This window comes from Sus scrofa, chromosome 14 (assembly GCF_000003025.6).
Source record: "Sus scrofa isolate TJ Tabasco breed Duroc chromosome 14, Sscrofa11.1, whole genome shotgun sequence".
Taxonomy (NCBI): Eukaryota; Metazoa; Chordata; class Mammalia; order Artiodactyla; family Suidae; genus Sus; species Sus scrofa.
The window spans coordinates 115,279,897-116,433,329 of NC_010456.5; the positions used below are offsets into that span (position 1 = coordinate 115,279,897).

The window sequence follows — 1,153,433 nt, forward strand, 5'->3', positions numbered from 1 at the left end:
TAGGGTTCCTTTTTTCTCCACACCCTGTCCAGCACTTATTGTTTGTAGACTTGTGGATGATGGCCATTCTGGCTGGTGTAAGGTGGTACCTCCTAGGGGTTTTGATTTGCATTTCTCTAATGATGAGTGATGTTGAACATCTTTTCATGTAGAAAGTGTTTTTAAAAGACAAGAAAGTACAGAGATTCAACTTCTGGGAACATGAGGGGCCAAGAAATCAGGGAACCTCTGCTTCAAACACAGAAATACTGGGAAAAAAATCAACGACTGAAAGAAAGGGGGATCTGAGTCAAGAAGAAGGAACTCAAAGGCAAATAGGGCTATTCCACATGACTATTAGCATGAAGGCTAAGATCTCCACTGAGAGCCCTGCCTAAGGCTGATACCTTGGAAAGGCTCTTAGTAATTAGATGATAGAGGAAAAAATCTCCTACACATCCAGGCCACAGTAGTTTGTCGGGGGGCTCTGGATGAATTAAAAAAAATGTCTGCTATAGAAATTGAAAGCACTAACCTGCCTCCCTCTGCCATGCTTAGGTATGATGTCCCAATTTAGGCGAGGAAATCCTAAAGTCAAGAAAGAATATAGAAGCTTGATGGAACGTGATGGAGGATAATGTGAGAAGGAGAATGTTTGTGTATGTACAAACATACACATGTATATAATATATATGTGTGTATATGTATAACTGGGCCACTTTTCTGTACAGCAGAAATTGACAGAACATTGTAAATCAACTATAATAATTTTTTTTAAAAAAAGGCAAAATATAACAGTAAAAAAATATAAGCTGGTTCTAAGGGAGAGGGAGGAGGGAGTAGGACATACAGGGAGTTTGGGGTTAATAAATGCAAACTATTACATTTAGAATGGATATACAATAAGTTCCAACTGTATAACACAGAGAACTATATCCAATCTCCTGACCATGATGGAAAATTAATTATATATATATGTGTATACACACACACACACACACATATATGAAGAATGTTTATATATGTATGACCAAATCACTTTGCAGTGCAGCATAAATTGGCACAACATTGTAAATCAACTATACATTAATTAAAAAAATGCAAAAATAAATAAATAAAACCTGGTTGCAAAGTGATGACTGCCCTTGGTCCTGTCAGAGCAAATGCCAAACATAGTTGTTTATTCTGATCTCTGACAGAAAACAATTCCCAGTAGGAATTATAAACCCAACTAGGAAATGAACCACATCAGGAGAATTAGCCCCTTAAGAACTTGAGATAATATAATAATATAATTGCAGAGACAGAATGATAGAACATAGAACTATGAAAGACAGGAACATTTGAAAAAGTACAAATACAATATGTGGAAATAAAAAGTTGTCATTTACATTAAAAAACCTCACCGGTTGGAATTCTTTTTTTTTTTTTTTTAGTCAGTAACAATATATTAGTAAAAAAATCCAATAAAAATAACTCATTAGAAAGGGGAAAATAAAGAAAAGTAACATACTAATCTCATTTATGAATACTGCTTTAGAGATGCTGAATAAAACATTCAGGATCCCAGCAGCACATCAAGAAGGATCTTGCACCACAAATAGACCAAAAAGAAAAAAAAAATATGAAAGATCATCACAAATAGATGCTGAAGGGCCATTAGAAAAAAATCCAGGAGTTTCTGTTGTGGCTCAGTGGTTAACAAATCCGACTAGGGACCATGAGGTTGTGGGTTTGATCCCTGGCCCTGCTCAGTGGGTTAAGGATCTGGTGTTGCCATGAGCTGTGATGTAGGTCGCAGACTCGGCTCAGATCCCAAGCTGCTGTGGCTCTGGCGTAGGCCAGCAGCTACAGCTCCAATTAGACCCCTAGCCTGGGAACCTCCATATGCCACAGGCATGGCCCTAAAGAGACCAAAAAAAAAAAAAAAAAAAAAAATCCAGCATCCTAATATAGATAAACATTGTGTACTATGATAGAAGCAGAGTAAAGTTCAGTCCCAAAGCTAATATAATGCTAGATTGGAAGTACTAAAAACCTTTATGTTAAGGTTAGTGTGAGATAAGAATGTCCTCCTTCACCCCCCCCTTTTTAGATTTGTCAATTAGGAATGTATTAGGGTGCAAGGAATTATAATTTTATGTGCATCTAAGACTACAAGAGATTTTAAAAAATAGGGTTTTATTTTTCTCTAAGGAGAAGTCTGTATATAGGCTGCTTTGGTTCAGTGTCTTCATAGTTTGGGAACTGGGCAAAAGTTATGCACATTTATTATTTTGCTAATTACTGCAAAATTGTCTTCCAAAGAAGTTTCACCAATTTGGACTATCATAGAGTATGAGAATACTTGTTTTCCCAAGCACTATCCTTTGCAGCATTGGCTATTTCTTTTTTTTTCTTTTCTTTTTGCACATTATCATGCTCCATAATAAGTGACTAGATATAGTTCCCAGTGCTACACAGCAGGATCTTATTGCTCATCCATTCCAAAAACAATAGTTTGTATCTATTAACTCCAAGCTCCCCAACCACCCCACTCTCTCTCCCTCTGCCTTGGCATCCACAAGTCTATTCTCCAAGTCCATGATTTTCTTTTCTGTGGAAAGGTTCATTTGTTCCATAAATTAGATTCCAGATATGTGATATCACATGGGATTTGTCTTTCTCTTTCTGACTTAATTCACTCAGTATGAGAGTCTCTAGTTCCATCCATGTTGCTGCAAATGGCATTATGTCATTCTTTTTTATGGCCGAGTAGTAGTCCATTGTGTATGTATACCACATCTTCCTAATCCAATCGTCTGTTGATGGACATCTAGGTTGTTTCCATGTCTTGGCTATTGTGAATAGAGCTGCAATGAACATGCAGATACAAGTGTCTTTTTAAGGAAAGTTTTGTCTAGATGTATGCCCAAGAGTGCGATTGCTGGGTCATATGGTGGTTCTATGTATAGATTTCTATGGTATCTCCATACTGATCTCCATAGTGGTTGTACCAGCTTACATTCCCACCAACAGTGCAGGAGGGTTCCCTTTTCTCCACACCCTCTCCAGCATTTGTTATTTGTGGACTTATTAATGATGGCCATTCTGACTGGTGTGAGGTGGTATCTCGTGGTAGTTTTGATTTGCATTTCTCTAATAATCAGTGATGTTGAGAGCATTGGCTATTTCTTAACTTTAATTTGCTTCTTTTATAGATAAAAAAAGATACCTCAATGTCTTATTGTACATTTCTTTATGAATGAGGTTGAACAGAACATGATTACTGACAATTTTAATTTCTTTTTTTGTGAATAATCAGTAATAACTCCACCCATTTTTCTGCTGGCTTGGTGTGTGTGTGTGTGTGTGTGTGTGTGTGTGTGTGTGTATGTGTAAGTATATGGAATTTTTTTCATGATCTTTGGTGCTAGACATGACTTCAAATTCCATAGTGGAAGGTGACTTGTGACCCATATTGGACCAACTGCAGGGCACCTCACACTGTACTTCACAGTCAGGAATGTTGGAAATTAAACAAACAAACAAACAAACATGGGGACAAATTTCCTGTTCACCTCCAGCTGTGGTTATTCTAGTATATGGAATAAAATACATGACAATGGTAAGATACAGGAAGCCAGTGCTAGTCATGATGGGTCTGATGGAATAAAAGCATTTTCCTTGATGTAGTCAATCTCTCACCATCCTGAAATCATGAAATTTTGAAAGATAATAAATAGGCTTACTTGGTACTTCTTTGGAACAGGCTGCTTTGCTGAAAACTCAAAGGTGTCTGTTGTACAGGATGGATGATTTGCAGTTGGCTATTTCTTTCCTCAAGATCTGTGCTAGGAAACTACCTCTCATCCTTTCTTGGAATGCTAGTGCCAGCAGGGATTTTAGAGTTTATTTATCAACAAAAATGAAGCACAGAGATGTTAGGACACATACTCAAGGTCACTTTGTTGACTACTGACAACATAATAGATAAAACTTATGTGATAGATATTGCTCTATGCACTTTATATGACACCTCATTTAATTCTCATAATAACCCCATATAGTGGGCATCATTGACATTCCCATTTGACAGATGAAGAAACTGAGGTCCAAAGAGGCTAAATAAGTAACCGGCCGGGATCACACAGCCAGTAAACTGGGATTTGAATCAGGAACATTTTTTTCTTTTGGCCACACCCCCAGCATGTGGAAGATCCCTGGCCAGAGATCAAACCTGTGCCACAGCAGTGACAACACCAGATCCTTAACCTGATAAGCCACCAGGGAGCTCCTGAACCTGGAATTTTGCTTCCAGAATCTTGCCTGTAAATACTATACTATATCTTTTTGTTCAAAGTAGATCCACTTCACATGTACGAGTACACTGAATTTCCCTAAGAATAAGATTTTAATAGAATATTTTTCAAACTTAAAAAAAATACATTTTAGGGAGTTCCCTGGTGGTGCTGTGGGTTAAGGATCTGACATCGTCACTACTGTGGCTTGGGTCACTGCTGTGGCGAGGGTTTGATCCCTGGCCCAGGAACTTCTGCCTGCTGTTGGTGCAACCAAAAAGAAATACAGAGAGAAAATACATTGTATCTCAGAACCTACTCCACTTTCACATGAAATTATGTTACAATTGAAAGACAACTGGGAGTTCCCGTTGTGGCGCAGTGGTTAACGAATCCGACTATGAACCATGAGGTTGCGGGTTCAATCCCTGCCCTTGCTCAGTGGGTTAAGGATCCAGCGTTGCCGTGAGCTGTGGTGTAGGTTGCAGACGCGGCTCGGATCCCGCATTGCTGTGGCTCTGGCATAGGCCAGTGGCTACAGCTCCGATTTGACCCCTGGCCTGGGAATCTCCATATGCCGCGGGAGCGGCCCAAGACCAAGAAATAGCAAAAAGACCAAAAAAAAAAAAAAAAAAAAAAAAAAAAAGAAAGACAACTGGAGTTCCTGTCATGGTGCAGCACCCGGTGCAGCACCCGTCATGGCGCAGAAGAAACGAATCTGACTAGGAACCATGAGGGTGAGGGTTTGATCCCTGGCCTTGATCATTGGGTTAAGGATCTGAAGTTGCTGTGAGCTGTGGTGTAGGTAGCAGACACAGCATGGATCCCGAGTTGCTGTGGCTATGGTGTAGGCCAGCAGCTGCAGCTCTGATTCGACCCCTCGCCTGGGAACCTCCATATGCCTCCAGTGAGGCCCTACAAAAAACAAAAAAAAATAAAATAAAATAAAAGTGTAAAAAAAGAAAAAAAAAAAGACAATTGCCTTAGAAATAATTTTTATTCTTACTACTTGTGATAGACTCTGGGTGTGTCCCCTCTTCTTTTTCTCCTTGTATCTCTTATTCTTTTTTTTTTTTAAATATGGGCCACCACTTCCTCATGAGTCATGATCCACAGTTTGAAAAAAATACTTCTGGAGACTCTTCTAATTCACATCTCTGTTATGAAAGCTGTTAGGGGTTTGTACAAGTTAAATTTTCATCCTCACACACCATTTGGAGTAGGAAAGGCTGTCAGATCATTTCTATCAAGTTTATTTCTGGTCAGGAGGTATTCATCGCTCTCCCTATAGTTAATGTCTATTGGGTACACTGGGGCTTTAAGACAAATCACTATGCTGTAACCTTAGCAAAATCTTCATTCCCTCATTCATTCATTCATTCAGTAAATATTTGAGCACTTACTGTATACCAGGCATAGTGCTAAATCAGAAGGTGGCAAATCATGGCTGGCAGCCTACTGCAGAGCACCACCTGTTTCTGCAAATAAGGTTTTCCTGGATCACAACCATGCCTGTTCATTTACGTACTGTCTGTGGCTGCTTTTGTGCTTATGGCGGAGTCAAGTAGCTGCACAGAGACCACGTACATAGGCTGTGAAGCCCAAAATATTTTTTAATCTGGTCCTTTACGGAAAAAATTTTCAGATAATAGTGCTAGATTCTAAAATACAACGGTATTTAAGACTGATCTCTAGCATCCTTGAGATTTGAATTGTCTGGTTTAGCTTAAACTGGGTTTCAAGAGCCTTTGGGGAGGCTGGAGGGGGAGGTGGCAAAGCTTTTTGCTTCCTTTGCATTGCTTCAGGGAACACCTGTTCACAGTAGATGCTCAGAGGGCATTTTTTGTTACTGAAACTACTCAGTAGATCTGGCAGCAGATATTGGAAAGAAAGCAACTTATCTACAAGGCAGAAAAGAGTTTATTCCTTTAAGATGGCAAAGCATTTCACTTTATAGATGCTTATCTTTGCTGCAATGAGAAGCAATTTGCAGCTTTTTATTGAGTCTCTACTGTGCATCCGGCCCTTGGAGTTAAAAAAAAGACTTAGTTCTCTGGCATGTACATCAAAGATGGGAAGAGAAATGAGGTACATGGATTTTATAGTAATATTTAATACTTCTGCTTGGGGACCTGGTGTATACTTGGAGATGACTTCTTAAAACTACCTTAGAATCTTAAATATTTGTGCTCCAGTAGCTTTTAACAAGTCAGTGCATAAACTAACTGTATTTCCCTTCTCTTCCTTCCTCCCCCCAATCCTTCCTTCCTTCCTTTCTCCCTCCCTTCCATCCTTTCTTCCTTTGCTAAAATTTCTGTTTTGAATGTCTCTTATGGGTCAGTACCATAGCTATATTAAAGAAAAGACTGGTCCTTCATCTGGTGGGGGAAACATAGAAATAAACACATGATTACAATACAGTGTATTGACAGAAGGCCACTCAAGTTTTCTATTAAGACAAAGGAGATGTGCCTAATAGTGGAAGACTTCCTGGAGGAGGTGACACTGAATGGAGTCTTGAAAGAGCTCACTGGACAAAGAAGGATACATAGAATATTCCAGATAAGACACTGGCATATGTAAAGGCTAGAGGTATTTGAAAGTAATGGTGTTCTCAGGGGATAGTAGAAATAAGAGCACTGGCCCATCTTCAAAGGGATTTGTGCTATGATTTATTTTTTCTTTCTTTCTTTCTTTTTTTTTTTTTTTGGCCTACAATTCCCTCTTAAGGTGCTTTAATTTTTACAAATTCTGTTCATTCACTTATTTACTTATTCATTCATTTATTTAGTCAATTTATTTATTTGTAGTGGGAACTGGTTGTGTGGAGCTTTAAGTCCACAAATCTTTTAAACCAAACTGGTTAACTTGTTGGTTTGTATAATTCTTTACTAGTTCAAGGTTGGAAATCAAACTACAACCTTGGCCGGCTTCTTGGGCAAGAAGCACCTATGGAATAAACGAGCCTAGCCTGTCATACCGAAAAGGAATCTGACCTAGAGAAGTATAGTTGCTGTTAAGCCAATAACATTCAAAGCAGGTAAGATGACTGGGTTGTGACACTGTCTCCTAATAAAAATGATTGCCTGCAGTGGCAGATCACCCACTGCTTCCACCTCGTGCCTGACCTTTCAATCTTCCTAATAAATCTGCCTCCTGTGGTATCAAGAGGAGAGTTTGTATGGAGACCCTTTGGGAATCGATGTCAAATGTTCTGTTAAGTTAGGTCTGTAGCAGGCTGGAAAAGGAGCAGATTAAAAGAATAAAATATGGTCCAAACAATTTTGGAGAGCACTAGCCAGCTGAGACTCTGCTCTGTCATCTAAGGGGAGCATGGGCTTGGCTGATAAATGATAACAATTTTCTGCTACACATGGGCTTTTAATCTTCCCAATAGCCTGGAGGAGAAGAGTTAGGTATGATGACTGGAGCAGTTTTTACCATGTTGTTTGGGGCCCCAAATGCAGTGTTTATATTTCATGGATACTAAATCCAGCAATATCACAAGGCCTGCACAAACAGGACCTGTGTTGGTCTTATTTTGTCTTTTTTTTTTTTTTTGGTGGGGGTGGGTGTAATAAATAGTAGAAACTTGCTGCTTAAACAAATAAGGTGAATTTGTTAGGAGGATGCAGAACTGAAGAGAGCAGGTGTTGCTGGGCCCCCTCAGGGACTATAACCAGGATCTGAAGAGGCAAAAACAACCAAGGGAGCCCCTCCCCCAAGCCTCCTCAGCTTGAGCCTGTGGATTCTCCTTCTACTTCATTTGCTTTATTCTTGCCTCTACACAGCCTACCATTCTCTGCCTCTTCCTGGGCGTTCAATACTCATTTCCAAGCCCCACAATGAGTGGCTTGCAATTCTTGGTCCCAATTATAAATATCCAGAAAAAAAAAATAATGCATCATATGGGCCAAGTCTCCATTCCTGACTCTTTCAGCTGTGGCCTGAAGGAGGCAGGTAGAGACATCTAGAACTTTTGACCTCAGAGAGGAACCATTATTTCTGGGTGGGAGTTACCAGTCTCAGGGAAGAGAATTGTGGGCTGTGTAGACTCCCCCCACATTGCTTCTAGGACCTCTCTGATTAGAGGAGTGGGTTTTGAAACTGAGCAGGACCCTGTAGGGCTCCTGGGCACAAGCCTTTCTCCCCCATTTCTTGTCTGTAGGAAATAGACCTCATTCAGCCTTCACGACCCTACTCTCCTGGAGTCCAAAGGCCAGGTTCAAACAGTTGCTAATCAAGGGAGGGAGAGGATGTGGAGACCTAGGAGGAGCAGTCAAGTAACAATAGTAGAGTCTTGGGGCAGGATCCCGGTCTTTGTCAAGCAAGATACACAACAAGCAGTGGGGAGGAACGGGACACTTAGAAGGAATTGAAAGAAACTTTTGTGGCCAGGGTGAGTGGTGGGGGAAGGCACCAGAAGGTCAGTGAGGCCAGGTTACACAGAACCTTATGTCCTCACATCCTTATTTCAGTGCTCTCTGTATCCTGCCTTGGCCTTTTAAAACTTTTTGTGTGTGTGGAGCTGGACGTTTTGCTCCTTTAGGGAAGAGAGCCTTTCACTCCTTTATAGTCTCCACAGTGCGCAGGATAGGGCTGGACATCTAGTAGGTGCTTGGCAAATACATTAAATGGGTGGACTGGGACTGAGAAATGAGATTGATAGAAGTACTCTATCTCTGAATTAGGGGCTGACCCAATCTGGAGAGTGTTTTTCTCCCAGAGGCTTTGAAAGATGAGGACTTTTGATAGTATGATGCCACCTAGTGCTCCTTTTTTATTACAACAACACAGGGGAGCAGGGTGGTGAGTAAAGTCTTCTTCCAGAATCTGGAAAATTGGAAATGGAGCATTTTCGTTCATCAGCATAAATGAATTGGTCCAGCCACCCATCCTCTCTTCACTCATCCAGCCTCGTTGATGTCTACCTGCATCTCTTCCCTGTGAAGTGAACACGTTCTTTTCCACCTCCAGTGGTTCCTTGATTTCCCATGTTCCATCTTTCTGTCCACACATCATAAGTAATGCTTTCAGGTATCAGTGTCTAGATTCCCTGAGCACCTACATCACTTGCTGTCAACATGGCCTGTTGTAAATGATACCATTGCATCGTGTTTGAATTATTTGTGGACTTTCCTTTCTCTCTTTCCCCCAAAGCCAGATTGTGAATGCAAAGGGCAGTGACTGCCTTAGTCACTTCTAAGATTCTGTATAATGATATCTCATCCATGAATAGAGACTCTATATCTGGTGGACAAACAGAACAAAATATGACTGAGGCATAATATTTAAGGAACTGGTGAGAAAGGGGGCAGATGAGTCAGATTGAACAAAACTGTAAGCCAAGCTACTAGAAATGAGATGGAAATGGAGCCGGCAACACGACTCAGGCTGACTTGAGGTTTCTGTGGCCAGCCTTGTGCCTGCTATGTGGCAGGTGCTTAAACAAAGTGTTTTCCAGACTGAATTGCTGTCACTTTGGCAGCCCATCTGCTTTGAAGTGGTCCCTTAGGAGATTCCTAGGAAATGGAAAGACACATAGCCCCACAATTGATGCCAGTACAAGATAAGGGTGGCCAGGGCCAGCTAAGTCTAGGTCTTTCTTTATGGTTATGTACCTTGAGGAGTGTTATGAAGTCTCTCTGGATTATGATGTTCCCACAAGCTGGTCCCAGTGTGTAATCCGATTTTTTATAAACACATAAAGCAGCCTGAGTCATGTTGCCGGCTCCATTTCCATCTCATTTCTAGTAGCTTGGCTTACAGTTTTGTTCAACCTGCCTCATTTGCCCCCTTTCTTACCAGTTCCTTGCACATTATGCCCCAGTCATGTTTTGTTCTGTTTGTTCACCAGATTATAGAGTCTCTTTTCGTGAATGAGATATCATTGTACAAATGCTAATTTTCCCCAAGTTAATTCATAAATTCAGTGATGTTCCAATTAATATTTCTCATGAGGAACTTGAAAAACATCACCAAAATTATATAGGGGTGATAAGGGTTCATGAATAGCTAATGCAGTTTTGACAGAGCAGGGATGGGGGTTCTGCCCTTTAACCATGCTGACTGGCTACAAAACCGTAGTAATAAAACTTTGTGGTACTGGCACAGGAATAAACCAGAGAGCTCAGAACAGACCCATCTCTCTTTGGGAACCAAGATACTGAAAAATGGGCTCACTCCATTGAGAAAAATAAAACTGGGTCCTTATCTCATGCCATATATGAAGGTTAACTCCAGATGGGCTAAAGAACTAATTGTGAAAAAGTAAAATTATTAAGCTAATAGAAGAAAATGAATACCTTTATGACCTTGAGGTTGAGAAGGACTTCTTAAATTATACTAAAACAGCATAAAAAGATGAAGGGCTACACAATTAAAGATTATTGTTCTACTAAAGATATCACAAGCAGTGTGCCCAGTCTTTGCAAGCAGATTACTGTCAAGATTTTACAAAGATCTCTTGCAAATCAAAAAGAAAAAGAGCAATAGAAAATAGACACAGGCTGTAAACAGATAATTCACAGAAGGGGACCCCAAGTGGCTTATGAATGCTCATTCACTCTTAGAGAAATGCAAATTAAAACAAAAATGTGTTGACATGACTCCTATGGTAGCGACAGAAATTAGAAAGTTGTCTAATTAGATGAGTCAGTATTTATAAGGCACTGAGAATAGTATCTGGCACGTAGTAAGGACTATATGAGTATTTATGAGTAAATAAACTACTGCATCCTGGTTAGGATAGGAGTGGGGAACAGAAATCCTTATACTACACACTGGAATATGGTGAAGGGCAGCAGTTTGGGTGTGCTATCTAGCAGTACTTGGTGAAATCAAGTAGCTAGGGCTTTCACCAGGCTACAAGGCACCTTTGTGCCACTGGAAAATATTGTCCACTGCTGGGCAGATAAATTTGGGTACCCTCTGGATAGTCTCACAGCCTGTAGGTTCATGGCTTGACTAAGGAACAGAGTTTTGTGGGAAGGAAAGGATGTATCTTCTGCTAGCAGGGCACATGACATAGGCAAGAGGGTAGGGAAGCTGTTTTTCAGCTTCCACTGGCCCCCTGGCTGAATGTCTTTGTGTAGAACAAGTTGCACAGCTGAATTTGATGTCCCTGTGCCTCCCTTATGGTTTCAATAGTCTCATGCTTAGGCTATATATTTCAGAAGAGTCCACAAAGTACCATGGACAAGGAAGACCACTGCTGAACTGTTTGTGGTATTGGACAGGTGGAGGCAGCGCTGGTATTCAGCGCTTGAGAGATGGAAGTAAAATGTGTGGATGTCCAATATGGAATGCTATGTAGCTACCAGAAGCAATGAACTGGGGATTGCACCACCAAGTGCAACAGGGATAAAGCCTTAAAAAGAATGGTGAGTGAAAACAGTAGAAAATAAGATGATCCCTAAAGTCCAATACCATTATTACAATTAAAAAAATGCACTAATGAAAATACTATACATTTTTCGAAAATATATATCCAAGCACTGTAGCATGACTTCCTATGGAGGCTGAGGATGAGGTGGGAGTAGGGATGGGGATGGATAAAGGGGGAAAAAAAAAAGAGAGGAATCTTGCACGTTTCAGAGAACTCCAACCTTGCACTTGGAATCTAAAAGGGGTGGAAGAGGAGGGAGATAGTGAAAGAGAGGAGAGGGAGAAGAAAGGAGTCTCAGATACCAGGCAGATATTCACGACATGGCTTCACACACGTTTTTCCAGACTGCCTCTTCCTCTGCTCCCTATCTTCCTCACCACTAGTGACTAAACCCTTTGGGGGCAAGGTCTGTGTTTTCTCTGCCTTAGTGCCCCCCCCCCCCCGCGTCCTGCGTATAGTAGCTATAGTCATAAGGGTTAGAATTGACTCTAGATTATTTCTTGTTCCCCTGACCAGGTCACCAATATGACAGAGGGCAGAGTGTGACTGACGGTCTTTCCTAATTCAGAGCCCTCTGATTACAGACCGTCTTCTACGTATTAGTCCCCGGTTCTCCACTGACAGCTCCCAGGTCTTGCCCAGCGCCTCTTCTTTCTAAGATGTTTCTATCTTCAGCGCACAGCTTGGGACTCTTCCCAGTCCCCAAGAGGCACCGCCCTTCATCTTCGTGCTTCCGCCCCATTCAGAATATTTGCATACGACTCTGGGAAACACCGCCCTGGAGCAGGCCTCGGAGGCTCCACCTCTTTCGAACGTCCTCCGGCGCCGGCACAGGGCGTGGCGGTTGCCAGGAGACCGGAGGACGCGCCGCGCGCAGGGTTTCGCCCCCTTTTGGGGGGAAACAAGTAACTTGGCGCTGTTTTAGATGCTGGGGGCGGTGCATAGCCCATTCCTCAGACTCCCGCCCAGTTTCCGAGACCTCCACCGCAGCCTCTGAGGCCACCCGCAGAGCCCGTCAGGATGGCCGAGGTCAGAAGTCGGTGCCCCTCTCTCTGTCCTCCCTTGCTCACTCAACCCCTCCCAGTCCCGTCGTATCTCTTCTACTGTAGACTTACCTTCTGTCACATTCACTGATTTCCAGTATTCCCCCAGTCAACACCCTATCTCAACCTGCAGCTTCACCCCCCGCACCCCCGGCCCCCGGCCCCCGTGCCCTTAGGCTCCGGCCCCATTATCTTTTGCCTCTCCTTCCATTGGGTGGACACCCCCACCCCACCCTATTTAACTGGTGCTCTGCTAAGCACAGTAGGAAATCAGTAAGTTCCCAGACTCACACAAGAAAGGCCCCACCCCTAGGTTTTGAGCCGTTATCTACAGGAGAGATAAACACAGAAACACTGATGTCTTGCTGACTGGGAGGACCTGGAAGAAGGCTTCATAAATATGCAATGTCACCCCTGTTTACCGACCCTTGTCCACCTGTCACACCACAATTCCCTATCATCTGACCACCTGCTGTGACACATCTTCATTAAGCTCTTCAACCGGTCACCACTGCCCTGTGTTGTCACTGACCATTATTTTGATATCTTTAAACCCTCCATTTACTCCCTCATTTTGTAGCACAGCCCATCTTCAGCCTCACTGATGAGGGGTTAATTTCTGCAACCCTTTAATGACCCATGGGCTGTCCTGAGCCCTTGCAAGGTCCCTGTTGTCATCTTCCAGCCACAGTCCTGATCCACTATGACCCTAACCCAAATCCTTCATTGCTCCCTCAGAGCCCTTCCCCCACTCACCCATCACATAGTCAGTCCTAACCAGGATCAGCTTCGTAGTTTGTGCGGCTCAGTGAAAGATGAAAATGCAGAGCTTCTTGTTAGATTTATTAAGAATTTCAGCAGAGCATTAAACTAAGGATGGGGCACCTCGGGACAAGGGGCCCTGTGCAACTGCATAGTTCACACGCCCATGAAGCCAGTCCTGGTCCCAGCTTCTCTCACCACCATCATGCACCCACCTCTATTGCAGTTCCTTTTTTTTTTTTAGGGCTGCAGGTGCAGCATATGGAAGTTCCCAGGCTAGGGGTCAAATGGAGCTATAGCTGCCAGCCTATCCCACAGCCATGCTGGATGGGAGATGCATCTGTGGCCCTACACCTCAGCTCATGGCAACTCGGGATCCCTAACCCACTGAGTGCATCCTCATGGATACTAGTCGGGTTTGGAACCCACTGATCCACAATGGGAACTCCTATAGTGATATATTTTTAAATGACAATATGAACAAATTTCTTTTGTTCATAAAAGTTTCTTTAAAAGTTTTCTTTTTTTTTTTTAATATTTGTCCATTCTTGTGCCAAGTGCCAGGTGTACAGGGAAAACCTTTCCTGCAAATAAATCATTAAGCTAGTGATCAAATGTTGACGTTAATACCATTTACAGGGATGGAACCGAGAACATTGCCATGATAAATGTTTGTGTGTGTTCATGTTTAGCGTCAACAAGGGGAAAGCACAGAGCAGCAGCACCAGTCCTTAATAGGATTTTTCCTCCTTTGTGGAATTGCTATATTGTGCCCTTTGCAATAGTCTGCTTTTTTGTCAGGAAGAAAACCTCTGTTGAGTTTAATATTAGTGTTGATGTTGTTACACAAAATGTTATATAGATATGCTTGTGACTGTACATCTGTTTTTAAGATGTGGACTCCGTTTTGCTTGCATGTCATCTTCAGAAGTGTAATCAATAGTACAAGTGTTTTTTTTTAATTGACATATAGTTCATTTACAATGTTGTGTTAGTTTCAAGTGTACTGCTAAGTGATTCAGTTATACATACATATGTATTTTTTCTGATTCTTTTCCCTTATAGATTTTTATAAAAATTGAGTATAGTTCCCTGTGTTATACATTATGTCCTTATTGGTTACCTATTTTATATATAGTAGTGTGTATATGTTAATCCCAAGGTCCTGATTTATCCCTCAGTACAAGTGGTTTTGAAAGCCAGAAATGTGTAGACTTTCTCCATGTTGGACAAGGCAGGTTTGTCAAAGCAGAAAGTAAACTAGACTACTTACCCTGAATCTTCAGGGTGAACTTGAATTTTACTTTGCTATTGGAATTAGAGATTGTTTCAGTTTCTTTCTTTTTTTTTGAGGGGGTGGGTGGGGTAGGAAAGGATAACTTTACTACTTTGCCAGGCAAAGGGGGCCACAGTGGGCTAATGCCCTCAAAACCGTGTGTCCCAACCTGGGGGGTGGGAGGTAAGTCTTATAGTCGAGGAGCAGGGCTGCTCATAAGGGTCAGGATGTGTGCAGGGCCTGCCTTCCTTCAATCTTGAGATCATCTGGTGTCAGGGGGTCTGATAGGCTAACTCCATCATTCCAACTCAATGCAACAGATGTTCAATCAATATTTGCTGAATAAATATATTAATCACAGATAGGCTAACTGCGAAAACCCTCTCTCTGGAATGAAGAATGCTTCAAAAGTAGTTAACACCTTCCATTTGTTCCAGGTTTTAGTTCTGGTCTCAGGACTTAGTTCTTCAGAACTGAAGTTCAGGTTCTTTTTTTTCCATGGCATATGGAGGTTCCCAGGCTAGGGGTCCAACTGGAGCTACAGCTGCCGGCCACAGCCACAGCCACAGCAACGCCAGATCCGAGCTGCGTCAGCTTATGGCAACACCAGATCCCCGACCCACTGAGCAAGGCCAGGGATCAAACCTGCATCCTCATGGATACTAGTCGGGTTCATTAACCACTGAGCCACAATGGGAACTCCCCTGTAAGTTCAGATTCTTTATGTCTCATCCCAGAAGGAATTCAGTGAAAGGCAAAGTGATAGGTAAGAAGTAGACTTATTGAGGGAGTTCCTGTTGTGGCTCAGTGGAAATGAGTCTGACTAGCATCCACAAGGATGCAGGTTCAACCCCTGGCCTCCCTCAGTAGGTTAAGGATCTGGTGTTGCCATGAGCTGTGGTGTAGGTCTCAGACATGGCTCAGATCTCATGTTGCTGTGGCTGTTGGAGCAGCCGTAGCTCTGATTCAACCCCTAGCCTGTGAACCTCTGCGTTAAATCTTTTTTGTTTGTTTGTTTTTTGTTTTAGCTAACCTGTGGAATATGGAAGTTCCTGGTCCAGGGATTCAACAAGCCCCAGCAGCAACCCAAGCTGCTGCAGTGACAATGCCAGATCCCTAACCTGCTGTACAACAAGGGAACTCCCCTTCCCCCCCTTTTTTTTGTTAAAGCCCTTTTTGTATAGAATATCAAAGCGTAATATTGCAAACATTAAATGAAACCTTCCAAACCTTATCAGTTCTTTGCTCAAAAATCTAAGCAGTTCCCTATGGCTTACAGAATAATCCACTCCATATTTCTTTTTTCTTTTCTTTTTTTTTTTTGTCTTTTTGCCTTTTCTAGGGCCATACCCACGGCATATGGAAGTTCCCAGGCTAGGGGTCTAATCGGAGCTGTAGCCACTGGCCTTTGCCAGAGCCACAGCAACTTGGGATCTGAGCCATGTCTGGGACCTACACTACAGCTCATGGCAACGCCGGATCGTTAACCCACCGAGCAAGGGCAGGGATCGAACCCACAACCTCATGGTTCCTTAGTTGGATTCGTTAGCCACTGAGCCACGACGGGAACTCCCACTCCATATTTCTTAGAATACCATTCAAGGCCTCCAGTCTGTCCCTAACTCCCTATCTAGCTTCCTTTCTTCTCCCTGTCATACTTCTTATACTTTAGCTAACTTGAGCTTCTTAACCATTCTCAAATTCTGGATACTTGCTTGGCCCTGAGCCTTTGGTCAAGCTTTGCCGTGGGTCAGAAATATCCTCCTCTTCACATCTACCTGTCATAACTCCAGTTTCCCTTTTATGCTTGCTCAAATGCCACTTCCTTTATGAAATTTGCTTTAATTTTTGCTGCTGGGAGTAATTTTGTCTTCCTGTAGGTTCTTGTAGAACTTTGAATGTGTTCTGTGGCAGGTGTCAAATTCTATACTTCCATTATTTGCATATGTACTCCATCAGCTCTTAATACATATTTTCTTATGGGAAGGCTGTTTATTCCTTACCTTGTTATCTCCTACAGGCGCCATCTTTCCAACTCAATGCAACAGATGTTCAACCAATATTTGCTGAATAAATATATTAATCACATGCATTCTTTTGTAATATTGTGCTGAAGGTAGTGAAGAGTAGGTGTATTAATTGGCTGGGGCATCTGTAACAGTACCACAAACTGGGTGACTTAAAACAGCAGAAATTTATTGTTTCACGATTCTGGAGGCTAGAAGTCTGAAATCAAGATTTTGGCAGAGCCATGCTCCCTTGGAGACTGAGTAAAATCCTTCCTTGTCACTTCCTAGCTTTTGGTGGTAGCCAGAAATCCTTAGCGTTCCTTGGCTTGCAGCTGTATCAGTCTAATCTCTACTTCCATCTATCACATAGTGTTCTCATGTGTGTATGTGTGTGTGTGTGTGTGTGAATCTTTGTCTAAATTCCACCTCCTTTTAAATTGAGATATAATTGACATACAACATTGTATTAGTTTTAGGTGTGCAGCATAATGATTTAATATATATATACATTTCAAAATGGTTACTGCAATAAGTTTCTTTATTATCCATTGCCACACAGTTACAAAATTTCCCCCCTTTTTATAAGGACACCAATCATAAGGTGTTAGGACCCACTCTACTCCAGTACGACCTCAGCTTAACTAATTGTATGTTCAATGACTCTGTTTCCAAATAAGGTCACATGCACAGTTCCTGGGCATTAGGACTTCAACATAACTTTCAGGGGAACACAATTCAACCCATAACATTTGACAAATAAGAATTCTTATATAACTAAGTCCTGGGTTCTCATCTTAGTCATGTCAGACTTGCTTGAGTTACATCTCTACATCTGGGCTGATATTTTTAAATAATTTGCTTCCCAGCGAATCATGGAAAGCAAATGTGGAGAAGGCCCATGACCATTGCCCAGGGGGCATTTCAGTATTCTTATGAAGATGAACTAGGTTAGTTTCTCTCTCTCTCTCTTTTTTTTTTTTTTAGAGCTGCACCCATGGCATATGGAGGTTCCCAGGATAGGGGTTGAATTGGAGCTGTAGCCGCTGGCCTATACCACAGCCACAGCAATGCAGGATCCAAGCTGCACCTGGGACCTATACCATAGCTCATGGCAAGACTGGATCCTTAACCCACTGAGTGAGGCCAGGGTTCAAACCTTCATCCTCACGGATGCTAGTCAGATTCGTTTCTGCTGAGCCACTATGGGAACTCCTTTTTTTTTTTTTTTGACTGCCCCACAGCATATGGATTTCCCAGGCCAGGGATTAGATCTGAGCCACAGTTGTGGCCTATGCTGCAGCTGTGGCAATGCCAGATCCTTAACTCACTGTGCTGGGCTGGGGATTGAAGCTGTGTTCTAGGGCTCCAGAGATGCCGCTGATCCTGTTGCACCACAGTGGAAATTCCATAGGTTAATTTTTTAAGGGAAGCCATGGCATATTTTTAAGGAGAATATTCTATATTCTGGATGGCTTTAACAGTGAGTAAGTGTGATTTCATGGTGTCTATAGCAAGATCTCCTTATGTCTGACCTCAGCAAGCCATGGCTTCCCTCTGCCGTCCTGGGGGCAGTAAGAAGCAGGCTAGGAATAATCTTAACATAATTGAAAATTTATTGAATATCTACTATTTGCCAGGCACTTGGCTAAGTGTTTGCCATAAAATATCCCATTTAATCTAACCCTTAACACTATGTGGTAGGAAATATTATACTAATGCCAATATATACATATATATCGGCATCAGGAGAGGAGCAAGGAGGCTTCCCATCATATAATCTTAAATTGTCCTCTTGTCAGTGGCTTTTATTTTGCTTGTATGAAAGTCTTTTATTCACACATAATAACAGTCATTCCCGAGTAGTGATGGGGTAAATATTGCAATCTTCATGCCCATCTTTGCCCTTCTGAACAGGAAAAGAGTGAAAAACTAGTGCTGGAGGAAACTGCGTATGAAGAAATCGAAAGAGATTTTCAGGAGGTTCTCAATGAACTTTCAGGAGACAAAAGTTTGGAGAGATTTAGGATTGAATATGAGAAGCTTCACGCGGTCATGAAAAAGTCTTATGACAATGAAAAGCGTCTGATGGCCAAGTGCAGAGAGCTGAATGCGGAGATTGTGGTTAATTCGGCGAAGGTCGCCACTGCCCTGAAGCTCTCTCAGGACGACCAGACCACCATCGCATCCCTGAAGAAGGTCAGTGATTTGCTAGAAATGGAACTGATGGTGAGCTGCCATTAGTGCAGCCTGTACCGAAAACATCATCCTTTCATGATACTTACTGGCAGCTCCTGGCTGGTAGTAAAAGAGTTATTAAGTAAAAATTTACATGATTCATATATTCATTAAGCCCAGGGAATGATGTTCATTTTCAAAGCAAATAATTGGCTTGAGTGAGTTTCACTATGCAGAAAATAGTGTAAAATCTAACTGGCTTGGTTTCTAAGAAATACTAGGTTAGCAAAAAGAATCAGCCATATGTAAGTGTGGTATTAGGAATCTCAGTATGTCTTGTTTGATGCAAGAGAAATGGTTAAATATCTCAGGATGATAGCTTGCTAGAGATATTTTCATAGTTCTACCTTTTCTGTTTTAGAAGAGATTACCTTGAGAATTTCCATGTGGTAATTTTCAGGATCTTTCCTTTTATAGCCCCTTTGCTCTTGCCTATCATCCAGTTCCTTGCAATGGGAGAACAGGGATTCCGTCTGGGGGTGGGGGGTGGATACTGAGAGAGTGAGACTTTGTTTTATACTTTATCTTTTCATCCTCAAGTGTGTTGCATTATTTTGAAGGTAAAACACAAACATGCCTTGTAGATTGCAGGGTGCTAAGAGGCTAAGATATTTTAATTTATAATTGAAACCGTAGTGTTCAGAAATAATTTACGAAATTTTTAGATAATTCCCTTGATATCATGCAGTTAAACATACCCCAATTTAAATGAATTTCCAAGACTAGTGCAAAATGTGACTTGCCTGTTTTTTTAGGAACCACTTAAAAAGTATTGGAGTACCAGTTAACTTACTATGTTATGTTAGTTTCAGGCGTGTAGCAAAGTGAATCAGTTACACATATACATCTCTATTCCTTTTCAGAGTCTTTTCCCATATAGGTTATTACACAGTATTGAGTAGATTTCTCTATGCTATACAGTAGATCCTTGTTACTTATCTGCTTTATATATAATAGTGTGTATATGTTCATCCCAACCTCCTAATTTATCCCTCCCCTCGATGTTTCCCCAGGAACCACTTTTTTTTAGGGTAATTTTCTCTCTATTGTCATTTTTTCTCTATTGTTTCTCTCTATTGCCTCTTCTTCTCCTTGCAGAAGTACCAATATAAGAAGGCTTTCATTTATTTTATGATGAGAAAACTCCCCCACTTTTTATTGTAAATTGAAAACTGGAAATGGAAGTCATGAATTAATTACAATCTAATTGATAAAGTTGCTTTGGACAAAACTTCATATAATCTTATTTTTGTTTTAATAGCCTTCATTTGCTTTGCCAGAAATAGTACATGTGGTTGCTATGGAAAAACATATACCATAAACTGATATTTTCTTTTGAGTCACTATGTTCTGTATTTACCCAAGGATCAACGCCTCCCGTTGCCCTCCCCCCCCCCTCTTTCTCTCTCTCTCTTAATGGCATGAATGTATTAAATTAAATACTCTCTTCCACTCATTTTATTCCTCGTCAACATATAAGTAGAATGTTTTTATCCTAAGCATATCGATTCATACCTGTATAAAAGGACTCATATTCCCCTTGATGAAATTTTGCGAGAAAATTAAGTAGCAGGGCAAAACTCAAGGCTGTCGCAATGTTTACTGTCCTTCATCCTTTTACTTGAATGGCTATAATTCACTTTTAAGTGTTTATGTTAATATTTCACATTGCATTCAGAATAGTTTTGCTTTTCCTCTTTAAGCATTTAGTGAGACGTCTTGGGCTTGGGTTTTTGGAAATGGGAATTACCAAGGCTGTTGTGTACAATTGGGTGACAGTGAAGACCTCATTGCTACGGATGGCTCTAAAGTTCACACTGCCATTCAGGAGCTCACTTAGGGCCTGAGGGCAAAATATGTATTACATATGGAATCTATCAAGAGCTTCAGATTAGGACTTGAATCCAAGGCTGTTCCTTCTGTAATAAAGCTTTTTTTTTTTTCCCTCCTATAAATCATCTGCACATAGCTTTAATTTTAGATTTTGTAAACCTAGCTCAACATCTTTATTAGAAATAATCCTACTAGTTATAGTGGCCCTTGCAGTATGTGGCTATAAGCCACATTTATCTAGGCAAATCCTTTTCCAGTACCCCTCCTTAAAACTGCTCTTCAGTACTTACTAGCTCGTTTAATGCAATAAGTCTGTATATATTTAATAGTGTGTAATATGTGATCATCTTTCCTCATAAATAACTTGTATATTGTAGCTGTTTTATTATTCTCTTTGTTCAGTCTGTCTTGCATTAGAAACCTAGTTTTGTTTTCTCATTGATATCCCATGGCCCATCTAGGAAATTGAAAAAGCCTGGAAGATGGTGGATTCAGCCTATGACAAAGAGCAGAAGGCGAAGGAGACAATTCTTGCCCTGAAAGAGGAAATAGTGAACCTAACCAAACTGGTCGAGCAAGGGTCTGGACTGTCCATGGACCAGGATAGCAAGTAGGTCATAACCTTCGTGAAGTGTATTGAACATACTTTTGCAGAAGCCTCTTTCTTTAACAGACAGCCTGGGGCTTGCAGTACCATCTTAAACATTCTTTGTGAATACCAGACTCTCCTTTGTTGGGTTCTCAAGAGAGTTTTCTATTTACTGCTGTTTTTTCTTTTTCTTAATTTAATTTTATTTTGGCTGTGCCCTTGGCATGTGGAAGTTCCCTGGCCAAGGACTGAACCCATGCTGCAGCAGCAGCAGCAGCAGCAGCACGTGCCGTGGCAGTGTCAATGCCAGATCCTTAACCCACTGCGCCACCAGGGGATTCCTGTGTTTTTTTTTTCTTTTTAATATTCCCTTTCTCTATACCCAAGAATTTCTAATTTGTGGTTATTGCACACTTTTGGTTCTACAGAAGCAGTGTTATGGTTTCAAAATGAGTAAAGATCTTAAGTTTATCTCTTAGACTTTTGTGTGGAATGGAACTGGCTGATTTTCTACCCAGGTTCTCATCCTCTCCCCCCACCGCCACCCCCACCCAGTCCAGCTGCCATGATTAGTCTCGTCACCATCCTTCCTATCTCCCTAGGTTCTAGGCCCGAAAACAGAGCTGCTCTTCACTCCTGCTACCCCTTCATCCCTTAAGATTACCTTGTTGACTCAGTCTTTGAAGCATCACTCCCCTCCTCCCTGTCGCCAGCACTTCTGTTTGGTTTGAGCCCCCCTTCTCTGCTAGATTTAGCGGTAGGCTCCTAACAGTTCTCCCAGCTTTCCAGGAGACATCTCGCCTCTTTACCATCTTCCATACCAGATATGTACTTCTAAAACATGTACCTATATGCTTCTATCTCAAGCATAAACACCTTGGACAGCTACCCATTTCTAAAGGATAAAGTTCAAAGGCTTGAACAGAGCTTTCCACAGATTGGCCCCAGTCAGCCTTGCTAGAGTCACATCCAGCAACACCATGCTTACTCACACCCCCATGCCTTTGGATATGCTGTTTTCATGTGCATTTGAAAAGAATGCATATTCTGATTTTTTTGAATGTCATGTCCTGAAAGTATCAAGTCTAAATTTTCCATTGTGTCATTTAGGATCTCTGTTGCCTTATTGATTTTCTGTCCAGAGGATCTGTCCATCGATATGCTGTTTTCTATGTCAGGCATCCTTTTTTTTTTCTCTTCTCCACTCAGTAAACAACTATGCATCTTTCAACATCCATATCAAACACCATATTAAGCGTATCACTAGCAACATCTTTGTTCCAATCTCCTCCCCAGTCTGGACTCAATGGCCAAGTTGAAGAACCATAGTGGTCCCTCTTTCTATGGAACCAACACCTACCTCAAGTACAGCACCGATCACATTGTACTGAAATTAATTGTGCTTCTCTGCCCATAAGGCTGTGAACTCCTTGAAGGAAACAATCTATTTTTACTTCCCTCTAGGGATCTATCACTGGGCAGGGCATGCAAAACCTTGCATTAATTAGTGAGTCAGGGATGAGTATACACTTCCTTAGGCATTTTTAACTGTATCCAACTGCTATCTAGGTTGCTTATGCTTTCTAGATGCATTTATCCAATGTTGATAGATAGTTCTAAATGCAGGTATTGGGGGAGGGAATAGTTAAAACACACCCAAGATGCAGTGTTCATTATAATAGACTCTATTTTCTTATTAAAGAGGTCATGCACAATCAGAGCAGCTGAGAGGGAACTGATTTGGTTAGAGGGGACTTTTATGGAAATAGGAACATGATGAGGAGGAGAACTGAAGAAACCATACAGCCCAGAACTGTATCTTCGATAGTGCGTTTAGCTGTCTTTCTTCACAGGAACCTTAGAATTCAAGGTCTCCTTTCTTTCTTTCTTCTTTTTTTTTTTGCCTTTTTCTAGGGCCGCTCCTGCAGCATATAGAGGTTCCCAGACTAGGGGTCCAATCAGAGCTGTAGCTGCCAGCCTACACCAGAGCCACAGCAACGCAGGATCTGAGCCGCATCTGTGACCTACACCACAGCTCACGGCAATGCAGGATCCTTAACCCACTGAGCAAGGCCAGGGATTGAACCCTCAACATCATGGTTCCTAGTCAGATTCGTTAACCACTGAGCCACGACGGGAACTCCAAGGTCTCCTTTCTGAAGAAGAGTTTGAATGCGGTTTTGAAGATTTTTTATTAAACAGTTATATCAAAGCTGTTGATCAGTAAATATTGTCCACTTACTGTGTTTCTAACAGTCATTGGATGACTGTCAGCTGAAGTGTCCCAAATGCAAGTTCTCTGCTTTCTCATCTCTCAAGTAGCTGCCTTGCTCTAGACAAATTCTGCTGCACAGCTCATATCAGACATAGTTTTTCTACTTTCAAAATGCTAATTCTGCAGAAAGTCATGCCAAATCATATATATTGGCTTTTGAAATGCTGAGGTAACTAGTTTACAATTCAAATCAACGAATGTTATCACATACCCTCCAAAAACTTCAAATCCACCAAGTTACATCCTACCTTTCAAAAACTGCATCGCGATGAATAATTTTCCAAATTTTGTTCCTGGGGACATTTTATCTGGTTGCGTCCCTTTGGGAGAAGCAAATCTCCATGGGTGAATGGGTAAAAAACAAACAAACAAACAAAAACTGACAATGTGTAGTGTTTGTCTACATTTATATTTCATTTTAGACTTTAGAGATGTGATATCTAATGGATATATTAAACAAATAATTTTCTAAATTGACATCTCCTTAGGGTTAATTACAAGAGTTGATAATAGCACTATCATTTTGTTGTAACAAATTCAAATACTACAGAGATGTGGAAAATGAGTAAAAATAAACATCCTCACCAACTCTCCCACCGTAAGTTCCACTTCTTAGAGATAACCAGTTGTCAATTTGGTGTCTGACTTTCTGGACTTCTATAAAAATGCCTATAGCGTGCATGCGCATGTGTATGCACACACACACAGACACACAAACACACACTAACACACAAACATGGACTGTATTGCTTAAAAATAAGAAACAGGGAGTTCCCATCGTGCCTTGGTGATTATGAATCCAACTAGTATCCATGAGGACGCAAGTTCGATCCTTGGCCTCCCTCAGTGGGTTAAGGATCCAGTGTTGCCATGAGCTGTGGTGTAGGTTGCAGATGTGGCTCAGATCTAGCATTGCTGTGGATGTGGTGTAGGCCGGCGGCTACAGCTCTGATTTGACCCCTAGCCTGGGAACTTCCATATGCCGTGAGTGTGGCCCTACAAAGACATACACACACACAAAAAAAAAAAAGAAAAGAAAAAAAAGAAAAAAAGAAACAGTGTCATACAATGTACATTATTATTGGAACTTCCTCTTTTTGAGTTAACAACTCACAATTAGCTCCCCCCATCAGGACATAAAGATTTTTCTCTTTCACACCTGAACAGTGTTACTCATTGACCTGGTCTTTCCCTTGAAAACAAGCTCAGGGGATGACAAGAAGAATCCCTGAGCGGATGGCTGTATAGTCTGACTCCCATGTTCTTCTTTTTCAGTATCCGAGATTTGCTGAAGTTCAAGGAAGAAGTGACCAAGGAGCGAGACCAGCTCTTGTCAGAAGTGGTGAAATTACGAGAGTCCTTAGCTCAGATCACTGAACAGCAGCAAGATACAGAGCGGTCCAGGGAAGAGGCAGAACAGGCCATCAGCCAGGTCTGCTCTGCCATGGAGAGCAAGAAGAAGGGACATTACTTCCAGAAGGAGCTTTAGTCCTTCCCCAGACTCCCTTCCTGCCTTGGTCCTCTCTCAGATTTACTCCCTGGTGCCCAAACAAAGCATCCATTGATTGTTCTGCTTCTTTCTTTCTTTCTTTCTTTCTTTCTTTTTTTTTTGTCTTTTTTTTAGGACCGCACTCATGGCATCTGGAGGTTCCCAGGTTAGGGGTCGAATTGGAGCTGTAGCCACTGGCCTACACCACAGACACAGTAAGGCTGTGACCTACACCACAACTCATGGCAATGCTGGGTCCTTAACCCACTGAGTGAGGCTAGGGATCGAACCTGCATCCTCATGGATGCTAGTCAGATTTATTTCCACTGAGCCACGACGGGAACTCCCTGCTTGTTTCTTTGGTTTGTTTTTGTGAGAGTAGTTTTACTGAGTTAGTCTTCTTAATAGTCTCTGAGAAAGTCACCAAAGCAGGGAACTGCTTACATTTTTGGCCCAAGAGAGTGTCCCCTGAGAAGATCAGTGTGCCCTGCATGTGGGGATGGTGAAAGCAGTTTATTTTGTATGGAAGCCATCTAGCTGAATCCTTCTGAACATTCTTCTATAAAACCAGAAGTCAAATAGATAGTATACAAGCGCAGGCTCCAGGAGAAAAATGGGCCTCCTTTGAGCATGCGATAAGAAAGGTACTTTCATAGAATTTGGCCATCCATGATAAAACCATAGTACTCTGTTTAGCAATATCAAGGACTCATGGAAACCACAATTTCGTATTTAGGGTAGCCGGCTACATTTTATTTATTTTCTGTTGATGGAGAGTTTGGTGAGTTCTTTCCATGTTTGACTTCTCTAGACTTCTTGGCTTCCATTTTTAACTGGATTTTATACCTTTCTTTGTGGATTTGTTCCCACCATCAGGGTGAAACATTTGGTGCCAAGGCTTTGAAAAACAATAGAGAATACTTTTGAAAAGTTTGAATGCTGGGCTTCAAAGATGACTCTGCCACGGGAGACATGCTACTATGAAGGGACTGCCCTGGAAATGAAATATCTGAGAGAGGGAGAAACTTGGCCGGTTGAGACCTATCCTGGCAAGGGGCTCATCTCTTTCCCTCTGTCCTTTCTGTTCCTGTAGTTCCAGCAAGAAATCCAGCAACGTCAGAATGAAGCTTCGAGGGAGACTCGGAAGAAGGAAAAACTAGAGAAAGAGCTTAAGCAGATTCAGACAGACATGGACACCAGGCAGACAGAAATCAAGGCGTTGCAGCAGTACATGCAAAAGAGCAAGGAAGAGCTTCAGAAGCTGGAGCAGCAGCTAAAGGAACAGAAGGTATGCTGGATGGGACGGCACCATGGGTCCTGGCTGAACAATGACCATGACTTTGGATTTTCTTTGGAAAGCAGCAAGCTCTCTTTACTACAGACGTTGATAACACAACATGTAGCCCTGCATTTGGTCTTTGAATGGCTCTTCTAGAGAGAATGCCCTCCATCTCCACCCTCCTATCCTGGCTCCAGCAAGTTAATTTCTTTTTACCCTTTTATTGATGTATAATACACACACAGAAAAGTGTTTAAGTCACAGATATATAGCTTGATGAAGTTTCTCCCCTTGAACACATCTTTGTCACTTATACCCAGCCTGAGAAAATGCACCCCAGAACCCCTTGTGCCCTTCCCAGTCACTCTCTTCCTCAAAGGTCAGCTCTCTTCTGAATTCTAAGCAGAGGTGAGTTTTGCCTACTTTTGTACTGTACAGAAATGAAATCATACAGGATGTACTTTTTTTTTTTTTGTCTAATGTCTTTCTCCTAATATCCTGTTTGTGAGATTCATTTATGTTGTTGCCACATAGTTATAGAACCACACTCTCCAATATGGTAGTTACTAGCCACATATGTCCATTTATATTTAAATTATTTAAAATTAAAGAAAACTAAAATTTCAGTTCCTCAGTTGCACCAACACCGTTTCAAGTACTCAGCAGCCATACAGGGCTGTATGGGACAGTGCAGATAGAGAACATTAAGTTCATTACAGATAGTTCTGTTGGACAGATCTCAGAAGACCGTTCTCTCTCATCGCTCTAAGCTTTCCAGCCTTGGATATAACATGAAATATTTAAAAAATTTTTTTTTAAATTTGTTTTTTATTGAAGTGTTTGTTGAGTTACAATGTTATATTAATTTCTGCTATACAGCAAAGTGACTCAGTTATGCACACACACACATATAAATTCTTTTTAATTTTCTTTTCTGTTATGGTCTATCACAGGATATTGAATACAGGTCTCTGTGCTGTACAATAGGGCCTCGTTGTTTACCCATTCTATATGTAATAGCTTGCAGCTGCTAACTCCAGAGTCCAAATCCATCCCTCACCCACCTCCCTCCCCTTTGGCAAGCATAAGTCTGTTCTCTATATCTGTGATTCTGTTTTTGTTTAGTAAAGTTCATTTGTGTCGTATTTTAGATACCACGTATAAGTGATATCATGTGATATTTGTCTTTTTCTTTATGACTTACTTCACTTAGTGTGATAATCTCTAGGTCCATCCATGTTGCTGCAAATGGCATTATTCATTCTTTTTTATGGCTGTGTAGTATTCCACTGTATATGTGTATCTCCATCATATATATGTATTTTCTTTGTCCATTCATCTGTTGATGGACATTTAGGTGGTTTCCATAGCTTGTGCTATGAACACAGGGGTGAATGTATCTTTTTGAATTTAATTTTGTCCAGATATAAGCCGAAGAGTGGGATTGCTGGATCATATGGTAAATCTATCTTTAGTTTTTTGGAGAACCTTCATACTGTTCTCCATAGTGGCTGCACCAATTTACATTCCCACTAACAGTGTAGGAAAGTTCCCTTACTTCTGCATCCTCGCCAGCATTTTTTTTTTTGTATTTCCATGAAAATCTGATATTCATGATACCAATACCTTATAGCATTCATAAGTTGTTAAAAATAATAAGGAATTCTTTAAAAGTATTTAAGCATATAAAAGGATGTCAACAGAAAGTGAGTGGACTTTTTTTTAATCCATCATTTATTATTTGTAGACTTTCTGATGATAGCCATTCTGACTGGTGTGAACTGGTACCTCATTGTGGTTTTGATTTGCATTTCTCTAATAATTAATGATGTTGAGCATCTTTTCATGTGCTTGTTGGCCATCTTAACAGATTTATTTTTAAGTTTCAAGGTTAGGAAACCACACTCAGTCTTTATGTTTCTTAAATATGGTACTTTTTAAAAAACATTTCCTTTGTAATAACGGTTTAAGGAAACACAAATGCTAGTCTGTCTTTTTTAATTTCTTAAAGAACAAATTCATGCCATTGAAAAAAATCACTTATTGAAAATATATTCTCTTAGGAAGTTTCCAAAGTACTTTTCAAGCCATACATCATTTTTCCACTTAAAAAATTAGATATTAGGAGTTCTCATCGTGGTGCAGCGGAAACAAATCCGACTAGGAACCATGAGGTTGTGGGTTCGATCCCTGCCCTTGCTCAGTGGGTTAAGGATCTGGCATTGCCGTGACCTGTTGTGTAGGTCGCAGATGCAGCTAGGATCTGGCGTTGCTGTGGCTCCGATGTAGGCTGGCAGCTGTAGCTCCGATTTGACCCCTAGCCTGGGAACCTCTATATGCTGCGGGTGCGGCCCTAAAAAAGGACAAAAGACAAAAAAAATTTAGATATTAGAATGCACTTATTTTTCAGTTTCTTTATTAATGTTACATAAAGCCAGAAATCAAATAGATAACGTATAATGTGCAAAATCCACTAGAAAAAACTTAGGCTTCTTTGAGCATGAAATTTGAGGGTTTTTGCTCATCATAATAAAACTATAGCACTGTCTATCAATACCCAGGACTCATGGAAAACAGTTTCATTTTAAGCAAAGCCAACTATATTTTATTTAGTTTCTACTGATAGGAAGTGGGACGGATTCTTTCTGTGTTTAACTTTTCTTGACTGGAAGTTATCTATTGGAGTAAGTGACTTTGAAACCATCTTCCCTTTTTTCCTTTATTTTATTCCTTATTTTTGATATCACTCCATCTCCCAATATTTTCTTAATGGAAATGACCTCCCAAAATATAACCCTTTGTTTTATATATTTATGTCCTTCTCAGGATAGAAAAATCTGACTGATGCCGAAGTCAGGCAGATAGAAATCATTCCATTGCTGCTCCATGGTTTTGACTTAAGATGGTTTAAGAGGAATTGTCTCCATGTTGGTGTTAGTCAATGGTTCTGTTCACGAAAAAGTTGTAGGCATATTAATGCTGGATTTGCTTCTGAAGATGTATCTTGTGAGCCCCACAGCCAAAAAAGCCTGTTTGAATCTCTAGCTCATTTGCAATGATTATAGCAATTGTTTCGTGTGCGAAGCCTGCCAAATGGCAAACAGGCATTAAAATATTTATCCACCACCTGTGAACAAGACTTCCCAAGGCTCCCAGAAAAAAAAATTATGCTCTCTGTGTTATTCATAAGAAGGCATCATTTCCCTCAGCCATTTAACATTCATCATATTTGAGTGCATTTGTGCTTTCACTGGAGAGAAAGAGCAGTTTCCGCAAAGACAAAAAAAGTGTGGTTGCCGTGCTTGTCCCAGGAGGTCTGCAGGGATGGCGGCGGGTGGGGGGGGGGGAGGTCCTGCATGGATGTGCAGCTACTGTAATCAGATTCAAATGCCTTAACCAGCTCGTTCTGCATCTTTCAGATCCTGAATGAGAGAGCTGCAAAGGAGCTGGAGCAGTTTCAGATGAGAAATGCTAAACTTCAGCAAGAGAATGAACAGCACAGTTTGGTTTGTGAGCAGCTCTCCCAGGAAAATCAGCAGAAGGTGTTGGAGCTCAAAGTAAATACCGAGTGACATATCTGTTCCCTGCTGGGCTCTCCTTCATTCCCCATTGATAAAGGTTGGCCGATGCTGTTGGAGCCTTTGATTGGATAAACTGTATTAGACTTGGTCCATCAGAGGCAGATGTAAACAGTGATTGCTTTATGCCTGGAAGCAGACAATTTGATAACTACCATTCTTAGAACATTGCAAACCTGATTGTCGATCATGTGATTATGCAAATGCTTTCCAAAGCAAGCTTAGATGTTCATGTTCATCTCTGTAATTCAGCCTTGCAAGTGACAAGGTGCTCAGAACTAGAAACCATTTACACGTGTGAGTGTCGAAGAAGTCCAATTATATATATTTTGCTACGTGTGTGGAGAAGGTGGAATGAGGGGGTGGGGGATGGATTAGTACTATGTGATATCTGCTCTTAGGACTGTAGAATCATGATTTTCACTTCTGTCCAAAGTAAATTTCAAGTCAGCTTTTCTGTTCTTTCTGCCCTCATTAAAGAGTGCTTGCAAATTAAGTTGGGATAACAGTTTTATTCTTGGGTACATACTGTATGCCTACATGCTTAGCAGAGCAGCTTTATGTTTATCACCAATTCTGAACAATTCATAAGCCATCCTCTGGTTTTATTAGAATACGGGGCATAAAATTACTGGCCAATCAGAAAAATACATTGATTCGAGTAGTAAATCTTAACAATTTTTACATCACAGCCACTTTTGAGAATCTGATGAAAGCATGTGCATGCATTTACATGCACACAACCCCCCCCCCCACACACACTTATTCGCACACCTTGTATTTGGTTTGTGTGCAGTCTTAGAGATTTACAAGGCTTTTCTGGAGTCTAACCATGGGACCTGGATTAAGAACTACTGAATTAGAACATCTTATTGTTTCAATTGAAAAGGACCATAGAGCGACTAGTTTGAATCTGGTAGGATCTGAGACCGAGGAACATTTAAGCAGTCCAGAATGATTTGACTCAAAACCATTCTTTATGAGAATGCTCCAAAGCTGAAGCAGAAATGAAGCAACTACCAAAGGCAAAATAATGTATTAGTCCCTAAGGTGAAATTAAAGTGAGAAGACTTATGCCATTACTTCTCTCCTTTGATAACACGAATGGGGCACCTTGAAAGATGGAATATTTTTGTTATCAGATCCTGAACCTATGGGATTCTGCTTCTGGCAGTGATCTGAGGATAACATATCTGGCTAAGCGCAGTCTCCTCATTGTCAAGAACTGCAGATAATTGCTACCCTTTATTTGCAGAAGAATCACGAGTTGCTTTCTCAGCCATTTCTAAGAATGGCAAATTAAAAAAAATGAATTTAATTTGAATTTAAAAATTGATAGAACTTGAAATACATAGACAAAAATCTGTGTTTTCCTTTGCTAGAATTACTGTCTTCATACCTTTTGCCATCATGTAGACTTGCCTATTAGTGTTACCTTGTCCACCTCCAACATGTACAGTCATAGACTCATATACTCTGAAGAAAGAGGACCTTCTTTCTAATGTACGTAATTGTATCACAGTGGTCATGTGGGTCCAAAAGACTCAATTAAAAAAAATTTTTTTTTGCGCTTTTTTTTAGAACTGCACCTGTGGCACATGGAAGTTCCTAGGCCAGGGGTCCAATCGGAGCTATAGCTGCCCGCCTATACCACAGCCACAGCAACGAGGGATCTGAGCCCCATCTGCTACCCACACCACAGCTCATAGCAACACCGGGTCCTTAACCCACTGAGCTAGGTCAAGGATGAGCCCATGTCCTCATGGATACTAGTCGGGTTCATTACTGCTGAGCCGCAATGGGAACTCCCAAAACTCAAAATTTTATAACATGTTAATAGCCTTGAAGAGAGATCACTTAGTGAGTCTATGAATGTTGCCAATCAATGCAGCATTTGTATACAAATTTCACACATTTATGATACATACGATACAGCATTCTTGTTTGATTCAACAGTTCAGTGAATTGAAGCCTTAAGACCTCAGTTTTAATCAGTTTTTTCATTATTTTTAGCTTATATTTTATTTCAGAGAATAGGCTTTTTCAATTTCCCTCAAAACCAAACAATGTGTGTTTTGATTTAATTTCAGAGAATGACTTTACACTGACATGGAAAGAATTTCCTTTTATTGGTCCTGTGTTTACCATCAACCAGTCACTGACCCTTAATTTACTGAGTGTCCCTGGTTAATCCTTTCTCACTAATTACAGGCCAAAGAGGAAGAAGTCCATCAGATGCGCCTTGACATTGGGAAGCTCAACAAAATCCGAGAACAAATCCATAAGAAATTGCATCAGATTGAAGATCAAAAGGGAGAAGTGGAACAGCACAAGGAAACTCTAAAAAATCAGATCTTGGGATTAGAGAGAGGTAAACCAAGAAGCATTCTGTGCTTTGTTTTATTTGTTTTTAGACTTTTCCTGGGTGACTAATGTCATTTAGCAACTGCATGCCTCCAAACAGAAACCATGCCAAATGAATGCAGTAAAACAGCATTCAAACTGGTGATTAGATCATATAGAGGGGACATCATTTTGAATACCGTGAACTTTCTTATCTTAAAAAACTCTTCAATAGGTTGTACTGAGCTGAAAGTATTGCTCAGTATTTGTCCATGGAGGAGTTAACCTCTGTATTCTTAGGTTTGGGTTCTATATGACCTTTTCTTCAGTTTTCTTTTCTTTCCTTTCTTTCTTTCTTTTTAAACTTTTTCTTTCTTTTAGAAACTGCTGCCAAGTCAACAAAGTCTCATTTATTTATTTACTTTTGCTTTCTAGGGCTGCACCTGTGGCATATGGAAATTCCCAGGCTAGGGTTTGAATCAGAGATATAGCCGCTGGCCTATGCCACAGCCACAGCAATGCCAGATCCTTAACCCACTGAACGGGGCCAGGGATGGAAGAAGTCCATCCTCATTGATCCTTAGTTGGGTTCGTTAACAGTGAGCCACAACAGGAATTCCTTCAGTCTTCTTTTCTCATAAAAGATATGGGGGAAATTAAAATGACTGTTCCCCATGAGCAGTATTTGAGATAACAGTGTACCCAGAATCAGTGAGACAAAAAATAAATGGCTTCTGACTCCTTTCCTCTATTAGTACTTGACCCTATGACAAACCCTTGTTTTACCCAACTCTCACACTGACCTGTGGATGGAAAATATAAGTGCCATGGGAGGCCATATAGCACAGAAAAATCATTAAGGATACAAACTCTGGAGTCGAATCTGCCTGGGTTCAGATTCCACCTCTGTCCCATTTAGTTGGGGGATGAAATGAGCTAATGTACAGAAAGCTCTCGGGACAGTACCTAGAACATAGTAAGTGCTTACTAAATGTCATCTATCATTTTCCAGATATATTATTATTTATAAAAGTAATAAGATTAATATTATCTAATTCTGAAAAAGAAAATAATTAAAAACAGGATATACTAGTTAAATATGGTGTGGCAGAAATAGCTCAGAGATTTGGAGACAAAAAGGTCAGGGTTTGAATTCTGGACAGAGGATCAGGGTTTGAAATCTGACTATACCATAAAATGTCAAGAACACCTCATCGACCTCAGCTGTAAATCATTGACTGAGATAACATACATAGAAGCATAAACATGTACACCGACTCCCTGAAAGTTAAGCAAAATCAAGATCTCTAGGTAAGATTAGTAGAAATATTCGTTGCATTAAGTCTTTGAGAAGTGCAGGTATTTTTCCTTCTAAGACACCAAGAGATAATCTTTTGCCAGGGTACAGTTGTAGCTGATATTGATACTTTCTCCGTTTATTTATTCATTCAGTAAATTGAGTACATACTATGTGCAGGCTGCTTATAGTCTAGCATGGAGTTTATAGTCTAATGTCTTTAATGACAGATGTGGGAAAAAAAAAATAGGGCGAGTAGAGCATGTTTTGTAACTGGCTTACGGAATTTCAAAAAACACTCTCATATTAAAATGTCTGTATTTGTGCTGGCGAGAGTTCTAAGTTTTGAAAAAAAAAATGTATCCTTTCAGCAATGAACCCAATTCTTCTTCCTTAAATCACGTTTAAAGAAGTCATCATATTCTCTTTTCTGGTTATTTTATAGATATCGTTAACATTATTATTTCCTCTTAGGGAGCACTTCCTTTTGATGTGCCCTATCAAAGAGTGGCATTGGACATAATGGTTAGGAGCACGAGTCTCCCTGTGTTATGATTTCCTACCGCAAAATCCAGGAGACAGACTGAAAAATTGCCAGAACTAGCAAGAGTTCAACAAGGTGGCAGGTTATAAAATAAATATATAGATATCAATAGCTTTCTTTCATACAAAGAATCAGTTACAATATATGATGGAAAAAACCCCTTTCACAATAGCAACCAAAGTAATAAAATACCTATGAATAAAGTTACCAAGATATTTGTAAGACCTATATATAAAAATCACTATAGAATTCTATTGAGAGGTATAAAGGAAGACTTGAAAAATGGAGAGATACACCAAGTTCTTGGATGAGAAAACTCAATATGATAAAGGTATAAATCTGTCCATATTAATCTACATATTTAATATCGCCAATAAGAATTTCAGTGAGTTATGTTGCTTAGGTCTTGAAAACTGATTCTAGAGTTCCTTCAGAAGAATGAACATGTGACAATAGCTATAAAATTCTAGAAAGGAAGAGTAAGGGAGCATTTGCCTTACCAGGTGTTTAAACGTATGATAAAGCTTCAGTAATCAAATAGTTTAGTGAGAATGCCTGAATAAACAGATCAATGGAAAAGATTGGAGGAGTTCCCGTCGTGGCGCAGTGGTTAACGAATCCGACTAGGAACCATGAGGTTGCGGGTTCCATCCCTGCCCTTGCTCAGTGGGTTTAGGATCCGGCGTTGCCGTGAGCTGTGGTGTAGGTCACAGACGCGGCTCGGATCCTGCGTTGCTGTGGCTCTGGCGTAGGCTGGCAGCTACAGCTCCGATTAGATCCCTAGCCTGGGAACCTCCGTATGCCGTGGGAGCGGCCCAAAGAAATAGCAAAAAGACAAAAAAAAAAAAAAAAAAAAAAAAAAAAAGATTGGAAAGGCCACAAAAAGACCCACAGTTATCATCTAAGATAAAGTTGTCGTTTCATACCAGTGTGCAGTATGGATTATTAAGAAAATGGTGGTATGACAGTCAACTATTTCTGGGAAAAAAAATTCAAGACCAAATATAGGAATAGTAAAGCCAGGATGGAGAGATTTAATGAAATTAAAGCAATTTTTTTTTAAAGCAGCAAAAGTCTATATATGCAGGCAAATTGACTAAAATATTGCCAGAGAGTTAGTATTCTTATTATCTTTAAGGAACTCTTACAAATCCGCAAAAAAATATAATTCATGAGAAAAATGGGCAAAGAGCCAATGTGGAGCAATTTGAAAAACAGAAATACAAATAAATGATCATTAAACATGAAAAAGTAGTCAACTTCACTACTAATCAAGTAAATGTAAATTAAATATGGACCTATTGGCTTAGAAAAATCTATCAGATTGTTAAAGATGAAAGAGACTGATAATACCAGTGGTGGTTTGGCTGTGGATTTAAATTGCCACTAATTTTTTGAGAGAAATTCAGCAGTAGGAGAGAAATATCTTTAAAAAGAAAATCACCTTTGATCCAAGACTTCATCTCCTAGAGGAACAGATGAATAGGAACTTTCACAGAATTATTGCTCATAATTGCAAACTTAAATGCATAAAATAAATAAATAAAAGAAAGCAACTTAAATGTTAAGATGGGAATTGACTAAATAAATTATGCATTTTTATACAGTGAAGTATGAAGTCATTAAAAATTCTGATGTAGATGTGCATTTATAATATAGAGAGATATTTATTTTATGTGTGTTAACTGTATGTAGTATGATTCCCTGTTGGTGTATGTGGTATATAAATATTCATATTTATAAACACATATATTTGCATAGGAAAAAGTCAGGAAAGAGACACACCAAAATCCTATGTAGATTCTGATTGATTGGATTTTTTTTCCCTTTTGTTTATTTATTTATTACTTTTTAATTTTTTTTTTTTCTTTTTAGGGCAGCACCTGTGGCATATGGAAGTTCCTGGGCTCAGGATCAAATTGGAGCTGCAGCTGCTGGCCTAGGCCATAGCCATAGCAACTTGGGATCCATGCTGCATCTGTGACTTAAGTAAGCCATAGCTTGTGGCAACGCTGGATCCTTAACCCATTGAACTATAGTGGGGACTCCCCTTTTGTTTACTTTTGTTGCCAATTTCTTCCTGTTCCCAATTTCTTCCTGTATTTCTAATTACTTTATAATAAACAATATTTAAAAAGAGCAAGGACTTTTTGGAGTCAGAGAAACCGAACTCCCAATCTCAGTCCTCTCACATCTTGGCTGTGGACCCTGGGCACATGGCTCTCTGACCCTCAGCTTCCATCTGTTTAGTGGGACTGGAAGACCTACCTTGCCAAGTTATAATGAAGATCACGTACCACTCGACGAAAAGTAGTTTCATAGCTACGGATAAATATACAAAGGCGTTTTTATGTCGTTTTGGCTTTGGCAGTTTCCTCCTTAACGTTTTCTTCGTAATAATTATTATTTTTCTCCCTGGTAATTTAGAGGTGGAGGCTTCAAAGAAACAAGCAGAACTTGATAAGAAAGCAATGGATGAGCTTCTGAGAGAAAGGGACGTATTGAATAAGGTGAGTTTGTTACAGTAGCGCTGGTAAATAAATGTCTTTGTTTAGTGCTATAATATCTGCCTATAACTGGCTGCAGGGGAAGAAAACTCTGAGGCAAACAGAAGTAGATTAGAATTAATAACAGTGCTCAATTTTCCTCTAAGCAGCTATCCACATTCCGCCATTCACTGGCTGTGACTTGAGACCACATTATCACCTGGGAGCACAAAGGGACTTTGGAGAATCATCATACAAACTAACAGGGGATTTCAGAGTGTCTTGTGGTTTCTGTTTTTATTGCTGGTGTGTTATTTGGCATCCGAAGCAGTTACTCAAAATCTCTGATTATAATATCTATAATCTGCAGTTTTGGCTAATCCAGAAAGTACAAGTGAGTGCCCATAAGATGTTAGCTTTCAGGTAGGTAGAGGATGGCTGGTTGGCTATATGAAGCACCTCTAACCCATCCTCCGTCTTTTCAGGAGGGTTGTAGGTTTTGGTTTCTGCTTTCAGCCATTATTTCTCCTAGTCTTTGAGTTCCATAAGGTCCAAAGCTGGGCAGGGACTGGGGGAGCTTGAGGCCTGGAAATCCCTGCTCAAGGCAGACCCTCATCCCCTGCTCCTCTCCTTGACCCTTCCAGAGGATTCCTTCCACTTTAAGTCACTCGTAGGAGATTAACCGCTTGCAAGGAATTAGGGTAAACGTTCCTGCTCAAGAATTTCCTTTAGGGAGGAAAAAACGATGGGCCAGGTGTGGAGTGGGGAGGTTGTTTCCACAGCAGACAGCCTCGTGGCTTTTGGCCAAGACAGCTTCATCTCCAGCTTCATACAGCCTATATTTGCTCATTCTGAATTGTTATTATTTCTTTAGGTTTCCCAGGATGGAATAAATGTTAACAACGTAGATTACCCTGTAGTTTAAAGTGGACTATTTAGGGAATTTCAGGAAATAGTAGAAGATTAGATATCTTTACATGCTGAGCACTCCTTAAGAAAGTATTTTTAGGAGTTCCCGTCGTGGCGCAGCGGTTAACGAATCCGACTAGGAACCATGAGGTTGCGGGTTCGATCCCTGCCCCTGCTCAGTGGGTTAACGATCCGGCGTTGCCGTGAGCTGTGGTGTAGGTTGCAGACTCGGCTCGGATCCCAAGTTGCTGTGGCTCTGGCGTAGGCCAGCGGCTACAGCTCCGATTCGACCCCTAGCCTGGGAACCTCCATATGCCACGAAAGTGGCCCAAAAAAATAGCAAAAAGACAAAAAAAAAAAAAAAAAAAGAAAGTTTTTTTAAAAAATTTTTCATAATCCTGGAAAATTTTCCTTTATTCTATAGATTTTTATCTGTAAATAATTTTATTGGATTTAGTTTTGTTTTTTTTTTTTTTTTTTTTTTTTTTTAGCTATTTCTTGGGCTGCTCCTGCGGCATATGGAGGTTCCCAGGCTAGGGGTCGAATCGGAGCTGTAGCCACCGGCCTACGCCAGAGCCACAGCAACGCTGGATCTGAGCCGAGTCTGCAACCTACACCACAGCTCACGGCAACGCCGGATCCTAAACCCACTGAGCCAGGGCAGGGATCGAACCCGCAACCTCATGGTTCCTAGTCGGATTCGTTAACCATTGCGCCACGACAGGAACTCCGGATTTAGATTTTTAAATTTATTTTTTTAAACTCATATAACATTTATTCCATTTATATTTATATATTCTAGTAAACAACCTATAGATATCCTGCCATAATAAGACAACTAGCATATTAAGTTTATACTTATTTGTTTGATTTGACTATTTAAACTTCTTCTTTAGGGCAGGGTATACTTTTACTTTTTTCCTGGCCATTGCATCCTCAGTGCCTGGCCTAGTGCCTGCTCCTCTGAAGGTGTGCAATCAACCTTTACTGATAATACGTTCTTTCCCCACTGACTTGAAATGCCACCTTCATTCATGAATAAGTGATGTGTTTTTGATAGGCAGCAATATTAATGTATTTTGGTTCTTTCAGTGTCATGTTGAAGTGGCTTTATCTTTCACAGAGCAAACGTTTAATTCAATACTTGAAAGTAAAGTTGACCTTTTCCATTTCCTACATCGTCACCTGATCAAGATTTAAATGTCCCATTGTTTTTCTTTTTTTTTCTTTTTTTGCTTTTTAGGGCCGCACTGGCGGCACATGGAGTTTCCCAGGCTGGGGTCTGATCGGAGCTATAGCTGCCGGCCTACACTGCAGCCACTGCAGCCCAGGATCCAAGCTGTGTCTATGACCCACATCACAGCTCACAGCAACACTGGATCCTTAACCCACTGAGCGAGGCCAGGGATTGCAACCTCATGGTTCCTAGTCAGATTCATTTCTGCTGTGCCACAACGGGAGCTCCATAAATGTCCCATTTTTTTTTTTTAACCTATTTATATTCCAGTGGTTTTCAGACCTGACTGCATGTCCGTATTGGTTAGAGATTTGAGAAGGGATTATCAGGTGCCTTACAGAACCCAAGGATACGGCTGGGCCCTAGAAACAATAGGAACCTGGCCTAACATTCTTGGGATACACAGAAAGCCCTCTCTCCCTCCACCACACTGCTTCCAGCGGAGGTGTTGCTTCATTTCTTTCTTGCAGTGAGGATTGCCTCTGTTTCCCAGACCATATGGCAGAAAAAAAGCTACCACCAACAGCTCCCGAGTTGACATCTTCTACAGAGTTACAAAAGTCCCTGGGTCCATCCAGCTGTGGCTGGAGAAGCAGGCTCTCCAGCGTGAGCATGACTGCCCTGGCTTCTTGGGCAGCCAACCCAAGGCATTTCCATTGCAGCATCAGAGATCACCAGGGCAGCTTTAAAAAAAAAATGTTGGAACCTGGGTTCTATCTCAGGGCCACTGAATCAGAATCGCTGGAATTGGGACATGGGCATCTGTGTTTTTGAAAAAACTGGATTAATTCTTTTTGAATGTGGTAAAATACACATAAAAGAAAACTTAGCATTAGTGACATTAATACATTCACAATGCTGTGCAAACATCATGACTATTTAGTTTCAGAATATTTTCATGGCCTGCAAAGGAACCTGTGTACCTGTTAGGCAGTCACTTCCCACTTCCCCTCCTCCACCCTTGGCAAATACTGATCTGCTTATGTTTCTGTGGATTTGACCATTCTGGATATTTCATCCCTTTTTATGGCAGATTAACATTCCACTATGTAGATATAGAACATTTTATTTATTCATTCATCAGCTGATGGACATTTGGGTTATTGTTACCTTTTGGCTTGTGTGAATAGTGCTACTACTATGAACGTTTATGTACAAGCTTTTCATTTGAACACTTATTTTCAATTCTTTTGAGTAGATACCAGGAGTGGTTTTGTTGGATCATATGTTAATTTTAGGTATTTTTTTTTAGGGCCATACATATGGCACATGGAAGTTTCCAGGCTAGGGGTTGAATTGGAGCTACAGCTGCTGACCTATGCCACAGCCACAGCAATGCCAGATCTGATCTGTATCTGTGACCTACAGCACAGCTCATGGCAATGCTGGATCCTTGACCCACTGAGTGAGGCCAGGGATCGAACCGGTGTCCTCATGGTTATTAGTTGGGTTCATTACCACTGCACCACAACAGGAACTCTGGTATCTGTATTTTTAATAAGCTGGTTTTACTTTATTTTGTAGTCAAATCCTGTGTTATATGATTAGGTTCAGATGTTCTACTTTTATAAGAAGAAGGCTAGAGCTGGGATGGAAGGTGACTTTGGCATCAGCCAGCCCTGAATTCAAATCACAGCCCTGTCACTGCCTTATTGAATGAACTTGTAGGCAAGTAGCTTAACTTCTCATTCTCTGTTTCCTACTCCTAATATGGGAACAATATAGTGCCCACTCCTTTTTTTTTGGATGCACCTGCAACATGCGAAGTTCTGGGGCCAAGGATCGAACCTGCGCCACAACAGTGACGATGTCGGATCCTTAGCCCACTGAACCACCAGGGATGTTGTCTCTTAGTGCATTTGTATGTCCGTTTATAGTGCGCTGTGCCAACTGACATAAAAAGCTCTTAATAAGCTGTGGAAAATATGATTATTTTTATTCATCTTCCAAATAATGCACCTAATTATTTTAGGATTAAGGCAGGGAGTAAATTTAATAAAAATTCCCAAACATTTTGAGTAATAGGGCTGCTCTGTTGCTTTTGTTTTTAGAATATGCTTAAGGCGGTCAACGCGACCCAGAAACAGATAGACCTGGTAAAACTCCATGAACAAGCCAAGAGGAACTTGGAAGAAGAAATCCAGAACTATAGAGAGGAGGCTCAGAAGCAAAGAAAGATCATCTTTCAACTGGAAAAGGAGCGAGATCGGTACATCAATGAAGCCAGTGACCTTACTCAAAAGGTAAGCCACTCCTCTATGGTGTGGGTCGAGCATCAGCACCTTTTTTTCTGATTGTTACATTTCTGATCATTACACATTGTTGCAAAGATGAGTTATTCCAATTTCAGCTTGTGATTCACATGCAGATTTACGATAGTGGGAAACAAGCTTTGCCCGGAAATCAGCTTCTTCCCGTTTAGAGTAAATAAATGCTGAGCAAGTATTTGCAGAATATGAATTTGGAGGAGCAAAAATGCATATGCTCAGTCGAGCCCTGGCCTGACATGTCTTCCTTGTAAAAGACCCCCGATGATCCTCATACCAAGGATTGGGAGCCATTGTAATACAGCATATTTCTCTTCTGACTTAGTCATTTAAGAAGCTCTGTTGATTACTGAGTCTGAGAAGACTAGCTGTCAGTTCAGGCATTCATACGCTCTGGCTTGGCTAGTCTGTTAGTCTCTGTATCAGTCAGATTAAGTCCTAACAAATAACCTTCAAGTCTTAGAGGTTTATACAACAGAGATCTATTTTTTGTTCACATTGGTGGCCTTTGAGGGCAGCCACAGCCTGCTTCATATCCTCTTCACTCCAGACTGACTCTGTTGGGAAGTGCTGGCCTCTTACAGTGGGGAAACAATGTAATATCCCCTTTGCGATGCTCTCAGAGCTTAGCTGGCAAGGGAAGGGCACGGGGTCTGTCCATTTATATTCCACTAGCCAAAGCAAGTCACATGACCAAGCCGCACATTTCTGGGCAGAAGTGTGATCCTGTTAAGGGAGGGACCCTACCTGGTGAGACAGCAAATATATCTGAGCATAAAATCTGTTGCATCCTCCTACTTCTCCTTCCTGAGAATCAATCTCTCTCCACTCCTTTCTGCCATCACACTACCAGCATTGTTAAAAATTCCAGGGTGGTCTTATTATTACTCCCAGCCTTACAAACATCTGTTGTCTGTCAGCAACCTGGGCCAGTGCTTCCTAACATTTTTAGTATCATAGCACCTGTGGAGATGAACATATCTACAGCATATGAGAGTGAGGGAGAATGAGACTGTGAAGGGCTGGAGGGGACTAACTCATGGATGCTAGTCCCCAGTTCCTGCCTGTCCATCCTGTGGATAGAGTGCATCAGTATTTTGGTATTTACCTGTAGCCATGCAAGACAGAGCAGCTGGTACATTCTGACTCAAGGGACAGAGTCTGAGCTCTTTGTTCTCCCTGGAAAGTCCTTCTTTACCTTCTCTGTATGGAAAACTCCTATTCATACTTCAATACCCACCTCAAATGCTTATCTCTGGGGTCACACCTGTTTTGACTTCCTAGGCAGAGCTAGTCCCTTCCTACTTCATGGGTTTGTTGATATTTCTGGAATGGCACTTATCATCTTCTACTGTAATTATTCATTTGTACCTTTGTTTTCCCTACTTTATAGTGAGCTCTTGGAAGCATTTCCAGAGAAATTTTTTTCATAATTTCCAGCATGCTGGTATATAGTAGGCCCTGAAAAACTGTTTGTTGAACAAATAGATGGTGAATGATAAAAAGAGTGCTGCCACTGATTTGATGAAGGATTGCATATTTCTCTTTCCTTGTAAAGGAAAGATACTGGTACCAAGTTTTGCTGGTAATTGTTTTTCTGATATTTAACTGCACAAGGTTGCATTATGTCTAACCTAAATAATTTAACTGCGAGTTCTTTTTTGTTTTAAGTTGATTAATTAATTATTTTCCACTGTACAGCATGGGGACCAAGTTACACATACATGTATACATAATTTTTCCTTCCATTGTTGTGTTGTGAGGTAAGTATCTAGATATAGTTCTCAGTGCTACACAGCAGCATCTCCTTGTAACTCCATTCCAAAAGCAATAGTTTGCATCCATTAACTCCAAGCTCCCGATCTCTGCTGCTCCCTCCCCTTCCCACCAGGCAGCCATAAATCTGTTGCCCAAGTCCATGATTTTCTTTTCTGTGGAAAGGTTCATTTGTGCTATATATTAGATTCCAGTTATAAGTGATATCATTTGGTATTTGTCTTTCTCTTTCTGACTCATTTCACTCAGTATGAGAGTCTCTAGTTCCATCCATGTTGCTGCAAATGGCATCATGTCATTCTTTTTTTTATGGCTGAGTAGTATTCCATTGTGTATATATACCACATCTTCCTAATGCAATCATCTGTCGATAGACATTTAGGTTTTTTCCATGTCTTGGCTATTGTGAACAGAGCTGCAATGAACATGTGGGTGCATGTATCTTTTTTAAGGAAAGTTTTGTCTGGAAATATGCCCAAGAGTGGGATTGTGGGGTCATATGGAAGTTCTATGTATAGATTTCTCAGGTAGCTCCAAACTGTTCTCCACAGTGGCTGTACCAGCTTACATTCCCACCAACAGTGCAGGAGGGTACCCTTTTCTCCACACCTTCTCCAGCATTTGTTATTTGTGGACTTATTAATGTGAGGTGGTATCTCATGGTAGTTTTGATTTGCATTTCTCTAATAATCAGGGATGTTGAGCATTTTTTCATGTGTTTGTTGGCCATCTGTATATCTTCCTTAGAGAAATGTCTATGCAGGTCTTTTGCCCATTTTTCCATTGGGTTGTTGGCTTTTTTGCTGTTGAGTTCTATAAGTTGCTTGTATATTCTAGAGATTAAGCCCTTGTCTGTTGCATCATTTGAAATGATTTTCTCCCATTCTATAAGTTGTCTTTTTGGTTTCCTTTGCTGTGCAAAATCTTGTCCGTTTGATTAGGTCCCATTGGTTTATTTTTGTTTTTATTTCTGTTGCTTTGGGAGACTGACCTGAGAAAATATTCATAAGGTTGATGTCAGGGAATGTTTCACCTATGTTCTCTTCCAGGAGTTTGATGGTGTCCTGTCTTATATTTAAGTCTTTCATCCATTTTGAGTTTATTTTTGTGCATGGTGTGAGGATGTGTTCTAGTTTCATTGCTTTGCATGCAGCTGTCCAGGTTTCCCAGCAATGCTTGCTGAATAGACTTTCTTTTTTCCATTTATGTTCTTGCCTCTTTTGTCAAAGATTAATTGACCATAGATGTCATGTTTTTTTTCTGGGTTCTCTATTCTGTTCCATTGGTCTGTCTATCTGTTTTGATACCAGTACCACACTGTTTTGATGACTGTGGCTTTGTAATATTGCTTGAAGTCTAGAAGAGTTATCCCTCCTGCTTAGTTTTTGTTTCTCATTTTCAAGAATTGATCACATATTGTGGCACAAAGCTAGCCTCAACAAATTTAGGAGTATAGAAATTATTTCAAGTACCTTCTCTGACCATAATGATATGAAACTAGAAATCAACCACAGGGAAAGAAATGAGAAAAAACCTACTACATGGAGAATAAACAACATGCTACTAAAAAACCAATGGTCAATGAGGAAATCAAGAAGAAAATTAAAAAATACCTTGAGACAAATGAGAATGCAGGCACAACCTTTCAAAATCCATGGGATGCCACAAAAGCAGTGCTCAGAGGGAAATTCATAGCAATACAGGTCTTCCTCAAAAAAGAAGAAAAATCTCAAATTGACAACCTAACCCACCACCTAGATGAATTAGAAAAAGAACAAATAAAATCTAAAGTCAGCAGAAGGAAGGAAATCATAAAGATCAAAGAGGAAATCAATAAAATAGAGATTCAAAAAACAATAGAGAAAATTAATAAAACCAAGAGCTGGTTCTTTGAAAAGGTAAACAAATTGACAAACCTCTGGCTAGAGTCACCAAGAAGAGGAGAGAAAAAAACCCAAATAAACAAAATTAGAAATGAAAAAGGAGAAATCACGACAGATACTGCAGAAATACAAAAAACCATAAGAGAATACTATAAACAATTATATGCCAACAAATTGGACAATCTGGAAGAAATGGACAACTTTCTGGAATCTTACATCCTGCCAAAACTGAATCAAGAAGAAATAGACCAACTGAACAGATTGATCATTAAAAATGAAATTGAAGATGTCATAAAAACACTCCTACAAATAAAAGCCCAGGACCAGATGGCTTCACAGGCGAATTCTACCAAACATACAAAGAGGATCTGGTGCCCATCCTCCTTAAACCTTTTCAAAAGGTTGAGGAAGAAGGAACACTCCCAAAGACATTCTATGATGCCATCATCACCCTAATTCCAAAACCAGACAAACATACTACCAAAAAAGAAAACCATTGGCCAATATTTTTGATGAAAAAATTGCAATTTTTGAGATGCAAAAATTCTCAACAAAATTCTAGCCAACTGAATCCAACAACATATCAAAAAGATCGTACACCATGAGCAGGTGGCATTCATCCCAGGTTCACAAGGATGGTTCAACATATGCTAATCAATCAACATCATACACCACATTAACAAAAGAAAAGTAAAAAACCATATGATCATCTCAATAGACGCAGAAAAAGCATTTGACAAAGTCCAACATCCATTTATGATAAAAATTCTCACCAAAGTGGGTGTAGAGGGAACATAATCAAAGCCGTTTATAACAAACCCACAGCAAATGTAATACTCAATGGAGAAAATTAAAAGCCTTCGCACTAAAATCTGGAACAAGACAGGGATGCCCACTTTCACCACTGCTATTCAACATAGTTTTAGAAGTCCTAGCCAAAGCAATCAGACAAACAAAAGAAATAAAAGGCATCCAAATAGGAAGAGAAGAGATAAAAGTATCACTGTATGCAGATGACATGATACTATATATAGAAAACCCTACAGACTCAACCCAAAAACTGCTTGAACTGATTAACAAATTCAGCAAAGTAGCAGGATATAAGATTAACATTCAGAAATCAGTCACATTTCTGTATACTAACAATGAAATATTAGAAAAGGAATACAAAAATACAATACCTTTTAAAACTGCACCCCCAAAAATCAAATACCTGAGAATACAACTGACCAAGGATGTAAAGGATTTATATGCCAAGAACTAAAGAACATTAATCAAGTAAATTAAAGAAGACGTAAAGAAATGGAAAGATATTCCATGTTCCTGGATTGGAAAAATTAGTATTGTAAAAATGGCCATACTACCCAAAGCAATCTACAGATTCAATGCAATCCCTATCAAATCACCCATGATATTTTTTATAGAACTAGAACAAACAATCCACAAATTTATATGGAACCGCAAAAGACCCAGAATTGCCAAAGCAATCCTGAGAAACAAGTTCTTAAAATATTATTTATCAACTACAATTTTTCTCTTATTTAATTCCTGACAGCATATATCAGTTGTTACAGCAACTCGTGTCACCTCTGGACTTCTTACTAAAAATATGTATGTCTTTTTGACACCTTCCTGTACTTCTTTCTTTACTCTCTCTCTCTCTCTCTCTCTCTCTCTCTCACACACACACACACACACACACACACACACACACACACACACACACACACCCTCGTGCCCACAAATTGAAAGTTCCCGTTCATGCATTCTGTTTCTAGGGAGTTGAGGAATAATACCAGGGGCTGGGAAGGTGTCATGAAACTGATATTTTCATTTACTTCTAGAGTGAGTCATTCCAAATTTATCCTTTTGACCTAACAATTTCTTTTGTAAAAACTGAGTATGTGAAAAAATAAGAATGCAAAGATTTTATATAAGAAAATTCTTCAAAATAAATTGTGCAAATTTGCTAGGTACCGTTAAAATCATGTGCTTGAAAAACATTTTTGAAATGGGGAATATTGTCATGGTATGAATCTGATAAAAACAGAATGCAAAGTTATTTACATGGCTTGACCTAAGTTTCATCTGTGTGCAGAGGGAAAGGATTGGGGGCATACCTCACAGGGTGGTTGTGAGAATTAAAAGAGGTGATATCTGCAAAGTATTTCAAACCATCTCTGGCACATGGTAAGTGCTATGGAATGTTTCATATATAAGCAAGTAAATACATAAATTTGTTGATACACAGCCCAGAATTTTTGTTCAAAGTGGCATTTGAATGTAGCTATTTTCAACTTTTTTTTTTTTTACATGTCATAAAGTACAGACATAGATGAAAACTTTTTTTTTTTTTCTCTTTAGGGCTGCATCTGTAGCATATGGAAGTTCCCAGGCTGTAGGGGTCTAATTGGAGCTACAGCTGCCAGCCTACACCACAGCGCAGCAATGCCAGATCCGAACTGTGTCTGTGACCTATACCACAGCTTGTGGCAACACTGGATCCTAACCCATTGAGCAAAGCCAAGGGATGGAGCCCTCATCCTCTGGATGCTTGTCGGATTTGTTACTGGTGAGCCATGAGAGGAACTCCCTAGATGAAAACTTTTAACAGCATCAAATGCTCAGTCGGACATAAAGCGTCATGCTAAAATAGAAAAAAAGAGATTGGATGATAATTTTAAAGCCAACAGAGATGAATTGAGGAAAATCTACCTGGACTTCAACTCACAATCCCTTGAATTTGCTTCGTAAAAGAGAAGACCCAGAGTTCCCGTTGTGGCTCAGTGGTTAAGGCATCTGACTAGAATCCATGAGGATGCAGTTTCAATCCCTGGCCTTGCTCAGTGGGTTAAGGATCCAGCATTGCTGTGAGCTGTGGTGTAGGTTGCAGATGTGGCTTGGATCCTGCATTGCTGTGGCTGTGGCCAGCAGCTACAGCTCTGATTCAACTCCTAGCCTGGGAATCTCCATGTGCCTTGAATGCGGTGCTTAAAAGCAAAAAAAAAAAAACCAAAAACCAAAAACCAAAAACCAAAAAAACAAAACAAAAACAAAAACAAAACAAAACAAAAAAAAAAAGAGATGACCCGAGGAGAGCTAGAAAAATATGTCAGGATTCTCTTCCCTGGACTCTCTTCCCTGACTCCAGGTCTGCACGCTATGGGCTGACCAGGTGTCAGCCCACCTTCCTGCCAGTCAGCTATTTGCTCTGCCTAGCTAGATGGGCAAATATGGCAAACCCAGCCAAGTTGGGTGGGCCATGGGGGAACTGGTCTTGGCTCAGTGCATTCTGAGGATGGTGGTTTAGGGATGTGACAGGGCAGAGAGAATCTCTGTGAGAATGGAGCAGACTAGGAATTGCAGTTTTCCATAGGCTACAATGGCTCTGAGTGACAGGGGCTAGGCCTTTGGGCCTGGGAATCTTGCACTATCTTTAAATTAAGAAAGAGAGATTGGAAAGTGAACAGGGCTCTGCACATCACTGTTTCCAGCTATAGATCTGAAAGGGGATTCCAACACCACCCTGGGGACTAAGAGTTGGACTCAGCTTAGTAGTGCTGTGCCTAAGTTGCTGTAAATCCTGCCTTGTTCACGGATGAGTCGGGGAGAAGCAGCTGAATGGGGCCTAGGGAAAAAAATACATCTTAGAACCGAAGAAAGAGAATGGACCCTTAAAAGCCCCAGGGTAAGAGCCTGATTGAAAATCCCTCTAGAGCAAGATATTTAGGTTGGATGCTCTGAAGCTGCCATTTTTGTAAGTAAAGAACAGTTGACTCTTAGTGATTTCTTAAGGTTCAACTTAATAGAAGAAAATGCAGAGAAAAGGTTTGGTTTCCTTCAGAGGTTATAAAGGTACAAAAATCAGTGCCAGGTTTCCTCTAGTGATATGAATTGTCTTTATAGCATAATGCTTTAATATTTGCATAGATTTGAAAAGTGAGTCCCAATGAACCAGAGTGAAGGTAAGAAAAGTGATGGCAGCTGGGATCGAGAGGGGTGGTGGTGAGCAGGAAATGGGGGGGAGATAGGAGGGGATGAGAGAGGAGAGCGGAGAACATCAACCCCAAGGTCATGGGCTGGGTTCTTCCAGAAGAGATGACCAGTTCCCAGGGCAGCAATGATGGAGGAATTGCATAGAATAGGAACATCTATTAGATTATTTTAAGTTCTTCACTGTGCTCTATACCTGAAACCTTTGGTGACAGTCTGCTACATCAACCCTGTGGTGGGATTGCAACTTTGTAGGGGTGGGCATGGGGTGGTGAGGTGTGTGAGGTAACACATTCTAGAAAAAGTGGTAGTATGTTCAAGAGACAGGTCCTAATCCAGAGTCCATAATTCTATGGAAACAGGAAACTGAAGCCACAATAGATAGGAGAAATATAATTCCTCTAAGAATTCTTGGAGATGATAGGTGGGATGTTGGCCTTCCTAGCACAGAATGAAGATGCTAGGCTTTCTGTTGTTGTGTTCAGAAATAGAGTGACCCCAGTAGGAGAGAGTTAGACAGTATCATCTGGGATATAATGTCCAAGATGATATTACTTCTAAGATAAACCATGAAGGAAGTGATGGATAAAATAAGGAACAATTAAAGTTCTTTGGCGGCCTAGCAAGTTAAGGATCTGGTGTTGTCACTGCAGCGGCCTGGGTCACTGCTGTGGCATGGGTTTGATCCTGGCCCTGGGAAATTCTGCATGCCATGGGTATGACCAAAAAAAAAAAAAGCAAGCAATGGCAGATTTAAAATCACATTGAAGTAAATAAAGAACAGAATTGATGTGGAAAATGGAATTAGCGGAGTGCAAACTTGAGTAGTTCTCTTAGGTTGCAGGTGGGAAAAAAAGATAAAAATTATCAAAGAGAAGGGAAGACATAAGGACAGGGTATAGAAACCAACCTACAGATTGTTGGTCTCCTGATGGAGGAACTGAGCCCCAAATCAAAGATGTAATGGAAAATATTTTCTGGCGTTGAAGAATAAACTGCATATGCAGATTGACTGTGTTTCAGGCAAAATCAATGATAGGAGAACCTCATAGCAACTTGCTCTGGGAGAAAGCTGTGTGTGTGTGTGTGTGTGTGTGTGTGTGTGTGTGTGTGTGTATTGTTTCACCTACAGTGATGAAGAAAAATTACTACCTGAGAATCAGGCAAGAAGAAAAAGCAGAAGCCTGGTTGCCTTTTTTTTTTTTTTTTTTTTTTTGGCTTTTTAGGGCCACATCAGTGGCATACGGAGGTTCCCAGGCTAGGGGTTGAATCAGATGCTACAGCTGCTGGCCTACACCATAGCCACAGCAACAAGGGACCCGAGCCGTGTCTTCGACCTACATCACAGCTCAGGGCAACGCTGGATCCTTAACCCACTGAGGGAGGCCAGGGATTAAACCTGTAACCTCATGGTTCATAGTTGGATTTGTTTCTGCTGCACCGTGATGGGAGCTCTTTTTTTTTTTAAACAGAGAGAAGAGTGGAAGGAGATATACCACTCTATGAATGCTGGTTATCTGTGGGTGGTAGGGATACAGATAGTTTTAATTTCCCCTTTTGTGCTTTTTGTAGTTGTCAAATTTTCTGAAATGAATATGTGTTACTTTAGTGTCTTGATGAAAAAAATATTAAAAAAAAACTTGCCCTTCCTTCAGGGACCAATAAAAGCCTACATTTTTCCAAGGAGCTTTATAAAAGTGTTTTCTAATTACCCTCTGTATTTTGCTCCCCTCTCTGGCAGTTGAAGAAATCTGATGCTATTACTGTCATTGCATTTCTGTGTCCTGTCTCATACTATTTACAAGCTCCTTGAAGGCAAGTCTTCTTCAGTTTTGAGCTTCATGTTACTTAGGAAATAGGTACTCAAATATTTTTTGAAAGAATGAATGGAAAGCATAGTTAGACATTGAATCAACTAGTCAAAGACTAACTTTGAGGTATCTACATTAAATTCTTATTCAACAATTTCTTTATCACTGTGGATCTGCCCTCGTTTAAATCCATTTGAAATATGTTGCCATGAAGGACAATGTTATCTGAATTATCCTTGGCAATTTTAGCTGTGAGTGACTTCTGGCCTGGTTTCTTTTTCCTTGTGGGCTGCAAAAACAGTGTCAACATTTGCTTTCTGGTTTTTTCAATTTAGAGGGAAAAAAAAAAAGGTGAAATCTAAGATGCTGAAAGCCCTACATGACATTTTGTTCATTTAACTTGGCATTTGCAAATGAGAAAGAAGGTCCCTTTTTAGTGCCAGAATTGCGTGGCTGAGAATCCCAGACCTTTTCTTATGTGTTTTGTCTCAGTCAACAGGTACTATAATATTGCTGCATAATAAACAACCACTGAAACTCACCAGTAGGCAAAATTAGCACTTATTCCTCACACAACTGCAGTTGACTGAGGTCGGTCGACCTAGGCTGAGCCTGCCCGGGCGTGGCTTGGGACTGTGAACTGGGCCCAGTTTTGTTCTCCATGTGTCTCATTCTCCAGAATGAACAGTGTTCTCATGGGGAAAGGAAGGAATATTAAGGACAGACCCAACCACACGAGCACATTTCATGGCTCTCTACTACCTAATGTTCTCTGACATCATATTGGCTATGGCAAGTCACACATCTGGGCCCGCCTTCACCAGCACGGGCACCAGCATGGGCACCTCCCAAGGAGGTGGTGGGAACAGGGAGAGGAAGCAAACATTCATGGAACCATAAGACAATCTACTATAGTGTTTCATTATTTTTAATCTTCGTGGTTTTTCCCCTGCTGCAGGGAAACTTTATTATTCAGGTAAATCGAGAAGCACTGGGAATGTCATTACGAGTTTGGTTCGCTGCATTTACTCTTTTCTAGACTTTTGCAAATTCTAGGTAAAGTCACTTCTCATTAATTATTAAATCTTGGGAACATTTGGCACATTGTGCACTTGGCTTATTTTAGGACCCCTTCTTTTTCATTCTAAATATTAAACATCTGGCTATTACCTCCCAGACGTCTTATCTGCCAAAAAGCATTTTTCACTATGAAGCCTTACCTAGAAGTTTCTTAGCACTCTACTTATTTACCTGTAACAGTGTCAAGCAAAGCTCTTCTAGACAGAGCTTCCAAGAAATGAATATGAATGTGTTTTCAAGGGCTTAAAATAAGTCAGGATAGAAAAAGTTGATCAAAGAAATATTGTTCACTGAATAGGTACGTCATAATAAAATGAAGCTTCTGTATTTTTAATATTCATTTGAAGTTTCTTATACAGATCATCTTTAACAGAGTGGAACCCTGGAGAGAGGCTTCAAGGGGACATACACAAATTATAAACCTTTTGTGTTATAATAAAAGAAGTGTACCATGGATCACTGTTTTCCTATAGGATATAGTTTGATCCACAAAAAATCAAATTGATTTGTTAAGTGCCAATGTTATGTAATATCACATAATGGTAACCTCTCATGACAATCTATTAACATTTTTTGAATGATTAAATTATGATGTACTAGGTACTTATATGATGGCACCAATATATATATTTTCACTTTTATCCTCATAATAGCTCTCCGAGGCAGGTACTATATCCCTTATTTTATACCATAACGTAATATGCTATTAAAAACAGATCTCCTCTGGAGTTCCCATCGTGGCTCAGTGGTTAACGAATCCGACTAGGAACCATGAGGTTTCAGGTTTGATCCCTGGCCTTGCTCGGTGGGTTAATGATCCGGCGTTACCGTGAGCTGTGGTGTAGGTTGAAGATGTGGCTCAGATCCCAAGTTGCTGTGGCTCTGGTGTAGGCTGGTGGCTACAGCTCCGATTAGACCTCTAGCCTGGGAACTCCATATGCTGGGAGAGTGGCCCTAGAAAAGGCAAAAAGACAAAAAAACAAAACAAAACAAAAAACAGATCTCCTCACTAAATTCGAGATAGAGGATAAAATAAGAAAGCAGGAAAAATAGAGAAAACTTAAAATTCCACATGCCTGGACACGTGGAATTTTTTATTTTCATTTTTTTTTTCAGAGAGTGTTCCAGTTTTGTTAAAGAGGTAAAGGCATTGTCAGCATTCAGACCCTTGAGATAGAGTAAAAAAAACTTTTTGAAAAGTTTATCGTAAGGATATTTCATCAAATGCGAGTTAAAGGATTCCAAATTCAATGACCTACTTTCTCATCCTGCCTTAGTCTATATGATGTTTTGACTATGGCTGCAGATTTCCAGCATGTGTTATTGATTTTTATCTCACTCTTATTTCTATTGGCAGGTTGTTTTAACAGAAAAAGAAAAGGTAGTAGGTTATAAACTGAGTCTGCAGCCTCATAGTGCACTTGTAAGCATTTTCTTGGCTCCTCTGAAGCAGGCCTCCACATGCTAGGATCTCCAACCCTCTGGCTGTAATAATACTTTCGATATTTGGATGTGATTTATCTCATGAGTTGGTTTGAGGTATCTAAAGTGTAATCAATTAATTAAGCTTCAGACCTGTAGTTGGCATTTTATGTTCTCTAATATATGCTTTTCAACTGGGGACGTTTTATTTACGAAGGGTTTTGCTTCTACTTAACACTCTACACGTTTTATGAACTTTCAGGATTTTGAACCTCTATACGACATTGGTTTGAATGATTTCTATCAAAAGAAATTGAGTTCCAACATTTAGAACTAAATTGCTTTGTGAGTTGTCTTCTCCCTTTGTTTCAATACCTTTAAAGTTGTCATTGTCATTTAAGTGAAATACTCTTGGTCTTCTTGGTATCATGATGGGTTCCTATCACTCCCAGCTTCAAGAATCCGGAAGCACATTTAATTTTGTGCACTCTGCAGAAAGATGGACCTTGCTAGCTGGCTGCCCCCCCCCCCCCACCAAATACCCTTGGCTGCATCCTTTCTCTGGAGCATTATTCTGCCTGTGCAAAGGATTATTCTTGCAATAGTATTTCTTGAATTGATTGAACAAGCAATTTTTTTCTTTTCTCTGATGTGCTGCTTGGTATTCTGAACGCTGATGATACCGTTCAAAGTATTTTCAGTCTATTCATTTCACTGGCCCCAAAGAAGGTGATCATGTCCATAGAAAGGCTAAATTTTAGGCTAAGATTGTGCCTTTCTTTAAAAAATCAAATAAGTAACAGATCCAGTAATGGGTACCTTATTTAGGTTTCACATTTATTCCTAACTTATTCATTTCGGTTGCTAGTGGGGGTACCTTAAAAGGCTATTTGCTAGCCATTTTTAAGGATTCTAAAGATACAGGTCAAAGAAATGATGGAAGTGTTGCAGGAAGGGGGAACCCATTCCAGGGCCTGAGAATGGGCTTTTGACTAACACTTGGAAATGAATTGTTGGAGGAGACACACGTGCTGACAATGCAAAAGAGTCTATTGGGAAGGGGTGTCTGGGAGGAGAGCAGTAGGGTAAGGGAAGCCAGGAGAACTGCTCTGCCATGAGGCTGGCAGCCTCAGATTTTGTGGGAATGAGGTTAGTTTCCAGGTTGTCGCTGGCCAATCATCTTGTTTGGCCCATGTGTGGCCTGACTTAGGGTCTTTCCTGGTGGCACAGGTACCTCTTTGCCAAGATGGATTCCAGTGCTGAGGATTCTGGGAGGTTGGTCATCTCCTCCCTCTTTTTGGCCCCTCACGAATACTCCCTGTTGGCTTTCTGAGCGGCACCATGTTCCTTCTCAGGGTCTTCTGTTGTGAAACAGCTGATGCAAGCAGTTATTATTGTGCCTGGTCAAGATGGGTGGTTTCAGTCAGTGGTTCCCTAACAGAAGAAGGAACACAATACACAATTTCTTTTCATTTCAGATATATCCACATGCCTCTTCTCCAGATTTCCTTGTCACAGATTTTCTAATTCTGTTCCTTCTAGACTCCCAACCAATGATGTAAGCCATTCATTACTGAGTCTGTACGTATCCTTACATTGGGCCGTTTTCTTTCCACACAAAGTGGGTGATAGCAATTAAAAATAATAAAACAACAAAATTATGTGAAAATACTTTGAACCACTCTAGTTGCATACATTTAAAAAATTGGTTGAAATAGATAATTTTCTCCAAAATATGTACACACATCAAGGCTCGATGCAAGGAGAAGCAGAAACTATAGAAAGATGGATAATCATAGAAGCCATCAAAAAAGTTGAGAGAATTAGCTCCAAAGCAGTCATTTGGGGCCTAAGAATTTTAGAATTGAGTTCCTTCAAACTTTTAAGAATCAGATCATTCTCAGGCTATGTAATTTTATTTTATTTTATTTTTTTGCAAATTTAGAAAAGTGCTTCTTGTGCACAGTGTATTTTTTGGGGTATTATTGATTGGCATTACTATACTGACATACCCCATGCCTTCTGCTGTGATAATGAATAAACAGTCCAGACCTGGGAGGCAGCTTGGTGTAAGTGAGTTCTTGGTTGGGATGACTGGAGAACAAGAAGGAAGAGGTAGCTCTCACAAATTATGTAAATCCCAAATATTACCTGCTTAGATAAGATGTGTACCACCATCCTATTAACCTCCCAGTGTTTCTCTCATAACACCCTGTGCATGTCTCAGATTATTGGTTGTGTCTGTTCCTTGATTAGCCGTTTTATGTGGAGTCACCTTCTAGAGGTGAACTTGAGGCTAGGGAATGCATCTTATTCTTCTTTACAACTTATTCTTCTTTTACAGTACCTGTCATAGATGGGTCCTCAATGCATGTTCACCAAGTGAATGAATAAGTGGGTGAGTGGATGAATGAGTGAACAGAAGGATACTCTGCTCATTTTAAAAAACTAGCAGAAATCTTGATATTAAAATAGAACCAAAAAGAAAGCTGTACACTTAGGTCACTTATGAATGTGTATGCAGCATCCCAAGCAAACCAAATTCAACAGTGCATTAAAAGAATCATCCAGTATGACCAAAGAGGGGGTTTATCCTGAATCCGCAAGGATAGTTTTCTATTAAAGAAAACTATTGCAGGCGGTATGGAAATGTAAAGTGTTACAGCCATTTTGGAAAGCAATCTAACAATATCTATAAAAGTTAAAAATATATACATCTTTTGAGCCAGATATTCAACTCCTGGGAATCCATCCCAACAGAAATAAAAGCACAAGTGCAGAAGGACACATGTATGAAGTGTTTATTGCAGCATGTTTCAGAGTGGCAAAAATGTTGAAACCAAGTGCCTGCCCATCAGAGAGGAGGAGTTGCGTATATGGTGATTCACCCACGTTGTAGGCTATCACGCCTCCTTCAAGGAGAATGAATTAGAGCTATTCCACCTGATTTCCAGCACGTATTTTTGAGTGATTAAAAAGCAAGATGCATGAACATCTGTAAGAGGATCCTATTTTGCTAAGAAATAAAAACCAAACCGTCAAAGCAAAACAAAGGAAAATAAACAAATCCCTCTATCTGTATATTTACTAGTTGAATAGCTGTGAATGCTGTTACTTCTTTTGACTTCAGTTTCATTCTTTGTAAAATTAGGGTGATAAAAATGCACATGTCACAGGATTTTTGTGAAGATTAAATGAGTTAGTACATGTATAATGCTTGCTATTTAGAAAGAAGCTGAGACATATTAGTTATTATGATGATGATGACACTAGTAAACCTATATAGAATATATGGAATTCAAAGGAAAAGGTGGGAGAACACCTACCAGATTTTTAACCTGGTTATTTCATGTGTCAGTGTGGGGGTGATATGGGTTGAAGGGAGAAGGAAGGTCCAAGCAAATAAGGAAAAGAAAATACATGTGTATTTCACATTTATGCATTTATTTAGAATTTAGGCACATGGGATTATGTATAAATAAATAAAACTAAAATATTTGTAAAAGGAAACATTTAGTACGAAGTATATTGAATCAGTAGACCCAAAAGTGTAGCGCAGAATAATATATGCTAAAAAGACATTTACTGAAATTTAATCCTATCCTCCTCTGAATATAGGTCTAAAAAAACTTTGAAAGGTGTTCATTTAAAGATCTAAAGGAAAATATATTAAACACCAGCCGTCATTATCTCTGATGGGAAAACATTAAAAGAAGGTTTCTTGGAGTGTATCTCCTGGGAAACAAGTTCCACTAGTGGAATTCAAGGATTTGTTAGTGTAATGATTTAGGAACATGATGCTCACAAGTAGCCCACACTTGAGTCACAATGAGTATCAACATGGCAAAGGGCAAAGTCCTTTTTGACCTTTAGGTTCGAGGTAAAATACTTCTTCTTTAGAGGAAACTGCCTTGGCCATCTTACTTCAAGTACATCCTGTTCTTTCCTTCTCTGTCCTATTGCTCTGTTTATTTCCTTCGGCTGTAACCATTAATTAAGAGAACACCACTGAAATGCAGTGAGATATCCTTAAGAATTTTCTGCTTATGTTTTAGCTCTTGTTTAGACCATAAACTCCATTGATTTAATCAGCCTTCCTTGCTAAATTTTTTTTTTAAGGAATTTTTGAAGAAGTTTGTCCTTAGAAAATTGATTTCTGTGGATGTTGCAGGTGAGAGTCATAATTGTGTAATTTCTACTGTATGGATAGCTCATTGAGAGGTATTGGCTCTCAGTGGAATTTTGGGGCCTTGGTTTTTCAGGCTCGCAAAAAGGAGGAAGTTATTCTTGCATCTCATCTTGCTTAGAAGTGTTTTGTGCACAACAGAACACGTTTTTTATGAAGTCCTTTGGGTTATCCCAGATGGAGTGAGTTTGACATTGGCAGGACAGCGTTATGATTGCTATCAATGTTCAAAGGCCACTCTTCTTTCTCGTGGTTAACTTTATAAAGCCGTGAGCGCAGCCAAACATCTAAGTTCTCTCTTATCCTTCTTAGTGCTTTGTGCCAAGATCTGTTTAAGCCTGTGCCTTTTTTTTTTTTCCTTTCCTTTTTCAGTGGGTGGGGTGGTCAAGAGAGGTTTTCAGAATTGAAAGAATGTATTTCTTCTCCCTCTTGTGCTAAGCCCTCTTGCTTGAGCAGAACTCTGGCACAGATAAAGTATATGTTTGCCCATAATCAGCTTGGCTGAATTTCTGTGTTGTACTGCAGGGATTATAGCCCCAGTCAGATTTTCTGATTGCTGGCATTTCTAGCTACCCCTAGATAAAAAAAAAAATCTCTGCTTGTCCTGAACTGATAACCACAGACGGGCTATTTAACTATCTTTACTTCTTTCTCCTCTAGGTCCTCATGAACATGGAAGACATAAAAGTCCGTGAAATGCAGATTTTTGACTACAGGAAAAAAATTGCTGAATCAGAGACTAAATTAAAACAGCAACAGAACCTGTACGAAGCTGTGAGGTCCGACAGGAATCTTTACAGCAAAAATCTGGTTGAGGCTCAGGTAAATGTAAAGACATTTTGATTCCTCCCCATCCTAGGTTTAAAGTGGTTTCTATTATCCTAATGGCAGAATTTAGAGTAGGTTGAGAAGGAAATATGGAATTCACCTGAAAGAGAAGATCAGTTTATATGGAACTGTCAGATTGTTTGAAATGGAAATGACACAACTTGATTGGATATGAAGATCATGGTCCTGCTTTTAATTATTATGTGGAATTGCTATTCTCCCGTTTCTAATTTCTAAAACTGCTAATAGCTAACGTGACTCAGAGGGGAGCAGCAAGCTCTCATCGAATTGCAGAGCTTTGCTTTGTAATCTTTTAGTTAAAAATGTTTGTTGTGGTTCCAGTTTCTCTCTTCTACATTGAGGAATAAAGTGTGTGTGTGTGTGTGTGTGTGTGTGTGATATCCATTATGCATACTTTATATCTATCTCATCAGAATATTTGGAGAGTTAATGCTAGAAAGTACTTTGAGGTTGATGGGTACGAGAACAGCCCAGTCATAATTGGTCAGGAGACCATTGTTTTGAGTGAGTCTCCCTTAAAAGCACTTGAATATGTGTTGAACTTCCCATAGGGATGGTGATGTCTCTTTAACTCACTTTCAGATATTTCTCCTTTCATTTTGTTAGGATGAAATAACGGAAATGAAGAGAAAATTAAAGATTATGACCCATCAGGTAGATCAGCTGAAAGAAGAAATCTCAGCCAAGGAGTCAGCACTTGTGAAGCTGCATCTGGAACAGCAGCGAATAGAAAAGGAGAAGGAAACGCTGAAGGTACAGACCATGTAATAAAAGCAGTGGACCAGTAATCAATCTATTTGACCCACTTGGGGGCAGTCTCTGCGCTCACTGGAGGCAACAAGGGCCAGAGAGAACAACCAAGGCACCTGGAGGAATGACTCTACCACCTCCAGGTCAGGCTTCCCTAAGGGGAGTGCTTCCAGGTAGACAGGGAAGGGGCCAGTGGAGATGCAGAGCATCTAGTTTACCTGTGGTGCCTGTCATGGTATCAGTGCAAGAGAACCTACAGTTTAGCAGTGCACAAGAAGCCCTGGAGCTTTCAGGCTCACTATAATCTCTTTGCATTTACCTTGCAAGTCCAACCCTTTGCCTATACCCATCCCTCCAAACTCCTCCCTGGGCTTCTATAAGGCTATTCTGGTAGGACCTTTGTCCCTCTGTCCTAATCCTTGTTTGCTTCATGTGCACATGCTATTTCTGCCTGCAGCATCACTAACTACCAGGTGACAAGCTTTGCCCTCACTTGATTAGCTCTTAACCTGGTTCACGGTTCACCTAACTCTGTGAGTCTAAGAATCTTGCAGTTGGAGTTCCCGTTGTGGTTCAGCAGAAACAAATCTGACTAGTATCCATGAGGGTGTATGTTCTATCCCTGGCCTTGCTCAGTGGATTAAGGATCTGGTGTTGCTGTGGCTGTGATGTAGTTTGGCAGCTGTACTCTGACTTGACCCCTAACCTGGGAACCTCCATATGCCTTGGGTGCAAGCCCTAAAAAGACAAAAAACAAAACAAAACAAAAAATTTGCAGTCACTCCCCCAGGGAATCACCCTTGTCTTCACACATTTTACTAAAATATATCCTTTTAGTTATGCTACTCTGATAATATACTTTTCCCCAAAACACATACCAGACAACTACATGGTATCAAATCCTTACACATTCGCTAAACCTAAAGTATTTTCCTTTTCCTATCCAGTCCAGTAGATTTCCCTTCTAATCTACTTTTGACCAAAGAATTAGAAAAGGAATTTCTAAGAGAATGATGCCACTTTTATTTTTTCATTTTTTTGGGTCTTTTTTAGGGCTGCACCCACAGCATATGGAGGTTCCTAGGCTAGGGGTCTAATTGGAGGTATAGCTGCCAATTAGACCCTATCTTGAAAATGTGTATCTGGAATTGGACATGCCAAATTTCCTCGATTCCAAGATGCCATAGATTGAAATATGCACTCTCAGTTTAATAATAGGTTTTGTCAACTTAATGATAGGTCTTCATGGGAGTAGAATTACTGCATTAAATTAAGTTAAGGCACATTAGGTTTAAGAAAGATTAAAATGTAACAACAGTGCCTTTATAAAAAGAATATGGTAATTGATCTATTTACCTGTGTAAGACTTTCATCTCCCTGCTCTAGATTATGATAGAAATAATAGAAAATTCTACACTAAAGTTTATTTACGTATAAAAATGTATTTTCTAAAATTTGAAAATATCCTGCATCTTTGCCCTTATTTCCCTTATTCCTTGTTTGAAAGCATAGTTTTATAGAAGTTAGTTTATTCCACCCTGGAGTCTATATTCTGTTGGGGTTTATTTATCATTGGCTCAGTCAGAAGAACCTTATTGCAAACATGGCTTCACCCCTGGGCCTCACGGACCCATGTTAGCAAGGCTTCAGTATAACCTGATGCTGTACATCATTTCTGACTTTCAGAGGATGACATTGATCCTCATCTCTTACTTTCTCAAGAGATTAATTATTACTGCAAAATGGGATCCAAGGTAGACAGAAGCCTCCTTTGGAATAAGCTATGTCCTATGCAAAAAAGCAATTATTCCTAATTCCTTAGTTTGACTTTGGTTAATATTTGTTTCAGTTACGCCCTCCATTGTTAGACATCTATACACATAGCTCCAAAGAAGCATTGTAATAATGTCAAGGACCATAGGGTCCTGTTTTTTGGTCCTGGGCCAGGAGAGTTGGCAGCTGGTGAACAAGAAAGATGGTTAGAGGGCTTCTGCTCTAGAGTCTGCTCTAATGGGGAATTCTAGATCTGAATAGCTTTGAGTCATTGATTATAGGAAGATGATTGCTTTAGACTGACTGTGAAACTCAGATGCTTTCCCCCAGCTTTTCCCATTAAGGCAAGAATTAGGAACAGAGAAGGGCTGCCTTCTTGATTTATTATTTGAGGTTATCCAAGGGTGACTTGCAATGGTGCTTCGACTGGATAATTTTGGCCTATCATTAAGCCCGTTTGACATTCTTTAGAAAGATATGACAGCTCAAATGTTGAGTTTCAGCCTCTTGCCTCTGTAAGCCTAAAATATGAATCACGTTTATAGAGGTCCCTGGATTTCGTGCATCTGAAGTTAGCAAACCAAAACCCTGGAGGGAAGGGCAGATTTTCTAGTAACTTTGATGCACTAGAGGCTTATTATTGCGAGTTCTACAAAGTATAATTCCTCCTGGAAGGGCAAGCCCTAGCCTGTTTGATAGACCATGAGATGCCTTTTGACAAGACAACCCAATTTACTACTTCTCCAAGCTGACTGATAGACAATTGCCCATTATAGGTCATCCCCACCCTCTCTTATCCCCCTCAAAAGAAAATCCTTGCTCCTCCCATGTTTCTTTTCCTTTTCCAGTTTCTACTAGGCTCTACTGATGCCTCAGAATTCTGGACGTTGTCAGCACATTATGGTTATGACAGAATGTCAATAGTTCTCTGTAGATGCTGCTGCATCAGCCTTCATCTGCCCATTCTGTTGTAGTCTTGTTTCATCAACACGAAAGGGACCGTCTCATTTGGAGTGTCAGCTTGCAGTCCTAACAAGCCCTCGATTCAGTCTTGTCACCTCCCAGTCATCCCACATCAATCTGACAGCACTTTGAAGCCCGGTGAATAATTTAGCAGCAAGTTCTCCATGGCCAGAGCTCAGCATCACATTAGCAACTGGCTTCAGGGCACCATATCCTTGTTCTTAGCGGACTCTCTAGAATGACATGGATGGGAATTGTCGGACAGAGAAAGAAAGAGAGAGGGAGCGAGAAAGAGAGAAGGAGAGGGAAAGAGAGAGAGAAAGCCTAATTATTCTCATGGCTAGAAGACTTCAGATGATTTTATTAGTTTTGCTAGATATAAACATATGGTTTACATGAAACCTAGTTTATGTTGGGGTCATGTATGAACAGGTGACACTCCCTCAAGCATGGCTCTTGAGATGTAATTTATGCCCACAGCCAGATTGGATGATATGTATTTTGTAAGCACCTATCACGAAACTGTGTAATTGGAGAGGCAGTGACTAAAGAGTGTGTCCTGCCTTTGCATTTCCACTTCATACCACCAGCAACGCTTGGATAGATACAAAACCTTGGGTCCCACCTAGAACATTGCTGGATGAGCTTTTGGGAGCATGGCCATTGTTACCATCCTTCCTGGATGAGACATCTCAGATTTATAGCTGCTAAATGCATCAGACCCAAGGTATTTTGTTGATGTTAACATTTGCTTCCAATATCTAATGCCACATCTTGTTTACAGCCCATAAATTTATGACATATGGAGACCACTCAGAATTTTGATATATGATAAAAAAAACCCCACCAAGCAATGCCAAACACGCGACTGGTTTTACATTTCAGACAGATACTTTTACACACCATTGATTGCATTTTAACATAACAGCAGTTTCATTTTGTTCTGCTGATGGATTCTGATCAGCTCCTGGCACTTAGGAACAGGGAAGTGAATGTCGCACATCTGGGAAAATGAAAGTTTTATTAAAGAAAGCAGGAGCCAAATAGGTATTTTATTGCTGTCTTTGCTGTCACCTTAAGTGATTGTAGAAATAGAAAGGTTGGTTCTTCACTCTCTTTCCTAATAGGTAATCCCCCAAAACTGTAAATACTAGACCAGATCTTTTATCACTAAGTATTTCCTTTTGCTTTTTCTTGGACCAAAACGTATTTCTTCAATGAACAAACAAAATGTTATCAAGGAAACCCTGAGTTTTGCAGTAACTAGCCGCCTTTAGTTTGTGACATTACACGTCCACTGCTAGATGCTCGATTATCTTGTACTGTTCGGATAAGTTTTGAGCTATGGAATTAATGACTCTTGGTCTTCAGCGCTTAGAGGCAGTCTGTAACTAGAGTTGGGTTTAAAACATTCTGTTTTCCCAGTGACATTTATAGGTGGATGGAGGTGAGGGAACCAATACGTCTGTGAAGGAAAAAAATTATTTTTTCATTTCATTTGTTGATCTGCAAGCCATTGAAAAGTTGGAGCCTTAATATTGTCTCATCCTTTTCCTTGTGATTTTGGGCATGGGTGAAAGCAGAGTTCTTCCTCCTGGTGTTTGATACCACTGGTCCTTCCTCTTTGGGCATGGAATCTCTCGAAGAGGTATTCTTCTTTCCTGTAATCTGATGAACTCAGTGGCTCCCCCCACATGCTCTATCCAGTGCATGGTGTACAAGTCTGTTCTCAGGTTGGCCCAACTGCTTGACCCACCTTGCCTCCTGCTTTTCCCCACCTAAGACCCCCAACCCAGTCGCACTGGGTGCTTAGCTGTCAGGCGAACACACTAAGTCCTTTATAGTTTGTATGCCTTTGTTCATGCAAGCTACTGCCAACGCATACCTCTCCATTGTGGAAATAGCTGCCATCTGCCAAAGCCCAGAAAGAAATAAGGACTTTCTTCTCCAAACCATGGAAAGAAATAGGAACTCTTTCCTGTGTCCTTCCATGTCCTTCTTCGTAGAGAGCATTCCCACACTGTAGTGTGGTAGAGAGCATTCCCACACTGTAGTGTGGTTGGTTATATTTGTCATCTTCAATGGGTGGTGAATCCCTCACATCTTACTCATCTTCTTTGTTTGACTTGGAGCTATGGTATGGAGAGAGCAGAGTGAGCAAAAGCTTTGGAATCAAAAGAGCTAGGTTGGAATCTCAACTCTGCCACTTGTTGGCTGTGTGACTGTGGGCAAGTTGATTTGCTTTACTTGGTCTCTGTAATTGCATTTGTGTAATGGGGATAAGAGTAGCTATGCAAAATACCTAATATCATGCCAGCGATGTTGCAAGCCACAAATATACTTGTGGAATTGAAGCAGATGTGTCCCTTGATAAGAGGAATTTTCCTTCTGAAACTTACCAGTTCCTAGTACCCTGTCCCCATCACTCATAGGATTTCCATGTAACTTCAGAGCCTCCAGATCTGAGCCTTCCTAACAGCCGCAATCTTCTGACCTCCTGTGTCATCAAGTCACTGTCTGTGTAGTAATAAAGATCCTGAAACATTATTGCCTGTACTTGTTAATATTTGCATAATATTTGTGTATCTTATCTTCTCATGTAAATTGGAGTTGTCTTAGGAGTAGGATGTATATATGCTTTTACACCATAACAGCTCTTCTGTTCCATCAAGTTGTTTTATAAAATAGATGATTAGTTGTTATCTGTATTAAGTTTTGCTTGTAATAGGCTTTATCTCTGCACTTGATATGCAGGTGATGTTAGGGCCATTACAGGAGCTGGTACATACAGAAGTGCCCCCACCTTACCCCCGGCCATGCTTACCTCCATGTCCTTCTCTGCACTATTTGTGAATTCTCCCTGAGTTTAGCTGGGAGGAGAACTGCTGCTGAATACCAATGAAATCCCTGCTACACATATACAGAAAAATGATGGAAATCCCTCAAGGGCACAACTCATAGAATAAACATGATCACCATAATGTGCACTGCTGTTTCTTCTCAGGTCGTGTGTGTGTGTGTGTGTGTGTGTGTGTGCATGCACATGACTGTGCATGTGTGTATGCATGTGTGTTAAGCTTGCTTTGCTTGTGAGGGTAATCAAACCATGCTAAATGAAACATCACAGGGCAGTATAAGAAGCACACTGTCCATCTAAATCTGGGCCCCACTGTCCAGGTTTGCGCTGTTACAGAGTGAAACTGACCTGTGTCTTTCACTTTTGTCAGGCCGAGCTGCAGAAGCTGAGACAACAAGCCCTGGAGACCAAACATTTCATTGAAAAGCAGGAAGCAGAAGAGAGAAAACTCCTGCGAATCATTGCCGAGGCTGATGGGGAGAGGCTAAGACAGAAGAAGGAGTTAGACCAGGTAGGGGCATCTCCTCACTGGACCTGCAAACCCCAAGCTGCTGTTTGCTTCAACCCTTCGTGGAGCCTCAATCTTCTCTAAGGTCTTCAGAAGAACAGCCCCTGAGGCCCACCTTCTGTTGATTAATTATGAAATATCCGTTCATTTATTCAGCTCCTAGTTATGAGCACTTAGTGTGTGCCAGCCACTCCTCTAGGCTCTGCGGGTACACTGACCAACAAGAACATAAGGTCACTGTTCTCAGGGAGCTTACAATCTAGTGCAATATAATTGCTTGCATATGATTACAATTGATAATTACATAGAAACTTAAATGCTTTTGGACGTCTGGGAGATTAAAAAAAAAAGAGAAGTCGACTAGTGCAAGGCAGTAAGGATGGTAGAACTTGGAAAGAGCTAGCCTACCATAAAGGCATTCAGATTTAAATACTTATAAAGGGAGTTCCCATTGTGGCTCAGTGGAAACGAATTTGACTAGTATCCATGAGGATGCAGGTTTGATCCTTGGCCTCCCTCAGTGGGATAAGGATCTGGCGTTGCCCTGAGCTGTGGTGTAGGTTGCAGACATGGCTCAGATCCCGAGTTTCTTTGGCTGTGGCTTAGTCCAGCAGCTCTGATTTGACCCATAGCCTGGGAACCTCCATATGCCATGGGTGTGGCCCTAAAAAGACAAAAACAAAACCTTATAAAATAATGTGCTTGAGAAAACCAACCAAGCAAATACCTATGGCCTAAGGATGATTGGATTCTTATGGATTATTTGTTGTACTCTTTCCAACAAGACTGCAAACTCTTGTGTGCGGGGGTGCGGAATCCAGTGTTGGGCGTTTCGCAGGCTCTTTGCAGTGCTTCACTCCCTGGGTGCCTGGCATTGGATGGGTATTCATGGAATGTTGCTGCCATAATGAAAAGTGGAACTTTTGGTCCCCTGGTGGCTATGCCCTTCCCTACCTTTGTAGGTCATCAGTGAGAGAGATATCCTCGGATCCCAGCTAGTTCGGCGCAATGATGAGTTGGCTTTGCTCTACGAGAAGATCAAGATCCAACAGTCTGTGCTCAATAAAGGCGAGAGCCAGTACAACCAGAGGCTGGAGGACATGAGAATCCTCAAGCTTGAGATCAAGAAGCTTCGCAGGGAAAAGGGGATTCTTGCCAGGAGTGTGGCTAATGTCGATGAACTCAGGTAATAGAAGACCCCTTCAAAGCTGAAAGGACTTTGTGTTCCTTCTGTTGGTCATTGAAGGTCTTTATCAAGTTGTATAAAATAATTTTTTTTATGTTGAAATTGTTAGCCACTAAGGAGAGCAACATTTCCATAATCCAGAATCTACATCATGCCCATTCAATGTCACACACACACACAAAATGAATTGGTTTTCTTTCAGGGGAACATACACCATTGCAAAAGGATTTTTTAAAAACTTTATTCTGGATCTCGAAAAAGAAATTTCAAGTCAGATCACAAGCACAAACTAGTTACAATTCAGAAAAAAAAAATTCCCCCAATGAGCTCTTTAGAATTTCTTTAATAAGGCAGTATGCAGGAGACAGAGCATCAATATTTAAATTGAATCCCGGTAACATTTGCACATCTTTTTCTTGGAATTATATACCAAATAAAAAGAGGGGGAAATTTAATTTTATCACTATTTGAAAATGCTGTTTCCTTAGAAGGCGGCCAAATTTTATATCTCACTCTTGATTTATCTTCTGCAGCTTTCACTTGAGCTTAGTGCGCCTTCTTCTTGCTTTAAATCTTACATTATACAAGATCTACTTTCCCTTTGGGAAAACATCACCATGTTTTATATAGGCAATTGCAGGAAACCAAATAAGAGGTCTGGTGCTTTCTCAGTAGCTATTTTATTCTCCACAGACTTGTAGATGAACAGTATCCTTGACCACCGTGGGACAAGGACACAGTTTGGATCTACTTCTTAATTGAATTAGAAGATAGTTTTGATTTTTAGATGCAGTGAATACGTTCAGGAATGGCAAGGGAAGTTGCCACTGTCAAGGATAGAGCAATACTCTTTTTTTTTTTTTTTTTAAAAGAGTCGCTCATATTTCAAATGCTGAAAGTAACACAATTCATTGTAGAAAACTTGGGGGATGCAGAAAAAAATATGGAGAGATTAGAAAAATCACTCAGTTTACTATCCAGAGAGACCACCATTGACATTCTGCAGACAAATGGATTTGTTCTAAGTAGCTATTGAATGATCTTCAGGACCATCACTAAACTTGCCAGCCATGTTTTTGTGTTTTTTTGTTTGTTTGTTTGTTTGTTTGTTTTTTGGCTTTTTTAGGGCCACAGCTGTGGGATATGGAAGTTCCCTGGCTAGGGGTCAAATCGGAGCTGCAGCTGCTGGCCTATGCCACAGCCACAGCAACTCGGGATCTGAGTTGCATCTGCAACCTATACCACAGCTCATGGCAACTCTGGATCCCTGTCCCACTGAGCAAGGCCAGGGCCTCGTGGGTACTAGTTGGATTCGTTTCTGCTATGCCACAATGGGAATTCTTTTCCCATGTGTTATTTTTGTTACATGTACAAAAGACCAAATTCTACCCATTCTTGATCAACACTGCTGGTTTGTTGATCCTAGATTTTAGCTTTATAACAGGAAGACACCTTAATGAAGATATTGGCGGCAAGCAGGCATGCCTTCCAGTCTCACACTTACCACCTACAAGCTGTGTGACCTGAGGCAAATCACTTATCTGAGCTTTAGACATGTAGTTAAAATCAGACACGAAAACAAACGGAATGTGCCCAGCGCAGAGTCTGGTACAAAAGAACCCACTGATAACAGGCGTTCATACTCTTGCCCCTTTCTGTTGATGACACTCTAGAAAATCGTAGTGTTAAAAATATGCTTTTAATTCTAAACAGCTTGTTCTGAGCTCCCTGTTGAGTGAACATCATGCAGTTAATTCTAATGGTTTGTCTTGCTAATGAGGGGAAGTTGTATTATTGGTTTAAATGAAGCAATTAAGTAAAAGAGATGGCTTAGTATTAGGAATCTGCGCACTCGCAGCAGATGAGGATGGATAATAATATCCTTCTTGCCCATGTCAGTGCAAGTGCTTGCCTTTTCTCCACCTCCCAGCAAAGCTTCCCCTTCACTAGTGCGGCAGCCGGTTCACTGGTTACCGTGGGCGGCTCTAGCACATTGCCTATTAGCTGGAGATTCCTGCAGATTTTTGAAGAATCTTTGAGCTAGAGCTAGTTCTTCGGGACTTCTCTAGCCATCTGTGTAATTGTGGGACATGAGAGAATAGATCTTTCCTAAATCGGCATTTTCCAATCCTGGCCGCACATTAGAATTACCAACAGGGGAGTTCCTGTCCTGGCGCAGTGGTTAACGAATCCGACTAGGAACCACGAGGTTGTGGGTTCTGTCCCTGCGCTTGCTCAGTGGGTTAACGATCCGGTGTTGCCGTGAGCTGTGGTGTAGGTTGTAGACGCGGCTCGGATCCAGCGTTGCTGTGGCTCTGGCGTAGGCCGGTGGCTACAGCTCCGATTTGACGCCTAGCTCGGGAACCTCCATATGCCACGGGACCGGCCAAAGAAATAGCAAAAAGACAAAAAAAAAAAAAAAAAAAAAAGAATTACCAACAGGACTTTAAAACCTATGCAACCCAAGCCCTATGCTAGAGCAATGGAAGTAGAATCCCTCTGGGGGTTGGGTCGAGGCAAAGGTAGGTTGTCAAACTCCCCAGGTGATTCCAGTATGCAGTCTGGGTGGTGATGCCCCACCTTAAGTGATGTCAGGTCCACCTGAGCCTCAGTTGCTTGCGTTCTGGCCTCAGACCTCGTGGAGGAACAGAGATTTTTCTCTCGCTGCTATGACAGGAGACATTTGGAAGCATTAACCAACATATTGACATCCTCATAATTTACCTCCTCCCTGTTCTTTCCATATACCTCTAAATTCCTTGGGTATCCAGAATCATAATTCTGAAGCTCTGGTACTTTTTTTTTTTTTTTAAAGCTAAAGCTGGGGTTTGAGCTTTGCAAGAATTGATATCATCTGTGTCTATAGTAGGGGGCTGGTCTCCATGTTCCCAAAGGCTCCCTCAGCCCAACCTTTTAGAGGAGATGCAGCGTGTCCAGAGTCAGGTAAAGATAGGTTAGTCGAGGAGCTCCCTGGAGACTCAGAGGGTTATGGATCTGGCATTGTTGCTACTATGGCTCTGGTTCTATCCCTGGCCCCAGGATTTCCGCATGGTATGGACAGGGCTTCACAAAAAGAGGATGGTCAAATGGGTGAAGAATTTCTTGGCCAAAGAAAATTTGTCTTATTCAGGCAGGAACTTTTTCACACACAAAGAGAATTCCTGAAGGAGAGGACAAGATGCCGAGCGCTGGAGGAGGAGCTGGAGAACCCCATGAACATACACAGATGGAGGAAGCTTGAGGTAACACCTGGGAGAGCCCTTCTCCTGCCCCCAAATCTCGCTACTCTTCTTGTCTTCTTACCTAGAGTACAAAAAGAGGCATGGTTTTATGTAAAGCTATGCACTGCCACCTAAATGCAAGGCTGGATCAAATGGTTTTGTTTTAAAAGTCTGGGACAGGGAGTTCCCATTGTGGCTTGGTGGAAATGAATCTGTCTAGTATCCATGAAGATGTGGGTTCGAGCTCTGGCCTTGCTCATTGGGTTTAGGATCCGGCATTGCCATGAGCTGTGGCGTAGGTCGCAGACATGGCTCGGATCCAACGTTGCTGTGGCTGTGGTATAGGCTGGTGGCTTCACCGCTCCGATTCTACCCCTAGCCTTGGAACTTCCATATGCCTAAGGTGTGGCCCTAAAAATAAAAAAAAAAAAAAAAAAAAAAAAAAAGGCTGGGACAAAATCCTTTCTGCCTAAAGATGGCCCAGTGATGAAAGCTGTGAACTGTCCTTACCAATCGCCATTTATTATTATTATTTTTTGTTTAAGCAATTTTTGGTTAACCAGCTATTTTGTGGCTGCTTGTTTATCTTGGCTAGCTAATTGCCTTCAGGTGCATTGGGCACCAGCCTCTTCACCATCTTCCAATTGGCCTTTGTATCCTTTTATTTCCCAAAGGAAATATGGCTTTTGTGAACCAGCCCTCTTTTCAAAGAACTAGCATTAGGTTAGTCAAACTCCCTTCAGGATCTGGGGACACAGCCAAAGTCCCATTGGTAGGTGATGGATAATAAACCTAACTTTATTTTATGACTTCCTGATGACATTACCACCAGGAGATAGCAGTTTACAGATGAGCTCTGCTTACTCAAGAAAGAAAAAGATGCATGTGTCCTATAGTTAGTTGTTCCTGGCAAAGTGGGTGCCCAAAGTGGCTTCGACCAAGTGGTTAGGGTGTTGGGAGAATAGAGGTATGTGATATAAGAAAGAGCAAAGTAGGTTTTTGTTTTTCATTTTTATTTTTTCCTTTAAATGAAGAAAGCATTAAGGATAATGCATTCTAAACTGTTATGTAAACATGAGGCCTGGATTTTAACAACGTCCAGTCTTGCCAAGTGAACGTGTGCCAAATCTATTTCCAAAATATGGAGATCCGTTGGCGCTGTTTAATATTTCTTAAGCAAAGTCAGAGTCAATGGAATGTCTCCCTTCACCTCTTTTGGACCCTGATTTATTCCTCTTCAGATGCCAAGAGTGGGTAGTTTACTAAACTAACAATGATGTGGATGTGTCCGGGGAAGTGGAACTGAAGATTTTAAATCCATTTACTGTCACATTAGTTTATTCCATGTGTTTTCAAGCAGATCTTTAAAGTTTCCATTTCCATGTCAATTTCTATTTAAAAAATTAGAGAATGGAGTTGAAAATATTTAGCTGCTAGATTAACTCAGAATGTCAGTATAGTTGAAAGTGAAGCTTTGGCTCAAAGTCTAGAGGATAAATTATCAATGTATAACTGTAGATCTTGTTTGAATTGTACACAGCTATTGAAGGCGCGTCAAAGCTTTATGGATTGATAGCACCACTGGAGAGCTAAATGCCATGTTTGAGTTCTTCTGTCAACTATTAGCAGATGTCCACATCCCAGAAACTTTCCCCATCATAAACTGTAATGAATCTTCTTGTTGACAATTATGAAAGGAGAATCCTAAGACTGAATGATTTAGGGAACCCAGTCTCATTTCTATGGAAACAGGAATGATGGTAGGGAAAACCTCAGAGCCTAGTAATTAATTTAAGAAGCCCAGGCTTTGAAGACAGGCTTATTTGGGCTTGGATCCAGTTCTGACCTTTCTCAGTGTGGGTAATGACTTCCTTCTCTGAGCCTCAGTTGCTTTGTCTGTAGAGGGGAAGGCAGTACTGTCTAATAGGGCTGTCATGTGATAATATATGAAAAGCCTTACTATAGTGTCCAAATCATGGCACAAAATCAGCTATGAGGTTCAGGAGCTACCATTACTGTTGTTGTTACTGTTTCCCTTAGTGGAATAAACATATTCACTTTCCACTTATTGGCTAACTAGAGATAATGGATAAAACATTAGCCAAACCTCAGTCTGCTTTGATGATTGTCTCATCTGTTGTACTTTTTTTTTTGGGGGGGTGTTCTAATTCTTTCTGTATTGGGTCTATAGCTTTGCACTAGATTTTAATAAAACAATAATTATTTTAATAGGGACCTCAGTGTTTGAAACTGATGTCTCAGCTGTTTTATTCTGTTCCCCTAAACAGGCCAGTGACCCCAGTACCTTTGAGCTGATCCAGAAAATTCATACCCTGCAGAAGCGTCTCATCAGCAAGACAGAAGAGGTGGTGGAAAAAGAGCTGCTTCTCCAGGTAGCATTTCCATTTTCTATACTTGCGGAACAAGCAGATTTTCTCAGCACCATTATCTCTAGGACTATGTTTTTAGTTAGCTATTTGGCAGAGTTGCATGCCCCCTTTTTAACTGTAGATGGCAACAGGGACCTACACACAGAGAACAACCAACCTGATTAATTGGTCTTTTATGCTCCATCGCTGACATTTCAAGAATTCTAGAAAATTAAGTTCAAGGCTAGACTTACTACTTTGGGTCATGTGAGTTCTCCCCACCCCGCACTTTTCTGCAGTTTGATTTGTTAAATTGTTTTATTTATTTTTGTTTTAAAAAGATTATCTTATCTACCACGTGGCCTATGAAGTTCCCAGGAGAGGGATCACATTTGACCTCTGCCAGAACCTTTAACCCACTGTGCAGGGCTGGGGATTGAACCCATGTCCTGGCGCTGCAGAGACACTGCCGATCCTATTGCATCACAGTGGGAACTCCTGTTAACTTCTTTTAAATACTCTTCTTCATATCTTCATCTAATGTGAAATGCCATGATTCTGATTTTGAAAACCAGCTTTCACATAGAGCACAGATGTCCTCTTGAAGATTTGTGAGAGTGAAACGGAGGGAAAGGTATCCTTTGAGGATTTTATGCAGTAAGTTATTCTGGAGCTCTTAGGAGTGGTAACGTCCTCATGGGCTTGTATCTTTGCAAGTATCGGTTGTTCCCACTCTCATTTCTTTTATCACCATCATCACCATCCTGCCAGATACCGTGCTGGTGGCTTTATCTCCTTGTCTCAATTCCTCTTCACATTTTGCTGGGGGTGGGAGGGGTAATGTCATCTCCAGTCCGTGGATGAGGAAGTTGCGCCCCAGGAGTTTGATGTGGATAGGAATGTAAACTCTGGAGTTCCTGTTGTGGCTCAGTGGGTTAAGAACCCAACAGTGTCCATGAGGGTGCAAGTACGATCCCTGGTCTTGCTCAGTGGGTTAAGGATCTGGTGTGGCTGTGGTGTAGGCTGGCAACTGCGGCTCTGATTTGACCCCTAACCTGAGAACTTCCATATGCTGCAGGTGCAGCCAAAAAAAGAATGTAAACTTTGGTGTTAGATAGCATGGGTTGGAATCCTGCCTCTGCCAATCTGTAGCTGTGTGAGGTTTAACTTCTCTGCACCTGAGGTTCTTGATCTGTATCATGGGACAATAATAGAACCTGTGAAAAGGGACGTGGTCAGGACATTAAGAGGCCACCAGACTGATGGCTCAGGGTCCCCATCTTTGACATATGTCTTGTCGTTCCTATCACAAGCACTGACAGATGCTCTTGGGCTGCCTGGATCCTAGCTCCCCAGGTATGGGGAGAGCACCAGTAAACTTTGCTCCTGGCCCATATCCCTGATTTCTGAGGGCAGCCCAGTGTGGGAAAGCCTGTGATCCTCCCTTGTAACAACACTAAGCAGCACTAGGTGGTGAATTCTAAGATAGAAGGCTACTTGTCCCCAGGAATTGAACCATTTAACTTAAGTAGCTCCTTAGAAAACTAATTTGGTGCAAGGAAAGGAATGGCTTCACTCTAGGGGCTGCATAGAACCTTGCGTGTAATTGTGCCAACAGAATTCATTGACTGCCCTTTGTCTTACCTGCCCAAAGTCATTGTCTCAGGTTCAGTCACTCTTGTTCAGCCTCTACGTGAGGAAAGCATGACATCTCAATGTCTTCGGTCACCATTTATCATGAATTAACTGCAGGAGTTCCCTCCTTTGCCTGGGCCCTCTGTGTGGCTGGCCTCATGCAAGGAGTGTGTCTCTGTTCTTTAGTTTTCTCTATGGTCCATGAACTTGGACATGGAATGTGTACTGGATGGCATTAAGAAATTAGAGTTGACGTAAGGTGTAATAGGAGTATTATGGTTATGTTTTGTTAAAAAGAAAGCCCGTTTCTTAATAGAGACACAGAAGTGTTTACAAATGCCATGATGCATAGTCTGGGGTTTACTTTAGAATTTCCAGCAAAGAAATAAAGGGGGAAGGTGGGAAGACACATGGGTATGATGATGGAGGACCAATGAGGTTAAAATTGGCAAAATGTTTAAAAAAAAAGGGCTGTGTGAGGATTGAGAGTTTAGTATTATGCTTGGCACATAGTATCTAATAAGTATGTGTAATTATTCTTATCATTTTTAATTCCAAAGCCCATAATCTTAGCCACTGGGTTACCATTGGTAAAAGCAGGAACTTCTGTTCCTGAGCAAGGGGTCATTGGCCCCTGCTCTTCTACATTCTGCATTAGAAAAGATGCTCTCCCTGAAGTTGAGTGTGCAGGGAGTGGCCAACGGGGGTGTGCCTCTCCTCTCCCAGGTGGGCATGGTGGTTGAAGAGGGCAGACTTTGGAGTCAGAAAGATCTGGTCTTGAATCAGCTCGAGCACTTTTCATTTCATGACTTGGGGAGAATTACATATATTCTCCAAACTCCAGTTTCTCCATCTGTCAAGTGGGGCTAATAATACCCAGTTTCATTATAGAAGGAAGATACCCCATCAGAGCACAGGACTTGGAGATCCTGCTTTAGGGGTGACCAGTTAGTACACAGGCACTGGTGCCCACAGTCCAGGTTTTGAGATGTGACTTCATCAATGCCAGCCAAAGGTCACTGACGTGCAGCTGCTAAGTGGCAGACTGGGACATGAATGGGGCAGTTGGTTCCAGAGCCCACACTTCCTACTACTTCATTACCCTGCCTCTTCTGTTCTTACCACTTTGTCAGTTTTAATAGGAACCACGTTTTGTGTTATGTCAAACATCTCTGTTGTAAGTTTGTTTCATCGACGGCTCTAACTTTATTGTTTCCCTCCTTCTACATACATTTGGGTTCATTCTGTTCTTTTTCTACCATGTTAAGATGGACGGTCAGCTCATTAATGCTTAGTCTACTTTAAAAACTTTAGTTTCTTCATGTGGGTTTTGAAATGTGGCATTTTCATTGCCATTTAGCTCTAAATATTTTCTATTTTTAGGATTATTTCTCCTTCGAAAGTGAGTCTTAAAAAATATCCACTCTTTCTCCATTAGTAATTAAAAGCACAGTTTTTTGTTATTGTCTTTTTTAGGGCAGCATCAATAGCATATGGAAGTTCCCAGGCTAGGGGTCGAATTGGACTCAGAGCTGCAGCTGCTGGCCTAGATCACAGCCACAGCAATGTCAGGTCCAAGCGGCACCTGCAACCTACACTGCAGCTCATGGCAACACCAGATCTTTAAGCCACTGAGTGAGGCCAGGGATCAAACCCGCTTCTTCATGGATACTAGTTGGGTTTGTTACCACTGAGCCATAATGGGAACTCCAAAAGCACAAATTTAAATTCCCAAAATGTATCTTTATCTTTTGGTTATTGATTTCTCACTTTTTTTTTCATTGTGGTCTGTATTATACTGAGTCTTTGGGATTTGTGGAAACTTGCTTTGTGACCAGCTACCAGCTAAGTTGTCATTTTTTTAAAAAATTAAAAAAAATTTTTTTTTTTAAATAAGTGATGCCTGTGTGCTTGAAAAGGATATGTATTCTCTAAGTGCTCAAGATTCAGGAGTTTCTGTGGTGTTTGTCATACGGACCTTGTTCATTGCCTTCTCCAAATTGTATGTTTCCTAATTTTTTCATCTACCTACTCACTAAAAATTGGTTTGGAGATTTGTCTATTTCTCCTTGTAATTCTGTCATTTTTGGCTGTAAGTGCATTTTAGATTATGTTCACAGAGTGAGTAAAAGGTCATGGCTTATAATTCTTCCTGGTGAATTATTCCTCTAATGTTATGCAAGAACCCTCCTTAATCCTTAACTCTTTTACTTAAAAAATTATCTGATATTAATATAGCTCTACCAGGTTTTTTTAACATAATTTTTCTTTACTTTAAAATTTTTGGCGTCCTTATATTTCAGTGAGTCTCTTGTAATTAAAAAAACAAAACAAAACCCTAATCTGATATCTTTGTCTTTTGATTTGTGTGTTTAGTCTATTTATGTTTATTGATAATTTTAGGTTTATTTATACTTCTTATTGTCTATTATTTGCCCTAATTTTTTTTTAATGCTCGAAAATAGTCTGATCTGTTTTCTATTGGATTGAGGTTTTTTTTTTTTTTGTCTTTTCTGTCTTTTTAGGGCCGTACCCGTGGCATATAGAGGTTTGCAGGCTAGGGGTCTAATCAGAGCTGTAGCCACAAGCCTACACCAGGGCCACAGCAACACCAGATCTGAGTCACGTCTGCAACCTACACCACAGCTCACGGCAACACCGGATTCTTAATCCACTGAGCGAGGCCAGGGATCGAACCCGAAACCTCATGGTTCCTAGTTGGATTTGTTTCCTCTGTGCCACAATGGAAACTCCTGGATTGAGTTTTCTTTATTCCCTCTTTCTCCCTCCACCAGTCACTTCTCTCTTCTCATTATTCCCTATTCTCCTTTTCTTGGTTTATTTGTTTATTTTTTCTGAAGAGGTAACACCACTCTGTAATTCTCCTTTTCTGATTTCCTTGAAAATTTAACATGCATAGTTGACATTAAGTCTATACAAATTAAAGTCGATCATTAGTTATCCTTATTCTTCTTATAAACAATGCAGGGACTTGGAAGGTTTAACTCCAGTTACCTCTTACAGTCCTCCCAGGATTAGTTGTCATCAGTATTTTACAGTCAATGAATTATTTATCCAGATCTACCAAAATATTTACCAGTTCTTTTGTTTTCTATTTCTTCATAACTTTAATTTCTTAGTTCCAGTTTCCATCTCCTTTTTGAAGTGCAACCTTTCATAATTCTTTCAATGATAAGTTTTTCAATGACTAACACTATCTTTTGTTTGAATTTTTTTTTTTTTTTTTTGTCTCTTTGGAGCTGTACCTGCGGCATATGGAGGTTCCCAAACTAGGGGTCAAATCAGAGCTGTAGCCACTGGCCTGCACCACAGCCACAGCAACACCAGATCCGAGCCACGTCTGCGACCTACACCACAGCTCACAGCAACTCCTAATCCTTAATCCAGTGAGCAAGGCCAGGGATTGAACCCTTGACCTCGTGGATGCTTATCGTGTTTGTTAACTGCTGAGCCATGACGGGAACTCCTGAAAATGTTTTTTATTTGGGCCTTACTTGTAAATAATTAAGTTGAAATCCTATTTTCTATTTATTCTTTGAAGATAGTTCTCTGTGTTAGTTTCTAATGATGCTATTGAGAAGCCTGCTGCCAGTCTAATGACTATTGCTCCTTTTAAAGTATCCTGCCCTTCCTCCTGTTTGATTGTTAGAGTTTCTCTTTGTCTTCAGTGTTCTGGAGTTTTGGCACAATGTTCTTGGTATGAATTTAGTTTTCATTACTCTGCTTAGGAGTCACTGTATTTCCTGAATCCACGGATTCCTGTTGTTAAAAAACAAAGTTCAACTGAATAAATTTTAAAGATCTTCTTGGCTTTACCCAACAATTCATGAATTGGGTGGCATTCCATCTAGCAGTTAGAAAGGAACTTCGAAGAGCTGTACAGACTGGAAGACTTTTCTAGGCAGAAGTGGGTGGGACGAGGAAGTTACCAGCAAAGAGCGCATTGTCTCAGGCGAGGTCACCTTCCTTTGGGGTTGGCAGGGGTTTTATCAGGCAGCTTTCTTTACTAGAGCTGACCAGCTAATTTCCGACTAACCAGTTAAGATTATATTTCTGGGAAAGGCTGAAACTGCAGTTGGGTAGGTATTAAGTCTCAATTTGATGACATGGGCTTAGCACAAGGACCTGCATTTTGGACCTTCAGTCTCTCTTTTTTTAAGTCTCTGCTTTATTCTGCTTTCTCTCCTTCTAGAACTCATTAGATCTATGCTGGATGTTTCCCATTCTTTTTTGCTTATCTATTGACTTCTTTGGTATTTTCTTCCATTTCTTGTGTCACATTTTCACAGCTTTATCTTTTTTTCTCTCTCATTACCAAGTTTCTCTCGAGGTGTGCTTATCTGCCAGGAGCCATCTATCAGGATTTTATTTTCAATAATTTTTATTTTCTAGAGGTTCTTTTTCACATCTGACTGGTCTTTGTTGATAGTGTCTTGATCTTTTACGTTTTTATTCCTTCCTTTAGGTCTTCCATTAATAGAAACATTTATTTTATAGCCTTTATCTGATTGTTCTATTATTTGAAGATCTTAGAGTTCCTTCCTATTGTTTATTGTGACTGCTGGCATTTACTCATGGTGGATACTTTCCTTTTGTGTTGTGATTTTGGACTGTGAACTAATTTTCAGACAGACTTTATTTCTGTGACTTAGGAGTGGTCCAGATTAAGGGTATGCCCCTTCATTTATTTCTGTAGGATGCCCTAGGAGATAGCATTTTGCTTAGGATAATTTTTTAATGTTAAATTCTCACTTTGGGGCATCCTAGACTTCCTGGCTAATGTGCATTAGAACTCTAACCCCCCCCCTTTTTTTTGCTTTTTAGAGCCACACCCGCAGCATATGGAAATTCCCAGGCTAGGGATCGAATAGGAGCTACAGCTGCCAGCGTATGCCATAGCAATGCAGGATCCAAGCTGTGTCTGTGACCTATAGCACAGCTCAAGGTGATGCCAGATCCCGGACCCACTGATTGAGGCCAGGGATCAAACCCGCATCCTCATAGATGCTACTTGGTTTCGTTTCTGCTGCACCGCAATGGGAACTCCTGAACTCTAAACTCTTTTGATAGAAGACCCATGAATACAAATTCTCCAGTGTGGCCAATTTTTTCTCCCACTCAGAGCCCAGGAGAGATAGTTAAGTGATTTTCCTAATTGCAAAATGTTCTGTTATGAGTTCGGAGAACTTCTCTAATAATTTAATAAAACAGGCGAAACTGAGAAACTGTCGAACTCCTTGTGGTCTTCCTGTCCTAGTGGGTGAATTTCTACCTATTATCTCTTTTCACTGAGGGTGTGACTCTTTTAAGTCCCTAACTTTATGTGGAGGAGTCTCAGTACCAACTGCCCCCCTTCATGAGGACTCAGTACCTCGTCTTTCATCCTCTTATGGCCATTAATATTCAAGCCCCTATTCCGTGAGTCCGGTCCCTTGTCCCAGCCAGCCCCCAAGGGAGAGCTGCAGTATCTGTTTGTGGCTCTAATACACAGTTCACCCTTTGATTTTGACACTTGAGGATCAAAGTACTTGCAAACTCCATCTTGTGATTAAAAGGATGTGTTGTTTTGTTCAGCAAGCCCAGTGCTTTGTGGACCTTAGTTTTCAGGTTGTTTAATGTGCCTTAATGCCATACACAGAAATTTCTTGTTTATGCTATCCCATAGGTTTCTCATCCATAAACTGAGACAGTAAGTATCCACCCATGGAATTGAGTGTAAGTTCACATAAATGTTGATTAGAGTATTTAGTTATTATTAACATTATGGTAATATTATTACCCAACAAGCATCTCCCCTCTCCCAGATCTCCCACATTTAACAGCCTGCCTCACTCCCCTCTGTCCAGTTCCTTGTTTAACTTTCTTTTGGATGGTTGGGCTGCCCTGGGCATGCTGTGTGTTTTCTTCCAGAGCTTGTGCATCTGCAGACGCCAAGCCTTGTTATCTTGGTGAAACCCCAGGTGCTCCACAGGGCTTGACAGTTTCTCAATTTCGCCTGTTTTATTAAATTATTAGAGAAGTTCTCCAAACTCACAACAGAACATTTTGCAATTAGGAAGATTTTTGGTTGAATTCTTCTGAGTATCAGAACATTTTTTTTTTTTTTTTTTTTTTTTTTTTTTTTTTTTTTTTGTCTTTTGAAGGCTGCACTTGCAGCATATGGAGATTCTGCTGGGGTCAAATCAGAGCTGTAGCCACCGGCCTACACCACAGCTTTAAAACGACTGTTTAGTCTGTTCCATGGTGATGAAGAGCTCCTGTCATTTCCCAGGAGAAGATGTAAGGGAAGCCTATTTCCCCCCAGTGGAGTGTGAGTTCTTTGAGCAAAGGCACTTGTTAATTCAGTGCCTGATAGAGTACCAGGCACATAGGAGGTGCTCAATAATGTTGGACAGGCTCTTGGCCTAGGTAACGCTATTCACCCCTTAGGTCTGAGCTTAAATGTTCATTCCTCAGGCGTCTGTCTTAGATCTCTTGGTTAGGCCTCTTGGTACACAATCCCATACCTTGACATCACTTTCATACCATTGTCACACTGGTAATTAATGAAATAATTGCAGTTGTGTACTTAATGACTTTGGTCAGCCATAAGCTTCAGAAAGGCAGTTCCTGTGTCTGCCCTAATGATTATTTTACTCCTTGTTCCTTGCCCACAGGTAAATATTTGTTTAGTGACTGACAAAATATTGCAAGAACAGTATACCTGGACTTTCAGTTGTGGCTCAGTGGGTTAAGAACCTGACACCATGTCTGTGAGGATGCAGGTTCGATCCTTGGCCTCACTCAGTGGATTAAGGATCCAGAGTTGCTACAAGCTATGGTGTAGGTCACAGATGTAGCTCGGATCTGGCGTGGCTGTGGCATAGGTAGGCAGCTGCAGTTCCCATTCCACCCCTAGCCTGGGAACTTCCATATGCTGCAGGTGTGGCCCTCAAAAGAAAAAAGAAAAAACAGTGTTCCTTCAGTAAGTGGTATGTTGTAGAGTCATTTGAGTTCTGTTTTTGAGCTCTGAGAAGTTATGGGAATTATTCTTCCTGTTGCCTTTGCATTTTCGTTGTTAACTTCTAACTTTGCAGGAGTCTGGAATTTATTGTGGTTCATGGATCTATAAGCTTGATGCACACAGTCAGGGTCCTTTTTGCGTGCCGCGGCAGGCTGATTCATGTGCTGGGCTCCAAGTTCTCCCCTTGCTCAGGGTGAACGTGGACATTGTTCTTAAATGTGGCTTTACAGCTTCAGTGGTAAGAAAAAGTCTGTATTCTTGCCAGAACTGGAATCTAAAGTGTGGATGGGAAGAATTTCTTTTCCTTTCCCATCAGGAGACTCTCTTCTTCAAGGAAGCAAGGGCAATGCAGGCCTAGTTGAGATGGGCCTCCTGTGGTCCTCTCCTTTCTATTTTTGCTCCATTTATTTCTCATCTCCTCCAAATGCCTCAGTAGTAATGATTTCTTTAAAAAAAAAAAAAGCGTCTGTAGGACTGGGCAGGCGTATGTTCCATGAGTAGCTGCTGTCTGTTCCTGGGGTGTCATTACATCACCATCATCGCATCAGTTGGGATTCCAAGTAATGGCATAAGGACTGATAGCATTAGAGTAGGAAGGGCTAATCCCTGGCTAGAGGCACTTAGAAACACAAGGCACATTTATAGCAGCTGGGACTTGTTTTGTCCAAGTGCTTAAATATAGAGTAGCAAGCTCAGATACCCTCAGTTTCAAGGCCAGACAGTGACACAAAAGAGCAAAGTGAAGTTGGTGCATCACGATCATAAATGGCAACCAACAAGGGCCTAAGAAGGAGTGTCAGAAGGGAGTGGAGGGGACTGCAGCACATAGCAGGCTCTGAGTCCCATCTCTAGGAAGCAGCTAACCTCACCCCAGCTAATTTGAGGCTCATGCCATCAAATCTTCATTTTTTCAAGAATAGCTAGAAACATGGTTTTTAGGCTCCCTATACTGAGTTTCAAATATTGGCGACTTTAAGAGCATTGCAAGGGCCTCCCAGAAACTTATCTGCCACCACCTCCCTTGGCCCACAGGAAGCTAGTTTGCTCCCTCTAGCTTCAGGCCTAGGGAAGAAAGAGACTTAAAGGAGAGATGACAGTGCAATCAGCTCTACTTGTTTCAATTTCTTTGATCTAGTCCTTTGTTATGATAACTTGATGGAAGTACACAGTGAAAATCAAAAGGGAAAGGAGATGAGGAGGGAGAAGATGGAGGGGGCTGCGGGTGGGGTGACAGGTGGTGATGGACAGTCAGGCCAGTGAGGCTCGGCTTCTTGGAGGAGGCGAGCCAGAGGGCAGAGAAGCCGAGAAGCCAGGGTGTGTGTTGTGGGGGCAGTGGTGGGCGGGCTTGATGGAAGATACCTTCTCTCCTGCTGCTAATGACTGCCTTCATTTCATTTCGCAAGCTTTTCGAAAACAGAAAAGCCTTCCCTGAATTGAAGAGACTAGGGGTTGCTTCCCGACCCTCTTGATGCTTGGGCAGCAGATGGATGGCTGGCATCTGCTCAACTTACAGTTACTGTGCAGGGCGCTGCCTGTGTGCCAGGGCTCTTGGGGTTCCAGTGTAAGTGACACAGACTTGATCCTAGCCTCGACGGACCTCCTGGTTCTGCAGCCACAGGGCAGTGTGACCGGGGCTGTGATTCTGTGTAGGACTCAATGGGACTCTGGGTTCCCCCAGTCAGAGAATGAGACAGGAGCTTGAGTTCCGGTGGTTTGGGAGGTGGTATCAGGAAGCTGGAGCCAGGGAGGAGGAGTGAGAGGGTTGGTAGCTGTGGATGTCTGAATTTGACACCACTGGTATTCCTCTGAGGAACCACAGTGAAGCCGCTGCGAATTGTCTTGTCAAAGGAAGGGAGGCTGGGACAATTCACCCACTCCCATTCCCCATTGGCTGAAGGTGCTCTGGCACTATCATGCTGCTTTGAAAACAGGGTCCATCATTTGTTTCCATTCTGACCTCTGAGGAAGCCCTGGACCAAGGCGGAAAACCTAACTGCATGCACTTGAGGTGGATGCTGCCAAAGTGTTCCAGGAACCAATGGCCCTCCCAGAGCACCCAGCATCTCAGCCGCAGCTGATCTTGAAACAGGCTCAGGGCACTAAAATTGTCCACCACAGAAGGGGAAGTTTTCCAATGGATCCTGAAGATCGCCAACCAGTAAACCCCTTTCCTCTGGGCCCCTTATCACTGAGCTTCTCACCCAAGTGAAAATCCAGCCGTAGAGGAGGAAATGGCTGTTTTGTGCACAAATTCCCATTTGGCCTTCCCCTGATTCTGCCTACTACAGCCATTCCAGGTGATGGGCAGCAGCCAGATGACATGGTCAGGCCATATAATGGTTCTTTTAAACAGTGGTGCCCTGGTTTTGTTTAGGTCCCAGTCATCCTTTACTGAGCACTGACTGTATGCCAGGCACTGGGCTTTACCCATGCACAGACTGCAGGGGTGATGGTGAGCATGCAGTGAGCTCGGTACATGTTGGGCTGAAGTGACTTGGGATTCAGGGCAAGAGGTGAGACAATATCAGAGAGAGGAAACATACTTGACCTCCTAGAATGTTAGCACGGGACTGTCTTGCCCAGAACACTGAGGCATGTCCCTTAACATGCAGGGTAGTGACAGGTTAGTCACTACAGGGTGTTAGATGTGTGGGAGCAGCCTGCCTAATGGACAGGAACACCCCAAAAGGACCCCAGTAAGAAAACGACTTTGGTGTGGTTGAGATGTGTGTCGCTTTGCGAAATTGTCACGTGCATCCTCGTTTGTTTCTTGGGCCTAGAGGTGTGGGGAATGGGCCTGTCCCTTGGATAAATAATTAATGAACTGGGCTGGAAACCACTGTTTCTTTCTTGGCATCTGGGTCCTGCCCTTTCAAGGTGAACTTTCTCTCTAATTTAATTTTATGACTGACTGGATGCAAGTCTGGTTTACTTAACTGTAAAACGGCTTGAACGATAGGAGGGTTTGGATGGATCTGTGCACGTTATTAGCTGTGCAGGGGGAGCAAACCTCACATAGCACATTTTTAGATAATTCTCTGGTAGGACCTTCATTTTTCTTGATCTTCTGATAGTCTTACATTTATTGAACATTTACCCTGAGTTAGACCTTGCTCTAAATGCTTCGTGTGTGTATTATCTCATTTAATCATTGTCATACCCTAAGAGATAAGAGCTATTACTTTTCCCTTTACAGGCAGGAAACACAAGACAAAGAAAAGTGAGAGACGTGTCCCCAAGGTCATATATCTGGCACACTTTGGCAGTCTGGCTCCATGGAAAACCTTGGTCATTGATTCACCTTGTATAGACCACCTTGGTCATTAAAGGGAAAGATTCGCATTTCTCACTGCATCTAGAACCTTGCCACTCTAAGCATGATCCTGGGATCAACCAATGACGTTGGCATCACCTGACAGCTTTTTAGAAATGCAGAATCTCAGGACCTCCCTGGTCTTAATAATATAGAACCAACATTTTAACAAAACCCCTAGGCATTCAGGATACTGGTTAAGTCAGAGAAGCACTGGGGCCCTTTTTTAGCTCCAAAGCAAGAGCTGTGGTTCAGGAAGGAACCCCACAATTCCTGGTTACTAGGTGCATGGCCCGGCCTAGTTACCTAACCTTCATACACTTCGGTTTCCTTCTCTGAAACCTGGAGCTCCTCATCTTATCAGAATCCTTTGATGGTTGTGAAGATGAAGGGAAAGAATGGCATACAGCATGTAGCAGATACTCGTGGTCATGATAATTGGCCAGTGCTCAAAAAATATCATTACAGCCAGTGCTCTGTATTCATAGATTCCACATCCATGGATTCAACCAACAGCAAATCAAAAAACTTAAAAAAATCCAGGAAATTCTAAATAGACTAATTTGAACTTGCCATATTCTGGCAGCTATTTATGTAGTATTCGCATTGTATAAGTAATCATTTAAAGTATACAGGAGGGTGTGTGTGGGTTAGGTGCAAATACTATGACATTGTATGTAAGGGACTTGACCATCTGTGGATTTTGGTCTGAAACCAATTCCCCATGGAGACTGAAGGATGACTATATTTCTGGTTTGGATCATGATTACCTCAAACTTTGGCCCGCCAAGCCCTGAGATCTAGGAGGAAATTGACAAATGAGTGCACCCAGGGTTTGAGGCATGTTTTAGAACTCCATAAACTCATGAAGGCTGCTGATGTTAGTATGAAAAGTCTAGAGTGTTTCTTTCTTTATAATAGAGACATGAGAATCCTTGATCTTGTAAGATAGTAGCCCTAGAGCATTTGGCAGAAGCTGCAGAGAGTTTTGAAGAGTGGAGGAAAAGGACAATAACAGCTCCCATGTATTGCCTGCTGTATGCTCTCCCAGCCACCCTGTGCTAAAGCATTTTGCTTTCGCTGTGTCTGTAGGAAACCAATATTCGGTTGAGGCTGTTACTGTTTTCATTTTACAGTGGAGGAAACTGAGGCTTCTAAACACAACCTGCCCAATATTTTGCAGCTAAGAAATGGAGTTCCTGTTGAGGTGCAGCAGGTTAAAGATCTGGCATTGTCTCAGTGATGGCAATGGTGCAGGTTGGATCCCCGGCTTGGCATAGCGGGTTAAGGATTGGGTGTGCCACAGTTGCAGCTCAGATTTGATCCTGGGCCTAGGAATTTACATTATATGGTCCATACTGAGAATAGTATTTATATATTTAAGTGGCTAGAAAAAAATCAAAAGAATACTATCTTGTGATATGCAAAAATGATATGAGATTCCAATTTCAGTGTCCACAAATTGAGTGTTCTTGGCACACAGCCACTCTCATCTACCCACCCTTTGTCCATGATTGCTTTTATGCTGCAACAGCAGAGTTGAGTAGTTGTAACAGAGACATTACGGCCCACAGAGTCTGCAGCAGTTATGGTCTGGGCCTTTGCATTAAAGACTTATTGACTCATCTCAGGAAACTTCATCACTGGAATTCAGAACAGAGCCTCTCGCCACTATTCTATGGTGCCTCCTCATAAAGCCACGCAACATCCCATTTCCATGACTACTTCCCTCTGATGCCCCCAAATTCCAAAGGAATCATTCAGTTATTAAAGAAGGGCCTTAAGCCAGGGAAGGCAGAATTATAACATCATGTTCCAGCCACTGGTGTGTGATGTACACCAAACCTAATTCTTCTTTTTAATTTTTAAATTTTTAAAAAAGTGTTATTGATTTACAGTGTTTTGTTAATTTCTGCTGTACAGCACAGTCATGTATATATATATTTTTCTTTTTCTCATACTGTCTTCCATCATGTTCTATCCTAAGAGATTGGATATAGTTCCCCATGCTATACAGTAGGACCTCATTGCTTATCCATTCTAAGTATAATAGTTTGCATCTACTAACCCCAAACTCCCTGTCCACCCCACTCCTTCTCCCTCCCCAATGGCAAGAACAAGTCTGTTTTCTATGCCTGTGAGTCTGTTGCTGGTCTGTAGATAGATTCATTTGTGCCATATTTTAGATTCCATATGTAAGTGATATCTTAGAGTATTTGTCTTTATTTTTCTGCCTACTTCACTTAGTACAAGAATCTCTAGTTCCATTCCATGTCTTGGCTATTGTGAATAGTGCTGCAATGAATGTAGGGATACATGTGTCTTTTTGAATGAAAGTTTTGTCCAGATATATGCCCAGGAGTGAGATTTCTGGGTCATATGGTAATTCTATATTTAGTTTTCTGAGAAACCTCCATACAATTTTCTTTTTTAAAAATTTTAAATGATTTTTATTTTTTCCATTATAGGTGGTTGACAGTGTTCTGTAAATTTTCTACTGTACAGCAAAGTGACCCAGTCACGCATACATATATACATTCTTTCTCACATTATCCTCCATCATAAATGACTAGATATAGTTCCCTGTGCTATACAGCAGGATCTCATTGCTTATCCATTCCAAAGGCAATAGTTTGCATCTATCAACCCCAAATCCATACTGTTTTCCATAGTGGTTGTACCAATTTACATTCCCACCAACAGTGCAGGAGGCGTCCCTTTGCTCCATACCCTCTCCCGCATTTGTTATTGGTAGACGTGTTAATGATGGCCATTCTGACCAGCGTGAGATGGTATCTCATTGTACTTTTAATTTCCAAACCCAATTCTTGGTCGCTTTGTTGGCGAGTAACTAAGTGACCATCCTCCCCAAGCAGAGCGGAAGCTGTTGAGGATGCTTGCTTCCTGGAGAGATTGAGGGACTGGCAGCCATAGTGTAAGCTGAAGCTGTGGCCTAGAGGCCCATCTGCAGGCTTTTGTCCTGGTCTGAAATCAAAGGGAAGAGGCACGAGGTGAGAGGGGGTTACCTCCTTCTAGGCCTTGCTGTCCTCACCAAAGAACATGTGACGTGTTGGGGAGGCAGAGGAGGCTTCTCCCCAGGGTGCTCTTGGCAGGCTGGTCTTCCCCTGTCACCTCTTCCTGGGACTTCCTGGGGGCTTCCTGCTGTCCTGCACATGTGCTTCCATGCCAGGGAGGACGGAAGGGGCAATTGGAGAAGGGTTGTTCCAAAAACAGGATGCTCATGCTGGCCCTGCAGAGAGATGTGTGTTTGTCCCTGCAATCTGCCTGTGGGGCACCTGGTTTGTCTAAGACGGCCTCAGTGTCAGTGCCTGGAGAGGGTGGCACCTCACTTTTGATCTTGTAGCACATGGCAACTGTCAGTGTCTGGTGCATGTCGGAGTGCTCACCATATGTCATATCTCAGCAGTTCCCACACGCTCACTGGGGGGTTGGGAAAAATCTGTATGTTCCCAATGTAAATATGCATTAGTTTATAAGGAGATGAGCATAATGCATCCCATAAAGCCAATTTTACTTTTCAGTTGAGGGGCTGCCCTCTTTCCTGTGTCCTTCTTTCGTGCCTTTGGAGATGCAAGATGTTGCTTTTGGAAGCAGCATTCTTATTTTGTTGTGCATTCCTTTCCTTTATGAAATGATTGGCAAAAGCCCCTGACAGTTTCCTGTTTGTCGTGCGCATGGATCCTGGAGCTGAGTGACTGGAGTTTGAGTCTTGGCTCTGCCACCAGCTCTGAAGCAGTAACTCAGTTCCCTCATTTAAGTGGGGGATAATCATGCCTGTCTCGGGGCTGCTGTCAGGGAGATTATATTAGTATGTATAAAACACTTACAGTAGCCCCTGGCACAGAGCAGACACTACATTAGAATTAGCTATTAGTCTTTCTCTTATTTATGTTAGAAATTAGCAAAAGAAGAAGCAAAATTATACCTCCACAATTTGAGGGGGAATTATTTGGGTCCAAGAAATCTAAAATCAGGAACTACTTATTTATCTTTTAAACTTTGCAACAACCCCACTTAAAAGGGCAGGGAACTAAAGGTTGGCGAGACAGATGGGCCGTCAGAAAATGGCTCTGCTATTGCTGGCGCCTAAGAAAAAGGGCAATAGGAGTTCCCACCGTGGCTCAGTGGTTAATGAATCCGACTAGGAATCATGAGGTTGTAGATTCGATCCCTGGCCTTGCTCAGTGGGTTAAGGATGTGGCGTTGCCGTGAGCTGTGGTGTAGGTCGCAGACGCAGCTTGGATCCCGCGTTGCTGTGGCTCTGGCGTAGGCCGGTGGCTACAGCTCCGATTCGACCCCTAGCCTGGGAACCTCCATATGCCACGAGAGCGGCTGAAGAAATGGCAAAAAAGACAAAAAAAAAAAAAAAAAAAAAAGGGCGATAGTACAGGGTTGTCCTAAACCCACTAGTCTCTATGGGAGCAGGATTTTAATATGCAGATGTTTTGAGCTTTTCTTAAAAATTGTGTTCAGCTTCATTTACAGTGAATAAGTTTCTCCACCTGTGCCCCTTCACACTTGCCTAAGTATATACTTAATGTTTTCAATTATCGTAGGCCTCATATTCCCTCTCACTAGTTCTCTATAAATGTGCCAGGAATAACTTCCCATTGCATTAGAGACCTGCAAGCTTTAGGAGTTTCTTAAGAAAAGATCGGCTCCAGCAGGCTCCATTAGGCAGAGGTTAAAAACCAGTTTATACCTTCATCTGTAAGTACCTTAAACACGTGTGATTTCAGCCAACCCGAGGGGATAACACAAGGCTAGACCTTCGATTTGGTTGGGAAGGGTGATGTTCATGCTATGTGTTTTGAAACAGGTGGTTTTCTTTTCTTTTTTTCTTTTTTTGTCTTTTTGTCTTTTCTATGGCCGCACCCGTGGCATATGGAGATTCCCAGGCTAAGGGTCTAATCAGAGCTGTAGCCACCGGCCTACACCAGAGCCACAGCAACGCAGGATCTGAGCCGCGTCTGTGACCTACACCACAGCTCATGGCAATGCAGGATCCTTAACCCACTGAACAAGGCCAGGGATTGAACCCGCAACCTCGTAGTTACTAGTTGGATTTATTAACCACTGAGCCATGACGGGAACTCCATGAAACAGGTGGTTTTCTAAGAGGCTGTCTTGATCGACTTCCTTCTCCTCACCTCTGGTTTCACCTCAATATTAAGAGCTGGGGTTGAGGCATTTTAAAGGCCAGACCCACCATGTCCACCATCTGCCCCAACTCTGTCTTGACCACTTAAGATTCAAGAGAGAGAGAGTCTCTTGGTCCTCCCTGACAAGTCTCCAGCCCAGTGGATAGAAGAAGCTTTTCATGGTGGACAGTATAGGTGGTACCAAATAGAAAAGCATAGTGATTAAGAGCTCAGATTCTTGAGCAAATCATATTTGTGAGTCTAAGCTCACTCTCAATACTGTGTAACCCTGAACAAGCTACTTAGCCTCCATTCTTTATTTCATTTAAATGTAGTTGGGAGTTCCCATCGCGGCACAGTGGTTAACAAATCCGACTAGGAACCATGAGGTTGCGGGTCCGATCCCTGCCCTTGCTCGGTGGGTTAAGGATCCGGTGTTGCCGTGAGCTGTGGTGTAGGTCGCAGATGCAGCTCGGATCCCGCGTTGCTGTGGCTCTGGCATAGGCTGGCAGCTACAGCTCTGATTAGACCCCTAGCCTGGGAACCTCCCATATGCCGCGGGAGCGGCCCAAGAAATGGCAAAAAGAAAAAAAAAAAAAAATATATATATATATAGTCAATTTACAATGTTACATTAATTTCTGCCATATAGCAAAGTGACAATTAATATTCTTTTCTCTTATGCTTTATTACAGGATATTGAATATCATAGTTCCCTCTGCAGTAGGATCTTGTTGTTTATCTATACTGTATATGATAGTTTGCATTTGCTAATCCCAAACTCCCAATCCATCCCTCCCCTTGACCCTCCCCTTTGGCAACCACAAGTCTATTAATCTTGATTTATAAGATGCATATGATAATAATATTTTTTTCCTCTTTTTTTTTCTTTTTCTTTTTAATCCTTTTTAGGGCCACACCTGCATCATATGTAAGTTTCTGGGCTAGGGGTTGAATTGGAACTGCCACTGCCAGCCTATGCCACAGACACAGCAATGTCAGATCAGAGCTGCATCTGTGACCTATGCTGCAGCTTGTGGCAATGCTGAATCCTTAACCCTATGAGTGAGGCCAAGGATTGAACCTGCATCCTCATAGACACTATATCGGGTTTTTAACCCACTAAGGCACAGTGGGAGCTCCGATAGTAATACTTTTTATGTGAGGTTTTTGTGTAGGTTAAGATCATTTTTATCAAGCACATAGCCTAATGCTCGCACTTGATAAAATGTTAGCTATTATCATCATAGATTGTACTTTGGATATAGATTTTAGAAGGATCCCCAAACTAGTAGCTTACAAATGGCTTAGTATAACAACTCAGCATTTCATAGGCAAACTCACTTTGGGGAATAATTGCCTAGACCCACCCATCCTTGGGCCAGCCTCTCACTTTCCCTCTGTGGTGACTGGCCCGTTAACTGGTGTGCTCGTGAAATAGGTTCTACGATGATCTCAGTATCAGATAACTATTGCTGTATAATGGACCAGTTCAAAACTTAGTGCCTTAAAACAAAGTCATTTTTAGATCTTGATTCTATCAGTTGGCAACTTGGGCTGGGGTCAGCCAGCCAGTTCTTCTGTTGGGCTTGCGTGGACTCATTCATGTTTCTGCAGGCAGCATGCAGGTCAGTAGGAGCTGGTTGACCTAGATGGCATAACTCACATGGACTGTGCTTGGTGCTGGTGGTTGGCTGGAGTGATGGAAGTGACAGGCCCCATGTATCCACTAGGCTAGTCCAGGTTTATTCTTATAATGTCAGTCTCAGGGTTTCCAAGAGTAGCAAGAAAGGTCAAGCCCCAGTGTGCAAGTGCTTTTTGGGCTTCCCTTTGTGTTATGCTTGCTAAAGACCCATTGACCAAAGCAAGTCCCAGGGCCAAGGCCAGAGTAAATGAGGTGGAGGACTGTATAAGATTATGAGACATGCGGCCATTATTGCAGCCATATACCAACAATGTCCTTTCTTCGGTGGGTCTGAGGGGAAACACTATGCATTTAAGCATTCAAATGGTGTAAGATTTTTTTTTAATCCTTTGTCAGATTTGGTATTTTAATATGCCTGGCATCTGGTCACTATCCTTGGATTTTATTGCTGTCATGTTTTTCTTTAATCTTTTATTCCCTTTATTTGGGAAATTATAGTTTGCTGCAGGACATAGTTCTTTTTATAGGAGAGACAGCTGTGATGTCATAACTGAGCACACTTCCTTAGGGGTATGCATTTATCCGCATGCATTTGAAAACACAACCCATAATCCCATTGGTTCATTTCTATTTTGGTCTCTGACTTCATATCAAGTAAGAGAAAATATGTGAACCAAAAATATATACGTTGATAAATTAGTGTTTAAAAATGTTATTTACCATTTTCTTTTGATTTCTAGTTATTGAGCTCTAATAGATGAGGGAATGCTAAAAGAGAAATTTATTTTTTTTGCTTTTAACTCAGTTTTATGTTTATAGTTGTACAATGATCATCACAACCCAATTTTACAGCATTTCCATCCCAAACCTCTAGCCCATCCCTCCCTCTCAACCCGTCTCCATTGGAAACCGTAAGTTTTTCAAAGTCTGTGAGTCAGTATCTGTTCAGCAAAGAAGTTCATTGTATCCTTTTTTTAGATTCTACATATAAGTGGTAGCATAAGATGTTTGTGTCTGACTGACTAACTTCACCGCATGATAATTTCTAGGTCCATCCATGTTGCTGCAAATGCCATTATTCCATTCCTTTTTTATGGCTGAGTAGTATTCCATTGCATATATGTATTTCATCTTCTTTATCCATTCCTCTGTCAACAGACATTTAGGTTGCTTTCATGTCTTGGCTATTGTAGGAAATTTCTTTCTTTTATAAGGGTCAGTTCGAATTAAATTCAGTTTCACAAAACCAAATAAGAAAGTTTTTGGTATCAGAAACCACTCAAGTTTTTTCTTTTTTTTAAAGAGCAGTTTAAGCAGGATTTTTTTTTAGTAAAAACAAATAGCAGTAATATGACTAGTAACTTAAAATGGAAATAAATAGAGTCCAAACAAAACATTCTCAATAAAGAATTTCTCAGTGGAACATTTATATTCTATTGAATCTGTACACAATTATATCTTACTCCCTAAACAAAACAGATTTCCAGTGATAAATGTTTCTGGACAGCAGCAAGATGCAGTTCAGTTCATTTCAAGATGCAGATTTATTTGCGAAATTACCAGAAAATAGTTGCCAACGAGAACCTGGGGGAGTCCTATCTATCTTGAGCTGCTCTGCTGGTGTTTCACCCAGAATTCTCTCCGAGATAGAGGTGCTGTGCTTCTTACAGGGATGAGGAAAAACTGCAGCTGGAGCAGAAATTAATTTGTATTTATAGTCCAAATACCTACATGAATCCTTAATCTGCTTTTTTTATGATTTTAGGGGGATTTATAGAAGCATTTAGATTGGAAGAAATCTCTAGTGGGTCATCAAGTTCCCTCTCCTTATAATGGCAGCACTGATTTTATTACCCTTAAAGCAGCTCTGATAGATGGGTGTCAAGTCTGGCTCATGTTTCATGCATTTAAAAATGTATATTCCCTACACTGAGTGTATTTAATGTGTAGGAGACAGACTGGGAGCTGCCTATATGCCCAGGAGGCCTTTTCTGAGTTCCTGATGCATAGTCTCTTCTGGAACACATGCCAAATATGTAGCATATTAAGCATTATATTGGTGCCATCAAACCCAGCTTGCTTCAGGCTTTTGACAGTTGGAAACGTTCTCCCCTGTGTGTATAGAGACCTGGTTGTGCTCTCTGTTCTGAGATGATAACAGAAGATTATTCCCTCCTATATCCTGTTGTCCTGCATATATCTCCATGGATCTGCCATCTCCCCAGTTAAGAAAGCCTGCTTAGAAGACCAATTATGAGCCAAAAGGTATTTTGAGGTATATAATATCTGCAGAAGTTTGTGAGACACAAAGCAATATAAGATGTGGTTCTTATCAGCAAGAAATTTATATTCTGTTTGAGAAGATTCCTGAATGTATCCGGGAAGAAGTGAAACTGGTCTTTATGAACAGTGTGTGAGAATCCAGTCCAGGGATCAAACCCACATCCTCATGGATACTAGTTGGGCTCATTGCCACTGAGCTGCAATGGGAACTTCCTTATGTATTATTTTGAATCTTCGCAATCATTTTTATTACTTATGCATTAGGCCAGTTTTGCAAATAGGAATTGAGGCTCAGAGTGATCAAGTAATATGGTCAAGCTCACAGAGCTAACCAGTGGTAGACTTGGGACTTAAACCCATGCAGTCTGAGGTAAGAAGTGAATCCTGTATTCTAGCCCAGGTTGGTTGGCCTGCTGGAATATTGTATAATGTCTGCAGGGTATTAATCAGTCAGGGCTGTGACATAGTAAAAGCGATGAGAAGGAAAGGCAGAAAGGGACACGTTAGGGACTGGGGCTGAAGGGGCAGCTAAGGGATGGTTATAATTAGGGCCCAAGTCATTGAGGATATTGGAAAGGGACAGGTATTAGAGCTGAGAAAAAAGTAAACCCATGAGATCTTTAAAAGGACCAGTTTATAGGACTTGGCAATTTAACGTCTGTGAAAGTCAAAGAAGAAGAGTCAAAGGTGGCTTTCAGTTTTTCCTGCTGGACAGTGGTAACTCCCAGGCTGGGGCAGCTGCTCACTGGCTGGGGGCCCATTAACCACATCACACACCTCCTGCTCCTATTCTTCTGCCATCTCCCCTCCTCCCCACCCACACACTCAGAGCTGACCAGGCTAAAACTTGGACCATAAGGCTCTTTACAGAAGGTGAAACAGAACAGAAGGGGAAACCTTAAACAGAAGGTGAAAACAAAACAAAACAGGAAAGAAACTCCATGTAACATAAAGGCTGGCAACAGTTACCATCACAGAAAAATGATGGATGCCAGTAATTCTTTTCTCCCACTTTTACTCTTCTGGATTATGTCTCTGGTGAGGACTGGCAACTAGGGTGAAAGCAAGCTTTTCCCCATTGTGTATTCGAATGGGTTACTACTGGCACGTTGGAAAGCTGTTGATTTTTTGCATGTTTATTTGTATTCAACCCATCATACCAAACAGCGTCTCAGTTAGTTTTCTGGAGTTTTTATTTACTGACTCATCGCTTTGTTTGTAATATATGTTATTTTAAAAATTAGTTGGCATAACAAAAACAATGTTGGTTTTTTAAGTATCTGTAGGAAGGATGGAGTGCAAATCAGAGAGGCTAAAAGGAGCATGAATGGCCAGGAAGCTATTGCAGTAGAATCGTGATGTACTGATGCTCAAGGAAATTGAAATAGTTATAAGGGAAAATGGGCTGGCCTAGTTATTGTGGCCCTGGGCACAAAAGGTGATTTCCAGGCCTCAAATCCGAAGTCTGGTAATCTAGGATCACCAGGAACTTGACTCTGTTGTTAATAGAGTTTGAAGTTTACTGTCATCAACTTATCTGAAAAGAGGTGAGAAGATGGAAATTAATTAGAATTCTAAACTTATAAACAGCTCCAGGAATGTGGATTTAAAAGAAATTAGCAGGTATTTTAATTTTGTTCAATATCACCATGGTCTGACTCTTAATAGTCTACCTAGAGGCAAAACATCACATAATAATTACAATTTATAATTTTTTTCCCGGTTAACAAAGCAATTTTCCATGTATTGTCTCATTTGGTCTTCAACAAATCTGTGAGATAGATGATAAGAGAAGTATCTAACATTTGCCCTGCGAGTTACAGTTTGCAAAATCCTCCCTGCTATATGCCCTCATTGAATGCTCACACTCATTGATTTCTAACATGCACCCGAAAGGTTTGTCTGATTGTGGCTTTCTACACACTGACTTCCTTTTCTTACTTTGAAAATGAAATTCCCCACAGAGAATGTCCATCCTTGCCTTGTCCGTGCACTGACCCCCTCTTCATTTTTTTAAAGTTCTGTTCAGGGAGAACGTTTTCTTTGCTCCTTCCTCACAAGAGAGAGGTAATGAACAGAGGTGGAGCAGAGAGAAGCTGAGCAAGCAGATTAAGAAGGGAAGACCCGGCCCTGCAGAGGATGGTTGACCAGAAGTCCCCTTGGCAACACTGAGGGTTATGGAAACCTTGGTGTGGCCTGTCTTTGTCTTTCCCACAGAGTGAAGCCAGTGGAGAAGGTGGCGTGAGGGTGTGTAGTGTGCTGTTTAGAGGATGACATTTCATAAGCAAACATGCATACACACGTGTAGAGGCTCCCATTCTGCAGCTCCTCTCACTTCCTTTGATTCCAGGAGACGGAAGGGGAAAGCTCATTTGACTGTTTGTAGGATCTTTCAGTACAGTGTGTCCGGTTTTGCAATGGGACTCGGAGGGCATCTCGTAGAGGCCAAAGGAGGAGAGTGTTTCATGGAAGGAGTGGGTCATCACTGTTGGCATCTGCCAAGAGTAGGGCAGAGGGAAGGAAGTTGCCCACTGGTGCCTTCGAGAGTCCAGTTCTAGGAGGTTGTTGAGCATAGAAGCCTGGCCACCTAGGGCTCAGAGGGGAAGAGATGGTGAGAAAAAGGAGGCAGTAGACTTGGGTTACTTGTAGAAGACATTTGGCTATGAAGCGTTGGGGAAAAAATTAAAAACATACATATAAACTGTTATAAAAGATTATTCAAAGAATTTAGAAACAAACAGACTAAACTATGCAAGACCTCTGTCCCTTTTTTTGCATCCCTGAGTGGCATGGAGTGACAGGTTGTTTTTCAATCCTTGATAACCTTTTCTTTTTGTCTTTTTGTCTTTTTAGAGCCGAACCCATGGCATATGGAGGTTCCCAGGCTAAGGGTCTAATCAGAGTCATAGCTGCTGGCCTACCCCACAGCCACAGCAATGCCAGATCTGAGTCGCGTCTGTGACCTATCCGACAGCTGATGGATGGCAAGGCCAGATCCTTAACCCACCCACTGAGCGAAGCCAGCTGAAACCCGATGGTAGTAGTCAGATTTGTATCAGCTGCACCACGACGGGAACTCCACTCCTTGATAAACATTTTAGAAGTGGTGAGGCTCATGTGGATGTCAGGCATGAGTGCAGAGAACTCAGAGGAGAGGAGGGCTTGAAGGTGGGCATGGTGTGTATGTGGGTGTGGCTGTAGTATGTGCTGTTTTATGTGTGCAGGTCTGTGTCTATGTGTGTTTATTCCTACATACATCCTGGGAAAGAAGAGGAGGGCATCCAGCTTTTCACCTGATATGGATGGGGAGGAAGAGAGAATATATTAGCACTGATGTCTTTTGATGAAGATTAGGGTCTCTTAGGACACCTGTCTGTTCAGGTCAAGTCATCTGCAAAGAGTGTGACCAAGATGAATTTGGGAGTCCCAAGGAAGGAGGTCTGAAGGGGCTGCTGAGGGGGTGATGGCTGAGGATGTTCATAAGACATAAAAGTGAGAATTGCGGAGGGGCAGGAGGGAACACATCAACGTGCATGGCTTGATTTAGTAATGGCCCCGCTCGGCATGTCCTGGGTGCCCTCCTGCTGTGCCAGGTGGCCTGGGAGCTGAGCAATTGGACAGTAGGAGAGGGGGTCTCCTGGATGTGCTTGTCAGGCTACCACAGGGTCTCAGAGGAGGGAGCTGAAAGTGTAGAAGGTGTGGAGAAGTCTTTCCTTCCCCCACCTCTACCCTGGGATCAGAACTATAAAGCCAGGGGGAGGCTAATGGGCTGAGTGGAGCCCACCGTTTGAGTGAACAGGGGTGGAGAGTGAAGGAGTGAGAGAAATGATAGGTTAGGAGCCTGTGTTCACAGAGGGGGAACGTGGAGTTGGAGCATTTTAAAAGTCTGCTCTTGGACTAATGATATTCATATTAAACTGGCTGTGGAATTTCAGGTATGAATTTTAACCAATATAAAGAAAACAAAGCAAAACAAAAACCAGTGCCTATAGTGGTATATCAGACTCTGTTTCCAGAATTTGTTTATAAAATTTTCTGTGTTATTGATGGGTCCCTTAATGTCATTTCTGAATGTCATTGTGTCCCAAAGGCACTGATTTGGAGAAGTCTGGATTCCTCTTTATAGAGACTATTATGGATGCTCTCTGACTTGTGAAAGCTTTCTATTCTACTAGGCCTGATATATCCTGAATTTCTCCTAAGTGAAAAAATGACTCAAGGCACCTTTTAGTACCACCCCTCACTTTTGATTTATAATATCTGACCTCTTAGTATGTTTAGCTATGCTTGTTGACCCTTAGAATAGCATTGGCTGGTTTGAACAGGAGACCAAATATAGACCTAATTTTTTCATAGCCTCTCCTCTCCTCTGCCTGCTGCTGGCTTTGCCCTCTCACTGTCAGCCCCTCCTCTATGCTTGGAGGGAGGGGCCTGTCCTTGTTGGAGTAGTTCTCTTGGCTTTTGAGATACTTTGTCATGGGAAAGGAGAAGGGTGGATAACAGGCAGCACATGAACGATGTTTATTTAGGAATTTGAAGTCAAGGCTCTGAGAGTAGCTGCAGTTTATGAGGGAAAGTGGATTTTAAGAACTAATGTAGATAATACATCCCCTTCACGGTGGTTGATACCAAGGAAGTACTGAAGTTACTTTGGTAGTTCTGAAATTACTTTTTGGTAGTTTTCTTTGACCATGGTATTTCTCCTTGACTGGAACACGAGAGTCTTAGGGTCAACAGGACTACGCTAGACTCATCACTTTCTTGTCAAGAAGAGACTGCATTAGAAAGAGGGCAACCCCAGGACCACTGAAATAACATGAACTGATACGTTGATGATCCTCTGGGGCAAGAGAAACATTAGAAGCCTGACAACAAAATGTCGTTTCTTTATGGCTGTTGTTTTTCACATTACCCATCTCACCTCATGGTCTTCTTTTGGAAATGAATCTATTTTGCATTACAGAATTTAATACAAAATTTTCCACTTCCTTAAAATTTTATTAAGTGCCTTGTGGAACAATTTGCGTAAGGTCTAATTTTCCAAGTTGTCGGCTGTGCAGCATAACGACCTCGTATTTTTTCATCTAGTTTCATGCCATTATTTATGTAAAGAGGCGGTTGGTTTGCATGCAGATTAGGCAAATGTGAAAAGTGAACATGTTTTTTTCTTCTACCATTTTAGATCTAAAACAGCATTGTTTTTCTATTTTATTGCTGTCTCATAAAAATGTACTGGGGGCCATATTTGTAAATTTTTTAGTAGCCACAATATCAAGTAAAAAGAAATTAATTGTAATAATGTACATCGTTTAATCCAATTTATCTAAAATGATATCATTTTAACATGCAATGCATTTTTGGGGTACTAAATCTACAATATCTAATATATATTCCACACTTATAAACCTATCGGTTCAGACTACCCACATTTCAAGTGCTTGATAGCCACATATGGTAAGTGCCTACCATATTGACTGGCACTTATATTTGCTTTATGGCTATGATTACTTGAGTATCAGTTTGACTGCTAAATTCTTCATTATGATTTTTATTTTTTCCATTATAGTTGATTTACAGTGTTCTGTCAGTTTCTACTATACAGCAAAGTGACCCAGTCATATATATATATATATATATATTCTTTTTCTCACATTATCCTCTACCATGTTCCATCACAAGTGACTAGATATAGTTCCCTGTGCTATTCAGCAGGATCTCATTACTTGTCCACTCCAAATGCCATAGTTTGCATCTACTAACCACAAACTCTCAGTCCATCCCACTCCCTCCCCCTCTCCCCTTTGGCAACCACAAGTCTGTTCTCCAAGTCCATGATTTTCTTTTCTGTGGAAAGGTTCATTTGTGCCATATGTTAGATTCCAGATATAAGTGATATCATGGCATTTGTCTTTCTCTTTCTGACTTAGTTCACTTAGTATGAAAGTCTCTAGTTCTATCCATGTTGCTGCAACTGGCGTTATTTTGCCCTTTTTTATGGCTAAGTAGTATTGCATTGTGTATATATACCACATCGTCTGAATCCATTCACCTATCGATGGACATTTAGGTTGTTTCCATGTCTTGGCTATTGTGAATAATGCTACAGTGAACATATGGGTGCATGTATTTTTTTTCAGTGAAAGTTTTATCCAGATATATGCCCAAGAGTGGGATTGCTGGGTCATATGGTAGTTCTATATTTAGTTTTCTGAGGTACCTCCATACTGTTTTCCATGGTGGTTGTACCAGTTTACATTCCCCCCAGCAGTGGAGGAGGGTACCCTTTTCTTCACACCCTCTCTAGCATTTGTTATTTGTGGACTTGTTAATGATGGCCGTTCTGACCCTGTGAGGTGGTACCTGAGAGAAGTTTTGATTTGCATTTCTCTAATAGCTAAAGTCTTTCTCATTTACTGAGTATGTTTGTATAATCTGTGTGACAACACTTATTTGAATGGCAGAGGTTATTTAGTCCTTTAGATGAATTAATCATTCATTCTTTTCATTCACTCATTTTTTTTGTTGATTCACTCATTCATTAGGTTCTATTTCATAGCCCAAACTTTAAGAAATGTTGTAGAGTAAGGTAAAAGTGAATTTCTATATATTCTTAGAAGGTAGAATACAGCTTTTTTATTTTTACTTTTTTCAATGAATTTTATTACATTTATATTGTACAACGATCATCACAACCCAATTTTATAGCATTTCCATCTCGAACCCCCAGTCCATCCCCCCCACACCCCAACCTGTCTCATTTGGAAACCATAAGTTTTCCAAAGTCTGTGAGTCAGTATCTGTTCTGCAAAGAAGTTCATTGTGTCCTTTTTTAATATTCCACATGTAAGTGACAGCATATGATGTTGGTGTCTCACTGTCTGACTTCACTTAGCATGATAATTTTTAGGTCCATCTATGTTGCTGCAAATGCCATTATTTCTTTCCTTTTAATGGCTGAGTAATATCCCATTGTGTATATGTACCACATCTTCTTGATCCACTCCTCTGTCGCTGGGCATTTAAGTTGTTTCCATGCCTCAGCTATTGTATATAGTGCTGCAATGAACATTGCAGTACATATATCTTTTTTGAGTCATGGTTTTCTCTGGATAGATGCCCAGGAGTGGGATTGCTGGGTCAAATGGTAATTCTATTTTTGGTTGTCTGAGGAATCTCCATACTGTTTTCCACAGTGGTTGCACCAATTGACATTCCCACCACCAGTGTAATAGGGTTCCCTTTTCTCCACACCCTCTCCAGCATTTATTGTTTGTAGACTTTTTGAAGATGGCCATTCTGGCTGGTGTAAGGTGGTACCTCCGAGTGGTTTTGATTTGCATTTCTCTAATAATGAGTGATATTGGACATCTTTTCATGTGTTTTTTGGCCATCCATATGTCTTCTTTGGAGAATTGTCAGTTTATATCTTCTGCCCATTTTTTGATTTTTTTTTTTTTTTGGTATTGAGGTGCAGAAGGTGTTTATAAATTTTGGAGATTCATCCCTTGTCAGTCGATTCACTTGCAAATATTTTCTCCCATTCTGTGGGTTGTCTTTTTGTTTTGTTTAGGGTTTCCTTTGCTGTGCAGAAACTTTTAAGTTTAATGAAGTCCCGTTTTTTTTATTTTTGTTTTTATCGTCATTATTATAGGAGGTGGATCTGAGAAGATGTTGCTGTGATTGATGATGGAGCGTGTTTGAGCTATGTTTTCCTCTAAGAGTTTTATAACAAAGGTATCTGGTCTTATATTTAGGTCTTTAATCCATTTTGAGTTTATTTTTGTGTGTGGCATTAGGAAGTGTTCTAATTTCATAGAATATACCTTTTTAAAAATACCACCTGTTTTTTTCATTTGGGGAAAAATGCTAATGCAGAAAAGTAGAGAATAATAGAAAAAACACACCAATACTTATTCAGAATGGTAAATATTAATATTTTGTCACATTTGTTTCTTTTTTTTTACTAAATGAATATTATTATTATATTTATAGTGGTACAACAATCATCACAACCCAATTTTACAGCATTTCCATCTAAATGCCCTGCCTATCCCTCCAGCCCCACAACCTGTCTCCTTTGTTAACCATAAGTTTTCCAAAGTCTGTGAGTCAGTATCTGGCCTGCAAAGAAGTTCATTGTATCCTTTTTTAAGATTCTTCATATAAGTGATAGCATATGACATGTGTGTCTCACTGTCTAACTTCATTTAGCATGATAATTTCCAGGCCCATCCATGTTGCTAAAAATGCTGGTATTTCTTTCCTTTTAATGGCTAATATCCATTGTGTATATGTACCACATCTTCTTGATCCACTCCTCTGTTGATGGGCACTTAGGTTGCTTCCATGTCTTGGATATTGTATACAAAGCTGCAGTGAACACTGGAGTACATGTATCTTCTCTTTTTTTTAAATTAAAATTTATTTTTATTTTTATTTTTATTTTCCCACTGTACAGCAAGGGGATCAAGTTATCCTTACATGTATACATTGCAATTACATTTTTTTTCCCCACCCTTTGTTCTGTTCCTGGATTGGAAAAATCAATATTGTAAAAATGGCCATACTACCCAAAGCAATCTACAGATTCAATGCAATCCCTATCAAATTACCCATGACATGTTTCACAGAACTAGAACAAACAATCCAAACATTTATATGGAACAACAAAAGACCCAGAATCGCCAAAGCAATCCTGAGAAACAAAAACCAAGCAGGAGACATAACTCTCCCAGACTTCAAGAAATACTACAAAGCCACAGTCATCAAAACAGTGTGGTACTGGTATCAAAACAGACAGACAGACCAATGGAACAGAATAGAGAACTCGGAAATAAACCCTGACACCTATGGTCAATTAATCTTTGACAAGGGAGGCAAGAACATAAAATGGGAAAGTCTATTCAGCAAGCATTGCTGGGAAACCTGGACAGCAGCATGCAAAGCAATGAAACTAGAACACACCCTCACACCATGCACAAAAATAAACTCAAAATGGCTGAAAGACTTAAATATATGACAGGACACCATCAAACTCCTAGAAGCAAGACACTCTCTGACATCAACATCATGAATATTTTCTCAGGTCAGTCTCCCAAAGAAATAGAAATTAGAGCAAAAATAAACCAATAGGACCTAATCAAAATGACAATCTTTTGCACAGCAAAGGAGACCAAAAAGAAACCAAAAAGACAACTTTCAGAATGGGAGAAAATAGTTTCAAATGATGCACCCGACAAGGGCTTAATCTCTAGAATATATAAACAACTTATACAACCCAACAGCAAAAAAGCCAATCAATCAATGGAAAAATGGGCAAAAGACCTGAATAGACATTTCTCCAAAGCAGATATACAGATGGCCAACAAACACATGAAAAAATGCTCAACATCGCAGATTATAAGAGAAATGCAAATCAAAACTACCATGAGATACCACCTCACACCAGTCAGAATGGCCATCATTAATAAATCCACATTTGTTTCTGATTAAAAAATAGAGTAGATCTTTCAGATTGGGTGAAGTCTTTGTATATCTTCAAAGTCCCATTTTTTTCTTGCCTTTCCTAGAGATAATGACTATCATACATTTGATATTTATTCCTTCAGTTTATTTCTTTGCTTTTACTGCAAATTGATGCATCTGTAAACAACACAGAGAATTACTTACACTTATACACATGGTAATATAGTATATGTATTATTATTCATTTTGTTATTTTCCCCCCTACTCAACATTATATTTTTGAAAAATATCTGTAATGACACACCTAGATGCAACAGGTAATTCTATTGTATCCTTCACCATATTTATCTACTATATTTATATTTTTTACAATATATATATTTTTTACAATGGACATTTAGGCCCCCCCCCAAACTTCTACTATTATAAAAGTACTCCAATGAGCTTTTCTGCACAAGTCTCCTTGGACCACAGATGAGCATCCCTCTAAGGTATATACTTAGAGTTTGGAGAAAAACTTTCTAAGTATAATATCAAAGGCAGAAATCACAAAAGAAAAGAGTGATAGCAAATAGCTTTGTCTACATGAAAAGTTTGAAACATTATTAGTATAGTGTATATTTGTGTATATTGAAAACACTTTAAAAATGGAAAGACAAAAAAAGAAAAAAACATTTACAACAAATATGGTAGATAAAAGGTCAATATCTTCAATATGTAAAGATCTTTTGCAAGTCAATTTAGAAAAGATGATCACCTCAATGAATAATTTGGTAGAAAACTTAATCAAAAAACTCACAAAGGAAGACATACGAATAGCTAATAAATATATGACAATGCGATTAGCATTATTAATCAAAGGAATGCAAATTAAGTGAATAATTATCCTTTTTCTTATCAGATTAGCAAAGACGAAAAAAATATTGATAATGCCTTGTGCTAGTGAGAATGTGGGGGTAATGAATACTTTTATACACTGTGGGTAGAGTTTGAATTAATGTAAAATTTCTAGAAGAGAAGCTGGTGTTAAGTTTTAAAGATCCTATAATGTGCAAACTCTGAGACAGAATTTCTAGTTTTTTAGAAATTTAATTCAGAGAAAATAAATCAGTCGTGTATAAATGCTGTGCTGAAGATGCTTATTGTAGCAGTTATACCATGCGTAAAGTTCGAGATGGACCTGTGGGGAATAATGTGTCTTGAACTGAAGAATATGACTAAATCAACCCAAGGTTAAAATACCCAGCAACCAGGTGTTGCTGTTGTTGCTCAGTGGAAATGAATCTGACTCAGATCTGTGAATATGGAGGTTTGATTCTTGGCCTCAATCAGTAGGTTAAGGATCTGGCATTTGCCATGAGCTGTGGTGTAGGTTGCAGACACAAGGCTTGAATCTGGCGTTGCTGTGGCTGTGGTGTAGGCTGGCAGCTATAGCTCCAATTCGACCCCTAGCCTGTGAACTTCCATATGCTGCAGGTGTGGTCCTGAAAAGCAAAGAAACAAACAAATAAACAAACAAAAAGAACCCCCTCCCCCCCATAACTCTGTGATAACACCAAGGATGCTATTCATCTGAGGAAACTGGAAAGTCCTCCTGAGGAAGTTACATTGAGCAGGGTCTCAAAGGATGGGTAAAAGGTGTTTAACCAGGGGTGGAGGTGGGAATAAGAGAAGAGCTTTCTGCCAAAATAAGTGGCCCATACAAAGGCAAGGAGGCTTAAAAGAATCTGGTGAGTTAGGGAGTGACTGAGACTTGGTGTGATGGGCTCACAGGGAACGTGAAGAGGAGCAGAGTCCAGACAAGCCCTCTCTACTCTGAGCCCATCCTGTGATGTCATGGTTCTATTTTTGCTTGGAAGCTTTTTAGGATTTAATCACAAAGTCTAAATTACTTGGAGTTATTTCAGCTTGAGTATGTAATTCCATCAGAGAATTTCTTGTTTTAAAATTTAATTTGGCTTACTCAAAACTCTGCACTTTCTGAAGAATTTTCCAAGTTAGCAAGATTTCCCAGAGGTCCCTTTCACTGGCCACATTACATGTTTTAATAACTTGATTGTGTAAGATCCTTTATGCAGCAGCTGTCGTTGTCAGTGTACAGCTACACAGCAGCTCCATTCTCCCCTGACCCCTCATTCACTCTGGTTTGGCTGGTGAATGAGACTGGTGGAGGGAGGCAACAGATTGGGAGAAACCAAGGGTGTTGTGGTTCAGGCTTGGAGTCACACTGACCTGGGTTAAAGTCCTGACTCTGTGATTCATAGGTATGTGATCTTGTGCAAATTCCTTAGCTTGGCTGAGTCTCAGTTTCCTCATCTGTGAAATGGAGTTGATGTATGAGATTTGCACAGATAATGTCTGTAAAGTATTTTCTAGTGCCTATGGTATATGCTCCATAAATATTAACTTTTATGATGATCACCATTTTAGTTGATCTTTTCCTGTCTTTTCCTATTAATTCTTGAGATCCTGTGTACAGTAGGTCTAATTAATTTTTTTATGCTCCTACTATTTCCCTTGAGTTTCCTATCTCAGTGGCACCTTAGTGAGAGGAAGCTGGAAGTTCACTGTCTAATCTGACTTTTCACCCCAGGGTTAAAGGAGAAACGAGGCCTCAAAATCTCCTTCCAAGTTAAACAATTTAGACAGGGCCTGAGGAGGGAGCCACTTTTAGAACCAAGATATACATGCTTGATTAGAGAATGCCCCTAGGCTATCTATCTCTAGAACCTCAACATTCATGCACCTCGTTTGCCTTCCCCTGAACAAACCACCAAGACACAGGGGGAAAAAAATGTGTCGACCCAGATAGGTGGCCTTTGTAGATGAAACCCTTGAGCCCTTGGGAAATGATGGACCAGTGTTAGTTAAGGGATGTCGGGGGTCTTCCTTTTTAGGGTTGTCCCTTCTCTGATTCCCATGGCATTGTTTGGTCCCTGTCCAGAATTCTTCTTATCACAACATTGCTGAGTCACTTGATGTCTCTCTCATTAGATGCTTAATTTCTTGATAACCACATAATCTCCAAGAAAGAATATGGTTCTTTTGGAATTAGGTTTGATTCATAGCTCTAGTACTGATGACCTTGGTCAACTTCTTAACCTATTTCCTCATCTATAAAGTGAAGATATCCACTCATTTAAAGAACTGTTATAAGTATTAGGTATAATTCATGGAAAATGACTGGCATTTAGTAGTCACTTAAAACGGTAGCTGGTGACAATGAGAGTAGTCATGTCAGCAGTGATGATGTTGCCAGAGCATAGCATGGTGCCAGGTGTATTCAAGACCATATGTTGAATGGATAGATGGATGGATGTTTGGATGGATGGACGGTTGAATGAATTTATGTTTAACTAAATGCGTAGACAATTCCAGTGGACTGGTTTCAACCCTTGTCCTTGATGGCCTCAATTATACTTGATCTTATCAAACACCCACTATACTTTCCTCTTCCTTTAACTTTCAAGGCTCAGAAGTTTGCTGATATTCCTCCCTTGCCAACTGTTTCTACTTCTTTCTGGGCTCTTTTTCTTCTCTTCTTCTTCCCTAAATGTTAACCATTCTCTAAGGCACATTTTTGAATGTTGCTTTTACTGCTTTCTCCCTCAAGGATCTTGTTCTTTATTAAGGCTTCAGTTTTCACTTTTATGTAGATACAGTCCCTGGTGGCTAATCTAGACTCCCCTGCATTCTGGGTTCATAGTTCTTAATTGTTGTGTCTCAAAAGGATGTCCTATTGACTCACTCCTTAAAGCTGAACTCAATGTCTTCTTCCTGCAGCCAGTTCTTTCCATGGCTTGTGTACCCATGTTCATGGGGTGGTGGCTTTTCCAGGACTCTTGAGGCTTGAAATACCAGAGGCATTTCTGACTCCTCCGTCTTCCTTCCACCATGTTAGTTGCTGAGTCATGTAAATTCCATCTCCACATGCTCCTGCATCTGTTTCTAACTTTACATTCCCCCACCAGCCCCTGTCTTGATTTAGGTCCTCATTTCTATTATCTTAGACCTTATTCTTCAAAGTGGAGCATGTAAGACATCCACTGAGTGTTGGGAGAAACTATTAGAATTTATATATATATATATACACACACACACACTTTTGTATATATAACATAAACATTTACATATATATGTATATACACACATTTAAATCATAGTCTTTAAAATGTTCTATTTTATATATATATCTTATAATGTAAATAATTACTAAAGTAGTACATATATACAATACATAATAATATATTATTTCTGTAGTAATAATGTATTATCCACCAAGATATCCTCAATGATTTCTATTTCCTATTATGCTGCAAACAAATTCATCTGCCTGTCATTCAAGGCACTTCTATAGTCCTCCTTCTAGTCTAGTAAAACCATCCCTGACAACCTCCCTTGCATACTGGATGTTTTTATGTTTTCACTCCTTCACTTTATACCTTTGCTTGTATTTTTCTCTTCTTTTACTTTCCACTTGCTATGAGAAGCAGCACAGGTGTTACCTAAGATCAAAATGGATATAGCTCAATCTTTGAAATGTTCAGTTCAAGTTTCTGCTACTTTCTAGTTTCATTTGGGTAAGGTACTGACACTTCTGAGCCTCAACTTCCTCATTTGGAAAATAGGAATAACAATTTCTTCTCAGGTTTGTTGTGATGAGTTTTTGAAATAACACATGTTATTAACATGATGCCTTGCATATCCATAATACCTATTCTATAAATGAGAGCCGCTATTACTGTTTCTGTTACTCCTTTTCTTTTTCTTTTTTTCTTTTGTCTTTTTAGGGCCACACTCATGGCATATGGAGGTTCCCAAGCTAGGGGTCAAATCAGAGCTATAGCCACACACAGCAACCACAGATCCGAGCTGTGTCTGTGACCTACACCAGAGCTCATGGCAGTGCCAGATCCTTAATCCACTGAGTGAGGCCAGGGATCGAGCCTGCATCCTCATGGATCCTCGTTGGTTTCGTTAACCACTGAGACAAGACGGGAATTCTTGTTACTCCTTTTCCAGTGTTCTTTGTCCAGTTCTCTCAAATTGTGAGATTGTGCAGGAAAACTGTCATGATAATATATTCACTAATGAGCTTGCCATTTATATGTCTATTACTACTCAGACCTCCTAACCAGCATCATGTGACTAATTCCTGCATCATGACATCACTGGTCTCTCATATTCAGTAGCATTGTCTGATGTTATTAAGGAAATGCAAATATAGTGCCAAGCCGTTGAAAAGTAAAGTTGTAAGCTTTGCAAAAGATGTCAGATCTCATAAAGTCAATGCAAGTGATATTAGGAAAACGATGGAATCATATGCAAAGGCAATGACAAATCAGCATCTGGTAGAAAAAGAGAAAATTGATCAAGTAATGTGCAAGTCTCTCAAAAGAGAATGTTTTAAATATCAAAGGATTAAGAGGGGATTTGGGAGAAATTAATGAAGGCTTTGAATATTTCTGCCAAAGGAAGTCTTTTAAAAATAATTGGTCTGAGTACTTAACTAAGACACAAAAAACATTAACCATAAAAGAAATTATGGATAAATCTTTCCACATTAAAATTAAGAATGTCTGTTCCTTAAAAGAAGTCATTAAAGAAAGCAAGGCACAAACTTTATATATCTTTATCCAGAATATATAAAGAATTATAAGTCAATAAGGAAAAGACAACTCAGTAGAAAAACAGGAAAACAATGTATGCGAACAGACATTTCTTAGAGGAGGTTCAACCTTATTTATGCTAAGCAGAGACATGAAATATGCAACCATACTAAGATACAATTTTGCTGTTACTAGAGGGATAAAAGTTAAGATGTTTGTAGTTTTCTATTGCTCTGTTATAAATTATCACCAATTTCACAGCTTAAAGCTCTGAAATTTTATGTTACACATTATTTTATAATTTTGGTGATCAGGAGTCTGGGTATGGCTTAGCTGGGTCCTCTGCTGAGGAATTCCTGAAACACCAAATGGTGGTACGGATGCAGATAAGTGGGGATCTTTTTATATAATGCTTTGGAAAATAATTTTACATTATCTTACAAAGTTGAACCTTCATACATCTTTAAGATGCAGCAATTCCACTTCTAGGTTGACATGTGGGAACAACTTGTCTTTGTGAACTAGTAATTATGCACAAGAATGTTCAGAGAGGAGCTCCTGTTGCGGCTCAGCGGTTAACGAGCCTAAGATCCATGAGGACCCAGGTTCGATCCCTAGCCTTGCTCAGTGTGTTGAGGATTCAGCGTTGCTGTGAGCTGTGGTGTAGGTTGCAGATGTGGCTCAGATCCCTCACTGCTGTGGCATAGGCCAGCGGCTTCAGCTCTGATTCAACCCCTAAACTGGGAACCTCCATATGACGCAGGTGGGCCCTAAAAAGACAAAAGACCAAAAAAAAAAGAGAATGTTCAGAGAAACACTGTTAGTAAAAACAAAACCCTTCAAACAATCCAAATGCCCACTAACAGGGAGATGGGTAAATTGCAGAGGTGTCATCCAATAGCATATCAGGTGAACTACATGAACAGAAACATACAATGACACCGAGAAAACTAGGTACACTTGGATATATATTTATAAAGCTCAAAGCAAAGCAAAATTAAGTAATAAGTATATGATAGAACTATATGAAAAAATCCAGGGAATGATGAGATTCAGAATGGTGCTTACCTTGACTGATGGTGGCAGTTGTGTAGGCCCAGGGATTTAGGCATTGATAATGTTCTGTTTCATAGGTTGGAGGATGGATTCATAATGAGCATTCATTTTGTTATTATGCTTTGTAGTTATATATGGTATAGATATCCTTTTGTATGGTTGTTATAAAAATTTAAGAAAATATTATATTTCATAAGTCATACATGAAGTCAAATTTACAGTAAAATAATGTTATGTTAAAAATCCAATAGTTTAAATTATTCTAGTGAGTTAATACATTATTACAATCAAAATGTAAAATTTTGTAATTAAAGTGTAAAATGTAAAATTTAAATAAGACAAAATAGGCTTCTCTGTATGAATTTTCCAAGGAAAACATCTCATACAAACTTTTTTCCTTACTATTTATTATGAAAAAAGGTCACATTTCAAGTGGCTTGACTTCAAGTGGCTTTAGCTCTTAAATTAGTCCTTCCATAGTGAGGCTCTTCTCTAATTCATGAATACAAATATTATTACTGCTACTAATACTCCCACCAACATCCATCTGAACTATTTCCCTCTGTATGGTCCACCAAGTGGGAATCACCTCTTTTTTTGAACCTTCCCACACACTGCACACCACCCCTACCCACTCTCTGTGGACCTGACATTGTTCTGTCTTGCTTTATGACGTAGTTATTTGTCTTTCTTCAGCTGATGGTAAGCTCCTTGGAGTTTTTGACCTTACTTATCTTCATATGTATGAAACTGGCACAAGTAATATGCACGGTATTGGTACTAAATAAAAACTTAATTGACTTGGATTTTTTTACACCTTTTTCACTACAGGCTTTAAGAAAAGTCAACACTATCATTATTTAACACATACAGATCCTTCACATACATTAAGCTGCTAAGGTACAAGGGTAAAACAAGCCAGCATTTGTGGTAACGGAGTTTAGGCTGCTCTAGCCGATTACGTCTTTGTATAGGACTTCATAAACATATATTTACTTTTGGAAATAATTTCCCTTGTGAAAAGATCTATTAAGAAAGTCTGTGTTAAAAACAGAAGAAAAAAAGAAAGTTTGTGTTGCTTATATCAGGAAGCACCAGAACATTTATTGTTACAGAAATGGTGAAGGTTAGTGCATGCAAATTTCTCATATGCCTCATAAAACACTTAATCATCTATATCCGAAGCCGAGAACCACTGTGTAACCAAGTAGTTCCCTGCTCACAAGGAACTCAGCTGTGTAATTCTGTTTCATCCCAAATCCAGCATCCCCCATCCTCTCCAGGGGGCTTTACCACTTCATGACATCATAAACAAGATAGGTCCAGAGTTCAGCTTGGCTGACATGTTTGTTATAAAGCTAATAAACAAGAAAGCCCCAAGGTATCAGCCATTATTTTTTCCTTTTCTAAAGCTAGATAGAAATGTTATATGTTTACAAAGTTTCTCATTTACTTTCCTGCTAATGAAAACAGGCATTCCTAGATAAATTAGGCAGTGTTCCGGATTCGCCTTTATAGAGAAAGGGAAATAATTTGGTGTAAATTTGTAAGTCCGGATTTAGTCTTTTGTTAAAAATTGTGGTTGGAGGTGGGAGGATGGAAAAGGCCTGAAACCAAGCAAAGAGGCAAAAATGTACTGCATTTTTAATTATGGAAGAGGGTTATGTGTACAATTAGAATTTCTGTGTTTAAGGAGGCTGTTGAGAAAGTCAACACATTATTTAGTTGAGGACTGTAGTTTGAGTTATGTTTGCATTTTCACACATATGTATCGGTATGTATGTGCACATATTAATGGAGTTTTCAGAGCCAATTAACTGAATACATTTGCAGGTCTTATGAATTAAAAAATATTTGAAATAACTCATACTATCAGAAAACCACTATAAACATTTAACTAAAAGATCAAGTTTGTACAAGTGGTTTCTTAATTATATACAATATATGCAATGAACAGGTTTAGCTCGAATCTATGAAATTTATTGTACTGGCTCCCTGGGGTGAATTACATACAAACTCTGTAAACAGGAAGATGATACCCAATGGTCTAATTCAAGTAAAAGTTCTTAACATAAATATACTTTACCTCTATGATGTGTCCTATTAAGATATGATTGGCATAGTTTTCTGATAATATAATTGCACGCAACAAAAGTACGGAGCCCCAAGAATGACTAGAACACAATAGCAGTTGTGAGGGATCTGTAGAAATATCCACTGTGGTTCTGACCTTAAAGGCTTGTAATTCAGTTGGAGAAAAAGAATGGATTCGTGGAGATGAAATACTGAAGTAACACAAATGGCATCTCTTGACATTTTGGAAACAAGATTTTCTGTTCTGTGAAGTAGGCTTCCTCAGGAGTAGCGGTCATGGGATTAAAAAAAAAAAAAGTCAACTTCATCTTGAACCCATTGGGTGATCAAAGACAAGATGGGGTCTCTTTCCTTAGAGTGCATGATAGCCAAGCATCTGAGAGGGTGGCTTTTACCCTGGTGGGTTCCTTTAGTGTGGGGCTTTGGATCAGGAGGAACGCTGCCTGTTTCACATGAGTGAGCTAGTTCACGGGGTGAGGCGATTTTTCCCAATGCTCGCCCAAGCAAATTGATGAATCTGCGGTGCGCAGAATCAATGCACTGGCATTTGCCAAACTCAGATTCAGATTAAAACAGAATAAATTAGTTCCTCTCAGTCAGTTATCACCTCAAATAGGTGAGTTGAGGAAGAAGAGTGTTAGGTGTGCATTGAATGTGAACTACCTTCTGTTTTCAGCTGAAGATGCAAAGCAGAAGAGGGGATATGGAAACAGACAGTGAATACAGAATTGTAACTTGGTGGGGAAAGGAGTTCTGTGAGCAGCTCAATTTCTTCCTCTGAATTGTATCCAGAATAGCACTGACTCTTATTTGCATAGACGGGTTCAGAATGTAGACTTTTAATTTATTGTCAGATAAAATAGATACCTGAAATCTGAGTGATTCCATATCTGGAGTTCCCAGTATGAGGTTACAGACTGTCACCATATAGTGACAGTATTATTTGAAGCTAATACTGTAATTAATTTCTTACCACTCTACTCAGTCAGTGTTGACAATGAGCTGTGCTGTTGTCCAGCATAACTTGGCAGAGACTCTTGCAGCAAAAGAATCCATAACCAAAGAGTCCATAACCACGTCTGACAGTCTGTCCAACCAAGAGCCTGGGATGTCTAGGAAGGGAACATCATTTCAAGGATGGACGTAGTGTGGTTAATGCTGTGCTCCGCCAAAGAGTGGGCTAGTCTCTTGGCATTAATAGCCTAGCCTTTTTTCCACTACAACTATTCATAAAGTAATTTAAAGACTGAGGCATGCTACAAAGTAATTTTGATGTGCATTATGCACAAACTCTGAATAAATAAAGAAGTGCCAACCTGAAGATGCAATCTTTTGTTGGTAGGGAAATAATAAACTATTTATGATTTTCTTATGATGTTCCATTGACATATGGTGCTTCTAACCTAGTGACAAATTAATTGACTTGGTTTAAAAAGAAATGGATGTGGCTTAATGAAGAAGGACAGGATATGTATTACAAGGCAGCTGGTTCTGCCACCGCTGGCTTATGGAGACAATATACATCGGACAGCTAATGAGTCTCTGTTGCATAAGATAGATTCTCTTTATAATAGAATTGCATGCTTTGTCTCTAAATGGGGTTATTATACACACCACTGCACAATGTTTGAAGAGCTTGGTTGGCCCTTGTAGAGGGTTAGGAGAGAAATAAATTGGAAAACAATCGTACTTAAGACCTTCAATCCATCAAACACTCCATATTTATCTAAATTACTGGCACGTTCTCCCCACACACAAATATGTGTGATATACACAGTTAGAATGTTAATACTGACCAGCCTTCACTTCGGTTTTATCAAAATTGGGGTTTTCCATTGTAAGCGGAGACCCAAATTCACACTGGTGAAGCCTGGGAGTGCATTTCAACCACTGCCTCCATCCCCTCTCCCCGTGTTCTTCACACATTTCACTGTCTTCGTCCCTGAAGTCTCATTTGGTATTCTTTCCACCTACCATGAACCCACATGCATCACTTGTCCAGGGTTATTTAACTCTCAGAACTCTTGGACTTTGAATACTCAGGCAGTTTTCATGGTAATTCACTCTGTTTCTTTACTTTGCTCTGTGCTTGTGGGCCCTTACTGTTCACTCACTCAGTTATGCTTTAGAATAAATCCATTTCAATGCAGTCCACAGCCTTGAAAAAAAACCCAGGGAATTAAAGAAGAAGACAGGGTAAGCGGCAACATGGTTCGCTATGTGAAGATTCCAGGTCTCGTTAGGCATCACGGCAGATAGTCTAAGTCAGCAGAAGGGAGAGCCGAGTTGTGTCCTTACCTCTGATACCCTCTCACCTGGCTTTGGACCTGGTTCCATTCTTCTATTGATGTTACCATGTAGCTTTTAGGAATTATGTAGCTCGGTTTGATCCAGATCTTTCAGGGTTATAACCCGTCTTCAAGCCCCAGAGGAGGTGTTGCATGGAGAAAGTGATCCTTGGGTATCCTCATGGGGAGGTTTTTGACTTATCGAGGGAGTTGGACACACCACGCATTCCCGTTGACCTTGAGATTCTCACCTGTGAGGTGAGGTAAAGACGCTTGCTTCTTCCAGCCTTTCTCCTGTATTTCCTTCCTCCATTTCTACCAGGAGCAATCGAAAAGACTTAGTGCCTGTGAAACTTTGGAGGGTTCTTGGAGCAAGGTGGTCTTTTCACTTCGACGTTGTTGTACCCCTGACCAGATTGCTTCCTCCTCATCACTGGGAGGTTCTTTGCTTTTTGACTCAACTCATACTCTGGGTGCAGAGAAAGATGAGGTGAAAGAAATGGACAAAACGGTTTCATGGGCTTCTCCACATCCTTATTACCCTCTCCAAATTGAATCTTGAAGCCCTGTCAGAAGTGTTATTTTTCCAACAGAGCAGGTGTTAAGTGACCATAGAAAATAAACTCACCTCCTGATACCGTTCTCATCACTTGCTATATACATTTACCGGGAAGCTTACATTGCAAGGTGTGATAGGACATGTTGTACAGCAAAGGAAAATCACCACTTCATAATTCTGTTTGTTCACCTTTTTTCTTTGGTGCATGATTTTGGATTTCTGTCATTTCTGGAATTATATCTTAAATGATGAGTATTAGTTGGAATATTTGTTTCTCCAGAAGCTTATCCCATCCAACTAATTTTTAAGTTGCATACATTCTTTTGAAAGTAGAGCCATGTTATTTGTAATAAATGTTTTATAATTTGGCCAGGGAAAAGGAAAAACAAAAACAAATGCTTAACTGTGACTGGTTAATGACATTTCTTTTATCTCTTTTTTTTTAAGATGACTTTTATGTTATCTGGCAAAACCAGATTCTTCGATGACAATGTTAAGACTACTTAGCTCTAGGTTAAAATGAGTTTCCATCTGACTGGGTGTTTTATTTGATGAGAGGGCTTTTACTTATATTTTTTCCCTTAACATAATTAATTACCTTAAGAAAGTAAATGTAAAAGTACAGAGACAAGCAGACACACTAGTTTTTTTTAGTGTTCATTTATATTATTGCAGTTTAGAGAAATTGGAATCTAGAATTGAGATGCCTTAGAAATAAATCTTTGTTTGTATGTAATATCTTTAGTTTAAGGATCTGAAAACATGTTACAAGCAATTCAACTTCAGGGTTTATTGGATTGATTAAGTTATAGAATTATAATTTCCTTTGGGATCCTAGGAAGTCCTTTCTTTTAGTTCTACAAATTTGCATATCTTAGTTTTCCTGGATTTTTACCTGCTCCTCAAACCATTTTGAGGTCTCCTTTCTTCCCATCTTAGGTTTTTTAAAAGACTCGCTTTATTTACTTCCTGCTTCTGATTTGTTTTCCAACCTCTGTGTCCTTTGCTCCCCACGTGTTACTCCAGCCTTGTTGACCAAGACTGCTTGGTCCTCACAGTCCACCACAGCCCATCACAGAGGCTATTTTCCATCCTTTTCTGGTTTCTTCTCTTTACTCTATTTGATGTCACTGACTATTCAAATCATTCTTCCCATTCTATTTTATTTTTTTTCTCTTTTTTGGCCACCCAGTGGCGTATGGAGTTCCCTGGTGAGTAATCAGATCTAAGTCACAGCTGTGACCTATACCACAGCTGCAGCAACACTGGATCCTTTAATCCACTGTGCCAGGCTGGGGATCCAACCTGTGTCCTGGTGCTGCAGAGATGCCACCCATCCTTTCGTGAGACCCTGGAAACTCCCATTTCTTTTTTTTAAAACCTTTTCTTTATTTGGGAACACTCAATTACTCTCCCCCATTCTCTTTCTCTGGGTCTTTTTTACTTACCCATCCCTTATATGCAGTTGTTCTCAGATATCTGATTGTTCTGGCCTTCCCTATAAGCCATCCCAGTTGATGGATCCACTGTCTTGGCCATGTCCCACCTCTAGTTCCAACTTGCTTGTCAATTCTCAAGTCTGAGACCTTATTTTTACCTCCTCTTCTAGATATTCCCATAGGGCCTCAAACTAAGTCTCAGGAACCCACTGATTGTCAGAAAAGAATGTAGTGATAGTTTCTTTTCCCTGCCTCTACATCCTCCCCCGCTCAGCCTCCCTGCCTCTATTGCCTTGACCCTCCAGCCTCCGTGGTGTCCACATTAGAGACTTTGAAGTCCTCTGGGCTCCTGCTCCTCCCTTCCTCACTTGTCTGGTCATTCACCAAATCCTCCTGATTCTATCTCAGAAATGTCTTCACCTCTACCTGCTTTCCATTCTACTGGTCTTAGGTCCAGCTTTCTTCATCTTCTGCTTATACTGGTGCCCTGAGCAGTCCCTTCATTGTTCTCTGCCTTCCTGCTCCAGCTCAAGACAAACCCAGGCTTAGTTCATCTTTGACTCCCAGGTGCCTAAAGGATGTGGTCTCAAATCATATCTCCTGTGCCAACCTATGAGCCCAGCCCTTTCTGCTTCTCCCTCTTTCTGCCCAGTGCACCTGCCGAACTAGACTCATCCCTTCCATGTTCAATCACTGAATCTTGGCCTAAAAAGCTCTTATTTTCTCTCTCTTCATAGGAAAAACTCCTATTTATTCTTCAAGGGAAATTTGAAGAATATCTCCCCCAACTCCTCCAACTAGTATTAGTCACTCCTGCTTTTACTGGCCAAACACTTTGTCGAAATCTGTCACTATCCTCGTCTCTCAGTCCTGTGATCATAAATTTAGGTAGAGTGAGACTTTTCTTCCTTATTTGTCTTATTGTTTGTATCTAAATGCTGGGCACATCTTGGGTCCTTGATGAGTGTTGGAATGTGCATGACTCTTTAAAATTGAAATATGGCTGATGTACAATGTTATGTTAGTTTCAGGTGTACCGCGTAGTGATTTGACATTTGCATACATTATGAAGTCATCATGACAATAAGTATAGTAACCATCTGTCCCCACACAAAGTTGCTACAATATTGTTGACCATTTTCCTTATGCTGCATATTATATCCCTGTGGCTTATTTATTTTATAACTGGTGGTTTGTACCTCTTAATCCTCTTCAGCTATTTCTCCTCCCCCAACCCCCTTGCCTCTGGCAACCACCTGTTCATTCTTCATATCTGTGAGTCTATTTTTGTTTTGTTTTGCTAACTTGTTTTGTTTTTCAGATTCTACATTTAAGTGAGATCATATGGTATTTATCTTTTGCTGACTTATTTCACAGAGCATAATACCCCCAGATCCATCTGTATTGTTACAAATTGCAAGATTTTATTTTTTTGTGTTAATATTCCTTATATACCCGTAATTACATCTTCTTTATTCATTCTTCTATCAATGAACATTTAGGTTTTCTCTGTATCTTGGCTATTATAAACAATGCATCAATGAACATTGGTATGCATATATTTTTTTGAGTTAGTGTTTTTGTTTTCTTCAGGTAAATACCCAAAAGTGAAAGTTATATGTTGTATGGCAGTTCTATTTTTAATTTTTTCAGGAACTGTTTTCCAATTTACAAATTGGCTGCACAAATTTACAATCCCACCAACAGTACACAAGGATTCCATTTTCTCCACATCCTCAACAATCTTTGTTATTTGTGTTCTTTTTGATGATAGCCATTCTGACAGGTGTGAGGTGGTATCTCATTGTGGTTTTGATTTGCATTTCCCCAATAATTTTGTGATGTTGAATGTTGAGCATCTTTTCATGTGTCTGTTGGCCATCTGCATGTTGTCTTTGGAAAAATATCTATTCAAGTCCTTTGTTTTTTTAATAGAGTTTGAGGGTTTTTATTCTGATATTGAGTTGTATGAGTTGTCTGTATTTTGGATATTAATTCCTTTTTGGATATATCATTTGCAAATATCTTCTCTCATTGAGTAGGTTGCCTTTTCATTTTGTTGGTAGTTTCCTTCTCTTTGCAAAAGCTTTTTACTTTGATGTAGTTCATTTGTTTATTTTTGCTTCTGTAGCCCTTGCCTATGGATCCAAAAAGATATTGCAAAGACCATTGTCAAAGAGTTTACTGCCTATGTTTTCTTCTAGGAGTTTTTATGGCTTAAGGTCTTACATTTAAGTCTTTAATACATTTTGAGGTTATTTTTTGTACATGGTGTGAGAAAATAGTTTACTTTGATTCTTTTGCAAGTGCCCTTTCCAGTTTTCCTAACACCATTTATTGAGGAAGCTGCATTTCCCTCATTATTTATTCTAGCTTCCTTTGTCATAGATTAATTGACCATATAAACATAGGTTTATTTCTGGGCTCTATATTCTGTTCCATTGATTTATGTGTCTGTTTTTGTGTCACTGCCGTATTGTTTTGATTACTGTAGCGTTGTAGCATAGTTTGAAACCAGGACGATGTGTTCTTCTTTCTCAAGAATACTCTGGCTCTTGAAGAGTCCATACAAATATTAAAATTACTTGTTCTAGTTCTGTGAGGAGTGCCTTTGGTATTTTGATCGATATTGCATTGAATCTGTTGATTGCCTGGGGTAGTATGGTCATTTTTAACAATATTAATTCTTTTAATCTATGAGTATGATATATCCTTCTATTTGTGTCATCTTCAATTTCTTTCATCTGTGTCTTATTGATGTGAGTATAACTCTTTAACCTCTTTTTTTAGGTTTATTATTTTATTCTTCTCGATGTCATTGTAAATAGGACTGTTTTCTTAACTTATCTTTCTGATATTTCCTATTAGTGTAGAGACATAGAATAGACTTCTGTATGTTAGTTTTGTATCCTACAAATTTACTCAACTTCTTTATTAGTTCTGGTAGTTTTTTTTTTTTTTTGGTAGCATTTTTAGGGCTTCCTATATATAGTGTTATGTCATTTGCAAACAATGAAATTTTATTTCTTCCTTTCAAATTTAGATATATATTGCTTATTTTTCTTGCCTGATTGCTGTGGCTAGGATTTACAATACTATGTTGAATAAAAGTGGTAAGAGTGGACATCCTTGTCTTGTTTCTGATCTTAAAGGAAATGCTTTCAGCTTTTCATCCCATTGGCTGTGGGTTTGTTGTTTATGGGCTTTGGGATGTTGAGGTATTTTCCTTCTATATTCTTTTGTTGAGGTTTTTATAGTAAACAGATGTTGAATTTTGTTAAAAGCCTTTTCCGAATCTATTGAAATGTTAATATGATTTTTATTCTTTAATTTGTTAATTGTGTTGTATCACATTAATTGATTTGTGCATATTGAACCATCTTTGCATCTCTGGAATAAGTTCCACTTAATTATGGCATATGATCATTTTAATGTATTGTTGAATTTGGTTTGCTAATATTTTGTTGAGGATTTTTCCATATATGTTCATCAGTGATATTGGTCTATAATTTTCTTTTGTTTGTGGTGGTTTTGCCTGGTTTTAGTTTCAGGTTGATGATGGCTTAGTAGAATGAATTCCAGAAGTATTCCTTCCTCCTCAAATTTTTGGAATAGTTTGAGAAGAATAAATGTTAACTCTTCTTTAAATGCTTGGTAGAATTCATATGTGAAGCCATCTGATCCTGGATCTTTCTTTGTTGGGAATTTTTTTTTGTTACTGATTAAATTTTTTTATTTATCTGTTCATATTTTCTATTTCTTCCTTCCTGAAGCAGTCTTGGGATATTGAACATTTCTAGGAATTTAGCCACTTCTGGATTGTCCATTTTATTGGCATATAATTGTTCATAGTTTTCTCTTATGATCCTTTATATTTCTGTGTGGCTGTTGTAACTTTTCTTTCATTTCTGATATTTTATTTACTTGGATCTATCCCCTCTCTTTCAGGCTATATGTGTCTTTAGATCTGAAATGAGAAATGAGTCTCTTGTAGGCAGCATAATTTGGGTCTTGTTTTTGTACTCTTTCAGCTACTCTCTGTCTTTTGATTGGAACATTTAATCCATTTACATTTAATGTAATTATTAATAGATATGTACTTATTGCCATTTTGTTAATTATTTTTCTTTTTAAAAAGTTTTTTGTTCTTCTTTTGCTTTTCTCCCTTGTGATTTGATGACTATCTGTAGTGTTAGAGTCAAGTGCTTTTCTCTCTCTCTCTCTCTCTTTTTTTTTTTTTTTTGGTCTTTTTGCCTTTTTTAGGGCTGCTCCCACGGCATATATAGGTTTCCAGGCTAGGGGTCTAATCGGAGCTGTAGCTGCCGGCCTGTGCCAGAGCAACAGCAACATGGGGTCTGAGCTGCATCTGTGACCTACACTGCAGCTCACGGCAATGCCGGATCCTTAACTCATTGAGCAAGGCAGGGATTGAACTTGCAACCTCATGATTCCCAGTTGGATTTGTTAACCATTGAGCCATGACAGGAACTCCCTTTCTCTTTTTTTAACATCTGTATCTTTATAGGTTTTTGGTTTGTGATTACCATGTTTGTATATTGTGTATCATATATATATATGATTATTTTAAATTGATGATCTCTTAGGTTTGAATGCATTCTAGATTTTTCCTCCATACCATGTTTAATGTTTTTGATGCCATATTTTACATTTTTTATGTATCTCTTAACTACTTATTAGATAATAGATGATTTTTACTACTTTTGTATTTCAACCTTCCTGCTAGCTTTGTATGTTGATTTATTACATTTACTGTGATGTTTGCCTTTACCAGTGAGATCTTCTCTTTCATAATTTCCATATTTCTAGTTGTATCTATTTCTTTTTCACTTATAAAAGTTCCTTTAACATTTCTCGTAAAGCTGATTTAGTGGTACTGAACCCTTTTAGCTTTTGCTTGTCTATAAACTCTCTACTTCAAATCTAAGCTATAATCTTTCTAGGTAGAGAATTCTTGGTTTTAAATTTTTTCCTTTTATCACTTTGAATATATTGTGTCACTCCCTTCTGCCCTGAAAAGTTTCTACTGAAAATCCAGCTGATAATCTTATGGGAGTTCCTGTGTATATAACTAGTTTCTTTTCTCTTGATACTTTTAATATTCTCTCTTTATCTTTAATTTTTGCCGTTTTAATTACAATGTGCCTTGGTGCAGTTCCCTTTGAGTTGATGCTGTTTGAAACTCTGTATTTTCTTTTGCAGGTTAGGGAAGTTTTCAGCTATTATTTCTTCAGATATTTTCTCTGGCCCTTTCTCTTTCTCTTCTCCTTTTGGGACCCTCATAACACAAATATTATTATACTTGATGTTATACCAGAGGTCCCTTAAACTGTCCGCACTAAAATTTTTTTTCTTTCCATTTCTGCTAGTCTTGTCTTTCAGTTTACAATTCCTCTATATTATCGAATCTGATGTTGTTTCCTTCTTGTGCGTTTTTATTGCAGTTATTTTATTCTTTAGCCGTGTTTGATCTGTCTTTATATTCCCTTTGTTGAAATTTTCAGTGTTCATTCATTCTTCTCCCAAGTTCAGTAAGCATCTTTTATAGTTATTACCTTGAGCCCTTTGTTTATAAGATTTCTTATCTATGCTCCCTTTAGTTCTTTTTCTGAGGTTATGTTTTGTTCCTTCATTTTCAATATGTTCCTCTGTCTCCTCATTTTTCCCAAATTCTCTGTGTTTATTTCTATGTGTTAGGTACATCAGTTAAAACATTTTCTGACTTTGGGGAAGTTGCCCTATGTAGGAGATATCTTTGGGGCCCACTTCCCTCTGGCAACAAGAGCTATATGCTCTAGTGGTTCCCTCTTTGTGGACTGTATGTGTCCTTCTATTGTGGCAGGGCTGATTACTGTGGGCAAATTGGTAGGTGAGGCTGGCCTCTGGTCAGGTTGGCTGTGAGGCCTTTCTTCCTACAGTGGTTGTGAGTCCACTGGAGGGCAGGGTAGGCTTCCTGTGTGGTTGGCCACACAGTCTGGGGATCATGAGGCTGCCCCCGGCCCACTGGTGGGTAGAGCCAGGACTCTATGTGGCTTGATATATGATTTTTTTAAATTTATTTTTTATTTAAAAATTTAATTAAAGTATAATTGATTTACAATGTTACAGTGTTACTATATATATACACACACACATATATATATATGTGTGTGTGCTATACAGCAGGACCTTGTTGCTTATCCACTCTAAATGTAATAGTTTACATCTATCAACCCTGAACTCCCTGTCCATCCCACTCCCTCCCCCTTGGCAACCACAAGTCTGTTCTCTATATCTGTGAGCCTGTCTCTGTTTTGTAGATAGGTTCATTTGTGATATATTTTAGACTCCACATATAAGTTATATCATGTAGTATTTGTCCTCATTCTGACTTACTTCACTTAGTGTGATAATCTCTAGTTGCATCCATGTTGCTGTGAATGACATTATTGTGTCCTTTTTTATGGCTGAGAAGTATTCCATTGTATATATGTACCACATGTTCTTAATCCATTCATCTGTCCATGGATGTTAAGATTGTTCCCAAGTGTAGCTATTATGAATAGTGCTGCTCTGAACATAGGGGCGCATGTATTTTTTTGAATTGTTTTGTCCTGGTATAAGCCCAGGAGGAGCATTCCTGGATCATATAGTAATTATATTTTTAGTTTTCTGAGGAACCTCCATACTATTTGCCATAGTGGCTGCATCAATTTACATTCCCACCAACAGTGTGTGTGGGGGGGTTCCCTTTTGTCCACACCCTCTCTAGTATTTGTTATTTATTTATTTATTTATTTATTGTCTTTTTGTCTTTTCAGGGCCACACCTGTGGCATATGGAGGTTCCTGCTAGAGGTCTAATCAGAGCTGTAGCTGCCAGCCTATGCCACAGCCACAGCAATGCCAGATCCAAGCCGCATCTGTGACCTACACCACAGCTCACGGCAATGCAGATCTTTAACCCACTGAGTGAGGCCAGGGATTGAACCTGCAACCTCACGGTTCCTAGTCGGATTCATTTCCGCTACGCCATGACGGGAATTCTGCATTTGTTATCTGTAAACTTATTAATGATGGCCATTCTAACCGATGTGTGAGGTGATACTTCTTTGTAATTTCGATTTGCTTTTTTCTCAGGATTAGTGATGTTGAACATCTTTTCATGTGCTTGCTGGCCATTTGTATGTCTTCTTTGAAGAAATGCCTGCTTACATCTTCTGTTCATTTTCGATTGGGTTGTTTGTTTTGTTGTTGTTGAGTTATTGTTGAAGTTGTATGAGCTGTTTGTATATTTTGGAGATTAAGTCACATGGCTTGATGCATGATTGAATGAATCTATGGGTAAATGTGATCAGGGTGGATCTGGGATGGATCTTAGGATGATCCCAAATCATCCTGACATGCTGCTAAAGGCACGTTCCTTGTCTTGATGGGGTTGTTTATCTCCATTTGTGGTTATGCTCTCCACCAGGAAAAGGAGAAACTGTATGTGGAACTAAAGCACATCCTGGCACGTCAGCCTGGGCCCGAGGCTGCAGAGCAGCTACAGATCTACCGCCACACACTGCGGGAGAAGACCAAGCAGCTAAAAGTAAGTGGCTGGCTCTCTCCTGGCTGGGGGATGGCTGAAGGACTGCCACACTCTGGGAAACACCCCTGGACAAGTCCACTGACTCGACACAAAGAGCCGGTTTCCCAAACACCATACTCCATTGAGGTCAACATTTTTAGTCCCCCAGTCCTCGGAGGAGCAGGGAAAGTCCCAGAACTACTCCTCTGCTCCTAGACTAAGAGACCCCATACTTCCTTCCACCAAAGAGGGAGATGAGCCAGTGGAGAAAGAACTGGGGAGAGAATGATGACAATGGAATGGAAATTTGGGGGTTAGGGTTTGTGTGCTTTATCTCAAGATGACTTAGAGGATTTGGATGGTGGGGAAGAACAGAGGACATATTTTAACACCATTGCCCACCGAAGCAGACCACTGTGTCAAAGTAGACTTTTGCTCTCCTATTCCACCTGAAATAAATGTACACAAAGCTCAGACACTCCTCTGTCCTCCAGGGCCTTGCTTCATGACCATCTATCAAATAAGTAGCCATGAAAGGGCAGTAAAATCATTTTAGGGTTCTGTTAGAATAAACTCCCTTTTCGATGACGTAAGAATGTCATCTGGAGAGATGGAATATTTCACCCTTACATGTATCTTTTTAAAGTTTTCTCAAAAAGTTTGTGTTCCCACTATATATTTAGCTTTACCTCTTAAGCAAGTACTTAGATATTCCCAACATATTAGGGCAAGTTTATACACACACATGAATGAAATGTAGTACATGCCAGCTGAATCTTGGCGCTTACCTGCGAAATGATGGTAATAATCACTGCCTTTCTACCTGGGGTAAAGTAGATGCCATGCTACTAATAGAGTACTAATCCTTTCACAAATAGAATGTTGTAAAATCGCATCCTTTTGCTTAAAAAAGGCAGATGAAAACAGAAGTGTAATGACAGCATTAATTTTCAACTTATCACTCTAAGCATTCATTTCACATGAGTATCCTGAGACATAATTTGAGTTTTGCAGGAGGCATAATCTTTTGATTATTGTCATCCCTTTAAACAATTGAATATATCAAACAAAATAAAAACTTCTTTTCTCAGGGGGTGGGTGTAGATTTTAAAAGCAAATCTCTGTCTTCATAAGACTGTCAGAAGGGCACACTTAGCGCTGGCTTGCATTCAGTGGTTCATGGGAGACTTTTGTTGCTTTTAACCCTTTATCTCAGGACATCCAGATCTTTTGCTCTGAATGACATGTAACCCCTGCTGGAAGAGATTCAGAAGTGGGTAACCCTAAGCCTGCCCGCCAATATGTCGTCATTATCGGCACTCTTCTAGGATATTCCACATTCATTTTTTGGAAACAAGATTTTTATTACTAAGAGTTTAACTGTGAAGACAGATTCTCCTCCAACATGAAAAGTATATTCTTTAGCACATGATAACATACTCAGAATCCTTTTCATGGCAGTTAAGAGGAAGGAATTCAGAAGCAGATGAATACCTAAAAGATAAAGACCCCCTTTTTATACAGATTTTTAAAAGTAGGGAGCTAGAAGAAAAGCAAATCGAATCGTCTCCATGCCCCTTAGAACAATAGCCTCCCTTCTTTTCCCTTGACTTTTGTTGGGGGTACTCCTTGCTTTGGTGGGCTTTACACATCCATTCAGATGAGTAAATGCCCTCTTTTCTTGTCCGGCTTGAAAGAAATAGCATCTATGAACACAAGAGTGGAAGAGGCAGGTAATTAGGCTTCCCATTGTGGTCCCTCTTGGCATATTCTCCCATGCAGATGCCATAGTCCCCTGCTTCTTAGTGCTAAGTGTCCCAGGGCTGAGATAAACAGAGAACCTGTGAATAGTCCCAAAAGGCACAGTAAAGAGGTGATTGACATTCAGCAGAACAACACCTTGGAAAACACATAAATTGAATGGCTGCTTAGTGGTGGTGGTGGCATTATGAGTCTGAATAATTTTTACCATAATCCTCGGATGAATCATACTCCCTAGTGATGACTTTTCTGAAAGCTTCAAAAAAAAAAAAAGGCTTTAAAAGCAAGTTTATACTGTATGTCTGGGCGTTTTTCTGCTTCTACGCATAATGTTCTTGAAACCCATTACACCATTTATAGGTGCGCCTGTTTACATGTGCCTGATAGTTCTCCTTTTAAGCAGGGGAATGAGGTTTCATTAAGTTTGTCACTGGATTATGAGCCTTCAGATCTCCATCAGATTTTTACCCAGATACAGGCCCTGAACTGGTGTGCGGATTAACCATTAAACCTGGACATGGTTTTCTATCTCTAGCCTCACTGAGGTACGTGGCAGCAGATTACAAAAACTTTTTTCAGAAAAGACTATTGTCTCACTGTGTCTCTTCTGTTAATGCTGCTTTATTTGTCACACTAGGTTTTGTCCTCAGAACTGAATATGTATGAATCACAGAGCCAAGAATATAAGTACGAGATTGAGAAACTTACCAATGAACTGCTGAATTTAAAGAAGAAATACCTTGCCCAGAAACGTAAAGAATACATTCAGAAGTAAGAATTAGTCTGGTGTTCTCCTAATCTTGTTGTGCCAATTAACTGCTGATAGCAAAACAATTAGGGGCAGTCACGGAGTCGCAGACTTCACTGGGGTAAATTAAGTCACAGTAAATGACATTCTATGGGTCACTCAGTGGGTTGGTGTCAGAACAAGATGGGTGTCTCGTCTGATACTGAGACCCCCCTTGGGACCCTAACAGGGATCCATTAGTACCAGCTCACTGGTGGATCTCATGTGAAGCAGAGGAAAACTAGAGGATTGAAAGTCAGGTTTGGTTTTTCACTCCCATGGGCATTTCAAGGACGCAGTGAAAGAGGGTTTGAATGCATCCTCCTATGATTCACTGATGGCAGCTATTTAAAGTAGCTGGATGCGAATTCATTTGCCAGTAAAAATCTACCCTTCTTGTAAGTCAGAATATTCCCCCGTTCCACATTTAGAAGCCAGTTCCTTGGTAGACTAAAATACTGCTAAAACTTGTAGCTAATTTAGATGGGTCTGACTTAATGTTCGGGTCTAGCAACTTAATCTGATTCCAAATCGATGGTGAGATTCATTAAACATGCATGTTCCCAGGTTCCATTTCCAGATATTTGGCTTCAGCAGGTTCTGGATGGGCCTCAAAAATCTGTAGTTTAATTTCTCCTCAGGTGTATTCCATGCACACCAATGTTGGAAAACCACCAATATTAACGATGTGAATTAAATGAATGTTGGAGTGGAGACTGTAGTTTCCGTGTGAGGCCAGTGTCTGGCTCCATGGACTTTAAGCTCTTTGAATGCTCGCTGTTGTCAGTAAAACATTTTGAATTTACAACCTCCCCTAATATATATGCATGTAGTTTTTAAAAGAAAATTTATATTTTGGAATAGGTTTGTTTTTTGTTTTTTTTTTTTTTTTTTGTCTTTTCTAGGGCTGCACCTGCAGCATGGAGGTTCCCAGGCTAGGGGTCCAATCAGAGCTGTAGCCACCAGCCTATGCCAGAGCCACAGCATTGCCAGAGCTGCATCTGCAACCTACACCACAGCTCATGGCAACACCAGATCCTTAACCCAATGAGCAAGGCCAGGGATCGAACCCGCAACCTCATGGTTCCTAGTTGGATTCGTTAACCACTGAGCCACAACAGGAACTCCAGGAATAGGTTTTGTTTTGTTCCTTTTTTTTTTTTTGCTTTTTCAGGGCCACATTTGCAGCATGTGGAAGTTCCCAGGCTAGGGGACGAATTGGAGCTATAGCTTCTGGCCTACACCACAGCCACAGCAACATGGGATCTGAGCTGCATCTGGGACCTACACCACAGCTCACAGCAACACTGGATCCCCGACCCACTGAGCGAGGCCAGGGATCAAACTCACATCTTCATGGATACTAGTTGGATGCATTTCTGCTGTGCTACAATGGGAACTCCTGGAATAATTTTTGTTTGTTTTTACCTTCAGTGTTTTTTAATTTATAAAGTACATATAAGCACTGTTGTCACTTTGTAATTATTAGTAAAGCAAGGTTTTTAATTTTTAAAGATAACTTTTTTTGTTTTTTTTTTCTTTAGGGTGTACCCGTGGCATATGGAAGTTCCTGGGCTAGGGGTTGAATTGGAGCTTCAGCTGCTGGCCTACGCCACAGCTATAGCAATGCCAGATCCAAGCCACATCTGCGACCGACACCACAGCTTGCAGCAACCCTGGATCCTTGACCCACTGAGTGAGGCCAGGGATTTAACTTGCATCTTCATGGATACTTTGTTGGGTTCTTAACCCGCTAAACCACAATGGGAACTCCCCAGAGATAAAGTATTGAATCTCCAGTATCTTCTTTCCATTTTCCAGTGGGTCATTCCACTCATCTGTAGAGCTCATGCACTTCGTTCTAGAGACCAGTGATGTAGTTCAAACAGTTATAAGCTGCTGGCCTGGCTAAACAGTGAATTATCTTTCTAGAGCTAATTAACCTCCCTGCCTTGTCCCTGGGATTTGGCCATGTTTCCTTTGACCTTATTGATTCCTTGCACCACACACACAGTTTTCTGTACACAGTGCGGTAACTGACAGAGGGCCTCTGTCCTTCCCGGTGGCCCATCTACTAGAATTGTGCTGTCCCTCATCCCCTCTCCCCCAGCAGCATGCCAGCGGCTCTTTTAATGAAAGTGAATTACAGTTACATAAAATTAGGAGTTTAGTCCCTCCATTCCACTGGTCACCTTTCACCTGCTTAGTCACCGCACATGGCTAGTGGACGCCTCACGGGGCAGCCCAGACACAGAGCTTGTCCACCATCACAGAGCATGCCATCGGATAGCGCTGCTCTCGAATCTTTTTCTTTTCTATGAATCCTCATTCTTTTTAGCCCCTCGGACCCGACTAGGGTATTGTTAGTGGTTCCGTTTCATTGGGATCTATATAGTGAAAGGGGACAGAGAAATATGAGTTCATAGGAGAAGAACAAAAGTAAAAGATTGAGGAGCTGAAGGAAAATACACCAAGGCCAGAACAAAACTGCTGAGATGGTTGAGACTGGAAGGAAGAAAGCTGATGGGAGCCGTTAGGATGGTCTATAAATACATTAAAAAGATCATATAAAGGAGACATTATTCCCGTCAGTCAGTCTGAATCAGGCCAGAAGCATTAAGCTTAAATTCCTTCGGAGAGGAAAATGTAGGTTATTTAAGGCAAGAGAGGACAAGGTGGGGAGTGCTGCCTGCATCTAACAACAGGCAGGAGGTGGACAAGTTGTCAGAGTACTTGAAGGAATCTTCTTTGCTGGATCCACTCAAGGCGAAAGCTTTTGTCCCATTTCTGGCGGATACTTTCTATAATAATGAAATGAATTCTGCTAAGAGACAGCTGGATTGATTAGCCAATCCTCTACAGGTTCTTTCCAAATGGTATAATTGAAAATAATCTCTGTGGATAGTCTGCTCACATATACTCTGTATAAAAGAGCAACTCAGATCATTGTTACCTTTTTGCCTTTTTTCATTTTTCTGCAAACACCATTTTTATCATGCTCCTGACCTGAAGCCCCACCCACATGCCTTAGGCTCCCCTACTCCGGGCCCCCAGCCTGGTCTGGAGTCCGAAGTACAAGTCATATTCTTCTGCAAAAGGTAGCATTCTCTTTCCTGAGGTGAATCATTTCTAGTTGTCATATCTAATTGTTTTTGGTCTTAGTAGTTTGCTCAATTTTTATTTTTAAAACAGGACTCCAAAGATGTTTTCCCTAAGATCTCTAATTATACAATAGGTAATTTGCATAAGTTTAATATACCTCTGCAGAACACCCGTGTGTGTGTGTGTGTGTGTGTGTGTAAGTGTGGGTATTTAAAGAAAATCTATGCAGAAGATACACTCCAGAATTTAGGGTAGAACTTCCTTTACTGCCAAATGTACTATCTCCTGTATCTTCTCCAGATTTTCCTGTATCTTAAATGATATCTAGTAATAACTGCTTCTTGTCTAAAGTTATATGTGGAGTTCCCATTGTGGCTCAGCAGAAATGAATCTGACTAGCATCCATGAGGTTGCAGGTTTGATCCCTCCCCTTGTTCAGTGGGTTAAGGTTCTGGTGTTGCCATGAACTCTGGTGTAGTCTGCAGATGCCTGGATCTGGCATTGCTGTAGCTGTGGCTTAGGCCAGTGGCTACAGCTCCCATTTGACCCCTAGCCTGGGAACATCCATATGCTGCAGGTGTGGCCCTAAAAATACAAAAAAAAAAAAAAAAAAAAAAAAAGAAGTTACAAGAAATTTTGTGTTTCATAAATGTCTAAGTTTAATGAAGATACCTTGTGTGTGTGACAAATATTTATACTTCCACTGAAACTTTGGAGTATAAACATTGATAAATGATTAATTAGTCATTATAATTGAGCCACGAGAAAGATTCTTCTGACTGATCTTTGGAAGTAAACAAATGCTTTTAAAAACAGGAAGGTGGAGTTCCCATCGTGGTTAACGAATCCAACTAGGAACCATGAGGTTGCGGGTTCGCTCCCTGCCCTTGCTCAGTGGGTTAACGATCCGGCGTTGCCGTGAACTGTGGTGTAGGTCGAGACGCGGCTCGGATCCGCGTTGCTGTGGCTCTGGCATAGGCCTGTGGCTACAGCTCCGATTTGACCCCTAGCCTGGGAACCTCCATATGCCTCGGGAGCGGCCCAAGAAATAGCAAAAAAAAAAAAAAAAAAAAAAAAAAAAGACAAAAAGAAAAAAAGGAAGGTGATTACAAGTCAGGAGCCTCTAGTCCAGCGCTTGAGCTATAATGAGGGCTTCTGTCTGTATTTAGATTAACATTAGGAAGGCATATTTAATTGTGCCTTTGCCTAATTCTATGTGTTATCAACAACCCCTAATTAGATTTAAACAACCACCTTGTCTAAAACTAAAAGCTTTGATCAAAGCAGTTTTCGTGGCTAACTCACCTGAAGAACTTAACATCAAACTTAGAAGAGGAAAAAAGATAGTATGGAAGTTAACTTTCACCTCCTCTCTTACAGGAACAAGGACAGAATAAGCATGGATGATGCCTTCTCCATGGCCAAACCCACTGGCCCTCGTTTCACTGGGGGCGGATTTCCCCTCAGCAAATCATCCAAGATGAAGTCCTAACTGGAGGCTGCTGTCTGGGTCCAGCCGAAGAGCTCATGTAATTCACTCTGGAACATTTTGGAGGAGTCACTTTGAAATCCCTTGGATCTGACACTTAGGGAAATCAGTGCTCAGATGCCAGGATGGAAAGAAATGCAGAACTACTGTAGCCACGTACGTAAAAGAGTGATGATCTTCTCTTAGTCCACGTGGATAATAACAGAATGTAATTATATCCATTCAATGAAGCTGACCCATTGCACGAAGCAGATATTTCATCACTACCACGCTGACTGATTTGAAATGCACCACACTTAGACAGTCTGTATGAATGACACTTTGGGTCCTCATTTCTCCATTATTGACATTGGTGCATAGATTTTTATATTTTTTTAAAAGAGATTTTTGAAATGCAGTGCATTCTTATTAAGAAGAATCTAATTACTCCTCATTAACAAGCCATCGATGCCATGGAAAAAAAGGACAAACGCTCAAGTATTTAAAAAGTGTTTTGAGGGAGTGATTTCTACATGGAATTTCTTTTCAGGCCTGGGGTATGAAAATCTATTCCAAAGAGACACACTAATAAATACTTGATCATAAAAAATAAAAAGAACCTTTGTAGAGATTTTGATCTTTGCTTTGGTAGAGTATGCAATTAAAATTTAAAACCACTGTGAGAAATATTTAACACAAGGATTTGATTCAGAGGAACCAAGGCTGTAAAATGAAGAGTTTGGGCTGGTATCCTCTGAAAGTCTGTCCTTCCTAGACCTCCCACTTGGAGAACACAGTTACATAGGACAGGGATCTGTTTGGCTTCCAGGCTGCAGGCCAACACTTTGAGTCACTGAATCTCTGGAATTTTCTTTGTTGTTGAAGCCACAATTACGTGGGCATCAGTTCAAAGTTCCCTCTTTTAGAGTGTTTGTTCAGTAATGTTATGTGGGACACTCTGGCCATCTGTCTCACAATAACTTGACCTGTGTAATTTTTTTTTTTTTTCTTTTTATGGCTACACCTGGGCTAAGGGTCACATTGGAGCTACAGCTGCTGGCCTACATCAGTCACAGCAACGCCAGATCCAAGCAGCATCTGCAACCTGTGCCACAGCTTGTGGCACGGTTGGATTCTTAACCCACTGAACAAGGCCAGGGTGGAACCTGCATCCTCATGGACACTATGTTGGGTTCCTAACCTGCTGAGCCACAACAGGAACTCCCTGACCGCTGTAATTGTTTCACATAATTGAGGAGTAAGTAGTTCAGGGATAAGCAAAGATAGTGTAAGTGGATCATTCCATTCTTGCCACAGGACTAAGATTCCCTTCCACTGGGAGGAGCAGGAGACTTAAAGACCCCAAGGTGTTCAGATTATCCAGAGAAGTGGGATTTTAAAGGGATCTCCTCTGTGTTCTGCTGTGCCCCTCAGTTCACCACTAGAAGCAGACCCAAGATGATGATGACCTTGAAAGCAACTTATTATGAAGTGATCCAGGAAACATGCCATGAGTGGGGAAGTGGGGCTGGGAAGGGAAAGAGACCAAGCTAAAGTGCAGTGTCAAGCTCTATAGTGAGAGACTGGCTGGACCTTGCGGGGAGCTTTGGAGACAATGTAATCACATCTCAGAGCTGTCCATATCAGGGTGGGGAGCTGGGATATTTATATCCCTCATTCTTCTAGTCATTGATTAAGGACGTCTCTGGAGGGGTCATTCTGGTCTTCCCTGCTTGTAGGTGAAGCAGCTGTCAGAACGAGAATGGCAGTGGCTGACTGTTGGAAGTAGAATTGGTTCAAGGCTGGGGGAACTGAGTCAGGCAGTGTCATCCTCTCTTGCTTCTTCCACATGATCCCAGTTGAGAACTGCAGGTGGAAATCCACCTGCAGTGGAGCTGGTGACCCTTTGATGATGTGTGATCATCAGCAGTTTGTGTTCCACACAGGAGTGTAAGGATGGTTATGTACCAGGAGAATTTTCTAAGAACACGTTAAACCTCAAGAATCACAGTGGGGTCATTTCCATTTTTGAAAACCACTGATGATGTCTTCTCCCAGAGCCAACCAAATTTTGTTTAGACAAAAGTCTTTTACAGATTTGGTAAGACAAAGCAGTTAGGAAACATGTACTGCACTGGAGGGTTTCTCATCCATCCAGGGACATTTTGAAGGATAGCCATAGCCAACATCCTTCTGCATCCTTAGTGGCTTTATCAGAGGTTCACTTCTCCAGGGAAATGGGATCTCTGATTCTTGATCTAACCAATTGTGGCAAAGACTAGAGACAGATAAATGCCAGGTTCAAATCCCAGCTCATCCTAACAATTGAGTTGTTTTGAGAATTAAATGAGTAAATGTATGTAAACTTAGAACAATGTTGGGCACGTAGTAATTGTTCAATAAGTATCTTAATTACAGAAGAGATACCTTATGTTTTGAAATTTGAGAATTTTGAAGAGATACCTTATGTTTTGAAATTTGAGATTCTTAGCCTCATTTAGAAGGTGGATGATGCTAAAATGTCTGGATAAAGCTAGATTTACTAATGTAATTTATAGTTAAGTATCTTGCAGAAATGCTGTGTCAGGGACCTCAGGGAAACTTCTGTATAATTTTCTTATATTGTGATCTGGGGACAGGTCCTTCACTTTCAGGAGTCAGAACTTCCAGAAGGAAAGACCTGGGTGACCTCTAGCTACTGTCTTCTTCCTGCTTCTCTCTGCATAATGGAAAAGGGTGGTCAGCCTCTGCTGATGACCTCTGATCTTGGTCCCATGAGCCCAGGTCTTGTGGGCTCTGGGAGCTGACACAACAATTCTGTAAGCTCCATAAGCTTATGTTCACATAGAGGAAGAGTGAATTAAGGCTAGAAAAGGTGGAAGCTACTGCTGCTGCCTCTCATTTACTGTACATCCTGACAGCCCAGGGTATTATAAGCAATAACTATTTAGGTGCAGGTGTTGCTACTGTAGCCACAGTACAAAAATGAGCTATTAAAAACACTGAGATTTGCAGATCATTAAAGATAACTGTGAACTCACAGTGGGCTAAGGTGCTTTTAGAATCACAAATTCGAGGTGCATTGTAAAGCAACATTAGGAGATTGTACAGTAGCATCATTTTACCCCAGGGTTTTGAGCATTTTAGAAAGAAGTCATGTTGCTAAACCAGTCATTGACTCTTGACTGGGCTGATGGGGGAGCTGGTATGTTTTCTCTGTTGCTAGAAACATGATAAAGGGAACCCACTGGTTGTTATTTGCTGATCATATCTTCTCAGCAATTGGTCTTATAGCCATGTTTTTATTGTGCTTACCTCTAAAGAAATTGCTCAGAGCAAAGGTTTGTTGCTGTGGTAAGACATAGAGATGGAGGTACTCAGGGAAAGGCAACAACTCTCCCTGTCATGGGCTGCAATTTTGCTGTAAACATGTATCCATGGTTGATAATTATTGTTTGATTTCCTAGCTCACTCAACCAGATTCTGAAGTTTGACCTGGGCTAAGATACCCATCAGATTATGTCATGACCATACTATATCATGACTTCAGAGCAGAACAGCGTTTCAGAGCCTGTGCAATCTGAGGAAAGATTCTCTCTTAAACATAATCAATTGCGTGGCGGTCTCATTCTACTAGGAGCAAGGAGAGAGCATTTTAAAATATTAAAATGTTAAAATAGTTTAAAAATATATCTCACTATTTTCTTCGTAGTAGATGAGAGTTATTGTTATGGCATTATCCATTTTTAACTTCTAATTCAATGCTGTTTTAGTATATCGTTTCTCATATCTATTATTTAAAAGTTCCATTAGGGTTTTGTGACCCATTAGAATTTTATAACAGTATGAAAATGTGGTATCAACAGGGCATCATTTTTCTTGAAAATAGACTTTTATTAAACATAGACTTTCCCACTTATTTTAAAGTACTTGATTAAAATACAGATAGACAATGTGAAAATACGAATAAGCAAAAAGAAAAAGGGCATCAATAATCCCACCATATATTGATAACTATTGTTTTCCTGGGCTAACCCACATCTCATTCACCTGGGTTGGCGGAACCAGTTGTGGATACACACCATCTTTTCTGACTGGTTGGTGCTTATAATTCCCAACTGTTAAATATTTTGAATATCGCCCTTGAAATACTACTGTTTTTATAATTTTGAGTGTATCTTTCTAGACATTTAAAATAAGTATTTATAGATATGTTTCATTTTAAAAAATCAAAGATATAATTGAGATATAATTTACATTTAATAAAAGCACATATTTTAAGTATACAGTTCGGTAAGTTTTGACCAGTGCATATGCCCATGTAACCACGACCACAGTCACCAGACCCCCATCCCGCTTGAGAATGCCTTTATACCCCTTGGCATTCAATATTTGTAGTCTCCCTCCAGCCTAAGCAATGATGGGGTCTGCTCTTCATGGTTATATACTAGTTGTCTTTCTTAGATTTCATATAAATGGAATCATGCAGTAGGCACTCTTTTGCACCTGGCTTTTTTTAATGCCGTAATTTTTATTTTTAGAGGTTCTCTCATGTTGTTATGTATATCAGCAAATAATTCATTTTTATTGCTGAGTAATACTCCATTATATTGCCAACACAATTTGTCTATTGATTGACCTGTTGATGGGAGTTCAGATCTTTTCCAGTGTTTAGCTATTGTGAATAGAATTGCTGTGAATGTTCATGTACGTGTTTTATGTGAACAAATATTATCATTTCTCTTGGATAAATACTGAGGGATAAAGTTGCTGGATTAATTCAAGGGTGAGTATATATTTAACTTGATAAGAAACTGCTAAACTGGTTTCCTAACTGATTGGGTCATTTTACATTACTACCAACAATGTGTGTGGATTCCAGTTACTCTAATTTTTGTCAGTGTTTAGTATTGCCAGTATTTTTTTTTTTTTTTTTTTTTTTTTTGCTATTTCTTTGGGCCACTCCTGTGGCATATGAAGGTTCCCAGGCTAGGGGTCGAATCGGAGCTGTAGCCACCGGCCTATGCCACAGCCACAGCAACGCGGGATCCGAGCCTAGTCTGCAACCTACACCACAGCTCACAGCAACGCAACACTGGATCGTTAACCCACTGAGCAAGGGCAGGGAGCGAACCCGCAACCTCATGGTTCCTAGTAGGATTCGTTAACCACTGCGCCACGACAGGAACTCCTAGTATTGCCAGTATTTTTTTAAGCCATTCTATTGGATCTTTTGTGATAGCTCATTGTGGTTTGAGTTTATATTTCCTGATTACTAATAATAATCATTCTTTTTCGTGGGCTTTTCGTCATTCACATGTGAAATGTCTTGAAATCTTTTGACCATTTTTTAATCTTCTTATTAGATTGTAAAAGTTGTGTATTCTGAATGCAAAACTTTGCCAGGTATATGTATTGCAAATATTTATACTTAGTCTATGGCTTACCTTTTCATCTTCTTAACAGTGAATTTGGAAGAGCAGGCCTTTTAAATTTTACTCAGGTCCAATTTAGCCTTATTTTTCCTTATGTAGTTTGTACTTTTCTTATAGTAAGTGATTTTTGCCTGTTCCAAGATGGTAATGATTTTATATCTGTTTTTATCTGTAAGCTTTATTATACTTTTAGTTTTTATGTTTATATTTATGATCCATTTAGTGTTCATTTTATGTATGGTGTGAGGTTAGAGGTTCATTTTTGTTCTATATGCACATCCAGTTGTTCAGGACCATTTACTGAAAAGGCTGTCATTTTCCATTGAATTACTTTGGCATATTTGTAGCAAATCAGTTGACTTTATTTGAATAGTTCTATTTATGAACTCTATTCTGTTCTGTAGTTCTATACCTATCTATTTTGATAATACTAACCTTATACTAAGTCTTGAAATTTAATGGTATAAGATCTTTAACTTTTTTCTTTTTCTTTAGAAATGTCTTTATTGTTCTAGGTTTTATCCATAATTATATACAGCTTAGAATCAGCTTATCAATTTCTACAAAAAAACCTGCTGGGAGTTTGGGATTGCATTGAATCCAGGGATCAATTTGGATAGAACTGTCTTTTTTTTTTTTTTTTTTTTTTTTTTTTTTTTTTTTTTTTTTGGTCTTTTGTCTTTTTAGGGCTACACCTGCCGCATATGGAGGTTTCCAGGCCTGGGGTCTAATTGGAGCTACAGCTGCCGGCCCATAAGCCACAGCCACAGCCACGCCAGATCTGAGCCTCGTCTGAGACCTATACCACAGCTCATGGCAACGCTGGATCCCCAACCCACTGAGCGAGGTCAGGGATCAAACCCACAACCTCATGGTCCCCAGTCGGATTCGTTTCCGCTGTGCCATGATGGGAACTACATTTTTTTTTTTCATTTTAACAATATTGAGATTTTTCAGTCTGTGAACATGGCGTATGGCCCCATTGATTTAGATTTTTAAAACATGAGTGACATTTTGTGGGTTTCAATGTGCAGATATTTCACATATTTTGTTAAATTTATGGCTTATTATTCTGCAATTTCTGATATTATAAACAATATTTTAAATCTTATTTTCTGTTTGTTATTAGTATGTGGAACTATATCTGATTTTTGTATATTCCTTTTGTTTCCAAGGATGTTGTTAAATTCATTTGTTTTACAGCTTTTTGGTTTTCCTTGGGATTTTTTTTTTTTTTTTTTTTTTTTTTTTTGGTCTCTCTGCTATTTCTTGGGCTGCTCTCGCGGCACATGGAGGTTCCCAGGCTAGGGGTCAAATCAGAGCTGCAGCCACCGGCCTACGCCAGAGCCACAGCAACGCAGGATCCAAGCCTCGTCTGCGACCTACACCACAGCTCAGGGCAACGCAACACCGGATCGTTAACCCACTGAGCAAGGGCAGGGAGCTCAGTGGTTCCTAGTCAGATTCGTTCACCACTGCGCCACGACGGGAACTCCTCCTTGGGATTTTCTATAAACATAATCATGCTTTCTACAAATAAAGTGACAGTTTTTCCTTGTTTCCAATCAATATGCTTTTTATTATTTGTTTTTTTCTTTGTTCTTAATCACCATACTTGCACTGGCCAGGACTTCAAGAAAATGTTAAGTCAAAGTGGTGAGTGCACCATCTCTGCCTTGTTAGGATGGAGGTTTGAGTCTTTCATCGTGAAGTATGATGTCAGCTATAGTATATTCATAGATGCCTTTTATTAGGTTGAGGAAGCTCCCCCTGTTGCTTGTTTGCTAAGAGTTTTAATCATGCATGGACATTAAATTTCATCAATGCTTTTTCTGCAGTTGCTGAGATATTCATATGTTTTTTTTCTCGTTTATGTTGTTACTGTAGTGAATTAGGTTACCTTTCAAATATTAAACCAACTTTTCATTCTTTGGGTAAACCTTACCTGGTCATTTTTATACATATCATTTTTATATAGTGTCGAATTAGATTTGCTAACATTTTGTTAATGCTGTTTACAGCTATGTTCATCAGGGGTATCGGTCTGTAGTTCTCTTTTCTTATACTATATTTGTCTGGTTTCTGTTTCAAGGGTTTGCTGGCCTCATAAACTGAATTGGGAAATGATCCTTCTCCACACTTTCTTGAAATGTTTAGTGAAAATTTGGTATTTCTTCCTTAAATATTTTATGTAGTTTACTATTAAGGTTAACAATTTGGTATTATTTCTTCCTTAAATATTTGATTTAATTTACTATCTGAAATCACATTTTTTTCTTGTGGGAAGATATTAAATAGATATGGGGTTATTTGGATTTTTTGTTTCATCTTGTGTTGCTTTTGATAACTCATGTCTTTCAAGAGTTTGTGTTTTCATATAAGTTGTTAAATTTATTAACTGAAAGTTCACAATATTTTTTTACTACCCTTAACTTTGCTAGTGTCTGAACAGATACTTATTTTATTCTAGATATTGGTAATTTAAAGTGTCGCTACTTTTTTTTTTCTTTTGAGAGTCTAGGTAGGAGTTTAACAATAAAATTTTGTTGATATTTTCAAATAATCAGCTTTTTTATTATTAATTTTTCTCTATTGTTAGTTTTTATTTCATTGATTTCTGCTCTAATGCTTAGTATCTTCTCTGTTCTACTTTGGGTTTGATTTTTTCTTTCTGTTATTTCTTAAGGTAGTTGATTTTAGCCCTTTCTTTTTTAAAGCTATACATTTCTATCTAAGCTCAGCTTAAAATGCACCCCCATATCTTAATATGCTGTGTTTTCATTATTATTCAGTCTAATTTCATTACTATTCTGCTCTCCTGTATAACTGTTTTTTTGACTCATGAGCTTTTTAGAATTATGTTTTTAAATTTCACAAACATCTGAGTGCTTTTCTAGACATCTTTTTGTTACTAATTTTTAATTTAATTATGTAGTCATCAGAGAACATGTCCTGTATACTTTGAATCATTCCAAAATGATTGATATTTTTTCCATGGGCCAGAGCATGAACTGTCTGGATGACTTTCTATGTGTATTTGAAAATAATGTGTATTTTGCTTTTGTGGGTTGGAGTGTTATATAACTGTCAATTAGGTCAATTTAGTTTGCTGTTGTCTTTCAGGTCTTCTAAATTTTTACTGGTTTTCTTTCTACTTGTTTTATTGATTACTGAGGGTCAAGTGTCGAAACTCCAAATATGGTTGTGACTTTTTCTATTTATGCTTTCATTGTTGTCAATTTTCATTGCCTGTATTTTGAAGCTTTGAAATTAGTGCATAGACATTTAGGATCTTATTTTTTTGATAAATTGACCCTCTTATTATTACAAAAGACCTCTATTTATTCCTAGTAATATTATTTGTCTCAAAGTCTGTTTTGTCTAATGTTAATATAGTCATTCCAGTTTTATTATTATTAGTGTTTTTTTATATTACAGTTTCTCACATCCCTTTACTTCTAAGCTGTTGGTATCCTTATATTAAAGTATATCCATTGTAATTAGAATATAGTCGGATATTGCATTTTTCCTTTTAAGTTCAGTATGGCCCACTTGCCTTTTAATTGGAGGTATTAGACCAGTTTAGTAGGTGTACAATCTTTCTTTTGGTTTTGGTTTTTTCTTTTCTTTTCTTTCTTTTTTTTTTTTTAGGACTGCACCTATGGTATATGAAAGTTTCCAGGCTAGGGGTCAAATTGGAGCTGCAGCTTCTGGCCTACACTACAGCCACAGCAATGTGGGATCTGAGGCGCATCTGTGACCTACACCACAGCTCATGGCAGTGCTGGATTCTTAACCCACCAAGCAAAGCCAGGGATTGAACCAGCATCCTCATGGATACTAGCTGGTTTTGTTACTACTGAACCACAATAGGAACTCTCTGTTTTCTATTTGTCTCATCTGTAAATTGTTCCTCTTTTCCTGTCTGCTTTTTTATTGAGTTTTCTTTTTAGCTTTATTGAGGTGTAATTGACAAATTGCAAGATATTTAAAGCTCACAACATGATGATTTGGTTTACGTGTACATTGTAAAAGAATTCTCCGCATTGAATTAATTAACACATTCATTGCCTCACATATTTACCTTAATTTTGGGGTTGTGGTGGTGAGAACATTTTAGTTCTATGTTCAGCAGATTTCAATTATATAATACAGTTTTATCAACTATGGTCACCGTGTTAGACTTTAAATCCTCAGACCTTATTCTTCTTATAATAAAAAGTTTGTACCCTTTTTACCAACCTCTTCCTTTGTTTATTGTTATATTGTTTTCTGGTATACATTTTTTCTGATTGTGAATCTGCAAATATTCTTATCTTTTGTTCACGTGAATTTACAAACTTTATCTTAGGAGTTCCCGTTGTGGCTCAGTGGTTAACGAATCCGACTAGGAACCATGGGGTTGTGGGTTTGATCCCTGGCCTTGCTCAGTGGGTTAAGGATCCAGCGTTGCCGTGAGCTGTGGTGTAGGTTGCAGATGTGGCTCCGATCCTGCGTTGCTGTGGCTCTGGCATAGGCCGGTGGCTACAGCTCTGATTCGACCCCTAGCCTGAGAACCTCCATATACCGTGAGAGTGGCCCAAGAAATGGCAAAAAGATAACAACAACAACAACAACAACAAAACCCAAAAACAAAAACCAAAAAAACCAAAATTTATCTTACAAAATCTTATACTGATTTTTAGTATTTTAGTATTTTTTAGTATTTTGTTGTGATGTTCTTGGTGTGGTTTTCTTTATGTGATTTTCTCCTGCTTGGAGGTCACTGAAATTATGGGATTTGTAGGCTTATAGTTTTCATAAAGTTTGGAAAAAATTTGGCCATTATTTCCTTAAGTTTTTTTCTTTCTGGGGTTTCTATTACATAGTTTACTAATATCTTATGGCATAGATTTCCCTATTTTCAGCCTTTTTAAATTTTGTTTTGTGATTTTTTGGGGTAGAAACTCTGGATAGTTTCTATTGCTATATCTTAAAGTTTCAGTAATATTTCTTTGTGTAGTATTTATTCTGTGGTTAAACTATTCAGTAAATTTTATTTATTAGATATTGTATTTTTCAGCTTTAGAAGTTTCATTTGGTTACTTTTGTATCTCCCACCTCTTTTCTCTTTATGTTCATGCATTCTTTATGTCCATGAGCTGTTTTTATTTTTACCATAGCTGTTTTGAAATCCCTTTCTACTAAATACATCATCTCTGGCTCTTTCTACTGACTGAGAATTTTCTGCTGGTTTGGTTAACATTTTCCTGCATCTTTGCAAATCTGGTAATTTTCTTTCTTTCTCTCTTTCTGTCTGTCTCTCTGTCTGTCTTTTTAGGGCTGCACCTGTGGCACATGGAGGTTCCCAGGCTAGGGGTCAAATTGGAGCTATAGCTGCTGGCCTATGCCACAGCCACAGCAACACCAAGCCATTTCTGTGACCTACACCTACACCACAGCAATGCCAGATCCTTAACCCACTGAGCAAGGCCAGGGGTCTACCCTGTGTCATCATGGATCCTAGTCAGGTTTGTTTCTGCTGAGCCACGACGGAAACTCCCACAAATCTGGTAATTTTCTATTGGATGCTAGATACTGTGAGTATTACACTGTTGAGTGTCTGGATTCTGTTGTCTCCCTTTAAAGAGTGTACAAGTTTGTTTTGATAGATAGTTAAATTGCTTGTGGATTACCTTAGAGCTTATTCATATTTGACCAATTATTTTTAGACTTACAGAAAAAGCACAAGACTAGTACCAAGAGTTCCTTGATATGCTTCACCCAAATTAAGCAACAGCTGTTATTTTATTACATTTGCTTTATTCATTTGTCTGGGGTTTTTTGAACTCATTTAAGAGTAAATTGTAGAGATGATGCCTCTTTATTCCTAAATGATTCAGAATGTATTTCTTTAAAACAAAAAACTCTTGGTACATAATTCTGATAAAATCAATCTCAGAAAATTAACACTATATAATAGTATTTTCTAAAATAGAGACTTTATTGAAGTTTAACATGTTACCTCATTTTTATTCTTTATGGCAAATGAAAATCCAATATTGTGTCTTACATTCAGTTGTCACATATCTGTAGACCCTTTTAATCTGGAGTGGACTGTGAATCTGTATTTCATGGCATTGAAGTTTATTTTTTAATCTCATTTTAATTTTGTTCAGTATTCTTATGGTTACATTTAGATCATGCAATTTTGGCAGAAATATCAGAGAAGTGATGCCGAGTTCTCATTACGTTATATCAGGAGGCAGATGGTCAATCCTCTTACTTATCAGGTTAAGTTTAATGGCTTGCTTAAGGTGGTATTGCCATGTTTCTCCACTGTATATTTACTTTTCAATTTATTGCAACTAATGAATATGTAATAGGCAAATAAAATAAGACTATCAATATTCTTTCCTCCTTAGACTTTACCCACTAGTTTTAGTACTATTGATGATTCTTTCCTGAATCAACAGCAGTTAAAATATTTTGCCAAATGGTGACTTTTTTATTCTATCATTCCTTCTCCATTTGTTAACTGGCTTTTTGCTTCCTTGCTTCTTCCCTCCCTCCTTCTCTCCTTCTTTCTTTCTTCCTTTCTGATATTTATATTTTCTAAGAAATTTGTACAGGGAGTTCCCATCGTGGCTCAGTGGTTAACAAACCCAACTAGTATCCATGAGGATGTGTCCTATTCTGTGTGTCTATTGTATTAAAAAAATTTGTACAAATAATATGATTATAATAAACATAGCAATTTAAAAAAATGAACAAAAATCTTCCAGAATCTGAGCTCTTTGACAAAGCAACTATTTCCATTAAGATTTCTTGTTTAATGATACAACGGCAATTGAAAAATACTCAGTCAACAGTATGTTTTGAATTTCTACTATATATAATTTATCATGCTAAGAATTTTAGGAAATGTCCTTGTAAATTTTAGAATTTTTCAGTTTTCTCCTCTTCACTTTTGAGGTCCTTTAAATTTTTTCCCCCAGCTCTCCTTTCTTTCATTCTATCAGGTAAGAGAGCATGTCTCTACTATTTCTCTAAGATTAATCCCTCCATCTTTGCCCACAATTCTGTTCCCTTTCATGTCTTATAGACTAGGACAGTATTCTGTGTCTTATAAATAGACAGTATAGTGGTTAAGAGCACACAGGTTTAGGGACCAGATGGACTTTTTAATTTGAATCATATCCTTCCAGTTGTAGATGTTTGATCTCAGGCTAGTTAAGTAGCCTCTCCAGCCTTTAGACTGTCATTTGTAAAGTGGGAATAATAACAGTACTCATCTCATAGAATTATTATAAGGACTACAGGAGACCAAATGTGATATTTACACAGTGCCTGGCACATAGTAAGTGCTCAATCAGTGTCAGCTTTAATTACTATTATCTAAAAATCACCTCCTTGCTCCTAAAAGTAGCCTGGAAAATTTAAAAATATTCTTCCAAGTGGTCAGTTGAACAGATAATAAACATCATAAAATATGCTTAGTTGTTTGAATGAACTAAGAATTCTCCTTGGATTGCAAAGCCTTCTATTTTGCTCTTTAAATAGATGTTAGAAGATTGAATGACTATTAAAGTACATTGTACCGAAGTTCCCATTGTGGTTCAATGCTAACAAACCCAACTAGTATCCATGAGGATGTGGGTTCAATCCCTGGCTCTGCTCAGTGGGTTAAGGATCTGGCATTTCCATGAGTTGTGGTGTAGGTCACAAATGTGGCTCGGATCCCATTCTGCTGTGGCTGTGGTGTAGGCCGGTGGCCGCTGCAGCTCCGATTTGACCTCTAGCCTGGGAACTTCTGTATGCTGCAGGTGTGGCCCTAAAAAGCAATATAAATAAATAAATAAATAAATAAATGAGACAGAATGCTAGGGATTCTTTGCTCTAGTTCCAGAATAACTTTGTTCTCTTCTATTTGAATGAAGATAATTCCTTTTCTTCCTTCTCATTGTAACAATGCAAGGGAACCTAATAAGTGTAATGATAACAGGAATAGCCATCATCACAAAGCCTTTTAATAACCTTAGTGCCCAGGCGACACCCCAAGATCTTTGAGAGAAGGATTCACATTCTCAAACCTGGTTGTGCCTGGCAATTGCTTGGGTAGCTTTCAAAAATACTCATTTCTGGTCCCTCCCCCAAAGATTGATTTTATTGGCCTGGGTATGATGTTGGCATCAGGATGTTTCAAAGCTCCCATGTGGTTTTGATGCACAGCCAGGCTTGAGAATGGCTGTTTTACACACAGTGTCTCCTTCTTGAGAGAAGGAGACCCATACAGGCTTGTTAGTAGAGAGGAAGCAGCCTCCTGGGTCATGGAGCTTGATTTCCAGAGGCAAGACATGAACTGATATGACTCTTCGCCTAATCCTATCATGGCCCTCCTCATGACATTGAGGTTTTTGTCGATCTCTGATGCCCATCCCATTCTCCTGTTATTCATACTGACCCAACCCCCATCCCTCTTTGACAATTCTTCCAATTATTTAGTCTTGAAATCTTGATTTTTCAATATTCATCTTATTCTTTCAGATAATATGCTCTAGAATAACAATTGCAACTGTTTCCCAAGATCACCAAGCCTTTCAAAACTTAGACTCTGCTACTTTGTCACTATTCATCCCTTTTCTTCTTTTCCTTCCTCATGTAGCTTAGATTTTATGGCCTATGGTTACTCTTGCTTCCTTGCAAACACTTTAATCTCCCTTGATCGTTCCCTTTCTGCAGTAATAGAGTGGCATGTCTCCAAGTGTGAGAATGCTCCCTTTTTATCAGCCTTCCCCACCCCTTACCTTCTGAGTTTTAACTCATGGCTTGCTTCATGCTTAATCAAGAATGTTGAAGCCATAATCTCTCCACAAACAAACCTATACATACTTGGAGCTTTGCCTATCATCATATCCCTCTCACTAAATATCCCCACTGCTATAGAAGGTAAACCTCTTCCTGTGTTCTGGATCTCATCTCCTCACTTGCTCAACAGCTTGCTGTTTCAACAAGTTTTAATACCTTTCTTTTACATCACTGGTCTGCCTACTCTACAGGGTCATTCTCATTAACTCATACATATTTACCAGTATGGCCCATTAAAAACAAAAATCTTCCTTGATTTCATATCCTCCTTCCACTCATATTCCAGTATCTTTTCTTTCTTTTCCAGAAAATCTTCTTGAACCCATTATCTATTCTTGGTTCACTCTTCAATCCTCTCCAATCTAGCTTTAGTTTCCAGCCACTCCTCTGGAAACTTTCGAGTCAGCAGAAACTTTCCTGTCCTAATCTTATACAGTGTCTCAACAGCATTTAACCCAAATAACAACTACTTCTGCTTTGAATAACTCTTTGGTAGTTATGCCTCCGTATGAACTTGTATAATGCCTTCCTCATGATTAGACTGATGTTATGGTTTGGGGGGAGGACTGGCACAGAGGGGAAATGCCCTTCTAATCCCTGCACATCAAGAGATACATGACAGTCATGTCACATCATAGATGATGTTCACCTTTATCATTTGGTTAAGGTAGCATTTGCCAGTTTTCTCCCCTGGAAAGTCATTATTTTCCCCCTTCCATACTCTGTTCTTTGGAAGTGGTCGCTAATTCTAGCGCAACCTCAACCCATCAAGGGAAGGTAGTAATTAAGTTCCACCAAGGAAGATATTTTTTTAAAATCCCAGCTTCTAGATTAGGAAATTGAGGCTCAGAGCATCTGAGTGAATTTCATAAGACCATATATGGATGTATGAATAATGATATTTGCTGTTTATCTAGGTACCTTACAATCATACAACTTGTATTCTTTCAGGCAGTCTTGCAGAAGGGATTAGTTTGGTCAAAATGACTTAAAGAAAACCTCCAGGTGAATGCAAATATATGCTCTCAGCAAGACACTTAACCATTTTTGTAGGCCAGCATATAGGTCAATAAGAATAAAAAGAAATCTCGAAACTGTGTTTTCCATTGTCATCTCAACTACCACACCTCTGGTCCAGAGAAAAGGTTTTAGAGAAGTGAATTCCAGCTTGTTATTCTGTGGTTTGGATCTGGGCTGGCAGATGTATTTCTCTTAGCCTACATGATGTTTAAAATTACTTTCTGACTTGGTTGTCAGCTTTAAAAAACTGGGAAATTTTACATACAGATCCCAATTTCATGCTTCACTTGAGAATTTGGGAGCTCCAGCAGCACTGGATCTTCATTTATCTGTGACAAAGTTCACATGGTTCCAATTCACTGCCAGTCCCCTTGGATGAGCTGCACTTTGGTTCCCCAGAATCCCACATAGGACTTTTGACTGGTGCAGCTGTTTGAGCCCAATGCTCCTGCTAAGAGGGATGAAATCACTGTCTCTAGTTAGTTGAGGTGCTACAAGTTAGAATGGGCATTGAGGTTGTCTGTGGGGTCCCTGAGCGTGGAACCAGCATCAATGACTCAAGTTGTAGGAGACGATCTCCAGCAAACATAAGACAGAATGGTCTATAGATATTTGCTGTCTGTCAGTGCAACAGGTTGCCTTAACTCTGGTGACCTTGTTTTACCTGAAGTGTGGAAGCAGGCAGGGGGAAGATTGTGTATGGGGCTATTGGAGAATTTGTGCACTGGAGAAAGTGCAGAGCAGGCACATGAGGAGAAGCACTCCCAACTCAAATGTTATGAAATGCTGTTTTTCTAAAGAATTAATAAACTTGATGGAATGGTAATGCTAGTCAAAAAAGTAGTTATACCTTATAACTGATTATATGGGAAAGACACACAAAAGCTCTAAATTAAACAAAAATGTGGGAAGCAAAGACTACAGTGACCTGACTCCTCGAGTATATAATCTACAAGGGCTGGTGAGAAGTGGACAGAGATGTAGGGAGAAAACTGGGCCATGGGACAAGGTAACTGGACCACCAGCAGCCTGGATATTAGATGGAGAGAGAGCGGAGGGCAGGGATGGAATGATCCAGGTAAAGGAGCAGTCTACTTATGATTAGGCAAACTGCCTGCCGGGGATTTATTTTCTGATTGAACAACTTTGACTTTCTTGAAATAAAAGGAAAGCCAGGTGTAATATAAATTATTTATATAACCCCTCCTAAACACAGCCTGCTAAAGATGTTGTGGCGTCATAGATGAACTGACAGCAGTGGATTTTTAGTTTAGGTGGTTAAATCCTCGAGTGCGAGCTGTCTTTCTTGTTTGTTACCATCAGAGAATGTTCCAGCTTTGGCTTGAGTTGCAGGGTCAACTTTGGCCACCTTCCTGGTGTTACCCAGACTTATGTTGTTACAGAAAGTTAAGTCGTTTAGTGTAAGGCTCTTTGTGTTCACAGATGTGAAGATTTGCCTGAGGATGCCTTTGGCCTCTGTGACTCTTTTCATCTCTGAAAAGGCCTGGGGAAATCATTCAGAAATTAATTTGGGATATTGTGTTACCAAATCAAGACAGGGAGAGCATACCTATCCATCAGGTGGGCTATTACCCTAACAGTGATGGAGACATTAATCTCCTTGGCATCACTGATGTTTGTGATGGGAAAGGAATGCTTATAATACCTAATTATATCTTCCTGTATTAATTAACATGTTAAATGACAGTTGTGTTCGCACCTTGTCATTTTTGCCAAGGAAGAAGAAAAAGAACAATTTTGTGCAGTTCTCTGAAGATTTAGAACAGGAATCTTGGCTCTTGTTCTTACTAGATTTCAGGACAAAATAAAGAAAGGAGCGAACTATTCCACTTGTGCTTGGTGGCTTAATAGAAAAAAAAATTAATGACTTTTATCTTATTTTGGCTCAGACGCCTACCTGAGATATGATTTGAAATAACTTTCCCATTCTCGACTCGCCTTGTTGAAGACCTGGAGATTTATCAATATCTCACAACAGCAAAGAACACTGCTCAGTACGATTTGATACAGGCACTGTTTTCTTCTCCAAAGAGCCATCACAGATCTTTTTAACTTCGATAGATTCAAACAAGATTTATACTTCATAAACATGTGGGTATCCAAATCCTCTTGTTATTGTAAAGAACAACAACCACAAAATCCACACTCTCCATAAGCCAGTTTTGTTTTCTATAACCTCTAAAGAAAGATTTGTACTTTCCCCAGTCTGAGACTTAGAAGAAATAAACCCGGTTTGGACCAGCACCCCTACCAGAAAGCCGTGTCTGAGAACAGGCCCTGGGGCCCTGTAGCTTTCCAAGCATGAATAGGAAGGACTCAGCAAAGTATCGAGAGTCAATTTGTCACCACTTCTTTTTTTAAGTAGGTAGCAACTTATGCTGGTGTTTGTCTTTCTGGAACATCGGTGTGTCATGCTGTTATCTAGTCAGAGACATTTTTACTATTTCCTTATGGGATTTATAACCACAGGGTTTATTTCCCTACTGACATTTAGTGTTACATTTTAAAATTATGCCTACCTGACACTTCAGGAAATTTCCTCTGAAGAGGTTGTATTTAAGCCAGAAATGGCCAGGCTCATCCAGAACCTACTGCTCAGCTGCTACTTTCTATGCAGTGGAAGGACTCTTTAAGTTAAATTGACTTTACGCTTTTGGAGTTAACTCTACCTTCTATTTTACTCTTTTCATTTGGCTTGTTCTCACTTGGCATCCCTTTCCATTGCCTGAATGTTATTTTGTAGTTGATGCAGAAAATGTGGTACCCAAGCATTGCACAAGCTTATCACACGTGTGATGACTACAAATGTGCATGCTGCATGCAGCCACAGGGCATGGCTAAGAAGGACACATAGGGGTCATGGGAGTAAGTATGGGATAGAGTCAAGAGACTTGGGTGAAAGTTCTTCCAGGGACCTGATTTATTCATTGATTTCCCATCTTCAGAAATGTGTAGGGTTGTTGTAAAGAGACTACTTGAAACAAAGCATATAAATCAAAGGAGATGAATGGGAAATGTTAGCCTATTTCTGATTGATAGCTGTTTTCCTTGGGAAATATATCAGATTCAGGGTCCACATGAATATTATGAAGCTTGGTGTTCAATCATTTAACAGTTTTATATCTGAGAAGCACCAACATCCTTTAAAAATTGTACTTCTTATTTGATCCGCAGTCCTACCTCTTTTAACATGAGTCTGGGTATGAAAGTTTAAAATAGTTTTGACTGACATGTATGTGTATTTCCATATCTGTGTGACAAAGGACTCCATGAAAAGTACTCTCCTTTACTAAGGCACTTTGATCCTATTCGAAATATTAAGATCTAACTTTAAGCTATTTCAAAGGTCTGATAATTTCTACTTTTATTCCCAACATAGAAATGACTCCTTAGGCAGTCCCCAGCCCCAGCTGGAACATTTCTGCTGCTGTTCCCAGGAAGGACACATCCCTTTCATGCTCAGTGTGGATAGTCACTGATTGCATCAATAGACAACCCCCCTCATGTCGATGATAGAAAATGCTCTGGCTTTTACTTAGCTGCTAATGAGTAATGGCCCTGTGGCTGGCTGCAAAGGTGGCCAGCCACCACAGGGCTATCGTGAGAAGGCAAAAACATTGTTATCCTCCAGAGCCTTGGCTGTTGCCTTCAAGTTTTGCTAAGAAGAAACTGGCTGTTGCACCAACACCTCCTGAGGCTCTGAAACTCAGAAAAGACTTGGTTGACTAGCATGATTGAGCGACATTGTCATTATCGAAAGATACAGCTATTGTCTTTCAATAGGATGCTTAGCCTCTTCTCTCTTTAGCAGCAATATTGACTTGGAAAGCCAATTTAAGTCCCCCCAAAAGTTGCTTGGTGCATAGAGAATCAGAGTAATGAGATTAAGAGGTTTTTAGCATTATTTTTTCCTTTTTAAACTTTACAAGCAATACATTTTTATTACAAAGAATAGAAAATATGATATAAAGAAAAAAAAAGGAGGAGTTCCCATCGTGGCGCAGTGGTTAACGAATCTGACTAGGAACCATGAGGTTGCAGGTTTGATCCCTGCCCTTGCTCAGTGGGTTAACGATCCGGCGTTGCCGTGAGCTGTGGTGTAGGTCACAGATGTGGCTCAGATCTGGCATTGCTGTGGCTCTGGCATAGGCCAGCAGCTATAGCTCTGATTCAACCCCTAGCCTGGGAACCTCCATATGCCGCGGGAGTGGCCCAAGAAATGGCAAAAAGACAAAAAAAAGAAGAAAAAAAAGGAGCCACACTGTTTAGAGATAACCACTGCTGATATTTGGGTGTATAACCTTCCAGACTTTTTTATGCCTCCTTATTTAGACTTATAGACCCTAGGGCTTGAGGATAATTCATTCTTTTAGAAACTTAAGGTCCTGCAAGAATAATTGTTTTCAGATTTTATTTTGAGCAGAGGCAGGAAAGGAAAGATCTTGTTCCTATAAAACCAAATCTTTTGCCAGATACGTGGATAGATAGGTGGATGGCTGGATGGATGAATGGATAGATGGAGGAGTTGTTTGGTGGCTGGCTGGCTGGCTGGGTGGGTGGAAGAAAAGAGAGATGGATAGACTAATGGGTTGTTTGGAATGAAGACAACTTAATCTAACCAGAAGAGTTCATGTTGAAGTTGGGAAACTTCCTCTGGGTGGGCAACATTTTATTTGCCATCATCCTGTCCTTGGGGGAACTCACCGTTCCCCTGCTCAGTGTGAATGGTTAATTTTTTTTTCTCTTTAGGGCCACTTGCCGTAAAGAACTTCTCAGGCTAGGGGTCGAATCAGAGCTACAGCCACAGCAACACCAGATCCAAGGTGTGTCGTTGACCTATACCACAGCTCACGGAAAAGCAGGATCCTTAACCTGTTGATCGAGGTCAGGGATTGAACCTGTGTCCTCATGGATACCAATCAGGTTCATTACCACTGAACCATAACAGGAACTCCTAGTTAATTGTTAAATGTGCTCTATGTATTCCCTCTCCAGACCTTCTAGCCACATGTGGGCCACGTATGACCCAGTCTGAGTGAATCATATTCTTGCAACCCCTTGGATATGATGATTAGTTCAGGGGTGGGCATGTGATCCCAACAGGGCTTATCAGAGTTTTCCCTAGAATTGATATATGAACTCTAGGGTAAAAGCATCTTTTTATACTGAGGTGGCTCAGTAGGGAAAATTGACAATAAGGGTAGCCTGATGCCTTCTTGATGGCCACATGGCAGAGACCCTATTCAAGAGCAGGGACCAGCAGTACAGAGATAGATACAGGGAGAGAGAAAAGGGGAGGACACACACACACACACAGGGGAGAGGGAAGCTGAGAACTGTCTCTCATCAGTGAGTTGACATTGTTTGAGGCCTTGGATCCTGCCACCCTCAAAATTTCCAGTTGTGTTTGCCACTTAAACATTTCACTTTGGGTTAAGGTAGTTTAAGCTTGTTTTGGTCAAATGTAACCAAGAGTCAAAAGCTCTTCTCCATCTCCTTGGAGACAGGGGTGCTGTCCTGCCTAGTCTCTCAACACAGGACCTGACTCACTCTTCTTTTTTTGTGCTCAGGGTATAGCTTTTCTTCTTTTCATATTGGCTTGGACATTTCAGCTCCCAGCCCTGCACTCACTGTGATGATGGGCCCATATCCTCCTGGGAAAAGAGGAGCCCAGAGTGCTCCTTAGGAGCCCAAGGTGGAGCCTGTGACTTCTCTGACAGCTGACCAGGTCAGAGGGGTATGGCAGGCCTGGTTCTGATTAATATGCCTATAAAGTGGAATTCTGGGACTGACCTCCATTCAACTCAAGCAACACAAAGATAATTGACCTTTGGAAACTGCCTTTGGCAGTCTTTTATTATTTTTATAGGAAAGTCCTGCAAACCAATTACATCTCACAATGGGCCTTTTATGGTGCTATTAGTTTAATGCAGCTTTCAGAGAAATTAGTCCTCGGGGAGCCTGAAATTCTAGGGAAAAAAAAAAAAAAGAAAGCCCTCCATGGACTTACGTGACTTTTGGATTAGCAGGAAAGATGGATTGATAGCATGATATTCCCTATGGTAACTTTTGGCATTTTGAGCCATCTGACCAAGGTACCACGTTCCCGCTTTGGGCCCCTGGTGTCTGCCCCAAGCAAAAGAAAAAAAATAAATTTAAAACAGGACAAGGTGGCTCTTTAAAGAAGTCAGTCTACAAATCAAAGAGAGTTTATTCCTCCCTCAGTCTAAGGTTAAAGAAGAATGTGAGTGAGAAAATTGAAATAGCACTTCTTTTTAAAGTTCTGTTTTTTCCTGAATGAGAAATTACAGATGTCTATCTCAGATCCTGCCGGTGGCTTCTGCACCTCTCCCCTTGACTGCAATTATTTGCAGAGTGACAGTCCTGGGGCCACTGTCATGGGGCCAGGCTGTAGGTTTGGGCTGCAATAGAGGAGGCAGCATCTTAGCAGAGTCACCAGGCCCCCATCCCAGGGATCAAGGGCAGGGGAGCCCTGCAGAGCATAGTGGAAGGAGGGAGAGAAGCTAGAGGTGATAAGAGGACCAAGGTCTGGCAGGATGCCCTTCCATTTCCTGGGGTCTCATCCCAGGCTGATTAGCCAGCTGCTCCCTAGGACACAGAAGCGGCTGCAGAACAGGTCTGTGCAGGATGGAGGGCTGAGTCGCTTGCCCACCAAAGCTGCTTCCCCATCAGCCCAATCCTGACCCTCGAAACCCCCAGCCCTACCTGTCCATGTGTCACATCGTCATCAGCCGGTCTGCACTGGGAGCTCACAGTCCCTTGTGCCCTGTGTTCTTACACTCTTTCTCTCTCAGATACTGTTTTCTCTGGCTCTGACCTTGTTAGTACCTGCCCACATGCCCTGGGCACACCCAACCAGGGCTTTTTTCTGCAAGCACCTGTGACTGTCTGCCTGGGGGCATCCTATAGCTGTAGAAGGAATTTCCTGAGCCTGAGCAGGTGCGGCTGAGATGCTGCATCTCCCATGGGAGCAGCCCTCAATTACTTATGTGAAGGCGCTGATAGGCAAATACCCAGGGTCCCTAACCTGAAGGGTGGGACAGCTCTAAGGTTTGTTCCTCATCCTCTGCAGGAGTTCCCTGTGCAGTTGTGACCCCCATTGCCCCCAGTGGTAAACTCCCTGTTAACATGGCTCATATACACCTCCTTCCTCTTCTTTTTTTTGGGGGGGTTTTCATTTTTTCTATTATTGTTGATTTACATTGTTCTGTCCATTTCTGCTGTACAGCAAAGTGACTCAGTCTTATGTATATATATCCCCACATTATCTCCATCATGTTCCATCACAAGTGACCAGATATATATACAGGAGGATCTGATTGCCTATCCACTCCAAATGCAATAGTTTGCATATATTAATCCCAAACTTCCAGTCCATCCCACTCCCTCCCCCTCCCCTTCAGGAACCACAAGTCTCTCCTCTAAGTCCATGAGTTTGTTTCTTTTCATAGAAGGGTTCGCTTGTGCTGTATATTAGATTTCAGATATCAGTGATATCATATGGTGTTTGCCTTTCTCTTTCTGACTTACTTCACTTAGTATGAGAGTCTCTAGTCCCATCCATATTGCTGCAAATGGCATTATTTTGTTCTTTTTTATGGCTGAGTAGTATTCCATTGTGTTCATTTATCACATCTTCTTAATCTATTCATCTGTTGATGAACATTTAGGTTGTTTCCATGTCTTGGGTGTTGTGAATTGTGCTGCAATGAACATAGGAGTGCATGTATATTTTTCAATGAAAGTTTTGTTCAGATATATACCCAGGAGTGGGATTGCTGAGTCACATGGTAGTTCTATTTTTCAGTTTTCTTAGGTACCTACATATTGTTTTCCATAGTGGTTTTACCAACTACATACCCACCAACAGTTGTAGGAGGGTTCCCTTTTCTCCACACCCTCTCTAGCATTTATTATTTGTTGACTTGTTAATGACAGCCATTCTGACTTGTGTGAGGTGGTACCTCATAGTAGTTTGATTTGCATTTCTCTAATAATTAGTGATGTTGAACATTTTTTCATGTGCCTATTGGCCTTCTGTATATCTTCTTTGGAGAAATGCCTATTCAGGTATCCTGCCCCTTTTTCTATTGGGTTGTTGATTTTTTGGTTGTTGAGTTGTATCTGTTGTTGTATATCTTAGAGATTAAGCCTTTGTCAGTTGCATCATTTGAAACTATTTTCTCCCATTCCGTGGGTTGGCTTTTCCTTCCTCTTCTTTTTTTTTTTTTTTTTTTTTGTCTTTTTGCCATTTCTTGGGCCGTGCCCATGGCATATGGAGGTTCCCAGGCTAGGGGTCTAATTGGAGCTGTAGCCACCGGCCTACGCCAGAGCCACAGCAACGCAGGATCCGAACCGCATCTGCAACCTGCACTACAGCTCATGGCAACGCCGGATCATTAACCCACTGAGCAAGGGCAGGGATGGAGCCCAAAACCTCATGGTTCCTAGTCGGATTCGTTAACCACTGCACTGCTCCACGATGGGAACTCCTCCTTCCTCTTCTATTGCCTCCCAGAGTCTTGTCTCAGAGCCTGCTTTGGGGCTGGGACCCTAAGGCAGATCCATTTTCTATTTCAGCACCACCTCCCTCACCGTGCATCTAAGACCTGGGGTGGCTTGTCCATCTTGGGCTCTTCTTGCTCCTTTTGTTACCTCGAACTCATATGTTTTCTCAGGGCCTATTTTGGGCTCTTCTTGCTCCTTTTGCTACCTTGAACTCATATGACTTCTCAGGGCCTATTTCAAGGTCCTCTGAGCAATGCCCTGGCTTGATTCCTAGACCCTCTCTGGGCCCATGAGGCTGGTATTCTTGGGTTTGGGATCAGTCCTTGTGAAAGACATGGAGGCTCATTTTGAAGGGAGAGAGAAATAGAAAGAAAGAGAACACCTCCCTCTTGAGGGAGGTCAGGAAAGGGTAGTGAAAAGGCTACCTCTGGGCACAGTACGTAGGGCTGTGTCTCTAGAGAAGTAGCAGAGCCTTGGGACTTATGGCCACCACCCCGGGGGGCTGCCCTTTTGATGAGTTTCTTGTCCTAACACTTGAACCCACCAATGAACTGGCTTTAGTAGAAAGTGGGGCTGGGCCTCCCCTCTCCCGCCCATTAATTGCTCCCTTTGGAAGCAGCAGCGTCTTGCTTACAAAGCAGAAAGCCTGGCTGCAAGTGCTGCCTGTGTGGCATCAGGCAAGCTGTTTAATCTCACTGTAGCTCAGTGTCCTTATCTGACAAATGAGGCCCATCACGTTCACCTCATAGGATAGTTGCAAAGAGTAAATAAGAAAATGTGATGAAGTGCTTAGCAGAATGCCTGGCATGTAGTAAGAGCTCAATATCGCTAGCTGTTATTATTAACCTGGCATGTACTGCCTGGTTTTGTTCATTATCTTTTGATATTTTATATCCCTGAAGACAGGAGGCACATGGTAGCATCTTTCTTCTTCACGGAGTGCACGGTCTGGGTGTAGGAAGTGCCTAAAAGGATACATGGGTTGGAGCCAGGTAGGGTAACATCTTGCCTGACTCTTGCTCTATTCCTCTTGACCTTTCAGGCATGGGGCCACCTGGGGGTCTGGAAGTACATGAAGGGGTGATTCTGGTTGTGGCTGGGGTCCAGGCTCATCCCTGCATTTCTAAGGATGCAGCCTGAGATGACGAAACCATTTCATTGGCAGCCTTCATCATGCTTCAAATCTAGAGGCAGTGTGGGGGCCGCTGCCCCAGGAAAGGCCAGGGTAGCCGTGGGGTATTTTGCACTCGGAGGGGCAAAAGCATTTCAGCTGAACAGATCACTTAAATGTCGGTGTTATCTGCTGCTTCCCCTTCTGTGTTCTAGACAGATAAAAGATAAAAGAGCCAAGGTAATTGTGGAGATGGAGTGTCGCTGGCAAATGATCTGAGCACAAAGACCATTTCCGGAGACAGATGGAGTGGAGGCTACGGTAATTTTTCTTGAATCATGTTTAAAGTGGCACCGTCTGAAAACCAATTCAGCAGGAGTGCTGCTTGGAGGGTCCAGGGCCACCTGAATTTTGAAAACATTAAAGCCCAGGGAAGCTCATCGGTGACAAAGAGAGGAAGTTATTCCCCAAATAGCCTGGTATTAAGGGTGGCCTGGTGAGGGAGTTGATGGTCACCCTGTGGGGAATTCCACCCTTGCAGCCTGGGTGCCAAGCGCCGATGTGAAATCACCAGTGAACCTGGCAAAGCTGCCCTCTGGATTGGCTTGATTCCAGGGCCTGGCGACTGCCCAGCTATGGGTGGGGTTAGCTGAGTTCCCTGGGAGGCTTCCTCCTTCCTCATTTGGTCAGTTCGAGGGCATCATGGCAATGGATTTGAGGAACCAGGCACTGTGGAGTTTGCATGTGCTGGCAATGTCCTCGGGCCCAGTGCCAGCTCTGCGGTGGAGGAAGCAGTTGGGGGACTTCTCTCCACTCACTCTCAACCTGCTAATGAAGGAAGTAATGGGCTCTGAAGGTAAGATGACAACATCTTAGGGGATACTTTGCAGCCATTAAAAACCATGTTGTAGAAAACTACCTAATGATTGGAGGGAAGAGTCATGACACATCACTAAGGGAAAGAAGCGGACCACAAAAACGGCCTGGACATATGCTCCTGATGTTTGTTTAAAAGATTACATGTGTGCACATATATGCTAAAAAAATGAGTGAAAAGACAGCTAAAGCATTGTTATTTACACATTTTTTTCCCTCCTTTAAGTCTTTCTATAGTTTCCAAATATTCTACGATGGGTATATATTTCTTTTATAATGAGCAAAAGATATATTCAAATCACAACATACATTCGTATAGTCTTTAAAATATGTGCTTTCATTTGACCCCCATAACAGTTCTGCAAATGAAGGGGAACAGAGATTCCCACTTTACAGATGAGGAAACTGAGGTCATGAGTACATCAGGGACCTGAGTAACATGTTGCCTGTCTTGTAAGTCCCTGAGCCCAGGGACCCAAGACTTGTATACTCTAGTTTGAGTGTTCTTTCCACTGCATATTAGGAGGTTGGAGATAAGCCAGTTGACAGTATCTGCCACCTCATCCTGGAGATCCTAAAATCATGTCACTTCCTTAGGAACTCATACCTAGATCCCTGGTGAACCAGGTGCCTCTGCTGTGTGCTCTCAGAACCAAGTTCATTCTTTTCTATGCGGTCCAATGCAGCACCTACTGCGGCTATTTAAATTTGCTTTGAAGATAGTAAAAATTGAATAAAATTCAAGCATTTAGTTCTTCAGTCACATTAGTCACATTCTAAGTGCATACCCGCTGTATGTGTCTGGCCGCGTCCACCTATATCCATCATCCCAGAAAGATCTGGGCAGGCTGTTCCCGATTGCTTAACTCCCTTAATGATGATATAGCTATTGGATTCATGTCTGTTCCCTGCACGAACTTGCAAAGTCCATGAGGGCAAGCATCACATCTCACTGGCTTCCTTCCCCCAGTGTCTCATCTGGTCTTGACACACAAAAATTGTTTAGTTGATACCTGGGGAATACTTTTCACTGTTTTAGGATGAAGTCTGCAAGCTTTAGCATGGCTTGTCAGGCTGCATAAAGCGGCCTGGTCCCCTCACCAAGCCCCTTCCAAACATTCTCTTCCTTGTCTTAAACCATCTGGTTGCCCCAAATCCCTTTCAGTTCCTTGGATATCTCATTCCCTCTTGCCACTGAGCCTTCTCAATGCTGTTCCCTCTGCCTGTAGCGTCCTTCCCCTACCTCAGTTTTTCCTGGGTGACTTTTTCATCCTTCAAGTCCAAGGGTTAAAAATGAAATGTCTCCTCCTTCTGGCTGCCTTCCCTGGTCCCCTGAATCTGGTTAAGTGGCTCCTCCTCCATGCTCTTAAAGGACCCTCGATCCCCCTCCCTTTAGCATACTCTAATGTAATGGAGTCTTAATATTTTATCTCTCCAGCTGGTTTGGAAGCCTCATGGGGCAGAGGCTGTGTTTCTTTTATTCACCTTCGTGTCCCCCTGTGCCTGGATCACTGCCTGGCAAAAAGTAGTCAATAAATCAAGAAATGCTTATTGGGAACCCCCTATGTGTCAGAACTGTGTCAATCACTGGGAGTACATTAGTGGACAAAAGAGATAAGATTCTGATATTTAGGGGCCTTTCCAGTCTTTAGAACCTCACAGCTTCATTGAATGGATAAAGAACTACAACTGCATCTGATGATATGGGCTATTCTTGGGAGGTGGTGATTTCTCTGGCCCTGGAGCTAAGGGAACAGAGTCAGGGCAGATAGAGAGGGAGGGACCTCTGCACTGACAACTCCAGGCACTAGGGCAGTGGTTTCCATAACAGGGTGTGGGGGAAACTGGGAGAGGTATCTCCCAGGGAATGTGTGCCTAAATAACTCATTCTTTTTGAGATTTTACCCCCACCCCCAGAATCTGTGCTAGAGTGTTCCCGGTAATAATAGCATGATTTACTGCACATGTAGTACATGTCATTTAGAACACCACCTGTTCTAAGGGCTTTGCACACATAATTCATCTCATTGTCTTAAACCCTCTGCAAGGGGGTTATCATCCCCATTTTACAGATGAGGACACAGAAAGGTAAAACAACTTGGCCAAGGCCACCCAGCTAATGAGTGGTAGAGCCAGGGCTGGAACCCAGGCCGTCTGTTTTCTAGGTCCTCTCAATCACCGTGCTAAAGCCTGATGAGAGGGTTCTGCATGTCTCAGGTGGGTTGGGGCAGAAAAGATTGAGACCCACTCAGGTGGAGGGCTGCCTTAGAACTCCGAGATTCCCTCCAGTTCTGAGGCTCGCGGTCTTAGCTTACATTGGTCGGGAGATGTGACTGCCACCCGTGACACCATTCAAGAATGTTCCAAAGCAGGGCACAGCCCAGATCTTATTTGGTGGCCCAGACTGTGTGAGACCAGGTGGGATGGAGGAGCAAGGAGGAGGGGGGGTTTCCCTGGAATGAGCAGGGCGAGGGCACAGGGACTCAACATATAGTTGGCTCCAAACTTAGAGGCTTGGCACAAAGCGAGTTTCTCTGCATGTTGCAGCAAGGGCTTGAGCCCACCGTTGTTTATTTGTCATGGAGTTATGGAGCATCTTCTGTGTTCCAGGCACTGTGGTGACTGCTAAGTGCATAATGGGAGCAGAACACATCCAATCCCTGCCCTCATGGAGTCCCATGAGGGATATTGACAGCAACCAGTTTATTAAACAAATGAGTACATCACCACAAAGGGAGAGACATGACCGAAAGGGAAGAACATGAACATGTTTCTTTGGGAACACTTAACAGAAGCCCAGGCTGGCTGTGACTAGGGATGGGGGGGAAGCTCAGGAAAAGTCTCATTTCCAAGTGTTGTTTAAGCTAAAAGATGGGTGAAGAGTTGAGGTTAGTTGGTTAAACGGGGTGACCACAGGGATTCTAGGTAGAGGGTTCTGCAAAAGTCCTGTGGTCAGAAGGAGCATGAGGGATTCAGGGAGTGAAAGAAGGCCAGGATGGCTGGGGTGCAGAGCAAAGGAGGAAGGTAGCTCAGGCGTAACTGGAGAGAGACTGGGGGCCAGAACATTCAGGGCCTGTATGGATGGTGACCTTACCTCTTAGTTTTTGGGGACAGTCCTGGCTTGATTCTGTTTCCCTAGTAAATTAGAAATAGGGTCCCCTCTCCCCTTACTCCCAGCACAGCCTTTCTTTGTTTGGATGGCAGAATATACAGTCACCTCCTCCGGCCACATTAAGGATTGCATTCTTATTCTGAAATAGGGGATGTCATTAAAGTGTTTTCAGCAGATAAGAGCCTCCCCTGACATTATCAGATTCACGTTTCCCAGTTATGTGTTGGCTGGGGATGGGCGCCAGGTGGGCAGGCAGAAAGCTAATTAGGAGACAATTGCTACAGTGATGGAGGAAGAGTTGCCTTTCATTACCAGTGGAGAAGACTACACCCTTCGGCTCCATTCCTCGCACCCCCCCGCCCTGGGAAAGTTCCAGAACTCAGCTTTAAAGGAGAACCACTTGCCACTCATGAATTGTCTGGGTTTAGAATTCCCTGGTCATCAGGTGACCTTGCACCATGCAGCATCTTAATGAGTAGGGGGTCCCTTGTGGGATTTCCTGAAAGGCCAAGGACTTCATGCCCGTTCTAGAAAAAGCACACATAGGTTTCCCCAAATATCACCCAAAGGCCACTAGCACATGGCTGAGGGCTTGTCACCAGGGTCATCTCTCTAGGGTCCAGCTGTAGGGACAGTGTTCTGTGCCAGGGCTACTTGATGGATATTATTGACAGGGGAGATTCTGGTTATAGGCACTCATTTCCCTAGAACCTGTCTTGGATTTCAAGTGAGGTACCAGAATTTGAGAGGGATGTTCCCAAACCACTCCTCTGTGGTTACTCTCTCCATCTCTCCATCTCTCTCTCTCTGTCATTTTCTCTGTCTCTCCAGAGCTTCTACTTTGTTTAAAATCTGTGTTAAAGTACTCTTATTATTCCTCCTGCCAGCCTATTAAAGCTGCCTGAGCTTGCCTTCTTTTTCAAAGCATCTCAAGTCTTTTCTCTTGGTTGGTGAAATGAAAATGCAATTATTCTAGTGGAACATTTTATGTTAGATGCAATCTAAGAAAATGGCTTACAGAACTGAGGGCTCATTTGGAAGTAGCTAGGGCTCGGAGGGGAGAGGAGGGGGAAGGGAGCCAGCAGAGAGAGTACCTCCTCCAAGGGGGAAGGGGAAGCCAAGCCTATAAATGCCTCAAGTTGCTGGGTGGCTTCTGAATAAGTCAACACAAATTGAGAACCCTTTTTAGTGCTCTTATCCCCCAGGATTTTATTTTATTTTTGTAGTCCAGAATTATGCAGCTCTTTAACAAGATGCCTCTCTCTCTTCTCTTCCTTTTATTTTCCCCTATCTCTCTTGCTCTTGATTTTTTTTCTCTACTTCAAGTTTTTACTGCTTTCAAGCTCCAACCAGGACCTCCCCTTTCTCTAACACCCACACACTGTGCATCTTTGGGTTGTGAGTGAATGCTCACAGCATGATACAAAGTCTTCAGCTTACCTACCTCTTAATACTGGGGCTCCAGCAGGGGGTGGGGGGCATTCAGCTCAGCTTGTCTCTAAGGGGACATGGAGGGGAGGACCAGCTCTGAACATCTGAACAAGGACGAGATCCCTGGGGTCATCGTGCAGCTCTTTTCCCAACTGAACTAGATACCTGCTGACTCTGGGAGAGATGAGTTAGTGCCCAAGGGAGCCTCTGCGACCCTCTCCTCCAGTCTTCTCAACATCACAGAAGTAGGAATGGGAGTCCAGGGAGGTGACCTGGGGGAGGAGGAATTCACACACCCCCACTGCCAGACTCCCAGTCCAGTGCTCTTTTCCTACTGGGGGAGAAAGAGAGTCTGGAGGGCAAAACTGTCCTGGACATTTCTTGAGACACCATTTTAAGGACTTCATGGAACCCCATGGGAGCCATACTCTTTGTCTTCTTACAGAACAAAGGGCCAACCAAGGGTCAGGATTTGACTCAGAATACTTTCTGTTCCCAGTAGCTAAGTATATGGATGACACTGGACCAGATGTTGCAGATGCCCATGAGGCCCGGCAAGTGAAGTCAATGAAAATAAAAAAGCAACAGGGAATGGTGGGGACTATGGCAAACTGAAGAGTACTTGCCCTGACTGAAAGGGGCAGTGGCTGCCCAGTGCCAGGCTTGAGTTCTGACTTTTCAAGAGGCACCAGAAACCTGGACTTTTAAAAATAGAAAATCGAATGTTGAAATATTGGCTGTATTAAAATATGAAACCCTGAATTAGACAAAAATGCTCTTGTGACCTGAGTTCAGGCCATTCTTGTGTGGATTGAGTGTAGCTTCTGCTCTAGGCACATTGGCTAATCTGGGCTGTGGTAGGAAACAGGACAGTAGAAGCCAAGGACACTCCGTGTTGACATGAACATCGGCTGTTTCCCAGGGCATCCTTTTCTGCCATTGTCCTCAAACAACTGTCCTAGAAAGGAGCAGAAGTTATACCAGAGTGCTCTGGCATTTCTGTTTTCAGAGTGGAGGGCTAAATTTAATGCTAATGGAACTTTCTATCCTATCCAGACAGCAAGGGATTAATAGGGATCTTGTTGAAAGACCTGATAGGACTCTCAAACACAACACTTAAAAAAATATTGCTAATTGGGGGCTTACTATATGCCAGGTATCGCACATTAGCTCATTTAGTCCTTATAATGACCATGTGGGATGAATTATCTTTTAAAAACTTTATGGATTGGGGTTCCCGTTGTGGATTGGCGGAAAAAATCTGCCCAGTATTCACGAGGACATGGGTTTGACCCCTGGCCTCTCTCAGTGGGTTAAAGATCTGGCGTTGCTGTGGCTGTGGCTGTGGCGTAGGGTGGTGGCTGCAGCTCCCATTTGACCCCTAGGCTTGTTCAAGGACACACAGTAAGTGGCTTTCTCTTTTCTTTCATTACCTCCCACCCCAAAGCACATGCACACATGCACACACTCACTCTATGTACAGATACTAAGACTTTAACAAGTTATTCTATTTTGATTCCTAAGGCTCCTATAAAAAAGCTACTTTCATATCTTACACAGTTTTTCATTAGTGATAACTATCCTTGCATGAGCTCACCTTTCCCATGAACTGTCGTTTATTGGCTTGGCAAGGGTGTCAGTGTTTGGTTGTACTTTATTCTCCTTCCCAGCTCTCAGAGGAGAAATGCTCAGCCTGGGAGATGACCCAGCCTGTCTTGTGGCAGCCAGAGAGCTGGCAGCAAGCAAGGAGCGAGCATAGAACAAAAGTCGCTCCATTTCCTTTCTTCCTCTTCCCCTTGGGTATAAGCCAGGCTCTCAGCTCTCACTCCTGTCCTTTCCCTCTGTGATGAATAGGATAAGCCTGCCACCCCCTCCCCCACCCCACCCCCAGTAGTCTGTCTAAGCCGCAAGCCCTGGCATGGGGTCAAGTGCATGGTGGGAGCTCCACACCCTGCTGCATGAGTGTTTGATTATGGTCAGAGTGTGTGCTGAAGCTCGGGAGAGAATAGCTGTCGTATTTTTGCAAAGAGGTACATTGTATTTTTTTTAGGCAAAATCAATTTATCTTAAAGATCATATATGTGTTAGGAATGTAAGTCCCCTGGAGTTAAGTAAAGGGAAGAATATTGTAAGGCTATCAGCCTGCTGGAATCCAAGTAAAATCAGGACAATTAGGCCACAGGAAAGGTGGGAACCAGGCTATTCCCAGGGCAACAGCAGCAAGCAGAATTCCCTGACCTTGCGTTATTGCGTCTCCATTAGTGTGATTGAGCTGAACTTCACTTCTGATCTGCTCCCATTTGTGGCTGAATTTCAAAGTTTCATTTCAAATTCCCAGAAGGGACAAATCAAAGGCCATTCCTTGGGCAAGATAATCACTATTGACTGAGTCAGTTGTGGACAGGGTGGCCCTAAATGGTTATGCCCCCTATGGTTTTACTACAATATTATCATTACAGCTAAGATTAGATTGGAATGCCCAGAAGGGGTGAGGTCATCATTTTCAATGCATCTCTCCAAAAGCCTTTGCTCTAAATTTTTAAAATTAAAAAAATAATTTAATTAAAACTATCACAATGCACTCGCTGATGTGGGAGCCAAACAGTTTCTCCTCCATGGGTCAAAAAATGAACTTGGGAGAAAATCAGAGTGAAGATAGCCAGGTTTCTAACCTGTCAAGAATAGGACACATCAGGGTTTAGATTCTGACTCAGACCTTGGGCTGTTCCTTATTTCTTTTGGAAAAAATTGACGGTAACAATGTAGAATGAGGGATGTTTTTGTGGCAAATCTCTGAAACTGGAATAGTAATGCCTCTGTCTTGAACTATTTAAGAATACCTTGGGCAGTGATGGGCATACATGTGTAATAGATTCTAAGTAAATGGTAATTGTGATCATCAACTCCAGGAGGCAGGGATCACCATGTACCTAGAACTAAGCGCAGAATAAAGTTGTTAACTACATAACAGATAACCCAGCATGGCCCAATGAGAGCAGAGAGTGGGTTGCATGGAACAGACTCAATGAAAGAACAGAGAGACAACCAGAAATTGGTAGGGAAAAATGCTGGCAGAAAATGACCATGGCAAGTTTTCAAAAACACTAGTGAGTATAACCAATTTGTTAATAAAAAAGAAAATGGAACCACCTAAGATACTCAGTCAAAACCACAAAATAACCAAAAAAGTGGAAGACAAAAGGAGGATCAAGTAACAAGACAATAAATAGAAAAGAGTAATAAATGTGGTAGGTGTTAATCCAGCTATGTCAGTAATTACTTTGAAAAACAGTAGTCTAAATACACTGATTAAAAAAAAGAGAGATTGTTAGAGTAGATCAAAAAAACAAGACCAACTGTATGTTGTATATAAGAAACTTTTAATATGAAGACCAATTTTGATTAAATGAGTAGATTGGAGTTCCTTCTGTGGCTTAGCGGGTTATGAACCTGACCAGTATCCATGAGGATGCGGGTTTGATCCTGGCCTTGCTCAGTGGGTTAGGGATCTGACGTTGCTGTGATCCCTGGTGTAGGTTGAAGACAAGGCTCGGATCTGGTGTTGCTATTGCTGTGGTGTAGGCCAGCAGCTGCAGCTGTGATTCAACCCCTAGCCTGGGAACTTCTGTATGCCACAGGTGTGGCCCTAAAAAGCAAAAATTAAAAAAAAAAAGAAAAAAGTGGATGAAGGAAAATATACCAGCTAACACTAACCTAAAGAAAGCTGGAGTAATTATTTTAATCTCAGAGGAGATTTCAAACTCAGGAAACTTATCAAGGATAAAGAGTCAGTTTTCAGAGTTCCCATTGTGGCTCAGAAGATTAAGAACCTGGCATAGTGTCCATGAGGATGTGGGCTCAATTGTGGCCAGTGGGTTAATGATCCAGCATTGCAACAAGCTGCAATACAGGTTGCAGAGGCAGCTCAGATCCAGTGTTGCTATGGTTGTGGTGTAGGCCGGCAGCTTCATCTCTGATTTGACCTCTAGCTTGGGAACTTTCATATGCTGCAGGCGCAGTCCTAAAAAGAAAAAAAAAAAGTCAATTCTCCAAGAAGATATGGCGATCTGTAACAATTGCTTCAAAGCTTACAATAGAGCATCAAACTGCATGAGGCAAAAACCAATACAATTGAAAAGAGAAATAGATGAATCCACTATCATAGCTGGAGAGTTCAACACTCTGTAAAAAACTAGCAGATCTAGCAGGCAAAAAAAACAGTAAGGATATAGTTGATCTCAATAGTACCTTCAACCAACTGGATATTATTTATCACTCAGCAGAATACAGATTCTTCTCAACTTCACATGGAACATTTACCGAGACAGACCACAATCTGGGCCATAAATGAACCTCGATACATCTGAAAGAATAGCTATCTGCTCTCAGACTGCATTGACATTAAACTATGAATCACTAACAGAAAGATATATAAATGGAAAAAAAATCTCAAAGTACATGGACGTTAAACAACACACTTTTAAGTAACATATGGGTCATAGAAGAAATCTTAAGAGAATCCTAAAAATTTTTGAACTAAAAGAAAATAACACAAATTATCAAAATTTGTGAAATTCAATGAAAGAACTACTTAGAGGGAAACTTTATGAAAGTCAATGTCAAGAGAGTGAGAAGACAAGCCACAGACTGGGAGAAAATATTTGCATAGGACACATCTGACAAAGGATCTTCATCCAAAATACAAAAAGAACTCTTAAAACTCAACAATTAAAAAAAAAAAGATTTAAAAATGATGCAAAAACCTTAATAGAAACTCACCAAAAAATAAGTACAGATGGCAAGTATGCATATAAAAAGATGTCCCACATTGTGTCTCATCAGGGAAATGCAAAATAAAAACAATAAGGAAATACCACTGCACACCTATTAGAATGGCCAAAATCCACACTGACAAGACCAAATACTAGCATGAATGCTGAGCAATAAGAACTCTTTTTCATTGATAGCAGAAATGCAAAATGGTATACAACTTTGGATGATGATTTGATGGTATTGTAGAAAACTAAACATATTCTTTTTTTTCTTTTTTTTTAAATTTATTTTTTCCCACTGTACAGCAAGGGGGTCAAGTTATCCTTACATGTATACATTTTCTCCCCCCACCCTTTGTTATGTTGCAATATGAGTATCTAGACATAGTTCTCAATGCTACTCCCCAGGATCTCCTTGTAAATCTATTCTAAGTTGTGTCTGATAAGCCCAAGCTCCCGATCCTTCCCACTCCCTCCCTCTCCCATCAGGCAGCCACAAGTCTATTTTCCAAGTCCATGATTTTCTTTTCTGTGGAGATGTTCATTTGTGCTGGATATTAGATTCCAGTTATAAGTGGTATCATATGGTATTTGTCTTTGTCTTTCTGGCTCATTTCACTCAGGATGAGATTCTCTAGTTCCATCCATGTTGCTGCAAAAGGCATTATGTCATTCTTTTTTATGGCTAAGTAGTATTCCATTGTGTATATATACACCACATTTTCCTAATCCAATCATCTGTGGATGGACATTTGGGTTGTTTCCATGTCCTGGCTATTGTGAATAGTGCTGCAATGAACATGTGGGTGCATGTGTGTCTTTTAAGTAGAGTTTTGTCCGGATAGATGCCCAAGAGTGGGATTGCGGGGTCATATGGAAGTTCTATGTATAGATTTCCAAACTGTTCTCCATAGTGGCTGTACCAGTTTACATTCCCACCAACAGTGCAGGAGGGTTCCCTTTTCTCCACAACCCCTCTAGCACTTGTTATTTGTGGACTTACTAGTGATGGCCATTCTGTCTGGTGTGAGGTGATATCTCATGGTAGTTTTGATTTGCATTTCTCTTATAATTAGCGATGTTGAGCATTTTTTCATGTGTTTGCTGGCCATCTGTATATCTTCCTTGGAGAACAGTCTATTCAGGTCTTTTGCCCATTTTTCCATTGATTGATTGGCTTTTTTGCTGTTGGGTTGTATAAGTTGCTTATATATTCTAGAGATTAAGCCCTTGTCAGTTGCATCATTTGAAACTATTTTCTCCCATTCTGTAAGTTGTCTTTTTGTTTTCTTTTGGGTTTCCTTTGCTGTGCAAAAGAAAACTAAACATATTCTTAACATAAGATCCAGCAATTGTACTCTTTTGTATTTACCCAAAGGAGTTGAAAAGTTATATCCACACAAAATCTTACACATGGATGTTTATAGCAGCTTTATTCATAATTGCCAAAACTTGGAAGCAGCCAAGGTGACCTTCAGTAGGTGAATGGATAAATAAACTGTGATGCATCCAGCAGTGAGCTATCAAGCAATGGAAGGACTTGGAGGAAAGTTGAATGCATAGAAACCAATCTGAAAATGTTGCAGACTATATGATTCTAAATGCATGACATTCTAGAAAAGGCAAAATTGTGGAGAATGTAAAAAAGATCAGTGGCTGCCAGGATGGATGGGGGAGGGGGGCATAGTGGAGCACAGAGCATTTTTAAGGCAATGTAAAGACTCTGGGGGGTTCCCATTCTGGATCAATGGTGACGAACCCTAGTAACATCTGTGAGGATGCCGGTTTGATTCCTGGCCTTGCTCAGTGGGCTGAGGATCTGATGTTGCCATGAGCTGTGGTGTAGGTTGCATACTCTGTTCAGATCCCGCTTTGCTATGGCTATGGTGTAGGCCAGCAGCTGTAGCTCTGATTTAACCCCTAGCCTGGGAACTTCCATATACCATGTGTATAGCCCTAAAAAGCAAAAAAAATAAAAGACTCTGTATGATATCATGATGATGGATACTTGTCATCAAACATTTGTCCAAATCCATAGACTGTACACCACCAGGAATGAACCGTTGTGTAACTATGGACTTGGGTGATGGTGATGTGTCATAGGTTCATCCTTTGTAATAAGGGTACCTTTCTAGTAGGAGATATTGATAAGGAGAGGGGCCATGCATGTGTGGGTTAAGAGGGTTCATGAGAAATCCCTGTAACTTGCCCTCAATTTTGCTGAGAACCTTAAACTACTCTTAAAAAAGTCTTAATGCAAGAAGTATTAGTGACACTATCATTGACTGATTAATAAGAATCTCTGGAGTTCCCGTCGTGGCACAGTGGTTAACGAATCCGACTAGGAACCATGAGGTCGCGGGTTCGGTCCCTGCCCTTGCTCAGTGGGTTAACGATCCGGCCTTGCCGTGAGCTGTGGTGTAGGTTGCAGACGCGGCTCGGATCCCGCATTGCTGTGGCTCTGGTGTAGGCCGGTGGCTACAGCTCTGATTGGACCCCTAGCCTGGGAACCTCCATATGCCGCGGAAGCGGCCCAAGAGATAGCAACAACAACAACAACAACAACAAAAGACAAAAAGACAAAAAAAAAAAAAAAAAAAGAATCTCTGGGATATGGGTTGGGAGCTTCTTTTTTTTAAAGGTTTGTTGAGTGATTTTGAAATACAGTTGGGGATGAGAAGCACACTGATCTTAAAAAACAATGCTGAATTTGTTCTAATTTTCCTTGATTATATTGATTTCCTTGTATAAATCAATGAAATGTTAGGGGTCTCAGGTTTTCCTAAACCTCGAGGTGTTGTAAGGAGCCTACCTAAATATGAATAGGCAAGATGACACCTTCTAATTGGTTTGTCTTACTGGTCAGAAAGATGCTGGGGTTCCTCATTTCTGAGTGAGATAGACAGTGAGAGGAATGGCAGTGCATCTAGAGAGAACTCACCAGGGGGTACGCCCTGCTAAGGACCAATGTCTGTGACCTCAACTGATAATCATGACGACTCTTTGAAGTGGGTCTTGTATCATGTGGATGGAGATTGGTTAAGATAGGAAAACAAATGGTTAAGTGTGTCTTGAGACATCAGCATCAGCACCCTAGGAGACATCTGGTGGGGAAGCAAGCTCCTACGGCTCAGCCAGAGCCTGGAGGGTGGAGAGGGTACGGGCCACCCTTGAGGTGTTTGCTCAGCCCTCCAGATTCCCATCCAGAATCCCATCCAGGTGTGAGGGGAGCGCAGTTGGCTAATTAAGCTGAAAGCAGCATTAGGGAGCCCAGGGAGGAAATCAAGACATCTGTTCCCCTGCTTCGCATCAAGTGGCTCCTTTGTGTTGCTTCTTTGTAAGAATGCCACCCCCCAACCCCCGCAACCTGAAGGGCAACACGGTGGTGGGGGGGGAGCAGAGTGAGGGCCCTTAGCGGAGCTGTGACCAGCACCTCTCTCCTTTTCCCTTCTCCTTCTCCATGCGCTCTGCAGGGCTGAGCTTCTTATGAAGCGACTACCTTTGGTAGAGCCAGTCCCATTTCTATTTGGGAACAGCAGGCAGATCTGATTTTCTTTTAACCCAGTGGATACAATTTGCAGCACCCCTCCCGGGCTCCTGCTTCATTTATTTATTTTTGTCATGTAAAGAGAGCGACTTTCTACATTTCCTCTCCAAGGAGGAAATCAAGGCCGTGATCTGAATCACAGAGGGTGATAAACAAAATGAAATGCTAACAAAATCCCTTCATTCGGCCTCCTGAGCCTTAGGAACTCAGATGCAAGCACCGCCGAGCTCTTCTTAGGGACATCTGCTGCAAAACCCCACAGAAGTTCAAAAGTATTTGTTTCTTCAGTTTGGAGTGAAGTCAGAGATTGGACACACATGTTTACTAACATTCGATGTGTTCCCAGCCCCCTTCTGTCACCCAGCTGGGGACTGCGAGAGCAGGCCAGAGGAAAGGAACTGACTTTCATATGCTGAACACGTATTAAATACCATTCAGTGAGCCATCAGTGCTATATATTCTTATTTGGGTTATTGTTCATAGTAAAACATTAAAATTTACAGAGTGCTTATATATGCCAGGCACTATTCTAAATACCTTTTAATTCTCACCTATTTTTAAAAATTGAAGTCTAACTGATGTAAGGTATTATATGTTATATATATATATAATGTAGCAGTTCACGATTTTTAAAGATTGTGCTCCATTTATAATTATTATAAAATATTGGCTTCATTCCCTGTGTCATACAACATATTCTTGCAGCTTATTTTATACGTAATAGTTTTTACTTCTTAATCCCCCAACCCTGTATTATCCCTCCTTCTTTCCCTCTCCCCACTGGTAACCACTATTTTGTTCTCCATGTCTGTGAGTTTGTTCCTTTTTTGTTATAATTAGTTTGTTGTGTTTTTCCACATGTAAGTGATATCACAGTATTTGCCTTTCTCTGACTTACTTCACAATACTCTCTAAGTCTTGCAAATGGCAAAATATTGTTCCTTTTAATGGTTGAGTAGGATTCCACTGCATATATATACCACATCTTTATCCATTCATCTGCTAATAGACGCTTAATTACTTCCATATTTTGGCAATTATAAATAATGCTGCTATGAATACTGGGATGCATGTATCTTTTTGAATTAATGTTTTTTTTTTAGATATGTACGCAGGGTGGAATTGCTGGATCATATAGTAGCTCTATTTTTAGTTTCTTGAGGAACCTCCATACTGTTTTCCACAGTGGCTGCACCAATTTACACTCCCACCAATAGTGTAGGAGGATTCCCTTTTCTCTACATCCTTGCCAATGTTTGTTATTAGTGTTCTTTTTCTTGATAGCTGTTCCGACAGGTATGATGTGGTATTTCATTATGGTTTTGACGTGCATTTCCCTGATAATCAGTGATGTGGAGCATCTTTTCTTGTGGCTGGTTGACCTGTCCTCTTTAGGAGGATGTCTATTCAGGTCTTTCGCCCATTTCTAATTGGGTTATTTGTTTTTTGTATCCTCTGTAAAGGATAGCTGACTTCAAAGTGATATCCTCAGACTCAGGTCTCTGATCCTAAGCCCATGTCATTGTCACAATGCTATATGATGTTTCCTACTGGGTAATTTTAAACAGGTGAGTTGTCATAACTGTCATAATGGCTATTACTACCATTTCACATACAGGTTAGGCAACTAAGTAAGGCCCAGGAAGATGAGGAAAATTAGGTAGCAGGTCAAGAATACTCCTATTTTGGGGTCTCGCTGCTGCTGTTGGATCAATTATCTATTACTCACTGAAGAGTCTGAATTTGCATTGGTTCTGTTAGTCCTTAAGAGACAACATTTGTCCCACAACATTTCTGCTCACTGTTGTGTCCTCAGCACCTAGAACAGTTGCTTGGCATGATAACAATCTGTAGGTTGGATGAATTCCAAAGCCACGTACTTTCTGTTTCTTTGCTTCACTATAACCTTTAGGCAGGATTGTCTGGCAGGAAGGCCCCTTGTCCTGCATGGAGCTGTCCAACACCTGGGCCTGTCCTGACACCTTTGTGAGACCTGCCCCCTCTGGGCAGCTTCCGTTCCTGACTTTCACTGCCTGCCGTATATCTTTTAATTTGGAAGCTATGGAAGGAAATAAGTGAAATAAATAAAGATACACCAGTGAAATACAAGCTCACCCAAGCTTTAATGAATTTTAATCTTCAGAAATACTTGGAAACCACTATAATTTAATATTTCCACCAACGTCCAGAAAGTGCACGAATATATTTATTAAACCTAAATCAGTTTTTCACAACCAGTAGACGTCTGTGATGTCCTAAGCCAGGACACATCAAAGGAAAGATGTACTATACAAGGTGAAAAAGAAACATTTTATTCTCTGTATAACCTGGTGTCTAGCCTACTGATCACTAAGGGAAGAGACAATTTTTATTTATTTTGGGATTTCCTGATGCGTCCATAGCTGGTTAGACATTCCCTAACCTGTGCGGACCTGTTCCTCTCTGGGCCTGTCCAGTGTCTTTTTCAGGACATCATCTCTCTCTTTCTTCCAGGAGACTCTCAGTGCTCTCTGAGAGACCCCGGGGAATAACAGGAGCCTAAATGCTTTCCTTCTCATCTGAACAAGGATTGACTTCTCCTAGCTGTCTTCTCCAAGTGGGTGGTGGAACCAGATACATTTGGTTTATACTTCTAGCTCAGTCACAAGCTGAGTGAGCTTGGGCAAGGCATTAAGCCATGATTAGTATTCCTTTTTAACTTGAGAAAGAGAGATTGAAATCTAACTCTCAGAGTCGCCTTATGAGGACAAAGGGTCCACTGACATAACTTACCTGCAGACTACACTGACTGTGTGCCCTGGGAGGGGTCTGAGAGTACAGCCCTCACTCCAAAGCCTTCTGCTCTATTTTAAACATTTCTGCAGAATTGCATTGTATTCCATAATATATCCGTGCTTGTTTTGCTATCCAGTGAGGCCCTCTGCTCCCCACATCTTTAGATAGAGAGCTGATATCCCAAGATGATGGTATGTCGTGCATATCCTGCAAAGCCCTGTGACATTTGGCATCTTCTGCCTGTCACCAGCACCCACTCCTCTTCCAAAGGCATGGGTATCTGAGGAAGCAGGGAGGACACCATGCCCAATACTTGCTAAGGCCTCTGTAAGGTTACTTGAAAACAGTCTCTGGAATTAAGGCTGAGGAGATCAGCAGGTAAAGGGCTCTTTGGGGAGCATCTGTCTGCCCTTGCCCTGCCCCTGGACCTGCTGCCCTCTGCTTCTACGTGGTGCCAGCCTCCCCTCTCTCCCTGAGGCCTAGCACTTGCTGCTTATTGTGTTTGTCAGCATTTCTCCCATGGAGCTCAGATTGACTAATTAGCCTTCCCTGCCTGATTGCTGAAGCCACAGGGCACAACTAGGCCAGTATTCTGCACAAGGCATCTGCTGAGGAAAAGCAAGGCCGCACTCTTAACCCTATCTTGTCAACTCTGCATCTGCAGGTGGGTCTATTGTCATATGGGGCATCTATGGACTTGTGTGTAGGTGGATGTGGGTACATACTTCCATTGCCTTGAAGGATGTGGGTTGTGGGGTCTGCTCACGGAGCCAGTAGATATTTACCTGGATGGTCAGGGCTGGTTGGAATACTTGGGTAAGCTTTAGCCAAAAATGCTCGTCAATATGGAGATAATTTAGGGCGGTGGCTTTGGGTAACTGAAGCTATTATCATCATTTTGACGCAAATTCTATTATTATTATTTTGCCGTCTAAGTTGGCCTTTTGGTTTGAAAGAAATCAGTCAAAAAAGAAAAAAAAAAAGAAAGAAAAAAGGTCAGGATGGACATCAGATGGTTTTCTTTCTCTCAAATGCATTGCTGGCCATTGCAGCCTGAGGTTGAAAGTGGATCGTGTCATCAGTAATCCACTATGTTTTCCTAGGTTGCACTGCCTCCTGATGATGCAGGACCCCGACCCTTGCCAAAACCCCTCAGGTATTCCTGGTGTGCCCAGGGAGGGTCTCATGAGAGCTCACATGTGAGCTTGGTCAGCAGCTGCAGGCTTCTTCTGGGCACTGCTGCTGCTGGGCCAACTCTGTATGCCTACCTCTGCTTGACTTTGATGTGTCCAGAGGGCAGAGCCCCGATCCCTGCCTCTATCACGTCTCCCAGGAAGCACCACTGTCTCCTTCCACAAGCACTGGTCCTCCCCTGGAGGCATCCCTGATGCCCTGGGGAACTTTGGAGTTGCTCGTGTAGGGCAGTCCAGGGCTGAGTTAGAGGAATGGTTATCTTCAATCTGTGCCTCCCCAAAGCCATCCTGCCTGCAGCTGCTGCCTTGAGGAGAAGTCAGGCATTGGGCTTTTCAATGTTTACTCAGGGTCCTATCTCCCCAGGGGATCAGGATAGTGTGAGATTAGAATCTGGGCAATGGTTTCAAACCAACTGGAGTTTAAAACCTGACTCTCCCCTTCAGTAGCTGTCTATGCTGGAGAAAGTTCTTTACTTCCAGGAGCTTCAACACCCTCCTTTGTGAAATAGTACTAAAACGGTAACTGACTCAGGATTGTTTAAAGGCTACATGAGTTAATGCACATAGAACTCTGAGTCTGTAATAATGCTCTGTAATGTGAGCTGATTAATTAATTAGCTAATCGGCCCAGTACAGAGGCTGGGCAAGAACAGGGCCAAGTGACAGATTCTACATGATCAGCAGAATTAAGCCTCATTTCTCACCTGAGGAGTCAATACTTGGTCAAGTTTTTCCCTATTTCCCTCTTTCTGTAGGACATTCATTTCCAGGAAGCTTTCTCAGTCCTTTTAATGATCTCCTAGACTGAGTCAGCAATTCAAACATTCCACAACATGTTGCATCTAAGAGTTGATACAGTTTAGCTTAAGGATGGGACCATGCTCTCTCATTCACCTGCTTGTATCTATCTATGCACCTCAGCAAATGCATATTTATAAGCAAACACATATTTCTAAGTATATAACACAACAAATAGTTTATACACCTATTATACAAAACAGATATAGCACATATATACATATATATGCACACACATTTGTGTGTATTCAAACACACATGCACCCATGTATGTGTGCATCCACACAGAGAATTACAGCTACTGAGTGCTTTGACTTTGTGACTTCAAAATCTCCACTGTGAGAAGTTATGTAGTGTAGTCTATGAGAAGAGGCTGATAAAGGACTCTGTTCCCCATGCTCAAGAAGACTTATCTGAGTGGAACTTGGACTTGGATGGTCTAGTCTCTCTATTCCTGAAAGCAGGAATCTCCAGTAGACCCATTTGGGCTCCAACTTTCCTTTCAATGAGCCTGTTTTCATTTCCTTCATCCCCCCAGCTTCTCTACGGTAGGACAGAACTTTCTACCAGTTAAAGGACCTGTGATGCTATTGAAGGAATTAATGGGCTCGGGTTAATAATGAACCCAGGCAGAAAGAGACTTGGTCTTGGGTGTGGTGTTTGGGTATCTCCTGGGATTGCTGGTAGTTTTGAAGTCTTCAGCAGTACTTGGGTATGAGAAGCCAACACATCCTTGAACCTCCTCTGACCTCTTATTCTCAATCCTGGCCTGACACTCTAGTGCTGTTTGTTCTACTGGCAGAGGCTGAGAGTTCTGAGTGAGAGCTTCTCTAAGTCAAGAATGGTCCAGAGAAGCGATTGTGTCTGCTAAACATGTTCCCAGCCACTTCACCACCTCTGATTGACACTCTCCTGTAAGTGTTCTAGATTAGACAGGCCAAGGTATATATGCAAATCCTTTAGTACTTCATGAAATTCTATTCCTTCTCTCCTACCCAAGGGAGCATATGCATGGGTGTTCTGAGGAATCCTTGAGAAAGTTCTACACAAAGGACTTCAAAATCCCTGGCAATGACCATGTGACAGAGTTTTTCTTTCTAAAAGGTACACAGGATACGAATAAAGTATGACCATTGTTCTCAATCAGGGTAGCCCTGATTAATAAATTATTAATAAATTATGACCATTATTCTTAACAATTAAGACCATTGTTCTTAATATAGGCTACCGCATCCTATAAATTATCTACACATCTGCTTTGAGGGAGAATGGAAAACTCCATGTTTGGAGTCTCATGTTTAGGCAAAATTTTATACATGCTAAACATACATGGGTGCGTGCACACACGTACATGCAGTTTCTAATAGATTAAGAAAAAGTGGTCCCATATATATATATATATATATATATATATATATATATATATATATTTTTTTTTTTTTTTTTCTTTTTAAGGCTGCACATGCAGCATATGCAGTTCCCAGGTTAGGGATGGAATTGGAGCTACAGCTGCCGGCCACAGCCTATGCCACAGCCACGGCAACACCCATCTGAGCAGCATTTGTGACCTACATCACATCTGCGACCTATGCTGTAACTTGAGGCACTCTGGATCCTCAACCCACTGAGCGAGGCCAGGGGTCAAACCTCACAGATTCTATGTTGGGTTCTTAACCTGCTGAGACCCAGTGGAAACTCCACAGTAACTTATGCTTTTAAAATAAAGAATGTTGTAATATAACCTCAGCATGAGGTTTGATCCCCTTTAGGGGCCCCTAATCTTTTCCTGGGATCCCCAAACTGAATGTTTGCAGGAGTTGGGCAGAGGGCTGTTGTGTGAATCAGACTGTGGTGAGGCATTAGAGAATGTTGTACACAATCCACGTCTAAAGACAATCAAAATCAAATCTTAAAAAACTCCTGTCCAAACATGAATGGATTCTTCTCAGCAAGAAACCACCAGGCTCTTGGACCCCCACGTTCTCCTACCACCCCTGGCCTCTCCTGCCCCTGATCTCTCCCTGCTCTGTGTCCCCCATGCTGGGTGTCTGCAGTGTTCTGGTTCTTCCTCTGTTTTACCTTCTCCAGTTACCTTGTTCAATTTCAACTTCACTAATACCTGGCTATGTGGCCTGGTGTTAGAAGTCTCTGAACTGCACTTGCCTGATGTATAAAACTGGAATCATGATATCTCTGCCATTGGTTGTTTAAGGATACAGTGGTAATATTCGGTATTGAGCATAGTGCCTGGCATTTTACATGTGTTTAATAAGTGCCAGTGGTTATTTTTACTGTTATTCATATTAACCATTCATGTATTCATCACACATTGTCCCCTGTGTCTATACATCCCTGTTCACTGACACAGCTGGAGCACAGCACCCACTAGCTGAAGGCATCAAGTCAAAGGGAATAGATTCTTCCTGAAGTCACGTGACATGGCATGATTCCACACTCACCCTACTTGGGTCAAAGGCAAGCTCCAGGTTTGGAAAGTCCAAGAGCAAGCTGGGATTTGGGGAGCAGGCATCAGGTACGGCTGGCTAGCTGGACACTGGCCTCCTTTGGGTCCTTGGCTTCCTTCTGAGTCCAGCCTGGACTACTCTCCAGATCACAGGGGACCTCTCACATCCGTATGTGGAGTGGAGAGGGTCAGGGTCACTCTGCATACCTCTGTGTCTGTAGGGGGTGCTGCCACACAGCCCTGAGCCTGGGAATTAGAAGTCAGAGGCTCTGGCTATTTAAAAGTCCTGAGCAGGTTCAACCTCTTTTCTATTCTTATGGAGATCCTGGGTGGATTGGTGGGGGGGCAGGGGCAGCCAGCTCTTCATTCTCCCTGCCTCTCACACTCCTGTGCTGGCCCCTAGAACCTGCTCCAGCTGCAGTGCCCACCACCCTCAGTGCAGCCTTCTTTGGGCTGCTCAAAACCTCTACTTTCAGCCCTCCCTTTCCTTTCTTTTCTGCTAATGATTTTTGTAGTTAATGAGGTTTTCCCCCCTGTTCTCTAATTACATGACTCTGGGGTCAAATTCAGTAACCATCCAGCTCTCTATTTATACACCACTGGGCTTCCCAAAGTTCTCCCATGACCCCTTTATTTTTCATTGCTGCTGCACACAAAGTGTAACTTGGAGAATATGGTTATTTTGTTAATAAGGAGTCTCGTATGTGAAGAGACACTGCTGTGGAATGTGAATAATTAGCAAAACCATTGTTGGGATCCTTGGCCTTGAGACCACGTGTTTGGCAGCTCAGTTAACACTCAGCTGGAGTTGTCTAATATTCTGCGGAGTTTTCTCACAGGTGTAATGGAACCTAAGAGTGATGAGGGCTGTAAGGAAGAGTCCCTTCTTGTCAATCATATTGATCACAGACCTCTGCCTCTCAGTCAATGTCTTCTTGAACATGGGTTGAACTCAATATTGTGTTGTTTGCACTAGGGAAGTGTCGGGGGAGCTTTAAAGGAATAGACGTCCAGGATCTCTGGGCATCTGAAGGTACCCACCAGACTCTAGCATGCAGCCAGGGTTGAGAACCGCAGCTCTGGGGAAAGGGAGGAGAGTGTGTTCCTCGCCTTCTGGAAGCTTAGTGTGCAGAGAGTACCTGTTGTGTGCTACACAGTGCTGGACCCTCTGGCTGCCTTTAGCTCGCATTCTTAGTTCTTTGCCCAGACTGAGTTTCTTCAATTTTAAGCATAGATGTAGATTCTCAGGCTCAGAGTCAAAGTTAGACAGCCAGGGAGTGGCTGGGCTAGCCTCGAACCTAAAAATCTCTGGCTACAAAAACCACACCTCTTGTACCCTGTCAAGCTATTTATGCCAGAAAAAGACACAAGGCCATGCATAATTAAATGCCGCATCCTTAATTTGGATTCAGTAGGCATCCATCCATCTTTCTTTCTTTCTTTCTTTCTTTCTTTCTTTCTTTCTTTCTTTCTTTCTTTCTTCCTTTCTTTCTTTCTTTCTTTCTTCCTTTCTTTCCTTCCTTCTTTCCTTCCTTCCTTCCTTCCTTCTTTCCTTTCCTTTCCTTTCCTTTCTTTCCTTTCTCTCTCTCTCTCTTTCTTTCTTTCTTTCTCTCTCTTTCTTTCTTTCTTTCTTTCTCTTTCTTTCTTTCTCTCTCTTTCTCTTTCTTTCTTTCTCTTTCTTACTTTCTCTCTCTTTCTCTTTCTTTCTTTCTTTCTTTTCTCTCTCTCTGTCTTTCTTTTTTCTTTCCTTCTTTCCTCCCTTCCTCCCTTCCTTCCTTCTTTCTTTCTTTTCTTCTTTCTGGCTGCACTGGATGCACATGGAAGTTCCCACACTGCTGGCCTATGCCACAACCACTGCAACACCAAATCCAAGCCATATCTGTGAACTACACTACAGCTCATGACAACGCTGGATCCTTAACCTACTGATGGAGGCTGGGTATTGAACCCAATCTTTATGGATACTAGTTGGGTTAGTTACTACTGAGCCATAATGGGTTTAGTAGGCATTTAGGAAGGAGAGGAGGAGATGAGTAGAGTTTGGAGAACTCAGCCCTAATTTGCTGAGAGGATGAGATTAAAGTGGGACTTGACAGGTCCCTGTGATGAGCTTGGAAAGCAGAAGCAGATAATATTTCTTCCGTTCCTGGCCAAAATGAGAGTATTTCCCAGGTTTGACTTATATTTCCATTATAAACAGGTGCGTGTTTGGGGGGAGAAGGTGGATGGAGTTGACAACTTGCTTTCCAGGCTGGGCCTCCTGGAATTTGTGGTCCTCTAGGGGGTCATTTGCATCCTCTGCTTTGCAGATTTAGAACTTCAGCTTCTGGTATGGGTCAGGCAGGGAGGTTCTGGGAAATGGATTTGCTGTGGCCAAACAGGATTCTGTTCCCAGGGGAATGCAACCTATAGTGGAGGGTCCATGAGGAAATGTACACCAAAGGCCTCTCCAGTCACGTGCATCTGCAGAGAACGTTTCTCCTGGGATGGGTGGGGAGCAGTGTGAGAAAGCCCCTATCAGAGATGAGAATATTGCCTGGGAACCCCAGAAGAAGAGGAAAGGGGGTTGGAGTTTCACCAGGAATAGTGTCACCTGTTTATCCTAAAGGTACTATTGCCTCATTCAGAACTGTCTGTTATTAGAAGAGACTAGCCATTCCACTGAGCAGGGATACCTGAAAACATGCTTTCTTTTGTCTTTCTGCTCTCTTTCCAAAACATGATGAAAACTTTGTCAAGGTAGTTTGTAATTCATTGGATACAACTTATCATGTTTTTTTTTTTTCCCATCTCGATAGATCTTTATTTTCTATTGTGGTAAAATATACATAAAACAAAATTTGCCATTTTAACCATTTTTAAGAGTAGAGGTCAGAGGAATTAAGTACATTCACATTGTTCTGCAACCATCACCATTCTTCATATCTAGGACATTTTCATCTTCCCCAAGAAGAAACGTTAACTGCTCATTTCCCCCTCACCCAGTCTCTTACATTTTTGATGGGACTCGAGAGACCCTAGGAAATATCTCAAAGGAATATAAATCTGACCAGGACTGATATTTAAATAGAGTCTTAGATTTCCCCTTCATAGATGTTGATCCCTTAGGTCTGGAGAGAGGTCTTGGGGTCTGAGTTTCTGTGATTCTGATGCAGGAGGCCCATGGATCTCAGAGCTTGATGAGGAGGATGTTCCTTTGAATCTGGTCCACCAACACTCCCGCAGCCCTAAAAGCCCACTTTCACCTAATACTCCTCCTTGACTGAGGAGGAACAGAGTAATGCTCCCTGGGCAAAGGATTCAGATGTGGGATTCTTCTCTCTTCTCTCTTGAAACTTCCTGGCTTCTTTCCTGATGTATGAGGAATGTCAGCTTCTGAGACTGTGAAATATTTACCTTCTCCTCTTGGCCTCCTTTACAACCACTTTGCTGCAAGGCTGTCTTCTTGACAGTCCCTTGAGGGCTGTATATGGGGTAATTTAAAAGGACTTGTATATTTCCATGGACCAAAAATTGGGACAGTTCTAGAAAAATCTGAGCTCTTGGTGTGTATGCTTGTGAACACAGATGCTCACATTTGTATATCTACTCTGTCAAGTCAGTGCTTCTCAGCGTGGGGTCTCTGAGCCAGCATCATCAATGTTACCCTAGAAATTGTTACAAGTGTAAGTTCTTGGGTCTAATGCCTGACCCACTAAAATTGGGATTAGACCCAGAAATCTGTGTTTTAGTAAGTCCTCTAAATGGTTCTGAGGTGCAACAATGTGTGAGAATCCCTGCTTTAAATGCATTACCTAACTTAACCCTCAAAAGAGTGCAGAAAGAATCCCCATTAAAGAGAAGACAAGGAAACTTAGCAAGGTTAAAGATAAGGGGGTTTACTAGGTCCCTCCCTCAAATCCCAATGACAACTGATTTGGGGATTCTGGGGATCCTGGTCAATAGCACTCCTGCACACTTCCTTGCATTTCTAGCAACCACCTGTTGCCTAGAGAGAAGAGTTCCCAGGACTTTGCAAATACAGAGGGAGAGAGAAGGATAAAGAGGGTAGAAGAGCATGCAAGTCGGAGTAAAGGGTTTGGTGTCTGGGGGCAATTTGTACAAAAAGCTGCTGGGAAACATCTTTGCACATTGCCTCCCTTTGTCCTGTATTTAGCTAGCTTGCCCTCCCCAGAGGGGACCCTTGGCTTCCTTTGGCATCAGCAGATGGCTGTGCTCTGCAGGAGGTGGCAGCCAATGCTTGGGAAGCATCATCGCTCAGGGTGGGCTTGCTCTGCGTGCGTGGCAGGGTCAAGGGCATCACAGAAGGCCAGCTGTTGGCTCCAGGACCTGCAAAGACTGGCGCCATTTGGTCTCGGCTGCTGCTTTCCTGGACCCCAGGGAACTGCCACGCTTACCGCTTATAAGCCAGCTGTTTAGGGCGCCTCTGAAAAAGCACAAAATCCTCACTAGCTGTTTTTCTTTATCCTTTAATGTTTGCTTTGATTAGTGTGAAGTTTGCTAATGGAAAACCAACGTGTCTTTCTGACTCTGGCTCTGGCAGAGAGGTTGCCTGGCCTAGGATTATTGTCTTACATTTTCTCCTCCTCCAGTCTGAGGTTCAGATAAGCAGGTGTGAATTCATCCAGCAATATTAGGGGGCACCAACTCTGTGCCAGGCAAGGCTCTAGGTGGTGGGGATGCAATGAGCGGACAGACCCTGCCTTCATGAAGCTCGCCTTCTCGAGGCAGACAGAGACTTTCTTGTTTGTGATAAATAGTATGCAAATGATGCAATGGAGAGATACGGTGTCAGATGCCTATTGCTGCATGATGCAGCATCTTATTTTTTAAATTAAAGCACAGTTGATTTACAATGTTGTGCCAATTTCTATTATACAGCAAAATGATTGTCATACATATATACATATACACATTCTTTTTCTCTTACTATCTTTCAGGAGAGATGGGATATTCCTGTGTTATGCAGTAGAACCTCATTACTTTTCCATCCTAAATGTCATAGTTTTCATGATACACCATCTTAAACCTCAGTTTGCTAACAATTCTACCATCAGGGCTGACCCAGGCAGGGTGGCTCTTTTGCTAATCTTTCTGATGATCCTCTGTATGTCTGCATGCAGCTGGCAAGTTGGCATTGAGCTGGCATCAGCCAGATCAGCATTCCGCACCCACCCCCCTGGCTTATCACCTCCATGTGGACTCAAGGCATCTCCCTTTCCATGGCTTCTTCACTTGGGCTTCCCAGGAGTGGGGCTGGAGTTCTTACACAAAGGTTTCAACCTTCTACAAGCACAAAAGTGGAAGCTGCCAGGTCTTCTTAAGGCACAGCATCATGTATGCCACATTCTTTGGTTAAAACAAATCACAGGATCAGCCTAGATTCAAGGGAATAGGACTGTTTAAGGCATGGTTACCTGGAGGCCTGAGAGGTCAGGGATTGCCTTTTAAAGGGTTATCCCAAACATACCAGGCTAGATGGTGGTTAGATGATGAGAAAGGCATGGGGATATTAGGTGGGATGGCTGGGGAAGCCCTCTCTGAGGTAGTATTTGGGCTGAGGCCTGCCTGATAGCGCGGAGCTCTTTAGATGAAGATCTGGGGGCTCAACTCCAATGCTACCTCCTCCAAGAAGCCTTCCTGATTTCCTTGAGATGAACCTGTATATGTGTGTATTGGGGTGCTTAGTGCATTGTTGAGATGATCTTGGCAAGCTGAGAGCTCCTGATGATGGGAACAAGTTTTACAAGTTACAGTATAACTTTCTTTACCCTAAATGTGCTCTCCTCACCCTCTGCTTCCCAGGCTAGAGCTGGATGAAGACCCTCTTTTTCATAAGGGCTGGGGCAGGGGGAGAAACAGAGGAAAGAAGCTGGAGGGAGGAAAATCAGGTGCCTCCAGGTCACGGAGTCCGTCATCAATCTGCAAGGAGGGACCAGAAGAATGGCACTGAAAGAACAGCCTGGGGACATCTTTCTTCTCAGATTGCTTCTTGGGCACTTCAAGAGCAGACACTGACCACTGGTCCTTTGCAAGGGTGAATGGAATATGGGGCTTCTGCTCCAAAGAAATCCTTTGTGGCCTCTTGGGGGCCAGTGTTGTAGCAGCAGCTGTCGGTTTGCTTCTTGGGAGGGGGCAAAAATGTGGAAGTTTCGGGAATGGTTTTCAAATGTTGAGTGTCTTGTTGAATGCCTGAAAACAGCCCCTTAGGATTTTTTGTTACTTTTGGTTATAATAGTACAGATAACATCAAGAGGGATTGAACCAGAACTTTCTCAGAATGGGATCCACAGACCAACTGCCCTGGAACCCCCTGGGAGCTTGTTAAAAGGCAGAGATCTCAGTCCCAGTTCCAGACAGATTGATCAGAATCTGTGGGAGATGGACCTCAAGATTACACATTTTATAGCTACTCCCCAATGATTCCCGTGTTCATAAAAGCTCAAGAGGAACTGCCTCAAACCTTCTGTGACCACTGATGGAGTTGTGAGTGAATCGCTTGGAAATGAAGAATAGAATCATTCTTTGAGATCCAGCTCCAATGTTACCTCCTCCAAGAAGCCTCCTTGATTTCCTTGAGATGAACCTGCTCACGTGTGTACTGGGGTGTTTAGTGCACATTGCTAAGATGACCTGGTGACCCATCCTTTGCTCTTGGCAACCTGAGAGCTCCTGATAGTGGGAACATGTTTTGTTTGGGTTCCTGTCCGTAGTTCTTGGCACAGCACTGGCACAGAGGAGGCGGAGTGAGTGCTTGTGGTGAGTGAATAAATGAATGCAGGGACTCTCAAGAACACCTTGTATAATCCACTCTTTTTACAAATCAAGGTTTGAGTGCCTACAAGGGGGGGGCGACAACTCAAGGGCTTAATTCTTATAGCGCAGAGCTGGTACCCAGGCTTCCGGAATCCTCATCCAGTGCTTGTTCCTCTCACCCAGGCCAACTTCGTCCTTCCAGTGACAGACATTTCAGTTTCATTTAGAAATTAAATCCTGACCATTTTCCTGCCCTCCTCCTACCCTCACTGAGTGGTGTGGAAGGAAAGTCATGTCCAAAGCAGATCCTTCTTTGCTGTCCCCACTCAGGCAGGGCTGAGAACAGAGGCAGGACTTTTGCAGGAAATCCTCTGAGAAGCACCTGGCCCCTGGCTCCAGCAGGAACAGGCTTCCTCTGCTTCCCTCTGCCTTCCCTCAGTTCTCTGCCTGCAAACCCCATTTGGACTCTTTGGAATGAATGTCAATGGCTGCTGAGGATGCCTCCCACTTCATTGTGGGCAGCAAAGGGCTTTGAGTAGGATTTGCATGTTGCTTATTACAGTTGATTCCATCTTTGGAGAAAATCATTGATCCATTTATAACTTACAGTAATTTGCAAAGCAATTACCTTCTGGCATCTCCTTTCTTTCTAAAGATGAGTCGTTATTTTTTTTCTATTTTTTTTTTTTTCTGAAAGAAAAGTGGTTTGGGCATTATCCATGAAGGACTAGCCTCTCTGTGTGCCTGAAGAGGTACATGGATAAAATCCTGCAGGGAGGGAACTGGGACCTAAGCATCTTTACATCTTACTTGGCTCCCATACATAGTAGGTGTGCCATCAGTCTTTGGCTGAAAGAAGAGATTAGAAACACTCTGGGCATCTCCTGGTTCTAAGACCTTCCTTTCTTCTCTGATGTGTGGAGCTGGGTGGTTGTACAGCTTTTGGAAGCAGACTGTCCACATTGGAATCCTGGATCTTCCTTTCCTGCCTCTGTAACTTTGGACAGACACACCTTTCTGTAACTGGCATTTCTCATTTGTGAAATGGAAAGGCTAGCAGCATTTCCTTCCCCGGATTTGACGTAAAGATCGAATGAAATGATATGGGTGTAGTGACCGGCTCACAATAAAAGTTAAATTAATGTTATAGACGACCTTTCCTTAAGTTGTTTGTTATGATTCAATAGGTGAATTGCCATTTTCCAACTGGACACCCGAGAGACAAAAGAAAAACTCTGGTGTGGACTGAGGGTGTTGGCAGGTAGAGGATAACCTAATTTCCTACAAGCATGGCCCAGGGAGGGGGTTTCATTGGGGGAGGGAGTGCCAGGCTCTGCTGACCTACCTGAAGGAGTCACATGAGCAGAGGGAAAACAGGGATACCAGAGGGTGTTAATTTAGGGAACTGGGGCATAGTGGAAAGAGTCTTGGATTTGAGAGTCAAAAGTCTTGGGTTTGAGTCATGGTTTTGCACTTACTGTGTGATCTTGGGAAAATCACTCCCCATCTCTGACCCTCATGGAGGAAAAGGGGATCCTGGCACCATCCTTTTAGCCAGGGCCAAGACTGAGTAAGGACAGTCAGGCACTCACCTCAGGTACAAAATTTAAGTTGGGAGGCACAGAAACCTCAGTTACCCAGATAAATAACATTTTAATATATATGTAAAAAAACCAAACCAATGCATCCCATTCTGCTCACACAGACACAGCCCTGAGAGGACACTAGGGAGCATGTCCTTTCCTTGGGCTGCCTGTTGTGGAACTCCTGTTTAGAGGAATGGTTCTCTTGGTGTGGTTCCCATTGGCAGCAGCAGCACCACCTAAGACCTTATTAAAAAAAAATTTTTTTTTTAAATTATAGTTGATTTACAATGTTTTGTCAATTTCTGCTATACAGCAAAGTGACCCAGTTTTACACACACACACACACACACACACACACACACACACACACACATTCTTTTTCTCACATTATCCTCCATCATGTTCCATCACACGTGATTGGAGACAGTCCGAGAACTTATTAAAATGAAAATTCTTCGGCCTCATCCTAAGACCTACTGGATCAGATGGAGCCCAGAATTGCTAGTGAGCCCTCTTCTTGGGGAAGGAGGCCTCCTCTCTTCCATTTGGAACAATGTCCCTGTAGTCTTCTGACACTTTTGGTATGCAATGAAAGGGTCAACTTTCTAAGGGTTAGCAAATGGCTCCCTTTATCCTTCTGCCCCTGGGGACACCTCCCTCCACTCCCACCCCTAGTCAGTATGTAGATTTTGAATGAGCTGGAAATAGAGCTATTTCCTTCTAGATGGGGCTGTAGTGAGAGAAGGTATCATGCAAAAGAACCACTTCTGTTTCTCTAGGCTTAATGCCATGCTCAGTTGTCTTTAATTTTCTTGTCAGAGCAGACAGGTTAAATATCCTATCTCCTTCACCCACTGCCAGCATCACCCTCAGAGTCCTGGCCTGCTAAGCTTGTGCTGTAGTTAAATACGTTTTATTTCATTTCTTTTAAAAGAACCAAGAAAGAGTAAACATGTTGTTTCTTTTCTTTCCCGTTTAAGTAAATATCTTTCTTTCATTTCTAAAAACCTCCTTGCTCTGCTAGGTTCGCACAAATCCCATCAACTCTTAATTCATGCATCCTCAGAAAAGGCATTAGAAAATAATCGCTCTGCCTCTCCCACTCCTCCAGCTAGTCTAGCTAAAAGCCATTTCTTTTTCTTTCTTTCTTTTCTTTTTTTTTTAGGGCTGCAACTGTGGCATACGGAAGTTCCCAGGCTAGGGTCGAATTGGAGCTGCAGCTGCTGGCCTATACCACAGCCACAGCAATGTCAGATCCAAGTTGTGTCTGCGACCTACACCACAGCTCACGGCAACACCAGCTCTTAATCCACTGAGCAAGGCCAGGGATTCAACCTGAGTCCTCATGGATACTAGTCCGGTTCGTTAGTGCTGCAACAAAACGGGAACTCCCAAAAGCCATTTCTGTGTGAAAATGCTGTCATCCTTTGGTCAAACACATAGCTGGGGAGTGTTGGGTTGTTAATCCGTAATTGGTTAATTTGTATTCTGCAGGTTCCATTCCTTCTCTGTTGACAAAGGCAACTTTTTCTACTAACAGCTTGGCCCCCGAGGCAGAAATGTGCTGTATCTGCGTGCTGTCCACGAGGTGAGCACTTGACATATATGACATGGGCAACTGAAGAAGTACATTTTAATTTTTTAATTTAATTTTTATTAATTTAAATGAGAAAAAGCCTTATGAGGCTTTGGGCCACCGTCGTGGACAGCACAGGTCTATGAGCAAGTTGACTCCTGATTAGAAAGAAATGACCCTCAAATGCTGCTCTGCAGAAACCTTGGACACCTGGCAAAAATTTATAAGTCTCCATTGGGGGGAGTGAAGAGAGATGGTCGGTTTCCCTGAATTACTCCAGAACCCCTCTCCACCAAGGGGACCACTGCTTTCAGGTCCTAGCCCTTAGTGTTCCCTGAGCACCTCGGCCACTGGGTGCCAAAACACATCTGGGGGGAAGGGTAGGTCCCGCAGTGGTGGGAGAGCCTGAGCCACAGGTGGGGAGCTCTTGGATTGGCAGTTCAAGTCCCTGGAACCTCAAGACTTTTGAGCTTCTTCCTTAGCTTCTCTGGGTCTGCTGACTCCTCTGGAGCACAGGCCCATGGATAAGCTGCATGAAGAGCAATGAACCTGAGATGCCTTGCCTTCCAGGCTGGGATGCTATCATAACCAGGGAAGCTGGTGTTGGGAGACAGAGTCCAATCAGGAAAACAGACGCCCTGAGTTTTTATAATGCTGTACATTTAATGCAACCTCATGGAAAAGCCTCAAGCCCAAAGGGAGGGTGAGGCACCACAGAGATTAGCAGCCATGGGATGTTCCTCCCTAGGCTGGAGGGTCAAAGGGAAGAGGTGGTCTTACCAGAGCCCAGGAGTAGGGGCAGGGATGCCACCTGATAGAAACCGGAGCTGTGGGGCCCGGGTTTCTGATGGTAGCAGGAGCCAGTTAGGAAAGAATCTGTTGCCATAGCCACTTCCTCAGGTAGAGAAGGAAGCGGAGATACTCTGCCTTCTCCCTTCCTCTGGGCTCTGGTTTCCCATTGGCCAAGCCAGCCAGAGGACAGCTGACTCAGGAGCCAGGGAAGTTTCCTTCAAGGTCTTCTGTTACCAAGGACAGATCAGAGGAAGGGCAAGGACTAGTCCAGAGTGTGTGTGTGTGTGTGTGTGTGAGTTTAAGATGTGAGCCTCTACTGTTTCCCAAGCACATAGTTACAGAGGCAAGAACCATATCCTGTTTCCCCCTGCTCCCTGCCTGGTCCTCCCTTCCCCCCATCACCCCTCCCAATGCACCCAGTTCGCAGCATACCTAGAGGGGGTGTCCGTGGTATTGAAGAAATAGGCTCTTAGAAAGGATGCTCTAGGGAGTTCCCATCGTGGCTCAGTGGCTAACGAATCCGACTAGGAACCATGAGGTTGCGGGTTCAATCCCTGGCCTTGTTCAGTGGGTTAAGGATGTGGCACTGTCGTGAGCTGTGGTGTGGGTTGCAGACGCGCCTCGGATCTCACATTGCTGTGGCTCTGGCATAGGCTGGTGGATATGGCTCCGATTCGACCCCTAGCCTGGGAACCTCTATGTGCCATGGAAGAGGCCCAAGAAATGGCAAAAAGACAAAAAAAAAGACAAAAAAAAAAAAAAAAGGATGCTCTAGAGTGCAGGGCAACATGGGTGGGAGTGAGGGTTTGAACTGAATTATTTTTTTAATTTTTAATTTAATTTAATTTTTTTTTTTTTGTCTTTTTGTCTTCTCATGGCATATGGAGATTCCCAGGCTAGGGGTCTAATCAGTGCTGTAGCCGCCGGCCTACGCCAGAGCCACAGCAACACGGGATCCCAGCCGAGTCTGCAACCTACACCACAGTTCATGGCAATGCCAGATCCCTAACCCATTGGGCCAGGGATCGAACCCTCAACCTCATGGTTCCTAGTAGGATTTGTTAACCACTGCGCCACGACGGGAACTCTTGAATTGTTTTTTTAAATTGTGAATTATTTCTTAAAATTTTAATTAAGTTAAACAATTTTACCACAGTTAAAAAAAATCCATACAGGGAGTTCCTGTTGTGGCTCAGCAGGTTATGAACCCAACTAGTATCTGATGCGGGTTTTCACCCTGGCCTCGCTCAGTGGGTTAAGGATCTGGCATTTCTGTGAGCTGTGGAACTTCCATGTGCTGCAGGTGCAGCTCTAAAAAAGCAAACAATAACAACAACAAACAGCAACAACAACAAAACCTCCACATAAGATAAAATTTACCATTTTAGTCTTTTTAGGTTCAGAGGCATTAAGTTAATCCACACTGTTGTGCAACCTATTATCTCCAGAAGGTTTTCATTTTGCAAAACCCATTCCCCTTCCCCCAGCTCCTGGCAACCACCAGTCTACTCTGTCTCCTCTATTTGATGGCTCCAGACACCGCTGAATTGAATTATTTTTGAAGTGACTGCCAGCCTGGAGATTCTGCGATTCAATCTTTAAAAGTGTGTAGTAGAATGTCCCTGCGATTTAAAACAAAACAAAAAAGAGCATCTGGGTAGGATTGCCGTGGGTGGATTTGTTCCCTCAGAAATAGAAGGAAAGATGTTCAGAAAGGCCTGCTGTTGACAGGGTGGACTCTTTCCGGGTGGCATTCTCCTGATGGGTGTCCAAGAATTCATTCCTGTGCGATCCGAGTCTGTTAGGTTGCTGCCTTTTCCATTAACCAGGATTAGTGGACAAAGGAACACCAACAGGATCCCCTGGATTCCCTGGCGTTCCAGACACAATTTCTCTAGTCCCATTGTGGGACAGCCACAGGATTTCCCTTTGGATCTGTCACCATCCCCAGGTCTGTCTCCCCACAGCACAGGCTCTAACCCTCTTTCCTCCCTGTTGGTTCAGCAGCATGGGGAATGGTTCAGCCCCATTCACTGCATCCCTGACTGAGGTTCAGGACATGCAAGGGAGTCTGTTTGGATGTGTGTAAAATGCTTAGTCTGGTTGTTGTCATCTGTTTGTACAATTTGCATAGCAGCTTTCTTTGTAATAGCCAAAAACTCTGCGGTAGGGAGAATTCTAAGATAGTCTCAAGATTCCTGGCTTCTAGGTTAGATGTACCTTTTCCCAACTATTCAAACACTAATCTAGGTGTGACACTGAATTAACTTTGCCAGTATTACTATGGTCTCAAATAAGTTGCATTTAAGATAAGGAGATGATCTGGGTGGGCTTGACCTAATCCCACAAGCCTTTTAAATCTGTATCTGAAAGTCAGAGACTGGGAAGGGCAGAGATTTGAAAGGGCAGAGGGTTCAAACAGAAGTTTTCCATTATTGGCTTAAACATGAAGGGAGCCACGTGGCAAAGAATGAAGGCAGCCCCAGGGACTGAGAACAGCTCCTGACTGACAGCCACCAAGAAAAAGCAGGTTGAGTCTTCCAATTAGAAGGAAGTAACTGGCAGTGGATTTTTCCCCAGAGACACCAAAAGGAAACATATTCTGGCTAAAACCTTGACTTCAACCTATGATTCCTAGAGCAGAGAAACCTGGCCACAGTGGGCCTAGGCTTCTGACCTCTATAGCTAAAAACAGGAGTTCCCACATGGCACAGTGGAAACAAATCTGACTAGCATCCATGAGGACCCAAGTCTGATCCTTGGCTTTGTTCAGTGGGTTAAGGATCTGGCGTTTCCGTGACGGTGGTGTAGGTTGCTGGCATGGCTGAGGCTGTGGTGTAGGCCAGTGGCTACAGGTCCTCCATGTGCCAAGGGTGTAGCCCTAAAAAGCCAAAAAAAAGCCAAAACCAAAACCAAAACCCTAAAACCAAACAGACGGATATTGTTTTCAGCAGCTAAGGTGGTTTGTTATGCTTCCAATGCTTAGTTTTTGATGAATGTAAAATGCTTTAGTAAGTCAGCCTACTTACTTACTAACTTACTTCTAAAGTAACTTACTTTTAAAGTAAGTTCTCCTTAAGTAGAAAGGGCTGGTGTTTATTATCTAACTGAATTCTTCTATCATCATTTCAGGGTAAATGGTTCAGGTATTAAGACAATTAATTATATGATTAATTGTGGGATTAAAAATAAATAAATCTATGAGGACATTGAGTCTCAGAGTGGATGGTTGACAAGACCAAAGCCCCCAGCTTGTTAGTGCCAAAGTTGGGACTAGGGTCCAGTTCTCCCAAACTTGAGCCTGATGTTCTAATTCCATGTCTGCACTCCTTTAAAGATATTTTAAAATTTCAGGAGTCCTTGGGGAGGGCAGGGTATGGATGAATATCCCTTCCTGGGCTTTTCTAGAGCCATGAGATCTTATCTGTCTAGATGGGGGGCCTGTTCCTTGGTGGGAAAGCCACCACCAGCCACAGCTACAGGAGAATCTGGACAGGTGTCTGCAGGAGTTGCCAAAAAAAGATTGGTGCTGCTCCTGCTGGCACTTGCTACCTGTATTTCAAATTAGAGCCTGACGATTGATACGCTCGCTGGCAGGAATGGGTGGAGCCCCAAAAAAGGGTTCTCAAGGGAAGTCTGTTTTCATCTGCCTTATTCAAGGAAACGCCTACACCAGAGACCAGGATTGTGCCTGTTCCAGGTGATTGTGTGGGACCTGAAATAGGCCCCAGGTTATGGGTGAGATCTAGGCCCTGGAGTGGAGACGCAGGTAGGGGAGGGGAGTACGGCTTGGAGAGTTCGGGCTGGGTTCTCTGAAGTGCAAAGACAAAGGCGGGCGTCTCTTCCTGGACACTGATCCATGTGTACCTCCACCGCAGGTTCTGACACAGGCAGGGCTGCCCCGTGGGGGCTCCCCTTGTGTCAGAAGAGCTCTGGAATGTTCCAGCTGGAAAGGGCCTCAGAGGTCTGTTAGTTCAACCTTTTCACTGTCTGAGGAAGTGGGGGTTGGGAACTGGAGTTGCTGTATGGGGTGGAGGTGGGGCCCAGCCACAAGATGGCAGAGCCAGGACCAGAACCAAGAGTGTCATGGCAGATGGAAGACAGGCCATGTGTGGTGGAGAAGCTGCTCTTCTAGAAGCTCTGGGCAACCCTTCCCTGTTAGTTTGGAGAGAGACTTTTAGACGTCCCTTTTTATTTTGACTGCTTATTGGGAATTTGCAATCTTTTGAACATGGAACCTACAGGTCTGATTGTGAGATAGGTTGAAATAAGTAGCATAGATGGGTGGGTAGTTAACACAAGTAGAATGCATGGGCTTAAGAGTAGATTTGGAGTAAGACTACTCTGCCTAGATTAAAATCTAACTCTACCAGTTGCTGGCACTTGACCTTGAGTAAATCTCATAATCTCACTGAGCTCCAGTTTCCTCATCTATATGTACTGGGGATTGCAACAGCAAGATAACTATCTACTACTAAGACTTGGTGTGAGGATTAAATGAAATCATGCATAACACCTGGCATATTAGACACACTTAATGCACTAAGGATTACGAGTGACTTCTTATTTGTGCAGGTCAGCTAATTGGGATGTTGCAATGATCTGCCTCATTTAACTCATCAGAGTCATTTGACTTCTTTGTGGAAAATACATATTATAATTAAATGCAAAATTGGGCAGCATTTGCCATCCCCTTTCACTCTCCAAACCTTCTGAGATAGTGAGATATTTGAAATAATCATCGGGTATTTATTAAGCGCCTATGGCATGCTTGGTTCTGGGTTACAGTCTATCCATGAAGTAAGAGAAAGAGAAGACTTAGTCCTTGCCTTTAATGAACTTGAACTTTCAGGGGGCACTGCCTGGCAGGGTGAGACAATATATGAACATGTTCTTCCCTGAGGGGGTGGGTATGTGTACTGTTTCGGGGTGGGTGGGGTTTGAGATTCAAATTTTTGCATTAATTTAAAAAGATTTTTTTATTTAAGTATAGTTGATTTCAATGTTATGTCAATTTTCTCCTCTATAGCAAGTGACCCAGTCATCAATATATACATATTCCTTTTCTTAAATTATCTTCCATCAAGGTCTATCCTAAGAGATAGTATATAGTTCCCTGTGCTATAGAATAGGACCTCATTGCTTATCCATTCTAAATGTAATAGTTTGTATCTACTAATTCCAAACTCCATTAATTTAAAAAAAAACAAATTTTAAATTTTAGAACACTTAGCTTTATAGAAAAATTGCAAAGATAGTAAGAGAGTGTTGGCTGTATACTCCAGTTTCCCCTATTTTTATAATCTTACATTAGTATGATACTTTTTTATGCAATAAACCAATATTTATACCTTATTATAAAGTCTACACTTTAATCAGATTTCCTGTGTTTTGGCCTAATGGCCTTTTTCTGATCCAGGATCCTATGCAGGATACTGCCTTGCATTTACGCATATGTCTTCTTTGGCACCTCTTGGTTGTGACAGCTTCTCAGATTTTTTTTTTTGTGGTGATAACCTTGATGGTTTTAAGAAGTGCTGGTCAGGTGTTTTAAAAAATATCCTTGGGGAGAAACTAGTGAAAGATGCCCTTCTTGGATAGACTGAGGTTGAAATACAAGGTTGAGGGGAAGAGGCAGTTCGACCTACCCCACTGGGTAGACAGAAGGTTGTGAATGTCAGAGGGGGCAGCTGAGCAATGAGGGCTGAGGAATCAGGGATGGCTTATGTAGAATGGGACTTGCACTGGACTGACTTATGTTTTGGGAAGGAAGCTCTGGAGGGGCCAACCTGACATTTCCTCAAAGACACAACCTCTTTTCTGACATAACTTTGGTAACCAAGTTTTTGGGAATGGGATGACATTGGGCTGCCTCACACTGAAGTTGTCAGAAGGGTTTGTGTCTCCAGGGTGGACAGGAGAGGAGGTCACTGGCTGGGGCTTGGTGCAGGCTGCTCCAGGCCTGGCATGATCTGTTGGGGGCTCAGAGGAAGCTCAGGGGGACAGGCGGCTGAGGGCCTGCCAGGCAACGGCATTAATTAGGAGGCTGACAGCATTGGCAGAAATGTTTGGGACATGACACTGAGTTGTTTTTATATTATTTACTTACATAACATAAGCAAGTTAGAAAACCAATCAGCCTGCTCTTTCAGTCTTTGGGTACAGCTTGGCTGGAATAACTGTGGAGCCTGTGGAGGAGGCAAGGTCAAGATTCAGGGTTAATTTGAAGGGACCAAGAGGTCAGAGACATCTCCTCAGGACTAAGTCTTTCTATCCATGTATCTACCCATCCGTCCGTCCATCCATCCATCCATCCATCCATCCATCCATCCATCCATCCATCCATCCCCTGTGTGTATGGGCAATGTTTAGGCCACAGCCTCAGTACAAACTGAGCCAGTCTTTACCCAGCCAGTCCAGCAGACTGATTTTTCTCACCCGCAGGCCCCTTCTGCCTCTATGATCAGCTGGTTAAACACCTATTCAGTTCTCACCCTGGGCCAGTCCTGTGTTAAATCTCAGAGGGAATCAACTGTAAGTAAAAAGACAGCCCCATACTTAAGAACCTGTCCCTGTAATTGAGAAGAGAACATGTTCACTCTGAAAACAATATGTACAATTGGAATATGAAACAATTTGGTGACCTGTCTCTAGCACCCATCCTTTTCCAGCAAAGGAGGAAATGGGAATGAAGTGGGGCTATTGGGGATATTATTATTTCTTTTTTTCCTTTTTCTTTTTAAGTTACTCAATGAATTTTATTACATTTATATTGTACAATGATCATCACAACCAAATTTTATAGCATTTCCATTCCAAACCCTCAGTACACCCCCCCCCAAATACCCCAAACTGTCTCATTTGGAAACCATAAGTTTTTCAAAGTCTGTGAGTCAGTATCTGTTCTGCAAAGAAGTTCATTGTGTCCTTTTTTAAGATTCCACATGTAAGTGACAGCATATGATGTTGGTGTCTCACTGTCTGACTGACTTCACTTAGCATGATAATTTTTAGGTCCATCCGTGTTGCTGCAAATGCTTTTATTTATTTCCTTTTAATGGCTGAGTAATATTCCATTGTGTATATGTACTACATCTTCTTGATCCACTCCTCTGTCAATGGGCATTTAGGTTGCTTCCATGTCTTGGCTATTGTATATAGTGCTGCAAGGAACACTGGAGTACATGTATCTTTTTGAGTCATGGTTTTCTCTGGATATATGCTCAGGAGTGGGATTGCTGGATCAAATGGTAATTTTATTTTTGATTGTCTGAGGAATCTCCATACTGTTTTCCACAGTGGTTGCACCAATTGACATTCCCACCAACAGTGTAATAGGGTTCCCTTTTCTCCACACCCTCTCCAGTATTTATTGTTTGTAGACTTTTTGATGATGGCCATTCTGGCTGGTGTAAGGTGGTACCTCATAGTGGTTTTGATTTGCATTTCTCTAATAATGAGTGATATTGAACATCTTTTCATGTGTTTTTTGGCCGTCCGTATGTCTTCTTTAGAGAATCGTCTGTATAGATCTTCCGCCCATTTTTTGATCAGGTTGTTTTTTTTGTTTTTTGTTTTTGTTTGTTTTTTTTTTGTATTGAGGTGCAGAAGGTGTTTATAAATTTTGGAGATTAATCCCTTGTCAGTCGATTCACTTGCAAAGATTTTCTCCCATTCTGTGGGTTGTCTTTTGTTTTGTTTAGGGTTTCCTTTGCTGTGCAGAAACTTTTAAATTTAATGAAGTCCTATGTGTTTATTTTTGTTTTTATTGTCATTTGGAGGTGGATCTGAAAAGATGTTGCTGTGATTGATGATGGAGCGTGTTTGAGCTATGTTTTCCTCTAAGAGTTTTATAGTATCTGGTCTTATATTTAGGTCTTTCATCCATTTTGAGTTTATTTTTGTGTATGGTGTTAGGGAGAGTTCTAATTTCATTCTTTTCCATGTGGCTGTCTAGTTTTCCCGGCATCACTTATTGAAGGGGCTGTCTCATCTGCATTATATATTCTTGCCTCCTTTGTCATAGATTAGTTGACTGTGGGTGCGTGGGATTAATTCTGGGCTTTTTATCCTGTTCCACTGATCTATATTTCTGTCCTTGTGCCAGTACCATATGGTTTTGATGATTGTAACTTTGTAGCATAGTCTGAAGTCAGGGAGCCTGATTCCTCCAGCTCCATTTGTCTTTTTCAGAATGTCTTTGGCTATTCTGGGTCTTTTGTGCTTCCGAACAAACTTTAAAATATTTTGTTTGGGTTCTGTGAAAAATGTCCTTGGTAATTTGATAGGGATTGCATTGAATCTGTGGATTGCTTTGGGTGGTATAGTCATTGATAGTATTGACTCTTCCAATCCAAGAGCATGGTATGTCTTTGCATCTATTTGTGTCATCAGTGATTTCTTTCATCAGCATCTTATAGTTTTCAGAGGGGGAAATTATTATTTCTATTGCTATCTGAGAATAAGAAGGACATTTTAAAGTTCAAGGATGTTCCTGATTACAGCTGAGTCCACTGTGGATCCTATGAAAATTCTTCTAGGATATCTGCCATGACACAAGTTCCCTGGTTTCATAGGTAAACCAAGGCTTCCCAGGGTTTTTCTGCTGTTTGTTGCATAAGCCCAGACTTTTTCTTGGCCTGGCACCTCCTGGCCCAATCCACTGTGAACTAGGGTCTCTGAGGAGTTCCTTGTGGTCCCAGACTGCAGTAGCAGTCCTGCTCAGTGATGTCTGCCTGGGCTTTCTCTACCCATGGCAAGCCCAGTCTGACCCCTGAAGGGAGGATGTACTTCTCCTGTGTTTGTGACTTAAAATAATGAGGCAGTTGTCTCAGCAAGAGGAGACAAATAAATCACTAGGAAGAGTTTTTCACAGGTCAGCAGGTTTGGGGCTCAGATACATGAAGATGGAAAATTGCTTTTTGTTCTGAGTGGGGACTGGGGAGGGTGGGGCACCAGGCCTCAGACCTCCCTATATCTAAGTCACATTGTTCCCTTTTCCAGAGCCCCACCTTGGGACAAGTGGAGAGTCTAGGGCTCAGCCCCCACAGCCGCTCTTGACCCCGAAACTTCTCACACATCTCTGAGACCTTGAGCCACTTGTTACTGCCCATTGGAGGGGCTTCTTCTAACTCATCCCACAGGGCGCCCTATGACCTTTCTGCTTTCCCCTCTGCTCTATTCCTGATGTCTCCCCATCTTCCTGATTTTGTGTGGGTTGGTACCCCTCTGCTCTGATGATTTCCCCTTCTCAGCTTATCTCCTCCCAGCAGCCCTCAGGCATCTCTCTGCAGTAAGCATGACACTCCTGCCTCCACCCCTCCCAGTGGGCCATCTCTCAGTGCTCCTTAGGTAGCTGTCCTGTCCCTCCACCGGGGTTGGACTTCCTTGGGGAGAGGAAATTTATCTTAGTAGCCAAGGGCCATTATGTCTGGGGTTCGATAGACCTGCCCTGTGCTTGAATGACAGGTTTCACCTTCTCCCTTGAGGAGGGATCCACTGGCACAGAGAATGGGATTTGGAGTCTGGATTTGGGCAGCTCTGTTTAAATCCTGGTTCTCTCACTTTCCCCTCTGGGAACTTGGAGAAGGCACTTCCCTTCTCTGAGGTTCCTTTTCCATCCTTGTAATGGGAACAAACAAGTTCAGTATTTATCTCATCAGGTAGTTATGAGGACAAAGGGTTAGAACGCTTGTAAAGTATAGGACAGGTCCTGGCACAGAGATTGAGGTAACCAGTCTCAGATCAGGCAGCTTCCTCCTGTATGCCCATGGGGCTTGCACAGTTCCTTTAAAGTGCCTAGTTAAACTGACTAATGAGCCCACAGGCCTGTGTGAAGGAGCCCTTCCTTTGGGAAGAACAAAAGTCTGGGCATCTCTGGCTGAAGCCATTTGCTGTGGGGTAGGACTGCTGGCCTCACATGTCTGCAGCTGCATTGTCTTCCAAATTCAACTTCTAGGAGTCTGCAGAGTTGAGGCAATGCTGAATTTTCAAGTAATACACTCCTAAATTCTCAGGGATATCAATCAGGGAAGAGAACAGAATAGAGCTAAGGCGGGCATGCTGCTTGCTTAGGGTGGAGAACACATGCTGTAATGAATGACCCCATTGTCATGAACAAACTCAGTCATGGCTTCCTCCACTGAGACCTTTCAATTCCTGCTTTACCTCTTCAAGGAACCCTCCCCAAGACATCTCTGCTTGCAGGAGCTGGGAGTGAAGAAATCCAGGCTTCCTACCCTCAGGCTGACACAGGGGAATCTCCCCCTGCACCGGGGTTGGGGGGACACTCATGCCTCCCACCCCAGTGTTGCCTCCCCCAGGTGCCCTCAGGATAAACCCTTCAGAATGCCACACAATAGCCCCATATCCATGTGTTCATTCAGAAGGAGGGGCTGGGATGGGGAAGAAGGGAGAAGAAACAGGGGTGCAAAATTGTGTTATAATGTCATCAGCCTCTTCTGCCATCTGGCAGCCCGAACAGCAGCCCTTCCTGTAGAAATGAATCAATCTCTGGGCTTTCTGAAAGGATGGGTACACTCAGAACAATGTGCTGTGTGCTGTAGCCATAAGGCGACAGGACCCATTGATGGAGCATCTTCATGGCCCTGTCCACTTCTGAGAGATGCAGTGTTTATCCTCACAACTCAATAAGGTAAATGCTATTATTATTTCTGTTTTTCTGGTGAGGACCTGACCTTTAATAGCAGCCTTGCACTCCTTTGCTTTCGGGATAGTTACCTATGCCCTCATTTTAAAGGAAGGGAAATCATAGTTCAGAGAGTGAAAGATACCTGCTCAAGGACACAGAGCTAATAAGAAACTTAACTGGATTAGGACGCATGTTGCCTGGTTCTAGCCTACCCTGGTTCTGTTTCAGAATCAGAATTGTCTACTCCATTATCTGAGCCCCCAGAGAGATGGAATCAGGAGGGTTTGTGGGGCTCTGGGCTGGTCATTCAGCAGGGTTTGTAGGGAGATGCTAATACTGGCTGCTGAGGCCGCTGTGGCCAAGATGAAGAGGTCGAGATGTGAGGCCAGCACTGAGCCTGGGCGTCTTGCCAGAGCTGCCAACACTAACTTGTATTTGTCATCTGCATCTGCTCCCTTTGCCTGATTTAATACAACCTTAAATAATAATGGGGCAGGGGGGAGAGGGAGTGAGGGAGAAACAACCCCAGCCAAGATTTTGTGTAACAGTCTCATCAAACCTGGTGTTTTCCCTTTGCTATTTGAGGAACAATTTCTCCTCTGATGTAAACTTTTTTTTTTTTTTTTTTTGTAATGATGATTCTAGCATGAGCGGCACCAGGAGCTGCTGCTCCATGCTTTCCTCCAGCTCCCTCTGGTCCTCAAATGGAGGCAGAATGGGGCCTGTAACCATGGCAATTCTCTAATGTTCTTCTTCTATAAGCCATAAACATAGGGGGAGTCTTCATTATGGCTTCTTCAAGGAGGAAACAAAGCCTCCCTGACTGGGGCAGGGCAGGGTGGCAGGGAGAGGGAGGAGAGGAGGAGAGATTTTAGATTTTTTTTTCTGTAGAGATGAATTGCTTCAAATTGATTCAGTCCAATGCATGGTTCCAGCAATGAAAGAAACAGCTCCAGGGCCAGGCACAAAGGAACTGCTTCTTAAATTCTGTTAAAACGTGGAAGAGAAAGAGGCAGGGCCAGAGTGGTATGGAGGGGAAAGAATTTGGGGAATTGTGAAGGATAAAGCTGGGTGGCCAGATGGGCCCACATTTTGCAAGGGTTTCGAGTTCTGCTGACCTGTCTCATAGGCTTCTTGGGATCAAGGTGATGTATGGATTGTCCTACCTGAAGGCTGGCATGGCATCTTATCTTCCTTGTATTCCCAGTGCTGGACACCTTGTCTCTGAATTGTCAGCATCAGTATTCATTGAATAAATGAAGGAAGGAGTGAATCAAATTTTTTAACTTCTTGGTAGTGGTCATAATTGTACTGAGAATATAAACTGATAAGGGCTATGGATTCTTACTCCAAAATCGTAGTCATGAAAGCACACATTTTCTGTGTCATTTCAGACTGTTTACAGACTTACTTATGACCATCCCCAGACTCCACAGTGAGAATTCCTGGCTGCTTTATCTTCTTGATGCTGTTGAGCACTTGTTAGTTTGAATCATCAGCAAGAAAATGGTCTACTATGCTACCTTGGTCTCCCCAACATAACCAGGAACAGATGGATCTGAAGAGGCAATCTAGTTCCTAATTTCCAAGTTCTGGGAAGAGAGTTAGAGTTCACCCAAACTCTTTGGAGCCTGAGGGGTTCATGAAAAATTCCCCTCTAGACACCTGCACACACAAAGAGAATTCAGATCTTCTTCCAGGGAAAGGTGCACAGTGTAGACCTTGACCTGTAGCCTCTCAGCATTTCTGTTGCCCTTGGGATGGCCACGTTAGTGCTGTTTGTTTCATATGGTTTTGGTGTTGCAAACTGCTTCTACTGATTTCCCACAGTCATAAACCACGCACCTTCACAGTGGGTGAACATCGCTCATCTATTCTGAAAGTTTTAAGGACCGCTTGATCTGAAGGCAGAGAACTGTGTCTTGTTTGTCCTTGGGTCCCCAGGGCTTGTCAAGTTTAAGGGTCCTGATACAAGACTGGATTATGTGACCTCTTGATTTCTCTTCAGCACTGTCATGCTAGGAATCCAGCACCCCATGCACTCTTGGTATCCAGTATATGAAAGCAGCTTATAATATAAAAGAACACAACATTAGACATCATCATTGATCTTGGACTTCTTGCTCTAGGCTGGAGAGCTAAGGCACCTTTCATTTTTCAACCATCAAAATCATTCTTGTACCCAAGATGCTCCCTCCCCTGCAAAGTATTCCTTGACTTGCACAGATAGAATGTGTCACTTCCTCCTCTCTTCCCAAGTTCTTGGCTTCATATTCCAATGTTACGTCTTTACAGACTTTTGTTGTTGTTGTTGAATTGTTAATTCCTGGATGGTGGAGACTGGACTGACTTCAACATGGTGTCCCATAGTGTCTTGGGTGTTGTGGAAACTCAGCAAATGTGGGGCTTGGTGAATAGCAGATAGTTCACTTACTATGGGGTTGGGGTTACCCCTCTTGATATCCATAACCCAGACTGTGTCACTTTGCAGTCCCTCTCACAAGGGCAGATAACACATACCTGCTCTTCAGCATTGAATTTGGTCATGGGACTAGCTTTGGCCAATGGGATGCTAGCAGATGTCATGCAAGCAGAGGCTTGAGATGACCTGGTGCCATTGATACCCTCTTGTGTTTTTTTTTTTTTTTTTTTTTTGTCTTTTTGCCATTTCTTGGGCCGCTTCCTGTGGCATATGGGGATTCCCAGGCTAGGGGTCGCATCGGAGCTGTAGCCACCAGACTACGCCATAGCCACAGCATCGCAGGATCTGAGCCATGTCTGCAACCTACACCACAGCTCATGGCAATGCCGGATCCTTAACTGCCTGAGCAAGGCCAGGGATTGAACTGGCAACCTCATGGTTCCAAGTTGGATTCATTAACCACTGAGCCATGACGGGAACTCCCTCTTGTGCTTTTCCTATCAGCCAGCTCACTCCTGACCCCAGGATGAGGATGAGAAACCGAGTTGCTCCAGCCAACCTGCTGAGTGAAACATAAATGCCTACTGTTGGGTGCCAGTGGGATTTGGGGGGGGTGTGTCATTCCCAGCAACAGTTATTGAAAACAACGACTGCCTTGAGATGTTAATAGTTTTTAAGGGATGACATGGACATTTTAGAAAGAATGGAACATTGAGATGTGACTTGAAAAAGGGGCTGATTGTTCTCTGGATGGAAGACTGAATGGAGGTGGAGGAGGTGTAAAAATTTTCCCAAACATCTTTCTCTCTTTACCAAGTCTGTGGCCATTAAAACCTGAATGATGATAGCTTTTGTGGGAAGGAAAAAGAAACTGGGCTTCTTTAAAGAGCTGCACACTTCCCCCATAGTTACAAAAGCTGTTGTTTCTGTGCGTAACTGCAGCATAAACTAATGTGTGTGTGTGTGCACACGGGAGCGTGTGGATTTCAGGCAAAATCTGACTTAGATGCTTTTTAGAAAATTGGACTTTTCCATCATTCTGTCATGGGGTTCCTGGGCCAGCTCATTGCATTACCTGTGGCAGAAGGGATGGGACACGAAAAGGGAGGGAGCCTAATTTGGTTTCTGTGTTTGCCTGTGACTAGAGAGTTTTCACATAATGCACTCTCTTCAAGACCTGGAGGTGATGATAGCCAGACTTCTCACCCACTCCTAGTGCACAGACATTCTCCAAAGAACTGGAGCCTGGTGCTGGGGAAAGGAACTGGGGCACAAAAGTCATCCTGCAGGGTCCTGTGTCCTGCAGGGACAGTAGTTTTTCACGCATGAAATCTCTGTTATCTACCATGTGCCAAGTACCTCTGGGTATAAAAACAACCCCTAGTTCCCTGCTCTCATGGAGTTTTTGATCTAGGGGGAAGATAGACATTGATGATTGTTCACACAAATACACGTGACTTTATAATCATGAAGGGGTGGCATATAGAGCTACATGGGCTATGAGAGCTATCTGACCTTGGGACATCAGAGATGGGAGATGATTTCTGAAGCCCCATCCTGCCAATTAAAAAGCCTATGCCAGGGCTACAGCTACTCCACATAGAGCCCATGGGCAAATTAGAAAATGCACCTTGCCTAGCAAGAGCCCTGGTGCGGTGGGTGGCTCTGCAGAAGTGTACACAGTGGCCCTGTTCCCCAGCATCTTTCCATCCTTCCTCGGTTCTCAGCCAAGTTCCCACAGCTTTGAGACGTGGGTCTGGTCCTGCCTCCCTGACTTGTGTGCCCTCAGCATACTGAGCCACGTGTGCTAGGCACCTAAAGTGGAATTCTGTTCCAAGTGCAGAGGGTAAAAGACAATGTTGTAAGAACAGCTCCTTCTCTGGTATAGAACTCGTAGCATTTCCATTTAACTATAACAGATCTGGCATTGTGATGAATGGAAAAAAAACCACACTTTATGTTGTCTGATCTGGGCCATTGCTCAGTTTCTCTTCTTTCTGCTCTCCCTTGAATTGATACTTGGGAGTATGGGGTGGGGACTTGCTCTAGGCATCATTGTACAGGAGTTTTCAGATCTGCATTGTTTTCACTGTGATGTTGCTTGCCCTGGTCATTGCTCATCTCACTGGCACTCGAGGTAGAGAAGGGCAGAGATGCGTAGAATTCTCAGGCTCTGGAATCCAGTAGGGATCCTGACATGATCTCCACCACCAAGGTGCCCTGTGTGTCTGCCATGCCTTCCATCTAGGCGCTGCCCACCTGGCCATCCCTAGCCTTTGCAATGGGGTCATTTCACTACTGGCTTAGTGGGTCTTACAGAAGGCTAAGTGATTCTTGACTGGGAGTCTACACCACATGTAAACTGAGAAAGGCTGGGGAAGGCAGCACACAGTGAGTTTCCTCTGGGGGAGGATGAGCTCACATCCTACAGGGCACCCTGCACAGTGCTCTCCTACCAGAATCCCCAACACAGAATTCCCTGTCCTCAGCATCTCTTTCATTGTTAATGATCTGGTACATGTCAAACTTGCAGTGGCCTTTCGACTTGGCTTCCTGCCTCTGATCTCCTCCCTCCCGATTCATCCTCACACTGCTGTTGCTTTCCTTATTAGAACAAATTTCTGATCATGACATTGCCAGCTCAAAAACATTCAGTGGCTCCCCATTGCCTCCCAAATAAAGACAAAATTCTTCAACACCGTACCTAATAAGATCTTCATTCCTGGCCCCAACTCACCCTGTCAACTTTGCTTCTCAGTTCATTGCTCTATGCACTGGCCTCCCCAAGTCCCTGCTGGTCCCTAAACACACCGGAAGATTTATACTGCCATGCCTTTGCTATCGCTGTTTCTCTCACCCTGAGTTCCCTTTCTCAGTGCTGGTTGTAGACACTCTTCTCACCTTTCATGGCCCAACTCAAATGCCAACTTTACTAGGAAAACCTCCATAAACAACCCTGTGAGAATTAGCATGTTAGTTTCTTTGTCACAGGCCATATCACTGCATTTATTTCCTGGGCCATTTTTCTTTCTAGGTTGAAAATCTTTATTTCTTGAGGTCTAGGAAAGAATCTTGGCCATCTTTGTTAATGTGCTTGGTGTCTTGCCCTGTCTTTCTCTCCTGGGTTCCCCATAAATAGTTTTTGCTGTCAAAACCATAGGCAAGAGAAGGCGTGGTCCTTACACTGGACATACTGATTTTCTTGATGAGGAAACAATAAGCATGCATGTAAGATGCCATGAAAAGAAGGATAAAGAACAATTAGCAGTGATGCAGACGTAAAACGGTGCAGCTGCTGTAGAAAGACAATGTGGTGATTCCTCAAAAAGTTATACACGGAATTATTGTATGGCTCATAATTCCACTGCTGGGTATATATTCAAGATAATTGAAAACAGGGAATCAAAAAGATATCATACACCCATGCTCATAGCATCATTATTCACAATAGCCAAAAGGTGGAAGCAACCCAGGTGTCCATTGATGGATGAATACTTAAACTAAATGGGGTTATACATACAATGAAGTATTAGTCTTAAAAAAGAAGGAAATTCTGATACACACTACATGATGTATGAAGCTCAAAGACATTATGCTAAATGAAATAAGCCAGTCACAAAAGGACAAATATTCTATGATTCCATATATATGAGGTACCTAGAGTCATCAAACGCATAGTGACAGAAAGCAGAACAGTGATTGCCAGCAGCTAGAGGGAGGAGCCCTTGTGTGAGAGTTTGTTTAGGGTGATGACAAAGTCTGGAGATGGGCAGTGGTGATGGTGGCGCAGCCATGCCAATGTACTTCATGCCCCTGAACTATGCACTTAAACCTAGTTAAAATGGTAAATTTTATGGAATCTATATTTTATCACAATGAAAAATGGAAAGCAACAACAACAAAAACCAAAAGAATCAGCAAGTACAAATCGCAATCTGTATACAAATTGGCCACAGGCTCCAATGCCTGTGGCTGGGAGAGCAGAGGCAAGTTTAAAGGGCAAGGAGTGAGGGTCCCAGTGGGAATGGATGAGCGATTTGGATTCTGCCTAATGGAGAAACGGGTGAGGGTCTTCTGGAGTCTTGCCTGTCTTGGTTGGAGGTTCCCTAGCTGAGCCCCAGAAACCGACCACTAAGGACCACTCAGCTCAAGTCCTCTGTCTCCCAGGTGGAGGTGGCCAGTGAGAAGGGCCAGCAGCTGGGAGAAGGGCAAGAGAGGAATGAGGTCGGGGACTCTTTTCCTTCCAGTTTGGCAGTAGCTCTGGTCTTTAATACCATCACATCGGAGTGTGGGCAGCAAATGGAAAAAGGGAAAGAAAGGCAGACTTCCTGGCAGTTTCTCCCACACTTCTGCTCCATTTCATGTAGTCACAACCCAGCTGCCTAGGGAGGTAGGACATGTAGCCTTTATTCCTGGAGACAGTGTGTGTGAATAAGTCTCAGGATTCGGTGTCTAAGGAAGAGTTGGGAATGGATTCCGGGAGTCCACTGGCCGGCTTTGCCATGGAACTGATCAAAGCCCACTCATGATTGGGGTGGACAGGCTTTGGTCTGCTGGTGGGGTCTGGGCCAACGTGGACCCCTTCTCTGTGCTGAGTATAAAGCAGGAGACCATGTGCCCTGTCTCACAGGGAGAAGGTAAAGAACCAGAGAAGATCCGAGTGCAAACGTCTTAGATCAAGAAGCTAAACATCCTATTCGCATGTGTGCTCCTCCCATCTCTCCTCTTAGTTAGGAAGGGGAGGGGATTGTGGGTGCTACGGCTGCTTTCATTTATACATAAAACTTTGTAAAATTTTCTCTGAGGAGCTGGAGTTGAGATAAGGCAAAGCCTGGCCCCAGATGCCAGAAGGCTCAAAAACGTTTCCCAAGTTTCTGTCCACCAAACAGATCCTGCAGGAAGTCGGTGCTATAAACTGGGGAGTCTAGAAACATCATCAGAGGGGAGGGATTCAGTGCAAATTATAAAGCATTGGAAAGAGCTGAAAGAGCTCTCCTGCTTTGGAATTGAGAGTGGGCACAAGGAGCAGGGTGGTCAGGACGGCAGCCTAGGAAGGCCCCGCCCCCTCTGTGAGATGGACTCAGCACTGTGCACGGGAGTGCTGGCAGAGTGCCTGGGCTCTGCCAGGTCCTAGGGCTGAATCCTTCCTCTATCACATTTTAGTTATATGTCCTGGGATAACTTCTTTCACTTTCTGAGCCTCTGCTTCTTCATCTGTAAACTGCAGATAATACCAGATAGGGAGGGAATTACATGAAGGAACACATGCAATATGCTTAGCCCAGGCACATGGCGTGGGTTCTACATATACTGCTGGGTTTTTTAACTGGCCTTTCCAGGTGACCCATTTTCTGGGTACTTCAGTGTGCAGAGAGGTGCAGTCTTTTGGGGGGAATTAAGAAGCACCCCAGGAGTGAGGGAGAGGTGGGGTGCAGGAGTGGTGCTGCGGCAAACAGGTAAGAAGCCCTTGCCTCTTTGCTCCTAAATTATTCATGGAAATAGGCTTTGGATAATTAGAGGACATGTTTCATTATCCTTATTTTCCAGAGAAATGACTCCATTGCTGAAATCTGAAGCGGAGAAGCACACCCAATTCAGCTTAGATTGCTTTCTTAAAAACTGCTTAGGGATGGCCCAGAACCAGCACATCACTGGGGGAGGTGTGAATGCAAGGGCAGATAATCCTGCCTTGTGAATTACTTCCCAAAGTGAAAGAGGAGAGGAGGGAAGGGAGGGCAGGTGGAGGGTTGGGGGAGGGGAAAGAGGTAAGGAGGGAGTGGGGTTGAGAGGGAGGCTCTAGAAGGACCTGGGGCCTGATGGATGTGGGGTCAGCCTGGATGAGGGAGTGGTTCTGGGTGTCTGCCTGGAGGGGCTCTGAGGAGCTCGTCTCTCCATCTGTCCCCATCCACACTGTGATCTTTTTGCCATCCAGGTATAGCGTATTGAAAAAGGGCAGACTCTGTTCCACCAGGTGACCCTGGGCAAGCCCTATTCTTCTTCCTTTTCTGAGAGATGAAACCAGGAATATGTCCTTTGCAGAACTGTTATAAGTGGGTCGAACAAGACAGTAGACATGATTTGCCCAGCACTGTGTGTGACTTAGCGGAGGTTTATAAAAGCTGTTAGAAAACCAGCCCCCCATCATGAAGTATCTCATTTAGAGATCCAGTCTCAGGGCTTCAGCATTGTTCCTTTTCCATTGTAGAGTCAGATGCCCCTGGTAAGGGCTCATGCCTTTAATCACAGTACATTGGTTATCTCTGGGGCTGGAGGGAGCACTGGTTCTTGTGTGAGTTGTGGGTGGGCAGTCGAGGAGGCGAGGGATGGAGGCAGAGGGTGCTGAGGAAAGAGGGAGAAGGGCACTTTAAACAGAGGCAGGGACAAACCTGCGCCTTGACACTTCTGGCAAAGGCCAGTCTGACAATGCACACACCTGCACGTACACACACTCATGCCTGGTGTGTTTGCCCTGTCTGGAGTTTGACGAAGACTTCTTGGACCCCCCACCTCCACCCCCATTCCAGCCCAGCTGACCCAGCTCAAGGCAGCTGCAGATGTAAGCAGAGGTGTCACATGTTGGTTTCTGGGAATCATCTTTAAGACAGCTGGCACATGCCCTTGGTTGTAATTTAATTGCCATCTGGGAGGTTTGTGCGGATTACTTCCGCCTGTCTAATGAGTTAGTAGCTCTCAGGGAAGGGAATCCTTCTGTTTCATGCCCCCTCCTTCCCACCTAGGGTCAAGCACAGGTCTCTGGATGTCACCAGCTGCGCTGCTCCACAGGCCGTTGATTGATGGATGGATGTAAGCAGATATCACCCAATGACATGGCTAAGAATTCATCCTGGGAACCATCTGCTTGAAGAGAGCCCAGTTCTGAGAAGAACAAGTTTAACAAAGTTGACAAAGATAAGTGGGGGGCCTACCCTTGCCCCATGGCCAGAAGGAGCCCCACGCCTGGGGACTAGATTCCCTGCCAGCATCAGATCTCCCCATTACAGAGTTGCCGTCGTGGTGCAGTGGTTAACGAACCCGATTAATATTGATGAGGATGCGGGTTCGATTCCTGGCCTGCTCAGTGGGTTAAGGATCTGGCATTGCCATGAGCTCTGGTCTAGGTTTTAGACACAGCTTGGATCTGATGTTGTTGTGGCTGTTGCGTAACCTGGGAAATTCCATATGCCATGGGTGTGGCCCCAAAAAGAGAAAAAAAAAAACAATCTCCCCATTCCCCTCCGAGTGATAACTTCATGTCTGAGATCTCCAGCCCCACCCCCCAACCCATCCCCACCAAGGAATAAGATGAAGAAAGTGCCACATACTTAGAAACACTGGTCTTGGCCACTTGATGTGGTTCCCAGAGGGCAAAGCCTTAGCCCAGCAGGATAGCTGTGGGGGAGGCACTAACCCCCTTAGGTCCTTTCTGGAGCCTCCACTCTAGAACGCACATAAGGGCTGTGTGTTCACACCAAAGCAAGGCTTTGGGTTGTGTCTGTCTGGGTACTTTTTGCTCCAGACAAAGGTTCTTATACCTTCCCTTCCCTCTGTCAAGCAACCAAGGTCTCAGAACGTAATGCCCAGACAGCTCTGGGTTGGGATCCCAAATCTGTCCCTTCTCAGCTGCCGCAGCCTCTATGGGGATGCATTTGGCTTATCTGTGAAAACAGGGTCCCAGAAAAGACTTTTTGTTGGATGATCTTCTGAGTGATTCTTTTCCTCTGCTGCTCTCTAGGGATAATCTACCTTCTTTGTGGTCACTCATAGCCAGATAGGATGCTTGGGAGTATACATGTTCTATCTAATTAAACTGCTCGTTTAAGTAAGGCTGCTAATTGCCACCCTCCATATGTATTCTTTCTATTTTCAATAGAACATCTGACTTTTATCTGGACACATGGCCAACTAGAATAAAGATTTTAGTTCTAGAGTTCCCATTGTGGCTCAGTGGGTTAAGGACCTGACATAGTCTCCGCAAGGATGCAGTTTCAATCCCTGGCCTTGCTCAGTGAATTAAGGATCTGGTGTTGCTGCAAGCTGTGGCATAGTTCACAGATGTGGTTCTGATCTGGTGTTGCCATGGCTGTGGTGGTAGGCCTCAGCTGCAGCGCTGATTCATTCCCTAACCTGGGAACTTCCATATGCTGCAGATGTAGCCATAAAAAGAAAGAAAAAAAATCACAACTCTTTGTGGATAGGTGCGACCCTGTGACAAAGTTTTAGTCAATGAGATGTAAGGAGAAGTTCCATTTATTAGCTTAGGAGCAACTTCATTAAGCCATTGGGCACGTGCCCATTGCCCATTCTTTCTTCTTTTTCTCTCTTGCTGCCTAGAAGACAGAGATGTGAAGACTGGAGCTTTAGCTGCCATACTGGACCATGAAAATCAGGACCACACCCTAGGGTGCTCTAGGGAGCAATCAGATGAAAAAGCTTTAGTTCCTGAGGATTTTATGAAGCAGAATCACCATACCAGCCTTAGATTACTTACCACTGAACTTTTATATACAAAAGAAATAAACTCTGTTTAAGCCGTCTCATCTCATTTTACACTGCAGCTGAACTTAGTCATAATTAATCCCATTAAGAAATTTGGCACGTTCTTATCCCCTAGCTATTTTTTTTATTTTAAGCAGTAAAAAAAAAGAAAACAATGTCCCTCTCCAGATCGAAAGACCTGGAACTTCTTGTGGGTGGAGTCTGGGCAACAGTACATTTCCAAAACTCCCCAGGAAATTCTAATCCACAGCCAAGGATGAAAATCACAGCTCTCCACCAACCAATGCATTTGTTCCAAATTTCTACTCCCAAATCCCACTTTTGAGGAGTTGCCTAATTCTATGTTGGTGGTGGAAGTGGTTTAAGATTGTAGTTCTTTTTTAAAAAACATTTTGAGGAGTACCCATTATGGTGCAGTGGAAACAAATACAACTAGAAACCATGAGGTTGCGGGTTTGATCCCTGGTCTCACTCAGTGGATTAAGGATCTGGTGTTGTCATGAGCTGTGGTGTAGGTCACGGAGGACACTCAGATCTGGTATTGTTGTGGCTGTGGCGTAGGCTGGTGGCTACAGCTCCAATTTGACCCCTAGCCTGGGAACCTCCATATGCTGCAGGTGCAGTCCTAAAAAGACAAAAAAAAATTTTTTTTAAATTGAAGTTGGATTATAATATTGTGTTAGTCTTAAGTATAACACAAAGTGAGAATGGCAGTTTTTAAAAGTTGTTTCCTTGCATCACTGACCCCATAAGAAGTTCTGTGAAAAAGGGCTATGCAGTCAAATAGGCCTGAGAAGTACAGTAGCATATTGAAGGCTCTGGGAAGTCCTAAGGCAAAGAAACAGAGTTAACTTTGTTAGATCCAGTGTTTCCCAAATTTATTTCACAAAGTTCCCCACTGCTTTTCTATTCTCTCTAGCACGATCCATATTAAAATCCTACAAAAGGATTTTCATGGGATGGTTTGGGCAAGGACAAGAGATATAGCCAAGATTTGTTTGTGGGGGAACTGCTTCAGGGATTTTCACAGCAAGGCAGTTGGGGAGGTTTCAAAGAAAAGTTTCCTCCATTGGAAATCTCAGGATGTAGACTTAAAAAGGTAGGTCTGGGTCTAGGAAGAGAGAAAAACAAAAACAAAGACTCTGCCCCAGGTATAAGGTGAGGGAAGCTGTCTTGGAGGATTCCCAGTCTCTGGCATCACTAGCAAAGGCTTAGGGAAGGCTGTCTGAACCTGGGATGGAGTTTGCTTCCATAGATGGTTCGGGATGCCCATAAATCCCCTGAAATGGTCTGAGACATTTGTTTGTGGGTTTACCTTCTAAGGAAGAGTGGAATGCTCCCGAGGGTCTAACAATCGTAGCAATTTAAGAACCACTGGCTCAGAAGAAACCAAACTTGAGAGAAATCCAGAGTGCTAAGTTGACAAAGTTCAACAGGAACCACCAACAAGCTGCTCTGAGGCTGCACTACAGAAGGTAAAATTCTGAACCCTAGGAAAGGATGGTCCTGTACTTGCTTTTAGCTGAGCCAGGTCAGGAATCTCACTTTTTGTTCTGGGAGCCTTCCAGGAAGGGAGGAGCAACTGAGGGCTTCCTACAGGGTCGGGGAGGCAGGATGGTGGAGGATTGAAGAGCAGCTCGGGAATCTGGGCATGATTATCCAGCAGAAGACAAGCTCAGTCCTTTTGGGGTTTATTTGATATTGTGCACTCTGTCGCTCTAGATTTTCTTTAATTCCTGAGGAAGAAGTCCTCCCGCAAGGCACATCTTGTGTTTGCCGAATGCAGAATTCAAAGGGGTTTCCAGAAGTGGAGTTGGAGCAGGTGGGGACCCATGTGCCCCTAGTGGCCAGATGGGGTATAACCAAGGATTTTTGAGGCTTGGTTCTGGCTTAAGGGGCCATGTGGGTCCTGGGAGAGATTGAAAATGAAAAGTCAGGCAGGTAGGGGTGTGGACCTCACCCGCCTAGGCCATTGCTTCCGAATGGGTGCCTCTGTGGTGAAGGTGACATACTAGGGAAACTGGGCTTTGAGGTGTTTCTGAGGGAACTCACCCATACACTTCCACTTGCAAGCAAAGACAGGGATCCTCAAAGCCCCAGGTAGTCTGGCACCTTCCTCCCCTTAACCCTCATTGGGCTCCTCCTGCCCCCAGTGTTCTGTGACTTAGATGCAGTCATCTTCTTTCAGGTCCCGTAAACCACCGTACTACTCCCTGCCATGGGGTCTCTGCCTGTGATACTCATTACTGCCTCTTCTTCTGGTTGAATCCTACTCATCCTATCTGTCTCAGCCTAGGATACTTCCTAAGAAACACTTCCTCGGGCAAGTGCATTGCACATTTCTGGTGGGGGCATCGTTTGACTTCTCTTTTATGGGAGTTTCTCCTAGGGGTACAACCCCATAGAAAGTGTTGTGATTAAGGGCCCCTGGTGCTGGGTACTGCTGCTTGCCTGCCCTCCCCAGCTATACATTCCCTCCTATTAAATTCCACCCTAATAATTATCACAGTTATGATTTATAGCTATTTGACCCAATATTCATTAAGGCCTATCGCCTCTGCCAGATTCAAGCTCCATGAGGGCAGAACTCTTGCCTTGGTGCCTAACACAGAGTAAGTAAGTGCTAAGGAAAGCCTTGTTGACTGATTAAACGAGAGCAATGGCTGAATGATGGAAAGAATGAGGTGAAGTGCTCTGTGTAGTGTGTCTGCACAACACCCAAGTTAAAAAAAAAATTAATCCAATCAGAAGCCAGGGCTACACAGCTTGTTCTTTTGCTTGCTTTTTCATTTATGTATCAATTAATAAATGCATGCTGTGTGCCAGGAAATCTTCCAGGCAATGAGAGGGATTCCTGTATGAACAAGGCATTGTCCTATTGAAGGAATTCAGAACATATTGGGAGACATAAATGGGTAACAACCACTCTAATGGTGAGAATACAACTGGTGATTTTTAAACAGTCACTATATGCTAGATCTTGCCACACATCTTGTTTTAAGATATTGGTCTATTTATCTTTCTCAACAACTCTGAAGTAGAAATACTGTTTCTAATTTACGGGTTAGGAAATCCAGGCATAGAGAGGTTAGGTTGTTTGCCTAGCGCCACACAGCAAAATTTTACTTTCCTAAACTCCATGCTGTGCAGTTGTAATACAAAGTGGAGCAGGAGGAACATACTCACATGCACAAACAGGGCTACAGAAGTTCAGAGGAAAGATCCCACATGAGCTCAAAGGATGGGGAGGCTTTATGGAAAAGGGATGTTAGAGCTTGGAGGTTCGGTGGAAGTTTGAGAGCTGGGTATTTATCAGGGAAGAATGGTGGCAGCATGGGGGGGTGCTGGTCATGGAGTCGGGGGGAGCAAAGGATAGGAATAAGATGGGGTATGGATTTCTGGGGGAACAGGGGCAGTTCACTGTGGCTAGAACCAAGGGTATGTGAAGAGGTAGGGGCCAGAGAAGGCTGGAGAGGAAGTGAGACTGGTCCAGGAAAGATCTCAGATGCTGGGGGAGGTCTCATCATGGGCTCTGAGCAGGAGACAGGAAGGTAGAGAGGAAAGTGATGTGGGCTGAGTCTGCCCCTGTGATTGTGGCTCATCTGGAGTGGGAACAGGGGGGCTTGGCCAGGTGAGTGCCTGCCCTGGCCTCTGTGAGCCCCAGTCCAGCAGTAAAGCTGCTTCCTTGGGGAGGGACACAACTACCCATTGCAGTGATGCTCCTCGGTTACTCCCAGGAAGCCCTTGACAAGGCTCACCACTGCTGAGGGACCCAACCCAGAGCTCACTGCACTACTTCCCTGCAGGGTGGGCCAACCCTGGTAAAGATCCTTGAGAATCCAGACTTTTCCCCTGTCGAGTGATTCCCTTGCTTGCCCTGACCAGTAATTTCCAGATATGCCCCATTGAGGGACAGAGATAGGAGATGGAAATGGGTGAGGCAGAGGGAGATTTTGTGAATGTGTTTGCTGTGTGGAATGACTGCAGAATTTCTCCAGAAGGCCTGGCGGGGGTTGCTGAAAGCCACTGAGGGCACACATGATTTTCTTTCATTGTAAGTGAAGATTAAACAGTGGAGAGAATGGGGCTTCGCGGTAGCCACTGGATTAACAGCTTGTAGATTTCAATAATCAGTTTAAACTTGAGTTGATCGTGCATGCCGAGAAACATGGCTCTTTAAGATGAGCTATGCCGTGGTTGCTGGAAATGGTTGAAAGTCAGGGAGGCGATTTATAGCCTGAAGATGCTGCCCCTCAGAGAAGAATCATCCACCCCTGTAGCAGCCGCCCGTTGCAAGGAGAGAGCATGTCAATTCCTTAGAACCATGAATCTGAATTGAGACGCCCCAAGAGAAGAGAGGTGCAGTTTCTAGCGAGGTGACTGAGATGAACTGGTTCAAGAAGAGAAGGCAGTGCCCCAGAGCCAACAGAGTGAACTTCTAAACCTGGCCGGAAGCTTCAGCTTTCCCTGAGGGTCTCCTGAACCTATTTTGATAGCCCCACTTTCCAGGACCCCCTCTCACAGGCCTGTCCTCCACCGCACCTCCCACCCCTGCTCCCATCTCCCAGCAGCCGTTCTGCCTGAAGCACTCATTCTTTTCTACCTGTCTATTCCCACTCACCAACTCCAAACACCCCCACCCCCGGAAGGTCCCTGAAGCCCTCCTGCCTCCCCAGGTGGTAAGGTGGAGGCTCCCTGCTCCTGTTAAGCCCTTCACATTTTCCCTGTTAAGATGCACAGGTAACGACTCTTGGCAGGTTGTAAGCTCCAGAAGGAAGACAACTCATTTGGGCTTCTCCATGGGTCCTGCAGCTTGTAGTCCAGTTGTCAGAGCACCTTGCCCATGGTGCCCACATCGGATACTATCTGTTCATTCTTGGCTTTCTCATCACGTTCTTTTACCTACAGTGGCCAGCTCACTGTCCCCCAGTGTACCCAAACCTTCAACCCTCTGGGCCTTTCTTTGATTCATTCATTCACATGTTCATGCATTCAACATATATTTTTTGAATGTCTACTCTATACCAGATTACTCCACTTCTAAGACAGGGAGGTGAGCACATGACCCAGACCTGGCCAATTAGAGCCTTCCATTCTCCGAGACACAGCATTGGTTACAGATAGGCAAGTGACACAGGTCTCATCATTGAAAATGAAGTCTAAGACTCCTTTGGGAACTCTTCGGGAAGTAGCATGTACTTTCCTCTAAGAGTTGCTTAATAACAGGTATCAGCCTAGAGCTTCTGGGGGCCCACAAGTCGTGAGAATCAAGTCCCACCAAGGAAGCAGATGTGGGAAGTAGAGCACCAGAAATTCCTGATGATGTCCATTGATGATGTGGTTCCCCCATGGCTACGTCCAGCCATGGGGGAACCACCCTTGTACTTTTTAGTTATATGAGTTAATTGGTCTCCATTTCCACTTAAGCCAGTTTAAACCAGACTGCTATAACATGCAATCAGTGTTCTCATTAAAATTAAAGTAGCACAGGAGACTTTATGGGTATCAAACCAGCCCTTTGTCTTCCTGGCTGTTCTAAAACTGGGTCTAGAACATCTTTTCTTTCTTGCTGCCAAGAAAGTGGGTGGGTGAATGAGGGTAGAGAGGTTGTTTGCTTGTCTGTTGTCATCTGTGCCTAGTCTTCAGGCCCCACTTGGTTGCAACCTCCTGCTTTGTCTAGAACTGGGCCTGAGATGGGTCTCTTCTCACAGCCCCTGGAGTTTTTGTGATTGAACAATGGGCTCTGGACAGTGGAAGGGAGCTGATATGGAGGCCACAGCTCATCCTTGCTCAGCTTGTTAATAATTAGGTGTGTTAGGTCAATTAGGATTTGAATATGAACAGGAATATTTTTTGGTATCAGATATCTATATCTGTCATTATTACTGTTGTTTTCATATTGAATTTTACTCTAGCTTCCATTTCTTTCCTGCCCCTTGAGATTCTGAGGTCCCATCATTGCCCCGGGGGCTGAGAATACTCCAGCACATTTAATGAAGTTTGCAACGGGTGTATTTTTAGTTGGCTTGTTTGCATCTGTTCTTTCCCGTTTCCTTGCCTGATTGACACCTGCTGGGTGAGAGGCGCAGGAGCGTAACTTTGCCACGGGAGGTAGCTGGCTATGGTGGCTGGCTTCACAGCACCCCTCTGATTGTGTCTAGCCTGCGAGGGGGCAGGGGGAGTTCCATCTCTCTTAGATTGCTTGATTCTTTTGTTCAAACGGACTGCAGGGAGGCAAGCTAGCCTTGTGTACCCCCTCTCTGTGGCTAGTGGGTGACAGCAGCAGGATGCATGGCTTGCCTTTTGTAGACCCCGCCCCCCAGCCAGGTCCTGGCCTGACAGCCTGACTGAGAGATGTATTTCAAGGCTGTGCTCATCTCTGGCTTGGAGAGGCTTCTCACAGCATAGGCAGTATTTGATACAGCCCTTGCTCTCTGCTGGAACACCCCAGAGTGTGGGGAAACTGTTCAGGGTCCTGGCAGGAAACAGATGGTACACTCAGAGGGGGGATTGAAGAGAATTTAATAGAGGGACTGTACACAAGTGTAGGCATGTTTGAGGGAACCAGCGAGGGATGGAAAGCACCTGGAGATTAGTAACAGCAAGAAACTGTTACCACATTCACCCCGACCCTAGGCGTGAAGCACTTACCACACCCTAAGAATGCAAAAGCTGCAGAAGGGGTCCCCTACGGCAGTAGTGGTTTTCAGTAGAGGAACACAGCTATTGCCAGCCTGGGGCTGGGCTATGAAAGAGCTGGGGAATGAAGAGCCTGGCCCCCCTCTTCTCCTACCCTCTCATCCCTTGATCCTCCAGTTGGCTGAACCCAGCGCAGTAAGGGGATCTTGTGGTGGCAGTCCATGGATGCTAGCCACCTGGGGGCACTAGGATACAGGTGCAGAGTGGAGCTGGAAGGAAAAACAGACACTATCTAGTTCTCAGGTGCTGTTTTAGATGGGGCTAAAGAAGAAACAGACCCACTGTGGGTTACTTTAAGGAGAAGTGAGTGACAGGGCTGGGGCCTCAGAGGTGGGGAGATGAGTAGATGAGCAGTTTAAGCAGGTGCCTTAGAAAGCATCCCCAGTGTGGATGCCCGTGGGGTGGCAGAAGTGAGAGAGGATCTGCCAGTCCCCTCTCCATGCAGGGCTTGGCCTTTACCTTCATGGGGAAGAGGTGATGCTGTCTGTGCTAGAGCAATAACTGACCTAGCTGGATTTGGCGTTATTTCTAATGCTTAGTGACCCCTTCTCAGAGTAAAAAGTAAAGCATGCTTGTTTCAGTGAGTCAAAGGAGACAGAGACCTGTAAAGAAAAAGCTAACTCCTTCCTCCATCCCCAACCCCACCCCTCTAAACAAATATTAAGGGTTTGGTATATGTCCTTCTGTCCTTTTGTCTATGGTCACTCAAGCATAGTTCACTCTTTATAAAATATTAAAAAAGTTTTTTTTTCTCTTTTCTTCAACAATGAGATCATATAATGTGTATAACCATATAATCATTTTTTTTCCCATTAAAAGTGAAATGGAAGTCTTCCTAGGTCAATCAGCATATATGGCTCCAACTCATCCTTTTTCATTGCTTCCTAATATTTCATACTATCCAGAAAAATCACACTTCCCTTTCAATTAGATGGGACAGAGTTCTTTGTAACCCAATGGGTCAAACATCCAGAAAGATTCTCCTTTGGTCTCCAAGTACTCATGGTTCAGTTAGGGTTATAAGACTTGGGCACGGGATGGAAGAACTTCTATTTCAAGATAACCCAGAAATGGCACCCAGGTAACTTTGATTCCAGGTGTTTTAAGTAAAGTTGTTGGACTGAGAAGTCCTAGACCTCTTCATATGGGGGCAGGAGAGGGGTGATTTGAGCTTGATCTTGAAAGAAGGGGAGAGTTACGATGGCTGTTTTTAGCATGAGCAACAACCCCAATTAGCTACTGAGGACAATGTGATGAGGCAGAGGGTTTGCTGGGCCCCTGATGCAGTGAGACAGCTGTCATTCACTTATAAGTGACACTGTTTGGATGCCAGGAGAGAGGAGCTAATGTCCTTTCAAGTACTTGAAATCTGTTGGTTTTTCCCAAGTAGGTTAATTATCCCTCCTGCCCATGGCTTTCTCACCCTCTTGATATGTGTAACAAGCTATTTTCATTGAAAACTCACATGTCAGATTGGGTCTTGTGTGTGTCTACACGATCATGTGTTGGAAATTGGGCACACATCTGCTAATGAGGTTGGACATAATGCCCATCAGCCCATGAATCCTGTGGGGTCCCATTGGTCTGTGTCCAATCCCGAGGGCATCTCAGCCCAGGCTTCAATCAGCTTTCTGCCTAGGAAAAGAGAGTTCTGTCCCTCTGGGTGGAGGGCAGGCAGCTTGGAAGAGAGGCCTCTCTCCTTCTGGTTCCACACTTGGTTTATTTGCCTTTGAACTGGCCTCCCCCCAGCGCTGTTCCCTTCTCTTGGCCATCACCTACTTTCTGCCCCCTCCTCTGAATCTCTGAAGCCATTCCCTGTTCTTCCAGGTTGCCAGTCATTCTTTCTAGCCCCTGAGTCATACCCCTTTTCCAGGCAGGCTGGGAGAGCCTTCCCTATAATTTCCTCTAAGGTTCTGGCCACCTCCTGGGGACATGGCCCCTTAAGATCCTCGTCTGCTGCAACAACTTTTTGGTCCTGTGTCCATTTCTTTCCCAGAGCTCACAACTTGACACGAACTTCCTCTTCCCCACCGCCCTGAACTCCTAGAACATTCTGGAATTCCTCACCTCTTTACCTCTCTGTTGCTGCAACTTCTGACTCTTCCAAGGCTTGGGGCATAAAAATTTACCACTCATCTCCAGTGCAAACTTAGACTTTAAAACTCTTCATTCAGAAGAGTTGAGGAATCATTACCAACCCCAATGAGGAATGAAAGACACACAGAGCTTGATGCAATCTCCTTGAAATGGGAAAAACGCCCAGTTCTGAGCCATATGGGGGAGGCAGATTCTCACCTTAAAGAGGTGGTGCCGAGAATTGCTTTTCCCCTCATGGCACCTCCGGGCTGCTGAAATATCTCCCCTCATTATTGGGAACCTATATAAAAGCTGGTAAACTTTTATTGCAGGCATATTATAGCTTTACTTTTAAACATTCTCCCCCCCCCATGCTTGGCAGCACTGAGGGATGGATTTCCTATGCAAGTTACAGCTTCCATTCAGGCCCTCTTTGAGCAGGGAGGGCAGTGGGGGATGACTCTGGGCGCCCCCACCCCTCTAGTCCTCAGACACTTTCCTCTGCGCCAGGCTTACTCCCCTCAGTGCCCACTTTTGCTGAGCCTGGCCCTGTCTAGGGTACTGTGTGAAGGTCATGGGGCCGCCCACATGTGTGAGAGAGAGGGTCTTCAGGGTGGAAGAGTGATTCCCAGCCTTTCCCCATCTGGGTAGCTGCATAAAAAAGGCTCTGGAGAGAGCGGACGCCTGGCCAGAGTGCCCTGGTTGAAATGACAACACTTTGGAGAGGGGAGGTTCCACTCTCTGGACTTGAGACTCAGGAGCAAGCCCTCAGCCTCCCTGAGCAACGCAGGCTTTGGACTCTAAGGCAGTCAGGAAATGCGGGCCAGGGGATATGGGCTCTGATGTTAGATTGTTCTCTATTGTCATCTTGGTGTCCCCACACATTAGCTTCATGTCCTTGGGCAAGTGACATCATTTCTCTGCCCCTGAGACCACTTGTGTTTTAGCAGAAGCAATATTCTACTGGAAGGGAGGGGTGAGGATTAAATGCAATAACATAGGCAAAATTCCTAGCGCTGGTCCTGGCATAAAGTAAACGCCTAATTGATGTGGATGGTAATGCCTTGTATGTAATTTAAGCTCCCTCTGCTGCAGTCATAGTTTTCCGCTCTCATCCAGTTCTCAGTGGCCCATTCTTATTAATTATTATGGAAATACATCTACCAGTTGAAGCATTACGTCTCTTGCAAGGCCAGTTCTAAGACTCCACATGTCCATAGTTCTCTTCTCTATTAACCTTTCATAACCGTTAAACATTCTTTTTTTTTGCCTTTCTTGATCTTTTCTACATTCTCTCCTTATTAGCTGAGACTACCTGAGGTCTCCCAAATGGATATCTGGAATAAAGGACAAAATTGAGGTTCAGGATAATGAAAGGATGGCTCACACTTTTAAAATATCCCTTACATACAACCAAATTGGGTCACATATTGGGTACATATTACCCAGTCCTGCCTAAAATGTTTTACATCTGGCCCTCTAGATCAGAGGTCAGTAAACCATGGCCTAGGGGACAAATCCATCTTGCTGCCTGATTTTTTACTTATTTTTATTTTTTTATTCTATTTTTGTCTTTTTAGGGCTGCATTCACAGCATATGGCAGTTCCCAGGCTAGAGGTCGAATGGGAGCTCTAGCCACTTGCCTACGTCACAGCCATGCCAGATCCGAGCTGCGTCTGTGACCTACACCGTAGCTCATGGCAACGCCTGATCCTTAACCCACGGTGCGGGGCCAGGAATCAAACCTGTGTCCTCATGGATACTAGTCAGATTTTTTTCCACTGAGCCATAATAGGAACTCCCCATCTGGTTTTGATAAATAAAATTTTATTAGAACATGGTCACATTCATTTGTTTTGCTTTCTTTTTTGTTTGTTGTTGTTGTGGCTCAAAATGATGCTCTGACTCCCTTTTTTCCTAGGCTGGCTTTTGACATGTGGAGGGACACATCTTTCTGGCACAGTGAAGCGAGGAAAGCACAGAGACATAAGATGGATGTGGGCCTGCGCCTATTCTTTTCTTGTGTGTTGGGAAGATAACTTGGCTATTGCCAGCTGGATTTCATTCCTCCATGAGTGATCGGGCTCTTAAGATATCAGGTGATTATCTTTCTCTTTCTGACTGATTTAGTACGAGAGTTTCTAGTTCCATTCACGTTGCTGCAAATGGCGTTATTTTGGTTTTTTTTATGGCTTAGTAGTATTCCACTGTGTACCATATGATATCACTTGTATCTGGAATCTAATATATGGCGCAAATCAATCTATCTACAGAAAAGAAACAAACTCATGGGCTTGGAGAACAGACTTATGGTTTCCAAGGAGGAGGGGGAGGGAGTGGGATGGACTGGGAGTTTGGGGTTAGTAGATGTAAACTGTTGCATTTGGAATGGATAAGCAATGAGATCCTGCTGTATAACACAGGGAACTATATCCAGTCACTTGTGTTGGAACATGATGAAGGATAAGGTGGGAAAAAGAATGTATATATATGACTGGGCACTTTGCTTTACAGCAGAAATAGGACATTATAAATCAACCATAATATAAAAAGATAAAAATCTTAAAAGAAATATGTCAGGTGAAAAGAGGGAGAGAAAAGTTCCGAAGAACATGGGGAAGATTGGTGCTAGACGCCTGTGTCCCTCCCCTGTCCCCTACCACCATCACTGGCAACAATCTCTTCAGGTCCCTGGTCTCTCGACAGTGTTTAGGGCATGTTGGGTGTGGTAGGTCGTGTTGAATGCTACCCCATGCATGCATACTTGGGGTATCATCTCTGCAGCTCAACTGAGCGGTGCCATCCTGTCCTTCCAATAGACGACAGGGCTCCTCCAGGGATGGCCTTGTGCCAGAGAAAGGGAGACAGCAGTGAAATCATTGAGCTTAAGATATTTCTCCAAGAGTGACCCTCCGAAGTGAATGGGATAGGAGACCAGCTGGATTTCTGTTTGTTTTTGTTTGTGTCTATTTGGTGTGGGTCAGTCCATCTGCCAAGAAATTCAGAGACTCTCTAGTAGCTGAGACTCAGGCCTTTTTCCTACATTCGTTTATTTAGAAATTGACTATGGATGCTTTTGCATTACAATGACCAAGTTGAGTAGTTGTAACAAAAACTGTATGGCCTGCAAAGCCTAAAATATTTACTCTCTTGGCCTTATAGCACAATTTTGCTGACCACCTGCTCTAGATCATCTTCTGCTGGTGTGTTCTAAGGCCCCTGCCTCAGCTTCGAGGGGACACTAAGGAATTATCTCCATGTAATCCACTAGGGAAGCTCCCCAGCTGAGCTACTTGTTTACTAGAAAAAACTTTGCATATATGCTACATGACACAAATGCTAAGTATGTGCTTTAGGTGATTAGGACCTATGCTTTTGGGAAGCAGAGGTAAGGCCCATCCCGGAAGACCCTAGCAGCTCAAGGAACACCTGGAAAGTGGTTCACTCGCCTGTCATCTGTCCTTGATGCTGATCACAAGCACTGATTTGGTCCAGTACCTTAATAAGTAGTATCTTCTGTTTGTACGACATTTGTTTTCAAAGGACTCTAAAATGTGTTTTGTTTTTTTTTTTAACTTGATTCTACTCTGATTTCTGAGAGGTATGCAAAACAGTTGTATATGTTAAAGGTAGAGTATTTTAGGACTGTTTTTATATGCCATGCCTTATCTGTATTGTCACAATTACAGCCTTACTTTCAACCTCTCATTTAGCCTCATTCTGCCTTGCCTGTTGATCTTGACAGAGAGCCTTGGCTGGGATGACAAGATGCTTTCTTCTGGCATTCAACTTGCCTAGACCTACACTTGACTCCTTGAACTCCTTAAGTCTTGGGCCACCAGTTCCCCTACCCTCTTTCCCCTGCCTGCTCTCTCCTTAAGAATTTGCCCTCTCATGTCTCCTGCACAAATTCCTGCCATTCATCAACACTGGACAACTTGCCCAGTAGGTAATACAGTTTCTGGACACAAATTAAAGCCTACAGGGAGTTAGTAAGCATCTTATTTTCAATAGGTAGTCCTCAGGTTAAAGATATTTTGAAGAGAAATAATGTGGTCTTTAAAATCCCATGGAACTCTAGCTCCCGATTTCCTATTATGGAGGATCTTCAGGGTCTTTGGATTAAGGCAAATAATGTCGCTTTTTGCTTCTTTTGCCCTCTGGCCAAAGCCGCAGCCTCATCCTCAGCACCCTTGGCTTACTCTCAGTTTGATAGTTGCATGTGACATCCTAACACATGCAAGTACCCAGGTGTGGAGCAAGGCAACACATGATGATATTGCTTCTTTTAATGGAAACAGTTGTACCCTAGTGATAGGAAAATAGCTGTCTCATAGAGTACCAACAAGTAAGTTATTCAGCATAATAGACTGAGGTAGGCATGGGGGAAGAGAGCAAGCAAACAGCAAGTCCAGTAACCAGAGTCTTCCTCAAATTTTAACAAGAGCACTGAGACTCAGAGCAGAGGTAGCTTGCCCAGGGTCTCCCTGGGAGTTAGTGGCATAATATATATTAGAATGCAAGTCTTCCAATTCATCCCGTACCAATTGTTTTCTAAGGGTTCAAAGGCAGTATCTCAGGGGACCCCTCAGGAAAGAAGAGGATGATGGGACCAATTTTATCTTTTTGATTTATTTTGAAGAGAGAATTTTGCTCCCTAAGACAATTTGAAAGTCACTGCAGCAAAACATGCTGACTCTTGGTTTGCAGAGATTGAAAACCCTTGAAAGAAAACGGAGAAGTCATTATACAATTGGCTTCCATTTACTCAGTGTCTATTGTGTCCAGGTACTTGATGCTCAGTGGCTCATTTAATCGTAATAATATTCCTTGGAGGCAAATATTATAATCCTATTTTAAGTGGGGAGACTTGAGTACCATGCATTTTAAGAACGTTGTCCAAGGATTTGCAGCAAGTAAGTGGAAGAACTGGAATTCAAACTAAAGTCTTTGATTTTAAAATGCATTCTTTCTTCATTACCCTGAGCTTTCATGGCATTCAGCCTCTGGCTTTAAAGTCAACTATCAGATGAGATTCCAACCTTCCTAACTGATCAGTCATTGGATCTCAAGAGCCCTCAGTTCTAAAGAGGATCCCCTCCCTTTTCTTTCATTTCTTAGGTAGCATTTAAAAACTGGACCGATTCCTTTTAATTCTTTCTCTCAGCCCTACCCTCTATACTCTCATCTCTCGTCTCCAGGAGAGGCTTTTACTCTCTTGTTTTGCAGAAAAGAACATGAACAGTATACAGAAGTGACACAGTCACTGAGGAGGTAGGGGATGCAAATAGAAGATAGGAATGAGGCAGTATCCTGAGATAAGAACCTATTGTTTTTCTTTCTATATCACAGATTCTTTCCTGTGAACAACCTTGCATTTGGGTGGTGCAGAGAGGGAATGACTTTTTAAGCCTGGGGAGACCTAGAGGCTTCTGGCTGCTCTTTAAGGGTGATTGTAGCTGAGGTCCTAGAGCTTGGTCCTCTTCCTAAGTGGCATTTTTTCTTCTCTGATGATAGCTGTGACTACCTTGAGGTTCCGCCCTGAGAACGGTTAGTCCTGTTCTGGCTGGGGGTTTCTGGTGGTATTGATGTTGAGGCAGAGGCCCTTAACCTAGGAACATCTCCAGATGGCAAAAAAGCCTTTGCTTTTGGTAAGAAGATGTAGGCGTAAGGGCCTGCCCCATTATCAGAGGAGGGAAGAAAGGCTGCACTAAGCAGGAATCATATTGGTGAAGGTATCCAGGCAGACTGAAACATGCACATAACCAAGACTTCGTTGCACCAGGGGCACAGGATAAAGTCAAGATGGAGAAGAGGAACCCTCAAACTGTAGGCCTATTTATCCTTTGGGTATCTGCTTTCAGCCACTGCCATATATTACCTGTGCAAGCTTCCCCAGGAGGGAGTTCTCAGTAGGAGACAGTAAAAAAAAAAATTGGGTTCTAGTCCTGACTCAGTTATAGGCTCATCCGATCTGGGGCAAGAGTTGCCCTTTACTGAGTCTCGGTGCCATCCTCTGTTAAAAGAGGGAGTTGGGCCAGCTGGCCCCTTCCTGCTCACACCTTTTCATTGCAAAGGTAACGTCTCTACTGCTCAGAGACCAGAGCTGCTTCTACTGTCCTCTGGTGTGTATTTGTTGTGTCTACTGTGATCCTCTTGTATGGGTTGCATGTGTGTGACGTTATTGATCTTGATGAGAACAGGGAGGTCATGTCAGAGCTTCAGGGAGCCAAGTAATCGGGAACCATTAGACAATAGTTCCGCCTCTTCTCTCTGGGCTCCTGAAACACCCTTGAGTGGGGCCTGAGATGCTGCTCAGAGACGGCCTCCAAGCCTCCCATCCCCCCGGTCATCCCTGTATCGCTTTCTCGGACCTCCCAGGTTTTCCCCTACATGTGGAGCAACACAATTAAGAGAAAGAGGGAGCAACACAATTAAGCCTTCCTGCTGTTAGTACCACATTCCCCTGCACATGGCGGGAGGATGTTTTCCTTCGATAGTGATGAGAAAAGGGCAGGGAATTCTCCTGGTTTATGCTTGAAGAGTTCTCAGGGAGATTCAGCCTTTGGGGCTCACTATCCCAGTGGGGATCTTGACCTTAGTTAGTGGCAGAGGTGGTCCATGTAGTCTGCAGCTGTAGGAGGACTGCTTGTTGGTGGCCATGACTGAGACAGAGATGTCCCTTTACCCTCTTACCTCAAAAAGAAGAAATCCCAGTTCAGGAACAATGAACCAACCAAATCACACATCTGCCTTGAACTTCCCTTCTAAAGCCTTTTCCACCTTTGGTACGGCTCTGGGAGGAGGGTTGTCCTCAGAGTCAGGCATTCAGGTTCCTCTCCTCAGTTTAGAAACACCTATCTACCTGACCTGCGACCATGCCCCAAATTCCAGTGCTAATGCTTAGTCCTTTTTGGTTGAGTCATTGCTATCTTTTAGGCTCCTTTTCAAAGGGCAAATATTCTGTATCTTTAAAGGACAATAGATAGCTATAAATCTATCATAACTCTGTATAAATTATATTATCAGATACTTTCAAGTTTACTGAGAATATACCCTGAGAGAATGCTAGGTGTAAAGCGTCAAATGTCAGAGGGCACTGCTTTCTTTGAGATTCTACCTTAGACCAGGTGATGTCCGTGGGAGGAACTGGGTATCCAGGGGCAGTATTCATGGAGTAGGCAATGGGGGGGGCATATGTAATGAGATGGGTCCTGGAAGGTAAGGTGGGCAGGAGTCAAAGGCAGAAACTAATGGCTAACTTTGATTGAATATGTAGTATGTACCAAGAACTCACCCATGCATTAGCTCTTTTAATCCCAAGAGTACCCTGGGAATGTAGGTATTATTATTACTACCTCCTTCTTATTAGTAAGGGTATAATAAATAAGGATCCCAAAGTATAGGGAAGTTAAATAACTTGCTCAAGTTCAACCGAAAAGAGTCAGAGTCAGAATACAAACACAGGTAGTATTACCCCAGAGCCTGCATGCCCCCCCCCCTTTTGCAGCATTTAAAAATCTAAGATTATGGGGAGTTCCATAGTTCTATGTGGAGTTGTTGCAAGGTGGAAATGAATATGACTAGTATCCATGAGGATGCAGGTTCAATCCCTGGGCTCGCTCAGTGGGTTGAGGATCTGACATTGCCGTGAGCTATGGTGTAGGTTGCAGATGTGGTTTGGAGCCTGCCTTGATATGGCTGTGGCATAGGCTGGCAGCTACAGCTCTGATTCCACCCCTAGCCTGGGAACCTCCATATGCCCTGGGTGCAGCCCTAAAAAGCAAAAATGAACAAACAAATCTAAGACTGTGAAAGAATGTATGGAAAACATCCATGACTCCAAGATTCTATTTGAGGTTTTCTTATCACACAGCAATGATAATACTTTGTACTGCACATCTCTTTACTCTACGAAGTACTTCCATGTATGTTAACTTTGTGGGGTGGGCTGGAGGTGGGTAGGGACTGGCTGGCCAGTGCTTTTGGAAGCTGCTGTATAAGCAGGAACATCTTAGCCAAGAGAATTGGCCTTCCAGAGTGACTGTTGTCTCTGCTTTGTAAAATTTTAGTCAGGGATCCCATACCCTCTCTTCAAGCCTTATTCTCTGCTTTTCCCTCTGGGGTTCAGCTTTGAATGTTGGGATCACAGAACCTAGTGAGTTTTCTTCCAGAATAAAGAGATCTCAACTTATTAGCAGCCAAACCAGACCTGACCAAAAAAAAAAAAAAAAAAAAAAAAGACAAACAAACAAAAAAAAGGGGTTGGAGGGTGATGTTTGGGATTCCAGATTGTTTTCTTTTTGAGGAGTTCCCTGGTGGCCTAGCAGGTTAAGGGTCTGGCATTGTCACTGCTGTGGCTCTGGTTATAGCTGTGGCACAGGCTCACTCCCTGGCTGCAAACTTTCTCATGCCATGGGCATGGCCAAAAAATTTCTAAAGTCATAGGCAAGTCCCATTTGGTCAATTTGGGGAGGAGTGGATGGACAGGGACAGGATGGAGTTGGGCTCTGTGTTGTTATAGACCTGGCTTCAGTCCTTCCTTATTCATTTGGTCAATCGTTTATTTATTCCAAAAGGTTGGAATGGGAGTTCCCATCGTGGCTCAGTGGAAATGAATCTGACTGGCATTCGTGAGGACGCAGGCTCAATCCCTGGCCTCACTCAGTGGGTTAAGGATCTGGCATTGCCGTGAGCTGTTGTGTAGTTCGCAGATGTGGCTGGGATCTGTCATCGTTGTGGCTGTGGTGTAGGCTCTGATTCAACTCCTAGCCTGGGAACCTCCGTGTGCCAAGGGTGTGGCCCTAAAAAAAAAAAAAAAAGACAAACAAACAAAAGGGTTGGAGTGGTCCTTCTGAGCCTGGTCCTGTGTGAATATGTGCAGGAGATGGGTCAGAGGAGAGACTCCATCCCTGGCTTCAAGGAGCTCCCAAGCCTGTTGGGAAGAGAAGGCTCCCACCAAAAAAAAATTCATCTACACCCAGAGCTATGGTGCTGGGGAGGGCATGGGACAGAGGGCTCCCAGAGGTGAGACGAGTGCTATGGGAGAGGGGTGGGGGCCCTTGCTTCCATACAGTGTCACTCAGCCCAAGGGCTCCCCTCTCTCTCCAGCCTTCTGTGCTTTTGCACTTACCTGATCTCTCCTCTTTGTGGGCAGCATTTTTCTTCTCTCACAGTACTTAGCGTTGTTCTTTGCTTGCCTTTATTTTTGTGTGTGCTCCTCATCTGGACTGTGGCAGAGCCCACTGTTATTCCTGTCTTCTCCCTACTCCCTAGCAGTACTTTTCAAAAATTCATTGTGAAGATGAATCCCTGGGGCACTTGTTAAAATGCAGGTTTGCATCCAGTTAGTTGTTTGTGAGCCCAAGATTCTGCATTTCTAACAAGCTCCCAGCTTGTTAGATGCTGAACCCGATGGTGTATGGACCTTGATTTGAGTAGCAAGGTCCTACAGTATTGGACACAGACAAAACCTTTCAAGTGAACTTGTTGATTTTTTCCTTGCTTTTTAGGGCCACACCTGCAGCCTATGGAAGTTCCCAGGCTAGCAGTCAAATTGGAGCTGCACCTGCTGGCCTGCACCACATCCCAGCAATGCGGGATCGCAACCATGTCTGTGACTGACACCACAGCTCACAACAATGCCAGATCCTTAACCCACTGAGCGAGGCCAGGGATTGAACCCATATCTTCTTGGATACCAGTCAGGTTCGTTTCTGCTGCACCACAACAGGAACTCCCTGAACTTGTTGATTATTAAACTGGCTAATGGGCATGTTACTTCCCTTCTCTGGGTCTTTTTACCTATAAGCCATATAAGGAAGTTTTTGAGGCTTGGCAAATGCTAAGGCTTTTGTACCACCATTTCCCTCTCCTGACCCCTTGGCTAATGTTGACAGGTTAAGATGGTATTTTTTTCCATTGAACTGGGACATGTCCTCTTGAGAAAGATTTTCTTGATATGGACATGTCCCCTGGAGAGCCACTTCTGGTCCAACACTGTTGGCTTGAGGATGAATCCTATCTACTCTTCTTGGTAAGATGTGCTTTAAGTTCTCTTATAATGAAATGATTTGGGGTTTGTGGGGAAGCTGTTTTGGATTCTACACAGAGATGCTTCAGAACCTGGTGCTACCCTGAGAGATGAAGGCATTGCTGCTCTAGAGAAGCCCCTTAGTCTGGGTCTGGGAAGTGAGAGGAGGGCCAGGAAGATGAAGAACAGGTGCTGGACAGAAATGATGAAGTCAGTGGTTCTCCTCTCACTGGATTGCAAATTGGTGGTGGAGTGGGAATGCAAATCGGTGCAGCTACGATGGAGAACAGTATGGAGGTTCCTTCAAAAACTAAAAATAGAGCTACTGCATGTTCCAGCAATCCCACTCCTGGGCCCATATCCAGATACAACCATACTTTGAAAAGATACATGTACCTCTATGGTTTTTTTTTGTTTTTTGTTTTTGTCTTTTTGCCATTTCTTGGGCTGCTTCTGCGGCATATGGAGGTTCCCAGGCTAGGGGTCGAATCGGAGCTGTAGCCACCAGCCTGCACCACAGCCACAGCAACTCGGGATCAGAGCCGCGTCTGTGACCTATACCACAGCTCACAGCAATGCCAGATCCTTAACCCACTGAGCAAGGCCAGGGATCGAACCCGCAACCTCGTGGTTCTTAGTCGGATTCGTTAACCACTGAGCCACGACAGGAACTCCCTCTATGTTCATAGAGGCACTATCTACAATAGACAAAAGATGGAAGCAATCTAAATGTCCATTGAAAGAGGAATGGATAAAGAAGATGTGGTATATATGTACAACAGAATACTACTCAGTCATAAAAAAGAATGCAATAATGCCTTTTACGAGTTACATGGGTAGATCTAGAGATTATCCTATTAAGTGAAGTAAGTCTGACAGAGAAAGGGAAATATCATACGATAGCACTTATATGTGGAACCTAAAAACAGGATACAAATGAACTTATTTAAAAAACAGAAACAGACTCACAGACATAGAAAACAAACTTATGATTTCCAAAGGGGAAAAGTATGGGGGAGGCATAAATTCAGAGTTTTGGATGAACAGATTTACATTAACATATACAAAATAGACTAACAACAAGAACCTACTGTATAGTCAAAGCAACTGTATTCAGTATCTTGTAATAAACTATGATGGAAATGAATCTGAAAAGGAATACATATATAAACTGAATCACTTTCTTATACACCTGAAACTGACACAATATTGTAAAATAACTGTCTTCCAAAAGAAATTTTACAAATAAGTCAGTGGTTCTCAGCCACGACTGCACATTAGAATTAATTATTAGAAAGCTTTAACAAATAGTGATTCCTGGAGCCACTCCTGGATATTACATTTAATCTGTCTGGGATACAACCAGGGCATCGACACTTAAAAATCTCCCAGGTGAATCTAATGTGCAGTCAGGGCTGAGAGCACCGATTAAGCCCGTATGTTCGTGCTCTGCAAGCGGCAAGGGAGAGAGGAGCTTGGCTCACGTGTAGTCTCGGGCCCAGAGAGAAGCAGAGCCCTGACCTCCTCCCTGCAACTGGCCGCTCCAGGGCTGGGATAAGTAAACTCTTGGAAGCAGCTTCTTTTCAGGTGCTTTTCTGGTTCGAAATGATCCCATGTCTAGAGGCTAAACCAAATGTAAAGAATTTGAGGAAAGATAACAACTCCCAGCCACCATTTTTTTTTTATTTCTTAAAATGGATCCCTCATCAAGAAAACGAGGTAAGGTAACACCTTCTCAGGTGTGATACTTTCTTGAGGAGATGCTGTTATTGGTCCTGTCCATCTAGATTGGCTTTTCTCCCTTGTCAACCTTTTTTGGGGGGACCTCCTCTTCTTCCTGGTTGAGGGTTCGGAGAGAGGAGGCAGTTCTCCTCATAGTCATCCTCCCTCGACCCCACCCTTCAATGTTGCCCTTCTCGTCCCATTTACCTCCCTGACATGCCCGCCCCATCTCCTCCAGAGATCCTGTAGCTGGAGCTATTTGTTCAAACTGATAACCCATTAAGATGTGGCAGACTGAACCTTGCCTCCACCCCAGCTGAGAGATTTGAAAAGAGGCTGCTCGAGGGCCTAGAATATATATATATATATATATATATATGTATTTTTGTCTTTTGTCTTTTTAGGGCCGCACCCACGTGGCATATGGAGGTTCCCAGGCTAGGGGTCTAATCTGAGTTGTTTCTTCTGGTCTATGCCACATCTACAGCAGCGCCAGATCCAAGCTGCATCTGCAACCTACATCACAGCTCACGACAATGTCCTTAACCCACTGAGCGAGCCCAGGGATCGAATCCGCAGCCTCATGGTTCCTAATCGGATTCGTTTCCTCTGCGCCACAAAATTCCAGGTCATGGAGGAAGATAACTAAAGCATTTTCCCAGCTTCTCTTGGGGGAGATGGGGGAGCTTTCGAGAAGGGTAGGGGATGGCATTTCTCCTATACTCTCCTGTGTAGTGTATGCTTCAATGGTGAGGACAAGACATTGCTTGAGAATAAGCCAGATACCTGGAGAGGAGAGGTCCAGGCCTCTTTCCTCTTTAAAAAAGACAAAAAGCGGCAGGGGGTGGGGTGGGGTCTGCTTTAGGCCGTTTCAGCATATTTCTAATTATAGTGCCCATTTGTAACCAAGACTTTGGCCTTCCAAGAAGACTTGATTACTACATTCATAATTCATTGGCAGTCTATTCCCGATTCAATGATTTTTCCAGCCATGGAGAGAATCTTGATCCTTTAAAAACTGATTTTTCACATTAGAATAGCAAAAGCAATTAGTTTTATTTTTAGCTCGGTTAAGCAAGAGCTCTAATGAAGCTGAAAGGAGGTTTTTTTCCCTTCTTCCATCCTATTCTTTCCCCTGATGTGCTCTGGGAGGATTCAACCTAGAAGCTTGCCCCCTGCTGCCCCTGGGTCTTGTTGGGATACTTCTGGCTGGTTTAGGAACCCACAGAGGGAGGAGTTTATGAAGATGGAGGATGGTTTATGCTTAGCCTCGTATTTCCTGAGGCCTAGGCGCCTACCTGGACTGACAGTGTGTGGAGGCGTGGCAGCCTTAGTCCCTCAACCCCACATTCTATCTGGAGTTATTGGCATGAAAGGCTGAGAATAATATTACTTGGCATTCAGGTCCTTCGTTCCAAAAGTATGAGCTCAACCTACCATTCCCAGCCTTATCCCTCTACCAGCTCCTCTGCCCAGGCCCCCAGTCTGGCCAAAATGGTTTACACATGGACCCAGAGTAGGAGGCACACATCCCTGCCCTTTCCAACATTCTGGAATTCCTTTTCCTCTGAAATCGGGCTGGGGGGTTACCTTGGGCCTATAACTGTAAACTCCTAGATGGGGTGGGGCATGTGCTGGGTCGGACCTCACGTTAACCTGGTCAGGCTTAGTACCCATTCAGATGCCTACAGGCTCCAGGGAGCTGGCTTAAGAGAGGAAAGCGGATTGCAGTGAGAACTCTGGTGGCCTTTAGAGCACGGTCCCGCTCTGAAGGATGCAGGCATTCTTCAACTACAAAAGACTTCTGGTCTGCTGTTGTCAGATTTTCTGTTTTTCAAGAGCAGCTGAAGGGGGTCAGGGAGGAAAGGATTGGGAGTTTGGGATTAGCCGAGGCGAACGTGTATATAGGATGGATAAACAACAAGGTCCTACTGTACAGCACAGGGAACTATATACAATATCCTGTGATAAACCATAATGGAAAAGAATATGAAAATACATGTATATACACACATATGTATGACTGAGTCACTGCTGTACATCAGAAATTAACATAACATTGTAAATCAACTATAGTTCAATAAAATTAAAAAATTTAAAATCCAGATTTTAAAAGGTAGTGTCTCCTAATTTTTCAATGTTGCCAATTCAATCTTCTCTACTACCTTATGTGGACCAGAAACTCACATCTGGATCTACCATTTTATTTCCTCAGCTTTAGACTTTGAGAGCAGAACCCATAGATCCCTGCTAAGAACCCCCATTTTAGAGCATTTTTGAGCCCCTTCTGCCTTGTATTCTGATCAGGCAGAAGAGCAGCCTTACATGCACCAGGCTCAGAAGTTCAGGGGGTTCACAGTTACCTTAGGGACCTTCACAGGGACCTTAGGGCAGAGCCAGTGTTAACTCGGGACCTCCAGCCCAGAATTCTTCCTATCCGTGTCACACAGATGCGTGGGGATGCTGCCTCAGTGTGTGGTGTCAATTTCGGTAGCTTCTTTACTGTTGTCCAGTCCTAATGGAAAATGAAGAAAAAACTCTTCCCCTGCAATGAATTGGATAAGCAAAAAGGATGTAAGACTTCATTCCTGCTCGATTCTGCATCATTTTCATGGGAAAGATGCTACTGAAATTGGGCATTGAAGAGGCACTGTTAAGTACCTCCTTTCAGCCAGGCACTGTGGAAGCCCCAGGGTGGGCGAGGCCTCCGCAAGACCTAATCCCTGGCCTTGGCAGGCTTGGAGTCAGTCACAGGACCAAGGCTGTCAGCTCCCGGAGCAGACACTTGACCACACTCACCTTGGCGTGTCTCTCAATCCCTGGAGTTCCGCCCAGCACCTAATAGGGACTTAACAGACTGAATTAAAGGCATGGCAGCCCAAGAGAGAGACAAAAGAGAGGAGAGACAAAATTACACTTCCAACTCAAATACACTGTTTCATCTTGATCTGAGGATGTTATTTCTTATAGGAGTTTGATCTTGGCTTGTCGCAGCATCATTATCTTGGTGAGCAACTCCTTGTTGTGACAGACTAGTGCCTTGAACTGTTGCTGAGTCATAGACCATTATTCCAAGTAGTATTCCCTGAAAAACCTGAGATGGGTCTGGGGGAAGGAAGGCATATGCTCTAAAGGCAGAAAACAGGTAAAAAGATGTGGTTGAAAACATTCCTTCTGAGTCCTTCTCCCCTCTTCTTAGTTTATCTTGGCTCCAGCCCCTAATTTACTCTTGGGAAAAATGGAGGATTACTGCGTGTCCTTCCTCCGCCCCCATCTCCAGGCCCTGAAGCGCCTCCTGGCCTGTCATTCTCAGGGAGAGGGTATACAAATTGGACCCCAGTGGAAGCCAGCTCAGGGTGTTAGATGAGCCTCTGACAGAAGAAATGAATCCTGGCCCCAGGTCCCGGTGAAGGATGGTGGATCTGACAAGCCTACATCATACATGCCTCTGTTCTGGGGGAGCCATCACTCACCCCTCGGAACTCTGGCAGCACATGCTAATGAGGGCTCAGCTCACCCACCACCCTGCCAGGAGCCTGGGGGTGGGGGAGGGGCTCAGCCTCTGGGCAGCTAGAAAGGGAGCCCTTGGGGGAATTTCCAAGGAGAGAGCATCTGGCTCTACTACCCCCGCCCGCCTGCCGCCGCCCCCAGCACACACACACACATACTCTCTCTCTCTCTCTCTCTCTCTCTCTCTCTCTCTCTCTCTCTCTCTCTCTCTCTCTCTCTCTCTCTCTCTCTCTCTCTCTCTCGTGGTCCTTATTTGTAAAGGCCTTTCCCTTTCCTGTCTCTGCCTCATTTTCCTAGTCATCCCCAGGTTGTGGGCTCCTTCTTCAAACACCCCCGGAACACTATTAAGAACTGCATGTTTTTCATTCCTCTTGGCGGCTTTTATGAAGACCCCAGGCAGAGGACACATTCTTTTATTTATTTTTTAAATGGCTGTAGCTGCAGCACATGGAAGTTCCCAGGCTAGGGGTCCAGTCAGAGCTGCAGCTGCTGGCTGAACCACAGCCACGGCATCACTAGATCCTTAGCCCACAGAGGATTAAGGATCCTGGATCGAGGCCAGAGGTCAAATCCCTATCCTCACACCCTGTCAGGTTCTTCACCCCCAAGCCACAATGGGAACTCCTGAGAGGACACATTCTTAACCTAAGGAATAAATGACTGATTGTCCATTTGGGGCACCTGTTAGGAAGTAACTTTGAGAGCCCTTGTAAAAACAGAGGTTCCCTTTTTATCAATAGGTGGTCCTGTCAGCTGAAGGGGAACGGGGTCCTGATGGCTGTGACGACAATGAGGATGACAACCATGATGGCAAAGTAGTATCTATTAAGCGCTTGCCATGTTCCAGAACCATTAAGAGCTTTACATGTATAAGCTCATTTACTCCTCCCAGGAGCTCTGTAGTGAGCACTATTATTATTCAAAAATGAAGAAACAGGAGTTCCTGTCGTGGCGCAGTGGTTAACGTGTCCGACTAGGAACCATGAGGTTGCGGGTTCGATCCCTGCCCTTGCTCAGTGGGTTAACGATTCGGCCTTGCCGTGAGCTGTGGTGTAGGTTGCAGATGCGGCTCGGATCCCGCGTTGCTGTGGCTCTGGTGTAGGCTGGCAGCTACAGCTCCGATTGGACCCCTAGCCTGGGAACCTCCATATGCCGCAGGAGCGGCCCAAAGAAATAGCAAAAAGACAAAAAAAAAAAAAAAAAAAGAAGAAACAGAGGCTCAGAGATATGATAAAAAAAACTCACCTTTACAGCTAAGAGGTATTTCTGGGAGATGCTCCAGAAATCCTGCCTTTCCATTATAAAAACTGTGGGGGCTTAGTCTGCTTTCAAGTGCCACTTCTTTTGTGAAGTGTACTCCAATCCCACCAGTTCCCCTATGACATAGAGTTTAAGAGCAACAACTTAAGATTTGCGTTTGATGGAGTTCCTGTTGTGGCTCAGCGGAAACAAATCTGACTAGCATCCATGAGCCTTGCTCAGTCGTTAAGGATTTGGTGTTGCTGTGAGCTGTGGTGTAGGTTGCGGACATGGCTCAGATCCTGCGTTGCTATGGCTGTGGTGTAGGCTGGCAGCTACAGGTCTGATTTGACCCCCAGTTCGACCCCTGGCCTGGGAACCTCCATATACCACGGGTGTGGCCCTAAAAAAATAAAAAGACACACACACACACACACACACACACACACACGCACGCAAAGATGTGAGTTTGAATCCTGCCTTTGATACTTAGAAACTATGTGATCTAACAAATTATGTAACTTCTCTGAGACTGTTTCCCACTTTATCATATGGGCTCAACCTCCCCTGGGCGGCCGTGAGGGTTATGTGGAGTCAGTGGAGCCCTCGGCACCGTCCCTGGCACATGATGCTAGCTCTTGCTTCCTTTGTGGGCAGCCCACCTCCTCCACTCCCCAAATGTTTTAGGCATATATTTGTCTTCCCCATAAGACTGTGTATCTGGGGGCAAATTCTATGTTTTATTCATCTTTGAAAAATACTTCCTTTGGCACTTTGAACACAGTCAATTCTACACGACTAGATTTGGGATAATAATAGCAACTAACCTTTAGTACATTTCATACTCTGCTCAGTTCTAAGCCCTTCCAACCACCTTGCTGTGTGGGGCCTCTTATAGAACTTGTTTTGCAGTTGAGGGAGTCATGGTCCAGGGATCTTTAATCACTGACTTGGGATCCACTTGGCAGGTGGCAGAGCCAGAGAGTGGACCCAGGTGGGAAAAGTGAATCCCGGAGTCTGAGCTCTTAATCACTAGCCCGTGAAACCATCCCCTGAAGATCCTTCTCTCCCATTCCCATTCCTTTTAATAAGCTTCAAACAAGTAGGAACTTGAGGCTCCCAGAGGGTGAGCTGCTCAGCGTATGTCACGTGGCTAATTTAGCAGTGGAGCTAGGGCTGGAGCGAGCTCTCTCCTGACTGCCAGCCCGGTGTTCCTCCTCGGAGGTGTGCCCTGTCATATGGTGCTGTGATTAATTGGGAGAGAAACCGTAGGAGGTTGACATTTTCTCAGCCTCATCGGTGGTTCCTGCCCACACGCCAGGCCCTGAATGTCAAAGCCCCCCACGCTGCTATGCTGGGGGGGAGGAGGAAAGCCCACTCTCTATTATTAAGCAATTAAAATATGGGCTGAGCAGATGCGGGACAGACGACTTTCCTGATGTGTTGGGCAACAAGGTAGCTGGCTGCCTCTCCTTCACAGTGACAGACATTTAAGGGACTAGATGAAAAACCACTCCTCTGAGCATTCAGGGAAAGTAGTTTGGAGAGCAGCTGACTCATCGCTTTTCCAGCTCAGCCACCCACACTGGTGGACAGCAGACAGGGGAAGAAGCTGGAACTCAGGACTGGGGTCAGCGGCCTCTGAAACACCATGGTTAACTCATTATAGCTATGATGGAGAAGTGGGATCTGAAAACTTTCTCTGAGTCCTTGAGTCTGTTCCCAAAGCTAATGTGTTCCTCGTTCCACTCCCCTGAAACAATCTTGGAGCCTCAGATGTCAAGTTCATGTCAGGTTGGACCCAAGTCATTCCTATGTTTTATTTCTACTTATAAGGATGAGTCCAGTATTTAATTTACTGGAAGAGGAAATAGAGACCCAGGTTGGTCAGGGCTATGGTCTGTTTCAAAATTCATATGTTGAAATCCTAACCCCAAGGTGATGGGATTGGGAGGTGGGGCCTTGAGGAGCTGATTAGGTCAGAAGGGCAGAGCAGCAATGAAGGGCATTAATGTTCTTATAAGAGAGGCCTGAGCAAACTCCCCACCTTCTCTACCATGCGAGGTTTTGTGGAGAAGGTGGCTGTTTATGAACCTGGAGGCAGGCCCTCAGCAGACATAGAACCTGACCGTGCCAGCGCCCTGATATCAGACCTCCAGCCTCCAGAACTGTGAGAAACACACTTCTGCTGTTAATAAGCCACTCAGTCTATAGTAGTTTTGGTATAGCGGCCTGAATGGGTTAAGGCAATTGTTGAAAAAAGCCTCCTTGATGTAAGACCTAAGGCTCTTGCTAGTATCTGGCCTAAGTTCTTAGGAACAGAGAATGGGCTCCATGAGTCTCTCCTTTTTTCCTTTCAGATACCCCCAAATTCGATCAATAACTATCTTTTCTCATTCCTTTAAAATGTCTCTCACCGGGGCCCCCCACCTTCACTTTTTTGCATGTCTGTGCCTGTTTACACGCCCATAGGCGGGGACTGAACTGGGACTCCTGCTGAGCCATGGGATGGGGTCCAGGCTCACCAGGGAGCATCCACTTGCTCTGTGCTGTAGAAGGAGGACTGGAGGAGAATCACTCCCTATTGCTCCGTTGTGCCTGACACTCAGGTTCCTAATACATATTTATTTATTTAGTCTTTTTAGGGCCGCACCCACGGCATATGGAGGTTCCCGGTCTAGGGGTCAAATTGGAGCTGTAGCCACCAACCTACACCACAGCCACAGCAACGAGGTATCCTTAACCCCCTGAGTGAGGCCAGGGGTCGAACCTACGTCCTTGTGGATACTAGTCAGATTTGTTTCTGCTGAGCCACGATGGAACCTCCCTGTTCCTAATACATATTTATTGAATGAATGAGATGCAATAGACAGGGGTTCGTTGGAAGTCTTTTATTTTTTGCTACTCACAATTGATAATGACTTAGCTTCAACTTCAAAAATACTACAGGGAGTTCCCTCTATGGTGCCATGCATTAATGAGGTTAATGATCTGGCTGTCTCTGTGGCATTGCCAGTTTGATCCCTGGCCCAGGGCAGTGGGTTAAGAACTGACCTGGGAACTTCTATATGTCTCGCAGGTGGCCGAAAAAGGAAAAAAAAAATGTACTGCAAAAACACTGACTATGGCTTGATGGTATGACAATTATATAGTATAAATAGAAAATCACATGTTTTAGAGTGTGTGACACACACACAGACATACACAAGCTATAGGGGAACACCAGGGCCATATCTCAGTTGATGGGCAGAAAATGTTAAGGGTGAATTGGGGCAGAACAGGGAGGAGGGAGACTAAATCCTCTGACATGCTAACACCTGCATGGACTGCCCCATTACAGAGAGGATGAGGGTGTGGTCAGGCTGGCCAGCAGGAGAGCAAGGCCCTCCCAAGCGGGTAGAGGGTTTGGCCAATGAGACCAGTCATCCAGGTTCCTCTATCAGGAGACAGCCTATGGGAATACAAATTCCAGCCAACCATCCAAGATGAAGCCTCCTAGAATTCCTGGGAGCGCCTACCATCCACTCTGTGCCCAGCAGCTACTTGCAGCTCTCCAGTTTTTTGGCTGGGGTGTGGGTACTCCTACTTTTGTGACTCTAAAGAAGCTAAAAAGATGTGTCTTTCCCTCTCGCTTTCCTGGTAAATAGAGGTGAGGAGAACAACCAAAACCACATTTTAAAATATTTTATTTAGAATTAATTTTAGGCTTATAGAAAAAGTTGCAAAATAGTACAGAGTTCCCTTTACCCTTCTCCCATCTTCCCCTAATGTTAACGACTTCCATAACCACAGGACGATTATCAAGACTGACATTAACTTTGGCACAGTCCTATTAACCTACTACAGATTTTGAATGTTTTTCCCCTGTTGTCCTTTGGTCCTGGGATCCTATTTGGGACCCCACATGGCATTTAGTTACTTCTCTTCATCTTCTTCATTCCCTAACAATTCTGCAGTCTTTCCTTGCCTCTTATGACCTTGACACTTTCAAAGAGTATTGCTCTGAGGACACAACTTCACTTATGGGGCCTTTTTGCCAAAAATGCCTAATCTCAGTCTCATCATGAGAAAACAGCAGATGAGCCCAAATTGAAAGGCATTCAATAAAAAGGCCTAAAATTAATTCAAAATAAAAGACTTTAAAATGTGGTGTTGGTTGTTCTCCTCACCAATACTTCTTGGAAAAAAAACAAAAAACAAACAAACTTGAGTCCTCACTTTTTGGAACTTTCTGGACTTTTTTTTCTCCCTTACAAATACTTAAATCTGTAATTGGTTGAATCAGCAATACAAAACTCATGGATATGGAGAGCTGATTATAAATAAGTAAATATGAAGAGGTGATGAAATGCCATCTGTGAGTAGAGAAAAATCAAAATACTTCTGGATAAAATCCATATTGGAATGCATATAGTCTCTGCTGATAAATGGGGATGGTTATAAAATAACAAATAGCTGGAATTCCCTTGTGGTACCGCAGGTTAAGGGTCTGGCATTGTCTCTTCAGTGGTTTAACAGCTGCGGCTTGAATTCAGTCTCTATCTGGGGAACTTCTGTGTGCTGTGGGGGCAGCCTAAATAATTAAATAGATAAAGAAATAAAATAAAGAATAGGGAGTTCACGTCGTGGCGCAGTGGTTAACGAATCCAACTAGGAACCATGAGGTTGCGGGTTCGGTCCCTGCCCTTGCTCAGTGGGTTAACGATCCGGCGTTGCCGTGAGCTGTGGTGTAGGTTGCAGACGCGGCTCGGATCCCGCGTTGCTGTGGCTCTGGCGTAGGCCAGTGGCTACAGCTCCGATTCAACCCCTAGCCTGGGAACCTCCATATGCCGCAGGAGCGGCCCAAGAAATAGCAACAACAACAACAACAACAACAGACAAAAAGACAAAAAAAAAAGAATAGCATATATCAGGGGTGGGAAAATGGGTGTTGCCAAATGTCTCACTTAAACTTTCTCATTTTAAGTTTCAAAGCAAACTCCTACTTGATGTAACTAGACAATGCATGTAGCCATTAAAATGTCATTTCTTTGACCTGGGATGTTGCCTTCTAATCTTTCCCTTTTGGCCCCCAGATGCTCGGGGAGGAGATGAAGAAATAAAAGCACATGGGAGTTATTCACTCTCGGAATACTAATACCAAGGTAATAACTGAGAGACGGATTGCGTGCATTGTTTGGGGGATATTTGAATAAGCATGAAGAAAACTGTGTTAGATACACACCAGACTAATAATCTGTTAATGTGGGGAACCTGGTGTGTCTGAGAGCACAGTGGATGCAGTGTTGGGAGTGGGGTGGTGTGAGCAGGTGGTGGAAATTCTTGGTATACTTCTGTTGTTGGCGTATAGCAACTAGTGAGTATTGTTTTGTGGCTGGAAAATCTAAGGAAACATTTAAACAAATTAATGAACAAATTAAAAGGATGGATGGAAGTAAGAAAGATATTATGGAACTTCTAGGTCTCCAAAGTTTATATATGGCTTTTCTTCAGCATTTTTATTCATCTAGGCAAATATTATTCATTGTTTTTTTTTTTTTTTTGTCTTTTTAGGATGGCACCCATGGCATATGGAGGTTCCCCAGACTAGGGGTCGAATCCGAGCTGTAGCTCCTGGCCTACGCCACAGCCACAGCAATGCAGGATCCAAACCATGTCTGCCATCTAGACCACAGCTCACAGCAATGCTGGATCCTTAAACCAATGAGCAAGGCCAGGGATCGAACCTGCGTCCTCATGGATGCTAGTCAGATTCGTTTCCACTGAGCCATGATGGGAAATCCCTGTTCATTGTCTTTATGTGCCAGCTTGTGCCAAAGATCAAGGTGGTGAGAGCACATAAAGGCGAGTAAGACTAGATTTCTACCTGCGGGTAGCTTTGTTTTTAAAGAAACTTGAAAAAATTAAAAAATTGGTTTGTCTGGTTTTTTTAACTGAGGTGTAATGCTCATAAGATAAAATTAACCATTTTAAAATGAACAATTCAGTGGAATTTACTACATTTACAATATCATGCAACCTCTACCTCTTAGCAGTTCTAAAACATTTTCATCCCCCGCCCCAAAAGAGAGCAGTTAACCCCCATTTCCCTCTTCCCCCAGTCCCTGGTAAGTACCAATCTGCTTTCTGTACCTATGGCTTTACCTATTCTGGATATTTCATATAAATGGAATCATATAGTATGTGATATTTTGTCTGGCTTCTTTGGCTTAGCATAATGTTTTCTGGGATCATGCTGATCATAGTTTGTGTCAGTACTTCATTCCTTTATATGGGTCAATATTCTCTGTCTACATATGCCACAGTTTTTTAGGCATTCATCCATTGAAGAACATTTAGGTTCCACCTTTTGGGTGTTATGAAAGAGTGCTATTATGAACATGTATATATATATTTTCTCAGTATCTATTATCAATTATGTATGTATGTATGTATGTATGTATCTGTCTATCTATCTATCTGTGTTTATCTCCAAATTTGGAGTAGAATTACTGGTTGATATTGTAGCTCTAATTAACTTTTTGAGGAATCACCAAATTGTTTTTCACAGCAGCTGAATATTTTACAGTTCCATTTGCAGTATACAAGCATTCTAATTTTTCTACATCTTCATCAACACTTGTAATATTCCCCCCCCTTTTTTTTTTTTGAAAATAGCCATCCTAGTGGATGTGAAGTGGTAGCTCACTGTGGTTTTTTTGTTTTTTTTTTTTTGTCTTTTCTAGGGTTGCACTCGCAGCATATGGAAGTTCCCAGGCTAACAGTCTAATTGGAGCTGTAGCCACTGCCCTACGCCAGGGCCACAGCAACGCTGGATCCGAGCTGAGTCTGCAGCCTACACCACAGCTCACCGCAATGCTGGATCCTAACTCACTGAGTGAGGCCAGGGATCAGACCCACATCCTCATGGTTCCTAGTCGGATTCGTTAACCACTGCGCCATGATTGGAACTCCTATTTTATTCTATTTGATATCGTAAATATAGTTGTTTTCTTAATTTTTTGTATTATTTATTGCTGGCATATAAAAACACAAATGATTTTTTGATTGAAATAGTTGATTGATAATACTGGATTCATTTCAGTGTACGTCAAAGTGATTCAGTTATGTGTATATTACATTATTTTATGTATATATATTTCAGATTATTTTCCATTTATAAGATACTGAATATGGTTCCCCATGGTACACAAACAAATCCTTTGTTCTTATTTGTTTTTCGTTGTTTGTGTCTGTTAATTCCATACTTCTAATTTATCCCACCCTTCCTACTCTTTCCCCTTTGGTAACCACAGTCTGTTTTCATGTCTAAGAGTCTGTTTCTGTTTTACATACAGATTAATGTGTATTACTTTTTAGGTTTCACATATAAGTGATATCATATAATATTTGTCTTTCTCTTAGTTCACTAGGTATAATATTCTCTAGGTCCATCTATGTTGCTGCAAATGGCTACATTTTATTCTTTTTTATGGTGAGTAATATTCCATTGTGTATGTATATATGTTTTTATGTATAGGTTGATATACATACTACATCTTCTTAAATCAGTTATCTGTTAATGAGCACTTCATATTAAACACAACTAATTTTTAACTGTTGATATTCTACCTTGAAATTTCTTAAATTGGTTTATTAACTTTAGTTGTGTTTTTGTGTGTATGTGTGTGAATTCTTTGGAATTTTCCATATGTAGGATCAGGTCATATATGAATATAGCTAGGTTTACTTCCTTTCCATTTGGGTACTTTTTATTTCTTTTTACTGTCTAACTGCTCTGAATAGAAATTTCAGTGCAATGTTGAACAGCAATCATGAAAGCAGGCATCTTTGTATTGTTCCTGATGTTAGGGATAAAAATTTCAGTTTTTCATCATTAAGTGCGATGTTATCTATGGATTTCTCATAAATGCCTTTATCATGTTGAAGAAATTCCCTTCTATCCTAGTTTTCTGTGAGTGTTTTTTTTAATCATGAAAAGTTTGATTTTGTCAAAGGTCTTTTTTTTCTGTATTAATTGAGATGCCCATTTTTTTCCTCTTCATTGCATTAATGTGTATTACATTGATCGATTTTCTTATTTTGATCTACCTTTGCATTCCATAGGATAAACCCCATTTGTTGAATAATCATTTTAATATGATATTTTATATAATTTGTTGAGTATGTTCCCATCTGTATTCATACTTACTGTCTGTAGTTTTCTTGTGATGTCTTTTTTTCTGGCTCTGGCAAAAGGGTAATGCTGACCTCATAAAATGAATTAGGAAGTGTTCTATTTTTTTGGAAAAATTTAAAGATTATTGTTAATTTTTTAAATGTTTGGTAGAAGTGAATAATGAAACCATCTGGTCCTGGACTTTTCTTTTAGTTTTTAAACGTTATTTCTAAATTCCTGAATCAATTTCTTTACTTGTAGTTTTGTTTAGATTTTATATTTCTTCTTCACTCAGTTTTGATAATTGGTGTATTTCTAGGAATTTTTCCGTTTAATCAAGGTTTTCTAACTTGTTGGCATATAGTTGTTCATAGTATTCACTTCTAATCCTTCTTTTTCTGTAAGATATGTAGTAATGCCCCACTTTCATTTCTGATATTAGTTGTGTGCATCTTCTCTCTTCTTTTTAGTCAGTCTAGTGAAAGATTTATTATTTTTGGCTCTTTTCAAAAATTGTTTTTTGAATTTGTTGATTGTCTATTGTTTTCCTATTCTCTATTTCATTTATTTTTACTTAATCTGTATTATTTACTTCTTTCTTCTAGCTGTGGCTTTAGTTTAAGCTTCTCTCTCTAGCTGCTTAGGGCAAAATTATGTTATTGACATGAGATTTCCTTTTTAATATAAGTAATTATGGGCTACTGATATGCAATCTTGATTCTTTTTTTAATATAAACAATTATAGCTAATTTTCCTTTGAGCACTGTATTAGCTGAATCCTGTAAGTTTTGATAAGTTGTGTTTTAATTTTCATTTGTGTAAATATTTTTTAGTTTCCCTTATATCTTTAACTTTTTGGTAAAGAATATGGTGTTTAATTTCCACATATTTGTCAGTTGTTCAATGTTCTGTGTGTTATTGATCTCTAGCTTGATTTCATTGTGGTTGGAAAAGCTATTTTATGTGATTTTAATGTTTTAAAACTTTTTGAGACTTGTTTTTTGGCTCCGTATATGGTCTATCCTTGAAAATTTTTTGCATATACTTGAGAAGAATGTGTGTCTTGCTGCTGCTGGATGGAGTGTTCTATACATGTACACATGGTCTAATTCTTTGTAGTTTTGTTCAAGTCTTCTAGTTCCTTAGTGGTTTTCTGTCTAGACGGTCCATACAGTATTGAAAATGGTATATAGAAGTCTCTAGCTATTTTTGTAGAACTATTTTTATTTTCAATTATGTCAATATTTGCCACACATTTTGGGATTTCTGTTGTTTGATGTGTATGTGTATACTACTGTTAAGTCTTCTTGGTAAGCTAACTCATTGATATACAATGTCCTCTTATAACATTTTTTGACTTAAAGTCTATTTTTTGATATTAATGTAGCCTCCCCACCTCTCTTTGGTTACTGTTTAAGTAAAATATCATTTGCCATCCTTTCAGTTTCAACCTCTTTGTGTCTTTGGATCTAAAAGTAAGTCTCCTATAGATAGCATATGGTTAGACTTTTTTTTCTTAATTTTGTCAGTCTTAGTCTTTTGATTGAAGAGTTTAATCCATTTACATTTAAAGTGATTATTTACTAAAAGTGACTTCTGTCATTTTGCTATTTTTCTGTATGTCTTATTCTTTCAGTTTTCTTCACTTCCCACATTACTGCCTTCTTATGTGTTTGGTTTTTATAATATAATATTTTGACTCCCTTTTAACTTTTTGGTACATTTTAAAGATATCTTCCTAGTGATTTCCATGGTGATTATAATTAACATCCTACACTTATGAAAATATAATTAGAATTTTTATCAACTTAGTTTCAATAGCATACAAAATTTCTGCTCCACATAGCTTTGTCCATCCCATGTGTTTTTATAGACACGTTACATATTTTATTAATTGTGTGTCCATTAACATAGGTTTATAATTATTGTTTTATGCATTTGCATTTTAAATCATGTAGGAAATAAAAAGAGTTATAAACCAAAAGTCCAAGATTACTGGCTTTTTATAGTTACCTGTGTAGTTAACTTTGCTGGAGTTCTTTATTTCTTCATATGACATTTTAAATTACTGCCTAGTGTTCATTCATTTCAGCCTGTAGGACTTCCTGTATTATTTTTTGAAGGGCGAATCTACTAGCAACAAACTCTTTCAGCTTTTATTTGGGAATGTCTTAGTTTCTCCTTCATTTTAGAAAGGTAGTTTTATTGGATATACAATTCTTGGTTGAAAAGTTTTTTTTTTTCCTTCAGCAGTTTAAAAATGTCATCCCACTCCATTTTGGCCTCTCTGTCTTCTGCTTAGAAAAATTTGGCTATTAATTTCATTGAGAATCCTCTTGTACTTCTCTCTTGCTACTTTCAAGAGTCTCTTTGTCTTTTGACAATTTGGCTATAATGTGTCTTGGTATGGATCTCTTTGCATTTATTCTTCTAGGAATTCATTGAGTTTCTTGAACATGTAAATTTGTGTGTTTTATCAATTTGGGAAAGTTTTGGACCATTACTTCTTCAAATATTCCTCAGTCCTTGTTTCTCCTTCCTCTTCATTTAGAACCCCCATTATGTATATATTGTTATGTTTATGTTTGCCACTGCTCCATTAGGCTCTGTTCATTTTTATTCATTCCTTTCCCTCCTACACCTCAGACTGTATGGTTTCAATTCAGTTATCTTCAGGTTACTGATTTTTTTCTTTCATTTGATAAAATCTATTATTAAAATCCTCTGGTAACTTTTTGAATCAGTTATATTTTCAGCTCCAGAATTTGCTTGGTTCCTTTTTATAATTGCTGTCTCCTTACTGATATTTTCTATTCATACATCTTTCTCCTGATGTCCTTTCACTCATTTTTAAGGCAGTTGATTTAAAGTCTTTTTCTAGTAAGTCCAATGTCTATGCTTCCTTAGGGATAGTTTCTCTATTACTTTTATTTATTTACCTTCGTGAATGAGCCATACTTGTTTCTTTTCATGTTTCCCAATTTTTTGTTGGAAATTGGACCTTTCAATATTATAATGTAGGAACTCTGAATTAGATTCATACTCTTTTTACTGCTCATTGTAGACTTTTGTTATTTGTTTAGAAATTTTTCTAAACTATTTTTTGCAGTCTGTATTCCTTTTACTTGCATTCAACAAGTGTTTTGAGAAAAATTTCCTTGACTACCAGAAATCAAAAGTAGAGGAAGGAAGCCAGGGGGGTGAAGTAGTGGGAAGGCAGAGACAGAGAAGAAAAAAAAAAAAAGAATCAAATGTTAAAAATCTCTCCTAATCTTTGGAGATCTGGTTCTATACTGGGGAACTCCTGCAATTCTTATTTAGGTGGTTTAAAATTTTGCCTTCATCTTCAGTTCCTGCCTACAGTGAACTTAGAGATCATCCAGAGGTGAAAGCCTGGGATCTTCACAGGTTTTTTTTCTGAGCATATATTCTATCCTAGGCATGGGTGTAACTTTCCGACATGGATAAGTGGCCTCTATACATGGGAGCTTTTGAATGCCCTAATTTCCCAAAGAAACTCTCTCCCTGGCTTTTCTTCCTAGTTTTTAGGGATTTGCCTTATCTGTAATCTTTCACCCCAGGGGGGGCTACAGTTTTTTCATTTGCCTCACAAAGTTATGAGTAGCGCCCACTGCCCTTTCCACACTGAGTGAGTTTCAAGTTATGCTAAACAAAGTCATTCACCTTGCCTTAGTCTTCAGGTAGTTCCCAGATAGGATAGACAAACAAACATGGTTACTTGTGAATAAGATCTGTGCTCCTCCCTCAGAATCAGGGATCAGTGTCCCATATAGGCTAATGTCTATAAGACCACTCACTGCCAAGCTGAAGAGGGGTTAGATCAGGGCAACTGAAAATCACAAAGCTTTCCTTCCATTTTAAAGTTGCTTTTTCTTGATTCAGAATTGATTTGGTTGCTATAAACTTTGGGCTGTTTTTTCAGAGTTCTGACAAAGTTGATTTGGTTAGTTTTTCTTGATTTTTTTTTTTTTTTTTTTGGTGCTTCTGAGGAGGAATGGGCTTTTAGAGCTACTTACTTCATCATTTTTGCTTCTTAACAAATAAATTAATAACTATACAGCTAGATGATTTTTTGCATGTTCACAGGACATACACACCTCCAGATCTTTTTATTTTGAAATATATTTGTATCTCATCTTATTTCAAGAAGTGCTTGTGGTAACTTTAAAAGTGCTTATAATGCCAATAAGAGTAAAATAATTTTAAGTGAGGAAATTGGGTCGGGGGGGAGAAAGAAGAAAGAAATCAAAACTGGGAGCAATATTGTTATCCCCAGTCATGGCATGATATCTTATATAGAGGTAGGATAGAAATTGGTTCTAGAGTTCCCTAGTTGCAAATGCAAAAAGGGGGATATCATCATTTGTATTTTTTTGTAACGTCTGAAGGTAAAAACCAGTTGCTCAGTAGACATGCAGCTCTATTAGGTACTGAGGCTGGAAGAAGTTTCTCCTGGAGTTACTATGCAGAAGATATTGTTGGAATTCGTGAGAGATGTGACTTTTGGTACCTCATATAGTAAATGAGTCCCACAGCAGGGATATTAGGCCTTTGTGTCCACATCAAGGAATGCCAGTGTCACAAGGACTCAAGTGAAGAGTGATGACGGCAAGTCTAGGAGGGGCCCCAACACTGCTGATTAGATGGGTGGAGCAGAAGAGTTATGAAAACAAGGGTGAGTGAATTAACTGCCCTAAAACTCAGTTTCCCTACCTGTAAAATAAGAATAATGATAGTAAGTACCCAAGGGTATACTATAAAAAGAGAAATTGTCTGTGTATATACACATGAGTGTGTGTGTGTGCATGTGTGTATGGGTGTAGTACACACTTGCTAAATCAAGTGATGATTATTGTTATTCTAAAGACTTGTTTAGAGACTATGAAGGGGCTTTAGCCTCTTGGTTGAGTCACCCCGTTTCTTTTTACCTGCCCCTCTATTTCTAAGCCTGAACAATGCATTGCCACCCAGACTTTCAAATGGTTAAAATTATCAGACCAGCAATGCCACTCTGGTTATATATCTAGAAAAACCACTCTGGTCATACATTTGGAAAAAACAACAATTCAAAAAGATACATGCACCCCAATGTTCATTGCATACTATTTACAATAGCCAAGACATGGAAGCAACCTAAAGTCCTTTGACAGATGAATGGACAAAGAAAATGTGGTACATACATAGACTGGAATATTATTCTGCTGTAAAAAAGAATGAAATAATGCCATTTGCAGCAACATGGATGGACCTAGAGATTATCATACTGAGTGAAGTCAGTGAGACAGAGAAAGACAAATATCATATTGATATCACTTATACATAGACTCTAATAAAAATAATACAAAAGAACTTAAAGAATAGAAACAAACTCATGGATTTTGAAACCAATCTTATGGCTACCGTAGGTGAAACCTTGGCGGGGAGGGAAGAATTGGGAGGGTGGGAATAACATAGACACGCTACCGTGTAAAACAGATGATTAACGAGAATCTACTGGATAGCACAGGAAAATCTACTGGGTAGTTTCTACTAACCTACATGGGAAAAAATAATGGATGTATTTATATGTAAGACTGATCTTCTTTGCTGTATACCTGAAATTAAAACAACATGGTAAATCAATTATACACAATAAAATTAAATTTAAAAAATGTACTCAGAGCATTTTGATCCTATGGGCCTAATGCGATGGGGCGGGGGTGGTGAGAGTGTGTGAGGCTCAGGATCTTCCTGGTTGTGGAGGCGCCCCCCCCCAGTCCTGAGATGGATCACTCCCAGAGCTCAGTGGAGATAATGTGTATTCCTGTGGGGAAGAGGTAGAGGACACTATGTTTGCCCTGTTCCACTTTGCTTGTGTACAAAGGAGGTGTCAAAATGGAGAGAATGGCCTTGTCTGTACTGACCGCCATGGTAATAAGAACCCACACAGCCCATGGCTGCTTTGGGGCTTTGATAAACGCACATGGCATTTGTACTTGTCCTTGGATGGTGACCATAGTCCAGATGGATGAGACTGCCATGGCCCTGGTGTGATTCAGTCTGAAGAACAGCAAGGTGCCCCCCAGACCTCTGGTGGGACATGCATCCATCTAAAATTACAGCCAAGTCTTTGCTAGTGTCTCAGGAAGAAGCACCTCTTTATGGCTGGTCATGAGCTTTTAATATATTACCCTTAAATCATTTAAGACTGGAGGAGCCTGAGCAGCAGTGAATATGCCAGTGCAGCTGGGAGCAATCTCGGGTGGGCCCAGAGAAATGGCCGAGATGATCTAACAGATCTTGCTTCATTTCCAAAAGTCTATCACCCTGCCTCTCTCCTCCTTATTAAACTAAAGCTCCCCATTCACAGGAAATAAAACTGCTGCCTGATATTTATATATCTTCAGAGAGTAGTGTAATTCAGAAACCAGGGAGAATGGTTTCAACTATTTATTGAAAAGGAGACTGTTTCTTGCATAAAATGATCTTATTGGACCTTATTTCTTCTACTGCTCTTGGAAAATCTAGATCATTTGTAAAGCAAAGGGTAAAGCAGAAATTGATTTTTGTTGGCATGAGGTTGGTTTTTGTATTTTGATTAATGTCTTGGAGCTAGTGAGTCATGTGACAGTTCTGGTATTTGTGGGGAGGGTATTCAGGCTGAGATCATAATAGCTCTTTCTGACCTTGACTTTGAGCAGAATATTGCGGGAAGTCTTATGTCACCTCCAGGCCTCTAGCTATTTGCAACCTTGTGCTGTCTCTCTTGTTGGTCTCTTGCATTAAGCGGGCCTCTCCTCTCCTTCACTGTGCCATCCCTGGACTCTAGAGTCTTGAATGATTTTACAGTGTCTACAGGGCAATGACTCTATTCATTGTTCTCCACTCTTGCTCCTCAAGACTTTACTTCCAGCCTGTTTGCTCTCCCACCTCCACAGCATGAACCCTCTGCTACCTTCAGCTGCTCTTGCTTCTCAGCACACACCTGGGTGCATCTTAACCACTCCAGTATTCACGCTTCTCTTTGTCCCCTTCTCTAGGCTCCTTTCCCAGATATCTGTTCATAGGCGCGCTCAGAAGCCCCACCTCCTTTCTTGCCTACCAGTGGAACTTCTTAGCTCTCTGTGAGCTCACCACCCTCCAAACTTGATGTATTTACTGTACCTGCCATCCACTCAGCATAGATCTTGTGCCCGAGACATTCGCTGTTGATGGTGTGTGCATTGACTTTATGCAAATTCATTTCTACCTGCTGGAGACAGAGAAGATGAGAAAGAAGGAAGGGGACATGGGGAGAGAAAGATTTTATTTGCCCCCCAGATTCTTATGTTGAAGCCCTAGCCCCCAGCACCTCAGAATGCAACCGCTTTTGAAGACAGAGACTTAAAGAAGGTATTAGGTTAAAATGAGGCCATTAGGATGGACTCACATCCAGTCTGACTGGTGTCCTTATAAGGAGAGGAAATTGGGACACAAAAAGAGACCCCAGGAATGTGCAGGCATAGAGAGAGATCACATAAGGACACAGCAAGAAGGTGGCCGTCTGCAAGCCAAGGCGAGAGGCCTCAGGAGAAATCAACCTGCCAGCACCTTGATTTTGAAAGTCCAGACTCCAGAACTGTGAGAAAATAAATATCTGTGATTTAAGTCATACAATTTGTAGTGTTTTGTCACAGCAGCCTGAGCAGATTAATACACTCACTGAGAATGTGCCCTGAAGTGAGTGTGAGGTCAGAGGTGTGGACCAGCCATTCCCTGTTCAGGCTCTGGGTCTGCAGGCTTCTGGGAATGTGGACCTCTCTCCATGGGGGATGTGAATCCAGTGGTTGGAGATTATCTGCTTATCTATTTCTCTTTGTATCACTATATCTCTAGCTATACCTTATCTAATCTATAAAGCATCCCTCACCATAGGTAGCTACATCATCTGGGGTTCCATCAAATAATCGTTGATATATTCTAATACTGACTGGGTTGGTGGGTTGGACTTACTGCAAGAGGTCAGTCTGTTGACTTTTAATGGTTCATAAGGGATTTTTGAGGATCATACTAACTACATGTGATTTTCATCTTCAGTGATTACTTAAGGTATCAGATATATTCTATGTTTTGTATATGGCACCTTTGTTTGGGCCAGCCCCTATCACTGTGGCCTCTTCCAGCCCATTCTCCAAGGAGCATAGTAATCTTTTCTAAAAATAAGTGTGAGGTCACTTTTAGAAAGAGACAAACACCATATAATATCCCTTATATGTGGAGTCTAGAATAGGGCACAGGTGATCTCTTTCTGACTTTCTTCAGTCAGTATGAGAGTCTCTAGTTCCATCCATGATGCTGCAAATGGTATTATTTTGTCTTTCTTATGGCTAAGTAGTGTTCCACTGTATATATGTACCACATCTTCCTAAGCCATTTATTCATCGATGGGCATTTAGGTTGTTTCCATGTCTTGGCTATTGTGAATAGTGCTGTGATGAACAGATGGGTGCATATATCTTTTTCAATGAAATTTTTTTTGGTCTGGATATATGCCCAAGGGTGGGATTGCTGGATCATATGGTAGTTCCGTATTTAGTTTTCTGAGGTACCTCCATACTGTTTTCCATAGTGGTTGTACCAATTTACATTCCCACCAACAATGTAGGAGTGCTCCCTTTTTTCCACATCCTCTCTGCCGAGACCAGCTCAGCAGGATGGGGCTGAAGAACGGGTGCTGTGACACTTAAGGAAAAGAGTTAACATAAAACCGGGCACAGCGACAGTAAAGGTGGGAACCAGGGGACTCAAGGTCTCAGGGACCAAGAGCCCTGCCTCAAGGAACCACACGCTTTTATTGTGCTCTTTAGATGAGATCAAGTGAGGAGGGGCTATGGGTGTGGCGGATATAGGGTTTGTTAACTATTTTATAAGTTCTTTTACTATTTTAAAAGCCACTTAGCTGGTAAAAGGTTACTTTTACTCTGAACTTTAGGCACATAACAGTCTTTGTTCTTAAGCTTAAGTCATTTACCAGCACTGTGACTGTTTTTCAAGGAGGAAGATTGGATAAAGAATGAAGATGGGATAAAGTAAAGAAGGACAAGATGGAGTTTTCAAAGAAACATGTCTTCAGTGCATGCATTTGTTGCATTTGACTTGTTAATGATGGCCACTCCAACTAGTGTGAGGTGGTATCTCATTGTAGTTTTGACATGCATCCAATAATTAGTGATGTTGAGCATTTTTTCATGTGCCTACTGGCTATCTGTATGTCTTCTTTGGTGAAATGTTTACTAAGGTCTTCTGCCCATTTTTCAGTTGGGTTTTTTTTTTTATTGTTGAGTTGTATGAGTTTGTATATTTTAGAGATTAAACCTTTGTCATTTGAGGCAAAGATTTTCTCCCATTCTGTGGGTTGTCTTTTTATTTTTTTAATGGTTTCCTTTGCTTTGAAGAAGCTTTTAAGTTTAATTAGGTCCCATTGGTTTATTTGTGTCTTTATTGTCTCTATTCTAGGGGGTGGATCAAACAAGCTATTGCTGTGATTTATGTCAAAGAGGTTCTGCCTATGTTTTCCTCTAGGAGTTTTATTGTGTCTGGCCTTACATTTAGGTCTTTAATCCATTTTGAGTTTATTTTTGTGTATGGTGTTAGACAATGTTCTAATTTCATTCTCTTACATGCAATTGTCCAGTTTTCCCAGAAGCATTTATTGAAGAGACTGTCTTTCCTCCACTGTATGTTCTTGCCTCCTTTGCCATAGAATAGTTGACCATAGGTATTTGGGCTTTCTATCCTGTTCCATTGATCAATAAATACTTCTGTTTTTGTACCAGTACCATACTGTCTTGATGATTATAGCTTTGTGGTAGAGTCTGAAGTCAGGGAGCCTGATTCCTCAGTATTGCTTTGTGGGTTAGCTTTTTATGGAGGATGGCTTATTTGCCTTTTGGCAATTTTATTGTAAATGTCGACTGAATGTTCTCTATGTGGCAAGCACTTTTTGAGGACAGAGGGGGGCAGTGGTGAGGATGAGGGTTGAGGGTAAGGCAAGGGGAAGACAAGACCTTTTGAAAACATAGGTTATTTCACTGCAGATCTCAGGGATGAGCTCTCAGAAAGCCAGCACGAGTGGCTGTAACTTTCCACTATGGACAGAAATTCTGCTGAAGGCCCCCCCACCCTGTGTAAGGCACCCCAGGGCGATGAGTTCAGAGCACCTGCTTGAATCTAGGTGATCCAATCAAGATGAATGTCCCTTTGAGTCATCATCTCAAGTTCCCTGGCCTGCTGGTCAGAGCCACCCACAGTGAACCCTATAACCTGGCTTTCTCCCCATGCTACCATCAGACGCAGAGCAGCTGGGCCATCAGTGCTCGCATCCACCAATGACAAGCAGTTGGTACCCTGTGCCTGGGGTGGGACTTCTGATCTCAGCTGGGGGCTTATTGATGATTCAATGCCTGCTGTTCTCACTGAGAGCCAGCAGGATGCGGTCGAATCACTGTTTGAAGGTGGCAAAGTGATGAATCATGCTGCTGTTTGTTCCCTGGCTTCAAAGGCAGCCGTCTCATATTTAAGAGCAGAGAGATGTTAAATGAACAGTTTGGTGGAGAATAGAAGAGATGGACACAAGCAGGATTTGCTATGTGGTAGACGGACGTTATTTTTTATGGCTCAGGTAATGGAGCTTTAAAGAACTCCGAGAGTGTAGGTGAGATTTGGAAAGTCTCAGTTGTGCTCCCCATTTGGGAAGCAGTCTTTTATGCTAATGACGTTGTTATAGGAAGATAGTCTCCTTTTCATCACCAGATTGTCCCTTAAATTAGCTGAGGCCTGGAGGCCTTAAATTAAAAGCAAGAAATTACAATGCAGCAGATCGAATTTAAGTTCCTGTGCTGTGTGTGAAATACATAAGTGGGTGTCAAAAACAAAATTTTAAATGAAGAGCGGGTTCCTTATGCAGTGTCCCCCTCAATGTCTGGTTATCTGCGTGGAAAGCCCAAGTTTCAGAGTTCCCCGTGGCTCAGTGGTTAACAAACCTGACTAGCATCCATGAGGACACGGGTTCAATCCCTGGCCTCGCTCAGCAGGTTCAGGATCCGGCATTGCTGTGAGCTGTGGTATAGGTCGCAGATGTGGCTCAGATCCCTTGTTGCCGTGGCTGTGGTGTAGGCCAGTGGCTACAGCTCTGATTGGACTCCATATGCCACAGGTGTAGCCCTAAAAAGAACAACAAAAAAAAAAAAAAGAAAAGAAAGGCCAAGTTTCCACCCACTTAGTGCCATGGAAAGGAGACATGCCCCTCTTTTATCATGACCATGGTTCTCTCTGCAGGCCAGCCCGAGCTGGAAAGTCCATACCAGAGTCTGTGCTGATGCTGTTACACCTGCTGGAATCTGTTCCAGAGTTACTGTGACCCAGCTCCTTGGGGCCCCCCTCCCTGCTTGCCCTAAACAAGAGAGGGGCCCAAGGAAGAATGAGAACTGGAACTTTTCACCAGCCGTGGGCTCCAGATCCTCCCATTCTTCCTGGCCTGGGTCTTAGGGGGCTTGGCAGGCAACACCAAAGCCTGCATAGAGAGTTTCTGTTGTGGTCCATGGGTTAAGAACCCAACATAGTGTCTTGGAGGATTCGGGTTTGATCCCTGGCCTTGCTCAGTGGGTTAAGGATCCAGTATTGCTGTGAGCTGTGGTGTATGTTGCAGATGTGGCTCTGATCTCACGTTGATGTGGTGTAGACCAGCAGCTGCCGCTGATTTAACCCCTAGCCCGGTAACTTCCATACGCTGTAGGTGCGGCCTCAAAAAGAAAAAAAAAGAAAAAAGAAAAAAAGCCTGCATAATTGGTGAGTCTGTGTGCTCTGGGCAAGGGCTGGCTCATTCACTGCAGTGATTCTTAACCCTGGATGTACATGGGGAGCTTTGGAAAAATACTGATGCTCAAGCCCTGACTCCTGGGATTTTAACGTAATTGGCCTGCCCCGGGGCCCCAGAGATTGGGATATGAGAGTGTGTGTGTGTGTGTGTGTGTGTGTGTGTGTACGTGTACAGAAGCTTCTCAGCTTATTCTAACATTCTGCCAGAGTTAAGAGCTATTGGTTTGGAGGAAAAAGTTATCCATTTTCACTGTTACAATTGGGCAGATTGTCTTTATTCGGACTAAGACAATGTGATCAGCAGATAATGTCAAATTAGCTGTGTAGAGAGAGGATTTAAAGACTCCAGGCATTCATGACAAATTTAGCCATACCCTTTTCCACTCTACTTAAATAAGAGGTAAAAAAGCTTAGGCTTACAGGGGACAAGAACAGGGTCTTCAGGGGCTTGGGTAGGACAAGAAAGTAATCAGCTTCAGCTTCATATAAGCTAAAGGCTTGTATTTGTTGCAAACATTCCCTCAAAATCAAATTCATTCATTCATTCATTCAGTCATTCATTCACTGACTCATTCATGCATTGCCTACTCTTAAGTGCCTGTTTGGCATCAAATACTTTAATAAGTTCCAAGGGTGCAAAGATGGATATCTTTAAGGTAAGAACTCTGAAAGGGTCGGAAACACAGGAGATCAAGGTTCGTTTCTTTTTTTCTTTTTTTCTTTTTTTTTGCCATTTCTTGGGCTGCTCCTGCGGCATATGGAGGTTCCCAGGCTAGGGGTCGAATCGGAGCCATAGCCGCCAGCCCACGCCAGAGCCACAGCAACGCAGGATCCGAGCCGCGTCTGCAACCTACACCACAGCTCACGGCGAAGCCGGATCTTTTAACCCACTGAGCAAGGCCAGGGATCAAACCCGCAACCTCATGGTTTCTAGTCAGATTCACTAACCACTGAGCCAAGACGGGAACTCCAAGGTTGGTTTCTTAATCATAGATACTCAGCTTTTCATCTGGGCACATGCCAGAGCCCAGCATCTTTCCTTGAGTTTTCCCAGGGCAATGACAACACCCCCCCACCTTTCTGCTTCACCACTTGCAACATCTTGTCACTGACATTTTCTCCAGTACATTTTTGTATGATGATGAGTGGCATATGGGCACCTTTTTGTCAGACACACATTATCTCAAATACATCCTCCTCTCCATCCTGCCTGACTCATTTGGTGATTACAGAAAGTTCATATGAATAGACAAGGGTGCAGGGGCAGGAGAACATTTTAGAATCTATCAAGACTGGATGCTAGAACATATATGTGTATGTGTATACATATATACACATGTACACACACATATAGATACAAATTATGTATATATATACACACACACACACACACATATGCAACAAAAAAGTGCAGTTGATCGATCTAACAGTAGCTTACTGCCCACTTATTTTGCCCATTTTGTCAAATAGGAATTTGAGACTCAGAGAAGTTGACAGGGACACATTTTGAACTGGATTCCTCCCCCCGTGGATGGTGTGTATCTCTCTAGGATTGGCATCTGGAAGTACTTCCCTCTCCAGCTTCTGTCTCCACGTGACAGAGTCCCCAGAGCACCCTTCTCCTCCACCCCTAACACAAAAGTCAGCCTTCTTAGGGATACCTCTCAGCCGGCTAAATAGATGTGACCACAAGGGGGCACCAAAGAGTTTCCATTGCCTCCCAGTGCCTTACTTTTGCTGCGGTGTGGTGAATAGGTACCCATCTAGAAAACAGTTTGAATTTAGAAAAAGGGTTGATATTGGAAGGTAAAGCTTAAGTCCCAGGGAGAAAACTGAGATGGAGCAGCAGAGGTGGTGCCCGGAGTTTTTACTTTGGATGTTGTGGTGAGGAAGGGCTACTGGCTAGGTTAAGTTTCTGATTGCTATCACAGCCACTGTGAGGCTCCTTGAGAATGTTTCAGTTTTTCTTTAAGAAGCAAAGGAAGATGGAAACTAATGTTTATGAAGCAGGCATTTATTCAATCAGTCGTTGACTGAGTGTGTGGTAGGATGTTAAGCCTGAAAAGTGGGCTGAGGATTAGGGGGACCATATGGATGATGGAGGGGAGTCTGGGGTTTCTTTTATTTTATTGATTGTGGTTTTTTGGCCAGGCCCCTTGTGTCCTGTACAATTTCCTGGGCTGGGGTTGAACCTGGGCCACAGGTGTAATCAGAGCCACAGCAGTGACAACTCCAGATCCTTAACCTTCTGAGCCACCAGGGAACTCTGAGGATGGATTTTATTCCAGGTGCCATGGGGGTCACTGGGACTTTCAAGCCAGGGAGGGGTTGGTGTGACCTGTCTGGCTGCTCTGGGGTAACATGCTGGGGCACGAACGTGGACACATTGGAGAGACACAGGGGTGGCCTTGCTGAGGATGGGGAAAAGCATGTGTGCTCAGGACCTCTGTTGGCATTAGGACCCCTAGGATTCACTGGTGGATTGTCATGGGGGTGGTGAGCACGGGGGAGGTGGGTCAAGGATGATACTCAGGCCTGGGTGGGCGGTGGTGAGATTTACCGAGGGGAAGGGCTGTGGGAGGGCCAGGCTGGTGGGATCAGTGCCCTCCCGGCCCTGGGGCCAGGGCAGGGCTGCTGCATCCCATGGGGACCTAGCCACTGGACAGCTTGGCACCCTCACTAAACAAGGGTGGGAGCTAAATGCCAGGATCTGAGTGGGTGTGGGTGTGTGTGTGGATTTTCACCAGTTAGGAGAAAGCAAGCAGAGGGCATATGGCTGCCATGCACCCCTCCCCCACTCAGAGGGCTCTGCATGATGGTGGTGCAGCGATGGGGCCTGGGTCTCAGTAACAGCAGGCAGACCTGCTCAGAGGGGCTCTTAGGGGCGAAATCTCAGTATGACCTGACAGTTGGTCAGGAGGCTGGGGTCAGGGATTGTTTACAGAGAGGAGAGACCTGGCTGCAGTGAGGAGGGGGCTGCCACACAACAGTCTAAGGTAGGGGGTGTAGACTGGTGGAAGGTCACCCAGGGAAGGGAAGTGTAGACAGGGGAATCCTTCCTGGGGTCCTTTCTATTTGCAACATTGGCAAGATCCTCTCTCTGTCTTCTTCCCAGAGGGCCCTTCTGGGGCAGAATCATTTAATACGAAAGCCCTCAAGGAGTAAGGGAGCTAAGCTTTGTATCACTTCTGATGGATTTGGGACAGCCAGCAAGGCCGCTTCCCATGGACTTGTGATCCTCTTTGGGGGCAGTGAATGTGGCTCAGGTAGGGACCAAGACCACTGAACCTGCCTGTGCTTCAGGAGAACAGGATGTGAGAACATCTGAGGCCTGAAAGCGGGAGGCCAGACGTTATCTCGGGGCCCTGGGATTTGCAGAGTGGCTTCAGACAACCAAGGCACAGGATTGTGCTGTTCAGACACAAATTCTCTAGAAAGAAACTAGGATGGGAGATTATCTAGATACGGGTGTGTTAGGGCTTCCTTAAGCCAGGCCTTATTAAACCTACCCTCTCAGCTTCCACGGCTGCCTGGGGCTCATGATGCAGGTCTGCTGCCCTGTCCTTGGTGGATTCTCTGTCTTTCTCCGCTTATTCAGAAGCCCGCTGGCCCTCATTCCTTAATGTCTGTGAGTGAGAGGTAAAGCCAAGGTGCCCCATGAGATCCTCTGAGTGCTCAGCCACCTGGACCCTCCACGTTGGTGGTGCTGGCCCAGAGCTGGCGCTACTGCAGCAAGAGTACTTCCAGTCTGTCCATCTCAACTCCTTTCCTGGGATTGTTGTAGGGACTCTCCTTGTGTGAATTCCTTTGCCTTATGTTACATTTGTTGGGACAGCTGCAGTCAGAGGCGGCACTCTCTGTGTCCTGAGGACACTTGCAGGGTGGAAGCCAGGAGCAGACCCCTGGGATGTGGGAAGTGTAGTCCAAGGTGCGATTTCATGCAGGGAACAGGGATTAGTGCAGGGATTTCAGAGAAGAAATCAGAACCTCCCAGCAGCTTCTAAAGATGGGAAGAAGCTGCTGTGTCCTCTGCAGGCATCCGGAGGGGGGGGGCTGTCCCCTTCCCCCCCTTTACGGTCGCCTTGATGCAGGCTACGTTGTGCCCCCGCTCAGGGGGACAGAGATTGAAAATGATGAGGCAGTGGAGGGGAGCCATTCTGCACCCGCAGGATGCCCTGGGGACCCTGAATACTCAGCTTCTCACCCCGTCCAGGTGCCTGACGCTCCCAAAATAGCAGAGTGCACACATCACTGCAAAAAACGTTTTTCAGGAGGATGTCATCTCCTTTACAGTTAGCGAGGGCCCACCGTGTACCCGGAGAGGAAGCAAGATAGATAAATATTTGGGGGAATGAGTGTGTGGGAGAGATGAGCTGTCAGGATGAGTGCACATTAGGTAGGATGGATTGTGTTTTCTGTTCGCTTTCCCCCAGCTCAGTAACGAGATGGCTCCTGGGTCTGGGTTTCCGGGTAAGCTTCTCCCCAGCGCCATTCATATTCATTGAGTTCCTTCCCATCAGTGTCACGTGGGGAGGGAACTGTGGGCACAGAGAAGGGTGGTGCATTTCCTCTGGGGGTGGGGAGCAGAGGGAGGCAGGACTCCTGCCTTCAAGACACAGAGCAGAGGGCGGAGGTAGAGTCCTGTGCCCATCAGGTGGCTCCGTTAGCTTAAAGGACACAAGGAATCGAGAATGAGTCAGATCATAACTCTCACACATACGAGGGGTTTCAAACCAATTGTTAATTTTTGTCAGCTAACCTTTCAGAATGTTTATAACTTTCCTGTTCTGGTTGTTTGTTTCTTTTCACTGAAGTCTAATGCACATACCAGAAACTCCCCTTGGTGGGCATGTACCATTCAACAAGTTTTAGTGAACCTATAGTGTTTTACGACCCTACCCGCAATCCCGTTTTGAAACACTGGCTGTTTTAATGATCCCGTGTCTCTGGACGATTAGCTTGCTAGCCTGTTGAAAAGGCTGTCAGGTTTGGGATGACGGTGCACAGCCAGTCTTGGGAGGAGAGTGGACCTAAGGGATGGAGGTGGTGGAGCAGCCCAGACGGAAAGGTTCATTTGGGAGGGATGATGACAAGGTCCATCAGTTCTTACTCTGTATGTACAATGAGCAAGGTCTCTGCTGACCTCATCCCACGAATCACCACATTTGCTTTTAACACTGCAACTCAGTGAGATGGGCCACCTGATCCTTCCCATTTCACACATGGAGAAACAGCAGCGGCTAGAGGCTGAGTCCCTTGCATAAGGTCTCACTGTCAGGAAGGGGCTAAGCTGGGTCTTGAACCCATACCACTCTGTCTGCCAAGTTTTCCTGCTCGAACCGTTATAATAGGGGGCGTTTGAAGACATTGGTCTAGAGCCTAGACTGTACTGTAGGATGACTTCAAATGTCTCAGATTCTGACTGAACACTCCAGTCTTCTAATTTTGTGAGTCTTAACCAAGCTGCATTTATTTAAAAGGAAAATGAGTCTTTGTACCCGAATAATTCTAATTCTTACCTGTCCCTGGATTCACTGTCATTTTGGCTTTGGCTCCATCTGGAAAGATAAACACTAGCCAGTGGACTTTGTTGGCTCTCTGAGGGTCCTGCTCTGACCCTCAGACAGTAGAAGGTGCCAAGAGTCTGGTGCCTGCACCTGTGCAGAGGGATAAAAGAACCTGAAAATATACTGCCATTTCAAAAAGAGCCTGCCTGCCCCTGAGGTCATGGTGTTTGATGATACCATTGTATTTCTTTCTTCCTTTCAAAATCAATCTTTAGATTGTAGGCCTGAAAACCAGGTGCCACTATCTTGGAAAGGTATGTGTGCCAGGTTAGAAACAGGATGCTACGTGCCACTTAACACAGGAAATATGAGTGATCTGTCCAGGCCTCTATGAAAAGAAAGAAAAACCCAACAACAACCCTTCTATTGAGTTTTGAAATGTAAATGTTTGCTAATGCTTTGCCAAAGACAGCTTCACTTGGGCTGAGAGCTATGTGTAAAGAAATATTAAAATGCATCATTTGCTCAGGGCTAAAAGTCATCAGCTTGTGATATTAATGCCCTTTAAAAAAATAATTTGTCGGCATGAAATCAGAGCATGCCTTGTGCAAAGGATTGGCTCTTGTCAATTTCCTCACGGATCTACTAAGTTATAATTGCATTTAGATCTTGCCCAGAATGAAAGGTTCTTTTTTTCCGTACCTCTTTTTTGTTGTTGTTGTTGCTGGGAGAGGTAAAGGGGTTAACTCTGATTTCATTGGGTGTGAAGGATCCCTGCCCTGCAGACAGGGAGCATGCTGGTCAACTAGGCGGCCATGGGTTTTTATTGCAGCTGCTTCTCCATCCTTGGCCCACGGGTTCCCAGCAGGGCTCATGGGGTGAATGCCGGGGGGGAGAAAGACAAAGGCTTTGGGGGTACCTGTGAGCATGTCCACACAGATCGGTTCGCTTTATTAAACCTGCTTTGGCTGCAAGTGACAAAAACCTTCCTCAAACTGGCTGAAGCAGCAAAACAGGACACAGGGGTGCGGCTCACGGAGCCCAGGAGTTTTATCCACCTGGAGGCAGGGGCTCAGGGATGCCAAGTCTTTTGTCTCTCCTGGGTGTGTCCAGGCTGGGCTGTGGCCCCTGAGTGCTCCTGGGATGGGGGCTGCATGGGTGGGATGGTGGGGTGGGAGGCAGTGGAAGGAACCTCAAGAGGTCGATTCCCCAGAGCTCTGCCTTATGAAAGGCAGCCCCACTTTTCCTGCAGTATGCGGTGGAAAATTCCATTTGAAATAACGATTCTGTCATGGAAAAAGAAATTGAGAATGACTGGACTAGATAATCCCTTGGCCTCCTCACAGACACCACGGTTTTGAGGAATCAACCTTCAGGAAATGCCCACGAAAAGCGTGACGATGGCATGATTTGCACAGCAGACCCCTAACATACCTGAATGTCATCCCTCCACTGTGTGCGCACTTGTGCAACTACCCTGAGCACCTCGGAGGTGGCAGACTCTTGGGGGGTTCTCGGGTGACACAGATGAATCAGCCATCACACTGCCTCTTGTCTAGTCATTATTCTGGAAAGCTGAGTGTCCTAGGGGTGTGGTTTATCACCTGAAGCTTCTTGGCTTTTCTGTTTCCTTTCTTGCTTAAAACTTTTTCAACAGATGCTTTAAAATATATATACACACATGTATTTTATTTATTATTCAACACACACTAATGGAGTGCCTATGAGGGGTTCTCAAATCGGGGGATAGAGCAGTGAACAAAATAGAATCCATATCTGCTTCCATGAAACGTATGTTCTTGTTGGGGGGGAGGTGATTACTTTTGCTTCAGTCCACCTGGTTTGCTGCTGCTGCTGCTCCCAGTCCTCCCACCAACGCCAGAAGGCCAGGGTCATTTCCCTCAACAACGTCAGGTGCTGATCCTTAGCCAGCTTGTCCAGATCAAAAATAAATCTAAAGGGTTTAGACCAGCGATTCCAAAAGGATGCTCCAAAAGTTCCCATGGGTGTCTGAGACCGTTTTAGGGGGGTTGTGAGGTCACACGTGTTTTATTATCACACTGAGGCATTTGCCCTTTTCAATATCTGTCATGAATGTACGATGGAGGGATCCAAGGCTACATAGTATGTGATATCAAAACATTGAAAGAAGCCGATCAATGAACTCAGCTCTCTTCTAAGAAGCTGGCCATTAAAGAGACTTGCCAATATAGAAAATAATGCCATTCATATCACAAATTTGTGGGGAGGGATATAGTTAATTTTTATAGAACGTCTCCTTTACCTGAATGTGTTGGAAATTTATGTTAATGTGTAATGACTTCATTATTTTAAAATAAATTAATATCTTTTAATATTTTTCTCAGTTTCAATTTCTGATACATTGAAGATCCATGGATGCAACTGGCATAAACAAGAGCTCCAGGGGTTTCCTTAATTTTTAAAGTGTGATGGGGTCTTGAGAAGTCTGTCAACTGCTAGTTTTGAGGCAATGGGTGTCATACACACATGGTGTATCAATCATGTAGCAGCAATGGAAGTTCTTAAAAGGGGATTAAGTGTAAAACTGTATGAAGGCTCCAGAATCAGCCTTGGAAAACCAGCCACTCTAGACAAACTAGGAGACCCGTTGCTGCCAGAGTCTCAGACCAGCCTGGTGAGGACAGAGCTCTCTGTGTTAGACACAGGAGGCAGGCCAGGGTGCTTACCCTGCCTCTGGAAGCTGGGTGTCCCACTGCCATCACTGATTCCTAGGGAGCTCCTGGGTGAGGCTGCTGTGGGTACATCTCGTGGTGGAGTCTGGGGCACCTGTCCTTGGCCCTGCAGCCTGGAGCCTAGCGGGGTGCGTCTGACAGGCTGGGCTCCTATAGAGAGAGGTGGCAGTCTCTCTCCAGGAACCCAGTGTAGAAAGTGCTAGGCAGCAGGAACATCCCACCAATTCCCTCAAAACAGCGTGTTTCCAAGATTCCATTCCCTTCAAGAGCATGTTCCTGGGGCTCTGGTTGCCCTCTCTAAACCTTGAGCACTCAGGGGACCAGCAGATCAGGGCAGTCATGTGTAACCAATTCTGGTTCCATCCCCCGAGCACTTCTGTCTCTAAGTCTTGGATGACAAACAAGGTGCATAGAATACAGAAAGAGGTGAGGAGAGTCTGTTATACTTTTGAGTCTGCCTCCTTTCTTCGGCGAGGGGAAGGGAGGGAATTTAACATAGTGTAGCAATTGGGAGCTGTTTCTAGAAACAGCAGACTAGGGTCCTGATCTTGAAGCTATGCTCTGCTTGCTTGGAGATGGCTATTTTTGGACAGGAGCTGGGTGGTCATATCAGGGACACAAGAGAGGCAGAAGGGAGACACCAAGAAAAGATCTTGTCCAACAGGGGCTCATCCACTGAACAAAGCAGGCATGTTCTATGCAGCCATCTCAACGATGCTCTTTCTTGTTTGCTTTTTCCCTAACTCAGAGCAGCAGGCAGGTTCAACGAGGAGCAGGAAACTTTGCATGTGGCTTGAGCAGAAATGAGGTGGAAGACACTTTCCCCTTACTGCTACCCTCCAGAACTTTCTGAGGCCAGTGTTAAGTTTCTTCTGGTGATCAAGGAGCTTGGGACGACCTGCAGGTTAGACTTGGTGACCACTCTAGGTGAAGGTAGGCAAAGATATGTACCCCCTCTCCTGCCAGCAAAAGGCAGTTAGAAACCACAGAAGAAAATCACGGAGGAGAGGGTCCCCTGGGCACTAGGACCTTGGGGCAGACAGCTGTCAATGGGGGTGGCAAGGCTATGAATTACTGGAGGGTGGACACCCTGGGTTCCCCTGGCATTTGGGACAGTGCCTCACAGGATGAACCCTGGATGGATGGACAAATGACCACAGCATTCAGGGAGCCAGTCCGGCTTCCTCCTCCTGCTTCCCCTCTCTGCGCCCTCTTCCTCACCCAGTGCACTTACCTGGCCCTCCAACCTGCAGGAAATTGCCTACGAGGCCAGGACTGCCATGAAGACGGTGTGCTGAATGTACTTCTTTTCTCAAAGGGGTTGGAGTTTTTAATGAAGATAGTGAAGAGAGGGCCATGTGTTATCTAGATTGGTAATTCTATAACGCAATTTTCTCTACCTATCTCCTCAAGATTTTAATTAGTGTTCTGTAAAACTTTTGATTAAATCCCTTGTCAAGTGAATTTGAGAAATCTTGGATATTTACAGCTCCTTCTTGAAGATTTAAAATGCACATCAGCAAGTTACAGGCTCTGAAAAGTTTCATGGTTTAAAAACAACCTGTTTAATTGAAAAAAAATAGTCATCTTGAAGTATGGTTTACATGCAATAAAATTCACTCATTTTAAGAAAGCAGTTCAATGAGTTTTGATGAATGTTTACACTTAGGTAACCAACAGCACAAACTGACTCTTCATAGTCAGTTTCTCCAGTTCCTAGTTCTTGGCAACCAATAGTCTTCCTTCTTCCCTCCCTTCCTCCCCTCCTTCCTTTCTTTCCTTTTTAGGGTTACACTTGTGGGATATGGAAGTTCCCAGGCTAGGGGTCAAATCAGAGCCGTAGCTGCTGGCCTACGCCACAGCCACAGCAACGCGGGATCCGAGCCGCATCTGCAACCTGTACCACAGCTCATGGCAATGCTGGATCCCTAACGCACTGGGCGAGGCCAGGTATTGAATGCACGTCCTCATGGATACTAGTCAGGTTCGTTTCCACTGAGGCACAGTGGGAACTCCAGGGTCTGTTTTTCTCTAACTATGGTTTTGCCTTTTCTAGAAATTCACACAAATAGAATTTACAGTAACAGCCTTTTGTGTCTCTTATCTCCTCCCCTTAGCAAAATGCTTTTTGAGGGTCAGTCAATCATGGGTGTTGGTAGTTTGTTTCTGTTTAATGCTTGCCAAGAAGTGTTCCGTGGTTTGGATGTATCATTGTTAATCTGCCCACCAGGTGATGGACATGTGGGTTATCTCTGGTTTTAGGTGGTTAAAAACAAAACGGTTATGGATATTTGTGTACAAGGGCTTGTGAGGACGTGTATTTTTATCCCTAGGTATTGGGTAAATTCCTGGGAGTGGAATTGTTTAATTTTATTTGATCAAGGGACATTGAAATTGAACCCCTGTTCATGAACATTCTGAAGAACACGATTTGGGAAACACAGCTCGAATGTTGGCCTGTCAACCCCATGAAGCCTGCTGCCCTCATGTCCACAGGCAAAGCTGAGATTACGCAGCCCGGGTTCTTGCTAGACAGACATTCGGAAAGGATGGGGTGATCCTGTGTTTGTCAGGAAGGGCTCAGCTGGAGCTGACTCTGGAGCTGGAGTTGGTGAATTGGCCTCAGGGCTCTGGTGTCTTTTCTCATCTGCCAGTAAACTCAGACGCTCCCCATCTCTGTCATGGCTGGTCTCCCTGAAGCAGGGAAGTAGTGACTCTGGTCTGGAAGCAGGCTCCGAGTCCCTTCCCACTGGTCCTGAATAAAGAAGGGAAGGAGCCTGGTATCTGCTGTCAGGAATGCCACTGGGCTCATCAGCAGATGGTACAGGAGAGAGGCTGATTGAGAACTCCTGCGGCATATAAAACAAAACCAGTCAAAGGAATCTGCCAGGTAAGTGATATTATTATGGGGCACGTAAAGGAAATAGCACCTGTCCCTGCCATGGCAGGAACCAGAGCTGGGGTGCTGGGAAGGGGGCAGCTCCTTCAGCCTTGCCTTTGGCGAAGCACTTCTTACCCGGTAGTGGCACATGCTCCTGCTGACCTCACCTGAACTGAAGAACAGTTTGGGAAGGCTGGGCCAGGACTCAGTTTTTAAATGTTTGATGAGCATCATGGCTTCCTTTTTCTTACTTATCGTGGTCAGATTGTCTTGGCAGACTCTTGTGATCAATTTTGTTGATCAATTAAAGTTGAAAAAGGCATGTACTTAGCCCATGCCTTTGGACTGGGTGTAGTATGGGATAAGCTTATCTGGGTTGCCCACTTCTCTGCTGTAAGGACTGAGGCTGCAGGAGGCATGTGTCATTTGCAGTCAGAACCAAGAATTTAAATACTCTATCCTTCCATTTAGTGCCTCTTGGCTCTCAGGCCACGTTAACATCTGGAGTCAGCTCTTTCCTGCAGCCTCATTCCACGGGCATTCTGTGGTTTTGTGAAAAGAGCACACGTTTCTGGAATCAGACCGACCTTGCTTCCAATCCTGGCTGTCACTAGCTAGCTAAGGCCAGGCCCCTGTCCTCATTTAAAATGGGGTGGACAGGTGGGCGATACCTGCTTCAGTGGTGTTGAGAGTTTATAAATTACAGGATAGAGCACCTGGGGCATATCAAGTGTGTAATAAATAGGAGCTTATAATCCTGAGTTCCAGCTCCTGGTCCCACCCCAACATGTCTCCCCAGCAACAGTGCGTAGCTGAGCAGGAGGCAGGAGAAGGAAGGCAGGAACAGAGTGTTTGGGGAAAAAGACACCGCAGTGAGACTTCCTCTACTGGAAGGGTACACTCAGGATCCTGGAATCCTGAAGTTTCCTTAAAGGTCACCTGTCCACTCCATGCTGGAGGCAGTTTTCCAAAGCCCTGCTGAATGGTCATCTGACTTTTCCTGGGATTCCTACAGCACATGGGTGATAATGTGGTCTCGACCACTTCCCAACCTTCAGCCTTGGGCTCATTCCTGTCTTCCTGGTCTCAATGAACACTTTATATTCAAGAGAAGAGTATTATAGTGAACCATATAAAGCTGCTGTTTTGTACCTCCAGAGCTCTTGAATGTTGGCAGTTTCATATGGTTCAACCTGACATTAGTCTTTGGGCTGTGGTCACTTTGGTGACCTGATTCTGAGAGGGCCCTGTCCCACATCTGAGGGAGCATCCAGGAATCTGCATTCCTAGCTGGGTCTCCACTGACACAGTGGGAGAATATTGGTCTGGGAAACAGGACACCCAGATTCAGGAGCAGTCTTGTGTCTGGCTGGCCATATAGCCCTGAGCGAGTCACTCCATGTCTCTTGGTCTCACCTCCACACAGGAGTTTCCAGAGATGACCCCTAAGGTGGCTCCCAACACAACATTTCTATGGTTGATGAACTATTTATTGGGTTCCCATTAGGATCTGACGGTCACAAACCTGCAAAGTGTTTACTCTAGTTGGGGAGCTAAATCCAGGGCAATGGGAAGAAGCAATATCAGTTGGAAGAGAATGCAGTATAGTGGTGGAGGTGATTTCACTCTGGAATGAAGAGTTAGCCATATGTGTAAATTACTGCTATAGAAGCTCAGAGGAGGGTGTGGCAGGCTGCCTAAGGGAAAGGGGGCTTGGAGAGGGTCTTGGGTTGAGGGAAGGAAGAGTCACCTTACCTTCATTTCCCTTTGGTATTCCCAGAACACTGGCTCTTAACATTTCAGCAGCCCTGAGATACTTCATTTGTTCATTTGATCATTCATCCATCCATCTATCCACTCATTATATCCATAGATACATATTGGGTGCTTACATATAGTAAGCAGGACAAAATCAGTCCTAGCCCTTATGGAACCTGACGATATAATGGAAGGATCAGATAAGAAATGAACACATAAATCAAAACAGGAAATGTGGCATTAATGAAGATAATAAAAATAGGAGGAAGCAATAGTGACTCTGGTTTCTTGGGTGGAGGGGAGGGGGATGTCAGAAAAGGCCTCTCTGAGGACAGGCTGTTTAAGCTGAGATCTGAAAGTCTTTCGGGGGTACAGAAGGAACTGCCAATGCAAAGGATCCGAGGAGGGAATTAATAGGAACAAAAGAAAGGTAGTGCTGGGGGAGTGAGGTGAGAGACAGGCTGGTGGTATAAGATATATCTGGTGAAGTAGGCAGGGTCAGAATGTAAAGGGTTTGGTAAACCAGCATAAAGGTTTTATGCTTTATTCTAAATGCAGTGGGGAACCATTGAATGGTTTTAAGAAGAGGAACACAATTTGACTGATGTTTTTAAGAGAGCTCTCCCACTACAGAATGAAGAATGATGGTAATGAGGCAAGAGTGAAAACAGGATGCTGGGTGAGGTTATTGCAGCGGTCCAGATGAGCAATGGCAATGCTGTGGATAGAGGAGGGGCTGGTGAACAGTGCACAGATGTTTAAATACTCAGGGCGGGGAGGGCAGAATAGAAGGACTTGAGGAGGCGGGGGAAACTCTCAATATTTACAGCAATGTTTCTAAAACTTCTTCCTGCCCTCATGGGGAATCATGTATACTTGCCTCAAGAGCAGGATGTCTGTTCCGCAGTGATTCTCAACTGGGCTTCCCTGGGAAGGTGGAATAGCACATAGTTGCTGGAGGAATATTGGGGGGGCACACCCTACTTCACCAATGGCCACAGGATCTTGTGTCCTGATACAAATCCCGACTGAGGAGGGGGTGGGAGTGGGGTGGCGCTAATGTAGCTGCCCAAGTGATGGAAAATGTTTATAAATACAGCCCAATGTGGCCTCCTGAACACAAGTTTCTTGCTATTTTGACTCTCTAAAGACCTTTTTTTTTTCCTTGTTATGGACACATTGCACCTGTAGCATATGGAAGTTCCTGGCCTAGGGGTTAAATCAGAGCTGCAGCTGCTGGCCTACGCCACAGCCACAGCAACACCAGATCAGAGCCACATCTATGACCTATGCTGCAACTTGTGACAACACAGGATTCTTAACCCACTGAATCACAGTGGGAACTCCCCTCTAAGGACATCTTGATTCCATGTTATAAATAAAATCATTTTGATTAGAAAAATGAAACCATTAATTTTTGTTAAAATAAGACTTTATGGAGCAAACACCATTAAATAACTTTAACTTCTTGATCACTTTTTACTCTCTGATGGCATCTAAACATGTTCGGTCATTTGGCTTTCCTTTCCATTTTATTATGAGGATTTCTATTCCATATATATTGTGCAATAAATAAATACTTGATTTATCACTTGGGTTTTTTTGGACCATTTCAAATTTTGGCTTTTGCCATCATGATTTTATTCTTTTCAGGTCCAGTTTTCTGAGGTACAAGTTTGCAAACCTAAATTTTGTCAAGGAGATATGATTCTCTAGTTATATTTTGATGAAGTATCTCATGAGCAGTTTTAGTCACTGTCAATATTAGTGTCTGCTCTGTGTTTTTTCCCAGTAATGTTCATTATACATTAAGAAAAACTGAGGGTTGTATTTAAATTCTTGCTAGTCCAAGAGGATACTGTGGACTATTGTCTTAGGTGTATCAGAATTTTTCTTGTACACAGGCAGCACAGGTGGGCTGTCAGTTTCTGGACTGCGAGACAGGCTGTCGGGTTTCAAGTCTGGGTTTCACCGCCTTTAAGTTGGTGGCCTTGGGCCTCAGTTTCTTCATCTAAAAATGAGTGTGATGATGGGAGTGCCCCCATCTAGATGTCTGCTGCCAGGAGATCTGAATCAATGAATGCGCAGCAAGCACTTGTCACTCTGCATCCATAATGGAGCCTCATTCATTATTCTGCCAAAGGCAGGACCTGGCCACCTTTCAGGAAGGACAGAGTGCGTGGAGATTACGGCAGTTGCTCCGTGTCCCCTTTGTTTTCCTCCATTTTACTGTCTGGGCTTCCATCTCCCTCAGAAGCCTCTCGGGCTTTCATTCTTGCTGACTAAGGTTTCTCAGAATGAGATTCACGACCTGCAGTAGAGTCAATAGGAAAGTTTTTAAAATGCAGATCTTGGAGTTCCCTTGAGTCTCAGCATGCGAGCTAACCTACGGCTGCCCTCTGCCTAAGACCCTTAGCGATGGCTCCTAACTACAGAGCACCCAGGACCCAAGAGGCGCCAGGAGAATCTGATCGTGTTGCTGGGCTCCTTGGGTCTGAAAGTCACGATCTGTGTCAGACCAAGAAATCTGACCCCACGTGTAATTTTTTAGGAGTCTTTTTTTTTTTTTTCCTTTTAATTTTATGGCCTCATCCATGGCATATGGAAGTTCCCTGGCCAGGGATCAAACCTGTACCTCTGCAGCTGCTGTGCTACATTCAGATTCTTAACTCAGTGTGCCATGGCAGGAACACCTTAAAATTTTTTTTTTTTTATTTTTACCTGTGCATAGTTTTAATTGCAGCTGAATAGAAGCAGTTTTATCATTTTAGTAGTCTAAGATTTAAGTCCAACAGAACAGCATCTTGCCCAGTGAGTGTGCTGGTTTCACATTAATGGAAGTTTACTGACAATTGAAAACAAATCAATGCACTTATGTCCAGCATGAATACATCTGCAGTTCACCCTTTCTATTTGTACCTGGCCCTTTACATTTAATCAGGTAATTTAAACATCTTCTTCAGTTGATGAATAGCTGTTGCCTGGATTACTCCTGCGGACCACTCCACACTGACCCAGCAACTCAAGAGTTAACATCCAAACCAGCAGGGGGCCTGAAAGAGCTGATTGGTGGGTTGTTAAATATTTTGAATATCACCCTGGGGAACAGTTTAGGAATCTTTCTCAGTCCAGTGCTCCAGGCAGTCATTACCAATTGATCCAAGTTGGTAGTTTAGATAAAATTTATTTACCATCCAGGGATTAAGGTCTTACCTCCCCTGAGGGTATTTGGTTTTGAACAATGTGCTCTGGAAGTTAAAGTACAGGGCTACCAGGACTGGCTCACTAATGCTGTAACTTCAAGTACTGGACTTGGATGGAATTGGGGGGCTGGAGGCATCAAATCTCATCCTCCAATCTAGACCAGCTCTTGACCCTCAAACATGAAGGGGGCAATAGAATGTACCTCAAACCCTCAGCCCTGCCAAGGCTTCCAACAGGGCAGAGACAGCTTGTCCAGGCTACGCTCAGCCTTGGCATCCTCCAGGGTAGAAGCCAGGGCATCGTGGTTTCTCTATAAGACATTTTCATTGTGGCAATTAAGGGATGTATGCTGCCTATCGATGCCAAAAGTAGCTTAGCATCCAAACAGCATGACTCGTGCCCTTAAAAACCCTAAGTAAAAATAGTTCTGCCATACTAACACTATTGTCTGTTTCCATAAGTAGCAAAATGCCCCCTGGTGTTAAAATGAATATAGTCATGTTATCACTAGTGAAAATCTGGGCAAAGTTGAGTTGCTGTGAAGAAGAGAACTTTTAGGGAAATGGGCAGAGAGAAGAAGCAAGATGGTACCTTTAGCATAAACAACCAAATATGAATTGGATGGTCCAGAGGGAGGATGTGGCTCTCCTCCAAAGGTCTGCTGGTACTTTGAGATGAGGTGGGTGGGGATTATGTTTCTCTCCAGGATCTCTGTGTTTGCAGTGGAAGACTTGGAGTTCCACAACCCTCATTTCACCAGTGACAGGAATGGAGTCCAGAGGAGTTCACTGACTTTTCCAAGATCATGCTGCTATCCCAAGACAGATGTAGAATCTATAGCATCCTAACTGAGCATTTTATTCACTTAGACAATATGGCGAGGTAACATATCCCTTTCTTGGGAATGCAGAGGTATCATTAGGAACACTAATTACCAAATTCACTGCAACATAGGGCCAGCTAGGGTGTGTAGGTCTGATTGCTTCTACAATAAATGGCCTCAGCTAGTGCCATTTTGGGGTCTTGGTACTTCTTAGGACTGTCTTTGTCATCATCAGTCTCTGATTGTGTCTGCTTCAAATAGTCTAAAATCTAGTTCCCCACACATTGTTGATTGTGAAAGTACATTACCAATTTCATTTTACATGATAATGCTCCCAGTATGGCTGGTGGTAACCCACTCCCACTCTGTCATATCTACTGCCTCTTTCTCCTCCGCCTTCTCCAGGTCCTCTACATGTCTCTCAGGCAATGCACTGTTATATGAGGAAGATTCTTTGCATTATGGAAAGAGCAGGGTCCCATCCTGCAACTAACAGTATGACTGTGGACAAGCTTCTTAGCCTCTCTGAGCCCTGGTTTCCCCCTTGGGTCTTTCAGAGAGAGAGAGTGAGACTCATGCCTGCACAGAATTGTCTTTTTAACAAAGTTGAGTTTCCTCTCTTCTTTAGAGGCATGCTCTACCTTTACTTTTTGTTATGGTTGGTTATGGCTATGTCTGTCTTCTTTGGTGGGATTCTGGCTCCTTAAGGTTGATACTGTGTTTCCTGACTCTGGGTCCCCCATGGCAAGCAGTGGCTTGCTGCATTCTCTCCATTAATGCTGGTAGAGCAGAGAATATCGTAGGACAATAGGTTCTGGCTTGGGGCAGGTGTGAAATGGCTATGTTCTCTCTTGTGGGCTCAGGGATACAGGCTCTGGGGAGGCTTTTTTCTCTTTTCTGTGTCGTGGGAGGCACAGTTCCTAGAGCTCTGACCTCCACAAGTAGGGGGCATCTCTGTTAGTTATGCCCTTTCTTTGGAAAGTGACCCCATTGCAGAGAGTCCTTCTCCTAAGAGAGAATGAGACTGGGGGTCGGGGCAGGGTGGGGGGCCAGCTTCACAGCCCATGCAAAATCAGCCAGGCTGTTCATTCCCTGGGGGCACAGCCAGTGGGGCAACGAGTCCCCACTGTAGCACCTCCTCCCCTCGGAAGCCATGACTTTGAGCGGCTCTGAGTGTTTCTTAGCCTTTGGGCAGTCTCTTCATTCCTTTGCAGCAAGTTCAGTTGCTTAATCAAGAGCCCTGCCCATTCTATACACAACTGGCTGTGTGGATGCAGAGGGAGCTGGTGGAGAGAGAAAGATGAGGTGAGAGAAACCTCAAAAATAGAGTTGAGAGATTGAGACAAGGAGTTTCCGGAGAGAGATGGACACGAGCTCTGTGCTCCCCACACCGATTCCTCAAGATGCTACTGTTCTTGACAACAAACCTCCTTTCTCCTTGAGTCATGTCCAGTGAGCTTCCATGCCCCTTCACAAACAGTCCCAACCAGTTTCTTCTTTGAGTAATCCATGGGGGTCACGTGGTAAGTATCTTGACGGCAGGAATCCCATTTCCATTCTCGTCTCCTGCCCTTGCACACCACAGGGCAGGGCAAGGAGGAGATGCTGGAGGCATAGCAGTTGATACTTAATGACTGATGAGCCTGGGTGGCGCAAGGCTGGGCACCAAGATAGGGTTTGTTCTCAGAATGTCAACAGGTTGCTGGGACATTTCAGGCATAAGGGCATAGCCTCTGTTCCCCTCTGGTATATGCATATATTTATGAGTCTGGGCCTCTAAATGTATCATAAGTCTCATTTATGGCGTGATTTGCAGTGGTTTTGCAAACAGGAAAATCCATTTGAATCCAATACTCTCAGATCGCCCTGTTCATTTAGTAATTAGAATATATTACCCTGAAGGATTACTTGAGCCTTATACTTTCTTGGTTTTCAGCTCCCTCTGAACCTCCTCCAGACCAGACATTTGGGTAAGGTTGTCAATGCCTTTGCTGTATCTTTCTGCCTAAGTATTTGCAGCAGGTTTTATGGAGCTTGTAAATATGAACTGATTTTCTTTTACATATGTGAGTCAGCCTTATTTTCATCTAAAGTGGACTTTATGAACCTGCACGGATTAGAATAAACACTAAACCCAGCAATCAGTTCTATATTTAGTTCTTAAATGGCTAGGCTTTCTGTATGTGTGTATACGTGTGTGTGTGTGTGTATGAGAACTGAATATTAAGAAAAAAACTGGAGTTCCCCTCGTGGTGCAGTGGTTAACGAATCCGACCAGGAACCATGAGGTTGCGGGTTCCATCCCTGGCCCTGTTCAGTGGGTTAAGGATCTGGCATTGCCCTGAGCTGTGGTATAGGCCACAGACGTGGCTTGGATCTGGTGTTGCTATGGCTGTGGCGTAGGCCTGCTGCTATAGCTCTGATTAGACTCCTAGCCCGGGATCCTTTCTGTGCCGCAGGTGCAGCCCTAGAAAAGGCAATAAATAAATAAATAAATAAATAAAAGAAAAAAATTAAGTGTGAGTACTGCTGCTAGGTGTGAAGCTGATTGATCTGAGGATGGGCTTGGGAGAATTCCTGGTCAGGTGGGGCCAGGGCCAACAGCTATAAGGGATCTCTTTCTCTCTTGAACGTTACCATTCCTTTACCTATAAAATGGGAAGGATGGGTCCCTATAACCCCAGGATGGTTGTGCTGACCAAAGGCAGGGGGAGATGCACAGGGACTGAGCACAGTGCTAGTGTCCAACGGGGACTTAGTAAAAACTTCCTGCTTACAAACTTCTCAGCCTGGAATGGACTTTAAGTTTTTAGAAGGCAAAGGCATGTGTCTTCTGCCATGTCCCTGACAGTTCCAAGGAAGCCCTGGGCCAAATAAACAATAATCTGATACAGGTCTTTACATTGAATGAAAGTGTCTGCCTGGGTCTTTATTTTAGCCGAATCCTGTCAGAGAAAATTTCCCACCCTGAAAGTGATGTCTTGAGTCACGGTAAGTAACAGAGCAGTGGGGTTGGGGGGACCACAGGGTGGGCGGTGGAGGACGGGATCTCCCAAGCTGGACTGCTTGGGTTGTATCTCAGCTCAAGAACGTGTCACTTAGCCCCTCTGTGCCTCAGTCTCTTCACCTGTAGGATGGACATAATACACTCTAGCAATGATGTATACGCACAAATTTATAGGCGTAAAATGCTTGGTGTGCTTGGCACAGTTATTATTACCATTGTCATTATTACTATTGCTAACAATAGTTAAAAGAGTGGACTTTGGTGGCAGCAAGTCTTAGATTTGAGTCTTAGTGCAGCCACTTCCCAGCTCAGTGACTTGGAGGATTATTCAGACTTTCTAAGCCTCTGTTTCTTCATCTGTTATTTGGGATGTCTCTTGTCTCCTGTGGTTATTATGAGCAGCAAATGAGGCTACCATGTGTAAAGCATTTAGCCTGGTGCCTGTCAAAGAGAAAGCACTTAATCAATGTTATCTATTTTATTATCTTGAGAACTACTTGAATTTAATACCATTCATTCAACAAATATTGGCGAAACCTGTGCTGAGTGCGAGCTTGATGTGGAATGAGGCCTCTTCCCTTCCCTAAGGAGGAAGCATGAACATCTTTTTTTGTTTTGGAGGAGTACTTACTTCTATTGTAGTCAGAACGTTGTAATATTATATGAAAAGAATCTGGAGAATGGACTTGGAATCCTCAGAAGGGGATTTAGCTCAGAAAATTAGCGCCCTTGCAGACAGAGCGCAGCTACAAAGCAATCACACCCATGGGACGTGGGACTGAAGCTGGCAGGGACTTTCAGCACCACTCTTCCTGGTCTTTGCTGCCTTCCTGCTGTTATTGGTAATTGTGCCCCTTTCACTTGAGAACTGTCCTGAGCTAGATGTTAAATTGTACAATTCCTTGGGCTTGACCTACTTAAGAAAAACAGCCCCATGTAGCTAAAAGGGGTGTGGCTGGGAGTACCTACCTTGAGGTCACGTGTGGCCTTTGGGAAGGCGGCCTGGCTTCTGGTGTGATCGAGGAGGTGAGGGGGCATCTCTGCTGTGATCAGGGGGCCACAGGGGGAGGGAACCACAGAACACATATCTCCTGCCCTCTCCTGGAAGAGTTATGGATATTTATTTTTCTCCTCTCTTTTTCTGGGTCAGCGCACATTATGGGAACTTTGTCATCTTCCTAGATTCTGAAAGTGAGTGGCTACTTGCCAGAGGGAGAGCAATGCAGAGAGGCCAAATTAAAATGACAACGGAGCAACAAAAGCTCATGTAAAATAAACAAGCCACCAGCTCCAAAGAAGAAACTTCTGGCCTTAATTGGAATCCTGTTCTCTCTTGGTTGGTTGTTGCTGTGGTTGTCATTGTGGGGGACAGGAAAGTGGTTGGTAGAGGAGAGCTTGACCATCCTGCCCCTCTGTGTTCATGCCCCTGTGTTCACACTGCTGTGTTCCGGCTCGGCGAGTAGGACAGCCTGGGGGGAGGGGGAGGACAGCACAGGAGGAGGTACTAGCTGAACATTTTGGAGCAGTGCCCAGGAAGACTCTTATTAAAAAATAATTATGTATAAATAGCAAACTGGAGATCCCCCAAGATTTCTGCAATGCTGATGTGTTACTTTTAGTAGCAGGACAAAAATATATTTTTTAAAGACTAATAAGTCTAATAGCAAATCTTATATAATGATTACAACATGTTGGGTTTTCTTCCAAGTGCTTAACATGTATTTCCTCAAAGCGAACCTGAGTTGGCAGTGTCATTATCCCCAGTTTCCAGATGTGGAAACTGAGGCACAGAAAGATTAAGCAACTTGCTGAAGTCACAGAGCTAGGAAGTGAGAGAGCAAGGCTCAGGCTCAGCTGTGCCTAGCTCCAGAGTTATTAATGCTTAGCTATAATGCTTAGTTATTAATGCTTTTTCTCTTTTCTAATTGGGTTCCCCAGTGAGATATGGTATGTGAGTGTGTTTAGCTAACTGAAAAGCATCAAACAGGCTGTCACTCAGTTACTAGATCTAAAGGCTGGGGAGAAGCAGGGAGAAACTCACCTTGTGTACAGAGGCTCCTTAGGCAGAGGCAGCCACATTTGCAGCAGAGATGTAAAGTGCGAGGATGGGGGGGAATCAGGTGGGGTCTTAAAACCAGAGGTAGTGGAGGAGGGGATCATTCCTCTTCTAGTGCTAAATGTTTAAACTGATAGACCCAGGCCCTTGTCATCTGTGCCAGTGGCTCAGGGAACTCATGGATAATAAAGCAACAAGTTATCAAGGCTAATAATGCAACTTTCTTTTAGCCAAAGACATTGTCTCCTTCCTCTTACCAAACTTTCCTCCCTTTAAGCTGCTTCCAAAAATGTCCCTAGGTTATTGGCTCTATGTGGATACCTCTATGGAGGGGTCCTAATTTGCATTGCCATATGGAAATCTTTATCTTGAGCTAGAGGGCTCCTCTGAGCTGTAATCTGCTTACAGAAATGCACTTACTGTTCATCTGAAAGTGACACAAAGACTGAAGGCTCCTCCCCTCCCCATCTTGGCCCCACCCCCCCTCAAATCCTGGTACCTGCTAAAGGCCTAGTTGTTTCCCGTGGGGACTCATATGCCTGTCTGTCTCTTCAAGCTGACTTATTGTACATTCCTTTCATCTGCTCAGAATCTGATTTAAATATGAATCCATAGAACGCAAACACCCAGCCCTCAGAAGAACTTTGTTATGTTTTCTTTTGCCTAATCACAACAGTTCTCTTATTCTTCTCAGTGATGTCCTGTCAAAAGAGACTAAATGACAACCTTGGGAAAGATAGCCACATTAATCACGTGAAAGCGATTTATTTTTAATCCACCATGCTGCGGCTGTCCCCTCATTATTTGTGAATATGTATCAGGCCCAGACTTTGAAATTTTGATAATTGGCATCTTGCAGTTTCATTATTTCTTCCTTTCTTCTGGGTGTGATGCATGTGGAAAGCTTCCTAAATATGTACCCGGTAAATGAATCCTAGACTCAAAGAGAAGCACAGTAAAATACAATGCAATCAAATAAAGCCTCAGTTATTCATTTGCTTAATATTATTTGAAGGTCTTCACTGTGTCAGGTAGTGAATGCAGTGCTGGCGACATGGTAATGAGCAAGGTCAGAATCTCTGTCCTCACAAACTTCCTGGCTAGTGGAGCAGAAGTCAATCTAAGAGCAAATAAAGCAATTTTACACATGGTGATAAATTCTTAGAGTGAAACAAGTGGAGGTATTATGAAAGAAAATCATGGAAAGAAACATTCAGAAAGAGAGTGCCCTCTGGTTTCCCAACCCCAAGACCACATTTTACAGATGACGAAAGACAAGGATGAGTAACTTCTGCCAATCCCATACAAACGGTTCTCAGCAGACCCATAGCTAATGTAGATGCTGCCTCTTGGATGATATACTATTAGATCCAGTGGTGAAGTACACCATCCTCTTGCAGTGAGTTTTCTGGGAGGATTCATCTTAGGGATATTGAGTATACATAGCTAGTGCATTTCTGGAAGATTCTAGAAAGAATTTTTTTTTTTTTTCCTGGATGGCTAAGTCTGGGTTGGGAGGCTGTGGAAGAATGGATTCTTTTTACTGCCCCCAGATGAACTCAGAGTTCTTGTAGTGAAGTTCACTCTATGTGTTGGGCAGAGGACACCCATCAACTCTGGATCCGATGTTTGTTAGACCCAAGATCCGGGTGGCTCATGCCAAGAGAGAATTGGAGGGAGAAGAAAGGTCCAAGAGATAGAAAACAGAAACAAAGATGACGCCAAGAAAAGCAACAGAAAACCAGAGGGCAAGCTACTGGCAAAGTAGGAAGATGTTCCCTACCAATCTGCTCAGCTTCTACACTACCTAAGGGACTGTAAACTCACTAGTAAAGGACACCCCCATTCACTTGCATCCCATGTTTCTACTTATGATTCCCTTTCTTCCCATGTAGGAATCCCTGAGGATGGTGCTAACTTCTGTTAACTTTCTGGTTTGGTTTTGCCTTATGGGTTGAGTTATCTACAGCTTGTCCAAAGCTTTGAGCTGTCATCCCTGAAGTTGTCTCTGGTGCCACGCACTCCTCCATCCTATACTGTATCATTAGTGCACTTATCATAAAGGACAACAACATCTTCTCCTGCTCAAAAACCCTCAATGGTACCCTACTGAATATTTTACTAACATCAAGCTAGACATAACAAGTGTTCAATTTTTTTTTTATTGTTCTGTAACAAACTATCACCAAACACAGTAACTTAAAATAACTTGTTTTCATCTCTCATGATTCTGGATTTCATGGGCTTGAGTGAGTGGTTCTTGCTTGATATCCCTTATATGGATATAGCCAAAAGTAGTCCTCTGAAGGCTTCTTCATTCACAGGTCTGGTGCCTGTGCTGGGATGACTATCATCAGGGGACGATGGGTCAGACATCTCTCTCTCTACATAACCTCTCACGTGACTAGCTTGGGCTTCCTTACAGCATGGTGGTCATCATACATGCATGCTTCTTGCAAGGTCACTGACTTCCCCAGAAGACAGTAGGTGGAGGCTGTCAATCTGCTAAGTACTGGCCCTGAAATTGGCACAGTGTCACTTCCTCTGTGTTTTGTTAATCAAATCAGTCACAGAGATTTTCCACATCAAAAGGAGGGAATATAGATAGACTCCCATCTCTCAGTGATATAAGTGTCAAAGAATGCGTGGTACCCATTATCCCTCACAAATCTGCTGCCCTTTCCACACGAGAACCCTTAATATATAAAAGAAAGCAAATATGTTTCCATTTTTTTCCTTTACAAGCCATAGTTACCAGTTTATTCAACTTTTGATCACTTACATCCTTTCCAAGCTTGACATTCAGTCCAAATTGTCAGAGTTCCCCTTAAGACATGGCACCATTATCTGAGATATGGCTGTCCCATGCAAAGTATGGGGAACCGATCAGTGTTTCTCTTCTGAAAAATATAATTCTGTGTATGCAGTCTAAAACTGTGTTAGTGTTGTTTTTATAGCGAAGTTACACTTTTGATCTGTATTGGGCAGAAATGAAATGCTTATTATAAAAAGTAAATGCAGCAAATGTGTAAAATAGAAACAACACAAAGAAGAAAGTAAGGTTACCTGTATTATCACCACTGAGAGTTAACAATTGCTACCTTTTGAGTCTTTTTTTCTGTGAATAACTGTGTTTGTGTGTTTTGTAAATTGGTTTTTACTCACTTAAGACGAGGTTACACATATTTTCCCCATGTCCAGAAATATCCTTCTAATTACCATCCATAGTGATGGCATCATATTGGACTATGTGGTCAAGTGAAGCTGCTCATCTTCTTTGGATGAAATGCAGTTAAGCCAGATCTTCTCCATCTTCTACTTGTGTAATTGTTTTTTTAAAACTTAAATGTATGACTTAACCTTTTTATTAAAAATAACCTTGTTTCTTTTAAGGTAAATTATTATAGCCTCTTCTGATCTTTTAAGTCCTGTTTCATCAACCAGTCTCTTCCAGGTTTATATGATTTTAAAATTAATAAATATCCAAATCACTGGTACATCATTTTAAGTAGGATAGAGCCTCATAGCATTGCCTTGGGAACCACCCCGGGTTTTATTACTCCAATGATCAAACACGCTTTAGCTCTGATCAATTAATCTTCTTAGCTGTACTATCCTGGGGCTTGTTTCTCCATTTGAAAACAAGAATTTTCAAAAACAGGAAAAACCACTAATTACCATTTTTTACATTATGTATATGAGTATTTACATTGTGCCTTATTATTTACATTATTTTTCACATTCCCTTTTATGCCCATCTTATAATTTTATTAAAGGTTTTTGAGGTGATTTGGCATAGTTCATTCTTTTTGAACTCATGCTGTTGTTCTGGAGAAAATGAAATTGGTCAAAAAAACAAAATCTAATTCAAATTCCCTATCATTCCTGGATGTACAGGTTGAACTTAAAGGTCTTGATCTTAAGATGTCTCTCAACTTGGAGATTAAAAATGTTTTTTCAGACTACATTTTTTGTTATTGTTTTTTCTCTTTGTCATACACAATTGCTGCTGAAAAAATGGGACTAATTCATTCCTTTAAAGAATATTTAACTAAAAAATGAACACATTTTTCTAAAGTGTTCCAAGAGCAACTGTTTAATTTTCCAAGGATTAAGTAGAACTCACTGGACTGTAAATAGTAAAATCCGTTTTTTAAAAAAACCCAGATTATTTTTTAATTCCCCACAGTCGTTCAAAGAGGGTCCCCTGTGGCTTGAGAGTCTCATCTCTAAGTCCTTTAAGTACATTTCAGTGTGGCTCAGTTGGGACAAGCAATTTGGACTCATTCAAGGTAGTGATGAGCTTTCTTCTATCTCCTCATTTGTCTCAGATTTCTGAGCCCTGAAAAAACATTTGTTCTATTCTCTCCATACAATGATTATTTTTCCTGAAGTGATGGGGGCAAAATACAAGTGGAGTAGTTGTGCTTTCTATCTCCTGTTCCTGTTATAGCCTCTGCTTCAAGTAATGGATCCATTTCTTTCTGCTCTAAAGGACCAAGAGTTTGCTCATCTTGAGATGCTCCACAGTGCCAAACACAATGTCTTACTTGTTGTAGGTGGATGAGTCAGGGCTCTCTTGGTTATAGGGGTAGAAACTCAGCTCAAGCTTTCTTTCTTTCTTTTCTTTTATTTTTTTTCTTTTCTTTTTTTTTTTTTTTTGTTTTTTTAGGGTTGCACCCATGGCACATGGGAGTTTCCCAGGCTAGGGGTCAAATGGGAGCTAGAGTTGCAGGCCCTATGCCGCAGCCACAGCAATGCAGGGTCCAAGCCTCGTCTGCGACCTACACCACAGTTCACAGCAACACCAGATCCTTAGCCCACTGAGCGAGGCCAGAGATCGAACCTGCAATCTCATGGTTACTAGTCAGGTTCGTTAACTGCTGAGCCACAATGGGAACTCCCAACTTAAGCTTTGTTAAATCAAGACACACACATACACATACATACACACACACTCTTTTCAGTGAGATCTGAATGCTCTGTTTACAGCAAAGGCTTGGAATATAGAAATATAGTCATGGAGGTGCTGAATACAGAAAGGGAAGTTTCAGTACATATTGGGAATTATAGGCAAAATGCACAAAGTAGAAAGTGTAGCTATGTCTAGACACCATGTTGTATCTAAATGCACAAAGTAGAAAGTGTAGCTATGTCTAGACACCATGTTGTATCTATAATTTGTGTCAAAAATGACATCAGAATTTTAAAAACCAAATTATATATAATTTGTATATAATTAAATATATATAAATATATACATACATATATATATATTTCAAAAGCAGACAAATTTCAGAGCAGCTTGATAAAGAGGTGCAAATTATGCCATCAAGACCTGATTCCTTTATCTCCATTTCCCCTCATTGCATTTCTGATTTTTCTCTGATGCAGCCTCCCTCCATGTGGGAGCTCCAGGCTTGCATCTTCACAGCTCTAAGCAAGGAGAAAAATAGAATTCTTCTTCCTTGATTACTCAAGCAAAAGTCCCAGGGTTAGCTCTCTTTGACCTGATTGGCTTGGATTAGGTCATGTGCCTATTCCTGGGCCAATCAATCATTATGGCCATGAGCATTGATGCTGATTGCCCTGACCAGGGTCACATGGCTTCCCATGGGCTTGGTGTATATTTAGCTCTACATAAAGGACAGTGAGGGAGTGAGGCACTGGCACTTCCTCAGAGGAAAGTCTGAGTGTCATTATCAGAAGGATGATGAGTAAATGAAAATAACACAGAATCATGACAAGTTTTTCAATGAAATACTTTTTGAAGTAGCTAATTAGTCTCATTTTTTTCTATCAGTGATTGTATATAACAAAGAAAGATAATAACAAAGAAACTTCATCTGAAAAAAAATTATTTTTGATCTCTAAATTGAGGAACATCTCAGGATTAAGACTGCTATCTATACATTTATGAATGATAAGGGGTTTGAATTGGATTTTAGTATTTGATCACTGTTTTTTCCTCCAGAAAACATGAGTTTATTTTTCATTTTATGAATTTCTTGGACATGCATGCAACATTTCCTATTGTCTGCCATTTAAATAAAAGGAGATTTCTTACTTTTAACTAAAAGAAAAATTTTTTACAACAGGACTACTATATTCATTAGAAAAGATAGGCTCTTAGCTTGTGGTGGTCTTGGTATAGAGAGTTGGGGTCTCAAGGATAATACCATATTAATGCATGGATTCCCAGTTATCAGTGGTTTGATTCTACCCCCTGCAGTGCAAACAAGAACAGGAGTCTAAAGCCTGGAGCTCTGAGGATGAGGTAACCTATTAGAGACACCCAATATCCAGTCAGAGAAACAGAGCACATACCAGGTAGTCTAATAGAAGGCATTTTGTATGAAGAATTGATTACCAAGCATTTGGAGGAGCTGAAGAGTCAAACAGGGGACCATGAGGCAACCCAGGGATTAATAGAAGCAGGAAACCTCTACAAACTCTAAGTTATAGGGAAAAAAGGGAGGGGATGGTATGACCAGAGCCAGAGAACTGGAGTTAGAATTCCTCCTCAGGATCTGGATCTACAATACACTGTCTGATGTGAGCTGGGACCATAGAGGAGATGCCGGTCAAAGCAGAAAGAAGCAGAGAGATACTCTTGATGCCTCTCTCTCTCTCTCTCTCTCTCTCTCTCTCCTGTTCATCAGTCTCCCAGCATGTCTCTCATTGGCTAAATAAACAAGAAGGCATAGCTAAGAAGTCTGGGAAATGTAGTTTTCAGGGCAAAGGAGAGCGATATATCTGAGACCAAAGGGATGAATGAGTAATACACTACCTGGAGCAAGATAAGAAAATTGAAGCTGCTTTCATGTGGAAAATTAACAGCTTTACTCTTAATTCACTTCTTTGCTATAGTAAGGGATTTGAAGCCTTTCTGCTTTGAGGAAATGGAAACTTGTATTTGCTGATTCTGGACAAGGGGTGACCATGGACAACGAGTACTAAAGAATAGGAGGAAGGAGGGTAGAGAAAATGAGATGATTCATAGGTGTCGACAAAGTTTTAGAGAAGCAGGAAGGAGGGTGGAGATTCTCCTTCAAATTGGAAATGTAGGGGGAGAAAGAAAAGAGCATTGTCAATGTCCCCCAACCCCCGCCCCCCTCCCCCGCAATGAGATGGGTCCTGCTTGATATTTCCCAGGATTTCCGCCTGCTGTGTGGTGTATCTGGACCATCGAAACCACAGACTGCCTTGCTAAGGGACCTTGAGCCCCAGGCATGACATGAGGCCAAAAGAAGATCATCAAAAGTGTCATATTTGGAGGGTGTTCTCAGTAAACTCAAGGACAGATCATGATAGTTGACCTTTTTATCACACTGTGGAAAGGTTCATTGGTTGGCCCCTCACCTACCTCAGGCCACCCTAGAGAAGAGCTGCTCAGTGACATCACTAGACCCTGCTCTCCTTTCTACCTACTATGTGTGGGCATAGCCACCTTGCCAGTAAGCCCAAGAGAATGAGGTTGCAGCTCTGAGTACCTAGTGTGGGTACTGAGTTTAAATAGTGTGAGTTCAGATAAGGAGGGAGTGCTGAATTGTCTAAATCGTTTGGCTTCTGAGCATCAGGTAGCAAGAGTTTGGATAGTGGGTAGAATCCTGTATTTTAATATTTTAACAGCTGGTGCATCCAAACTGCTTATCCTAATTGAATATTAGCCCTGCCCATGATCCTTATTCTTCTAGGAAGCCTTGGGACATTATGGTCACTCATAGACCCTCTATCAGATTCAAGGGGCTGCTCTGTAACATGATTGTGGCTGAGTCCTTTACTCAGATTTCAATTTGTTCTTTATATTGTGGTTATAACCTACAATGTAGTTTCCAAGATGCTATATAAGAACATAAAAACATAGACAAAAAATTTGAGTTCCTTTGTCTCCGAAGCTTTTGTGCTGCCAGACTACAGCACATTTTGCCTTCATTTTTGAAGCCCCAGGCTTTCTGAGTCGAGTTGTGCCTCACACAAATGGCCCAGGGCTGAAGCCTGTGAAGAGATGGGTCTGGTATGGTCTGGACAGCATCAATACGGAATTTTAAATCTGATTATTGTTAAAATTGGTAAATGGAAAGGTTTGACATACAAACCCAGATTTCAGGCTTTTCCCTGAAAACTGAGTGCTCAGACAATATTGACATTTTTAAGGGCCAGAAATGGCCCTGTCCCCTTTAGAAGGCAAGGGTGGTTAGCCACAGTCCCTACCACTCCCTCTTGTCTTCCTCAATCAGACTTGAGAGTTGGTTGCCATTTCACCATCTTCCAGCTGACAGATACCACTCATTTAAACCTTCTGTTGGGCTTCTTAGCTATTTAAGTTTATGGCTAGATTGGAGATTTTGGAGGGAAGAAGCAGAGGCAGCTGCTAAGAAAGTAGAGTTGAGATTCATCAAGCCTAGGGGACAACTGGCTGTTTGTGGATCCTGTGAGGGAAAGAGACTCACTCCCCACTTTGGGGCTGTGGTGAGGTGGCTAGAAGATGTTTGGGAGATTGAATGCCATTCCCCTGGTCCCTGTCTTGGAAGATTTCTGGGCTCAGCCTTGGATCTGACCCATCAGATGACCAGACTATCTTAAACCAGGATTGCCTAGGTGTAATCGTGAGCACTTAAGACAAAGAGATTTTCCTCTGAAAATTTAGGATGTACAAGTACCCTGGGTCTTCTGTACAGCACTAAAAGGAAGCCCCACAGCATTATAGAACTGAATATCCTCTGTCAATGTGGGAGAGCGTTCAGAGCAGAGTATCGATTAAGAGACAAGAAATCAACTGTTTTGTATTGGCTTTGGGGATGTCTGGCCGTGCCCTCCTGTCTCCCTGCATTGAGAGCTGTGATGAATCCCATTCTGCTATCTGCGGGCCTGGATTTATGGGGTTTGCTTCCATGCTAGCGTCCAGGAGTGCTTTCTTTTTGTTTTGTTATTGTGTGAAGTTACATGCCTGAAATGATCTGGTGATGATTTTTCAAAGAGCCCCAAGCATAGTGCTCAGTATTTTTTTTTTCTTTACAGTGACTGTTCTAATAGTCTGTCTCCTGTTTCTCAGAGAAGTATAAAGGAGATAAAGGAGTCACTACCTATTTTTGAGTATCAGCTGACATTTCCATGGGAGATTGTAGTAACTGCATAAGAGGCTCCCAGATTCCACTTTCCCAGTGCATTCCACACACTAGCTTCAGAGTTCTGTTGCCAGTTCCTGAGACTAATCTGGCTACCCTCACTCTTCCACAGGCCATCTCTGCATCCTGTCACCTACATTTAATGCCTGGTCTCTTTAAAAAGTCTTTCTAGACTCCCCTCCTGCATTGCCAACTTCATCCTTCCACCATCATGTGCTTCCCCCAATTTCCTGAATGTTCCATTCCCTGCTTAGTTCCAGGCCTCTTGCTTACCTTGGTCCTTTAGCCTGAGGTGCCCCTGTTTTTCCAACTTTGCTTGTTGACTTCCTCTCAAACTCCTGCCTTCAAAACTCACCTTGAAGCCTGCCCCTTTCTAAAGTCATTTCTGGTGTTTCTAGAGACATCACATCATTTCGGATTTCTGTCCTAACACCTTCCCTAAATTGCTGTATGTATGACCTCCCTCCCCACCCCTCCAGTCTAGAACTCCTCAGGGAAAGCAGACCAATACCTGTCAAGAGAATGTGGACAAAAGGAAAATGAAAGTTAAGTTACAAAATCAACTTAATGGGCCAGAAAATTCATGCATAAATACAACATAAGTAGTCCAAATGATTCTTGGTTCAGAATGTGATTTGATGGAAACTATCTTTAAAACAGCATCCCACAGACTATAGTATGGGGGCAGGGGTGGGGAGAATTCATTGTCTTGTATCTTGCTCTGGGTGGTTTGCATTGTGAATTCGCACGGTCAATGTTCTGAGAAGTTTGGTAGTAATGAACTGTTTTTCAATTTGCTGAACCTAGTATTTTTTGAATTGATATGACTGTCTTATTTTTCATTATGAAATGTGATTTTTTTTCATAGAACACTATTAATACCTGTTGGACTAATCACAAAGGGAATTGTCTGTATTGACTATGGAAAAAAGAAAATCAGATGGACAAATGTCATCGGTGTCCATCCAAGGGCCACTTGAAGGAAAGGATGTCTTGGCCTAGGGGCTGGGATGTCAGGTCCTGGCAGCTGCTAGGTCCTTTCCAGGGAAATGAACACAATGTGCTCCCGTGACCTGATACCATCAAGTCATCTGAGTCCCTTATTATCGTACTTTCCCAAAGTAAAATTCTCACTTTACACGTACAGGACACCCTGATTATACCTTATTTTCCAAAGTAAATTTCTTACGTGAGGGAAATAATCTGGTCTCAGGACAGAATGTTTAACCACACCCCCACCCCTTGCAGTTCTGTTATGATAGTATATTGGCACTCTGGGCTGCGCATCTGTCCTTTGCGACCTTGATTAGTGAGAGTCCCTCCCTGAGATACTGATTCATTCTCAGTGGGATAAAACAAAATTACATTTCAAAACTTGCAAGGCTGTGGACAACATCGCAGCAAGGTCAAGACCAAGTGTTTATGAAGCTGCATTTCAGTTATCTACTGTAACAAATCACCACTTAGTGGCTTGAATCAAGAACAATCACTGTATTGTCCCCCAGTGTTTCTGTGGATTAGGAATTTGGGAAGATTCAGCTGACAGTTCTGGCTTGGACAGTTTTGGGAGCATCTGGGCATTTACTGCCATTTCTCTCTCTTCATGTTGTCTCTGGACCTCACCACGCGTTCTCGCCATGTAAACGGTTTAGGGCTTCCTCACAATATGGCAGTGAACCAGGTGAAAGCTCTATCAACCTTTCTGACCTAGCCTCAGAGATCACCTCACTTCCAGTTGCCGGCTCTTTGTAAGAGTCACAGGCTCACTTAGATTCAAAGGGAGGGGAAGTAGGCTTTATCTTTTGATGAGAAAACGCCAAGATTCTAAAGAGCATGTGCAATGGGAAATAATATTGTGGTTTTCTTTGGAAAATATAACCTGCCACAAGCACTTAGAATATTCAAGGCCATTGCTAAATCTCTCTATCTCATACACAGAGCCCCACCCCAACCCCCCCACACACAGACACACACACACACGTGCATTCTTTTTTTTTTTTTTTGTCTTTTTTTGCCACTTCTTGGGCCGCTCCTGCGGCATATGGGAGGTTCCCAGGCTAGGGGTCGAATCGGAGCTGTAGCCGCCAGCCTACGCCAGAGCCACAGCAACGCGGGATCCGAGCCACGTCTGCGACCTACGCCACAGCTCACAGCAACGCCGGATCGTTAACCCACTGAGCAAGGGCAGGGATCAAACCCGCAACCTCATGGTTCCTAGTCGGATTCATTAACCACTGCGCCACGACGGAAACTCCCAACACGTGCATTCTTAAACAATACACTCCAGCACTCTTTGAGGCACCAGGATAAATGCCACCTGGGGAAGTTTCTGGCCATCTGTCAGCCAGCCTTCCTAGTGACTCCCACCTTGCTGTGCATACTAAGTGTGGTGGGAGAATATTTCAAAGTGTTGATCAGAATGACTTCCTCCTTCAACCACCACATTCCTTTACTTCTGCCCTGCAGGTCTTTTCCCCATGGAAACTCCACCTGGTTCCTACCACCTCTTATCCAAATAACTAGGTATGGGTTGTCCCTTTATGAAATCAGAAATCAAAGGCCTCAGATACTTGTCTGTTAAGTTCCAAACTGCTTGTTGACTAGATAAAAATGTTCTAGTGTTACTATGTTGGTGCTTTGTTCCCATGTCTTTGGATCCCCTTTCACCATTTATGTCCACTATTTAGTGTCCTTGAACTTCTCACAGCATGTGTTTCTCCTTTTCAAAGACCCACCCTTGGGCACATGGAACTCACTCTGCCCAGTCATAAAAGAAGATGGATGGGCCTGGGAATTTATGTCCCCACTGTGTGTCCTTAGCCAATGATGGAAGGTTGGGCCCATGAAGCCCCCGGCCCTGCCCTCTGGTTGGGATAACTCTGAGGGGGACTTACAGGCATGAACATCCCTCCAGGACCAGGGTTCAGGGTGAAGCTAACCTCCATGGGATTTTTCATGAAATCATGCCCTCTCTTGGCTCCCACCCCTTTCTTATCCTGTTTCCCCACTTCCCTGGGAACATACCTGTAAAAACCACTCAGAGTCTGCTTCCAGGGAACCTGAGCTAAGACACCTGAGCTAGGTTGTTCAATACTAGCTTCTGCCAAATCAGAGAGCTACAGTGAAGTTGGACCAGGTTGGCCTCTCTTGTTCTTCAGAGAGTACACCCTCCCCCAGCCCAAATGACAGCAGCTGGCTAGTCATCTGTCACCCATAAGCACATGTTGTCAACTGGAGTCTCTCCTTAGCCCTCAGACTAACCTGCCTTCTCCCACCCCATTCAATGGAACAAGCCCCCTGGAATGGAACTTGAAGGGCAGGGGTCTAAAGAGAGGTCCCCTTAAGACCTTCTCTCTCACACCTGAGCAATGCGATACTTGAAACTCATTCAAAACCTGTCACCATCCTGTGCAGGTTTGGAACTACATTGAACTATGAATTAGAAATATTAAACTCTAGTCCTAGCTCAGCCCGCAACCAGCTCTGTGACCTGCTTTCTCATCTGCAATATAGTCTCTGAGATCCCTCCAGTTCTAAATGTCTGTTCTTTCAATGTGACATGTTTGGTGCCTCCCAAGAGCTTATAATCTTGTTAGGGAGACACGACACAATTAGAGGGCTGTATATGACAGACTATAGTACAAAGCTAAAATCAGCCCAATTAAGGAGGAAAATGCCTGGTGCAGAAAATAAGTACAGTGGCTGATTAGGATGGGAGGATTTCTGGGGGACAGAGTCTTCAGGAAAGGATTGACGGAAGAATTTGAAAAGGACCTTGGAGGTTGACTCTCGCTTGGATGGAGGCAGGGAAATGCCACCATAATCTTAAGCATGTAATTGTTACCTGGGTGTGAAATGAGGGCAGAGGCAAGGGAGGGCAGAGAATGGAATCCTGGTTATCATTTAATTACTATTCCAACACTAAGTGATTACAACACACACACTGCTCTAGTTATAATACTCTATAGTTATTTACAGGGCTGTATTTCTATTCTCCCAGGCTTAACAAACATCATTGGAAATCTGACATTCTGAATTGGCTTTTCCGACCCCTAAATTTTAATTAAAGTAATTATGTTACTACCAGAAGCTGTAATTTATCTTCTTCTTGTGTTTGCAAAGAAGAGAAAGGCAACTTTGGCCAAGCACATATTCCCTTTTTACTATTTCTGGCTTGTTCCTTTTCGTGGTAGGGATGGGAGTGTGTTTTTGGTCTGGGTGGTCCAGAGACTGTATTGTTCACTGCTGTCTCTTCTCTGCAATGCAGAGGGCCCCTTTTGGACTGCTTGAAATAACTGTGCTACTGAGAGCCTGAAAATGGGTTGAGCTGTGTCATTCAGAAGCAGCATCTGAGCTAAAGGACAAAGCCATCTTCCAAAAAACCCTTTTGGTATGGGACTGTGTGTGTGCATGTGTTTCAGGCATTGCTACGAAGAGGAAACTCAGTGATTTAGATGAGAACTTTCCATGCAATTAACTTCCTCCAGACTAAAGCAGGTGCTGATGGGAACCACTGGGCAAGTCTGCTTAATAAACACCCAGCCCCAGATGTAGAGCAATTCAATGGAAATAATTATACCAGGTCAATTAAGCAGAACTCAGACCACCTCCTGTTAGCCTGTTAGAATTTTTGATTTCCATGAGCCAGGTTTGCTCAGGATTTAAACTGCTCTACTTCTGAAAAAGGGGGCCTCTGGGCAAAAATCAGCTTGTGTGGTGGTGATGGTTGCTAAAGAAGGTTGCCACCATTTCTCAGGGGAGATCCCTTGGGCTGGACCTCATCCAGGCCTGAGCTGGAATGCTGGCCCTGGCACCTGGTACCTCTATAACCTTAGACAAGTTACTTAACTATCTGAGCCTTAGTTTTCTCATTTGAGGCGTGGGGGTGGTAAAAGGACCTATATCCCAGTTCTTTCATGAGGGCTAATTGAGAAAAGACTGGTCAAGGTCTGAAAAAAAGGGCCTGGATATAGTAGCAGTAACTATTGTTATTATCATGATGATCATTATCAACAGGGAAAAATGGATATAATTATAGCTATGCTACCTATGAGGAGCCAATGGAAAACCTTTATAAAGTGTAGCATGTGCAGAGTTCTCCTGTGGCACAGCAGGTTAAGGATCCAGCATTGTCACTGCTGTGGCTCAGGTTGCTCTTGTTGCTTGTGTTGCTGTTTCAGGTTTGATCTCTGACTTGGGAAATTCCACATGCTGTGGGTGCTGGAAAAAAAAAAAAAAAAAAAAGGGCAGCATGTGAATATAAGGGCTAATTACGCTCAACTCCAAACATGCAGAATTTAAAGAAACTCATGTGTAGGTCTATAAAATTGAACAATTAAATGGTGATGGAAGGGCTGGACCAAAGAAGGAACACCAGAATTCAATGAATCCTAAAGACACTCGGCTGCACTGACCATCAGTCCATTTGTAGATTACCAATAGCTTGTCACAAAGGCTGAGAGGGAGGCTGAGAAACTATGCTTTGGGGACCATTGTCAGGTTGAAAATAAATAAAAAATGAAATGACATCACCTTTAAAATGATAAGAGAAATCAGTGAGAAATCCACCTGACAAAAATTCAGGTTTTTTATACAGTAATAGTATTTATTGAGAGCTTACGATTTGACAGAGGCATTTCTCAGTGTTTTATGTGGGTACTTTTTAAAATTCTTACCATAACCTATAAGGTTGGTTCTATGATTATCTCAATTTTACAGATACATAATGCTTCAGAGATGCACTTGCCACAGAAAATGTAAGGTCACCTACCTCTTGGAGGTCCCCTTAACAGCCTGGGGAAGTCTAGACCCACTGAAAAGCTTATATGTTAGGATGAAGAGCTTACTTAAACACTGGAGAATTTGGGTTTGGTTGTATACATATATTCCTTGAACATCTACTTATATAAAATCTACTACTCTGAGCCAGGAACTGAATTTAGTGTTGAACATATAATGATGAATAAAAGTAGGTATAAGCTTCTGGGAAGATAGAGTAATTGTACTTTTCTTATTCTCTTTGCTAAGTACAACAACAACAAAAAAACCTGGATATTGTATATAAAACAAACATAATATGACCCTGAAATGTGAAAAAAGGGCAGATATGCAAGGGACTTTGGGATGCAAGGAATGACACAGAGGTGAGATCCCGGGTACTTCTTCTTGCTTCATGTATCCCACACTTGGAGATGAAGAAACCAGTAACCTGGAGATGCCACTAAGCAAAGACAATAAAAATCCTTCTCTTTCTAGCCAAAGGGTCAGGAAAGGGGAAGCCTGGCAAGACAGAGAACTTTTAGAGAGTGATGGCTGTACTCCAGCCAAATTCCACTGAAGAAAACTGTGGCTTCACTTCCACCCAGACCTGCAAAGACTGATTGGGCAGTCTAGACTTGCACCCTCCTGTGGTTGCAGCGAGGTGCTCCAAGCCTCTGCTGCGTCTGTCTCAGAGAAGGCCAAATAGAAAGCCAACATTTTCATCTGCTCCAGGTGGTAATGAGGCTCTTCCCATTCCTACCCATGTTGTTGGTAGATGCCATTTCTGCCCCCACCTGTTGGAGTGGTATCAGAGGAGGCCTAGTGGAGAGTCAGGACTTTCACCTTTGCCCAGGATAATGAAGCCACTTTCCACCTCCACCCTTTTGTGTCAGTGGAGACCACAGTGTGGCAGTAATGAGATATAGTCCTAGACTTCCTAGCCAAAGAGGTATCAGTGGAGGTTTGGTGGGAGCTTCACCTTTGCCCAGTGTCACATTTTCCATGTGTCAGTGGAGGCCAAGCAGGAATGAGGACTTAAATGCTCACCTGGCAGTAACAAAATGCCACCCTTTCTTCTTCTCTTGCCAAAGCTGTGTCAGAAGAAGCCAATTAGTGGAGTTCCCTGGTGGCTCAGTGAGTTAAGGATTCAGCATTTTCAGTGCTATGGCTCAGGTTGCTGCCATGGCACAGGTTCAATCCCAAACTTAGGAACTTCTACTTACCACATATGTGGCAAAAAAAAAAAGACAGTTAAAACAGAGGTTTAAATAAGACTCAGATGCTCATAACAATACTCATAATATCCAGATTTATATTTTAAAAACCACTTAAACTAAGAACCAGGAAATCTAAAATTGAATATAAAAAAGCAACAAATAGATGCCAGTATTGAAATGACAGAGATGGTGAGAATATGTGACAAATATTATAAAGCAGTCATTGTAAAAATACTTCAACAAGCAATTGTAAAGGTGCTTAAAAGAAATGAAAATACAGAAAGTGTCAGCAAGGAAATAGAAGACATAGAGAAGAAACAGTGAGAATTTTAGAACTGGAAAACATAATAACTGAAAAAAAAATACCTCAAAGGATAAATCCAACAGCAGAATAGAATGCACAGACAAAAGGATCATTGAACTTGAAGACAGAATAGTAGAAGTTACTCAATCTGAGCAGAAGGGAGAAAAGAGACTGAAAAAGAAAATGAACAAAGTCTCAGGGTCTTGTGAGAATATAATAAAAGATCTAACATTCATGTCTCAGGACTCAAAGAAAGAAAGGAGAAGAAAAGACAGGAATAGAAAAGTACTCACAGAGATAATGGTGAAAATTTCTCAAATTTGGCAAAAGGCACACCTATGTATTCCTGAGCTGAATGAACAGTCAGAATAAAAAATCACAAAGAAATCCATAGCAAGATACATCACAATCAAACTTCTGAAAATTGAAGACAAAGAGAAATCTTGAAATCAGCAAGGGAGAAATAATTCATTACCTATAGGGAAAGAATAATTCAAATGACAGTGGTTTTATCATCAGAAATAATGGAGGTTAGAAAGAAGTAACATGGCATTTTTTCAAGTGCTGAAAGTGAAGAAATGCCAACCCAGAATCCCTTAGGCAGTGAAATTATCCTTCAGGTATAAAGGGAAAATGAAGCCATTATCAGATGAACAAAAATTAACAGCATATGTCAATTGCAGACCTATCCTAAATGAATGTCTATAGGAAGTACTGTAAAAAGAAAGAAAATGATAAAAGAAGGAATTCTGGAATATCAGGAAGAAAGAAAGAGCACCGTAAGAAAAAAAAAATATGGGTAAAAAAGCAGACTATCTTTCTCCTCTTGAGTTTTCTAAATTTTGTTTGATGGATGAAGCAAATATTATAACACTATCTGGGAGTTCCCGTTGTAGTGCAGCAGAAATGAATCCAACTAGTAAGAATGATCCTTGGCCTCACTCGGTGAGTTAAGGATCTGGCGTTGCTGTGGCTGTGGCATAGACTGTCAGCTGCAGCTCTGATTCGACCCCTAGCCTGGGAACTTTCATATGCCGTGGGTGTGGCCCTAAAAAGCAATGAAACAAAAAAACCAAAAACACTGTATGATATAATTCTAAATGTATGTAAAGGAGATATTTAGGACAATTATAAGTGGGGAAGGTAAAAAGACATAAAGGGAAATAAGATTTCTATACTTTACTTAAATTGGTAAAATGAAAAGCCAGCCAGCTGTGGCTTTATAAGTTATATATATTTAATGCAATACCTAGAGCAACCACTAAAAAAGCTCTACAGAGATACATTAAATAATTCCATAAGGTCAAACAAATTTTAAAAATGTTCACGTAATCCACAGGAAGGTAGGAATAACCAAACAGGTAAATTAAAACCAGAACGAGCAGAAACAAAAAAAGTAAATAGTAGACTTAAACTCTCACATATCACTAATTAATTACATTAACTGGAAATGGCCTAAATATGAAAAACAAAAGACAGAAACTGGCAGAATGAATTAACAAATGTGAGCCAACTATATGCTATCTATAAGAAACTCACTTCAAAAATAACCATAAAAGGATAAAAAAAGATGTATCATGAAAACATTAATAAAAAGAATGCAGAAATAGGTGTATTAAGAGCAGATAAAGTAGACTTCAGAACAAACTAAATTACCAGAAACAAAGATATAATGACAAATGAGTCAATCTCTCAAGAAGACACAGCATCTCAAATGTGTAAGTGTAAAACAATAGAGCTGCAAAATATGTGAAGCAAATAATTACATGTTGAACTGAAGGGAGAAATAGACAAATCCACAATTATAGTTAAAGATCAGCACCCCTATCTCAACAACTAAAAAAGCTGTTAGACAGAAGATTAGCCAGGACATAGAATAACTCAACAACATCATCAATCCGTAGGATCTAGATGATAAAGAACACAGTAGAATATACTTTTTTTTCAAGTGCCCAAGAAGATAAGAGAACATATACTGGATCATAAAACCATCCACAACATATTTTTAAAAATTTGAAATCATACAGAATAAATGGAATCACACTGGAAATCAACAACTGAAAAAGAATAGAAAAATCCTCAAATGCTTGGAAACAAAGAACATATATTCCTTAATAACCCATGAGTAAAAGAGAAAGTCTCAAGAAAAAAATTTATAAAGAATTAAACTGAATGAAAATAAAAACACATACCAAAATTTGCGGGATACAGCTAAAGTAATTATGAGAAGGCAACTGATGGCACCAAATCCATCTATTAGAGAAGAGGAAAACATTCAAGTCAATAATTTTAGCTCCCACCTCAAGAATCTAGAAAGAAGAGCAGATAAACCCAAAGCAGGCAAAAGGAAGAAAATAATAAAGACAACAGTAGAAATCAATGAAACTGAAAACAGAAAAAAGAGGACACAAAGACCTATTCTTTTAAAAAGACCAATAAAATTGACAGATTTCTAGCAAGACTGACAGAGTAAAAAGAAGTTAGCAATATCAGTGATAGGGAGTTATCACTACTGATTCTGCCAACATCAAAGGATAATAAAAGAATATTAATAATTCTACTTACATGAACTTGACAATAGAGACAAAATAGAATTTTGAAAAACGCCAACTACCACAACTTATCCAATATGAACTAGATAATTTTAATAGCTCTATAATGATTAAGGAAATTAAATTCACAGTTTTAAAAACTCCCTTCAAAGAAATTTCCAGGCACAGATGGTTTTACTGGAGAATTCTATCAAATATGAATAAGAATTAAGATGAATTCTATATATAATGTCTTTCACAAACTAGAAGAGGGAACATTTCCCAGTTCATTTTATGAAGTTAGTATTATCCTGATACTAAAATCAGACAGTAAAAAAACAGAAAGAAAATTACAGATGAATATCATTCATGAATATAGACACAAAAGTTTTAAACAAAATATTAGCAAGTGGAATTCAGCAAAATACAATATTATATCATGACCAAGTGGGGTTCTCTGTAGGCTTTCAAGACTGGTTTAACATAATGACATCAATCCATATTAATAGGCAATGCAGAAAAAGTATTTAAAATTTTAACATCTATTAGTGTTAAAAACTCAGGATAATAGGAATAGAGGGGAACTTTCTCTACTTGATTAAAAGCACTACAAAAAAACAACAGGTAGGAGTTCCTGCTGTACCTGTTGGAATTTTTTTTTTGGTTATTTGTTTGTTTTGTGTTTTTGTTTTTGGCCACACCTGTGGCATATGATGCTCTGGCAATTGTATGTCTATAGTCATAAAAGTGAATCTCAATTTATCTCATGCCTTATATAAAGATGAAATAAAAATGGATCATGGGCTTAAATGTAAACTATAAAACTTATAGGAAAAAAAAATCACAGAGGAAGAATTCCTGTTGTGGCTCAGTGGGTTACAAATCTGTCTAGTATCATGAGGATACGGGTTTGATCCCTGCCTTGCTCAGTTTGTTAAGGATCCAGCATTGCTGGGAGCTGTGGCATAGGCCGGCAGCTGTAGCTCCGATTTGATCCCTAGCCTGGGAACTTCCATATGCTATAGGTGCGGCCCTAAAAAGCAAAAAAGGAAGGAAGGAAGAAAGAAAGAAAAAAAGAAAGAAAGTATCACAGGAGAAAATTTGAGATCCAATGCTAGCCAAAAAGAGCTAATGACAGCAAAAGTATGATCCATAGAAGAAAAACTGGCAAATTGGACTTGATCACAGTAAAAAAATTCTGTTCTGTGAAAGATCCTGTTAAGACGATGAGAAGACAAGCCATAGACTGGGAGAAAGCATTTTCAACTACATATCCAACAAAGACTAGTATCTAGAGTATAAAGAACTTTCAAAACTCAACAGAAAAATGAACCAATCCAACTAGAAAATCGGCCAAAGACAGGAAGAGACATTTCACTTGAGTGGATGTAAGGATAGCAAATAGGACATGAAAAATGCTCAACATTACCAATTAAGGAAATGCAAATTAAAGCCACAATGTGATTACATTGCATACATACCAGAAAGGCTAAAATAAAAACTAGTGAGAACACTAAATGCTGGAGAAGATTCAGAGAAACTGGCTCACTCAGACATTGCCAGTTGGAATGTAAAATAGTATGGCCACTCTGGAAAATATTTTGGCAGTTTGTTAAAAAACTAAACATGCAACTACCATAGGACTGAGCAATTATACTTCTGGACTTTTATCCCAAAGCAAAGAGACTTACATTCATAGAAAAACCTGTACACAAATGTTTGCAGTAGCTTTGTCATTATAGCCAAAACCTGGAGAAAATTCAGATGTCCTTCACAAGTTAAACAAACTACGATACATTCATTCCATGGAATATTACTCAGCAATAAGAAATAATAAACTATTGATGCAAGTAAAACCTGGATGAATATCCAGAGAATTAGACTGAGTGAGAAAAGCCAGTCCCAACAGATATATACTATATAATTCCATTTATATAACCTTCTTGAAATGACTAAGTTATAATAACCGAGAACAGATTAGGGGTGGCCAGCGGTTAAGGGAGGTTGGAGACAGGATGGAAGTGGGCGTGACTATCAAATGGTAACTTGATGATCCTTGTCCTGGTGGAAATATTCTGCAGTCTGAATGTTTCAGTGTTAATATGCAGGTGATGTTGTACTTCTTTGCAATGTTATTTACCATTGGGGGGAGCTGGGATCCCTTTGTGTTATTTCTTGCAACTGCATGGGAATCTGTTATTATCCCCAAATTGAAAGTGTGACTAAAAAATAGGTATGATCTCTGCTGATGGGATTTACAAGTATTCTGGAGGAGAGAGGTATTAATTTATTTTAATTTTTTATTATGATTGACAATGTTCTGTCAGTTTCTGTTGTACAGCAAAGTGACAGAGTCATACAGATATATGTATATGTGTGTGTGTGTGTGTGTGTGTGTGTGTGTGTGTGTATACACCCATTATTTTTCTCACATTATCCTTCATCATGTTCCATTACAAGTGATTAGATATATAGTTCCCTGTGCTATACAACAGGATCTCATTGTCCATCCACTCCAAATGCAAGAGTTTTCAACTACTAACCCCAGACTCCCAATCCATTCTACTCCCTCCACTCCCTCTGGCAAACACAAGTCTGTCCAACATGGCCATGATCTTTTCTTTTTTTTTTTTTTTGTAGATATATCATTTGTGCCCTGTTTTAAACTCCACATATAAGTGATATCACATGGTGTCTATCTTTCTTTCTGACTTAATTTCACTCTGTATGAGAGTCTCTAGTTTCATCCATGTTGCTGCAAATGGCATTACTTTGTTCTTTTTTATGGCTGAGTAGTATTCCACTGTGTATATGCATGACATTTTCATAATCCATTCATCCATTGATGGGCATTTAGGTTGTTTCCATGTCATGCTATTATGAATAGCGCTGTGATGAACAAATGGGTGCATGTATCTTTTTCAATGAAATTTTTGTCTGATATATGCCCAGGAGTGGGATTGCTGGGTCATATGGTAGTTCTGTATTTAGTTTTATGAGGTATTTCCATACTGTTTTCCATAGTGGTTGTACCAATTTACACTCCCACCAACAGTGTAGGAGGGTTCCCTTTTCTCCACATCTTCTCTGGCATTTTTTATTTGTTGACTTGTTAATGATGGCCATTCTAACTGGTGTGAGGTGGTACCTCATTATAGTTTTGATTTGAATTTCTGTAATAATTAGTGATGTTGAGCTTTTTTTTTTTTCATGTGCCTGCTGGGAGAGATATTTAATCTCCATATCAAAAACATAAAAATTCAACTATGGTAATGCTTTAGAGGAGAGGTGTGTAGTCCTAGGAAAATGTATAGTAGGGTGAACACATAATTTATTGCTCAAACTGGGACACATCTGAGAGTAAACAGGTGCTCTTAGTAATTAGGCTGGCCAGAACTGGGGGCACATGGTCACCCCTAATGATAGGGGAGGTCCTGAGGTTAGGGGAGGCTTCCTGGAGGAGGTGAAGCTAGACCTGAGATCTGAAGGAAGATGAAGAGTGAATTAGACAGGCAGGGAAGGAACAGCAACAGGCAAAGATCCAGAGAAAGAGTGGAGCCTGGTCTCCTGGGAGCAGCAGTAGCGTGGCTTCTCCAGGGGCACCAGGAACCCCTTGTGCTGTTTTCAGCAGTAGAACCTCATTTGGGCTCTGGTTTCTGTGACCTGGACTGCACTCCTCCTACCTTCTGTCTCCCTGGTGTCAGTGCCAGTGTTAGTGCTGGGCTGTAAACCACATGTTTGCTTTGAGGCTATATTTAGTTCCATGCCTTGCTTTCTCTGCCACACTTGAACAATTTCCTAAGAACTGCCAGTGTTCTCAGGGCTCCACTGTTGCTCTGGATTCTTATTGGGGATGAGTGAAAGGGGCATTGCTCCTGAGTGTGGGGGCGGAAGGGCCACAGAGGCATCCTTACTACATTTTCTTCTCCTCTGGCAGCAGCTGAAGTGGCCTCAGGCTATTCTTGAGGGTTTCCCTTCTCCTTCCATGGGATGCTTCTCCTGAGCTGAAGCCTCATCCTTGGCTATTCTCACTCCTCTGGGGAGCCCTTCTCCTGGATTTCTCCACCCAGACTCCTCTTTCATGCTTCCCTTGTATCCAGACTTGCTCTCAGAAAAATCTCCCAATCCTTCTTATTACTAGCCTTGGAGGATGGGTTTAAACTCTCTGAGCATCTGGGTCTGGATCTGACCACTCCCAGGCTTCTGGGAAGATTACATGTGGACAAAGTACACACAAATGTTCAGAGTTGCAGTGTTGAGGTCAGCCACTGATGCCTTTTCTATGAGATTGTTTGCTGTTTAATTCCGAAGTCTCACTTTGGGGAATAAATACGCTGACATCTCCTGAAGGAAATCCAGTTATCATCAGATAGATGCATCATAATGTCCTGGGAGGTGGGGTGAAGAGGGGTATTACAAAGGGGAGGTATTACAGAGGGGTCCAATGGTAATTTATAAAATGCTTATTACGTGTCACACTATTCAGACATTATCTCATTGAATCCTCAAAAAACTCTGAGATAGGAACTTTTGATACTTCCATATTACAGATGGGGAAACCAAAGCTCAGAGGTTTACACACATTCTCCAAAGTCACGCCCCTAGTGAGGCAGAGCTAGGATGTGAACTCTGATCTGTGTAGATCCAGAATCATTGTGTTTGCTCACTGGGCTCTGCAGGCTGCCTGAAAGTCATTTTCTATCGCTAGGACTGAAAAATGATTGAGTCTTTCTCTCTCTTCTCCCCAATACTCCCATACCACCACTTAGGTACCTCTTCTCTCTCTCCTTCTCTTACCCTTCCTTCTTCTTCTCTTTGCTTTTATATCCCCCCTCCCCAGTATTGTTTCTTTCTCTGCTATCTGGGCTTTAACCCATCTGTGGCACCCCTGAGGGTCAGGTCAGCTCTGCTTGGATCTCACTGTCACTGCTCCCTGCATCTTTCCATGGTTGTCTGTTCCCCTTGTTAAGCATCTGGTGGTGTCTTTTTGAATGCAAATATTGTATTCCTGGAAAGGGTGCTTTAAGGTATCAACACTGAAGGATGAGTTAGATGTGCCCTCTGTATAAATTTTGTTGGGGGAGCCCAAAACCAGGAGTCATAGGAACAGAAACAGGAGACTGGGTGCACAAAGACTCTATAATTATATACTGGGTTCTAGAAATCAGAATTGGGGATTGGTTTGGGTCCAGTCTAAAGAGGTAAGATCTGCAACTACGTCAATGTCAATTAAAACATCAGGCCATGCCTTTCCTTTTATGTCTCCCTTTAAGTTTGCTTTGTGCTTCCTTGTACATACTCTCTTTTTATTATTATTATTTTAATTTTTATGGCCACATATGCAGCATGTGGAAGTTCCCAGGCTAACAGTCAAATTAGAGCTGCCACAGCCATGGCACCAAATCTGAGCTGCAACTAGGACCTAGCTGCAGCTTGCAGCAATGATGGATCCTTAACCCACTGAGCGAGGCCAGGGATTGAACCCGTGTCCTCACAGAGAAAACATTGGGTCCTTAACTGAGCCAAAAGAGGAACTCTAATTCTCTCTTTTAATCCTCAGATTCAGTGAGTTGGGTTTTCTTTCCCCTGTCATAACCATGGAACTTGTTAAAATTTCTCAACTAGCACTAGGAAAGCCAGGACTACATTTAAATTGCTCTCATAGCCTCATCTCTACCACTCCTAGAAAATCACCAGTTTTTCTACCATAATATATTCTAAATAAATACCCCAATCTCCATTCTGTCTTCTGTTCATTCATTCCATTACTCTTTCATTCATTTGAGAAGCATTTAGGAAGGATCTGTTAGATTCATCAGGCACTAGGTTAAGCTTTTATGTATACTATTCATTTACTTCTCAAAACTGCCCTATGGGGATGATGCTAGAATACCTTCTTTTAAAATGGGAAAGCTGAATAATACCTAATTGACCAATGCCCCAGCAATAGCACTATGAAATCCATCTCCACATTGGTGCCCAAGTTGTGCTTTCCACAGGCTGCTCCTGCCATGACAGAGTGTGGCAGTGATACCATGGCAGCCCTGTTTCTGGGGGCTAGACACCTCCTCAGGGAGTGACTTTGACTCGAGTACTCCCATCAAGGAGTCCTGTCTTGCCAGACTGTCTTAGAACACACAGTCATTAAAGACCCTTTCATCCAACTTTTCCCCCACCCATTCCCTCTCTTCTACGCAAGAGTCAGACACACATCTTGGGCTGATGGTTTTCCCAGCCATAGGACATTTACCTTCATATATCTCTTGCGGGTCTAATCTGGTTGTGGCATCTGCTTCTTTTATGATCTAGATTAACTCACTTGCATTTTTATTTTTTTTAAATACATTTCTGATATTTGTGGGTGAAGTCAGACAGAACTTGGGCAAGGAGGCTGAGGTGGAAGAAAGCGGCTCTCTGGTCTGAGGATGGTATTTGAGATCCAGCAGGATACAGTCTGTTCTCCTGAGCTAGGGGACTTGTAGGCGGACCCAGGAGCACTGGGCAACACTGCCCACTCATCCTTTATAAAACACTAATTTCCCTTTCTTCTGTGACACCACACACTATGGACTCCCCTCCAGCCTATCAAGCTCCCCCTTCTCAGGCTCATCCTCTCATCCTCATTCTCAGGCAGAAGCTTTCATCTTCCATGCTGTCCTCATGGGACCACCTTTTTTTCTAAGAAATGAAGCATTGCTTTTTAGAGTTGCTGGGGAGAAGAACAACACAAAAATCCTATTTTCCTCCAAAATTTCTTTCCCTATTGTACTCACCTGATTATGTTTTTTCCCTTCTTTTATTTTGGAGTCATAACTTGGGCGAAAATGTCAAAAAAACTTGCCAATGACTTTGGGTAGCTTAATAAGTATGTTCTTTTCTAGATGTTGTTCATTTTCCATTGTTGACTTTACTTCTTCAACCCTGAACTTGCTACTTGAACACAGGCCTGGAATTCACTGCCTACAATTTCCTCTTCCTTACCAGAGGGTGTCATTTAAAGATAAGGATGCCACCAACTAAATCACCAATCTCTTCTCAAATTGCTAGGCATGTTGTGGGAGACATATGCTCAGTGAATAACCAGCTATCAGTGTTAGCCATTGTGGCATGTGCTTGGGTGGGAAGACAGGTGATGCAGCAAAAAGAACACTAGCTTTAGAGCAAGATAGACCTAAATGCTAATATTGTCTAGGGCATGTTGTATGCTCCAGGGCAGGAAGATAGTATAGACCACTGTGCAAGAGTTTAATGTCAAACAGATCAGGTTTCAAACCCCTCGTTCTATCATTCACAGGCTATGCAACTCAACCTCTCTGAATCAAAATTCCCTCATCTCCAAAATGGGCACAAAGTGCTGGCCTCCATAAGACTGTTAAGAAGAGTAAGGACATTTACAACCAAACTTATAGAGAACTTTGTTGGTGCTACAATTTGTTCAAGTGCTTTATGCCCACTAGTTCATTTAATCTTCACGATGAAATACAGTAAGTATTTTCACCATGATAAGGAATATAGAAAGAAATAGAAGTAATTTGTCCATGATCTCACAGTTGGTGGTTGGTATAGTTGGAATGTGAACACAGAAATTTAGCTCCAGATCTGAACTCTTAATTGGTCTGCTGGAGTTTAATGGGTCCTTCCCACATGTCTGGTCCAGAGTTATCTATCACTCAGTATATGTTAACACTTACCATTATCATCACCGTGATCACCTCATCATCACTGCTTCTCCTGTATTCTCAATCTATTGATTGGAACCAAGAGAACTTGCCTCATCAGTGGGCATGGAAGACATGGATCCTGGCATAAAGAAAGCCCTCGTTAAATATCAGTTTTCAGGTTGTTCTTTTCTGCCTTTTCTCCTCTGCCTGTCTTCTTTCTCATATACTTTTCTTCATCCTATAAAGTCTTTGATGTCTTTTGGGACAAGATTCTTAATGTTACTGTCTACACCTGTGACTATTGGGCAGGTGGTCACCATGGTAGGGAACAGTATCAATCAAGAGCTTTTGCTTCTTTAGAAAGTATACATATGCTCAAAAGAACAGATGATTAGTAGTTGCAGCAGAAGTGTTATTATTTACATTCATCTGTTTCATCTTTTATTGCACATTTATTGAGGTTCAGTGCTGTGCTAGGAATTGGGCCAGGTGCTCAGGACACAGCATTGAGCAAAATAGACACTTCTTGCTTTCATGGACACACAGTAGTTGGAAGTCCTGATTTCAGTGGGCTTCTAACTGCTTTCATCTTCAGGTTTTTTTTTTTTTAATAATCATTTGCCTCAGTATAAATTCATAGAGTTACAATGTGGACTGTTGTTTTGATGTTAATCAATTGATAATTTCCTATTTAGTTCTAAAAAGGGGGTGAAGTGGCTTATCAACAGTGCACAGATATAGTATGATTAAAGGGTATCAACCAATAAAAACAGAGAGTATTGAGTAAAAGAGGAGCAGAGGATAAAGATCTTGTTCTGAAGACTGTTATAGCAAGTGAACTCGGTGAACTTGACTGCCGAGACAAGAGGAAGACAAAGTGAAGAGACAAAGCCACTTTAAGAAAGCCTTTACAATAGGATGTCAGCTCCACAGGAGATATCCAATTTTTCCTGGCTCTAAGTTTTATGGTTAGAGCCTCAGATGAGTGCTGAACATGTTATAAAATGTGAGAAATAGGCGTAATGGGAATGCTTCCCTATATGTGCCAGCCATGGGTGCTGATGGGAAGACATCTATTAGATTATTAAGCGACTGGAAATATATATGTGTGTGTGTGCAGGTGCATACACACATGCGTATGTGTATGTGTAATATCAGGGACAAGAATCGCAGTTTCCCTGAGAGTTATTTCACTGTGATGGTTAAAAAAACAAAAACCAAACAAACAAAAAAAAAACCCTGAAAGAAACCCTATTAGGATGACATTTAGTGTACTTTTGGGAAATTTATAGCACACAGTTTGCTTTCTCCAGTTGTTTGTAATAGGGACAGAAAGCCGAACGGCAAATGCATTCTCGGTGAGGCCTTTTTTGGTCTCCCCATTGGGACTGGGTGAGGGCTCACCTTAGCTCTTAACCTGTCTTTTTCAGTTGAAGTAGGCATTCTGCCATCAAAGGAAATGGGAACTGATTCTAACCCTAGCTCTCTTTTTTAAATTCCAAGTGACTGTTGGACAGCTCCCATCTTAGAATGGGAAGACAAAGAATTTGGTGATGATGATGGATAATATATCAGGTACTATAAGATAGTGGGGTGTGGGCTCTGGCTTCACAGAAGAGGTGCCATTTAAACGAGACCATAATGGAATTGTGGCAGAGGACAGATTAAGGAAAATGGCAAGCAAGTTCATGGAGGTAAGGGAGTGCGTGGAGTCTTGTACACCATTCTGAAAAGTTCGGACTTTATGGACAATAGTTGGTAATGAGGAATTTTTAGGAGAGCAGTCTGTAGCATAATCTTCCTTGTGCTTAAAGAGGCTATTTCTTTCAACAGTACAGAGTTGTGCTATCTAGAAAAGTAGCCATTAGTCACATGTGGTTATTGAGCACTTGAAATACAGCTAGTGTGAATTGAGATGTGCTGTAAGTGTGAAATACACATTGGATTTTGAAGACAGTACAAAAACATGAAAAAAGAGTAATTTTTCTGTTGCCTTACAAGTTGAAATAAAACTATGTTAGATATATTCAATTCAAGAAAGTAAATTATTAACATTAACTTCTTTATACTTTTACAAATGAGGCTACTAGAAAATTTTAAATTACTTAAGTGGCTCACATTATATTTCTACTGGACAGCACTGGTAGACAGTGGGGAGGCTGGTTTGGAAAAGCAAAGAAGACCGGGAGAAACCCTAGACAAGGGATGATGAAGGTCAGACCTAAGCCAGTGATGCTGGGAATAGACAGGAGAGGATGGGTAAAAAGACTTTTAAAATAGGACTTGAGAGTGATTTTCCCAGATGGGATTAAAGGAGGGAGGAGTTAAGGTTGCATGTTGAAGGTAATGTCTGTGTAACTGAGGCATTGGAGGAGTGTTTTTAGAACATGATGACTATGGTTTTCCATGTCAACATGCCTGTGTGTGGAGTAATGGAGAATTCAGATGTGAGGCTCATCAGAGAGAGCAGAGTGGGGTTGTAGAGTCAGCAGCAAGAGGTGAATAGTGGCAGCTTAGAAATGGGTGAGATCTTGGGGCTTATTCACCGAGGAAGGGAAGAATGAGAGCCAAGCACAGAGAATTAGGGGAATGCTGGAGGTTGGGGCTTAGAATTTAAGATGTGGGATAAAGAAGAGAGGCTCGTAAACTCGACGAAGTTTGGTCAGGGGGAACCCAGGAGACCCTGGTACCACGTAGACCAAGTGAGATCTTTCCAAATGGAATGTGCTTTCACATTCGAAAAGCAGAGTCTGTTGGGCTCACTTCTCAGGCAGCCGTTGGTGTTTGTTGGAAAAGGGCTTTGATGAGTCCCTTGAAGGCAGAGGTCAGATTGCAGAAGGTCCAGCAGAACATGGCTGTTGAGGAAGGGGAGACTTGAAGAGATTTGCACACTAGAGAAGGTTGGTGTGGAATGAGAGGCTGGGGAGGGAGGGGCAGCACAGGGCTGAAGACGAGGATTTTTAGACAAAGGGTAAAGGAAGGAGAAACTGAAGATAGAAAGGAGGATGTGCTAATCGATGAAGCAAGGCCAAAAGAACGAGTCTGTGCAGGAAACTACATGAAAATGTTGCACTTGGAGTCTTTTTATCTATTTTCTTCCCCAATACTTTATAGCCTCATATACACAAGTCCATCTCAAGGATCCAACCCATCCATGATCTCCATCTGGATAGGGCCCTCTGCACGTGGGAGATAAAAAGGGGAGACCCCAGCTTTGCTCTTCCAGACAACTCCCGTCCATGGGGGGCTGTGGGGAGCTTGGACAGCACACCTTCCCTGTGGGCCTGGGGCTTGGGAGTCCGTACCCTCCCTGGCTGTATGAGCCTCTGGTCTGGGAGCCCTACTTAACAGTCCAGACCCAGGCCATTATACTCTGGCATCTGCCAGCTCTGCTCAGAGCCCAAGCAAAAGGGAATCTATGTGTCCTTCCTCGAGTCCTGAGCTTTGGCTCAGGCTGCAGCGCCTGGCCTTCGCCAGCAGGGGCGCTGGGAACCCGCGGATGGCCGGCTTCTTTTCCTGCACCTACCTCAGCCTTAAGCCCTAGAACTTTTCTTGGGGTGGCAGGTTGCCACAGTCTTTGGAAACCCACAGACTCCAAGGACCTGCCACATTTGGAGTAGAACATTGTTGTTTATGTGCTTCTCTGGCCAAGCCTCCTCAGGTTCCCAGTTTCCATTTTAGCTCTCCTTGGAAAAGCAGGTTCAGGAGGGTGGGGGCTCCAGAAACAGCAGGTTGTCTGCTTCCTTGGCAGGCTCAGATTCCCAGGCTCTGCCTCCTGCATTCCTCTTGGCCCTCCCCTGGCACTCTTTTGCCTCTTCTTTTTCTGCCCTTCCTTTTGTACCAGTATCTCACCTTCTTTCCCCCACACCACTTTGTCTTCTCCTGCTCACTGCTCATCTCCTGCTCCCTTTTCTCTTTATCCTTCATTTGTTCCCTTTTAACCTTCCTTCTCCTTGCACCCCCTCCCCCCCCCTGCTTTACCCATCTTCCACCAGGGAACTAAGACAGAAGAGGAAGCTTTCACACCTTCCAATCCCACCCCCCTCTCTCTCTTTTGTTTTGTTTTGTTTTTTTTTTTTTGCTTGTAGTATATGGAGGTTCCCAGGTTAGGGGTCAAATGGGAGCTACAGCTGCTGGCCCTACACCACAGCCACAGCCACGAAGGATCCTAGCTGTGTCTGTGACCTATACCACAGCTCACGGCAACGCCAGATCCTTAACCCACTGAGCTAGGCCAGGGATCAAACCTGAAACCTCATGGTTCCTAATCAGATTAGTTTCTGCTGCACCACTGATGGTAACTCCCTACTTCTTTCTTAATAACTATTTCTTCAGTTCCACACATCTAGGCCTTTTCAACTCCTAGCAATCCCCAGAGCTTACTGGCTGCAGGATGCGGCAGTACTGCTTGCCCAGGGGCCTGTAAACTACACCTCCAAGTTGTCTTTGGGTTTAGCTCCCTCTCTCCAGCCTACCCAAAGTCTCCCTTTTCCTGCAGGGCACGAAGGGCCCCAGTCCATGCTGAGTTCCCTGCCCTGGCTGTGCTCCACTTCCGTGCTGCGCCGGACCAGGGACCCTCTAACTGGCAGCCTGACACTCCAAAAGAACAGCTGAGCCTTTTCAGGAATGAATCTAGAGAGATGAGGGTACGACCTCATAGTCTCAGGCAGAAAGATGGGGGCTAGGTCCTCCCAATGAGAGCGAATGCAATGGTCTTGACTCTCTTCCTCCAGCTCCCTCAGGTCCCAGCAAGAAGAACTCTCTGAAGGGGGGAAGAGCTGTCAACCCTCAGACCTCGGCTGCCAGCGCCTCATAGTTTTCTCCTCTAGCCCCTCGGGAGGCTCAAGAAACATGGGTGCCAGGAGGAGCTGGCTGTCCAGAACTGCCTTACTCTTAATATTGCCTTTCTGACGACTCAAAGGTTCATGGAAATACAAACACAGCAAGTGTTTGATCCACGCTCGCCCACAGCCCTGCCTGTCCCACACCTCATCGCTCACACTGACAGGCACACTTACGTGTGCAAATGCGCACGCACAGAGCCGCGCGCCCCCGCACACCCAGTGACCCCTGCTTCAGCCAGGTACCCCGCCCGGGACGCCCGCCTGCCAGCCTTCTGCACACCCCTCGCCTCCCCTCACGCACGCACGCGCGCGCACGCACGCACTCCCTGCGCCCCCGCACCGGGCGGAGGCGCGGGATGTGGCGGGGGGGGGGTGGCGGCTGGAGGGGCGGGCCAGGGACTCCAGTCGATCCCGCGCTCGGCTTCCGCGCGCCGCTTCTCTGTGCGAAGAAGGCTGCGGGTTTCCCTTTGGCTCCCTAACCCGAACAGTTGGCTCTGAAAACAGTTTACTCCTCCTTCTCCCTAGAGACCCTCAACCTTCCCGCCCCCACAACAGGCCGGAAGGATAACCCCCTAAACGTGGCCAGAAGCGGCTCGGCTCCCAACTCTTCGCCGGGAGCAGGTTGGTGGCTGGATTACCGAGAGACTCTGGATTGGGGTCCGTCGCCAATTCCTCCTCCTGGATTGGACTTGATTTTCATATTTGGAAAGAGGATTTTCTTATTACCTTTGAATGCTCCTTCTGACAAAATTTCTGGAGAAGCTTGGTGGGGAAGATTTTGAGGGATCTTATTTTAAGAAAAAAAGGAGCCGAAGGGCATTTATTAATTTTTCTCGGGTTTTGAAATCACCCTGTGGAGGAGAGAGCGAGCGATCTAGAGCCAGGAGGAAAGAGGGCAGAGGACCAGAAAGGCGCGCCAGCCTGAGCCACCTCCTTCCCGGCCGCCCCCTCCCCACTCCCCCGACACACACTCGCTTGTGCTCGCTCGCCGCTCGCCCGCACGCGCACACCCCCCGCGCCGGACCCGCACCTCGGCGGGCGCCACACACTCAGTAGCCGGAGCCCACGGCAGCCGCAGCGGGATGGAGGCGGCGCGCACGGAGCGCCCCGCAGGCTGGCCCGGGGCGCCCCTCGCCCGGACCGGGCTCCTGCTCCTGTCGACGTGGGTCTTGGCTGGTGCCGAGATCACTTGGGGCGCGACAGGCGGTCCTGGGTGCCTTTCGGCTCCGGCTTCACAGTCCCCGGCGCTGCCTCCTCTCTTACGGCGGGCAGTGGCAAGCCAGTGGACAGAGGAGCTGGTGACGGTGAGGAGAGGCGCTGCACTGGGGCGCCGGCCGGGACCAGAGCCACTGCTCCAGCCAGGCGGTGGCAGCGGCGGAAAGAAGCAGGGAGAAGCCGGGGGGCTGTCATTGGCAGGCACGCGGTGGGGACAAGGCATGTTGGCTCCTGGCAAGCCTAGCGGCGCGAGGAGGAGTCGCCGGGCGCAGCCCCTCAGTGCCCTGGAACACGGGGATACCCGGACCACTGTCTTAGCTGATGGTTCCAAAGGAAGCCGCCCTCTGGCCAAGGGTCTCCGGGAGGAAGTGAAGGCGCCACGGGCTGGGGGGTTGGCGGCTGAAGAGCTCAGGCTACCGAGCACCTCCTTTGCGCTGACCGGGGACTCGGCCCACAACCAAGCTATGGTGCACTGGTCGGGACACAACAGCAGTGTGAGTACCCACCCGGCGGAGGATCTAGATCTCACGGTCTCTAATAGCGGGAGAAAATAGGGGTGGGGGCGGGAACAAGGGGTAGATAGTTGTTTGGGGTCCAGAAGGGGGCAGGGGGGGGGCTTCTCGACTTTTAGGGAGAACACGTTCAGTTCATCCCGCTTTCCCCACGCCCCCAACAGGTTAGCAGAGTTTATTTTAGGACGGTGTGTGCATTTGTTTACCAGAGACCCCAGGATTGGGGCCGCCGGGAGGGGAGAGGAGGAAGAGGTGCCTCAACGGAACAAGTGATCACTTTCTCTGACTCTCGGCTTGGAGAGTCAGTTATCCTGCTGGGTGTGTGTATGTGAATTCTTGGGTGAGGACACGGAATGATATGGGGAAGGAACCGCTGGACAGACTGACGGATTCCTGCAACTGCCAGGGCTTACCCGCTTTCCTCTCCAATCGCACGGAAAAGCCTGGAGATTGAGGCCACTCAGACTCGATACCCCTGCCCGCCCTCCTTAGGCTTGCTGCCCTGGGCTCCAAGCGCACTTTTTTCCAGCCCTGGCGGGAGTCTGGGCCAAGTCAGCCCAAGCCTTGGCCCTTAGGCAGCGTTGATTCCCCCTTCAAAACCCTGGCGGCTGCCCTGTAAAGCTATAGGAGAGGCATAGAAAAAGTTTCAAGAGTGAAGTGAAATTCAGCACTCATCCCGCACCCCTCATTCTCACGCAAGTACAAGCACAGGATTCTGTGAGCAAAAAACTCGCCTGGAGAGCTACGTTCTGCAGTCACAAACTCCCAGAGTAGAGTTAGGTTTCAGTGATTTCTACACACCTCTTCATGCCTTCCTTTCCGCGGCCAGGTTCCCCTGGAAGCCGCTGTACCGAAAGGTGGCGCCCTGGAGTCCACTCCTGTGGCTTCAGGCTTGAGGTCCAGGGTTTGGAGTAAGGTCTGCCCCAGCAGCTGCTGCAGACCGCACAGCGCCTGTCGGGAGGGGCTCCCCCGCCTATCCCCAGCCCACCCTCCTGCTGAGGAACCGGGGTGTGTGTGGGGGGAGATGGCTCTCCAGGAGGACCGCTCTCCCAGAGAAGTGGGGGCAGCATCCCTGGATTTACTGCACTCCCCGACCTTCTGTGGCCCCCACTTCAGCCCGCCTCGCAGAAATCCTTTCATAGCCTCTGGCTCTCAGGATCAGATCAGAAGCCCTGGTGTTGGGCAGAGTCTGGAGGATGAAGGATGTCTGTGCAGTCAGCTTCTGGGGAACTCATTTGAGGGGAAAGCACCGCCCACTCCCTTTGTATTTCTCTTCATGATTGACATTAAAGATTTCCCTGGGAAATTTTCGTCTTATTTTAATAGGGCCTGGGGGTGTCATGGGGGTGAGTAGTGAATATCAGAAAAGCTAGGAGCCCGCAGAGCACAGCAATCAGCAATACTGAGTACAGATTTTCTGGTTCTTACTGACACCCAGCAGGGCCGCAGGCACTCCGTCTAGCTTGGAAGCTTTAGGGGTCCAGCCCAGCAGCGCAGAAGGTGGTCTTCACCTACCTCCAGTGAAGACCCCCAGAGCTTCCGGTGACAGCTCTGGGCATGGGGAGTGAGCAACATGTGCTTTTGGAAGGAAGGATGATTGAAGACTTACAAGTCCCCAGACGATGTGTTTGTGACACAGAGAGAGAGGGAAAGAGAGAGAGAAGAGAGAGAGGTAGGGGTGGGGGAGAGGGAGGCAGGCAGAAGGAGAGAGAGTAAGAGTTCTCTGACAGCAGGGGTTGTGAATCTCAACTTCCTTTTAGTTTGATGATGCGGAGCCATGTGTATGTGTGTTATTTTATTCGTGGTGTTCTTACTCCATGAGGAGGATGGACAGGATGTGTGGAAATAAATGTAGCCCTAAGAGGAGGAGGTGATGTCCTCACATAACTATGATTTTATCACTGCCACATTTGGACACTATAAATTCACTCTGCTTAAAGAGCTTTCTTACGCTTCTGCTTTTATTTTAAGGATCATTTTTGTGTGTTGACCAGTTCCCTGAAGATGGGACGTTGGATGACGCTTTCTGCAATTAGTAGTTACATGTGCACGGCTTTCTCTGCTCGTCTTCAATGCAGTTGTGCAGCAGAGGAAGTGAGGGGGAAAGTCTAGCCCTGTATCCTCTGGGGAAAAGGGTGCCACAAGGGCCTGGAGAGCAGACCCGTTGGCCTTGGAGTCCTTAGTGACAGTGATGTGATTTGGGCAGTCCACGAACAGCCCTTTAGGGGTTTATTGGTTGTGCTCATGACCAGTCTTACTGGCCAAGCGAAGGCCACAAAGGTGACCTCATGGTGTCTGCTGTCTCCGGTCTGGAGAGGGGCTGCCCCTTTAGCTCTTGCGCTGGACCTGCCTCCTTGACCATGTTTCACAGGCAATCCCAGTGAGAAGGACTTCACTGAGCATCTGTCTGTGCCATTCTGAGGAAGATGAGGAAACAGGCTAACATGGCCCTGCCTTTGAGAGACTTTCAGGAAACAAACCCTGGGAGAGTAGCCAGGAAACCAGTTTGTACAACATTACCCGGTTGGTTTCTTCCTCCTCTCGCCCTTTCCTGAGGGCAGCAAAAGAAGATAGATTGGAATGAAAAGCCAGGGTGAGGAGTGATGGAGATGATGACCCTTCTGGAAGGTCCCTTCATCGTTGGTTGCAAGGTGGAGGGAGATATCCCTGAGGCAGAGAACATTGGTCCTTGCACCAGGCTCTTTTCATATGAAAAGAGAATTCCGTCTTCCCTTCTGACTTGAAAAGTGTTAAACATGCCCTTTTCCAGAAAAGCTACCAGTTTAATTGTTAACACCTTGTGGGGCCTCCTGCTCTCCCTCCAAATGCCTCTGGTGGACCTTATTCACTGCCTGAGCTCCTTTCTGGGGAGAGTTCCCAGTCAGCCCATATAAATGAAAATCTAACTCTACTCTGGCCATTCACAGTCACACATGCTCAGGTGGACGTTCAACAAAAGGGCTTCCACCATCACCCCATGTGTCCAGCCTTTGCCCATGGCCTGAGATTCTCCTTCCAGGCTTGAGACACATACGCACTTTGGTCCCAGGCGTAGGGTGGGATGGCTTGGAGGGCAATGGAGGAAGTGCACGCTGGGCTTGAGCCAGGAGGAGATGAAGTCTGGGTCCCACTCTGACCTTCCTTGCCCTGCCGGATGTTTCGGGGGAGGGGGTGAATGGGCTTGGGCTCAGAGCCTGTACTCTGGAAGAACGATTTGCCTTTCTCTCTGGTTGTCTCCAGCTGGGATCCTGGTGATTAACTGACTAGAGAGTGTTTCACAAACACCCAGAGGGAGTCCAGACCCTGTGGCTTTCACAGGGATACAGAGCAACACATCATTCTGCTCTTCTCCTTAACAGGAAGAAAGAACGCCTCCCTACTTGGTCAGTGAGTTGGCAAATGGCTCTGGAGAGTGGAGAACAGGGGGTGGGTAACAGTCCACTTGCCATGCCCCCTCTGCACCATCACCCTTGATGGGGACCCACTTCCTGGAGTGAATCCCATAGGTTGATCCACAGGCCTTTCCTGCAGCTCACTGGTGGTGACAGCGATTTGCAGGCTGCTGCCCCTGCAGTGTGTCTGGTTAGAATGACTTGCCAGCTAGTTTTCAACTCATGTGCCCAACACTGCACCTTGGTGAAGCAAAGTGGGGAGATGCTGAGAACTTGAGGTCCCTACCCTTCCCTGAGCATGCTAGCCGGTGCGACACGCAGATTCTCCCAGGCAGGATTTCATACTACCCTTAACTAATTCAGCTGGACTGTGCTGTAAAATATTTACTCCTAATGTGCAAAATAGTGACAGATTTGATCAGATTAATTGTATTTCACTCACTGGAGCATCTAATTGTGGCTCCCAAACAGATTTTTCAAATAGCTTTTGGCTGGGTTGTCTAGCCTTCACCATCCCTTTTCACAGTCCCCATGTCACAATATCTTAATGCATTTTACCTTCTCAGAGGCTTAATAAAGAAGCTTGCCACAGAAGCTGTTCTTCAGGGGTTTGCCAAAAAGAATCTGTTTTTAATTAATATTACAAGGGGAGCCATCTCAGCGGAGATGTAGTTGGGAAATGCAGCAGGACATAACAGCACTAATTGCTCCTGGTCACTGCCGGGGCCTGGGGGTGGGGTGGGGAAAGGGGGCCGAATACAGGCTATTTGTCTGCTCTGCTTTCCTCTGATGGCCTGGTTTGCAGGCTATGATTTGCTTCTCAGATCCTGCAGTGACTTCCAAGGTGAGCAGAAGTTGCAAACTCCCTTAATTGGGAGGCCTGATTTAATGGGTAGAAATGCAGTGGTTGGAACTTGCTTTGGAGCTGCAGAGAAGGAATGTGGAAAGTGGCTTCTCCAGTTGTGTTGGATTTGAGGGAAGGGAGGGTTGTAGCCAGAAGGCTCAGAGGTCAGAGGTAAACCTCTTCAGGCTCTGTCCGTGTAAATCTCTTATTGTAACTGGGCGAACTTTGGAACTGAATGATCTGTGGGCCCTGCATCATCCTGTAAAGAGCAGAGAGGTATGACCAAGCTGGGTGGCTGAAATAGGAGGATGTGTCTGAAGGGTTTATTCAAGGCTATATACACTAAGGCCCGGGGCTTGACTCACCTCTTGATTTCCTGCTTCTTTTGGCCTCTTGGCTGGGTTGAGACACTTTCTTATGAGGAGAAAATGTCTAAGAATGAATTTTCATCAGGTTTGGGAGAAAAGAGGTCTTGTGAAGTTGGAGGCTGAAAATGTAGAAAGTCAATGCCTGGTGGGCCACTTTGGGTAAGCAGCACTGGCATTATGGGATGGATAGCCTTCATGTAACCATGGTTATCCCCCTGGTGTGGTGGGTTACTGAGAGAAGGGTCTGGAGGGTGCTCTGACGTTGTTTGCAGAACATAGAGATGAGAGAGCTCGGCCTTACATGCCAGTGAGAAACTCAACTGTAGTTTGACCAAGTGGGTGAATGAGTGAGTCCCAAGTTTCAGTGGACAGAGGCCAAGGAGGAATTGGAAATCTTTTCCCTTGGGATAGTGATGATTTCTCTCTCAGGTTGTTGATAACTTGACAACTACTATAACCAGGAGCATTTCACCTAGTATGTCTACATTCTTACTTGAGTACATTTAGTCTCTGGGATTCACATTCAAAGTCCTTTAGGCTGGCATTCAAGGCCCTTCATTCTGTGTGTCCTGGATCTGTTTCTCCAGCTCTGTATTTGACTGTTCCCTGATGGGTCCCTTCACTCTAGCCAAGGCAGCCCCTTCATTGTCCCAGACCCCTTCTTGACTCCAAGCCTTGGCTATTGAGGTCCACTCCACTCTCTTTCTTCTTTGAGATGTACCCATTATTCATGGTTCAGTTTAAGATTCAAATATGGCGTCTCTATAGAACCTGCCTTAGAAGCATCATTTTCCCCTTTCCTAGCTCTTTATAGAATTTACAGACTGTACCACACATCCGATTATATTTAGTTTAACACTTTTTTTCCCCTTTTTTTTGACTGTGACTGTGGCATGTGGAAGTTCCCAGCTAGGGATGGAACCTGCACCACAGCAGTGACCCAAGCAATGACAGTGCTGGACCCTTAACCCGCTGCACCACAAGAGAACTCCCTAGCACTCGGTTATTTTATGAGTTATTTTATTTTGAAGGTGAAGGATGAGGGATAAAAGAATTATAACAGCACCCCACCCCCCCATCCATTAGCATGAGTTCTGCTCTTCTCATGGGTTCCTTGTGGCATGTGGCTCAGTGCTTGGCACGTAGCTCAGGACATACTTGCTGAACTTACTCTGGGAACTGGACAGTGCCTTAGCTGTGTGGGGAGGATGGCTGACACTGATTCTTAATAGCACTCAGTTTATTATTTATATACAATTTTTAACATCAGATGTAGAGCCATCTCTACCACACTTAGTAAGAAGATGGGAACAGGGACTAGTTACCAATCCTGTCTTCTTCCTTGTGTACTTCAGAGAGGAGATGAATTCACACAAGATATTCAACCATTTGCCAAGTGTGCACTATGTGTGTGGCAGTATTCTGGGGATTGTGGCATTGGTAGGGCTGTGGTGGAGGGAGAGACAAAGAAGGATAGAACAGCATTTGCCTCAACGTCCTTCTAATATGCTTTGGGTATGAGGCTGCTCTTCTGTAACGTTAAATAACACATGACAACAAGACAGATGCCATGGGGTGATATGTGCTTAATTGTCAAGTGATGGTTTCAGGCTCTGAGCTCAGAGGAGAGAGGATCACTGTGGGAGATCCTGAGGGTGTCTTAGATTCACAGAAAGTCAAGGCTGGACGTGCACTTGGGAATTATCTTCATCACATCACTCAGCACAGAGATGATGGGGTATGAGGCTCAGATAGAAACAAGGTACCCAACAGCGTGGACTCCCTGCTTACTGGTCTTCCTCTCTGAGTAGCCATCCCCTATGAATTCCCGGTCTCCTCTTTTCTCCTTGCTTTTAACAGGCCATTTTCCTCCCAAGAGGATGCATTTTCACTCCAGGGAAGTAGGGTGCTGCCCATTTCATAGGTAGGATAGACTGAGGCCTAGGATGAGGACACACAAGGCTTGTCAGAGAGGCTTAGAAATAGATTCATCCCTCCTGTTCCTTGACTGTGTCCAGTGGCTACCCTGCCCACCCACTGCAGTGGCTGCAGACAATAAATACCGAGCTCCTTAATGTATGAGCTGTATTGTGCTAAGCGTTGTTAACGGGGGCCTCCTGTGAGTCACCTCGTTACTTGAGTTAGTGAGTGAATCAAGCCTGGTTGCATCACCGGGAACATTTTGCTCATTTATTTTGATCAGTGTAGTTTCGGTTTAATTATTTATGGAAATGCTGTTCTTTATAGTATGCTAATAAATGTGCTATAGTAAATTTCCAAAAAGTAATGGAGTCTAAGAACTTCAGGATGGCACAGATTGCTTTCTGGTGTTAACTCCTTGCTGGGGACTGGAGGAAACCCTTCCTGCTGGGTTGGAGTGAGAGACCCAGAGCCCAGTGGAGACAGCTATTCAGGGCTGTTGGTGGGCAAAACTGTGTCCACTGCTAAGAATTCACCTGCTACTTGGCCTGTGCTCTAAGAAAACCTAGTTTAGTGGAAAAGCTGATCATAGTATACACAGGGTAGCCAAGGACTCTGATAGGTTGTAGGTTATTTAGCCCAGATGTGATGATAGGACTCCTGTGAATTCATAATTGTGGAGGATTTTCATCATGAATGTAATCCTCTGCAGGACTGATCATTATTTATTGAACCGAGAGAGACTAGGAGCATGGGACAAAGCCATATAGTAAACAGGAGTGTGAGTTCTGGAGCAAGATGCCTGGGTTTGAATTCTGCCTCCTTCCTCTCTTACTTCTCCCCACTGGTAACCACTGGTTTGTTCTTTATATCTGTGAGTCTGCTTCTTTTTTGTTACAGTCATGAGTTTGTTGTATTTTTTTAGATTTCACGTGCAAGTGATACCATGAAGTATTTGTCTTTCTCTGTCTGACTTATTTCACTTAGCGTAATGCCCTCCAAGTCCATCCAAGTTGCAGCAAATGGCAAAATTTTGTTCTTTTTTTATGGCTGAGTAGTAATCCACCATATATATACATCACATCTTCTTTATCCATTCATCTGTTGATGGGCACTTAGGTTACTTCCATATCTTGACTATTGTAAATAATGCTGCTGTGAATATTGGGGCAACTGTATCTTTTTGAATTAGTGTTTTTTTTTTTTTCAGATATATAACCAGGAGTGGAATTGCTGAGTTATGTAGTAGCTTTTTCTATTTTTAGATTTTTGAGAAAATTTATACAGTTTTCCACAGGGGCTGCACCAATTTACATTCCCACCAACAGTGTTGGAGGGCTCCCTGTTCTCCACATCCTTGCTAACATTTGTTATTTGTGTTCTTTTTGATGACAGCCATTCTGACAGGTGTGAGATGGTACCTCATTGTGGTTTTGATTTGCATTTCCCTGCTGATTAGTGATGTTGAGCATCTTTTCATGTGCCCATTGACCATCTTCATGTCCTCTTTGGAAAAATGTCTATTCAGTTCTTCTGCCCATTTTTTTTAAAATCAGGTTGTTTGCCTCTGTTGTGTGACATCAGGCAAGATGTCACCCTTTCTTGTCTATTTTTTTCATCTATAAAAAGGATGTGATAATAATAGTACCTCCCACACTGGGCTGTTTTAAGGATTAAATAAGATATTGTACATAGTGAAGTGTATAAAAGAAATGCCTGACCTGTAGTTAGTCCTCTAGATGTTCTAGTTGGTTTAGTTGTTATTTTTATTTTGGAAGGGATTTTCTCCTCATTTATGGAAATAGAGAGGCTGAGGAACTTGCCCAAAGTTTCCAAGTGCACTGACTGCAAAGCCTTGGCTAGAACCCAGTTCTCAGTGAGATGCTCATTTCAACAGCCTCCCATGGTCCGTGCCCTGAGTCAGACAAGTCTTGGTGACACCTGTCTTCTGCGCCGTGCTGAGGGAGACTGTGAACAAGATAGAGAAGTGTGAATGACTGGACTCTGGCTACTTGAAACTCACACTCAGAATTTGTAATAGCAATGGTTAGAATCAGATTAATGATTATAGTAGTAGACAACTAATACGTGGGGCCTTTTTTCAGGGCTTTCATTGAGTACGTTTTTGAGGAAGGCATCCAGAGAGATGAAGAGTATCTTCTCTTGGCTTGAGCATTCATGATTATACTTCACAACTAATCATGGAAGACTTCTTGAAGGAAGTGAGTGAAATGTGTAGCTTTAGGAAAATAGGAGAACACAGGACTGCTTGGATTGGTGGATCAGAAGAGCCTAGAGTGCCAAAGACTCATTTCATCCAAGTCATGGGTTGGACCTTGATGCTCCAGGGTTGTTTCTCCAGTCCGCCCCCTACCTCTGTTTTGTGCCTGGTATGAGATGGGAATATCCATGACTGGAACGGCCAGTGTCTTTTCTAGAATAATCAGACCAGCCAAATCCATGAATATTTTGTAATGACCCACAATCAAGGCTTGAATTCCCTTTTCGTCTGCACCCTATGCACCAAGAATGGAACCTGAGATCCCTCCATAGACACTAGAGGGAGTGTTGTCCTGGGAAAGAAATGAAAATAAATAGGATGAAATAATAAAAAAAATGCCGCATGAGAAATTGTTCCAAAGGAGGGAAGAGAGCAGTTGTAGCCTGCAAGTTCATTGTGTGAAGGCTTATCTGGTGACCCATAGATGAACAATTGATTAGCAACCAAGCAGTTGAGTCCTGGGAGGTGGGGTTGATCATTCAGCCCCTTCCTGCTGTAAAAAAGGAAATGGATGTTTTGTACGAATATATCCATTCTGCAGTCTATTCAGCACATAAATGACTCAGTTAAGACTCTAGAAGTAAATTCAATCAGAAGTGATGCTTAGGTTTGTTCTCCCAACTCTTCTGTGTTTTCTGCCCTTGAGCCTCCTCACTTTCTTGTGCACGGTGGTCAGTCAATGAATGGAAGCATATTGAGTTGAATGACATAAGTGAATTCTTAAATCCTGAAAATGGCCTGGGTAAAGAATGAGTGTCTTGGGATTGCGGAAGGGTCTGGCTTCTTCTTGCTGCCTCCAGGCCTGGGATCTGCATGCCAGGGGCATCGCAATTGTCTGTCACCGGTGCCCAGGTTCTGCGTGCCTGACTCAGTACTCTCAAAGCCTTTTTGCAGTCTGTGGTGAGGTAGGCAGTTTCTCTTCCAGATGGTTAGAATCAGGTTAAAGATTACACCGCTGCATACAAAATGAACCTTTTCTTTTCAGAATCTGTTCTCAGTGGGAGACGGAGAACAATTACTGAGTGGAACACTTTTTTTTTTTTTTTTCTTTTTGGTGGCTAGAGCTGCCATATCTGAATGTGATTACACGTACTGGGGGGAACTTGCTACGACAAGGGTTTTGAGGTCATAGTATTGGAAATGCAGAGAAACTTGTTTTCTAGGTTGGTGGCAGGTAGAGGAAAGAATCTTTAGAGGCAAAAGAGTTGGTCATATCATCATGTTGCTTTCAGTGTTACTCATGCTTGAAAGCAAATTTTTCATTGGAAGATTTCTCAGAATTCAAATTTTTTTTTCTTGCCATGGAAGGTCCCCGAGCAATGGTGATTTCAAACAAGTCTCTGAGCTTTAGTTTCACTGGCTCTAGAATGGGGATACTACTGAGCTTTTAGGGATGTCATGAATCTTATAGATAATACATTAAAGGGGCTAGCATAGTAGGCTATTACATTGGTTAAAAATGTTAGTTCTCATTAGGCAGGAAATGGTGTCTGTCCTTTTGTAGTGGATCTGTTGGTACCCTGTCCAAATACCCTTGGCAGTTGCCTTTGGCTGCAAGCTGGCCTGACTTCTAACCACCATCACCAGGAACTGTGTGCTCACTGGAGCTTGCTTCACTCGCACAGGTGCTGGCTAGAGATGTCAGAGAGTTAATTTCCATCAAATAATAGGGAGCAGCTATCTGACAATGACCACTGGACATTGGTGGATAAATGTTGCTGTTCTCTTGCCCTTTGGGTGGGGTAATGCTAAAGCTTGTTTTCTACTCTATCTCCCAGAGCATCCAGTGGGATTAAGCTCCAGCTGCCTTGCTTGGTTTCCTGGCTCCCTTCCCATCACTATCTCCTTTCTCCACTCCCCAATCAGTATTTCCTGGGATCACCTCCCAAATAAACTACAGTTGACCTTTGAACAACGTGGGGGTTAGGAGCACTGACCTCCATGCAGTCAAAGATCTGAGTATAACTTTATAGTTAGCCCTCCAGTATTCTGAGTTCCATGTCTGCAGATTCAACCAACCACAGATCCTATAGTACATATTTATTGAGAAAAATCCAAGTGTTAGTGGACCTGCACTGTTCCAGCCTGTGCTGTTCAAGGTGCAACTATACTTGAATTCAAGGCTTTGTTTCAGAGTATATTTCTGGAGGAACACAAAGTCAGATACCTTTCTTATTTCCAAATGTGTTAGTCTGGGCTCTGCAGAGAAATAGAACCAATAGGCTATGTATATCCCTCATAGTACATCTCTTTGTATATATGTATATGTTTATCCATATATGTAAAGAGATTGACTGTAAGGAATTGGCTGATGCTAATATGGAAGCTGAGAAATCCACAACCAGCAGTCAGCAAGCTGAACATCCAGAAGAGCTGATCATGTAGTTGCAGCCTGAGTTCATGTTCGAAGGCAGGAGGATGCCAGTGTCCCAACTTAAAGACGGGCAGAGAGAAAGAGTCATTGCTCACTCACCTGTTCTATTCTGGCCTTCAGTGGGTTGAATGAGGCTCACTCATGTTGCCAGGGTGATCTTCTTAGTCTACTAATGCACATGTTAGACTCAGCCAGAAACACCATCACAGACACATTTAGAATAATGTTTGACCAAATATCTGGACACTCCATGGCATAGCCAAGTTGACACATACTATTAACCATCACACTAAAACTTGAATTTCCCCCATAACTCTTTTAAAATTCTGCATTGGGCCTTACCGTTGGTACATATTGGGCATGGAGAGGGAGACGGGGTTACTGACCCTGGTTCCCAGAGGTTCCTCCTTTTGGGTTGGCACCTTCCGGAGGAAAGGAGTCTAGGTTATATTGAGTGGAGAGAACGTGGCACTGGGGTTTTGATGAGGGGTTACCCCACATCCAAATTAGTTTCCACTGTCATTTCTCAGAGCTGCAGAGCCCCACCCACCCTAGAGAACGTGCTTGGCCTTCGCAATATATAGTCTCCCTGAGATTTGGGCCTCTCCCAGCTGGTGGATGATCGCTCACCACCATCCTATCTCATTCTATCACATCAATAGGATGTGATTGTTTGTTTCTTAGGCTGTCAGGATTTTGGCACAGAACAGCTGAGCTTATTGTTGTTATCTTCCCTTCTAAGATATCCCTACTGAGGGGGCGTCATGAGAGGCTGGAAGGAATATTGGCCTGGGAGCTGGGATCTCTAGATGGCTTCCTGATTAACATTAACTCCCTTCAGCGAGTCACCTGCTTCTTACATGAAAGGGATTTGAAGACCTTTCCAAGTGTGGCAGCTTATATATCTAAGAATAAGATTTTTTTAAAAAATGAGTATATTAGTAAGGAAAGAGCCTAGAATAATGATTAAAAAAAATTAGAAAATGCTTTTTTCAGAATATGTACATTCGATCTTATCCAAAGTAGATATTCTTTTTTCTTTGTTCCTTTCTTTCCTCCCTCCCTTCCTTCCTTCCTTTCTTTCCCTTCCTTTCTTTCTCTTCCTTCTGTCCTTCCTTCCTCTCTCCCTCTTTCTTTTTATTGTGATACTAATTACATTATTTGAATTTTCTGGGATTCAGTTTCCTTATGTATAAAATGAAAGAGTTACTTATGCATCTCTTGATGGAGGCCCCCCCTCACCATGAACTAGATGTGGTATTGGTATTAGGTCAGTCATTTCTTTATGTGTGAAATGGGGACAGTCCTATTTACTCCCCTTATGTCATAGTCAAATAATAATCTACTGCACCTGGAAGCCTTTTGCAATGAGTGCTTTTCAAAGAGCTGTGAACAGGGGTGATGTGAGCAGCGGGTGATAGGAACTCAAAGTGTTAGTACACTATCTCTCCTTTATTCCTTAAGTAGCTTGAGGTCCTTCCACAGCGGATTTGAGATCCTGTATTACTCCTACTTTCTTTTCCCTTCTCCCAGCACCAGTGAAACTCTTTCATTAGCACGCATACCACGGTGTTAAAAAAAAAAAAAAAGTCAAGATTTTTATTCCAGGCATGATGTACAATTTATTTCAAGTCACATCTGATATAATAAAATTCTCAGATGGGAGTGTAATTTGATGTTTAAAAAAAAACATTTGTTCTAGGACTTGACCTGTATTGATTGCTCTGCTTTATTCCTTTCAGTTAATATGAAGTGTTTGGGGAACATCTACTATATACTTAGTGATGCAGAATATGCAAAAAACCATATGATGCAGATTGGACACCCCCAATATAAATTTATATTATAGACTTGGGTGTGGGAATCCAATAGTAGACAAATTTTGCAAAGAACAATGTGAAATAATGTAAAATAGATGCAAATTTGAGCATTCTTAGGAAATACATTGAATATAATTAAGACCACAGTAAATGAAAACTAATAAAATATTTAAAATATTATCATTTTACTATCTATAACAAAATCCAGTAGCATGGCTGGCTATAGATATAATCCTCATGAGTAAACCTGTGTCACTTGATGAGAAGTATTCTGAGCTTTGAGGTCAAAAAGATTATTTTATGCTGGGACAGTTGCTCAGGATTCTGCTGTATTAGTATGGGCTACCTTTCTTGGACCACTTTTGTTTTTCCTTGAGTTTCTAATTGTTTTATCTTCCTCATGCAGACGAAAGAAAGATCTGTTTTTTCACCATAGTAGATAATAGAAGATAATCCAGCTTCTTAATGGTATTATTAATGGATATTCTAATTTGTACTGATTTCCTTCTAGGCCTGCTTCCCTGTTGTCATCTTGATATTTCTATTTATTCTACTCCTGGATTAATGCCTCTGTTTCCTGGATTCTATTCCATTTTGGGGGCTGAGTTTCATTTTTCTGTGGTGTGTCCTCAAATATTCTTTTTCAGAGAATACATGGGCATGTCTTGGCTTATTCTTGTGCCCTGGCCTAAATATAGCTATATTCCTTTTAACTCTCAAAAGATCCTGTCTTGGATGGTAAACTGTATGGTCACCTAGTGCTTGAGTGATACTTTATTTTTCATTCTTGGCATGCCTAAAATTTATTCTTATTCATTTTCTTTTTATGGCTGCCTGCAGTATATGGAAATTCCCAGGGAAGGGATTGAATCAGAACTGCAGCTGGGGCCTATGCCACATCCACAGCAACACCAGATCCGAGCTGCATCTGTGACCTATGCCACAGCTTGTGGCAATGCCAAATCCTTAACCTGCTGAGCTAGGCCAAGGATCAAGCCTGTAAACTCACAGAGACAATGTTGGCTCCTTAACCCCTGAGCTGCAATAGGAACTCCCTAAAATTTATTTTGATCTCACATTCGTTTGATGGTTCATCTGGACATAGAAATCTAAGGTCAAAAAAATTTCCCTTGGGTCTTTGAAGTTCTTAGAGTATTTTCTGGTCTTGTACCATCTGCCATTTTTGGATGATGTGTGTCTCCCTTCTCAGGGGACTGATAAGGGTGGGGAAAGGGGATTCCTGGCATGAGACACCGTGGCTTTGTTCCTGTTAGTGAGGCACAAGCCTTTAAGGAAATCTCATGCATTAAAACCAGAATTCTACAAAATTGGCAGTATGGTGTGGGGGATTAAATACTCTATGGAGCAATTTGCCATAGACACGTTGTATGAATACCCTTAATATACAGCTTAACCGGAGAGGTCATTTTAGGTATCTTTTATTTTAAAAATTTTAAATAGCTTGAAAAGATGCTATCAATATTCAACAGGTGTTTGTGGAGCACTGTCTATGTGTCAGGTGCTGCTAAAGAGAGGTTCACGACATTGTCAGAAATTACACCAGGGATGTCAAACTCGGAGAGGGCGGAGAGGCGGAAGCAGATGAGCTAGGTGCAGAGGAATGGGCAGAGTGTTCTGGGCACATGGGTTCTTTGGCAGGATGTTAGGTACACACATCTCTAATATAGGGAATCGTGTTTTATTTATTAATGGTTTATGAAAAGGACAGAAAGGATGTCAGAGTGGCTGGGGCAGAGGTTTGTGGGCTTGGGGCTGGGGAGAGATGAAGCTAGACAGGTAGCCATGGCTTGGACCATGAGCCCAGTGGAAGGAGTTTATCCTTTATCCTAAGAGCAGAGAGGCAAGTCTTGGGAAAGTTTAAAGTAAGAGAGTCAAATAATTAAATTCGACTGTCTGTGGGTTGGAGGGAGAAAAGCCTGGATGCTAGGAGATAGACTGTTGCTGTGGCTAAAGGGGATGATGGCTTAGGTGATAGCAGTGTAGGTGGCGAGAAGGAGCCAACTGATGAGTCGTAAGTGGGCATGGTTGATTGTGTTGCTGGATCCTTTCTATAATTCTTCACTCCTCCCTATAATTCCCTTTGCTTTGGGCCTCTGTGATCCCCTTTCTCTCTGGGTGAGGCGTTCTTCCCCATCTCCCAATGCCGTGTTTGGCCTTGTGACCTGATTTGGCCAGTAGAAGCGATGCATATTCTATGCTTAGTTATCAGAAGGCATTGTGTGTCTACTTGCTATCTTGCACTTCTGCAGTGGCCATAAGAAAAATTCATAGACTAGCCCACGTGTCCTAGGTAGAAAATGAGAGACAAGTTGTACATAGCCAGTCACAGCCAAGCCCAGGCTGCATCAGCCCCGCTCAGCCATGAGCAGCAGAACTGCCCATCAGAGCCCCGCCATGATCAACCAACCCCCAGCTGCCCTGTATACTTGACTGTTGTGAGAATAAGTGATTGAGATTTGAGTGGTTTGTTCTGTAGCACTTTTGCAGCAAAAGCTAACTGATGCAGCAGATAAAATCAGGAGCACTTGATAGACTGGATAGAGCCAAATTGTGGGACCATGACTGCAGTGTAAAGGGAGGCTCACTTATATTTCAAGATAGCCTCATACATCCTCAGGGATATACCTAAGGGCATCTTTATGGAGATTTCCTGCCATTTACCTCTCTTTACAATTTGTGGCTTCTTTTCCTGGAACTGAATGAAGCAGGAATGGTCTAAAAGAATTAATCTTCCATTCTTTTTCCTTCTCCTTTCTCATTCTCTTTCCAGTAGCCTGAACACAATCTAGGCATGTGTTAGCTGAGTGGTCCTCAGGTCCTTCAGTGATACCTTCAAGCCCTAACACTCTGTATATCTTGGGAGAGTTGAAGTCAATTTCTGCTCTAGCCTTGAAGATGGGATTTCATTTAAAGTGGGGAGAAATGTGGGGCCAGGGATTTTCTTGGTCTTGACTGATTATTTAAAATATATTAGCACTGTTAAAATATTTAACTTTTAAACAACAAATTTAATATAGGGAATTGTGTTTTATTTATTAATGGCCGTTTCAGGGAGATTGGTAGGAGTTGTGCTAAAGTGCACTGTTGTGATTTTGCAAAGTATAGTAATTACTGTAATATTTTGTTGAATTATTAATACCTACTATGCCTGCAGGAACATGAACTTCTGCAGTCAAATTCATTTTGAGATTGCCTTTTCCCTCTTCTGGTTTTGTTTTGTGTTTTCTTTTTTGAATGCTTATGAATTTTTTAAGAAATGGAGTTGGAGGGCAGAGTTGATGGTATTGTGTGAAACACCATGGTCACACCCTGTAACTGAAGGTAGGCAGGCAGTAGAGAGACATTCTAGTTCCTTGGTGATTCCCCTGCCTCAGCCAAGCCTCTTTGAAGTCTGGACTGAGAAATGCTGACAGAATCATGTCTGGGAAAAAAGGACTTATCAGTGGGCTTTTTTTCATGAGCTGAGATAAGGAGAGAAAACAGTGAGGTTATGAGTCTGTACATGGGAGTGTTAGGTACACACTTCTCTAAGCAGAGCAGATCTTACCTGGAGGTGGAGTTGGCAAGTGTTTGGGTGTATGTGTTGAAATAGTACGAGCATCTTTTATTCTGTTATTTCAACAACTATTACTTAGTGTTTATTATGTCCTCGGAAGAGATTATTGTGGATGATGATGATGATAATGATGATGATGATGAAATCTTAATAGCTGTATGCATGGGCTTATGCTGCAGGAGGACTCTGGATCCAAGTGTACACATAGAAGCATCCGTTTTGGTAGTGACTGAACTGAAAATTGGAAGACTGGCCTCTGCATCATCATCTATCAGCTTTATGAAATGACCTAAATCAGTCAACATCCAAGACTCAAGTTTTCTCATCTGTGTAATAGTTGCAAGGATCAAAATGAAATCATATATTTGAAAGGGCATTGTACACTATACATTTCCAGACATGGGTAAGGGACTGCCATTGTTACCAAAGCAGAGAAGAGGTCCGTTGTACTTGTGGTACAGTTTTGAGGGGCAGCAGGGAGGATTCTGTGCTTATGTGCTTATTTTCTACCACTGACCAGCTCTGTGACCTTGGGCAAGTTACTTTTCTTTTTTTGTCTTTTTTTGCCATTTCTTGGGCCTCTCCTGTTGCATGTGGAGGTTCCCAGGCTAGGGGTCTAATTGGAGCCGCAGCCGCCAGCCTACGTCAGCCACAGCAACGTGGGATCCGAGCGCATCTGCAACCTAAACCACAGCTCATGGCAACGCCAGATCTTTAACCCACTGAGCAAGGCCAGGAATCAAACCCAAAACCTCATGTTTCCTAGTCAGATTCATTAACCACTGAGCCACGATGGGAACTCCACTTTTCTGAAATCCGGTTGTCTCTCTTATAAAACTGGGATTATGATCCCTATTTTGCAAAGCTGTTGTGAGGATGTAATGAATTTGAAATGCCTGGCAAGGTGTGTGTCCTATAATAGAAGATATTTGAAAGTGGGGAAGGATTATTAGGTGATGAGATGTCCTGAAGTTTAGGTTGGTCTACCTCTTAGTAGATCTACCTCCTGAGAGCCGTCTTTCCCACTTCAAGATGTGTGTTTTAAGGGGAGGGGGAAGATGCCATTTCCCTTCCCCAGGGTTGGATGAGGAGGAGGGACTCCTGAAAGCTCCAGCAGAGAAAAGCTCTGCACAGTGGGAAACCATCCTGTAATGGCCAGAGGGAGGAGCTAAGGCTTATGAATAGCCTTCCCTTTCTCTTTAATCTCAAATCCATCCCCATTTAAATGTCCCCTAACAGGGATGGAGATGGTAAAAGGATGGGGATGAGTACCTTTAAAGAACAGCAGGTGACTCTGAAGATGAAACAAATGAAAGCACTTGTGTCCATCTGCCGCTCTGTGTCTTATGGGGCTCCTCTTCTTTTTTCCAACTACTAAAGTTGTTTCCTAAAAATGGGTTTCTGTTTTCTTAAATGGAGAGTTTTTCCTGCTTCTAATAAGTCTATTCTGAATCCCCTGTGAGCCTTGTTTCTTGTGAATTTACAGTTAGAGCAGGGCAACCCATGGGTTAACACTTGGGTAGAGGATGAAACTCCCAGGGACAGAAGGTGATCTGAAATACCCCACAGCCTGTGGCAGCTCTCAGTCAGGGGGCCGGGCCAGTGTCTGTTAAAGCAAAACAAGAAACTTAAGAAAGGGATATAGGGAATTGTGTCCAGTTCCCCACCTGGGTCTTACCCTCCCCTCCCCTAGTGTCTTCCACTTTCCTCACTCTTCGTGCTCTGGGAAAACATTCTTATATGAGCTTTTACTTCTTCATTTCCTTTTCTTGAGGTTCTTGTATTTTATTTGATTTTTTTCCAGCTTTATGGAGGTATAATTGACAAAGATTGTACATATCGAAAGGGCACAGTGTGATATTTTGATATGCAGATACATTGTGAAATGATTACTACAATCAAGCTAATTAACATATTCATCACCTCACCTAGTTTCTGTGTTTTATGTGGTGATACCATTTAAGATCTATTCTAGGGGTTTCTGCTGTGGCTCAAAGGGATCTGCTGCATCTTGGGAGCTCCTGGGATGAAGGTTCTATCCCTGGTCTGGCACAGTGGGTTAAAAATCTAGCATTGCCGTAGCTTTGGCTTAGGTTGCAACTGCAGCTCGGATCTGATCCCTGGCCCGGGAACACCAGATACTGTGGGGTGACCAAAAAAGAAAAAAAAAAAAGGTCTGTTCTACTGGAAAATTTCAAGTATACAGTACAGTATTATTAACTATCCTCACCAGGCTGTACCTAGATCTCCAGAATTTACTCTTCCTGCATAAACCAAACTTTGTACCTGTTGGCCAACACCTCCCCATTTCTCCCGCTGCCTAGCCCCCTGTAACCATCAATATACCCTCTGCTTCTATGAGTTTGACTTGCTGAGTTTCCACATATAAGTGACAGCATACAGTCTTTGTCTTCCTGTGCCTGCCTATTTTATCTAGCGTAATATCCTCCAAGTTCATCCATGTTGTTGCAGATAGGATTTACTTTTTAAAGGCTGAGTACTATTCCATCATATATAAATAACCCATTTTCTTTATCCATTCATCTGTTGATAGATTCTTAGATCGATTCAATATCTAGGTACTTGTAAATAATGCTGCAGTGAACAGAGAAGTGTGTATATCTGAGATATCAATTTTATTTCCTGGGGTTATATACCTAGAAGTGGGATTGCTTGATTGCATAGTAGTTCTGTTTTTAAGTTTTTGAGGACTTCGCATGGTCTTCCATAATGGTAATACCCTTTTACATTCTAGCAACAGTTTTCAAGGCTTCTCTTTTCTTCACATCCTTTCCAACACCTGTGATTCCCTGTCTTTATATGTCTAATAGCCAGGTGATAGCTCATTTAATCTGCATTTCCCTGATGATTGGTGATGTTGAACATTTTTTTTCCATGTACCTATTGGCCTCGTCCATGTCTTCTTTTAAACGCATTTTAAATTTGACCTCCTAATGGTGAATGAAATCTTCTACTTCTATCGGAGATGTTTTGGAAAAGGCATTTTAGGGAAGGGGACTCCTGAAATCATAGCCCGTTCTATTTGTTTAAGTTTTCCAACTTTAAGGCTGACATCTGGGAGAAGGTGTCTGGTTCCATTCCTGATCAGAAATGCTGGTTTCCTTTCTAAGCCTTGAAAAACTCCTATGAGGTAAAAGCAAAGGACTCTGACCAAAGGGCTAGCTTCTATCTCTGTTGGTCAAATGCTTCACAGAGTGGATTTTCTTTGGTTAAGGAGATGGGGAACTGGGGAACTGGGGAGAGCTCTATTCTTTTCTCTTATCTTAAATTATCTGTCTACAAATATGTATAATATAACGTTTACCCTTTGAATCATTTTTAAGTGGCATTCGCACTGTTGTGCAACCATCACCACTGACAAACAGAAATCACTAAACAATGCCTTCCCATTGCCTTGTTCCTCTAAGAGCTGAATTCTCTTTAGTATCGGAGCAAGTATTAAGACCTGCCCTTTGTTTTTCTATCTCTCCTACCCCGTCCCTAACCATTTTTTCTCCTTTCCTCTCACTGCCAGGGCCCATCCAGTTGGGGAGGAGAAGGCAGGTAAATGGTCAGGGCTGAGAGATGGGCTCAGGCAGCTGCTGGCCACCCTCCCTCCTTTGCCTGGGTCTGTTCCCTCCCCCACAGCAGTGCCTCTTGCCTGAGCCCTCCTTTCCACCATGAGCTCTGCTCAGGAGCCCTCTCCATCATTAGAGCAACCAGTGGGGTTCTGCTGTAATTAAAGGAAGCCAACGGGAGGAAGCAAAGCAGAGCAAGGGAAAAAAGCAACCACCAACAAAACATCTTGTTTCCCACACAAACTCCCTAACAACTGCCGTCTATCTGCTTTCATGGGAACCTGCTTCTCTTAAACACAGCAAAGGGAAACCCCACAGGATGGTGTGGGAAAGCAGGATATTAAGCTACCCTCAGGCTGCTAGAGTGGGGAGCAAAACTGATCAAACCTTAGCGTCAAGAGACCTCAAAGTCCATTTAGTTCAACTTCTCTCCCAACTCCATCACCTGCCCCTCTTGGGGTGGCATCTCTGACGATCTTTACCTAGCTCCCACCCTCCCCACCTCCCTACATTTGCTGGACCAAAGCTGAGGCAGGGAGAGGAAGATACTTTACTAGCAGAAAACTGGCCACTCTAAGCTTGTTGTCATTTATGGCACTGACTCCGGAAATGTCTAATTAATTCATTTATCCAATTAGCCCCTTGCACTCTGAAATGCTTTTTCTTGGTTGCTGAGCAACTAGGATAGACTTTCAACACATGCATGCTGCTGGCGAATGAACCACCAGTTTTTTCCTTCACCCTGGCACCCCCACTCCTCTTCCTCTTTCCTTTTTCCGAGGCACAGTAATGAAGAACATCTCCACCAATCTCCAGCTTTCTCACCTTCCCCAGGCCTCTGGATATGCTTGCTGCCTGCCTTAACACATTTCTGAAGGTAATTTTTATGCCAGACGTTTGACATGGACAAGGAGAGTGACAGAATATACAGGTACACAGAGACGGTGTTTGCAAAATAATGGAATTAGTCCTGCTCAGGCAATACTTGGGGAGAGCTTAGCTGGTGCTGGGGGCTTGGCCAAGGCTAAGTCTCCGAGGTGTTTGGGAAGGAGGGGGACAGACTCTCTATGGATGACGTGGCATTAACAAGGGCAGCTGACGAGGCAGCAGTTCTATTTGTCTTTATGGTCTGCTCTTCATGGGGAATTGTCATCCATCCCCAGCCTGAAGGGAGTTGTGAGCACTATCCAGGAGGGGGGAGTCTTAAGGGAGATTGATAGGACCAGCATCCACCTGGGAGGGCAGCAAAGGGCCTTAAGGAATCATCCTTGAAACATAACATGCTCCTGTGGCAGGACATGGGAGTGCCACATGCCACTTCCGTGAGTTAGAATCTTCGAACTGGACTTGGAGCCCAGGCTGCCATCCCTCCTCTGTCTTTATAGATGAGAAAACTGGAGCTCCTGGAAGATAAACTGTTTTCTCAGTGTCTCAGAGGCAGAATTGGGTCTCCAGCGTCCCAGGCCTTCTCACTTGACCACACTGCTACTCTTTATTCTTAATAAGGGAGCCATGTCTGAGTGGTCAAAACTCAGTTTTTAAAAATTAGTGTTTATTTTGGGAGAGTCGAAGTTGGCAGTGAAGATTTGCAGAGCACAGGGACCTTGGCTTCCGTTTCGCCATTCACCTTGGCCAAGGTCTGTTGCCGATGCTTGGGTATGTGCTCTAGCCCAGTTACTAAGTATGAACAGGGAATGGTCCCTGCCTATAAAGGGCCTCCAATCTAGTGGACACAGTGGACAGCTAAGGAGGGAGGGGTTCTTCCTTGGAAGGAAGCATTCGGAGAGGAGGATCTGGGCCATTGGAACAGAACCTAGATCTTAAAGGGTTGAGGGTAGTTTGGGAGTGGGGGACATTCCTGGTCAAGAGGATAGCATGGGTCAAGAGGACAGCATGAGAGATGGTGGTGTTTTAGAGACTGGAGGGTGGCCTGGGAATGAGGACTTCCAATCTTCTGGGTTTCTCTGATACAAGGTAGATGGCAGGGTGCTGCCAATGCTAACATCTGGAAAACATTGCCTCATGCTCTCCAGAATAATAAGAAAGCCCAGTTACCTTATCTATATGCATGTGCGGGTATAGAAAAGCATATGTCAAGTTTCCTGGATAGAAATGACTTTCCTTTGAAGTTAGTTCATAAATAATGATGAAGGCCATAAAAGTACGCACACACTGCACGCATATTTAGCTACTGCTCTGGACCACACTTGCCAGGACCAGGGCGCTCAGGAGAACCAGCTGCCTAGAGGAAGAAAAAGAAACTCTGCAATGTCTAAAGCACTGGCTCCCAGCACCTCCTGCGGGACCAAGGAAAACCTTTTATTGAGAAGGACCTATTCCTTGTCAATCACAAACGTGTCAATGACTCCATCTACAGTTTTAGGGGACAGAGAAGCAACTGGCCTTGACAATGAGAACCCTGACCAGGCCTTTCCCATGCAACAAGTGTTTCTGTCCTTTGAAGCATTGCTCATCTGGGAAAAGCGCTCCTTCTTCCAGCTGTGCAGACAAGGCTGGGCTTACTTTTGCAGAACCCAGAAATAGCAGACAGCATTATGGGATGTTCCTCAGTATAAAGTCGCCTCTGAGAATTTCCTTAATAAGGTGGTTTGGGTTCCTCTAGGAATTAAGCTGGGGCTGGCTGCTATTGTTCTGCTAAGGCTTGTTACTATAAAATGCATGCTGGACAGACAATTGCAGTGGTCTTTCTTAGAAGCAATCAGAGGCACATGGCAATGTACGGCTCTGGTAAGGAAGAGTCCATGGCTTATTATTCCATAAATATTTTGGATATTGGACTTTTGTGGATGAAGCCAATGTTGGCTTGGGTCTTCCTCGACCAGAAGGTGGAGTTTCCAGGGGTCACTTCCTCTCTTTCATACCTTTGGTTTCCTTTGGTGAAAAGTGATTCTTGTCTTGGTGAGGTCTATTAGATCCATTCTTTTCCAAATAGGGCTACTAATGCATGGAAGGGATTGGAACTTTCTCTCCTTCTGGTCCTCTCTTGCCATCCCTTGGGTGATTCGGTTTCCCATTTTCTGAAATGTGCCCACAGGGCTGGTCTCCCATCCCCCCTTATATAAGGAGGCAGGGTGCATCTGGTGCCAGATTTCATTCAACCCTGTAACAATCCCCTCTTTATGACATCACTGCTCATCACCATGGAAACAGTCCCCGAGTCACAGAGACTGGATTGTGGCATCATAGCATCAGGCAGAACAGGGGGATAGAAGAGGAGAGGATTGAGACTTCCTGGAGCGATGCAATTCCAATAAAATACCATGTGATGCCAGGATGTGGGAGTTTTCTGTGTGGATTCTTGAACAGAGAGTCTAACCATGGGTTACCAGAATAAATATTTCCTAGGATAAGGAAGAAGCACTGTCATGGCACGTGGACTCTTGGTTCTTGCTTGGCATTTGGTGAAATTGATTAAATTTAGTGAGGACTTTGCTGCTGAATTTTATAGGTATTATCATTTGACCCTCACAAAATCTCCATGAACTACATGATCAGAGAGGTTCAATAGCCTAACTCAGATAGCACAGCTGGAAAAGGCAGAGCTAAAATTAGAGGCAGAAGTTGTAGTCTGTACTCTTGTGAGGCTTACAGTTGTCTGTGTGTGTGTCTGTGTGTGTGTGTGTATTTGTACATGTAGATGTCTCTGTTGCAGACAATTATTAAGTAAATAAAGTAGACATAGTTAAAATTGTGGTAGTTGGAAAATGCATAGATGGTGCTTCAAGGAGGAGATATGGGAGCCTGAGTGGAAACTGACTTATGTCCGTGTATTATGAAATCTGGGACATGGCTCTACATCTGGTAGGTGTGCACTTAAACACGCAAGGCCAGGACTCTTAAATGCTTCCACCTGCTCAGCTCACCTGCTGTGCTGCATAGTTACCCTCTAACCCCACTGCTTTCCTCTGCCAGAGTCCCCATCTTCCTGCACCCCCACTTCCTCATTTGTCTCCATCCTCCTTCTGGGGTTTTCCTGCCAGCTATCCTCCCTTGACCCTGATTCTTCCTACCAAGGGCCCACCTTCTCTTTAGACAGTAAACTCAGGAGAGAGAAGACATTTTCCTCTGATATAAAACATCCTTGGTTTGCCCAAGGATCAGGCTAGAATATTTGCCTATGTGTGAATATACAAATAACAAATGAACATTAAAAGGGGAAACCCCCTGAAGGTAATAGCCAATCATGTTTAGTTCGGCAGCTTGTTTACTGTTGTAGTTGCATGGTTCACACTGATCGTGAGTTCATGTTGTAGTCACGTGATCTGGCCACACATTCTCCTAGTAAAATTGGTCCAGGTGTGTAGGGCTAATTAGCTTAGTCCTTCACAGGGTTCCAAGAGCTGTGGATGCTTTGCTCTGGACCACCTCTGGGTGCTGCTGTCCTGGTGCACCACGTGGGAAATGGACAAGTCTTAGGAATCCCACTCCTCTCCATTTGTGCCAGCTTGCTGAGCTGTTAGGAGTGTTTCATGCATGAATCAAGGTCCCTTCATTGCACCCCTAGGACTTAAGAGTGGACAGCCCTCTATTTGGACTCCTTATGGTCATGGTTGCTCATCTCAGCTGAGCCCTGTACTGGTTGGAGCTCTGCTATTATTCTTTTACTGTGACAGGTGTGTGTATTTGGGTGTGTGCACACACACATGGGTCTAGATTTTAATTGGTAGAGTATTTGAAATGCCTTTAGAGTCCAAGGGGGTTCTTCCTAGGATCTAGAGTTGTTCAGTATGACAGGTAACATAGCCCTTCTGGTCCTGCTTTGTTGATTCTATCAGAACCATTTATGACAGGCACAATCAGAACTCCTAAGTAGCTTCTTTAAAAAGTCATGCATGAAGAGTCATATAATGCATTCGTTAAGGCTTGGGAGTGACATAGATATGGGTTTGGCCTCATGTTGGTTGGGCCTCTTTCTTACCAGTCAGATATCTTGGGCAATTTACTTATATTATCTACATGTAATGTCCTCATTTACAATATTGACGTGTATCTTAGTACCTACTTCACGGTGTTGAGGTCACATTCAGTGAGATACCTCTATAATGTCTTTCACGATGCCATTCTCATAAAGGCAAACTGTAATTAAGTGGGCCACATGTACTCTTTATATTTTTCCCCAATAACTTGTAAACACTTTTTGAGTTCAATGTAAAATTTTGGCTATAACCTAGATCACATCTAGAGTCTCTCAAATTTTGAATTCGAAGGATCAGAATAATTGGCATTTTTATTGTTCATCCATAGGTGAAGGGGGCCCAGGAAGCATAACTCCTGCTATGGAACTGATTTCTGAGAATTTTGTCATATAACAGAGGTAGTTTCCCAAGTGTTACTCTGACCTTAGCAGGGTCAGGGCAAGTTAAATAGGTACAGCCTCTGAGAGTCAACAGTTCTCTTCACATGGTACTTTCAGAGGGAACATTCAACCAGGGGGATGTGTGAGGTGACAGGCTCACACTCACCAGGTGAGAGGCCAGCCAGGACCGGCACTAAAAACTAACTCTCTGACCTGCAGGAACTCAGTTCATCTTTTTATATCCCCAGATATAGAAAGGAAGAAGGTAAGGACTACTAGATTCTTTTCCCCCAATTTTTTTTTTTTTTTGTCCTTTTGCTATTTCTTGGGCCGCTCCCGAGGCATATGGAGGTTCCCAGGCTAGGGGTTGAATCGGAGCTGTAGCCACCGGCTTACGCCAGAGCCACAGCAATGCGGGATCCGAGCCGCGTCTGCAACCTACACCACAGCTCACGGCAACGCTGGATCGTTAACCCACTGAGCAAGGGCAGGGACCGAACCCGCGACCTCATGGTTCCTAGTCGGATTTGTTAACCACTGTGCCACGACGGGAACTCCATTTTTCCCCAAATTTTTATTGATGTATAATATACATGAGCTAGAGTGCACAGTTTTTCCTAGTACATCTTAATGAATTTTTTAGACGTGTGATTACATTGTCATCCCACCACCTAAATACTCAAGATATATAGAACATTTACAGTATCCCAGACAGTGCCTTCATTCTCCCTTCTCATCAATAGCCTCTCCCCCAGAAGGAATTGCTGTTCTTATTTCTGTCAAGGTGTGTCTGATCTTGAATTTCACATAAATGGAATCATGTGTGGTAGGTACCCTCTCAGATGGCTCCCAGTCATCCCTGCCTCCTGATAATCATGCCTTTTTGTAATATTCTCCCCTTGGGTGTGGAGTGGACTCTGCAACTTGCTTCCAATGAACAGGGTGATGGGATAGCACGTCCAAGGTTAGGTTACTCAAGGCCATGACTTGCATTTTGCTCACTCTCTCTGGCTCTTCTCGCTTGCTCTGATGAAGCCAGCTGCTGTGTTTTGAGCTTGCCTCTGGGCCCAACAGCCTTATTAGTGAGCCTGGAAGCTATTTCTCCTGTTGAGGTTTGAGATCACCTAGTCTGACTGATGCCTTGATCAGAGCCTTGAGAGCAAGGCTGGAGGACTTGGCTAGGCTGCACCTGGATTCCTGACTCACAGAATTGAGATAATAAATGCCTGTTGTTTTAAGCCACTAAGTTTTGTCATAATCCATTACATAGCCATAGATAACTAATATGTACAATCTGTTCCATTTTGCGTCTTTTTTTTTTTTCACTTTCTGTGAGTGCTATCTCTATGGACATATATAGCATTACTTTTAAAAAATCATGTATAGTATTATGATGTAGGAATACACCCAAATTATTGTCTACCCTATAATTGATGAACATCTGGTTGTTCCTATTTTTTGAACATTCTTATACATGCTTTTTGATGGATATATGCACTCATTTGCCTTTAGTATATACCCAAGAGTAGAATAACTTGTGTCATAGAATAGACCTTAGTAGATATTACCAAATGCCTTTCGACAATGTTTATACCAATTACTCTTTCCAGCAATATATGAGATTTCCATTTGTGCCACTTCTTTGTCATGGCCTGTGCAATGGTGTATCTTGTGTGGTTCTAAATTTGATGAAATGATGGATGTTGACCATTTTTTATATGCTTAATGGCTATCTGGATATCCTTTTCAATGAAATATACCTGTTCAAATATTTTGTCCATTTCATATTAAATTGTTGTATATTAAATTGTATATTTTGGTATACAGTAGAAATTGACAGAACCCTCTAAATCAGCTATAATGGAAAAAATAAAAATCATTAAAAAGTAAAAATAAATAAAATGGATTGGTAGGAGTTCTTCATATTCTGGATTTAAATTCTTTGTCAGATATGTTTATTATAGATATCTTCTTCCAGTTTGTGGTTTGCTTTGTTGTTCTGTTAATGGTGTATTTAAAAATTTTTTTAATTGTTATTTCCCCAATACATTTTTTTTTCTACTGTACAGCATGGTGACACAGTTGCACATACATGTGTACATTCTTTTTTCTCACATTATCATGCTCCATCATAAGTGACTAGACATAGTTTTCAGTGCTACACAGCAGGATCTCATTGCTAATCCATTCCAAAAGCAATCGTTTGCATCTATTAACCCCAAGTTTCCAGTCTATCCCACTTCCTCCCCCTCCCCCTTGGCAACCACAAGTCTATTCTCCAGTTCCATGATTTTCTTTTCTGTGGAACGGTTCATTTGTGCCCTATATTAGATTCCAGATGTAAGTGATATCATGTGGCATTTGTCTTTCTTTTTCTGACTTAACTTCATTCAGTATGAGAGTCTCTAGTTCCATGCATGTTGCTGCAAATAGCATTATTTTGTTATTTTTAAGGGCCGAGAAGTATTCCATTGTGTATACATACCATATCTTCTGAGTCCACTCATCTGTCGATGGACATTTGAATTGTTTCCATGTCTTTGCTATTGTGAATAGAGCTGCAATGAACATGCAGGTGCATGTGTCATTTTTAAGGAAAGTTTTGTCTGGATATATACCCAAGAGTGGGGTTGCTGGGTCATGTGGTGTATTTTTAATAAAGGGATGCTCTTAATTTAATTTAATTTTTTTATATTACTCAATGAATTTATTACATTTATAGTTGTACAGTGATCATCACAACCCAGTTTTAAAGCATTTCCATCCCAAAACCCCCAGTGCATCTGCCCACCCCCCAACATGTCTCCTTTGGAAACTATAAGTTTTTCAAATTCTGTGAGTCAGTATCTGTTCTGCAAAGAAGTTCATTGTGTCCTTTTTTCAGATTCCACATGTAAGTGAAAGCATTTGATGTTGGTGTCTCACCATCTGACTGACTTCACTTAGTATGGTAATTTCTAAGTCCATCCATGTTGCTAAAAATGCTGGTATTTCGTTCATTTTAATGGCTGAGTAATATTCCATTGTGTATATGTACCACATCTTCTTGATCCACTCCTCTGTCATTGGGCATTTAGGTTGATTCCATGTCTTGGCTATTGCAGATAGTGCTGTAATGAACATTGGAGTACATGTGTCTTCTTGAGTCATGGTTTTCTGTGGATAGATGCCCAGGAGTGGGATTGCTGGATCAAATGGTAGTTCTATTTTTAATTTACTGAGGCACCTCCATACTGTTTTCCACAGTGGTTGTACCAATTGACATTCCCACCAACAGTGTAATAGAGGTCCTTTTTCTCCACACCCTCTCCAGCACTTATTGTTTGTAGACTTTTTGATGATTGCTATTCTGGCTGGTGTAAGGTGGTACCTCATCGTGGTTTTGATTTGCATTTCTCTAATAATGAATGATGTTGAACATCTTTTCGTGTGTTTTTTGGCCATCTGTATGTCTTTTTTGGAGAGTTGTCTGTTTAGATTGTCTGCCCATTTTTTGATGGGGTTGTTTGTTTTTTTGGTATTGAGTGGTAAGAGGTGTTTATAAATTTCGAAGGTTAATCCCTTGTCAGTTGAATCACTTGCAAAGATTTTCTCCCATTCTGTGGGTTGTCTTTTTGTTTTGTCTAGGGTTTCCTTTGCTGTGCAGAAACTTTGAAGTTTGATTGGGTCCCATTTGTTTATCTTTGTTTTTACTGTTATGACTCTAAGAGGTAGATCTGAGAAGATGTTGCTGTCATATATGTCAGAGAGTGTTTGGCTTATGTTTTCCTCTAACAGTTTTTTTTTTTTTTGTCTTTTTGCTATTTCTTGGGCCACTCTCGCGGCATATGGAGGTTCCCAGGCTAGGGGTCGAATCGGAACTATAGCTGCCAGCCTACGCCAGAGCCACAGCAACGCAGGATCCGAGCCGCATCTGCAACCTACACCACAGCTCACGACAACGCCGGATCGTTAACCCACTGAGCAAGGGCAGTGATCGAACCCGCAACCTCATGGTTCCTAGTCAGATTCGTTAACCACTGTGCCACGACAGGAACTCCTCCTCTAACAGTTTTATAGTATGTGGTCTTAATCCCATTTTGAGTTTATTTTTATGTATGGTGTTAGGGAGCACTATAATTTCATTCTTTTCCATGTCTTTAATCCCATTTGGAGTTTATTTTTGTGTATGGTGTTAGAGAGTGTTCTAATTTCATTCTTTTCCATGTGGCTGTCCAGTTTTCCCAGCACCATTTATTGAACAAGCTGTCCTTTATCCATTGTATATTCTTGCCTCCTTTGTCATAGATTAGCTGGCTGTAGGTGCGTGGGTTGAATTCTGTGCTTTCTATCCTGTTCCACTGATCTATATTTCTGTTTTGTGCCAGTATCATACAGTTTTGATGACTGTTGCTTTGTAGTCTAGTCTGAAGTCCGGGAGCCTGATTCCTCCAGCTCCATTTTTCTTTTTCAGGATGTCTTTGGCTATTCTTGGTCTTTTGTGCTTCCAAACAAACTTTAAAATATTTTGTTCGAGTTTTGTAAAAAATGTCCATGGTAATTTGATAGGGTTTGCATTGAATCTGTAGATTGCCTTGGATAGTATAGTCATTTTGATAGTATTGACTCTTCTAATCCAAGAGCATGGTATGTCTCTCCATCTATTTGTGTCATCTTTGATTTCTTTCATCAGTGGCTTGTAGTTTTCAGAGTACAGGTCTTTTGTCTCTTTAGGTAGGTTTACTCCTAGGTATTTTATTCTTTTGGATGTGATGGTAAATGGGATTGCTTCCCTAATTTCTCTTTCTGATCTTTCATTGTTAGTATATAGAAATGCAGTCAATTTCTGTGTATTAATTTTGTACCCTGTGACTTTGCCAAATTCATGGATGCGCTCTAACAGTTTTCTGGTAGAATCTTTAGGATTCTCTAGGTATAGCATCATGTCATCTGCAAATAGTGACAGTTTTACTTCTTCCTTTCCAATTTGGGATTGCTTTTATCTCTTTTACTTCTCTGATTGCTGTGGCTGGGACTTCCAAAACTATATTGAATTGTAGTGGCGAGAGGGGACATCCTTGTCTTGTTCCTGATCTCAGTGGGAATTCTTTCAGCTTTTCACCATAGAGAATGATGTTAGCTATGGGTTTTTCATATATGGCCTTTATTATGTTGCGGTAGGTTCCCTCTATGCCCACTTTCTGAAGCGTCTTTATCAGAAATTGGTGTTGGATTATGTCAAAGGCTTTTTCCGTGTCTATTGAGAGGATAATATGGTTTTTATTCTTCAGTTTGTTCATGTGGTGTATCACACTGATGGATTTGTGAATATTGAAGAACCCTTGCATCCCTGGGATAAATCCCACTCGGTCATGATGTACAATCCTTTTAATGTATTGTTGGATGCAGTTTGCTAGTATTTTGTTGAGGATTTTTGCATCTGTATTCATCAGTGAAATTGGCCTGTAGTTTTCTTTCTTTTTTTTTTTTTTGTGGTGTCTTTGTCTGGTTTTGGTATGAGGGTGATGGTGGCCTCATAGAATGTGTTTGGGAGTGTCCCTTCCTCTGTGATTTTTGGGAATAGTTTCAGAGGATGGGTGTTAGCTCTTCTCTAAATGTTTGATGGAATTCACCTGTGAAGGCATCTGGTCCTGGACTTTTGTTTGTTGGAAGTTTTTTAATAACAGTTTCAATTTCAGTTCTTGTGATGGGTCCATTCATCTTTTCTATTTCATCTTGGTTTAGTCTTGGAAGATTGTATTTTTCTAAGAATTTGTCCATTTCTTCTAGGTTTTCGATTTTATTGGCATATAGGAGTCTCTTATGATCCTTTGTATTTCTGTGATGTCTGTTGTTACTTTGCCATTTTCATTTCTACTTTTATTGATTTGTGTCCTCTCTCTTTTTTTTCTTGGTAACTTTGGTTAATTATTTATCAATTTTGTTGATCCTTTCAAAGAACCACCTTTTTGTTTCACTGGTTTTTTTTTCTATGTTTTCTTTGTTTCTATTTCATTGATTTCTGCTCTGATCTTTATGTTTTCTTTCCTTCTACTAACCTTGGGTCTTGTCTGTTCTCTCTTAAGCTGCTTTAGATATAATGTTAACTTGTTTATTTGAGCTTTTTCTTGTTTCTTGAGGTAGGCTTGTATTGCTATAAACTTTCCTCTTAGAACGGCTTTTGCTGCATCCCATGGGTTCTGGAGTGTCATATCTTTGTTGTCATTTGCTTCTAGGTATTTTTTAATTTCCTCTGATTTATTCAGTGATCCGTTGGTTGTTTAGTAGCATGTTTAGTCTCCACATGTTTGTGTTTTTTGCAGTTTTTTTTCTTGTTGTTGATTTCCAGTCATATAGTGTTGTGGTCAGAAAAATGCTTGATATCATTTCAATTTTCTTAAGGTTCCCGAGGCTTGATTTGTAGCCCATGGCATGATCAATCTTAGAGACCATTCCATGTGCACTTGAGAAGAATGTATATTCTGTTGCTTTTGGATGGAATGTCCTACAAATATCTTTTAAGACCATCTGGTCTAATGCTTCATTCAGGGCCTGTGTTTCCTTATTGATTTTCTGTCTGGTTGATCTGTCCATTGTTGTAAGTGGGGTGTTATAGTCCCCAACTATTATTGTGTTATTGTTGATTTGTCCTTTTAAGGTTGTTAGCAGTTGCCTCATATATCATAGTAAACCTATGTTGGGTGCCTAGATATTTAAAATTGTTATATCTTCTTCTTGGATTTATCCTTTGATCATTATATAGTGACCTTCCTTGTCCCTTAAAATATTCTTCATTTTAAAGTCTCTTTTGTCTGATATGAGTATTGTTACTCCAGCTTTCTTTTGATTCCCATTTGCATGGAGTATTTTCTTCCATCCTCTCCCTTTCAATTTGTATGTGTCCCTAGAAGTGAAGTGGGTCTCTTGAAGACAGCATATATATGAGTCTTGTTTTTGGATCCATTCAGCCAGTCTATGTTTTTTGGTTGGGGAGTTTAGTCCATTAACATTTAAGGTAATTATTGATATGAATGTTCTTGTTGCCATTTTATTAATTGCTTTAGATTTTTTGGTTGCTTTTTTTTCTTTCCTTCTTCTCTTGTTCTTGCCTCTTCTGGTTTGATGACTATCTTTAATGTTGTATTTGAGTTGACTTTTCTTATTTGTTTGTGTATCAATTGTAGATTTTGGTTTGCAGTTATTCTGAAGATTTTATATGAGTCTATATTATTTTAATTGTTGTTCTCTTAATTGCAAGTGCATCTCCAGTGTCCTGCATTTGTACCCTCCTCTTCTCACAATTTCTGATTTTGGTGGCATAATTGTGTGTGGACGATTTCGCATCTTTCCTGTATATATGGGTTTACTGGTGAGCCTTGTCATTTGTGGTATTTTTGTTTCCTGTTGCAGCCTTTTCTTTTCTGCCTAGTAAAGTTGCCTTAGTATTTGTTGTAAACCTGGTTTAGTGTTACTGAATTTTTTTTAGCTTTTGCTTATCTGTGAAGGTTTTGATTTCTCCTTCAAATCTGAATGAGAGCCTTGCTGGGTAAAGTAATCTTGATTGAAGGTTTTTTCCTTTCATCACATTAAGTATATCATGCCACTCCCTTCTGGCCTGCAGAGTTTCAGCTGAAAAATCTGCTGATAACCTTATTGGAGTTCCCTTGTATGTTATGTGTTTCTTTTTTCTAGCTGCTTTCAAGATTTTCTCTTCTCTTTACTTTTGGTCAGTTTGATTAATATGTGTCTCTGGGTATTCCTCCTTGGGTTTATTTTATATGGTACTCTTTGGGCTTCCTGGATTTGAATGAGTGGTTCCTTTCTCATGTGAGGGAAGTTTTTGGCTATTATCTCTTGGAATATTTTTCTGTCCCCTTCTCTCTCTCTTCTTCTGGTATCCCTAAAATATGGATGTTGGTACATTTAACATTGTCCCAGAGTTCTCTGAGACTCTCTTCATTTGTTTTCAATCTTTTTTCTCTTTTCCGTTCTGTATCTGTGATTTCCACCAATCTGTCCTCCATTTCGCTTATTTGTTCTTCTGCGTCCTGTGTTCTGCTTTTGGCTGCGTCTAATGAATTTTTTATTTCAGTTGTTGTATTTTGCATCTCTTCTTGTTTAAGTTTTATATCTTGTATCTCTTCACTCAGTGTTTCCTATAAGTTATCCATCTTTGCCTCCAATTTATTTCCAATGTCTTGCATCATCTTCAGCATCAACAACCTAAAGTCTTTTTCCTGGAGGCTGAGAATCTCCTCATCACTTAGCTGATTTTTTGGAGTTTTTTCTTTCTCCCTCATCTGAGTTATAGTTCTCTGTCTTTTCATTTTTTTTTTTTTTTTGTCTTTTTGCCTTTTCTTGGGCCGCTCCCGCGGCATATGGAGGTTCCCAGGCTAGGGGTCTAATCGGAGCTGGAGCTGCTGGCCTACTCCAGAGCCACAGCAATGCAGGATCCGAGCCACGTCTGCAACCTACACCACAGCTCACGGCAACGCCGGATCGTTTAACCCACTGAACAAGGGCAGGGATCGAACCCGCAACCTCATGGTTCCTAGTCGGATTCGTTAACCACTGCGCCACGACAGGAACTCCTGTCTTTTCATTTTTATAGGTTTTTGGTGTGGTGACCTTTTTACAGAAAATAGAGTTATAACCTCTCTTACTTCTGGTGTCTTCCCCTCTTGTGGCTGAAGTCAGTATGGGGGCTTGGTGTAGGCTTCCTGATTGGGGGGGGGGGCGCTAATGCCTGCCCACTGGTAGGTGGAACTGGTGGGGTCTCTGGTGGATGGGGCTTTGTCTCTGGATGAGATTAGAGGCAGGTGTGTGCTGGGGGGTCTTTAGGCAGCCTGTTTACTGAGGGGCAGGGCTGTGATCCCACCTGGATTGTTGTTTGCCCTGGGGCTTCTCAGCAGCTGACTGATGGGTGGGGCCAGATTTTCCCAACATGGCCACCTCCAGAGAAAGGAATGCTGCTGAATATTTCTAAGAACTTTGCTTCCAGTGCCCTTCCCCCACATCAGGCCACATTCACCTACTGTTTTCCTAGGAGGTCCCTCAAGAACTGCAGTCAGGTTTGACCCAGATTCATATGGAGACTTTGCTTTGCCCTGGGACCCAGTGCACGTGAAAGTCCATGTATGCCTTTTAAGAATGGGGTCTCTGTTTACCCCAGTCCTGTGGAGTTCCTGTGCACAAGCCCCACTGGCCTTCACTGCTGGATGCTCCAGAGGCTGTTTCTCCCAGTGCCAGTTCCCCAGGCATGGGAACTTGACATGGGGCTCAGAACTCTCACTCTTGTAGGTGAGTCTCTGTGATACAATTACTTTCCAGTCTGTGAGGCTTCCCACCTGGAAGGTATGGGGTTGCTTATATCATGTAATCGCCCCCCCCCCACCTCTTGATGTGGCCTCCTCTTTGTCTTCTGGAGTACGTTATCTTTTTTGAAGTGTTGGGTCCATTTGGTTGAAGATTGCTCAGAATTTGGTTGTAATTTTGTTGTTTTTAGGAGAGTAGTTGAGCTCCAGTCCTATTCTGCCATCTTAATCCCATCTCTGGCAATTGGGATGTTCTTAATTTTAATGAAGCATAATTTAAGAATTTTTTTAAGGTTGTAAGATCTTTGCCTGTTCCTGTGTCAGGAAGATATTAGCCTGTGCTTTCTTTTAGAAGTTTTACTGTTTTAACTTTTACCTTGAGGCCCATCTGGAATTTTTTTTTTTTTAAATGTGCTAAGTGTCTGATGTCAGAAAGGGGTCAAATTCATTTCCTTTTCTTATATAGAACTCCAAATGATCTAACACCATTTACTGAAAATATATCTTTGTTGTGAATTAGTTGTCTTTATTCGTGTATGTCTATTTGTAAATCTTTTTCTATCCTAGTACAAATGTCATATTGTCTTAATACTGTAGCTTTAAAATCAATCTTTTTTTTTTTTTTTCTTTTAGGGCCACACCCATGGCATATCGAGGTTCTCAGGCTAGGAGTCCATTTGGAGCTGCAGCTGCCAGCCTATACTACAGACACAGCAAGGTGGGATCTGATCTGCATCTGCAGCCTACACCACAGCTCATGGCAATGCCAGTTCCTTAACCCACTGAGTGAAGCCAGGAATCGAACCCACATCCTCATGGATGCTAGTCAGGCTCGTTAACCACTGAGCCATGAATGGAACTCCAAAATCCATCTTGTTATTTGGTAATTTCAGTTCATCACCTTTTTGTGCCTTCTTCATGATTATCTTGGCTCTTGGCCCTTTGCATTCTCATTTTGGAACCAACTTCACCAAAAAAAGCCTGCTAGTTTTTTTGTCTAGGATTATCTTCTATCAATTGGTTGTTTGGGGGGAAACATTGGCATTAGTTGGTTTTCCTTAATTTTTTTCAGCAGTGTTCCACAGTTTTCTGTGGAATGATCTTGAAAATCTTCAAATAGTTTTATTTCCAGGAATTTAATAAATTTTGATGCTGTTTTAAATGGAAATTAAAAAATTTCATTTTCTAATTGTCAGTTGCTAATATAATCTTTAGATTCTTTTAGATTTTCTTTGCATACCATTGTATTATTTTGAATAATGGAATGCTGTTTTGTTTCTTTTATTTACATCCTTAATTCACTTTCCTGTCTTATTGCACAAGTTATAGCCTCTGCAAAATGTTGAACAGATGCAGTGAGAGGTGACATTTTTCTCTTATTTTTGAGCTTGGAAGAAAAGCATTCAGATTTCATAATGAATCACCATGTTTACTGTAAGTAGTTATAGGTACCTTTTTATCAGATTAGAGGTCAGAATCTCTTTTTCAAGTCTAACATTTGATGATTGTTTCTGATTGTGTGTAAAAAGTAAAAGCTAATATATAGGAGCTCCCTGGTGGCTCAGGAGATTAAGGATCTTGTATTGTCAGTATTGTGGCTTGGATCACTGCCCCGTAGTCTGGGTTTAATCCCTGGCCCTGGAACTTTTGCATGCTGTGGGCATGGTGAAAAAGCTAATATATAATAGGGAGTAATGATGATAACATAAGTACGACTGAGGCAAGAGAGAAAAGAAGGAGATGAAGTATGCTAAAAAGGAGAGTACAGGAATTTCTTGAATTCATCATACTTTCCAGGTACTATGAGAACTGAGGTAAGTTGTGATTAGTAGGTCCCATGGCTAATGAAGGCTGTTGGCTGGGTGAGAACTAGGCCTCCTTCTTGGAACCATGGCTTTATTCCTTCTATTGCACTTACAGGAGAGCAAACAGAAAGGAAGACCTTAAGGAAGAGAATAGCTATTGAAAATCTTCCTTCAGGCCTAGGACTCTGTGTCTTTCCCATGTCTCTCTAATCTGATTCTTTCCTTCTCAGTCTTTATCTCAGTCTTGATCTTAATCTTGGACTCCAGCTCAATCTCATTCTCTTTCTAGTAGAGGTTGGTGGTCCATGCTGCCTTTTCACTTCTGTCCAGATCATATGAGGCTCCTCTGCTCTAGGCTCTTATTTCAGTTCAGCTTTTGAGATGCTCATCACATAATGCCAGATGACCCAGGTCACTGAGATCACAATGGCTGGGGCATGAGATGAATGGACATGGCTGGCACCTCCTGGTGTCTCACTATCAGCTCTCTGCAAATAATGGTGATCTAACTGTCACTGGTATACTGGTAAGAGGGATTAACTTCAGGTTGGAGTTAAGGCTGTAACCGCCCTCTTGACCCCATAGAAGCCCAACTTTTGTGGCAACAAGCCAAGCCTACCTCCTGTGGGCTTGAATCTCTGTCTCAGACCAGACCTAGGGGTGTTTGCATGTCCTGCTGTTGCCCTGCTGCTTATGCCTTCTGCACTGGCCCAGTTCTCCTTGTTGCTTTTGCTTTCTCTTTTGTAAAGTCTATCCCAAGGCTATTGTTTAGTTTTCTAGTCCTGACTGAATTAGGATAGTTCCATGTAAGGTGAAAACAATATAAAACAACCACAGAAAAGCACTAAAAAAGAAACAGAATAAAGGTTTTTTTTTGTTTTTTTTTTTAACTCTTTGGAAGATGAATGCCAGCATGCTTTGTAGTGTGCTTTAATATATTTGAGATGCCCCCCCCTCACATTAGCCAATGTGTCACCAGCTGTCTAGGAACCTGGAGTGTTTGTTCTGTGGCAGCAAAGTTTGCTGAGGAAGAGGCTGAGATTTGGGCTGAGTAGTTGCCCTCCTGAAGGTTCCTGAACTATCATCATCATTACTGAAATAGGAAATACCAGCTGGTCCCCATGGATGGCCATGAGAGCCTGGCTCAGAGGGTGAAGTGTGATGAGAATGAGGCTGATTATCTGCCATCATGGTGTTTGGTATGGGCAACCCCAGGGCTACAGCCAGTTTCCTAGGAATGGCTAGTTGTCTCTGAGTGTGACCTCCTGGAGAAAGTGTAGATGTAAAACTGAAAGCACTTATGACTTGAACCCAGCCGGGACCCAGATTGAGGCTTGAACCCACATACTGGGACTTGAACCCAGCCTAAACCCAGATTGGGGCTCGAACCCAGAGTTTTAAAATTAGAATCACTCCATGTCTGGAATTACTGAGATTCAGGTTCTTTGTGCATCAGTGCAGAAGGAATTCAGCAAGAGACAAAGTGATAGGCAAGAAATAGATTTATTAAGATAGGACATTGTGAGAGATACAAGCAGGCAGACAAGGAGGTTCTGCGCCGAGGATTAGTTGGGCTAAGATTTTATAATCCAAGGGGAGTAGGGGTGGGAAAAGACTGCCTCTTCCTCTTTCTTTGAGTAGTAGCCCCTCCTTGGTATCAAGCAATTGAGTATTTGACCATATAAGGTCAAACTAGGACTGTCATGGTGCTTATTCAAATTAGCGGAAGGGTGATCCTTAAAGTCCTGCCCTTGGTCTGAACCTGAGTATAGGCTTCACCCCATCCCCCATCCAATGACCTGAGGCATATCTCCTGCTTCCACTTGTCAAGCAGCCTGCCTAGTTCTCATGGCCCTCTTGAGCAATTGTTAACTTACAGTGATCTCCCAAAGTCCTGTAGATTTCCTTCTCTATCTATGGTCCCTTATTGGGACTTCTACAAACTACCTGTTTAATTATCTTGCTACATCCTGATCAGATAATTTAGCACCATCCACTCATCATTCCTGGAAATGTGTGTGTGTACTTAGCAGAGAGGACTACTGAAATTGCTTCCATCACTGAGATTTGCTACTTTTTTCTCTCTTATGCAACATTTTAAAGTAAGAGAAATGGTTCATGACCAGACATTGTTTAAAGCAATAGGCACCCTCACTTCCTAGAAACATTCTAGGAGTGACAGAATTGACGTCAACAGTAGACATGCACGTGCATGGTCTTAAAAGAGAAAATTGTGAAAATGCGAAGATTACATCCATTAATTGAGCTTAGATTTCTTAGAATAAATACTTTGGGAATAAATAAGGTAGGTCCTCAGTGTTTCACACCTTCCTGCATTCTGCTGTCAGGTGGTTGTGAAACTGACAGTACTAACAGCCTGAACCTAGCCAGGACCCAGATTGGGACTTGAACCCACGTGCCGGGACTTAAACCCAGCCTAAACCCTGATTGGGACTTGAACCCAAGGTTTTAAATTAGAATCACTCACTCTGTGTCTGGACTCACTGAGGTTCAGGTTCTTCATGTCTCCACATAGAAGGAATTCAGCGAGAGACAAAGTGATAGGCAAAAAATAGATTTATTAGGATAGGATGCTTGTGAGAGATGCAAGTAGGCAGGCACAGAAGCTCTACCCTGAGGATCTGGTGGGCTATAGTTTTTATCATCCAAGGGGAGTGGGGGTTGGAAAAGCCTGCCTCTTCCTTTCTGGGAGTCGTAGCTCCTTCTCAGTATCAGGTAAGGTGTATTCAAATCCGCAGAAGGGTGGTCCTCAAACTCTTGCCCTTGGTCTGAATGTGAACCACAGGCCTAATCCCATCTCCCACCCAACGACCTGAGGCAGTTCTCAAGGCTCCACTAAAGAAACAAACCTGCCTTGTTCTTATGCTTTTTTGAGCAATTTATTTACTTACAGAGATCTCCCAATGTCCCCTAAGTTTCCCTCTTTAAATATGGTCCTTTATCAGGACTTCTACAGCTACTTGTGTCTGTGCCATCCCTAGCAGTTGCGTTGATGATGGTAATGTGTGACAGTGACGTGGAGCATTAGTAAGAGTAAGCCTCACCAACGTGAGGTGACTCCCATTATTTGGGGTTGAGTGGTTGGGTGGACTAGACCTAGTACACATGAATGACTTCCAGAGGCAGAGTTCAGAGCTGCAAGGGCAGCTGCTAAACAAGTTCATACATGTAAAGCACTTGCATGTACCTGACACATAGTAAGTGTTTCCACCAGTGTTAGTGGAAATAATTGTTATTTCTGGGCTGCATCTATAGCATTGCCTTCAAGCCTGGGAGCCCAAGATAAATGAAAAACTCATTGTGGAGAGAGACCAGGAGAGGAAAGAACGCTAGAACTCTTCTAAAATAAACTGTTAAAAATATTAGGTTCATTTAGCCTGGGGAAGGGAAGACTGGGGAGAAGGGAGCACTACGTATTTGAAGGGCTTCTATGCAGAGGAAGGAAGAAAATTGTTCTTTAGAGCCTGAGGGGGTAAAAGTTAGACTGGAGATGAGAAATTGCAAGGAGGCTGATTTTCTGGCACCATAAGGAGGAACTTTGCCAAGAGCGAAGAAGTGGTTAGCAGCGTCTTGAGGATCTTCTCAGGCAGCGTTGGAGGGGTGGGTGGAGGACTTTGGAATATATTTTCCAATTTCCTTCTAAAGTGGAAATTAAATGAGGTGAGGATGGGGTCCTCTTGCTTGTAGGGGTGAAGGGGAAGCATGTATGGTTAGTGAGAACCTTATCCCTCTTGGAAGAGAAAGGAAGGCCCCACCAGTTATTGAGCACTTTGTGTGTATCAGGAGCATGGCCAGTTGCCCTTCTTCCCTCCCTCTCTTCCTCTTCTCTCTCCTTCTCTTCCCTTCCCTTCCATTCACGTCCCTTCTCTTCCCCTCTCTTCCCTTCCCTTTTCTTCTCTTTCCATATTCCATTATGTTATTGCAAGATTGGGTATGATTCCTTGTACTATATAGTAAATCCTTGTTTCTTATTTATTTTATATATGAGGTGTATCTGTTCACCTCATACCCATAATTTGTCCCTCTCCCCTTTGGTAACCATAAGTTTGTTTTCTTTGAGCCTGTTTCTCTTTTGTGTGTGCATTCATTTGTATTACTTTTGTATTTTTACTTTTTATTTTCTCTTTTTAGGCCACCCCCCCCCCCAGTGGCATGTAGAGGTTCCCAGGCTAGGGGTCAAATAGGAGCTGTAGCTGCTGGCCTATGTTAGAGCCACAGCAACACCAGATCTGAGCTGCAACTGCAACCTATGCCACAGATCATGGCAATGCCAGATCTAACCCACTGAGCAAGGGATTGAACCTGCATCCTCATGAATGCTAGTCAGATTTGTTTCCACCAAGCCATGATAGGAACTCCTACTTTTGTATTTTTAGATTCCACATATAAATGATATCATACAGTATTTTACTTTCTTTGATATATTTCACTAAGTATAATATTATCAAGATCCATCCACATTGGTGCAAATGGCAATATTTCATTCTTTTTTATAGAATAATATTTCACTGTATATACATGTATATATCTATTGATGGGGACTTGGGGTGCTTCCATGTCTTGGCTATTATAAATAGTACTACTATGAACATTGGGGTGCATTTATCTTTTTGAATTAGCATTTTTGTTTTTTCCAGATATATACCCAGTAGTGGAATTGCTGGATTCTATGGTAGTTCTAATTTTAGTTTTTTAAGGAACCTTTATACTGTTTTCACTAGTAGCTGCACCAATTTATATTCACACCAACAGTTAGTTCTAATTTTAGTTTTTTAAGGAACCTTCATACTGTTTTCACTAGTAGCTGCACTAATTTATATTCCCACCAACAGTCAGTTCTAATTTTAGTTTTTTAAGGAACCTTCATACTGTTTTCACTAGTAGCTGCACCAATTTATATTCCCACCAACAGTTAGGAGGGTTCCCTTTTGCCAGGTGCTTTTATTACATGACTCATCTTGGAACATCTTCAGGTGAGTGGTAGAGAGGAATCATATTCAGGCAGGTAGAGTGAATGGACTCAGGCTAATATTTTCCTAATCATCTGAAACTTTGTGCTGTCAGTTAGGTCCCTTCCCACTAAGACCAGTTTTCCTCATCCCAATAAATGACTTATGGGTAGAACAGCCCTGTTTCAAACCCTTCTGGAACTTTCTTTAGGGGTGGAAGTGGCTCTCTAAGCATGCTTTTGCCTTGTCAGCTAAGACCTTCTTCCTTTTCCTGCAGAGTCGTTGCGCAGGGTTCTTGATTGCAATGTCCCATTTCTCCCCCTTCCCTTGGTGGAAAGTTCCAGAAAGTCTTCTGTTGGCCTTCTTTTAATTGTTAATAACTGTTCAATTTATATGGCCCAGAGTGATAAATATTCATGAATAGCCCAACATATCCAGCACTTTAAGCTATCGTTGTTTTTAAAATTAAACCGAAACATGGAATTAAATGCAAACAGAAAAAGCAAGAGCTTCTATATGTATATATTTCAAACTTGCTGTGGAACTGAGTGGATGGTAGGAGGGAAACGTTGACCTGAGTGTCACGATGTTCCATCTTAGAGTTTCCTAAGGAGTCACCTAAAACACCTGGACCAGGTCGCCTTCCTTCATCCATTCACATGCCTGTTTATTAACTCACTCAGCACATGTTTCCTGATCGCAGCTGCCAGGAGCCCTCACAGCACCTCTCAGTGGGAGACAAGTAGACTAGAACAGAACCTCAAGAAGCTCACAGCCTGAGCCTGCAGAGACAGCATGCAAATCAGCAGTGCCAGAGTCAATGGGGACATGTAGGCAACACAGGAAACCCAGGGTTCCCCTGGATGGAAGATGAAGTGGCAGGTCCCCATAAGGACTGCATCCTTTCCTGGTCTGCCTTTGATGCTTCTTTACTCAACTCTGGAGAAGTCCTAGAAGGGGGTGGGCCACCCCCGACCCTTCTCCCCGGAGGCTTGTCTTGTCCACAATGTGGACTCCAGTCCGATGGCTGGGGTTCATACCCCAGCTCTGGCACTTACCATGGGTGACTATGACCCTGGGTGAGTCATTTAACCTCCCTGTGCCTCAGTTTCCTTGTCTGTACCTTGGGGATAATCACAGAACCCACCTCAAGGTCACTGTGAAGGCCACACTGGTGTGTACCTGTGAGGTGTGGGGGATGCAGCACATGCTCTCAATGGCACACACCTCAGCTACTGTTGCTGCTTACTCAGAGGACTTGGCCCCTGAATTCCCGGGGCTGCAGACCTCTGGGTTCCCTAGAGGCTCTGGTAAGGTTTTGCTGCATAAGGAGGCAGGCAAACCGCAGGTGAGCCTGGCCTGAGTTCTGAGATGCTCCTGAAAGCCCTCCTCAAGAGCCCTGGAGAGGACACAGCCTGCACAAAAACCTTCCAGGAGCCAGTCCCCTGGTGGAGTGGAGAAGGGGGAGGGGCAGGGGCAGCAGAAAGGAAGATAGACAACTTTCCTGTGACATTCCCACCCCGATCCCTTCCCCTCCACCTGGGTATGACACATACTGCAGCCTGTGGGGACTCTCCCTGCTCTAAAACAGTTACAGGGAGATGCTCTCATAACAGAGTGGGGCTTTTCTCCAGCAAACCCACTATCTGGAGAGGCGGTTTCTTTGTACAGCCTCAGGAGAGGGACAGCTCACCATCGCCAGAGGGGTTCCCAGTACCTTGGCTTCCTGTCCCTCGTGTCATCCTCCCCCACCCTTGGCAGCAGCCTGTTCCCAGCCTGCCCACTGAGCACCACCAACCTTGCCTTTTTGCGTCAATTTACTGCAGCTGTTCGAAGCCAGAGCTGCGTGGGGTTGCCTGGTTGAAGAGGCTGTGGGCAGGAGGGAAGGCCCTGGGGTCTCTGCTCCAGGGAGGAACCTTTAGGGCTGATTTTCTGTCAGGGCCTTGGGTTGAACTGTAGCACTCTGTGGCTTTTAACAAGTTACCAGCTTTCTCTGAGCCTAGTTTTCTCCTTGGACATGAAGGAATTGATCAAAGACAAGGCTCCATGACTAGACCCATCATTGTCCTCCCCTTACCTTCTGCTTACTGCCATAGTTCACTTGGTCCAGCAACACTGGGTTATATGCTCCCTGACACATTAGCAAAGCTCCTGCCTCAGGGCCTTTGAACTGACTGTTCAGTTCTCTGGAATATTCTGGAATACCTCAGCTAGCCACATGGGTCATTCTCTTATCACCTTCTGGTTTTGCTTAAAATTCCTTCTCAGTGAGGCCAGTTGTTGCCACTTAATCTAAAATTGTGCCTTTCTCCTGTTCACCTTCATTCCTTGCTCTAATTTTCCTTCTTGTAACTGTCGTGCATATTCTATGTATTGCTAATTTACCTTATTTATTGTCCCCACCCCTCATGAGAATGCAAGCTCCCTGAAGACAGATTTGCCTGTTTGGTTTCCAAGGCCTGCATAGTGCAGCTGGAGGATGATGGTATGGATGGGGGAGTTTAGCAAAGCAGGTTGTAGAAGCACTTTGTGACTGCAAGGTCTCTGGCTCCCCCTTACCTCACCAGCTATGAAAAGAAATGGCCTCTCCAGAGAGCACTTTATGGACTTGGAAAACTTCTGTATGTTGCCTAATAGATATTTGCTGAATGAATGAATTTGAGGACAGACCCTGGGGCCATGTGGCCTCAACTCCCCCCTTAGCAGCTCACTGAACTTGGACCTCTTCCTTGGTCTCACTGGCTTTGGTTTTCTTCCCTGGAAAAAGGGGATAATGGTGTCACTACCTCATGGGGTTGTGGTGAGGAGTCCATGTGAGTCTGGAGGATGCCTGCATCGTGTGGGTGTTTAGCTGGCTAGCTGTTATTTTAAAAGTACTTTCAGGTCTAATATTTTAACTCAGGCATAGGGACACCTCTCCCAGGGAACTTGGGTGAAGCCCTCAAGGACTGACTTCTGCAGACCCCGATATAATGGATGCATCCCCCCCTTCCCAGGCTGCCCTGGGAAGGACAGTAGGGACTTCTGGACAGATTGCACAGGGGAGACCTCACCCAATATTTTTCTGTTTCTTTAGCCTGCTACCTCCAGACTTGGCCCATCTTCCAGACTTCTGGGCCCTTACAGAAACTTTTGTATGCCTGGAATTAGGCATGGCTCTTATCCATATATATATTTTTAAATTATTTTTCAAAATTAAAGTATAGCTGATTTACAATATTGTGCCAATTTCTGTTGTACATAAAAGTGACCCAGTTATACATACATATGTGTGTGTGCATGCATATATATATATATATATATATTCTTTTTTTTTTTTTTTTTGTCTTTTGTCTTTTTGTCTTTTGTTGTTGTTGTTGTTGCTATTTCTTGGGCTGCTCCCGCGGCATATGGAGGTTCCCAGGCTAGGGGTTGAATTGGAGCTGTAGCCACCGGCCTACGCCAGAGGCACAGCATATATATTCTTATACTATCTTCCATCATGTTCTTTCTCAAGAGATTGGATATATAGTTCCCTGTGCTATACAATAGGACCTCATAGCTCATCTATTTAAATGTAATAGTTTGCATCTACTAACCTCAAACTCCCAGTCCATCCCACTCCCTTCCCTCCCCCCCCAACAACCACAGTCCGTTCTCTATGTCTGTGAGTCCGTTTCTGTTTTGCAGATAGGTTCACTTTGCCATATTTTAGATTCCATATATGAGTGACAGCTTATGGTATTAGTTCTTCTCCTTCTGACTTACTTCACTTAGTATGAGACTCTCTAGTTGCATCCATGTTGATGCAAATGGCATTATTTCATTCTTTTTTATGACTGAGTAGTAGTTCCTTGTATATATGTATCATATCTTCTTAATCCATTCCTCTGTTAATGAACATTTAGGCTGCTCTAAGCAATATTTTCAAAACAGGGGGCACATTGGCTTTCGGGGCAGGGAAAACATTATTTCTGGTACCAGACATGGCATTCCTGCTTCCACCCTGTCAAGTCAATGTCATTAATAGTCTTCCCTCCTCCTTCCAATGTCCTCTAAGGGGTGGCACTTCCCCCAGTAAGACCCATAGGAGTTGAGGTGAGGTAGGTTTTTACTTCTCCCTAGTGGGTTTCTCTGCTGACCTCTCTGCTCCTTTGGGATTGGCTGACCCCACCTCTTGCCTGACTCTTTGCTTGCTCCTTTGTTGCCTGGGGTCAGTGAGGTTTTGCAGCCCTGGAATGGGAGGGCGGAAGTGCCAGGTGGAACAAGCTGTGGCAATAGGGAATGCCTATGGAGTGAAGAGATGTCAGAGCCAACAGGACAGTAGCACAGGGCATCTCTCGTGGGGCCTTGGGCTCTGATTGCTTTTTTAGACCTCCTTGTTAGCTTCTTGGTAGTGAGAAGAGGTCAGGGAGGGGGTACCACTGTCTCTCTGGAAGGGAGTCTCAGGGCAAGGGTCTGACTTTCCTGAAGGCAGGCAGGAGCTCTGTAGGAGTATTGTCCAGGTCTTAGTATTTTTAGGGGGTGACAGGAGCAGTAGTGACCCCCTTGGGGCTGAGAGTGGGAGCAGGAGATGGAGAAAGAGCTGCCAACTGCTGCAGGCTCAGACAGCAGAGACGTCAGCCTTGCTCACCCCTGCACCAGCCTCCTGGATAAATAAAGTGATGAATAACCAATTGTCGTGAGCTTTGGAACACCCACACTCAGTTAATTGCAGAGATGAAAAGCTGGGGTCCCCACGGGGCCATCTGTACCCTGATGTAACAGCCTGGAAGGTTCAGGAACCTTGGAATGGAGCCAGTGAATTAAAAATGCCACCCAGCTCTTCATTGTCCCCTGTTTTCCTGCCTTGTGTCCTCCCTCCTTACCTCTTCCTAGTTATCTTGTTTGCATCCCTTTCTCCTCTCTCCTGCATTTAAATCTTTCACTAAGCATAATGGAAAAGATCCAGTCTCCCAGAAGGAGCCCCATGTGGTCAGTAGTCTCTCTAACAACCACAAACCCACTCCTCTCAGGCTCTTCATCCAGCCAAACATCGATCCATCTATTCATCCATCCACCCAGGCATTCATCTCTTCATCCTTCCTCCATCCGTTCGCCACATACCCACCTACACACGTCTCTCCACCCTCCCATTCAACAGTCTACCTATCTACCCATCTATCCATCCATTCCTCCATTCCTCCATTCTCCATCCATCCTCATCCTTCTACCTAACCACCCACCACCTGTCCATCCATCTATCAATCCATCCACCCACCCAGCCAGCCTTGCCTAAAATCCTCCCTCCACCAGCATCTCTCCTTCCAACTGGACAGTTACCTCCCTCGATCAGAGCATGTGACTCTGACTTTTAAAAAAATCATCCAACCAATCTTGGCTGGGGAATGAGGTGCTGCCTGAGACACTTGGGGACTTTCTAGGTCCCTTGCCTCTTCCTGCTGCCTACAGATAGAGACTAGCTGGGTGAATGGGAAACCTCTTTCCTGATACCGAATACTCATCAGTGACTAAGCTTCCTTTAATGATGAAGGTCTTTATTACTTAATATGAGGCAACTCCAAGTTCAAATGTCTGATAGAAGTCACACCAAACACAAATACGTATTAGGGTGTAAATGACTGATGTGAAGTTCTCCTCCCACCAAGGGCCAGGAGAGAGCCCTGGATCGTGGGTGGGTAGGTACCACACAGGACTAGGGGATGGGAGCAGATGCCTCTTGGTAATCATTTGGACATAAAAACTCTTTGGCTTACTGACTGATCTTGATCCACTGTGTGTCTCAAGAGGGCGGTGGAGACCTTAGGACAAGAGGGCACAGGCTCTAAAGTCTGACTCTGGTGAGTCCAATCTCAGCTCTTACTTCCTTGCTGTGTGCTCTCAGACAGCTCCAAGCCTCCACTTTTTTGTCTATAAAATGGGAATAATAATAATACTGATCTCATAAGGTTGTTGTGAAGATTTAATGAAATAAGGCACGTGCTTCTTTTCGCATGTCTCCTACTACATAAAACTTCAAAGATGTTAGCTATCATTGTCCTGTCATTGCTGTCTTCATCATCTGTAGTTTCGGAGAAGGATTCTGAGCAAAAGGAGGAGAGGTTTGCATACTGAACCATCCGTCATAGCATTGCCAGATTTATCAAATGAAAGTACCTATCATTTTATTATTTATCTCATATTCATATTTAACTGGTGTATTTTACCTTGGAATCTTAATCAAGCCTTTTAGGAGCAGGGTCTGGATCCCCTAGGACAGTCACAGAAATGGTCAGGGAGGCCTTGAAAGAAGTGAGGGCTGCAGCCTGAGGAGGCTGGGGAGGAAGGGCTGAGGGAAGCTGCCCAGCAGAGGCTGTGTGTGTGTGCGTGTGTGTGTGTGTGTGTGTGTGTGCGCGTGCGCGCGCACGCACGTGTGTTTGTGTAGGGGGACTTGGGGGAGGACTCATCTGTGGCACAGAGGCCACGTGCTTGGCGGATGCAGAGGGCGTTGTGAATCAGAGCGGGTAGACTCAGGCGCCTGCCAGCCGGCCGTGGGCAGGGAGAGTAGCAGCCTGTGTGGAGACACCACACCCCAGTTCCCTGTGGCAGGAACACAGGGGTGGGGACCGCTTCTGTTTTCTTCCGGAGAGAAACAGCCAGCAGTGCTCGGCGTGTTCTCACCCCAGTGGGTGTGCAGGACAGCCTCAGCTCAGTTGCCCTGTTCCTGCTTTTCTCTCCTCTCTGTCCCCTTACCCTCCTCTCCCGCTCCTCTCCTCTCTCTCCTCCCTCTCTCTTGAATCCCCTCCACAGCAGCCTTTTTGCCAGAGCTGATGTGGGTGGGATCTGACGCATCCTTGGTTACCTGCTCTTCCGCAGCCCTGGGCTCCTGCCCCTCCAGTACTGACTCCTGCCACCTCCCCAGCATGGCCAGCCCTTGGTAGCAGGGCCCCAAGTCCCCTGCAGTGAGGAACGCCCAATGCCTGGTTCCCTGCAGCCTGTGGGAGATGGCCCCTGTCCCCGTCCCCTCCAGGTAGGCAGGTGTGCCAGGAAAGCGAGGGTCATGCAGAGGTGCCCACTGCTGTGAATTATGGTGGGAGTGACCTGTTATCCAGTTAACATTTTGTGGCTCCACCCATTTTCCCTCATCAGAGGTAGACCGAGCCTCACATAACCCAGGATGTTAATTCAGAGGTCTATGTTTCCAAGCATAAGGAGGCTTGTCTTTATTCTCACTGTACAAAGATAACCCTTATCTTCTTTCACATTCTTTCTTCTCCCCTGTTCATCATCCTAAGAACACTGAGTGAAGACAAGGTCTTGGGTTCCAAGGTTGTGGGTGGGCAACAGGTGTTTCCCAATGATCTGTGATCCAAACAGGTACTGCTGACCTCTGGCTGTGCCTCTTAGGACCAGACAAGATTGTGCTAAGGGCTCCCCTCTGTTACCAGTGACCTGATGGTTCCTTGACGAAAGAGAGCACCCACATGTGTTCAGAGCACTTTGTTTTTCAGATACAGATATTAAAAGGTGATTTCTATGTAGTTAATCTTTTGAGGGGCCTGCTATAAACTCTTCTGCAGACTTCTTTGGTTCAGGTATGTGATTGCAGTGGGCTCCAACCTCTGTGTCCTTTAGGACCATGTCCAAGGGCATGGGCTTGGCCAGCAGCCTGTAGGCAGACTTATCCTACAGTGCTGTGCCCTCCAGACATGTGGTAAAGGATGGAGAAGGGAGGCTTCCACGGTAACAAGGCTGAAGAGTCCTAGCTCGGTGGTGTCATAGCAACCAGATGAAGGAATTCCATCCACATAGTGATGAGGAACCCCTGGACCTGTCGGACTCAGGCTGGCCTACTGCGTTAGCAACCAGGCTATGATGGGAGTGGTGGAGGGAAGAGAGCAAAAATGACTGGAGTGGGAGGGTTGGAAGAAGTTGTTTTGTGTGGGTTTGGAAAACTAAAAAAAAAGTATTAAAAGAAATAGAAACAGAGAAGGCTCTGTTGGATCAGTACCAATAAAAGAGAAAAAAAATCAGGACTGGTTCTCTATCACATCCTCTAGGAAGTGTTTCCTGATTCATCCCTCTCCCTCCTTAGGCTATTTAGTTTTCCTGTTCCTTGTTTGGCCTGGAACATTTAACCTTTATTTCGGGACAGTACTCATCCATGGTTTTCTTCCTCTCTTATAACATTATTTTTCTCTGCTCCTTTTGCTCACTTAGGACATGGAATAGAGTTCCTGTTGTGGCTCAGTGGAAATGAACCCGACTAATATCCCTGAGGATGTGGGTTTGATCTCTGGCCTCACTCAGTGGCTTAAGGATCTGGTGTTGCCATGAGCTGTGGTATAGGTCACAGACGTAGCTCCAGTCTAATGTTACTGAGGCTGTGGCATAGGCCGGCAGCTACAGCTCCAATTCGACCCCTAGCCTGAGAACTTCCATATACAGCAGGTTCAGCCGTAAGAAGAAGAAGAAGAAAAAAAAAAGAATTACAGACATGGAGTAAATGTGACAATAACAATCATTGGCTGTTTTTTCCCTCACCATGTATGTCTTCACTGCATGGCTTGTGATGTTTCCATGTGTGTCCGTTTTAACTAATTAAATGGACTCTGCTGTGTATTGGATTTTTCTTTTATACTTGACCTCCTACTTGCGACAAGTGTCTGAATTCTTACCCTGTAGTGTGGACACATGACACTTGTGAGTTGATTAAGACTTGGTTTGGGGCTGGATGATTAGGTACAGGCTTTTGTGGTGGTGTCTTCTAACAATCTGTCAATCTTTCTGAGATGGAACCATCTCAACATGGGTCTAGAGAAGGAATTGACCCTTCATTTGCCTTTCTTATCATTTGGGGAAGAGCAGGAGGAATGGAGGGTATGGGAGGACTTGGCAAGAAAGAGCAGAAGGAAGGATGAAATGTCAGCATGGGGGGCGGGGGGAGTCTATGTCCACAGCAGCCGAGAAAAGAAATCTGGACATTGGCCTTCCAGCCGCAGGTCTGGATTACAGGTGCTTCAGGGGTCAAGGGCATCTTTAGGTGCAAAGTGTCTCTGAGGCCTTAGGGCACAAGATGGATGGAGTTTTGTGTGAATATGCATTGCGTTCCTGAAAGATTGGCCCATGGCTAATCTCTATTCCCTATGGCACCTATATTGGGATGCCCCATATTTGCTGAATGAGTCATCATTCTTGTCCTTGTCAGACTTACATGCTACCTGAGAAAATAGAACATTCCTCCACAAGTCTCCAAACTCAAGGAACATTAATAGACTACCCATTTTCCAGGGTAAAATAAGGATTTGCTGACCACTGAGTGAATATTTGAGACACGTGGAAGCAGGGATTGGGGAAGTTCAAAAGAGTCATCATGACCCAGGCTGGTGACATAGATTGTAAGGAAAAGCATGACCGTCTTTTAGGGGGCTTCAAACTTTAGGTGAACCACAGTCACCTTGAAATCTGTTTAAATATGCAGCTTCCCATCCATACCCTAAAGATTCTGATTCATCAGTTATGGAAATCTGCATTTTTAAACAAGCTCCCCAGGTGATTTTGATGGTGGTTACCTGGGGACCACCCACTTAGAAACACAGGTATACCCCAGGGGTATTCCTTTTACAGTGAACCCTCTTTGGGTCCCTTAAGCTTCAAGGCTTGCTCTTCTTAGGGGATTCACAGATAGTTTTAAGGAGAGTAATACAGCCTCTGTGAGGCTGGCAGATCCAGGACCCTTGCTTTCTCCAGCAGAGGAAACATCATTTCAGTCCTGCTTTATCCTTAATTCCTGAAGCCCGGAAGCAAAGACAGGTGGGCTGAACTCCAGCACATGATGCCCTCTCTGGGTATGTGAGGTTTACGCACAGGCAGTGAGGGTGTGCTTCAGGCCACACCAGGAGCTGTGAAACTCAAGAGAGGATGGAGAATTTTGAGGAGGACTTGCCATTCTAGGAGAGGGTATCTCTAAAGATAGGAAAGCAAAGCCATTTATAAACCCACATACTTCCCAGAAAGTTCAGAAAAAACCCAGCTCATATACGGCACTTCAGTTCATTCTGACTTCTCCTGCTACAGTTGGCTATTGAGGGGGTGCTGATGATTACGGTAACAGGCCTGATAGTGATAACCAAGAGCTGCTGTTGATTAAGTACTCACGCTGTGTATGTATGTATGTATGTGTGCGTGTGTGTGTGTGTGTGTGTGTGTGTGTATTATATATATATATATATATATATATATATATATATATATGCATGGAATGTTTGTAATGTCGTCTTCACATAAACCCACATAAATGATGATGTGGCTTGTGCATCATTGCTCTTCCATTAATGACAGGGGAAACTGAGGCTTTAAGAATAACTTGCCTAGTGATTTATAGTTGCACACTGATGAATCAGACTTGATGCCTTATGCACAGAGGAGATTCTTTTTATCACCTTCCTTTTCTCCTCCCTCTTACTCTTTTCTTCCATGTGCCAAAATGTGCATTCCTTGCTCTAGCGAATTTATCCTGGGTGGCTTCTAGTTTTCATAGTTTATTATAGGACTTGGAGAGTGGAAATGGAATAGAATAAATGGCTTTTTTGAGCATCTATTTGAAACCAAACCTCTTTCAGTAAGACCCACTGTCTAAGTAGGATGAGCAGAGGTTTTTGTGCCAGGCACTAGTTAGCCAGTGATTACAAAGCAGCAGAACCTGGTCATCAGTGTGGTTGCTCTCAAAGCCCCTCTCATGTATTTGTGACAGATGTCTTCTGCTCGATAGATTCCTTTTACCATCAGATTCAAAGTTTCTTTTCTCTCATTCCTTTTGTGGCCAAGTGAATATGCTTATCAGCATAGAATTCCAAATTCTAAGGGTGAGATGCAGAACCAGAAACTACCCTTTTCTGAGACAGATGCCTGAAGTAGGTCTTTGGTTTGGGGAAGCAGCATGGCTTGAGGGTAGGAGTTTTGGAGGAAGGAATCCTGCCTCTCAGCTTACCTCACGATAGTTTCTTGATATCTCTGTTGCAATGTCCTCATTTCCGGAACGTGGCTTTTTATCACAGCACTCACAGTAGACGTTGTCCTGCCTGGTGAAGAGCTGCCCTTCCAGGATGAGCCTCTATCCCCTCAGCTGCTGAGGGTGTTGACAGCTGAGCCCTTCTAGGAATGGCCCTCAGCCTAAGGGAGATGCCTAGCCCAAGGTCATGTCCCCTCCCTGGAGGTAGCCTGTATCCATGATGAAGGTGTAATGGCCTGGCCATCTTGTTTGAAGGCCACAGAACCCCAAAGCTTCCATGGATGGGCAGAGGGCTCTGCTGTGGCTGCATCATGCCTCTGCCTTCACGGAGAAGGAGACCTCATGTCTGTCTGCCCAGTCCTGCTGCCTTCACTTCCCCTCAGGTGCTTGTCTAGAGCCTCCACCCCTCCCCACCCCTTCAACCCCTCCCCACCCCTCCAATCGCTCCTGCATGCAAATCTTGGTTTCAGAGGCCTAGGTTCTCAACCTAAGATCTTTCTGTTTTGTCATAATTAAATGAGATCATTGGTATAAGTACCGAGGGTAATGCTTGAAAAACAGTAAGTCCTCTGTAAGGGTAGTTTTCATTTTATTATCTTTAAAATTTTATAAAATTTATAGCTTTAAAATGTCAAGCCCCCTTTCTGTATTTTGGGAAAGTATTCAAAATGCAGTCATGATCAGGGCTCAGTAAATTTTAGTGGAAGTAGGAATGCTTTGGAGATATGCAGAAAGCCCTCCTGTTGAGTCATGTCCAGCTTTATCATGAGAAGTGGTCTGGGATATTTTGATGGGCTTTGTTTAATGGAATTTTGTCACTGTGCTTCTTTTAAAGTTTTACTAGAACTCCAATGTTCTCTAAAGGACCTTCCCAAGGATACTTTGAATTTTAGGAAGAGCTTAAACAAACTCAATCTTTTCGTGAGGAGTTAATGAGGAAAGGAAGTGTTGTAAATCTAGTAAAGGGAAGAAGGAATGTGTTTTCATGCACACTTACTTCTGCTCTTTTCATCTTGTGTGTGTATGTGTATGTATGCACATGTACATCCCTAAGACTGCATTTGTATTTTCTTACTTGCTATAGCATTAGGGAGTTTGGTGTGATGGTTATTAGTGGAAATGGTTATGATACTGAAGGGGAGACGATCTAGTGCACTATTTAAAAAAATTGAGATAATAATTAACATATTACATTGACCCTTAAACAATAAGGGATTGAACTTTTCCAGGTCCACTTATCTGCAGATATTTTTTCAATACTATAGTACTATACAGTCTGTGAGTGGTTCAATCCATGGATGTGGAGGAACCATGGATAGAGAGGACTGACTGCAAATTATACCCAGATTAACTTCCCCACTGTTCAAAGGTCACCCATATATTAGTTTCAAGGGTACAACATAGTGGTTTGCTATTTGTATATATTGTGAAATGATCACCACAATAAATCTAGTTAATGCACATCGCTATATATAGTTACAACTTTTTAGTATGACATTTTAAAATAACATCATTTTTTTTTGTCTTTTTAGGGCTGCACCCACAGCATATGGAGGTTCCCAGGTGGGGGTCGAATCAGAGCTGTAGCCACTGTCCTACACCACAGAGAGCAATGCCCAATCTGAGCCGTGTCTGTGATCTACACCACAGCTCACAGCAACACTGAATCCTTAACCCACTGAGCGAGGCCCCAGATTGAACCTGTGTCCTCATGGATACTAGTCAGATTTGTTTCCTCTGAGCCATGATGGGAAATCCCTAAAATAACATCTTTTATAGGTGATTATAACAGAAGTACAAAGGAATGAAAAGAAATTCAATATTACTGAAAAGTATAATCTAAAAAGTGAAAGGCTCTCAACACAAATTCCATTCCTCAGAGGTAGCCACTGTCACAAATTTAGGACATGTCTTCCTCAGTCTCCTTCTATGCATATATAAATCATTTGCATACAGATTTATAGCAATGTATGTGTGCATACATATGCATGTGTGTATGTCTGTATGTGCGTATATTTTAAATGAATGAGAGCCTATCATACATCCTACTATGTATTGCCTTGTTTCACTTAATCTAATTGAATATCTTTCCAGATCTGTACATATAAATCTACTTCATTCTTTTTTTTTGTTTGTGCATAATATTCCTTTGAATGGCTGCACAAAAATTTATTTAGGATGACTACTACTGGTGGATATAGATGTTGCTTCCAGATTTTCAATATAGTAAACAAAGTTTCAGGGAATATCCTTGTTCAAACACCCTTATGTGGTTTAAACTTTAAGGCTCTTGACTCACACAAGTTTGGTTGCACAGTAGGTGCTGAAGCATCGATTGTTGAATGGAATCGAAGGCTGGGTGCAATTTGATGAAAGATTATAGGGGCATCTCTCTCCTTGGCACACAACCCAGGCACTGACTTTTCAGGAGAGATTGACCATCATGTATAGATTTGGGCAAGGAAAGAGTGGAGCACTGATGTCCTTCTTGGTGAAAGTTTGTTTTGGCCAGATTTTCTAGGTCCTGGGCCTGCTGGCCATTTGTTTGTTTGTTTTTATTAAAGGGTAGCTGATTTACAGTGTTGTGCCAATCTCTGCTGTACAGCACAGTGACCCAGTCATACATATGTGGGCATTCCTTTTCTCATACTGTCCTCCATCATGTTCTACTCCAAGGAGGTCCTGCTGTGCAGCATGGGGAAGTGTATCCAGTCTCTTGGGCATTCATTTTTATGCCACAAAGAACTTTTCCTGACGGTGGGCATTTGCCTGTCTGTTGATGCCAGGATCAGCCGTTTTGTTTTCTTCTTTCATAGCCTGAGGGTATGGGCTTTGATCTGAGCTCATTTGCAGATGATCACAGGGCTGCCACCCAAAAGTTAAAATGTTCACAGGTGTCTCAGGCTTTACACGACAAGGGGGCTATTCAAAGAGAACAGGTGCATTGTTGGATGCCGGGCCTCCAACATGTAAATAAGCATCAAAAAAATCCTCTGTGAATAGTTAATTTTAAAATGCATCCAAGACACTCTCTGTGACATAGTAGTTGATCTACAGCCCCATTAATGCATCTAAGTGAAGGGTCTGGTTAAATGATGCCATTCAACTAATTCACGGTCCTGCTGGTGGTTTAATTCTACCACCCAGGAGTCTAAGCAAGCCCAGTTCACCCGGTGCCGCCTGCCTCTATTGTGCTTTAATGGAGGGTGACTTTTAAAGGCTTTTGTGCATTGTATTACCTCAAGTTCAGGGGAGGAGGTTTTCATGAGGCCGACTAATTGGTGGAACTCGTGGACTGTGCAGGTCCATTTTGCAATACTTTCCTTTTCTCAAAGCACTTCCTCCTTTCCTTTGCACAACACTCTTGTAGAGCAGGGCAGGCATTAGTAGCCCCATTTTAAAGATGGGAATCTAAGGGTCAGTTTTCTCGCTTCTGCAAAGGCATACTAGACCAGTGATCAGACCAGGATCTAAGACCCAGCTTTCCTGTTTTGTAGTCCTTGCGGCCTCTTTCTGCAAATAACAACCCACAGAACACCTCGAAGCTGTGTCTGCTCACACAGCATATGCTTACATATGTCATTTTGAGCACAAAACAAATTCCGTATGTGCAAATTTCTGGGCAGAAATTTTTAGGGTATTGTTTTGCTTTTTTTTGTTCTTCCTTTTATTGTGGCCCAAGAACAGAGTATCAAACTTTTTAAAATATGTTAAAAACAAAATTAAAGCCAATATTATAACTGATGATATAAATAAATCTATATGTGCTTTTGTAGTGGGTTATGCAGACAGTGAAAGACAAACACAGATTGTGGCTTCCACAATAACTTAGATCAATGGTTTTTATGCATTTTTCCTTTGACAGAATTTTTTCATTATATCATGTCAAAAGCCACTGAATAAAGTAGATCCAAGTGGAGCTCCTCTGGTAGCAGCTGACTATATGGGGCTGTAGCTCTTTCTTTTGGCACCCCTCACCTGTCCCAAACATGTCCCCCAAGGCCCTGCCACTGAGCCCCATTGCCCCTAGAAATCCCCAATGTAAAAACTGTGGTTTTAATGTACAAGATCCTTTAGGGGGGGTGCAACAATACTTCTAGAAAAGTTATGTGCCTGCTATTTCATGCACATATCCCTATTTCACTCTTTTTTTCTGTAATTATTTTTTAAATTGTTATTTCCCCAGTACAGTTTTTTTTCTACTGTACAGCAGCATGGTGACCCAGTTACACATGCATGTATACATTTTTTTTTTCTCACATTATCATGCTCCATCACAAGTAACTAGACATAGTTCCCCGTGCTACACAGCAGGATCTCATTGCTAATCCATTCCAAAGGCAATAGTTTGCATTTATTAACCCCAAGCTTTTGATAGTCAACAGGCCTTTCATTGTGACTCCTATGATGCAGCCTATCACTTTTCATTCTCTTTAGCACAGGTACACACACATGTATCAGCTCTCGCAAATTAAATACAAGCCCTTTAGAAAGAAGGAGGAGGGATTTCACTAAAAGGAAACCTCTAATTATACCCCTCATTGAACAAATGGCTATTGAATGCTTACCCTGTGGGACTCTGGGCTGGACACAGGGAAGGATACCAAGCTGTGCAAAGAATCATCCCTGCTCTGGGGAACTTGCAGTCTAGTTGAAGAGATGAAAAGACAACTACCTAACAGAGGGCTGCTTGCAATTAATTGTCTGTCCATCATGAGTCATGAACGCTTTCCCTTCAGTATGATTTTGGAGAAAGGGTGGTCACTGTGGGATGAAGGAGTCAAGGAAGCAGCATGGGTCCCTGTATTCTCACCACACAAGGGTCTTTGAGGCTAGGTAGAACTCAGATAAAGGGAATGGGGAAAGGAAGGCCATTCTAGGACCTCATGAACTCCAAGTGTTTGAGGTTCAATGAGAATATGTTGGGTCGTCATAAGCAGATGCGATCCATTTTTTTGCTTCAAATCATGTTTATTAGCATCTAGAGTCTCTGAATCACTCATTCCTGGGACCTCTTCATATAGAAAGGGACTAAAGATGCAGGTAAAACAGGATAAAAGCCTGGACCACCAGACTGAGTACTTTGGCTTTAGCTTTGGTATTTGATGGCCTGGTCATTATTGCTATGTCATCACCACCATCATTACCATCCTGGACATGTGTGCAGAGCTCTTGATGGAAGGTGATGGTGTGCATAGGGAAGCCCTATACCCAGAAGCCTCCTCCTGACTATAGACTGTGGGACCAATTCTGAATATGGATCACCATTCTACCAAGTGTATGCTCGATAGCTAATAGGTGCAGATTCAGAGAGGAGAGGGTTAACTTTGGGCTAGGATGTCAAAGATGAGATGGGGCCTGATTAACCCTTGACAAGAAGCTAATATTGCGATCTCAGGAAGAGTGAGTGCAAAATGAGTGGATCAAGAAAACTGTTTGAATTCAAAGTAACAGGAAAGTGATGGTATGTATGGGATAATGCAGATCAGTTTTTCTGGAAGGCAGGGTGCTTATGGGAAATTAGGTAGGAGGAGGAGAAAGGGGCTTTAATATGGGAGTCTTTAATATCAGTTTAAAGGCCTAAAAATTTTGGCTACAAGGTAACTAAATAGGTATAGTCAGGAAAATAGATAAAAAATAATCAGGGAATTCTTGATTGTCAGAAAATAATAAGAGCTAATAGATTTTTAAAATATATGTGATTTTAAAGGACAGAAGATTTACTGTTACTCATTAGGGTAAGTGCATCAGGATGCAATGTGAGCTTTATTCTAGAAGTAATATATTCTGTGATACTTACAAATTATTTTCTCACCCAGTTCTAAATAAAGGAGTAATAAATACCCACTCAAGAGGCTGTTGGCAGATTGCAAACGTAACATGTCACAGAACAGAATGAAGTCAAAGCACTGCTTCAGGTGTTTCAGATGCAAGAATGGTTGGGTAGATGTTGAACTGTGATTTCGGGACTGAGATGGTTTGTCCTGAGCCACCCATATTCTACCCATCGATCACTTTGTGAAAGTAAATGAGATGGCTTAAGATACACATTCACTGTTCAGTTCAGGAAGCTATTGGGTGCAAGTGACAGAAACTAAGCTCAAATTAGTTTTAGCCAAATGAAAAATTTAACTAAATCCTAACTAAGGGGCCTGGATTGGATGTAGCCATCAGTTGCGGTTGTATTTAGAGGCTCATTGTGGTTGAGTCTCTTTTCCTCTCTCCACTTCTAAGTCTGCTTTCCGTATTGTCAGCTTCATTTTCCAATAGGCGCTCTCTATCTGGTGGGAAAGATGGAAGTTTAGAACTTGCATTAACTAAAGGAGAGTCAGTCCCTTTTTCTCCTTCCCCTCTTTGTCCTCCTCTCTTTTATTTTCATTTCTGAAAAAAAAAATTGCCCTGCTTGGTCCATATGTCCACTCCACTTCTGGACTAATTACTGATCAGCTTGAGGAGTCAGAAATCTCTGATAGATAGCCTTATAAGAAAACTATGGAGTGAGAGGAACAGTTTACAAAAGGAAAGGGTGTTGGTTAGACCAGAGGGTGGGGGAAGAGGTTCAGATCAAGGTGATGCATCTGATGCTGGCTATCTTGGAGTAGAACCCTGTGCTCCTATGGCCTTAGTTTCTCTTTGCTGCACAGTCAGCTCCATGCCTAGGATAAAAGCAGGGACTTCATCTTAGCCTAGACTACAACAAAGGATATAAATATCAGAGATAGGAACCTATTGGATTTCACAACCAACAACAACCCAAGCTCTTGAAGGCTGGAGAAAGTGACTTAACTATTTGACTTTCATGCAAATCTCCAGAAAAAGTTACTCATCCTGATAGCAACAATTGCTTAGTCTTCAAAGAATGAAGGTGTTGAAGTTCTTAGTATTTAACAGAACTTAATTCACAGAGTTTTCATTTTGCATTGCCATTCTTGGAATAAGGTGGGAGATGAGTTAATAGGTCACTTGCCCTTGAATCCATGGCTTTTGTTCTGTGGTTCCATGCTCATATTTTCTGAATTTCACCTCCCTGGAAAAGAACTGGGCTTGGAGAATATATGTGTAACAAGTATTTAGCATCTACCTGTGAAGTTCTCTTCAGAAGGTCACGACAAATGCTGTCTTATGCATCCTTTCCAAATTGCTGGTTAGGAGGAGGCAGATAAGGAGTAGCAAATGGATGTGATGTTCTCTGTTTAGTAGTTGTAGGAAATAAGACTAGGGAAAGTAAAGAGATTTGCAAGGGAATGTAAGTGGCAAAGCCTAGAGATAGGAAATGGCACACTTCATTTGAGATCTGTTTTCCTAACAATTGGTCTTTGTCTTTTCTGATTCCAACATGTTATTTCCTTTCAAAAGAGTAGCACCCTAAACATTCTCTTTCACCCTAAACATTTCCATTCAAATCCATTGGTGAACCCAAAGGATAATAGCCAAGAAATCATTTAATGAGATCTAGACCATTTTACAAGGCATGCTGAGTTTCCATTTATTGTGGCACTGCATTCAACGTTCACTTCTCTGATTTTTCTTTTAAAATAAAGAAATGTTTTCTGTAGCTTTTACACAGATTGCTAATCTTAAAAAGAGTTGTAATAAAGGGAGTAGATATCTGGTTCAAAAGTTCAGGCAAGAGTAGATTTTATTGACAAGAGGTTTCTAAGCATCCAGGTATCAAGTGCAGAGTCATTGGTTTTGTGGATTATTATTCCAAGTCCAGGGACTGACTACAAGCTGCAGGTGCAGCCTATGCCATAGCCGTGGCAATGCCAGATCCTTAAACCACTGTGTGGGGCCACTGTGTGATTGCAACTCCACAGTGACCTGAGCTGCTACAGTCAGATTCTTACTTCACTCTGCCACAATGGGAACTCCTGTGGATTTTTTTTTTTTTTTTGGGGGGGGGTGTTCTGTAGAAAAATGATCCTTCCCAACTCTTTGAATTGAATGTCAGTAATATTTTATTTCGTTTCTGCTGCTGCTGTTAATTCTCAAGTTGTTACTTAGTGAATCTACACCAGGAGTTGGAAAACTTTTTCTGTAAAGGGGCAGATAGTAAATGTTTTTGGCTTAGTGGGTGATAGGGTCACCTACTTGGCTCTGCTGTTTTAGTGTGGAAGCTGCCATACACAATATATACATGAATGGGTGAGCTTTGGTCCAATAAAATTTTATATGCAAAACCAGATAGAGGGCCAGATTTGGCCCATGGGAGGAGGTTTGCAGACCCTTGGTGTACACCGTCTCCTGGCGTCTACGTGGACTCCTTTGCCTGGGCATAGCTGAAACACTGTTTTCACAGCGTTTCTGCTGTGTTTATCATGCTCCCTTTCCTTTTCCTGTAGAACTGTACTACATGATTTGGTTTTAAGTGGTGTTTCCCAAAGTCCCTTTTCCAATGTTTGCCTTTCCATCTTAGGAGCAATGCACCTTGAATTGGACTTGGGGGCTTGACTTTAGCTCTGCAGGATCAGAGAAGAATCTTCCTGTTTCACTGCTGGAACATGCAGGTACATAGTCTAGTAAAATGGCCCTAGACAAATGTTGATGGGCTCCTAGACTGAGTGACTGTGACCAAACTGCTTAACCTTAATGAGTCTGTCCTCAAGTGTACGAACATCCAATTGCTCACCCTGCAGGGCTGTCGTGAGAATCACCATTCATTTGGTTTCTCTTTCTTGAGTACCTACTTCTTGCCATATCTTTTGCTTGGCAATGGGGGGTACTGGTAAACGAAACACTTACCAAGCTTACCTTCCAGTGACCCAATTCATTAAAGGAGAGAAAACTTCACGTTGATTGATTTTACATGAGTTTAGATTTTACTGACCCTTTAAGACAAAGATCATCCCAAAGACCAATGGCAATTTTAGTCTCTTTATTTAGAAGCTGAACTCTTGAGAAAGCCAATAGAATAGTAGCTTAGATTAAATGATATGGGTTGGGGATGAGGGCAGGCAAGAGGATGAAAACAGAATGTTTAAGAGTAGCCTGATGGAGCTGTTTTCTACCAAAGTTCACTTCTGAAAGAAAGAGATTTTCAACTCCATCTGGGCTCTAAACCTAAAGATTACCATTAAAGTCAGCTAGTTGAGGGTAAAAATAAGAGTGTAGGCGGATTCATTTTGAAACGTTGTCAGCAACCAACTGGAAAAATAGCAGCTACTGTGATTACTAGAAAATTTCTTGGAGGGTGTAGAAGTATATCAGATAATCTAATCTTTCACCTGTTTCAGTGGCATTTGAGTAGTTGGATAAGCATTTCAGTTAAGAAGGAAATAGCACCAACGGAAAGGAAAATAACATGGTTATTTTTAACTCCGGGTCCTTTTGGCCAGTGTGAATTTGTTATTGATCAGATCTGATCACTTATTCCAGTTTGCTTTTGTGATATTTACTGAGAAATGACTTTGTCCTCTGCTCTGGGTTGGAAACTGGAGGTGGGGTCGAATTGTGGGTAGATACCAAAGCAGAAGCAGACCTGGTTCCAGCCTTTTGAAGATCTTCTTCCTGGAGTGTGTATGTGGAAAAGCTTTGTACATTGTGATGGATCAGCTTCTCCCTAGAGCAACAAGACAGTATATCCTGTGAGTGCAGATCCTAGGATGGTGCCCAGCAAACAACAAGTATGCAAATCACTGGGGGAATATATTTGCCACTATATATTCAGTGTTCCAGCCATATCACCTCATTTGGGATCCATGATACTCCATCTGCCTTTATAGATGCCACTCTGTGTGCTCACTGCTACTTTTTTTTTTAAATGTATTTTTTTTTACTGAAGTATAGTTAATTTACAATGTTGTGCTAATTTCTGCTGTACCGTTAAGTGACTCAGTAATATACATATATTCCCTTTCTTATATTATCTTCCATCATGAGATTGGATGTAGTTTCCAGTGCTGTATAGTAGGACCTCATTGTTTATCCATTCTAAATGTAATAGTTTGCATCTACCGACCCCAAACTCCCCATGCATCTCATTCCTTTCTCCCCACCCCTGACAACTACAAGTCTGTTTTTTATGTCTGTGAGCCTATTTTTGTTTCGTAGGTAGGTTCACGTGTGACATAGTTTATATTCCACATATAAGTGATATTGTATGGTATTTGTCTTTCTCTTTCTGACTTCACTTTATATGAGAATCTCTAGTTGTATTCATGCAGCTGTGAATGCTATTATTTCATTCTTTTTTATGGATGGGTAATATTCCATTGTATATATGTACCAAATCTTAATCCATTCATCTGCTGATGGACATTTATATTGTTCCCATGTCTTGGCTGTTGTGAATAGTGCTACTATGAACGTAGAGGGGCATGTATCTTCTTGCATTGTAGTTTTGTCTGGATATATGCCAAGGACTGGGATTGTTGGATCATATGGTAGTTCTATATTCAGTTTTCTGAGGAACATCCATACTTTTTTCCATAGTGGTTGTACCAATTTACATTCTACTTTGCCTTCCCAGCTCTTTCTTCTTCTTCAAGACTATATACGTATGTTTTGTCTCTCTGAAGGTTTTTTTCCCTTTTCCTCTTTCCCTCCTCCCCACGACAAGCCAGGTTCAGATGTTTCATCTTTGTCCTCCCCCACTTTCGCACTCTGCATACTACTATGATAACCTGCGACTCTCTGAACTGTGGTTGTTCGTATCTTATGGTGGAGACCATTTGCTGGAAATTGAGACATTTGTCTGGAATTGGGCTAAATCATTAAAAATAAAATACTGACATACCTGGGCATAACTTTTTAACTGAAAACTGAAAGATGTGTTCTTTGACCCATTTTTTGATATAGGCAGGTGCTGACTTTTCTTTCCATTTTGTTCAGCTGATTAGAGTTCTAGAACATCTTTCTTTAAAAAAACCTTATCCATGAAACATGATCCATCATTTCCCATTTCTTATTTTTGTTTTTCATGAAGTAAGACATGGGGAAAGCAATTCAAAGATTCTAGATTCTTCCCCACACCCAGTATTTTATTTCTCTGCTTACATGTAATTCAGCATCTTTTTTAGTGATTCACCTTTATCAAGTCTTGGTAAAACATTCAGATATGCATTTATAGAAATATGGATTTTTATGCTATTTTCTGTTTATTTGAATACTATTGCATAATATAATAAGAATGACAACTATACATAGTTTTGAGAATAAACTCAGTGCTTGTGGACACAGACTTCAGCTGGTGGGAGAAGCAATGCTTGGAGTAACATGTGACTCAGTAGGAACTGCATGAAGTGGGCCTCAGAAGCAATGGAGCATATTAGGCAACCCAGCAGATTGGTTAAGTAAAACTCAGTTTGGGAACCATATACTTGTTTGAGTTCGTCCAGAATCTGGCCGAGCAGATGTTGAATAATTTGTTTATGGACACATGAACAATCCAGTAAGCGAAGGAGAGAACTTTGGGGGATATGACTTATTCAGGACCACTGGTATTTAAATTCATAACTGGCCATCTCCTCTATCTCTAGGGATGCTGAGCCCAAATCAAAAGCCTGTAACTTTCCCTACTGTCTGCAGAATAGGACTGTGAAGAGAAATCTCTCTCAAGTGAACAGGGCACAGACTTCTGGATGCTTCTGCCAGCTGGCTCCCCAAACCCCTGCCCCACCTTCTGACACAGCTGCTGTCTTGCTGATGAACGAAGTATAAAATGTCTCCTTTGCTCCCCAGGGACCCTCTCTGCCATTACTTCTTGTTTCAGCCTCTTCTGCTTTGGCTCTGAAACCTGTAAAATATTCAGGGACTACAGTTTCTTGAGAGATATACCACTGCAGGACGCCATTTGTATTAAAATTCTGCACGTGTAAACCCCTTAATGAATCTGTTCCACTGCAGCATATGGAACGTCAGCTGGCGAGGGGTAATGCATTTACATCAGGGCCCATTTCTGGTGTAGTCCCACTTCCCTGGAGATAATTTCGCCTTACCTGTATGGAGATACTGACAAGAGGCTCACACACATATTTACACATATACATTTTTATATCTATCTATCTATCTCTGCTATATTTCTCTCATGTAAAATGATTTTTCCCCTAAACATAAGACAGATTAGTGTGGGCACATGGAAAATTGCTGTGAATGTAAGTTTGCTATAGCAAACTAGGGATTATGGAGAGAGAGAGACCTTCCCTATAGCAAACTAGGGATTATGGAGAGAGAGAGACCAAAGCTGTGTGTGTGTGTGTGTGTGTGTGTGTGTGTGTGTGTGTGTGTGTGTGTGTGTGTGTGTAGTTGTTAGAAGAATGAATTAATAGAGAGAAGGTCTGTCTGAGCCATGGCATAAAGATAGGGGGCACTCAGGGGCTTATCTACAAAATGGAGCAGTGTGAGATTGAATCCAAGAAGCAGAAAATTTTCATTATGTATTGGCTGCAACCATCCTAGCTTCAGATGGTTCTGGGTTCAAGTCCTGGCCCTTGTACTTGCTAGCTGTGTGTCTAGACAACGTACCTTATTGTTTCCTGTTTTAGTCTATAAAAAGAGAGGTAACAGGACTGCCTTCACTGAGCTGGGGGGATGATTAGACTTTATTTGGAAAGTAATTCACACAGTGCCTGCCACAAGGTAAAACTCTTAGGAATGTGATATTCTTAGAAATATTAATTGTATATGTGGGCAACACATTTACGTCCTGCTATGGGGGTGCTTCTTTGGGTCACTTGGGGTCAGAAGACCTTCACTGAACCTCTCTATGATAAACGCTGTGCATAGCGCTGGGGACTTTGGGGGTGCAAGGATCAAAGAAGTAGATTTCAAGATCTGCACGGTATAGGTTTGCTATATAATAGGAGAGAGGGATCCAGTATTCACAGAAGAGGGCAGAGTCACATTCAAAGAAAACATACAAATGAATGTCACCAGTGAGCTCCCTACCGGAGCTTCAATCCTGAGCAGGGGTCCGGATGCCTTGGCTAGCTTGTTTCCTCTGCTTTTAATCATTGGGGTTCTTAACACTGAGGGGCTGAGAGCTGGCTAAGATGTAACTTCTTCATATCTAGCTCAGAGACCAGAATAGAAAGCCTGTTGCTTCCCCTCCCCCTGGCCAGGCCGATCAGAGCCTGTTCTGCTTTATCCCTTAGATGAGGAAGGATTCACCTAGGACGGTCTTAAGACCTAATGTCAGATACACTTGGGATGCTGTTCTTTTATTGCTGAGAAGGTTGGGACTTTGCACGTGAGGGGGGCTGAGATGAATGAGTTTCCATTGTATTTATAGAAACTCAGTGCAATATCTCCCAAGGTATAAATAGAACAATGGAGTGTTGACAAAAGGGCTGGTTTTCCTGTAACTGTGGAAACCCTGCAATTATTCCTGGAACTATACTCATTGTTTATCTGCATCTAAATTTTAATAAACAGGGCTCTTGCTGCTTGTTCATGAATTTTCAAATGAAAATATATCTCCCATTATTATCCCCTTCTTGTGAGTCAGGCCCCATCTTGCAAATTTGCAGCTGAGTAAATAGATGGAACATTAGCAGCAATTAGATAATTGGTGCCCTGGATAAACCCGCCCGCAGCTGTGAATGAATATGGACTGTGCCAGTGTCACCTGGTGCAGCCTTCCTGATGGCACTGTATGCCACCATAGCCTTGCAGTTAAGCTAGAAGTTTACCAGTGCACATCCTGGCCCTCCTTCTCACCAAGGGACCCAAGGTAGTAAAGTAAAGGAGGTTCCCTGTTGTCCACATTATTCACAGTACAATGAAAGATGCTAGGCTAGAGAATTTAGTAAAAAGGGGAGAGTAAGTCCATTTATCTTTACTTGACTGGTTGCTAAATTGCTTATGATAACTCGTTTGGTGCATATAGCCAGCAAAAATTCATGCTTGGATTCCGGGCTGGGGAGAATGGAAACTTGGTTCTAACTCATTTTTCTGTAAATCCCCCTCAAACTTGCTTGTTGTGGGCTGACCATTGTTTTTAACTGCATCATCAGTAATTTTTGCCTCTGACATTATGTGGATTTCCTTTTAGCAGCCGTTTTTTTTTTTTTTTTTTTCTGTCTTATTTAGGGTTGTACCCAAGGCAAATGGAAGTTCCCATGCTAGGGATCTAATTGGAGCTACAGCTGCCAGCCTACGCCACAGCCACAGCAATGCCAGATCTGAGCTGTGTATGCAACCTACACCACAGCTTGTAGCAACACTGGATCTTTAAACCCCGTGAGTGGGGCCAGGGATCAGACCTGCATCCTCATGGATATTAGTTGGATTCTTAACCCACTGAACCACAATGGGAATGCCTTTAGCAGTCATATTTTAATCTCCTTTTCCTTGGGATTGTATTTCTCCTGGGCTGAATAGGGTGCCTTTTCCAGCTCATTCTTTTTGTTGTTGGTTTTTTTTGTTTGTTTGTTTGTTTTTAGGGCTGCACCTGAAGCATATGGAAGTTCCCAGGCTAGGGGTTGAATGAGATCTACAGCTGCCAGCCTATACTACAGCCATAGCAACACTAGGTCCAAGCTGTGTCTGTGACCTATACCACAGCTCATGGCCATGCTGGATCTTTAACCCACAGAGTGAGGCCAGGGATGGAACCAGCATCCTTATGGATACTAGTCAGATTTGTTTCCACTGCACTCCAATGGGAACTCCTTCCAGATCATTCTTTACTACTGTCCCTCAGGCAATCATTAAACCCTTTGAGGTGTCTAAGCTTTTTTTTTTTTTTTATTTGTTTTGGTTTTGGTAATTACTAGTGACTCCAAGGACACAGAATGATATTACAGAAGGGAAAGTAGCCAGGGGGCTTGTCTATCCCATTGAATCACCGGGATGGAGGCTCATTAGATGCACTGAGCTCACCCCACTGGTGCTCCTCCTCTGTCCCACCTTGTCTTGCCTGGTGCCTCACTTTTGCTTTGGTTTTGAGAGAAGTTCTGTCTAGACCTCCAGTCTCTCACTCTTGCCTCCCTGGATGCTTTTCTATGTTGCTTCTTTCCTTTTTTATAGCATACACCTTCTGCATTTTTAAGAGGGGATGGATGGAGTGGGGATTAGCTATAAGAGAATAGTGGGGAGATTTTGACTGGGGACTTTGGTCTCTGAATGAGTCAAATTGAATTCACCATCTCTTAGAGATCGTTCCAGGCCATCTCACTATGTCCCCCCTTAGAACAGGAAAGTCATAATGGGTCTTTTTTTTTTTTTTCTATTTAGGGCCACACCTGTGGCATGTGGAAGCTCCTTGAATCAGAGCTGCAGCTGATGCCTACACTACAGCCATGGCAACACCAGATTCCAGCTGCACTTTTGACCTATACTGCAGCTTGTGGCAATGTGGAACCCTTAACCCACTGAGAGAAGCCAGGGATCAAACCTGCATCCTAATGGATACTGTGTTGGGCTCTTAACCCACTGAGCCACAATGGGAACTCCCAGGTCATAATGGGTCTTGAACCAGAGGGCTCTGAGGAAAGCTCCGGAGAAGTAGAGGTCCTGATGAGATTTCTGGCCAGACCTACTCTGGTTTTTTGTTTTTTGTTTTTTTTTTTTTTTTTGTCTTTTCTAGGGCCGCCCCCGCGTGGCATATGGAGGTTCCCAGGCTAGGGGTCCAATCGGAGCTGTAGCCGTTGGCCTACACCACAGCCACAGCAACACAGGATCCGAGCCACATCTGTGACCTACACTACAGCTCATGGCAACGCTGGATCCTTAACCCACTGAGCGAGACCAGGGATCAAACCCGCAACCTCATGGTTCCTAGTTGGATTTGTTAACCACTGCGCCACGATGGGAACTCCCCTACTCTGTTTTGATGTGTACCATCCCCCTTTATAAACTTGAGATACATTATCTTTTATGTTTTACTCTTGGCATTGTTGTTTAACATGTAATGATATTTAATGATAGTAATATAATAATAAAAGTATATTTTGCATATTGAACACTCTGCTTTATGTACAATTATACATTATTTCAACAATTCATGAGCTTAATTATATTACCCCTATTTTACAAACGAGGAAGTTGAGGATCAGAGAAGTTAGTAAATATTTCAATGTCACACTGCTAGTAAGTAGAAGTAGAATCCAAACCTAGGCTTGTCTCATGGCAAAGCCCATACTCTCAAACGCTGTGCTAAATGACAGGACTTGACTCATTTGGGGATACAAGTAGTGTCCAACTTCTTCTCTGCTTGAGAATGAGATCTTAACAGGATATCCTGCATTTTGATTCCTCAAATTGTAATCATTTGTCCATTTGGGGGAAAACAATACAAACATAAACTCAGGAAGCAGTGGTTGCTATTGTTATTATTATTATTTTTTTCCTTTTTAACCTTTGCTGAATTTTCCCTTCCAGCTAGAAACTTGTTTTCCCAATACTCCCTTTTTGATTCTCAGTGCTGCCAACACATCAGATGTATCAACCACCTGAAACTGGGCTGCAGGGGTAGAATTTATTTGCAGACATTTTAATTTCCCTGGTGATAAAGCAAATTAATTTTGTTGCAACTCTTTAAATTTCTAATTGAATGATGGAATGTCGCTGAGTCTATTTTCCAGATGAAAGACAGTCAAAGTCTTACCATTCATCAGAAGGAAGTGGGCTAGGACCTGGGTTTGCAGTTTCCCTTTACCTTACAGCTCAACCACACCTATCCTCCTGGGCTTAGGAAAAGTCATTTGGCAGAAGGGTGTCAATTTGCCGTCCACCTCGGCAAATGGTCACCTCGGCTGGGGAGGACCATTGCTTCATTCATTTACTTAGCAAATATTTCTCAAGTGCCTCATTTGTGTGTGTCAGGCACTGTTCTAGGCTCAGTAGAGAACAACACAGGCAACTCTCCCTTCCTTTCCTTTGAGGAGGAGGCAGATGATAAATTCATGAGCAAATGTCCCATAAAATTCTGTGAAGAAAAGCAAAGCAGGATAACGGATGCAGAATGTTGGGGGAGCTGTTACAGAGGCCTCTCTCAGGAGGCGATAACTGAGAAAAGCCCGAATGAAGTGGGGAAGAGCATTGTGCCCGAGGGAACAGCACTTCCATGAAATTTATGCTCATTCTCAGGCCAAATAACCTCACCAACCCCATTCAGAGCAGTGAATTGACCTGACCTGGATCTTCTGTAGCTGCCCTTTTCTTGTGCTCATAGCATCTTCCTCCAGACCAGCTCCTTTGGGGGGAATGCAGATGACAGCTGTGACTCTCTTTCCTAAGAAGTCTGTGAAGTGACATCACCATGAAAGGGCAGCTTGTGAAGCACAAGTTCAAGGTGATAGTAACATGGGTTCACACTTTCTGCCTCTATTGGTGAAGAAACAGAATTTATGAGTAGATGGAACATAACAATGTTGGGCGAATAGATGGAAGTTTCCAAAATCATTCATTGAAAATATTTATTAATTTCCTATTGTGTACTACAGTTATGGGATGAGATAGGACTGCTTTGGTTTTCAAGCCCTTTCAGTAGTAATTTACTATTATTATTATTTATTTTTATTAATCAAATATTATCTCTTAATATTGGGTACTTACAGTATGCCAGTCACAGTTCTAAGCACTTTACATGGAACATGTGTAAGACATAGGTTCTTTTATTGTCCACATTTGATGATTGGGAAAACAGGAGCAGAGAGAGGTTAAGTTGCCCAGGGCTGCATATCAATTAAGCATCCTGCCTGGGTTTCAAACTCGGGCAGTCTGTGAGTGAACAGGTAAAGTTACATGGCCTGGCACTGCGCTGAGACCAATAAGCTGGGCACTCTTGTTCTCATCATCTTCTTAGGAGAAAATGGAGGCTCAGAGGGTCAAGCCTCTTATTCAAGGTGACATAGCTGGGGAGCTATGCAGAGGCCAGGATTTAACACAAGTCTTTCTGACCTGAAGTCTATGTTTTTAATGACTCTGCTAAGCTGCCCCTCACATGGCAGTGCTGCTCAGGCCACACTCCCTTGGAAGAATGCAGATGTAACCCAGGCTAGCGGCCGCTTTGGGCTGTTCCTCAGCACCAAGCTGTACCCCTTCCTCCCTCCAAGTGTTGCTTCAGAAATTGGGATTTGTGTGAGGACCAGCCCTGGGTATGCTGTGGACTTGCACTGGAAGGGATTTGGGGAGCAGCATGGGTACTGAGCTCAGAGACTCTTTTCTCAGGCTGGGCCCCCAGGTCTGGCTCTGGATGCCTGACAGTTCAGAGATGGGGCATTTGAGCTAAGCTGGTGCCTGTGAGTTCTGTGCTTAGAGGAGATGTGAAGGGCAGTGGGAGGGATCAAATCGCCCTGCCTCCTCTGCTTTCCCGTCCTCCTCATGATGGGCCCATGGGGAGGTTCAGATAGCCAAGTGACCTTTCATGGTTAGGTTTTTGCTCTCCCTGTACTGCATTAACAACATCTAAGTTCCCCCTCATTCTTACTCTTGTGGTTCTTCCAATAATAATACAAATAAAATAGTAGTAACAAAGAGATTTTAGAAGTACTTTCCACTTTATGTAGCACTTTTCATAAGCATTGTCTCCTTAAAGCCAGATAACAACCTTGTGAGATATCATTATTTTGCTCCTCTATTAAAGATGAGGAAGTGGAGGTGCAGAGAGGTTACTTGTCCTGCCAGATGCCACACAGCAAGTACTATGTGATTCTGCAGAATCTAGTCCTAGTCACCTGACTCTTGCCCACTCTGCTGCACCAACTCTTCAAATTATTTCCCAATTAGTCTTCTTGACGGCTCTCTGTCAAGCTGGCTTTGGTTGCCCTTGCTAAGACAAGCTTGAGTGACATCAGCTGATTTTGCTGCAGAATGAAAACATTGGCACAGTGCAGTTTTCTAGGCCATCCTCACATTTGGTTCTCTTGGCACAGAAAGCCCACTCCAGGTTTGGGGAGGGCTACAGAAGCTGAGGAGGGATGGGATGGCCCCCTTGTCACAGGTGAGCAGGGTAGCAATCCCAGACCTTGATGGGTGCTGAAGAAGGGGAAAGCTCCTCTGGTGTGGAAGTAAGTGTTCCTTTTTTTGCTGAAGAATGGCAGTTGCCCTGGTGTTCCTAACCCAGTACTTTCCCAGTGTTCTTGGTCCCTGGGAAACCTAAAATACCCCAAAATCCAAACTGATTCATTCATTCAGTGAACACAGACACTGTGAGGTGACAATGCAGCAGGCACTAAAACAGCTAAAACCCTGGCCCCGTGGGCTTTACTTTCTAGTGGATGATGGTCAGTCAATGAGATAAACTGTACAGTGTGTTAGAAGGTGGTAGTTCTGTGGAGAAGAAACAAAGAAAGGGTGTGGGGTGTGCTATGGGTGGGTGTCCAGGGATGTGTTATGTCACCTTTGCTCATCTCAGCCCCTCCCAGCATTGTGTGTTGTCTCAATTGTGTGTAGGGTGGGTATCCAGGGAGGAGCCCTGCCCTCCCTCAGCCTCTGCAGTTTCCTCCAACCTGAGGAGAAATCCACTTTCACTCTTTGTCTTTTTCCTGGGGATAATTCTTTATCTTTTCCTTAGCTCATGTTTCGAGTTAGCTTTAGGTTTTAGGGGTGGATTTTTTTTAATCAAATGGAAGAAATGTCTCTTCTAGTTTGCTGAATCTTTTTTTTGTTTGTTTATCATGAATGGGTGCTAGATTTTTTCAGTTGTTTTTTCTGCATTGCTAGATATGGTCATGTGATTTTTCTTCTTTAGTCTATTCATGTGATGCCTTATACTGATTGGCTTTTGAATGTTGAATTAGTCATGCATATGTGGAATAAATCTCATTTGGTTGTGTTGTATAATTCTTTTTCAATAATTCAGTGAATTTTATTATATTTATAGGTGTACAACCATGTATACTGCTTTTTATACATTGTTGGATTTGATTTGCTAATATTTCTTGAGGATTTTACCTCTCTGTTCATGAGAGAGTAGTTTGTGAGAGTAGTTTTCCTTTCCTCTAATGTCTTTTTCTCATTTGGTTTTAGGGTAATTCTTGTCTCATAGACTTAGGAAGTGTACACTCTGCTTCTGTCTTCTGAAGAGGATTGAACAAAATTGCTAAACTTCCTTCCTTAAGTGCTCAGTAGTATTTACAGGAAATCATCTGGAATTGGTCCTTTATTTTTTTTAGATGATAATTAATTATTGATTCAGTTTCTTTAATAGATATAGGGCTCTTCAGGTTATCTATCTCTCCTTGTGTGAGTTTTGGTAGTTTGTGTCTTTCAAGGAATTGATCCATCTAATGTAAAGTATCAGTTTTATGGGTATACATTTATTATCCCTTTAATATCAATAGGATGAGTAGTGATGACTACTCTTTCATTTCTGATATCGGTAATTTGTGTCTTTACTCTTTTTTTCTTAGTTATCCTCACTAGAAATTTGTCTATTTTATTACTCTTTTCAAAGAACCAGCATTAGTTTCACTTAATTTTCTCTAATTTTTGTTTTCAAGTCCTTTGATGTCTATTTTTTATTTTTCTGCTTGCTTTAAGCTTAAATTGATCTTTTTTTCCTAATTTCCTAACATAAAAACTTAAGTTATTAATTTTAGATCTTTCTTGTATTATAACATATGCATTTAGTATTATAAATTTACCTCTAAGTCCTGCTTTTGCTGCATCTAATAAATTTTTATTGGTTGTACTTTTGTTTTAACTTAGTTCAAATATTTAAAACTTTCTCTTGGAGTTCCCGTCGTGGCACAGTGGTTAACGAATCTGACTAGGAACCATGAGGTTGCGGGTTCGGTCCCTGCCCTTGCTCAGTGGATTAACGATCCGGCGTTGCCGTGAGCTGTGGTGTAGGTCGCAGACGCGGCTCGGATCCCGCGTTGCTGTGGCTCTGGCGTAGGCCGGTGGCTATGGCTCCGATTCGACCCCTAGCCTGGGAACCTCCATATGCCGCGGGAGCGGCCCAAGAAATAGCAACAACAACAACAACAAAAAAAAAAAAATAAAAAAAAAATAAAACTTTCTCTTGAGACTTCATTTTTACCCAGTGTTATTTATAAATGGGTTGTTTAATTTCTAAATATTTGAGTCTTTTACAGTATTCAATCTTTCTGTTAATGATTTCTGGTCTACTGTGTTCTGAGGACATGCTTCGTGTCATTCCCATTTCTATTATTTTAAACTTGATAAGGTGTGCTTTGTTGCTCAGGACGTGTTCCATCTTGGTGAAAATTTCATGCCAGCTTGAGAAAAATGTATATTCTGCTGTGCCTGGATGGAGTACAATGTCAGTTTAAAATGTAGACCCAAACAACAGGGTTCCCCACCTTTTCCTTCTGGCTTGAGAAGATGGTGCCTTTCCAGTAGGGAAGCTTTTGGGGTACCCTAGAGTTCTACTAGAGTAACCTTTCAATTAGGTAAGCAACCAGTTCATAGGCAGCATTAGGAGGGCCAGAGGCAGGAGGACAGTTGGGCAATGGATCATAGGCTAAGTTACATAGTGTGGGGAGGGGTGGGGGGAGGTGGGAGGAACCAGTATAATTAAGCTTGTCCTGTATTCTCACACATCTTGGTACTTTTCATACATTATTTGTGTGGTCTATACCAGTGCTCTCCAAATTGGGTTATTTCCAGGCATGGGGGGGACAAGGTATGTCATTGGGTTATTGGGACAAAATATTTTCCATTTTAATTTTGAATCTCATCCTATTACGATTCCTTTTAGAGGCTATATATTTAAGGGTATGTAACACATTAGAGGAAATTGCAAAATAGATAAAGACTAATTTCTCACTATCTCCATCACTAAAACACTGGTCTGAGCCACCATACTATCTCATTGGGATTATTGCAAAAGCCTCAGATCTGGTCTCCTTTGCTTCTGCCCTTCTTGCTGTGCTATCATGCTAGGTGATCCTGTTATACACAGGTCAGTCCATGTCACCCCTCTTCTGGCTTCTGGTCTCACTCTAAGCAAAGCCAGGATTCTAGCCATTTACCTTCTGCTACTCTCATTTCACTTTCAAATACCGAAATGCAAGGGTATTTGCTGCTCCTTCCTCAGAGCTTTTGTGGTTCTGTGCCCTCTGCTGGAATCCTCTTCCCTAAGTCTCCTTGACTCGCATCCTTGATTACTTCCAGTTTTTTTTTTTTAATTAATTTCACTGAATTTCCTATTCCTCCTTCCTGCTTTATTTATTCCTCTTAACTTTTGTAACTGTCAGACCTATAATTTACATATTCATTTGGTTTAATGATTATCTTCCTTCACCAGACATATAAGATCCACAAGGATAAGGTTTTGGTCTGTCCTGGTACTGCTCTCTCTTGTCTGACTCATACATAGAAAACCCTCAATAAATATCTGTTGAGTACATGAAGGAATAAATGTCAAAGTGAGTGCTAAACTCTGTTGACTGATGGGGTACATGATAAAAACGTTGTTCAGCCTCAGAGAAGAGAGGTGAGGTCATGCCACTAGAAAGAAACAGTCGGGTTTCCAGTCCAGGGCTTTCTGATGCCAAAGCCTATACACCCTAAGTTATTTCTCAGGAAGAGAGAAAGAGAATGAGAGGAAGGAAGGGAGAGAAGGAAGGGAAGGAGGAGAGAGGGAAGGAGGGAGGGAGGGAGAGGATGAAGATAAGAATTGAGCTGAAATAAGAGAAAGGATTAGAACCAAAAAGAACAAACTGTAGCCATGTCCAGGCAGCCCTTTGGAGACTAGAAATCACCGTCATCTCACCTGGGCCCTTACTGTTTTGTATTTAGGAAATATTTTTGGAGGCAGAGAGGTTTCCTTATCTCACCTGAGTCCCCTGAGGTTGAATCTCATGTCGGTGGAGCCAGATTCCCGGATGCCCCCTCCGTGGTGGACCACTGACTATTCTATTTAGAGGCTTGTCCTTAGTGAGTTAGATGTCAGTTGACACTGCAGTTCTGGCTGACCACAGGAGGAGAGAGAGCACTTGAAAGATTCCCTGCTATTGGAAGAGGGATCATCATTCTAATCCATTTCCTTCCCCAAAAATGAAGTATGTTCTAACCTTGAGAGTGGCATCGCCCAGTAAAACAAAAGGAAAGAGAGGTTCTGTGTCAACCCCAGTCAGGTTCCTCTCTATCCTCCAGTCCCCTTCCTTTTCCCAGAGCATCTTCCTCCCTTTCCAGTTGGTCACTGACTCTGCATTGTTGCCTGCTGTCTGTGACCTGGTCCCCTCCCTGGGAGTTGGTGACAGAGCCCCAGGTGTCTTTCCTTCCTCCCTTTCAGTTGCTGCCTTTGCTTATAGGCATCTCTAGCTGATGATCACACACCAAACGCAGGGACAGGGACAGTTAGGAGGCCTCTGAGGACACCACCTGCATACTGTGCTTTGTGGGATGGTCACACCATCACCTGAATGTGCTTTCAGCCAGAAAAAGGCCAAAAACCAGGTAATTTGATGACATTTAAGACTCACAGAGCCTTGGAACATTGAAGTGTGTTACTGTAGAAGAAAAATTGGGGAAGTGCCTCTAATTAGTTTCTGACAAATCTGATTGTGCCTTTACCCTCTCCCAGTGACTTCTACTCTAGGAAAGGCATATGGAGCCCACCAAGGGTGGGACGCCTCAGGAATAGGCTCCTGCTTCGGGGAATTGGATATATAGGGCATGGCAATTTCAGCAAAGTCCATGGCACAAAGAAACTGAGATTATTTCTGAGAAGAAGGTCAATATGATGGACAAAGTGAGCCAGAGGAGCTGTGAGATGTCCAGAAAAATGGGGAAAATGCCAGGAAAGTGCCATCAGAGAAACATCTGTTTTCATGCTGTTAGGAATTGGAAAAGCAGGCAACTCTGGTTTTATTCCGTAAAAATAAAGAAAACTATCTGAAACAGCACTGTCTAATAGAAATGCGATGTGAACCATATATGTAAATTAAAATTTTCTGGTGGCCAGGTTAAAAAATAAGAAAAAAACAAGATGAAATTAATGTCAATATAAATTTTAGCCAGTATATCCAAAATATTATCATTGTAACATAAAATCAATATAAAATAGTAACAATGCTTTTATATTGTTTTGTCCATACTAAGTCTTTGAAATCCGCTGTGTGTTTGACACCTACAGCCCATTTCAGCACTGACTAGACACAGTTCTAGGGCTTAGTTATAACTCATGGCTAGTGGCTACTGAAGTAGACAGTTCAGGTCTAAAAGATTCTCTTTCCTTCTCTAAATCTCTTTATTTCTTCATTGTTATAAGTATTCTGTGATTTTGCCTGCCCTTTGTACTTGAGTGTCGAGCGAATACCTGCTCACAGGTAGGTTGGGTTAATTTAGGTCTTTAGATTTTGTTAGGGTAGTTGAATATAAGTAATTTGAAGATGGAAGCACATCCCTTTGCTTCTGTCTTCCTTGACTCACCCTCTTTGCAACAGGGGTGGTTGTGGAGAATGGATGGTGGATGCAACACAAGGAAACACATTATTATGTATCACTGTCTGATCTTAGGCTAAATTGATTCACCTCTCTGTTTCTCCATTTCCTTCCCCATTAAACGGGGATGGTGGGATCATTTATACCTGCCTCCAGGATTATGGTGAGGATAAAGGACACTGGATGTAAAGGACATTGGAAAAGGTAAACACACCACACACAGGTATACTGGGATGTTTTTATTATTTTAAGATGGTTGAAATCAGCTGGGTCCTCTCCTGTCTTTGCAGGAAGGTAACCTTGTTGGCAGCAGGAAACCATGGGGATTATATTCATATCAAGATTTGAGGAGTTTGTTTGTATATATGTTGGGGTGAAAGAAACAGATATAATTGGATCTTAATGTTCTTAGGGCTTGGGGGAGCCATGTGTGACAACGCTCTTTCTTTCCACCTCTTGTGTGTAAGACCATGTCAGAAAGGTAATCAGCCAGCTGAGTCCTCTGCTCAGAGAGGTCTTTAAGGGAAACCAGCCTGGCAGTTAAAGCCAGCAGAGGCAATTGGACCACTTCCCTCAGTGTTCAGTGGCTCCCAACTCTAGGCACTCCTTGCAGTTGTGTCACTGTCCTGTGCTCAGGAGAGCACCTTCCTTTCTGCATCACTTGAGAAACAACTGGTCTGGTCCTCTTCTGAGCGCTTGTCCCTGCTGTTTCTTCATGACCGTGAAAGCACTTGGTGGCAAACGGTGTCACTTTGTCAGTCTGCTTTTGCTTGGAATTAAAACCATACTTATTTAGGCAAACATGGTGGGGTGATGGGTTAGGATGACAGACTACCTGTGCATTAAGATTTGTCAAATCTGGATGTTCCCTTGTGATGCAGCAGGTGAAGGATCCAGCCTTGCTGCTGCTGGGACATAGGCTGTAACGGTGGCACAGTTTCGATCCCTGGCCCAGGAACTTCCAATGCTGAGAGCGCAGCCAGAAAGACAGAAAGGGAAGGAAAGAAGGAAGGAAGAAAGAAAAAGAGAAAGAAAGAAAGTTGTCGAATCTGATGATTAGGACCTAACTTTAGGACCGACCTTAGGAGCAACATGGTGCTTCTTACTTCTCAACTATTTTGCATGTTTGCATGAAAATGGCATGACTGCCATCCTGCCACACACTTCCCTCAAGAGGGATGCTCCCTTGGGCACCTCTCTAGGGTCTCACCTTAAATCCTCCTCTCCTCTAGCTTGCCAGGTAGACTACTGCCCGATTATTATTCCAAAAGTGCTCCTCCTCTAAAACCTTCAACAGCTCTGCATTGCCACTGAGTTAAATCCATCCCTTCTGGCTAGACTTTGGAGCCACCTGCAGCTGGGCTCCCATTCACATTTCCTCTAAGAGGACTACCTTCCCTCCACTGCATAATCCTGTCTCTCTCCCTCTCTCTCTCTCTCTCTCTCTCTCTCTCTCTCTCTCTCTCTAAATATATATATATATAAATATATATATATATATATAAATATATATATAAATGATTTTTTTTCATTATAGCTGGTTTACAGTGTTCTGTCAAATAAGTCCACAAATAAGAAATGCTGGAGCGGGTGTGGAGAAGAGGGAACCCTCCTGCACTGTTGGTGGAAATGTAAGCTGGTACAACCACTATGGAAAACAGTATGGAGGTACCTCAGAAATCTATACATAGAACTACCATATGACCCAGAAATCCCACTCTTGGACATATACCCGGACAAACCTTTCCTTGAAAAAGACACATGCATCCGCATGTTCATTGCAGCACTATTCACAATAGCCAAGACATGGAAACAACCTAAATGTCCATTGACATGATTGGATTAGGAAGATGTGGTATATATACACAATGCCTAATCAAGTCTTAATGCCCTCAATCTTTCTCCTCCTCTCACGGAGGGTGACCAGTTGTCTCTGTTCACTCTGGACTGGAGATTCCTGGGATGCAGGACTCTCAGCCCTCAAGCTGGTGAATTCCTGAATGAACCAGGAAGGATTGGTCATCCCCTTCCCACACCATCTCCACCTATTGAAATTCTACCCATTTTAAGTGTCCCGATCGATTCCCCACTGGGCCTCCGAGCTTAAGTGCTCATTGTCTGCCATTCATGTTCATTCGTATGGCACCAGCTGTTTATAGTATCTTTTGGCATAGATAGTTGTTCTCTTACCTCCCCATCAGAAGTATAAATAATTCGATGAGTAGCATCATGATGATATCTTGTTCTTTTGATCCACTGGAGCACTGGGCACAGGGCCTTTCACACGGTAGGTGTTTAGATCTTATTTGCCGCTTGAATGAATGGAGAATGAATTATATCCTTGAAGTGAGAGGATGTATCAAAACTACACTGATTGATTTTATTAATTTTTATTGATATCAAAATAATAAATGATGTCCATTATGTTTTTGCAGAAAATATGGAAAAAATAGAAAAGCATATATATATATATGTTGCTTGAAAACCCACTATCCATAAATAACCACTATTAATATCTTTTCGTCTATCCCTCCACTATCTTCCCTCCTTTTCCATCTGTCTATCCAAGCATTATCTACCTGTTCCTGTATCTTTAAAAAAGTAATTGGATCTTATGTACCTATTATTTTGTAGCCTGTTATTTCCTTTCACAATATATCATGAACATTTTCCTCATGTGCTAAATTATGCTGTTATTATAATCATTGGAGCATATATGTGTCCTTATATATCATATGTCCTTATATATCATATATTTATTCTTATACCTTATGTATGTATGTATGTATGTATGTATGTATCTATCTATCTATCTATCTATCATCTATCTATTACATCATTTGTGGCTGTACCAGTAGTTTTTTTAAAATCAATTCTCCATTCTTTTTTTTTTTTTTTTTTTTTTGTCTTTTTGTCTTTTTGCTATTTCTTGGGCCACTCCCACAGCATATGGAGATTCCCAGGCTAGGGGTCCAATGGGAGCTGTAGCCACCGGCCTACACCAGGGCCACAACAACGCGGGATCTGAGCCGCGTCTGCAATCTACGCCACAGCCCACAGCAATGCCGGATCGTTAACCCACTGAGCAAGGGCAGGGATCGAATCCGCGACCTCATGGTTCCCAGTCGGATTCGTTAACCACTGTGCCACAATGGGAACTCCAATTCTCCATTCTTAGACATCTAGATTTGTTTCATAAATCTTGTTCACATGGCTCTATCTTTTTACCTTCCTTGAATTTCCTTTAGATAAAATTCTTAGAGATAGAATTTCTGGGTCAAAGGCTTCTGGGTGATTTTAAAAGTCAGGGTACAGATTGTAATTTTCAGGTTACCCCTGAAAAAGGAAGTGAACTCTAGAGGTTAAACCTTGCTTAGATCTCAACTTTGGCCATGACCTTGTACTTCTAGTGCTGTTCTGACTTGAGCAGTGAAGTTTTGAGGAGACCGAGTTCTTTTGCAGGGCCGAGAAGACCCAGGCAAGGATGAGAGTTCACTCTGATGATGGTGGATCTGGATTCTAGAAGTCTGTGTGTGCCCGAGATGATAATATGAGAATAGTCAAAGCCAAGAAAGGGTTTGGAAACCAGGTTACAACAGCGTGAAGGTTCAGACTCAGTTAAGTCAGGTCAAAGACCCTTGCATTCGGGCATATATTACACCACACATGGGGACCTTCATACAGTGATAAATCTTGCCTTAGGCAGGAAGCCATTTACACCTGTCCTGGAAGTCAAGGACTGATTTTTGTGCCAGGGCTCTCTTAGAGCCAGTAGGCTTAAAAACCATCTCAAGGTAAGCCCTGGACAGTCCTAGTATCTGACTGATCCTTCCTAGCTCCAGCTTGTCTGAGCTTAGCCAGTGACAGCAGAAGTCCAGGCTCCCTGGGAGGCTAGTCCTAAAGATCACATACCGAGGATAGATCAGGACTACTAAGTGTGTGCCTCCAGCCCTGGTGACCCAATTAGACTAGAACTCCATCTGCTTTATATGAGCCCATGTCTGTGGATCTCAACAATTATATCCCAGGTTAGATGTCAAACTTTGGTGTAATATAACATTGCTGGTGATATTTGAGGAAATCATTGCAGAGTGAGGATGTTCTAGAAGGTTGGAGACAAGCAATTATTCCTATTTTCAAAACAGTCTGCTTGAGGTAGCTTAAAAATTTATGTCCTGGTTTAAAATCCTGGGCAAAATTCTAAAACTGAGTATTTCGAAGATGGTTTGTGTAACCTCAAAAAAAGCAAATAATAATCAGTAGGAGTCATCATGTGATAACCAAAGAGCAAGGCTATTTCAGCTAACCTCTTTTCCATCTTTATGGTAGGCATGGTGTATCCTGATTTCAGTAAAGCCTTGGAAAAGACCCTCAGGATAACCCTGGGCTCAAGGCAGAGGGCAAAAGGCTAGATAAGTTATTCATGGAATGATATGTCCAGAGTGCTTTTTAATGAAGCATTCTTAAGCCAGAGACAGGTCTCTTGAGCCATGCGGTTCTATTCTTGATCCTGCGTTGTTAACATTTCCTTTAATCAATGACAAGGAAAGATGGGAGAGATAATGGATATGTTGGATAAAAAGGTTCAGATCCAAAATGATGAGTTCAGACTTGAAAAAAAAATGAACTTAATTTAATTTAAAATGACGGTCTAATAGGGTCATATGTTGGTTTCTAACCTTGCTTTAAAAAAATAAAACAACTGCATAAGTGCAAGAGGGAAAGGTTTGACTTACACATATTTCAAAAAATATTGTGTCAAGTTTAATACGTGTCAAGTTACATGAATGGAACTACAGAACCTGTGATGAAGCTGGAGCTTGTCCTTCACTGTCCCTGCTTTTATTCCACCTGGAATGAGGGTACTCATTTTGGGCACAGCACTTTGAGAGAGAGAAAACGAAAGGCAGACAGTGTCCTGAGGCCAAAGAACATGGTGACATCCCAATTCACCAGTGACTGGCCATGTGGACCTTGAAGAATGTGGCAATCTTGCAAAGCCTCAGTTTTCTCATCAGTAAAATGGAGCAATGAATAGCTACCCTATCAAGCTTTTTGAAGACTATTTTTTTTTTTTTTTTGTCTTTTGTCTTTTTGTTGTTGTTGTTGTTGCTATTTCTTGGGCCGCTCCCACGGCATATGGAGGTTCCCAGGCTAGGGGTCCAATCGGAGCTGTAGCCACCGGCCTACGCCAGAGCCACAGCAATGTGGGATCCGAGCCGCGTCTGCAACCTACACCACAGCTCACGGCAACGCCGGATCGTTAACCCACTGAACAAGGGCAGGGACCGAACCCGCAACCTCATAGTTCCTAGTCGGATTGTTAACCACTGCGCCACGACGGGAACTCCTGAAGACTATTTGATTCATGAAAATCCCTTAGGGCAGGTTTGTGTTCACACTTGGTGCTTAGCAAATCTTGGATTGCTTTTCGTTGTCTCTGCTTATAGGAGAGTGAACAAGATTCTAAGTGTTGAACTTGATGACGGGTAAAGATTTGCAGTCTGGAGAAGAGTAGACTTAGAGGCATGTGGGATGGATATGTATTATCTGCCAGATATTGTTCTGAGGGCTTTACTTGGCTTATCTCATTTGCCCTTCTGCACAGCCCTGTGAAGTTGCCACTGTTTTTGTTGGCATTTTATAGATCAGGAAACTGAGGCTCAAGGAAGAAGTGTTTAGAATGAACATATATTAAGACCAAGGCTCCATAGCTATGGAGGGACAGAGCTGAGCTAGAACCTGAGCTTCTGCCTCCCTGTCTAGCCTGCCATGTTGCGTCTCTTGCGTTCTAGAGTATTGACAACTGGAAGGGTGTTTGGAGGAGGTATTTTGGGATAAATGGAGAAGGCCATCTGGATTGGTCACCAGGAATGTCTAAGACCAGCCACCTGTCCACTAATTGAGTCTCATATCTGCAGATCTCCTATCTCCATTCAGGCATTTTGCTGGACAATTGCTAATATCCCTCCCAGACTGAAAAAAAGTAGTGAGTCCAGGCTTTCCATTTTACCCAGGTGATGACCCAGAGCCAAGGGACCAAGGTTGAGTTGGGTATGGAGGATATTTATCATGGTTAGGATGGCTGGAATTGGGTGGAGTTTGAGTGAGTGAATGTGTTCCCAATACACCTGGGATCGGTCTAGTTACCTGGTGCGTCACTACCACCCCTTCATTACTCCCATCCTCTTGGTCCTACTGAGCTGGACTGCATGGTGAAGAGGCCTGAGGGGGCTTGGAGAAACACCATAACACTCTATATATTCACATCTGCAAGAGATAGCAACTTCTCTCCAATGCAGCATGATAAATGGTCCATGGGAGTATCATGGTGATCTTTTCAAAGGGTTTTCTTAGGTCTCAGCCAGAGGCAGAGATGCAAATTGATGTGTCTTCTTAGTCTGCTTCTTCATTTACTGAATCATGCTTCTTCTGGGAGAAGGAGTCAGGCTTGGGGTCTAACTCAAAATGATTTCCTTCCCAGGAGTCACTGCTCAGGATTTTTCTAGAAAAGGCTGCCTAATCCCCGACTCTTCTTCCACTGACACTGGGAGCTTCAGTTTTTCTGTCACCTTTCTTTTTTTGTACGACTGCACCTGCGGCATATGGAAGTTCCCTGGCTAGGGGTCGAAATCAGAGCTGTGGCTGCTGGTGTACACCACAGCTATAGCAACACCAGGTTCTGTCCACATCTGCCACCTACACCACAGCTTGAGGTAATGCCAGATTCTTAACCCATTGAGCAAGACCAGGGATCAAACCCACATCCTCACAAAGACAACGCTGGGTCATTAACCTACTGAGCCACAATAGAAACTCCCTCCCCATCACCTTTCATCCACATTCCAGGCTCTAGGACTTTGCTCCCACTGTTTATCCCACTGTAATGTATCTCTTATGCCTTTGCATATTTCTAAGTCTTACTTTGGGGTCTGCCCCATTCCATAGACCTTCCCAGGCCATTAAACTCATACAGATTCTGAAATATGATTAACTGAAGGAAGGAACATTGATTCCTGTGTCTAGAACATGCATAGCCCTCTGATGCTCATAGATACTGTAAAAATTATGAAGTAGACAAATGAAGGGATAAACACTGGCCAGCACCATTTGGCAACTTGAGAATTCCCTGGATGTTTTATGTTGGTGATATATTGATGCTGCCTTAGGGATAAGGACTCCAAAGTCAGAGGCTTGAATTCAAATCTTAGCCCTTCCACCAACTTGGGCATATCAGTTAAATTCTCTAAAATCGTGTTTTCAACCTTGGGGATCATCTCATAGAGTTTTAAGGTAGTTTGAATGCGATTATAAACATATTACTCTTACTAGTTGCAACAGGTGCTCAAGAAGCTCTAACTGGACTTGGTGTGTGTGTCGGGGGCAGGACACTGCCTTAGGTCACTCCTGCTGATCTGGTGTTTCATTGCCCCTCAGTAAAACTGTGTGGAGTGCCTTCTGGATAAGGACCCCAGCATATACAAAGAGAGCAAGAAGGGTCTCCACGCAGGGGTCTGACATATTGATAATGAAACAGGATATTGTTTTTGCTTTAACAGAATTGTGCTATCTCAGATGCTTAATAGCAGACGTTATGGGTACAAAGAGAGACACGGAGAAACATGAAGTCAGGGCCATTGTTGCTTCTGTGTTCCCTGTTGTCTCTGGACGTGATGTTCTTAAACTGTGGCACTTGTATTTGAAAGGCGAATCACTCCAGGACAACACCAATTTTAATGGTGATAGAGGCCTCTTGAGACAGGAACATTTAGACCCCAGCTCTGCTGCAGGAAGTTAAAAATGTCAAATGCTAAGTGCTTCTGCTGGCCCCCAAAGGGAGGGGGGTATCAGAATACTAGAAAGATGAACTCCAAGCTCAGTCTCCTTAACTTGGATCAACCTCTGTTTTTATATACCTGCTGCTGGGGCCTGTTTAGAGGCCTTTATCTTGGGCTAAAATGTGCACATCATAGAGCACTTTTCTGAAAATAGCTGTGCTACTACGCAGAATTAGCAAGGGGGGAGGGACAAGGCAGTGCTTGACATCCAGAAGGGAGGGGCTGTTTCGCTGGGGAGCTTTGTGCAGGCATCTGGGTGCAGCCCGATGTGTCCAGAATGGAGGTGAGTCTGGGGGTAGGGGACCCTGTGCAGGGTGAGAAGCTGCAGGGGAGAAGGAGGGCTTCCTCCAGGTCCTATTTCTGGCTCTGGTGTCCCAAGGTTGAAGGGCTTCGAGGCAAACAGTGGGGGAGGGAGCCCCAGAGCCAGAGTAGGGGCAAGTCAGGCTACAATCAGCCTGCAGTAAACAGGCTGATTAATCAGGAATGAATTCAATTTCCCTACAAGAACGGCTGTGGACTGTCATGGGCATCTGCAAAAGAATAATAACAACCCTAGAACCTGCAGAATGCTTTATGCTTCTGAAAATGCTCTGGAGTCCATGAGCTCTTCCAATGCTCCTAAGAGCCCTGAGACATGGGGAGGGCTGGCAAGGCTCTCCACTCAGCAGATGCAGAGACCACCCAGCTAGACCCCAAAGAATTGGACCTGATGCCTGTCTAATTTCTATCATTCATTCATTCATTCATTCATTCTCAGGAAATCTCTGGGCACATTTTTTTGTGTGTCAGGCATTGATTTAGGTTTAATAAATATGGAGATCTGAGACTTGCCTTCAAATATATCCCAATGGCTTATGCATTTAAATAAAGCAGCTTTGCAGTGTTTCCACGTCAGTTTCTCTTAGGAAGCACCAGATTTGTTGCTTTGCTGTAAACATTCAAAAGTTTCAATTTTATTTCCTCAACCCCTTTTTTGTGGTAGGGAGGTAGAGGGAAACCCCTTTTTTGAGCAAGCTTGTGAACCTAACTCCATTTACATAGGGCTGCTCTTTTTTTCAGCATCTCCTCAAAACCAAAGGACCCCCGGGGCTATGATGTTCCGGCAATGATGTCTTTAGATGCATGTCTGTCCCTAGACAAATTATAAGCTTCTTAAGGGTCCTAGTGTCCTGCTAATCTTGGTAACCTGCTCTCATGCTCTCACCACGATAGCAGGCATTCAGCATCTAGTAAATGGATTCAGGTGGAGTAGAGACTGTTTTTAAGTTCATGTCTCTGCCTGTACATAAGTGTGTGTGCACATCTGTGTGAATATGTGAATGTTGGGTAAATCAGAAATGTGGAAAAATTGTTTTTGAGGTTTGCTTTTAGGGATGCTAGCAAGATCTCTTCCCTAGAAATATACTTTATTTCCTAGTCTAGGATGCAATGGTAATTTTTATCATTAGAAATATACCATGGGAGTTCCTGCTGTGGCACAATGGGATCAGCAGCATTTCTGCAGCACCAGGATGCAGGTTCCATCCCAGGCCTGGCCCACTGGGTTAAGGATCAGGCATTGCCTCAGTTGTGGTATAGGTTGCAACAGTGACTCAGATCTGATCCCCAGCCTGGGAACTTCATATGCTGCAGGGAGGCAAAAAAATAAAAATAAACATAAAAAAATCAATTAAAAAATAAAGAAAAAATAAAAGAAATATACTTGTTTATTGTAAGGATGAACATCTATAGTTCTATACACTTTAGTATGAATTAGTCAGTGGTCTTTTAGCTCTAGGAGAAATCATAGTAGTGACAAGTAGCCTGCAGGCCCTGGAAGTAAAGAAGAAGCAAAAGAGAGCAAAGGGTAGAGGAGGAAGAGAAAGCTGAGGCACTAAGGAAAAACTACTTATCTGTAATTCAGTTGAGAGCTGACCTTGGTCCTATCTTCCCAAGTAGATTGAAAAGTAGATTAAAAAAGCTTTAGGAGCAGAACTTGTATTTCTCCCTAAGAAGCGACGGCTAAGCTGCTGAGCACGGAAGAGTCTGTGGCTATGCACAGGACCCCAGGAAGGGCCATTGCTTAGTGTCACAGTTGCAGCCCCATGCAGGCAATGAGGGCTTTGGGGCCATCACTGTGAGCATGAAACCTGAAGGCCGCATGTGGGCAGGGGGGCTCGCCTCTGATATCCCTCTGCATCACCTCCATTGATACTGCTTTGGACCCCTTGACAGGAGAGACCACATTCTGCAGTGAAAAGTACCTCTGTGGACTTTGGATAGAACGAGCAAGACCTGGGTTTGATCCCAGCTCAGGTACTTTGAAGTTTTATGACCTTGACAAAAAGATTTAACCTCTCTGATCGCCAGAGATAAAAACAACACTGACCTTGCACATGTGATGGGAGTATTCAGTGAGATGACCAGGATACAAGACCTGTTACTAACTTACTATCAAGATGCTTGGCCAGTTAGATTTCTTTTTCTTAAAACATTTTTTTAAAAGTTAATAAAAGAGTCTACTCTTTGATATTCAGATGAGAAATTCTTTCCCAAGAACGGGTGGAGCACAAATTCAAGAGTTGGTGAAGAACATCAGGAAAGAGAAGGGCTCCTGAGGGGGCTGTGCCCCTGCAGCTCGCCTTTCACACAGCTCACCTGCCTCTGTGAATGTCGGCAGGCAGGGGGCCGGGCTGCTCGAGGAAGCTGTGCCACTGCATTGTTCTTGGCACTTATGCCAACCATTCAGGACTCTCAAAAAATTGGCTTAGGAAATAGTTTGAAAGTTATTACTTGGGATTCAGGAGACTCCAGGTGGCTTTTGAGAGCTGCCCCTGAATGCAGCCAGTGATGCGTCCTCAGCTGTTCACTTTCAGGACTTTCATTATTTTTCATGTTTATTTCTGGCTAGAGCCAGAGCTGGGCTGGGGTATTCATGAGCTCTCTCTGGGTGTTTTTTTTTTTTTTTTTTTTTTTTTTTTAAACCAATTCCTTTGTTTCTTTGGGAGAGAAAGAAGCTTGTTCCCCAAGTCCCTCTGTCTCACTGCAGGATTCAAGGAAACTGGCCCTTGTAATTGTAAATTACCTATGAAAAAGGCAAAGCCCTAGGCTCCCTTCCTGGCAGAAGCTTCAAGATAGGCCAGTGATGGTGGAAATTAATGAAAGCTGCAGCTGAGCTTCTGGCCTGTTGGTGGCCGCCTAGATGAAAAGGCAGCAATTGAAGTCGGCTTTGGGGATGAGCATTCCGATAAGGATGTCTGTTTGGGATACAGTTATTACACATGCCACAAATGCCCGCCAGGCCCTGGGTATCTTGAAACCAGTTTTGATTTGCTCACTAATAACAGTTTTCTTTTCTTTCCAAGTGTGCCTTTTTTTCCTCTAATCCAACCACCCCCACCCCCAAGAAAAAATCCAGCCTTCCAAACACAATACAGTAGTAGCTCAAAGTGAAGTCAGATGCATCTCTCTCTCTCTCTCTTCCTCTCTGCTGCTTCTTTTTAATAGCAGAATGAGGCTTGGTTGAACTCATTTTCTTTTTCATCTTGGCTCATCCCCTTGGGCTGGTGTTAAACAGCTGTCATACTTGGGCTACCCAGGAATCCACTTATGAAACAAACCAGCCACCATTCTTAATTGCCCTCCTGTGAATGGACTGAATTTGTCATCCTAAGTTTTGAATGCTTGAGTTCCTGGGCCTTAGGCCTCTGAGTGTCATCGCTGAATCTGGCCAGTCATTTGCCCTCAGACAAACCCTCTTGTGAATTGACTGGATGGAGCTCAGAAGGTCTGGTGGTTGGGATCTGACTTCAAACACAGAAGGAAGAAAGGGAATATGGCCATGGGAGTGAGATGAGCTTCTGAAAAGCAAAGCGATTTCTTGTTTGTGTGGAAGTGATGCTTTTTCTTAATGTTCCAGTGACTTTCTGAAGAAGTAAACACTCAGATAGAAAGGATACATACTTTAAGAGTATATTCACACTTTAAGGGCCTATAGCCCCCATTAGGGGACATTTTGACACTTTCACATGCGTGTTTTGTTGCACATGAGGGCTATGTTCTAGAGAGCACAGTGACACTTCAATATTCTTTTTTTTTTTTTTTTTTTTTGCTTTTTTTAGGGCCCCACCTGTGGCACATGGAAATTCCTGGACTGGGGGTTGAATCAGATGTGCCACAGCCACAGCAACACCAGATCTGAGCAGCTTCTGCGACCTATGCCACATCTTGTGGCAATGCCGGATCCTTAACCCACTGAGTGAGGCCAGGGATTGAACCTGCATTCTCATGGATTCTAATTGGATTCTTAACCTGCTGAGCCACAGTGGGAACTCTGATGCTTTGTTATTCTATCAAGACCTAGAAATATATTTGAAATTGATATTGATGAATCCAGTATTCATCTTTTTGGGTATTATTGTCAGCATCCCAAAAGAGCTTTGGCATGGTAGTAATGTTTTATGACCTGGATGACTTTGTGGTTTATTCGATTAAGTAGGTGTTATAGTCTCTTTTGGGTAATGAGTCTTTTTGAAGACTGTTTATTTTGTACTCTTTGTATGTGAGCTTCATCATTTCCTTTCAAAATGTTTCCATCTCTGAGTCCTCTTTTAACATGCTCACTTGGAAACTTGTTTTAGGCCTTCATCATCTTTCTTGCTTGGCATTCAGGTTTTTAATATGATGACTTTTTCTTTGTTTACAACTCATCCACACATCCATGATATTTGACGCTGGTCCAGCCCAGGCACTCTCCAGAAACAGGTTCTCAATTCCCCTTGAAGCAGCACCTCATGGACAGAGCCACCTGTTCGTATCTGAGAACTTGGGGACCTATGAGCCAATAGTTTTCTGCTATTTGTTCTCTCTTTCTGGAAAGACTTTATATGTCCAAGTTTCTTTACTGTATCCAAATTGCAATATTTGTAGCTTCTTTGTGACAGATCTTTATGAGTTCCACAGTCTTACCATCTCTTGGGACCCCAGGGCAGTAGAGTGGATGCAGAGGTTCTGAGACAGACACATTTGTGTGTATATAGAGGGAAACCATTAGAGGTATTGAACGATGAAATGGCTTTCGTGTCATAGTCCAGGAAAATCCTTACTTTCTGCAAACTTGTGTTGGCAACTTCACTTCTTTCCCTAATATTCACAACCCAGAACCCAAGGGCTGAAGATACAAGGAAGTTGCTTGAAACTATTCATATTTCTGCAAAGACATCCAGCCTATTCAGTTAACTTTCCTACTTAACTTAATCTCCCAGTAGTGGTGGCCAGCAGCAAAGCAAGGGGAACCCAAGAGACATACTAAAGAGATGTATGTCTCAGGGTTCTCTGAGGGACTCTGCTGGCTCTTCATACATCTGACACTTCCAGTCGTTAAGAATATGTGGAAGCCATTGCCCATGGCTGGATCCATGAACACATAGAACTTCTGCATCCAGCAGCAAATGCTCAGGGCAGGCTTAACTACTTTAATCTCAGCCACCAGCTGTCACAGGGCCATGTTGCCCTGGATCTCTGTATCTGAGCATTACCATGATAGTGCGAACAAGTGAAAAGACCATCCTGGTTTTCTCTGCCAAAGTCCTGATTCAGGTGAAGCAGAAGCTGTGTTTGCAGAGAAATTAACAGGGGTCTTCCAACTAGTTCAGGCAAATGGATTGAATTTTTCTGATCACATAGAAATTTACCATCCTAGGGAAAATTCTTAGGCCTATGTTGATTACTAGCCCAACTCTCTGAAGAGGCTGACCAAATGGCCCAGTTCCAGGTTTCCAAGATTCCTTCTTTGATAATTTGTTTGTTTGTTTCAATAGTTTCCTTTGACCATTCTTTTGGAATAGGACTACCGATAGACATTTTCTTAGTGTTCTTTCATTTGGGCATATTTTGATTTACCCTTTCATTCCTGAAGGATGTTTGTGTTGAATATAGAATATGGGGTTGACAGTATTTTTTTTTCTTTCAGCTCATATAAAATGTGCCATTTCTTCCTGCTATCACTCACTTCTCATGAGAAATTCACTGTTATTCAAATTGTTTTTCCTTTGTAGGTAAGGTCTTGTTTCTCTCTTGCAGCTTTCTAGATTTTGTTCTTTGTCTTTAGGTTTCAAAAGTTTGCAATATGTCTTGGTATGGGTTTCTTTGGGTTTATCTTGTTTGGGGTTCACTAAATTTTTTGAATCTTTAAGTTTGTGCCTTTTGGCCAATTTAGGGAAATTTTAGAAATTGTCATTTCTGTGGTTTATATGTTTTAAATTAAAAAATTAAATGTCATAAAGTATCTTAATAATCTACCCCCCTTTGCCCCCCAACACCTGAGCATACTTTGGTGAGATTGTTGGCTGGGGCTGGGAAACACAGGGAATCTGCCTGCTCTGTACAGATGTATATGTGGAGACTTGGACCAGAGGTTATGAGCAAGACAATGCAATGCATCCTTTATTCAGGCATAAGTTTAAAGGCTAGGGTTCCAAGGAAAGGATTTCTGAATGGGCTTCCCTTGACCTTCATTAATGGGGATGATGATGATGATGATGCTAATTATGCTAATAATAATAGTAATAAACTCGATAAGGTAATGTTGCTTCCAACGTTACCTATTTCATCACCTCCTTCGACCCTCAGAACACTGTGAGGTTGGTATTATCTCCACATTATAGAAGCCAACTCTTAAAAGCTTGAGGGGCTTGTGCATGGTGGCTGGTAGCAGGGTGATGGCTCAGACATCTCACTCTAGAATTCTACCTGTTTCCCCATCATCACTCTGTGAGCTTAACTCAAACCTCCAAGACAGCCTTATTCAAAAGTCCCCCAAAACAAAAAGTAAAAACAGAGGTATCTTTGTCTTCCCTCTCCTGTCTCACTCTTGGACCCCCTGACCTGCTGTGCCCACTCGGGTGACAATTACTTATGTGAGTGCATCTTGTCGAATGAGCTTCCTAGTTTGTAATAGCAACTTTTCCATTATAATAGTGCTCCTTATCAATTATAATGCTATTTTTTAAAAAAATTAAAGCACAAACCCATTTGTCGAGAAGTGTGAAGCATTTGCTTTTCCTTATTAATCCTCACAACAGTCCTATGAGGAACATATTATCTCCTCTGTTACAGATGAAGGAGCTGAAAGGTAGAGGGATTGAAATACATTGCCTGAAACAATACACTAGCTAATAAGGTGCAAAGCCAGGATTTAACAGTAGATCTGATTCCAAGACCAGGTTTTAGCTCCCAAACCTTATTTGCTCCCACACTGATGTGTTTTAATGCTGGGTTTGCAGAACCTGGACTCTGCCTGAACCACCATGCATCATGAACACTGAGAAGAGGAAGACAGTCAGAATCTTCTTCCTCCAATGACCCTCTTGCCTTTTGCAGGCTGGTGGATTGGGGTTGAATGCCAGGGACCCATTTTTAAGGTTGTGCTGCTCAAGATGTGAGTGGTATATTAAAACTGAAGATTCATTGTTCACTTCACAGGCATTAATCAATGGCAAATTAGAATGGAATTGATATATGCATATGACATGCACATTAATTCCAAATGTGTTTATTGTAATTAGCACTATTACAATGAACACCAAAGGAATCAGGGAATGATTAGCTACACTTAGTATTTGTTATGGTTTGTTTAAAAAAGTTAAACATAAAATTAGTTGTGGTTTGAGGAGTGATGTTTCATTTGCGCAGTGAACATAGTTGCAAGCCTTGGGATTTTTGAGTCAGGAGGTTTCAAGGGGGTTTCCCATGCAAGATTTTATAGCAGACTGTGATGATGAGTCTATCATCCTCAATTAATTATGAGTTTTTAAAAATCATTCGTGTCTCCCAGCTGTTTCCTGTTGTCACACCTATATTAAAAAGTCTACCAACTGAGAAAAATGAAAATGGAGGAGACAGAAAAGTAGACTCCAAAACATATAAAAGTATAAGTAAATACTTTTAAAAGACATATGCTGCATTAAGCAAGGGGTGGGCTATTCATATTTATTGATAGCTACTGTATTCTGGCACTTCATTTGTATGGTTCATATTTAATCCTCCCGATGACTCTGTGAGGGAAGTATTTAAATGAGGAGACCAAGGCTCAGAAAAATTTGCTTGTTCTCACTTATGTAGCTTCTGGGTGGAGACTGGGGTATCCAACTCTAGGTCCATGTAGATTCAAATCCACACTTGCTCCACTGAGTGGGGCACTTCCTCCTAAGTGGCTGAAGGCCTAAACTGGTGAAGCCAATGCCATGGGTATAATTTGCAGGGAACTTTGTTCCTTTGTTCTGTGGCTCAGCTTCAGCTGCAATCTATCTGGCCATCTCTCATATGGATAGAGTTGGTCAGAAAGAAGACAGCAGGAAAGCAAATAGCTGGTTTAGGACAGATCCCACTCTGCCAGTGGACTAGCTGCTAAGAGTATTTGTCCTGCCATAACTTTTGATTTCAAATGATGGGCGTATGAAGAGGTAATAGGTCACAACAGACATCTGCTGAAGATCTTCATATGCTGGAAATCCTCCCCAGCCTGAGTGAAGCAGATGGATGGCACAGTCACATGCTCAAGTAGCTTGTATAATAGGGGACTAAACAAACACACAGATACTTCCAAAGTGCTGTGGGAAGTCTGTGATGGGGACACGAAGCTCCTGGAGAATCAGTGAGGGGTGCTCACCTAACCTGTAGATTGTAGAAAGGCAAAAAATGCTTCCTATATGTCGAGTGTAGGTTGAAACTTGGACATTATTGAATGCCTACCCAGTATAAGATGCTGTGGGATATCCTGTGCATACCTCCTGCAATCCTGGGGACCCTGTTCTACAAGGGAGGTGCCACTGGGACTGATCTCAGAACCTAGCACTGTGCCTGGCACGCAGGAGGTGTCAGTAAATGTCTGTTGAAAGAATGAACACGTACACATGTAAAGTGCCAAACGACTTATGCAAGACAGTTTCCTCTCTGCACCTTTACATTTTTGCACTGAATATGCTTGCATCTGGAGGAACCCAGTCAGCTTACAAGATGCCTGACCGTCCCTTGTTAAGAGCACTGGTTTGAAGCCTCCACCTGCCGCTTTTTCTAGCCATGAAATCCTGGGAAAGGTTTATCTCTCACGCTCCGAGTTTCCTCATCTTAACATCTCCAAGTCACATGGTTGTCATGGGGGCCAAGTGAGTTAATGCGCATAAAACCCCTTAGAGCAGTAGCTAGCATATAGTAAACATGCAGACAGCATTCACCCTCAAGTTTGCCATGCAACTTTGATTAATCTTCTCAGAAAAATAATTCTCTTGGCAGATTCTAGCTTTTTTCTGACTTCATGTGGTCTGATTCTAAAGTCTATAATCGCTTATGGATCTGAGTGATACATTTTGCTGACACGATTCCATAATCTCTTTCCTAAAAAGCTTTACTGAGCTCTATTCAGTCTGCTCTAACAAATAGTAAGCTATTACATTTTGTTTTGGTTGTTTGTATCAGCCAAAAGCATGAGTAGCTATAGGCAAGGCCAGGCAGATGATGAAATGGGTATTCTTTCTCTTCATTTTCCTCAGTGAATTAGTTCTCTTTTTGTTTTTAAACTAAGGGCAACAGAAACCATCTGGAATTCACTTAAGCAAGACAATGAAATTTATTGGAAAGATACAGTAGTCCTATAGGCATTTCGGGGAACAACCAGACCTGAAGAAAGGGTGGGGATTAAGGAAAATCCAAAGCCTCTGGGGCCAGAGTTTGTAAACCCTCCTTCCAGGTCTCCACCAAGAGTAACTAAATTCCTAACAGATCCTCTAGAGAGAGAATCCAGTTTTCCCAGCTGTCCGCCAGTCCTGGTTAGGTGTCCACCATTAAACCAGCCTGCTGTGCCCAAAGGGACAGCGTCATGAAGCAAAAACATGACTGCAGGGGGGCCACCACATTACCAGGGAGGCCTGGTAGGAGGCCAGGCAATTCCCAGGAAGAGGAGACCTGGGTATATAACATACCTACTGCAGTTGATTTTTGTGTAGCCTGGAGAGTTGTGAATTTACTTCTTATTTTCCAACTCTGAGATAACTGATCCATCGAGCATAGTTATTTTGCACTTATCATGCACCTCACTCTGTGCAAAGTGTGTGTGTGTGTGTGTGTGTGTGTGTGTGTGTGAACATGCATGATGGTCACAAAGAAGTATATTTCAGAAACCTTGTCTTTTAGGAGTTTACAGAAGCAAGGCCAAAAGCAGACAGAGATAGGACTTTATCAATCTGAACTTGATTGTGACTTCTGCATCAGCTGTTTTCCTAGTTTCTTTTCTCCTAAGCTATTTATATCGCCCTCATACTTCATGCTCCTTAGAAATTGGGACATCTTTGGCCCAAGTATTCAACATTAAAAGTGGATTTTACATGGGAGCATACAAAATACAGTGGGGTTTAGTGAGTGCTTATTGTGTGCCAATAACTGAACAAATTCATTCTTTCCTCTTTTTCATTGAATCCTCCTTGCCCTCTGAACAGTAGGCACTAGGATTATGTATATTCCATAAGTGAGGGAGATGGGGCCTTGGAAAGAAAAGGTAAATATCTCAAGATTACGCACTTACTGTGAGTTGAACCAAAGCATTTGAACTCAACTTTGCTAACCCCAAAACCAGTGTGCTTCAGTACTGTGCTATACTAGCATTCATTTTTTAAGGTTTTAGTGAATTATTATGTTGCTTGTTTTTTACATATTGATATTGTCTGTTTTCTTTCTTTGATTGCCACATGAAGAGCATTTAGTTTCTTTTTTTTTTTTTGACGTGATCTTATTGGTATTTCCTGAGCCTGCACTAATTGTAGATCCCTTGCAAAACAATGAGAATGACTACTCTTTGAAAATCAACAAATGATAGAAACTAACTTATTATGTGACCACATAACTTTTTTTTTCTTGATCAGCATCTGACACAGTTTTTAAACAATATGCTTGAAAATGTGTTCAAAGGCAAGGTATATGTAATATAAGCTAGTGGGTAGCACTGACCTAAAAGAATAGTGTGGAAGGCAAAATTTTGGAATATTTTATAGTTAGAAAAAGGAAACGAGTGAGATTTTTGCAAATATTATGACAAAGATATCAAGGAAGCGATGGATGATAGAGAAATAAGAGCACCTCAGTTTCTGCTTTAATTTTGTCTTCTGGGTCAAGGAAAATGATCTTTGGAACTCAATGGTGTGGAATGAACATGTGTAAATGAACATGAATAAATGAGAAAAGCCATGTAAAGTGTTTGAAGAGGCAGATAGAATATCATATTGATTTAAATAAGTTCAAGTCTTCTATCATGGAGGAGTTTTATGCCAGGGCTTTGAGAAACATTATGTAGAATCTCATTCTTAAAGACTGAAGAATCTCGAGAATGAGATAGACAAATGTCAGATGATGGATGTCACAACTCTAGAGCAATGAGCTTGAAAATGACCATGGGCAAGATTTTAGAAGAGGATATTAAAATAATGAGGAGGAGGTGATGATCACTGGGATGCTCTGAGGGTTTGATGCAAGCAATTCATGCTAGCATAAATTTTGCTTCTTTTATAAGAATCACTAATCTGTTTGGTGAGAAAGAAAATAACACAAGCAGAAAAGATCTCATCAACATATCTGAATGACTTCCTTGTGATATTTTTGTGATTAATATGGATTTATATGTGTATGCGAGGGAAACTAGATGGATTAACAACTGGTCAAACAACCATTCTCAAAATATACTGACTTAAGGTTGTAAATTAACCCAGAGATCACCTAGTATACAAGCAGTAAGCTGCTGTCCTTGGTCCTGTCCTCTACTTGGCTTAAGAGATGCAGGGATCATTTCCTTCAGGTTGGGGGAGATACTGATAGCAAGTTCATCCAATGTGCAAATAACACAAAGACAGGAGAGACAGTGAATACTAAGACAGAAACAGGATATAAAATGATATTTATAGACCAGAGATCTGGGCCAACTCTAACAGAACAAAATGTAGCGGGGATAAATGTAAAGTTCTACAAATCCCAAAATTAAACTGCACAAAATAGGATGAGGGAGATGTTTGAGAGAATTAGTAGCATGAGTAAAATATTATTAAGTGGCCTGAAAAACAGTAAGCTCACAGTTCACTCTGAGTCCACTTGATAGAAGCCAAAAAACTCATGAAACCTTAATCTATGTTACAGATGTATAATCTGGAAAGAGAACGGGGAAGTTTTCTTTGTACAATGCACTTTTAATTTTGGAATATCATGTTTGTAAGATTTTCATTTAAAATAATTTCCCTGTTTTGATGGATACAGAGTAGAACATGAACAAATCGGAGGACATGTGGGAGAAGGAGAACCCTGTTATAAGATTTTAAATCATATCATATGGGGGATGTTTGAAGAAACAGGGAATTATTAACATGGAAAAGAGAAAGGGAAGGCAAAGAAGAGACATGAGAGCAACCTTCAGATGTAATTAAGAGTGTCAAATAAAAGAGATATTAGGGTTGCTTAACAGGGTAACAAATTACAGAACTTATGCTAATCCATTGGGAGACAAATTTGAGTACAAAATAATGAATAAATCCGAATAGGAATGCCTGGTCATGAGATGGGTCTTCTTGAGAGGTTATGAAATTTCTTTTTTTTTTTTAATGAATTTTTTTTCATTATGGTTGGTTAAAGTGGTCTGTCAGTTTTCTACTGTATGGCAAAGTGACCTGGTCCCACATACATATATACATTCTTTTTCTCTTATTATCCTCCGTCATGCTCCATCACAAGTGACTAGATACAGTTCCCAGTGCTATACGGTTATGAGATTTCTGTTGGGAGAGGTTAACAATCCTGGGTTGGAAAGGCACATGGGGTTCTCGAGAGACATTCCTGTAGATTAACTGGTGTGTCTGCAGTGTGGTGACTCTAAACATTTGAGTGACAGGGACTCTGGGCACCGGATAGGAGCTATGCTACCATGCAAGCAGGAAGACTAGTTATGACGTTATTTCTACTTTGCAGGTGAAACAAAACATGGCAACTGGATGAGTGAAGAGATTAAGTAAATGCAGAAGAAGTAGGGTATAGCCATTTCTTCAAAGCCCATGTAGAGCACAGAGAGTGAAAAAGAGATATGAGGGGTTCTCGTCGTGGCTCAGTGGTTAATGAATCTGACTAGGAACCATGAGGTTGAGGGTTCGATTCCTGGCCTCACTCAGTGGGTTAAGGATCCGGCATTGCCATGAGCTGTGGTATGGGTCGTAGATGTGACTCGGATCCCGAGTTGCTATGGCTCTGGCATAGGCTGGTGGCTACAGCTCTGATTTGGACCCCCTAGCCTGGGAACCTTCATATGCCGCAGGTGCGGCCCTAGAAAAGACAAAAAAAAAAAAAAAAAAAAAAAAAAGAGAGAGAGAGAGAGAGATAGGACTGTAGCTTGCCCTGTGACCTAGGGCAGGTCATTAAGTGACTGTGGTCTTTAGCTTCCTTCACTGTGAGATGAGAGGCTCGAATCAGAGTCGCTTTTATTCAAGACAGCCTAGGATGAGAACAAGCCACAATAATACCATTTTAGGGAAAGTGCATTTAGAGCTATTTGGCTTCCCTCTTAAATAGTGTGATATGAGAAGGGAAATGGAGGTCACTCCTTCCCAGATATATTCTCTCATTTTCTCTTGCAATGGCTTTATTCAGAGACTGGAATTTTACCCCTCAGATTTTATTCAATTGAATTAAGTCCTCATCTTAAAAATGCAGAAATCTTAATGGAAGGGCCACATTAAGTTAATAGCTTAATTCTAGCAGGAACTGGAGTTTTGGTTAGTTTCCTCTGAAAAGCTCCAGATAAACGCTGAATTTTAAGAAATTTTTGGTGTTAAGGAAAGGAAAGATCATTTTTGGAGCATGGAGACAGTGTTTGGATTGCAAAGTTGAGTGAAGTTCAGTAGTTGGCAAACTTAGGGTGGGTGGAGAATCACCATTGAGGGTAATAAGGCTTGTTTAAAAAGAAACAGAAGGACCTCAAGGACACATTTAAATTATTTCAGTTTTGCTGTGGGCTGGACCTGCTCTCTGGCTGGATCACAGATTCATTTAGCTTCCTTTTTTCCTTTTCTTTGAGAATAAAATCTCAAGGTATTAGGTGTGTTCTGTTGTGATTGTTGCTATGTTTGCTTAGTGATTGAAATATAATTTCCTTTCACCAGCACTTGATTCTGTTAAATGGAATTAGTTACTCTCATCTGAATATTTCATATTAAAAATAAAAGATCATAGAATGAATTGGGGCACTGTATAATAATAAAGTTACTCTTGGGTTTCAGATAGTTACTGTGGACTTAAAATAGAGAGGTTATATATTTTCCAGTTATCTTGAATGCCTATAGACAGCTGTTTGTCTTTGGTTATTTAACAACCTTGGAAAGAATTTGCTGGTGAAATTCGGTGAAGATTTTAAGGGGAAAAAAAAAAAACCTTCATGGAAACAAGGACTTTGGCTCCAAAAATAATTTATTAAACTCTTTCTAGCAATTAACTGCTCAAGCAGGAGTATGTCCACCCTATTGACTGACCTTCTTTTAATTAAATGCTCTACCTGGCTAGGTGTCTTTTAAGAATCTGGCATTGACTTTAGACAACCATGGGGAATCTATCCAAATAAGATTTGCTTGGGTCTCCCCAACAGAAAAAGGTTTAGGGCACCTTCTAATATTTTAAATTAAGAGTGAGGAATCTATTTGATGGATGGAACCAGGGCCACCTTCACTGTTTGAGAAAGGTTAAATGATATTTACCAGCAAATTTTCTTGCCAAGAAATATGAACGTAAAAGTGATCTACATTCATGTAGAGTGATTGGGCTGGGTTATGTCAAGAGGAGAGCTTAAACACTGAAGTCCCACATACCTTCTGTTAAGGCTATCTTCTGAAAGCTACGCTGAATACAAAATGTGTGTAAAAAGCAAGAACAGAAAGTATGCAAGTGTTTGCTGATAGCACACTTAGCTTTAATCAAGAGCCCATTTCCTAATAATATATGAATGATTAACCTTGATAATAGAAGTATAGAAAGGATCATAATGTGTAACTTTGTTGATGGTTTTCCCCTCTGTTCCTTCTAAATGTGGCTTTTCAAGATACTAACTTTTATTACACCATAGTAGACTTTTCAGAGAACTTCCTCGTCTATGATCTTATTTTCTAGTATGACATTGTCCTTGGGGTTTATGTTGTGGCACCATGTTATGAATGAGGCAGAATTATCATGACGTTCTTCAGAGATCAATAACCTAAAGGTCCAAGGCTGTAGCTTGGAATTCTCTGCTATCATTTATGGTGACTATATTTTCAGAAACCCCCAATACACTTTATTCTAATTGAGAATTTATGTATGTAAAATGATTAAATCATACTTACATCCTGATATGGAGCTATAACTTGATAGACCTAATATGATTTAGTGAAATTTGGACTGGGCCAGACCGCCTGGCCTCTCTTTGTGGGCAGTTTCTGTTTACTAAAATTCTGTATATGCTTGGCCCTGAGCTATTAGTTTTGTGAGTGCTGTGTGCTTAAAGCCCTTTAAGAGATTTCTGAAGAAGCAGTTTTTACCCAGAGGTTAACTCACCTGACCCGGTTTGTAGTAACTAGTAGAGCTGAGATTTCCACCTAGACGGGCCTGACTCAAAAGCAGATGCTGTTTACATAATACAGTGTTTCTATTTGTTTACCAGTCTGTCTTTTAGGTGGGTTACCTTAGAATCTGCTGGGGCTCTTGAGCCACATCAGCTTGTCAGCCTCTGTCCAAGACCTACTGGTCAGAATCTCCAGCTCTCCAGCTGGTTTAGGTGTGTGGCCAGGTTTGGGCCACAGGCTCCTCTTGTGCATTATTGCCTGCTTCAGACTGGAACCCTGGAAAGGGAAGGACTTTTGCTGCGTACTTAAACCTATCAGCGTATTTTAGAGAAAGAGTCCAAAATCATGGGGAAAAAAAAATCCTTCCTCTTGGCATTTCTGGTTTTAGGTGTTGTAAAGAGAGATGCCAAGGGAAACATTGAAAGATAGGTAAGCTTCCTTGGTCTCAGAGGTAGAGAGCAATGGTTGGGCTCACGGCTTTGCTTCCTGAACTAGGACACGAAGTTAACTCAGGAAATGATTCCCATCTAGACTCCTTGTAGCTTGGGATGTTCGTAGAGGAATGAAAACTGATTACAGAAATCAGCCTCTGCTGGGGCCCTACCAGGCTGGGTCCTAAACTCCATGCCCATATATTGGCATCTTGTTTATTAGTATAAAGATTTATTTCACTCATTAGGGGGTGGCTATTTGAATCACAGAATTATACCCCTTTCCTGCCAGTTCATTTACTCATTTTCTCCTTTTCCCCAAGCTCTAAAAGATCCATATGGAATCAGGGCAGGTTGAGGGGGAGATGCCAAAGAAAAAATTAAATTAGAAAAGGTGCTATTTAAATAACCTGGCTAATCTTAGCCAAGATCTGTGGCTAATGCATTTCAGGTGAACTCACTCTGGTTGGCCAAAAATAGTATCATGTTTCTCTGTGTTTGCGTGTGATAGGGAGGATAGAAGGCAGAGAGAGGATCGATTTATTTGGGATTATTGACCAGCAATTGAAACATAGCTAGTTATGTGACACATTCAGCCTTTCACCCATTCAGGCATCCATCCTGCAAGGAGATATACTGGCCACTTGCTGTGTATCTGAGACTTGTCCCTATGTGAATTTTCTAGAGAAGAGAACTCAAGACCCATCATTAAGGAATTTAAAATTTAGAGCAATAATAAGATTGCATGAGAGTTAATAAGTACATAAGAATTGAATAAGACATACCATAAGAGAGAATAAATGCTGCAAAAAAAGGAAGTGGTAAGGTAGGGAAGGGGTGATTGGATGAAATTGATAATCCTAAAGTGTTAAGGATTCAATTTGAAGCTTGAGTTTCAGAGATGAGTTAGATTTACAGGGGAAAGGGAGGATATTCTGGGTAGAGAGTATAGTGTAGAAGGAAACCTAGAAGCAGAAGTTTGCTGGGGGCTTTGGCAAATCATCAAGCTAGTCACATTGTATTCCTGGGGAATAGGCTGCTTCATTTAAGGATGTAGAGGGATACTCCTTTGCCTTTTCCCTGTTGTCACACTTGTCCTATGGTGTGATAATGCTTTGTGTTCCAATCTGTCTTCCCTCTTAGATTGAAAGTCAAGAGCAAAGACTGTCTCTCTCTCTTTCATTGTGTGTGTGTGTGTGTGTGTGTGTGTGTGTGTGTGTGTGTGTGTATAGTCTTTTTAGGGCTGCTCCTGCAACATATGGAGGTTCCCAGGCTAGAGGTCTAATCGGAGCTGTAGCTGCTGGCCTATGCCAGAGCCACAGCAACTCAGGATCTGAGCCGAGTCAGCGACCTACACCACAGCTCATGGCAATGCCGGATCCTTAACCCACTGAGTGAGGCCAGGGATTGAACCCACAACCTCATGGTTCCTAGTCAGATTCGTCAACCACTGAGCCATGACGGGAACTCCATTGTATATATTTTTATTTCTCTTTTGAAATTATAGTTGATTTACAGTGTTGCGCCAATTTCTGTTGCACAGCAAAGTGACCCAGTCATACATACTATACACACACACATATATGTATATATACACACATACACATATATACACATATATATATATATTCTCTTTATTATCTTTCATTATGTTCTATCCCAAGAGATTGGATACAGTTCCCTGTTATAAGGTAGGACCTCATTGCTTATCCATTCAAATGTAATAGTTTGCATCTACGAACCCCAAACTCCTCTTTTTTGACTTTCAAATACTGTTAATTACACGAAGCTGGCAAATAATATGCACCAAGTAGTACTTGGGTATAGAGTAGTGCTATAGGCTGCATGTTGTTGAGGGACCAATCCTCTTCATTATTGCTGCCACGTGCAGAACATCAGTCAAAGTGGTTCACTCTTCTATAAAGTTATTAGGTTATGTGGCTCCTCACTGGTTAAAGGAAGTTGAGATCATGCTGAGCCCCCCAATACTATTATTGGAGTTAGCTCATCAGTGTACCACAGAGGAAACGGACTGATGATGGCCAGATATTTACTAAGGATCTGCTTCTGTGTACTGTATGTTAAATTGCTATGCATTATGTAAGACTAATGTACAGAATGAGAGCTTTGTCTTTCAGAAACATAACAGCATATTGGACAGATGAGATTCCTGTATATGAAACCAAAATTAACAAAAGAATGTCCAGATTAGTCAGATAACCTGCCTGGGCTTTGGTTTATTAATTTAATTTCTTTTCTTTTAAAAAATATTGAGATATAGTTGATACAAGGCTTTTGTGTATTTTTATCTATAAAGTTGGACTGGGTGATTCCTCAGTACTCTTTGAGCTTGAAATTGATGGAGGGCTCAAAGAGTTCAGCAGGGGCACGTCACCATGAAAGGCAGGTAAGACGTACCTAGAACCTTCATCAATAGGCTTTCCCAGTAGGGTAAAGGTGGAGCAAGATGGAATGTGGGAGGTACCAGACGGGGTTTGAATGGGACAGGACAAAGCACCCTGAGAGTGGAGAAAGCCAGAGGGAAGAGTTGGAGGCTGGAACAAGCATGCAGAGTTGCAGCTCCTGTGTATCACATGGCACCGACCCTCTTAGAGCGGGCAGGGGTATACTTTCAAGACACACCACTTTGGAGCTTAAGTATCTCATTTTCCAAGCTGCTGAAAGTGTGTTTGCTGAGCCTGGATGTTCATATTGTGTGCTGGTGCCTGGATAAACCTTCCTGACTTTCAGATTAGTGATTTCTGGGACTCAGTGCAAGGACTTGACCTCCTAACAGTTTCACCTGCTTTCAGGATCTGGCCCTCCCCCTTTGCCCCCCGCCAAGATAGTCCCTTGGCTTTTCCTAAAGCTGGCAGGTCTGTATCCATGTTCAAGATTAACTATCCCCTTCAGACCTCTAACTCACTCCAGCACTGAACAGCTGCTGTTGTCCAAGTAAAGGTACTTCAGCCCAATGACACCTCGTGAAAGTTTGTGCTTGCTCTGTCCAGGTGGGTCTGCCAGAGGCCCCCTGACCCAAATGGTCTGTCCCCATATCATGTGGCAGCAGAGCCCAATTACAAGTGACCAGGGGAGCAGCCCACTTGATTTTATGCAGTTAACACCTAACCCTTGGTTTTCTTGGCAAAGCAAAGGCATTGGCCTTTTGGCCTCTGCTGTTCTGGTCAGCAGTTACCCAGTTATTAAAACTAAATAATTGCCATTAGCTCTTGTCCTCCAAGCATCGAAGTCCCACTGCAGGCTGATTTTCAGCTCATTTGCAAAGTTTTGCAGTCCAGGGCTGGGAATGCTTGTCCTTTAGACACTGGGCTGGTGCCGGGGGCAGAGCCAGCTCCAGGGGGCCACTTTCTCTGGCTGCTTTTGCTCTCAGGGTGGCATCTCAGGTTTGGCACTCAAACATTGAACTTCAGCTCTGGCCCCACTGCCTGTGCATCTGTGTTTCTGTTTGTTTGGAGGGCTGCAGAGGGGAATAGGTTTTCCTCTTGCTTTTACTGAGCTGGCTGTTGCTTTGTGGTCATCGTTTGAAATTCAGTCTGAGGGGGTAAGAACTTTCTCTCCCCCCCCCCCTTTTCTTTCTTTTTCCCTTTCTTTCTTTTGAGTTCTCATTTTTAAAGAGATTTCTCCTCTTAAACTCTGGCATGAAAGGTTGGCGCTTTCATTTTCTGTGGGCGAAGTCTCCCTGCACAGGTGTCTGCGTGAATCCCGTGCTGGCAGTTGTTTTTTTTTTCCCTGCTGCCTTGATGCTGATGGAGGTTGTCTGAAGTACAAAGGGAAAGTTAAGATTACAGGTTGTCCTTCTCTTTGATTATATTCTTGGCTGTAGCTTCTCAGTCCTTTGCAGGAGGACTCACATTAGGCTGGGACGTGGAAATGGGAAAATTCTCAGTCGGAGAAATAATTGCTTCTTGAAGTAGTTTGTTTGGGAGCCTCAATGCTGAGGAATAGATTTAGACCAAGGCCCAGCAATGGATAGGTCCTGGATGGGGAGAAAACATCTGAGATCCGTGTTCGGAGGCAAAGAAAATTCTGGCTGGACCTCTGTGCGTATGTATCAGAAGTCTAATTAAGCCCTTGGTGTGTTTGCACTGCTCTGTTGTGGTGGCTACGATATTATTCAATTTTAACCATGTCCAGAGGGCAGTGATCTTTAACCTGAATTCATCCATGGTCTTTTTTCTTTTTTTTGAGAAGGATTAACTACAATGTGGATTTCTGCATCTTATCCTATGGCTCTGGACGCAATCATTTATTCCTTACTTCATTCAGCTATTTGATAATGTTTAATGGGGGCTCCCAGATCTGAGGTAGGCCACAACCTAGACCTGGATGCCATGACAACAAGAAGGGTCCAACTTTTCATTTTGCTGATGAGGAAACTTGGTCTCCAATTTCTCATCTGTATAGCCTGTCTCTAAGGTCCAGGCTCTGAGATCTCTTGTTTCTTGAGTGTCCTGTGCCTCATGACTTTAAAATTACAGGGAGTTTCTGTTGTGGCTCAGCGGTAACAAACCTGACTAGTATCCATGAGGATGAGGGTTTGATCCCTGGCCTTGCTCAGTGGGTTAAACATCTGATGTTGCCATGAGATGCAGTGTAGGTTGCAGATGTAGCTTGGATCCTGAGTTGCTATAGTTGTGGCGTAGGCCAGCAGCTGCAGCTCTGATTTGACCCCTAGCCTGGGAACTTCCATATGTCACCAATGTGGCCCCGAAAAGCAAAAATTAAATTAATTTAAATTAAAAAATAAAATAAAAAAGACAGTTAGGACCTCATGAGGCTTTTGAGCTGCTAAGGTGATCTGGCTAGTACTCAGGGCCTGTGGTTCCTCTGTGGATGTGAATGGAGTTTACCTCACTCTTCTAGACTCTTTTGGACCTTCTCCCAGGCTGCTGTTTTGTGCTTCCCCCCTTAGTGGCCTGACAAAGCTCATCTGCCTCCACAGGGCCCCCAGTATGACCCTAGACACATCTTTATCCTCAGAAGCAGACCCTGCTATGAAAGCTGACTTCTAATCCGAGGTTCTGCTGCAGGTTGAATCTCTCCTCCTAAACCAAGTGTGTTGGAGTCCAAACCCCCAGCACCTTAGAATGTGACTTTGTTTGGAAATAGGGTCACTGTCAGTGTGATTAGTTAATGTGAGGTCATACCATTAACTGGCTCCTAACCCAGGATGATTGGTATCCTTATAAAAAGGGAACTTTGGACACAGACAGACATACAGTGGGGGCTCCACATGAGGATGAAGGCAGAGATCAGAATGATGCTTCCACAAGCCAAGGAACAGCAGTGGTTGCCAGCACACCACCAGAAGCTAGTGGAGAGGCATGGAGCACGGACCTCAGAAGGAATCAATCTTGTCCACACCTTGATCTTGGTCTTTTCACCTTCAGAACCGTGAGACTCTACACTTCTGTTGTTTAAGCCACACGGTGTGTGGACCTTGGTTACAGCAGCCCAAGCTGACTCATCCAGACTCTACTGCACAGGGTGTACGTGCTCACTCAGGTTTGCCAAGGGAAACATCATCACCTGGAGGACAGTGGCAATGGAGGAGTTCCAGCTTTCTCATTGCCATTCCAGCAGTGGCGGGTTCTTGGACCATATTTAAATCATTAGGCTGAAATTTTGTGGAGCGGTTGTCTTAATATGTATTTTCGGTATATTATGACGTGTGCCCTTTTTTTTGGAATCCCCTTAGACCTTTCTTGCTCAGGTGCTGAGATTTCACCTCCTTGAGATCTTTTTTTCTCCTCCCAGGTATGGGTAGATATTCTCCACTCTCCTTTCCCCAAACTTGCCCTGCTGTATTCTAACCATTTGTGCTGCTTTGCTGATGCAGCAGGGGCTCCACAGAGGCTTGGTGCTGTCTGGGGGGTGCTGGCTGGTGGATACCCAGGAGGTGCTGGTGCTCGGGAAGCTTATACAGAAGTGCAACAAGTAGACAGAAGGGCTGTTAGTGGACAGAATAATATGTGATCATAGAGGGTTCTATGAAGAAAACAAAACACAGGATTGCGTTAGAGAGGGCAGGGCCGGGGTTGGGGGGCAACGGGAGGTCAGGGAGGCCTCCCAGATGGGGTGATGGCTGAGCTAAGACCTGAAAGAACAGGAGGAGGCAGCCATGCAAAGATCTGCAGGGGAGAGTCCCAGGGGAGGAGTGCACAAAATGCAAAGGCCCAGAGGAACCAGTGGTTGGGCCTGGCATGTTTAGGCAGGAGGGGTTGGAGAGTGGCCTCTGAACAGGAGAGTGGGGGTGGGGTTAACAAGATGAATGGAGCAGGGTTATGTAAGTTTGTCTCCCTGCTAGACTGAGCTTACCCTGGGAAAGATTCTGTGCCATTGTCAGCACAGTCTCTAGCACACAATCAGTGCTTAACATATATAAGTACTCCAAAGGAATGGTCATAAACACCTGTATGTACACATATTAATGAAAAATCGCTGAACAATAACTGAGGGTTATTGTTATAACAAAGAGCCACTAAGGGTTGCTTCTCAGGCAAACCCTCCTATCCAGGATGCACCTGGAAGCAATAAATAAACATTGTTTGCAGATGCCAAGGCACCATGGCTCAAGGTCATACAATTTATTTAGATAATGCTACCTTGAGTCCTTGTTTGGAGCCTATTAACTCTCTTTTTACGTACTGTTGTAATGATATTGGTTGTTAAGTGTTCCAATTCCTAGCAAATTTAGAGCAGCTAATTATAATTGGGAAGCATGTGGGGGCGGGGAACAGACACCAGAGGCAAACAGAGCTCCTCAGTGTGAGGCTGTTAACCCAGGAGCAAGCAACCCCAAGCTAAGACAGCCTGTAATGGAGCAAGGTAAGAATACAGGCTGTTTACAAGGAGGACTGGGAAGTACTTTCTGCTCCATGTATTTTGTCTAAGAAAATAGAGAAGTAGGTACACTTTTCTGGAATTGCTTGCATTTGAAATGGTTAAAATTCAAAAAACAAATCTAATGCTTAAGGATAAGCTTTGTTTATCTGAAAAAAATGTATGGGAATCTGCCTTCTTGGACGATGCCAAATAAATGAAAATGTGATTGTTTAGCCCTTTGATCTTCAAAAGCCTTAGTACAAGTGGGAGATGATTTCCTGTGACCTCCCAATCAGAGCAAGGAATTATTATTTCTGGTTTTTTTCCTCCCTAAGAGCCAGGTGGAAAATGACGAGCAAACAATGACATTATTACGGTGGCACTTTAATGGGTGTTCGGGGAACTAAAGAGTCAGCAGAGGCGCTGCATGAAATATTCATGGGTGTTTTTCTTTTTCTCGCCTCTTCCTTCTCCAGTCTCAGGAGTGAAAGCATGTAGAAGTGCTTCCCGCAGGCCTGTCTTTGACCTTTGAAGGAGGGAGGGATAGACAGAGCCTTTCCCTTCCATTTCCAGCGTTCTTGCTTTTTTCTCATTCTGACATCTTGGTTTTCCAGTGAACTAAGATGTGGCTGCTGCTTCTCGTGTCTCCAGGATCTTGGGTGGATATTGACAGTGCCATCTCGCCTTGGGAATTAGAACAGGATTTTGAAGATGCACATTATTCACCCCTTAAAGGCTTTTGGGGGGAAGGTGAATGGGATCAAACAAATTAGTGTCATGAGGGAGAAAATGGGTCCTGATGGGCTAGTCCAGGCTGTCTCAAGCATTGGGACTGTTGACTTGTTACCAAGTCAGGTGGTCCTCAGGAAGCCCTGGTGGGGTTGGGTGGTTGTGGTATGACTGGCTTTTGTCTTAAGGATCCTTACCGACATCTTGGCCAATATATGTACTTTTCTATGGAAACCCACCCTGTGAAATTCTAAACTTCTGAAGTCTAATTTTCAGAGAAACGTTTTTCTGTAAGATTTTTTCTGCTGAGCATATCCAGTCCCCTTACTTTCCAGAAGCACCTTGCCTCGTCCCATTTCCAAATATGTGCTCCTGTTTTCTCCCAAGCAGATGGCTTTACAGATCCTATCCATACTTTATGGCAAATCTCAAACCACCCCACCTCCATGAAGTCCTCCATGTCCACTCCAGCCCAGTGGTATTTCCTCCTTTTCTCATCTTCCCTGCTACTTGTTGCCTGAATGTTTATTTGGTACCTGTTACATCTGCCTTCTGTTCAGTGGTTTGCTTGTAGAAGTCTATAACTGTTTTTTTTTGGGGGGGGGCCTGGAGCACTTGCAAATTTTTGTGGTGTAAATAACTCTTGCAGTGGCTGATTTCAAGCTCATGGTGTGATGTCGCTGAATGCAGAGTTGGGAAGAGATCTCCACATGTGGCTTTCTCTGCCTGGTAGCAGCTTGATCTGGCACACCACTCTGTGTGCTACCCCAGGACTCTTCTTGCACATCTATCTTATCCCCTGATCCCCAACTTAGCTCTAAGGCTCAATAGTGCTAAAGTCTGACTTCACATTAGAAAAACCCAAGGAATGTATGAAAAATGCTCCTACCCAGGCTCTACCCCAGAGATTCTGATTCAGCTGGTTATTGGAGGGAACCAGGCAGGCATCGTTAGTTTGAAAAGCTTCCCAGGTGACTCAAATATACAATCAAAGTGAGAACCACTGGCCTTAGATGTAGGGAGAGTATTGTATGTCAGCTCTTCTCAAAGTGTGACCCCTGGACTGGCAGTATCAGCACCATCCTGGCGCTTGTTAGAAATGCTCATTTAGAAATGCCCAGACCTACATGATGAGAAACTTGGGGGAGGAGGATTAGACAAGCAGTATGTGGTTTAATTAACCCTCCAGGTGATGCCAGTGCATGTTAAATTTGAGAACCACTGTCTTATGTTTCCTGAATCCTTATTAGAACCATAGACCGCTATAGGCACACAGCTGCACCCAATCAACACTTGTTGATTAAAATCTATCAAGGAGTACATTTTCATGAAGCAGCTATTTTTTTTTTCCTCTTTGTGACAGGATCTAGTGCGGAGTACCTTAAAATAGAGATTTCTTCTTGCACACTGAGTCATGTGGTTCACAAATATTCAGGGATCTAAGATGTAATGTCCATTCAGCTGTGCAGAAGCACACCTATTATATGAAACATAGTACAATGACATTCATTCATTTGTTCACTCAACAAATAGGCATTGATGGCTAGAACCTCATGCTAGGTGGGAATAATTTGTTATTAGTCCATCTTTCCCAGGGATGTCTGGTCAGCACAAGCATGGACTTTTGTGCTTGATCTGTCTCTTACAAGCTAGGTGATCTTGTGGCAGACACTTAACTTCTCTAGACCTTTATTTTTTTTCGAATTTATTAATATGTACAAAGTTTTGTGCTTTAACCAGTATAGGATATCTATCAAAAACTTATATAAAAAAATCATGAATTATGACAAAATAGTGACACATTCTCATTACAATCAAAGCAAAAATAAGGAGACCCTTTTCTGTTTCTGTCTGCAACAGATAGTAGAGAGAGGTTCCTCAAACTTTAATGTGCCTATGAATCTCCTGAGGAGGTTGTTAAAAATGGAGATTCAGGATTTCTCATCATGGCTCAGCAGAAATGAATATGACTGGTTTCCATGAGGACACAGGTTCAATCCCTAGCCTCTCAGTAGTTTAAGGATCCGGCATTGCTGTGAGTTGTGGTATAGGTCACAGACACGGCTCAGATCCTGAGTTGCTGTGGCTGTGGTGGAGGCCAGTGGCTACAGCTCCAATTCGACCCCTAGCCTGGGAACCTCCATATGTCACAGGTGTGTCCTGAAAAAGACCAAAAAAAAAAAAAAAAAAAAGATTCTGAGAGGTCTGAGGTGGGGCCAAAGGTTCTGCATTTTTAGCTAGCTTCTAGAAGAGGCCAGTGCTGCTGGTTCATAGAGTAGCAAGGCTCAGAGGTTCTGACTGATGCAACAAAACAGGAAAAAGAGAGAAAGGGCATGAGAACTGTAAAGGAAATTACTTGAAAAAATGATCTCCTACCTTAAAAATTTACAAACCACTAAAATGACTAAGAATTTAATGCTTTATACATTTACAAGGTGCCCAGCTGTCTGGTGAGGTAGTTTTAAGGATAAAGTGATGACATTTTGTATATCTTAAAGTATTATAGAGGTTTAAGCTAAGAAAGCAATGAATTATTATTTTCTCAAAGCACAGTTAATTGCACTGCATTGCCTGGCCCATTTCCCGCCACCCAGCATTTTTAACCAATTTACATCCAGCAGGTTCTAGGAATAGATATTTCCACTTATTTTCTCTGTCCTAGTCATTTCCCTAAGTAGATTACCCACACTTTAAACACAGGGGACTTTTCCTTCCTTTCTTTCTCTCTTTCTTTCTTTCTTTCTTTCTTTCTTTCTTTCTTTCTTTCTTTCTTTCTTTCTTTCTTGTCTCTCTTTTTCTCTTTCTCTCTCTCTCCCCTTCTCCCTTTCTCCCCTTCTCCCTCTCTCTCTTTCAAGGCCACACTTGAGGCATGTGAAAGTTCCCAGGCTAGGGGATCTAAGGTCTAATCAGAGCTTCAGCTGCCATCCTACACCACAGCCACAGCAACGCCAGATCCAAGCTGCATCTGCGAACTACACCATAGCTCACAGCAATGCCGGATCCTTAGACCACTCAGCAAGGCCAGGGATTGAACCCGCATCCTCATAGATACTAGTTGGGTTTGTTAACCACTGAGTCACAGTGGGAACTCCCACAGGGGGGATTCTTAAACTCCTTTTGGCCACACAGTGAATGGAAGGGATAGCAAATAGATTTTATCTGGTAGTTAACTCTGATTGTCAGGGCTTCCTCTTTCCAGGCCTGAAGGCATGAGTTCTGTGATCAATTACTGATGTTTGCCTTTGACAGAGGACAGAAAAAGTGGTGGGCTGGTCTCTAGAGCCAGATGGACTTAGGTTTGAATCTACCAAAAATCATAGACCCCACCAGAAACTCCTCTCCTGAAGACTTGGGAAGCCTTTCTAGGTTCCCCAGATTCACTTTTCTTTCCTTCTGGGCCCATGAAACCCACTCTTTTCTCTCCATACCTTGGCCATCCTCCTTCCTCTGCCCCCCCTGTGTTTCTCTCCATAAATCAGAACAGGGAGGGGGGCAGTCTTCCCAGCTCTGCTCTTCCACATAAACCCCACTCTCTTACCACATAAACCCAACTCCTAATCTTTCTGTAGAAAGAGACACGGACACCAAAATGAAGAAGCTGAGGTTTATGGACCCTTACAAATCTGTACAGTCATGAAGCTAGTCTCTAATTCCTAAATAGGTCAGAGGAATTTCTGAACCCCTGTCGCCTTATCTATATAATTGGGATAATGATCCTCACGTGAAAGGCTGTCGAGACATTGAGTGATACATAATGTATATGAAAATACTCACCCCAGTGGCTAGTGTACAACAGGCATTTAGTTGGTTCCTTCTTAGCTGGCCCTCTGCACACAGTGTGTACTTCTTTTATTAAGGACATTGACAAAGGGTGGGAGTTGTGGTCTGACTCCTGTGGTATCCATGAAAGAAGCTGGGAGAGTTGGGGTGGGAGAGTGCTGGTGGAATGAATGCTTTCTCCAGATCTGGTCAAAATTTGGCTCCTTGACTGAATGCTGGAGCCACACCCTGATTCCCATACATCGAGTGGTGAGAGGAGCTTTGTGGGCAGTGAGCAAAGTGGCATCTGTACACACCTCTGTCCTGGTGCATCGAATCACAGTGCTTGTTTACTTGTCTCGTCTGAGCTGTGAGGGAGGAATGGGGGCTGTGTCTTCTTGTCCACTCTTATATTTCAAGTGCTGGTACAGGGCTAGGCATGCAGTTGGCAGATGAAGCAGGAATGAATGAATTACTGAAGGAAGGGCTCTTCCTACTGCTGACTGTTGGAGGAGGCTATTTTCCTTCAAGGTGGCAAGTTGGACATTCCACCTTGACTTCCTCTTGTGGCTGCTGTAGAGACCATGATGGAGACAGGATTGGGGGAAGTCATAGGTGGAAGGAGTTGCAGGTGGTACACACTGGGCTCAAGAAGATGTGGGCCATAGGACATAAAGAACATAACTCTCCATTGTACCTTGAATTATTTGCCTAGAAACGGCGATCTTCTTTTTGTACCCTCCCCAAAGGTGCGTCTTGGGTTTCTGTTACATGTTCTCTCATTATTTCAAATAGGCTGACTTCCTGTGGCATTAGACTTAATGCCACATAAATATTACCTGTACTCCAGTGTTATGGGTAATATCTGTTACTTCCTAGGTGATAACTATCGGGTGTCTAGTTTTCCCAGGCTTAGAGGAAGGATGCAAAAAGTAGCCATTCTTTGGGTTCACATTCCTTCAGTATTTTTGGTGAATGCTTAGCCAAGTCCTCCTTGGCCCCCTATGTAATGTGTTCTGACTCACATCATCTTATTTCCAAGCCTAAGTGTAAGCCCTCAGAGAGCTGGTTCTGTGACTTGTTCTCACACAGCCCATGATTTATGTAGAGAAAATGGTGAGTAAATACTTGCTGAGTTAGTGGCCAGTGTTTGTATACTTAAACTGTGCTGGAGCAACTGAGAAAATGACCTTCCCAAGAGGGTGGTGAGGTTTGCTTTCTGAATCTCTGAGTAAATGAAAAGCTTTAAGGAGCTCTGGGATCTCAAGCCTACACACTTGCTGAAATTCAACCTTAAGATACAGGTGAAACCCTGCATGCCAGGCCTGCAGAAATAGCATCTTTTTGTAATGCCACCTCCAGAGGACTTGATGGTGGCAAGCTTTTAGGATCAGCTTTGAAAGTTGAGTGTCACCACTTCTCTTTAGAATTGTGGCCCTCTTCTCTTGCCTTTTATTTTTTATTTCCAAGTAGTATTAGAGCTTGGCTGTAATAATAAAAGATGACCAATAGGTGTCACTCTCTGACTTGTTTTACTACAGATGAAGCAGCCTCAAAGCCCATGACATTTCAGGGCAGGGCAGATTTGGGGAGCTAGCACCAGGGGTTAAACTAGGTAAAGCACAATTATCATTAAGTCACATGTTTTCTGAAAATAAACCTCTAAATGTATTCTCCTTGACCTAGGGCAGAATTGTTGAAGCAGAACTTCTCAAGGTGTGATTCAGAGGCAAGCTAGCTGCCTCAGAATTACCTGCCATGCTTGTTGTAACTAGGTTTCCTGAGCGCCGAAGCAGATGCGTAGAATCAGAGTCTGGAGGGAAGGCGCCATAAGTCCACACTGTTTTGTGACCTCCCTAGGTGATGCTTATGTGCATTAAAGTTTGAGAATCATTTAGTGTGGGCTCCCTTCCTTCTTTTGGGGGGAGGTGAGTGGCTACATCAGATTGGAGTTTAGTAGTGAGAAGGTGGAGAACAGGCAGTTTTTGAGAAATCTAGGAGTATTATATTAAAAACCTCAGCACCCTACTTTTCTTATTTGTAAATTTTATTTTATAATGCAAAGAATGTTTCAAGAGAAGTTGTGCTTGCCATGGGGCCAGGGAAAGCCAGAGGAAGTGGGAGTTCTTGATGCATAGGAAGGAAAAAAAAATCTTTTTGCTCATCTCATTTTTTGTTTTCTTCAACAGTGTGGTATCCATGGTCACCAAACAGAACACCTATATAATAAGCCATCAGGGCGCTTGAAGGCGACAGTAGAGTTTAGTTCTCTTGTGGTTCTTATTAATCATTCAGTGCTTATTGAGCTTCTGCTGATGGAGAATTTGCTATTCATGAGCTTCATGAGTTAGGGTCACCCCTTGCTCCCTCCAACCTACTTTTCTATGCAAGAAGCATCTGCTTCTCTGCCTAATTGGAGGCCCTCCTATCCCTAGATGACACTGGACCTGACGTGGAAGCAAAATGCGCGTGGCACAGAGCGGTAGACGAGTGGGTAAGGACCTGGGCACAGGCAGTGAGGGCCAAGGGCAGTGCGTGGAGTCATACTGACCATGCAGACAGAATTTACATGGCCTGAGAGAGCAGCTCACCTCAAGGACCCTGTGGAGCCTTGGCAGTGGGCTTCCCTTTGTCACTTCCGCTCTCCCTGCCCTATGAACTCCAACCTCCCACCTCGCCTGCTTTCTGGAGTGACAGAGAGATGGTGAAAGAACCACCAGTTTACTTGCACTTAAGGAAGTGGATCTCTCAGGGATTTAAGAAACCTTGTTGGCTTCACCAGGAATGAGGGAGTTACCACTGTGGGCTCTTTATGATGCTGCAGGGAGAGCACTGAGAGTGGGAGCAATGACACCCCTTGGGGCCCTCCATTGCTACTAGTGTATAGCCAGAGGAAAAGCCAAGGTGAAGCCAGTTCACAGGGCTGGCTCTGGAAGCCACCCCTGGCGCTGTGCCCACAGGGTTGCCACCAGCTGTTTCTATTTCTGGAAGCAGTTTTAGAACAGAAGTATATGGTGAGATATTTAGAGCACTGCGGTGGATGTTCCTACCCCTAGGAGTGATGCCAGACTTGGTCCCTGTGCTAGGGAGTGTGCCCACATGTGGTGAAATTCCTGCTGAGGACCTGGGGGCTGGGTGCAAGGGTTAGCATGCGATGGAAGAGGCTGGCAGCCCTTACCAGGGTTCCAGTCTGGTACCTAAAGGAAGTGGGGGGAGTCTCTGGGATGACTTATTAGACCAAAGGGAGATCCACCAAGGGTTGGCACCTAGTCTCCTGGAGGTCTTTGGTCACAGCCAGAGGGGTGTTTAGCTGCTGGGGTCTGAGGCAGGGCTGTGTGCACTGACTTGGAATCTAACGTCTGCTTCTGTCTCCGTGTGTGACCTGGGATAGGACTTGCCCTTCTGTGTATCTCATCTCCTTATATGTAAAATAAAGGGTGTGAGCCTGGTGAGTTATAAGTCCTATTTTTTTTTTTTTTTTTTTGCTATTTCTTGGGCTGCTCCCATAGCATATGGAGATTCCCAGGCTAGGGGTCAAATTGGAGCTATAGCCACCGGCCTATGCCAGAGCCACAGCAATGCAGGATCTGAGCCGTGTCTGCAACCTACACCACAGCTCACGGCAATGCCAGATCATTAACCCACTGAGCAAGGGCAGGGACCAAACCCGCAACCTCATGGTTCTTAGTCGGATTTGTTAACCACTGCGCCACAACAGGAACTGTCTTGATCTTAAGAGTTACCAGCTTTGGAGTTGCCATTGTGGCTCAGTGGGTTAAGAACCCAACTAGTATCCATGAAGATGTGGGTTCAATCCCTGGCCTCACTCAGTGGGTTAAGGATCTACATTACTGTGAGCTGAGGTGGCAGGTTGCACCTGCAGCTCAGATCCCGAGTTGATGTGGCTGCAGCTGCAGCTCTGATTTTACCCCAAACCTCGGAACTTCCATATGCCACAGGTCTTGCCATTAAAATACAATACAATATAACAAAATTAAATGAGTTACCAGCTTTTGTCAGATGGTTCTTCTCTTGGGGGTTGTTTGGGATAATGAGAACAGTGGCTGCTATATCATCAATTGGGGCAATGATTGTTGCAACAGTGTTTGCTGCCCAGTCATGAAACAGGCTGCCTAAAGGGGTGATGAGCTCCTTGTCACTAGAGGTATTCAAGCAGAAGTCAAAGGATACTTTCCAGTGATTCCAAGATAACATCATCAGCGTTATCTAATTATTAAAAAATTTATTTTTGGACTCCACTTCCTGAAATTTGACAGGCTTGGGATCTGACCTGGGAATTTGCCTGAAAAACAAGTCAGAATCAGTGTGCTTCTATAGAGATACCAAAAAAGTCTGGGAAACCCTGCCCACTGTACCCTTTGTTGGAAGCTCACAAAGTACAGGAGCCAGATAAAGATTCTGGGAAATCCAATAAAGAAGGAATCGAGGAGTTCCCATCATGGCACAGTGGTTAACAAATCTGACTAGGAACCATGAGGTTGTGGGTTCAATCCCTGGCCTTGCTCAGTGGGTTAAGGATCCGGCGTTGCCATGAGCTGTGATGTAGGTCACAGATGCGGCTCAAATCCCACGTTGCTGTGGCTCTGGTGTAGGCTGGCGGCTACAGCTCCAATTTGACCCCTAGCCTGGGAACCTCCATATGCCGCAGGAGCGGCCCAAGAAATGGCAAAAAGAAAAAAAAAAAGGAAGGAATTGATTTGATTTTGATTAACTTAGTTTCCAGAGTTGAGTGTGGGACTTTATTGGATACAAGAGAAAAGTGGGCTCTGATGATGAGGCTGTAGAAGCAGTTCCATCGATGCTGCCTTTGAGGAGTTTACTGTGACAGTGCTGTCTGATAGAAATGTAGTGTGAGTTCCATATGAAGTGTAAAATTTTCTAGTAACCACATTAAAAATAGTAAAAACAGGTGAGATTACTTTTAATGATTTATTTTACTTAACCTAATAGTATATCCAAAATATTGTTGTTTCAGCATGTAATCAACAGAAAATTATTGAGATACATTTTTGCATTTTTTTTTTCCTATTAAGCCTTGGAAATCTGGTGCAGATTTTATATTTGCAGCCCATTCCAGTTGGGACTGGCCACAATCCCAGTGTGGCTGGTAGGAACCAGAGTGGACAGTGTAGACCTCTGAGATCTTTGTCACTCCAGTGTAGTCCAAAGGTCAGCTGCATCAGTGGCACCAGGGAGCTTGATAGAAATGCAGAACCTCACACCGGATCTATTGAATTGGCATTTGCCTTTAGCACCATGTCAGGGGGTTCTGTGTACCTTCAAGGGTGAGAAGCTGTGTTAGATGTCTTCTCTTCTGATTCCAAGATTTCCTGTCCCTCAAATTCTGTGTGGGTGCAGTTAGCTAATAAGCACCACTGATGTGAGAAAAGGGGGCCCCCATGTGCAAAAGTGGATGCAGTTTGGCTCAGGCAGTGGCCTCTTGGCCCCTGACCCTGTAAAGGGTCCCAGGGATCCCTGGGCAGAGGACAGACACACTGCATTATAATGAACTGTTGGATTTAGAATCTCGGTGCTGTTGGAGTGTCTTACAGGGAGCTCTCACCTCAAGGAAGTCTTTTCTGAAGAAGCAACATTCAGGATGAGAACTGAAGGGGAAGGTAGCTAAGTGGTAGAACAGGATAAGTTTGACCCCAGAGGCTTCTGGAAGCAGGTGAGGCTGGAGAGGTGGCGGGGTCAGATCTGACAGAGCCACCAAGGCAGAGCATTTCCTTCTAGCATGCCCCCTTGCACTGTGCCATGCGTCTTGGTCTGTCCATATCCTCCTCATCAGACTGTGAGGTTCTTGCAGTCAGGCGATGCACCCAGGAACCTGCAGTTCCTCCTCAGCAGCAGTGGTGCCACTGGTGCCAAGTGACTCAAAGAGCTGATTGTTACATTTGGGAGAGTTTTGTGAGCTGGCGAGTGCACATGGGTTGTTGGAAATTAGCCATGATGACAGTATTTATACTATGGAAATTGGTGAATGCTATAAATCAGGGCTCTCATTTTTCCTTTCAGTGAGTCTGTGTTTAAACGTTTATTACCTCCTTCCCCAATAGCTGACACAGTGCTGAGCATACAGAGAGGAGGCAGTGGCGGGGAGAAGTAGGGACTCAGGATGGGGAAATGCACACTGGCTCCATGTTGCTGATCAAGTAGTTTAGCCTCTCTGAGCTCAGTTTCCTCACTTATCAAATTGGGGATATTGAGACAGACTTGAGAGGATAGCTGTGGGAAAGAAGTGCCAGGTACTGCCCAGCAAAGGTCCTCAGTTCAGGTCAGACAGACCAAACCAGGCTGGTTTTCTCTATTTCTCCATTGTCCAAGTGTCCACCAGAACCGGAAGTACTGATTCTCTGTTCGTTTTGTGTTGTTTTTGATAATACTTTAAGTTTTTACTTTATAAAATATGATGTTCTATGTTGTGTTTAATTTCACAAGCCAAATCCCATCCTTTGGGAAGAAGGTGGGATATAGATGCCTTCCTGGAAAGCATAAACTGAACAGATAATTGTTCTGCATGCTTTTATCACCTCTTCTGCTACCCCCCTCTCCCCACTCTGGCTCTCACAGCTCTCAGTGGGAGGTCAGCCTTTACTTTTGATTGAACATACTGTCTCCAACTTCCCGGAGACAATGGGAAGAGATCTCTCCTCCTTGGTGTCTCCCTGAAATTTGTGGCGATCCTGTGAGGCTGCGAGGTTAACCCCATGCCTCAGAGGGGTTGTGGCTGAGCAGCAGCCCCTTCTTTCTTTGCAACCTGTGCTGAAAGCACCATATCCCCAGAAAGAGGCAAGACGGCGTTGTCCCTGGAAGGGGGACTGCTGCATGTTCATTGTTTAAGGGTAATATTTCTGGCCATGGAGCAAACGAGGCAGGAAATGGCTTTTGCGGCTGATTAAATGCCGAGATGATGTGGCAGCTTCCATCTGTGGCCACGAGTCCCTGTCACCTGACCACAAAGACAGATCTGGCCAAGAATCCATCAGTGAGCCTTGGTTCTGAGGGCCATGGGCAGTGAGGAATCACAGCCTGGACATTTAGTCTGGGATCCCAGAACACAGAGGGAGCCCATCCTGGATTCTGGTCCTGTCATTGCCACACCTTGACGTGCTTGTGACCTCGAGCAAGTCATTTTCCATCTGTGCCTTCATGTACCTCTCTGTGAGAAGGATGGTTTTGAACTGGTGATCACCAAGGTCCCTCTCAGCACTGAGATTCTGTGGTTTTACGAACTTCACAAGCAGGCGGAGACATTCCTGTTAGGCTTGTTTTATATTCCGAGTCCCAAGGATATATTTCTAATGGACTGTACTCCAGAGACTCTAATTATTTCTTGTTAGCTGAGAATAATTTTAACAAGTGGCAGTAAGCTATGAGGAGCTTGGTATATGTGTGTGTTCATTTTAGAGTGTTCCTGGAATTCAGTTTACTCAACAAGCATTTGTTGAATGTCCACTCTTGGAATGAAATATTTGCACAGGAAGCAACAGGAATTTGTTTTGGAATCCTGGGTTTCGATCTCTGATTTTCTATTTTTTTAGCTGTGGCCTTGGGCTCTGAGTCTCAGTTTCTCCACCTGTAAAATGGGAGCAGAGAGAGACCATCTTCATTGAGGAATCCATGAAAGCATGTGTGTAGAGCACATCAATGTGATAAATGTGATCCCTTTCCTTGTTAGATGTCAGAATTTGATTTGGTGTTAAGAATACAAAGACACATGGAAGTCAGGAGGTTTTAACTTGTAAGACATCTCCTGAACTTTAGGCTGCACTTGAGGTAGGAATGCAGTGATCAGGGCCACAGCAAAGAGGTGGTCAGCACATGGAGTCATGGACTAGAAAACCTGGAGTTCCCATTGTGGCTCAGTGGTTAACAAACCCGAATGGTATCCACGAGGACATGAGTTCAATCTCTGGCCTCGCTCAGTGGGTTAAGGATCCAGCATTGCTGTGAGCTGTGGTGTAGGCCAAAGATGTGGCTCGGGTCTTGCATTACTGTGGCTGTGGTGTAGGCTGAAAGCTACAGCTCTGAGATTCCACCCCTAGCCCGGGAACCTCCATTTGCCACAGGTGCAGCCCTAAAAAGACAAAAAGACCAAAAAGAAAAAAAAATAAGTAGAAAACCTTTGGCCAGGGTGCCCCTGGTGACAGTCCGGAAATACAGACACAGTGCAGCTGGGACCAGTTCTGCAAAGACAGAATGACAGACTTCAGTGCTCCATCGGGCTTAGGCATGGCACTTAGACCGTCTCCCTCTTGGCAGCACTGTACTTGAAGTTTTCCAGCTGGAACAGCCTTGGCATTTATGTTTCCAGTGTTGGCCTGGTACCATGGTGGTGGTGGTGCATGGTGAGATTCTGCAGATAAGACAAACAGCCCCTGAAGCCAGGAGTCCCCACTTAGCTGGGAGACAAGGCATGCTCACTTGAATAACAAGTAGCTAGAGGCGGCATGGCGTCTGACCCTGGCAAGTGCAAGGTCATGTAGCGCTTTCTCTCCTGGCCATCTTTCTTTCCTTTTCTTTCAGTACATAAGTAGATATTGAACACTAGCTGGTGTCAAGTGCCAAGTGTCTTGGAGTGACTGAACCTGGTACTTGCCTCTGGAAGATTCTGGTCTGATGGGGAGGCAGACATATAAACTGCTAAGCTCAGCAAATTATTATTGGTACCAAGGCTGTTGACAGAGTATGGGAGCCAAGGTAGAGGGTATGAGATGACAGTTTGCTCGGGTGTGAGATGCATGGGGTTATACCAAGGCATACAAAGAAGGGGTTCAGGGGAGTCCACAGTGGTCGGGGGAGATTTTCTGGAGGAAATGAGTCTGTGCTGTCTCCTCAAGTCTTCCTTCAGGCCATAGTCTGCCAATACTCCCCAAGGTTGGGGAATTCTCCTGGCTATTTTGAATTCTTTCTACTCAGCCAGCTAGTACGTTTGCCAGATATTGTATTGCAAGGGTGGTTGGCATTGGCATGAAGCCCTCATCTGAAAGTCAACTGCATTTGCCTTTTGAAAATAGGACAAGACATTTATACTTAATATTTGGGTATTTTTGTTGTTGGCTGTTTTTATTTTTTAACTTTTTTTTTCCCAGTCACATTCTGCTTGTGAAATAAGATTAATTTGAAATGGAATTAAGTATGTTCCATGCAGGACACTCTTGCCAAATAATTACATCAAATACAGTTTGTAAGGAAGCTTGCCTTTTTGTCTTTTCTTAAAGGGCAGTCCAGAATCCAAACATACACCCACCTCTGCAAACCAGCCTCCACTTGGGTCTCTCCCCAAGATCGCTGTATCAGCTCATCCATCTCTGAGATCCTGGGTCAGGCAAAATTGTAATAACCTTATATCTCAGGACTTAGAGAACTTTTCTGTACTGTCTTCGCTGAAAGGTATCAGCTTTAATAAAAATAAAGGCACCTGGACTTACTCAGCAGCAAAGGAAAGAAATAAAGCCTCACAAAGCCATGCATAGTTCCTCTTTGTCATATGGCAACAGATACAGGGAAGAACCTTCCAGGAGGGAGAGATAGAAATGGTTTTGAGTGAGGGAGGAAGTGGACGTGTTCGGGAGCAGAGGCTGTTCTGGGTTCATGGCACGTTCCAGGTCACGTGGTGCTGTGACGTTGCAGAGGTCTGTGGCTGTGCCCTCCTTCGGGAGCCCAGGGTCAGGCTGCCCTCTGGCCCTGCCTTCTCACAGTTAGGAAAATTGGTTGGACATGAGTCCTCCTTTGAAGAAATCAGAACTCAAGGTGACCCTAGAAATATTCTTGCTCAACCTGTTCATTTTGCAAATGAGGAAACTGAAACCCAGTCCTGGAAATTCATCATGGGTGTATGAGAATCTGTGACGGCCCACAAGGATGGCTGCAGAGATGAGCACTGGGTGGGTCGGTGGGAGGGAACCCTGCACTCTGGATTCCCAGGCTCTACCCTCCCACTGTTCCAGTCTTTCTTGCTTTAGTGGGGTGAGGGGTATGAGCTGACCAAAGACTGCAAGTCTCTGCAGGCAATGGCTTTGCTTTCATAACCTATTCTTTCTGCCTGCCCTGTACCCCCCCATTTCAGTGGCTTTCAACCAGGGGTAATTTTGCCTCCCATACAATAAAGTCTGGTGACATTTGTCATAACTGGGAGAGCATGCTGCTGTGGGTAGAGGCCAAGGAGGCTATTACACACCCTGCAACACACAGGACAACCCCCCAGAGAAAAGAATGATCCAGCCCCAAGCATCCATTGTACTGCTGTTGAGAAACTCTGCCCATCTATGTGAGTCCGGTGGGGAGGCTTGTATTTGAAAGAGATGAGTTCATTGTGACTGTAGGGAGGGGCTGATACTGTTTGGGGTAGAGTAGGCTCCTGTTTTACAAATTTGCCCAAGCATCCGAATTATACATCTAGCTTGTTATAGGATGTGTTCCTAGGCCCCATCCCTTATATACAGAGTCAGACCCTCTAGGAGTGAGCCAGGAATCTGTATTGCTGTTCTGATCCAAAGGTGATCGTGATACAGAGCCCATCTGGGTACCTAATGGATTGGGTGACTGTGTTGTTTGAATATTTATTATTTTCCCATTGAGACAAATCTGGATTTTAACCTCAGCACTGCCATTTGTCGTCTGTGTGACCTTGGACAAGTCACTTATTCTCTGAGCCTGCATTACCTCATCCTTCAGAGGAGAGATGGCCACATCCATCTCATGGTCTGCAGTGAGCATGCAATACGATAACCTGTGTCACAGCTCCTGGTCAACAGCAGGTGTTCAGACCCGTCAGAGGAGTTGACTGTGTTTGATGACAAGGAGGCCCCAGCAGTCATCAGCGGCTACCTTTCAGGCACCGTGTTAAATGCTTTTATAGGATCTTCTCTCCTTAGCTTCACCACCACCTTGCTTCATTGCTGGGGCACATTTTAGGTGTTCTGACCATGGTAGGCTGAATCACAGCCCCCCAGGATGTTCCAATCCTCATGGTCTGGAACCTCTTAATGTTACCCTCCAAGGTGCAAGGGATTTTTGTAGATGTAATTAGGAATCTCGAGATGGGGAGGTGATGCTGGATTGTCTGGGGGAGCCTGATATCATCACAGAGGGTTTCATAACAGGGAGACAAGAGGTCAGAGAAAGCAGAGAGGGGACCCTGGAAGTCAGAGGTTGGAGTGATGTGGGGAGGGGGTCATGAGCCAAGGAAGCCGAAATAGGCAGGGAGGAGCCAGCCCTGCCAATACCTGATGCTAGCCCTGCAAGCCTCCTTTCAGACTTCTGACTTTCAGAACTCTAAGGGAATATATCTGTGTTGTTTTTAAATCTCAGATTTACAGTCGTTTGTTAGAGTATCTGTAGGAAACTCATATATTTACCATGGTCTCCTTTCCAGAAACTTATTTTTATTAAAAATAAGTTTTTATTGAATTTATATTAATTTCAGGTATGCAACAGAGTGATTTAATATTTTTAGAGATTATACCCAATGTGAAGTTATTACAGATATGAGTTCCCATTGTGGCTTAGTGGGTTAAGGACATGACATAGTCTCCATGAGGTTGTGGGTTCTATCCCTGGCCTCACTCAGTGAGTTAAGGATCTGGTATTGCCACAAGATGAGGCATAGGTTAAGCTGAGGCATGGGTCATAGAAGCAGCTCACATCCAGCATTGCCGTGGCTGTGGTGTAGGCCTGGAGCTGCAGCTCTGATTTGACCTCTAGCCCAGGAACTTCTATATGCTGCAGGTGCGGCCCTAAAAAGAAAAAAAAAAGTTATTATGGATGATGACTATATTTCTCTGTGCTCTATAATGTATCTTTGTCACTTATTTACTTTGTACATAGTGGTTTATATCTCTTAATCTCATACCCCTGTCTTGCCTCTTCCCCTTTCCTCTCCCCACTGATAACTATCCGTTTATTCTATCTGTGGGTCTGCTTCTGTTTTGTTATACGCATGTGTTTGTTTTATTTCTTAGAGTCCACATGTAAGTGATGACATAGAGGATTTGTCTTTCTCTGCCTGCCTTATTTCACTAAGCACTACTCTCTAGGTCCATCTTTTGTTTCTGTGAGTGTAGAGGTTGAGTGGTAAAAGGAAGGTCAGAAACCTCACATCCAGCCAGTTAGAGGAGACACACACACAAGTGACAAAGCAGGGAAGGAGTTTGTATCAAGGAGCAAATGAAAACAAGAGAAACAGTTGAAGATAAGAGGATCCTTTCTATCTGGTACTGTAAATCCGAGGACTCCCTGGAGGAAGTGGGAAGGCAGTGGCCCCCGGGGTGTGCATTTGATGCCTTGTAAAGACATTTAGGTAACTTGGAAAAAGCTTCTCTCTTGCCTAGTGATACTTGACCCTTCAATGCTGAACCTTCCCTCTGGTCTCCTGCCATGTCCTTTTCCCAGATGGAGTGGTGGCTCCATGTCCAGAAGTGGCTTGTCTCCCCTGTGACTCTGATTAGGGAGAATGGCAGGTGAGGTTCCTCTTCATTCCCTCTTTGCCACACAAGTCTGTACCCTCCGCCTACACTACTGCGCCTGAACTGATGGTCAGTATACATGCTGACTAATGTGGTTATGAGAAGTATGAACTATTTCAGGAGATGTGCACATCATTAACCTGTTGTTCATCAGGGGAAGGCTTGACAGGCAAATTAACCTTAAGCACAGTATGGTTTTGCTTGTGGGAGGGAGCAGGGAGGAGGTGGGGGTGGGGGTGGCACAAAGAATTGGCTGCATTGTGCAGGATTGGAAAGAGTTGCCCTGAGGAAAGAGGCATGTTTAAAAAAAAAAAAAAAAAGCTGAGCATCATTTGATAGCAGAGTATTTTTGGCTCTGGGACACTGAGTTGGAAATGCAGGAGAATTAGCATGTCACACATTCAGAGGCATCTGTGAGCACACATACCAATATGATCACTGTAATTATAATAATGATAAATGTTCTGCTGTGGTGTGACCTGTGGTGGTCACCCTGAGATGAGAGAGAGAAGAGGAAGAGAGGTGGAAAGGGAAGTTATAAATAAACCTCAGACCCAACTCTTGGAGCCTCACCCCTTTTCCATGCTGAATCCTTCCCTGTGGCCCCTGTCTAGACTTTGGTGACATGTAAACCCACTTGGTCTAGAGGCATGAGCCCTGGGGAGCTGTCTTCTTTCTAAAGGGGCTGTTTTGTTAGATGAGAAGGCCAGTTCTGGTTCTTGTCTCTGAAATCTTGAGGGGGCTTCTGATCCAAAAGTAAATTTTTATTTTATGCAGTAATGAGCTTTGAAACTGGGTCTCTGGGTGCAATGGGAGCTAAGAACGGTCTCTGATGGGTTATGCTGAACAGAAGATAACTCTGAAGCCAGTTACCTGTTGAGGGAGGCCAGCCAGTGGCCAGCTGAGATGGGCATCAACCATGAGTTACCTGCCTCTTTTGTCAATCATCGGACATTTGCTGAGTGTCTGCTGGGTGATCCACCTCTAAGAGGAGACACAGAAGTGTCAGATAAGATCTCTCCTTAGGAGCTCACTGCCTTCTTAAGGAGCTAATGATAACACACTATAGAATCTAGAATATTCTAGCTATAGAATATTATTGCTATTACTGTTACCAGCACTACTAGGAAAAATATTGTTCTCTAATATCAGAGAGCAATATAATTGTTATGAGATCCATTACACTGCTTTCTTAGCTATGCGTACCTCTATTAGTAGCAATAGATGGAGAGCACCCTTGTGCCAATGCAGATGTGTTTTGGGCAGAAAATGAATATCATCAGAGATTACAGAGGGGAGAGAGCTCTATAGGCAGGTGTTGTACTAATACTGATCTCTAACATCTGCAGGATGCTTTAGAGCTCATACCTATCTTTATATCTCATGCAATCTTCACAACAGTCAATTGCAGCCCAGAGAAATTAAGTAGCTTGTTTATATCACATAGCTGGCAAGTGAAAGAGCAGAGGTTCAAACCCCTTGTGATGCTAAGCTGTATGTGGCATGTGTGTCACAGGGCCTTATGCTTCATAGTCTTTCCACATCAGTCACCTCCTTTGATCCTTACTGAGAGGGAGCATATGAGGAAAGGCTGGGTTTATTCTGGGCCTTTGAGAGCCACTAGAGGACATGGCTATGAGCCACCTGCCAGCTTATGTGTTAGGAGGGCCTGGTGACTCCTGAGCAAAACCCAAAACCATACACACACACACACACACAAATTCACACCCCTCCCTCAATGTGGGGGAAAAGAAAAACACACAAAGCAAACAAAACAAAAATAGAAAGCTACAACCATAAAGAACCTTCAGCAGTGTCACTGTTCCCTATACATTGCCAAATATCAGATGTGCTTTCCTGCATTCCAGAAAGGCAATAGGGAAGAGGTGGGGTGCATTGGGTACCCCTAGTTCCTCCTGCTGATCATCAGGCCCATTAGAGCATTTCTAGTTGTGCTGGTTCTTAGCATCCATGTGGATCTTCCTGGCCCTCTTCCCTGCATCCTCTGAGTCTGTCCCATTTGTTGCTTGCACAGTGGGGTCTCCTTCAGACAAAGGCACTGTAATGGGATGAGGATAGAGGTGTGGAGTTTTGCAGATACCAGGCAGGTTTGGTTTCTGTGTGTAGAGTTGGGTGCAGGTGTGTGTTGGTGCATGTGGACCACCCCACACACACATACACACTCCCAAACATGCGGCCACACTCAGTAACCTGCAGCAGAATCTGCCATCTTGTTCGTGGATCATTTGTATTACGGGTTCCCAGGCAGCTTTATTATCTTAAACCTCCCTTATGATATCTCCTGTGACTGACAGTCATTGTCATATTTCTGCCTGATATGCATGGAGCCTGCAGTTGTTGACTTGGCTTAGGTATGTGTCACCTGGCCATCTCCCATTGCTCACCCATGCCAAGCCTCACATGGCTCATTTCAGCTGGCTGGCTTCCATCCAGAAGAGGCAGGTGCTCTAAAACCAGATGGGATGGGCAGGGGTCACTCTTTGTCTGGGGCTGTATCTCTTCTCTAGGGCAGGCTTCCCTGAGCAACCTGTCCTAATGACAAGAGGATGGGGCCATGCCAGTGGGACTTTAAGAAGAAGCTACAAAGATGTCTAGTTCATATTTCTCATTAGTGCGGTGACCTTTCAAGTGGTCATCAGCCTAATCTTGGCTACCTGCAGAGATGAAGAGTCACTCCATACCAAGGGAGCTCCTTCTCATGTAGATTAGCACTTGCTCAGCACCTCAGCATGTGGGGTGATGGGAAGGGCACTGCACTAAAAGCCAGGCACCAGCTAGGACCTCAGGCAGGGCTCATCATCTGTCCAGGTCTTAGTTTCCTCTGTCTATGAAATGGGATGCCTGGCTTTCAAATAGTGCTCTGAGCAGCTGGGGACTGCAGTGAAGGTTGAGGTGGGGGTTAAGTGGTGTGTGTGTGTGTGTGGGGTGGATACCAGTCATATTAAAAGAGAATAGTTATGATCTTATGTTTCATATTTTGAGCTTTGAATAAATGGCTTTGGTAGATAAAATAAGTTTATAAGAGGAATAGAAGATTCAAGGTCCTTTCCAGCTCTAATTTTTTTATAATCTTTGAACTCTGTGGAAATCACCATCAGGTTTATTTAGTAGAATAGTACTATTTTAAATCTATTTTACAAAGAACAATTCTAACCCTTCTTCAAGACAACCTTTCTCTGTCTCCCACTTTTCTAAAGTCCCTAAGCATAGGCTGTGAATATTACATCAGAGGCAGCCCTGGGCCGAAGAGTGAATTAAGCAAGGTTTGTTTTGATGTTCTCCTTCCTTCCTTTCTTTTCCGTGTTACTGTCTTTTCTACTCTAGGGCTTCTGTTCTTTCCCATTCTTTATAGACCAATGGACCCACCCAGCCAGCTCTCACCCTCGGGAATTTCTCTGATAACCTCATGCCAGCTCTAAAGTGTTAGCTGATACTGTTTTACCATTTTATTAGCTTCCAAAATATTTGGGACTTCTGAAGCCTGAACACTGAAATGTGTTCTCAAAAAAATGAATCTCTAATGGTGCAGCCTGGGGTTCAAAGAGAGGTTGTGTGGCAGGAAATTGTGGTGTGTGCGTGGGCTGCTCCCCACACCTTCAGCTTCTCCTCCATCCCTTCCTCTGGGTGTGTTTGCCTTAGAGGTACATTTCCAATTTTGCCTTACAGAAGTATTTCCAAAAGCAAATCCCTTGGAATACTAATCCAAAAGGCTCTGAGATAAAAGGATTCTGCAGCCAAATGCCTTTGGGAAAAAGCTGGGTATTATGTTTTCCTCTTAGAGATTCACAGTGCACCCTGATCTATTTCAGACTCTGAGAAATCCATCGGGGAGAAGTCCTGTTTATCTTTATTTAATCCAGTATTTCCCCAACTATGTGACCACATTTTCCTATTTCTCCCTAAGTAATAGCTGTTAACGTCCCTCAGGTCTGGTGTGCCCCGGGATACAGCGGGAGTGGTGGTCCTTCCTGGGGGTGGTTTTGTGCTCCAGGAGGCTTTGGACAACGTCTGGAGACTGTTGGGATTGTTAAAACTGGTGGGTCGAGTGATTCTGGCATCTGCTGAATAAATGCCAGGGATGCTGCTCCACATCCTAAACGCACAGGACAGCATCCACCACAGAGACTTACCTAGTCTCAAATGTCGGTAGTGCCAAGGTTGAAAAAAACCTGCTCTAGAAATAGGCAGGGACAAGGTCTGTTTAAATGCAGAGTAAGGTCCTGAAAAATCAGGGACACGGCCAGGCCTTTTATGATGAGGGATGTTTTCTGTACAGTACTAAGGAGATGCACCCAGGTGATATTTCCCTGAACACTGCTGTAGCAAATCCAGCACTGAGCACTCCTTCATGCCCAGAGGTGGCACCCAGCCTCCCTGGATTCCCCCCACCCTCCCACATGGACAGAGATGAAAGGTACCTTTTCATTGCATACCTTCTGGGATTAGGGCCGACACAGCGTGTCACCTGTTCTTGCCCTCCCTTCCAGAATCAAGCGGTTTAGCATCATTATAGGATGATCCTGTTTTCCCAGCTTGCAGACTGTGCTTTATTTATTTCTTTAATCTTGCTCCAAGCCTCTTTTCTTTTTCTTGGACTGACAGGGCTTGGCTGCTCCTTCTGGAGATGTTGACTTGGTGGAAAAAAATGTGCTTGCTGTCAAGCACAAGAGAGTTCCTGAGACTGAGATTCTTTAAGTCCTGGTGATTTATCTGGTTCCATAAAGCAGAGCAATGATGCTTGTTAGTCAGCAGAACTCACACCTGCAGCCTCCCCTGCTCAGTCCCGCTCCGCATCAGGGAGGGCAGAGGAGACTGCTCCAGTTTGCAGGCTTTCTGATTCTGTAAGTTGGTGAACAGGGAGCTCTTTGGGGTTATGGGTCCCTTTGAGGAACTTTGAGGGAGTGAGGAACTTCTTGCTGAAAAACGCATACAGATGCATACGTGCAGTTTTGAATGTGATTCATGGTGCTGTGTGGTGGCCTGCGTTTGTGACTCAATTTGACACGTTTAATTATAGGACACTCCTTGGAGACAGGGGCTGCTTTTGTGGCTGTGCATTGAGCATCATCATCATGGTGTACAAGGGAAGGACCACCTCAGTTCCTCACCTCAAAGAACTGCTGTTCTTAGGGAATCATAATTTAAGCGAGTGAGTAGCTCCTGATGTTTTAGTTCTCATTCGTCCATTCATTCAGCACATATTTGTTTGGTTCCTGGGGAACCAATGGCAACTACTGGGGAGTCAAAAATGAAAAGACAATCTTTTTTTCTCTCTCAACAATAGAGACTAGAGGAAAGGACACTGGCTCCCCTGGTCTAAGGTCCACCTGATGGGAATAAAGAATTGTGCAGGATCAGGCAGGGTCTGCTTGGTACCCGGCCCTTGATCCTGAACTCAAGCTTGAGCTGAGAGGCATTTTAAGAAATTACTCAGAATTTTCCAGGTCCCGTTTCCCCTTTTCAGTACCCTCTTCAGGGCTGAAGCCACTTGGGTGACATCCCATAGTTGTCATAGGCAAAGGACAGAAGACATAGTGTCCCATCTTGGGGTTTTAGGACTTGGTTCACCAGTTGTGGTCCACAGTCCCCACAGCTGCTTCCAATGAGCTGGGTATACAGGTATGACTGTCTTTTCTGATCACATATCCATATTGTTGAAGCTTACTGCTTTGAGGGTCTCTGTAGAGGGAGAACTTTGAAGAATGATGAACACCTTTGCAATGAATCATGTTAATGCAAGTTACCTCTGTTTTCTGCATTGTTTGGGCTCCATAATGAATCCAGTAAAACAAGCAGCTTCCTTCTTTCCAGCCAGGACACATACTCTAGGCATCCTGAGAAGACGACGAGCTGGTCTATTTGTTCGAGCTGGCAAGCACTTGAACTCAACTACAATCCAGCCTAGCCATCTGATGCTCTTGTGGGATGGTAAAGGGGATTTCTTTTTCCAGAAACAATCTGTGTGTCTGCACGAGGTTGTGATGTTCTCACCTGAAGAGGGGTAGTGAAGTCCATAGCAGTTGGATTCCAGAAGAGAAATCACTTTTCCATAATTGGTACCTTTTCATTCTCCTTTAAAAAATACCCAGCACTACCACCACAGCTCTGAATCCCCACTGAACTGAGGGTAGGGAAAAAGACCACACAGAAATTACAGTTGTAAGCAGGTAATGAGCACCAGCTACAAGCAGGTAGCTCTCCGCCTGTGAGAATGGGGGTTACAATTACAGATTTATATGGCTCCATTTTCTGCTTTCAGCATAGCTGTCGACATCTCAAACTGAGAAGCCCATTGCCGTGGCCTGGGCAGCCTCTCCTCCCAACTCCTGTGTCGAGAGAGATTTATTATTCTTACACATTCTGCTCTGAGCAACTCCCTTAAGATGAGCTTAGGGAGGGAAGATTTTATTTTATTTTATTTTACTGAGAACCGCAGCTCCGCAGAGACTTTGTTCTGTCTCTCAGGCTGGGCTCCTGAATCTGGGTGAAAAAGGTGGGGGAATTGAATCAGGCAGTGGTTGCATTGAAAGAAAACTTAAATGGAGCCAAAAGACCATTTATTACTGCACTTGGGAACAGAAGACTAGAACAATAACTGTTAAGTCCATCAGTTGGGACTCGGTTAAATCAATTATGTTCCATCCATAAAATAGAATACTATGCAGTTGTTAAAAGGAGTGAGGAAGGTTTATTTCCACTGATAAGGACTGATCTCCATGGCACAGTAGAAGGAAAAAAAGGGCAATTCAGTGTGTATAGCATGATTCCACTTGTATAAAGGTAAGAGTGATCTCTAAATATGCACCTTATGTTTACAAGTTTGACCTCCTGGAGGATTCATAAGAAATTTATAACAATAGTTATCACCAGGGAAGGACTTGATTGAGAGAAGAGAGGAGGCAGGAAGTCTGTAGAAAATTCTTATTTGTCTGAATTTTTTTTTCCTATGTGATTGTATTACTTTCTCAAAAACTACTTAAGGCTAAAAAATGAATTTCACATCTAATAATGCCTAGGTTTGCTTTTGGAAAGATGAGCAAATTGTGGTTTGAATGTGACTAACCCAAGCTACCCAGAAATGAAAAGTTGTCTCCAGGAACTCCCATTATTGTGTGGGATTTATCACTGCTAATGATAAGTAAGAACTGGAAACTGTCAGGTGAGGTACAATTTTACCTTCATTTATGGGGATGAATTGAGTACATTATGATCCACATAAATTGCATTTATACCGCATCTATTTGTTATGTGCCAGTTATTAGCAGCTCAAGCTTCCCTCCTAATGACGTCATTGTTTTCTACCACCTAGACTCCCCGCCTCTTTTGTAGACATTTTGTCTTGTGATTCTTCAGCGGGGGTGGGGTAGGCAGTCTGTGCCTTGGGGACTCTCAGAATTTCTTTCCTGTGGATGAGGGGTCAAAGAAGTAAGAGAAATATTTGGAGTAGCCGAGTGGTAGGAAATAAAAGCAGTGAGGCCTTTAGCAACTGGAGTAGCATGTCCCTTTTGGATCAAATGTAACTTGAGAAAAATCTGTTCCAGGACATATCTTGTTCAAGGTCTGGGGGCTTCCACAATCCCTTTCCTAAGCCTTTCTGTGGTGTCTCAGCTTCCTCTTTCAGGGATGCCTGGCTCTGCAGATTTGATAGAAGCCTCACTAGTTAGACAGCACCCTCCTGGGTGTTGGTGTTGGGTCTATAGCAGAAGGTTGACCAGACAGCTGGGAAGCAGCCTGACTCTGTGCATTCTACCACAAATTCTTGAAAACACATCACATCTCTTGTATTGGACATCAGGTTCCTGGAGGGTGAGTGATTTACTCATCTTTTCACCCAGGGAGGGGAGGTGAACACATCTTGCCCTGGGCTGGTCTTCCAAAACCCAGATCATATAGGTTGCTACTGGGTAATAGCATCACAAATGGGAGGTTCTTTTCCCAGGATGTATTCCTCTGACAGGAAATGTAAAAACTAGAAGAGAATTGCTGAGAAAATGAAATTAACAAGTGAAATTATTCTTCACACAGTACATATTTGGAGTAGGAACTTAATAAGCATTAAGAAAATAATGGTTGTCCTTTGAAAGTATAGCTGCAAGTGGAGGTGGGTTCTTTAGATGGTCCCACTGTGAGCTCCCTGCTGCACCTGCATGTGAAGAATATCTGGCTGCATGGCTTTGGGGGTTATGTTCCCTCAGTTTGGCTTCCTCTGTCTAGTAGGAATCTTGGCTACCCCAGTGGCCAACATTGTCAGATAATTCAGGGCCTTCCCCCTCATCCTATCTCTTCCTAATGGTTTGGCATTACTCAGGGGATTCTGTGCCAACGCTGCCATAACTCTCCTCAGTAACTCACCCATCCAAGAGCTTTTCCCCCAGAACAGGAGAGCAAGAGCCGGTCCAGAGTCCATATAATATTGCTTCCCTCTCCTGCCGAAGACCGGTGTGCAGACTATATCTGAGAGTCATCCATGGTACTAAATAACACAATGCAGTAGACAGCACTTCCTATAAATTACTGAAAACTGCACTGAAAAGACAATGTAGGGTGCATAAATTAAAGTATTTAGCCAGAAGCCCATTAACTTAGGGTAGACAAAGAAAAAAAAAAAAAAGGAAGGACATTAACAAACCACTTCCCGGTAGGAGTTTGCAGTGGATGGGGAAGTAGGAGAGGGTAACAAAAAATTAACTATACTGGAAAGAAGCCAAGAGAAAAGGAAAAGAAAAAAGGACAGAGATACTTTTCAAGACGGTAGTGAAACTTCACAACTGATCTGAGTCCGAAGTCTCAGACTGGGACTTGAACCCCTGGACTGGGACTTGAACCCAGCCAAAACCTGGACTGGGACTTGAACCCACTGTCTTTTTATTGAAATTGTACATCAGGTGTCAGAACTTACTGAATCTCAGATTCTTTATGTCTCAGTGCAGAAGGAATTCAGTGAGAGGCAAAGTGATATGTAAGATGTAGATTTATTGAGAGAGATAACACACCCCATAGAGTGTGGGCTATCGCAGAGGTGAGAGTAGTCTGGGAGATACACATTCCATGAACAGAATGTGGTCCATCTCAAAAGGTGATAAAATGGCCCCAAAATATATCACCAGCTATTTTGGTGAGAATTTCCAGGAATTGGGCCACTGCCTACGTTTTGGCCTTTTATGTCAGCCTTGCAACTGTCATGGTACTGGTGTGTGTGTCGTTTAGATTACAGTGAGTGTATTGCGAAGCTCAAGGGCCACTGGAAATTGAACCTTCTGCCATTCTGGACACAGTTGTTTCTACCAGCTTATGTTGTAGTTTTAATGGCTATGTCATTCTTTTAAAGTTGCACCCTGACCCCTTCCCTTCTATTTCAGTAGGAGAGAAAAGTCTATTGTCTTAAGTTGGAGTCCCCAGGTAGACTGATTGCCATTGGAAGGTCCACCTTGTTCCTTTGTTGGCACAACTCTTCACTATCTCTGTAATTTAATGATTTGCCTGTATAGTGGCTTATATGCCACCTCCTCGCTGAAGCTTTTCCTGATGTTCCGGATGAAAACAATTTTCTCTCTTAGGATTTAGCTCTGTTTCACTGCTCATCTCTCTCTTAGTGCCGACTTGTTTTTATGGTGGTTATTTGTGTCCATGTTTGTATAAGATCTATGAAGGCAGAGGTTATGATCTGGTGATTGACAATTTAGCAACTGTCTTACTGAATGCTCATTATATACCACTCCCGTAGCTAATGGGGGATACTTACATGAGTGAAAGGTCTTAGCGTCACCTTTAGCAGAATCAATTACCATTCTTTCCACAGTGTATGTGCAGTCTCTATGAAGCGAATGAGGCTCAGTTTTAAGGATGAGGAAAATGAGGTTCATGGCTACTTGACCTTCATAGGACCATACTCCTAGTTTGCATAAAGACAGAAACTCAGGAAATTTTTTTTCTTTCTTGACTTTATAGACTACAAACAGCATCATTGTTCTGGCCAGTTGTCTCATAGGTGAATAAGTAGGACTAGGAGAGCCTGGAGATAGCTCTGACCCCCAAAGTTAGGAATACAATTGCCAGGGTGCACTGAGAGCTAAAGCAAGAACATGAGCTATTCAAAAGCAAAGCCAATGGATTGTGGGGTGGATAAATCTGACAAAGGCTAAGAAAGGATTTTGTGACCTGAGGATGAAGGGTAGCATGAGAGGCTGGGCCTTGGGGCAGGCAGATCCTCTTTAACTTGTCACTTTGCATATGTTTGTGTACTCCTAGAGGCAATATGGATTTAGAGCCCTGCAAACAAACCTGCATCTGTCCAAACTTATCTTAAATCAGTCTCTTGTCAAACTTGAAAGTTAGTCTTTCCTTTTCTTGGTTGCTATGCAGGTAAGTTAAAACTGGAAGGATGCTCAGGAAGACATCTGATGCAGCCCCCTTTATTTTATGCCAATAGAATTTTGCCTCCATTTAACATGTGATTAAAAGAGGCTTAGAGGAGTTTAAGAGTCTAAAACCACTTGGGAGATAGCTCTAGTTGATGGTAGCCCAGTGGTGATTCACAGTCTATAGAGCAGCTATTTTGTGAACATTCTTTCTGATTAGGATTCTGGTAAAATAAGATGCTTCATTCAGATGAAACTCTGAATGGACTTCTCAGGGATGGACTCTAAGGCTGCCCCTTTGGCCTTAAACTTAGGGCATGGGATCTAAGACTTTCCGCTCTGGCTGCTGTACTCGGGTGACACAGGAAAACTTAGAGGGGGCCCATGCTGCTCCAAGAGTATCTGGAATTGGACAGGCACACGGGCTCCAGGGCCTCTCCCTCTTCATTGAAAGTAGATAAGCTCTTCTGCTCTTACCTAATGGATCATCCAGGGTTCTCTGGGACTCTGGGAAAACAGAAGCTCTTTCCAAATGGGGAATCTTTTGGTGGCTGCAGTCAGAGCAGATATTTATATTTCCAGACCTCTTTCCATAACAAAGCCAATAATTAAAATCTTTTGCTGAGGTCAGTGTTGTCATATTTCTGTTTGGGAATCAAATCCGATAGAAGGAAGGGGAGTAGATTGGAGGCATACTTGTAGAAGGAAACTTGGACCACTGTCTACATTTCCTGCAAAGAGAAGCTCATGTGTTGGGGGTGGTCCTGGTCTGAATTCAAAATTCAGGAACCGAGAAAATCAGTTATCCTAAAATATCATGGACCTATTCTAATAGAGTTATCTGGGCAATAGAGCTTGGTGTCAAGAAGATGGAGAATGTGTGTGGGATAGCCACACTCCTGGGCCTCCTCAGGCCGCGTGTTTATCCAGTGCAGCTTTGATGCTATTTATAGTCTCATCCTCCTGTGTGGTGTGCTGTGGTTGGTTCCTCTTTTCAACTGCATTCCATTCTGCTTTGCTCCACTAGTTAAGCATGTTAATGTCTTTTTAAGGCCATTTGGTCCTTGAAGGCAAGGACTATTTTATTTCTCTTGGATTGCTCGTAGCATGTGTGCTGTTCCTGGCAGTTAGAAGAAATGCAATGGGCATTTATTGCTATGGTCTTTGCAGCATTTCCTGCTTTGGAAAGGGAACTTCTAAATATTCTTGGTATCAGGATGACTATAGTTCTTCTTCACACTTATTTCCTTCAGGAGAAGATTACACAGAACATACTCCTCCATGAAACTTTTAATGACTCAGATTTACATGGCCTTACTTTCTCTAAATTTCTGCATTTCTGTAGATTTTGGGCTATTCCTTTGTTTCATTCTTCTAGCCTCGGGTAGAATGTGGGCTCCTTGAGTCTTCCACAATGGCTGTGTCCCTACTTTGGGACTGAAAGATTTTTGGATTATTGATTTCCTGAGTTTTATCTCTTAATAAAGAGTTTTACTGTACCTTAGTAAGGAGCTTTACTTGCATGAAGGGGCAAGTAAAGGGAGGAGTCTTGGGAATTATGTTGGAAGATATATATATATATTAAAATATATGTATGTATGTGTAATTATGTATAAACAATTACATATAAATGTATATGTATGTGTGTATATATGAAATATATATGGTTATATAAAATGTATATGTATATGTGTATATATACAAATTTTATTGTTATATATATACACACATCTACATATATACTTTTTTCTCCTTTTAATCTTTACAACCAATTTGGGATTAACATTGTAATTTTCTGCATTTTTGAGAAAAAAAGAGGTTCTTATTACTTTAGGAGTGAATTATTTTGAATGTTAGATAATATAACCTCATCTCATATGGGTGAATTTTTTTTTTTCAACCTAGAGTGGCTGAATAAGTTGAACTCTGTGTACAATAAACACAGACTCTACAATTTGGGGTAATTAAAATAATGAGTCTGCACTCTTGTTCTTACAAGGTCACACAGCCAGTAATCTGTGAACCTATTATTCAATAGCAGGTCTGCCAGACTCAAATGCTTCTAGTCCTTCCTGATTGAAAGGAAATAATAGTGGAGGACTGTGTTTAGGAATTTGGATTCTGCTGCACAGGGGACCATTGTATGCTTGATGAGGAGCTAAGTGTGAGATTTGACAGTATGTTTTATTAGGATATCCTTGTTAGAAGATTGGGAGATGGGTGGGAAGCTGTGGGAAGGAAGAGGAGTTCGTTCAAGGCCATGGTATTACAGTATTCTGGGTAAAAGATGGTAAAAATCTGGACTGAAGTTGTGGAGATACAGAGGATATGATAACAAGTTATCATTGTAAAGACAGCATTGTTAGGGCTTAGCAATAATTGAATGAGTGTGGGGGAACAATTAGATCAGTAATAAGGCTTTTAGGTTCCTGCTGACACCATTAACCCAGATTGGAATACAGATGGAGGAGCATGGATTTTATTTAGGGGGAGTTGGCAGGGAGGAGGAGAATGTGTATGATTCTGACATATTATGATTGAGGTATCAGTAGTTCAAAAGGTTGGAATTTTCTAGGACGCAGTTGGACTTAGAGGACTGAAGATGGGGAAGGAGTTCTAGATGGGAGAGGGGATGTTTGGATCCTTTGGCAGTGAGGTGGTAATGAAGCTGTCAGAGTGGATTAAATTTCTCAGGAGGAGAATGTGGAAAGAGGGAGGGTTGATGGTGGAACTCTGGCAATGACCACTGTTTACAGGGTGGAGTGAGGCAGGTCAGAGATGGCAAAGCCCGAGAAGATGCCAGCAGAGTGTCAGAAAGACAAGGACCGGACCTTTGCCTCCCCTCAGTTTCCACATCAGAGAAAAGCAATCTGAAGGCTGTTGTTGTCCTTGGCAGCTCCCTCTGAAGTCTTCTAAGATCTCCCCATCAGAATCATTCATCCCTGAGTTTTGGAACAATACTGATCCTGGGTACTTTGTTCTGTTGTCAAACATCATGCCCATGTTTTGTAAGATTTTGTGTCCAGCTTCTTGGTTTGGAAAATGTTATACATGTATTACTCTTCAGCTCTCTGGAGTGAAGCAGGTAGTGTTCCCCAGTGCTCCTGTTTTCCTTCAAGGGTTGATGGTTGGGACATTTTCTATTATGAAGCCAAAGTGCTAAAGTGCCAAATGGCTGTTGTAGAGGGGAAAGACAAATCGTGATAAGGGGATCCCTGGGGTTCAGAACAGATGCATGCGGTACAGGGCGGAGAGTCTTAAAGGAGCCCAGAGGGTAAATAGCTAAGGGAAGTCAACAAAAAGGGTCTCCATCAGAAGCATTTAAACTAAGGTTTAAGGGGGGATGTTGAGGTCAGTGTGTGTGTGTGTGTGTGTGTGTGTATGTGTGTGTGTGTGTGTGTGTGTGTGTTTGAAAGAGAGAGAGAGAGAGAAAGGGTGGGAAGGAGGTTGTGGGGGCAATTGATTGACTATTATTCAGCATAGTTGAAGAGGAAAAGAAAGATTTGGAAAGTTACTTCAATAGATAACACATACCTACACATCTTCTTCAGGTTTTGCTATCCGGGCAAGGAGACTGCTGTGGAAACAAGGATGTTTAAGAGGGCTCACATTGGAATTGAATTCCCTGGCCACATACCTTGTCCTTCTGGATGTCATAGCCTGACACCCACGAGAGGCTTGGTGAGGATTAGGAGCCTGCTCTTGTCTACCCTAAGGAAGTCTCTCAGTAGAGGCAGTGGGGGATGCAGAGATGACTAAGGCATACCACAGTGGCCTGATGTCTGGGAACAATATTCTCAGTTGTATCAGACCTAGTTTCCCCTTTTGCAACAAATATTTTGAAATTCTCACTTTATAGTACTAAAGTGAAATTCAGAGAAAATGTAAGCTGCCTACACACATAATTAAAATCAACATAATGCCCTAACTCTAATATAAAGGAGAAATAAATAGAGAGTAATGTATAATAAAAGCATGTGTATTTCACTAAATGCTAAGGTATGGTGATGCTGGAAGGTATAATGAAATTGTCAGATGCTTACTCTCATACATAAAATCACCATGCATAAAAGAGCTACAAAGGCAGACTGACACAAGTGTGTGGTCTTGGCAATTCAAACACTGTAAATGGTGTTGCCATTTATTATGTGATTTTTTTTAAAAAAAATGCTGAATACTTTGTTAAGTTCTTTATAAAACAAAAGGCAATTATCCCTTAACCTAATGGTAGTGGTATATCTAGAACATTCAGTGTATTGACGTTATGCAAAGATATTTTCTGCTTAATTAACACAACATTGTAAATCAACTATACATCAAAGTTTTTTTTTTTTTTTTAAAGATACAAAAAAAGAGAGGCATATAAATTCCAAGGAACATTTGGTTGATTATGTGGGGAGACACACATTCAATTGGCTGGTCCTTTGCTTATAATGTTTTTAAACCCTTTTTCTGAAAGCAAAACATGACTTAGTAGTTTCTAAGGGATTAGCAACACTTGGTTCATCTTATTTTCATTAAGCAATATTTTTTTTTCTGAACAAAAAATATTTTCTGCTTATATTTAAAATGAATTTAGGCTTTAGGCTGAATGATATGCAGGTTTTTCCCTATAAGAATGTCTGGGGGCTATTTTCTCTCCAGGGATGTGAGATGATTTTTCATGGTGCAACAGAGTATGGAATGATTAGCATTCCTGCCTCTGTTCACTAAATCCAGTATTGTTCTCTTCCACCAAATTTTCAAAATGCCCCCTGAGGACCAGTAGCTCTCCTGTTAGAAACACTATTTTAGACTTGGTGGGGGCCAGAAAAGACAAATTCTACTGGGCACTGAAGTACCCCAGTTATCCCATACAACCGGTGTGGGAGACCAGTGAGGAGCTGTCCCTGGTGCTGCTTAGTCTTCAGTGCAAACTAATTGGATTTATTGTGGATTTGACTAATTCCATTTCCTATCTCCACTCTGACCCCTCTTTGATCATGGCTCCCTGATGCAAAGCTCTAGTTACCAACTTTAGTTTTCTCTATAATTAGAATTAGGTGCCCAATAGCCAGACCACCAGCCGGGCCTCCTGACCCTGCTTTGGACTGAGAACTCCCCTGAGCAGTGGTGTGGGATCAAAAGGAGGGAAGGATCTCAACTTCTTAGCTGTTTCATAGAAAAGTGCTTGAAGAGGGATTCTGTAAGTTGTGTACCATGTAGCTGGGTGGAACGTGGTTGTTTTCTCACATTTGGATTTAGAAGGGCCTGTGATTGCCATAGTTTGTTCTATATTTGTGAAAAGCCTGTCAGTGCTATACCTTCTGTAGCCAAAACTCCTAACAGGATTTTCTGGAGTGTGAGACTTGTAGAAGTTCATCTAGCACATGGATGTGGCAGTAAGTAACATTGGCTCATTTGGTGAGATAATTAATTCTTTCTCATTTTTCTTTTAATCCCTTTAGGATATCAGGAACACAATCTCAGTTTGGGGCTAGTGTGTCTTTCACACCTGTCTAACACTTGATAATCTCCTATGTTAACAAACAAAGGGCGGGCTTCAGGCTCAGAGCCCACAGCAGGGGACAGTATTAATGAGACTTTAATGGCCATGTTTTCTCTGCTTTGTAATTATTTTCATGATTACTCTGCATTTATGGCAGGTGATACTGATTTTCCAGTTTGGTAGTAATACCAAGTTTTCTTTCAAAATCAATTTTAGTAAAAAGAAGAGGTAATTTAAAGAAATACATTATGTTTAGCATAGGTGTTAACACAGATGTAGCTTGCAAAGAAGGTGGTACATGTGGAACTGGTATTTAGGAAATATTGCCATTTTGTGTCATTCGAGGGGCAGGTGCCTGGGTGTAGAACAAGTTCAGGGCCAGAGGCAGGCCATACTCTCAGGATGTTGGCTGGTTGTCAGTTCATTAACTTATTGGTTTCTTGCACAGACCCTCTGAAGACTATTTACTGTTCTTGTTGCTGTCTTCATCCCTGGATAAGGAAGCAGCATGTTAATGCCTCCTATAATCGGTGATGGATGGCCCCAGCCTGTCAGTCTCTGACACTTTGAGTGTTCAGTAATTTCATTATCTGTCCATTTCTCTACTCTTTGCAGCCTAGCACTTACGACAAGGTGGCATCCATCCCTAATGACATGGGATGGGCTGAGATTCCCAAGGATCATTCTGTCTTTAGAAGAGAGAAAATTTATTGAGAGGAGGCATTTCCTTTTTTCCCCTCCCTAGTCTAGAACAAAGCAAGAAGCTGGGCCAAGAACATTTTCTGCTGCAAAAATAGAGAAGAATAAAAAGCCTAGGTAAGAGGTCTCTAAAGTGAAACTATTAGTGACAAATGACAGTTATTGAGGTAAGTGTTTTCTAACTCAAGATAGAGTTAAGTGTTTTTTTTTTTTTTACAACAAATATTGATGTAGATTGGATGCCCCCTAAATAAATAATATCAAAGGAGCCACATTTTCCTTTGGTTTGATGGAGCCAAACTGTTTGCCAAGCCACTCTTGGCCAATTTTGCTGCTCGAAAAAAGATCAGAATCAAGGCTGATTTTTTTTTAAAAATAGAGAGTACATAAGTGTGCTGGGTACCTGTAATATTGGCTGTAATCACTTGACTAATCCCTATATGCTACCTACATTTATTTCACCTAATATTTATAGCAAACTCTAGCATCAGAGAGGTTAAGCTTCAGAGAAGTTAATTGCCCAAATCAACATAGCAAGCAGGGTGGGACAATGATTTGAATTTCATATCTCCAACTAATGTCTTTACATCCAGAGTCTATGCCTTTTGGACCTAGGTGCCTTTTTTTTCTAGCCTGGGTTGAAATATAAACCTCTTCCCCTTTTAATTTCAAAACTCTCCCATTGATAAGAATCACCTTGGGAGATTGCCAAAAATAAATCATCTTGGGTGTTTTTAAAAAAAGAAAAAGAAAAAACACACATACATAGGTTCGTGAGCCTTAACCTACATCTTCTGAGTCAACATTTCTGAGGGCCAGGTCTTGTCATATTTCTAACAAGCTTGACTGGGGTGTATAGTCATCAGGAAAGTTGTGGGAAAGGTGCATAATCTCATGGGGCAATGCCAGGATTGATTTTCAAAATATTTAATAACCTGCATAGGCTTGGGCTCTGCCCAGTTAGAAAGGACCCTACCTGCAGCTAAAGTGGAGTCTTAGAGGTCCTCTCAATGCCACACCTTAGTCACTTAGGGATAGGAGGAGAGCAAATTGGAAGCATGTCTGGAAGATGGGACAAATGGGGGGCTTGGAGCAATAACTTTTTACTGATGTCAATGTTTTAACTGGTGTGCCTATACTGGTGAGTGCCAATTGAGTATCAGCCCTAGTAACCTTCATATGGGAAACCACAAATGGATGGTAAGGCCTTCTTTTTCTTAAATTCCTTATTTCTCAAAAACCTTGAGCTATCTGCATGAGAATCACAGGGAAGCTCTTTTTCAAAATGCAAATTTGATACCATTACACACCTATGAGTATGGCAAAAATCCAAAACACTGACAACACCAAATGCTGGCAAGGATGTGGAGCAACAGGAAAGCTCATTCATTGCTGATGGGGATGCAAAGTGGTACAGCCACTTTGGAAGACAGTTTGGCAGCTTCTTACAAAACTAAATGTACTCTCACCATATGATCCAGCCATCATGCTTCTTGGTATTTAACCAAATGAGTTGAAAACATATGTCCACACAAAACCCTGCATATGGATGTTTATAGCAGCTTTGTTCATAATTGCCAAGACTTGGAAGCGACCAAAATGTCCTTTAGGAGGTAAATGGATATACAAACTGTGGTACATCCATACAATGGAATATTATTTGGCATTAAGAAAAACAGGAACTAACATGCTATGAAAAGACAGAGAGGAACCTAAAATGCATATCACTAAATGAAAGAAGCCAGTCTGGAAAGACTGTACTGTATGATTCCAACTGTATGATGGTTTGGAAAAGGCAAAACTATATAGACAATGAGAAGATCAGTGGTTTCCAGGGGTTAAGGCAGAGGGAGGGACGGAAGATTTTTAGAGCAGTGAAAGGATTCTGTATGCTTCTGTGGTGGTGGATACAGACCATAATGCATTTGTCAAAACCCAATGTGTGTACATATCCAAGAGTGAATATAAACAATGGGCTTTGGACCAGCTTTGCTATGAACCACTGCCTAATTCATCTAGCTGGGACTGACTTCTTCTATCCCCTAGGTTTACAAATTGCTTTCCCCTCCACTCCATTTATGTACTTTCACTTGTTTTAGCATAGAAAGGCATGTTTTCCCTTTTTTGGCTGTACCTGAGGTGTATAAAAGTTCCTGGGCCAGGGATCAAATCTGAGCTACAGTTGCAACCTACACCACAGCTGTGGCAATGCCAGATCCTTAACCCACTACGCTAGGCCCGGGATGGAACCCGCACTGCCACAGAAACAATGCTGGATCCTTAACCCACTCTTTCGCAGTGGGGACTCCAAAAGACAGTTTTAATGATGTGGTGAGGGTCACAGCCAGATGGCCTGGGTTCAGATTTCATATCAGCACCTTGTTGTTGGTTGTTACTTAAGCTGTTCATACCCAGACTTCCTCATCTATAAACACAAGGGAATTAAGAGGGCCTGTCTCACAGTGAACTTCAGATAGGGCACAGCAGCCCGTATTAATCTTTTTCTCCTTTTCCTCTTCCCTTGGAGGGAGACAGTGGAAGGCAGTGGAAGGCCCTGCAACCCAGCAGATCTTTGATTTTGACCTTGGAAAAATTAACCTTTTCAAACCATAATTTCCTCATTGGTAAAAGGAATGTAAAAATGCCTCCCTTTTAATGTAATTCTGAGGGTGAAAAATACCACCCCTGGCTCAGTTGGTACTAATATCCCGTTTGTGCCGCCACTCATGCTGCCATAGACCCATGAGCGTGTGATTGAACGAATGACGTACTGCAGTGCAGCACAGAGAGAGTCTTTGCAGGTAAGATGCGAATCTGTTGTGAACATAATTTTTACATCTCAGAACTTTAATCTGGGCATGTCTGTTCTGAAGCAGAGCCTGAAAGGAGAAACCAAAGCATCAAGTGATACAGTTCATTCTAATACCCACATCGTGCATGGATTTACAGATAGGTAGATGCTTACAGCATCATTGTAGTAGATAGCAAGGGCAAGCTTCAGATCCCCTTAAAAACTGGTGAAATTTTATCACTTCTGAAGGTCTTAAGTTTAAATACTGATAAGAATAGAACTTAACAATGATTTGTGAAAGATCCTGGCTGCTTTGATGCTAAAATGGGAATTGTATTCTCTGACATCTACTTCCCATTGCCAGCTCACTAAGCAATTGCTCACATTCTCTCTTTTCACTTTATTATATTTTAAGACATTTTAAATATTTGGGTGAATCATTCTCAGTAATTAGATGTAGTGATTAGAATAGCTTTTATATTCCAAGGCATTACATTTCCTTTATACACCACAACATCATCATTTTCAGTAATGACCTAGTATTTAGCAACGGTTTCATAAAGATTCTGGATCCCTGAAGCCAAGAGAGAATGAGCCTGTCAGGTGATAGGAATGGAGGATCTAAAATCCTATTCTGCCTGTATCTCACAATTGAATCATCCCAGATGAGAAAATAGAAAAGAAGAAAAACTGAAAAAGGGAGTTCTATCTCTCAACAGAGATATAACTTCTACAAGGTTGTTTCTCAACATCTTGCACTAGTTGTTAGAATTGAGATAGCGCTTTTCAGTATGAGCCGATAGATCTCTTTGGGATTTAAAGAACTAGATATGAGGCTGTGGGTTCCACCAGAAAGCAATGGCTCATCCTGGGAATAGCCTGGAAGCAGCAGTGTTGGGAAATAGAGAGTGAGGAGGACTGTGAAATCCTACTTCCGGTTATTAGCCCATATGGAGCAAAAGCAGAGAGGAAAGAAATTCCATGCTGTCAGAGTCTCAGTTAAGGATACAGTTGGGATCTGTTGAGCATCAGCAGCATTCTTTTCCCTGAAAAATGAAGCATGAACAGAACCTGCTACTGTTCAAAGCTACTGAAATTTCTCTCTCTCTCTCTCTTTTTTTTTTTTTTGTCTATTTTAGGGTTGCACCTGAGGCATGTGGAGGTTACCAGGCTAGGGGTCGAATCGGAACTACAATTGCCAACCTATGTCAGAGCCACAGCAACATGAGATTTAAGCCATGTCTCAGACGTACACCATAGCTCATGGCAATGCCAGATCCTAAATCCGCTAAGCAAGGCCAGGGATTGAGCCCACATCCTCATGCATCCTAGTTGGGTTTGTTAACTGCTGAACCATGAAGGGAACTCCCCAAAGCTGCTGACAACTTCAGAAGGTCAGAGAGGTCACTCTTCTGGTGTTGGGGATGGGAGTCATGTGCTCATAGAAGACCTTAGAGTGGCACCAAATTGAGTGTTTTCCACGTTTTCTCTTTCCCTCCTGCAGCCCTGGTAGGTTAGGTCGTACACATCTGTTACCATGATACCCAGAAGGCTGAGGCTCAAACAAGATGGAGATTCCTTTATGTCCCAGGTTCAGGTGTTGGTGGGAGTCCCGGGAGGCGAGGTGGCTCTCCTCCACCAGGTCATCTAGAAACCTGGACTCCTTCTGTCTCATTGGTCTCCTAGCCTCTCAGTTTATCTTTTCTATATGGTTGAAGGTAGCTACTGTCATGCCCATACTCATGGTGGGACAGAGAACAATCAATTTCTTTTTAAGGAGGTGGCTCAAAAATCACACACATCACTGTGCTCTCGTCCAAAAAATATTAGCTTCATGATCACTTCTAGTTGCAAGGAAGCTGGGAAATGAAGTTTCTAGCAGGAAAGAGGCTAAAATGTGGTGGGAGAGGTTCCAGTTGTGAAAGGAATGAAGGGGGTGGTGTTGGTAGTTTGTGCCCCAGATCTCGTCCCGTTTTCAGTCCATGGCCTTTTAATTCTGCTGTCATGTCCTTTAGAGTTCCTCAGATAACTCTCAGAAGCTGCCCAAAGGGGAATGGAGATGCTTGTGGTTGAGCATTCAGGCTCTAAACCTCTCCTCAATCGGCTCACCTTGATTTTACTTGTTTTATGCCTTGGATTTTCACATCAATTTCTTTTAAAGAAAGATTTCCTGGGCTGAAATATTTTTGAAAACCTCTGCAGTAAGCACTTTTTGTAATCCTCTGTATCACCCATCACTGGCACTTTTTTTTTTCCTTCTGCCTTATCACCTCTCTCTCTTCCTGGGTGTTTCTGGGTTGCTGTTTATAAGGAACGCATTTATGTTCCTGTGCAAGTCCCCAGGCTCATTTACTCACTCAAGCTCTCACGGCAGGTGAGTGACCCCATTTTTGCTTCTGGATTTTCTTGAAAGGTAGTGTTTTTTTTCCCTGATCCCTTTCTCCTCCAGCTATTCCTTGGAGGTTCCTCTGCCTCCTCCAAGGCTCAAGGTCTCCCTCCTTGAATAAATTTACTGCTGTCACAAAGATCTTCTCTAACTCCTGGCTAAAGCCTGTTTGAAACTCCAGGGAAAGAGCTATTATCTTATTGCTTATCACACAATGCTAGGACCCAAATCAATGCCAAGGGGTTTGGTCTGTATACATCACCCTATCACCAATTTACCTCCAGTTCTCTGGTTATTTTGTGAAGTCAGAGGGTTCTGTTATGTCAGTAATGATAACTTGACATTGCTTAGTGCTTTACAATCTTCACAGCTTTTTTTTTTTTTTTTTTTTTTTTTTGCACATGGAGCTTCTCATTTGATTTTATTAAGTACCTGGAACGTAGAATTTTCATCATTCTCAATTTAAAGATGAGGATACACGTGGTAATCAAAGGTCAAGGAAATTGCCCAAGCCACACAACTGCTAAGAGGCAGAATTAGGATTTGAAGTCAATTCTTTCAAGCTCATGTTCCATGTACATAAATTCCTGGTTATATGGATTATAGAGAAGATGAAACAGGCTATTGAAAGTTTCTTTCATGGTCTTTGCTTCATGAGAAGGGCTCAAAGTCAATGTTAGTTTTCTTCTTCCATTATTGTACCTGATCCTCTTGTAAAGTGGCTTACTTACATTATTTCATATACTCGTGTAAACTTGGAAGGGCAAGGCAGGCGTGGTTATGTGCTTTATACAAATATGGATACTGAGGTTAAAATAGGTGCAGTGACTGCCATTGTTACATAATTAACAACAAAAATACATCATCTGGAGCTTAATGCAGTCTCTTTCCATGAGCTTATTAACTGCATCACTAACGTGGGATATTAATGCATTTATTTGAAAAGTTGGTATTCAATCTTTAGATGTTAACAAAGATCCTGGTAGAGATAGGATAAGATTCAGACAACTGACGTCATTCCCTGGATCTAGAACAGATGCCAAATCATAGGAACTGGGCAAACTTAGTTGATTTCTACCAGAAATGGACTTACTGGTAGGTGTGAGCTTCTTGTATGCCTTAGGAAAGGCTGACATTAGACACTGCAGTTTCATTCATTCATTTGTACATTGATTTATTCATTCAAATAAGTAGGGTTTAGATAAGTGGACAAATGGTGGAAGACAAACCATGAGTGTCACCCTTAGCGGATTCCCAGGTGCTGCATGGAACTAATTCAGTTTTCTGATAAGCCCATCCAACCCTAAGGAGCACCTACTCTATGTGAGTCATCACAGGGCCATAACCATGGCCCTGTATGTCAGTTTCTCACCCTTGAATACAAGGAAAGAGACATGTCCACACAGAACTAATATAACTAGAATGTGATTTGGTGCTAGAAGAAATAGAATCAAAATTGTCCTGAGAGCACAGAGGACAATGAGAATAATTCCAATTAGACCTGGGGAAGGCTTTGTGGGAGAGGAGCCATATCAAGAAGGAACATGTGCCGTGGCTTAGAAGTGGAAAATGACATGGCTCATAGTCAGAAAATCTTAATTTTCCACATGTAGTTTCCATGTAGTCTTGGCTAGAAAATATTAATACAGAGGTAGGCTGTGGTCCATTTCAGGCGTTTTGAAGTGGAGCCAAAGTGTCACCCTAAGGGGGTAGGACTTCTCTTGGAGGCAGTGGGGAATATGGGGGGCTTTCTGAGTGTTGGGGGGCAGGAGCTGAGAAGGCTCTAAGATTAAGACCAGGCATCATCACTTTCTTTTGCAGGGTGGAAATTGTGGGTTGTGAGTACAGAGAGGGGTCTGATATAATGCATGACCACAGCCCCCTTCTTCCATCCTTTTTCCTATTTGCTGACACTCCATTTCCATCACTCTCCCACCTTCCCATGACCTGCCTTCTTTTCTTGGCTTAGTAGCCAGGGCCCCTCTCTTCACACCACATGGCCCCCCCACCCGCCTTTACCCTCGCACAGAATTTATTTCTCTTCCTCCTGGTCCTTTTTCCCTTTCACTATTTATCCTAATATCTATTTACCCCCTCTCTCTTTTTTTTAATGAATAAATATCAGACTTTTTTTTAACCTTTATCTTGGATATTTTGCTTATCTTCCAACAGGTGACCTCAATCTTCATTTTTAAGGAAGATGGGGTGTTAGGGAAGAAGTTATGAATATTTGCAGATGATTTTTTTTCCACTTTTAAACTTTCTATAAAGTAGGTAGAGTTATCCTTAGCTTCTGGATGAGGAAACTGAGCCACAGAGAGGCCAAGTATTCTCCCTAAGACCACACAGCTAGTAATTGGTAGAGACAGAAACCTAAACAGGGTATTTATGACTCGACCCTGTTCTAGGTCTTTCTTTCCAGGCTGTTTCCTCTCAGTTAATTTCCTGTGTGCCCAGAGGGTAAGTCTAGGCACAGAGAGGTAGGGAGCTTAGTTACAAGGGAAACAGTACAATAATGAATTCTTGATGCAAATTAACAGCAAGGTGACGTCTCTAAATGTGACTAACAGTTCTGTCAGCCCTAGAACCCTCTTCAGTGGCAGTGAACCTGGAGTAATATTGCCAGAGGCACTGTACATCAGAACAACTCTTTGGAAGTCAGTGTGGCAGGAAGTACCCAAAACTACAACACTGATCATGATCACTGACTCAGTCATGCCACACCTTGGAATTTATCCTTTAGACTTGTTCAAAGACGAAAAGATGCTGAATTCATAAGGAAATCATTTTTTTTCTTGAAAAATAAAACATAATAAGGTATGTTCCCTAGTAACAATCATAATCATGGTGAAGGCTTTATGGCAAAATGGGAATACATTTACAATAGGTTAGGGGTAAATGAAAAGGTAGCTCAAAATGTTCTATCTACTTAATTATAGGTCTGTACAATGGCGTAAATTCACCCTTCCAGAAAAGAACATAGAGTTAAGTACAGTTTTGTCCGGATATATGCCCAATGCATGGTCATTGCAGCATATTCACAATAGCCAGGACATGGAAACAATCCAAATGTCCATCAACAGATGATTGGATTTGGAAGATGTGGTATATATACACAATGGAATACTACTCAGCCATAAAAAAGAATGACATAATGCCATTTGCAGCAACATAGATGGGACTAGAGAATCTCATACTGAGAAAGACAAATACCATATGATATCACTTATAACTGGAATCTAATATCCAGCACAAATGAACATCTCCTCAGAAAAGAAAATCATGGACTTGGAGAAAAGACTTGTGGCTGCCTGATGGGAGGGGGAGGGAGTGGGAGGGATGGGGAGCTTGGGCTTATCAGACACAATTTAGAATAGATTTACAAGGAGATCCTGCTGAGTAGCATTGAGAACTTTGTCTATATACTCATGTTGCAACAGAACAAAGGGTGGGGAAAAAAAGATGTAACTGTAATGTATACATGTAAGGATAACTTGATCCCCTTGCTGTACAGTGGGAAAATAAAATAAAAAAAAGAACATAGAGTTAGACATAGTAAGAGGCTAGTGTGCTTGTGGATGACTTTTTTTCCTTCCCCAGATTGTCTTTGGTGTGCTATAGCTTTCGTAATGCCAGCATATGGAAGAGAACCAAGGGACATTTGCCAGATTAGGGTTTGCTCAGAGCTGTTGAGATCAGCTTAGGTCTCCCTTTCCACAAAGGATATTGATAAACTATGGAAAATGCCCTAGACTTCTGGAGCTTTTAGGACAGAGCCAAGTTCTGTAAAACCTATATCCCACATCTTTTACCCTGTGCATGCATGTGTACATCGAGTGTTCGAATGTGTGTGTGTGTGTTGCTCTGGTTTGTGTTTGTGGAGACTTCATCCTCCCACTGTTCATTCCTTCAGTCTCAGCTGAAAGATAAGGTAGAACAGATTCTTTTTGGGGGGTTTCTCAGGCCATGGAGAGGTTTTAGGGAAGCCACAGATACCCTATTATTGAGCAGAAAATTTTATGTGAAGTATATGTTTCTGTGGAGAAAGGATCATCATTTAATGATTTTCTCTAAGAGCTCTTTGAGCCTTTACATTTGAGAGAACTGAAATCATCAAGGACAGAAAGTGCTAACAGACTGGAAAGAGAGGTGTAGTCTTCTGAAAGTTTAAGAACCGCATGTCTAGGAATTCCCATCGTGGCTCAGTGGTTAACGAATCTGACTAGGAACCATGAGCTTGCAGGTTCAATCTTTGGCCTTGCTCTGTGGGTTAAGGTTCTGGCGTTGCCGTGAGCTGTGGTGTAGGTCACAGACACGGCTTGGATCCTGCTTTGCTGTGTCTCTGGTATAGGCCGACGGCTACAGCTCCGATTAGACCCCTAGCCTGGGAACCTCCATATGCCGCTAGTGCGGCCCTAGAAAAAGTGAAAAGACAGGGAAAAAAAAAATAGAATCATGTGTCTAGAGTGTCTCCAATTGGTGGTGGGGAAGCAGCATCTGTCCTCTAAGTGCATTCTCCATCTCTTTTCTCCTTTTTTTTTTTTTTTTTAATTGAGGTTGATTTTTATAGTTGAACTTTCTGCTTATGAGGGTGACAGCCCAGAAGTTAAAATCATTCTGTGGCTCCCAACATTTGCTGCTCTCCCAGCTTATAACAGATGGATTTATAGCTATTATTCCATAGAATATGATGTGTGATGAGGTTGTCCTCACATGAGAAAAAAACCTTCATAATTTACCTTCAGATCTGGGTTTGAGTGAGTGCTGGGAGGCCTGACTCTGCCATGGTGTGAAATGGATTCCCAGGAAGGGGTATGGCTCAGTTGTCTGACCTTTGCAGCATATTTAAATATATATTATGGTATTCACGGTAGTAAATAACATAGCTAAGGTTATACACAGATCAGAGCTGAGGGAAACATTTGCAGCAAGCTGTGAGCTGCCCTGGCAAGGAGACAGGCACTTGGCTTTGAACTGGAATTCAGAATCTGGGTGGGGGAGTGTCAGCAAATATTTTCCACATGGGTGCCGGTTACTTTGGCACAGAAAGAACTAAGACTCCCAAAGCAGAAGAAGCTGGTTCTGTTGATTCAGGGTACACTCTGCTTTTGTGAGGCTGTGGAAGATATGAGTGGATCTTTATTTATTTATGTATTTATTAAGCATTTATGTAGCACACATAGTGTACTGGGCACCATTTTCTGTGCTAAGGATGTAAAGACATAGCCTCTGCCTTTGGCTAGCTAACAGTGAAATAAACGTGGATATTAATGAATAAGTTATGATAATGTGTGTTTCATTAGAATCAAGTATTGAACACAGAGATAGCATATAAGGACAGATTAGAGGGAGTGACTAACCCTGTAGGGAGCTCAGGGAGAGCTGAAATTGTGGAGGTAAAAATGACTTAGGTTTTAAAGGATGAATAAGAGTTCACCTATAATAAATGACAGGGTAGGACATTCTATATGGAGGGAAGAACATATATAAAAAGCTTGGAGGTAGGAAAGAGAATCAGGCATGGATAAAGACAGTTTGCTGCTGCCTTCCTGTAAGTAAACTGGTGGGAACTCTCAGTAGAAGAGAAGACAGCAGCCCATCATAAATGGGCAGTGTGTGCTGTATTATCAAGGAAAATAAACTAACATTTACTAAACACTTTATACCGGCTCATCTATTAAGCACCTAGATACATAATCTCATTTAATGCACACAACTCTCTGAAGTAGGTGCTTGCATTATCTTCATTTTACTGTCAAGGAAAGAGAGACTCTGAGAAGTAACGTAACTTGTCAAAGGGCACGTAGCAGAGCTGGATTGATGGTAACTTGGAGAAGTGTTAGTGATGGTGACTGAGAGAAATAATTGGATTTGAGACATATTTAGGTGGCAAAATCAATGGAACTGAATGGGACATTGGGTATAGAAGGATGCAGGGGAGGGCAAAGAAGTTGAGGATGATTTCTAGATCTTTGTCACGTGTCACGGAAAGGAAAGCCATGATACTTAAGAGTGTTAGAGGTTCTGGGAGAGAGAACATGGATTCAGTTTTAAGTGTGCTGAATTTTTGATTCCTTTAAGATATACAAACAGATGTAAAAGCTGAAATGAAAGTCCATTGTAATTTATCTCCCAACACTTAGTGGCTTAAGAGAACATTTAATTGGTTTACGATTCTTTTGAGTTGGCAGCTTGGGCTGGGCCCAGCTGGTCAGTTGTTCTGGTCTTGGCTGGGCTTCCTCACGCATCTGTTCCCTCGCACCTGTCAGCTGTGTGGCTCTGCTCCTGGCAGGTGGCTGGTCGTGAGTGTCATCCTTCAGCAGGCTAAGCCAGAGTGTTCTCATGGTACCAGGAAGCCTTTCAGAGGAGCAAGAAAAACATGCCATGTCTCTGGAGGCCTGGGCGAAGAACTAGAACACCTTTCTTCTGCCATGATCTTATCGGGAAGTCACAAGCCACAAGCCAGCCCAGATTCAAAGGTTGGGGTGGAAGACCTTCACTCATGCCTTGCCCATCCTCATGTAACAGGCATTATTTGGTCATCTGTTTTGTGGGCTAGCCACTCTACTAGCTGCTGGAGATACAGAAATGAACATAGTGTCACCCCAGCTCTTGAGGGTAAGGAAAATCCTGGACCTGTTTGTGGTGAAGGTGAAGTTACTCTGTGTGTCCCAGTCTCCACCCAGTGTCCTTTATCTGACATCCTCCTGATGTAAGCACTGTTGAAGCCTCAGCCCTCGGGAGCAGGGACTGTTTCCCGTAGGTGTGCAGGAAATGTGTCACCCACCAGTGGGACGGGCTATTTCTGAACACACTTTAGACAGAAAGCACGTTCGCCTGTGAGCAGAGCCATATGCCACATCTTGAATGTTAAAATTTAGCCACCACTGAATCATCTAGAGATGAAATAAAGGTTATGGGATTTTTAAAGCAGAAATAAAGCCCTTTTAACTCTATTTTTATCACTTTCTGATTATGGAAGAAATTGAGGTACCTATTGTAAGAAATTAGAAAATCTGAAAACATAGGATGAAGGAAATAAAAATCACTTATCGCTCACTGATGATTATATGAATATACATGTACATTTATTTTGTAAAATTAGTTTAATATTTTATATAAAAATTTCTTAACATTGTCATATACAGGAGTATACATCTATTCATATACATTTAAAAAAACATTTGTTAGTATTATATACACTGATAGATTGTGTTTCATGCTTGATACTACACAATGATACATTATATTCAATATTATAAAATAAGAACGTGGAAGTATCACGGTTTAACCATTTTTTCTATTGTTGGGTATATATGTTATTTTGGATGGTTACTACTATAAATAATGCTGCAAATCATTGTGGGCAGCTGCGTATTTTCTCTGGATATAGTCTTAGAGATGGAAATACTGGGCTGGAGAGTATGAACACTATTTTAAAGATTTCTAATAGATGCTGAGCAATTGCTTTGCAAAAAAGTGGTGTGGCAGTTATAATCTCATTCTCTGAATTTCCTTTGGCTCGAAACCAATCTGGGTCGCTATCATGGAAACTTCCTGGGCAAGTATTTTGTTTGTTCATTGCTACTTCATTCAGTGATTCATTCATTTATTTAGTCACCATTTATAGAGAGATAAAGTACCTAGGGAGGAATAAAAATGTCAAAAGTAGTTCCACAACTTTATGCATTTGTTAAAACTCATTGAACTGTGCACCAAAATAAGTAAATTTTACTGTATGTAAATTTAAAAAAATGAGTAGCAGTTACTGTCGTGGCTCAGCAGAAACAAATCTGACTAGTAGCCATGAGATGCAGGTTTGATCCCTGGCCTTGCTCAGTGGGTTAAGGATCTGGCTTTGCTGTGAGCTGTGGTGTACGTGGCAGACGTGGCTGGGGTCTGGTGTTGCTGTGGCTGAGGCATAGGCCAGCAGCTGTAGCTGGGACTTCATCCCTAGCCAGGGAACTTCCATATGTCGCAGGTGTGGCCCTAAAAAGACAACAACAACAACACTTTTTTAAAAAGAAATTTTAAAAAAAGTGACTAAGACATGCCCATAGATTCAAGGAACTTAAAATCCAATGAAAAAGATAGGATATGCACACAGCAATTAGAAGGCAACATATTAAGATACCGTATAGGAAGGGGAAATATGCAGTGGCACATTTTGTGCCTTAGGAACTGGGTCGAGGATTTTACAATTCATTCATTCATTCATTCATTCATTCATTTCCTGGGAATTCAAAGATGAAGAGCCAGAGTGCTTGTTCCCATAGTCCCCAGCATCACAGGAGTCAGACCTGCATACACACTGACATGATAATGATTATGACAGATGCGCATGTAAGAGAAAAGGATCTGCCTGGGGGAGTTGAGGTTGGCTTCTAGGAAGAGAGAGAGTTTGATATAAGACGTGAAGGAAAAATGGTGCTTTGCCTCTTTTAGTTCTCACAATTGCCTGGAAGGGCAGGGGCCTCCTACTTAGTCTATAAAGGAAGAAATTGAGGCTTGCAAAAATTAAATAACTAGCTCAAATCAAGATCATCCAGCTCAAAAAGTGCAGTCACAGAGTCCACCTTGATCTGTGCTCTCTGTCCTAGTCACTGCATCCCTGGAGAGGGACTGAGCGATAGATAGGGTGAGCCTTGTGGAATGGGGAAGAGGGAGAGCTGGATGGACCAAAGTGCAGCATCTCATGGGAAGAGCCTCAGAAGCAAGGAGTCAGATAGGAGACCAGAGATTCATTTTGGAGGAGCAATGCAGGAAGGTGATGTGACATCAGAGGGCCTTGTGGTCTAAACTAAGGGCTCTGGACCTTAGCTGGTACTTAGAAAAGTGATTGATATTTTGAGAACAAGGGAGTTGCCTGCTGGGAAATGTGCATCAGAAAAGGTCAATCTGACAGTAACACCTTCAAGGATTGGGTGGGGGGGTAGATGGGGGCTCCTATTTCCCTTGGAGATCTGTCCTGCTTCCAAAGGTAGCACATATGGGTTAGAGAAAGGAAGCTGGTGCAGATAGCCCAGTTATCAGTCCCCAACTAGTTAGGCCTTTCCCTCGTTATTCCAGGATTTTGTTTGCTCTAGCAATTCTTTTATTGATTCAGTTAAAATAGTAGGAAAAACTCTGACCTAGATTTTGTTATATTACTTCAGTTAAAATAGCAAATAAACAAAACCTCTCTGACTCAAATATTATTTCCTTTCTACTTTCTATCTCCACTCCCGGCTTGCAATTCCAAAAATAGAAAAGCTTTGTTTTCTTAAATGATAACAACTCACAATGTTGAAATACTCCAGTGAGTAATTCAGTGGTGCTAGTACACAGGTGTGGGAAAGACTGGGACCCGAGAGGTTGGAACCAGATTTCTCTTTGATGGTCCAGCTGAAACTCTGGTAGGTAGTGGCAGGGGCTGGGTCAGGGATAGCAGGGCAATGCTCCTCTGGTCCCCCAGAATCAGCTGGGAATGGGGGACATGCAGAGCCTCCCAGATGATAACCAGAGTAGTACTTAGAGGAAGTGTAGGCCAGTTTCACCTCCATTTCCATGTTGATGAGGGTGTTCTCCCTGGGTGGTGGGTATCTGAATTTTATGTGTGCTTGCATTTAGGAACAGACGGAAGAGCTGGCTTCTTTCTTTTATGTAGAACCATAGTTTCCTCCACCTCTAACTCCAAGGCACCAATCCTTTGATTTAGCGCCAAAATCATCCTCAGAATAGTTTTCTTTTTCCATGTCCTGCAAGGCCCCTGCCTACTTTACCACCTTCCCAACTCCATCTCCTGTTTGTCTGCCACTGTCTGGCCTCACTGACTTTCTTTTGGTTTCCTATCCCAAGGTCTTTTAGCCTTAGGGTCTTCACCACTATTGTTCCCTGTGAGTACAGTGATTGTCTTTCTTTTCTTCTCCAAATGGCCAACTACTTTTCTTGATCCCTTCACCATTTAGAAAGAATATTTCTGACCTCCCCATGTGAAAGATATCCTCTTTACCCTTTTCTAATTCAGAGAATTTCATTATAATTTGTAATTATATGTTCATTTATTTGACTAGATTACAAGTCACATTATGCTCCATGAGGACACAGCCTATTTTATGCACTATTTTATTTCTGTCTCTCTAGTATGCACCCAGCTCAGTGTGGCTGGGACATAGAAGAAGCTTTATTAGTATGTATCAAACGACTGAACCTGAGGCATCCCATTTGGATTTATCAGCTTATTTCCAAGGTGATTGGATGTGAGCTCATCACACATCCTGGGAGTAGGGAGGCTTTCCTAGCTTCAGGTTGGGGCACATTGGTACTTTCTGGACCCCATGATGGTCCCCAATGAGAATTTCCACTGAAGATGCTCCGGGCTGGCAATAATTTCATTAAAGGAAAATAATTCAGCTCTACCATGAAACCAAATTAGTAACTGGGACAACAACATTTTTATAGGCTCATGGAGAAGATATTTTTCTTCTCTTATTGTCATGAACATTTTAGATATTCTAAACGCTGTTTCTTTGAGGAGGAAAAAAAATCTCTTACCAATAATGTATATTTGCAGGAGTCAATTTTTTTTTCTTTTTTGGTTTCTGTAAGTAGTTTAGGAAAACTCAATGAATTTTTTTTCACCCTGTTTCAGAGTAACTTTGCAACATATGAGGTGGAAATTGGTGTGTGTTCTCTCCTGTCTCAATCATGAAACATACCTTTGGAATCTCTTTGGTCTAAATAGCTCCCAAGTTGCTGGTGCCTCATTGCAGTGGGAATGCTGGTGTTCTGAATTCCCTGGCGTGGTAGGAAAGTGGGTTCGCTTTCCTTTTGTGTTCAGATGGGGTTCGGAAAGTTCCCTCTCTCCCTACCTGCAGGAAGATGCATCACTGGCCCTTCCTCCTCATCCTGCCCTCTATTCCCATTCCGAGGACACACACTACCCAAAATAATCACGTGAGGCATCCTCCAAAGCCAGGCTTTTGTGATGACTCAGCCTCAGCTATCCCAAACTCAAACTCTGTGTTTGAGATCTCCTCCTTCCTGATCATCATGCCTCCACCTTTGCTGGTGTTCCTCCCTTTGCCTGGAATTCTGCCCTTATCCTATTTCTCCACCAGCCCCTGCTTTCCATGTGATGATTCCAAATCATTCCCTAGGGCTCAACCCAGCTATCACTTCTCCTCCTGGAAGCCTGATCTGAATGCCTTCCTCTGTTCACTGACAGTACCTTGTGTTAAATAACCTCCATCAAAGACAGCCTTTTCAGATTACTATCGAAACTGACAGCAGTTATGACTTGAACCTAGCTGGAACCCACGTGCCAGGACTCCAACCCAGCCTAAACCCAGATTGGGACTTGAACCCACAGTTTTTAAGTTAGAATCACTTGCCCAGTGTCTGGATTTACTGCGGTTTAGGTTCTTTGTGCCTCCACACAGAAGGAATTCAGTGAGAGAGAAAGTGATGGGCAAGAAATAGATTTATTAAGATAGGATGCTTGTGAGAGATGCAAGCAGTCAAGGAGGGTCTGCCCCAAGGATTAGGTGGGCTAAGGTTTTATAATCCAAGGGGAGCGGAAGTGGGAGAAGACCGCTTCTCCCTATTTCTTCAAGAAGCAGCTCCTCCTTGGTATCCAGTAAGAGAGTATTTTACCCCATAAAGTCAAACTAGGACTGTCATGGTCCTTAATCAAATTGGCAGAAAGGTGTTCCTTAAACTCCTGCCCTTGGTCTGAACCTGAATGCAGGCCTTACCTCATTCCCCACCCAATGACCTGAGGCATATCTCATGCATCCACTAGTCAAGCAAGCCTGCCTAGTTCTGACGGCCCCTCTTGAGCAATTGTTAACTCAGAGTGATTTCCCAAAGTCTGCATAGGTTTCCCTCTCTATCTTTGGTCCATTTTTGTATTGAATTGTGGAATGCTCTGGGGGCAGCAGCAAGACTAGATCTAATTAATCTTTCTATCGTTAGGGCATTTTAGATACTGCTTATTAATTAATGAATATGAAGAGTATTTTATTTGCTTCAAGACTTTATGCCAAAAGGAAGCACAGCAAGTTGATTATTTGTACTTGGCTCCTATTTTTCTGTCTCCCCTCATTGTTATAGCTTATAAGTACAGTTGATAGTTATGATTCTTCATTTTCTCTTTCTCTTTGTCATCAAATCCTAACTGAGCCCCAGTCTGTGAAGGAAAGCTTCAAAGATGCTCTCTGTGGCCCAGCCTGGAAGAGGAGAGAAGACAGTCATTATTCACAAAAAGCTTGCAGTCTGAAGGAGGAGGCAGGGCAGATAAACAGTATTAACAGAAGAAGGATATCTGTGCTGATTATTGCTGATATGTCAGCTGAACCGCAGGGATTAATAACAGCTAACCACAGTAGCAAAGAACGACGAGGAAGTCGGTCACTGGGGATCCTGGAACATGTCATTCTTGGACACACTTAACTATAAATAAATAAAGATTTAAAATTGAGATTCAAAGTAAGATTCATCTCGATCCTAATTATCTATTTAAAAAAGTTATTCTGACTTGACTGTCACATGTGGCCATATATAAAGGAAGATGTATTGGCATTACTACAATTACATATTAGACACACTTTTTTTTTTTTTTAGGTAGGTGTCAGAGTCAATAAATATATAAAACAAAAAAAGTTTTTCATCATACGTTTATAGGATATAATCTCATTAATAAAATATGATCTCATTAATACCAAAAGCTGACTGACCAGTGAATATGCATATTCAGGTACAGCTGTAGTAAGCATGAGCACAGTTTCGGTCTAACTTGTAAATTAAGTGAGTTTCTATGTTTTCCCCTGTATTTAAAAAAGACCAAGTAGTTTCAGTTTTTAATGTGGAATCCATCATAGAATATGCCATTAATTGCTTGACTATGTCTATGCTATTTGGCATTTAGGTTCGTTGTTGTTTTTCCTCTGAAGGAGAGCAGCGTTATGAACATTTCCATACAAATAGCTTTTTTTCTTTTTTCTTTTCAAATGATTTCCTTGGGCTATAAGGGTATATTACCCAAAGTGGAATTAGCAGGTTAATGGGCATAAATAGCTTTGTCATTCAGCCAGAATGCTCTCTGGCAGGCCTGGGTCACCACACAGTATCCCCAGGAGGATACCCATTTCTTTAGAATATCCTTAACACTTCATAACTTCAGAATTAATTTTCACTAATTCAAATGGTATTGCAGCATTTCAGAAATGGATTAATTTGCTTTTCTAGAAATCTGCAAAAGACGGTTTGCTGGGCACCTTCTCAGCATTGGTTCACTCTACTTCCCTTATAAACTACCTGTTCTTAGGGTACTTCTGTCCCTCTCTGGTGCCTGTAAGCACAACTTCTGGTCTTGGACCAACAAATGGTTATCCTTTCCAGTATAAGGAACAGACAGCCAAGCTTCATCACTTTGCTAGTAGTTTTTCTTGTTCTTGTATTTGCTCATTCCCTGATGGTATATTTTCACCTTACAGAAATGACAGCTAACCCAGGTACACACAAGTGCAGGGAGTTTGTGAGCTTAGTGGAATCTTAGCTGTGCCTCTGGAGCCAGACAGGGACCCAGCTTCTACTCAGGTCACTTACCAGAGACTTTAAAAAAACACCACCAAGGTGAGGAAAGAGCCACATCTTGGAGGTCCTGCCTGGACTTGAATCTCAGCTCTGCATTGTGTGACCTGGGGAGATTTCTTAGCCTCGTTGAGTCCGAGCTTCCTCAGCTGGAGAGTGGGAGAACAGTACCTAACTCGGAGGGTTTCTTTGGAATATCTTCTCTCCTCTCCCTTTTAAGAGAACTGGAACATTCTGGAGCTTATTTTTATTTTTATTTTTTTAGGGCTGTGCCTGAGACATGTGGAAATTCCTGGGCTAGGGGTCGAATTGGAGCTTCGGCTGCAGGCCTAGGCCACAGCCGCAGCAATACCAGATCCCAGCTGTGTCTGCACCTTACCCCACAGCTTGCAACAGTGCTGGATCCTTAACCCACTGAGTGAGGCCAGGGATTGAACCTGCGTCCTCATGGATACTAGTTGGGGTCTTAACCCACTGAACCATAATGGACACTCCAGGGAAGCTAATTTTAATGCCAGCTAACATTGTCCAGCTTCCGTGTGTTAGACACTGGGTTTTTGATTGACAATGTTCTTCTTTATTCTCATGGTAACCCTGTGAGGTCTGTGTGCCTGTTTGCAGAGGCATAAAGGGAGGCTCTGGGGATTAAATAACTTGCCCAAGGACATGCATAGGTGCTGGTGCTGGGATTTGAACCCAGGGCCATTTGCTTTCTGTGATTAGGCTTTTAACTATCCTACATTTTGTCTCTGGGGTATTACTTCCCTGTTAAATAGTATCTATGTCTGGAGCTTGTGAACCACCTGTGACTTTGCTCCTGTCCTATTCAGCCAACACCTGTTTGTTGAGTGCCTCCTTCTGGCCAGTCCCTGATCTAGGAGCTGGGGGGAGGTGTGTAGTGCTGATTAACTGGCTTACTTCCTGCTCCAGGCCAACTGTGGGAGAGCCTAGGACTTAAATCTAAGAACTCCATCCTCATCAGCATTCAGGGGGCTGTGCTGTGCAGGTGCTGGCCACCTGGTGGAAGTGAGCTCTACCAGCGGGTTCCCCAGCAGCACAAGAACGTATTGTCTGTGGTGGCTTGTTGGCCTCCCATTGGTGCATCCTGCCATACTGGGTATCTGGTGCCAAATATCCATCCCACCCTCGGGTGAGGCCCTGATCATGCACCTCATGCTGCTCAGGGCTTGATTAGAGGCTGGGGGGCAGTTGGAGTGAGGCTCAGATGTAGAAAGGAGGGCTCCTGGTTGGCCCATAGACCTCAAGTACATACAGGCCGTGAAAGTGAGGGATTCATCTTCCCCATTCTGGGTCGGCTGGGAATAAACATTGGGAGTCATACAAGAAGTGGTGTGGCTCCCATCACCTTGACCCTACTTATGCATTTCTCATGTCCCCCATCCCTGTATCTTCTGGAAGGACTGCTCATGTAGGTCTTGATTGTCTTGAGTGACTGGAATTCCAGAAACAAATCCAGTTTCTGGAGTTCGCATCATGGCTCAGTGGTTAATGAATCTGACTAGCATCGTGAGGTTGCAAGTTCAATCCCTGGCCTCGCTCAGTGGGTTAAGGATCTGGTGTTTCTGTGAGCTGTGATGTAGGCCGGCAGCAGCACTCTGATTTGACCCCTAGCCTGGGAACCTCCATATGATGCAGGTGTGGCCCTAAAAAGCAAAAGCAAAAACAAAAACAAAAACAAATCCAGTTTCCCCTGAGGCAGTTGTGCCCTGCAGATAATCCAGGTCTGTATGGGGACAGAGCCCTTGTGACGGCCTGAAGCCCCCAGGGCAGTTGTGGAAGGGAGGCCACCTCTGGGCCCACAACTTGATATCTGTATAGAAATAGTCATCCAATCTAGAGATAAAAATGAATGAAAATTGAATAGATTAGCTGTGGTGATTCTTGGTGGAGATGTAGCATAGGAGAAAGCCAGAAGGTGACAGACAAGCCTTTTTGTATTTGATATTTTTTGGATTTATAAGAGTCTCAGTATCACTTGAGAATTCTGAGGGGCTGTGCTTCATTATGTCTAAGAATCTGTTGGATGGCCTATAAAATGCAGGTGACCAGTCCCCGTTCCCAGACGTCTTGCTCAGTGATGACAATTGGGGTGCAGAAATCTGTATGTTTTTAAGTTCCTTAGATGGGTCTGATTCATGTGGTCCATGAGCCACACTTAGAGAGGTTCTTACATGCTGCATATATATGTTGTATACCCCCCCACACACAACTTCAGCTGCCTCTCTTTCTCTCTGACCCATCCCCACCACATTCTCCAGCTTACAGCCTCCCACTCACTCACCGTCTCGGTGGACTATGTGCATGTCCCCCCTCATATGCCTGTAACTCCTTAGAAGCACGGGGCACATTTTAGGTGTTGATACGAGCTGGCTGGTTGAAGGGTCCCTCTGCTGTGATCCTAGGCTAACTTGTCCTTGGAGTAGAGCCACAACCCATCCACGTGGACCCTTCAGTGCCCTGGTGATGGCAGGCATGCTCTTCCTTTCCCCCAGGTCACCCCCTACCCACTTAGAACCTATTTGTTTGGGTCCACATTCTAATTTTAGAAGAAAAACTAGAGCCCTGTCAGGTAGGTGGTCTGGAGGAAGAAACTGAGGATGGGGTGACACAGAACATGGGTGTGGAGCTCTCAGGTTTCAGGAAAGTGAACGTATATCAGGTCTTCACTCCCAGAGAGCTGAGCTTGCTCATACAGCTTTGGAACCAGATCTGCACTTTCCTGTCTCCCCTGACCACTGAACTTAGAATAAAAAGTTGGCTTGAGGTCAGCTCTGTGGTCCTCTGTTGAGGATTTTGTTGGGTTTGCTTTGAACTTAACCTTAAGGAGATTCCAGCAGAGGTTTTAGCACATGCAGAGCTGCCATAATTAACTTCAGTGGTGCTGATGTTGCTGAGTTAATTGACACCCTTAATCAGGAAGGAGGTGGAATATAAAACACTGGGAGGTAACAGCCAGATTTTTTAGAGGAAAGATTATATCAAGCACTGTCATTTATATGCTGTGGGACTTTGCTTAGTTAGTCAATCTTTCTAAGACTCTGGTTCACCCCTGAAAGAAATGAGAATAGTGGAAGGCACATTTCATAGGATTGTTGTGAGGGTTAAATATGATAATGGGTATGAATGTTGACTTCTGTTCCTACTGCTGTTATTATTATTAACTGAAATGCATTGATTGGCAACTGTTTACCCTGTAAATATTTACTTAGTAACAAATATTTTAAACATGTAGTATGTATCAGAGAAGGTTATGTTAGGGTTCAGTTAGTTTGTTTATTTATAACACAGATAAAGAGGCTCAAAATGCTCACAAATATTTCATAGTGTAGAATGAAGATAAAATATTAATATTACAATTCAGTAAAACGTTGATGTAATGTTAGGATGCATCGAGGGACATATAAATGAGAGAGTAATAGTCTGTCTGGAAGAGTCATGAGAGGCCTTATGGAGGAGATGACTTTGATTTGAGGCTTAAAAGATGGGAGAAGTATTTCAGGGGTAGCAGTTAAGAATGTGATTGGCCTGAAACAAAAGGATGATTTATTGGCTGATTTAATATAAAACACTAGAGGTTAATAGCTTTAGGTCAGGCTTGATCCAGCAGCTCAAATGATATTATCAAGGACCTACTTTCCCTTATTATTTCTACTAGTTTGTGAAATGTTTTCAGCATCCTCAGGTTCCATTCTATATTCCTTCAGCAACTTCAGGCACTCCCTTTAAGATAGCAAAGTTATTGCAGCCATTCTAGATCATCACTTTATTGTGTATTATTAAAAGAAATGAGTTTGTCATTAATTTTCTGGAGGAAGGAGGTAGATATACTTCTTTCCCAGGGGCTCCAGCAGGACTCATGTTGGATTTCATTGGCTCCAGTTAGGCAATGTGTTTTTTCCCTGAGACAGTCACTGTGCCATAGGGGTGGGATGGATGATTGGCTTAAGCCAAATAGGGCCTACTCCTTAAGCTGAGGATGGGTCAATGCATGGTCCCTGCCACCCAAACCACATGGCTCATCATGAGGAAAACTACTTCCCCAAAGGGACATTGTTCCCAGGAGGAGAATGAGAGGATTCTGGGCAGCATGGGGGAATCTAGCTCTTCTCTCTACCAGTAATGAGAATTTATAGTATGCATTTGGGGTGAAAACAAAGCAGGAGGCAAATGACAACAGAGTACGTTTGAGGAACAACTCTTAGCTGTTCTGTAGAACTTTGTGCAATGATGGAGGTTTTCTATAATCTATTCTTCCCAGTTTGGTAGCCACTGGCCACATGTGACTGTGTGACTGTTGAGTGCTTGAAATGGGGTTAGCATGACTAAGGAACTGAATTATTACTCCTAATTGTACCTAATCTTTATTTTTTAAATTTAGGTAATTCTGTATAGCTGATGGACATAATGGTAATTGGAAAGCACAGCTCTATACTCTAGACTGAGTTCCCTGAGAGCATTGAGAGACAGACAGACAGACAGACACACACACACACACTAAGCTGGAATGCCATGGTTATGTATCATTTTGGGGAGAAATTAATAAAAAAGTAACTGAAATCAATTTCTCTGTTCTGTGGTTCCTAAGAGTGATCCAAAAAGAGAACACAAAATGAAGAGCTAGTGACAGGAAATGAGGAGAGAGACCTAGAGACCTAGACTGGGCCAGGTTGAGAAGGCCCTTGTGCCTTGCCGGTCACTTTAGAGTCTACCCTGGAGGCAAGAGGGAGTTCCTGAGGATTTGGAGGGATGCCTTGAACTTATTTGCATGTTAGGAAGGCAGCCTGACACCTTGTGGAAGAGGGACTTGTGTGCGTAGAGGCAGGAAGACCAGTAAGGAGACAGATGCAGTATAGCTCTGAGAGAGAGTGAGAATTTGAACTTGGGAAGGAGTGATAGCCATGCATAGAAGAGTAAGACACAGGCATTAGTGGCAGAGTAACAGGGTCGTGTGGGGAGGAATATAGCAGGATTCCTGGATGTGTGGCTTGGACAACCAAATGGATGATCAAGCCCTCTTTGAGATGTGGCATTGTGAAAGAAGGGGGCGGGTCTGAGTGGATTCCTTTCTTTTTTTGGGGGGCGGGGGAGAGGGCGCTGCACCCACCATATATGGAAGTTCCTAGGCCAGGATTTAACCCAAGCCGCAGCAGTGACTGTGCCAGTGCCTTAACCCCTAGGCCACCAGGGAGATCCCTAAGTGGTTTCTTGATGAACACCCTTTAGGACAGGTGGTATTTAGTATACCTGTGGGAATATGTCTGATACGTTCTTAATCTGTTCTCTCAAGGAGTTTACACTCTATCTATGGAAATTAGTTCCACGTAAATGAAGTCATTAGAAAAATAATTCCACGTGCATAATGATGATAAGCCTTAAATAGTACATGTGCTTTATGAATGGTGTTCTGGGTCCTTTTTCTGCATAAAAAACCACCCCAAAATTCAGTACTGCAAAAGGAAAATTTTTTCTATGTTTGTGATTCTGTGGGTTGAGGACTATGACAGGGCACTATGTGTACCAGATCTGAAACCTCAGCTGGAAGGATTCAGAGGATTCAGAGCTGAGGCTGACTCAGTAGTTGTGGCCGCAGGCCTCTGAAAGTATCTTCCCTCCTAGCTGGTGACTGATGCTTGCTCTCCACTGGGGCTGCAGCCAGGCTGTGGGCTGAAACACTGTGGCCCCTGCATGTGGACTTCCCTGCTGTGGCCTGGTTTGGGCATCCTCTAATATGGCTTTAGGGCCTTGAAAGCAGCCATCTTAAGAGTGCACAGACTAGCCTTGGCAGTCACTTAGCATCACCTACCCTATACTCTGTTGGTCAAGGTCATAGCAAAGATATGTCTTCTTCCAAGGGAGGGACATGAACTCTCTCACTCAATAGGAGGTGTGCCAAGGACAAACTGTAAGATAGGTGTTGGAATGGGAGATACTGGGAAATAAGTTGGCCACAGATGGAGAGATAAGTGTGGGCTGGGCTAAGGAAGGATGGCTCTCTCATCAGGTGAGGCTTGAGATGATGCTTGGTGGGTAGGTGGGTGCTGGCAGGGAGAGGAGGACATGTGCACATTGTTGGTGAAAGAGGGGAGTATTTATGTTCTTTTTTGAGCCATCTAGTCTGTCTCTTTAATGCTGAAGGCAACTTAATAGGCTATCAAAGAGATCCTGTTTGCTGCATCTCTGTGATCACATAGGGATATAACCGTTTAAAGTAAATGGCTTCCTTCTAGGTGTCCATTCAACACATTCAACATCAAGTTTAAAATCCTTGTGCCCACCCTTGTTGATCAGCGTGTTAAAATACAAAGCCATTTCTATGTATTTTTCCCCATGATTTTCTGCCATGAGAGGAGCCACTACACTGTGGAATTACGAGTCACAAATTTTTTTAGTTAGTGAAGCAAGTACACTAGAAATAATTAAAGAAAATACATGCTTACTTGCTTTTTCCCTTCCATTAGATCGAGAGTCTCTGGAGAGAAAAAAAACTGTGTGTACCTATTCCAGCAGAATGAAGTTCATAGTAGACGTTCAATAGAAGATTATTTGGATGAATAACCTTCATTGAAGGTTAAATGAAAGCAGTGGTGAAACCTTGGTGCTTTTATGTCATCTCAGTCTTAATGGGGTCCCCACTTGTTCCTGATCCTTATTTTTAATTCCTTCTCTTGTCTCAGAATCCAACCAGCTCCTCTGTGCTTCTTATTTCTCTAGAGCAAGAATCTGATCTGTTCTCAATTTCTGTTTCTCTATCTGACAGTCCCTGTCCAAGAACTGAGGCATTAGTCCCCAAGCACACCTTGTCTTTGGGACGGAAATTGTTTAGACCAGGGTCAACACATGAGGAGGGCTGCTGGCTCCCTTTCCCCTTTTCCTTGGCAAATTTCCCTGACCTGACTCTCATGCTATAGCTAAGATATGTGAGGAACTTATTTTTACAGAGATATTTTGCAAAAGATAAATTTCCCAGGACGGTGGCCATGGATTCTTAGCCAAAGGAAGGACAGGGAGATATGATCAAATGCGTGCTGGTGAATCAATACAAATAAATTATGTGTTCTTTGTTATCATGTCCTAGGCTACACGAGAGAGGGCTCTTAAATCATCCACCATCAGCCACTGGAGGTTCTGCTCCTTTCCAAGGAGTTATATGGAGACAAAGTCCAGGCTTATGTTGTTTTAGGCAATCCAGATAACTTTCTAGGGGCAATATTGGTTTGGCTGCCAGAAGAATGCTGGCCACTGCAAAAGACCAAAGAGGAGCAATTCTTCTCTGGGTCTGGCATGGCCCTGATTACACCCTAAATATTTTCTCCCTCTAATTCTGGGATTTATACGCACTGTCTTGCTTGAATGCATGGTCCTTTTACCACAACATACGATTCACTGCTCTGGTACTTGTCCAAGAGCTTGAACAGATTAAAATCTATACCCCTTCTCCACATCCCACTTCATGAATGTGAGGGACCTTCATCTCTTAGGTCTTGGGATGTTGTCTGCCACGGGTGACCCACAGGTGAGGTCCCGGCAAGCAGTTTTCTCAAGGAGCTCAAGAGGTAATGAGAAATGTGGGTGAGGCCAGGAATTTTTAATCAAGGAAAGAAGATTTTCAGAAGTTCTGGCAGCTGGGCAGGCAGTAACAAATGTGCCCTTTGGTACCCGAGGCAAATGGGCAAGAACAAGATGGGGGCAGAGGTAGCATCTTGGCCATGAGCATGTATCCAACCAAGGGAGGATACATAGATGCAAGGAAATAAGTTGAGAACTTGTTCAACCAAGCTGGGGCATGGAATGAGGGTTAGGCTGAAAGAACATATAAGATGCAATGTTGAGGATGGATTTCAAGCCCAGGCCTTTAAATGACAGTGAAGCACCCTAACTTCCTTGGAAACCTTGGCGGCATCTTAGACTCCACACTTTTCTATCATGCTTCATTGGCAATTTTTAGCAACAATTTTCCTAGGGCTGTTTGCCTTCTTTCCCTTCTTTCCTTTTCCACTGCCATTGTCTCAATTTAGATCTCTTTATCTCTTATGTTTGGACTATTGTAATATTCTTCTCACCAGGCTCCCTGTTCTTCATTTTCACCAATTCAGCCTTCATATTCCTGACAGTCTTGTTTCCAAAATGCTGGTGCCAACAGATCATTCACCTGCCTGAGCCCAGCAGTCATATCTGCGCTATTTTCTGAGAAGAGTTGGAACTCTTTAACCTGATTGCTAAGCAGAATAGTGGCCTCCCAAAAGATGTCCTTATCCTAATCCTTGGAACCTGTGAGTATGTTAGGTGACAGGGCAAAGGGGAGTTAAGATGGAAAATGGATATAAGGTTGTAATCATTTGAGTTTAAGATAAAGTGATTATCCTGGTAATCACTGAACCAATGTGGTAAGAATGATCCTTAAATGGAGAAGAGATAGAGGAGTCAGAGTCAGAATGATGCAATGTGAGAAAGACTCAACCAATCACTGCTTGCTTTGAAGATGGAAGGGTACCAGAAACCGAGGAAAGAGTACAGTTTCTAGAAGCTGGAAAAGAAAAAAAAAAATAGATTCCTTCTAGAACCTCCAGAAGGAGTATAGGAATGCAGAATGCAGACCTGCTGACACCTTGGTTTTCACCATTGAAACCCATTTTGGAATTTTGGTCTCCAAAGCTATAAGATAATACTTTTGTATTGTTTTAAGCCACACATTTGTAGTAATCTGCTACATCAGCAGTGGGAAACTCACCTGCCTTATAGTTAAAATCATCATTATCTGACCCCAGTCTGGGTCTCGTCTTTCTCCATGCTGCAAAAGCTGGAGCCTCAGTAGACCGCCCACCCCAGGCCCTGGGCCCAGAATATGACAGGCAATTCCAACTTAATTGTGTCTTCTCTTTCAGGCTGGAAACTTATCCTGAAAAGCTCATTTCTTTCTTTACCTACCAAATGAGCTAGTTCAAATAGTATCTTTTGTAAAAATTTTCATGGAGGGTATTCCTCTACTTCATCCTCTTTAGGAAATTACTCACGTCTATCCTATGTCAACTTTGCAGGGTTACTGTAAGGCTCCCATGAGACAATAGGTGAAATGACTCCAACCAACGTGGTGTAAGTCAGAGTGATTCCAACTTTCAGTAAATGTAGTTGTGTAAAGGTATATTTCTTCTGTGTCTTTCATCCCTCCATCCTCCACAGTATTTAGCATGGTGCATTGCCCGTAAGAGAGACCGTGTAGTAATTTTTAGGGTTGAATAGGAGACAGGTTGTGATAAATGTCAGATCCCAGGCTAGATGGTAGGTCAGTCACTCCACCCTTGCTTACAGGGGATCCCAGATGTGCTGGGCACTGTCCAGGGTGCTGAAGATACAATGATGAGTAGGACAGGCCATTGTGCTGCCCTGAGGCAGCTCACAATCTAGTCAAGTCCCTACTCTCTTGGGCTGGTAGCTGCTTCTAATATGGACACTTACTTATCTCTGGTAAATCCATCGGGTTCAGCAGCTACAGTGGTTTGGCTGAAAGCTCTTTCAGCTCCTGAGACCTGAGAGGGAATGATGCCCCTTGACAGGAGTGGTGGAAGGAGGAGGGGTGTAAGTGCCTGCAGGCAGGACCAGCAGAGACAGACCCTGGGATGCAACGTGACAAGTGGTAGGATCACACACCAGGAAAAATGGACTCGATGAGTCTATGATCTTCCCATTGCTGAGGCTGTCAATGCATGTCCACACAAAGCAAGCACAGGCACTCAGGGAGTGCTCCCAGCTTTCATCTCTCCATCAGGGAGAGGTCCAGTGAGGTTGCTCTTTATTTTGTGAGCTTCAGGTTGTCATCACCAAAGAAGTGACATGCTCATTCTTGGGCCATGGCATTTTCCTACTTAGGTGGCAAATGATCTGGTTTGCTTAGAGACGAACCAAGATGGAAGGGAAGTAATATGTACTGAAGCCTTTCTATGTGCCTGGCATAGTGTTCTAATCTTCACAACTATCCAGTGAAGGGAATGATATTGGCTTCATTTTCCTCATAAGGACATTGAGGCTTCATAAGGCAAGCCACTTGCCTCAGTTCACATAGAGAGTCTGGATCCACACCAAGACTGTCCAAGTTAGAGCTTTTGCAATATTACCAAGGTAACATATTTTCCTCTGTGTTGGTTATTATCTCTGGACGCTTCACTCTGGTAGCTTTGGAGCCATTATCTCATCTTTCATCTGCTCACATCTATTTTTGCTCTTGACCTTCTCCTCAGGGTGGTGCCAGTGGTGTTTGGATGGAAGGAATGATGGACATATAGCAAGGTATGAGCTCATACTCCTAGTTAATGGTACACTTAGAGCTAATTAACCCTAGTTCAGGTGAGTGATCAGCATGGAGTACAGACATTGCCAAGGGATTCTGGAGTCATTTGGCCCCACCCCTGTTACGGGGCTGCATGCTACTTCAATTGTTTCCAAGAGATGACTGTCTCTTTCATTTTTAGAGTCCCTTAGGGAATGAGGGTGAAAGGATTTTTAATTCATTTTTAATGGTTTGTTACACAAAACCAGAGCAGACGCCTGCTATTCAATAGCCATCTTTCACAAGCTTCTTGTTTTAACAACACTGCATTTCCATTTCCTTGATCTGCCACTTGTCTTGTTCAGCTACCACATTCTGCAAGATCCTTTCTTACCAATGGCCCCATTTAGATAAGAATGACTAATGCTTATTAAGTTCTGTATCTCTTATACCTTCCTTGGATCCTTAGGAATAGACAAGCCTGTGTTTGGGTGCTGCCTTTTACCTCCCCTTAGCTGCATGGACTGGACAGTTTCCTCACCTGGATAAGGTGGATAATGATATCTGCCTTTCACTGAGGTTATGCCCATTACCTATGTGAGGCACAGAGAGCACCAAGCACAGTGCCAGGCACTTTGTGGGTGCTCAGTGTATGTTGGCATCCCCTCCTCTGCCCTTCCCGTGTTTGTTTTTCTCTTGTCTAAATTATTCCATGTGATCAGTTATGTTTATGTCTGTAGATTGTTTTCTTTAATCTTCATCCCATGAGGTGTAGGTATATGTCTTTGTTCTGTATAGAAACCCCTAGAGAATAGCAACTCTTTAAACTTAATGCAGTCATATAAGGAGGTTGCTTTCACCCTTCCCTCCCCAACCTTGTGTTCCATTTATCTCACGCTCTTGAGGACCTTCTTGAGATTCTTTCATAGCCATTTTGAGTTCTTCCTTCTGGAGAGACTTAGCAGACTAACTTAGCTAAGAAAAAATTACCCATGAAAAACCGTATCATATACTCCAGAAAGAAGAGGGCTGGGAATTTCCATTTTGCCCTTCTCTCTTATGACCTTATTTATTCCTCTCATCCTTTTTTAAGATATCTTGATCCCCCAGCCTAGACGTGTCTTCTCCTTTGAATGGCTATGGCAACATTTTTAGTTCATCGAATGTATGAACTATTCTGGCTAATAGGCAGCATGTTAATAAACAGCAGATAATACAGATAATACTCTTGTAGTAGAGTAATGAGAAATATGAGGTCTGTCCTGAAGGAGCACATACCCTAGTAGTAGAGATACACATGCACATAGAAAATTATAATCAAGTAGACAGCATAATTGGAAGTATGTGCATAAAGCTAAGGGCACATGGATTACAGGGGGATCAGTTCTGTCTTAGAGGACAGGTAAGACATTTAGTATTGAGGACATTTGAGCTAGACCTTGAAGAATAAAATTCTCGGGTGGAGAGTGCGAGAAGGGCTTTCAGAATAGAGAAAAGAGCTTGGGTGGAAGTGTGAGTATTCTGGTGTGGCTAGAATTTACATGTTGCTTTGGGAAAGTGGCTCTAGAAGAGTTTGTTAAAATATCAGTTGGGGCCAGGTTGAGAAAGCCCTTTTATGTCATGCTGAGGAATTTGACCTGGAAGGTGGCCTGAAGCCACCAGAGATTATTCAGCAGTAAGTAATTGGATTTGGCCTCCGCTGTAGAAAGGTCATTCTGGTGTAAGGATGGAAGAGGGGTGAAGACTGGAAATTAAGTAAACTAGTTATTTTTAGGAGCTAAATACAGTGGTCCATTCTTAATCTTTCCTGTACAGAATTGTCAGCAGTATTTCTTGCAGCTGATCACGTCTTCCTTCTTGAAACACATTCTTCACTTGTGCTCTCATGTGCACCTAAACATGTGCTCTCATGAGTTTCCTCCAGTCTCACAGACCTTTCTGTGTCAGTGAGTGTCCCTGACTCTAGATATTTCTAAGAGAAGACAGTGAAAGCTGGGATTGATTATAAGAGTGCCAGAAAGGCTGGAGGAGCAATGAGCAGAAAGGCAAAGTTGCTCAAATTTGGCAACTGCCAAAACCCTGCACACTGGCACAGGGGGAGGAAGAACAGTATAAGAGACCAGGAGTCTCTGCCACCCAGATTCCTGCAATGTGTGCTTAGCTGCTTGAGAAGGAACCCCGGAGACTGCCCTTCGTGTATGTCACTGAGACCCAGAACCACTGCTGTTGCTACCATAGGCTCTGCTGCTGCTGTTGTCTTGTCACTCAAAGATGCAATTGTGAAAGGAGTAACTTTTCCCTTGTCCACATCCTCACTAGTAGTCCATGCCCTCACTGGCAGAATCAGATGCCAGATGACAGGAGAGTCTTAGAAATACAATCCTCAGGGTCAAGATCACCTACAATACATAGGCAGGAAAGTAGGCTGAGAGTAAGCAGACAACACAGTTCATCCCTCTAGCTACTGTGAGTGTCTATCTCCATCCCCTGTTCGTAAGAAACCTCCTCTTTTCCTGTTGGTTCAGTGATAGCATGTGAAGCTCAGAATGGATAGGTATTCGTTTCAGCTTCTTTTTCAATGGAACAGGTGTTTCGTCTCCTTAGGAACTGAGATTTGTCAATGGAGCCAAAAGTTGTAGAGATGTGAAGAAAATACCTGTGATGGATTATTGGGTGGAATAAATGAGAGGAGCACTCCCACTTTTGCCCCTTCATTCTCAGGTTTTTGTGTTTTGGCCACGTATTAGCATCCACCTCCTAGAAGGCAGACCACAACCTCACGTAGTGTTGGCTTCCAGTTCTGTCGTTGAATCTTTGATTTGTCATTGAATCTATTCGATCATTGTATCAGATCAGCTGCTTGTGGCTGAGGAAGTTTGTGGCAAGACCAGTGAATTCCATGGACATGCCCATTACTATACTTCATTTGCTGTGAAATGAGTTCCTTTGTCAGAAGCAATTGTGTGGGATACCGTGACGGTGAATTAGATGCTCTGAGATGGAAGGAACTCGATTCTAGCCTATTCACTGCAGGCAGGGAAAGCAAGTCCAAGAAGAAGAAATTGCTTCCTTGGTGGGAGGGATAGGATGCAATCAACTTGCCACCAAGGGCTGCGTTGAGGCTCAGCATTGGTTTCTGATGTTGGCCAGGTGGGAACTGAGCAGTGATGAAGTCTGTGTCAGCTTGGCTAGGAAAAGTCCATGGCAAGCCTAGGCAAAGCCTCCATTTCTGCCATTGTAGCCACTTTACACAGGAGCCCACAGGGCAACCCAGAAGGCCATCTCATTCATCTACTTATGGAGAGGCTCCTCTGTAGTAAATACCATTTGGTGAATATTCACACAGGACACAAATAGTCACTCTGCCAATTTTGAGAGGTTTAAGCACATTCTGGTTTCCCTTCCTCATTTCCTGATCTCTAAGTGCTGAAAGACCTCGGCTTTCAATCTTCATCTTTCTACTCTAGCCACACTCCATCTCTTAGCGGTCTAATCGGGTCTCATATCTGTAAATACCATCTAATCCCTGACAACTCCAAAATTGATATTTCTAGCCGAGACTCTCTTCTCTGAACTCCAGACTCATTTATCCAGCTCTTTGACTTCTCCATTTGAAGAACTCCACAACCTCTTAGGCATCACAAACTTGATGTCCAAAGCAAAAGTTCTCATCTTTCCTCCCAGCCTCCTTCTCCAAAAGTCTTCCTCTCATAAAATGGCAACTCAATGCTTCCAGTTGCTTAGTTCAAAATCCTGAGGGTCATTTTTGACTATTCTCTTTCATTCACACCCTATCTGACTTGGCAAATCTTTGCTCTGCATTCAAAACGTATTCAGATCGTGTTTCCTTTCCTGACCACTGCTGTTGGTCTTGTCTTACCCGCAGCATGTTTCACCTGTCTGATTGCAATTAGGATATCCTAATTCACCTTTGTCCTCTTGTTGCATTTCTCAACAAAGTAACTGTGAAAACTTAAGTCCTCTCAAAATCCTCCAGTGGCTTCTTATTTCAATCAGTAAGAGCTGGAATCCCTACAGTGGTTTCCAAGTCCCAGCAAGATGCAAGTCGCCCAGTGTCTCCCTGACATATCTCCTATTACTCTCCCAACCCTCAGCTCCATCCTCCTTGGCCTCCTTGATGTTTCTTGAATATGTCAGGCACCTTCCTGCCTCAGGATCTTTGCATTCACTGCTTCCTCTGCCTATTTTGTTTATTACCCAGAGACTTGCCTTGCCTCATTTAGGGTTTTGCTCCAGTGTCAGTTTTTCATAGAGAACTTTTCTGGGCTCTTTTTTATAATGCTGCAGACTTCATAGCCTTGGACCAACCCTAAATATTATCACTTGCTATTCGCCTTCTATTTACACCCCCCAACACACACAAACAACTCTAACCATCATCTGTTTGCTATGTCACTTGTGTACTTGTTTGTTTATCTCTCTTGCCAGGATGTAAATTTAATGAGGGCAAAGAAGTTGGTTTGTTTTCTTCACTGCCAAATCCACAGCACTTGACCAACAGGAAACATTCCATACATAGTGGGTCAGGGAATGAATGAAAAAAATTGTGAGAATCAGAAATTGGAGGATATAGTTGACCACACACATCTCAGAAGACTGACTATTTGTCTTGCAATGTGTGGGATGAGGGTGGAGTCAGGGGTCATGCTCAGGTTCTGTCTTGAACCACAGAGTTGATCTTCCCTTTAAAAAAACAAGGAAGGGGTACCAGTTTTGTGAAAGTCAATGCAGAGGAACAAGATGACAAAGTTGGTATCTCTTATACTATTCCTTGTCCTCTCAATAGATGGTAAACTCATGGTGGGCGGGGAGCACTGTTTCTATTGTTCTGAACTTGGCACATTCTTAGCGCAGTTTTGGATACCTGGTTGGTGCCTAGCCATTGTAATGTTGGGAATCTGTTGGGCTGAGGGCTACAAATACTCAATTTCTCTTCCCTGGGGGGTGCCCCATGAGGTGGGAGGAGGATCCCAGGATTCAAACTCTGCCAAGACTGAAAAATACACTCTGTGTACAGTCCCCAAGGAGTATGTTTTAGCATCCTTGTTATGTTACCACTGTCAATCACTTTTGGTAAAGAAGGCCACTGTCCATGTTTCAGATGGCTGGATACGAAGAACTGTAAGGTAGGGGCAGAAATGAGGTGATAAGAGGTGAAGGGGAGCTGGAGGGGGACACGCCTAGAACCCTATGGATTTAAAGGCACCAAGGTTTCAGAAAGGTTTAATGAACTAAAGTAATTTTCCTTCTGAATAAAATTTTACAGGCAGTAAAGGTCCTCACTTCACTGAATGTGCTCACGGGTGAGAGCGTCTCAGTGATTTATGAATTTGCAGATTATGCATTATCCTTTCAGAGGACAGGGATCCCCTGGGGCTCCTTGCCTTCCTTATGGAGCTGAAGCTGATGGGGGAGCCCAGTGAACACACTGGGTCTGATTTGCAGCCTCCTGTGTTGCAACTGGGGCCTAGAACAAGTGGGTATTTTTTAGAAGGAGCTTAGCAACTCTAGGATCTCAATCCCTTCTCCCTCCCCACCTCATCAAAAAAGGATGCCTTGGAACCCTTGTCTCCTGAAGAATAATTATCATCCTAATAACACACATTTGCATAGGCAGCTTCTAAAGCAGGTCAGCTGTCCTTATTTGATTCTAATCAAAAACCCCATGAGGTTGGCAGGGGAAGGAGAGTCATTATCCCCATTTTAGGAAACTGGAACAGATTCTGAAAACATAAATAAGTTGCTCAGGCTTGCCCAGTAGCATATGGTGAGATGTGGTTTTGAGAGTAGCCCTCTAGTTGCAAGTGCTCTGTTCTTTCCATGCTGCCAGGCAAGCCCCATCCAAGATGCAGACGGCTGGACCCAATGGGGTAAGTGAATGTAGACATGGAGAAATCTGAAAGGATGGGGAGGTAGAGCTGGGACTGAAACTTGTTTGTCTGCAGTTCTGAGTGTGGGGACTACCTCTCACGAAGGAAGTGGGTGGGAAGAGTGTAGAAAGCTCTCTTGTCCCCAGATGTCACTCGCCCCAACCCTGCCAGAGATGTGGACCCCTTACTTCAAGTACAGATACTCCTGGGAGGCAGTGGCTTAAGGAAGACTATACATTTCATAAAGACAGGAGCCCTTTTTCTTTTGATCACTTTGACACCAGGGATCTTATGCTGTGTTTTGCATAAGGTAGGAGTAGAAGAATGAAAGGTGGGGAGTGGGACTAATAAAGACACTAGTTACTGATGTTGTAACAGGCAGTCTAAAGATCAGGCAGTTAGCTAAGGGCTGGCCTAGGTGTCTGGGGGCAGCAGAAGATATTAGGTGCTTAGAGACAAGAAGATTGGACGTGGATGGTCAATAAGGAAGCATCAACTGATTTTGTAAGAGGCAGGTCATGTCCCTTATTGTCACCTAATTATATGAGTCCTTTGTTATAATACAGTTCACACACACACACACACACACACACACACACGTAAGCCTCTTCTTATAATACAGTCACCTAATATGTATATTATATATTGATATTCTATGTATAACATGTATTAATATTATATATATTGTAAGTCTCCTGTTATGGTCTACAATTGTTATCACCCTCTTCACTCTTATAAAGCTTTTTATCAATCCATAACTGACTACATATTGGGTTCCACTGTCCTTCCTGCATGATTCCATCATCCTATGTTCCTTTTTTCCCACCTTGGCACAGTCTGACTGTCTCCAAGTGGCTGGTATACACATGACATTGCACTCAGCCCACAACTGCTCTTGCCCCTGATGTCTTGTTCTGCTCTATCTCCATGCTCTTTCTTGTAACTGGAATGGTACCCCCTGCTTTTTCTCTATCTATTCCTGTCCAGTTGAAGAATGGAGGAAGGAAGGAAATAAAGAGGGGGTTGGGAGAAAGGCCGGGCTGACAAGGGAGTGGGTTTCATTTCTCCATATTCAAATTCTTCATACTTCAAGTTTCAGCTCATGTAATCTTTCCATCAGGAAGGCTTTGCTGACCACATTTTCTGGACTTAATTGCTTCCTCCTTTCAGCTCTTATAGCACATCATCTGTGCCTCTCAGATACATTCATCATCTCATACCTTCTTTTATTGTCATTCATTTATAATTCATTCAGTGGACCTTGTATGGCATCTGCCATGTGTCAGGCATTGTGTTAGGCATTGGGAAGTTCACAATCTAAGCGACAAGACAGACATGGAGAAGTCACCTTAATCCATTGTGATAAATGCTGTAAGAGATATATGAACAAACGTTATTCCAGAGAGGGTGTCTGATGCCAATTTAAGTTTATATGTGTCTATGTATAGGACATGGGAGCTTTTATATGTACATATGTAGGTGTGTATATATATATATATATATAAATATATATAATATCTATTCTAATTATTATTATTATTATTATTATTGGAATACATATATATGTTATTACAGTTTATTTTCATTTCTACTGCTATCTAAAAGCACACCCCCACCCCCATCCCAGTGTTTTAACTGGTTGGTCAAAGAGGAATTGATTTGACAAACTTGGGTCTCCCAAAAATTTGTCTATTTCCTAATTACACATCTGTTTCCTATTTCTTTCTCCAAGAACAAAGAAAACAAAAGTTACCTTCACACCTGGACCTTGAGCTCTGGATCATTTTTTTTATTCCCAAGAGTTTAGCAGGTGACTTTCTAATGCACATAAGAGGAGTTCAGTACATGTTTGTGGAATTCGTGACTGAGTGATAAGCTCCTTGTTGGCAAGGCTGTGCTTTTCTCTTCCCAATGTGCCTGCTCATTGCTTTGCACACAAAAATCTCACACAGATATTTGTGGAGTGGAGGAGCATTGCCTTGAGTGGAACCAGCATGGTTGGATCTCATAGCCCCATGTAGGAAGGCTGGCTCTGTCTCTTGCTACTTTTGTGCCTTGGGGAGCAAATTACTTAGCTTTTATGACTCACTTTCCTCCTCTGTAAAGTGCAGATGCTATATTCCACCTGCTCAGTCTCAAAAGTTTGTTGTGAAGGTTAAGATGTACTGACTGTGGTATTTAGCACATAGTAGGGGTTAAATTAATGTTTGGTCCCTCCTTTTCTTTGGAACTTGACTGCCAGCTGTCATCTGGGGCCCTCCTGGAGAGGAGTCAAGTCATGCCTTGCTATGGATCTCAGGCTACCCCCTCCACTTGCCCTGCCTGCCTTATCTATCCACTGGTGACTCCTTGGATACACTCATATCTTCTCTTTCTTTTTTAATTACTCAATGAATTTTATCACATTTATAGTTGTACAGTGATCATCATGACCAAATTTTATAGCATTTCCATCTCAAACCCCCAGCGCATCCCCAGCCTGTCTCATTTGGAAACCATAAGTTTTTCAAAGTCTGTTAGTCAGTGTCTGTTCTGCATAGAAGCTCATTGTGTCCTTTTTTTAGATTCCACATGTAAGTGATAGGATTTGATGTTGGTGCCTCACTGTCTGACTGACTTCACTTAGCATGATAATTTCTAGGTCCATCCATGCTGCTGCAAATGCCATTATTTCTTCCCTTTTAATGGCTGAGTAATATTCCATTGTGTATATGTACCACATCTTCTTTATCCACTCCTCTGTTGATGGACATTTAGGTTGTTTCCATGTCTCGGCTATTGTATATAGTGCTGCAATGAACACTGGAGTCATATCTTCTCTTTCTGATCTCAGACCTTGCCCAGCAGCCTGGGGCTTGTTAGTGGGTTTATTGTATCTACTTTCAGTTTTCTTTCTGGTAATCTCCTTCTTTCCATTGGCCTTTGGAAGGCTGTGAGTGGTGAGAGAAGCCAGTGGTTGGTGGGCTTTCTTTCAATCTTCGTTTTCTTTGCTAGGCACAAAATATCTTAAGTCTAAAGATTATATTATCATCTCTTCATAACTTTATTATTCTCCTTCTGTGCTGGCTCCAAGGCAAAGGAAGGTCCTGGCCTCTAATTCTCTATGTTTGGACCTTTCCTTTGGAGGTTCTGGGTGTTTTTGCCGAGACTTCCTCCTCATGCATCTCTTGTGACCTGCTCTCTTGGTAATGTTCAACTCAGTTTAAAGGGAGGGTTTTTTCTTTTTTGTCTTTTTGCCATTTCTTGGGCTGCTCCTGCAGCATATGGAGGTTCCCAGGCTAGGAGTCAAATTGGAGCCATAGCCACCGGCCTACGCCAGAGCCACAGCAATGCGGGATCCAAGCCGAGTCTGCGACCTACACCACAGCTCACGGCAATGCCGGATCCTTAACCCACTGAGCAAGGCCAGGGATCGAACCTGCAAACTCATGGTTCCTAGTCAGATTCGTTAACCACTGAGCCACGACGGGACCTCCAGGCTTTTTTTTTTCTAGATCAGGATTCCACCGGAGCGGAAGGGTGGTGTTTCTGCCACAGAGTTGGGAGAAGAATGATAGTGTGATGGAGTCTTTCTCCACCTGTGATCCTCTAACAGCCATGGGAGGACTTCTGGACCCTCTCCAGGATCCATCAAGTCAAACTTGCTTGGAATGAGACCAGGGAATCTGCATGTAGCAGGCTCCTCAGTGGTCGTTGGTCTCCAGTCTTCTTCATGGGGTAGGACAAACAGTCCCCTGGGCACCTGGTCAAAGCCACGTGTTATTCGGACTTCATGTCTCAGTTTCCTTATCTGTAAAATGAGGGAAATAGACTAGATTTCTCCGTCCCCTTCTGAAGACTGTGCTTTACCGCTAAAACACCATTATTTTTCATTGACTCAAACATGATGATTTTTAGGAACCCTTGACATGCTGAGCCTGTCTCCTAGGGAGACAGAAGTACAAAACCTGAACCTCACCTCAAGCTGGTTGGAATCTAATTGAGAAAGCAGATCATATGATATCCAGAGGCTATCAAGATTACATTTAACTAAGTGGCAAATCATGTAATTTGGTTTTTAGTGTGATAGGGCTTTAGCAGAGAGAAACTTTGATGGTTGGGACAGTCCTGAGGCTGCCTGAAAAAGTTGCACACTGAACTGTTTCTTGAAAAAAGCAGGCACATTCAGGCACTAATAAAAAGACGGGGCACAGGCAGTGCTACAATACAGCATGAAAGGAAGCAGAGATGTGAAGATGGGGTTGGCTTATTTGCAGCTCCTTGGGAACTTGGATTGCTAAAGCAGAGGGCAGTTTCTTGAGAACAGTGGAAAAGTAGTTGGAGGAGAATATGTGGGTCAGGCGGTGGGCTGCCTTACATACCAGGTAAGGAATCTGGATGTCATCAGTAGGCAGAAGGAGCCTAACCAAGAAAGATTTATAACCAAGAAAGGGTGTGGATTAAGAGGTAAAATTGAAACTATTTACCATGAAGGAAGAAATAACACTCATGGAGGTATAGCAGGATGTGATTTTCTGGATCCTCCATGAAGCAGGCACTGACATAAGACAAGATACACAAGAAACATGTTAAGGGCAGAGAAGATGGAGGGAGGGAAGGAGAGTGGTCCAAGCATTGCATAGAGACTAATAGAATGAGAACAGCTCTGGGTTCTTAGATGGGTTTTCCAGACCCAGTTGATTGTTAGATGCTCTGTTACTTAAGTAGAACTTTTACCCCTGACATCTCTTTCTTCTCTCTTGGTGGGCTTTGCACTTTTGGGAGATTATTTGATGCCCCCAAAGGCTTGATGCTGGGAGACAATGAAGTAGTCCTTGTTCCTGTAGACTTTAGATGTGTGTTCTGATCTGTTTCTAGAAGAGCATAACCGAATTGGTTTGTCCAGAATTTGGGGTGGCCTGCTCATAGTGACCATGAGCATGACTTTGTAGATGAAAGAGGTAAGATGAAGAAGAGAAGTCTGGTGTGTGTGTGTGTGTGTGTGTGTGTGTGTGTGTGTGTGTGTGTGTGTGTTTGTATTAATTCAACAAATGGGAATGATCAGCACATTGCTAGGCATTTGGTTGGAGAAGGTGTGGATAAGCTCCTTGACTTCATTAGCCCCTGAATTTAACAAATGAGGAAACTTGCCATTAATGGGAGAGGCAAGGACCCCTGAGTGACCATGGAGAACAATGGTCTTCAGAGGATACCTGCTCCTTGCTGTTGTGCGATGCTAATAGGACAGGTAGCTTGATGGATTCTACTGTTTGCCAAATAGCCACATCATTGATGTGTTTCTTGGCTTGGCTGTTTCTTGCCAACCTACAATTCCCATCACAGGATAAAATCTGAGAGCAGACCTATGAACCCTCCAGTCATGGTCCTGCAGAGAAGTTGAATGTTCCAAACCAAATTTTCTACAGACTTTCTCTGACCCATAATGGGTCTTATCCTTGCCTCTAATTTTTTCTTAGTTTACATAAAAGAAATGGGAATGGTGTTGACCGACCCCATGGGGTGCCAGATGAGAATAAATCTCAATGTGAGTGTTTTGTCGTTGGTTAAATGCCATAAAAATGTTCAATATAGTGGCTGATTATTTTCCTTTACTCTTAAATGGATACCTAGAATGGGAAAGTCCCATCTTGGTGGCAGAAATTCATTATCTCGGAAAGAGTTTAATGGCTGTTGTGCAAATGAACTGGAGGAAGTTAAATTGTGGAATGGGATGAGCTGAGAAAAGTGAAATGGGTTGTGCATTAAATTTAGACAAGCACACTTATGTGTAACTGGATTATCATGTGTGCAGGCAGGCACTGTGTATCAGGCACCTGTGTTTTGATTAAAATCAATTCAGGTGCATGCACTTACCATCCTTGTGAATATGGAGATGTGCCTAAGCACCGTCCAGGCACATGAGGGGCATCTGCTCATATCAGGGAAATGTCTGAAATCGAAGTCCCCAACTGGTGAAGACTAAAGGGCCTGGGACCATCTTGGCCAACTAAAGATCATTTCAGATAACTACTAACCCTGTTATAGGCAGCTCCAGCTCTTGGACATGTACAGCTTCTCTCTGGGTTTCTTAGCTTCAGATGGAGCTAGGAAAGTGATCCTGGAGCCCAGTGGAGTCTAAAGTCATGCTTACTTCATGAATGGGATGTGGTAGAAGGCAGGTGGCATTAGAGGATGTTGGGGACTGGGCTTTTCTGTCATTCAAGTATGTATGGCTACTGAGGCCCTAGTGATGAAGACGTAAAATCTCTTTGAGCCCCTCTGTAAACAGATAGAATCAAGCCATCCTACAAGTCAGAGTCATTTCCAAATCCAAGGCAGGCCCATCCTCTGATCACCAGGTGGTCATATGGGTGAACAGAGCCAGCCAGCCCATGACTGACCTTGAAGGAAGACAGATGTGGGAAACAACTGCCAATACCCAGTTAATTCCTGTTGACATGTCTTATTTCAAATGCAAAGCAATGTCAGGATTAAAATAAATGCTACCAGTTAACAAGGAAGCATTAAATTAATAATTTTTCCCCCTTGCTTGATCCTATAATACCCCTCAACTCAACAGATAAATGCTAAGCCCTCCTCTGGGTGATTTGAGATGTGCTGTAAATGGTTACACAAACTAAAATCAGCTTCCTTTTCTCTCCCCTCCCCTTTTGTGTTCCTCTCCTCTGCCCTCCTCCTTCCTCTCTCAGGTCATACTTATCCTGACAAAGCTGTATGACTTCAACCTGGGGAGCGTGACTGAGAGCTCGCTTTGGAGGTAAGTTTGATCAGAGATTCTTAACTAGCTGCTGTGGTTCATCTCATGCGAGGGCATGTTTTGAAAGGAGCAGAGGATGGGCCGCCTCCTGAAGGCCCTCTTTTGTGGCACTGGTGGCCTCTGTGTGCAAGTTCCTTTAGCACTCTGCTGGTTTCCTGTGCAGCCCATCACATGTTCTTCCTGGCACCATGGTTGCTTCTGTGGTCCTTCAGCATCTCCTTCGAGGTGATGGACATGAGTCTAGTTAGAGAGATCAGAGCATGCATGCTAAGCAGGACTGTGGCTAAGGGAGGTGCTGTCAGAGGGATGCTGGCCTTGGTGTGAGTCTCAGCCTGGGACTGTTGCCTATCCTTTGTGCCTAGGAGATGCTGTGATTCTGGAGAAGCCTGTGCTTCTGGGAAGAGACACATGTGGACTTTTGTGGTTCTAGCCTTCATGGACTCCTTCCTCTATAAAATAATATTAAAATAGACACTTTACAACTATATTGGGATAAAGACAGATATGTTAATATTGTATATTAAAACTTGTTTTCAGCCTAAAAATATACTTTTTTTTTTCCTTTTTTCCTTTTTTGGCTAGCCCATGGCATATGGAGTTCCCAGGCCAGGGATCAGATCCAAGCTGCAGTTGTGACCTATGCTGCAGTTGCAGCAATGTTGGATCCTTAACCCACTGTGCTGGGCTAGGAATCTAACCTGTGTCCCAGCTTTCCAAAGATGCCACTGATCCCCTTGTGCCACAGTGGGAACTCCTAAAATATGTATTTGTTTTAAAAAATAGACTTTAAAAGAAATAATAGCAGTTTTGTGAACCCTGGGCTCCAAATCCATGTACAAGCTGGATAAATGCACCCTAATGGGAGGCTGGGGCAGGGAGAAAATTGTGGGTGGGATCATCAGAGAGGGCTTTAAGGAAGCTGTGAACCTGGGAGTTCTCTGCACAGAGAACACCACACACTCACTTGTCCTTATACTTCCTCACCCATGCACTTACCGTCACAGCCAGGCTGCTGGCTGTCACACAGGACACCAGCAAGTTTCATCAGCCACTCTGAGTTGGCGCTTCATGCTCTGTTCATTTCATGTCCTTGGGATTCAAGAGGGCTGTGTATCTCTTCCTTTCCCTCTGTCATTTGTAAACTGGGGAGAACACTGTCACAAAAGGCCATTCACTTGGCTATGTTATCAACCCAGAACCTGTCCTGAGGGTCTCCTGGGGTCTGGGAGTAGAGGGGTTGGGCTGTGAGTATCTGCCTGCCTGGCTGCTTCTTCCTCTGACCCATTTTTTTGCAGAGGACTGGCCAGAGCCATGCTCCCAGGAAGGGGAACAGTCACAGCATCTATTACATATTTAGGGGTTAATTGCTCATATCGACTGAGGCTTGCCTCCATTTGCTCAGGATGTCCAAAACCTGATTTTGATGCTTGGATAAAATTGGCTGAGGTATAAGTAACCAATGTGCCTCTTGTAGATGAAAGCTTGCCTGCTTCCACTCACATGGGACTCCCAGAGAATTAGGGCCTCAGGAACCATCCCCTCAGGCCCAATCACAGTGATACTGTGGTAATCCTTTAAGTCCGACTCCAGTGCAAATAATGGAACAAGCCAGAAAATCCTATCCTTAAAATAGGAAACAGCTATACCCGGCAGCCCTTATTTTGGGAAAATTTTGGTAGTTCTAGGAGTGGGCCAGGCAAAGCCAGGGTATTTAGTGCTAGTGACAGATTGTGTGCCTGATGCTCATAAAAGCTAATGTATTTACTGGTATATGTCAGAGACAGTAGATAGCTGAGTAGCCCCAAGGGCACCCTGATGTCCCATGGCCAGGATTCAAATCCCAACTTGTCCCCCCAAAGAGCTGTGTAGCTTTTGGTACTTTGCCTAACCTCTCTGGGCTGCCATAATTCAGGACCACAGGCTGGCTGACTCAGAACAGCAGAAGTGTATTCTCTTCCAGTCTGGAGGGCAGAAGTCTGAAATCAAGGTGTCTTTAGGGCCACCCCCATCTGGAGGCTCTAGGGAGAATCCTTCCTGGTCTCTTCTAGCATCTGATGCTGTCCATGTCCCTTGGGACTGTGTTACTCCCCTCTCTGCCCTCCTCACCTTCTCCTCTGTGTGTGTGCCTTCTCCTCTCTGCCCCTGAGAAGGACACTTGCCATTGGAGTTAGGACCCAGCAAGTAAGCCAGGATGACCTCAGTTCTGGATTGCTAACTTAATTACATCTGCAAAGACACTTTTTCAACGAAGGTCCCGTGGCGGGTTCTTGGGGTTAGGATGTATTGGGGGGGGCTGCCTTTCAACCCACTTCATTGTCTTAAGTCTCAGTTCCCCTGAATGCAAATTGGAGAGAGTACAGATCCTACTTTTGCTGCAGCCACATTGCCCTGCTGTTCCTCGAGCAAGCCAGCCTCTCTTCCCCAGAGCCCTTTCCTGGATCTGAGTTCTGTTCTCCGAGGGGGCGATGCCTCCCTCTCGCCCCTCCTCTTTGCTCACCTCACCAGGGAGGCCTTTTCCTTCCCTACGGTGTGTCCCATCACTTGTCTGCCTTATCCTCCTTAGTGCCTGTCACCCTCTAGCTGCTAAAGATTTACTTATTGATTTATTCATAGCCTACCTCCACCAACTGACATCTAAGCTTGCAGAGACAGAGGATTTTTTCCATTTTAATTCAGTGCTGTATCCTCAGCACCTAGAACAGCATCTGGCACACTGGAGGTACTTCATCACTGTTTGCTCGATGAATAAATTCATGGATGGATTGTAAGGATTAAATGAAATAATAGATGTACAAACATTTAGGACAGCCACTCACAGGTGGAAAGTGCTCAATTAATGGTAATAATTAATGATTATACTAGCTGTGGGTGTTTTTATAGTTTTCATTTTATGACTGACTTTGTTTATAAGGATCTACTACTGCAGGGAATGGATATCGTTGGCTACCAAAGGGAATGCATTCTGCATTATCTAGGAATTAGCGCAGATCTTCAGGGGTGATGACTAGGGGTATGGAGGGGAGAGGAGTGATTTACAATGTTTTTCTTTGTGCTGACTGGGGGGAATTGGAATAGCAATGTCTACCTAGTCAAAGGCGTTCTTTTGTCGACAAAATTCTCTGAGCTTGGTGTTGGAATGATGGAAAAGATGCAGTTTGGCAAATAGAAAGTGGGAAAATGTCCTCAGCACAGGGCAAAGGCTGGGCTGCAGGAGTAAGGCGGGCAGGATGGAAGCAGGGAAAACAGCTGGGTATGGGACCAGATAGGGAGGGGGCGGGGACTCAGCCATTCACAGAAGGGTCCAAACCATAAGGGGTTATTGAGAGCAGAGCTTCTAGATAACAGTATATAGGGTGTGACCTTTCAGGGATGTGAAGAGGCTGGTAGATGGTCTGGGCTTTTCCTCCAGATAAATGTTATACATGGATATATTTTTGTGTTATGATCCAGAGGGTTCACAGGTCTGATAAAGCTCAGCATAGGAACCCCTGCAGAGAGTGTGACTGAGGAAAAGGGCTTCTCCTAAACTTTGTGGGAATTTTCCAACTTCCTAAGACCTCATCAGGTGTCTTTTCACTTTTTTTTTAATTGTCTTCCCCACTCATTCCCTAGAGATCTGTGTATCCATCCTCTTTTCTATATTGTTAATGATATGTGTTACAGTTAGAGCCCAGGGCACTGTGATTGTACTTATAACACAGTGAGCAGAGAAAAGAAACGGAATTTAACACACACCCTTTCATTTCTGTGATTCGGCCCAATGTGCTTAACCAAGTTTAAATTGAATTTGGTGACTCTTCTTCAATTTTCTGTACAGCAGAGGTGCCTGGAGCAGCAGCTGTCATGATAAGATGACACTCCCTGCCAGGTTACAGTATGATATAATTATTTGCCTCACTGGATTAATAATTCAGAAGCCATCTATTTCCAAATAGACAAAAGCCTGTTTGAAGGCATTCTGTAGTGTAGCAATAGCATGTGCCTCTGTGATATTCTTTCTGGAACTCCTTAGTGCCTTTACACTGGAGGTGTTCAAAATTTTTCTCTGTGCCGACACAGGGATGGTTGCATAAATTGGTCATTTAACACAACCATCTGTTGGCATCTTTTAGTCAAGGGACATTTTACATATAGGGTGTCAAGTTTATAGAATTAATAAGGATTGGGGATGGACTTTTAAAACAGACTCAGGGCTTCAATTTCAGGGTGTTTTTAGTCCATAGTGGGTCAAGCCTGGAGGTTGTCCATCCATCAAGAGTGATATTGAAGACTGACTCTGTTAGATTTTGTAGAAGCCTGACCCGAGGAGGACAGATGAGTCATGGTCAGGAGGCTCAGCATCAATCGATTTCCTTCTCATCAAAGTAATTAAGCATGAAAGCCTGGGTTCAGGAGACTGATGGCCTAGGTTCAAGTCCACACTCCTCCACTTAGCTGCTGGGTGACTTTGGACATGTTTCTTCACCTCTTATTTCATTTCATTTCACTTTTTATTGTAGTATAGTTTATTTACATTGTTATGCTAATTTCTGTTGTACAGCAAAGTGATTCAGTTATGCATATACACTTATATGTATATTCTTTTTTGTATTCTTTTCCATTATGACTTATCTCAGGATATTGAATACTCTGTGCTATATAGTAGGACCTTGTCTTTTATCCCTTCCATAGTAATAGTCTGCATCTCTTAACCCCAAACTTCCAATCCTTCCCTCCCCCATGCCCTCCTCCTTGGCAACCAAAAGTCTGTTCTCTATGTCTGTGAGTCTGTTTCTGTTCTGTAGATAGGTTCATTTGTGCCCTATTTTAGATTCTACATATAAGTGATATCATATGGTATTTGTCTTCCTCTTTCTGACTTACTTCACTTAGGATGATAATCTTTAACTCTATTCATGTTGCTGTAAATGGAATTATTTTATTCTTTCTTAAGACTGAGTAAGAGTTTCCATTGTGGTTCAGCGGAAATGAATCTGACTAGCGTCCATGAAGACTCAGGCTCTATCCCTGGCTTCCCTTGGTGAGTTAAGGATCTGGTGTTTCCTGTGAGCTATGGTGTAGGTCGCAGATGAGGCTTGGATCCCAAATTGCTGTGGCTGTGGCGTAGGCCAGTGGCTACAGCTCTGATTCGACCCCCACCCTGGGAACCTCCACATGCCATGGGTGTGGCCCTAAAAATACAAAAAACAAACAAACAAAGAAACAAAAAAACCCCCAAGACTGAGTAGTATTCCATTGTATCCATTCATGTACCATGGGCATGTCTTGTGCATTCATTCCTCTGTTATAGACATTTAGCTAGTTTCCATCCCTTGGCTATCATGAATAGTGCTGCTATGAACATACAGGTGCATGTATCATTTTGAATTGTGGTTTGTGCCTCCATGTCTTTATCTGTACAATGGAGATTGTACTCACACCCACCACATAAAGTTGTTGTGAAGTTGTAATGAAACAAGATACATAAACCAGATAGAATAGTCCCTGATATATGGTGCCTAGCCAGGGAGACGCTTCAGGAGAGGTGCCATCACCATGTGATCCATGAGTAACCGAGCTGCTTTTCTAGGCCCATTCCTTTACCTGAGCCATCTTGTTCTATTCTTTACAAGAAACTAGAGAGTCAGGTATCACTGCCCCCAATTTTACAGATGAGAACATTGAGGCTTCCAGAGGTTAAATAACTTGCTGTAGATCACGGAGTTAGTAAGTAGGAGGATGCAGGCCTATCTGACTCCTAAGCCTGTGCTCATTCTACCCTGTGTGCTGGGCTCTGATGCTGGACAGGAATGGACTCATGGCCTCCTCAAGAATAAGAGATCGTGTTTTTTTTCTGGCTACACCTGCCACCTGCAGAAGTTCCCAGGTGATGGAACCCTTGCCACAGCAGTGACAACACAGGACCCTTAACCTGCTCAGCCATTAGAGAACTCCTACAAGACGCTTTTTTTTTTTTTTCATGTGTAGGAGAGTGGGATGACATGGAAAGTGGGAGAGGGAGAAATTCCCAGAGTGGTAAAATTGCTCTAGAGTACCTAGGCTAGGAATTCAACTTCTAGGCTAAAATATTCTTTCTGCAACTGAGATCCATATTCTGTAGTTCGGTGCTGTCCAGTTAGAAATGTATGTGTGGTACATAATTTTCTAACAGTCAATAATGTGAAAAGGAATATTGAAGGTTAATTTTATTAATTATCTTTAACCTAGTTATCTAAAACTATCATTTTAATATTTAATAAATAAAATTTATTAATGAGCTATTTTGCATTAGCTTTTCCTTCTTTACAGTAAGTCTGGGAAATCCAGAGTGTATTTCATACTTAAGGGCATATCTTAATTTGGAACAGCCACATTTTGAGAGCTTAATAGCTAAGTAAGGCTAGCGACTGCTATCTTTAGTGGAGGTCTAGTATCTACTTTTACAAATATTGTCAGTTCATTTGGGGGTAACTTTTTTTTTTTCTCCAAAGAGATGCATATCTCTTTTATCAAAAGGCAAAAGATAAAAAATTCTATCTATTCTGGAGGGAAATGATTTTATAATATTATGGTACATGGAATAGGTGAAATGTCAAGGGCTGACCTGATCCATATCAAACCTCTGATGACCTGAAATGAAAGGAGGGCAATGTAAATCTGTTCCCAGAAATAGAAGAGGAGTCACTGGAACTTTTCAGTCTTTGGGCTGTGATTCTTGCCAACTGAAGTCATCATGGCTGTTGGCCCTAGAGACAAAGAGGCACAGGGCTAGAAAGGATCACAGCAAACCTGCTCTTGGAGCCACAGAACCTTTCAGAGACAAGGAGGTAAGTTCACAGGAGGAAGCTGGTCTCCCTGAGTTTCCTGGGTGAGAATTCTGAGATTATGAGTGCTCCTGGCTCCTGGTCTCCTTCCATAAACTCACACGTCCCCTACTTGGAAGCCTAGAGCTAGACAAAGACAGCCCTCTTCTTCACAACTCCTCCATTCCCTGCTGAAAATAGGTCATGGTTATATGGTGTGCAGGCATGGTGGACTCAAAGGCAGGGACATGTTCTTGCTCATTTTTGTGACAATGGCATGTGGCACATGCTTTGGTGCCATCTTCACGCCTCTCTGCCCCCACGGGGGTGTGCATCTCTGCCTAATTTGGTGGCATCTGTGGTCTTTGATTTGAGAGTGAGGGTGCCACTTTTCTTTGGAAGTGGAAACTATGAAAAGGCCAATCAATCCACTGCTTGAGGTTTTCGAGGTTTTAATTTTGAACATTAGTCGTGGTGGGGATTTATGTTTCTGATTGGCAAATTGCTTCTTGGACTCAGTTTTATATATCTTAAACATTAACACTCGGAGTCATAAACACATTTTACACATTTTTTTAACGTGCCATTTTCTGGAGGTAGATGAGCTAGCAAGCAATCCTCCAGCTTCTATCTGCACATCCCAAGCACTCGTCTCTAGCAAAGGTCCCTGAGTGTTCAGCTTCTGATTCCTCTGGAATTCCTATTGGTACCTGCAGAGCTACATGGATTTGCAGTTGTCCAGACACAAGAGGAACCAGGCATGCTTTGTGGTGGCTGGTCCCCCCAGCATTGCTCACTTCTCTGTTCCGTCTCTCTCCCCTTGCTCTTTTTATCTGCCCTTAACCCTGCAGTGTGGGCAACATTCTGCTCTTAAAAAGCAATGAGGTTTCTCGGCCATTCCTCCTATGCTTCTGGCCTAGGGCCTGCAGAGCAGGGTGGCCTCAGATCAAGGTGTTCCTGGTTCGGGTGTTTATGAGCCCAGTTCCTGGACACGTCCTTCTGGATACCTTCCCTGACCCTCCTCCCTGGACTGGATGTCTCCCCTCTTCTTACCACTGGCATCACATCCTTACACTGCACTGGTGGTTTGTTTCCAGCCTGGGAGCCTCTAGAGAGCAGGGACTGTGTGCCTCTCTTGTTTCTGGATCTACAATGCCCAGCACTTGGGCTGCACTAAATAAAGTCTAGGAGAACTAAAGTTGCAATAGCCTCAGACCAGCCCCAGCCCCAGCCCAGACTTGCCTTGTCCTGCTGCTTTCCTTTTATTGAGTTGTCTAAGCCCCCTGCCCTTAGGGAATCCCGTGACTTTTCATCTGGTTTGCAAGCTGTTATCTGGACCATTTATTTCCTCCTCTAATTGTTCTGTCAGTGACCTTTCTTGGGGATGATATTTTTTTTTAAAGAGAAAGTGGAGACCTTTTGAATTTATTAATTTTTTGTTTGCCAAGAAAACCCTGATAATAATTGCTGACTTCCCAGAAGTTATTAGTTTACAAATTTTAATGACACTCATGATTTATTTATGTGCTTCCCTCCCACTACAGCTGTTCACCCCAATTCCTTAGTGGAATTCCTGCTGAATTTGAGTGAATTAATGGAAACAAAACTGCAGATTGGAATGACATTTTTTTTTTTTTTTTGGGCTGGGCTGTTAATTAAAAGCTTTCCATCCTATTCGCTAAGCTCTTCATATGTAAGGTCCCAAACACGGGGCTGATACAGGCTGTGAAATCCTCCCTCTAGAACTGGGGGCCTTCTTCTCTTTGCTTTCAGTGGTCATAAATCTGGTGAAAACTCCTGAATGGGTCACAGAACATTCAACCGAACAGATATTAATTGAGCATCCATTATGTAAGCAGTCCTGTGCTCACGGTTGGGAGATGCAGAATAAGTATGTCTTGATTACTATCCTTGAGGAATGTTGAAAGATAAGATTAATGCATATAGGAAACAGTGTCAGGCATATGTAAGTGTGTGTGTGTGTGTGTGTGTGTGTGTGTGTAATATATATATACATTACACACACATTACATCCTGTGATGAATGGTTCTACTGTAGAAATACTTATATTTTTATTATTATCACCCCTCATTCTATGAGGAGGCAAAGCTGTTCTAGGAATGAATTAGACAAATGATCAATGTGGCTCATATATTTTGTTTTGCTCCTTTATATAAAACATCTTATTTCTCTGTTAGGATATAAAACTTTTAAGAGGAAAGACTGTTTAGTTCCCATAGTTCTCAGAAACACCTGGTAACAGATGGGATTGAGTATGTGTAGTGGTTAAAGGAGTGGGTCCTGAACTCACATTGCCTGGATGCAAATCCCACAGGCACTGCTTACCACCTGTATTGCCTTAAGCAATGTTTTAATTTCTCTAAGCCTCAATTTACTTATCCATATAGTGGGATGGCCTATCTCATCCCACTCTCTGGACCTATCTCATGGAAGCTTTGTGAGGAGTCAGTGAGATAATTTATGAAATGCAAAATGCCTGCAATCTACTTAGTGTTTAATGGATGATTATTTTTTCATAGGCCCATATCCTCCTAGCCAGCAGCTTCTCCCAGGCTCCAGAGGAGAGCTGTGCCAACCTCTTTAGGAGGACAGGGTGCAGAACACCTAGAATCCTAAGTAAATTGTGCCTGAAAATGTTAAATTTCTATTGAGAGAATGCTTTGGAGTCTCCTTTAGATACTTATCTGTGCTTGGTCAAAGGGGAAGGTTGATGTATTTTTTGGTTTTTCTACATTAGCCACTGTGGCTGCTTATTTTGGGTGTAGGATGCAGAGCACAATCTAAGTTCCCCTAACACAGTGTTAACTTATCCTTTGGTGGTTACTTTATTTTTAGCCCATTGAAGCGTTTGCTTACCTCCCTAGTAATTAACATGGAAGGCAGAGTGGGGTCATCCATGCTTTTCAAATTTGGTATATTCTCAGAATTACTTGTGGAATGTGTTAAAAATCTAGATTCCTGGCCAATACCAAAAGATTCCACTTAACTAAGGCTGGGTGTTACTCAGGATGGATATTTTCAAAAGCTCCCTGGTTGGTTCTGATTTTTAGGAAGGAAACCTGAGTTCTAGGTCTGTCCCAGTTACTAATTAATTGAATTACTCATACCATCCTTCTGTTTCCTCATAAATAAAATTTTCAGGTGAAATGATTGCTCATGTCCCTTTCAACTCCAAGTTCACGGACTCAGCCAGCCCAGTCTTCCAGAAGACAAACAGGAAAAACAGACACGGGATTTATAATCCCAACAGATCCTGAGCCAACAGCCCTACTGGTGAAAACTCTCCTTAAGAAAAATATGGTGGTGCCAGCAACATAGACACACTCTGCTAACATGATCTTCATGGATGGATATTAGCCATTTGGCAGGTGTGAGCTGGAACACCTGTCCTGACTGCTTAATTTAAATTCATTAAATGGAGAGAGCATCATTCAATCTATGAAATTCTTTGTTCCTCCCAAAAAATAGAATGAGAAAGAAGTTTGCTCTAATCTTGAGACCTTGGATGTTTTACTTTGCTGGAGAATAGAGAAATGAGAATACTGGAGAGACTTCTGAATTACAGATTTAATATTTTCCTCTTTATTATGAGAAAGAGGTTGCTTTTTATGACCTAGTCTTTTTTTCTTCCACTAGGAAAGGACCCTGACCTGTATAAATTTTGTTTTTTGTCCAGTGGCTGAGAGAATGTAACCTTTTGGTATGGATTGTGTCTGTGGATTGATATTTTATGTTGTTTTTTTCTTCCCTCCAAATGCAGTGTCATTTTTTTCACAATCATGAATAATGCCACCACTTCGAGAAGGGCTGTGAAATTCCTGCCCATCCCTTTCTGCAGAAAGAGCTCCCTCTCATTTTCTCAGCAGTAGATTCATTAGCCTTCTAATGAAGTTAATAAGTAAACAGGATCAGACAGTTCCTTCTAAAATAGCATTTATAAATGGATGCATCTCTCTAAGGTAAGCCTTAATTTATTTCCCTGCCAGATGTCCACATGTGTAAAACTATGATAGGTGGGCCCTTGGAATGCGGTTTTAAGCCAAAAAAGGGGAAAAATTCAGTTCATACAGAGCCTATCTGTTTCCATGTTTATAGGAGAGTGGATTTTTACATACTCCATTCCTGCTTATATATGTAACAGCCATAAAGATTAGGTAGTCAAGCTTTCATAGCTACTTTCTCATCCTTTTGTGGCCAATTACTTTATTGGACATAGACTGTAAATGTCATTAGGAGACTTCTGGCAACTTCCCCATAAAGACCACTGCCTTAGAGTTTATTTGGGGAGCAATAAACTGGTACAAAAGCCTCCTCTTTTTGTCACACATCCATGGGGTTTCTTTTCAGAAATCACTGAGCTTACAAAGGAAGTATTTCATAGCTTCCTGTTGCTTCCAAGTGGTTTTTGCTCAAGTTAAAGCTAAAGTCTTAAAGGCAAGACATAGAGTTTATCTTTTAAAAGATCTTCCTTTCCATGGCACTCATCTAGTACATGGGTGTAATATTTGTGGTCACTGCCCACACGAACGCATGACACGTCTCATTCTCATATCTCTGGGAGGAATGTGAGGCCTGTGTAATCAAACATTCCATTTCACTGATGGATGAACTAAGATCTTGAACGGGTTGGTGGTCAGTGATTTCAGATGTGGTACCCAGATCTAGGTCTCTCAGTTCTCAGCACCCAATGCTCTTTCATTAGAAATCAGTCTTTCCTGGCCTTTCCAGCTCAGCAACCATTCATATTTCATAAGAGATCCATGGCCAAGGGACTACTTTGGGGACTAGGAATGGGTTTCCTTGAATATTTGTCTAAGTGCTTTTCAATTCTGATGGATCATGAGAATCACCAGGGAACTATAAGAAAAGCCAGTTTCCTGGGCTTTATTCCAAACCTACTGAATCAATTTCTGGGATCAAGATCTAGGAACTTATGGTTTTAAAATGCTCCTCTCTTGATTTTGATGTTTTCACTGACCTAAGAGACTTCATGGCCATTTTTACTTCTGAAAGGTCCATGGGAACTTATTTTGGGGAATCTTACTGCCAGACTAACGCCTTGCCCTCTTACCCATTTTCCTGTGGCTGGGTCAGAATGACAAGCACAACCATTCATGCAAAAATACGTAGTTACACCCCATCTTTATAAGTGACAGCCATAAAAGTTAGTAATTGGAATGAGCTTTGGCACCTACTAATTAGCTCACATTTTGTAAGCATCAGGCTTGTTCAGTTGGGCAATTAACACTGATTTTAGAGAGAGGTGCCACAGGAGAATGGCCATAAGGTACTGTCCTCTATGCAATTGTGTTGAGGTAAAAACTCTATGAGGATAAACTGGCATCTGGAAACCTAGGCTCTCTGGGAATCAAAGAGCACAACAAATGGGGAAAGGTTTTCATGTGACTTGGGAAGGCTTTCTATTCATAATTTTTGGTTGCAGGCAACAGAAATCATCACTAACTTGGGTATCATATAGAATCTGTTGGAAGGGTACTAGTATGGCACAACATTTAGAGGGAGAGATAACAAAAAAACTCCAGGAACAAAAAAATCCTAGGCATCTCCATGGACCATAGATGTCATGGCTCTACTCTCTACATTTCCAGAGACCAGGACAGCTGCATATCATAGCTCTATTCTCTAGTGACCTGCCATCATATGACAACAGCCTTCTTTGTGATTTCGATTCCTGAGAGAAAATTGAAGGAAACTCTTGAGTCAAATAGTCAAAGCATTAACTGTGTTCAGGGGTGAGAATTCTTGTGTTCATTCCTATGCACAGGGAGCCTGGAATCACCAAAGAGAGCTTGGAAAGGTTTCTGGGAATACCAGACCAATTGCCTTCCCTGGCATCACATATTTTCTGAGATGTATTCTAATGTAAAGATGACTTTTACTTAAAATAGGAAAAATTTAAAAGAGCATCCCTTCAATTGTACTATTGATTTAAAAGACTGTCATTTATTATGTGTCAGGGAATGTGCTAGGAGTTTTATGCATACACATATTACTCGTAATAACCTTACAAGTATTTCATCCCACATTCATTGGTGGATGGTGATCCTGAGGTTCTGAGAGCCAGCAGGTAATGAAGATTAAATTTGACCTCAGGTCATAAAACTCTGAGGTCCATGCTTGTCTCCCCAGATGGTTTTAACTCGAGGGTTTAGTTACTGAGCACCTTCTCAGTGCAATCCTAGGGATTGCGTGTCTACACCTATTCCCCTGAACTACAAGTGATGCACTGTAGTTCCAGTAGAGTCTTCATAAATGATGGTGTTATGATTGATTGGGCACATACTCTTAAAAATTCTTATCTTTTGAATGCCCCCATCTCACCCAGAGACACAACTAGAATGCTCTTAATCAAGCACAAATTCTCACTCATTCCTCTTATGCAGACCAGTTGTTGATTGTAGAATATTATTTAGGTTGAAAGTGTCATTTATGATCACACACATTTTTAATTGAAATTTTGGTTGAAATAATTGAAGATTCACAAATAGCTTTAAGAAAAAATACAGAGAGAGCTTTACCCTGTCTCTCCGAATGATAATGCTTTTCCAGACTATAATATAATATCACGAGGATGCTGACGCTGATAAATCCACCAATCTTATATAGAGTCCCTCAGTTTTAGTTGTTCTCATTTCAGTGTGTGTGTGTGTGTGTGTGTGTGTGTGTGTGTGTTTAGGTTTGTCTACCCACCACTGCAGTCCTAAAAGTCATAGACAATGAAGAATTCTGTCACCATAAGATCTCTAGTGTTGCCTTTTCAAAATCAAATCCACCTCCCTCTCCCCAAATCCCTAGTCACTCAACCTGGGCAACCACTAATCTGTTCTCATTTCTAAAATTTTGTCATTTGAAAAATGTTATTGAGATAAACAACAAGGTCCCTTATAGCACAAGTAATTATATCCAGTGATAAATTTCCACATATATATGGAGATATATATATATATACACACTGTTTCTTAATCCATGGTATGAATATACCACAGTTTGTTTAACCTTTTACTTATTGAGGAATATTTGGGTTGTTTCTAGTTTTTGGCTGTTGCAAATAATGCTGTTAATTCCTCTGGGATAAATTTAGGAGAGTGTAATTCTTGAGTCAAATGGTAGTTAGTTGTGTATTTAATTTTATAAGAAACTGACAAACTTTTTCACAGAGGCTGTATAATTTATATTCCTACGAGAAATATGCAGTGATCCATATTTTATATCCTTGTCAGCATTTGCTGTTGTCATTTTTTTAAAGCATTTCTAGTAGGTGGGAAGTGATATCTCATTGTAGTTTTAATTTGCATTTCTGTGATAGCTAATGATGCTGTACCACTTTACATACGCTTTTTTTTTTGTCATTTGTATAGTCTCTTTGGTATATTCATATTTTTGCCTATTTTCTTTTTTTTAAATCACATAACGAGGTATAACTGAGATGGAAAAAGCTGTGCATATTTAATGTATATCACTTGAAGAGTTTGGAGATAAATATACACATTAACAGAGCCATAAACATATCCACAACCTCCGAAAGTTTCCTACTACTCTCTTTATTTTTAATTTTTTTGTGATGAGAACATTTAACATAAGATTTATTCTCTTAGAATTTTAATTACACAACACATTATTAACTATAGCTCTATGCTGAAGAGTAGATCTCTAGGACATAATCTTTTATATAACTGAAACTTTGTACCCTTTGACTAGTACTTGCCTTCTTCCCCTCCTGTCACAGCCCTTGGCAATCACCATTCTACTCTTGTTTCTATGGGAGTTTGGCTATTTTCAATTCCTTACATAAGCAGTACCATGTAGTATTTATCCTCTGTGTCTGGCTTATGTTGTATAGCAGTTTCATTCATGTTATTGTGAATGGTAGGGTTCCTATCTTTTTAAGACTGAATAATATTTCACTGTATAACATACAACGTTTCATATTTTCCTTATCCATTCGTTCATTGATGGACATTTAGGTTGTGTCCACACCTTGACAATTGTGAATAATGATCAGTGAACATGGGAGTGGAGGTATCTCTTTGAGATCCTCTCTTTATTTCATTTGGATATGTACCTAGAAGTGGTATTGTTGGACATGCGATAGTTCTATTTTTAATTTTTTGAGAAACCTTCATATTCTTTTCTATAGTGGCTGTAGCAGTTTACATTCCAACTAACAATGAGCAAATGTTCCCTTTTCTTAATATCCTCTCTGGCATTTGTTATCTCTTGTCTTTTTGATGATAGCCATCCTAAGAGATGTGAGGTAGTATCTCATTATAATTTTGATTTGCATTTCCCTGATGATTAGTGATGTTGAACATCTTTTCATGTATCTGTTGGCTATTCGTATGTCTTCTTTGGAGAAATATCTATTCTGTTCCTATGCCTGTTTTTTTCAGACTGCATGTGGGTTTTTTTTTTTTTTTTCCTTGTTTTTTGTTTTGGAATGGTGTAAGATAAGGGTCCAACTTCATTCTTTTTCATGTGGATATCTAGTTTTCTCAACATCATTTATGAAGAGACTGCCATTTCCTCATTGTATGTTTTTGCCGTCTTTGTCAAAGATCAGTTGACTGTATGTGTGTGAGTTTATTTTGGGGCTCTCTATTGTGTTGGTCTACATGTCTGTTTTTATGACAGTAAATATTGTTTTGAATATTATAGCTTTATAATAGATTTTAAAATCAGAAAGTGTGATGCTTCCAACTGTGTTCTTTTTGCTCAAAATTACTTTAGCTCTTCAGGGTTTTTTGTGGTTTCATCTAAACTTTAGAATTGTTTTTTCTGTTTCTGTGTAAAATACCATTGAGATTTAGATAGGGATTGCATCAAATCTATAGATCATTTTGAGTAGTGTAGACATTTAAACAATATTAATTCTTCCAAGCTCTCAACATGGCTGTCATTCCATTGATTGATATTTGCTTTAATTTCTTCATAAGTGTTTTATATAGTTTTCAGTATACAGGTATTTTAATTCCCTGGTTAAGTTTATTCCATTGTATTTTATTTTTCTGATGCTATTGCAGATGGTGTTGTTCCGGTGATTTCCTTTGAAGGTAGTTTATGTTAATGTATAGTTTATTTTGTATGTTGATTTTTTATCCTGCAACTTTGAGTTTATTAGTTCCAGATTATCATACTAAGTGAAGTAAGTCAGTTCTAACTTATTTTTATTCTTTAGAGTTTTCTTTTTTTAAAATTGAAGTATATTGATTTATCATATTATATTAGTTTCAGGTTACAACATAGTGATTCAATATTTATATAGATCATAGTCCCCTTACAGTTTTTAAAAAAGCTTGGCTATATTTTCTGTGCTGCACATTATAGCCTTATAGACTTATTTTATATATAGTAATTTGTACTTCTTAATCCCCTATGCCTATCTTACCTAATGCTATGTCATTTGCGAACAGAGATAATTTTACTTCTTCATTGAAAATTTGCATGGCATTTATTCCCCCCCGCCCCAATTTCTCTGTCCATGACTTACAGTATTGTGTTGAATAGTAATAGTGAAAGTGGCATCCTTGTCTTGCTCCAGATCTTAGAAGATATATTTTCAGTTTTTCATCATTGAGTATGAGAGTATGATGTTTGCTATAGGTTTTTCATATATGGCCTTTCTTGTGTTATGGTAAGTTCCTTTTTTTTTTTTTTTTTTGGTCTTTTTGCCATTTCTTATGCGCTCCCGTGGCATATGGAGGTTCCCAGGCTAGGGGTCGAATCGGAGCTGCAGCCGCTGGCCTACACCAGAGCCACAGCAATGTGGGATCTGAGCCGTGTCTGCAACCTACACCACAGCTCACGGCAACGCCGGATCCTTAACCCACTGAGCAAGGGCAGGAACCAAACTCGCAACCTCATGCTTCCTAGTCGGATTCGTTAACCACTGAGCCATGACGGGAACTCTGGTAAGTTCCTTCTATACCTAATTTGTTGAGAGGTTTTTTTTCTGAAAAGATGTTGAATTTTATCAAATAACTTTTCTACATCTGTTGAGTTAATCATGTGATTTTTTTTATCCTTCATTCTATTAGTACAGTGTATTACATTGATTGATTCGTATATATTGAACCATCCTTGCATTCCAGGGATAAATCCCACTTGATCATGGAATAGCATTCTTCTAATGTTTTATTGACTTAGGTTTGATAACATATTGTTGAATATTTTTGCATTCATGTTCATCAGGGATATAAGTCTATAGTTTTCTTTTTTCTTTTATGGTGTCTTTATCTGGCTTTGGAATCAGGATGATGCTGGCCTCTTAAAGTGAGTTTGGAAGTGTTTTTTATTGTTTGTTTGTTGTTGGGAGGGAGGTTTTAAGAAAGATTGGTAGTGATTATTTTTTAAATATTTGGCAGAGTTTTCTTGTGAAGACATCTGATCCTAAGCTTTTCTTTGTTGGAAAGTTTTTTGATTATTGATTCAATCTCCTCTTTTGTTATTGGTCTGTTCAGGCTTTCTGTTTCTTCCTGATTCAGTCTTGGTAGATCACATGTTTCTAGGAATTTATCCATTTGTTCTGGGTTTTCCAATTTATTGACATATAATTGCTCATCATTATCCCTTATGATTTTTTTTTATTTCTATGGTATCAGTTGTAATGTCTCCTCTTCTATTTTAGATTTTTTGCATTTGAATCTTTCCTCATTTTTTTCTTAGCGAAAATATATTTAATTTTTTTTGATGTAATGATTTTTATTTTTTTTCCAAAAAAAACCAAGTCATTTTCTGCCAATTTTCAATTTTTCTCACTCTTTTTTCCCATTTATTCTCTAATCTAAACTTTATTATTTTTTTCCTTCTGCTAACTTTGAGCTTAGTTTTTATTTTCTCTAGTTCCTTAAGGTATAATGTTAGATTGCTTGATATATTTTTTTTAATATAGACACACCACTGTAAACTTCTGTCTTACCACTTCTTTTGCTTCATTTCGTAGTGTTGATGTGTTCTGTTTTCATTTGTCTTAAGATATTTTCTAATTTCCTTTTTGCTTTCTTCTTTGACCTATTGGTTGCATTAAAGTATATCATTTAATTTCCATGCATCTGTGAATTTTTCAGTTTTTCTTTTGTTGTCGATTTCTAGTTTAATTGCATTGTGATTGGAAAAGCTACTTCAGGCCATTTAAATCCTCTTAAATTTGTCAAGGCTTATCTGGTCCCAGCATATGATCTTTTCTGGAGAATGCTGTGTGGGAGCTGAGAAAATGTGCATTCTGCTACTGAAGAGTGGAACATTCTGTATAAGTCTGTTACATTCATTTGGTCTATAGTACTGTTCAAGTCTTCTGCTTCATTATTGATTTTCTGTCTGAATGATTTATCAGTTATTGAAAGTGAGGTTGAAGTCTCCTCCTATTTTTTCATTACCATCTCTTTATCCCTTCGAACTTGTCCATGTTTGCTTTATATATTTAGGTACTCTAGTGTTGTGTACATACTTAACATTTGTAATTCTTATATCTTCTTGTTGATTTGACTCTTTTATAAGTATATAATGATCTTGTTTTTCTCTTGTGACAGTTTGGACTCGTTCAAATTTAGCCATCCCTGCTCTCTTTTTGTTACCATTTGCATGGAGTATCTTTTTCCATTCCTTCATTTTCAGTTCATGCATATCCTTAAATCTAAAGTCAGTCTCTTGTTGGCAGTATATAGTTAAATCTTGTTTCTTTTCTTTTTAAAAAATTATTCCAATACTATGTATTTTTTGATTGGCAAGTTTAATACATTTAAATTTAAAGTAATTATTGATAAGTAGGAACTTACTTTTGCCATTTTGTTAATGGTTTATTGTCTGTTTTATAGTTCTTTTGTTCCTCTTTTCCTCTCCTGCTGTCTTGTTTCCTTCCATGTTTGACAATTCTTTAGTGATATACTTTGATTATTTTCTCTTTATCATTTTAGTATCTGTTATAGGCTTTATCTTTTGTGATTATCATGAGGTTTATATTAACTTTTTACAGTTATAATAGCCTATTTTAAGCTGAGAACAACTTAACAACTGTGTACAAAAACTTTATACTTTTACTCTTTCCTTTCCCCCAACACTTTATGTCATTGATACCGTAAGGTACCTCTTTATATATCATGTATTCATTAATAAATTTTGTGGTTGCGTTTATTCTTAATACTTTCTTAAAAATATTTTTTAACTTTTATACTAGGGTTGAAAATGATGTATGCACCACCACAGCAGTATTACCTTATTCTGTATTTGTCTATATATTTATCTCTACTGGTGAGATTTATTCTTTCCTGTTTATGACAACTTTAGTAATCTGACTCTTTTGATACATGAACATGGTACATATTTTTATTGATTTAGGTCTTTGATTTTTTTATTAGTGTTTTTAAATTTAACTTCTATGTGTTTTATTAAGTGTGTACTTGAGCATTTCATTTTTCTTGGAGTGAGTATGAAAGGTGTTGTGTGTTTAATTTCAGGTTCCACTGTATTCTATCCCATGAGTTTGATTAACTCATTTTGTATTTGTTTTTGAATACTTACTGTGGAGTCAGTGCTGTCAGTGCATGATATACATCAAGGAGTATATCATGAAACAAAGTGATGTTTCCCAATGAGGGGTCTGAGTCCAGAGTTTGGCTCACAGAACCATGCTTTAGGTCAATTCATTTAATGAGAACTTTTCTGTGTAATATCTGTGCTAAGTACTATAGGCCACGCATGGATGCAGAAGAGATTTTCACTTTCAGGACCCTCCAACTGAGAGAGAGATGGAAAGAAAGAAAGAGAGCATACAGACTTTTTATATTATATTATATGATGGTAACAAATAAATATAATAGAAGTTTAAAACAGAGGTATGCGAAAGAAAGGTAGTAATTCTAGCTTTGGGATATAGGAAAAAGCTTATGTAAAGAGCAATGCGTGAGGTGCATCTTAAAGGGAGAGAAGGACCTTAATGGGTAATATGAGGGGATAGTCATGTTAGATAAAGAAATGGAATAAAATCCAGGGGTAAAGAGTGACCATACTAAGTTGGGAGAATGACTGGGAGACCAGTGGAATTGAATTGTGGATACAAGGTAGAGAAGATGGCCAAGGAGGAGGCTGGACAGTAAGTAAAAGTCACATTGGAGAAGAATTTGATACCTGATTGAGCAGTTTAGAAGCTTTTCTGTTGGGAAGAGAGGAAAGAACAAAGGTTCATGAATAGCAACTGCAAAATAATATCTGTGTTTTAGAATGATGTGTTTAGAAAGGGTGATTTAGTGTGGTAAAAAGGGGTAGGCAGGGAGGATCAAGTCTGAGACTTATGACAATTTTACTGCTATTCCCCTCTTTATTTATTCATCTATCCATTTATATGTTTGTGTCCGTGTTTATTTATCCACCTACTTTCTAGAATGTTCAGTGATCTAATATTATTTAATGGGTCAGGAATGAGGAAGGCAGGACATCTAAGCTCAAAATCCCCTTGATCGAGGGAAACCAGAAACTTCTTCTCCAACCCCCTGAATCTCTGACTGTTTCTCAGGTATAGAAACATGAATTCTATGAGATAGGGGTTAAGGCATTAAGGTATGATGACTGGCTTATCAAGTAGGACCTGGTGAAGGGCTGTCAGTGACCAGACATGCTTCACTGGCTCACTGTACTCAGACAAAGGTCAGACTTCAGCATTCTTGAAGCGTGGGGCAGAGGACAAAGGAAGTGACTGAATTCCTAAGATTATTCCATTTCATTCCTCACTGTGGGGATATGGAAGACAGGATAGTAACAATGCAGACTGCAAAGAATTTGGAATTGGAACTAATTCTGATTTACCCTGGAACCTTAAATAAATCTGCCTGATATATTTAGGACTTGAGAATTGAGATATTTTACATGATTTTGTCTGGCCAACAAGGGAGAAACAATGAGTTTCCTAAGCTTCCTAAGTTTTTTTTTCCTTTTTTGCATATTTGAATTTTTTAGGCAATAATTTCACTAATAAAAACAATAGACTTAAAATATGAAGAGTGCTATAAAAAAGTCACCATCTATAACCCTGTTTAAAACTATTGTTAAGTTTCAACATATATACCTATACATTTTTTACCTGTACACTTTTACATAATTGTGATTCTCTTGTATAAACAATTTTTTTCTTATTTTCATGTAACATTTGACTAAGCATTTTTCTGTATTATTCAAAATGTTTTCCAAACATAATTTTAATGTTTGCATAATAGCGCTTTGGTATTGCTGTTCTGTAATTTACTTAACTATATTCATTCCTCTATTTTTAGAGATTTAGATTGTCTTACAGTTTTTCACTATTTAAAAAATGTTGCAATGAATATCTAGATACATAAATCTTTGTTTTTGTCTGCATTTTAGATTATTTTCTTGGAATAAGTTTCTAGAGGAGATATTTTAAGACTCAGTATGTGTGTTGGTTTGGTTATGAAAAAGGTGCATTTCTGAAACTCTTATGCTGAAAAGAAACTTCTGAAATTTAAAGAGATGTTCACAGGGTTTGTGGTGAGTATATATGTGTGTGTGGTGTATGACTATTATACACATGCATTTATATTAGGTATAGGGTAGTTGGTATGTATGCCTAAAATTACTATAAAATTGTTGAAATAAGATTTAGAAAACGAGATCCTAGAAAATGATGTTCCCAGACTCCATGAAGAAAATACATGTTTGCTGCTGCTTGAGCATATCCAGGCCCATATGGATGGATAAAATGAAAACAATAGCAACCACATCAGTAACAGTAGTTGCTCACACTTACTGAGCACTAACTACGTTGTCAGACACCGATGGAAGTGCTTTACCTATGTTTAACTCAGACTTATAAAAATTCAGTTAGTTGAAGACTGCTGTCATTCCAATTTTATAGTCAAGGAACCTGAGGGCCAGAAAGTTTAAATGACTCTCCGAGGTCCATGCACTTGGTAGGTGGCAGAGCTGGGATTTAGATCCAGATGCTCAGATACTAGAGCCCCTGTACTTAATCCTATTCTGGACAGTCACTAAGGAAGACCTGACTGAGGTTGGAAGTTGTTATTGGCAGTTCCAACCAGTATTTATATATATATAATATATATATAATATATATATATATATATATATATATATATATATATATATATATATATATATATATATATAAAATGTTCTTAGTGCAAGATCTTGGGTGCAAGACTCAGGTGAAGGAGGGAGAATACAGGAAATTCCTACTGGATTACACCTGTGGTTTCTCCAACCCAAGGCATTATATGCAAAGGAATCGTTAAGTATAGGAACATGGGAGGGTCTAGTTTCTTCCTTTCTGTGAAGGTCTGGAATAAGTCTCATCTCCACAGTTCTCTCTCTCTCTCTCTCTTTAGTAGAGTATAGTTGATTTACAGTGTTGTAACAATTTATATATATATACACACATTATTTTTCTCATACTATCTTCTATCATGTTCTATCCCAAGAGGCTGGATATAGTTCCCTGTGCTATACACTAGGATCTCGTTTCTTATCCATTCTAAATGTAATAGTTTGCATTTACCAGCCCCAAACTCCCTGCTCGTCCCACTGCCTCTCCTTCCCCCTAGACAACCTCAAGTTTGTTTTCTATGTCCTTGAGCTTATTTGTTTTATAGATAGGTTCATTGTGTCATCTGTTAGATTCCACATATAAGTGATATTGCCTAGTATTTGTCTTTCTCTTTCTGACTTCACTTAGTATGAGAATCTCTAATTGCATCCTTTTTGCTGCACATGGCATTATTTTGCTGTTTTATGGCTGAGTAGTATTCTATTGGGCATATATACACCAAATCTTAATCCATTCATCTGTCGATGGACATTTAGTTTGTTTTGATGTCTTAGCTATTGTGAATGGGGATGCAGGAGGCAGTGAGAGGGCAGGAGCTTCCCCAGTGGGAGGAGCCTGGAGGGCTTTCCTGGATCTTAGGGCCGCTATAACAAGAACCACAGACTAGATGGTTTAAACCACAAGAATGTATTGCCTCACAGTTCTGGAGGCTGAAGGCCCAGGATATGGATGTCAGTAGGTAGGTTCCTTCTGAGGACTGTGAGGGAGAGTCTGTTTATGCCCCTCTGCTAGCTCTTCTGGTAGTTTGCTGGAAGTCTGGCCTTATTTGCTTGGAGAAGCATCACCCATCTCTGCCTTCATGCTCATATGGCCTTCTCCCTGTGTGCTTGTCTGCATCAGAATGCCCCCATTTTTTAAGGACATTAGTCATATTAGATTAGAGCTCCCCCCCAATCCTGCACTGCTCTAGTAAGACCTCATCTTAACTAATTACATCTGCAAAAAACTTGTTTTCAAATAAGGTTACATTCTGAGTTACTGGGGAGGAGACTTTTAACATATGCATTTTGGTGGGGCGTACGTCAACTCATAACATGTGGAAAGTGCTTATAGCAGGGGCTGAAGGATGATGCAGAATTAACCAGGAGCTGAGAGGTTGTTAGGAGTGAGGGTGAAACATTCCAGGCAGCCCTGTGCAAAGATCCTGTAGTGCATGGGAGCTTCCCTTTTCAAGGAGCCAAGGTAAGCTCGTGGGTGAGGGGGTAGTGGTCTATAGGATGTAGGAATGGTCTGTAGAATGGGGGAGTGGTCTATAAGATGGGAGAGTGGTCTATAGGATGTGGGGAGTGGTCTTTAGGATGGGGGAGTGATCTGTAGGGGGGAGTGGTCTATAGGATGGGGGAGTGGTCTGTAAGATGGGGGAGTGGTCTAGAGGATGGGGAGTGGTCTCTAAGATGGGGGAGTGGTCTAGAGGATTGGGAGTGGTGTATAGAATGGGGGAGTGGTCTATAAGATGTGGGAGTGGTCTGTAGGGGGGAGAGTGTTCTAGAGGATTGGGAGTGGTCTATAAGATGGGGGAGTGGTCTGTAGGGGGGAGAGTGGTCTAGAGGATTGGGAGTGGTCTATAAGATGTGGGAGTGGTCTGTAGGGGGGAGAGTGTTCTAGAGGATTGGGAGTGGTCTATAAGATGTGGGAGTGGTCTGTAGGGGGGAGAGTGTTCTAGAGGATTGGGAGTGGTCTATAAGATGGGGGAGTGGTCTGTAGAGGGGGAGAGTGGTCTAGAGGATTGGGAGTGGTCTATAAGATTTGGGAGTGGCCTGTAGGGGGGGAGAGTGGTCTGTAGGATGGGGAAGTGGTTATAAGATTGGGGAGTGGTCTATAGGATATAGGGAGTGGTCTTTATGATGAGGGAGTGATCTGTAGGGGGGAGTGGTCTGTAGGCTGGGGGAGTGGTCTGTAGGATGTGGGATGTGGTCTGTAGGCTGGGGGAGTGGTCTCTAGGATGGGGGAGTAGTCTGCAGGAATGTGGGGAGGAGACCAGGGGCATGCCTGTGGTGTCTCTTTAGCCATTTAGAACAAGTTGGGTTTTACTTTGGGCTCATAGTAGGTGCCTAAAAGGCTTTAAACAAGGGTATGCCGTCATTTAATGAATACTTTAAAGATCTGTCAGTATTGAAATTTTGTTTAATTTTTTGTTACTGATTTTATATTATTATGAAGGGAACATATTTTTCTTTGTTTTGTTGTCTACCTATAATTCCTTATATGCATTTTTCCTTCCACGCATGTTGTGTGTTTATCTCTTGGTGTTTGTTTTCCTTATCATTTGTACATTTTTAAATGGAATATATAAATTGAAGACATTGTTAAATCTGTTACCAATATCTCCCCCATTCTGTTTTTTCCTGTTATCGTAGTTTTGCTTTTCATAAAGTAGGGGTTTTAAATTTTGTAAATAATCAAATCTGCTAATCTTTATTTTAGTGAATCACCTTCCTTCTTAGTTTTATTTGTTAAGATTGAAGAACTCTTACCTTTTAAATCTATTCTTATGCAGTAGCAATCCATCCCTTAGATGGAGAATGTGTGCAAAAAATTGTTGATTAAGCTGTGACATTCATTTGGGGAAACATCTACTTGTTTTGTGCTCAGTTATCTCATCAAATCCTCCCCCAAACTCATGCAGTAGGTATTATCGTACTTTTCATTTTTGGAGATGCGGAAACAGGTTTTTGTTTTGTTTTGTTTTTTAATACAGTGAGTGATTTGCTAAAGTTCACACAGGTAGATTTGGGCTATTAACCCTGATGGACCAAGTCAGGACCTACTCATAACCAAAGAATTTCTCCCCTGGAAGCTTGGGGTGGTTTCTTGGGCAGCCTCCACCCTATCGCTTCAGAGCTTAGTGCCATTCCCAGCAGAGCATATGCTTCCATAGATTTGTTCAAGCCAGGTCACCACCTCACTTCCCATCACCCCTGCCTTTACTCATACCACGTCTCATTTTGGAATCCCCTCTTCTGTCCTCCTAACCACTTTCAGGGCATATGTTCTACACTCTTCCAGAGATATTCTTGAGCCCAGCAGTCTCTCACTTTTTTCTTTTGAGTCCCTTAGAATCTACTTTTCTCCCTGCTTATCTACTACTTGGTCTTACCATGGTGACTTCTTGAGATCACTCTCAGCCCCTGGGTGTGTGCTGAGAGTGTCATAGGTGCTCAGAAAATGCCTTTGGGGTGGACAGAGGAGTGGGGTCCTTGGTCTTGATATCGAGAGTCAGTTGAAATCCTGACTGGGTCCAGCAGCCTCAGGTCCTGCAGGGACTCCAGGTGCTAGCCTCCTGTAGACACTTGGTGCCCTTCTGTTTCTGTCACCTGCTTTGCAGTAGCAGCATTTTACTGTTCTGTGGTGTGTCCTGTCATAGTTAGATGGTGTAGGATGGGATGAAATGGATATTTTGGAGTGGCAGCATATGTTGGAAGCCAGCCTGCTGATAACTGAGAATGGCACACACAGAATGCCATGGTTATCAAAATTCACTGGCTATTTTGAGGCAGTTGCCAAATTACTTTTATCAGGGTTGACCAAAGGAAAATTACCAAGAGATTAGGGGAGAAGTGGGGTCAATATGTGCCTGGGGGCAGTTTTCATAATTGTTAGGATCTACTAGGTGGCTACTATGCACCAGGGGTAGGTCCTTCCTGATATTATCGTTAATCTAAAAATCCAGATGGCAAAATGGTTAAACTGCTGGGTACAGTCTAAGCTGAGCAGGATGCTACCTGTGTCTGGAAATGCTGTATGGATTTCTAGCTTTGCTATTTTGCTCAGAGATGTCAGGAATTTTTACATTTATAAAAGCCTTATGGTTAAAATCATTTTGAAGGATTTTCCTCTGCTAGGGATCTGTAGAAGTTGGGGAGAGCTTAGTGTGACTGCAAGCACAGCCCCAGTGCCTCAGCAAGCATGGACTCCCTGGGAACATGGGATGGATGCAGCCACAGAGGGATCTTTCCAGCCTCGGACTGGAAATGTAAATCTCATTGACCTTTTTGTACACACTGGCACCAAAGCCACAGTCAGTCCTTTCCAGGTTCAGCTCACTCCTGTCACCAGTTTATCCCTGAAGTGGTGCTTCATATTAAGCTCCAGGAAGTTTGTCCATAAGGATGTTATTGTCTTTCTTTAGTGGCCCTTAGGTGTGCTATGATGGATGGCATCAGCCAGTGAGTGCTGGACTGCTGCGGGGGTGGGGGGAGCTGCCAGCATCTTTTCATCAGAATCATCATGGGACCTTCATTTTGCTCCTCAATGTCCACTATGGAAGCATCAGTGATAAGGTGAAAGCAGCAAGTACATCTAGACCCAGAAGACCAAGTAGTGGGATGACAATGCATATGCCACCCCAAACCACCAATGGTGTTCTCTCAGTCTCTGTAGAACAAAGCAAGTTTTTTCCTGCCTGGGGACTTCACATCTGTCTAGAATACTCTAGTTCTCCTCCTGTTCCCCATCACATTTTCCACAAGCCTAGTTCTTCTTTACCTTTCCTATCTTCAATCTAAGCATCTCTTCTCCAGAGAGCTGTTACCTGGCCACCCTCTCTAAGAGAGGTTTCTGAGCTGGTACACCCTCAGTCTCTAACAGTACTGGTTGTTATACAATTTAAAGTCATTTCATCCTCTGTCTTATGTAGGGGTTAGTTCTTTATTTCACTACCATGCCACCTCCCCACTAAACAGATCCACTGATGATAAGGGGGTGTTTATCTCATAGAACGTGCTTTCTCAACACCAAGCAGTGTGCTTAGCTCATGATAGGAGCCATGGGATGGAGGGAAGAAGGGAGAAAGACAGGGAAGGAGGCACTGGGGATCCACAGGCAGAAGCCAGGGCAGGCAGGTGGCCATGAGATTGCCAGCTCCCTGGATGGCAGTTCTTAACCTAACTACTTGTAGCTCTCTTCCTTTATAAATTCTCTCAGCAAGATTGCTGAAGTTTCATGCTAAGAGAAATCTGTATCATCAAGCCTTCCCTACAGATTGTAGGGATGAGGAAAGTCAGATTCAGAGAAGGGAAGTGACTTGCCTCACATCGCTTGGTTAGGGAAAGATATCAGACCCAAAGGGAAACCAGCTCACTTTCAGATGCCCTGCAGGCACCCCTGAAAGACCTGGGGAGCCCAGTCTTTAGGGCTTTGTGATGCAACCCTTCGCTCTTTGAACAACAGAAGACGTGGGAAAATTAAGACATGAAGGTAATCAAATGCCAGGCTTTCACCCAGGAGAAATCTGTGAGTCTGAAAAGCCTTTCTCCAAGAGGACCTTGAAGGAACATGACTTTTATCTTTTCCTAAAAGTGGATCTACAGGCTGGGCACAGAGTGCCTGGCAATGAAAGTCAGGCTGTCTTGGAGCAGACCAGGGGTGGAGGGCTAGTGCATCTTTTTCTTCTCTGCAGGGTAGGGCTTCACGACACAGAGAGACTGGTTCTGTCCTTGGTCACGTGTCTGCACAGGAGGCAGATATGTAGGGATCAGACAGGAGTTACTTGTTTTATTCCCATTCAACATATACATTCCCGGAAGCCTACTTACTGTGTGCAGGACACCGTGTGGGGCTGTAGGGACCCCAGGCCGGGATGGGGAGGATAGATAGACCATATCCCTGCTCTCTTGGAGTGGACAGAAGAATGAGGACAACAGGAAGTAGGTGAGTAACAGTGGTGAGTGGCACAGGGTGGTGTAATCAGAGTGCAGGGGGAGGGGAGTGAGGTGTGCCAACTAAAGCATGTTGCTCACCTTCTGGTTCTGCAAGGACAAAGTCCCTAACCACAGCAGTTGCTGACCCTTCACACACCTTGAAAGGGGTTCAGGGAGTAGATCAGGAATGAGGCACTCTGGGCTCTGGGAAAAACTGGCAGAACAGGCCTTCATACACTTTCTGGAGAAAATTTTAACCAAATTTCTTGCGTCTTCTCATACCTGGAGAAGCACTAAAGTCATTCAGAGACATCTGCTCCTCGTGACTAGCAGGAACCTGCTCCTGAGATGTGTACTTAAGTGCATGTACCCCCTTTTCCAAAGTCCTATGTATACACACACTGCCCTGCACACCTACCTCGTTGGAGCAGTTCCTCAGAGCCATCTGAGAGACTCTCTCCAGCCTGTAGTCCTCAGTAAGCCCCAGATAAAACTGAACTCACAGCCCTCATGTTGTGGGTGGTTTTTTTTTTAGTGGATGGGGGCACGTTTATTAGAGTGGTTGGGGTGGCCTCACCTAAGAGCGTGGCTGGGACTAGGATGAGGCTAAGGGGACAGGGGAGGTGCCCAAGGTGTATTGTTTGAGGTACTCAGAGTCTTGCCAGGGCCTCCTTACATGTTGTGCCCTAGGCGCCCTGCTTGCCTGTCTCCTGCTGCTCCCAGCCCTGCCTAGGAGTTGACATTTGAGCTGAGACCTAAAAGATAAGGCAAGCCTTGGAAGAGCTGTGTGTGGTCATCAGCTAAACAAGTGAGTGAAAATTGCTTTTGCTCTGGCTCATTTCAATGTGGTGCAAAGATATCTGCGTAAATCCTGTAATTGCCAAAATTGACCCATCAATGTTAAAGACCCTTTTTAAGTGGATCATTTTCTTCCTTTTACACAGTCATCAAATGCAGCACTAATGAGGGGTGGTATTCATCTTGTTTTACAACCCGGAGCTTCTCTGTATTCATTAGCACACAGGAGTCTGGCTCTGTGTGGTTCTTAGAAACACATACCTCTTCCCTCCACCTTTCCTTGCTTTGCCTTTTCCTATGCAGTTGTTTTTAATAGCTGAGGAGCCTTGTGGCTCAGTCCAGGTGGTTCCATCCATTTCCTGCTTTACTCTGACTTCAGAATGCTCTAGGGGCTTGTTCTCTCACTGAGGGAGGATGTCTTGGCTGCTTTTTTGGGGAAATGTCTCTTTGTAAATAACATGCGCAACTCAAGACCATTAATTCAAAGCACAACAGCAATATTACACATCATTGAGAAATGCCACATCACAAAGTTCTTAAACTATGAGCCAAGCTCTAATTCCTGAGCCATGTCTGAGGTCTTGCTCTTTCTAATGTGGGCTCTGTAGGAGCGCTTCCCCCAACAGAATTTCACACCATTGCAAAGCTATCTTCTCATAGGTCTATCCCCCTCCATGCTTCGTATATTCATCCAGGGAGGCTCACTGGTGTCTTTAACTTCAGATAGAGTCCCTCTTCAGCTAGTGAGTCCATGGCTTCCAGGACAGGCTTTGCTCAATCAGTCCAGTGATCTTTCCCCAGGCTCTGATTTCCTTTTGGCATCTCTCAGACACGCCCCTCTGGCCAATGCCTCCAGCCTTCTCTTCTCAACTCCAAAGCAGAACACACCATGTGCCATGTTTAAATGTGTTAGATTAAATGTTTGAACTCAGGACTCAATTGGAATATCAGGAAGCATGATCACTGCACATACTATATAGGGCTGACTGGGTTCCCTTGCTGGCCTCGCCATTCTTAGCTGCAAATCATTTCCCCTTTTACCTTGGTGTCCTCATCTGCAGAATGGGCAACATGATGTTGGCATCTGCAGCATAGAGTTGTTGTCTGGAGTAGATGCAAAGTTCTTGGGATGGTGCCTGGCATATTACAAGAATTCTAGTAATGCTTTTACACTGTTGTCATTACTATTATTGTTAGTATTTCTTTTATTATTATGTCTGATGCACAGTAGATGCATGTTCTAAGTGTTAATAGCTCTCAAAGAATGGTGCACATTTTATCCTATTTTTATCTTGCAGATAAAACATATGTAAACAAAAGCACATAATTAAAATAATACATATTTCTCTACATTGGTCCTATGATCTAGAACTCTTGCTCCAGGTCATTCTAAGTCCTTGGGAAAAGGAAACATTGAACCACCTTTAGTAAGTGGCACTGAATGGGAGCCATTCATGCCTTCCTTCATTCATTATGCAGCATTTATTCAATATGCACTCACTGAGCCCCACCATATGCCAGGTTCTATGCCAGTCTCTTGATGAAACTGATGGATCATTATTATATTTAATAAATATTATTTTTCTACTCGGCCATAAAAAAGAACAAAATAATGCCATTTGCAACAACATGGATGGAACAAGAGACTCTCATCCTGAGTGAAGTAAGTCAGAAAGAGAAAGACAAATACCATATAATATCACTTATATCTGGAATCTAATATATGGCATAAAGGAACCTTTCCACAGAAAAGAAAATCAAGGACTTGGAGAACAGACTTGTGGTTGCTAAGGGGGAAGGGGAGGGAGTGGGAGGGACTGGGAGCTTGGGGCTAATAGATGCAGAATGTTGCCTTCAGGATGGATTAGCAATGGGATCCTGCTGTGAAGCAATGGGAACTCTGTCTAGTCACTTATGATGGAACACGTAATGTGAGAAAAAAGAATGTATACATGTATGTGTAACTGGGTCACCATGCTATACAGTAGAAAAATGTATATATACATAAATGATAAAAAATATTTTTCTAGTTAAAGACTATTATATTACTTAAAAGAAAGGGAATACTGAAAACAACTGGCATCTCAGTGTGAGGGAAAGTTTTGGGAGAGACTTTGATGGGGAACTGGGGAAAGTGTGATGGTTTAGGTTGCCATAGGCCTGGGGACAGCAAGGGACATAGGGCATCTTTCTGGGGTTGGGGGTCGGGGGTGGAGGCAGCCCTCAGGCTGATTGGAGGAGTGGAGGAAAGAGAAAGGAGTTCACCCCGATCAGGTAGAGGCCAGCTGTAATGAAGACAATGTTTGCCATTTGAGAGTGACCCCACAGGGCTGTACTCAGTGTGATTTGGACGAGACTGTTCCACACCTGTCTCTTCTCTGCAGTCTCCTCTCGCCTCTCCTGGATGTCTGTCTTGGAAGGATCTTGCAAGGAGCCCACCTTTAAGGCATCCTTTGACTCTCTTGCCAGCCAGTCTCCTAAGCCTCTTTCACAGTGAGAGGCCAAAGGGTTTAAGGCTGCGGGCCCTCAAGGAGCCTAGAACCCCACACAAAGCATCAGAGTGAGCAGCGATCACAGTGGGTGAGATGGCCCTACATGCTCATAGGGGCCCTAAATGTTTGAGAGGATGAGTAACTGGAGAAGAAATGAGCAGCACTGGCCAGAGGAGCCAGAGGATAAAGCAACAGTCATATCTATTGAGAGATTACTGGGTATCTTGCACTGTTGGAAAATCACGTGTAGACTCACTTTCTCGCAACAATCCAAGGAAGTGACTACTGTCATGACCCCTATTTTGCAGATGGAAAAGTGAGGGCACAGAGAAGGCTTCAAGGAAGAATCCTGCTCCGTTACAAGGTTGAGCTTGCAGGCTGGCTAGGATTTATCTATGCAAAGAAAGACAGGAAAACTTTCCAGGAAGGGAGGAGGCAAGACACGTGGTCTAGGCATGGTGTCCCCTTAACTAAACTGGGAGTGCAAACTAATGATTAAAGGCAGGATTCATCAGAGGTGCAGTGTCCTCCTTAGAGTCCTGCTAATTTAGAAGCATGGAGCCCCTGCTCTTGGTCCTACTCTGCTCTCCAGCTCCGGGCCTCTGGCAATCCAGGTGGACCCTCAGATGCAAATCGCCAGGAAGATAAATGAGAATTGGCAGCTGTATTTAATTATGCAGCCTTCTGCAATGTGTCTACAACAGACATTTTTCTTACAGAGAGTAATTATTCTTAGCGTGCCCATCTGAGTGAGATTATACTTTGGTAATTGGTTTTGAATCCTCGATCCATTTTTATTTGAGCCGTCTTTCTGGAATCCTTTCTATCAATGTTTGTGAGCTGAGACTCAGGTGCCCCCGCCCCAAGACTCAGCTTACCAGCAATCTTGTTTCTGTCCTTCCTGGAAATCAGAGGAGGGAGGGCAGGGAATCCCCAAGGGGATGCATAACTCTGGAGTGTGGGGTATGCTTGCTCAGTGTTCTCAAACCCTCCTGAGTAGTCCTCATTTTATTTCCGTGTCTCACATTTCTGATTGTAGTCTTAACCTACTGGAACACAGTTGTCCTTAGGCAAGAGGCAACTTCCACTCTACCCCATACTGACTGCTTTGCTCACTCTGACCATTTGATTTAAATTAAAATCATTCAGGAGTTCCCATGGTGGTGCAGTGGTTAACGAATCCGACTAGGAACCATGAGGTTTCGGGTTCAGTCCCTGCCCTTGCTCAGTGGGTTAAGGATCTGGAGTTGCCGTGAGCTGTGGTGTGGGTTGCAGACATGGCTCGGATCCTGCATGGCTGTGGCTCTGGCATAAGCCAGTGGCTACAGCTCCGATTAGACCCCTAGCCTGGGAACCTCCATATGCCGAGGGAGCAGCTCAAGAAAAAGCAAAAAGACTAAATAAATAAATTAATTAAAATCATTCACATGTAGCCAGACACTGATCCACGTGGCTGAATAAAGCATACCAAGTTTACACCCTAGTCAACCAAATTCTACTCCAAGTCTCTATACCCATATAGGGACTGTATTATAACTATAATGATAATTGTTGCATGAAACCTGTAAGATGCTGTGAGGAGCACATGTGATAATAACTGGCAAAGGGCTCTTAAATTATGTCAAATTATAAATGGCAGGCATTGTCCCCAGCCTGGCCTGAACTCTACTAGCGACTCCTGTGTGACTTTTGGTGAGTTGGTTTTCCTTCCTGGATTTCGGCTTCATTGTCAGAAAAATGAGGGGTTTGTGTCTGATAATAGGCCTGATGAAGTGTTTTTGAGAATCTATTTGCCTGCCGAGGTCTTGAACCTGGGCAATAAAATAGAGAACTGTTTCTCAAATTGAGTGCCCATCAGTGTTACCTGGACATGATAGGCCACAGTCCTGCTAAAACGCCAGCTTCTGAGACTGCGTCCCATCCTCTAGGGACCCTGGTCCAGTAAGTATGGGATTGGACTTAGGGAACCTCATTGTTTTGAGAACATCCCACGTGATTAGTCCACAAGCCATCGTTTGGGATTCCCTGCAATAGGGGCAGAATAACAAAGGAGGTGGAGGAGACAGCTACTTGCACTGACGCCTCCTTTGGTGGGTGTCTGCGTTTCTGAGGAGCTTCCTTTCTTTAGCTCCATTTCTGTGTGTGGGTCTCGCATGCTTGCCCAAATGGGCACACGCACGCCCACTCCCATGCACTGTTACGAACAATATGGGTTGAAAAGTTTGTTTTCTGAAAAGCACAATATGCTGGAGTCTTGGCAGAAGGAAAATTGTGTTATGTGCTGAAATCATCATCATTTGCCATGCGTGAAAGCTTATGGCTCAAAGCATTGATGCTCCGTGTGCAGAATGTGATTTATAATCATAGGCACACACACAAACATGCACACACACTCTTATTTGTGCCCCCACACAACAGATGTGGTAAGAAAAGAGCAAAGAAAGATCTGAAGAATCCATGCCCTCTGCAGCAGGGAGCAGGGGAGGCTAATGTACCAGTCAGTTTCTCAAGAAGGGTTTTGGCTTCCAAACTAACAGAAAATAGACATAGAGCGAGGGCTTCTAAAATTCAGTAAGGGGTGTGGAAGACTGGATGTCCTCATCCTGGACCACTTTTCCTCAGTAGGGTAAGACTCCAGGTTTTCTTCTCTGGGAATCCACTCATTCCTAAATGAACTTGACAACCTCCACTCCCTCCAGTGTGCTCCCCACTGAAATGTGTAGGTTCTTGAACAGTGGGACCTGGTTCTGAGAGCAGAGGTAGTTAGCAGCCCCTTTGACTTCTAACTGACTGTCTCCAGAGGATTCCTGTTCTTCCTGTTCAGAAGGGAAGTCCGCATGAAAGATAATTTCTTCCTTTTTTTTTTTTTTTTTTTTTTTTTTCTGCAGAAACAATTGCCTTTTGGAGGTAGAGCCCCAGCTTTCTCTCCTGGATGCAGTAGTTGTACAATCACCACTTGCAGATGCACAATCTCTCATTTTTATTATAATTATGGCATATCTTTAATTTGCGTGGCATAATACACTTAATGCGTAATTATAAAATATGTGACTAGCCCTTGGCCTCATCCTGCTATCCCACCACAGAGGCAGCTTGGTGTTTTTTATTAATGCAACTTTATACAAGCTAACAGATTGCCATAAAGGAAAACAGAATTTCTCAACCAGTTCAGCTAATAGCTGTGTTCCGGCAAAGGGCCCTATGGTACGTGTTGAACAACAACCACCTCTCTCCAGCGTTCCTCGCAGCTTCTAATTGAATTTCTATCCCGTGGATATCATGTTGGAACTATTCATCTGCTCCACTAAGTCTTCCGATATTAAACAAGTTCTTCCAGGTTATTACTGTAATACAAATACTGTTAGACAGTTGATTTGCATTAAAAATTCACTGCCGTGGTGAGGCGGACACAGTGAAGGGAGCTGCTTATCCTGAACAAGGCCACACAAAGAAATCACACTAATAGGGTGAGAATGCCATGTGCTTATCTTGTTTGCTTCCTTCACACCCTCCTTTTCTGTTTGAGTGAGAGGATTTGGTCATGCTGACAAATTCCGATAAATGACAAAATACCAGACATTGTCGTATAGTCTTTGGTTTGGCTGTAGCTATCTGCTGTTCAGATCTGCCACCAAGAGGCTCGTGCATTTGGCTGCGTTTCTCCTTTGCCTCCCTTTTCTGTTTGCTCCCTTGTCTCTGGCACACATTGCTGTTGTGATAGACATTAGGAAGATCTACCACCGAGGGCTGTTCTAACTGTGATGAGAGACATTTTAAAGGTCTTATTGGCCCGGATTGTGTATGCTGGCCCCTTTTCAATGTTTGCCATCTGTATTTCCTGATTCTTCTAGACTGACTAGCTCATCAAAGTTTGGGGGCGTCGAAATGATGGAGGCCTTCTGAAAATTCCTAAGAGGTAGTTTTCTTTTTTTTTCTTTTTTTGGTCTTTTTGCTATTTCTGGGGCTGCTCCTGCGACATATGGAGGTTCCCAGGCTAGGGGTCTAATCGGAGCTGCAGCCATCGGCCTACGCCAGAGCCACAGCAACGCGGGATCCGAGCTGCGTCTGCAACCTACACCACAGCTCATGGCAACGCCGGATCCTTAACCCACTGAGCAAGGGCAGGGACTGAACCCGAAACCTCATGGTTCCTAGTCGGATTCGTTAACCACTGCGCCATGACGGGAACTCCAAGAGGTAGTTTTCTTAATAAATGCAAGCAAACCTTATGTGTCATTGGGATGGGGGAAATTAGAACCGTTACTTCCAGTTCTGTGAAGGTGTCACAATGGAGGGCAGCCACTCTCCTGTCTACTGTTGTTCATTCAGGTTGCAGTATCTAACCTCAAGCCTACCTAGCCATGTGCCTACCATGTCTTTACCTTACACCTCTCCTCTTTGTCATGTCCTTTAATATCCTCTGTGATGACTTCTCTATCCACAGTAGAAGTTACCTTCAGTCCTCTGACCTCAGAGTCCAAGCTCTCTTTTTCAACCACTGACTAGCATTTCCAAATCTTGGTCCTCGTCATCAATCATTTGGAACTGCCTTATCTATACTAATGTGAACCTGAAATTCCCCTCTCATCACCTTCCCTTCTTTCTCCAATTTTCTCATACCCTCATGTCTGCTGAATTTGTGTTTCAGTTTGAGTACATGACATCTTCTGTTTTCTCAATTCCTTCTTACCCTCAAGTCCTCAAGTCATATGTCTTATCTCCCTTGAAAGACAATCTTTGTCAAAGGCACGGGTCATGCTTTATACATACACAGTGCTTTGCTTGGAATAAAGGCTCAACAAACGTTTGTCAATAGGTAGATTTTTTTTTTTCAAGTGAAGAGTATTTGACCAATCAAGAAAATTCTAACCTGTCTTCTATTTTGGGATGTGCATTGCATCAAAGACGTCATCTTGGTACATATACCATTATTTGTACTTTGGATTCACAATAGTGGTTCACATGATTAGTCAGTCTTGAGTTTAAGTCCTGGCTCTGCCACGAGTAGTGGTGTGACTTTGGGCAGGCTACTCCTCTTAACTTCAACTTTCTCATCTGCAAAATGGGACATAATGATAGAGTCCACTTTATAAATTAGTTATAATTACATTAATAAATGTTTGTAAAGTGCTTAGCAGAGTTCTTAGAACTTAGTAAATGCTTAAAAATGATATTTATTAATAAGAGAACTCGTTGACCTACTAAAATTTCAAATCAGTGTTTGTCTAAAATTGAACCTCTGATATTTGAGGTTTAGCTCTGAAGTATTGAAGACATTTGAGACTATAAATTGTAGCTGAGACCCAGCTGCTCTAATGAAATTCCTAGTTAGTTATGGCCACTGGCCTGCCCATGTCCACGAAGAAAAAAATAGATGATCTCATGAGCCGCTTGGTGCATATTAGAAATATATCTAAGTTGTGAGACCTGCATGCCTGTCTGAGTGAACAAGTGCCAGGCTGATGGTCAATGCAGAGCTTTACAATGGACATAATTATTACTGTTTTTGAATCTCTAGATACTACAACACTGATAGAAAATCTTTAGAAGGGCTAAATAAACTCACATGGCAAAAGGAAAGTGGCTTTTTTTTTCATGTAACACTGCTAAACATAAGCCCATAGGCTCCCCAAGTTTATCTGGGAATTTTTGAACCATGTCTTTTCTTTCTAGTTAGTATTACTTTATGCATCAAGGTCAAATGCCAATAAGTTGCAAATTGTGTTTCTCACCTTGCTGTTGTTAGACCTGACATTTCTTGAGAAAAATAGCAAAGCCTGCTGACAAAGGGGGACTGTGACTTCAACTGTTGTAAGTCACTCAGGGCAGTAAACATTCCCGAAAGGGATTGTATTCTAAGGATTGTAATCATTTTCTATTGTAACTGGTTTGTCCTGGATAATGTTATCATCAGATGTTAATTACTTGCTCTGATTTTCCTGGCTATTGGAGGGTAGTGCTTATTCTCATAAGGTTATCCTTTCTCTTTGGGTTTCTGCATTTTCTTTGCATTATTAATAAAGCAAATCAGGTTCCAAAATATTTTATGGTTATGCACCCTTCAAATTAATCTGCAGAAGCATAGAAATTGTATGTCAATTGAGGATCTGTTTCTATGAGCACAATAGTAGAGACCCCTAAAGACCTTCAGGTCCTTTTAGAAAATAGTCATACTCCATTTGAGGTAAAAGAAAGAGCCTGAGTTGGAGATTGGGAGACTTGGCTAGAGCTTTTTTATGCACTGTAGAATGGAAAGCATATCTTCTCCTGCATGTGCACACAGCTCCGCGTGGTGGCTGGCATACAACACGCATACCATACTCTGGCCCAGGTCTGCCTGTTATAATATCTACTATTTCTCAGTGACTCTAACCACTGCTTCAGCTAGTCCACCCCCTACCATCTACATGCCTTGTAGTTTCCCACATCATGGTTGCCCCTAAAATGTCTCTTTCCTCATTCTTTTCTTTGCCTTTTCCACTTCCTTCATGTTTTGATGCCTAGCCACACTTCTTTCCAACCCACACTGATTTAGGTGACCTTGGGCAATTTTATTTACCCCAGCAGAACCTGTTTACTCATCTGTAAAATGGAAACAAATTTTATCACACCATTTATGAGGATTAAGTAAGTCAGCAGTCAGTACACAGGTATTTGACCCATGAAAGATGCTCAATATATATCATTTCCTACCACCCTTAATTTAGCTTGTGGTCATTTATTCCTTTAAGCCTTGTGTGTAGGAACCTGGACTGGGCACTGAAGATAAACAAGTTGGGAGCTGGCCACACTTTCAAGGGTCTCAGAGTCAGATAAAGGAAGATGGACACAAATAATTTCAAGGTAAAGCCTCATAGACGAATGCTACTTGAAGGACAGAAAACAGGCTGAGAGAGGAGAGGAAGACTAATTATACAGGGAGATAGGAAGAAAATCTCCTGGGAAGGAATCATACCACATAGGATGTCCTTGCTGTGTTGTTACCTACAATTTTCCTGTTTCAAAACATAATCGTGCCATTAACATTCTGACTTTGAAAGTCTCCTCTAGTCTCTGTGTTATAAAGTTAGTTTTCATAAAAAAGAGGTGTCCCTTGGTAATAGCATTTATATGTTGAAAAAAATTGTCCTTGTTTATATGTACACACCTTGCCATTTTTTTCAGACAGGACATCAGGAGGCCTGATAGTATCCTGATGACCATTCGAGTGTGCATGTTGAAAAAACTTTTAAGAAATATACACGGTTTCTTCAACTACGTGTGCTCATTATGTTCTTTTGTCTTTTTATTGAGCACTAGCTCAGGGACAAGGGTAGAGCCATGGAGATTTCCATGAAGAACTCTGTTTTTTTCATTTACTCTACAAATATGTCATGTTCATACTCCATTGCCAGAACTGTGCTGTGCCCTTGGGGTTACAGATGTGAACAGAGCATTCGTGGTCTCTGTCCTTGATAAGCTGATGTGCTGGTTGGGGAAGCGTATAACCATCAAGGAAATTAACAAGCAGGAGAATGATAGCTGGTATTAAATGGTGTGAAGGAAAGGTAAAAGTACTTTAATAGGATGTAGTGGAGGTAGGCTGTGAAGAATCCCATTATATGAGCATCTGGGGCAAAGGGCTTGGTTTGTCACAAAAGGTACTTGATGTTCAAGAAGATCTATTCAAAGCCTGTGAAGAATTTGAGCTATTGCCTCTTGTATTTCTTGTCTTTAACTAAACTTGTGTTTGTATGTGTCAGTGTGTGTGCACATGTATGTATGATTTAGGAAAAAGGAGGATTCTCAATTAGGAAAGCCGTTACGTAATTTGTTTTGTGCGATGAAATACTACGTGGCCATTTAAATGATTTAACTAAAGTTTATTTATTTTTTTCTTTTTACGGCTGCACCTGCAGCATATGTGAGTTCCCAGGCTAAGGATCAAATTGGAGTTGCAGCTGCAGGCCTATGCCATAACCAAGGCAACACCAGATCTGAACCGCAATCTGTGACCTATGCCACAGCTTGCAGCAATGCTGGACCTTAACCCACTGAGCAAGGCCAGAGGTCGGACCTGCATCCACATGGACACCATGTCTGGTTCTTAACCCACTGAGCCAAAACAACTCCTGAAAAAGGTTTTTAAATAGCATGATAAAATACTTGCGTGAGAAAAAAGTTAATAACATCATGTAAGTTAGAATGTAAGTGCATAGAATTTTGCCATCATCAGTCATATTTTGGTCTCTGTGGAATGTGCTGTTCGTATTCCAAGTATCGACAGTTTTAATACAGGGAATTAGAGAGAATGCTCAACCCACTGGAAGGCCTTGGTGGGGGGGGCATTGGTTGAGGATGCTACTGTGGACCACAGCCTGCAGAAACATAGTGGCTACTATTTAAGCATTCACCCTGAAATAATGACAAGCTTTTAGGAAACTCTGGGAAGCACCATCCTGTTCCATCACTTTGGCTCAGCAAAGCTGGTGGCTTTCATGGACAACTTTATGTTACAAAGGACTGTTGGAAACATGTTTTTCCCCCAAGATGTCTGCTGCACATTAGGACTTAATTTGAGAGAATTTGGGGATGGACAGACTAAGGTAGATCAAGCTTACATATGTTTTCTGCTGATGCCCTAACAACCAAGTATAAATTTAGTGGCTGAAAACAACACAGGTTCATTATTTTTACAGTTCTGTGTATTAGGAGTTGGACACAGGTCTTACTGGGCTAAAAGATAGTTCTCCGCATTCCATTCTGGAGGCTCTAGGGAAGAGGTCCTGTTTCTTTGTGTTTTCCAGCTTCTGGAGGTGGCTGGTATTCATTGGCTCATGTCTCCCTACCCCATCTTTGAAGGTAGCAATGACAGGTCTTATCTTTCTCATGTCCCATTGCTCTGAATTGACCACATGTCTCTACTTTTAAGGACTCATGTGATCAAATTGGGCCCACCTGGATCATCCAGGCTCATCTCCTCTCAAAATCTGTTCTCTTGACTGCATCTGCAAAGTCTCTTCTTCAGGTGACATATTCACAAATCCTAGGAATTAGGACCCGGGCATCTTTGGGACCATTATTCTGCCTACTACCATGTCCATCAAAAAGATGGTGGGGCTAAGCCACTGCTATCCTGCTGTCTAACATACACATCTTTCCGACTTGCAAAGAGCTACTTCTTCCAGTTGTACACAGCCTTTTGGCAAGAAGATGGAGCCTGCATGTGAATTTAAGAAATTTACCCCTTCCACTGAATAGGCTCACATCCTGCCTAACAGAGTGCACAGGTCTACCCTCTTCCTTAGCACAAAGTCCTTAATCTGTAAAACACTGTACAGAGACCCTAGACAGGTCAAGGGTTAGAAACATCTAGAAGAGTATTGAAGTCCAGGGAATTTTACCTGCCAGCTCTTTCTCAGGCTGGAGGTGGCTAAAGTAGTAAATCTGAGTGATGCCTTGGGGCAGGTGAGGAATCCACAGCTTAAATCCTTCTCCCCAGAGCCCAAGCCACCCTGGATTCACTTCCCTACACTTTCATCTATACTCTTTTTTTTTTTATTTTCCCACTGTACAGCAAGGGGGTCAGGTTATCCTTAGATGTATACATTGCAGTTACAGTTTTTTCCCCCACCCTTTCTTCTGTTGCGACATGAGTATCTAGACATAGTTCTCAATGCTATTCAGCAGGATCTCCTTGTAAATCTATTCTAGGTTGTGTCTGATAAGCCCAAGCTCCCGATCCCTCCCACTCCCTCCCCCTCCCATCAGGCAGCCACAAGTCTCTTCTCCAAGTCCATGATTTTCTTTTCTGAGAAGATGTTCATTTGTGCTGGATATTAGATTCCAGTTATAAGTGATATCATATGGTATTTGTCTTTGTCTTTCTGGCTCATTTCACTCAGGATGAGATTCTCTAGTTCCATCCATGTTGCTGCAAATGGCATTATGTCATTCTTTTTTATGGCTGAGTAGTATTCCATTGTGTATATATACCACCTCTTCCGAATCCAGTCATCTGTCGATGGACATTTGGGTTGTTTCCACGTCCTGGCTATTGTGAATAGTGCTGCAATGAACATGAGGGTGCATGTGTCTCTTTTAAGTAGAGCTTTGTCTGGATAGATGCCCAAGAGTGGGATTGCGGGGTCATATGGAAGTTCTATGTATAGATTTCTAAGGTATCTCCAAACGGTTCTCCCTAGTGGCTGTACCAGTTTACATTCCCACCAGCAGTGCAGGAGGGTTCCCTTTTCTCCACAGCCCCTCCAGCACTTGTTATTTGTGGATTTATTAATGATGGCCATTCTGACTGGTGTGAGCTCATCAAACTGAAAAGCTTTTGCACAGCAAAGGAAACCAAAAAGAAAACAAAAAGACAACTTACAGAATGGGAGAAAATAGTTTCAAATGATGCAACTGACAAGGGCTTAATCTCTAGAATATATAAGCAACTTATACAACTCAACAGCAAAAAAACCAATCAATCAATGGAAAAATGGGCAAAAGACCTGAATAGACATTTCTCCAAAGAAGATATACAGATGGCCAACAAACACATGAGAAAATGCTCAACATCGCTGATTATAAGAGAAATGCAAATCAAAACTACCATGAGATACCACCTCTTTTTTTTTTTAATTTTATGTTATTGGTAGTGCCTTACAATGTTTTATTAGTTTCGGGTGTACGACAAAGTGAATCAGTCATGCATATAAATATATCCATTCTTTTTTCCCATATAGGTTATTGCAAACTATTGAGTAGAATTTCCTGTTAATACAGTAGGTTCTCATTAATCATCTATTTTATATAGTCGTGTGTATGTGTTATTCCTACCCTCCCAATTCTTCCCTCCCGATCCCCTAGAGGTTTTACCTATGGTAACCATAACATTGGTTTTTAAATCTATGGGTTTTTATTTATTGAGGAATCACTTTGAATCAGGTGCATAGGTGAAAATAAAGTTTCATAAAGGATTGAATTTACATGGTGTCGAAACAGAACAGATATTCCAGGGATTTAACTAAATTTACTAAAAGCCTATTTCTATGATAGGCAGTTTAAATTTCATTTAATTCTCACTTCCTTTTATGGTAGGCATTATTGTTCTTCCTTTTAAATTTACTTCTAAATATTATATATTACCTCCCCAGCCAGGCTCTAAGTTCCTGGAAGGCATAAAGCCTGCATTCTCTCTTCCTTACATTCCTTGTAGCCCAAACTCATTATTAGATATTTAATGACACATGTGGCCTAAATGAACCAATGACTGAGATAGAATGTGATGGGAATTGTAAAAGACCTTTGAGACTTACCAGCACAAGCTGGCATTATCTTTTTTCTTATAGCAACTCAGAGAAGAAATATCAGACAGCAAAGTTCATCTTCCTTCCCTGAACACTCCTTTTCTCCATGGAACCGCTCTTCCTCCTGTTTGGCTGCTGCATGTTCTCTGCCTTTCCTCTCCTTTGTTAAAATTTACTAACCGTTATTGAGTTTGTCACTGTGGTCTGCCTTTCAGGGATGCATGACTTTGATGCCTAATTACAGGGTACAAGTCTTTGCTTTTTGCAAAAGGCATTGTCAGAGCAGGTGGGAAAAGCATTTTGGGGTCGGGGGCTTCCTTGGTACCTCTAACATCCCATCCCATTGGTTGTCCCCTCCTTCACCGATGCCTCTAGCAGCCTTCCCCCACCCCACATCCCACTTGGGGAAGAGGCATCTTCCAGAACATTTTAGCACATTCTCCAACCCCCCAGTAGAAATCCTGCTTTCCCTCAGCCTGGCCTCCCTGCTTTGCTCTGTAATATTATAATACAGATAAGCAGGGAAGTGGCTCATACTGATGGGGTCATTACTAAGCAGATCTCCTATTACATGCTATCCATTTTGCAGTGGGAATGTCATGATGTGAACCATAATTGGATTTCAAAGCCACATGTTTGTCACTCTACATACAGGGGAGAAAGAGATTAATATTTTAAAATTCCTGAGACGGTTCTGTGTATCTGACTTGTAAAATATGTAATCTCTGTAGTCTGAGAGATAATGCCTTGAGGCTGAAACCGTGATTATTTATTTGCTCCAACTTCAGCATCATTTATGCAGCAAAGTATGAACAAGGAGGTACACTTCTTAATAACACCACTAAACGCATTTTTAATGCAGATTTAAAAAGATAGTTGCTAGTTTACTGGTCATCTTGATTTTTAGAAACACAGAGAGGTTTAGCAGCTGTACCATAGCTCTGTGCAAAGTACGGAAAAAATATGAATATGGGTGAGTGCATATAGATTGTAGTTTAATCTCCTGAAATATTTCTACTGATCAATTACTGTAGCATTGTGTTGTATAAATTGTCCTCTTTTAAACCCAAATGACCTGCCTATTTGTGAACTCCAGAAATGGAAAAGAAATATGTTAAAAATGCATAGAGCAATACTTTGTAATCAGAATATTAACATTTTGATTGAGTTGATGGAGCATTTAAGTGGAAATAGTCAATTGCAAATGCCAGGCTTGGAAGGGAACGTACAACATACAGACAGAGTCAAAGTCTTTTCCTTGATTAAAGAGACTTCTTTTAACAGAGAACAGAGTAACAGACCAAAGTACTTCATGTTAAGAATGGAAGGGTGGGCAGTGTTTACTTTTTCAATTGCTTATATTTAAATAAAGATAAGTACACACATTGACAGTTATAAAGGCAGATGCTTTGATCTACTGGTGATTGAAAAATAGTGTAGTAGTTTTATCAAAAAACCAACCAGAGTAACACAGCAGAAAGACCATAGAATGTGATGTCAGATGACTTAGATGATAGAAACAAATCTGTTTCTTACTTGCCCTGTGACCTTGGCCAAGCTACCTCTCTATCGGGGCTCAGTTTTCTCATCACTGGTAAAATGGGAGTGTAAATACTTACTGAAAGGACTTCATATGGTTTTCATGTGTATTGAATAAGACAAATGTTCTTTGCATCTTTAGAAGTCAGAAGATATCTATTTTGACTGGAGAAAAGTACATTTCCACATGGGATCTGAAGCCAGAGGTGACCCACAGCAGATGCTCGGTGAAATTTGCAAGGTAGAGCCCCCTTTGAAAATTATAGCTTTTCCTTAGAAGAGTCACTAGTACTGATCAGTACTCTAGTTTTGCGGAGTAGAGGGAAAAAAAATCTGAATTTTCTTTTGCAAATGTGATAGAAATCTACCTGATTTTCTCTATATCCCTGTTTTATTCTCTGTCTGCTTGTGAAATGCCCAGTTTTATTATAAAAGCGGTTCCCAAATCACTTATGTGTTTTGTTTGGCTTTGATGCATGATTGAAAGGGTGACTATATCCTTGGTCAAAGGAAACCTCCTGGCTTCAGACACTCTTAGAGCAGAACTTAGTATTTGGCATGAGAAAGGACAGAGGAGTATCGGAGTATCAACTTATGAAGCTTATCCTCAGAATGCTACAGTTTTGAAGGAAAATTCTGATAAATACAACCTAATTGTGATAGGGAAGACCATGACCTCCTAGAACCATAGAATTCTGCAGGACCATTTTACAGATCAGTACACTGAAGTCTGAGAGGAGAAAGCTGATGGTAAAATATGTTCATGGACTTGACCCAACTCTCCTCTTTAGGGAAGAAATAGCCCCTCCCTAGCCCCTCCCTTGCCAGTAACATACACTTTGATTTTTTTTTTCTTCCACTTTTTAGGGCCACACCCATGACATATGGAAGTTCCCAAGCTAGGGATCTGATTGGAGCTACAGCTGCCAGCCTGTGCCACAGCCACCACGACACAGGATCTGAGCTGCGTCTGCGAGCTACACCACAGCTCATGGCAATGCTGGATCCTTAACTCACTGAGGTGAACAAGGTCAGGGATAAAACTCACATTCTCATGGATACTAGTTGGATTTGTTTCTGATGCACCACAATGGGAACTCCCTTCATTGTGATCTTTATATTTCCTTGGACAATCTCCAATTTGGTGTTGCACTGTCCCATATTATAGCCTATCGTAGCTGCCTATTCCAATCACCCCATCCACTGCCCCCTCCAGCCTCAGCTCAGGATTAGTCTATTGCAGGTATCAATAGACTTGTGGTTACCAAGGGGGAGGGGGAGGGAGTGGGATGGTTGGGGTGTTTGGGGTTAATAAATGCAGACTATTGCCTTTGGAATGGATTAGCAATGAGATCCTGCTGTGTAGCACTGGGAACTATGTCTGGTCACTTATGATGGAGCATGATAATGTGAGAAAAAAGAATGTATACATGTATGTGTAACTGGGTCACCATGCTGTACATTAGAAAATGGACAGAACACTGTAAACTGGCTATAATGGGAAAAAAAAATCATTATACAAAAACAAAACAAAACAAAACCAAAAAAACCCAAACAAAGGCTAGTGAACATTTGAACTCAAGAAAAGAATGCTAATTCACCATTTCATTGTCACACAATGTTTCCCCTCTTGATCTCTCTCTTCCACTTCAAAGAGAATGCTACTGATTTATAGTGAAGTGTGGAAAAAAGCATCCTGGTCCCCAGAAGAGCAACATCACAGAATCACGGGGGCGGGGGGGGATGCAATTTAAGGTTACAGGTGGCTGTGCCATCTGCTTAGTTTGTTCTCAGTAGACAAGGTAAGTGCTTGATTTTTCTATTCCAGAGCAGAGGGTCTGGGGATGTTTCCTGGACCTCATTCAAGCTGGTGGTCACAGGATATGGGGATCCCAGGGGTCTCCTTGTTGGGGTGCACAGGTTTGACAGCAGAGGCAGGGAGGGATTCAATGGGAAAGACGGACCTAATTAATCACAAGCTATCAGAGCCCGTCAGCAGACAGAGTCTCTGAGGTCTTAATGACACCCCTCAGTAATGTTAAAAACCAGCTTGGTATGACTTCATTTTCTTAGAGACACATGATTGATCTGGCTATTGGTGAATGGAGACACGGCGGCTTCTTTCTGTAGACAGTGTCATTAGATGAGAAGATTAAGTGCCTTTGCGTGAAGACTGTGAGGGATTCACTGGCAATGAAGGAACGATAAAGAAAACTCTGAAATACGTATTTTTTAAAGGCAAAACCTTAGACTTCACTTATTAGCAACATTAAAAAGCTTGATGGGGCGTCAGAGCTAAGAAAAATGGCTCTTTGGGTCAAGTCTTGCAGTGATTTTGCACAAAGCAGCCAACTGGAGCTGAGGTCTATGGGGGACGTCTCATTTTCTTATTGGTGATCCTCCTAAATATCCCAAGGCTATGAAAGGAGGTGGGCTTCTTTTTATTTGGAGCTTCTTTTTTTATTATTATTTTTAATTATTGTTATTTCCCCAGTGCAACTATTTGGAGCTTCTTAAGTGTCAGGGAGCCAGAAGGGGACAACTCAACTTCTTTTCTTTTGAGGAAGCTGGAGCTAGTTTTGTTAGTGGCTCCTGAGATTGCTATTCCACCTTTCCCAAGCTTTCCTGAACTTCTTGGAGAAGACATGGCACCTTGGCTTTGGGAAGCCAGTAACTACACCTTCAGTTCCCTCTGTATATGAACCATAGCGGAGACCAGCCTTTTCACTTTAGTAGACCCACTTATCCAGTTGGGGATAATGCTAATTAGCACTGCTGAACTATTAAATGAATCACACCAAGCTCTTACTGTTGACTATAAAATTGTACACAGTGCAGTAATACATGAAATGTATTTCATATATTAAGCAAGTTTATGATATAAGCAAATACCCAATACAAATTTATTACTGTCATGTTTCAAGTGTGTATAAATTTAAAGACAAGGACGGCAGCATCGAATCTTAAGAGGAGAACACATGGATAAAGCAGGACAGGTAATAGAAAAGGGTGGGGCATTTGTATCCCCTCTAAAGTCATTCAAGTTCAAGTTTTTAAATACTTCTTGGGTGAGTCAAATCAAATATGTTCAGGAGAACTTAGGCCATAAGCTTCCAGTTGGGATTCTACAACTGATAAAGATCTTTAGAAAAGGGAAGAGATATTTAGCACAAGTATGCTTTGATCACTTAATTATTTAATCCATTCCTGGAACATGGAGAAACTACCACCTTCTGGGTTACCCTGGAGGAGATAAAAAGATAAATAAGATGTAGCAAGTGATATAAAGCAACCCAACATCAAGGATCTATGATGTAAAAATCAATGTGTACTAAGAGACCTTTAAATAAAATTCTGTAAAGTTCAGAGAGGAGGTAGGATAGTGGACTTTGGATAGCAGGTAAAGGAAGCAGTCAGCAGATTTCAGGGAGCTGTTGAAGGGTTTGAGCTGGGTGTAGGAAGATTAGACATAGAAGTTAGGAAGAGTAATCAGGTGATGCTACGAGAGATGTATGCGATAGGTTGGTCTTAGAAAAGAGGAACCAGGTTCCACTGGATATAGAAAGGAGGTAACCTTTTCAATAGGCAATATGGATACAAAATCTAGCACACTTAAATAGAACATTTGGGTGGAAGAAAAAGAGGGCATTACAAAAAAGAAGTCTTGAACTCCCATAGGGAGCAGTTTGGGCGGGGGTGGAGTGGAGTGGGGAAGAATGTGCCCATCAGCAAAGCTCTCAGAATCTGGTTCCATGTGCCTTTTTAACTTCTTTCTTCCACATCCTCCCAGGGGTGTTGGTACCAATCGTAGGAGACTTGCACTAGTTACTTCGCCCAGAGAATCTCTTGCATTTCTTATTTGTAGATTGCTTTCTCATTTTATTTCTTCAGCTTTATTGTAGTTGGTAGGAAGTCAGGAAATTGTGGGTAAACTAGTAGCAAATTTCCAAGTCTGTGTTTTAACAAAAAGCTCCTGAGAATCCACTAAGTGTCAGGCACCGTGCCAGGAGCTGGGAATACAGTGAACAAGCCAATCTCTGCTCTAAAGCCAGGACCATGAAAGGGGCCTGAACTACAGCTCACCCATGCAGGGAACGTTGTTTCTATGACCCCTTGTGAATGCTCATAGGCACAGCCAGGTGCACTGCTGTCTCCTCTGTCAACAATACCTCTTTACTGGACATTCTGGAACTGCAAATGTTGCCTTTCTTAGGGTCATGTCAACAAAGATCTCAAGGACAGCAGATTTCAGTTTACACTGCCAGGGAGACTTAAATTTCTGAGGGCACACACACTTGTGTTTCAAGTGCACACGGAGGACTTTAAAGATTTTTAAAACATTTCTTTCTGTTCCAAAGACCTCACTGTGTAGGTGTTCCTAGTGGTAATGTGGTGTTAAGTACTCAGCAGGACTTTGAAAGTACTTCTTTATGCAGTTTAGTTTTGTTGGAATTAGAAAAAAATGTTAATAGTCATCATCTTTTAAAATGCTCCAGGGTATTAAGGCTTAGGAGAAAAAGGTTCTCCCTCAAATATAAAATGTAAAACCAAGAAAGTATTTTTTCGTTTATATCTTTCTACTCTCCCATCCCCATGACATCCTGCTTACAGGAAGTGTGTCATGCATCAGACTAGAAAGAACATGTTCACAGGTTGAATATCCCAGTATCCTGGGAAAGTTTTAAGAGCACTTCAGTGCAAAAAAATCTCAACTTTTAGGATTTCTGCTTTTTTTTCTTTAATATTTCCAAGGATTTCCCTTAGTTCCAATGATCTGAAGCCGAAGAGCAAAGGCAGCAATGTCAACAGAATTGTTAGAAAAGAGAGGAAAATGAGAATGTAGTTATACCTAGTCTCTGTAACAGGTGCTTGGGTAATGCTCAAAGTAAAGTGCAAACCTCGGAGTCACAAAGGACCTCATAGCCATTCCTCCTAATTAACGGAATGAGAAACTGAGAGTCCAGAAATATTAGATGATGGTCTCACAGATTCCCAGCTGGATTGTAGTTGTGCAAGGACATTTATGTCTTCTGGCTCCCTGTTCCATGGTCTTTAAATACATCTTTATTTTTTTCCTAGTAAGAGTTACTTGATCCAGAGTTTTATATAATGGAGTGAGGGTGGAGACTTTTATTTTGGGATTATGATGCATGATGTTTGGCCATCCCTGTATGGAGGCAGCAAAATCTATTTGGATTCCCGTATTGTCATCAGCAGTCCTCAAATTCTTATTCAAGAGCTGCCTCTCTCTTTTCAATATTCTTGGAAATTGAATTTAAATATCTTTGTCACAAGAATAAATGGTGAGTTCATTCCATTTACTTTGTGGGCTTAATTTTATATACATATATTTCCATTTGTTCCCAAGAGTCACCTACACAGAATGTGCCCTGACACCATATAAGTAAGACATTATAACATATATTATATACAGAAATGTGTATACAGTACAAAATAGTACGTATATGTATATATAAGTATGTGCATATATGTGTGTGTATATGTATATATGTGAATATATATATATTTATATTTCTTCCTAGATATAGATTTGGAAATACAGTCTCTTTAGGTGAGAGCCCAGGAGAGTAACTATGTATTGCCTGGAAATGGCATGTTTACCACCTGTTCACCAACTGTTTACCATTATGCTATTTCTTTAAATTAATATGTAGAAATTGTAAGATAGTGGGGAAAATATTTATCTGTAGATTTCCTGAATTAAAATGTGTACTCTTTTATCCATGATAACAGGTTTCAGGGATGCTTCTAAGTTTTTTGTTTTATTTATTCATTTTTCTACATAGTTTACTTACTATCTTCTTGGTCCAGATTTTGGAATAATCTGATTGGAATTTGTAATATACAACTTTTTTTCCCTTTGCTTTCTGTTTGCGAGCTAAGTTGCAGTGCAGGTTGACTGCAGGGTTTTCTGAAAGGAATATTTAGGTGGGAACATCTGGGTAATCTTAGAGATGGAAATTTTTTCATTCAGCAAGTAATTTAATGAATACCTCACTAAGCATAGTAGGGAAAATAACTTATTTTAGAGTGTCTGTTTTATAAGAATTTATGTTTTCGGGGAGATAAAAGATTCATATAGACAGTAATTATATAAAATTTAAAATCTGTGAACAAATGGCATGGACACTTTATTGTTGGTAAGTGCTAAAGGACTTCAGAATAAGAACTCATTGTTATGGGCTGCAGTGATTGGGAAAAGGAACTGGGGTGGGAGCAGTTTGAGTGAAGGCTGCAAGGTTGGATAGGAAAGAGCTGGGCAGAGAGGAGTCATGGGGGTATTCTAGAAAGAGGTTCGGCATGAGCAGAAGCTTGGGTCAGAAATGACCATGGCTTTGTGGGTCATTCCTTCCTGCTGGTGTGGAGAGGGCGGACAGAGGATTAACCAGAAATACAGTGGCGGATGTGGAGGAGGGAAGATACAGAATTTAGAGGGCTTTAAAATTTCCCTTGAGGAGCTTACGCTTGATCCCCTGAGCTTGTTACATAGAATCCAGCTCTCGAACTAGAGTGCAGTGCTAGGAAGGGGGAGAATCTCCATGCTGGGTCAGGTGGTTGGCTGCTTACCCCAGCATCCTCTCTGTCCCAAGGTCTCCAAGTGGTGATGTGGGTGGGGTGCAACCTCATCCAGAAAGTCACCAAGATCCCATATGAACTGGATTGTTTTCACATGGTACCACTTTTGAGAGCCGTGCTTGGTCTTCTGAATCTCTGCTACTTTATTGTTTCACTTGTGTTTCTGTACACATGTTAAGCTCTATTGCATCTGCTGCGATTTATAGTAGCCATGGCTGCATGGGGTGTGCAGGTACAGATGCTTGCTCATTTAGTACCAGGCGGGCTACCTCTCTTCTCTCCTGTATCTTCCCAGCAACATGGGGAGGGGCAAGCCCGTAGAGACAGCAAGAGACCAAAGAGAGTGCATCTGAAAGTTTAGGGCTTATGGTCTTCTTTTTCAGAGGAGGTTGGGAAGCTGTGCTTTCCCCCAGGACCTCCTTTCCTCTGGCTGGCAGCATTGAGACATCATAGATTTCTTTTAGAGAGCATTGTAAAACTGTTCCCCTTACTTTCACTTTTTAGAGTCTCATACAATTGTAACACTTAACCTCTTTTAAACCATTTTAGTCTTTTATTCCCCTGCTACTGAGGATAAAACTGAGAATTAAATGTTGAAATCAAATCCATAAATCTCCAGCTACCACCAGAGCAAAGTGACGGGCTGAGTGGTTGGACCAAGAGACTTATGTTCTGGTTGATCCCAAGAATTGAGCTTAATTGTGTTTTCCTGCAGAGCATCAGATCTTGTGGTATTCAACGAGAATTGTAAAATGGCCCAGTGGAAGAGGCCCTTGTTTCCATGTTTCTACAAACATGTATTCTACATACCACTGATACAAAATAAGGACATTATCCATTCTTGTTTCTTTGCTGTAACCACCCTTCCAGCACTCAGCGTTCTGTCTTTGTCAGTCAGTTTGAATAAATGCAATGGTAAAACCTTGTAAATGGCAGGAAATTTGAAGATTACCTTCATCTAAGCCTGGAGGTTATATTTAAAATACTAAGTAGTAGGTGTCAGTTAATCAGAGCAGACAGAGGCCATAGGGTTTGAACAGGGTAAGGAAGCTCCATGCTATACATATATTACTCTTTTAGTTTCTGAATTCTGGGAAGATCCTGGGGAAGAAGCAGGGATGGCTGTGGGATACTTAGGGATCTTGGGGAAATAGCAATTTACCAAATTCCATGATTTTAACATTGTTTTGTTTTACTATTAGCCCTGCCTGTGCCTTATAAGACATCATGTATTTTGAAATTCTGTTAGGAGATGTATAAACATTAGAATTGTGTTATCTTCTGGATAGATTGACTATCATTATGTTATGGTCCTTTTAATCCATGATATATTCTTTACTCTTAAACCTACATTTCCTGATAGTAGTATAGCCACCCCAGCTGCTGCTGCTGCTTCTTTTTCTTCTTCTTCTTCTTTTTTTTTTGGTTGCACTTGCAGCATGTGGAAATTCCTGGGCAAGGGATCAAACCCATGCCACAGCGACTAGAGTCGCTACAGTGACAATGCTGGATCTTTTATCTGTAGCACCACAAGGGAACTCTCTCACTTAGCTTTCTTTTGATTGGTACTTCGTTTCTCATAATTTCCCCCAGCATTTGCTTTTAACCTATTTGTGCCTTTGTATTTAAAATTTTGTGGATGCCATATAGTTGGGTCTTTTTCAAAAATCCAATCTGACAGTTGCCTTTGACCCCTTACATTATTGATATGTTTAGATTTAAATGTTTCTTTATTCTTTGTTTTTTTATCTGTCCATTTTTCCTCTTTTCTTCCTCCGTGAAACTTTTAAAAATTTTATTTATTTTTTGGCCATGCCCACAGCATGTGGAAGTTCCCGAGCCAGAGATCAAACCTGAGCCACAGCAGTGACAACGCCAGATCCTTAACCCCGCCGAACTACCAGGGAACCCTTAGACTGATTTTTTTTTTATTCCACTTTAGCCGAACTACCAGGGAACCCTTAGACTGATTTTTTTTTATTCCACTTTAGCCAGGGAACCCTTAGATTGATTTTTTTTTATCCCACTGAGGTCTTCTACCTGATACCCCGTTTATAAGGTTTGCCCCCCTGGCTGATGGGCACAGTGAAGATTACTGACCTTGTGTGAGCTTTTGGGAGTGCCCTCTCTAATCCTTTCAGATGTTTCTTTCTCTGATCTTGGGTAGTTTCTTAACATGCATGAAGAGATTAATAATCAGCTGATTAATACTCAACTGATTAATTCTCAGCTGAACAAATGCACCCTCTGCGTTTCTCTAGATTTTTCTCTTCTTGTGCAGCTGTCTCTTCTCTTCCTGTTTCTTGCAAACTGTAGGCATCTTTGCCTACCCAGACTCCCCATGCCATCAACTCAAATCAGGGAGATCACTGGGCTTCCTATAAATATCTTACCCTGCAAGTTGCCTGGAAAAACTCTCCATGCAGTAATCCAGGTCAAATGTAAGGCTTACCTCATTTGTTTCCTATCTCTCATTATCCCTGTTCTTTGTTGCCTGATGTCCGATGACTTAAAAATAAGAATTTTATATATATTTTTTTATTTTCTAGTCATTTCAGGTGAAAGGGTCGATTCAGTCCTGGTTACTCTATTATGACCAGAATCAGAAGTTTCCTACTCCTTATTTTTATACCTGATCAACTGAGGCCCAAAGAGGTGAATGTTTGCCTAAGATTTACTCAGTTAATTTAGAGGCAAAGCTGACATTGGATCATATATTTCTTTCTTTCCTGTTTCTGCTCTTTTAGTCATTTTACACACTGCAGCTGTCTCCTCCAAAGGTAATGCCTTGGCTACTGGATCTTCTAGGATAAGATTTAAATCACATACAGAATGAAGCTGCTGGGATTCCTCTCTCTTCTGCAATCCTTATTTGTTAAACATATGTTTCCGTAGACAAGGTTGTGCCCTCCAGGAAGAAGACGCAGGCTGTATGCCAGCATGAATATTTTGTGAAAATTCTTGTTTTAAGTTTTATAACTTTAAATTGTTTGCTGTAAAAAATATGTACTGGGTTGTTGATGTTTTCCTTCAAAAAAATCTAGTTTGGTGGTTAAGACTCATTCAGGGTCCTGTCCATCTCTATTGCTAGGAAACCTAGATTGTAAGTAACAACGGATCAGCTCAGTGCTGTATTTAGAGAGCTGTAGTAGACCAGTTGAGATCATTATTTTGGCTGAGGGTGGAAAATGAGATTATGTCAAATTCTTACCAAACCAATAAAAACATCTCCTGTCTGATATTTCTGTCCCATGTATGTTAGTTCTCTCTGTAAGCTGCTATAGGTAAAAGTAGAAGCTACTGTTGACAAATATCTCTCCCAGTGCTTGAGACATAGAAGTAATCAATACATGTTAGGTGCTTTTTCCCACTTTGTGTCATCCCTATGTGGAACATGTGGCTGGGACCCGTATATTCTCGTATATTCTCATTGCGTGTCTCTCTCTCCTTTGCCCACTATGCTCTAGCCTTACTGTCTCCCTTTAATTCCTTAAACTAATCAGCCTCTTTTCTGCCACAGGACCTTTACACATGCCATTCCCTCTGTGATGTTTTTATTTTACACTTTCCATGCTTTAGTAGTTCAGGTCCAGCCTAAATGGCATCTCCTCTTGGAAGACATTGTCCCCTACCAGTCTCTATCCTAGTCCTCTTTATTTCCTTCAGCATGCTTCAGAATTTTAGTTTTTGAATTTACTTACTTACTTATTAGTATACTAGTTCATTGTTTTTCTCCCACATTAGTTAGTGAGCTTCACAAAAGCTGGGGTTTTATTTGTTTTATCACTCCAGGTGGTTGATTTGGGCAGTGAGACAATGGGAAAGTGTCTGGTTTACACGTGTGGGGATTTGTGCTTATACCATAGCGTCACCATGCAAGACTGACGGAGCTACTCAGTAGGCACTTGTGGAGTAGAATCTGCAAAGCAGCAAGTCAGTCTTCAGGGCATCACCATGTACAAAGCATAACCTCATTCTGGGTATAGAACAACTAATGGCAATGGCCTCTTCCAGCCCATCCCCACACCATCTGCCCCGTGAGCTTTGGGAATCAGAACAAGGTAAGAGCAGAGTTCACCCCAGTTTGATGTCACTTGCAGTGTGACTTCCAGACTTTGGAACTCTATCAGTGATGCCTCTGACATGTGCCAACCCTTTTATCCTTCTTGTCCCCTTTTGTGCCTTGTCCCATTTTGGTCACCCAGCCTCCTTGGTGTGGGACCTTTACCAGTGCTTCTGCAGAGTCTGTTTCTTTGAATTAGGACTCATTCCCTTCCAGATGCCAAGGACCCCTAGCCATACCTGTTCTACATGCCTAGATGGAGCCGGCAGTCTCCACAGCAGGAAAATGGCCCTGAGCTTCTCCAATTATTTCCTTCTCAGGCAAGCCCTGCTACACTTAGTAGTCTGGTCAGCCTTCTGCTCTTCCAAGACACTCCTTCGCCCATTCTGATAAGGACCTCGGCTTTTCTCCTGTGGCAAATTTATGCCTCTCTCTAGCACCTGTTCCCGCCTCCCTTTCTGCAACACTCCTACTCAACAAATTCATTTCATTGTTTAGCAATGGCTACTCCTCATCAATAAATTTCTTCTCCCTTGTACACCCGGGGCCCTTCTGTTTTATTCACAGACTTTTGGGGGTCTTGCTCTTAATAATTCTGGCTGCTTGCCAACCAGATTGCCTCCTTGTTATTTGGCATGAACTCGGGTGTAATCTCCTTTTTTTCTCTCTACCCTTTGCTTTCTTATCATTGTTTTACACACTTGTAACCGTCAAATCAGTTCAGTTTTATAAGCCCACAGGCCCGCTCAACTGCAGAATTTCTCCCAAATAACTGTAGAGGAAAAGAGAAAAAGCATTGCTCTTTCCTGTAGTTTTCATTCATCAGCCTTTTCATCGTCAGGCAATTACTGAGATTCAGCTGTGTGCAGCCCCCGGGTTGTGGTGAGCAGTGGTGATGGTGGGTGCAGACAGGGTATTGAATACCAGAATTATATTTCACAGTAAATATGGGACCACATTAAGTTCTTGAGCTGGAGAATGTCTCTGTGCCCATAGCCATGCTTTAGGAAGGTAGATTTGACACCCCTGTGAACCCTGGTCTATGGAGGAGGGTATCTGGGGGTGGTGCAGCAAACTAGGTATGTATTACAGCAGCCCAGATGGCCCATCATGAGACCCTCAGGTTGTTCAGAAGGACAGAGAGAAGGGACAGTACTAGAGATGCTTCTGAGGCACCGTTTACTGGACTTGATGGTGATTAGAGGTGAGGGAGGAGGAGGAGAAATAGCCATGATGATTATAAGGTTTCAGACCTGGGAGAGTTGCAAGGTTTGGTCCCATTACATGTAGGAAATGGAGGAGAAGAATAAGGTGAGCATGGAGAGGAGAAGCAGTGTTATGGTGGAGGAGCTCGGTGCTAGGTTTTAGTGTTCTGGAATTGCAGTGCCAATGGCTCACCTCACAGCATTTGGAACTGTGGGGCTGGACCTCACAGGAGAGCCAGGAGTGGGCTAAGTTCTGGGAGTCATCCAAACAGAATTGGGAGGTGAGCCAGAGGAGCAGTTTTAGGTGTTGTAAAAGGCAGTTAAACCCGAAGGCAGCAGGCATGGAAACCTAGTGTGGTAAGGGCGGGTCCTCTGGGCTGTGGGCCCTCAGGTGAATGGAGCCCCACAGACAGGAGTGTCAGGGGATTTTTTTCAGAGGTGAATTTGACTTTGCCCCGTTGGGTCATTTGCATTTTTCCCTGGCTTTTCAATCCCTTTTCATATCTGGGCACTATTTTCATTTGCATGAATATTCTTCCACTTTAGCGTTTCCCCTTCTTTGTGTTTGTCCTCAGGCTGAAAGCGGAGAGTGGAACAGAGAGGAAGTAAAAGCATCTGGTGCAAACTTGTGTCTTGTTCCTTAAAGGCAGGGAGTGATTGCCTTTTTGGAAAGCACACTGGGCAGCAGGGATGGTCAGAAATTTCTGCTTATTCCCCACTAACACTGAGGAGGAAAACAAACAAAAATATGGCAGAGACCTGTGTGTACTTTGCCTTCCTGAAAACACTGATGCGCTGTGCATCCTCTTTCCCTTGTCCGCAAGACTGGCTGCTCCTGCATCTCTCAGCCCTCTCCTTTCTGGTCTGTTTCTTGGTATCTGTGCTCGAATAGAAAAATGAGCTGGCTTCTTCAGCTGAGCTCCTCTGCTGCTCTCATTCCCGCTACACTGCATTGTGGCTTTGCTGGCAAGGAAAAGGCTCCCTCTGCTTGCTGCATACATGCCTCCATGCCTGTACATGCTCCCACATGTGTCAGAGGAAGAGTTTAGGATGCTCTCTCTGATGGCCAGCTTTGCCAAGGCCCTTGAATTAAATAGGCAATTTCCTCTCACTTTGTCTCTCTGTCAATTTCCCAACCATATGGTATGAGGAGAGTTCTTGGATTATAAATAAACAACACTGCTCATAAATCTCAGGGTTTTTGTTTTTCCCTCCAATGTGAATAAATAGAAACCATTGATTTGTAACTTCAGAAAAATGTGTTGGAGAAGAAGATAATGTCTCTCTATGTATATAAATATTCCCCCTCCTCCCATTTCTCCTTATGTGGAGTCTCTTTGTTTACTGAGAATCATCTATCTGGCTGGGTTCCATTTACTTTTTATTGCTGCCATTTTCCAACCTGGAAGTAAACTGTTGCTTTAGGCAACATGAGTTTAGCCACATGGACCTGGCCAGATTGCACTGACCAGATGGGTTTGGTGCATCTTTTCCTCTGTTAGAGATGTCAGTTGCCCTCTTTGCAGGGCACTTGCTTCCTCACTGGTCTTATGGCAAAGGAAGTGAAGTGGTGGATGCTTCCCATTTGCTTTTGGAAGAAGCCCAGCTTTGGCATCATGCATATGGATTTGTTGAATAAGCTGCAGCTTGGCCATTCTTAGGCTGCAGATCTTTTGATGGCATGAAGAAACATTTGGAAGCCCTTTAATTTGTTTTCCTAGGACCAAAGCTACAGTGAATCAGATGAGCATGCCAGCCACAAAGGACAAATGCCGGGACAGCGTCCTGGGACTGGGGTGGTTCAGGCAAAGGGACAGCTCAAAGCAGGCATAGTGCAAAGCACGTGTGTAGACTTTGATCTAGGAGGTGAGGTGAGTGTTGATGCTCCTAGGCCAACAAAGGGTTAGAGAGCTCATAGTGGGCAGGGGACAAGAGGGCAGGGGACAAGGGCAGAGGTCAGCAGACCATGGCCCATAGGCCACATCCAGTCTACCTCCTGTTTTTGTATAGCCTGTGTGCTAAGAACAGCTTTCACATTTTCAAGTGGTTGAAAAACAAATCAAAAGAATACCACATTTTGATACCTTAAGAAATAAGAGGAATTCAAATTTTAGTGGCCATGCATTAAGCATTATTGAAACTTAGCAATGCTTACTTGTATGGTCTATGACTGCTTTTGTGCTACGGAGTCGAAGAGCTGACACAGAGACCACATGCCCCACAAAACCCAAAATATTTGTGATCTGGCCCTGTACAGAAAAAGTTTGCTATTCCCTGGACCAGGAGACTAGAAATTTGATTGGGAGAGCAAGTTTAAGGAAGAGAATATGTTTAAAAATAGGCTCTGAACTCGAGCTTTCTGGAGTCCACTCTGTTGGGCATTGTTCCCTCTGCAACACTATTGATGAGGGAGAGCTGAGATCATTTACATAGCAAACTTAAAGCAGACACCCATCCCCTGAGAATGTCAAACCAAGGACACCACCAGCTTTGTTGGGCTTTGAGAAACTAGGATTTCTCTTCCAGAGAGTTTCTCCAAAGCTCTATGGGTCCATCATAGTTCACTCCATCCTAGTCCTCATGCAAAACAATTTTTAAATAAAATGATTTACATGAAGGAATGAACATTCAATATCTTAGGATTTTGCTTTTCCGCAAAAATGATCTCAGTGCATGCATTTTGCTTAATCCAAGGAAACGATTATCTAAACATGGGATTCGACACACCAGACAGATTTTTGGGGAACATTTTTGAGATGAGAAGACTTCCCACTTTGCAACATATCCAGTCATTGAGATGAGTTCACTAAAATCTATAGGATTCTTCAGAAGGCTATTAGTTAAGTAGCTGAAGTTATTAGTTCACTTTTCTTTAAAAGAAAGAGTTTTTACTCTGAAAAGCTTTACTGGATTTTGATATTTTAAATTCTTTGGTACTATTCCTCTACAACCAGCTTAATAATACTCTTATCCATTTTAAAGTTTGGTAAACAATGGGGTCATAGAGTACTTTTAGAGGTCAGTGATGGATGCTAAAGAGAAAATTACTTCATCCTTGCCTTGTGAGGGGAGGACAGTCTTCCTTGTTACAGAAGCAAGGGTTGGGTGGTCCTGGGAATGGAATGCTTTGGGTAAGTCCCACTCATGCCTGCCAGCCAAACTTTGGGAACACACATCCCAGATATCTTCAGCCCATCCTGAATTTTCACACTCAGTCCAGCTTGTTCATTCTAGTTGAGGTGAAAAATAAAGGCTAAATCTCCCTGGTTACTTATCTGTTCCTTAGCACCACTGAGAAGCTGATGCAGGATTGGGTTGTGGAGGCCATTCCTTAAGGCATTTGCCAGTCTCTTTGGCTCAGAGAAGTGTTTATAGAGAGCCAACATGGGACCTGGAGAAGGACTTGTGTTCTGAAGTCAACAAGCAAACCTAGTTTCAAACACCTACTCTACCATCTAGCAGACGTGTGAACTTGAACATGTCACTTGGCCTCTTTGAAACTAGTTTCTTCTTCTTCTTTTTTTTTTTTTTCACATGTCCACTTATGTTATTTTTTAAAAAATTATTTATTTTTATTGTTATTTCCCCCAACACACTTATTTTTTTCCCACTGTACAGCATGGGGACCCAGTTATACATACATATATACATAATTTTTTCTCCCATTGTCGTGCTGCATTGTAAGTAGCTAGACATAATTTTCAGTGCCACACAGCAGGATCTCATTGTAAATCCATTCCATGAGCAGTAATTTGCATCCGTTGACCCCAGACTCCCAATCTTTCCCCCTCCCTCCCCCTTCCCCCAGGCAACTATAAGTCTGTTCTCCAAGTCCATGAGACTAGTTTCTTTCTTTTTTTCTTTTTAAATAAGCATTTTGTATTGTGGCAAAATATGCATAATGTAAAATTTACCATTTTAGACATTTAAGAGCATAATTCAGTAGCATTAAGTACACTGACAATGTTGTGCAATAAACACCACTATCCATTTCCAGAACTTATACGGATTTTAGGGCAGAGGTTTTTAACTGCTTGGGTGATCAAATTTGTTAAACACTTTTATTATTTTTTATATTTTTTTTCTAGGAGGAAACACTTAAGTTCCCCTATCTTAGCAAATTTCAATTAAACAGTACAGTAGTACCAACTATAGCCATCATATTAGATCCTCAGAACTTACGTATCTTAAAACTGAAAATGTGTGTCCTTTTGAAGGCCTCTCCCTGTTTCCTCCACCCAACAGCCCATGGGAATTATTATTTCACTCTCTGCTTCTATGAGTTTGATTCTTTGTATTTTTTTAGATTCCACATATAAGCAATACCACACAATATTTGTCTTTCTCTGGTTTATTTCACTTAGCATAATACCCTCCAGGTCCATCCATGTTATTGCAACTGGCAGGATGCCCTTCTTTTTAAAAGCTGAATATTATTTCATTGTATGCCTGTGTGTGTATGTATGTATGAAATACATACATATATATCACATTTTATTTACTCATTCAATTGTTGACATTCAGATTGTTTCTATACCTTGGCTATCGTGAATAAGGCTGTGGTGAACATAGGAATGCAGATATCTCTTTGAGATCCTCTATTTCCTTTGAAAATAGAAGTAGAATTGCTGGAAATAGTAATTCTAGTTTTAATTTTTAAATGAGCTTTTATACTGTTTTCAATAATGTCTGTACCAGTTTACATTTCAACCAGCAGTGTATAAGGGTTCCTTTTTTACCCCATATTCTCACCAGCATTTTTTAATCTCTTGGATTTTCTTTTTTTTTTTTTTTTTTGATTATAGACATCCTAACAGGTATAAGGTGATATATTATTGTGGTTCTGATTTGCATTTCCCAAAGGTGATTGGTGATGTTGAATACCTTATCATAAATCTGTTAACCATTTGTATGTTTTCTTTGGAAAATATCGTTTCAGGTTCTTTGATCTTTTTTTTTTTTTTGGTCTTTTTACCATTTCTAGGGCTGCTCCTGCGGCCATATGGATGTTTCCAGGCTAGGAATCGAATCGGAGCTGTAGCCGCTGCTGTCTTTTTTTTTTTTTTTAATTTATAATGATTTTTATTTTTTTCCATTATAGCTGGTTTACTCTGTTCTGTCAATTTTCTGCTGTACAGCAAGATGACCCAGTTACACATACATGTATATATTTTTCCCTCACATTATCATCCTCCATCATAAGTGACTAGACATAGTTCCCAGTGCTATACAGCAGGATCTCATTGCTTATCCACTCCAAAGGCAATACTTTGCAACTATTAACCCCAAACTCCCAATCCGTCCCACTCCCTTCCCCTCCCCCTTGGCAACCACAAGTATGTTCTCCATGTCCATGATTTTCTTTTCTGTGGAAAGGTTGATTTGTGCCATATATTAGATTCCAGATATAAGTGATATCATATGGTATTTGTCTTTCTCCTTCTGACTTACTTCACTTAGTATGAAAGTCTCTTATTCCATCCATGTTGCTGCAAATGCCATTATTTTGTTCTTTTTTATAGATGAGTAGTATCCATTGTGTGTATGTATATATATATCATCTTCTTAATCCAATCATTGCTGTCTTTTCTTTTGGTGTCAAATTAAAAAAAAATATTTACAAGACAAATGTAAAGGAGCTTACCTCCTATGCTTTCTTCTAAGAATTTTATGGTTTCAGATCTTACATTCAAATATTTAATCCATTTTGAATTGATTTATGTGTATTTCATAAGATGGGGTCCAATTTCCTTCTTTTGCATGTGGACATCCAATTTTCCCAGCACATTTATTGAAAAATATTATTTTTCCCCATTGTATATTCTTGGTCCCTTTGTCTAAAATTAATCAATTGCATACATGTGAGTTTGCTTCTAGACTCTCTTATTATGTTCTATTCATTTATGTGTCTTTTTTTTTTAATGCCAAAGCCATACTGTTTTGATTACTCTAGATTTATAATATAGTTTGAAATCTGGAACTGTGGTGTCTTAAGCTTTGTTTTTCTTTATTAAGATTGGTTTAGCAGATATAAGTGATATAATATGGTATTTGTCTTTCTCTTTCTGACTTACTTCACTGTATAGCACTGGGAACTGTATCTAGTTACTTATGATGGAACATGATAATGTGAGAAAAACATTATATACGTATGTGTAACTGGGTCACTTGCTGTACAGTGGAAAATTGACAGAACACTGTAAACCAGCTATTATGGAAAAAAATAAAAAGCATTAAAATAAGTAAATAAATAAAAGATTGTTTTAGCAATTTAGGGTCTTTTGCCATTCTATACAGGCTGTTAGATTGTTCTTTTCCTGTGTAATTCCTATCAAAAATGCTTTTGTAACTTTGATAGTGATTGCATTGAATCTCTAGATCATTTTGGGTAGAATGGACATTTTAACAATATTAATTCTTCTAATCCACAAACATGGTATATTCTTCCATTTATTTTGTACCTTCTTTAATATCTTTCATCAATATCTTATGGGTTTCAGTGTATAGGTCTTTCACTTCCTTGATTAAATTTATTCCTAAGTATTTTATTCTTTTTGATGTAATTATGATGGGATTATTTTTCTTAATTTTTGTTTCAGATAGTTCATTCTTGGTATATAGAAGCACAATTGATTTTTGCATGTTGATTTTGTATTCTGCAACTTTACTTTTGCCTATTAGTTCTAATAGTTTTTTTATGGAGTATTTAGAGTTTTTTATATATAACATTATGTCATTTTCAAGCAGAGACAATTTTACTTCTTTTTCCCTCCAATTTAGATGCTTTTATCACTCTTCCTTACATTATTGCTTAGGCTAATACTTCCATTATTAATTTGAATAAGAGTGCTGAGAGTGGGCATGTTTGTTTTGCTTCTGATCTTAAAGGAAAAAAATTCAGCATTTTACCATTTAAGCAATAATCAGTAATATCAGTAGCTGTGGGATTGTCACTTATGGACTTTTTTATGTTGATGTGAATTTCTTCTATACCCAACTTGTTGAGAGATTTTTTTTTTAATTTATTTTTTTCCCACTGTACAGCAAGGGGATCAAGTTATCTTTACATGTACACATCCCCTCCCCTTTGTTCTGTTGCAATATGAGTATCTAGACATAGTTCTCAATGCTACTCCCCAGGATCTCCTTGTAAATCTAAGTTGTGTCTGATAAGCCCAAGCTCCCAATCCCTCCCACTCCCTCCCTCTCCCATCAGGCAGCCACAAGTCTATTTTCCAAGTCCATGATTTTCTTTTCTGTGGAGATGTTCATTTGTGCTGGATATTAGATTCCAGTTATAAGTGATATCATATGGTATTTGTCTTTGTCTTTCTGGCTCATTTCACTCAGTATGAGATTCTCTGGTTCCATCCATGTTGCTGCAGATGGCATTATGTCATTCTTTTCTATGGCTGAGTAGTATTCCATTGTGTATATATACCACATCTTCCAAATCCAATCATCTGTGGATGGACATTTGGGTTGTTTCCATGTCTTGGCTATTGTGAATAGTGCTGCAATGAACATGCGGGTGCATGTGTGTCTTTTAAGTAGAGTTTTGTCCGGATAGATGCCCAAGAGTGGGATTGTGGGGTCATATGGAAGTTCTATGTATAGATTTCTAAGGTATCTCCAAACGGTTCTCCATAGTGGCTGTACCAGTTTACATTCCCACCAGCAGTGCAGGAGGGTTCCCTTTTCTCCACACCCCCTCCAGCACTTGTTATTTGTGGACTTATTAATGACGGCCATTCTGACTGGCGTGAGGTGGTATCTCATGGTTGTTTTGATTTGCATTTCTCTTATGATCAGCGATGTTGAGCATTTTCTCATGTGTTTGCTGGCCATCTGTATATCTTCCTTGGAGAACAGTCTATTCAGGTCTTTTGCCCATTTTTCCATTGGTTGATTGGCTTTTTTGCTGTTGGGTTGTATAAGTTGCTTATATATTCTAGAGATTAAGCCTTTGTCCATTGCATCATTTGAAACTATTTTCTCCCATTCTGAAAGTTGTCTTTTTGTTTTCTTTTGGGTTTCCTTTGCTGTGCAAAAGCTTTTCAGCTTGATTAGGTCCCATTGGTTTATTTTTGCTCTTATTTCTATTGCTTTGGGAGACTGCCCTGAGAAAATATTCATGATGTTGATGTCAGAGAGTGTTTTGCCTATGTTTTCTTCTAGGAGTTTGATGGTGTCCTGTCGTATATTTAAGTCTTTCAGCTATTTTGAGTTTATTTTTTTAATCATGAAAGGATGCCAAAATAACCTGGTTTCTTTACTAAAAATATTCGGATAAAAGTAAAAATATTTATCTTACATAAAATGCCCAACACATGGTTTGTTTATTTGTTTTCCTTTTAATATGGTGTTTTGAACATCTAGAATAGCATCAGACAAGTCAAGGCATTGTATAAGTACTTGTTAAATGCATAGGCAATAAACAAATTATGTTCCTATTCTTTTATGAGTAGGATGTGTCTCAAGTGAGCTTAGAATATTTTTGGAAACAAGAAGGCATTATCTGGTCAGTCTTTTATGTATAAGATAAAATTCTAATTTCAAAATTTTGAAACCTCATGTTCCTGCAGCAAAGACTGAAAGGAAATAGGCACACCTCCAAGATATTATGGATCTGATTCCAGACTACCACAATAAAGTGAATATCACAATAAAATGAGTCACACATACAATTTTTTTGGTTTCCCAGGGCATGTAAAAGTTATATTTACATTATACTGTTGTATATTAAGTGTACAATAGCATTGTGTTGAAAACTATGCACATACCTTAATTTAAAACACCTTATTATTGAAAAATGCTGTCATCTGAGCCTTCAGTGAGTCATAATCTTTTTGCAATAGTAACATCAAAGATCATTGATCATGAATCAGTATAGCAAATATAATGAAAAAGTTCAAAATATTCTAAGAATTACTAAAATGTGGCACAGAGACCCAAAATGAGCAAATAATGTTAGAAAAATTGTGCCAATAGACTTGCTCCACTCAGGGTTGCCACAAACCTCCAGTTTCTAAAAAACCACAGTTTCTGCAAAGCACAATGAAATGAAGTATGCCTATATTCACTAAACCCATTTCATCTCTATCCAGGGCACACAATTAGACTATATTCTTTCACTTAAATATGATCATGTGACTGAATTCAGGCCCATAGAAGGATGCTAGGAGTGATGGATACATGGTAAAAACAATTCTGACTCATTTCTCCTTTCGCCAGTTCAGCTGAGGATTTCTAAGATCTAGAAGATAGCAGAACCCTGCTATGTGAGGAACGCAGGCCTCTGAATCACAGTAGTGAGCCAGAGTCCCTTCCTGCCCCTTACTTCCCTACCAGTCTGTTTTGGACTAGGACACGAGTGAGAAGTATGCTAACATAGTGTTAAATCTTTGACACGGTGTGGTGTTTGCTATTGCGGTTAGCAACCTCCATGCATACAATCTCTGGATTAAGTATCCAGCCCTCCTACCCTACATTTACTTTGTTCTCTAGTTAGAATGTCTTTTTACTGTTCCCAAGACCTGCTGTATTTTTCCAGCATCTAGCATAGCACCCTTCACCCCATAGGTGCTCAATAAACATGTTGATTGATTTCTGGGTCAAAGAATGAAACAGCAAGCTTCCTATAAAATGCAAGCATGCTTTATGTTAGACAGATCTGATATTTCAGAGGAAATATGCATCTGGGGGTGATTTTCTACTGCAGGATTTCGTATACAGCTCTTAAACAGGGAGTTCAGCTTACCTGGAATATTACAACTAATGTTAAATTTACACATATCCTTTCAGGGAAGATTCCTACCATATAAAAGGAAAATCTAGCTGTATAGAATTCTAGATGTGTTAGAATAGCTTTTCTGATGGGCTTCATCCAGGAGACGGTTCTTGGCCAGGATATATGAACTGGCAGTGAATGTTAGGGGGCCCAGGGAATATTTCCCATCCATATTTAAGTGCTTAAAACAGAAACAGCCTATCTTTCCTCCACTTTTAGAAAGCCTCACCTAGCTTTTCTTTCATGCTCTCGCACCTCTGATGAATCACAACTCCTGTGTAGAAAACCCAGAGAAAGACAACAACTTAACTTTCTGCCACTTATGGGAAGTAGCTCAGGAAATGGAGGGGAAGTGAATCATACTGTCAGACAAAGGATGTACAGGGGCAGAAACCTGTAGTTGCTCAGCGTTGTTTTCTTTCATCCATTAAGTACTTAACAAGATGTTGGACATCTTGCCATCTTCTTAATGCTAACATTCAAAATAATAATGGAAGGTATTTGCTGAGTGTTATGTGCTAAGACTTAAGCAAAATTTAGGTTAACATTCCCTTTGCCCACCCATCAGCTGCTGTAAGAAATGTGATGATTTCCTCTAGAAGTCACCACTTCCCATATCTGGGATGGCCAATAACTTGCTGGCATGGGGCACAAAAGCCTGGCTCCTTTCCTTAGCGTGGGTCAAATCTGTGGTGAGAGTTATATACCAGTGTTCCATATGGGTCAGGCTTTACCTGGAACCACAACCTTGCTTGTCTTCTGCTCCTCCCCTCCCTTGCCTCCCTCTCTGCCCTTAGGTTTTGCTTAAAAGTACTTCCTCAGTAATTTTTAAACTTCCAAATCCCAGACTCAGGCTTTGATTTTAGGGAACTTAGTCTAGGTTGTTTCTTTTGTTCTTAAAGTCAATTTATAATTTGCTCCAGAGATACCGGCTTCTCTCTTGTTTTGTCCATGGTAACACGATTCTCTTAGATGCTCAGGCTTAGAATCTTGAAGTTGTCTTTACTTGTTCCTTCTCCTGCTTCATCTCTGTCTCTGTCCACCAAACACATTACGTTCTTCTGTGTCCCTCTTTCATTTCTTACAACCTACTGTCATTAGGTTAGTGACATGGACTATTTTTTTAATTAATTTATTTATTTATTTTAATTTATTTTTTCCCACTGTACAGCAAGGGGATCAAGTTATCTTTACATGTATACATTTTTCCCCCCACCCTTTGTTCTGTTGCAATATGAGTATCTAGACATAGTTCTCAATGCTACTCAGCAGGATCTCCTTGTAAATCTATTCTAAGTTGTGTCTGATAAGCCCAAGCTCCCAATCCCTCCCACTCCCTCCCTCTCCCATCAGGCAGCCACAAGTCTTTTCTCCAAGTCCATGATTTTCTTTTCTGAGGAGATGTTCATTTGTGCTGGATATTAGATTCCAGTTATAAGTGATATCATATGGTATTTGTCTTTGTCTTTCTGGCTCATTTCACTCAGGATGAGATTCTCTAGTTCCATCCATGTTGCTGTAGATGGCATTATGTCATTCTTTTCTATGGCTGAGTAGTATTCCATTGTGTATATATACCACATCTTCCGAATCGATGACATGGATTCTTAATACATCTTTCTACCTCCAGAAGAATATGCTTCACCAGCCCATCATATATGTCATTGACTGATTAGTCTTTCCAAACAGGCTTCTATCATGTCCCTACCCTATTCTAGAACCTCTGGGGGCCCCACCGAATGGAAGATAAAGTTCAAGTTCTTTAGCAGATGTTCAAGACCCTCCACATAGTCTATTCTACTTATCAATACTTAGACCTTTTTTGTTCAGGCTGGGATCATCTCCCTCCTTACCTTCTGAAAATATTTGCATGTTTCAGGTTCCAAGCCTTTGGACATGCTCTTTGTCTTCCTTTCGGCTTCTGGTATTTCACCCTTTCCTCAAAGCTCACCTCTGCAATGAAATCTCTCTTCCTTTTCTCTCAGCTCCTTTGGCTCTAATAAATATCATCATCATTTTCATTATCATCATCACCATCATATTAAAACCTATGTGTAATATACCTAAAATTGTGATATATGTTTTATGCACATTTAATCATTGAGTTCTTAATGAGTTATTCACTGAGTTCTCCAACAACCCTGTGAGGTACTTAGATAGTTTTGCCTGTTTATAGATAAGAAAACCTAAGTTTAAAAGAGGTTAAATGGCCTGCCCCAAATCACATGATAAGGGGCATGGAGCCAGACTTTGAAACCACCATGTCTCTGACTCCAAAATAGGTGCATGTAATCACACTGTTGTCCTGTCGAATTTGATCTAACTGCTTCCTACTCATTTATCCCTTATTCATTTATTTATTGACAGTAGTGATTGAGTTCCAGGGAGTGGACACTAATAGGGCCCTTGTCTTCATGGAGTTTTATCTAATTGCATTCTTGAGCCCCTTTGCTAATCACTGTTCCTCTCCCCAAGCTTCTCCCTCCCTCCTAATTTCTCCAAGACAGGGCTCTATCAAGTTTCACCTATGTGCTATGTCATTTTGTCTACCATTTCCTGGTGGTTCAAGTGTTGCCTTTAAAATGACATGTTTTATCCTTTGATCTTCAGGACTGACTCATACCTTGCTTTCTAGTTATTTATCCAGAAATGGTTTTGTCTTCCCAAGGCCATATGACACCTTCTGACAGCATTTCTCTAGGTACCTAGATTAGGTGATCCATACACTGGTAGACCTTTGGGAAGCTAACACTTATTCCAAGGATGCACAGTAGCTCAGAAAAATTTTGCAAGACCTCAGCATTCTCTGCGATGACAGATTTGCATCCTTTGAGCAAAGATCTGCATTTTGGAAGCAACCAGAAGCCATTTGGAGCTTGATCAGATGAACAGAAGGTTGGGGATGGCAGGGGATTTTTGAGTTCATTGGTTCTACCCTCTCATTTTACAAAAGAGGAGAGTAATCAAACTGTGACACATTGTTTGGAGTTGCAAACAAGGAGTGTCTGTAACCACAAAATTCTGGAAGCCCAATAGACCAGAACTTATGGGGCTTGCTGACTGCTGCAGTTTGAGCCACTGGAGATAGTCAGTGCATCGTGTTGCTGCCAGTCTTTGTTAATGGGCTGGGAGGCACTGTTCCATCCAGGCCTTTGGCTCCTCTCACCATCATGACCTGCCCAGTTGAACACTTCATTTTCTCCAGGAGAGCAGCCTGTCTTAGGAAAGGTTCTGGGTTCCAGAGACTCTGAGAGGACATGAGCCTGAGCAGTGCCTGTGTTTTTGAGGAGTGGGCTGTGGGAGGCTAGATTCCAGGACCAAGATCTCTACAGGCTCTCACAGGATTGGCAGTGAATGTATTTTAGTAAAAAAAAAAAAAAAAAAAAAAGGAACAAAACACTATCCTTTCTTTCCAGTGATACTTTTGGCTTGGGCTTCTGCATCCTCTGTTCCAAAGACCCCAGATTCAGGTGTATGGGATGAAATAGTTTCCAATTCAGTAGATTGCTCAGGCTGTAGGAAGTGTCTGTCTTGTTTCATGAAGCCGTTCTTCTTTTCCAGAGAGGAAATACAGGATGGTGATAAGATGGCTTTAGGAAGGAATGTAAGTGTATCAAGGAACTAAGCTGATTCTTGCACTATGCTTTATGTGGGTTTTCTCGTTGGTCCTCTCAACAATTCTTCCTTGAGGGAATTATTATACTTATATTAGAGGTGGGAAAACTGAGGCTCAGAATCCTAAGACAATATGCCCAGCCTCTTTTTGTTAGTATGTGGGAGAGCAGGGATTCTTGCATTATTTTAACTTCAAATGCTCTCCGTTTTAATACCTGTAATGCCTTCTACTACGAAATGGAGGTCCCTTGAAAGGATGAATCAGTGAAATCTCTACTATGTGATACTTTGTAAAGCAGATGCTCAATTGTCACTGCTTTCAATAAATAGCCAGCATGGAAGTAGAGTGCGTGGCATTTGGGATCATTTAACTTGGGTTCAAGTTCCCGCATTGTCATTTACTTAGTCACTTAACCTCTCTGAATCTCTATTTCCTCATTTTTATGACAAAGATAAAGTGCCTATGTCAAAGGGTCATTGTGGGAATTAAATGAAATATTTCAAGAGAAAGTGGTTTGTATAAAGCACTATGTAAATGTTAGTTACTTAAATGCCACAGTGACTTAGGGTGGCAGTCTTCCGAGAAATCTTTTATTGAGTCCAAGTGTGTGCCAAAGGCTTGATCTTGACCTCAAGAAGCTTAGAGTTTTGGTGGAGACAAGAGACTGTGAAAATCAAAGAGTATAGGCCAACTTGTGCTGCAGTGATGTAAAAGCAGTGAGAATCAGAGAAAGGAAATATCTCTGAAAGGCAGGGTAGTTGAGAAGGCTTTATACAGGAGGCTGGATTTGAACTTTTCAGGGTCTTGTGAAAAAGAATGTTTGAAGTGAGAGGAGGTTTGCAAGAAGTCCAGAGCTTTAATTGAAAGTTTCAGTCCTCTTGGGACCCTGACATAAAGTTGTTTGGTATAGAAGAGCAGTTCTCAAAAGTATGGTCTTGGGAACTCTGTGGAATGTCCACTACCCTATCATGGGATCAGTGAAATCGAAACTATTTTCTAATAATAGTAAAATGTTATTTGCCCTTTCTTATTCTCCTTCTCTCACAAGAGAAAAGTGAATTTTCTAGAAGCTACATGATGTATGTGATGTCAAAACAATTAGATGTAATGGCAGATATGAGAACCCAGCTATCTTCCATTAAGTCAGATATTAAAGAGCTTTGCAAAAAAGTATAAAATGATGCTACTCTTTCTGAGTAAATTGTTTTTGTTGGAGTTCCCTGGTGGCTCAGTGGGTTAAGGATCTGGTGTTATCACTGCTGTGACATGGGTTCAATCCCTGGCCTAGGAAATTCCGCAGGCTGTGGTGCAATAAAAAATAAATAAATAAATAAAAACAAGACAAAAAAAATGATAAAAACCTCCGCATAGCCTCTGTTCTTCCTTCATCACAGCTATTACACATAAGTGGTACCAATGTGATCATAAACATGGGCACACGCCAGGGCTGGTATCTGGGTTACATGAGGCTGTGCACACCTGCTGTAGTATGCCATCTCTAAACAATTAAAATTGTTATTAAAATATGAATAGAAAAATTTAAAAATGTATTATTTCTGTTTTAGAAACTATAGTTGTTTTTCATAAAATTGTGGTATTCTTTATTTTAAAATAAATTGATAAATATTATAAACTTTTTTATCAGATATAACTTCTAAGATAGTCCAGGTTGATGGATATAACACATAAATTAAATCTTTTAGGGTCTATAATAATTTTTAAAAGTATAAATGAGTCTTTAGTCATCAAAGTTTAAGAGCCACAGTTGTGTAAGGATAACTTGATCCCCTTGCTGACAGTGGGAAAATAAAATAAAATAAAATAATAAAAAAAAAAGAACCACAGTTAAAGACACGGTATTCAGGTATGAATACACAGTTAAGATTTCACATTTTTACAGTGTGTTGGTGTCAAAGTGTGTGTCCTTTTGGTATTTGGAACACCTATGTCTGGAAATTTTAAGATAGTAATGCTCAATGCCGGCCAGTATGCAGTGAAACTGGCACTGCCATGTGGAAGTGTAGATTGTTAGTGGAAGCCAGAAGATTTATGTCAGGCAGGTTGTAATAAGAATATTAATAATAATTTTACACTTTGAACTAATAATTATACTTACTTGAATGCATTTTAAAGAAACAAAGATGGATACAAAGATTTATGCAGAAAATTTGGCCAGAAACTGACCATCTGACCAAGAAGACAATTAAAGTACGTTATGAAACATTATACATTGGAAAGCTGTAAGGCTTAAAATGATTTTTAAAGGATATTTAACAACATGGACAGGTGTTTAAAATGTTATGTTAATTAAAAATTAGCATATAAGACTGTATACAGAGAATGACACCAAACTTTATTAATATACACATGCACACAGATTACAGAACAAAAAGTTAAAATGTTAATTGGATTTTTCTTCATATAGTATGGCTATAATTGATGTCTACATTGCACATTATTCCTTTCTATATTTTGTAATATTTCTACTGTAAGTTTTCAGTGCTTTTATTTTTTTTTTCAAATACCCCAGAGGGTGGCATTTATTTCATCTAAGGCTATGGGTGCATCTGTGGAGCCAGCCCACATCAGCTGGGGTTCAGATGAGTGCAACCTCAGATCTCAGAGGATCATTGCTCCAAGGGCAACAGGGTGGTTTAAGAAATACTCAGTGGCTTGAGAAAAAGACCCAACTTCTAGCTAATTGCTTCTTTTTCTTATTTAGCCTTTCAGAGGAAAGCTTTAAAAAACTATTATTGGTTTTCATGCCCTACAGCTCCTGTCTATTGTCAAGAGTGTTTGGAATGTAGAATGGGGTGTCCAACAGGGCACTTGTATAAATAATGTTGTGTAACTGGCACAGTTCAGGGAGCCTACAATCAATGTGTAATTCTTTTAGAAGAGATAAATGAGATTTAAGACTTCTGGGCCCATAAGGAGACAGAGTAACTATAGTATCAGAGCCTCAAATAGGAGAGTTGCAATCCATTCCTGGGTATCTGGGAATTTCCTCTTCTTTCCTGGGCTGGGGGTTGTCAGGTGTTGGAAAACTTTAGTCTTCTTTCTCCCTAGGATGACCAGTAAGATAACTGATAGAACCAGCTCTACCTGAAGGAGGATCCACTTTGCTATTAGGCTCCCGCAGCAGGACATTTCACAGGCAGAATCTATCTGAGGTGACTGTTTTAGTCCTTGGGATATATTGGCTCAGCCTGAGTATCCAAACTGCATGGCATTATTCAGCAAGCATTAGGGGTTAAAAGAGACATGCCATGTAGTTCCTTGACCTCAAAAGACTTCTGTCTGGAGTAAGAAGCTTCATACACAGAAAGGTAAATAATGACATAAAACAGCAGCAGAAGAAAAGAGATGTATATCACCCGAGAGCAGGTACAGTGCTCCCTAAGTGTGACATGGATGCTGGGTGCTAGGAAACCAGAGGCAGGAAAGATGGAGGAGGATGGCAGCAAAAGGAGCCGCTCTCTTCTCTACAGAGCTGGCTGCCTCTGGGAGGAATAGACTCACTTTAACTGAAAAATTAAATAGTGCTTTGAGCACCTACCTCAGACATGGCATTGTGCTTATCCCAGAGAAAAGAAAGATTTACAAATGAATGTGACACAGAATTTAGCTTCTCTAAGGTAGAGGGGTGGTCTAAGCCTCTCCATCAATTCACATTTCTCCACTAGGCAGCTACCCATGTTACCCGAGGTAGGGAGTGAGAAGGTTTTATGGATGCTCATGAACAGACATAATTGAATGCATGTCATAGGAACCCAACTGGCTGAATATAATTTTAAAGGGAAATGGTAAATATCTACTCCCCAGATAGAGATGCCTTGCTAAAATCATCCAGAACACTCTGGTTTGTATCTCATTATTTTTTTCCCCAGGAAAACTTAGTGAAAAAAGAGAAGTCCATTTTCCCTAGACTTTAATTTGTTAAGTGTTGGCCACTTGCAGGAGGTTATCTCTGATGATAGGTAGCAAGCCCTCCCTCCATCTTCCCATGTGCCTTTTGGTAGCTTACTGCCAATACGGTTGGGATAGAGATGACATTAGCCTGCCCACTGATGGTTATATAACTATAACTCAGCTGCTGTTTACCCAGAGATGTATTTCCCCTCCAGGGGATCACACTATTATTTCTAGGGGGGGTCTTCAATTTCCCCTCCAGGGATCACACTATTATTCTACCAGGGGGGTCTCCCAGCAACTGGCAGTACAGTGAGCTTCATGTTATTAGGGCTATTTAAGCATCACAGTTATCCTATGAAGGTGATATTTATATTCCCATTGAGCAGATATGCAACATGAGACTGATGTGATTAGCCTAAGGTTCCACAGGATGGATTTGAAACCAAATCTGCTTGACTCTGAAATGAATCTTCTTATAATTATGTTGGGCTGTCTTTTTGAATGCAAATGCTTATCTATAATAGAGTTTCTCTATAGATGTGTTAATTTACGGATCTGCATTGTAACTCCTTGGTAACATATCATTTTATTGCTATTATTTTTAACTGCATGAGCAAACAAAAAACATGTATTTTTGTTTTGAAAACTTTTCAACGTTGCAAATAAACTCAAGTTCTTATAGCCAGCCCACTCCACCCTAGTTCCTTACTCAGAAGTAACTAATATGGACATATATTTGTGTTTTCCTCTGGAAATTTTAAAATGCACTTGTGTATATATACTTATAAGCTTAATGGGAATATATTATTTTGTTTTGCTTGGGTATACTGTTTGTGTATTTAATGCATTATTATTCAGTAGCCTTTCTCATCTAGTAAAGTCTTAGAGACTTTTCTTGGTCAATAATTTTGATATACACCTTATTCTTTTTTTCTTCTTTTTCTTTTTTCTTTTTTTTTGCCATCTCATGGAATATGGAGTTCCTAGGCCAGGGATCTGATCCAAGCTGCAGTTTTGACCTACGCTGCAGCTATGGCATTGGTCCAGATTCTTTAACTACTGTGCCAGGCGGGGGATCAAACATGCATCCTGGCACTGCAGAGACGCCACGGATCCCTTTGTACCACAGAGGGAACTCCTCTACCTTATTCCTTAATGCTGTTATATAGTGTGTGTGTATTTGTCTTTGTAAAATATACTGTATTTTATTTAGCCTTTCCCATAATGATTGTCTTCCGTTATATTCATGTGAACAAAGGTGTGGTGGATGATGAGATGTCACACCCTCTGAGGGGGCAAGGGTGGGGGGGGTGTCTGCTCATACTCCTTCTTTTCTCTGGAGGGCTTGTTTCCTCCCTTCACAGGTATGACACAAACAGGCCCCTTGGCTGATAGGACTGAGATTTTTTGTCATTTTGAATGACAACTCTATCATCTGAACTGAGATTCTTCAGTGAGAATTGAAGTGTTCACACTTCAATGGGAAAGAAAGATCAAGGATCTGAATGTTTTGGCCAACCCCCACACTCCATCCTTGCCTCCTAGATCTGAGCTGGAATGGCACTACTAGGGGGTCTACTTCTTATTCGATGTACACCATGAATTCTGTGGGATCTCGTCTCCAGAGTCAGGTGAACTCCAATTTCCTGCACATGGAACCCAGTGGTGGCTGTCAGTCAGAAAGCCGGGGCAAGAGAACATTAATTATTCTATGTCCTTGTGCCTTTCTTTGCAAGATAGATAATAAGGCCATGGGGTCAGGTGACACAAAGACATTACAGAGAGCCGTGTAACTTTCTGCCTTGGCATCAGCCTGTGTGTGGCTTTTCTGAAGCAGAGGGTTTGGGTAATACCCACTTGGAGAATGAAGCTGTTTAAATCACGGCTTTTTTGAGTTGGAGTCTGAAATTAGTTTTCTGGCTGGTTATTTGTGGCCATGCTGAGCTTCTGCCTTTGCAAAGATATAAATTAATGCGGCTTTAAGCCCTGGCCCTAAGTTGGCAGAGGGGCAGGCCAGAGGGGAGTATCCGTGGTTTCCCATTTCGATCATAAAGACTCCCTAGGCAGCCATGGAGCTAAGCTGTGTAATGGAAACTCCTGACTCTGCCCTTGGAATAGGTGTGATTCACCACACACTGGAGCCCCTAGTTGTCTCTGGTCTTTGTTGGCTATTCTCAGTGTAGCTCAGAGGAATGTCCTCAGTGTGGAAGGCTGGTGGGGCTTCCCAAGGCCTGGCACTTGGAGGAAGCATGGTTCATATTTTGATTCCTCAGGCAGCTGGGCCATAATATACTTTAATGGTGTCAACTGGAAACAGTGGACAAAGATTCTTTAATGATTAAGTGGTTATCCACGTGCCTCACTCCTGCATGGAAGGAGTATAAATTGGGGGAAAAAAGTGATTGTCGTTGAGAAAAATACAACATGGAGTATTCATAAAAATGACAGGCCGTTCACATGTACGGCACAAGGGTTTATCAGATGATGGACTAGTTATCTCACCATCCTCTGTTGAACCCTGACAACAATGGCCCTATTGTTCAGATATGTGAAGAACTCACATGGCTGATTCATCCCGTGCTGGTCTAGTTGTCTTTGCCCTGCTCACCATTTTCCTTGTTTTCTCTACTTAGTGCTCTGTACTTTCAGAGATATGAACAATATTCTATTTGCTGTATTTCTTTTAAGGAGCTTTTAGTCAGTGCTGAAAAGAGAAGAAGCACATATGCGTATTCAGAGAATAAATAGGGAACTCCTAGATGCTGCTGATACAAATGCGGAGGAGGGTGTGGGCTGAAGTTGTAGGAAAAGTCTCCACAATGTAATTAGTACTAGAGCTGGGAGTCAAAAAGGAGAAAATCTGGACACTTGCCAGCCATAAGCTCTTTGGGAGAGACGGGAAATGGGACTACAAGGGGGCAGACTATGAAGTCCCGAGTGCCAGGCTTAGGCAGGCATTTTGACCCCATGGCAGTCAGGCAGGGGAGGGTGAGTTAGGGCATCAGACTCTAGCCAGAATCTTGGGAAGTTGTCTTAGAGGCAAAAGCAGGCTGGTAGTGGGCATAGTAGGGACTGATTCTGCAATTAGCTAGAACAGTGGCCACCAAATTATATCCTGCCTGCTTTTGTAAATACTGTTTTATTATATGCAGCACACCCATTCATTAATGTATCCTGGTTGGCTTTTTTTGAGCTCCAAGGGCAGAGTCAAGTAGTTTTGATGGAGACTGGCAAAATCTAAAGTATTTACTATCTGGCCCTTTTACAGAAAATAGCTTGCTTCTCATAAGTGTCCCTTACTGGGGCAGGGGTGGAGTGGAGAGTAAGCCCAGTCCCAGGTATGGAGTAGATACCATAATAGAGAGAAGATAAATATGCATTAAGCAATGAACACAACAAAATAAAATTGCTAACAGGAAACGGAACTACCAGGACTGAGGTTGTTTGCTAATTTTAGGTTATATCATAGAGAAAAGAGTCCACTGAGGAGATGAGAGACTGATAAGAGGAATAAAAGACTTGAGATTTCCCAGTTCCTTTTCAGGGGTGAGAGAGAGGGAAGGGAGAGGGGGCTGAGGAGCACAGGTGGGCAGCGAGAGACAGCTGGCTGGATTAGGAAAGCAGTGTTTCTACCCGATTCTGAACATCTGGTGTCCTGGTGAGAACTGGCAAAGTGCCCTCCAGAGCCCTCTCACCTCTGGCAGGAACACGGCACTGGGAACGGAACGGGGCAATGGAGAGGAGGGTGGCGATATTGAGCTCCAGCTCAGCTCAACTGGGAAGCTGTCTTGGCTGTGTTGGCTGAAACTTTTTCTTTTCTGTTCTTGTACTTTTAAAATAGCAGACCATATGCTTGTTGCCACCAGTCTCTTCCCCAGAAGCTCACTGGAGGAGTGGGAGCTTGCTGGGTAGATGAAAGTGTACCATATTCACAAGTCGACTCTGGGAATTGTCATTGAGAGAATAGCCTTGGGTAACTGCCAGGGTTATGGCAGTTTAGGCTGGGGCGAGGGTCTTTCCAGAGTGTACGGACCCACATGGAGCTCTTCTGAGGCCTATCAGGATAGTACAGGAGCTCCTGAAAGTTGATGGGCTCAGACCTGGAATCTAGGGAGGCTGAGGAGTGTGGTCATCTGGTCCACCAGTCAGCATCAGGTACCTGGGGAGGAGTGTGAGTGGTTGGCTGGCTGGGAGGCCCAGCCAGACAAGTTCTTTGGCAGGTGGTAGAGCCCAGGATGACCTACAGTGATGCCACTGGAAAAAATCAGGGACAGCACTTGTGAGACCAGCCTTCAGGGCCCCAGCTGCTGATGAGGTTCAGATGCTCCGGAATTCAGGAATCTGGAGGCAGAGACAGCTGGTGTCATACCAAGAGCTGTGACTCAGTCAAGACCTATGGACTCAGGCCCTGGCGATAAAGAAGGGCCTCATTCCTGGAGCTGGGGACTAAGGGAGTGTCTCTTTGTAGGTACAAACTCTTTGGAGAAGAATTTGTCAGTAACCAGCAATGCACAGGGTATGAGTGGGAGGTGCACATCCACGTGTCCCTCCAGAAGGAACTTTTCTTTACAGACGCACAAGAAGCCATGTGTAAAAACAATGATTGAAACATGTACCATAGCAAATTTCAAAAGAAAGAAACAAATATATTTATTTGTGGTGGAAGGGACAAATGGGCAGTGGTTTATTGGTGAGCTGCATGAATTAGGGCTAGGCATATCAACATGGATAAAATTCCCCAAACTGAATGTTGGACAAAATAAGCAAGCTGCAGAACAGATATCCTGTATGGTAACATGTATGTAAATATAAAAACACTTGAAAAGATTATCAAGTCTTTGTGTTTATGAACAACCTGTAAATCTAGCAGTGGGCATATGATTGGCATCTTGTGCTTTTCTGTGTGCTGAAAAGAATTTGTAACAAAAGACAAAGAAAGGACATGAAAAAGGGAAATATACATATGTGTGCATATACCCACACATGTGTATGTACACACGCGCACACGTGCACACAGCAGTGGCATGCACACCTTCTGGAACTGGAGTCATCTGCGCCCAGACACAGAATCTGGAAGCCCTGGCACCTCTTACGTGCTGCCTGCCAGGCTAGCTGTGTGTTCTGAGCAATTTACAATGGTAACTGGCACCGTGCTAGGCCCATGGTGGTTGCTCAGTACATGTGTGGGATGTTTCCAGCTTTCTGGACGTTCTGATGTGAGGAGCTTAGTGTCAAGATTTGGGAAACTAGATTTAAAATAGGGGAAAAGAACCTGCTTCCTCTAAGTGACCCCGCCAGCAGATGCCTGGAGTCACAAGGTGGAGGATGGTCTGCTTTCTTGTCAAAGTGACTTTTGCAGGCACAGCTGTTTCTGGCAAAGGCACTGAGGCCTCTCTGCCAGCTGCCTCACACACCAGACAAAGGGGGCCCACAGAACTCTGTGATCAACGTGGCGTGCAGTGTCCGTGCTGGAAGGGACAGCGTCCAGGGCTCTTTTGGTCCCAGGGCTCACTGGCTTCTTGCGGCGTATTCACTGGGACTTGTTTCTGTCTGCCTGAATGAGCAGCGACCGCCTGAGGCACAGAGGAAGCTGAGCCTGGTATATCCTGTGTTGGGAAGCTCCTACCCCCAGCAGCTGCTTTTGGAAAACAGCAAAGTCAGTGTGAGTCAGTTGGACAGCTTTGCAGAAGGAGAGGCTGGGTGTCATGCTAAGCGCACTACCTTTGATGAGGGTTATTGGGATTCTGGAAGGAATTTTGTTGTGACATCAGTCATGCAGGGAGCCCTGAGACTTTAGCTTTTCTAAGTAAGATGTTCGCTATATATAGCAGGAGGAAAAGTTGCTAGTTGGAAAACAGCTTAGCACTGTTGTTGGTGGGATAATAAGATTTAAAGTCCAGAAGAGGGCTTAAGCTTATCTGAGTTAAAACTCTTGCGTTGATGGTAGAATGGGGCTTGACAATGATTCTCTTCTTGACCAAACTCTAGTCTGCATCCTCCGAGCTCTTTTTCAACTAGGCCCTGTTCTTGGGAATGTTATTAAGATCCTGTATTTAGCAACAGTCCTGCGAAATTAGTTTAGCCAGAATCCTCCCACCCCTTGCTCATCATGTGCAATATCAGATCATATTCCTCATCCTACCATTCCCCAGGTGATGTCCACTCACCCTGGCCCACTTTCAGCAAGAATCCTGCCAGGTCAGTTTATCAAAGTGTTTCCTTACTTCTTAGTAATACACTATCCACTGAACCGCACCCTTCTCTTTGGCTATAAATTCCCACTTTTTCCTTGTTGTATTTGAACTTGAGCCTAATCTCCCTGCTCTGCTTCAAAACTAATTGCCATGGTCCCTGTTGCCCATCGTGAGAGTCCTATATGAAGCCTGCCTTTCCATTTTAATGTGTCAGAAGAATTCTTTAACAGGCTTAGAGAATTGACCTTCCCAGGGTAACACTTTGTGTGCCTTTCAGAGTTATTTCAAGAGTCTAGACTTCCAGATTCCAAGTTCAGTGTTCTTTCCCTGCATGGTACTATCTTTATGCCCCCAAGATGTAGAATCAGGAAGCAACTTGTTCTATCTGTTTTATTTGTATTGATAAAACTATACTACTGAGGAGCTCCCACTGTGGTGCAATGGGATCAGCAGCCCTGGGACCGGGTTTGATTCTTGGCCCAGCACAGTGGGTGAGGGATCCAGCATTGCCACAGCTGTGGCTTAGGTCTTGACTGTAGGTCTGTTCTGATCCCTGGCCTGGAAGCTCTGTATGCTGCAGGGTGGCCAAAAATGACAAAAAAAAAAAAAATACTACTCACAGTCTCTAGAGATTATGGTGTATCTTCTCCTCTGTCCTGGGTAGGATAGGAGGTCAGGGGAATTGGTCATTTAACCTTATGCTAGATCCTTCCCTGGCACCAGGGGCTACTTGACCCTACCAGCCTGCAAGATTGTGCCAGCATTTGGAGTGTCAGGTGGGTTGTCAAGGTGTGGCTTTCTGCTGTGTGGCCACTAGATATTAATAGTGGGTTAAGAACTTGTGAGTAGGTTTGGGTTCATTCATTCTTGCATATAAAGACAAAACCAAACAATACAAAAATCAATACATCCAGCACTTGCTTTGTATCAGGCATGGTACAAGGCACTGGGGGCCATGATAAGACATGGCTCTTGACCTTAGTGAGTTATAGTCAAGGAAGAGGTCTCAGAATAAAGATGGTATGATCACAACAACAGGATGAGTGCTACAATAGAAATGCGTACAAGGTGGTATGAGAACACAAAGGAAATGGTGCTTAATTCCCCCATAAAAATATTGGAAGGAGGGTGATATTGGAGTTGAGTGTGAAGGTTGGAGAGCCATTTACCAAGTGGAGGAAACAGAGGATGGAGATAGTCCAGGCAAGAAGGAATGATGTGCCATAAAAATGCAGGACATTCAAGATAAGCTGGATGAGGCTGGAGAGAAAGGGACAGAGGAGCAGGTGGCTGGAAGTGGGTCTAGTAAGGGGAGTTCTAGCCAGGTTTTACAGGATAAGGCTTGGAGGATACGACTTCACTGTGTGCAGGCACTGGGTGACCACTGCTGGGAGAGAGGTGGACAGATCTCTGTGGTTGAACTATAACCTGATGATAGCATGGAGATAGGTGGGAAGGGGAGAAGCTTGAAGAAGAGCATCAAATTGGGGGATCGTGGCAAAACTGAGGATGCCTGAGCTACAGCCTTGGAATGAAGACGGAGAGACCAGGGGTCTAAGTTATTTAGGATGTAGAATCATGAAGACTTGGAGACTGAGCTGGGTTTGAGAGATAAAGGCAAGGCTTTCTCTGATTGGCAGTGCCTAAGGTAGACAGGAGACGAAGATAAGAAGTCAGTTTTGGGGAATGATTATTAAAGTTAGTTTAACCGATGACCATGTGGGGCCTGTAGCCTACGGAGGGATTAGAGATACTGAAGTCTGTTTATTCAGGAAACGTGCCAAGTGTGCATGATGTGTAAGGGCTGGTTCTGCACATTTTGGGGAAAGGAGATGTGAATGTCCTTTGCAATTTCATTTATTTATTTATATTTCCTTTTCTTTTTAGGACCACACCCATAGCATATGGAAGTTCCCAGGCCAGGGGTGGAATCAGAGCTGCATCTACAACCTACACCACAGCTCGAGGCAACGCCGGGTACTTAACCCACTGAGTGAGGCCAGGGATTGAACCTGCATCCCCATGGACACTATGTCGGGTCCTTAATCCACTGAGCCACAATGGGAAATCTTCATTTATTTTTTGCCATTTTAGAATGCCTACATCCTATTAGGTGGTTTTCCATGTATTGCAATTTTGCATCCTCACAAAGACCTTGTGAGAGTAAATTATGCCCATTTTTCATTTAAGAAACTTGAGACTCCAGCAAATAACTCATACTTGGTCCCTTGGTCATGCAGCCAGGGTACTGCCCATCTAGGAATGAAACAGAGATTTTGCTCTGCCCCAGGTTCACATTCTTTCTTTGCCGCATAACATTCTCTGAAGCACCTTGCTCTTGTGGTTGGGGAAACAGAACATAAGAGAATGAATCATGACAATATGAAAGAATGAAAGCAACAAATGCTGTGTGTGCCTTTGGGTGTACAATGGCTGGGGATCTTTGTTCTGATGCAGAGGAAAGTTGGGGGTGACTGGGAAGGGGACTAGTGAAGCCTTAACAAAGGTAAGAGTGCATATTTAAGGTGGGCCTGGGGCACAGAATTTGCCAGGTTGCACGGGGTGAGGACAGTTATTCAAGGTCATCGGAGAAAGTGGCTAATGGATTTATAAAGCTAAGCTGTGGCCAGGGCAGAATCAGGTTAGAGTTAGAGGGTGGGTAAAGGATCAGGGAAAAGACAAGGGCAGGTTATTACTAGGGGAGGCCCAGGGCCAGAGTTGGGAACTGAGATTTGAGGTGGAATGCAGGCACCTCAGTGGAGGTCACTTGACTGTCGAGAGAGTGAGCTGGCCTGAGGCTTCCTAAAACTCACGTGGGAAAAGCTTCCTGGGTCCAGCCAAGGAAGGTGACAGCAGAAAGAGGGTGAGGACCTGATGCTGGTGGTATGATAGGGAGGGAAGGGTGCAGGGTGAGGGGGAAAGCAAGATGGGAGCAGCAGGGAGGTTGGAATTCATTGGTGGGTGCTTGCTCTCCCTCCACCTCCAGATGGGGAGGAAGGAGCTTGTGGGTTGGTTGGCCTGACTTCCTTCCCTGAGCCCTGACTCTTGGTCTTGGTATAAGGTCAGAGCCCTGGAAATTAGGCCCAAAGGAGGAGCAGGTAGCCAACAGGATCATTGGAATGATGGGCTTTTGGAAGCAGTTCAGTGTCTCTGGCTGTTCCCTGTGAGACACCATTAGACTTTCTGCTGGGTGCAGCCTGATTATGGAGCCACTGGACCCTACAGGCCCCTGGATACAACACTTCTGCCCCCTCTGAGGGCCCCCTGGCTTCAGGCTCAATGGAGGGAGCATGAAGTTGGTGGCACCCCAGTGACCTCAGGATCTCCTCCTACTGCTCCCTGGTGAGAATGTATGCCTCTCCCCAAAGAGGTCCCATGGGGACTCTGGCAGCTCCTGTCACCACACAGCCTCACAAAGGGCAGGAAAGTAGGTCTCCGAGAAAGGCTGGGAGCAAAGGCGAGCGAGCTTGGGTAGTAAGCAGATGCATTAGTCTAATTGCTCTTCTAAAATTAATGGGGCCTTTTATCTCTGGAGAACACTTTTAAGCACTCATGTGATTTGGGAACAAAGATGCAGGTCAGAGTAGAGCCGGGCTCCCCTTTAAACACAATCCCCCATTTGGTAAAACAATCTCTCCCTTTCTTTCTGTCTCTCTTACCTGCAGATCAACAGATTATGGCACCACCTATGAGAAGCTGAATGACAAAGTAGGTTTGAAGACTGTCCTCAGCTACCTCTATGTCAATCCCACCAACAAAAGGAAGGTAAGAGGGGGGTCAGTGGGTCCTGAGCACGCCCTGTGGAATGGAATGGCTTCCAGGGGCCAAGAGTTAGGGAAAAAAAAAAAAAAAAAAAAAAAAAGCAGTGGCCATGAAATCACTTGCAGAGTACCTATTGTATATGCCAGGAACACCACGGATGCTGTATTTCTAACATCTCCCTTGAGAGGGTAGTAGCAGTGATGATGATGATAGCAGCAGCAGCAGCAGCAATAAAACTATGTAACTATGTAAGAGGTCGCTCTGTGCTGTGAACAGTGCCATGTACTTTAATATCTTATTTCATTTATCCTCACAGTGAATCTCGGGGGTAGAAGTGACTGCTGTCCCCATTTTACAGATGAAGCACCTGAAGCTCAGAGAGATTAAGTAACTTCCTAGCCTAAAGCCATGTAGTAAACACATGGTCAGTAGTAGGCCTGGCGATGAAGAATGGTTCTTTTTGATTCCAGAGTCAAGTCCCCCTCTAGCCCCTTTTTCTCTGGTCTGTTTCCTCCAAGAGAAGGACAGGCAGTTTTGGATTCTTCCGCTTGATTCAGAGCTCCTTCTGAGCACAGGGGAGCAGGCAGGCTCTGCCAGCCTCTGCTTTTCTCTTCTTCACTTAACAACCCAGTCGTGGGTCAGACTTTAGTCTTGAAGACCTCCTGAGAGGAGGGGGCCTGGATTCCATGGACTGATGGGTGGTTATAGAAAATAAATGAAATCTAATGTGTTGGCTTTGGGGAGATGTGACCTTTTCCCAGCTAGAACAGTACGGCTGTTTAGAAACCTAGGCAGGCCCTGGCCCTGTTAAACACACCACAGTTATAAAAGGCCATTTCAGGGTTTCTAAAAGGCTGAAAATGGTCCTTTTTACCTCTCTCCTCATCATCTGATTTGCATTCCCCAGTGGTTTTGCTAACCTTTCCTTCAGTGAGGTAGGCGCAGGGGTCGTCTTCCACCCTTTGTGCAGATGTCCCTTGACTCAGATTCAAACCTGGTAGAGTCCCAGCTCTGGCTTAGGTGACTGATTGTTCTTGCTACTCAAAGCAGAGAGACTCGGAGTCAAGCCCTTAGCATCATAACGCACAGCCATCCCTTCTCCTCACGTCACCTAACTATCCCCAGCAAAGGAAGGAACCAGAATTGATGACTCCTGATTCAACCCTGGTGATGGACACCCAAAGATCCAGCCAGCTTCAGGGGTCCCCACACCCAGAACTGTGCCCACCAGCCAGGTGTCAAAACTATGATAATCAGGAAAGCCATTTAAGTTCCTGTTCCTGATTTTAGCTGCATAGTTTCTCTTTTCTTTGTCCCAAAGGGTTGTCATTTTCACTTTTTTCAATATTGTGATTTGAATTATTGAATGTTAGAGCTGGAAGGGATCATAGATTTCATTATTGATAGTTTTTAAACTGCAGCTCTTTTTCAAATGTGATTAAATCTCTAGACCTCCATTTTAGAAACCTGCTCACACACATACACACAATTTTACAAACAAATTTTAGGTGTTTATAAATACCTTGAATCATACCCATGGACCCAAGATGTCCAGTAAATCTCAGTTAAGAGTCCTTCATCTGAAAAGATACATGCACCTGTATGTTCATTGTAGCACTATTCACGATAGTCAAGACATGGAAACAACCTAAATATCCATCAACAGATGAGTGGATTCAGAAGATATGGTATATATACACAATGGAGTATATACACTACTCATCCATAAAAAAGAACAAAATAATGCCCATTTGCAGCAACATGGTTGGAACTAGAGACTCTCATACTAAGTGAAGTAAATCAGAAAAAGACAAATACCATGTGATATCACTTAAATATGGAATCTAATATAGGGCACAAATGAACCTTTCCACAGAAAAGAAGCTCATGGACTTGGAGAATAGACTTGTGGGTGCCAAGGGGGAGTGAGAGGCAGTGGGATGAACTGGGAAATTTGGGGTTAATAGATGCAAAGTATTGCCTTTGGAGTGGATAAACAGTGAGAACCTACTGTCTAGCACTGGGAAGTATATCTAGTCACTTGTGATGGAGCATGATGGAGGATAATGTGAGAAGAAGAATGTGTATATGTATGTGTGATTGGGTCACTTTTCTGTACAGTATAAAATTGACAGAGCCCTGTAAACCAACTATAATAGAAAGAAATAAATCATTTTAAAAAATGAATCCTTTATCTGTACCAATAGTCTCAATTACCAGATGAGGAAACTGAAGCCACAGAAGACCACAAAGGCAGGGACAAGAAGGAGCCAGAGTTAAGATTCCAGGACTCTTGAGGCTCAGTTTAAGTTTCTTGGCTTCAGACCATGCTCTGTTCTTTCCTTTTCTTTTCATAGAATCACAGTCCTAGGCTTCAGAAGTGACAGTCTAGTCCTGATCTGGGGGCTTGAGGCAGTTGCTTCATGACCTGAAATTAAAGCTTGATGCTGTGTCCATAATAGTTACATGATAAGACTTGACTGAATCCAGTCAGTGATGATCTATTTCAATGCTTCCTCTGTACTATCTCTCCATTAAGAAGGAAGCTGAGGCCTGCAGAGGACAAATATTCTGCCCATGTCACTCAGCTGGTCAGCAGCAGGATGGGCAGTTGGTCTTTTAACTCCCACCTTAAAGCTCCTCTCATCCCACGCAATGACTTGGGGTCAGGAGGAGTGACAGGGGCTGTCACAGGGAGTATCTGCACTCTGGAAGAAACAGGACAAGGGTCTTGACAAATGGAAGATGCCCTTTAGAACTGATCTCTGACCTGTGTCTGGACCACGAGGGAATTAATCGTATCTTCATGTAGATGATAGATCAGCTGTCTTCGTGAGGATTTTCCCAAGTGGCATATGCAGGGTCACACCTGTTTGCATCCATTGTAGTAGTCATCTGTCATGCATGTTTCCCATTGGACTCATAATGGCATCTCTTTTGGTCTTCTCCCATTTTTCCCTACTCTGGGATATTTTCTTTCTTTTTAGTATAACCTAGAGGTGCTCAGGAGGGTGAGAGACAGAGAATAGGGGATGGCACATGATCAAAGTTAGAAGGAAGGTAAAGCTGACATTTGGAAGCCACTGGGACAGAAATGTACCTCCATTTCTCCTTCCCAGAGGTGATGCTCAGACCATGGGCTCTCTGGAACAATGCCTCAGAGGAATTATTTATTGCCCAGTGAACACAGAGTTAGGCCTGTTTACCTGTCTTTTCTGAGAAACACCACCAAAAAAACCACAGTTAAACCCCACCTGTGAGGCACCGCCACCCAGAAAGTTAAAAGTACAAACATGTCCTTCACTCCAATTGGGGAAAGATAAAACATAGGCTAATGGCATGAATTTCTTCCTTTCTTTCAGAAATAGCAATTCCATAGAAATTCATTTCTTAAAGAGACTGTGTGATCCCAAAGTGCCTTCTGATGAAACTTCCAAGGAGAGATGAAATTAGATTCTGTTTATTTTTATTATTCAGTGTTTTTGATTGTATACTGAGCCTCTAAATGCTGATAATGTACAAATAGTCTAGATGGTGACTTTCTCTTAACTAGAATACTCAAGTTTACTGGACCTACACTTCTCAAGCCGCTCAGATAAAATGACAGATAGAAATGAAACTATTCTCTTTTTAAATTATTTTATTTTATTTTTTCTCTTTTTATGGCTGCACATGGGGCATATGGAAGTTCCTTGGGTAGGTGTCAAACTGGAGATGCAGCTGCTGGCCTACACAACAACCACAGCAATACCAGATCCAAGCTGCATCTGTGACCTGCACTGCAGCTTGTAGCAACATTAGATCCTTAACCTGCTGAGTGAGGCCAGGGATCTAACCAGCATCCTCCTGGACACTATGTAGGGATGTAGGGTTCTTAACCACTGAGCTGCAACAGGGACTCCAGAAATAAAAATATTCTTGTTTGTTTCTGTATTGATGTAATGCTGGGAGTCATTGACCTTGTAATTCCCCCCACACACTTTTTTTTTTTTTTTTAGTTTCCGTCTTGAAACCTGTGGTCATACGGATTCTTATCTGAGCTTGAATTAAGCAAAAATCTTCTGATTCTTTCAGCATCCAAATTATCTGTAGCTCCCAGTGTTAATCAGCCAGCTAATAACAATAGTCTCTAGCAGATTTTTCAGTTAATCTTGTTGTAACACTTGATTTTTACCTAATGAGTTACTTATGTAACAGATGGCTACTGCTTTCCTTGGAGGCTGTAAGTACATCAGAGTTCTGTTACCCCTTGCAAAAGGTAAAGTGTGCTCATATTTACATAGTTGCTCCCAAAGCTAATTGTTAATTTCTTAACACTTTTTTTTTTTTTTGGACAACATTAAATCTCCAAATGCAGATAGCTAATAAGCCATTAACTTGAAAGTAGAAGTGTTGACATATGCATGGTCTCCTGCTAGTAATAATCTTAGTTAGCACTAATTGAGCACCTACTACACTCAGGTTTCTTTTAGGTTTATCAACATAGTCCTCTTGGCCACTTTAGAAGGTAGATAAGATAAGGAAATAGCTTCTATGCAAATCACAGCATGCCTGTACTACTTGTAAATGGTGGGTCTGCAAAGTCTTCTCAAGCAGTTTTATTTGGGGAACTAGACTCCCTTAAGGAAGCTGGGATTTGAACTAGCTGTGTTTACTAGGCCTTTTCCATATGAGAGTATTGGTAAGAAAGGCTGGGAGCTAATTGAATTGAGGTTGTTTTAGATCATCCTATGGTATAGTGGCATCTGCATTGTTTTAATGGCCTTGATCTGCCCTACTTGTGTTTGATGTGAATTCTGCATCCTTCACTGTATGCCTTTCTCTGGCCATTGGTCAGTTAGCTGATCACTTGGGTGATGTCTGAGCCTGGCACTTTTCGAAGAGCAGTGCATTAGATGTGTATGTGAGGCTTGCCTCTGGAGGAGGGGCTCTGCTGTGGTAGGGTCTGAGCTCTAGCTCATAACCTCCCCTTCCTTTTTCAGGAGATAAATGTCCCTGGGTTCCTAGAACTCATTGCTATCAGCTGACTCTGTCCACAGGCCTATGCAGAATGGCATGTGCCAAGGTCAAGCCTGCATGCAATAGCACTGTGCTTTGTACAAACAGGCTGAAATCTTTGTGCCTCAGTAAGAGTGGGGCTTAGCTACCACGGGTGTCTATTTGAGAACAAATCTTTTAGTGGATAGAGAAATGCAAGTGTTTTATGGTCTAATTGCTCTGGCTGGAAATCAGTTGCCACCTGCAGATTTGGAAACAGTGTTTTGGAAAAGATAGAGAGCACGGAAAGTCCTGACTGCCAGGGAATGTGATCAAATTACTGCAGGGTAGAGTGTATGCCCCTGTGTGGCGTTGGAGGAGGGGCAGGGGGAACTGTAAGACTGACATCAGAATAGAATAAAGACTTTCTGAAACTGAGCTCCTATTCAATTCTGGGCACTCAGCTAAGTTCATTTTTATACCCATTTTAATTTCACCCTTAATCCCCTTAGCCTGATAGTTTTATTCCCATTTGGCAGGTGAAGAAACTGAGGCTCAGGCAGATGAGCCATTTGTTTTCTCTAAAATAGCTGGTAGGAGTAGGTTCAGGATCCCTATTCACCTCTGTCTGACCACACAGGCCATGCTGTCTACTCTGACCTGCTACAGTGTGGCTGCACCTACCACAGACAAGACCAGGTGACTACAGACATTCCTCTGCTAATAGGGACTCTGTTGCCTGGGGTTTTCTGCCCATGACTGTTGGAGGATTAGCAGTTTCTTGGGGCAGGAGAGGGGTGTTAGATTCTCCTTTCCTAATTGATTTACCACGAGGATAATTACTTCCAGGCTACACTGCAGAAATATGGGTGGGAATTACCAGGCAGATTTCTCCAAAGAGCAGGCCACCTCTTTCAAGCTGCTAAAGGGGCAATTGTGTGTGTGTGTGTGTGTGTGGTTGGATATTGATTATTCCCATATCAGTTTCTTAATACAGCAGCATAACCCCAAGTTCCCTTTGAGACCCCAGAAAACCTCAAGAGAGAACAAACGTGTAATCTGAAAATATTGGACTCCTGCTTTCTGTGACCATATCTCCCAAGATTGTTAGAGGGTCAGGGAAGGTAAGCTCTAAGGTAGTACACTTTCAATTCACAGATATTAAAATCTCTTACACTAAAGCAAAGCAAACAAAAACAAAAACAAAACCAAACAAAAATAACAACAACAAAAAAAACCAAAAACAAGTGGAAAGAAAACTTTAGGTTATTAAGACATCTGTTAAGTGTCTAGTTCAGAGAAAAGTATTTTGGATGAGGGTTCCTGCTTTCAGAAATGTGCAATCTGCTTGGGTAGTCAAGATGCACACAGAAAACAATTGCATGTATAGACCTTGGGTCTCAAACGCAAATACCCACAAGGGCCAGGCAGGTAAAGCCCATGAGATGTGGGCCAGGTGGGGACTACAGTGGCCACTCTGTAATTTAAGCTCCAGGTGACTGTTGTCATGTGAGAACGACGGCTCAGTGCAGCCAGGCCTTCATTGTCATCCGTTCCCTATTTGCATAAGATATTTCTCGCTGCATATTTTCACATGAACCTTCTGTGTTTTGAAATATTTTAGATGGACTGAGGGGTGGGTTCAGGATGAGGGGACTGGCAGTCTGTCCCAAATCTGCTTTAATCCCGTGTATCCAATGGGTGTCATATGCTATATTCTGAGTATAAGTTCCCAGGTAAAAAGTAGGTATTTGCAAAGTGGTCTTTGGGGCAACAGGATAAGGATAATGCTTAGAAACTCCTCTTTCTGGTGGCCTGTGATGATGCTATGTGAGAGAAACTAAGCTGAGCATGGCTCACACAGACCTCCCTCTGACTCAAAGGGATCATACAGTAGCTTCTGCAACACAAAGGGACCTTTTGTGTCATTTAAGGGTAAAGCCATTGGAGTAGGAGAAGGAGTCAGAAATCTTCTTTCTGGTGCTGGTTGTGCCCCTGGGTAACGAGTATCTTGAATAAACTTCCCTCCTCATAGAGCCTCCATTTCCTTCTTTGCATAGTGTCAAGGTTAGGCTCTATGTTTTTGGAGGATGCTTCCAGCTTAGATGGTCTAGATGACCACCATTTGGATAGTGCCTCTCAGAAGGGTACATGGTGACATGTGATGATCTGTGGGCTTCAGTGGGTAGCCAGTGACATAGTCCTTGGAAGGTCTGATCCCTATAGCTCTTGATTTTACGGCCACCTATTGGCCAGATAACCCCTCCTGTGACTCTCTGACATCACAGTTTCTTATTCAGAAGGTGGGTGGTTCCCTGAACCCCCTGGCTCTACTGGTGGAACTCAGAACTGCAGCATCCTCCATGGCACAGTTGAGGGGATCTACCTGTGTGAGGTGACTGCAACTTTCCGTGAGAATCACTGTCCCCAACCAGGGATACATAGCCCTCCTCCAGCAGAAAAGGCAGCTAGAGATGCTGCTGCACCTGTTCTAGCAACCCAGGGGCGAGGATACTGAGTATCACAATAGCAGCCAAGGGACCAGCTCTCCAACATCATATTTCTTACTTCCTGCAGCCTCAGGCATCTTGTCTCTGTGGGTACTGCTTTCTTCCTTCAGAAAATTTGCATAATAAGCTAGTTAAAGAGCAAGTAAGAGAAGTCCTTCTTAGCACTAATATTCACTTCTGTGCCCAAAGATAACATGTGTTTATAATAATAAATAACAATAATAATGATGATGAGAAGGAGGAGGATGGGAAGGAGGACCAGCAATTTTTCTATGTGCCAAAATTTTTTCTGAATGCTTTATGCGAATTAACTTACTGAAATCTTAACCAGCAGCTCTATGATATTGGTACTATCATTATCCCATTTACAGATAAGGGAAGTTTGGCATGAAGAGGTCAGTGACCTGCTCAAATTTGGTTGCTGATGATCACTTACCTTGGTCTAATGTGCTCATCTAACTCACTTTCACTCATATTTAGTTTTTAGACTCACTGCTTGTCAAGGAGAGAAGGGCCCTCAGAGACTGTTTAGGCAGGCCCTCATTTAACAGGAGACCCTTAGGAACTTGTCCAAGGTCATGAAGTCATTTGCAGCAGAGCCAGTGCTGGGACTGGGTCTGCTGACTCCTAGCCCAGTTCTCTCTGCCAAGTCCATGGGCTGTTGACAGCTGGAGCACACAGGTCTGATGGAGAACCCAGACTGGGTACCATGGTGGTTGCAGGTAGGGAACAATTAGGAATATATACCCCATCTCAGTGAAAATATGAGGTGAGCCATAGGCTTCATATAAACATCTATAGCTTTTCAGTTCTCTGGACTCAAAGCCTGAGGGATATTGCAGCCAGAATCCCATTTCAAGTGAACCTGAATGAAAAGTCAAGGGTCTGGAATCCAAACTCTCTCTGGTATGTTAGAGGCACAGAATGGTTGAGCAGCATGCTCAAGGCAAAGAAATGAGACTGGGTCCCTGAGGAAGAGAGTCAGGGAAGGAATCAGTATTTCCAATTTAGACCTTTCTCTTCTTTAGCTGTGGGATTTTGGGACATTCATTTAAATTGTCTGAGCCTCTGTTTCTCAAGCTGTAAAGTGGGGATAACAGACTGTTTACCTATCCCCTCCTTCTGGGACCATAGGAAAAAAAATTGAGAGATGTAATATCGTTTTGGAGGAAACCAGCTCCAGCAAGAGGTTGGGGAAAACCGTGAACCCCTTAGATGGAGCTGACCTGAGGACCACACACTGGAATCCAGGTGTGAGAGCCAGCTACAGCCTCAGGACTGCTGGGTCTCCCCTGCCAGGCTGCCTGCTTCTTGGCTGCCTTGGGGAGGATGCAGATCCCAGAACCCTGGGTTTTTTAAGAGCCTCACATCCTGCCCTGTTCAGGAAGCATGCTGCCACCTGCTTTTTTCCAGTTGTCTTCCTTGTCTTTTAAAACCAAACCTGCTGACTACTGGAAATAGATTGATTCTTCTGCTGATGGAGAGAAACGGTCCCACTCTTGTTCATTCACAACCACCTCATTTTTCTTGCCTCATAAATTAACAGTTACTGAGAGGCTAGAACAGGGAGATGAGTTTAGGGGGAAATGTGTGAAAGAAAGGATAAAAAAAAATGAAAAGTACAGAACCAAACTGTCTTCATTTACTGATTCCAAATCCAACCCTTTTTCTTCTTGGTATGTCCAGAAAAAAGAATGAAGTAAACCCCCCAAGAGTGAAAGTATCTGACTTCATCTGGGGCCAAGAAATTAGAGTAAAGGAAAGTCCAGAAATCAAAAGTGAGGTGGATCAATGAAGGGAAAGACCCTGGTTTACAAGTGTCCATTTGCCTTTGTAAGTATGACCCAGCAATGAAGTGGATATGGAGTATGGTTCAAATTCAAACTAATCATTTAAAGGAAAGGAATGTAGAGCAATTCTTGGAAATTCACTCTGTAGTCACAAAGTCCCTTTCTCAGCAAATGTATGTATGTGGTCCCCTCTATAAATTACTGCAGTGTGCTTTAGCCAAGAATTTATTTAAAGGCTCATTAAAATGATTACTAGTTTTTTTTTTCTTTTGCATTTATTTGAAAATGGGAAGAATATAAACCTACAGCCTGGCTTCTCTCCAAAGTGCCCTTTGGGGTTTGCATTGAGGAGATCATATATTTTTAAAATAAAGATGTGATTTGTAGTAAGATTATTCAGGCATTTAAGAGGAATAATAGAAAATTAGCCCTTTACAGTACTTCCTCATGGCTTAGTTTGCCTAACCTATTTTGTTTAATTTGATTTCATTGGTTTGGGGTTTTCCGTGTATTTGTGGTGTGTACACATGCATCTCTGTGTGTGTAGATGTTCAACAAAGAGCATTGTACAAACTTCAGCAATAACTGAAAGAGTTAATACAGCACCCAGCTTTAAGAACATGTTGTCCTGTGGCATAATCAGAGCCGGTGAAACATAGAGGGAGAAATTGGGCAGATGTTGGGAGACTTGGGATTTGGAGAAAGAAGGAATGGAAATGACATTCTCCTAGGGGAATGAGGCTTTGGAGGTCGTAACAGGCATATGGGGTTTATTAGTGACAAGACAGGAGAGAGAGAGGGTGGGGCTAGATATCATATACCTGTTGAAGCCCAAGGTTGGAGTTAGGATGCAGTGCAAAGGGCATGGGGAGCCATAGCAGGCTTCTGAGCTGGGGTGATAGCATGAGAGCCCCTTGGACCAGTGAGGTGCCCGTGTTCAACATCCTGTTCCATCTCTTCTCTCTGCCCTGCCCTCTCCAGACCTTCTGGGTGTCTTTTTTGAGCATTCCAGACAAGAGCAGCTTTTGCAAAGAGTTTGGGAAGACAGGGTGCTATGTTCTTTCTAATGTTCTGATGCACAGTCATATAGCAAATGGGCCTCCCTGCCCCTGAGGTAGAAATGCCTGTAACAAAAACAACCATCACCACCAGTGAAATAAATGACTATTTTTTTTTTCCTTCCTTGGTGAGCTCAACCAAGCAGAGAGCTTGCTCTTGGCATGCTTGCCTCACCCTGGCCCTTCTCCCACCCCCCACTACCAGCCCAAGGTCAGTATGACAGACGATGGTGCTCAGCACAAGCTCTGCTGATGAGCATGTCTGGGTAATGAGGGGCGAGCGTCCTGGGATCCTCGGATCTGCCAAATGGCTCCAGGGCAGGTTTGGAGCAAGCATGTCCTTATCCATCCCTGCATGTTGGGGGTCAGAGCCCATGTGGAGAGGGAGACACTGACCTCAGTGACAAATTGAAGCCCAGTTGGTGCTGGCAGCCCCACTTGGGGCCCCTGGGAGCAGGAACAGACAGTCAGCTCTGTCATTACACAGCAAGAGTCTGACTCAGAGGAATGGCTCTGGCTGTCTCATGATGACCAAACAGAGGAAAGAAATGAACCAGAGGGCATGGAAGTTCTAGAAATGTCCATGAGTATCTCCCAGTTGTCAGAGATGGGAAAGGCTGCAGTTTGGTTTAGAAACTTGCCAACCGCCCCTGGTTCCTCCCTGGTGCCCAGTGAGGAGTTATGTGGGGGGAAGGGCTTCCTGGCACACACCATGCCTGCTGAGTGACCTTGGATGTACTGTTTATCTCCTCTAAGCCTTAGCTTGCTCATCTGTAGATGGGGCTCACAAGAGGATTAGAAAACACATTTAAGAATTAAATAACTTCAGATCAACAGAGTGCAGAGTATGTGTTCAACAATGTGCCTCATCCCCATTCTGGTTAACTGAGCCTTTCTTGGGTATCACTCTGGCTCAGAGAAGCCTCCCAGTTCCCAGGTAGCCCAGATCGATAGAGCTGACTTTTTCATTCTAGGAAAAGGAGTCTACCCACCTCAAACCAGCATTAGGTCAAGTCCTTTCAATTTCTGGAACAACAGAAAATTGTTCCCTCTGCATCCCTGCTATTTCTCCCTCTATACAGCCACCTGACTCATGTGCCTTATCACTGATCCATTGGTTGGTTGCTTCTTTCTCCCTTATTGGAGTATAAATTAAAAGTGATGGTTGCCAGCCCTGGGCAATATGTGCAAAGCAAGTTTCTGCCCATTATCTCCCAAGCTCTATTAGGCACATAGAGCTGGTGGACCAGGGCTTCACATCCAGGTCAGCCTGGCTCCAGAACTCCATGTAACTCCTCCAGCACTGTAATCCCCAAAACACCACCTGTAGATTCATTCCTCCCTCTTGGTGGTGTATGGATGATCTGGGGTTTTTGTTTTGTTTTGTTTTTAAGGGCCGCACTTGTGGCATATGGAAGTTCCTTTCCAGGCTGGGGGTCAAACTGGAGCTACAGCTGTAGGCCTATGCCACAGCTACAGCAATGCAGGATCCGAGCCGCATCTGCAATCTATACCACAGCTCATGGCAACACAGGATCCTAGACCCACTGAGTGAGGCCAGGGATCGAACCTACATCCTCATGGATACTAGTCGGATTCCTTTCCACTATGCCACCGTAGGAACTCTGGATGATCTATCTTGGCAGTGTGTGTTTGGGGAGTACCTTGCTGTGCAGGAGGCACTGTACCAGGCCCAGGAAGCAGTCAGGCATGTTACGCCTGGACCTCACACTGGTAGAGATTTTACTTCAGTGGAATTTGCATTTGGGACTTGATGGTGGGGGAGATGCTGGTGGCCCAAAACCTTAGAGACTGGGTAATGACAGTAACTGCTGGACTAGACGTCAGGACCAGGTTCTGGGTCCAGCTCAGGCTTTAGAAAGAAGCCACTTAATGGGAGAACCATGGTTTTGGACATCAGATTTCTGGCTTCAAGCCCAACACTTTTCTTGTTAAATGACACAGAAAGACACTGCACAAAGTAGGCAGACCTAGACAAATAGGCAGCCAAGAAGGACTTGGAGAGCTAGGCACTTTGAGGCTCTTTGGTCCATCCAGTAAACTTAGAGTCTCCAGGGCACTAGGATCAGAAGAGGCCAGGTTAGTCTTTCAGGCTGGGGTGACTCAGGTGGGAACCACCCAAAGACATGTGGCCAAGGCTGAGGTCCCCAAGGCCACGTTAGACCTAGAATAGGCAAAGGCAGCAGAATCAGAGGAGAGTCTGAGTTAAGGTTGAGCCAGGAGGGAAAGGGTCCAAGTTGGAGAAAGAACATCTGCTAAAGTCTGAAGGATGAGACAGGGTCCCAAACAGAATGACTGGCCAGAGAGGATGAGAACAAGAGGACTGGCCACCAAGTGCAGGGCAGGTCTGGGAGCCAGGTTCCTGACTGAGACTGTGAAGTGATTGGCAGCTCAATTTTATACAGTACCTTTCCCTTATTGGGGGATGGTAGTGGGAGAGGCACTTGACTGATTAAAACAGTCAGGCCAGGCCAGAAGGACAGTTACAAAAGAAGAGTAGCAGGGAGATAGGATGCAATTATCCAAAGTGGTCTTTGGCCTGAACCTCCCATCTTTCATCATCCTCAGGGAGACAGTGACAGCAGATCTATGCATGGAAGATTTCCTGACTCCGCTCTGGACCTTCAGAAAGGAGGGAGTTGATGTCAGAACAGAATCTTAGTCTGCAGGTTAGCTCTGGAAAGTCGGCTCAGAATAATAAACTGCTGGCTTCCTGGTCTTAACCACCAGGCCTCGATCCCAAATCACAGAGCATGAGCATTCGAGAGCTCAGAGGAGACCAGCCTTGTAGACACAGGTTGTAAAAAGTCATTTCTTGGAGGTTTCCTCCACAATAATAGCTCCATGATGTGGCTCTCTGGAGAACCTGTCTTGCCTCAGCTGGACCCTAAGCCAGTTGTAAATGGTTTGACATACTCTCCTTTTAAGCATCTCTAAAGATGATTTCTCTCTAGTCCTCCAGCGGCTTTCATGTGAACTCTTGCATTCTGGGTTTGCCCTGAAGTCTTCGGGTAGTGCTTGGACTCTGGACCATCAAACTCTGGAAGGGAGGGAAGGAGAGGAAGTGGTGAGGATCAGACCCTTACTCTAGTCATCCTCTCAAAATGACAGCAGTCAGAACATGTCATTTAATTTTGACAATCACCACTTGGATCATGGCACTCCTTACTTGGAAACTTTCGCCATCTCCCTGGTTTCCCTGGCAGAAGTCTACACATGTGTGTGGTTTACCACCTGGTTCTGAGCTTACCTCTCCAGTCTTCTCTTTGTTCTGCTCAACAGTATCTGTTCTTTGACCTTGGATAAGTTTTAAATGCTCTAAAACTCAAGCCATTATGCACAAAATGGGAATCATAACACCTGCCTGTGTTGGTTGGGATGCTTTGTCTCTATGAGGTATGGAAAACTCTGCCTTAGCTGACTGAAGCATGGGGACTTTACTGATTAATTATGCAACAAAGTCTAAAGTAGAGTAATTCCAGATTGCTAATTCATTGGTTCCATGACATTATGGAAGACCAGGTCTTTCCCTTTTTTTTTCCCTCTGCCATCTAGACTGTTGGTCTTTGCCCTCAGGCTAATCTCCTGATGGATGACTGGATGGTTGCTGAGGTTCTAGTCTCACCTTCAAATATGACAGTTTCCAGAAGAAGAGTAGGAGACAATGCATTTTCAGAGTGAGGGATCTGTTTCCAGAAGTGCACACAACTCCCAGCATTGCATTCCATGTGCATGCCTATGGCAGGGCAGGACAGACCAGTAAGGCTGGAATGGGGTCCAGCCTCCTCCAAGCAGGTGTCTGCACCTAGGGGGATACCTCAACAGAATATGGGTTCTGTTAGGAAGGAAGAAGGAGAGACAGGGATGGATATTGAATAGGCAACCAACAATGCCTGTCTCCTCACCTCACTGAGAGTCAAATGAGATAAGCCATGGGGATTATGTAAATGGAAATGTTAGCCTCTTCCCTGTTAGCATCTTTCCCATCTTGATGTCTTGGCTTTTATTGATATGTGTCCACTCCACTTTCCAAAATCTTACTTTCAAAGTTCAGTTAAAATCTCCCTTCCTCTGTTGAAGTTTGCCCTGATATCTCAGTATCTCATCCCCATTTTTTTTCAATCCCAGATAATACTTCTGCCCCAATTCCTGAAGCTCTCTGGAAGATTTGTGTTGGACTGTATTAGATAACGTGAGGAAACTTTAAAAATTTTGAATCACAGACCTCACTTGCTCTGAAGACTCTGAGAAGGAGAAGGTTTGGAATATTTGTTAGACAAAACATCTCCAGGCATTCCTGATATACAGTCAGGAAATAATCTCTGAAATTAACATCCAGATTTCATCACTCACTATAAAGATGCTGAGTAAATTTTTAAATTTTGCCCCTGTCTAGAGAGCAGGGACCGTATCTCAGATTTTTTTTTCCCCCTTTGGATGTTGTTAACCTACAGCCTGTCCACATATATGCTGTCATTAGTTTTTTTTGTTGTTGTTTTTGTTTTTGTTTTGCTTTATATTAGGGCCACACATGTGGCATATGGAAGTTCCCAGGCTAGGAGTCTAATTGGAGCTACAGCTGCCGGCCTATACCACAGCCACAGCAATGTGGGATTTGAGCCATGTCTGTGACCTACACCACAGCTTGTGGCAACACTGGGTCTTTAACCCTCTGAATGAGTCCAGGGAACAAATCCACGTCCTCATGGACACTAAACAGATTCATTACCAGTGAGTCACAAGGGGAACCCCTTCTGTCATTAGTTTTTAAAGTGACAGTGTTTTCCTGGAGTCTTTTGAATGAGAGCATTACAAAAAACTCTAGACTTTTTCTAGACAGTAAGTGTACTCATTTCATCTCTACCTCTAGTATCCCACTAAGACTTACAACAAAAAGAGGTTTGCTGGTTTATTCCTCTGCTGCTTTTTACTGGAGGGATAGATAGATCCGCCTCCATGTGCTCAGTTCCATTCTTGCTGCTCTGTGCTTCTATTCTCCTTTCAGAATTATAACCAATTTAGAAGGTCTGACTGTGGTTTCCTTTAAGATTGTAGAGGTGGAAGAAGGCAAAATTGATTTAACATTATCTCTGAAAACAGCCAAGCCTGGGAAGGGGTGCTTTTTTCACTGATTCCTTTTAACAAGGAATGATATTAGCAGTACATTATAGCACTTCTAGCTGGAGTTGCTGCGAGCTGAAGGCGATGCTGAGAAGCAGCACAAGCCTCCGGGACATGGGCATTCTTCAAATGGTTGGTGTGTGTGTTGGCTCATTTTGGGTACTGAAGGGAGCTCAGACGGCATAGGAAGTAATTGTCTTTAACATGTGTGCCAACGTCAGAGCTAAGTCGTTATATGTCTTATAAAATAATGCATGTTCTGTAAAACAGCCTTTTCACCCCTGTGAGTTAAGCACTGTTATTACCCCGATTTTGTAGCTGTGGAAACACAAGTCAAGAGAAATTGAGAAATTTGTCTAACAAGTTAATGACTTAAATTTTAAACTCAGGTTTGATTGATACCAAATTCTGTATTCTTGCCCACCACACATTCCCGAGTTCTTAAAAACATCTATCACTGCCTTTGAAGGGTTTGAAGTCTGACTCTCAACTCTGGATGCCCTTCATGAATCCTGAAGGAGCTTTAAAACATGCTCCTGCCCAGGCCTCACCTAAAGCTCTGCCTTAATTGATATAATGTGGATTAGTAATTTATAAAGCTCTCTAGATGATTCTAAGTGCTTCTGGCATCAAGAACCACTGGTTTGGAGTTTCTGTTATAGTGCAGTGGGTTAAGAATCTGACTACAGCAGCTTGGGTTGCTTTGCAGGTGCTGGTTTGATCCCCAACCCAGGACAGTGGGTTAAAGGATCCAGCATTGCTGCAGCTGTGGCTTCGATTGCAGCTGTGGCTCAGACTCAGTCCCTAGCCTGGGAACTTCCATATGCCGTACGTGCAGTCATTACAAAAAAAAGAAAAAGAAAAATTTTTTAAATTTTAAAAAAGAATAACCATTGGTCTAGTTGGAGTAAAGAAGAATGCATTTGTCAAATGTGTTGGAGTATATGTGTTTGTGTCCTGGGCCTTTGCTTTCATGGAGGAATGTCCAGGACGGTAATAAATGCTGTGGGTCATGGAGAAAGGAGATGACGTGTCTACCTGGCAGGGCCAGGAGGGCTCAGAGTGAACCTCGTGTTGAAGTCAGTGCATCAGGAGGGGTTCCTGAGGACTCAGGAGGGGTGGTTGGGAGGGTTCCCTGGGCAGGGGAAGCCACACTGTAATGGCATAGACATGTGAGAGAGTTAAGCATGTTCAGGAAGCCCCTGGAACTTTGCAGGGAGTAGAGTGTAAGCACAGGTGAAGAGGTGGCTGAGGAGGAAAACACAGTGGTAAAGGACTGCGTGATGTGAGAGTCTCCTATTCTGGGCTAGGAATTTGGGTGTTTTGTTTTATTTTGTTTCATTCTTAACAGAATATGGAATCAGGAGTCATTGGATCAGATCTGTTTCTTAGAAAGGTCACAGGGTGAAGGATGGTGAGACTGGTAATAGAGTCCCGTATGACATTATTTTATAAAAATGATTATCACAATTATGATTTAAAAGATTAGAAACCACTTGAATGCCAACCATGAAAACTGTATTAGTCAGTTAAAATATATTCATGTGGTGGAATAGTATATAATGATTAAAGATTAGGTTTGTTGATATGAAAAGCCATTCATTATATGTAAGAAGAAAATAACAATCAGGTTATAGAACTGTCTGCTTGAAATAAATCAAGCAAAAACAACAGTGGTTGACATGACATTCTCAGCAAAGGTTTATGAGGGCCTGGACTCCTGCAGTGGATGAGGGATGGAGAGGAGGGTTGGCCATGAGATAGGCTGGAGAGGTGGGATCACCTCAACTTAGTGCTTGCTTGGACATTGGCATATAATAGATTTTAAAGATTTCAGTGGACTGACTGGGTAAATGGTTGTGGGTTGGAGGTGTTAATAAGACATAAGTGAAAAGGCTTATTTGTGCTGTATATTAGATTCCAGATATAAGTGATATCATATGGTTTTTGCCTTTCTCTTTCTGACTTACTTCACTTAGTGTGAGAGTCTCTAGTTCCATCCATGTTGCTGCAAATGGCATTATTCTGTTCTTTTTTATGGCTGAGTAGTATTCCATTGTGTATATATACCACATCTTCTTAATCCATTCATCTATGAACCTTTCCACAGAAAAGAAACTCATGGACTTGGAGAACAGACTTGTGGTTGCAAAGGGGAGGGGGAGAGAGTGGGATGGACTGGGAATCTGGGGTTAATAGATGCAAATTATTGCATTTAGAATGGATAAGCAATGAGATCCTGCTGTATAGCACTGGGAACTATATCTAGTCACTTGTGATGGAGCTTGACGGAGGATAATGTGAAAAAAAAGAATGTGTGTGTGTGTGTGTGTGACTGGGTCTCTTTGCCGTATAGTAGAAAATTGACAGAACACTGTATACCAACTATAATAGAAAAAATAAAAATCATAAAAATCATTTTTAAATAAAAATAAAAATAAAAAAATTTTAAAAAGACATGAGTGAACTACCAAGAAAGAACGGGTTTTGAGCAAAAGAGGATCAGTTTTGTTGGGGCCTGTTGAGTTTGACATTATGGGATATCCAGGTATAAAGGCTTCCAGGCCATTGGATTTATGGGGCTAGATCCCAGGAGGCACACTTAGGCTTAAGAGCATATGTAAGTCTTGGCAAACAGAGATAAATTCAACAGTGAAGTATGTTTGTTTACAATTTTCATGGTTGAAAGTAGGATTAAGGACAGATAAACTCAGTTCAACATCAGATTATCAAACATTAACTGGAAATGAACTCTGTGGTTAGCATAGTGCCAGGCACAGGGATTACCAAGATGAATAGGATGAGGCCTCTGTCCAGGGAGACTTATTAAAATAGAGATATGTATCCAATGCTTTGGTAACACAGAGGAGGGAGTGCTTAAGTCTACCGTGAGTAGTCAGTGGAAGATATAGAACAGTCACATTTGACTAGGCCTTAAAAGATGAATTAGAGTGTGCCAAGTGGGTCAATGGTTTATGCACTGCTGTTGCAGTTGAATTTCCCTTTAGAAATCAAGCATAGTCTAGAAAAAATGGGTATGAATTTGAATGCCAGCAAGCTGAATATTAACTCCATTAGAAGCATTCACTAGAAAATTCAAGTTCCATTCTAAGAGATTACCAACATTGAATATGTGTTTTCTAAGCTAGTGTAAGTTCTCTCAGTTTGGCTGAAAGCTCATGTCACTTTCACTTACCATGAGGCAAAGCAATATTGCATATTTGAATAGGGATGAAAATGAATGGTGCCTGTTTTCCTCCAGTCTAGACAAGCCAAGTTAAGCTTGGGTTTTGGATGAACAGCCATCCCCTGAGCTCCAGGCAGATGCCCCAATCCCCTGGCTGCTTACACAGGAAAGGGTGAACCAATTCTTCCTCCAGGGGGTTATTAGGAAGGTCACTCAGCAAAGTGGTGGCAGAATCCCACTGTTGTATGTGCCTTGCCACACCACTGGGCACTTCCAAATGATGCTTCCCACATGCTTGGCTGCTCTCCTTTGGCAGTGCTTGTGTCTGCTCTTACCTTTAATTACAAGGCACAGCAGTGAGGACGGGTCCACATTCGAGCACCAGCGGGGGTGGAAGCTAGCCAAGTGGTAGACGCTTGACCTAGTGAAGGATGACTGATTGGCAGAGTTTGCACTCCAGTCTTACCCTTTGATTTTGCTGCAGTTTAATGTGTTTTTTGTACTTCCAGGGCTTTCTGTGCTTCGGGAAGCCGTTCAACCTCATCTGGCCTCTTTTTTTCTGCTGTTGTTAGTGGTTTAAATTTTTGACTGGGAAATAAATATAGTTCAGAGACCAAACCTTCTCATGCTGATAGGGCTCTCTGTAGTTGGCAGGTAAATTTATAACTTGAGGCTAGGCTGTCTTTGACATCTTCCAATTGAATGGCCTTTATTGGTAAGGGAGGGGTGTTTTTCAGGTGGAGAAGTGTTACGTGAGATAATTTGCTTTTATGCAGTCCCTACCCCACTCAAAATCTGCTAGTGATTACCTATTGCCTTTGGGATTCAGGCCAGACTCCACAGAATGGGATTAAGACTCCTCCCAACATGCACCAGATACTTTCTTAGGCCCCATTTCACTTGTCCTCTTCGACCCTTGTAGGATTGAGACACTCCATGTTTCCTTTTGCCTCCCCTGGTGGCTCCTGGGCTTGAGCTCATATTATCCTCTTGAGCTTCTCCTTCCTTTCTCTCTCCACTCACCTGAATGCTAACCATCTTTAGGACCCCACTGAGAGTCATCTCCTCCAAAAGGCCTTCACGATCAGTTCGCCCACATTGACTGCCATTTCCACTTTGCTTAGTATCTTTTAATGTTTTGGTCTATAGAAAGATGGCTAGCTCTTTTGGATCCTAGATGGAGTTTTCCCATTCTTGTACCCATCTTAATTCCTGGTGCAAGGTCATGTATGTTCTCAGAGCACGACATTCCTGTTGCTGCCTTGGAGGGAGACCACGTTGCAGGTGTTGGAGGCATTTCCGGGGAAGCTGGATCGCAGCCACTTGTCAGTGGTTCTCAGTCTTTCCCTGGGGAAGGCTGATGGAGGGCTGACTAACTGAGAGGGCTTTTGCGTAGAGTTTTATCCCAGCTCCCAGATCTGTTTTCCTGGTCCAGATGGCACCTGAGCTTGGCTGCTCCATCCTGGACTCACCTTCTGTGTTTGGCCTTCCACTGGCCTCTCCTGTTATTGCAACAGGACTAATGGCTTCCAGCTGTGATAACTTACAGTCCTTTCTTGGCATCCTCTGCCAGAATCAAGAACCTGGAACCTTCTTCTGGGGGGAGAGAGACGAAGAAGGGGAGACATTTGTGGTAGAATCGATCACTCCCTCCTTGGTGCTTTTATAGCATTCTGTTCATCTCCTCTCCTAGCATACATCTCCCTGCAGCTCAACCGTCCTTGTTTCTGTCTCCCCTGCTAAACATCGAATGCTTCAGGGCCAGAACCATGCATCATGTGTCCAGGCTTCCTGGTGCCTAACACAGTACCTGGCACTGGGTTGACATTCATTTCACCTAAGCTGAAATTAATGTGCAATAACTGAGTGAGAATAACCCAAGAAAGTTCCCAATCAGAGCAGGCGAACTGTCTGAATTTCATATCATTTTTTTTCCCCCAGCTGCTACTCTTCTAAAATCCTTAAGGCTGTCCCCTTGGGCCTGCACACTGGACATTGAGAGGACATTTTCTGTCCTCTGGATGGAAGTATCACTGGGGAAGAGGGAAGTCAAGGCAGGCTAAGCTGTCTCTGAGGCTCTGTGAAGTGACTGACCTCACCAAAAAACCTACTTATAAAATTAATTTCCTGGCCAGTTTCCATGCCAACCCTGTTCCAAAGAGATGAGGGCATGGGTTTCTTTTGTTCCACAGCACTCAGAGATTAAAAGATAGCCCACATTTAAAATTTCGGTCTTTGTTTTTATTGAAAAATTAAAAAAAAAAGAAATTGGGAGCTCAAGCCCTTCATCACTGGACTTATTGGTCTATTCCTATCAGTTATGCTTTCTGGCTTGCTTCCCCCTTGAGCCATGTAAAAATGCTGGATTTTATACACCCTAGAGAAGAAGGGAAATGTCTTTAACTTCAGGTGGTAATGGTCTCCACTACACTTGGCCTTTGGCAAGTGTCTATCTGGTCCATTCAGACATGGCTCCCTCCAAAGCCATCTCGACTCCCTCTGTGTTGAACTGGGCTGTGCACACCTCCCCTAGGGTTCCCATGGCTACCAGCTTCCTTCATAGTCTATATTACAGTCAGTACTACAGGCACCCCCATTTGAGTTTCTGTCCCTCGGAATGCTGCTTGTCAGGCTCAGAAAAAAACTATAGTCCTTCTTACTGTTATTGAAGAAGACTTTAAGGCTTTGTACTTTTCTCTTTTCAATCAGAGCTCCAAAACTTAGACAAGCTGGCTCCCTTCCCTGGACTGGTCTAGTTGGAGAAACAAGCAAAGATGATTTTAGCATTGGCTTCCAAGTACAAACCTCTTTCTCTTCTGGCTCTGGCTCTTAAACACAGTAACAAAAAAAGCTGTGAAGTCCCCTTGGGGAGAAAAGAGAGCCCAGACCTTGGAAACCAAGCCCTGGCTGCCTGTCTAGAAAGGTTTATGTGGGGAATTGGGACTTAGCTTTTGTCACAGCCTGATGAGTCTGGAGCACTGAGAAAGAAGGCACAATGTTATGTCTTAATAGGTTATCCTACTGTGTTAAATTCTCAATAAATCACCCTGCTGCAAGACAGGGATGGTCTTTTCTTTTTTTAATGATAAAAACATCTTGTATTCATCAGAGAGGCAGTTCCAAGATAGGATGAAGGTCAAGGAGATCTAACTAAAGATCAGGATCATGGAAGGGGAATCTGACCAGTGTGGAAGGAGTCTGACCACTGAAACGTGTTGGCATATTTTCTGAGGATATGTAGGCATCAGACCCTACAGTGTACTAGAGAAACTGTTGAAATATTTTGGAATACCAACATTTTGAAGAGTCTAGTGTCTGGTGAAACTGAATATGTGATGAAAAGTCTTCCCACCAAGAAGTCACCAGCCCCAAATGGCCTCAATGAATTCTTCCAAATGATTGGGGGAAAATAACAGGAATCTTATAGAAGTTCTTCAGAGAATAGAACAAGTGGGAAAATTTTCCAGCTTATTATGAGGGCAGTGTAACCCTGATACCAAAACCTGAGAATGACATTCAAAGACATAAAAATTATGGATGAATTCCTCTCATGAACATAGAGGCAAACATTCTTACCAAAACAGCTAATTAGAGTCAGCAAAATATAAAAATGATAATATATTGCACCCAAGTTGGGTTTATTCCAGGAGTGCAAGGTTACTTCAATACAGGAAATTAAATATAATTCACCACAATTACATAATAAAGGAGAAAATCATATGATAATCTCAGTTGATGGAGAGCAAGTATTTGATAACACTTGGCACTCATTTATACCAATAACTCTTAGCCAGTATAAGAAAACTTTCTTAATTGATGAAATAAGTATATATTTAAAAAAACCCACAGCAAACATCACATGTAGTGGTGACATTTTGAATGTTTCCCCTGAAGAGTGAGAACTGAATAAGGATGCCCACTATCACCTCTTTTTTTTCAGTGTTATAATGAAGGTTCTATTTGATGCAAAAGGCAAGAAAGAAAGGAAATGTATAAGGACTGGAGAGAAGGAAATGATAGCATAATTGTCTATGTGGAAAATTCAAGAAGGTTCATAAATCAACCACTCATACTAATAAGTGAATATGGCAAGATCACTGATACAATCTCTCATTTATAAATGTGATGATAAGAAACAAACAGAACATTAAAAATATGAAATAAAAAAGGTTCTATGTATAATAGCATCAAACGATATCTGATGAACAGGTAATACAATAATATAATAAGGTCATGAGTGGTAAAAAATGCTGCATTGAGGCCTTGCTGAAAGAAATTAAAGAAGGCCTAAATAAATGGGAGAAAAAACTGTTTACTAATAGAAAGACTCAATATTGTAAGCATGTCAGTTCTCTCCTAAACTCATCTATTAGTTCAAAACAACTGCAGTAGAAATCCCACTATACTTTTGCTGTGGAATGTGACAAGCTGATTCTAAAATTTATGGAAAAATATGAAGGACCAAGAGTATGGAAGGCAATCTTGAAAGAAACAAAAGCCACAGTACTTACAGTACCAAACAGCAAGACTTATTTAAAGCTGCAGTAATTAAGACCATACGGTATTAGCACAAAGATGGAGAAATAGTGTAGCGAAACAGAGCCCAGCAGCAGCCATATCTGTAGTTGCTTGATTTATAACAAAAGTAATATTGAAGTTCTGTGATGAAAGGATCTTCTTTTAAAAAATGTAACTTCGTTTATGTAAAAGAAAAAAATTTAACTCATATCTTACTCTCTATGCAAAACCATTCCTGATGGATTACAGATATAAATGTGAAAGTTGAAATCATAAAGATTCCCAACAAGCCATGAGATTATCTTCATGGCTTCTGGATAGACAATTATTTCTCACATAGGCCACACAAAGTTTTGACCATAAAGGAAAATTCTGATAAATTTAACTTTAAGGAACTGAATAACTTGTGTTCCACAAAAGTATTATGAGAGTGAAAAAACAAGCCACTTAATAAGAAAAGATATTCATAAGATATACGTGAAGGAAGGACTCGTATCTGGAATATAAAAGGAACTCTTACAAATCATTTAAACAAAACTGACAACGTAAGAGAAAAGTGGGCAATAGACTTGAACTGACATTTCACCAAAGAAGATATCTAAATGTCCAATAAACATATGAAAACCTGATCAACTTTATTAGTCAGCAGGAAATGAAAGATGAAACTCTGAGATGATTTATATAGCCAACATATTAGCTAAAACCAGAAATAGACAATTCCAAGTGTTGACAAGTATGTGGAGTTACTGGAACTTTTGTACACTGCTAAGAGGGAAGGAAACTGTTAAAACCACCTTGAGATACTAGAAGCATCTACCAAACCTGATCATACACATAGGTTATGACCCATTTATTCTACTCTTAGATGTGTATCATGCAGAAAGGCATGCATATGTGCCTCTCACTACATCTAGAGGAATATTCATAGCAATAAAAGCCACCACCTAGGACCAACCCAAATGTCCACCAACAGAAAAATGGACAAATAAGTTGAGGAATATTTCCACAATGGAACATTACACAGCAAAGATAAAGAAGGAATCACTGTTACAAGCAAGCAACAAGATGGATTAATCTCATAAAATGTGGAGCCACACAAGCAAGATGAAAAATAATACATGCTATCGTTCTCTGTCTGACTTACTTAGTATGATACTAAGTCCATTCATGTTGATGCAAATGGCATTATTTCATTTTTATGGCTGAGTAATTTTTAATTTTTAGTTTTTGGTTAGTAATTTTTAGTTTTTTAAGAAGTCTCTATACCATCTTTCATAGTGTTGCACTATTTTACATTCTCACCAACAGTATAGGAGGGTTCCTTTTCTCCACACCCTCTCCAACATTTATTGTTTGTAGACATTTTGATGATGGCCATTCTCACTTATGTGAGGTGATATCTGATTGTATTTTTTATTTGCATTTTTTAATTATTAGCAATTTTCAATATCTCTTCATATGTCACTTATATGTGGAATCTAAAAAAAATATATCTGTTAACCCCAAATTGCCAGACCCTCCTACTCCCTCTGGAACATGATAAATGTAAGAAAAAAGAATGTAATTGGGTCACTTTGCTGTGCAGCAGAAAATTGACAGACCACTGTAAATTAGCTATAATGGAAAAAAATAAAAATCATTATAAAAATAAATAAAAAATATAATACAAGTGAGTTTATTTATGAAACAGAAATAGGGAATTTCTGTTGTGACTTAGCAGGTCGAGAACCTGATTAATATCCCTGAGGATGTGGGTTCAATCCCTGGCCTTGCTCAGTGGGTTAAGGATCTGGCATTGCTGTGAGCTGTGGTGTAGGTCACAGACATGGCTCAGATCCTGCGTTGCTGTGGCTGTGGTATAGGCCAGCTGCTGCAGCTCTTATTCAGACCCTAGCCTGGAAACTTCCATATGCCTCAGGTGTGACCCTAAAAAAAGAGAGACAAAAAAAGAAAAATATGACTCTCTTATTAGGTTATAGATGTGAATTAAGATCAATTTACAGGCAGCAGGGTGAAACAGTATGGTTTAAAATTAAAAAAAAAAAAAAAAAGAGAGACAGAAATAGACTCACAGAATTCGAAAACAAACTTTTGGTTACCAAAGGGGAAAGGTGGGATAAATTAGGGGTTGAGATTAACATATACACCTTACTATATATAGAATAGATAATCAACAAGGATCTAAGGTAGAGCACAGGAAATTCTACTCAATATTCTGTAATAACCCATATAGGAATAGAAGCTGAAAAGTGAATAGATAGATGTATAACTGATTCACTTTGCTGTACACCTGAAACGAACACATCATTGTCAATCAATATAAAATAAAATTAAGGAATAGACACTGAATAGCTCTACTGTTATAACCTTTAAAAATGTTCAACACTAATGAACGTTGATAGAAGAAAGGATAGTGGTTGTTTTTGGAAGAGAAGGTACACACTGTGGGTTTCTTTTTTCTTTTTCATTTTTTTCTTTTTACTGCTGTACCCACCACAAATGTGGCACTGGCTGAGCCACATCTGTGACCTATTCTGTAGATTAAGGCAATACCAGATCCTTAACCCACTGAGTGTGGCCAGGGATTGAACTCAAATCCTCATGGAGACAATGTCAGGTCCTTATCCAGTCAGCCACAGCTGACTACTAAATAATTTTTTATGTCAGAAGTGAATACACCGGCACACTCACCTGTGAATTCACTGGGCTGAAACTTTATAATTTGTGGACTCTGCATATGTTGACTTCAATACATTGTTTACATTAAATTATTTTCTAATGTTGGGGAGGCACTTTGATTTAAAAGGGAGCCATGGCTGCTCTTTTGATGGAACACATAATTTTTTTTCAAAAACTTAACCATGCATACATATACCCACTAAAAAGAAAAGTGCGTTTGCTCCATGCTTTGCTTTGTCTTCAGACCAATGAATCCTCAGTTGGGGAAACTGAGTGACCCTTCAGGGGGCTGTGGGAATGGCTTTTGACTCAAGTGGTTGCCTTTTTGCAGCCATCCAGTGTGGTGTTTAGAACCCTCATGCTGGCCTCAGGTAAAACTGAGTTCTAGGCTCTACCACTTAATAACAGTGTTATTTTGGGAGTTCCTGCTGTGGTTCAGTGGGTTAAAAATCCAACTACAGTGGCTCAGGTTGCAATGGAGATGCAGGTTCAATACCTGGCCTGTGTAGATGGTTAAAGGATCTGGCATTGCCCCAGCTGTGGCATAGGTCACAGTTGTGGCTTGGATTCAATCCCTGGCGCTGGAACTTCCATATACTGTGGGTGTGGCCATAAAAATATAAAACAAGACAAAAAACAGTGTTACTTGGGATGGGTAGGTTGAGTTCTGAAAACTTCAGTGCCCTTATCTGTGAAATGGAAATAATATTATACTTACCCCCTAGGGTGTTTTTGAGTATTGAATGAGATAATCCATGGAAGTGACTGGCACATAGCATGTGCTCAGTAAATGACAGGTTTGGTGGTGGGGACAACAATTTCTTTACATCCTGCTGGCTATTGAAGGGGCAGGGGGCAGTGCAAGATGCCTGTTGGGGACTGAGAATAAAGAGTTGGAATACAGGACTGTCAGAATTGTTCCTCCTTCTCTCCTGCTCAGTCTCTTCCCTGGGCCCCTTCTTTAGGCTTCCCCTCCTCTCTTGTTTCACCAAAGTTCAGTGAGTTCCAGCCACAGTGCTCCGGGCTTGGGTCATGTGGTCACTCCCTTTCTTTCTGGGTCACATGTGTGGTTGTGGAGCAGCCAGCCTGTTTCCACTTGCTCAGCAGAAACCAAAATCATTCTGTAAGGGCTTTGTAGTAGTCAGACCATCTTGGGAGCTTTGACATGAAGACAGGACACTCAGAACTCTGTAAATGCTGGGCCCCATCTCCTGTTTGGACATGAGGTTGGCTTCAGGTTGATAGCCTTACTGACTCTGTGGTGTCTCTGTTTCCACTGGCGGGGGTGCTCTCACATCCTGGGGTCACTCAGTTCATTATCCTTCCCCATCTTCTTTAGCAAGAGAACCACTTGCATGTGGCCTTAGGAGGAAAGGACCAGAGCAGCTTCTCTTTACTTGGAGTTAATTCCTTGGTGGGATTTCTAAGCCCTAGAGAAATAGGAGCCCTCGTTCTGTCTGAGCTCCCAGTCTATTACTTTTGTTTGGGAATAGGAGAAGGCAGATGTAGAAGGGATGGGAATAGTGCAGATAGTGAAAAATATGAGTCTGTGCTGAAGTCAAACTCACCTCTGGGGGTAGCAAGTTGGGGGGACCATCTGTGGTGCCTGGCATGGGAGGTAGAGAGAAGTGATGGCAGCTCACATTCCTGAATAGGCAGTGATGTTACCTATTAAAATTACCATTGGTACCTAGTCTCATCTGGTACCCCTCTGCTCACTGTTCCATCACTTTTGCTTTTGCTCATGTAAAAACAGTTCCTCTGTTTCCCCCTTCCAGGACTGAGAACATGGTGACAGAGGGAGGCTCAGGAAAAGCTGAGATTTAGAGAGAAGAGTGTCATTATTTTTCCTCTTGAGGGAGTCTCAGTGACTCCAGAAGCACAAAAGCTCTCCCAGAACAGAAGGGCCATCCCTTTATGGATGCTGAGGCTGCCCTGTGCCATAATAAATCAACCCCATCAGCTCAGAGAAAGGCTTTGTTTACCAAGGCCCACTTCCTGACCCAACACTTAGTTTTATGGTTTTTAAAGACCTTGGGCATAAGTACTGAAAAAACAACTGCTTTTGTCTGGACACCAGAGCTATTTTTGTCATTGTAAAAAATGAATGAGAATGTTTAAAAGACTCCTTATAGAGAAATCCCAGCAGGGCTAAGAATGGGCTTGGCATGAAGGAACAAATAACATATAGACAAGCCACATGCTTTTCCCAACTGTGCTTTGTCCACCTCTCTGACTGATTCAGGATGCTGACGCCTGCCTGGCCCTGTCTTGGTTGCCCCTGGGTCCTGCTTACCTCCGAGGGCATTGTCACCATGCCCCACCTCAGCCATTTAAGTTCATCCCCAGGGTTCTTCCATGCCTGGTAGAGGTTGCAAAGGACAGCATACAAAGCCCAGAAACGAAGGCTGTCCCTAATTTGTGGGCTGTTAGCAATGAATTCTAATGCGGGTGCATCATACACGATAAATCATCGTACAAGATACAGAAATCAACATCAAGGATATGGGAAGCTGGTCTCAGACATCACATAACATCCAACTGGACATGAAAACTGTAAAGTCTGGGTGAGTACGGAGGTGATTACAGAGAAATGGGTAAGGACAGCAGTGTGGAGGTCAATGAGATGGAGTGAGGAACTTCTCGTGAAAGAAGTGGTCCAGCTGGGAAGTGAGCTGTCATATGGATTAATTCACTTCACAGCATCTTCTGGGTGCCAGGCCTGGGGACGTGTAGCTGAAACCCTAAATATTAACCCTACCCTCATTGGTTGCCTTTCCAGTTTGAGGTCTATCAAGTGTCTTCCTTTTCTTTGACTCTGACATGTCTTGTGGGTCCAAAGGAAGGGTCTTTAATGAAAGAAACATCCTCAAGAGGAAGAACGTGCAGGAAGTGAACGAGTGAAGGTCAGATTTGCCTCTTCCCGGGAGGGAACAAGTGGGGCAGCCAACTCTGTTATCACAGTGTTGAGTAGTCACATGTGTCTCTAGGCGAAGTATTTAATTAGAGGCTACTCTTCACCCAGTCACCTTTGCTACTACTCTCCTTCCTCCTAGCCGCCCTCTAAATATTACTTACTTTGTTAAGGAAGGCAAAGCCACAGTAATAGTAGCTCAAGCTAATTCAAGCTCATTTGTTGCAGAAAAGACCACCAGCCAGGTTACTAGGAAAAAATAAATGCTTTGATTCATTACCATTTGGAATTACACACCCTTCCCAGGTCTTCTCCATGGTAGGAATAACCAAGTTCAACAGTAAAATCCAAGGTTTGTTTATTCCCCGTGTTAAAAAAAAAAAAATCAAAAGTTGCCTTTAGCACGCATCATCCCCACCCCACTCCCGAGGCAGAAAATTGAGAGTTGGCTTTATTTAAAATTGCTATGTTTGCTTTGTCTTTAAATTGCTATGTTTTCCACAGATGCTATGTTTGTGTTTGGGCATCAGTGGGGAGACATGGTGGTGGAAGGAGCTGTTTTGCTTACATGCCATAGGGGAAGCCAAATAGTTCTGAAAGTAGTTCAAGCCTGGGAAGTAGGCTTTTAGTTGGAATTGGCAGTTCAGGAGAATGATAGATGGACTGAATTATTTTTCTCAGTAAGAGAGTGAAACACTTTAATAGGGTAGGCATTCTCTTAGGGGTTCAAAGTAGGGAATATTAAGAAAAGGAGTTAAGCATGACTTCTGTCTTCTACTTAGGAAATTTGATGCTGTCTCTTGGAACTTCTTGCAGCATTTCATAAATATATTCTATTTTCCTTCCCCATATATATAAAGAACCTTAGTGCAGTAATCTGGCTTGGTCTAGGTTTTGAATCTTTGTTCATCGTAGCTTTTTGAATAGAACCAAATGCATGTTTAAATCCATGTTCTTTTTTAAGAAAACCCACCGTATAAACATTGTAAATTGTAAAATAGGTGGGTTTGAGTTTCTGTGTGAATGGAGGAGGGAGCAGTAGAGCAAATAGTGACCTTATTGGTCAGTGTCAGTGTCCTTCACTGTTCATCCACAGATCATTAGCCACTTGGCAGAGAACATAAAGGAGAGAAACTATAGATTGGACATTGAATATCCATTTGAAGTGAAATGGTAATGAGTCAGTGGAGGAATAGGATTTGCTTTACACAGGTTTAACTGTGTGCAGTTTTTTTGTTTGTTTGTGCTGCCTGAACCCACCTGTATAGGCATCAGGTGAGTCACAGAAAGCATCAATCTGAGAGGCAGGGGCAGAAGCCAGGGCAATAAGAGAGAAGGTGAATGTGGAGCAAAAATCAAATGTGACAGCAAGCAGAGTAGAGGAACCAAGACTCCTTTGGGTTTTCCCCCTTTTATGCCTTTGTGTCTTTCTTTGTAACACCCTTCTGCTCTGTTTCCTATGAACCTTCTGCCCCATTCAAGATCCTTTTCAAAATATCACCTTCTGAAATGAAGCCATGTGTGAGCACTACCAACAGCCAAGGTGATACTGCTCATTACATTTTTTGAACAAAAAATAGTGCTACTTTTAGAATAGTATACAGTAGTAAGTTTGGGGGTTAGAAATAGGCAGATTTTTATTCCTGCAACATTACATTCTAGCTTTATGATCTTGTATGTCTCTTTATCATACTGAACCTTTCTCTGAAAACTGGTGAATAAAGAGTTCTAACTCTTAGAGTCATTGTGAGGGTTAAATGAAGTTCTACATGTGAAAAATTCTTAGTACGCAGCTTGGCACATAGCGAGAGCAAAGAATATTAGCTCTTACGATTGTGATTATGATTTTAAGACTATTTTTATAGATCTGGTTTAGTTACAACAATGTTTTATTAATTGGTTCTGGAGAAAACTGGCTGGAAATTTTCATCTGAAATAGAAGGGCTAGTTTCAGAGGCTTGAGGAAAAACATTTTTCTCTGGCTCACATAGGAGAAATGGTGTCTTAGGAAAAAACGGGGCTTTGGAGGTTTATGTTTTTGCTTAGAACTCCAGAATCAGCATCTCTAGAGCGTGTAGCATGGGGTGGAAATGGTCTATAGAGATTTCCAGGTGATTCTAAGAGACACTATAGTTGACATCCACAAATTTATCTGTGAATTCTGTTCTCTCAGAGTGGTCTCATAACTAAAAGCCTAGTCTTAAATATAAATGATTTCAGCAAAGCGATAGTCTAATAGGAGAATCTTAAGTTGAATGTGTTTTGGAAGAAAGCCTCCTTTTTAACCTTCCTGTTACAGAGGCCCTTTAGGCATCTACAGTATGAACTAGCAATATTTACATTTTTCTGGTTATCTTTAGTATTTACAGATAATTTCTCTCTTGATCTTCACCAATGCTACTTACTGTATTTATCTTCCGCCCTATGTATTCACTATGGCAGTCTCTCACCCAACAGGCCCTTCAGCTCACAATACTTCAGACTGAATGTTTCCTTCAAGATTGTAAGTTTTTTGGGGGCAGAAACCATCTTGCTCAATCCCATCTCAGAGGCACCTTTCACACTTCCTTGCATGGTGTGAGCCTCCAATAAACTGATCATTCAGCTTTACCTATCTGCCTGTGTGTCAGTAGAAGGTCAGAATGGCCAAATCAAAGCAGACACAGTACACAGATTGATGATTATCTTGACTCTTGGGCCAAGCTGGCTTTTTTTTTTTTTTTTTTTTTTGAGGGCTGCGAGTGTAGTATATGTAAGTTCCCAGGTTAGGGGTCGAATTGGAGCTACAGCTGCTGGCCTGCCATGCCACAACCACAGCAAAGCCAGATCTGAGCTGCACCTGAGACCTATACCACAGCTCACAGCAATGCTGGATTGTTAACCCACTGAGTGAGGCCAGGGATCGAACCTGCATTCTCATGGATACTATTTGGGTTCCTTTCTGCTGAGCCACAATAGGAACTCCAAAGCTGGCTTTTGATATGAAGCCTTATATGGTGAAGCCACATCCCAGAATATTTTTAGAATTCAGCCATTCTTCATTCTGGCTAATCTTGACAAAGGAAAGGAAGTTCACTACTGTCCATTTTTGAGGGCCTAGCAAATTTTGCTAAATATAGACATTATCTCATTTAACCCTCACCTAAGCCAAGGAACCAACCAATAGATATTATTATCCCCTCTTACACCAGATTCAGGGAGCTGAGCTGGTGAGCCCCACAGTGAGATCTGAATCCAGTTCTGCCTGATCCATGTCTAGTGTCCTACTACCCCAGAGGTTCTCAAGTGTGGTTTCTAAACCACAGCAACAGAATCACTGGAGAATCTGTTATAAATGCAATTTCTCAGGCCCACCCAGAATTCCTGAGTCAGACACTGTGGGTGGGGCCCAGCACCCTGTGGTTAACACAAACCCTCCAGGTGAATCTGATGAACACTGAGACACTGAGCAATACACCAGCTGTTCTCATTGTCCCCTAAGTCCTTGCTGGTCAAGGTGTGGACTGCAGCCCCAGAAGCATTGGCTTAGTTTAGGATCCTGTTAGAAGTGCAGCATCCCACACCCTTCACCACACGTATTGGGCCAGGATCTGTAGTTTCATAAGATCTTTAGTGATCACATTCAAGTTTGAAATGCAGTTCTCTGAATTACACTTTTTTTCTCCCTTGAATCTTAATTGGCCCCTCCTAGTCTAAATGTCCAGGATCCTTGGGGTCTGCATTAAACCACAGGAGGGAACAAATGCCGAAGGTCCTTTCATTTTCCACTTTGGGACTAAGTCTAGAGCTGTTGCTTAGTCTTTTCTGATCAGATTCAAGTTTCTGCCCCCACCTGCCTGCCTCACTAGCCTAAATGCATACACACACTGACACCAAATATTTCTATTTCTCTCCCTTGGATATCACCCTAAGCTAGGCACAGCAGCCAGGGAGCAGCTAGAGAGGTGTTAACACACTGTAAACTAGAAGGGATGGCAACTCTTGTTTATTAATGAGGAGAGAGAATGGCTAATTCCTTCTCGTTTCTATTCTAGATACTAGATGGAGAATCTGAAGGTAGCAGCTCATTGCTCCACAGTTGATACTAATTTATTTCCAACTCTGAATAGGTGGTGTTTAGAAAGCCTAAAATATAGGCTCTTTAGGAGCAAAAATAATACTGTGTAGGAGCTTAGCGTGACGTTAGAGCTAAGTTACAAAAGGGATATTTGGGGACCCCACCTCTGACTGAGTAGAGGGGGTTAAAGGCTACTCAGAGAAGGATATTATCAAATGCTGTCCTGATTCCCTTCCTGTGATTGGCCCTGTCTCTAGGGCCCCCATCCTTCTCTCCTGCAGCCCTTGCTTTTATACGGAGTCCAGGGAAACAGACCTGTGTGGAAGGCTGCTTCTGCATTTCACATTCCATTTTACTTGTATGAGTTCTTCAAACTTGCCATGGCCACCTCCTTGATGGAGGGCTCTCAGGCACTAGCAGCTTATGTCTGTTCTGTGAGGAACTGGAGAAAAAAAATGCTTTTTTTTTCTTTCTGAAGACACTCTAAAGGGGAGGTGCTGACTCGTGTGTGTACACTGGAATAATCATGGGGCTTCTCATAAGGCAGATCCAGAGCTCCGCTCCCTGAGTCAGAAATCCCAACTCTGGACCTTTGCAGGAGGATCTAGGAAGAAGAAGGGTTTAAGAGGCACTTTGGGGGATTCATATACACTTTTCCAAGGTGCCACTACTGGCTACCAATCATGTCATTGCTAACTGTGGGATTTTGAGATCACCGAATCGCTCTCATGCCTTCAACTATGTATTGAGATAGTTGTGATGGAGGATCTTGCTCTCTACTAGCTTTCTCAGAATTAGTTAACTATTATTTCACTCAGGCATATTTATTTACATCTAGAGGGTACCAGATACTGTGCTAGATGCTGGAGGTAAGAAAGATAAGTCAGACAGAGTCACTGTTTTCAGAGATGCCACGTCTGCTGAGGACACAAACAGAGAAATAGATGGCAATAAGCATATTAGTTGGTATAATAGCAATAAGACATAAAACCCAAGAAGGTCTAGATTTGGGAAGAGAGGCATGGAGTAAATTCCCAATGTGTTCTGACCGCTGATTATGTTGGGTTCTATAGAGCTATCTACAGCAAGAGCGATAGGGAATTCTTTGTCATATGGGAAGGGCAAGACTGTCCTAAAATGTCCAGTCTGATGGAGAAGGCAGATCCAAATATTTAACTAATTGATTTCCCTCTGATTGTAATGGGTTTTGGTCTCAAAAAAGGAAAAAAAAAACTGTTAAAATTCACGCTGCCAAGAGGGAATCTTAAAAGGGACTCTGGGGATTTGTGTCATTTCCAGGAAATATGGTGGTCCTATTATTAAAAGCTTAGAAGAGATGTGGTTCACTCCATTGCCTGGAGGTTTGAAGGCTATCTGTCCCATTTTTCATTATCCAATAATAAATATCATAGTGAAAGTCACCTTTAACACTTAAATATTGCTAGGATTTTATGGCACTGAATTGAATGGACTGCCATGGTATAAAAAAACGTATGGGTGAGGTACTTTTATAACACATGCTTCATAAAGCTGTATAAAGCAAGCACCTGTACACCATCCTTTAAAATGAGAGTGTTGAAGCATGGTGCTTAGGCATGAAGGGGCCTCTGCTTTTTAATTAAACCTGTTGGTAATGTTAATTTTTCAGAAATAGGAAGAGGAGGCTTGAGACAGTTAGAATGGGATTTGTTCCTGGGAGGGGCCATCCACTTGGAACTGCCGCTTATATCAGCAGGACATGTGGATTCTTTATGGGCTGCAGCCTGAGTTGAAATTGGGCAACATGGAGAGAAAGCAGACCAGTGACCAGACTCACTAGCCAGTAGTGGGCTGTAGGATTCATATAGCTGTCCAGGCTTTCCTTATGGTTGTGGTCTGTGGGACCTATTTTAATCAATTATATTATTATTATTTACATTTAGCAGAGAGGTTTATTAGGAGACTGGTCACTTTATAAGTCAGGTGGGAATCAGTTTTGTGCTTACTGGTATCTTCAGCTTAGTATTGTCATCCTAGTTTTTCTTGGCAGGCATGAGGGAGGCTGGAGCCAACCAGAGCTGGCCACAGCTCTTTTATTTTTATTGAGGTGAAATTCACATAACATAAAATTAACCATTTTAAATGAACGATTTGTAGACATTTAATGCATTCACCATATTGTATGACTACCACCTCTAGCTAGTTCCAAAATGTTTCATCACCCCAAAAGAAACCCTGTAACCATTAAATAGTCGCTTCCTCTCTACCCAGTCCTTGGAAACCACCAGCTTGTGTTCTGTCTCTGGACTTGCTTGTCCTGGGTATTTTACATAAATGCAGTCATATGCTATGTGACCTTTTGCGACTCGCTTCTTTTGCTTAACATAATATCTTTCAGATTCATCCATATGGGGGCACATTATCAGTACTTTATTACTTTTTATGGCTGAGTAATGGTCCACGTATATGTACCCAGATTTGCTTATCCATTCAGCCATTCAACTGGTTGAAGAAAGTTTGGACTGTTTCCACATGTTTTGGCTACATTTTTGCATAGAGCTGCTTGGATATGAATGTACACACATTTGTTTGTTTATGATTTATTTGGGTGTATACCTGGGAGAGGAATTCAGGTATATCATTTGCACAAAATATTCCTTGCCTCCACTCTGCCCCTGGGGTTCTCCCCCTGGGAGGACTCTACACCTCCCTTCAGTGAGACCAGGCTTAGCCAAGTTTGGCCAGTACGTGCACTGAGTGGGGAAATGACCAGGGCCCCTTGTGATCAAGGCCTTAGGAGCCACTTGGAGGCTCGGCCATGACCCCTTTCCCTCATCCACGGATCCTGCAGGGGCAGTGGCTGCCCCTTCCCGCTGAGTGCATGAGAACAGGCCACACAGATCAGAGCAGTTGGACTTTTGAGCTCCTCTAAAAGACACTAATTTAGACTAGATGGGGGGGGGGGGGATGGAAAGATGGAAAAACTCCCCCTGCCATGAAAGCGCTCAAAGCTTTACTATAATCTAAGCAGGTCATTGTAAACTCTAAAAAGCACTGCAGAGGGAAGAGGGAGGAATCCACAGTGCTTTCTTAGAGGACTTTGGGTTTGGCCTTAAAAGATAGAGAGGGTTTATGTGTCTAGAGTATAAGCAGAGCTTTCCAGGAGGAGGAATGTGATCTACATTGGCTAGGAGGTGGGAAAGTAAGATGTTTGGGAAAGAATGAAATGGATGATTCTTCAAGAGGATAGGCACCTGGGGACACGAGATTGGAAAGTTCTGTCAGAACCAGTGAGTGAAGGAGTGTGACCTCCAGACTAATGAACTGGTTCTCTGTAATCAGACCTTGTATGTCTCAAGCGTGCACAGTAGTGGATGACTGTTCCACTTCTCCTTTTTGGGCTGTGGGAACTGGACTCCTTCTACAACAGTGGACATCAATCTTTACATCTCTGTTTTTGCTTCATACATCTCAGCTGTGCCACCTGCGTGACCCTCCCCCCCACCCCTCTAACAGATTTTGTGTTTGTTGCCATCTTAATTGAGAATAACCATTCTCAACCCTGTGGAGAGCAGAAGGGAAAGAAAAGTCCTGACATTTGAGTTTGCCAATATGCGTCAGGAGTTTCCAAACATTATTTCTCTTTCTCGTCTTCTCTTCTAGTGGTCGTGGAGGCGGGTGCTATTCCTTTTTTAAAAGAATTTACAGTTGAGAAAAACCAAAGCTTTGAAGGCAAGGAGCTAATAAATGGAAATGGGGTTTGAATCTTGTCTTTCTCATTCCATGTCTCCCATGCCCTCTTAGAATCTGACACATAAGCGTGCATGTGGGCAAATGGTTGACCATGTGACCAAATGACTAAATGAAAGAGTGAGGGCTGCTTGATTCCAAAGCTAAACATGCTGAGCTTTTGTCAGGGCTCTTCACCATCACAAACTCAAAAATAAACACCCTGGAGCTGGGGTGAGGGTGCTCAGAGAGTAGGATACATAGCTCTGGTTGAAGCGAGCAGAGCTGACTTCCTGGGGTTCCTGGATAGAGTTGGCTTGGTCAGGAGAAAGTTCCCATTTCTCTCTTGTCCCCGCTTCTCTTGGCATATTTGGGGTGCATGGAAGTCCATTGGCCAGGCCTTTTCAAGTGCATTGTCAAGGGCATTTTCAGGCTCTTTGCTGTGTTGAGTTGAGAGCCCTTTGAAAACCCCAGCTAGAAAAGGGGGTGGGGTTAAGAAAGCAAGGTGAAATGTAATTTCCTCTTCAGTATAGACTGTCACTTAATCTAATATTATAGAAAATGATTAGATCTTAAAAACCTATAAATTACATTTGACAACTCTCTGGTATGCCTCTGCCCTCCCCCTTGGCAATTATACACCACCACAGTGGGCTGTGGCTGAGAGGCGCTCTCTCAATGTAGTTTGTTTATTGGCTCTTAATGAGAAGCGATTAATCTAAATCACCATAGGGGTGGATCCTTTGCGAGCTTTGGAATCGGAAGTGGCAGTTGGACCTTTTGACAAATGTACTTCTCCATCCTTAACAACAACACAAAGTTTGTGAGAGTATAGGTGGTGTTTTATTCCTTTGAGCAATAAGGAGAGAAAACACACGTGCATGGCAGCAGTCACTGGGGCAAAATAGAAAACTGCCACCTTTGGGCACCTCCATCTGTGGTCCCTTTAGTTTTTTCTCTCCTGCTCCTTCCCACCCTCCCCAAGCACCCTCCCCCCACGCCCCCCGCTGCAAATGAGGCAGCTGGAGCTCCTCATTACACTGGTACCTGGAAAGCCCTCTTCTCTGTTTATTACTGTTATTGTGGCTTTCTCTTCCCTGCCTGTCTGGGGCCACCTAGCGTAGCATGATGGATCATTACAGACAGTACCTGCCTGGCAAAATTGTCACCTCTCTGTCCCCTCCCCTCCTGCTGCACATCGTGAAAGATGGGAAGCGATACCAAACACCCTAAAAACCCAAAAGGGAAAAAGCATGCACACATTCTTTTGTTTGGGGATAATGGGGTCCAACTTGCAGCAGAAAGGATAGAAACCAAAAGGGGAGGATGGTGACAAAGACTGGAGGGGGCAGCCTCCTAGTCTCTCCTGCTCAGCCTTTGATTCCTTTCTGCCCCCTTGTTTTGCTCTCTCTCTGTTGTTCCCTTGCTGTGTCCTCTCACTCTCCTTCACTCTGTCACCAGTCCAGAGCACAGCAAGGATGGAGCACTCAACTTGGGAAGTCAAGCTCAGAGTTTCAGTCCCACTGTCACACATGGTGACCAGGTCAGACCAGCTGCAAGTCTCTCAGCTCAGGCTGGGTATTTCCTTGCCTCTAGAATGGGGTGGTTAGAAAGAATAAATGGCCTCCTGGAAACATCCTGAAATCTGTGACTATGTTAGGCTACCTGACAAGGGGGATGTCACGTTCTAGGTGGAATTAAGGTGGTTCATTTACTGATATTAAAATATTTCACTTGAGGAATTCCCATCATGGCACAGTGGAAACTAATCCAACTAGGATCCATGAGGATGCAGGTTCGATCCCTGGCCTTGCTCAGTGGGTCACCAATCTGGCATTGCCATGAGCTGAGGTGTAGGTTGCAGACATGGCTAGGATCACTTATTGCTGTGGCTATGGCATAGGCTGGCAGCTGTAGCTCCAATGTGACCCCTAGCCTGGGAACTTCCACATGCCAGGGTGCGGCCCTAAAAACAAAAACAAAAACAAAAAAAAAAAAGAAAGAAAAATATTTCACTTGTTATTGTGGCCTTCTTTCCCCTGCCTGTGAGAGAACTGCTCAGCACAGGATGGTGATCATTACAGAGAATATCTGCCTGACAAAATTTCCAGGGGAGTCCTCTGGATTCTTTGGGTGGGTCACGAGGGTCATTGTAATCACGAGGGTCCTTAAGAATGGTGCGGACGAAGAATGTCTCTTGCCATGCCAGTGAACAAAGGATGTTGCTGCCATTAAGCCATCAGCCACTGTGCACTCTGAGGGGGTTCAGGATGGAGAAAAACAGGATACTGGCCCTAGATAGTTGAGATGCATGTCAAAGGGATAATTTCAATGAGCCCAGACTCTTACATCTTCTCATACATAGAAAAGCAATAAGTCCAGGAGTTTCCATTGTGGCTCAGTGGGTTAAGAATCTGACTAGTATACATGAAGTTGCAGATTTGATTCCTGGTCTCACTTAGGGGGTTAAGGATCTGGCATTGCTGCAACCTAAAGCATAGGTCGTAGATGGGGCTTGGATCCAATGTTGCTGTGGCTGTGCCATAGGCCTCAGCTGTAGCTCCAATTTGACCCCTAGGCCAGGAACTCCTGTATGTTGCAGGTGTGGCCCTAAAAAGAAAAAAAAAAAAAAAGAAAAGCAATAAGTCCATTAGCTTGAGGTGTTTATTTATTTATTTTTTTTCACTTAACAATCATCTTTGGATAGTCTGACTACCTGGCTTTTGTTGCAAAATTCCTCTGTATATTGAGTCCTCCCTTACCTTCTCAGAGCCATCTGAGAGCCTGTCTTCTGGGCTTAAGTCCTCAGCAAGTACGCGGAATACAACATCATTCTCAACTTTTAGGTCGTGTTTTTGTTTGTTTATTTGTTTTGTTTAGGTTTTTTTTTTTTTTTAAGTTGACAGTTTGTAAGAGAGAAGTAGCGTCAGAATGATGTGATCTGAGAAAGGCTGAACTGGCCATTGTTGACTTTAAAGATGGAAGGGGGAGGGGCTTGAGTTAAGGAGGTGGGGAATCACCAGAAGCTGGAAAAGGCAAGAAAACAGATTCTCACCTAAAGCCTTCAGAAAGAAACACGGCCCTGCTGACACCTTGATTTCAGCCCAGGGAGACCCATTTGGGGCATCTGACATCCAGAACTGTAAGGTAATAAAACGATGTTGTTTGACGCTATTAAGCTTGTGGTAATTTTTTTTTCCAGCCACAGGAAACTAATACAGCGGGTAATAATGCCTGCCCTGCCTTCCTCAGGGAGCCATATGAGAATGGAGGGGGAAATAGATGTGGAAGGACTTGGCAAAACATAAAATGCAATGCTGCTCAAAGGTGTTGACAGTCACTCCACCTGCAGGGAAGGGATACAGAGCAGGTGTCTTGAGCTGGGAGTGGAAAGCACAGGTCAAGGGTCTGCCTGACTCTTTGCAGAGTCTCGTTCCTTTTTATTTTTATTCTTTCTAGAATCTAAATGTTTCTGGCCTGGGAGAATAAGCTCAATACTGCCTTTTCCATTCCCCGGGGTTGGTTCCTGAACTGATAAAGGACTGTGAGGTACCACTGGTTGGGACAGCCTGGCTTTCAGGTGGTCCATTGGCCCAAAGAGCTGGTCCCTAAAAACTGCCTTGCTCCCAGTTGATCACATCCAGCATTTAGTTGTATGGGAAACCTTCCCTGCCCCTGAGAAGTGTGGCCAGTGATGGCGAAGAGGAGTTGAGTTCTAACTAACTCCTGTTCGCATGATCATCATTATCAACATTCTTATTGGGCCCAGCAGGGATCCCAGAACTCAGTGACCTGGTCCCCATGTTAATGAAGCTCTCAGCTGCGTAGTCTCTTCCAACTAGACCTGGACATAGGATATTTCCAAGCATATTTATTCCAGTTGTTTTCCCCCAGATAACTTAACATGTGTTTTGCTTCTTTTAACTAGAATAATTGTTCCCCAATTGCCAGTCCTAAGAGGGTTACATCTCTGAAAACTGCCTGGGTTGAAGGCTTCTCATATGAAGCATTCAAGGTCCAATGGGAAAAATAAGATTAGCAGGTGAACTTATGAAAGCCTGTGTCCCCTTTTTATAATGTTCACGAAATGAAATACTAAAGATAGCACACTAAATAGATACTGTATCAGTGACAATCTGCAATTCTTAAATTAGTCATAATGGGTACTGTGCAATTAATTTCCGTTTGCCATTCCTCGTGCTCTCGAATCTTTTCAGGATCTCCCTCCCCGCAGCTTCAAGATGCTTATAAATTAGGTTTGTTTTGTGCTAGATAATACTCATGCTGGTGAGCATTTTTCTTTATCTCTCCATATAGTCATTGCCTTTCTGATTTTAGGATTTCGAGTAATGTCTCTGAACTCTGGAGTTCCAGTGTGGTCCCAGATGTACACAGGAGCAAGTTGCATACTTGAAACAGCAAATAATGTGGCTGATCTTGATTCAACTAATTTGATACTTGTCAAAGCCTATCCTAATACTCCTGGTTATTACCAGTGCCTATGACAATGTTGCACCAAATCCTATCCCTTCATCTCATCTAACCCAAATCTCAACACCCTCCATCCGATCTCATGAGTACATGTCTGGGTTTGCATTTTTCCCTAATGCTCCTAAGGTGGAGAAAGACGAAACAAACCAAAGACCCTCAAATCAAACCACAACAAAAACATTAAAAATAATTCAACAAAAGTGAGGAAAATGACTTCCAACTCAATCCTGTAGACTTTAGTTTATTTTAAAATTATGAAACTTGTTTTTCCTCTCTACAGGGTTAGACTTGCCTTTTTTTTTTTTTTTTTTTTTTTTACAAAATATTGGAATTAAACGTCTTGCAAAAAATAACATGACCATCAGTTTATTAACTTGTCTGTAGTAGACTTTGGCAAAAGAGGAGCTAGAGTGACAGAGAGACTATTGCCCTAAGTGATACTTACTGTGGGGGAGCTGGTAATGCTGGGCTGCCAGTGGGCAGTGAAGTTCACATGAAGTTTGCTGAACCCTCTGATTGTGACGGAGCCAGTTTCTCTGGCCAAGGCTCTTGTAGGCCACAGTCTAATGTAGTGAATATTTGGTCCAGCAAACTTAGACACCCTTGAGTGACCTTCTCTCAGCCACATATCAGATATTTACAGCATATATGCTTCACTGAGCTCAGCAAAGACCAGGCCGTGTGACATCAGTGACACTCTCTGCCTTTAAAGAACTTAATGTCTAGGATGAATGTGATGAATACAAGTGAAACCAAATGTAGCTCGTATTTGAAAAGTCATAAATGTGATTACAACTTTTCAAATATTTTGAACATAAAGCCATAGTTCAGTGTGATGATAAATTTGCCAATGACATTTGTGGAAGGTGGAGATCCTTCTGCTGGAGGTTTCAAGGGGCTTCTGAGAGGGAGGGGATTAACATGGACCTGGAAGGAGGGCGTGGACAAGGGCTGGTGCTGGGCTTTCTAGGAGGTGGCGGGGTGGAGCATTAGCGAAGACAGGAATGGTTGGGGAGTAGGTAAGTGTCTTGAAAGAGAAAAAAATAAACTTTTAGGGAATGCTGGCTAGAGTGCATGGTTGAGTAGTAGAGACCCAGCCTGAGAACAACAGGGGGACCCAGTTATGAAGTGTCTGAAGTGCCAGAATTGGTTTTCATGACCTGTTGAGGCTACCAGGGTCTCTTGCGGAGAGAAATGCCATGATCATGGGCAGAGCTGGGCTGGGGGAAAACTGTCATGCCCTGCGAGGTGGACCGGGTAGTTGAGAGCAAGGGTGGGGATGAGCCTCAGAGATTCTTGCTTCTGAGGGAGGTCAGGACCACCACACCCTGAGCTGGGGCTGTCTTGTTATCTGCATGAGGTCCCCTCACCCCTGCCCGTGCAACCTTCACCCATGGCTGCCCTGTACTCAAAGTGATGCTCACAGAGTGGACAGATATTTTCCAGCTTCTCAGTTTTTCTAAGGACAGGTAATCGGTGGTGGGCCCTGCTGGAATTCTTTTTTTTTTTTCTCTTTTCTTTTCTTTTTAGGGCTGTGCCTATTGCATATGAAAGTTCCTGGGCTAGGGGTCAGATTGGAGCTGCACCTGCCAGCCTATGTCATAGCCACAGCCACACTGGATCTCAGCTGCATCTGCATACTCTAGCTTAGAGCAATGCCAGATCCTTAACCCACTGAGCAAGGCCAAGGATTGAACCTGCATCCTCATAGATACTATGTTGGGTTCTTAATCCACTGAGCTACAACAGGAAACTTCCTGCTGGGACTTTTGAAAGGGCTAATGGGAAAGAAAGCCTCTGTGTATGTGTGTGTATGTGTGGAGAGAGCGAGAGTGAGAGAGAGATTTCATTATAAAAGTAATGTCAGCTCATTGCAGAATATTAGGGAAAAAATAGAAAAGTATAAAGAAAAAAAAGAACATGACTCATGATCTTGCTGCACACTAATCACTACTGTTAACGTGCAGTGAATTTTTCCTTCAAGTTGCTTATTTGTACATAAATATGAACATGAGATAGAAACAATTTTTAACAAATTTGAGGTTATGCTTCATGTGTTTTCAGTCTGATTTTTATGTAGTGTTTCCACATATGATTATTTTTCATGTATCATAAAACAATTTCATTCATACTTAATAGCTGCATAATATTCCACTGAATGGATTTAGTCTACTTTATTTAATTATCTATCATATATTTGGGTTGTTTCCAGTGTTTTATTGTTATAAATAGCACTGAGATGAACACACAGGTGCATAAGCCTTTTATTGGGTCCCTGATGGTTTCCTTGGACAGATTCCTAGAAGAGAAATTATAGGGTCAAAAGTATGAATATTTATGGATCTTGTTCATATTGCTGCATTGCTTTTCAGAACAGTCATGCCAGTTTATACTTGCAACAGCACTGACAGCCTGCCTACTTCATTCTCCTGCCTTTGCCATTGTCACCAAATCCCACCCCATCACTAGAGTCAGCGGTCACTTCTCCAGGACTCATCTTGCTGAACTGTCAGCTGCTTTTGACACAACTGAACACTCTCTGTCCTGGTACTTTCTTTCCTTGGTTTCAAGGTTTTTCCTTCTCTTTCTCACACTTCATTTCTGATCTCTCATCTCTTTGACCCTTAAACAGTGTGCTAGAGCTCTGCTCTCTAACTCTTTTCTATCTATATTTGCTGTCTCTGTGATCTCCAGATTCATATCTTTAAATGCTATTCAAACACTGATGTCTCTTAAGTTTGTATCTGCAGGCCAGCCCATTCTTCTGAAAGTAAGCCTTGTATATTCACTGTCTGTTTCTCAGCCCCTTTGGGTGTCTACTCTGCATCTGAAACCTAGCCTTTCCAAAATCATATTACTTATTTCCAAAGCCTCTGATCTGCCCTTCTCGTAAGCTTTACTCTCCCATAAACTCCAGTTCTGTTTTCCCAGTTGTTCAGACCAAAAACCTACCTGACCACTTCAATTATTTCAGATTTTTGATCATGACAAGACTGAGAGGAACCTGTAGGTATAAACATTTAATGGGATGCCCCACTTTCTCTTACTCCCCAGAGCTCATCTGTGTGCAGAACCTTTGGCTTTTCCTTTATACCCACAGGTGGACAACATCTCAGTCACTTGCATCCATGTTAGCGCAGATCATCAGCCTCTCCCATCTGGATAATTTCAGGGCCTGCTACTGGCCTCTCTCATTCTCCCCCTGCCATTCCCCACCTCCCATGGTACTCTGTTCAACCAGAGTAGCAGCCAGGTGAAAGGATCAAAAAGTACAAGCCACAGCCTTGCTCAAAGCCCACCAATTCTTCCCGTGGCATGTGGATAAAGCCAGAGTACTCCTGCCACTGGTGCTCCCACATGCAGCACTCTGCCTCCTTCACTCTGTTCTAACTCCCTGAATTCCCAGTCCTTTGTCAAATGTCACTTTCTCAGTGTGGCCCTTCCTGACCCTCCCCTTCAGCAGTTCTTATCTCCTGTTCTGATCTATTTTACTCTACCTGGCTTACCTATTTACTTGTTTATTGTCTGTTCTTCCCTCACTACGATGCAAGCTCCCTGACGGCAGGGGTTTTATTGGTTCTTATTGCTCTTATCCTAGTCCTTATAGTAGGGCTGGGCTAAAACAAAGACTCGGTAAATAACGGGGCTGAGTGGTATTTATGGTGATTGGCTCTCAAATTTCCTAAACACATTGTTTTATCTCATCTCATATTCTAATATTATATGGTTATATCTGTTTTTTAAGTGGTGAAATATGCATAACATACAGTTTACCGTCTTAATCATTTATAGTATTAAGTATGGGCTTCACATTTTTGTGTAGCCAGTCTCCAGAACTCTTTCCATCTGGTAAATCTATGCTCCTTAAACAACTCTTCATTCTCTGTTTCCCCCCACCCCTGGCAACCCTTCCTCTTCTTTCTGATTCTAGGAATTTGACTGTTCTTGGTACCACATATAAGTGGAAATCATATAGTGTTTGTCTTTTTTGACTGGATCATTTCACTTAACATAATTTCCTTGCATTTAATCCATGTTGTAGCATGTGTCAAGATTTCCTTCTTTTATAAGACTAAATAATATTCCATTGTAATGTATATACCACATTTAGTTTATCTATTTTTCCATCAATGGACACTTGGGTTGTTTCCACCTTTTGGCTATTGGGGATAATGCTATTATGAACATGGATGTACAAATATCTCTTCAAGAACCTGCTTTCAATTCTTTGGGGTATAGATACAGATGTGAAAATGCTGATATGTAATTCTATATTTTATTTTTTTTTGGAGGAACTTCTATACTGTTTCCCATAAGAGCTGCACCAAAAATGCAACGGTCCCACCAATAATGCAAAAGAGATACAATTTCTCTAAATCATCACTAAATATATACTATATAATTTTTGGAAAAAATGTATATTTAAGTCCTTTGCCCATTTTTTAAATTAAGTTTTTTGTTTGTTTTTGTTGTTGTTTTTGTGCTTTTTAAATTTTTTTTTCATGATTGGCCTCAATGACTATTGCTTTCCTGGTGATGCTTGAGTTAAATTCTGAAGGACAAGGAGAAATATGCTTAATATAATGAGTTAGGGTGGAAAGGTGAGAGTCTAATCTTGGTAAAGAGAATAACATGTACAATGGAAATAAGTGAAAGAGACATGCATATAAACATAGATATGCATTGACGTTTTATCTAAAAATGTATATGTAGTTATATGTATTTCTCATAATAGGATATATATGTATATGTGAGTGTGTATATATATATATATATATATAATATATATATATGTATGTATATGAACACACACACACACTCAAATATTGTAACAAGATTACTCTAATAGCACCACTATTGACATTTTGGGCTAGGTAATTATTTGTTGTCTCATGCTGTCCTGTGTTCCATACTTGTTTAGTGGTATTTATTCCTGGTCTCTCCCCACTAGCTGACAGTTACTCTCTTCCTTGTCCCCAGTTGTGACAATTAAAATGTCTCCAGGGTGGGAAGAATGGATGAAATTGGTGAAGAAGATCAGAGGTCTACAGTTCCAGCTTTAAAATAAATAAGTCATGGGGGATGTAATGTTTACGTAGTGTATGTAATCAATAACATTGTAACAACTTTGTATGGTAACAGGATGGTATTTGGTCTTATTGTGGCGATCATTTCAAATTGTATAAAAATATGAATCACCATGTTATGTGCCCAAAACCAATATAATATTATATATTAATTATAGCTCAATGGAAAAAAAATTGTTTCCATACACTGCTAAATCTTCCCTGGGGCCAACCCTTTTCCAGCCAGCTGTAACCTCTGCTATACGGTGAGTTGTTAGGTAGAGATATAAATGAATAGATAGATAGATAGATAGAAAGATAAACAGAAAGATAGATGGATGGGGGGGTAAATAATGGTGTATTGTAATATCGTGTTTAAGAGCCTCATCTCTAACAGGCTTTATTTGTGTATAAGTCAATATCCGGCAACATATTGATTATGTCAGTAGGTTTAGGTTTTAGCCTAATATGCTTTGTGAGCTCGTATTGATATTATTGCTATTTCTTAACTGAGCACCAACTGTGCTAAGGGTCTCCCATTAGGACTCAATTATAGAGTAAATTATAGTATTTCTCCTTTTCTATTCAGAGGAAGTCTACTTCAATTCAGAGACTGTTTTCAAAGCATTGAACTACAATTTGTTTTGTTTGCATTTCTGGATCTCTGGCAGAGTGAGAGGCTGAGAAACCTATAGGTTTCACCCCATTTTATAGATTGCACACAGGAGAAAGAGAGAGCATGGCGATTGAATAAAGTAACATGATCATTAATTTTACAATTTGGGTATTACAGGACTTGCCCAGCAGCAGGAAAGTGGGCATTCTGGTAAAATTTCTGGGTAGGATTTGACATCCCCAATATTAATTTTGACTGGTTTAGACACAAATAAACTTAGAGTCTTTTGAAAACCTAAATTGCTGGAAGCAGAGCCCCTGCCTGATTCCTAACTTCTACCTGTGTCCTTTGTAATTTGCAACCCTCCATTAAAATTAGGAACACAATTACTCAGTGTTTCTATGGACTTCCTGCAAAAAGAATTACAAGTTTAAAAAATATCACACCATTTTTATGTCAATAAACTCTACAACTTGTCCATCTCTAATATGTCATAGAGAAAATTCATGTACAGTGAAAGGCCAAGTCCATAGACACAAGTTGTATGAGGTTCTTACCCCTAAGGCAGTAGTGTGTTTAGTTCCTTCAAGGGCTAAAGCCTCCCATTAAAAGAAGTGAGACTGGCCATTCAAAGTGCACTTGTGGTTAGTGGATTAACGATTACCTACTGATTGGTGTTCATTTTGGTGGTGTTGATATTTGGTGGTGTGTTTTTCTTAAAATTTTACTGGGAGTGTAAAATGAATGTAAAATAAGTATAAAATGTAGTTGTGTTCTCCTTTCATTTTTTTAAAAATGGTAATAATAAAATATATAACATGAGATATACCCTTTTATCAAACCCTTCCAGTTATGCAGTGCAGAATTATTAGCTATAAGCACATCTCTAGAACTTGATCATCTTGCATGCCTGAAACTTTACACCCACTGAACTGCGTCTCCTCTTTACCCCCATTACCCATCCCTTTTGTTTTATCTATAAAACTCAGGTATGATGGGGACTAAGAGAGAGGCAAATAATCCCCAAATCTCCAGCCTGCTGGCCTCTATTCAGACTTTAGTTGTGCTCTTATCATGGGTGATTTATAGATAAAGGTTAATGCTTATTTAGCACATATGGCCCTGTGCTAAGCTCCTTAATCATTATCTCACTTAACCCTATCAACATTGAGATACAACATTAGATACAATTATTATCTGCTTTTCTCATAGATGAGAGTACTGATGGAAAAATTGAATAATATTCTCATGTTTACACATAAAGCAGCAGACTGAATATTTAAATTCAAGACACCTGCCCCCAGAGCCTATAGCCTTAATAACTCTGCTCCAGCATATTTGAAAGACCTCTTTCTCTTCTAGCAGATGGGTATACCCACTGCAGATCTTGTGCCAGGGCAAACTGGATAAAGAATCAAAGGAAAATGAAGCAAAAGCAAAATAAAACAAACAAACAAAAATCTCCAGTGGGAACACCTTCTTTTTCATATTATCAAAATCACATAAATGCAGAATCTACAGATGTCTAAACAGGCATTGCCATAGGCTTTATACAAATATACCTGCCATTAAAGATTGAAAGGCAAGGGTTGTAAACTTCTTTGTATCTGTAGGCATCAAACTGTCATAATTATATCAAGAGTCACATGCCTATTTTATAAGTTTAGTCCACAAACACATTTAATGTGAGGATACTTTTAAAATCATAATCTGATTTTAAACATTTTAAGGAAAGGTGTGCACATTCCATTTTCCCACAGTGCTTACCACTCCTTGTTTTGCTTTATCAGCCTTGCTCATTTTATTTACCTGCTTTGCCCTCTTAGTTCCTGGTGTTTGCGATCCCTGCTCCCCACTAACAATCTGGGTGGGCCTGGGATGATTTTTTTTAATATATGTAGTTGTGGAAATAGATTTGTAGCTTCATATACAAAATGATATTTTACTTTGAGACTTGACTTCTGCTAAGACTTTTCTTCCTCCCTCCCTTCCTTCCTTTCTTTTGCTCTAACATTCTATTTCCCCTTTGGATTTCTAGTCAATTAATTCTTCATGTCCTCTTGGCCAAAGGTGTCTATATGTCAGGGGCTTTCTTGAAACTGCTTTTTTATGTAGATTTCTTAGAAATGCTTAAAAAAAGAATGAAGAGCTGCTTCTCTGACTTCCATTTGTCCCTTGGTAAAGATTGCAAAGGGCTGAGGTTTCAAGGTCCAGAAAGAGTTAGTATGCATGTGCGTAGTGGGAGGTGCTGGCATTTGAGTCAATCAGAGGATGTAATAGGCAAGTTGCTGTCCTTCTCTGAGCCTCAGTTTCTCTACCTGTAAAATGAAAGTAATGATGTGTCCTATAATTTTGTTTATGGGGTAAAATTCTCTATAAAGTGCCAAGCGCACATTAGAAATCCAAAACATGTAGGTTTCTACTTCCCTCCTTCTATTCTTCTCAGACACTAGGATTGAATACAGACACTGTCAGTGATATCAAAGTATATAAAAGGATTTCTGATGAGACTGTCAGAGAAAGGTGGCAATAAAAATGTACTTTGCCAAAAAAAGCTCCCTAAAACCCACACACAATGTCAATACCCTTGTATATAAGTGCATTTCTATATATGTGCATGCATATATATGTCACAGCTGTATATGTGTAACTGTGTGTGTGCACATATATATGCAGCATTTGTGTGCAGATTAATATGTGCATGCAAATATGGAGTATGTGTACAGGAAGAAACAGGGCTGCAAGAAGAGAGGACATTGCACTAGATATTTGATGGTAACCTTTATTTGGTATATTGTAACTCATGGTATATAAAATAAAGTTCATTTATGATGTTGGTCTTATCTTCTAATTAAAATCATAGGCATGAAGCTTCTTTATACCTGCATAAAATAAGCAGTTTAATTTCTCTGCACCAGGGGAGAAATGATTTCATTGCCTGTTATGTAGCCCATCAGTACATGGTGGGAAGCAAGAGAGGGTGGGTATGAAAGCCCCCTTATTTCCCAGTATATTTGTTCTTGCAGACTCTACAAGGGGCATGGATGCATCTTCTGAGGTTTTCTTAAGGGCAGCAGGGGGTGCTTTTACCAGTTGTCCCTACCCTTCACTGTGCCAAGGGAGGAGAAAGTTGTTCTGTCTATGAATAACCCATCTAAGAGCTTTTCCCCTAGATTATTCATGCATGAATAAAAAAAAAAAAACTATACTGCATCCATTTCTCAAAAATGTGCTGATAACTAGTAATAACTTATTTCAATGAAGCCAAAGCAAATATTTGAAAAAAAGAAAGTAAGCTTGCCTTGGAAGCTGTAAAGGAATAAAAGAGGAAAAGGACTATAAATCTTAGTAGTTAAAGGCATTGAATTTGTTTTATGTTTACTTTATAATATTAATGTATGCTATGGGTAAATTTTTAAAATCCTTTTATTCAAAAGTTTTATTGTATAAGATATGGACTTTTTTTTTTTTTTTTGGCTTTCCATGGTATTTTGGGCCCTGTGATGCAGACCATGTGTAGCAGTAGCCCTGACAATTGGGGGCATTACAGGCCAAGACAGGAAATCTTATAGGAGGGAACCAACTCATTTGCTCATTCAGCCATTCAGCAAACATTAGGAATTCAAAAAAGTTGAGTTGAGCCAGGTAATAAAGGTCAAAAACTCTGTGCTGCTACTGAAACCAAAAACATACACAGGGAGATACTATGTCATGTTACTTTAAGAATTTTAGGATGTAGGAAGATAAAAAATAAGCCATTGAATGTTTTAAGTTATGAAAATGTCAGAATCAGATTTTATTACTGGATGATTATTTTGGCCACAATATGCAAAGTGGATTGGAGGGGACAGGACTAAAGCTGTGAGATTGGCCTGGGCTGTCTCCCAGGAATCCCGTATAGAGATGGTCACATTCTGGGCTAAGGCAGTCACAAGGGGGCATGGAGAGAATGGATCTGATTTCAGAGTTAATTAGGAGGTAAAATGCACAGAGATTGGAGCCTGATTGTAGGAGTTGAATGGAGAAGTGGAGTTGGGGATGGATCTCAGGCTTCAGGCTTCACGTGGATATTGGTGGAAACACTCACTAAACCAGGGAACACTAGGGGAGGAATAAGCTTGGCCGAAGTTCACAGTGGGGCATGTTGAGCTGGATGTGTGGCTGGACATCCACATAGATGAAGGTACTAGGAATCTGAGTTTTCAAGTCTGAAACTGAGAGGAGACCTCAGACTGACGTTTAATGTATGTGTTGTTCCCAGAAAGGTGGTAATGACAAAAAAAAAAAAAAAAAAAAAAAAAGTAAGAGTGGAAGAGGTTGAACAGTGTGTTGAGTGAAAAGAGGAGAGGGTCAAAACTGAGGGTTGAAAAATGGCCATATAAGGATAATCTGAGAGAACAGAGTATTCAAAAGAGATAGAAAGGGAAACCAGATGAGATGGTATTCCACAAGCCCCTGGAAGAAAATGCTTCCAGAAGGATGGAATTGCCAGTGCTAACAAAGACTGCTAAGAGTTTAACTGTCTTAGTGTCTATTGGATTTAAATGCTGGAAGGTCACTCACGCCTTCAGTGAGACCAGTGCTACTGAGGTCCTACGAGTAGAAGTCAAATTGCACAGACTGGTAGGACTTTTAAATCCCAAGAGGTAGATGGTCATCATCGCTACCAGTTGTCAAGAAAATGCGTTACACCAAGTGTTCAGAGCCAGTTTTAATATTGTCGGAGTCAGTTATTGTTGAGGAAACCAAGGCCTCTAGTAGTTAAGTAACTCTCCAAGGTAACCACATGACAATAGAAGTGTTGAGACCTGAATCTGCTGTCTCAGATACCAAAGACTTTCCACTACACCACTTTGTCCCTTTGGCTTGGGGATGACAAACTTTCTTGAGCAGCAGCATTTGTCCCAAAGACCTTTGGGGATATGTGCTTTGGGAACTATCTAGAGCAAAGGGATCATAAAACGACTTAAATCAATTAAGTCACTAAGACGATTCAGAAAGAACAAAACAAACAGTGGGATTTTTTTCATGACTAAAGAGTGGTAAGGGCAAGGAGTGTTGGAGAGTGATATGGAGAATTGATGGAGGGAAGATGAGGAGAGGGAGGTGAGATTTTCCCAAGGACAGGAGACAGAAGACCATAAGCATAAACTCCCAGTGTTTAAAAGTACGAATGAAAAATCAAGAATAAAAGTATTTAAAGGTGGACATAAAAAAAAAAATGAAGACTCATTTGTATACAGACCTAACCTTGCACAATATTTTGGCTCCATTCAGCAATGAAGGACTCAATCACCAAAAAAAAAAAAAAAAAAATGTATATTATATTTTATTGAGAGGCCAAGGCCAATATTATATTTTACTGAGAGGCCCAGATGCCCCTCTCTGTGCTCTGATACACATGTAGAGAAGACTTTGTATTTAGGCTTTCATTTCTTGTATTTAGTCTCTCCTGCTAACCTGTCTATATTTCCTCCTCTCTTCTTTCTTTAGATCATGCTTCTCAGTGATCCTGAGATGGAAAGTAGCATATTGATCAGCTCAGATGAAGGGGCGACTTATCAGAAATACCGGCTCACTTTCTATATCCAGAGTCTGCTCTTTCACCCCAAGCAAGAGGACTGGGTGCTGGCCTACAGTCTGGATCAAAAGGTGAACAAATACTGCTTTCATTTGCATCTTGTCACCCAGGTACCACCTGGTGAAAAGCACTTGTTTACTCAATCCAAATGTTGGAGCGGATTCAATGACATTGCATCCTTCCAACCAAGTTGATTGTGTCTAAGCAACTGTTTCCTTTTTAACGCTTTAGTTTCAAACATATGCAGGCAGATGTATTTCATTTATGGACAGCGTTATCATTTCATAGGTTTAAGATAGTTTTCTCTATGACTGTACTCATTTGACTTTTAAAATAACCCTCTGCTGTAAGTAGGATATGTGTATTCATAATAATTTTATGGAGACTGTAGAAAACAAAGGTGTAGAAAAGCAAAGGTGCTTGTTCAAACTCATCCAAGTAGCTAAGGAGCCAGGGGTTGGATGCATCTTGTCAGACTCTGAGTCTAGACATATTCCATCATACCATGCTGCCTAGAATTGGAATATACCATTGTTCTCAGTTTAGCAAAAGGAGAGAAACCTCAAACAAGTCACTTTTGTTTTTTTCTAAAAGTACATCTAAGATAGAGTGGCCCAATAAGGCCTTCCCTTTGAGCTTCAGATCTATATGTCCAGCTGTGCACTTGAATTTGTCCCCTGCATGTCTCAGAAGCCTCTTGATTCAACGCATTCCTAAAATGAACTCCTGATCTCCCACCAGCAGAGCTGGTTCTCTTCCAGTATTTTGTGTGCATTTAGTTGCAAAAAGTCAGAAACCTAGGAGGTATCCTTAATACTTCCTATCATCTGTGTTCATGCTATAACCTGAACAATATATTTCCCAAATGTAGATCTTACCATTTGATTTCATGCCTTTGTTTACACTCCTTCAACATTTTCTCGCTGCTAACAGAAAAAAAAATAAGACCTAAGTCCTCAGTGGGGTCCATTAGCACCTACTTGGTCTTGTCCCTCCTTCTCTCTCCTGACCCATTGCTGCTACTTCCTTTTAATAGCATCCTTTCAGTCCCCACCCCTCTGTCCCCCTTGCTCCCTTTTCTGGGCCTGAGATCATCTTCCCTAAAGTAAATCTCATCACTGTCAGATCTCAGATCTAGCACCACTTTTTTCAGAACATCTTCCCCAAACTTCCTGACCATGCCCCTTGATATTTTTTTCTCATGGCACTGTGCACCTTCCTTTCTGAGTACCTGCCACAGTTGAAATTGCCCATTGATTTAATGTGAATTTGGGATTACCTATATTTCTCACTAGATTGCAAGCTCCGGGAAGGCAGTAGTAACCTATGACAGTACCTGGTACTTCATAAAGATCAGTGGATATGCGATAAGCAAATGAGTTAGTGGATGAATGCATAGGTACCACAGTAAGGAGCCCTATTTTATAGTTGATCAATTTAAGAGAAGCAACTTCAGATTATTCTTCTGCTTTATTTCCTGCTTCCTCCAGAACCTTAGTACAATGCTTGATAACCAACTATTATGTAACAGTGTTGTGAAATCAATCATTGAAAGGAAATAGATAATTATGAGCACTGTCCTGCATAGAGAGGTCAACAGGATAACCTTGGTTGAAACACCTTCTTCTCCCTGTTCTCTCTTAAGTCCGGAAACACTTGATCCTAAGTACATATTTGAATATATAATTTTAAGTGTATATGTCTGTGTGTGTGTGTGTGTGTGTGTGTGTGTGTGTGTGAGATGTCAGCACCTTTAAACAATAATTTCAACATAACCTTTATATCTGTCATTAGTGGAGCCTCATGGTGGGAACCAGGCGCTAAATTCAATCCCCTAAGGACACCCACATGACATTTGCAGAGCAAAAGCCATTGCAAATACTTTTCTTCCATGGCATCAAGTGGATATTGTATGAAAGACTTAGCCAAATGTCAGGTAGTCTGTGAGTTTAGATGCTTAATATAGCCAGGAATTTTGAAGATAATGTTGAAAAATAAATAAATCGTTTGGGTGTCGTTGAATGGCTGCATGGTAATTTATTTAGACAAAACAGAACTCCTAAACCATGTTTTTAACTTATGCAGAGACAAACTAGGTTAGTGGCATCAGGCATCTCATGCCAAGAGGTTGATAAACCAAATACAATATGTCTTGTGTGTATACAGAAGAAATATTCTTTTTCTCCAACTCCACAACCCCAAGAACATCCACAGTATTGCTCACAAAACACCCTTGTGGATACTATGCATTTGAGATACTTTCAAACTTGGTGGTTGCTTTTCACCTGGTAAAATAGTAGGAACATGGCAGTAGGTGCTGATGGGTTTTCCTAATCACAGGGCACATTTCCGGGTGTATTATTCCTTAAGTTCTCTTTCTTGTTGGCTTCTTTTGTGTAAAGTGCCTGAATGTTCTTTAGGCCCATAAAGTTTCTAACTGGAGCCCTGCTGCTCTTTTAAATAAATGGTGTGAGGAGGCAGATGATACCCTTGGCAACATTTGTAGAGATGCTATAAAACATCTTGCTCCAGTCATTCAGGTTGTGGCAGAGTTTTTTTCTTTATTTTGGGCTAATTTACTGTTTTAGAGTCAAGAAGGGGGATGCTACAGAACAGCAGATGAAGATGCAGGGGAGGTTGAGATTGATAGACAAATATCTTCTTTCAGACTGCATCTTTCTCTGATGTGCCTGTATTGAGGTGGTGGTTTCTTCTAGAGAAAATGAAAAGTGCTTCTTATTAAGGTAACTGCAGCCTCAAAGGGAGATGTTTGTGGTGAGAAGGGAATCGATGTTTCCCATTATTGTGCCTTTGATGAAATGCACTAGCAATTTCTTTAGAATCGGTAAGGCTATCTCATTATGTTGTATGTATCACAAAAGACCTAATTGAATGATATTTTAAAAGGACAATATCCAGTTGCTCTACTCTCCAAATTGCTCTCCCAAAGCTGCATGAGTCTTTCCAGGAGATCTCACTGGGTAAAGGCACTGCTGGAGAATTAAGAAAACACCTTCTGGATAGAACAAAATTGTATCTAGACATTGAAAGATAATGCTGTGTTCACTGAGATGCTGGATGGCAGGTTGTGAATCAACTGGGAACTGTGGCTCCTCTGTACCGGAGAGGGCCAGATTGTGGGTGAAAATGATCCAAGCCTTCCAGTTTCCAAAGCTGTGAAGAAGTGTAGAGCTAGGGGTAAATGTACCTTGCACTTGACCTTGTTGGAGGATCATGCTTGTCCATTTCAGATTGTCCTGATCTAGCAAAGTCTTGCTGTGTCCTGTTCAGTGTGACTTGGGCCTTTAACCAAGTCCTTCTATCCTGGCTGTCTTGTAAGTCCTGCCAACTCCTGTGCCAGCTCCTCCTCTGCCTTACAGATTCTCCTGCCATCTTGAATTTTAATACTGAATGACTCATACTTAGTAAAGACAAGAGATTCTTTCTTGAGTGGAAGAATCTTGAAGATGTTTTTGGAGTCCCCGTTGTGGCTCAGTGGGTTAAGAACTAGACTAGTGTCCGTGAGGATGTGGGTTTTATCCCTGGTCTCACTCAGTGGGTTAAGGATCTGGCGTTGCTGCAAGCTGTGGCCTAGGTTGCAATGTGCCTTGGATCCCATGTTGCTGTGGCTGTGGTGTAGGCTGGCAGCTGCAGCTTAGATTCAATATCTAACCCAGGAACTTTCATATGCTGCAGGTATGGCCCTAAAAAAATGTAAAGAAAGAAAGAGAGAAAGGAAGGGAGGAAGAAGGAAGAAAGAAGGAACAGAATCTTGAAGACATTTTATAAGGATAGTTCAGATTTAAAAAAAAAAAGCTGAAATAATAAGTTATGGTTGATCAAATTGGAAATAATGAAAGAAAAGCTACTCTTCTCCTCTCTTTTCAGAACCTAAGTGCTAGAACATCTTTTGAGAGCTGTGTATTTATGTTACTTAAGAGGCAGGATTCTCTTTTGCTTCCATCAGGCTATTTCCTCACTGATGACTGAAACAGCTCACTGTATGAGGTTTTGAATTAGTTGAAGGTCTCAGTAATCTTATTTAAACTAAGAATTTTAGAAACAGTTTGAGTTAGGTTTTGAGGACATTGCAGTCCTCTAAAGGAGTAGGTGCTGTTCCTATAGCTATAGAAAGCTGGGTGTTTAAGTATCCCTCATTTTGACAAGATATTCTGTATAGCTTTTAAAAAATGGGTACATGCTTATGTATTCACAGATGTATACATTCTGGACAGGGGCCTTCTGTGGAGATAGGGAATTGAACAGGGTTGTTTTTCTGCACGAGGGGTAGAATGCAGTGCTCTCTATTACCATTTATCTTCTCAGCAAAATGAAACTTTAACAAATCTAAATGGCTTTGGCAATCAGAAACGAGGATCTCAATGAGACTTCAGACGCCATTATTTTTCAGATGCTTCTGGGCTTGACTGGTCTAGAATTGCCCATAAATTCATTGTGAAAACCACCTTCTGAAAAACAAGCACACATAATGAAGGGTTGCTGTTATGGTAGTGGGGAGGAAGGTAAGTGTGCAGCAATGAGTTTTTTGTTGTTGCTGTCATTTGTTTGATCACTGGCTACCCTACAAGTTCAATAGTAGTTGACAGAGTGACAAGCTGGTTAAGAGGCTGATGCAGTTTTAAGCATGACCACTGGAAAAATAGGGCTGAGGTGGAGGAGAGGGTGGTCATTCCATGTGTGTTTTTTTTTTTTATTCTGATTGGCCCCTACCTGAGACTGCCACACACCAGCAGGACACTGGTGAATTGGTAAGTCTCTGGTGTGTAGAGGGCCTGAAAATTCAAAAGGAAGTTTAAACTTGTGTTTCTGGAATGTTGGATACAAATGAAGCTAGTCCTTTCATTTATATTCTCATGTAAACCCTCAGATTAGAAATGTAATTGTACTCAGAGCCTCCAGGATTAGCAGGTGATAACTTTCCTCAGTAGCCACTGATAGAAACAGGCTTTGTGGCTCCCACCTGGGGAGGATAAAGCCACTGGGGATTGAACTAAGGATGGCCATGGTTTTAAAACCTATTCCCTATTGAATGAGTAAACATTAAGGGTACTTTTTATTTAAAGAAAAACATTGCATTTTCATTAAGTCCTCTTCCATGCTTAAAACGTCATTTGCACATCATTTAAGAGAAACAAAAATCCATAGTGCCATTCACCTATGCTGAGCTCACACTGCTCTTACAGATATCTCCTGGGTACAGTAGACATTTGCCATTTCTATCACCATAGAAACATTTCCATGAGGCCCCTTTCCTGAAGGTGAAAACAAAGTGCCTCCTTCTTGACCACTCACCCTGGTCTGATAGCACCCGGCTTTTAGAGTCAGGGTCAGACTTTAAAACATGTTAAATCAAAGAGTAGTATACATACAGAAAAATGCACATATCATGAACATTGAAATTTTCTTTCTTTTTTTTGCTTTATAGGGATGTACCTGTGGCATACGGAAGGTCCCAGGCTAGGGGTTGAATTGGAGCTATAGGTGCTAGCCTACACCACAGCAACAGCAACAAGGGACCTAAACCACATCTGTGACCTATACTACAGCTCACAGTAATGCCAGATCCCCAATCCACTGATTGAGACCAGGGATTGAACCCATATCTTTATGGATACTAGTACAATTCATTTCTGCTGCACCACAACAGAAACTCCATGAAAATTAAATTTTTATAAACTGAATACACCTGTGGAACCACCACCTTTATCAAGAAACACAAAACGACTGGCATCCCAGAATCCCCCTTGTGCACTTTTTCAGCCGTTAACTCCCACCCCCCAGTGGGTCCACTCTTAATATGGTCATTTTTAACTTCATGCAGATGATTTATTGTGGGCTAAACTAGTGAAGAAGTAAACACAAGATGAATTCTTTGGAAGAAAGGTTGGCAGATAGCAAGTAAGGTATGTGACAGAGAAAACCTTTAAAAATATTGACATTAGAGAATTAGTCTAAACCAAAGGCAAGAATTCATTGATATTCAGCAAGGCCAACTAATCCAAAGATTTCATAAGGAAACTTTCAATAGATACTCATTTAAAATTAACAGGTTTTTTTGTTTGTTTGTTTGTTTTGTTTTGTTTTGTCTTTTTGCCTTTTCTATGGCTACTCCTAGGCTAGGGGTCTAATTGGAGCTGTAGCTGCTGGCCTATGACAGAGCCACAGCAACTCGGGATCTGAGCCGCTTCTGCGACCTATACCACAGCTCATGGCAATGCCAGATCCTTAGCCCACTGAGCAAGGCCAGGGATCAAACCTGCAACCTCATGGTTCCTAATCAGATTCATTTCCACTGTGCCATGATGGGAACTCCAAAATTAATAGGTTTTGATTTTAAATGTGTTCCTTTCTGTGCCATAAGGAAAATACCCAATGCTGGCAAAGTTACGGTGAAACTCATATCCTGAAATTGTATTGATGGTCATGCAAATGAATTTTCCTTCTTGGAAAACATCTTGACAATGTGTATCAGAAGACATACACATATTCATAACTTTGATCCAGTGATTCAGTTATTTACTTCTGAGACTACACCAATGGAATGATACCAAAAAGATTGAGGCATAATAATGTTTATCTGAGTCATTCATAATGGGAAAATCTAATAGAAATTTACTGAGACCCCAACATTAAGGTACTTCAGATCAGGGTATATACACATGCCAGAATATTATGCCACTATTACAGTGGTGGCCATGACAACCATGTAGCAGCATGGATACGTATCAATACCTATTTAACATACATCTGATATTATATACATTATATATAAGTTCATGCATAATTCATATTAAATAAATTAGTACTCTGAATACAAGTATGCAACAAATAAGATAAAGGAAGGAAAGAAGGTAGGAAAGAAGGGGAAAAAAGATTAAAATTACAAAATTGAAAGAAATCTTCTCAGCTATTACCTGAGTTCTCATAAGATGATGGAATTATGTTTGTGGATTTTTTATACTATTTGTTTTCCAAATTTTGTAATATTAGATTACTTTCATAATTGAAGAGTTCTGAAAAGTAATCTACCTTGAATAGGCTATTTTCAGTCCTAATTGTAAAAGACTTCAGTAGTTCCCGTTATGTCTCAGTGCATTATGAGCTAGACTAGTATCCATGAGGATGTGGGTTTGATTCCTGTCCTCATTCAGTGGGTTAAGGATCCAGCATTACTGTGAGCTGCAATGTAGATTGCAGAGGTGGCTTGATTCCCATGTTGCTGTGGCTGTGGTGTAGACTGGCAGCTGCAGCTCTGATTTGACCCCTAGCCTGGGAACTTCCATATGCTGTAGGTGTGGCTGTAATAAAAAAAAAAAAAAAAAGCAGGTTTTAGGTATGAATAAAGTCAATTCAGGTAAAATCATTTCAAATCATTATATAAATACATTTTCAAGACGCAGTGTGGCGAAGAGGAAAATTTCCCCGAACTAGGAATATATTGAGCATGAAGTTTCTCCTTTCTTTAGCTTTACTTTTCACTCTGGTCCCTTTTGAACTACAAAACTCTAGGAATTATTTTTTCTCCTAACCAAAAGGATTCTTTTATATAACCTCAACCTATATTATTTACAACTCAGTCATAGATATAGGTTTTATTATTTAGAAGCATATGCTATGGATAGATGTTGAGGAAGTGATTTATTCTGATAGTTTTGCAGATTAATTTTTTGGCTCTGTCCTAAAGTTGTATTAGTATTTGGTTGTTTGATTTGACAAGTTGTAATGGAAACAAATACTCTGGAGCCAAGAGGTGTAGACATCTGCAGTGAATTGGGATTTGTGCTTGGTAACTCTTACACCCCCATGTTACCTTACTCAGTGTTAAAGAGAAGTCTGTGTGTGGTCACTGGTAGGTGCTTCTGTATACATGATTACATTGAATTCTCATAGAATCTGCGAGGTGGACGTTGCTTGCAATTTATAGGTGAGCATACGACTCTTTTATTATTAAAGTGTATTTGATTTATAGTGTCTCATCAAGTGCCGTTGTACAGCAAAGTGACCCCATCACACACATTTCCCTGTGCTGTACAGTAGGGTCCCACTGCATATGACTCTCGAAAGCAATATTTACTTGCTCCAGGTCACCCAGAGAGTGAGGGGCCTGACCTGTTCTCTAAGCCTGGCTCAGATCCCCCACTGTGACCACCACACCTTGCTATGGCTAGCAGATGGACAGATTTTCCACTACCTCAGGGCAGAATTCCAGAGGGGCCACCCAACACTGAACCTTAGCCCCAGAGAACACTGTAATAGTAAGACCACAAAATCAATCAGGCCGACACCAGACCTTCAGACACCCGACCTTCAGATGCATCCAGTGTTTCTTCCAGCACATCCCTCAGGTGACGGCGTTTGTTGGGGCAGGACTTTGAGGAGTAGTAGTAGACTGCAGTTTGAGCAATCATCAAATTGCTTCCTGATGATAAACAATAGGACAAATTAATTCTGCCTCAGGCAGACAATACACAACAAAGCAGTTTTTTCTTTAGGTTTCACTGTTTTGCTTCCTTTTCCCACCCATTTTCCCCCATGTTTGGGCTAATATATAGATTACATAAAAGTTTTTGCCATTCAAATAGGTAATACTATAATCTGAAGTTTTTTTAAGGAAGCTTATGGAGACAACATCTTTAATATGGTAATGAAGATAGAAGTTGAAATCATTTAACTTCATTTACAAACCATGAATATGTATTATGCTTTAAATGAAAAGAAGGGCTAAAACAGATATAGTGTTTGTTCAATTTGCTAAAGAGAAGACAATTTGTCAAGATTTTTTTTCCCCCAAAACTCAAGCAATATGCAAATGTAGGAAAATCAGACCCCCATGTTAATTCCACGGCATGATGAATATTTTTATAATCCTAATTAGTACCAGTCATTTAGTCTAGCAATTTCCCCCAATCTAGCCAATTTGAAATTAAAATAGATGCCTTGATTACAAAACTCATTAGCAAAGAAGCACCCTTCTTACTAACCAGTTCATTTAAAATGCACAAACTGAATGAAGTGTGGAACACTCGTGTTGTCAATTGGCATAAGTGAAGTGAGTCTTAATTGGAAGCATTGTGAAGTATTTGTATTGCTGCATGTTTCATTGCAGTATAATATATCATTCATTAAATGTAACAAAAGCAACTTTTAAATGGTTTAATTAAGCAGAGTTGGTGTGCTTGGTAATTTTTATAAAGTCGAATGTCACAATTGTTTGCATTTGAAGTGCTGATGGGTATTAATGTCAGGAAGATGAAGTCTGACTCTGCATTTATCACTCTGATTATGTGAAGAATGGCAAGTTTAATGTGAGAGGAGAAAATTAAATTATAGTACATTGACTTCTCACTTAAAAGTACCCACATGTATATCGTCCTTGTGCATTTGGATATGGAAGCTCCAGAAATGCCTGATTTATGGGTGGGAATGGAGGGGAACGACTGAAGCCTCAGAATGAAAAGGAAGGAGAAAATAACAGTTGGAGATTTTTTTTGTAATTTCTTTTTTAATTTTCCTTTTTTTAATCAAGGGAGGAAGTAGTAGGTGGAGGGAAATTCTATCCAATATATTTTCATCTACTCAAAAGAGCAATAGAGATGTGTAGCAGTGCAGATTGATGTTCTGTCTGAGCCAAATGTGGTGGGAGTGGGAGAGGAGGGGGAAATTGGCTTCAGACCAGGGAAATACTGGAAACAGGGCTCTATAGAAGTCCTGAACAAGGGCCAGATAGCAAGGAGTTCAGGGCTGGTTTTTCAGCAGAAGAGATTGTAGAATGAGTTGCAGTCGTGGCAGGTTTGTAGGCATAAAGTATAAACCAAGTACAAAAGTCACTTGTCGTTGATGCTTCTTCTCTGTGTAATCCAGATGTCAGCTGTTACCTCATATTCATGGACTGTTTCAAGCTCACAGCAATGAGGATGCAAAACCCATCCATGTCACTGATTTCCATGAGAAATCTCATTTTATCAGACACTGTGGATGCCCTGCCCATATCCATTTGGTATTCCCACTCTAGCGGAAACATTCCCCCTGATTTCTTATTGCAAGATGTACATGTTTTTGCTGGAGGGCTTTCTCCAAAGCCTCTAGAGGGTCGTGTACCCACTTCTGTAGAAGTGCCAGGGAATTCACATGTGGGGGCTGCCACAGCCAATGACCAACAAAATTTGGTGTGTACCTATCATGGTTCCCTCAAATATCATGTGGAACAACTCCTAAGGCATGTGGTTTAAACCACCTCCCCGGCTCCAGAATTCCCCAGTGGGGCTAAGCTCTAAATCCAGAGAGTTAGCTGGCTCTATCATATAGCTGCCAATGGCTGTAATTTCTCTACTTCTCTACTATCTCCCAAATAAGCTATTTAGTTCTTGTCTCAGTGTCTGCTCCTGGGGGAAATCTAAAAAACAATGACACATGTTTTGTGATTTTGGCGTGGTAGCTGAAGATTTCTGAGATCAAGGGCAGGGGCCACAGCACACAGATTTCCACCCAGCTCATTTCCTTTGATATTTCTGTGTTCCTAAGTCACTCCGGGGCTGTGCCACCCTCTGGTTGTCCTCATTGCAGTAAACTGAATAATACCATCTCCCCCAAAGACACCTGCCTCTGAATCCTCACACTTGTGAATATGTTTCCCTAGAGGACAAGAGGAACTTGGCAGATGTGCTAAAGTTAAGATCATGAGATGAGGAGGGTATTCCTGGATTGCCCAAGAGTGCCCAGTATAATCACAAGAGTTGTTATGAGAGAGGCAGAAGAGTAAGAGTTAAAAAGGGAGATGGGGCAATGGAAGTAGATGTTGGAATGACACTCTCTGAAGATGGGGCCAAGCTGCCAAAATGCAGGCAGCCTCTGGAAGCTGGGAAAGGCAAGGAATTGGGTTCTCGTCCCAAGCCTCCAGGATGAACACAGCCCTGCTGACACCTTGACTTTAACCCTCAGAGACTCACTGCACACTTCCGACTTCCAGATATGTAACATAATAAATTTGTGTTGTTTCAAGCTACTAAGCTTATGGTAATTGTTACAGTGGTAATACGAAACTAACACACCCACTGAGTTCCCCCAGCTTCAGTGGGTCTTCTGGCCCACAGCAGGCAGAATCCTCTGCTTACCTGAACCTGCTTCTAGAAAGCCTAAGTGTCCACAGCTCCAGACCAGGCCATCTATGTCATCCGGGTCATCTAGTCATACCTGTGACTCCCTTTTACATGATCCATGCAATCCCGAAACAAGAAGAGTTCCTCTAAAGAGGAATCATGGTTAAAAACAAACAAAGAAAAAAACCTGTTCCCCATCTGGTCACATACTGTAATAGTTTGGTAGGTCTGCCATAACAAAATAACACAGGGTGAGTGGCTTTAATAGCAAAAATGTTAAGTTCTTACAATTCTGGAAGCTTGAAGTCTTAGATCAAGGTGTCAGTGGGGTTGGTCTCTTCTGAGATTTCTCTCCTTAGCTTCTAGACAGCTTTTTTTTCTTTCTTTCTTTCTGTGTTTTTTTTTTTTTTTTTTTTTTTTTGTAGCCACATTTGTGGCATATGGAAGTTCCCAGGATAGGGGTCAAATTGAAGCTGCAGCTGCTGGCTGCCACAGCCACAGCAACTTGGGATCTGAGCCGCATCTGCGACCTACACCACTGCTTGTATCTACACCGGATGCTTAACCCACTGAGCGAGGTCAGGGATTGAATTTGCGTCCTCATGGATACTGGTTGGATTCTTAACCTGCTGAGCTACAACAGGAACTCTCAGAGCTGTCCTCTCTGTACCTTCACATATTCTTCCCTCTGTGTTTGTGTCTGCTTCTTAATTTCTACTTCTTAGACATAGCATATTGCTTGAAGGTCCATTTGTCTAAACCTCATTTTACCTTAGTCAACTCTTTAAAAACCTTTTCTCCAAATATGGTCACATTCTGAGATACTGGGGGTTAAGAATCAACATAGGGATTTAGTGGGGCCACTTTTTAGCCCATAATATGAATGAATGCATGCCGGGGTTGCTGAGTGACAAAAGTCTTACTGTCTTTGTGTCTCTGCTGCCATGTGTGAGGAGAGGGTGGGAGTCCACTGTGTAACACGACTGCTTCTCGAGGCAAATGGAATGGAACTGGCCACCGGGAAGGATGTGCTGTGGGGATGGAGCGGGGAGTTAAGGAAGTAAGGGCGGGCCTGTCCCTGGAATGGAAACCAGATCCTCAGGACAGTCTTTGAGACTAGTCAGGAAGGTCTCCAACTGGTCTTTGGCTTTGACCCTGGCTTAGGTTAGGAAATCATGGCAGGTGTAAGAGAAAATATGGTGCCCAGGCCATGGAGAGCACTGGGGAGCAGTCTGAAAGAAATCTCAGCTAGACACTTATTTTGATGATCATGACTATTTGCTTCTATAAGGTAGATTTGTTTTGTTTGATATTATTTGGGGTGTTCTCTTTTTGTTCTTTCTTTGTGTTTGAAAATGCCAGTATATCTCACAGGAAGAGGTTTGGATGACCTCAACATGTTACGTGTCTTCTTACAGTTCATCATTGTCTTCCCCATAGCTTGGGAGGTAAAGTTAGCTTAGCTCATAAACCATAATAGTTTGGATGCCGTCTGACTTTCTGACCCTTTCCCCAAGCCCTCTGTTCACTAATGCAACAGGGAAATGTACCCTCTCATTTCAGCCGCAAATACCTTGGCACATCCACTTTCCTCTGGGAGTCCTTTTCTCCTTCTTTAACTAGTTCTCCATCTCTCTCTCTCTCTCTCTCTTTTTTTTTTTTGGTCTTTTTTGTCTTTTTAGGGTTGCACTTGCTGCATATGGAAGTTCCCAGGCCAGAGGTCGAATTGGAGCTATAGCCACTGGCCTCTGCCAGAGCCACAGCAACATGGGATCCGAGCTGCATCTGTGACCTACACCACGGCTCATAGCAACGCTGGATCCTTAACCCACTGTGCAAGGCCAGGGATTGAATCCGGGATGCTAGTCAGGTTTGCTAACCACTGAGCCACGACAGGAACTCCAAGTTCTCCATCTCTTTATCTTTTAAGACTCAATGCAAATATGACTTTGTAAAGAAAGTTGTCCCTAGACCAACTTATCTATGGAAACATAAATGAATTTATCTCAGCTTTTAAGAAAAAAACTAGGAAAAAACTCTTCATTTCAGCATCCCTGCAAACCTTTTATTTTATGGTTTTACATTTTTTAAGTGCATGCAAAACGTTTTTCAGTGTTTAGGATATCTGAAAATCTTAAATTGTCCCTGGACAAGATATAAAGAAGATTTGAATTAAGCTAATCATTGTGGGACTGAAAAGAAAGGGGAAAAAACTACAGAGTGATTGGGAAGCAGACTTGGTGACTGTGCAGAAGTCACAGGAAAGAGCAGTGCCTGATAGTCCTGAGGTGGCAAGAGTAGAAAGAACACCACTGATTGCCCACAAACATATCTAAGGCCATGGGCTGTGCCCACAGCACAGTTCTTCCCTGACAAAGGAGGTACTTATTTCTCCAACACACTGAGTGGGAGAGGGAGGCCCTAGTAAGCCTTGCTGCCAAGGTATAGCACGGAGGGGACAATGACCTTCTTTTGTGGTCCCTTTTCCTTTTAGCTGCTTTTCTGACATTTCACCCCATGCCTCCATTGGTGGCTCTGAGTACTGGAGGCAGCAGCCAGCAGTATTTGTCTGGGTAAGTTATTGAAACAAGAATTTTTAAAATGGAGACTTTTTAATTTGAAGTGCTTGGTAGAGAAACCAGGGGTTATTGTACAAAAGCTTGGTAATAGGCAGCTAGGGAATGAGTCAGGAAACAAAAAAAAAAAGATATATTAACTTTTCTGTCTTCAAATATTGTTGTCCTAATATTGGATGTTTTCATAATGAAGATGCTGAAAGCAGATGGGCAATCTACTCTCCCCTGTTTATCTCAGGCATGGATGGTTTCTGAAACTGTCTCGCCCAGAGGCTCCAGCTCCTAAAGGGAGCGTTCAAGTTTCACCAGTGGATCATTACTCTTTTTCTAATTTGTCTACCCTTAGAGTTGTTTAATCTCTTCCCTTTTTGATGCTGAAAACACCAGTTTCATAATCAGGTAAAAAGCTGCTATTATTTATTTAATCACCATTACATGTATCACAACTTAATCATTACAAGTAACTGAAAAGTATGCTATGACATTTGTATTTTTGCCTTTGTAACTTATGAACAGATATAAGAGCCTAACAAATTCTAACAAAGATTCATGTTTTAAAAGTTCAAGAGAATTTTTTTCTGAAAATGACCGTTGACAAAATAAATGGGAAAATGAAGGAAAACATAGAGAGCTAAGACCATCTCTTGCTTTTTAGAATTTTAATTGAAGGTGTCAACAACTTGCTCTTTATTACCTATATACCAGGCCAAAGATACCATATTCAACAGGTATTTACTGAACACTTACTGTGTACCAAGACCTTGGGATGCAGTAGTGAAGGCTAGAGGCTACTGATACTGTCTCTGCTGCCATAGAAAGAGAAACACTGATCAAATGAGTAATTGATGGCAGTGATGATAAGTCTACAAAATAGGGTTCTAGGTATTGAAACTTTGCCACAAGCAGTTTCACTGTAGGCAGTTTTGCTGCATAACTAATTGGCCAGAAAATGTTAAAATGTTAAAGGTAAAATAATGAAAGGAAAATAAAAGATGAAGATTTAAAAAGGCATAATGAAACATGGAAAAAATAACAAAAATTTTTAAAAAGATTTTATTGTGAAAATGAAAATATAAAAAATATTTGAATACATTTAAAATGTGTGTGGATAGATGATTTTAGTCGTATTTGGGTTGGGAAAGCTATACTTCCTTTCTCAAAGTCCATCATTGAAGATTTAGGATCTAATGTTGGACAGAAATTCTTCACAATATAAAAAAAAATCTCTATAAATCTCTTCAGGTTTCTCTGAAAGGCAAACAAATGGAAGAGAGATGCTGCTATTTCTTATCAACACATGTAACATATGTAACTGGTAGAACACACCTGGACTTCATTTAAATGTTCTATCACGTGCTTAGTCCTTACATTTCATCAAACCATCAAAATCAGGTTCTGTACTAAATACCAAAATTCTATCTATGTCATGTTCCCTTTCATCACATAGCAAAAATTTGTCACCATTTTCAAGAAGCTTAAACTCATCAGGGATCCTGTAACCATTTCTTTTGGGAAATAGGAGGAGCTTGGTTCTTCTTTTTTTGCCTCCAACTTCTCATGTTGTGTGATAAATTTGGTAGAGATGACATGAGTGAACAAGCTGTTGTGTCTAAATCTGTCAACGACTATAATTAAAGCTCTCAATACCTATTGTGAATTACAAGCCGCTGCTTCTTTTATATTTGCCATAGATTGGTAAACTTTTCATTTTCACGGGGGGGGGGCGTGGGGCATGGTGACTAGGATCCCTGAAGCATTTGCAAATTGCTTCATTATCATTTTCTAGTATAGCGTGCTATCTGGCATCACACTCTCCTGTTTCAGCTTCCAGTAACTTTTCTTATTACCATATTTCTATCAAGTCTCTATCCAGAGTTGTTATCATCCACTATTTTAAGACTGCTACATCTATTCATCATTGTATAAATCATATGAGTCCTAAGATATATATAATATAAAAATGGGAGTAGTAGTGTGTCAATGTTGAAGTGAAACCAAACTGTCACCTGGTTATTTTATTTTGTATGGCGAAATTGCTTCACGGCTAATTAGTTGTAGTGAAATTGCTTGCCTCAAAGGTGTTTGTGATGAAAATACCAGGCATGACAAAACAGAACTATAGATTATTTCGAGAGCCTATTTAGGGAGAAGGTGTGAACTAGCTTCAAAAATGTTGGATATAACATTTGAAGAGCTCTGTCCTGAAGATACATGTGTTTAAGAGCTAAGGAACTCTCTGGGAGTTAAACATTTTTAGTTGCTCCTAAACATTATTTAAAATAGGACTAAGGGCACTCTGCGTGTTGCCTTCAGATTTTTATGAACAACTTTGTTGTGGTATAATTGATATTCAATAACTGCACATATTAAAGTGCACTGATTTGATAAGTTTTGAAATTAATACACATGCAGTCATAACTAGAGTCAAGACAAAGAGAATACCCATCACCCTCTTGTGCTCCTTTGTAATTCCTCCCTCCCATGCTTCTCATCTCCTCACAGTATTCATAGCTGGGGATTTGCTGGCAGTAACTCTAGGTTCATTTGCATTCTCTAGAACTTTATATAAAAGGAACTATACAATATGTATTGTTTTTGCATGGCGTTTTTCTCATAATATTTTGAGATCCATCTATGTAGCTGCATGTATCAATAGTTTATTATTTTTTTTTTTCTGGAGAGTGTTCCACTGTATGGATATATCAAAATTAGTTTACCCATTCACCTATTAATGGATTAATCTAGATTTTGGCTGTTATACATAAAGCTGCTATGACCATTCCTGCACATGTTTCTGTATAGATATAGGCTTTTATTTTCCTTGGAGAAGTCCTTAATAGTGCAATGACTGGATCATAAGGTAGACGTAGCTTCAAATTTTTGAGAAAATGCCAAACATTTTTCCGAAACAGTTGTGCCATTTTACACTTCCAATGCAGTACATGAGAGTTACCGTTGTTCCACATCCTCACCAACACTTATTATAGTTAGTTTTTAATTAATTATAGTGAAATATAGTTGACATGCAGTATTATGTTAGTTTCAGGTATACTACGTTATGATTTGACATTGGCATACATGATGAAATGAAATGATCACCACGACAAGTTCAGTAACCATCTGTTCCCACACAAAGTTGTTGTATTGTTATTGACCATATTCCTTATGCTGTATATTATATCCCTGTGACTTATTTATTATGTAACTGGGGGTTTGTATCTCTTAATTCCCTCTAATTATTTTGCCCACTTCATCACCCTCTCTTTGACAAGCATTCATTTTTTTCTCTCTATGAGTCTGTTTTCCTTTTTTTTCTTATTTTTTTTTATTTTACATATAAGTGGGGAACATGCAATGTTTGTCTTTTCCTGAGTTATTTCAATTAGCATAATATCCTCTAGATCCAAATGGCAATATTTCAATTTTTCATGACTAAGAAATACTTCTTTGTGTGTGTGTGTGAGATATCTTCATTATCCATTCATCTGTCAATGGACATTTTCATTGCTTCCACAGCTTGTCTATTTTAAATAATGCTTCAGTGAGCATTAGAGTGCATCTATCTTTTTTCAAATTAGTTCTTTGTTTTATTTTCTCGTTTTTGAGTAAATACCCAGGAATGAAGTAGCTGGATCATATGCCAGTTTTATTTTTATTTTTTGAGGACCCTCCATACTGTTTTCCACAGTAGCTGCATCAATTTATAATTCCACCAACACTGCATGAGGGTTGCCTTTTCACCACATCCTCACCCACACTTGTTATTTATCTCTAATGATTTGTGTATTTTACAAATATTGGTCTTCAGATTTATGAAAACATTAATTCTATTTATTTTGAGTTTAACTTATCAATGTTTTATATATATATTTTTTTTAGTTTGTAGATAACTCTTTGGTCAGATTTATCCCTAAGCATCTCATAAATATGATTTGGAAATGATATTTTAAAAAATCAAGTTTTGATTCTTTGTTCGCAATTTATAGTACAAGTGGAAAGAAAAACCAGTAAGGATGTAGACGGATTGAACATCACAATCAACTAACTTGATCTAGCTGATACTGATGGAACACTTCACCCAACAAAACAGAATACTCATTCTTCTCAAGTGCATATAGAACATTTACCAAGAGTGGCCATACCCTGGTCCTTTGTGACTGGGTACACTTATTGTAATACTTCACCTGTAAAATAGAACTATGTTAACTAGTTTCAGAGAAGTTTGAAAATTACCTAATGTAAGAGAAAATGTTTTGAAGCCATTAAAGGGACTTTGAGAGACAAGAATTAATAATAATAAAAAAAATCCTTATGACTAAAATGTCACTTTAAAATATCAAGTAAGTGGAAAGAAAGTGCAAACTTCTACCCTCATATCCCACTGAAGAGGTAAAAGTAAATATTTAAGGAACTCGGTGAAAGATCCAGCCAGGAAGATGAGAAACATGGCTTTGGGGGAGGATGGTTCCTGGAAAAGGTATCAAATGAGCACACAGAGAAGATATTCTAGGCAATGCAAAAGCCTAAGTAAATTTGTGCAGGTGGAGAAAGGGTGGTATAGCTAAGTGTTGCAGGCAGTTTAGTTTGACTGAATCACAGTGTGTGATGGATAGTAGCCAATAATTAGTCCAGGGTCAGCCACTGGGGGGCCTTTGGATGTTACAGAGTATGTGTTTTATTATGCAAAGATTGGAAATTCTTCCCATTCTTGTTCGCTTAGTTCATCTGGAGGCTGGGAACTGTCTATGTTAAAAAAGGCCATTTGAGTAAGTCATTTCTTTACCATAAGCTATTCAAAACCTAAAAGTAATCTTTAGTGCTGCCTTTCATCAACTTCATATGGACTTCAGATTTTGTTTCAGAATTTAGGATGCAAACTTTTCTCTCCAACTATTTGTCATGGTCTGAGACTTTAGTTTTCCATCAAGGATCTTATCCCAATTGAGAAACCCAGTCTTGATCAGGCAATGGCATGACTTTACACCTATCTTTATAGACATTCGACAGCCCTTTGTGGATGCTTCTTATCTCTCAGAGAAGGAGAAGGTGCATCTGGGATTGTAGGCGGGAAATATGTATATGTGTGCTTTTTATTTTCTGGGGACTGTCCCTTAGGGATTATCTCTACAGTAATTAAAACCTGGGACACACAGGTAGCTAATCCTTTCTGCAGTGTCTATTTCATGTGTACATCTTGGCTCTGAAATAGGACCCCAGTTTACTCATGCCAGGCCTTCCTTCTCCATTCTCCAAATCTTTACTGAGGACCTGAAGGGTTTCAGTAATTGTGTATAGTGCTTGTGTAGATACAATGATGAATCAGACTTTCCAGAAGTAGCTCAGTCTGGTGAGAGGGAAAAAGTAATGAACTGTTGTTGATCATGTATGTTGACATTGGAGCCTTAGAAGTGACTAATGGCCTTCAGAGACCACCAGCAGGGAAGTGTCTTTGGAGATGACAGAATATTGGGAAGGGAGGGAGCTGGCCCTTGAAGGATGAAGAGATTTCATCAAAGAAAGAAACCTACTGGGCTACTTAGATGCTCAATACATACTTGGTGACAGGTCAGCTGTGGAGAAAGGCTCAGTTAAGTTAATGCTTTAGGGGACAATTCATAGTTAATATGTAGCTGAAAGGAGACCCTCCTGAGGCACATAGTATAGGCTCTGGAGAGAACTGGACTTGTACTTAAAAGGCCTGGATTTATAACTCCAAACGTCTCTTTTAACCAAATGTGTGACCTGTGGTGGATGATTTAACATCTATCTCTGAACTTGCTTCAATTTATGTAGAATGAGAATAATGACAGAAAGCTCGCTGCTGTGTTATCGGAGTCCCATAGGAGAAAGATTCTTAGTTGTGCTAATTCTTTTTTTAAATGTGAGATCTCTGCTTGGCATAAACCAGTTCTAACCTCTGTAGGACCCCACAACTGAGCGGATGACACTGATTTTCACATGCTCCGGCCTCTGATTGGCTGAGCTGACTCAGATTTCTTTCTTCTTTTTGGCAGAGATTTTTTTTTTTTTCTGTTTGCTTATTTTGAGTTTTCTAAAAATTTCTTCTTTTGCTACCTTGAATTTTTAACTTTTCTAGGGCTTCAGGGAATATTTTCTCTTGGGGGAAATTACCTCCCAAGATAATTCAAGCTTTCCCAGTTTCCTTGATGCCTAGTTGTACAGACTTAAAACTAGAAAGGCCAGAGGTCTTTGGCAAAGCCGGCCACCTGGGTAATAGCTGACTAGGACCATGTATCATTGAGGACAGTTTCCCAGCAGAAAATCATCAGCTCCTGATTAATATGGAGGGTGGACGTCTGTGGCTGGACTATCCTTGCTCATTAAGTCACAAGCTGGGATTCTGACTGCATTTGCAATGCATCAGGGCCCATGCTTTCTAATTACAAAATTGAAGACAGTGCTGCTTAGATTATTCAGCTCTTCTCATGGAAATACACACAGAGAAGGACAGTAATGACAACATGTGAACTATGACATTTTCAGCATTTCAATTGTGCCAGTGTCACTTGGTGGTGTTCCTTTGCTTTGCTTGTGTGCATGTAGGTACTCATCCTCTGTTATGAAACTGGAAAAGGAGAGAGGCTCAAAAACACACTTATTATCATTTATTTAATTCAATTTATTTTGTTTTTATTAATACTTCCAGGTATGGAATTCATTTATATAGTCTCGGGAAATATTTTTGTAATTGTGTTTGCTGCTGCTTTTAACCTTCTCTATTTTTTATCTTCTTTATCTATAACTCCAAAATCCTTTGTATATTAGCTCTGACAGCAACCACAGAGCTTCTGTTTACACACTTCCAGTTTCAGGGAGCTCAGTTCCTCAAAGAAACCATTTCTGTTTTTTTGGATAATTCCAATCATTAGCTAAGACCTTACCACATTAAGATAACATCTGCTTCCTTTAGTCTTCTACCTATTGGTAACAATTTCTCTTTTCGCATGACTTCATTCAAATACTCTGTTTTCTGAAGCCCATAAATCCCCTCTCTTTATATATGAAAACCCTTCAATAGGTGACATAGCCTTAGTACCTGTCCTGTTACTCGTATTCACTCCAGGATGAACCTCTTGCTCCTTGAGATAACTTCTAAAAACCCTGAACCTCAGCCTTCTTGTAGAAAGGGAAGGTAGGAAAGTTCATGCCCCAGTGGTCTAACTCTTGCCCTTTACAGCATACACACAGGTCTGTTCTCTATGTTTGTGAGAAGGGGGAAGGAAGTGGGTTGGACAGGGAGTTAGGGGTTGGTAGATGCCAACTCTTACATGTAGAATGGATAAGCAATGAGGTCCTGCTGTACAGCACAGGGAACTATATCCAATCTCTTGGGATAGAACATGATGGAAGATAGTATGATAAAAATTATGCATATGTATGTATGACTGGGTCACTATGCTGTCCAGCAGAAAGTGTCATAACGTTGTAAATCAACTATACTTTAATAAAAATAAAATTTAAAAAAAGTTTGGAAGGATGCTTTATGCTTCCCAGCTCTGGGTTTAAGTTGAGATTCAGCCTGTTAGAGTCCACAAGTGGAGCTGGAGGTTCCTCAATGGTTCCCTGACCAATCCCACGATCTGCTTCTCTCATACTTTTTCCCATGTGGCCACCCTTTTGTGACATGGAGATGGATTAGCTTTCCTACCTGCCCATCTCTTGTTTGGTTCCTGGTCCTCCATTGTCCCCCAAAATTCTTATTCTATTTTTGGCAATGGTGAATGAATCAATACGGTGGTAGCATAAAGCATAGTCATCTCAAAGCTCAGCTCCAATCATGCCCTCTTCTGCTAAATGAATGAATGAATAAAATATAGCAAAACCAAAAATAAATGTCCTACATAAAGAGACAAGAACAGAATCTTGGAACCATTCTCTAGGATATAGAAGAAAAGACAGTGGGAAATCAGGACAATTTATTACCTAATATATACTCAGCATTGTGCTAAATATTTTCCTTATGCTAATTTTAATATTACAGCTTCCTTCTGATTCATTCATTAATTTCAAACCTCATAGTGGTTTATTTGTGTGTGGCAGGGCAGGTGGGTATGGGTCATGGGGTACGTGTGTATTTTAAGTATTATTTCATCTTCATATGGAGTCATCTTTTTGCTTTCTTACAGGGTTCCCTGTGATATATCCCCCATGGGTTTCATTGACTTTTGTTTGAGCCCTAGGTGTGTCAGTGAATATGGATATATATATATATATATATATATATATATGTGTATATATATATATATATATACAGGTCATATGAATTCAGGTCATGAATGCAGGTTATATGAATTCAAACTCTAGACCCATAATGATAGCTATCCTGAGATTTTTATTTCTTCTGGGTGACTATTCCCAAACCAGCCTAATCCAAGGCTCTGATCAGAAGGAAACTTGTTATTGCTTGTCCAGACACTAGCTAATGTATTTTGAGGCTCTGTGTCATGTCAGTAGCACTTTAGACTTTATATATGGGCTATTTCCAGCATTTACCTTGTAGGACCTAAAGATTTCTCTTTTCCTTGGGTAGATCTTAGAACCCACTCTCAGTTCCCAAAGCCTATATTTAGTTCACAAATACATAGATCATGAGCCCCCTATTAATCCTTTGGGTTTTTTTTGTTTGTTTGTTTTTTTTTGGTTTTTCTCTTTAGTGCTGCATCTGTGGCATATGGAAGTTCCCAGGCTAGAAGTCTAATCAGAGCTGCAGCTGCTGGCCTACATCACACCACAGCAACACAGGATCCGAGTCACATCTGAGACCTACACCACAGCTTGTGGCAATGCCAGATCCTTAACCCACTGAGTGAGGCCAGGGCTTGAACCTGAATCCTCACAGATAATAGTCAGGTTTGTAACCCACTGTGCCCTAACAGGAACTCCTTTTGGTTTGAGTTTTCACTTTTGATTTTGATACATAGGAATTTCCTTCTAAGCTTGGAAACTATTTAAGATTCTGGGTTTTATTTTATTTGTCATAAATAAATTTGTTAGGGGATGGAGTCCCATCCAGTTGTGGCCTATTTCTCCTAAATAATCTTCAAACTAACATTATGAGGTAGGTAAGATTACCTTGATTTTATGGATAATGGTATCAAGGTTCAGGACGGTGAAGTAAGTTTTCAGAGGCCACACAGCTCGTAAGTGGGAGAACAAAGATGAACAGCATACAGCAAAAGTGACAAAGGAAGAATGTTCCCGGAAGTAGGAAGAAATTCAGAAATGAGTAATGCCAAAAGGAAGGAGAGAGGCTCGAGTTTTAGTTAAGAATCAGATGCTGTTAGAGGGGTCAGATCTTTGGGTTTGGTAATTTGGGGAAAAGAACATATTGCATCTAAGTGATTCTTTGATGTGTGCCTGGAGGGCAGGGCTGTACAGTCCTGTCCTCTTCCTTTAGCACACTTGCAAATAGGCGTTTAAGTGCTTTTTGATGGGGATGGTGATTATCCAGAATTTTCCTTGAAATTGTACTTCCCACTTGAAAAATTATGCAAAACTATGGAAACTGGTCTAGCTCTATGCTCACCCTTTGAATATACTTTTTCTTTGAAAAGATGCCTATAGAACCCCCCTCAGGGGAAAAGCATTGAAAGGAAGGATGTGTTGGTGAGAGGCCAATTAGAGAAGGTGGTTTCAGTAACTCTAGCCTTGCAAGGAGAGGCAGAACATTCTTTCTTGAACAAGTACAGCACATTGGGCATTGTATTAAGCTCTGTCTACTTAGCGTCCCTTTCAACCCTTTTGAGGCAGGCCCTGTTGTTCCCATTTTAAAGATAAGGCACTAAGGTTTTAGAGCATCACTGTGGCCCAAAGTACTGGAGGTAGAAGTGAAAGAACTGGGCTTCAGACAGAAGCTGGTCAGATGTCCATGGTGAGGGATCTTAATTCTCCAGGTCCCAGACTGAGGTCTGTTTTAAGCAGTTCTTGAAATTTCTCTGGACCCATAGAAGGTTGTGACCACCAGAATCAAAATGAGAGATCACTGTGTTCCAAATTCTCTTCCAGACACTAGCTGGATGCCCAGGTGAGAACCAGGTGACAGGTGATTCAGGATGTTGATGGCCTCTGAGTTTGGCCCACTTGTCTCTCTTTAAGAGCAGACAAGGAGTTCCCGTCATGGCTCAGTGGCTAATGAATCCGATCCCTGGCCTTGCTCAGTGGATTAAGGATCCGGCGTTGCAGTGAGCTGTGGTGTAGGTCACAGATGCAGCTCGGATCCTGTGTTGCTGTGGCTCTGGCGTAGGCTGGCAGCTCCAGCTCAGAGTAGACCCCTACCCTGGGAACCTCCATATGCCTCGAGTGCGGCCCTAGAAAAGACAAAAAAAAAAGAAAGCAGACAAAAGCTGAATGGCTGCAGGCTGAGGAAAGGGTGTCTACATCATGACAGGGGAGGGCAGACCTGGAGATCTACCTTGATTCACATGGAACCCCTTTCTACTAGCTGAGTTCATGTCTATATTCCTTCATGATACAGACATTTGTGAGTTCATCTTAGCTGTATAACTCTTTATGGAGAACAGGCTTGTGAAGGCAGTAACATCAGAGTGATGAGAATAAGGGTTTACATCCTAGAGAGCGAGCTGAAGTCAGGCAGTGAGCTAGGGAATAAGGACGGCAACGCGAATGAGGCAGTGAAGAGGCGAGCTGTCCATTACAGTAATCGTTAGCCTCGTGTGGCTGTAAACTAAGTTAATTACAAATAGATAAGATAAAAATTCCATTCCTCAGCTGCACTAGCCACATTTCAAGTTCTCTGTAGCCGCATGCATCTCGTACCCAGGTACTGGTTATCCCAGCTAGAGACCATTTCTGCCACCACCAGGTGTGCTCTTGGACAGCATCGGTGAGGGGGCACCTTGGCTCTGGAGTCAACAGACCTGGCTCTATCCTTTAACAGCTACATGTCTGTGTGTGTTTTCTTGTATCAAAATAAAACTCTCTGCCTGTTTCTCCCATGTCTAAAAAACACGGAACGTGATGAACAACAAAATAGGAAACCTCTTCTAGGACACTTACTATGTTTTAGGCCTCACGGTAACTGCTTTATTTGCTTCTTAATTAATCTTAACAGCCACCCTATTAGTTAAAAAGTCCTACATCCCTTTAATGGAGCTGGATCTGAATCCGGGATCTGGAATTAGCACTCTCAATTTTGATTATAATTCCTAACAAGAACATCAGTTCCATAGTGATGTTGCAGGTTTAACCACGGACAGCTTAGCATCTGTCTGGCGTAGGGTGAGAGCTGACAAAACGTTAGTTATTATTATTCCGGCCTTCAAGGATGTTAGAAAAACTTAATTTTTGTTCTCTTTAAGGATCTGGGAAACGTGGGTACCTTGTTCCTTTTTATGAGGGGAAAATAGCAAAATATAGCAGGAAAAGGATTAGTGGAGACAGACCCTTACCCCTTGCTCTCCACCCCCTTGGCCGTATCGCTGCCCTTCTCTATTTTACTTGTCTTCATGTGGGGGTTGGACTAGAATGTCCCTGGACTCTGTTTCCTTTCCCAAATCCTCCAATTCCATGATAAATGGGGCCTAATTTGCATTGCACAATTGCAAGTCATATATAAATATTAGCTTATGGAACTGGTTAATCACTTAACATCAGATAAATGTGCAGAGCAAGGTGTTACTATGTTTACATAAACTGTACAAACCACTTTGCCATTAATTGTGCTTACCCAGCATCCTCGCATGAGTGTGTGGAGGCAAGAGCTTGGGGTGGGCGCCTGTCCCCTCTCATTTTCCATCTGACCAGACTCTGGCTGATGCCTCGGGCTCTCTTCCAAGCACTTGGGAACTGGGGTTTGGAAAATGTTTATGCAGAGTGCAGCCTCCCAACTGGAGGTACACAGTCTTATCTCTGCCTTCAGACAGCCTGAGTTCCTCCCCACACTTCATTTCTCATTTAGTCACGGAAAAGCCAGAAATTACTACTAGTTTACACCTGGATGTCAAATCCTCTTCTTTTTTTCTTTCTTCCTTCCTTCCTTCCCTTCTTCCCTTTCTTTTCTTTTTTTCCCCCCCATCTCTTTAAATTTTACCATAGGAAATCTAGCACCATTTCAGGGCAGTTATGGGAAATTTCTCAGGTGTGATACAGATTCTCTAGGTTTTTATTTCATTGAGTTTTATGGGACTGTGGATGGCTGTAAAATCAGAGCAGGCACAGTGAAGAGGTCTGCCTGACAGCCTGGGCTCTGCAGGAAGACAGGAGGGGCTGGGGCCAGAGCAGGATTGCGCCAAGGAGAAGGGATGCACTCTGACCTTGTATCCACCAGGGCCCAGGCCTTGAGGAGGAGGTTGGCCCTAGCTAGATTTCCAGTGAGACCTGAGGGAAAGGACCTCTTTCAGAGGGACATGTAAGGTTAAGGGAACCAGCATGGCAAGGCTCTGGGAGCCAGCGATGGTAGGAAGCAGCAGTAGGAAGCAGGAGGAAGCTTCAAGATGCCAGGGCTTGAAGGAGCAAGCACTCCATGAATTCCCCAGTGAGTGGTCCAGGGCAGCACTGAACTGCTTCAGCTGAAGTTATAGGAGAGGGAGCCCCTGCCATAAATATGAGACCCTATAGGGAGGCGGGAAGTTGGAAAGCCAAGTCCTAACCTCTCTATTGTCTCACCTGCCTAACTTCTGCCTGTGCCTGCCTTTGGCTGAGCCACCTGGAAGGCGAGGGATGCAGTCCTTGTCAGTGAGCCCTGAGGGGGTGGGTGTAGAACAGGCCAGGGAAAGGCAGAAAACAGCTGCAGAGTGAGGACAAGTAGAGACTAGCATAGACAGATGTGTACAGCTATGTGTAGCGTGAGTGTGAGTTAGTGAGAAGGTAGAGAGCATGGGGAGAGGTAGGGGAAGGAACTGGTGATGTGAGGTTCAAGTTTATCAAGTCTCCCACTTCTTCCATTTGTAATAAACTGCTTTCTAAACAGACCAGCACCAAACACTAACGGAACTATTACTATACATGGGCAGCTTAGAAAGGCCATCTGCTTTGAATTAGATAGACTTGCATTTTCTTTTCTTTCATTTTCTTTTACTTTGCTTTCTTTTCTTTCTTTTTTAAAATTGAAGTATAGTTGACTTAGAAGATAGTGTTGGTTTCAGGTTACACACACAGTGATTCAGTTAGACAGATAGATAGACAGACAGATATAGATTCTTCTTCAGGTTCATTTCCCTTATTGGTTATTACAAAATATTCAATATACTTCTTTGTGCTATACAGTATGTCCTTGTTGGTTATCTATTTTAGTGTGTTTATGTGTTTTCTTTTACATCCTGGTATAGTTGCTTATTAGCAGGGTGGCCTTCAAACAGTTACTGAATTTTCTCATCCTCTGTTTTCATGTCTGCAAAATAGGACTAGTCCTATAAACATCACAGTATGGCTGTTAAATTGACATTAGGTAATGAACATAAGACACCTAGCATTAATTCAGCAGTTGCACCTGCGGTGAATGGGATTTGCCCTTGCACAGGGCTAGCCAGCAGTCCAGGTAAAGGCAGATATTCATTGTACACATGTAAACAAACATGGAATGATACAAATTGCCGTAAGTAATTATATTAATAAATGTATGCACAGATTCATACTCAAAGTGTTAAGAAGGCAAAGAGCAATGTGATTAGTGGAAGGATGCTTGCACTGGGGATCACGGAAGTCCTTTCTGAAGCATTAGTACAAAGGCTGAGGTTTGGAGGATGAATGAATAGAAAGAAGAAAATACATGCAAGATGGAACTCTGTTCTCTTTATATCTTCCCTCTCACTGGCTGCTCCTTCTCAGAAGCCTTTCATGCTTCTGCCTCGTCTATCTGACTCTCCTAATTGAAGAGGCTTTGGACCCAATTCTTGGACCTCTTCCCATCTCTGCCCTCTCTCATTCCCTTTATGATCTCATCCAGTCTCGTGGTTTTAAATACCACTTATTTGTCTTAATTATTTGTTCAGGTCTCTCTTCTGTACTCTAGATTTGTTCATCTCCAACTGCCTTCTTGACTTCTCAATGTGGCTATTTCACAATTATGCCACATACTCCATTTTATTTATTTATTTATTTATTTATTTATTTATTTATCTTTTTGCTATTTTCTTGGGCTGCTTTCACGGCATATGGAGGTTCCCAGGCTAGAGGTAGAATCTGAGCTGTAGCCACTGGCCTATGCCAGAGCCACAGCAACGTGGGATCCGAGCTGCGTCTTCAACCTACACCACAGCTCACGGCAATGCCGGATCGTTAACCCACTGAGCAAGGGCAGGGACCGAACCTGCAACCTCATGGTTCCTAGTCAGATTCGTTAACAACTGCGCCACGACGGGAACTCCCACATAACATACTCCGTTTTAAATTAAACACCTGGTTGCTATGCATTCCCCTTCACAAATTTGCTCCTCTCCCTGTTTCCTTCCAGTTTTTCAGGTACAATACTTTGGAGTCTTGACTCTTCTCTTCAGTTCATACTCGACCCTACCATCGGTCCCCAAGCAAATCATCTTGACTTTATTTATTTTTCATTTTTGTGTTTGCTTTTTAGGGCTGGCATATTGAGGTTCCCAGGCTAGGGGTTGAATGGAAGATGCAGCTTGCTGGCCTACGCCATATCTTGAGGCAACACAGGATCCGAGCTGGGTTTGCCACCTACACCACAGCTTGTGGCAATGCCAGATCCTTAACCCAGTGAGCGGGGCCAGGGATCAAACACGAATCCTCATGGATACTAGTTGGATTCATTTCTGCTGGGCCAGAACAGAAACACCTTGGCTGTATTTTTAAAACACATCTAGGAGTTCCCATTGTGGCTTAGCAGGCTAAGGACCCAATGTTGTCTCTGTGAGGTTCAATCCCTGGCCTCACTCAGGGGGTTAAGGATCCAGCGTTGCCTCAAGATGTGATGTAGGTTGCAGATGTGGCTTGGATCTGGGGTAACTGTGGCTGTGGCATAAGCTGGCAGCTTTAGCTCTGATCAACCCCTAGCCTGGGAACTTCCATATGCCACAGGTGTGGCCATAAAATGAATGAATGAATGAATGAGTAAATAAATAAACACACATCTAGAATCCAAACACCCCTCCTCCACTGCTCCAGTCTGGTATGTGTCTCCAAGGTCCCTCACTCATGTGGATCATTGTAACAACCTCGTTCTCTCTTTTCTACCTACCATCACCTCTATGTAAACCACCCACAATGATCCACTAAAATATAACTGTTATGTCATCCCTGATTTAAACTTTCCAAAGAATACAAAAATGCTAATTCAAACAGATATGTTCACACAGCATTATTTACAAGAGCCAATATATGGAAACACCCTAAGCACCTATCAGTGATGAATGGGAAAAGAAGATATGTGTGTGTGTGTGTGTGTATATATATATATATGGAATGTTACTCAGGCATAAAAAAGGATGAACTCCTGCCATTTGTGATAACATAGATGGACCCTGAGGGTATTATGCTAAGTGAAGTAAGTCACATGAGAAATACCATATGATTTCACTCATATATGGAATGTAGCAAACAAAATAAATGGACACACTAAGTCAAACAAAAACAAACACATCCATGCAGAGAACAGAATAGTTACTACAGGCAAAAGGGTGGGTGGGGTGCGTGGGGGAGGATGAAATGGGTAAGGGGGATCAAACTGTGTGATGACCATGGAAACTAATTTTTCAGTGGTGAGCATGCTATAGGGTATACAGAATTGGAAATACAATATTCTACACATGAAATATATATGATGTTAGAAGCCAGTGTTACTTCACCAAAATTAATTTTAAAAATATCTCCAATGGATCTCACCTGACTCAGAGGAAAACCCCGAGTCTCTTCCATGGCTCATAGAATCGCATATACTCTTCCCTGTGTGCTTGCCCTACCACTGTCCTGGCCTCATCTCCCACCACTGCTCCACAGGTTCTTGGAGCCCCTCCACCCGGGCCCTGTCACTGAGCACAGTCCTGTCTCAGTCCTCTTTTCTTGCACTCTTTCTGGGATGCAGGGTGTCCAGCTGGCTCAGGTTCTGACTGCCTGCAAGTTTCAGCTCAAATGTTATCTCTTTAAAAATGACTTCCCCAACTACCCTCTGCAAATTCAACTTCTTTCTGACCCATTTCTATTTATACAACATTATTTTTCTTCCTAATACGTTGTCACCATCCAGCATGTTAATTCTTGCATAACCTCTCAGTCACCCACTAGAACTGGAGCTCGAGGAAGGCAGGGACTCAGTCTGTTTGGTCCCAGGTTGTGTATTCAGTATCCCAAGCAAGGCCTGGTAGGTGCCCTAGACTTACCTGCTGACCTATTGGATGAGTGGGTGTAAGAATGTCCTAGCACAGGATCTTCACTCTAAGAGGTCTCATCCTTGAAAGGGTATTCCTTTCAGGAAGAAAGGAAAGTTACCCTAGTCTAGCATCGTTGGTTCCCATTCATCCTGAAGTCCTAACTAGTGGTTGGGATTTTTAACTAATATTTATTAGGAATCTACTTTCAGTACAGGCCTGTCTTCTGTGCTATGAGAGATATAGAGAAATATGTGGTATAATTTCTGTTCTCAAAGGTCTTTGTAGTCCATTTGAGGTCACTCACACACACACACACACGTACACACACACACATGTGCACATACACACACACATGCACACACACAAACACACACATTGGGGGAGTTCCTGCTCTGGCAATGTTGTCTCTGTGGCAAGACAGATTTGATCTCCAGCCTGAGAAGTGGGTTAAGGATCCAATGTTGCTGCAGCTGTCATGTAGGTCACAGCTGCATCTCGGATTCTATCCCTGGCCTGGGAATTTTCATATGCTGCAGGTGTGGCCATTAAAAAAAAAACCTTAATTGGGAATCTCATTTGAATTTTATAACACGTTAGAAAAGTGCCATTGCTGTACCTACTTGGCCACTCCTCCAAAGAAGGAAAGAAAGAAATATGATGAAATGGAAGCTAGAGAGTATAAGTGACTTTGCCGAGGAGAGTGTTTGAGTGGGAATTTGTGAGGTTGAGGGCAATGAGTGAGGAAGCAAAGCTGAATTCAAGACTACCTGCCTAATTCAGTGCCCTAATTGCAGATCATGCTTTCTGAGACAAAAAAAAAAAAAAAAAAATCAGGGCACAAGATTCATTCACAACTCAAATGGTGATTGGGACAATTGTTCATTGGTTGTCTATTTATAGAAGTACACACTCAGTACCAGGTAGGGTTCTCTAAGCTGGACATAAAATACTGAGCAACCCCTGGCATGGGCTTTGCACTCAAGAGCTGAGAAGGTAGAAGGACATATATTTGAAATCAAAATAGCAGCTGGAATTCTCGAAGTGTGGAAGGCTCCACATTCCAGGGAGGAAGTCTCTTTGGGCCGGGTTGATGGGCTATATCACAGAGAAGGAGATACTCATGCTTGACCTTAAAGATGGGAAAAAGAAATGGTGTAGCTGAAGAGGAATGGGGAAGAAAGAACGGAAAAATCACTGGCAAAGCCTGATTCTGGTTACATAGTTTGGTTGCTCTTTAGCAAATTCTCATTCAGCTGAAGTACCTCCAAGAGCCTATTTGATCTCCACCTGGTGGTCTCAGGTTCCTTCCATTTTTTTTTGCACAGATATACCTCCATTGTATCATCCACCACTTTATATGATAACCACCTTTTTTTTGCACAGTCTGTCGGTACCTTGGAGAAGACACCTTGACTCTTTGTTTGTGAATCCCCAGTGCCCAGCACATAGTAAATACCCAGTAATCAGTTCTTGGCAAAGGTCTGCATTTCCCTGTTGTCTAGTAGAAATTCCCCATGAAGGGATTTTCTTCTTCCCATGAACAGTCCTGATCAAGGAAATATATTCAAACCTGGCTGAGTTTGAAGGCTGTAACACCATTATGGGTGCATCTATCTCTCTGATGTAGCTTTAAACTACCTTTGGTGTCTGAATTATGTTTTTTGTTGCATTTGAGTCATCAGAAGAGGCTGGTGGTGAGATACTTCATAGCCAGCATGTTTTTAGAGGATGCTGTCTACCCTACTGAGTGTTACTGACAGAACAATGTGAGTGGATTGGGAAGGTAGCATTGGATTAAGTTTTGACTGCACACATTTTTCTTCTCTTTTTGCCTTGAACTCTAAGGGGAATTATGAACATAGGGGCACGTTGTTTTATATTCTCAGGTCTAACACATTTTTATAGAGTACCTGCTGTATACAGATATTTTGCTGAGTGATTCTGTGTGCTTTTATACAATTACCTGGTGCGTTGGTAATTTTTTTTTATTTGGAAATTGATGAATTAAAAATGGGTCATAGAGAAGTATGTGATTTGTTTCTCTACTGAGAGCTAGTGAATGCCAGAGCCAAAATGAGAAATTGATTTTATTAGGAGAATCTGGAAAAGGAAGCAGAGCTTTAATTGTGGAAGGACAAATTCAAGAAGCAGAGAAACATACTATAAATGTCTATTAAAGTTTTTAATGCCATTGGCAGTAAACAGTAAATGCCAAGGCACATCTAAAGATGTGTTATTTAAGGTCTCTGCCCTCAAGAAACTCACAATCCAAATGGAGAGAACAAGTAGTAAGGAGGTACGATAATTGCCCCAAAAGAAGAACAAAAGGATAGACCTTCTTCCTTGTGAAAATGGCAATGAGATAAAATGTCAATATGGAAATGCATTTTGAGTAGGCCTGATGGAGGTCATGAAAAAACGAAAACCATGGATCTATTGGGATTATCGACTAATAATTAATTTTTAAAAATATCTTTTTGTGAGGACATTTTTTTTCTCAATATGTTTGAGAGAAAAAAAATAGGAGTGGTATGGAAGGAAATGCTAGCTCTTTTTCATGGTATCACAGAACCTGGTCTAGGAAGAAAACTAAGCATCCTTCCCAATGCTCACGAAAGGAGACCTCTTTTCCTCTGGTTTCTCATTTCTCAATTTATGAAAGCATATTTAAGAGACTATCGGAATTTAAGAACTAAAGGGATGTTGAATTATCCCCTCTCTTTACAGATGAAGAGATTAAAACAGAGAGGTTCCAGGATTTGTACCAAATCATGGCAGAGTCAGAACAGAGAGCTCCCTGCCAGCTCTGAGGTGGAAAGAGAACAGCCTTGGGGTTCTAGTGTGTCTCCATTGTTTTCTGTGCTACTTGGGTACTCATTTATCCTATGTCTCTTAGTTCCTAAGTCAGTATGAGCAGTAACAACACTTCACAAGCCCCTAAAGAGGAGTTCTCTATGAACAATAAAGTCATGTGAATGGCAAGGTATGTTAATAATTCTGCTCCTTTATCCAATCTTTTGAAGATGGTGGGGGAATTTCTAGCATCTGCCCTTTCTCTGCCTGGTTCTTTGTTTCTTCTAGAAGTAGAGGGTGCAATCTGGGTAAGTCAACAAGATGAGCCAAACACGTTTTTTAGAAAGAAACCTTGTTTTTCCTTTCAGATGAGACCTGTTCATATTGATAGAGGGCATCTCAGCATACCGGGCCACTAATCCCGAAGATTATCTACCTCTTAGAAGCACAAAAGATCAGAGAACTATAGCTTTAAGTTGCACTCTTGCTAATGTGTGTTTCCACTGCATTGCCCTAGCTACTCTTGCATTCAATAAACATGAGGAATTGCACTGTAATAGCAACTAGTGCACCCAGACACACAGTTTAATTAAAGGAATACATCACACAATAAAGCACATTTAAATGAAAAATCTTTCTATTGGAAGTACACTTTCTATTTTTTTTTTCTTTCTGTGGTACTTTTCTGATGTTTAAACACTTCTAAGAGAAGAGGAAGGGGAGGCTAGGGTCAGGGTGAGAGTCTCCAGGGAGATGCTGGGGGTACGGCTGCCTTGGCCCAGACAGTGTTAGCTACACCTTGTGTAGTGACAAGGGGCACAAACAACATCTTGCATAGTTACTGAGATGGATAAGCAGAACTGGTGCATGTGTAAGATGCTATTAGAGGATTTCTTTATTTCAGGAAGAGGAGAGATGGCTGGAAAAGGGAAGTTAGAGAAAATCAGCATACTTCAGAGTTGACAGCACACCTAGTAGATGTCTGGCCTGCTGACTCTATGGCTATGATGTTCTTTGAAAAGTGAGCTAAAGAGCCATCTGCTTCTTTCTGTGCCACTTGTAGTATTTTTTTCTGTATCAAAATGAGGAATAATTTATGTACAATAAACCACATTCATTTAAAGTACACGGTTCAATGAGGTTTGACCGTCATAAACTCCTGCGGAACCATTTCCAAGATGCAAACATTTCCAAACCCTCCGCTAAAGATTTTCATGTCCCTTTGTAGTCCACGCCCCACCCCCCTGACCCCAGGCCAGCGCTGCTCTGCTTTTTATCACTGTAGATTAGTGTGCATCTTACACAGAGTCATACAAGGTGTGCTTCTTTTGTGTGCCTGGTTTCTGTCACCAAGCATGAGGGTCTTCAGCTTCCTTCATGCTGTGCATATCAGTAGTACATTCCTTTCTACTGCTTTCTATTGATTATGGTATCGTAAGGTTAACACAATTTTTATATCTTTAAATGGCTATTCCTGCTGGTTCCATACCTGGGAAACTCTCTGCGCCTACCTGAGCTGGGGTCATTTGTCTTCATATTTGAGGAGTGTCTATACCTCCCTCCATTTCAGTTTCCTTTCTTCTTTCCATCAATATTCACGGCACACTGGCCATGTCCCAGGCACTGCTCTAGGCACCTGGGTACATTCAGAAATAAAAAGACAAAAAGCAGACGGGAGTTCCCTTCGTGGACCAGCAGTTAATGAACCTGACTAGGATCCATGAGGATGCGGCCTCGCTCAGTGGGTGAAGGATCCAGCATTGCCGTGACCTGTGGTGCTTGTTGCAGACATGGCTTAGATCCCACACTGTGTGGCTGTCACTGTGGTCAGCAGCTATATCTCTGATTTGACCCCTAGCCTAGGAACCTCTGTACACAGCAGGCGCGGCCCTAAAATAGCCAACAAAACAAATCCAGACCAAAATTTCTCCCATCCTGAAACTTTCCATACATGTCAAATTAATATACCATTTATTGTTATAGTTGGTTTTTATATTATAGATGGCCAGCAATTGATATATAGTTGATTCTTGAACAACATGAGGATTAATCCATGTGTAATTTATAGTCAGCACTATATATTCATGGTTCCTCTGTATCTATGGATTTAACTAACCACTGACCTTGTATCTGTAGTATTTGTAATTGAAACATATCTGCATATAAGTGGACCCGGACAGTCCTAAACTGCATTGTTCAAGGGTCAACTGCTGTTGGCTAACTATCATTAGAGCTGGTCTAGCAATAACATATGTTGTTAATTATTGCATAAGTGGTATAAGAAAAATAACACAAGAAAGGATAAGGGGAGCCAGAATGAGAGAGATGCAACTCAGGATGGTCAGGGGAGATCTTATCGAGACAGTGATAAGTGCGAGAAGCAAAGTTCCAAAGCAGAGGCTCCAACCAGTGGACGTCCAGCCTAAGATTAGTATCTAGAACACCGTCTCTTGCATGTGGCCAGGCTTTTCACAGCACAGAAGGGCTGGAGCCTCAGGCCACCCATTCTTGTGTTTCCCATGACTTTTGCCTTCCTGGACCCAGGTATTCTCCCTTGTTTACTTGAGTTTTCTGTGGTGTTTGGTTCTAGTGACTGAATTTAGAAAATGAGGTAGAGAAACTGGAGTAGGTTGACAAAACATACATGTTCAAAGTGAAGGAAAACTGTGCTTAAGAGGAAGTTGGAATGAACTTTTGGGCCCTGGATGATTTGGCGACCGTGTGCCTGTTTTTTCCAGTGAATATTCTTTTAATCTAAAGTTAAGTGCTGAATGACTGACAGTGGTAAATGTTCTGACAAAGAAGTGTGAAATTATGTGGAGGTGGGCTCGGGTAAATAGATCTGATAGAGCCATAAATCTAGGTGGAAAGAAGATAAGAACGTCCCTCCCCTCCCATTAAGATGATAACCTGATAAATTTCTAGTCACTCCCTCCAGTAGACCCAAAAGATATTTTAGTCTTCATTTACACCCTTTCTCTCTGGTCTTGGGGCGTGTTAATGCCAGCAGTTCAGTCATCTTCCCTTCATACACACGCATCTACAAGTTTGACTTTCAAGGTCCACCAATCAAGTGTAATTAGATTAACATATTGGATATTACTGTCTCAGGAGCAAAGCATAGACTGGTGGAAGCTATGAAAATGTGTGTTGAGTCACTGTCATGAATTGTTAACTTCAGAGCATCCAGAGAGCTGAGGCACATGGTTAAAATCTTAGTTTGAAGTCAGACAGGCCTGAAGTCAAGTATTGCCTTTACTCTTCGTCCTATCACTACTAAATGGCATGCTGTAAGTCGATTATTTTTTTCCTTCCTTCCTTCCCTCCTTCCCTCCCTCCCTCCTTCCTTCCCTCTTTCTTTCTTTTTTTTTTTTTTGTCTTTTTTTTCTAGGGCTGCTCCTGTGGTATATGGAGGTTCCCAGGCTAGAGGTCTAAATTGGAGCTGTAGCCGCTGGCCTACACCACAGCCACAGCCATGCGGGATCCGAGCCACATCTGCAATGCTGGATCTTTAACCCACTGAGCGAGGCCAGGGATCGAACCTGCAACCTCATGGTTCCTAGTCGGATTCATTAACCACTGCGCCATGACAGGAACTCCCCTTCCCTCTTTCTTTCCTTCCTTCCTTCCCTCCCTCCCTCTTTCTTTCTTTCTTCCTTCCTTCCTTCCTCCCTCCCTCCCTCTCTCTCTCTCTTTCTTTCTTTCTTTCTTTCTTTCTTTCTTGCCCTTTAGGGCTGTACCCATGGCATATGGAAGTTCCCAGGCTAGGGGTCCAAGCTGTGGTCCTATGCCACAGCCATAGCAACTTGGGATCCAAGCTGCATCTGTGACCTACACCACAGTTCACAGAAACATGGGATCCTTAACCCACTGAACAAAGCCAGGGATTGAACCTACATCCTCATGAATACTAGTCAGATTTGTTTCTGCTGCACCACAAGGGGAACTCCAAAAGCACCTGCTTCATAATATGAAGTTTCAGTGGAATAAACTAAATCCAGTCATGTATGCAAAAGGGAATATATTATGCTAAAATTTGGTTTATTTCTAGAATGCAAGATCTAAAATATCTAAAAATGAAATTCACTATATTAAAAGTTTGAGGAGATCTCTAGTTCCATCCATGTTGCTGCAAATGGCATTATTTTGTTCTTTTTATGGCTGAGTAGTATTCCATTGGGTATATATACTACATCTTCTTAATGCATTCGTTGATGGACGTTTAGATTATTTCCATGTCTTGGCTATTGCAAATAGTGCTGCTATGAACATATGGGTGCATGTATCTTTTTCAAGGAAGGTTTGTCGGATATATGCCCAAAAGTGGGATTTCTGGGTTATATGGTAGTTCTATATTAGTTTTCTGAGATACCTCCATGCTCATACTCTCCATACTAGTCACTTGTGATGGAATATGATGGAGGATAATGTGAGAAAAATAATGTGTGTGTGTGTGTGTGTGTGTGTGTGTGTGTGTGTGTGACTGGATCACATTGCTGTACAGTAGAAAATTGACAGAGTACTGTAAACCAACTATAATGGGAAAAATTAAAAATCATTAAAAAATAAAAGTTTGAGGAGAAAACTATATTCTCAATTGACTCATAAAAATTCTTTTTTAATTTTCATTTTTAATTAAAGTATAGTCGGTGTAATGGATTGTGCCAATTTCTGCTGTACATCAAAGTGACCCAGTCATACATATATGTACATTCTTTCTCTCATATTATCTTCCATCATGTTCTGTCCTGAGATGTTGAATATAGTTTCCCATGCAATAGAGTAGGACCTCGTTGCTTATCCATTCAAAATGTAATAGTTTGCACCTACTAACCACAAACTCCCAGTCCATCTCACTCCCCCCAACCTTCTCATAAAAATTCTTCAATAGAATTCAACAAATTAGTGATTTACAAAATAAAAACAAATGAAACAAATAAATGAGTGGAAGATGAGTGCTTCTTTAATTTGATGAAGATTATCAGCCAGAAAATACAACATTTTTAATTATAGAATAATAGAAGCATTTTAGGAAAATTAGGAGTAAGACAAAGATACCCACTATAACAGCTTTAAATCAGTGTTGCACTGTGAATCTTAACTATCATAGTAAGATAAAAAAAGGAAAAAAATCATCCTCTATAGATAATATGATTGTTTATGTATAAACACAAAAGAAACTATAGTCAATGGATTAAACTTAATAAAACTTAGCAATATTAAGTGGATTTTATTTTTTTTGGTCTTTTTGTATTTTTAGGGCCGTACCCTCAGCCTATGGAGATTCCCAGGCTAGGGGTCTTATCAGAGCTACAGCTGCTGGCCTACACCACAGCCACAGCAACACCAGATCCAGGCCACATCTGTGACCTACACCACAGCTCACGGCAACACCGGATCCTTAACCCACTGAGCAAGGCCAGGGATCACACCCGCAACCTGATGGTTCCTAGTTGGATTCATTTCCGCTGCACCATGATGGGGACTCCTTAAGTGGATTTTTATTCTTTAGCAATAATTCATTATAAAACATAATTAAAACATAATTTACATGGTGTAACATATTTTCCTTTCCAACAAGAGTAAAGTTATGTAAGACCTTTATGGAGAAAACTTTTAAAAAATACATTAGGAGTTCCCGTCGTGGCGCAGTGGTTAACGAATCCGACTAGGAACCATGAGGTTGAGGGTTCGGTCCCTGCCCTTGCTCAGTGGGTTAACGATCCGGCGTTGCCGTGAGCTGTGGTGTAGGTTGCAGACGCGGCACGGATCCTGCGTTGCTGTGGCTCTGGCGTAGGCCGGTGGCTACAGCTCCGATTCAACCCCTGGCCTGGGAACCTCCATATGCCGCTGGAGCGGCCCAAGAAATAGCAACAACAACAACAACAAGAACAACAAAAGACAAAAAAAAAAAAATACATTAAAGGAATCCAAGCTAAGTAGAAAAATATACTGTGCATACTTAATAGAAGCCTCAGTAGCATAAAAATGTCAATTTTCTCAGATTTCTTTGTTTTAATATAATTTAATCAAAATAATAGCAAATGCTTGTAGGAACTTATTAAGTTGATTCGCTAGCACACAAAAGACAGCAAAGGCCTAAGACTAAGGCCGATTCAACTGAAGGGAAATCGGATGTATGTTGTTGGGCTGGGGTGGAGAACTTATCAGATATAAAAGTTTTAGTTTTATTCTGTACCTCTCCTCAGTTTGCACACAGACAGACACAGACACAGACACACACATGCCACATAGACATGGGCAAATTGACAAGTGGATACAGAATAGAGAGCTCAAAAAAGATCCTTGCAAAACATATGGCAACTTAATAATGTCAAAGTTGGCATAACAAAACAGTGGCTATTGGACGCACTATGTCATGATTATTCTGGGACAATTATTTGTGCATAGGAAAGAAATACATTTGGGTCTGAACATGCACAAAAATAAAATTCCATATTAATTCAAGAATTAAATGTGAAGAAGTTTCCATTGTGGCTCAGGGGCTTAAGAACCTGATGCTGTCTCTCTGAGGATACAGGTTCAATCCCTGGTCTAGTCCAGGGACTTCCATATGCCACACATGTGGCCATAAAAAAAAAAAAAAAAAAAAGAATTAAATCTGAAAGAAAGTATTAATCTTTAAGAAGAAAATCCTGGAAGCTATACTTTACATCTTATGATAGGAAAGGGTTTCTTAATTAAGACCCAAAAAGTGCTAACCATAAAATGAATACATTCAAGTTATATTAATTAAAGTGCATAATAATGAAGAATAGTTTTCATTAAAAGATACCAAAAATGGTATGTGAAAATATAAGCCACAAACTCCAATTGGAGAAGATATTTGCAACACATATCTCTATCAAAGAAGAATAAGAATCTATTTTACAGAAAGAAATACTACAAATTTATAAACAAACCATAGGCAAATTAACAAAATAATTACCAAAATAAGCTATAAAGTATAATGTTTAAGGGGATGCACTAATGGAAAATAAACATGAAAAAAAAAGGTTGGCCTCATTAGTAATTAGTACGACACTAATTAAGGTGACAAGATACCATTAATATTCACCAGACTAGCAAAATTAAGATACCTTGTCATTGCAAGTATGAAGGTAGCTGAGGTTTAGTGGGAATCCTAGTACATCCTGGGTGCCAGTTTACATTTGAACAACTGCTTTGAAAAATAGGCTGGAGTGACCTTTGACAGGAATTAAATGCAAATCTTACAATTAAACAACGTGCTCCTGGTTTAAACCCTGGGGAAATGCTTGTCAGGAAACACATGCATGAATGTCCATACAGCAAAAGAGCTGGAAGTATCTCAAGTATCCATTGACAGGCAAAGGGACATCTGAATTGTGTTATATTCACAGAGTGGAATATTATCAGTCGTGACAATTAATGAGCAAAACCGCATTGAACAACATGCACAGATCTTAGAAAAATATCCATCAGGGAAAGAAGCCCATCAAGGTAGGCTTTATACAGTATGACTCCATTTTTTAGTTTCAGAAAGAAACACTGCCTGAAAATACTATGTTTAGAGTTACATCCTTACTGGGTAGAATTATTTTTAAAATCAGTGGGACAATAAAATTCCAGTTCTGGTGAGTGCTTACCTGGGGCTCAGGGGAGCACACAGATAACTTCAGTGTAATAAGTGAGGTTCTACTTTTTAAATTTTGGTGGTAGGATCACAGGTGTTTCTTTTACTGTACTTCATAACTTACATTTATGTTATATGTTACATCTTATAAATATTACATACATATTCTATAAGAAGAAAATATTAAGGATTTTTTAAAAAAGCTGAAACATGACACCAAAGGAACTATAAAACTAAACCAGCTTAGCACCGTGCTTGTAGTCTAATTACTATAAAATAAAAATATTTTTTAAAATTTCTGGAAAAATAGCTGTCACTTTTATTACTGTAACTACTTCTGTGAATAATAATCACTTTTTTTGTTCTCCCTCTTATATTAATTATTATCATAAGCGATAAAAGCAGCTGAGATCTCTATCAGGTCGGCTGGAAAGGGAACCCTCACTGCAGTCAGTGGTATTCCTGCCTGCCACTCCAATTTCTCACAATCCCTGCAAAAGTTGCTTTTCTTCTCCACTCAGCATCTGGGGGGAATGGATGACTGGCCTGATTGAAGCTCACAAAATAAATGCTATTCTGAATTGCAGGGGGTTGGGGGAAGTTTTCTAAAACAACATACACACTATTATTAATCTTGAAAACTGCCTCAGGGGAGAGATGTGTTTGAACAGATTTGACAATTGGAGTCAGGAGGGCAGTGTTCTCATTTGGAGGACAGCATTTTTAACCATGACTTTGACGCATTGCGAGAAATTCTATTATGTCTCATTTAAAGATTAAGTTTTGCTTGTTCTCTTGTGCTAGTAATATTTTTTTTTTCCTGCCACTTCTGGGTAATTATCAAGTTATTTGTTGTAATGAAGGGGAATTTCTTTAGAGAACCATCTACTTTCTCTTGTCTCTGCATGACATGGTTTCACCATTGGGGTGTGTGAAGCCAGAGGAGGGTGGGGGAGTCCACCACAAAGGCAGTCGTGGTGGCAGTGGCAGAAAGGCCCTACCTTGGACAGACAGGCCATTTAACTGATTCGCAGGGTTCCAGGAGGCAATCAAACAATAGGAAAGTCATTTCCTGCTTCCTTGTATCAAGCAAATAAAGAGTCTTTGAAGGTGCAAGGGTAGAAAAGACGATTGGTTAGCCAGAAAGGCTGGTTGGGTCAGCCAGGCAATAAGAGGTTGCTAAGTATTATAATTTACTAGTTAAAGCATGAACTTTGAGATTACATGTCCAGTCTAAAAAAATGGAGGAAGCAGTCATGGGCTTTATGGCTTTTATTGTTATTATTATTATTATTACTGTTGCTTTTGAGAATAGAACTATGGAGATAGTAAATTAAGAAGTTGTATCACATAGAATGTTGCTCAATAAATGTTGTATTTTTTTAAAAATGGTAGTTCTCTTTAATTTCACTTGTCTCACAAGGATGAATCCTTTTTTGTTAGGCTCCACTTGTCATTTCCTTCAGCTTTGTTCACTGTTTTGTTGAGTTTGGCATGCAGTTGTTTCCTACATGAAATCATGATGTCCCTGATTAGCAGGAGCTGTACTGAGATCATTTTTTTTTTTATGCTCCTTGCAGTGCCCTATAAAAATGTCCTTAGCCAAAGCACAGTGAACCACCCCTCAAGAACTGGCCTTTTGCATGAAGTATTCACTGGCTAACACAGCCTACAGAATATATGCCTCTCTCTGGACTTAGTTTTTGTATGGTGCAGCATTACCCATGGTTATATGTTGTGTGTATAAAGTAAGGATAATTTTGGTTGGAAGTGATGAAAATCCCATCTCATACCAGCATAAGCAAAGGGAAATTTGTGAGTTAAGTATGTGTGACATTAAAGGGAACACCTGTTCAAGCATGATTGAGTCTAAGGGTTCAAAGCATGCTCGCAATGGTCTCTTTTCCTGCATCTTTCAGCTTTTTTTTTTTTTTTTTTTTTTTTTTTTTTATCTTTGGTCTCAAGAAATTTTCTCCGCAGATTGTCAAGATGGCTGCTAGCCACTCTAAGCCTCTGCCCTCGTCTCTTATGACCCCTGGTGGAAAGAGAGCTGCTTCAATAGGGAGTCTTGAGATTGGCTCCAGTTGCTTCTGATTGTGCCACATGCCCACCCCTAAACTCATCAACGAGGCCTCTGCTGTTAGCTTAGTCCTAGCTCACATCCTGACCCTGATATTAAGGTGAGAGGAGGAATAGTTCCACATAATCTCAGGAACTAGTTAGAAGTTCAGGGTTACTGTCAAACAACTTAGAGTAGGAAAGCGACAGAAACATCTTACGTTATAAACATGTATTTGGCATTTTTCTCAACAACTTTTTTTCCAACTTTATATAATGATTTTTATTTTTTTTCATTATAACTAGTTCACAGTGTTCTGTCAGTTTTCTACTGTACAGCATGGTGACCCAGTTACACATACAAGTATACATTCTCTTTTCTCACATTATCGTGCTCCATCATAAGTGACTAGACATAGTTTTTAAAGGTTATTACATGCAAAGCTTTATTTTCCTCTTTTATATGTTCTTTTATTTATTTATTTATTTATTATTATTATTTTTTTTTTTTTTTGTCTTTTTGCCTTTTCTTGGGCCGCTCCCGCGGCATATGGAGGTTCCCAGGCTAGGGGTCGAATCGGAGCTGCAGCCACCGGCCTACGCCAGAGCCACAGCAATGCGGGATCCGAGCCGCATCTGCAACCTACACCACAGCTCACAGCAACGCCGGATCGTTAACCCACTGAGCAAGGGCAGGGATCGAACCTCAACCTCATGGTTCCTAGTCGGATTCATTAACCACTGCGCCACGACGGGAACTCCTATATGTTCTAATTTTAAAACAAAATATACAATTGTGGCATAATACAGACTCAACACAGTTGGACTGAATTGCTTCCCTTGGTAGAATCTAGAAGAAGATACAGCTGTTCATCTAAATTCACCCTTTACTAATTATACATACATCCTCCAAACTCAGTTTCTTTCTCTGTCTTAAACTTATGTTCATGGGGGTTCCTGAGGAAGTATTAAAATCTTCCACCTCATCTGCCAAACTCCAACTTGTCTCTCTAGTTCAACCAATAAACAACCCATTCTTTCTCTTCACTTAAGCTTGGGGCTTTTCCCCTCCCCTGTCACTTGTGTTGAAATTATTATATACTGCTGTCTTCATTGCCTTCACTTCCTCTCCATTCCCACTTTCCCACCTGAGCTTTTGTCTTCGTTTCACTCCATCAGTGGCTTCCTAATTCTTCAGGTGATCTTCTGTGTCTTTGCCTTTTAAGCTTCCTATACACTGACCCAAGTTAAAATTCCTTTAGAGTAATATATTTGATCATTCTTTAGAAGGCATCTCTCATTTTTATAGATGATAAAACTAAAGAGAGGTCACGATAAACATTGAGTGTCGTGAGGTCAGTTTGTGGTTTCTATAGGATGTTGTATGTCCTTCCCACACAGAAGAATAACCAGTTGTTCTCCATTGCTCATACTTTGAGTTGGCATTTGTATCTTCTCTTCTAGACTGCACCTACTGTTTCTACTTTTCCTCTTCACATACTTCATGTTTTAGACACATGAAGGCAAAAATAAATAATTAATTAAAAAAAAAAAAAAAGACAGATTAACTCCAATATGTTCAATACAATATAGATAATTATAGAATATGACAAGTAGAACAATAGTGGGTTGTGTTCCTCTCTATAAACCTTTGTTGTCCTACCTCTTTCCTTCCCTTCTCTTACCTTTCCAATCCACGTGTTAATGCACTTACATGACCAGATGCTGCTTTTCCAAGTGCTCCCTTTATTCATGCAACAAAAAGTGGTCACACTCCTTCTACAGCTTGATGCTCCTTCTTCCTTTGATCTAATGCTAAGGGTAGCTATTTATTTAAAGTGTGTACTGTATGCCACATCCTGTGTCAAGCACTTATTCGTTCTACCTTGCTCATAGATGTCCACTCCTATATTGTATCTATGAACCATATTGGAGTTAATCTGTCTTCTTTTTTTTTAATCTTTTAATTAATTAATTTATTTATTTTTGCCTTTTCTAGGGCTGCTCCCGTGGCATATGGAGGTTCCCAGGCCAGGGGTCCAATCGGAGCTGTAGCCACCAGCCTACACCAGGGCCACAGCAATGCAGGATCTGAGCCACATCTGTGACCCACACCACAGCTCATGGCAGCACTGGATCTTTAACCCACTGAGCAAGGCCAGGGATCGAACCCGCAACCTCATGGTTCCTAGTCGGATTCGTTAACCACTGAGCCATGATGGAAACTCCTTATCTTCTTTTTTAATCTTCCAGCACTCAGAATAATACCCAGTAGACAGAAGAATAGCAATAGTCATTTATCGAATGGGTGAAAGAGTAAATGAATGAAGGAATGCAACTATTTCTGAATTAAAGACCAACTTGTTGCAGGGGTCCATTATTCCTGTCTAACCTGGCAGATGAACTTTCTGTTCTATATCAAAGGGTACTGGTTACCCTAGAAATGCTTTCCTTTTTCCTTCTTTCTCTTCCCTTAATTTTACAGAAGCACCAATAACTTACATTTGAATGTCAAGAAGGTCTAAGAGCTCCAATAGTTTATGACTTCAATTAACTCAAATGACTAAGCCAGAGTCTAAATGTGTTCTGTTAGAAAATCCAGCATTATGTTTCAAAGACCTCATATCTGTAGTCTTGTTGTTGTATCAGGAAGCTTTCTAGATCTATTATTAGAATCCATGGGGTGGTCCACACTTACTTGTCAATGGATGTTCAAGAATATGGGTTTTATTCTTTATAGAATTAGAATCTTTTAAGGTAAGAGCTTCATTAATATTGCCCATATGAGAGTTTCTTCCAAATGAACTTGCCCAAAGTTTAATGACTCTCCTTTGCTCTCAGGGTGAAGTACAAGGTTTGTAATCATAGAATTCAATTTTTACAGTTTTTAGTCATAAATGCATCATCCTCTGATGATTCTCTCTGCAAAATGTATGCCCCATGTTTATCTCAAATGTACATTAAGAATGGGCAAATCATAGAAATGGCAATTTGGGGCAGTTCCCTGGTGGCTCAGTGGGTAAAGGACTGATGTCACTGCTGTGGTTCTCATTACTCCTGTGGTATGGGTTAGACCCCTGGCCTGGGGACTTCCACATACCATGGGCATGCACCCCCCCAAAAAAAAAGGTAATAACAGTTTTGGGCTATAATAAATTGGTGTGGACATGCCCTGCCTAAAGATACTCAAATTCACTAAAAAGTTATTTTAGTAGGGAAGTTCCCATTGTGGCTAAGCAAGTTAGGAGCCTGGCTAGTATACATGAGGATGCAGTTTCGATCCCTGGCCTTGGTCACTGGGTTAAAGGATCTGTGCCACTGTGAGAGCTGTGGTGTTGGTCACAGATGTGGCTCGGATTCCACATTGCTATGGCTGTGGTGTACACTGGCAGTTGCAGTTCCGATCAGACCCTTAGCCTGGGAACTTCCATATGCCACAGGTGTGCCCCTAATTTTTTTTAAAAGTTATTTTAGTAAACAAATAGATAAACCAAAGCTACTCTCCCTTTTCCCAACCTCCTACCCTATGCAGAATAACAAAAGCTGGATTTAGATTATAAGGTTGAGACTCATGCACCACTAAAAGGGGGAGCACCTGATCTTCTCCATTGCACTCATCTTCTTTATACTGCACTGTCGTTGTACCATTGCTTATGGATGACTTTCTGTCCTCCCTGAGGGGCTACTACTCATATGTCAGCCAGTCATAAAGGATCTTCCTTGTCTGAGTTTCCATGAAACTCATCATCTGTACCTCCATTGCCCCCCATACATAATGTTTAACATGGTGGTAGTTATTGCAAGCAACACACTCTTTAGGAGATGACATGCTGCTAGTGTACAGGGCATGTGTCTTAGACATCAACATGCAAAAAAAAGTGCATGATACAAAGCCTTGTCATTGCTAGATTCTCAGATAATACCCAGTAGCTGGTCTTTGATCCATCAGCATGTCTGTACCCTAAAATAGAGTTAACCAACCAGTTGAATGAATATCTCTTTGTGCTGTTTTATGGACCTCAAGCACTCTTTTTATTTTCCACCTGAACCCTGACACATTCTCATTTTAATAACAAATAATTCTAATAACTAGTAATTGTAATAATGTTCCCTGAGATGGGATAATTTCAGGTGACTCACTTGACATATCTCTAAACACACACTGGATAATATAAAATGTGCCTCTGTGGATTTGCCTTTAATAGTATTAGGGAACACCAGGTTTTTGTTTGATTAGTTTTTCATAGTGTCCCTGATCTGCTTTAGAGATTACAATTAAGAAAGGGGAAAGTTGGGATACATTTTGAATTTTATGATTTACTGGTCCTGACTCTGTTTATAAGCTGTTAGTTTCATCACACCAACAAATAAACAAACCAAAGCCATTTCTCCCATGAAAAGGTCTGGATGAAATTTAAAATGCATATTACTAAGTGAAAGAAGCCAATTTGTATAAGCTACATAATGTATGATTCCAACTAAATGGAGTTCTGGAAATGACAAAACTATAGAGACAGTAAAAAGATCAAAAAGAGGGATAAATAGGTGGAGAACAGGGCATCTTTAAGGGCAATGAGTCTCTTGTGTGTCATACCACAGTGGTGGGCACATGCCATTCCTCCTACATTTGTCAAAACTCATAGAATGAACACAGAGAATACAAACAACGGATTTTCGTTAATAAGAATATATTAATATTGGCTCATCATTTCTCACAGGTGTACCACCCTAATGCAAGATGTTAGCAATAGTAGGGAAGAGAGAGGTTCTCTGGGAAATCTCTGTCTGTACTTTCCATCTGTTTTTCTGTAAAGGTGAAACTGCCCCTCAAAATAAAATCTATTCATTACAAACTCTAATTTAAATAATTGACACTAAAACATATCCCAGTTGTCAAGAGAAGACCTCTTAGATAAATTTTACCCAGAAATCAATTTTGGAAATCCTAGGATGTTGGAGAAAGGCCATTCCAAGGATGACTGTGGTTCAGTGGATGGAGAGTACACTGGGTAAACCACAAATAGTGTTAATTCCCTTGAGCACTTTTGTCCAAACCCAGAGCTTTTAAAAAAGTTATTTCTAAGATGCCATGCAGATCATTCCATCTGTAATAATAAAAAAAAAAACTTTGAAGAGACAGGATCAAAAAAAATTGGAGTATCTATGGGAAGGTAGTCCAAGAGTGACCTTGTATTTAACATGCTCCTTGTTCTACCAACCAATGACACATGTTAAAGTTCTCTCTCTCTCCTGATCCTAGGCTCACCTCTGATAAAAGAAATGGGATAAGCTATTCCCACAAACTCTCCCATTGGGTGGAACACTACTGTGGAGTTCTTACCAATTTCAAGTCGGCAGAATAAAAGTGAAACCAAAGCTAATAGATTAAATGGGTCTATTTGTTTTTAGTTCAGTTACTGCTTTCTTTTTTTTTTTATTGTGAGTAAACAAGGGCTAGAAATAGAAGCACATATGCAGATTTATTTTTTAAATCTCCCAATTCCTGTCTGTTGGCTGCTGTTCCTGAAATTGCTTGGCCCATATCAGAGGCTGCTTCTAAGTTCCCAGGCAGAAGAAAGAGCAGAGTTCCCACTGTGGGTTGGAGAGAGGAGCGTGGTGGTGGAGCCACTTTTCTGACTTAGGAAAGCAGCTCCCGGTCTTCCCATTTTTGGCACTGATGGATTGAGTCTCTGTTTTGGGAGCTGCAGCTTTTTTGTGTGCCCGGGGCTGTCAGCAGAAAGCTGTTTGAGTCGGAGGCTGTGTACCATGCCATCTTGGCAATTCTGTCTTTTCAGCATTTCATCAATGCAAGGAGTAAGAGAAATTGTAATTGAGGCTGCCTTTCTATAAATCATACCATGGAGGCTGAGCACATCCAAATGATGGGTCCAATAGGAACTTCTGTCCCTTGCCTGGGGGCAGTGGTAGGGGTGGTGTTGGAAAATCAGTCTAAAGCATCTGTGTAGTTGCTGAACAATGCAGTGGGGAAGAAATAGGAAATAAAGTCTAAGTTTCCTGGCAGGGCTGTGAATGCTGGACAGGGATAGAATGGAGGGGTTGAATAACAAGAAATTATCAAACCATAAGATCCAGTTGGAAATGGGAGGATGAGTGTAACAGGCAGAGTGGTTCCCATGCACTTACTTGGACAGAAAGAGAACTGGGAAGTCTTCATTTCAAGGAGAATCTAGCCTCCCCTTTCCAGCCTAATATTTTTATTTTTATGATTTGACTCTCTCCTCGTGACACTGTTGGAATTTAGTGTTCTTGTTACAATAGCATTCAAATCAAAAAGAAAACAAGAAGAGGGTATCTGTATCTGTCTGGGATTCACACTCTTTATGTGATAAGCAGTAGTACACAACTGAACTCTGGGTGAATAGCCCCTCCTGTGACTATGTGGGTGCTCTTCCTGGTTTTTCTCAGAGGATTACACATACTTTCTTGTTCTTGTATTTGCAAACACAGCTGAGAATGCCTTTGACTGTAGTGATTCGCTGTTCTTTGAGTTTGAAACACCAAAATTGGAGGGTTGTGAGGCCACTTTACAGTTAGACGAAGATGTAATAAGCCCACCTCATGATTACTGGCTTCAAAGGGGACTCCGACATTGATCCCAGGGGACCTCTTGGCCCTGAAATGTGAAGTTTTCATGAAATAGGATGGAAGAGGGGCCATGGAAATGGACAAGAGAGAATCATGTTTTTACCTGACCCTACCCATGCCTTGGTTAATTTATGCTTGAAGGAATATGAGTTTTGCCTTGTTTTCCCAGGAGACCTTCAACAGCCCTGAAACCCACTCATGTCTTTCCCCAAACCACCACTGGACTGGAGCAACAACTCCAGGCATGTATCTAGAAAAGATGTGGCCAAGGAGTGTGTATAAATGTATGCATGTGCATGAACATCCTGCTTAAGGATTAAACAGAGGCATTTTCTTTTGAACAGAGGCATTTTCTGAACACAGAACTTTCAGACAGATCGAATGTGTAACCAAACTGGGCCCATGTGCCTGGTAACACTCTCTGCTATTGTGGGGTCAGGGACCTCTGCTTTGTGAGTGCGACTGCGGTTTTTATCTTTTCTTTGTTTATTTCCCTCTTGGATTTCTACAGTAAGTTCTTTTGAAAATCCTGGTCTCTACCAGCTGTACTGAGGGGACTAAGGGAGGGGATTGTGTCTTATTTTTCAGGTTCGTCTCTGTCAGTGCTGGGACCAGAGAGAAAGGTAGAAACAAACTCAGAGAAAAAGAGTATCTTGTCTTCAGCAGGGATTTTCCTCAAGAGTGCTCTTTTTCTTCCTTGCTCAAACCTTGAAGGAATTCATGTTTCCTTTGTTTGCAGAGGCAGTTCCCTTGCTTGAGGACTTTTAGTTTTGTTGGTGTTTCTCTGCTAGAGTTTCTCTTGGTTACACATTAAAAGCAACAAGCAGAGCTACACACAAGGTCAGCGGGAGAAAGGATGAATATGGGGATGATGGTCCTGACTGCCCGGGGCTGTCCTCTGAGTGAGGAGACGTTTGTGTGCCACTTGATGTCATGGTAGCCATGGGTCTGCCCTGCCTTCGCATAAGCCTTTTGTCTGGTAGCAATTTTATCATGAGCTGAGCTGAAAATTCTTGACTGTATTTATGAGACCAGCAGAATCATTCTTTCTTAGGTCTTTCTTTGGAGAAATCGGAGTTCCTGCAGATTAGGATTTTGGGATCTCTTTCCAGTATTCTTTCTGTGTTGCCCTGGGTATTGCCTGACATTCTCTGGCTTCAGAACCTGTAGTGGAAAGAAAATCATCTGTTTACTTAACTGTTTCTCCATTAGATTTCAAGCTCCTCCATGGCAACTAGGTTTTGTTTCTGCCTATCTCTAATACTTAGCAGAACATACACAAAGGTAATTTATACATAATGGATGAGTATCTACTACCCCTTTATAATTGTCTTTATTACTTGTCACACACACAGACACACAGACACACTCTCTCTCACACACACACACACCAACACACACCAAAAAAATCCAAATAATAAGTTAACATATGCAACCTTGACATCCCTACAAACACTTTCCTTTCCCAGATTTGAATAATAGTAAATGACACCCCTTTCTACAGGCTCAACATCTTGGAATTGTCTTTTTTTTTTTTTTTTTTTGCGGTCAAACTCAACTCCAGTACAGTAGCAAACCTTATCATTTCTACCTTCACCATATATGCAGATATGATCCATTCTCTCATCTCCCTCCACTACCCAGTTGAAGAGTACAAAAATCTTTGAGCTATCTGTGATTCCTCCTTCACTCAGAACTCACAGTCCTTCCATCACCAGGTCCTATTTGCCTTATCTCCAGAGTATTTTACAAGTCCCTTCACCATCCCAACTCTGCCACTCACATGCTAGTGGAAGCCAACAGCCCTCTTTCCTGGACCACCACCATCACCTCTTCTCTGTGGTCCCCACACTTTCTAATAGTGGTCTTTAAAAAACTAAATTAGGTTGTGGCAGAATTCTCCTCAAATGCCTCCATATGATTCCATCATGTATAGAAGACCAAGATCCCATCAAGGGCAGACATGCCTCGTATGTGAGATCCTCTCTGTTTTCTCTCTAACTTCATCTCCAGAGTTTCTCTCTCTTGCCACTACTCCAGCCACACTGGCCTGGAGTGTTCCTCTAACTCACCACATGGCCACTTCAAGACCTTCACCCTTGCTCTTCTTCCATCCTAGGTCACTCTCTGAATGTTCACATCACCTGCTCTTTCATTTCATTCAGGCCTCTGCTCCAATGTTATCCATTCAGAGAGGTCTTCCTTGACTGTCTTCACAAAAATAGTACTGCCTGTCTGAATTTATCCCCCTACCCTGCTTTGATTTTCCTCTTAGCAGTTATCTTTGCATGACATTATTGGTGAATTCTATATTTGCAAATTTACTTGGTCACTCAAATTTACTTATAATCCCCATATCAGTACTCAGAATGAACTGAATGGCAAAAATTTGAGTCCCTGGATGTGCATGTTCCCAGAAGAGATTGAACAGGGCTATACTCTGTCTTCTTATTTGAGCTCTCAGACTATAAGTGACCTCCTTTATGTGGTTTGTTTTGTGCCATGGATTTCTGTACTTTTGTGCTTCTCTTTGGTAGTTTCACTATTTAAAATGGCTCCCAAGCAGAGTGCTGAGAAACTGTCCACTGTTCCTAAGTAAAAAAATCTGCCAACCCCTCCCTTCATAGTAGTAGGAAAAATTGGCAACATACAAATAAAAATGTTAAGAAAACTTTGTTTTCTTGTATCTTGTTCTCTGCTATATCCTTAGAATATAGAACCATGCTGGTTCATGGAAAATGTTCACTAAATTACTGAGTGATTAAATAGATGAAAACAATTAGTGAAATATCGTCAAGTGTGTCTACAGCAGAAAAACCTGAAAAAAATGGTTTTAGTCTGCCAGATGTTTTTATTTTAGTAGGCAATGTGCTCTCCCTAATCTTACTGTAGCCCTGCAGTGTAGGTTTTCTTAGAACCTCTCTACCCCTGCCCCTCAGAGTAGCTTGCCCAAGCTCACATTGCAGTCTGGCTCAGAAGACCCATGTTTACATGTTGTGAATCTTGGCTTATGTGGTTATTGAGCACATGGGCCATGGAATCAGACAGTATCATTTGAATCTGACCTTGACAGTTACTCTGTGTTTTCAGACAAGTGACTTAATCCTCTCTAAAGTGTTGTTTTCTCTTCTATAAGGTAATGATAACCAGAGTTCCTCTACAGGGTGACTGTAGGGCTTCAGTGCAAACTGATTAACATAGTACCTGACACACAATAAGTACTTGTTAGACCTTAGTTTTGTTGTTATTTTCTTTGGGTTCCTGGTGTTGGAGACACAGGCAAACCAATTAACCAAGTAACCAAGCCAAGTAACCAAGTAACTAAACCTCCTGGTAACCAAGCCAGGAGGCACTCAGTATAAAATTCCTGTTAGGACCTCTTACCTGATACTAAAGATCAAGATCAGTAGCTAAGAATAGTGGGTTGGCAAACTTTCTGTAAAGGACAGAATACTAAGTATTTTAGTAGGCTTTGCCAACCGTATGATTTCTATTATAAGACTCAACATTGAACATGTGAGTATGGATAGGTTCCAATCAAGTTTTCTTTACAAAAACAGATGGATCATAATTTGCCAACCTCTGCTTTAGACAATAGTACTCGACCCTGTCTATGCATTAGAATTACCTGGAAAGCTTTAAAAACACCTGTGCCTAGGTAGTCTATTCCCAGAGATTTTGACTTAAGGTTTCTAAGATGGGGCCCAGGCACCAGTATAGCTTGACACTTTCAGGAAACACTAATGCAGAGTTGAGAACCACTGATTTGGGTCACTAAAGCCAAGAACAGAAGAACATCAGAACAATTGTTATCTTCCTGGCTCTTCCCCAACTCACTCCTCACCCCATTTTAGAACCCAAGGATCAGCACTTTCTGTGCATTTGGGGGTTGGCTAGCATGCAGTAAGTCCTCTTTGCTTAATGCACAGAGCATATGACTTTTGGATCTAGAGGGAAGTCTAATTATCTGTGTAATAAATGCATTGTACTTTCAGGGAACACAGTCCAGCTGTTGTGCATTTTAGCTGAGGCTATGCTGTTTGCTATTTAATTGTGTTCCAGCATTTGCAGTTGGACAGAATAGTTTGAGTGTAAATAGTCTGTCCATCTCTTTTTCCAAGGCTCTGGTTTCTGTGATAGAGCTACGAATGAATTTCTCAGGAGCCAAATGGTGTCTGATTTAAGGACAAGTTACTCTTCTCTAATGGGTCGTAGAGTAGTTGTGACACTCCCATCTCTAAGGAGTTGCAAATATTCAGCTGAACATCATCTACCTGTGATGGAAGTAGAGACTGACTGAAAGAAAGGCTTATGAGCATAGTTATAAATCTCCAAGCTTCCTTAAGAGTGATCTAGAATAGAAGTTCCCATTGTGGCTCAGTGGATTATGAACCTGACATAGTGTCCATAAGGATCTGGGTTCAATCTCTAGCCTCCCTCAGTGGGTTAAGGATCCAGCATTGCCCCAAGCTGTGGCATAGGTTGTGGATATAGCTCGTATCCAGTATTGCCATGGCTGTGGCATTGACCTGCAGCTGAAGCTCTGATTGGACCCTAGCCTGGAAATTTCCATATACCACAGGTATGTACATAAAAAGAAAAAAGAAAGAAGAAGAAAAAAAAATTATCTGGAACAGAGTCTCTCAATGTGTGGTTCTTCTGAAAAATCATCTGATATCTTGTTAAAATGCATATTTCTGGGTTCCTTCCTTGGACCCCTAAACCAGAATTTCTGGAAGGGGGCTTGGAATATACATTTTTAACAAGGCATCTAAATAACTTTAGAATTTGAGAGCCACTATTGTGAAGAAATCCCTTCATCATACTTATATAAAAGACAGAGATTGAGAAATTTAAAGTCTTCCTCAAAATAGCCCAGTTAGATCATTGATAGAAATAAGGCTTGTATCTAAGGTCGGTGTACCAGCTAGTTAAGGCTGTGGAACCAAATCTCCCTAAACTTAGACATTTACGACAGTGAACATTTGTTATTGCTCACAACTCTGAATTCATTAGGTGATTTTTCTGGCCTCAGCTATATTTATTCATGTTTTTATGGTCAACTGTGGTTGAATTGGTGGCTGTACTGATCTTGGCTGGCACATTTTTCTAGGTAGAGATCAGCTGGCTGTATGTTGGTCTGAGATGGATGTAGACTGGGTTTTCTTTCATGTGGTCCTTTATCTTCCAGCAGGCTAGCACAGGTTCATTCACCCAGGGTGACAGCATCCTGAAAGATTCCAAGGCTTCTTAGAAGCTACACTCAGAACTGGGACAGTTTCACCTTCACTGTACTCTGATGCCTAAACAAGGGGGTAAGGAAATGAATTCTAGCTCTTGAAGGGAAGAGCTGAAAGTCCTTTTGCAAAGATCTTAGATAGAAGGAGACTAAATCAATCCATCAAACTGCCACACAGAGTCCTGGCCTTTCCGACAACATTTGAGAGCCTTTGAAAAAAATTTCTCTGCCAGCTTTTACAAATATTTAGGGAACATCAGTAGTGAATATCCCCTTGGGTTCTGCTCCTAGGATTACTGCTCCTGGATTAAGAATCAAAAATCATATATCTAAAGGGACCTAAGAACTCATTGACTTAAACCCCATCTGACACTTTAATTTCCTGATGGTATCACCTTAATCAAAGTGCTCATCCATTTTCTACTTAAACATATCCTGTAACTCCCTTGAGAACTTGTTGCCATGTGAGACAGCTTCTTCCAGCCTCAGTGAGTTCTTTCCATTAGAATATTATTTCTCATGTCAAGCCAACATTTACTTCTATCTGGATCCCCTTTTGGTCCTGCTCTGCCTTTTGATGCAGCAGAAGACAGTCTCATTGTCCTTTCCCTGGACACTTTTTCCAAATTGCTCATTGGTCTGTTTTCTGTGCTACAACCCCAAGTTTTGCCGACTTTTCTAGGTAATGGTGTGAGCTCCCTTACAATTAAAGTTGTTTCCTTGATAACACTCATTTTTTTTTTTTCAATGGCAGCGGTTGTTTTGGAATGAACACTGGTTTGGGAATCACGTCTTTGAATTTGCTTTGGGATCTTGAACAAGTTCATTATACCCATGAAATCTCCATGTTCTCCTCTAGGAAGTATGGACAGAAACCCTGGGTGTCAGTGTTTATTTTGAGTCAAACTATATACAAGAAATACCTGTCAGGGTCAGAGCCTCTTATTTTTCTGCAAGAATAGACTTTGAAGTACACACTATTTTTTATTCTTTTAATACTTGACTTTGAATGAACTCAGATTTTCTGGCCATTTTATGTATATTAATACTAAAATCATGAGCATGTTTAAAAAATAGAGTTGTGTTTCAAATGGTAGGTAAAGACTTCATTTGTTCCACATTGAAGGTGAGTATTATTGTTTTGCTACTTAAAGGTAACAATTTAAATTAAATAAATGACCTAAAACTAGAAAAAAAGTAAGTTCTCCCACCTCTTTTAGATTCAGGGTCTTGGGAATAAAAAACGAATTTGAACTTGGAGAAGAGTTAAAAACAAACTGAATGCAGTGAAAAGGCCAGGAAAGTAGGTGATAAAGTGGATATTAATTGTAGGATGTGATGTGAAACCAAAACCGTGAAGAAGAGAGAACACAGGTACGGGGTGGGGGTGGGGGTCAGAACAAATAAAGTCAGCTTGTGGAGGTTTAGCAACATTTGTGTTCCAAGGGTACTGCTTAATATGAGATGTTTCTGAATTGTAATGTGTAGAGATGAATAGAATGTGATTGCAAAGGAAAATGATCAAGAGAGTAGGACTGAGGAGACAAAAGAATGGATTTTGGTAAATACTATGAGAATTGTTTATAAGATTGTCTTATGTGACTATTAGCTTAGAAAATACTCAGCATAAAAGAGGATAAAATGAATTGTGAAAATGACTTGTAGATAAAAGTGTTGGATGGATTCAAGGTGCAGTGTCATTCATGCCGGGTGTAGCCAAATGAGCCATTATTCCTGTGAGCTTATGTTAACTTGTTTTTCTTTCAAAATCAAGCAGTTAACCAAAAAAAGAAAAGAAAAGAAAAAAAAAAGACAGTACAGCATAGTTACAAGAGCATTGAGGTGAGTCAGGACCCTGGGTTTGAATTCAAGCTCCACAGATGATTAGTTGTGTGCCGCCAGGCAGGTCCCATAGATTTTATGGGCCTTAGATTCCATGTGCATAAAAGGAATTGTCCAGATTTCTTCCAAGAACATTCTCAGCTATAAAATTTGTTATTCTCTGATTCTATGTTGTTGGGAAGCCCTGTGGAATTTCTTAGAGGAGATCAAGATTTCAGATGAGATTTCTCTCAGCCAGGAGCCTCTAATCTATTTGAAGAGATTACCTCAAGTTTTGATGCATAAGGGAGCAAATGACCAGATCAGCAGCTGGATGAGTTAAATAAAAGCAATTGGAGAACTTCTAAGGGAAACCTGTTACTACAGTCCGGTGGACAGTGGGTGTTACGTGTGAGAAAGGAGATTCTATCCATAGGATATTCTTCCCTTCTCTCCAGCGTCTTATAGTGATGGGTTTTATGAATTTTCTTTTAAAAGTAGTTCCTCAGTTTTTCTCTTGTACTCTTATCTCTTTCAGCCAAGTGTGGCTTCATGGACAGGAGACAGTTTGAACTAATATTGAAAGAAGGGTAGAATTTAAACAAACTTGGGAAGGGATGGGGCCTTCCCAAGGAAGGAACAGAATTTTAAAAGGCTTGAAAAGGAATAATCATGTATTCATTCAGGACCTATTTATTGAGCATCTATTGTCCCAGATCTGGCATTCTATCAAGCTTAGGACTATTAAAGTAGTGGTGAGATCCTACTGTAGAGCACAGGGAACTGTATCCAATCTCTTGGAATAGAACATGATGGAAGATACTATGAGGAAAAGAATGTGTGTGTGTGTATATATATATATGCACGACTGGATCGCTAGTCAATTTCACTGTACAGTAGAAATGGACACACCACTCTAAATCAACTATACTCTAATAAAAAATAAAACAAAATAAAGTAGTGATTCCCCACTAATTAGAAAGGACGACAGACCTTAATCATGAAATTGCACAAATATACAATTTTGTACTTTGGTGAATGTTGTGCAACAAGAGGACAGAGAGCCACGGAAGCAGTTGGCAGGTGGACCTGGTGCTGTCTGGGGCAGGAAGTGATCAACAGGGCTTCCCTTAGGAAGGGATATTTCTGCTGATACCTGGCATGCAAGTAGCAGTTGAGTACATGTTTGGAAAGAGGGAGGGGTGCAGTGGAAGAAGGACATTTTAGGCAGACAGGATAGCGTGTGCAGAAGCCCAGGGGCTAGAGATGTCTTGGCATGTTTGAGAAGCCAAAAGAAGGCCAGTGTGGCTGGAACTTGGAAAATAAGGGGGATGGAGAGAATCCTGGAGTAAAGGCAGGCAGAAAGTGAGCATGGTGCTACCTCTTTGACAGAGTGTAGACACTAATATTGTTATGAGCCAGTTTCTGTATGCTGGGTTGGAGCGAAGCATCCACACATTCTGAACATTGTGGAGAATGGAGGCAAGCATCCTCTATGCTTTGTGTTCTCAGGCGAGTCACCAATATCTCTCACAGGGAGTTGAACCCTGACTTGGGAAATAGAAGGCTTTACTTATCCAAATATACAGATGGCCTCTGAAACTGGGGGTACAGTCAGGTGGATAAGCCTGAGGAATCATACAAAAGCCATGGAAAAAAAATGAGGCTTTCTGTGTTAGCAGCCAGGGTCTAATGGAATTGCTTTCTTGCAAGTGTATCATCACCAGAACTCCATATTTTCTTCTCCCTTGGTCATATCCTTAAACAACAGCCCTGCCTAAATGTGTCTCCTTATATCAGGTGCAGGGTTCCAGTCGTCATAGACACCAAGAAATGATCACAGGCTCCCTTGCAGTCACCCTACACCAAACACACTTGAGACAGTTAAATAAGTCACCCCCATCAGTACCTGGTCCCTAATTATGCATCAACCATTTTTGGTGACAGTTCCCCATCTTCAAAATGGGACTCGAACGTGCATCCCCCCCCCCACCCAGGGCAAGTGGTGTAAAGAGAGTATGAGAGATGTAGAGTGTTTTTGTGGAGGGGTCACTTCCTTTGAAGATTTGTGAACAAGTTCATTTTTTAAAAATCCTTAGCAGAGATATATAGTAGATGACAAAATATCCCTAGAATTTTAAGGTGATAATTAGAGACTTGAAAAATTTGTCCTTATTCAGGCTGCTTAAGGTCACATGTCCAGATTCCTAATGGGAAGCTCTATTCCCTTTGGCTATTAGGGATGTTTTGATGAAAGACTTGGAGGCACATTGAGTTTTAAACTGTTTATAGGATATCCTGTGCTTTTCTCACCAACATCTTAGAGTAGTAAATTTTATGAACTGGCTTTTAAAACAACTCAAGAGAAAAAAAGCCAACAACCCAATTGAAAGATGGGCAAAGGACCTGAATAGACATTTCTCCAAGGAAAATATAGAGATGGCCAACAGGTACTTGAAACAATGCTCAACATCACTGACTATTAGAGAAATGCATATCGAAACTACCATGAGATACCACCTCACACCAGTCAGAATGGCCATCATTAATAAGTCCACAAATAACAAATGCTAGAGGGGGTGTGGAGAAAAGGGAACCCTCCTGCGCTGTTGGTGGGAATGTAAGCTGGTACAACCACTATGGAGAACAGTATGGAGGTACCTTAGAGATCTATACATAGAACTACCATATGACCCAGCAGTCCCACTCTTGGGCATACATCTGGACAAAACTCTCCTTAAAAAAGACACATGCACCTGCATGTTCATTGCAGCACTATTCACAATAGCCAAGACATGGAATCAACCCAAATGTCCACTGATAGATGATTAGATTAGGAAGATGTGGTATGTATACAATGGAATACTACTCAGACATAAAAAAAGAACAAAATAATGCCATTTGCAGCAATATGGATGGAACTAGAGACTCGCATCCTGAATGAAGTAAGTCAGAAAGAGAAAGACAAATACCATCTGATATCACTTATATCTGGAATCTAACATAGGGCACAAAGGAACCTTTCCACAGAAAAGAAAATCATGGACTTAGAGAATAGACTTGTGGTTGCCAAGGGGGAAGGGGAGGGAGTGGGAGGGACTGGGAGCTTGGGGCTAATAGATGCAGAATGTTGCCTTCAGGATGGATTAGCAATGGGATCCTGCTGTGAAGCAATGGGAACTCTGTCTAGTCACTTATGATGGAACACGTAATGTGAGAAAAAAGAATGTATACATATATGTGTAACTGGGTCACCATGCTGTACAGTAGAAAAATGTATATATAAATAAATGATAAAAATAAAAATAAAAGCAGTCTTTCATTTTTGGTGTTGTAATCTTGCCTCTTTTTGGTTTTAAGGGAGGATGTTTTGAAATTTGATGAATAAGTGTGTATCTACCTACACTTCTCTGCTTTTATAGCCTTCACTCTCACAGCCGATCTTTTGTCTTTTTGACTCTTTAGGGCTGCACCTGTGGCATATGGAAGTTCCCAGGCTGGGGGTCAAATTGGAGCTGTAGCCGCTGGCCTACGCCATAGCCACAGCAACTCGGGCTACGAGCCAAGTCTGAGACCTACACCACAACTCACGGCAATGCTGGATCCTTAACCCACTGAATGAGGCCAGGGATTGCACCCGTGTCATCATGGATGCTAGTCAGGTTCATTAACCACTGAGCCATGATAGGAACTCCCTCACAGCCCCATCTTTCAGTTTCATTTTATCTTCACACCCATGCTCCTAGGTACTTGTTTTCTCTGTCTCTGTCTCTCCCCCTTCTTTTTTAAGGGCTACACTTGTGGCCTATGGAAGTTCCCAGGCTAGGGGTCAAATCAGAGCTGTAACAACTGGCATGCACTACAGCCACAGCAACTCAGGATCCCAGCTGCATCTGCAACCTACACCATATCTCACAGCAATGCCAGATCCTTAACTGGCAAGGCCACCAAGCGAGGCCAGGGATTGAACATACCTCCTCATGGATACTGGTCAGATTTGTTATCACTGAGCTATGTGGGGAGCTCCCCAGTTTTTTCTTCCTCCTCTTGAATCCTTCAGATGACCTGTTCATATTTTTTTTCCATCTCTGCTCTTTCTCCTTTGAAATATTGCAGTTAGAACAGTGTACACTGATCCATGGCCAAATGAACTGTATTTTTGTAGGAGGATGAGATAATGTTCGTTTTATTTCTAACATCTTCCCTAATGTCCAGAAATGATCACCTTTGCTAGCTACAATTTTTTTTTTTTTTTTGGGCAGGGGGAGATTTATCCTCAGGCCAGCTCCTACTCATCCATTCTGACTCAGCTCATGGCCCAGTGCCAAGTTCCTCAGAAGTGACCACTCCCTCCTTTGCCTTCTCCCAGCCCTCCTCTGCTTCCATTGGCAGGGGCTGCCTTGTCTTGTCCTGCACTTACCTATTGACACATCTGTCTTCTTATCTAGGTTTTGAGTTTCTGGAGATCCGGGAACCTTGCGCTACTCACCTTTGTGTTATCATACCTGGCACTGAGCTTAGCATATGCTAGTACTCAATTAGCATTAAATAGATTGAGTGAAATAGAGTATTACAAATCATTTTGAGATTCTGTTGTTCACTTGGTGACATCCAATGTCAAAGAATAATGAAGCCTGATGTAAGGGGATACATCTTATAATCTGGACTTTTAGAAATGGAATGTGAGGGACTTCAAAGTAAGGTTGGATAAAATATAGGACACAATTCAATTTGAATTTCAGATAAACAACAACATTTTAAAAATATAAGCTTATCTTTAATGTTACATGGGATATACTTGGTCAAAAAAATTTTTGTTTTTAATCTGAAATTCTAAGAATCTGGGCATTCTATTCTGTATTTGTATTTGTTAAATCTGGCAATGTTATTTCAAAGTCATATAATCTCACTCTTTCCTTCAGTCAGTTGTAGGTCTACACTAAAGTTCAGTCACAAATTGATAGTCTTCAAGCAGTACCTGGCCACCTGGATTAAGATATATCTTACTTGCCCGGCAATTTAAAAAAAAAAAATTGTTTTTTTTAGGGCTGCACCTGCTGCCTATGGAAGTTCCCAGGCTTGCAGTCAGTTTGGAGCTGTAGCTGCCAGCCTACACTACAGCCACAACAATGTGGAATCTGGGCTGCATCTGTGGCCTATACCATAGCTCATGTCAGTGCCAGATCCTTAACCCACTGAGTGAGGCCAGGGATTGAACCCACATCCTCATGGATACTGTTGGGTTCATTATTGCTGAGCCACAACAGAAATCCATAATTTTTTTTTTCTTTCTGCCTTTTCTAGGGCTGCTCCCACAGCATATGGAGGTTCCCAGGCTAGGGGTCAAATTGGAGCTGTAGCCGCTGGCCTACTCCAGAGCCACAGCAATGCAGGATCTGAGCCTCGTCTGCAACCTACACCACAGCTCAGGGCAATGCCGGATCCTTAACCCAATGAGCAAGGCCAGGGATCAAACCCTCAACCTCATGGTTCCTAGTCGGATTTGTTAACCACTGCGCCACGACGGGAACTCCCAGAAATCCATAAATTTTAAAATTTTTGACAAAAATGTAAAATATGGAGATTTCCCATAAATATTTGACTTTTCAGATAACCTTAAAAATCACAACGCATGACCACACTTGGATCAGCACTCCCGTTCAACTAAGGAACAGCTAAGCCATTTTTTAGCTGGAGCGCAAGCTCCCTGGACTCCCTGTTTCTCCCCAGTGTTGTGGGGAAATGTCATTTTCTAAATATTATCACGTTTGCACCGTGTTTTTCTTAGAGTTAAGAGAAAAGTGAAACGTTCTTTGAACTTATGACTCTATCAAAAGCAGAAAAATAAAAGATTGCCCTGGAGTGTCAAGTGTTTCAATAAAAAGTGGGAAAAAAAATCTTATTGTTGGATAAGCAGAGAAATTCTCTTACTGCATTAAGTGCCAGCAAAGTGAACCTCTGTCTAAAGCATTACAAATAACAGTACTGTTTTTCTTATACCTCCCTCTTGTATTCATACAAGGAACTTGACACCATTTGAGTTCCTGATATCCATTAAAATGACAGGTCCCTGAGGGCAGAGCTTTTGTGTTTTTGGTTCACTGATGTATTCTAAACCTATGTAACAGTGTTAAGTGGTTTTTAACAGATGTTTGATCAGCCTTTGTTAAATGAAGGAATGAGCCATGTAAGCTGCCTGAGAGAGACCGAAAACTTTTGTGGCTAGAAATCTTTGAGAAGATTGTTGGAAAGATGGTGGCATCTCCAATAGAATGCCACGACTGGGTGAATGCCTACGGCTTTTTTATAAGTATCTTTTTTGGTGAAGATACCTTATGTCTTCCAATGGCAAAGCAAAATGGTTACTGAAGACAGAAGTTCTTGTCTATGTCCCCAGAGCTTACAGGGACATTGGGTGGAATTGTTTCCCCTGCTTATCAAGGAAAGAGTTCTTTGGAGAATATCTGAGAAAGGAACCAGAGGCACATGCTGGAAAGGAATGTTTGTTGCTCTGTGAGCCTAGTTGCTCTCCAGCTTACCATAGATATTGCCACAACCCAGGAGATTCTCCCTGAAGCCCAGGCAAGATGTAGGCCAGCCTAGGTCTCCCACATGCTCTGTGGCTACCAAGGAAATAGGTGCAGAGTCCTTCCTATTTTGAGTAGGAACCTGCTTTATTTTATTTGAAAGACAAAGACCAGTGTGGCCACACAAAATTCAGTAGAATGCTACCTAAACTCCATAGGTTTTAAGGAAAAAAAAAAAATCAAGACAGTTACACACTAAGGTTGAATTTTCCCTACAGGGTAGAGTTTTTATATAAATATATTTCAAACCATCCTTCCCTCCACATAGAAGATCGGCTGGCTCTATGGAATCTGACTGGCACACCAAAAGCTGCTGTAAAATGTATATTTTGTAGTCCCTTCTGATTATGTCTGGTTACCACCATGTGGCCATTATAAATTCACATTTATTCTTAGAAAATATCCTTAGGGGTGTGATGAAGATGCACAGGGCAGATAAATACTGGCAAATGAGGGCTAGACTTTCCACCACAGAATCAACAGTCTGATCCTAAGCAAGACGTCTAGCTTTACAACTCAATGACTAGGAGTGGAGACAAGAAAACAAGAAAGAAATAGAGCAAGATCTGTCATTATGACTCCTGCTGGTAGGTGTGCGATGCCTATATTAGTTACTAGGGCTTTTATAACAAAATGCCACAAACTGGATGACTTGAAACAATAGAAATCCATTGTCCTATAATTCTGGAGGCCGGAAGTCCAAAATTGAGATGTGAGCAGGACTGTGCTCCTTCTGAAACCTGTAGGGAAGTCTTTGTTTCTTCCTAGGTTTTGGTGATTTCCAGCAGTCTTCATAGCCCTTGACTTGTAGATACATCACTATAATGCTCTGCCTTAATTTGGTCTTCCTTTTGGGTATCTTTACGTCGTCTTCCCTCTCTGCCTATCTGCCTGTGTGTCCACATTTCTCCTTACGAGAATATCAGCCATCCTGGATTAGAACCTATCCTGATCTCACTTTTAACTTGGTTATATCTGCAAGGACCTTATTTCCAAATAGGGTCACAATCTGAGATACAGGGGATTAAGACTTCAACATATCTTTCGTTTCTTGGGGGAGAGGGTAGGGAATAGGACACAATCAATTCGACCCATAACCTCCTAATGTAATCATATTATCCTTTGAACTTAAACTTTCCAGATACGATTTGTTGTTCTTCCTGTGGAATAGTACATTGATTAAATTGCCTCTTTAGTTCTTCAGCTATCAGATGGTTTTCCCTGGCCGGCTGATGTAATTAGGGAACTAATAACAGAATCAATAAGGAAAAGAGCGTGCTCTTTCATATTTTCCAGCTGTTCCAATGATTCACTTAGGGCTCTGCGTGTATGTGTCGCTACTGAAGACGTGCTTGTTAAGAGAGATGCGAACATGAACTATAGTGAAAGAGGGAGAGAAGGGGATCTGGATTGTTCTCCGGTAAAAGTCCAGAAATGACGTCCTTGCAGGGAGAGGCCATCATAAGGCAGGATACAGAGGGAAACATGGTCAAATATGTAACTCTGTATGAACAAAAATGCTTCAAAGTGTTTACTGCTTGGAAAACACATTTTAATATTGCATGAGCCATTCTGGTTTGAAGCCATGCAGTACTGTGTAAACACCATGTGAGCTAACACATTTCCTATCCAAGGAAAGATTCACCACTATCTATGATAACCTCTGTGAAATACCATTTTGTTGAAAATCCCATGATGCTTTGTCTAATTCCAGTTCCCTAATGAACAACTTGGAATTTCAATTCTTAACCTTTTAAAAGATAGATAGATAATGTATACATTACAAATAGAAAATTAGTATAAAAATATAAGTGGAATAATGCATAGCTTTGCACCATTATTGAAATTATATATATATATATGTATATATATAAAATAAAGAAATATGAAAATGATGAGGAGCTTTTAAAAAGTAAATAAATTACTCATCATTCCACAATTCAGAGATAACCCTCTTAACATTTTGGCATATTACCTCCTAATATAGTTCAAGTTATGCAATATTTTACATAAAATTAGTATTAATATCTACATATTTTGTAACATTTTTTAATGTCTAGAGTAGTGTTAAATAGCTTTGGTTTATCTGCGGAGTTTTTTAAGTTTTATTGAAGTATAGTTGATTTACAAGGTTGCGATAATTTCTGCTGTGCAAAAAGTGATTCAGTAATACATAAGCACATATCCATTCTCTTTCAGATTCTTTTCCCACTTAGATTATCACTGAATATTGGGTAGAGTTCTCTATGCTATACATTAGGTACCTGTTGGCTAATCATTGCATATACCTCAGTGTGCATATGCCAATTCCAAATCCCCATTCAACTCCCCTCCACCCATCCTCTTTGGTAGCCAAAAGTGTAACATATTTTTAAATAAATTGCATATAATGAACATTTTCATGTCATGAAATCATCTTCCAATACTTTCCATTGAATGATTGCCTATGTGCTTTGTTTCTATTTCAATGTTAGAGATTTCGTTTTTTGAATTACTAATACATATTCACAATAATCCTTAAAAACTTCTGTGACCAAAAGAAGAAAATACCTATTGCCCACACTGTTACCATTGCAGAGATAGTTAGTATTAATATTATGGCCTATATCGCATGGCAGTGTGATTGTCTGAATTTCTGTCTTCTAATGATCATGGTATTTTTAACCTTTGTAATCCTAGCATTAAGTTCAGTGCCTGAAGCATAGTCATTTTTTAATACACTTTTAGTGAATGAATGAATGAATGAATGAATGAAGAGGCTGCAAAGATCTAGCTTGTGGGAGATACACCATTCGTTTCAGACTGAGAAACTTACTGTGGATTTAGAAACAAGGTGGCTCACCCAAGGCCCTTAATGAATAGGAGTTTGCTCTTTCTGTTCATCTAAATCAGCCTCCAGGCAGAGAATTCAATTAATTTTTTTTCCCCATCAGTCAAACTCAAGAGCTGAAAAAGCAAAAGCAGAGACAAGGGAGTCAGGAAGTGAAACTGGCTTGGATGAGATATACAGCTGAGCTCTTGCTCTTTCTGTTGGGAAGAGCATGAGATGAGAGGAGCCATACTTCTCCCAAGAGCACACCTGGGCAGGAGCTGCAGTGCATGGCACTCTGCCATGACCAGGATCCTCCAGAATGGAAGGTCTGATGGTTTCCCTGGAGGACTAAGACTCCGGTGTTGTCACTGTGACCCCCAGAGGTTTTCCTGACCTGTCACTAGAATTTGCAGCAGAGGAAGACACAATCATGCTGGGTTTCATTTGATGGAATTTGGGGCTCTGTTTGCTCTGACTAGAATCTGACAGACAGTCTGATAGCTTTGGGTTGTAGAAGGTCCCACCCAAAGTCTCTTCTATATTTAATTAGAAAACATCTCTCTTAATTCTGAGCATATATTTATCAGACACCTGCCATAGGAAAGAGAGTGACCCAGTTCTCGAAACCCTAAATGAAATACTCAGTCCTTGAAATAAATTATGTCAATATAGTCTTCCCAGCAGGATGGTATGATCCTTACAAACCCTCTCCTTTCTCCCAAGACCCTCTCCAATATATAAATATACATATAGGTAAATATAAAACATCCAGAAATAAATGGATGGATAAGGAGACAAATGGGTAGACAGACAACTGCCACCTGCTTTTGGCCAGCGACCATCATCATATCCATCCATCCTTTCTCTTAAAGCCAGGCTCAAGACCTTGACTATATTGACACCAATCTTCTTACTGTCTCTTCCACTCAGTCCACACCACCTATCTCCAAAGGCCTAGCTTAAGATACATTTATCCAGGGAGCTTCATTTACCCATTTTTAGCCTAGTTTATTTTTCCCATCTCTCGCCTTTTAGCGCCTTAGCCTTTGCCCCACTTTCATTTTTGCCATGCTTATAGTTACCCATTTGGCTTCCTGAAGAATTGAATGTGTCTCTGTGCACCCTGTAATTTAATGGTGTAGAGCTCGTTCTGTTTTATTCATTAAGTTGGTGAGTAAAGAAAGAGACTGAGGGCAATGGAAGAATAGTTTTGCCTTTTTTTCCCCATGTGTTGAGCTGGGCACACATACTAGTTGGTACTTTCTCAGGGAGTGAGAGGTGAGAGAGCCCGGTTTGAGTAAATTCTGTGAGTGTTGGTGGTATTGACATGGTTTAGTATAAACCTGAAATCAGATAAATCATCATGGACCTCCTAGTTTTCCATTTGGTTGCTTTATAGAACAAAGCATCATTATCTTCATTGATAGAATGGAAATGCTAATGCATCTCCTTAACTACTATATATGTGTATCTCTACAACCACACACCCGTATCTGTTCTTTACTGGACAATAGAGACTTTTAAAAAATATAGTTCCTGGTGCCAGTGTTCAATAAATACTGACTGAATTAAACTGAAATGGCACTATACTTCCTCAAGCAAAAATTCTTTCTGTAGGCATTGTAAGATTATGGACTCATAACTTAGAGATGGAAATGTTACCTGGGTGTGCATGCACTTGAGAACACTATGGGTAAGCAGCTCTTGGGGGTGTGATTCTTGGGGTGTCCTTCCTTGACCTCATTTTTAGAAACTTGCAGACCACCTGCTTCTCTCTTGCTTGGTTTCCCCACTTGTAAAAGTTTGTGAAAAAAAAATAAACACGATGGCATTCTCATTATAAACCAGACATCATGATTCCATGGAAGGAGAGGTGAGCCAGGACATCAGAAACCTACATCCTCGTTCATTTGACCAAAACATAACTTCTTCAAGGTTGAGTGTCATGAACTGTAAAATAGGAGGTTCCTGTGTTCCCCTGTTTTATGCCAGGCATTGTATAATCACTGACACACAAAGCTGAGTAAGGCATGATCTCCACCCCTCTTATAAATTAGAGTCTAGTGGGGGAGGAGGTGTGCTAACCTGTTATGGCTGAGTGTAAACAGCTTCATGGAGGCAGATAGTAATGGCACCATGGGGGGGTGGTTAACTGTGCCTGATTGGATCAGAGAATGCTTGAGATTAGGGGTTTACGTTAATAAGAACTGATAACTGTCTTGAATTCCCCTCAGTGTCCTTGTAATGCTGAAATGTATGTGAAAGAACAACTTAGTCAAATAATAATGATGATGATGACAATATATCTATTATTCCATTATCAGTTAGATTCAGATATTATACTTCTAGATATTCAATTACAAATAAAACCCTACACTCCTGGCTAGTCTTTACAGAGATGCTGTGTTTTCCCTTTTGTGTTACAAAGGGGCCATACTTTGCATTCATAAAATAAGAGAATGTGGAATCTGATTCATTTGGCCTTGCAGAAGGTTCTTTTTTTGTTTTTTTTTCAAAGTCCCAGGGCTCTTTTTTTTTCCTGTTTTCTTATTCCATGGAGTTTCTTCCATCATTACCTCCCTGTTTTAATTATTGATTTATGCAATAGATATTTAGGTGAACACTTTATATATGTATTCAAGGAGTATAAATAAAACTAAATAATCAGACAAATCTGAACGACATACCTGTATTTTACCCTCTGGTAAGTGCTCAGTGGAAAAAATGATGAGTGCAGTGCATTGAGAAGAAAGAATAGTGAGTGGGCTAAAGGTCAGAGATGGCTCTGCATGGATGGGTAATTTTCACTCAGCCGCAAGAGTGGTCTTATCCTTGCCATTTTACAAAGATGTGGGAATGTGAATGAGTCTGATGTCTTTAGTGGCACTGAAAAGTTCATGTCATTTATAATATATACAGGAAGAGTAAGAGATAAAGCTGAAAGGGCACACTTTTTTTGCATACAATATTGTATCAGGTATCACATGAAGGGCATTTTTACATGTGTCTTATTTTTTTTCCTTGAACACAGAATCTACAGAGTGACTTTCATATAAGGGTTTTTCCATAAACATATATTTTTAAATAAGTGTTGCTGAATTATTTTAGATGTAGCTAAAGACTTTATAGAATTTAAAGAAAAAAGGAGGAGTTCCCATATGTCTCAGTGGGTTAAGAACCTGACCTAGTCTCCATGAGGTTGTGGATTTGATCCCTGGCCTCTCGCAGTGGGTTAAGGATACAGTATTGCCCTGCAGCTGAAGCTCAGATTCAAACTCTAGCCTAGAAACTTCCTTATGCCTCAGGTGCAGCTGGAAAAAAAAGGAAGATATAATTTTACTAAAAGCCTTGCCCCCAAGGTAGAGACATGGCCTCAGAAATGGTTTCAAAGCTTGGCTCAAAAGCATCAGCTGATTGCCTATATATTGAGCCAGAAGACACCATGATAAGTATGGCACAGCCATGTACATACATTTGTATATGAATAGAATGGATGCCTTCTTGAGGGTGTTGGGCACACTGGTGGGTTGGGATGTTCTTCTCCAGGGGGATGCACATGTATTCTGTTAAACAGAACATCCCTTGATGCTTATGCTCTCCTCACTTCATTGTTTTGCAGCTCTACAGCTCCATGGACTTTGGGAGACGGTGGCAACTCATGCATGAACGCATCACACCCAACAGGTTTTACTGGTAAGCCCCATTTGCAGACTCACCACCCTCTTGGATAAGGAATTATCAGGCAACATAGCACTCTGGACACATCCCTGGACACCTTCAGCACTTGAAGTCACATGTGCCCTAGCCCTTTGCTACTCCAAGTTTGGTTTATGGACCAGCAACATCAGCAGCACCTGGGAACTTGTTAGAAATGCAGAATCTCAGGCTCCACAAAGACTTACTGAGTAGCACTCTGCATGTAACATGATCCCTGGTGACTTACTGTGTCCATTAAAGTGAGAAGCACTGGGCTGGAGAAATCCATGAGAGCATCATGACCATCCGTGCTGTGTACTAATCTCTCTTCTTTTTGGAAAAAGTAAATATTTTATGAACCTATTCTAAAAAGCAATATTTTCCTAAAGTGTTCTCCAAAGAACATTAGGTCCACACAATGCTTGTCCTTCCATAGGTGTTTCTATGGTCAAATAATTTTAGGTGATGGTTACCCAACTCTACCTTCCTGGAGACTCAGGACTCACGGTAGGATATTAAAGACTCTGGAGAAGGCTGGAATGAAGGAAGCTGCAAACATGAAGTCAGATTCCCAAACTCGTTTCAGTCCAGAATTCCTGACTCATATCACACCTGATAAATCTTTCAGGATGATGCCCATGGAGCAATTTTGAAAAATCTTTTTAAAGAGTGAAGGCATTTCAGATGGACAGTTAGCCCTTCCCCCTAGTTGGGAAGTGTTGTCATTAACTGGTATTTTTTAAATACATGCTTACTACTGTTACCTTGGCTGTAACAAGGGAAACCTGGTTTAGTGTAATTTTAGCTTTTACTCTTCCTTGCTGGAACATAAAAATGCATCTTCCTTGTGTCTTGCTTTAACTTCAATGGAAGCGATGGCCAAATATGTGTAGGGATATCTGTAGGCAGCCTGAACCAAAGTGTGTAATATGCTTAATTATATGTTTGATTAAAAACAGAAACAACATTAGCAGTGCTTGAAAATAGTAACTATTCCATGCTCATTTTAAATGCCTTAGTTCAATTCCCTTAAGAAGTCATGAGATGGCCGTGTATGCCTTCCATTAGGTAGGTGCAGGGTATGCGTTGTGGGGTGATGTACATTTACATCCATTTTTGTACATATACACATCCATACCAACATCTTTGGAAGCAGCAGTTTCACCCAGTCCCCTCCTGCACCTACAAAAACTATGTCCAGAATTAAAATGATGATTTCAGAAGCACAATGTCAACCATGTCTTATTATATATATAGAATCCTGGGAGAGGAAAGGGAATTGCGAGTGTTGCTTTTGCTTCAATACCTGGACTATCCCCAATTATTTTTCCCTTTTCAGACCAACTATTATTTGGTCTGTAACTATTATTACAATTATTACTTGGTCTGTATTTAGAATTATTAAGATTTTTTTTACAATAGAGTAAGGCAGAAAAAGAAATATTTGTTTTTCTGATGTTCTGGCTATATAATTACAGCCTTTGGCTCAGCTCAGATGGACCATTTCTCGGTGTACCATCACTCAGAAATCCCTCAAAAACAAAAACAAAATCCTTCTGCTATTTCTAGAACAAACTCCTGATGGTAAGGCCATTGGCCGCCTAGGAAGTCAAGTTGATGGAGAAAGAAGTATAATAGATTGGATAAGTCTTGTCATCATTTTGGAAGGAAAATAAATTAAGTAGAGGAAGGGCAGAGTTTTCCTATGTTTTGCAAAGAGCAAGAAGAGAATGTTCCAGCTGCTGTCTGCCTTCCCTCTTCCTTTGTGTAAAAAGAATAAATCCCCAGGTCCTGATAATTGTGTTTCATTTCTTCTTCACTCTCTGCTCCTTTCATATACGCCCCCATGGGGAAACGTAAAAGTTAGCGCCTGTGCTGGCCAGCCAAGTGGTAGCTGAAAATTCCATTTTTGTAATTATCACTTCTCTGTTTCTGATGTATAATTGCCATGATTATTCTTTTAAGTGTCATAGGAGTTGCAGAGAGCTCATTTTACAGACGCCATTATTTTCTTCCAGTGACAGAATCCATGACTGTCAAAAAACTCCAAACCACTTATATTGAAGAGACATGGCTTGTATGGGTTTGGAGTAGAAATATCGTCTCAGCACCTCCTTGAGGAAAGACAAAGTTCATTTCTCAGGGTGCTGAGCACAGTTTTGGCTGAGACAGGGCCTCTCCCAGCTCTGGTTTCCTCATCTGTATAATGGGAACAATATTCTTCTTCTCTGTTTCCGAAGGTTATGGCAAGGACCAGATGCAATCGTTTCAGAATTGGACTCTTGGCAATTTCATTTTTCCCTTTCAGTTTTGTAATTTGTAAATTATGTCTTAAATACTATATTTATTAGTAGTTGTGAAGAACATGGCACACAAGTGATCTGTCATTTTTTCTGGGATGCAATTTTGAATCCCATGCTGGGTGAGACTGCCTATGAACATTGGATAACAATTGAGTGGGTCTAATTTACTGTCAGGAATCCACATCTCAACCTAACCTTATTGTCCTCACTCTTTCTTGCTTCATGATTCTTCTGACGTGGTGAAAACAAATCAACATCAAAAAGCCCTAAAACTCTTTCTTTGGGAGGGATCATTTAGGATGAAGTGGCACTGGTGGGTGTGGGGACACACTGGAGAGAAAATAGCCATGTCAAAACAAGACATTAAAATGAAAGACCATTATATTATGTTGTGTAGACAAATAGAGTGAAAATGCAATCCAGACAAAATATTGTCCAAATATTGTTATCTATAAATTGGAGATGTTCAAAATCTATATTTGGAGATAGACATCCATGAATGTGAGGCTTCTTCTCCTACGCTGCCTTTAGTTGGTGGAAAGTAGCAGCCTAGAGGAGAGTACTATAATTCAGAAATGATTTCTGCCAAGGGTGGGGGAGAAGAATCAACCCTCTAAGTGATGACCCTGTAACTGATGGCTTTGAAAATGCACTGGGGATTGTAAGGGGCTATCATTGTTATCCATTTCCTCCTTAGTGCCCCACAGTGCCTGGGGGTTAGACAGGGCAGGAGGCATGATATTCATTAGCATTAATAATCAAGCTTCCTATAGAGATAAAATTTTCTTTATGAATTCCAGATGTTCCAATGCCATCAAGAGAGGTCACCTAGGAATCTTACACCCTGGAGTGACTTAGCCATCACGCTCACGCCCCTAGAATTGGACTGACATGACAAGTCTTTTAGTTGTGACCCTTTCACTCATTTGATACCTGCCTGACAGGCAGATTACCAGATTTGTCTTATGCTCCCATTCATCACTCCAACTACTTTAGTGATTTTTAGTTTGCAGGGACATCACAAAAGTAGCTAAGTATCCTAATATAATACTTCTCTAGTCTCTGCTTGACAAAGTTATCATAGGGAAAAAAACATTTTGTTTTGTTTTGTTTCAATATCCTACTGAGCTGCAAATGAATAGTTCTTCTTCCCTTCCATTGGGAGAAATTTAGCAGGAAGGCACATTCTGCAGTGGGAAGATTATTTTCATTGCACATCCAATATGAATACTTGTTATGGTTCACAGCTTTGCCTCTATGGACCCTCACCCTACCTAGGTATTTGTCTTTTTTCAGCATCTTTTTCAAGGAGGGCGCAGGCATCCTAGGCCTTGCTGAGTTCTTGTGTAACTGGACTAGTCCCTAAGTGCCTCTGATCTCTAATAGCTTTTACTTGTATAGTATAATGAAAGAGAGAAAGAATGTATCCAATATATCTTCCTTACTAACTTTTCCTTAATTATTCTCTCTCCTGAAAGATTGGGGTCCATTTGTTCCTCTTCTTTGCCTTTTCTCATTGTATGAAAGTGTTGTGATAAAGTAATATACCCTAAGATGTTAAACTCTTACCCCTTTTCTGGGGTATTTGGGTTGCAAAATTGACCGGCCTTTAAAATTAAAAAAAAAAAAAAAAGAAAATCTATAGGAAGACGATAGTTGTAGAACAGGTTCTAGATCAGCCCACTGTAGGGTGTTCAAGGAGAGGGTCCTTTGTGGACAGATTTTTGACCTGTTCCAATGCTGGTTGCAGGCTGAAAGAGTCGCTGGTGTGTAGGGACAGCCACAGTGGGTTCCATGTCTCTCTCATCCTTAGACTAAGGTTGGCTTACTCATTGTAGATTTCTAGTGATGGTTGTCCCAGCTGCTTTTCTTCTTTTTAAGAAAGGTCATGAGGGAAGATTGGATGAATGGGAAAGCAACACATGTCCCTCCTGGTGTGTATAGATAGGAGGTCCAAGGAAAATAGCTTGTAAAGGAAAAAAGGAGGATATGGACTAAAAAGTCCTTTTATTGCAATATTTTCTTTCCAGTCTTTCATTGTTCTTGTTTTTCCCCAGTCTCTTTTTTTGGATGAATGTGCTCTTTTATATGTAGCTTAAACATATTACATGTGAATTTGTATAATCTACCTTCTCCCCTCTTAATGTTTTATTACAACAATTTTTATGTTACTGTGAACATTTTATAGCCATCATTTTAATTATCTAGGCAACACTTCACTCTGTAAAGATATATACTTTATTGCTATATTCTATTTTTATTAGACATTAGAAATGTTCATATTTTTCATTTTTTATAAATAATAGTTCAGTTAATATTTTATGCATATTTCCTTACTATCTAGGATCATTTTCTTGGACCAGTGTCCTAGCTAGCCCATTGAGAAACCTATGTTTTTTCCTAGTCTCAACAGAGTGTCACATTCAAGTGTCACATCCATATGCAACACTAAAAGTATTTTAGAGCAATGTAGCTTTTTACTGAACCTTTCCTTGAGAGGAGTTGCAAAGAAGCATCACATCACACAGTCAACGGTGAGTCTTTATAAAACCCCTTTATCTCTTCAAAATCCTTATCATCTTAGACAATCATTACTTTCTCATCTATTCCTTCTCTTTCCATGGGCTATAAAACTATTCTCAGCCACAGGGTTGTCCACAGCACATCCCCTTCCAAAGTACCTCTCCACTCTTACACACCTTCCAAAGTATCATAAGCTTTTCTTATAGAGAATGATTGACCCTCTCTCCTTTGCCTCTCCATCTATCACTCTTATTCCACCCCCAGGAAATCCATAAGTGTTTGTTGCACATCTATTAGAACACATAGGAGTGAAAATCGGTGATTGTTAGGGTTTAACAATTTTGTTTATATCACCACTAAAAGGAGAATAATTACATCAAAATATATACATTTGAGGATCTTTAATCCTTGTCAGAAAATATAAATCATGTTCTATTGTATATTCCCACCTAAAACATATGCAATAAGAGTCTATTTATAGTTAGTACTCCCTTCCTGGTTGGGGAAGGCAGCCTCCAAAATGGCCCCCAATGACCCCTGCTTCTGGAGACCACACCACTGAGTAGTCCTCTCCCTTTGAATTCAGGCTGCATTGAGTGACTTACTTCTAGTCATTAGCATGTGGCAGAGGTGAGGAGATGTCACTTCAGAGTTCCAGTTACAAAAGGACAGTGTTTTTTGTCTCAGGCGAATTCTCATGATTGCTATGTGAGCTGCTTTCTGGAAAGGCCCATGTGACAAGGAACTGAGGGAGGTTATAGTCAGCAGTTAGTGAGGAACTGAGAGCCTCATTCTGACAGTTCGGTTCCAGGGAGGAACAGTTGAATCCTGCCAATAATCATGTGCATGAGCTTGGAAACAGATCCTTCTGCAGTCAGGCCTTCAGATGAGACTGCAGCCCTGGCCAGCACATTGACTGAATTCTTGTGAAAGACCTTGAGACAGAGGCACCCAGTTGAGTCATGCTCAGATTCCTGACATGTAGAAACAGAGAGACAATAAATATTTGTTATTTTTAGCTGCTAATATTTCTAGTGAGGTTGTCAACTTGTTTCATTCTATTCCATTTTATTCTGTTCTACATTTTGATGGCAGGATTTTGCTTTCTGAGAATACTTTTTATTCCCTCTCTGAGAGTGTTTGTGTGTGTGTGTATGTGTAAACATGAGCCAAGTGTGAACATTCCCATTCAGAGAAGTGCTAACTTCACTTACAAAATTCCCATATATCTGAATCCTAGACTTACCCATTTCAGCCTAATAACAGCTGTGAGTGTGCAAGACATTGGGCACTCACAGGCTGGAGGTAAAAATAGGGCATGGTTATTTGAATTAATGTGGCTGGAGGTAAAAATAGGGCATGGTTATTTGAATTAATGTGGCTGGACAAACCTCCTTACACCTTTACTTCAATTTAAACTCTGTAAATCTCACGTATTCTTTAATATAGTTTATGTTTTACTTTAAGGATGAGCTCCTAAACTATGGTTCCTGAAGAATTACATGGTGAGTCATCCTTTGGATATTAATATATTATCCATGACAGGGTTAAGGAATAGGCAGAATGGCTTGAGATTGTTTCCTGGAAAATCAAGTTCTTTTCAAACAAAGTTAACATTATGGGCTGAATTTTTGAAGCTCTCTCTAACTGTGCGTCTACAATTTTGCAAACACAGTCATTTGCCATCTCAAGTAATGGGATTTAGGCATCGACCTGGTAGAAGGGATCCGATTTAGAGGCCCTTTGCAAACTAGGGTATGCCACAAATAATATTTAATTCAACTCTCCCTTACATTTTTTAAATGATGCAGCAATTTAAAAATACATTACGTTGAAAATAATACATGCAAGGTCACGAGGGGAGTGTGAAAGCTCGGCTTTCAAGCAGAAATCAGTTTCTACTTTGCTGGCAGAGGCCACTTAAATGCTGCATGTCTGGTTACATCTTGGCCTTGGAAGAGCTATCTTAATACTAAGAACAGATGGAGTGCTCAGAAACTATACACCGTAGTCAGTGCCCCGGGGAAGACAGAACCCTCAACTCTTAGGATGAAATCAAGAGATGCTGGACTCATGTGGTACTTTGGCTTACCATGTATGCATTCTACGAAGGAGGGAAAATAAGGAGACCTATGTAGTTGTAGACTTAATGAAGTCTTTACTGGAAGAGAAAGTGTCATATTTGACCCAGCCTCTGAAAATCTGAAAAGATTTCTATGTGTTAAACAGAGACTTCAAAGACAGCCACATTCACTCTCCTCATCCAGTGTAAGAAACGTTCTAAGATTCAAGTAGAAACACCATTCCTTCTTCTTTCCCCCATTTTTTTGGCTGGTTTCTGTGGAATTATAGACAGAGGGCTTCCAACTGCTTATTCTACCCAGATGATTATGTGGCAGACATGAGTAATAGCCATTCAGCACAGAGAGAGGATAATCTCACTAATACATTTTCAGAGGGGAGCAAATTTGGTTGTTTTCACAGTGGGTGAGATTTCAGATAGCTATTGTCCTTTGGGGGAGGGTCAAGCAACCCACATAGAATAAAGCATCTTGACTGCTCTAGTCTTCTTTGGAACTCAGATTGCCCATTTAAGCCTTGCTCCCTACTTGAAGAAGTGAAAACAGTGATAGCAGTGCACTGGGCTTAGCCGTCTTGCGTGGGGAATCTAAGAATTGGAAGGTCAGGGAGAGGCCTAGAGAAAGAAGAGGAACAGCCCAAGGGGAAAACATCCACCAGAAGGCTTGGAGGCTCTTCAGTATGCAGGGTTGCAGGTGGCAGAATCAGCCTTTTTCTCGCTGAGGAAATCTCAGAGTGCCCTGCTCCATGTTGGGAGAGGAGTGTATAATTGTCTGCTTAGGCTGGATGGCTTTAACAGCAGAAATATATTTTCTCCCGCTCTGGAGGCTGGAGATCTGAGATCAGGGTGCCAGCATGGTTGGTTTCTGGAGTGAGCTATCTTTCTGGCTTGTGGGCAGCTCCCTTCTTGCTATGTTCTCACATGGTGAAGAGGGAAAGTGAAGTGTGTAGTGTTTCTCTTATAAGGATGCTAATCCTACCATGAGGACTCTACACCAGTGAACTTGTCTAAACCTAATTACCCCCCACGGGTCTCATCTCCAAAGAACATCACCTTGGGGGTTAGGGCTTCAATGTGTAAATTGGTGGGGGACACAACTCAGCCTATAGCAAGGCGTAAAACAGGGAAGACTTTGAGAAGAAACGTAAACTTCCCAGAGGACATTTCACCGAGGAGAGTCCTAGAGCAGAAATGTCTCAGGCTTCTAGGACAAGATATAGAGGCAATGGCAAAACTACAAAAATAACTTTTAAAAGACATAAACATGATTTAGATACTTTATTCCTGTTTGTCAATTCAATGCAAGCTTATTGTGGACATTCGAGGAAAGGCAGAGCAATAAAAAGAAAATAGTTACCTCTAATTTCACTGTCCAGAAAATACCACTTAAAAAAATCAAGTACGTCTTCATAGACTTTTTCCCTTATTATAATATAGTATAATTTTCAACATATTTGTTTTTATTGCAATTGAGGTTATGTTGTTTTTAAACTTTTGCATCTTTTAAAAACATACTTGAACATTTTCCTGTACCATTCTCTGCACTCTCTAAACATAATTTAAAACTGTTGTTACTTGCATTGTATTCTAATTGGTGGCTGTATAATAATTTAATCACCTTCTGTTATTTAACATTGATCTTACTTCCAAATTTTTACTATTAAGGAAGTCTTTGGAATATTATTTTGAAAACCTTTAAGTAATTATTTTTCCATGGTCTGATTATTATATTTTTTAAGGATAGATTACCAAAACAATATGTATAAATATTATGCCAAGTTGTTCTCTGGAAAGTTTATAACAATTTCCACTCCAACTAGTAAAATACCACTTCACTACACCTCATAAAAATTTAATTTAAAAAAGTAATCTAATTTAATATGCAAAAATGGATTTTCCTTGTTTTAATTTGCATTTCTTATCAGACCGGTGAGTTTAGACATGTTTTCATATATTTATTAGCCATTGTATTTCTTTTATGTGACCATCTGTTTTTGCTTCTCTTTTATTATGAGCTTTTTTATATGGTCTCTCATTTTGTTTCAGGATTGTCTCCAGTTTATTCTATGGATTTTAATTGCCTTATGATATCAAACATACTTTTTACTTTAAAAATGATCAAATCTTTTTATTTTTCTTGTTATACTGTCTTCTATTATTTTGTATTTAGATTGTGCCCACATTCTATGATCATGTAAATATTAGCTAAAGATTTCTGATTTGTGATGCTTCTTTACTATATAGTATATATATAACATACATTATAATTACATATTAAATTATATGACATTAAAAATGCATTCTCCTAATTATGCCTCAGAATTCTCATATTGATAGTTCTCTGTTTTATCTTGAGACTATATTATAATTTAATTATTTTAATAATTTAATAACTTTAAACCATATTGATGGGTATTTTTTAGGATTTGTAGGATCTCTATTTTTTAATAAAATAAACTCCAATAAACATATTCCCACTTAATTCTGTGCCCATATTTCTGACTGTTTCCTGTAGGAGAAACTCTGGTCAGAAGTTAGGGACCATTGAGGTTGGTAGGTTCACAGCATTTGTCAGCAGCTTTTATTCTCTTGGCTTGGTCAGTTCTCTGTGCCCTGAGCCAGACCACACTGTGTTTAATTATTGTTTATAACACAATGCTGTGCCTGGTTGAGCAAGTCTTTCCTGCAAAACATAAGAGAACAAAAATAGATCCTCTTCTTTTTTCCCCAAAATATCCTTGGCTTATCTTATTCATTTATCCGTCCAAATAAATTTGGAATCACTGTTATGTTTCAAAATTCCCCACTTCCCCTCTCCCTATAAAGGAACTCAGGAGACTATTGATTAAAATTGCAGCAAAGCTCTAAATTCATTTGTCAAGAACTGAATATTTTTCAATATCCGGATTTCTTTGGGGCCATGTGGTTTGTTCTCCTTTTAGAGTATTTCTTTGTATTCCTCAATAAGGTTGTGTAGTTTCTCTGTATGTCTTACATATTTCTAGCTAATGTTATATCGAGGAATTTTCACTTTGGGTGCTATTGGAAGTAAAGATACTTTGTACATATCTTTCTTCAGATTGGCATGACTGAATTGGATAACCATAAGGTGTATCTACAATTTTCCCACACACACATATAATTGGTGCCCTAAGATTCTTTATATTATAAAGAGATTTTTTAAAGTAATTAGGGGAATGTGATCTAACTAGAGATTCATTCCTGTAGGGGGCTTGGGAATTTAAAGGAGAAGAGCTGTGTGCTTAATAGCTATATGATATTAGGCAATTGTACTTAATTAGCTGATGTCCTTTCTGACTGATGAGGCATCACTATACCCTGCCATCACCTCCTGGCTGAATGTCAGTCTTTTCAGCTTGGCACATAGTAAGTGTTTAATGAATATTAGATATAAAATTAATAATAAAACAACTCCTAATATGAGAGGATAATTGGCAAAAATGAGTATCGTCATTAATTTGGTGGCAGATAGCTCTTAGTATCTCTTTGAAACTAAGTAAGTTTGGTTGTATCTGCATATGTTTTTCTCTACATTCAAATCCCATTCATTACCTAATTGTCATTGTTTGTATTTCTGATCTGTTTTTCCAGTTATCAGCCCATGCCTTGTTATTATTTGTTAAAATTATTTTAGAGAAAAATATTTCTAGCTTGATGTTAATAAAATGCGTAAAACTATAAGCTGAAGATTGTGTTGTATCAGATCATGTGTACTTTAACAGATGTGATGCAAATGTTGAGACAAATCAATGCAGATTGCCAAGGGAGCATGGCCAGAAATGGGAAGCACCAAAAGAATATTAGAGAAAATGTCATGATTGCTCAGCAGCTGAAGGGCCCAGGCTAGCCTGGTATGCCAAGTGAAGGCTTCTTGGAGGAGATGAGATTGAAGAACCTTGGATGATGGTTGACTTGGCAAATAAGAAAGGGTTCTCCTTCAGGGAGCCTAATTAGAACAAAGCTGAAGTCTCAGTATATTTGGAGAGCAGTTGTTAGAATAGGGTTTCTTGGAGTTCCCATCGCAGTGGTTAACGAATCCGACAACCATGAGGTTGCGGGTTCCGTCCCTGCCCTTGCTCAGTGGGTTGACGATCCGGCGTTGCTGTGAGCTGTGGTGCAGGTTGCAGACGCGATTAGGATCACGCATTAATGTGACTCTTGTGTAGGCTAGTGGCTACGGCTCCAATTAGACCCCTAGCCTGGGAATCTCCATATGCCGCGGGAGCGGCCCAAGAAATAGCAAAAAAAGACAAAAAAAAAAAAAAAAAAAAAAAAAGAATAGGGTTTCTCAACCTCAACATTTTTGGCATTATGGTCTGGATAATTATCCTGTGCTTTGTAACAGGTTTAGCTGGATCCCCGGTCTCTACTCTGTGAATGGTCACAGAACTCCTCTAGTTGTGAAAATCAGAAATGTCTCTAATATTCAGATGTTGCCAAATTATTCTCTCAGGTTATCTCCTCCCTCCATTGAGCACCACTGTGCTAGGAAAATAGGATTTTCATTGAGGGGCAGTGAGAAATGAAGCTTGGGATGTAGACTAGATTCAGATGGTGAAGGGCCTCAAACACGAGGTAAGTGGTTTAGACATGTCTCTCTGGGTAATGGAGGGCATTCATCTCTTGTGCAGGGGATTGGCATGACGGTCATGTTTTACGAAGATTTATTAACATTTGGTACTTTCCTTGAGATACTTAAGTGCATTCCGTGCAACTCTCTGTCAATATATAAGCTAATGATTTTTTCAAGACAGATGCAAATCTTCTAAAGTATCTCGATCCCAAGTGCCAGTCTCCAATGAAAAATTACGGGATTTGGGGCTTTTAAAAATGTATGCCTAGTATATATTTTAAATAATCCATTCCTGTTTATACTTTAATTGATACAACAGCCTTAATTTTCTTTTATTAAACTAGGATTTAATCATTTTGTCATGGCTCAGTAATAATGAACCCAACTAGTATCCATGAGGACATGGGTTCAATCCCTGACCTTGTACAGTGGGTTAAGGATTCAGCATTGCCGTGAGCTGTGGTATAGGTCACAGACATGGCTCAGATCCTGCATGGCTGTGGCAGAGGCCAGCAGCTACAGCTCTGATTGGACCCCTAGCCTGGGAACTTCCACACAACCATGGGTGAGGCCCCAAAAAAGAAAAAAAAAAACCCCTGGAATTCAATAATTTTAATACACTTTTTAATTCTTTCTTTCCATCTTCTGATTCTTTGTACATATGAAAATAATTTCTCAAAAAAGTGTAGTTGTATTATGTCAACCATTTATGTTTCTTTTTTCACATTTACCTAATCGAAACAATTTTCTCTATGTGGGCATAGTATTTATAAAGATCACTTTCATGCCAGAATATACCACTGAATTGATATACTCTTCTTGTATACTAAAGGATTATGGGGAGGTTAAAGCAGAAAGGACCCTGAAAGATGATCTGGTCTAGTGATTTCTCCACTAGTGCTCTTGGAAAGTCTATGGGAGTTCTGAAAAACTGTCCCAGGGACTATCTGATACACAGGAGAGCCTTAGTGGTGCATAGTGATCAGGTCCTTGGCCCTCTCATTTTTGATTCAGCCAGAACTACTCAGCTTCTTATGTTTTATATGTTAAGCTTATGCATAAGAGTTGTTTTGAAGATGGAAGTCCATTCATCAAGGAAACAAATAAAAACACTTATAAAATCATCAATCTAGATTGGTCCTTTCATTTTATACAAGCTACATACTGGTATAATTGTCTTCAGGTTATCCTATAGAGTAGACATTTCTTCAGTGGTTAAAGTCTTGCCAAAGAACCTAAGCCATTGTGCTAATGAGGACACTACCTGGTGATCCTCTGCTCTATCAAGGGCTTCACCATGTTTTGGTAAGAAGATAAATGTCCACATTCACATGGAAGTGATTTTGTCCAGTTAAGTGATAATCCATAGAGCCTGGTGTGAGAGAGAGTGAAAGACTATGGTGATTAGATTGGAAGAAATTAACCCTTTCTTTTACTTGGTGGCAAAGGGTGCTAAGGATCATTCAGTCACACTGTAGCTTGTTTTATTCTCAAAGGGATGCTTAAAACAGGAAACTCCTTTAGTCACTTAGGCTTTTTCAGCTGTCAGCAAATTGCTTTTCAAAGACGCGGTTTTCCTTCTGTGTACTTGTTTGTGTATTTCTGAATATGTGACAGGTGTATGCTACCACCTTGATCCCCTTTGCTTATAAGTACAAGGAGGGACAAAACTGTCATTTAGGAATCCATGCTGCTTATCCTCAATTTCCCTGAAATCAGGACACACTCTCCTCCTTTAGCCCTCTTACTTGAATCTGCTCTTGGGAAGGACAGCCTGGATGATGGATTAGGTGCATGCCACGCCCCTTTTCATCTCCCCACTGGCCAGCCTTATCATATTGCAACATTTGCCAACCTCTTCCCTTAACGGTGTTGAAGAGAAGCTGTCAAGTAATTTGTGCAAAACTGTGCACAATAGAGGCAGAGAGAGAAATCCCCGGGGGGTCCCTTCTCTGCCCACTCAGCATTTCAGATGGACACGAGGAGACTGAAGTGTTGAAAAGGTCAGACCCTGGAACCAGTCTGATCTATAAAATGCACCAAAGTGTGCAGTAATTGCCAAGGAGCTGGGCCAGAAGCACTGGGGGGTTTAAAATGGGATTCCATGCACTTGTTAAGTAACACTGGGAATGAGAGATCCAGGATCCTGAATCATACATTTCTTAGTACTAACACCCCCCTGCTTAACAAGTGTCATTAAAAGAAGTGGCAGTGAAATAGGGCAAATGGAGTTGGGTTTTATGACTATTTTCTACTTTTTTTTTTTTTTTGTGGAAGAAGAGATTTGAAACATGAATGGCATTAAGAGGTATGCTATGTCTCCTTTTGTTCTTCCTTTTCCTTCCTATTGACTTGATGTGAGCTTTGTTAGGATATCCCAGCACAGAGAGAAACTCAGTACATTAGGAGGAAAAAAAAATCCATGACTTGTGAGAAGGATTCAGGGCTTCTGGGGACTAATTCTATTTCTGCCACTGGAATAGCAGCCAGGACTTAGGTTGCTCTTAGGATCCCTGTGGTTTTGTGAACCTTCATCTCTAGAATTCAAAGGGCTGATAGAAGGTCTTGGAAGTTTAGTCCAATGCTTTTTGTCCCAGAAGTCGATAATCCTCTTGTAGCCTGTGTGTTGATCTTCAACATTAGGTGCTGGGAGGAGAGAAATCCTGTCCATTCCTCTGATAGAATGTTTTTTCTCAGATGATGGTCAAGGGAAAACCTGCAGTGGATTGACCTAAGATGCTCATTAAAATGCAGATTCTTGGGGCCCCACTTTTAAACCCTTGCTCTGAATCTATCCTCAGGAATCTCCATTGCATGTGTCTCTCCCAGTAAACAGTACATATCCTGGTTAGAAAATGTTTTTCAAAACCAAGGATCAAGTTAGTGGTGTCCTAGGGTTGTGCTTTGAGTCGCAACCCAGGGGTCCCTTACCAAAAACCCTTTTCTTCCTCCACAGTACTTTACTTCTAGAGTTAAAGAGTACTTCCAACCAGCGAAGACATTGCCCCCTCCAGGCATCTTTTAAAAATGCATGTACTACTCACTAAATGAGATAATATATTTGTGTACTTTGAAAGCTCTAAGGCATTATTAAAATACTTTGTAACTGTAAAACGCTGTATGGATATTAGTCATTATTAAAATAATGCTTCTAGTTTTTATTAACACTGTGGCATAATAGAGGCTATGGATTTTATTTATGTCCATTTAGATGTACTTACTAAGAAATTCTTTTCAAGAGACTAGAGTCCCTATTCTGTGAATAGCGTATTCATGCAAAAGGATATAAAGGACAGTAGGTATGGATTATTTGTTCTAGTTCTTAATTATCTCCTAAGTAATAGAATTGTACATCCAAATGCATTGCTGTGTGACTTTGGCAGTGCCTTTCAACAATGAACTGTATGCAATAGGTATTTTCTCACCCCAGCTGTGCGCTCATCCGTCTGACTTGCGTGGACAAGTTTAGCAGGTAAGAACAAGAAGAAGCTTTTAAAGTGCCTGCCTGCCTGGGGTGTGCATCTTTTACCTCTTTCATTTCATGATGGCCCCCTCATTCCAAGATCCATAATGGACATATGAAACACACCTAAGCCCACACGTCTGTGAGGAACCCAGCTCTCTCTCCTGATTCCTAGTGTGGAGCAGAGCCTCCCATGGAGCCCAATATAGACAAGGCAGTCCTCCAGCTGGCCCCCAGATGTAGGAGCAAAATATATAACTGTTGTAAGATACTGCATTTTACGATGATTTATTAGGCAGCAAGAGCTGAGTGATACAGTAGCGTGAAAGGAAGTTGAGATAAGTTGGCAAGTATCTGACACAAGGGACAGTGGTGAAATGCCACAAGAGAGGTACCACCTGAGATAGAGGGGCCAGAGGAGGTGGCATCAGTAAAGACTTCAGAGAGGAACACTAACAGATGAGTTCAGTTTCATAGGCAGACTTATGGGTGTGGTCCTGGGCCTTCGTCTGGGACATAATGGTGGGCATTTCAGATAGAAGAAGGAACAGAAAGGGAGCCTCAAAAGCAGGAGAGCATGAGGTGTGTTTAGAAAATTATTCATGGTTCAGTCTGTCAGGAAATTCAAGTTCTATGCCCATGGAAGAAGAGATGCCGATAAGGCTGAAAAGAAGATTAAAGTGATAACTTAGAGGTTTTAAATGCCAGGTTGAAGATTCTGCAGTTAATACACTTAAAGGACTGGGCATGCTCAGGACCAGTCTTTAGGAAGGTCATTCTTGCAGCAGGATAAAGGGCAAATCATCGAAGGAAGAACTGGGGACCAGGTGGCCTGTTAAAAGGCTATTACTGGGGGCAGCAAATACAGGAAAGAGGAGATAGAACTTCAGAAAATTCTAGAAAATGTGCTTTACAATTTAAAATGTAAAAGAACATCTTGAAGAGTAGAAAATGAATCTAAATCCTCCCATTCTAAAATGCTGTTTCTTGTCTTTATAATATATTTTTTGTTCTTTATGATATTTAAAAACTCAAGTTCTACTTGGAAATAAATTAACAAGGTGTAGTGACCACAGATTCAAAGAAGGTTTAAATTCAGCACGGTATTTACTACATAGTTGATGGGAAATTATGCTCTGAACTTAGGTGTAATTTCCCCCAGTGTGAAAAGGCAGTGAAACAGTGTTCCCTGAGTAGTTTTGTGTTTCTTTATTTTTTGTGCATGGATTTTCTGGGGGTGGGTGGATGTCCTAGGAAGTTCTCCTTTGGTAAGTAGCCTTTGTGATAGGGATTTCAGTGCAGGAGGTTTGTTGGAGCTCAGGAATAATACCCCCTTTGAGGGGTGAGGGCATTGGGCAGGGAGTGAGCTGTGATGCAGTTGCACTGGCTGATCCCGTGAGAGCTGTGTAGCTGCGATGTGCCTTTAGATATGTCCCTCCTTGAGCCAAGGGATTAGGCCTTCCTGTCTCCACACTGAGCATCTGTAAGATGTGAGCTATCACTGGGCAAGGGGTGTGAACTTGGTGAGGTGCTGTTACCAGCTGTGGAAAATTCCAGAGAGCAACTTAGCTGAGAATCATCACTTCCTACACTGGGGACGAGTATCTAGAAGACAGTGGGGTCCAGACAGCACATCACTGTATCCAGTATAGCAGAGACAGATAGGTTTACTCCTAATTCTGTCCTTGTTCCTAACAGGGGAAATAAGGCAATAATCAATAACATTATAAGTTAACACTATGTAAGTAACAATGATAATCACAAATTACCATTTATTGAGGACTTAGATTAGGCCAAGCAATGTGCTAGGTTCATGGCTCCCGTTACTACAATTATCTTTTAACACCTGTGGGGGCAGAAGAGTGAGACGAGTGCACTGGCCCAAGGTCAGGGGTTGGCTGCAGACGGCCAAGGATGGAACCATGGTTGTGCTGCTTTTTGACTGTTCTTAGACACCCAGGGCTTCAACATCTTCATTTGTAAAATGAGACTAGCACCAATAGTCTGTCCCATCGCATTTGGGTGAGTGTTATGAACTAGGAAAGAGGGGCTGGTCTTCCTGAGTTGAAAGCCCACATTGTCAAGTTTAATTTTAGGTGTTTGTGGGAGGGTAGACCAGAGGGAAGGGGACACAGCAGGGACCCTGCTCAGGGAGACAGTGCTTGGCGTTTTGAGAGTGGGCGGGTCAGGACTAAAAGTGCAGTTAAGGAGGACAGTGTAATGGGCAGGAGGGTGAGTGAGGGAGACAGCTCACAGGGTCCATTGCCTTTCTCACAAAATCCCTGTTGCACAATGAAAAAAGCTTGATTCCTTTGTTCTAAACCCCATGCCTGGTACTTTGTCTGAGGAAGCCCATGCTTTCTAACTTTCATCCATGTCTGGGACTGTCTACTTAGATGCTTACATTCGGTCCCACCACAGTACCAGGCCAGCCCTTTGGATGCTTTTTGTTGGAGGTGATGGCCTTTTAGGCTCAGAAATCTACTCTGATTATAGAAAGAGGCTTGTCACTCCAGGTTTGATTGCTGGACTGGAAAGTGAGTGAGACCAGAGAGAAACAGCCATGGGGGGAGGTGGCCATGGAAAAATCTTACTGTTGTATGTCATTAATCACTAATTGCTGAATGATTTTATTATATGACAGCCATAAAATATCACTTGAGGTTTTACAGCCAGCTCTGGCTTTAAGAAAACAATTTCTTATGTCAAAATGACTATTAAATTAAGTGATTCCATATTAAACATCCTATGGACTCTGGATGATTGATGGGGCGGTGTAATGAATAAGAACCTTTCCTTCCGGCGGCTCAGAGGAAACCAGCGGCAGTTTCTGGAACAGCCATTGACCTTGGGAACCCAGAAGAGACATGCCAGTTTCGAAGAGACACCTGAACAATTAAAGCAGAAGGGGAATCTCGAGAAAACAGACTTAGCTTACAGATAAAGAAACTGGGGCCCAGAGAGACAAAGTGACTCACCTGGAATCATGGGGTGTAGACAGTAGCTTGGCACTGTATATATTATGCCGCAGTTATAGCAATTATGTACTTTCCCATTATTCCCACCTGTCCTTACTCGCCCGGTTTTATAAATGACAAATGGGATCATGGAAAACTCTCTTGTATGTTAACTGCTGGAGTTCCCTGGTGGTCTAGCAGGTTAAGGATCTCACGTTGTCACTGTTGTGGCTTGGGTTTGATCCCAGGAACATCCACATGCTGTGGGCACAGTGGAGCTTTAAAAAAAAAAAAAAAGAAGCCATTGCTGAGATAAGGTATGACACTTTCCAATAACACCTATTTGCATTTTGCTCTGAATTGCTTTTCCATAGTCTAGGGAGTGACAGACCTAATAAAAGTACCAAATCTTGTTTTGGCCTTGCTGTGCATTTCCACTGATGCATTCACAATTCCATACTTAAAGCCCTGTGGGGACAGTGAATAGACACCAGCCACAGGCCCTTCCTTCAAAGAGCTTATAATCCATCTGGGAGACATGATCACACGATGTCTAATACCTGAGGGCTCACCTGTGTGATACAGATAATTTGGTCGTAGGAAATGGGAGTATGGGGTGGGTCTCCCAGGGGGTGGCACTTGAGCTCCATCTGGCAAGGTGAGACCTAGCCAAGCCTAAAGAAGGAGAGCTTTTCAGCCAGAGCAGCAGCAGAAGGCAGAGGTTCAAAGAAATGGGTAAGTGTAATGTTTTGAAGGTGCTGAGGAGTGCAGGCTCTCTGATGCATGCTGGGTGAACCTGGGCATTGTTAGATGGGATCTGATTATAATGGGCTTAAAACCCAGGCAGAGGAGTTGAAACTCCTGAGCTCATGTTGTCTTATGTTTATCTTTTCTGGTTTTTCTCATCAACTGGGCCATTTGTAGTTATCTTTCACCCATGTATTGTATAAGCTTTCTCTACACAAAGATCCTGCCTGATTATGCTGGTGTTCACTGTCTCATGCGGTGTTACATACAGAAATGACAGGGAAGAAAGAAGGAAGAAAGGATGAAAGGTGGGAGGAAACAGGAAGGGAGATCCGGAAGAAGGGAGGAGGGGAGAAACAACCTGCCAGCTGCATTGATAAAAGGCCATTTGAAATAAGCCTGGAGAAGTTGCTAGGTGTGAGGTGCTAAGCTGCCCTGGAGAAATCTTAGCCAGGCCGAGCTCTAGTCTTGGTGTCCTCACCAGGTATGCTGCTAGTTCCTACAGTCCCTGCAGGTGGCCCCAGAGAGCTACCCTAGCATTGCTTCTCTACTCATTAATTAATTCTTTCAAAAAAATGTGTTCAGCATCTGCTAGGAGGCAGGCACTATGCTCGGCACCAGGCTATGATGGTATACAAAACGGACATGGTCTCTGCCTCTTTAGCCCTTTTAGCCCAGCAGGAAAAAAAGAAAAAGATGATAATGCAATAATCAGACAAAGATGTAGTTGCTAACAATGGTTAAATCAGTGAAAGATGAGTAAAGGTTGCCATGTGAGGGTGAAACTTAGGGGCCCAGCCTAGCATGGGAGTCTGAAAGGTCTTCCTTAATAATGTATATATATCAGGTAACGTGGCATAGTCAGATATAGACAAATATACTTAATAAGACCAAACTACTTAGGGTTCAGGTAACGAGGAGTCTCTGTGCAGAGGGGCCCATCTTCCTGCATCTCTGCTTGAGTGACTCTGAAGACGTTCCGTCGTTGTGGCTAGTATCAATAATGCTAATCCTAACCTAACTCTCCTGTTAAGAAATTGTAACTGGTTAATTGCCCCTTCTCTTACACTTCAGATTCCTTACCTAAATTTAGAATAAGTTTGTACCAGCATCATCTCTGCTCAGAATAGAGTCCAGGGACCAGTGCTGGTCCACAAACTGCTACTGATTTGTGATGAGCTAAGTGTAGATAAGTGCATCCATTGAGAATCTTTAGAAACTTGTATGGAAATTTGACATTCTGTGATATTTTAAATTACATTAAAAATATTAGTGTGTAACGGTTTGGGAAACTATATCCATTATTAAGTTGTTTGAAAACCAACTGTATGAGATGACCTCTGAGGACTCTTTCAGCACTGATTAAGAGCCTCTGATTCTACTGAGATGTGCTAGAAACTTCTAGACCAGTGTTATTAAATATTCATTGTGAGTTCTAAAGCCTGGAATTGAGTGATTATGAATGAGAAGATATTATTCTAGAAAGGACTTTTTTTCACCCTGGATCTCTGAGACATTAGTCAGGTCTACTCTGATGCAAAGCAACATAGAAGACATGGTATCATTGGAGTTGGAAGTTGGTAGTCTAAGAAGACCGTCGCAACCCTTTCCTAGCAGCACCTCTGATCACCAGGCCAGACCTAGCTCAGAGCATCTTCATAGAAGAGGTTAGAAGTAACAATAAGAAAAATCCAATAAACTCAAATGACCATATACACATATATATTTGTTGTTTGTTCTTTATTCATCCATTTCACTCCCATCAAATTGCTCAAGAGCTGCTTTGATTTATAAATGGAATTTAAGAAATGAGTAGTGTGAAAAGTAACCAATTTAAACTTTGAAAAGTAGCTCCCGTGAAGCAGAGTAAAGGTACTTAAAGGATTTCTATTTCCCAAGGCCGTAGAAACACAATGAATTAGAGTGTCTCTGTTTAACTACTGTTACGAATGGTCCCTTGGGTAAACATTGTGCTCTATAAAAAGCGAATACCCAGAAAATGCTTTTAAAAATTAATATTCACTGGTGGAACAATCCGTGGCTGACATTTTGTGACCATGTTGTACCAAAGACCTGCATTAATACTGAGAAGAAGCTTCTCCCCCATCCTGCCTGCTCTGAAATCTTTCCCGGTGAACATTAATTCCTTGGCTGTCTCTTCTTCAGTGTTCATGGCTTGGAGGATCTATTCTAGACCTGTGGTCATGCTACGAAAGAGTGGACTTGAAGAGGTGGAGATGGATGGGAGAAGTCTTTGAGTTTAGAGGTGGAAAGAGCTCGTTTGGGAAGAGTCAGAGATAAATTAAAGACAGACTGGAATTACCATCTCATTGGCCACAGAAGGTTGCTTTTTTCCTTGCCAGGAGTGGAGCTGGAATGAGGTTGTGGATTTGCCACATTACATTTGGATAAGTTACACCTAGAGATCTAATTGGACACGTCATCACCGACTACCATCTATTTGGTAGGCAACGCTGCATGTTACTCCATTCTTGAAAGAAGAGAATCATAATTGCTCAACACCAGTCATGACCTGCTTCTTCCCACTCCTTTTATGTGATTAGCCAAACAGTCCCTGCTTTTGCCACCTAGCGTTTTCTAATTGGCTGTCTTCCTGTTCCTGATGTGGACTTGTCCAAATCTTTACTACATCTTTGCCAGTCACCTTACCCCCACCCTTCCCTGTCCCTTATTTTCAGAAGTCATCGAGTCTTCTGTCTCACCAAAAATTAGAAACTACAACATATAAATACATCCTACTCTCCTTTGCCCCTCTCTCTGCAAAGTCTTCTCTTTCTCCATATTTCTCTGCTGTGTTAGAAGAGTAGCTGTACCTTCTTAATGAACTTAAATTTCAGGTGCACCTTTATTCCTGTTTCTTTTAACTTTTTAGAAGCTTTGCTTTATTAGTTACTCTCTGGGTCCAGTATATTCAAACTCTTTATTCCCTTGTACCTACTTAAAAATCACTAATTCTCTTCCATCCTTAAAAAAAAAAAGCAAAAAGGAAACAAAACTGTCTTTCTTTCTACTCAAGTGACTTCTCTATTTGTCTCCTTTCTTCATTGCTAATTTTTTTGAAATTATGTATAATGGATGTGCTTCCTCACCTCCAAACCACCTTTAAACCCACTCAGTCTGGTTCCTGCACCACTGCTCCTTGGACTGTGATCATCAGAGAACCCTTCATGTTGACTCCCGTGCTCTTTTTTCATTTCTCATTCTATCTGACTTCAGCAGTTTTCATGGTGTCTGTTTCCTTCCAGAGACTCTGTCCTTTCTTGGCCGCTGTGATTTTCTCCTGTTTTTCTATCTTCCATTTTTGCATTTTAATTGGCTCCTCTTGTCTTGGAATGCCATAGATGTCAAGGATGTTCCAGGATGTTCTCACTATTTTCCTGTTTGCTTTTAAAAAGATTTGTTTTTGGAGTTCCCATCGTGGCTCAGCAGAAATGAATCTGACTAGCATCCATGAGAACACAGGTTCAATCCCTGGCCTTGTTCAGTGGGTTAAGGGTCTCCCTCTGCCTTGTGCTGTGGAGTAGGTCAGAGACATAGCTCAGATCCTGTGCTGCTGTGGCTATAGCTCTGATTCAACCCCTAGCCTGGGAGCGTCCATATGCCATGAGTGTAGTCTTAAAAAGACAAAAAGAAGAAAAAAAAAAAAAAAAGATTTGTTTTCCCAGAAAATCACACCCACATCATAATGACTGTTCATACCTGTTAAGATCACCTACTCTGCTCTTGCCGGAATCCCCCACTTCCCATGCCCCATGGCCCACTGGACATCTTTACCCTGATTTACTACTATGTAGCTCTATTGGGATATTTCTCATCAACCTCAAATCCCAAATTCTCCATGAAAGAACAGATTGCATTCCTCAAGTGCACACGAACTGCATCTCCTCCTTCCCCTAAGTTGGTTAAATTATTCCTCCTGAGCTCTCACATCATCTCAGTGAACAATCTCACCAGCCATCTACTTGTCCAACCTGGAAATCTCAAATCATCCTGGACCCCTTTCATTCTTTCTCTCAGCCAACCCCCGCCATATGATCCCCATGCCAGTTTATGACACCTACTAGATATGTTTTCAGATGCATCTTTATCATCCCTACTGACATAAAAAAAAATCACATCCTTATTATCTTTTGCCTGGAATAGCTTCCATTCTGTCCTCTCTGCTTTCAGTTTGGTACCCTTGAGTCAATCTTTTATACTGTCTGGTAAGTTTTCTAAAATGAAGACTAAATAATGTTACCCTTTGGTTAAACAACTGCTGTTGAAATCAAGAGAGATTTATAAAAGAATTTTAAATGAAAGTGTAATGACACATTTGTGAGTCATGGTTACATGTGAAGTGTGTCGCCAAAATTTTGCAGCCAATAAAGAATTGATGTTGATGAGTTATCACTCCTCCATTTTTTTTTTTTTTTTGGCAAATTTGAGGCAATTCAAGGTTATCAGTAAAATGATGTCATTCTTATATCCTTGCATTGCTAAATGAACAAAAATCAATTGAGCAACAGCTAATGTGTCCCCAGTCTTTTCTCTCTTACTGACTCTCTAATCTGCCTTTTTGGACCAACCACAAAGAGATGTAGTGAATGCAAATCAATGTTGGGCAGTATTTCACTAAAGATTACTTATGATTTTCTCAAGACCTTGGCAGGCACAGCAACTGTGTCTTAAGCTGAGCAGCATCATCATAGATTTTTCAGGGAATCAAGACTGAGAAAAAGTAATCTAGAGATTAAATTCCAAACCCTGTGGCATGGCAAAGAATGCCCTCTCACACCAAACACCTGAAACTTCTTTCCAAACTCATACTTACCTACTAATTCTCACCTCCCCACCCACAATCAACACCCACCTCCCTTTTGCATGCATGCTCTGAGATCATTTACCTGCAGGTCTTCCATCATGCCTTCCCTTTGCCAGGAGAACAAAAGCAGGGCATTGCCATTCCAGGCAAACTACTTAATATCTTCCAAAGTTCTGCTCAAAAGTTACATTGCTTTTGAAACCGCCTGAACTCTCTCCCAAATGTTCAGAGTATTTAAGTTGTCCATGTTTCTTGAGACAGATGTCTTGGCTCCTTCAGTAGAAGCTTTAATATTTGGGGCCATTTTTCTAAGCCTCAGTTTCTTCATCAGCCTCATGAGGATAAGCATGCTATTCTCTACCTTATAGAGTTGCTTTGGAGAGGAGCCAGGTAATTAATCATGCCTGGGGAGGTGGGGGGTCTTTTGCAGTCTTTTCCCAGGCTCAGGTTGGTTAATATCTGCAAGTCATTCAGACAGTGCATGGTAATGCCAAACTCACCTGGGGTCAACCTCACTTTGCATCTCTCCAGAGCACCTAAACTGTGGAGTAAATTAATCTTCAGCATGTTAGGTGTTGTCTCAAGGTAATGCTCTATGATACTTTCCAGCAGGGAGGCTTCGAAATGCCATCCCTCCTGTAATTAATACCTTGTCCTATGCTGCACTCATCAGCAGATGGATTTATCCTTGCACATTTGGACTTGACAGAGGTCAGCCATCATCTCTCTCCACGTGTCCTCGTGTGCTCCTGGCAAGCTGGCCTCTTTCTGTTCCTTCTTTCCCAGCCCTCCTCATCCCACCCACACTGCCTCCTAGGCTAGCCAGATCCTTAGCTCACTGACTGAAAGTAATTATGATATCAGGCTGGAGATTTGAGGCTTGGAAGGACTCCATTGTCTGTTTAGATTTCATTTCTTACCAGAGTCATTGAACCATCACTGAATAAAACATGCCACATTTACTCCTAGACAATGGAGGATGCAGAAACTGAGCCCTTCCCAACCTTCTCTCAGTCCATGGATTCATTCCTGAGTTCAGTTCCATTTTAAAAATTTCTTAAAATTGGAGCTGGGGTTGGAGTTCCATCATGGCTCAGTGGTTAATGAATCTGACTAGGAACCATGAGGTTGCAGGTTCGATCCCTGGCCTTGCTCAGTGGGTTAAGGATCCGGTGTTGCTGTGAGCTGTGGTATAGGCCACAGATGCAGCTGGGATGCCATGTTGCTGTGGCTATGGCTGTGGCATAGGCCGGTGGCTACAGATCCGATTAGACTCCTAGCCTGGGAACCTCCATATGCTTCAGGTACGGCCCTAGAAAAGACAAAAAAAAAAAAAAAAAAAAAAAAATGGAGCTGGGGTTAATAGTATGGACATTTATTACATTTCTTGCTGTCATCAGCATCTTTGCCTTTCAAGTCATTAGTCCTATTTCACAGAAGAGGAAACTGAGGTTAAGAGTGGTTAATTAAGCTGCCCAGGTTCACGCCATTACTAAGTGGTGAGCCAGTATCCAACCTAGGCTTACGGTGAAGCTGAGATTCTTAACCACAGTTTTATACCACTTCTGTGTTTAATGGGAATCTCTATCCAAACTATTTTCAGTTTCAGCACCAAAGAGGTTTCTTGATCAAACAGATCTGAATCTGAAATACCTGACATCTTCACAGAAAGGGAGAAATCCCAGGTCCTTTGTCTAAGAGCTGTTTCCCAGCCTGTGATCAAGGAGCTTCACATCACGTCTTCCAGTGGAACCACTTTCCCCAACCCTTTAGAGACCCCTACATGGGAGGGAGGCAGCTCATATATTCTCCACGAACCGCAAGAGCCCTCCTTGATAGTTAAACAGGATGATCCCAGCAAAGCTGACAAGATGTTTCCATGTTTGTTAAACAAGAACCATTTGTTTAGCTCAGGAGCATCTGTTGAATAAACAAGATATCTGATGTGCCATTTGCTCATTGGAAATTAACAAACCTTTTAAAAATGGCAATTTGTCAGGAGTTATATGAGGCAGAATTCATTCTCAGCAAGTGAACAAATTGAAACTTCCTTCCCAGGCTTGCTGGAATCCCCCAGAGGTAGTTGCGCAGAAAAAGTTCAGTTTAATTCTGCCATCATTAAGGAAAATATGCAGACAATGATGGGGGAAAAGAGGCAAATGTCCTGTTAAAGAAATGAAGAGTCCTGGAGGGTGTATCCTGCAGAACAATTCGTATGAGCTATTCCTCTTCTGGGCTGTGTTTCCACGCAGTGAATGTACATCCCCTGGAAGGGAGGCAGTTTTTTTCTTCTTCTTCCATGCTGTTTCCAGGAATCATTTGGTAAAACTGTCATCAGCCAGCATTGTCCCTGTATGTGGCTTCCTGCGGGGCAGGAATGAAGGAGGGGAGGCTTTAACTTACTCCAGGAATAAAGGAGATACGTAAAATAGTACAAGAAATGAAAAGGCTGTCACTTTTCTCAGGGATGCAGCAGCTACGAGGACACTGGCTAAAATATCTGAGTATAGTCCTATTTTTTTTTTTTTTTTTTGTCCCATGAAACAGAAATGCTTCATCATGTTGGTCCATTTTGACTTTACCCTTGAATAAGCACAGTGTGCTGGCTCTAGGTGGCCCAAGCAAACTGGACAGTGAATGATAGCTGGCATTTACAGAGTATAGGTGCCATGCTAAGCACATTACTGGCATTATTTAGTTATAGGCCACAAAGTTCTTTTGCTACTCCCATCTATAGATAAGGAAACCAAGGCTTCGAAAGAGGTAGAAATGGGATGTAGACTCACACAGTCTGAGAGCCCACTGACTTGATTGTGATGTTGCATTGTCTCAGATAGTCTTTGCAGGGGCAAGGTCCCTGGGATGCTAGATATGAAGATGGTGGTGGGGGGAGGGGGGAGCAGGCTCTGAACTTAAAGCCCTACCCTGGGTTGAGGCGAAAGTATTTCCAGCAAGATCTTCCTGAGATTCCTAGGAAGTGCTCCCTGGTTAGAAGATGACAGGCTATTCTTGCTGTGTTGCAATTCAAATTCTTTATTTAGAGGGGTTTGCAGGGGAGGGGCAGTTGAGCCAGGCGAGTTCTCAGGCTTTATATAAGTGGGTCCCTATAGGCTCTAGTTAGAAGCTAAGGAATTAGCTGACTCTGGGCCCAGAGCAACTTGCTGCCTCATCTCCTCACATTAGCCTTCTTAGCAATTGATCTTGTAAACTTTCTGAATCAGAGAAATTAAAGATGAAAAAGGGCCTATTAAGTGGTATTGCTCCAGCCCTGGACTAGGCGGAATGGTTCCCAGGAGAGGATTTCAGAGCATCTGGTTCAGTTTAATTGTAATTGTCCCAGAGGGGCTGACTTCTTTCTCTTCTCCTGGGCAGCCCTTCTCCAGGCTGACAGATGCAGGTGTGAGTAATGTCTCAGAGGACTATGCAGCCTTGTGCCAGGGCTTTGCATCCTTATCTAGGTCTTAGTTTTCCAGGTCCTAGGAGTTTTCACATGTTGCCTCTGGAATGTATTGGGGTTTAGGAGGAATATTTTTTGGGAAGGTAGATGAAACAGCTATACCTGTAGATAAAATCTGGTGATTTTATCTGTTTCTCCTCATATCCAGGAGATGTGCCTCTAGCAGTGTCTATGCAGGTAAAAGAGGAGTGGATGGGGGGGGGGCTTGGGACAATAGTAGAGGTGAAAGACTGATGGCCCTTTGGGAAGATCAGAAATGCTAATGGCTGACATGCATTGAGTATTCCTGAGCCTAGAAGTGTCCTACTCTTACCTACTTTAATTCTCACAACAACACTGAGAGGTAAGGACTATTATTATTTCCTTTTTAGAGATGAAGATTCAAGGCTCAGAAAGGTCGAAGGTGTGTCAAGGTCCCTTACTGATGAGTGGTGGGGATGTGGTCATAGATACCTTGGTCTCTCTGACTGCAAGGTGTATGCCTTGCCCTACTGTCTTCTGGTGATGGCCTCATAGTGAAATGTACTAAACAAGATGGAAAAGGAAGAGGAAGAGGCAGGAAGGGACCAGTGCCTACTTTGAATTGAAATGACTGGTTCTCAGATCAGTCATGTGATTTTCCTAAACTGGGAAGCCTTGGTGTGTGACCTGAGCTCTCTGTGTAGTCTCAGGTGCAGAGATCTTGGGGGTGTTGGCAAATCTGTGAGCACTTAGGCTGTGCCTCCTTCCAGGCCTAGGAAAGGGACTATTTCATTCATACAGTCTCTGCTTAGAGAATGACACTTTTAGCAGAAAGTGTTGAGAGATTGGCCCATGTATAGGAAGTATAACTGGTTAATATTTCTTGGATCTGTTGCCCCCAAGCCCCCCAGGATAACTTTGCTTGTTACTGAAAGAGTTCTTTTTATTCATTCAGATACTTTCCTTGGCTGCTATTGACTGAGCGCCTAGGCGTATCTGTGGGCTGCTGGTGGTTGATTTTAGAGCCCAGAATATTATCTAGGAAGGGCAGACCTAAGTGGGGGACTATCTTGGGTCCTGGTACAGGTGTAGGGTGAGAAGGATTATGCCACTGAAGGTAGAAATCAGAGAGAGAAGTACAGAAAAGGGATCTGGGAACAGGGATGGGAATGAAGGGCTCATTAGGGAAAAATGACCTGTGTCACAATTTGTTCCCAAGTTGTCCCTAAGAGATTTATTTGAAGGAACAGGAAACCATACCCCCTATTTTTTTTTCTTCCCCTCAGTGTTTGGAGTTTTTAGGGTCAGTTTGACCTGTGTGGCATCCCTCTCTGGGACACATAGAGTGGAGGAAGGCTCTACTGAGATTAAGTCTTGGGATTATTTGAACCTGCTCTGTTCTTCTTTGCCCTCCTGAGGAATTTTGCCCACACACTTAAATTCTCAGGCCCTCCATTTCCACATTTTCAATCTGTGGGCAATACGTGCTTTGTAGGTTTCTTCTTATGATTAAATGACATAAAGATGTAAGATGCCTGGTGCATTGTAGGTTTTTTTTTATCCTTTTCTTGCCTCCCTCCTTCATTCTCCAGTGAAGAAAGTCAGCCTCCTTGCTGCCTCTCACACTGTACTCCAGGGCCGAGTCCCTCTGACCTGAGTTTTTTTTTTGTCCTCACAATTTGTTACATCTTATTGATTCTTCAATATAGGCATTACACCATTCTAGGTGATGTGATAAACAAGACATTATAGACCTTACATTGTACCATGGAGAGAAATGGTTATTGATAATACAATTGTAGAACTATATTATTTAATTGTACAGTTGCATTATTTAATTATAATTATCATAAATTCTTTGATGGAGAGGAAATCAGAATCAGATCTAAGATTTCAGCATTCCAAGAATGATGTCAAATGACCCCCTTCATGGTGGATTATGCACTTATTTATTATGAGATATATTTCTTTTCCAGAGATTCCTTGTTTGTGTATCCATTGTAGATTTTTGGTTTGCAGTTATTCTGAAGTTTTGATGTAAGAGTCTATATGTATATGAGATTGTTTTAAGTTGTTGGTCTCTTAATTGCGAGTTCATCTCCAGTGTCCTGCATTCGTACCCACCTCTTCTCATGTTTTCTGATTTTGGTGGCATAATTGTGCATGGATGATTTCATACCTTTACTGGTGAGCCTTTTCATTTGTGGAATTTTTGTTTCCTGTTGCTGTGTTTTCTTTTATGCCTAGAAGATTTCCTTTAGTATTTGTTGTAAGGCTGTTTTAGTGTTGCTGAGTTCTCTTAGCCTTTGCTTATCTGTGAAGCTTTTGATTTCTCCTTCAAATCTGAATGAGAGCCTTGCTGGGTAGAGTAATCTTGGTTGGAGGTTTTTTCCTTTCATCACGTTAAGTATATCATGCCACTCCCTTCTGGCCTGCAGAGTTTCTGCTGAAAAATCTGCCAATAACCTTATTGGAGTTCCCTTGTTTGTTACTTTTTTCTTTTCCTTAGCTGCTTTCAAGATTTTCTCTTTGTCTTTAATTTTGGCTAGTTTGATTAATATGTGTCTTGGTGTATTCCTTCTTGGGTTTATTTTATATGGTACTCATTGTGCTTCCTGGATTTGAGTGAGTGGTTCCTTTCCCATGTTAGGGAAGTTTTCGGCTATTATCTCTCGGAATATTTTTTCTGTCCCCTTCTCTCTCTCTTCTCCTCTGGCACCCCTATAATACGGATGTTGGTGCGTTTCACATTGTCCCAGAGTTCTCTGAGATGCTCTTCATTTGTTTTCAATCTTTTTACTCTTTTCTGTTCTACATCTGTAATTTCCACTAATCTGTCCTCCACCTTGCTTATTCATTCTTCTGCCTCCTGTATTCTGCTGTTAGCTGCTTCTAGCGAATTTTTTAATTTCAGTTATTGTACTTTTCATCTCTTCTTGTTGAAGTTTATATCTTGTATCTCTTTGGTCAGTGTTTCCTGTAAGTTATCCATCTTTTCCTCCAATTTATTTCCAATGTCTTGTGTCATCTTTATCATCAACAATCTAAAGTCTTTTTCCTGGAGGCTGAGAATCTCCTCATCACTTAGCTGATTTTCTGGGGTTTTTCCTTTCTCCCTCATCTGAGTTATAGTTCTCTGTCTCTTCATTTTTATACGTTTTTGGTGTGGTGGCCTTTTTACAGATAATAGAGTTGTAGCCTCTCTTACTTCTGATGTCTGCCCCCCTTGTGGCTGAAGTGAGTATGGGGCTTGCTGTAGACTTCCTGATTGGGGGGGGGGGAATGATGCCTGCCCACTGGTAGGTGGAACTGATTCTAATCCCTCTGGTGGGTGGGGCTTAGTCTCTGGATGGGATTAGAGGCAGCTGTGTGCCTGAGGGGTCTTTAGGCAACCTGTTTACTGAGGGGCGGGGCTGTGATACCACTTGGATTGTTGTTTGCCCTGGGGCTTCTCAGTACTGACTGACGGGTGGGGCCAGATTTTCCCAGAATAGCCAACTCCAGAGACAGGCAAGCTGCTGAACATCCCTGAGAGATTTGCTTTCAATGTCTGTCCCCCACAACAAGCCACATTCACCCCTGTTTTCCCAGGATGTCCTCCAAGAACTGCAGTCAGGTTTGACCCAGATTCCTTTGGAGACATTGCTCTTCCCTGAGACCCAGTGCATGTGAAAGTCCGTGTGCACCTTTTAAGAATGGAGTCTCCATTTACCCCAGTCCTGTGTAGCTCCTGCATACAAGCCCCACTGGCCTTCAATGCCAGATGCTCCAGGGGATCTTTCTCCCAGTGCCAGGTCCCTCGCACATGAGGGTTTTATGTGGAGCTCAGAACTCTCACTCCTGTAGGTGAGTCTCTGTGAACCAGTTAGTTTTCAGTCTGTGGAGCTTCCCACCCCAGAGGTATGGGGTTGTTTATATTGTGCAATCACCCCTCCTACCTCTTGATGTGGCCTCCTCTTTTTCTTCTGGAGTAAGGTATCTTTTTTAAGGTTTCCAGTCCATTTGGGTGGAGATTGCTCAGCCTATAGTTCTGAATTTTGTTGTTTTTAGGAGAGAAGTTGAGCTTCAGTCCTTCTATTCTGCCATCTTTGACCTGAGTTTGAATCCAAGAGCTTCCACTTATTGGACAAGCCACCTGCCTAGTTCCTCCAAGCCTTTAGTTCCTGGCTAGTAAAATGCAGACCAAAAACAGGAGCATTGATCTTAGTTGAACCATGTGATTAAGTGCCAGATTTGTGCTAGGAAGGGGATTTACCCTGGTGGACAAAGCAGACAAGACCCCCTTCCTTCAAGAAACTTAGTCTGGAGGGGAGGCATAAATCAAATAACCACACTGGTTATTATGAGTGTTAAATGAGATCACACTCACAATGCATAGTGTCCCAGGGACTGTAAAACAGCACACGTGCACTAGTGATTGGTACCTTATCTTTGGGAATGCTGTGGTCATCATCTTCTTCATGAGGGTCCCATGTGATTACAGCCTGTTCCCTCTAACACTTGCCAAGTGTCCCCCAAACCCATTTCTACACGTGAACATATAAAGCCAATGCTCTTTTTCTAACTACTGCTTTCCATGCCAGTTAGGTCTGGAACAGCTGTGAGTGAGACTTTCCTATGAAGTGGGCTGTCTCTGTAGACTCTGGGAAGATAGGTCCACTGCTACTGTAATATACCAGAAGGTGTGCCTCTAACAGTCCTGAGGCAAAGACTAGGAAATTCTGTTATTATTCTCTTCAGAGCTAAGATACAATTAAAAATGTTACCACAGTAATTGGCAACATCCATTAACTTGATGAGAATTGCCAGAGGCAGCACATTTTTCCCCCTTCTGCACATTATTAGTCTATAAATATACCTGGTTCCTTTTTCTTTCTTCTCTAGAACTTCTACAAAACATCCTCCCAAGCTGTCTCCTTAATGTCCTTTGCCTTTTTTTAATTAACTCTCTGAATTCTTCCAGTACTTGCCATTGGTACCACGTAAACTTGCATCTAATTACATGTGACTTACTGAGAGGCAGCCAGGGAAAGCCCACAGTACTGAGAGCTCTGGGCTCTGCTTGATGATCCTAAGTGACTTTGACTTTGAGTTTGATCATCTGTGGAATGGGAACAATGTTATCTCCCTCCCAAAACACTCTGCAAACTGTTGAGTGTGAGTATCTTTTGCTTGTTGAACCCCAGCAGCAACTTCATCAGGCTGCCCCCGCTCAGTCTTTCAATACCCGTGGGGGTGCTGGGCAGGTGGGTTCTGGCAGCACATGGATGTTCAGAGCAGTCTCTCCGGCTGGGCATGGATCCTGCAGGTGGTGGCTAGTAACACTTTGAGAACCTTCCCAGCAGGGGATTTCCCTACCTTCCAATGCCCTCACCTGATTATAAAGGTCCCCTCTCATAGAAGGGGCAGAGCAGGATAGACTGGGAGGACCCTGACCATCAGGGCTTTAAGAGCTGTCAGTGCAAAGGAAGAGCTCATGTGCTTCCAGCATCCTCAGCTGCAGAATCACCAGCCCTGGAGAGCAGAGATGGAGAGGATCCTTTGGCCCCCAATCCCACCTCCCTGGCAACCCCTGCAATTTTCTGAGAAATAGAGGGGTCAGGTAACATATTCAAAGCCTCAGTGCTAGTCAGTGAACAGACTGTGATAGAAATGGAAGTCTTTTCCCCAGCCTAGGGCCATTTCTACTCTATCCCAATGCACATTTCCATAGACACACTCTGCACTACCAGTGGGTATTCAGGTGTGTGTGCCTGTGTCTGTGCCTCTGTATGTATGTCTGCCTGTGTAAGCTCTAGGAGATTCCTGGAACCCTGGAACCCAGTGGGAACATTCTTTCTTTCTTTTTTTTTTGATTTCCCCAATACATTATTTTTTTTGTCTGCTGTACAGCATGGTGACCCAGTTGCACATACATGTATATATTCTTTTTTTCCTCACATTATCATGCTCCATCATAAGTGAATAGACATAGTTCCCAGTGCTACACAGTAGAATCTCATTGCTAATCCATTCTAAAGGCAATATTATGCATCTATTAACCCCAAGATCCCAATCCATCCCGCTCCCTCCCTCCCCCTCCCCCTCGGCAACCACAAGTCTGTTCTCCAAGTCCATGATGTGGTATATATACACACCAGAATACTACTCAGCCATAAAAAAGAACAAAATAATGCCAATTGCAGCAACATGGATGGAACTAGAGACTCTCATACTGAGTGAAGTAGATCAGAAAGAGAAAGACAAATATCATATGATATCACTTATATCTGGAATCTAATATACGGCACAAAAGAACCTTTCCACAGATGGGAACATTCTTTCAATGTGCACGTGTGTACCATTTCTCTTCATCCTCCTCAAGACCAAATGAGGAAGTTGTTATTGTGATGGAGAATTGGAGATTTAGAGAGGTCGACTAACCCCAAAGTCACACAGCTAATAGATGTGGACCTGGGATTAGAACCTCAGATTGATGATGCCAAAGTACCTCCCTTAACCACTGGACATAGAAGAGATGGATTTTTGCCCTAAAAACACATTATGAATTAAAAATAATAGGTACTGTGATTAGTGCCACCCCAGTAAGCACTAACTGTGTCACCCTGAGCTCTAGCCTAAGAAACGTGCAGTGTGAGAATTTTGTCCCTTCCTAATTGTTTTTCTTTAATAGGTCTCCAAACTTTTATTTACCTCTTTCTCTCTGAAATTATATCCTTTTCCACTTTCCAACCCCTCTATTGCCTCTGGCCACTGACCCTCACTTTGCTGCTGGTCTCTATACCAGGCACACAGGAAGCCTCAGTGCCACACTGATGGGCCAGCAGGACTAACTGCGTCTCATCTGTGTATGCCTCTCCTTTCTGAAGTGTCTCCTTCACTTGTAAAGACCCAGCCCCTTGTGGATGCTCACAGCACTCTGTGCAGAATACTCCACTCTGAAGGCACATACTATGTTTTCTTACAAGCATCTGCTTCTGTCTGCTTTCTTATCAGTCTGAGTTTCTAGTTCACCATCTTACTGCTCTCAGCATCTTCTCTTCCCCCATCATCTTTTTTGTTCCAGACTCATACATAGCAGGTACTCAGTGTGTGAATAAGTGGAATGAATCACTGATTAGTGTGGTCCTGGGACCCAAAAAGACCTGAAATGTGACCAGGGGAGTGACAGATGGATGCTTCTCTACCCAAGTTTTCATGAAAATTCTTGATCAAATGCCTGTCTCCTCTCTTCTTATGTGGCAGAGCTTGGGTGGTGTGGGGAAGTTCTGTGAATACTACTTTTGTTCTGTTTGCATCTTTTCCCTCCTGAGTGGCCCTGGCTGTTGGCTCAGTATGTCACTGAATGAGGACATGTGAAGATCCCCATAAATCACTGCTATTAGGGTGTCACACATACTCCAAGTTGTGATATTTTAAACACATCCCATAGACCAAAGAATAAGAAATGAAGCAACATTGTAAAAAGCATAGGCTTTCCTAAGTAAAGAGTTTATCCAAGTTACTTTAATACAAATTACTTTCTAAAGAAATAGAATGAATGTTCCTGCCAAAACAGAAGCCTTTATCCAGTGGTCCAATGAACATGAAGGGAATGTTGCATATTTTAGTTTGCAGGAACCAATCCATAATTTCTGCTATGGTGACTTTTCACTGCCTTCAAAATCTTTCTTATTCTGTCTCCAAAGTGATATCTTGTGACAGCTGCTTGATATGATATTCTCTTCTCTGGTGTGCCTATTTGCACCACCATGCCTTGGACCATATCATTTCTGTTTTCTCCCTGACTTTCTAACCCCACACATTCTTCAAACCTGGTCCTTGTCTTTCCATCTCTATGCAACTCTACCTGATCTATTACACTTTCCCAACAAGACAGCAAGTTCTTTGAAGGTCCTTTTATGTGTTATCCCATAAATGCCTATTAAAGGTACTCTCAGAGTATGGGGTGGGGTCTGAAAATGGCCATTCCAAAATCAAATGGCTGGGAGAACAAGGGCTTTGCTTGTTCTTTGCAACCTCTCTATGAATTTGGCAGTGTGCTTGGTCTGTTTAATGGGATTCATAGGTGTTCACGAGCAGACTTTCTTAAGCAGTGTCATGTCGTATGGTCTTGTCCACTTGTATGCTAGGCTATAGCCCCCACACATATATAACATACAGATGGACCATGTTCTAGGCTGCCTGGAAGCTCCCCAAGTGCTCACACATGGTGGGTATTCAGTAAGTACTTGCCAAGGGGTTACTGAATATACCTAGCAAATCAATCATTTGGTTGTATTTAGGTAAAGCCTCATGGATTGTTGCCCATCAGCATAACCATAAAACCCCAGTGACCAAAGCTCAACTTCAGTTTGCTACATGCCATCATGTAGCATGATGTTGGCTACAGATCATTGTGATTCTTCAGTTGAGTTCAAACTCCTGTTACAAGTGACCTCTTGATGGGTGTATACCTTGTCCTGAAAACAGTTCATATGACTGCTGAATTTCATTCTAGTCATCTAGAATTTAGAAAAATATTATGTTAAATTAGGCCACATAGTTTGTTCCTTCCTTCCCTCCCTCCCTCTCTCTCTGTCTCTCTTTCTTTCTTTCTTTTTCTTTCTTTCTCCCTCTTTCCTTCCTCCCTCCCTCTCTCCCTTCCTTCTTCCCTGGTAGGAAATGTTACATTTATGATCCTGTATAACACCTAGCTCTTTTTATATGCCTTAAAGAGCCATGAAAAACATTTAGTCTACACATGAGATTCTCTCTGAAATTTTCTATTCCATTTAATTCTATTTTATTTAAAAAACTGGGAGTTCCCATCATGGCTCAGTGGTTAACAAATCTGACTAGGAACCATGAGGTCATGGGTTCGATCCCTGCCTTTGCTCAGTGGGTTAACGATCCAGTGTTGCCATGAGCTGTGGTGTAGGTTGCAGATGCGGCTCAGATCTCTCGTTGCTGTGGCTCTGGCATAGGCTGGTGACTACAGCTCTGATTCGACCCCTAGCCTGGGAACCGCCATATGCTGTGGGAGCAGCCCTAGAAAAGGCAAAAAAGACAAAAAAACAAACAAAAAAAATCCCAAAAAGCCAACAACACATTCTATTTTATTTAAAAAAAAAACCCACAACAATTGGGGTTGTGATCCAGTAGATATGTGTTATGACTCACTAGTGGGTCATAGCTGATTATTTGAGAGACACTGGTATGGTAATCAGTGGTCCTTTAACTTTGCTGGGAGCAGCAGAATGCTTAAGGGATAGGAACTAATCCAAGTGTCATGAGATGGCCCAGCACATGCTGAAAAACTTTTAGAAGTCACAATGGGAATGATTCTATGGTTGCAAGAAACAGTAACTAATTTAAGCTAATTTATCTAGAGAAAGAGAGACAGAAAGAGAGAGACAGACAGACAGACAGACAGAGAGATAGAGAGAGAAATTTATTAGGGTCCCAGAAAAGGAATGCATTTAGACCCCACGAAGGACCCTATTTCAGAATCTCACAGAGTATTTGCCTTCTGTGTCTTATCTCTGCTTTTCTCTTCTTTCTGGCAGGACAGTTAAAGATATCCAAGATAAGTTTCTCTGATTCTCAAGCTGTTCTTTCTCAAAGCAGTCCTAAAGTCTGGGAACTAATATCTTTGACCTAGCTTGGGCTGAGGGTGTAGCCCTGGTCTAATCAACTATAAACCAGGGATGGAGCCATATAATGTGTGGGCAGGGGAGTCTGCACCTAGAATTCCGTGGGTCTGGGAGAGACAGAAGTTGACAGAGGCACAGATTATTGTGACTTGGAAGGAAGTCAAAGTGCCCACTAGAGGAGCCATGTTCATTGAGTTGGATAAGATCCCTGAGTTTGTGCTGTCCTAGCATTTTCATAGGATGATCACATTTGTCAAGCAAATCACAGATGACTGTTTTTGACAGATCCAATATTGCTTTGAGGATAAATGAGGAAAATAACAGCATAATAATGGAAAATGAAGACTTTATTTACTTAATTGCCTGGAGATTAATTAAACGAATGAAATCTGTTTCACTATATTATGGAGCTATTTTCAACATTTATCCTAAACATACTACTGGGATTATTAATGTTTTATTTGTATATTCGTCTACTCAATGGATATTTAATAATACAGAGCAAAGCACAGTGCTAGGCACTGGTGGAACATAATTTAATCAGATCTAGAGACTGTCTCTAAGGACAGTACAATAAAGAAAGAAGAAAATTCAGGTACACAGATTATTGATGGTGGAGTAAAGCAGACTGTGTTTGAATCAGGTTCCATCTTTCTCACCCTGTACCAACAATTAGACAATTTAACATCTCAAATTTTTCATTTCATCATCTGAAGGAAATTATACTATTGATTTCAAGAGTTTGCTTAAGGATTACGTGAGATAACATATTAAATTGATAATAAAATTTTAGTACATTAGATATAATAATAATAACTAATAATAACAATGATTATTAGTTAATACTTAATGTGAGCATTATAAATTGTAATCATTATATAGTGTTAGGGTTTCACATGTGCCCCCACCTCTCTATTTGAAATGTTTACATGCATTTAGTTCACTTAGTTCCCATAAAAACAATGAGAAGTGCACTATTATCATTTCTCCAGTGTGCCAATAAGAAAAATGCATCAAGGAGAGGTTAAGTAAATTGCCTATGATCCCACAGGGAGTATGTGATGGAGCCAAGACTCTAACTCTGGGCATCCGATTCTACAGTTCATGCTTTTAACTACCCCACTGATACATAAACAGGAAAGGCTATTTTAGCTTGATTCATGACGGTTGTGTTTTGAGCACTAATGAGTGATTCTCAATGCTGGCTGCACATCCTGAGAGTATCTAAATGCCATTGATTCCTGGATTGTACTCCAGGCTAGTGGTTTTCAGAGTGTGATCCCTGGCCATCATCATCATATCGTTTGCATGTTTGCTAAGAATACAAATTCTTTAGCCCCACCCTAGATCTCCCAAATCTGAAATTCTGAGATTGGAGCCCAGCATCTGTATTTTAACAAAAAGATTCTGATGCTATGAAAATGTGGAAGGACTGTGGCTCCAAACCAATGAAACCAGAATTTATGGAATTGGGACCTGTGGATTGATAGTCAATGTTTTTAACAAGTTCCTCATGGGATTATAGTGTTCAGCCAGGATCAGGAAGCTTTCATGAAAAGTGGGCCTTGAGCTGGGCCATCAGCAGAGAATATGCAGAACAGAATAGGAGGAATATTCCTGGTGGAGGGATAGCCTGAGCAAAGACATCAAGAAGGAGAATGTGGAGTTCCCGTTGTGGCACAGTGGAAATGAATCCGGCTAGTAGCCATGAGGATGCCGGCTTGATCCCTGGCCTTGCTCAGTGGGTTGAGGATTCAGTGAGCTGTGGTGTATGTTGCAGATGTGGCTTGGATCCTGCATTGCTGTGGCTGTGGTATAGGCCGACAACTATGGCTCTGATTTGACCCCTAGCCTGGGAACTTCCATATGCCAAGGGTGTGACCCTTAAAAAAAAAAAAAAAAAGAGAGAATGTTTGTGGTGTGGGTTGGAGAAATACATGTTGAGATAAGATTATTTTATCATTTAATTATCTAGCAAATCGGTTTGCATGGCATTTGTCCTTGGACTCTATCAGTATTTTAATACCTCCCTTGTGTATGTCCAGGTTTCCTAATTCTGCAGAAGGTGTTGCTCTGGGACACCCCAGGAGAGAAAAACTGAGAAATTCAGCCCTGCCACGTGCTCGTGGCAGCCACGTGTATGATGAAGAGGCTGGCCTGAGGTTCCAAATTGGATCCTAGGGCCATGTGACCCAAACTGGCTGTGTGTCTCCGTGTGTCTGTGGACAGTTGAATGAACCTCAGTGTTCTGATCTACTAAGTGAAGGGGTCGAACAAGATCAGGATGTTTCAAAGTTTCTTTGTCCAGTTTTCTCGGGTATTGTTGTGTCTGAGTAAGCCATTCATAGTTTCTGATGAGTTCTTGTTTGACCTATTTCACATGTTAGGATTTGGAGACTGTGTTTGAACAGAGGATTAGTTGCTAAAAATAAATTTGAAAGCCGCTTGACCTTTTTCAGGTACTTCCATCAGTAACATCTGTACTTCCCTCAGTAACATCTGTGAGTGTGTGGTTCCAGGAGCCAATTTCAGTTTCTTCCCTGGAGGTTGGGCTGTAGCTCCTTATGTTCTTTTGTTCCCTGTGTCCTTGGCCCTCGCTCAGAAGTCAGAAGCACTCTGAATTTTGTAGAATAATCCTTACCCTTCCTCTCAGAGTTTCACATGATCCTTGTGCACTGATGTTGAGCTTGGTAATTGTTATAAAATTAAGCATGCCTGCGAGGAAACCACCTCACATATTATCCAGGTCTGCATAGAAAAATTTCCCCCTTTTCAGCACCAGTTGAGCAATCCACATGATAAACATGATCTGGGACACAAACAGGAAAGTGAGATCTCTTTTGAACATAAGAAAAGTTTTCTTTGAGACCCAAATGCCCAAATGTGAGCTCAAGGCTTACACAGAGTCTTAGGAAGTTTGTATGCCTGAATCAGAGGTTTGTAATCATTCACTCAATGCATATTTATTGATGATATACAATGTGCTGAGCACTGTGATAGTAATGTTGATGTAAGAACAAGTAAAAGCTGTTGAGGTCAAGGTCAAGGATGGTGTCCCATTGGCAAAAAAAAAAAAAAAAAAAAAAAAAAAAAAGCACTTGCTATATAGTATAATAGTTTATACACTGAAGAGGAGAATGGGGCCTTATAAGAGCCCTTATCAAGAGTGAGTTCCCAGGATTTGTGATATGTAACCAATCTGGAGAGGAAGAAAGATTCCTAAACCCCCCAAATCAAGACTTTTCATGTCCAGTGCATAAAGCAATGCTGTAACTATTCAGCACTCGATAAATGTAGAACTGATGTATGGGAGAAGGAAGAAGACAGGCATCAATCAGATTAGTTTATCTTGTCATTGAAATGAAAAATAATAATAGCTAAAAAGTTAAAAAAATTCTATGTGTCTGGAGTACCCGTCGTGGCACAGCAGAAATAAATCTGACTGGGAACCATGAGGTTGCAGGTTCTATCCCTGGCCTTGCTCAGTGGGTTAAGGATCTGGTGTTGCTGTGAGCTGTGGTGTAGGTCACAGACACTGCTTGGATCTGGCATTGGTGTGGCTGTGGTGTAGGCTGGCAGCTATAGCTCTGATTAGACCTCTAGCCTGGGAACCTCCATGTGCCATGGATGTGGCCCTAAAAAAGACAAAAAGACCAAAAAAAAAATTCTATTTGTCAAGCACTGTTCTAAGTATTTACCACTTTGCTCATTTCCTTCCTGTGACTCTGTGAGATAGGTATTATGATTGTCCCATCTTACAGACAGGGAGACTAAAATCTTTATTGGCATATGTGGGAAAAATGTGATGGGGAAGGATTCACAAAGTTGGATCCTATCCTCCTATCCTAGCTCCTTTTTTTTTTTTTTTTTTTTTTTTTTTTTTGCTATGTGCATGGCATGTGGAACTTCCCAGACCAGGGACTGAACCTGCTGCACCACAGCAGCTGCAGTGACAACGCCAGATCCTTAACCCAGTGCACCACAAAGGAACCTCTGTCCTGTTTAGGAAGACTGCAAAGATACAATGGAAGATTAATTTTTCCCTAATCATGGGTGTTAGGTTTCAGAGGAACCCTCAGTAAAGTATTTCACCATTTAGGAATTTTTAAATACTCATAAGGGCTTTCGTGGATTCATATCTCTTCTTCATACCTTAACTATGTTTTGCTCTATTAAATTTTATTTTATAGTCAATTAAAACCAGGAATACAGCATAACCAAATAAAGGTGCCATTGATGGTTTGTTTTCATTTTGCATTAGTAATAATACATACTGATATTCTTTTTACCATCTGATAATTTCTAGAAAGTTTCAGGAGTTTCCTTTCATGTAATTTCAATGAGATACTTGCAAATTCAGTTTTACTTTGTTGCAAACATGAAGCAGAGGGAGCTTGATCTGTGCCATGGCTGGTTCTGTAATAGGTGCTGTTTCTAACCCTCTGGTTCACTCTGGCCCCCTTCTGGTCCTGGAGATGGAAGAGGTGTTAGGGACACTTACTAACCTGGTTGGCATATCTGAGCAGGCAAGCCTCTAATCCCCTGCTACAGACTCATGATAGTGTCACAGTCCCTTCTGTACATATCTCAGCTCATTCCATTCTCAAAGACCTAAAAATGAGTCAAGCCCAAGCCCCCCAAAATGTCCTTTTCTCTGCTGTATTTGTCTTTCTTAAGGCCTCTCGGCAAAAATTTCCATGTATCCACTCTCATTAGCCTAAACTTTTTCTATTCCCAACATTTCCTCACTGATTATTACCAGATAGTAGTGACTCCCAGTTCATGTAATCTAGAACCAACATTTTCTGAGATGTCAAATGTATATAAATAATGCATTTATATTCCGTAGAATGCTGCTGTTAAGGACTTGCCTATGTAGAGAGAACAGGCAATGGGGCACGATGCTTATGATCCTTAGCTCTCAGAAAAATGACTGGGTTCAAACCCCATCCCTTCTCTCAGCAGGTAGTAGAGTCAGCTTATAGGGGAGGTTAAGATCCTGACTCGAAGCCACCTGGCTGGTTCAGGCCCTAGTTTTGCTACTTTCTAGGTGTGAGATTTTCAGCAAGTTACTTAAGCTTTCAGTGCCTAATTGCATCCTTTTTAAATATGGGGGAGTTTGTCGATGGCTCGGCTGGTTAAGAATCTAGAATTGTCACTGCTGTGGCTAGGATGCTGCTGTGACACAGGCTTGATCCCTGACCTGGGAACATCCGCACTGCTGTGGGCACATCCAAAAATAAAAGAATAATAATAATAATGGAAAAAGACTGATTCCAGATGTGTAGGATCAATATGTATGTGAAATGAGATCAGCATTTATATTTAAAATAGTGCCTGACATACAGTACTCTCAATATTTGTGAATTATTAATATCCTGTGACTTTAGGTTTGTTACTTAATCTCTCTTATTATCCTCATTTTACTGAAGATGAAAATGAGATGAATGGTACCTTGAGTATTAATTAAGATGATGCTTGTAAAACACCAAACACAATGCCTGACACAGTAGCCATTAGTGTTTATTATTATTACGTATGCACTTTCCCAAAATTTTCCACAAGTTTATTCCTTGAAACTTTGCCTCCACGCCGAAAAGAATCATGGAATATCAGCATCTTATATTTCTGTGTTTGCTGTATTTGGGTGCACTCTCCAGTTATTAGGTTTTTAGAAGTTGAGATTTCTTGGGGCTTTAAGATGAGGGACCTGACTGCTTCCACCTGGTGAATGTCAGAGAGTTTTCTGGTGAGATGGTGAGGTACAGAATAGCAAGAGTTTGTGAGCATGCATCTCAGTAGTGTTAGGGTTAGATGAGGAAGTGAAATCTCTGTGTTCTTATTTTTGCTGTTTTGTTAGCAGGGGAGGCACAGAGTTCACGCATCAGTCAAGTGCATCCAGGTAAGGCAGTAGTTCCCAACTGGGGGGCGACTTTGTCCATAGGGATCATAGGTGATATCTAGAGACTGTTTTTTGTTGTCAGAACTGCAAGGTTGCTACTGCATCTAGTAGAGGCCAGGGCTTCTGCTAAATGTCCTGCAGTGTATAGGTTAGCCCCCACCCCAGTAAAGAATTATCCAGCCCTAAATGTCAACAGTGCCAGTGTTGAGAGACTCCAGGGTAATGCTGGAAGTACTGCAGAAAATAGGCAGTGGCTTTCCTCTGGTGCCCAAGGGCAAGGGTATTCTTACCTTTAGCATCCAGGATCTTTTGCTCCACCTTTGACCAGCTGAGCAGATTAATCTCTCCCTCTCTGAGTCCAAGAACATAGCAGCTTTGAAGTACAAATCTCTTATCTCTTATCATTTAATCTGAAGTTATGCCTAATCCTGAGTTGTATCTGGCAGTAAATGTTAGAGAAAGATGATTAGCATTTCTGTTCTTCAGAAGCTCATTGTCTGATGGTTCTATAGTAACAAGACTCTTTCTGTTTGTAATTGATGGCTTAAGCAAATAAATATGCAAGCACAATCATTAAGGTACATTATGGGTTTATGTGGATAAACAGGCTGCAAAGTTGGACCAGGACTGATAAAAGCATTTTTTATTAGTTAAAACTATTCAGAGAAACAGAACCAATAGGATAAACAATTGATATACTTACAACCATTGTGTCCCCATGTAACCATTCTGCTTCACATTTTCAGTACAATACTCAATAAGAGTATTGTACTGAAGACATGAGACATTTGATATTTCATTATAAAATAGGCATTGTGGTCAATGATTTTAACTACTTGTAGGCTAATGTAAGTGTTCTGAGCTCATTTAAGTTAGGCTAGGCTAAGCTGTGCTATTTAGTAGCTTAGGTGTATTAAATACATTTCAACTTAGGATATTTTTAACTTTTGATGGATTCATCAAAACATACCCAATTAAGTCAGGGAAGATTTGTACTGTTGAATTCAATTTTCTAATCATTTGTTGAGGATTTTTGCATGTATGTCCATCAGGTATATTGGTCTCTAATTTTCTTGGAGCACCCTTTTCTGGGTTTGATATTGGGGTACTGCTGGCCTCGTAAGGTGACTTTGGAAGTGTTTCTTCCTCTTCTAATCTTTTGGAAAATTTTGAGAAATACTGGTATTAGTTCTTATATCAATGATTGTTAAAAGTCACCCTTAAAGCCATCTGATGCTGGACTTTCTTTTATTTGGGAGGTTTTGATTGCTCATTCAATCTCCTTACTAGTAACTGGTCTGTTCAGATTTTCTATTTCTTCATGATTCAGTCTTGATAGATTGTATGTTTCTATGAATTTATCCATTTCTTCTGTGTTGTCCAATATGTTGCCTTATCATTTTTCAAAGTAGTCTTTTATGAACCTTTGCATTTTTGTGATGTTAGTTGTACTGTCTATTCTTCCATTTATAATTTTATTTGTCATTTATTTTTTCCTTGGTAAATCTAGCTAAAGACTATTCTTTTCATTTATCTTAATTCATCATCTTTTTTATTGTCTTCTAGGTCTCTATTTCATTTATATATCCTCTGATCTTTGTTATTAATTTCTAATAAGGTTTATGTTTAGTTTAGCTCTTTTTTAAGGTTTCTCTAGGTGTACATTTAGATTGTTTATTTGAGATCTTCTTCCTTAATGTACATATTTATTGCTGTAAAATTCCCTCTTTGATATATCCTGTAAGATTTGGTATGTTGTGTTTCCATTTTCATTGTTTCAAGATATTTTTAATTCCTTTTTTTTTAACAAGGATTTTTATTTTTTTTCCATTATAGCTGGTTTACAGTGTTCTGTCAATTTTCTACTGCACAGGAAGGTGACCCAGTTACACATGAGTGTATACATTATTTTTTCTCACATTATCATGCTCCATCACAAGTGACCAGACATAGTTCCCAGTGCTATACAGCAGGATCCCATTGCTTATCCATTCCAGAGGTAATAGTTTGCATCAATTAACCCCAAATTCCCAGTCCATCCCACTCCTTCCCCACCCCCCAGCAACCACAAGTCCGTTCTCTATGTCCATGATTTTCTTCTCTGTGGAAAGGTTCATTTGTGCCATATATTAGATTCCAGGTAAAAGTGTATCATATGGTATTTATCTTTCTCTTTCTGGCAGGATTCACTTAGTATGAAGAGTCTCTAGTTCCATCCATACTGCTGCAAATGGCAGTATTTTGTTTTATATGGCTTAGTAGTATTCCATTGTATATATATATATGTGTGTGTGTGTGTGTGTGTATGTGTATATATATGTGTAGGTGTGTGTATATATATATATATATATGTGTGTGTGTGTGTGTATATATATGTGTGTGTGTGTGTGTATGTGTATATATGACACCTTCTTAATCCAGACATCTATTGGTGGACATTTAGGTTGTTTTCATGTCTTGGCTATTGTGAATAGTGCTGCAATGAACATGTGGGTGCATGTATCTTTTTTAAGGGAATTTTGTCCGGGTATATACCCAGGTGCGGAATTACTGGGTCATATGGTAGTTCTATGTACAGTTTTCATAGATACATCCATACTGTTTTCCATAGTGGTTGTACCAATCTACAATCCCACAAAAAATGCAGGATGGTTTCCTTTTCTCCACACCCTCTCCAGCATTTGTTATTTGTGGACTTATTAATGATGGCCATTCTGACAGGTGTGAAGTGGTACGTCATGGTAGTTTTGATTTGCATTTATCTAATAATAATTAATGTTGAGCATTTTTTTCATGTGCTTGTTGGCCATCTATCTGTCTTCATTAGAGAAATGTCTATTCAGGTCTTGCCTATTTTTCAATTGGGTTGTTGGTTTTTTTGCTGTTGACTTGTGTAAGTTTGTATATTTTAGACATTAAGCCCTTGTCAGTTGCATCATTTGAAACTATTTTCTCCCATTCTGTAAGTGGTCTTTTTGTTTTTTTGTGGTTTCCTCTGCCATGCAAAAGCTTTTCAGTTTGATAAGGTCCCACTGGTTTATTTTTGCTTTTATTTCTGTTGCTTTGAGACACTGATCTGAGAAAACATTTGTAAGGTTGATATCAAAGAATGTTTTGCCTATGTTCTCTTCCAGGATTTTGATGGTTTCTTGTCTTAAATTTGAGTCTTTAAGCCATTTTGACTTTATTTTTGTGCATGGTGTGAGAGTGTGTTCAAGTTTCATTGGTTTACGTGTGGCTGTCCAGTTTTCCCAGCACCACTTGCTGAAAAGACTATTTCCCATTTTATATTCTTGCCTCCTTTGTTGAAGATTAACTGACTGTAAGTGTATGAGTTTATTTCTGGGTTTTCTCTTCTGCTCCATTGGTCTGTATATCTGTTTTGGTAGCAGTACCACACTGTCTTGATGACTGTGGCTTTGTAATATTGCCTGAAGTCTGGGAGAGTTATGCCTCCTGCTTATTTTTTGTTCCTCAGGATTGCTTTGGCAATTCTGGATCTTTTGTGGTTCCATATAAATTTTTGGATTGTTTATTCTAGTTCTGTGGAAAATATCATGGGTAATTTGATAGGGATTGTGTTGAGTCTGTAGATTGCTTTGAGTCATATGGCCATTTTTACAATATTAATTCTTAGAACTCAGGAGCATGGAATATCTTTCCATTTCTTTCAATCCTCTTTAATTTCCTTGATTAATGTTTTACAGTTCTCAGCATATAAGTATTTCACCTCCTTGGTCAGGTGTATTCTCAGGTATTTGGTTTTTTTGGGTGCAATTTAAAAATGTATTGTATTTTTGTGTTCCTTTTCTAATATTTCATTCTTGGTATACAGAAATGCAACTGATTTCTGAATGTTAATCTTATATCCTGCTACTTTGCTGAATTTGTGGATCAGTTCAAGTAATTTTGGGGTTGAGTCCTTAGGGTTTTCTATATGTAGTATTATATCATCTGCATACAGTGACAATTTTACCTCTTCTCTTCCAATTTGGATGTATTTTATTTCTTTGGTTTGTTTGATTGCTGTGGCTAGGACTTCCAATACTATATTGAGTAAAAGTGAGAGTGGGCATCCTTGTCTTAGTCCAAATTTTAGTGGAAGACTTTCAGCTTTTCTTCATTGAGTATTATATTTGCTGTGGGTTTGTCATACATGGCTTTGATTATGTTAAGGTATGTTCCCTCTATACCCACTTTGGTAAGAGTTTTTATCCTGAATGTATGTTGGACTTTGTCAAATGCTTTTTCTGCATCTATTGAGATGATCATGCAGTTTTTGACTTTTCTTTTGTTAATGTGGTGCATGACGTTGATTGATTTGCATATGTTGAACAAACCTTGTGAACCTGGAATAAATCCCACTTGGTCATGGTGTATGAACTTTTTTATATGTTGTTGGATTTGGTTGGCTAAAATTTTGTTGATAATTTTTGCATCAATATTCATCAAAGATATTGGCCTATAATTTTGTTTTTTTCATGATATTTTTGTCTGGTTTTGATATTAAGGTGATGGTGGCATCATAGAATGTCTTTGGGAGTGTTACTTCTTCAACCTTTTGGAAAAGTTTAAGAGGATGGGTATAAATTCCTCTTTGTATGTTTGGTAGAATTTGCCTGTGAAGCCATCTGCTCCTGGGCTTTTATTTGTAGGAAGTGTTTTTATTACATATTCAATTTCATTTCTAGTGATCAGTGTGTTCAGATGATCTATTTCTTCTTGATTCAGTTTTGGCAGGCAGTAAGTCTATAGAAAGTTATCCATTTCTTCTAGGTTGTCAGATTTGTTGGCATTCAATTGTTCATAGTATTCTTATGATTTTTTGCATTTCTGCATTATCCATTGTGATTTCTGCTTTTTCGTTTCTTATTTCGTTTATTTGGGTTTTTTTCTCTCCTCTTCTTGGTGAGTCTGGCCAGAGGTATGTCAATTTTGTTTACCTTTTCAAAGAACCAGTTCTTGGTTTGATTGATTTTTTTCTATTGTTTTTTGAATCTCTATTTTTATTAATTTCTTCTCTGATCTTTATGATTTCTTTCCTTCTGCTGACTTTAGGTTTTGTTTGTTCTTCTTTTTCTAATTCATTTAGGTGGTGGGTTAAGTTGTCTATTTGAGATTTTTCTTCTTTTTTGAGTAAGGCCTGTATTGCTATGAATTTCCCTCTGAGCACTGCTTTTGTGGCATCCCATAGATTTTGAGTGGTTGTGTCTTTATTATCATTTGTCTCAAGGTATTTTTAATTTCCTTCTTGATTTCCTCATTGACCCATTGGTTTATTAATTGCATGTTTTTTATTCTCCATGTAGTTAGTTTTTTCTCATTATTTTTCCTATGGTTAATTTCTAGTTTCATGCCATTGTGGTCAGAGAAGATATGTGAAATAATTTCTATACTCTTAAATTTTTTGAGGTTAGCTTTGTGCCCCAGTATGTGATTGATCCTTGGGAGTGTTCCATGTTCACTTGAGAGGAATGTATATCCTGATTTTTTGGATGTAATGTCCTGAAAATGTCAATTAAGTCTAACTTTTCTATGGTGACCTTTAGGATCTCTGTTGCCTTATTGATTGTCTGTTTAGAGGATCTGTCCATTGATGTGAGTGGGGTGTTAATGTCTCCTACTATGATTGTATTCCCATAAATTTCTCCTTTTATGTCTGTTAGTGTTTGTTGTTGATATCTGGGTTCTACTATATTAGGGGCATATGTATTGATGATCATAATATCCTCTTCTTGAATGGATCCGTTTACCATTAAATAGTGTCCTTCTTTGTCTTTCCTTATGGCCTTCATTTTAAAGTCTATTTTGTCTGATATGAGTATTGCAACTCCTGCTTTCCTGTCTTGTCCATTGGCATGTAATATCTTTTCCCACCCCCTCACTTTCAATCTATGTGTGTCCTTTGCCCAAAGGTGGGTCTTTTTTAGACAGCAGACTGTAGGTTTTTGCTTTTTTATCCAACCTGCCATTCTGTGTCTTTTGATTGGAGCATTCAATCCATTGACATTTAAGGTAATTATTGATAGATTTGCATTTATTGACATTTTAAACCTTGTTTTCCAGTTGATTCTATGTTTTTCCTTTCTTTTTTTGGTGGGATTATTTCCATTTATTTTATTCTTGAGTAATTTCCTTTTTAGTTTTTGTGAATGTAATGTTTGATTTTGGTTTGTGGTTGCCCTCTTTTTGAAGTATGTTAGCCCCTTCCTTTATCTGCTTGCTTTAGCCTGTTAGTCATATAGGATAAAACATATTAAAAAAAAGAGTCTATATTTTTTTACTTTCCTTCCCCACATTCTATGCTTTTGAAGTCCTTTTTTAACATCTTCATGTTTGTCCTTTTGCTCTTCCTTGTGTTTATCATTGCTTTTACAGTAGGGTTTTTTTTTTTCTTCCTTCTTTTAGATCTGTATGCTGGCTTATTTAAGTGATTGCTTTCCAATTGTGGATTCCTCTATCCTATTTGTTTTTACTTCTTCCTTTTTTATTTAGAGAAGCCCTTTCAATATTTATTTTAGACTGGGTTTCGTGTTGCTGTCCTCTTTTAGCTTTTGTTTGTTGGAGAAATTTTTATTTCCCCTTCTATTTTAAATGATATTCTTGCTGCATAGAGTATTCTAGGCTGCAATTTTTTTCCTTTCAGAACTTTAAATATATGTTGTCATTCCCTTCTGGCCTGTACTGTTTCTGTAGAGAAATCATCTGATAGCCTTATGGGGGTTCCCTTATAATTGACCTTTTGCTTTTCTCTTGCTGTCTTTAGAATCCTCTCTTTATCTTTAACTTTTGCCATTTTTATTATAATATGTCTTGGTCTGGTCCTATTTGAGTTCAACTTGTTTGGGGCCCTCTGTGGTTCATGTATCTTGATATCAGTTTACGTTAGATTTGGAAAGTTTTCAGCCATAATTTCTTCAAATATATTTTAAATCCACTTTTCTTTTCCTTCTGGAATTCCTATTATTTGTAGATTAGCCAACTTATATTATCCCATAGTTCTCTTCTATTGCTTTTGTGTTTTTTTCATTTGGTTTTCTGTCTGTTGTCCTGATTGGATGATTTCCATTATTCTATCTTCCAAGTCACTAATTCATTCCTCTGCATTATTCATTCTGCTCTTTAGTGCCTTTAGCTCAGTTTGTGTCTCTGCAAATGAAATTTCTAATTTTTCTATTTTCCTCCTTATATTTTCTAGTTCCTTTCTAAAGGAATCTGCATTACTGTTCATAATCACTCAATTCATTGATATTGATATTGAGCCTTAATTCCTCAGTATTTGCATTACTTCCCTTTTGAACTCAATATCTATCAGATTACAGAGGTCTCTTTCATTGTTTTCTGCTTCATGTGAATTCTCCTGGTCTTTTAAATGGGAATCGTTCCTGAGCATCTTCATTTTGCTTATGTTTTTCTTTTTCTGTTGAGTTTAGGGAGGCCAAACTGTAGTCTTGCGGGGAGGGCTACTTCTATGCTAGAGCTCCCCTTTGTATTTCATGGGGGGGTTACTGTTTATTTTTGGCATGGGAGTTTGAATATTAGTTGTCTCTTTCTTCAATGTGAGCAGGCTGTTATCCCTAGGGTGCTGAGTCTGTTTCCAGGGAGAAGGAGGCAATGGGTAGGGCTGGTAGTCAGTGCTTGGTTGCTGGGCTCCTAACAGCAGCAAGGACCTGCAGGAAGGTGGCACAAGCTACTAGTTTCAGGGCCTTGGGAAGTAGTAAGGAGCCTTAGGCAGACTTACAATGTATCCAGAGCATTTGGCAGTGGCAGCAGCAGGGTGTATGAGTTCTCAGGGGAGTGAGAGCCACAAAAGATAGTATTTGATTGCAATGCTCTCCTCTGAGGTGATTTTGGCTGCAAGTGGTGCCTTTTCATGGACCCCTAGTGGTAGTGGGCCATGCCCACTCTGGAGTCACTGATAACTGTGGTGGTTTGCCCCCATCACCTGCAGACCACACCAGAAGCACCCTGTCTCTCTTAGCCCACACAGAAGGAGCTGCACAGTCTGCTCCTAGTTGCAGGATCCTGGGAATTAAAAGAGATTGAGTGTGTGGGCAATGCCCAGAGCATTTGGCAGTGGCAGCAGCAGGATCCGTGTGCTCCTAGGGGTGTGAGAGCAACATCAGGTGGTGTTCAGTCATGATGCTCTCCTCTGAGGTGCCCTTGAGGTGATAGGGGCCACAAGTAGTTCTTGTCATGGAATCCTAGTGGTGGTGAGCCATGCCCACCTCTGGAGTCAAAGATAACTGCAGTGGTTTGCCCCAGCCTCCTGTAGACCATGCAAGAATCACCTCATCCTGCTTAGCTCCCCCCCCCACCCGGAGGTGCTGTATCACCTGCTCCGAGTTGTAGGTTTCTGGGAAGGGACAATGATCAAGCATGTGGGCACTGCCCAGAGCATTTGGCAGTGGCAACAGCAGGGCGGGTGTGCTCCCAGGGGAGCGAGAGCAACAACAGGTTGTGTTCCATTGCAATGTCCTCCTCTGTTGTGCCCTCTGAGGTGGTTGGGCTGCAAGTGGTTCTTTTTCAGGGATCCCCAGTGGTGGTAGGGAGTCAGAACAGACCACTGTGGTAGTTTGCCTCTGCCACCTGCAGACCGCACAAGAAGCATCCCATCCTGCTTAGCTCACACAGGAGGTGCTGCCTTAGCTGCTCCTAGTTGTAAGGTTTTGGGAAAGGACTGTGATCAAGCATCTGGGTGCTGCCCATAGCATTTGGCAGTGGCAGCTGAAGGGCAGGTGTGTTCCCAGGAGAGTGAGAGTGACAACATGTGGTGCTTGGTTGCACTGCCCTCTGTTTCTTTGGCCAACGCCTGAGGTGACTGGGGCCACAGGTGGAGCCCATTCACAGGCCCCTAGTGGTGGCAGGCCACACCTCCCTCTGGCCTCCAAGATGACTGCCAAGTTCTGTACCTGCCACCTGTAGGCACTAAGTCACACTGAGCCCCCCTGCTACCCTTAGCCCACACAAGAGGTTTCCTGCCACCCATAGCCTGCACAAGAAGTGCCAAATCTTCCATAGCCCGAGCAAGTGGCTTCTCGCCACCCATAGCCTTCCTGCACCAGAGGTGCCCCACCTTCTGAGAGCTTATGTGTGTGCATGCACAGGGAGATTCCTATGGTGGTCCACCCTCCTCCTGTCTCCCTCCCCAGCAAGTGTGCTTTGCTTCTCCTGCAGGCCCAGACCTTTTCTCAGGTTCCCTTTGCCCTGGAGTTCCACTCTCCAGCCTGTAGCACACTGCTCCTTAGCTCCTCAGACTGTCCCCACATAGCCAACCCTCATCCTCTCCCCAGAATGGACCTCTGGAGCCTAAGTCTTAGTGTCCAGCCCCCCCCACCCCACCGCCAGACCATCTCAGGCCGTGGTGTCTGGCGGTGGTGCAGATGATCTGTGCAGCTGTCACTGTACTTTGCCCTCTTCAGTCCAGCTCCTGTGCTTTTCTCTGTGACTTTGAGGTCCCTCTGTCTCCACTGATCTCCCAATCAGTTAGGTGGCTTCCCAGAATGTGGGTTCCTTTCTCTTTCACAGCTCCCTCTCAGGAATGCTAGTCCTGTCCTTATTCCTTTTCTCTCTCTCTCTTTTTCTTTTTTTCTACCCGGTTATGTCAAGAGTTTCTTGCCCTTTTTGGAGGTTTAAATTCTTCTGTCAGCATTCAGTACATGTTCTCTGCGAGTCGTTTTGCATGTAGATGTGTTTTTTTGATGTGTTTGTGGGAGAAGGTGAGTGCGACGTCTTACTCCTCTGCCATCTTGATCCGCCTCCCTAATTCCTCTTTGACCCATTGGCTGTTCAGGAGCATGTTGTTTAATCTCTACCTATTTGTGAATTTCCATTTCTCTTGCAGTTGCTTTCCAGTTTTATACCATTGTGGTTAGGAAAAGTTGCTTAATATGATTTAATCTTCCTATATTTATTAAGACTTTTTATTTTTTGCTTTTTTTAGGTTGCACCCATGACATATGGAAGTTCCCAGGCTAGGGGTTGAATTGGAGCTACAGCTGTGTGCCTATGCCACAGCCATAGCAGTGTGGGATCCAAGCCGCATCTGTGATCTACACCACAGCTCATGGCAATGTAGCATCCCTGACTCACTGAGGCCAGGGATCAAACCTGTGTCTTTGTGGATACAAGTCAAATTTGCTTCTGCTGTGCCACAATGGGAATTTCTATTAAGACTTTTTTGTGCCCTAATATATGATCTATTTTGTGAAATGTTTCATGTGCACTTGAGAAGAATATGATTTTGCTGCTCTCAGATACAATGTTCTGTATAAAGAGTTCCTCCTTATCCATGGGGGACACATTCCAAGACCCCTAGTGGATGCCTAAAACTGAAACCATGGAGAGTACTTAACGCTATCTATATTTTCCCTATACATTCATACCTATGATCAAGTTTAATGTATAGCTTATGCACAGTAAGAGATTAACAACAATAACTAATAATAAATGGAATAATAACAAACGAAGATGTGCTAGACAAAGGGATGATTCATTTCCCAGGTTGGATGGAACAAGACAATGCACTATTTCATCATGCTAATCAGAATAGTGTGCAATTTATAACTTATGAATTGTGGGCCTGCCCATTGTGTCTCAGCACGTTAAGAACCTGACTAATATCCATAAGGGTATGGGTTCAATCCCTGGCCTTGCTCAGTGGGTTAAGTATACAGCATTGCTGTAAACGGCTGCATAGTTCACAGATATGGCTTGGATCTGGTGTTGCTGTGACTATAGCATAGGTAGGAAGCTGCAGCCACAATTCCCCCACTAGCCTGGGAACTTCCATACACCACAGGTGCAGCCCTAAATAGAAAAAAAAATATAAATTGTTTATTTCTGAAATTTTTTGACCACATTGACCTTGGGTAACTCAAATTGCAGAAAACAAAACCTAGGATAAGACTGGACTACTGTATGTCTATTAGGTCCATATGATCTAAAGTGTCGCTTAAGTCCAATGTTTCCTATTGAATTTTGTCTGAACAACCTATCCACTGGTGAAGTCCCCTAATATTATTATATTATTATTTATCCCTTCAGATCTGTTAATACTTATTTTATATATTTAGATTCGCCTATATTGGGAGCATAAATATTTCAAATGATATACGCTTTTGATGAATTGGCCCCTTTCTTAATATATAATGACCTTTTTTGTCTCTTCTAACAGTTTTCTCCTTAAGGTCTGTTTTGTCTGATATAAAGATAGATACCCATTTTTTTTTTGGTTTCCATATGCATGTAATTTTTTTTTAATTTCTTCACTTTCAGTCTGTGTTGTATTCTTAAAGCTGAAGTCAGTCTTTTGTAATTTTTTTTTAGTGGCCACACCCATGGCATATGGAAGTTCCCAGGCCAGGGATCAAACCTGCACCTCTGCTGCGACCCGAGTCTCTACAGTCATAGAGGTTAACTCCTGAAGTGAGTCTTTTGTAGGCAGCATATAGTTGGGTCTAATTTTCTTTATATTCTCAGCTACTCTATATCTTTTGTTTGGAGAATTTAGTCATTTGACATTTAAAGTAATTATTAACAGGTACAGATTTACTCTTGCTATTTTGTTAAATGTTTTCTCATTGTTTTGTAGTTCCTTTATTTCATCTCTCTCTCTCTTCCTTGGTGATTTGATGACTTTCTATAATGGAATAGTTAGATGCCTTTTTCTCTTACTTTTATGTACCTTCTTTAGGCTTGTTTGGTAGTTAACCTGAGGCTTATACAAAATATGTTTTATTATAACAGTCTTTGTTAAGCTTATAATAACTTCAAATGCAGCAGTTTGCTGATGGCCTAAGTGGTTAAAGAATCTGGCATTGTTACTGCTGTGGTCAGGTCACTGCTGTGTGCAGGTTCAATCCAAGGCCTGGGAACTGCCATCAAAAAAGAAAAAAAGGTAAAACTTCAAACACATACAAAAGCACTCCCTGCCTCTGCATTTCATGTTGTAATGTCTCAATTTGTATCATTTGCATTCTGTATCTATTAAAAAATTAATTTTATAGTTAATTTTAATAGTTTATCTTTTAACCTTCATACTGGATTTATCAGTGATTTATTCACCACCATTAAAACATTAGACTACTCTGAATTTAACTATATATTTATCTATAGCAGTGAATTTCATACTTTTATATGTTTTCCTATTACTATTACTGTTATTTTATTTCAATTTTAAGGTCTTTAGAGAAATTTTAACATTTTCTCTAGGGCCGATATAATGGTGTTGACCCCCTCCAGAGTTTGTCTAGAAAACTCTATAGCTCCATCAATTCTGAAAGACAATTTGCTGTATAAGATATTCTTGGCTAATTTTTTTTCAGAATTTCAAATATATCATTCCACCTCCCTCTGGCCTGCTAAAAGTTTTTGCTGAAAAATATGCTGGTAGTCTTCCATAGTCTTATGGGAGTTCCCTTGTATATAACTTTTTTTTCCAGTCTTTGATAGTCTTATGGGAGTTTCCTTGTATGTAACTTTTTTTTCCCCTTTGGCCACACCTGTGGCATATGGAAGTTCCCAGGCTAGGGTTGAATTGGAGCTGCAACTGCTGGGACTACACCACAGCCACAGCAATGCCTAAATTGAGCCACATCTGCAACTTACACCACAGTGCATAGCAACACCAGATCCTTTAGCACACTGAGCAAGGCCAGGTATCAAACCTACATCCTCATGGATACTAGTTAGGTTCTTAACCCACTAAACCACAGTGCAAACTCCAAAAGTTGTTCTTTTGCTGTTTTCATGATTCTTTCCTTGTGTTTAGCTTTTGATAGTTTAATTATAATGTGTATGCATGGTTCTCTTTGGATTCATATTATTTGAACTCTCTGGTTTCCTAATTCTGGATATCTGTTACCTTCCCCTAGTTAGGGAAGTTTTCAGGCATTATTTCCTCAAATAAGTTTTCTATCCCTTTCTCTTTCTGGAGCATTATAATGAGAACATTGGTCTGCTTGAAGTTGTTCCATAAGTCTTTCAAGATATCTTCATTTTTTAAAAAGTTTATTAATACCACTAATTTGATGAATTCCACTTTCCTATCTTAGATACCACAGATCCTTTCTTCACTTGATCTAATCTTTTATTGAACCCCTCTGTTGAATCTTTCAGTTCAATTATTTTATTCTTCATATCTGCAATTTCTGTTTGGTGATTTTTAAAAGGTCTTTCTCTTTGTTGAAATTATCACTGTTTTCATGCAGTGCTCTCCTGAATTTTATAGGCATCTTTATTACAGTTGCTTTGAATTCTCTACCAGATAAATAACTTACCTCCATTTCATTAAGATATGTTTCTAGATATTTATCTTGTTCTTTTGTTTGTAACATATTTGTCAGTTCCTTCATTTTTCTTGACTCTTTGTCTTGGTTTCTGAGTATCAGATAAATCAGCACCAGACACATCTTCCAATCTTGACAGAGTGATCTATGTAGGAGAGGTACCTCATTGATCAACTTGACTGTGTTCGTAGTTGTCTCTCAAACTTTTGTGATTGTCTAAGCCTCCTTCTTTGTTCTTAGTTAAAGTATGCCAAGACCTGTTAGTGTTCCAAAGATGAGAAGTGTAGTCAGCATTTGGATGCAGGCTGATGCTGGATACTCAGGAAGCATGTGTTAAAGCATGTAGTTAAGCTCCTTCCAGGGGGAAACTAGACAATAGTCATTTTTGCCCACTTTCTAAGTGCTGTGCCTTGGTGTATAGATGCAAGGGTGAGTGTATGCCTGTGCCCATTAATACTGTTTCTTAGTTTGTTGCAGCCCTTGTGCCTCACGAGTGTAAGCCCCATTGGTTATTAGACCCAGGTGATTCAGGAGTTCAGCCCTCATGAAATAGTCACAAGAGTGGGGTGCCAGATATGTGTACAATCTCCTTTCAGGGAGATATTGGTGACTTTAAAAAAATGTTATTATATTGGAGTCACTGGAAGGAGAAGATGGAAGAATTGTATGCAGCTTTTCTCCATCATTGAAGAGGATCTCAGCCCTGAGGAGTCTGCTAAATTAGAAGCCTCAAGTGGCAGCATTTAAAGTATTTTCCCTTTCAGGGAAAGAGTGGAAGATGGCCATTTTTTTTGGTCTGCACCTTCTGTGCTGAAACTTGGGGGGATAGATTATTAAGAACTGCTTCTTTGTTACAATCCCATGGGACTCATGAATGGAAATCCCATTGGTTATCAAAGCAAGAAGATTTGGGGACCATCTCTTAGGTGGTAGCCCCCAAAGCTGGGGTACAGTCATGTGTATGAGCTTCTTCCAGGGAGTTACTGACAACTTGGAGATGGTTGGAGGCAAAATGGGGGAGAGGTGTTCTTCTGTCTCTGGGGATAATCACATGCAGCCCCTAGAAGCCTGATCATCAGGCAGCAGTTGTTAAAGTATTCTGATAACTACTTTAGGGGAAAGACATGATTTTTCCTGCTCCCTCTGCACTGAGCCATGGAACAACAGCTGCAGCAGTGTTCCATCATCCATTAAGAACTGCTTCTTTGCTTGCTGTAGTTTTAGGGACATAATGCTCATTGGCTTTTAGAGTTAGTTGTTTGGAGGACCCTCCCCTTTGTGGCAGGTCTTAAAATTTAGGATTCTAGATGTGGGGTCTAAACCTTTTGCTCCTTGGGGAGCATCTGGGGATTAGGGGTTCAATCCTAATTGTGTGGAACTGCCAGGGGTGGGGTTTATGAAGAGAGTAAGTCTAAGCCCTTTCTGGCCATTTCAATGTGGATATTTTCTCATTCATTTTATATATAGGAGTTGCTCAGCTAGTTTTGGGAACTCTTTGATAGGCTATTCCTCCATGTATACATTGGGTATATCCATGAGAGGAAGGGAGCTCAGGAGTCTCCTATGTTGCCATTTTGGTCTTCTCTTTCTATTTCTTTCTGAATCTCAGTGTCTGTCTGTCTGTTTTTTTGTATCTCTATCTCATCTCATCTCTTGACCACTATCTTCATATAACCCTTTCTATCCCTGTTTCTCTGTTGAGCTATATATCACAATGTAAAGTCTCTTTTCTTTTTCTTATGTATATCCACATTAGTCTTTTATACTTATTCTTCCTATCAGGCTGGAAATATTTCTTCCAGTCATTTTATCACGGTGATAAGAAGGAAAGGTAGCTCTTTTTTTCTCTGCCAGATGAGTTGGAGAATTACTGCAGAAGTTCTCTAAATTGTCTTATCATGTCCTTATAACTATAGCCAAAATGTCTCATAATCACACTGGATCATGTACCATCTTGATGGCTCAGAGGGATAGGCTACTCTGATTGACCATCCTGGACAAAGCACATGGCTTGAGTTGGGTATAACGGTTCTGCAAAGGATGGAAGGGTTATAGGGGTACTATGCCAACCAATACCACAGGTGCCCATTCTTAGGGGCCAAAACCAACTCAAAAGAAACATATACACAGCTTTATAAATTAAAGTGTTAGAGGATGTGTAATCTAGAGTATGAATTCCATAGAAGTCCAAAGGAGGGTGATCTAGAGCTTGGTTTTAACCTTAAAAGATATACAGGGTTTTAGCTGGGTGGAAGGGATTGAGCAATTCTGAATGAGGGGGAAGTTTATGTACTTGTTTTATTGTTGTCTGCCTTATATTAAGCTCCTTAGAGGCAGTGACTTTTCTATAGAACGTAATGCTTGATGACTGTAATTGATTTAATCACTATGGTTTCAATTCTGTCCATTCTATCCTATCATTGACCTTGGGTGAGGATAGAAAAACAATACCTGAGAAGTCTCTAATCCTGAGTATACAAAATTTCTTGTAAATAAACAGAGAGGTTGTGGCATAGAGAAGGTATCCATATAGCCCTTTCTGGTGCTTTCAGTCCTGTGCGTCTGACCTTAGATAAATTAGACATTCGAACTTTGTCATTATCAGGGGTATATTGGGTTGTTCATTAATTCAGTAAATACATTGGTAGGACCTAATATACACTAGGCCCATAGGTGCCAATGATTCAAAGATAAATATACAGGATCCCATATCTTTAAAGTTTATATCCAAGTATGAAAGACACAAAATTGCAATCACATAAGTGATGTGATTGAATCATGCAACACAGTGGTTCCAAGACCATGCATAGAAATCACCTGAGAGCTTTAAAAAATAATGATGCCTTGATTTTATCCCCAAAGAATCTTATCTCATTGGTTTGGGAAGGGGCCAAACATATGGATATTTCAAAGCCCCCTCAATGGCTGTTATGGTCACCCAAGTTTGAGAACCACCAAGCTAAGGTCCTATGGAAGCAAATAAAGTATTCTTCAGTGAGATGAGGATGGATGGGCTGCTAGAGGGATGAGGCCAGTTGAGAACTAAAGGAGGGGTTAGGATTAGCTGGAGAAGAAAAGGGACAGGGCGAGAGCTGGGTTTAAAGGACCTTGCCAACCAAAGGGAAAAGAGCCAAGAAGACTGGGAGCTGCCCTCAATGGAGAAGTAAGTTAAGCCTTCCTAGTTCTGGCCTGGCCCCTGTGTCATCTTAGACAAATATCCATTTCTTTGTGCCTCCATTTCCCATTCAATCAAATATAACTAATGATACTTGCTCTTCTTATGTTAGATGTTTGCCCCTAGGATCAAATGGATGAGGAAAAATTAAAAGAGATAGTATATCAATGATAATTGGTAAAAATAAAACATTAGAGTAAAGCCTCTTATGCAGTTTTTTTGGAGAAAGAAGTATTTTATGTAAATGAACTTCTTAAGTAACGAAAGTTTAGCCGTTCAAAGCAATAATCACTAACAAATAAAAAATCACTTCATTTTTCCTAACAGAGCTCATTTGCCTCTTTTCTTAAACAGAGTAAGCTTATATCATTAGCCTCCTGCCTACCGTGTTCTCTGCTTCTGGCCCCTCAGCATGGATATCAGATACCGAGCTGTGCTTTAATACAGTTATGGCCTCAGGACCTGAAAAAGTATAGTGGATTCATGGTGTGGAAGATTGGGTTTAGAGTTCTTAGGTCTGTGTTTAATAAGTTTTCTATTTTTCTTGTTATCTGGGTACCATCTGTTGATTTTTGCCATTTTAAATTCTACTTTTCCTTTCTAACATGCCGCCTCTTAGCCACTGAGGACTAAAAAACCAGAATGATATTTATAATAAGAGTAAAAAGACTGAGTCTATGCTTGCTAGAGAGAGAGTAGATCATGTGATGTCTTTAGTGCATGAATGTTTTAATGTCTCTGTTGCCTTTTTAGCTCACTTTCTGAGTCTTATTCTGGCCTAGAGATTTTATGCAGGAGGTGGCTCACTGGGCTTTATGTGTGGAAGTGTGGAGGCCCACAAGGATTAATTTGTAAAGATTCTGGCTTTCATTTTCTGGCTATTGATCATAGACTTTTTGCTCTTCCATCCCTGCCACCAGGAGAATCGTGTCCTTGTCAGACCAGAGTTTGAATGTTGGTTACTATATATTTATTGTTCACAAGGAGGTAAGGAAGAGCAGATAGATCTAAACTCAGGAGGTTAGGACTGTCTGGAAACAAACAACCCAGAGCAGAGCTAAACCACCTTACCTGGGGTAAGAGTGTGGTAAGAAATAACACCCCCTCGAGTGGGAGGGCAGAGGGGGAGGAAGTGGTGGAAATGATCAGATGTGACAAGATCGAGCTGCAAGGTGGTAAAGGGTCAAGGGCAGAGGTTTAGACTGGTTTTACTATGGAGAGCATTCCTTTGTACTTTGATGGGTGTATTGAAAGTTACTGACTCACTGATGCTTTTCCAAGACACATGAGTTGCACCATTACAGGTGACAGCTATGAGGGCAACCACCCTGCTGGGACCATATGTCACCATATTCTGTGGGTCCTTGCAATCCCAGCCAGGCCCTCTTGAGAAAGTGACTTTCTGAATCATGACCCCAAATGCTTCCCGCTTTGTTGTCTCCCACCCATATGGTCACTGAGCTTCTGACTCTTCTTTCATTCCCCAGGTCGGTGGCTGGATTGGACAAGGAAGCGGACCTGGTGCACATGGAGGTGCGGACGGCAGATGGATGTGAGTGCTGTGGCCACCAGGCCAGGCCCTGGGAGATCTGCCTGCAGCTCTCTCTCTCCTCCCCGATTTGCATTTTAATGGCTTGGGAAGATGAACAGTCCTGAGCTCCATTACTGCCATATCCATCTTTATTTCCTAGAGTTGGGGAGAGGCCTACAGTCCCAGGGGAGACATTTCATTGAAATAAACCCTCGGGAATGAATTTTTCTGGGGACGTGAGTTAATATGATAAATTTTGAGGCTCCTGTTAGTAATTTCCCAGCATCTGCAGTGTAATTCTAGTAGGAATGTCTGTAGCTCATCGTAATTATTTTGCATTTACATGGTGAATTGCAAGGACTGCAGCTTTAAAAAAATAAACCTTTATATAGCCATGCTTACCCCCCAAAAAAACTGGAAAAAATATTTGCAAAACTATTTATTAATTCAACAAATCTTAGAGATAGCCTACTGTATGTTGGGCAAGATTCTTAGCCCCAGATTCATTATGAGCAAGACCTCTATCATCCCTGCAAATAAGCAGAGGAATCCTACATTTCAAATCTATGACCCTTTGTACATTGTGCACCCATCTACATCTTAAATAGCATCTGCACCAACTTATATCTATAGAGCTCTTTCCTGCTCAAGAAAAATAAAATCAACTTAAAAATGTATTACATATGTGAAAATAATGATATACATCAAATATATGGAAATGTAATGAACATATTCTAGGTCATAACTAGAGCTAAATAACTCATGCAAATAGTAGTGGTCTAGGAGTATAGCCGTAAAAAACACCTAACTGTGAATTGAGGTCCTGAGTTCTACCACCCACTGAACATGAGACCTTGAGACCCCCTAACCTCTCTGTGCTCTGGTTTCCTATTATCTGAGCATACTTATCCTGGCTCTGCCCAACTCAAAGGGTTTGAGTTGAATGCACACTTGTAAGCAGATTCTCTTTGACCTGGATATAGGTGTTGGGGTATCATTCAGAATATGCTACCTCCATGATAAATCTACTGCTTTTAAGGCCAAACACAGCTGCACGCTAGAAACATGCACTTTGGGGAATATATTTTATTTGCTTTATTTTTATTTTTAAGAGAGTTGGAAGGTGATCAACACTTGTTACTTTGTGCCTGGCACTTTGCTGAGTACTTTCTTTTTTTCTTTTTCTTTTTTTTTTGATTTTTGAATAAATATAAGCTCCTCTCTGAAGCAGGCAGGGATGAGGGGTGACCCACACTTCCTTTACATTTTTTAACAGGAGAGCTATTTAAGATTTAGGGAGATAATGGCACATATTCAAAGAGTGGCAAAGCTTGAATTAGAAATTTACTGCTGAGAAAAAAGAAAAAAAAAAACTGGAAACACTGGATGAAGGATGAGATGGAGGGGTTTGAAGAAGAACAGTGGACAGCAGCTTTCAGAAGATAACCCACAGTTTTCGGGACAGCCCTTGACTTCGCTTTGATCTTTATGTCACCTTTTTAAGCTATGTATGTGATCTATAATTTTGTAATATTGAAGAGTTGGGGAAACTTTACAGGACTGTCTGACCTCTTATCTAGTGTAGGAACCTCCCCCGCCCCCAGCTTCTAACAGGGTATCCTCAGAGTTCATGAGCTCTGCTTAAGACAGATCCATTCTATTGCTGGACAGTTCTCCCTCTTTAGGTAATTTCTTACACTGAGCTTAAACTTATTTTCTGAAAATTCAAGAATGCTGATCCACATTGGGATAAGGTCTATAGTATAAGAATACTGTGAAGTTTTATGAGATTAAAAATACAGAGCACAGAGTTCCCATCGTGGCTCAGAGGAAACCAATCTGACTATATCTATGAGGACGCAGGTTCGATCCCTGGCTTTGCTCAGTAGGTTAAGCATCCAGGGTTGCCTTGAGCTGTGGCCTAAGTGGCAGATGCGAGGCGGATCCCATGTTGCTGTGGCTGTGTTGTAGGCCCAGCAGCTGCAGCTCCAATTCAGTCCCTAACCTTGGAACCTCCATTATGCCTCAGTTGTGGCCCTCAAAAGAAAAAAAAATGCAGAGCACATAGAAAAATTCCCAGCTTATTGTCAAGAATTGAAAAAAAGCTGATGGATATAAAACAGGAATAAATGTCATATGCCACATTTAGGTTAAAGGATAGTACGTATTAATTCTGTTTCACTTTTTAAAGTTTTAAAATCAGTTTTTTGGTAGTTCAAAAAATCTTCTCCTGACCTAGGGAATTGGCTCTCACCCATCTTTATTTGAAAAGTGCACCTAACAAGATTGAATTAACCTGGGGATGTTTTGTTTTACATATCCTAATGAAATGCATGACTCCGTTCTGCTGTGGTATGTGGTGAATGCTGTTTCCCATGGCCATTTCTCTTAACCTGTAGCATACCTTATGATCATCTGGTGAGCTGGTTCTATAGAAGACTAGATAAAGTATGCTTGGTGTGTACTTTTCTTTTAAATGTGGCTACTGGAAAATGTAAAGGGTCATTAGTGGCTCCATCATGTGTCTATTGGACAGCACTGCTCTAGACTGAAGGGGTTGCAGGTGCAACAACACAGCATGTGGCTCTTCAGTATTATGTGTGGCCTTGACCATCCTGGCTCTAGACTTGCCTCTTACACTCTGGAGCAAACCCAACATAAACAGGTCCCTTGTCTGGTTTTGATGGGAGTATCTCCACACTTCCCTACTCCTGGTCCTTCTCTTTGAGTGTCAGACCTCCAGATTAAACTAAAGTCATTGAATTATCTCTTGCTTTGGCAGGGTTTAAAGAGGGCAAAGCCAACCAATCTTGTTAACAACAGTGTGAAACCTGCTTCTGCCGTGAGATTCAGGATTCAGATGGCTTCTTCTCCCATTCTCTTCTGGAAATCATCTCACTCTGAATGTTGTCAGTGTCCCCTGTGAATATTCATGTTAATATTCATGTTCTTATTCATATGCATATTCATTTTCTCTCTCCCTCCCTCTTTTTCCCTCTCTCTCCCACACTCAGTTACATACTCATATATGCATTCTTCATCCAAGAGACAATGGAGTGTCAACAGTGTCAACAATGGAGTGTCATATTGGTCCCTAAGATTTGAGTTGGAGAATTATCTCTGTCAGTTAGAAGCTATTTGACCTTGGAAAATTTTTTAACCTTTTTGTGATCTTCCAGTGCTTCACATATTTAAAAACACACAGATATAATAAGTATTTTTATCATTTTTTCATCAATTTGCAAAAATTCTTATTGTAGAGTAAAATTTATAGTGAGGCATATTTCAGTTCCATGAACAAAGGAGTAACAATTTGAGGACCCCCAAAATGACACAGACTGCCTTGTAAAGTATCAAGTTCCTCTTCATTGGAAATTCTGAAACATAAGCTAGATGAGTGCCTCAGAGGAACACTGTAATTAGTGCAACTGTATAGGAGCTAAAAGGTTTTAGACATCTAGACTTCACATTTCTAGATCCAAACCCACAGAACATATATGACCATTCATTGTCCCAGGACCATTATCTGCTCTCTTAGCCAATCATGACACTTTCTCATCAACCAAGATAAAGCCCAAACTTCCTGACAAAGCATTCTAGGCAGTCATAAATAATCAAGTGGGCTTGGCACACAAGGCAAAACTATCAGCCTTGCAGCCTAAACTGTAGCTTCTAGACGCATAGAGTATTGGCTCTTAAAGAACTTGAGGTTATTAACTAGTTCAATGGTTGTAAATTGTGTAACTAAGAGCTCTGGCATTATTTTAAGAACTCAACCAAGAAGAGGATAAGGAGAGAGTTAAATCAATAGGACTACAGACCCCCTTGCCTTCTCTTCATTTATATAAGGCATGGTAAAATCTACTTCAGGAGTTGCTATTGTGGCTCAGCAGTAACTAACCAACTAGTATCCATGAAGATGCAGATTCGATCCCTGACCTTGCTCAATGGGTTAAGGATTCTGTGTTGTTGTGACTGTGGCGTAGGTTGGCAGCTGCAGCGCCACTTTGACCCCTTGCCTGAGAATTTACATATGCCACAGGCTCAACCCTAAACAGCAGTAAGCAGAAAGAAAAAAAAAATCCACTTCATATATTGAGAATATAGGATGGTTTTTGACAAAGGATCTCAGTATTTAAAAGCATGATTGGAATAGATTAGAAATTTTCAAATTGCCTCACTCTCAAGCAGCAACATGTGTAACAATTTTCTCAAGGTCCCATAGATAGTCAGTGACAGGGACTGAACCAGAATGTGAATTTTAGTCTAATTCTCATCATAATTGTCCTTCCATGATTCAAATCCATAATGGTTAGGATCACTGGTTCTGGTGTCAAATCACCTAGGTCCAAATCCTATCCCTATTGCATTTTAGAGCTGTGGAATTCAGATGCATTACTTAATCATTCTCTGCTTCAGTTTCCTCATCTGTGAAATGGGAATGAAAATAATTCTAACTCCTTATTGGGGCTGCAGCAATTCCTGCATGATTCTTACATTCTTGCAATAACCAGTTTAAGGCATATATTTCCTGCAAGACCAGACAAGAGAGTGAACATTCAAAAATGTTACTGTCACCACCACCACTACCACTACCTAATCATCATATTCGGAGTCAGTTTATTTGGCAAGTGGAGTAGGAACAGCCCTGAATGGAGAGTCAGGAGTCCTAAGATACTTAGAATCAGTATGATTTCTAAATGCCTATTACCCTGCCAGATTTCCCTCTGTGTCCGTAGAAGGAAGAGACCCTAGAATTCTCCCGTGGGCAGTAAGAAGTTTCACAAAAACTCTAAATCCCTAGGTATGCTAGGAAGGAATGGTAGCTACCTTTTCTTATCTTGCTGATTTTAGGTACCTACCCTGTCTCAGGTGCTGTATTAGGCATTTGCAATAACGTCAATATCCTTTGTTTTTCACTGTGCCTGCAAACAGGTTAGGCTCACTCCTCAGTCAAGGGAAAGGAAGCTTATGGAAGCTAAATAACTTTTCAGAGTTTCTCGGAATCTGCTTGGTTTCACTTATTTGCATTTGAGAGTTAATGTCATTATTTAAAATAAATAGCTCCTGGGTATTTCTCTACGAAAAGACCCGAAGAGCTGAATTTGCTTTTTGTTCACAATTTTAATTCACTTTTTCAATTTTGACAATATGTATATTACCCAAAGGGATGGAGATTGAGTGAATCATGGAAAGTTTTTTTTTTTCCTCTGAAATGGCAAGAGACATGACGTTTAGAATAGTTTGAATATTTAATAATCTTAAAGGCAAAACATAATCGCAAGTCACAATATAATTCAACATAAAAATGTGTCAGCTTTTAATGTAATTCAATTCAGTTTAACTCACACTTACTGAAGATTTTTTATAAAGTCAGCACCAGGTGGGAAACAAAGATGACTAAGACTTTATCCCTGCTTCTCAGGAGATGATCCTTTTGCAAAGGTTTGGCAGAGTGAGGAATGCTGGACTTTACAATGAAACTTGTTGATGTAGGTGGATGAGAAGCTTGCCTTATAAAACTGCTGGCAGAAATGAACCTTTTAGGAAGATAACATTAAGGGTGTCAGGTTATTCCCTTCCTTATCTTTCTACATTCCTCTTTCCTGATCATCCTTGACCCAGCACAGATACTAAGGCACAATCACTTGTGAATATATTGTCTTCATCACTAATTGGGGTTCTTCTGAGGGCAAGGACCAATCTTATGTTCTGCTTTATGGAGCCTCTGGGAGTGTCTGACACATGCAGCTTCTCTGCACAACTTGACCCCATACAAAAGGAATGAATCAGTCAGTCTAAGGTTACCTCTTCTCACCAGAGAGGATATTGGTCCACCACATGTAAGTTGAGAAGCCATGAGACTGGGCACACGGGGTCAATGGTACCACCTTCCCTATAGTTCTACCAGTAGTAGAATGAGTTAAAACAAGCCAGTACTGATAGAGCTATGGAGCAGATATTGCTCTCCAAGGTATAGGCAACAAAGCCTTGACTTTTTGTCAGTGGATAAGTGACTGTACCAGCTCTTAGAAATACATTTGAAAGACATTTCCCATTTAGAAATACATTAATCTTGAGGATGAGGTGACTCTCAACCACTTGGGAAATCACTGTCTGGTTTTCCCAGAAGGGTAGCCAAATGAGATCTTCATTCAGTCTGGTCTTTCTAGTTTTTCATTTGAGAATGTTTTGAAGGAGAGGATAGAAATAGAAGTTCAAGAATAAGGATTAATCAAGTCCACACATTATCATCTAATTTTATAGTGCCTTCCACTTTGCACCTAGATGTCCACATCAGTTTTTACTCCCTTTTTCAGGAATTCCCTTCTCCCATAGAACATGTCTCCATCCAGGCTAAACACAAGGGCTGTCTCCTCCTTCAAGTCCTCCTTGATTATTTCATCTCAAATGTGCTTTTTTTTTTCTTCTTGTCTGAGCACCCATAGCATTTAAAGAAAGCAAACAGTGACATAAATTCAGAATATAACTTATGACTTTACCAGTAGGACCTGTGCCCTACTGTTTACTTTTATTTATTTATTTATTTTGCTTTTTAGAGCTGCACCTGAAGCATATGGAAGTTCTCTAGCTAGGGGTCAATTCATAGCTGTAGCTGCTGGCTTATGCCATAGCCACAGCTGTGCCAGATCCAAGCCATGTTTGTGATCTACACTCCAATCCTCAGCAATGCCAGATCCTTAACCCACTGAGTGGAACCAGGGATCAAACCCACATCCTCATGAATCCTAGTTGGGTTCATTATCACTAAGCCACAAGAGGAATTCCTCTCCTGGTCTTTTGATTCTCCGCAATAAAACAGAATATTCCTTGTTGTTAATTGAACCTATGAGGGACACTGTGTTAAATCCCCTTCCTTCTTTCTTCATAATAAAAAGAATTAGCATTTATTGAATTTTTTAGATTTAGTCCACAATGTGTTAAGCATTTTTCATACATAATCTTATTTAATCCTGACGATAACCCTGAGAGGCAAATACTAACTTGTTTGCACCTTGCAGATGAAAAGCATACTTCTGCTTAGCCAAGGGCAATCAGCAAGTAGCAAGTCCAGGAATTGATCTTCACACTTTCTACCTTCAGAAGCCTTTCTCTCAAACCCCACAATATGCTCAAGTGATCTGGGCCTCCTCCATTTTATCAGCCATATGGTGCTATTAAAAATAAATAAGTAAATAAAAAGGCCACACTTGTTAGAAGCCTATTTGGGTATTTCAAGTTATCTGATACATAGCTTCTTTCAGTTTCATTACAGAATATGGCTGCATTCAGCCTCATTTGGAGATAATGTCCAAAGTCCAAATTTATGACCCTTTATAAGTCAGAGGCCTGAGCCAATTGTGACTCTTTCCCACCTTTGAAATCCACATTCCCCTGGGAAACTTGTGCCTGCCTGACACATTCTTCTCCTCAGGCCCCACATTGGGTTCTCATGAGGCAGTGGGTGCTGTAGCACTTGTTATCGTGTTTCTGTGGTTTGAAAAATAAAAGCGTTGAGCCTTCTGATATATGAGCTGAACCAATGACTGCGAGGCCACTGAATTTTAAGTGGATTTTGAAAACTCATTTTAGTGCTGCTTTCCTGTTAAATTAGACCTTTTGTTCCCTGCCAGGCAGGGGCAAGTCGGAAAGGGGGACGGGGGGAGAGCCAAGAACTAGGACAGGTTTGGCGCAATAGCTCACCTGCCATGGGCCAAGGTTTAGGTAGGTTTACATTTGTTGGGGGTGGCCTTGAAGACACTTGATTCTTTTTTTTTTTTCCAACATCTCCAAGTGCAGGAGTAAATACCAAATAGACGGGGGAAATGAGCCCATGAGAGGGATAAGCAGACATCCTCCTGTGCACACCTTTGATTACCGGTGTAAGGAGATTTCCGTGATACTTGCTGTCAAGAAAGAAGAAGGTTGTCATGTCAACACTTGTGGTTTCTTTACATGTATTTACTGCTGCGTTTCACTGGGTTTTGGTGCTTTATTCTAGGAGCAAATTACTAAGCCTTTGTGGGGCCAAGAATATTCCTGGAGGGCAGGCCATGTGCTCCAAGGCACAGCCTGGGCTGCTTGCCTTCCCCCGTCCTCTCAGCCAGAAGTGGAAAGCCAGGCCCTTCTTGGCTTTCTCTGTGGACAGAGACCGAGAGGATGGGGCCCACAGGATGTACTTCCACAATAGGGGAGGGAGCCAGACTGATAACACGTCAGAGAACGGGGAGGACCGGGCACTCTCTCTTCTCTGGAGAGGCAGGAAAGGACCAAATTTCAGAGTCAAGATGCAAAATGAATGGCCCCTAGGCTGTTTGGACTGTAGGCTTATTTCCTTTAGCCTCATAGAGTTTGAACTGCACCATATTTTAAATTTAAATTAGTTTTCAATTTTTTAAACATTAGGAAATTTGACAATAAAAAAATTGGAATATTTAACTTTATGCGGAAACTCAGAACATCTTATTCCTGCATCTCGATGATAATGGATGCCGAGAAGCAGCTCCCCAGTAAGGAGACAAGTATTGGCCATTTTACTGTAGTTCCAGGTGTCCCTCAGTGATCCCTGACATTAAGGCCATGTGCCAGCTGCCTTTTATCATCTTACCCCAGCTCAGTTTCCTCTTATATATTATTTGCCTGGCTCCTTAGACATTTTATTTCATTAAGCTGGTTGTAAAAGGCCTTCTATTTCATAGAAATATATTTGGGCTTTGTTTTCAGGCGCTCAGAACTGTTGGTGGTTCTGAGGCTGGGGGGGATTAGCTCAGTTAGGTTTGAGAGATGATGCTGGCTCTTTCCCTCGGGTCCACCCTGCTTTGAGTCCATCATGCACCTGAGCACCAGCTATGAAATCGGTGCAGCAGGCAGCACAGATGGGATGGACTTGTCCAGGCAAATGGCAAGGGTCATGGAGAGAAGAAGAGAGATTCTGGAGACACTTCAGAGGCAGAATTGTCAGGGCAGAGAACAAGCTGGATTGCACCACAGAAAGGAAGGAAAGGAGAGTGAGGAGGCTTGAGAGACTGAGCAGATGATAAAACAGCTGATGGAGAGACTGAAATCAGTGTTTGATGTGTATGGATTAAGGATCCCAAAGCAACTTGACTTTGTCCAGATTTGAAAAGTAGAGATATAGCACATAATAAATTTGTTTTCTCTTAAAACGTGTTTCTTTATTAAATTAGCATTTTATTCATAAATAAATATTTGTAATAGCTAGCTACAAATAATTTTTGAGTGAACCCTTTTTAGACAGCAGTTCCTTCCAGAATAGAAAATTTCTAAGTCACGGCTATATTCCTGGAACTTATATAATACCCCACACATTATATGCACACAAGTACTTGCTGGATCAATCAATAATTAAAGATCAACAATGAGGGAAGATTTAAAGTACCCTTGCTTTAAACTCAATTGTTATAAATTGTTGCTTATTTAAACTTTTGCCTTTATTTATCTCTACTGCTTACCACCCCCTTCATTGTAGCTTGTGACACTTAGGCACACCTGTGTGCATATTTAAGTTGGTGAGAACATTAGGTATATGTAGTAAGGCAGGTCATTTTAGATGGTGACAAAGACTTCTTTGCTTTTAATCCTAAAGTGATTATTACTTTCCACTTTGACCCATTTATTATTTTTAAGCATCATTAAATCAATAATACATACTTGTAAAGCAAGTTTATACAGAGGTTTCTTTATAGAGACTTCCCTGCAGTTTTTCCTTGGAGAACAAATAACAGAATGGATTGTCTTCCTTGCCTGACTGTGTCCTCATCGTCAGAATGCTTAGAGTCCAGAATTTCTCATTCAGGTCCAGCTGCTTGAGGAATGTTCAGCAACTGAGATATTTAGAAAATGTTACAAGTAGTGATACAAGTTTTATTTATGAGTAATAAATAAATACAGTTTTATTATAAACACAATAATGATGTATATAATATAAAAAGCAAAGGCCCTACTTCAACTCTTTCTCCTTAAGTCCATTCCTTCTCCCCAAGTAATCATGGCTAATTTTTGTAGGTGTCCTTTAAAACTTTTTTTTGCTGTGTGGTTAAGGTAAAAACCTATATTTATAAAGACAAAAAAATTTTTTTTAAATAAATTGGATCAAACTATATATATTGCTAGATCATTTTTTAAGAGGGTTGTAGAACAATGCAGCTGGAGGAAGCAGAATGTTGATGCATATGTATATCCCTAATTCTTTTATTTTCAGCAATGGTACCACGTATGTGTACCTGTTATTTAAATGTTCCTTAATTCACAGACATTTAGCCAGTTTCCTTTTCTTAGTGTTATAAACAATGCCCCAATAAACATCCCCCCATCGCCCCTTTGTGGACATATATACCTGTCTCTAGAAAACCTCATTTGAATTAGAGTTGCTAGTGTAAGACCGGTACATTTAAAATTCTGATAGCTATTTCAAACTTGTTCCTCCAAAAATTTGTACCAATTTAGTCTTGAGCTGTTAGGATGTAAGATTAACTCTTTCCCTACTCCCTTTTCTGAACTAGATATTACTTTTAAAAATTTTACAAATTCTGTGGACAAGAAAATGTGATCTCATGGTTGTTTTAAATGGCATCCTTCGTAAACAGAACTTTGTGTGCTGAGAGCTTCACTGACCGCTGCCCCTGTGTCTAAGTGTTGCTCTGCCCTCCTCTTTCAGATGCTCACTACCTCACCTGCAGGATCCAGGAATGTGCTGAGACTACTCGGAGTGGGCCTTTTGCTCGCTCCATTGACATTAGCTCCCTGGTCGTCCAGGATGAATATATCTTCATTCAGGTAAGTCCAGATGTACAGGTAGAGGGAAGATGCAAAGTCAGTTGCCTACAAGGAAAATGAGGATGGCTTCCCAGAGGCTATGAAGATGCTATAGGAGAGGCTATGCTGTCTCTCCTATGCTTTGGATACCAGTCCCCTGGGGAGATCCCGGACTTGTGGTGAAAGATGAAGGTGTTATGGGTCACTGCCATATACAGGGTACTTTAGTGGCCTGCTAAAGTTCCCTCAGTTGCATTGTCGTTTTATTATGCCAAAGAGGTCTTGAAATGATGAGGACTTGGCCTGGGGTTTGAGATTACTTAGAATCAAATCTCATTAGAGATGAGGAATTAGAGAGGAGATAAGTAATTTATCAAAGCCACATTCTATTTCTGTCCAAAGTGGCTTATCTAACATGGGAATGAGGCGCTCCAAGAAATTAAGTGTCTCTAGGATTTTCTTTCTGTGAAAATCTAGGACTTACTAACTCTTCCCCTCCCAGTCCAGTGCTAACCACCCCTCGAATGGCCAGGCCCAGGCAGGACACAAATTTTTAGACAAACTAGGGAAGCCTTGATTTAGGTTTTTTAAAAATTAATTTATCTATTTGTTTTAATTAATTAATTTATTTTTCCACTGTACATCATGGGGGCCGTTACACTTACATGTATACATTTTTTTCCACCCTTTGTTCTGTTGCAATATAAATATCTAGACATGTTTCTCAATGCTACTCAGCAGGATCTCATTGTAAATCCATACCAAGTTGTATACAATAACCCCAAGCTCCTGATACCTCCCACTCCCTCTCTTCCCCCAGGCGGCCACAAGTCTGTTCTCCAAGTCCATGATTTTCTTTTCTGTGGAAGTGTTCATTTGTGCTGGATATTAGATTCCAGTTATAAGTGATATCATATGGTATTTGTCTTTGTCTTTCTGACTTATTTCACTCAGTATGAGAGTCTCTAGTTCCATCCATGTTGTTGCAAATGGCATTATGTCGTTCTTTTTTGTGGCTGAGTAGTATTCCATCGCATATATATATATATGTGGTGTATATATATATATATATATATATACACCACATCTTCCTAATTCAATGTCGATGGACATTTGGGTTGTTTCCATGTCTTGGCTACTGTGAATAGTGCTGCAATGAACTTGCGGGTGCACGTCTATTTTTCAAGGAAACTCTTGTCCGATATATGCTCAAGAGTGGGATTGCGGGGTCATATGGTAGTTCTGTGTATAGATTTCTAAGGTATCTCCAAACTGTTCTCCATAGTGGCTGTACCAGTTTGCATTCCCACCAGCAGTGGAGGAGGGTGCCCTTTGATTTAGGTTTAGAGTTTCACTGGCAGGAGGGACCAAATACATCAAAAATGAGAGGAAACAAGTGAAGATGTGCCATCGAGTGAGGCATGCTGAGTATGTATATAGGGAGTGTGTGTGGTGTGTAGTGTATGTGTGTTTTGTGTGTGGTGTGGTCTATGTGTGGCATGTATGTGTGGTGTGTGTGTATGTGTGGAGTAGTGTATGTGTTGTGTGTGGGTGTGTTTGTGTGTGGGAGGGTGTGTTACTGGGATAAATCATCCTCTTATTTGAAGGCAGCAACCTTAATGCCCCACTTTCTGCCTTCCCACCTTCTGCTGTCAGTGGTTTTCCAGATTGTTTTGTATCAAAACAGTGAACTTCAGAATCTCTTGAGTTTGCTCAGAGCTAAGCACCTGGACGGCTCTCTCGGCCTCACCCCTGGCCTTTTAGTCCTGATCAGCCCCGACTCTCCTATGACAACTGTGAACTTCAGAGATGGGAATGGCTCCCTTCCTTTGTGCCCTTATGGCTTTTATTATCTACCATTGCTCTACACCTAGACTATTAGGAGTTGTTACTTATATCTCAGGGGATTTTTCTCTTTTCTGAATTGCTTTTACACTCTCTGAGGATAGGGGTAATATTTTATACACATACTTTACCCCAAACCTTGGCCTTAACAAGACGCTTTTGCAAATCAAGTGTGCTCAGTGACTGCTTGTTTTATTGATAGAGTATGGATGTAGCAGTTACTTCTTTTTTACAAATTAGCTATGTGGGCTTTCGAAGTGGGATAATATATAGGAAAAATAGCCAGTCATTCAAAAACCAGCTTGAAAGAGGGAGTGAAAAGGAGATCTTTGTGGCTTACAAAATCACTGTTTCTCAGCCCAATTAAAAGCTAGAATTTCAGGAATTTTTTTTCCTAAGTCTTGGCAGGTCATTTGGTATTACCATTTGTTTATTCATAAGTATTTATTGAACACATACAATGCAAAACATGCAGCATTAGGCACTACTCTTGGTGTTCCCACACTCTCTGCCCTTGGCCTACTTCTCTTACCTCCAACCACACCTCCTGATGGTCCCTGGGAAATCTCATAGTTTCAAGCATCTTCTCCGTGTTCTCAAGGTGTTGGGACCTCCCACAGATACTGTGGACCTACATGTCTAACAGCCATCTCGACATCTCAAATAGTAAAATACAATTGTCAGGCCTCCCTTGAACTTGACACATTGGTGGCACTACCCTCTGCCAGGTAACTCAAGGTAGAATCCTGGAAGTCAGTCTGTGTCACAAAGTTAAGTGAATCCACAGCCTCTGCTAATATTACCCTTAGTTATTTCTCAAGTGTTTCCTTTTATTCCATTTCCATTGTTAGGGTTTTATTTTAATGTAGAAGCACAGGGATGATTTATGAATTTACCAATCTGATTACCCTTTTCTTAATGCTAATACTGCATAAAATGATGAAACTGGCAGAATTGTTTCTGGGAAACATGACTTAGAATTAAAATGTTCAGATTTTTTTGGTTTCATTTTTCCTTGTGTTGCATAAAGTTTTCTGTAACTCTGTAGGCAGATATCCAGTTTTTTTTTTTTTTAACTTCTGAAACATTTCTTTTTTTAAATTATTATGCTGGAAACCAAAGAAGTTCTTTTCTTTAATCAGCATCAAATTTTATTTTGTTTGGAAGAAAAATGAGTTCCCGTTATTCGATAAAATTTTATCGATTCCCTACTATGTTGTAGACCCCATTTGAGGTGCCGAGATTAAGATATTGAACACAGTAAAGTTCCTGCTTTTGTGGCATTTACATGCTAATGGGAGAGAGGAAAAATATATAGATGATATATATATATCCATATATACATTTATACGAAAGGCTGTGAAGGGTAGTGGTTAATGACCTACTGTTGGGAGCCTAATGGCCAGCATTTATTCCAACCTTGGGTCGCCACACTTAGCTGCTTGATCTTGACCTATGCCTCATTTTACTCATCTATAAAAAGAGGATAATTGTAGTACCTGCTTCATGAGTTACTAGGAGGATTATATTGGTCAATTATATCTGTAAAGCACCAAAATAATGTCGAGCAAATGTTGCTTTCTATCTTCTTTTCTACCTTCTGCCATCATCTGTTTATCTCTATATACAAAATATATCAGTTGACTACAGTGCTGTAGATAAAAATAAATGCTAAATGCTTGGCCATGAATGTTGGGTGTCAGTAGGTATTGCTACTTCATTTAGGATGACCTGGGGAGGCTTTGTTGTATGGTGACCAAGGAAAGAATGAGAGAAGTCAGCACTCAGAAGGGGGCATGGAGCCAGATCTGTTGGGCCCTGTACTGCTTGAGCCCCTCATGCAGGGTGGGGTAGACAGGTAGAAACTGGGGGCTGGATTTGTAAGCAAGAATGGTGAGAAGGTAGGGGGTTGGTAACATCAGTTTGGTGGGGTCGGCATAGTGATATTTTTAAATTGCAGAATTGAAGTCATCAAGGGAGAAAGTGTGGATTAAGAAGAGATATAATCTAAAGACTAGGCCACGGGGCACTCCAATATTTAGAGTTCAAGGAGCTGAGGGAAAAGTAAATGAGACTTGGGGAGTTTAGAGACAACATCAGAAAGGCATAAGGTGTAGCTCCCACACAGTTTTGTTTTTTTTTTTAATGGCCACACCCACAGCAAATGGAAGATTTGGGGCCAGGAATTGAATACAAGCTGTAGATGCAGCCTACACCACAGCTGCAACAACACCAGATTCTTTAACCAACTGCCCCTGGTTGAGGATTGAACCCATGCTTCTGCAGCAACAACCAGAGCTGGCTGGATTCTTAACCCACTCTGCCACTACGGGAATTCCAACCCCAGAGTCTTGAAGGCTGCCTTAAGGATTTTTTTTTTTCCCACTATGAAAGAGATAGGAAACAACTGAATTACAACTCTCTAAATAATGCAAAAGGCCGACGCTTCTGAGAAAAACGTTGAATTTCATTAATCATCAAATAAAAACAGATTAATTGCTGTTATTTGCAACTCTCAACTGACTAAGATGGAAATGAAATAGAAGAATGTCAGTGAATTGCAGGTAAACAACTGCTCATAGTGCAAGTACAGATATAAGGTGGTTGGCTGTCAATAATCAGAATCCTTTGCTTCTCATGGATGAGTTTGAGGGTTGGCTTTGATATAAAAGATATGTCTTAGTTCTGACAGTGAATGCTTAATTAAAAAAAAAACTATGCTGCTTTAAAAAAAATCTGGTTGTATGATCTATTTTCCTTGGTTTCCTGCCTATGTATTTGTTTGAGGATTTTGAATATCTGTTCTAGCTAAGCTTTATGAATATAATGTTACACAACATGGCAAACCTTCTATTTTTGTATAACATCGATTGATTTCCTCTTGTGATAAATTTTAAATTTGGTGTATTTCTATGCCTTTCTATTTCCTCCCCTCTCTCTTTAAATCCACAACCACCCCATTTTTGTTGGTTATAGTATCTCTTAGTGTTTGTTTTCCTATCTTAAAATGTATTTCTGTTAATTTAAATACTTTATTAAGCATTGCTAAAGAAAGGTGGAGAAAAATAGCATGCGTGTTTATGACCTCCTTCTCTTCCTCTTCTACTCAACTCCAGTTTTCTTTTTAACTAAGTAATTTGAAGCATTTATATTCTGCTCAAAGCTTCATTCCTGAATTTATTTAGATTTTAGTTTTATAGGTAAATGTATTCAGGGCTACCACCAGTCCATTACTGTAGTTTTCCGTTTTATGTCTTGGTTGTCTGAAATCTGTCCTTTAGTAATGTCTTAAAGAGAGGTGAATTCTAGAGTGCTGAAAATATATTTATTCATCCTCTTTATGCCTTAATAACATCTTTTAGGGGGTAAAATTTGTTATGTCCTTCACTTTCCTTAAGAAATTTGCTTCATTAACTTACTGAATGTTGTGTGTCTGGCTAGCCTAAAATTTTTCCCTTCTTAGTGTCTTGATTTTTTTTTTTTTGCCCTTGATATATAATTTTAAAAAATATGTACTTGAATACTATTTACTTTATTAATGTATATTTTCCAGTTGGTCTTACATGTGGATTATTTTCCCTGGAATATGTCTCGTTCAATTGGTTCAGTTTCTTGTTTTTTTAATTTCTCAAAAGTTTCTGTGATTTATATTTTGAAATATGTATTTTATGTATTATACATGTTAGTTTTATTGTTTTGGCTTGCTTCCTCCAGGGCACTTAGGATGTGTACAATGGGCAAGAAATACAAAGGGGAGCTGTCATTTTTTTTCCTTCTAACGCATTTTTAACTCCCTGAGAAAAATGAATTTATAAAAACAGTTTTACCCATACTGTCCCTGAATGAGTAATTAGCTATGTCCAGGCTCCTCTTTGCCTTTTTTTCTGCTATTGTTTAACCTCTTTCATGAACCTTGCCACCTTATATTTTATCTCTTTCTGTTGCCTCAATCTATTTCCCCCAAGCGCTTGCATTTCTGTTTTGACTCTTTACCTGTAAGGTGATATCATCAAATGAGTTGTTTATAATCCTAAGAGTATGGTCACAACGTTTTTGCTTCATGGAAGCTTTTTTGTTGTCGTTGTTCTATGCCTGCTAGACTTTTGTTTTGCCTGTCCCTTTCCCTTTTTTATTTTGTTGTGTTATTTTTTGTGTAATTCTTGTGCTGTTTTCTTCTGCTGCTCACCATTACGTATCTTTTAATGACATAAGCTCTTCAGGATGAATAGTTTGAGGAAGTTCATCTTGGAGATAAATCAGAGCTCTCTTTCAGCTTAAGAAGAATCCCCCTTGGTTCTCAGTGAAGGTCCCTATAATGAAAGAGTAGTAGTCTGTTAGTAGGTTCTTCTTATAAGGTAGGACCAACTGAGTGGTTCTTATCCAACCATGCCTCTCCAGCTTCTTGTCACCATTCAATTCCAGGAATACTCCCCCTACCAATTCCTGGCCCACCAACCAATTCCTGGTTCCAAATAATAGATCGTTGGTGTTGCTCCTTAGGAAGTATTTCTGGAGAACTCTATTGCTCTAGACTGACCTAAGATTTGTAGCTGTAGACATTTTTGCCCTTGTGCCTGCCTGCCCCCTGTTTATCCTTCATTGCTTTTGGCTTCCTTTTTGCATATACTGTGTTTTGGGGTTATATTTTCATTCACTATAGAGTTTGCATGATTCTTTCATGTTATCCTTGTTGCTAGAGCAACATCGTCTATAAGCTCTTCTATGATCTGAATTCTTCCTACTGCATCAGCCTCATGTGAATCCCTTTCCCACCACTGTTCCCCATATACCTCCCTTTTCATATTTTACCCTTTAATAAAAATAAACTATTCCTGGCCCACCAACAATTCAACAATTAATCTCTGTGCATGCACCATGTCATTTCTGCACTATATCATTTCTTGTCTAATATGCTTTTCTTCTATTTTGTTTGTGTCTTGGGGTGTCCTTTTATCAGACAAATTCATCCTATTCGATTCAACTTAGGCAATGTCTCCTATAGGAAGTCTTCCCTGACGTCTTCAATCAACCAGGATTAAACCAAGCTCCTTTGATGATTGCTTATCCATGTGTATTATTCCTCCCAAGCTAGGTCTGTAAATTTTAAGAGCAACGGGACTACATTCTATTCATCATTGTTTTTCCTAAACTTAGCATAATGACTGGTACTCAATAAACGTTTGTTGAACTGAACTGAACGGAGAAGATAAGACATCATCCTTATTCTCAAGGAATGTGGTTAGTTATCTTTTTAAAGCAAGTGAGTCCTGTTTCTTCAACTAACAATATAAGACAACTTAGGGTAATTGGCAATTGCTCACTGCATAAGAAATGACCATGTGTAGAATGTCTCTCCATTTTTATAGAACTGCTCTCCACGAATTATCCATTATGTGATTCAGTACCCTTTTTATATTCATTCATTTAAATATATTAAAATACATTCAGCCCAGTGGGGAACACAGACAATGAAACAATTATCATGGAGCGTGATGAGAGATGCATTAGTGGAAAGCACATGTTCCTCTTAGCGTGAGGAAGAGGAGCTCTTGACCCTGCCATGGGAGGAGGGTCAGTACAAGCTTCCTGGCAGTGGGGCCATGAGTACCAGTGAGACAGGTGAGGGAGAAAGGGCATTCCAGGCAGAGGGAAGGCATGGGTCAAGGGAGCAAAGTGAGAGGACATAGTATATTAATTATAGATAGAGATATCTAAGGATGATAGTAATTGCGGGAGGGAATGAAGTGGCTGGAAAATAAATTAGAAAATTGTCCTGGAGAGGCAATTTCTACTTCCTTTTATTAAATATTGGTAATTTTGCATTTCCCTTTTTGCAGTTGTTAAAATGCTCAAAACTAAATTTTGTGTCAATTTTGGCAGCTTCCCTGAATTAAGCTTTCTGATATTGTTCTTCCTTTCTCCTATACCACTGATCGTTTTGGATTACTTGGAACCTTTCTTTTTTATATTTTTGCTTTATAATTGCTTTTGTAAAAAAAGAATATTGGACAGCATCTCAAATACATTTCTGGTGTCAGTATGGGTCTTTGTTTTTATTTTTTTTTTGGAAGGTATGAGTTTTGAAAGTTGAAGTGTGGGAAAGGCTGTATGGAAAAGGTAAGACTTGCTCTGCAGTAATTAATATCTACCTCTGAAAGAAGAAAAGGGCAAGAGTTCCTCATTCTGTTTGTTGAAATAAGGCTTCCTAGAAGACCTTCAGAGCAGAAAACCCTAAGACCAACAGTAACTTCTCCACAGTTTAAACCTACAGATTGGTAGTGGAGTAAGCTATCAGGGCATCGGATAGGTTATATTTTTCCTGCCCTGGCTAGAAGCTGCCAAAGAACTGTTTGGGGACAAGAAGCACACCCAGATTTGGATCCAGCCCCGCCCTTATTGGTGACATCACCGTGGAATATCCCTAAGGCAGAGCTGGACACCGAGGATTACACAGCCACGGAGTCCTGCCTTCTTCCATAGTTTGGCTTGTAAAGGCAGATATTCAATTCTACACCTACAATGTGAGCAGCTGAATAACAGCAAGATGGACATAAGGGGCTTTGGTGGAATTGGCTTTTCATAATTTTAAGAGACTTATCACTTCAACTGTCTGACTTTCTAAAATATCAATATTTTATATTTTGTTTTAGTGCCACAAGAGAAAGAATTCTAAGGAAAAAAAAAAAATAACTTGAAGAAAAAGAGACCCGTCTATCCCCTCACTCATTCATACCCTTCTGTGCCCAGTGTGTTTCTTAACAGTTTTTATATTGGCTCTTAGGGAACTTGTCTCAAAATGTAACGAAAATGGACAAAGGTGTCTGGAAGGGTAGGTCTCCAGGATTCAGACCCTCCTTAAAAGTGTAACTCTGCTTTGGTTTTCTCTGTTTATCAGGGTTCTTAATACTTTTCATTTGATGAAATGAATCTGCTGCTAAAAAACATTTGCAAACCCTGACATTTTTGTAGCACTGCTGACTATGTAGGTCAAGGTCAGGCTTTTTTTGTGTGTGGACAACTGAACCACTAGAAATTTGAGTTGACAGGCAGACCCATATTCTGTCTCTGCATATTTATAAATAAAATGTATGTATTTAAGTCATAATTATTTACCCACGAGTGAGTCATTGTTAATAAATGTATATACATTTGATAGTGCAGTTTAAATAACCCCAAACCTAGCTAACATCTTTATAATGCACTTCTCATGATACCAATTTTGCATAAGACATTTATTCTCTTCCATTTACCCCTCTAAAGGAAAGCTTTTAATATCCAGTCATAATTTCTTTTTTTTTTTTTTAGATATGGTGTTATTATTTTTGATCCTGTATCTTGTATGGTAGAAGGGTCCCTATACTTACCCACACAGCTCCCACAATTTACAGAGACCCCACATATTCTGCCCGGCTTTTATTTATTTTTTATGGACAACGAGGTAAAGGTAGCCATCCTGATGGTTTTGCTTAGGGAACCTAGTGTTTGATCTCCTGCTATCAGGGAAGTTGAGCTGGAGATGTACAGAAAGCTGTGAAATTTGTTAATCCGTCAAGGCCTTTTCTGTGCAGGGGGCCCAGGGCCTGGGGTTTTGTAGTGAAATCAAAAGGAGCTAATCCTTCCCAGAAGAGCCCTTGTTTTAATGGGAAAGTGTCTGTCTGAAATGCCTCCGTTCCACATGGATAAAAGAGAAATCGGCTTTCCTCTGTAGGGGCAGGAGGAGAGAGAGATAAGTTGGTTTCTGTGTTCTGAGCCAAGATGGTTGGAAATCCTGTCTTTTCTCCTTATCGAGTGGCTTTTCTAGTGATTATCCTAGAGAATAGGTAGTTCAGCAGTGGTTAACGATAAAATCCCTTCAGTAATATGATTCACACCCTAGCTATTAGGGAGTGTGATGAAGAAATAGGAGCAGAGCCCTGGAAAGTTATCACGAAAGATTGTGTGTTTTCACTAAGCTACATGAAGCCCAGTCCTGTTCTTCATCTGGCAGGGGAGGTGGCCATCAGTGTCATAGGGTTTAGTCATTCATTGAATAAAGTTTCATTGTATGTGCAATTGAATTTTTTTAAATGCTTGATACTGCCATATCTTCAAATATCTGACTTACAAAAAAAATCCATAATTAAGATACAAACTGCTTGGGGTTAATAGATGCAGACTCTTGCCTTTGGAATGGATTAGCAATGAGACCCTGATGTGTAGCAGTGGGAACTATGTCTGGTCACCTATGATGGAGCATGATAATGTGAGAAAAAAGAATGTATACATGTATGTGTAACTGGGTCACCATGCTATATAGTAGAAAATTGACAGAACACTGAACCACCTATAATGAAAAAAAATAAAAATCGTTACAAAGATACAAAGTATTCTGTAGGGATAGACAAGAAAATTTGAAGGAGGGAAGGCCATTTCACTTCTGCCAAACCCTTCTCCATGTCTTTAAGGAGACCAGTAACAGTGCAAAGCCATCTACTATATAATGCCACTTTCAACTCCTAGTGATGCTATGAAGAGAAGCCCTATTTATATACCAAGGAATTCTGGGGGAGGACATCTCTAGCAATGTCATATTTAAGAGGGGTTCTCAGATAATTCCAATAGTCAAATGAAGCCAGTGGTAGTTTGGATACAAGTTGCTGTTAGTTTTTAAGATTTCTGTGTATAAACATAGACATATAGCACTATTGTACTATTTTTTTGTTGTTGGGAAATGTTCTAGAAGATTTAGCAGTTAACAAGTACAAGTAGCCAATTAACAGATATTTGTTGAGCTACTAGAAATACGCCAGATGCTACGGAGCATGTTAACAGAAGACATTGTCCCTGCTCTCAAGCAGTTTATGATTCAAGTAGCAAGCGGCCTCATGTGAGGAAAAGAACCTTGAACTCAAAGACCTGGGTTATAGTCAGGAGTCCGCCACCTACCAGCCAGGGAACACTGGGTGTGTCACTTGGATTTTCCAAGCATTAATTTCCTGATCTCTGTAGAATGGAATCATGCTACTTGTTCTGCCTAAATTGGAAGGTTGTTGTGAGGATTAAGGGAGATAAAAATGGCTTTGAAATGCTTTGAAAACTGCAGAGGCCTATAAAATGCAAGAATCAAGAGACTAATCCACATGCAAAAATTAGCCCTACTGTATTTTGTGTATTTTGTGATAAGCCTATCACATAAAAGATGACTAAATCTTTCCCTCACGTTCATTCTTTAATTATTCATGGCTTCAACACATGTATTGACATATATGCATGATAAAATTATCCCACATACCTTCTACTGTGTTGGTTGTCAAAGGATATGGCTTCTAATGATACATATATCTGTGTATATACAACTGTAGATATGCTGGAGTTTAATTATCTTTTAAGACTCTTGAGTGCCTTCTTGGTCCCTAGATGACCTAGCTTTCGATATTTTAAGAGCCTGCTTTATGCACCACCATGAGATGTAAAGAAGCCTCTATGGTGTGGCTACTATATCCCTAATAAATTGTTATCTTTCTGAATGACAAAAAGCCCTGAGGCAGAAATTAATAGAGTGTAATTATTCAAAGAAAAACTATTTGGCAATATTTTAAATGATGTTAATTTTGCCTTAATGGGAGAGATTTTGAATGTTAAATAAATAGCAATTTCATCATTAGGGACACATTTACAGCACAGGAGTTTAAAGGAAAATGAAAGAGTTGCAGAGACAATCTTCAAAAGAAATCCAATAAAGACATCTTCAGGTGAATATTCTTGAGGCGCTTTCAGAATCTTAAGTGTTTTCAACAGGCAGCACTAATGGAAGTTCTTTAAATAGCATGTAGCTGGGATGTGCCTCCACACAGATAATGATTTTAGTGACTTGAAGTAAACATTGTTATTAGAGTTTGAAATACCTCTGTGAGTACACACAAAATAGTGATCAGATTGTGAAGTAATGACGTTTAGTTGACCTTCGTGTTGAACATCTCTTCCTTCCCATTTCCCATGCTTCTGCCTCACCTTTGATCAGCAACTAGCTGTGCATGGAGGTGGCGGTGTTACCTTGCCTCAGCTACTCTGTGGACCTCTTGCTTTTTGTTCTAGGGGGTAATTTCTCCCTGAGTAGGAGGCGTATAATAAGAGACCCCTTCAGCCAGTCTGGCCCAGATGCACACCTTGAGTCACAAGGGTGTCAAGATCCTATGGGATGATTTGACCAATAAGAGTTAGGAGCCAGTGGATAAGTACTCCTTTTCTTAGGTCAGGAAGGCAATTCTTAGCCTTGTCCTCTGTGAGGCACCATAGGGTCCCCCAGTGGAATTAAGCCCCAATTTCTCATGGGAGTAACCAGTTCAGTAATACATCTTGGGATGGCTTTCCCTGACTCCCAGTTTCCTGCTGTCTAGTTCCATCATTCCTGTTCCTTAGGAACATTTCTCAAAAATAAACCAACAAACCCCAAACGACCCCTCCAAAATAAATAAATAAATAAACTACCTGTGCAAAAGCGCTTGTCTCAGCCTCTACTTTTGAGAGGAACCCAACGCCAGACAACGTTGACTCTTTATTTGAGTCCCTACTATGCACCCAGGATTGTGGATGGGTGAACTATATAAGACAAGTAGCAAGAAGCATCCTCATCCCCATATAACATCCCCAACCCAAACACCTATCCCCATCCCTTCTAACTTCTCAGAGACCTGGCTGTATTGCTTATCCTCCTTTCTCCTTTAGTTTATTCCTCCTTCTTTCTGACTTTCCGTCATTGTTAAAATATTTTAAAATATCTACTATCCTTAAATTAAAACTGAACAACAGTCATTCCATATACCTCAGTGATTGTTGTTTAGTTTTGATTTAAGGATAGCAGATATTTTAAAATTGGCCAAGGGGAATCTGCTGGGTAGCAGAGATAACTCTACCCAGGAGTCTGTGATAATCTATATGAGAAAAAATCTGAAAGAGAATGGATATGTGTATATGTATGAGTGAATCACTTTGCTGTGCAGTAGAAATTATCACAACCTGGTAAACCCATTGTACTTCAATAAAACTTTACCAAAAAAACTAAACAATGAAATTTTTTTAGAACCTCATGCTCGTCTTTTTTTTTTTTTTTTTTTTTTGTCTTTTTGCCATTTCTTGGGCCGCTCCCGTGGCATATGGGGGCATATGGAGGTTTCCAGGCTAGGGGTCGAATTGGAGCTGTAGCCACCGGCCTATGCCAGAGCCACAGCAACGTGGGATTTGGGCCATGTCTGCAACCTACACCACAGCTCTCGGCAACACCAGATCCTCAACCCACTGAGCAAGGTCAGGGATCGAACCCGCAACCTCATGGTTCCTAGTCAGATTCGTTAACCACTGAGCCACGACGGGAACTCCTCATACTCCTTTTTATAAGGGACTCCTTTTTCATTCACAACCAAATTTCTTGAGCACTGTCTACATTCATTAACCTATTTTTTCATTTCCTTCTCTCTCTAACCCACTTAAGACTGACTTCTGCCTCTGCTACTTCATTGAAATTGCATTTTCCAAGTTCATTCAAGTTGTCTATAAATGATGCCCAGATAACACCCCTCAAGAATGAACTTAGTGGACTTGTCTACAGCGTTGGAATGTCCTGGCTACTCCTTCTTCTTTGAAGCAGCCTCTCTCCTTTGCTAGTGTGCAGTACAGCTCCTCTCACTGCCTCTTCAGTCTCTTCTTCCTCTCCTACACTGGTGCTTCTCCCTCTGCCCATCTGTTAAATACGGCCTTTTTCAGAGCCTTGGCTAGATTCCTCTTCTCTGGTCACTTCCTACCCTTTGATCAATGCCTCCTGTCCATTCCTACAGCACAGCATCAATTACCAACCAGATGCTGACGACTCCCCACTGTCTCCTGCTGAGACTAAGTGGCTCCAGGGAGGGGCCTTTCTGTACAGGATGCCCATCAATCCTTGGGCATGGTGATCTCTTCACTCTATTTAAAGCTTTTCCATGCCTGTTTCTAATAAATGATTCAGATTTGCTTCTTCTCAAGAGATCTGCAGAGTTTCCATGGAAGTTACAATACTTGTTGCTTAATAGACCCAAATAGCAAGGAATTCTTTCCCTTAATCCTAGCTAACTGTCCTATAATTAGCTATGTGTTATAAATATTTGCATTTCTAGTAGTACATGGATGGGATATATCTGGTTTTGAAGTATCATTTTTTTTTTTCATTTTGTGTATCACCTCTGAGTAATTGGTAATAACTGCATAGAAGCTGCTATTGTGGTTCACTAGGAAAGACTGTGTTTGTTAATTAATGGTGTCTCCTTGGGCACAAGGTGGGTCATGGTTGCACATCTGATATTCAGTGTATTTTATGGGAAGAGTGGCACATACATGTTTAATTATCCAGGAGCCTCATAGAGTTAGATGCAGCCTGTGTGTTCTGGCCTCAAGGTGGGTGTGCTGTCCAGGGGCCACAAACATTTCTATATTCAACTCAAAGGAATGAGATCACCTAACTTTCGAAACTCTTCCACTCTTTGGAAATCTAAGTTCTTATTTCCAAAGCAGCAATTCTTGAGACTATTCTTTCCATCTAGCCACACCACAATTTTTCACCCACCAATCAGCAAACTGAAGCATTGTTATCCTTATTGGCAAAGGACCTCCCATTTATTTAGTGCCAAATTTATATCTGGCACAAGTACATTTTATTTAATTTTACCATAATCTTCACAGGATCTCAATGTGGTAGATATCACTCTCTTTATTTTGTAAAAGAGGAAACTGTGTTTCAGAGAAGTTTCGAGCATTACCCTTCATCATACAGTTCAATAAATGGCAAGGTCAGGAGGATCTAAACTCAGGGCTGCCTGGGTCTGTAAAGGACAGCAAATGAGGACACTGATCCATTTCCCCAATCTACAGATCTTCACATTAGCATTGAAAAGCTGGTGTTCCCAGAAGCTTTTCCAGCTGACTGTAAAGGTGAAGTAAGCAGGTGCTGTCCCTGTCTTGGTAGATAATGGGGGCAGGAAAGCCTCACTCCACTCCTTGTTCAAGTGGACTGTTTGTCAGAATCTGTTTCAATTTTGTTTCAGATCAGAAAGTTTCTGCATCATTAACCAAAGAAGGGCTTAATGGAATTCAGCACAATGTAATCATGCCAGCACCTCTGAGAGCTGTCCCTCAGATACACTTAGAGGATCATTCAAACACTTGTCACAGGGATGACAAAGGGGGGCAGTTGACAACCTGATGGTTAATCATCCTTACCATCCCCAGCTCCACTCATCTCCAGCCTTCCCCACTTTCCCTGTACCTCTTCATGCATTAGCCTATTTTCATGATGTATTTTGGGGCACAGCTTCCCTTATGTCCCATTTCTGGGTGCAGAGGAGCTATTGAATCATGACCCAGTCAGGTCTCCCATTATCCCTCCCTTTCAAGTCCCAGCAAGTTCTCAACATGAGCTCTGCCAAGCCCAGCTCCCAGGAGGATCCCTTTTCTGGGGTCTTCTATTAAAGATAATTGTATTGTAAAAACAACAGTGCTGATAATGAAGGCAGTTGGGCTGTTGACTGAGAAGCAGACTATTAAGTCCAGTTCTCTCCCCATTACCATTCTAACTAGAATACACATCTATATCAGAGGCTCAGCTTTAATTTTTTTTTTTTAGGGCTGTACCCATAGCATCTGGAAGTTTCCAGGCTAGGGGCAAAATCAAGCTGTAGCTGCCAGCCTCTGCCTCAGCCACAGCAATGCAGGATCTAAGCCACATCTGCAACCGACACCACAGCTCACAGCAATGATGGAACCCACTGAGCAAGGATGTGGATTGAACATGCATCCTTATGGATACTACTCAGATTCGATTTTGGTGAGCCAAAAGGGGAACTCCCATATTTTAAAATTTTTAATCTCTCTACATTTAACTCCATAGCCAGTGAATGGTGATAAAAGGATATTTTGGATTTCTGCAAGAAGCTTTTAAGACTTGGATTCTGAAAACTCTCACAGTCAGCCAGAATAAGGTCTTCTTGGAATTTAAGAGTGGAAGAGCCAGTGGCTAATCAATCAACTTGATTTGACTGAATACCTACTACATACCTTGGGCTGTTGAGACAGAAGTGTTGATTGGTTGATTCATTTATTCATTCATTCTACAATTCCTTGTTGAGCACTTAATATGCTCCTATTACTGTTCTAAATGACAGTGATATAATGGTAGACACGACTGACAAAGTGGTTGTTCTCCTTTGTTGTTCAGTTTATACGAGGTAGGACTGGATGGCCTGATGGTCACCATGAGCGATGCGTAAAGGCCCCTAAGATAATCAAGGCTCCTTCTCAGAGTGAGGGAGATCCGTGAGGCACAATATGATCAGGGACTTTTCCTGGAAAAGGCAGGGATTAAGCCAATTCTCAAAGAAAGGAATTGACTTGAGGAGTCCAACTATAGGACCATCCAGTGTTACAAAGAAAAGAGACCTTTCGTGGCAGGAGACAGTGTCCACAGTATGAGGTGGGCAGTGGGGGCGGGTAGCACGGTATTCCTGAGTTTAAGTCTGGTCTCAGCATAACTCACTCTGTGACCTTGGGCCATTACCTTTCCCCTTCAAAGCTTCATTTCCTTCTCACAAAGATGAAAGGATGGCATCAGAGTTTTCAAACCTTTGGTTACTATTGATATTCTTAACAGTTGGAACGTTCAGTACTGTTCAAGGAATTCCAAAATGTAAAATAGATACAAATGGAATGGACATAGTTTAAAGAGGGTGAGACATTGTATCAGCTCCCTCCCCCACCCAGCCTCTTCTTCACCCCTTTATAGACACTCCCAAGGCATCACTGTAGAATTTTAGAGTGCCCCAGAATCCAGTTTGAAAGCCAGTGGGCTGTATGACTCTAGAAATTCTCTTCCAGTGCTAAAATTCCACAAGTCTGATCACTCTCCAGAATGTTCCATTTAGTCAGATAGAAGAGAGGGGGCTATTATTTGGAAATTCCCAACTCATTTCTCTAATGTCAGAATATGTATATATATTTGGATATAGCTAATTCCTCAAGAGACTTGCTGAATAATTCTTCTCTTATGCCTACTGAGAGTTCAGTATGAAGATGATGCAATGGATCAAAAATTTAAAAGCAAAAAACTATAAGTTCCTACCATGGGAGGGTTTATGGTCTAGTGAGATTGAAAGAGATAATACATAAGCAGAACAATAACAAAGTTGCCTGCTGTGATAAAATTTTCACAGAAATAAGCATAACTATAAGAACTGATAATGCAAGGAGGGGACTTCATTCATTCACTGATTCCATCAGTCCCTCAACAAGTTTTTCTGGAGTTCCTACCATCCACAAAGCCCAGGGTCCCACTTTAGAGTATTTGTAGTGAACTCAAGACAAACCCTAGTCTTCTTCTCATGAAAGATTACGATTTGAATGGATTCTCATCTCTGATGGTTATTAAGATGCAAAAACAAAATAATATAAAAGCATAAATTAAGAGAAAATGTGTGTGTGTGTGTGTGTGTGTGTGTGTGTGTGTGTGTGCGTGTGTGTATAAAATATTCCAAGATCTTGCTTTGGAGGTTGGGACATATGAAGTGTTTTCATGACAGGTGGATCCAGGTTCCCTCTTCCCTCTTCCTTCTTCCTTCCTAAACAGGGAGTCAGAAGGTCTGAATAGAAATCAATTCCTGCAATTTATTTTTAACTTCTTTCTTCTTAGCCATGATTGATTTTTGTCTCTGTGATCAATGGCAGAGAGAGCAGCTCCATGGCCCAAGCATCTGTTCAAGCGCTTGGTCTAGTCGGCCCACATCTATTGAACAGAACTTCAGAAACTGATTATGAAAGTAATAGAATGAAGATGTTTAAAGGATGGGCCTGATTACCCTTGTCTTCCTGGTGAAAAATGCTTCAGGCAGAGGGCTGCTATATGCAAGGGCCCAGGAGAACCTAGGGTGGGTAAGGCAGTGGATGCCCTGCTGTCCCCAGAGGGCAGAGCCTAGCATGGTGAGGCCAGGAAGGAGGAATTGGGGATTAGCTTCTTCTTTGCCATCTGACTCCCTCCCTCCCTTCCTTTTAAACTCTCTTTTCTTCGTCCTTCTATTTCATCCTTACTACATCAACTGCTGTTAGCTTTGGAACTGCAGGCAAACATCTGCTACGGAAAAAAAAAAAAAAATTGATTGGTTCTTCTCTCTGTGTTTCTTGGGCTTTAAAATTGTCTGATTCTTGAATCTCCATTCTCTCCTCCTCCTTCCTTGTTTTTTTTTTCTTATACAGCTTGTGTGTAATGGGAACATGAAATTAGACACTTCCCCTTTCTCCCTACAGCCTGTAACCTCTGAGGCCAGGCGAGATCATTTCCACTTTCTTCTCTGAAAAATGTCTTTGAAAGGAATGCACACCTTGTAATAGCATGTGGTGGTAAAGCCACTGAATGCAATTAGAATGGAGAGTATCCAAGGGTTCTGTCTGGTTCTCCAGAATAAACGCCTGCTGTTTTACTGCCTGCCCCAGGTAGTGAGTGTCTCCAGACTGCAGTATGGAGAAATCATCCAAGTGCTCTTAATATGAGTGTGTTTATTATTTCATCACACTGTGTAATTGCTTCTTGGTTGTTCTTTGTGTGTGGGGGGAGGGAAGCCAGTGAAGAAGTGGCTTCTTTATATCCTCCGAAATGAAATATCAGAGACGAGTCCTTAAGAAGTGGATTGAACATTACTAACTCTTCTGTGTAAGAAACACTGTAGTTCTCAGCATGTTCTTGGTTAATATTTGTCCTAACCCTTCCTCCATGATTTTTACCTCCTAGTTCATTTTCTTTCTTATTTAATTATCTGTAGTTCTTAGAGAACCAATTGGGTATATAATCAGCTTATGATTATTGAGTGGCTGGTATAAGCTAGACCTATTATTAATGCATTTAATTATTATGACATCATATGAGATAAGTCCTACTCTTACCTTGATTTCACAGAAAAGGCACAGAGAGGTAAAGTCATTCTCCCAAAGCATAGAACAGAAATCTGATCTAGGCAGCCTGACACCAGAGCCTTCTTTCTCAACCAGTGCATTTGTTCTGTTCTTTAAATGAGAAAGAGTCACAACTTAAACTTTCTTATTTGCATGAGGCAAATTGGGTCAAGAACTGTGTAATGGGCGGTAAGTAGGAGCAGAAAACTTCACACAAAGTAAGTGCTTACAGCGTGCTTGTGGAGTCATTGAATGACCACAGAAGAAACTGACAGCGTAGAATCTTAGGAGATAGGAGTTAAAGACGACCTTCATGTTGAGGCAACCTGGACTCAGGAAGTGAAGGGACAAAAAACATTGACATTTGACATTTTTGAGTCCCTACTTTGTGTTAGGCACACGTTGGACCTTATGTTGTGAGAGTGCTTATCTGTTTTGAACTTAGCTGTTTTGAGTTGAAACTGAGGTGTAGGAGCTGTTAAGTGTTTTTCCTAAAGAGGCTTAAGGGGTGGAAGAGGTTGCAATCCATGTCTGGGCTTCTGTTTTGATGTCCTTTGTTAATTTCCACAACCAAGAAGGAAGTAAGTAACCTGAAAAGGTGCAGAAAGATAGAATCCCTGATAACCCAGCTGTAACCCTTGGGCATTTTCTTAAAGCAGAACCATGTTCTTGATGTGAACCACCTCTGTTGAGATAAACAAACAAATACATAAAATTTTAATAAGATTATTGAGCAGAGTAGTATAGCGTTTTTATTGAAAATGTCAAGTGAAAATGAAGCAGCATGTTTATATCAGATACTAAATGACAAAAACCCTTAATAAAACCTACACACACCCTCTATTACTAGTCCTCCCCACAAAGCACCTCTTCTGGAACCAACTAATCACCAGTGATCCACTCTCTAGGATCTCCCATCCTGCCACCTCTCCAGCTCTGCTGGTGATCTCTTCTTTCTTCTTTTATGGTACAGTCTCACCTTTTCTCCCAGCATCTCCCTTTGGTGTGTGGGACAGTTCAGCCATGATCTGGTTTCTCTAGTGTTACATCCACAAACCCATCATCCTCTTAGGAAAATAGCATATCCTTCAGTGTGAGGACCCATGCTCTCCTCCGGAGGCAGTGGGAGTGTACATCATACCTGTTTATATACTACGTTTTACTAGGTGTGTGCATCACAGTGGAGGGTGATACAGAAGAGAGCTTATGCCTACATCTCTGTAGTTAAGCAAGCATGAGCTTAAATCCCAGCCCAGCCCTCTGCTAGCTGTGTCACCCTGCCATTTCCATCTCTTACTCATGTCATCTGTAAAAGGAAACGGGATGAGTGTGGACTCCCACAGTGCCCAGCACTTATTTTATTGTAATTCTAGAAGGATCTTGAGAAGAAGTTGAGTAACTATTGTGGTTCTAAGGTTTTTGTTTTTTTTTTTTTCTGTTTTACAGCACTTAGCCTTCCCTCCTCAGAGTAGCATAGCATCAACACTCACTTTATATCATCATTTGTACATCTGATATGTTAGGCTTGTTTCTACAAAGAAATGGTGAACTCTGTGAGGTCGCAGCCCCATGACTCCTGTGGTACATGACACAGCCTGGGCACAAAAGGACAGAATAAGTACTTGCTGATTGATTGATAAATACAATACATAGTAGAATTGGGGCCAGGATCCATAGTGAGATGTCTAAACATGATTAATGTTCAAGGAACGATGTGATGTTGGCCAGACCTTTAATTAATATGTGGATTCGGCAGTGGGTGGGGAAGAACATCCTGTAATCTGCTTCCCTGTTTCCCATAGGAAAGCACGCTCTCCCATGGCCCCTGCTTTCCCATGCTGTGGTGTTGCCAACCAATCAAAGGAGGATTTGATGTAAAATCAAGACCCACTTGTAAAAATCCATGCAATTATCTTCACTTTGTGTTCTTCTGATCTTGACTTAGTGAACATAGACAGAAGCAGCCTGGCAGCATGAAAAGAGCCTGGGGCTTAAATCAGACATTCTGAGGTTGGATTTGAGCCTCACCTTTTAGGAAGAAGGTGACCTAATGTGGTCTGTCTGAGCCTCAGGTTCCCAGATTCTAACATGGGAATCTAAGTAGACCCACTTGTATAGTTGTGCTCTGACTAAATGAGATTTGGTTCAATAATAAAAACTAATAGCACAGAGTAGTCTACAAATATTAGTCATGACATGGGTGCTGGGTATGGAGAGACAGTTACATGGGAACAGAATACATTATCTACCCTTGAAGATATTATAGTACAACCTAAGATATACCCACTTTCCAGTAATTCAGGGCAGCAGCTGGTAAGTGTAGCACCACTTTCCAGTAATTCAAGGCAGCAGCTGGTAAGTGTAGCACCAGAGCCACAAACAAAGAGTCCTAAAAACCAGAGGGAGAAAAGCTGACTCTAGTTGGGAAACTGGGATGGAGGAGGCTTCATTAAGAAGGTAGTTTTTAATGTAAATGGTGTCAAATTCATTGATTCTGGTCTTTTCTAGAGATCTGAGTCAGGATGAATCTCTCCAGATAACTGGCCCCAAATGAGATATTTTTCAGGAAGGCTCAGCAGTAGACATTTTAGACTCATTGAGGCTTGCACAATGTACTGGACATTGTCAAAATTGAAAGACCCAAGTTCAAATCCAGGCTTTGCTCCTTTGGAGTTGAGTGACCTCATGCATGTCAATTAACTTATCGGTAAAGTGGGGCTGCATAGTATCTCTCCTACAAGGTCACTGTGTATGAGAGCAGACATTGGTGAGCATGGAGCTTGATTGTCCAACTGTGATGCTTCTGCTAGTGGAGAATAGGAGAGTTATCACAAAAGGAGCATCATGGGGAAGTGCCAAGAAGTAGCAGTTAGCATTTTACAAATACTCATGGCTCTCTTGGGGGAGGCAGCTGTGTTTTCTGAGAAAAAGCTTTGCATATGGTTAAATTCATCCACTGCTGTCCCAAAATTCACTCATGAGGCAGCAAGTCCCATGTTGGTGAAGTTTTGTGTTATATCCATCAGCTCACGTATCTCCAGGTCTATCTGAAAGTCCTGTGTCCCAAAGAAGCATCCCTGCTTCTCTCTAAAATTAATGATCTTGCTTGCCTTGCCCTTTTAGGATCTCTAAAGCATCTTGAACATATCAATAAAATTAATCATTCTCTAAGTAGCTCTGTGCAGCTGCCATCCATCCTGATGGCCAAAGACACTTCTATTCTATGCCTCTGCCTGTACATTTCTTGCTTCTCTCCTCGTATTCCATGTAGCCTCCAACCTTTGAGTCTGTAGGGAACTCTAGTCCTGCAGGCTATGTATAGATAGCCATTGCCCCAATGGCAAATTTCAACATCCCACACAATTAAGAGTGGGCCTAACTGGATCATCAGCTTGATTTCTGTACTAAGACTCCTATGAAAGCCATAGACTAAGTGGTTGATGAAAAAACAAAAATTCATTTCTTAAAGGTTCCGGAGGCTGTTAAGTTCAAGAATAATGCACCGGCAGATTCTGTGTCTGGTGAGGGCTCACTTCCTGGTTCGTAGACAGTATCTTGTTGCCCTGTCCTGAGATGGTAGCATAACTCAGAAAACTATCTGTGCTTTCTTTGATAAGAGCACTAGTCTCTTCCTGAGGATTCCACCTCATGACCTAATCATCTCCCAAAGGTCCCACCTCTAAACACCATTACGTGGGGAATTAGGTTTCAACACATGAATTTGGGGGGACACAAACGTTCAGTCTAGTGATTTATCTAAAAGGTTTGGGCTCCTGGGTGCACACAAAGGTCAGTCATAACATCCTCATAATTGTGTTTGTGAAACATTTTATAGTTACACGAAAGTATTTTATTATCTTCTCTCATTTACTTCTCTGTAAGATAACAGTAATTATTCTTCATTTCATTTTTATATAAAAATAACCTTGAAACTCTAAGAGACTAGTTACCATGCCTAAATTGCATATCTGATTCACAATTGAGCTAAGTTAGTTAAGATGTTACAGATACCAGGCCCTTTTAACCTTCCCTCTTCTCCTTCCCCACTATTTTGTTTTTAATTTTTTGAAATTTGGGTTATTATCTTCCAGACTGGGAAGATTTCAGTCAATTAATTGCCTTCATAATGTCTACTTGTATAAAGGAAATAGCCTATGTGATATCATGAAGAGAAAACCTTATTAAGTATACGAAGACTATATAAGCTTAGCAACTTGTAATATCTTTTCTAGCCACTTCTCAGTCTCTCTCTCTCGCTTTATATATATATACACTATATATATAAACTTTATATTATATACTTTAATATATATAAAGTATTCTCAGATTTCCTATCATGGCTTAGTGGTTAATGAACCCGACCAGCATCCATGAGGACGTGAGTTCAATCCCTGGCCTTGCTCGGTGGGGTCAGGATCTGGTATTGCTGTGAGCTGTGGTGTAGGTCTCAGACTTGGCTGGGATCCCGCAGTGCTGTGACTCTGGCATAGGCCGGAGGCTACACCTCCAATTGGACCCCTCACCTGGGAGCTCCATTTGCTGTGGGTGTGGCCCTAAAAAAACAGACAAAAAAAAGTGTTGTATTCACAGTGCTCAAGGAACGTTGACATTTTTGAAACAGGAGGCAGGGGAAGCATTTTGATAGTAAGTTTAGCATTTGTCTTTGGTGCTTCTGTGGGTACTATTTTCCTTTTTCTGTGAAACTGTGGCTTCCAGATCTAGAACACTCAGGGTAGACTGTCTAGGGTTTGGCTTTGTATCTATTATTATTTTAATTGGGAGTATTTAAATGCTCACAAAATGTGTACTTCAGGATGACAATTAAAATTCATATCTGTTCTTTTCTTTTTTTATTTCCATAATTATTATCATTGTCTTTTCATTCCCCAATAAAACTAGGAGAGGAAAAACAATTTCTACTCTGAAGGATCAAGTGGGCATCTTAAGGACTCCTACCCCTCCTTCTAAATCATAAATGCTAGGACCTGAAGATAAGACTTGAAGCCATTAATGGTCAAATGTCTGGCACAAAACACATGGCCTTGTGGTCTCCATGGGTGGTCTTCTCTACAAAGCCATCCTTTTTCTCCATCTCTCCCTCTCCAGCATTTTTTATTTGCTGACTTGTTAATGATGGCTATTCTGATCCATGTGAGGTGGTACCTCACTGCAGTTTTGATTTTCATTTCTCTAATAATCAGTGATGCTGAGCATTTTTTTATGTGCCTATTGGCCATCAGTATGTCTTCTTTAAGAGAAATGTCTATTTAGTTTCTCTGTCCATTTTAATCTACAAAACAGAAAAATACTCAAGGACATAGAGAATAGACTTGTGGTTGGCAAGGTGGACGGGGGAGGGGGTGTGATGGATGGGGTTAGTAGAGGCAAACGTTTACATTTAGAATAGATAAACAATGAGGTCCTACTCTACAACACAGGAAACTATATCCACTCTCTTGGGATGGATCATGAAGGAAGATAGAATGAGAAAAGGAATATATATATATTCCTATATAAACATATGTAAAACTATGCCATACAACAGAAACTGACAAAACACTGTAAGTCAACTCTACTATACTCTAATGCAAAAACAAAACAAAAAAAAAATTAAAAAAAAATCGTCCTTGCTGAGGGCAACATGAACAATTTCAGTCCTCTATTTCCAATAAGTTCTGACCAGGCAATCCATACGACTACCCTAGCACTTCCTGAAGCCTCTGGCCTGCAATAGTAAACTGCCACCATGCTCAGTCACCATAAGCCCTCCAAGCTGTTAGACTGATACAGGCATCTGGGCCTCTAGTTCAGCAGGGACAGGTGACATGCATCGAGTACCTAGCATGTTCTGGGCTCAGGAATAAGGCTCCTTACATGTTTAATCCTTATAGTAACATGTCAGTAAGCAGAATAATATCTCTGTTTTTCCAAAGAAGTAATTAGGAAGGTTAAATGACCTGTCCAAGGTCACCCAATCAGCAAATGGCAGAAGCAGGATTCAAACATACATCTGGGTCCCAAGAGATGTGCTACAATGCTTAAAAATCAGAAGCGGAGTCTTCTTTGAAAATGCATAATTGGAAACATATCGAGTCTAGTCCTTTGTGATATTTCAGTACACAGTCTCAGAGAATCAAGTCTTCTGATTCTTCTTCTGCTGTGTATGGTCTAGACATGTGGTTGTTGTCCCATGTTTTTCTAACTCATCACCTTTTCTCTTCCTTATCAACATCCTCCATAGGTAGTCAAGGCTCCAAGAAGTGTCCTGGCAGGGCTGGTGAAGGCAGCAGTCGATGTGTGAATATTTGTTGGCCAATGAGTGTGCTAGCAACCTCAGTACACATCTTCCCTCCAACATCTCCCCTTGCTCACACACACACACACCTGTGCACACGTCTCACCAAGAGAAAGAGCAATATTGACTTCGCATCACTTCTCTTATCCCAGATATATTCTTGGTGAAGCTGTTTTGGGGCTGTTAGGGCCCCAATAAAAAAAAAATTATGGGTAAATATGTTTCAAAGGAGGTTTGGCCTAAGCTGGAGTGTTGTACTAGGCATTAGGCCCACTCTCTAGAAACAGACAGATAAAACTGCATATTACATTAATATCACAGAGCCTCCAGGACATTAAATAAGCCAACACCAGTTTGACAAACACTAAATTCAACATCAGACAGTCTGGCAGAGTAGATGTCTTGCTGATAGGTGTCTTGTTTCAAATGCTGTACCAGTTTTGACTCAGACGCATGAGACAGTTCCTTAGCAGGGCAGTTTCGGAAAATGATTTCAATATGACAAAATGACTTGAACTGCCATGTAGAAGCACCTGGGACCATCCTAATATTTAGAGCCACATCCTAATGAGGCCCATGGCTATTTATTGACTCTTGTGGTCCAGTACTCAGAAGCCTGTTCTTTGTTCCTGAAGAAAAAAAAAAAAAAAAAAAAAAAAAAGCATGATCTTTAAAGGAATTATGTAGGTGGAGAGGAAGAGAAAGGCCTAACAACATCAAACTTATTTTAAATAATCTGAATAGAATTAATGAGCAAAGAAATTGAAAAAGTTAATTGTGCATCATAACAACTCAGCTGTTCCCTTGCATCTTTTTAAGAAGGAGGGAACAGTTCAGAGGCTGTCTGAGAAGTACCTAACATGTGCTTATGAATGTAGTCGCTTCTCTTGGCTTAGATTATTCATGTTGTATTGGACCCAGCAAGTTCCTCTAGCTGGAAAAGCTTCTAAATGTCATTTCCTATGAAGGCAACAGCTCTTGTGTAAGCTAAATTATTTCCATTATACTCTCTTATTCACAAATGCCAATAGCAGCACAATTTACTCCTGTGCAACAATAGAACATTGATTTCTCAGGGCTGGGGAATTGACATGAACCCTCACAGAGAAAGACCTGCCTTGTTGGTGGGCAGCTTATCTGGTTATAGGGAATTGAGTGACCTAGGATCATTCCCTTCTGTACTGACGTGTGGAAACCTCACATAGTCTGAGGAACAAGCATAAGCTTCATAGTCATATGAACTTGGGTTCAAATTCCAGTTCCAGCATTTACTTGCTGTGTGTCTTTGTGTATGCTGTATGATTTCTCTGTGCCTCAATTTCTCACCTGATCATATATGAGAAAGCTGGTATATACAGAGGAATAGCGCTTGGCATGTAGGAAGTACTCGAAAAATGTTATTAATATCTTCACCTTGGAGGGTACTAATAATAGTTTTAACAATAGTAACAGTAATAATAATAATTGTGGATATTAAATAGTATCATAAATCTAAAGCACTCCTCACATGATAGACACTTCAAAAATGTTAGTTTCTGATTTTCTTCTCAGACTACCTGTACCCATTTATGAATTCTAGAACATTACAAGTTTTCTTCCATCTGTGACAGAAACAAGTTCAGTATGATTCAGGGCCCCCCAGTTCCATTTTGGAGGCATATTTTTCTCTCTCCTCCAGGCAAGCCATCATTCAGAAGCAAGGAGAAATGAAAAAAAAAAAAAAAAAAAAAGGATATGTCAGTTTAGACTTGGTTACAGCAGGCATGGGAGAAAGTCAGAAGAGACAGATGTGTTTAATGGCCAATGCATTTGTCCAAAGGAATCATTTTCACTGGCCAGGAGCCCAATTAAACCTGTAAAATGGAAATCCAGAAAATCAGATTAACGAGCCAGTCATTAGTGAGGAAAAGACCCAGCTAATTCTGTGTTTAGCATGACGGATGGGCCCAGAGCAAATAATTGGATGACATTCATCAAATGTAAAATAAAAGGTGTCACTGAAAGGGAAAGTGGTAATAATCTCTGGGATTTACCGTGCCAGCAAATTTGCTTGTAAGGAAGAGAAAAGTTCATCAAAATAGATTAATAGTCGCTAAACTTTATTCCTTCTTTGTATGATTGCCAGAGAACCACACAAATAATAGCAGAAAGGCAGCAAATGCACTAGCCTGGTATCATTCCAGGACTGGGAAGGCTCTGTTCCCCAGGGAGAGGGCTAGAGCTTCTATTCGGAGATAAGTTCCTGTGACCAGCCAGGAACCAGGCAGTGTTGGAAAGCTCTTCTCTAGAGCCACTGCTTAGACACTAAACAATGGAGGGAAGCAAAGTCAAAGGCTCTCTGGTTACGTGGATGAATGACAACTCATTATTCAGTTAGTCAGTAAGTATAGACCTCCTGCCCTATGCCTGACACTTGGGGGATATGCTTATTCCTAGTGAAAGAGTCAAACACAGGCTGGAGTCATACACTGGCTGGGACAAGGAAGGACTGTGTGACATTGGGCAAATTAGTTGGCCTTTCTCAGGCTCAGTTTCCTGAGCTGTAGAAGAGATGGAGTGTGTGTGTATAGGTAGGTAGGTAGAGAGAGAGGTATAGATGGATAAACGCAAATACACATATGCAAATTAAGTCTGGTTTGTAAACTGCTTACTGTAGCATCTTCCAAGTAATAAGCTTTCATGGCATGATAATTCTCTTGTTTTTATTACCTCACCTCTTCTCTTCTAAGAAGACATTAGTTTTAAGATGCAGCATCAACGCCGTAACCGATTTTCTGGGATTACATGGAAATACAAATGTATACACAGTCAATTATAGAGATTTAAAAACAATTAAAAGATGTTGTAATCAAGGAAATATATCGTATTGTTACAATACAGTTGTTGACATAAGGAAGGTGATGGAGGATTCATCTTGGATAGAGGAGAATGGGTTTGGAGCCAGACTTTACTGGGCTCGTAATTTGTCTGATCTTGGGCAAGTCACTCAATTTCTTGTTGCCTTTGCAGGGTTGTTGATGGGTTTGAACTGTATAATTTATATGGGACAATGTAAGGTTCTGAAGCATGGTAGACAAACTCAAACCAGGACAGTTTTATCATTATTTTTATCATCATGGATCCACTAATCATCTGCTGTGAGACCAGCATTACTTAGCAATCAGGAAGTTACAACCTTGTAATAAGACCTGGAGGGATCATTATAGATATATGTAAACCATGAAAATGTCAAAAACACTGGGAACATGGAAATAACAAAAATTCAGGAGTTGAGAGGAAGGATATGTTATAATAAATAAGTGGCATCCAGAAACTCTCCAGGATCTCTGGGCCTTACACTGAGATTTAAAGCATGTGTTGGATTTGCGCAGTGCAGAGAGGGGCATGGCCAGGACAAAGGCAGAGCTGCAGGAGCCAGTGGATATGCTGAGGGCTGCTATGATATCTGAGGCCTGAAGAATCTCCGGGCTCCTTGGGCTTTGTGCAGCCTTTTAATATTTTAGATCATCCCATGGTGATTCTGAAGTGTAATTCCATCTTCATGACTTACTTAAGCAAAAATGCTCCCTGGGTGTGTGTGTGTTGGGGGGAGAGAGGTTGAAAGAGAGTGTGTGTCTGTGTTTGGGCAGGGCCATAACAGGCATGGCTAGGCTGAATTCCAGAGTCAGCGGGACTGCTCACCCTATCAAAGGCACCACTCTGTTCTCCCTCTGGATCCTCAGTAATTTGGAAACCCCACGGGCATTGCTATGTGGTGCTGATAAAAAGCCCTGTGGTGCGTCTCATCTTTCTCCCTATGGAGGTGACTGAGTCTTCTGGGGAAACACTTGTTTTCACTGCTGCTCTCTGCCTCGCATCAGTAGTGGAACTTGCTGCCTCTGTGCTGGTCTGATTCACTAAGGGTAAGGTTGGTGAGATTCAGGATGTCCTGGATAGAACTGACTTTTAAGCACATGATAGGTGACCAGAGCAGATACTTGGGGGCTTAAAAATTTTATCTCTGGGTAAAAGGTCTGCTTGGGGGAGTGATGAAAAATGATTTAGAACTACATAAGAGCTGGTGATTGTATAACGTTGTGAAGGTGCTAAATGCCACTGAATGATACCCTTTAAAATGATTAACTTATGTTATACGAATTTTACCTTAATTAAAAAAAAAATAAGGTCATCACTGTAAGCACAAGATTCTGGAAAGTAACTACATTTCAGAGGAAGGCAGGAGTCAGGATAGGTGAGGAGCCCAGAGGCGTAGGGGTGTGTGTCCATTGGCATTAAAGTTCAAGTTCTGCTCTGCTCCAAGTGTGGTCCCCCGACCAGCCGTGTCAGCACCAGCTGGGAAGCTATTGGAAAAGACGATTTTTGGACCCCACCCCAGACTCAGTGGGGCCCAGCAGTTGAGTTTTAGCAACTTTTCCAGGTGATACTGATACATGCTGAAGTTTAAAGACTATTGATCTAGTTCTTGGGTTAGCAGATATGTTTATATGTGTTGCTTTATAATTAAAAAATAAAACCAAATTAAATAAGCAAATAAATACGATCATGCCAGGACTAATAGTGACTATGTTTAAAACCAAGGGTTATATTTTTATCTGATTCTATGAAGTCGAGATTTATTTTTAAAAGAAAAATAATAAAGACTTCTTGGTAACTCATTGATCTTAATCTGTCAACATCCTGCCTCTAAGCCTACACAGAACAATATAGATTTAGAACAGATGTCTTATCAAAAAAAAAAAAAAGGCTTGAAGTATGAGACAAACATTATTCTAATTAGAAAATAGACATGTAAGGCTAGCAGTGAACCTCAGGGAGAAAGCCAAAATCTCCTCTTGGTTCACAGCCTATGTATTCTACCAAGTTCTTTCCAGGGTTCTGCCGTCACGCTCACTCGAACATCTGCTCTACCTGGCAGCTTTTGATGCCTGCTTTGTAAGCTTCTAATCCGAACAGGGCAAGGGGGAGTCATGGGAGATGGCATCTCTCTGAGTGAGGAGCGATGGGTGGCTTTCAATAGAGATGTCACACCCCTCCTGCTCCCAGCAGCCGCTGTGGATGGGCGCCAGGTTTAGAGCAGATTCAGGGGACTGGACCATCTCCAGCAAGTGCCTGGGCCTCAGTGAGAATGGAGTGCATGCCTCTGGTAATTGCCTCCTGAGCACAGCCGCCTGGTTGCTATTGTCATCCTGCTATTTTCTCTGAACAGGCTATGTTGCCTTCTCCTGTGAATATTAATTTCCCCTGAGTTAGGATAATTGTGCCAAGAGAAGCCATCTGCAGTGCTGTGCCACACTGGCAGGACTTTCCAACAGGCCCAGACCAGAGGGCCATTTCTTGGAGTGGTTTCTGGGTTCCTCTAAGAATCTATCTTTCCTGAGTGAGGTTTCAGATCTTGACTCCCCCACCTGTGAGTCAGTAGAACTGAGACTCAGATGTAGGATCTCTGATGTTCAAATCCAGCATTATTTCTCTGGCTTTGGACGCCTATAATTAACTTGCACATGGAAAGAATAAATAAATGTCTGCTTAATGCATGGCTTTGTAAATATGAAGGAAAAAAATTGTGCTCAGATCAAAAGTAAAATTAATTTCAAAGTAACAAGCTCTTTGAGCAATAATAGTTATTCAGATTCAGAAAATATTTTTTGACAATCATGTCATCATTTCAATGGATTAAAAATGTTGGGGAAAAGGAGACAATATATAGATCATGGGTACAGCCCATATCAAGAGCTTCTCTGTTTTCAGTTGATGTTATCTATTAGGTGTGTATGTATGCAGAGCATGGTGACCAAATACAGAGCCCCTTCTTGCACAGATAGTGCCAGCCATGGGGAGAGACTGTTGGAATTGCTCACTTATTGTCTAAGCACTGTGACATGGGAGCAACTCAAGGTATCTAGGGTTGGAGGTGTAAAGCCAACAAGGGCTATTCCCTAAAAGGTTGTTGCAAACCTATTGTGGTTGTTAATAGAGAGGCTGCTTCTGTCCTCTTTGTGCTGTCATCCATCCATAGCACTATCTGACCTTCCTGTGTTTCCCCATGATCCAGGTGACAACAGGTGGGAGAGCCAGCTACTATGTGTCCTACCGAAGAGAGGCTTTTGCTCAGATAAAGCTGCCCAAGTACTCGCTGCCAAAGGTAAGTGCCACCCGCTGTCCTGGGTGCTTCCAGACAAAACGGCAGGGAGAGGCTGCCTGGCTTGGCTGCAGAAAACTTGATCCCTGCCTGGGAGATGGCTGGCATTCAGCCTGACTTCCCACTGCGGGGCTTGGCCTCTGCTGATGTTGCTGAATCTGGGTTCTGTGTTCCCCTCTCAGAAGGGTATGCAGACAAGAACTTTGATTTCCAAGATTCAAATATCAGGTACAACCTTGGGTCTTTTCCCCGGACTGGTGGTGAAAGGAGCACTAGCTTTGAAATCTCTTCTGGAGGCCCCTCCCTTTCACAATGGCCTTGCTGACCAATAGAGGGCCAGGCTCAGAATGGCCCAGGCAGAAGCCCTATCTATCTATATCTACCTGTTTATCATCTATCTGTCTGTCTGTCTCTCTCTCTGTCTTCTATCTCCATACAGGTGCACAGGTGAACCTCATAGGCAGTACATTTATATTTAGTGCTAAATATAAATGTACTGCCTATGCTTCCACTCCTTTCTACCACAATGAGTAATTAAATAGGAATAATTTGCCATAATATCAAGTGATTGCATTTTAACTCCTCTATTGGAATATTATAAAACTTATGCTGAGGACCTCATTCCTTGTGAACAGTAGTTTCTGGGAGGAGATGGATCTTAGGACCTCAGTGTGAAATAGACAGGATATAATAGCATCCCCTATTGAGGCTGCAAAGAAGCAAAAAGTCTCAGGTTGGACATGTATCAAATGTAATGTTACAAAGACTTGTGTCTCTAAGCTGGTGCTAGGAAATGTATCATGAAAGGCTAAATGAGTGCAGAGAAAGAAGAGATTATGGGATAAGAAGGTAGATAAATATCTACTCCCTGGTTGTGTTTATCCATGTGGTTGTTCATGGAAACATGCGTGTATCCATTCATTCACATGTTCCTTATTTTTTTCATCCATTGACCTAGTCTTTCTTCCGTTTCAGTTTTCACTTTGTGCGAGGCACTGAACTAAGCTTTGTGGATAGAGTGGAAAGTGAGACACAGATATTTCCTGCCTGCGTGGAGCTTGTGTTATGGTAGAGAAGAGACACCAAAGAATTAATCATGGGTATAGGGAGTATTGTAGGTATAGAAGTCCAAGGCCATTGTGACATAATTGTTGGAACTCATCAAATATGGGTATTGAGAGAAAGTTTCCTAAAGAAAATGACACTTCAGATGATTCAAGAAAGATAAGGAATTAACCCTGAAAACCAGTGTTAGGGAAACTAGTAAAAACTTTATACATTGGCCCTATTTTTAAGAGAGTATGGTTCATTTAACAAACTGAAAAACCATCTTGAGAGAGACTGGGTTGCATACAGAGAGGTGGAGAGGCTGATGAGCTTGGCAGGGACCATAATAAGTAGCCTCTGGGACAATGGCCATCAACTTCTCATTTTCTCTATTCTCTATGTGAGTGGCTTTGTAAAACCAGTGTATAGGATCATGGTTGCTGGGAATTACTCATATTCTGTGAGTACCATGCGCTAACCAGTGGCATCACTGGAGCACTTCCCATCAGATATTCTAAACTCAAGCAGGAAAGATGTATTTCTGCTTTGAGAAGATGAGGAAGGAGAAGTTCATAAACATTTTCCTTTTAAAAGAGTATACTCCTAGCAGTAACCTGATGATGTCCATGTTTTGGCCCAGGGAAAAAAAAATTCAAGAACTTTCCAAACCCTATCATCCATATAGGGCCTATTTTGTCTCTGTATGTTTGCATATTTTATGTACTTTTCACCTGCTCAGGAAAACAATTTACTCTCCTGGGCAGTGTGGCTGCAGGTGGGAACAAATGAAGCCTGGCATTGATCAGAACCCTAGAACACTCCATTAATGATTAGCAACCCCATGGCAATTTACTGTGGTGGACTACCATCCGTGCAGCCCTCTTACAGAACTTTATCCAGAACAGCTTCTCATTAATATGACGGCTGCTGTGAAAATAGCTGGATGGTTATCGATCCCCTTTATTAGTCGGCACTGGCCCAGATTTCCATAGCCTCTGCTGAGGAGGTGAGGACAGAGTGGGTGGAGGGAGATTGGTCTTTCCATTGTTTAAAAATGGAAATGGCTTTTAAGCAAGTTGTTGCCATTCCATGTGGTGCTGCAGCTGCTGCTGGGCATCTTGCTTAAAAACAAAAACACTGAAAATCTCCTCGTCATCACTCACACCTCTACTCCCAGCCTGTCTGTTCAGAAGATGCTCTCCTGGGGTGCTCCATGGTTTCCTAGTATTTTGCAGGGAAGGAAATGAAGACTGTTAATAAAGGGTGACATTATTAGGGTCAGCAACCTTGTGCTGAGATCTCTATAACCCAGCTCCTGGGCATCAGGTCAGTGCTTTCAGGCCAATGACCATGAAAATTGCACACCAGTGGAGGGCTTGGAGGCAGATGGCAGGAGCCGTGACACCTTGGGAAAAGGGGACCAGAGCTCCTGAGCAGAAATCCAGGATTTTCTTTCCAGCTCTGCTGCCTGTTTATCTGTGAGCCCAGGTCTTCCTATCTGTGGAATGGGCATCATGATACCATTTGGCAAAGTTGTGGGGATAAATCAGATATCTCATTGTTGGTAAAATGTAAAGTGCTAGGCAGATCTAAACACCCACTGTGATCCAGGGCAAGTACTGCTGACACTCTTAACCTGCCCGGCAAGTCCCTTGTGGGGTCACAGCCCAGGCTGCCTTTGGTCTCATAGTTACCTGCATCCCTGTATCACTCTGAGTCTGATAGACCTCTTCTTTTCTCTTATATGCTGGACTTGTTCTTAACTTGCTACTCTAACAGTCATTTCTACAAAAGGAAAACAATGTTTGTTTTCCTATAGAACTCAGTTTAGTGGTGACAATGTTGAACATGACTTGGCCCCAAGCTCCTGGAAAACAGCAACATTTAAGAAATCCCCTCACCCTTTTGTGTTCCTGGACATGGCTTACAACAAAGAACTCCCCTCCCTCGCATGTCCTGAAGAGACTCAGATGCCCCCGTGTTGTGTTACCTTTGCCAAGACTAGATTCCTGTTTTTTGATCTCATAAATGATTAACTAAACTGTGTGTTCCCCCTGACCAATCTGAACTAAGTGCCTATTAATTTGACTTGACCAAATTTAAGTCTAGCTTTTCTCCTCTGAGAATCACCTGACCCTAAGCAGAACAATTTTCTCTTTTTCCATTTTGGTTTATCACAGAATATTGAATATAGTTCTCTGTGCTGTAAGTAAGACCTTGTTGTTTATTCATCCTATATATAATAGTTTCCTCTGCTAATCCCAAATTCCCAGTCCTTCTCTCCTCTGACTCCCCTCCTCCTTGGCAACCATAAGTCTATTTTCGATATTTATGATGCTGTTTTTGTTTCATGGATACATTGCTTTGTGTCATTTTAGATTCCACATATAAGTGATATCATACAGTATTTGTCCTTCTCGTTCTGAAATACTTTGCTATGTATGATAATCTCTCTGTTCGTCCATATTGCTGCAAATTGCATTATTTTATTCTTTTAATGACTGAGTAATATTCCATTTGTGTGTGTGTGTGTGTGTGTGTGTGTGTGTGTGTAGCGTCTTCTTTATCCATTCTCTGTTGATGAATATTTAGGTTGTGGCCATGTCTTGGCTATTGTCAATAGTGTTGCTGTGAACATTGGGCTGCATGTATCTTTTTGAATTATAGTGTTGTCTGGGTATATGCCCAGGAGTGGGATTGCTGGATCATACGACAACTCTATTTTCATTTTTTTGAGGAACCCTCATACTGTTTTCCACAGTGGCTGCAACAATTTACATTCCCACCTTCAGTGTAATAACTTCCTGTTTAACTACACACCCCACTCCCCACAGTTCATTCTAGCCTTGCTTTACATTTCCCTCTACAAGTCATTCTTTTCTGCCTCTGAGGTGCTTTCAGATATTATGATCAGAGTGTTATCCCCATTGCAATAGGCTTTTCAAATAAAGTCTCTCCTTATCTAAGTTTAGGTTTGTTTTTGATGGTAGAATACAATTAATCCCATTTCGAATAATGAAAGAAAGGAGCAGGAAATATATATTTAGATAATTTATTACAGTGATCATGACACTGCTATTAACCTTTTCTGTAATTTCCTTAGGAAGATTTTTCTTAGCTTTTATGCTTCCCCAAATGCTGATTTGTCCTTCTTTGCTGTGTCCCTGCCACACGTCTTAAAGTGTTTTATGTAATTCTAACCTCTTTTTTCACTTCCTGTTCACTCTTGAACCTGCTGCTTGTGGCTCTCAGCTCTTCCACACTCATTTCCCACTATTCCAATAAAAATATGCCAGCTGTTGTTACCAGTGTCCACTGACATGCCAAATCCTATTAGATATCCCTCCGTCTTTATCTTCTTTTTTTTTAACCTCTCTGGAGTATCTGACACTGTTGAGGGAAAAAAAGTCATATTTGATACATTTCCTTATAGCCGTTTTTTTCTCCCTGGTCTCCTTTTCTGGATCCCCTTTCCTTGCCATCCTTAAAATTGTGTGTTCCTAAGTCCTCCTTGCTTTCTTCGTGGTTCCCATGTGATCTCATCCCTTCTCTTCACCTGCTGTCTCCCATATCCCAGCCCATATATCTCCCTAAAATGCTGGACCTTATTGTTAACTGCCTATTTGAAGTACATTCCCTTAATCATCTCATTTAACAACTAAGCTCAAAGTCTCTACCCTTTGACCCTTATTCTCTTCCTTTTCCTATGTTTTCTTACTTACTCCATTTATTTACTCTATCAACTTTTGTTGGATGTCAACCATATGCTAGATGCTCTGGGAAGTACTAAAAATGATAAACAAGAGAGACATAGCTTCTGCCCTCCAGAGCTTATAGTCTAATAGGAGAGGCAGACCTCACACACATAATTGTAATAGTGACTATTAGTTTTGATTCTAATGAGTAAAGAAAAGGCAGAAAATGTTTATAATTCAGGTACCTGGATATTAAAGATATATCTGTCTCCTTGACCCCCCATGGATTCTACCTCCTTAACATCTCTCCAATTCATTTCATAGGCTTCTCTTGGAGTAACTACTTCCTTAGTTCAGGTCTTCTGTGTTACTACCTAGATGGTTGCAACGATCTTTTAAGACTTCTTCCTGCCTCTAGCACTGTCCCACTTAACTTCATTCTTCACAATGCTCCCATATTGGACATTGTCATTCAATGAACCTGATCTTCTTCACCAAAATCTGTGCATTAACCAACTCTAATCCTCCCTCTCCCCTGCTTAAAAATCTTTGTCATATTTATACTTCCTTCAGGGTAAAACTTTGGTGTTCTATACAGACCCCCTTGTGATGTGGCCACTCTCTCTTCTCACCTCCCTTGGAGGAAAATTGCCTATGAGTGGTTCCAAGTTCCATGCATGTCCTTGAATGCTCTACTTTCTCTTCCCCTGCCTCCCCCCTCCCACCTGTAAGCCATTGTGCTCCTTTCACCAGTTGCAGTACCTCTACTATAGCCCTTAATCAAGTTCAGGAAAGGCCAAGTTTATGATGTTTCCACCACTGTGTGGGCATCTTATTGAGGTCAGGTTCTACATTTTAATACTCTCTGTATTTACATATGGTGTTTGGCACATGGCAAACACTTAAGAACATAGGCATTTTTGTAATGAATAAAGTTGCATTAGGCCCAGATTATAAGAAAATGTTTCAGTAAGAGGGTATTTTTAGTGTTGTTCACCTAAGAAGTTACAGATTTAGGTTTTCAAAAAGCAGCTATTATTCTCCCTAATGACTGTCTTGAGACTGTGTCAGGGGAGTATTATTTATAATTGTTCTAGTAAGGAAGTGACACATGCTTTGGAGTTAGATTAGGGTAGCAAGATGAAAGAAATAAGCTTTGTTAACATGCAGGTTCCTGTTGGACCAATTTTAGCTAATGATGCTTTACTTTATTATTAAAGGCTTATTATTTTGATTATTGGTTGACCTCTATTCAACTCTAAGACCTATTAGGAGAGAGAACAAATAGTTCAGAGCTTATCAAAAAGTGATTCCTCAAATTGCATGCACCAGAATCATTTGGAGGGCTTGCTCAGGTGGTAGAATCCAAGCCTCCACCTCAGACATACTGAATCAGAATCTTAGGCAGAGGAACTCATGAGTCTGTGTGCTAGGAGGATCTCCAGGTCATTTTGATGCATACTAAATTGTGCTCCCACTGATAGTTTGGCTTCTTGATTCAGATAGTCTTGCATTCAAATCTCAGTAATACGATTTATTATGTAAATGGCTTTGACAAATTAAGAATTTATCAAGCAAACATTACATATGTCTATCTATTAGAGAGTGTTCTCTCATCTTAGAGTCTGGAATACCTGTTCACCAGGTAACACAGTCCCACTGCAGGTCTAAACTAAGAGGCACTCAGAGCAAATCTGCTGCCTCTAATCCTGACCATGCCCTAGTGTTTTAAGTTGTTTTTTCCACTTCTTTTACATTAGTTTAGTCTAAAATAACTTAGCTCGTTCATTTTTATGACCAAACATCTGGGAAAATCCAGGCATTTCTATTGCATTTTTAACAGGGTAAGTGAATTTAATCCGTATTTCCTGCAGCTGCTATTTCCCCTCCTACTGGGTTCTTGGGCTTTCATTCCACACCAACACAACACGATTTCATCACATGGTTTTTAAGAGTAAGCCTTATTTCCATTTTCAAGCAGCTCAGCAGGAACTTGTAATTCTACAAGGTGTGTAAGTAAGTGCAAATAAACAAGTGAGGTCTTCGTCAAGGTGACCTATGGAGTCCAAGGCTAGAGGCTGTGACCCGACAATCTCCAATAAAAGATCCAGAACTTGTTTTCTCACTTTCCCCACCGCCCAGCTATCCAAATCAAATGAGTTTGTATCCTTTAAAAATCATCTTGGAGGAACTCTCCATGGTTCTGACATTAGAGACATTGCTGCCTCCTTTTCTTGTTGAAACCATTTCTAGGAAAGGTTGGTCAAATACAGAAAAGACTAGACCCACCCTAGTTATTTACTTACTGTCAACTCCATTTGCTTGTATTCCTAGTACCACACTGATTTCCACTACAGTGACAAGGGTGCCTCCTCCCCCCACCCCCAAATGGAAGTACTCTTATTTGGTCAAGTATTTATCCAGGCCAGTATTTCCTCCTGACAGTGTAAATTCCTTAGACAAGGATTTTAATTTATGGTAATCTTTGTACAATGCCTACATGCAGACTGCTTTTATAAACTATTTTGAGTTGTGAACTATTAATTTGATTTTAGAAATGATCCATCCAGGCATAGAAACTAAAGTGACTTCAGGGACCAAGTTAACATCAATATGAAAGGGCAGATCATTGGAACCTTTGGGCATGCAAAGCTAAGATTCCAATGAATGCTAACTCCACCTAAAACTACTACATTTCAGGTATTTGATAGATGCTATGGTCAAACCAAACCATTGTGATTCATAGTCATTCCATGGGTCATTGGTTTGCAACTTCTGAGCTGGAGGCTATATATCCAAATAGTTAGAAGTTACCAATTGTATTAAAGTCATCCCACAGAGGCTCAAAACATGGTTTGACTGCTTACAAGTTATATAATCTGAGGTCAGTTGGTAAACCTCTACATGCCTCAGCTTACTCCTAAATAAAATGATTATAATCATACTACTTCCATTGCAGAATCATTTGGACTTTTAATTGAAATAATCATTTAGATGACTGAATATGTTCCCAAATGTTAGCTATTGAAATGAGAACCCAATCTCTTCACATTTTTGGTGAGAAAATGGAAGATCAGGAAAACTGACACATTCAATATCATACAGCTAACTTATAGCAGAGCTTATATTATGACCCAGAACACTAAATTCCAGGTTTAATAGCCTTTCCTCTTTATTTGTGGTTTTCAAATATTACTTTATTATCAGAAGAAACCCCCTCACCCTTTACTCCTAAGATATAACACAGAACTCCAGGATACAATAGGTCTAAGTAGTGCTGCTCTGTTTCAAACTGAGTTGGATGCCCAGAGCCCTGCCCATTTGCTATGCCTCCATGCAACCCTTCCTGCTATCCCCATGACTAAATATTCCAAAGAATGTATGAAAACTTCTACACTAAAAAGTTTGAAATCATGAATGAAGATCTAATAAAGGGATAGGCCCTGTCTTTTTTTGCATGTGTGTCTCCTCTTGCAAGGCTGTGTGTCTCCATGAGTACTAACACTAATTTCCAGTTATAGAAATAAAAAATGAAAGTGGATGGATCCCTCGAAGCCATGGAAAATGATACCCACCAAAGCCCCTTACACCCATCTTACTATTGCTTAGGAAGGAACAGAAATCATGAGGCTCATAGTTTAGAGCCGTGGCCCAACACAAAATTGTTTAACATTGCCTATAACTCAAGCTTTTTCTCAACCATTTCATAAGTCATGGTAATTATTCTGGGTCCAGTGGGCAGGGAGATATGGAGATCTGCTCCCTTATAGGCCTTCCATCTTCTTACAGGACATGCACATCATCAGTACCGATGAGAACCAAGTGTTTGCAGCCGTCCAGGAATGGAACCAGAATGACACATACAATCTCTACATCTCAGACACACGTGGGATCTACTTCACCCTGGCCATGGAGAACATTAAGAGCAGCCGAGGACTAATGGGAAACATCGTTATTGAATTGTACGAGGTATGTAGCCAAGATTATCCTGCACCTGGATCTGACTTTCTCTTTCATGAGTTTTAAAGGTATGAACACAAGCTTTGGAGTCAAATAGTCTTGAGTTCAGATCTCAGTTGTACACCTCGTGATTGGGTGACTTTAGGCAAGGGATTTAACTCTTCCATGCCTCAATACCATTACCTGAAAAGTGGAGATAAGTTATTTAAAAAGATTATTGTGAGAATGAGAGAGGTGTTTGTAAAGCATTTAATGCGGTGGCTGACTCAAGACTTCAATAAATGTTGCTAAAGTTGACGTTCATATATGTATATGTGTGATTACAAGCCAGAAGTGAAAGTAATAGACCTCTGTGATCTCTTAAGTACCTTTTTCAATCCTATGCTTCCTTTTATGAGGTCTGGGTGGAGGGAGTAGTGCCATTTATATACATGTATATCTCTATGTATCTATGAATCTATGTATCTATCTATCTACTTTACAGCTGCACCTGTGGCACATGGAAATTCCTGGGCTGGAGGTCAGAGTTGCAGCTGCCAGCCTACGCCAAAGCCACAGCAACAGCAGATCCAAGCTGCATCTGTGACCTATGTCATAGTTTGCAGCAATGGCAGATAACCCACTGAATAAGGCCAGGGATCAAACCCACATCCTCATATACACTATGTTGGGTTCTTAACCCAGTGAGCCACATGGGAACTCAAGTAGTGCTATTTATTTTCTTTAAATTATTTGGAAAGTCAGTGTTCTGTGAACAAATTTATAGGAAAGAAAAGAAAATATTAGTGGTGGGAGTGAGGGTTTCCCTAAAGTGCCACTAGATGCCAACACCTGTGCATGAAGAAAAACTGGCATTAACTTAAATTGTCTTTCTTTCTTTCTTTTTTATTATTATCACCTTTATTGAGTTTCCAATTCTATTGAATTTCTGTTTTAATGTGATCACCAATTAAAGGATAATTTATCTAGGAAACCAAATGACAACATTTAGGAACTAGATTAAAAAAAAAAAAACAAAAGCAAAAACAACTTTACTGTATAATAGAAATTGAAGAAACTTTATAAATCAACTATACTTTAATTTAAAAAATCTAAAACAAAACAAAAGCAAAACCAAAAAACATTGTTTTGGTGATCCTAAATCTATAGTGTTTATTTATACCTCCAGAAACAGTGTGTGACTTTTGTCAGTCCTGGCCACAGTGGAAGAACTTAACTGACCACTTCAACCTGATGGGTTGATTTGAGTTTTAAAAGTGTGTCTTATTATCCAACATTCACTAGTGACTGGTGTCAGGCTGTGCTGGCTGAGGTCATTCATTCATGGCAGGATGAGTTGTCTGTTGTGGATGGCAGCCTCAGATGGCTTGGGTGTGCTACTCTATTGTGAGTTTTCCTCTTTGAGAAGTGGGAGCTGCTTTCAGAACCTGGGGATCAGTGCCTGGGTTTTTTGCTTTGCAGTGGTCTCTTCTGGGCGGTGTCTATCAGAATTCCAGCATCCCTATCCTGGTATCTAAGCTGGCTTCTCAATTACTAAGAGTGGTAGAAACATATAAGATTACAATTATTTTATTAGGTAGAAGGAATGTTACACAAAGCCATGTGGCGAATGGAAGTACTTTAAAAAACAGAGAGAAGTGAATTTCATTGGGTATAAAACAAAATCGGTAGAAATACTCTGATTTTCTGGGATGTAGTAGACAAGTGCTGAAATAATTCCCTTAGCAACAAGGTCCCAGCTTGGGAAATGGCTTAGTTTTCTTCCTTAAATTGTAAAGACTGGAAGAGATGACTAAGGGGTGTAAATGGCTTTGGGAAGCTTAACTTTTCATGCCTCTAATCACACGAGGAGGCAGAAATACATCTTTGTTATTGGGCATTAAATCATATCTGTGGGAAGGTTTGGCTGAATGTTCCCAGGACTGAGGCTATTCCTGTTTGCACCAGTAAGCCTATAGAGGTAAGAGGATTATTCACACTTCTATGACCAGACACTAATAGGGGAGGTGGACATTGCTTCAGATGACCTTTCAGTTGAGAAATCCCTGTTTCTCTGACTCTATTGATGTGGTGGGTGAGTTTACCATTGTGCCATTCTTTTTCTAAAAAAGGGTGCCTGAAATTCCTTCGTCATCTAGAACAGTGAGACATTCTGACCTGAAGTGGAGCATGAATAAAAATGAAGAATGTACCAAGATACATGTAATATTTTTTTGTCTTGCTAAAGTCAATCTTATTGGGGGGGAAAAATGTAAGGTATCATTGCAGCCACAGAGAAGCAAGATGTGCCAGGCAAGGGAACGTCTCTAAAACCAATTCTGTTAAGCTTGTTCTCCATTCATTTTTATCAGGGCTTCTGTGACCCTGCGTTTTGTTCAAGCCCATGGGGAAAGCAGGAGAAATAAGAGTTCTTACCTTCAGAGCCTGCATTCTAGTTTGTTGGACTCTGAAGGGGTCAATAAACAAAGTTCCTCTTTTACCTGCCTGAGATTGAAACCAGTTGAAACAGAAAAAAAAGGTGAGACAAAAGGACATCAAATGTCAGCTTTCCTGTTCTTAAAAGCATGTGGGAGGACGTGGTCTTACTAATACTGCTCCCCAGAACTGGACTCATCCATCCAGTCACAGGCAGAAACAGTGAATCAAAATCTCTCCCATGGAAGACTGTCTCTAACAACACAGCATTGAGGTACAGAGGATGTGATCTTTGCAGGCAGATCCCGAAAATAGTTGAGTTAGGGATGTGCTGTACATGCCCAGTTCTTTTTCTCAGTGTTACCAATCTGATTATTAGTACTTTTGCCCTGGGGAGGAAGAAGTGAAGAAGTGGAAGCTATCCCAAGTGCCAAGAATAGCGTAAGCCAAGAATTGGACAGATGGTGTAGATTTGTAAGACTGTAAGCTAACCCATCTAATTGTGTAGAATAGATGGTTGTCAGATACACGAATGAGTGCTAGATAAGTAGTTGGGATTCAGATTCTAGAAGGCATTTAATACCAAGGGAAAAAATTGTATCCTGACACTATCTATATCCATGAGCATATTGAAGGTTTTTAGAGGGTGGTGCTGTTTTGCACCTGGATATACATTCTATGACTTGGAGATAAAGCTCAATTTAATTAGTCTCTAGGCATCATTAGACTTTAACCTTCTTCACTGGAGATTCTCATAGAAACTGAGATTGTGTACCATATGGCAAGTTAGCAAAGAGACTATAATTTTTCTGGACTCTGAATGCCCTTGAGTAATACAGCTGGAAAAAAAGAAATCCAGTAAGCTTTCACATTCAATTCAGCTAAATTAGCAAACTTTCATGGAGTGTATTTTGTCTGATGAGGCCAGTACATGAGACTCACAAGCTCCTGGGAAGATATAAGCGACTCTAGTAGGGTAGTGATCACAAACTAACTTGTGTTAGAGATATGATTCCTGCATGTTAGAGGATCACTAAAAAGGAATTGTTAATTCTAACTCGATGAATGTGGAGAGACTTGCAGATGAGAAGGTTTAAATGATGAATTGCCAGAGCATAGGAGAAAGGCATGCCTAGTAAAGTTCTAGCATGAGAAGAGGACCACAGTCTGATGAGCAGAGGTCCATTTTCCTGGAATGTTGAATGACCTTGGAAAAGGGATAAAGGGATAAAGATGCTAGTAAAGAGCTTGACTGAAGAGTTGGGTATTTATTCTCTGGGCTAGTATTTCTCTATATTTTTCCCTTACATCTAGCAAATGATAATCGTATGCATGATGTATTCCCTATGCCAAGTTATTTTGTAGCTCTATATTATAATGTAACGTATGATTACATCTGTTTTCCCTTAGCTCTATGTTATAATGTAACATATGATTACGTCTGTTTTCCCTTGTCTGAAATGTCAGATTTGCCCTCAGTTAACACACATGTGAGGTGGTTCAAGCTGACTCTGGCCCCTCAAAGCTCATGGCATGTCACTCCATCTTCCACATGGAACTCTCAGACCTCTTCTTGACATTGAAAAGAGAACAAAGAAAGTGAGAATTTATTTGAGAATTCACGTTGAAGATCTTGGCTTTTCCTTTACTGTGGGTGCAATTTCCGGTTGTAGAGAGTCTTTTGTGTTCTGTTCAGTTCCTGCCTCAGAGAACAATATTGTCATGGCTGTAATTACATAATCAGGGGAGAAAATAATTCTTGAAGGCCAAATAATAATCTTTTCTTTAAGGCGTCAGAGCCCATCCCATCAAAACAAGGCTGGTGTTGATGGTGAATGTAGTTCATTACGTGTGTTCACCATTCTTCTTATGACACTCTTCATAGAGAGCTCTGTTGTGGTTTTTTGACGTCTCTAACTATAAACTACATTTCTTCTTAGTTGTCCTCCACTGATAAATCAGGTAACAAATATTCTTTCCAACACTCTCAGTTATATTATGGAAACATGCTCTGAGCTGCTGCATTTTCTTCAGTATTTTCCTCATCTAACTTGTAACTCTGTGTAATAATAACAGCACACCATGTAATGCCTTAGACTGGCATTGTTGAATAAATATATAATACAGCTACACATGCACTTTAAAATTTTTTGAAATATAGAAAAAAGTAAAAAGAAACAGGTAAAAATAGTTGTAATAATATATTTTATTTAGCCAAAATATCCAAAATTCTATCATCTCAGTATATGATTAATATGAAAAATTACTAATGAAGTATTCTATGGTTTTTCTTGTCATACTAAGTCTACAATATCCTGGGTATAATTTACACTTCCCAAGTACATCTCAATTCGTATGCTAAATTTTCCCCATAAATACTTGATCAGAATTTACATTTCATAAAATTTATGGTAGAAGTAGATTCAAGTTATTCCAAACATACTTAAAAGTTTGCCAATAACTGGACCTGGTATTGGTTTTTAAAGTTAAGTTTAAATTCGTTAAAATTAAACAAAATTCAAAGTCAGTTTCTTAGTCCCATTGTCCACATTTCAAGTTTTCAGTAGCCATATGTGGCTAGTGGCCCTGATATTACAACCCTTAACAGTTTATATACTCTTTCTTATCTATCACAATATCTCCTTGTGGTAGATATCATTCCCTGTTGTCCACATGAGAGTACAAAGATGCAGAGAATTTGCTAACTTGGCTCAGATCTAAAGGGCTAACAAGTGGTAGAGCTGTGTTGGAATCAGCCCACGTCTATTTGAGCAAAACACCCCAAGTACTTCCTACTATGCATTTTCTCACATTCATTTTTTTTTTTTTAAATTGGGATATAGTTCATGTATAGTAAAATGTACCCTTTTGGTTCCATGAGTTTTGACAGGAGTATTTGCATCTACAGTCATAATCAAGATATAAAAAACAGAGGATATTGTCCCAAAATATCCCCTCTTACGGCCCATTTGTCATCACCCTCCTCCCATCCAAAGTTACTGGCAAACCAATCTGATTTCTCTCTCTCCATCCAGTAGTTCCTTTTCTTGATTTCGTATGAGAGAAATTATATAGTAGGTAGCCTTTTGAGTCAAGCTTCTTTCCCTTAGCTCGTTGAGACTCACCCATATTGTTGAATATCAATCAATGCTCCCTTCTTTCTGCTTCTGAGTAGTACTGTGTTGCCTGGGCATTTCCTCATTTGTTTAGTTACTCATCACTTGAAGGTCATTCAAGTTGTTTCCAGTTTTGTGTAATTTTGAATAAAATTTCTGTGCACATTCATGTGAACTTAAGTTTTTCTTTCTTACATGTAAATACCTGGTAGTGGAATTGCTAGGTCAAATGTAAGTATATGTTTATAAAAATTGACCAAACTATGTCTTAAGTGGCAATGTTATTTTGTATTCCCACTGGAGATGTATGTGATTTCTAGTATGCTTCACATCTTCACCAACACATGGAATTATCAGTTTTCTGTGTGTGTGTCTGTGTGTATGTGTGTATCTGTGTGTATGGGCATGTTGTGCACATGTGTGCATGTTTACACATTCCTTTAGGGACCTAGTGGTAACTTGTTAGTTTCATTTAAATTTCCTAATGATTAATTATCTTGACCTCTCTGAGGATGGAGAAAATGAAACTTTCTGAGCCATCCTTAGTGTTCTGTCCTCTTTGCCTATCTTACTGGTGTTTCATTGCATTTCCAGTTTCTAGTGCCTGCCCTCCACCCACTGCTTTATGACCTTTATTGTGGTCCTTCCTTGGCCAGGTGGATAGCTACTTATAGACTCCAAGGGGACATTTTTCCCAAGCTGACCTTCATTGGCTGCTCACCGCAGGAACAACTCTAGGGACAGCCCAAAGTAGACCATGGTAATTGCTTTTCCCAGCAGAGCCCTGGATTCCTTGTCCTTAGGGCTCAGAGAGGTGAACAACAGATGACAGTGCCACCTGGACTCAGTGCTCTGCCAAGGGGCTGCTGTCAGTGTCCCTTTGTACCTCAGATTGATTCCCAGAGGAAAAGTGGGCCATGCAGGCCTGATATCTTGTACTACCCTCTTCTATGGGGACCACCACAAACTGGTACCTTTCTCCTTAAACTCTTGGGGCCAACAGCAGCCAAAAAGCAGGTCTGCTTCCAGACTACGGTGGGAAGACACCCATTTAAGTCTATCAGATTCCAAGTACCTCTATTGATGGAGAAGAGTTAAAGTGTATGTCTCATTCTCCAACTTCTTTACATTGTATATAGTGGGGCTTAGTAGTGTTTCTTGAATCTTTTGTGTGTGTCAGAGATATATATTTAGCAACTTATGTACATACATGTGTGGGTATGAATCTACTAGACTGTGACATACTTGGGTTGCAGTTCAAAAATTTGAAAGCTTTTGGCTTAAGACACAGAAAGTAAGGTGCCCTCCAAACTTATAATCTATTTGTGCAAGAGATGGAGCCAAGAGGCAATTCAACAATAATGTTAGAACTTTTACCAATCCAAATACAAGTGGAAAGTGTTCTATTTTTTGCTGTTGTTATTGTTCTTGTTGTTTGTATGTTTATTTTTTCAGACAGGAGAGAGTTTTCTTTGGTGTTATTTGCAACTGCAAAAGAAATATCTTCAGGAGTGCAGATGGGCTCCTTAAAAATCTCTCCTTCCTGTAGCTTTTCAATCCCCATTCTCCTGATTTTGCTCTCAGACTATGTGGGGCACACAGAAAATACCTGCCTGAGTGGTGGAGTTCTCAATGGGAGTAGGGTAGTATAAGATTGACATATTATGTTTTCCAAACATGCCAGAAGAATACAAGAAGCAACCAAGTGGCTAGTAATTCATGCTGGAATGCATTGAGCTTGGGGGCTGGGGATGGCGGTGGGGGAGATACAGAAGCCCCACATGAGCAGACTCAGGAGTCTGAGTCTGACCTGTGTGTGTCCTAGAAAGTAGATAGCAAGGCTCTGGGTACATGTTGGATGGTGGGGCAGGGGTAAGGGGGTGAGCTGACTTAAGGAGAGAGTGCTATGGAGTCATTATCTTGTGGTCCAACAGAAAAGGCACCAGCTCTGTGTCTAAGAAGAATAGCAGAGAAGGCTCTAAGGAAACAAAGATTCCATTCTCTGTGAGGAATAATTGGTAATCAGGTTTAAGAGAAACACCTTTGCAACTGGTCTTAAAAACTGGGGTGATCTGAGGGCCTCACAGCCCCTGGATGAGCAGTTAAGGTACTAGTATTCCTGAAATAACACTGATTTTAAGCAGCTAGAGCAGGGACAGTACCTCCAGGGAAGGGCATGACTCTGACACCACTGCCCTTCCCACATGCTGGCTTGTCTTTACCCACCCTCTGGTCTAGTTAGGGAATCTAATCAATGCCATTATTGGCTTTTTGTCAAACTCCCCTGGTGGTATCCTTCCCAGATAATACTCTTGCCCTCCTGACATTCTCTGTCCATTTTTTATTGTTGTTGTTGTTTTGAGGTTTTTGTTTTGTTTTGTTTTTTCTTTTCATTCATTTCATTCTCTATTCTCTTTCAAGGCCAGTCATGTTACTTAAAAAAACAAAACAAAACAAAACAAAAAAAACTTCTTATTTCATCAACTAAAATATGCTATTAAAAAAGAAAAAAAAAAGAACTTATTTCCATGAAATTCTTTCCCTTTGCTCCCACTGGCATCCTCTCAGAACTGCGGTAAACCTCAATTTTCAATGTCCTTCAAAGAATGGGGATAACTAAAATTAAAATTTTCACATATCTGAGTGTTATCAGAAAACTTGCCCTTCCACCTCTTGTTTTTATATATTTAAACAATTTGGACTCCCTTTGCTTTGGAACATGCTGAAACTTGAACAGGAAGTGAAGGGAATCTTTCTTTGACATAGAGTGTTGTCATGCTAAATATCTCTTATTGCCCAGATGTAGGCATAGAAGAAATAAAAGTGAGTCAAATCTGTACTTACTCTTAAACCAACCCTTCTGGATCATAAATCTCCTAGCTCTCTATCTATGTGTTTTGCAGTGATGCTCTTCTCTCTTCAGAATATCAAGGGCATACAGACCTCCGTACATCAGGGACCCTGGCAATAGTTCTCTTTGTTATCTGTGGTATCCTTTATAGGTGACTGAGGAAAAAAAAAAGGAAAGGAATTTTTTATTCCACCTCTTTCAACCCAAAGATGGTATGGGAATTACCCAAAAGTCACATAGTGATATAGTGGGACAGCCAGAGACAGGGCCTGGTCTCCAAGCTGGGTCATCTGCCTAAAAATATCTGCCTTGCCTCGAATCAGGACACCTGGACTTCTACAACTATGAATTATACCTTGATGCTTTGCAAACCTGTCTATAAGCCCTTTCTGAGCAAAATGCCATGCTCTCATTTATTTATTTATTCATTTATTTTTAACTTTTATTGAAGTATAGTTTACAATGTTTCAAATGTACAGTAAAATGATTCAGTTATGTATTTTACATACATTTTATATATGTTATATATGATATATATCATATGTATTATTTTAAGTAATATATTTTATATAATGTATCTATATAATTGAAATATATACAATATGTTCTTTTATATATTCTTTTTTGGATTGTTTTGCATTATAAGGTATTATAAGGTATTGAATTGAATTTCCTGTGCTACACAGTAGGTCCTTGTTGGTCATCTGTTTCACATATAGTAATGTGTACCTGTTAATCCCTAATGTTCTCTGGAAGGAGTAGCTCCCTCGGTTGTCATCAACCACTCCCACCCCAAAGGGAATGTTGATCGTTGATTAAGGATAAGGTGTCCTCTGAATACTGTGCAGAGACTTGTAGAGTAGGGAAAAGCAGATGACTAAGAGGGGAGTGGGGCTTTTGGTTTGTGGGGGTAGGGAACAGAGGGGAACTTAAACTTCTCCGACACCACGTGGTATATGACATTTGTCACCATGCCCTTCACCTTTTCCTCTTTTGTACCCCCAACATGCTGTGGAAAATGCTGGGGCTTCTCCTAGGGATTCTCCCAAACTATAGGTGTTTTGGCCCAACATGTTTCTCCATGTCCCACCTTTTTTCCTAGGTAGCAGGTATCAAAGGGATATTCCTGGCAAACAAGAAGGTGGATGACCAGGTGAAGACATACATCACGTACAACAAGGGCAGGGATTGGCGTCTACTGCAAGCTCCAGATGTGGACCTGAGAGGAAGCCCTGTACACTGTCTGCTGGTCAGTCCCTCAGCCTCACGTGAGACCACAGGGCAGGCTGGTTACACTGGGGATGCTGGGGATGGATAAATTCCTTCAAGGAGGCCTTGGAAACTGGCTGGTGCTGGACAGGGATTTCCTATAACTTCCAGGGCATTGATTTGTGGACACAGACTGCCTTATCACTTGGAGGGAAAGTTCTGCTGAATTCCACAAGCTTTTACTGAGAATATACTATGTGCTCCAACTCCTACTAAGATAAGTAAACACAAGAGAAAGAACCAGGGGCTAAGGATTCCAAACAGAGCTCAGTAGTGGGTAAATACCTATTAGCTGATGCTGATATGATACAGTTTGATAAGTGCTTGATAGTGGTCAAGGTAAGCAAGAGTTGCCTTGGAAGCCCAAGAAATGTCAGGCTGGTAGGTCCACATGGAGCAATAGTTAATCTCTCCCATTCTCAGGGTTCCAGCTGTATGGAATATTAGGGTGGCCACCATGGAAGACATGATGTATAAGATACTGTCTCTGTCCTCAGGGGCTGCAGTGAGAGATGGGGAGGGAAGAAAGGTAATTAACAGTGAAATTCACAACCCTCAGTGACTGCTTACAGAAAACCTATGTGAGAAATGTTTTCAAGGACTCAGAAATGGTTATGTTTCTCCTTCACAAAATAAGTTGCCTTTTACCACTTACTAAAAAGGTTTATCAACCATATATCATATTCTAGACATTATGTTAAAAACTGGAAATCTAGTGTTAAATAGGAAAAAAAGGATATTTTCCATTTTGTAGTTTTAAGTCTAGCTCCATGTTTTTGGTTTAGGGTCCTAGGGAGGTCAGAGACAGATGCCTGCCTACCTCTGGGAACTGGTCATAGCAAGAACTTTTTTCCCCAAACCTCACCCATGGATTCATCTTATTTTATTAACCTAATTTTCTCTTTTTCCCAGTTTCACAATGTGCTCATTTTTATTTATTATGGGCCCTACATCTCTATAAATCCCCAATCCTTTTATAGAAGCTCACATAGGGAGGAACAAGTAAATGAATAAAGAACACAAACTTAGGCCGGTGGCTACAGCTCCGATTCGACCCCTAGCCTGGGAACTTCCATATGCCACGGGAGCGGCCCAAGGAATAGCAAAAAAAGACAAAAAAAAAAAAAACAAAAAACAAAAAAAAGAACACAAACTTACATGAGTTTTAGATCATGGCTTCAAACATTTTAAGTAAAATTTGAAGTGAAATTACAAACAGGAGCCAAATACATAAAGCAGAAACAGACTACCTGATTGAAGAAGAGGATAGGGGACCTGAGACTCCCCCTTAGCTTCCCCATTTCACTGCTCCCCCTGGCCCCCTAGAGCTCCAAGAACCAGAGTATGATGGTCAGCATCAGATGTGGGAGAAGGTCAGTGTCATCCTGTGCAAAGGAATGGTCACAGAGGTTTTGTTTGACTGACCATGAGCTGGAACTTGATGGATGGGTGGGGGTGAGGGAGAGCGGCATATCCTTGTTATGGGAGTGGGGACCAGCACAGGCCTATGGGTGGTGCTCAGGGCAGCTTCTGATGTGAGCATATAGGCTGTTCAGGGAGAGATGACCCCTGCCCAAAGCTAAGTGAGTGGCTCACATCTGACCTTTGCTGTTCTGGAAGCTGAACACAAGAGAGCCCCATCTCCGGTGGGACAGGAGTGCATGTCAGGAGTTTCCTGGAATGAAGCTACTTTCTTCTTTTCCATTGTAGCCCTTCTGCTCCCTACACCTACACTTGCAAATCTCTGAAAATCCGTATTCCTCAGGAAGAATCTCCAGCAAGGAGACAGCTCCAGGGCTCGTGGTGGCTACAGGTAAGAAAGGCATTCCCTGGGCTTCTTCCTCACTGAGGGCCTCTGGAAGATGTTATGACCTCATTGGAATCATTTGAGCATCAACTAAATGCTATGGGCACTCTTCCCACATAATAGGCAGGATTCGTGGAACTCCAAGGCTAATCTAGTAACCCAGCAAAAGAACTCCAGACAGTTGTAACTCTTGGTAAATGCACCATCCTACATGGTGAGAGGTTAGTCCACTGTGCTTAGTGAGAGCCAAGAGTTCCTCTCCAAGTAAATTGACTGATCAGCAAGGTTGTTTTTAGTAGAGAATTCTCACTTTAAGAAAATGTGATATATCAACTTCCTAGCCCACCCAGTATAAGTTGGGGTAGTTTTCTCTTTACACAGAGAATTCTTTACAAAGGGTTTCACCTCAGAGCTGTTTTTAATCAGGAGGTCTCTGGTGCATGTAAAGGTTTGTTTACACATGATTAACCACTTGGCTGAGAGCCTGGGGGAAAGGGCAGAAAAACTCCAGGTTGCATTGTTGAAACCACTGTCCACTGAACATCAATCAGAAAGGAAGATAAAACAACTCTGAGATGAAAATGAAAGTCTCTGGGGGAATGTGCTTGATTAGTATGCATTTGATTTGCATACACCTTTTCAGGAATACATTGATGGCATAAAGCAAGGCGGGCCTCTAATCTTCCAAGTTAGAGCTCTGGTATTAGGCAGCTTTTTGCTAATCAAAGCAGATAAATTCACAGAGACTTTCTGAGATGGCTTAGTCTGTTTTCTCTCATCAACCTGAAGCCCTGGCCCCTGAAGTTGCTGTTCTCCTAGACCTCACTTCCTTCTTCAGCTTCCAACTGCATGAACTTTCAAATACCACCAGTGACCACTCCCATCAGACTGACAGCTCTCATAGTCTTCTGATGTCTCAGTCACTCCTCTCAACCTGGTAGGAATCAGATCCGCCATACTTAACACCACTGGCTTCAGGGATCCCAGGACAGTGAGGGATAAGGGCAGGCTCTATTGCTATTCTCCTGACTGGAGGACTGATCTCCACACTCCATAATCCATGCCAGTTTGAACCCCCACCTCTGAGACTGCTACATACTCTGCCTTTCCTCAAAGCCCATAGGAGGCTCTGGACCCCTCTTGTGGAAGTAACCTTGGACAGCAGTAATCAATAAGAAAATCTAACATTATTTAAACACTAACTATGTAGCCAGGCATTGTTCCATGTGGCTTAACCACCCCAACTGTCTGTTTTCATTGGCAAAGTGGGAATAATAGTGCTGACATAGTAGAATCTGAATACTAAATGAAGCAATGGATTTAAAGAGCTCAAAATAGTGTCTAGGGCATACTGAATGCTCACTACATGTTACCTATATCATCATTAATATTATAGAAATTTAGAACTGCTCTTGTTGCACCAGGAGAATGTAGTTTGCACATCACCTTCAATAGAATCCATCAATATTATGCATCCACAGAATGGCTGAATACACTCAGGAGTCCTGCTTTTCAAGCTGAACTCTGACATAGCCTTAGGAATTTGGCTTAGTTCTTTAACCTTTGAGCTTCATTTTCCTCTTCTGTAAATCAAGTCTTATTTCTACCTTGTGAGGGTGTTGCAGAACATAGAGGGGGAGGAGTGTGTCTACAAAATCCAGCAAGGGCTCAGAGCATGGTTGGGAGAATTAGTTATGGTTGTTATTGCCTGTAATTATCATGTGCCTCTAAAGTCTAATGTTAAGACTTTATGAACTAGCAAACATGTAGGCATTACACATTTGATTTTGAAACTCTTTGCATCTGTATATATATGAGAATTTACTAATTCCTTTACTTTCCCCTTTGTAACTCTTGTTGCTCTGTGTGGCATTTTGCATTGAGAGGAATGTAACACAGCTGCCAAATCCTGATCCTAGATCACCCGCACACACCTCATTTCCAACTTGTCTTGACCCTGCTTGCCTGCTTCCCCTGAGAGGTTGTTTCCTACTGGGAAAAATCATTAGGAAATTAGCCAAGGGTGCCTTCAGTGGCCTGTACAGGGCCTGTCTCAACAGGACCCTTTTCCACATCCATGCATTTGGCCTGCTTTCAAGTGTTCATAACCCTGGCCTTTCTCCTCTCGACTCCCACTACTCACTACCTCTTCCCACCTCTCCTGGAAATGAGGTCTTGGGGAAGCTGCAGGGATGTGTGCCTACCCAGGGATCCATCTCTAACTTCTGTTGAGACCATTTCAGAAGGCAGATTGGATGCTAGTTTGGAGACTTTAATGATGGCTTTGAGCTAACAGAAACACTAGCATTCTAAATATCCTTACCATTGTGATCTTCAGCTAGGGATCAAGGAATCACATCTTCCCAGGGCCTTAAGGTGTGCAACTCACTTTGAATGCACATGACCTTATGATGCAGAATAGGTGGTTATTCTTCCCCTTGATTTACAGATGATGAGATGGAGGGCAGGATGAACAGGTGCCATGGTCATGCCCACACTCCCTCTGGCTCCAAGTCTAATCTACCCAATAGCCATTCAGCTAGACCTAGCCCTGAGTCCCTTCACATACCAGCTTCACAGCTACCCATGCTCCCTGCCACACTTCCTACCCACTCTGAATGCCTGTACCCTTGTGTTGGTTCCTCCATAGTGGTGCTTTCCCTCCTTAAAGTGGCTTGTGCACTGTCTGCTTCCTCCTCTACTTACTGACTCTGAGTGGGCATCAGTGGTGACGAGAAAATTATCTCTAATCCCGGACGATATCTCCGTCTCTGTCTTTCACTTGGGAAGATGTGGGACTAAAAGCATGTTGTCTACAGCTGCCCCAAAGGGCACCAGGACCTCTGTGGTTTACCATCTAAGCTGTTGTTGAGAAGCACTCCCTCTTTTTCATCCCTCTCCTTGTTTCTCTCTTCTATCATACCACTTCAGTGGGGACCAGCTACCTTTTCCTCCAGCCTGGCCGGAGGCCACCTTGGGAAGTGCCCTTCCAGTTCCACTGTAGCCTCTGAGGCACATTCTTCAAATCTTCCTTCTCTGACACTGTAACCCGGACTAGCCCAATCAGAGACTTCACTCTCACAGTCCTCTAAAGGACTGAATGTGTTCAATGATGAAATCATTCTGGACACCTCTTTTCTCTCCTTTCCTCTGGGAAATGACTTTCTGGTCCCTGTGATCAACAGCATTTCTTTCAACTAGCCTTTCAATTGACAGAAGATCTTTCCAAAACAGACTTCACTGTGAGCCTTGAATTCTCACCACCACTGTGCCTCCAAAATCAATCTGGTCAAGCTTTCAAGGAGAGGCTAAAGACGTAGGCAGAACCAGCCCTTAAATTGGGTAAGAAATGATGAGACAAATCCCAAGAAGCCATGACAGGGCTTGCAAATTCTAGCCCTGGGGGTACTATTTTCCTGCTCTCTCTCTCTACCACCCTAAGTAGGCATTACTAATGGATCACCAAACTCTATTCTGTTGAAACTGAATATGGCTTCAGAATCCTTATTAGCACAATGCTCTGGGCAGCCATCTGTAAAGGACCCCAGTTGACATTCTCTGCCTATCCCTATTTTCTTTATTCATCCGTGTTTTCCAGAACCTGGATTGGAAGACCTGAGTTCCAGATTCTAGATGTAGCTCTTCAGAGCTGCTCACTATGCCTCTCCCCACTCCACTGGTACCTACTGCCTGAGCTCTGAGCCTCAGGGTTATTTTTGGAAGCCTGAGTGTCAAAACAAGTTGGCTAGCTGTGTGCTCCCTGATGCTGATGGGAGCTTGACAAGCTGTAGCCTGGCTTTAATTTCTCATTTTGAAGCATTAAATGTCAGGAGCTCAATTAACATTTTCATTATTGCATTTTTATTGTGCTCTTATTTAGGCTACAGATGTGTGGGAGCTAACATTCCCTTCCTGCTATTTTTAAAGAAAAAATATCAGCCTCAGTGATAAATTCTTACATGTTTAGGGTACTTTCCTGATTCTTAAGACCTCCCCAAATGTGCATCAATATCAGAACATGATTTAATCATTTGTTCACTCATTCATCCCTTCCGTAATTATTTGCTGAGGGACTAAATTCCAAGTTTGGAGCATCATTCTAGGCTTGGAGAGTATGTAGGGCAACTTGGGCAATACAGATGGACTAGAAAATCATAACCACTTTCTTTTTTCAATAAACATAACCACAGGATGATGAAGTCCAAAGGGGAGAAAAAGAGGAAGGAGAGGGGAAAGGTGCATGAAGGGAGTGGTAGGTGTGGTCAATTTAGGTATAAACCATGCTTGATGGCCATGGTCTGATGAGTATAATCATCTTATTCTGGGCACTTTCTAATGTTAGTAAAAAATTCTGTTAAAGTACAGATGATTTACAACATGCCAATTCCTGCTATATAGCAAAGTGCCTCAGTCATACACACATGCATATATGTTCTTTCTTACATTATTTTCTATCATGGTCTAACCTAGGTGACTGGATATATTTCCTATATCCAACACAGTAGGATCTTGTTGTTTATTCATTCTAAGTGTAATAGTTTGTATCTATTAACCCCAAACTCCCAGTCCATTTATCTCCCTTCCTCTTCCCCTTCGGCAACCACAAGTCTATTCTCTGTGCCTGTGCATCTGTTTTTGTCATTTAGATAGGTTCATTATGGGCACTTTCTAATTTTGGTTACATAGTCTATACTATTGGATTATTCATCTGCCTGACACTCAAGAAACATATTGATGAGTATAAGTTGGAAACACACAGATATGAATAGACACACACACCCATATATACACATCAGACTTTCTTGGGCTAGTATCAGATATGAGGAGAAAGATATTCTCAGGCCCAACTTCGTGCACGTCTACACTTCCATCCTTTTCCACCATCAAGATCAACTTTGAAGAGACTGCTGCTATACAAGAGGAAGAGTTCCAAAGATCCAAGCTAATCAATATTTGGTCTTCGAGTCTTACCATTTGAAGATGCATTCCTGTCATATAATTTATTTATTCATTTCTCCCCCACCATTTTGGGTTATCTTCCCACTGGGTTTTTGACACGACTTCAAGAAAGACTGTACAAATCTACTCTAAACATAACTTGGAAAACCTTTGCTCTCTGCTACCCCTTCCCCCAGCTCCAAGCACAAGTAATCTGTAAAGTGCCCGACAATTTCAAATGATCTGCTTCTGTTTCAGGCAATATTGGCCCAGAGCTCTCGTATACTGATATCAGTGTGTTCATCTCTTCCGATGGGGGCAACACATGGAGACAGGTAATTGGGAGATTTGGGGGCAGGGAAGAGGCATTTAGGGCAAGTTCTGCCAACATGGCATTTTCCTATGGTTCCTCAGGCTCATTATGACTTTTGAGGTGCAAAAATATTGAAACAGCTGTTCTTTTTGGCCCACATAGCTGGCAGACAATGGGGTAAAATGGGAAGAGTTAGGCAGGGGATAAGAAAAACTGGGATTTTCCCAATTTGTTCATTCTTTCACTCAGCAATATGTATGCTAAGGCCAGTGCTGGTGTGGGGGGATTCAAACCAGTAAAACAGTTTCTGTCTCTAATGCGCCATAAGATCCTGGCAAGTAGATCTCTTTCTCTTTCTGGATATGTTTCTTTATCTACAAGATGAAGAGGGTAGAATACCAAGACCAGTAAAGCTGTGGAAGTCCATGGTGGCTTATGAATTGTGTAGGCCCAACTTTAATTAAGTATGAGACAGCCTAATAAATACATGACTATATGAAAAATTAATTCAATTTTATAAACATTTTTTTTGCAGCACTGTCCAATAGAACTTTCAGCAATGATGAAAATGTTCTGTATCTATGCCATCCCATGTGGCTATTGAACACTTGAAATGTGGCTAGTGTCAGAGGGACTGAATTTTTTATTTTGTTTATTTTAATCAATTTAAATGTAAAGTGTCTCATGTGGCTACTATATTGGACAATACAGATTTATACAATGTCAACTAAGTGTCAAGTATAAACCTGAAGAGGTAGTTGAATACTTTGGAGTCCCTTTCCTCATGGAGCCCAAAATTAAGTAGAGGAAACAGGTTCATAAATAACTCACTAGGGTGATTGTATTATTTTAGCGGCATTATGAACTTGCAGGGGAAAGGGAGAAATTGATTATACTTAGGGAAACTGGTAAAGACTTTCTAAGAAGAGATGGCATTTTCATACATCTTAAGGATGAGAAGGTTTCCATCTAAGGAATACAGGGGAAGAGGATGGGATGTCTTAATGATGAGGTGAAGCCACCATCTGAAATCTCCCTGGGAACATTTCTGTTTGCATCCCTTAGTGAAGATAATCATACAATCACCAGCATCATCATCACCACCCCCATTGCTACCACAGTCACCACTACCACTCTCAAAATGAGCTGCCAAGGACCTACTAGACACAACCATTATATTAACCATGAGAAGGCATACAACAAAGAGGAAGGTAAGATGCTTTCCCATAAGACCAGAGTCAGGTAGATGAGGAACAGACACATAAACAAGACCATACCTGCAAAATGTAATATGCTCTAAGTGCTGAATGAGGTAGAAACTGGAGTCTAAACTCTTCTGGTACAGAAACTCCCAAGAAGCCATTGTCCCACCGATAGCAGAAGTAGTGCACCTAGCCAGGTGGTCATTGCAGCATCCCTTCCTTGTGCTGTCACTACTTTGGCTTTCTTTTCTCTTCTCCCAAACAGCTAAGGATTCCAGCTTCCATGACAGTGCTAGACAGGGCGAGAGTTAGCAGTGGCCAGAATGAGAGGATACAGAGAAAAGTGTGAAGAAAATAACTTCTCTCCCACTCCTCAGTGCCAAGAATCTTTTTGTAGTTCTTGCCTTCAGACTTCAATCTGGCATCTCTACTGTGTGGCTTCTCATGGAGCCCATCTCAGCCCTGGAGAGAAAAGTTAGCATTGCAGGCTCAGAGTCAATGTTTATATCTGAAATATAAATAAATGACCCTTAAATCTTTTGTGCATTAAGGCTCATCATTAGTATGGACATTTGTCTTTCCTTGAAAGGGAAATGTGAGAAGAAAATGAGAGCTTTAAGCCTCGAGATTCCATTTACTTTTCTCTGTGGTATTCACTGGGCATATGTACAGGAGACATCATTCCTCCTATTCCCTCCCTTTTAAATCTTCTTATACATTTTTACTCTTTCAAGTATATCTCACTTAACCCACCATCCCAACCTCTCCATCCAGACTGTAAGAGCCACCATTAGTGGTGAAGTGCTAGAGGAATTTTCCAATTCTACTTTCCTCTAGAAGATCTAGAAGAGATAAATTATTCTCTGATGGAGAGATACTTTTCTTGTCTTAGATTGGCTATTTAAAAGTCATAGCTGTGGAAACAATGCTATAGGTGGGGTTTGGTCTGAGCTAAGTCTCCTGAGACTTGCATCCTGGTAGGTGCTTAGTATACACCCATATAGATGGGTGGATGGATGTTCACTGAATGAGCAAAGTAATGATTAGATGTTTGAATAAGTCATGGGCAAATGAATGAATTAAAGAATAACTCTCGGTCCCAGGAAGTACTGTGTCCTCATGAGCATTTAGAGTAAATACCTCATCCAACTTGGGTGGGAGACTAGGAGGTGGAGGCTGAGCCTGTAAACTTAGTCATCATAATGTTTACATGTCTAAAAGAAATTGTCCTTTTAAGTTCCCAGATCATTTAAAGACACACCAGAAGACACAGACCATGTATACATTAGTAAATATCACACTTGATTAAATGAAAAAAAGAAATCTGAGTAGTAACTTAGATGAAAAAGATGGGAAAGCTTTTTGGAAGTCATATTTTCTTTTGGGTTATGTAGTTGAAAATGCTTCTCATTGTCTCAACTTCAAATGGCACACTGGCTCACAGTACTAGGGGAAAGAGCCCTGGCAATGACATTTGAGTGGCCTAGGGAGAGAGTTCTGCAAGTCCATTTCCTCATCAATTAGATGGGGATGACAGTACGTGCCAAACTCTCTGGTAGGATTGTTGGAAGGCTCATAATCTAGATGAAATGATATACGTGAAAGACTTTGTAAACTGTCAAGCACTCTGCAAATGTAAGGCGTTGCTATGACTGTTGTTGTTGTTGTTGTTGTTCCAGATCTTTGATGAAGAGTACAATGTCTGGTTCCTAGACTGGGGTGGCGCCCTCGTGGCCATGAAACACACACCTCTGCCAGTCAGGCATTTGTGGTAAGGACAGCTCCCTCCCCTATTAATGAGCAACTTCTTAGTGGAAATGCTTGGGACAAGTTTTGTGCATGGTTTTGTACCCATTTACGCATTTCTTCATCCATGTCTTCATCCATCCATCCATTTAATACACATTACACCATTTAACCCTTAGATTGAGGTAATAGGCCAGATAAATGACATGAGGAGGTATGATGAATACAATGGGATGTAGGAATGTGTGCTCAGATAAGGCAAAAAAAAAAAAATACACAGGAAGGCCTGGCAAGATTTGGCAGCCAAGATTAGGAATCCAGAGTATAGTAGCTGTAAGAAGGTTAAGTGCATGTAGCAGATGCTAAGTTCAGTTTTAGATCAGCTTAATTTGAGATATCTATGAATATTCAAGCAGAGGTGATGGTTAGTTATTGGATATATTCACCTGAAGATTAGAAGAGTCATCTAGGGTGACACTTTAAATTTTTAGTCTCTAGCCATTAGGTGGTAATTAAAATCATGTCAGTAGGCTCCATGCCTCAGGGAAGTGGATACAAAAAAAAGAAAACAGGGACTCTCATGGAACACCATTGAATACCAACTTTCAGAGAAGAGGAAGAATTACAGGACAGACTAAGGAGAACTACACAAAGAGATAGAAACACAAGGGGAATATTTTCATGGATGCTGAAGAAAGCACCAGATTCTGTAATCAGATTGAATCATCTACAGAGTAAAAGACAATCTACAATTTAGCAAGGAAGTCACTGGTGGTCTTTGTTGGCTAGATTCACAAGAGAGGTGAAGATGAGAGGTAGACTGAAGTATGTGAATGAATGGCTGGATGAGTGAGTGCATGAATGATAATCAATAGATTGAAGTACAGACACAGTGTAGATAATTCTTCCCAAGAAAGTAGATTTTGGAACGAAGTTGAGTGAAAATGCATGATGACAATGATGACGATGATGATGATGATGATGCTGGTTTTTGTTTTTGGCAGAGGATGAATAAATATATATGTTTACATCCTGAAGGGAAAGCATTTCAGGCTTCAGATTTAGCAGAATGAATATCTGAAAGAGAGAATGTTTGATAGTAGAGGGCATGCCCCTCTAGAATAGAGTCATTGGGATTCAGCATGGGCTGGAAGACAGATGCTGGCATAACTCCCAGACCCTTGGCTTTAGAAGACTAACCTCTTTGAGTAAGAGTTTTACTTGGAAGCATCAGATAGTAATTAGGAAGAGGCTTAGGATCCCCAGGTATCAACTTCAAGCTGCAGCCTCCTTGGCAAGAACTTAAAGTTTTTCTTAGTTTGGCCATGTATTAAGTTAACGCTGTTTGCTAAAAAAAAAAAAAAAATGCTCTGCCAACTCAAGCAGGAGCTTGAATAATTCCCAGTATAATTGTTTATCATCCTTTTACTACTGATGTTACAATGTTGAGGTAATATCGGAAGAGTGGAATTACATGATAGTCATGATAGCCAGCATTTACTGAGGGATTATTAAATTCCAGGCACTGTTCTAGGACTTTTACATGAATTATCTTAGTTTTAATTCTTGAAACCACCCTATGCATGTTGGCACTCTCTCTCTCTCTCTCTCTCTCTCTCTCTCTTTTTCTGTCCTTTTAGGGCCATACCCACAGCATATGAAAGTTCCCAGGCTAGGGGTCAAATTGCAGCTACAGCTGCCAGCCTATGCCATAGCCACAGCAATGAGGGATCTGAGCTGTGTCTGTGCCCTACATCACAGCTCAGGGCAATGCTGGACCCTTAACCCACTGAATGAGGACAGGGATTGAACCCAAGTCCTCATGGATACTAGTCAGGTGTGTTACTGCTGTGGCACCACAGGAACTCCAGTCACTCTTTTTATCATAACATTAAAATGCAGACACGTTAAATATCTTTTTCAAAGCTATGCAGCTAGAACCTTGCAGAACCAAGTTATGTATCTATCACAGTGGCTCTTCTGTTTTACCTGATTATTTTCCAGACACTTTAATGAGTCCACAGAAGTCTTCTCACATGGTTGCTGCCCTCTGGAAGATCATGGTCAAGATACAGAGTTTAGGTGGTCCACATATTACTGGAAATCAAAGCATGTCTGTGTCATGATGCTGATTGTGTGCATTGCTGGATTCCCAAGTCAGGGTGCAGCCCTCCCTGGTGTATAAGGGCATCTTCTTGTAGCAAGTGACATGAGGGCTGGTATTTTAAAAAAAAAAAAAAAAAAAGGATGCCAGGAGTAGGAGAGGTGATGAGAGGAAAGCCAAGGGCAGAGAAAATTCTGACCAAGCCTGGAGTTCAGGGTTTTAGGGAGATCACCGAGAACTGTCTTTGGTTAGAATCAAGAATGTGAGTAAATAAGGGTAGGCAGGATGCGTAAGAATGGTACATACCAGTTTAAGGGATTCAGGTTGAATTCAAAGGTAATTCCTTCTACTACTAAGACCTCTCTCCCTCTGCAATGGGAAGACCTCTCTGAGTCGAGGATTGAGCAGGACTCATACTCTCAGGCAGGGCAGCTTGACTCTTAAGATATGTTCGTTTATTGGTTTTTTTAACCAAGAAAAATGACATGTCTTAGCTCTTATTGTTGTGTTCTAACCATTTCTATCCAAATCTCAAGGATATAATTGATAAATGCCCTGCAGACAGGTAGAGCTGGCAGATATTGTCCCCTTAAGACCTGGGGGAAGAGGGTCGCAACCACATCTTATGCTTGAATGTCACACCTGCTCTTCCTCTTTCATTAGCTATCATTGCATGGTTGATTTTTAGAGACTTTTACACAAAAGTTTGTTGTTGCTCTTACCTCTTTTTGGTGAAAGAAGAGGAAAGTATATTTCGCACAAAAAGCGTATATGGAGCAGAGGGACTAAAGAAAATTTGGGTTTTGGTAAATCTTAGCATCTTTACACCTGACCATTCAAATGTTTGTCTGCAAAGATCTGATGACTTCCCAAAGGATCACTTGTCTGGGAATTTTTGAAGAGAAACCATCCATGTTAGGAAAATTATCTAATATCAAATCCTGCCTCTCAAACTCATCAATACAAGGTTTGAGTTTTCCCTTATTCCATAAAATATCTCTTTTTTGATAAAAAATATTTATAGAACTCAGAAGAAAATATCTGCATTACCATTGAATTTCCTCTTATAATAGTAATGAAAATACTACCCTCCATGTGTTTACCAACTTCAATTTACAAAGCATTAAGATGATTTTTCAAACTGAGCTTTTGAAATAGAATTTTCCCTGTTCAAAGGATGTTGACCCTGTCATCTGTCACAAATGCTACAAATGTTTCCCTGAACTTTGATCCCACCTGTGACTTCTGCTTTCTTGCCTATCTATGAATGCCCATCTCTGAAGTGGTCCCTGCCATGGTTAAATGTCAGCTGTTGAGCATGTGTATTAGAAAACAAGTACTGCAAATAACTCATTCAGGAATTCTCCTTTGCACGTCTCTTTCAAGGCCAACTGAATGTTTTTTAAGGGCTTGACCGTATCATTATCATAACCGTTTCCTTACAAACTTCTTGACTGATTTTTGTCTCTGGCTGGCTTATGAGTTGCAAGCTTGTAAAATTCAAATGGCAGCTTCTTCATCAGCAATACTTTTAATTAAGTTATAACCTTCAAGGTAAACAGCTCATTTTAAGTGAAAGAAAGGTTAAGTAATGAGTCCATTGTTCTTTTCTTTAGTGAGTCTTGAACTGACATTATTTTGGCAGCATATACAGATGTATAGATATTTGCATAGGAAAAAGACACCCGCCTGCCTACTCTTACACAAGGGTATAGTGGCTCTCACATTTAAATAATAGCTACTTTGCCTTTCAGAGAAAATAGCAATCATAATTGAAAAGCTGGGGAAACTTTAGCTAGGCTAACAAGGCATGCTGTTCCCTATAAATTGAAATGATAGGTAGCTAGATATGCATGAAGGCAAAACAGCATACAGATGAACCCATCCATTTGTGACCATGTACATTTAGATGCACAGAGATTAGAACATAAGTGCTATTTCAGGTAAGCCCTCCATCCAGTATTACCAGTATTACCTTTGTACCTTAGAAGCATTAGAGTGAAATGAACAATGGAGCCCCACAGAATGAAAATTCACAACAGACAGAGCTACTAATCAGCAGGTAGACTGGGGTCCTACTGTTTGCTTAGCCCTAACAAGCTGTCAGTGTCTCCTTTCATTGGGATGCTCTTAGAAACTGAAAGCAAAACATCACCTGGCCTTTTTTGTTCTGTTGCTCTTCTATAAATGGTTGTGGGCACCAGCATTTTTTTCAGAGAAACACAGGAAAACAATAGTTCCAACCAATATGTGCCTCTAAGAAGCAAAAGTGCATGTGCTGTTCTGAAGAACTTCCAAGTGGCTACCATCCCACCACCCCGTGCATTTGGGATAATGTAAAATGGAGCAATGCATCTCACCAAAGGGAGGAACATCAATCCTCAGTGACCACTGTTAACTCTATTTCTTTGCTAGAGAGTTCCCAGGAGGGCTCTGGTTATTCTTGGAAGATTCTCTTCCTTTTGGTGGATCTCACCTCAGTATCGTAAAGTCATAGACCCATGGAGTAAGGAAGTGTCTTGGAGGACATGTAGTCTAGTTTCACATACAGTATAGCAAATATTTCTGTGACACTTAAGAGGGTTAGCCTGCTTCACCAGGACTGCACCACCCTGACCAACTTGCAGAAGCCTCCAAATGGTACATTGGCTTGAGTTGTTAGAAAGATTGTGCTGAGAAATAATGAATCTATGTGTAATTTCTGTTCATCCATCTCTGTCCTGCTGCACAGACTAATGCAGAATAAGTCTGCTCCAAAGATGCTTGAGATTTTTAGAGTCCTACACTTGGAAGGGACCTCAAGAGATGGTTTTATCTAGGCTTTCTAGGTTCTGGAAAATGGTAAGATAAGCAATTCAAGACAGATTCTATGCATTTGTTCATTTATCTCTCACATAGTCATTGAGAATATTCTATTTATCAGGCATTAGTATGGGTGCTGGGATGTACCATTGAACATAATAAAATACTCCGGAGCTCACACTCTTGTGCAAATACTTAACTTTGCTTTTTAGAACAATTATGAACATAGAAATCTCTCCTACTTTATTCTCTCTATATTTTAAAATTGATATTTTCATGCATCTATCTACATTCTCTCTGATTTCATTCACAGACATTACCCCTTTTCAATAGACAACGAATGGAAACATGTTTGTGCGTTTAACTATTTGGAAGCACTCTTGCTAAAAAATTTAAAAGGCAATGATAAATGACTCAGCTCTTACTCTTCTTTTCCCTAAGCTATCTTCATAGAACCTGTTTCTAGAACAGCCTGTTTCTTACTTTTAATCACACTGATTGTCAGTTTTCTACAATGATTGAAACTGAACATAGTATTTAGGATCTGATGGCAGGATAATGTTTTTTATTATGCATGCTCTTTATCTGTGAACACGTACTAGACTCACAGTGACTTGATTACCTCTGACAATAGGGACGTTTGCTGGAAAATATTTACCTCGTGATTGACAATCACCTCAGGTGTTTTTTGTTTTGTTTTGTTTTTCTTTTCTTTTTTTTTTCCCAGCTTGAGCTCGTCGTTAGTTACTTTTTTTTCCTGTGAGACTCTTTTTTTTTTTTTTTAAATTAAGCATTCTGCTTTAAGCTGGTCCCATCTTATGAGTGACTTCCAAAACTACATCCCTGGCTTAAGCACTCTCCAAAACTCCAGATCCATCCATCAAAGTTCTTCTTGATAGTGTCACAAATGGAAATACAAGATCATCTCAACCTTGACATGGACCAAACAGAAACAACCAAATCAATAAAAGCTTTGCTTCTCCTATTCTCCCTATTTCCCTATCTCAGCTGATTAACCCCCCAAATCCATGGTGTCTGTGATTTCTTTCTTTTGTTCAAGCAAAATTCTCTTGACTCTACCTATAAAAATATTCTTACTCTTTCCATCTCTTTCTGTCTCCACTATTATGAGTGGAGTATTTGTCCATACTCCTTCTCTAACTTGGTCTCTTATAATAGCCACACCTCCCCCACTGATTCATCTTTTTTTTTTTTTTTGTCTTTTGTCTTTATAGGGCTGCAACCGTGGCATATGGAGGTTCCCAGGCTAGGGGTCAAATTGGAGCTATTGCTGCTGGCCTACACCAGAACCACAGGAACTCCAGATCCGAGCCATGTCTGCAACCTATACCACAGCTCATGGCAACGATGGATCCTTAACCCACTAAGCAAGGCCAGGGATTGAACCTGCAACCTCACGGTTCCTCATCAGATTAGTTTCTGCTGCACCATGACGGGAACTCCTGATTCATCTTTTTGCATCCATTTGGGGCCCTAATAATCCATTCACCATGAAGAAATAAAAGTTATCTTTTAAAGGCTAAATCAAAACATATCATTGCAACTTCAGCTGGAAACAAGGTGCTTCAGAGTCTGTCCCAGACTTATCTTCTTGACTCCATTCCATCATGCTCATCCCTTTCCCATGCATCTATACCACGGACCGTCTTTCTGCTCTTTCCATACAGCAACTTCACTTCACACCAGGTCTTCCCTCTGGAAGGGCTCTCACCTTGATCTTTACACAGCTGGTTCCTTATTATCATTCAGATCTCAGTTTAAATGTCACCTCCTCAGAGAGGACTTTCTTGAATTTTCAATACAAAGTAACTATTTGATCACTTTCTATCATATCACTGTTTGAGTTGTCTTCATGACACTAATTTCTAACATATATTTTTGTATCCATTTATCTATATATTGCTTGTCTCCTCAAACTAGAACATAAATTCCACTGAAACTATGACCTTCCTTTTCTTGTTCATTGCTACGTCCCTAGAACAGAGGCTGCTGCCAGAAGAGGCACACGGTAGATATCAATAAATATTTGATGAATGGGAGTTCCCATTGTGGCACAGCAGGTTAAGAACCTGACATAGTGTCCATGAGGTTTCAGGTTTGATTGCTGGTCACAATCAGTGGGTTAAGGATATGGTGTTGCTGCAAGCTGTAGTATAGGTTGCAGATGAGGCTCGGATCCAGTGTTGCTGTTGCTGTGGTATAAGCCGGCATTTAGCCCCTGGCCCAGGAACTTCTATATGCCACATGTTCAGCCCTAAAAGCAAAAAAAAAATATATATATATAAATGAATTCTATTTTGATTTGGTTTTATACTCTCATCTTGCCAGTATTTGAAGGTCAGTTGTAACTTTACTCCTATCTCCCTGAGTATTGGAGATCTTACCGATTTCAGCTTCACCTGTGGGCATAATAAGGAATTCCACATTCCTTTCTCTTGGCCATTGATGAGCTATTGAATTTAGAGAAGAAGTTGGGTCCCATGGGGTTACCATTCAATAGATTTACTTCAGAACACCTGAAAACTCTCAGTCATCAGAAAGAATAGCTCTCCCAAATGGCAGACCCAGATTTCTGATACTCAAGTGATTTAATTTTATAGTGTATTTTTTTTGGAGTTTTTAAGAAGTTTAGTTTTTATTTTAATAATTACCTCAGGCTAAGATATTCAGGTGTTAGAAATTACTGATCTCAGAAAGTCACCCAAATGGCACAAACCTGGGCTTCAAGTCATGCATTGACCATAAATGACAGTCATGGGATCCATTCTTCACTCTGGCCCTAGAGAACTGTCCTCTTGCTAACACTGATGTTATGCCATCCTTAGACTTTGGTTATTGTGAATGCTAGCCTTCCCACCTGGATGTCGCCATTTCTTATTTATTTTCCTGATCCCATTCTTCTGTCTAAACCATGCTTTTGCCCCTTGCATGTGAAATCAGTTCATACAGCACCCTTTTATCTTCTGAAGTTGCTCTCTCCATCTTGGGCTTAGTTTTACTTCAGAGCTCAGACCTAAGAGATGAAAAGGCTGTGATGGTCCTTTTGTGTCTACTTTGTGGTATCTTTTCTGCATATATAGAGATGACTGTCCTCTAGTCTCCTGTTAATGGCAGTGGTGTGACAGCTCCCCCTTCCCTGGGATGCTGGTGGCACTCCTTGCAAGTTTTTCTGCTGGGGTTAATAACTGACCTTCAACCGTAAGAAAATTCTGAGGAGGAGAAAAGGATGGAGGCCTTCAGCCGCTTTGGCTTCTTCCTATCAAGATGATAGTCAATTACTTCAGAGTCATCCAAAAAAAAAAAAAAACTAGAATAAAATAAATATCATCTTTCACCTCTTGGACTTACCAGATAGTCTACTACTTAGTGGCCATGATATGCTTTGAAAAACACCTGTGATTATTTTAGGACCCAAGAGGGTACATGGCATGAAAGGTAAATCCATTCTCAAATATGCTCTTATTTTCACTATATTTTTCTTTTTCTTTTTTTGCTTTTTATGGCAGCACCTGCAGCATATTGAATTTCCCAGGCTAGGGGTAGAATCAGAGCTGCAGCTGCTGGCCTACACCACAGCCACAGCAACACCAGATCTGAGCCGAGTCTGCAACCTACATCACAGCGCATGACAACACCAGATCCTTAACCTACTGAGTAAGGTCAGAAATCAAACCCCCATCCTCGTGGATACTAGTCAAGTTGATAGCCACTGAGCTACAATAGAATGTCCCTTATTTTCACTCTTTTATTATTATTAAATTATAGTTGATTTACAATGTTTCAAGTTCTGTTGTTCAGCAAAGTGACCCAATTGCACACATTCCCCTGTGCTGTACACTAGATCGCCATTGCCCATTCATTCCAAATATAAGTTTGCATCCAAAAACCCCCCAAAATGCCCATCCATCACACTCCCTCCCCTTTCCCCCTTGGGAACCCAAAGTCTGCTTTCCTTGGCCAAACATAAATTCTGTTTCTGTTTGTTTCTTTTTTTGATAGGATCATCTCTTCCATATTTTAGATCCCACAAATAAGTGATATCATATGTTATTTGTCTTTTTCTTTCTGGCTTAATTAACTTAGTATGAGAGTCTCGAGATCCATACATGTTTCTGCAAACTGCATTAGTTTGTCTTTTTTTATGGCTGAGTAATATTACATTGTATGTATGTACCACTTATTAATCCATTCATCTGTTAATGGATATTTAGGTTGTTTCCATATCTTGGCTATTGTGAATAGTGCTGCTATGAATATAGGGGTGCATGTTATCTTTTTCAATGAACATTTTGTCTGGATATATGCCCAGCAGTAGAATTGCTGGATCCTATGGTAGTTCCATATTTCCTTTTCTGAGGTACCTCCATATAGTTTTCCATAGTAGCTGTACCAGTTTACATTCCAACCAATAGTGGAGAAGCGTACTTTTTTCTCCACATCCTCTCCAGCAATTGTTATTTGTTGACTTGTTAATGATGGTCAGTCTGACTGGTGTGAGATGGTACCTCATAGTAGTTTTTATTTGCATCTCTTTAATAATTAGTGATATTGAGCATTTTTTCATACCCCTCTTGGCCATCCATATGTCTCCTTTGGGAATGAGAAACTTACTTCTGAAAAAAGATGTTCAGATCTGCCCAGTTTCCTCTGGTTCAGCTTTGATGATTATTTAGCCTTCAGTATATTTTTTAAAAAAAGGCTAAAATAGCCAAGTCCTTAAATGTCAAAACAGCTCCAATCTCTTAAGCGTCTGCCAAATATCCAAGTTGTTCTTTGCAGTAAAGATGATGCTCCCTGAAGAATGGCTACTTCAGTTTGCTACTCAATCACACACAAATGCCTCACCTTCTCTTTTTTTTTGGGGGGGGGGACTTTCAATTTCTATAGTCTTTAATTAACAAATGAAAGGGAAGTTAAAAAAGTCAAAACAATGTTGCTAACTATCATCACTGTGCTGTACAGTAGATCTCTAAGACCTCATTCATCTTGCATAACAGAAACCTTGTACCTTTTAACCTACATATCCCCATTTCCAGCTCTGCCTACCCTCCACTCCCACCTCTTCAGAAACCAGCTTCATGGTGGCCAATGTTCACTATGCCTCTTTTTCTATCTATCTATCTGTTGTATATCTATCAATCTATAGCTATCTCTCATGTGTTTATTTTTTTAAAGTTTCATTAAAGTATAGTTGATTTACAAGATTGTGATAATTTATGCTGTACAACAAAATGATTCATTATACATATGCACACATCTTTTCTCTTTTCCCATATAGGTTATCACAGAAAATACTGAGTAGAGTTCTCTGTGCTGGACAGAAGGTCCCTGTTTATTTATTTATTTATTTGCTTTTCAGGCCTGCACCTGCAGCATATGAAAGTTCCCAGGCTAGGGGTTGAATTGGAGCTGCAGCTGTGACCTACACCACAGCTCATGGTAATGCCAGATCCCCAACCCAGTGAGCAAGGCCAGGGATCGAACCCACATCCTCATGGATCTTAGTTGGGTTTGTTAACTGCTGAGCCACAAAGGGAACTCCATGGTCCCTGTTTATATCAAAAGATCGATTTATATACTTTAAATATATACAGTTTTTATATATATGAAAGATACCTCAAAAGTTATAAAGTCAAGACTGATAATTTAGATGCTGATAATTTAGGAACTCATAAAACCTTTTCTGAGTGTCATCTGATTTTGTTTGTAGAATAGGCCAAGGTATGCAAGACATTATCCAGAACTTGTTCTATGGCAGATTAGTTTGTCTAGCTGGGTGATGAAACTGACTTTATAATGTTTAAAATGAATATATTTGGGAAGAGAGGATAAGATAAAAAGTAAATATGCAGAGCATGGACTGAATAGCTGACTAGTAATGGGAACAGTGGTTCACATCCAGTTTATGGATGCTAGTATAAGTCATGCTTGAAAAATGATTGGATGGATTAGAAGAGTTCCCTTGATCATTTCTTATTTTTTTCATTCGTATATTCATTTAACATATGTCAATGTTTCTACTAATTACTAGGAATACAAAAATGATTCGTATGGTCTTTGACCTCAAAAAATCACAGTTCAGTGGGAAAGTCAGACTTTTTTTTTTTGAAACTCTGTATGTAGTATCAATTAAGAAGCACTGTGACAAGGATATCTTGGTGACATCAAGGGGGTTAGTCGATGAACAAGATATACTGTGATCCCTGAAGTTCCAAGATTATAATGTTGAGTTGAGGGATTCAAGATGAGTTAAGAGGTCCTCACTTAGAGTTATGTTAGGGGAAGGCCTGGGTGTTGAGGGAAAATAGAGTTTCTACAGGCGAACTCAGAGAATCCTATGCTGTGGAGTCAGAGAATTATGAACTGACCAGGCCAAGAAGGATAACCAAAGATAAATAAATAAAAGCAAATAAAACTGCCTGAGGGAAGGAGGAGTGTCAGGAAAAGCTTCTCAGAGGAGACGGTCTTCAGGCTTATCCTTTGGTTAAATCAAGGGGAACAGGACACTCAATAATATCAAGAAGGGGAAGAAAGCAACCATTCAGAATTGCTCAAGTCTTCTCCACTGGCAGCCTCCCTTTTGGATGTGTCCACAAAGGGCCAGAACTTCCTCTTACTGCTGGTTGAAGATGGAATGGTGTTGCCCAGAACAATGTCTCATACTCTATACTTGTCCCTAAAAGCCCCGTAGAGTGGCATGGGGGAAGGAAAGTGATACTTCATCCATTTTGAACAAATAGGAAATTGCTATTTTTAAGGTTTGATCTGAAAGACACACACCTCCCCTCCCATAGGGTATACCCTGTGCTACTCAATTTATCTGTGTCAGAAACTCCAAAGGCTGAATTGATTGTGCTGTAAATTGAACCCCGCATTCCATTCTGAGTACTCAAAATGTGACATTCCATCCACTCAGCCCTCCTACCTGGATTTTTTTTTTTTTTTTATTCTGAGATGTTGAAATATTTCTGCAGGGCTTGGTGCTGTCTTTGCCTGGGCCAGGAAATGCAGTTTTGATCAAATCTCATAATAATATGGGGAGATGTTGAAGATTAATACCTATTGATAATCCAAACTGCCAGAAAGTGAGATACAGAGGAGAATTTAATAACCTGAAAAGTGGTTGCAAAAAAGAGTGTGGTTTTATTTTCAGCTGTTTCTTTCATGTCCTTTTTCCCAACCCAGGGTGAGTTTCGATGAGGGCCACTCCTGGGACAAGTATGGTTTCACCTCACTTCCTCTCTTTGTTGACGGGGCTCTGGTGGAGGCAGGTGTGGAGACCCAGATCATGACGTGAGTACTTCTTTGGCTGTGGTCCAAAGCAGCCCAGCAGCCTGTGCTCTACTTTCACAGAGGCCAAGGGCTTTTCCCAAAGCCTTTCCATCTCTGGGCCAAAGCTGCTTCATCTGTAAGATGGAAATACTGATGCTTGCACCCACCCACCAATTCGAAAGGCTACTGACAGCATGAGAGAATTTGAGCTTCTAACTGAAAAGTTATGGTTTCTTATGGAATTAAAATATTTTAACAGAAGTTTGTTGTGGCTCAGTGGTAACGAACCTGACTAGTATCCATGAAGGTGCAGGTTTGCTCCCTCGCCTCGCTCAGTGGGTTAAAGGATCCAGCGCCATGAGCTGTGGTATAGGTCTCAGACATGGCTTGGGATCTGGCATTGCTGTGGCTATGGCATAGGCTGGCATCTGTAGCTCTGATTCAACCCCTACCCTGAGAACTTTCATATGCTGCAGGTGCAACAGCCCTAAAAACACTATATATATATATAATTTTTGTTTATCCAGAACTCATGTGAGCAGGAGCTTAAGTCTTTAGATGTGTTTTCTCTCTTTCCAGAACAGTCCAGTAAGGGGCTAGTTATGGGGACAGAGGTAGCAAAACAGTACTGAAAACAGGGAATTTTTTAAAGGAAGCTCCTTGAGTCTCACACACACACACACAAACACAAGTTGTTCCCATTCCACTTCAGGTTAATTTGCTGTGAAAACTTTTCTACATTACTTTACAATGAGACTAGAGAGTGGTGATATAGATCTTAAAGCTGGAAAAAGCCCTGAAGTAATTTCTGAATTGTTAAAGAAGGTGGTAATAATGTGATGTTCTCAAAAAATATGTCAAAATTTAGTGCTTAAAAAGCCAATCACCTATGTGTGTTGGTGTGCACGTGTGTATGGGGTTGGGGGGGCATGGGAAGGCAATTATGATACTTCTTCACCAGCAATACCAAACCCCACCTTCCTCCCCCTCCGCCACTCTCATGTGGCTGGAATATCTTACACTTTAATTATTCCCTGGAGAATTTGCTGTATCATGGAGTGGGCACAGAAAGGGTCATAGTCATGCTTCTGCGCTGGTTTGGAGGAAGGAAGGCTATCATCTTCCTACTCTAGGGGCCACTGCTGTTCTTTCAACCTTTGTATTCATTAATTTCTTTATAGTTTAAATCAGTCCTTTCCAAATATGAGACTGACTGATGAGCTTTGAACATGAAGCAGGTAGCTCATTTCTATACATTACCTTTTCCCCAGAGTGATCAGTTAAAAATTCCTTCTTAAGTGCAGTTTTGATGCAATGGCGTAATCTAGTCCCAGACTGGGCCACTTTGCCATGTCCCTCCCATTCACTTCCATGCTCAAAGGGTTAGCCAGCCACTCTCTGGGCTTTCAGAGTGACAGAAAGCACACAACCATAACAGAAAATGGCACACAAATTGGGGAAAACAAACATTAAAAAAAAAACAACTAAACAAAAGAGTAGTCCAGGGGTTAGGCCACCCTAGCTAGGATTCTGTATAATCCTGTGGCTTTGGAATACCTAACTGTCCAGTGGCTAGTATGCTGGATTTCCATGACTTCATTTGTGAAATTGAATCTCTCCTTCTTCTTTCTAAAATGTTTACATTCTTGGGGGGCTCCTATTGTGATAAGGAACTTGACTAGTATCCATGAGGGTGTGGGTTCAATCCCTGACCTCACTCAGTGGGTTAAGGATCCAGCATTGTCGTGATGTAGGCTGGCAGCTGCAGCTCCAATTTGACCCCTAGCCTGGGAACTTCCATGTGCCACAGGTGCAGCCCATATATATATATATATAAAATGTTGACATTCCAAAAATCTTCCCTTTTTAGGAAATTCAGTAGAAGCACTGCTAAGGGTTCCACATCTACAGGATTTATCCTTAGAAATACAAATATCCTCACTACTTAAAAAAAGTAAGACAGTATCCTCACTACTTAAAAAAGATTCATAAAGAAAAATTTTGGTGGTTCCACAAAATGTCTTTAAAATTATTTGGAACAAGTGCAACAAAGAGTGATTTTACATTATCTTTGAATTTTTCCAAATTGCTACTACAGCTTTCTAACTCCAAGGGTGGTGAACTCTGTCTTTTAAAATAAGCCTTATTTGGGGGCATATGCTATGTGTTAGGCACATAGACCCACTATGGTTGGAAATTGAAAGATAAGTCAAACCCTAGGAGGAGCTGCTTTGATCCTTCCAAGGTAGGTGTATTACATTCATAACTGATGTCTTCAGATAAGATCTTGTGGTTGTTATAGGATTTCTATGAACCGTTCTTTTGTTCAGTGTAAACAAGGGTTTCCTGTAGAATTTGTTGCTCAGGAAGTATAGTTGTAATTTGCATTTTTCAGTAGTTTCTTCTTATTTTCCTAAAACACACCCCAAAACAGAATTATCGCACCCTCTAAATTTTTAATTAAAGTTCCAATAATAACAAATAGACTCTTTTGTTAAACTGTCAAATCACTTTACCAATTAAGAATTAACAATATTGTATGCACGTTTCGCTGTTCAAGTCAGGGACAGTATTTAAGATATGGTATATTATTAATGCTTAGAGTCTAATGCTTCGTCATTTGGTGGATATACAGCAACAATATGTTATATGATTACAAGTCCTATATGTTCAAAGAAAACTTATATCACAATGTAAATTTTATTTCTAAAATACAAATAATATGTGTGTGTATATATATATACACATTTCGTGAATATATATATATTCGGGTGCATATGTGTATAGACATATGCACACCTATGAATGTACATGTATATATATAGGTGTATAAATATAGAGGAGGTTTAGATAACAAAGATACAGTGAGAGAGAGATCCCAAGGATCTAAGGTCCTGGCAAGACATTGGTGAAGTTATACTGTAAAAAAAATGATGCTACTTATATGCCAGATACAGTTAGATGAGCAAGTCAGGGAGAAACCCTTGTCCTCATGGACTTTGCAGACTTGCGCATTAAAGGTGACAAACAATTGACTGTCATGTTACCCAGAATACTCTGCCAAGAGAGTAAAGTTTTTTCTTATGAATTCCAGGAACCATATCATGGAATACTAAAATACCACCACATTTTTTTCCATGGGGAGCTCTGACCATGAATTGACTTTTCCAGTTTATTTTTGATCCTTCACTTAGTCCCTTGATTAAAAAAGAAAACCTTCCTCTTCTCTGAGACATCCTCTAAGACGTCCATCAAAGAGTTTTAGGTGCTAAGTTCTAAGTTCTGTAAGGCAAAGGTGCACACAGTCAAGAAGTTTGTAGTCTGCTTAAATTCATCAGGCCAGATATGGCTGCTCATCATAGTCAGCTCTGACATGGTCCTGACATGGTTGGCAGATATGTGTGGCCCTGAAGTCAGGTCTTCCCTGTTATTGTACTAGAGAGACATGTTTGTCCTCCCTTTATTCTGTTTCTCCTCATCGCGTAGTGTGGTTTATCCTGGGTTCTCTTCTATGGCACCTCTCTGAACTCACTGCCTGCTTCTCTTGGGAATTACTTTGAACAATAGCACATGTACCCAAATCTCTATATGACCTGGCTTTCCCAGCAGGTTTAAGGCTGACAGCTTAAATTCTGTATTCATCTAATCTTAAAGGGTAATTTTTTTTTTTTCACAGTTTTAGATGGAGTTTAGCTGGTTACATGGATACGAGGGAGATTGACCTCAAGGCCAAACCATTTACTGAAAAGATGAGATAGCACTCCTATTTTTCTTTCTTCCCCAATAAGACTTTACAAAGTGTGGCAGAGCTTTTCTCCCCTTTCTACCTTGCTTATCAAGATCCTGTAAGTACTAGTAAGTAGAAGAGGAACTAGAGTAGTGCATACTTAAATGGGATTTGAGATGGAATGGTATTTGTCCTTCATGGAATTAAGATTAGTTTGGAAGCAATCATCCAACCAAGTATAAAACAATTCAAGCTCTTTTTTTTTAACTTTTTATTAAATTCAAAGTTTCTCTAGTATTACAGTGATCCAGGGCTCTTTAGACAACCAGAAGGGTGGATCCTGGAATGATTGCCAAGAGACAATTTCTCTGCCTTAGGTGTGAAAAGACTTTATTTTTTTATTTTTTATTTTGTCTTTTTGCCTTTTCTAGGGCTGCTTCCGTGGCATATGGAGGTTCCCAGGCTAGAGGTCTAATCAGAGGTGTAGCCACCAGCCTACACCAGAGCCACAGCAATGCGAGATCCGAGCTGCGTCTGCAACCTACACCACAGCTCACGGCAATGCCGGATCCTTAACCCACTGAGCAAGACCAGGGATGGAACCCGCAACCTCATTGTTCCTAGTCAGGTTCGTTAACCACTGAGCCACGACAGGAACTCCTGAAAATACTTTAAAAGCAAGAATCCCTCTAAGGATGACCAGTGCTTTTATCTCATGGAATGGCACAATGGCAAAGACAGACACCAGAGTTCAAAACGGTTTATGTATGCCTTAGAAACTTCGAGGACAGGAAGTCCATTTGGGGACAAGATTGCTCAACCTTGCCATTTAACCAAAACTTATTAATGGTATAGGCTATTTGAATTCTGTATCTTTCTCTCTGTTAACCCTGACTCTAGCTCAGTAGAGGTCAGGAAGAAAGAAGGGCTAGCTCATTGACACTAAGGTTTTACCTGCATTTGGAGGATTTAAATATTTATAATTTTGTGATGGTTAGTGTTATGAGTCATCTTGACTGGGTCATAGGATGCCTAGATATTCGCTCAAACATTATTCTGGTTGGTTCTATGAAGGCATTTTTGGGTAAGATTAGCATTGAAGTCAGCAGACCCAGTAAAGCAGATTGTTTTCCCTAATGAGGGTGGAATGTGTCTCATCAGTTGAAGGACCAGATAGAACGAAAAGGCTAACTCTTCCCTAACAAGAGAGAATTCCTCTTGCCTGGATACTTTTGAACTGCAACATGTTTTTTTTTTTGTTTTGTTTTGTTTTTGTTTTTGTTTATTTCCTTGCCTTTGACTCGAACTAGAACTTTCACTTTTCCTGACTCTCAAGCTTGGAACTACACCATTGGTTTTCCTGTGTCTCCAATTTGCTGACTCACCCTGCAGGTCTTGGGACATATTAGCCTCCATATGTCCTATGTATCTCTCTCTCCCCCATATCTATGTCTAGGTCATCTTTATTTGTATCTCTATCTCCTATTCATTATGTTTCTCTAGAGAGCCCTGCTACTACACAGTTCATTCATTCGAAAACATTTAATGAGCCTCCGGTATGTTTGAGACCCTCTTACGTGATATTCAAGAAGTAAAAGCAGTTATTTCTACATTTATGGAGCTCTCAGTCCAGTGTTGGGGGGAGTAGGAAACACAACATCAAGAAACCCTAATTATATTACCAGAATATAGGTATAGGCACATAAAAGACTCACACATACAAAAGGTGATGATTGAGTTAGTTTGGAAATTTCCATAGCAGTTCACCAGTGGAAAACCAATTAGTAGGTAACAGAAAGAAAGCGCAAAAGAAGGCGCACATTTTATCAGTTTTGTTGAATACTGTAGCCTCAGTACCCAAAAGGGGGGTAGGCACATAGTAGGGAATCAATAATTATTGGTTAAGGAGTTCCCATCCTGCCTCAGTCAGTGGTTAACAAACCCGGCTAGTATCTATGAAGATGTGGGTTTGATCCCTGGCCTTACTCAGTGGTTTAAGGATCCAGTATTGCTGTGGCTGTGGTGTAGGCTGGCAGCTACAGCTCTGATTTGACCTCTAGCCTGGGAATCTCCATATCCCATGGGTGTGGCCCTAAAAGGAAAAAAGACAAAAACAAAAATTAGTAATTATTAGTTGTACAAATGAGTGACCTCAGGGCAAAGGAAAAAACCATAAGAGAGCATGACTGGATGTTAAGGGGTTGAGACTATAAAGGGTCTTGGTTATGTTTACAAATTAGATACTGAGTGATGTTCTTGACATTGGAAATTTGGAAACAGCCCTCCTTTTCTCAAACCCCTGGAGGGCTTTCCAGTGCCCTTAGGATAAATTCCAAATTCACTGAATGGCCTACAAATATCTACATTGAGTCCCTCTCTGGGTCCTTATTTCTGGCATCCATACGTCTGAGCACTCTTCCCTGATCCACTGATCTCCCTGCCCTGGGGTCTTTGTCTGTGTGCACATCTGCATTGTGCTTGCCCTCCCTGGTCGAACAGCCGGGCTTCTGGGTATCTTAGGTCTCAGCTTAAATATCAGTTTTGTTTTGTTTTGTTTTCTGGCACATATTCCTTTAGCCCACTAGATCAGGTTGGACTCCTATGCTATATGCTGTCCTAGCCCAATGTAGGCTTCTTTTACAATATTTCAGACCATGTGTATTAATGAAAATGGTAGTTTGTTTAGTACTTCCCTGTCCCTTGATCTACCCTTAAGACACAAACACACATACATATGTATGTAAACACCCACACACAGGAACTTTAAGTTCCCATGAGGGAGGATCTTTGTGTATCATGTTCTTTGACTGCCGTATGCATCAGTTTTGTACTAGCACCAAAGATTTAACCATATATATCTATATATAGATATATATATATCTATATATATATATAGAGAGAGAGAGAGATTGAATAAATGAACAAATTAGCACATGAATCTTATGAATATTATCCCCAATAATCTTACCACTGTTGTGATTATAATGACATCCCTGGCTCATGGCTCTAGCATTTTAGGAAAATGATTGAAGATCTCCAGATATTCTTAAGTTTTTTGTTCAAAATCCAGTAGTTGCAAGTTATGGGAGCCTGGGGTTGGGTAGGAATTAGAGTGGCCTATGTCTATGTGATAAAGCAAGGAGTGGAATGGCAGTGGGCACAGAGGGACAGCTAGAGAATTGAGGACTGGCCTGGGAATGATTTTTTAATTCCTCCACCTTCCACAGAATCTCTTCAGCTTCCACTTCTCCTGGAGGCCAAAGCTCAGTAGCATGGAACATTCTAACACAGTGGCTTTATAGAGGAATTTATTTGAACTAGACAGTCCCCAGCTTGCAGGCATGGGATTTGCTTACTTTTATTGTGCTCTTTTTTTCCAGTGTCTTTTCAAATGTTATTATTTCAACATCTCCCTGGTAACCCTGATGGGAACCATCTAGTCTAATATAACTCACAGTGAAATGTGATCATTCTTATTACTTAAGGCCAAGAACAGAGAGGGTTGATTGACAAGCCAGGGGCCTATTGTGTCTCAGGCAGGGTGACTGACAAGCTGAAGAGCCTATTGTCATCATAGGCAGTGGCTCTCCAGGTAATGAAACATCTGCTTTTTTTTTTTTTTTTTAGGGTACTTTGGGCTCATTTGGTCCACTATTGGCCCTCAAATTGGCACTTTAAGAAGCGCTCTTTTTTGCTTGGCTGGGATATGGAATCAGATGGAAAAACACTGTTTTCCTGTAGCCTCAAATCTATATTAGAAATTCTTGATATGAAATGTTGAACCTATTGACTGTGATTTAGCTGATTTTTCACAGGGAACAGGGAGAACCTGGCAGCCTCCCAAGGGAAAAAAAAATCCCCAAAGGGAGGGGCACAGCTTCCCTGGAAGAAAGCAGATACTTCTCACCAGGAGTGAGCAGCAGCAAGCCTGTGTCTGTTCCACACATTCCTTTGTGGCAGGTATCTCTCCAAGTTCTTTCTCAAACTTGATTTCATTGACATCTCCCAGTAACCCTGCCAGGTAGATCAGATAATTGTCCATGGGAAGAGAAGAACACTGAGACTCAGAGAAATAAGTGCTCAGCTCACATATTCAGCAAACGGAAAATTGACAGCAAGGAATGTGAATATCAAACTCTAGGTTTGGAGCTGAAATTTGAGGAAAGGCACTAGAATTCTCCCAAGGTGTGCTCAGAAAAGAACCATGGTGTTGGGGGTGAGAGTGCTGGAATATTATTCACCAAGTGCCATTGGCTTCCCACTGCCCTGCCAGACACAAGTACAGTCTATCTGAAAGAAGATAACAAATACATGAAAGAACTAGAAATCAAGTAAATGGTAAGGTGTAGCACAAACTGTATTTGCCATTGGATATCAAAGAAGGGATTAAAAATAGAGTAGCTAGGGCTTTATGTCTATGCAGAAAGGGGGACCAAGGACATCCTAGGTTGGGGACAGTGTGAACAAACTTGGAGCAGAAGAATGTGAACATACCTAGGCTGTAGAGGGGAGAGTGAGAGGTGGGGAGGGACCGAGATGTGCTCAGAAAATTGTCTAGGGCCAATTGCCTCGCTGACTCCCTATGTAAATCCCATTCTAATTGGTATAAATCTCGGATCCATTGTTCCAGCAGCAGAACTAATAGTCAGAGTGAAAGAAGAGAGATAACATTTGCCTAGAAAATTATGCAAACCCCAAAGCTGCAGAGGTTTGAAAAAAAGAGAAAAGCTAAGACCTTCTTTCTACTTAAGAGACTGTGACCACAAGCTTAGCAGGGAACATGCTCTTAAATCCAGCCTTGGCACAACATGGAGACCCAGCCCTGGGCTTAAATGCATTGTTTAGCCTCTCGTAACTGCATCCGATAAAGTCGTTGGAAATGAGCCAGTGCTGCTTCCATTGATCTGTTTTTCGATTCTTTGTTGTTTGCTGGAAAAGTCTGATTTTGCTTTGCCTAAAGTAAGTCATTCGCGTAATCGGCAAATCCAGTGAACTCCCAAGTCATCTTCGCCAGTCACTGCTGGACTCAGGCCTTTCAGTTAGTACCAGACTTGCCATCAATTCAAGAGCCCACTGAGTTGGGGCCACAGTGTGCAAAATTAGAAGGCATACCTACTTAGGGGGCTTGGATGATACTGGAAGGTACTGGAAGGATAGTCTGGAAAGAAAAGGCTTATTTTGACTGATGGATTGCTGTGTGTGTGGGATGGCGTGGTGGCTGAGAGCATGGGCTTTGGAGGTCCACTCTCCAGGGACAAGGCTGAGATGGCCACTTACATCATGGTGACCTTAGATGTCTTGCATACCTTCCCTCTGAGCCTGAGTTTCCTCATGTGAATGTGACAATGAAGTGAAATAACCTCCACTGAGTGACATTAGAGATGTTTTCAGTCTCCATAGTTTAATGATCGAAAAATGGGCTACCTACCGGGAAGAACTTTGGCCAACTAGGGCAGGGGTCAGTAGATTCTCTCTATAAAGGTCTTAGACTTTGCTGGCCACAGGGTCTTTGCTACATCAACTTGGCTTTCCTCTTCTGGTGTTGAAAGCAGTCACAGACAATATGAATGAATGGACATCGTGTGTTCCAATAAAACTTCACCTATGGACACTGCAATTTCAATTTCATACAATTTTCACGTGATGGAAAATATAATTCTCCATTTGCTTTCCCCCACGCCCATTAAAATGTAAAAACCATCATCAGGCTCTAGTCCATCTACAACAGGCCTTGGGCCAGATTCGTCCCACTGGCTATAGTTTATTGACCTTGAACAAGAGAGTACATGGAGCTTAATCTGTTGTGGCTGCGTTACAAAATATCATTTAAATTTTTGACACAGTTTCTACAAACTTCTCCTATCCACAAACTACTTCAGTTATGCTCTCTTTGGAAATACAGTTGTCCCTTGGTATCTGGTGGGGATTGGTTCCAGAACACCCCTCCCAACCATGGATACCTAAATTTATGAATCTTCAAGTTTCTCATATAAAATGGCATACATAATTTTCGCACATCCTCCCACATACTTTAAGTCATCTCTAAATTACTTATAATACTTAATACAATCTAAAGACTATATAAATATTTGCAAGTGTGTGGCAAATTTAAGTTTTTCTTTTTGGAATTTTCTGTATTTTGGTTTTAATGTTTTTGTTCCGTAGTTAGTTGAGTTTGTGGATGTGGAGCAAGCAGATGTGGAGGGCTGACTATTTGAATAGACAAATCATCTGAAATGGTCGAGAAGTTTCCTCATTTCTTATTTTAACCATACAGACGAGTCCCACCTCTTTCAGGAAGCCCTCCATATTTCTTCCAGGTCTCCTTTATTTTGTTTTATTAAATTTCTGTCTTAAGCTTCATGGGTTAGATTATAGATATGTTTAGGTTGGTCTGCACTTTTCTTAATGGAGCTAAAATTTGCAGACAAAAAAATCTCACAGCACTGAGCTCCAAATGCCCATAGTCCAATAAACTGCTAGAGCTCCATGGCAGCTGGCCATTTTCCACTGGCTGTACTATTTCTTGCCCCACCTCTTACCTGATATACATGTCTTCTCCAGGTGTTGCAGCTTATTCATTGTTCATTTAAGCTGGTTCCTGTAAGATTTTGAATTTGTGATTCCTAATATAGATTCTACATCCATAATTTCATACCTATAATTGTTTTCTTACAGTTCTTTTCGAAAGTCTTAAAAAATACAGTAAAGTACAAAGAGGAGTATTGCAAGCACCTGTATACCAACCACTTTGAATTAATAAATGTTAACACGTTATCCTTTGGGCTTCAGATTTTTAAAGCAAATATGCAAAACATCCCAGTAGAGTTGGATTTCTCGGTATTGTCCATTCTCAGACCCTATCCCCTCACTCCCTTCACAGATCAACCACTGCTGTGAATTTGGTATGCATGTTGATGTTTTTAGGACACATTTAATTATCCATAAAACTATATGTAGTGTTGCTTTGTGTGTTTTTTAAATGTGTAATTATCCAGATTCTATCATTCCTCTATATGCTTGTCAGTCACTGTTATCTCTCTTGGGACGTATCCATTTGTTTCAGACACTTATAATTCTGAGGCATTTTGTCATGGCATGCATATGCAGTTTATTTCTTCATTCTCCTATTGATGGACCTTTGGCTTGTTTCCAGTTTTGCACTATTACAAACAGTATTGTCCTGTCTTGGATTATGCCTCCAAATACATCAATAGAAGTTTTCTGAGCTGCAGACCTAAAAATGGAATTGCTGGGTCATGGTGAATTGGCTTTGTCACCTTTATTTTTGTACTGTGCTCTGTTTTACACATTGGTCGTCCCTGCAGTCAGGGTGTGAGGTCTTTTTTTACTCTGATAGATTTGTAAAGTTGGCAACTGCCTTATTTGTCATCCTCATCAGCGCAGTACATGGAGGACTGTGGATAATTGGGGCTCAGCAAATACACTGAGAGTGAATAATACTGTGAGACTAAACTGCAAACTACTTAAGGGAAGGGGCTGACTTCTACTTTTTCTTTTTTTATCTGATTCTTTTTACCTCTTGGTGCAGGATTTGACACAAAGCAGGAAACAGAAATGCAATGACAAAGGAAAACCAGGTGTCCCCCACCCCTTTACAGCTCTTTTAATTCCCAGATATTCCTCCCCTCTCAAATCCCATCTTGAACATTCATTTTCTCCCTTTTGTTTCCACCTCTCAGATTCTCCATCACTCAGCTCCTGACTCATCTTTCACAGGTTCACAGACTACATTCCCAATGCTGTGGACTGGAAACTTTCAAACCCATGGAAGGAGCTTATTAAGATTTTTTTTAAGAGTTAAAGTTGTTTAGATATTGAATGATTTCTTTAAATGCATTTAAAAGATAAGCTTTCTTTCTTTTGCCTCTTCAGATCCAATGCCTTTTAGTCTCTTTCTCAACTGTCCCTCCTCCTCTCCAGGTGGTTATTTTCAAACCTTTAATCCCTGTCTCTTCACCATCTCACCCATCATCATACCATGTAACTAACATGGCTCTGTGTGTATGATTCCTTGTTGTCAATCCCCTGCCTATTTCTATTACGGTCTTTTTCATGTCGCACTTTCACTCAATGCAATTCCCCTGAAGCCAATGACCTCCTTTATCACTAATCCCTTCCACATCTTAAAGGGAAAACAATTAGGTGGCAGGGATGTGGCCTGAATTTCTGGAGACCAATGACCGAGGACCAACATAGCAAAGACAAGGGATTATGGAGGCAGGAGGCAAAAGGAGGCGTGGAGGGCCTAGGTCTCTCAGAAAGAACTGAACTCTATAGGAATGCTTAGAGAAGGACTCAGGAAGCCACATGGACTGAGTTGCTATTACAAGAGAGTTGATTATGTCTTTATGTAACAATATGTATTGAGTGCCCACTACAAGGTAGACACTGTCCTGAGAACTTTAGGAGCTGGGCTGGGCATAAACAAGATGGGCAATGTCTCTGCTGATGGGAAGGCACTGTTTTATAGCTTATTCTATACCTTACAGAGAAAAAGGTCAGTTTTTTATGAGGTTATATGGCTAATTCTGAGTCTTAGACGGAGGTGGCAAAGAAGATAGTATGTGACTCACTGGAATCCACTCAGCTAGAATACAATTTCAACTCTAGTGTTTAGGGAATATTTTCCATAATGCAATTTTGAGCTTTTAGTGGTGGTGATGTGTGTGTGTGTGTGTGTGTGTGCGCGCGCGCACATGCTTGTTTGTGTGTGAGACAGAGACAAAAGGGCAAATGTACACACACAGAGGAGGGAGGAAGGGAGAGAGAAAGGGAGGGAAGGCAAGATATCTCACAGTTGCTTCTAACTTCCAAAGATTTTATCTCTGGTTGTGAATTCTGATTACTGTTTATCTCTTAGTCTGAGAAAGAAGAACACTGTCAACAAATGAAAAGGAATATCACAGAGAATCAAAAATGGTTAACTCCAGTAGGGTGTTTATTTTCTCATCTATAGATTTTTATAGTTTCTGTTTTGTAGTGAGAATGCATGCTTTTTATAATGAAAAAAGAGAAATCATTTATCAACATGTACTTACAAAAAAAAAACAAGTAAGAGTTCTCTCATGGCTCTGGGGATTAAGGGTCTGGTGTTGTCACTGCTGTGGCTCTGGTTACAGTTATGGCATGGATTCAATCCCTGGCCCAGGGAACTCTTGCATGCCATGGACACTGCCAATAACCCCCCTTCCCACCCGCCAGTAGCTTCCACATAATAAAAGCATAGAGGCTGCATTTAAATATGTATGGATGATTGTGTGGGTAACACTTACTCTACCTTTGAAGTTGTGACCTAAAGGAAGGAGAGTCTGAACTACCCACCGTCACTCTGCAGTGTGTAAGTTAATCATTTACACACTGAATCATTTCACATAAACGGACTACTGGAACCCAATCAAAGACAAAAATGGAAAAAGACAAATCCCACATGTAAAATAAAAATTCAGGAAATTGCTAGATAGTGGCTTCTGATGAAGCAGTGCTCGAAATAGTTTTTTCAAGGTCATTCGGTTAACTTATTCTGCGTTTGTAAGTTATTGTGTATTTTAAAAATTAATGAAAGATTTAATTATAGCAGGCAGGGTTGCCTGCGACCTTTTGTGAAATGACTTCGTCATAAATCTGCACGTATTTCAGAACTGTTTTCCAGGTTTCTAATAATTTGCTCTGAAATTAATGACATCCAGCCAGTGAAAGAAGTCAAGGCTGGGTAAAAAGGATTGAGCTGGGATATGCGGTTTCCTAGCAATGGCTACTTCTAAGTCTTGGATGGAGATGGCAGAGAAGATAGTGTGTGACTCACTGGAATCCACAGCTGGTTTAATTGTTTACTTGGAAGAATGAGAGATAAATCTGGTGTGTCAATAGGATAAATTGCAAGTAGCCAGGCTGGGTCATTGCAGAACATTCAGTTTGGGGCACATATATCTACATGTCAACATGGAGGCAACACCTGGACCGACAGGAGACTCCTTCCTCTCTAGTACCCACAGGGATCCTCCCTCATTTGTGAACTGAAGGTCTGTGCCTGCCTTCTGGCTTGCTGGCCACCTGTGAAGCACAACCTAGATTCCATAACCCTAGCATCTCTGACCTTGACCCACATCAGGAGCTCAATGACAATAGCTAAGCTGTCTCTCTGGAGGGGAACAGGCTCATTTCCCCGGAGACCAGGACACATCATTGTCTATGTCATTCTGATGATTTATTGGACCCATTAGGCTATGCAGACGAATGCCAGTCTTAGTGCACCAAAGGAAATTCTCTTTTAAAAGAACCTAATAGCATACATCTATAGTTCCAGAGTAGCAGGGCACAGTTTGAAAAACCCAGAGCTCTCTTTAGACACAGGAGGCTGAAGAAAAGGCAGCCTAATGTGGAAAGTGGGTCTTGTCTGAAGCCTTTCCTGATTACACATAGCCCTGGATTTGGTCAAATTCCTACCATGTGTTCCTCCAGCAATTACTGTCATATATGCTCTACCATGATTCATCCTGCAAGCTGCAAAGGTTTCCCATGAAAAGCAGTCAGTGTGGGAGAAAGAACTGGATTTCAGATGACTTGGGTTCTATCCCTTTGTTTTCTTGAGCAGGCCACTACTTTATCTGGGTTTTGTTTTTTCCAGATAGTGGGTGAAGCTCTGTTCTTTTTCATGCCCCAGGGACTCCCAACCAGAAACCAAGCCAATGAAGATTGCAGTTTAAGATCAAGTACATAATTCCTCACAGAATAAATACTTTTGATCTTGAGACAAATTGAGCCATAATTGGAGCTCTCTAGATATAACCTCTACATATTTCTCTTTTTCTTCCTTCCTCCAACTGTGATTTCAGTTTTATATATTTCATGCTGTTTCTGCCTTTTATGCAAGCAGCCTATGATAAGCTGGAGCAAAGAGCCTCCTCCCCGCCCCATGCCCATACCTCTGTGCTGAACTGTGCAGTTAAATGACTGCTAATTAGTTACAAAACACAGAAGAAGGGGTATGAGATTTGCTGAAAGCATTGTGCTGAGAACTGTGTTATAACACTAGCAGCAAACACCTAAATTCGGCTCCTGACTCCAATGCCTATTCACTGTGTAGCCTTTTTGAATGAATTATTAAACTTCTTTGAGGCTTACTTTCCCCATCTATCACATGGGGACAATAGGTGAAATTAGATAATCCATGTAAAGTGGTTAGCATACTGTGAGTGTTCAATAAATTATCATGAATATTTATGTTTCTAATTATTATTGTTATTGTTGTTTAATTGACTTCTGCAGATAACCTCCTGTTTGCAAAATCTTAGAGTAGAGATAACAGGGCTATAAAAGCGTAAGGCACACTCTCTGCCCACAAAATTTTCAGGCATCCAACAAAAGACATGAAGCAACTTAATTAATTACTATTATGTAAAATACTAATAGTTGCTTAAGATTATTCATTTCTTAATTTATATTAAACGTTACAAGTATACAACACATTTAAACCTCAGAACTCTGTTAGGTATTTTTTTTCCCTTTGTAAAGTTTTATTGAAGTATAGTTGATTTACAACATTGTAATTATTTCCGCTGTACAACAACGTGATTCAATTATACACATGCACACATCTATTCTTTTTCAGATTCTTTCCCCATATAGGTTATTAGGTAGAGTTCCCTGTGCTATACAGCAGGTTCCTGTTGACTATCCATTTCATATACAATAGTGTGTACAGGCCGTCCCAAACCCCCAATCCATCCTCCCACCACCACCTGTCCCCTTTGGTAACCATAAGTTTGTTTTCAAATTCTGTGAGTCTGTTTCTGTTTTGTAAATAAGTTCATTTGTATCCTTTTTTTTAAGATTCCACATATAAGTGATATCATATGATGGTTGTCTTCCTCTGTGTTACTTTATGTAGTAGGTATTGTTATTATCCTAATTTTGCAAATGAGGAAATTTAAGTCTAATAAATATACATATAAAGAACTTCCAGTTGCTCCAGGACTGGGGCTCACATCCTGGCTTGTCTGAAGCCAACATATTTGATGTTTAACCAATTTATTCTCCTGGCTCTCAGAAAATATGTATATGACAAGCATTTACAATATGTAAGGCACAGCTTATATAAATTGCAGAATTGCAAGAGTTTAAAACCTAGCAAAGATGACAATATATTTAGGTGAATATTCTCTGAATTTTGATACCTGTTGGAAGTGCCAAGGATGATAGTCAAAATATAGAGAAAAAATGCTACGAAAATTCAGAGGAAAGAGATAATTTTTTTTCTTCCTAAGAAAGAAAGGAATGGAGGGGGAAGAAACATCATGGAGAGCGTAACAGAAAAGTTAGCATTTAAATTAAAGCCAAGTAGAATAGTCTGTCTCGAAGACAGAAAAAAATCTCAAGACCTGTATAGTGCAATGATTAACAAAAAATTCAAGGAGAAATGGAAGATTTGAACTATTATAGGGGAGTAGTTTATTAAACTTCAGGCAAATAGCAACAGACCAAGAAGTCCAACAGTTAGTGTGATTTTGGAGATGAGTAACACTATTAGCGAGCTTGCTGTAAAGAACTATATACAGCCCTCCACATAACAAATAGAAAATATGTATTTTTAAGCAAATATTCAATGTATATATAAATAATTATATATATAAAATTGACTGCACACTGGGCCACAAGCAAAGGATAGGCTAGTTCCAAAGAGTTGATATCATTGAGAATATATTCTTTCTAAACATTACCATTAGATCAATATGTTTAAGTGATGATAAGAAAAATAAATTAAAAAAAAAACTTTGTATACTTAGAGTAGTTTTGTTTTCTTAAAAAAGAACTTAAGGGAGTTCCCTTCATGGTTCAGTGGTTAACGATCCCCACTAGGATCCATGAGGATACTGGTTTGATCTGTGGCCTTGCTCAGTGGGTTAAGGATTCAGCATTGCTGTGAGCTGTGGTGTAGGTCACAGACAGTGCTCGGATCCAGCGCTGCTGTAGCTGTGGTTCAGGCCAGCAGCTGCAGCTCCTATTAGACCCCTAGCTGGGAACTTTCACATGCCTCAGGTGTGACCCTAAAAAGAAAAACAAAAAGAACTCAAAATGGTTACTGAAAATTACTTAGATTTGAAAAGATTTCCTTCCCTTCTTCCTGCCCTCCTCCCCAGAATTACTGCATATTATTTGACTTGACACTTGTAGAGTGGGTAGGATTTGGACAAGGTGAGAAGTTGGAAAAGGTATCCCAGGCAGAGGAAAAGCAGGCACTAGGAAATCATGCTTCTTTTAGTGGAAGAGAATGTAGGGTTTAATCTAGTGAAACTAGTGAGGAGGTGAGAGGTACTGAGAGCCTGGATTAGTCTTCAGCCGGAGGAAGTGTGACTGGTTAAAGCTTTAGCTTCACATTAAAGTCAACTTGAATCCCAGCTCAATCTTGACCTTGAGTATGGCCAGGTCCTCAGTTTACTCATCTGAAAAGGCTTTACCTAAGATTCTCAGGCATTGTATGGAGGATTCAGGATGATAATAGCCAGGGAACATTTAGCAGAGTTCCTGGCACCTGACAAGCATTCTGTCAGATACCCATCAATGATAGCTATTATTACTACTAGCACACAGGCGTGGCATACAAATGGAGTTGAGAGGGTTTGTAGACATGTATAAGGATTGAGTGTCAGGCTGGAAGTTAAGATCGAGGACCATGTTGAGGGATGAGTCTCTGCTAACACAGAGGTTTCTAGTCTGATAACTGAGAATCCAGTTGAGGCAATAACAGAAAGTGGAAAGTCAAGAAGAAACGGATGGAGTCAGCTTTGGCGTTGTTCTGTTTCTTAAGGTTTTCTTCAGGCAGGTGAAGCTGGAAGAGCTGGTGGTTAGAAGAGCTCAAGGTGCGTGCTCTGGGGTAACTGAGGAAGATCAAGGAAATGGAGAAGGTCCTGGGCAGGTGGATGACAACACAGTATTATCCTAGTTAAGTTTGACCAAATGTTGCCTCAAAAGTCAGTCTGCAGTGGCATCCTCTAATCTAACTCCCTGTGCACTGTTTGCTCTTTCTTTTGCGTATTTCCAGTGGTTTCCTAGTAAAGAATTCTTGTTCTTTTCCTTTTGGAAGGATTGTGGTCAACCACTCTCTCCTTGAAACTCTCTCAGCTTTTATAACTATATATGAAAGCTGATGTATTTGGAGGTTGAAAAAAGAACCAGGTTACAGTGCAGAGGGGAATCGGGCAACCCAGAGTTGCTCTCCGCTAAAGAGGAAAACATCTTTACAGAGCCTACTCCTCTAATTACATTTAGTATGGCATTGTTTCCACCTAAATTATAGCAATTATATACCAAGATCCCCTTTGAAATCATTTAATTAATGAGTAGCTAACCCTTTGTGTGTGTGGAATTCTAATGAAGTCTTTTATTTTTGTAAAACACCTCCCTCTCTCAAATTAATCACTTCCCTCCTTACAAGGCTTATTCAGGTCCGGATGGTGGATTAGAGAAGGTGTGTTATTTCCAATCCCAGCAAATCACAGCTGTTTTTGGAAATCCTAGCACAGTCCATGATAACAAGGGAAGAGAAGCTGATGCTATTTTCCTGAGATTGTTTTTTTCCTCCCAAACCCCAAAGGACACCTAGCAAAGCCATGTTCTTTGGCCCAGAAATAAGGGCAGATAAAGCTATTACCCCAATTTTGGAAGAAGTAGATGGTTTTTTGGTAGATTAATTCTACCCATTAATCAAACCAGAAGTATTTATTGAGCATCTGTTATATGAAAGAAGTGCCAGTGGAGACAAAGATGAATGACCCTTATAGATAAATCCTTTGTGTGCAGGGGTCACCAGAATATAGACAGACTATCTACCTGGAGGCAGACATAGGGATTGAAAGAAAATAAACTCTTGGAAATTGTCCTCAACGGGCTATGTTCCATTTAGACTACTTCTGCATCTCATCCTTTGTGTACATGTATCACTGATGAAAAATTGTTAAATTGTTAAATCTTCTGTTAAGGGCACTGATGTTTGGGGGATGAAATGATTGGCTTAAGGTCACCTAGCTAATCTAGCAGCAGATCAGAGCTAGGAAAAACAAGACTTCTCTTTCATTACCTAATACCCTTGCCTCTATGCCCAGACCACCTGTATATTGAAAGTTAACACCCGGGAGTGAAGGAGGGCATTTTGTGACCTGAGTCCCATTAGCAGTCCAGACAGACAGCAGAGGGGTTTAAAAAAAGAGAGAAATGGTCACAGGTCTTCAGCCCAAGAGGAAAATGAATCTTGAGTGGAGCCAAAAACTCTCATGAAAAAAAAAAAAATCCAGGTGACAAAGGAAAAAGAAAAAGGAAAACAAAAGTAATAAATTTTAATTGATTTTTCCCGAAAATCCATACTGTGAGAAATGGCTCTGTGAATTCATGTATTTGAGTCTATGGTTGGGAGCAACTTCTTCAGGGGAACCAAAGGGTAAGATACCTGTTTCCAGACAGTCATCTGTATTTATGTATGAGTATCTGATTTCTCCAACGCTCTCTAGAAAATGTTACCTCAAACAAGAATAAAGAAAGACCCTGCATTTGAGGTTAATATTTACCTTACCAGAGGAATTTTGAGCCAACCCATTCAAAAACCCCTGATGAGCTGGATCTTTGGTATGAGTCTTTGGAGGTCCCAGCAGTGAGAATTAGGGCAATGATAATAAACGTTTATCATCAATTGGGATTTTCAAGATTTCTACATACTCTATCTCAGGGTTTTTATGATTTTGGTGAAAATATGCTTTGAGTTCAGAAGGGGGCTAGGAATGTATTTCTGGAAAAGGAGGTCAAAATAGTTTATGCTGGTAATTGCAAGGAAGTGGTGGGATAGTGGGTGACAGTGGATTTGGGCATGCTGGGAATTAGCTTCTTTTTGCCAAAGACTTAAGAAGGGAACCACCCTTTAGAATTGCCTTGTTCCAGGAGTACTCAGTAATTAGTTAGCCAGTCTTTTTCAAGCAACTCCTGTTGAAAGGCTTTGTGTGGTACACAGAAGTACAAGAACATTCCCAGCCTTATGGAGCTTTCTCATTGGTTGACACAAATTTGATAAAAAAAAAATACAAGAAAATTAAATTATGGGTAAGTGGTCTAGAACAGTATTTCTCAAAGGGTGGTCCTGGAGACAACAACATCAGCATCCTCTGGGAAGTTATTAGATATGCAAGTAATCAGGCACCTCATTAGTTACCCCAAACATATTAATTAGAAAGTTTGGGTTGGAGACGATCTATATTTAACAAGCTCTCTAGGTGATTCTGATGCAGACAGTGGAGAACCTCTAGTCTAAAGATAATAGGACCATTCGAGTTTCTGAGGAGTGAGAGTTCAGTATTGTTGAAACAGTCACAGAAGGCTTTCTAATGGAAGTAGCACCTGATTTTGGAATTACATTATCTTTTTTTGGGGTATGTTCCACATCTTTGGTTCTTCTACCCTACCCATCTCTTGAGTTTTCATATTCAGTTGACATATGAACCACATTCTTCCCCAAAAGTTGCCACAAGTGGGACAGGTATGCTGTTCCTTCTTTACTTATGATAAGCTTTAGAGGAACATTTCCAGGAGATGAGAACATTTTATCTGGGAAACTGATTTATCGTATTCTGAATTAGAAGCAATGTAGGATTTCATTTTCCACTCCAGAACCAAGTGGATATATTCAGTGTTTATCATTCCAAAATGATGGACGTGATTTCTCTGACTTCTCTGATGGTTCCTCTCACTTCCCACCTGGGTTCTCACTTCTATGGATGTTGTGAATTTTAACATCTGTTCTAAGGGTAGTTATGACAAGGGATGATAAATGCTTGAAATTAAGTTAGTCTTTTTTTTAATCTCCTACTTAGTTTGCTGTGTTTCCATCATTTCTTCATCTTCTATGAGCTCAAATCAAATAACAGTGAATGAAACCAATATTGAACAGAATTAGGGAAGCCATATCTTTGCAAAAGATAGACCCTGTTTCAGAGCCACATGCCCCACAGGAGGGGATCTACCATGAGCTGATGATGGAGAGATGGGGAGGACATCAATGTCTGAAAGTTGCTAAGGGATTTTACCCCACAATCTTAGTTGGGGTCCAATGAGGAAGTGAGCAAAGTTCATAAGCCTGATCTTAAATGTTTAAAAATTTGCATCTGGCACATGAAAGCAGACTACCACACTCTTAAGTGGAAATATTAGAAAATTGACTTACAGTTTGGGGAAAGACTTGGAAAACATGGTGTAAGGAAGTCTGCAATAGAAGCCAAACAAATACAGATGAAAGGAATGGATCTGCTGGGGTTTCAGAGGAGAGGAATCTGAATTAGTCCACAAGACCTGATTGTGTACCTGTATTATGTTCACTCCTAAAATGAGAACTCTGAGCTCAGGAACAGGATATCCCAAAGAGTTGAGTTGGTTATTGAGAACAACCTTTAGAGGCTCGGGATCAAGTAGGCCATGCACTTGGGTGAGTGCTCATTTTTTTTGGTTTTCACTCCCCTGTCCATTCCTAAATCATCATCAGGTTAACCAGACATCGTTTTTACACTGCTCCTTGGAGAGATGGATGAAAAGGGGTCTCAAATCATATTGTCATTTTTATTATTTCTTATGCCTGCTATGACAAATTACCACAAATTGGGTGGATGAAAAACAAACAAACAAACAGAAATTCATTCTCTCACAGTTCTAGAGGCCAGAGTCTAAAGTCAAACTGGAAGCAAGGCCACCCTCCCTCTTATTTATGAAAGAATTCATTCTAGGCTTATTCCATCTTCTGGTGTTTCCAGATGTTCCCTGGCTTGTGGCTGCATAACTCTAATCTCTGCCTCTGTCTTCACATCACCTTCTTTCTATATGTCTCTCTTTTTTTGTATCTCTTATAAGGACATTTGCAATTGGACTTAGGACCAGGATGATTTTATCTTGAGATCCTTAACTCACTTAGCATCTTCAAAGACCTTTATCCAAATAAGGTCACACTCACAGGTGACAGGGATTACAGTACAATTGTATCTCTTTGGGGAACCACTATTTAATTCAGTACATCATCTTTATCACTTTTCTTTTTTTCTTTTCTTTTCTTTTCTCTTCTCTTCTTTTCTTGTCTGTCTGTTTGTCTGTCTTTTTAGGGCTGACCTCACATATATGGAAGTTCCCATGCTAGGGGTCAGGTAGGAGCTACAGCTGCCAGCCTATTCCACAGCCACAGCAGTGCCAGATCCAAGTAATGTCTGCAACCTACACCACAGCTCATGGTAATGCCAGACCCTTAACCCACTGAATGAGGCCAGGGATTGAACCCATGTCCTCGTGGATGCTGGTAGAATTTGTTATCGCTGAGCCTCAGTGGGAACTCCCTATCACTCTCTTTTCTAATGGTCCTTAACTTTGGTAACTGTGAACCCTTTGGAAAACTGATAAAATATATGCAATTTCTCCATAGATAAATACATACATGCCAATATATGCATACTTTTATTTAAAATTTAAGGAGATTCAAGTTCTACTACTACCACCAAAGCTCCTAAGTGTACTTTAGTCTATATTGTTATATATTAGTCTATATCATTCTTAAATGGTGACATCCAAGACTAAAACTAGAATTTTCCTTTTTGATAGATTTAATGGAAAACAGACCAGGATATTGCCACTTTTGTTCTAGACGATATACAAAATTCTGCATTAATTAATGCATTCTAAGATTACCTTAAGTATTTTTGATCTCTCTAAATTGTTTATTTATATTAATAACATTGTGCATGAAAACTCTTAAGCTGAAATCATCACCATCATCATTATTATTATTTATCCTGAGCTGCACCAAGCCCCATTTCTTTCATCTACTGCTTATGTAGTTGCCAGGGCAGGACCTGACGTTTTCCCCTGTTATGTCACATGTTATTAAATTCAGCCCTGTCTCCTCAGTCTGTCAAGACCTTTTTGGGTCTTGATTCTGCCATCAAGCATATTGATTGTTTCTACCAGCCATGTGTCATTAGAAAATGCAGTTTCCAATGACGACCATTATTTCCATGTCTTCAAGTCATTAATAAAAATGATGAACAAGAAAGAGCCGACAGCAGAACCTTGCAGCTAAGTACTCACCCTCCCTCCTGCTTGATTTTAATGCTGTAATTAGGTACTGTTCAACCACATAATTTTACTAGCATCTGGATCATATTTTTTCATCTTTTCTTCAAGGCTGCTATAGCATACCCTGTTAGATACCTTGTTGATAGCCAGGTAAATCATACGCCTTAATTTCCCTCTTCTGTCTGCCTAGTAATCCTTTCATATAGAGGAAGGGGGTTAATCTGACGTGATGTATTTTGAGGTCCATAAAATCACTGTAAACTATGTGAAGTAGGCAGAAGCATTTTGTTTTTTGTTCAGCATCACCGGTATCCTGCTGCTTAAAGTACTCCAATCCAGGAAGACTTACTAAAGGAGGTAAGGATGTAGAGGATTTGGATGGTCCGGATAGAAGGGGACATTCATTAAGATTTATCCTACTTTTCTGTTGGTTGGTCTGTTTTTGCTTGATGAGATTTTAACCTTATTCTACTCTCTTAAAACAAATAGAAACTTTTAATAAGATATAACAGTTTTGTTAAATGTTAAAAAAAAAGGCTGACTCATGACTTCTCCATGAACTGAACCAGAACTGAATAGTAGAAATACATTAGTGTAGACCTGGCTTGAATGCATTGGATTTGGGTACCACTGAATATGGCAAGAATACAATAGAAGAGAGAGACCCTGGAGGGAGGTAGCCCACATGGTATTGGCCACACAATCCAGGGTATTTTAGACCCTGTAGCTCCTACTACTCAAGGCTAAAGTAAAATTTATGCAAAGACCATGCAGTTGTGCTAAAGGAGAGACCCTTAGTTCCTCCCTCAAGCCTATTTAATCTTTTTTTTTTTTTTGATAAAGCTCTATAAAAGCTTTATTTAACATATAACTGATAAAACATTAAAAATCCTTCCCTGAGGTGTATTTTAAGTTGCATGATCTACAAAACAGATTGCTTTCTCAGTTTCACAAATTTAGTCAGCTCCACCCCTACGACAGCATCCTCATCTTTCATATAGCAGAAGGAAATGTCCCTTGGAGAGAAGTAGTCTCTTAGTGTCACTATAAGACTATTTGAATTTGGGAAAAGGAGAACCCAGGGCTGAGAGTGTGGTTAAGTCTTGCTGGAATGCAAGCCATCCAATTCCTTGAAAGACCTCAATCTGTTTCTCTTCCCAGCATGACTGGTCTCCCCTTTCCATCACGGTGATGGATGCCTTGCATTGTAATTACAAGACATGCCACTGAGTGGAGTATGGATGATCAGTCTTTTCTCCTCTTTTTCTTGAAACGATTGATCATTCATATTTATAGGGATATCAACTGCTGGTCTTTGAAAAGGTCAGTATTGATTATCTAAATCTCACAGATGGTGTGCTTCTTTGCTTTACATAAATATGAGTTCCTTTTACAAGACAACTATGATTTTTCAGAGAAGGGAAAAAGAGCGTGGTATTCATGTGAATTAAGCAATGAGAATTTCAAGTAAAGCATGCTTAGATTCAGTCAGAATTTTGGAACTGGCAAGGTCATCTTTTAGATCAGCTAATCTACCCTCACCTCAACACATCTATGTACAATTTTCAGGTGAGAAAACTGAGTCCTTGCCAGGGGACATCAGTAGATATAATAGTAGTGTTTGCATTAAGAAGAAGGCCATATGTAAAATATGAGCAACATGGAGTTCCTTTTGTGGCTCAGCAGTAACAAACCCAACTAGTATCCATAAGTACACAGGTTTGATCCCTGGCCTCACTCAGTGGGTTAAGATCCAGAGTTGCCATGAGCTGCAGTCTAGGTCATAGACACAGCTTGGATTCCACATTGCTGTGGCTGTGGTGTAGGCTGGCAGCTGCAGCTCCAATTCCACCCCTAGCCTGGGAACTTCCATCTGCCACAGGCACAGCGCTAAAAACAAACAAACAAATAAATGAGCAACTGTTCTCCATGAGTAGAGGGTTGTAGATGAGTGGGAAAATTTTTCCTTCTCCACACCTTTCTATATTTAAATGCTTCCTGTAAAGCACATACAATACTTTTGTGCACATACAAAAAGTTTGTTTTAAACCTGCAATGAATACTAGGTCAGTTGATTGAAATTGTGTGGGCAGTGACTTTCCCCTCAGTGGCCATCAAAGACCTGGCTGTGGAAAAATTGGTGAAGTCTGCAATTTGGTCCTCTCTCCCCCCAGTCTTTGTGCACTGGTGACTGACCGTGGGGCCTTTTCTTGTCTTGCTCATCCTCCCCCGAAAACCCTTAGAGTTTTTGGTCACTTCAGCCTCCGCTCTGAATGGCAGTTGGTGAAGGTGGACTACAAATCAATCTTCAGCCGGCGCTGCAATAAGGAGGACTTCCAGACCTGGCACCTGCTCAATCAGGTACAGGGCAGGGTGGAGGAATCCTGGGTCCTAGAAATAGGAGCTACTGCAAGTTCTTTTTGGTCCTACTAGGCCATCCTATTTTGAGGAGGAAAGTAGCGAGTCAACTGAGGATAATGGTGGATTATGGGGGAGGGTCTGGAGCCCACACACCCAAATCTAGCAGGGCCAGATGATATTTGGGGATCATTTTGCACTCTGGAATCCTGATCTTCTTGAAATCACTGAGCAGCCTGAGGGAAAGGTGACAATGATAACCTGAGATTTTAGTGCTACCCATGGAGAGATAAACTTCCCAAACTAGGAGACTGGCCAATGGTTTGACCATCACAGGTTCTAATAGGAAGCATGAGAGGATTTCTCAGACTAGCTGGAAGGACCATTGCAGGTAGGACAAAAGAGAAGGGGTGAAAGGTGGGAGTGAGGGGCTCCATATGCAACAGAGGCAGACTATTTTTCTTTAATAATTATTGGATGCATATAATTTGCACCAACTTCTCTTTTTACCCTTGACTGGGAGTAAGGACATAGGCATGGTTGTTTATCATAGACAGGACTCCTGTTGGGTCCACTTCAGGTTTACTCTGAAGATGAAAAATATGCCAGAAGTAGGTTCCTTTCCATTAGAATTTCTACTTAAGCCATTTGGGAAGTTGCCTGCGGTCTGTGAGGATGACTTGGAGTTTTTGTATTCTCCACGGATGTGGAGAAGAAACAAGGCCAAGTCGAAATCACTGACTGGGTTAGGTGGAGTAGCAGTGATAGGCCAGCTTCCCACAGTGCTCCTCTTGCGTGGCAGTAAAGATCAGCTTTTTAATCTCTGGAACTCCCAGATGGTTAGTGGGAAGGCGATTTCTACCTAAAGAGACCAAAAGAGAAGACAAAGACAAATACCATATGATATTACTTATACCTGGAATCTAATATACAGCACAAATGAACATCTCCACAGAAAAGAAAATCATGGACTTGGAGAATAGACTTGTGACTGCCTGACGGGAGAGGGACGGAGTGGGAGGGATCGGGAGTTATCAGATACAACTTGGAATAGATTTACAAAGAGATCCTGTGGAGTAGCATTGAGAACTATGTCTAGATACTCATATTGCAACAGAACAAAGGGAGGGAAAAAACGTATACATGTAAGAATAACTTGATCCCTGTGCTGTACAGCGGGAAAAAATAAAAATAAAATAAAATAAAATAAAACTAAAAGGTGAGGTGGTTTAGTTCACATTCTTTGTGTTTTTCTGCCTCTCTCACTGTTGATTTTCTTCCTAAGGGGGAGCCTTGCGTCATGGGAGAAAGGAAAATTTTCAAGAAACGCAAGCCAGGTGCTCAGTGTGCCCTGAGCAGAGACGCCTCAGGGACAGTGGTCTCAGAACCATGTGTCTGTGCCGACTGGGACTTTGAATGGTGAGTCCCTTCATGTCTCGTCACCAATTCCAACTAGATATTTGCTGGTTTGAGGGATGAAGGTGAAGATGAAGTTGGGGAGAAAGGCATGACTCAGAGGTAGGAGGTGTGTCTGCTGGCCTGCAGGCCTGGCTGCCCCTGTTCCTGGCCAGGTGGGAAGTCTGCATCCCTGGAAGGAGGACAGGAGGAGGCATTTTCACATGGAAGATCATGGTTCTAGCAGAACAGCATGTCCAAGGGGACTTCTCATCTTCAGTGGGCAGCTGTCCTGGAGAGTCCCAGAGAAGTTGGGCTGGGCACAGAGAGCCCAGAGAGCTGGCACCTTGGACAGTTCCCTCCAGACGCATTGACTCAAATTGTGTTCTTCCAAATGAACCCTTATCATCGCTTCTTTTTTCTCCCTCTAATGACAATCCCAGAGAATGACTTTGAATCTCATTTACTAGCTATTGACTCAGTAATTTCCAAATATTCACTTCCAGCTCAGGCCTGTATCTCTTCTTGGATAAAGACATTTGTGTCCATCTGTTTACTCAGCATCCATCTTCCTTTGAATTGCTAATAGGGATTTCAAACTTAATGTAGCCAAAGCAGAACTCTTCCTCAATACCCACTACTGGGAGCAGTTTTTCACTTTTCTTAAGGCTCCCATCCCTGGACCATTTTCCCAAATTCAGTAAAACATACAGACACCCACTCATTTGCTTAAGTAAAAATCCTAGGAGAGCTTGATTTTCCCCTTCTTTTACCCTCATGTCCAGGCCATCTGCAAATCCTTGTAAGTTTCTATTTCCAAAACACATTCTAACTCAAAGCATCTGTGACCATGTTCATTGCAATCTGGATCACTCCAACCATTTACTAATTCACTCTCTACTTCCCCTCTGGTCACCCTAAATATATATATCATTAGAGCATACAAAATTATATTTAAAAACCTAAATCAGATCTTATCACTATTAGGTGCCTCAGTGAAAACATCAACTGCTCAGAAACACCTTCTGAGATCATCTAATATCACTTTACCTGAGCACTCTCTGTCACATAGCCCTGTTTTGTTGGATTCTTAGTGTTAACCAAAAGTAGAGATTTTTTTTTTGATTGCTTTATAGCTGCCCATCTTTCCCCAGTAGAGTGTAAGTGCTATGAGGGCAGGAATTTTAGACTGTCTTTATTGTTGCATCTTCAGTGTGTAATCAACAGTAAACATCACAAAGTTGTATGATGTTTTTGAATGTTGTTTCTTTGAGGAGAGTCCAAAGCTGAAGCTCAATTTAGATATTTTCATAAGTTATTCCAGATTAAAAAAAATTCCAAAGGAAATAGTCTGCATCTATTAACCCGAAGCACCCATCCATCCCACTCCCTCCCCCTCCCCCTTGGCAACCACAAGTTTCTTTTCTGTGGAAAGTTTCATTTGTGCTGTATATTAGATTCCAGATATAAGATTCCAGATAAAAGTGATATCATATGGTATTTGTCTTTCTTACTTACCTCACTCAGGATGAGAGTCTCTAGTTCCATTCATGTTGCTGCAAATGGTATTATTTTGTTCTCTTTTTTGGCTGAGTAGTATTCCATTGTGTATGTATACCACATCTTCCTAATCCAATCATGGGGTTAATAGATGCTGACTATTGCCTTTGGAATGGATTAGCAATGAGATCCTGCTGTGTAGCACTGGGAACTATGTCTGGTCACTTAAGATGGAGCATGATAATGTGAGAAAAAAGAATGTATGCACGTATGTGTAACTGGGTCATCATGCTGTACAGTAGAAAAATGACAGAACACTGTAAACCAGCTGTAATGGAAAAAATAAAAATCATTATATATATATATATATATATATATATATAGCATAAGGGCTCAAGTCTCAGCCTATAAACATGGAAGATAAAGGGAAGCATCAAAGCTGCATCAGTTCTTTCCTCCCATCTAGTAAGAGAAATAAGCCCAGATGGGTACAAAACAGCTGCCCCTGTGCAGCAGCCTCACCCTTTCCATCCTCATTTCATCCAGCCTGTTTTTAAAGCTTGATTGGTGCTGCAAGCTATCTTTCATTTCCTACTTTCTACTAGGACTATAGCTGGTGACAGCAAGCTTGTTAGGTGACCATGACTGCTCTGTATGAACTCCTCATCCATGAATTCATGCCTAGAACAATTTGACTTCAGCAAGAATCATCTGAATGAAATGGGACAAATTGAATTTAATTTTAATGGCAGAATCCCACCTGTGGCATTTTTGACCCTTTGGAAACAAAGGATATTTTCATACTTGAGTAGAATGAATTTTAATTATTAACCACAATCCAGAAAAATAGTCATAGCACTTTATACAGTAAGCCACACAGAATTAGGGTACATGACATATTGATGTCAACCCAAATATTCAGAATATGAATATCAGGCTTCCCTCTGTCTTTCTGCATATTGCATCCACAGTGGCAGATGTTTTTGTTTATGTTATGCTACGTTTTCTCTTGTGTCTCTCTGAGCTGTGCTATACCCTCACCTATTGTTAGAAAGTCTTGTAATTAATTAATAAAGAGTAAGAATTGTAACATAAATATTTTTCCTTCAGCAGTTTACATTAACATTTACTAGTCTGGAAAAAAAAATCCAAGCTCTGATATTCAGTTTTTGACCTTGGGAAATTGACTCTAATCTCTATGACTTCAACTCCTGGACTGTAAAATACAAATATATAACATGTATCTCATTGGGTCCTAGGGAGGAATAAATGAATTCACATACATCATTAAAGTGGATAAGGAGTTTATCCTAATGGTGCAAATAGCTTTTGCTGCTGCTGTTGTTAATCTTGTACCCCAGGGTTAAGTGGTCTCTGTGGTATTTTTAGCAACTAGCCAGAGCTCACACATTCAAATAAGCACTGTCTTCAATGTTGTACCTTTGGGTGTCATCCATTTTTTTCAATGGAAATGGCATTGCTTAAACTATTTCTGACTCCTTCTTTAGCAATTGCTGTCAGGATGCACTTGTAAGTAAAGCAGGAGGGAGAAAAGCCATTGCAAAATCCTCTATGGTTCTCACACTTGCAGTGGTAGAGGTACCACCTGGACTCCATGCCCTGTAATGTCAATTCACTATTATGACAGTTTAGGGGGAAGAAATTCAGCATCTGGAATGTAAGTTACTTGACCAAGTGCACATAAATTGGAAGAGAGATGAGGATCAAATGCAAGTCTAGATAAATTCCATGTTCTCTCCTGTATATAATGCCACTTCTCAATAAATCAGAGTCTTTATTATGTTAAAGTCACTTTATTTTTCAGAAGAAATAGGGTCACCAAGTTTGGTTATTATAAAATTAAAACTCAAGGTTTCATATAAAATGTTCTATTAATTCTAAACCAATGCCAAATGAAGTAGTTTTGGCCATTGGTACTAGAATTGTAGGTATAGGGTGTATGAGAAGGCTATAGAATTTTAGGGGAAGATGTATAAGAAATTATATGTTTGCCTTTCCATAGCCAACCACACCTCATATTAAAAAGAAAATAGAACCACTTGAGTCTGAGGTAGGATAAATAAACACACAAGACTTGAGGCTGGATTAGTTGCCATAATCTGAGAACACACGCAAAAAAAAAAAAAAATAATGTAACCAAAAAAAGCATTTCTGCACTACTTTTGAGTATGGAAGAGAGAGTTGGATTTCTGAAATTTGTGTTCTTATGTTTGTTTGTGTTACGATGGTTTTTATGGACAGTGGGACTAAATCTTTAAATTTGTTTGCTATTTTTAAGTCAACTTCAATAACCAGAGGTATTGTTTAAATATACTTTTTCCATCAAATAGAATTTGTTTATCATAAATACTCATGCTAAAAAGCTGTGTACTGCAACTGTTTCATAGCCCTGTCTCCTTCTCAATGCTCCTTCCTACCTGGAAGTGTTAGCAGAGGAATCTGAAAAACCCAGCTTGGTCAGTGTAAGTGATTATCTTGCACATTCCAACTAACTGTTTTCTGAAATCAAATCAGGTCATGTTCATTTGATTGGTCCAGGCAACTTTTAAGTCTCAGAGACAACAGGGAGTGGAGACTGGAGAGGATGGGTTAAATGTCTTGATTTTGGTGGAAAAGTTAAGGAGTGCAGCCTGAATTCACAAAGGAAGGATATTTCCCCCCAATATCCCTCTTCTGCTTGTAGAAGGAAGACTTTATAGATCCTCATATATGTTTATTGGTGGATCACCATTAACTTCTCACAACTTTCACCCTTCCATCCAGAGATGGTATCAGTAATAAGTATGAATTTTACATAAATATTAATATTTCTTTTTTTTTTTTTTTTGCTGTTTCTTGGGCTGCTCCTGCGGCATATGGAGGTTCCCAGGCTAGGGGTCAAATTGGAGCTGTAGCCGCTGGCTTATGCCAGAGCCACAGCAACGCAGGATCCAAGCTGCATCTGCGACCTACACCACAGCTCACGGCAACGCCAGATCCTTAACCCACTGAGCAAGGGCAGGGATCGAACCCGCAACCTCATGGTTCCTAGTCAGATTCAGTAAGCACTGAGCCATGACGGGAACTCCAATATTAACATTTCTAATTAATGGCCTCATAAATCCCCAAGCCCCATGCTTACTATAGAGAACCACTTTGCAGTAACCTCCATCAGGGTATTGTTGAGGGGCCAGAAACAAATCCTCAAGGAGAATTCACTTTGTCAGAGACTAGTGGGTAGTCAGAAAAGGGAGCGTAAAGGGTCTGCTCTGAAGTCCTCTGAGGCCTCTGAGGAAGCAGTTGCCCCCAGGAGGTCCAAATGCATTTGTTCAGTGAGAAACCAAATTAGACTAGAATTATATCCAGTAATTTTCTTTCCTTACTCACTTACCTACTCATACAGCAGTAATTTTACTGAGCACCTACTATGTACCAAGTATTTGAGATGTATTGTCTTACTTAATCTTCTCAACCACCTCCTGCAAAGAGAGTCTTTTATCACAGGCACTTTATAGATGAAGAAATCAAGACACAGAGAGGTTAACTCATTCAAAATAATATTCTGACTTCAGAGTTCTAAGTCTTTTTTTTTTATTTTATTTTCCCACTGTACAGCAAGGCAATCAAGTTATCCTTACATGTATACATTACATTTCCCCCCACCCTTTGTTCTGTTGCAATATGAGTATCTAGACATAGTTCTCAATGCTACTCAGCAGGATCTCCTTGTAAATCTATTCTAAGTTGTGTCTGATAAGCCCAAGCTCCCGATCCCTCCCACTCCCTCCCTCTCCCATCAGGCAGCCACAAGTCTGTTTTCCAAGTCCATGATTTTCTTTTCTGTGGAGATGTTCATTTTTGCTGGATACTAGATTCCAGTTATAAGTGATATCATATGGTATTTGTCTTTGTCTTTCTGGCTCATTTCACTCAGGATGAGATTCTCTAGTTCCATCCATGTTGCTGCAAATGGCATTATGTCATTCTTTTCTATGGCTGAGTAGTGTTCCATTGTGTATATATACCACATCTTCCGAATCCAATCATCTGTTGATGGACATTTGGGTTGTTTCCATGTCCTGGCTATTGTGAATAGTGCTGCAATGGACATGCGGGTGCATGTGTCTCTTTTAAGTAGAGTTTTGTCTGGATAGATGCCCAAGAGTGGGATTGCGGGGTCATATGGAAGTTCTATGTATAGATTTCTAAGGTATCTCCAAACTGTTCTCCATAGTGGCTGTACCAGTTTACATTCCCACCAACAGTGCAGGAGGGTTCCCTTTTCTCCACAACCCCTCTAGCACTTGTTATTTGTGGACTTATTAATGATGGCCATTCTGACTGGTGTGAGGTGGTATGTCATGGTTGTTTTGATTTGCATTTCTCTTATGATCAGCGATGTTGAGCATTTTCTCATGTGTTTGCTGGCCATCTGTATATCATCCTTGGAGAATAGTCTGTTCAGGTCTTTTGTCCATTTTTCCATTGATTGATTGGCTTTTTTGCTGTTGGGTTGTATAAGTTGCTTATATATTCTAGAGATTAAGCCCTTGTCCGTTGCATCATTTGAAACTATTTTCTCCCATTCTGAAAGTTTTCTTTTTGGTTTCCTTTGCTGTGCAAAAGCTTTTCAGTTGATTAGTCCTAAGTCTTAATATGTCTTTGTGTTTACCTTCCATATCCAGTAGAGTTCCAGATACAGAGTGAATTTATCATGTAGTAATGTAAAAGAGGGACGGGAAAAACTGGGGTGCCATAGTACATAAATTCACATGTGTCTGAAATCCATTCAACCTTTAGTTTTCTGCATATAATGCCCCATTAATCATAGCTTTTTCTATGAACTAGGTGTTCATAGAAATGCCTAGTAAAAAACAATCAAAGATGTATAAGCCAGAGTTATTGGATGCAAAGAAGGTATGACAACAAATAATAAAGGGTGTAACTGGGTACTGAATTTCATGATCCAAACCTATGATGTACGTTATAATAGCCACAAATCACATGTGGTTATTTGCATTTTAATTAAATTCAATTAAACATTTATTTCTTCAATTTCACTAGTCATGTTTCGGGTGCTCACTACTCATACCTGGCTAGTGGCTACTATATTGGATAGCATAGATGTAAAACATTTCCATTATCATGTAGGGTCCCATGGGGCACCGAGCATTGGTCCTACCTGCAAGTGCTAGGAATGGTTAGAACAAGGAGATCCCTGCAGACTGGAATAAGGATTGAAGGCTTCCTGCAGGAGGTGGTGATGGAGCTTTGTAGATTTGCTGCTAAGTACAAGGAAAATAGGCAGCAGATCAGAGAAAGCAGATATGTGATGATTGTTGATGAGTGGTGGGATAAGGGCCGATGGCTAGCATGGGTTAGACTAGGAGAAATACTTGCATGATGGTTATTTGGTTTTTCAAACAATTTTTGAAATGATTTGGATGTAATTATCATTCTATCTCTATAGCTGTGTTTACGCTTAAGCCTTAGCAAATGATAATCATGGCAATTATTATTCCATCATTTTTGTTGTGGTTGCTTCTCTTTGCTGAGTGTTCATGCTGTGCCAAAAACCCAAACCCAGCATGCTGTACTGTCTCCTAAAATGAGACAGAGACACCTGTGGAACACTAAGCCCCAAATCTCAACTCCCAAATGGGAGAATGGAGGTACTGGGGATCAAAAATGCTATAATAGGGTAGTGCATGGTCTTGGAGTAGGATACCCTGTACCACTGGGCCAGCAGAGATCATGACTTGGCTGGCTCCAGGAGGATCAGAATGTCATTCCCAGGGACTCAGGGGCCTTACCTACTGTTGGTGAAATGGATTTTCATGGGATTTTACTAATGCTGAAGGAGGGGTCAGGACTCTCAGTGATCACTTTTGGTGGACATGGTTAGCTGTGTACAATCTTGAACAAGGCATTTCTCCTCTTTTGGCTTCTCCTTTCCAACATGTCACCTGAGGGAACTGGACCCAAGGAATACGCATGTTTCTTTCTATTCTGATGTGCAGAAGTTTTTTTTTTTTTTTTTTTCCTGAGCCTTTCCTTGTCTATCCCTTCTTTGGATCAACTAAGGCTCCCTCTAGGATAGGATTTGGAGGTCGTGCTGGTTCCTGGAAATGTGCAAGTGTCCCCCTAAACTTTTAGAAGTTCTAAATCCTTTCCTAGTCAAGAAAGATACAGAGGTGACTTATTTCTTAAAGGAAACTACTTGTGTGTTTGCAGAAGCTGAGGCAGCTTACTTCCCCAAGGCAAATAAAACTTTCTGGTACATTCTCTCCAAATGTCACAATTCAACAGAAAAACACCTTTCCCTAGGAAGCTGGAGCAGCAGCTGGAATGGCTTGTTTGCTGAAATCATGAAAACTCCAGAGCTTGGAGAGAGGTTGAGCAGTAAGGGAGATTTTAATATACATTTAGCAGAAGTTAATGAAGAAGTCCACAGCTTGGAGGCAGCCAATGATGTTTCCATTAATGTTATTAAATATTAATGAGGTGCCTTTTCTCTTTGGGGCAAAGCAGCATGCTTTTAAATTACTGCATCACTAACAGGTAGAAGAGCTGAACAGTACTGCTAAAGATGGTTAGGCTTAGCAAGAAGCAATAAGACACTTCTCTCTTTCCCAAAGTTGCTTAGACAAACAGCCTTCCTTCAAATATCATTAATATTTCTTAGGATTAAAAGAACATTCAGTAGATTTGCCTAATAAAGCAATCAGGGAGTTTTCAGGAAGGAGTACAGACACACCACAGCCCAAATCTTTCTTTAGATAAACAATACTTAAACATCAGATATTCAGTGCTGTGCTGGTAAGTATTTAACTACAGGCTCTCTAGGAATAAAGTAATAAATAAGGTTTGATTAGTAGTGTTTTCTAATTTCTATAAATATTCCTACCATAGCCAATTTCAAGCTACCAAAGTACGTCGGTGAATGCAGAATTGGGAAGCACAACATGTTTTTTTACCGTATAGATACTTGGGTATAAATGACTTCAAGAGCATAGATAATGTAACACATAATGACTTTTATCTATAATATTTATTGCATATAATATTAAATACATTAAATAATGAGGTATTTCTATGTTTTCAGTACTTATTATCTTTTGAATGTAATTTATTTAATTGAAATTTTTGTAGAACTTAATTTTTGATAATAGTTGTGTTTTAACAACCGTTAATGAACTTGCAAAATCCCAGGAATTTTAAGTTGGCTGCTCTCAAAGGCTGTTAGCAGCTGGCACAACACTGAGTCCATATAAACTCTCAGGCTGAAAGATCTCCAATCATTGATCAGGAGGCATAGCAAAAGATGACCTTGATAGACATGTCCCTTTCTCTTTTTCTACCAGTATCATTTAAACACAAAGCTGGTCATGAACTTCACCTCTCCACCTCAATTTGCAATGACTTCAGCTCACACTCGCTCCGTGGACATCTCTTAAGCACTTGGGATATTCTCTGTGGTCCCCACTGGAAAGTCCACTGTGGACTTAAAGTCTCCCTGCAGAAATAGATCACATGCAATGAGAGATTAAATAAATTTAAATAAATTAGTGCATTTATTTAAAAATGTAACCAAAGTATTCACTCACCCAGTAAATATTTATTCAACATCTGCAGTGTCTTATTCTAGACTATCATAATATTGACAAAAAAAAAAAACCAGAAATGTCACTTCTTTTGTAACCACAATGTTTCCAAAATATGGCCACAAAGAATTTTGTCTGGGAAGGCAGATATGGTCTCATCAGACCTAGATTTTGGAGAAGGATACACTGGAAAATGCCAAGCAAAGAAAAGGGTGGCATAATTCAAAAGCCCAGGGCATAACACATACCAAGACAAAGGGAGTTGAAAGATTGGCTGGAGTTTTGTTTGGAGGAAGACAGTGAGAAGGTAGGGTAGGGTCAAACTGAGATCTTTTATATAATCTCATCAGTCAGCTGGTACTTCTTACCTGCACTGCTTCATACAGTATTCTTGTGTTCAGTTCCATGCTGCATTACACTGTGTTCTGCTTCATACTGTATTACTCTGTTCTTTTGTTGAGTTGAGGCATATTGTATTCCTCTTTCTAAGAGACTGAAACCCCCCCAAGGACAGGGATTATTGTACCTCTTACACAGGACAGGGCTCATATGAGTAATACATAAATGTGGAATTAAACTTTTTTTCCTATATTCCTTTTACTCCTGTCCTAGTTACTCGTATAGACAATTTCCCTGTTTTCCTTGGACTTCAGTTAAATCATGGCTCAAAGAATATGGAGGCAGAAAAAGAAAGGAGGTGTGGGTCCAGAGAGATTTCTCTGTTGTTTTATGTTTCATTAACACTCAGTGGGTCAATATTCAACCGTCTGGATTGTTCTGTCCTGTCTGTGGATTCCAGGAAACCCTTGGATGCTTAATTTAGAAGCATGACTCTTCTTGCCAAGTGAAACCACCTTCGATGACTTGGGGCTGGTTACAAGAGCAATAATGCTTACTTTCTTGCACTTTCTCTACTCTGGCATTTATATTTCTGGTAACCTTATGAAACTCCAAGAAGTAAGGCAACACCATTTATGCTTCATATGGAAGCCCCTCTCTCCTAAATGGGTCCGTGACTTCCTCATTTTGGAGTGTGGGAAAAAGAAGAAAATCTTACCTGACTTTCTTCATTTTATTAAGGCTAGGCTTTTACAGAAACAAGGCAAAGAGCTACAATTTAGTTTGGGGGGGGTGGGTTCTGTTTGTTTGTTTTGTTTTTTCCTAAAGGAAACAAAGGACCTGTATTATATACAGTTGGGAAAATTTGAATGATTCTATGTGTAGATGTGAATGCAAATGTGTATATGTGTTTGAAAGGGAATTTCCAGGAAAAATGAAATAAAAATAAAATCAATGAAATTCATTTTGCAATAAGATGTGGAATCTTAACCCAGGAATGAATCTTGACCTTTAAAGTCATCTTCTTGATTGTCATCTACTTATTACAGTAAAACCACTGTGATCCAAAATATAGTTTTAAATTTAATGCATCCCTTGCACCCATCCCAAGCCAGTGTGTCTGCCACATTATATATGTTCATATCTCTTTAAATCTAGACTCTCCGTTTGATAGTCCACTATGTCTTCTATATGGTGGACTCCAAATTATTTGGGGGTATTTCTAAGTCTGAAAATTCAATGTTAAAATATGAATATTTGTCCTTACTGAGACTATTTAAAGAATGTGTTACAGGGATTTTTTTTTTTTTTCTTTTTTGGGTGGCTATAGCGATTGTTTGTGTTTGTGCGTATATGTATTCTCACTTTTGCTCATGTTTACCAGTATGCAATATTCCTTTTCTAAACAGTGACTATGGCTACGAGAGACATGGAGAAAGCCAGTGTGTTCCAGCTTTCTGGTACAATCCAGCCTCCCCATCAAAAGACTGCAGCCTTGGTCAAAGCTACCTTAACAGCACTGGGTAAGTAAAACCCCTGAAGGGACTCTGCTCACTGTTTTCCTGTTTCCCTAAGTCAGAATCAAGGGAGCCATTGCTATTTAAGCAAGATGGAGGGTAGATAGAACTTGTTGATAGCAGGTACCTTATGAGAAAAGCTGAAGAGTTATTTAGCTGAAAATAGCATTTTTTTTTGAACATCTGAAAAATTCTGATTACCTAGATTTCAATACCTTTTGCCATTTTATCTTGACTAAACATAGCTATTGCTTTGATCATCCCTTCTTTTCTGGAAAGAGATGCCAGTTTGTTTCTTTGGCCCCAGTGGAAATAAATGAACACAAGTGATATGCAGATATTACTGTTCTCTATTAATAAATGAACTGAAGCTCTCATAGGCTGATGATAAAAACTGAGAATGCAAATTCAAAAGGTCCATCCTAGGAACTCCTGGAATAAGAAGGTCAAGGCATACTTTCTGCAATTATCAAATTATGTATGTTTCTCTCTGTTTATTTATTACTTATTCAGATGCTTGAAAAAAAAATTCTTTGGAGGTTTGTTGTTTTCCTCTTTCTTTTGTCAATTCCATGATATCATACGGATTTGGAAAGTGATTGGTAGCCTAAGACAAAACTTTTTAAATTTTAATGTGCTGTGAATCACTCAAGGATCTTGTTAAAACACGGCTTCTGATTCAGGGGCTCTATAATGGCATTGAGATTCTTCATTCAACAAGTTCCCACACAATATCGGCATTGCTGGTCCCAGCATTCATCTTTGAGTAATGAGGGACTAATTTTTTTGGAATCCAGTCTCAATTCTTCCATTAGATCTTCTAAGGGCATATATAAGTTATTCAACATCTCACTACTTTTACCTTACCTGGTTATAAAATAGTGATAGGGGTACTCTCTACCTGAGATCTACAAGAGAGAGAGAGAGAAAAAAAAAGCAAAACACGATGCAAGAGATGGATTGAGTGTCTGAGACGCTCTGAGAAACATAATGTTTTAGCCAAGAATTTGGTTCTTTGGGAGGTATTCCTGGGATCTGAGCTGGGGTTGAAGCACTTTTGATGTCATTTTATGGTAGAGGGGTGGTCTAGGGATTCAAACCATTCAAACTACAGATCCAGCAGAGTGAAACATAAAGAGATGTGATGTCAGAGAATAAGGTGCTATGAAGTTAGAGGAAGAGAGATTTAATGGGACAAATGATCAGCTAGACTATCAAATTCCTAGGCAGAGCATATCTTGGACACAGTTGGAAGATAATTGCATTAGGGCTTCTCATATGGTCATGTGGCACAGGTAGGTGGCCCCAATTTTAAGCAAGATAGTTTTATCAAACCCCTAAATGGCCAACCAAATAAATCCAGGAGATGAAAGGGGAAAATGCTTCATTTTTTTTTCAAAGGATTCACTATAAATGACTGCATACATCTCTAGGTTTCTTTTTTTTTTTTTTTTGTCTTTTTGTCTTTTTGCCTTTTCTAGGGCCCCTCCTGCGGCATATGGAGGTTCCCAGGCTAGGGGTCAAATCGGAGCCATAGCCGCAGGCCTACGCCAGAGCCGCAGCCACACGAGATCCGAGCCGCGTCTGCAACCTACACCACAGCTCACAGCAATGCTGGATCCTTAACCCACTGAACAAGGCCAGGTGTTGAACCCGCAACCTCATGGTTCCTAGTCGAATTCGTTAACCACTGCGCCACGACGGGAACTCCCTCTAGGTTTCTTAAATGAAGGTTTATATTAGAAATTATTAACCAGTTGGCCAGTTGAAGTTGAAGAGGAGGAGTGGATGATATCAAGTTTGCCTCAGGATATGGTACCCACCAAATTATCTGTCATGAGTAAAACTAAATATCTTCTAAATGACTAAAGGTCAGCAATAAAATATAGATTTAAAAGGTTCTATTATGTAGACCAGTGCTGAACAAAAAACTATAATATGACCACATATATAATTAAATTTTTTCTAATAGCACGTCGAAAAAGGGTTTTTAAAAGGTGAAATTAATTTTAATAATATATTTTATCTTACTACATGTCTGAAATATTTCAACACGCAACCCTAACCACATTTAAGTGCTCAGTAGCCACAGGGGGAATGCAGCTAGCCTATCAGGCAGGGCAGCTCTAGACCCATTATGAACTCAGTTGGCAATTAAAAATAACATATGTTTACAAGAGTATATATTGTAATTCCATCTGAGGGAATAACTACATACGGCATTTGCTTAACATCCTCTTGAAATGTCTGGATGGAGATGTGGAGCTGGTACTTCAGCACTGTATTTGGGGGTAGGGGATTATCAGGTAGTGTGGAAGACCCATATCACTCATAAGGCATTTGGGTTCATCTCCTTTCAAGGCCACCAAAAAAAGGCACCATTGATGGATTGGTTAATGACTCCTGACATACAGGGTGAAAGGTATGATGTGATACAGTTGTGATGATGATGGTGGTAGTGGTGGTGCATTTATTTTGTAATTTGACCAGGATGTTGATTATATGCAGTCACACAGATAGTGGTATGCCTAGAAATAATGTCTGTCCTTCAGGTAAGGGCAGTGGATGAACTCTCAGCTTGACTTCAGGTGTTGGGGTCAGTGATCAAGCAGGATAATATGTCATCACGGTGCAAAGATGCCCTTTTCCTAGAAGGTCACGGTGTTTGTGGGGCTGTTTTCCCATGCAATCTTCACAGCAGGATTAAATAGGAACTTCAGACTTGTGCTTCTAGTCTGGCATTTGTGGTGAGTGAGAAATGAAGTATTAGCGAGGAGATAAAATGTGCTATAAAAGAACCCAGTAGCTCCAGAGTGAGGGCTAGGATGTCCTGGGGCAGGGGCTGTGCAGAGAAGATAGGAAGAGGCTTAACTGAGTAATCTTAATTAGGGAAAAACTGTAATTGTAATGTATACGTGTAAGGATAACCTGACCCCCTTGCTGTACAGTGGGAAAATAAAATAAAAAAAAAAAAAAAAAAAAAAGAAGTCCGAACCAGTCCCTCCCTCATAGAGAGAAGCTCCAGCTTTCCTTGTTTCCCTAGTCCAGTGGGTCTGCCTCCTCCTGCATTATGTGTGAGCCAGGTATTGATTTTCCTTGACTGGTTTAGACACTGATCTGATACGTGGCCCACCAGGTAGGATCAATAATCATGTTTAAAGAGCGGCTCTTCCTGAGATGGAAGGATAGTGGTTTCTCAGCATTTATTTAGTTTCCTAAATGGCTGTCTTCTTTGGGACTTAGTTTTTAGGTGCAGCTGCATGAAACATCTGTCTCACTCTTGCTTTCTTGCACTCTACCTTATGTGCTTACGCAAGCGTGCACACACAGGACACAAGCCACACTGCTGACAATGGTCTGTATCCTCAGGTACCGGCGGATTGTGTCCAACAACTGCACAGATGGACTGAGGGAGAAGTACACCGCCAAGGCCCAGATGTGCCCTGGAAAAGCCCCTCACGGCCTCCACGTGGCGACAACCGATGGCCGCCTGGTGGCGGAGCAGGGACACAATGCCACCTTCATCATCCTCATGGAGGAGGTAGGGGCAGAGCCACCTGGGACCCCAGGTCAGAACTCACAAGCAGGCCATTTCCCATTTCCGGACAGGGAAGAAAAGAAAGAACATGTGTTCCCACGGTCCTCAGAGCAAAGTCCATGGGGAGAAGCTAAGACTTCGGGGGAAAAGATGAAAGAGAAGGGACCTTCTTCCCTTCATCTCACAATAGAGACCTCGGCTAAAGTGGGGCAAATGGGGCTCCCTTGACTCTGGAATGTGCAGATCTGAATATATTCTTTGACGTACCCTTTTAGGATCTGCTTTGTTGAAATAATGCTTGTTACCATTAGCCTGTATACTGCAGACTTTGCTAGAAGAAGGGACTTCACATTCGTTTCTATTGTTTTCAGGACCATCCCCCCTTTTTTTTGCCCTTAATCCACTGATTAGAAAAGCCCACAAGGTTATCAAAGTGTCTTGAAATTGTGAGTATGAGGGTGGGGAAAAAATAATCCTAATCTTTGAAACTTTTTTTTCTCTTGCTTTTTTAGGGCCACACTGGTGGCATAGGGAAGTTCCCAGGCTAGGGGTCAAATTGGAGCTGCAGCCGCCAGCCACGCCACAGCCACAGCAATGCCAGATCCAGGCTGCCTCTGCAATCTACACCACATCTCATTGCAGTGCCGGATCCTTAACCCACTGAGCCACTGAGCAAAGCCAGGGATTGAACACATTCTCATGGATACTAATCAGGTTTGTAATCTGCTGAGCCACAACGGGAACTCTGAAATTTATTTTTATAAATAATATCATATAAATTGCTTTTCCATCAGCTACCTGCTCCATTAGTTTACTTTTTAGGTCTTCTGTAATCTGGGTAGTAAAAATGAATGACTGTGTTCATTCATTCCAGAATGGCAATAGCTCTGCTGTATGTGTTTTGCTTCCTATATGAATTGTTTCATCTCTTTCCAAACCAGGGAAGTTTTCAGGCACTACTTGCTGAGATGCTGGGACAAGAAAGCTTGCCTGATTTACAAAGCCCTCTAAATTTAAATGTAAATTACCTGTGGGCTCCTGAGATCTTGGAAAGAGACCAATGCAGGCCAGGGGATTTTCCCTTAACTATGAATACTTTAGAAACCTTTAAACTATCCACACTGGACAGGATGGTTGGCGAAAGTTCCTTATCCTGGGTTGGCAGATTTTTCAGCCTTCGCTCACACTGGGTGCTTGAATTAAAAAGAACTTTAATATTTGGAGGAGGTCATTATCACATTTCCACTAGGGAGTTTCCAGGACTAGCACTATAAATACCTTCCCTTGAATGGATGTGAAGAGCCATGATCTTATCTATTTGAATTGCCTTCAGTTCATTTCCACTTTAATTTATATTCATAAACTCAAGAGTAGTTGACATTGTATGGGGGGCAAGGGAGCACCTATCAATATTTTACTCACATCTGAGTTTCCATGGGGGAAGAGACAGAAAAGAAAACTGTGATGAATGCACATTCACTGGGCAGAAGGATTGGCTCATGATTCCAAATGGAGGTATTTCTTTTTTTTTTTTTTTTTAATTCCACCAACCATTTTTGCAAATAGGCAGAAAGAACCTAATTGTTCTTTTTCATTTGGGATAGTTGTCTTATCATCAGGATCAATGGAATGTACCCAGAGTGGTGGCCCAGTATAGTGCAGAGTGGGACAAGAAAGGATAGGGTTCAGTATCAGCCCTTAAGAAGCTAGGTATCAGCTTGATGTAGTGAGATGCACTCAGCTGAACTATAGACATCAATCACATCTTCGGGCAGCACCCAGGGGGATCTCAGCATCCCAAGAGGCAGAAATATCTCTAAGCTGAAATGGTCAGAAAAGGCTTTAGGGAAGATGGGGCTTAGGTTTAGGGAAACCCAAGGTCAACAGAGCACAGATGTAATGTTGGCTGGTGTGCAGTATTCCTCTGTAGAGTGAAAATGATCATCCTATCTCATAGAGTTATTTTGAAGGTGGTGGTATACATGTTAAATGATTAGCATGATGCTGGGAACACAATAATAAATACTAAAAAAGTTAGGAACAGTTATAATCATGCCTGGTGGTTGAGAGTGTTAGTATTGACACCAGACTGCCTGGATTCAAACTTGGGTCTTTTACTGCTAGTTGCAAGACTTTGATCTAATTACTTAATGTATTTTGTCCCCATTTCTAAAATAGGGACAGTAACACTTTGTGCATTGCTGAGTTGTGAGAGGATTAATTGCTTGGAACTAAAAAGAAACTTTATGAATATTAGCTGCAACTATTATTTTAGTATTAGTACCACTACTACTATTATTATTATGACAAAGGTAGGAATAATTAAACCATGTGTGTTTGGGAGCCAGGGAAGCCCTTGGTTTCCCCACTTCAGAACTTCATAGAAGCTCTACCTTATCTTCAATTGCCAATGTTAAACAAACCAGTGTGCCCTGAGCTTGGTCATATGGGGGCACACATAGCACCTGTTCATGATGCCCAGTAGATAGCAGAGGAGTCTGATGATTGTGTTGGGGGTGTTTCAGCCCCCTTGGAAGATCAGGGCCTCAGAGGGTGATGCTGAAGGCACAGGACCAGGCATCAAATAGAAGTCAAGCTAGATCATGTGAATGGACCCAGGCCAACTGCTATTCCCCCTTGCAGGGTGATCTCCAAAGGACAAACATCCAGCTTGACTTTGGGGATGGGATTGCCGTGTCTTATGCTAACTTCAGTCCCATTGAGGATGGCATCAAGCATGTGTACAAGAGTGCAGGCATCTTCCAGGTGACGGCCTATGCAGAGAACAACCTGGGTTCAGACACAGCTGTCCTCTTCTTGCACGTGGTTTGTAAGTAGCACCAGCCATCCCCTCTCATACTTTTTTTCCCTGTTGATAACTCCCTGTGTCTAGATTTCCTGGGGTTCAAAGCTGAGCTGGATTTGCTTTGCCTATTACCCCAAATGATGATTCCAATCAAAAGACTGAGATGTGTGCTCTCCTGTGTTTGAGTTTCATGATACTGAAGTAGATTGAGGATTTTGAAAGTTTGGATAACATTACCAACTAGTCCTTCCTTTTCAGCTCCACTCTGTTCTGATGTAAATAAGTGTGCCTGAGTATGCAAGCACACATTGAGGTAAAAGTCCTTTCCCTTTGCTTTGGAGCCTCCTAATGTGGGGGAGGAGGAAACTCATCTGGTTCATAGCCACTGATTCATTTTCAAGTTACTATGAGTGAAAGAAGCACAAATCCAAGTAAATTGTTGTCTTCCTTGGGAGAGACAAAGAAGGATTAAAGAAACTCTTGCCTGGATTGTTTTAAATGTAGAACTGAACAGACAAAATAACCTAATTCTTACATCCAAGGTTACTTTGAGTTTATCTCAGTTGTAAATATTCTAAGATCTGCTTTTTAGGGCTGCACTCATGGCATATGGAAGTTCCTAGGCTAGGGATCGAATTGGAGCTATAGCTGCTGGCCTATGCCACAGGTACAGCAATGCGGGATCCAAGCCGTGTCTGTGACCTACACCACAGCTCACAGCAATGCCGGATTCTTAACCCCCTGAGTGAGGCCTGGGATCAAACCTGCATCCTCATAGAGCCTAGTTGATTTATTAACCACTGAGCCATGATGGGGACTCTGTCTCTAAAATATTTTTGCTGTCCTAGAATATATTTCATGGTTTTTGGCTATTGCTTGGCACACACTGAAACAACAGCTGAAGTTCCAAAATAGTGTGTTTGTACTGGAAGCCTTTTGTGTATTTGCTGTCCTAGGACTTGCCTTGTATAAACTGAGACATAAATATGATTTTATAATGTTGGATCAAGGAATGTTTGTTATGGGGTCTTATTGGTTTCTATAGGGATACTCATAAGTCTAAGGTCTTCTTTGGTTCTTACATATATGCTCCATAATAGTTTGGGGGGAAATATGCTACATATGGTGAAAATTATACATTTTAAAATAATCTAGGTGAAATCATGGGGCCCCTTTTCTATTAACAACTCAATAATCATATAAACTCTACTGTATAAACAGCCTACACTTAAAAAGACCCTGGAGAACAGTCTCCTGGCTAGTCTCCTAGCATTCTGGTCACAATAGTAGCATAAGGACCAGCAGTGATGAGTGAAGTGCATGGAAAAGTACCTGGATTATATACGTTATATTCTTAAAGATGTGAGGCTATACAACCATGAGATAAATAATTTCTTCTCTGGGTCTTCTGAGCTTCAGTTTTCAAATGGCTTAATTCTAAGGGGTCTTATAACAGTAAATAGGAAACACAAGTGACACCTCCATTCATTCAGTAATTTATTCAGACAGTTGGTTGAGTTCTTAATATAGGTCAGGCATTCTGCTAGGCACAGGCGAGGCAGCAATAGAGATGGCCCTGCCCTTGCTGAGTTTACATTCTGGTGAGGCAAGAGAGGTGCTGCGAGAAACGGGTCATCAATGACCCAAGTGGTGATAGCCACACCACACCAACTAGAATTCTTCTGTGCCAAGAGCACCAGGTCAGAAACCCAGGTGGGTGGGGTGCAAGGTGTTCCTGAGCCAGGTTTAGAGCAAGGGAGACCTGTGTTTGAATTCTGATCTTATCCCTTTGTGAAATGTCTAACATCAGTCAACTTTCTTAGTTTTTACAAACCCCTGATTCCTCACCTTTAGTACTTAGAGTGAGGTTATGAGAATCAAATTGGATTATGTGTGTGTGTCAAGGGGTCCCCAAGACACACCTCCCCACCAAGTTTAGTGATTTTCTAGAAGGACTCACAAGATACAGCACATAGTCATACTTCAGACCGAGATTTATTACAGTGAAAGGAGACAAACAAGATCAGCAAAAGGAAAAAGAAAAGTGGAACAAAGCCTGGGAGAAATCATGTGCAAACTTACAAGTCTTCTCTCCATGGAGCCACACAGAACGTGCATACTTCCTCCAGCAGTGAGTTGTAGCAACATGTATGATGGGCCATTTACCAGAGATGTTCACTGGAGACCCAAGTCCCTGGCTTCTACTGGGCACCCATCAAGCAGCCATCTTCTGCCTAGCATGCACCAAATTCCTGACTCCCCACGGAAAACACTTTTTCAGAATAAACCGCATCTTTGGCAAAAATAGGCAGAGTAAAGCATTCTAATCAGTTGCTGGCTGGAAACACTCCCAGAGCCAAGTTTCAGATGCCAGCAAAGGGCCAGTCTTGCACACAGGTCTAAGGATGGCAATTTCAGGTCTATGTCAATTTCAAAATGCTACTTAGCACCCAGCTGGCACACAATAAATGTTCCTACTGCAGTGAGGACTGAGTACCTCCTTTTAACTCTCAGCCTGACCTGTCCGTGGCATTTAAAAATGAAGACAAAGGAAAACAAATTTACGTTCCTCTATTCCAACAACCTGCCCCACCCATGGTCCTGATTCTGCCAAGAGTGGGTCTTGCCTGCAGGACCACGGAGACCAACGTATCTCAGTGGCAAAAAACACAACAGCAGAGAACAGGTTTATACTGAGGGTTATGTGTGTGAAGGAGGAAATGCTCCTTGAAGCTTTTATCATGCTCATAATTCCCTCCAAATCAATCATGGCTGCATTTACCAGACAGTTATTGTAGTGGAAACTGCTCTTGGCCTCACCTTGGGCCATTAGCTAACAAAAGTAGTTGTTAGCTGCCCATAATAACCAATCTCACGGAGATTATTAGATTTTTATCAAAAAGAGCACTATTTGACAGGGAGAATTGTAGGATTTTTCTGTGTTCCCTCCTGAAGTCCTTTAGCTCTCTTCTCCTCAATCCATGGTTTATCTCTAGTTAAAGCCTGGAGCTTCTGGCTCATGGGTTTTGTTGTTGTTGTTTTCCTAAAAAGCTGATACATGTTTTCCTTGAGATTATATTTACCCAAATGTGCTTATTCTGAAGCTGGCATAAATGTGGCCATGTTTGTTGTTATTCCAATTCAGAAAGGCCCCATCCCTTTTGTGTTTGGCTTGGATTTATGGAGAAGGAGGTCTCATTTTGTATTTGGGAGCATCAAAGTACCCAACAGTATGAGCCCTGGTGGACCCAAGACCTCTGAGCTACAGAAGCTGAGAAGGCTGTCCAGGGCCATGAGTAATAGCGACATCATCAATCAACTGTGGAAAAAACCAGGGTTCCCATAAGCTGGCTGGGGGAATGGGCTCCACACATTTTGAGAACAGGAGCATTATCTAAAACATGGGACCAATGAATAATTGTCAAAGCAAAAACACACTCACAGACACAGGAAATAAACTTATGGTTCCCAAAGGGGAAGCAAAGGGAGGGACGGATAAATTGAGAGTATGGGATTAACAGATATACTACCGTACATAACAGCAAGGACCTACCGTATAGCACAGGGAATTATATTCAATATCTTGTAATAACTTATCATAGAAAGTAATTGAAAAATAAAAGCATATGTATATACACATTAAATCATATATATATATATGTATACACACACGTATACATGTATGTATGTATAACCAAGTCACTTTGCCATACACTTGAAACTAATACAATATTGTAAGGCAACAATACATCAGTTAAGAAAAAACAGGAGCATTGAATTGACTTTGAGTATAAAAGGGGCCCCTTTGCCAGTGTGAGAAAAATGGGAGATCGGAGTCTGGGTGTGGAGAATGACTCGAGGTGTTAATGGAAGACAGAGGATTATTCTTGTTTTTATTGTTGTTTGTTTGTTTCTTGGGTTTTTTTTATTATTAAGTGAATTTTATTGCATTTATAGTCGTACAATGATCATCAAGACTGAGGATTCTTATCTCCCTTCTAGATCATGGCCTGGCCAGAGACCCCTCCCCATTCATTGCCTCATTCTCTTCCACACTGATGTGTAAACACAAACAACCAATAGAGACAAACCAGATAAACTCCAAAAAATGAGTTAATGAAGGAATGAAAAGCAGCCAGTATTTTCTCACACCCTGTTTTTTAAAAATTTTTGTTCTCACCTGCAATCAAACCAGACAAAAATAATTAAACAGACTTACTTAGTGAAAATAATTAAGCCTCCAGCCAGATATGTATCTGAAGTGACAGGTTGGAAATTATTTGTTGGAAGAAATCTTGAGGAGCCATATGTCTGGGGTCAGGTGAGAGAGCCATAAGCCGAGAGTATTTTCACGCTATAGATACACAGATTCTTCTTGATTCTTCAGAAAACACCATCTGGACAGTGGCAAGCAGGTCTGGCTGCTCTCCTTACCCAAAAGCTAGTCCATGTAAATTTACCTACAGCATAGAGTATACCTGGTGAGGCTCAGAAGAATGTCCACTGTCTTAAGAGCAACTTCTACTCAGTGATACACAGGGATAGTGACGGTGTGGTTGTGCTGATGGAAAGAGTGCCACCCCATAGTAATTAATTATATACTGCTTTTAACATCCAAATGTCACTTTTGTATGTTCTTATTACTGTAAGGAAGACAGGGGACTGCATAAACAATCTGTGTTGTTCAAGCTTCCGTAAGATTGAGGAAAAGGTCATAGAGATAAAATTACACAAGGGCAGAAATGAAAAATGTCCATCTGGTTTCTTCTTTCTAAACTGTCTCCAAAATAAACAAGGATGTAAATAGTGAAGACTGGGTGGCCTGAAAAATGTCCTACCTATGAGAAGAACTGCAGGCCCCCAGCTAAAGAGATGCCCCCTTCTACAGTTGTGACCGTGAGTCACATGAGTTGATCAATACTCTCATGATGGAAACCAGGAAAAATGTGCTCTAACATAGTGTGGACAGATAATTAGAATATTTTAATTGGATTTGGTTAAGGAGAAAGGATATAAGGAAAAGGGGAGGAAGAAGAAAGGGAGAAAAAGAAGGGGAGAAGGAAAAAATAAAGAGAAAGGAAAGAGAAAGGGTGAGGATAAGGGGGGCAATTCCTCAGAGTTAAAAAAAAAATAACGCATCTATACCACAAATGCAATACTGGCACAATGACATTTTCCACCAGCATTTTCCTCTTTTCACATTATTTTGCAAACGATTTAAATTAAACTCCTCACTTAGTATGCATAAGGTGGATTCCAATCTGTTCTCTTACTTGCTAGTTTAGAACTTGAGACGACTAATATCAGTTTTCTGAGAAAAAGAAAGCAACAGAGTTTTAGTCACCTTTTTGTAAGCAGTTTTGTTGTAATTATTTGGGACCCTGGCACTTATGTCTCCTTCAATTTAGGGAGATGTGCTGTCTTCCTTTTTATAAAGCAGCCTGGCAGCTTCTGAATGACACCCGCAGAGTGTTGCAGATGACAGGCACAATGGCCCATTGTTGAACAAGATGGAACCAATTAACAATTGAGGATAATGGAAGAACCCTTCATACAATGCAATTGACCCCCAATCACAATACAGGCTCATCATCAGAAATGAAAGAGATTGCTCTTCCTATTTATTGGCTAAGTGTCCAGTAAACTAGCTTTGTCCTTGGACTGAAGGTTCATAAGCATCCCTGGTTGGGCTCATCAGATATAAATGAAGTTCAGATGTCACTCAAACACTCTGAAGCCAGATATGAGTTCCCTCTTCTTTTTTTTAAACTTTTTATATAATGAGTTTTATTTTTTTTTCCATTAGAGCTTGTTTACAGGTTCTGTCAATTTTCTATGTACAGCATGGTGACCCAGTTAAACATGCATGTATACATTCTTTTATCTTACATTATCATGCTCTATCATAAGTGACTAGACATAGTTCCCAGTGCTACACAGCAGGATCTGATTGCTTATCCATTCCAAAGGCAATAGAGTTTCCTCTTCTGTGTGCTTCATTTCAGGCACACACACATACACACACACCTACATGCATGTATTTCTCCATACTTGTGAGTTTTCAGTCCTTGTTTTATTATAGGTGATGGTAATAGGAGTTAAGATGAAGAATCTGGGAGTGTGATCATTTCTTTATTCCAGGAATATAATCACTGACGTCACTTTCCTTGCTCCCGCAGGTCCTGTGGAGCACGTTCATCTCAGAGTTCCATTTGTTGCCATAAGAAATAAGGAGGTCAACATCAGTGCAGTGGTGTGGCCCAGCCAGCTGGGGACCCTTACCTATTTCTGGTGGTTCGGCAATAGTACAAAGGTTTGGCCCTTTCGGATTGGTGTCTGATTATGTCTCTACTGAATGCCCCTGTGTTTCAAGTTCTGTGTTGATGTTGGAGGCTCTGGGTTTGTGAGCAATAGGGACACTTAATGAAGCTATGAATCCACATAACTGAATACACAACATAACTTCCTACACCAATTTCATTGTTGTAACATAATTACAATAGGGCAAGTTCAAAAAATCCTAAGGAAGAAAGTACTTGGAGCAGCTCTCCAAATCTGGTTGTTCTTGCTCCTCTATTTCTAAAAATTCATTTGTTCCATTTTGTTTTAATTTTGGCCTTTCCACTAACTAGCTAGCTAATGATGTCAACAACATCACTTAGCACCTCTGAGATTGTGACCCCTCTGTAACTATAAATTAGATATCTAAATGCAGAGCTGTGGAAATCAAATGGGGTAATAATGCATGTAAAGGATCTTTATAGAGACCTACTAGGTGTTCTATGAATTATAGAGGGTTCTTCTTTGGCATGGTACTGATGTTGCCAAGTCTCAAAAAAGGAACTAAAGGGCAGATGTCTGGACTTTGTGCATACTTCCCACTCCTAGCGACTGCTGCTGGTGAAGCTTGTGTCCAGAGTGACCCCACTTGTATAACAGAAGCTGGGAGCATTTCATCTGAGGGTCGCTCAATTTAAGGGCATCCTGTTTTTTTCTAGTCCTCTTTTGGTCTTTGCATTTTTTTCAGTCATTCTCCAGTTGCTTGTGTAGTAATTCCTTTAAAAAAGGAATGGAACAGTGCCAGTTTTGTTTGGTTGTTTCAGGATGACCACAGAGAACTTCAGCTCCTGCATGGTAAGAGTGGGAGCTGATTTATCCCTGCTCTTGCTTAGGGAGGAAGCATGATAGGGTGGAGAGAATATGGATCTTGGAGTCAGAGAGGCAAGGGTTATATTTCCAGCAATGCACCTGTTGGCTGGGTGAGCTCGATCAAGTGATTTGACCTAAAATTCAATTCACTCAACTGTAAACTGGAGAGAATAATTACTGTGTCATCTTGATTTTTGTGAAAACTAAGAAAGATAATATGCCTCTCTCTGGCACAGATGAGGTACTCGCTAAATGGATGCTTTTAATTTTTGTATAAAAACTGGCAGTTAGGATGGGTTGATAAAACACTGAATTAGATTTATGGGCCCAAGGGACACTTCTGTTTGCATAACTTGTGCTATATACCTTCATACTTTCTCAGTATAGGCTAGGATGCTTTTGCATTTGTGGTGTTATTATTCACAAAGACAATGGATAAGGAGGTTAGTTGATAAGATCCCCATGTGGTACATGAGAGAATTGAAGCTCTGTGTATGAAATAAGCATCCCCAGGTCAAACAGCTGGACCTAAACCCAGGTCTCCTGACCCCAGTCTACCAGGCACCAGCACCCCAGCAGCAGAGTGCTTCAGCTGCATCCCTCTGTTTGTCTCTTGGAGGTCAAAGACCTTAAAATTCTGCGTTAGACACCAGCAGACATCCATGGTGAAAGCAAAGAGAAATTTTCTGGGAGGAGAATATCAGAAAGAGAATGATTTTAAGTTCATTTCACCTCTGAGGATGCGAGATGTGAGCTGTCAAGCCAGGGAGTTTGTGATCTTTACTGAGACACTACTGTGTGTAAGGAGGGCAGTTCTTGGCCATCATAAACATTTACTGTTAATTTACTCAACAGCCCGCAAGGAACCCAAGGTAGTTTCTCTACAGTACCATTTTTTCCCTTTGAGTGCTGATTCTAAGACCTGAAATACCAGACAGTGTCTAATAAATATTTGATCAACAGAGAAGTGGACATAGTAATTGGAGAGTCTAGTTTCTATTTCTCTAAAGATTATCTGTGTTAGTTTGAACAAATCAACCTGATTTGAGTCTCAGTGTTATTTTCTCTAAATCAAGGGTAGTAATATCTAATCTATGGACATCACTGAGTTATTATTTGAAATATCTACGTAGCTATCTACATTATGACATGAAAGAGAAATTTAAAAATTGTAGAATGGTATTATAGATTCATTTTTTAAATTGGTGATGACCTGAAGTATTCCTTTAGTTAGGAATATCTATTGATAAACTTGAGCATAAAGTGCTGTACAAATATCCAGATCTGAAAGGCCTTACTAGTTGTTTTTTGTTCCCAAAGCACCCTGAGAATGATAGTACATTAGAGGCATTCAAATAGAGCAGTACTGAAATGAAACAAGCCTGGGATGGGGTCCAGATTCAGATTCTCCTTGCTGTATGCCTTTTGTCAAATCAGGTCATTTCTCTGTGCCTCAGCTTTGTTTATTGTAATATCAGAGTAAACTAGTAGTGATTACACTGTAATATTACTTCAAGGCTTAAGTAAAGAAAGGTACTTAAGCACTTAGAACACCTCTAAAGACTTAAACATCTTAGTCATTGCTGTGCTCCTCTTTGCATCAATGGCATCTGTGTCTCAGTGGCAACTGTGATGCGGTTCCATAGATTTCTCTCCCACCTCCAAGCACAGTTGTTTTATCCATTTTAAAAAGGTACATTTTCAGTGCTTTTTATAGCACTACGACTGAAAAATATCAAGGTAGTCATAGTGCACACAAATGGATTCAGTGAGCATCATATTTTCCTGGCAAATGAATGCATATATTTGGTGTGTTGGTAAGTGCTCCGATTGTCACGCTATTTGGTTACCTGTGATGAATGAACCGATCTGTAAAAGGAGCTAATACTAACTTTGAGCATTTATTTCTACCATTGACTTTGCACTAGACTCTTGATATGTATTATATTTTATTTAATCATTAGGACATCCCTGATGGAGGAGAAATTATCCCATGGATGTGTGTGTGTGTCTGTTTCTGTGTGTTGTGACCAGGTGCATTGGACATGTTCACCCAGGTGGTTGAACTAAATCAACTTCCCAATAAGAATCAACCCTCACCCTTTGCAGCCAACCCTCCGTTTGGTGCCCTTAAGGATAGAAGAGCACTTACAACCTTGTCCCTACTTTCCAGGAGATTACATTCCAGATGAGAAGGCAGTATAAACACACACACACAATGATTGGTGAGAAAGTGTGATAATATATGAATAAATTGAAGAGTGTAGGCATTCCTGAAATCCAACGTAGGCCAATATGCCTACATGCCTATCAGTAGATGTGAAACTGTATCAGTGATTTCATAGACTTTTTTTCAAGAATCTACATTTTGTGCTATATGTTATGAGGAACAAAAAGCAGTATAAATTCCATTTGTTGCCCTTAAGAAACAAGATATTTGAGAATATGAGGTTAACATCCAAGAATTGGTACTATAAATTACAATAATAGGAATGTAACATTACTGGCCTAGCCAAGCATCCTAGAGAGTGATGTATGAGGGCTTCTTGATCTTGGAGCTAGTGGTATATGGAGCTGGTCCTAAATTGGCATTGAAGGAGTGGTAGAATGAAGGCAGAGAGGAGGGGAAGGGGTTTGTGTGCAGTGCTAATGCTTTGGGCATGTTTGTGTTCTGTGTAGATTGATTCCACCAAAGCGGGATGCATTTGGGAAGAAATTGCATAAGATACTAAAATTGGAGAGGATAGATGACAAATGGCTTTGAATGACATAAATGGATACATTTTATTTTGACATAGAAACTCATATTTAGGATAGCATAATAGAAAATATAACCAGATTCATGGACAGTGATACCTTAGACAGTGAGATATCTTTGAAGAGTTTTTAGAGGTTTTGTGTGTGTGTGTGTGTTTGTGTGTGTGCACGTGCATGTACAGGTGTCTGTATGTGTTTTTGAGGGAAATGCGTCTTCCCAAACTATGAATTTTCAAAATAATCCCATAATCATAACATATTTTTACATACTACTTCATTAATGTAGATTTGGTCTTTGTGCATTTTAGATTATTTTCTTATACGGTTCTAATAATAGCATATTCACAATTACATATCCTGCCTTCCCCACTTCATATAATAAGCACTTTCCACACATCATTGTGCAATCTAATAAATGTTTTAAGTAAGGTAAGTGGAGTGAATGCACCATCTGCACAATTTGGGAATGGCAGACTTTATCAAGGTATACATTTATATTGGGGATATTTTATAATATCCTGTATTAACTTGACTTACTGTATATGGGAAACTAGTATAGGTACCATCCAAACATTTCCCTGAAGCTTCCTGATTTATTGGTCAAGTGGGAATCTCATGACTACATAGTCACTTGGAGTTTTGTTGATTTCGTGCAGGTCTCAGTGGGTAATATACAATCTGTTGCATGTGAAGAATCCTCTGAGGGCAGGGGGATGCAGCCCATAGCCTAGGTTGGGCAATAGCCTCACTGTGGGGTGGTCCTAAAGCTCAGACAAAGAACCTAGAAGTCAATTGGCTGCCTGTTGGATTTGTAGGGCTCTAAAAGGCCAATTTGCTGGGATTAACAGAGGTCTGGCTTAATAAATGTGTCTGCTTGCCTAATAGATTTAGTAAATGAACCTTAAAATACTTGATTTAATTTAGCATTGTGCACTAGACATGGGTGGCCAGTGAAGAACTCAAGAATCCTGTGGAGCGCTCCAGCTTTGCAAGGAAGGTGAAATCAGCCATGATGCCTAACAGCTAATGAAAAATGAAAGCCATTTGGAAACAAAATTAGCTTCTGCCATTGCCCTAGCACAGACCCCTGTGGCCTGCTGCCCCAGGACCACGTGTTCACACTCAACACAGTTTTCTGTGGCTCAGAGCCCTGCCTGGCTGGTGGGATGGCACACTCCCTCCCACTCCAGATGGCATCCCCTTGTCCTGCAGACTTGCTTCCTTGCTTGATTCCTGGATCTGCTAGGAAAGCAGCCAGATGGAGAGCAGACCAAATCTGCTGGGACAGGAGGAATTCCATTCCTCTCAGAAAGAGACATCACTGCCTGACACAGCACTAATCACCCTAGTGTAAGGCGATAAGTGTGTGCAGAGAAAGGAGGGCCCACGCAGACCTCTGAAAGCTAAACAAGGTGACAGAGGAATAGTGAAGTTTCTCTGAAGAGGCACCACTAGGAGAGAACAGTATCCTGGTGGTGAGAGGTGGGAAGAGATTAGAGCTAGCTCAGGGCAGTAACCAAAACAGAAGGGCCATGTGATACAATCATGGTTAGAGAGAGCAATTTGTGGAATCAAGAAAAAATAAAAATACATTGATTATTCCTCTTTTTTGTTTCTCTCCCAACATTTTATTGTTAAAAACCACAAACATAAACCAGAGTGGAAAGAAGTTTACAGTGAACATCCATTTATACCTACCCCCTGTAATCTATCATGTGTATCTACTATGCTTGTTTTATCATGCCCGTTTATCTGCCCATCTCTTTATCCAGCCGTCAGTTGATCTTAATGTTTTGATTCATTTCAGAATAAATTTCAGACACCTATATGCTTTGTCCTCAATGCTTTAGTTTGCAAATCATTAGCTAGAATTCAATATTTGCTTATACTTTTCCCCCATAGAGGTATGAGATGTATCAACAATGAAATTCACACATCTGAAGTATGTACTTCATGAGTTCTGACAAAGGCATTATACCTGTAACCCCAGATCCTATCAAGATATATAATATTACCATTACTCTCTAAAATTCTCTTGTGCTCCTTCTCAGTCAATTCCCACTCCAACTCCAGAAACAACCACTGTCTTCTTTTCTATCGTGAATTAGTTTGCCCTTTTCTAGAACTTCACATAAATATAAATATACTATTTGAAAGAAGTATATAGGCTTCTTTCACTTCTTATGGTTTGGGGATTTATCCATACTGATATGTATATCAGTATTTGTTCTTTTATAGTTATTGTATGCATATACAATGGCCTGTTGGTTCATTTTCTATTGATAAGTCTTCCTAGACTCTTTAGCTTTGGGATATTATAAATATACTGCTATAAATATTTCTTTTGTTTGTAGATATGTATTTTCTTTTATCTAGACTAAATTGCCAGGACTGCAATAAATGAGTCACGAATATAAAATGTCACAACTGCTATGGAAAAATCTATTTCAATTTCTTATAAAACTGGGCTTTTTCCTGCAAAGTTGCACCATTGTACATCCCACTAAAAATGTATGAGAATTCCAGTTGATCCACATCCCCAACAATATTTGATATTATTATTTTTAAAGAAAATTTAGCCATTCTATTGGGTATATAGAAGGATCTCATTTTGCTTCCAAAGAATATGACTAAGGTAATGAAGCAACTAGAGGTATTCTGACAGATAAGACCTAATGGGTTGACTAGTAGAAACTAGAAAGTTTGCCAAAAGCCATGCATCAACCCTACATATTCTGATCACTGAATGAGTCCTCACATCTTTTAACCCAAACCTTTAACAGATAAAGAACTAAGGCCCACAGTGGAGACAAACTTTTCCCAGTCATTCATTAAGATGGTAACAGAGGAGAGGCAGAGTTTCAAGTCTCTGTTCCTGTTAAATTAGAAATGGCAACTCAGAGGTGAATGCTTTTCCTTTATTCCATTGCTGTGTTGAACTCAATTTGACTTCAGCTTCTTTTTTCAACACAGGACACTAAAGAACCACTACTGGCCCACGGAGTCGATATCCATCCCCAAGAACTACTTGTACCTCATTTGTTGTTTAATTAATAAGGCCACACCTGTGTGTGTATCATCACAGAGCCATAAGTATGGGCAAGAATGTTTGGCCTCTGGGGTTTGCCCTTAGTTAAGGAGAAGAGTATAACTCTTTCCATACTCTTTTCTTTCATTTAAGCAAACAGAGAAGAAAGGGTGTCGGAAAGCTTAGGGCAATACCTCGAATCCTGCCCAACTCCAGCCATCAGCCTAGTCATAAAATAAAGCAATAGAATTTTAAAGCCAAAAAAATTAAATTATGGTTTCAAAAACCCAGTTGAAATTCTCAGCTGGAAGGAAATTTCAGCCTTGCAGCAGGGATGTTCTCTGAAAGCTGCACTCTGAGCTTTTGCAGGATCTAGGTGCACTGGTGTGTTGTGTGAACACCAGCTGATACCCACACTCTTAAAGGGCAACTCTGTGCATTCCCAGCTGGCTACATCAGCACTCTATCCTATTGTCCCGATTCACGGAGAGGAGAGGGAATTGGCTCATCTGTGCCTGTGACACCTTTTTATGAGCTGCCTTAGAGAAGCCTCCTACTGTTATGACTTACCTTGCCAACACTGGATAATTTGAGATGGCAGGGCCTCAAGATAACCACTGAATAATGTTTCTTCAATCTCAGAATCTGCATTCTCTTCTCTTCAATAAGCACCTGCTTCTATTAAGAGTCTAGATCCCAAGGAAAAAAATATATATTATTCTCTTTATCTCTTTATCCTTGGCAAGTTCCTATCTGTTATGAGCAGGGGAAGAAAACAGAAAAAGAAAAACAGATTAAAAAGCGAGCACAGATACGCATGTCTATATGTTTTCCAAATCATTTAAAATGTTATAAATGCCTGGCAGTGGAAAACACAAATATGATAAACAAAATATCAATAATATGACCATGCATCCAACTTATATATAGATTCTCCTGTGCCAAGGGTGGGTGATTCAGAAATAAATAAAATGTGGTTACTACTCTGAAAATACTTACAGTCCAGTGGAATATGGAATGAAAAGATAAGTGACACAGAATGTTAGAGGAAAAGAAATATAATCGCCTATTCCCAGAGCCACTAGGAATCAATTACAAAAGATGCTTCTACTTTGCCCCAGGAGGAGGAATAGAATAGTACACAAAATCCATGGTTCCCAGTTTTATCTTCATCTCTCAGAATGAACATTTTACAGTGTTTTTCAAGTATATTAAAACTCTTCCTGGAAACTGGATACATAATCACAGTTTTAGAAAATTGTGTAACTTTTTTTCTTTCATTTTCAAGTTAGAATCCCTTGGGGATATGCACATGCTACGCAGATTTGTGAGAGTCTGAGATTCACAAGGAAGGAGAGGAACTGATATCCCATAAAGGACTAAATGGGTGTTTCTTCTTCTACTTTAGCCTCTCATCACCTTGGACAGCAGCATTTCCTTCACATTCCTAGCGGAGGGAACCAATACCATCACCGTCCAGGTGGCTGCTGGGAATGCCCTTATCCAGGACACAAAAGATATCGCAGTTCATGGTAAGCCCTGTGATGTCCCTTCCTGCCCAGCCAATTCCCTCCAACCACCCTGGCAATCATTGCTGACTGCTTTGGAAATTCTTCAGGCCATGGGAAAAGTATGTAGGATGTAGATCCACAAAAGTTATCCAAACCTACTTCTTACCTTGTCCTTGAGTAGTACTGAGTATTGTAAGAGAAGCAGGTCATAGACAGGCATCTTCTGTCTTCTGTGATGTGTCTAATATCACAACCTCATAGTCTCATTAGATAGAGATGGGTTATAAATTGGAGGGATTCTGATCTGGAAAGACTGTTATAGAAGCACATAAATCTGATGACCTGCCAAAGCATCTGTAACATATATGTAGTGTCTGTTCTTTTTGAGGATGAGGACCAGTGACTTCAAAACTGGAGGAGTTATGATCCCTTCTCTTGAAGATCTCACAGCTTAGGTACTGAGATGGACTACACATAACTGATGTGTTTTCTTTATTGTTGGAAATTCTAATATCTTTGGCTGCAAAGGCTGAGAATAAGATTAAGAATATAAGGACAGAGCAAGGCAGGAGAGTGGGAAATATGGCCACCATTCTGTTTTCAATCCTGGGGAGCCATTCTTAATTTTTATTTTAAATCATATTGTGCTTCTACCTCCATCCCACAAACAGCCCTTAGACTCCTAAAACAGCCACTGTACTGGGGTTTTCTAGAAAGTCGTACTAAAGTATGTGATCTCCTGACTCAGACTATATTTCTACTATATCACCCCAGATAAGTATCATTTACTATAACTATACAAATCAATACTCAGGTTCTCTCATTGGGAAGACTTTTTTTTTGATAAACATTTTTATGGAAGTGTACCTTTAAAAAAGAAAAGTGTACAGATCATAAGTGTTTTAGCTTCATGAATTACCACCAAGTGTGCAGACCTGTGCACTTACCAACCAGATCAAGAAACGGAATATTAGCTACACCCAAGATACAAGGTTTCCACCTATTTTCTAACCCCTGAGGTAGTTTCTAGCAAGTTAGATGAAACTAAGGGAAGGGTAAGAAAAGGTTTAATTCTAATCAAACCCACCTTGTCAGTGTCTTATCATTGCTTCTGCATGTGTCCACCTGCAGCAGCCAGAGCCTCATTCTTCTAGAGTTTCCTACTTATCTTTAATTTCAGACAATGTTCATTTACAAGAAGACAGCCTTAAGATCTTAGGAGCCAATAAAAATGATGGGAGCATGAATCATCTTCCGGTCACCAAATCCCACTTTCTTTCAGAATCCAAGAGACAGGCTGAGAGGAAGAAACTTAGATGATACACATAAGGCCCTGGGCCCTTTCCCTAAAACACAGTGATGATGGGGTTCCCTCGCTGTCACACCCTCTCTTGGCCTCACTCACATACTCTCTCTCCTTGCAGAATACTTCCAGTCCCAGCTCTTATCATTCTCTCCTAATCTGGATTACCATAACCCTGACATTCCTGAGTGGAGGCAAGATATTGGCAATGTCATCAAGCGGGCTCTGGTGAAAGTAAGTTGGCTTTATCTTTGTTTAAATCTTTAAGAGTAAAGAACCAGATGGTGTGGTCCAGAATACATTTTCCTGGATTCAAACCACCATTCTACAGTTAAATAAAGATGATTTTTCTGTAAAAAGAGAGAGAATAAAGAAGAATGGAGGAAGTAAAGGATTCAAAGGAATGATGGAGAGAAATAGAGACAGAGAATCAATTCCATGTTTGAGGATGAGAAATCAGCTTCATCTTTATCCTAAGTTTTTCTAAGGCAGAAGCTTGACCCCTTTAATAAAATGATGGATGGACCCCTCATTGAGTCTATACGAATATCATTCACTTGGTTGGCTCTTTGCCTACCAAGGTTTAGGGGGGAGATTTAGGGTTTTTTATTTGCTTGTTTGTTTCTGTTGTTTTTTAGTCAGATACTCAGACTTTCAGACTCCCATTGACTATGCATGGCAGTCTGAAGTCTACAGGCCACTAAACAGAGTATGACAGCAGGAATTTTAAAATTAACCCAAGGTCATATTTTCCTTAGAGAAAGTTTAAAGGTTCTTGGTAATCCTTTGCTCAGACCTAGGCATTAGAATATAATGCTGAATAAAACATGGTCAATACAAATGTATAGATAAATCTAATATAAAACTAGTTCTATGGTAGAGGCATAGCCAGTGTTTCAAAAGAGCCTGGAGAGAAGCACAATTCACTCTGTACAGGGAAGTTCAGGCTGAGCACATATTTGTGATTCAGTAAATACTTGAGAACGATTAGAATGGTCTTTGGAGGGGACACTTGACCTCTGTTTTAAAGGCTACATTGTAGTTCACAGAGAGAGGAAAATGTCTTGCAGGTAGAATGAACAGCCTATGCAAAACCATGGTCTGTTGAAAGTGCAGCATATTTGAGAAATGGCAGTGTAGCGTAGCCAAGGGCCCAGGTGACTGACATTGATCAGGAATGGTTGGGTCAGTTTATGAAAGGTCTGAGAAACTAAAAGGGGTTTGACATACATCCTGTAGGCTCTAGGTAGTGTGAAATGTGTTCCTTTTTGTTATTTAAGTAAAAAGTCCGAAAGTACATTTACGTTTTAGACACCCATTCTGATGGCATCACAGAGGATGGGCTCTTGAGGTGGGGAGTGAAGAGATGACCAGTTAAAAGATTACTGTGGTTTTCTAAACCAGATATAATCAGAACCTGAAGAGGAAAAATTCAAAGGCTACTTAGCAAGCTGAGAAATAGAATTGGAGACTAATAAAATATAGTGTGGGTGAGAGGAGAAGCTTTTAGATTATAAGAGCAGGTAGGGGATAGTTTTCCTTGCTATTAATCAAGATGGGGACTGTGTAGGAGAAACAATAATAGTTTAGTCTTTTATATGAGTTTGGGGCACGCGAGAAACAATGGGGTGAAGAGAACCGAAGAGTTGAAGCTATGGATCTGAAAATCAAGTGAGGTTTCCACTGGAGGCGGAGATAAGGGAGCTGAGGCTGTCGAAGTCTTTAGAACTCCCAAGGTGGGAGAGGGGACAGGGCAGGGAGAACACTGATGCTCACCAAGGCAGAGGAGAAAGATCCAAAGAAGGACATGGAGAAGGAGCTGCCAGAGAGAGAGAAAGAAGAAATAAAAGAACATGATATAAAAGCATTCCTGTCAGGAGTGGTCTACAAGAAGATCTTTACCTTACACCTTTTAATAAAGAGAAGGTTCATAGAAAAGGATAGAAATGAAGTTGCTTGTGTCTGCCTTTGACTGTGAAACATCCCAGATTGTTTTGTATTTTGTACGGTTGTATTTATTTAAACATGTGTGCTTTTAAATAAATAACTTAGCAATTACAATTATCCTAATATACAAAAAACCGTCAACCTTCTTGGTTGATTCCTGGGTTGTAAATCTCATTCATATTCCCCTTAGATGAGATTGAACTCCAAGGTCCCTCTAAAGTCCCTAATTGAATGATGCTCCCTGAGACCACTCTTCCTAGGACACAAGATCACACCAACCATGGCATTTATCAGCTCATACCCTTCTCTCCATTGGGTGATTCTGTGTTTTGCTCCTCAGTCTAGTCTCTTAGACTTGCTTCCCTGGCTGATTAGGTTAAGGTCTTCTTGCCCCATGACTTTGGTACAGATACATCTAGCTATTCAAGGTCATGCTTCTCAGCAGGAAACAGGTGTCTGGAAAAGCCTCCTTGGGTTCCACAGGGATGCCTCCCCACTTTGTAGGACTTTTCAGGTTTCTGACTGCTTCTTACTAGTTCTCTGCAAGTTGGCGATCTCCCTTTCCTTCATCACATCCCTGAAAGTTAACTCCCATTTGTAAGCCTAGTTCCAAACAGGAACCAGAGCTGAGTAAGTGGGAGAAAATACTTCTACTTCTATTCAATCCAATTTCTACTTATTGAGTCTTTCCTCGTTGTCATTGTCCATCACATGGAAGAGTGAAGCAGTCAGAGAGACCTCCAGGAATGTCTGAGCAAACATACAGTAAGAATCTAACAGAGGAGTTCCTGTCTTGGCTCAGTGGAAACGAATCCGACTAGGGACAATGAGGTTGTGGGTTCAATCCCTGGCCTTGCTCAGTAGGTTAAGAATCTGGCATTGCTGTGAGCTGTGGTGTAGGTTGCAGACGTGGCTCAGATCTGACATTGATGTGGCTCTGGTGTAAGCCAGCAGCTGTAGCTCCAGTTTGACCCCTAGTCTGGGAATCTCCACATGCCGTAGGTGCAGCCCTAAAAAGACAAAGGACAGGGAAAAAAAAGAATCTAACAGAAATAACATTAAAAGAAAACCCACAGAATGGGAAAAAATATTTGCAAATGAAGCCACTGATAAGGGATTTTTAAATATTTTTTAGAATATAGTTGATTTACAGTGTTGTGTCAATTTCCAAGGTACAGAAAAGTGACCCAACTCTCTCTCTCAACTTCCATCATGGTCTATTCCAAGAGATTAGATATAGTTCCCTGTGCTGTACACACAATGTGTAGGACCTCATTGCTTATCCATTCTAAATGTAATAGTTTGTTTCTGCCAACCCCAACCTTATTGTCCATCCTATTCCTCTCCTCTCCCCCTTGGAAATCACAGTCTGTTCTCTATGTCAGTGAGCCTGTTTCTGTTTTATGGTAGGTTCATTTGTGCCAGTTTTTAAAAAAATTTTTTTATTAATCAAATGAATTTATCACATCTGTAGTTATATAATGATCAGAACAATCCAATTTCACAGGATTTCCATCCCATAACCCAAGCACATCCCCCTACCCCAGATTGTCTCCTCTGGGGACCATAAGTTTTTCAATGTCTGTGAGTCAGTATCTGTTCTGCAAAGAAGTTCAGTCTGTCCTTTTTTTTCAAATTCCACATGTCAGTGAAAGCATTTGATGTTGGTGTCTCATTGTATGGCTGACTTCACTTAGTATGATAATTTCTATGTCCATCCATGTTGCTAAAAATTCTGGTATTTTGTTCATTTTAATGGCTGAGCAATATTCCACTGTGTATATTCCATTGTGTATATGGCAAATACAGATTCAATGCAATCGCTATCAAATTGCCAAGGACATTTTTCACAGAACTCGAACATAATATTTTAAAGTTTGTTTGGAAGCACAAAAGACCCAGAATAGCCAGACATCCTGAAAAAGAAAAATGGAGCTGGAGGAATCTGGCTCCCGGACTTCAGACTATACTACAAAGCAACAGTCATCAAAACCATATAGTACTGGCACAAAGAAGAAACATATATCAGGGGAACAGGATAGAAAGCCCAGAATTCAACCCAAGCACCTACAGCCAACTAATCTATGACAAAGGAGGCAAGGATATACAATGGAGAAAGGACAGTTTTTTCAATAAGTGGTGCTGGGAAAACTGGACAACCACATGGAAAAGAAGGAAATTAGAACACTCCTTAACATCATACACAAAAATAAACTCCAACTGGATTACAGACCTAGATATAAGACTAGACACTATAAAACTCTTAGAGGAAAACATAGGCCAAACACTCTCAAACATAAATGACAGCAACATCTTCTCAGATCCACCTCTTAGAGTATTGACAATAAAACAAAAATAAACAAATGGGACCCAATCAAACTTAAAAGTTTCTGCACAGCAAAGGAAACCCTAAACAAAACGAAAAGACAATCCACAGAATGGGAGAAAATCTTTGCAATCGAATCAACTGACAAGGGATTAATCTCCAAAATTTACAAACACCTTCTGCAGCTCCATACCAAAAAAACAAACAACCCCATCAAAAAATGGGCAAAAGATCTAAACAGACATTTCTCCAAAGAAGACATACAGATGGCCAAAAAACACATGAAAAGATGTTCAACGTCACTCATTATTAGAGAAATGCAAATCAAAACCACTTTGAGGTACCACCTTGCACCAGCCAGAATGGCCATCATCCAAAAGCCTACAAACAATAATTGCTGGAGAGGGTGTAGAGAAAAAGGAACCCTAGTACACTGTTGGTGAGATTGTAAATTGTTGCAACCACTGTGGAAAACAGTATGGAGATTCCTCAGAAAACCAAAAATAAAATTACCATTTGATTCAGCAATCCCACTCCTGGGCATCTATCCAGAGAAAACCACGACTCGCAAAGACACATGTACTCCAATGTTCATTTCAGCACTATTTGCAATAGCCAAGACATGGAAACAACCTAAATGTTCATCGACAGAGGAGTGGATCAATAAGAGTTGTACATATACACAATGGAATATTACTCAGCCATTAAAATGAATGAAATACAGCTTTTATGCCAAATTTAAGATTCAGTATGTGAGTGACATATAGTATTTGTCTTTTGATGACTTACATCACTTAGTATAAGACTCTATAGTTGCAAATGGCATTATTTTGTTCTTTTTTATGGCTGAGTAGTATCCCATTGTATATATGTACTACATCTTATTAATCTATTCATCTGTGAATGGACATTTAGTTTGGACAACTGCATGTAAGAGAATGAAATTAGAACATTGTCTAACACCATACACAAAAATAAACTCAAAATGGATTAAAGGCCTAAATGTACAGCCAGAATCTCTAAAACTGGTAGAAGGAAATATAGGCCGAGCACTCTTGGCATAAATCACAGTACATCTTATTTGATACACCTCCTAAAATAATGACAATAAAAATAAAATAAACCAATGGGACCTAATTAAACTCAAAAGCTTTTACGCAGCAAAGGAAACTATTAAAAAAAAAAAAAGACAACCCATAGAATGGGAGAAAATCTTTGCAAATAATGCAACTGACAAGGGATTAATATCCAAAATATATGTATAGCTCATGCATATCTATATCAAGAAAGCAAAAATCCAACAAAAAATAGGCAGATCTAAATAGCCACTTCTCCAAAGAAGACATACAGATGGCCAAAAAGCACACGAAAAGCGGTTGAACATCACTAATTATTATATAAATGCAAATCAAAACTACAATGAGGTGTCACATCACATTAGTTAGAATGGCCATCATCATTAAGTCTGCAAAAAGTAAACGGTGGAGAGGTTGTGGAAGAAAGGGAACATTCCTACACTTTTGATAGGAATATAAACGGCACAATCAATACAGAGAACGGTATGGAGTTACCTTAAAAAACTAAAAACATAGTTATTACCTGACCCAGCAATCCTACTCTTTGATATATATCCTGAAAAAAAGCCCCATAATTCAAAAAGATACATGCACTCCAATGTTCATTGCAGCACTGTTTACAATATTCAAGACATGGAAGCAAACTAAATGTCCATTGACAGAGGAATGGATAAAGATGTGTACATATATAAGATGGAATATTACATATTCCAGTATACAATAAAAAGGAGAAATAATGCCGTTTGCAGCAACATGGATGACCACAGATTATCATAAAATGAAGTAAGTCAAACAGAGAAGACAAAAATCATGATATCAGTTACATGCAGAACCTAAAAAAATGATGCAAATGAATTTATTTGCAAAATAGAGATAGAATATCAACTTCAAAGGTAAATTTATGGTTACCAAAGTATAAACCACAGTGTGGGAGGGATAAATTAGGAGTTTATGATTAACATATACAGACTTCTACGTATAAAACAATCAACAAGGACCTACTAAATAGTACAGGGAACTGTATTAAATATTCTCTAATTGCCTATAAGGAAAAGAATCCAAAAAAGAATGGATATATGTATATGTATAACAGAATCACTTCACTGTACACCTAAAACTAATATAACCTTGTAAATCAGCTATACTCTAATATAAAATAAAAATTAAATTATAAAAAGAAGAAAAAAAAAACCTATCAGAGAAAAGATTGTACCAGCCTGATATATACATATGTTACAATGGCCATGATCTAAGTTCCTTTAATAGTGATTAAAGTGCTGGGGGCAAGAGGCTGATGTGGAACAGGTGACTGCAGGCTAGATAGTCAGGGGAAACTTCTTGGATGAGGCAGGTGTTTCTGCCAAATTAATATATATATTATATATTTAGATTGACAGAAAAAGAGGTGTTGTTCTGGAATAATGACCTTCAGGAGACACATAGGAAAGATTAGGTCCAAGCTTTACAGGGGAGAACTCAGTGTTATTTTTCTTAAGGAATTTGCTTTCAGTCAAAAGCTTACTTTTAGAAGTTCCTGTTGTGGCTCAGTAGTAGCAAACCCTAATAGTATCCATGAGAATGGGGGTTGGATCCCTGGCCTTCTCGGTGGGATCCAGTGTTGCTGTGATCTCAGAAGTGGCTGGAATCTGGCATTGCTGTAGCTGTGGCTATAGCTTTGATTAGACCCCTAGGCTGGGAACTTCCATATGCCACAGGTGCAGTCCTAAAAAGACCAAAAAAAAAAAAAAAAAAAAAAGCCTTACTTTTAGTTTTTATCAAAAGGCAGTAGAATCTTTTTACTAAACACTCAGGAATAGAAAAATTCAATTACAATTATAATTTCAGCATCTCAACACAGGTTTTACTGTTTTGTTTTACTTGTATATGTTTTTATTTTTATAGCATTGGAATGAAAGAAATGTAAGAAAATAGATCAGAATGCAGCTCTCATTAAGTGTTTTCCCATGTTACCTCACTGTACTAATTATCATCTTAATGGTAGCATAACCATTATTTACTTAATTTTTTTGAATATTTGAGTTTTTCCCATTTATTTGCTGTTATAAAAAGTGTTGTGATAGTTTCTTCCTCCATATGGCTTGTTCTATATTTTGGATCATTCCTTTAGGATAAAAACACTCCAAGTTACAGTTACCGAATGAAGGGTCTGGATATTTTCATGACCTTACAGTAAGTCTTTAAAAAAACACGTTGGCAATGTATATCAATTTTTAGTGTTGCCAGCAACAGTTAAAGAAATCTCTTAATTGAAGCCTTACCAGTATTAGCTATTTTAACTTAATAAAAAAAAATCCTGCTTTAGTAAGTGAAACTAGGAACTGCTTGGCTTTTTTTTTTTTTTAATTTGCATTTTCCCATGTTTGTTTATAATTTCTTATTCCTCATTTGCAGCCAGTCTGTTCATGTTTTAGCCAGAAGCTCTAGCTCTTTTAGTGTAGAAAAATGCAGAGTATGGGAGGAGCTTTTGCAGATGTTTCCAGCAAAAGCACTATTTTAAAAATATCATTTGTAGTAGTATTTTAGTTTTAGTAAAAATGTGTATGAGAGCAGAGGAGTTAGTGAAAGTAATACTTCTTTATCATTTCTAGGAGAAAATAGAAAGCCTGGATGTGTATTGGAAACTGTGCTTGAAATGCTGCTTTTAAATAATGTATAGTCAATATGCTTGTTATTAACTTGGTGAAAGCTGGCTTCTGCAGGACCTTATGCTTTGGTCTAAACATCTTTATAGGTAACCAGTGTCCCAGAAGAACAGATCCTAGTTGCTGTGTTCCCTGGCCTCCCAACTTCAGCAGAGCTCTTCATCCTTCCCCCCAAGAACTTAACAGAGAGGAGGAAAGGCAATGAAGGGGACCTGGAACAAGTAAGTGAGAGAAAACTTGGCCAGGACACTTGCCTGCACCTCACATTCTAAGGGGACACAACGTCTCTCTAGCCAAAAAGAGAGATGAGCCCTTTTGTATTGGTCCATCAGCTTGTCACTCTCTGTCCAGCATCCAGGTTTTTGGAGAATAATCACCCTTACCCAGAATAAAGACAAACGCACAAATAATGGAGCATTCAGCCATACAGGAAAGAAAAGTACCCTGTGATCATCCATTCCAACAGCTGGCATTCCTACGCCTTGCTCTTGTCTCCCACCCAGCTGCTTGTCCTGGGGAAAGAGGTGGGGGAGACAAAGAGGAATTTGAGTTTCCCCTGCCTATTTCTGGCAAAATGTGCTTTCTGTCTTTAAAGATCCGGGTCAGTCTAAGTTCTGCTTCTGGGAAGAAAATGAACTGCTGTTAAACATCTTTGGAGAGAGATGGATTGCCTCATCTTGCTTTGACTAAGAAAGCAGTATTCCCAAAAGGGATTGTGATTTACTGTCCTTATCAAATGGCATATTGTTCCTGTGATCTGCACACTCTCCTAGAAGTGAAGGCAGTGGTGGTCCCTGGTTCTCCCTCTCTCCCTCCCTCCTCTCACTGAGGTCTCATTGGCTGTGCTTTGTTTTACCCTTTCATGCCTTCCTGTGATGCTAAAAATAAGTGAGAAGGAGGCAGCTAAAAATCAGTATCAGTCAAACACATTTGCTTCCATATGAGTTAACTGCCATACAGAGATCTTCCACACCCTTCTGCTACTCACCTGCCTGTCACGCCATCCCTGTGTCCATCACAGCCCTCTGAGAGCTGCAGTGATGCCATCACAGTTTCTCTGGAAATGAAGTGGATCCTTGCATTGTAGGGCTGCGTATTGAAATTGACCAGATATAAATTCAGCACCTCAATGCATGCATCACTTTTACAAGACCTCTTTATTCTGAAATAGCAAGTGGCATGTGTGAACTATATTTGGAAGCTACACTATCCATCCATTTAGATAAATAGGTAATTATGGTGATGAATAGCAGCTGTGATATTAAGGCGAGTACAGCGAGATAAGAGTTAGGGACAACAGCCTCAGTCTGCCTCAGCTTTCATGTGGGAATTACACAGTGATTAAATCGATGTTATGTGTTCTGAGACTTGCTGGGGAAAAGTAAAGAGGAAAAATTATCCCATAAAAAGGAGGCAGCGTCTGCTTTGATGTTTGCCTCCCATTGTCTCTAAAAGAGAAACAGCGGAGGAGTGGGCTGAGGCGTACATGCCTGCTTTAATCCTGGCAGGGGCCTCTCTACCCTGTGCATATTGCTTGTTCAGATTAAAGAACTAATGGCAGGTGGGCTTTCTTTAATGGGGACCCACAACAGGTGTTCCTACAGTAAGTTATACAGGCTTGGAGGAAAAGGCACTGAACTGGGAGTTGAAACGTCTACGTCTGTTTTCAGCTCAAATCCACTAGGTGACTTTGGACACACCTTTCTCTGTCCCACCTTCCAGTGTGAGCAAATAATACCAATTGTGTCCTTAGCTTCATGGAGGCTCCAGGGACTGGGAGAACCAAATGGATAAAAATGTTCTAATATCCTGTCCTCTGATAGAGCATGGTCATTTTTTCCCTGTTGGCCCTGTCTTCTTACTCCATGAGGAAGCATTATCACATGTCATTTCTTGCCACACAGCCTCTCTCTATCTCTCCTTTTTCCCCCCCAGATTGTAGAGACACTGTTTAATGCTCTAAACCAAAACTTGGTCCAGTTTGAACTGAAGCCAGGGGTTCAAGTGATTGTGTATGTCACACAGCTGACATTAGGTGAGTGCCTGTGGGATTGTGGGGGGAGGATGTGTGGTGACCTGATATCCTGGACAGAAAAGGGAGGGTATAATTACCAAACACTTCTCCATAAATGCGTGAGAACATCCATGTGTAGTGATGGTGGAGAAAGAGTAATCACATCTTCCTTGAGGTTTCCTGTTAAAGTGTCAAGAAGACTTTCTTAGAAGCAGCTCTGCTATCAAATCCCTAGATCATCTTGGAAAAAAACCTACAATTTCTTTGGGCCTTGACTATATTATGTTTTTAATCTATAACAGTTGGGATTATTTTAATTTGTCCTCAGGCTCTCCTAATTTCTACAATTCTCTGATTCAGTGAATCTTGGTTGGGAGATGAGATCAAATTACTTTAAAACTCCCTTTGATTTATAATGTGTAAATCTAAGTAGAAAAAGGGACCAGCTCTAAGTGGTTGATTTTTGTTTTATTTTTATTTTCATGGCTGCACCCATGGTGGTATTTGGAAGTTCCTGATCCAGGGACTGAATCCAATCCACAGCTGCAACCTACACCATGACTGTGGCAGTGACAGACCCTTTAATCCACTGCACCAGGCCAGAGATTGAACCTGTGCCTCTGCCATGACCTGAGCTGCTGCAATCAGATTCTTAATCCACTTCACCATGGTGGTAACTCCTAGGTGGCTGCTTTGTGAAAGGAATAAAAGAAAAAGTCTTGCCCCTTTGGGCATCCACTATTGGCTCTCTGGGGAAGCCTATTTGCTAAATGTTTCTAATTAATATAAAGCTTTTCAGATGTGGAAGTTCCAAATGTGCCCACCTAGCAGAGTTTTACCAAAACAGTGTTGAGGAAGAGATCAAAACACTGCATCAGTATTTAACTCAAAGTTCCCTAGAGCCCCCTATAGCCATGTTGACAGGTGCTTAGACTATCTAAGAGAAAGAACATTCAAGTTCTAGTTCTACTCCCCTTAGACTGGGTAAAATTTATGCAAAGAACAAGTTTTCATTCTCATCATTGAAGCCAAGCTTCCCGTGCCCAGACAGCATGCAGGGCAATTGGAAGCTGGATGTGAGGATGGAGACCAGCTGGCCTCCTTTCTCCAGTGGATGCGCCCTCCAGTTAATAGCTTCCAGGTGAGAAAGTCTGTTCTTTCCTCCTAGCTCCATTGGTGGACTCCAGTGCCGGACACAGCAGCTCAGCGATGCTTATGCTCTTGTCAGTGGTGTTTGTGGGCCTGGCTGTGTTTTTGATCTACAAGTTTAAAAGGTATGTGCTCACATCACTCAGTTTTAATTGTGGGGCTAGATTTTTGGGAGCTGAGTCCTCCTGTAACCAACATTCCTAAACTCATCCCAAATAGATGATATTAACTCCCCTGAAGCTCTCTTTGGCATTGGGGCAGAGCAAGAATAGCTTAGGGTCAGGGGATAAATAAGTTTAAGAATCTGAACTCTATTCAGTTCTTAATTCTGTTGAGTTAGTATAATGATGGATAGCCTATGAAATCAGTTTATTCTCTTCAAGGGAAGTTTGAGGGGTTTTAAAACCTCATCAAAGTTTCTGAAGTAAGCTCTCAAATATTTAGGAGATCTTTTTCTATATCTCAACACCGAATCAGGGTGGCTAAGTGGAGAAAATGCTGCTGAAATCTGGTTATGCACATACACACATATATTTTCTTATTTTTTCCTGCCACTGTCCAATCTCCCTGTTTAAATTTGCATGCCAAAAATATTCAATTTTATCCTCTCCCTTATGTTTCCTATTTCTAAAGGGAAATTGATCAAGAAAACCAAACCCCATAAGTATTCAGAAATTATTTTGGAAGATCCCAGGTAGGGTGATATAATAGGATACTTACTAAAAACATGAAATTGAAATCAATAATTCTGCACCATTATTTGAATAATGCAATACATCTACCAAGAGGTGTGCTGGTTAAGAGTATGATCCAAAAATCAGACCAAATTTTAACTTTTAGCATTTTAGCGTCTTTAGTTCAATCTACCTCTCTAAGCCCTTGTTTCCTCATGTGTAAAATGGAAAAAAAATAATACTTTATAGGTTTGCTGTATGTTTTAAGTGTAATCCTATTTATACCTGGTACATAATTTAAAAATAAAGCTAAGCTACTATAAATAACATCATACCCTACAAAAGTGCCTTCTGTGTCACAAATTGGTACATAGTATGTTCGTACATATCAATGGCATAGAAATGTGGTTCATAGGAAACCTGTGTAAAGAAAAAGCATCATTACTTATTGTCAGATGTTTTGAAAGTATAACTTTTTTTTTTCTCTAGGCACTTAAGGTAATGCTTTTAGGTTTTGGAAGAGATCAGTTGTAGAGGGGCTTCACTTTACCCACTCCCTACAACTTCCATCAGCTCTCCTCTAGTGAATTTCTCAGGGTTAAAAACACCCATTTACTCATAGACATCTCAGAATTCATCACAATAGCAGGAATCCTTCAGCATCTCTACCAGAAAGACAGTGTGGGGTTTATCTTCCTACTCAATTTGTAGACCAGTATATGAGTTCATGTCCTCTTGGATCAAGATGTGTCCACCCATCTTCCATGTTCCCTTTGAAGAAGGAGGAAAAAAAAACTTTATATCCAATTAGGGAGCAAAGATTCAATGCAGGAATAGTCTGATCAAAGCAACACCCACTCATGGATGCACTCCAGCTATATACAAAGCACACTTTCATTCATTCAGGAATTTGGTTATGGGGAAGTCTGGTGGTTGCTGGGGCTTGATGGTCAACTAAACCAAATTTATCACCTGACACCTAGAAGTTCATTCTTGCTGAGAACAAGGTCCAACGGAGTCTTGCAAAGAGGTATTGGTGCAGATGTCTCCAAATTAAGGCAATGTGTATCCTATGACTTAGAAAGTATTCTGTTCTCTTGTAATTGTTGCTAAACTCCCTAGATAGTCAACTTCTCAATTCAGGCATCTCTTAACGTGCAGATTTTAATATTTGAACCTATGCCCATTTATGGCATCTCTGAATTATTCTACCTCTCTAGGCCCCAAATATCAGCCAACCCTTTCTGTGTCCCTAATAGTGAATCATGTAGCTAAGGCTACCAGAAATGGATGAGATTGGGCATGTTAAAGGTGGTATGGCTGTAGACAACAGGAAACAAGTACTAGTCAAACTGAATAAGCAGCAGAGTCCCTTAAGAGTAATCAATCACTAGTTACCATTTTTTCTAGTCACCTTTTCTGGACATTTTCCTCCCAATGTCCAAGCCCTTTGGTTGAGGTCCTGTTGGATCTTTTATTTCTTTGGTCTCCTTTCCCTCCTCAGTACCTGCAATGCCAGTAATGGCTATGCAGAGGGTGCATAGCTTGCTGACCCTGAAGATCAGGTTCTCATTCATGATTCCCAGACTCTCCTTTACTCCTTTCATTACTGTTCAGTAGAATTTCCTGTGATGATTAAAATGCTCCAAATATTGAGCATTTTAATTAAACTATTTTAATTAAAATACTGTCCAATATAGTAGCCCCTGGTGTGATAGAGAAACTAGATTTTTAATTTTAACTTTAGTTGATTTAGGTTTAAATAGCTATACCTGGCTAGTAAACACTTGGGCATCACAGGCTAGAGAAAGGGTAATTCTGTTTCTATTTCTAGATCCCTAGCCATGCTGAAAGGAAAGACCTAAAACTTTCCTTCTGCCATCCCCAGCTTTGACTCTTTAAGCCATTAATTTATTCAGCCAACATTTACTGAGTGTCTCCTGTGTTCCAAATGCTGAAACAATCTCAATGTCCCAAGTGATCACCTAACAGAGGACAGAGAATACAATTATTTAAAGGAATCTTGGGCATCATGGTAACTATTTTTCATCTTCTGTTAAGTGACCACATTGGAGCTTGTTCTTGTATAGTGACTACTCTTTTGTGATATGTTAGGCAATATAATTAAAAATCATTTTGAGATTGTTCTTCTTTGTAAGACCTTTCAAGGGAGTTCCCACTGTGGCTCAGATAAGTGAACCCAACTAGTATTCATGAGGATGTGGGTTTCCACATTGCTGTGGCTGTAGTGTAAGCCTGCACCTGCAGCTCTGACTCAACTTCTAGCCTGGGAACTTCTATATGGCCCAAGTGTAGCCCTAAAGAGAAAAAAAAAGAGAGAGAGAGAGAGAGAGAGAGAAAGAGAGACCTTCTTTCTGTATACTGTAGATTTGGTTTTTCTTATTACCCAAAATAACTTTTGAGTTTTTATATATTTCTCCTGGTTTTTTTTTTTCTTCCAGTTAAGGCTTTAGGGAGTACCTTGCTCTCTAAATATCCTCCCAGAGGCTTCTAACACTTAATCACAGTTGGAACAAACAAGAACGGAAATTCATATAGGTGACTTAGATTGATCCATCTTACTTCTCTTATTAAAACTTATATGAAAGTATAGCCCAAGACATGCCTCTAACTCTCTTCATTTACCACCTTTCTTAAAGTATCAAAAGTCTTACATCGATGTGTTAAGAACTGAAAAGCATGGGAGTTCCCATTGTTACTTTTCAACCATCTATTAAAATATTGAAAGTATGCCTGTTTTCAGAGATTGAAATACAGTGAATAATATTTATAAGGGCAAATGTATCCAAACCCTCACAGGTATCATTAGGAAAGCAGGCAAAGGGAGGCAGGGACCACTGGCTACAGTTCTGAGGTACCCAGACTTGTGCAATCAGGAATAGTTTGACTGCCCCCAGCGCCTAATAAATAATACAGTTGATCCCCACGTTCATGAGTAATATGTACTTTTATGATTAGAAGAGATCAGAGTCGTTAGCCTGCATTTCTATTGAGGTAAGTAGAAAGTAAGGGCCAGCATGAAATTTTAATTATACCCATTTAGAGAGCCTGCGGTTTGCTGCTTCACATAGAATCTATTCATTTAAGGTTCTTGTAAATTATATTAAGCTAGTTTAGCTAGTAGGAGTCAGGAAGACACCTCCCTTAATGTATGGAGAAAAGCAGCTACTGAAAACATGAAAATTGAACATAATGGCAGGTAGAAACTGCCCATGTCTTAAACATAATTTGTTTTTTTCCTTCTAGGTTAGCTACAGAAAGACCTTATTAAGTGCCTCACATTCTAAATGCCTTACTCATTGGGGGAGTTGGAGGAGGGAAGGGAAGGTAGAGCTTGAAAATACCACCGGTTGCACTAGGGCAACAGAGTGATTCTCCATACATACACGGAATGTTCTGGACTGGGTGGGTGTCAGGTGTCTCAAATCTTATTTATATCTATACTAGTAATCAGCTTCATGAAATGTCTGGCCTTCAGACCAATTTCCCCATCATTTAGTGAAGTAAGAGAGAGCTCATCTACCTATAATATTCTACAAGTGCAGTCCTTTGTTTGGGAACATAATATATGAAAATAGAAAGAACACAGGCTTTGAGGTCTTTGTTCATTTATGCAGCAAATACTTTCTGAATATAAACCATGTTCCAAGCCCTGTGCTATGTTAAATGTATAGCCATGAAGATGGAAAATGTAGACCTTGCAGACATGGGGATTTTAGTGGGAAAGACAGAAAGCAAGTCCATGTACATTGCCTATTACATCACCTTAAACCAACACCCTATTTATTTCTTTCATAGACACCATCCCATAATTAAATATTTATAATGAGAGAGGTTGGGTGGTCAGTAGAGGCCTCTCAGAAGTGACATGTAAGCCAAATTCTGAAGGATAAGAAAGCGCCATCATGTAAATAGTAGAAGGAGGTGTGTGACTGAGAGAACAGTTGATTCAAAGTCCCCAAGGTGGGGCTGAGTTTGAAATATTTGAATCTTGAATCTCAAAGTCTGGGTCTAGGACTAGTGGCATCTGAGAACCACACAGAAATGCAGGATTTTAGCACATCCTCTTAAGACCTAGAGGTTCATAAGTGCATTTTAACAAGAACCTAGTGATGCATCCATTGAGGTTTGAGAAATGCTGGATTAAAAGAAGTCAAAGAAGGTTGTGGAAGGTGGAATACAATATGCCAGGAGATAGTGGAAATGGGCCAGGAGATAAATATTCAGAAAATATGTATGAATCTGCCTACTTCTCCAACTTCAAGTTGCTTGCCTTGTTTACAAACCTACTACCTTTGTGTCTTTGAAGGAAGTTATTTAGCTTCTCTTAATCTTTGCCTTAATCCCCTCCACAATCCTAAAAGAAAGCTATTGTTATTCCTATTCAACAGATGAGGAAACTGAATATGGAATTATTTAAGTTATTTGGCCCATAGATGGTGTTCTGAAAACAGTACATGGCTATAAGACTCTTATTGTTGGCTATTCATAAAGGAAACAGATGTGAATTGATTAAACTGATGCACACATAGAAAAATCTGTCTTCACTATGATACAACCTTATGCATCTCAAAGTCCAACTCCTTTATAAACTTAATCACTGGCAAGTGCTTTAAGGGTTTCAGTGCACCCTTGGTTAATAGCATCATCCTGCTGTTTACACCTGCTTGTTCTGTGCCCCAGGAAAAGGTGTATTATTTGGGGAGCTCTGTGGTTTACCTCTCCCTTGGGCATCTGGGTCCATCCTTGCATTCATTGATCTTATGGTAACAGTATCTGGGTGGCTATCCCCTTTCCCTAACATTGGCCTGTCCTGTAAATAGCTTCTTCTTTTCCCTTATCACCCAGGATTTCCAATTGCCCCAATTAGCATGCCCTGTGATCATAATCTGGTTTTGCTCCTGTCCCATGTAGGAAAATCCCCTGGATTAACATCTATGCTCAAGTCCAACACGACAAGGAGCAGGAGATGATTGGGTCAGTGAGCCAAAGTGAAAATGCCCCCAAAATCACACTCAGTGACTTCACCGAGCCCGAGGAACTGCTGGACAAAGAGCTGGACTCCCGGGTCATAGGTACGTGTGCTGGTATCACCAAGCTCCTGTGTCCTTTGTCCTCCAAACTCAAGTCAGTCAGTCCACTTGGCCTGTCCTTCAGGCAGGACTAGACTGGAGGATGAGGAAAAACAATTGGCTATGGCAACATAATCATGTTTTAAAATGACTCTGCTACCTCTGACCTTATAATATGGGCAGAACTTTTTTTCTCTTAAAAGTTGATCAAGATCAAAAGTACTGGTATCCCAGTGGGAGAGGGATGAAGCCAACTATTTATAACTCTTGCACTTTCTCTTTTGTTTTCCTATAAGTAAACACATTTATAGCATAATTAAGATAGTCCTGGATTCATTTGCTTGGTCTGCCAATCTACTCTAGCTCTGTGACTTCTATGTGCCTCATTTTCCTCATCTGTGAAATGGGAATAATAGTACCTACCTTCTAAGATTGTTGTGATTATGAAATGACATATGTCATTAGCATAATGTCTGCTACATAGTAAGTGTTCAATACCTTTTGGCTATTACTGTGGTGATCAGCAGAATGTTGGATGGCACAAGGTATCTCTCCTACCTTGCATGTTGGTGTGGGAGATGGCAGACATACATGGGCTGAGCCAGTGAGTTGATAGGATGGGTGACACAGGTGCCTTGTTTAATAAACACACCTTAAGGTGGCTTGATATTTATCAGTAAACAAACAAAGATCCACACCCTTGTAACATGTACATCCTTACCTCCCTCTGTCTTCTCTCCCCTGCAGGAAGCATTGCCACCATTGCAAACAGCGAAAGCACAAAGGAGATCCCCAACTGCACTAGTGTTTAATACCAACAAGCCACGTGGTCAACCATCTTTCTGACTTTTTATTTTTGAAGATTCCTATTACTCTTATCTCTTGTTATGGAAAAAGGAATATGTCTTTTTTACCTTTCATTTACCAAGGGCCCCTTCATAATGAGCAGTCAGATGGTTAGCTTTGGGAGGCAAAGGCATTCTTAGCTGATTAACATGAGACAAAAAGAATAAATGACTATATTTGTGCTAAGGACAAAGGATGCATCTTCCCACGGCTTTCTTGCTTCATTCTGCCATTGATAGGGCAAGGCATCTCTTTTGCCTTGTGGCCACTCTTTCTATTTTTTTTTTTTAATGTGGGTTGGCTTTCCACTAACCTCCCACTCCCATCTCCACCCCCTCCTGGCCCCCAAATCACCAATACCCACCTCCTCCCACCCAACACACACACCTAAAACATAAACCATTTCCCAGTTAGATCTGCAGGATGTAGGTTGGTGGGAGGGAATGTAGCTGCAGAAAGCGTGCACACCTGTCGGAAGAGGCCCTGCCTCATGCATGTCCACTGCGAGGCTGCAGATGGCTTATTGTATATAATTACAATGTAAATAGCTTTTTATTTCCTAAGAAATAATTTAATGTTTAGTAAAAAAGAAAACAGAAAAAAGAAAGATGCGTCTGTTGGCTTATGCACTCACCTTCAGAGCTGACCAACCCCCAGGCCTGCTGGACGAGTTGGGTTCTGGATGCTCTCCAGTTGTCTGTCACACTTAACTCTTGCATTTCTGTGTCCATGTCATTGCGGTTTCTACTTCTGTATATAAAGGGGGGAGGGGGGAGGGCTTCTTGGGGACAACTGGTTAAAGGAAGGATGAGAGTGACCTCATAGAACATGGGGGGGGCACTTTGTGTCCCACAGTGACATGGAAGAAGTTGAAAGATGAAGCCCATGAGAGACTTCAGACTGAGACCCAGATGGGGAAACTAGGCTTTCCCTCAGGAAGGTTGCAGTGGAGGATGGTTATTAGCCTGGGAAAATGGTTTTCTCTAAAGGAGCCAGGCAATGGATCTGAACAATGAAAAGTATTGTTTTCTGGTTAAAGTCCATGAAAAGGTGTAATGCTTATGGGGAAGTTATGGGCTGTTCTTAGCTCAGAGAAGTCCCTTGGGTACTCAGTTAAGCCCAGTGAGGGTCTCTTGGCCTGGGAGAAGTTGGAGGAGGGAGGGAGGTGGCATTTGTGGGATCAGGAGACCGTGCAAACCCTGTGGGAAGAATAGGGGTCTAGCTTTTCATGATATTAGTCAAAGTTGATTTTAGCAAAGCTGTGCTATTTGCTTGTCTGATGTACACAACTTCCTTCAATTCAAATGTCTGCCTTCAGTTCCCCTAAGATAGTTCTTGCGTCTGAGGCGAGTGACTTTCAAAGCCAGTGTTCTCTTTTCTATCATCCCAGCCCCTTCACCCATTTCATGTGTCAGTTCCTTTCAGAAGGGTGGCTTTAAGCGATGCTGAAAGCATTGTTTTCTTTTCAGGCTCAGCCTGAGCATACTTTTTTTTTTTTTTTTTAATGATATACTGTATATATATGGGAGAAAAGGCCAAGTTTTGTACCTGTTCACATCCTTCTCTGTGAGACGCAGAGAATGTGACCTGGAGAAATTGGACTGTCTACAGCATAGATCAGAATTGGGAGGATTTCTAAAGATCCTGCTTTTTTGTTCCAAGGGTTAAATGGGGCAGACAATTGCAATACTTGTACTAAACACTGGAATACAAATGCATGAGTCATATCTATATATACAGTATATGTACATATACTGTTCTTGGTTTTATTGTTCCATTTGAATATTTCTACTGTAAAAAAAAAAAGACAGTGGTTTTGAAATTGTTGAAAATAAATGTATTTTTGTACATCAAAGCTACATACCTGGCTGAGGTTTCTCTCTTTGGTAGTTTTTCTGGATCTATTGTATCATGCAACTATTGCTGTGATAATTTTGCATGGGGGAAAAAATCCAAATAGCTTGTAAAAACAGATATTGATGTTTTGCTTGTGAGTCTTGGGTTGGCAGTGGTTTGGCTGAGCTCAGTTGGGATTGACCAGGCTCTCCTGGACTGGTTTGGATGCAGCCTCAGTTGGTTCAGGTCTGCTCCATGAGTTTCATTATTCTCAGAGCAGCAACTACCCAGGCATGTTATTTTCATGATGGATTATGGAATTCCAAGAAAGCCAGCAGCATACTCTGTAAGACCTTGGCCAAAAATGGTTACTCTTCTTTATAGTCACTGATGTCCCATTAACTCAAGAAAGTCATATGGGTACATTCAACATCAATGGGCCAGGTAAGTGGACTCTGGTGCAAGGCATTACTAAATTACATGACAAAAGGTGTGGACATCTAATTCTGATCTAGGGAGGATAAGAATAATTGAGAATAACAGTTCAATTTATTATACCTGTTCATTTCCTAAGACCCCATGGGCAACTTTAGTGAGATGGTTCACTTAAATCAATATCTAAGTTTTCCATCCCAAATGTTGGTGGGACTTTTGTGCAGAAGTCTTGGTAACCCCAAGGCATTTGTGTCTGACACAAGCTCCCAATGAGTGCTAGAGGGGGAACTCAGGTCTGAAAGTTTTCAGCAGAAAAGTGAAAAGAGGAGAAGAAACTAGGAAGACATATATCCTTTCTTTTAAATACTTTTTAAATACCATTTGATCAAACCAGCAACAAATCTCCTCTTCCTGTGTAAGGAATTTGGAAGGAGGAATAGTGGCTTTTCTGCACATTAGGTAATAAGGGAAGGGAGACAAAGTACCAAGAATAAGGGCTGTAAGTTGGAAGTTTTCATTTTTTTTAGTATTCAAAATGTGTGATAAATTTCAATGAATCCCAGAAACATAAGAAACCAGAAGTTTTGGTTAATAATTTGCTCCCATATTGTGAATGCTAACTGACTATTCCAGAATCATATTTTCTGAACTCAAATGAAGACTTAGGATTAAACAGTGTGGTTTTCTTTCAATTTGTGAATTATTTAAACTTGTTCATTTCTCTTGGTATACCTTTTCTTGAGTTACACTCACCTTTTAAAAAAATTTACATTACATAAATACCTTATTCAAATATTGAGAATGGCACTAATAGTACCTCTAAAAGAAGTGGTGAGTTTTTTGGTCTAACTCTAGCAATTCATAACATAAAGTACCTACAAATCTTTAAGGGATTTTTTAAGGGTTCTGAGCTCCCCCAGTAATGTGAAATGTCTAATAGTCTTAACCTAAGTCAAAGGAGAATTGTCTAAATGCATTAGTTTTTGCTTTCCAATCAGATGAGTTATTCCAATGTTAATTTTATGTCCTGGTTTTTAAAATTGCTCCACCAGATTAAAGAGGATAAAAGTGAAATAAAGTGGTGAAATAGTCTGAGTTAGTGGTTTCCTATGGGCAAAGTCATGCTCAGAATATAGCCCCTCTATCTACTACCAGCAGAGGCCTATGAGATCTCCCAGGAGAAAGCAGGCAAAGGCAGATGGCAGAGAGTGTGACTGGCTTTGTAGCTAGTTCTATGCAGGGTCTCTCACCAGTGGTAAAGTCAATCTGACTATCAGAATTGTCCTCTCTGAGGCAATTCTAGACCAGGTCAGTAAGCCTGCAGAAGCACTCTGGGGCTAGGGCCAGCTATAAAGAGCATAACAGATTCTCCAAGGATTTCGTGTGCACTGAAGTTTGAGATAACTGCTCTAGCTGCAACTAAAATAGCTCAGGGAGCTATTTTACTGGCTAAAAGTCACCTCCTCTAGTTCCTATTACCATGATACAAGGCACCTTAGTCTACCCAAGTGAGAACAGCTTCTAAATGTTCTCATTTCCTCCGGGGCAACAGCTGCAACTCTGGGAGAGCCACCCAATTGAATTATCTAAAACAAAAATCGCTCGGAGTCAAGGTGCTGATGGATTGTGCCTTGGAACCAATATTAAGCCAGGGTTAGGAGATCTCTGACTTGTAGCAAGTCATTCTGGACCACAATGCCCTTATTTGTAAAAGGAAAACAAACACTTTCTGGCCTGCCTCACGGGCTTGTTTTGATTTCCAGAGGTGTGAAAAGCACACTGCTAATTCCAAAACGATTGGGAGAGGACTAGCATAAAGGTATACTTAGGAGAACTCGCTCCTTCTGTAGAGAATGAACTGAGACTCAGAAAAGAAAGTGATTTCCTTAAGGTTACGCCAGAAACTAGTGCAGAGCTGAAGGTAGAATCCTTATCTTCTTCCCTGTAGGGCAGTCTGATTTCCACCACATACCTCCCTGGCAAATGCAAAACTGATTGAACTGCACTTGACAGAGTCAGTAGAGAGCCTGATGAATAAGGGCAATAGGGTCCCTGCATTTATAGAGTCTGGGAAGCTTGGGAATCTAGTGGCCCAAGTTGGCTCCTCACACAGTGGTTCACTACCCTCCACAAGTTGTTGCCCTGCTGACCCATTGTTTCGAAGCCCATGGCCTGATATCCTTGCTTCCCACATGGACTGAAATAAGGCTGCTCAAAGTGTGTGAAGCCAGGTCAGCTTCACACCAGAACTGCCTGCCTTTTAAAGCACTTGGCCTTGTTTGGAGGGAAGAAGGCCAGAGATCAAACAACAGCAATGGGAAGGCTTCACCCTGATAAAGACACACCAGATCCTGCCAAATTCTCTTGTCTGGTCTAATGGTACTGCCGAAGGGACCAGATATATCCTGAGAGTCTTCCCAAAGTGCTACTGCAGTTTGATGCCCCTACAACTTAATTCCCACTAACTTTATAGGAGCAGAGTTAAACTGCTCTTGGCCTCTGTGTTTTCAGACCCTATATCATTAAGAGATACAAGTTCATTCAGATAGAAATCAATGGGGCATTGTACACAAAATAGGTGAGAGCGTTTCTGTTAATGTCCAATTTACTTGGAGACTAAAAGTCTCAATAAAACCTGAATGTGCTGCTTTTTCATTATCTGAGGTCCAGGGGGGTAAAGTGACATCATCAGTGTCTCATTTTCCTATCTATAAATTGATGATAATGACATTTACCTCACAGTTTTGGAACCAAGCTCAAACACAGTCATTTGTGTAAACCCACACAAAATAACCAGGGCTTGGCAAATAATGAATTGAATCTGAGAAGCTTCAGTTGTATCATGCTGAATCCTTTTCCTCTGTCCTTTCTGGCCTAGAGTTATAAAAAGTATCTGGCCCATCGCTCATCAAAGGCTATTTTGCCAAAGAGAAAATTCAGATTTATACAGCCATTTTCCACAGCTCCCCCTCAGAAAGAAGAAATTTTAGGAATTCCCATCCTGGCTCAGCAGAAACAAATCCAACTAGTATCCATGAGGATGAGGGTTTGATTCCTGGCCTTGCACAGTGGGTTGAGGATCTGGCATTTCTGTGAGCTATGGTGTAAGTCACAGATGCAGCTCGGACCCCGAGTTGCTGTGGCTGTGGTGTAGGAGAGCAACTACAGCTCCAATTCAACCCCTAGCCTGAAAATTTCCATATACTGAAAGTGTAGCCCTAGAAAGCAAAAAAAAAAAAAAAAAAAAAAAGATTTTAGATTAAAAGCCACTGTTTACACATTGATCCCAAAGGACACTATTTATTTTATTGCTTCTTTTGTTAATATAACTGATGTAAATTTCCTTGGGCCATATAGAAGGGACAAGAAATGGACACTTCTAATCAGGGCTGCCAGAAATGCCTCATAAAATTAAAGGCTGGAGGCTCTTGGGGTCTGAACCATGCTCAGCCTTGCTGAGTATGGTGATGTCCTAGAGAGAGCCATGCTGTGGCACAGAAACAGTGTGGCCTGGCTTATTGACAGTTTTGGGCTCTAGCCTTTATAATATAATTTGTTTCTTGTTTACTCTCTCTTCTAATACAAAGCTTTTATAATGTCCATTTCCAGGTCCTGGTGTGTGGCCCCTCTTTGAGAGTCACTGACTTGACTTCTTTCACCTTCACACATTAAAAAAAAAAAAAAAAAAAAAAAACAGACCAAACAATTATTTCTAAAAATGTACCTTATATGCGCATGGAGGTACCAAGGAGATGGAGTCTTGCCCTCAACTCTGGTCACAGCTCAAGGGAAGCTCTTTGAGAAAGTGAACACAAGACACAGAGTCTTTCCAAAATGTCAGCAAAGACAGGAAAAAATAGATTATGTCAGGCACACGAGCCATCTGTCATTATGGCTTAGTCTCTGGGGAACAGCACTGTTTGCAGCCACTGGAAATGAACTAGATAAAGTGGGGCTTTCAGTGATTTGCTCCTGAGAAAGTGTATAGCCCGGTCCTTGAAGAAAAGAGATTTCTTCAACAGAGATGTCTGTGCCAAAGTGTCCCATGTGCTGAAGGCTCTGGGCTCTGGAGATTTTTCCCCACCAAGAAGTCCCTGTTTTCCCTGGAGCCTCTCCCAGAAGCCTCTTCTCACAGTGTAGGGTCATGAGTTGCTAATTCTCCCTTGCAAAGGGTTATTGCTGTGTCCCAGGAACTGGCTGCAGTTAAGAACGTGTCCAAGCACAGAGGATGGGAAGAGAAAGGAGGCCGAGCAGAAGCAATAGAGACAGAACAGAATTGTTTTTCTTGTCACTAATCTGTCTTTCTTGGTTTCTAGGTAGAATCACCTGGGAAGCACATAATTGTCTCCATAAACAGCACACCTGGTCCTTGGAACGCCAGAATGCTTTTCTTACACTGACCTTCCAAAATCTTATGGTTCAATTAGAGAATTGCTGGGCCTCTTCCATTGGCAGCTGGGACAGTCTGAGGGTAGGGTGCCAAGGGAAGAAGTGAGGAGAGAAGAGGCTAGAGAAATAAAGGTAATCTTTGTCAATTACGAAGCCCTACTTGACACATTCTCCTTTCAACCTGTCAATTTCAGAATCTCCTCTGTGAGGGGGAAATGCAGATGCTCCCCAGATTTCTAATCTATTTATAATGGTAACAAGACAACTCTAGGCAGCGTGTACTCATCATGAGCTAATCATCCTCTGCTTTGCCTTGTGCCTCCTAATTAGTGGCATGTTTGTTGCCTACTGATCAAGCAGGAGCCTCATCCAGGCAATAGGGAGGTCAGATAAGGGGAGGAAAAGCTCTGAATCCAGTGGAGCTCAGATCTTGGCAGGCTAACAACTGGTGGGCTTCACACTTTGCCTAGAAATACATCCCTTTCAAAGAGACAGCCACCACTAGCATGGGTGCTAACAGGAAAATGGCAGGTCTCCAAACTCGTGCTTTCTTTCCATCTAGGAGCTCTTCCTAGCAAGATGCTTTTCTTCCAAAACCTCTTGGCTCAATGATACAGACCCAGCAAGTGACATTGAGTAGAAAAAAAAATCAATAACCAATGTGCATCTGTAGCTGATAATGGGGCAAGATCCCTCCCATTCATTCATTGGTTTAATTCATTCAAGAAATATTTACTGAAATCCTGCTCTGTGTTAGGCTCTGTTTTAGATGGTGGGCAGTATCAATGATCAAACCACACACAATATAAGGTGACTACGTCATTTTTTTATCCAAAGTAAGATAAAACAGTGAATGGAGCACTATTAATAATTATAATAGGAGAACAAGCATGACACATGATTGTTTCAAGCAAACTAGGATGTAGGGTTACCCTTATTTAAATTCAGAGATGTGTCCGTCTTCCATTTACCTTTGAATTGTGTTTTCCCTTTCAATTCCCTACCCGTAGATGGACCTCCAATTCTCTGTACCTAAAAACTCTTTATGGGGCTTCCCTATAAGCTTTGGTATATTTGAAGTCTTCTCCCTGGGGTGGTGACCTTCATAGTCAGAAGTCAGTGAGCATAACCTTGGGTAGTTTTTAAAAAATATATTTAAAATATCCTATCAATTAAGATACTGGTTGCAGAAAACAGACACGCATTTTGGCTAATTTCAGCAAAGCAGAATTTACAGGAAGGCCATCAGGAGCCCACAGATTCAACTCAAGTTTGAAGACCATACCTTGTAAAGAAATAGGAGTTAAGACAACTTTGGAAGGTTGGAAAGCAGGAGACACAGGATCATCTTCTTAGCAGAGAGCATCTTACCAGGGGCTATTTCTGGACTGAACTGTAATCATTTCTTCTATCCTCATGTTACTGAAGATTCAAAGTTTCTGATAAATTGCATGACTGGTAAAGTTTAGGGCACATGCTCACTGCATGGGACAGTGAGAGTTATAGGCTGAAAATTCTGATGTTGTTCCCTCAGAATTCATATGCCGGAGTTCTTATTGTGGCTCAGTGGGTTAAGAACCCAGAAGGATGTGAGTTCAATCCCTGGCCTTGCCAAGTGGGATAAGCCCCAGTGATGCTGCAAGCTGCCATGTGGGTTGCAGAGGTAGCTCAGATCTGGCATTGCTGTGGCTGTGGTATAGGCAGGCAGCTACAGCTCCAATTCAGCCTCTAGCCTGGGAACTTCCATACACTGTAATGTGACCCTAAAAAAGAAAAAAAAAAAAAGTCATATGTTGAAGCCCTAGCATCTAGCACCTCAGAATGTGGCTGTATTTGGAAACAGAAGGTTTCAAGGGGTAACTAAGTTAAAATGATACTGGCAGGGTGGGTACTAATCTAATCTGACATATATCCTTATAAGAAGAAATTCAGACATAGACACACGCAGAGGGAAAACCGGGAGGAATCCAGGGAGAAGGTGGCCACCTAGAAGCCAAGGAGAGAGGCCTCAGAAGAAAGCCACTCCTGCTGGCACCCCGATCTCTGATTCTAGCCTCCACAGCTGTGACCAAAGACATTTTGTTGTTTAAGCCACCCCATCTTGCTACTTGTTATAATAGCCTTCGAAAACTAAACAGTGAGGAAAATTATTGGAGGAATAAACCTGTAAGTTATTCCTCTGGCTTTTGAAGTGCGAGTAGATGCATTTGAACTTACTATTCCACTGAGAATACATACCCCAGGAGAAAAATGGTCCCTCCATCACTAAGGGAAATCAATGAGTGGCTTTGGAGACAGAGAATGAAGGTCAACTTTAATAACCTTTCAAGGAATTCTTGAAATGACTATTCTTTCAACATTTGTTGAGCACCAACTAAGACACTAAGTGCTGGGAGTTCCCACTCTGGCCCAGCAGAAACGAATATGACTAGTATCCATGAGGATGCAGGTTTGATCCCTGGCTTCATTCAGTGGGTTAAGGATTTGGCGTTTCTGTGAGCTGTGGTGTCGGTCACAGACGTGGCTTGGATCTTGCGTTGCTGTGGGTGGTGTAGGCTGGCAGCTACAGCTCCAATTTGACCCCTAGGCTGGGAACCTCCATATGCCCATGGATGTAGCCCTAAAAGAAGCAATAATTATAATAACAAGTAATAAAAATAAACTAAGTCCCTTGTAGTGTGCTAGGCAGTAAGAACTTCAGATATGAATTTGCTACCCTTTTCCTGGGGTATGATGGAAAAGAATGGCCTGATGGAACACTCTTGTGAGTATTCAATTTTCAAGCACACTTTTTGGGAGGGACAAAATACTTTGGTAATTTAGAGACAGTTAACAGATGGAGGGGTAATCCTTTCACTGGAAGAAGGACCCTGGTAAAAAATGAAGGAGGAATTAGCAAAGGAAATGCCATTTACACTAGGCATTTAAAAGTGTACTTTGCTTACATTTTTGGTCCATCTAGTATTTCCCTTTCTCTTCTTTCTCTGGCAAAGCAGTTGATCTCTAAAAGTTGGGGAAGTGGCAGAACTGGAGGCTGAATGGGCATGGGGGAATTGTGGGAGATGGGCTAGAAAGACAGCTATGAAATAAACTATCAGAAGTTTAGATTTAGAAAAATTTGACCTTCTAACATCACAGGTAGTTTGTCTTTTCTTTATTGCTCCAAATATTTATGATAAGCCTATGTTCATTTCAAAGGTTTTTTTTTTTTTTTTGGTCTTTTTAGGGCCACATCCACAGCATATGGAGGTTCCCAGACTACAGGTCCAATTGGAGCTACAGCTGCTGGCTGATGCCACAGCCACAGCAATGTGGAATCCAAGCTGCGTCTGCAACCTACACCACAGCTCATGGCAACGCCAGATCCTTAACCCACTGAGTGAGGCCAGGGATCAAACCCGCAACCTCATGGTTACTAGTCGGGCTCATTTACCACTGAGCCACTGTGGGAACTCCTGTTCATTTCAAATTTTTAAAAAGTAAAGAGGAATATAAAAGTCACATCAAATGTTTATAATGGTTTTCCAACTATTTCGCTAGAGTCCTTTTTAATATTTTTTTTTAAAAAACCATGAGATTCTTCTGCAATAGTGATTATTAAGCATAGTTAAAATAAGAGCATTCATAGGTCAAAGATGGACAATAACTTCAAGATTCTTGTGGTAGTATAATATCTGCTAGAGAATGGTTTATTGGTCTTTAGAAATGGAAAAAGAAACTAATTACATAGGTTCTTCACAATGAGTATTAAAGATACAGGAAATCATTATTCAAGATTCTTGGCAAAAGAAATGGTTCTTATATGCTCTCTGCTACTTTTGTCTTATTCTTTTCACAAAAGTAGAAAAATCTTTGTTGAGCAATTTTTCTGACAACGTCCCCTCAGTAAGTAATTTGCCATTGTTTTTCACAAAAGTTGGAACCAGACAATGCCAATTAAGGTTTTAAGTGGTGATCAAACATGGTGAGAGATCCTGAGAGAACTGTGAAGAACTCAGCTTGAAGAAGGCATGGCCTGGTGCTGGAAAACATTTTAAACAAAAGGGAAACTTAGACCAATTTTTTTCCCTGAGCTTTAGCCCCCAGCTGAACTTCTGATACCAGGGTGGTGGCTAGAGGTTCAGAACCAGATACGTAGAGCCATGGACCTGGAGGAGATCACTCAAGAGAGAGACATCCAACAGAAGGTGAGTGCATGTAAACCGACCCCACCAGCCACGGAAAGGAGCCTGCTTTTCAAGGCATTTTCCATTTGTAGCATGTTTTTTTTTTTTTTTTTTTGTGAGTGTGCATTGAGGCATCACACCACCTCCCTTCCTGTGAAGCCTCCCCCACTCTGAGCTTTCAGAATTCAGGGATCACGTCCCACCCCAGACTCAAATAGGGCAACACCTCCACTTCTGGGAGCAGAATTGAGATGTTGTCAGAAGGGTTTAGCTCTTGAAGGACTTACAGCTGGGTTCAATTCCAGTTTCTTTCTGCCTTTACTCTCTGGGTGGTCTTGGGGGAGTCTCTCACTTCCCACCACTTCAATTTTCTCCTTGGTTCTTAGGAAGAACATAAAATAGAAAACATCAAGAGGATAATGGGTTTGGCATAAATGAGCATTTGAGCAACCCCTCTGCCCCCAACCATTCTCAGTGCTTTCCTATAGCCCCTGTGTCAGGGCAGGACCCCTTCCTAAGGCAGCAACAGTGCAGGAAAGCTCTGACCCTGCTCCCTACCCCGACCCCAACTCCTCACCCCAAGGTGTGCTCCTTGGCTCCCTCCCTCTGCCATGTGGGCTCTACTCCAGCCCATTCACCAACCCAGTGTTGTCTCCTCTCCCTTGTGTAGGAAATAATGAAAAAAAAAAAAAAAGAGAGAGAAAATACAGACATAAACCAGCCCCCCTCCCCATAAATGTTTATACCTGTTCTTTTGTTGAATCTCAGAGAAGAGCCAAGATACCAGGAATTTTGTAAAGGCAACATGAGGGCTGGGATGGTGAAAGAGACAAGTGGCCCGGCTGGCAACGTGGCTGGTGGCTGTGGGAGGACGAATGTTGCGTTGCTGAACGCAGCCATGCCTGCCAGCTGAACGTCTCTTTTTCTTTGTAACAAATCCAAGACCAAGCAAGGTCCTTCCGGGAGCCTATCATTAACTCTGTTATTATGGTTATTATCAACAATGTGCCAATTTTCCTGCGTCTTTTAGGATCTTTCAATTATGGCATGCTGAGATTCTTTTTTCCCCTCCTCTTCTTTCTCCTGGCCCTCCCTCCCCCTTCCCTCCTCCTTCCCCAAATGCCCAGGTTTCTTTTCTTTGTTCCTCCCAAATTGTGCTCCTTTTAAAAGGAGGGCTGTGGCAAGGCTGACAACCCAGCAGAATTTGGAAGCTCTCTGACAGAGGAGAAAGAAATATTTGTATATTATTCAACGTCCTACAAGTTATTCATCAGAAGTTTCATTTTTCACTAAAGTCTTTTCCTTATCTTAAAGCCACTGACATGAAAATATATCATGAAGTTAAAAAGATTGAATTACACTTCGCTGGCTTCTGCTAAGATTCATGGAGGCTCAAAGTCCCAGCTAGTCCCTGAGTGTACCAAGCCGCTGTGTCTTACGTCTCCCTTTTTTTTTTTTTCTTTTCCTAGCTTAGTGAACACATACTAACAGGGTTTGTCTCTTCATTGTGATATAAGAATGATTGAAAATATACTCTGTATCATCTGATAAGAGACCTTTTCCAAAAAGGAGAACGACTCTATCATTTGAATAAATTTCCCAGGGGCCTTATGGTGTGCTTGAGCCTGGTTTAATGGGATGTGGTTTCATGGGATGTTTTTGAGCTGTGATGCTGCCGGAGGGGCCAAAGTTGGAAGCTTCTGTATAGGGTAGCTGGCCCTGGGAGGCTATGGAAGGTCTCATGTTTTGGGGCAAGTTGGGATGTTGGTTGGTTAGAAAGCTTGGTTTCCTGATGGCTGAGGTAGTTGTGGGGTCTGGGGGGACACAGCCTGTTGGCCCACCACACCCACCTTGGCTGCTGTTACTAAGAATGTTCCCAGCAACAGCACCTGTGTACCTATGCATTTGTCTCCTAGGCTCCTAGAGCTGTCCTAGAACTGTGCTTTTCTTTCTTTCTTTTTTCTTTCTAGGTTGTACCTGTGGCATATAGAATTTCCCAGGCAAAATCAGAACTATAGCTTCTGGCCTACACCACAGCAAAGCCAGATCCTTACCCACAGAGTGAGGCAGGGATCAAACCCACATCCTCATGAATACTAGTCACATTCGTTTCCCCTGAGCCAGGACAGGAACTTCTCCTAGGACTATTCTAATAGATTATCATGAACCAGGTGGCTTAAAACAATGCAAATGTGTTCCTTCACAGTTAGAGGGCCAGAAGTCCAAAAGTACAGTGTGGCAAGGTTTTGTTTTGTTTTCTGGAAGCCTTGAGGAAGATTCTATTGCATGGTCTCTCCTAGATGCTGGTGGCTGCTGCCAGGTCTTGGCCTTCCTTATCTTGAACCTGCATCACTGCAGTCTCTTCCTGTCTTCACATGGATTCTCTGTGTCTTCCCTTCTCTCCTAGGGGAAGGCTTGTCCTTAGATTTAGGGTCCTTTCAGTTAATCCGGGATGATCTCTTCCAAAGATCCTTAATTTCATATGCAAAGACCCCTTTTCCAAGTCAGAAACCTGTCATATTCACAGGTTCTGGGTGGGTATCTCATTTGGAGGGCCATCATTTCAATTCACTACAAGGCTTATTCCTAAATAAATAAATAAAGTTTTAAAAAATTTAAATAGATAAAGGTACAGGAGTTCTCATTGTGGCTCAGGTGTAATAAACCCAACTAGTATCCATGAGGTTACAGGTTCAATCCCTGACCCTGCTCAGTGGGTGAAGGATCCAGCATTGCTGTGAGCTCTGGTGTAGGTTGCAGATGCATATCAGAACCCAAGTTGCTGTGGCCGTGGCCTAGGCCAGCATCTGAAGCTCTGATTTGACCCCTAGCCTGAGAACTTCCATATGCTAGGGCTGTGGTCCTAAAAAGCGGAGGAAAAAAAAAAAAAAGATTAACAAAGGTGCAGATAAACAGTATATCTGGCAGGAGCTGACATCACACAACGCCTTCACCTCTGCTCTGTGTCCAATGCTGGGCCCATGATCCATATCTTTCCCCTAATTCCACCTTCCTCATCACAACCTACCAAGCCAGAGTCCCTTTGGCTCTTCCCTGTGAATCTGGGCTATCTTCTCTGGGTTTGTTATTCTTACCTCAAGTTGTGAAATATTTTTCTTGTCAGATGACTTAACTTGTACAGGTTCTTTAGTTCTACAAGCCTAGAGGTCTATCATTGACCAGAAATTTCCCACTGATACCCCTTTTCTTATTTCTCTTCAAAGATGGAGAAAGAGTGGTTTGATTGCTCAGGTTCTAGGACACAGATTGGGCTTTCTTAGCTAGCCAGTGGGGTCACTACGTGGCTATCATGTGGCCATCCCTCAGCAAAAAAAGGGAGTTTTCTTTCATATGCATTCTTGTGGTTTCTATAGTTTCACAGAATAGACTGACCCATTATGTCTTGTGATTTCACTGGAGCTTGCAGGAGAGTGGAAGGTGGGTGGAGAGACTTCATAAATATCTAGGCTGGGTCACATACCACTCAGGCTTCTGAAAATATTTTGCAGTTAGGGGTTTGGCCAGGGTCTTAGGAACAAGAAGGTCAAAATTTGATTTCCTTTGTCTTTTTCCTTGAGGCCCCTATAAACCCCTTGGGTAGGTGTGTTTTGAGGCAAGAGTGGGGCATTTTTGAATACTTTGTCTTTTCCAAGCCATCTTAATCCTTTAAAATCCTACCATGACTTCATAGCAATTGCATCTTGAGTTTGAAGGTCTTTACTCCTCTTCATCTGGTGGAGGAAAGCAAATTCATGCAATGCTTCACAGCTAGGACCAGTTATTCCAGCGTTAACACAGCCAGAAACTACATCCGAATTTAGAAGCTAGAGAAGGGCATGGTGTGGGCATGGGAGGGAAGCCCATGTGGGGGTTGAGTGAGAGGAAAGACAAGCTACAGGATTCTTGTTCCAAGGCACACACACCTGTAAGGCACTTCTACCAATCCAGCACCTTTCCAAAATGATCCACGTGCTATACCCCAGATGCACCCAGCATCATTCTATTCTCTGGACTACCTGAGTTTGAGATGCTCTCAAATTCTCTCCATCCGTCTAAATCCTAACTGTGGAATAGACCCAGCAGAGGTGTGGCCCCCTCAGCAAGCCTTCCTTGTGAGTCTATCTCAGCTCTTCTCCCCTTTCCCTGCTTCTCATTCATTTGTTGTACCACTTGTCACCTGGTTGTCACCATGTTATTTTTCTCCTCTTTTACCAAGAGAGGGGGGAAGAGATAGAGAGATGGTACAGAAAGGACACAGAACTCAAAGTCAGATATCCTAGGTTCTAGTTCCAATGCTTTTCAGATTATTTGGGTTACTCTGGCTCATGGTTTAGTCTAGGTGAGCACATTTCCTCCTCTCTAAAATAGGCAGTGGTGCTGAAGAGAAATGATGTCTGCCCTGCCTATCTTATCAGGCCATTGTGTGTATCAAATGAGATGCCCCATCCTGTAATGAATTTAATATTCTGGCTCAGAGCTGCTACAACTATGAGCTGAGTATGAAAGCAATTTCCTGGCTTCTCCCTGCCTGTATTTGCACTTCTTTGACTTCAGCTGTGCATTCAGCATGGAAGTCTGTGAGTGTTGGCTGCTCATGTCTCCTGCCCCAGAGGGTTCCCATCTCTCCTGGCAGTAACGGCCCCTCTCCTGGATGGGGCAAGTCTGGTGTGATTTATGTTTCAGAACCCTGCGAGGGTCAAAGCAACACGGAGGATGAGACTACATCCTGGCTTGGCTCTCCCTCCTTTGCCATCTTTTTTCCTTCTTCCCTTTAGCATACTCTTAATAAATCATATGCCTGCAATCCCTGTCTCAAGCCCTGTTTCTAGAACACCCAACCTAAGACACCATCCCACGGTGGTCATTTGCAAAAAAAGACAACCCCATTCCTATGATTCAAAGGGTTCTTACAGATATAAGACACAGTAAACAGCTATACCTTCCTCAGTATAATAGTTCAAGGAGCAGAAAAATCACATCCCATGACCACATGCACCCATGAATAACTCAGGGTTCCAGCCCAGTCTCCAGCTGTGCGTCAGAACAGAGAAGTCTTGGGAGAATAGAAGGCATTGGAAATTTCTTGTGGCAAATGAGATATAGAGCAGGGCAGAACCCTTCCACCTCAAGGCTAGAGCATCATGGTCCGCCTTGAACCCTAGGCCTTAGATACAGCCCTCTTTCCACAAGGAATTTTATTCTGGGACTGCCAAGTCCCCCGTCTCAAGAATGATTATCATTCACGCAAGCTGAGCTTTCTTGAAAGTGATTGTTTAGTGGGAACATCTGGAGTGTGAATGGAAGGCTTATATATTTTTTCTCTTCCCTCCCTCCAGTCAACTCTAAGTGAATACTTTAAAAGGCTGCCCTGCTTCTCCCCTAAGGACTGGAGAACTGCTTCATTATTTAACTCTTGTATTTTCATCACTGCACAAGCTGTTTTTGTGGAGTCTTTGCCTGGTGAGAGGAGGTATGAACCCCAGCTTGGGAGATTTTCTTGCTAATTAAAAGTTTCCAACATCTCTGTTTGCCGAAAAAAAACACTGACATGTTACCTTCTTCCGTTATTGCTAATTAAGTAAGACCCGATCACCGTTGCTAACAATAATTACTCTAAGCCCTGTGGATTTTTATATTTTTCTTCCAACAGGTCTGAATATATATATTCACATACACATACACACATAGACACATGCAGGTTCTTATGTATATGTGTGGAAGCATCATCTGGGACCTTAATATTATAAAGAAATTGAATATCTACCAATACATTATTTTTTATGTAATTATATCCAGGCTTTTCTAGATTTTTCTTTGCAGTTGTCCTTCCCAAAACCCATAACTACTATGAGTGTGATTGGTGAATGCATAGCTTAACCTATCAATTGTCTTGCTCTTGCCAGTAGTCTGGGTTAGTTTGGGGAACAGGTCTTCTGTACACGGCCTCTTCTTAGTGTAATGATGAAGACCACAGAAATAGAACTGGGTCCTATCTATCACCTCTGGCTGGTGACTTTGGCATGTGGATTTACATCACTAAGCCTTCATTACTCTTCAATCTCAAAGTGCAAATAATAATAATAGGTGCTTCATGGTACCATTTGAAGATTCTATGAGATAATCTTTGCATCCCATTTAGCTCCCACTTATTAAATGCTAATCCAGGTGCCTCTGGTCTGGGCATTATTCCTGTGACTTAGTTTGGGGCTCTCAATGAAGAAACAATATGTTTGCATTTTATAGGACTTAGCCAAGCCAAATCAATATATTCCTCTTGGTAAAACCCAGAGATAGTGGACAGACTATGGCTTTGTAAACCAACCAGACTATCAAGTGAGATAAAATATGTACACTTTCTGAAGGGATGAACCAATGATTATAAACACAGATAAGCTGCAAGTACCCTGTGGTTAGCTATGGGAATCCCAGCTGCCCTTGATTTGCTGATAGAAAATCAGGCTGCCCTTCAATTACTGCAGAAATGCTCTGTCCTCAAATTGTGACTTTAGCTGCTGTTTTTTTTCTTTTCTTTCTTTCTTTTTAGGGCTGCCCCCCTGAAATATGGAAGTTCCCAGGCTAGGGGTTGAATCAGAGATGAACTGCCAGCCTACACTACAGCCACAGCCACACAGTATCTGAGCTATGTCTGTGACCTACACCGCATCTCACGGCAATGCTGGATCCTTAACCCACTAAGTGAGGCCAGGGATGCAACTCACATACTCATGGATTCTAGTCAGGTTCAATAACCACTGAGCCATGAAGGGAACTCCTAGCTGCTGTTTTTAATTCTCCTTTTCTCCCTTTTACAATGAACCCTTAACACAGGTGTTTCTTGTCCCACTCAGAACTCTGAGGACAGTGAAGACGGGTCTGTCTTTATATGTCTGCTATAGAGTAGGAGTTTAATAAGAGTTTGTTGAAGACATCACGTTGCAATCATGAGAAGATAGTGTCTCAGATGAAATCCATGCATATGATGATTAGGGTTCTTTTTTGTCATGAATTGAGGTCTTGAGTGTATAATCTTCAGATTTATTTTGTTCTTGGTTTCTGATTTTCTGGTTCTGTGCAGGTAGGGGAATCCTTCCAAGGTCCAGAGTGGGCTACTCTGTAACACTTAGAAATGAATTTTCTGAGGAGACACATGTCCTGACAAACAAAAGACATTACTGGGAAGGGGTGCCTGGGCAGAGATCAGTAGGGTGAGGGAACACAGGAGTATTGCTCTGCCACGTGGCTTGAGGTCTCAGGTAATGGGGTTAATTTCTGGGTTGTCTCTGGCCAGTCATCTTGCTTGGCCCATATGTGGTCTGAATCAGGGTCCTTCCTAGTAGCACACACATCTCTCAACCAGTTCTGAGGGGAAGGATTCTAGGGGTTTGGTGGAGCACATTATAGGCTGGCATCTCCTCTCTGCTTCTGGCTCCTCCCAAATTCTCCTCGTTCGTTTTGGTGGCAGCACCATGTTGCTTATTGGGACCTCCTGCTGGGAAATAACTCAGGAAAGCAGCTATTATCATGCTTGGCCAAGGTGGGTGATTTTGGTCACTGGTTTCCTAGCAGTTCTAAGTTCCGGTTCTTATACTTCTTAGTGATAACCTTACTCTATCTCTCAGGAAATCATGAATTTCTCTGATTTCCTCTGCCTGCCCATAATCCTCTCTATTTTTACTTGCTCTTCTAGTGCATGCTCCTGCAACTGGAAGGATGCAAGCCAAGAAACCTGGAGGAAAGTTTCAGATAAAGGGAATCTGATTAGTGTAGCTTGTCTTTTTGAGCCAGAAAGTCACTGTCTCTGTGCAGATTTTGAGTAGTTGCCCATGTCCAGCCCCATTAGCTGAGCCCTGGATAGTGGAATATGGTGTACAGAGCTGGCCATCACTCTCAGGGTTCATATAGATGTGGTGACTTCTCTGAGCTGGGGATGAAATGTCCACTGCCAGACAGACAATGCAAGTCTCATACTCTTCTTCCTCTGCTGCCCCAAGCCTGCTGCATCTTTTATGAGTTAAAAATGAGCAGAGAAAATATTCCCTCTTGGAGCATATGTTCCTGGGTAAGAGCAAGGTACTCCCTAAGCATGAAATTTAGATTACCTTCTGAGCAGAAAGCTAGGAAAAATTCAACATGCGGGAAATGAAATTAGCCATCTGTGGAAAAACCTTTCCTAAATGATAAGCAGTTGAACTTCCAGGTTCAATGATTTGGACCTCATCAATCTTGGGAGAGTATGGTTGCTTAGCAGAGCTAAAGCTGTTGCTTTCTTCATCCTCCATGTAAAGAAGGCATGAGCTAACAGAGACTATTTCCTGCATGAAGAAAAGAAAGGAGGATCCACAAGGTGAGTCCTGGCAGCAGAATATCCAGCTCTCCCTTTCCAGAAAGGACAGCTTTTAATCATCAGACTGAAGCCCTCTGCTTCATTATCTGCATTATTTGCACTTCAGTCCCATCTACTTTTTACGATTATGCATGTAACTTCATTCTCCATTATTCTTTGAAAGTGTTTTGTCCAAGTTTATCAATGATTCACCTCACCCCAGCCACCAACATTCCTGGCACTTCTAAACCTCAGACTATGGTTTAAAAAGATAATTTAGCATGGAGTTCCCACTGTGGCACAACGGGATGGGCCATGTCTCTGCAGCGCCAGGATAGAAGGTCAATCTCTGGCCCAGCACAGTGGGTTAAAGGATCTGGCATTGCCACAGCTCTGGTGTAGGTCGCAACTGTGGCTTGGATATGATGCCTGGCAACTCCATATGCCACAGGATAGCAAAAACAGAAAAAAGAAAGAAAAAAAAAGATTAATTTAGCAAATTGAAATACTTCCTTCTGGAAATATCTTATGACACATTCCCTTGTGAAACTCCTTCCTGATACTCCAAACAAGTGCATTCAAATCTTTCTTGGACCTTTTTGTTTTTCCTTTGCTCCTCCCCTAATCATCCATTGTTGGTTTATCATGGTGTGTGTGTTTGTTTTCTGAGCTCTTTTCTCATTCTTCTGTTTGTATCACTCTCCTCTAGGCTAGTGTGTTTATCCCAAGACTTTTGCTACCACCTGTTTGCCTTTTTTAAATATTTTTATTATTTTTATTATAATTAATTTACAATGTTCTGTTAATTTCTGGTGTACATAGAAGTGATCCAATCATACATTCTTTTTTCTCACATTATCCTCCATCATGTTCCATCACAGGTGACTAGACATAGTTCTCTGTGCTACACAGCAGGATCTCGTTGCTTATCCACCCCAAACACAATAGTTTGCATCTATTAACCCCAAACTCCCAGTCCATCCCACTCCCTCCTGCTCCCTCTTGGCATAGTCTTTTCTCCATATCCATGAGTTTGTTACTTTTCTGCAGATAGGTTCATTTGTGGCATATATTAGATTCCAGATATAAGTGATATCACATGGTATTTGTCTTTCTCTTTCTGACTTATTTAGCCTTAGTATGAGTCTCTGATTCCATTCATGATGATGAAAATAGCATTATTTTGTTCTTTTTATGGCTGAATAGTATTCCATTGTGTATATATACCACATCTTCTTAATCCATTTATCTGTCAATGGACATTTAGCTCATTTCCATGTCTTGGCTATTGTGAATAGTACTGAAATGAACACATGGGTACATGCATGTTTTTCAATGAAAGTTTTGTCCAGATATATGCCCTGAAGTGGGATTGCTGGGTCATATGGTAGCTCTACATTTAGTCTTTTGAGGTACCTCCATTCTGCTTTCCTAGTGGTTGTACCAATTTACATTCCCACCAACAGTGAAGTTTCTTAAACTTTACTATTGGCTCTACAATCTAAGGAAGTCATTCTCTTTCTCTTGTTCTATGTGTACAGTCCTCTGTTCCATTAAACCTTTAACAACCAAGCTCACATGGGGAGAGAGAAGAGGTGCTCTGCTTTGAAGTTTACCAATTTCCAAGACATAAACATACTGATTGTGGCTTATTTCTAGCTACCGACGTGACATCAAACAGCCCACCAAATAACTGAAAATTTAACAATTGTCTCTCAACTGTTTAGACATCTCAAACTCTATGAGTAGAAACTGAAAGTTCCATGGCTGAGGCGACTCTCTGAACTAGCGGTCAGAGTCATCAGGGCAGACACTGTAATCTCCATGGTAGCAGGGACTTTGATCCTCCTATTTACTGTCTTATCCCCAGCATCTAGAACCACACTGGCACCTAGCACACAATAAATATTTGTGGAATGGATGAGATGTTATATCCAATATTCCTGTTTTCTGGGCCTACTTAGCCTTTTAAGTAATGAATTACAATTGTTATTCATACATCAGATTCATGTGAAATTAGAAAGTTTCTGATGATGGGTAAAATTGAATTTTTAACCTAAAAGCTGAGAACTGAAAACTTATTGTTGTAATACCCCCAAAAATGTTCTAGAGAAAATAGTGTGAACATGTTTACAGAAGTGCTATAAATAAGGAAGCATCACCCCATTAAAATCACTGGAAACAGGCTGAGCAACCTACTAAGGTATCTTAGAAAGTCCAGGGAAGGGTTTGAGATATTTCTAAATTTATATTCACATTCTCATTTATGTTATCCCAACCCTCTCAATTCTTCCCTCCCCTCAACAGTTTAACCTATGCCATAAGATTGGTTTGGAAATCTGTGAGTTTGTTAATGTTTAAATGTTTTGTGTCACTTTTTCTTAGATTCCACATATAAGTGATATCATATGATATCTGTCTTCCTCTCTCTCTAGTTGCATCCATGTTGCTGCAAAAGGCATTATTTCATTCTTTTTTTTATGGCTGAATATTTTCCTATTGTATATATGTACCTTATCTTTAGCCATTCCTCTGTCAAGGCATTTAGGTTGCCCATATCTTGGCTATTGTAAATAGTGCTGCAGTAAACACCAGGGGTACATGTATCTTTTCGAATTATGGTTTCCTCCATATAGATGCCCAAGAGTGGGATTGCTGGATCATAGGGTAGTTCTATATTTAGTTTTTTAAGGATCCTCCATGCTCTCCTCCAGAGTGGTTGCACCAGTTCATATTCCACCAACAGTGTAGGAGGGCTCTCTTTTTTCCACATGTTCTCCAGCTGTTGTTGTTTGTTGACTTTTTGATGATGATGATGATTCTGACTGGTTTGAGTGATACCTCACTGAAGATTTGACTTGCATTTTCTAATAATTAGCAATGTTGTGCATCTTTTCATGTTTTTTTTTTTTTTTCCCCACCTGTCTCTATTCTTTGGAAAAACACCTATTTAGAGCTTCTGGTTATTTTTTTTTTTTTCTTTTGAGATAAACCTCCATGATATGTTTGTATACTGTGCAGCACAGGAAAATCTACTTAATAGATTATAGTAATCTGGATGGGGAAAAAAAGAATGGATATATGCGTATGTATGACTGACTCACACTTTGCTATACCCCTGAAGCAACATTGTAAGTCAACTAAACTCCAATAAAATTAAATTTAAAAAAAATAAATAAATTTTTGTAAAAGCATTAAGCTGGTGGCTTGGATGACTCCCTTAACCTTTGTCTTGTCAACTATTAAACACCTATTAGAATGTCTAACTTGCAGTGTGAACTAGAGAATATAATATGTCATGCAGCTTGTGCATAAGAGTGGTTTAGGCATGACAGTTTATCATTTTCTGGTAATAAAGAAATCATTGTTCTGGTTTCTAGCAGATCTAAATTTTAGTTTTGATTCTTGACAATCATGCACAGGCAACCTATACACAGTAGACACCATTAACAATTTATTGAATACATGAATGAGTGAATAAGGGAAATGAGGTACTGAGAGGTTAAACAACTTATCCTACTTGAGTTGCAATGAAATGCTTTTTTTGGAGAATAAAGATTGTAGGGAGGATGTCTTGAGGCAAATAGGAATGATATCACATGAGGGGCCTTATCTGAGGTACTTGCTGATCTGGCTGCCAATGACAGGGAAAAGATTAAATCCTCTTGTGTTTCCCCCAGCCAGGACTGATTCTGTGAGTGAGGAAAGGGTCAATCTGTGCAGTCGGCTCCTCTCTGGGCCAGGGCCAAAGCAATCATAGGAGGGATAGAGGTCAGTCTGTGTTGCTCCACTGTGGTGCCTCTGTCATGAGGAGATAGATTCTCCCCAGCACTGGCAGTTCCTCGGTTTCTGCTGAGCAATCAGCTATGCCTTCTTGAGAGCCCTGAGCTGGGAACATAGCCCTGTCTGGCAGAAGCACCAGCTAGAAAGGCCTCTAAGGCTCTGGCATAAAAACTTCAAAAGACGTGATTGGAGCAATTTTCTTTGTTTTCCAGATGTGATGAAGTCCTCTTGCTACTCTGAAGCTGACTAGAAAACTCCTCAGGGAATTTCCTTTATCTTTTAAACCAAGGGAGTTTCTGAGACGTGGCTCTTGCTAATCCTATTGGCCACCACTAACAAACTCAAAGGCAATGCTTGATAACAGCAGGAGAGCAGATATGAAGTCTTCCGGGATCCTAAGCTTGAGAAAGCCCCCTTGGCTTTGCAGGGCTCAGTGCTGGTAAACTGATTAAGGCTCATGCCAAGGAGGGTAGAGAGAATGGGCCAGAACAGAAGAGTTGTTTATGAAACTAATTTTCCTCAATTTATCTGTAGAGACGAAGAACAGTTCCACCTTTCCCTACCTGTCTTTGTAGGTACCCCACATTGGATCATTCTGTGACAAAATCCTGGGTTATTGCAGTGTCCTTTTGACATTTATGATATTCTGAGAATTCAAACTGCTGGACCACAGCCAGGCCTCTCTGGCTGGAAAATGTGCTTCATAGCCATACAATTATTTAAACTGTTTTATGGAGACATAACTGAAGTACAATAATTGCAAATGCTTAAAGTGTACAAATTGATATTTTTTGACATGTCCACCATGAAGCCATCATCATTATCAAGGTAGTAAACATATCCTTCACCTTAGTTTCCTCATGCTGTTTTATCCGCATGCCTAGGCAACCACTGACCTGCTTCTGTCACTACAGATTTGTCTACATGTCATAGAATTTCATGTAAATGCAGTCTAACATGATGTACTCTCTTTTGTCTGCCCTTGTTCACGTAGCATCAAACCTTTGAGACTAATCCATTTTGTTATATGTATCAGTAGCCCATTACTTTTTAATTGCTGAGTATTATTCCATTACATAGATATACCACAATTTCACAACTAAAATCCATTCACCGGACAATGAGCATTCAGAATTTTTTCCCCGTTTTGACTATTACGAATAAATCTGCCATGTATATTTGCATCCAAGTCTTTGTATGGACATGTGTTTTCAATTGTCTTTGGTCAATGCCTAAGGAAGGAATACTAGGATCACAGGGTGGTTGTCTGCTTATCTTTTTAAGAAACTGCCTAGCTACTTTCCAAAGTGTACTTTTTTGCATTCCTGCTGGTATAGGATACATATCCCACTTATATCATGCTCTCCAAGTCTTGGTATGGCTAGTCTTTTAAATTGTAGCTGTTCTAATGTGTATTGAAAAATATCTCAACATGTTTTTAATGTGAATCTGAACAACCCATTGATGTTGAACATGTTTTATGGTTTCATTGGGACTTTACATATTGTCTTTCATGAGCTGAAATATTCTGTCCGAAGTTTACATTAGGTTGTTTGTTTTCTTTCTATGTAATTGCAGGAGTTCTCTATGGATTCTTGATACAAGTCCTTTGTTTACATAAGTATTGCAAATATTTTACCCCAGCCTGTGGTTTGTCTTTTAATTTTCTTAAAGGTGTCTATGTTAGTTTTCTATTGCTGTGTAACAAATTACCAGAAATTGAGCGGCTTAATACATTACCCGTTTATTATCTCACACATCTGTGGGTTGTATAAGTCTGGCCCTGTGTGTCTGGATGCTGTGCTCAAGTCTTACAACATCAAAGTGTTGGTAGGGCTGTGTAGCTTTCCAGAAGCCCTGAGGAAGAATCTGCTTCTAACTTCTTTGAAGTTGTCAGGGAGTTCCCATCATGGTGCAGCGGAAATGAATCTGACTAGGAACCATGAGGTTGCATGTTCAATTCCTGGCCTCGCTCAGTGTGTTAAGGATCTGGTGTCACTGTGAGCTGTGATGGAGGTCGCAGATGTGGCTTGGATCCTGTGTTGCTGTGTTTGTGTTGTAGGCTGGTGGCTGTAGCTCTGATTTGACCCTAGCCTGGGAATCTCCATTTGCCACAGAGTGGCCCTAAAAAGCAAAAAAAAGTTAAAAATAAAGTTATCAGAATTAAGTTCCTTGTGGTTGTAGCTCTGAATCCCTGTTTCACTGATACATGGCCTCAACATGTGTCTTATATTCTGGCTAGCAACATTAAATCATTTTTGTTCAAGTTTCTCTGATTTGCTCCCCTGCCTTTCTCTGCCACTTTTAAAGGCCTTGTGACTACACTTAATCCATGAAGAAATTTAGGATAATCTGTCTACTTTTTTTTTTGTCTTCTGTCTTTTGAGGGCCCCACCAGCGGCATATGGAGATTTCTAGGCTGGAGGTCTAATTGGAACTACAGCTGCTGGCCTATGTCACAGCCACAGCAACACTGGATCCGAGCCACGTCTGCAACCTACACCATAGCTCAAAGCAACCCTGGGTCCTTAACCCGCTGATGGAGGCCAGGGATGAACCCTGCAACCTCATGGTTCCTAGTCAGATTTGTTTCCACTGAACCATGACGGGAACTCTGAATAACCTGTGGATTTTAAGGTCAGTTGATTGTTAATCTAATTTAGGGACTGCAAAGTTCCCTTTGTCTTATAATATAGTGTATTCACAATCATCCTGGGGATTTAGACATGGGATATTTTTGTTGGGGGAGCATAATTTTCTCTGCCATAGTGTATTATAAAGAGCAAAGGATATTAATTTTGATGAAATCCAGTCTACAAAATTTTTGTTTATACTTTGTATGCTTAGAAATCTTTGCCTATGTCTAGGTTGCAAAGATTTTTCACTTATGTTTTCTACTATAAGTTTCTATAGATTTAGGTTTTAAATTTAGGTCTGTGACTCATTTCAAGTTAATTTTTGCATCCAGTGTAATATAACAACTTCCTCCCCTACCCCATACAGATATGCAGTTGATCTGGCACCATTTGTTGAAAATGCTCCCCTTTCCCAATTGAATTGTGTTCTTTGTTTATTAATGAGTTATAGTTCATTATATATACTTGATATAGATGTAGCATTTATACATATTTTTTTTCTCCCAGTCTATGGCTTGGCTTAATTTTCTTCACAGTGATTTTCAAAGAGCTTTAATTTTAACGTCTATGTTGTATAATGTATCCATTTTTTCTCTTATAATTTATGCTCTTTGGAGCTTAGAAATTTTTGTCTAACACAAGGTAACAAATATTGTCCCCTATGTTATTGTGAAAAGTTTTATATTTAGGACTACAATTCACCTTGAGTTAATTTTTTTATTAGTGTGAGTTGTGACTCAGTTTCTTTTCTTTTATTCTAATTTTTTAATATGGGTATCAGGTTGTTCCAGAACATTTCTAAATTGAATTGTCTTAGTTCCTTTGTCAAAAATCAATTGTGCATACATATATAGGTCTATTTATAGACTCTATGTGTTCCTTTAACCTATGGCTTGATTACTATAATACTCTTGCCACTTGATAGAGTGAAACTTCCAACTTTATCTTTTTTTATTAAAATATTTGGGCTATTTTAGCTCTTAGCTTTTCCATATAGCTTTTGCATGCTCATTTGCATATGATTGGAATTGCTTTCAATTACTTATTGATTATGGAAGAATTGACATCTTAATAAAATTAACCTTCCAGTCTATTATTGTGGTGTAGCTTTCTGTTTTTTAGTGTTTCCTTGATTTGTTCAATAATGTTTTATAGTTTTTAGAGTAAATTGTATGTATTTGGCATATTTACACATAAGTATTTCATAGTTTTTATGCTTTTGTAAATAGTACTGCTTTTAATTTCAATCTCTAATTGTTCTTTTCCAGTATAAACTTATACGTAGCTTTTTTGTGTGTGTGTAGAAAGCCATACAGATATATCTTTTTTTTATATATAAATTTTTTTATTTTCCCACTGTAAAGCAAGGGGGTCAGGTTATCCTTACATGTATACATTACAATTACATTTTTCCCCCACCCTTTCTTCTGTTGCAACATGAGTATCTAGACAAAGTTCTCAATGCTATTCAGCAGGATCTCCTTGTAAATCTATTTAAGTTGTGTCTGATAAGCCCAAGCTCCCGATCCCGCCCCCTCCCTCCCCCTCCCATCAGGCAGCCACAAGTCTCTTCTCCAAGTCCATGATTTTCTTTTCTGAGGAGATGTTCATTTGTGCTGGATATTAGATTCCAGTTATAAGTGATATCTATACAAAAGCTACATATATCATATGGTATTTGTCTTTGTCTTTCTGAGTGAAATGAGCCAGAAAACAAAGACAAATACCATATGATATATGTAGCTTTTGTATAGATTCTTTGGGGCACTCTCTGAACATAGCTACCTCTTAGTTTCTGATACGCCATGCTGTAGCTTCCAGGCATCTCCTCTTCTCCAAATCCTAATCTCTGCTTCTGCAGCTCAGGAGGACTGCCACAACCTACTTTGACTCTATACTGTAGTCAGGAATTTATTCCCAGGGATAAGACCGGATAATTTGTACCTTACCTTTTTGCTTTCCCTTCTCTCAGAAATCCACTACTTATGCAGTCCATTATCCAATGCTGAAAATTATTGCCTCGTATATGTTTTTTTTAGTCTTTTAGGCATTTATGGCTTGAGAGCTAGATCATACCAGTGACTCAATCATGGCTGGAAGTAGATGGTCCTCCCACAATTTATTTAACCAGTCATCTATTAATAAGTATGAATGTTGTTTTCTTATTTTACCTATAATGCTGCAATGGAGGTCTTATAAATATGACACGTTGCATATATGTGAGTTCATAAGATAAATACATAAGGGTGAAAGTAGTGAGAATAAGCACTTAAAATTTTACTAGATACTGACAAATTGCTGTACCCATTCATAATTCCACAGTCATTGTAAGTAGGCACCCAATTCATAGTTCCCCACAGAAGTTTGTGGATCTTTGCTTAAAAGTACAAACAGTTCATTCATGGAAATGTAAATGCAAATGGTTCTCTGATATTTGGAAGGTAATCTCTCTCAGCCATATATTCACATGCTTTAAAGATACTGTTTCTCAGTTATGTAAGATTAGTGATAGCATGTGAAGTTTTCTTATAAAAGAGAGTCTACATATAGATGTAGAAAGAATAAGCCAAAAATAATGGAATAAAAATCTGGGAATACTGGAAAATGGCAGTTCCATTTTTCCCTGCCACTTGCTGCTAAGAGTTATCTGAGAGGAACACTAACCATAGCCAAAGGGTCCCTCCAACCTCTATATGTAACTGCCAAACCTTGGCTACCCACTCAGTACCGTGGTCCCTTATTCTATTCCAAGACTGACTTGTGTCACTGGCATTGCCAAGCACAAATGATGAATTTCTGAACTGCTTCCACCAACACAAAATCTGCAGAGCAAAAACAGAACCAAGTCCTGGGCCAAGTTCTCAGCATACTTCTTAATTACCTCATTAAATCTTGTGCAGGGCTGTGGTGAACTCGCTCTGTTCCTAGCAGGCAGCTGCTAGGAGAGAGAAAACCTGTGGAGGATTTAGAAATTGTGTCTTATTTTGGATAAGGGAATTTGGATTCTTTCTGCCTACTGATTTTCAAAGTCCCTTTTTGCCATTCGACATGTTAAGCTTGGTAGAACATAATGAAGTTTAAATTCATGATTTGCAAGGTAAATAGTCCTTAAATTATATCCTAAAGAAAGATGTATATTACCAAATATCTCTATTTAGAATGTCCAAAATATTTTTTTTTAAAAATACAGCTTTTCTTTTTTGTGCCCATAGTGAAAGATCTCATCTCATAGAAACTCAAGAACTAAGACTAGAAAAGCTAGATTTGGCAGGTTGTTGGCTCAGTACACAGGCTATAGAGTCATCCTGCCTACATTTGAATCCCCAGTCTATCCCCGAAGGATACATGCATCTGGATAGTTATTTAACTTTCTCTGCCCAAGTTTCTTTATGTATAAACTATAGATAATAATATACATCTTATATTGTTGGGCTCAAAGTTTTTGATTCAAGTTGAATATTAATAATAGCATTTATTGGAAAACATTATCATTAGTCTTCTGATTATTGTTTATGCTTTGATAACCGTGAGGGAAGGCACCATGAAGCATGGCTCCAAGAACAGAGGGAGAATGGCTGCTTATAGATTAGTTAGTAAATAAGCCAAATGTTTTGACTGGCAACTAGCTCCTCAGAACATTGCTAGCTTTATGTGGTCAGTGGTCTATTTAAAGTATAGTAGATAATATATGTGAAAATAATGTATGTGAAGATCCAATGAAAGGAGGAGAGTATCACAAAAATGACGCTTACTATTGTCATTATTAATAGTTAACAATTCAAGAATTGCATTCTTAATACTATCAATAAACATGCCAAGATGAGATATATACTGAAGTCAGACTATTATTACTTTGCTTTACTTGGACTTTTGCAATAGACTCCTAATTGCTTTTGGAAGGAACGAAAAGGGCAAAGCATAACTCATAACATTGTCAGGGTCCCACTCCAATCACCTTGCCGCCCAGGCTGAGATCAGTCCTCTAAAAGTTTGTGTCTGATCTTGCCAACCCACATTAAGCACCTTTAAAAACTTAGCAGTGACTATCTCACTAAATTTAAACTTCTTAGCATATTTTTGTTTGTCCTGCTTTTTTCTTACACATTACAATCACCCCTACCTTTCTCATGTTGAACCACCTCCTATCTGAAATCTCACACACACTTTGTCTGTGTCTTACTTATGTTATACATGACATTTGAAAGATAACCATACATTTCCCCAAATGACTAGACACACACACACATGTGGAAGTGCATACAAATAACACAATTATCCAAAGATGTTTTAACAGTCAAGTGTTTAACTCCTGTTTTTGTCGCTTACTAGTAATGTGGCCTTTCGTGAGCAAAAGAATGAACATGATTGATTTCTGATAACACATGCTCCAGACTATAAAGTTCTTTGGGTTCAAGAGAAAGAGGGAAATGCAGATTGAAATAGCAGAAGTCTTTCTAAAGCAGCTGGGAAAACTAGGTTCAGGCTTCAAGACTGAGAAGGGTAAGAAGAATTAGAGGAGTTCCCGTCGTGGCGCAGTGGTTAACGAATCTGACTAGGAATGAGGTTGTGGTTCGGTCCTGCCTTGCTCAGTGGTTAACGATCCGGCGTTGCGTGAGCTGTGGTGTAGGTCGCAGATGCGGCTCGGATCCGCGTTGCTTTGGCTCTGGCGTAGGCCGGCGGCTACAGCTCCGATTCAACCCTAGCCTGGAACCTCCATATGCTGCGGAGCGCCAAGAAATAGCAACAACAGCAACAAAACAACAGCAGACAAAAAGACAAAAAAAAAAAAAAAAAAAAAGAATTAGAGAAAAGGGAAAAAAAAATGCAGATGGTGCATTTTGCTTGTGGAAGGGAAGAACAACGCAGAGACCAGGATGGATCTTGCATCCTTGGCTGTGATATTCCCGACAAAGCAAACAATACAACCAAGCAAGATTTCTCACACTCCCTACTTGACAAATGAAACGAGCTAGGTACAACAGCAACAGCTCCACCTTAGTATCTCTTAATAAAAGTGGGAATACAAAGTTGAGAACTTCTGGAGTTCCCATTGTGGCTGAGCAGGAACGAACATGACTAATATCCATGAGGATGCAGGTCTGATTCCGGGCCTCACTGGGTTAAGGATCTGATTTTGCAGTGAGCTGTGGTGTAGGTCTCAGACACAGCTCAGATCCAGCATTGCTGTGACTGTGGTGTTGGCTGGAAGCTGCCACTCTGATTCTCTGATTCAACTCCTAACCTGGAACTTCCAAATGCCACTGGCGTGGCCCTAAAAAAAAAAAAAAAAAAAAAATCCAAAAGTTAGGAAAAAGTAGAGAACTTCTTCGCTTTCTTGAAAAACATTTCCACTGTAATGATGTCAGAAACCTTGAACCTCATGGATTTTCATGGTGCAAGTCAAGTCTAAATGAGGGGAAAGAAGGTGGAATAAGTGGAGTCCAAAACTGAGCTGCCCATTACTCCTTACCTGGAGGCTTCTATTTATTTATTTATTTGTTTGTTTATTTATTTGTTTATCTTTTAATTTTATTTTCGCACTGTACAGCAAGGGGATCAAGTTATATACATTACATTTTTTCCCCACCCTTTGTTCTGTTGCAACATGAGTATCTAGACATAGTTCTCAATGCTACTCAACAGGATCTCCTTGTAAATCTATTCTAAGCTGTGTCTGATAAGCCCAAGCTCCCAATCCCTCCCACTCCCTCCCTCTCCCATCAGGCAGCCACAAGTCTATTTTCCAAGTCCATGATTTTCTTTTCTGTGGAGATGTTCATTTTTGCTGGATATTAGATTCCAGTTATAAGTGATATCAGATGGTATTTGTCTTTGTCTTTCTGGCTCATTTCACTCAGGATGAGATTCTCTAGTTCCATCCATGGTGCTGCAAATGGCATTATGTCATTCTTTTCTATGGCTGAGTAGTGTTCCATTGTGTATATATACCACATCTTCCGAATCCAATCATCTGTTGATGGACATTTGGGTTGTTTCCATGCCTTGGCCATTGTGAATAGTGCTGCAGTGAACATGCGGGTGCATGGTCTCTTTTAAGTAGAGTTTTGTCCGGATAGATGCCCAAGAGTGGGATTGTGGGGTCATATGGAAGTTCTACGTATAGATTTCTAAGGTATCTCCAAATGTTCTCCCTAGTGGCTGTACCAGTTTACATTCCCACCAACAGTGCAGGAGGGTTCCTTTTTCTCCACAACCCCTCCAACATTTGTTATTTGTGGACTTATTAATGACGGCCATTCTGGCTGGTGTGAGGTGGTATCTCATGGTAGTTTTGATTTGCATTTCTCTTATGATCAGCGATGTTGAGCATTTTTTCATGTGTTTGCTGGCCATCTGTATATCTTCCTTGGAGAACAGTCTATTCAGGTCTTTTGCCCATTTTTCCATTGATTGATTGGCTTTTTTGCTGTTGGGTTGTATAAGTTGTTTATATATTCTAGAGATTAAGCCCTTGTCCGTTGCATCATTTGAAACTATTTTCTCCCATTCTGTAAGTCTTTTTGTTTTCTTTTTGATTTCCTTTGCTGTGCAAAAGCTTTTCAGTTTGATTAGGTCCCATGGGTTTATTTTTGCTCTTAAATCTATTGCTTTGGAAGACTGACCTGAGAAAATATTCATGATGTTTATGTCAGAGAGTGTTTTGCCTATGTTTCTTCTAGGAGTTTGATGGTGTCCTGTCATATATTTGTCTTTCAGCCATTTTGAGTTTATCCATGTTCATGGATCGGAAAAATCAATATTGTAAAAATGGCCAAACTACCCAAAGCAATCTACAGATTCAGTGCAATCCCTATCAAATTACCCATGACATTTTTCACAGAACTACAACAAACAATCCAAACATTTATATGGAACAACAAAAGACCCAGAATCGCCAAAGCAATCCTGAGAAACAAAAACCAAGCAGGAGGCATAACTCTCCCAGACTTAAAAAATATTACAAAGCCACAGTCATCAAAACAGCATGGTACTGGTATCAAAACAGACAGACAGACCAATGGAACAGAATAGAGAACCGGAAATAAGCCCTGACACCTATGGTCAATTAATCTTTGACAAGGAGGCAAGAACATAAAATGGGAAAAGGAAAGTCTATTCAGCAAGAATTGCTGGGAAACCTGGAGAGCTGCATGCAAAGAAATGAAATTAGAACACACCCTCACACCATGCACAAAAATAAACCTGGACGCTTTTGAGCAAATCATCTACCATTTTATTTCAAGTTCCTCAGCAACAGATAGAAACCATAACATATATTTCCATTGCAAGTTTTTTGTTTGTTTTAGTATTCTAGATGTAAATAACTCAGAATAATTACAACTATTTGCAAGTTGTGAGTTTATTTGAAATAATGGTTTGGGTGGGGAGTGATGGTACTATATTCTTTAAATAGCAGAGACAGAAAATATTGCGATGAGCCCCCCATTTACAGTTGTTAGTTCTTAGGAAATGCCTGCTTTTGTTATGTTTCCAAAGGTCTTTTATAGGACTGTTAAAGCTAGGAGGTTGATACTGAGTCTTTCTGTCTGGATGTTTAATTGTAAATGTGTCCCTTGTGGAAAACTCAGATCTTTTTGAAGCGACCATGGATAAGAGCACTATTAAAATGGTCAGGATGGGGGATTAAAGATGGTCATGCTTCTTTCCCATTCTTCTCATTAAGAAATGGACCAGTTTTCCCTTCCCTTGAATAGAGGCTGGTCTGTGACAGCTTTGACCAAGAAAGTAATATTAAAGTGATACTGTGCCCTTTCCAGGTCCAGCCTTTAAGAGAACTAAAAACTTCAGTCTCAGGCTCTTCAAGCCCTGGGTCTCCATGTAAGAGTTTGACTCCCTGCTGGAGAGAACAATGAAGAAGCCAGAGACTAAATGGAGAGGGACTTGGCTGAACCCAATTTTCCTTCGAACCCTGATAGGGCACCGAACATGAAAATAAAACTATCTCAGACTTCCAAAGCAGTCCCGACACCAGATGATCCTAGTCAACCTCACATGGAGCAGAAGAATTTCCCAGTTGAGCAGTTACAGATGCCTGATCAACAAAATTATAAGATCTGATATGGTGATGGTTGTTTTAAGCCACTAAATTCTGGGATAGTTTTATTTTCTAATGCAGCATATTTTTGTGAGCAAAGTACATGCAAAGAAAGTCATATGGCAAAATTGGGGAAACGATGGACAAAACAAATAAATACCTTTTCAGTGTCTGCAACTAATAATGTGCAACCATCAAAAGTTTATTAATGCAGTTGTAAGTGAGGAGTTTTCTCCGTTAATACTGAAGATCATTTAAAGTGATAAAAAGGGGTAACATGTCGTGTAATTCAACCCATACCAATTTCTGACGATTTTGCTATCCAATTTACATAGTATATATCATAGTATGAGGAACAGTTATACCCAGATTCCACTGTAAGATGAAGTCAGGTACAGAACTCTTTAAAAATGCTTAATAACAAATGTCAACCATCTTTGCTATAACTTGCACCTCAGAAGCTATACACATCTTAATTAAGCCTCAGAATACCTCTGTGAAGCAGAAAAGGAATAACAAGGAATCATTTTACCCACTACTGAAACATAGTCACCTCTTGGGTTGAACATAACAGCTGCTTAGCAGCTGTAAGAGAATCCTAAACTATCATTCTGGGCAGCCATGCTAAGGAGGATAACATATCTGATTGAAATTGCAAAGGAAATTTGAGCAGACAGGATGCAATTACCTGAATTGGATCCCAGCCAGCTCACCGGGGCTAAGTGGCAAGTAACTGGAACTGGAGAACGTGCCTTCTGCATATTTCACAGATTACTGGGGACGTTCAGCGCCCTGTGTGGACAATAATCAGAGGCTGTGTAAGTCTGTGACCCTGAACCTGCATTACATCTCCCTGAAACACATTTCTTTCTAGGATGATATGGCCGTTCTATTAAATCTATCCGGGAACAGAGGTTAATATGGGCCCCAAATATAAACAGGGACAGTTAAGATGAAGTATTTGGATGTTAAACTTTTAAGTCGCTCATCCTAACACAGCTTAAGGCACACATTTTAAGCATCTGAAAAACAGTAAGGTGGTTTTATGTATGAGTAGGTGCATAAAGCTAGTATATTCCACACTGATATACTTAGAAATGCATGATGGCCATTTTAATAAGCCATTAATACACAAGGTAAATAACATTTGAGTTTAAATTCAAGAGGCACCGAGGTTCAGATTTTCCTTTAAATATTCAAAGAAAGACTGAAGATATAGGAACTAAACCTTCCTGTGAATTATAACTAGCATCTCTATCTCCTTACAGGAAAAACAAGGGTTTTAGATTATATGTATTCTAATAATACGCTCAACCTAAAGTTCTACAAGTCCATAAATCTAAAGAGCAATTGCTGGCTTTACTCTTAAGTGAAGTAACTCATTTTCTGAAAGCATATTTAGGTAAGCTCACTGACTAAACAATATTAGTGAGTGGAAATAAATTTACCTAAAGAAAATACACTATTAAAAAAAATTAAACCAGCCAATTATAAGACTCCTATGCCAACATCAGAGAATTTGAGTTATGAAATTCTGTACCTGATATCCCTATGTAATGTGCTTAATAATCTATAATGAAAGGCCCCCAACTAAGTGTTTAGAGGAAGTGAGATGAGAAAACAAACTAGAAGCTGAAATTAAAGGATCATCCTCCTTAGTAAAGATAAATCCTATGTACAAGAATTTGCAATAGAAGTCTTTGAATTTTTTCCGTCTTCTCATAGAAGATATGCAGAATCAAAAGTGCTATACTACATCTACTCAACTTTCTCATGTAAACTCTGAATGTAACTAAAGTACTTTTCTATATCAAGTGTAATCCACAGACCTGCAGCACTGACACAAAATGAAAATTCATAATCCCTGATCCCACCCCAGAACTATGGAGTCAGAATCTGGATTTTAACATGATTGCTAAGTGATTCATAGTCATATTAAAGTTTGAGATATTCTGCTTTAGCATATCATGGTGTTCAAGAGTCCCGCACCCATGATATCTTTTGACTTTAACTCAGAACTTGTCTTCAACGCCATCAGGGACCTAGGCTTATCTAAAAAGTGGTATTTTTTTCTCTAACCTTATTCACTTGAGATTTTTGACAACTGACAATGTGTACAGTTGATTTTTTTTCAAGTAAATATTAATATAACTACTTTACCTTTGACTCTTTAAGGTTTTATATTTAAGGAAAAATTCAAAGTACAAGTAGTAGCTTTGACAACCAGGGACTCAATAAATTAAAGACCCTTTTTACTCTGCCTTCAATTTTTCAGCCACAGCAATTATTTCTCTTATGTGAAAGGATTTACATGTTTGTGATACATAACTTTATGTAGGTCTATTGTGAGTTGTAATTTTGCATAAACTTATTTCATTTAGCTTAATAATATCCATTTATAGCTCAGTTTATAAAACATTCTCTAGTTGAGAGTCATAAAATTGCATTTTGTTAACAAAATGTCTGTAATTTAATTTTGTTACTGAATCATATTAGCATCATTATTCAAAATTAGTGAGGCTTTACCACATATGTCATGGCTGCAGACATTAGTCAGAATGCTGTGAATTATACCCACACAGAATCTGAGATGTGGAATTGGTTTAGAGATGGCACCGTCTAGAGGGCACAAAGCATGCCTCTTCAATCCCGGAAGATCCAGGAAGCTCTCGTGGACCCTCAGGGTCCCAAGTAAGGAGCGAATCTGATGTAGGACCTTCTTTGAGTTGGGCCTCTACAGCAACTTTCACTTGAAGAAAGGATTCCTCAGCAAAGAAGTTTGAAATTCACTTGTTTTTGTCCAGTTTCTCATCCACCCAGAGCATGGCTTGGAGAGGAGAAATACTGACTAATGCAAACAGGGGCTTCCACCACTCCTAAACTTTAGAGCTCAGGCAGTCGTCATCCTCGGGACCCACGTCCCATCTCTGTGTTGCCTGCCTTATTGCAGCCACCAAAGAGAACAAGCCTCAAGGCCCCCAGCTCACTCTTTGCCTGCCACATGCCCCGAGAACCAGGAAATACCAGATGCCCAGCTTGTCTTGGTTACCACCTCCTTCTAAGAGATTTCTGGGGTAATTCAATCACCAATCATATCTTACATCCTTGTTATCCTAGGTCCTCGCAACACCTGAACTCCACTGACAGGAGTCCCATATTCACATGAATTTTCTTTTTCTTTTTTTTTCTTTTTAGGGCCACACCCACGGCATATGGAAGGTCAGAGCTGCAGCTGCCAGTCTACATCACAGCCACAGCAATATGGGATCTGAGCCACGTCTACAACCTACACCACAGCTCATGGCAATGCTGGATCCTTAACACACTGAGTGAGTCTAGGGATCTAACCCATGTCCTCATGGATACTAGTTGGGTTAGTTACCACTCAGACACAATGAGAACTCCTTCATATGACGTGTCATTCTTACTAGTTAGTTCTTATTTCCCATAGAACTTTCCATTGTGGCTCTGGACTTAGGCTCTCTTAGCTGTGAACTATGCTATACCATGTCCCTCATTCTAAGCTTCCCCTGCACCTTCCACCCCTGACAGAGATCTGGATGTCTCCTTACAAACAGTCTCCTTAAAGAGAGTGACATGGGAGGTTTGGCTTTCACCTCAAGAACCTCAGAACATGGAGACAGATGTGTATAAACCACTGCTTCAGTTCTCCTTCAAAACCAGTGCTTCTGTGAAATGCAGGCCATAGCATCATGTCACATGTCCATCGTGCTGCGTTCACGTTGCTCTTTCATTCATCGATAGCTTCTTAGTGCCTGCCTTATTGTCATCTCTTCCATCTCCCTGTGATTCTTCTAACTTTGTCTTTTTTTTAATGTATATTGTTTGGGCTATTTTAGCTCCTTTGCTTTTAGCATGTTTACTTTCACGTGATTGGTATTGCTTGCACTCTATGTATTGACTACGGAAGAACTGACATCTTAACAAAATTAACCTTCCAGTTTATTTTTGTGATATATCTTTCTGCTTTTTGAAGTAGTCTTTGTTTTGTCTCAATAATGTTTTATAGGTTTAGAGTAAATTGTACCTATTGGGTGTATTTACACCCAAGTATTTCCTAGTTTTTATGCTTTTAAAATAGTGATGCTTTTAATTTCAATCTCCAATTGTTCTTTGCCAGTATAAACTTATATGTAGCTTTTGCATAGATTCTTTGGGGCCCATTCTGAGCATAGCTCCCTCTTCATCTCTGATACCCCATACTGTAGCTTCCAGCCATCTCTTCTTCCCCAAATTCTAATCTCTGCTTCTACAACTCGAAGGGTCGCAACAACCTGCTTTGACTCTAACCTTCTATACTGTTGTCAGGAAATTATTCCCAGGGATAAGGCTGGGTAATTTGAGCCTCATCTTTGCACTTTCCCTTCTCTCAGGGAAAAGATACTGAGCTTGATGAGGTCAATGCACCTTGAGAGGATTTCCTCTTGGTCCCTTGACCTCCAATGGCAGCTTACCTCCCTCCTCCCACTCCTGTCTTCCAGAGGACCTTTGAAACTAAGTTGTGTTCAGCCAGTCTCATGTTTAAAATCCTCCAGTGACATTTCATTGCATTTAGTGTCAAAGGAAGTTCTTACAGTCTCGTAATGGAAAGGTTTATAGACTGTTAAATACCTTTTCAATCTGCTCTCTGCCCAACTCTCCCATCCTTCCCATTCAACCCACAAATCTCAACCACATTGGCCTTCATTGTTTTTCTCTAAGGTGTCTAGCTTATTTCTGCCTTTGAGACCTGAAGACTTATGTCCTTCCCAGACCTGGCCCCTCTTGCCAATGTCAATTTAAACGTCACCTCCTCATGACTCACCTGCCTGTATGACTGACCTAAAAGAGCAATCCAGGCACTTTTTATTGCATTATCCTGCTTTACATTTCTGCATAGTGAATATCACTGTTTATTTGCAGGGTTATTTGTTTTGTGTTTGTCTTTTATCCTTAGAATGCCGCTTTCTTGTATTTTCTTTGTCTTACTCACTGCTAATATTCATGGCTAAGGGTAGAGGCCAGAACATAGTAGTTGCTCGATCAACATTTGTTAAAAATTAACAAATGACATTTTTCTTCAGAGATACGACAACAAAGCCAGAGTGTGCCATTCCTTGGCCTTTTTTTATTTTCTCAGATTTATCCAATCTCATGAGAATTTTCTCTTGGTTATCATATAGGCAATATCTGCTGTGAATAATTAACTTCAAAATTAAACATATTCTAGCCCCTTAGATAGAATAACACCCTCATTTTTTCTTTGTGGCTGAGGAGTGATAATGGCTTTTTGCTATGGCTAAAATCTGGATTTTTCCCACCTGCTCTACGTGCCTTTTAATTTTTTTCTATAAAAATTGTCACCAATTGCTTCTACTAAATTAAAATGAGGTTCTAAATACATACAGTGACTTCTGTTTTTTGTGGAAGGACCCTATCTGGTATAAAGGACAATAAATATTTTTAAGTTCTTTATCTTTCCAGACATACCTTTCATTTTAGGTTAGTGATAAAATTTTCACCTTTGGTTGTTGAATCGGTGTAGATAAAACTTTAATGCAGATGTAAATGAAGTGAATTATGTAGATGTTAAATAGTGTGATATATATAGAAATGATTTAACACTGCTCTATATCTTTAATAAACCCTATTTTAGTCAAATTGTAGAGGAAAGAAGGAATGCCGGAATACCAAGACAAGGCTAATCTTTTTGCTACTTAAAAAAAAAGAAGGAGTTCCCATCGTGGTGCAGTGGTTAAGGAATCCGACTGGGAACCATGAGGTCGCGGGTTCGATCCCTGGCCTCGCTCAGTGGGTTAAGGATCCCACGTTGCGGTGAGCTGTGGTGTAGGTTGCAGACGCGGCTCGGATCCCTCATTGCTGTGGCTCTGGCATAGGCCGGGGGCTGCAGCTCCAATTCAACCCCTGGCCTGGGAACCTCCATATGCCGCAGGAGCGGCCCAAAGAAATAGCAAAAAAGACAAAAAAAAAAAAAAAAAAAAAAGAAGAAAAGAAAAATGGGAGAAAGGTGGGTGAGTGGGATGGAGAGGAGAAAATATTGCCTCTGAGGACAAATTAATAGAGCAATTTTCAAAAGTGTGGCCTACAGACTTCAGGGGCTTAAGGTCAAACTGTCTTGATAACATTACTTTTTTCACTCTGTTGGTATTTGCACTCGTGGTGCAAAAGCAGTGGTGACTAGAGATGCTAGCTCCTTGAAACCAATCAAGGTACTGGCACCAGACTGTCGTAGAAATAATGATACTTTTCACTGCTCTGCAACTGTAGTGAAAAAGGGGTATGTTTACTTAAACATATCCTAGATAAAGCAGAAAAATGCTAAATTTACGAAATTTCAAACCTTGAGTACATCACTTTTAAACATATGTTATGCATAAAGCATATCTGTTAATATCTAAGATACTATAGTTGCTTCCAGGAGCAATATTTGTACGACTGTTTGAATTGCAAGCTGAACTAACCACTTTTTTTTTTCACAGAATACTGTTTTTACTTGAAAGAATGGCAGAAAAACTAAAGTTATTCAGTTTAAGTTTATGGCAGATATCTCTTCAAAAATAAATGCAGTAAGCATGTCACTTCAGGAGAAACAACTTGTAATTATTGTTACCAAAGAAAATTTTAAGAAAAATGAAATTTGAAAAAACTTGTGTAAGCCACTGTGAGCTTGCAAGATTTACAAAATTAATGATGGGATCAGTGGTGATATTAATGAATGTGATTTGTCTGATTTTTTAAAATGAAATATGTAAGTATTTAGGATATCTGCATAACCCAGTTGTCCAGTATTTTTCCTTCAAAGTTATAAAAAGTGCTACCAAAAACACAAGATAGACTAATTTTCATAGAGTAATAAAATTTTACTAACATAGCTTCAGATTCCATGTTAATTATTATTTTTTTTCCTTTTTTAGGACTGTACCCCTGGCATATAGAAGTTCCCAGACTAGGGGTCGAATTGAAGCTACAGCTGCTGGCCTGCACCACAGTCATAGCGATGCGGGATCCAAGCTGTGTTTGCAATCTATGCCACAGCTCATGGCAAAGCCAGATCCCCGACCAACTGAGAGAGGCCAGGGATCAAACTCACATCCTCATGAATTGTAGTCATATTCATTTTTGCTGTGCCACGAAGGGAACTCTCTCCATGTTGATTTTTAATGAGCTATCGCTTTTCTAGTTTTGGTGGAGTATCAGAGAAGAATACCACAATTACCCAAAAAGCTATTAAAATACTCCTCTCTTTTCTAAATACCTATAAGTATGACATCATTTTTGCTTTTTATATTTCAAGCTAAAAACAGGTCACATCAGAAAAAAATGCAGGAAGAGATATGAGACTCTAGCTATTTTCTTTTTGGCCAAACATTAAGGTTATTTGCAAAACTGTAAAACTATCACTCTTACTGCTCTTTGTTCTGTTTTGGAAAAATATAATGGGGACATAAGAAAGAAAAACAAAACAGGAAGAAAAAAAAACAACTTTCCTTAGGTATCCAGGAAATACCAGCTACCCCCCAGTCCTTACTGGGTCAGTTCCTAAAGGTCCTTAGTGATGCAGATTTTTTAGGGCATGAGCGGTGTCTGTATTTGCAAATAATCAGAGGTACTAAGAGATAGAAATAGTCTTCTGAGAGGGAGTGTATTTCCTGTCACTGAGGTACCTAGTAGTTAGTGGGACGCCTTAGACCATGGCCTCTTAAATTTCAGTGACCAGAAGATTCACCTGGGGATCATCTTAAAATGCAGATTCTGACCCAGTAGGTCTGAGCTGGGGCCTGAGATCCTGAAGTACTAGCAAGTCCCCAGATGCTCCTACTATTGGTGGTCAGTGGAATGACCTGAGGGCTTTCACACCATGGGGAAAGATGAAGCTAAACAGGATTTCAGTTCATTTGGTTGTAAGAATGACCTGGTATCCTTACTAGTCTAGCTCTCTAGGTTCCTCCCCTGGAGATTGGGACTTAGTTGATCTCGGTGGAAGTCTATAAACTGTATGTTTACAAAGGAAATTATTATGATCAGGCCAGTTTTGGAAACACTAAGTAGATGATCTTCATGCTCTTTCTTCACTATAATTTCTCTGCATTTCCCAAAGGGTTAGCTATTGATTTTATATCTACATTTTTTTGGGTTAATTTTTGCCTTTTTTCTTTTGCTCTTTGTTTTGACTCATACAGAGATAGATTCCTACTAGAAGGAACCACCCCCCTTTTGTTTTTCATATCCAAGAATAAGCTTTCCATGTGACCCTATTCTCATCATTGGGTAGTTAGGTAATTTTGGTAAGTGATATGATTTTATTTGTGCAGAAACTCTTTGAGTTTATATCATTACCCTCATTGTGTGGACTTTAGAAAACTAAAGTTGATAGAGGCCACAAGACTTACTCAAGGTAACAAGAATGCAGGAAGTCCTGGAGACAGGATTTGACTCACAGCTCAGCCTGAACAACAGTCACTCAGACATTAGACACCTGGTCACCTGTGCTGCCACTCCCCTACATGCTTGTGAGACATGGAACCTACACAATATTCGTATCTTCTGCTTTGCTCTCCTCACCTTAAGGTCTCCATTTACCTCGGCTTGATGTCTCCTGCTCAGAACTTTATGTGCTTATCTCTCCCCAGGTCTTCTAGCCCTGAATGAACACAGCCCTGATTCTGACCTATGCTGGGGGCAGGATCACTCTTTCTAATCTTCCTCTGGTCTCTCATTCATCTGAGTCCGAACAGCTAGCCACATTGGGATGCAGTGACGTTCCTGAGACAGGCTCTTCAGACCAGCAGTCACATGCCTTCCTTGAGCTATTCTTTAGTCCTAACCAGCTATTCCGAACAGAGCCACATGGCGGGGCTGGTGGGGTGGGCCAATTAGCCCAGGTGGGTGGTTAATAGTGACTTTTGCTGGGTTTTTTTGTTTATTTGTTTGTTTTTTTCCCCTGGGTCTCAGTGATCACTGGTATACATTCCATGGTATTCATGCATATGTTCATTTGTTCCTTTATTTAACGCAATGCACTGAGCACCTACAAGCTGCTAGGCATTGTGCTGGTAGCTGGACACATAATACAGAGTAAAAGCAGACAAGGGTACTGTGCTCACAAGGTAATGAGAGACAGGTTCTAAGCGAATAATCACAATAATGAAAGTCTAATTATGAGCCATTATCAGAGTCAGAAAGGAAAGGAATCCAGTTCTTTGAGAGTTATATAACCATGGAAACGGAATTAATTTAGAAGGCCAGAAAATAATAATAGGTAAACCTATGTACGCAGTTTTTCACTATGTACCCCTCACTGTACTAAATGTTTTTTAAATCTAAATCTATTATTAAATTTGTTATGTAACTTGTAAAGGTTACTTTCCATTTAGTTATTATAAAACATTGGCTACCTTCTGCCTGTTGCACAATATATCCCTGGAGCTATCTTGTACTCAGGAATTTGTGCCTCCCACTAAATGGTGAACGCGGGTGACCTCATAGTCTTACAAACAGCTGTATAGGAAGTTACCTCATGTTATAAGTGAGAAAACCAAAGCTCAAGAAGTTAATACCTAATCCCAGAATGTGCCTCTACTGACCATGAAGGCTTCCTGCTGGCTCCTCAGTCCATCTGGTCACAGCAGGGAAAAATGCAATTAAGGATTTAGTGCAGAACAGGCTGCTGTCATCTGAGATTCTCTGTCAAGGTTCCCAACTGCTGGTTAACATTGAGACTAAAGGTAAAAATATTGCTAAGGTATGCCTAGCCTGAGACTGTGTGCAGTGTTTACCATCTGGTCCTTCAGAGGCCAGTAAGACTGGCCAGTACTTTCAGCAGAGCCGGAAAAGGCAATTGGAGATGGCCTCTAAATCAATAAAGGGCAAGCCTTGAGGACATTTAGATGCAAATTTAAACTGTTTAACATTTTGATGGTCAAATCTAAAAATGGAAGCACTACCCTGAACCAAATTGTCCCATTCCAGTGGGTGGGACCTGCTTTGCCTTTTTTGTTCTGAATCATCACAGAAAGGTTAAAAGTCGAGTCCATGTAATAGTAGATACATTTTATATCTTCCTAATTCTTTAGCAAGATATTATTCATGAAATGTGTATAATAGTAACTTTTCATATGTATGGAACTTGGAGATTTTTTCCCAGTGCTTTTACTCTGGGTCAGATCTGATCCCCCACGTCTTGTGAGTATGACTTTACATACAGTATATCTGAGCTGTGGAGGCTTAAAAAGTGGATCAAATCTCCCAAACTCACAGAGCAAATGAGTGATGGAGCTGGGATTGCCACAGACATTCTGAGTTTTGGTCTTGTGTACTTCCTACTAAATAAAATAACATAATTTACTTTAAATTACTGAGACTATTTTATTACCTGGACTAGCTTATACTGTAGACTTGCTTGAAAGTACAATAATTGTATATAAAATTTTAGGTGATAGAATGTCAACAGAATATATAACAGAATTATATGCTGTTATATAGATTTGAATATATGTCAGGGCAAATTCTGTTCACTGATATAAAGTAACTGCTGTGCATTGATTTTGAACTATCAGAATAGCCTATTTTCCTGTCACAGTCTCTCAGCAGGGTAAAATCGTGTCATACAGGATATTACCTTAGACTTAAATATGTATGACCATGTGTTTCTATCCCATAATGGTACCATGTTTTATTAAAAAAACAAACAAACCATTCATGCAATAAAATTAATCAGAAATTAATTTCTTTTTAGCTTAGATTTCTAGAATATTATGCAGGTGAATCATAGCCCCGTTAATATCTCTGAAAACTCTCCATGTGTCTCTTTCTTCTACTGAGTCACACTCCAGAAAACACAAGCCTTCTGACTTTTCCTCTGTTTTTCCACCACGGATATTCCAAGAATTGATTTGGCACATCAGAGCTCTCTTTTAGATGGGGAGATTAGAAAAATAAAGACCAAGCAGAGCAAACTATCTAATTCAAGAAAGGAAGATGGCTGGGATCATTACAGATTATATTTGTTTGCTTCTTTTTTCCCACATGAGTATAATTTTACTGAGTTTATGTGGGTGTTGAAGACTGATAGTAGTACACAGCTCTGCCTGATGTATCCCAGTGATTCAATGTGTTGGACAAGGCTCTGAATGAGAACTTGGCAAGAGTAGGCTGGCCGAGAGAACCCGTTTAGGTTCAAGTTCAGAAACAGCTAAAAATAATGACATTGGAGACACTTCTTTAAATTTCATAGCTTTGGAGGCATTTTTCCTTTACGTTGTTCTTCACACCTTCACTCCTCAAGAATTCATTGCACGCTAGAGTAGACTAAGTTCCTTGCGAGATGTTAAGAGGGATGTCTTGAGCAATGGTGTCCACTCCTTAATGTCACGGATGCCAGTCAATAGAGGATCTCAGATCCTCTGTATCTCCCACCTGGACTTCTGTTGGCCTCCGTCACCATTCCACACTCCCTAGATGGACATGTGCTTTGAGCAGACTCTGCAGGAAGTCAGTGCTATAATTATGAATTACAACTAGTTATATCATCTGTTCTCTGTTTTGTTTTTAAGCTGTCTCTTAATTTTTGTTTCTATCCTTGTGACCACTTTTCGATTTATTAGCATATGCTTATCAGGATTCCCAGAGGTAAATGAAGATTATTGGTTAGAAACACAACCATTTAAATTCTAAAAGATGCAATTAAGCACCAGGCAAGAATCTAAGCACAGGACTCTTGTCTGGTCTAAAGTTTATAAATCTCAGTAAATCATCTAAAGTGACCAGATGACCTGGTTTGCCCTGGACTGGGCATGGCAGATTGGGCTTGGGGAGGGGGGGGTTGTTGTAAGTTGACGGACTTTTTGTGATAAAACTGAGACAATCCCAGGTGAACTGGTATGATTGGTCAAAATATAATTGGCTGCAGTTATCATGAAGGACCCTAGGCTAAATTTGTCCTTGCATAGCATTCATGTTTCTGGGAAGAGAAGGCTGTTTTTTTTTTTAAATATTCTGGCTCTGCTTCCCACTCTGGCATGATTGCTGCAGACCAGACCAGAAGGGATCTGCTGTTTAGACTGTTGGGCCTATTGGGGGGGCGGTGGTCCCTGTTCTTTGTTAATTAGACCCTTTAAAGATTGACCATGTAGATTCTTATTTATGTAGAGAAACTCATGAGAGAGAAAAATGTAGGTCAGCTCATGAACCAACTAATCCAGGAAATCACATTCCCCTCTGTGGGATGTCTCCTCAGGGTGCACTGTTGGGGTTGCACTGCCAGACTGGGGGACATCCTTGTTCCTTTGCAGAAGCCACGTTGGAAGTCTCAGGGCTGTGAATTCAGTGGATCATACAGCCAATTTTTTTCACCTTTATTGACTTGAGGTTGGGTCTATGCCCTCCCTTCTGTGGACACATTTACAGATGTAGGTCTCTAACAACAAGACAGAAGAGCTTGTTGCTGAGATAATGGCTGACCAATGCCAAAGAGAAACACAGAGACAGTGTTGGAGGAAACAGAAAAAATAGCTTTCATTGCCAGGCAAAGAGGGGAACATGGCAGGCTAGTGCCTCAAGGACTGTGCCCCCTTTGGAGGGGGTAGTGAGGAGTCTTATAGTGTTAAAGGAGCAGGGTATGATTAGCCCATGGGCATTTTCCTCACTGGTGGGTAATGAGACAATTGAGTCAGCATCATCAACCTTCTGGTTCCAACACATCTGAGGTCTACGTGCTTGTGGGCAGCATACCGTTGACTTCTTCCACACAGTGGGGACTTTGGCACCTGCAAAACAGCCCCAAGGATGTGGCTCAGAATATTATCTATAGTTCTTGAAGAACTAACCAAAAGCCCTTGACTTTGTTGAATGGTTAAATTGTTCTGTCTTGCTTGACTGTTTTCCTTTTTCTTTGAATTTTATCACTTCTCTGATTAAACTGGTTCTTTGACTAAAGTTTTTTCTATAGATTAAAAAAGGCAGGTGGAGAACATGAGTGGGGTCCACTTTGGGAAGACTCCCGGGGTTCTAATCGGTTACATGAAGAGTTTTATTCTTGATTCCTTCACTCTTTAATTAACTTAGGGAAAGTCACTTCTCTTGCAACCTCTATATCCTCCTTTGTCAAATGAAGATGTTAGAATAGGTCATTCTCAGTTCATGTTACCTCCGGATTTATAGATGGATTTATCTGTTGTTGACTGAATGAAAGTCACAACCTAAAAGTTGAGAGGTACGTTTTATTTGTTGGAAAAAGCTGAGGACTTAAGCCTGGGACATGGAATTTCAGATAACTCTGAGAGATGATTCTGAAGAGGTAGAAGAGTGAGCCAGGATATATAGGAGGTTTTTGCAACAAAGGTGAGATAGTTGGGACATCAAAAGAATACTGTTAATTAAAACCAGAAATCTCAAGTTAAGGAGTTTAGCAGTTTTCTATGTATGAGAAGATGCAAGAGTCAGGGCTCATCGAAATCACTCCTTTTGGAGTTCCCGTCGTGGCTCAGTGGCTAATGAATCTGACTAGGAAACATGAGGTTGCGGGTTCAATCCCTGGCCTTGCTCAGTGGGTTAAGGATCTGGCATTGCTGTGAGCTGTGGTGTAGGTTGTAGGTTGCAGACCGGTTGGGATCCCGTGTTGCTGTGGCTCTGGCAAAGACCGGCAGCTACAGCTCTGATTAGACCCCTATCCTGCGAACCTCCATACGCCATGGGTGCAGCCCTAGAAAAGGCAAAAAGACAAAAAAAAAAAAAAAGACAAAAAGAAAAAAGAAATCACTGCTTTGATATGCACCTCAACTCTCTGGGGTCAGTATCCTGTGCTTTTTCTCCCTGAGTCTCCTCAGGGTGCACTGTTGGCATTGCACTGCCAGATAGGGGACATCCTTTTTCCATCCTGAGTTCCTTCGGGGCTCACCTTTGGGGAGGGTGTAATGTGATGGCTTGATGGCTGAAGCATCCTTTGTTTACCGATATGGCAGGCAATAGTTTGCATTCAAAATGGGATCAGTATCAATCAGTACAAGTTTTAATTTACATGATCCTGGCAACTGCTGGCAGAGGTAGGGATGATTATCATCTCTGTTGCACAGGTGTGTGTGTGTGTGTGTGTGTGTGTGTGTGTGTGTTTTCAGATCTACTTTCCATTATTTCCCATCCTGCTGGAGTGCTTGGGAGGCCAACTTGTGTGAATGCTATTACTTCTTTCTGGCTTCCATTTCAGTGACGCCAAGGAACAGAAAATTGTAGGAAAGGACAAGAGGTTGTGATACTTACTCTCCAGCTCCCTCCCTCATTGTGGGGTCCTCTTTGGATCAATGTGTCTCTTGACTGAAACCTGTATCTTCTTCCAGGCAGCCCACTCCCCACAGCTTTCCTTCTCTCTGGGAGTTCCACCGTTTTCCCTCCAGCCTAGAGGAGTTAGCAGTGGCACTGTCAAGTCTTTCTTTGTGGTTTCCAGGAAATTGCCCACACCTTTGTGAAAAATCCCTTTTTAAAACTCTCCTCAGCTTTCCCAATCTTTATGCTAAGTGGTTGAAGTAAGATTCAAAATCCAGGGATGGATTTCAGAGCCCATGCTGGTCATTCCTATGTTATGTTACCCTATAAAATCAGTGATTACTTACCTGGAACTGGGTTTACCTTGTCTCTTAGTCTATATACTGCTATGAAAGACTTTATTTGAAACAATTTTAACACTTCTGGGGATTGTATGAGATCCCATCTATATACAAATCTTGCACCAATGAACAATTCATACAGAAAGGGAAAAAAGTTGGGCTTTGGAACCAGATAAACCTGGACTCCAACCTGAGATCCAGCTATTAGAGGTGAGTTACTTAATGTGATTAAACTTTCCTGCATCAAAGGATCTGCAGAGTTTAAACTCCTTTCTTAAAAGAAAATATTATAGTGTGAAAGCCTCCAGTTTAACACCTTGGACAGAGTAGGGGCTCAGCAGATGTCCATGTCTTTTCTTTTCTAAATTATGTTCTTGAATTTCTTATTAGTCCACAATTATGCTACATGTGAGTTTTCACTGCTATTCTCAAATTTGAGTCTCTGTATTTTACCACATGAAAGCAAAGACTGCGAGATTTATTATGTTTTTCTTAAAAAAACAAACCACAAACACACAAACAAAGAAACAAAAAAGATCTGTCAAAAATGGTTTACAAGTTTTCTGGCCAGGATCTAGATTTTGAAAGTTTCTAAGGTCTTCATCTACTCTGGAAGAGATTTTTCTTTTCAAACAAAGGTATGACACTCTTTCTTAAAAAAATAGTCATGTGAAATACAAACTTATCTGCCTACTAATAAGTGATTCTACAAACCACCATTTCATACCCAAACTGAGGCCAAGGATTGATAGTAAATGTGTGCCAGACAGAGAGAGGAATTTCAAGTCATATCATCTGGGACGGCTGCCATTTTTCTCTCACTCCTCTTGCTTAGGAAAGGCCTCTGGAAGGTTACAATTATGTGGGTAGCTTTCTCATCTCATATTTGTTGGTGATGCTGATGATAAACTCTTCAAAAGCTTTGTTTTTTTCCCCAACTATTGTCACAAACGGGGACTGTGCATCTTGTTTTCCACTTAAACAGATGAAATTGTTTGAAGAATCAGCGGTTGCTTACTCCTGATTTACTTTGTTCATAAAGTCCCCAAATGTGGGTGTTATAAAGGCAAAGTGAATTAAAGAAAGGGAGAAAAACGAAAAAAAAAATTAACCTCTGGGTGAATCAGTGCATCACTTTTCTCTCCGGTGACTGTGGGATGGAGAACAATAAAAACACTTGGGGAATCTCTCCCAATTTGCTTATGACATGATAACACATGAGCTGAATTACCCTCTCTGAGTATCTGTTTCCTACTTTATAAAATGCAGGAGTTTCACTTAACAGTCTATGGCATTGCCCCCAACTCCCATTTGGAGAATAGGATTCTATGAGAGGCTACCCTGAGAGAACTGTTAGAATACCACTGAATAAGCACAACACGGCCCCCCATTCCACCCCCTATGACTGGCTCTGAAGATTAAAAGAGGCTCAGCAGTAACTTTCTTTGAAAAACGTTAAACATTTAAAATAACCAGCCTTGTGAGGAGAGTTACCTGGCTCTGTGATTAGAGGCTGGAGGAAGGAAATCAGACCCCCTACAAACATGAAACTGCTCTCTGCAAGAGAAAACCAATGGTTGTTACCATCCCTGTGATGCCCTCTCTTAAGGCAGTCCCTGGGTATTGAGACCAAGCCAGGATATTTAAAGAAGCCTCTCCTTATTCTTTTTAGGCTCCTTCTCTCCCTGCCTCGCCTCCTCCAAGTATCTCACACCCAAGTTTCTAATGAGAAAAGTTAATGTTGTTGCAAGCTAGTGGCATCTGACATCTTAAGGTTCCACTGAGGATGTATTTCCAAATCCTTTACAACCTTAGGGAGTGGTGTGTAATTGTTGCTATAAAGTAAGGCACGGCAGTAAGCTTGGGAATTTGAAATCACTATAGGATATTGAAGAGTAAATTCCTCTTAATAAAGCACTGCACAGCAAGACACAGAGGAGCAAGAAATTAACTTTCGTGGCAGAGGGACCTCCACGGCCAGGACCCATTAGTGGAGGCTCAAGATACTTTTTCTACCCACAGGTACTTGCCCTGTTTCAGAAGCAGCCTTATTACATTTTAGATGAAGAATTTTGAAAACAAAATGATTCCTCTGGCTTAAGCAGCAGAGGCAGCAAGCTGGGTGGCAAAGGAGTGGGGGTGGGGTGTGGGGTAAAGCTTTTGAGAAGCAGAGTCTAGTCTATGGTTTTTATCAAAAACCTGGTCTTTGAGGTTGAAGACTCAGATCATATCCTGCCAGCCTCAGTTTCCCCAGAACAGAGTCCAATATTAGAAAGCATGATGACTTTTCTTCCCCCAGTGCCTGGGAAGAAAGATAGCATCTGTTGTGCTAAACACGGGATGTCCACAAGAAATAGGATATGTAAAGCTCGGGGAGGGAGGCAGGACATCAATACAAAGCACAATATCAGCACCAGAGCCCTGCTGTTAGTAGCACTTTGTGTCCTTAATGGTTGTTGGTGGTGGTGGTTTTAAACTGAGTGCACACAGCTAGGCAAAGGAAAGTGAAAATGCCACTAAAGCAGGGTGATATTGCCCAGAAAGGTACAGGTGATAGATGTGATGTCATATTTGTTTTCATGAACCAATTCCAGGGAAGGGTGATGTTAGCTGGAGTTGGTTACAGCCATAGCTTTCCAGGGACTGTCACACTCTTGATTATTCTAGAATATTCTAGCAACTTGTGATTACTCATATAATCACTTTCCACTCAGACCACTGTGTCTCCGGCCAAAAATTTACTAGAGTCCCCTGATTTCTCCCCTTGAGCCAACACCTCTCTTTTGCTACCCCAGGTAACCCTTGCCATCCTAGGCCAACCTCTTGGTTTTCTCTTGTTTTACACTATGTTAGAAGCAGCAGGGGATTGGCTAGTAGGCTCTAGAGTCTAACCAGGAGTTCCCGTTGTGGCCCAGTGGTTAACGAATCCTACTAAGAACCATGAGGTTGCGGGTTCAATCCCTGGCCTTGCTCAGTGGGTTAAGGATCCAGCATTGCCATGAGCTGTGGAGTAGGTCGCAGACACAGCTCAGATCCCACGTTGCTGTGGCTCTGGCGTAGGCTTGGCAGCTACAGCTCCGATTAGACCCCTAGCCTGGGAATCTCCATATGCCACAGGTTCAGCCCTAGAAAAGGCAAAAAGACAAAATAAATAAACAAATAAATACAAAAATAAAAATAAATAAAAAATAGAGTCTAACCAGATAAGGTTGAGTCTCAGTTCTGCCTTCCACAAGCAAGTTAATTTCCTCTAGCCTCAGTCATTTCATCTTTAACATGGAGAAAGGATTGCTAGGAATATTAAATGAGTCCAGCTATATAAAGCATTTAACAGAGTGGCTGGTATAAAAATCAGAACAATCCAATTTTACCCATCATTATTTTTGTTGCTAAGTACATATTTGTATTGACTTCTGATTTTCTTTGGGAAGCTCCCCCTAAAAAGTTTCACTTTCTCCACTCTGCCTCCCGTGAATCATCCAGCAAGCCAAAGTTACTGAGACTTGCTAGACCTCTGCTTTCTCATCTGTAAAATGGAAATGGATAACAGTTATTCTCTGATGGTTTTCTCTTACTGTTCCCGGTGGTCTAATCTCAACCCCCAACTGGTTGTCCTGTTACCTCCTCTAGGGGAGTCCAAATGCTACAGACGGCTTGTCAATTACCCTGAGTCTTATCTGAGCTGGAGTTGACAATCTACTTTGATTTATTATTTTAAGTTTTAACCACTCCTCATATGAAATTATTTCTAAGCTTTTACTATCCTGGGTTCTTTTTTTAAATGATCCGATTGGTCCATATGGAACCTTGCTATAAGGTGCCAGAAGCACTTGAAATACTTTTTTCCCATAAACAGCTCAGAGAAAGCAATGCTGCCTCTCATCGCCTTTGTTTTTTTACATTTTCCCCAAATTTTACCTATCTCAGATTGAAGCACACATCTCATTAAGGTTTTTCTGTGTCACCTTCCACTGTTGCCTAATTTTGAGTATCCTACTGACAAAAATCTTTACATAGAAACCTTGATGTCATCTCCCCAGTTCAGTATGTACTCAGTTGGTACCCTGAAGTGGAAAGCCGAGCCTTCATTTACATTTGTGTTAAATTTCACATTATTAGGTGCAGACCTTCATTTCAGTTGGTGGAAACTTTTGTGAACACTGATTTTGTCAATCGACACATTGGCGTCTCTCAGCATTTTTCATCCACAAATGTGATAACCCTCCCCCCCTTTCATAAGTTCACTTAGATCCAGTGATAAAAATATTTTAGACAGGGCCAAGCTGTTAACAAATCTTCTTCCTGTTTGTCAACCACCAAAACAATCCTCTTTGGGTCTATGTATTCAACCAATGATCAGTCTACCTAATGTCGGTATATCTTGACATTCTCTCTCCACCCTGGGCCCCATCACCACATGACACAACGTTTTACTCTTCCTATTGGCTCTCAGGACCCCACATCCACCTTGTTTCCCTAAGGCAGTAAGTCGTCCACAGTTGTTACAAAACTGAGCCTGGGAGTCTGATAGACTTGTGTTCAATTCAGCACCCACTCCTCACTAACTCTACGGCTCTGGGCAGCTTGGATACCCATTCTGCCCAAAATTCACAACGGAAAAATCTGAAGTCGAACAGAAATGCCTATATTATAGGGCTAAATAATAAGATAAAACATATTAAATGCTCAGAAGGAACCACTTGCACTTCCCAGGGACTCTATATATGTTAGCTCTTTTTACATCTATAAACAACTCCACTAAAAAGGATAAAAGCAAAAAATGAGATTAACCTGACCAGATATTTACTGATTTCTATGACGTCTGTGACTTTTAACGTCTGTGTTCCTGAACAGCCCTGGTCTCTATTTGTAATCACACATGGATTCTGGTTATTTAATTACAATTGCCTTATTGAATCAGAAGCTCTATGATGACAACCGTCGCTGTAAACTTGTGCCCAGCTCTGCATCTCCAGGTACCCTGTACAGTGTCTGGCAGGCACTGTCAAATGAATAATCTATATGCAATTCATCTAATGATCACTGAGGTACAGAGAAGAATCAGCAAAAGTCACTGTTAACTATCCATAAGGCCTAATGTGCCCATCCCACCAGCCCCGCCATGTGGCTCTATGCAGAACAGCTGGTTAGGACTGAAGAACATCTCAGGGAAGACGTGACTGCTGGTGTAAAGAGCCTGTCATCAGGAACCTACCTGCATCCCAATGTGGCTGGCTGTTCGGACCCAGATGACTGTGGATGTTTGTGAAGACCAGAGAAAGATTAGGAGTGATCCTGCCCCAGGATAGGTCAGAATCAGGGCTGTGTTCATTCAGGGCTGGAAGACCTGGGGAGAAAGGCACAGGTAAGCACATAAAGTTCTGAACAGGAGACATCAAGCAAAGGTAAATGGAGACCTTAAGTTGAGCAAAGAGCAGAAGAAATGAATATTGTGCGATGCCGTGTCTCACAAGCATTCAGGGAGGTGGCAGCACAGGTGACCAGATGTCTAATATCTGAGTGACTGTTGTTCAGGCTGAACTGTGAGTCAAATCCTGTCCTCAGAACTTCCTGCATCTGTGTGACCTTGAGCAAGTCATGTGGCTTCTATCAACTTCAGTTTTCTAAAGTCCACACATGAGGCTAATAATATAAATCTCACAGAATTGTCACACAAATAGATTTATGTCACTGAATGAAATCACTTAACCATCAAAATAATGAAAGCTGGTTCACATATTGAGTGTTTATTTTAGTTATTTAAAATAAAGGGGGGTGATGCTTCTAGTAGAAATTTCAGTGTCCAGTAGAAGCAGCAGCACATCAAGAGAAACCTGGAGGTAGGTATCTAATAAGAACCTCATCTATAGCTCTACAGCCCTATGAGAAATACAGAGAGGCAGGATCAGGGAAAGTCACTATTGAAAACAAACCTAAAGATCCCTGAGTAAATGTTTCCCTAAATTCAGTGCTTACATCATTTAGTGAATTTGGGGAAATAGCAACTAACTGATGTAATTAATCATTAAAACAGAAATTCCAGATATACAGTAAAGAACAACTAAACATCATCCTCAGCGCAGGGACCTAGATATTGGGATTACAAGAGTACCAGGTGATTCTCATGATTAGGTGAAATTGGTAAGTCGTGAACTCAACCTTTGACAATTGAATTTCTTTAAACTCTCACTACTCAATGCAAGGTCCTTAAAATAGAAGCATCAGCATTACCTGGGAAAATGTCAGGTTGTAGACCCTCAGAACCCACACAGACTTACTGCATAGAAATCTGCAGTTTAAGGAGACTCCAGGTGAGTCCTATACATGTTAAACTGTGGAAACGCCAGCCTAAGACATCTTCGCCTGCTCTCAGACACAGTCAGTAGCAGGGGAATGTCTTTACCAGGAAAGTTTTTTCTACTCTTGGAACTTCTGACTGTTTAAATTCTAGCTACCACGAACTTCTCTACAGAGTCAACACCATCGAGGATATTTTGGGATCCGAGCCATTAATTGCAACACAGGCTGATAAGAGCTGAAAAGTCCAGACGCCTAAGAAAGGTAGGGACTAACTTTCTTCTATAATATCCATCCTCAAAATTGAAAGGCGTTTGTGATTCTGGGTTTTTTTTCCCTTGGATTTAAAAAATATAGTAAAAAACAAATAATGTAAATTCGCAATCTTAACCATTTTTAATGTGTTCTTTCAGGCTATTTCTCTTTTTTAAAAAAAATTAGGAGTATTTTCTTTGCTTTTTTAAATTTTTACTTAACTTTTTCTGTCTCTATGATTGCAGGAGAAACAGTTATCTACTGTGGTCTTGAAGGGGTGTTTTTATGCGGGAGTATCCCTGTGTAGACTGTGTGTGTGAAGCACATTTTTTTGATGTAAGGGCTGGTTTTGGTGTGGTCTTCTCTGCATGCCTTCTCTCAAGGTATGCTGGCCTTTATCTCCTGGATAGGGGTGTGATTGGTGTAGTGTCCAGTACCTGTGCTGGACATGAGGGGGTTCCTCCTCTTTGCTCTGGGGGTATCACTGCTCTGTTTGGGGTGGCGTCTGCTCCCTAGTAATGGAGTAGAAGCCCTGCCGGTCCTGTTCAGTTGGGCTCCATTGCCCTTGAGTGCACTCCCTGCTACAAAGGAAGTGATTGTGGAAACAAGTAAGGTCAGAACCATGGCAGTGACCCTACGCGCTCGCCCGTGGACGAATCTGTAATTCTGCGTAGAAGCAGCCCAAGATTACATCCTTTTTTTCTGTTGTGTTCATCCCAGATCTAGTGCAAGGCTGGAGCTGGGGCGTTGCAGCATTGTGGCTGCAGGAATTGAGGTGGCTGTGCTGCCACTTGGGATCTGGTCTGCTTCCTTGTCAGCCTTCTCCCAGGACCTGTCTGCCCCAGATTCAGCACTAAGCTGTGGTGTGGAGGGGTTGGACCCCCGGGTGCTCTCACTGGGAAATGAATTACTGAGTCCTCTTGCCCAGGGCCTGTCTACCCAAAATTCAGCTCTTGGCCACTGCACACTCATGTGGCACTACCTGGTGTGCAAGCTGACGATGTCTACTGCAGCGGGACCCCCAGTCACCTTGCCTGCACAGACAACAGGCTCGTTTCTTCTCCTGGATCACACACCCAGGGCCTGTCTGCTGGGGATTCAGGGCTTATACTGAGGCTTCTGGTGTTGCTGCCTGGTGCATGCTCTGACAGCGTCTGCCCAGCTGGACTCGCTGCCTCTTACTGTGTGTGTTGACAGTGGTCTCTGTGGTTGGTCTGGATCACACGCCCATGTGTCCCTAACTGTCTTGGCACAGCTAGACCAAATCTTTGCCCTGCTGTCCACCAGGCTGTAGTGTGGTGTCAGTAGGGCTGGGGCGTTTACCCCTTTGGATTGGGAAGTGTGGCAAGATGGCAGCCTCCAGTGCAAAGTTCTCTCACCCAGGTGGTTGGCGAGCCAGCTAGGTATGCACTCCTTTTGAGCAGAGCCTAAGCTTCTCTGGTAATTCTGTTTGTCTTGGAGGATTTCCTGGCAGGCAAGGGGACTTGTCTCCTCTGCAGGAGTCCCAGAAGGGATGCTCAAATTGAGTCCGTCTGATCCCTTCCCAGGGTGAAGGACCACTTTGTGGACCTTCTCCTTCTTCACAGATCCCTTCCAAAGGTGCCAGTCCTGATCTGGTGCCTTTTTTTCCCCCATCCTACCCAGTTATGTGAAGATTTTTCTTAAAGTTTTGGTTGTATAAAAGCTTTCCTTCCAGTTTCCAGTTAGTTTTTTTGTGTGTCTGTGTGTGAGAGTTTTTCCATATGTATACATATTTTTGATGTCTTTGTGGAGGAAGGTGAGCTCCATGTCTTTCTGCTCCTCCATCTTGATGCCCTGTCCTGCTCTATATTCTTAACTGCCTATTTTCAGAGTGTGGAATTGGTAGAATAGTCACCTCCAATGGTAGTAAATTGTTGTTCCCTTTTATTTTTACTATGGGTTTTTTTCTACTAGATGTATTGCACATAGTTACATTCATTCTTTTTGTTCCACATAGCTTTTGAAGCATTATGTCACTCACTTAATTTAGATAATATGTTGTTCTTACAAAACAGAAATTGTCCACTTTGTAAATGGAGTCATAGCTCTTGTACTAAGTTCTCTTCCTAGAAGAGATTAATGCACATTTTCTGTTATTTAGAAACTCCATGATTCTGGGCTCCATTTGATCTTGCAGACTTCCTCCAGATGCAGGCCAACTTTTGGCAGATTTCGACATGAACCTGGCTATTTTGCATTGGTTAATGCAACTCTTAGTGTTGCATTTTGAGAAATGTGAATAATTGCTATAAGATCATACAGAGAAAACCTATAGTTTAGAATTTCCTTAAACAAGTTTCTTAGAGCAAAAACACTCCTACCTAATTTGATGAAGCATAACTTACTTTAAAACACATAATAAGCAGTTGAGTATTAATTTCCATAACACCAAACGTCCCCATGTTTTCTTCTCTTAAGGGGGCCTCATTCTGAGCCTTAGTTCTGCCCTGTGTGGCAAGGGGTGCAAGTTTTCTGGAGGGTCTTCCTTAGACTCCTAAAATGTACTCTTCTCTGTTCTTTCAGGAAACTTTTGAATGACTAATGCTTGTGGGTTCTGCCCAAGTAATTTCTCCATGCTAAAAAAGAAGGGACCGAAAAGCATAAAACTCAGCGTTTGCAAGCAGACTAGAAAACACCATGAATCATTAATGGTCAAAATGCAGTAGGCAATTTTGCACCAAACACAATTACTCTGTGTCTGGGGAAGGAACTCTATCCTATTGTTAAACTAAGAACATGTTCACTTCTAGTTTCAGCGACAGTAGAGAGTAAACACTTCTATAAACTCAGAAGAGAGAAGGTTCCAAGGAGATCTGAGAAATGCTTATAGAAGAGAGGAAAAATATACACTATCTTTGCAAATTGTAAAGTCATCGAGAAAATGAAAAAGGGGATTCTTGCGATTTTCAAGGGACTAGTACTTTTTTTTTTTTAAGTGAAAGGAGGCTTAGGTATCCAAAGAATTCAGTAATGTCTCCACTGTTGATTAATGAATGCATCTAAGACAGAGAAGCAATGGTAGAAATAGTAGAAATAGTCAAGGGCTGCAACCTAGGGTTCTTATGTCTAGCCTTGGGCTCCTACCTCGAGTTTATCATCCCTCTCTTTCTAGAACAATATGTCTTTTCTTCCACTGTTCATTTTCATAAGCCCACATGGAAATTATTTAGCTACACCTGTCAAATGGTAAAGCAAACACTTAGAATTTACTGTGGCATAATAGAATACTAGAATAAGAAGAGATCTAATAAATCCATGAGTCAAACAGCTGGTCCCCACTGGTGTTTAATAAAAAAAAAAAGGTGAAGCAGGCTGGGTTTATTTTACAGTGGTCACTTAAGTATATGACTGCACTGCCTATATACACACATGGAAGAGTGTTCTTTATTTCCAGAGACATCTTGAAATCTCTGTCTTGAAACATATGGTCACTCAGAACTTTGATTTTCTTTCTTTGATTAGAATCCTGGGAAAAGAGCCAAAATACCTTCTCTTGTATTAAGTGACCATTGGTGTGCAACCTCAGTGTCCAGGAGATAATTGAGGCACAAGACTAAGATGAATCTAGAACACAGCACAACTAAAAGGGAAAGCAGCCTCTTTTCAACTCAGCAAAAATGTGCATCAATTAGGAATCCCTTAAAATTTTAAGATAAAGCCAGAAATCCTGCTATTAATGAAAAAGTGCTATGTTTTTGAATGTTAACAATTAATTTCACTTTTTGAAGACACTAAACTGGCCAATACTGCACAAACTGAATCCTATACAAGGGCAACTAACTAGAAACCTGATTTAATTGGCAGGTCATTGTCCCATTTCTGAAATGGAAATGTTTGAAATGAGTTAACCTTAGAGCAAGCAGAGTTCTTTAAACTCTCTATTTAGGGAAGCATAGGAATACAGATCTCTCCCCCCAAAAGAAATGATGTAGAATCTCTCCCGCAACCTTAAATCTGGCTGATTCGTTCTTGTATGATTTGTTCTTCCTTTTTTTTTTTTTTTTTTTGGTTTTGAGAGATGATCTGGTCAATCATGGAACAGTTTTACTCAGTTTTTTAAACTTTAATGTTGGTTAAAAAATAATAATGCATCTTTAAAGCATGTATTATGGTGGTAAATATTTAAAGTCTCATAAATCCACCATGACAGAGATTCCCAAGTCAGTGAAAATGGATAGCAAAACTGAAATGTGCATGTTCCCTTTGGAAAGATGATCTAAGAAACGACAATGTTCTCTCCAAATCCTTCTTTCCCTTTTGCCTTAGATCATTTTTTCTTGGCATAAGCAGTCACGAATGTTCATAAGAAAGCCTCCAGCTATCTTAAATTCTCTCCAATCTATGGATTTTTCATGGTGAATCATATTAGGTGAGGTGTTGCATATAAAAATCCATAGGAAAGTTGATAGTCATCAATTGAGTTTTTTCTTATATCTTTTGGCCCAAGGGACAGTGACATCAACCTTTGTGCTCCTTTCTAACATACTGATCTATATATAATCCATGATTTACTTCCATTCAGAGCTTTGGCTTAAATTAAAATTTATATATGTAATTTTATAATTATACTATGCAATATTATAATATCCTATATAACTATTACATATTATAATATGTAATTATACAAATATATTTCACATATAAATATATGAAACTATTTAATATATGTTTATATATTTTCTTCTGGTTTTCCTATATATAGCACATGCCATTATGTCATTTCAAATATTTCTCAATAACCAGTAGGAATTATGGTATTTGAGGGGTACACTTAGAAAAGGAATATTCCTTTTTGGCTTATTGGCTGTCATATATTGTTCTGTAGAAACTTAGAATCTTCCTTCTAATTAAAATACATTTGATTGCTGGAGTTCCCTTTGTGGCTCAGTGGAAACGAATCTGACTAGTATCCATGAAGATACAGGTTTGATCCCTGGCCTTACTCAGTGGGTTAAGGATCCAGTGTTACTGTAGCTGTGGTGTATGTCATGCACGTGGCTCTGATCCCCTGTTGCTGTGGCTATGATGTGCAGGCCAGCAGCTGTAGCTCCTATTCCTAGCCTGGGAATCTCCTTATGCCGTGACTGAAGCCCTTAAAAAAAAAAAAAAGGCAACAACAACAACAAAAAACATGTAATTGCTTAAGGCAATTTTTGAGGTGTCTGTGCAACTTATAGAAACCATCTTTTTTGGAGAACAGTGCCACCACACTCTATGCCCACCCCATCTACAGGGGTGAATAGGTATAGTCATAGTCATATACATGGGTCATGAGTGTGTATTTCACCAACCTGAAACGGTTGGAATTGCTTGCTTTGGAATTTTGAAGCAGGCTTGCTTCAACAGCAGTTGTGTATCTTTGGAAGCAGTGGGGCATTGTTCTTTACCAGGCATGGAAAAGAGAGAATGAAGCACACAGAGAAGCTGAGAGATCAGATCGCAGAGGGAAGCTGAGAAGCCCCTCCCACTTGGTTTATGCTATCTTTCCCACTCCTTTAGTCTTTTGCTAAGCCTGCAAGTATTCCTTGCCCTGGGCTTTGTGAAATAGTCACTTTATCTTAAACCTGTAAGAGCACAAATATATTTATTTGCTTAAACTTCTTTTAAATCTGTCCTTTGTTTGGAACCAAAAATGCATTAGGCAGAAATTGCATATTACATTTTATTTTTTAGGCCATGAAGACTATAAAATATGGTTGTGGGGGTTCATAATTGAATTTGCAAAGTCTTCAGGACCTAGTCCTTTCAAAAAAGATATGGGTTTCTTAAAAAGAAGTGACAGTAAGCTGGGAAAGAAAGTGATATTAACATTTTTATGGCAATGTGTGACTTACAAAAACTCTAAGTCCTCATTATAACCCTAAGTATTCAAAACAATTGCTCCCATTATATAAAGGAGAACAGTATGGCTCAAGATGTTAAGTGAATCTGTTGCATAGTAGCTGCCCCTCTGCAGGATCTGACAAAGAGAGGTCAACATACACTAAGCAAATGTATCGCTAGCACTCTGTATAATTATATACATTATTGCTTTTTTGGGGGGGCAGTCAGAGTTAAGACTATGATACTCAATGCTTTTATTGGCAGTGAATTGGGGAGATGCAAGTAATATACAATGTAGCAAAAAAAAAAAAAGACTTTTTTTTAACAATCCCATAATGCATAGCTGCTTGTAAACAAACAATCAATTAGTAAATAGTAATTATTATAATGGAAACTATAGAAACTTGCTTTTTCAATTATTTTGTACAAGGTCTTATGTGCAAAAAACCACGCTTATGGTCACAAAAAAGATAGCAAAATATACAATATAGTATAGGTTAAGTGCTAAATAAGTGATGGAATTGAAGACAGAAGAAAAAATTTACACTTCAGACAGATATATCCTACAGTGCACACAATTATATGTGTAAATTGAGGTCTGCCCAACAAAACTGTTCAAAATAGTATAAACCTGTCCATTGCATATGCTGAAGTCTCTCCTCATGCAGAGTTGGCCAGTGAATGTTGGCATTTGCTGGGGAACCAATATTCACTTACCTTACTTGTTTATTGTAAGGAACAGATTAACATCTGTGAGCATGGCAGAATGAGGGCAGACCTTTTCTGGCAATGCGGCTTTGGCTTTGAGAATCCATGTGTGTTTTATGGAAGTTTTCCTTTGATGAGTGAACTCCATATGCTTCACCCGGCCATTTATCCATTCATCTGAAAATAAGTGAAGACTACGGAAAGTGCCTAGTTATGTTTGAACAGTGTAGAGCATATAGTAGGGATTTAAGTATTCAGTGAGAGCAGGTTTAATCCGAAAGTAAGAGGAAAAACAGAAAGGCAGGGAAACAACAACGACCAAAAACCCCAAGACACAAGAAAGCAGGAGTGAAGGAATATTATGTAATCTGTGTTCTGTTCTAAACTGTAAACATTGCTTGAAAGCCCAGGAGTTTGAGTTCATGATGTTTGCTCCCAAAATAAAACAAACAACAAAAACCTAAGAGCTTGGCGGGTATGTGTGTGGTTGTGATCATGGTCTTTGAAACATGGGTAACCTATATAGTTATAGGAGGTTTTGATTGTGGGAGACACATGGTGATGTTTAGGAAAAATGCCCAAGGACCCATCAAGTTGACTAGACATGGCTGAGAAAGGAGATAGGACGATAGGGGCAGAAAATGATAGAACATACAGCGTAAGCAAAACTGCATTTCCTGGGCAGACACAGATTCGCTGACATGGTGGGAGGTCAGTATTGGGAACTATTTTCTTTGAAGACGTTTTTCTAAAATCAAACCCCAGATTTAAAGTTGAGAGATTAATGGACTCTGGAAAATAAAGTTAAGTGAGATTTTTAAAAAGCATAATATATAAAGGCCCCATTGGATGTAATGATACAGCCTGACAATAAACCATCTCTCAGTCAGAATTAATCTCTTCCCCATAGGCCTGTGGTACTTTGCAGTTATGTTATGAAACTCATGACAATCTGCAGTATATTACAGGCAGAAGGGGAGCTGGCATTTGTTTGAGAGACCATGATATGACCTGCAGTTTCTTATATTGTCTCATTTTAAGTTAGTCATAAAACAGCATCTCTAGGACATCAGACTTATAATTCCTATTTTACAGAGAAAGTGCTGAGGTGTGAGAGGTTAAATAATTTCTTTATTAGTAAGTTTCAGTGCCAAAACTTGAACTCAGATTTGTCTATTCCCATTGCTCTGCATATGCATGAGCATTTAGAGGAAGACAATCCAAACATTTTTCAGCTTAAATGACCTACTGTGCCAAGTAGATGCTCAATAAATCTTATAAAATTGAATCAAGTGAACACATGGCAATTAGGTGTGTGATTTTGCAAGCCGAAGATTAAATAACCTTTCAAAGCTTTATTAAAATTTCAGTTAAACAATGAACTTCGAATTAGGATCAGCTCTTTTTTTGGGGACAGAAATTTTCTGAAAGTTCACAAGAGAAATAATTATTCAGAACTTCTCAATCTTTATAACAAGAATGAGCTTGCCTTCTAGATAAGCAGAAAAGGCGTTATCTGTTTCCTAGACATTCTGATGAGTTTTGAAATGTTTATATATCTCAAATTCCCTTCATCTGTGACCCTAACAACAAGTGAAATGCCTAAAATTTCCATGATTGGAGCTAATGCCTTATGTAAAATTATAGTTATCCAAAAACTTCAATTAAATTGCTTATCTGTACTAGGAATAAATAAAACATAAACCTCTATTTTATAGTAACACACACATACACAAAAATCAAAAGATTAATTTTCCATAAAGAAGATCCAAGGACCAAGGGAATTCTACATGCAGATTTGGAGGGGAGAGGAGTGAAAGGATAAGACACCAAAGGGAATCTTGCCAACCTCATAATGTTGCCCAAGGCTGGTTCTGAATTAGAAGCACATTTACTATGTCTGAATGACGTAACCAAGTAGAATCTAAATCAATGTGACTTTAATATAAATGGTGTTCTGTGTCTCCTATATAGTGATGTCAGAGAGCTAGACCTGGCAAGTCTCAAGGGCCAGAAGAATTGTTGGGTTCCTGAGTCATCTTTGGGCTGGATGTTCATTGGGAAATAAAGCTTTGCAGTTAGTAAAGACTGGGACCCTGCATGTTTCAATATTCAGCAACTCTGCTTAGCAGCTGATGTCCTAGCAAAGGTCATAAGCAAAGAAATATTGTGAAAGCTGTAGGATAGAAAAAAGGAAGAGACAAGAATTGCTTTGAATATGAGACATAATCTAATTAGGTACAGGCTGTGCATGGGAGAGAGAATGAGAATGAAACATGTGAAAAATGTTGGAATAATGCCTTAAACTTACAAGATTTCTTTGTATTTCTTCACTGGACCTTCATAAGAACTTCAAGAGGAAAATATTGTTATGGCAGAACACTAGACCCAGAGGAGTTAACTGACCCAAGACAAACAGCTAGAACAGGGCAGCCTGAAATATACTTTGCCCTCCTGGGCCCACATCTCATGTTTTCAAGTAGGTTATGCTCTCTGCTGTATAGGAATGAAGAATATATATGGGTGCTACAATCAGGAGGAAGTAAGCTTTGAGTTGACCTTTGCAGTAATTGGTGGGAGGTGGGGAATGGTTGAGAGTGGAGTTTTGAAGCTAGACTGCCTGATTTTGAACTTCACAACTGCCACATTTCAGCGAGGTGAAGCTGGTGAATTAATTTCTTTGTACTCAGATGTCTCACCTGTGAAACATGGATGACTGTTGGATACATAAATGGGTTAAGATTTGTAAGGAAGCTAGAACAGTTCTTGACAATTGTAGATCCTCAATAAATTATATAATCATTGTTAATCTCTAAAAGTAGAGTAAAAAAATAAATAAAAGGAGAGTCAATTCCTGAATAAGAGTTTGTATCTCTACCCACCCAGTCATTTAGTGTTTGTTCAGAGTGTCCAGCAAGGCTAGACAAGCACTGTCCATGGTACTTAAACTACCTAACCTAGGCTCTGCTGGCAAATAGCAGAACAGTGCACAGACAGGGCTGTCACTGCCTGAACCTACCCATCAGTCTTCAAATCACTAAAAATGTGACAGATTTAGGTGCCTCCTGGTGTCTTGCAATCTAAACCACACAGGGCAACCTGTGAAGCATTCTTGCCAAAACTGCTTTATCTGAATCTAATGAAGTCTTTAGGAATAATTTACCTTCTATACTTCTTGTAGGATGCACAGAGGATAGAAGGACGAGTAAATGACACTATGAGGAAATACTTAGCTGAATTCAGAATATGGGCTTTGGACAACACCATTCAGTTTTTTTCAAAATATTTAAAAAATGTTACAAGAAAAGGAAAAGAAAGACTGTTAAAGAGAATGAAAACAGATTTGAGAGACAGAGCAACTCAGTGAAATGATGGACCTTTTCTTTCTATGCCAGTTGAAGAAACCACTTGGAAAGAGAGATTTTTTTTGATAGTCATGGGCATTTAAAGGTATTAGATTATATTTTAAAAATAGAGCTAGTGCTATTAAGTTTGAAAATGACCTTGCAGTTATTTAACAAAATCTTTCATTGTGATAAAATGAGAGCCTTGAATAAAACACTTTTGTTTAAACTTTTTATTCAAGAGACTAACTTGATAAAAGTAAAATTTAATGATACCAGATTTGAGAAATAGATGGAACTACTTAAAATTAAGCTTCCCCTCTCCCTTACTCAAGACCCAAGAGAGCCACACTGAGTGACCTGGGCCTTCCTAGGAGCTAGCATCTTACCTGTGACCTCATTTTATTTGAGAATCTTGAATATTTTACCTCCAGAGAGAAACTTATCTTGATGTAGGTGTCAGAAGCATCGTAAAGAAAATGAGAGGAAGACCAGAAGGTGGTAAGAGGAATGGGAACACTGGAAAAATGAGGATATACACAAAAATCAAATTAAAACAATGACAATATGATGTGGATCAAGGTGGAGGAATTAAGGGCTATGTAGGGAACAAGGGGACAAGAAATAGAGGTTAAAAATAAAGCGAGGGCAAAGAATCGAGAGCACCTAGAATTTAGACATCTAACACTTTACTGTTTGAGAAAGTGTTGAAAGAGAAGCAGAATTTACCAAGAAGGAAGAAATAGCATGAACACAATCAAGAAGAAGTTACAGGCAAGGGGAAGACACTGTTCTAGGTGCTTTATTTAATACAAAAATACCATGGAATATATATTATTCTCACAATTTTGGAACAGAGGCACAGGATAATTAAACTACTTGCCTAAGGTCAAACAGATAACAAATGGAAGTCCAGGACTCAAATGCAGGCTATCTTGGTGTGGAAGCTGCATTCCTAATTGCTGAGCTACCAAAGGGTCTCCCAGCTAAGGTACTAGCTCATGTTGGATTATGTAAGGTACTGTGATTTAAATGTTGCCCGTTTAACTTTGCCTTTCTAACCAGACTGCTGCCCACCCCTGTCCTGTGAGTAGTCATTGTGTGCTTTCTACCCTGTCTAGGACAAGGCAAGGCATGGGTGCACATAAACCAAGTTCAATGTCTTCAGCAGTCAGAGAAGACACAACTGCCACAAGTGTGGAGCAGCAGAATGCCCATGCTAAAAAAGACTCAGATAATGTCTAGTCCACCTTCTTCTAACAAAGAAACTCGGGTCCAGAAAGGGAAAGGAATTACTCAAGTTAACTGGCAAGTTAATGATAAAAATTTTTTCTTTTTAGGGCCACACCTGAGGCATATGAAAGTTCCGAGGCTAGGGTTCCAGTCAGAGCTACAGCTGCCAGCTTATGCCACAGCCACAGCAAAGCAGGATCTGAGTCGTGTCTGTGACCTACACCACAGCTCATGGCAATGCCAGATCCTTAACCCACTGAGCAAGGCCATGGATCAAATCTCCATTCTCATGGATCCTAGTCAGGTTCGTGAACCACTGAGCCACAAAGGGAACTCCCTAACAATGAAAATTTGATGAGAATTCATGTTTTCTGACTTCAGTGGCAAGATATGTCCCCTCAGGGCAGAATTAAATATCCTAGCTACATCCTAAATTTCACTATCAGGGAAAAAAAAAGACCTGCATGATCCAATAATTTCACTTCAGGGTATATATTCAAAAGAATTGAAAACAAGCTCACAAAGACCTATTTGTCATACCCATTTTTGCAGCAGCATTATTTATAATAGCCCCAAATTGGAAGTGGTGAAAGTATCCACCAATGGGTGATGGATAAGCAAAACGTGGTATATACATACAAGGGAAGGAAATTCTGACATGTGCTACCACATGGACGAACACTGAGGGCATTGTGCTGAGTGAAAGAGGTCAGTCACAAAAGGACAAATATTGTATGATTCCCCTTATGGGAGGTACTAAAGTGGTCAGATTCTTAGCCTGAGGAAGTACAATGGTGGTTGCCAGGGACTTGGGTGAAGGGGTAGTAGGGTGTTACTTAATAGGTAGAGTTCAAGTTTTGCAAGGTGGAAAGGGTTTGGTGGATAGATGGTGGAGATGTTAGCACAACAATGTGGATGTATTAGTGCCATTGAACCATGCATTTAGAGAGGGTTAGGATGGTAAATTTTGTGTTACATGCTTTTTGGCCACAGTTAAAAAAAAAAAAAAATGAAATCAGACTGGGAACTCCAAAAAGGTTAAGGCACTTAAGGTTAATACATTTCAAGAGTCAAATCAGAGTTGACAGCCAGGATTTAGCTTTGCCCTGATTTCTTACTGATGGAATTCAGTTGCGTCACGGAAACAAAGATTTTGTGTTTAAAGAAATATGGAAAGTCATTCGACATCTGTAAATGACTAATGCCTTTGGTCATCCCTACCATAAAAGGTGAATGTTACCTTTTAACAAATATCTATGGGCTTTTGCAGTTCCCCCTAACTGGAAGTCACCCCTTCTCTTCTGAAATGTGCTCTTGAGCATATGAAGTAATACACATGAACAAACATACAATACCATGTTTTCTGCTCCAAACTCCTATCTATCCCCCAAAACCCTACCTTCCAACTCTTTTCTGAGAAACCAAAACCTTCATAGTTACTTGCCCCTGATGAAGAAAATCTTATCCTGCCTTGCGCCACCACTAATATTGCTCTTATTTCAATATATTTTAACTTATTGCTGTGTTGTCATCAATAATTAAACTGTGTGTTCTTTCAAAGTAGACACTGTCTTTCATCTCTATCTCGAACATTTAGAATATTATACCCAAAGGATTAGTCTTAGCAATTAGTCTTCATTGAGTGAATTAATGAAGGAAAAAAAATCCTGAGACTGGACATTGCATGTCTCCTTAGTGTCTGGCACTCACAACCCTTAAAAGGATCTTGTCCCTTGAATCAACCCATCAGTGTCAGTTGAAATTGTCTATGACATCTAATAAACCCAACATCCTGCCCTGCACTCACTCAGCACTGCCTTCAAATATTTAAAAATGTCACAGAAGATGGTTTGCCTTTCTGGAAGAAGATGATTAAGTGTGTAATTAAAAATTGATGCAATTTTCTTTGATGCAACAGTATTTTGCTGTTTCTCTTCCTGTAGCATATAAATGGAGCTTAACGCAGAAAATGTATTGGTTCCCAGTTGTTGGCACACTCTGCCCTCCTTTCCTATGCTGGAGGGAACAGAGACCTTGAGTTCCATCTCTCCCCTTTTGGAAGGAACCCTGAAGTTGCTGGTTTGCAGGATCTCTGCTCCATTACAGCCTTACTCTGTACATGTACCATGAGATGTAAAGTTTTTAGATAAGCATCATGCTACTTGCAAGCCACAAAGAGATGGGCAAGCTTTGTAATGGGCAAGTAGAAGAAACCCTGATTTTCTGTCCAGGTAGCCCAAATTGTTTGCAACATGTGTGTTTTTACCATTTAAAAATGGTAAATCAAATGTCAGGAATCCCAACCTTATAAAAATGTAGTAAAGGAAGAATTATTTAGACGTAGACATTGTTTTTAAATCACCCTCCTTCTACCGTCACCTATATTTTCTTCCTCAATTCCAGGTTTTTACCTACTAGATTCTTTTAAAGAGGAAAATACTTATTTTTCACTCTTTAATGAATGGCAAGCTATAATCTGGGTAATGAAGAAGCAGAGATGTGGAAAAAGGGGTGGGATGAAATAAATCATTATGATGGAAAAGTAATACTGGAATCAATTCGAGAGGTTTGGTCTTCATTCATAGGTTTCTGCCAGTGAGTGATTCATTCATTGTCATAATGGTGTATCCCTCCCTCCTTCCCTTCTTTCTTCTTTCTTTCTTCCTCCTTCCTGCCCTCGTTCCCTCTTTCCTTTCTTCCTTCCTTCTTTTTCCTCTTTTTTTTTTTTTTTTTTTTTTTTTGGATTTTAGGTATGGGTAAAATATAGGCTACCTTAGTAGCCTATATGTATTTCATCTCATGTTGTTTGTATAAGAAACTGGATGACATACATAAAATGGTAGAAAACTAAGTTAAAAGTTAGACCTTAAGATTAACTTCAAACTACTAATCTGGTGATAATTCACATGACCTCAGGAAATGCACATAATCCCTGTGAACCTCACTTTCTTGCCCAGCCACTCTTGAATAACTCTTCTTTGCACACATGATGACTTTTGGCAACCGTCTTGGTGTGAGAATACAGATACTAAGGCAATTATGATAGGGTGGCTGTGGCAGAGGAAGGGACATTGGATGTAGGTTGGAACCTAAGGAAATGTGTCATAGGGAGATGAGCAAGGGAACTGAACTTCCCTAGGTGGATCAACATAACAGGGATGATGAGAAGGTAGGTGATGGGGAAGCACATTTCAGGAACTGGAAGAGTAATTTTAAACAGAAAATAAGCACCTTAGGAGTATGTTCGAGTATAAGTTTTAACAAATTCAGAAAATTATATATGTATTTGATGCCATTTTTCTTCACATCTATTGAAAAAAAAATACCCCCTTAGCTAAAATGAAGAAATATCAGTCAGCTCAACATATGAGTTCATAGTTCAACATTGGAGGAGGAAAGTATGAATGCAATTAAATTGTCAATAGAGCTCTCCCTACATTTGGCCTTTCAATACCTCCCTCTGAGGGCTGCCTCTCTCTGCAGCATTGATTGGGTATTGTTAACCTTTATCTATCTCTTGTTTACGTTTCTCTATTAGAGCCAAATATCAATATGAAGCTTTGAGAAAGGACAGCGGCAACCAACAAAGAGACGTTGGGAAAAGGTCAAACTTTCAGAGATGAGGTGTGCTGTTCTCAGCCAGACCTGGAGAAATGCTCTTAGGCTAAGAGAGCGAGGTCAGGGCTCAGTGGCTGGCAGCCCTGGTGCTAGCCTTTTGGGAAGAAGTACTATAGGCAGTAATTATCAGTGCTTTCTCTGTCAGAGCAGCTGTCAGCAGCAAGTTCCCAGCCTAAAGAAGAGGGGAGAGCAAAGAGGGTACATTGTCATGAATGGGTGTGAAGGCAGTGAGTGCACTGGATGAGAATTTAGGATGGGGGAGGGATAGAGGCAAGCAGTGCCTGCTACTGCCTGGTGCTTCACCTCTGCCTCCTTCACCCCTACCCCTCCTCTGTTCTGCAAGGCTGGAGTGCAAGTTGGCATTTCAAATGAGAGGAAACTGAGGCTGTGAAAGGTTGGGTGACCTGTCAGGTCCCACAGTGGCAACCTTATCTTGGGTTTCTCAGTTTGGAGATTCTACGAAATATAGAAAAGCCCTCCCCTTTTGCAAATCTGATATGTGCAACACATTCCCAGATGCCATAAAAATTCTGCAGAATTGCTTTTCTTTTGTGTGTTAAAAATATTTATCTATAGATAATAATTTATAATCTAGTAATAATTATAACAGTGAGCTTTCTCTTTCTCTTCCATCCTCCCTCTGCCCCTACTAACAGGGCTCACTGCTCTGTGGTCCTTTATGCTGAGCTGAGCCCTGGCCAGCTGTGAGAAGCAATTAATCTCTGCAGGTCTTAGTTTCTGAATCCGAATCCTAATCCTACCCTATTACTACTACTTATAGGCCACTTACACTGATTTTAGTGAACCTTGGACTCAATCCCCTGTCTTGTCTCACTTGAGAACCCATACACTAAAGTATTTGGCTAAAGCACCTGTAAGTGTGGGCAGTGGAGTTTTGCTAGTGAACACAAGTTCAGGTGCAAAAAAAAAATGTACAGTGAAGCCAAATGGTGCTGAAATATGGGAGTCTGGAGCAGTGAAATGTTTATTGCAGGGTCATGCAAGAAGACAGGTGGCTCATGCCCCCCAAAATAACAAACTCCCCAAAAGGTTTTATTAACGTGTTTTTAAAGGCCTGATGAGGAGGAAGGATTGCAGAATATATGATCATGTCCTGCACAATCTTCTGATTGGTTGATGGTGAGGTAATGTTAACCCACAAGGGTTAACATTATCGATCCTTAGGCTCCAGGAAGCCTAGGGGCTATGTGCTCATGGCCACCATGTCATTAGCATCTTCCATTTGGTGTGTGTGTGGGGGTGTTCATATCTGTAAAATGCACTCAGAAAATATGCATTAGATATGTGAGAGAGGAGTGAAAATGGAGGATATGGGGAAGGATCCTGCCCCAGGAAGGCCCCGTAGGTCCTGCTCATTACAGCTTCTATGGCTTTCTTGGCAGGATGCTTGCAAGCATCAGATACAAGTATAAAGGTAACAGCATGAGGTGGTCAGAACTGTGATGGTGATGGCCAGTTTTCCTGCTCACCACTGAAAATGGAGAAGAAGAAACACCTCGGAGCAACTAGAGGATTGTTCACCAATCCGTGTCTGATGTTGCAGTTTGGGCATTGCCTACAATAAGTATGAACAAAACTCTGGCAGTTCTCTACAGGAAGTTGGAAAGTTTCTTAGAAACCATATAGTGCACCCCTGTTTAAGTGTTTAAGATGGGGAATCCAAGGCCAGAGCATCACCTGGCAGCATGGTCAGAGGAGCACAGGTTCTGATGACTCAGTTCATGATTCTTGGTGATCTGGTAAACTTCCTTCAAAAAGAAAGAATATATTTTACATAAAGTCAGACCCAGATTGAACAAATACCAACCAGAGAGAGAAAATTCAGAACTACAAAAAGCCTACGCAAATATGAGTTGAGGTACTGAGTGCTTGTTCTAGGTCCACCAGAAGGTTCTGTGTGACTAAGCCACTTTGATCCTCATTTCCTTATCTACCTAATGGAAGTGATGACTTTCCCCTGTTTACCATTTAATTTATTGTAACCAAATGTAATTTTTGAAAAGCATTTAAAATGTTATATTTGGAGTTCCCATTGTGGTCCTGTGGGTTAAGAACCCAATATAGTGTCCTTGAGGATGCCGGTTCAATCCCTGGCCTCACTCCATGGGTTAAGGATCCAGTGTTGTCATGAGCTGTTGTAGGTCACAGATGCGGCTCAGATCTATGCAGCTATAGCTTAGGCCAGCAGCTGCAGCTCCAATTCAACCCCTAGCCTGGGACCTTCCATATGCCACAGGTGCAGCCATAAAATGTAAAATAAAATAATTTAAAATGCTGTATGCAATTTTTAAAGACATTAACAGGTGGCTGGTCTGTCCCCACAAGATGAGTGAACTTGGGCAAATCACTTTACTGTCTATAAAAATAAAACTGCACTAGAAGCTTTTAAAATTAACTTTGCCTATTCAACATTATCGGAGGCAAAAACATTCCTTTGTTCCATGGTTTTTGCTGAGATGTTTGCTTTTTGGGACCATGCCTTTGAGACCTAAGCATCCCTGTAGGGCTGGTAGCATACAGTCTGACTTTTCTAACCAGGGACTAACCTGGTTGGGCAAAGGCAGCCTCTTCACCTACATGCAGGTACAGAAGAACCCCATTTCCCAACTTTTCCAGGAAAGTCTAGATTTCAATGATCCCACTCCTATGTCCCATAAGTCCACTTTACTTGTCAAATTTGGGTCTGGCTCTACTTACGGCTGCAGTGATGGCGCTGCCTGATAGCTGCCCCGGGCATGGGAGGACCATGTGTTTGGTTACAGAAAAAAAAAAACTGATCAAGAAGAGCTGTCCCTATAGCCCTCACCTTATATGGACAAAAACCCAAATATATTTTCTAAATGTATATTTCTAGTCCCCAGGGGTATGCTACAGCTTGGTGACAATTCTTGATCAAGGAAGAATAAACGAGAATTCTCATAGACTTCTTATGGATGTTCAAGCATGTAAATAACTTTATACTTGAAGGTCTTGGGCATAGGTGGGTAGGTGGTGGTGGTGATGCTGGATACTTTCAAAATATACAGCTTAGAAAGGCTGAGTCTTGAAAAGCCACCTTCATACAGCTATCCTTTTGGTTGAATCACTGATTAAAATGCAGATATCTCTAAACGGGAATATGTAATAAACTGTCCTGGTCATTAGCAATTTAGTGCTAATGTGGCTGTGAGATTGCTTTTTCCTTTCCATACCTAGACAGCAAGCTGCCATTAGCTTTCTATTAGGGATAAGACATATATCAGGCCTGATGACTATGATAAAGGGACAGTGAGAGGCCAGGAATGGAGCCCTGTCTGAGAAGCTCTGTCACAAGCATATTGATAGAGTAACCTGGGGCAACATTAGAAGGAAGGACATTAATGCTTTTATGAAAATTACATTAGAGCCAAAAATGTACTGGTCCTTCCCCCATCAATCTGTACCTTCAATGTGTATTTTTGAGTACTTGTTAGTTACTATGTTGGCCCCTGAGAGTCCAATCTAGAAAATATCACTTTCCTTTGCTGATATAGACCTATTGGTTTTACCCCAAATACATAGGGCAAAGTTCTAACCCATAATAAGATGGTTTTGAAGGCAGAGCCTTTGGGAGGTAATTAGGGTTAGATTAGGTCATGAGGATGGAGCTTCCAAAATGTGATGAGTGCCCTTATAATGAGGTCAAGGGACTAGAGGTTCTTTCATCTACCATGTGAGAAGACAGGAAAAAAGGCCATCTGTGAACAGAGAAGTGGGTTGTCAACAGACCCTGCTGATGCTCTTAGCCTCCAGAACTGTTAAGTAAATGTTTGCTTTTTAAGCCAACCAGTTGTTGTGTTCTGGTCTCCACCTATGGATAACCAATATGGCTGGACCAGGCCTTGTAGTTCTGATAACAACTGCAAGATGCCCTCACCAATAACTATCACGAAACTGTGTGTGTTGGGCAGGAGGGTGAGATTTACTACTTACAGGTCCTGGGATTTACAAGGCACACCTGGGAGCCCACAGCAAGGTAATGGATAGAGAAAGAGAGCATGAGGTCCTGAGGTTCTGCTTTTACTGGATTGAGGGTGGGGTGCCTTGAGTTTCACAGGCTCACTCTTCATTGTAAATTTGAAACCTAAGAGAAGGAATTGAAAGTTTGGGAAGAGAAAAACAAGTGGATCCATAGAGTCAACTGTTTTTTTGTTTTTTTTTTTCCGTCTTTTTTTTTTTTTGCTATTTCTTGGCTGGAGTCCCGCGGCATATGGAGGTTCCCAGGCTAGGGGTCTAATCGGAGCTGTAGCCACCGGCCTATGCCAGAGCCACAGCAACGTGGGATCCAAGCCCCGTCTGCAACCTATACCACAGCTCACAGCAACGCCGGATCGTTAACCCACTGAGCAAGGGCAGGGACCGAACCCGCAACCTCATGGTTCCTAGTTGGATTCATTAACCACTGTGCCACGACGGGAACTCAGATGAATCAAAAGCTACAAAACAAATGAGACTAGGGTGTCGAGGAAGGGGGGATGGGTTTTTTTTGTCTAGTCCAGCTGGCAGTGTGTCAGTTCATTGGTGTGGATGCTTCTTTGAAGGGATGCCTCAGCAATCAAAGCTTAAGTCAGGTACCTGCTTTACTAAAAGTAAAATCAACTATAGTATCTACGGTATTGTTATTATTGAAGTCTGAACTAAGATACCTGCCCTCAGGGAGCTAGGTCCTATGTTGTGACATAAGTATGCAACAACTATAATAAAAACTGGAAAGATTTCTCATTGGGATCAAGAGTTCTTGAAGGTCCATGGGTTGATACCTTGCCATAGAGCTGTAAGGAACTTAGAGCATCATTGTGCATTATTTCTTTTAACTTCACATGAGTTCTTGATGGTAAAATTTTAACCTCATATTTTAAGTGAAGAAACTCAGGCTTGGAGAATGTAGCCTCCGTAGTTATAATAACAAAAACAGACAGTCATGATTCATGATCACCAAACCCACCCCATGTATCCATGAAACACCTGAAGTTACAAAGCCAAGTAGAAAGTCAAGATTTGAACTCATGGTCTACCTGACTCTACATGAATACTTGATCCCCTCAATCTCTACTTCGAAGGGAGAGTGAAAGGGAATGGGACAGGGGGAGGGGACTGAACCAGAGAGCAGAGAGACATTTGAGGTCTTCACCATTCTTTAGCCCTAACGATGGCCTTAATGAAATATGTGTACAAAGAGGCCTTATCACCAGTCAGCTTTTGCACAGTGTCTTTTAAACAAAGAACACAGCAAGACCACATTTTCAAAATGTCACAGATTCCCTAACCACCCTCACTGTGGCAAGAGCACTGCTGTTTTCTTTCATCTACAAAGCCTGACTAGGGCTGGTTCCCCTGCTCCTTCATCCTCTCAGCAGAAGAAGCCAGGGGAACTGCCCTTTTAAAGTCCTTGAGATGAGGATTGGAAGGAGATATAATTTCTATCCTTTACACAGAAGACATTGATTCAGTAAAAGGTTTGAGAGGGTTCACCTGCCCCCCATACCACCCTGGACCAGGCACAGGGGGCTCTGTATTAAAGAGGTTTTGCTAAGATTTTCCAGACTTCTTAGAAGTAGAATTTCTCTCTCAGCTGTCAGGAATCAAGTCTTAGGAGGACAAAGAACACAGAATTACTCTAAGAGGATTTGTGAATCTTAACATGACCTTCCTCCTCTCAGGACTCAGAGGAAGCCCCATCCTTGTAAATACCTCTGCCCAGATTGTTATTGACGAAGGAAATAGGATCATTAAGTCAGTTCCCCCTGACAGAGGTGGGATTACTGTACTGGTCTTTATATGACTTACTGGCTGGTTTCAGCTGTGTGCTTGCTCCCCAAAGCCAGCAGTTTGCCAAGGGTGTGCGATTTTATAAATCACAAATAAATAAACACGAGACTTTCATCCAGGAGGCTGAAAAGTGAAGTTTGAGTTTTAGGAGGTGGGACAAAGGCTGCCGGTTTCCAGAGCTCAGTCTTGCCCTCCGCCCCCATCATTACAAGCACAAATCATGCTCAAGAAGAAATACTGAAGAAGCTCCGCTCTCATGCCCCCTTGCACCCCCTCCTCACTGCTGCTCCATTGGAGATTGTAAAAAGTAAGGAAACAAGACCATGAGGCTTGTTTTTGGTACTTATTGAGCCTGACAAAGTCACCTTGATTGTGAACCCATCTAATAATCATTTAAAATCGTCAGTGTGATGACTGTGTTGAAGTGTCTTTGTGAAATTATTAGAAACAGCCTTCCGCTACCTCTGGTTGCCTGACATACTTAGGCAGAATGTTACTCTCAGCCTGGCACTTTGATCACAGGTACATAATAGACAACATGAAATACAACACAGGAGCTTGAAGTAAGGGGTTAGTGTACAAGGTCATAAGGCAAATGGCAGGAAAGATATGCTCTCTCTGATATTTTTTGGTAGCATCCTTCCCTTTTAATTCTCAAATCCAACATACAGTTAACACAGAGGCAGAACTAGCTGTTGGGTGGACATTACAGAAGAGTAAAAAGCAATCACTAAGGGATACACTATCACTTCATGAAGTCACCTAGAGGCAGGGCTGTGTCCCTCTGAGGTGAGAGAAAAAAAGTACAAAGATTGACAATTTGGTGAATGAGCAAGGAATTGACTGCTGAGAAGATAAACTGTGAAAGAAGGTTTCCTGCCTCTGGTATCTCTTGATCTAAGAAATCATCTTGCTAGAGGGTTAACTTTGGATTCCTTTCCTGGTGCAGAATTAGAAAACAAGACACTTCTGGGGCTAAGTCAATGTTTGAAAAAATCTTGAATACAAACACAATCAGATTCATAATGCATTGAATATATATAGCCCTTTTATTTTGAGGAGCTATATAAAGTCACAGAGGGTATCTCCTTAATCCTACTTCTCTCTTTTGTGAGATGAGGTGATTAGCAGAAACAGGACAAAGAATTGAAAATCAAGCCCATGGAAGGTGTCTGAGGAATCATCACTGCCCCCCTCCCCAGGGCACAAACAGCTGGAAAAGTGATCATTCTGAGTTTTGTGCTTTTGCCAATAAAAGGAAACTCCTGTAACCATGCCTCAAAATAAATGCATTTGCAGACCTCTTTCTCCTGTCCTATCATATTTTCCTCAAACTGTAGTAAATAGAATATAGCTTTATAAACTATAAAATGCTAGCATTTCATGAATAGGTTATTAAACATATGCAGTGTTTCTACAATAACCAAAGAAAATATCTCCTATCCCATAAGTGGCAAATAGAAAAATGATAAATACACACCTTTTAAAGAATGTTTTTAAATAAAAGCTTAAATAATTTGAACTGATATATACTGGGAATTAAGATAAAAAGAAATAGGATTATTTAACCTAAGGAAAAGAAGGATCAGGGGAAGCTTCCTGGTGTAGATCTTAAGTGGAGAAAAATCTTAAAGAATTAACAAAGATCAGGAATCCTTTATCCTCATGGAGTAATGGACAAGGGGTGGGAGAAAGATTTTTCAGGAGCTGTGCAAGGGATTCAAATGGCAGTAAGCCTTGTCCCTATGGTTCTTAATATTAATATTGACTATTTCTCTCCATCACCATTGCTGCATCATTAAATTTCAAAACCACCATCGCTCTCCTAGATTGTGTTAACCTGTTAAGTGGTCACTACGTTTGCACTATGTTCTTTTTCCAGTTTATTTTCTAAATAGCAGTTGTCTTTTGAAAACATACATCTTCTCATCTTATGTCTTCCCTAAAATCCTTTAAGCATTCAATTATTTTCAGTACTTGGGCCAACACGTTGAGTTATAAATGTCCTACAAAGTCTGACCTATGCCAACATCCTCTCCATCCAAACCTAGCACTTTCTCCACCCTTCTTTGCTGTGCTCAAATTATAGTGGAATTCTTTGAGGTCCTCAAGTATGTACATGCCGTCCTTTTTCAAATGCTTGCCACATGCTGTTCCCTTTTCATATAAGGCTCTTCTATTTTTCAGCTGGCCCAGTGATACTCACCCTTCATAGATCAAATAGATTTGATATTCTCATCATAATGTTTCCCATCATATGTTCCTATGATATCCTGCCTTTATCTCGTCTAACATTTATCATATTTGTAATTACTTGTTCAATTAGAAGCTCTCTGAAGGTATATTTGTCTTATTTGTCTGTGTCACCTTGGAATCCAGTTGATACCATGTTTCATAATACAATTCTAATAATTATTTATGACTCAACAGTTGAGTCTAGTGGGTGCTCAGTAAATATTCTTGAAATAAGTGAATGTGTTAGAGAATGGAACTAGCGGAGAATCACAAAAAATCAGATCAGTTGGATATTCTTCAAATATACGAACTTGAGGTTGTTCTAATTCTCAGTCATTTATCTCTATCCCAAATTCTATGTATAGAATTGCAAATTAGACTCATTAAAGTATATAATGATAAAAAAACAGATAGTAAAGCTGCATTAATTTCAAATTTGCTACTACAAATTTCATGATGATCTAAACATTTTAACCATTTGTAAAAAAAAAAAATTTCCTAGAGGGTGTCATTAATTGGTCCCTTTAATATACTGATGTTGGGGGTTTGGATAGGTACCACTTCCTCGAAAAGTAGGTTGAGACTATCAACAGCTATAAAGAAGTGGGAATGTATAACCCTCTTTTGAGAAGTTTTCCTAGGTATATATTATAATAAAAATGTAGATAAAGACAGATTTTCACATTATCATGTTCAATACAACCGTTTTTACAATGACTGAACACTTGACACCACTGAAATGTCAAACAGTAGTAGTCTGAGTAAATTATGGCATATCCACATTGTGACTGTCAATAAAATTATGTGTTTAAATAATTTCAAAGACAAGGAAAGCTAATAATACACATATCAGGTGAAAGAAGAAGAATGCATTGGAAAGACTTTGACATTGCAAAAATTATATGATCAGAAAGTATTTTCAAGGAAATATTCCAAAATGTTTATATTTGTGTAGAAGTTTATGGGTGGCTTTGACTTCTTGTTTTCAGATTTTCTCAGTCTCCACTTGGTCAACACCCATACCAGCCATTCTCTGAAAGCAAAAATAAAAACGAAAACAAATACCGTGTGCCTGGCACTGGTGGAAAACCATGTGCTAATTAAATTTATTCTTACCATACTCAGCTTGGCACCTAATAAGTGCTCAAAAAACATGAATATTAGATACATACATGCACACCACCCCCCACATCTTTATCTATTCATCTGTCAGTGGATGCTCAGGTTGCTTCCATGCCTTGGTTATTGCACATAGTTCTGCAGTGAACATCACACTTCATGTACCTTTTTGAGTTATAGTTTTCTCCAGATATATGCCCAGGAATAGGACTGAAGAATCATATGGTAGCTCTGTTTTAGTTTTCTGAGGACCGTCCATAGTGTTTTTACATAGTAGCTATACCAGTTTACACCCCACCAACAATGTAGGAAGGTTCCCTTTTCTCCATACCCTCCCCAACATTTATTTGTAGACTTTTTAATGATGGCTATTCTAACTGGTACAAGGTGGTGCCTCATTATAGTCTCGATTGCAGGTAGTAGTTAATGAATAAATTATCATAGAAACGGATGTTGCATTTATTAAAATTATTTGTTAATACTAACAATAAATTATTTTATTAGGTATAGTTGATGTGTAATATTACATAAATTACAGTTGGACCACATAGTGATGCACATTTTAAAGCTTATCCTCCATTGATGGTTACTATTAAATATTAGCCATATTCCTTGCAGCTTATTTAATTTATACAGAATAGTTCATACCTTTAATCCCTTACCCCTATTCCTGCTCACTCCCCTTACCTCTCCCCAGTAGAAACCACTAATTTGTCTGTATCTGTGAGTATGTTTATTTTTTTATATTCATTACTTCGCTTTATTTTTTATAATTCACATATAAGGGATATTATACTTTATTTGTCTTTCTATATCTGACTTATTACACTTAGCATATTACCCTCCCACTGGATCCATGTCATTGTAAATAGCAAAATTTCACTCCCTTTTATGGCTGAGTGATATGCCATTATATATAATCTATATCTATGCATACATATGTAAATGTAGGTAGATATAGATAGATAGGTAGATAGATAGAAGACATACTACTTCTTCTGCATCCACTCATCTGTTGTTGGACACTTAGATTGCCTATATATATCCCTGCAACTGTAAACAATGATGCTGTGAACACTGGGGTACATGTATATTTTGGAATTAGTGTTTTCATTTTTTTTTGCAACTATATACCCAGGGGTGGGCCTGCTGGATCATATGGTAGTTCTGTTCTTAGTTTGTTGAGAAGCTTCCTTACCGCTTCCACAGTGGCCTCACCAATCCACATTCCCACCACATCCTCACTAACACTTCTCATTTGAGTTCTTTTGGGTGACAGTCATTGTGATAGGTGTTGGGTACTATCCCACTGTGGCCTTGGTTTTCATTTCTGTGATGATTAATGATGTTGAACATCTTTTCATGTGTTGGTTGGCCATCCACATGTCCTCCCCTGGAAAAATGTCCACCCAGGTCCTCTGCCCATTCCTTATATACCATAAAACTCAAGGTCTATCTTATTGGCATTGAGTTTTATGAACTGTTTATATATTTTGGATATTAACCGACCGCTTCTTGGTCACCATTTGCAAATATTTCTCCCATGTAGTAGGTTGTCTTTTCATCAACATTTTTCTTTACTATGCAAAAATTTTAAAGTTTAATTAGACCCCATTTGTTTATTTTTGCTTTTGTTTTATTTAGGAGACAGATCCTAAGGAAAGTATTGCTATGATTTCTAGCAAAGAATGCTCAGCTTATGTTTTCTTTCTTTTAAAAAAATATGTTATCTTTATTAGAGTGTAGTTAATTTACAGTGTTTTGTCAATTTCTGCTGTACAGCATGGTGAACCAGTCATACATATATATACATTCTTTTTCTCATACTATTTTCCATCATGTTCCATCCCAGGAGATGAGATATAGTTCCCTGTGCTATATAGTAGGACCTCGTCACTTATCCATTCTAAATGTAATAGTTTGCATCTACTAACCCCAAACTTCTCATCCATGTCCATCCCATTTTCTTTCCCCTCCCCCTTGGAAGCCACAAGTCTGTTCTCTATGTCCCATAGTCTGTTTTTGTTTTGTAGATAGGTTCATCTGTGACATATTTTAAATTCCATATATGTGATATATGGTATTGTTTTTCTCTTTCTGACTTTTGTCACTTAGTATAAGAATCTCTAGTTGCATCCATGTTGCTGCAAATGGCATTACTTTGTTCTTTTTTAAGCCTATGTTTCCTTCTAGGAGTTTTATTGTTTCTAGTCTTACATTTAGATCTTTGATCCATTTTGAGTTTATTTTTGTATATAGTGTTAGAGAATGTTTAACGTTCTTTTGCATATAGCTGTCCAGTTTTCCCAGCACCACTTATAGAAGAGGCTCTCTTCTAGAAATGTCTATTCTTGCCTCTTTTGTGGTAGAGTAATTGACCATAAATGTGTGGGTTTATTTCTTGGCTGGCTCTTCTGTTCCATCGATGTATGTGTCTGTTTTTGTGCCAGTACCACATTGATTACTGCAGTCTGAAGTCAGGGAACATGCTTCTTCCAGCTCTGTCTTTGTCAAGATTGTTTTGGCTATTCAGGGTCTTTTCTGTTTCCATACCAATTTTAAGGTTATTTATTCTAGTTCTGTGAAAAATGCCTTGGGTATTTTGACAAGGTTACACTGAATCTGTATATTGCCTTGGGCAGTACAGTCATTTTAAGAATATCAGTTTTTCCAATTCATGAACATGGTGTTTCTTTCCATCTCAGATATTGCATTTTTTACAAATTAAAAGATGTGGCAACCTTGTATTGAGCAAATCTATCAGCATTATTCTTCCAACAAGAGTTGTTCACGTTGGGTCACTGTGTCACATTTTGGTAATGTTTATGATATTTCAAACGTGCTCATTATTATTATGTTTGTTATGATAATCTGTGATCAGTGATCTTTGATGTTACCCTTTGTAATTGTTTTGGTGTTTTTTAGAAGTAAAGTTTTTTAGAATTTAAATTTTTTGTTTTTGTTTTTGCTTTTTAGGGCCTCACCTGTGGCATATGGAAGTTCCCAGGCTAGGGGTCGACTCAGAGCTGAAGCTGCTGGCCTACACCACAGCCACAGCAATGTGGGATCCAAGATGCATCTTCAACCTATACCATAGTTCACAGCAACTCCCGATCCTTAACGCACTGAACTGGGCCAGGGATCACACCCACATCCTCGTGGATCCTAGTTGGATTTGTTTCCTCTGTACCACAATGGGAACCCCCTAGAAATCAAGTACATTTTAATTCAGGTATCTACATTTTTAGACAAAATGCTATTACACATCTAATAGGTTATGGTAGAAACATAACTTATATGCACTGAGAAACCAAAAAATTTATGTGACTTGCTTTACTGCAATATTTGCTTTACAATGGTGGTCTGCAACAGACTCTGCAATCTCTGAAGTCTGCCTGCATATTAATTTATCATTACTGTCATTATCATTATGCTTATTTTTACTACTGTGAAAGCCAGCTATTGTCTCCAGGTCATCTGTGGAACAGGATTCCTTTAAGAGCGACCTGACCTAGCTTAGTTCCCAGGAAGCACTCCAGAAAATCTGGGCTGCAGCTGAAATAACAGCGAAAGCTACCACTTGTTTACTCATGGCCCATGTAGCAAGCAGCCAGCACAGCCTCAGTATTATCAATATGGATTTTGAAATCACCCAAGGCTAATAGCCCAAATTAATAGCCTTGGGGTGGCTCCGGAGCAATTGAGAAAGAAAATCTATAACTTCACTAAAGACACCAGAGGCTGTTCAGGGAGAGAGGTGTATATTAATTAAGAGCTGTGAACGCTGTAAAATCTAGCACATTCAGAAAAGAGAGACAGTTATAATTAACCAAACACGTGAGTCCCATAAGGCAATCCAGGTTAGGAAGCAGAGGGAGCGGTCTAGAGAGGTTGGGCTGGAGGCAGCCACACCACCCATGGCACCACCCCCAGGGAATCCAATGCCTTCTAAGTTCCTGCATCCCATTGCTCATAGCAGCCTCTAGGGCAAGTCTCTCCTTCAAGCATCAGCTATAAACTTTAGGCACATTCAGTTCTGGGATATGCATAAAACTCTGTGGTCTTTCCTTTGTGCAACAAAATCACTGGACTCCAGTGGCCTCCTTTCTTGAGGTCCCTCCTGGATAGTTTGCAAGGCAGGGGACTCAAAGTGAAGGAGGTGCACTGAGAACATTAAAGGAATGCCATTATCCTTCAGCAGTCTCCTCCAGATGCTTTGCACACTGAGGGACTGGTGCCTAAGAACACTTGCTATCTCAGGTGAGAAAAGAGCTTGCACCTAGGAGAAGCTGTGGTGTCCAGAGCACGCAGTGACCAAGCAGTTACACCACCGAAGGAGTGTGGTTTGAAACCAGGTGTTTTGGATTTGAGACCCATTTTGCCTTTTCCTACCTGAATTGGTTTAGGTGTTTTGGATTTGAGACTCATTTTGCCCCCTTGCTTTGCCGTCACTTCTCCAGTCATGTTGTCCTTTCTTACCTCTTCACTCTGCTCCCATCACGCTGGCCTCCTTACTCTTCCTTTCATGTTACAAGCAAACTGCAGCCTCAGAGCTGGTGCACTTGCTGAAATACTTCCTGGAATATTTTTTCCTCAGCCAAGTGGGTAGCTTAGCTCTTTGCTGTTTTCAAATTTCTGCCCAAATATATCAGAGAGGTAGGCATTCCCTGACCCCCTGTTTAAAATAGCATCTTGCCTTCTCCCCTGTGTTCCTTTTTGTACTTATGCCTTCTTGCTTTTCTCCATGGAATTTATCACCATTAGACATATGATAGGTTTAATTATCATGTCACCTCCCAACTGGAATATGAGATCTGTGAAAGCATTACATTTTCTGTTTTCTTCCCTATTCTGATCCACAACACCCAGGACAAGCTCTTGTACCTGTTTGAAATCAATGACTGCAGGAATGAATGATTCTTACCAAGTGAGTTGTTTGATCTATCAAGTCTTTTTGGAAGTTATTACAAGTCCAGAAGCACTGAGGATGTATACATGGTGTATTTGTTTTGTGTGCCTGCTTGTTTTGTTTTTAGTCCTGCTTGTATACCTAGTGACATTGAGGGTGTCAAGATGAGGGCAGAGAAGTACAAAGAAATACTTGTCAGTGTCCTGATGTAGGGAGCCTCAAAACAGCTCTTGAAAGGAAAGCCACATCACACTCATCCATAGGAAGAAGGAAAACCAGCAATTTCTAGGCCAGGGTGGTACCCAGAGAGAATGAGAGAGCCTGCTCTACTGTTCCCCAGGGGACTTGCTCTGGATCCTGGGGATTCTGAGCAGTGCTGTACCCAAATGCCCTCATCCTGCCCAAGGTGAACTGATGGAGAGCCACTCCTCCTCACACCTCTGCCAACTGTGCCCATGTACTTCATTTCTGCAAATGAAACTGTATTATCTACTTAACTCTGTAGAACGTTAACTTCCATCTATCAACTAGAGGTAACCATAGATTATAATAAAGTTAGTTGTAAATGGAGATAATGTATGTAAAGGGCCTAGGTTTAGGTCAGTCACATATTACACGCTCAGTATGCTCATTATTGATGTGAATGTCACCATTAAAAAAGTCTCCAAATTCCTTGACATCTAAGTTGGCTCCTCGAATTTTCTTGTGATACGTGATTTAGATTTATAACTTGATCTAATCCCTTTTTGAAATTCTGACCTATAAAGCAGATAGATAATAGAGTTATAATTCTCAATGAGCTCACAAGAAAATTTAAAAATACATGTGTATATATGCACAGGAATATGCATATGTATACACCCATGCACGTGTGTCTACACACACACACACACACACACACACACACACACATCTTGGCCTTCTTAACATTTCCACTAGATGTTATAAATAAATATATCCAAAACTCTGTTCTTTCTAAGAAGGGAGTTGTACATGGTAATTAAGAACCTGGGCTCTGAGAACTTAAATAACTTGTCCCATGCCACAGAGCTAACCACACAGAATTTAATTTCCATATCTCTAAAATGTGGTAACAGTGCAGGGCTGGATACATAATTTGTGGAACATAGTGCAAAATGAAATTCAAGTCTCCTTGCTCAAAGACTATGATAAAGCCATTAAATGTGCAAAGATATTAAGCTTTTATCTGCCTTCTGTTTCTTGAATTGTGATGGTAGTTTTTTGGTGTGTTTTTGGTTTTGTTATTTACTTTCATGCTAACCCCAGGTATGACAATACTCACATAGACTCTCACAGGTAGCCTAGGGTTCCATCTGTGAGGGAAGAAGGCAGCAGGTCAGTCAGCTGCCAGCCCCTGAGAGTGGTCAGGAACAACCACCATGTGTCTGAGGTCCATTCTATACTCATGGATGGGACGCCCCCACTGGGACAAAGGGCGATGATAGAAAGCAGGCCTTTCCATGCCAACATAACTTGGCCATTACCTAGGGGAAAGAGTGGCAGTGATCACAAAGCAGGGATGCAGATAGGGTGGCCTGGTGGGACCCAGATGCCAAGGGGCTGCGAGCAGATGGCTGAGAACCCATCGCAGAGAGTCAGAGAGGCTGAGGGGGGCAAGACTGTTTGTGAGCTGAGACTCCCAGCCCTGTGTATGCTCTATCATCCCATCCATTCATATTATCATACAGAAAGTGATCAAATGTTAGGAATTTCAAGACAGATGCCACAGAGCCTTAAACTGCCAGTGCAGGACTCTCCTGGGTGCTAGGCATTTGTTGGCTGAGGTGGTTCTTTGCCACATGCCCACAAAACTACTCCTGAATCCCTGCCATGTAGAGTGAGCAAAGTGAGCCAACACACTTCACGTGTATTGCCTGCCATATGGTACTCTTGATACAAACCAATCACTGAGGTTATCTTCCAGTAGCCTCCAATCCTGTTCTTTTACCTGTGCCCTGCCCTCAAAAGAGGGCCTACTTATTTATTTATTTTAAAGTGAAAGCAGGTTTATTGAGAGACATAGGCCAAATGCAGTCCAGCTCAGAAGGCAAGAGTGCCAAGCGGGCCTCTTTTAAAAATGCAAATCTAGTCATTTTATTTCTTAGCTTTAAATGTTTAATTTGCTTCTCTTTGCTCTGATAATAAAGTTCAAATTCTTCATGTGGTCTGTAAATCTCTGACACAATCTTCTTAAGACTCACTCAACACCCTCTTCTCAGGTCCCCTTCTTCCTCCCTCACTGTCTTCTAATTCTGAGGATCAGCCTTCTTCCCACTTAGGTCCTTGGCTGCAAGGGAGGAATTCCAGGCAGAAGAAACAGCCTGTGCAAAGCCTTACTCATTTTCAGCTTTGAAAATTTCACTTCCTTGGGGAGGTTTTCTTTGAGATTTGTGGATAGCTAAAACAACCCCCATCCTGTGATGGGCTCTCATAATACCCTGCATTTTTTTTCTTTATGAAATTTCTAACAATTCTAAATACAATAAACTATTAAAATAGTCGTTATTTAATATGTCTCTAATTAAACTGTAAGCATCTTCCAAGTCAGGTTTCATATCTCTCTTGTTCACTGCTATGTTCTAGTGCCTAGATGAGGGCCAGGCATGTGGTAGATTCTCCATAAATATTTATTGACTTACTTATATCTAGTGCTTAACTAAGATGGCCTAATCACCTGAGGTTATTGTTTGATGAAGAATGCTCTTTATATAGATGAATTCTTATAGGGTTTTAGAAGGAAGCTACTCTTAGGTTTCTTTAAATTCTTGCTTGCTCTCCTAGACCTTCTGGATATCACCTCTTTTGGTCTAAAAGCTTTTTCTTCAGCTCCTTCCCCTGTTCCCTGTATTATCTTTCCTCAGAAAAAAAGTTATGTATGTTTCTTCTCCCTAATCTTTGCGTGGAGTTCTTCTCCTGTCATTTTCCAGTCACTGACCTTCCTTATTTATTCCGTTGGTAGTATCTTTACATCACCATTTTCTATAGTTTTCCTATAAACTGTCTCATATTGTTTCAAGATGGAAGGGGTCGTATGATGCAGCTGAAGAAGAATCTCTGCAGAATAAAATGGCCTCATAAATAAATGTACTGCTTTGTTTAAATAACCTTGTCATATAAACACCACTGAATTAACCTGTGAGTTTCAGGTGTCTGTATTACACAGTTTGATAATCACAGAACAGGTGCAGAAAACAGAGCCCAGTGTACATAGCGGCTGAGGTTCAGGAGTATTTTGAATAGATCTGTAATATATTTGTCATTGTCTTCAGCCTAATAAGACTGTGCTTCCTTTTCACATCTTATTTTATCATTGTCTATAATAAAGAGATGCATTAATCTTTCATAAATACAAATATGATGGGTTTATCCTATGGCTATGAATGGCACTTGAAATAAAAAATTGAAATGATAACCAGTGTCATAATTTACCATAATTATAGCAATGAAATATTACTTAGAATGTATGATGGCAGTAATACACGGCTCAGGAACCTCTAGTGAAATCTGCAAAGTGAGGGAGAGCAAAAGAAGGGAGGAGACAAGATATGAGGACATGCAAAATCCTAGCCTCTAATCCAGACAGTTGTGGAAAATAAACGCAGACTGGAGGACTCCAGGAAAGGTCTGCCGTGGGAGGAGGTGCCCTTGTTTTCTCTGGAAAGCCCGCCAAGTTTAGGAGACTTGCCACAGTTTAATTAAAGTCTGCAGCTGGTGTGGAACCAAAAGAGAAAAAGAAATTAGGGCAGCATAAAAACTAATGAAAGTCTAGGATCTCATTTTAAACATTTCTCTCTATTATGAAAGAAATTTGACTTGTCAGAGGTGGCCCCATTCACAGTGTCAAAGCCCTCAGGGAAGGAACGTTCTGGAGAAGGAAGACAAAAGACCTGTAGTCTGATGTCTTTGGACTTGACTGCTACTGCCTTTTTCAGTAAAAACTTATCAAAAAAATGTAAAAAAAAGCCTCACCAAATTGGTAAATGAGGACAACACAGGTTGAACAGCTTCCAATTTAACCACAGGACGGTCCATTGTAACTGTGAAACTCAGAACTGGCCTCTGTGATCAGAGTTGGATTCAGATTTAGGCTTTATCAACTGTATTAGTCAGAGCCTCAAAAAAAAAAAAAAAAAAAAAAAAAAAAAAACCCAGAACCTATAGGATATATCATATTGTGGGGGCTGGTCAGTCTAAAATCCACCGGGCAAGCCAGCAGACTGGAAATTCAGATAAGAGCTGATCTTGAGTCCAAATTCTATGGGGCAAGCCAGGCAAGCTGCAAAATCAAGCAGGGCTTCTTTGTCGCAGACTTGAGGCCCAATTCCTTCTCCTTTAGGAAACCTCAATCTTTGCCTTAGCCTTCAGTTGATTGGATAAAGATCACTCATATTTTGGAGAAGAATCTGCTTCACTGAAAGTCTATTGATTTAGATGTTCATACCTCCATAGAAACATCTTAAAAATATTTCCACGGTATCTAGAAAATACCTCCCCAGCAACATCTAGTCTGCTGTTTGACCAAACAACTGGGCACCATGGCTTAGCCAAGTTGACATATGACATTCACTTATCAACTAATGTTAAGAATAATATGTTAGTTAATATTTATTATAACATTTCCTTTTTGCCAGGTACCATGAACTTATTTAATTCTCACAACAACCATATAATCTGGGTGATGTTATTATTCTCATTTTGTAGATGAGATAACTAAGATAAAGAAAAGGTTAAGTAACTTCCCAAGTTCATAGACGAGAAGGGGCAGAACTGGGATTTTTTAACTCATGTAACTTAACTCCAAAATTTGTGTTCTTAAGCACCATGGTATAATGAATTTGGGCAAGTTAATTAAATTCCCTTAGCCTTTATTCTTTATAAGAAAACACGTATAATAACTTATAATCTTCCTGTTGATAGGAAGATTAAATTAGCAAATGGATATAAAGATCGACCATAATACCTAATAGATAGTAGATACTCAGTAGAATTTAACTATCTTCCCCTGACCTTAAATTCATTGCTTTCATATTGTGTCTTAAATTTAGAAATTCCTTCATTCTAGAAAGCCTTACTAAAACATTGAGTTCTTAGTGTTATCATTTATGGTTATTTTTTAAATTATTTGCTTAATATTAATTTATCTTGATAATTTCAACGATTCATTTGGGCTAGAACCTGTGTTATCCCATGCTGTTCTGCAGTATTAAACTTGACCCTTGGCATATAGTAAGGTCTTAAACTCATGCAACATCAACAAATAGATTTAGAAATTAATGACTTATTGTCAGTTGATAGATATGGAGGCACAGAATGAGGAACAGAATGATTAATTGATTAATTTATAGTATAGTGTATCCAGGTCTTCAGCATTCCTTTGTTTTTGTTTATTTTTTTGTTTTCTTTCAGAAAGCAGTGCAAGCAGAGGCATAGAAATCTTAAGATTCAACATCTCCCTGCCCAGGTGGAGTCTGAGAAACTTAAATAATCTCCTTGCCTGTTCTAGGTTGTGATCAGTTTCTGAGTGTTGTTGACACCAAGTGCCATCATTTGAAGTGGGCTTCTTCTCATCAGGCAGCTGAATAGCTTCAGAACTCAGTAATTAAGGGGTCAGTGACTCATGCAAAGCATTCTACATTTAGACACAGATAACTTGTACTTCCAAACATGACTGAAAAAAACCCTCACCTTTAACCAACTTTTATTCCTCCTGCTCTCTCATTTTCCTGGAAACTGATTAGAAATAGCTCTGTAATTTAAGCCTAATGACAATTAAAGTACAAAGTCATTACCTACTTCTATTGAATTGTCGTCTATTTTATGGACTAATTGAAGGAATGATAAATTGCTACGGAAATTCATGTGCTCATCCCCATCTAGCCCAGCATTTTCCTGCTTAGGATTCACTGTCTTTGCTATGAGACTGATCTTGGACTTGGGGACACAACTCAGAGTACCATTTCTGGCTTGGCCACTTAAATATGAATGGCCTCAAATACATGAATGAGCATCTCTCTGCCTCACTTTCCTCACAAATAAAATGTAGGTGTTATTTCTTCCCCAACTTCTTCATGGATAAGTGAGATTTCAGTGAGGCAATGTATGTAAGAATCTTTTGAATAAGACAATAAAACATAAGTAAAAAATGGACTGGGGGTTGGGATTGCCATGTGCACACTGTGGTCCATGGAATGGCACACCAATGGGGACCTGCTGTAGAGGGTCTCAATATTTGGTAATAACCTATATGGGAAAAGAATCTGAAAATGAATGTGTGTGCATGTATAATTGAATTGCTGTGTTGTACAGCAGAGATTATCACAATATTGTAAATCAACTATACTTCAATAAGACTTTTAGAAAAGTGCATCAATGTAAGCTTTTTTTGGTTATGACTATGGATCTTTTGAAAGGAAAATATATCTCACTTGGTATTGAGTTTCCTTTACACTACAAAGTCCAGAATTTACACACAAGTAAATAGATGAGCAACTCACAATCGCCCAGGGGTTACCATCTTCTCATCATCCCTCAGAATGCCAACATTCCAGGCACCTTTTACTGCCTGATCTCCTAGGTTCTTAGTTCCTATTATTTATGTTTTCTTTCCCATTTCTGTCACTAATACCTCAAATCAAACTTCATTATTTTCTAAGAGGTGTTCCTCTCTCCTCTCTATCCTCAACTGATCTTCATAATGCCTTTCCACCTTCTGGAGAAAATTCCAATTCCTTTAGGGCTTTACAGTGGGAACTGTCAAGACCTCACTGCTTTATGTTTCCAGTTTCCATAAAGAATCCTTCTGCCCTAAAACCTTGCTAGTTTTACATTTCCCCAAAACTTCGCTGTGACTTATTAGAATCCTTCACAAATTCCTTCCTTTCTTACCCTACAGACCACTCATCAGACTGGGGTCTTATTCATTTTATGAAAATCCCAGGGTCATCATTTGTTTCCCTTTCCTGAAAACTTCTGTGAAACTGCAATGTCCTTTGACCAATATTTCTGAGAGGATTTTTAAGGTCCTTCATAATGATCTTAGTTTACACACTCCACCCCACGCTTCTTCCCCAAACAAGCCATTCTTATCAAATTTGAACATCCCCTTGTTTCCTGAGACTGCTCCCTGATCAGTCTTTTTCTAGTTCCATTTCTCTTCCTTCTTCTCTACTTATCAAAATCCCAGCGGTCATTATAAAAATAGCTCATGTAAAAATCTCCTCACAAAGCTTTTTCTGTTGCTGCCTGTTTTCCTTCACTGACCTCCAAGAAGACGGAAGAAGTAACATGGTGAAAGAGAGGCAATGAGGCATCCTAGATATAGAATTGCATTTGGGGGTCACACAAAATTGGGGTTGGAATCCCAGTTTAGCTTTTAATATGATTGAGTCCTTGAGAAAATCACGTAACTCCTTGAGCTTCTTTTTCCTTATCTGTAAAATAGGAATATTAATCATAACCTTACCGGGATTGTAGTGATAGAATGAGGAAATTTATATAAAACATCTGGCACATAACAGTTATTCAATAAGTGGTAGCTACTATCATTATGAGTACTGCCTCTGTTGTTCGTTTGACATCTACCATATGCTACCGTGCATTATTATTTAACTACGTTATGAGTTTATATGTCTTCTTGCAAAGTGGCTTTCATAGACGTGCTGTGTGTTACACTTACTTTGAATGTCCCAGAGTGGTTAGCACAGTGATGGTGTCTTTTCATTTATTAGAACTCTAAGAAGCCCATCCCTTGAAAAATTCATTTCAGTAGTACATCTTGCAACATTAAGTACATACAGTTAACCACATGTTACCAACACTTAAAAAGTGTGGCTGAATATAAATCTTTTTTGGATTCATTTGGCATGTTCATTGAGAATCATTCTATAGTCCTATCTTGTATTGATGCCATCATGTGAAACTTAGGAGTCATATCATCTCTTGGGGTGATGATGAATTGAGTCCCCTCACTTCCACCCCATGGAAACAATATTTTGTAATTTATATATGTAGTGGACACATTGGGTGATTCATAATCGTTCTGAAGTCTGAAAGCCCTTGATATAGGGGGAGCTGAGCAGTTTTGAGTCACATTCTACCCCTATGAACCTAAACTTATTTTTAAAATATGAATTATCATAGTTCTTCCTCCCAGAGCTTATAAAATAGAAGCTCTTAGCCCATCATCTGGAATGTAGTAGTTGGCTGAAGGATGTAGTGATTATTATTATCCTTATTAGATCAAAAGCTGTGATGATTGTGTTTCAAGGAAGATGGCTCATACTTTACCAGCTATATCCTTCTTAAAGACCAGTCTTAGACCAGAAACATGAGTATCCTCTGAGATCTTATTAGAAATGCAGAGTCTTAGGTTCTACAACTGAACAACTGAATCCAAATCTGCATTTTCACAAGAACTCCAATGTTTTTGGAAGGCACATTAAAGTTTGGGAAGTGCTGATCTAGATCATGTTATAAATTAGCAGACCTAAGAAGGGGTCCAGGACTCTGTGTTTCTGACAAGCTCACAGGTAGTACCAGTGCTATTACACACTGTATTATGAGTAACCTGCTTGGATCACAGATTCCAAACTTGGCTCTACATTAGAACCAACTTGGAAGAGGGCTTCAGACATATGGATGACTGGTTTTCACTTTCAGAGATTCACTGGATGAGAAGCAGCCTCAACATCTAATCTTCTAAAATGAACTAGTTTATCCAACACAGAAAAGTTGGAAAACCACTGTGATAGGTTAATTTGGTTGGAAACTTTTTTTCATACATAACATAAAGCGGTATTTCAACCAAGATATTGCATGAATCATAATTTTTAAAAACCATCACTGAGATTTTATTAGAGATATTTTTGGCAGACAAAAAAGTAAACATGCATATGTACTAACACAAAGGCATATGGGTCAATTTATTTTTTATTTTTTTTTTTATTTTTTTGTCTTTTTGCTATTTCTTGGGCCGCTCCCGCGGCATATGGAGGTTCCCAGGCTAGGGGTCGAATTGGAGCTGTAGCCTCTGGCCTACACCAGAGCCACAGCAACGCGGGATCGGAGCCGCGTCTGCAACCTACATCACAGCTCACGGCAACGCCGGATCGTTAACCCGATGAGCGAGGGCAGGGACCGAACCCGCAACTTCATGGTTCCTAGTCGGATTCGTTAACCACTGCGCCACGACGGGAACTCCTAATGTGGGTCAATTTAAATCCTTTTTAACTCTGAGGTCATCTCATGTCAATAACAAAACAAAGTTGAAAGGCTGTGAAAGTTGTTCCCAGAGAGTAAGGGCATGGATTGAGCTGAAGTATTTTGGAAGGAAGCATCACAGAGCACTTGAAACATTAGAGTGTCTGCACACCGTTTTTCTTCATTGCCAGATTTTCACTTGTCAGTACATTAGAATTACAGTTGAGCCAGATAAATTGTTAACAATGTCAAATTTGATTGCTGTGATATGTTCTAAAGCATGGCTGCCGGAGGTGGATCTTGCTGACTTTTGCATCTTCCTCCCTAAATCTCAAGGGTGATAGATGGACATATTATTTTCAAAGCATAAATGATATATTTATTTAGAAACAAGTGATACTTTAGTGGGTGGGATCGTATGAAAGAATTCCACTAACTTTGTAAGATCCATGCAAAATCTTACTGAGAGTTTCATCATTAAAAAATATTGTAGCATCTCATCAGGGTAGATATTTTTCCAGTTTTAAGCAAAAGTGATATATTTTCATTGATTCTATTAGATGATACTCCATTACTCTAAAAAATTCAGTGACCAACAGTGATATGCCCCTCCTGTTGAGAAAACCCTGAAATTAAAAATGTCTCCAAATTTTGTTGATTCCTATTAACTAATAATATACCAGGAGACAACTTTGAATGTACTTAGTATGTTTTCACTTTTTAATAACTTGATTGATGCTCAACTCTACAGAAAAAATAATGACAAAATAAGTTGTACCCATTTATTGAAAAATATTTTTTGAATGCTTACTATGTGCTGGGCATTTTTTACAGACATTAAAATGACCCTCTTTTCTATGTGCCAAAACTTCTTCATGCAAAAGCATTTCACTGAGGGCAAAAAGTGATAATAATAACGATGGAGATTTATTGAGAACTAACACATGCCAGGCACAGTGTTTGGTCCTTTATGGCTGTCTCTTCGGTGTCATAGCATCCCTATGAGGATGGAACTAGTATTATCCAAGCCTTCAGAAGAGGCAACCAAGACTTAGATTAAGCAACTAGAGAAACAGTAAACAGTGGGGTCTGTACTTGAAATCTGACAATGAGAATCTGAACCCAATTTATTAATCATTATGGGCAAAGTAAGTGCATCTTAGCTGTACTGTGCGTGTCATTCTTCTGATCCAAGTCATACTCTATTTATTATAAGAAAAGTGATTCTTGTTCATATGAAGCACTGTCCCTACTCAGTCTAGAAAGAATGCCATTGTATCAGTGCCCTCCAGCCAGAGCCCATCCTGAACACAGCAGTAGTTGAACAAGTTTTGTTTAGTACTCATTGCAGCAAGGGAGAACAGACACCATGGGAAGTGTGGGGTGTCTCAGTGAGATGGTGTTATAAAGAAACTGTTAAAGGATTGGGCTTTGGTTAAGCAATTTTTTAGGGAATTTAAGGAAGCAAAGATTTATTTTTGATTGAACGTTTTTAGGAAGTAGAGCCAGTTTTATAATCTAATATCTCAATACCTGCAGGATATTTCATCCTGTCCAAAATCTCATTGAGACATTGGGTTTATGCCAAAAGGCCCTCGATATGCAGTTATATTTGGTCCTATCCAAACGTCTAAGGACATACTTGCTTTATGCCAAAAGGTCCTTGAGATGTGGTCCTGCCCAAAACTATTTGGCAAGGACCAAATATGCTTATGGATGTTTTGGACAGGACCACATCACAAGGACCTTTAGCATGGACCAAATATCTTATGCTTTTTTTGGACAGGACCAAATAGTTGCTAACCATCTCAGAAAACAGACTCTTTAGGGGAAGCAACATGGAGGGAGGTTAAGGGTTGTGGCTGGAATGGGAACGATGCAGCATCATTCCACTGGCTGGGGTGGAAGGAGGGTGTTTGTCATTTTGTGGGCTGCAAAGTTAGCTTATCTTGTCTGCATGTACACAAAAGTATGAATAAGCTTTGTTTTGTCTCACTTTATATTGGTCTCAGAGTTACTTTCATAATCTTGGTGTTTTGTAAGATTGTTTACATACAACAGGTTAATAACATAGCCTAGCTGTGAGCTTCATACCAGCTTATAAAAACAGGAAGATCTAGCTGTATCAGACGAGTTCCTGGATGTCAGGGGCTGGTGTTTTGTTTTCTCAGTGGTCTATTGAGAAAGATAAGACCCCCTCCAGTCATAGTTCCTGGTATCTTCCGGGCAGCAGTGTAAGATAGAACACATCACATGTATAATTATGGGCCTGGGGGAGAAGAGAGAAGTAGAGAAGCATCAGAGGGCCTGTGTGTGGTGTATGTGTCTGTAACCTACTCCTGGGTATACCCAGAGAGAGACAGAGTGGGAGTAGAGGGAGAAAGAGGTGGGGGAGAGAGAGAGAGAAAGAGAGAGAGAGAATATTATTCTCCAAAAGCAGACATAGACCAGAGAAGGCTACTATTTTCAGAAGGACTGCGAGTTGTGAACAATTGTGGTTAAGGAATGCTTAGTAGGTCATAGGGAAAGACTTTAAACCTTAAATTTGGGGAAGAATCTTTGGAAAAAGCACTAATAAATTGATTGCTTAAATTCTTTTGTCACGAGTTTGATTCTTCAAACAGCTCTGCTTCCACCCTTATGATAAGCAACTTGTTTATCCTTTTCTCTCACCGGCCAGCTCACCCAAGCAGTCAACAAGTTCTGTAGAATCTACCTCCACTATAACTCTTAAGGATTTAATTACAACCCAGTTCAAACATACAAAAAAAAAAGCACAGGAATAATGTATCAAATATAAAAGTCTCCATTTTTTTTTAGTCCCTCATCTAAATATCTTAACCTCAGGACATGAAGAGTTTATCTCTTTTCCCCTATTAAAAAAAAGGTTTTATTTTTCCAAAAATTATTTATGAAAGTAGGACATGCAAATTAAGAATGAAATAGAACTATAAAAGTCCCCACAAAAACTTTCTCTTTTCCATCCCCAACTCCACCTTATCCTTGAATACCTTGCCCTCAGAGTCAATTACTGTGAACAGTGTATATTCATAAACATATTTATCTTTCCAACTCTATCTTCCTTTTTCTATAAATCCCTGAATACCTTGCCCTCAGAGTAAATTACTATCAAGTGTATATGCATAAACACATATACCTTTCCAACTCTCTTCCTCTCTTTCTATAAGTACCATTTGATTTCACTTCCATATTTCTAATTATTAGTATCCATGATGCTAATTATACCAAACATTACAGTATCTATGACACTATTAGGAATCATTGATTTGTACTTTTGAGCATTATCTTTACTTTGCAGTGTGGTAAATAAGGATTTAGTACTCTTAAGCCCTGTCTCAGCTCCTCCCACACCTCCCCTTACCCTCTTCTCTTCCCTCCATTGATACAATAAAATTATAATCCAGTTTTGGTTAAATGTATATTTACTTATTACATGATATTACTATGCAAGTATTATTCAATAGTAGGATACTCTGATTATATTTTTATTCTGGAGTCACTTTTCCAAGTGGACTTATTGATTGATTTTTAATAAAAATTTGCTTGGTCTTCAACACACAATTATTTCCCCCCCCCAAAAGGAGTACAGATTCCTTTAGAATACCTTCTTCTATAACAAGTGAGATAATACTTATTTTTCTTTGCAATAGTCTTCCATCCTGGAGCTCTCCATCTTCACCTCTACTCTAGATTACCTTCTGAACTGCATCTCTAACCTCTTGGGTCTGTTCCTCACTCCTCTTTTGGTTGAACCAATAGTTCCTGGATAAGTGCCTTTGTCTTTCTTGGTATCTTTCCTTGTTTTGGAGATACACAGCTTCAAGTAATGTTCTGAGAATGATCCATGAGAGGGAATCTTTAGATCTATATTTCTGAAAAAGGAATTTGCTAGCCTCATCCTGGATTGATAATTTGGCCAGGCGTGGCCTCTCAGAAATAAAATTTTCCCTTAGAGTTTTGAAAGCATTGCTACATTTTCATTCAGCTTCTAATGTGGCTACTGAAAAGTCCTATATCATGCTAATACCTATTCCTTTTAGGCAATCTTTTTATTTTCTAGACTATTTTAGGGACTTATTTTTGTGTCTTTTTGGGGCTGCACCCACAGAACATGGAGTTCCCAGACTAGGGGCCAAATTGGAGCTGCAGGTGCCACCTACACCACAGTAACAGCAACGCTAGATCTGAGCCGTGTCTGCGACCTACACCACAGATCACAGCAAAGCCAGATCCTTAACCCTCTTAGGGAGGCCAGTGATCAAACCTGCGTCCTCATGGGTGCTAGTCAGATTCTTTTCCACTGAACCACGATGGGAGCTCCAGGAACTTTTTTTTTTAAATCCTGGTGTTCTAAAAGTGATATTAGAGTCCGCTAAAATAGTTGATTGGAAGATATGGTATATGATGGAAATCATTCAGTGATGGTTTAGAGTCTTAGAATTTGCACTTTGGGAATTCCTGTATTTTTTGGTTGTTGTTTGTTTGCTTTTTGGCTGCATCTGTGTTATGTGAAAGTTCCCAAGCTAGGGTTCAAACCTGCATCACATCAGCAACCTGAGCTGGATCTTTAATGTGGGATCCCTGCTAAGTGAACAGGGAACTCCTGAAGGTTGTATTTTGGATCTTTATTTTCTTCTTTTTTTAGGGCCACACCTGCAGCATATGGAAGTTCCCAGGCTAGGGATCCAATTAAAGCTACAGCTATGGGCCAATGCCACAGCCATAGCAAGGCGGGATCTGAGCCGTGTCTGCAACTTACACCACAGCTCAGGGCAACAACAGATCCTTAACCCACTGAGCAAGGCTAGGGATTGAACCTGCATCCTCATGGATAATAGGTTGGTAATCCACTGAGCCACAACAGGAACTCCATATTTTATGTATTCTTTTTTGGTAAGAGAGAACAACAGCTTTATATTTAGCCAAGTCCAGGCCTAGGGTTTGGTGTGGATGGTTAATCCTTAGGTAGAGGAGTCAGTGCCAGCATTCTTGGAAAAAAAAAAAAAAGAAAATAGTTTTGAGCAGTGGCTGGTGTAACTTCAACTTCACCTTCTTGTTTTTACCTCGCTGTCTGTCTCCCACCACATACTGTGCCTCATGCCCCCTGCAATGGAATTTCTCTGGGTTTTATTCTTTACAGAATTAAAATTAACCACATGCCGGGGTGGAGGAAGTGTAATTGCCTGATTGAGTGGAATAGCGAATGGACCAGGGTACTGATTTCTACAGTCCTCTGCTTTCTGTTTCTTCTACTGCTTCTGTGATACTGGTGCCAAGTGCTGGGGTTCTGACTCATACCCTCCAAGCTTCCCCCTGTAAAGCATTCAGTTTTTTTTTTTCTTTTGTCATTTTAGGGCTGCACCCTTGGCATATGGAGTTTCCCAAGCTAGGGGTCTAATCAGAGCTGTATCTGCCGGCCTACACCAGAGCCACAGCAACGCCAGATCTGAGCTATGTCTGCGACCTACATCACAGCTCACAGCAATGCTGGATCCTTAACCCACTGAGCGAGGGCAGGGTCAAACTTGCAACCTCATGGTTCCTAGTGGATTCCTTTCTGCTGCGCCATGTTTTTTTAACCAAATAAATCACTCACCTACTTGCCTTATTCCAAAAACTTCTCAACACCCCCTCTCCTGGTCTGCTCCATATATATATATATTCACACACACCACACACACCACACACATTGTTTTTATTTATCTCTTTCCTTTTAATGGAGTTTCCTGAAGATACAAGATAATTCAGGTGGGCAACTGCAAGTTTTTAAACTTCTCTTATTTTCATTAATTGTTATATAGTAACCCAGCCACTGTACACATGGTCCATATAGGAAATGTTAATTGTACCACATATAATAGGATATATTTTAAGTCAGTGGAGTAAATAAATACTCTGGCAATTTCCAATAAACTCCACCTGAATACAGTGCACACATTTCTACTACCAATAAGCTCTTTTATTTCCACCTTATAAGCTGTTCTAATAATAGCCTAATGACTGCCTCAGCTCCTTTGTGGAATATACAGTAGGGTGTATATAAATGACTGAATAAGCAAACAATAAATAAGTGTTATTTATTAACATAATACCATGATGCAGTAAAAACAAAGACAACAAAATCTTCCCAGTTAAATACAGTGTTTTTGTTTGTTTGTTTGTTTGTTTACAGCTGAACTTACAGCATATGGAAGTACCCAGACTAGCAGTCAATTAGAGCTGCAGCTGAGGCCTATGCCTTGCCTTGGCAATACCAGATCCTTAACCCATTGAGTGAAGCCAGGGATCGAACTCGAATCATCAAAGAGACAATGTTGGGTCCTTTACCAGCTGAGTTATGGTGGGAACTCCTAGGGTGGTCTTTGAACATCTCCATCACCAGAATGCCAAGTTACCTTTGAAAGCTGACCAGGGTAAATGGACTACTAGTGTTTTCTACATTCAGTTAAATGAAATTATCATACAGTATTATAAACCATGAGGTTGGATTTCTTAGACTTCTGGGCATGGCCGAGTTTTGACAATGTTGTGCAGGAAAATGAGAAACAGAATGAAAAATCCCTGTCTCTTTAGCAAATATTCATCCTGCTCTAATCTGCCACAGTACCTCTGGATTTCACCAATATTGATAGCCCTCTTTATACAAGTGAATTCTGAAAGCTGTCTCATTAATGCACTGAATGGATAGTGGTGTTTAACTGATGCCATTTTCCAGGTCTCTCTTATCAACGTGTAGTAATCCATCATTTAAGTCAATTTTATTCCTAGGCATTTCTCACGGCAGAATGTTTCTTCTAGAAACCAAAGCTGCCTGTCCATTCCCTTTATCATCACTCTTTCCCTCTTTCACAGAGAAGTTGTGCCTGCTCTGTCTCCCTTCCTCTCTCCCTCTCCCTCTCTCTGAATTAACACCTCTGGGCTCATCTTTATGCTGCTTATGATGTGTTTGACAATCTCTGATGCCTCACTGGGTTTCAGCTCATGGGGTAAGCGATGGAAGGCATGAGCTTTCCTGACAGATTAGAAGGTGCTTTGTAACAAGGGGAAAATCAAATCAAATGCTTGTCACAGGGAATTCCAAGATATGTTGGAAGGCAGAAAGGGCATGAGAGAAAAGGATTAGCTGGGAGAAGGTAAAAATGCAGTCTCACATCTAAGAAGCAAACACCTGGAAAGGTATTAATTGGTGAAACATTAGAGAAACTGCTCTAAGACTCTATAAACATGGTCTCTGCTTCTTGGTTACTCACTGAATTTAACAAGAAAGCTATGCAAATTTAAAAAATACAAAATACAGAAGTGATTAACAAAATTACAATATCACCAATTAAAAGAAGTTCATGCAGCCATTAAAATATTGGTTATGAAAAAGTATAATAATATGAAAAATGTTTACTAGGTTATGATAAGTGGAAGAGTGATATAAAATTACAAAAGCAGTGTGACTCCAGCTAGGTAAAACTTAAGCATAGAGAAAAGGATGACTTTATACCAATAAATTAAATCTAGCATAATTAATTGGTAGAAATCCATATATACACACACACATTTTAATTTTTTTAATATTTTCTACATTACATTAAAATACATGCTACCTTAATTCTTTTGGGAAAAAAAAGGTCATGTTATTTTTAATAAGGAAGGAGCCTAAACAAGCTTCAGGCCCTAAAGGAAAAGATTCAAACTACAAAAGCATGAAGAAATACAACTGAGTGTATTGGCCATCCTGGACCTTTGGTTTGAAGGAAAGTGGAACAAAGAAAGAGCTAAGATTGATGAGAAGGGCCAAGACCCAGTAAAGTTTTATATTAATAAAGTCTAAAAGCTAATGGACTAAGTTAGATGTAGTTTGTAAAAAAAAAAAAAAAAAACTATCCAAATATATATGAATCAAGGAGAAAAAAAACTTTGAATGTCAGAAAAAAGTGATAGTTAAAAAAATAATTTCCCTTAATTTTCATATTATTTTAAAAGGTCATAGCATGCTCCAGAAATATGGAAGGGCCATGAAATATATTGAGAAGGGCCTAGGAACCAATTTGGAGTGGGGAAATACATGGATAATATATGTGTTTCTTAAGAAAGAATTAATTAAACTATGATATATGAACCTGTTAGTAGTACCACCCATAAAAATGATAAATGCCAAAATTATAGAAGCATGAAAATGCCTACAAAAGACATAAATAAAAATTGCCATACAGCTATATGTAAACACTGATTACAACAATGTGAAGTTTTATATGTATATAGAAAGATGTAAATAGTTATGCTAAGGGGGATGAATCTTTATAGTATTTTTATGTACAACTGTTTAGTATTTAACACAGTTTTATTTTATAAAAATGTTATGAATATAGGCCAGATGAATAAAAAAAAAATTATTTGCAAACTAGGATGGCAAAGGGATCCAAAAGCAGGATTCTGGGGTATCGGATTATTTTGAGGGTTCTCTAGTTCAAGACATGCAGCAAATGATGTGAAGGGCTTTGCTTTGTTAGAAGAAGTGGGGAAAGAGGGAAAGGAACATGCAAATAACAGGCATCTTCAAAATACTAGGCTATGTCCTAGACATATGGCACATATCATCTAGTTGAATACATTGGTCATAACTTGCTTCCCCACAGCTATGTCAGGTCTGAGTGCTCTATCAATGCTGCTAGGTATGGGCCTCCCAGTTTGAGAGACACCCATTAAATTCAAATATCAATGGCTTCCCATGGCCCTTAGAATGAAAATCACACTTTATGTCATCATCCTACAATTTCCCTCATAATGTGGTCCTGATGGACTTTCTGACTCATTTGCTTCCCCCCTCTCTCATTCAATGTTATCTCCTGCTTCAGAGCCTTGCTGTTTCCTCTGCTGGTTTTATTTCACGTGGCTCTTCAGGGCCAGCTAGCTCTTTATCCTCCAGCTCTGTTCAAATATCATTTATTCAGAAAGTTTTTTCCCCTTAGCCTCTCTGATATATGCCTTCATCCATACCCGTCCATCAACTCTGATATTATATTCCCAGGGTACCACTGTTATACTCCTTTTACAATATTTATTATGAATATTATATACTTTTAATGCATGTATTCACTTATCTATATACATATGACTTCTATTTAATAACACTTAAGTTCTATAACTTAAAGTAGGAATATCTGTTGTTGCTAAACATTTTATCTGCAATGCCTAGAAGGGCCTCTAGCATATAGTAGGAGATCAATAAACATTTTTAGAATTAATGACTTCCCAGTTGACTGAAAGATTAAATGAATGACATATTCTCCCCTTTCCATCCATCTCATGAAGTGTTTGTTAGCGACTATTATGCCTGGAGATACCAATGGCTTTCTTCACCATAGAAATGATCTCTTTTATTTGTTAAGTTATTTAAATTTGCTCTGGATATCTAAAAGGCCAGTGTAAGACAGGATGACAGGTTTAGGTCATGCATATATATGTTCAAAGCTTATGCTAACTGTATGACTTTGAGTTATTAAAATATCAACTGGTCTATGTCACCAATACATCAGTAAGCACAGGTATTATAATAGATGTTATTATAAAATCAATATTATTCTTTCCATTGAAGCTTCCATTTTAAAATTTTCTCAGGTGATAATTGGCATAATTAGTCTGTGTTGGGGTCACTTTTATTCACATAACAACTTGGTGTAAATGACAGCCAAATTTTATTATAAAACCAATAGCAAATACACTATAAAACTATTAAACGTTAAATTTCATTTAAAAGGGTTTCATTATGTGCAATCTCCAAGAGTCCCATACACAATAACAAAGTCATAGAACAGTAGAAAATGGAAAGCACAGAAAAATAAGACCCCAATCTGGAATGAACTTGAGTGTTTATATCTCAGTAACAGAAATCCTACAAATTTCATGATAACATGATATCTAACACATTAATTTCTGCCTGGTCCATTCCCAAATAGGAAGATCAAATATTCTTCTTTTGTTATATAATAGGGAAAGGTGGAAAGTAGACTGAGGCCTGAGCATTTCAGTTGTCCTTGCAAGAATTCAATACCACATCTGATATGGAAATTTTGGAGTATCCCATATTGACTGAATGTCAGATTATTACTGTATTAATGAAAAAGACTAAGCTTCACCTCTTCTGAATGTATGTCACAGATGAAGCAAAAACCAAGCTTCTACCCTAACCCACAGCCTTCACTGAGTACTATCTAAAGAAGCAGTGACTGCATATCATTTTTGGTATAGTTCCGGCTCTTTAGTTTGATCTTGAGGAGGGATAGCTCTATTAGTTTTGCCATGGCTGTTTGTAGATGATCACAACTGGTTTATGCAACTGGTTTAGGGTGACAATCAAAATTGACTAGATGATTCTGTGATAACAACCCCCAAACCTCAGTCTAAACATCAAAGATTTCTTTCTTTCTCACATAACACAGAGAGTCAGTTGGGGCTGTAGACTGCATTGTCATTGTCATAACTTTGAAGTGGAGGCTGACAGGGCAGTTATCGTGGGAGAGGGGAAAAAGAGAGCTTGGAAAATCATGCACTGGCTCTTAACATTTCAACACAGGGCTGACTCACATCTGCTTCCTTATATTTCATTGGCCAAAGCAAGTGACACAGTCAAACCTGACGTCAAGGTGCCAGGAAAGTAAAATCTTCCTTCAGAAAGAGGAACTAGATGATTGAAAATAGTAAGAGAGTCTACCAGGTAATTGAATGGAAGTTTGGAATCCTGTTTCCTGGGCTTATTTTGTGAAACCACACAGATCTACATACACACATTCATACAGAGAGAGAGAGAATGTGTGTGTGTAAATCCAAGTCTGGAAATTAATCATTCGCATTCCAATGGCCCGGTGAACAATTTTGGTTCTATGTATTTTTCCTTTTTGTATATATTTTTTTCTATAGTGAAGCTTTATTGTTGTTTCAAATCTTTGGGAAAAAAAACTATATTTTTGTTTTAAAACAACTGGTTAAATTGTTGAACCTAAAGTCTGAGCTTTGTTTCCATTATCCCCATAACAGAAACTGGCAGGCCACGTGGTCTTCTGAGGATGCAGCCACTCAAACACATCAGATAGTTCCTCACAGGATCAGCCCTCTTTGGAACAGAGGCCTTTGCCACCCAGGGCAAAAGGCCCTTGTACGAGCTTGTTGAGGCAGATATCTTAACGCACTTTAAGCCATGTGCTCTGGGGAGCTGCTACTAATGGTTGCTCAGGTTGCCATACTTTCATAACACGCTGGAACAACCAAGCAAGTGTAACGAGGAGGAGTAAATAGGACAACTGCTGAGTGCTCTCTGGAGAAAAACACAAGCGTAAATGTAAAGTGGCCATTGCCTTACTCAAGCTCATTGCAATCTTTAGATCACAGTCTCAAGGTCCTTCCTGAGACGTGCTAAGTAGAAGGAATTTTGGAAATGCAATTTACATTAACTACCTTTTACTTATCTGTCGATGACAAACTGGGCTCTTGACACATCTTCTTTCATGCAGTGTACTGTGTGCTAATTGGCCGGCTAGAGTTAGAGCTGTCTAGTATGGAAGGTATGTTTATTACTGGAACTCAATTCTGGCTCATCTTCATAATGATATTTTATGATGATGCAGCTGGAGGAAAAAAAAAAGCTCTGTGGCAGGTGGTGAATACATAGAAGTATTAGAGATACAATATGTTTTTACCTTGCCACCTTATATTTGTATAGCATGTGCATAGCATAACAATAAAACATTAAAAACTGACAGGAAACAAAATGAGGCAAAAGGAAACTAAGTAACAATGTCAGATGGAGCCAATATAAGGTGGGTCTACCACACGCATGCCTTGAAGTTCTGTACATCTGTTAAACTATCCTTTGGTTGGAGATATTTGGCTACCAGTGAGAAGGGGAAAACAATCTCAGAACATACAGTGAGCAAAGTATTAAAACAACAACAAAAACAAAGCATTTAGGAGTCAAATTATTTCTACAGAGATACACCAGGAACTATCTGTCATGCATTATCTTAGACATTCGGTTCACGGGGTGGTTACAAATGTGAGCCCTGGAGTCAAGGTGCTTGGGTTTGAATCCATCTTCTCAAATGTACTTGTGGTGTTATCTTGGGCCAGACTATTCAAACTCCTTTGGGCTCTTTTCCTCATCACTAATTGGGAGCAACAACACCAGCCTCCGAGGATCATTTTGAGGATTATCATGGATAGTCTATGAAAGGAATTCACCATTGTGTCTGTTCATAATAGTAGCTAAAACTTAGTGAGATTTTTTTTTGCCCTAAATAATATTTGTTTATTTATTTTGAGTTTGTTTATCTATGTATTCATTGATTTTTATGGCCTCACCTGTGGCATATGGGAGTTAATGGGCCAGGGGACGAATCAGAGCTGCTGCTGCAGCCTATGCCATAGACACAGCACCCCCAGATCAGATCCATATTTTTGACCTACACCGCAGGTTGCAGCAACGCCAGATCCTTTACTCACTGAATGAGACCAGGGATTGAACCCACATCCTCACAGACACTATGTCAGGTTCTTAACCCACTGAGCCACAACAGAACTCCAGTGAGTTTATTTTTAAGCAACATTTTTCACAATAGTTTTCACTAATCAAAATTACATGATTCAAAGTGCTTAGGTATCAAGTGTTAGTATCCAGAAGGATTCTGGTTCCCTAAATGCAGTTCTATGGAGGAGCAGGAAGCTAGGTAAAACAATGAAGTCTGGGTAAGAGGTTATGGGGCCATAAACTAGGTACACATTTGGGAATTGCTGGAAAAGTGTTTCCTTGAGTATACTATGTGGGATTTTACATAAAAATAATTCCTTACCAAATAGGTTGGGAAAACTCTAGGTTAATAAATTAAAGGGTTTTTTCCTTTACTTCATGAATTCTCTGATATTTTTGTTATACTATTGTGCATTTTGAATCGATGGAAGAGAATATAATACACATTGTTTGCCAAACTTTGACTGAAGAATTCTTTCTTCATTGGACATCTTGTGGATTTATGTCCCTAAAGACACACTTAGGAAATGCTGATTGAGGAAAGTGACAGAATTGCACTTCCTCTAGGCAAATGGTCATAAATATTGTTTATATCAAATGAATTTTTGAGTTTGAATTTAGGGTTTGAGCACAGCTATAGTCTGACTCCAGTTAAATATGTCATTTCTCAGTCTAATTGGAAGATGTGACTGACATTCTCCTGTAAATATTGAAGAAACTGAGGAAGATGTGTCATTGACTAGTCTATACCATTTTAAACCAACAAACTGGTTTTGATTAGACTTGTAAATTACCTTTTTCCCCCCTGAGTTTTCTGGTTCTGGAGCTGTGAGATACCATTACTGCTCTTTAATGCTCCATTTTATTCCTATACAACTATATGAGCTTATGCCATGAATACATGCATATACATGATAGTTGTGTAAAAAAAAAGCCCAAATTTCAAAGTATAAAAAAGAGGTAAAAACGGAAAATTTCCTTTTTATTAGCCCTTACATTTTTTATGTCCACTCCTTTAATTGAAGGAGTATATAAGCATGTAGTTTAGGAAAAAATGATAACAGAATTGTGTGTTATGATATACATATACATATATATCTATATATGTGTGTGTGTGTATATATATGTATAGATATATATGTCTGTATTTGGCTTTTGTACCTTAAAATATTTCCTGTGGATCTTTCTTTGTCCCTTCCCTTCTTTTAATCATAGACAAAAAAAAAATGACTGGCGGAACTATAAAACATGATTTCATAAAAAGAAGTTTGCATTGGGAGAAATTGAATAAAATCTTGGGTTGAGGACTTTTGGGGATTTCATAGGAAATGGGAGTCACTAATAATTCCTAGTCTGGCAAAAAGCATCAAGCAGCAGAGTTTTAGATCAGTTCTGGCAATGAGGGTTGTGATGAAATAGCATTTGTTATGATGCCTGTTCATCATTTTATGCACCAAGGATCATAACTTAAGTAAACACAGTTATAAATTGTAAAATGATAGCTATCAAAGTCACACTTAAGTTTTTGTTTGTGTCTTGTTTGTCTGGGAGAATGCTCAGGTTTTAAAAACTTCCGAAGGTTACAAACTTCCATGCTCTCTGGAAGTTAGCTAACATGTCAGTCTTTTTCGCAAGAGAGAACTCATCCCAGGGAGTCTTCTGGGAAGTATCTTACCTCTTTCTGGATCATCAAGTCCCCTGAGACATCCAGGATATTTACAGACACCTTCTGAGCTCATGGCTTTGGGGCAGTGATATCCTTACATTTTGGTTATTTTACCTGCTCCAAACATCAGGAAGTTTTTGTCATCCTTGATGCTGTTTGTGGCCAATCACATTTTTGCTTCTCCAGCGTATCTCTGTAACTCACTGCCTGTCATTCCTGATGAGCATCAACAAAGGCAGTGCCTTGTGTCCCGTGTGTCATGTCTGAAGTGGTGCACGGTACTCTCCACTTACCGCTAACCGAGAGCGGGTCGACTTTCACGCATGCAGCTAATTGGTGTCAAGTCACATCACCTCACATTGCAGAGACAGGCACAAATCAGAGAACACAGGGTTGTCCCCACCTCTGCCCCCCGAGGGTCTAGCTGGTATTTCAAAGTCGCCACAGTTTAACACTGAGGACCACCTCCACCCTCACTCCCCGCCCCAGCTCCAGAAGCAAAACGATTTTTGCTTTAAATTGCCTTACTCTTCAGGTCAAACAGATTTCAGGACTCAAACCACTGAGCACATATAATTGCTTCAGATGCTTTCCTCTTTTCAGTGGTGGACTTGAGGAGGAACTGTGCTGAAGGTAGAACAGAGGTTAATTATGGCAAGGAAACAGCATCGCTCTGAGCCCTTTTCCACTGGTTTTTTGTTAGGTGCCTTGATCCGTCTGCACTTAAGCCACTTGTGCCTTCGACTTACAAGGAAAGAGGATAAATGAGTCACTTTGAAAGCAACCTCTTCATTTCAGAAATTCCCTTCCAGAGCCCCGTGATATTTCTACTTAGAACTCTTAGAACAAGTGACTTCTTTTTGAAAGGAAGGACAAAGAATAGAGACAGTGGTCTTCAAGAGACAAATAGGTTTCACTCAAATAGTTGGAGTACCATCTTTATTTGACTTGAATTTATCGTTCCTTTCTGTCAGGAACCCTTCCTCCAGCTTTCATAGCTCTTCCCAGGCTGCATGTCTCAATTTGAAAGCACTCCTTACATTTCCATCCTAATCTAGCTTTTTTTTTTTTTTTTGCTTTTTAAGGGCCGCATTTGCAACATATGGAAATTCCCAGATTAGGGGTTGAATCAGAGCTACAGCTGCCAGTCTATGCTGCAGCCACAGCTACACAGGATCTGAGCTGCATCTGCGACCTGCACTACAGCTCACAATCTTTAACCCACTGAGTGAGGACAGGGATTGAATCCACATCCTCATGGATTATAATCATGTTCATAACCCACTGAGCCACAATAGGAACTCCTATTACCCTCTATCTTATCCTCTGTCAAAGCAGAGGGTACAAAAAAAATAAGATTCTGCTTTGTTACTTTATGCATGTACACTGATCTTTCATTATTTTTATTCATTATTGTTCTCATTGCCTGGGATCTGTTTCCTGCACTGGGATGCAAACTCTCTAAGCTGATAGGTAGTTGCCTATATTGTTCACTACTGATTCATCAGGGCCCAGCCCATGGTAGGTGCTCAATTAATATTTAAGTAAAAGAGAAGAAAGTAGCAAAGGAGGGAAGAACAAGAAGGTAAAAAGTAAAATGAAGAGAAGAAGGAAGGAAAGAAAGAAGGGAGATGGGGTGGAAGGGAGGAATGGGAAGGAAGAAAAATTAACATTAGCCATGCATTTATTTTTTCCTATATTTTAGGGGCCACATCCATGTCATATGGAAGTTCTCAGCCTAGGGGTTAAATCTGAGCTGCAGCTGCCAGCCTATGCCACAGCCACAGCAACACCAGGACTGAGGTGGCATGTCTGTGACATACACCACAGCTCCTGGCAACGCTGGATCCTTAACCCACTAAGCAAAGCTGGGGATAGAACCAGTATCCTCATGGATACTAGTCAGTTTCCTTACTGCTGAGCTATTATGGGAAATCCAGCCATGCACTTTTGCTTTAATTCCTGGTGTGAAGTCAAGGTTCTTTGGAGAAATGGAACCAATAGAATATATGTAGAAATAGACGAGATTTATTCTAGGAATTGGCTCATGATAGAGGCCAAGAAGCCCTATAATGTGTGAGCTGGAGAACCAGAAAATAAAACAGTAGTATAATTCAGTCCAAAGGCCTGAGGCCAGGGGAGCTGATCTTGTAAGTCCCAGTCCAAATCCAAAAGTCCAAAAACCAGGAAGAACCATGTCTGAGGGTAGAAAAAGATACATGTCCCAGTGTAAGCCATAAGAGCAAATTTGTCCTTCCTCTGCCTGTTTATTTTATGTAGTCCCTCAGTGATTTAGGTGATGCCCCCCAGCCATAAATTTGATCTTCTTTACTCAGCTACTGATCCAAATACTAATCTCTTCCTGAAACTCCCTTTCAGACACACCCAAAAAACAGGTGTTACCACCTCCCTGGGCATCCCTTAGTTCAGTCATGTTGACACATCCAATTACCCCCCATGGCTGGTGTTAAGGACATCTCAGGACCATCTCTACTTCTCATAGGGGCAAGCCTCTCTATTGTCATTGCCTTGAAGACTCTGCCTGAATATGGTTTTGGATGATGGGATCAGCTGCAACTGTTCATGTTGTTAGGCATGTGGGTGGAAAATGGCCAAGCTTCCTCTTTATTGCTCATGCATTTGTCATATGTTATATATAACAGAAAAAAAATGTCGTCTGTGGGACACAGGGATGAAGCATCCAACAAAGAAGATCTTGGCAGCCAGTCCTGTGTGTGCTGAGGGGTGGAGGAGGGAGCCAAGGAAAAAAACAGGTTGGCTCTTCCCAAGCAGCAGATTCTTTTGTTCTAATTTCACCATCGACACCCAGTTTGCTGCATGGGCTCCTATGTCAGGTTTGCTGCCAGTTTTAAACACCAGCTTAATTAATTTAGTGGGAGATTTACAAGAAGAAAAATGAAAGAGAACTAAGCCAAGTGCTTAGCTTTAATTCAAAACGAATTACCTGATTTCTTTTAAGGAAAATCTCCTTAAGCTTCACAGAAGCATTGGCAGCTTTTTTTCAAACATACATCTTAATATGTGGTTATTTCCATGTGACTTGTAGAAGCTGCAGTTCTTTCAATGTCAGCCTAAAAAAGCTTGCATGAGGACATTTTGTCTTGTTTTTTAATGGCTGTGGAGATAGGAATTAAGTGCTTCTTGGAAATATCAAAGCCCCCTGCTCTGACAAACTATTGCTTTAGGGATGATGCAGCATACTATAAATTCTGTGTTTGAGATGCAGGAATGCATTCAGATTAGAACCCACCATGGCAACTCAAAGGGATGATCCCAGTTTACTTTGAGATGCTCTGGAAATTCTTTGCTATTGGTGGCACATTAGACTCATATGAGAAAATTTTTAAGCTGTAGATCACTGGGTCCCACTCCAGGGATTTGGATCTAGTAAGGAAGGAAGGAAGCCCAGGAATTTTTGTTTTCATTAATGCCAGATCATGATATAATATATTTTAGAAACACTGCTCTGGGATATAATTCTTACCATGTATATGTATTAAGTTTATTTTTTAATGAATTGTTCTTAATTTATTCATTATCTTATTTAAAAATGTTTATTGAACATGATCATATAACCATTAGGTTATTGAGTTGATCATATGATGGAAGATAATATGAGAAAAAGAATGTGTATATATATATATATATATGTGTGTGTGTGTGTGTGTGTGTGTATAACAGTACAGCAGAAATTGATAGAACATTGTAAATAAACTATAATAAAAATTAATATATATATATCCTTTATTTTTTAATACACAATTGTTTTGGTGTTCAGATTTTATCTCTGTCTTATAGTTTTATTATTTATTTTAAATTTAATTTTATTGGAGTATAATTGACTTACAATTTTGTATTAGTTTCAGGTGTAAAGTATTGTAAACTAATATGCAGGTGTGTTATTGATACTACCTTCTAAACAGTCCCCAATAAGCAACTTATTCTGAACAATTGAATCTTGTCCTTCTATTTAAGACCCTTTGATGGCTCCCTGAATCATTCAAGATCCTTTTAAAATACATTTGCTCAGAATTCAAGACTCTTCAGGAAGTAGAACAAGGCTTTGTAAAGAGAGTTTGTTAAACATGTAGCTTACTCAGCCCCACTGAATCAAATTTCCTGGACCTGGCCAAGAACCTCTTCCTTAGTAAATCCCTAGGTGATTTTGACATATAACAAAATTTGAGTACTTCTATTTGAAATTTTTCTCTGGCATATTTCCACCACTGATTGCACTCAATTTCTGTGGCAACCACACCAACCTGCTTAAAATTTCCTCAATATCTCTGACTATTTCAGTCTTTGGGGAAGTCCTGCCATATCCTCCAACCCAGTAAATCTTCATGTTGTTCACAAACTTAGCTGGGGCCTCATATCCTCCAGGAAGTCCACACATCCTCTTGTGTCTCCCAGTCTGAAACCCATGCATCTCCTCTGTGTTCATAACCAGCTCTAAATCCCTCTAGCTAATGCTTATCCTGATGGATGGACACAGTCAATTTACTCAAAATTCCTTGATAGCTGGGAGCATATATCATTGAGTATATTCAGCATCACTAGTGATCAACATGGAGCTTGTATGCAAGTGCAAGTGTTTGATATAATGGCTGTTAAATGAATGAACTAGAACTATAATGCAAAACAGTACAGATAGCTATACGTAGAAAGGTGGTTTTGGACATAAAACCTCAAAGTATTCTTGATTGGAAAAGTTTTTTTTTTTAATAGGATGGAGTTGATTGGCAATCATTGCTTAAAGGTGATGCATATTGAGTCTGGCTTTGACCAGATGAAAGGAACCAGTTGACATAGTCAATGAGAAGAGGTTGAGGAGTTGAGCATGTGGATATCCCTAGAAGAGCTAAGTATAAGCGAAGGAGGGAAGTCAGAATGTGCACTAGGGAGTCAAAGGTCTAGAGAAAGACTGTTTAGACCAGGGTGCTTAGGATGATGGTTTACGTTAAGGGTCTTAGTTTTAGCTCTGAGAATGTCATCTGAAGATTAGCCTTATCTGTGCAACCTTAGCTCACATGATACTTCATGTGGACTGTATGATTCCTGGGCAGAAATCAGTGACAAAGATATATTATCCTATAAATCCTTCCTTCTCCTCTTGCTCACCTTTAGGTAGCTCAGTTCTGTGATTTACAGTCTGTTTTTCCAGGTGAATGTCAAGGAAAGATGTCAGACTATGAGGATTTCACTTTGCTTATTCCGTAAAGAAAGCAAATATTTTAATTTAGAAGAATGAGAGGGGGATTGAAAGAGAGAAGGATAGGAGGGGCAGGGATAAAAACAGTGAGAGAAAGAAAAGTTTAACAGACCCTGCATAATTTATTTCAAGCATGTTTATTTCTTAAAGAAAATTTAACTAGAGGTTTGTTCATTCACTTTTCATTGAGAAAACTGACTCTTTGGGATGAGAAGTTTTTTGAAGAAAGAAAAGAGAAATGTATTTTAAAGATGGTCATAACAAGTGGATCCACAATTTAAGGGAGATTTCTTTACTTTTTTATAATGTATTGTATAAGTCACCAGTGCCATTATGCATCTTTTACTGTGAAGCAGCTTAAACTGCCTGATCTCTTCCCCAGATCCTCAAGTTCTTCATATTATCTTTTCTGTTCCATCTGCACAAACTTTTTGCAATGATCTCTCAATCAAAGCTCTCCTTCAGACCCAGGAGTAAAATACCTGCAGATTATATCATTTCAGGTGGGCAGGTTTTTAAACCTAACCTTACTTTTAGATTAGATATTAGTTTCAGATTCAGTTTGGTGAAATTGAGATTTATGAGCGTTATAAATATTGAATTTCATCATAATCAGAAGATGAAAGAAACAATGAAATATCAACCACCTTAAGCAAATAATCCTTGAAATTCTGTAATGCCAGAAGACCAGCTGACTTGTAAAATAGACTTTCAATAAATAATGAGTTAATATTCCTTCTCCAGGCTTTTATATTTTGATTCTATTCTATCATTCCTCTAGCCCTCCGGATCAGAAAACCTGAAGTCAGGGAGTTCCCTTCATGGTTCAGTAGTTAATAAACCCAACTCGTATCCTTGAGGATGCAGGTTCAATCCCTGGCCTCACTCCATGGGGGGGTTAAGGATCCAGTGTTGCCATGAGCTGTGGTGTAGGTTTCAGACACGGCTTGGATCTGGCATTGCTGTGGCTGTGGTGTAGGCTGGCAGCTGTACCTCCAACTCAACCCCTAACCTGGGAACTTCCATAAAAAAAATTTAAAAAGCCCTTGAAATCAGTTAAGGCATTCTGTCAACCTATCCAATTTGTCGCTCTGTTTTATCCCTTTGATCTCCTCAGTGGCTCTTCAGTCCATTGCTATTGCTACAGCTCCTCTTCCATTGAGACATTCCCTGAGGTCAGTGCAGATGCCTTTTGCACCAATGTTCTCCATGCTCTCTAATCCTCTACCTCCACATTCATTCTTTCCATTATTCCTAGATTTATATTTATTAATATAAATATATATAAATAATATATAGTATATAAATATGATTATGTTATAGATTTTAGTGGTTTCCTATAAGAGGCCTTTTTTATAGTCTTGAATTTTAGTCTTGAGGATCTAGCCTTTGTGCTTGCCCAGCCTCAATTTTCTCTCTCTTCCCTCTCATGCACCTTCCATTTTTTTTGCCAGAACTACTTACAAATCCTAGACTGTTGCAGGTTCCCTTGTCTGTGATATCATCTTCATGCTGTTGCAATTATTTGCAACATGCCCATCAATATTCTTCATTTGTCCAACCCCCAAGCATACTGCCAGATTTAGCTCCTCCAGGAATTCTTCAGGTAATACCTCCTCTGATTTGCCTTGGTCTGTGTTCCAAGAACACCCTGAGCATAAGGATATTCAGTAATTATCACATTAAACTAGAATTGTCTTTGTCTGTTTCCTTCACTAGCTGCAATTTCCTTATAGGCAAATCTTTCACCTCTGTATTCCCAGTGTCTACTATAATGATTTTTCCATTTGCAGTGCATTGCCTAGAACCATTTTTTCCCCCAGAAATAATATAGGCATCAGTTTATATGATTCTGGTGTGTCTGATATTGGACCATTTAAATACAGTGATGGACCTAAGACCAAGCCAGGTTAATTAGTAGCCTTTCCCAAGACTGTTGTGAGAGAGCTTTGGGAAAGATGTTCTTTTCTACTAGAGTCCACATCTCTAAGGACATCCAAGATGAATATTTAATGGCTATTTTCCCCTGCTGAATGGAGGAAATCATCCTGAATAAGACACTGAGGTCAATACTCCCAAAGAAGCAACACCTGAAATCACAGAAGTGAAGGAGAGGGAGGGAAAAAGAGAAAGAAGAGAGAAAATATTATTTGAACTTTTTCTTAAAAACCCTGAATGCAGCTATTTATGGATTATTCCATACCCCTATGCTTTTCAGTTACACGAGCAAATACATACTTCAAATACTGTAACTGGAAAACAAAATAAATGAGGAGATCTGTCAATGCTTATGAAGTGGATGAATAAAGAAAGAGCTTCCATGAGATGAAGGGAGGGCAAAGAAGGAGTTAGGAAGGATGAGGGAATCAGAAGGCATATGGCAGTCAATTAGGATGGAATACTTACTCTAGAATAGCTTCTAATAAGGAAGAAAGATGGTGCACACAGAGAAGGAAAGAACATGTATAATTAGCAGCTTATGGACTGAGGATTTATTACTGAAGAGAGACAGAGCTATCTGCGTAGCATGCTGTTCCAGCAGATACTTACAGATCCAGTCTGCAAGATACATGCTTACAGACTGACAAGTCAATGATTCTTCCCAAGGGGGGGAATTTAGGATTCAACATCATAAAATGCCTTTGTTAATTTATCTCAAGAGTTCCATTTCTAGCACTATCTAATTTAGGGTTAAATGTGTAGCATCTCTGTAGAAGTGAATCCTGACAGATATATATTCAGGGTTGCACTTTCAGTCAAAGAATAAAATGATGAAACTCACCAGGAATGGGTTCAGAATATAGTGAGTCTGACTGGGTCCCATTTGTCATAGTGAGTGAAATGTCGTAAAAGGGGCACAGACATTATACTCAGAAGCTAACTTCAGTTTCTGACCCTTTATGATTATGAGCAGCCGAAAAAGGCCATGGCCAGAATGAAGGGCACAGCAGTAGATGTGGGAACTGTGTTCTCTGTCTGCCCTCCGCGTGACAATTCTGGGAATTCATATCCATTTCCTGAACCTGTCAGCTTATACTTTGCACACGCACAGGATAGAAACCCTTTTCTCCCTTTAATAAGGCTGATGCTAGATAATGAAAATGAGTTGGTTCTAGGAGAGACTTGCTCTGCACGTATGGAATTCAATTTCTATCTCAAGACTAGGATGTGAAACATGTTTCCAAATCACATGTGGATACTAATTCTAACCATGATTCATTCACTTAAAGAGCTAGTTACAAGACTAGAAGAAATACATATGCTTTCCACCAAGAACTAACCATGTAAAGAGGGCATACCCATGGGGAGCAAAACAAATGGGTAGTGCCAGAGGTAAACCGCCAATTCATTCACTTTTGAAGATTGTAAAATTTTCCATCATCAGTTTTAAAAACATAGTGAGGCATAAGCATTACTTTTGAAGAAGAAAAACAATAAATATAATTTTCTCACATACGATCAGTTGAGGAAGAAGAGAGTCCTGAAACACAGAAAGAACCTTGAAATTTGTCAAAGTTTTAAGATACAGAGTAAGATAGTATTCAAAGTCTGATATTTGTCTAATATTGCCTTTATCCTGAGGGGAAGAAAGCAAACAAAGAGCAATATCTACTACTTCAATCAACAAAGTAAAAAATAAATGAAATATTACCATGCATAGTGAGCAGATATTGTCAAAATGTATTTTTCAACATATTTTAACTTTTTCCTGAATTTAAAATTTTTAAATGTTTATTATTTTTATGATTTTAAAGGAGAAAAAGCAAAATGTTTCCCATTCTCTAAGGTGTTCTAAAATGTGCAGAGGTGTAGAGATAAAGTTATTTTCTCACAGGGCAGTCATCTTGTCATTTAGGATCTTAGTACTAAAGACTCATTTCGTTATTAGCACCCATGGGTATAAATGGTTTCATGCAATTGATAGAATTTTGAGAATTGCGGTGTTGATATTTGGCTTGTTAACTGAAGGCAGTGTTAGTGGTGTGGTGCGATGGCGAAATCTCCTTACCATTATCCGCGTAGCACCAACTCAGATCATTTCAAATTCCTTCTATAGTGATATACAGACCATATTAATTTGCAGCTAGTTCTTCATAAAAATCTCTTTATTTTGCAGAATTCTGGAGAGCTCTATGCTGTCCTTCTTCAGGGAAATCAAGTTTGGATATTTATTCCTAAACTTAGAGGAGAAAACGCTTGGAGATTTTACTTTAGGAGACAACAGTGCTTGGAAAGTCCAAGTCTGTCTTGGCAATGGCTTGCCTTTAATAAAGCCTCATTTCTTCCAGAGAGTGTATGTGCCTCTGAATGAAATGTTAGACAAAATCTTTTTTATAATATCACACTATGCGTATTACTCTTCATTCATTGGTCCCCTCCTGTCGGCTGCTAGAATAGCCCAAAATCTGAACCCCACCCATTTAATCTTATTAGCTGTTACTCCCCCCATATGAAGATTTGTTTCTATTCTCTGACTCATTAACATGTGGAAGTCACCTCCAGTCTTCCTATCATTTCCTGTCCCAGAATATTTTTCAATCCCTCTTCCTGTCCAATTACTATACCTATAATTTAATCCTCCATTGATGACTTCCCAAATTAAGTCAATAGTGACTGTCATCTCACATCATGAAAATGATTAACCTATGCTTACTTATAATAATACATAATAATATACTTCAGCGTCTCTACATTTATCACTAAAAATTCAAGATGGGGAGCCAAGCCCTAGAAAGCCAAGCCCTTAGTTTCCCATAGAGTTAAGCATGTGTTAGGCAAATACTAAAAGAATCAGGAAATATTTAAAGGCTTGCGTGTGTATAATATATGTATATGGGGTGGGATATTAGACTCTCTCTGCCATTTAAGTCATTGCACCCTTTGAATGACAGTTAGAAAAGGGCAGAGAACACTTCCAGGGGTAAGAGCTGAATTACATTACTTTGTGGGCTAATTATTAGAAATCACTGCAGTGTGTAACTTTTTATGTGTGTCCACATAAGTATAAATTGTTTAGCACTGCAGTGGTTTGCATTGTGCATTTGTTCCATGGGATTTTGCTCGGTCTAGACATTGGAGGGCAAAATGTTACCACAATTTGCTAAACTTACTGTGAATTATGTTGCAATATGTAGAATAAGAGTAACCTCTAGTGTGCTAAAAAAAAAATGAATCATTTGTACAATAGGTGTTTTAATTACAAGAGGTTCTCAAGTTTAAATGGCCAGAGCCATAACTTGAAGGTGACACGTTATTAAAGGCATATCTCCGATGGGGACAGAGACTTTCCCTGACCACAAAAATGGCTGCCTCCTTTGTCCAAGGCTTCTTTTCCATTTGTGGTCACTTTAACCCATTGAGAGACTGTGTGGCTGGTTACCCTTTAAAATTCCCTATTTGCCACCTTAGGATGCTGTTGTCTATATGAATAATCACAATAAATATGCCTTAATAATTAATTTTCATCAATTTAACATAAATTATGCCACTAAAACTAAATTAAATGTCTCTCCCTAGAACTTAATGGAGCTTACTACCCCCCAAAATGTAAAATCCCCTTTCAATTAGAATACTTTGCAGCAATAAATATTGTAATAACTGTACAACCTACTTACATTTTTCTCCTATCATCTTGAACATGTCTCTTAGCACTGTAGGAAATCTTTGTGTTGGCAGGATATTACTGAAGTATGTTGTAGTTAATACTAATTAATTCATGTTGGTCTCTTCACAATTTAATGAAACAAAATTAAACCTGTATTTTGTTCATTTGGTTCATAGTTTCCAAATGAGCCACCTATTGGAGACTTTGCAAAGGGCATGTAAACTCTGCATGGTTAGTCTCTTTGTGGCTTCTTTAAACTTTCCAAAGGGAAAACCCTGAATACCATACCAATAATAGTGATAATGATTATATAACAAAAATGGAATGAATTGCTGTAGAATTGTTGAAGATTTTTCAAAACCAATTTCTAGCTGTGAATTTATGACTAGGGAGTAGTTTCTCATTAGAACTATCACTTAAGGAAATAAAATTAAAGAGATAAAATTTTGCAGGACTCCCTCCTTATGTGATGTAAGAAGACTTAATCTACACTGCCAAAATAATTTTGAAAATGGGATACCTATTAAGGTAATTTTTAAAAAAATTGGTTTTGTTAGGAGAAACTACAAATTAATATCCATTTGGACATAATGAAGGAAAAATTTCCATTTTTGTTTGCTTGATTTTTCATTTTTACTTGATTAAGGGAGAGCTACCTTGAAAATAGCAAAAGTTATAATTTCAGAGACTTACATACATATTAGATCCTGCAAAATATAGTCAAAAGACAACATAAAGAAGATCTTTTCCCCTTGTTTATTTTAATCAGGCATAGTTGGATATATGTAATTTGGAGACTACTCTGTAATATTTGCTATGTCACTTTCTGGCTATATTTTTCTTTTTAAAAATGAACATGTTGATACACGTGATCTCTTAAGACTAACATTTAAAATTATATAATTCAAAATGCAGCCAAATGATGAGCAGCTAGACAATAAGCAGTCAAAAATATATTCAGAGGAAAATTCATTGTCCTATATATCACTTATTAATAAAAAGAATAAAAATTGCTAATATTTACATATAATTTATTATACATTGATCATACATTTTCTGATTCTATAGACAGAAACTCCTTTAGAAAAGGAAACTATAGCTGCCTTCTTCCCTAAACCAGAGGTCCAAGCACCATGCCCAGACAGTGAATCAATAAGAAAGAAAGTAAAGATAGACTAGCTTCTGAGGTGATAGAAAATAGCCATACTCAAGCAATTGGAAATCCGACAATATTTTTAATATAATATAGTTCCTGCCAACTGAACAACAAAATAATATAACCAAAGTAGTGTGTAAACATTAGCTATTTTCTAAGAATGATGAAGTGTAATATTCATATTGTGTAGAGAGTTCAGAATATTACTTGGTATCCCCTATCACCTCCAGCCCAGCATTATGCTCTGTATTCTTTGTCTGTTATCTGGTTCAGTGTAATGATGTTGCTCCCTTCCCCTGACTAAAGTAGGGAATCACAAAGTTATTTTTACTTCCTATCTTTCCCTGTCTCACAACCTATCATGCACCAAGAGTTTTTGTATGTACAGAAATTTTAACTTTTCAATCAGTTTTATAACAACTTCTACCCTGTTTCAGTTTCAAAACTTACCTGTCATATAGGAGGTCAATATTTGTATTATTCTTTAATGACTGATAAGACTCTCAAATGTTAAATGATTTATGTCATATCACATGTAATAATATCAGATGAAAAATTTGGATCCAGGCTGCAAACTCTTTATGTATGACCTGAATTGATTTTTATGCCTCTCATTTGTCCCATCTGCTAACCTATAATTTCTGGCTTTCCCAAAACTCTATTGAGAAATTCAGGCACTCTCAGCATAGGAAAGAATATAAAGCCCTAACTAATTCTAAACAAAAATAAGACTAAACAATAAATTAAACTGAAAGAAAGCCAGGGCAGACCTAAACTATTCAGAAAGAGAATTTTGGTGCTAAAAATATTACATATAATATTGTTACCATTTTTTGTCATGTATTTAGTATTCCTGTTTTCCTGATGCTCTAAGTATAAGCTTCATGTTCCTATAACTTGACTAATTAATCATAGCAATACATTTGCATACTATCCCTTTGACATGGATAAAAGTGATATATTATATATAATATTTATAAATACATAATTATTTTATATATTATATGTGTGGGTATAAGAAGTTTCCACACATGTGAACTCCTATTACTTTCTGCCTCTTTCTCTCTTTAACTTCTCTATCCCCTCTTCTCACATACACAAACACAAAAACAGCGTACTTAACCCAGTATGTTCTATCAATTTTTTAAGCCACGGAATTCCTTTATCATCACTTGTCATACATGTTAAGAAAGAGTCTTATTTTTTTTCACCTGCATTAACTCCTTTTTTTAATTTTTTTAATTTATTTTTCCCACTGTACAGCAAGGGGATCAAGTTATCCTTACATGTATACATTTTTCCCCCCACCCTTTGTTCTGTTGCAACATGAGTATCTAGACATAGTTCTCAATGCTACTCAGCAGGATCTCCTTGTAAATCTATTCTAAGTTGTGTCTGATAAGCCCAAGCTCCTGATCCCTCCCACTCCCTCCCTCTCCCATCAGGCAGCCACAAGTCTGTTTTCCAAGTCCATGATTTTCTTTTCTGTGGAGACGTTCATTTGTGCTGGATATTAGATTCCAGTTATAAGTGATATCATATGGTATTTGTCTTTGGCTTTTTGACTTATTTCACTCAGTGTAAGATTCTCTAGTTCCATCCATGTTGCTGCAAATGGCATTATGTCATTCTTTTCTATGGCTGAGTAGTATTCATTGTGTATATATACCACGTCTTCTGAATCCAATCATCTGTTGATGGACATTTGGGTTGTTTCCATGTCCTGGCTATTGTGAATAGTGCTGCAATGAACATGCGGGTGCACGTGTCTCTTTTAAGTAGAATTTTGTCTGGATATATGCCCAAGAGTGGGATTGTGGGGCTATATGGAAGTTCTATGTATAGATTTCTAAGTATCTCCAAACATGGGAAAAAGAAAGTATATTCAGCAAGCATTGCTGGGAAACCTGGACAGCTGCATGCAAAGCAATGAAATTAGAACACACTCTCACACCATGCACAAAAATAAACTCAAAATGGCTGAAAGACTTAAATATACGACAGGACACCATCAAACTCCTAGAAGAGAACATAGACAAAACACTCTCTGACATCAACATCATGAGTATTTTCTCAGGTCAGTCTCCCAAAGTAATAGAAATAAGAAAGAGTCTTAAATCCCCAGAGAAAGAAGGCTTAGGTAGCTGAACTTTCTTTTTTCTAATATTTTTTAAATTAAATTATAGTTGATTTACAGTGTTTCTTCTATTTCTGTTTTACAGCAAAGTGATCCAATAATACATAGTTTGCTGTGCTATACAGTAAGACCCCATTGCCCATCCATTCCAGATGTAACAGTTTGCATCCACCAACCCCAAACGCCCCCTCCATCTCAATCCCTCTGCCCTACCCCCAGCAACCAAAAGTCTGCTCCGCTTAGCCTTGATCTGTTTCTCTTTTGTGGATAAGATCAGGTGTGCCATATACCAGATTCCACAAATAAGTGATATCACATGAAGTTTATCTGTCTCTTTCTGACTTAATTCACTTAGTATGAGAATCTCTAGATCCATCCATGTTGCTGCAAATGGCATTATTTCATCCTTTATATAGCTACATAGTATTTCCTCATATATATGTACCACTTCTTATTAATCCATTCATCTGTTGATGGACATTTTGGTTGTTTCCATGTCTTGGCTATTGTGAGTAGTGCTGCAATGAACACAGGGCTGCATGTATATTTTTGAATTAATATTTTGTTCAGATATATGTCCATGAGTGGGATTGATAGATCATATAATAGTTCTATATTTAGCTTTCTGAGCTACCTCCATTCTGTTTTCCATAGTGGTTGTACCAATTTACATTCCCACAAACAGTGAAGGAGGGTACCTGTTTCTCCATACCCTCTCCAGCATTCGTTATTGTTGACTTGTTAATGACAGCCATTCTGACTGGTTTGAGGTGGTACTTCATTGTAGTTTTGATTTGCATTTCTCTAATAATTACTGATGTTGAACTTTTTTTTTTTCATGTGCCTGTTGGCCATCTGTATGTAGTCTTTGGATAAATGTCTATTTGTGTCTTCTGCCTATTTTCCAATTGTGTTGTTTGTTTTGTTTTTTTGTTTGTTTGTTTTTTGTTTTTTGTTTTTTTGGTCTTGAGCTGTATGAGTTGTTTGTACATTTTGGAGATTAGACCTTTGTCTATTGCATCCTTTGCAGATTTTCTCCCAATCTGTGGGTTGTTCTTTCTTTCTCCTTCTTTCCGTCCATCCGTCCTTCCTCTTTCTTTCTCTCTCTCTCTTTCTTTCTTTCTTTCTTTCTTTCTTTCTTTTCTTTTCTTTCTTTTTTTTTTCTTTTTTTTTTTCTTTCTTTCTTTCTTTCTTTCTTTCTTTCTTTCTTTCTTTCTTTCTTTCTTTCTTTTTCTTAATGGTTTCCTTTGCTGGGCAAAAGCTTTTGAATGTAACTACGTTCCATTGGTTATATTTTTGTTTTGTTGACCTTATTCTGGAAGGTGAATCAAACAAGATGTTTCTGTGATTTATGTCAAAGACTGTTCTGCCTATTTTCCTCTAAGATTTTTATAGTATCTGGCCTTATATTTAGGTCTTTAATCCACTTTGAGTTTGTTTTTGTGTATGGTGTTATAGAGTGTTTTAATTTCATTCTTTTACATGTACCTTTCCAGTTTTCCCAGCACCACATATTGAAGAAACTGTCTTTCTTCCATTGTGTGTTCTTGCCTCCTTTGTCAAAGATGGGTTGAACATAGGTGCTTGAGTTAATTTCTGGGCTTTGTATCATATTCTATTGATCTATAGTTCTGTTTTTGTTCCAGTACCATACTATTTTGAGGGATGTAGCTTAGTAGTATAGTGTGAAGTCAGGGAGCCTGATTCCTCCATTTCTATTTATATTTTTCAATATTTCTTTGGCTATTCAGGGTCTTTTATATTTCCATACATATTTTTAAATATTTTGTTCTAGTTCTGTGAAGAATGTCCTTGGTAATTTGACAGGGATTGCATTGAATCTGTAGATTGCGTTGGATAGTGTAGTCATTTTGACAATATTGATTCTTCCAAGAGCATGGTATATCTTTCCATCTGTTTGTGTCATCTTTGATTTCTTTCACCAATATCTTATAATTTTCAATTTATAGGTCTTTTGTCTCATTAGGTAGGTTTATTCCTAGGTATTTATTATTTTTGCTGCAATGGTAAATGAGATGGTTTCCCTGATTTCTCTTTCTGATATTTCATTATTAGAATATATAAATGCAATCAAAATCTGCACATTAATTTTGTATCCTGCAACTTTTCCAAATTCATTGATGTGTTCTAGAAGTTTTCTTGTAGTGCCTTTAGAATTTTCTAGATATAGTATCATGTCATCTGCAAACAGTGATAGTTTTACTTTGTCTTTTCCATTTTGTATTTTTTTTTCTTTTTCCTGATTGCCATTGGTAGGACTTCCAAATCTATGTTGAATGGTAGTGGTGAAAATGGACATCCTTGTCTTGTTCCTGATCTTAGTGGAAATGTTTGCAGTTTTTCACCATTGAGAATTATTTTAGCTGTGGGTTTGTCATATAGGCTTTTATTATACTGAAAATCTCCCTTGGAGGTTGGTTCAATTCAATATTTATTTGCCACACACTAAAATATCTTAATTTTTATTTAAAGATAGGTAAGGTTTGGAGATTCTAGTCTCAGTGGCTTCATTAAGGAGGTGAAATTAAGGCAGATTACAACTAATTTCCAACTTCAGTAGCTCCTCACTGAATGCCTTAGGGGCCCAGCACTTCACTGAACATGCTGATAGATGGATGAGGCAGGCAAGGGCTCTCTTACTGACCCAAAGGAAATGAAGTACAGTCATGGAAACCAGATTTCAAAAAAATGAAAACATTAGAAAAACTGAACATTTTAAAATGATAATCAAATGCCAAAGTTTAATTATTTTGATGATTTTAGTAATGAGTTCAGATAATGAAAATGCTAAGGATTATCATTAATAATCAAGCCCTCCAGAAAGACTTGCAAAGGCAGCCATGCTTGCCCTTATTCCTGCACAGTATATTGCCATGGCAATCAACCAGATGCCTTTAATTATCTATCTATGCAAGTTACTGTGCAAACCTGATCTGATCCCCATCATTACGTTACAGAATCAGTATTACCTAGCCCCATAAAGCAAACAGTATTATAAAAGTATTCACCCAAGCCTGTAAAAAGATGGTCTTGAGGCCAAGTGATGCTTCCTGAACCCTCAGACTGGATAGTTTTTTGACCCATGTAAAAGGTCCACATGTATGGCCAGCAGAGGTGCCTTCTTTCCTGGTAGAGAACCAAGATTTAAGCCACTGCGTGTATCTCCATTTATTTGCTGGAATAGAGGAGGTGAAGAAAATCAGGCTGGCTACACTTTGTAGAGTGGATTCAGTTACCTCCAATATCTCTGACAGCCTAATGGACTGCATAGATCCTGGAACAGGAGTCTAGGAAACCCAGGACATCAAGAAACTAATTCAAGATTCTATTTTCCAGTGGCATAAGCTTTACCAATCCATGGAACTCATATTCAAATAGAACCAAAAGCAGAGACTAGAGGATTTTGCTGCTGGCCAAATCATTCAAGAGCTGTAGGCCTAGCTGCCTGTTGGCTATGGTTTTTACTGTCTTTTTAATCTAGTCAGATGGATAGATCATCACCTGAGAGCTTATTAGAGATATGGAAGCTTAGATTCCTATCCTGCCTCTGCTGAAACAGAAATCTAAATCTATGTGTAATAGAATTCCCAAGGGATTTTCATGTATGCTAAGGTTTCAGAAGGCTTGTGATATTGAACATCGAAACCCATACCTTCAAGAATTTACTATCTAGTTGGGAACACAAACAAGAAAATGACTTATAAGAATGGTCATAATGTCTGGCATTTATTGACTAATGATTAATTATCAGACAATTTCCTAAGTATTGAATTTGTATCTATTGTGCTAAGTCACTTAAGAGTTCCCATCATAGCTCAGTGGTTAACGAATCTGACTAAGAACCATGAGGTTGTGGGTTCGATCCCTGGCCTCGCTCAGTGGGTTAAGGATCCCATGTTGCGGTGAGCTGTGGTGTAGGTTGCAGATGTGGCTCGGATCTCACGTTGCTGCGGCTCTGGCGTAGGCCGGCAGTTACAGCTCCGATTCGATCCCTAGCCTGGGAACCTCCATATGCCGTGGGTACAGCCCTAGCAAATACAAAAAAAAAAAAAAAAAAAAAATTAACTCATTTAACCTTTATTATGAACTAATGATATGGTACTATTAACCTTATTTTACAGGTGAAGCAAGTGAGGCACATTAGTTGTATTTTAATCAAAGTCACTGTTAGTACTAAATGATAATATTGAAATTAAAACTGAAGATTATTGGGTACTAGGGCCACCCTTTAATTAGTATATTTTACTAATACTTTCTAAGAGAAAGAGTCAGGCTTCTATGTGAAAACACAGAAGGAACGAATAACCTAGCTTTCCAGAGAAGTAATAAGTAAGTGGAGATACAAGAATCAGGGGGAATTAGCCAAAGCAGTGGAATGGACGGACATTCTGCAGGAATTAGGCCTTTCTTGTTTTCTGCTGACTCAGCTTGATAAGTTCTATAGCATGTCCATCAGCTACAAAAATGTCTCGCCCTTTGCACCTTCTCTTTCATTTTCTGTGCTTGGCCTCCATTTGTGAATAGGACTGCCCTTCTCTACATCCGTCCCTATTTTCTTCTGTCTCCTCAGGGATGCTTGTTCCCATCATTAGGACAATGATTTAAATCTCTTAAACATGTTCAGTCTACATCTGTGAGATTTCAGTTTTACCCCCTTCACTATTTTATGCCTTTGAATAAAAGAACTCTTTCAACCTCAATGTTTGTCCAACAAGGCACATCTCTAGACAATGATCAATGAAATGTACTCATGTCCTCTTGGATTAACATGCTTTCTTCTGAAATCTGCCTTTTTTGGAGTAATCAATAGCTTGTTAAAAAGGCATAGACACATTTATGTTAGTATTCCCTGAAGGAAAACCTCAGAGTGAAGGAACAGAAAAAGAGAGCTGTTTGCTGGGATCAGAGCCGCGTTACATAGGCTCAGAGCCCTGTCCTTTAGACCCTCCCCTCCCCTTTAGCAAGTTTGACTTGCCTCAGCCTCTTCTGGTTACAGTAATTGAACTTGATCTTGCTTAGACATGCGTCATTCCTGCAGGCATGTGAGAATTATCCTCGAAATAATTCCATTAATAGGGAAAGGCCTAATCTCTCTGTTAATTTTATCTCCCTAGATCAGAGGAACTCTACAACATGTTTGCCCAACCCTTCCTTTCTCTTTCAACATATTAAATTGGGTTTAAGGTCGTTCCAAACTTGAGAAGAGAAATATTCAGAACATGTAATATGCTCAGTATCATGCCAGGCACCTAATAAACTCTGTGAATATGAGGTTACATTTGCCCTCACACAGTCCAATAAAAGTCAGCACTTGGTTATTTGTGCCAGCACCTAAAAGCATAAACCATCTCCAAATGATTTCTCTTTAGATTCAGACTGCAATGGGTTCGTCTATTTTGTTGTCATTGTTGCTGTTGGCTCACATTCTGAATAAAATTTGCTTTCTTCGAATGCATGTCTATATTCAGTCTCCAAATTCTAATTGGAATAAGAAACTGACCTTGTAATAAAGATTGTTAAGTGGCTTCATATCAGTGGGGAATTAGTCAGTAAATGTTCATAAGACAATTGATAATTGAATTAGAAATACATCTAATAGGAAGATATCTAACTCATAAGACAATTCAGATTTATTTTTAAAAGTTTAAAATAAAAATAAAGCCAAAAAACCAAAATAAAGCAAAGGTCAGTATTTATCTGATTTCTAGTTGGGGAAGATTTTTGCAATAATGTATGCTAAGGGGAGGTGTTCGAAGGCAGAGTTCAAGAATAAGGGTTCTGGCCTCAGAGAGACCTCGTTCAGAAAGCCAGATCTGCCTCCTACTGACTGTACAACATTTGAACTAATTTTTTAATCTTTCTAAATCTTAGTTTTGGAATTATTATGATGAGTGCTATAATAATATTTACTTCTGGTAGTTCTTAAATTAAAAAAAAGATAAAGAATGTAAACAGTTTGGTACAATGTCCCACATATACTAAATACAAATAAACACTGCTATCTCATTTCATTTCATGAAATGATTACATGTCAGTATATCTAAAATTGCTAAGAATAAAATTCAAAAGCAAACGCCAGCTAGGGAAAAATCACAATCTCCATACTTTGGCAAAGGGTTAATATCCTTAACCTCCAATATCTGTTATAAACATGCAAGAGAAATATACTCTAATTAGAAATGAGCATGACCATCATAGACTATTCATAAATAAATAACATACCAAAACCGGCATACAAATGACCAATGATTACATGTAAATATCTTCAGCCTTATGGATATCAGACAAATACAAATTATAAAATAACATTTTCACCCATAAGTTTGGAAAAAATCGTATTTGAGAGTATGAATAAGCAAGCAGTGTGTCCTATAGTGTGTGGAAAAGTCTATAGGGTACATACTTTTCCAGAGTAATTTGCCAAGATATATATCAATATCCTTAAAAATATTCAGACCCTTCAACCCTGCATACTCCAACTGGGAATTAATCGTAAAGAAATCATTGGGGATGTGTCCAGACGCTTAAGATGTTCATCTAAGAACTGCTGTCAACTACAAAAAATGTTGAAACAACCTAAATGTTCAATAATAGGATACTATTCAATGTCATATTATATCTTATACTGTATCAATGTTATATCTATATGAAAGAAATAATTTGTAATTTTAATTGAGTGGGAAAATATTTATAATATTTAGTCATGCTTTTCTAAAACATTATAAAACAGTACCTAAATCATAATAGGTTACTTAAGGAAGTATGCATAACATATTACCAATTTATTTTTAATACATAAAATACACATTATGTTTGCAGTGAGGAAAGTAAAATTACAGATTACCTTTCAGTGTTCATGCCTTGTATATTTTTTATTTTATGCTTTACATGTTTTATACTTTCCAAATTTTACTTATAGTCTTTTTAATAAAAATATGATTTATAAGATTTAAAGTTATAGCATAAACATTTTGACCCTTATCTGCTTTATGAAGATCAGAAATGACTGAGAATAATTTTACAGTAAGATAACCTTTATCTGGAATGAAATTTAGTGATAGTGACCTTGTCTAACACCAATATTCTCTTTGAGACATCACTCTGGTATAGGTCATAGATTTTTGAGAGAGGATGGGTTATGAATTTTTTTAATTCTTTCAAGTCTACAATGATGGTGTCTCTACTTGGTAGGGGCCTCATACAAGGCAGAGTTGCAGAGTTGCATAGTGTTGGAAGGTGTCTTAGAGATCAGCTTTCTCATGATCAGTTTCATTATCAGAAATTTATTTTCAAGACCTCTAACTCTTCACCTGAAACTATCCCAGGGCCTAGCACTGTGGCACATGAAAGTCAGTAAATACTCTCGAATGACCCAATAAAATATTTGCCTTTAATGCCATCTGTCTATAGATTACTATTATACTTTTATATATAGTATATATATATATATATATATATATACTATTATACTATTATACTTTTCCCTCTATATGTCAAAGTCTGCTTTTTCCAAATGCCGAACTTTTGTTTCTTTCTTGCCCTTTAATGGTATTTTTTCAAAATATCTTATCTACCTCTGAATCCCTGGCTTGTTCTTTATTTGTTGGTCAAAATTACAAAGGAAGTGCCAGCTAATTCATTTCTTTCCTAGGTAATTCATTTACCACATGCATCCATTGTGTCCTGGTACTTTGCAAATGGGTAAGAGATGAGGAATATATATATATCTATATATATATATTTAGTAATTATTAACATATAGGTGTAATTTAATATAAATTTTATACATAGAAAAGGATGCTTAAGGAAACACAACACTAGAAAACTTAAAATCTCAGAAATAACCATTCTTATGCCACTTCTCCATTCTTAATTATAGAGATCAAGATTGGAAGAAATATATCATCTTTTCTGATTTTTCTGCTTTGAACAAGTAATGTGGCCTTGTGTATCTTGGTTTTTATTTGATTTTGTTTCCTTAACTTTTAAAATATTTGTGTTTTTTTTCTTCTGCTTTATTAAAGGTATCTCCAGGACGAAGTCATGTGATTTATTGTAACTTCAACAATTCTCATTATGGTGCCATATCTATAACTGGCACCCATAAAAAAGTTGATGTTTGATTAAATAGATCAATTCCATATTTTATGTCAAGATTCCTAGGAAATCTGTAATACTTTTCCTAAGCAAATTTGTCTTTTCCTGTATCTTACATCTATATGGGCTATGCAGGTGAATAGGTCTTTCCTTGTATTTTTTTTTAACCAAATTATAAAGGTGAGTTACCTAGCAAATGTCTTACGACATCTCTACCTCTAAGTAAATGATACCGTGGGAGTAGTTGACTATTATTACTGGAGGTAAATAAATATGTTAGGAGGATCTTATATGAAGAATCTGAATGAGTGTAACTTTCCTTCACTATTAGTGAGTGGGAAATGCAAAGAGGAGAATATAATGTGTGTAATGGTACCATAGTCAATAAATGAGAGGCACTTAGAAAAGACAGACTAAAGGATTTAAAGTGAAGTAGAGAATTTTAAACAATAGATGAATCTTTAACAAATAAGCAAGTTTAAAAGCAAAAATTGTCTTTTTAACTTAGACAAATACCCTATTATACCTTTGCCAAAAGTCTTTGGCGATATTTTGGAGCACCATACGCTAAAGCATTTAGTTGTACTGTTAGTCAGGTCAGTAGCATTAATTAGCATCCTTTGGTACCCTCAGATCTAATGGAATTATTTTAATATTTCCACTTTTGAATAAAAAGAGTAGCACTTAGTGCCATTTAATGTCCCAGAAATAAGGGTAAAAATATAATTAAATGAAGTGGGTTTGAACTAGCCTTCTCAAAGGAGCTGTGCTATTTACAAATGTTTCATTTCTCTTTCTCTTTTTACTATTAATATTGATAATATTTTTTTTTTACTTTTATCTTTTTTCTAAACTCCTGTTACATTTTAAAAATATTACATTTCTATCTCCCAAGGTCCTTGGGAGGCACTCATATTTATTTTATATTAGCTAACCTGGATCTTCTGAAAGTAAAGAGGAAAAACATCACAACTCTTCAGAGTAGCCAGGAGAAGAACCAGATGTAAGAGCCTGCCATTTCTCTTACTGCTGCAGGACGTGACACCACTTATTCAAGCTCATTCAGAAATGACAAAGCAACCCCTGACAAAGGTTTAAGCCCAGACCAGGCATGGAATTATGTTTGGGTAGCTGCTGAGGCTTACTCTGAACCCATTTGGGAAAATAATTCTTGACATGATACTGTAATTCTTGTGTTTTACAAGGAAGGTCTTCAGAGATAAGAGTTCTGAGGCAGGCAGAAGTCTTGGGTTACTGGATTATTTTATCAAGGGCTAGGAGTAGCTGTGAGCCCCTGAGAATAAGAATGCATGGTTTCAAGAGTTCTGATGTTTTTATCTGAAATAAATAGAATTGAAAGATATCTTGAAAGAAGGCATTTTTCTTGGGCCATGTGTTTGAGGCAGAAAAACTCAGAACATCACAAGGGATGTTTGGTGGCCAATACACCAAACATCACAAGGGATGTTTGGTGGCCTGCCTCCATCAGTGCTGTTTCCTGTGTGTCCATTGGCTTGGGCACTTATAAAAATCAGGAAGCTCCAATGTATAGAGTATCTAAAATAAATGTCAGCGATCCAAGAGTTTAATTTTTACATATCTTGACTTTTTTGATCTGTACTTTTCTTTGCATGAAAGAACTCATGTACCTGCCTACATTTGTTTGAAATTTTCTTGACTTCTCAGTTGATGAGGGGTATTCAATCATTTCACAAATTTTCACTTGCCTTCCTTGATAAGAGTGCTGCAGTCATTGGTCATGCTTACAATGAACTTCTCTGACTTCCTGATAATTATAAGTGATGAAAAGGTGACATAACCTTCTATAGTATTGTACCTGTATTTCCCTTTGGTCAGGGTCTTGATGTGACCTTAGGTATTCCTTAATTACTAAATAAAAGAAAGTCTTCATCTTTAGGCTGGTGATCACTTTCTTGAAACCATCAACTGCTGTTCCCTCTCTCTCAAATATTTTCTCCCTGTTTTCTCTTAAGCTAAAAACTCTTGATCTTTTGGAGCTCAGTTCTAAAGCTTTGTCTAGAAACCCTTTTTGATCCTCTCTAGGAGAAGTGGGATGCTTCTGATCTTTCATCCATATCAAGTCCCTATCATAGCACTTACCATTTTAATATTACTATTACTGATTATCAGTTTATGTCTTTTTCTAGTGTTTAAGTTCCTGAAGGCAGAAACACATCTATATTATCAATCCCCAGTTCTTGGGTACCTAGTTCCTATTATTTGTATATATTCAGCAAATACTTATTCAAAAAATAGAAGGGTGGTTGGATAGATGGATGAAACTAGTTGACCCAAGATACCTTCACTCAGTAGACAGTGTGAACAAAAGTAGAAATAATACCTTGGTTTGTAACCTCAACATTATAATGTAGATTACTTAGCCTGCTAACTCTATGACTTTCTGGATACTGGAAACTTCTGAATAGTTGGCTTTGCCTGTCTTGGATATTCTTCTTGGACTATGCTTTAAGGATCTACCAGATTCTGTTGGTGAGTGTGAATCTAAGTTATGATTATTCCTGGATTTTCCTGAATACCCTTGTCCTATTGCCTAATATATCTTAATGGGTTAATAAATATATTTTCCTCCAAAGCTCAGATTTATCCTCAGAATGCAAGCTCTGTTCTGCTTTCAAAAATCAAAATATTAGTGGCTTTCACTTTTTTACTGTAGCATTACTTCACCATATATTTATCAATCATCTGTGATGTTCTGTTCAAAATATTAAGACTATATTGTCCTGATTCCAATGAGACTTACATAATGACCTAGATAAAGGAAACATAGACAATATAAATGCTTATTAGTTTTTAAGTTCTTTTAAAAAGGCATCTTCTTTTAAAGTTGGGCATAATGCTATTCTGAAACCACTTGGCTTAGCATGAACCAGGCTAGAAGGAAAGGGAAATCCTTTATTTCCTTGTAGCTAAGAAATAAGTAATGATTTTAATGCAATGTGTAAATATCAATATCATAAAATAATAACTTAAGTCAAACCAAACACTCTAACAATATTATTTAAATTATCTTAGAGGTTATATGCTGTTTTCTACTGTAGTCTCCATAACTTTTAAACACTTAGTACTGATTTGGGTGAGAAATTTTTCTCCCCAAGTATAAGCATTGATTGACTCAAGTCAGCCATCTAACAGCATGTTATTACATTCAACAGAAGTTTGTTGAGAACAAATATCTGTTATATATAAATCATAAATGTATTTATCAATTCATAAATATGTACCTTTTATATTCCAGGCACTGTGTTGTGGATATAGCAGTGAACAAGTCAGACACGATTCATATTCTCGTAACTGGTAGAAAAGTCCTAAGTTGTTATCCTTAGGTTTGAAGCACTCAATTTGCCTGAAAAACAAACCTCTGAGCAAATCAGTAGAATAGCTTTAGCTGCTGGGATTTGAACAAAGTGCAATGGGAGTATGAGTTCAAGTTATCTACCTTTGCCTAGGAGTGCAGGAGAAGATATACGGCCAGGGAAGAGGCTCCAAAATAAAAACTGAGAAGATAGGGACCAGGAAATGTTTTAGCTGGTGAACTACCTAGGAAAATAAAGGTAAAACACTGTGTTGTGCCAATAAGAACCCCCTAGACCTCTCCCAGCATCTACTCCTGGTATCTTCTTTCATACTTGACATTCCCATTTGTACCTAAGAAATCATATGCACTATTTCAAATTAAGGTGGTTGCTAGTTTAACAATAATAGTCTAATATTTAATTAGAATTTGTCATGGCTTAGAAACTGTGATGAGCTGTTTGCTTGTGTTGACCTAGTACCCTCCCTCATTCTGAGAGCTAAATTTAAACAATTCCCATGTTACATACATAAAAATGAAGTAGTAAGGAAGTTATGTTACATGTAATTAGTGAGTACTGAATCTAGGACATAAATACAGGAACTATATTTCTAAAGCTTGTGCCATTATGCTTCTCCTTGCATAAACCAGTCATTTTTGGTGTTGATATTTTAAACCACTGGACTCTTCAACTGGGAAAGAATTCACAAGTAGTTTATTACTCACTGTAATGCTGAAATTTTAAAATAATTTATCTGTTATTAATTAGAGTGGATTTAATATTACTTATTTAATAGCACTTGCATTCTGACGTGCTTTCCTAAATAATCTATAGGAGTGGAGTTCTAGTAAATGCTATGGGGTTGTAGGGTATATGTGAACAAGATTGGTTCTGGGGCTCTTATGACAAATATGATTAAGTTCTAATGCACAAATCTACTGAGGGTACATGAAAATTACTGAATTCAAAAGTAAAATTTTATACAAATGTACATTAGGAAGTACTGTGACAATCTTGTAATGAGATTGAGATTGCAAATTATATGGAAAAACAAATTTTATTGTGTAATAATTGTATAGATAAATGACATATAAATATACATACACACATATAACCTGCATAGTTATACAGATATGTGTGTGTGTGTGTATATATGTATATATAAATACATGTATATACATATATAGGTACTAGCTGTTTCTCTTTTATCTGCATCTTTTTTTTTTAATCAAAGTATAGTTGATTTACATTGTTGTGTTTTAGCTGTATGGAAAAGAGATTTAGTTAAAAAAAATATATATATATATATTCTTTTTTTCCAATTATTCTCCATTATAGGTTATCACAAGGTATTGAATATAGTTCCTAGTTCTATACAGTAAGTCCTTGTAGCTTATCTATTTTATATATAGTGATATCTGTTAATCCTATACTCCTAATTTATCCCATCTTTTTTTTTGCTAGAATTTTGCTCTATTGAGTTCAAGCTGAAAAAGTACCCTGCAGATAAGAAGATACATGAAAATTTAAAAAAAATGAAAATGTGAATTGTATCATTTCAGATAATACTCATGATATATACATGTATATATATGGGTGTATAAACATGTGCATATATAAGCTTTAGTTCAGTATGGAGGTTAAGAAGTTACAGTCAAGATTCTCTTTTTACTGATTTAGAAACTAATGTCCTGAGATACCTTGCTACAAATCACAATATAATTATCTTCTGCTGCTTTACCTGTATTGATAATAATAACAAAAGTAATAAGAAGAAACATATTTAAAATGCATTTGAGATGCCAGACATAGTGAAAAGCACTTTACACTTATCTCAATTTTTCATGAAATTTTTACTCTGTTATGTAATAGTTTTTTAAAATAGGTGGTAGAAATAGAGAGAGGTCATATCACCAGTCTATACTGGGGTTTGTACACAGATTAAAAAATGTCTTAAAAGGTTATGTTGATGCCATTTATGCCATGCTGTTAACTGTTTTTTCATTAGAGGGAAAAAGTAGCCCTGGAAAAACAAGTGTAAGCATCTATCAAAGGCACAAAAGCAACTTCAAAGCGCTTTATGACTTAAGTATATTGATATTGCATATACTTCTCCTTCAGATGTGAGCAATAAGTTGTCATTCAGTCCTCATAAAACTTCAAAACCCTTAATGTACATAACCACCTTAGCCAGTGCCAGGTATTTTATGGATCTCAAAAAATGCCAGCTCTCTTTCTCTATCTTCCTATTGACATATTTACAAATTTAAATTTCACTCTATTTCAGCATCCTTATCAATTCATAGGTCTAATGAATGCTTTCTTGGGACAAAATTTGCGCTTGGTCCTAGGATTGAATAAGAGATTGTTTACAAATATGAGTAAACTTGTTTATGGTTTCAGCATTTCTGTCCGTATGTCAGAAGCCATAAAACATTGTAAAAGTTGTCTTCGGTTCTAAGCAAAATATGCCAAAAAGACATACATAATGAGTACATGGGTTATACAAATAAGCTAGTTCTAGGATTTTCCATACAGCATAGTGCCTATAGTTAATAATAATTTACTGTACACTTAAACATTTGTTAAAAGAATAGAGCTCAGGTTAAATGTTCTTACAACTAAACCAAACCAAGAAACCAAAAAAACCCAAAGAGGGTGTTCCTGTTGAGGGGAAACAGAAACGAATTGACTACCATCCTCGAGGATGTGAGTTCAATCCCCGGTCTTACTCAGTGGGTTAAGGATTCAGAGTTGTCCTGAGCTGTGGTGCAGGTCACAGATGCAGTTCAGATCCCACGTTGCTGTGGCCGTGGTGTAGGCTGGCAGGTGAAGCTCTGATTCGACTTCTAGCCTGGGAACTTCCATGTGTCACAGATGTGGCCCTAAAAAAAGCAAAACATAAAACAAAACAAAAAACAAAGAACTACATGAGGCAATATATATGTTTATTACTTTGATGGTTTCATATGTTTGCACATGTCTAAACTCATCTAATTGTATATTTTAATTACGTGCAGGGTTTTTTTGGTTATATAATTCTAGATCTCAAAACTGCGAGATGTTAAGTATTGTAGATTTCAAAACTCTAAAACTACTAGAGTTTTAGACTTTTAGAACTTGAGTCTATAAAACCACGAGACGTCTAGATTTTGAGACTATGATTTTGCAAAGTTTAGAGATTGTTACGCCCTAAGTCTGATTCCTGGACACTTTAATCTTCCAGTACTATGGAGTGTGAACTGTCAATCCATATGATTCTGAGTCTGTGCAGTTGTGCAAAGTATAAACCTACAGGATAGCAAGCTTTGAGATTATGAGAATTGGAAACTCTGGATGTAATACTAAGAGCACTGCTTCTACTTTTGCTTACCCACTCATCTCCCCATGCATACACACACAAAAAAACCTCCTGTGTGGGATAATTACTTGTCATTATTTTGCATTTGATTAACATCCTATAGGTTAATATATATGTTCCTCAAAAGCTCAGTTGGTTATAGATTTTCCTTTCTTCTGTACTCCCCTAACATTAGCAACTCACTCCAACCCTGGGAATGTCCTTTGTATTACTCACCCGAAAAGGATTCATCACTCTAGAGCTCAGCTTTTGAGATTCTTTAGGTCCTCCCATCTTCAATGGCTTTAAAGAAAAGTATAATTTTTTGTTGTTGTTGAGGGTGGTGGTGTTTTGACAGTATGGTGAGAGTAAAGGCCTTTAATATTCTTCTACTTCCCCATCCAAATTCGAACTTTCATTGAGTTCTAATTTCAGGTATTATGCTTTTTAGAGTCCATTTAATTTTGTCCCATAGTTTCCAGTTATTTTCCAAAATTCTCTCCATTTTACCATTTAAATTCTTGAGCATCTTACTAATTACAGTTATTTTAAAATATTTGTTTGACAACTCTAATATCTCAATCCCCTCTGATGATATTCCATTGTCTGCTTTTTCACTTGCTCTTGGTCAATCATGTTTTTCACATTCTTGTTATGGCAGTTTTTGAACTATAATTTCTCAGCCTCAAATGTACTTTCTACTTTCCTCTCAGGAGGGAACCTGCAGAAAACATTGCTCAGGAGTGGGATCGCTGGGTCATATGGTAGTTCTATGTTCAATTTTCTGATGTAGCTAAAACTGTTTTCCATAGTGGTTGAACCAATTTACATTCCCACCTAACATATGATATCACTTATATCTGGAATCTAATATATGGCACAAATGAAGCTTTCTACAGAAAAGAAACAAACTCATGGACTTGAAGAACAGACATGTGGATGCTGAGGGGGAGGAGGAGGGAGTGGGATGAACTGGAAGTTTGGTGTTAGTAGTTGCAAATTATTGCATTTGGAGTGGATAAGCAATTAGATCCTGCTGTATAACACAGGGAAATATATCTAGTCACTTGTGATGGAACATGATGGAGGATAATGTGAGAGAAAGAATATATATATATATATATGACTGGGTCACTTTGCTGTACAGCAGAAATTGACAATGATGTAAATCAACTATAATTGAAAAAAACTAAAAAAAAGAACATGTATATATAAGAAAAAGAAAGTAAACATTGCTGATTTGCCCACTGACTTCCTATTTGGCTCTGCCTAGACAGGACACTAGAGGGAGATAGAAAGGTTAGAGGTATAAGACATATTTTCTCCTGAAGATTCACTTCTGGCTTCTATCAGTATCATCTTAACAATGTGTCTTCACTTCAGAACAGATGTTTGTTTAAGTAGCAGCAATTAGATTTGGTTTCCAATTCTTCAAAGAACCTGCCTTAATATTACTTCTCAGAAACTCCAGCACTGGCCAGGCATGATTGCCTCCTAAGAAGTCTGGGTCTCAGTTCTGCAAGAATCTTCTTCCAAGCTCAGAGACAGCAATAACCAAGGAGAAATCCCTAGGGCATGTGAAAGTTCCTGGGCCAAGGATAGAACCTGCACCACAGCAGCGACCAGAGCTGCTGCAGTGACAATGCCAGGTCCTTAACTTGCTGTGCTGCAAGGAAACTCCAACAACCTCTTCTTAATGTTTTGGTTTTTATCTTTGAGGGACTTTTCTTCCAAGCTTTGTTGAAATATTTCTAACTTCTTTCTCCTGTTCATCCAGTTGTAAATAAGATAGATTCTTCCATATTTGCTACCTTTATGATATTTTGATTTCTTATTTTCTGTCTTCCAGTTCTTCAATTTCCATTGAAAAACTCCTGTATTAAATCATTTCTACTGAAATACATTGTACAGTTTCTGCTTCCTGAGTGGATTCTCATTTATACTCTTGGTTGTTATTTTTTAATGAATGCTAGACATTTTGCATTACCCACTTCAGAAATAAAAGACCAAGGAAGACTTTTGCTAGGGGAGGTACTTTAATCAGAATTTGAGGTGATTCAAAGTTGAACTTCAATCTTAAAGCAATATCTGGTTCCATATCACCCTTAAGTTTACAAGGCAGCTTTCAAGTTCCCAATTAAAGTCTTGTTTGAGAGTAAAAGTTCTTCCTTTTGGATGGTTCCTGGGCTCCAATTTTACCCACAGACTTGTGAGACTGCCAATCATTTTAGCTTTTACTTTATGGTCATATTTTTAGCTTCTCAGCTACAGCTTTTTAAATCAGCAAATGCCTCAGAGAAAATAAGTACTAAATGTTGGACTCAACATTCTGGGTTTCCCTGTTTTCTAAAACATTGACCCTAAAATTTCTTACATCCTTCATGGCTTCCCTATAACTTCAAGAAGTTAAAACAACTGTCTACATTATATGTGCATTTCTTAGTGGGAAGTCTAGACTAAGACAAGTTGACGTCCCTCTGCGCTTTCCAGTGCCAAAGGGAAACTTCACCCGGCCTTTTACTTTCTTTCATCTTCACCCGACCCTCTCCAATGTCATTATTTTCTATACTGTAGTATAAGGTAAAATATAGAGATTTTTTCAAGCCCTGTCATAATTTCATGATGTTTCATAATAAATTATATCCTCCTCATAGAAATCAATAAAAAAATTCACCTAGGTAGCTACTGTCATCTTAACTGGACTGCCTAGAATATAGGTTAAAAATTCAAGCTGTCTCTATTCTGCAACTAGGGGAGATATCAGGTAGTGATACAATAGGCAAAAGTCTCCTTCATTTGTTTATTTTTACATCTAGTGTAATAAATTATGTACTTCCAGAATTTATAATCATCACAACTCCAAATTATAAATCCCAAAGTGACATTGAAATTAAGAAGTCTCTATTTATCTATACAGTGTGACAAACTAAGTAGCTTTTCAAAATAATGTGTAAAGAAAATGTTTCAATTATGCCAGGTTAAAATTGAAACACACTTTGGGTAAAGTGTAGGAAATGTAATATACCATAAAATCTCAAATATGGTTTAAAATTATAGAACAGACTAATTGACTCTGAATAAAGAAGAGTTCATAAAATTTTATTTTTTTGATGTTGTACTTGTCTACAGTTTCCCAATACCTATAATAAGCATGTATAGCTATAACAATCAGGAAATAATTTAAAAAGAGAATAAGAGAGAAGCAGAAAGTGGAAGGGTGGTTGCCAGCTGTTGGAGGAGGGGGAAACAGGAATTGCTGTTCAATGGATGTAAAGTTCGAGTCACACAGGATGAAAAAGTTCTAGAAATCTGCTGTACAACATCATGATTACAGATAACATCACTGCATAACAAGCTGCACACCTAACAACAGGTTAAGAGGGTAGGTCTAATGTTACTATTTTTTTTTTCTTTTTAGGGCTGCACTTGTGCCATATGGAAGTTCTTGGGCTAGGGGCCAAATCAGAGCTGCAGCTGCTGCCCTATGCCACAACCACTGCAACAGCAGATCTGAACTGAATCTGCAACCTATACTGCAGCTTGTGGCAACACCGTATCCTTAACCCACTGGACAAGACCATGTATTGAACCCACATTCTTATGGATACTAGTTGGGTTCTCAACCCACTGAGCCACAATGGGAACTCCAACTATGTGCTTTCTTGCCACAATAATGAGAAATAAATAGCTCTATGTAAAGACACATGTATATGATAAAAAACAAATGAGTTCTCTGATGGATCAGTGGTTTAAGGATCCAGCACTGTCACTGTTGTGGCTCAGGTTACTGCTGTAGTTTGGGTTCAGTCCCTGGCCAGGAAACTTCTGCATGCTGTGGGAGGGCCAAAAGTGAAAACAAACAAACAAAAAAACAAAAACTGATGGAGGATAATGTGATAAAAAGAACATGCATATATATATATGTGTGTGTGTGTGTGTGTGTGTATGTGTCTGTATAACTCAGTTACTTTGCTATACAGCAGAAATTAACAGAACATTGTAAATCAGCTATAATAAAAAATTTAAAAAAATGAAAAAAAAAACTTAGAACCAAAAAACCCAGAATTTTTACAAGTTTTTTCTTTTTAATTTTTTTCGTAATCACTTGCAATAAACATACTTTTAATAATGATTTTTATTTTTTCCATTATAGCTGGTTTACAGTGTTCTGTCAATTTTCCCCTGTACAGCAACATGACCCAGTTACACATGCATGTGTACATTCTTTTTTCTCACATTATCATGTCCCATCATAAGTGACTAGACATAGTTCCCAGTGCTATAGAGCAGGATCTCATTGCTTATCCATTCCAAAGGCAATAGTTTGCATCTATTAATCTCAAATTCCCAATCCATCCCACTCCCTCCCCCTCCCCTTTGGCAACCCCACAAGTCTGTTCTCCATGTCCATGATTTTCTTTTCTGTGGAAAGGTTCATTTGTGCCATATATTAGATTCAAGATATAAGTGATATCATATGGTATTTGTCTTTCTCTTTTTGACTTACTTCACTCAGTATGAGAGTATCTAGTTCCATTCATGTTGCTGCAAATGGCATTAGTTTGTTCTTTTTTATGGCTGAGTAGTATTCCATTATGTATGTATACCACTGCTTCTTAATCCAATCATCTGTTGATGAACATTTGGGATATTTCCATGTATTGGCTATTGTGCATAGTGCTGCAATGAACATGTGGGTGCATGTGTCTTTTTACAGGAAAGTTTTGTCCAGATATATGCCCAAGAGTGGGATTGCTGGGTCATATGGTAGTTCTATGAATAGTTTTCTAAGGTACCTCCATACTGTTTTCCATTGTGGTTGTACCAATTTACATTCCCACCAACAGTACAGGAGGGTTGCCTTTTCTCCACACCCTCTCCAGCATTTGTTATTTGTGGACTTATTAATGATGACCATTCTAACAGGTGTGAGGTGATACATCATAGTTGTTTTGATTTGCATTTCTCTAATTAATCAGAGACATTGAGGATTTTTTCATGTGCTTGTTGGCCATCTGTACATTGTCCTTGAAGAAATATCTATTCAGGTCTTTTGCCCATTTTTCAATTGGGTTGTTGGCTTTTTTTTGCTGTTGAGTTGTATAAGTTTGTATATTTTAGAGATAAAGCCCTTGTCAGTTGGATGGTTTAAAACTATTTCCTCCCATTCTGTAAGTTGTCTTTTTTTTATGTTTTCCTTTGCTGTGCAAAAGACTGTCAGTTTTATGAGGTCCCATTTGTTTATTTTTGCTTTTATTTCTGTTGCTTTGGGATACTGACATGAGAAAACACTTGTAAGGTTGATATCAGAGAATGTTTTGCCTATGTTCTCTTCTAGGAGTTTGATGGTGTCTTGTCTCATATTTAAGTCTTTAAGCCATTTTGAGTTTATTTTTGTGCATGGTGTGAGGGTGTGTTCCAGTTTCATTGATTTACAAGCAGCTGTCTAGTTTTCCCAGCACCACTTATTGAAAAGACTCTTTTTTCCATTTTCCATTCTTGCCTCCTTCGTTAAAGACTAATTGACCGTAAGTGTCTGGGTTTATTTCTGGGTTCTCTATTCTGTTCTATTGGTCTGTATGTCTGTTTGGGTACCAGTACCCCACTGATTACTGTGGCTTTGTAATATTGCCTGAAGTCTGGGAGAGTTATGCCTCCTGCTTGGTTTTTTTGGGTGTTTTATGGTTTCATATAAATTTTTGGATTGTTTGCTCTAGTTCCATGAAAAATATCATAGGTAATTTGATAGGGATTTAATTGAGTCTTTAGATTGCTTTGGGTATTATGGCCATTTTTTACAATATTAATTTTTCCAGCCCAGAAGCATGGAATATCTTTCCATTTTTTTGAATCCTCTTTAATCTCCTTGATTAATGTTTTATATTTCTCAGCATATAAGTCTTTAGGTTTATTCCCAGGTATTTGAATTTTTGTGGTACAATTTTTTAAAATATTGCATTTTTGCACTACTTTTCTAATATTCCTTTTTAGTATGCAGAAATGTGACTGATTTCTGAATTTTAATTTTATAGCCTGCTACTTTGCTGAATTTGCCGATCACTTTGAGTAGTTTTTGGGTTGAGTCCTTAGGGTTTTCTATATATAGTATCATGTCATTAGCGTACAGTGACAATTTTACCTCTTCTCTTCCAGTTTGGATACATTTTATTTCTTTTGTTAGTCTGATTGCTGTGGCTAGGACTTCCAATACTATATTGAATAAAAGTGGTGAGAGTAGGCATCCTTGTCTTGTTCCATATTTTAGTGGAAAGGCTTTCAGCTTTTCTCCCTTGAGTATTATATTTGCTCTGGGTTTGTCATAAATGGCTTTGATTATGTTAAGGTATGTTCCCTTTATAACCACCTTGGCAAGAGTATTTATCATGAATGGATGTTGGACTTTGTCAAATGCTTTCTCTGCATCTAGTGAGATGATCATGTGGTTTTTGACTTTTGTTAATGCGGTGTATTACATTGATTTGTGTATATTGAACAATCCTTGTGAAAATGGGATGGATCCCACCTGGTCGTGGTATATAATCTTTTTTATATGATGTTGGATTCAGATGGCTAAAATTTTGTTTAGAATTTTTGCATCTATATTCATCAAAGATATTGGCCAGTAGTTTTCTTTTTTGGGGGTATGTTTGTCTGGTTTTGGAATTAGGGTGATGGTGGCATCATAGAACATCTTTGGGAGCGTTCCTTCTTCTTCAACATTTTGAAAAAGTTTAAGGAGATTGGGTATAAATTCCTCTTTGTATGTTTGGTAGAATTCAGCTGTGAAGCTGTCTGAACCTGGACTTTTATTTGTAGGAAGTGTTTTTATTACATATTCAATTTCATTTCTAGTGATCAGTCTGTTCAGTTGATCTATTTCTTCTTGATTCAGTTTGGGCAGGCAGTAAGTCTCTACAAAATTGTCCATTTCTTCTAGGTTGTCACATTTGTTGGAATAGAATTATTCATAGTATTCTCTTATGGTTTTTTATATTTCTACAGTATCCTTTGTGATTTCTCCTTTTTCATTTCATATTTTGTTTATTTGGGATTTTTTCTCTCATCTTCTTGGTGAGTCTGGCCAGAAGTATGTCAATTTGGTTTACCTGTTCAAAGAACCAGCTCTTGGTTTTATTTATTTTTTTCTATTTTTTTAATCTCTATTTTATTAATTTCCTCTCTGATCTTTATGATTTCCTTCCTTCTTCTGACTTTAGAGGTTTTTGTTCTCCTTTCTCTAATTCATTTATGTGGTGAGTTAAATTGTCTATTTTAGATTTTTCTTCTTTTTTGAGGAAGGCCTCTATTGCTCTGAATTTCCCTCTGAGCAAGCTGTTGTGGCATCCCATAGATTTTGAGTGGTTGTGTCTTCATTATCATTTGTCTTGAGGTATTTTTTTAATTTCCTTCTTGATTTCCTCATTGACCCATTGTGTTTTCAGTAGCATGTTGTTTTTTTCTCCATGTAGTTAGTTTTTTCTCATTTCTTTTCCTGTGATTGTTTTCTAGTTTCATGCCATTGTGGTCAGCGAAGACATGTGAAATAATTTCTCTACTCTTAAATTTGTTCAGATTAGCTTTGTGCCCCAGTATGTGATCAATTCTTGAGAATTTTCCATGTACACTTGTGAATAATGTATATTCTGATTTTTTTTGATGTAATGTCCTGAAAATGTCGATTAAGTCTAGCTTTTCTATTGTGTCCTTTAGGAACTCTGTTGCCTTATTGATTTTCTGTCTAGAGGATCTGTCCATTGATGTGAGTGGGGTGTTAAAATCTCCTACTCTGATTGTATTCCCATCAATTTCTCCTTTTATGTCTATTAGTATTTGTTGTATGTATCTGGTCTCTCCTATATTAGGGGCATATATATTGACAATTGTAATATCCTCTTCTTGAATGGATCCTTTCACCATTAAATAGTGTCCTTCTTTGTCTTTCTTTATGGCCTTCATTTTAAAGTCTATTTTGTCTGATATGAGTATTGCAACTCCTGCTTTTCTGTCTTGTCCATTGGCATGAAATATCTTTTCCCACCCCTCACTTTCAATCTATGTGTGTCCTTTGCCCTAAGATGAGTCTCTGTAGCCAGCAAATTGTAGTTTTTTTCTTTTTTATCCAATCTGTCACTCTAGGTCTTTTGATTGGAGCATTTGGTCCAATAACATTTAAGGTGATTATTGATAGATATGCATTTTTTGCCATTTTGGACCTTGTTTTCCAGTTGATTCTATGTTTCTCCTTTCTTCATTTCTTTATTTGGTTGGATGATGTCCATTTATTTCATGCTTGAGTACTTTTCTTTTTTTGTGACTGTAATGTTTGGTTTTGATTTGTACCTTTTTTTAGGTACGTTAACCCTTTCCTGTATATGTTTGCTTTAGCCTGATAGTCATATAGGCTTAGATATATTATTAAAGTAATATTAAATGAATCTGTATTTTCTTAATTTCCTTCCCCACATTCTATGATTTTGAAGTCTTTTTTTTAACATTTTCATGTCTGTCCTTTTGCTGTTTACTGTGTTTATCAGCACTTTTACAGTTTTTTTTTTTTTCCTGGCTTATTTAAGTGATTGCTTTCCAGTTGTGATTTCCACCATACTATTTCTTCTTACTTCTTCTTCTTTTTTTTTTTTTTTTAATTTAGAGAAGCCCTTTCAGTATTTCTTTTAGAATGGGTTTAGTGTTGCTGTAGTCTTTTAGATTTTGATTGCTGGGGAAACTTTATTTACCCTTCTAATTTAAATGATATTCTTGCTGGATAGAGTATTCTAGGTTGCAAATTTGTTCCTTTCATCACTTTAAATAAACCTTGCCACTCCCTTCTGGCCTGTACTGTTTCTGTAAAGAAATCAGCTGATAGGCTTATGGGGATTCCCTTACAATTAATGCTTTGCTTTTCTCTTGTTGTGCTGCCTTTAGAATCTTCTCTTTGTCTTTAACTTTTGCTCTTTTTATTATAATATATCCTAGTGTGGTCCTATTTGGGTTCAACTTTCTTGGGGCCCTCTGTGCTTCCTGTATCTTGATATCAGTTTCCTTTAGATTTGGATAGTTTTCACACAGAATTTCTTCAAATATATTTTCAATCCCCTTTGCTTTTTCTTCTCCCTCTGGAATTCCTATTATGCATAGATTGGCCCACTTTATATTATCCCATAGATCTATTCTCTTTCTTTTGTGTTTTTTCATTTGGTTTTCTGTTTGGTGTCCCAATTGGGAGATTTACATTATTCTATCTTCCAAGTCACTAATTCACTCCTCTGCATTTTTCTTTCTGCTCTTTATTGCCATTAGCTCAATTTGCATCTCTACAAATGAATTTTAATTTTATTATTATTATGTTCCTCTTATATTTCCTAGTTCCTTTCTAAAGGAATCTGCATTACTGTTAATATCCTCTCTTAACTCCTTTATATTCAGCCTTAATTTCTTCAGTATTTCCATTACCCCCCTTTTGAACTTAGTGTCTATTAGACTGCAGAGTTCTGTTTCATTGTTTCCTGCTTCATGTGAATTCTCCTGTTCTTTAACTGGGAATTGTTCCTGAGCTTCTTCATCTTCCTTATGTTTTTCTTTTTCTGTGAGCTTAGGGAAGCCAGACTGTAGTCTTGGAGGGCTTCTATGCAAGAGCACCCCTTTGTATTTTGTAGGGGGTTACTATTTATTTCTTGCATGGGAGTTTTAATATTAGCTGTTTCTTTCCTTGGTGTGAGCAGGCTATTATCCCCAAGGTCCTGAGTGTGTTTCCATGGAGAGGAGGTAATGGGTAGGGCTGGTAGTCAGTGCCTGGTTGCTGGGCTCTTAACAGCAGCAAGGACCTGCAGGAAGGTGGCACAGGCTACTCCTAGTTGCAGGGACCTTGGGAGTGGTAATGAGCCTAGGCCGATTTACAAGGTCCCCAGAGCATTTGGCAGTGACAGTATCAGGTTGTGTGAGTTCCCAGGGGAATGAAAGCAACAACAGATAGTATTTGATTGCAATGCCCTCCTCTGAGGTGACTGGAGAAGCAAGGTGTGCCTGTTCAGCGACCAGGCAACACCCACTTCTGGAGTCAGAGATAATTGTGGTGTTTTGCCCCAACCACCTGCAGACCATACAAGAAGCACCCCATCTCACTTAGCCCATGTAGGAGGTGCTGCACAGGCTGCTCTTAGTTGCAGGATCCTGGAAAGTGACAAAGGTCAAGGATGTGGGCACTGCCCAGAGTGTTCAGCATTGGCAGCAACAGGGCTGGTGTACTCCCAGGGGTGCAAGAGCAACAGCAAGTGGTGTTTGGTCATGGTGCCCTACTCTGTGGTATCCTTGAGGTAATATGGGCTGCAGGTGGTGGCTGTTCATGGACCCCTAGTGGTGGCAGGCCACGCCCACATCTGGAGTCAGAGATAACTGCAGTAGTTTGCCCCTGCCACCTGCAGATCACACATGAAGCACCCTGTCCCGCTTAACCCATGCAGGAGGTGTTGTGCCAGCTGTTCCTAGTTGTAGGTTCTTGGGAAGGGATAGTGATCAATTGTCTGGGCGCTGCCCAGAGTGTTTGGCAATGGTAGCTGCGGGGCAGGTGTGTTCCAGGGTGAAGGGGGGGTGAGAGCAATAACGTGTGATGCTTGGTTGTGGTGCCTTTTATTTTGCTGACATCTGAAGTGACTGGGGCCGCAGGTGGAGCCCACTCACAGGCCCCCAGTGGTGGCAGACCTGCCTCCCTCTAACCTCTGAGATGACCACCGTGGTCTGTTCTTGCTGCCTGTAGATCATGCAAGATACACCATGTTGCGCTTAGCCCCCTGCTGCCCTTAGCTGACACTAGGAGTTCCCAGCCACTGTAGCCTGCACAAGAAGTGCCTGGTCTCCTGTAGCCTGAGCAAGAGGCTTCTTGCAACCCATAGCCTGTGCCAGAGCCACCCCTCCCTCTGAGAGCCCATGCTGCACAGGGAGATTCCTATGGTCATCCGCACTTTCTCCTCTCGTCCTCCTCAACAATAGTCTCTTGCTTCTCCTGCAGATCCAGACCTTCTCCCAGGTTCCCTCTGCTGAGGCTTCCACTTCATAGCCCATAGTACACCACTCCTTAGCCTCTCTGGCTGTCGTTGCACAGCCAACCCTAGTCATCTCACCGGGACTGACCTCTGGAGCCTGAGTCTCAGCACCCAGCCCCGCCCCCAAACCAGAGCATCTCAGGCTGTGGTGTTCAGGGCAGTGGTACAGATCATCTGTGCGGCTCTCTCTCTACTTTGCCCTCCTCAGTCCAGCTGCTGTGCTTTTCTTGGCAACTTTGAGGTCCCTCCATCTCAGCTGATCTCCATCTCAGCTGGTCAGTTAGCTGGCTTCCCAGGGTGTGGGTTCCTTTTCTCTTTCATAGCTCCCTCTTAGGAATACTAGTCCCGTCCTGATTCCTTTTCTCTCTATCCCTTTTCCTTTTGTTCTACCCAGTTATGTCAAAAGTTTCTTGCCCTTTTTGGAGGTTTAAGTTCTTCTGCCACCATTCAGTAAATGTTCTCCATGAGCCATTTACATGTAGATATGTTTTTTTGATGCATTTGTGGGAGAAGTTGAGTGCAATGTCTTACTCCTCCACCATCTTGATCTGCCCCTCAATAAAGTTATTTTTAATGTGGAAAAAAAGAGAAAGAGAATGAGGCACTCTTCATAGTGTTAATTTTCCATATCTTTACCTTATCCAATTTTCATCATCCTCATTAATAATTATAATATCCTGTCCACATCCACAGCTTACAGCTGTCTCCACCCAGTTTTTTTTTTCACTGCTCTTGGGAATATGTACACCCATGTGCATTAAGTAGATTCAGTCTTCTGTGTGTCCCCTTGACAGTCAAGGCAAGACAATTGTAAAGGTGCTATTTATTGGCAAAAGCAGAGAGTCCATAACTCACTGGGGTGAGAATATATAACAGCATGGGCATTCTCAAGAGCAGTGTGGCAAGACTTCATCAAATTAAATGTGCAGATACTCTGCAGCACAGCAATCCTTATTTTACACATATCCATAAGGAGCAATGGATCAGTATATTTAGAGTTGGAGTATTTAGTCATAACGTGGTGAATGCAAACTGTGGAATATCCTATAGAAAGTAGAAGCAAAAATGATATTACACAATCATGCATACACAATAAGAATGAGTTATCCTAAAAACAGTGCTGAGAGTGAAAAACCAGTAAGTAGAAATATTTCTATAATATGATATATAAACATTAAAATGTATATAAATAAAAATACAGAAATTAAGCATATAAATATAAAAATATTTTAAAATCAAAAGTAATTAAATTTTACGTCTGTTCTCCAGGTCCATGATTTTCTTTTCTGTGGAAAGTTTCATTTGTGCTGAATATTAGATTCCAGATATAAGTGATATCATATGGTATTTGTCTTTCTCTTTACTTCACTCAATATGAGAGTCTCTAGTGCCATCCATGTTGCTGCAAATGGCATTAGTTTGTACTTTTTTATGGCTTAGTAGTATTCCATTGGGTATATATACCACATCTTCTGATAAGCAATGAGATCCTGCTGTATAGCACTGGGAACTATATCTAGTCACTTGTGATAGAGCATGATAATGTGAGAAAAAAGAATGTATACATGTATGTGTAGCTGGGTCACCTTGCTGTATAGTCAAAAATTGACAGAACACTGTAAACCAGATATAGAGGGAAAAAAAAACATTATAAAAGCAAAGCTCCTAACTTCTTGCATTAAAAAAAAATACAAATTCTCAGATACATTTTAAACCCATTAAAATTGTGACCTGTAGCTGAGAGAAAATCCTATCAAGAAGGAGGGTACATGAAGAAATAACAAGTAAAAAATGCAAGACCCAAAGGTTAGAGTGTTCTTACTTTAATGATATAGTAGTTTTTTATCTGTACTATTAAAAAAAAAACTCTTTCAAATGAACAAACCAAAGAAAATAATAAATTAAAGGAATCTGGTCATAATACAATTATAATTACGCTGAAGGCAGGCTATTTTTTTTCATGATTTTTGTCAATTCATTTCATATTTGGTTCCATAATTTGGTTGTCTTAACTGAAACATGTACCTGCTATTTGAGTATGTCAGGTAAAGATAATGTGACTTAAAGTGTCATTTAGGCTTTTTGGTTTTTTTTGTTTTTGGTTTTCTTTTTAAGTGCCTGTTTCTCTCAATCATTACGAGCAATTGCTTCTTCTTCAAATTGTCCTTGGATATAATTTTAAAATACTTTTTACAATCAGCAGTACAAGTTACTGAGCATGATGTCCAATTTTATTTAATTATATTTATTCAGAAGGAAGTTTGATGGTAATTTTCTTTGCCTCTCATTTTCATGACACAGCTAGCACAGAGCAAACGCAAATTGGGACCAGATCCATTCTTCAGCATTTATTAAGCTGTAGCCAAACCAACACTGCTATCTCTAAGTATCACTGTAGTTTCAGGACCACAGCCCAGAGTTGTATTGTGTAGGTTGTTTATTGCTCAAGTGTGTACAGCCCAGAGAACTCCAGCCTGCACCGTGCTAACCTGAATGTATATGGCTACATTCTCCTAGAGTGGAAATCCTATCTCTAGTTCATTGGAAGGACCATAGGAGAAGCATCTGTTTTAGTGCTTCCTGTTATCCCATCTCTTCACGCCCTTGTTCTTTCTCACTGCTTTTTAGTTCATACCTGCCCTTTGAAAAAGGATAGGAAGGAGAACCTAAAATACTTTTCTTCTCCATGGAGGATGGGGGCATTTCTCTTCACCAAAAACCAGGTGACAGAAGGCTCCAAACTCTAAAATTAGTAGAGCATGAGATGTCTACAATAAGAGTAAGCTGGCATCTCACTCCCATCCTGCCAGACTGTTCGGTTGTAGATTACCAAGAGTTTTGAGTTTGTGATAGAGCCTGACACTTGTTCCCTGGAGTTGGAGTGAGTTGCCAAAGAGACAAGGGGTTGCTTCTTATCTAGAGGTGTTTGCAGGCAGAATCACCCTGAGCAACAGAGCAAGGGGGAATCATTGGGTAGTGTGCTTAGGATGAAGAGAATGGGGACTTACACCCAGCCTAATTCTCATGGAAAAGTGTTACATAAAGATTAATTAACTTAAACCAATCAAAGTCTAGTTCTAAGTCTGAGATAGATCAAACCTGATCTAAACTCAAGAACATAGGTGCTACACAATGATGTAGGAAGAATTGTTTCTCAAAGGAAAACCTGGGTGATGTCAGAAATGTGGATCTCGGTGGAAATGAATGCCAAGGAGAGTGCCAAAGTCCTACACTTGTGGGGCACGGGATGACATCTCAGCGGTCCCTTGTGCCTGCAAGTGAGGTGAAAATGTCTCAAAGCAATGGCAAGGACTTTGGAGTGGCCTGCTTGGCTTACAAGGTGGAGGGGAACCCATCTGAAAGAGGAATGGGTGTGTGGGAATCTCAGAGCTGAAAAAAGTACAGTTGTTTCTCTCTCTGCCCTCAGTATTGGAGGAACCAGAGCGAAACCCAGCTTCTGCCTCAAGAAAACCACGCACACATTTGCAAAAATCAGCACATTTGTAGATACATCAACACCAAATGGGATTAGCTGAGTCACAGTAAGACCATGGATAACTTCCTTCTTTCATCCTCCTTCCTGTCCCTGCCCCTACAAGGGGGAGACAGACACAGAAGTGAGAGGAGGTATCCCAGAACCAGAGCATGTGAACCCCACCCATCTGCTGTGCTAGGATGTGAGTCCAAGGTCAAATCCCACATTCCATTCATACTCCAAATCCTCCACAACGAGGCCATCACAGGGGAGAGAGGAGGTGATAGTTGAATTGCATTTGAGACAGAAGTCTTAAATCCATCCTGGCTGAGTGATTTTTCCTTCTTTCTTCTTTTTTTTTTTTTTTTTTTTTTGTCTTTTTGCCATTTCTTGGGCCGCTCCAGCAGCATATGGAGGTTCCCAGGCTAGGGGTCTAATCGGAGCTGTAGCTGCCAGCCTATGCCAGAGCCACAGCAACGCGGGATCCAAGCTGCGTCTATGACCTACGCCACAGCTCATGGCAACGCCGGATCCTTAATCCACTGAGCAAGGGCAGGGATCGAACCTAGTCGGATTCGTTAACCACTGTGCCACGACGGGAACTCCATGAGTGATTTTTCTAATAAAACCTAAGTGAGGGTAAACCTACAGAATCTACATAACATTGTTAAGGGATCAAAAAGAGAGCTTTGACAGAATATGGTTGAACACAGGGATTGAAAAAAGAATACTTAATCTATTTTATTTTTACACTTTAAGCTCAAAATGTTCAGTAAAATGGGAAATATCCAGTATCAGGTAAACCTACAAATACTTCCTCTTGAGCCTTAAGAAAAGACATAGAAAAATGGAGGTGCTGTAAATTTAAAGGCTGTGTATTACAGTGGAGGGTTTTTCTGGCCTTTAAAAGCTTTCGCATCAGCTGCTTCCCTCGAGAAGGCCCTTTAGAGGATTGATGTGAGGAGAGCATGGGCCACTTTTCAATCCTTCTGCCATTTGTTTATCCAACAAGGATTTTTCATCACTCTCTGTGTGGGCCCTGGTAATAGATGCCCTATGTGTTTAAGTGAGAAAGGAGACATTCAGGACAGCAGAATAGAGCTCTCATATGGAGAGAGTGGAGTTCAAAGATTCAAAACTGATCCAAAAGCCAACACTAGCAGTGACCAATAAACAACCTCCAAATGGTAGGAGTGGATTGTGCCATTTTTGTACTAAAGCCTATCAATAACACCCAAAAGCTTTTTAGCATAAATTCAAGTTATCCCCACTCTACCAAGGGTGTAATGATCTCATATGATATGGCCCTTCCTGCCAGTCATCTAATTAGGCCACTGTCCTCTTTCTTTCCTGTGCTCCTTCAACCATGGTCTTACGGCACTTAGCAAAATTTTGGTTATTTTCTGCTTTAGAGCTTTGCTATTGATTTTCACCGCCTCCCCCACGCCAAACCCTCTTTCCTGGCTTCCCCAGATGACCAATCCAGCTCAACTTTTATGTAGAGTGACCAATACATCCTGGTTTGCCTGGGACCAGTTTTATTACTCAGTATTTCCTTTGTAGTCTTAGTCCTGGGTAAGCCTGTGTGGATGGTCACCCTCACCCTACCTTCAGGTCTGTAAGATTTAATGTCCCCTCCCCAGAAAGGTATTCAGTGCCTTATTTAAAATAACTTCTAGGGAATGTATATTAGTATAACCACTGTAAAGAACAGTATGGAGTGTCCATTGTGGCTCAGAGGCTTCTGAACCTGACTAGTATGCATTAAGACGTGTGTTTGATCTCTGGCCTCACTCTGTGGGTTAAGGGTTCCACATCTGTGGTCACAGACTGCTCGGATCCCGCACTGCTTTAGCTGTGGTGTAGGCTGGCAGCTATAGCTCCAGTTTGGCCCCAAGCCCAAGAACTTCCATATGCCACAGGTGTGACCCTAAAAAGAAAAAAAAAAAAAAAACAGTATGGAAGTTCCATAAAAAAGTGAAAGTAGAACTACCATATGATCCAGCAATCCCACTCTCGGACATATATCTGGACAAAGCCATAATTTGAAAAGATACATGAACCCCAATGTACATTGCATAAATATTTAGAATAGCCAAATCATGAAGAAACCTAAATATCCATTGACAGAAGAGTGGATGAAGAGGTTTGGTACATATATATGATGGAATATTACTCAGCCATAAAAAAGAATGAAATAATTCCATTTGCAGCAACATGGATGGAACAGAGACTCTCATACTAAGTGAAGTAAGTAAGACAAAGACAAATATCATGAGATCACTTATATGTGGGTTCTAAAAAAATGGTACAAATGAAAAACAGAATTTATAAAACAGAATTTATAATAAATTTATTAAAAATTTATTTATAAAACAAAAACAGACACACAGACTTTGACAACAAACTTGTGGTTGCTGAAGGGGACAGGCATGGGAGAGGGCTAAATTATAAGTTTGGGATTAACAAATATGCACTACTATATACGAAATAGATAACTGACAAGGACCTACTGTGTAACACAGGGAACTCTACTCAATATTCTGTAATAATCTATATGGGGAAAGAATCTGAAAAAGAATGGATATATGTATATGTAAAACTGAGTCACTTTGTTGTACACCTGAAACTAGCACAATATTGTAAATCAACTATATGTCAAAATAAAATAAAAACTAAATTTAAAAAATAGCTTCTAAAATAAATGTAAATTTGATTTCATCATATTGAAGAAATCTAAGAAAAATTCACTATAATTAAAGCAAAAAAAAAAAAGACCTACGGAAAAAACAAACATTGACACTTTTTGTCATAGATAAAAGAGTTAATATTTGAAGAACTTCTAAAAAGACAAAAAGTTTACCCCACAGGATGATGGGCTAAAGAAATACAGAGTTCACAGAAAAAGCAAACAAACAAAAAAACAAAAATAAAAAAAAGCAAAAAAACCCAGCAACTGAACATTTTTTTTTTTTTTTTGTCTTTTTAGAGCTGCACCCACGGCATATGGAGGTTCCCAGTCTAGGGGTCTAATCAGAGCTGTTGCTGCTGGCCTACAGCAGTGCCAGATCTGAGCCTTGTCTGTGACTTACACTGCAGCTCAGGGCAATGCCAGATCCTTAACTCACTGAGGGAGGCCAGGAATCAAACGTGCAACCTCATCGTTCCTAGTTGGATTCCTTTCCACTGCTCCAAGACAGGAACTCCTGAAAATAACTCTTAATCACGGGAAAACTTACTCAACTTCAATTGCATAAAAGAAATGCAAATTAAACTATAGCAAGATGCAATTTCTCACCTATTGGCCAGAATTCTAATGTTTGCTAGCACACTCTATGTTTGAGGCTATGCTGATGATGTAGCAAAATGGCATAATAGTGATGGTCATAAACTTGGCAATAGCTAGCAAAATAACTTTTCTATTTCCTCTTTGACCCATTGATGCACCCTTGTAGAAATCTATTCCTAAGATGGAAAACAAATATAAATCCTATTTATTGAAGAATTATTAACAACAGGAAGTTTAGATACAAAGTTGGTGATTAAATTGTTAATCCAAGACCTTTTGAAAGTGAATATTAGATGTAATTCCTGAATTGTTTTCCACTAAAACAACAGCCATTTTTTTCAGGTTTGTCTACCAAATGTCATGGTAAAACTAAACTGAGTCCTGGATAAGAAGGGGAAAACTTATTTGTATGAAATCTTTTGCCTGATGTCAGCTAGAAGGAGGAAGAGAGGGTCAATTTCAAAGCCCAAGGAGTATTTTAATTTCCCCTGACTCTAGCAAGTCAGTTGAATGTGTGCTAAAAAGAGAAATAGAGGATTTTAGCCCATCTTCCTCCATTTCTCCCTCATACATGCAGAATTATATATAATGCTCACGCTAAATGAACCCATCTCTAGAGCAGGAGGATTATTAGAATATTAAAACTAGAAGAGACCTTAACTATTATGAAGGGTTTTATAACAAATTTTATAGAAATCATGAGCCGTATAGAAGATAAAATTGAAGCCCAGAGAAGTCAAATACTTTTTATGAGCTCACACAGCTGAGGTTGCAGAGAGATGGATTTAGATTGGATCAATTGTCAGTGTGCATTTTCACTACCAGTATTACCTAATATTAGGAGAAATCTGTGACATAAAAATGGTACAAAATAATGAGAAAGTGGCTATAGGTAGAACATGAAAATTCACCATAAATGTATCACTGGCCTCAATTTCTTTCAAACTGCTTCTTGCCTGGATTCCCATTCTTCTTCCCATTTCAAACCTTAAATTTATATAGGTACAAATTTATATTTACAACCCTTTTAATCCTCAATTCTGAATTGTGTCTTCCGTGTTGTAGACCTATGTATAGCAACCTCTAGGATCTGCTCATTTTTGCCTAATGAGTGGCACATTTGGCAGTAGAGTAGATGTTCATTTGCAAACTTTCCATTTCATATTTCCGCCCACTTCCAAACTGAAAAAAAAAAAATTCCTCAGTTTTTCCTTTGAGGAATGCTCTCTCCATAGCATTGTTTAGCACCTACATGGTTTGTGTTTGGGCAAGATTGATTAACTTTACACTGACTTCAGAACTAGGTTCCGATTGTCTTAATGCAATCAACAATAATTTATTTGCTTTGGTGATTGGTAAAGTAATAGACATCAACACTAGTTTAATCAGTACATGGTATTGCCTTCGTCATAGTGGCTGGGTAGGGAAAGTGCATTTAAATTACATTGGCCCATCAGAACTAAGTCCAGGACTTGTGTTTATAACTTTCTATATTGCTTTTGCTTTCCTTTCCCCCTGCCACTCTCTCTCCCAGAAGCTATTAATAGTTATGTGTGACATATTGTAAACTGTTCTTAACACACACACACACACACACACACACACACTGCAAAAAGATAGTTGGAGAGATAGAAAAAAAATCAGGTGATATTTCTGAACTATTAGATTAAACCAACCAACCAAACATTATACCTACCTATCTGCACTTGAACTTATTATGTACATAAAGCAATAAATTCGGTTATTGTTCAAGTCCATTCAAATTCAACTTTAAGTTATGTGAATTTAAAAGCATTGAAACTGGTAGTGGAAGCAATATGATTTAGGGGCAAGAATTCCCATCATTGGAAATAAACAGACACAGATCCCACTCTAGCAATTGACTGTGCGACCTTGAGGTAGTCATTAAGTCTTTCTTTACTATATTTTCCTTAGCTGTAATGTTTAATGGAATATATCCCATGTCTGATCTTATGTAATGTTGTGAACACCACATGAAATAATGATTTTAAGCAAGAAACCTGAAAACCTTGTGCAATTGAATTGTAGGTGCTATTACCATCAGAAGATTTTACCACCAACATGCTTATTATAGAATGCTGCTCCTTTTTTCCTGCATTGCCTGAGACAGAATAATTTATCAAGATTTGCACTTGTACAAAGCATTTGATGAAAACAAGAGTGGAAGTTTCTAAAGCAAAGCGGATTTTATTAGGTTGCTTAATATGATTATTTATAGCCAAATTGTTTCCCAATTGACTTTGCAATCCTCATTTGTGATTCATAATTCTTGGTGAATAATTGCAATTATCATCTGCTTAATGAGACAATGATTCCCTCTCTTCCCCATCTTTATTTTCCTGTTGGTAAAGTCTTGCATTCAATGCTGTGTATATTGCAGAAAACCAGTCCATTAGGACTCTGAATCCCTGCCAAATACCCAGAACACCAGACCCAGGGGCAGAAGAAATGTTCCAACTGTGAAGCAGGACAATGCATATAAACTAATCCATCAATGATGGTTCTTCTTTCTGATACATGCACAAACAAAATTTTATGAATAAACTGGGTACAGTGGTATATGGATTTATGCATGTAATGGATTGAATGTTTGGTTTGTGACAAAGCCCCCCCCCCCTGCCCCGCCAAATTCATGTTGAAGCCCCTAATCCCAATGTCATGGTGTTTGGAGGTAGAGATTTTAGGAGGTAATTAGATCATAAAGGTAGAGCCTTCATGAGTTGGTTTATTATCCTTACAAGAAGAATTCAGAAAGCCAGTTAGCACCCTATCCACCATGTCAGGATGCAGTGAGCAGCTAGCAGTTTTCTACCTGGAAGACAGCCTGTACAACCTGATCGTGTTACCACCTTGATCTTGGACTCAAGCCTCCAGAATCTCATAAGAAATAAATTTAGGTTATTTATAAGCCACTGAGTCTATGGTACTTGGTTACAGCAGCACAAACAAGTGAAGACTTTGTGTATGTTATGGCCATATAAAGCACCTTCAAAATACAACTCTAAACAATACAGGGAAATGGGCTCAGTGCACTCTATTATCAGGAAATTTGTGTTTACTTGGGCTTCTCAGCAGCATACTTTTACTCCAGACCCAGCTTCACATGGTTGATTGAGTGCGATGAGAATCATACAGCAGTCTTTCCTGATGGTCCCCAATTCTGATAACTGAGTTACCATTAGGCAGCACACACTCATTCAGAAGGCTTGGGTAGCATGGTATATAGAGACAGAGATTTGGACTCATATTCCAATCTGGATCCTAAATTGGACCGGTGTTGAAGAACAAGCAGATATTAAGCATTTCACCTCTCCAAGGTACATATTTTTTCCATTTTAAATTGGTGATAATTCAACCATCCTCTCTGTAGGTTGTTCGGAGGATTAAATGAAAGGAATGAAATGCCATGAGGCACTTTGTCTACCCCTGTTACACAGATATTGCTTATGTCACCAGTGAACATCATATATCTGCATCATCTCACTGTACATCTCTTCAGCTCCTTAAATATCCAAAGAGGAGAGAAGATGTCTGTTTCTTAGCATCTTTTCCTAACCTGGGAAGGTAAAGGATATATACTGGGGAGTCATCACTTCAGATCACTCTTGTCACCCCTCCCTTCTTTGCTGGGAAAATGAGTGGCTCATCCAACAAAACCATGACTCCATAGGGCATCTTAAATGTAAAAAGGCTGTGCTTTGTCTTTTTCTTGAGTCTCTTAGTCTTGTGCCTGAAGCCCCAGAAGCTTGACAATGGCAGGCCCAGTATTTTCCTTCAGTACTTCTGTCTACAATTGATAGGTTAAGTCTCATGGGTTCTACTCTGCAGGTCTGGCTCTTTTTGAATCTAGGAGGAAGGGATAAGTAGCCCCCATTAGCCTCATCACAGAGCTGCAATCTTAATATCCAACATTATTTTTCTTAAAATTGGTATCTTAATTCCTATTTCACTCAGTTCTATGTGAATATACTGAACCCTTGGAAGGAATAAGCATCGATATCTCTGAACTTCTTTGAACTTCACTCTCCACTTCCAAAAACCTTTTAGAGATATGGTTAAGAATCAGAGGTCATGTATATAAGGATAGGTTCTGAATAAATGAGCTCTTATGATTCATCCATAAGCCAATGAACAGCCAATATTTTTAAAAAACATGACCAGAAAAAAGAGATGGCAGAGCTGATCCAGGCTTCATTTCAGGGACTGGTCAAACTCATAACTCATTCAGCTAAGGTGAGTTAGCATCAGAATCATACACATGCCTTAAGCATGTCATTATGGGGTTTTGGTTTTTGTTTGTTCACTTTGTTTTGTTTTGCAATTGAACAGAAGAATGTCCAAGGCCAGAAAAAAATCCTCTTTCATGGAAATTGGCAGACAACTTAGAAACAGCCAGTGAAATGTCCCTTTACTTCATCTATTGACTGAATAGAGACATACAGTCATAGACAATAGGGCTAGATTTTCAGCCTCCTTGGTACATTTCATAAGTTGTATTTATTCATTTGTGCCATATACTTGGTAAATAATTTTACTTCCATTCTTTATCTCAACTTTACACTATCCTTCAATCTTAGGAAGAGCAGCTAACCACAAACTCCATTTCACAGATAAGGAAACTGAGGCTCAGGCAAGAAAATTGTTTGAGTCAACCTCTCAGAACCAGGATCTTCTCTACTTTTGTCTTCTAAGCTCTACACTATGCTGTCTTCTTGGGAAAAAAATCACATATGGTTATGTTTAGAACAGCTAGAATGATTCTGGTTAATAAAATGAAATTATACTAATGACATATGGGACAAAATGGCAAAAAAAATAAAACCCACAAAAAGCTATATTTATTTTGTGAGCAAGGGGAAAAGAAAATGATTGTAGATTTTGATTGGGAGAAATCATATTCAAAATACCTTGCCTCTATAGGGAACTTGCTATGTGGCAAATAACATTTACATTTTTGATAGTGTTACCTCATTTAATTCATACCATTATATAATAAAGGAATCCATTATTATTTTTTTACAATGGGTCACAAAGAGGGTAAAGAAGTTCTCCTTTGTCACAAGGCTGGTCACTGGCAGAGTGCAGATTCCCTAAACTGCCCATCTTGAGAGCCTGTCATTCTTAATATATATCACAAGACCCCTCTATTTTAAAAACACCATTCTAAGATGTTAAAAGTAACATTTTTGTATGCAAAAAAAGGGTCTGATAGAATCACTGTCATTTTTTTTTTTTTTTTCCTGAGGTTGCTCTCTAACCTCACCACACAGAAACGGAGAGGGGTAGTTCTCTATTTGGGCAGCAGAAGGCGCTAACACATTGTTCTCGGTGTCCACTTAGGACATGTAAAAGTAAGGGTTTTAGTTAAGCAGCATACATTGTCGTCTACACAGATGATGATGATGAAGACGCACCTACATGACCCTGGTAAATAGGGCTTGAGCAAGGGCAAGCATTAAGAGAGAATTCAAAGGGAGGAACTTTGCCTGTTTGTTTACTCAATACTCATCACTCAGTTAAGGTCCAGATTGGACATGATTTTGTGGATGTGAATCTACTCTAGGTTTTTATTCCCAGGGACTTAGGTAAGGCTGAAGATCCCTCTACCCTATTTAGTATTCCACTATTTAAAGAGAATTATTTTACTTATACAAACTAGCTTAAAATTAAACTACCTACTACACCTGTTCTCAAATGGTTTCAATTCCTATGTCAGAGGGAAACTCTGGCCCTGAGTTTTAAAAACCTCTTATTTGAAATAATTATAGATACACAGGCAGTTGCAAAAAGAGTACAAGGAGCCCCCATATATCCCTCCCCCAGTCCCTCCTCATGGTTACATCTTAATAATTATAGAATAATATTAAAACCATGAAATTGACATTGGTATAATACAAGCATCATTTTATCACCTGTGAATATTTGTGGGAAAAATGCCCAGGAATGTCATCAGTGGGTTATTTGCATTTTTAGTTTAACTAGTTTTTGTTTTAATTATTATTAAGAAACTGCAAAACTATTTTCTAGAATAGCTATACCATAAATTCTCACCAGCACTTAGAAGATATTTCTCCTCCTTATCATTAGCATTTGGTATTGTCACTGGTTTTATACATTTTGTTACTTTTATATATATTTTTCTAAAATGTATATAGCAAGATATCAACATAGTCTTACTTGCAATTACCTAATGGTTAGTGACATTGACCATTATTGTCATGTGCCTATTTTCCATCCCTATATCCTCTTTGGTGGAATGATTTTGCCTGATTTCTAATTGAATTACTTGTATTTTTGTTGTTGAATTTTGAGAATTCACTATATAATTTAGGTATAAATCTACTGTCAGATACATGGTTTTCAAATATTTTCTCCAAGTCTGTAATGTCTTTTCATTTTCTTAACATGGTTTTTATAATAACAAGTTTTAATTTTTGATGAAGTCCAAATTTTCATTGTTTCCAAAATATGTTTTTTCTTTTATACACTGTGATTTTGCTGCTTTGTCTAAGAATTCTTCATCAAATCTTAATTCCCCCAAATTTTCTCCTTTGTGATCTTCCATAAGTTATATAACTTTATACCTTACCTTTAAATCTATGATCCATTTCTTAATTAATTTTTGTGTAAAGTGTGAGATTTAGGTGGGAATTTTATTCTAGTACTGTTATTATTATTACTATTACAATTAGCATATCATTGAATTTCCAATTGCTCTAATACTTTTTGTTGAAAGACTATAATTTTGATTAATTGTTTTGCAACTTTGTCAAATACCAGGTGGTCAAAACTTTGTGGCACTATTTCTTGGTTCTCTACTTTGTCCATTGATTTGTGTGTCTATCACTCTCCCAGTTCTGTAGTCTTAATTACTCTAGCTCTATGAGAAGCCCTGAAATTGGGTAGAGTGGTTCCTCCTATTTTTTTTTCCCTCCAGAATTGCTTTAGCTATTCTAGTTCCTTTTTCTTTTCATATATATTTTGGTGTAGTCTTATTTATATCAACAAAAATATTGATTATATTTTATAGGGACTGTATTAAATCTGCATATCAACTTGGGGAGAATTTAACATCTTTCCTAAATTGAGTCTTCCAACCCATAAATATGTCTCTACATGTATCATTGATATCTTTCATCAATATTTTTTAGTTTTTACGACCTAAGTACATGTTTTGTTACATTTGTGCCCAAGTATTTTATTTTTTGAGTGATTGTAAGTGGTAATATGTTTTAAATTTCAGTTTTTACATGTTCATTGTAAGTATATAGAAATAAATGATTTTGTATGTTGATATCATATTGTGTGACCTTATTAATTTTAGGAATTTTATTTTTGTTGATTTTTGGGAAATCTATACTACTTCCATATTACAACAGAGTGCTGCTTGGCTCACCTAATGTTATAACTACTAGTTTGGTGTGAAAGAATTTAGTTCATTATGGGCAGCTGTGGCCATATCATCATTTGATGTCTCACACTTATCATCATTTGATATTTCCTTCTGGAAAGCTTAATAAGCCTCATAGCATGGAAAGCTTAATATATATAAGCCTCATAGCATGCCTTTTTTGTTTTGAATCATGTTTAGTTCTCTGCTACAGATGGGTTTGTTGCAAAACCATAGATGTCTATGTTGTAATTTTTTTCTTTGGATTTTCCATAAACTTCACATGGCATCTTTGTCTTCATAGTAAAGCCTCTGTTGCAACCTGCGTCAGTTGCAAAACCCTCTCAGCCTCACCTCATACTGGAAAATAAATGTATCACCTCGTAAAAGAATCAGAAGGATGTTTCCAAGTGTGGAATATGCTGCCTTTAGAACCTTAAGAGGCCTATCAAATGTTTTTTTTTTTCTTATAGTTGGGAGGTATAAAATATAACTTGTTCCTTACTGTGAAGAGAATTTCCTCATGTGCCCTGAACTACCAGATCCATAAAAACTGTCATCCTCTAGAACATGTGCATCTGACCACAGCCTCCAACTTGCCCCTTCTTGCTTGTCCAGTCTTATTGAAGTGGTGACACTGAAGTGATGCACCAGTGTGAAGTTCTACAGAATGTGCAGAGACTCAAATACCTTTCGACAAGAGAATGACAGAGGTTGGGAGTGTTAATCCTGGAAGAAAACCAGACATAGAGAATGTTATCCTTCTCACTTAAAGGAGAACTGCTTCTGATCCTTTTCTCTGATAGGGATGGAAACCAGGCATTCTCCAGGTCAATGCCACCTCCCACAGGCAGGAGGTAATGATCATCTCGCTTGCTTGCGGTTACTTCCTTTTTCTTTTCTTTTTTTTTTTTTTTTTTTTTTTTTTTTTTTTTTTTTTTTTTTTTTTTTGGCCGTGCCCATGGCATGCAGAAGTTCTGGGGCCAGGGATGAAACTCATGCCACAGCAGTGACAATGCTGGATCCTCAACCTGCTGAGCCACTAGGGAATTCCTGAACTTACTTCTTGATCATTTCTAAAGGAAAGCTGTTTCTCATCCTATGATCCATGTAGAGGGGCAGAGTGGTGAATTAAATGAGAGTATGATAAGGACTAACTCCCTTCCCTCTTCACGTTTTTTTGTTTTTTTGTTTTTTTTTTGTCTTTTTGCCATTTCTTGGGCCGCTCCCGCGGCATATGGAGTCGAATCGGAGCTGTAGCTGCCAGCCTACGCCAGAGCCACAGCAACGTGGGATCCAAGCTGCGTCTATGACCTACGCCACAGCTCATGACAACGCTGGATCCTTAACCCACTGAGGCAAGGGCAGGGGTTGAACCTGCAACCTCATGGTTCCTAGTCGGATTCATTAACCACTGCGCCACGACGGGAACTCCCTTCTTCATGTTTTTCAGAGTGGCACTCTGTGTGATTTCACCTAGGATATGCTATTGAAACCCTGGTTAATAATCAGTCACATCCAGGAGTTCCCATCGTGGCACAGTAGTTAAGGAATCTGACTAGGAACCATGAGGTTGCGGGTTAGATCCTTGCCCTTGGTCAGTGGCTTGGATCCCGTGTTGCTGTGGCTCTGGCATAGGTCAGCAGCTACAGCTCAGATTAGACGCCTAGCCTGGGAACCTCCATATGCCACGAGAGTGGCCCAAGAAATCGCAAAAAAAAAAAAAAAAAAAAAAAAAAATTTAGTCACATCCATTTCATCTGCCGTCGTCAATAATGTCATTTTAGGAGTTGCATGTCCTCCAAGTGGCACGCAGTCTATATGATGTTTGTCTGAGTTATTTTCTAGGAACTTGGAGTCAGCTGAGTTTAGTTTAAGCTAAGCCAGCTAAAGGTGAATAGGACCACTGAACCTCCAACTGGGCATATGGCAGTGTCTGCTGGGTGACCTTTTTGACTACAACTAAGTCAAGAGGCCCGCAGCTTGATTAGTCCTGAGCAGAATGATAATTATCACACCTTTTCCCAATCATCTTTCCCTACACTTCCCATACTTCTCACAATCCTCATGCTTCAGAATGTCCTCTTTATTCCTTAGCCCATGAATACGACAAGCCCCTTTGCCTTTTGGAGGCAGACTTGAGATTTATTTCCCTCTCTTTATGCTTGGCTGCCTTGTCAATGAATACTTTCTTTGCTGCAAACCTTGGTGTCTCAGCATTTTGGCTCATGCATCTGGTAAGGTGAATATGGTTTGGTGACACTAATTTTTAATTATCTGTTTTTGGTTGGGGGGGGTAGATGGTGGTATATTTCAAAAGTATCTATTTAATCTAGCCTGGTACAATAGCTCTTACCCTAAGTCTAGAAACCAATGTTAGGATTCTGACAATTGCAAGTACATCCATCCCAAAAATAGATTTAGAGACCAAGAAAATGATCACCAAGTTTGTGTGTGGACACAGGGTGAGCCTGGGCCAGGATTTCATTTATTACCTGCACCCCATATGCCCCCAGTCTAACTGGGGGTTATGGGAATGAATGTCAGATCAGACCAAATACCTAAAAGTCCATGTGTCTACTGCATAATCCTGAATAGTTCCCTTTTTCTTAATATATGTTCACCTAAGTAACCAAAGGGGTCTCTGAGAAATTGTTACTGAATGAACTTACAGCACTATTTCATAGTCCTTTAAAAAGATCCTACCTCTTCTTCATTCTATGTGTTCTGGGTTTGAAAAATGGCTCTGGTCTGGACTCTGCTTAAAGGCTCATATTATCTTATTGGTGTGTTCATCTTAAGGCTTAAGCTCATCCTTTCTTTATTTCATTTGATTGTCTAAATTAAACAACATCCTTGTTGGATGGTCAGCTGTGTTGCCCCTGAACACTGTTAGGTAACGCTCTCCAAAGCTCCTTGCAGGATTGTCTGTGATTGACACTGATCTTGATGACTATTGGACCATTAAACACATTTGATTTAAATAGCTAGGCACTGCTACTAATACTATAATAGCCTGTATTATTTGGGGACTTTCTCATGCCCTGTTTTTTTTCAGGGAGCCCAGTTCTGTAATAGAATATCCTATCAGCAGCTCTGCTCCCAATATGATTCTCAGTAATTCTGGCATCCCCCTTATCAGCATATTCCATATTACTTTAGTAAACAAAATATCTTAAACCTTCTTACAGAACATCATCAGCTGGTATAGTATACAGCTGGCCCTCTTTATCCACAGGTTCTGCATCTGCAGATTCAACCACCCACAGATAAAAATATTTGGAAAAAAAATTTCAGCAAATTCCAGGAGTTACCACTGTGGTGCAGTGGGTTACTGATCAGGCTTGTCTCTGTGTAGGTGCTAGTTTGATCCCCAGCCCAAGCCTAACACAGTAGGTTAAGGATCTGGTTTGGATTCTACCCCTGGCCCAGGAATTTCCATATGCATTAGGGGTGGCTGAAAAAGAAAAAAAAAATTCAGAAAGTTCCAAAAAGCAAAACAAATGTGTCACATACCTGAAACTATTTAAATAGCATTTACATTGTATTTACAACTATTTACATAGTTATTTACATTGTATTAAGTATTGGTTAAAAGTAACCTAGAGATGATTTAAAGTACAAGGGAGGATGTGCTTAGGTTATATGCTAATTCTATGTTTATTTTATATGGTTTTTTTTTTGTTGTTGTTGTTGTTGTTCTCTACAGGGGACCTAGAACCAATCTCCCAAAGATGATATATTTACTCTAGAATGGCCATTTCTCTAAGACATCTGCTATCTTCTACCATCAGGGATGGCCTGTAGAGCACCTTGGTCTGAATAAAACCTCCCTTATTTTTCAAGGAGAGCAGGGCTACTGATAGAGAAACACTTCAGAAAGCACTGCAGACTGAGGGTAATCCTGGAGTTAAAGGCTCTGAATGTCATCTATTCCTAGGGTCCTGATGGTGGATAGGAGACTTTAGAGCACTGGGAATTCAGCCTTTCGTGAAGTTCTATTAGTGCTAATTTCTAGCCTCTTTATTGACCATAGGGGAAACACATCTAGTCTTTGAAGATTGTGATGTTAACTTTAGACTTTGTAGTTGTCTTCTATCAAATTGAGAAAGGTCCTTTTTCCTAGTTTTCTGACAAGTTTTATCAGAAATTGATGTTGGATTTTACCAAACAATTAGATTTTCTATATCTGTTGAGGTGATCATGTGGCATTTCTTCTTTATTCTGGCATTAAAGGTGGGTTGCATTTTTTTTAATGTATTAAACCAAACTTTTGTTCCTAGGGTAGCCTCCCAAATCCCTCTTAGTCATGTGTATTTTCCTTTTTATATATTGTTGGAATTGATTTGATTTTAAAAAGAATTGAAACTAAGTTCATGGGGGACATTGGTATACAATTTTCTTGTAATATCTTTTTGGTATCAGGATAATTCTGGTCTTATCAAGTGAGGTGGGAAGTGTTTTAACCTCTGATTTTGGGGAAGAGTTTATCTAGATTGTCATTATTTCTCTTTAAATAGTTGTTAGAATTCACCAGAGACACCATTTCTACCCACTGTTTTCATTGTCACAAAGTTTTTAACTATTAATTTAGTTTGTTTAAAATATATAGGACTATTAGATTATTTCTTCTTCAACAAGTTTTGGTAGTTTATATTTTTCAGGGTTTTTTTTTTTTTCCATTTTACCCAAGTTGTCCAATATATTGACATTGAGTTATTTATAATATTGTTTTATTATCTTAAGAATCTTAGGTAATACCCTCTCTCTTGTATTGATGTTAACATTGGTAATTTGTATTTCCTCTTTTTCCTTATTCTTCACTGATCTGGCTAGAAATTTATGAATTGTATTGATTTTCTCAAAGATGTAGTTTTTGGTTTCTTTCATTTGTCTCTGTTTTTCTGTTTCATATTTCATGTATTTCCACTCTTACCTGTAATTTATCCTTGTGCACCTTATTTTGGGATTGATTTTCTCTTTTTCTAATTTCTTAAAGTGGAAGATTAGCTCTTTGCTTTGTAGTCCTCCTTTATAGAATAGGCAATTAGTGTTATAAAATTTTCTCTAAGTACTCCTTTACTTGAATCACACAAATTTTGAAATGTTTTCAATTTCAATTTATTCAAAATATTTTCTATTATTATTTTAAATTTCTTCCTTCAATGGATATATAGAGATGTATTATTTAGTTTCCCTATTTGATAGGTTTTCCAGATGATCTTCTGTTACTGATTTCTAACTTATTGCCCTTGCAGTTGGAGAATATACTTTCCTTATTTAGGCTATGATTTGTGAGGAATGATTTTGCAGTTGAATCCTGGACATTTTGGATTTTACATTAGGATATTCTAGATCCTATTTAAAACTTCCATTTTTGCAATCAGCAATCATGTTTAGTTTTAGCAGATATGCTGTTCCACTTTTGTGGTATATAGTTTCAAGGACAATTTGGTTTTCACCCTTGCAGTGCTATTATGGTTTGCTTTGTTTACCTGATGCCACTGGGGCTTCTGCTTGATCCCAGCTGATGCTGTTCACAGAGGCAACATGTACTTTCCTGTGCCTGGTGCTGGGAGGCAAGGGGCAGGAAGTGCCTCACCTATGGTTCAGGGACTACTGTTTTGGGCCAGTCCTCCACACTCACCTAGTGCTGATGAGATTTGCACTGGACCTCTGCTGGTGTCAACTGCTGGGCAGAAGATGCTTACTTGGGTCTCTTTCTTGGAGGTAGGGAGGTTAGAAGATGTTTGTCCTGGATCATACTCTTCACTTAGGTCAAGGGCCAGGTGACATCAATCTTGGGTCTCTTTCTGCTACTAGATGTAGGCATGGGAGACAATGGGCATCTGCTGTCTCTAGAGCAAGAGGGACAAGCCCATCTATTCCCACTTGGTGAAATTTGGTTAATGGAGTTCTTTCCTGGCAAATTCTTTCTTCACTGGTGTAGGCAGAGTGAATCACTTTAAACGGCTGGGAGAAGATAGAATCTGGGGCAGGGAAAAATAAGTCTGTGCCATCTTTTCTGAGACCAGATATTTTGGTTTCATTATTTTTTTAAATTTATTATAAAACCAACAGTGCGGTACTATTTTTGCTTTTCTTGTAGTGAAATCCATTGAATTCTTGAAGCTTTTGTATGTTTGAAAAATGTAATTTAACTTTTAGGTACAGAACTCTTATAATTCCAGGTTCAGAGTTTTTTGGTTTGTTTCTTTTTCCTTCAGAGATTTAAAGTGTATCTCTACTGCCTTCTGGCTTGTGTTGTTCACAATGAGAAGTATATTGCCATTTTTATGTTTGTTCTTTAGTACATATATGTCTTTTTTTCTCAGGATCTGATTTAAGTTTTATTTTCATTACTGGTTTAAAGCAAATAGATTATGATATTCCCTGTTGTATTTGTCTTTGTGTTTCTTTTGCTTGGAGTTCCTTAAGCTTCTTGATTCTGTCAGTTTATATTTTTCATCAGTTTTGGAAAACTTTTGTAAATATATATTTTTTTCTTTTCTAATAGTTTCTCTTGTGTGCCTCTTGGATATCAATTACACATTTTGGGATACTTAAAATTTCCCTGCAGTTTATTGATGTTCTGTATGTTTAAGTGGCTTTTTACTCTGTGTGTTTTATTTTGGGTAGTTCCTATTACTATATATTCAAGTTTATTGATCTTTAATTCTTCAGTGTCTAATTTATTTTTCACTATTCCAATGTATTTGTCATTTCTGACATTGTCTTTTCATCTGCATAGGTTCAATTTGATCTTTTTGTTACATGTTCATGCATCTCCTTACTATGTTCATATGGTCTTTTACCTTCTTGTATATACACAAAATAATTATGCAACTATTGTAATGTACATCTCCATTAATTTTATCATCTGTGTTATTTCTGGGTCAGTTTGATTGGTATACTTTCATCCTCTTGATGGCTTATATTCTCCTGCTTCTTTTCATGCCTGCTCATTTTTTTAAAGATAATATTATAAATTTTATGTTGTTGGGTCCTAAATATTTTTATACTTATTCAAATATTTTTAAGGTTTTTCTGGAATATAGTCAAGCTATTTAGAAAATGTTGTATACCTCTGAGGTTTGCTTTTAAGCTTTTTAAAGTGGCATCGGAACAACCTATAGTCTTGAACTAATGATATCTTTACATGAAAGCAGTATTCTTCTGCACATTCTACATAATGCCCCAGGCATTATAAGAATTTTCTACTGTGATTGGAGTTCCCATTGTGGCTCATGGTTTAAATCCCTGGCCTTGCTCAATGGGTTAAAGATCTGGCGTTGCCACAAGCTGTGGTGTAGGTTGCAGACACAGCTTGAATCCTGCATTGCCATGGCTGTGGTGTACCCCAGCAGCTGTAGCTCTGATTCAACACCTAGCCTGGGAACTTCCATGTGCCTCGGATAAGGCCCTAAAAAGACCAAAAAAAAAAAGAATTTTCTACTGTGACTGATTGGAACACTTATTATTCCCCTCCCATTGTGAGCTCTGTAGGTTTCTTTGCCTGCTTTTTACTGACTGTACTTTCCCAAGCATGAAGTAGTTGCATCATATACATGTTCTGATTGGTACTCACTTGAAGACTTGGAGTGGAGGGTAGGGAATCTGTATATCTCAGAATGTATCCTGTCTTTCTGCATCTCTCTCCTCCCTGGTAGTCTTTTTTAGGATTAATCTTACTGCATTGGCCTCCTTGGAAGCCTAGCATCCATGCTGCACCCAGGGAGACCAACAGTTTCCACTTGAGTTGCACTTCCCTGCACCTCAGCCTAGAATTGCTCTTTAGGTGTAAGATTGTAGGAGAAAATGTCCCAATAAAATGTAGAAAGGAGAGACCCCAGCCATGATGACTAAGCAAAGTCTAGCCAACTGCCCCAACCAGTCCTCCCCCATGCATCTGCTTCCGCATCTACTGCCTTGCCTGACATCACTCCAGTCCAACTAGTCAAGCTTGGACCCAGAAGACATAGCCCATAAAAGCCTTGTGAAACCCTTCTTCCGGGCTCAGACTCTGGAGAGCGATTTCCTCTGAGCCCGCCGGCGTAATAAAACTGAGTTCTCCAACTCTCTGAGTGCTTGCTTGGTTTCTCGCCGGGTGAAAGAGCTGATCCACTGCAGCCGCAAAGCTGCTGGGGCTGTGGCCAGAGCTGATACGCTGCAGCGCAGGGCTGCTGGGTATCTGCCTTAACAAGATAAGGGGACATTATAGCTCTGACTTCATTTGTTATTCCTCTTCTGGATCTATGCTCTGAACTGCCTGTTTTCCAGTATTTGTAAAACTTTGTCTAATATGTTTTTTTTTCAGTTTTTATTATCTGACTAAGGTAATAAATTGGGTAAAACCAGTTCCAGTTACATTATCTTGGCTAGAAACTAGAATTATAAATTTATTGTTTTCTTTTGAACGTATTGGATGTTTCTTTGGCTGGCATCTAGTTATTTTATATTTCCTATTTTATTGTGAATAATCATTTTTTCCCAATACATTCCTTGATTTGTTATCACTGGCATAAAGGAAGCCTATGCATTTTCGTGTGTTAATATATGTGGGTAACTTACCAAAATAAATGTTTTCATTATTCACAGAATTTTTCAGGTGATCCTCTTAGGTTTTCTAGGGTCATAGTTAGTATTACTTGAAGAAAACAAATACTGTTACTTAATTTCCAAAAAATATTATATTATCTCCAATTTCATCTTTATTTCATAGACAGGATTGTTACTGTTGAGTAACAATAGTTTGGGGCAATTAAAATATTGTCCTTGATTTAAAATCAAATAACTGTAATATTTCACCATTAAACATGATGTTTACTCTATATTTAAGGATGAATCTACTAGTGTTTATCTATTTCTAGTTTTCTAAAACTGGGTGAATTTCATCAACATATTTTTAGCATTATTTGGATTATGTTGTGTCCCTTCTCTTTTAATAATTAATACTGTGAATTGCACTAATAGATTTCCTAAATTGTTAACTGTATTTACCTTTCTGATAAAAAATCCTTATTAATTATAATATGCCATTTCTTTGTAATTGGATTCAGTTTTGTACTAGTTATCTAGAATATTTGCGTGTGTATTTATGTGACATTGGTTTCTAACTATGCAAACTGAAATCCAAGGACAGAAGTATTCCATAGATTTATCCTCATTGTAAGATACTTCCCTACTGTGTTCTATTTTGATGATATTCTAAAACTATACACATCTAAGCATAATCTTGAAAATGTGGGTCAACCACTCTGCAACTGAGGACTTCTATCAATCTAATGTCCTACTTTGTCTTCGTACTTAGGATGGACTTCTCACCAAAGCTAGATAAAAAAATGATAAGCGGTGGAGACAACAAAGTATAGAAAAAGAGAGAATTGGGTCATTCCTCATGAACATATTTATGTGGGCATACTGAGTCCAGAAGAATTTCATCATGGCAGTTAATAATGTATTAAAGTTACATGTATATACATAGTGTGGTTTGGAAGTCCCTGGAGCTTCCTACATATTCCTGGGCCTAATGCTAGAGTAACTAAATTAGAATCCATCAAGTTGGGGGTTATAAAGATTAAAAAAATATATAAATATAAATATTTAAATATATACACATAAATATAACTATTTGAATATATAAATGTATAAATATTTAAATATAAATAAATATTTAAATATATATATGCATATTTTTTTTAATCTTCACAAGTAATTCTAAAGTGCAGCCAGGAATTAGAAGCACAGGTGTACACTTTTTCACAATACATTAATTTACAAAAAATAAATGAAGTTATAAATAAGTAATGAAGATTTTTATCTACTCCTAGTCTAGCAATAAAAGGTAAAATAGCCATTTAATGCATGCTTTCAAAGTACCACAATGCTAATTTATTTTCAAGTGAACTTGGCATAGCTACAGATTTGTTGCATGCACCTGATTAAAATTGGTTTTTGAAGAAGGCAAGATTGCTCATTAGCAGAGTTTCTGAAAAAATATGAGTTCTGATGATTTGTAACTAGTAAACCAAACCTTGAAGTTATTCGTAATTCCTTTAAAAATTATATATGTGAGCAGGCATACACATTATCAGTTTTATAAAGCTTAAACACTTAAAAACAGAAAAATAAACCTTTCCTCTATCAAGTCCCATACCTCATTTAACTTAATGTAACAGTTGAAATTGGTTGGCCAGAAATATATTTTATATTCCATCTTTTTTTATAAGTGTGCATTTAATTTGAGTGAATTTGGGGGAGAGTTTAAGATAAAATGGCTGTAACTAATACAGAATTTTAACCTACTTTTAGTTTGTACGTATATAAGTAATATGTAAATCAAAATGTGGGTCTGCAAGACATTTTTCTTAAAAGGAATTCATAAGTTATTATGCTCAGTGTTTGTTTTTAGGTTTATTTTTGACTGAGATTTTACTCAGTTCCTATAATGTTGCACGATACAAAAATTAGCTCAACCTTCATGATGTGCTGCAAATCTCAAGTGAAACAGACTGGGACTACTTCCTTTCGACGAAGGGCACTGAAACTATCTCTATGGTATCTCTCTATTTATCCACTCAGGTTTCTGTCTTCTATTCCGATATACCCTCTAGATTTTCTAGATTATAAAATATCATCCAGTATTATAATTTTTCAAATAATTTATAGGTATGTAGTCATATTTTATTATTTGCAATGTTATTTCATGCTCTTTCTCTTTTTTCTCTCTCTCAAACCGTTTTTGGGAGGTAGATGAGATTTCTCTGTTTTATTTTGAAATATATAACTCCTATCATTAATTTTTGCTTTATTTATAATGACTTTTGTCCTTAAATGAACATTTATTTATGTACATATTCTACTATGCATGTCTACTCAACAAACATAAAATGGCATTTAGTTTTCTTATTCTAAGCTAAGCTCTCTACTCATTAGATATGTAATTTCACAGACTTAATTTTATGGGATTTACAATAGTTACTCTGATATATGCATTTTAAGAAGGGAGGATGAAGGGGGCACACACAGAGACATAATATTCTTACTGACCAGAAATGCCTAGTTCAGAGATGTGAAAAGAAAATTCACGGGAACATAAAGCAATGTAAAAATGGAATAAGGCATTAGAAAAATAATGTGTTTATTCTTTATTTGTTCAAAAGAGTCTTCTTAAATGTCTGCTAAGTCTAAACTCCTTGGTAAAGGGTTTTATCAAAAAAATTTTAGAGCAATCTATGATACTAACAAATTTATCAAGTAGCAATTTTTTTTTATTTGCCCAAATACATCACAATTGGAAGAGTAGAATGATAGAGTTTTGGAATACAGTATTGGAAAGTCAGCTTGAAAAAAAATCACTGTAATTTTCATAATTATAAAGTATTTTAGAAATATTAGGCATTATAAGTATATATATTTATACATATTTAAAGAAATACCAGGGTTCACTATAATTTGAATACCAAAATATCCATCTGTGTTTCTCTTCAACAAATTAATTATTGTGAAGTGATTTACAAATCCTATGTGCCACATGAATACTAAATGATGAAACTCAAAAGTGGAAGTAGAAATATCACTATTTAGGAGTTATATAGTTATATATAGTTATATAGGATGTTTAATATGGCTAGAGAAGAAGAAATCAAAAGTGCCAAAATGATAATCATTTGGGAAGTTTCTAAATGTCTCTTTGATCTGAAAACAATAGAAAATTTGGGTGCCGTATTTTTTAATATTTTTTTGTTAGCTTCAAATATCCTGGGAACTTAAATTAAATTTTTGTGCCCTAAATGGTCCCACAAGAGGAACTGAAAAAGACAATATATGATTATACCTGATGAGGCAAAAACTGATTCAGCTTATAATTATCCTCACAAATACTTGTTCCTGCAAGTCATTCTACACAAGTACTAAATTAGCATTGTTAATTGGATCATTAATCACCAAGGTAGCAGAGTTCAGACTTACCAGAAGGGTCATCTGTGTTTTTGATTCCTTACAGAGAGTAACTTTCAGGGATTCCTAGGAGTCCCTAACCTTAGTTTGAATAAATTGATCAGATTGTGTCCCTCTGGGCTAGGAAAAGCCAGCTCCTAAAACTATGCCTTGCATAAAATAGGCACTTGATGTATATTTACTAATAGATGAGTTCATTGATGCCACAGTAGGAGGGATCTATTAGGACAACCATTGAAAAGGCAACAGAGAATACAATGGCAGAAATTTTACTCTGTGTGTATCCCGCACTTGAAATTTGCTTAGACAGTAAATTGAGGTTTGACTTTAGAATTTTTTTCCAAAAGAGTAAGCCAAAAATCCTGAGAATCTGTCTCCAATTTTCCGTCAGCATGCGTGCTTAAATGTATGTTTTTTAAAAGTCATAGTAGCTTGGAACTTCATGGACCCCTTGTATGGTTTCTTCTCTTACAGATGAGGAAAATGGGGCCCAGAATTGGTGAACTGGCTAAAGTCATATAGACACCAATCTAGTTTCTACTGCACCTATAAACACACTCTAGGTTCATGTTTTCACATACACAGAAGCTCAATGACTTTAATCTCAGCCTAAAATGCTAATAATTTTAATGCAAGAAAAGCATAAGTATTCAAAGCATAATGACCTTAAAATTGCCCAGTTAGCCCTTCCCCTCCTTATTTCTCAGATGAGAAAACTGAGGACTGGAGAAGAGTAGCAATTTCCCCAGGCATATTCAATAATTTGTGTGTGTAATGAGGCTATCATCAATTAAATGTGAGACCCATTTAAACTCTAAACTAAGGAGTTCCTGCTGTGGTGCAGTGGGTTAAGAATCCAACTGCAAGAGCTCTGGTCTCTGCAGAGGTGTAGGTTTGATCCCTGGCATTGCCGTAACTATGGCTGGGATGGATCCCTGGCCCAGGAACTTTCATATCCTGTGGATGTGGCCATAAAAATAAATAAATAAACTCTTAACTAAGGCAAGGACATATTACTACATATTAAATTGGTGTTTCCATTGACCATCTATGGATTTAAAAGTTTTTATTTTTCTATTAAGTCAATTATTGATATCACTCTGCCCTAGGAGGTCTGTAGATCAGTATCACCAGTAAGACAGCCTTAAAAAACTAAATTTTTATCAAGTTTTTATCAAAAGTATCAAACACTGTACTCTTCAGACACATTTCTTCTCTGGATTGCAACACATTTTTCCTTTCAAATAACAATGGCAAAGTTAGCTCACTGTAAAATTTTGTCCATTTTTTCTAGCTTTATGTCAGTCTCCAGTCTCTTTGATTCACAATCATTAACATCAACATCCATGTTTTTTTAAATACAGTGTCTTCTTTTGTGCCATTAAATGTATTAATTAACAGGAGTTCCCCTTGTGGCTCAGCAGTCATGAAAGCTGCTAGTATCCATGAGGATGCAGGTTTGATCCCTGGTCTCTGGTCTCGCTCACTGGGTTTAGGATCTGGTGTTGCTGTGAGCTGTGGTGTAGGTCACAGACACAGCCTGAATCCTGCAAAGCTGTGGCTGTGGCATAGGATGGCGGCTGCAGCTCTGATTCTACCCCTAGCCTGGGAACTTCCATATGCCACAGGTGGGGTTCTTAAAGGCAAAAAACAAAAAGGAAAAAAGTTGTTACTTAACAGTTCTCCATTACTGTCTTCTAGCTTTCTCTTTTCTGCTTATATCTACTCAGTAAATCCTGGTGCTGGTGCAATGCTAGAAAGGGACAATGAAAGATTTTAAACAATAACTGTTTGTTGAAAAGCCAGCAACAATATATTCTTTCCCTAAGTGGTTTCATGACTGAAATGTCAAGGGGTCTATTCCTTTCATAAGGAATTACAACCAAGTTTGTGCATGCTCAGGCAATGACAACTGCCAGTTTGTGACCTTTCAAAGCTTATAGAAAATGCAAGATTTCACCCTGATTTAAGATGTTTGTACTTAGAGTATGAACAAATGACCATCTCTGAATTGATGGAACCCACTGCATTATCTCAGACATCAAGCCATCTACCTTCTATTCTTAAGAGAGGAGACAAATACAATGGAAATAAAACCCTTTCTGTTCCACCTTCCCCCATCTCTATCCCTGGCTTTTACTGAGTCTAGCATATTTCCACTGCTTTTATTTCCCTGAATTCAGGGATAAGTTCTTCATGTTATAGTCAAGTGGCCCTACATTAGACTTTTCCTTTGAATCCAATTTTATGAATGGCTCAGTCCTTTTACTCCAATTTTCAGTCATCTCAAAGTCAGTGCTGTTTCTAACAGAGCCTCCTATAATGTTAACCATATAATTTAAAGTATTCTCATCCACAGTTCACCAGAGTTGAGGTTTGAAACAATTTTAGTGAAGTAAGTATGATTTTTCAACTTGTAGCCTTACTGGACAATGTCACTGCCATCCTATCAAAAAAAAAAAAAAAAACTGCAGAAAGCTCCTTCAAACCCGATGTTTACTCTTTGCTGTAATCCAGATGCATTCTCACTTTGCCCTTGGAATGGCAGTTCTAGGACTCCCTGACTTCTTCAGATAAGCTGTTGATTGGCCACAGTAGGTTCCCTGAGCTGAGGTTGGAATAGGCTAAGTGGTGAAAGAGAGAGGTACTGGCTGATTGTGTGTACGCTGTCTGTGCATTGCACATGGGCATATATATAATATATATATTCCAAAAAGTGTCTGCCTTTCTGATTCATTCATTTGGACCTTTTCTGGCATTCCACAGACTCTATTTTACTCTTCTCATTAACATAATACAGGTGAAGAGATTAGACAACACCATTCTACGCAAATAGTAGGTCCTCAGTACATATTTTATTCACAGAATTATTGAATGAGGTATTGAAACATTATTACATCATTCCTCAGTCAGTGGAAAATGATTATTGAATCTACTATTTAAAAAGGTTTTCAGGAAATAGATCCTAAGTACAACACTCAATTTATATACATTTATAATGAAAACATGGGAGGAGGAGCCTGGGACTTAAGAAGAGATATGCTTTTAGGGGGATGGATTTCATTCGTCTTCATGAAGGTTTTTGTTCTTTGTTCCATTTATCTGCATATATCTTTGGCAAACCAGTCATACAGGGAGGCCTGTGTGGCTACCATGCCATTTTGAAAGTCTTTACAAATTTTGTTCCCAAATTTATCCTTCCACACGGCTTGATCTTTTCAAAAGTACCATGCACCTCCCTGACCACTGCTCTGCGACTCTCCTACCTATGCTATAGAGTTACCTGCATGTCTCAATTCTCTACTTTGATTCTTGGTTTTCAAATAGAGGCCTCTTCTCTACTCTGTATCCCTTAGCAATAGGCAAAGTGCTTAGGATTGAAAAGGTTTAGAGGCACCTTCCTGTTCTCGTGTAGTTGAAAATATTGTTGGGTTAAGTATAAAATATATCATACAGCAAAACAGAATAAGTGAGTTTATCCCACATTGTAATTCCTCCATAGGCCCTCCTGAGTTCTTTGTATTACCAAGAGATGTTCTATTTAAAAAGTTTCATGGTTAAATGTATTTTGGAGATACTACATTATTATATTTAATTTTTTCACATTCATGGTGTACATTAATGTATTAAAAGACCTAAGAAACTCTCTTTTAGAAATACCAATTTAACTTTATGAGTATTACTGTTGTCCCAAATTATACAAATAGAGGGTCTTGTTTAATGTGTAACAACTGGTAATATTTGAGAGAGTAGTCATCTAGGAGAGCTTCTCATAAATAAATGCGTACATAATGTCTCTTGTACTTTGTCTAGAGTTGTAAAACTCTAGGCTGCCTCTTTTTTTTTTTTTATAATAGTCAGGTTGCCCCCTTCCCTTTCTGGCTGCAGACAGACTTTCCAAGTTCTTCTTTTTCGCCACCCCTCACTGCACCTGTACTGCAATTCACTCTCTCCCTGTACATCCATCTTGTTCATCCTGTTCCGTGATCCAGGAGGCTGATCTCCACAGGTGACCCAGCTGACCTTCCAAATGGGTTTGGCTGATGGGAGACAGAAATATCAGGGTACGTGTACTGGAGGCTGGGTAATTATTCCTTGAGCTCTCTCTCTGCCCAGGCTATGCATTGGCAGTGGAATCATTCCTCGACCCAAGGCCAAAACTCCTGTCAGGTGGCCTTTTACAGCTAACCATTTCTCCAGATTTTGTTCTCCTTGCCTCTCCCTGTTTTAATTGCTTCTTACCATTATTGCTGAATTTCATTTAACCTTTGCTGAATTTCATTTAACCTTTCCAAATATCTTCAAAAATCTCCATTAGACTCTCTTCAGTATTCTTTTTAGCCTAGTAAAGAGAAACAACTGGTCTAAAATGAAGTCACTTGTTCAGAGACCCCCTTCAGCAAACTAATACTTAATACCTTACCTAATTGCAATTTCACTTTCTACCAGGAATGTAGTCATAACCAGTCAGTCTGGAACTTTTTTTCCCCCTTTTTCTTTTATTTTCTTTCCTTTCCTGACACGCCTGTGGCATATGGAAGTTCCTGGGCTAGGGGTTGAATTGGAGCTGCAGCTGATGCCACAGCTGCAGCTGCAGCCACACTGGATCTGATCCAAGCCATATCTATGACCTATCCTGCAACTTGCAGCAATGCCAGATCCTTAACCCATTAATCGAGGCTGGGGATTGATTCTCAGGGAGATTATGTCAAGTCCATATCCCAGTGAGCCACAATGGGAATTCCTGAAATTTCCTGGTCAGCAGTATTGAGGCAGTCTACCTGAGATACCCCTTCCATCTGCCAAAGAAAGATGAAGTTATCTCCCCTTTTCTTGGCTTTCCCTCCTTCTGTCTATAAATGCCTTCCATTCTGCTCAACTCCTTGGAGCTCTCTTCTCTTTGCTAGATTGGATCCTGCCTGATTCATGAATCATTTAATAAAGCCAATTAAATCTTAAGTTTACTTGGTTGAATTTTGCTGCTTAACAAGCCTATCGTTTGTTTCCTATAAGGACCATGCTTGTATACTCCTAAACTGTTATCTCATCACCCTATCAACCACACAATCTTTCACTTGTTTCTTCATGCTGGTCTCTTAGGTTAGAATGCCACTTCATTCATTTTCTAAGTCTAGACACATTCTTAATCATTCTTAATAATTCAAAGCCCATTCTGTTTGCTGCTTTTCCTTTCATTTTTTCCCTGTTTTTGAAAATCAGAACTACTCCTTGTTCCAGGTTCCCACTTAGATTATTCACATGTTCTTTCCCACTGGCTTGGATCCTCCACAGCTCTGAGTACAAGATAATTTACTGCAAGTTCTCTATATGGGTTTGTTGCATTGGAGGTGAGACACTGCATGTAGCTGATAGAATGAAATAAATAATAGGTCTCTTAGTATTTCACAGCTTTCTCCACTCCTAATCATGTGGGTTCACTCTCTTTGCAAAGAGTTTGATGATAAAGAAAGTAAAAAGCCAAAGTGTCATTTAAGCCCTTTAAAGAAGCAAATGTATTACTCTTCTCAACAACACTCTTATCATAGCATGCCAGCAAGAGATGGGTCTCACAAGCTGTCAATACCCCACTGTATAAATACAATATACTTTGGAGAACCATCATTCCGTCATCCTCTGTCATTCCATAGTAGTCGTGTTATTGAATTGAGACTGCTGCTTGCTGCTCACAAAATCAAACTCATAAATATTGGTAAAAATGAAACTTGTCTTTAATCAGAATTCTGGCAATCTGAGGAGATGGTGGACTCAGTGCCCCCAAAAAACCACCTCTGAAGATTCTGCTTGGTCATGAGAATTTTAAAGGGAGGGAGGGAAATAATCTCAGTTAATTATCAAAATAGGGGGGTCAGAGTCAATATCATCCCCCACTCTGTGTAGGCTCATTGACTTCTTGTGATCTTCCTCTAGAGGCTATCTTGTTCAAACAGTTTGGTCACATAGTTTATTCGAGAGAGAACTGAAAGGGGAGCTAGAGAAGAGATCCGATCATCTGTTAATTACTTATTCTTCACTTCTATTTCTCTAATCTATGAAAATAACTGACAGATGAGGCAAAGGATTGTGTGATTAAAAGATCTGAAAGGTCCGTTTTGGTCAGAGATGAGTAGAGCATGGTGGTTCCTGGTTAAAAGTTAGTTACAATATATTTTTGCTAAAGTGGCGAGAAAGGGGCTTTCTGCTGTGAGTGATTTCCTGCAAAGAGCTGCTTGCAGTCATTTTCAGTCCAGGTGATGATGTTGGATGTATTTTGCTACTTTTCTCTCCATCTAAGGTGCAGGTCACGACATAGGGTGGGACTAGCCAATGAGGTTAGTTAATCACATGGTCACAGAGATGGTTCAGGAACGATTACGTGACTCAAAGGGAACTAAAAGGATCCTAACCAAGGTGCTGCCAAAACTATTGGGAGAAACGTTCTCTTGTTCTTGGGTTTGTAAACTGTAAGGTGATATGCTTCATTTTAGTCAGGATAAGATAGGTTTTTTTACAGTAACGAAATCACCCAAATCACTAGATGAACATATCAAAGCTTTACTTTTATACTTATCTTTCACACCAAGTCCACTGTAGTTCCAAGCAGCTCTCCATATAGTGACTCAGATTGTTGGATGATTCCACCTAAGAGCTGCACCTTCTAGGACTCATGACTTCTTTTGCCAGTGTGGCGGGTAAATGATGCTGGGAAGGCTTGAGCTTCAGTTTTCACCAGGTCAGTCTGGTAGTGACACATATCACCTCCTCTTTCAGCACTCTGTCCAGAGCTAGTGACAAGAAGACTGTAAGTGAGTATGACCACCTCTGCCAGTGTTTCTGCCTTTGTGTAACCATCCCACATCTATATGGAAATGGAGTAACAAGGAAGCTAAGCATCGCCTAGCAAAGTCAAGAGCTGTAGACAGAAATTTTTGATGAAAACAGTTGAAGCTGGGACCCAGCTATGTTGAAACCTGGACACATTCTGGTTCCCACAAAGCATCCAAAAAAGGCAGAAGCCATGCTTATGTATTTTCGTGTATGCATTTGTGTCCTATACATACTGAGAATAAGAAATAGACCTGTATTCTATGGCAGAAGAGGCAAGAAAAAGGAAAAAGGAAAAAAAGAAAAGAATAACTGAGAAAACCATTTTAAAAGATGTGTCACAGAATTCATGCTGCTGTTGTAGAAGCTTATCTACTTGTAGCTTTCTGTTCTGTCCTTTCTGCCACGTAGGTGAATAAGCAAGGCAGGCAATGGAAAAAGTAAACATTTATAGTTAATTAGATACCAGGAGAGCAAAGCCAGACTTATTCTTTATTTAAACTTACAAATCATTGAGGGGAAAAAGTTGGCTGTGTTTGGTTGAGGTAGACAATAAGCCGTCAAAAGAAATTTTATCAACACGCTTTGAAATCACCTTATAGAGTGTTTGAGTCTATATAGAGTTAATTGTAAAAGGAGTTTCTGATCTTTAAACCCTAGTCATAACAACAGTTTGCTTTTACTGAGTGCCTACTATTTTCCAGGCACTGTAATAAATGCTTTAGTTAAATTATATCTGTTAACATTCATAGTAACTCAGTGAGTTTGATAATATGATTAGTGTATTATACAAGTCAGAATATGGAGACATAAAGAGGTTATATATTTACAGAAGATTGATGAGATTTCTGACTTTACTGATATAAATTTAGAAGTTGTAGGCAAAACTTAATTATACCTAAGTATTTGTATTTTTAAAGTCTCATTGTTTTTCATATGTTACAAAGGCCATCTGATAAAATAACCTTCTGAAAAATATTATGCTTGAATTTTTAAAAGTTTTCACTTTTTGAAATAGGAAAGGCAATGAGTGGAAACTGCACACTTTCTCAGATGTGATGCTGAAGTCTCATAATTTATTCTAATAGTGATCAAAATACCAAAGAAAAAATAAGTAATACTGACTGCTAAAGTATGCAAACCTAAATAGATGAAGCTAAGGCTTCACTAGTATTAGGCTCATTCTGATAGAATTTCCTTGGCCTGAGGTTAAACACAAGGTCTTCTGTGTTTAATAGCCTGAATTTGAATCCTGACCTACCCACTCAATTATCTATAGGATCTTCAGCAAATTAACAATTTTAAACCTCAGTTTTCTCAGCTGTAAAATAGACATGGTAATATTAATAATATCTATCCTTTGGTCTTATCATAATAATGAGAAAAGAGTATCTATGTAAAAAGGCTTATCAACCTGCCTGGCACACTAGAGAAGTTTACAAAATGTGGATTATGTTTAACATTCATATCTTCACCACCATTGTTTTTGCTGTTGTCATTATCATCATCAGATTTGTCATTATTAAGCATAACCTTTTTTCAGTTAAACACACTGAAGCAACTAACTTGAGTCCATGATCATCTTTTCAATGATCTCGTTTAACTTCTGGAGGATGCCTGGATTCTAATTCATTTTGTTTCCAGCTTTGTGTTAGGTGGTTTTTTCCCTTCCTCAATCTTATAATTAGGGACTGAACAAACAGTGATTCAAAGTTAAGACACTTATGCTAATAGGCTATAATTGCAATTTAACAGGTAGGAGTTAGTGCTTTTTGAGACATAAGCACAGGATAATTGGAACATGTGGTTCAGTTTAGATGGTCTGTTTTGTTGTATAAAGCATCAAAAAAAATTTAAAAAGTGAAGGGGAAAGGTTTGTGTTATTTTTTTATCAACAGGAAGATATTTAATGCTGTTTACTGGTATGCTTGAAATTTCAACTTTATTCAACTGCAAATCTACTTATTTGTTTGGAGTAAAGCAGTCAGTAAGCAATTAAACACAAGAAGAAAAAAAAATAGGAAAACATGCCCACATAAAGTAGACTAAGCAGCAGTAAATTTTCAGGCAGAAAACTCACTTAAATACCAGCGAATTATTTCTTTGGAGACCGTACATGCTGAGAAGTTGTCATAGCATCCTTCTCATCTAGCTGTGAAGTCAAATTAGGTTTCTTCTACTATTTTCCTATCTTTCTTCTCTCTTTCCTTCAGTTACTGAGCGGGAATCATAGAGGACCAGTATCATAGAGGACCAATATCTTTCATATATTCATATATTCATGCCTGTTGGTCATGAGTAATTATATAGCAAAAACCATAGAAAGTAAATTGACAATTACAATGCAGATGAATTTCTCATGGGGCAAGGAAGTGTGCTTACAGAATTACCATATCCAAACATGGGTGTCTGCAGAAGGCTTTCTGGAGGAAGCAGATTTCGCACTGCGACTTATAGGATGAGAAGGTAGTTACACTGTGTGTCAAAGTGAGGAAAATGAGATTTTTAAAGAACAACAAATAGCATGTATGGAACCAGGACATCCTAGACGTGTGCTGGGATCTGGACATCACCCTTTACGATATGAACCTGGAGGTTGGAGATAGACAAAATTTACCCAAGTAGGGAAAACATTGACAGGTCTGAAGTGTTGCTCTCTCAGGACATTCTAGAAAAGGTCACCTTAGAATGAATTTGAAGAATGAATCTGAAGGATGTAGAACAAGTTTAGCAACAGCAGGGCAACTAAAGAGTTGTCGTGGTAATTCAAGTCCTCAATATGGTGACCCAAACTAGGATAATGGAAGTAGGGGAAAAAATGTACATGATTTCAAGAGATGATTCAAGGGTAAAATCAACAGAACTCAGTAGTTTGGGGAGTGGGGGAGGGGGTCATATTGATTGAGAAGAATATGATTTCAAGGTGCAGCTCAGGTTACTGGCTTGAGAAAATGGGTGGATCTATTCATGGAGACAAGATCCCTGGAGGAGGCATGTGTACATGCAGAAGAGTAGAACTTTGAGGATCTCTCGTAAGGGTGAGAAAGAGATTCATAAAAGAGACTGAGAAGAAATAGCCAAAGAGGCAGGAGGTAAAGAAGAGGAATGTATCACCACAGCTTCTAGGAAAGGGGGTATTTGTGGGCATGCACGTTGGGAGTGAGGTTATAAGATAGATGGTTGTTTGTTGAGGACATGAGCAAGCAGAGTGAGTACACATATCTCTTTCCTTTCTAAGTGGTATATAACAAATAATAGATGCCTACCACAGGTTAAAGTCGGAGCGGAGGGGTGCTGTCCTTGCCGACAAAAGTCAATTAGGGAGAGAAACTAAGAGGAACTGAAACCTATTGTGAAGAAAGATAAATGGGGATTGTTCAAATCTAGGATCAAAGTTCCTATTATCAATAATGCATACCTAATATTTTCAATGAGTGATGGAGAAAAAGAGGAAGGGAGGAGGGAGAACAAGTCAGGACTGAGAAACATAGTTGTGAATTTCCATGAAAACATTCTTCTCAGTCAAATGGCTGTCCACCCTGTTGGGACACTGGCATCTTTTTCCCAGTGGCAAAATAATGCCACCTGGTTTGTTGTTTTAGGAGCTCAGCAACTGGCTTGGGCTGAAATCACTTGGATGGTTAAGGAAAGCCAGACATAGATGCTCCAGAGAAGTCTTGTTCTTATTCCAAAAAGCATACAATTGACTGATGATAATAATAGCAATACCAATAGTAATACTCATGTTCCTACGTATATCTTTTAATAAAAATAACTAAGTGAATTACTGTAGTTAGACACTGGGCTAAAGATTTTACTTGCATCAGTATTTAATTGCCCACCAAAGTAATTGCTATTATTAGCCTAGTGAGAAGACAAGAAACTGAGATATTAGCAAACTTGCTTGAGCCCATATATCTAATACTCAGTAGAATGAGGAATTGAATCCAGACCATTCTGCCTTTTCACTTTGACATGGTGATGGGAAGAACTTGGTTATTATCATGACAATGCTATGAGACAACTCAAACTTATATAACAAGTATGCTTTGTGGTCCTTCCTTTTAATCCTCAGAACCACTGCATGAGACAAACACTATTGTCTACCCATTTTATAAAACTGGATTCAGTGAGGCCAGGAACCTGTCTAATGTTATATAGGGTTTGTGCACTGCAGAGCTAGGACTTGTCCAAGTCATCTGACCTCGGATTTTATGTACTAAACCATTTCCCTCTTACTTATTAGCCTGTGATACAACTGAGTCAAGGATGCATGGGTCCTGAATTGGACAGAGGCACTGCCGTAGTTAAAAATAACTGATTTTGTCCTCCCTTTTGCTTCTCCAGAAAGTGACACACATTTGGTACTTTGTTTACCTGCTTAAAAGAAAATGTGGCCACAACTAATCTCAGAACCTACCATGTGCTAAGCATATAGTTATACTTTTCAAGAGAGAAAGGAGTCAGAGAGCTCCTGGGGGAGGTGGGGCCATTGTACTTTTAGAAACTGATTCAGAACAATTTTCCAGCTGCGAATGTTGTGCAGTAAACTCAGCATCCAGCCAAGAAGCTACAAAATTGTGTTGAGCTGAGTTTGATCCTAGAAAGTGAATGTCTGTCTGGGTTGGTAACTGGGACCAAGGAAAGGCCTGAGACATCCTTTCAAAATTTTTGTTCACTAAATTTTGAATAAGGGTACTGGTCTCTTGATCCTGGATCAGGATATGCTTCGATCATGAAAAACATATCTGCCTAGTCCTTTCCACTAGAGAAAGAGAAAGGGAAGCTAAAATTCCTCTCAAATCCCTACCACTGCTGAAAACGACTAGAGCCAGAGATGAAATGCTTTTTATCTAAAAGCTGAAGCCAGGGGGGAGAAAGCTAAAAAAAATCATCACTGTATAGTTTATACTAAATAATAAATGTGCAGGGGATTCTGTTAGGAATGCACTTTAGACATTTCATTGGTTTTGTTATTTGGGAATTCTATGGATATAGCCCATAGCTATTTTGTGGGGTTTTTTTTTCCCCTATAAGATAATAACAGTGGCTTCTTGTACCCATTTCTGCTATATTCCCACCTCCACTTCATTCGCAAGAGACAAAATAATAGGCATTCAACATGAATTTAGGCTGACATTTTCCTTGAATTTCATACACACACCACACACACACACAACACACACACACCCCAGGTAAAAGTGGCCAAACAGGAACCAAAATAACTTTAAGGAGATTTTGGTCACAATCCCTCTTGATTTGTTTTCCATAATTCAAATACAATTTATTAAGTGTATTATTCTTATCAGACACTCACTAGGCACTCTGGGTGATAAAATGATGAATGAGATATGGTACTTAAACGCAAGGACTTCATAATTTATTGAGGTGGATTGTGGAGTATACACTCTACCAAAGGACAAAGCAGACTGTGCAAGTTGCTATAATAAAGATACAAAGAAGATACTTATGGGGGCATAAAGGAGGAATAAATAAAATGTTAATGGATTAGCTGGTTGTGTTAAGAATTTTGACCCCAACTCTAATCACTTACTAGTTCTATAACTTTGAACAAGTCCTTAACCTAAACCTCAGTTTCCTCATTTGTAAATTGAAGATAATGAGAGAAATGGTTTGATTGAAGGTGGTCTGTGGAATCAGCAGCCAAGTAATATTAAGTGTCACACTTATAAAGGAGGGTTGGAGAAAGCATTTCGGGGTGGTGACATTGTAGTTGACTTTTGAAAGAGAGTAGAATTTTTAATAGTGAGGCAGTTGGGCTGGAGTTCTCTGGAGGCTCATTGGGTTAAGGATCCAGTATTGTCACTGCTGTGGCTCTGATTACCGCTGTGGCACAGGTTCAGTCTCTGGCCTGGGAACCCCTGTGTGCCACCACCACCACCACCAACAAAATAGTGAGGCAGTTGTAAGGAGGAGAGTACAACATAAGCTGTGATCAGCTGCAAGTCTCAAACAAGCTGAAGACTCTTTCTCTTATTTTCTCCTGCCCTGCCACATCATTAGTTGTTTCACACTCAGAGCTAATCCACTGTAGCCACAACCATAAACAAGTCTCATTAACTGTGAGGCGAATTTCTCATAATCTGATGTTGACAATCATCCCTGAAGTGACTAATACCCATATTTCCACCTCATTGTCTACTATTTCCTAAAGAGCTTTTCTGTCCTCCGTCATTATCTAACTGTCCCTGTTGGCTCACGTCACTCAGCTGCGAAGGCAGGATCCCTCTCCTCATCTACCGATGAGCCGAATCATCCTTATCTTCCTCCAAGGCAGGGCTTCACTCAGACCCTTGTTCTCCCCTGACTCCAACTTCTGAACTCAATGTCCCTGTCACTGACTGGCTTTGAGAATATGGTGCCTAATGGAAATATCATTTGTTTACCTGGCAGCTCTGTTCCATTTCTCAAGCTAGCATCTGAGTCCCTTGAGGCGAGAAAGGAGCAGAGACCTGTTTTCCTGCTTGTGGCGCTCAGCCCAGAGCCCTAAACGTGTACCTTGAAGATTAGGCAGTTGATCACACATAGGATCAGGAACATTAACACAACTGGCAAAGGCCCCATTCTCTTCAAATCCTATACCCTCCCTCTCATTATCCTCAACATTTAAAAGATTTTCATGCAAAGCCATACCTATCTCCTTTTGTTTATAGCCTCTTCACTTCTTCCTCACCAAAATGACCAAAATTAGAAAATAAGAGAAAATCTATTATCAAGAAAAAGCTAATGTCAGTGTGTACCAAGGTCCTGACTATCTTCCATACATAGAAAGTGATCTAGGAGTTCCCTTTGTGGTTCAGCATGTTAAGAACTCAATAGTATCCATGAGGATCTGGGTTCAATCCCTGGTCTTGCTCTGTGGGTTAAGGATCCTGTGTGACTTAGGCCAGTGGCTGCAGCTCCAATTCAACTTCTAGCCTGGGAACTTCCATATGCTGAGAGTGTGGCCCTAAAAAGAAAGAAAAGAAAGAAAGAAAGAGAATTGTCCACATATGAATATCCTGATTTGTAGCTGTAGCCCATGTGCTTTTCAAGTAGCATGGATCAAATATGTTTCAATACACATTTCTTCCACTGAAGAAGGGAGAAAACAAAGGCCAGAGATGCTAAATTACCTAAACCACACAGAGCTGATCCTGGAACCCAGGTCTCTTCAACTACCATTTCAGAGTTCAACTCATATGACTTAGTAAAAAATAGTGACCCCCAGGGCAAGAGCAGTGTCACAACTGGCAGAGTGATTTACCTGTTCTGTGAAAATGTTTCCTTTGAGCAGGGTGGGCAGAAACAGTTACATGTGCTCTAACATCAGGTTCTCTGAGCAAGTTCTCTCTGATCCAACGACTGCGCCTCCCAAGTCCAGTCCATGTGCAGCCCATTCATTCTTTCCTAAATGGCCTTACACACATCGATTGCCAATTAAGGCTTTTGTTGCCAATAGTGTAGTCAAGACCTAAAATTAGCCCCTCGTTTCTGATGACTACAGGGCACACAGCCAAAGTGATATTTATGACTGTAATAGACCAGTGATCTAAAGTCAGCCATGACACAGAAATAAGTCAAAATTGCTCGTTGTTCTGGAGACACCAAAAGGAAACAGATGCTCTTGAAATAGATGCCAAGGCTTTTCACCCACTCCTTACCTCTACACATTCAGGGGTAATTAGGAAAGACAAAAATTAAGGAATGAAAATAATACTTACCGAGTGTATACTACATATTATAACTTCCATATATGGTCCTGTAATTCTTAACCAGAGTAACTAGCATATTTTTTGACATTTATCATGTATCGAGTACTTTCCAAATCAAAATGTGAAAAAGTCTGTGTTGTTATTTCCATTTTTCTAATTTAAAAATCCCTGAAGTTCAGTAGTGGAATAATTGGTGAAGGTCATATAAATTCTTAGTGGAGGGAACTATATCTAGTCACTTGTGATGGAACATGACGGAGGATAATGTGAGAAAAAGATTTTATATATATATATATATATAAATGAATGACTTGATCACTTTGGTGTACATCAGAAATTGACAAAACATTGTAAATCATTATAATAAAAATCTTAAAAAATATGTAAATTTTTAGTAGAAGGACCGACCCCAAACTCACTGTTGTCTACAAATATCATGCTTTCCCTGTCCCCATCTATTGCGGGGACTACAAGATTTTCCCTCTATTCTATGAGCTCCCATAAAACTTGTCAAATTCTATATTAGCAAATGTATTGCATTACATTTTAATATTGTCTTTGCATAACTGTCTGTTTCCCTTGAGAGTCTGGGACTTCTAGGTCCAGGATATATCACTTATGAGTTTTACAATGTTGGCCAAGTCATTGGATAATTTTATAACCCACCTTTCTCATCTGTAGAACAGAGACATAATAGTTCCCACATCATAACATTTTTGTGAATACTTAAATGAGATGAACACCAGGCTTGCTATTAAGTAAGTATTCAAACAGTTATTATTATCCAAGGGCCTAAGAGTGCTAGCAAATAATGGCAAATCATGGACGTTCACTGTGGGCAGAGGATATGTCTGTCTTGTGCAACCACTGGGACCATATCCAGCAAAGAGTAAATATACACACACATATATACTGGTTCCATGAAAAAGTGAACATGTCTTGAAGTTCTGAATGAAGCAGGTATAGCCTTGCTGGTTCTCTATCTATTGACCATGGACCCTGAGGACTAGCAGACCTATTGTAAGAGACCTGTAAAACATTGTCTGAGAACAGAAGAAATGTGTCACACATAGGTATACTATTATTTTAAACTGTATATAAGTATTGTTGTGATTTTTTAAATATAAAATTCTTTAGATGTTAAAGTCTTAATAGTTTCTTTTCATTTATTTTTCCATTGAGTGGCTAATACAATTATGACTATATCATGAGGAGTGTCCAGGAAGTTTTTGAAAATTAAAGAAGGGACCCACACATAAGACACTGAAAAACACTCTCAAGACATTGAAGCTTGGCTGCCAGTAATAGCTATGGTTCCTTTAGACTGTGACCACAGAGGTGTGACTTTGATTTTTTTTTCCTAATACAGAAAAAAAAAGATTTTTTTTTTCCTAATACAGGAAAAAAAAAAGATTTTTTTTCTCCTAATACAGAACAGGGTTCTAGTCATTTAAATAAGGCCAGAGTAGCAAGCATCACTCCCTTTCCTGTTAAACTTGTCCTTATTTGCCACTTATATTTATATAGTAACAAAAGGGTATGAATGTGAGCTTGGAAAATACCTTGATATCTAAGAAACAAACCCTCCCCCACATCCATAAGTGTGAAGGCCTTATATCCTGTTTTGCCTTGCATAGCCCCTTTTCTTTGGCTATGACCTATTGGCTGTAAGATGCTGGGCACTCTTTATTTCAATGTTGGTCAATCAAATTTTCTCTTCCAGAAATTTGGAGGTAGAGAGAATCTGGCAGAATTCTTGGCTGGAACTGAGGTTATTAAAACTCAACCTTCATATAATCAATAAAAATGAGGCTGTAGATAAGTGATAGAGAAAGAAGGGAAAAAAGATCATGTAAGAGAACCTATGATTCCATAATGGGAAGTTTTCAAATTTCTCAAAAGCTTCCTACTCCTCTGTGAAGCTCAGATTAATGCCTTGCTTTTTTAAGTTCCAAGGAACATGATTGTATCTTGATTCTTTAAGTTGGTAATTACTTATTGAGCATCTACTGTGTCCTAGTGTTATTCTAGGTGGGGAGACAAATTAATGGAAATTTCTTCCCTCCTTAAGCTTATAGGCAAATGGGTGAAATATGCAATGAACAAGGTAAATGGTTAAAATACACACTGTGGTACCTAGTGATAAATGCTAAGAGAAAAATAAAGTGTGGTTGTGGTAGGGATTATCATGGGTGGAGGTTCAGTTTTGGTTAGGTGGCTAGTTAGGATCTCTATGTGAAAGGGATATTTGAGTTACATGAAGGGAATGGACTTTAAGTAATGAGAAAGTTCCTATCAGGCAGAAGGAAGAGCTAGGATAAGAGCCGGAGCCCACCTATGAGAATGGGATGGAATAAAGGAGGGAGTGGGGTAAATAGGTGATGAGATCAGAGATATTGTGTGCAAATTTATGTATAATTTTACAATCATAAGGAGATCTTCTGTTTTACTCTGAAAGTATTAGAAATCCATTGGATGATTTCGAGCAAAGGAGTAACGTAATTTAAGTTTTAATAGGATCACTTTTAGAAACCAACATTTTCCATGTCATTGATTAGGTTAACATGAGCTGGTCCTTTCTACTTAGAGTATATCAAAAAAATCCTTAACTAATACAACCTTTAATATAACACAAATGAACTTATCTACAAAGCAGAAACAGACTCATGGACATAGAGAACAGACTTGTGGTTGCCGGGGGGAGGAAATAGGATGGATGGAGAATTCGAGCTTGGTAGATGCAAACTATTACAATGAGAATGGGTAAGCAATGAGGTCCTGAGGTCATAGTGTACAGCACAGGGAACTATGTCCAATATCTTGGGATAGAACATGATCAAAGATAGTATGAGTAAAAGGATGTGAGATATATGAGCACTATGTTGTACAGAAGAAATTGACACAACCCTGTAAACTAACTATACTGCAATAAAAATAAAGAAGACATTTACAAAAAGAGAGATAACTTGGAGTTCCCGTCATGACACAGTGGTTAACGAATCCGACTAAGAACGATGAGGTTGCGGGTTCGATCCCTGGCCTTGCTCAGTAGGTTAAGGATCCGGCATTGCCGTGAGCTGTGGTGCAGTTGCAGATGCGGCTCGGTCCTGCGTTGCTGTGGCTCTGGCATAGGCTGGCAGCTACAGCTCCGATTCGACCCCTAGCCTGGGAACCTCCATATGCTGCTGGAGCGGCCCAAGAAATGGCAAAAAGACCAAAAAAAAAAAAAAAAAAAAAAAGAGAGAGAGGAGATAACTATTGTCTGTATGGTTTTTGAGCCCCAAGACAAGTCATTGGTAAAGAGAGTTTGCCTTCACATATTGGACAATTTTTCTTCCCTCCCCCCCTTTTTTTTCTCTAATTGGTGTATTTCAGGATGGTTTGTTTTGTTTCTCAGATCATACTCAGCTGCACAGACTTTGGGTCCTGGGGTTTGAAAGAGATTGAGGAGCAAAGGAGGTAGCCTTTAATGGCACTGGAAAATACTGTATTTTTAGTCATTTTCGAAGTCCATTTGGCTTCTTGGAAAAATATTCTGTAGGAAGGAAATGCATTTAAACATCTGAAGACCCGTCAGCAGATCAAATCTCCAACATGTAGCCATACAACTGCATTATAGAACACTAAGTAAGTCACAAGAAAAAAATACAGTTGATTCTTGAATAACATGGGGATTAGGGGTACCTCTCTCAACACAATAGAAAATCTAGGTATAACTTTACAGTTGGTCTTTGCTACACATGATCCCTCCACATCCTCAGTTCTGCATCCATGGATTCAACCAATTGCTGATTGTGTAGTATTCTAACACTCATTAAAAAAAAAAATCCCATATAAATGGACTTGTTCGTTCAAGCCTATATTCAAGGGTCAACTATATTTCTTGATAAAAGATCACAATTTATTCATGGAAACATATACCTTCAACTATCTATTAAAAACAAATTCCAGAGTCAAATTTCAATATCTCTGAGAAGTAATAACTCATTGTACATTGGATGATATTTTAAACTGGGTACATCTTAAATAATATAAATTTGGAATATTAAGAGATTAAATATAAAAAAAAATATTCTGTCTTCTTAAATTCCTTTGAAGCACCAATGCATGAACTCAAATAACTTATCCATAGAACTCTAACTCATTGACTTTGGAATTAGAAACCTGAAATCATCTCCCTATAAAAAGATATGGTAGCTTCTTAAAATTATGATGAATAATTTTTAAAGCATGACATGTATATTAGTTAAATTGGAATAGTTTAGAGACCATCAAATGATTTTGCTTTCTAGAAAGAAAACTAAGTGAATATTGCAGGAAGGTAGCTGGGGAGGAAAGGGGTTGTGACTCCTGTTGCTTTATTATTTTATCCAATTTGATGCCTGCTTCTTTTCTTCTCACCTGAGCCCTCCATTGTGACGTGTGCAATTTTAAAGAAAACTGAAGGGTAAATTGAATCAAACGAGGCTTTTGCTCCCAGTACCCCAATCCTCTCCAACTGAGAAGTCACACAGGAACTTAGTCTTATTAAAGGGCAGTGGGTCAGACCACAGAATCCACAAAGCTGCTCTTAAGGCTCAGTGTTCTTGCTGGGTATCATTACCACTGGAACCAAATAATTGTGCAGCCTATCCATTGCCAGAGAAAGGCAGTAAATTGAGTTGCTGGGACATAGAAAGCTTAAAGCATCCAAATAGAGACAGTACCATTGTCAAAGGCAGGTCTCTTTGCCCTTCTCTATCTTCACCTTCTACTTTGTTTAATCTTTTCTTCCCATGAGTTTAACTACCCCCAAACAGAGCCAGCATATGTGATGTTTAAAATGTATACCATTTCTTTAAATCCATGCCCAGGTATTGGCCTGGTGCTAGAGGATAATTTTTCAATCTTACTTGCAGCAGCATAATTGTTTTCAGGGTTGTTCTCAACATATGGGTGCTTAATAGCATCCCTGACCTCTATGCACAAAAAGCCAGTAGCACCCCCCAGCTGTGATAACCAAGCCTGTCTCCAGATATTGCCGAATGTTCTCATGGGGATCAAACCACCCGAGGTAGAGAACTACTGCTTTAGAGGTTGCAGCCGGTGCACTGAACAATGCCCTCTGCAGGACAGTTTATGCTAGCCACGCTTCAAAGCTTTTCTTCAGCAGCATAAGAGGAAACACCAAATCATTTGCATAATATCCCAGGCTGAGAGAAACTCCATTACTTGGTGTAGAAAGTTGAAATTAACATCATGGTTATACCTGTTTGGGAAGCATGTGGTTTGGAAAAGAGAAACTTTCAATCCTTAGTATGGGAATAGAGGCATTGATCTAAAAATCTCCAGTCTGGCTTGTCTGTTCCTCTGATTCCCTAGGTACAACAACTGAGACTTCTCTGTGTCAGTGGCTATAAGATGCCTAACACCATGTGGTGACACAAGACAATATCCACAGAAAGGATAGGACTGGGAATGCGAGTCCTATATCAAAATAAGGTGTCACGGGTGTATTCCTGGCTAGCCACCTGCCCAAGCACTTTCACTTGTTAGCAGTAGAGTAAAAGGCATCCATGGAGAGTGATGTAGGAAAGAAGAAATCTATTCAATTTTACTACCAATTCAATGTCAGCAAGTAATTATTGAACACTCATATTGCACAGACTCCTGCACGCTGGTATTAACTCGACTGTATCCTAATACAAACTAGTGGCATTTACTCTTTAAAAATAGTATTCAAAAAATATTAGAAATTACCCCTTATTTAGCTGATGAGGAAACTGAGACACAGAAAGACTAAATAACTTTACCAATGTCACATAGATATCAAGTTTTTTAGAGTCAGGACTCACTGATCAGTGTGGCTGTTAACAACTACTATATAAATGTCAAATATTGGAGTGTTATCATTATACAACTGCAGATGTGATAAATTCACTTGAGAAATAAAAAAAAAGAAAACGTGTTGTATATGTGGTACATGCCAGGGGGTCTGCTAAGTGTTGGACAATCAAAGATAAATAGTCATGTTTTCTGAAACCAAGTGACCAAAATCTAGTGTGGATCATTATATAAATAAATCATTCCCCACAACAGAGATCAGCATGGCACGTTAAGCAGAGCAGCAGTGTCCAGCTAAACAGTGGAGTAAAGGAGTGGTGGTGAGCTCAGCCCCAGGGGAGCAAGGAAACTTCAGAGAGCAAATGGAGCCAGAGCAAGGCTTAGAAGGATAAATAAGAACTCACCTGAAAGACCTGATGTGTGGAAGGTCCTTGGGAAGAGGGAACAGTATGAATGGTTATCATAAACCTGGCTGCCTTTAAGCACTTAAGAGCCCATTATTAACAAGCCCATTCTTCAAAGTGTAACTCATCCTATCTCCTTCCTATGGGATCTTTTAGAATATACTGATGTTTTTTCCTGTTCCAGATCTTGAATTTGGCTTATTATCTTCTGCCTTGTGTTAGTTAATTCACACCATCCTCCGTGACTGACTCCAAGCTCCCTGAGGGAGATGACTCTCTTTTCTTTCTTGCGTTCATAGTAACTTATGCTAGATGGTGTTAGATGCACAATAAATGGTGAGATGAATGCAACATATCTGGACTCAATGTAAAAGTCTTATCAAACAATTCATTGAACGTATCCTATTGGGAAAAAAAATATGTATTCTCTGGATTAAGTCAAACTTGCCCTGGCATGTATAGTGTGATGTCTGGGACCAATGATCCACTGCAAAGGACCTAAAGAAAGGAAAAAGAAAACCTTACATCAAATCAACTTTTAATCCTGATAGATTTGGATCTTGGCCTTGGCCACTGCAATGGACGGTTCTGGATGTATGTTAGTGTGCCATAAGACTTTGTTAAAATGTACATTTCTACAGATTCTAATGCAGGGCTCTGAGATTGGGTACAGGAATAAGCATTCTCATCCTGGATGATTTTTTTGAGAAAGCTTTTAAAAATTGTTTGAATCGTAGAGGTAGAAAAATGGTTAGACTTAGGGGAAGAAACCATGAATTTAGGGGTACTATATTAACCAGTAAACCTCTATCAACCAGTCCTTCATTATCATTGGACAGATTCTTACAGAGCCAATTCTTAGGTCCAGACTCTGTGGGGTTATACGAGAAACTCTGACATGGGTTCCAGGCATTGAGAGATTTTAAAAGTTTTGGAAATAATGATAATGGGCAGTTTGGGCTGAGAATTCTCATTGTGTAATGAGCCTAGGATGGTGAACACGACTTTTCAATTTTAAGTCATTGTTGTTTTTGTTGTTGTTTGCTTTTTAGGGCTGCACTCGTAGCATATGGAGGTTCCCAGGCTAGGGGTCTAATTAGAGCTGTAGCTGCTGGCATATGCCACAGCCACAGCAATGCAGATCCGAGCCACATCTGCGAATTACACCACAGCTCACGGCAACGCCAGATCCTTAACCCACTGAGCAAGGCCAGGGATCAAACCCACAACCTCACGGTTCCTAGTCAGATTCATTTCTACTGAGCCACGACAGGAACTCCTTAAGTCATTGTTAATACCTGAGGTCAGATTAATTCATTTGCTCCTTCTTAAGTAATAGCCAGGTGAATCTGATTTCCTATAGGTGTGAAAAATAGAAAAAGGAGATTTGAATGGGAGAATTTAAGGTGGACAATCTGGTAATTCCTCAGATAATGCTGGTTATCCTGGGGGCACCTTGGGAACAAAAAGGAAAGCCAAAGTGGAGAAGTGTTTAAATGAGAAAGAGAAAGTAAAGAAAAAGGGCAGAGTTTCAGAGTCTAACAAACAGTGGTGCTGGGTCACAGTCTGACCTGAGGATGCCAGGTTCTTCCTTGAAGGAAAATATATGAATGAGAGATGCACTGCAGGCTGAAGCTGATAATACGGATATCCAAAAACAGGATCTTCTGTGCCCTGAGCTTTCCCAGCTTTAGGCAATAAATTAAAATTCTTCCCTGATGATTTTCAGGTCTTCATGAATGGGGCGAAAGTGAGTGGGGCCACTAATTTCGCTCTGGTTGAGAGAAAAAATAAAGCTGGTATCTGAGAGGAGGTGGGTTTTAGGAAGGGAGTGAGCTATTTGCAAGTGAGGAAGGCGTGTTTGAAAGAGGCGCTGTGGAGGTAATTAGAGCTGTGGCTGAAACTACAAAACTGGCTTGTGCTTAACTGCTATTTGTGGCTAATCACTTCCAAATAACAAATGAATAGCACAGTAAATGTTAGCAGGATAATTTTCTATTAATCAAGAATAATGAGTGAGTAGACTAATTCCCTCTCCAAACATCCCTAATTTTAATGCTGTTTCATGTTGCTGCTTCAGATTGATTACACGGTGATTTAGAGTGAGAAGGTAAGAAGACTCAAAATAAAAGCCAGGTTATTATTATTTCCTGCTGCACTTCTGTAGAATATCACCTCTTCCACCTGAATCCTTATAGAAGATGAACATCGCCTTTCCAAAAACGATCTTAACCCAGAGACAAAGTTAAGCCTGTGTGTGTGTGTGTGTGTGTGTGTGTGTGTGTGTGTGTGTGTGTTTGAGAGCGAGAAAAGAGGAGAAAGAGAGGGAGGGAGGGAGAAAGGAAGGAAAGAGCTATCCTAATTGCAAACTGAAGCAATAAAACCTAAATGCATAAAAGCCAGAATAGGTCTAAGTGTTGTCTCAATTACATTCACTGAAACCTTGGGCAATTTGCTTAAGTCCATTGATATTTCACCTACACGTGATAAAGAAACATGGAGTATGGATATTCCACATTACATTGGACTGACCTCAGCAGTCTGAGTCTTTACTTTCCACAACACCAGATTTTCCAAGAAATTAGATGGAGTCCCAGACCTTCCAGGAGTGTATAATCTAATGGGAAAATGAGCCACATATGAAACAATTGTGATGGATAGGATTATAAGTAATCAATCTTCAATAGAGCGGGAAGACATTTCTTATTACAGTGATGCAAAGAAAGAGTGTCTAGGAGGGTCCCATGGTATATGTAGGACTGCTCGATATAATTTGAAGACAAGATGTGATGGATATTGTAGATTCACTCTCCATCCTTCCAGATTCACTCTTCACCCTTCTCCAGCACTTCTCTACCCCAAGAGGTTTTTGGATAACATTAAGGAGCTCCTTTGCCTTCCCAGCCAACTATGGCCTTTGTCCATGAGAAAATGAGAGGGAAGGAGCATGGGGATGGGTATTTATCCTCCCTCTCCTTTTAAGGTTGCACCTGGTAGCTTTAGTCCCTCAGAGATCACAGCATCTTTTATATAAACTTTCTCCTGTTGGTTTTTAGTACCACAGCCTCCCTTCTCCCTTTTCACCTAGAAGTGATTTCAGAGGTGGGGTAGGTTGTTACTATCCCCTGGAACAAGAGTTCTAAAACTCCTCTCACATATTTGTAAATAATCTCTTTAGTAAATCCCCTTGAATCATTCCTTTGTCAGACTGTCATCTACTTCTTTCTGGGTCACTAGCAAAGACACATAGACTGAGAGAGGGGAAGGTGGATGTGTCAGAGAATAGGGATAACTGTGAAGACACATTTAATTATAGCCAGTTTACCCAGCATAGGGTGTTTGCTCATTCCTATGTAGAAAGTCAATGGCTAACTTGAAAGCAAATAAATAAGATGTAAAAATCACCTAACATGAGGCCACAAAGATGTTACAGATATACGGTGTTGCTAGATTCAAACTAGCCTCTACTCTTTTTTCCAAAACAAAAAGAGCAAAGATGAGCTAGCCCTACCTAGAACTTTTGGCTTGAAAAGAGGTGGAGTTAGCAAGAGGGTTGGCAGAGACCATGAGCCCTCTGTAAAAAAAGAGCCATGTCCTTCTAAAAATTCCTGTTTGCCTATAAATAGTCCTATTTGAGCCCAAGTTATGGAATATCATCTTACCTCTCCCTGCAATCCTAGAGGATCTGAGAATCAAGCAGAAGTTTCCCTGAATGAAAGTCATTCCGTGGCTTTCCTTTCAGTGATGGCCTATTTGAGGAGGAAAGCAAAGTAGATATGCTGAGGTTCTGATGATTTATTTACTTATTTATTTTTGTATTTATGTATCACTTATGTATTAAGGAAATTGATCTAAATGAAGTTGCATGTGGCAGTGATACCTGTTGGCTCAAAGGTCAGGAGGGTGCTGAGGATGTATGTAGGAGTGGACAGGTCCATTATTTTCTGCCAACATTTCTAACCAATTTGTTTAGCTTGATGGACAGAAGCAGAGTGATAATTCCCTGTCATATTTCTTAATAGAAAAAGAGAAACCTTGACAAGCTGACAAATGGAGAAGAGAGCCCTTGTGAGAGGCTAAGCAATAGGAAAATGTGTTCTACTAACTGCAGGCAAAACCCCCCAGCAATGCCAGATTCAGCATCCCCAGCATTCTCTAAGTTAACTCGTGTAAGATAAATTCAGGTAAATTCCTCCTATGGAAAAGATAATTATTTTTCCTACTGTAAATTTTTTCCAAAGTTTTTTGAGATTTTTGACCTCTCAACCCAAGCGTGTTGGACTTTCATTTGAGTGAAACAGATGCAGACTGGAACTCCAGGTTTTAAATGTCCTACCTGTGTGTTCTCAATTAAGTTCCATTGCCTCTCTTACATTAATGTTCCTCACCTGAAAAACAGGACACTTAAACAGTTGTTTGGGCACATGCTAAAGACTAAGGGCAATCATGTTCATAAAGTACTGGGTAAGCTATGGATGACAAAGCACAGAGGCAACAGCTGATGCTGCTGTTGAAAACAGACACAGGCGCAGCTTCCAAAAACCTGATCATAAGAATGGTAGTGAGACGAGAGATGTACAGGGGACACAGATGTGAAAACTTCTGTAGAAGTTCAACCTCCACCCACTGGGGACTTCTCTTCAAACTCTGCCCCTACAGGCTTCTGGTGAGAGAGAGTGTTTTACCCATTTAGTCACTGATTGATTTTTTTCAGCAGTTCTAGGCATGGAGTGCTCTTGGAGGTTACAGAGAAAGAATGATAGGAAGTGAAGAGTGTTTTAGAGTTGATCATAGACTAAGACGAATGTCACTTACATCATTCACCAGCTGAGTGGCCACAGTAAGCCCCATAAACATCCCTGGTGCACTTTTTCTCTTTCACGTGTAAAATGGAAATTTTAAGGGCAAATGAATGAGACAAAATATCAAACTCTTAAGTACAACTGTTCACAAATAATTGTCCTGTCTTTTTAGTTAATTGTTTTTTCTTTCCTTCCTTCTATAGATGCAAAGACTGCTTTCTTGTATCTCAGCTATTTGCCCTCCATTCAGCTCTGAATTGATAAGGATTAAGTTGGGTTCCTTTTTTTCTGATCAGGCAGTTATTCTCTTTTACTTATCTCTTATTAATGCTTAATAGCTGTTGAGTTCTATTTCATTCTGTAGGACATGATTGTGAGAACACTAAGGGAAAGGGATCCAGTGTTTGTATATGACTGAGGAATATAAATTAACTTTATGCAATATTCAAACATCAAGGTTCGGGAGGCAAAGATCCTTTCAAAGAGATACACTTTTAGCGATGCATCTCTGTGGCCTGTATTCACAGACCAGCAGATTTCACAATAAGATGGAAAGAGAATACATTTCTAATTCTTACAATAAATCTTTCTTATGTAACTAAAGCTCCTTGGAGCACAGGTTTTAAAAGACAACACGCTGGATTATTATTATCTGCCTCACAAACACCGCAAGCTAATTTTAGTGACCCATTTTGTCTGTTTCCATCCTTCATTTGTATAGTTGGCCTTGCAAATAGAGTAGTTTGAATAAACATTATAGCCATATTTATGGGTATTCTGGCTAAGTGCTTCTCTTGGTGATGCATTATCAGGCATTCAACATAAACCACGGAGATAGAGCCATTTATCCTCGTTAGCCGGGCAAACAGAAGGAAGTTGTTTTTACCCACCATCCTGGGCGTGCATGAGCCTTTATCTAAATCTAAGGCAGCCTAGAGAGAGGAGTCCTCAGTTGATTAACTAGGAAGTTATGGGGAAAAACAATTTAAAAACCTTAAATAGCAAGGTTGAGAAGAAAGGCTTAGCTGCCAAGATGCTAGTATTTACTGGCTGCCCACAATATGCTATAATATGTAATTAGCTAATTCCCATATATTGTATTCTATAACATATAGATCTCTAATGCAACATTTGGTTGGAAGAGGGGTGTTATGACCCTTGTTTTGTTTCTGAGTAAGTGGAGGTTCAGAGAGGAAGGACTTTGTCTAAGGACAGGGAATTCATGCAGAGTTGTGACTTAACCCCAGATTTGCAAGAAACAAAGCCCGTCTTGTACCATTAACTACCTTGACAGTTCCAGGTGGGCAGAGAGAGCAATACTGAGAGGTGGAAACATGCTCTGTGTCTGTATAGAGGACTGTCTAAAGTCAGAAAAGGCCTAGGCTTTGGGCTATAGGAGCACTTTAATCTAAAAAAAGGTGGAGGGGGGAGTCTCCTGCTAACTCACTGGGCATTTATAGGAAGAAATAGAAACTGCCTAGGTGTGCCTCGAGGAACACCCCAAGCACAGAGCATGGGAGGAGAAATTATGTCCTGGGGTGAGTAGAGGAAGGACAGAGAAGCTGGAGGATGAGAGTGAGAAAGGAAGATGATGGTGAGGCGAATACGGAGAGGGCCTCTTAGATATTTCCCCACTGCTTCTGTGCCTTGTTTGTGGTTTACTCTCATTCTGGAATGAACTGAAAGAGGATTTTTATCTTTGCCAAACCCAGCGTGTTCACAATGCCTCTGATCGTTTGAAGTATCTTTAAGATCCAATGCAATAGAGGTCACACCTATTAAAAAGGAAAGAGGGAAGGAAGAGGAGAGAAAGACTCAATAAAACACTGAAAGATTGTGATATCAGAGTAACCGCTGAGGTATTTTGCAGAGGTGAGTATAGACCATGCCTACAGCCGAGTCCCTGTGCCATGATGCATTCAGGCTTTGTTGAATACCTGTGGGAAACAGAGTCATTGATCACTGTTCCTTCTTTCTTGGGACTCTGGGGCCATTTGTTATCAGTCATCATTGTTCATGTCTGTAGTCAGCACCTAATCATGTCTGAAGAGAAGGGAAAAGTCCAATTCTGCCTGATCATAATACATTGTCAGTAAAATTGAATATAATACCACCATTCAAAGAAAAGTAGTCAATAAATCTGTGCAGAATTCCTGGTTAAAAAATATTTTCTGGCTGTTATTTTTTTTTTCTTTCTTAAACAGGTGTAGTTTGCTGTCTATAATGACACTAATTCTAATGTACTTCATTTCTTAATTTCCTCTATGATTAGTCATCCTGGGAAATAATCACTAGGCAAGTAGCTTGAGATTAGGTTTCTCACTAGGACGTTAATGCACGTTGTGAACTCTAAGAGGCTGTGTTTGCAGCTCCAAGCAACCGGCTTCCCTCACTCAGTTCTCTTTATGGTCCTGAAGGTCTGTTCACTGGCGTTTGTGTTGTCTCTGACTCTGATTTGCAGCACTGTTTCACTTGGCATCTGGATAGCTAGTTTGAGACCAAGACGGCCTCATTAGTAATTTTCCTATTCAGACATATTCTATAGCCACCACCGCTTCCTATTACAGTGACTTTTTTCCCTTTTCTTTTTTTTTTTCATGTTCATACTCCATTCTACTTGCTATAAATTGGCAGGCATAAGGGTCAGCTCATGTTTTTTTCTGACGTTGTAATTTTCCCTCACTTAACTCATTTGAATCAGTGTAATTCAGTACATGGCTGCAGAAAGATTTTCATACAAATTTTGGATGTCTGCCTGAGTGTTTGTACATATGCTTTCGACACCTTACACTTACATATCTGTTTTGGCTCGGAATGATCCCCTTTCTATGTGTTTGTACACTGAAGCAGTATCAAAGATTCTTCCATTTTCATTCTGGGCTAAAATGAAACCTCTGTGACTCAATTAGCTCACCACATACTGGCTTATTTAGTGCACAATTTCGAGCAATTTAGTAATCTTCGAGAGACTCTTTTGAAAAACTATTGCTGTTATTTTTCTGGAGTATTGGAAAATGTATGAGTCAGGATTAGTAATACTCACTGCTTTAATAATATTACCTCTGAAATTTCATGGCTCAACCAAATTGAAGTCTGTTACTTCTTGCTCCCAGAAAGTCCAATGTGACTGTTCCAGACTGGACAGTCTCCTTGGCAGCTTTGTAAAGCAGGGACTCTTGGATCCCAAATCCTTTCATCTCCTCTAGGAATCCTGGGTTCCCCTATATCTTTGGAGTTCTTCCCTGGGATCCCTTTGCCTATCTAGCCAAACCGAAGGTGAAGAGAGAGAGGAGAGAAGAAAAATTCTATACAGAGAGACTTTGGAAGAGATTTTAGAGGCTCTTATTGGAAGAATCCTGTATCATTACACTGACATTTCTTAACCCACACCCGAGTCACATCTTCTTACCACATGTAAGGCAACTTACAAAGGTAGTTTAGCTATGTGCCCAAGAGGAAATGAAAAGGTAGAGAAGGTATAGAGCAGTGTGCCCGCCATGCTTTTCTCATGCATTGAACACATTTAGCACCACCCTGTAGGAGACACGCCAGGGTTTTATCCAGACACCGCATCCAGCAGGATCTCTGGCTAATGAGCTTCTTGCTCACTAGATGTGACTGTTCTTGGTCTAATACCTTTGACTTAAAGAGATGAGGTATCTCCTTCCTCCCTGTACACTTAATATATAACGCTAGAGCAGAGGTAGGCTAACCACAGTAATATTTCCAATGGAAAAGTAGAGAAGGAAAGCACATGGAATTTACTGATTCATTTTGCTGTCTTTTCCCTGTGCCTTCCACATGGTCTTCTTTCTGTACAAGTCTGTACAGAATGTCCTCTTCCTATAAGGACACCTGTCATTGGATTAGGACTTACCCTCATAACCCTAAAACTAGGGTTTTTATTACCTCTGCATATACCCTATATCAAATAAGGTCAGATTTTGAGGTACTAGAAATTAGGATGTCAACAAATGTGCTTGGGGAGATACATTCAACTCATAACACTAGAAGCGATTTTTTGATCATAGTTAGATCCTTAAAACAACATCTCTATTCAAATTTAGTTTCTAAATTTAATTTCATATTTGTTTACTTTTGTGGTCTCCTCCACCTAACACTTTTCTCTCATGATAATGATGGTTATTAAACTTGAAAGAGAAGCCGTACTCTTAATCTGATCATTGTCTTTTAACATTTTACTCATTTAAGTTTTGTTAGGTCACTGACCCTTAAAACCCTTTTTAAAATTCCATGTTTTATTGTTTATATATTATTGTCTAAAAAAAATGGCTTTTCTAGAAATAAGCCCTCTGATTTCCAACTTTCTCTATTTGCTTTCTTTTCTACTTGCAAACCAGTCCACTGGGTCCATCTCTTTCTTGCAATGTCTTGTCACACCAGCCAGTAGTATCCAACACACACTAACAGTTAGATTTTTCTAACTCTTGCCGGTGGAGCTGCTGGCTCAGTAGGCATGTGGTTGTCTTTCTGCACTACTGTGAGTGAGAGTATACAAAATACATTGCCTGGAGTTCCCGTCGTGGCGCAGTGGTTAACGAATCCGACTAGGAACCATGAGGTTGCGGGTTCGGTCCCTGCCCTTGCTCAGTGGGTTAACGATCCGGCGTTGCCGTGAGCTGTGGTGTAGGCTGCAGACGCGGCTCGGATCCCGCGTTGCTGTGGCTCTGGCGTAGGCCGGTGGCTACAGCTCCGATTCGACCCCTAGCCTGGGAACCTCCATGTGCCACGGGAGCGGCCCAAGAAATAGCAACAACAACAAAAACAACAACAACAACAACAAAAAAAATACATTGCCACTGAGTGACAGGAGTTCCTGTTTTTTGAGACTTGGTTATCAATCTCCTTATTATCTATCACCCAACTTTTAAGGCAAATATTACATCTTTAAATTTTGTATTATAACTGCACCCTTTTTTCCAGTTAATGATTACTATACTGTATTAGGCAGATTAAATAATGTTAGCTTCTGCAGCAATGGCAATTAAATCTTAGTCCCTTACCATTATTTAACTTTATGTATTCTTCAGGAAACGTTATAAGTTAATGCAATTATCATCAGCCTTGCTGACAGTGATTCTGGAGCCTGGATTCTGGAAGTTAGGACATCAACAGATGAATCTGGGGAGACATTATTCAAACTATAACACTGTATGAGATCTTTTGATTATAACTAATTCCTTATGCCAACATCTTTATTCAAATTTCTTTTCTTAATTTCAAATCTGCTTTATTTTGTTGTCTCCTCAACCTTGTGCTTTTCTCTCTCAAGACAGTAATGGTCAGACTGGATAAGAAGCCACACTCTTAAGCTGATCATTGTCTTTGGCCATTTTAGTCATCTAAGTTTTGTTAGGTCACTGGCCCTTGTTCCTCCATAGAATCCAGGCTCTCTTCCTCCAGCAGTTCTCATAAGCCAAAAAACCATCTTCTGGATCCTCTAACTCCTGCCAACCAACTTGAAAAGAATGAGAGAGTATGCATGCATAGGAGCATATGAAAGTTACTAAGAGTGAGCTCTGGAAATGGCACGCATTACTTCCGCCCACATTTTATTGGCCATAACTTAGTCCTATGGTCTGATTTAACTTCCAGGGTGCTAGAAAATATATTTCTCTTAAAAGGAATGATTTGGTGAGCATATGATTCTAAGACATGGGAGAATTAAATGAAATAACATGTAGAACCCTTGGGAGAGTGTCTGATGCACATAGGAGCCTTTCAATAAATATTGGTTACCAGTAAAGAAGGCATTTTTTTTGTACTGACTGGTCTCAATAAACTCCCAAAGAATCTCTATTACCTATCCGCATGGCTTAATCAAATATATCATTAGAAGTAGGATGACATTTTCACTTATTGAAATTCTGACAGCTCATAAATCCTAAAATTCAGGATCCACTGTGAAGAGCAAAAAAAAAAAAAAAAAAATGTGAGACGCATTCGTTTTTTTAATGCACACAGACTTGCATGCTATTGCACAGATAGGCACATCTACCAAGACTGTGTAAGCAGTGACTATAATTTCCCTCCATGGAGCTGTAATGAACCTTTCTAGACAGATCTTTAGTTAAGTGTGTGATGCTGCTTTCTGTTTTGACTAGAGACAGGGTAGATATGAGATCCATGAAGTGGCTCTTTACTGTCCTCAGAATGAGGAACACTTACTGTACTGAGATGAAAGCATTTCCTCATTTTCCCCATCCTGGAACTTTTGTGAGGAGTACAGGCTGTCATAGAAAACACCGCCCTCTGCCTGGATTTTGGGAGAACACACTCTCCTGGCCTCTACTTGATCTGCAGTAGACTGTGCTCATGTGCTTCTGTGGGCCTCCTGTGTGGTGAATGTGTGCCTGAGGAGGAGAATTTTCTCTTTGGAACGAAATGCCTTTACAAGATCTTTACAGGATTAGGTAGAGAGCAGAGTGCCAACTAAAAGCAATAATAATGTTAATGAAACCCATGGCTGGGAAGAAATTTCTGGTGAAAGTCAATCAAGAGGGAAAAGGTCAGAGAAAGATGTTAATGTTCCCTTATAGAAGAACCTCAGATGGAACTGGCATTTGCAACAGCTGGCAGACGGCAGATTTTTCCTGTAGTCATGTTCCATTCAAATTAAATCTGGTGGAGTTCTCACTGTGGCTCAGCGGAAACGAACCTGGCTAGTATCCATGAGGATGCAGGTTTTATCCCTGGCTTTGCTCAGTTGGTCAAGGCTCTGGTGTTGCTGTGAGCTGTAGTATAGGTCGCAGACATGGCTTGGATCCTGTGTTGCTGTGGCTGTGGTGTAAATCGGCAGCTGCAGCTCAGATTTGACCCCTAGCCTGGGAACCTTCTGCAGGCATACAAGCTACCCTAAAATGTTCAGATGAATTCCCTACTGATTGCCAAAATGAAGATTCTAGGTTAAATAAGCTTCAAGCATGCAGCAATTTGTTCTAAATCCCAGGAAAGAAAGAGACGCCAAAGTCAGTTTTTTTGTATCAAGAGCTCCTTCCTCATGTAAATACAAGAACACATTCCTTCTGCTTTCTTAGAAGCAAGGCATTTGACCCTGCTTCTTTTGTCTTCATCTAATCCATGTCATCTTCTTCAAGCTAAGTATTATGAATTCTTATGTTTATTTAATGTAGGGATTTTTAATCACAGAACTATTGACATTTTGGGTCTTGTAATTCTCTATTGCAGGGGCTTGTCCTGTGCATTGCATACCTGACTTCTATCTATCATATACCAATAGGACCTCCCAGTTGCAGCAACTGGAAACATCCCCAGACATTACCAAAACCCCTTGAGAAACAAAATTGCCCCTGGTTGAGAAACACTTATTTAAAGGAATATTATTATCCCCAAATGAAAATGGCTAGGCATTTTTTTTTTCCATTTATTCACAATGCTTCCATGGCTTCTTTTTTGGCCAAACAAGTTTTTTTATTCAGTTTTCTACAACCAGACACCATGAACTTATTCATAATTTTCTTCTCCATTTTTTTTTGTCTTTTTAGGGCCATACCCATGGCATATGGAAGTTCTGGGGCTAGGGTTCAAATTGGAGCTGTAGCTGCTGACCCACACCACAACCATAGCAGCTTGGGATCCAAGCTGCATTTGTAACCTACACCACAGCTCACAGCTAAGCTAGATCCTTAACCCACTGAGCAAGGCCAGGGATTGAACCCATATCCTCATGGACACTAGTCAGGTTCCTTACTGATGATCCATAATGGGAATTCCTTCTCCAGTTTCTAATGTTGTTTTCATGATTTTTTTTCCCAAAATTACCCAACTGTCATTTAAGGTTGTAATCCCCTACACTTACCTGACAGGGGAGTTACCATGATCATGAAAGAGTTTTTCCCAGGGCAAGACTTAGCCATGGAACTCCAGATGTGCTGACCCTTGTAATTACCCCAAATGTGGGAAACTCATAATTTGTGGTAGTGGGGGAATGTGTTCAAACTCTCCTCTGGTATTTTTGCGTATCTAAAATTAGATTTGCTCAGGAGTTCCCGCTCTGGTGCAGTGGGTTAAGGATCCAGCATTGCTGCAGCTGTGGCATAAGTTGCAGCTCCAACTTGGATTCCATCCCTGGCCTGAGGACTTTCACACACCTGGGCCGCACCAAAAAGAAAAAAAAAAAAAAAAGATTGGAATCTCCTTGTGGCCATAGCCTTCCTATAGCATTTACATTTTGATTTCAGCTTGCTAGCCTTTTAGACTTCTTTACCCAATGGTAGTCAAATCGATATTTCATAAGAGAACTTTTTGGGTGTGTCTGGTCCAACACAGAAACTCTAACACATCATAGAAATACAAGTCATCTGACACTGATCAGGTCCCAGTTACATATTCTTCTGGTACTGAACTCAAAGTACACAAGCAGTCTTCTGAGGAATGCCATACCGTATCCTATGTTTCGAGAGCCATGTTCTTTGTCTTGGCTCAGGCTGGCCTCATGCATCATCTTGAAGTTCTAACTGCACATTTTGCATGATCTGTGTGCATTTTGTCCTTGAACCCATAAGTCTTAACCTTTCCCTATGCAGGCTTGCATCAGCTCACATTCAAGCCCTCTCTTGGTAAAGTCATCTAGGTATTGTAGCATTTCTTTCCGTCTTGAGGATTTTACCACTATTTTCATTAGTATTTTTACTTATAGTTCTCTGGTTACAAATTTGCATAGATTATGAGTGAACTACCTGACTCCACATTTCCCTCGTTGCTGCTTGATGGTACAGAATGTGAGAAATTCTATTCAGAAGTGTACTTAATCACTTTGTAACAGAAACATCTGAACCTGGGAAAGACCTAAAAAGTGATTTTATCTAAATCTCATTTCCCACCCATTTCATAAATAGAAAAACTGAGACTCATTGATTAGAATAGTGATACAACATGTTTCCTGCTTTACTCTGCAGCCACGGAGCTCATAGCAGCATATTGTACCCCATTACAGCATATTCCCTCAGCTGAGATTTGCTGCTAGAACTATCTTTTTAAAGTTTTTTTTAATCTCAGATTATTACCTCATAAAAGAGTTCTGATACATTAGTGGTTTTTATTGAAAGCCACCTCCAATCTGTTTTGGAAATAGGCGAGGTATAAATAGTAAATAAATAATGAACCTAGGAGCATAAAGGATTTTACAGCTTGTTGGCAGCAAGAGCTGAGACTGGTACTTAATTTCCAAGCCCCAGACCAGTCCTCTCTCCATAATATCCTGTCCCCTCATGCATTGCTGGGTCTCCCATTTTATGTCATTGTGGCCTTTCAGGCTCAATAAATAATCACAATCACACTGCCAGGTTTACTTCTAAATGTTTTACTTACATGTGGAGTTAGGCCAAATTTTAAAATCAGAGGTATCTGAGTTGTCATCTTAAGTGAAAACATTATTAGCTAACCAATGGTAAAAACTCCTTAGACTAATTTTGTCAGAATAGGTCATGCATGGTGATTCACAGTCTTCTCAGCTCTGCTTAGAGAAACATATTGCCTATTCTCTGAAAGTTCATATAAAAGTGACAATTTCAAGCTGAGTTTCTCTACCACCAAACTCTAATCTGCCCTAGAAAAGGAAATGCTTATAGACTAGACCACAGTTTCTCTCCATCAACTCCCTCCCCATTAATGCCCATTAATGTTCATTATTTTATACTCTCTGGAAAAAATATTCAAAAAACAAAAAGAAAAAGGATTCAGAAACAGCATTTCAAACCAAAAAAAAAAAAAAAAAAACAAAAAAACAAAAAAACAAAACCCTGAACCACAGTAAATGTCCAATAAAATATGTTCAAGGAGGAACAAATGCTGCAGCTTGTCCTGAACCAAGTTAAGTATGACCAAAAAAGGAAAAAAAAAAAAAAAAGGAGGAAAGAGATTAAAAAATGAAGGGCATAGATCAAGAGTTTGTCAATCCAATAGCTTCAGGCAGAATGAAGCTTGTAGTTGAGCTGTGTTTGGCAGTCATGGAATCGGCCTACAAAACTTTATAAACTGGAACAACTTGCCAACATTATGTAACCAGATTTCATATAATCACCTCAATTTTTAGCTGATCCTGAAAAAAAATGTACACAAAACACCTGAGTTTCAATATGACAACCACTGGCTGGAACCAAACCCCTTGGGGCACCTTCTTGAAAAAAAAAAAAAAAAAACATATGATCCATTCTTTGCCCAGTGGCTGATGGCTGATTGCCAGTCTAGTAATGGTATTTTTTTTTTTTAAAGTCTCATAGGTATTTACATGCATGTATCAAGTAAAGGAGCTTTCTTAGCTTTATTAGAGACATGATTTCCTAGTGTCTTATCTCTTTTTTCACTACACAATCTATCAAATGCTAACTTTTAATTATACTCGGAAGTCCAACTTTCAAAGATTAAACCCAAAGTTTCAAGACTTACTCTAGTTCATAAAGGCTTTCAAAACTTTGCCTGCTACTTCCATACATCTTGTTAACTTCCTTTGATAAATGTCTTATTGGCCCCGAACTGAAACACAGAGCACTGCACAGCACAGGCAGGGCTATAAATTTTTACTCAAGTGATGGGCTTCGTTTGAACCTGTCTGACATCATTGCTGCCAGCTCTACTTCCCCATCCTGGCTTTCATTTCTTGATACACTGGGCACAATCTGAGGCTAGTCTAACAACGTTACCATTAAAGAGGGGAAAGAAAAAAGCTATAGAGCATAATTTTAATAAGCCATGGAAGATAAATGGCTTTTAAAAAAAGGATTATAAAAACCCCTATCAAGAATTTATGGTTAAATTCTAAACTGACTTTGCAATGTTAATTATAAAATTATACTTAGAGCTACTTGCAATATTAATTCTTCAAAGTATTTTCTCTGATTGCCTTTGAGTCTCACAACTCTTCACTTTGCCGCTATTGCCACCTTTGTTTTAGGTCACACAGGTAGTTTGTTACTTCAGTTTCTTTTCGTTTTAAAACAGTTAGCTTTCTGGTCTCCACCCTGACTCCCCTTAGATCTTGCAAATTATTTTGCTGACTGTTGGTGAAGTCATCGATCTGTTGCTGTGTTGGCATTTTGTGCCTAATTTTTTTCCTGAAAATTGTGTTTGTTTTTCTTTAACTTTTCTTTATTATGGAAATTTCAAAAGGACACAAAAGTATAGAGATTAGTATAATAAATCCCCATGTGCCTATTATCTAGCTTCAGCAATTAACAATATATACAGCTAATCTTATTTTGTCTTAGATTATATATTATATAATTTTAGTCATCATACAGATAAGTGATTTTGTTGTGTTTCCAAGACACAATGGCTCCTATTAATTTCTTACCAGTATTGAATTATTAATATTGACAATATTCTTACTAATTTTACTAGGAAAGATTTGAACTTATGTCAAAACTGTGTTTAAATTTCAGTAATCATTCTATAAATGTCTTTAAAAATTAATATGTTTTATTTCTTCTTCCAATTTAGTAGCTTTTTAAAAATTGCGGTAAGAACATATAACATGAAATCTATCCATATAACAAAGCTATACGTATACAAAACAGTATTGTAAATTATAGACATTACATTGTACAGCTCTCTTAACCTTATTATTCTTGCATGACCGAAACTATATCCATTGACTAGCAACCCATCATTTCTGCCTTCCCCAAATCCCTGGAAACCTCAATTCTACTCTTTGCCTCTGTGAGTTTGGCTATTTGAAATATATAAATGGAATCATGTATATTTGTTGTTCTGTGACTGGCTTATTTCACATAGTATCATATCCTCCAGGTTCATCCATGTTGTCATATATTGCAGAATTTCCTACTTTTTAAAGGCTGACAATATTTCATTGTGTATATATGTGATACAGTCTTTATTCATTCATCTGTTGGACATTGGTATTGTTTTCATATCTCGGCTATTGTGAAAAGCGCTGTACTAAACCTGAAAGTGTGCATATCTCTTCGGTTCTTTTTGGTATACACACAAGAGTGGGACTGCTGCATCATACAGTAGTTCTATTTTTCATGCCTTAAGTAACCTCCATACTGTTTTCCATAGAGGCGGCGGCATTTTACATTATGACCAACAGAGTATAGGGATTCTAATTTCTTCACCTCCTTTCCAACACCTGTTATCTTTTGGTTTTGTGATGATGTCTTTTGGTTTGTTTGACTAAGTATATACACCCTGCACTCAGTGTCTATTATTTATTTTTCTCTGTAACAGTCCCTCCTCTCTTTCCTTTGTCCTTGAAATTTTATGTGGAAGGACCCGAATTCTGTAGAATTTCCTGTAGAATGTTGCATAGAATTTCCTACATTCTGTATTTGACTGATTATATTCCTGTGGTAGTGTAAAATGAATTTATCTGCCTATGTATTTTCTGTAAATTATTACTTAAATCTAGAGCCTTGATTAGACTGTTTCTCTCTCCTTTCTCTCTCGCACACACACACACAAATATATAATTTTTTTGGTTAAAGTATAGCATAGGTTATGCTGGCTACTGCTTATTGTACCACATCAGTAAAAACAACAAATTTGACTAGACAGAGAAGGGGTGGATGGCATCTAGGGATGAAAACAATATTATATGCAAAGGTTCTGTGTCAGGAAGGAAACTGCTCCAGCAGAGAGAGTAAGTGAGTGAATGAGGAGATTGTTGAGTGAGTTAAAGATATACTGACAAAATGATAAACATACAGGGTCTGGCTAAATCTTCAAAAAAAAATCCTAGTGGAAAAGAGAAGCCAGCAAGGATTTTATTTAGCATCACTTGGTATGATGAAAACAGAAGTCATATAAAGAAGCATTGAAAACGTATCAAGTGGGATTAACTTTAAATCAAATAAAAGGAATTCTTTGGAAACCTACCCCTTTGGTGGGGGGGGATTTTCTTTGGACAAATGTAACTCATAACCAACAATGAATTACAGTAAAAAAATATGGTATTATTCAGATAAGAGAGGGTTCATTTCAAGAATATCAGTGGGATTAATTTGAATTTACTGAGAAACAAAATAGTATCTCTGCATCTATAGTTCTCAACATGGAAAATTGTCTTTGTATTTTATACCGGAGTAAACAGAGGAGACTGCTGCCAGTAGATAAGATCTACTCCAGGGAGCTCAAGCTTCCTGGGCCCTCCTGGAGGCTAAAGGGGAATCAGCATTTTAGCATGCCTTTGAACATGTGTGGCACCCCACTTAGAAAGTTAGGTTCAGCAAAGTTGGACTGGATAGATAAGGGGAGATACAATTTATGCTAGATCTGTGGTTCTCAGATAGTCCATGAGAGGCCTATTGCAATGATGCTCTGGGGTTGCTATAGTGAGGCTGGACTTGGTCTTCCAACTTCCATTTGAGCAGCATTCCTATTGGCTCTTTTATATATTGGGTATCACATATAATTGCTAGAGTCTGTATGAAAAAAATGATTTAAAACATATTTGAAGAGTTCCTATTGAGGCCTGACTAGTATCCATGAGGACCTGGGTTCTATCTCTGGCCTAGTTCAGTGGGTTAAGTATCTGGTGTTGCCATGAACTGCAATGTAGATCAGAGTTGCAGCACAGATCTGGTGGTGTTGTGGCTGTGGCATAGGCTGGCAGCTACAGCTCTGATTCACCCACTTGCCTGGGAATTTCCATATGCCATGGGTGCCCCCTCCCAAAAAAAGCCACTAGTCTAGGGAAACAAAAAACAAAAACCCTTAGATCTAGGATGGGGGAGATCTGACTGTTTCTCTTAATTTGCCATAAAAAATTGGGGGAGTTCAGTAAGTCACTTACCCCTTGGGATTTCAAGTTCTTCCATCTGTTCCACTAGGATATGCATATCTGCCCTGCACATCTTACAGGGTTGTTGTGAGAACCCAGAAATGTGGCAGTTTGAGTGTTTTGTACATATGCAAGCCTTTTTTTTTTTCCCTCTCTCTCTTTTAAGTGATAAACATTCCAGACAACACAGAGGCTTGAAGAGGATCAAAAATCACTTAGATCTCCCTGGAGAGAGAGCTTGCTATTAGGGGCAAAGCTGACATTAGACATTAAAAAAATAATAATGGAAAACAACCTACTTTGCAAATTTGGTACACTCTAGTAGCTAAAAACACACTTCTGAGAAAATGTGTGTGTTAGGCTGAAAATGTATCTCCAGGGACCTAAGGACAAGAGAAGACTTACTAAGACAGCAGGTGTTTTTGTTTCTAGGTAGGATGGGGGCATCAGGGAAGAGCTCTGGATTCCCGGCTCTGACAGTGTTTCATAAGAGCTAATTTCTATAATTTCTGTTACCTGCAAAGCCCAGGGGGAGAGACATTGGAGCTTTCCGTGCTGTAGCCATAGGGAATGTGATCATTTCCATAACCCTCCATGTTTCAGAAGTCTTGTGGGCTCCCTGAATTGTTCAACTCAATGCTTTTCTCTGCGGACTGAGCCCAGAGTCCTACCCCCCAAAATCACACGCCACATCAGAATTTCTCAAGGTATTCCAGAATTCGTTAGAATGACCTAGTCAGCTTATCTCCCACAATTTGGCTCATGAGTGGTCTGTTTTAAATAGAGTGGAAAGAACAAGTTATTTTAGGTACCCTATTACTGAGATAAAAACTCTCTTTTTCATCAGTGACTCTGAGTTTGGATAGCTATCATGCCTCCCTCTGTATTCCCACCTGTAAAATAGAAACAATAATACTATTATTATTATTATGAATAGATAAAAATCATCACCTATCTAAAAGTTACTGAAAAGATTAAATAAGATGATTGCTTTTAATTGTCAAGTACCACACAATGTTATGTAGCTAGGCTGTTTCCAAGATCATATTGCCTTGCTTCTGGAAGTTGCGGAATACAATCCAAGAGTATGATGGCTCTTTAGTTTAGCTGTTCCTCATAAAATACTTTTTTATATGTGTATGTGATTACATCTTGACTGTCCTGTTTGGAGGAGAGAAATCTACATCCAGGATGAATAGATAAGGGAGATGAAAGTACATAATAAAGGAATACCTGGAGATGCATTTTACAGTTTATGGGAAAATAAGCACAGGGGATGCCTTTTTTTTTTTTTTTAAACCAAGGAATACCTCGGAGGGACTTTTGTTTTTCTTCTGTCTAGTACCCTAACTTTCTGTAGGAGTTTATTCTCCCCCATTCCAATCATGTGGGCTTCTGGGGCTCCCAGTTATTGTTCTCAAACTCACTGATGCTTGTGGGAACCATCACTGTCTTAGCAAAGACCATACGTGGACCACAGGGATAGTGCAGGATGGGCACTTGCTTCAAATCAACCGTCTGTATTTTCCTCAGTAAATATCATTTGGGGCTTAAGGAAAGTCACTGTGCCGTTAGGATTATGTTGCTTGGGGTATATGAATAGGGGACAAAATAAAGTAATCACCCCCATAAGTAGTGGGACTTGAAACAAACATACAGAAAGAAGAGGGATGAAGGTAAACCCTGAGTGCATACATCGGTTGTGCCCAGAACTAGAACTTCCCTTATATTTCCTGGTTATAAAAAATAATATATTAATTTTTTCCTCTTTAAAGATGAGCCTTTCTCTTACAGGCAAGAAAGTCTAGAGTGATCAGTTTCTTCTCGATAAATATCAATATTGAAAGTCTATATATATGATACTTACATAGTGATACCTTTCAACATCTTGTACATGTGTATTTATTTTAACTCCAAACATCAGATGTGAATTGGGGAGTTTAGCGGAGAGTCTGGGCAGTTACAAGAAAGCACACAACTAAAAAAAGAAAGTTATTATATAAATTATAAATTCACTTTCAGTTATTACCTGGTAAGAACTTTATTGCAGCCTCTATCCAGAAAATAAAAACATTATTCCTAAAATATATTTGCTGATCATAAAATAGAGGTTCAACAATCTGGTCTGGAGGCTGTGTTTTCTAAGAGGATCTTACTATATTTTGAAATCAATCAAAAATATGAGTATGATATGATTCTCCCTTTCAAAAAATAACTAAGCATCTTTATCATTTTCTAAACACTTTTCGGATATGGTCTCAGAGATTTGATTGACAGTCCTCATAATTAATTTCCATAAATTTAAACAGGAAAGGATTTGTCAGATAGCATTAAATAGTTTATAAGAATTTCCAGGAGTTCCCGTCGTGGCGCAGTGGTTAACGAATCCGACTAGGAACCATGAGGTCGCGGGTTCGGTCCCTGCCCTTGCTCAGTGGGTTAACTATCCGGCGTTGCCGTGACTGTGGTGTAGGTCGCAGACGCGGCTCGGATCCTGCGTTGCTGTGGCTCTGGCGTAGGCCGGTGGCTACAGCTCCGATTCAACCCCTAGCCTGGGAACCTCCATATGCCGCGGGAGCGGCCCAAGAAATAGCAACAACAGCAACAACAACAACAACAGACAAAAAAAAAAAAAAAAAAAAAAAAAAAAAGAAAATATATTAAAAAAAAAAAGAATTTCCAGGATGATTAGGGGATTATGCTTGGATGATACACAGGAAGAATTGAGGAGATGGAATTCTAGGGGGACCCCAGTGGCCCCCAGGCTGCCGCTTGGAACCTGTGATGCTCTGGATCAGATAACTAGAACCTTTGCTATAGCTGCCCCAAGAATAATTACCTGCTTCACCCCATTCTCTTCCCATCATCCTCAGGAGTAGAACCATTTCTCTGTGTGGCCTCTGATGCCCCTTCCTTGCTTCTTCCTTCCTAGCCTCCTGAAAGTGTACCCATGGGGCAGAATGTAAAATTTATCTGGAGGCTTAACTGCAAAGCATTCTCTGAAATTAAATTTTATTTTTCCAGTTCTGTGGTATCAGAAGCCTGCTAGAAAACCTTTATAACAGGTATACCAATCTTCAGTGTCCTCTCAATGATTTCTGTGGTTTTTGTTTCATATCAACCTTGTGAGATAGGTGTTTTGTTTCCTATTTTAGAGATGAAAAGGCTGAGGGTCTCCGACAATGGGACTGGAATGAGGAACTCTCTTAATGCAAAACTCGTGTTTCTTTCGCCTTGCCCCACTGCTTTTCCTGATCACTTCCAGAGCTTAAGACATACTGTACTCATATTTCTTTCCACTAACACTTCCATACAGGCCAGAAAAGTTGTCAAAATGTTCACATTTAAAAAAAGAACTTATCACCCATATTAGCTACTCTTCAGAGATGAACATTTTAAGAATGGAATCAACAACTGGGTTAGATCTGACTCAGCTCAGTCTGATCTTGGGATTTTCCTAAATGACATGTTCTAGGACTATATGCCCCCAAAAAGCAATCTTCGTGGTTGTCCCTTGACAGAACCCAATTTGATATTTTCAATAAGCCTTGTCAAAATGGTGAATACCAACCATAGTCTTAAAAAATGCAGTGAAGTTTGTATACACTTAATGCCTGTACAGAATGTCTTGCAATTGTGTACCATGATCCAGTGTTAGAAAAAGAGCCATTTTTTAAAAAAGGTAACTAGAAAGTGCATAATATAAAGAGAAGAGGCTGGTTTACATTATTGAAAACCAGTTTTTCATGCATTTACTATTTTATTTATTTATTTATTTATTGCTTTTTAGGGCCGTGCTCGCGGCATATGGAGGTTCCCAGGCTAGAGGTCTAATCAGAGCTACAGCTGTCAGCCTACACCACATCCATGGCAATGCCATATCTGAGCCGTGTCTGTGACCTACACCACAGATCATGGCAACGCCAGATCCTTAAACCACTGAGAGAGGCCAGGGATTGAACCTGAAACCTCATGGTTCCTAGCTGGATTCATTTCCACTGTGCCACAACAGGAACTCCTGCATTTACTATTTAAATAACTCATCCACAGATTAAATTGTCAATACATGATTGCAGAATCCTCTAAGAAATTAGAATTACTGCAAGTGTTGGAATATTGAAGCATTTCACCTAGATTCAGCCTTTGTACCAAATCGTTTGGCTTTAAAACTACCCCATGGGAATGGGGAAGGAGAATAGTAAAACAAACATCAAATTAAAAATCCTGGGATTGATTAGCTGGAATTGATATGCCCAAAGTCAAAGTTTATGTAGCCTTATAAATAAATCTGGCAGCATTTGCGATGTTAATTTGAATTTATAGTCCTTAAGAATTAAAAATTACTAAAATTTAAATGGAAGACCTTGGTAGAGAACTTGACTTTAGCCTGAATCTATTAAAACATTGCCTGTTAGGAGGAATCAGAAGGAAGAAGGCACCATTATTGTTTCAAAAATCTATCAACTTCTAAATGTCAGGACACCAGCCATGTCTTTGAAAAGATAACCTGCCATCAGAAAAGCAGTTACTTTGGTTCTCTGAATAGTATAAAATATTTATGATGGGTAAATACACACGATGGAATAGGGGAGAGATAGGAAGGGATTGGATGCAAACTCTGCTAATTTAGTGATAGTTGTTTAACTGTCCTGAGTGAGTATCAATAGCTGTAGACTATGACTTGTAGTGAGTTATATTTTATGGTTCATCTACTCGTCCTCTGCCTCTCAGCTGAAAACTCAACCACTGACTGTTCTTCACACAAGTGAACCCACATAAGCCAGTTTGCTGTTGAGCCAATATCGAGTTCTTTTGGTAATGATGGTTATACTCCAGTGTTGGGGTGGGGATGGGAAGGCCATTATGTCTGTGTATTACAGTGAGAGCAAGATGTAGAGAAAATCTTGAGTGTGCAAGCCTGCATTAGCAAGGTGGTAAAGAATATGACTTGTACTATTGTTCAGGCAATTCCAACTCTACCCTTGAGTATGTGTATGCACCTTGCAAAGAAAGCTCTTTCCAAGGTGGACACAATAAACTCGGATAGCGGAATCAATTATCAGGCTAATGGAACCCAGTGGAGGTAAAAGAATCTGAAGCCAAGAAAGCCCAGCACTCAAGTGTTGCACTGATGTTATCAGACTGCAAAGTGTGACGGCTTCCTAAATGTCTTGAAGGTTGGTAGAGCCCATGCAATCTTTCTAACCAAACTCTGATATCTAACACCAGTAAGCCAGTTTTAGAAACTCTCTGGTGTAGATTTTGACAAGGATATATGAAGTTCCAAATAACCACATCCGAATGCGTCAGTTCCTGCTTGAGGTAGTTCATTTGCTAAACACTCTTGGAGTTCCTTGGAGTAGACATTTCTTTTTTTTTTTTTTTTTCTTTGCTATTTCTTGGGCCACTCCCATGACATATGGAGGTTCCCAGGCTAGGGGTCCAATCGGAGCTGTAGCCACCGGCCTATGCCAGAGCCACAGCAACGCGGGATCCGAGCCACATCTGCAACCTACACCACTGCTCACGGCAACGCCGGATCATTAACCCACTGAGCAAGGGCAGGGACCAAACCCGCAACCTCATGGTTCCTAGTCGGATTCGTTAACCACTGCGCCAAGACGGGAACTCCGAGTAGACATTTCTGATGAGAGTTCAGGTTTTATCTAACTGACTCAAGGATGTAGATGAACATTTAACAATGGGAAAATACCTGTTTTACTATGTAAACACATATACTTTTAAAGTAGCTTACCGTGCAGACAATATCACACAGACCTATATTTTCCTTTGTGCGATTTTCAGAGGTGTTCCTTCATGTCCAGAATACAGTCACCGTTTCTTTTAATGGCCAGTGCAATGGAAACCGATCTCTGCCATTAAGACCTTGTTCCCTTGCTCTGGAACCCAGAGAAAATTCTCCCTTGGGCACCTACCCTAGCTACCTTTTATGGATACTCAACTCATTTATTTTTTTTTAATATATAATGATTTTTATTTTTTTTCCATTATAGCTGGTTTACAGTGTTCTGTCAATTTTCTACTGTATAGCATGGTGACCCAGTTACACATACGTGTATACATGCTTTTTTCTCACATTATCAGGCTCCATCATAAGTGACTAGGTATAGTTCCCAGTGCTACACAGCAGGATCTCATTGCTACTCCATTCTAAAGGCTATAGTCTGCATCTATTAACCCCAAGCTCCCAATATATCCACTCCCTCCCTCTCCCCCTCGGCAACCACAAGTCTATTCTCCAAGTCCATGATTTCTTTTCTGTGGAAAGGTTCATTTGTGCCCTATATTAGATTCCAGATATAAGTGATATCATATGGTATTTGTCTTTCTCTTTCTGACTTACTTCACTCAGTATGAGTCTCTAGTTCCATCCATGTTGCCGCAAATGGCATTAGTTCTTTTTTATGGCTGGATACTCAACTCATTTAAATGTTTAGATCTTATTTTCTTGGGTAGAGAAGGGCCAGGTATCATTTCTCTTTACCTCTTTATTCATCCACTATAGGGCTGAATATCTTGGATCCCTTAGAGATATGCTCATGTATACCTGTGAATGAATAATTACATGAAGGAATCATCAAGGGGAGCCCCAATATGCCTTTCTACTGCTTCTATTTAGGGGAGATGTTGTGATCCTTTTAACCTTATGATCCAGATTTCTAGAGCAGAGAAGACTTATATGCAATTTGATTCTGTAAGCAATATTACTTTGAGCCATCCCTTTTGATGCCTAAAGGCAGGTGTCTTAATGTTCCCCAGCCATAGTCTGCAGCAAATACCACAATGGGAAGGCTGATGGGGATGTTGCTGTGGAAATATGTAGTGAATCTTATGCACCAACCCCCATACAAACACACACACACACACACACACACACACACACACACCTCGCCACATACACACCACACAACGCACTACTATTTACTTTGTGGCTTGCCATTTACACAGCAGCTGATGTGCTTTAAATAGACATGCAGCAACAGGGCTGGCATACCAATGTACCCAGAGGTGAGACAGCTGGTAAAACAGATGCTACATGGTAGGGGTACACAGACTGCCCAGAAAGTGCTCATCTCCCATGATCAGTGCCAAGGATCTGACCAGTGCTGCTCGGGCACCATGCCTTCCAAACAGATGGGACTAGATTTCAGCCAATAAGAATATCTAGAGAAAGTCCTCTGATTGCCTGTGAGTTGGAGGGGCTGGTGCCAGGAAAGTTAAAGCAGCCCTTTTCTTTTAAAAGTCATCTTTTTACTGTCACCTGGGCGCCACACATTCATCAAGTACTGTCAAGCAGATTTTGCCCAAGTTTAACCACGGCAGAGTGAGCCTTTATAGAAATGCCTTACCTTGTTCATGGAAATGACAAGAGGATTAATTAGTTAATGTTAGCAATGCTCCTGCAAGATCAATGGATGAAAGAAAACTCCCAAAGTGCATTATTAATGATGGAGTGAGGCCACACTCCCTAAAAGCCCTATAAAAAGCCCCATTTTCAGTATAGAGCAGCATTTTGTATTAAAGTTCCACTTTTTATTGAAATATTTAATAAGCATAATGCAATGTAATTTGTGTTCTTAACTAGAAAAAAGTGGATACAGGAGAAATGTTGGAGGAAAGCAGTGTATCCACTCATCTTTTCACTTCTTCTGTGTTGTTTAGAAGCAGGATCATTTTTCCCCCAAAAAGATAAGCTTGCTTACTTAAGGCTCTAACATTTTTAATCTTTTGCAACCATTTAGTTAACTACTATAAAACAGGAACTAAAACTAACTGTAAAGGAAAGTTCCTGTTGTGTTCAGCATAGCAAAGCTGCCTAAGATCCATAAGGATGCAGGTTCAATATGTGGCCTCACTCAGTAGGTTAAGGACCCAGTGTTGCCATGAGCTTTAGTGTAGTTTGGAGAGGTGGCTCGGATCTGGAATTGCTGTGGCCATGGCATAGGCCAGCAGCTATAGCTCTGATTTGACCCCTAGCCTGAGAATTTCCATATAGCACTAAAAAGCCCCCCCAAAAAATTAAAAATAAGTAAATAAAACTAACTGTAAGGGACACTTGACACTTCAGATATGAAAAAATAAAGTATTAGATGTCTTGGTGTAAAATACCATCCCTGAGTAAGTATAATTCTCTTGTTCTCAGGTACATTTGGCACCAAAATGAGGCTAACGCATTTATTTCCACAGTGGAAATTTCTAGGGGGGCTATATTCAATAGGAACAACCACAAGACAAACAGTAATGAATTTAGAGGAACTTGAAATTGGCAGCATACTGAAGAATCTCTTTACTTCTAATTTCCAAAATCTCAGCTTTCTATCAATGCTCCTCTATTTCCATCCTCTTTTGTGAAACAAACTGAATCATCTTAACCTGAAACTGTCTTGCACCTTACATCTGGCACCATCTCTTTTACTGTATTTGCAGTTTTTATCATTACATGTTATTTAGGGTAGGCGTCCTTTGTCTCACCACCGTGTTCATAAGCTCATAAATGGCAGTGGCAGTGTCTCATCCTTCACAGTCTTTTTTTTTTTCTTTTTTTTTTTTTTTTACCTTTTTCTTTTAGGGCTGCACCCTCGGTATATGGAAGTTCCTAAGCTAGGAATCGAATCAGACCTGCAGCTGCTGACCTACACCACAGCCACAGCAATATGGGATTGGAGCCGCATCTGTGAAGTACACCAGAGCTCATAGCAAAGCCGAATCCTTCTCCCACTGAGCAAGGCCAGGGATCAAACCTTTCTCCTCATGGATGCTAATCAGATACATTTCTGCTGAGCCACCAGGGGAACTCCCTCATCCTTCACAGTCTTAATTGCATTATGTTAATGTAGCTTGTCCGTCCATAAATACTTGTTGATTGATGCTCAAAGAGACAATAGTAGAAGTAAGACACTCTTAATGGGCCAGCCATTGTTCTAAGAGCTTTCATGCATTGTCTCATTCTAGTCATCACAACACTCTACAGGAGGTGCCACTGTCATCTTAATTTTATATATAAGGTTGAGTCTCAAACATGTTCACCTTAGGTGCCTAAAAATGTATAACTAGGAACATGCAGAGCCTGGACTTTAACACAGTTCTTGTTGATTCCCATGATCCCACTATGTTATGTTGCCTCTAAAATCCTCCTATTCCTTGGAGAAATCCCCACTCTCTAGGAGTGCATCATTTAATATTCATTTAGAAAAGCTTTTAATACATAATATCATCTTATAGATAAAGTTCAGTTTGTTAAATTAAGAGATACAAATAGTTGAAGATCCACTCTACTATTTGGCCAGTGAACATAAGCTAGACCCTGCAGGTCTAAAAGAGAGAAGAAATCCTGTTTTTAATATATAGTCTCATTCATGCCTTAAGCCACCCATGAAGAGGTGTCTCTCTGAGCCTTTCCAGCTGTCTCTGCTCCCAACCAAGAATGCTGTGGAGACTAATTAGATATCGCCTGCAGAGTGTAAAGTAATAATATAATTGATGATAGGCCATCTAAGAGCTCTTCTGCGATTACGAGTTCATTTGAATATAACCATCTCTATGGTCCAAAAGCAGTAAATAACTTGCAGCCAAATGGCTTTGACATTCAGGTTCCAGGCATTCTAATGCATTGGATAATTCAATGTACCCTAATAGCTTGAACTGGAGACTGGCTTTCTTGATTGACTCTCTATTAATGGTGAATTGCTCAGTTAGTTAACAGGATAACTGCTGGGGAATGGGAAGTAAAATCATAATGGCTTATGTTTGCAGAAAATGACTTCTCTATAGTAAAGATTTATAACCTTATGTATTCATTCATTCAATAAACATTTATGCAGGACCAACACTGCACTAGGCATTGTTTTAGGAGCTGACGGTAATGAGATGAACAGTAAAAATTCCCTGACCTCTGAAATTCACGTTCTAGTAAGAAAGATGCAAAATGTATGTATTTAACTATGTTATCATTGAATTTCAGCTACTGATAATTACTGTAAAGAATGAGTACCATAAGAGGACAGAGAAGAGGATGGAGGAAATAGATGGTCAGGACATGAGCCAGAACTGACATGAGAAGATACCTGAATGTTGCAAAGGAGCAAAGGATGAAAATCTGAGAGAAGAGCATCCAGGCAGGGAATATTAAGTATAAAGATCCTGAAGTGGGAACAAAATTGGTCTGTTTGAGGAATACTAAAAAGCCATTCTGGCTACTGTAAAATGAGTGAGGAGAAAGTTTTAGACAAGGAGATTTCAAAGGTAGGCAGGAACAAAACTGTACAGAGCCTCTGAGGCCATCTTCAAATTTGAATGTGAAGCCACTGGGAGATTTTGAGCAAGGGAATAGTATAGCCAGATTTACATTTATTAAAAACGACACTGGGAGTTCCCATCATGGTGCAGTGGTTAATGAATCCGACTAGGAACCATGAGGTTGCAGGTTCCATCCTTGGCCCTGCTCAGTGGGTTAACAATCCAGCGTTGCTGTGAGCTGTGGTGTACGTTGCAGACACGGTTCGGACCTGGCGTTGCTTTGGCTATGGTGTAGGCCAGCAGCTACAGCTCCAGTTTGAGAACCTCCATATGCCACAGGTGCAGCCCTAGAAAAGGCAAAAAAGACAAAATAAATAACGAATAAATAAAAATAAAAATGACATTGGCTGCTATGTAGACAGTACTTTATAAGATGCAAGAGAGACTGCATAAAGACCAATTAAGAGCTATTTCAAGAGATGAATTTTTTTTTTTTTTTGGACTGTGGTTTAGGAATGGAGGAAGTAAGAGTAATCAGATTCAGGATATAGTCTTAAAGATAGAGCTCTCAGGATTGGGAGTTAAATGGACTGTGGTATTTGAGAATAAGAGAGGAATCCTATATTCAAGGGTTAAAAAAAGACTTAAAATACCAAAAATAGTTTTCACAAATGGTGTTTTCTTCTCAGCCACATTTCCATAGTTTAATGGACTATTCCGTGTGGGAATGCCTCAGAATATAACAAAAAGCTGTCACTCCTTTAAAGCTCAAGAACTAGTGTTATGAAAAACTCTTTGGGTCTAGTAATCTAGTCCAATCCTGCTTTAATTTTTCCTGGTGACCCAGAACAGGCTGCCCTAACTCTCTGTACCTAAGTTTCCTTTCATTTGGAAAGTGCAAGTGAGAAGTAAGAATTGGAAGATAACTCAATTTCCTTTTAGCTACAGCCTTTAAGCAATGGATAAGCTTAATAAGTTGTAAGGTTTAATTTTAACATAAATAAGCAGTCTATAATTAGATGTATTTTCTACAACAGAAAATGATCATTGATGATTCAGTTTTTTTGACTAACATTAGACTAGATCCTAGAAATTGATATGGTTTGGCAGTCTGAAGAATAGCAAGCCATACCTATCAGAGCAGAGTCTTTGGTCTTTGTATCCTGCTGGATGCACTTGAGCTTGGAATCCTTACAGTGAAGATATATTAACCCAGTGTAAGTACAAAATATAGGAACTACTTTTCCTTCACTCCTCTCCATCTTCCACAAGAAAGTATTGTTTGGTTAGAAAGATATCTTGACACTAAAAATAATGATCAAACTATGTAGCTTCCAATTACTATTATTACAGTCAATGCCTTATCATATATTTGAAAATTCTTTACTTTTTGAGTCAAGAATATAAAGGTGAGAATAGGAATGAATATTCTAGATGAACAAAATAGACTTAAAAATTTGAATGCTTCAAATCTAAAAAAGAGTAAACTTAGAAAAGTTAACAGTCTGAAATTGGCTGTAGCCTGAATTCCTTAGAAAGCAGAGCTTGATCCCAAGGCTTATGTGCCACAATTTTATTAAGAAATAAAATCATAGAGAAGTGAGCAAAAATGAGAGTGAGGCAGGCAGAAAGGGAGGCCAATTCAAAGTGCTTTATTGAGCTGGTGCACCTGAAAATGACTGTTTGGCGTTATGGAACTAAATAGTGAATAAACTTCATCTCAAATAGTTTGTCTAGGGGGAGAATTTACCCATCAACACCCATGTCCTACTGGTTAGAATTCATTCCATAAGGCATTAACTCCCTTACATTCCTGACTTGCACAAACAGAGGGACCAAGTGAAATCTTGAAGTGCCCAGTCTTCCATGTTGGTAGCGAAGCACTGGTATGGAAGGCAGAGACGGGGCACAGATGAGATGCCATGGGTTTGCACCTATATACAGATGGACCAAACTCTGCACAGTTGGTCCCTAAAATAGCAGCTAGAGACAGTGTCTGAAGCAATGCATATGGGTGGCTGATTCAATGTATTCCCCCACTAACTGCCCAAATGCAAAGTAGAGAGGGGAAAGGACTCATTAGCAAAAGACAAGATGACAAGATGTAAGAATGAATTTAGAGGACTCAGCCTACAGTGCAAGTGATAGGAGGTAACTGTGTCATGTGTCTACTAAACAAACCAATAAAGCAAAACAAAAACAATTCCCTGTCAGGCAGTATTAAGAAGAGTAACATATCGGGAAGTTAATATATTCTATGAGGTGCTGGCCATATTATATGTAAAGCAGAATATGGTCAAAGAAGAGTGCCCATAATAGCCAGGAAAACTATACATTTTACTAGAAAAAGAGTTGCAGACACTGGAATTGGGAAAATGTTATTTGTGGAGTATCAAGAACTCTTCTATTTATTCTATATCCTAATACTTGAAGAGTTCAAGTGGAAAAACTACTGAGACTTATTCTGTGGGGAACCCCAATAGAAACAAAAACAATTAGTTATTGGAGATGCAACTTTTTAGTAGAAAAATCTGTTCCCATATTGAATGTGTCCTGGAGTGAGGTAGAATCATACTGGCAGGGGCTGGGGGTGTTATGTACCTTAGGGGGATGATGAAACAGAACAGAGGGGTTTTGAGTCATGGGATACATGTTGAATATAGACCTTAGCATTTCTCATTGGGTGATCACTGACAAGCTGCTTGATAGCTCTGAGTCTCAGTTTCCTCAAGAAGATAATAATTATATTCTCAGGGTTAATACAAGAATTTTAATATGTAGGGTGGGGGAAATGGGGAAAAGCCATTTAAAGGATACAAATGTTCAGTTATAAAAGGAATGAGTTCTGAGGATCTAGAGTACAGCAGGGGGTATTCATTTAGTAATACTGTTTATATACTTAAAATTTACTAAAAAATTAGATCTTAAGTGTTCTCATAAAGAAGATAACTATGTGAAGTGGTGAGTGCATTAATTGATTTAATTGAAAGAATCATTTCACAGTGTATCTGTATAACAAATCATTACCTTGTACACTTTAAATATATTATGATATCATTTGTCTATGGTACCTCATCAAAGCTGGAAAGAAAACAAAGTTGCTCAGTAAAGTAAAAAAAAAAAAAATACAGGATACAATAGGGAGGCTGCATATAAATCTGGAGGCGTACTGACCATGATATGTTGGTATCAATATTCACTTTCATTATGGAGAGCTAAGAAGTATATTAACATAAAAGAATGGAGGGAGAGTTTCTTAGGTTAGATGGGTGAGCTTTAGCCTCCCACATGTGGATGATGGTCCCAAGTCCAGCAGCATTGTGGGCTAGACAAAAAAATGCCTGTGTTCTCCAGAGCCAACCTCATTTAGTGGCAAGAAATGCAATATTTTTAAATGGGGCTCATTTGAATGGAAAGAAAGAAGCTCAAATGGTAATGAGCCTCCAAGGCATTTTATAAAATTCTCATTAGAAAATAACACAGCCAACAGACTGTATGGGTACCAAATCTAAAGAACAAATAACGTGAATGAGATGCTAAACATTCAAAGCCTGTACTGTTTGCTTAAAAGCATAAATTCAATTGGTCAGATGCCAAATTAAATGTAAGAGAGGGTAAGGAAATATTACCATAGTAGAAAACATTATTAGAAATTAAGCAAATGAATAAACATCCCCCACCCCCAGTGAATATTTGTAGCCATTATTGAAAAATTTTGCAACCGTGTGCTATTTTAACAAACTTTAGCATTGTATGAGGTTCAATTGTAAGTGAGGAAGCTCTGGGGTGTTTTGCTCTGAGATTTGGATGGTGCTCTGGCCTTGCTCCTAATGAGAGGCAAATAAATAATGTACAACATCAATTTGGCACACAGATGGTGCTAATGAATGAGCAGCACAGCCAGCCAGCTCTTCTCAACTGGGACAGGTGACTCCATGTGTAGCAAGTTCCTGGATACTAATGAGAGATTAGGCTGTCCAACAACTTCCATGAGGTGCAGATGCTTTATAGGAAATATCATTGCAACTGGCCCGTATGAGAAAAATCAGTATTTAAAAAATGTCATTAAAATCAGCTTGGAACCAAAAAAGTTTGCAAATGCCCTTAAATCTCTTACTTTTGTTTGACGTCATCTGAGACCTAACTCTCACATCCATTCATCCAAACACCCTTCATCATCCATCCAACCAGCCACTCATCTGTCATTTAAAGCATGGTCTCCGGAGCTATTCTCCCTGGTTTCTGAATCTTGAGCCTTATCTGAATAGCAATATAACCTTGGGCAAGCTATTTAACCTTCCTAATCTTCTTTAGTTTCCTCATGTATAAAATGGGAATAATAATGGTAGATTATTATTATAATCTAGATTCCCTCTCATGAATTAGACAGTGAAAGAGTTTAAAACTCCTAGCACTGGATCAGTTTTTGCTTGAAATAATAGTTTTTATTTCATTAAATTTGGAGTCACATGCCTGGTAACCACTTGTATTAAAAAACTATACTCACTAATCCTCCAGCTGTTATGCTGCCTTCCTTAGTTACTTTCCACATTAAAGGTAAGAGAAGAATTCGCCCACATGTTGAATAGTGCTCATCTGCAGAAAGCAGGGCAGTTCTACAAGGATCCCACATGAACCCCCAACCTGCCAACATCTCCTTTAGCTGGGCTGCTTTTATGAGCAAAAGATGAAGGCTTGTATTCTGAACTTTTCCCAGAATTCAAAATATTCTACATTGGACCAAGCAGTCAGGGCCAACCAGGACATTGGGTGGGATGTGTATAAACTGCTCTGGCACTTTTCATTCCTAATGATCATCAGTTTGAAGGCAGTACATGGCCCTTTGTGCACAGACTATCCTGAAAATAAACCCTGGTTTTTCCTAAGGGACCTGAGTAAAAGGGTAATGGCCCTGGGCCACCAGCCTCCACTCAGGAGACATGTTTACAAAACACAGCTCGCAGTTGGAATCAATTTTTATTTTCTTCACTCAAAAAAGCCCTTACGTTACCCTCCTCACCTCCATGACACACACATACTGCAACTGTTTCTCCTCTCTGAGATATTCTGTCCTAGCTGAACTGAACTTCACATCATATCAATTTAAGTAATTAAAACACTATGAGTTTGAAGTAATTAGGGAGATAATTAAGGATATAGAAACTTGAATTTAAAAGTAAGTTTTAAGCAGAGTTGCACAGCAGGAATGTGCTGGGCCCATAAAAGAGGGTTTTAGGGGAAATCGAATTGTTTTTAACCCAATACCATCAGCAAATGCCACATTAACTTACCAAGGGAAGAGTCTTGACTGCAGCTTCTGTAAAGATATTAAGATTGATTTGTTACAAGCATATAAAGTCTATGTAAATGAATGTTGATCAAACATTTGAAAAATATATTTACATAAAAAGCTTTGCTTTGTCCTCAAGATCTCATATAGATTATTCTTTATTTTTAAGACTTTTTGAAGAATAGGCATAGATAAAACCTCTGTTAGAATTTTGAAACCGTATAGTAAATGATTCAATATAACTGAGGCATTTCTTGCCATTATTCTACCAAAATACGAAATAAAGTTGCATCAGAAGGGAAAATGTAGAAATAGGACCATAAATAAAGAATAAAGTCATTTACCAAATCTCAGGCAAAGGTTCTCTATTGAGAAATACATTTTTGAATGCACAACTTAAACTTAGCAAGGCAAGCCTCCCCAAATAAGGAAGAGAACAGGAGGAAAGGAGAGAAGCATAGGAGAGATAGGGAGAAATAGAAAAGGGGCGGAAAGAGAGAGAGAAAAACAGAGAATACAGATAAACAATAGCAAGCTTTGAATGATTCAGCATCATAACCTAAGAACCTTGGAGGTAGGCATGAATGAGACAATGCGATAAATTAGTACCAATTCAACACATATATATTTAGTGTTTATTATAGACTCAGTACTTTTGTAAACATGAGAAATGAAACAATAAAGCACAAATGACAAAGGTGATTCCACTCTATTGCCATAGAATCACTCTTTCTTTGGGTTGGACAGATAATGCCTAAATACTTAACAGTTGAGTGTCAGATAATTACGAAGGCTGTGAAGAGACTGAAACAAGGTAGTAGGATAGCATGTGACTGGGTTGGCCTGGGAAATGCTCTCAGAGGGCTGAGGTTTGAAGTGGAGCTGTCACAGACAGGGGTTAGAGCTGGAGAGAGCAGGTCCACGTGGCCAGGCAGCAGTGGACAGGAGGCTAGTGTGGCTGGAGCTTCCTGTAACAGTAGAAGGAAAGTGAGGTGAGTGTAGGGAGGCAGGCGAGACTCAAGAGATTTGAGCTTTATGAGAGGTCGAATTTTATTTAAGTGAGATGAGAAATAGTCATTTTTAAGTCCCTCGTTTTTTCACTTGCCTTATTTTCAATTGTTCACATGACATTTATTTTTTAATAATCACATATTAGACCAAACGTAGGCCTCATTATATTTCAAATAACGTAAATTGTACAGACCACATTCTCTTCTCCCTGTGATGTAAAATTAGCAATTAATATAAACAGAAAAAAAAGATCTATTGCCTGGAAATTAAAAAAAAAAAAACACCTCTCTTATGAACCATTAGACTATAAGGGTGTCAAAACTATAATTTCAGACTATTTAGAGAATAATGAAAATTAAAATAATCTTTTATTTCTAGCTCTGAGATGGACTTCGTGTCTTGAACTTCTCTCCTACTATAAATAATCAAAACTCCTGGGTAAAATCAGCAGAAACTGGCTAGATGTTCACCATCCTGATTTGTTTCTCTGATTACACAGCTAAACTGTATTTCCCAAGCCCTCTCACATAGAGATGGGATGCTCTTTGTGGTTCTTGCCTGTGGAATATGAATTGAAATGATATGTTTATAACACTCAGTTCAAGGTGGTTGGTGCATACAAACACTCCAACTTCAAATTTTCCACCACCCACTTCCTCCAAACACATACCTGTTACCAGAGGTAGATCAGGATGCCTATGAAAGCACATGTTGAAAATGGAAAAGCCATAGCCAAAAGAACCCCAGATCTCTAAAATACTGATTGAAGCAGAATCTCCTTAATTATTGACCTGCATGAGCCTAACATATGTGAGAACTAAACTTTGTTATGTTCAGCCATGGAGAATTGGGGGTTGCTTATTTAAGCACCTGTATGCTATATTAACAGAAATTGGGTTTTTAGGGAGGACATTGGCTTAATGATTATTCAGTAAGCAGGAAGGAAAACTGATGATAGCCGAGGCTATAAAAATGGAGTCCATGTATTATAGTGGAAAAACATTTGGTAAAACTGAGGCTTTGGCACCTGGTAAGTAGATGATATGCTTACTGAATTGGAAGCTCCAAGGGAAGAGGTTGAAATTCTTTTGTGTATATTGGCCGCTACTGTTTCATTTTGGCAAAGTATTCTAAGGCAGACATTAATTCAATAAATAAATGGCTGATTACAAAGACAAAAAAGGGAATATAGAAAGTGCAGAAATTTGAGATCTTTAGATTTTGAGAAGACCCTACTATTTATAAACCATAGAGATCAGTTTGCCTGTGACTTTAAGGAGGCACTTTGGATTTAGTTGTTGGTACAAGAATTTGCAAAGAAATAGGCCAGAAGCCAACTAAGTGCTGGAGGAATGTAATTGCCAAAAAATCAATTAGTCCAGACTAAAAATTATTTTATTGATCAAAAGTTAAACTCTAAACCACCATATTTTCATGAGCAAGAAGCAGATGCTATACAGTTAAACAGTCTCAAAGGCAGACCTGCTCTCCCAAAGTCACATCAATACGGTCATGAAAAGTAAACAATCTGGAAACAAGGACCTGATGATGAAGCCACGAAGAAAACAGAGTCAAGGATACCCCTCCCAGAGCAGAGAACGAGAGTGTAATGGAGGAACTTCTCCTCTTTCTAAGCCTTCAGGATGTTTTCCCAGCAGGGTTTTGGAATTATTAGGCAACTGATTTTTTTGTGTGTGTATCTCATATTCTTACCTTGTTCAAAAAGAAGCATTGTCTGTGGTTATGTTGACTATATACCACACTGTATATTGAACGTAGTGGGAGATGGTGACTTACAGTTCTATTTTTTTGGTCCGTAGAAAGTGAGAAGCCATGAATAGACTTGATGACATCGACTGTACCTCTCTGGGAGATCTTGAAACTGGAATTGGATGCAGCAATGGGGTGGGGCACTGATGGGTGAGATAGGATTAAGATGGCCATACATTCTTGGCCACTCTGGGTATTGAGAGATAAAATTTATTCCTTTCACCAGAATTTTGGCTGACTTATTGATGTTCTTGACCAATAGAATCTGGCAGAAGTGATGTTCGTAGATCTCTGAGGCCAGGCAGAAGAAGCCGGAAAGATTCTGCTGATGCTTTTTGGAGCACTTGCATCTATATCCCTCGGCTTTCTTGTAGGTCAACTACCCTGAGGCCACCATGCTATGAGAAGCCAGAGAGAGGTTCTGAAGCTATGTGGAAATTGAGAGGGATCAGAGTGAACCCAGACTTCCAGATATTATTTCAAGGCATCTGGCATCTTAATGAAATTTCCTGACCCAGTCATCAGATGACCCAAATTATCCCAGTGGAAGCCATCAGGGGTGTCAAATTTGCCTGGGAGCCCTTTCTGAGTTTCTGACTCACTAAATTGTGAGATGAAAAAAAAAACTGGTTATTGGAAAAAAGTAATTAAATCACTACTAATCAAAAATCACTAAAAAACTAGTCAAACCTCTGAAGTTTTGAAAATAAAAATAATACATAATTAATTAATAAGTCTATAATGAAATAATAATATGAATTAGAGAACTTAGACCTAAACAATAACAAAAAGCTTCTACCTACAAAATATTTTGAGATGAAATGACAGCAGTTCTCAGAGGGAAATTTATACTTAAACACTTCTACCTATATTTTGAAAAAGAAGATAGGTTTAAATTAATATTCCAAACACTAAACATGTGAAGTTAGAAAAAGAACAAAATGAATTAAATGAAAGTGAATGAAAAGAAGTAATATAATAACATATATTAATAAGCTATAAAACACATAATAGAGGAGTGAAACCAGACAAATGTATGTCAATCTGTTTTTATAACTCTTCAGTGGACCAAGCTCTTGCAAAATTGAGCAACCAAAAACAATAGAGCATGAAGATGATATTAGAAATGACAGACATATCTTTTTTTTTTTTTGTCATTTGTAGGGCCTCACTGGAGGCATATGGAGATTCCCAGGCTAGGGGTCTAATCGGAGCTGTACTGCTGGCCTACATCACAGCCACAGCAACGTGGGATCTGAGCTGCGTCTGCGAGCTACACCACAGCTCATGGCAACTCCGGATCCTTAATGCACTGAGCAAGGCCAGGGATTGAACCCGCAGCCTCATGGTTCCTAGTCGGATTTGTTAACCACTGAGCCATGACGGGAACTCCAGAAATGACAGACATATCTAAAGAGAACTGAAAAGATGCCAACTATTACATTTAGAATGAATAAGGGAATGAGGTACTAATGTTCGTACAGGGAATGATATCCAATCTCTTGGGATAGAACGTGATGAAAGACGGTAAAAGAAAAAGAATATATACATATATGAAAATATGAATTCATTCTATATATGAATGAACGAGTCACTGTCCTGGACGGCAGAAATTGACACAACGCTGTTAATCAACTATACTCTAATAAAAATTTTAAAAAGGTAATTGAATACAATAAAATATGACAAATTTTAAAACAATTTATTCCAAAACTTTGAAATCATAGAAAATCAATTACTAGAAAAGTATATCGCATTAGCAAAGCCAACTCAAGAAGTAATTAAAATTAACAGCATCTTGCAGATAAAAGTGTGAATTGGTATACTTTAGAAAGCAATTCTTATTAGAAAGGCATTGTCTAGAAAGGTTATAGTGACTGTACCTCCTAGTTTCCTTATAACAGTTCCAGTTTCTAACTATCGTCTAAGCCCAATCAAGACTAGTGTTCCCTTGGAGTTCCTACTGTGGCACAGTGGGTTAAGGATCCAGCATTGCCTCAGCTGTGGTATAGCTTGCAGCTATGGCTCAGATTTGATCCCTGGCCCAGGAACTTCCATATGCTGCTAGTGCAGCCAAAAATAAATAAGTAAATAAGATAAGCGTCCCCTTTCTAATGCAAAGTGATTCCAGTGTTCAAGTTTGGGTGCCTTCAACCTAGTAATTCTACTTTCAGGTATTTACTTTAGAAATAATTCCATAGTGGTAAAAAGGAAACATGCAGAGATATTATCAACAATATCATATACAAGAGAGAAAAGAAGACTGGTACTAACTGAACTCTTCCTCTGGAATGTGTTCTCTGGAATATGATGAAACAGCATGCAGCAGAGAGAAAGAGTGATCTAGGGCTCCGTGAATCAATGGGGGAACTTAAGGAGAATAGTATTGTGAGAATGAGAAAGAAACTCCTTACAGAATATAGCAAGGTGATTTCATTCATATAACACTGCTTAGGGATACACACATATGTGGTAAGAAAGCCTCCAGGGAATATAACAAGGACATATACCAGCTTCAGGAGAGCTGTGATCTGGAGGGCCCTGAGTTAGAAAGGGTTGGCATCAGAGAAAGGAATAAGGTTTCAAAAATTCTGATTGATTTCTGTTTCTTAAACCGTATTGTTATCCTTTCTGTCTTACATGTGAGACTTATTTACATAAATTGACTTATTAAAGTAACAAAAATAATAATAGACAAAAAATACCCAAAGTAATAATAGTAATAACAATTACTAACAATTATTATTTACTCTGAGCCAGGAATTGTTCAAAGAGGCTTTATAGCTCCCAAACATAAGATCTCTAATTCCCACCACAACTCCATGAAGGAACCATTGTTATTTTCTCTTTATAGAAATTACTAAAAAAAAAAAAAAAAAAAAAAAAAAAAAAAAACCTGATTCATGCACAGAGATGTAATTTAAAATGCAGGCTAAACCACTCATAAGTGACAGCATCAGGGTTTTTTAACCACTATGCTCTACTACTCCACACAGCCTGGACCTGTTTTTATAGTTTTTCTGCAATAACTATATATAACGCTTATATGCAAAACAAAACAAACATTTTAAAACAATCTTCAGCCTAGTTTCTGCTGGAATTCTTACAGAAGTTGAATTAATTTAGGCCAAGTTAAAGATGTTTTAATGTACACTGAAAGAACTTTGAAACACATTAACAACTTATAGTGCAATGCTATATACATTGAGCTTTCAATTTTAAAAGCATGTTGCCGTAAGCCTTCATAAATGCCTAGTAAAGTAGGTTTATGCCATCATTTGCATTTTATGGGTAAGAAAACAAGTCATGTGACTGACTCTAGTTCACATAGAAAGTTGTCATCATCATGGATACAGACATTTTATCTACCTCTTAGTCATACTTAGTCACACAATGTGTGTCACTCTGGTCCAGAATAGTCTTTTATCTCAGAAATGATTGCAGGGTATGGTCTATGGAGAATGCTCACTCTGAAGATTTCACTCTTCTTCAGGGACTGGTTATAAATCAGTGGTGCTTACAGTTCTTTTAAATTTAAAAGAAAATCAAAATATTAGACATGGCTGGGGGCTAGGCAATGCTAGGATCTCAAGGCAAATGTGTTTTTATTAACATCGTGATCCTATGTACATTTATTGTTTCCTGTAGGCTGAACTTGGTTTAGGTGGTGGTTCAGTGCAGCTAACTTTTGGCAAAAATATGAAGTTGGCAAAGTTCATCTTCCATAATCTTTTTCTTTTAATTTATTTTATTGCTCTTGATTCCACGTTCTTCAAGAACCTGGATCCTGTCCCTGCCTCATTCTTTTCTTAATTGCCTAACAGATCAATAACTGGTGAACCTGATACTTAGAAAAGGAGACTAAGTGTGAAAATCATTAGGCCAGTTTGGTGCCAATTCTTCCACTAACTCAGAAACCTGATTGTTTCATTCATCTTCTCTGAACCTCGATTTCCCTCTCTTCCTTGTAGAAGAGTGAACTGAGTTCAATAGAAAGGATATCTTCTAAATTGAACATATTTGTCTCTACAGTAATGATGTGTAATTAGAAGACTGCCTTCACTATTATTCTGTCCATAAGTATTTACAATTTTAAAGAATATACTTTAAAATCTCATCGGTTCATTCATTCTCTTATTACCTCTTGCAAGTGACCCTAACAGTCTCCAAATTTCCTTACATCAGCCATCCTTTCCTTCAGCCTGTCCTATGTGCTATTGCCAAAATATGTTTACTAACTAATGAACTTCTATCCTAATTCCTTCATGGATTTCTTCAACCTGTCTACTTGTGGAGCTTGTGATGAGCAACAGAAGTGTGGTTTATAAAAACTGACCGATTCAGCAATGGAGTCAGCTTGTCTGGGATGTCGAGAATTTCCTGATCATGTTTAATACATTCATTTGCATTTTTAAAATAAATCCAAAAGGTATTTCTTATGCTTTTGTCATGCACCAACCCCTTCCAAAGTCTTTGAGTCCTTCCTCTCAGGTGGAGTTAACTGGATCCACATTGATCTCATTTTGGTTAGTATTTTTGCATTGTTATCCTCATCACAATAATAACAGGAGCAGGAAGAACCTTTGCTGAAACAGGCATGGGAGTCATGGGATGGTTACTGCCTCTGGACCGCTCTCTCCCTTTGGTTAAACTTTGAGCTGATTTCACTCTGAAGGTCGTAAGAATATAAACATTTTGCAGTTTTCTTTTTCTTGTTTTCTTTTTTGACAAGTTTTTTCTAATATAATATGTTCCTGTAAATTTACATACAGTGTTTAAACTGATATATTTCTCTCCACCAACACCATGGCTTTCTCTGCTTTGCAGTACAACCCAGGTTGAATATAAGTCACTCGCTATCTTTTATGGCTCTTACAGCCCTTAGAACCAAAGCCCAGACCTTCATAAACTGGCATTGAGTGCCCATTACAATCTGGCTCCAATTTAGCTTTCAGTCTCATCTCATCCTCTCTCCTACTTGTCTTACTTCCTGTCGTCCGAGGCCCAGAATTCTATTGAATAATCAAAGCTAGTCATCTTTTATCAGTCTCATAAGGGATAATCCTACAAATAGTATTAATCTTTCAGGATTTGTGTGTGTGTGTGTGTGTGATGATTAAATAGTTTAGCCATGTAGGGGCCAAGGAAATTTTAGACCACTTGTAAATAATTTACCAATGTTACTATTTGTTATTTGCTATTATTGTTATTTATACTCATGTCTCTGTTCATACAGTTTCTGTAGGATGGAATTTTTTTTCACTATTTTCTCTACTTGTTTAATTTTGCTTGTTCTTCAAAGAGCAACTCAAGTGCTACAAATCTGTGACGTGTCCTGATATAATCATGGTTAGAATTCATTTTTCCCTTTTGTGAGCTGTCAAAAAGCTTTATTTATATTTCTGTTCTAACTCATGTTAGAGTTACGTATTTCTGTCTCCACAATTAGATTGTAAGGTTAATGAGGACAGGGGTAAAGGACTCTTTGTTACTCATCTTCATGATCCCCAGAGTGTCTAGGACTGATTATTCAGCCAGGAAATGCTTATTAAAGTGAACTTGGAACCTGGAGATGAAAATTCTTCAGGCCCCTGAGGAGGTAAATTATAATTATGGAACAACGGACATTTTAAAAATATTTTGGAGCAGTGGTAAGAATGGTCAGCTATCCAAGGTCAGCCATGTAAATTTGTTCTTTTCAGAATAGCTACACAAAACCAAAGAGAATGGGGACAAGACAGGGATTTATTAAGTAATTACATACTTATGTTTTTATATCTGCTAGCTTTAACTGGGAAGTGACTTTATCCAAAATATAGTGTCATTGCTAGGTATGATGGAAATATTAAGAAGATATGTATCAACAAAGAAATTATACACTAGAGGACAGACATGCAAACCTATTATAATAGAAAGAAAAAGTCAGAGCTCTAATAATAATGATAATAATAATTTTAATATCAGTTGAATGATTACTCACTACAAGTAATTGTCCCTAGGACTTTACGTAAATCAACTTATAAGCCTTCACCTCATGCCTCTGAATGGGTAGGTAGTATAGCCATCCTTGCTTTTCAGGTGAAGGAGTAGATGATGATAACTATGAAGGGAAAGAAAAGCTTCTCACTCAGTTGTGGGCTGTTTTGTAAGAGTGACTTCCTTCTAGAAAGCCGAGTATGGAAATGGGGAAGAATGAGTGACTTTTACAGGTGGAGAAACCTAGCAAAGACCTACTTCAACCAGGTGGTCAGTGTTAACATCAAGAGTGATGTCATG

The 1,153,433-nt window shown here is 40.9% G+C and overlaps 2 protein-coding genes and 3 long non-coding RNA genes across 8 annotated transcripts; 3 read left to right on the forward strand and 2 right to left on the reverse strand.

Moving 5' to 3' along the window:
* Positions 12,490-130,956, forward strand: CFAP58 (cilia and flagella associated protein 58). The gene is made up of 18 exons (XM_005671442.3): positions 12,490-12,675; positions 18,651-18,932; positions 21,266-21,414; positions 24,944-25,100; positions 26,251-26,445; positions 29,856-29,993; positions 32,226-32,385; positions 36,626-36,708; positions 40,882-41,073; positions 57,909-58,070; positions 58,704-58,850; positions 64,811-64,951; positions 65,911-66,134; positions 69,265-69,376; positions 71,644-71,748; positions 122,767-122,886; positions 125,264-125,397; positions 129,896-130,956. Exons 1-18 carry the CDS (start codon positions 12,667-12,669, stop codon positions 130,005-130,007), a joined length of 2,622 nt encoding a protein of 873 aa, XP_005671499.1. The 5' UTR covers positions 12,490-12,666; the 3' UTR covers positions 130,008-130,956.
* Positions 307,280-922,537, forward strand: SORCS3 (sortilin related VPS10 domain containing receptor 3). 2 transcript variants are annotated; one of them, XM_021072812.1, is made up of 28 exons: positions 307,280-308,591; positions 491,273-491,340; positions 535,412-535,510; positions 574,315-574,414; positions 626,618-626,776; positions 695,856-695,929; positions 756,331-756,395; positions 767,053-767,171; positions 798,284-798,373; positions 806,902-807,081; positions 816,557-816,703; positions 818,434-818,536; positions 823,727-823,803; positions 826,663-826,754; positions 838,842-838,949; positions 864,009-864,126; positions 865,409-865,542; positions 876,371-876,484; positions 879,848-880,019; positions 882,660-882,846; positions 889,002-889,135; positions 897,165-897,288; positions 898,692-898,804; positions 906,672-906,803; positions 908,518-908,617; positions 909,765-909,870; positions 915,355-915,515; positions 916,260-922,537. In XM_021072812.1, the coding sequence occupies exons 1-28, from the start codon at positions 307,965-307,967 to the stop codon at positions 916,322-916,324; spliced, it is 3,768 nt and encodes a 1,255-aa protein (XP_020928471.1). In that variant the 5' UTR covers positions 307,280-307,964; the 3' UTR covers positions 916,325-922,537. The 2 variants fall into 2 exon arrangements, with proteins under 2 accessions (XP_020928471.1, XP_020928472.1); XM_021072813.1 differs by lacking the exon at positions 535,412-535,510 and having other exon boundaries at positions 916,260-922,536.
* Positions 416,485-418,891, reverse strand: LOC110256653. Its single transcript, XR_002338503.1, has 2 exons — positions 417,382-418,891; positions 416,485-416,800 (listed from the first exon to the last, which is right to left on the reverse strand). It is a non-coding gene; the product is annotated as an uncharacterized LOC110256653 (long non-coding RNA).
* On the reverse strand, positions 926,679-932,342 carry LOC110256732. Of its 2 annotated transcripts, XR_002338645.1 has the most exons (4): positions 932,124-932,342; positions 927,931-928,045; positions 927,472-927,565; positions 926,679-927,039 (listed from the first exon to the last, which is right to left on the reverse strand). It is a non-coding gene; the product is annotated as an uncharacterized LOC110256732 (long non-coding RNA). The 2 variants fall into 2 exon arrangements; XR_002338644.1 differs by lacking the exon at positions 932,124-932,342 and having other exon boundaries at positions 927,931-928,521.
* On the forward strand, positions 970,825-1,005,779 carry LOC110256731. 2 transcript variants are annotated; one of them, XR_002338643.1, is made up of 3 exons: positions 970,825-970,911; positions 971,052-971,161; positions 1,005,398-1,005,779. It is a non-coding gene; the product is annotated as an uncharacterized LOC110256731 (long non-coding RNA). The 2 variants fall into 2 exon arrangements; XR_002338642.1 differs by lacking the exon at positions 970,825-970,911 and having other exon boundaries at positions 970,942-971,161.

What these genes read in the sequence shown, in the direction of transcription:
- CFAP58 (XM_005671442.3), top strand. An exon ending in AAAATCTGGTTGAGGCTCAG is followed by an intron (nt 58,071 to 58,703) that starts GTAAATGTAAAG and finishes TCATTTTGTTAG; the next exon opens with GATGAAATAACGGAAATGAA. An exon ending in AGAAGAAGGAGTTAGACCAG is followed by an intron (nt 64,952 to 65,910) that starts GTAGGGGCATCT and finishes CTACCTTTGTAG; the next exon opens with GTCATCAGTGAGAGAGATAT.
- SORCS3 (XM_021072812.1), top strand. Translation starts at nt 307,965, where the DNA reads ATGGAGGCGGCGCGCACGGAGCGCCCCGCAGGCTGGCCCGGGGCGCCC. An exon ending in ATCCCACCAACAAAAGGAAG is followed by an intron (nt 574,415 to 626,617) that starts GTAAGAGGGGGG and finishes TTCTTTCTTTAG; the next exon opens with ATCATGCTTCTCAGTGATCC. An exon ending in ATGAATATATCTTCATTCAG is followed by an intron (nt 767,172 to 798,283) that starts GTAAGTCCAGAT and finishes CCCATGATCCAG; the next exon opens with GTGACAACAGGTGGGAGAGC.